We start from the raw sequence: 1102084 nt of genomic DNA, 5'->3' as shown, positions 1-1102084 counted from the left end.
GCAGTAAATGTGTTAAATAATGTAACAAATAAGTTAAACTAAGCATTTATTATTCAAGGCCTTTCGTAGACATTTTGACATCTGGGCAACAAGACAACACAGCACTTTTTTACCTGTATGCTTTGTTTTAAATGAATTTCTTTCGATATACTTAATATTATTGTTGCTAAAAACAAAACAAAACAAAAAAAAAAAAAAAAAAACTGCACATATCTTCACATGTGTTCAGCAAGTGCTTCAACAGCACTTTTTGACATAGAGTTGTCTTCTGTAATTTTGCACTTTCATGGCCACCGCAAACCCCTGACCCCACTCTGATGTATTTTTCCTGGTCCTGGGGTTATCTGATATCTAAGCTGTACACATTAAATTCACAAGATTTGCCAGAATTGAAAGATGCCATAAAACATGAAGTTCTATAAATTCCTTTGCAATGTTGTCAACAATCTTTCGCTTGCAATGCATTTTCTTCTGTGAATGTGGGTACATTGGAAATCTGAAATTTCAATAAAAGTTTCCCACCCCTCTCTTGTGTTGTAATTGGTCCCTTATAATACTTTTTATTGCAAATATTTTATGCCACCAATTTTTGTCATATGTGTATCAATCCCAGGTCATTTATGATTTTTCAATGTGTTGATTAATTTGCACACGAAAAAGCAGGTGCCGTCATTCGAACATTTCAAAATTTTTTCTCTGTAACAATAACGATGGAGAGCTCTATTGTTTTAAATCATAACAATCTTAAGCACATACCTTCAGATATCAATATCGGGAATTTCATTTTGATTGGTTGAATGGATATACTTCTAAAGATTTATATAATAGGGAAGTTTTTCATAACCACCCTGCTTTTGGTTTGATGTTTAGACATGATGTCTTATTCAAACATTCATGAATATGAATTAAAAGGCTCAAAGGATGCCAGGAAAATATTCCCCAAAGTACCATATTGCTTTCACCAGCTTGAGAGTTGTAGAAATGCACTTAACATCCATACTTTCTTGTTGCTTCTGCTAAATTCTCATTCGCCTATTTGCATGATGTGATTGATAATGTGATTAATCAGCCCACATAACTTGTTTCCAATTAACTTCTATGTAATCTTTGTGCTTCTGGTTGAATTAGAGATGTTTTATATTGTTAGCTGCAGACAGCAATGATGTTTGAATTGGTTTTCAGCTTCCATATGCCGTACGATGCTTTGAATGACAAAGTGCATTGAGAGATTCTTTGAGACAATCCTTCATTGAGATCTGCTGCAGTTTACTGCATTCTTAACTTTCTGTTGTTTTTTAGAAGTGTGTCTGAGCTTTCATCAGCCGATGATGACCACAAGCTGCATGCCGAGACACATTGTTTACTGATAATCCGATCTTTAACTACAGCTGCTCTCTTGAACATTTCATAAATGTATCAGTTTGCTCATACATGTTCTGTGGCTCTTACAATCATCCCACTTTCAAAGTCTGCCAAATTCCGTTTTGCCCTGCTTTATTCACAAACAATTCACTTATACTGCTGTCTCAGAAACTTAATTTTTTCTGTATTATTCTAGTCTAGTGTGATGCCATAGTTGGTGTATTGAGAATACGGCAAAGCACACTAGGGCTATCTGCCTAAGAGGAGGGATGCCTTCGTGGAGGACTTTCTATGGTAAACTGGCTCGTATACACGTTACACATGAGGAAAACCACGAAAACGCCCATGCAGCCAGCCTGTTCGTGGGATTCGAACTTCGGACCGAACTACCAGTGTTCAGTGATTTTACCACTCGGCCGCTGGTGGGCCTTTGTGATGCCATAGCTAATTTGCTTAAAGTTGTCAAGTGATGATCATTAAATGGACAATCAATGTACGACTTAAAATAATTTTCTGTATTAATTTATCAAATGTTTTTTATGCGAAATTATTGCAACATGCATATTTAAAATACTATTATGTGTATGACATTTATTATTTTCATATTATATTTATCCACCTTACTCGAATATGATTTAAAAGTGCAAGAAACCAAGTTTTATACCTCTGTTTAACAGTATTTTCATATTTGCTACTTTTTCTAATTTCTTGAAAGCTCTTGCCTAAATTATATATGATATTTCATTCTAAAATTATTTGTTAGAACTTTGCCATAACTGTTATTTCATAACTTTTTGGAAGTTTAAATTTAGGACAGTTTTCAAAGCTGGAATATGTTCTTTACTCAATGCATGGAATCATTTAGTTTCCTGAAGTATGGTATTTGTACATTGGAGCTTGTTTAAAATTACTTGCTGCAAAATCATTTAGCATAAAAATTTAAAATTTACTTGTTGAAATAAACTGCTAAAATTTGTATCATCTAAAAAATCATGTAAAGATCGCATGCTTCGTTTAAAGACATTAATAAAACATGTTTTACTTGAACTCATTTAAATGGGGGTGGGGACTCTGAGTATCTACCTGAGACAGGCATTAAAATGAAATGCATGGATTCAAATATATTTTTGGTACTACCTATTTTACTTCATGATATTATTTGGATTTCAGTTTAACATTAACTAAATATATTACTTAGTTTATGAATTTTGTGCAAAAACTATATTCTGCAAAGCATGAAATTATAGAAATTATTTATAAAAGCCTGGATAGTTTTTATTGATCTTACATTTCCTTTTGTCTTATTAAGTCACTTAAAGTGCATTTTTGCCATGTCTAATTTCATTTCATTATCATTTGATACATATCAAAGTATCATGTGAAAAAAAATTCAAAAGATTATGCTATGCATCACATCAGGACACTAGCTATAAACTGAAATAGCCCCCCCCCCAAAAAAAAAAGGTTTGATAATTTAAAAAGGGGGGGCGAGAGAAACCTATATTCACATATAATGTGACAGTTTAACAACAAATGTATAGATGACTAGTAAACAGTTTTGCCTTCATAATGCTGAAATATGATTTGTTTTATTTGTTACAGAAACTTCAAGTATTTAAAAACAGCATACAGTAATGACTGACAAAATAGCAGCATTATACAACAAGTATGGTATAAATGTTTGAAAAGAGTCAGTAGTTTTTTTGGTCATTATAATTAGTGATAATTATTGTGAAATGCATTCCAGTGAATTTCTGAAATTTTATACATGTAGAATATCACTTTATAGAGTGTAAATGCAGTCAGTTAACATTTTTGGATTTCGTTCCGAATATGGGCATCTGGATGCCGGAATTTGGAAATTGAAATTTGTTTTGTAATCAACTTCATATTTTGTAACTCTTTAATGAATTTTTTATTAGCAAGTTCAATGATTTCAAAGCAAGCAATGGCAACACCGTACGGGAAAAAACACTTTTGTCTCCAGAACGAGAGACTGTGCATTGAAATTCTAAAGTTACGCTAATTTTAAAATTATTTTGTGATATTGTTGTTGAACTGAATTTTATGTGGTTTAACTGGAAAGAACATGATATTTAATAAATAAAGATAATACACAAAACGTTAACAAACATCCCTTTGGGCATAATATAAAATCTGAAAACTTTCAGATTATTATTATTATTTTTTATTTTATTTTTTTTTTTTATTATTATTTTTTATTTTTATTTTATTTTATTTTTTTATTTTTTTTTTATTTTTTTTTTTTTTTTTTTTTTGTCACTTATTGATTCTACTTGCATGAGAAAAGATCTATATTGGATTCCCAAAATGGATCTTCAATAACATTTCACACCTCAATGCTTTATAAGATTTCTGAAGCCCACTATTTTGTTCTCTATTATTTTCTGCCTTTTGGTTGCCTAAGGAGGGTGTCATTTGGGGAGGGGGCGAAATTTAAAAGATTTCAGTGCATCAGAATCAGTTTCAGTGCACCAGAATCAGACTTATTCAATATATATTCTGAAGCAGAATCACTTGCTATTTTCTTAATCTGAGAATCAAAGGCGTATCCTCCTCCCCCACTAATTTTGGGAGTTTTTTTTTTTCCTAAATGAAGATACGTTTATTTCCTGTGTATTGCCTTTACACAGTTTGTTGTGAAATGAACTGAAGTAATAACTGGCGCGAGGCGCTGCTGTTCGTGACGTCAGCCTGCGTGCTGAGTGTTTAGAATGGTTGGTAGTAGATGAAACGAAAGCTGATCTCGGAAAAGTGATACTGTTTTGATGGAAATAAAGAATGGCTTATTAAGAATTTTTTGTTTTTATTCATAATGCACCCAGCCTCGGGTAGAGGCATCCCGCAACTGAATGAACTGTTTTGAATATATTTGATTTATATATTTTCTGTGTTCTTCGCAACACAGCTTATTATTCAAAGTTTTGCATAGTGGTCTGGAACTAATATCTCTCTTTTTAAAGCCATATATTTTTATAACATGATTCTCTTTGTCTCTGCTATTACACTTACAAGCATATGAAAAAAAAAAAAAAAATAAGCAACAGTACTCGTGTCCGGTTGCAGATTAAGAAGTAAGCTACCACTTTCAGAACTCCATAAACATGGTCAAAAAGTCTTCATAATTTGTACTTTTTAAGATTCTTTCCTGTTTGCAGTACAAGCAAACTACTTGATGGCTACTCATTTCTGTAGTGAAGTGGCTGTTTTCTAAGCTTGTGTTTGAGGAATGTAGGAATAACCTTCTTATTCCAGACTACACTAAATCTTAAGTAGTAAATCAACATATAGGTTTCCTCCATTTTAGTTTTTTATAAACTTAAATAGCATAAAGAGATGAAAAAGTTACATTTACTTTTTATGAGAAAAGTTTCTGATAATTAACAAGTCTTCAGTGGGGGTTATCAAATGATACCAAATGTCCATTAAAATTTAAAATAACAGTAAAAGAAACAGTGTGAAATGTACATACACACCATATAATATATGTATGATATAATTTCATCTTTACGACTCAAAACTGAATAAAGACAGTGGAAGCTATAAATATGATAGCAATAACTGCTATTCATTGACACATTAAAAGATTTAATAGTGTGTAATTGCAATGGATGTAATTATTTGTTATAGTAAAGCACATTAAGGCTATTTGCTTAACAGAAAAAATATCTTTGGGAATAATTTTTTGAAGGAAACTGGTTTGTTAGTATTACTCTATAAAGTGTTTTCTCACTGCTTTCTGCATGCCTTCATGGTGTAATAGCAGCGCATTCGGCACTTATTTCGAGAGGTCCAGGTTCGAGTCCCAGCGAGGACATTGCTCAGTTTTCATACAACATATGCTGCAAGGCTTTCTGCAAATTAATGTTATTTATGCGAATGGATTAGTTGAAGAATAACAAACATTGTATAATTATAAAAATTGTCTTGTGAAAAATCTGTATAAGAATATAGTACTGATGGAAAAAAAATACAGTTTTTTACACAAGTGAAAGATATTTACCCCAATTTCAGATAGATTTGTGTCTCAACAAATTATTAAGACTAATAGCAAAACGGATTCTCTTATTTAAAAAATCTGATGCCGATACCACATAACTTCCTTCACACTTCCACATAACTTCGGCAGCACCAAAAGTGCATATATATATATATATATACTCAGTATATATATATATATATATATATATATATATATACTGAGTAACACAGTCGAGTGTAAAGTATATATATATATATATATATATACTTGAGTAACAGAGTGGGTGTATATAAACGAATTATTAAACTTATTTAAAATGGATTAAAAAGAGATTTTTACGTACGTACGCCACGAAATGTACGTACATACGTACATATGTGCAAACGAAAATGTATATACGTATGTATGTATGCATCTCGCATAACTCAAAAACGAGTAGCCTCAGAACGTTGAAATTTTGTATAATAGGACTAATAACATGTAGTTGTGCTTCTCCCTTTTTGTTTGCAATCGGCTGCACCAAAAGTATATATATACCCATATATATATATATATATATATACCCACTCTTTTCCTCGGCTCAATGAGTTCAGTTTTATATATGTATATTTTTATATTTTTGCAAATTGTGCATTCTTTGCTTTAAAAATGATTGAATTGTGTTGGTCTTATCTTCCGGTTAAGGTTTTTACTCCTTTAGTTAATCTGCATGCAATAGTTGTAGAATTATCAACAATTTAAGAAGTTGTTTAAGTGCTGCTAAGCCTAATTTTTCACCATAGTAGCCATATTTGTTTACATTTAAAACAGCATAATAGTAAATTTAGTTTTTTTGCCGAGTGGGACCAAAAGGAAACTTCTAGCTTTGTGCACTGAAAAGTCTGCCTTCGTACACGCTGGCCTAATTGCTTGTTTTTGCTTTTGCTTTAGCCCAAAGCGGCAATTTGTCCAGAAGGGCTATTAATTTCGTTTTGTCATTTTGCGTCGATTGGCTTTTGAAATTGTTGAAAATAAAATGATTATGTGATCTCTGGCCATCGAGCGTTTGCAATCGTCTGATATCTGTTTCCTGGCAGGCCTTGCGATAAATGTTTGTATAAACAAATATTTAGAATTCGGAATGTAACAGATATTTTTTGCTTACTAGGTTAGTTTATGTTTATTCTTTTTCTCGGATTACCTAATTAATTGTACTTGGATTATATTTCAGTCTAATACGTTTGTGTATGAGATGTGTTGTAAATAAAAATAAGAAAAGCTTAGACAACATGGTCTTCATTCGAGAATCACATTTATTCTTTAGTTTAATATAATATTATTTTTTGTGGTATTGCTGTTGGTTTAAGTGCGAGGAACATGATATTTAATAAATAAAGGTAATACATAAAACGTTAAAAGACTCCTTTGGGCGTAATATAAAATATGGAAACTTTCAGATTTTTTTCTTTTTATATTTTTTCATATTTTTCAATTTTTGATAAACATATTTTGAGGTTTTATGTATATTTTTGTCTTGCCCCGAAGTGGGAGCTGAATTAATTGAATGAGAAATATATGTGTAATGAAATTTGAGGAAATAAGTTAAAAATGCATATAATTTAATCTTCCATATACAAGAAAGTCATGTGGTGTACACATCAGTTTTTTTTTTTTGGGGGGGGGGTTGGTGTATTTTCCGACCTTTGTAATTTAGTTCAAAGGCTTCGACAGCTAAAAGTCTTTCACTCTATCTATCTTTCACGTGTTTTATATTTTACAGAAAATAAATAATCATTTTACTGCAGCTAACACTTGAGTCTAACACAGCGAAGATTATATACATCTAAATTAACAGCAATTTCGATTAAATTCACGTGCTTCGTTTATCAAAATAAGTTTTATGCGCTGTTAATTTTGTTCTAACGAAAAACTGATGTACTTGTCCGAAATTCTTTAGTTTATCTGCTTAAAAGTAAATTTCATGGAGCAAAAGAATAATCGTTTTTATCGCAAAAATGGCGGTCTTACTAAACTCGGAGAAGTGACTTTGATAGACAGACTATCTTCAGAATTAAATTGTAAGTATACGAGTAGTATCAACCACCGAAATGCTTTAGTTGTGATATTTAGCTCTTTTTATTTGTCAAAAGTAATTTAAGAAATATATGTTCTATTGGTGAAAATTGTATCAGTGTAATTATATCAGTTAATGTTTAAATACGATATTGAAAAAGCTTTCATACAAGAATTCTTTATTTATAGTTGAAAGAACAGAACTATGTCGTTTGATCAAAATCTACAAAAAATATGTGAAAAATGGTCCGCATATGGATATGCCTACATTTTCAGAGGTGCTTCATACTTTGTTTGGTTTCACAGAAGAATTTTTTATGAACAGAAGTAAGCTGAAAGATTAATTTTAAGTAATATAAATGGAAAAAAATGGTGTTGTTATGCGCTTTACTATGTAATTAGATAGAGTGAAATTGCTTGATTGGTTATAGATTGATCTGTATTGTCTACGAGTGAAATAAATAACAATATGTAAAATATTAAATTTGATGCAGTTTTATCTTAATCGTATTGTGCTTTGCAGTTACATTCATATAAAGGTCGACAGTTTGCAGTTCTAGAGTTAATGTACGGGAGTAGTAAGATAAAGACTTCTTTTAAATGACATGCCAAAATACTCGATTGGATTGATTCGAAGACTATATTAGACGCCGCAATAGTTTCGCTCTGTTTCTTCTCTGTATGGATGACTACCTTCTTCTACTAGATCAAAAACTGGGTTGAACTAATGTCATTTGCTGTTCAAGAATTTATCCTGATATCTCTCTGCGTCATACTACGCGAACGCTTCAGTGTCGGTAAGGCAGCCTTATGAAAACCATATCATCATGTTTGAGTACGATATTCAACATTTTGTCACTTGACTGATTGGTTTTTAGTATCTTCAGATCTTCACATATTATTTATCATTTCTGAGACAAATCTTGCATTTTCTGTGAAGAGAGGTATGAATCATTGTCTATGATACGTACTGAAGAAGCCACTTTTATCGGGATCTCTTGGTCATGGATTTCAAAGGAACATCAACATTTCTTAGCATTTATAAAGATACTTTGCATGTAGCCTTCACCTCTTAGTAGTGGTGGACATTGCACGGTCTATAGATGTAACAATCGCTCAAAAGTTTTGCGATTGCATTTGGTTTTTGATTCTGTGTACAGATCATCATTTGAGGGTGTAAATTTCGATGTAAACTCATGTTGTAAATATATTGCATTGAAAGAATGTGTCGTCTTAAGATTACTCTGCCCATTGTTTGGAATTGTGTCATTCGTTGGGAATAATAGAATAATTTTCAGAAAAGAGATTCGCTGCTTTTATAATCGGCTGCCCTTTTTCTAGTCTTCTAAAACATGCCTATCGTTGGGAAATCTCGGAGCATCTTTTTTTGAACTATGATGGAAAAAATATTATTTTAATTCAGCTATGAGCCTTTAAGAAAAAAATTCAGGAAATATTAAAATTCTTGGAAATCAGTATATTATTTTAATCGTCTTCTAGTCAAATATGCTCTACATATTTGACTAGAAGACAAACCGTTATTCACCACCCTCGCAATTTTTATTGGCATATTCCACTACAAGACGAAATAGGTTTTATGCAATAATATCTACGAAATTTCCCTTAGGATTGGCGTTTCGGGCTGAATGGTTATAGAGTAGGATAAGAATACCTATGTACTGAGATCATTATCTTGATGGAAATATTATGAATCAGTAAAGTTTGGATTTACGACAGTTTGCTGCAACTTAATGTCACAGCAGAGTTTAGAATGTCTCTAAATCTTTTTCTGGCTTTCATTTATACGGTTTACACTTAGGTAAAGAGTTTTAACAATTTAGCATTTATACAGCAAAAATGTATTGAATATTGAGTTTGTGTAGATTCGCAATATATTACGAAAAAATTTCATTTTCATGTCTGTATGTTTCACCTGTTTCAATTATTAAGTATATACTTGATGCATCATTGAATACCTTAAAATGCAATCATATTCTTAATGCCAATAACTTCATAAATAACAGCTTTGAGCCTCAGTACGTATTGAAGTCCATTTTCTGAAGCAATAACTTCAATTTCAGTTGACTATAAAGCTATAAAGCTTTGCTTTTTACAATACTATAATATATGGTAATAATTTAGATGTAACCAGAAATAAATTTTTTGTCATTTGCCCCGCCTCCATCTATATCTACATACATAAGAAATGAGAAATCCCCTCACATTTTGAAAGCATTAATTTTAGTTTCGATATTCCTTTGCGATAGTGAATTATTTTTTAAAAACTACCATACACAGCGAGTTTGTTTCTAAGAAAATTAATATGGGCACTTCGCTCTTTAAATAAATAAACAATTAACAATATTATATAATCTATAATGTTACATCAGTAGCAATATTATATCAGCTTCAACATTCTAGTTTTCAATGGAAGAGTGCCTCTCTCCCCAAAAAATGAGACTGTTAATCCCTTCCGACGCTGTTTCTCTGTCGTTTTTTTCGCTTACTCTCCTTATTTTATGCTATTTTAATGTTACTTTTTTTCCCTGGCTTCAGTGTTATTTTCCTTAGTGCTTATTTTTTCTGCATTTTTATCACAAATTATAGAATTATTGACGTTGGTCATTAAAATACTTCTAAAGTATTGAATAATCGCTTGCAAAGAAAGTACCAGTCTTATTCCAGTCTTAGCGTGAGCTTACTGACGAAGAGATATGCATTTTGAAGAGACGCAAGGCAAAAACGAAACTAGAGAACCTTTTACATAAGTTGCTGCAGAATCTTTTATCAGCTATCGAGGGAAAATTAGTTATTTTCTTCAGACAGTATTTCTAATGAAGCCACAAAATATCCAGCAAAAAATTTCTATACATCCAGTAAAAATCTAGTTTTTTTTTTTTTTTTTTTTTTTTTTTTTTTTTTTTTTTTTGTCGTCGTTGTATGCTATGTTAAAAAAGTAACTTATTCGGATTTTTTAATAGTTCGTAGACTTTCCTTTCAGGGATTTTTAAAAATGCGGCTTAGTTGTAGACCAAGGTCAGGAACCAGGAATTTTTTTTCTATGTAGTATCTCTAGATTCGTATCTATTTCTGTCACCAACGATCTATGTTCTTATATTGTTTGATAATGGAGGACCAACTTGGTATTTTTTTCCCCATCTTTGGATATAAATTGTGCATTTCGGAGTCTAATATCTCTCGAATGAAGATTCTGATATCGGTCAAAATTTGATTTTACTCAAATAAATTGTAAGAAGTAAGCAACAAGCAAAAATTTCTGATAGCTGGGTCGCAAAATAGGATAAATGATTATGCATGCGTTACGAAACTTATAATTTAACATTTATATTGTATATAAAATTATTATTATTTTCTCATATGTAACTTATTCAACATGTAACGTATTTAAATAAAAGCTGCCGTTCGATGTATTAAAAAAAACTATAATATTTCATTCTATGATAAGTAAAATGTCAGTCACTGTGTCTGAAATTTTAATTACATGCTTCTTTTGAAATGTTGTTTTGAATTCTTCCCATACATAATAATGAAATTCAGAATTCACCCGCTTTCTTTCATAGAGTTGATTTAGCAAATAAAATTTAGTTAAAATTGTATGTAGTATTAAATATGTATTATTAATACTACATACAATACTTTGCCTTCTATTGGTTTTTATCGGAGAATGTAGATATTGCATGGCATTTCCACTGAAGTCGCACCCGGGACAAGCGAAACAAATCCTCACTCTGGCATTTATCTTCGAAAGAAACTAGTTATATTCAGTACTTTCAACCCGCTGACTATGACACTGCAAAGGAACCACCAGTGTTCAGTAATTTTGACCTTCATGATGACTATACTAGAAAATGTTTTTACATTAGTGGTAACCAGGGCTTAATTTCTAAAATTAGAAGTGCCGGAGCCCTATGGAAGACCGTCAGCAAAGAGGAACAAGAGTAAATAAATAAATAAAATGACTATTAAACTCATTAATAATTTTTAAATTAAATAGTTAATTTTTATCGAATTGATTAATAGCTATTTAATTAATGTTTATTAATTGTTATTTAATCAATAGTTATTATAAAATTAATTAATCAAAATTTAATTGATGATTATTAGATAATTAATTAATTATTATTTATTGAAATAATTCAAGTAATTAAATAACTAAAATTAAAGTAACTGTAAAGAGATAAATTAAAATTTAATAAGCGATTTTTAATATAATTTTATAGCTAAAAATAAAATTTTCGAGATAAAATTTCTATTGAAATTGTTATTCAATTACATAAAAGAAGTGCCGCAGCGTTCTTATTTAGGGCTCCGGTGCGCTCCAGCTAAAATTATGATTTATTACAAAAACTAAGAACCACCGGAGCTGGCCCAATTTAAGCCCTGATCGTAGGGGGAAAAAGTTCTTTTATCATCACAAAAATTAAATATGCTTAAAGTATAGCTGATGAAAATTCAGATAATGCTAAAAACGGGGCGAAACAGAATGAGGGCGTGAAGGCATGAGTGGGTGGAAACAAAAAATGAGGGGAATCTCGGTGAGAGAGAACGTTCTCTTTGACCGCAGCTCTTTCCTGATATAATTATAGCCATCAAGCGGATGTGTGTGTCATGGGTAAAATGAGTCCTGAATCTGACTCCTATAAGAATGAATGTAAAGTTGCTGGTTTATTGCAAGGTCTACTTATTGTTAAACTAAAACGTTAGGAATTCTAATTTTTTTCCCTTGAAATAGTGGCTCAATTTTATAAAAAAAGTACCGGAGCTGATCTTATTTAGGGCTCAGGTGCGCTGCGGCTAGAATTGTAATTTATCTTTAAAATTGAGAAGTACCGGAGCCGGGCTCCGACGCAATTTAAACACTGGTGGTAACAATTGTCGAACTAAAAGGTGCCTCGAAGTTAAAAGGCTCATATCCAACAAAATGCCTTCACAATAGTGTTTTTTTGGAGGGGGGGAAGGGTTTATTCATTTTATTGATGACACTAAAGCATGCGAATGTTATCTGACTAAGAAAGGTAACAGTCGTAGAGAGCTTTCTAAGGGAAATTGCGCGTATTCTTGTTGCATAAGGGAAAATTCACGAATAGAACTTTGCAGCCAGCTCTCTACAGTGGAAGGTGTTAAAGTAGAATCTGTACTAAGGTGTTTTATGTATTTAAAAGAAAACCTGAAATATAAGTGTTTGTTCCCCCTTTTATCTTTCAGTTTTTAGTACGGCTGATAATGACAAAGATCGCCGGATTCAGATGGAGGAATTCATTCGCCTCATTGCTGTCATGTTACGAGGTTCAATGGAAGAGAAAATAAAATGTAAGTTGTTTTTGAAATTAGAGGTCTAATGAAAACAATTTGAATTACAGATTATCCTTTTGAATCGTGGATTAAAATAATTCAAGGCTCTTATAAACTTTTTTTTTTTTTTTACGTTTCACTTTTCTACTTCTCTTATTTCATTATTATATTTTAATTTTTATCTTCTGCTCAAATTGTTTTAGAATCATGCATTAAATTAACAGTATGTTCTAGAAAATTTGGCCGAGACTGTAAGGCTAACCCTGTAAGATTTTTCTTCCTCCTTGCCACGTGCCTTCATGGTGTAATTGGAGAGCACGTCCGGTTAGCAGTCGGGAGGCTCAGTGTTCAGATCTCAGAGAGTGCACTGCACATTTTATAGACCTCTAACTTCAGAAAATCTGATAGATTCTACAACTATTGTAAATGTACCAATTTTATTAAATATCGTTGTTTAGCAAATGTAAAACAGAAAACACTGAGGTATAAGTTTGAATTTTTAACCTTTTGCAGCGTTTTAAAACCTGCATTGTGTTTAACGTAAAAATATTTAAGACTATTATATTGTATTTTATTTTGTTTTATTTTTTAACAGTGTGCTTCGCATGTTACGACATCTCAGAAAATTTAGAATTAACTCGAGATAATATTGCCACCTTGTTGTTGGAATCGTTGTCCGAGGTAATTTTTATTCATATTAAGCAATAAAACTAGAAATCATTTAACATAGAAATGAGAAATATCTACTTTAACTGTGTGTGAAACCATACATGAAATGTATGAAACCGTATGAGCATAAAATTTCAGTTACGAAATATATGCATTCTTCAGTTCAAATATTTCGTTAATTTTACAGAGAAATGACCATTTTCTTTTAAAGAATTTAATTTTCAAGCAGGATTTTAATAAAAATTTAGCGCATACGAAGCCTTATTTTTAATGGTTCTATTACACTCATGTTCATAAATTAAGGATAATGCCAGCTCTAGCAAATAAAATTTCAGAAACAAAACAAACGTGATTATTCGTAAACCCCATTTATTAAGTAAAAGATAAAGAACAGAAAAGATGGTGTATGTATGATACCATTCATAAAATCCATGAATTTTGCTCTCGGGAGCAATTACAAAAAATATCTCCCATACAAAAACTTAACATTACATGGCTGGTATGATGGTTAGTACATTGTATATCTCCCAGATGATGAGAGAGGTGAGAATGCTGGCCATTCTATACGGCTGATATCCTCAGATTGAAGCCACCCCTTTACAATGTTTGCACGGTAAGGACGGGCGTTGTCATTCATAAACACAAATTCTGGGCCCATAGCACCCTAGACAAATGTACATGTTGTTCCAGAATTATGTCCCGATAAATTTGGCCTGTCACGGTTCTGATCAGATTTGCTCTGGAGCCCAGTATAATTCTACGCCAAACGAGCAATTCTGCGACAACGTAACGGTGTTGAATGTTTTTGTCTTGCTGGTACCTGGAATTCTCCATATAAAAGTCTATAAAAGTCCGACGTGAATGAGATTGCAAGCTATACCTGGACTCATCGAAAAACATCACGCAAGCCCACTATGACGATGTCCACATAGCATGTTCTTTTGGCCAGGTCAACCGCTGGCGACGGTGAGCTGCCGTGAGCGTAATACATCTGACAGGCCTGTGAGCCATGTAGACCAATATGTCCCAAAACGTCTGTACACGTTTTGCCTTGAAACTGTTGTACCCATGGCTGAAGATAGCTGACGAGATAGGTCTGATGCTGTGCTCCGCTTGCTTCTTTTGGCAGTTACTGCCAAAAAACGGTCGTCATTCGGTGTTGTAGCTCGGGGGCGACCTGTACTGTAACGTGACATTTCCATCATTTTGGAATCGTTGCCAAAGCCTAGAGATGAAACTTTGGGCTATTCCAAGTTCCCTGGATACTTCCATCTGAATACGTACACATTCCAGGCGGCCGATAATTCTACCATGTAAAAAATCATTCACATGCGTCCTCTGTGTCATAACTATTTGGTTGTGGAACTGAGCGTCTTACAGAAACGCTTGTGAACAACTTTACTTTTTTGCTACTATTCCTTCTATAGTCTTCTCTTACGCTTTCGTCATTGTGACGCACTATCGGCGTCATCTGATGGCTTCCTGTAATTTGTGTATTATTCTTGAAGAATTGTGCGAAATTTCTACAGTTGAAATTTTTACTTTAGAGTTCGATTTTCGTGTGATTCTGAATTATCCTTAATTTATGGACATGATTGTATTATATGTTTGAATTTCACAATTTTCCAGACTTCTGTTGTAGGATTTTGTTTTAGGTATAAAGAGTTACTAGTATAAGCAGAAACAGGTCATTAGCGTATCATAATTAGCGAAAATTCATAATACATTTTTGTGTGTGTCTTAACAGGGCAAACAAACGTCATTAATATCTTCCACATGCGTGCCAAGTAGAAGAAAAGGCGTTATGTATACAAAATGTCAAGAATTGGTAGTCAGAACTTTAAGGGGTGATAAAACATAACAAATGTGATAATTGTCAGAATGCAATGTGTAATGGAAAGTGAACGCGGAAACACAATAAGTATTAAGAGCTTGGAGAATGAAAAAGCGTTTTAATCACGGATATTTGTAAGAACTGTTCAAATGAGCTACCACTAGTTGCAAAATATGTATCACAACCACGACTGGTCTCGTTTACGAGATGCAGAGTGATACTTCCAAACAATATGCCTCCAGAATGAGCGTCTCTGCTGCAAAAGTACTTAGCATGACGGCAACTTCCCAACGTATACACTGATCACTCCGTCGTCGCTGTTATGCATATACTGTAGTTGGTGTTCGTTGACTGAGCACTTCTTGCAAATATCAATATATCTTGTAAATATACGGGATTAAAGCGACTCTTTTCATGTTTTTCATACTTACCGTATTTACGTGTTCACACGCATCATACATTCTGTTACGAAAATTGTTACTTTTGTCATGTTCTGGCTGTCATTTCTGTTACAGCCTGTTACTTACTACGGATTTGCAGTTTTGAATAGTTCATATTTCATAGTTTTTAATAGTTCATAAACAATAGAATTAGATGACCAGGGAAACTTAATACTTTATTGAAAAGAATGATAGATTTCACACACGATAAACAACAATTAATAATCCAAGAAAAATAAGGTGAAATTCTCCTTAAACACACGAGGTTCTAAAGCAACAGTTCTAAGGCAGACAAGGTCCAAAGTAACAGTCAGCGAGCATGCTCACTAATGCAAATATGATTACGTTCTCGATGCAACTGACTCAAAAGTCATTTCTGTGGCTTCACAAATGGATTTTATGAAAAGTTCCAAAATGTCGCCAAATTGCAAAAAATTGGCTAGTGTAATCAATAGTTTTATGAAATTACTGTGGTTTTAATTATTTCATATTTACTGTATTTTATTTTTACTGTGCTGTGAATTATTTGAAATTAAAGAAATGACTTTTTTTTTTTTTTTTTTTCTACTTAAGCTCCATAGCAGTTTTGACTCAAAACACTCTGCAGAATAAAATCCGCTTGCTACTTTCTCAACTTTGCCACAAAACTTTTGGATCAATAGACTTCAAGTACCCCATATTACAATGACACTATACTGCCAGTCTTTCATGCCATCTCAAAATGCAAATCCGAATCCAATGGTGTATTCAATAAACCTCTGATTTTCAACGAATCAGTCAGCTACTTAATGCTTTGATAATCAATTGATTGCTTAATTGCTTTGATAATCAATCAAAAGAGAACATTAAAGTAATAACTTCTCATTTTTCCTTCCTGTTTTCTCGTTTATATAATTGGTTAATTAATTAAGGAAAAGCAACTCGAGCTCTTAGCTTAAGGTGAGGAATGCATTTTGTGGCTGCCGTTTTAAGCAAAATTAGTTTGATATATCGAATTTGAATTTCTAAAAAATTCTAGTTGCACGCAGCGAAAACCTCAATATCTCTTTCAGCATCCACGGAAAAAAAAAAAAAAAAAAAACCACTCATCACGAATTACCAACATTTTCTGGGATTTAACAGCTTGCCTGCCAGATATTTTTCCTTTTGCTCGACTGTGTTTTATGTCAAACGAATATCTCACACACAAACGAATAGCTTACTACTTTATGTTTTATTTATGTCAATAAAAATTGATCTATTAATGAATTTACATTTCTTCCAGCAATAAACGGAATAAAGTAATAACCTTTCATTCAGAGAGCAGAGATTCTGGGGACATTTTAGAGAAATAGCCATAATCCAAATAAGCATTCTGTTTCCTCAGTAATTCCGTTTATTGCTGGAAGAAATGTAAATTCATTAATAGATCAATTTTTATTGACATAAATAAAACATAAAGTAGTAAGCTATTCGTTTGTGTGTGTGATATTCGTTTGACATAAAACACGGTCGAACAAAAGGAAAAATATCAGAAAAGTTGTTTAATTATCCTAGAAATAATTATTGATAATTTTATAAATTAATAACTTAATAAAAAGATAAAATTGTGTATTTAATATCAACCTAAAATGGTAGAGCAGGAAGACATGAATGAAAACAATTGAATCAAAAACTTGAAAAACAAAACTAAAATAAAACTAAATTCATGCAAAAATAAAATCATGTTAAATAACAGCTGAAAATTCTTTGTCGAGGAGCAACCAAAAGAAGTATCAACATAGCCACATTTCTGAATGATATCTGGATACACTGTAAAACTACTCAAAAATTGTTAACAATGAAATAATTAAATGAGAAAATATTATTATAAAATTTAAAGTAATTAAGAATTTCTAAGAAACTTAATTTTTTTTTAAATAACGAATGTCAAAAGTCTGCTAGTTTCTAAAATATATCATCAAGATATAACTTGCTCCTAAGTTAGGTACATAATATAATCAAATAGACCAAACATCAAAATGTTTTGAATAAAAGGAAGAAAATTTATTCATTTTGTATTTTAAAAGTACTAATTTGGAAAACCGAAATAGCAGAATCCATAAGCCAACAATAAAGAGACAATGGAGAAACCTAAATCAAATAAAAGACAAAATTGCCCAAGCTATGCACATGTCCAATTGTTAAAATATAAAATTCCAAAATAAATTTTAATTTGGAAGGAGGAAAAAAGTATTCAACAAGCAAAATGGAGAAATAAAACATGGTGTCTAACGCCAGCAAAAAGAAACACCATTGAAAAAAATATAAGTAGCTAACGAGCAAATTGTTTTCATACAATACCCTGTAATTTAGAAATAGGATTATTTAGAAATGGAATACAAAACTGCAACATAAATTTTAATTTAGAATCGAAGAAAAAATGGAATTTTAATTTATATTAGAGAATTATATCAAATGAAGTCTTAATTCGATCGTTATTTCTTTTTAAAGATGTTTCATCTTAATTTAACTTAAATGGAAGAAAAATCAAAATCAAAAGTCATCTTTACACTGCCTCAACCTCATTAAACTTGTCTCTCATGTTCTTTCTAATCTTTAGATAAAGATAAATTCATATCACAATGCAAAAATTTTCGTGGAAACCCTTTTTAATGGCAAATCACTTAAATTGAATATAGGTAACCCTCGTATAACACAATAGATAGGTTTCTAGAACCGTGTTGTAAGAGACTCAGAGTCAGTATAACTTTCACTTTCAGGATTTCGTTCTACCATTTTCTTCCCTCTTTAAAAAAAAATCTGTGATTTTACTTTGCTTACTAGTTCTTACCGGGTCATTGTAAAATTCTCGATATAGAGCTAGACAGTTTTGCAGCTCCCTTTTAAATTTTCGGCTTATTTCAGCGGAAGGGTCTGCACTCAAGAAAAATAACTCAAGATTTTAAGCTAAGCGTATGCCTTCTTTTAATTTTTTTAATGTTAAATTATTAAATTCACAATCTTCATCAGTGGTAGTGTCCTCAAAATTGATTTGATTTACAGCTTCGGATGCCATTTCTATCAAATCTTCGTCAATTTCTTCTTTCGCTAATGAATCTCGAACGTTCTCAATAGCCATCTTCACAAAACCTTCGCCTCCGATTGATTTAGCAAGTTCTAATACGGCACCAATTTCATTTTTTGACGATTCACGCACGTTTTCTATTACAACTGAAGAGGGCTATGTCTTCTTCTAACACGAATTTAACATTGATGCTTTCAGTTCTTTCAGCGACATAGAACTGAATCGACATACAATGTCGATTCAGTTCTTAATTGAAAATGTCTCCAAGCTTCCATTACATTAATTGATTTTGAACTGGTAACATCTAAAATCCACTGTAATGCTCTTCTTATGTAATATGTTTTAAAGGTATAAATAATACCTTGATCCAATGGTTGGAATAACGAATTAGTGTTAGGAACAGTATTTTGACTTTGGAATGATTCAAATCTTGTGGGTGACATGGTGCATTATCTAATAGTAATAAGCGCCTAGAAATTCAAATTTTTCTGCCTTAAATAGCGTTCAGCGTCTGGCACAAAACAATTTAAAAACCAATCTTTAAATATATTCCCAGCTACCCAAGCTCTTAGATTTCCTTTCCAATATATCGGTAGGGTGACTTTATTTACGCCTTTAAGTGCACGGGGATTTAAAGATCTATAAACTAACAAGGGTTTTGTCAGAAGGTCCAAAGTCATACTGCACAAAAGTAGCGTTAGACAATTTTTAAACACCTTAAACCAGGATGAAGTTTTTTTCTTTTTCCGATATAAAGGTTCTACTGGGAATTTTTTTCCCACCAAAGCCCAGTTTTGTCGGCATCGTAAACACTTGAGCTGCTGTGTATCCTTCTATAATATTTTGAAATTTTTCAGGAAACGTCCCAGCAACTTCATAATCAGCCGATGCAGATTCTCCTTGAATTCTTATTCTATGAATTGTAAAACACTTTTTGAAATTTTCGAACTAACTTTTACTTCAATTCAGAAGTCAAACAACAAATATCAGCGTTATATTCACAAAATTTTCACAGGACTAGTTTCGATGGTTTTACCGAACCACCATCCTCAGCTGCAAAACCGCAAATGAGCAAGATAGGAAATAATGATTAGATAAGATAAGAAAGCCTGGACAAAAATAAGCAAGTGGCGCCATCTGTTGGCGAAAACAGAACTAAAACATAATTTCTTTAAAAGCCGAAGGCAAATTTGGATTGGAATTAGGATCGTTAACTAGAACAGAAAGATTTTTATGAATGTGAAATGCCTCTAGAAAATCCAGTTCTCCAATGGAAGATGTTTTTTGAATAATTTTGGCAGCAGAAAAATTGAAAGTGTGATTTTCGGACCAACAATGTTGAGCAACAGAAGACTTCTGTGTTTCATTTTTTCTTACATATGCCTCATGTTCTTTGACGCGAAATTTTAAGGCTCTCTTAGTTTGGCCAATGTAAATTAAACCACACTGGCAAGGAATCCTATAAATACCCCAGGAATTCATATCCGGAATGGGGTCCTTGAGTATAGAAGTTGGAATTTTATTGATGGGAGAAAAAACAACTCGAAAGTTAAATTTCTGCAAAATATGTGCAACTTTATAGCTAATTGATGGAAAGAAGGGAATGACAACAGAATTTTTATAATCTCCTAAAATAAGAGTGTGGCTTTTAGTGTGTTGAGATGAGAATTTTTTAACTGCTTGATTAATAATGTTGGCTGAAAAGCCCCTGTCAATAGCTATTGCTTTTAAATTGCTATTGCTTGTCCAGGCTTCCTTATCTTATCTAATCATTATTTCCTATCTTGTTCATTTGCGGTTTTGCAGCTGAAGATGATGGTTCGATAAAACCATCGAAACTAGTCCTGTGAAAATTTTGTGAATATAACGCTGATTTTTGTTGTTTGACTTCTGAATTGGTGTTTGTTCGGCGTGTTGTTGTGTCTTAATTAACTTTTACTTACCAGAAAATCTGGGTTGACAGAGGGTTCTCCATATTCTTTGAGGTACTGGAAAATATTGAGTGCTTTTTGTTTAATGATATTACCATCCAACGAAATTCTTTTTCGACATCTATCATCAATGCAAATGCTGAGTGCTCTTTTCATCTTCTCAATTATTTGCGCCTCCGGGGGCGAACTGCCCGTTTTGCGGATGTCGAAGATCCTGCAACAACTGTACTTCTTATTTCTTTTTCATTTTCCTTAATAGTCCGGACTGTTTCTTCATTCCAATTAAAACTTTTTCCAATGTGAGATGCCTTTTCTCCTTTTAAAAGAGGGTCCAAGATTTGTATCTGTACATCTAAAGAAATGAATTTCCTCTTAAATGTTCTTTTTTATCTCTATCGGACATGTTTGGGGACGGAAACTTAATGTCTTGTAAAGACGAAAAGGTTATTCTTTAACACACCGTAGCTCGACGCAGATTGCCGACCAGCAGTGTGAGATACTTTTGTTTTCACGCCATGGAGACGAGGATTCGAATTTTGGAAGCCGAACATGCAGGTTTTGCGTTTTAGAACACTTATCGTGGCATCATGTTGTTCACCTTCTGCCATAGTGAGATTTCTTCAGTGTTATTTGGGGACATTTGTTCATACGGGTCATCTGAGGACATTTGTTCTTACGGGTACCTGATCTTGGAGACAAGTGGCAGAACTTACGAAACAAGGATTCTTATGTGTTAAATGACTATATGGGTGCTTTGCACAATATAGAAAAACTTCGTGCTGAGTTCTTGAAATTTCTTCGGATTGCAGGGGCAATTTTCTTATTGTGCTAGAGCGAAGCCGTGTTATAGGAAACCGTGTTGTAGGAGGGTTCTCGCAATTTATGAATCCTGTTGTAGCGAAACCGTGTTACAGGATGACCTGTTGTAGGAGGGCTACCTGTACTTAAAATAATGTCTAACTTTAAGTTATGACAATTTATGGCGAAAATGCGACGATGGAAAAAAATTAGAGGAAAATGTCGTGGGGTTGAAAAACAATTAGAGGAAAATGTCGTGAGGTTTTTTGTAGTGCCTCCTTACCTCGAAGCCCTAAGCACATGCTTCCTTATTATACTTAATGGTTAATCCAGCCTTGGATTTAACGGGATATTTGCCAAGGTTGTGATCTTTTATACACGAAATTTTTTCTAAAATAAACAATATACATTTAAGAGGGGAAAAAAAGGAAAGGAAAAAATCCTTAGTGCATTATTCATGTCCATCCACAATATTTTGTGAATAAATTGTCCCGAATAACGCATGCGTGTTTGTCTTATGGTCGCAGCTATCGCAGTTAAGCTTTTTTATTAAATATATATGTATAGTTGAGGATGCTTCCTGCCTGTGACGTAGCGATGCCTTCACTTCTCTCGTTCTGCGAAACATTGCTTCTTAAGGCGATCACTTTTTTACATTTTAGTTTGCTTATTATGCGAATCACTCGTTATGGGAAGGGCTTGTTAAGCGAAGTTTGACTGTATAGACGTACCTTACAGATCAGAAATTTGAAAAAAAATTAGTTAATAATTAATAGTTACTCGTAGTCGAATGTTGCTCCAAGTGTTGCGAAATTATTTAACTAATCAAGAGAGAGAAAATTACAACAGGAAAGCACTAAATAACGATACATTCACAAAACGTTTAAATCAAAACTAAATAATATATATATATATATATTTGTTCGTGTATGCATTTAGCGGAACGAAATAACTACATTTATGAAAATTGATCGTTATTAAATTCTTGAAGCTAACGTGCATGGAAATATTTATTTCTGAAAACCCTTATTTCGGAAATTGGGTTACATAAATAATCGAGAGAAAATTTTCCACAATATTTCTAAACAAAAGACGTAAAGTTACATAAACTAGTCATTAAAACTCAACATTGAAGTAAAAAATGTGCATTTTGTTTATATAAATAGTGCAACTCTCGCAAATGATATTTTAATGATCAGATAGGAAAGTTCGTTTCCTTATATATTATTCCACCGTATAATTGCCAAAATTTAACTTTTGACAATATAATTTTGAAAGAAAATGTTTCTTTTCAGCCACCTTCCAAGGATATAAGTGAGGACATGGTTCGGGACCTGGCAGACATGATCTTAAGTAAAATGGTATGTATTCAATAAAGTGATATTAATCTGCTTTTTACTTCCCGCTAACCTATGTAAGGCCGGTAATGTTTTATGCTTAAAAATCTGATAACGAGTTTTCAGTGAAGCACGAACTAGGCTCTCCACAACACATTTTTAATATTTTTAGAATGAGCATTTGTGTGAGGATTTTTTCGTCCACGATAACTCTTATATGAAACTTCCAAAAATTTCTAGTTTCCATATTTGAGTTTTCTACATTTATATAAACAATTGATTAGATTTTGGTTAAAATTGGACAACTGATACTTTACAGGAAGCTGATAACAATTTTTAATGGAAAGCCAGTAGTGGTTTTACTTGAGGGCCATAACACATTTTAATGAAACATTTTATTAAAATATAATCCAAAATTTTTCAATTTCAGTATTTAAGATTTTTACATGAGTGGGAACAACATATTGAATTTTATCTAAAACTGACAAACTAGAAATGATATTTTACTTAATTCTAAACAGACTGTCATAAAAAGGTATATTATGAAATAATCCCAAATTTCTCAGATTTGGCATTTAAATAGCTGTGTGATTCAGATCAACATATTACATTTCTAAGCATTGACTATATTCTTGGAATTGTTGCAACGACAATAAGCTCATTATGAAGACGAGCTGTCATTATGCAGCAATTTAATTAATATATTAGCCTCAATGCTCAGTTTTGTGTTCGCTTCCCTTTTGCGTCGAATCATTTTTCAAATAAAAGAAAGCTGCCACCAAATGTTATCGCTATGTATTATTTTTAAGGAAACAATATAGCCAATGTAAATAATACCGCAAATAATCAGATGAAATGTACTGCAGCACTTAACAATCTAACGGGAGCTCTAAAGATATGCTGCTTTTAAAAATTTTGTGATTGTCAAGGCATTAATTTGTGAATCCAGAACACTATGTGACTAAAGGATATATTACTGCGACGTTTTCAAAGCATGAGAATTGATGTGTACATGAACCCATGGAGTTACAACCCATTGTATGGGAGAATAGAATAATAAAAAATGAGTAGTGTTTACCATTAATACTGAGCCGTAAAATTTGTAAACAAATTAGATTTTATTTGCGAAAGATCAATTGGAAATTGTAGTTTATTTAAAACTCATTGTTAATTCACCAATTCTATGTCTTGGTATGGATTTGGCGGGAGGTTATGTGTTGAACACATCATAATTTTTATCTATGACTTCGTACACTAATGCATTTATGACATTTATAGGATCTAGATGGAGACGGTGTAATATCTTACGAAGAGTTTAAACAGGCATGTTTAAATGATTGGGTTCTCATGGAAGCATTTGGCAAATGCCTGCCAGACTACAAGGTAAGGAAGATTTTGATTGTTAAAGGTGCAAAATATGTGACACTGTGAAGACAATATTGAGATTTTTATATAGATATATTTTTCAGTGTTTATGTAAATTTGGCTTGTTGATTTGTGTTGTAACACTTGTATTGCAAATAGCGGCCCAGATAGTGTAGTGGTTAGTGATGTAAACCGCTGAGTTGTCTCCTGACATAGGTACATTTCCTATATCCATGCAAGATTGGTTGCATACCCAGCAGATGTCAACCATTATCTGCTAGACCAGAGCCCGGAGAGCAGGTCGGCAGATCGGACGGATTTATTTAAATCAGGTAAACCCTGATTAAACCATATACACAGATTATACATATGTGTATTAAAAACCTGAATACATCGTAAATGATACTTTGCAAATACTAAATATAAATGCAGGATATACATATTACGTAGAATATGCATAGTTTACCATGTAACAGAATAATATTCAAAAGAAATAAGTGCATAAACATTGTTACTACTAATTATAAATACAAATACTAAATATAAATGTAGAAAAATGAATTTAAATTTCATTATTTTCTTACATTTTACGTATGTTCTGGCCCAGTCTTATGTTTATAGTGTTACATTTTTTTTTTCTTCCTTTATGTTACGTACGTGGTTGGTGCAGATTTGGAGTAAATAACGATGACAGGACTTGATGGAATATCGAAATACACTTTATTGGACTGTATTATTCAAGTCAGCTCCAATAACACGTTTACAGTCGTCGAAGAACTACTATAGACACGCTGACAGAGCCTTTACACTACCAGGCTATAACGGTGGAGACAGCTTCACTGCAAATCACCAGAGTACAGCTCCCGACTCTGCTCCGTCGTTCTCGGAACTCGACGTACTCTCGAGACTCTCCACGCTACAACTCGCGATGCACTCGACGATGCACTAGAGTACAGCTCCCGACTCCTCGTTTCAGTCGTTCTCGGAGCTCAACACCCTCTAAAATCAAACTCGACGATACTCTACCTTGCGATACACTAAAAGACTGTTTCGATGCTCTCGACGTCCATCTCAGCACTAGACACTCACTGCCTGACTATCAACTCGATGGACTCCGCACGGACTAATTAACGAACTAACTAGGCGAGACACTAACTGACTCTTAGCTGACTCGACTAAGTACTCACTGACTGATTATGATCTCGGTGCTAACTCCACACGAACTAACTAACTCTCCGCGTACCAGCAGGGTTTATATAGCTTTTGGCTTGTGTTCGAGAACATTCTGGGCTAAACCAGTGAGAATTCGTTCCAGAAGGTTCTCCATCCGTCCATGGCATATTGCCGATTTTGTCGCCAAATGGGCGATGTCTCGCTAAATGTGACAAACCTGCTTTCCCTTGCAATTCTCTGACAACCCTAAACCTGTTTTGCGAGGAAGCTATCTTACCGCGCCTTGACATTTCGTAACAATATGTTCTGGCACAATCATCTATTAAAGCTTTCAGCTTCTTACGAGCAACCTTGTTCTATTAAGGTTTTGAAATCATTGTGGCCAGAAGCTTATGCTCGAATATTTTACCTTGATGTTTACTAAATGTGGGCAGAAAAACACAAATGCGATCTGAATGACTCTCCTTCCCACATTTGCATCTACAATCCTTTCTAAGGTCAAAGCATCTGAGATAATCAGGAAAAGGCCCATGATCCGTAATAAAATGTGATCGATAATTGCTCATTGATTGTGGTTCCAGTGGTACTTTGGGAAGAAGTTTATAGATTCGATGACCTGTCCTGGCCTGGTCCCATTGCTCTTGTTATTTAGATAATAATTGTTGAAGAGTATGCCTCTTCAGGAATGCAAAAGGCTTCGTTTATTGTTGGAATTCCCTTAGTAAAGTGGAGTTCGCCGCTTCTTTGGCAGCAGTGTCCGTTAACGCATTGCCTGCAATTTCCGTGTAAGTAGGAACGCAGTTAAGAATGGAACTTTGTGAAACCGCAGGATCTCGTAACAGGATGCTTCGAATGCTCTACATTATTGAATTCCAGGAACTGAACCCGGCTGCTGCTACTCGGCTAGAGATAGAATCGGTGTAAATGTCCTTTGACACGCTAGGATGTTTCCTCATGTATAAAAGTGTAGCTCTAGTAGCAAGTAATTCAGTTTGGAAAACGGAGTTTAACTTCCGATCTCATAATATGTGTCACGTCATCCTCTACGAGAAAATCCGCCCTCCTTGCCTTCTGGTGTTTTAGAGCTATCTGTGTATAAGCATTCTAGGACACTGATTTGCTGGACACTCTTAAAATGAATGGTTTCGACAAGATTGCTTTCAGCCAGGGGGTAAATAAGATAAGGTTTTGAATGCTCTTAGTCTGTATTAACGCAGACTTGCTCCTAAAGACTCTTGATTCGTCGTCTGCGAGAGATATTTAATGTAGCCATTTCTCTTTCGATTAATAATCTAGTGGAGGCAAGCCTGCCATAATCTGCACGGCTACTTACGAAGTAGTACGCTGTTGTCTTTCTAGTGTGAGCAGTGATCTCTATATGTAATTGTGAGAGGTATTACCGCAGATTGGTGCTGCATATAAAACATTTAGCCAAGAAAGTCTGTTCTTCGAGACTACTCCTAGGTATTTGAGTTCTTTGATACATGTAACTGAACAATCCAGGATTTTGAGACATGGATTTTTAAACAACGGAGGTCCTCGATTAGCGATAAATGCCTGTGTCTTGGGGACTAAGAGCTTTGGCTTATGGGTTGTCTTCCAGTCAGCCAGTACATTCAAGACACTCTTGGGTTTGTCTTTCCAGGTTACTACGTTATGGTTATGGGTTGTCTTCCAGTCAGCCAGTACATTCAAGACACTCTTGGGTTTGTCTTTCCAGGTTACTACGGTCTGAAACAGTGAGCAGAAAATCATCTGCGTAAGCGATAAGCATGACTTCCTCTTTATTATTGAATGGAAAGAAGACAGTTTTGGCATCCATATTCGAAAGAATCGGTCTAAGATAGGATCCCTGAGGGCACTCCTCTCAAATTTCTTCCACGCCACTCCTCCCAAGGTAATTTGCACTTATCTTGCCTCTAAATAGCTAAGCAGAAGATAAAGCGAATGGAGGTTGGGTAATTGCAAGATTCCAGACAGTGATATCAGACTACTACGACGAATCAAAGGTTCATTTAACGTCCAGGGCAATGCTGCGTGCCTGTTTTCCGATTATTAATGTAAATTGCATCTAAAAGTGGGCAGAGCGCATGCTCAGTTGATTGATCAGCCTTGTATACATACTGGTACCAGTTTATGCTACTAAAGTTATGAAAGTAATATAAAAAGTGTGTTTGTGAGAAGGTTGAGTTTGTCTTTAGTCATAAACTAAATGCTCGAAAAAGTAATTAAAATAAGGTAATATTTCACTGCATTAAAATAAAAGTACTTGTGGACAAAAAGGTATATGTATTGAAGCTTCACTTGTAAATGTCTTATACATGTGAATATGCATAAAGGATTTAATTTTTTTCTTTACAGCATACGGCTGCATTTTTAGTCCTTTTACAAACAGAGCAGGATATTATCTGAAAACTGTAAAGAAGTTTTGCTACAGAAGAATTACTTTAACCTCTTCATGTTCATCCCTATACTCTAAATGCATAATCCTTTTCTCTTGTAAACTGCTGTCTCTCAAAGAGAAAAATCATAGAACAAATAAAATTTAGATTTTTGATGCCAGTTGAGAATTACTGATTAAAAGAAATAAAAAGTTTCAAAGTCATTAGTGTAAGACAAGGATGACCAACCCGTGGCACGCGTGCCACAGAATTTATTTGAAAAAAGATTTATTTGAAAAAATAATAATATCATCTGTATTAACTCCATCGAATTAGAATAAATATAAGTCATTAGAATAAATAAAATGATTCAATTTCTCTGAAAGACATTAATTATAACCTAACTGAAATCCAAATCGAAATTATTGACCTACAGCAGCATACTACACTAAAAAGTAAATAAAAGAAACTTATTTCATCTGCAAGTGATCCAAATCATATTGAATTCTGGAAATTTGTACCAACAAGCAATTTTTGAAATTTACACGATTTGGCTGTCAGATATTGTTGTAAGTTTGTATCAACATATATTTGCGGGCAAATGTTTTATATTATGAACATAATAAAATCAAAATTAACTGATATGCACCTAAAACACCTACTTTTGTTAGCATTTTCAAGAGCTAATTCTAATATAGATGACTTGGTATAAAAACTACATCTTCAAAAATCACTTTAATTAAGTACTGACTGCTAATTTAGAGTTAGATGTTTCAAATTATTCATTTTTATTTTATACATAACCTAACTGACTGAACCTTTAAAAATATTTACTAACAATAAAACTCTAGTTTGTACGTTTGTTTTATTTATATTATTTTTTAAATGTCCACTACTCAGACTTACATAAAAAATGTACTATTTGCACAAAAATCCCATTATCAGCTTATAAATAAAAAAATTTCAGCTTTTTATATTTTTTAGTATGTTGAAAAAGTTGGAAGTGGCACGCATAACGTTTTTTTTTTCAGATAGTGGCAGTCTTCCCAAAAAGGTTGGTCACCCCTGGTCTAAGTGCTTTCGTGGATTTGAGGCAATTCCTCTTAGAAAGTCCTCCACAAAGGCAATCCTTCTCTCAGACAGATAGCTCTCGTGAGCATAAACAAAATAAACCAACCTAAACCTGAAACCGAAAGGCAGCATTGCATGTGGGAGATGCTACATCTTGTCGAACATCTATCATATATTACTCTCTATCTTAGCGAAATTAATATATATATATATATATTAATTCAACAACCAGCCAAGCAGTTTAAATACGTCATGCGGATACTTAAGAACTCTATATTTTTTAAATTAAAATTTTGTTCAAAAGCACGAAAAGAATTTTTTTTTTTTTTTTTTTTTATATTTTCTTTCGAGCTATTAGCTGAGAAATGAAATTAGCTCATTCATAGTAAATTTTCATAGCTTCTGCATTATTTTTAAGCTAATATTTGTTTTTCTTTGCTGGATTTTGGGCACTATATTCCTTTATAAAACGTTCCTTAATCTGCAAGCTGTGCCATTTTGTCGCTTTTCACACGATTTGCGCTTAGAATCTGCAAAGTAATCATGTAGCCTTTCAAAACGGACGCTGCACTGTAGATAATTCTCCAAGATAGCTTTTCAAATGTTGAATTTTTACTGACTAAATTCACGGCCAGCAAAATGAGCTTTCTTTAGAATGAAAGATAAAAAAAATATCAAAGTTAATGAAAGATAATTAACGTAAAATGGAATTAAAATACAGATTTTGTACCAGGTGCATAACATATGACGTTAGAAACATCTTCTATTTTAAGTACAACAAAGTTGCAAATATTCATAAAAATTACGAGTTGAATATTATGCATTAAATGCGTTTAAATTTACGCTGGTTAGATATATTATTAAAAATAAAATTTTAATTATTAAAGTTTTTATTGTGTTTATTGCTTTCATTTGATTAAACAGATACAAACTGATTAAATTTGAAAGAGAAATTGCAGTTTTTATGTTTTTTGAAATGGCAGCAGTGAGTATGCACGAGACCACCAGAAAACTATAAGAGATTTATACTTTATTTAGTGACTAAAACGTTAAGTTGTAAGGTATTTTCTCCCGCCTTCCGCCAAGCCTTCGTGGTGTTACTGGAAGCACATTTGGTGCGTATTGGAGAGGTCCAGGTTTCAGTCCACGGCGAGGACACTACACAATTTTCACGTCTTCGGTTTTTAAATAACCTTGTAAGGATCTTAAGTTTTACTAACGTTTATTTTATTTTAAATCTTTACTATCACTTCTTATTTTCTACTTCCGGCCAGAATTAAAAGCTTTAACTTAGTTATGCAAATTTGTCTTGCGAACGCCAAGTACTTAAGTTGTGGCTTTTTGCCAAGCAAGAGAGAGGAAGGAGTTAGTAGAAGCAGGCCGCTTGCCTTAGCAGTTTTACTCGGTTGCTGGTTGCCTTCAAGGCCAGAGGTTTAATCCTCTTGATAATTTTAAACGTATCTTAGTGTTAACAGTTCTCTGTACTACATACGGCCTTTCTGTTAATATACGGCCAATCTTCAAGTAGCAACTTGTTTATTAATCCAAAGTTAGTTTAGTTAGAATTTAGTTAATATTTTTATATTCTTACGTTCAGACCACAAGTGGTTGGTCTCTGTATTCCGAAGTCCGGAAATCATTGTAAAGAGAGAAAAATAAAGGGTTTCGTATACCCTTCCTGTGTATCTTGTCTACTTCCCACATTTATTGAACATAGCTTTAGTAAGCTCCCTGTTCCGAGTCAGATCATTGAATGTTCCCAAAGCAAGTAAGGCGGAACACTGAACCTGATAACCTAATGACTCTAGAGTGGCACCTGGACTAAAAGCTGGCGGGCAGTTATTCGTTACCACCAGGTTTTGTGATATAGGTCCCCTAACCCTCAGTAGCCCTTTAAAAGGGTGAGTATATGAGGTATTTCTTCCCTCCTTCCAGCATGCCTTCGTGGTGTAATGGTAGCACACTCGGCGCATATACGTGAGGATCAATCCTCAGGGTGTTTTTTCTGATAGAAAAAGCTTCGCATTTACATTATACAAGGGAAGATCACATGCAATCAGTAGATTTGCAGGAAACTGCACCTGGCATAACCAGTATTCAGTAAACATTTTCTAAATAGTTAGAGGCAGTGTTGGTTCATCGATCTTATAGATTTCATCACAGATAGTCAGGAACGTTAAAGGGAAGGACTAGAAATAGAGAAGTAGCTGTTTTGCCTCTAGCATAATTTTTCGAAATCAGAATCGAAGATAGAAGTGTTAAATTTTACATTGCATATTGAGAAAAATGTTTAATTTTTTTCTAATCTGCGTTAAAAACATGGAAAATATTATTAGACTATATATAACAAAAATGCATTAATCAATTATTAAAGATTTTACATTCTTTCTTTACAGAGGCCGACAAAAATATATTACTCCTTATTAGCAATTTGTGAAAGATATGTTTTTCAATAATTTTAATAAATGTGAAAATTTATCGATAATATTTGAAGAGAAGCCGAAAAAAATTAACAAATGAGACTGTAGAGAATCATTGCTGAAATAATTTATTTTTTAGTAAAATATTTTATTATATAATAAAGAATAAAAATAATATGTACTGTCACAAATAAAATAGAGACATGAAATGATAAATGAGATATCTTGATTTCTAAACATTAATGTGATTCTATTTAGAAGATTAAAAAAAAACGTAGTATCATGTGGCTAAATATCCACATTTATATAAATGCTGTATAAATTTTATAAGAAACATCTGTTTTTAAATAGCATCGAAATCCTATCATTCCGAATATTAAAGAAGTTCTACAATTCGGTTTTTGAATGATAAAAAAAAATTAACAATTTATTAAATGAGCTGTTTAAAGAATTTATGTAGTGACGTCAGTTCCTTCTACTTGAATTTGGAAGTTGAGCTAAGCATTAAAGATCATGTTTGTACTAGTATGCATGAAAACCACTAAAACACCAAAACAACCAATCTTGTTTAGAGAGATTCGAGCTCTAATCAAATCATCAACGGTCAGACTTCAGAGCCACTCAACTATTGGAAGGAGGGAGCTGTCGTTGCTAGAATTCTAAAATACCAAGCTGTACATTTATTTATATTTTGCCTCAATGAAGAAATACTTAAGCAGAATTATGTTGATTGGTATGCTTAGTACTACAGTCTAATCTATTTTAGTTTATTAATTTTTTTAAATTTGTCTGGCAGAGATTCAGTTACAGTTAATTATAATTGAAAACTATCGCTAAATTATTACTGAAAGTAATCGCCTAAATTTGGGAACTTTTAAGAAAATTTATAATGATAATGTTTGCGTTGTTATGGTATATAAGGATTGAAAAGAACAAACATTCCAATTAATAAAAACAATTTAATATTTTTTTAAAACTTGAAGGGCAAATGAAAATTTATTCATATGCACTATTACTTTGATAAGAATGTAGAAACGCAAGTAACACAGGTTTTAATAAGCCATATGCTTACTACATTTATGAATGAACATAAAACAAATAAAAACTTAATTTACAATATATTCTTTTGATCAACTATATACAGTTTAGTCAATATATACATGTAAAATATTCTAAAGAAAGTAAAGTGCTTTTAAAATACTTGATATATGAGAAAGACAAGTTCATACATATTTAATTTCTTCTCCCTTTTTTTTTTGACATTAAGAAAAAATTTTATTTCCGGCTTCATACTTTATAGCAGCTAAAATAACCATATGTCTTTGTCTGAAGACAGCAGTATTATTTTGAGATTAAACATCTGCGCTAAAGAGATGAGAAAAACATCGAATGCATATAATCCTCTAAACTCTTTAAGATTGGATCCGGTTTCTTCATTCTATTTATTCAGGAGTTTTATGAAAAATGTCATATTATGTGCTTAATCGTAAAAGCGAAAGTGAAGTAAACAATCCACGAATTTCTTCATAATAGTATATCCTCTCCCAATAGTGTTAATTCTTTTGTAACATCCATAATATATACTGTCACACACCTGATGTATAAAATTTGTGAAACATATATATATATATATCTATTATTTGATCACTGTTTAAAAATTTCACACAACAAGGTATATAAACTATGATATATAGTATATATTCTTCAGTATTAAATTAGCTTATTTACATGATAATGAATATTTGACTTCGAAAATTTGACACTAAAGCTTTGAAATTCTTTCAATTTTAATACAATGTTTTATGCATTGATTGCTAGAAATAATAAAATTTATTAAATAAATTGAATTTATTACTATTATTATCAAATAATAAATAAGATTTAAACAGATTTTTGAAATCTAATACACGAAAAAATACAAGGAAATTAGTTCGAAGGCAGTTTCTACAAAATGAATTAATTTTTTTAATTTTTTTATGTGTTATGGAAAGTTACAGATTACATTATCTGCTTGAAAGATGAACAGTAATATATATATTCTGAAAGGGAAAACAGGCAATATTTTCAGACTACTATGTCTGAATCAAATAATCATTATAACGAGTAAAAACTCGTTCATTTCAATTAACAATCACATTTTGAACTGAGTGGGAAATTGCATTACATTTAATTACAGTCTTCGTTAACTGAGCGAAACTGTATACATTGTTGTTGAACCAAGATTTTAAACAATAAATTAAATAATTATAAAATTATGAATAAGTAATCTTTGTTAGCACATGAACAGTAGTAGCACCATCATATAATTATATCTTAAATGCTACAAAAATTCTAATTATGTATCAGTAGTGACTTGTGTAACTACATGCAAAAAGGAATTCTGTTAACTTTCAAATTTTAAGGAAAACATTTGAGTTTTAAAATTATTTAATAATTTAAGATCATAAAACGCATAATATGTAATAACCTAATTAATAATTTAAATTTTCAGCAATTATTAATATACTTAAGTGTTAAAGATAATTTATTTTCATTGCTTTCTTTTCTCGAGCGTCAGCTAGCAGTTAAAGAGTATTTTTAGATAAATCATGTAATCATTAATTTTTAATAGCATTAATGATGATGAAAAAATAGTTTTTATCAAACAACGCAAATCTGCATATTTTTCGTACCTAGAAAAAGTAAGGTTTGATTGAGCTGTAACAACAAAGTCAGAATATAGAAAGATATGAAACTTATTTAGTATATGTTTTGTTTTCTGCCAACAATTCTCCATTTTTTATTGACATATGAATGTTAAGAGACCCTTTATAATTATTGACAAGCAGATTGAGAAAAGTGTTTAATAACATTAGTTGATTTAACGAATTATGAAGCAAATGACATTAAATAACTCTTCTCATTCAACAGCTTAATAGAATAAACTGTGCATTGGAAATTTCGCGTATGTTTCAGCATTTTGCCTCAGTGTTCCATGAATTCATCACGAATAACAAATTATTTAAATGACGTATGATTATACATTCAGTTTAACAATATGATTATATGTTAGAACAATGAATAATACACAAGAAAGTAGAAAAATTTTGTACGTTTTCTCTCTATATGTAGAGAAAGCTAAAATACATTGTATTCAGTAAAAAATTATGTATTATTTTCCCAGAATCACAGATTTATTTACACAATACCGTATTTACCATCGTGTTTATATTTTTGAAATCTCGCCATTTTATGTGTTAGCACAAGTTTCAAGTTCCATATCTTTCATACCATCTGATGCTCTTAAAATCTAAATATTCTAATATGTTTAGATTACATTTCTTAGAGTACGTCTACAGTTTAACTTGTTTATAAACTTTCCTTAACATTTTATCTTAACTAAGCATTATATCACAGAATCGTTTCATGCCACATAATGTTAAACAAAATAAGATGAAATGCAAGTTTCAGTAAAACCTATTATTTCTTAAAATTTACTATTCAGATTCTTTATTCTGATTTATTGTTATATTATTTATCATATTTATGAAATATTCTTCATATTTTAGATATAAGTAACTAAATAAACAAAATAGTTCGTGACTAGCATGCTTTAAGGAATCTAGTACTTGTTCATTTGGCACAAATTTTCAGCGCATGCTCCACGCAGAAAGCAAACCTAATGCTCAAAATCAGACGAAAAGTTAAGGAATGATTGGCAGTTGGACACATTACATTCTTCAGTTTTATATAAAACACTCTAGCTTCGCAGCCAGCTTATACTCTGCTTCAGCGTTGTTATAAGATTCTATCGCCTGAAAGAAAAATGAAATTACAATATTTCCGCATTTAAAGTCACACATAAATATCTCCTAATTTTTTTTAATGTTTCCTATAAAAACTTTAAAGCGGGACTTACTAATTCTGTTTCTTTGGCGAGGTCTTGAAGTTGTTTTTCGTGAACTTTCTTAAGCTTTTCTCTTTCTTTACTTTGCTTTAACGCTGCGGTTTTCCTTTCTTCGATAAACTTCTTGGTATTGTTGCTATTTTTTTCTCTCAATCTCCTAAAAATAAGGAAAACACTTTATAAATATTACATTCAATATTTAATTCCGCTGCATCAAGTTCCCTACATACTTTTTGTTATTGTTGAGGCGAATGCATATAGGGTATCTCAAAACACTTCGTACAAACAGTGATAGAGGTAAAATCATCGATATGAATCATAATCAATGAAGGGAAATGGACTGGTGATGCTATATGTTAGCACTCCAAATCGGTAAATAAGCCTTCCTTGTTAAAACTTGCCACGTCACATAAAAATATAGATCGTTTTACGAACGTTGAGTTGGCGAAGTTCCAATTTGTGATCAGCTTAATGGTAATGGGACGTGTCCCTGTTAATATCTGAGAAACTTTTAAGTGTCTTTAAAAATGTTAGGCATTTCATACGGCCTCCATGTCAGGCGTGCATCCCTCCCCAATGGGCGAAATTTTGAACACCTCTTGGGAAGCCGTATTGTGTGTCTACTAATTTTGTTATACTGTTAAGTTTCGCCTAATTAAATCGCTAGTTTACTCTGCTTTCTTTATTGTGTTCAAGCTGTGCTTTTGCGTCTCTTGGACTTTCTTCTGAGGGTGGCGTATCCGGTCATATTAGTACATTTATGTGAATATGGTTCATATCAATATACTTTATCTCCACTCAGAATCTGTGTGTGAAATTTTTCATTTTGTGTGCGCCTTATTCTAAGTACTTTTAAAGCACTTATAGAAGTAGTAACAATATACGCTTATAAGAGTTAGTCCGATTTTTAAATATGAGCGGGCAATTTTGCTTTTGAATTATGTTTGGCAACTAGGTTAAGAAATGTACACATGAGGGGAAAATATTTACTCAAGTCATAAAAAATCGCTCATTGATTTAATTACGAATAATATAAAAAGCTTTATCTTGTAATCAAAGGAATCTATTTAATATTTAGATTGGAAATGACTCATAACTTTCTATAAGCTAGCGCGCATTACCATCGACTTCAATATACTTTAGTCCCCCCTTCTTATGATTTTAGGTTCTTTTAAAGCAGATTTTTTTTAAACAAGAATTACAAATACTTTTACATAAATATTTATTTTATTATTAGTACAAGTATTTCCCTGATAAACAATACTATGGTATTTTATGCCTCAATTTTTATTGCAAGCCAAAAAGTAGAAGCCGGTGAAAATCCATCTACTTCACAGATCTCTTATTTTTTTTTTAATTCGTTACCCCTAAAACGAAAATAATTATAAGTTATAATATAATATATAATGTAATATATCATATAGTATAATATAAAATATATAATATGTAGTATTTGCCCCGGCTTTAAAGCGCACTCTCACGAAGATGGCAGTTTCTTCTTGGATGTTCAGAGATGTCTTTCCTCTCATCTACTTCCTACAAAAAATATCTTCGTGGTTATGCCCTTTAGAGCCAGCACATTTATGATGCCCAGCTCTCCAGATACTAGTGAAATAAGACACAGCAACCAATGAGAGAACCTCAGAGGGTACGCAAAGTGAGACTCACGATTACTTGTATGTATGATCATATATCACTCGTGCTATATGATCATCCCTTTGCGTACTATCTGAGGTACGCGTGACCCACTTTGGAGACAACGGATATACTTAAATTAATACTATTAGTACTTCAATGTGTACGTTTCTAACTTAACTCCCTCTTAAATAAAAGAAGAAGAAGAAAAAGAAAATACTGCTTCAAAAGCAAAATATATCATTCGTGAACATGTACCAGCGAAAGTAATATCTGATGATGTCTACAAGAAGCGGTTTAAAATGCTTAATAAAATGTGTCAAAGCCCATTTTTAAATTGCGTGGTTTTAGTCAATATATCAAAAAAGTAGCTCTTATATAATATTTTAATCACTTGAATAAAAGTAAAATCTGAGAGCTGAAAACAATGGCATATTTTAAACTAATATTGTCAAACAGAAATTGAAGCGAATTCAATATAATCAATCATCTATGTGATTATATATGACTTTTTCTCTTTTGTTGCTTTTATTCTTTGAAATTCTGTTAGTTACCTACTATAGTTCATATACTGGAGTCCGATGGTTTTATGTTTAGTCGCATATGATCAAGGATATTTTGACACTTAAAACCTATTTTTTAAAATTTTAGCGCATTTCATAAAATTCGTGCAATTAAGAAATTTTTATATACTTTCTAGTCTACAAATGCATATTTTCTAGTCTACGAAATAGCAATAAAGATACCTCGGAAAATGAAAAGCTGTACTTTATAAGCTAGTGTATAGAAAGTACTTTCTAAGCTAGTATTAAATTCATTAAAATTCTGTTTGGTTTAGATATCCAATCCCAACATTACTTATGATTATGGTCTGCGAAAAAAGAAGAATTGATTTAAACAAACGTAAAGTTATTAAGAATGGTGGATTTAAAAATGCATCATTGTTAGTGTCTCTACAATGCTAAGAAAATCGAATAAAATTTTAAAAAGCGCCGAAATTCTGCAAACTAATGAAAGAAATTCGGAAAAATCTTCGTTTCGAAGATATATTTTTGGTCTTTATGACAGCGTAAAAATCAAAATTTTGCAACTATTAGCTATAGAAGAATTTTATTAGAAAAATTATTTTATCCACGCAAATAATATCATGAAAAATAGCGAAACTGCTGCAACTCTAAACCGTGTTTAGGAAAACTTAAGGAATTTGAATTACGAAACGCTAGAAATTCCCTGTAAGAAACCTAGCTTAGGCAATGGAGAACTTAAATTGAATATATGTATTTTTTACTAATTAAATAAATGTATTTAAAATTTTAACTGTTTTCTGAGAGCAAGTAATACGTTTCATTCCGAACACGAAAGAAAAAAGTGTGGGCGAAATATTGTTGATATTTAAGCAAATGTGATGCATATATTCATCCGTGTGGGCAAAATAGTGTTGATATTTAAGCAATTATAATGCATATATTCACCCGATAAATTAAAGTAAAAATTCCATTATTTGAACCACAGCAGAATGAACAAGAATTCAAGTTAAGTATTCAACTGTATTCGTTTTTTATTCCAGTAAATATGAATACCATTTTAAATAACATGATATAGTATTTCTGTTCAATAAAAAAGCAATAACTGGACCTGGAGTAGATCCAAATAATATACGTGAAACATGATAAAAATTAATTGCTTTCTAATCAAAATAGAAAATAACAATTATAACATTACCTCTCTCTTTCGGCTTTATTTCGGAGTGTTTTATCACTGGCTACTTCTCTTGCAGTTTCTACTGACACCTTTGCTTGCTTTCCCTTCATTTCCTTGTTTTCCCTGTAGCAGCAACATTAAAACATAACATTAAAAACATAAACATTAAAGAATAGTTATAAAAATACAAAACTGTAGATCATCATTAGCAGTGCCTCCATTATGAACATAATATCTACAGTTCTTTTAATATCACTAATTAACTATTATATGTTCTTTTACCTATATTCTACCATTTATTTATATTCTACCATCATACCATAAGATTCGAAATTCTTAAACTGGCTTTAGACATGGGGAAGTTCACGAAAACGCTCATGCAGCTAGCCCATTCGCAGGGATGCGAACCCAGGTCGAACTACCCGTGTTCAGAGACTTTTACCGCTGATGGCACTGAAGGTTATGGGAAAGATGTCTGCTGTTATGCTGTTAACAAATTATTTACAAACAAACGAATAATAATATAATAAAGTAGTACTACAAACTTCGTTTGGGGGAACCAAAATTATTGCTCGCATTAATTCGACCCTCAACTTGGATATCTTAGAAAGGCTTTGAAAATTTTCCTCTGCAACACTTTCGTGAATGATGCAGCTTTTATTCTGTTCTTGTCGGAGACATACAACTTCCATGTCGAGCACTAACTTACGTAGTAACTTTTACTACGTTGACCGACTTAACAGCAAAGCTTTAACTGAGTTGGATTTAGCTCCAATGAAATTGCACTCAGCAATAAATTTTTCTTACAGCGTAGATACATTAGAAGATAATTAGTATGTGGAATCTTTTCATTTGTTTGCGAACTAATTATGCAACGTTATTAGAAGCTAATTATTACGTGGAACTTTATCATTTGTTTGCGAATTAATTGCGCAAAGTTATTTTCCTCAAAACGTTTGACGCTATTGATTAATTCAGGTCAGATATAGAAGAATAAATAATCCACTCTTGATTTTAATAGTTAATAAATCAATAAAACTAATTCAGCAAGTAAGTACTTGAAGGCATTTTAGACAATATTTGAATATCCAGAACATGACAAATATGTTTACAGTATATCGGAAGCGTCAACACCTAGTCAAAACCTATAAAGTTTTCTCGTAATGAATCAGTGATTGACTGAACTTAGATTAAAGAGGATTTCAAAAGCGATTTTTAATTGTCTCATACAACTTTTTGTATTATTGCCCATATCCATTTCGTTATGTTCAAGGTACGATTTCGCATCGAATACTACATACTATATAGTTTATAGTGCTCACTGGAGTCACATTTTCCATCACGACTCGAGGAAATGATGCCAGAATGTTGTTAGTTTTCTAGTTAGTTTGTGGGGCTAATACCTGCTTACTTAGGGTAAATATTAAGTAGCCCCCTCACTTCTACATAACATAACACACTATATAGTAATTCATAATACCGTGAAATATTTTTAAAATTCACTGCAAATAAACTACGACCAATACCGAATTTTATTACGTTAAAGTAAAGGAAATTCGTTAGGTTTGTATTTAACAAACTCTCAATGTACCTTTATTCATAAAGCATACATTTATGCATTGCTTAAGAGGGCTTACTTTGGCATACTGGAAAGTTGGCTGACTTTATAGTTGATAGTAAAGGGTGATGATTACCTCCCTCAGTAAGACAGTTATCTGTCTGTCTTTCCACAAAGACATTTATGTATAACATTTAAAAAGAGCATCTGAATCAAAATTTGCCACAAAAGTGGGTAGGATGCATGGATGATGCGTTAATTGTATAGTTACTTCGTGGGGAATCAAAACTGGATCTTCAGATATATCAGTATAAGAAAACTACTGCCTTACAGGAACACGTGGAAGGAATATACTTAATTCCTTATAACAATGGGTTCAAACTCAAACTGACAGGGCGGAATTTTTTTAATTAAAAATTTTAATAACAAAATAAAAATATTTAAAATAAACTTTAAATTTCGCTTATCAAAAACATAACATAAACTATAATAATATCATATAAGGAAAACACTCAAATTTATACTTATTTTACATCTTAAATCTAATGTTTGGCACCTGTAACACGACACTTTTCTTGATTACACTTTGTTATTCAAATTTACTGACAGCTAGATATTCAATTTTCAGACTGGCATTTATTTCAAATAATTCTTACATGTTTGATTGATTAATTTATTTTAACCTACTCTAAAAATAAACAAATTATGAAAATGTTCTATATTTTCAGAGGAATTTTCCAAGCGTGAAAAAAACTTGAGAACAAATAATGAAAACCTAGTTACTTTCTCTTATTTATTTAAAATTTTTCTTTGACACATAAATAAAAATACGTGTGTTTGAATGTAAATAATTATGAACTTCATTTCTTACTATAGCTTGATACTTGATGGCGGGCGTTTCAATTCTGATAAAGGTTTCAGCCTTGGCGAGAAAACAAGAAATTACCTTCATCACGAATTATAGATACTTGTTCATCAATCAATCGAATTATTTTCTCATCAGTTTTCAACTGTGAAAAAACGCTGTTCGCATATAAATGTATTCCCAAGCAAAACGATTATTCTCAGTGCAAAAATTCGTAATTGAGCTTTTTTTAGACAGGTACGAATGCAAATTAATAAAATCTATATATTCAAATCTTTGAATAAGATTTATGTCAGACTGTAAATTAATCAACTCTATTTGCTGATTTTCTGGTGCGTTATTCATGTTCGTTTTTAATGGAAATGGAACTAATATAAATTTGAACTTCAAATAATTAAAATTTTGAAATTTTTGCAACACTATATTTTCAACAAATGCATAACTGAAATGTTTTTCCGAGCCGCATAAAATTCTTTGGGGCCTATATTTTGAATCCACTTTCTTACAGAGTATTCCTTATAATACTAAATCTTTTATGAATCTTTAGCCATCACGCCAATTTCATGCATCAGAAACATCGCAGACTATGGTAATCAAGAATACAAAAGCCTTTATACAGATTTTTATAATTTACATGGAGTCTAATCTTTCTGTTGCTTGACTATTTGTAGTTCTAATAGAGAAATAATTGATAAAAAGTTAAGCCCCCACGTATTAGAACACCATATCTAAATATTAAAGATATCTTAACGGAGTGAGTATCGTCCGTACGTGTTGTAAATAAAAATAATTATAATCTATGATCTTCTGGAGCTGTATGGGTGCCAAAAATTACATTTTTTTCCTGTACTGCGCTTAGAATTCTCATTTACTGCATTTTATTTCGGAACATTTCTTCATCAGTTAGCTAAAACATAGGTAAGCAGTTTTACTTTTGTTTTTGTCGCCGCGAATTTATGTTACAGTTAATTCGCATTTATCATTTCAAGATATAATTTTTTATAAGCAGAAGTAATATCATTAAGAACATAAACTATCTTAAACTGATTAGAATAAAATAATAAATTATAATAACTATTTTATGAGATTATCTTATTCACGATAATGTGTTGTTTACATTATTATTATTATTATTTTGCAAAAACTAAGACTGAAATATCTAAATAAATCTGTTTCTTTTAGTTATTGAAAATTGTGATAATTAGATATAATTGTCTTGGAAATTATATAATTGGTTATGTAGATTCTAGGATCCATAATCTTGGAAATTTTAGGCTTAGCAAATAGAATTTTGACAAAATATCTTGTCACATTTAAGATAAAATGCTAACCTTGTAAGAAATATACTGTATCCCCTTCTGCATACTCTTGTGGTGTAAGTAGTTAGTACGTCCAAAAGCAAGACAAAGATCCTGGTTCCGAGTTCCTGTTAAAGTCTATTATCATATTTCGTAGCTTCGAAAACCCAGTAATCTTTACAGTGGCATCCGAATCAAAAGTGTGGTAAGCAATGACTGTACTTTACTTAGGTCACGTGCTTCTTCCCAGTCGTCCTTTTAGTGGGGAAGAATACGGGGAATTATTGTATCCGCCATGCGTACTCTCGCGATGTAAGTAGTTAGAACATCCAGCTAGCAACTGAAAGATCGATGGTGAAGGTTTTAATGATGTAAAGTGGTTAGCATGCCCAACTAGCGAGTAGAAGATATGCGATTCGAATCCACTTAAAGCAGTAATTGATTTAGCACAATGCCTGCCTTTGAAAAACCTAATAGTCCATGAAATCTCGTATTAAAGGGCATTTTTCAATGCAGAATAATTCACATTATCAAAACACGATTTCGAATTAAAAACGGCCATCAAATAGTTTATTAAGCAATAGTTTAAGCCATAATTCATTTAAATGTTGAAAGTGAAATAGAAAATAGATAACCTTTCAAACTTGGCCTCGAGCTGCTTCATCTGCGATGCTTGAGCGATCTCCATGAGCCTTTGCAGAATTTCTCTTTGTTGAATCAAGTGGGTCTTGAGCAGATCCCATTCTTCCCTCCTGTGACGTTCCATCATGGCCGACCACTGCTTCATCTGAGCCACCACCAGCTCGCGGATTTGTGGATCATTGGCCATATCATCAGTGCTGTTTAATGAAAGAACTCGCTCAGTCAGGAAAACACCTTCTCGTCTTCGAAATAAAACATGATAATAATTTAATTCACAGGAAATAAAAAGAAAATGCAATAACAGGAAGTTCATATGACAAGACAAATCAAAGAAAGGTATACAACTATCTTGAAATGTAGGTTTTAAAATTTTGTATTAATATACTTATTAACTTATACATACTTTGTTAATGAACAATTAATTGCAGAATATGCTTACCTATTACAATGATATTGGAGTTTATTTGGATAACCAGTTTCTTCACTTTGGTATCAGTTCGAGAATCACATTTAAGTTTCCTTTCCTATTATACATGGGATAGTTACTGTATGCTATGCCTAATGTCTAATAATTTCCATTTCATTTTCCTGCGGGTAAATTATCAAGACTCAACTACAATAATGGAAAATAGCATACACCATCCTTTCATTCATTACCAAGTTTTATTTTACACTTCTACTGCCACCTTCATAATTGCAAGTATGTTCCTTGAATATGCCCTTAACTATGCAAAATGATTACAGCTATTCTCAGTAACTTCTTCTTATCAAGAATAATTCGCACAGATAAACCAAGATTGTAGAGTTTTTATGTAACGAAACCAATTTTCTTTTATTGTCTGTGTACTTTCGCTCCTACTTTAGTCAGTGCCCAACAGGATGCAATTTAGTGCTTGTATTTAGGCGCAAACGCTTCATTTTAAAAGAGAGAAAGTCTTTGGAAGTTATCGGTGATCATTGTTAACTTCTGCCTTTAAGTAAAGCTATTATGTGATAAAACGCTACATATCAATTATTACTTTCTAACTGTAACTGTAACACCGCGATTAAAAAAATATTACATAATTATAACTCAAACTATGCAAGTACATTTGAGAATAAATACTACAGAATTTAGAGAATAATTTACAAACTCTTCGGCTACTCTGCGCATAAAAATAAAATCATGTAAATTTTGTAAACTAATTGATTCATTTTTATATGTATAATTTAAAATATTTGTCCATAATCCAGGAGATGCATTAAATTACACAAATGTATTAATACTAAAATTAATACATAGAAAGAATATTTAGGTAAACATTATATTACAAAAAACGTAACTAAAATACTTTCATTTAGAGGTCTGAAAAGTTTCGTCAATTTTCTTTCTTTTTTTTATTTATTAACTTTACTGATATGAAAAATAAATGGTAAAGGATAAATTTTGACACGCTAAACATGATTTCGAATTGCATTTTTTTTACTTACTTTTTAATATTTTTTACAGCTTTATCAATTGCTGAGCATTGTTGTTTCTGTATGACAGTTTTTTCTTTATGCTGTTTCCTCTTCTGAGAATCCACTTCTTTTTGCTGTTTTCGAATGAGTTTAAGAAACGCTTTTTCTGTTTTCAGTGTTTCAGCCGTGATTGGTTCAATTTTGAAATCATCTGCAAAAATAAATTGAGTGATTAAAGACTAAAACATTAGATTTATAAATTATATGTTTACTGTATTAAATTTTTAAAACACACAATTAACTTCCATAACTTCTGACTAAGATAGATTCTTAAACTAAGATTAGTGTCCTTCAATAAGAATTAGTAAACTTTTCACAATAAAATTGTTCAGAATCAAGAGATTTATTAAAAAAAAAAAACGTAATAAATGAACAAACGGGGGGGGATAGTAAGCATAATACTTTTCAAAGAATATCTGTATTCAAAATTGTGTTGTATAAAAAGCTCCTTTAAAAGAACGACTACGACCACTACGAATTATAACAAGCATTTCGAAATTCTGAAGTATTATAAATATTCAGGTTTTAGGTTGAACGTCTAGGTATTTATTAACGAAAATAGAAATTGTACGAAATATACTACAGTTCTTGTTTAGTCACTTTTTAAATTTCTTAAATGTTATCATTGTTAATGTAATATACACTCTTTTGCAAAATCTCGAAGCACCATGAAGGATGTGGTTGTTTTTGATTAAATTGAATATGTGTATAGCTCATACACAGATAATAAAATGATTAAAAATCAAAGAAATAGTACCTGTTCACGGCTCACAATCACCTATTGAGTTTTGAAATTAGCGTTGGTCGAACCACCCCTGGCGGCAATGCATGCTTGAATTCGTCGAGACAAGGAGTGGCAGAGGTTCCTAATGTCATCCTGCGACACATTCTGCCAGGCATTCATCAGTTGTCGCTATACATCTACGATATTTTATGGTGCCCGAATCTGGTGGCCTCCCATGCCCCAGACAGGTTCGATTGGTGAAAAGTCTGGTGATCTTGCTGGCCAAGGAAAAGTATCAACTGCACGCAGATAGTCCAGAGATATGCGAGCGGTATGTGGCCTGGCATTATCTTATTGGAAAATGGCCCCAGGATGACGTGCCATGATGTGTAATGCATGGTATCAACATGTCGTTGAGCTGTTAAAGATGCACGGAGGATGACTAAAGATGATTTGCTGTCATAAAAAACAGCGCCCCACACCCTCACACCAGAGGTTATGGCTGTATGCCTTTGTCAAACAAAGGCTGATTGGAACCGCTGGCCCCGTCCTCTCCAGACACGAACAAGGTGGTCATCTGCTTCAAGAGTGAAGCGGGATTTATCGCTGAACACTGTACGATGCCAGTCTGGTGGCAGCCATGATGATCGGTTTCGACACCACTCCAGACGACTCCGCCTATGTTGTACGGTCAAAGGCAAACGTCTTAAAGGCCTCTGTGAGCGTAATCCCGCCTCAGACAAGGGTGAGATTGTGGACGGTACCACGGGAGGTTTACACGTGGCTGTACTGCGTTGAATAGTCAACAATGATACCGTTGGGGCGGTTCGGGCCTGACAAACTATCATCCTATCTTGCCTCACATTTTTTATCCTTGGCCTTCCAAAGCCTTCATTTAGTCGGCAATTTCCTTGTAGCAACAATTGCTGCCAACGTCTTTGCACAATAGTGTCTGTAGGTGCAGGTGGCGGCCTATTGCTCGGTATGACTACCCAGCTTCACGCAACCCTACAATGCGACCACGTTCGAAGTCGTTTAGCTGTCTGTAAGGTCTTCGATATCGCCGTAATGGCATTTTTAGTTGCTTCTTTACGGAATTACAAAGGCAGCAAAAAAAAAAAAAAAAAAAAAAAAAAAAAAAAAAATTCTGCCTCATTATTGGTTTTATACTCTGTGAATTGCGCACTAGAAACGCGCGCTATGATCGTAATTTCTGTTGCCTTGAAACTTTGATCATTTGCATGTTTGATCAAGATGTTTTTGCATACCAAATTTCATCACGATCGCGAAACTGCTTCTTGGTGCTTCGATTTTTTTTGCAAAAGAGCGTAACAAGGCGATGCAGGTGCTAATACTTCGTATTTCAAAATATCATATTCTATAACTATTCAAATGCTATATTTTTATCAAACGGAATTTTAATTTTTCTTTCGTTCTAGGGAGCGAAACTATATATAATTAACAATGGCATCTTTTTTCAAATGTACAAAATCAGTAGTTAACGATTAGTGGCATATAACGATTTGGAAGCATGATTCGAATCCAGGACTTAACCCGAATTGAAGATTAACTTGTATCATTCAAGCATATATATTTAAGAATGTGCGCGTTACTGCATATTGGTATCTAAAACTTAATTACATAAAATAGTTAAATTATTTTATGAATATTTAAAATCATTTCTTATGAATGGTGGGCTAGAAAATAGGGATATCACATCTTTCGATATCAACTAAGGTGAATGGATGTTCGAAAATTATATTTCCGCAAAATTTATTGTCAGCATTTACCCCATATGTACATTAAAATAAGACAATATTTCAAATTAACTTCTCAAACACAATTTCTTCTTTAAAATGGAGAGTTATTAATAAATTTGTACTATACGGCTCATTTTATGCTTAAGTTTTATATGAAAACATCTTCTATCATTTTATTAATATCATTTTTGAAATGTCTGAAAGTACACTTTTTAAAAATTTTCGATACAATAGCAGGAACACGCCAGGAGGAATTTATTATAAAACTCAAAATAAATTTTAATCATCTAGAATGTCAAAAGTCTCCAAATCAAAACTTGCTGCTTCAACTCCGAGATCTCAAGGGAAATATTATGGCTAATAGAACCAGTCTTTTGCTAACGGATTAATCAATGAGGCGGAAAATGAGAAAGAATTTTTTAAAATAAACCTTTCTTATCTTCATCTTTCTTGGTGATGGAATTGGTAGCTCCTAGCTGAAGATCTTTGGTCTGGATGTCCGCTTCTTCAATGCCCATGGCTCGCATCTGAGCCAGTCTTTTCTCCTGAGCAGAAAGGAAAGCCCGAGGATCAGATAAGGCGTCCATCAAATCTACAAACAATAAAGCAAGTTAAGATTTTAATAGTTTTATAAAAAAATTAGACTAACAAAATATAGCATACCTTTAACTAAGAATGACTGAAAAGTTCTGGCTATTAAAACTCCAAATATAATAAATTATTTCATACCTCAAAAGCAGTCAATACAAACAACACAGAATTGGAAGCAAATTCCAATTCGAATTTCCAAATTCAAAAAGGAAACAGTTTTATTCTAAGAATAACACGTAAATAATAATGTAATAACATGTTTAATGCAGACGTAAGGAACATCGCTGTCTATAAGAAGTTGCTTAATTATTGAATTTGAATTAGGAATTTTCATGTATCAAGAATTTAGTTAAAATTAGTTTTTGTTTTCAAATTCGAGCTAAGCAAGCAAATGTAAATTTTAAAACTACGCAAAACAGCAACCTTCTTTTTCCTAATTTTAAAATTTAGTGTTTTATTTTTAATATTCCTGTACTTAAAGAAATGTTTTCATTACAAATTATCATCAACGAAACATAAGTGATACTTATATTACTTAATCTTTGATGCATATTGACTGTATACTTAAAGCACTTGTAATAATTTTAATTCTATGATTTCTCATCGATTTACTGTTCACGTGCAAGGTATTTATTGGGAGCTTTGTTATAGGATAAATAAGAATGGCAACTGGTTAATGGATATTGCTCTTAAAGAACTGGAATAACTAATAAGAAAGATTTAAATTAGAAAAAGTTCTTTCCTCAGTTGCTGGTACCCAAAATTTAAAACCCGAACTCAAACCACGTATTGGAATCTCAGCTAAACAATGTAAAACTTTACAAACAAGATTGAAAAATCATGAACATCTTTTCATTAATAGGGATTTAAAAACTGTAAGCAGTGCAAAAGCTTATGAACATCGCATCTGGAAAATTAAAAATACTCGTAATTCCTACTTACCACCTAAACCATCCGGAACATAAATCTTGAGCTCAATACTTATAAACAGCATAGCAAGAGACATGTGAAAATTACCCTCCGTCCGTAGAGAAACATGCCGATAGCCTACAACAGAATATTTATTTATTTATTTGTAGGAATTATTCGAATATTTAAAATAATAAGAGGAAAGTCTCTTCTCTTTCTATAAAATTAAGCGAAGAGCATGAAACTTAAGACAAGCAAATAAATAGTTTAAGTAATAGTTAATTTAAAGGTCAATAAAATTTTAATAATTTGTGTAGCACTTTATACAAGCAGTGTATGGGTAATAAGTAATAAATTTTTTTAACTTTGCTACTGTATGTTTTATTATTTTAAATCAAACACAGTAATTTATTTAAGTTATTAATTTAATTTTAAAATATAAAGTTAAATTTGCATGTAAAAAGCTCAAATTTGAAAAATACCTGCTTTTGGGATTATTCTGAAGGTGCTAGGATTATGCGACAAAAAATGTTTTGATATCGTTTACAAATTTAGGTACACTAATTTAATTAAAGCCGTTGAATGCTAGTAAAATGTGTGCACTGTGCTTATTTAAAGTAGACTATATTTCAGAACAGCTGATGTTTAAATTTGAGAATGCATAATGTGACAAAAATATAAATGCATAATATCCTTCAGTCGATTATAGCGCTATTACTTCGTTTGATGCATTAGAAGTAATGCAGTATTATTTTATTCAAACTTAAGAGTATGTTTTAAATTTAATCTGGCAAGTTTTTTCCTCAGGTTTCAAAGTGTTACAATATAATTTAAGATTACAAAAGGCGTATTTTACCTGCCTGCAGGCCATCAAGAGGAAGAATTCTCTGCCCTAACATTTTGCTGTTTTCGTCATACACTGCAATTCGGATAACTGCTAAATCTGGAAGAACTACCTAAGAACAAAGAAAATGTTATACCATGTATTACTTATTTAATTCTGAAGGACCAATAAATTTTAAAATAAAACAAAGAAAGCAAAAGTTACTTTACATTGAGATTTTAGAAGTCGTTATTGACTCTTTTCCAATTTTTAGTTTTTCAATCTATAATTGACTACAGTTACGGCACTTTTTCATATAGTTTCGTAACTAAGTCTAGATACCAATCAAGAGAAACTAAGGGAACATTCAGTCGTGACATTTATGCAATTGTTGAAGTAGTCGATTTCGTGGTTCTATAACACATGGTTATAAAGCATTAAGAGTAGAATTTTCAATCATTTAAATATATTATGCATTCATTGCAGTTACATTTTAGTTCTGAGGTGAAAGCACTCACAAAAATTTATTTTCATATTCGCAAACGCCTTCTAAATTATTCACAATTTACATTGAAAAGACAATCAAAGACAGCAAAAATGCATGTACTAATCCTTACATTCCTTGTATCATTTTCACAGCATAACTACCGTTTGGTTTTAGAAGAGATATATATTTTCGAGTGATTGGCAACTCATACTTTGGAAAACTGCATAATTAGAATTGTCCCCTTCACTGATCTACTTCCTCCCGCTACTTCAGAGCCCATAAATTTTTGCGATTATGAAGAGACTACTGAAATGAGTTTTCGTATGGTTTTCTTTACAGATGGCAGCAAGATGAACAACAAGGTTGGCCTTGCATTTGTTCTTTTTGAAGGCCATTCTGAGGTTTGTTATTTTAGACATCGTATACGGAATGAATGCACAGTTTTTCAAGCAGAATTTCTGTGTATTTATCCTTATCGTCAAATGGATCAAGGATAATGGGACAGCATCCTCAAGGTACCTTATTTTTCTGATTCTCTTTCTTTTCTTCACCTTTTGAACAGTATTACCAGCTGCGAAAAATTAGTTATCGAAACCCTATTAACTGTCAATTCGCTTAAAAATAGAGGAATTGATATCCGCTTTGCTTATGTGCGTGCTCATCACGGTTTCTGTGGAAATGAAAGAGCTGATTTTTTAGCTAAAGATACTTTAAATTTACCCATTGATATCAACATATGCCTTCCAAAGAGGAATATATTTCATCTTGTAATGCTGAGGCCACCAAAACGTTCTTTCTTTCTATTTAACAAAGACAGCATTCCGAGTCTTTCCTCTCTATAAATTTAAAAGTTTCTCAGTTTTTATCTGGTCATGGTGTAGAGACATTAGGATTTTTTGGAAGCAGGAAAGATGAAAAATTAGCAAACGCCTTCGCCGGAAATCGAACCGTGGACGTCTGGAATACCGGCCCAGTGTGCAGAACCACTACACCACGAAGGCATGCTAGGAAGGCAAGAGAAATACCTTATAACGGTAAATTTGCAAGTTACCTGTTTCGTTTTAATCTAAGATCAAACAATTTATGTGAATGTTCAAGAAGAGTACCTCAGGATGTGGAACATTTGATTTTCTCATGCCTTACATTTGATGGCCCTAGATTATGCTGGCAGAATGATTTAAATTGTTCGGAGTGACTTGATCAGTGAACTTGCTGTTCGCACATTTTTTAGACGATTTTGGTAAGCGGTAATAAAAAAGCGTTTGCTGAAAAAGAAGTAATTGCAATTGTACTATGTTTTTAAAAATCAAAATTATCGTCTGTGGCTTAAAAGTTTTGTTTTTATTCAAAATGGTGAATTTAACAAAGCAGTGGTTCGAAGGCTACATTTACGCTTTTTCTGAAGAGAAATATGCGTACTCCGTTATCCAAAAACGATGTGAGAGTCATGGTTTTGTGATATCTAAAGCGTCGATAGGTAATATCATCAACAAGAAAGGAAACAAACGTCAAATTGGAGCCTCAAGTGGGGCAAAATTTCCAAACAAGTATCCAAGGAAAAAACGGACATCTTCGACTATTGCAAAGGTACGTCGTTTAATGTTAAAAGAAAATCCCCCTAGTCAACGGACAGTTGCAAAATCATTAAAATGCTTGGTGTCCACTGTAAACAAAATGATAAACGTTGATTTAAATCATAAGAAAGCGAAAAAACGCAATGTGCATCGTCTTCTTCCAAAGCATATCGCTCAACGCAGGACGCGCTGCAGAATTCTATATGAGAAACACTTATCCAAAGAAAAATGGAAAACAATTGTCACAATAGATGAAGCATAGGTGTATTTAAATTATTGTAACAAAAACAGAGCCATTTATTATCATAAAAGGGGAGAAAAAAATTAAGTACATGGTTCAAAGAATCGAAAGAAAGTTTTTCTAATGGATTCATGATAATTGCTGGTTTTTCTTATAATGGCAAGTTAAAAATAAAGAGAGTGCAAAAAAATGTCAAGATTAACTCCAAATACTATCAGGAACATATTTTATCGCCAATATTTCTGAATGAAATACCATCGCTTTACCCACAGTGCCATCCATCTGTGAGATTCCATCAGGACAAAGCTAGCAGTCACACATCAAAATCCACTGTAAATTTCCTGAAAGAAATGGAACAAAAAACTGGTATCAAGGCCTTACCCTTCACTAATATCCCTACTAAATCTCCCGATGTGTCACCTATGGATTTTTGTGCTTTCAGACTTCTAAAAACTGCATTATCCAAACGTTGTCCCAAAACCCTAACAGGACTCTGGAAAACTGTTCGGGAGGAATGGGATAGAATATTTCTTCTGCCACTTCAAAAGGCATTATTATCCTGGAAATTGCGGTGTCTAAAGATAGTTCAGAATAAAGAATGTCAAATAGAACATTTAAAACACAAGAATTTTATGTAATTCAGTTTTATGAATACAATATACATCGTCTAAAAAATGTGTGAACAGCCTCTGTATGCTTTTGTTCGTTTTATTTATGCACATGTAACTTTTAATGTTTTAGTTGACTTACTTCTGCAAGCCCCGTGTTGTACATAGTATGTGGTGCATGGGGAATCTGTGTGTTTTCAAATTTAAAAAAATCCAATTTAACAATAGTACTATTATAGAATTTTGAAAATGACAGTATATTGTTATCGGAAGAAATTGTAAGTGAAGAAATGATTGGCGATTCTTCAATCACTCATTGCACGATATTGCAAAACATGTTCTTGTTCCCGATAAAATTTTAATATACAGAGAATACTTCTGTGTAGTTTTTTAAAAAACTGGATACCTTTCTGAAGACGAAGGGCTCTTCGTTGTAAACGGGGTTGAGTCCGTTGGAGGGTACGAGACGGGTGCGGAATTCTTTTCGAATGGTGTCGGTGGGCAGTCCGTACATGTCCACTTCGACGTAGGTGCCGACTTTCTTGTCGGAGAGGAACTGGCCTGAAATGACCCGAACCGAACACTGTGCCGCAATCACTCCATCTACGGGAGACTCCGCAAACGGATCGAACGTTTTATCTGGACGACGCATGAAATCTGGCTTCAGAAGGTACCTGAAATAAGATTTCAGATGAATTTATGGAAAATGGATGGGCAGTGTTACAAAAATAAATAAGAATTTCTTCGTAAAATTTAAGTAAGATGTAAAATTAACTTTCATTCATAAACTCACCCACAGCCTCCATTGTATTCAAATTTTCCTTGATTGAGCTGCATGGGTAAATCCGATGTTTGGAAGTTCAGAGCCACCATTTGGCATCCAGCATTCCAAAATATCTATATTTATACATAAACAAAAAGTTAGTAGCAGTAATTTAACTGCATGCAGGTTATATTTTTTATGCGAGAAAGCAAACTTCAAAAATTCCTAATGTAGTGTTTGGAACAGTATGTTTTCATCACGCTTGAAAAACGTTAAAAGGGTTTTGATGGCTTTGGCACTGAAACCAGAAATGCGGATCCGTATTCAGAGAAGGATAACTTTTAACCATCAACTTGCCTAAATATAAGCAATTTAACAATTTCATTAAGCTTATAAATGACTCAATAATTTTAAAACTGATGTACATTTATAAGCTTAATATGTGATTTTACAATAATGAGTTTGCAAAAGTATTAACAAAATACCTCATTAAAAATTCTGTATAGTGTAACGGACTATTTGATGATCTTTTAAAAAGTGCAGCTTGAAATCTGCTAATTATCTATTCGACCTAGTAATATAGCTTAGAAAATTGTACTTATGTAATAGAAAAACATTAATAGTTCAAAAATTTAGATCAGCCATGCTATATTTAAGCATCCATGCTGTTTCAAAGAATTATTTCTGTAGAACCCATTGTAAAACTAAATAGCAAGATTAATACTTTATTTCAAAATAATTATTTATTCCACCGAAAATCTCAAAATGCTAAAACTCATTGTAAAATGACATAACAATATAAGCTGTGGCCATCAATTCGGATGAATAGAAAAATTAAGTTTCTATTAATATTAGTTTCGAAGAAAGAAAATATAACGATCTTTCGATGAGAGGTGTGGTTTCTCTTTTTCAAAGATATTATTCTCAAGAGGAACAGTTCCGGTTCTTCAAAATGATGTATCTGTTGACAGGGCGATAAAAGAAAAGCGATTTCACGAAATAAAATGCCAATACATTTTGTAGTATTAAGATGCATGCAATACATTTTAGGATGTACTTCAATACAAAATTACAAATAAATATACATGGAAATTATGAAAATAATGAAACTAGAATAATGAAACTAGAATAATGAAACTAGAAACAAACACGCATGTAAATTAAATTCTATATAAGAATTCTCCTGTATATGTGAGAAGCAAATAGATGTTGAACATTTGAATTAGAATAATTACATAAAACCAAAAAGATTGATGATTTTGGAAAGAAATTCTATTTACTGCTTGAAAATTTTAGTTTTGCGTTTATTTCGGAATTCAAAGTTAACATGTGTATCAAGTCAAATCTTCTTGGACATTTACATTCAGTGCAGCGATGCGAGGCTCGTTTAACCTGGAATCTCAGTATAGAATAGAGTAGGTATCTATAGACTAGAGCAGTATATGGAATAAAGTAGAATTGTTAGTGACGAGTCCCACTTTGAAATAAGCTACAATGACTAGCGAAGACATGTCTGGAGATATCCAAGACGGCGGCGGCATAGTGACCTGTGAGCCACTTTTCGCACAACTCGAAAGCAGGTCTGGGGTGCAATTTCATTGGGTAGTCGAACACATTTCGTTGGCATGTGTTGCACTCTTACAGCTCGGCGGTCAGTTCATCGATGGTATTCTACGTCCTTCTGTGAGGCTCTTCCTTTTGAGGCATCCTAGACTTACATTTCAACAAGATAATGATCAGTTATATGCAGGAAACATTACTACTAACTGTTTTGTGTTTGTCAAACACTTCCATGGCCTGTTATAACGACAGATTTCTCTCAACAGAGTGCATTCGAGGACTGATGAGCAAGCGCCTTCGATAATGACAGGATGTTGCAGATCTCACTGAACACGAAAAGTTTCAAGAAATCCAGCCAAAGGTCATCCACCAACTCTTCGAGTAAATGACAAGTAGGATAACAGTTTGCCTAGGGGCTAGGTCTAGGCCAATGCTTTATTGATTGATTTATTAAATAAGGTATTGGCCCACGTATATGTTCTAAATAAATCATTTAGCTTCTTTAAAATTTTAAGCGTTTCTTTTCATACAAAACATCTACTGAATTTCGTCCCCCTTCGGATAACTCCTTTTACGTGTGTCAACTTTCTTTGGTTTAAAGTATATTTTACTCAGTAGTACTTATGTATGATTGCATAAAGAGATGGATGCACAATTACTTGCAAATATATAGTTTCTATTTCTCTTGCGTAATTTTACGCTCTACGTAAGATTTAAACTGCACACCTTTGATCTAGACCAACAGCAGATAAAAGAGTTCGAAGCTCCTCCTAGTTTGCTGAACCCTAACCATTACCACTCTTAGTTTCGTACAGTTTTGTAATAATGAATAAAAATTAGCCTTAGATGTAGTTTTCGGAGATTACTAGACCACAATTTAAGAATGGTTGATATAGACCTATTTACGTATTCAGTCAACTGAAAAATGTGACTAGAGAAGTCAGCCTTCGGTTATTAATTGTTATTTTCTTTAAAACTGACCTTTTCTTTTTAGTTGATATAAAATTAAGCTATTTAATTGAATTTTCCTAAGATCTCAAAATTGCGATCATAAATCACAGCTCCTTTGCATCAGACAAATGGTTGTAATTGATTATTTTCCATTTTTACGCAATAAATTAGGGTAGAAATAAAAAAAAAATTAATAATTTCTGTCATAAATTCAAATTCAGAAAACATTAGAATAAGTAGACATTATATATACTATTTTATGGAAAATACTTTTCTATTTTGAAGAAGAGAACGTTTACACATATGGTATGATCTTAAGCATTAAGTCACAAGAATGAATCAAAGAAGAATTAAATAATAATCATTAATGATATGTGGAATATTGCATAAAATAATACATATGATTACTTACTTGAGGAAGATAATTACTAGAATCTGCTCTGGTTCCTTTTGGATAGATACGACTGAGTTGTCGTTTATTGTAGCTTACAAAAGGTTAACGAAATAATGGTTATATAGTTGATTTACAAGAATAAGTATTAAAAATCCAACTGAATTTTGCCATATTTGGATATGAGCATAAAAAGGACACTGGAATGTTTTCTTAAATGGCAAATGCATTGTATATTCTAGCTGTTAGCGAAAATATACCATTAGGCAAAACAACCACATTAAATTGGCAGACAATTTAAATAAAACTCTATCGATTTGGAATGCAGATAATTATAAGCCTCTCTTCTTCAGAAGTAAAACATTCTTGTTGTCCAGGTAGAGCAAACAGCCGAATAAGTAGGGAAATGAATATTCATTTCATCACTTCTCAGTTCATTCATTCATTTCCTTATTCAATTTGGCTCTTTGCTGCACCTTCTCTGCAATTTTCTGTTTGATTCTGAGAGAGAAATAACCTAAATTAGTTCAGCATTAAAATAGATATAATTTTTTTAAAATTTACTCCAATTTAAGGTTTTATCTAATTTTTTATAATTTAAGATTACCACGTTTCTCTTCCGTATATATTCTATAAAAACTCCCGAAAGTCTTTTGCAATCCTTATAGAATCAAACCTAAAATAGGAATATAAGATAATGTAATCTTCACTTTTATGCAGGATCTCCTGTAAAATGTTAATATCAGCAGCTCTACATATGCTTATAAACAACTGCATGGAAACTTTCTAATTGCCTTCAGAGTAAGAAAGAAAGAGACTGGTGTGTTTTTTATCCAATTCCACAATTATAAAAATTTTTAAATTTTAAAGATGAAAAATATACTAAATACATTACAGATTAACAAAATTTATTACTACACATTATGCACTTTTACCTTTGGCATTAAAAATACATTGACATCTAAGAAAATATTTCTAATGTATCTAAAAACAGAATTATATCTAGAAAACGTTCGTGTTGTTATATATTAGTTTTTCACGTTGGTTGAATAAAAATCAATATTTGGAAAGCTTACAAAGAGCTTTCAGCATCGTACTAACGTTTCGTGCAAACGCACTTACATCTTTTAGGATATTTAGAGAAGCCGTGTTTCTTTTTTTTATGCGTTGAAAACATTTTCACAGTCCAAACGTTTGCCAAAGCTCAAAGGTTTGATCTATATTAATTTGGAGTCCATTAATTTACTCTTGTCATGACTTTTTGCTGTACACAAAGTAAAACAAATTTGTGCTTTATTTAATAATATTTTTTGTTGTAATTGAAAATCTTTCTTAATATGATATCATTTGTGGAGCATTTATTCAAATGAAGATCAGGGTTTACCGTTCAAATTTCAATAATCCATCCGGTTTAGCTTCTTGTAGAATTTTTTTATAATAATATCTTTTCTATTCTTTCTCAGTAAATATTGTTTGCAAGTTTTTAGATAAATAAATAAAGCCTCATTTATTACAGATAATTTTTAGTTCTTTTAATTCAAAAAAGTTTCAAAGTCAAACAAGTTTCAAAGTCAAACTAAGTTACATAAAAAATAATTCTATTTAGGTAAATTCTATTAAAAAAACATAATTAATTCCATTGGTTCTTACTGTGAATCTATCAACAGTTAAAAAATTGTTTCCTACTTTTCCACAGAAAAAAAGAAAATAATTCAGTCACCAGTAAATAAAGCAAATCAACAACAAACGCCTTATTGTGAAAGTGAATGCTAAGAGAAAATATTTCAATTTAAATGCAATTAAACTAGGTTCACTGTTTAGTCAGACTGCACAGAGTTAAGGCTAAAAAATACATCTTCTCTGTTCTATAAAACAGTAGTCGAAGATTCAAACTCTGTATAAGTTTAAATTCCAATCAACATGACTTCCAAGATATATGCATCTATTTTTTGGAAGGGGGTGACATTTACACCTATACGTCTAAAAACATACATATTTTTTTCAGAGTAATACTGACTGGTTGTAAAGAGAATTCTTGATTTAAACCGAAAACAATGCTTATACGATAAACGATATTAAAATTTTGACTTACTTACCTAGTATTCTAACATAATTCCAGAGGGAGGAATATTTCAAACAAACCGTTTACAGATGCTAAAGAGAGTCGACAATTGTATTGAAACAGAATTCAAGAATTTAAGTGTAATTAATGATCTGTAATTCTGACTAAATGACCATTCTTATTAAACATATTTGCAACCATATTGTAATTTAAAAGGAAAACACTTGAATAAAACAAAATATAGTGAACACATGCGTTTTAATTTGTTTTGCAAGTCCAAACAAGGAACAAGCAAAATCATTAAAAATATAAGCAATCTGATTCGTACTGAATTTTCTTTCTCAGAAGAGTTCTGTTACTGAGGGCTGTAAATATTTCTTTGAATGAAAGCCCCATGAGAACTCTACTATCACGCTAGAGTTACATCAGGCACAATATGTTGCGTGACGAATAAATGGATTGTACATGCTCATCAGCCAGCGGTTCTCAGTTTCATTACAACTTTACGCAGATATAATTTAAAGAGTGGCTAAGAGAGTCTTAGGAAAGTTATTCTTGGTGTTAAATTTTATGGTAAAAGCAATCAAATCGTTAATGTTTTTCAGGTCAAGCTGCTACAGGTTTTATAACTGTTACGAAATGTTTGTTGTGAGTTTTATAATATTAACTACTTATACGTTTTTCAGTTTCGCACAATTTTGGTCTCCTTTTCTATAAGAAGAAGGCTGTTTTTCTTCTTCTTATTATTGCTGGTTTATAAAATGGTGTATTAGGGATAATTTTTTTATAGATCGAGATGTTGTCTATCGCATATCGCGTATTTAAATTTTTCGTAAGGGCTCATTATGCATGGTCCAAAAAGCATTTCATACATTTTCCTTTGCTGAAGACAGATGTTTTAAATGTTTTCAAAATGCTCGCAATATTTAAGAAGCACTGAAAGAAGTAAAGGAAACAACTGTTCCTTTTATCCAATTTCATAAAATACCATTTATTAAAAACGGAAATTTTCGAAAATTGCCATTTTCAGTCTTCAGTTAAAAAAAAGCAATAGAATGATTCATAAATATAAGCAATTTCAGCATTCTGGATTACTAACTAGCTATTCAGAGCTGTAAAGCTGTAGATAGTGACGGAACAGTCTATATAATTTTCCAGTTTATTATCACGTTCATATAAGGATGCTACTAATCACTAAATGCAAACTCGACAATAAACATTTAGGATTCTAGAAATATGGGGCGATTTTCTCGCTACAAAATTCGGCATTACGTCCGCTTCATCTCACTGTATAGAAGTCAATGCCAATGCCAATGATAATAAATTACGGAGTGCCTATGGTTCAAAAAGAAGTCAATGAATGAATTAAATATGTTTTTAAATCCGTTTAGAATTCTGTATATTGTTGCCATTTTATTTTGGTTAAACATTATAGTCATTGTTTTGTAAGTCTTATCATGTAAATGATAAGTGAATTATCTTTTGATCTCGTTCAATTAACTTTCAAACTGCATGGCTACGCTATAAAATGAGAAGCGCATATAGTGACCGGACAAGAGCTTTCTTAAAACTACCTGAAATTAATTCGAAGATCCTCGAAACATGGTTGCTAGGCAACATGTAGAAGATAATGCAAGTCTTTTTCGAGTTAAAAATAACCGACTGTTTTTCCTTGTAAAAGCTAAAGCATATGCAAAATTCGTGTTCGAGTATTAGTAACATGGCAGCAAGTAGTTAAACGAAAATGACCGAACCAACTCTTAAATTAAGAAGTTACCGTTTTACAAGAGTTGACTTCAGTCATGACCAGAACGTATGTCAGATATAATACGTGTAAGTACATATATCAAACATATTTTTACTTAAAATTAAATTGTACAAAATTTATATTCATTTTAATGCTTATTAAGTGATTCTTGATCAATATTCCTCATGCTATTTGTTATTAGTATCTATTTACTGACAAACGCAAAAGCAGTTTGCTAAATCGAATATCGATAAATAATAAAATTCTACCTTTATTTGAATCTGATATCAAATAAAAGGTCTTAATGCATTCTAAGAACAAAACAATGATCGTTAAAAAAACAGTAACTCGCTTTAATCGACCTCAGCAACAAGTAAACGTAAAATTGTATCCATTAATTCGCTTAACTTTTATAAAGTCAAGAATTTTATTTCTTCTTAGATATTCGATTTAGAAAAGAAGACGTTAATCTAGTCATTGATTGTTTACTTGTAATTTAATCAAATCTCTCATTTCATGAAATTTTATACTCTCATGGTTGTTGGGATGCCCATCCTAATGCAGAAGGACACCTTATCTTACTGCTCGCTAATTATACCACTGACACAGTTTGATACGCTAGGTTGCTTAAATAAAGAAATAAAAATAAATATGATAATTATTGCTAGAAGACCAAGAAAAAGAAGGCTATCATTTCAGACAAAATATCATGCAATCATTTATTATTTTTTTATGATGTCTTTTCTATGAAAAAACAAAACTACTCAGGTGACCGTAAAGATTCAACTTTTCATAATGTCATTGAAAACGTGTATTTATAAATTAAAGGATACTTGACGAATTCTATAGCTTGTGACTTCAAATAACCCAGGGCAGTGTTCTCGGCAAAGGAAGACATATTGTAATGTAGATTTTTCTCTGAAAAACAAATAGATTTAATATTCAAAGCAATTAAAGTATCCCAGCATATATATAAATAAAAAATAAAATGTTAATAAAAACCAAAATTAGTCAGCTAAAAATAAGTCTAAATCTTTGCATAATTTGCATTCAAATTTAGAAGTTAAAACATATTATAGGTATTGTAAATGCAACATATAAGTGATATAATTTCTGCGAGCAACTAGTTGTACAAATGTGGAAAGAACAATCCAATGTGTTTTACTCTTTTGGCGAGGAAAGAACAATCTAGTATGCATACCTTTTCGGCATGGGGAACCACTGCCGTAGCTTTGGGCCCCGGTTGGAATGCCCGGTTGGCATGGATGCTTGTCAGTGAATAGTGTCTTTACGGCACGAGGTCACGTAAAATACTGTTGAGCTGAAAGTCCTGTCGAAAGTTTTATGGTGGGAGAAGAAGGGACTTCTATCCCTTTTCCGCACCTTGGAGGATTTTACGTCAAAATTGGAACGCAAACTGGGCAAAACTCGGACTTCTATCTATAAGGTGCCAAAGGTGGCCAATGACAGGCATTTACAATCCCTTGGTTATGATGAATTCATGGACCAATCAAAATCCTCCCAGAACAAGAAAGAATTCAGTAAGCACAATAATGACAAAACAATCGACTTCTGGTAATACCAAGGACAGCGTTCAGGATTTACGCAAAATCACGATTAATCGAAAAATAATTAAAACCCCACAGGAAAGAGGAATAACCCATGTTATAGTTAACAAACAGTAATGCTAATAATTTACCTGTATATTCAAGCAATTTAATTTCGCAAATATGTTCATTTGATTACATTAAACTAAATTAATATTGCCAAAAAAAGATGAGGGAAGAAAGAAAGGTAAGAAAAAAAAAAGGGGGGGAGGAAACTTTCTTTTTTTACATATTACACTTGTATTTCGATGAATAATGTATGTTAAATAGTAGTAATGTTTTAATAAATAATAATGATGATGATGATGATGTTTTAATAATAATAAATTAATGAATAATAATAATGTTTTAATGGCTATACGTTTGATTTATTTTTACTAAATTTGCAATTTATTTTAGCGAATGTGATGTAACAATGTCTATTTATTCATAATTTAGTACAATTAAATTATGTAATGTTCTGAACAAAAATGACTTAAAAAAATTCTGAAAGGTTTCAGATTTTAAATTACGTCCAAAGGGGCGTTTTTTTAACGTTTTGTGTGTTAACTTTATTTATTAAATATCACGTTCTTTGCACCTAAAACATAAAATTTAGTTCAATAGCAATGTCGCAAAATAATTTTAAAATGAGCCTATCTTTAGAATTTCCGATACACAGGTCCGCGCGCTGGAGTAAAAAGGTCTCCCCCCTTCGCTTTAAATCGCTTTAAATTTAATAAGATTACTGTATATACGTACTTACAGTTCTTTCAAGAATTATTTTAGAGTTTATTCAGACAGTCGTTAACTGCTTAACCGAATTAGTGACTTGTGTAGTTGTAATCATAACTGAAACCTGAAGTAGACGTCCCACCTCCTTGAGGCTCTAGCAACCATTCATCCATGAAACACATATACAAGTCAACAGGACACCAGATACGAAATCTAGCCCGTAGTGTATAGCGTCTAGACTCCGGAGACCATCCAAGCGGGCGCAAACCCTCGGTCCCCTCCGGGCTTTATACAAAGTGTTGGCCGAACTATACACTCAGACAAAATTAAAAACTATGACAGCTGTGCTCCCGGTCACCATTCCGGTCGCAGCAAATATATTCAAAAGGGTGTTCCATCCACTCTGCCAGTCCCCAAGCAGAGGATTGAATGAGCCCAAACCCCCCCCCAAGGATATCCACAAAATCTAACAATGTAGTTAATCTACAGCCAAGGGGCAGACAAGACAGTACCAGTACGATCCTGCCGAGTCTGAACCATCCACCAAATGAATGGTGGTTCTAGTCCTGTGAAGACTGATTATATACACCCGTAGTCGAAACTGCCTAAGTACAGATCCTAGTCAATAGCTTCAGAGGTTTTACCTGCATCAAACTCTGAAAGTTTGATTTGAGTTCCCAATCCCAACGAATGGTTAGTTTTCGTGGTTTTCTGCATGCGTAGTACGAATGTGAGTCTTTTTTTTTTATATTCTATGAAATCATCCCTCCTTTTAGGGAGATCATCTTAGTGTTCTTTACTACTATAATAAAAAAATTCAAATTTTCTCCTGAAATTCGGTTCATCATAAATTCATTTGATTCTTATTGTTTATTGTACCCGGCGATACTATACTTTCATCTAGCTAGATGCACCTGGTGTGCTTTGTCACAATTCAAATAACCCTAATCTAGACCAGAAACATTAGCACACTAACAATTTCCTAGTGAATAGCTCCTTTACTTTTCAGCAAGGGAATGTATTATTTTTTCACTAAAACAGAAACAAGGTAGTTGCTACTGTAAAATTATTTAGCACAATAGGATGTATTTAACTAATTTTGGTATTTTACCGTTATGCATTTTATAGATACTATTGTATATGTGTTAGTTTATTTATTCTTGTTTACACACACAGACACATACACACATAGGCCCCCAGAAGGTGCTGTCATTGGGTCACGGCATGTATATGGTTTCTATTTCACAGGCGCCAGAAAGTGTGGCATGTGTATAACGGAAAAGTACCCGAATTTGTAAGTAACAATATATACAATCTCACCTTCAGCAACGTCAAATCCTAGGAACTTCACGGGTTGTGCGTAATTGACAAGAGAAGAGAGATAAGGATGCACGTGAACCGTCGCACCCGTATATTTATAGTTAGCGATCGCTATCTGTTCTGCCAGCTGAGGTGGTTCCTGCAATTTGAAAGGAAAATGAATCAGTAAAAATGTCTGATTTAAACAAACATTCTTTTAGTAAAATGACATGTGAGCATAAAAAGAAAAAAATCAAATTTTTCGAATGTCTGAGAATTATAAAGATGGCCAATAATTAAATTCAAGAATACAATTTCTAGAAATGTAATACATGTCAACTTTGTTTTAAAAAATAAAATAAGTTCGACTTAATTTTTTTCCTTTTGTTTCTTTAACTTGAAAAAGTCTAGTCACATTTAGTAACACTATTAAATTTAAACTTCAGTTAAATTATTTAAATTTTTAGCTAATGTAATTATAAATATTAAGAATTTCAATAGCAATTACTTCTGACAAGTTAAAAATTGTTTTACAATTTATATAAATTAATTACGTATTACTTGTATCAGTTTCATACGAACTTAAATTTCTGAGTTCATTTTTACAACTAAACTAAGAGTTATTGTCTGTGTATACAAGAATTTATGCTTGTTTAAAATTAGGCAACATATTAACCTTAGATGGTGTGTAGATTTTGAACAAATCTCTATTGATCAAAACCGTGAAAAACAACCTTATATTTAGCGTAGGTATAATGAAACACTCAATCGATTTCGAGGGCAGCTCTAGTTATAACGACGTGCAGTGCTGATAAGCACCACGTGTTTCTGTGATTCCTATTTTCTTCTTTCTATGTATTTCTTTCTCCTGATGAGGAGGGACCTTTAGCTGCCCTCGAAATCGATTGAGTGTTTCATTATACCTACGCTAAATATAAGGTTGTTTTTCACGGTTTTGATTGTCACATTAGCGTGTTTCTCTTCTAGTCTAAATCTCTATTGTTTTTAAGAATGATCAAAAACAGAGATCAGGTTAGGTTAAGTTATTTGAATATGGAAAAGTACACGACAGCTATATGCTTTCGTATAGGATTTTTCTAGCAGAACCTGGCTCGTATTCACATTGCACATGGGGACAATTATTAAAAACCAACCATGCAGTCAGCTTCTTTTCCTGGGTTCGAACCCAGGTCAAACTCCCTGTATTGAGTGGTCTTCTTAGACACTGGTTGGGCTTCGGCAATAGAGGGTCCTATTTCTAATTGCCCTTGAAATAAATATAATTTTATAAAAAATCTATAACAATCTAGTGTTGATTAATTTGACATTAGCGTATTTTTCTTTCATAATGTAATAACGTTTTTGAATACAAAATACCTTCTTTGGGCACAAATATACGTTTTAAAAGCAAAAAATTGACCATGCAATGTGCTTGGTAATAAATTGTAATTAGTCTACTTAAATAATTGATAAAATATGTGCATATAAAGTACTCAAAGCAAGAATTAATTTACTTCAAAGCAAGAATTAATATTTTTTCAAAGCAAGAATTAATATTTATTCAAAGCAAGAATTTTTAATAATTCCCCTCCCCCCTCTGAAATCATGCAAAGACCAGCAACTGATTTAAAACGTGTTAAACTTTACGTATGAAATATTGCTTATTTTTAGAATTAAAAATTTTGTGTACGCCGTAAAATTGATTGCCATATATATAACCATATAAACAGGTTTACAAAATCTGATTTTATCATTACATAGAATTTACAATTGTTATTATCTGTTATAAATAGCATATCCATAAAAATAATTTTAATCTACTCATGCAGCTATTACAACTAGATAATTCAAATTACGGCATATGCAGTTATTTGTTTTAGAACTAATAAAACATTGCATACAATACCACGTAATAGATAAGAATCAATAAAGTCCATGCAGTAAATAACATTGCTTTTAAAGATCTGTGCAGACTACGCATTGAATCGTATGTATTCGAAGAATTAAAAATTTATGCATGCAATAGTATTTTAAAGGCTGATTAAGATTTTGTGATTTATGGCATGCATTTTATGAACGAATATATCTATCTACTTGTACAAAAATCTCTAAGAACAAGCATTGACAACCTTTTTAAAAAGTGGATCCAATTAAATGCATGCATCTCAAGGAAACATAAATGCAATACTAAAGTAAATACTGAAGCATATCACATCTATCCGTGCAATGTAATTATACCAGAAACTGAATAGAATGAAGGAAGAATGTTTTGAATATTAAAAGTAAGTGTATGCAATAGTTTTATTTCATTGCTTTAATAAGATCGATATATGCCATGTGTTAATATATTTTTCATATTCGTAAACTGCGATGTGCTTTAATAAGCAAAAATCAAATCTGTGCTTGCATTGTTTTTAAACTCATCCTTTCCAATTGTTTCCAAGATTTCGACTGGATGTTTGGAAATTCATTTTCATTTGAAGGATTTATATTCTTTCAATCTAGGAATTTTTTAGTGAGAATATACTTTTCTTCTCACAGAAATATTTTTAATGTAACGCCTTTAATTGTTGTGAATTTGGTATAAAAGTTAAAACCACTTTTGTATTTTTACGAATACATCTTTACAAATGTCTTATTTTCAGGTGATAAACTTGAAGTTTCATCATTTTAACTACGCATGTGAAGCATTAAGGTTTGTTTACTTTACTGCCATTAATTTTAATCTGTAATAAATTTCTTTAAATTAACATTCCCCTTAATAAAGATAGAAAGAGAAAGGAGTTTTTTTTTTTTTTTTTTTTTTAGTTGCTAGTGGTTTCTCGTTATATGTACATTTACGTGCCAATACAATTTTTTATAATAAATTTCTTTATAATCTTATAAATTATTGTTTCTTTTTTACAAGTTACTTTGAAACAACACATTAATAGTTCTCTAAGCACATGAATCCAGTTTCCTACTATCGTGCAAATTACCTACAATAACGAAATGTATGTAGCATAGCATCTTTCGAATTATGATAGCCATCCCACAAAGAAACTTAATTGTGTAAACTTGTTTTGGTTTTAAATAAAACTGTACCCCAGAAAATGTCAAATTTATATAATTATCGTTTACATTAAGCTTATAACGGTAAATGTTATTCTTATGATTGAGGCAGTATTCGAAATGAAAACTATTGCATTATTCTTGTGAAACCTTTTTAATGTGTATCTTCTATAAAATGCGCATAAAATGAAATAATAACTAAGATATGTATAGGTAATAATAATTAAACAGAAGAAAATCAATAATTAAATTAATAATTAATAAGTAATTTAAATAACAAGCTTGGTTGCGTATAACCTTTATGTCTGGGGACTTCGTAGATCCCCTGCACGATGAACCACCATTACATAGATTCCCAGTATTGAAACTTACCTTCTTTTCTGTAAAAAAAAAAGAAAAACAAAAGCTCTGTAGTTATGAATGACATTTTTTTGCATGATAATTACTTTATTTAACAAGCAATTACTATATTTAGCGAAAATTTATTTCACTAGTTCTATAGTTTAAACGCTAATTATAAGCAAAATATAATGGAATAATGCTTTAGGTAAATATATATCAGTAATATAATTTCATATAGTATATGCTAAGTATAAAATTGTTTCCATTAAAAAGCTATAAGTTATTAATAAAATTTTATACATAAATGATATGTCACTTTAAAGTGAATTATTTACTAACAGCCAGTTGTACAAAAGTTATGATAAATTTCTGTAAACTTATATAAACAAATGTAGTCTACTGCTTTCAAAAATGTAAAAGGCTTCTGCGAAATCACTTCAGGTTACTAACAATTTATATACACAAATTCAATCAATGTGCTCATTCATCTAGCATAGTAAAGTCTGAGACAAATTCATTCAGATAGTTACACTTTAAAAATATTCAGTGTAATAGTGTATCGTGATATATTTGAAAAACCTGAAATCATTTTTGAATCATCTGGAGAAGTATTAAAAGTTATATATTTAATCAGACACACACTTTATAGTTTTAATATTTTTGCTATTTTATTTGCTACATACAATATAAATATGAGTAAAAATACATTATAATTTCTATTAAATGTTATTTAAGAATAACAGAAATAAATGTTTTTAAAGTATATTTTAAAAGAATGTTAGCTGTCATTATGATATTGGTGGTTAAAATAGTACAGAAACATATTTCATAAGAATCATTTATGCAAAACTTGTGCATTATAATTCTGCTTGAGATCAAATAACATTATTTATAGTGAAGAAATTCAAAAACTTGTAAGAATTCCTACATAATTATAGTATAATTCGATCTCAAGGAAAAGTATTAAGTAAAATTAAAATCTTAAGAAATTTTATAAAATATTTTAATTTTAAGAATATACTAGTATGTCAACAACCATTCTTAACCATGTAATAAGAAACGCTTGAATGTGAATTCATTTTTTTTACATGTCAAGGTTACTTATTTTATAAAAATATTCATTTTTGAACTGATACAACACCAAATTTAATTATTATTCCTTAAATATCTCACCGTGTTCAGCAGTTGAAAGTTTCCGAGAAAATTCCAGAGGAACTGCAGTGCAACAAAAAAGTTATATAAAAAATCACATAAAAGAACACAGGAGCATCACAAGTGGATCACGACTGAAATAAATGAAATTAATGCACGGAAAATAATCATTATGACACAATCCAAACTCGGCAACTCAAAAGAATCTTAAATAAAGGTAGGATTATACAAAAATCATCAAAAATGAATAATGAAATACAAAGGGAAAGGATGTGTAAAAATGCCTGTTCCTCTTTTCATAAGTAATAAGTTTGGAGGAAAAAATTAAAATGCTTACATTTTAGCATTAATAAAAGCAAATAACAATCATTTAGTACTCCATGAAACATATTGTAAATTTAATAATGATAAGAATATTAATGCGTTAAACGAAATAATATTATTTGTTATCGAAAACTTGTAATTTAATATATGCTGCTGAAGTTTAAAAATTAGATTTTATCGCCTATTACTTTTAATCTAGATAAGATTTTATGACTAATAATTTTTAAATGATATATCTAGAATTTAAAATTAAGTGCTTATCATTTATGGAGAAGAACAATATTTTTCGCGTGTTAAACACGCTTGTTACATTATAAAGAGTAAAATATTATCGCTACATAAAAATATATCACTATATGTATATAAATAAATATTATTATAATTACTATATGTATTACATAATATTATATTTTCTGCTATAAATCTATATCAGTCTAACATAATATAAACTATGGTGAAGTTTAATTATCGCAAACAAAACTTTTAGTAATTCTGCTTGCTTTACGACAAACAGTATAATGTACAAGGGTATGAGGTATATAGAAAGAAACGAGGAAAACATACACCATAATATTCTGTTATACATGATAAAAGTATATGAAATAGAGAACGACAAGAAAACAATGAGTTTTATCCGTGCATAAATAGAAAGAATCAATAAATTTAAAAGAAATAGTAGTCAGAATAATTTAATTTAAGAAAAAAATAAATTCAAAATTAATTTTTCCTGATATCTCTAAGATGTCTGAGAACTCAGTAAAAAACAGTTCATTAATAAAGTACATTAAATTAGTCAATAAATATCTAATACGATATAAAATACAAAAATTAAAAATTTGGGTTCGCAGCTAGATAAAGTAGATTCCTAAATTTAAACAAAACTAACATTTTGCATTTATACTATAGTTATATATTTTTAAGATTTACTCACTGACAGCTGGTGTAAATATATAGATAAGAAATAAATTTTTAATAAGTAATATTTTATATGTAGTATGCAGAATAGCTTCATATCAAAAGGAAAATTTTGTATTTGATAAAATATTGCTTTCATCCAAAATAAATTTGTTTAATAATTTACTATTAATTTTTAATTACTTTTGCCTCAAATTCTAGTATAATTTATTAACAAAAATCACTTTCTATCAACCACAACATGCCGTGATGTTATTCTGCTACTTCCAGAACTAAATAAAGTAATTTCAACATAGAAATTTGTTTTTGAAAAGGAATAATTGAACAATTTATTAAATGTGTAAAACATCATATAAAGTAATTCTTTGAAATAAAAAAATATATCAATTAACTGGATTTCAAAGATGTTATTTTTATTTATATACCTTTTAAATTCAGAATAGTAGAAATAAAGCTTATTTAAATAAAAAAAAAGTAACTTAAATACAGGTAATTTTACTTCATAAATAAAAATTATAAAAAAAGACCTAAAATGTTTTTAATTTATTTATGTAAACAAGTTATGTAATCAGCTATTTTAAAATAACATAAAAACTGCTATAAAACATGCTATTCTATCTTTTTGGTAAATGGCTTTATAGCGTCGCTCTAAGATTTAAATCGAAGTAGCGAATTTAAAAACGCTACTTCTCATTTTGCGTCAAAAGTCTGCGTAGAATTACGAGTAATTCTTATTTTTTGAACCACTGACGAAAATCACAAGAACAATTTTCTAAATAAGAGCTCATTCTCCAAACATATTTATCCAATCAACGCTAAATTGCAGCTTTTCTGTGCGATGAAGTAATACTTGAGATAAAACCTTTATTGATTAAGGATAATTTTTTAAAATTTCTTTGTAATCCATATTTCATATCGTTTTGCAAATAAAATGATTAGTTCAAAATAGAAGAAAAATGTACCTCCATCCTGGACAATTTCATCTGTGATGAGCGTGAGGTCTGGGGCAGCATCTTCTTTATCATCATCATCATCATCATTCTGCAGCTGACCTTTCCTCCACAGTTCGAGTTCCTCTAAATTAGAAAAAGACAACTTTTCAATAACTTACATTTTTTTGTGTTTGTACAATATTAAGTACTATATCATATGTTTTATCAATTTTAAAACCGACAAATAAATACGAATATTCTAACTCATAATATTGGTTTTATGATGAGGATTCATACTCGTATTACTCATATTCATTTTATGTGTCGTAAAATTAGACTTTCTCTCATCTTTATTAAGCTTAAGCCTCTGAAAATAATGTAAAGTAGTATTCACGATATTCCATTTGAAGTTCTAATTTTAGGCTGCATATAAAAATATTATTTTATATAAATAATGAAAATCATATAACTTTATATAAATGACATAACTTTTACAATATATTTTTATTATAAGGTAAAGAGCTAGAAAACTATATACAGCAATATTTAAGATTCTCCTTTGATTGAAGTTCTAAATTTAGGTGGGATTAACAATAACTAATAAAATTCTGTATAATTTACAGCTTACTGTGAATTAATCGATATTTCGTTGCTTGTAAAAGGTGTAAAAATGCTGTAAAATTCTCCAAAAAGCTGTAAAATCCTGGAAAATTTTTAAATTGAAATAAATAACTTAGTAACGAGTTTCATGGTCAGAGGTAAGTGTAATAAACTAGTAATAAATTTCTAACATGCCCTAAACTTATTCATTTACATCCTAACTTATCTTCTAAACTAATTATATATTTTCGTTCACTTTTCTTTGTAATATACTGATCTATTACATGATAACTATTTTTGAGCATTTCGAAATTGAAATAAATATTTCAAACCGTCAGGATTTGGGATTATGTATTCCAAAAGAATTTCAAATCCTACCATTGTTTTCAAAAGAGAGAAACTACTTTTCTGGAAACCAAGAACCAAATACTATAAACTGAGGTAAAATTTCAAAGGTAAATATCCACTTTTATAAAAGGAAAGTATTAATAGTAACTTCTATATTAATGTATTGCGCATACTCAAACACAGGCGAGAAAATTACTAGAACTTAAACGTTTGTTCTGTGTTACAGAGAACTAAAGTTTTTAATGTTTTATGTTACTAAAGTTAAAAGAGAAGTTTTTAATTAAAGTAAAATTTGATATCTGCTTTTGATAAAAATAAATTAACAATACGTTTTAAGGTACATCTGTATTTATTAAGAAGATATGACTGAAGTAAATGAAGAACATTATTGAAACTTGAAACTTCAGCTCCATTTTGCAACATATTTTTAAAAAAATTATTTGCGAAACAATGAACATTTTTCACAATTACTAATCTTCTTTAAAATTAAACACAAATATAGCAGAAGGAAATTATTTTAAGAATTACTGTAAATACAAATATTTATTTATTTATTATTTAACTTTTTTAATTTAAACATTTCTTTGAGTTTTAGAGAAAATAAAGAAAAGTCAAATACTTGTTTGTTATAAATGTTCATTAAAAGCATACTTGCAGTGTGGCACTCACAGACATCACAAGAGTGATATTGGTGATACAGGCATCACTGAAATTGAAGCAATGACATTTGTGATTTAGTTATTGTTTATACTAATTTTTTTTAAGTTTTGAATTAATGCGCTTAACGGTTTCTCAGGTTAGTATTTGGAAGATTCGAATAACGACAAAAGCATGACGATTTTGAATTTCCGTTTAAAAATGTTTTTAAAGATTTATGGGATTCGAGGGTTCGAATTTCTGTTTCTTTGGATAATTTTTTATTACTTCTGTCATTTATATTCCTAATATTCTTTCATGTAAAAGAAGCAGTAAATGACATGATAGATCAGATGGTGACAAAATCTTTGCAGATGACTAGGCGGGAAAACTTGTTACCTGGAACCAGGTAATGAATTTCTTGGGTTGTTTACCAATGGATATAATTTCCTACAAATTTAGTACACGCAAAAATCTTCTATTCATATTTCTACTCACATAGAATTATTAAATTTAATTAGATGTAAAAATTAAAGAAATAAAAGTGTATATCTAATTTAGTTGCAATAAAATATTCTGCTTAAAAGTAGTCTTGTCTCTTGTCTTTGTATAATTATCATTTTCATACGTATCTTCCCATTTATTTAGAATTAGTAAATTTACTTTAAACACATCTTGAATTTTATAGAAATTTTGGTTTACATCGCAAGCCAGTGTTTTGCATTTTATAATTTTTCGTATTTTTAACTTTAACATGGTTTTGTAAAAGCTTTCCTTTGCAGAGGAACTGTGTTCCTATTTGAACTGTGTTATTATTTGAACAGGGCGGCTCGATTGGTGTTAGAAGAATACATACTTAAATTTAACTAGTCTCTCATAATTGTTAAAGTAAATAATATTGAAGATTATTAATTAAAACTTTGAGGACCATTACGAAGGAATACATTATATGTCTGAAATTCTTGTATCATATTCATTTTAAACAAGTGATAATTTTTTGGTTTGAATTTAAATAAATGTGACTTACGTTTTTCTACTTCTGGTCGTAACCTCTTGTTTTTAATGATGATCTTTCTTTTTAGATCATTTGGACTCGGCAGAGGAACATTAGGTTCAAGCTGTAAAGAAAAAAGTCGCTTATAGCAATGGGATATTTAATATTTAACTCTAACGAAATTACGCCTTATTTTCATATTAATATCTCCTTTCAAGAAAGTAAAATATTATGATAATGTAAAATATAATATGTAAATAAAACAAAAACGATTTAATAGTTTTTAGAGCTTGTATTCGTTAATAATGTATAAAATATTTTCTCCATCCTTTCAGCCTGCTTCGTCTTCATCTGCGTCGTCTGCATCTTTTCAGCCTGCTTCGACGGCGTAACTTGAAGTACGCGCGACACGTAGTCGGGAGATTCCTAGTTCGAAATGCACATTTTTCACGTTCCGGCATCTACATAACCTAATGATTCTACTAATTTAAAAATTTTTAGTTTTTAAATTAAATATGAATATTAAGCAACGTTGTCCACGTTGCTTAAAATTAATTTTGTTAGCATATTTATATTACACCGTAAAATTTAAAATCTGATAATAAACTCAAAATTAACTGAATAATTTTGATAATTTAATTTACATTATTAAGCAATTAGTTAAATGGTGCGTGAATTCCAATAGTTTATGCAACAGGCGTTACTAATATAAGATTGAGAGTCCACTATTCTCGCAGATTCTTAACTTAATAATTATAATTAACGAAAAGACCTCTCCATTTTGTAAAATCTTTCACCCCTGAAAATCCGCAATTTACAATGATTTACATACTTCTCTTGAAAAAATATTTGATTCCATTCCGTCTAAAACTAGGTGACTGTTTATGTTGAAGATACTATTATGCTGAATTTAAGTTTAATAACATTCAAAGTCTTCATGCCTGCAATCTTCATACATGCCTATACGGTTTATTACCAGAAGCGTTTTTTACTAGGTATTTAGTTACTCAGAAACTAAGAATCAAAGCAATCTTGTCGTTTTTGGCATCCCATTTGATGAAGCGCTCATGAAGAGGAAACGAAGTGACTCACGTCCCGTAAAAGAGATAGAACGTTTGTGAACCCATTCAGCCTTTAACTCAGAACTAAGCAGTGCCTTTAACTCATCCAGTTTTTTTAATATATCTGTAAGGTAATTCTTCTCTCCTTACCGCGTGCTTCTCTCCTTATCGCGGTGAGATTTGAAGCAAGTCCGGGTAGTAATCGAGGTCTCGAGTTCAAATCCCGGTTAGGGCATGGATGGTAATTGATTTTATGTTGCCAGGCTTAAAAAAATTATAAATAGACTGCACAAATAGTGCTCGAACAGGGGGATGAATGTAAGGTATTTCCTCCCTTCTTACCGCAAGCCTTCGTGTTGTAATAAGAAGCAGGTCCAGCTAACAAGCGGGAGGTTCCGGAATTCGAATTCTAGCGAGTGCCTAACACTTGATTTCATATTTCCATGCTTCAGAAAAATTACACACAAATTCTACATATAAAGTTCCGATCTCGATGAAATTTTGTTCACCTGATCTTCAGAACTACAGATTTTGAGAGCGTCTACAGATTTCGAGAAACCTTCCACGGGGTCCACCACACTTAGGGCGTTTATATTAGAGCACTGCCCTTACGTTATGCATCTTAGTTGTCAGTGGAAGTCATACACGCTACGAAAGGAAGTTGTAATTGTTTTCTATAAAAATAAATATTAATATTTCTGCTCAATTTCAATTTTGAAATAACCTCTCCGTTTTCGCGTTCTTGCCATTAGGTCTTCCTAAAACCGTTAGATGGTGTTGTGCTTGCTTACTCTTTTGGACAGTGCAGAACCTTGAAAGCAAAATTTTAGTGCGCTATGTCTTTGTATCAGTTTTTCGCGAACAGTGAAGAAATATGGTGAATGGTGATTTTCCGAAAGCTAATTTCCAGAAGAAGAAAAAAAGACGTATTCAATGACAAAGCAAATACTACTTCTCACTAAAACCGTGTAAGTTAGATACTGCTCTTCAGTTTTATTCGAGTTGGGAAAAAATTTGCACAATTTACCTTAAATCAAAATAAGACTAAAATTATTCTCTATGTGAGATTTCAAAAAATTACCCTCAACACCTAAAACAAATCACGCTGCGTAAAGCCGGGGAAATACGGGATATTCTAGCTAGTCATTTAGTCATTATAAATCATTATAAATTCACTCTCCAGATTCAACTCTAAGGTCTTAGGGACTTTAAGATTTCTTTTTCTACACAGGATACTGGGTATCAGAACTGATACTTATATAGAGGACGAAAAAGTTAGTGATTTTTTTTTCGATTTAAAACATGTGCTCTTCTGATTCCATTTTTTGATTTCATGATTCCATTTGATTTTTGATTCGATGATTTTCCATTTCCATTCTTTTTCAACATTTTTTGCCATTGTTAGAGTGGACATTGAAAAATGTTATCACGCAATGAGTTTCGCACACGTAATTATTTGTTTGAATGCTTTCGTTGCTATGGGTAAAGGCACGTGAAGAAAACAGATGGCAGTTGCAGTTGATTAATTGTTTACTCAATAAACTTACATAATAAGTTTTCTTTACCACTTTTGACGGACGAAGGAAAGCCAAAATTTACATATACTTTTAAATACTTTAACAAACCATATAATTTAAGTGCATGTTTCATTTATTTATCCGGCTATTAGAACTTGTGACTGAGAGCAAGATAATAACTGTACGGGTACATAATTTAAAATACTAGAAAGAAAATGGAAATATTTAAAATACATTGAAATAATATTAAAAACATGATTACTGAAGTTCATCTTTAAAAACTACTGCAAATGGTGTTTCTCTTTTACCACGAAAATATATTTCAGTTATTTTTGCGTTCTGATGCATATAACTCAGCTATATTTTCGCTAGCACTGACAACTAGCCATCCGTCAAGAGAGAAAGCTTTTCTTCTATGTCATAATAATGTCATAATAATATCTTTTTACTTCGAAAACAGAAAGTTCGTCAAAAGTTACGAACTATGCATTTCAGTGAAATTGGATTTTGACATACCATAGGCTCTTGAAGCCCACCAGCAGCCGAGCGGTCAAAGCATTTGAACACTGGTAGTTCGGTCTGGGGTTCGAATCCCGGCGAACGGACTGGCCGCATGGGCGTTTTCGTGGTTTGCCCCATGTGTAATGTGGATATGAGCCAATTTTCCTTAAAAAGACCTTCACGGGGCATCCCTTCCTCTCTGGGTAGTGCTTAAGGGCGGAGCGCGTAATACGTAAATAATAGACTCTTGAAATTTTAGATGAATATTTTTGAAAAATACAGGGTGTTTCATAGATCATGGGACAAACTTGGAGGGGTAGTGGAGCGTAGTAAAACATGCGTTTTTTGTATAGGAATGTAGGATTTAAAGTGACGGGTTAAGGCAGGAACGAAAAAAAAAAACCTGAGAGGAAAATGTGTTTATGTACAAAATCAACGCAAAGTGCTTCTTTGCAGCAATACAATATTCACAATAAATGTTCAAAAAAAAAAAGGGAACGCTAACAGCAGTAGGAACTACAGCTGTGATTGGCTGGCAATGCAGCGGTAGAGGGCGGTAGTGAGCCGGACAAACCACGATCCGATGCATCAGGGGATCATTCGCAACTCCTGATGTTGAGCGTGATGGGTGAGTTTACGCACAGCTGACATGCATCTCATGCATGGTGCTGCTAATGGGAACGGCAGAGCAGCGCTACGGTTGTACCAGGAACGGTTTCCGAACAGGCGTATGCCGAAGCACACAATGTTCGAGACATTGCATTGGTCTCTGTGTGAAAACGGGTCATTTGAAGCCTCCTCTGACACTAGGAGTAGAAGAAGTGCACGACAACTCGGCATTGAAGAATCCATCTCGAACATTGTGCATGAATCACCTCAGACAAGTACAAGAGCTATTGCACGTCATCTGCAGCTGAGTCATTCCACCGTTTGGAGAGTATTGCATGAAAATGGTTTGCACCCATACCATTTGCAGAGAGTCCAAGCCTTGCAAGAGACAGATTACCTTCTTCGAGTTCATATCTGTCTTGATTCTTGCAGCAGTGTGCGGCGCAGGCGGATTTTCCATCGAATGTGCTATTCACGGACGAGGCAACCTTTTCACAGGACGGCATCTTCAATAGCCATAACATGCACGTGTGGGCAACTCATAATCCACACGGCGCACGTCCACATGCATTCCCAATCCGCTTCTCCGTGAATGTGTGGGCTGGTATTGTTAATGACGACCTCATAAGCCCATACCTCTTACCTGCACGTACAAATGGCTTGTTTTATCATATTTTTCTGCAAGAGGTGCTACCGAAATTGCTGCAGGATGTGCCGGCTGTCGCATGTGGTTCCAGCATGGTAGTGCACCAGCCCATAACCATGTGCGGGTCCGCAATTACTTGGATGGGACATTTTCGGGCCGATGTATTGGCAGCGGTGGACCCGTTCGATGGCCACCCCGTTCGCCATATTTATCTAGCTTGGATTTTTTTATGGGGCCATCTGCAGAGCAACGTTTACGAGACTCCCATTGACTCACTGGAGGACCTCGTTGCACGACTAGCCATTGCGGCTGCAAGCGTGGGCGAAATGCCTGTCGTTTTTCAAAATGTTCATCAATCCCTTCTGCGACGTTACTAAGCATGTATTACTGCTGGTGGTCGCAATTTTGAACATTTATTGTGAATACTGTATGGCTACAAAGAAGCACCTTGCGTTGATTTTGTACATAAACACATTTTCCTTTCGTTCCTGCCTTAACCCGTCACTATAGACCCTACATTCCTATAAAAAAATGCACGTTTTTAATACGCTCCAACACCCCTCCAAGTTTGTCCCATGATCTATGAAACACCCTGTATATAACTTGCATAAGAAACAAGTACAAGCAACGGTATTTCTCATCACAGCAAAACTTAATAATAATTTTTCATCATACTTTTATTTTTCTTTCAGAATATCTCTTACGTAAACAGTGCTGCAGTATTTAAGAGAAAATAGTTTATGCCATTACGATATGAATTTTTTTAAGCTTTAGAAATATGACTTCATAACAGAGATATCAAAATAGTGTGACATCGCTTCCATATTTTTGCTTTAATTTAAAAGTAGAAAGAAATATGCCATAGATACAAATGAGTTCCTGAATGTAGTTCAACTGAATTCTCGTATCATTTTTAAACCTGTGTAATACTGTTATGTAGATTACCGTGAGAATTCAATCCAAAAAAAAAATTACTTATCTGGTAAAGACGTCTGGCACCAATGTTATATCTTAAATTCCTATACGTTAAATGTTAAATATGAACCTACTTGCAGTGAAAGGTTTCTACTTCCTCTTAGGGAGGAAACTAAACTCTTAAGAATTTGCTAATTACCCAAACTTTTAGTGATCGTAGAGTGAAACGTTAAAGCATTTTGCGTTGTGAAAAAATGCATCCCGGGACCGCGCCGTGAGAGGATCGAAACCATAAGAAAAACATATACAAGATATATAGGAAAAACATATTAAATATATAAAGAAAACATACTGTAATAGGTTTCCAGATTAAATATCAGTTTATTCAATTACATCACAATGGAAAAAATCTTAACCTCATCTGAGAGTCTAAGGAGAAGTCATCAATTTGTCATTTACCCTTTTTTTTTCATTTAAATTCATATAAAAAAAACTTAAGGTTTGTCTGGTAGTTTAAAAGGGGAAAGGGAAACAATTCAAAGCCTGAGAATTAATTTAAGATTCGACGCTGTTTTTACTTTCCAAGAAAAAGTTATTAAAAACCCACTCAAAGTTCAGACACAAAAAAAATAGCACTTAACTTGGTTGGACATCTTCAAGTGGAGGACTCGTATCTTAATAAGCGTTGACGTCGGCCGGGCTCATCTTTACACTGGTTCTCATACTGTCGACGTTATTTTACCACTGTAGAACAGAAACAGGAGCACTGCTGCCCAGGACGGCTATCCGCTTGGTCCTGAAAGTCTAAAGTCAACACGCAGGTAACTGGTTCAAATTTCGCCTCTTTACCAGAACGCGGCAAGGGAGCGTGTTTGCAGCTTCCGGCCAGAAACGTTTTTTCTAGGCAATTACGGCTCGCCTGTTCTTACTCATCCCAAGAGCAAGCTTCACGAGTAACGTCCCAAGTAAGTTCCACACGCCAGTCAGTAAGTGACTGCCTCTTAACCAAAACGCGGCCGGGGAGCATATTTGCCGCTCCCCGCCGGAAAACATCTCTCTTCGTAATTACATCTGGTCTCTCGCTTTCCAGCAAGTTTCAAGAGTAACGTCCACAAGTCCAGCAAGCCCGTAAGTAAGAGAGTCCAACTCGAATTTCCTTCGTCTCCTTTACAAACGCGGGCTCCCACTATGGCTTCACTTATCGCCCCCTTAATTTTGGCAAAATTTGCGTTTTCAACTCCAGAATGCGGAAATAAGGGTGCTCGCGCATGCGCGCCCTTCTTCACTTAGCCAACAACCGGACCCTCAATCACCAAAAACCTGAATGACTTACATTGAAAGACAAGTAGCAACCTTTGACCTTTTTTGTCACGTACTTCCTCTCTTAAGGTCAACTCCACAATGAAAATTCCTTCTCGAATATTCTAAAGGACAAAGCGCGCGAAATCATGACTTGGCAAAAATTGCTTCCCTTTCCCTGCTTCTTTCACAATGAATCAAAGTTTGTACAAGATTTGCAAATAGAGGAAAATAAATAATATTCTTTTAAACTAAATAATATTCCCAGAAGCATCTGTTTTTCCCCAAAATTAAAGCCTTAAAATAAATAATTCATAATCAAATAAAATTAAAATTTCTATAAATCAGAAAATCATTCACATAGTTTTTATAGCGCTATCAGACAAATTCTCTACACAACAATACTAAGTAAGAAATACTATTGCTGTCAATTAATTCCATTAATTTAGAGAACGGAATGGCGACCCATCAGTGCTGACACTTGGAAACAGATCCGAATATCAGCAGCATATTCTGCCTTTGCGGTACGATATTTGATTTCTACGCCGTAAACCCTAGTTCAATCCTCAAGGTCATTTACCATTCATAAAACACTAAAAGAGCAGTGGTGCAACATTACCAACCTTGGCCAACAAAGACAGCTAATGTGTACCATTTTTCCAGCTCTGAATATTAAACCCAACTTTAATAACATGAAAGCCTGCTTAAAACAAATACTTTTATGAATTAAATTTGCGTATTTTTTCTTACGGTTGATTAATCTTGAACAATAATAATGTTAGGAAAACTAATATCGACCACCAGCTAAAGTGCAAGTACACATTCGTGTCACTGGAAAATTTCTTAAATTACTTCGGATAGTGTGGAATGCCCCTTATGTACTTCCTCGAGGCTGTTTTCCGTTTCATGAGCATTACTTTCAGCGCCTACTCATCAAATGGTTTAGAATTCAGCCTCAGTAACTGCAATATCTTATATTCCATCAGCGTTACCTCATTGAGCTGAAGCTAAATTTTGATTGAGCGATACCTTATTTATCCAAATTGTGCGTTTGCTAAAAAATTTCTCAAGAAACTCATTGTTAATGCAAGTTTTAGGGACTGGATCAGACATTCAACGAAATTTTTCTCAGAAAATCACCTAAGAGTAAAATGAATACTAGCTCTGGACGAGCACGTTTTTTTTATTAATCCTTCCAGTGCTCTTTTCAAATTATTTTAAGGAAAAACGTATAGTTGGACTTTTAATGAGTGCGATACTTATATTTCTGTAAATGTAGCAAAATCTTTTGATATAGTGTGTTACTTTAAAATGGGGACTTAAGAGATCGTAATGACCCTCCTTTCATTTACCATCGTAATGTGCGTTGTCATCATCGCACAGAGGGGATTATGATATTTCAACAGATTAAAGGACTTGACTATCTTCCTCAGCAGTCGTTACCATGGTTACAAGGTAGTTCCATAAAGGAAAAAAACCTTAAGTGACATAACTTAGCAGACAATAAGCGGGTATAATGTCATGAAACTTTGGTACTAAAGCTGTGGGTGTGTTGTTGGTGTATTTAATTATGGCAAAGCACACGAGGGCTATCTGCCTAACGGAAGGGATGCCTTCGTGGAGGACTTTCTAAGGGAAACTGGCTCGTATAAACGTTACGCATGGGGAAAACCACGAAAACGCCCATGCAGCCAGCCCGTTCGCGGGATTCGAACCTCGAACCGAACTACCAGAGTTCAGCGACTTTACCGCTCAGCCGCTGGTGGGCCCCTAAAGCTGTGGGATTTCGTCACAAAGACTTCATCATTTATTATATAAAACACTGCAGCACTAATTACAAAACATCTTGCATTTTATATATTTTGTATACACGTTATGAAAATTCAACAGTAACAATTTAAAGCAGACTATTTATACATTGATCAAAATTTCTTTTAAGAAAAACCTAATTTTTTTTTTTTTAGTTGTCAACACGGTCAATGAGCAGTTAGTAATTTCTCAGCTTAAAAATAATTACCATCTTTCTAAATGTTTTGTGAATCAACTGTTCGTTAAACTATCAAGCTAATTCTTTTTAATGGCCGACACTAGCCATTCTAAGGCCAGAAGCGGTGTCATTCTATTATGGAGTCACCTAATAAGCGGCCACCGTCACCTCCTATGAAGAGACAGACAATTTACACCCATGGTTTCTTCGGGATTCGAGCCCGAGCCCTTTGGTACGGCAGTCAGAGTCACAAACTACTTTACTGACTGGGAGTCAAAATTTATAAATGAGATATTTAATACACAATATTCAACAAACGAATACTTTTTAACGTTATCCTTAATAAGTAAACATAAAATAAGTATTCATAAAACTAGAAATGAAAATATTAAAAAAATATATATTACCGGAAACATATATTTAATATTATTTGTAATAAAACCGATATTTAGTAAATCCTTTATAGAAATTGCAATAACATGTGTATATTGCAATAACAAGTGTAATATATGTATACATAAAGCAAGCAACTTACTGGATATCCAGAAAGAGGTTCTCTGAGGAGCAAATCTCCAAGACAGTCATCACAATATTTTGCAAGTTTGTACTGCTGCTTTTTGCTATGATGAAAAATGCGAAAACCAATAATTTTACGCAATTACATATTTTTTAAAACAGCATATTTAGAATAATGTTATATGTAGAATTTTTAGTGGAACAAAATTTATTTATATATTTATTTATTTTATTCATTGAATATTATCAGTAGAACCATATAAAGTATAATCAAGAGAGTATTCCAACTTTCGAAAAATGGAAACATGAGCAAAAATGTGTTATGTAATCATTAAGATATTTAAACACTGATTGGAGAAGTGGTATATCTTTAACTGGTTATTATGTATAGTAAGATGACCCAAATGCATTGCTAGGAACCACATTTTAACTCGAAATTCTTGATTTCGGTATTTTCTAACACAGTAAAGGAGATAAAAAACGGATTTTATCTTTTATCACTACATTCTGAATATCTAAAGATAAACTTTGGTTTCAATTCGATAGCCCCTTTATTAAAATAAACATAGTATTAAAAATTCCGGAAATATTTTATATTGTGATGGATAATGTAATTTAATGGAGATGAAAATGAGTTCAGAAAATGTCAAACTCTAGTTTCTACAAGGACTGGCATACAGAACAGTTTAGAGCCGTAATAATTTTAAATGAAATTTTGTTGCATTAATTTCTGGTTATCTCAATAATTATGTCAAATTCTTTAAAGTGTTTAGTTACTTATAAGGAAACATAAGGCTTTGTCAACAATTTGGTTATTTCAATATTTGGTTGGTTATTTCAATATTTGGTGATTATTTCAATATTTATGTCAAATTCTTAAAGTGTTTAGTTACTTATAAGGAAACATAAGGATTTGTCAACATGGTATGACAGACTGTTGTAGCAATAACAACAGTCTGTCATACCATGTTGACAAAGCCCTTGTATGGCCATATATTGATTGATATTGTTTCAATAAATGCTGGGGCCGGGCGATTCGATGAGGGGGAATTCCCGGGGGCATACTGGTCTGTTCGACTGCCCACCGGAAGCTCTAGGCGCTGGATGTCGGAGTCTTGTGCGAGGCTCTCGTGTGGCCACACCAACTGGCCAACTCTAGATAAGGGTGGACGTGGTGCTGTACTGATTAACCGAATGGCAAAGGAACAGTGCTCATGTCCTCCGTCGCTTATTGCTTGTCGCTTATGAGGAAACATATATAAGGTGATCATAAAAAACTTCCCATATATATAAACACCTAGTAGCCTATCCGCTTAATCAATCGAAATGAGATTTCAGATACTGTAATTTGAAGAGATGCGCTCGAGATTGGGATGATTTAAAAGTATAGAGCTATAACGGTTACAATGAAATAATTTCGAATGGTTACAGTGTAACGATTTCGAAATTTTCGAATGCAACATCCACTGTTTTCCTGCTCAAATTGATCAGCCCCTTGAAACACCTTAAATGGCATTAAAATGGTGTATGTATGATAAAAATAAAAACTGTAAAATATCTGGAAAGAAGAGCATTGAGAAGGACCAGTGACAACACAGAGAAGAGGTAGACGCACTTTGCTTAATTGACAGGAACAGAAAGTAGAAGTACCAGTCACAAAACACCATGTGCAAAGTCCTGCTTGTGGAGAGCCTTTAATAAGTAGAGTGGAAGACTGTTTCTTCAATCAGGTGTTCGAAAGTGTTAACAAGATGACACTAACGGGAAAACAAAAAGGTGAATTGATAAAGCTGTTCTCTCTAGATGAGGAAACTGCTGCCGAAGCAGTGGGAGTTCATCAGCAAAATTATAAGATGAAGCCCCAAAACTACGTGATTCGGTAAATAAATTGAAGAAATTGGTTGCAGATGTGATACACTGCGATCCGGGCGACCATGCGTTCCTGCTGAAGATGTTGCGAAAGTGTATAATATGATTACTCCGGGTCCATTGCATACAGCAAGAAGTATTTCTCGCAATTTGGATGAACCAAAAACCACAGTCCTCAAGCATATGAGTTCTCTTTTGCGAATGTTTCTACATCGATTTCAGAAGGTCCAGATGTTAGAAACTGAAAACGAGCAACAGCGTGTCGATAATTCAATTGCGAATTTTTTCCTCATGAGATACGATGAAGATAGCAAGTAGTCGCTGCGGATATTATAGACGGGTCGCGTTTCTCATTAACTGGGAACATAAACTCCAAAAACTGCGTTAACTGGGCTGATGAGCATCCTCACAATGTGCCACCAGCGTCTTTACACAGCGGTAAAGTGGCTGTCTGGCGCGGCATCGCAAGCCAATTTCTTCTCTCCTTTTCCTGCGCAAATTTATCAGCGTACTGAAAAACCATAGACGAAAATTGCTGGCGCAAAACATTTGCAAAGAAGAGCATTGTAGAAGACCAATGAGAACACAATGAGGTAAGGGAAAAAACTTTTATTGTAATTACAAGTTTCCAAAGCGTACGTAATCTCAGAACTGTAGCAGTGAAATGTCGTAACGACCTTTTATGGATTCAAGATATTTCTTCTCTACACGACGCCAAATGTGTTCGGCAAGTGCTGCAATAGCACTTTATAGATAGAGACATCTCCCATTATTCTGCAGTTTCATGGTCACCGCAATCCTTCAAACTCATTCCGATGGTTGTCTGGTTCTGTGGTAAGCTGAAATTTAAGATGTACACATTAAATCCATGAAATTTGTAAGAACTGAAAGATGTCATATAAGTGAAATTATGCAGATTAGTCTTGCAATATTACGTTCGTCACTCTTGTCAACAATCTCCCGCATACAACGCGTTACTGTCTACAAAGGTAGGTGCTTTGGAAACTTGTAATTATTGTAAGTTTTTTCCCTTGCCTCATTGTGTTCTCATTGGTCTTCTACAATGCTCTTCTTTGCAAATGTTTTGCGCCAGCACTTTTCGTCTATGGTTTTTCAGTACGCTGATAAATTTGCGCAGGAAAAGGTGAGTATTGTTATTCGAAAGCTTTGACATTTTTTGACCGCAACCGTTACCGTGAGAGCTCTATTGTTTTAAATTATCAAAATCACGAGTGCAAATCTTCAAATAATAATATATGAAATTTCATTCGACTGGTTGAGTGGTTCATATACCGGGAAAATTCTTTAATGACAAGTATGCATTATGTTTCTGCATCACAGGATTAAGTTTCATTGATTGGTACGTTATAATAAAGGAATAAATTATTTTTCCATAATGCACTTAAAGAAGTTTAAACTCTTTTATATTTTATAATTGATCCATTAATTCCTTGATAATCGTACTCATCAATTCCTTGATAATCGTACACATCAATTCTTTGATAATCATACACATCTTCATAGTACGCATGCCCATTTTTAATTAAACTTTATTATTTTTTGTTACTAGCTCATTAATTCTGCTCTGTTCACAGTGTATATGCATATTATTACATTTTTATTGTAATGTCGATGTATTTGCTTTGTGGCTATCGAATCCTAAAGTTATTAATTAATTATGTCAAACTTACCTGCAGTGGTTTTCGAACGAGAGGATAATCGGATAATCTGAAGTAACAAAAGCACAATCTCGAATGGCAGCGATAACATCCTAGAAAGAAAAATATACATAATTCAAAAGTCAGGATCAGTAACAATTTAGCATTCTCAGGAAGATTCTAGCTATATTAATTACTTAAGAAATAACGAGTAAATTCCTGCTGCAAAACATTTGCTGCAGAGTTACGTAATAATGAATCAAAAAGTTAATGATTGTCAAAAAGAACAAAATTAGTAGACTTTTGAGTTATATTTTTCTTAATTTTAATGCTTTTACTAGAAGGTGTGACAGTTAAATTTCTAAATTAACAAAATTATTATGCGTATGAAAAATCATCCTTAACTGATTATATTAATTCTAAGACATTTAGTAACGCCAGGAGAAAAATACCAATCTGAAATATTAGATGTGAAATTTTTTCATAATTACGCTTATTTAACACTGGCAAAACAGACAATTCAGCATAACAGCATCATTAAAATGCAAGCAGATGCGAATTTCTGTGCTCCATAACGAAATCTCATGTTAAGTATTCTGTATTACTTTAATAGCATTAAGTCTAGAATAACCTGATAAATTATTCTAAATATGTTTCGTGTTGCGTGCTTCTGCAGTATGACTAGACACATTGATTTCTGAAAATATATTTTGTTTACGTCGTTTCAGAAAACGTGAAATCCATAGTAATTTGTCGCTACGAAATGGATTTCAGAAAAATCATTATATCATAATAAGTGATTACATATCTCTCAAAAGTAGGAGTTCAGACAGAAACTCTAAGCATATTAATAGCAAGAAATACTAAATGGGTTCTGAAGTAGTAACGAATTTAAAGCTGATTTGCTGTAAGTTTTTGTAATGTTATTATATTATAAATTATACAGTTACGATATAATCGTATTTGTAGATAATTCAATTGCAATGTAATTGTAATACCACTATTTTTAATTACATTACAACAGCAATAAAATTATTAATTTATTGCTGTTGTTGTTATTGTTGTTATTATAATTGCCGTTAATAATTGCATTGTATATACATTAACTAGAACTACAATATTACAGCTAAATTTATTAGCACTCGCAGTTTTATTACACCTTTAATAAGGCGCATTATTTTTATTTACGATATAAAAAATTGTCCTCGAGAAAATAAAATCTGCAGACACGATCACGCCTCTGAAATCGATGGACGGGACGGAATGAACGTAAAGGATCTAGAAGCAGCTTTCAGGAAACTTTGTCAGTGAGGCGAAATATAAGGTCTTAATGAAACTTTCATTTGTCCTCGCACATAGCAGTTCCTCAGAATATTATCATTCATCAATACACAGGATCTTTAAATTACCTTTAAAATTTAAGGTATCTTTTATTAACTAAACAAAGCTTATAAGTCACTGTAGTTATAGTTAAAACTATAACTAACTCAGCTATAATTTCAATATAACAAGTTGTAATATAATAAGTTGTATTATTGGTATTTAGGATTACAATGCAACTTCAAAAACAATTAAATAGTAGAAAACGAGTAAAGATTTCTTTTAATAGCTGTAGATCGATTCTAATTCGAGTTCCGACGAATAATCTAGATTTATTGTTTAGGTATCTTCGTGGCTTTTCTTCCATGAATACACACCAATTTCCCTTAGAAAGTCATCCACCAGACGTCCTTATGCTTAGATGTTTTGCCGTGCTCAATTAAACAGACAATCAATCAATTAAACAGACAACTTTCTTAACATGTATTCAAAACTTAAATTGCGCCGATGCCCAATGGAGGCCGGCTCCTGTACTTCTCAGTTTTTGAGATAAATCCTAATTTTAACCGGAGTGCATCGAAGCGCTAAACAAAAGGGCTCCGGCACTTCTTTTATGTTAGTTAACCATAGTTTCAGCAAACGCACTTTATTTTAAAAATAAACATGCCTTAAAATCGATTCTAACTTCTGAATGCCGGCCTGTTTTCCCCTCTGACACAAACGTTTTTGTCGGACAGATATTGAGACTTTTAAGGAAAGAAAACCCTTCACCCACATGCCAAGGGCTTATTTTCTAGGAAATGCAATAAATGTATGAGAGCGGATTAATTTTCATTCCTGAAAGTGCTAAAAGGTATCACTCTGGTAGTGGACGTGCCCGGCTAGTGACTTACTACAGCAGAATTTCTGTGCACTTTTGAACAATATAACCGAACGCCTGGGTTCACTACTGTCACTTTTATAGGGGAGACTTACGTTTATTCTCACATTCTCATCGGATAGTATAAACTGGGAAAATTTCTGCTTGACAGCTAGAATTATATCGACAGGGCATCGCGATCAGAAAGTCTTAGACTCTTCCTCTTTTTTTTTTCGTTAAAACTTCCTTCCATACCCTGATGCTGTTTCTAGAACTCTCACTATTCTCCTTTCTGACGCTTTAATCGTTGTATCAGTTTTGATTTGTGTTTCATTCAGCATTTTCAATGATTTTTATATTTATCATCTCTTGCAATAGTACATTACATGTATAATCAGGGCTTAATTTGAGACGAAGATCGACTGAGGTATTTCGTAGCTTCTAAGGGGTATTGTAATTTCAATCACAGCCTAAAATATGACGAGGACCAATAGTTTATACTTTAACTAACTATATGTAATTAATTTAGTAATTTATTAATTTTCTATTTATCTCTGTTACATTTCTTTTAAATTTAGTTTAATTATTTAATTATTTTAAGTTTTAGTTATTTGTTTTATTTATTGTTTCCTTTCTTCCTGACAGTCTTCCATAATGCTCCGTCACTTCTAATTTTAGAAATTAAGCCCTGCATGTATTTTTTTTTTCGAAATGGATACATATATTTACTTTTATTCCTTACATAAGCATTTTGCTTGCACCAAAGTTTACAAATAATGACATTTTTCAGCATTCAGCTTCCATCACCGGCTTAGGGGTAAGATTTTAACATAATTAGTTCGACCTTGGGTTAAATCTTGGCGAACAGGCTGACTGGGTAAACCTTTTCATGATTACCTCACTGTAATGAAAACACCAGTTGGTTTCCTTTCCAAAGGCCTCCACACAAGCAGCTCTCTCTTTCGGCAGATAGCCTTTGTGTGCTTTTCAAGAATCCATATAATCTAACCTTCTGCCGCAATGGCCGTCTGCACGCATTTAATAAAACTATGCTTGTTTTTCTGAAGCTTTGTGAAATAGATCGTACTGGTGCATTCGCTTGTAAGTAAAAAATGCTTAACTATTTATTGAAAATATGTGTTGTATTTAATAATAAACTAATTCGAAATCAGTACTGTTATTGAAAATTTAATACACATAGGAACTAAGCAGGATGATTATGAATAAGTGTATTTTTTTTTCTAAGGCAAACAGGGATTCAGTTGGATTGAAAATTATTTTAGTCCTATTACAGATCCCTTTGTGGAAACAGGCAGACTAAATGAAGCTTTTGTGATTTTATTTCCTGTGTAAATTATATATATATAAAGACCAGTTCCCTTAACAAATACTCCCCACAGGCATCGTTTCCCATAGGCATACAGTCTTTGTTTACTTTCCTTTAATCGAAAAGTTCAAATTCACTTATCTGCCGGCGAACAAGAAACACACATATTTGTTGAACAAAATAATGCGTATTTAATTCTTATATGAAACAGCCAAAATTATTCCTGTAATCCCTTAAAACTGATTATAAATCCCTTAAAACTGATTAAAATATTTTTCGCAGAAAGTCGGGGACTGGATAAATTCTTATCCGAATAAACAATTACAGCAACGTATTAATTTTAGGCGTATACGTATTTCTGTAAAAATCAGGCAGAAAGATTCCTTTCGAAATGCAATAATAATTTATAATATGAGAATTCTTCTATTTATATTAGTATTTGATTTATCTTCGTATGTTTAATCCAACTGATATATGAAGAAGAATGGATTATATGGTTTTATATGTATACAAATTAACACTTAGATAAAAAATTTAGCATGACAGTGCTCTTAAAATTATTTGTAAAGAAGAAGAAAATATGAACTGTACTTTGAATAAGATATCCGTACACATGGCCTTGCCATGAGTGATAATTGGTTCTTCATCTTCACCTTTTCCGTCCCAACAGTCAAGCTCAACGCACCTGAAAGTCAACATCTTTTAGGGATCTCACTCATAGAATATCAATGAAAAGTACATTTTTCTAAGTTTTTTTCATGTTACTCAGAATTCTACAAAAAAGGTAAAATCATTAATTTGAATTGCAGTAAGCACTCAGAACGATTTAGTTAATTAGTTAGGAAGATTTAGTTAAAGACTTCAGGATTGTGTAGGTAGTAGAACAAAGCCTTTATGGAAGAAGCTTTTTTTTAGCAGTATGGGCTCAAGTTTATGTTATGCACGTAAACTGAAAACTTACAAAGATTAGCGTGTAACGTTATGTACGAGAAAAATCATTAAATGGCTTATGGCATAACATTCGTTTACATAATTTTTCTACAGTATTCGCTGCTGAAAGAATATGCCTTTTTTCACTCATCATGAATCAAGTTTCTTCTTGCATAATTTTTAACTATTCAGCTGTAAAAGCATTGAGACTTTCAGTAAAATTAACAATCCAAAATACGATGAGTTGTCTGCATATAAGAATCAGGTAGCAGTTACAAAGTGTGTGATAGTTCTTCGAACCATGACAAATGAAGCAAAGATGCTTCAAAGTTTTTAAACTTTCAAAATTTTTCATTCTCTGCGAAGAACTTTAAAGTCAAATAGCTATTAAGTCAAATAGCCGTGCTAAGAACCGAGTCCCGAAACACAAACTACTAGGAATTTTAATCACTTGGGAAGAGGCTAGCCCATTTTCAATGATGTATTAGTTTCATTTGTAATCATTAGAATTGGAATAAAATTCTTTATTATATTATCGGGAAGAATGTCTAGTTCTGCTACATTAAATTCAAAATTTTCTAAAATACGCTGCAATACTTTGGTTTCACTAATGAGATAAACAACTAATAAAATACTCTATTGGATTTATAATATGTTTTGATATATTTCAGCTAAGTTTAATCAAGTTGTAAGACAGCTCTAAGTTTTACTTATTCGCAATAGTTTTACTACAAATACATTCTAAATATTCCCTGTTGGTATATTTAGTAATAGGGGAGCCACCTACAATAACTTTGGGCCCAAGTTCGAATCTCGGAGAAGGAACCTCGGTTGTAAATATATAACATCTTTTCTGTTTGGAGGCATTTAAAATACTGTAGATTTGGTGGAGACTCTTGAATTCGTCCTCTAGAGTGTTCTTCATAGAATATGGGACGTGGCCTTCTCTTTTTTGCAAGTGTAATTCGATCACCACTCTGGACAACTTTCTCTGTAATGAAATAGCTAAATGACCGATAGGTTTGGCCATTTTCACCGAATGCATTAAGTTGCAAGTGGCTAGTCATTTGATTAAAAAATAATAACAATATACTAACTTTGTGAGTGGGATGGTTTGGTAAAATAAAATCTTGTTTTTAATTAATTCCCACAAAATAAAAATTTCATGCGGTAAAATATTAATTAAAATTTAGTGAATTAAAAAGAAAAAGTTATTTTTCTTCATAAATTCGCGGAGGATATTTGCGAATTTTTTTTTTTTTTTTTAATTTTTTAACTCTGTTTTTTACGAGGATTACAGAAATATGTTTAACTGATTTAATAAATAAATAATAAGACTGAAAAATAAATAATAATCAATTGCAAATTTAGAACGAAATTCTGAAATGTGGAAGTTATATTTGTAATCGCTAAAATTTCAGAAAAAAAGGACGGTTAAGATGCAGATAGGTTCTTTGAAATGGTCTGAAGTATGTTCTTTTGTTGGACACGGTGAGTACCCTCAAGAATATAACTGACACCTTCGTCATCTCTACCGTAGGTGCTCAGTGCACTTGGAACTAGTCTTAATCTCTTAAAATTGCCCCAAAAGTTTGAGTAAATTAAAAATTTTCTAAAAATTTATTAATTTTTTATTCTACGAAAAACTGCAGAGATAAGCTTTTCTGTCCTTTATGCGTTTGTTTATACAAAAGTTTTCGTATTTTAAATGCCAGTAGATGACTTTTTCCATAACATTGCAGAATGATCTTTTCCGCAAAAGAGCTTCCAATCAGAAACTGGAACACTGTGCTTTAAATTTATGGAGTAATTTGGGGCTAATTCTTTTGTTCGATTAATTAATTTCGTACTGTCATTTCCAGATTTTTCACGATTTTCCAGATAATTCAACGAACGTAAGCAACATGAATGTAGATCTTAAGAACTTGCAAGAATTTTACATTTGCGTGAATTCAACAAAAAAGGGAAAACAACCACTACCCAAATTTATATCAAATCAGTGCAATAATTTTGAATCAATTTCACAATTTTATTTGAGCACAGGAAGCCGAAAAATAGCGCGTTTATTGCTAATCCTGAACTGTGAAAAGTATCTTTTATGCTTTAAAGGCCCATTTTCTATGCTTTTTATGGACTTAACCGAAGACATTGAGAAAATATTTAGGGAGCACTTCCTTTCGGTTTCTAAAAAAAAAAAAAAAAAAAAAAAAAAAAAAAGGAGGGGGAGGGAAATAATCAATCAAACATGTTCCAGCTGACTTAAAAGCCATTACATGGATAGGGTCTCAATATTAGGCAATATCAATCCTCGATATCAGGCATGAGGTTGGCAATCCAGCCTATAAAAACTTTAGAGATGATAATAGTAATTTCTTAACCGAGCCCATAGTCCTTAATACCGAGTCAACGGATTTTCTGAGTCTCCTCACTGAACGCTGAACTGCTCAAACGGGCTTAACACTTCCGGCAACCAGAAACCATGTTGGGAGGGGAGCTACTATCCTGGATATTTGACTGATCGTCTAATTTGCTATCCTATAAATAGTGCTACGTGGGCTGCTTGGAGCTCACCAGAAGTCTGAGAGGCCTTAAGTCAACTTGTCATACTGACAAAATTAAGTTAATCTGAAGGTATCTCCCAGCATGACAAGTGAAACTGCCAGGCTCGTTTATTTATCCCCCATATTATTTTATTTTAAATTATAGATACCTTTCAGAAATGAATATCTGCAGAATGATTTCCCTTAAACCTTGCAGTCTATTTTGAATATGCGTTTTAGATTAATACATTATTTAACATTTAAAACTTTCAAACAGAAACAAAGTGATGGCTTCACAAAATAAATGTTTATTTCATAAGAATATACCTTTCATCTAATTTTCAGTCGTTTTCCTTAGAAATGATTCTAAACACATGGTTGTTTGGTGAAGGTTACCCAAGAGCATTCAAATCGAAATTCATTAAACATTCCATAAAAAACCTTCGTTCAGCAATTTCTCTCAAAAACATATTGTTTTATGCAGTAAATTACAACAATATTTTTGTTCAGATGAAGAAATACAGTATAATTCTTCTGTTTGAAATTCTGTAAACTAAATTTTTCAGTTTTGAAAGTTGAATGAGAAGTAAAAAATACCTGCATCCTGCCAGCAACACTTGTCGGTACATCTCGACGGACGACCTGCCACCGAACTGTCGCCCAGTCAAGTAAGTGTTATGTGAGGAATTGATGTAATAATGAGCTAAAGGTTGGTCCATATCCATGTAGATGTCCAGTCTGTCCAAGAACACAGGTGCATTCTCGTCAGACATCAGGTACCGGATGAGACCATCTTGACTCAGGAGACCTAAGACATAATTTTATTAACAATATCACCTCTTGAGGAACAAAAGTTTGGATCTTAATAAGAACTTAATTTTTAGAAAAGTAATCTGGAAAACACGACCAATAATTATTCTGTTGCTGCTTAAAAGGAAACCTGAGGTTGATATAACTGCATGTTAATATTCCTAAGTGGTATGCGATCGAAAATAATCTTTGGAACAATTTAATTTTTCCTGTTGTAACTATTTGCTAATTTTAAGCACTAAATTACGAAAAAAAATTCCAATACTGGAGAAACACATTTTTTATTAATGCCATAATTCATTCTTGCGCATTTTTGGATCAATAATCGTTTGGTTTACAAAGTTATTATAACAACAATTATTTATAATTAAAGAATAAGATATATCTCTCAATCCTCAAAATAAAGTTTTGGTCACATATTAAGTGCTCGCGTAGAAAAAAATATAACGATGAGAATTCAAGAAACATATTTAGCTGCAAACTATACCATTTGTTTCAAACTATGCTCGTCAGGAGTAACTTTCAATTAAGGGCATCTAATGGAAACATTTTAACTAATTTTGAAAACATGCAAAAACAGCGAATTTTTTTTTTAGCTAGTGCATGACTGTTTCAATTTCCTGAAGAGTCGCTATGCATAAATGAGAACCACATTTTATAGCTGCCATCTTCCATTTGCAAAACACAAATTTTGTAGCAGAAAAAAAGGCAGTCGGTTGCTTTCCATTACTAAACACATTCGAAAGACTTAAGCAGAAGGAGGTCGAAAAATTAGTGTCCGTTGACCATCTGAAAATACTTGTCAAGTAAACATTTGAATCCAATTCAAATATTTACTTTGACAAGCAAATGAGATAGCTCTAAACTTGTAAAAGCATTCGCCACTTCACAACAAAATAATATATTAGTATTTTATCAGTTTGTATTTCGAAATCTAAGTTTCTGTATGCTTTTCAGCTACAGTGTGCTGGAGTACCCTGACAGAGATAATAGGGATATAGGAACTCAGCTTTGTGACATCACATTTGTGTGTAAAATTATTTTTTTGCCTTCAAAACCAAATGCAGACATAGGAAAAAGAAAATAAGGAGTTAAGAACTGCAATTTGTATACGTGTCTTGTTATCTCAAGGGCAAACGAATCTGATTAAGTTCCTTCGTAATAATTGATGCCTAATTTAATGTAAAATATATTTGAATAGTGCTCATTAAAAATTAGCTTTTTCTTTTATTAAAAACTTAACTTTTAGTACAGTTTTATAACATTAACAGAACTTTTTGGGTGACGAAATGTATAAAAGCACCGTGAGATAGCACTGCATGTTTGCGTGTAAATATAAAAAGATATATTACTTCCAAATTTTTCTTACATTTCAGGAAAGGTTAGTTGTACGAAGATGCAGATTTAAAATCAATAAACTCTAAGAAACTCTGATTTAAAAGTCAGTAAACTCTAAGAGTTTAAACTTCTGTTATTGTTAAGATATTTCGAATTAGTAAACTCCGGCAATGAATACATATGGTTACATGAATCTGAATTAAAGTTAATTAAAGTGAATCCTTTTGCAGTGCAATATTATTGAAACGGTTTATTTATAAATAATGAATTTCTAAGCTCCAATTATTAAAAGCAGTGTTTCAATTTTATTTCAGAGACAAGAGATTGAGGAAAAATGCCTTAATTAATACCTACAGATTTCAAGTGAAAGCATTGTAAGAGAGACTCGTTTCTTTATTCTTCGAATTTACTTTTATTATATCAAAAACACGCATAGTTATTTTACGCTATATATCAAATTATCAGTACCAGTAAAGAACACTCAGTTTGCATTTCAATCATTTTATCATTTATGTTGTATTTATTACATACATCATTAATTTATACCGAATATATATACTTTTGTCGGTCCCTGCTAAAATCTTAGCAAAAAGATTATGCGCATTTCTTAATTGATTAATTATGCATTATATTGCATTTGCTAGATATTCAGAAAAAAAAAAACATCGCTTAACAGAAATCCCGTTCTAACGATATAGTAAAATAACCTAAAATGAATCAATAACCTATAAATTTTTAGTTCTGTTTAAAAACGTTTTCACTGTCGTCCTAATCAAAGGTAAAAAGGTAATTTACAGTTAAAAGGGTAAAATATAATCGAATCATTTTATATGTAAAAGCAATGAATTGCGAAATCTTTTTTCAGGAGATGAATTTTAAATACCTTCGTTTGTTATCTGATAAGGCCAATCAAAGTTTCTGCTGTATTAAAAATATTTAAAAAGGAATTATAAAACAGGAAGCATTAAAGATTTCGCTAAAAGGTTTGCGGTACATCCTAAGTGAGTGTTTGAGATTCTATTATTAAAAGCCTGTCAGGTTGTCAGAGTCAGCGCAAGTAAATTCACCAGGTGCCGCTTAAAGCATCATGCCATTCAAGATTCAGCATAATTCTCACAATACGATACTCATTTTTGCTATGAAAATGCAGTAATTGTGACAATTACGGATGTACTGCATTCCTGTCATGTGATGTAAATAAACAATATATTTTATAACGGAAATTTTGACGTTTATTTTATACTAAAGTCATTAAAAAATTACAAACTGATACGCAAATGAATCATTTCTATTTTTTTTCTGAAAGCTACTTGACGATCAATTATCCAAGAGGAAAAATTATCGAAAATGGTTTCATCCCAAATATTTCGGATAGAAGGTGCTGTACAGGCCATATTCTGTTTGCTTTGAGTAACTTTAAACAACTAATTACAAGTTTGTGGCTATATCGATATTAAAATATTTGAAATTTTTTAATTTAAAATTAGGCAAAACAGCAATTTTATTTTGGCCTATTTTCTAAATAAAACTCGTGGGCGATTGCATACAGATCTCTCTTCTTCAGCAGCAGGAACAAAATTCTGCTCCCGAAGAAGAGAGAATTGTGTCTCATCGCCCTGAAAATCGACACAAATTTATTGAAAATCTACGCCCAAATATAGCTGCTCTTTCGCTTAATTTTAAATTTGGCAATAGCGTGTTTCTCTTGCATTTTTATTTCCTATTTGTTTATAATAATTTAGGTGTCTTTATTAGAGCTATCATTCTTGCACTCTTACCATTAAATTTGTTCCTATCAGTAAACTAACTCTCTGATTTTAAATAATTTAAATAAATATTTATGTATTAGTCTCTATGTTGTTAGCCGGAATAGGATGTTAGTTTAAAAACCTGAATTACCTTTCAAATTGTTGCCGCTAAATATTATCGCCCTATATTACTTTTAAAGAAATTAAATAATGAAGAATCTGCATGAACGTATGAATGTTTCTTGCACTGTGAAAACACGACGCTACCTTGGCATCAAATTTTGAATAGGCCTCCACTAAAACATGTGCATCTGGAATCCTTTCATATTTTGTAAAACTTTAATGAATGTTTAACGAACTCAACGATTTGAAAGCAAACAGTGGCAACACTGTACGAATTAAAATCTCCAGCGCGGGAGACTGTATATAGGAAATTCTAAAGGTATACTGTTTTTAAATATTTTGTGATTATGCTATTCAACTGAATTTTATGCGGCGTTAGTGAGAAGAACGTGATTTTTAATTAATAAATTTAACACACTAAACCAGTGTTTCCCAACCCTTTCTGCCCCACCGAATCCTCTCTAAAATTCTTATTACTAAAATTAATAACTTAAATTACTTAAAATTATTATTACTTATCTTTCCCCTAGCATATATATAATTATAATATTCAAAAATTGAAATGTTCACGAACGAAACTTGAATGATAGGTTTTAGGAAGAAATTTTTAAGCATTTAAATGGCCACGTATACAGCGAAAATTCTTTATAAAATATTTAAAATGCACGGTAATTTAAATATATTTTTTCGGATACATCACTTACGCTATTCTTTATTTTTGGGAATAATTAATGAAATTTTGAAAAATTTCGACTTCTTGAAGAAAATTTAGAAATTTGAACCTCCCTTGTCCCTTTAAACTCTGCCCCTTAGACCAGTACTTTCGACAACATTCGGGCATGTTACGTAACCGCTCCTATAAATGAACAATTCGCGCCATTTTGCTTCAAACCGCTTTCTCCCTCTACTGTTGTTAAGACCTATGATGCCGCTCTTCTCGTTTGCCTCCCTTTGTTTGAATAGTATGTCGCAGTAAATTTAAAGTTAGTAATATATTTAGTTCATATTACTATCGCATATGTAATCTTGAATGATTTGTCATTTGCACTGAAGAAACGAAGAAAATGATGCTTAATAATAAAGCTAAAAAAAAGAAATGGGTTAGCAGGAGTGAGTGGAACAGCAGACTGGTTGACTATGGCCTCAGATACAGTAAAAATTTTAAGAATACATTTATGGAAAACACTAATCTCACCTTGTGTCGCTAATTCCGTATTTCGCTCATAGGTGGCGATGATCTCTCTCGCTCTCATTTCGTCATAGAATGGGTATAAGATTTCGTTTAGCCGCGGATCCCTCTGTTTCTGCTCAAAAAAATAGAAATCTAGATCAGATTAGGTTAATCGTTAATACAGATATTAACTAAAAATGACACGGTAGACTGAAATCAATAAAACCTGCATGGTGTGAGCAACTTATTACTTTCAGTCATACGCAGTTAAAAGTATAATAAATTAAAAAGGAAAATTCAGGCTAATAACTAACGTTGTGGTTACATTACAATTAGTTATCAGTAGTTAATATGTTCTATACTGCCGATAAATAATCATCAAATTTCTAAATGCATGAAGAATTGTTTAAACATTGAAAAAATGTTAGCAACACATATTAATTCTGATCTTGTTAAAATTTTCAGAGGGCGTTTCTTTTATTGATAGCAATTATGCTTCACTATATTCAAGAACAATAGGTTTTTGTATTTAAAGCTTTTTTTATTTTATGAGATAATGAAAAAGCTTTCTGACTGGTTACTAAATGCAGAATTATGGCTTCTCCTGCTGCTCGTCGGGATTTTACATGCTTAATCAAACTAAGCTAGAATGTCCAGAAATCATATTAATTTAACTGTCATTCCTTCTTTATTTCCTACTTTACTAAACGTATTTTAAATTCAATTATACTTTCTCGTTTTTCTAAGAAAGTTCGGGTTTCTTATCTAAATGAGCTTATAATAGTAGATCTGAATCGTTAGCAAACTTTTTCCTAACAATCCAATAAAGTTCCAATTTACGCTAAATAAATGTATCAAATTCAGGAAGTATTTAAAGTAATTTTGAAATTATATAATGCAACTCTTATTACTGAAAACAAAATGGAAAATTTCTATCACTAAACATTATTCGCCATCGTTTCTTTATCATTCTCTCAATCTACGTTTAGCCATAACTAGCAAAAAACTTTCAATTGTAACTTAGAATTTCTCGAAACCCTCACTAACTTCACATCAAAATCTATCAATTTTACTTAACGGCACAAATTCAAACCTTTATTTTGCAACTGCTTTTGCATACGCTATCTTTAGAATTTCATTTTAGTATTAACAAATGACATATAAAAGCAGAAATCAGGTCTCACATCCACAATAGTAAATAATAACTATATCTCCATATCGTTATTTCGATAAGTACTATAATCATAAAAATTAGCTAAAACAAATTTGGGTGCTTAAAATTTATGCAGACTAAATGAATTAAAGCGATGCATGTAGGCAGAATTAAGGCAAAATTTATCAAACTGGAAATGAAATAAAATCCTTTTTTCATAAGTAAATTTGTATCAAATAATATGCATAAGATTCTGTCTACAATTAAGGTAATTCTCACCTTATTTAAAAAGTTGATGAGTTGTTTTGCAGTAATGGTATCACTTTTGTCTTGAGTTCTATTTGAAACATAAAAGAAACATGTTTGAAATTATTAAAAAGAATGAGTGACTTAATATTTTATAAGTTAATAACAATTTACATTATATTATGTAATTTGATTTAAAATGGATCAAATATTTCATAAATTCGTACACAAGAGTACTTAATATATTTCCCGTAGGACGATTTCAATAACATTTACTTTTCTTTTAAGCAAGATAATCTGTGGCATTTAATGATATGATATGTATTGCTTTTATTAGTGGTGCGTCTATAAAACAGAATTCCTTGATTTAATATTTTTTGTTCATTTTTGTATTATCTGACAAGTATATTTGTTCATACTGCAGCAAAGTATTAATGTGGACATGGTGATTTATGAAAAAGAATTATTACAATCTTAACAACATTTGAAAAGCTATAAAACACTCATAAAGAAAGCGTTACTTTATCTTATTTTGAATGTTTCATAACACTAAATTGTTTGCTCGTTCGGAAAATGAATTCCGTTACTAAGGCAGAAAAATAATTCCAACTGTGTAAAACGTTTAACACGAAAATATTATTTGACGTCATTAAAAAACTGGAGCTTATAAAATATAGTCCGAAAATCTGTACATAGTGTTACTACTAAAGAAATTACGTAATTCATGTTTACATATAGCTGTTCAATTATCTATTTTTATGTTTATTTCATTGCTCTTAAATACTAAAATTTAAGAAAATGTGCTGATAATAGCATTTTTATGCACATAATGAATATCTTCGTGGAGGATGTTCTGAAGAAAAATGACTCTCATTCATGTTACACATGGGAAGAATCACAAGACACTGATTTAACTCGCTTTCCGTGTTCTAACGCAGTCTAAAGATTTACATGCACGATATTGTAATTAAGTATACGTTTATATAATAGACTTTATACAGCCTAATACATAACCAAAAAACATCAAAAACTATTTTATTATAATATCAATGTGTTTAGAGAACATTTATTATTTATATATATATATATAGTATTTATATATATATTATAAATATATAAATAATATAACATATATAGATTTCTATTTGTATATTTATACTTACATTATAATTTGCAAATGCAAACTGTTTTCATTTGCATTCGTGAAATACTCATGCTTTATTATTATAATTTAACGATCCCTACATGAGAAATTTTAGCGTAATTCGAAGTGATTAACTGTTGCGCTAAAATCATATTTAGTTTACAATTTCGGGATGAGTTTGTCGACAACGAATTTTAAAGAAGAAGCAGATATACGACAAGTTATGAGTATATATCTAAAGAAATGGATATATATATATATATATATATATATTTATGAATTTGTAACAGAAATACAAAATTTGGAATAAAACAAAATTTACTTTCCATTAACTCAAAGTAATAAAACATAAGAAGATATATTTATCCTATAGCTATTGACAAGATAACTATAAATTCTCACATGTTTTTAAAAAGCTCTTCAATGTCACTTCTTGGGCAGAGCTTGTTGTACAGTTGATGAAATTTTTCAAATGTAAAATCCCTTCCATCGATGACGTCATTCTGTAAATAGATTTACAAGTAAAATGATCTTTACAATATATAAATAATACTTATGGCATAGAAGAAACGCCGTAAAAAATTGGAAACAATATGTCATATGCAAAAGTTTGGTTACGATGAACTGATTTAGGCAACGCAGGTTGAGGTCTCTTTGCTTATGGATAAGAAGCCTCCGTGGAGAAATTTTAAGGAAAACTGGTTCCTATATCCGTTATACATCGGGAAAGCCATAAAAACTCCGATGCAGCCAGCACCCGTTAGCCGGGATACCAACCCGAGTCGAACTACCTGTGTTCAGCGACTCCACCGCTAGTGGAGCACCGCTATAATTTTATCAAATTCAAATGAATGACTTCCTTTTATCTATGGCATGAATTTTATTAACCTTCATGGCATATATGCCTTCTTGCATTTAATATAAAGATAAGTAAAACTCATATTAAATTCAAGGCAGTAATATCATCAGCTGTGAAACAGCACTGATGATAAAAATATTGAGGGCTTTTAATGTAAACAAATCTAAAATCTAAATATAGACAAACAAAATTTCCTTTTGTTTTGTTTTTACCTTTCCATTTGGTAGCCCGACCTCTCCAATGCATTGGTAGACTAATTTTTCTGTTTTGCCAGATGCAAAAGTTTGTGCTATCCTGAAAGAACAAAGTGAGAAAAAATATGAGAATTTGCAATAAATATTAATCACTTAATAAATTAATTTCTATTAAGTCAGGAATTCCTTTGTGACATTTATGATTTACGTTTTACTAAGAATTACCCGCATGTTATTTCTTCCCTATATGCTTTACATCGTAACATTACTCTCTAGACTACAATTTATATAATTATGTAACCAGTTTATGTAAATTTTACGGCTAGCGGCTTAATTTGAAACCAGAATGTAAATCGAGAGCTCAGTGGTATTGGAACTGGAAGATCGCAGCAGCTGAAGGAAGCTGATCGTAGAGTAGAAATTTAGAACTACCGGGAGAGATTTGATGTTATTCATAACAAATAATGGCTAGTTTCTGTCTGACCCAAAAGATTTGATGCAATCACGTCTCAAATTCAGCTAGTCCTGTTTCGTAATTTTATTACCACAAATAAACTTTTATGTCAATTTCAACACAGAATTATCTTGTGCTCTAGTAATAAAGCAGTAACAAAAGCGATCACTCGCGAACCACTAGGCATAACTTATTTAGGTTAGATATCAAGACTGCGAATAAGCAGTTCCTGGTTAATAGTTTAACGCCTTAGAAGGTATATTTTTTTTAGAAAAAAATTAGAAAAGGAATCATTGGTACATCAGAATCTAGCTGATTCATAAGTTTAATCTTATAAAAGAATAAGAAAATCCACGTTATCCTTTTACAGAAGCCTAATTATCTTATAAAAGAATAAGAAAGTCTATGTCACCCATTTACTGTCTAATTAATTTTTAATTATACGTTCCTAATAAGATAATCTAGCATTTTGCAGTTTCAAGTTGTATAATGTGATGAGTTCTCCCTTCCCTCTGCCTTCTTTAAAAAACTGATTTCTAAAACGAAGATTTTTAGCTCAGATATCGTGTCTTGCGGATTTTGTTTTGATGATATTTCTGTACTTAATCATATAACTGAATATACGTATCACAGTGATTAAGAGGAAAATATTTCATACAGAAAACCTTGAGAAACTCACCTTTTGATGGGTAGATTTCCTTCCGGGTCCACCAGATAACCGAGTTTCATCCAGCTGAAAATGGGGAGAATAGTTAGCAGATATTTATTGAAAATTGTATGAAGTTAAAATGCATTCAACGTGTTATGATATTTTTCAGATTGACATTGTTGATGAATTTAATTTCATCACAGGTTTAAGAATGTGTACCTTAAAATAATAGAAAAAGGACAATTTTAAAATAAATTTGAAATTATATTGAATAGCTATATAAAAAAGAAATATACTATACTGTTTAGCATTAAAAACTGTTACACATGAAGAAGCGTAGTTATCAGAAGCATTAGTATTTCACAATTACGCTATAATAGAAGTACAAAATTATTAAAATTTCAGATAATTTTGAGTTGCATAAATCCTCTTTTACAGAACCTCTGTCAAAACTGCAGCGGTTATAGAGTTGGGCATGAAGTCCAAAAACCTTTGGACGGCAGTTACGGGTATTGCAGTCCATGTGGATTCAGTTCTATGTCATAGTCCATTTGTTATAATGGTATGAAAATGCTCTACCTGTCTCTTTGCAACCATTGACCAGACGTTTCCGCTTAATGAACGATTTGTCAAATACCTTGTGTATTGTTAAAATGTAGAACATGGGCAATATTTTGCTTTGCATTGTCCTTTTGAAAGGTGGGGTGACGGATGATCCCGAAGATATGTTACAGCCACGAGCACTAACACCTCAATAATATAAATGTGGCTTGTCAAAGTACCGATATGCGGCCTACTGGTGAACTGGATATATACCCAAGGACACTCTATATTAGTAATCATCCAGGTACTGGGCCAACAATAAAAATGAAGCAACCAAGTTACCAACGTCCTCTCCCCTTGTTGGCTTAATACACGATATGGCCATCATGAGCTGTAAGCAAGAGTGCCTTGCTGAGAATTCGTTTTGACGTTGCAGATGAATTTGGTGCGGTATAATGCACTCTATTTCCTAACCAATAGAACGTACGGTTACACGATTCCTAACAGCGATGTAGACAACATATCTGTCGTCTTGAGTCGTTGCCTTGTGTGGAGCTTGTTGACATCTCGCATGTCTCTTTGTATATTCCTCCTAGATGCATCGATTACAAATTTTCATAACAATTTCTTGATCCCATCAACGCGAGTAGTAGTTGCACGGTACAGAAATTCTCAGGCTAGGTACTCGTAAGATTTATTCATGATCGAATTTTGAGATTTACTTCTACGAGTTCATGTTTTTTACACGAGGCATAATACTATCTCTCCAACACATATACCCAAGCATAAACACACATACAGACACACAAAAAGTAAACGCAATTCCCTAATGAAAAATTGGCATTTTAATCCGTGTTTTTATACTGGTTTGAAGTATCATTCGTATTGCCTATACTATTTACATGTCATGATATGTTAATCATTACATATGTCAGCATGTTTCTAGCTTTCGTGCAAATTTCAGATTTGTTGTGTGATTCCTTTGTGGTGTATTAAAAGTATGTATGTCGAGAGTCTGAGGAAATTGCCCGTTCACCCATCTCTTCATTCAGTTTCAATAGTTTACCTACATATTTGAATGCTCTGAATTAAAAATTTATTAGCAAGAAAGGGAAATATCAAAAATATATTATTATAGTAAATGTTTAAAAGTACACATGCGAAAAGAATTTGATTAGAAGGAAAACAATAGTGTTTGAAGAATATTTTAATGAAAGAAACGGACCAGATGAAATGAAGATGCATAAAACAACAGATGAAAATGCATGAAATTACATAAATTTGCGTTTATATTAAAAAATGAGTTTTAATATAGGAATTGAATATTCTAAATGACTTTTAATATAGGAATCATATTTTTACAGGCAGCAGAAAAGAAAACGTACGGAAACGAAGATAGAAAAAATGAGAAGTATTTAAATAATCTATTACGAAGCAAAAATGCCCAAAGGAGTTACAAGAAATTAAGATGATAGAAAACGAGAAGTAGCATGGAATATACTTGCAATCATTCTTTAACATTTTTAAACAACGTTATTTCCCTTTGCAATCAGTAAATAGAACATATCTTACATATTATTACGTGCAAGATGTTTAATTATTAAGCATTGTCTGCTCTTAAATTGTATAAGATTACTAAACTGTACCTTGATACAATAGTGGGATTTAAATACTGTACGAACCAGTTCGCTTTCAAAATAAGTGACAGTAGCTATATGTCGACAATATAAATATTACAATTAAATTTTAGCAAATTGTTAGCTAAACTAATATTTTATGAAGTGATTCTGCCGAACCGATGAAAACTGATTTAATCCACTAACAGCTTTCTGAATTAAAGGAAGTAATAGTTATTAAAAGTAAACAACACAATTTAAGGAAAGTTTTGAATTTTAAAAGTTAAAATTGGATGGAAGGAATGTTTTAGTTAAAGCAAAAATTAAGTAATTTAATTTGTTAATAAGTAATGCCAGATTGCCTAAAGAAACACTGCATCTGAATGTTGCAAATTGTTCAACGACCTAAAAATACGTCATAGAGAGAGTCTGCCAAATTGATGGAAATTAGCTCAATTCTACTTCTGGTCAGAATCTAATACCATTCTAAATTAAATGTATTAAGTACTTTCGCCCCCCTTTTCGCATGCCTTCGTGTGTAACTGGAAGCATACTCGACGTGTATTCGGGAGGTCGGGGGTTCAAATCCCGCGGAGGGCACTGCATATTTTTCATGGCTCCAGCATAATCCTAATGACTCTATCAACAATGCTTACAACTTAATGAAGATTTTGCTGTTAGAAAAGTTAAAATATAGAACAAAAATGCTTTAGTTAGAGCAAAATTATATAAAAATTTAGTATGACTGCATTATTTAAAATTAGCTAGTAAGAAATGATATACTGCCTAAATTATTATTACAACGAAATGTTAGCAAACTTTTAGTCAAATTAAAAAAAATATTTTATGAAGCGGTTCTACCGAAACGGTGGAAATCGGCTTGATCCCTGTTTTGACCAGAATCTAACAGTATTCTAAATTAAACAACAGTAAATACAGCGCATAATGAAGCTACTGCAATTCTAAAAGTTAAACTAGGATTAGAAAAATGCTACAATTAGAGCAAAACTTAATAGAAATTTAATGTGACTACAGTATTATAATTAGCTAGCAAGTAATGACATATTGTCTAAATAAATTTAACACATTAGGAAAGTGCTGTTCCACTAAACTTTAACTGTGTATTTACTTATTCCATTACAAAGTGCACTACTGTATAATGATTATTTTATAAGTAAATTATTAATGTTAGCAACCTATTCACCAAAATAAATGTTCTGCCGGACACTGCGAAAGTAAAGCAGTTCTGCCGAATTGGAGGAAATCGATTAAATCTCACCACTAATTTTATCTAGAATCTAACCTCATTCTAAAGTACTAAACAGTACCTTCAACATAATGAAGATTTTAGATTTCTAAAAGTTAAAATAAGGTAAATTAATTTTTCAGTTAGAGGGAAAACTAGAAAATTTAGGTTCAATGAAGTCAAGTTTTTTAATATTTGATTTGTATTTAAGAAAGATTAATATAAAAAACTGCCCTTTATAGTGAAGAAATATATTTTCTTCACTGTTGGCTTCGTAAGAACAACAATAATTAAGTTTGTAACATGTGAAATAAGTTGAAAAAATAGCCTGAACTTACTGCTTTTTGAGACACGTCATAGGACAAACATTGTTAGCTTTAATATTGTTTGTAATTTTTCGAAGACCGGCTTGCCATTCCTGTAAAAAGTAAAGAAATTAATTACACGATAATTTCTTTATACATTATGACATTATTCTACTATCGTAAATATTCGAAAGTAAGTTTTGATTATAATGTAAAGGAAAGTGGATTTTAGAAAACATACAACAGAAGTCCATTCAAAAATGAGCTATGGTCGTAATTTTTATGGTGATGAATTTTATGATGAAAAATAAGAAATATGCGAAGCTGTCATTTTTAGTTATTATTGTTTCATGAAAAATATTACTTATCTGTGCGTGGAAAGTAAGAAGGCATTAAAACAAGCCTGCTATCGAGGTTTTGCTCAAATTTTAATTTATTAAACTTTTAAACAGCAGAGAATTAAATTCTCTAGCTCCTTCTAATGAGCTACTGAAATACGATTTTATCATAAGAATTTCATATGAAAGTCAGATTTTATACGAAAATTGTTATTTTTTAGAAAGAAAAGAAATTGAATGGCATTATTTTACTCCAAATTTACATTATATATGATATCAGGAAAGTGCTGTTCCAGTAAGCATTAGCCGTGTATTTAATTATTCCGTTATGAAGTGCACTCTCCTATGCGAATTACTTTATAAGTCATTAATTTATTAGGGATAAGTATAAAAAAGTCATTATGGTAATTTTTCCGCATTTAATAAAACGCGCATAATTAATTTATACATCCATAATATTATACTGATGATGACTAACGTTTTGATGTAAATAAGGTAAATCACACGAAAGCTATCTGGAAACGGTGGGAAGTTTTCGCGGAGGAGCTTTTCAAAGAAATCAGCTTGTATTCATGTTACAGTCCAGGACGCCACCCCCTTCTTCTAACCCGAAAAAAATTCTTAAATTTAGGCTCATTTAGCAATTATTAATTCAGTAAATAAAATAAATAAGCAAATAATAATAATAAATAAATAATAAATAAGCAGATAATAATATAATAATAAGCAAATATAATAATAAGCAAATAATAATATAATAATAATAATGATAATAATATAATAATAATAATGATAATAATATAATAATAAGCAAATAATAATATAAAATAGAACCCGAAAAAAATTCTTAAATTTAGGCTCATTTAGCAATTATTAATTCAGTAAATAAAATAAATAAGCAAATAATAATAATAAATAAATAATAAATAAGCAGATAATAATATAATAATAATAATGATAATAATATAATAATAAGCAAATAATAATATAATAATATAATAATAAGCAAATAATAATATAATAATAATAATGATAATAATATAATAATAAGCAAATAATAATATAAAATAGAACCCGAAAAAAATTCTTAAATTTAGGCTCATTTAGCAATTATTAATTCAGTAAATAAAATAAATAAGCAAATAATAATAAATAATTTTATGAAGCAATGAAGCGTCTTTATTGTATCACATCTTGAATTCTGAAATCGAGAATGAAATTAATTATTGAATTCTTTCATTTATAACTAGTTTCTGTTGCATTTAAAAATAAGAAATGAGGCAAATATTATATGTAAAACTATTTGTATAATATCTCATTTTAATACGTCTTCGTGACGCTATACAGTGATATTGTTCATGCAAATTCTGTAATTAATAAATAGGTTTTAATTTTCTATAGCGTTAATAACACTTACCACGATTGATAAGTAGCACAAATGAAAGTTTTTTTATTCCAGTGTAATTATTCTCATATTCATATTTTTTAAAAATTTCTCTGCTTCGCAGTATGCTTTCAATTACAAATCAGTATTAATGCACTCTACTGCTCGTGGCATATCGGATAGGCTCTCTATGTTAAATTGGCATTACATTGCTCTGCATTTCCGCTTTTAGCAGGATGAACGGAACAAAAACAACGCGTTTGCTGCGTAAATATGAGACGTAGAAAAAATTAGACATTTAAATAGGCTCATTAGCTTTCATTCTGGGTGGGTGTGTTGCATGATAGAGAGTATATATGATACCAAGTCATTTTGTTTGGGTATAAACAAGTCTTTGTTTTACTGTGCAATGCAGGAAATCAACTCATGTATCTCATTTACTTACAGTGCTCACTTTTTAATCAAAAGGAACGGAAAAGTATTTTTGTAAACTCTAGAAAAACTACTGTTAATTTGATGCTACACATTTGCGAACAAAAAGCATAAGGATATTAGAGGATAGAACTTTGTTGTAAAAAAAGTATATAGGATAAAATTCTTTTCTTATTTTTTTTTTTGTGCTGTCATTTATATTATAGGAATGAGACGTATGTCTTATTTTTACAGCTTGCATAAAACTGTAACTCATATAAAAGGCATGTTTCGAGAAATTTTTAATAATATTAAGATATAAATGATGATTCGTACAAAATCAGTAGCGAAGTGCCTACGATGCATGAATAAAGTTAACTGGGGCTTGAATCTCCCCAAAACACGGATTCTTCTAAACAGTTACATCAAAAAAGTCGGAAGTTAGGCACAACCAATGGCAGTGGGAAAGATTACATTTACATTTACATTTTTAAATTCAATGAAACCTTTTACTCTTTGCATCACTCGAGGGTATCGCACAACTTCGAATACAATTCTTGATACTTTAGCTAGCACTCTTCCATTAACAATTAGAGCAAAAATGGAAAGCACCTACATGCTTAACCAAGTAGGTAAACCAAGTAGGTGCCTTTAACTTTTGCCTTTAACCACCTTTAACTTAACCAAGCTGCAGAATTTAAAAATCAAACCTTTCTGCCATCCAACTATAAAAAGAAAAAAATATCTCGATCTTATTCATCCAGCGCTTCGTTTCAGCAAAGTCAAATTCCCTATGTCTAACGCAAATTCAAGCAGTTCATATATTGAAGGATCAAAAACTAAAGGAAAATTTGGTTGATCAGTCTATTTCAAATTTATCTTTCAAATAATCAAACGGAAATGTCATCTCCATGATAATAATAGTATACACCAGGCTGAATTTTCAGTCATATAAACAGGGACTGAAATAGCCATTCTTAAAAATCTCAATTTACCGTAAGATCTGACTCCTAAGTAGCTATTTATGTGACTAAGAATGCCTTAACTTCCTTTGCATTAGTTTCCGATATAAATTCTCTTCTTGTTTTAATTCCAAAGTACAAAATTCAAAATTCATTGATCAAAGGATATAGTGGCCGTTTTGTTAATGATCAGGCAGCTAAATTAGCCAGCAGCAGTTCTTAATCAAGATGGCACTGAAATAATCCTTCCATGGTCTCGTTCAAATTTTAAGTACCAACTAAAACAACTTGCTTCAAAATATTGGCAAGATTACTGAAATAATTATTTATAGGGAAGAAGTACATATACTTTGATTCCCAACATAAGCTTCGCATCTCTGTACTCCAGTCTTTCAATAAATTATTATACAACAGGACAAGGAGCTTTCCTCACATATTTCTACGCAAGAAATATGGCGAACTATGACATCTATGTATGTGGGGAATAGGGAAATCCTGATCATTGCACTTTCTCATCCCCCTCAACTGAAGATAATCAACTAAAATCCTCACAAACTGATCTCTTGGCATTCCAAAGGTTTCTAAAAGATAAACGTCAGTATCCTAAATTAAAAAAAAATATGTAACGACTCTCTTCCTACGGCTTAGATATTTGTCAAGTATAATTTGCTCATGCTGTATAATTTTAATGAACGTTTACACCCTGTGGATATGTTCAATAAGATTCTACTTCCGAACTTTATAAACTGGAATAACCTGCTCCAGCATACCATTTTAAGTAACGTTTTAAAATTTGTGCTGGTCTATGGTCAAAATTTATTTTTTGTATTCCCAATTTTCGCATTCCCAAATCCCTAAGATATTAGATTCTTACAACGTTTTTTGATATTATTCTGAAATGATTTGGCCCCGTGGATCCGTTAGTATTATTACTACAGTTCCATTATAACAATGTGTTTCCCAGTACTTCTTATATTTATCTAGTTAAGTTTATCTGTTATTTTTGTTAATCAAAGCAAGTGTTCTCGATTTAATTTGGAAATTTTGCTTAAATTATACTGTAATCTATTTATGTCCTAAATCATTATTTTTAATGAATGCGGGGTGTACGATGGGATAGCACAATGTACATAATAGGTAAACTCTAGATCCTTTGGAAAGCTTCAGTACTTATCTCCTCAAGCTTTCGTTGTAAACTCTTAGAAAGCTTCCATTTTTTATAGTTAATAATGGAAGACATTATCCAGACTTTTCTCTGTATTTGTAAATAAGACGAACCGACTGATGCCTTTTTATAATTGTTTTTAATAGGAAAAGTGTTCAGAGTAATAATTTAATATTCACTCAATTTATTTCTAGAAGTTTAATTCTATGTACTCCTACTATACTTGGATGTCTCGCAATTTAAAATTCTGTAAAGTTTATAAGCTGTTGTTTTTGCAAAATTTATTTTTAATGTGTGCTATTGTAAGTCAATGTTCTGCTGTAAAGTAATTTGAGTATCTGAAATAATGTAATAATTATGTAAATTATATAATTATGTTCTGGGCCACAATGGAAACAATATCTTACAATGTTATTTGATTATCTCCTAATGCTAGGTATGTGGGAAAGCGAGATTAAAGAAAAAAGCATTATTCGTAGTTCAACAAAACACTGTTAAGATAATAAATCTTTATCTGCATCTTATTACGTGTTCTCAGCTGAATAAGTGACAGCTTAAACAAGTGAGAAACAATCGCAGATAGTGAAATAATTTTCTTTAGAGCAAGTACGAGAAAGTATGACAAACATATTTTGATCAAACGAAAAAAGAATCTGTTGGAGAAAATATTAAAAGCAACTTTTTTTTTATTCTGGTCTCCAAATACAGGAAACTACAAAATTTTACTTCAGAATGCAAGCTAATAGAGAAAATATTGTCTTCCCACCTCTCAGGTATCCAATAAGTTTTACATATAACTGATAAGATACAGAGAAAGACCACGTTAAAACTGAAATTTCATTAGATTTTCCTGTACCTTGTTAAAAATGAATTCTTTTATAATTCTAAGAAAATTTATCGCTAAAATGATTAATATGTGCTTACCCTTGCCGTCTCGACGTCAGGACAAACGACATGCGTATAGTTGATATTGACCATGTCAGAACCGCTGCAGATGGTGAGGCAAACATCTTCTAAATTGTGCTTACTCTTGGCTTGTAACTCCGCAAGTAGCTTTGCATCCTTTTAATAAAATACATCCTTTGAATGTTTAAGAAGCTCTTGTATGAAAAATTAATACTGAAATTTCTTAACTAATATTAATTTTCATAAGCAGAAATATTATACGAGGTCTAGAGACTTCCAGGTAAAATTTCGAGAGCACAAAACTTCTAGTTTATTTATAAAAATTCAAAAATAGTCACATATGCAATGAAACAACAACATCTTTCTTGTTTCGTTTTTTTTTTTTTTTTTTTTTTTTTTTGTGGTACAATTTTATACAATTTATACTAGTATTTAATACTATTTTTCATAATCAAAAGACGTGTTTTTCTTCCACTCATTGTTTTGAATATTCCTTAATAACTTATAAAATCGAAACAGGAAACAAAAATGTAATGAGACCGTTTACATCGTGGAGGAACAGGCAAACTTTCAACTGTCATTTTGTATGTTGGATTTCGTAATGGCGTAAATAGGAGTGTGCAAGGTATGCAACTTCATAGGGTCTCAAAATGGCCTTATATATCCCTTAGATGTTCTTCAGGATTAGATTTACGTGTTTAAATTTTAAATTAAAAAATAGAAAAAAGGTTTTTTCCCATAAAATCATATATATATATATATATATATAATGTGCAATATTATTTATTATAAAAACAAAAGCAGAGTATAGTGTAATTCCAGATGGGGGAAGCTTAAACTTCTCTTGTTTCAGCTCCTTAAGCCCTTAAGCTTCGTTTCTGAATTTCTAGGTAGGCATCAGGAACTGCATAAGAATGAACCTGCAAAAATGCCAATTGAAAGAAATTCAAATACAAAACACGTTGCATATTGTTTTTCTGATTCCTCGCGACACAACCACTTTCAAGTCGTTAATGATGAAATGCAAAGAATTCTGCTCTAATAATAATATGAAGACTTACTGGCTAACTGGTAAAGGACTTTCCAAATTTCTGTAGTCAAGCCTATGTGGATAAGGGCTGCAAAAACGAAGCAACGGGGCATCAGAACCCTCTGTAATTAATTATATCTCCCAGTAAGAGGGAAGGTCCAGGAAGTATTTCGCAGTTCTGCCACATGTCAAATGTTTTCCGGTACATCAAAAAGGAGTTTAGGGTAAAGATTAACAATGTTCTTACCCCTTTGTTAGCAATATCTATGATTCTGTTTTGGTTAGATAATTAAATTATTTACGCAACTCTTATATTACGTACATATACTGAGTAAAATTTTAAAAAATAAATAAATGAAAAAATTTATATCCCTTTTTCTTCTGTTCAATTTCTCCTTTTCACAGTTTTGTACTTTATTTATTTATCCAGTTCCCAGATAGCTGATTAATTAATTTTGTGCCGTTTTTCCATTTTGCAGTTATCAAAACAGCTGATTAGTGAAATTTAGTGATGCACAAGTATTCCAGTATTTACTTAAATATATTTAATTTTAAGGAAAATTATATGAGTTCTCTGCCTAGTATTAAACGTAATTTTTTAATGATAACAAAGTTTTGTTCGATATGATGATTAAAAAATCGAAGTATACATTTTTATAGTTATTTGATTATGCACATGAAGCTCTTTATAACAATTTTACGCGTCCAGTAGAAAAAGAACGTAATAATGTAAGGTCACTCTCGCAAAAATTACACAGCTGGGGAATTTTTTCACCCATCATTATTATGGAGTGGTCACTAAAACGAGTATCGACTGTATTAACCTTTCCAGCGCTAGTCTTAGAATAGAAATACACAAGTATCACCTGCCAAAATCACAGGATAAAAGGGATTCATTCAAAATATTGAACTTTTTAAGTAAAACTTGTAAGTCTTTCGAAAAGATGATCAGACGTGACAAGTTGTTTTAATCAATAATTCATATCCATGCAATTATTAACCAGCTTTAGAAGCTTTGAGTATATAGCATAGCTTAGAAGAAACTGTCATAATCGTAAAGAAATATTCTAATTTCGCAGGAAAGATATGGAACGTATTATTAAATTAATTAAAAATGTATTGAATATTTTAGTAATCAGCTATTTTACTTGATGAAGATAACATAAAATGCCATATTTTGCTACTTACACAGTCCTCTCAATCACTATGTAAGTAGTTTTTATACCATTTCCTATGTTTAGATATTTCATAACTGGTTGCATATGTCTACATTAGAGTCAACATTTCAGGAAATAACTCTACAAAGAGAGATATTTTTCAAGCACTCTTTATTATACAATAAATAAATGGGAAAAAAACCTCTTTCCATACTTTGCGACAAAACTCGAAAACAGATTTTAAATTTGTTTTCAAGGTATCCAACTTCACAAGAGAAATACTTCATTTTTTTTTCCTTTCTTTTTGTAAAAGGCTGGTTTTATATAAGCACTAATGCATTAAAAATATTTCTGTTCCAGGAAATCCAACCCATTATGAAATTAAGTATTTTGAGCAAATTTTCGTACTCAGTTTTCAACTCCTGGCGAATAGATTGGCTACTCGGGAGTTTTTATGTTTTCACCAGGCATAACGTACATATGAGCCAATTTCCCTTAAAAAATCTTTTACGAAAGCATTCCTTTTCAGTAGATAGCTTTCGTGATCTTTGAAGAAATCTAAATAATACAATTAAATCAAATAGGAACCCAAAGAAATTAAATGGAGAGGCGGAGGAAAAATTATACACCTTTTATAAAAGTGATTTGCTTAAGCAATTTTTTATGAAATTTCTGTTATGAATATATGTTTACATTGTATTTTATTGTGGTTTCAAATTCTGGAGTAATTCAGATTTGTAGGCAAGTAACTTATGGTGTACTATTGACATGATTTCTTTTTGTAAGAGTACCTGTTGTGCTGCCTGTCTGCTAGCCTATTGTTACGAAATGTAAAGGCGCGGTAAGTTGACTTCCCCGCAAAGCAGTTTTAGGGTTGCCATAAAATAGCAAGGACGGCAGGGTTGCCACATTTGGCGAGAAATCGCCCATTTGGCGATATTTGACGATAAAATTGGCGATATACCATGGATGGTTGGAGAACCTTCTGGAACGAATTCTTACCAGTTTACCCCAGAATGTTCCCGAACACAAGCCGAAAGCTATATAAACCCTGCTGGTCCGCAGTCAGGGCGTATGCGTCTCTCATCGAGTGAGTGTGTCTCGTCTAGCGAGTCAATCCCTGCGGAGGCGATCGCTTTGACAGCCGGCTAGCGAGTGCCGAGTAGGTCGTCGAGTGCACCGAAAGAGTCTCGTAGACCGTCGCGGTTAATGCATCGTCGAGAGAGCGTGTTGAGCTCCGGAAACGACTGAACCGAGAGTCAGGAGTTGCACTCTGTGTGTCGTCGAGAGCATCGCGAGTTGTAGCGGAGAGAGTCTCGAGAGTACGTGGAGTTCCGAGAACGACAGCAGAAGCAGAGTCGGGAGCTGTACTCCGGAAAGCAGAGTCGGGTGCTTTGCAGGAAGCTTGTCTCCACCGTTATTGCCTAACAGTGTGAAGGCTGTGTCGCTGATTGTTCCAGCGTGTTTATAGTAGTTCATAGACGACTGTAAAACGTGTTTTGGAGCTGTCCTGACAATACTGACAAATAAAATGTGTTTCGATAATTAAAAAAAAAGTAACACTATAATTTAACCAGTTATTCATTCATTTCTTATAAAATAGTAACTAGTAATAATAACTGTAACAATCCTTAGATTAATGAGAATGTCATATAAAATTTTAATTACGTTTTACATATAATTTCTGCTAATATAGAGAGAGTTTCTGTTTTTAATGTTGTATTCCGTATGATTCTGTATTCTCATGATTCTGTATTAATGTTCTCGATACGTACCCCGATAATCATATAAACTGCCAGTCTATAGTCATCTCATAAAAATTTGATCCCCCAAACTATCAAAGTTAGATAAATAATCAACTGATGACAAGAATAAAGCTTCAATTTTCACCCTCCTTCAGGGCCAGATTTACGTATATGCTACAGCTTAGGCCTCCCAAATTTAAAATATATTATAACAGACTTATAAAGGAATCTATATCTCAAATAGCTTAGGGCTTTATCAAATCTGAATCTGGCTCTGCCCTCCCTAAACTTTACTGACCTAAAAATTGAAAAGGAATTAAAAAGGGAAGGGCACTTGTTAATGTTCCTGCCAAATACTTCTAGTATGTGTTTTCCACCTTCGTAACCTACTACCACTTGCTTGTATTGCTTAATTCATTCCTCCAAGAAGTAGTCCTAATTGGAAAACCCTTGATTTTTTTCCACCGTTCTTTACGGAGTGCTGTAAATTACTCGAACGGCGAGTCTATGGGAAGAACCCAGAATTTTTTTCTTGCATAATAGCTCACGAGCTCTATTTATCTGACGGAGAGATCGAGTAACATCTGTAAGATTCAGAATGAATTTATACTCTCTTTCGTAAGGACGGTTGTGCCTGAAGTGCATTTCTTGCACTCGTCTAGTTGCATAGCGTCACCTCAATAAGGCATCGAAATTTCAATTAATATTGTGAGATAAAGTTGAGTAAATCCTGAAGGGAACATACCAATGCAACCTTAGGATGCGCAAAATTGGCATATGTAGAGCATTCATTACCTAGATCAAACGTTTTGAGGCGAAGACGAACTTTTAAGGAATTACAGCACTTTAGGAAAACAGCCCTTTGGAATATACATGAAATTGCAAAAAATATATTCCAGCCTTCTCTGATGCGCGTTAAAAAAAGTGGTTCTCTGATGCGCGTTGTGGTTAAAAACATTCATGATTCAGTGACAAACTGTGAATGAATATCATGGCCGTGAAGTTCTCGATAGGTTTAAAAAAAAAAGAGCCATTTAGTTGCAGCTAAGTTCGAGGCGTATAGATGCTCTATCTAGACCAAACTTGATTTTTTGGCTCGAAAAGAATTTTGGTTAGTTTCAAAATTGCTGGAAGTAATCATGGTGCTAGACAACATAAAATATATAATAAACTTGTCAGGACTTGTGTTTCTCTTGATTTGCTTTGGAAACATGGAATGCCCTGAATAAGAACAGGGAGCTTACCCAAGCTATGTTCAAGATTTGTGTATAACAGACGACACAAGCAGGAAGGGTATACGAAACCCTTTATTTTCAATACTTTACAGGCACTTCCGAACTTCGGAATACAGAGACCAACCACTTGTGGTCTGAACGTAAGAATATAAAACTACTAACTATAACTAAAATCTAACTTTAAATTAGTATACAAATGCCTATCACTAAGACTGGCCTTTATTTAAAAAAAAGGTACGTGTGTAGTACGCCGAGCTGCTGAAACTACAATAAGTTTGCAAATATCAAGAGGGCTAAACCTCTGGCCTTAAAGGCAACCAGCAACCGAGGGAAAACTCGTAAAACTGCAGTGGCAAGCGACTTGCTTCCTAAAACTCCTTCTCTCTTCCGCTTGGCAAAAAGCCACAACTTAAGTACTTGGGCGTTAGCAAGACAATTTGCATAAACAAGTTAAAGCATTTAATTCTGGCCGGAAGTAGAAAATAAGAAGTGATAGTACAGTTTTAAAATAAAATAAACGTTAGTAAAAATTAGGATCCTTACAAACTTACTCTTAAGTTTCACTTTTTACATTTCTGTTACAGTTATCCTTAGCGTTTTTAGTGTTTATTTCGAACGTTAATAACAGTAGTTTGTATTTTTAAATGAATCGTATTTGAAAGGCCATCGAAAATCAGAATCAAGCAAAATGCCATTTTAGATGGATGTTGTTTTATATTAAAATTTTCGAGCAGGACTAGGAAATGTTTTTCTACTAAAGGAACAAATTTATTCTACAAGAAGTCAAAAAACATTCTTCCTAGGGAAATTATTATAGTATGTTATAATTTCAATACGAACTTATAAAGCATTACTGTAATTCATCGTTAGCTATCTGCAGATAGAAATAAATAGACGATTAAATGTAGAACATAACATATTTTATAAATTATATTTTTCTTCACCAACTCATTAAAATATATTCAAAATAAGTTTTCCCGCAATCACATAAGAATTCTTTTGTAATATTTTCCTTTATAGCAATTAAATTTAAAAATATTTCTGACAGAAGCTTTGTATAACGCCAGTTTTATCTAGTTATGAAATGAAGGCTAAATGTGGTAAAGGACCGAGATCCCCAGTTGTGCGTGTGCAAAGGTTTCACGTGTTTGTAACTTTCTTTAGCACACTTGCCACACCTGATCCCATGTGGGTCTTAGACTCAGAAGTCCTTCACTTAATCGTACACCAGTAAGTCAAACGAGCGAAGGATTTGTAGTTAATAATCCATCGATCTTTTATAATTAACCCACTGGGAGACATATTTCATTGAAAATCGAGTTAATGACATTACTACATTGCAAAATGTTATGTCCATAATATAATTTTTAAAATCGGGGCATATTTAATATAATCCAGCCATTAAGCAATGATGTGAAGTAGATAAATAGTATTTTTCTCAAAAGCGTGTTATATTCACCAGATAGTGAAAAGTCACTAAGATACACCACTTATGCCCAAATTTTAGTCCCTATTATAAACCACTTATGTTCAAATTTTGAAAATTAACTCATAAATTTTTATTTTCAAAGATTAAAAATGGGTCATAAAAATGATTACTATTTACTTAAAATATGAATGCTATGGAAATAAACCACTTAAATATACTATAGAGTAATTCATTCACTGAAATTAAAAGATTAAAAATTGGTCATAAAAATCATTAATATTTACGTAAAATAAGAATGTTATATAGATAAACAAGTTTAAAATGCTATAGAATCATTCGCTCGATGAAAATGCATGTAAAAAATCTTTACATAACAAACATGTAAATACTGCATAATTTTATAAAGATTCCGTACTGTGTGCTTAAGTTATAGTTGAATGTGAAGAATCTAAAGAACTAGTAAGAGAATAAATGCTTGAGTTCGTGAGGCAATAATTAAACTTGAAGAGTTAAAAGACCCTATATTATGCAAAGAAGATTTAACAGAACTCCGTCTTAGAGTTTTATAATAAAGCCGACACTCGGGCTTGAACTTAGGAAACTAAGATTAAAACTTAACTATTCTTAACTAAAAAGATATAGCCGAAGCTATCAAGATTCTAACGGAGTTGGTCCCTTAACGCTAGCTGACTGCGAAGCTATCAGGGGCCTAAAGCACGGACGAGAGTAAAAATAGCTTAAGAGAGAATAGCCTAAAAAGGCGGACGAGTGCTACCCAGAATATCTGGTTCTCTCTGACTAAGACAGTAGAACTTCGCGGTTAAATACCACTCTTCCTCAATTTGTGATTCCTCAATTCCTCAATTCAAACGTGATTCTAAAACTGCGTACTGACCGGAAGTGGTAAGTTGAAATTAAGAAACGCTGGGAAAGGAAGTTTAACTTAAAATTTAACTGTTAATAAAATTAACAAATTCCTTACATTTTAAAAAAGATTGTAACATAACTAGGTGGGACTCGTCTCTGACTGCGTGGCAGCTTCGCTTTTAATTATCCGAATTATGAATTTCGTTGCCTTTATCTGTTTTTATACAAAAGCATTTCAGGAATATGATATTTTTTAGATTCACTTGTAGATGGAGAAGGAAATAATATTCAGCCGCTGAAAGCACTTTTACTGAAATAAAAATCTAATTTCAATTAGCGTTGGGATTCTTGCATTCCGTTCCACTTGCAGTATCAATTTTATTTGGCCGGTTCTAATCCTCTTAGATGAAAATAAATTATTTATGTTTAAAATTTTAAAAAACTAAAAAGCAACAGGCCTAAATTTATACAGAAGAAATTGTCTGGAAAATGCTAGATGATAAATATATGCTTGGACCATAAGTTTCTGAATGATGTTCAGGTATATAAGCACGGACAAATTCAATAGATTTCCCAAAAACGTAAACGGTGGCCAACAGATTATTATATCATAGTAATCTAGATCTGTAGTATATGTAAAAATATGTTTGCAAAAAGTAAAGACTCTAAAACTTTACAAGAAATATATTGGATAATGATATAAATCGCTTGTGAAATATAAAATTAAAAATTATTATTTTCCTATCAAGTTTCTTTCCTTCTAGTTAAGAACCGATTTGTATCATTTAAAGAATATTAGTTTTATTTGCCCTCGATAAATTAAATAAAGGAGTAGTTGTAAATATATAGATTTTTTCTTGAATATTTTTCTGTTCGAAAAAACAGGTCATTTTGATTTCTTCAAAGAAGTAGGCATAAAGTGATCAGATATCCCCCATTACCGGCGGAAATGATCTCGCATTTGAACTTGAAATTCGAATCCTTCAGGATTTTTATTTTACAAATGCTTAACCAAAATGCATTAAAAATAAAATAGGAAGGTAGATATATCAGAAGCAAGTTTAGTTTCAAATCATTTGGAAATTATTCTGATTAATGAAAATTTAAATCAGTGCGTTCTTTGTTGAGATTTCATGTTTAAAACAATATATGTTAAAGAAATAAAAAAAGGGTTCAATGTTAACCATTCCCCGTGCAACGGTTGAACACATTAACTACGGCAGATGTCGAGTTAAAAACTCGTCGGGGAAGGCCAGACCCATCGATTATTTAGTGGTTTGATCAATGAGAATATTACCTACGTGCACCACAGGGAAGGACCAATTTTATACTTGCGATGAAAAGGAATCAGTTTGGGTGAACACACCAAGGCACGAATCCAAGTGTTTTCTATCCTCTTTCCTTACTAGCAGCCTCTCGAAAAGACTTCCGGCTCTCCAGTATTTTAAGTGCCCCATGCCGTAAATACACTGAACGTTTACAAACATCCTTGCCTTCTCCGGTATTTCAACTCGGATTCAAGGTCATGGCACCCTGCCATAGCCGTGCCAAAAAACGCTAGCTTCCCTACCACCATGCCAAAAAAGTCGGTATGAATATTACTGTGAGATCTTATATAATATAGGTGGTGGTCTCCAGACATTTTGAATAGAGTGCGAAACGCATTTGAAAAGAACTGTTGGAACTGTGCCTGTCCAGACTTAAGAATAGTAGCTGAATTTGAATCTGCTATTCAGTACTAATGCGCTTACTGAAGGGATGTGCAATTAATAATATAACTAATTAATTAGTTAATACTAGGCATTAAAAGAAACTGAACTGAAACTTGAGACACTAAAAAAGCAATATAAGGAAACCAAACATAACTTGAATACTCTCGGTGAAGAGCTTAACAAAATTTAAAAACACCTGTTTAAAAAATTACGCATTTCTGAAAAACACATGTTTTGTTGTAAAATAATTTGCACTCTTACATATCATTAATGCTAATAAAAGATATTGCTTGAATAGAATGCAGTTTGCCCTCTTCATGTTATAAGTTTTCCGTTTGAGTAGAAAACAACCCTCTTAATCACTGTTATTCTAACATGAGAGAAATTACCTGTTTTATCCAGCCGGTCTTGAATATCTTATGTTCAGGATAAGCATATTTAATATTCGCACAAAAAAGAACTGCTAAATAACATTTGTTATCTATTAGTGAAACGAAATAATCAAAACTTTTAGTAAAAATTTTAAAAACTAGATTCTGACTTTAATAGAATATATCTGAAGTATTGTGAAAGTAATTTATTTTCTTCCAATTTACGTCTTTACCCTAATTCACAACAGATTAGCAGCGCAAAAATCTGCCTAGCGGAAATGAACAGGTCTGAAATTGAACATGTTGAGTTAAAACTGCAGTATAGAATAAAATAAGAATAAGGTGATGCAAGACTGAAGAGTTATTAAAATTGTTTTTCAGATTTTAGGAAAAAAAATGACGCAGAAGAACATAACGAAAGGTAACATTACAGAAGCTCTGCTGAACTTTGCAAATTATATTCTTTCCTCCGAAAAACTTGACAGCTGCTGCGTCCTGTTTTACGTGGCATTTAGACATGAATATGTCCTTGCTATTTCATAATCGCTATTAATCAAGATGAGTCAGTAAAAAACGTCTCTTTAAATAAGATGATGAGACATAAATCGCTTCGCTTATTTACCTTTAGAGTAAACAGAGGATGGAGTTGAAGAAATTGTGACAGGTATGAATGCAAGGAGAAAATAAAATGCTAAAATGTTTTTAAGAATTGGAGGTGAGCGGGATCTTTAAAGTACAACAAGTGCTTTTAGCAAGAACAAAGAATCAGTGATTTCCGAAACCCGCTATGAAAGTTTTTCAAGAGCTATTAGAGTATTTATTTTTCAAATTAATATAACATAAATATAATTAAACGTAACACTTTTGCTTGAAGATTTCAGTTATAAATAAATTTAATACAGAAAATTCAGTTAGTGAAAATGCAGACGAAAACGAATTAGTTTCCTTATGGTAGTTTCGCCTCACTAGCAGGAAAATAATTGCATTTCCTTAAAAAATAACAGAAAACATATATCGTTATTTTTAGCTCATAATTCTCAGATTTAACTTTAGTCCTCATAAATAACAATGAAAGCTTTTAAGAAAAATTCACAAGAAGGTTTTTATAAAATGCTTGACTTGCAATAAAATGAAGCAAATATTCTCGAAATTTATTTGTGACTTTGTCGATTAATTATCAGATTAGAATATTTTAATAAATAAAAGCATATAAAATTAAATAAATATTTTCATAAATATGCCTGAAATTATTTAGCCAGTTTGTTGTCTAGCTTTCTGATCATTTTATTTCATAACAGAATATTAACGGATTTTGATATAGCTAGATTTATATATTTTGATATAGCTAGATTTTATAGAATTTCGAGGAAAATAAATAAAAAATAGAAGTGCTTACTTTTGGGATGCCTCCAGCTCGTATATCATTCACTTGCGAAAGTTCAAGAGCTTGACCGTCCTGTAATAATAATACACATAAATGGATAAAGTATTTGCAAAAATACATGTTTTAAAGCAAACATAAATCTCAAATAAATGGTACGTTTATGAACAGTTAAATTATATTACACTTAAGTTTTCTCGATAAAAGTTTATTTGGCAGTTTTATATTATACTGCGTAAGAGCTTATTTAAGGTACAGCGTATCCTAATTTTTTCTGAAATTTCTAATCCTTAGAGATATTTCATAAGTTCATTACACGAATGACGAGACATTGATTTATAAAACTTGTAATGTTTCTAACTACTTTGTCTATGCTTAACTTCGTAGAAACCTAGTTGAACTATGTAGCGACTTATCGCTGAGTCCAGGTGTGTAAATGAAAAGTCCAGAGAGGGGTTAAACTCACCCATTTTTTATCTCACACTAAGAACACAGATGGCCGCTTTCTCGGGCTTACAGAAAAGCCTCCATATGGGCTTTAAATCAAGAAAAGAAAATAAGAAACTAACCTAACTAAGTTGAATATGGAAACCTTACAAAATTATCTAACGTTGTTGGCCCTTAATTAAACTAAAAGGCGAATATCAGCAGGCTCGTTCAATACGGCCGAGCATAGTAAGGTTTAAACAGGAAAGCAGCCTGAGGGCAAACACGCGCCACTAAGGACTTTTAAGCTCTTCAACTGAAGTAAGTGAAGCCTTCCTTTAAATGCTTTTTCTACCTCATTTGCATGCAAAGCGATGCTAAAAACTTATTCTGGTAGGGAATAGTAGATGGGAAACGATAATATACCACAGAACATGTTTAAACGTTAAAATAACTGCTAGAAATTTAAAATAACCTCTACAAACTTAAACAGGATTACTGCGGTTACCAATAAAAAATGATCAACGATAGATACCGGGTGGTTGAAAAACGATTATGTTATTTGTTTTGTGCAAAACGGTTCACATTTATGTTGGACATTAAATGTTTGAATATAATTTCGTATTGGACATTAAATGTTGTATTAAACGTATTGGACATTAAATGTTTGAATATAATTTTTTTATACAGCCTTAAATTTTAGAATTTATGTTAATTGTATATACTGAGTATCAGAGCATGTCGCAAAATAACTAATGTATTTTCAACCATTTAACTTCAGTAAATTTCTTTCTCCTCTGAGAGCAAATAATAGCTATTTTCACCTTTAATGGCAGGTGAGAACATCGCCGTTTTTTAGATTACGTCGTCATTTTTAACATGGGAAAGCACATGAGAGCTCTCTCCTTAAGAGCAGAGCAGAGATTCATTCGTAAAAGATTTTCTGAGGGAAACTGGCTTGTTGGCCTCTACAACTCAATACGATTCTTTTGGCTATACGGCTGTTTAACTGGAGTTACTATATATACAGGGGTTGGACAAAAATATGGAAACACCTTTAAAAAAACATGTTTCTTTGCTTAATATGGTGTAGGAAACTCGTTAGCAGACAAAAAAGCTTGCAGTCTTCTCGGAATGGACAAATACAGTTCCTGTATGTTTGCCAAGGGAATATTATACCATTCTTCCTGCAAAACGGTGGCAAGTTCAGATAACGATGTTGGCGGTGGATAACGAGAACGCACTTTCCGTTCCAATGTAGACCACAAAGGTTCGATAATATTCAGGTCTGGCGACTGTGGCGGCCAGGGGAGATGGGACAACTCATCCTCGTGCTCAGAAAACCAGTCCTGGACAATGTGAGCTGTGTGAATAGGGGCTTTGTCGTCTTGAAAGACACCATCACCATCGGGGAACAAAGTTTGTACCATGGGATGAACTTGATCGGCCAAAATGTTCACATAAGTCTTGGCAGTCATGTGCCCTGACACAGTTATCATGGGGCTAGCAGAGAACCACGATATGGCTGCCCAAACCATAACAGAACCCCCGCCATGTTTCACTCTTGGCAACAAGCAGTCTGTATTATAGGCTTGAGATGGCGTTCTCCAGACGTAAACTCGGCCAGAAGTGGGAAACAATGTGAAAGAAGACTCGTCAGACCATATTACTCGCTTCCACTGCTCTATAGTCCAGGCTTTATGACTTAAACACCACCTTTTCCTGTTACGGGCATTAGCATCACTGATGAGTGGCTTCTCAATTGCAGCACGGCCGGCAATTCCCTGTTTATGAAGCTCCCTTCTAATTGTTTTGGTACTCACAGGGTTCGGTAACACAACATTCATTTCAGCAGTAACTTTTGAAGCTGTGGTCTTCTTATTTTTCGTCACAATTGCCCTTAATGATCGTCTGTACCGATCACTCAGGACACACTTCCGTCCGCGCTGTGATTTAGCAGATGATGTTTTTCCGCTTTTCAAATATGCGGAATAAATCTTCGATACAGTACCTCTTGAAACACTAAACACCTCGGCTACCTTGCTTACGGAAGCACCTACCATACGTGCTCCAACAATTTGCCCACGTTCGAAGTCTGTTAACTCTGACATAATGCAATGACAACCTCACATAACAGTACTCCGACAATAACTGAACTGTTTAGCACATTTACGAAGTTGTATAGGTGGCGTCAGTAGTCAAAAATGCCAGCGCCACCTACATATTTCATTAAAATTAATCTTTCTTTTCAAACATGCATTTCACAAGGTGTTTCCATATTTTTGTCCATCCACTGTATTTACTTCGAATAGAAGTAAAACCAGTAATGTTGCACACACTAACAATCTATCTGCGAAATTCAGCCTTAATTTGGCAACAGGTTTACAGGAAAACTGTACACATTTCAATGGATTACGAAATAGGTCTCTGTTCCTTGAAGAGAAACTATTTTTGCCGATACGCAGGTCTTGAGTTTTGAATAAACTGTGCTTTTAGAAAAAAGTATTGAGACAACTTTCGAAATGCTGGAATATTTTTAAATTTAAAATTAACGTTGACCTAAAATTAATTTTGCTTTATTTCAGAAACTGCAGGTTTTCTTACATCTAGCATACTAGTGGCAGAGTGGATAAATTCCCTGAACACTGGAAATTTCACTTGAGTTTGAATTGTAGTGAGCAGGCTAGTTACATAAGCGCTTTCTTGTGTTTCTCCCAATTTAACGTGAACAAGAGGAACTTTCTATTAGAAAGCCTTCTCCAAAGGCATCCCTTAGCAGGCAGCCTTCGCGGGCTTTTTCGTAATCCATTAAATAAGTAGATTTTACTTATTTTGTAGGCCTCATATGTATTTTGACGAATATAATTAATATTTTACATTTATAATTGAAATTTTCGCTAACTCAACCAAAAACTGTATTAGCTAGTAACAATAGCTATTTGTAACATATAAAATAAAGTCATAAAGACCTAATGTTTAATCAGTTGCCATTTATAGCTCTCCCAAAAAATGTTCTCCTAAATGAGATACATATTTTCATCGGTTCTTGTTAAGGAAAACGGTTAGTCAAATTTTGTCAGAATGCATCCCAAACAATTTTTTTGGTGCACTCATTGCCAATTAATTAGGTTTCATTTACACCTGGACACTTCAGTACGAAAGAGGTCTTGGCAATACGAAAAAATAGTATAAGTTTATAGCTTAACTGCTGACAAATATGAAATATCAATGATCATGAGTGGGTGGTTTGTGCGGACCAAAAATTATAGACTTTTCTCTTTCTTCAAATACAGTAGCTGAATTTATAGGTCTTAAAACTGCAGACTTATAAAGTAGAGATAAATATGACTAAGAGTGGATCTTGGAGGTAAGTTGCAGATGTTGGAGAATAAAATGTAATTGATTAGCCTTTAAATGGTCATGGCAAAATCCTCCTGCCACCACTATACACCAGATTCAGAATGAAACCATTTTGTTAAATCTTTAAGATACTCGCCTTCTAAATTTTTATCAAGTAAAGTTCCTGAACTGAACATGAAAAAACTGAAACAAGGGAATTTTAATATTCTCCAGATAGGATAATTTATAACAGATTCACATTTCATAAGTTCCACGAACATGAGAGAGCGTTGTGCCTGATCATTGTTGGTTTAAGTTATCGAAATTTTATTTGCGAAATATATTTTAGGAAACAACACTTGATCTGTAAAGGATATGTTAAAATTTATTATTAACACAGATACTTGGATCGTTTACCTAAAGAATTTGAATGGTGTAAAAGAAGAGCAAAGAGAAAGGTTTTACTGAATTATGAAAATACGTATGTGAAACACACGATATTAAGAAAGGTGCGATATTTTGCATAATGGCGAAATTCTGAGTCTTTAGCAAGATCTATTAGTAATTCTTTCTGTGGTAATTAATATGAAAACATTTTCCATATTCAGTAATATATTAACTTTATCTAGGCTTGACTTTTAAATAACATTAAAATTATTAGACTTTTAAATGCATCAAAATTAATAATATGTAATGATTTTATAGTCCTATGAGGTAGTTATGCTATGCAATATGTTTTATATTATACTCTTGTTTGTGTTACCTGATGTATGCAATGAAATAAGTAACTTCGAATACTCTTGAATTATAATGTAACATGAAAAGTCTGAAGAGAAGAAAAGCTTTGCGGAAAAATAAGATGGCACAGGCAAGTCTATTTAACACTGAGGAAAATGGCTACTTCATTAAATTGGCGAGATGTCGCTAAACTGACGATAGCTATGGAGACTATTTTTTATCGCCAAATTTGGCGAGAAATCAACAAAGATTTGGGGATTACTCTTACAAATTCATTTTATTCTCAATATTAGGTGGCTATTCTGTAACTCCATAACTTTAGCTTATACGGAGACGCCGAGATCAGTTTAAATTATACGAGTATTAGGAATATATTGAAATTTCACATTATTTATAATTTAATTATTAAAAAACTGCACCCAATATAGCTTATTATCAAGACTGCAAATCCCGCATGCACATGTTGCGTTCTACGGGTTCGTGGATTGGGAGTAATTGATGATAACACTTCAGGAAGAATCAAAACACATGTTATTCGCTAATAAGCACTATTACACAAGACAGTTCCAAAGACACGTTTACACTCGTCGAAAAACTAAGACAAATATGTTGAAACAATCAGTAACAGCCTATAACGGTGAAGGCAGCTTCATGGCAAAGTAGAGCTCCCAACTCGGACGATCGCTCTCAAGCTAATCTCTGAGCTTAAGACACTGCTTTCTCCCCGTACAAGTATTGTATTATATATTTTTAACCTACCTTAGAAATTATTTCCGGGAAAATAGCTAAAAATGCGTTCTAGAATGTTCTCGCTCCGTCTATGACATATTGCCAATTTTGTCGCTTAGTATCGCCACACGGCAACTCGCGCCAAATCTGGCAACCCTACGCCCGCCGCTGACTCACGCTGCTGAGCCGGCAGTCTTGTTTCTCCGCTCCGATGGAGAAGCACCGTTTTCGATCACTTTAGCGGAGAAGTTATTTCATCGGGCAGCCGTTGGGCATTTCGCAACAATATTGATGTTTTTAAAGAAATTTTCTTATTTATGTTGAATAATATCACTTATTTTTATTTAATTTCATTGGCAAGGAGCATATGGATTATCAAATTCGCACTGTTTCTCGTCATTGTTCATAAGGAAGCACCGAACGACCGCAAAATGCCAGTGTCATTCTTTATCTCTTTAGTCTGGTGTCAGAGTTTTATGCATCGATTTTTTTTTAATGTTTATGCTTCTGCCAACAGATTAGGAGTTTAAAGTGCTATTCTAAATTAAAACAGTCATTTAACATTTTTATGCTATTATTTCATTTTAATAAAACACAATTTAATAACTTTTATATTAATTGCCGTAATAACGATGCCGTTTATGACAGAATAATTATCAAATAGTTTGGAATTATAATTACAGCAGAAATAGCTTTTCTGCCTCATCAATAATCTATAATAATCAGGATGTCATCAAAAATCTGGAAATAACTGAAATGCGAGACTTTTTTTCTCCCCCCCCAGCTTATAAAGGTATCTTGATAACAAAGGAAAAACATAAACAATGTAAGATATGTTATTTGCGAATTCGTGCAAAGGCTAAACGGCATATTCAGTAGAATGAACAATAGTTTGCAATTAAATTTACAAGACGTGACAGAAGGGACACAAGGACGAGAAGTAATAATGCAGCCTTCATTTTATAAAGCATTACTTACACGCACAAGATGTAATAATTCACTGATAATCACAATGGCGTGTTTCCTGACATTGAGAAAAAATTCGAAGTAAGTGAATGACTATATATGTAATTATTCTACTTCAAACAAGGAAAGTACTAAGGTTTTTCTCATTACTGTAAAGTGATCCTCCTAGCAGAAAATGCTTTTTCTCAATTTAAAAAAATTGATGTAAACTATATCTTTAGAGCTCATTTTTAATAGTTGTTTTCTGGACCAGAAAGTAGGAAAATTCTAGGAAATCTTTTCCATTTTGTGATTGGTTCTGCATAACTCTCATCCGTTCCAACATTAGCATATAAAACTATGCTATCTCTCCTAAGAAGGAAATTTCGACTTGGTAATTAGTAGTTTTGAAAGCCTACAGTATAATCTAAACATATTTCAGTAATATAGACTTCATGTAATTTAAACAGACTGCTGGTTTGTTGATTGAAAGACTGAAAAAGATTGCTGGATTGCTAGTCTAGATTTGATGCAAAACAGAAATAAAAGCATTTTGAAGATAAATAATGAGAAAACGAAACAAAGTTATTATTCATTGGTACAATTCGTACAGTTTAGCACAATTTCGTTTTAAAAAATATTATTTAATTTCAGGCAAATTTGGAAATTTCTAAAGAAATGTCGCTTAGTATAAAAGATAGCCTGTGAGGTATTTTATATTAATTAATAAAGTTTCTTGATTTGAATCGGTACTATAACTTCTCCTTTTTGTTAGCTCTCACCAGTAAGAGTATATATGATAAGGTTTTGAACATTTTAAATATCGCTTTTGGCAGCAATGCTTGCAACTTTACTTTCTTTGGTGAAGCTCTGTCATTTAATATTCTCACATTAGGCATTTGCTAGCCGAAGTTAAATCAGGCTATTATAGTTTGAGCCAGTTTAATTAGGCTAAATTTGTGTAGTCTTAGGCTACGATGCCTTTTTTAAATTATTGATTCAACTTTAAGTTGTACTTTCCGTTCAAGTTAAGCTTCAATAAAAAGCTTTACTTAAAAATTTCATAACGTTTTATCGCACATTTTCAGACGAAGTGATAATTCGCTTATCAGTGTAATACGGTTTGAAGAACTTTACGTTAATATTTCACAGTTAAGAGCCGGTAAACTTTAGGATCTAAATATGCCATATTTTCCAAATTTTCCATGTCAGACAGACGTGATATTTTCTTACCACAAAATTCCTTTTAATATGATAGATTTCTTGGGTATAGGAATTCTTAGTAAGCAAATAATAATAATAACCTATTGTTACAAGCTTGTTTAGATACGAGCCTTTTGGGATATTTTGGCAAAATGATTTGGGTAACTTGGCATAAATTTTCAAAACTTAGGTAGTTTGCTCAGATTCCTACATCCTGTGGCTGGTTGGACAGACTGCATGCTATTTCTTAGGTTTCCCCATGCGCTATAAATATAAAAGCCAGTTTTCCTTAGAGAGTTTCCAGTGAGGGTGTCCAACTGAGTAAATGGAAATTTTAGTGTACAGGTTCCCGTGCTGCACCCTTAAAAATAAGTTCTCCAAAAAGCAGTTTCCCGCATCCATGTAACGTAATTTTTCAAGGTTTGCTCGAGAATCATATCAGGCTTAGCATTCAATGATTCAATATCGTGGCCTGTAAAATCTGCACCAACATGTCAGTTTTTGAAATGTTCCTGCAGTTAAGACGGCTTCCGATTTACGTTCCAAAATACGACTCTACAAATTATGCATTCATGTTATCTGTATTAAAAACGACGGCAGGGGAAGACCTTCAAGAATCGATCTCGAATTTTTAATAAAAGGAAAAAAGGACATTTAGACTGTTCAATAACCTGAAAAGGACAAATGTAATTTTCAATTTAGGTTATTCTACGTTCTAAATGCGTATTAAGTAAGTATGATGTAGAAATGTTTGCGATAGTGACTATGTTAACATATTTTTATTTTTGTATTTCATGCAAAAATACAGCTTAGAAGGCAAACCACTTCCTTGTAGAGCTCGGCGAGAACGTCTTGGAAATCCCGCTGAATACTGGAAACTATTAAGAATTAGCAAAGGATGAAGGACAGTGCATTTTAGAATAAAAAGATCTTTTTATTTTAATTTTCAAAAATAAATTAATGTAAAAACAGTATGCAGGAGATAACCAAATGCTTACTATTCTTCAGATGGCGATCATGTTCTCCCCGTTTTATGACCTACGAATTTTCCTCCCGAGGCACTTTAAAGACAATGTCTATGTGCCCTCCCTGCTAGCAATATTACAGAAGATCCAAGGCAACATAAAAACCTGCTTTGGTGACCATTAATTATAATGTTTATAACGCTCATGGGCAGAATCTGAGTATTTGGATGTGTATCATGTAATAAGCTCCTATCAAACATTTATAATGTTATGGCTTGGCTCACATCGAACATTTATAGCGTTATAGTAGAATGACTAGAGTTTGAAAGCCTTTTATTTCATTTTGAGGAAGATTTAATTTTTATTTGCAATATTTTAAAAATAAAACATTTTGAAATCCCATGAATCATTTGTATTAACTTCATATAATGTATTATAATAAATCAGAATCTGATTGGATTTGGGTTTATTAAATCACAATAAAGCAGCCTATCTATCTAAGAGGAAAGTTGCTTTCGTGGAGAATGTTCTAAGGGCTACACGGCTACACATTTTCAACAGGATTTATGTTACTCACAGAGAAAATAACAGAAACAACCTACACATCCAGCCCATTCCCCACGATCTGAAATCGGATCAAACCAGTTTACGATGATTTCATTCGTTCGTTGCTGGCAAACGAATCTGACTACAGATGATTTTATTTATTTATTTGTTTCATTCGCATATGAATAATGCACATCTTAATTTGATATAACAATTTTTGAATCTAGTAATAACTCTTTCTATCTCTCTATATCTATTTATTGTGGTTGGTAAATCTTACCCTTCCTTCGCTTTTCCAGTAGATGAAGAAGCCATATTCATCGACCTTGAATAAGGCGTTGGGTTCATAAGCGACTTGTTCTTTTTCCTGTAAAATATTATAAAAAATAAATACAAGTATAGTACTAAATTAGAACAATTTCAGTGAGTAATAAAAAAATTTAAGGATTAAATTCTCTGTTTCGCAACTTCTTAATTTTACAAAAACATTTAATCTTATTTCACAATATAACTGCTTTCGGAGTTGAGATTAATTCCTATTACTTTGGTCATTGCACTAATGCATGAAATTTAATTTTTTGAAAAATTTTATTCATCTCTTCTGCAATAACACTTTTAAAAACTTCTCTCAAAGTAGAATTTTCCTTTCATATATTTCCTTTTCCTTACAGGAAATAATCACATGATGCACAGCATGAGAACTGTTTGGCAGTTACTGGTAAGAACTTATGAAATAAACTTTTGAATCACTGTCAAATTTTTAAAGCCTCAAGAAAAATGCTATTTTTTTTAATTTTGCGTCCTTTCAAAATAGAAATGTTTCCACTTCACTTTCGGGTAATGTTTAATGATAATCCACATGAGCAGCAGGCGACGATAATGAAGCCTGTTGACCTACCACAGGTCATACTGTGGAAAAAGCAGAGAGCTTTATCTACATTAATTAAGCCTTTTATGATTTAATAAATGGAAAAATTTTCAAATGACATTAGTTTATGATGGATTGGTTGCTTAGCTTATGATGGATGATTAGTTTATGATTATTTTTCTAATAACTTTTCCCTTACCTTTTGGCATCCCTGTGTTAAGCAACTCGTTTCAAGCATACGTTTTCACATTTTTTGTATTCAATTTCTAGAGGTTAATTCTTAAACTAGAAGGTTTGTCGTACCTTTTTAGCTTAAAACTATTTCATGCGTTAAATTAAAATCTAAAGCGAAAAGCACTTTGAAGTTTCTTAATAGTGATTTTTATATTTTTTAATATTAAAAATATTTCCTTTATAATTTTTGTGGTCATTTTTTCTTTCGGAAGTTAGACAATAATCTGGCATTTTCAGATTGCAAACGTTTTGCTATTGCTTCCCATGACACGTTCTTCTACAAATCCATACAGAGAAAACTTCAAAGCTTGCCATCTGTTAAAGTAGGTTTCTCATCAGCTTAACAAACTGAATCTTGAGAAACAATTGGTCCTTCCTAATAGCGTTTATAATAAGTGGCATAAATGTTCATATCATTATAATAAAAGATGTTTATAACGCCATGAATATGTATATCGGTAAGAGAATTTCGTATTCTATATCCTTGCATAAAAAACTGTATTATTGCCTATTAGCAATAACAAAAAAAATCTAGTGACAAAGAAGAAGTTCTGCACTTGCTGATTACAATTTGAGAAAATCCTTCTCACATTGTTTATTCGTAAAATCAAGTATGTACTTGTAGTACGCAATCCCACCTAGCACAAGAACGTTCAGAGAATGTTCATAGTTGGATATATCACGGACATGTCCAAAAAACGTCTGTATGTGACAGTTCTAAAAATGGACATAAGTACGTTCAGATATTTTTATTTCTAGTACTTCCATATATAACGTGCTATGAACACGCCAGCAAATCGTTACTGTTACCTTCGAGCAGAACGTTTTGAGCAGTTTGTATGTATAAGAGTTCTGTCACAGACAATATCCTGTTAAATACCGGCACTGATAATAATTTTGTATAATATTATTAAAACGTTCCTGAAAAAAAGAATCGAAATTTTATTGTTAATACTGTTATTGCTTGCAAATAGACACAAATGTAATCATAAAAAAGAAAAATTAGTTCTAAAAAGCTCTAAAATTATTAATGAATTTTTTAAAAATAATTATGCCATCTTCCAAACGAATCCGCAGATAATTTTCTAATCGTAAAGTCAAAAACCATTAGCATTTTCTTAAAAGTACAGAGCCCATTATACTGTTATTTACATCTTTGAATGTCATATTTTATCAGCACTGCTTGTAAAAGTAATAAAGACCGTTTTCAGGCATGTAACATCATCATAATAGTCGCTATTCGAAGGATAAACAGTCGTATTTGTAACGTGAAGAGCATTCCCTTCTTGCAACCTATGATAAAGCATTTCGGAAAATATCAGTTTTATACATAGAAGCATACATGCTGTTATTAAGTTATGGTTATATAATAAATTTGGTTAATAAGTTACACATGCAGTTGGGTACGAGTTCAGATTATGGTGCAGAACGTTATAAAGGCCAATCAGCAACATCTTAGCAAAACGCTGTCTTAACGTTCTACGAATGTTCCAGTGCTGCTTGGGATGAGTATTCATTCTACAAGAAATGTAATATACATTGCGTCACTCATTATGCGACTAAATTTAACAGTCAGAGTGCTCTTTATTATACGTATATTTTTCATGTGATTTTCAGCAGGATCATAAATAGCTTCATAAATTTCACGTAATCGCTTTGGCGAAGCAATAAATCTTTTACAATTATTTGCCGGCATTTTCTTACCTTCTTCTTTAAATGCTTTTTATTTTAAGCTTTCTCAGTTATTTTTTAGGTATCCCTGCAGAAAATAAGAAATGTACCTCAAGGAGCAATATTAAGGAAAGATCACAGACTTCTATGAGAAGGAAGAAATACGAGACTGTGAAATTCTACGAGACGTATGACAAAGAAGGTGAGACATCTTAATGGAACATACAGCTCTCGCTAGGGTAATATTTATGTTCTCTCATAATATACTACAAACCTTATTTTAACGGTATACATTATTCATTTGACCTTTCGCTTTTTAAATAATGATTTCATCAGTTCTTGTGGTTACATAACAAACCGTATCATGACCAAAAATATCAACTTGAACTTCTGACCTCCGCATCCTGATAGTGAAGCTTTTACCTAAGCTATCTTTATTTCTTTGGTAGTATGAGTATACGTGAGGCAGCACACTTTTATATGTGATCCAGTTTCCCGTTTACCACGGCAACGTTTTTATGTGATCCAGTTTCATCGCATAATCTTCGATATGAATAGCATAAGAATATTTTTTGTACTTTTCAACGGCTGTTCGTGTCAACTTAAGCATAAAAAGGTTCAATAAAGCATTTCAATCCTAATTCTTTAACGTATCATTTCAAATTTAATTATTAAATCGCTCCATCGCCTTCATTTCCTAAGACAGGTGTTTTCGGCAGTCAGAATTCGAATGAACTAGCTGTTTCGATCTGACTTAAGCATTTCAGCACTTGCTGTTATCCGCATTTTATCCTTAAAATACATGATTTTTATCAATAGCAGAGATATCGAGAGTATTTAATCTATTTAAACAATTTTGAAAAGAAACAATAGTAAAATATACAGTTTTTAAAAGTTTTATTTAAGATCTAATTAAAAAGACACTTGTTTCAAATGTTGCGAAACCTTTTATTTGACCTTCTGTTTGAGTTTATGAATTAGTGAAGTCATGAGGCAACTTATTTGAAGACTGAGAGTTCTGCGATAAGAATGATATACGACATGTAATCTCTACGATAAGAATCATAGGAACACAATTCTTCTCTTTCTTGAGATGTGCTGTTACTTGAAATTGCCATATATGTTGCAAATCAACCTATAATATATTAAAATAGTTCAAAACGGAAAATGTACGCTCAGAAAAAAAAAAAAAAAAAAAAAAAAACTGCTGTTACAAAATTTTCTTTCTACCCTTGCGGGGTTTTTTAAGTTTTATTAACAGTTCAATTAATTTTGAAAAAGCAACTTTTCCTATAGCTCTTTGTTTTCAATCCACGCCTTGTTGCTTAAATGAGATTTCAGTTTCGCGTATTAAGCAAAGTAGAACAGAAAGCTACTATTTAGGCCGGTGTCTGAGTTGCTTCAAACAGAGTATGTTCTGCCTTTCGGCCACGTTTTTTCTCTGCTACTTAAGCTTGCTATTTTACGGCAGTGCATATTAATTGCCGGTTAGTCGACATCGGTGGTACGGCGGGAGCCGTATCTCTATGCAGCTTCGGCTGTTGATATGTTCAATTTAGGATTACTTTACGTTTCTATTTTGAGTTGCCGCCAAAAGTATTGGCGAGGCCCTGTAAGCGCCAGGAGTGCCAACTGTACACATTGTTCTTGAGTTGAATAAAAGGTCTTTTCATCCTTTTTATGTGTTGTTACTTGTACAAGTTGAACTAAGCGAATAGTCACTTTATAGTTTAAGACAAGATCTAACCATCAAAAGGAATTTTAGTACACCTAGAATATTGCATACATTTTACATGCGTTGGTATTTTTGGAAAAAGAAATATAATTTTTTTTAAATAGTAACAATAGTTAAATGTTTGGTGTTTTAATTTTATGTCAAAGATAATCCACGCGGTATTAAGGCAAAATAAGACAATTTTACTCACCTCTTCCCACCGGTCAAATATGCAGCCTTTGAGCAGCGCTGGCGGCACAGGTCGTTGCCAGTTAAATTCGTAGAGTTTGGTCATCTCTTCAGCATTCTTGATGACTCGTGATCAGTTAGGACAAGACTCATCGAAGAGGTCCGGACCTAATTGTTCCTGAAACAGAAAAAAAAAAATAAATAAATAAATAAATAAATAAAATAAATAAATAAATAAATAAAAAAATAAAAAAAAAAATCTGAAATGTTTCAGATTTTAAATTACGTCCAAAGGGGCGTTTTTTAACATTTTGTGTGTTACCTTTCTTTATTAAATATCATGTTCCTCGCACTTAAACCATAAGATCCAGTGCAACAGCAATATCGCAAAATAGTTTTAAAACGAGCATATCTTTAGAATTTCCGATACAGAGACTCACGCGCTGGAGATAAAAATGTTTTTTCTGCACAACGTTGCCATTGCTCGCTTTGAAATCCTCGAGTTTGTTAATCAAAAATTCGTCAAAGTTTTAAAAAATAGGAAATCGATCATAAAACAAATTTCAAATTTCAAATTTGGTCTTCCACATGCTCATATTCGTTGGAGGATTACGTTATTCAAAATTCGATGACTCTATGTACCGTTGTTTTATCACAATACGAGAAATATACATACATTTATGCAGATTTTTCATTATTTAATTTCTTCAAATGTAATGCAGGACTCTAACATTTTGTGGCAACAGTTTGAAAAGTGAACCGACATTTATGAGTCCGACGCAAAATGTCAAAACGAAACTAATAGTCCTTCGGGATTCAAATCCCTTTGGACTAAAAAAAAAATCTGACATTTTGCTCTTATTTTGTTACATATTTAATTTTAACCGATTAATTTGTTTTTTTCCTTCATTGTTTTGAACACCGAAAACATGTGAATATCAGCATTAAGGGAAGGCTCATTTATCAAAGACTTTTTGAAAGAAACTGGATCGTATTTGTGTTACACATCAGAAAAGCCATGAAAATGTCCATGAAGCTAGCACATTCTCCGAGATTTGCAACTTTGTTGAACTGGCAATGTTCAGAAGACATAATCAATAGGCCTTTTGTGGGCCTTTAACTAAAGGGTTTAGAATTCTAAGCATCCAAAATAAATGGAATTTCAACTTATTCGTATATCCGTAAAATCTAAATTATAGAAGTATCTTTTTTCTATGAGGCATATTTTTGCTGAGCATAGAAAAGAATTTTGTCTTTGCATTATTAAAAGAATTTTGTCTTAATTTGACATATCGTATTTCAAAATGTTTTTAAGATACAATAAAGTCAAAAAGAAAGTTAAGAAATGAAAACTTTATTAAAGAAAGTTAAATCAAACGATTATTCAAAATACAGATAGCTAGTGTATGACATTGGCAATAAGTATGTATTGCAAATAAAGCCGACATATCATTAAAAAATATAAATTATGAGAAAGTACGTTTATTGCTTTTGAATTTCTCAACAGACTCTTAAGCAAATACAGTTACACTAAGAAAGATAAATTAAAGAACTTTTTAAAAGAATTTTAAAAAGGAACTTAAGAAGTTTTAAACTTAAAAAGAACTTTTCAAATTTTAACTATTTCGTTTTAGGATTGTTTGTAGCTACCAATTTTCTTCTTAATTTTTTAAGCAGCCACTCACAAAAACATCTTTAACTTTGAAAAAAAATTTTAGTAAATTTAATTTTAAATTCATTTTATATACTTTGAAACGAGCTAATCGAAACAATCGATAAGCCGAGGTTACTGCTAATTAGGGTTGAACTACTTTTTGATATGATTAGGAAAAGGTTTAACACCCGTATAAGCTCATTAATTAAAACACTCATACCTCAAGGCATATGCCTTGATATAGCTTGATATCTAAAATTGAACATACCAGAAATGGCGAATAGAATATTCTGACCTATTAGTTAACTCTTTTTATCTTTTTAGAAACCTCTTCCCTCAATCATTAGACTTCATGCACTGTACTGGAATTTGACTGTGAAGCAAATAGATCCTCCCTTTGTTCCAGCTTACGGAACGTATCAATTTGTGAAATTATACTTTCGTTTTCTGCCCGCCCATTCCAATTTTAGAATGGTAACGCGAATGACATTTTGAATACCACTTTGTCGAAATAGGTGTAATGAAAGAATGTCACAAATGCTTCAGTTAATTAAATGCCCCTTAAAATTCAGAAGAGTAAGGGAATAATTCTATAAATTTGACACACCATTTCTATAATTTTATATGACAGTAATGATTTGTACTTTATTTCCGCTCTCGTATTTTGCAAGCTTAATGACTACTATGAAATTAACGAGATAAAAATCAAACAAATACAATGCTTCTTTAGGTAATTAACCTATCATTTAACTTAAAACTCTGAACTTTATATATGTAGAGCATAATAACATTTCTTGTACTTTGCAATGGCTATCTGTGTCAACTATGCACAAAAAGCTTGATAACGCTTTTCAGTCCTAATTTTTAACGTGTCATTGTAAGATGATTGAAATAAGTATTCTTAATTTAACTCTGTACTTTTGTTCAATCCTAATTCTTCAATGCATTACTGCAAATTTAATTATTAAATCGCTCAACGGCTTCAGTTCAAGGACAGGTACCTACGGTCCAATTTCGTTTGAGCTAACTATAACATAACATATTATGTTGATGTTAATTTGGGAATGATGGCTGAACTGAATGTATTAGATATATGCACGCAATTAAAATTTAAGAAAACGCATAGCAATTGAATTAGGAAAGCCTGTATTTGCAAATTGTACCGAATAATAAGAAAACTAAATAAAATTTTGAAATACGTAAAGATGAAGTGTATGTGTTCCGAATGCTCAAAATGTTTCTAACTTTCTATTTTCCCCTTGCAGAATGCGCTCTATTATTGCAAATTGTACCGAATAATAAGAGAAATAAATAAAATTTTAAAATATGTAAAAATGAACTGTATGTGTTCCGAATGCTCGAAATGTTTCTAACCTTCTAGTTTTCACCTGCAGAGTGCACTCCATTACTGTGATTTGGAATTTGTTTTATTATCTATTTCATATTTTGTCAGACATTAAAGAATTTTTGATTAACAAACTCAACGATTTTTAAGGGGGAATGACAACAGTGTACGAAAAAAAAAACATTTTTATCTCCAGCGCGTGATACTATGTATCGAAAATTCTAAAGATATTTTAAAATTATTCTGCGATATTGCTGTTGAAATGAATTTTATGGTTTACGTGCGAAGAAAATGATATTTAATAAATAAAGATAACGCACAAAACGTTAAATAAACACCCCTTTGGGCGTAATATAAAATCTGAAAGAAAATCTGTGTAAAATCTGGTCAGAAAATCATGTTTTCCATTTTTCTGCAACCAAAATTATTAAATAAGAATCTCCCGTTTGCAAATCAGATTTTCTAGAGGTGTTTCATATTCATAAAAATCTTTCAGTTCTAGTTAATGAGCTCAGTTCCAATCAATCTTTACCCTCAACTTTTAAGGAAATAATTTCATAGTTATTTTCATTTTTCATCAGTAGATGGCGACAGTTACTTGACTTCCTTCCTCTCCTCATCTTATCACTGGCTTGTCTTTTATCATTTGCACTTCTGCAGCTGAAGGAGGGGGTTCTATATTTAAACCTCCGAAACTAGTCCTGCAAATTTATGAATATTACGATGATCCTTGTTGCCTTAACCTCTACAATAAGATTTATGTTCTTTTATAGACTGATTATTTTTTACTTGATGTAATATTGTGTAAATGTGGATTTTTCTGGTATGCTTTACTGATTTTTTAAATTAGAGACTTTATTTTACAAAATATTTTGAAAGCGACTCCTCCTTAATTTATTTCTTCTATCTTTGATGATTAGCAACTACTAGAATTTTGCATAATATTCAGTTTCATCTAATATTATGTGATTCAGGTTAAAAAAAGAGTATCAGAGATCTGTTAGCAATGGCTTTGGTAAGCTACAACAAAGAAAATATTACACATCCATTGCAGCGTCTTTCCAATTGTACGCAATTACCAAGTATTCATTTAAAAGATATTTCAGCATATATGTATCTTAGCTGAATTGCATACATAATCTGACAAAGTAAATAATTGAAAAGACTTGGAAATATTTCAAATTATCCTCAACGGGGGGAAATGCGTGCATTTAGATGGTTGTATACGTAATTGTATACAGCACACGCTTTCACCGTTGCAAACAATATGTCTTGCTTGAGGAGTTATTTATAAAACGCGTTCTTTAGATTCGTTTTCAAACCGTCAACACAAGCAGGTCATTTGCCTCTGCTAGATTGATTTTTCTGGCTCCTTTACAGAGGATGCATTCCAAAAGCAAGAATCTGAATGACGAATTCCTTGCTTAACATAAAAATACACAAATGTCTCTCACAAAAATGCTGGAATATTTCGAGGAATTTCAGAAAATAAGTGAATTATTCTATGGAAGGTTATTCAGCGACAGCGAAACAGTTTAAAGTCAGACGGAAATGATTCAAGTATCTTGAAAAAGAAGGAATGGAAAAATTAGATACATTTATTGAAGGAAAAAAAGTATTAGATGCATTTATTGAAGTCAATTCAGGTGACAAATGAGTTAACCAATCCATAGTTAAATTCTGTCTAATTACAGGAAAGGTAGTTACTGTCAAGGTTTTGAACTTTGTTCCCCGGACAAAAATTAATCGACGGTCAACCGGAATTTTTCTATTATAACTGTAAAACAGGTTGTTAAGATAATGTTCTTACAGTTGAAGTTAACAAAAAATATGTACTAACATGGAATATAATTTTAACGTAAGTTCATAACATGCTTTCGAAACGAAACTGTAAAATACCGTTAATTTAAACGCTTTCCCAAAAGCTGGTTTTTAGACATAATTTAAGACATATATACTATAGGATGTAATTACTTCTAAATTTCTAACCACCTCTTCTAAAAACCATACTTACCTACGAAAGAAAGCATCGGAAAAATGTCTAAGTTTTTGGCGAATTTCTAGAGTCTAATTCATAAATTTGAATATACACTTTTAAAACACTGAATTTGTAATTAAGTGACACTCCAAACTTCAAACAAGTTTAATATGGCTTAACAAAATCGCACAAAATTAAAAATGTTAGAAAAAAAAATCAAAATTTTATCAAAAAGTAATATCTTGAAGTTATTACAAATGAGTGCACATTCTAACAGTCAATTTCCCCGTTTTTCTTTCGCGATTATCCTCAATTTCAAAACAGTTTTATTGCGTATTGTTCGAGCCCCGACATACAATGGCTGTCGTAGATTTTCCAGGAATAATGAAAACTTTAACAAACGACAGATAACCCCCCCCAAAAAAAGGACGATTCTCACAAAGACTGACTGCATTACCTAATTTTGTAACCAACAGAAATTTTTAAACTGAAATTGCTTGGAGACTTTTCTGCGTTATAATCTGCCAATAGATGGTCCTTTAATTCTTTCGCATCGAAGCCGCCCGTAACGCCCGTTCATTCAGGCAACGGCAAACCGCCCCAACGCCTCGTTTATTTTCTACCTAGTTCTTTCCCCTCCACGTTAGTGTATGGCTCATTGGTTTCGCGAGTTGTTAAAAGACATGTCAATCATTCTTTTGAAGCAAATAAAGGAGAAATACGGAAAGCTATTGACGTTCGCAGGTACAATGACGTTCGCAGGTGCAATCCGGCCCTAAGGTGAAACTGCACACAATGGAAGAAACCGCAGAAAAAACTCCAAGAGCAGCAAGGGGGAAAGGAAAACTATTCCAAGACAAATTCGTAAACACGGGCGTTTTCGATGTTTGTTGAAAACAGATTTGGTCGTCTCTCGATGCGAAAGAGTTAAGGTAGACAACCATGGAAGGCGCAGAATCCGTAGTGTACGCGGAATGGCATTGATTTTTTTTTCTCGCAGAATGTGTATGGATGTATGCATGAAATAATAATATATTGTGTCAATAAATTAAAATACAAGAAATAATAGTGGGTCAAGTTAGATAAACCAGATAACGCTTGAAAAACAAACTGCCATTTGAATGTTCCAAGTTACAAGCCTTTGGGTCAGTCTGGATAAGAAAATTTTGTTTATACTAAATCATGTTTTCTAATCGCCCTGTTGTTGAACTTAGTTGTTTTAGTGACGAAAAGCAAACTCGAAATTAACGACAAGCACTGTGAACTTCTGATATAGGTTTTACTCACTTGGATTCCAAGAAGCCATTGCCAACAGTATTATAACATTCGGATTACGGCAAAGCATACGGGGCTATCTGGCGAAAGGAAGGCATGCCCTAGTTGAAAGCTTTTTTAGGGAATCTGGCTCATATTTACTACCAAGAGTGAAACATTAAGTATGTTGCTTCTCATTTAGGGTTGGAAATTTCTCATTTAGGGTTGGAAATTTCTCATTTAGGGTTGGAAATTTCTCATTTAGGGTTGGAAATTTCTCATTTAGGGTTGGAAATTTCTCATTTAGGGTTGGAAATTTCTCATTTAGGGTTGGAAATTTCTCATTTAGGGTTGGAAATTTCTCATTTAGGGTTGGAAATTTCTCATTTAGGGTTGGAAAATTGTTTTATTGACCATAATGTGTGTATAATAATATAAAGAGATGGATAATTTATTTAGAAAGTTTGCTTTTATGATATCATATTAGAAAAACACATATATGTATTACGTGCAAAATTACGATTTGAAAACATTGATTTTATTTGGAATTTTAATATCTTAAAAGTAACGTTTCATACGGAAATACATTCAGGAACTAAACACTGAATTAAAATTATGCTTTGGGTGTAATATGCGCCTCATATCATTCATCCGAGCTGACAGGAAACAAATCTTTTAGTCTATATGTTGTCAAATAGCACGGAAGACGCAGAACTAAATCCAAGCTCTTTAATTATAATTTTCTCTAGAATCTTTGAGGATTCTTTTAAGTTGCTGAGTTGCCACCAAATGAAAAATGCATAATATAACGATTAAGTAATACAGCTCTAATATTACTTAATACTTCTGGAAATTAAATAATTTTTAACATGTTTAAAAACGAAATAAAATAATTTCTTATGAAAGATTCATTATAACTCTGAGCTATGCAAACTTCCCTAAAATATTCGTTACCTTTGAATCCCTAAATATTCGTTACTGCAATATCCTAATTCGGAAAAGATATAAACTTTTGCACTCTTAGTTTCGGTGTGATTATTTTTTGATGTTGCAATATGAGGATTATATGTATGAATATTTCCGCATGTATGAACGTGAACTCGAAACTGGAGCAATGAAAATCTAAATCTTTATGGGTAAAATAAAAGAATTTTTAAGCCAAGCCGAACGACATAAGATCATTCATTTATATTCCTTATTGTAAAAGTAGGCAGTTCATTATAACAGAGTGACCAATTAAAAAAATATATCACCTTCTTCTTGAGAGTATTTTAAAATTTTTGTTTTAAATCATCAGTATAATTAATGAAAGCTGTTTCGAAATTTCCATAATGCTACCTCGAATGTAGATTTTTTTTCTAGATCTTCTAGTTATTTATTTTCATCTACATCAAAAATAAAATCTGATGGAAATAATAAAATTCTGCATCTTTCTGAAACTTCTGACTTAGGCTTCTTTAAAAGCACAAACATAGTAGACATTTTTATTTAAAAATGGGAATGACATTTTTGTTATGATTTCCTCCTTTTTGTTTAACAATAAATTTCCGTTCACAGAATTCGAAAAATTTACTATTCTTATTTAGATTATATACCAAATTACGAAAGACAAATGACGTAACTGGCGTCTCCCGATTTTTGGAAATAAAATAACTGACATACCGTAATTAGACTGAAGTATATCTAGATCGAATTATAAAAAACATATTTTTATGTTTGAAATTTAGAAAAACTTCACCTAGTTCTCTTAATTTTCAACTTACAGGTAAGAATTTATCAGCGTAAAGCAAATTTATTTTGAATATGTTTGAATACCTTTGAGATATACAGTACAACCCTCAGGTTTGCGTAAGTTTTCAGAAGTAATATGAAAATTATATTGCCATTTATCTTCAAACAATTCAATTTAAATACCAAGATTTGAAAGCAATGATCTTCAAATACTGAACTTTGTCATTCTACATATTCATTTGTTTTAACATTAGCTTATACGCAGTGTAGTCATTAAAACAATCTTCCCCGATATATTAACTCTTAGCTGGCCTATCCACTCAGCCAACTGAAATGAAATATCAGATATTGATATTTGAACGTATACACTCGAAATTAAGATGATGTATAACAACCGAACGTATACACTCAAGATTAAGATGATGTAAAACAATCTCACGATTACAGTTCACATGTTCTCACGGTTACAGTTAAAATGAAAACATTTCGAAATTTTTAATGGTAACACGTACGTTTTTGCTGTGTAAATTGATCAACTCATTGAGAAACCATAAATGGTTTTTGGAACGATACACGTATGACGAAAACAATCGACGTAAAATATTTGCAAAGTCGAGTGTTGTAAAGGACCAATGACAACGCAAGAAAGAAAGAAGAACAGTCACAAGAAAGAAGAGGGAAAATACTTTTTAGTGGATTACAAGTTTTCAACATGTACAACGTTTCAAGATTGTGCCATTTCCCGTAATTCGCAGTTTCGTGGACACACCGATCCCCGACCTCATTCGGTGGGTTTTTGGTTTTGGGATCATATAAAAACTAAGGTCTACACATTAAAGCCACGAAATCTGTTAGAATTGAACGATGCCATAAAACATGAAGTTATACACGTCCTGCTGTGACGTTACGTTCGGCATTGTTGTCAACAATCCCCCGCATACAACGCGTTATCGTCAGTCAAATTGGACACGTTGAAGACTTGAAATAGCAATAATTTTTTTTCCTTCTCCTCTCTTGTGTTGTAACTAGTCCTTTTTAATGCTTTTTTTTTTTTTTTTTTGCAAATGTTTTACGCCGGCAATTTTCATTATACGTGTATCATTCCAACGCAGTTTATGGTTTTTCAATGCGTCGATAAATTGGCTCAGGAAAAGAGGTGAGTGTTGCCATTCGAAAACTTCGAAATTTTTATACTGTAATGGTAACCGTGAGATATGTATTGTTTTAAATTGTCACAATCTCGAGTGCATACCTTCAAATAACACCATCTGAAATTTCATTTCAACTGGTTGAGCGGATAGGGCGGGGAAATTTATCACTTTTCGGGGAAGTGTTTTTATGGCCACCCTGTAATTTACAAAGCTAATAAAACAAAACTTTTTCAATAGTACATGTCGATCACCATGTAATTATTTCTTGCTAATGGCTTAAAAGAACTGTCAACTTTGAATGAAATGTACTACTTCTTAAACTTACTTTCCAACTGAGCTTTCTTTCATTCATACTGACAATGTCACTAATTATAGAGGTGATTACTCTGTCCTTGATATTATGTCAAAATCTGAATTACTTTCGTCAGTTTTCTTTTATAAATTTGATCACTTCAATCTCTGTTATCCGCGGCCACATCCCTTCTACGAAAAAATTGCAATCTATTAGCAACAAATCGGCACATGATCGAGCCCGTACGAGGAAGTATGTATGCACTTTAACCCGCAACAAGGTAGAAAATACAATAAAGGAGGAAGCACGTGTCGCTTCGACGAAAAAATAAAAAGATTTTGTATGAATGAGGAAAATATTGAACTTCTATAAGGGCTTACAGCTGGTTAGCGAAGAGAAATTTGTTTCGGTTAATTGAAGAATTTGTTAAAAACATGTCTATCATTGAAAAAGATCATGTGAGGAAATTGGAATAATAAAGCCAATGAACCAGGTTACCGAGCACTAAATTTTCATTCTTTGTAAAGATAATTACTTTATCGCAATTAATTAATTAGTTGCGATAAAGTGGTCTCTAAAGTACCTGTTTGAGGAAACATAGATTACATAGATAATGTTCTACGCGGGAGAATTAATTAGAAAACCTAAAGATTCCAAAATTTCGAGCGAATTCGATTAGAATGGTATGCAACATGGGATATCTTCTTTTTTAGTCATATTTACTTTAGAATGATATAGAATTTAAGATACAAAATTTCGACGTAAATGGTAATTTTCCCAATTTGACTAAATTAGTCTTGGTGTCATCGACTGCTTCAAAAATTAAGTTATTGAAGCGTTAGTAGTTTAAGAGTTTCCTTAAATAAGAAATGAAGATCTTGGTAGAAGATTTCCTCGATTTATATGTGAAGCCCTGTAAAATGATTTTGGTGGATGATGTGGTTTGATGTTCCTAAAATTTAAACAGAGAAATGCCTAAGACCTTTAACCTAAGATAAACCTAAGATATATATATACAGAGAGAGAGAGAGGGGGGAGATATGTTGGTATATGTATATAAAATAGAAGAAATTTTGCAAAATTTATTGTGTGAATCTGTATTCTTTCTGGAGTAGGAAGGAGATAATCACACAGCAAAGTAAAAATCAAAATTCAGAGCTATTTTTCTGCAGTGTCAAGCGCGTTATTTAGTTACAGATTTTATAGTATAAACGTACTAACTTCCCAGGTTTTAGTTATACACATATTTTTTTTTATTTAGTGAAAACTGCTAAATGATTGTTGGTGTGTAATAATTTACACACATACACACAAGTCACTGGCGCAGCAGAGAACATGATTACGGGAGTAAAGTAAAACTTATAGCTTGATGCGTGAAAGATAGTGAAGCTTGATCGTAGCACCGATTTAACACTTTTTTTTAATTCATAAGAAGCATACTTTTACTGTAATGTAAACAACATAAAAGAAGCAATCTGCGCGCCAGTTCTTATTGTACATGCAATATTTAGCTGGTTTTATATCTTTATAACTATTAATTTCGATGGGGGAAAGAGCAAAAACTGTAAAAAGTTCAAATTAGAGAAGTAAAAGTGAGAATGCAACATATCCGAGATGAAAACTTCTTTCAGAATTATTTAGGTTTGACTGAACTTAATTTTATTGGTTAATTTACGTTTTGGTTCTCAAATTTGAAACTGTTATTACCTGAAGTGTTATATCAATATCTTCATCAAAACGTTATATAAGAATCATATGAGGCCGTTTAACTTTAAAATATCACAATCAACAGCGATTTATTATATGCAGCTACTATTTTTATGGCGGAGAGGCTAAATAACCGAATAAAAAACAAGGGTTTAGGATTATTGCAACCTAAAGTTGGAATTTTGGTTTGTATGCTCATATATTTAAGAGATAAGATATTAAACTCAAAATTATAACTTAAATTATCAACGTAATTCTTCATTTTAATTTGTATAGCTCCCCCTTTTGCTCTAAAAGTAGAAATTGTTTGAATTAAATTTTTTGGACTGCGTCTTTCCATATTAATCTGCATCATACCATCTTATACAGGAATAGTATTGCGGATATTTTTTCACCTATCATATTAAAGTATCTTTTGACTAATTTTTTGAATGAGCTCATACTTTCTTCCCTTTTTTGTTTTGTCTCTATTCTCGTTAAGATATGATGTTCACACGTCCACTGTTTCATGCATTGTCTAAAAATATACAAACCTATATAAAATTGTGGGATGCATAGTAATATCTTTTTAAGTGCTACCTCTGTATATTACCTTTTTGCATAGCGAAAGCCTATATAGAACGTATAAGATATGGACTTCGACAGAAGAGATACACAGAGCCAATCCTATATAGAGCAAGACATTAACAAAATGTGTTTTAAAACATTTCGAGCAGCTTAAAACCTGTTAAATACTTCAAAAACTTGAAAACGAATTTCTTTCACGATCTTATTTTGTTCTGTCGTATTATGAGTAAATATGATTAATTGCAAAAAAATCTTGTGTTAGATTTTTGAAGTGTTTCTATCATACATGTATGAAAAAAATATTTGTTTTAATATGTCCTCTATTTAATTTACGCTAAACAAACGCAAGAAGAAGAAATGAAATCAATAAATAAATTTTATAAAGAATGTTAGATTTTAAAGGAATGTGAAATCAATTATCAAAACGAATATGAGAGAGGAAAAAGTGAGCATTAGTGCTTAAAATTTTAAAAAGGCACGTGGAACTTAATTAAAAAAATATGCAAAGTTAAGTTCACTTTATTTAGCATGAAAAACAAAATTATGATCTGATGATGAAAAGTTTAATCGTAGTATCTCTCGAAATGAACTGACCGTTTGCATTCTAAATAAACGACTAATTAAGGTTTAATGTTGGATTATACGAGTATTTTAAACATTAATTTTTAGATTACTGTATCACATTTTAATCTTTATTAAAAGAGCTTTAAACAAAGGGATATCGGAAACGAAGTAATAAATACGGGCGAAAGTTTATCACATTTTTATCAGAAAGTTGTTCGTTTTAATTATTCATTAATCAAATCAAATTTAGCGAAAACATATCTAATAAAATTTCACTTAAATTTTCTGCATAACAACCTATCGTTTTGAAGGACAAAAGTACTTTTACATATGGAAAATGGATGTTAAAATAAAATTTGAAATTCGAAAATATAGAAGATCTCAAATCTATCAAAATATACCAAAAGCACTAATTCAGAAGTCAAACAACAAAAATCAGCGTTATACCCACAAAATTTTCACAGGACTAGTTTCGATGGTTTTACCGAACCATCATCTTCAGCTGCAAAACCGCAAATGAACTTAGGTTCTGAATTAGTATTTATTCGGCGTGTTATTGTGTCTTAATACCAAAAGCAATTATTTTATTTTTTATGTACGAAAATGAATCCATTAAAGCGAATTCTGAATATTTAAGATGGTTTTTAAAAACGTAATACCTACTTTTTTCAATCAAAATTTAGAAACCAATGATTTTAATTCAAGAACAAATCCCAAAATAATATAATTATCTTCTGTCCAACAAAATTTCTTCGAAAGCAGTAATAAGCAATTTTTTCTAAGAGATTATTTTTTTCTGTCGTTGAAAAATAAATCACATCTAAATAAATGCGTTCAATACACAAGTGATGATATTAAACTGTTACAGAAGTTTTTTTACATTAAATGGAAAATAAAAAGATTAGATGCGATTTTAAGAGTACTCAATGAAACGAATTTTACTAACAAAATAATTAAATGCCCAGTTACTTTGATGAGACATAAATATAGGTTTCTCCCACGCGATATCTAGTAATATCTATAATATATCTTGCAGTAGAATTTTTTGATAGTATTTCATCCAGTAGTTCTCTGAAAATTGTAGTCCTATAACTCAATTCAATTTGAGAAGACAAACAAGCAGTAAATGGAGTGATGATCATGTCATTAAGCAAGTGATCCATGTCTCAAACTTCGGGAAATGGTTCAAATATTACGAACATCTGAAATAAAATACCTGGTGCTCAACAAAACAGTCATACACCTAGAAACGAATCAATAATTACACAAACTCATCTTTACCCACAAATCTACTTTTCTGGGCAACTAGTTTGTCACGATAAGGGCAGAAGTTAGTGACTAAATGCTTCGTGTCTTTAGTTGCTAAATGGGGAACTCGTGTCTCTTGAACTTGAAAAGCTTTCGGGTCTCCATCTCTTAGAGATAATGGACATAGCATTTATTGACATTAACTGTCACGCTCAAAGATATCCATCAAAGAAGCGATAATTCTTCACTTTGATTCATTCCTAAGAACGTTCGTAAGGAGAACTTAGGATTTATTTTTCTGGTTTGGGTTCCGTTTCCGCTAAGACTTATTTCTTATCCTATATAAATATCAGATATTGTGTTTTTCTGCATATAAAATTTATTTTAGAGTTAGGCCATAACTGATTTTTTGGACGTGGAGTTCACAGCAGAATGCTAATCTCTTCCTCTTTTTCTTAATTTTACTATTCACTATAGATTTCTTGTTCACTGCTCGCTTTTCTTATATTGGTGCGAATTATCTGAATATTATATAGATATAAATACAAATATGCACAAGAGATAATTAACACTAGCGGTCTGCAGCCAAAGCAAAATTTATAACTTCGATATACACCTGAAAAGAAAATGTGCAAAAACATTTTTATTATCAATGAAATTAGTTCAGTCTTTGCAAGCAACAACCAATGGGTAATTTTTTTTCCAAATCTGGAAATGAAAGTTTTGACACTTTAGGTTAACATGTATACGTATGACTTCATGATTTAAATTTAATGTAATATAACAACTTTTTCTCAATATTAATAAAAGAATTACTAACTTGGCAATAACATATCGTGTCAGTTATCCTAACCCGTAACAAAAAAAGTTGCAAACAGCAGCTATTTATTTAAAATGCTAACATTAACGAAGCATTTTCGACATGCAATGACGTCACATGCAATCGTATGCCTTTTTCAACATCGGAATATGGCCTTAGTAATTTATTTAATGTTTGGCAGTGCTATTTTTATTTCATATTGTGTGATTATTAAATTCTGTGTATGTTAAATTTTTATTAACGAGCTCTACGATTTGAACGATTTCAAAGCGAGAAAATGAGGGCGAAAATTATCAGTTTCAGAGTCTTTAATTAATATCTCGGCTGATTAAAGTGTTACAAAAATACGAAAGTTCGAAATGGTTTCCCACGAATTTTTGGAATCCGGGAATACCTCTTTCGAAACTCAACTCCCAGCCGTTTCGAAGGATATAATGCCACAAACAAACAGACAGATGCGCACGGGTTTAAATAGTATAGATAGTTAAATCAATTAAAAACGGTAAACTTGTAATTTCTAACCTGTAGAATATGGACACATGTAGTACTTTAAGATGTGAGAAGACACAAATAATTTTAATTTGGCGTTGACTGCAGATGGTGCTAGTGAATGCGTAATTGCGTAGTTGCAGTCGGACGCAGCCCTTGTGATTATTCAACACAGTTGATTTTTGGACAAAACAGTGCTTTAGAAACATGTTCTGATTCACATGTCATTATAAGCGCAAATGGCTCTGATTCCTCATCCAATTTTGTACCTTTCTACATAAAAAGACAAGTACAATGGATGGAAATAGAGGAGAAAGTGACGACATGTTAGCTCTAAGTAAGCAAAGCAGGAAAGTGTCTGACGCATTCGAAAGAAAGCCTAGGACAAAGCTGAGTTTGTGGTTGTCAATGTTTGTTTCCAGCTGAGTTTATGGTTGAGTTTCAGGTCGTAAAATTATTTACGTCATCAACGGTATGTAAAATTCATCTGATGGAGACTTTTAATTTTGAAATGGCGCAGTACAATGAGGTTTATTATAAGCAAAGACTGTTTTTAGAATAGAAAGGTGAAGTAGCCAAATTAAGTAGAAGAATTAAAGGGCTGTTGTTAATTAATATTAGAGGTCTTCTAATATATATATATCAGAAGCAGATAAAATACGAAGATTTAATATCGACGAATAGCAGCAAACTATTCAATAGGATGGCAGAAATAAAAAAAAAAAGCTGTAGTCTGGGAAACAAAACTAAAATTTAAGACAAAAATAAAACAATAATCATTAAATAATAAATAATTATTGTATATTATTGCATTACATATAATGAAAATTCTTGAGTTTGCCGTAGATATTGACGATAAAAGGTGGATGTTATAAGATGGTAGAAGTAGTTGTAACAGTTGAACATTTCTTTTATTTTTGGAATAATGTTCATTAAATATTTCAATTTATGCAACTAAATTAGCACAAAATGTGCGACCGGTATTCAATAATTATTAGCTTATTTCTCTCATATTCATAGAATTGTAAAAAGCAATGCAAAATCAGTGCTGAACAACATTTTAGCAGTAGAAGGAAACTGGCTGGCACTTACGCTATATATAGGGAAAATTATGAAAACCCCAATGGAGCGACGCCGCCCCCTAAAAGATCTGAGCTCATATGAAATTACCACTGTTTCGTAGCCATATCTGTTTAGACACTGACAACCATAATTAAAAAGGATCCACCTTTTGCAAGATGAAATAAGCAAGGTTATCTGGAAGAGCAAAACAGCTCAATTGCAGATATAGCAAGAAAAATCTTAAATTAAGTAAAGCTGAAGTAAATATTTCCTGTTTATCTTGGTTATTTCTGGTTATATAACCATTGTTTTCAAAAAACGGCACAGCCAAATCATCCATTAGAAGGTACTGAGTAGATGAAACGATTTTTAGTGCATCATTGTTCGCTATTGGGAAATATATCGTAAACATTTCTTTGCTTATAATAATGATGTTTATTAAATCAGTTATATATAGAATTAAAATCACTTGAATCTAATTTTATTGCTCATTGACTTTGCGTCTGTTTCGTACGAATGCGTCTTGTTTGTATGTAGCGTGAATTAAATAAGTATTGATGTTGTTAAGTGAAAAGTTTACAAAGCTAATCAAGAAAAGTTTTCAACACCTTTACCTCAAATTAATTGATACTCGAAACGTGAAGTAGAATGAGATCCGTTTTGCATCATGCAACACTGAGATAATTTATTTACTTATTTAAAAACCTTCGATACACTTAATATTTCTAGGGCTCTTGAGTATTATCAGAATTGGTTACACGTAGAATAATATAATAAACAGTCACAGATACAACAAAGTAATACTTCTGAAGATGTGTATAACGTTGACCAAAAAATTCAAGTCCCGTCGCAGAGAACTAAATTATGCTGTGCGAGTTAAGAAGAAGCTATAAATGAATTGTAAATATTATTTTAATATAACATAACCATAAGTATTATATTAAATAAAAAATTCTAATGTAATATGATCATGTTTCATAATATAGAGTCTAAGTTTTTCTAAATCCAACTGAAGCAGTTTTACAGCATCTGTTTGTTCAAATTCATGCTTAAATGAGATATGAACTAAGTGGAATCTAGTGAGATCAACTGCAGTATTAATTTGAGAAACGGAACACCAAGAAAGTATGCTTCCAGTTATCTTACATACATTAGTTTAATATTTTCGTTTAGAAATTGACTCGCAATTAAGAATATGATGAAAAACAGTTTTTAAGTGCAATATATCGTCGCAAAAGGTCATTGTAAATTATGTTAATTTAATTTATTAATTTAATAATTTTATATACCCGATTTTTGTTGATCCTGAGTATGTGATATGATTATACTGATCCCAAACGTAGCAAAATAAAATAATTGTTATCAAGTTTGTCTATTGAAAGCATTTTTACATTAGTAAAAAGGTATTGCATTATTTTTCTCATAATAGAAGAAAGTGAAATATATGAAACTGTGATTTTAGTTTAGATAAATTAAATTCTAATTATATTAATGTACAATGAAATCAACTAATTCTATTATTTAAAGTTATGAATTTTATGATTTCCTCCAGGCCCCCGCCCCCCGCTAAATGTAAGATCTTAAACGAAATAGTAGATTAATTCAAGGTTAACTCATTAATTTGCCAATGAAGATAGATTGAATGGAATACGACTGAATTCAGATAACGTCTAGTTTCATTATTTCATGCCTAATAATTTTATGCTGATGATTCATCGTTCTTTACCTGTATATACAAGGTCAGTTTTTTGCTTAATTTAAAACTGTAAAGTACGAGAAAGTGAAGAAAATTTGTGAGCTGTTCTTAATTATGAATGAGCAATTTCAGTTTTCCAGAATAACTATTCGAGAATTGCGTGAAACGAGAAACAAGTTACAGACTTCAACCAGAGACACGGTTGCAGCTACGGATCGATGTGGAACATTGTTGAAAAAGCGCTGTCACAGACTTTCCGTGTGCATGATGAAGTGAACAGCAAACAAAACAACGTTTAGGGAAATGCAGAGTATGAGTGATTGCGTGCGCATGCAAATAGAGAATATCAAAGTCTCGTTTGCTTCTTTCCCTGATTTTAAGAATTTATTTGGTTTAATATCGCTTTAAAAAACAATAAAATGTGAGCTGTACGCCTTGCCAGAAAATTCTTCGGTTAATTTGCTGAATACGAAATATTACACTAAATGAAACCAAAGAATGTTATTAATTTTGTCTACTCTAAAATGGATGAAATACTAAAATATACATTTTGCGGACATTGTGATGCATGATTCATGATTCGTGTTTTGAAGTGCAATGAGATTTTTGTTTTACTGTGTATGGACAAATACACACTGTTGGAAAATTATGCTCAAAAACCGAAAATATTTTCGAAAACAATATTTTCATAAATTTTACATAATTCAGGCTAAAATTAATCTGCAAGAAAGGAAGGATTAGTTACTATTTATTCGCGGAAATATATCTGGTGATATTTTTATGACATTATATGAAATCATGTTGTCAGTTTCTTCGATATGCAGATACAGCATTATAAGCGATTAATGCGAACATTAATCAGGCATACATTCGGAAGCGAAGTGAATAGCATTTAGACTGCTGCTTCTTAAAAAAAAAAAAAAAAAAAAAAAAAAAAAAAAAAAAAAAAAAACTATGTATTGTTGCATTTTAAATATCCTCAGAAACTGCCCAAGTGGGCACACCTACAACTGTGATCTTGTGAGTCCAGGAATCATTGAGAAAAATCTCTTTTGGTATACCTTCTAGCTTGGATGTCCAATTCGTTTTGGATGACTTGAACTTTGTGGGTTTTGTATAGAAGTGGCCTGTTTCTTATCAAAGGAACTCAAATTTTTTTGGCGAAACAATCTCGGCTCAAAGTCGACGTAGCGCCCAATGCTGAAAGATGTTTTAACTCCGTTTATGGTATAACACGGCAATACTCTCGTCCCAAATAATGTTACTTCATACATTTTATCTGCAGATAGTACAGTAATGGCTTCTAACAGCCTAATTCAAATTAAATCTGTCGCAAGTGCATTGCTTTTTTATGAGTATTTTTGAGCAAAGAATATATGTACGTAATGATAATTCACTGAAGTCACAATGTACTATATATAGCATACAAACATATATTCCGAAATTCTTCGGAAAGCTATTTTTGATTCAGATCATTTCACTGAAATATACGTTTTTTTCTCTACAGTTAGCCGTAAGTATGATATTTATCTATTTGAAAGTTATTATTTTATCATACATAATTTCTTTAAAATTAAAATAACGTTAAGCAGCACTAGAAATAAATTCAAATAACATTTCTATAGTTTAAACATGAAATGAGAAGATGAAGGGATTTTAAGTTTCTTGATTATAGTGATAAGCTATTGTTTGGATTGCGTGTGGTACTTCAGCCTTGTTTGAATAATGATCCCTATTTCGGCCAAATCAAGAAAACGATCTTTAGTGATGTGAAAGTTTTGGCATGTCAGATGGGCTTCTGATACGTTCTGGACAAGCGTTTTGTCACCTGCTGCACGACTCACATCATTAGTAATAAAATACATGTTTTTCATGCATATTTCTAAAAGCTCATACTAAAAGGCTTATAATAAATATAAATATTTCTTGCGATAGGAAATGAAGCTATAAATGAAAGTATTTAATGTTTACTGATGGTTTAGTTCTGAGATAGTATATTCAAAACATGACTTTAGATTAAAATGAAACTGCAACACTGACGTTGAAAGGAAACGTTGAAAGGAAAATAAATTTTACAACAGATGAGTTTCATTTTCAAACACTGTTAATAATTGATGAAAATTTAAAATTTATCATAATTTAAAACAATTTTTATTTTTATCCAAAATTTGATGTTAACAATAATTTTTCTTAAACATGTCGCCATATTGTTGTCGACTGGTATCACTAACTTTACATTCGCATTATGCATTTATGAAATTACACAAATGCATTTGGATGAGAAAATTAATTTGAAAGAAGCGAGATCAGCGAGATTTTGTGCAGTTTTATACTTATATCTCGCTCATAAAATAACAAAAAATGGGTTCTTTTCTTGAGATAGTGTCACATCTATTCCAAAATAAATTATATCGTTTGCACCATTTGCTCATAAAACCTTCATATATGTTGAATTTAAATCAATCATAATGTGATAGCACATTTTCTGAAATACCTATTAATTTTTCGTTTAAAGTTCACAATGAGATTTAACAAAAACCAGGTGTAGAAGCATAAATTAGTCCATAATATATTTCATTGTTAAGTTTTTCTTTTAATAATTTAGCTACATTAATTACTTGCGAAAATCAATTCTAGCTACATAATATCCATCAGAATCAATACTACACGTTTTCATTTTTCCGTAACTTCAATGCACATTTTCTCTGTTTTAGGTAGCAATGTAAAACGTTTTAACATTCCCTGGCAGTAATTGTTGAGGAGCTTAAAACTGTAATCTTTTGTGTATTCTTAAATAAAGCTTCAAAACACGTCCCTGACCTTTCTACCTATTGCGAAACAGCCCTTGGAGAGTTTTACTTAAGGGATTATCGCTGAATCCACAGCTAAAATGCTCCTGCTGAGACGGTCATAAAATAATGAATAAAAAACAAAATTACAGCCTTCTTCTTTTATCTCCTTTTCTTCATCAAGACATTAATTATAAATTTTTTGACAAAGTTCTGAAAAACTGGAATGGCATAAACATGAATCTTGCTTTATTGAATTATCTCATACTATGATTGTACAGAACCCTCTTCAGCTGCTTCTTTTTCTGTATAATTCGTTTTAATTGGATAAATTAGACCTACATATCAAAGCAAAAATATCAGTATAGAGTCGTTTTCAGTATGATTTCTAAAATTCAGAAATCGTAAGTCTCATAAGTGTAGCACAATTCCAAAATATCACATATGATTTTTTTTTATTAATTGAGTTCTTACGTAGTGGCAAAAGAGACTAGTTCCAAAAATGTTCTAACTAGTCCCAAATATCATGTTTTCATTTTCGTTATACAAAACCAGCCAAATGATTTTCATTACACTTAGAAAGGAGAGAAATATATATATATATATATATATAACACATTGGTAATAGAAAGAAATATTTTTTGCATTTGTTTGCTGTACTTGTTTACTTATGCCCAAACAGCATACATAAGCGATTCGAAAGACTTCATGAAAGATCACTTGTAAAAATCAATTGTTGGCCTTCGTTCGTCATTTGACCTTGACCGTTGAACAGTCAACGGCACACATTTGTACTTGCGTTCAAAGCACAAGTGTGATCTAACAAGTATATCTCAATTCAAGCCCGTGAATTCTGATAGGTTTGTACCTGTGTACAACTAGGCTCTTGAGAAAACAGAACTGACTGATTTTACGTGTGCCAAAAGGCAAAGAATCTAGAGTCACAAAAGTTTATGCCTAAGTCGGGGTTCAAACCCGAGTAGTTCAACATATGCGTAGCCTCCGTTTATCACCATGTCTTTTGGATAACCAGAACTATTATATAAGGATTTTTGTCGTGTGCTAGCATTCTTGAGGACGTATGAAACATTGTAGGGAAACTAAAAATGCGTTTACTCCCCCCTCAAAACGAAGATTGTGTATTAGGGATTTTGAAAGGCAACCGCGTATCATTTATAAACATGCATTAATGAAAAATCGCAATTATTTCTTATGCGTAACAAATAAAAATGTCAAGCGAGGTATTAAAAGATCTATCACGAATCTGACAGCCCAAAAAAAATCCAAGGTAATATGAAATTTGTGATGAAAATTATCCAATGAAAGCAGCTTTGTTAGCAAACAATAGACGTTTAAATACAATGGTCATGAAAATGATGAAGAAATGTTAAAATGAATTGTGCAAATTCTCAGAATAAAATGTTAACTTATAAACTTTATACAGTAAGAAGGAAAGTTATAAAACTGCCCAAAAAATGTGAGAAAAATCATAAGCAACAGACATCAAAGATTAAACTAATTTTAAAGAAGTTGGTTGAATGAAAAAATGGGTAACTGGATAACTAAATAACACTGCTTTTCACGAGAACAAGATCATTTAAATCGATTTCAAGCCAATATGCAAAACAATGTTTCTAAATGACAAAGATCTGTCAGATCAAAATATTCTTTTAATGGATACTTAACAGCAGCTATTTAAAATATTTTGTTTTTATGATCATTTGTTGTCTGCCTTCATTATGACATAGCGAAAAATGAAAGAATTATAATAAAAATTAAACAAAGAAACATCGAACAACGCGAAATTTCATAAATAAACGTGTTACTAAAACTTATTTATGAGCATTCGTACTAATAAAAGATTTTTCTCGTTTTCTAAAGGAAACATGAAATAATTAAGTTACAAGGACATTATACTTCAGAAGTAAAAGGATACATGATTTTATGAAGAAGTTTATTGTTCAATTTGAACTACGTAACTTTCAAATCTTTTTTCATATCCTGGTCGAAAGCCGGTAAATTATTTTATTTGATTAAGAATTTAAAGTCTGAGACAAAGATGGCATAAAGGCTGATAAATTTTTGTTATTTACTATTTTGGAAAGTTTGCTTTAATTAGGGGGGATTACAGTCAGGTAATTACATTGGTAAATTAAGTCCTAATTACATTGGTAAATTACTACAGTTACTAATTACATTGGTAAATTACAGTCAGGCCGTTTCTAGCGGGGGTTCAGCGCGTAGAAGTACGCGGGCGGCGTAAATCAGGAGCGGCCGGACTCTCGCGATACCTAAATATATTTAAATCATTTAATTCATTGTAAGCACTTGTCATATGCAAATACTTTTTACACAGTTTGTCATATGTATGTACTTAGTGAGTATGAAATAAAAATTTTATTAATCACTGAGCATTTTTTTAAAAATTTCACGGAGGCAATTTCAGGAAAGTACGCGGGAGGCCAATGGCCTAGGAACGGCCCTGATTACAGTGCTTTAAAGGCACTATGACAAGTATTTTTGTATGATATAATACTTTTTATATTCGATTATTTACAATATTCTTTTAAAGTTTATTTCTAGTCGACTGGGTATTAGATAATAAAACAAATAAAGCACCAGTTTTAAAGACTCTTGGATATTGCACTAAATACACTTATGAAAACTTGTGACAAATCTAAGCCGACACTCTTAGGTCCAATTATACTTCTTAACATTAGGGTTATTTGTCTTGCTGTCTTCATTTATAATAAAATAATTCTCTTTCATCTTATGGGAAGCAGGGCGTAGTGAGGGTTATTTATGACACTGGGTAGATAGTAAGATTCTGTTGGACCTTACATAAAAAATCAAGGAAAATATAATCAAAAGCGTCGCGTTAATAAATACATCAAATGGCTTCCATTTAATTGCCTTTAACTTCTCAATGGTCGCTTCAGCCAAAGTGACAGGGAGGAGTATTGCTGTCTGTTTCTTGAGACTCTAGAAGTGTTTAAGCAATGAAGAAGTTACATATAGGATAGTAGAATACGAGTATATCTTACATGCTGAGCTCCGAAAATTTATTATATATTAGAAAAATTATTTGACAATGCTAGCCCTCAGATTTATTTTAATAAGAATATTAAGAGATTGGAGTTTTGCTTGCGATAATCGAGCAATATTTTTTTTCTTTTGATCGACTACGGCAAAATAAAAGAACAGCTATTTTCCTAAGGAGGAAAACGCCTTTGTGGAAGAATTCAAGAAATTTGTTCAAGAATTTTTCAAGAAGTTCTTGATTTTTAAGTTTTTCTAGTTTATTCTGTGTTTCTTATGACGTTAAATGATAATAACCGCTCCGACAGTTATTATAATATTAGTATTTCTAACATTAAGTCTATTAAATATATTAATTGCTATGTCCTATTTTAAATAGTACGGATAACAATTTTAATGACAGCAGTGATGGAGCATTAGTCGCAGAAGCGACGAAATTATGTCAGCTGAACATCTTATTTATAACATATTTTGCTATGTATTACTTGCAGTAACTTCTAAACTGGAAAAAGTTAAGGAAATTTAAAGAGCCATTTTATATTAATATATATTCCAGAAACTTGGCGTTTAGGCGAGTATGTTCATGTCAACGTACTTGTAAATTTACAAAATTTTTCTCTCTCAGCTTACTTTTTGTTTTCAAATTACAAACAGCTACATATTTCATTTGGAAACATAATAATTGTTCAGTTACTTGGATAAAAATACCTGACGTGGCAACACATTATTTTCTTGTAAAGCCTTTTACGTTATACACATTTTTTGCTGCACTTTATTTAAACTTATTTCCTAGAATCATTCTAACTTGGTTAACTGATTCCTCGAAACAAGTTGAAAATGACATCAAAAATTGCAGATTTTAAAATTAACTATCCCGGTCAATTTTTGTCATACGGGAGTAAAAAATTTTTCGATTTTATTTTTTCATAACGGTCATAAAATATTCCCAAACATAAGTACAGGAATCAGGAGACTTCATTAAAAGCTAGAAAGTTAGTTGTCGAAAATTATTATTTTTTTAATTTGACATTGCCAAAACATGAATATTTTCGCCATTTAAAACACTTCTGTATTTTGGACGTATATGACTACGACCAACGATTGCGAAAACAAAGACCGGCTAAGGACTTTTAAGCTGGGTAAGGATATGAGTATGTATATATAATGTATATAATCGGCAATACCAAAAGTATATATATGCATGCGTTTGGTACTTCCCATTGCAGTAAAAAGAAAGCTGCACAACTAAATGATATAACAATCTCATATGCAAAATTTCAAAGGTCTACGTCCGGCTAATAGTTTTTGAGTTACACGAGATACATATATATATCTATATATGTACAAACGTCACAAAAAATCCCTTTTGAATCCATTTTAAATTCACTTTACAAACCGTTTTGAAAAAAGAAAAAAAAAAGAGAGTCTTTTCTGGCCGTAAGTCATGCCCAAAACCATCTAAATGAATTCGAGGACGATCAAAATGGATATTTCCATTGAAATATGATCCCCGAAATTTTATGTGATTACAACAATTAATTTACTTCTGACAAGGACGTAAAAATAAATACTTCTTTGAAATGTTTCTTGAATGTTAGGCGATTTTATGATTAAAAGACTACTTATTACTTTTAAAGGATGTAACAGCACTTATATTTAACAGCTTAGTGCACAGGTGGTTGTAAGCGTTTTCTCAGTTTTTCCCACATGTATAACGTATATATAATTTATATACGAATTATTTCACGTTTTCTATGAAGGCATCTCTTCTCTCAAGTAGATAGCACTCCCTTGCTTTGAGAACTAAAAAAAAAAAAAAAAAAAAAAAAGTGGCCGAATGAATAGAATTGCTGAACACTGATAGAGTTACCCACGTTGAAATCATCACAAAGGGAAAAGTTTCGTGATTTTCGTGTCTTTCTTCATATGTAAAACAAATGTCAGAAAGCTTTCCTTAGTAAATCATCCGCGAAGGCAGTCTTAAACAATTACCCTAACCTAACGGTGTTAACCGCACAGTGTTTCTATATATAAATACTGTGACTTTATTCCCATGTAAACAGCTCTAACAGCCGAAATTTGATTGATCGCACTGAAAATCTAATTGATGGATGTGGCAAAGATAAACTGGAAAAAAATCCGAACATATTAATACTTAAGATGTTATTTTCGTATAGTTGATAAGAATTCACCTTAACGTTAGCAAGATTAAATATAGATATATATATTGAACAGATAGTCAAAGCGCTATTTTAGCGTTTAGCTGTATTGTAGTCCTTTCATTGTTCGGACATTATGGCCAATGGACATGATTATTCTTGGAAATATCGCAGAATATTTTCGAGAACTATTTTACTATAGGTCATCCACCGTGCCGTCACCATCGACAACTTTAGAACACAACTCTTTTCAGAGTGGTCCGCAGAATAGAGGCTGTTGGCAGACGGCCCATCGACGGGGTAGGAGGGAGGTTTCTCATTAGTAGGTGACGGGGTTGTGGCACGTGACCGTGGCCTACCGCGTGCGAGAAAAAAGGGACGAAAATAGTCCGTGCGGGTGTTCCTCGCACTTCCACTTCTTGTTCGCAGGATCGATTTTCTTCCGCACAATCTGCAACTTTCTTTTTATTATTGTTGTTATTTGTTGCGAAGAGACTGGTATGAGGATGTCGAAGAATGTTCTCGTTTATATTTACACGGCATGCAACAAAACTGGCCGATTGTGCAGATGAGTAGAAAGCTCTTTTGTGCTGTGTATGTAGCTGTAGTATAGTATGTCAGAATGACCCAAAAATCAAAAGTAAGGCTCTCTCAGTTAAGAAAGTATGTATATATATGAATTCAAAAGTTACTGCAATATGAAATTACCTAATACTGTAAACATTACAGTTCCGGTATATGATAGCTCATGAAATAATGATTTCTTTGATCATAAAGTAAAATTACTAATGGTTTAGAATAAGACGAAAGAAAGTACTGAATTAATCGATGACTAATTAGTAAATTGAAAAAAACTGATTAACTGATTGATCAATTAAGAAAACTGATTAATTAACATTAAAGCAGTTAGAAATTTTTTGTTGAACTGGATAGGATTCCGTTAGAAAGTTAAGTTGAGAACTTTCTAACGGAATTTATTTGAATCAGTGTTTGCTCATCTGCATAAACTGACTCAAATAAAGATTTTGGGGATTTTAATAAAACAGCTATCAATCTTCCTCGACGACTAGCATAACATAGTAAACTGGAAAGGAAGTCTACAATTGTATCAAACCTAAAGGAACTGACTAATTAACTATAGATGCAAATCAGTTTTAAGAAAGAGCAATTGCTTTTGACCCTAATGGTGACCATTAAAATAAATGAGAACCTGGATTTGGATGTATTTGATTAGGATAAAGTATACTAGAGTTATCTGCCTTTGGTGTGGGATGACTTCGGGAAGAAATTCTGAAATGAAACTGGCTTGCACCCACGATACACATAGAACAACAAAAACGTGCATACAGCTAGTCCATTAGCCGATATCTAAATTCGAGTGGAACTAAAAAGTTTTAACGGTCTTATTTGCTCGCCTGCTGGTACGTCAAGGTAACTTAAAGGTACATATGAAACAAAATTAAGAATATTATATTTTCTACAAGTATTTGTTATATAAAGAACGTTACTCTTTTAGCACCACTTTAGTCGCCAATTCTAACCTGAAGAGTATCGTGAGTTCAAGCGGAAAGTTGGCAATAACTAACTACGCTAGAGAAAATCTATACTTAAATAACAGCTAGCATTTAATGATTAAATATAGGCATCACTGAAGCTAAATATCATCAAATAAGATTTTACGCAAATCTTATCATCATGTATAAGACTTTTTCAAATGATGTTTCGGTACTAAATAATTACGTCTCCAGATTTTGCTCATCAACTTCTTCCTGCGGCATCTAGTACCTAGAAATGACATTATTGATTCTATATATCCTAAAAATGAGCGCAATTCCAGCTTATTAAATTCATTTTAAAAGGAATATTTTGCAATAAAAACTATGGGATGACAGATAATGAGCTGTTACTTCTTCGTGAGAATTTCGTATTTGAATAATAGCCTTAAAAAGGATTTTGTAATAAATGTAATAAAGAGTGGATAATAATGCGAAACCTGAATACGACCGTCAAGTATGCTCTCTTTCCAGCTTTAGACGATGAAAGGCTTCAAAATTTCTTTATTGTTGTACTTTTTAGTTTGGTGTTACTTTCTTTGAATGATGAGATAGGAAGTAAATTGACAAATTATTTCTTTTTTAATGAAAAGACGGAATCACAAGCCAGCTATCTCTTTCAAAAACAATTGAAAAAAGTAGAAATAAGACTTTTCTGACGAAAATGTTTTTCAGAAGATTGACCGCTTGCATAAGGACATGATATTTCGATATTTTAACATATTAACTTGCTATTTAAGGTATTACACTTTTCTCCTAGTTTCTTTAATGGTTTGGTTAAAAGCCTTAATTTGAAGTTGAAGATATCTAAAGCTGACTTTTACACTTCAGGTTTCTTAAAGTAAACATTCATATTAATAAATGAACACCTTTACTTTTTTTATTTCAAAAATAGTAGCAAAACTCATTTAGCTACCCTTTTAAATAAACGCTACATACTAACAAGCTCGAAACTCTCAGCAAATATTTGGAAACAGCATTTTGGAGTATTATTTCAAATATCTCACAATGAATTTATTCTCACTGATCAACAAATAATTCTTATCAAGTACCTTACAGTGAATTAATTTCAGATGCAATAGATTTCACAGATCATGTATTTTTATTGATTGTTTATATGATCTACTAGATCACACTAGACGTTTAGAAAATTTAATTGTACCACATTAACAGTCCCACCAGTTGCTGAGCGGTACAGAATTGCTGAATACAGGTAATTCGACCTGTTTCAAAGCCAGGGCGCGTGGTAGCTGCATAGCTGCTTTTCCTGATTTACCCAATTATAACAGGAATATGAGCTAGTTTCCTTTATAAAATCTTTTAAAAAGACATCCGTCCTTTAAGAGAGATAGACTTTGGGCGCTTTGTCGGATCGAAATTAATTTGACTAGCTACACTGTAATATAGAATTCTGAATTCCTTATTAAAGAAGTATTACTGTGCTAATCTGAATCATATAAAACTTCCTATTTAAACGTGCGATTCCTGATTACTTTTGTCTTGTAGTTTCAGTATTACTGCTTTCCAACACAAGCATAAGGTCTTGAGTAAAGGAAGTGAACTGTCTGAATCCATACCGCAAAAAAATATTCCAATCATCTCTGAAATTATTCTTAGGCAAAGAGTTTAGAAAATATATCCTGGCAATCAAGAAACATATGAAATTAGGTTCGCAGACGACAGAGATATTTTCTCCCCCCTTTTTTTCTTTTTTAATGGCGGGCGCTTTATTTAACAGCCATTAGCCATGCGCCACTACAAGAGCCGGAAATGGTGACCACCGTTACCTTCTATGAAGGAACGGACACTTACAACTATGACTTCTCCGGTATTCGAACCCAGGTCCATCGCTACGGCAGTCAGGGTCATTAGTCACTGTACCGGCTGGGTGGTAGAAGTATTAATACTACTTAATGCTGTTATTTTGATCTAACTTCGAATCTTGGCAAAAGGAATGCTTAAGACGGTTTCTAATAGAAAATCCTTCATAAAGGTAGGCAGATAACCCTCAAGTTGCTTTGCGTTAATCAATTAACTAACTTAGCCTTCATAAAGGCATCCCGTTCTTTGCCCGGTACCCCACGCGTGCTTTGCCATAACGGACTAAAAAAAAACAAAGGTTCATCGGGTTTCTATATTTTCTGCATTTATCGTTCTTGATTCGAGCTTGTTTTAAGTCCGTTAAATTATGAACCTAAAATTATGATGTTTTTTCGCATAGGTTAAATAACATGAATCATCTAATCGTACATAACATTTTCAGATTTTTCCCTCTAAGAAAAAAGTCTATTAAAAGTTTTCCTAGTGTAAGAAATAAAACTGAGTTTCACAGTTCAGAAGAAATCCAATGGTCCGCACTTTTAGACTGGGGAACTTCTTATTGACATCTTTTCCCACCATCTTCTCAAATTTAATTAATTGGCAACATTGTAACGCTTATATCATTTTTTGTTTTGAATAGTTTTGGCTTGGTTTGCTAATATAATGTTGCCACTCTTTTAATGACTAGATTCACAATTTTGATATGTAGAAAGAGTATAATATATCGATTCTAGTGCACTGAATTAATCCCTTTCGTAAAATAACCGTATCAATGTTTTTTAGCAAACTGAGCTATGATATTAATCATTGTTAACTTCCACAAAAATGTCGCACTTTAATCGTCAGATATGTTTCATGTATTTTACTCGGATGTCTTCCGAATGAAGATGAAAAAACATGGACTGGATATGTTCCCAAACAGAATCCCACAGGCATTCATGGTATTTTAAATCCGAGATTCACTAGTCTAGGAAAGCGACTATAAATATTTTGGATTTCTACTTTGTCAATGAGGAGTTACATAGGTCGAAGTAACTTCTTTAAGAAAGGGTGCGTCAACTGTGTATAAATTTTAAAAGTGACGAAGCGCTTATTTAATTACTTTCTGCCAAAATGCAGTAGCATGCAGTTTTACTTTCTTTTCAACGCTGGAGCTCTGCCAGTGCTAGTATTGTACGCCATAATGTTTTTATCTGGGACAAAATCTGCATTGCTTTTTATTCGAGACTAGATCGCTTGCAGCTGGCCCTCTAATGGTTTTTAAATTGAAAAGTATGTCATACACTTCATGAATGTCTCTTAACACACGCTGAAGTAATCGATAGAAAACTACTTACCGCTATAAAGATTAACATAATGAGAGCTAGCAAAAGTAGAAACATGTTAAGATACTGAAAGATAAAAATAAAATGCAAAACAAATATGAGTAGAGAACGAATTCTCCGCATATGTCACACACGTGTATGTAAAGCAAAATCGATTAATAGCCAACTATTTATACACATCCCTTTTATAGCAAAGAGAAGGAGAATGTTGAAAAACATTAGAATGAAGAAATATAAAATATGCAAGTATTTTTTGTAAATCTCTAATATATGGAAGACTAACAAAAATCAAATATAAAATAGAGATTATCCACATATTTTATTCTTGTAAGAAGAGCTTTCTTTTTTCAAAAATGCATAGAGATTTTCTATTAAATTAATCTTCTTTGACTTTAAATTTTGCGTGATCCTTTTACACATGCATGTGCTCCTGGTTTTAATAACTGATTTAAGATGATAAATGCTTCAAAATATGCCACTTTATATCTGCCTTTGTAAATTAATAATTTTGAAATCTTAACACTTTTCTCGGAGACTAAATAATATTTTGATAAGAATTTAAATTTGTTACAATTAGCGGTATTTTGTTGATTATTTAAACATAGTTTACGCTATTTATGCTATTTCTGTAAAGACTCATTAAGTATCAACAGAATTTATTAGAAACAACACATAATAAAGATTTAAAATTGTTTCCTGCGCATAATGCTGCTATTATATAATTTGTAACTAGAGATTAAATTGAATTAAAACTAAACAACCGAAAGAAAAAAAAATCTGAAAGTTTTCATATTTTGTATTACGCCCAAAGGGGTGTTTTTAGCCCTGAAGGGCTATTAGTCTCGAAACAGTATTTTGTGTTGAATCACTCTAAAGATCTCATTCACAATGTTGCCACCAAATATTATCGCAATGTACTACATTTAAAGAAATTAAATAAAGCAGAATTTGCATTAGTGTATGTTTTACGGTGAAACATCAAAATCTGGAGAATGACGACTTTCACCGGTGAATGGCAACATTCACATAGTCACTTGGTGTATGTCATATAGTCACTTGGTATTTGGAAATATTTTCCAAATACTCTTATTTCTGACTTACACTTACTTACTGGTAAATGTCGACATTCACCGTGTACTAATAGTGAATGTCGAACATATAAGAATATTATATTTTCTTCTCCGCAATTCAGTCGCGAAAAAACACACTTGAGACTTAAAATAAGAACTTAAGAATATAAGAACTTAAAACACACAGTACATTCAAAATGAGAAAGGAAAATAATAGAAGTGAAAAACTTACTTAATTATACAGTACGTTCTACGAGTAAATGAGAAAATAAAATAATAGTAATTAAAAACTTACTAAATTATGTGATTCAAATCTTATTTATTGCAACAACTTTAGCTATTATGACACTTTATGACCTCTCTTTTCGACCTACACCAGAGCATATCTGTGATTGTCGGCCTATACACCAGTGAGGGTCCGAATGTACAAGAATGTAATACAATATTCGATCTTTCACCGACGTGGTGAATGTTGACATTCTCCGGTGAAAGTGGGCATTCTCCAATTTCGGTCTTTCACGGTAACATATGCTTGTTTTTCGCATTGCGAAAAACGACGGTAGCTAGAGCCATCAAATTTTGAATTACGTAATCCTCCACTCGAGCACGGGTACCTGGAAGCTCGAATTTTGAATTTTTTGTATTATCTATTTCCCATTTTGTAAAACTTTAATTTTTGATTAACAAAGTCAACGATTTCAGAAAGAGCAATGGCAACACTGGTAATTAACTTTGGTAAATTAACGTGGTTTTGATGGATTAGTTAATATTTTTCCAGCATTGATTAAAAAAGGAAAAGGGATACAATGACCTTGTTTCTATTAGCTTTCAAACTAAATTGCTGGACACCATTCTATAATGAACTTGGCAGAAGGATTATCAGAGCATAACATTCATTTGAGGTAATGGCAATTTCCAGCTGCATGAAATACATTTTATGATACATTTGCAAATCGATTATTAACTTTTTGATATATAGTTATAAAAATCAGACATCTCACACGAAAGGAGATCGTTAGAATACGAAAAATGATCTTAACCTATATTTATAATACCATCTGGAATGCTTATAAAATGAATATAAGAAAGAAAACTATTTATTACCCTATCGCTAATTTTTCAAACTAATTGATAGACTTCCATGCCCCGAGTTCGAACCTGTTTGAGGTTAAATATTATACAGACGCAGGTGTAAGCATGATTTCCAAGATTTTGAAAATACTGATTTTTTATCAGGAGCAGTATTTCAGGACACGCAAAGACACACAATCTCCCAATATAAAGGGACAATATGCATACATTCTATGAAGTAAAATTTTAAGTTACATTTTGTACGTGACCTATGAGCTAGGGCTCTAAAGAAACTAAAATAAACGAATAATCCTAATAGTTAGTCAATAAGAGAATAACTTGTTAAAACGTAGTTAATGAGAACAGATGAAGCAACACTGATGTCATCGTGACGTAGGGAAAATCCTACAAGTAGGCTTCAGGAGCTCTAGATTTCCTGATGACGTCATTCCCTTACTGCGACCTCATTGATCCGTCGAATGGAATATTAGATATAGTTAAAAAGGAGATGCTAGTAAACACTGACTGTTAAGTGAACTAATTTGCATTTTAAAACCTTAGTAAATACACCATATTCTGTTAGGTGGTATTTAAAAAAGCACTGACAATTCAATAATCACACGGACTGTGAAAATCTAATTTTTAGTCAGTTTATTTGCCCCAAAATGGCCTAAATCTTTAGCAGAATAAATTTTAAAAATGTTACGCAGTTAACGTAATTGTAAAAGTATATGTCAAGAAATATTTTTCATAAGATAACGTTTGAATTTCGTATTCTATTGCTGATGACTAATGCTAAATTGTAAAATAGATTAATATTACATATTTTAGGGACTATTTTGTCTGATACACGTTTCATACTTTGATGCCTTTCCTTCGTATTTACAAATTGAGTCCTCAGCATAATTTAATTTTGTTCTGATATAATAGTTTAAGTTATGCTTCCAAGATTTTCTCTACAAATGTAGAAGCTAACTAATCTATATCATAGGTATATTTTGTAAATTACATGAAAGAGTTGTGCCCTTTAAAGGTGAAGCAATTTCTATTATAAATGCTTTTCAACGTAAATGATTTACAAAATATTAAAACATTCTAGGATTAATCGGAAACCTGTTAAAGATAAAAAAATTCTGACATATTTATGATCATTACATGTTTTTTTTTTTTTTTTTTTTTTTTTTTTTTTTTTAATATGTTACTATTTGCTCATTTAGTTCAAAAATATTAAATTTGCCATTTCCAGGATTTAAGATTCTTTTCTTTCTTCATTGTATTGTCCTATAACCTCATATGGTATTTCTCCCGCTTTCCCATCGTGCCTTCATCGTGTAATGGTTCTGCACGCTGGGCTGGTATTCCAGAGGTCCGTGTTTCGATTCCCGGCGAAGTTGATTGCTCATTTTTCATCTTGCCTGCTTCCAAAAAATACCTAATGTCTCTACAACCTAGATCCAAACTTTTCAAGCTGGGTATTTAGAGTTGCATTATTTGCTAAATACAAGATAATTCCGTTTCTAAAAGAATTGAATTTGTCCGTTTTGAAGTTTGACGAATAAACAAAGCATCAACAAAAATAGAAACAAGCCTGAAAATGTTCCTTGCGGTGAAGAATACAATTAAATGCTAAAGATACGTACTGTGAACGATTTCAGAGCTGTGTTAATCAGGAAAACATTTTCTCTTTAAAAATTAAAAAGACACAGAAACACAAGTAACGAAGACATTTTAAAGCAACTGAAGAAAATCATGAAAAATAAGAAGAACGTTGTTGTTATGAAAAACTGGTCCATATACCCACCCGCATATATATATATATATATATATAAGAGGGGGACCGGAAAGTAATGTCGTTTCTGCGCATGATGACAACAACATGCTAAGGGCAGAAGTGGAAGCAAATCCATGTCAAACACTCTTAACCAACCTTGGTCGACCATCGAAGAACATTTAAAGCAGAATGGAAAAGTAAGCAAAGCAGATGTTTGAGTCCCCCATAATCTGTCCGAAAAGAACAAAGCCAACCTATCCATCACATGCAACGTATTCCTTCAACGGCACCATACAGAACGTTTTTTGATCGATTGATTAGTGGAGACAAAAAAATAAGTCCTATATGATAATCCAAAACTCAAAAGGCAGTTTTAATAGGGGTTACAAAGGGTTTACATCCCGAAAAGGCGCTTCTGGGTGTTTGATGGAGTATTGGCGGAATTGTTCATTTTGAATTGCTGAAACCTGGAAAAACTGTTAATGTAGACCTTTATTTTGAACAATTTGGATCTAGTGAACCAATCTTTAATCGAAAAATATCTGGCGATTGTGAACGGAAAAGGCGTCATTCTTCAACACGACAATACAAGACTGCACTGTGAAAGACGAACACTGTAAAAAATTAAAGAATTTGGGTGGGAGGTACTTGAGAGGTACCCACCACATGCGCCCGATATCGCACACTCGGATTTCCATTTATTCCGATCCCTACAACATTTTCTTAGTGACAAAAAGTTTGAAAATTTGGATGATGTCCAAAATGTCCTCTCGAGATATTTTACTCAAAAAGCAATTGATTTTTATCGGTCCGGGATTGAAAATCTGCACATTAGATGGCAAAAGGTTGTTGATAACGAGGGTAATTATATTATTGATTAAAAATAAAAACTTGTTAAAACTGTATTCGTTTGAATTTAATGTAAGAAAGCGGTATTGTTACGAATAGGCATTGTTACGAAATGTACAGGTGTTTACCACGCCTGTACATTTCGTAACAATACTTCCCCACAAAAGATGGCTTCCCCACAAAGCAGTTTTAGGGTTGCCATATGATAGCAAGGAAGGCAGGGTTACCACATTTGGCAAGAAATCGCCCGTTTGGCAACATTTGTCGACAAAATCGGCGATATGCCATGGACGGATGGAGAACTTTCTGGAACGAAAACTACCGGTTTAGCCCAGAATGTTCTCGAACACAAGTCGAAAGCTATATAAACCCTGCTGTTCCGCTGTCAGTTAGTGTATGTGTCTCGTCTAGCGAGCTGATAGTCAGTCACTGAGCGAGTGTCTCGAAGTCTAGCGCCGAGTTGGTAGTCGAGTGCATCGAAGAGTCTCTTAGTGTATCGCGATTAGTGCATCGTCGAGAGAGTGTATTAAACTCCGGGAACGACTGAACCGAAGAGTCAGGAGCTGTGCTCTGTGTGTCGTCGAGTGCATCGCGAGTTTTAGCGTGGAGAGTCTCGAAAGTACGTGGAGTTCCGAGAACGACCAAGCAGAGTCAGAGCAGAGTCAGAATCTGTACTCTGCTTTGCAGTGGAGCTGTCTCCACCGTGATTGTTTGATAACTTGAAAGCTGTGTTGCTGATCGTGTCAGCATGTTTATAACAGTTCGACGACTATAAACGAGATTTTGGAGTTGTCCTGATTAATACCGGCCAATAAAGTGTGTTTCGATACTTCATCAAGTGTCGTCGTTATTCGCTCCAAATCCACACAAACCCCGTACGAACGTAAAGGAAGAAAATAACGTAACAACTGCTGTCAGAAAAGAAAGAAAAACGCAACAGTATGAATTTGTAGACTTCGGAAGTTTACTTCTGAGTAGGAAACATGAAAAATCAGTAGTGCCCTCTCCAAGATTCGGACTCCGAACCTCCCGACTACTAGACGGGTGGGCTTCCAGCTATACCAGTTTCAGTTGAAGCGCGCGGTAAGGAGGGAGAAAATTCCTTACGTTCTCCTCCACTTAAATGGTAACTGGGGAAGAAGAAACTGAGTTTCCAAATCCAGGTGGTATACCATACATTACGAATTATCGTCTACCACAGTAATTCCCTCAACACTTGTAAAATGAATTAAAATTTTTGAAGCCAGGAAATACGAAGAATCAAAATTTTCCCTCTGAGGGATTCAAATTCCTGACTTTCCGAATGTTACTTGACGTACTTTTCATTACATAAGAAAGACGCGTGTTAAGGAGGAAGAAAATTCCTTACACAATCAATTAAAATCAACTAAATCTTAAATATATTTTTGATATGTTTACTTGTTTTCACACTAACCAAAATTGCTCTCGTCTGCTTCATGCAAAAATCTTATCACCCTGTTAGACGAAATATTTGTAAAAATTAAAATTGAAAGTCATGATTGAGCTATTCAGATCAAGAAAAGGAACATAATAATCAGACACAAAAAGTATAATGAGAAAATGGAATTTAAATAAAAATTTTTTAAAACAAAATATTAGCAAATCTTATTACCAGCAAACAAGCAACGAAAAAAATCATTAAAAGAATAATGAAAAAGATAAATTAATTTATGTATTGCTTTTATTACTGCAATAATTTTCTAAACTTCCGTAGAATTTTTGCTTATATTTTCCAATTTCACAAATGCCATTCTTCTATTTTTACTCGGAAGATCTTGAAACTCGAAATTAAAATTGAATTGATAAAAATACAGTGATTCTTAACACACTGCTTAATTCTACACATCCAAAGGGAATGATTTTAATTAAAACTAGTTACTGAATCCTTATAGATAAATCAGAATAAAAATGACTTGAGCTTTCGATGGCTAAATTTTTCAACAAATTTAGCAGTATTTTGAAATTTCGGAAAGTCTCAGAGTTGAGTTGTTTCATTAGAATTATAGTTACATTTTTAACTGAGTTTTAACAATGGTACATTAGTCAATTGATCATCAACAGCAGTTGATTGATTATTGTAATTGACTGATTAGCATAACCGTATAAAATTGCATTACTTCCGATGATTTCACTGCATAATCGGAAGTGTTTCTATCAACATTTCATCAGATTTGTCATCTACGCAATCAAATTAAATAATCAAACTAGTAGACTTTACACAGTTTAATGAAGTCAGTCATTACTTCACGGATACTCAAGTACGCGTGCTTAAGATAGGCTGACGTTAACACGTCGAACAAACGCATTCCCTTCCCCCACCGTATGCCCATGACCTTGGATAGCTGAAGGTCATTGCGTGCCCGAGCAAAATCAGCAATTAAGCCTAACTTGCGAAACTATTACCTATAAAATCAGCCTTTTATCTAAATATTTGAATTTTAGCATATGTTATTCCTTATAACACAAACAGAAGAATCCTAGCACTTAAATTTAAAATAAAAATTTAGAATAAGTTAAAGTGCAGTATTAGTATTAATGATTATATTTCCAAACTTAAATGATTTCTGTCCAATAATGAAGTAGAAACATTAAGAATTTAAATATCGGTGCTTAGAATATCCTACTACGATATTTACCTGCAGAACGTTTTAAGCCACTTGCGGTGCGTAAACGTTTCTAAATTATGAACGTGGGTGTTTATCTTCTGGCGTATTTATCCTCCGTAGAACTGATGATAAATAATCTTCACCACAACAGTTCTAATACTCTAGGAGATTATATTCAGTAAGTTTTCGCAGCATTCTGACATAATTTATGCGCATTTAAAATATGAAGTATAACGTTTCATTTCAGCACATCATATACAGTGGGCCGTCAATGACACTTCACTTCCGTAATCGCATTTCATACGGTCAGACTATGAAGATAAACCAAGCTGTATCATATTAAACATGTTCATAAACACAAATAATAAGCAAACGAATAAATTGTATAAACGAGTAAATAATTCAAATTAAGGTTCTGAAAGCACATACTCGTGAGTTTTGAAACGTCTTAAATAGCGCTTCTCCATGAATAGCGGCTTTTCTGTTCTAGTTTTACACATTCAAAATTTAATGTACTGTAACAAAATCATATTTTAATTTTTACATTTCTCTACATGCACATGTAAGATATAAAAAAAATACCTAGCATTCCTTTCTAGAAGATAAAAATAACGAAACATGTAAAGTGTTATTGAAAAAAATAAATATTATAATGTATTTTATTTTTATACGTTACCGAAAATTACGATCATCCATTCAGAAACATATTCTGTATATTAATAACTAAAACACATAAAAATATCTTTTGACCTAATATTATTTAATTTAATGAAATTTCTTCAAAACAGTTATAAGGTATTTCTCCCACCTTCCTAGAGTGGCTTCGTCCTAATGTCTCTACACAGTCATATTTATATCAAATTACATTTAAAGTGCTTTGCAAGCTTTTAAAAGGTATTCGTATCAGGATATTCTGTTTTTCAAAATGTGCGGTATAGAGTGAAAAAAAAAAAAAAAAAAAACTAAAGACGAAACATCAAATGATTTTTTTCCCAAGCGATTTCCTTGGTACGAGGCGTGACCTTCATTTGTGAATGAAGCATCTTTTCTATGATGAAGAAAAACACCTGTTCTGCTCTCTTTCTGACGGGTGGCATCTGTAGAGCGCTTAGTTACGGAATGCTTCGTTGGCTCTCGGCATTTAAAAGACATCTTTCCATTAACTTCCGTCAGACTTTTTGACTTCCTTCAATATTCATATTACTGTGCAACAAAATTAAATAAATAGAGTGTTTATGTAAACGAAAATTTACATTATGAAAATATATTATTAAAAACTGTTTAACATATCAAAATGGCGTAAACTTCTAAAGTTCTAAAAAGATATTTGAAGCTTTATTATTACCTAAGTAGGATATTGATGCTTGTTGCATCGCAGACTTCGATACTGAATTCGATCACATGCCGAATTTCTCGTATTACGTAATTACAATTGCGATGGCCACTGCAGTCCTAGATGCTCGAAATTATGAAACGTTTTGTTACGAAGAATGTTGTTGGTTTATTACTACAAATGAATTTCAATAAAGCGAATGATATTCTGAAATTGTTTCTTAGTGATAGTTAAACTTCCCAGCATTGGAATTGTACTCAGCTGAGAAAGTGCGATTTTATACAACCCATTCTTCTTCATCCTAAATCCTACCAGCAATTACTACCCTTTCCATTAAAGCAATTAGTCCTCTTCCCTTGATCTAGGCTTTAGGGTATCTCTTCAGTTACATCCTTACTTCTCATATATTTAAATTTGCGTAATTTAAATAAATAAAACTTGAATAAATTTTATACGTTTAGCGAATGGCGTATGCAGAAAAGGTCAGTAATAATAATTTGCTATTTTCATTTAATTTTTGCAGAAATCAACCTCAGCTGAAAATAAATTTGCTTTTGTAATAATTTCTTCTGTGTTAAATTAATCTGTTTTAAGAAATTCGAATACAAGAAGTTTTATAAAATATTCTCTCATAAATGTATTTCTTTCAAGTTACGCACTTCAGCTGTTAAATTCATATGAATAGTACTAATGTGCTCAACATTTAACACTTTGAAAACTTGACGCTTTACCAAAACGTTGCACATTACCAAATTTTACCGAAAAATTTTGCAGTGACCATATGTATGACAATATATATTTAGTTTGGTTTATGTGAGTACGGCAAAGGCTCAAGGGCTATCTGCCTAAAAGAGGGATGCCTTCGTGGAGGACTTTTTAAGGAAACTGAATCGTATACAAGTTACACATTGGGAAAACCACGAAAACGTCTATGCAGCAGCCCTTTCGCGGAATTCGAACCTCGAATTGAAATACTAGTGTTCAGTGACTTCCCTCTCGGCCGCTGGTGAGGCCACAGACCGATATTTAATCCATACTACTGCTCGAATGTTGCGATAAGTCGTGATTAGTTTATGATAAATTTCGTGATAAGTTATGTTAAAAAGTCAAAGTTAAATTACATGGAAATGCTATTATGAGTGTTAAAGATTTTAACCAAAAAAACCTTATTTACGTACCTATTTTTTATTCAAAATTTTGAAAATCACTTGAAGATACAGATTTTGACATATAGATTGATATAGAGATTTCATATATAGATTTTGATAATCACTTGAAGTAAATTAGCGTCATCCAGAACAAATCCTTTTAGAATGCAAAGCAAAAACAAACAAACTGACTATCTGCCTTTATTGTAATTTTTAAAGAATTATAATGTCCAATTTCCGTTCACTTTTTTTAATTTAAAAATAATAAAGTGAGTAACTGGAAAGAAATGAAGCAAGTAAAAGTAAAAGCAAAGAAAATTGCGTAAGAGTAGAGTGGAAATATTACTTTTGTTGTCTTTTCTTTGAAATCTACGTCTACCTGTATCAACTAACATATATTATTATTCTATTACGGACTTATTCTATGTAGATGGGAAGTTTTTGTGTTTAACTGGAAGAAGGAAGTTCGAGTTTTGAAACTATCTTTTTTTTTTTTTTTTCAGTTTTTTTTAATATAATTTTAATTTGTGAATGTTTAGAAATTGAAAGATGCGTTTATTCGAATTACATAATATTAATAAATTTAAAATCATGATATCGATGCCAATAGCGGCTAGGAGTTAAGGCTATTTCCCCCTTATTCATTCCAGTTTTTTGCTTTTCAGTGCTGAAATAAATCAATAATTTAAAATTTGACTTATTAACTTAAATAATACCGAGTTTTAATATATTAATTTAATTTTCAATTATCACTTACCTAAGCTTAAATTCTAGTCGGCTTCCTAAGAAGCACCTTTAAATTTATCTAAGAAAATTTACGCCTCTACATTTTCTCTCTACTAAACTTTCTAAAAAGAATAAGGAATTAGAATAGGAGGAAGGAATGTAAGTATTTGGTAACATCTACCCAAGAGTAAAGCGTTGTTGACAAATGGCGAACATATTGCATTGGACAAAACATGATGTTACATTTTCTCTCTGCTAAACTTTCTAAAAAGAATAAGGAATTAGAATAGGAGGAAGGAATGTAAGTATTTGGTAACATCTACCCAAAAGTAAAGCGTTGTTGACAAATGGCGAACATATTGCATTGGACAAAACATGATGGGAAGGGAATGAAATGTGCTAACTTTTCAGTGTTGTTATGTAAACAGATTTTTTCAATAAGCTGAAAATACTGCTCTTATCTAAAAATAAAGGTACTTCAATTTACAAAACTGCCAATAATGAAAACCACTACACTAAGTAACCATGGGCGCTATTGATTTCACTTTCTGCACTAAGTAATATGGGCGCTACTGACTTCATTTTATGTGCCATACATTTTCTTAATACTCTGTTTCGAAGCCGATTATTCTTCTATCTCCTAACCACTTCAAGTTACATAGACTCCATTGCAAACTAATAGTCTAAACCAGCGGTCGTCAACCCTTAGGAATTCATGGACCACTACTACTTATATAATTTTATACTTGGCGGACCAATAATATGAATTAAAAAAAACTTAAATCTGAGGAATTTCTAATATTGATTAAATGCAATAAATTATTTTCATATTATGCAATGTTTAACAACATATTAATGCGCAAAAACAATATTCAACTTTCCAATGCGTGTAATTCTAATTTTCCTTTGATAATATAATTTTTGAAATATTTAGTGTTCAGCAGCATGCCCTTATGGAAATTCAGGCTACGCACCTGATTATGAGCAACAATTAAAACAATATTAACATCTCACCGATACACATATTTCGTTCACATTGGAAGATTTAATGGAAAGTACAAAAATCTTACCTTCTTGTACAGAAAGCTTCACATTTCCATATTACTGAAAAGAAACATCGCGAAAAGCAAGAACAAACCTACAAACGTAAAGCAATATCAATGAACTGAAAGTGTTATGCCACCAACTTTTAATTATTGTAAACATAATAATCATCGCTTACTCCGCAATGGCGCCATCGATCAACAGTTAGACTAAACAAAAACGGAAACTTCAAGTCATGGAATTATAAACAAGAATGCAGATGGTTCTCATAAAGTCCATAGTGTTGCCTATTGACACGGAGAAAAACTGTGTTATTAACAACCACAATAGCATATATTTGTAATTCAAAAGGAAAGAGAATTCCAGTTAGCGCTATTATTGATAACAGCAGCATATCCATGGATGCCAACTCTCACTTTCAAATGCCGCTAGATATACCAGCAAAAGCAGCTAAAAAGTCGCTAAATAGGAATTTCGCTAAAAGTAGTAGCTAAAATTAAAAAAAAAAGTATAATCTATATTCCGAAATAGGTTTTATTGCGCGTCATTTTTTAAATTGAATCTTCATAAAAATATAAATAATGTTCCAATTTTTCTGCGGACCATCAAAAAGTTTTCACGGACCACCGTTTGGCGACCGCTGGTCTAAACAATCAGACACCACTGCATATGATTTCAAGCAATTTTACGGTTGCAATAAATGCGTCAGTTATATCCTTGGCTAATTTATCATACAAAATAAAACGTTTATCTTTTTAAACTACACTCAATTAAATTTATAATTAATACGAAACATGAAAATGAATAAAGAAGCAAATAACATTTTTTGCTAGGTTAGGGAAACAATGCAGCCGTTAGCAACATTCCTTGTTGTTACTAATCTCACTTGTCTGAATCAGAATCCATGAATTACTATTGAACGAATTATTATAGTGGCAAGGAGTACTGCATAGACTGCGTCTGTCCGTCAAAGCCTTGAACACCATGCAGGCAACACTCTTCCCTATCATCAACCTCTTGAGAGGACTTTCGGCTAGCCGCATATTTTGAATACCCTTATGTCAAACAGACACTATACATTTAGAAATATCCATGCCTTCTCCGAGATACGAAGCCGGGGCTCTTCGCACGGCAGTCAGGTCGCTAACCACTTTCCCGTCTAGGCGGCCAGCATAATCTAATCTATAGAACTACATCGTGATTTTTATATTGCTTGCTTTTTTGTTTTACCTGTGATTTATAACTATGAAAATCATACCAAAAGCCAGATGAAATACTCAGCAGTACACTATGGTAAAATGTTTTATCAAAAAATTACAGCTCACAAAAATTATTTAAAACATTTACAGAGTTATCGAAATTTCATTAGGCAGACATGACTGTATACATAGGTAAAGAAATTAAAAAAAAAAAAAAAAAAAAACTCAGTAACCATGGAGAGGTACATTCATTAATATACTTACATAGGGAACGCAAATATTACTGAGAAAGAATCATTCTAATCCAAGTGCAGTATTGAGTTGTTTAAACCTCTTAATTATTACTGTAGATTTACTTAGAGTCCTACTTGATAAATACTTCACAGCTCGAAATCCAATTTTCAACTAGATATTTCCAAGCACTGATATATTTAAGCAGTCTACTTAAGTAAATCAATGGCATTTTTGGTTGTATTTAATTTACTCAACTCTATCTCTGTTTTACATGAATAAAAGCTTAGCATTATCAGTACCGGATTTGTCGATAAGAATGTTTTCTTAGAAGCCTACCGTCGCATTTATTTGATGTTCGTTCAGCCGGATGTGTGGACAGGAATTAGTCATGATACCGTATCTTTAAATTCCGTTGTATGAATTTGTTATATTATTTTTTACGACAAAAAAATCGTCCACTTGCAAATGTAAACATGGCTACTATTACGATGTTAATTTCCTGACTGAATATTTTTCCAAATATTAATGTATTTAAATAAAGTTAGATTTTTATTCTGGTTGAAAAACAGAAAAGTTGTTTTCTTTTGTTAAAGCTATGTAGCTTGCATGGTTTATTTTAGCTGACGTGATATTTTTATTTGAATCCTTTTCTGTGTCATCGTTTTTTTTATTCCCTTCCGTCAATTGTTACCATAATGCAAATTAGATTCGACACAAAAATTCAAATTAGCTTCAATAACGAGCGAACATTTATTTAGCTTAGAGCAGAGCGCTGAGGTAACCAGCACGCAGAAGTATTTAGTCTAAGATTACCTTAGTCTAATATTTAGTTGACCAGTACTTTTGGTGACTGAATTTTATAGTTGTTAGCTCGCAGGGCTGTAATCCCCTTACGAAATGTTAGCAAAGTTAGCTTGTATGTTGTATTTATTTAAATCTTTGAGTACCTGAAACAGCACAAGTAGCGGCGGGTAATAATAATTAATTTTGAACTATACTAGCAGATGTAGTTTTAATAAAGTTAATTTAATTTTATTTTATAATTAGTAAATTTTATTTAGCTGTTATATATTGTTTGTGTTACTGAAGTTTAGTGAGTTTTCTATTTAGTTCAAAGACAGAAACTTTTCAGAGCGAGGGAAAGCTAAACAGTTTTTATTTAGGTAATTAATAATTAGGTTTTATTAGGTTTACTTTAATTGCCATTAAATTTTAGGCTGAAATTTGCTTCACTTGCTCACTACTATTTTACCTATTCCAGCAGAAAATGTAAATGAGGCGAGTTTTAATGAGGAAAGAAAACCTAAATTTAGAGTTCCGGCAGTCTCGGCCTGCTGGGCTGAAACTCCTCTGTTGCTTCCAACCCTTAACCTTGCGCTACGAGTTGTTGAATTGGTCTTCGATTGAAATTATGTCATGAGTCACGGAGTAGTGAAGCCAGGTTGTTAGGCCTTTAAATATAAACTTTGATTCGTAATTAATTTGAGTTTTATTCATTACTCAAGAAACGGACGTTAATTTTGTCAAAGTTTTATTTTCCTGTAACTTCAAGTTGAAGTGAAAATACATATTTTATTTTAACTTTTATTCTGTAATTGCTACTGTAGCTTAATATGTTTGAAAGTAAAGTAAACAGAAAATAAAGGTTATCTGTTTTTCGGGAAAAGGAAGGAAATAAAAGTGAAAGTTATTTTATTCTTTAGAACATAACGCTTGTTTAAAAACTGATCTAGCGACTGTTCGAGATCAGAAAATAATTTACCTTTTTTTTAAACACTTCCTAAATTAAGATATAAGAGTATCGATAGTAAGAAATGAGAAAGCTTAGAGCATTCCTAATGATTGATTCCTTTATGTGAAATCATCTAATTTATCCTTAACGTTGAATCAAGTTTCGAATCAAAACTACTACGTATCTGAATGTGATTTTATTTTGGTTTAGGACACTTTACAACTAAAAGGCATTAATAATTTGCATAAATGACTATATTTTCTGAACAAAGCTCATTAATAAATTATTTTACTTAGGAAATTTTTCATATGATCCTAATAAAATAATCTTTTAAATAAACTTATATATAAAAAAGTTACAAACACAAAAATTCTGAAGAAACTCTACTAAAGAAGAGAGTAAAAAAAAAGACTACTAAAGACTTTTTTTACTCTACTAAAGTCTACTAAAGACTTTTTTAATGTCAAAATGAAATCATTTTTTACTAGAGTTCATAGTACATGGCAAAAAGATACATCTTTTATTAATTACAATAATGCTGCCAACAGTCATTATTAACAGGGTATATTACAAACGAAATCTGTTTAAATTTATTATATCAGATACATTATTAAAAATAAAATAGGGTATGAAATAGAAAAAAAAATGTTTTTGTTACTTATAAACTGCTCATTTTCTTAACCTATACAGTTATTGTTTAAAAAGAATAAAAGACATATGCCATACCGAGTGACAATGTAATAAAAAGTGACCACTTGTCGGGTTGAAGAGCAATTAAATATCTTAGGTTTTGCGGACTCTTGCCGATTCGCGTGCGTAATAAATGCTCACAAGCATAACGTAACTGTTCAAAAATTTTTACAGATTCTGATAAAGACGTCTGAAACATATCAAGCGGTATATCAGTTTCCTAATGTTATAATTATACATTTAAACAAATTCAACTATATTTACCAGAGTGCTAAAAACCTGTAATTTTTGAGAGACCTCAAACTTTGCCATACTAAAGCATCAACGAACGGTTTGTAACGTAGAAGATGAACAATATTCTATTTCGTAAAATTGAACTATATTAACGTATTTTTTAAATGTTAGACCTTTTAACACAGGAATAAATTTCGAAAAGACATTTTAAGCCAAAAACAAATTGTCTCACATCCAGATCATGAAGAATATAAAAATGTCCAATTGAAATCAATGGAATATTAGTTTTAGATTCAACATTTCTTAAAAGCTCATATAAAAGTTAATTTCAAACGGTCCTTTTTTCAAAGCAAACAAAATTTGATTATTAATTTAATTACCTTCAGCCACTATATTACTTTATAGAAAAGGAATAAAAGTCTTAGAAACATATTTTGCAATAGACTAAACTATTTAAAATGCTAGGACTTACTAGGACATATATCCTATATGAACGAGCTTCGTCATTCGTTTTAACAAAATTTATTTCATATTATTATATTTTTGCAACTTCGCTAATAAAAATGTCATATTTTTAAGTTGAATTAGTCACCAGATGGAATATTTTATTAGCCTATTGCTTACTGCTGATGATCTTCGTAAAAGTTTATTTTTATCAACATTGAAAGCGTTAGTTCGTGCTGCGTCTGATAGCAGCCTGTCGATCCGTTGAACCAAAAGATTTGTTTGTTTAATTTTATGATTGTTTAAAATTATTGCATAATAAAGGATTACATTATTGATTTTCTGTTACGCAGCGTTATATTATATGATTAATTTTCTACCGAGGCATTACATCTATTTCACATTATTTCCATCTATTTCATTTTACTCAATTTCCTAAATTTAATGCAAAAATAAAAATATTCCTTGAAGTTTAAAAAATAAATTGACGATATTTATGTAAAATATTAAATGTAATTCAAAATTACTAGTAAAAATAAGAATTTAGTCCCATTCTAATTTCAACGATTAGTCACTTCTTAAATTTCAAATTAAAGGAAATCTAATGCTAAAACTTTTAATAATGAAGAGATAATAATTTTTCATAGCTTTTTATTTTCATTTATGGCTCTTAACAAAGACCTGTAAAACAAAGCATGCAAAGCAAGAAGTACGCTATTTGCTATCGGCGTTCCAGTCACAAAATGATGTTCTCTTTCATAAACCATGATTTAGTTTCTTGACGACTACGTTTGTAGAGACATTAGGTTATTTTGAAGCACGAGGTGTGAAAAATGTACAGTGCCCTCTACGGGACTCGAATCTTGGTCCTCTCGAATACGCGCTGAGTGTGCTATCGTTACACCACGAAGGCATGATGGAAGGAGGAAGAAGTACCTTACACGTTTAGATATGAAGTTGAAAGTGAAATACTTAATTAAACGAGCAAAATGCGGAAAGAAAAGCACATTATGAGATGCTGCTTCTTGAACATGGAAAAACGTTTGCACCAAACATCGTATGTAACAATCACCACACTGAAATAATTGATAAAATCTCTTAACAAGCGTAAATTTACATCTTAGTTTCATGAAATGGATGTTTACGTACACACTTTAAAACAGAAATTGTTCGTTACAGGAAATGGCAACAAAGCAAAAGAAATAATAATAATAAAAAATAAATAAATAAATAAATAAATAACATTAAAAAAATAAAATTTTAATGGCTAGAAATTTATTTAATCGAGAGAATGATTATTCCGTCTGTTTGCCATGATCATTACATGCATAAACAGAGAAAATCACACCATCCTGATGCTCATTTCTAAATGCAAATTCTGAAGACAAGATTGGGAGGGCTGCGCCTCTCTTAGTTGTGATTTATAACTTACTGTCATGCTGCCGAGTCGTGTAAAAACAGTTCAGACGTAAATGAACTTTCTTTACAGGCAAGCGCATTCACCAGTGCAGAAAACGTGATATATATTTCCCTACCTTTTAGGAGAAAAATACTGGCGTTTTTTCAGTATATTCAGACTATTTAATGAGGTAGCAGTGAAGCAAAAGAGCTCTATGTTATTGTAAGCCATTGGGTAAAGAAAGAAATTTTCTGATAACTTATTGAGTGGCCAATACTATCAAGATTTTTTTTAACTTGATATTTCTAAAAATGAAAGAGATTCTACGACAGTATTTGTACAAATTTTCTTTATATGTTTTAAAGGAAACTGATACGCAGGTTGATTACTCCCCAAAAAGTACTTCATACCACTTCAAACAGAGATGAAATAGCAGATCTTCAAAAAATGTAGATTAAAAAATACATTATACTATTTGCTTTGGTTTCTCCCTTTTTAGATTATTTTAAATGTTTAATATTATTAACTTAGTATTAATTCAACATAAAACTGCTAAAGTAACATATAGCTAACAAATAGGAAAAGAAAAAAAAACTATAATTATTTATCTCGAAATATTTATCCATTATTTTCAGCAGATTTTGCTAAATTATCTAACTTTTAAGGAATAGTAAAATTTTTCTTGGAGGAATGTTTTTTACTGAGAGGAATTTTCTTCAAGCGAGCATGTAATTTCTTTTATTCTTACTTAGTCATTGCCATTGCTGGCAATATTATTTTAATTCCCGCTGATAAATGAGGCAAGCACAATGGTTTCGACTAATGTTAAGTTAGGAAATATTCACCCTTCTAGAGCCTTTTCTTTCCAAACTTTTATTCGAAAAAATACATGAATTCTTGACTTTTTCAGTGTTTCTACACTCCTAATTAGAATGATTTCCTATGACAAGGTCTTTACAATTACTTTCTTCTGTAAAATTAGAATAATTCAAAGCAAGTGTTATTACAGCTTATAAACAATCTGAACTGCCCATTTCAGGATTGCTCAATTTTGAATGAAAAATTTCCAAAAATTCATTTGAAAATGTGTTTAAAATTCAGTGTAAAGTATTTCACCTCAAAGATCTTCATTATTTTTCTTGAACTGTATCTCATTTAAATTTACTATTTGATAAGGTTTTCCCCTCTCAAATTTACATTTGCTGTGTCGAAATATTAAATATTATTTTCAGTTGTTTTTGTTTTTAATACATTTAGATTTCAAAAATATTTGTCAGCCTTTTCATTTTATTTCCTTTTGATGAACTTAGAAGAAGTTACTTAATTAGTTACTTAATTTAGATAATTTACGTTTGATAAAGTTATAGTCTTCTTTGCTAGCATAAATTAAGTCAGAACTCCTAACAGACACCGAGCGAATTATAACTTTGTCTGAAGAGAACTACAAAGTCTTAAGGAGGTTTAAAAACAAACCTCTTTATTAAATCAGAACTGGAACATAAATGCAGCACTCGTGCTTAGAAATCACCCAACCTCTCGTGATGTAACTTAACAGTTAATTCAAATTTAAAACATAGTAGCCAAGGGTTCTAGAAACATTAGGTATTTTTTGGAAGCAGGCACGATGAAAAATGAGCAATCGCCTTCGCCGGAAATCGAACCACGGAGCTCTGGAATACCGGCCCAGCGTGCAGAACCACTACACCACGAAGGCACGCTAGGAAGGCGGGAGAAATACCTTATTGAGTTACACAAAGGAATTAACGCGAAGTTGGTCAAACTTCTCTCCGGCATAACAATTTAAATGTCGGCAACTATGATGGAAAGCTGAAGAGTACAATCTTATCTGAGCTAGCTAGCCTCGTAACGTGGCTTCAAGAGGTAGAAACACGCTCTTTCTTACAATCCGAAAATCTCATCTTATATACTCTCGAACTAATTTGCATTCTGCCAAGGAAACGGAAAAAGAAGTGACAGTAAAGGTATAAATCATAAAGTAAATAGTTATTCAAATAATAATAACCTTACAAGGTTAGTACTAAAAAGAGAAAAAGGGTGATAATTAAGGAATTTTGCAGTGCCATTAATATTGATTCGACTTGTTAAATACTACTATATTCTATTACACTCAATATGAGATATATGTTTGTATATCTAACTGTTATTTTACTCTTAATGTTATTATTTAGAAGGAAGAAAATATTAGATCTGATGACAAACGAAACAGAAAACTAAAAATCTATAAAAACTATCACGAAAATAGTAATATTGGTCATGCTGCTGATGCAGCATTTATTACAAGATTTAATTTATATCACTTTGACCAACTTCGAAATGATTACACCGAATGAAAAGACCGATTATTGATCAAACAGGATTATTTTGCATATCCTCAATATATCTGATTTCAGATGCTATTTAAATTAATATATAAATCCTAAAAGTAATGTGGATTGAAAACTACAATACAAATATAAACAAAGTACCGGACACAGATATTATGTGAAAATATAACGCTTTCAGAAATCTTCTGTCTGAATAAGTATCTCGACGTAAAGAATTAAATTACATCAAAGTCTAAAATATTGACTCTAATTTATCTTTTGTTTATGCAAGCAGATGCGGTAAACAGTATAATATCAAAGCGGTGTGCACATTTGCATTTACAAATTCGTTTAAAGAAAGAACCTTTTAATCACGTGTTACTTAGTGAGATAAATGTCAAGCGATGGCCTTTTATTTGAAGTGACAGTTGGAATGGAGTTTTCTCGAAGGGGTGTCCGAACATGAATCCAATTAGAAAGAGCAAGCGTTCCGAAGCGTGATCGGATCCCCAATCACGCATCGCGAACTCTATTTCGGTGACGGAAGTCAATCGATTAATCGATGCCTTTTAAGTCAATCTGCTAAAAGGGACAACTGCTCGCTGTGAGAGATCTTGGCCTTGTTGATTATGCAAATTCAAATCGCGATATTAAAAACAATAAAAAATGCCACTCCTGTTCTTATTAATTTAATAAATATTAATAGTTTTTCTGTAGTAGGAAGACTTGAAATCGGTTTTATAGAATTCAGGATCATTCGTAACCATTCTTCTCAAGCTGTTTTATGAATGTTTTATCCCTTGCGTATGATGGAAAGTGGGAAAGCGAAGTGGGTTGTAAAAGTTTGTTCTTTAAAAGTTTACTTATGCCAGTACAATTTTTTATGTTTCTTTTATGTTTTCTTTAACTGCAATGCTGATACCGTAACATGATCATCAACTTTGGATTACTTCGGGTATAGCAAAGCACGGAAGCGGCGTTTGCCTTTTGGAAAGGAAGCTTTGTTAAGGGATTTTACAAAAGAAACTAGTTCATATTTACATTATACGAGACATGAGGTTCGTATATGGGAAAAACCAGAAGAATTCCTAAGCAAGCAACCGGTTTGGTAGCTTTTGAGCCTGGATGAAATTACTAGTGTTCACCGGTCCTAACGTTCGTCTACTAGTGAGCAATCAACTTTTAACATTTTGTTTTGGAATGAAGGGAAGGATTCTGGGTGCAATGAATGTAAAAGCTATTGAACAAATGGACTGCGAAGCGAGATCCTTGATCTACCATTTGTCTAAAACAATCATAATTGTTACGAAAGTTTTTTATTTCTTTTTCCTGCAGAAGCGGAAGAAAAAAAACATTAGATTTAATTCCGAAACAGGTTTTATGCTTAAATCTTCCTAACTAAAAACATTATGTACAATAATAGTGCAAGCCAATGTCCTTATTAATAGTACACTAGTGTGCAAAATTTAAGCAACTTTCCGATTTTGACGAAAATTTCGCAAAACGTCAACTAAGAGAATGAATTCATGCAACAGAGGCACAATGTAGTACTTAGAGGATGAAGAAAGTATAGTAGCAAAAAAGCTAGAATAGGAAATAACAACAAAACAAGAGCCTTAGTAAGTGATAAGACCTCGCCGACGAAATCATCGTCATTAATTTAATTAAATAAATGATCGGTTTGAAAAATATGTGACGAGATGAAAAATCCTCAGTTAAATATATTTTAAAATAATTCAACAAAGTATTAATAGGTTCCTTACATACATTCACAAAACACAATACCCAAAACGCAAGAATCAATTCCATCAATATATCATGTTTGGAACAACAGCTTCGTTGCCACCCGTAACAACTAAAAGACAATACTTACCTCTTTCTCACTTTTCAAATCAACAGATGGCGCAACAAGACAATAAATTCTAACTTTACAACAGTTTCCCTACCTTGAGGTTTTGGGAGACAACACAAAAGTAAAATAATAAATTGGTGTACTACACAAGTAAAACAATTTTAAGTAATTTAAAATTATGTAAACTAAATCTAAATTTTACAGTTCAAAATTCTAAACACCAATGTTCAATAAAGTTCAATCTATTTCAAAATCTACAAGAATTTCTGCTTACAGACGAAGCCTTTCATCAGGTTTCAGTAGACAATGAGAGTAGGTCTGAACAGGAGCAAGTTCATTAAAATTATATTCCGTTTCAGATTACTCCGTTACCTGTACCAGTTAATACAATGTTCCCTATATTAAATTTGCAATATCTTTTGAAAACTGAAGAAGTAAGGAAACCTAAATATTCTTCTAAATCTTTCTTTCTACTTTCTGAAAATATCTATATCTTTTGGGTTTTATCTAAATCAGGAATATAATTCATATGAATGTCTTGACGACACACAGAAGGGGGCAGAAGTTTGGTCTCCGGTCTTCCGACACTATGTCATTGGTCTGTTATCCATAATGGATTCACATTCACAGACTAAAGTCCGCAGTTCTTCATATATCAGAGAATAGCGTCCAAGGTTCACTTTGAAATCTCTGAAAATTCTAATTAAGTGTGCCCATAACTCTCCCCACCGTGGGGAGGAGGGTCGATTGAATTTCCAGAGAATTTCGCCTACTTCAAATTCATTTTGAAGCTCCTTCCAGTCCATTCACTTCAAAGCGATATTTAACCCAGCGAAATTAGAACCATTATCTGAATACAGTACAGATGTACGTCCTCTCCTTATGACAAGTCTTTTTATAGCTTGGATCACGGCATTTGTACTTAGAGAAAGTATTACTAATTGTCATATTCTGAATGTACAGCTTTGAATATCTCAGATGCAAACAGAATAATCCACGCCTTCTTTTTAGATTTGTTCAGGAATGGTCCTGTTAAATCAACACCAGATACCTAAAAACAGCTGATATTATAGTTCGGTCTTTCAGAAGCGGTGGAAAAGGTACCTTTTGACTTTTTATTTCCTACAGGTGATAGATTCACTAATCACACTGAGAAAGGTTCTTTACTTGTCTAAAATCCAAACTCTCTCATGCAGAATGATTAAGAGAGTGAATGTCCCAGCATATTTGTTCGCGATATGTTCTTGTTCAATATATCTTCTTACTATCATATGCTTAGAAGGCAGAATTCTTGAGATAAAAAGTTGAATAAATAAAATGTTGAATTTAATCTTAACTGTAATGGTTGCGTTATATCGTTTGCCGATATTCAACACCAGATTATCTAACAGTTCTTGGGGTAAGAGTCAAGAAGCATCTGTTTCAGTTGTCTGGTGTTCTCCGGATGGTACGGTCGTGCCGCCAGACGTCTCTCTAGAGTATTCAACACAATTTCAATAAGATTTAAATCAGAGAAACAGGCTAGCCAGTTCATTCTGTGGATATCTTCACTAACAAGGAGCTCCTCAGCATAATAAGTTATGTATGGCCGTGCATTGTCATCATAAAAACAAAGTCAGGACCAATGGCCCCCGGGAAAAGATGGAGGTAGAGAAGGATAATTTCATCACAATAACGATCTCCGTTACATGAATTTCTAAGACATCCCATATAAGGCTTCATAATGCCTCCCCATACAATCAAGCCAGGACCACACCAATTGTTTTTTTCCTGATGTTGGTGGGATGAAAGCATCTCCATACCTCGCTACATATCAAGTGGCGCCAAAAATCGTTTGTCAGACTGAAATGACTCTCATCGTTAAAGAGGGGGTGATAGTGATTCAACTGAGGAGGAGACCAGGCTTTGCGCTTTTTATACAGCTACAAAACGGTGCCGTCGATGGACTGCTGGCAATATGCGGCATTCAGGACGGTGGGCGAATAGGCCACCTTTAAGAAATTGTCTGGCCACAGTAAAAAGGGAAACCTCTCGTCCCGTTGCCGTGTGCATCGGCTGAGGAGTGTTGACCGCTGTCTGGTTATGAAGTATTTTCTCCCTCCTTTCCGCATGTCTTCATGGTGTAATTGGAAGCATTCCCGACGCGTATTCGTCCAGTGTTCTAGTCCCGGCGAAGGCACTATACATTTTCACATCTCCTCCTTAGGGGAAAAAAAAACGAGCGCCCGAACTAAAAGCTGGTGGGCGATAATTCGTCACCACCAGGATTTGGCGTTTGGATCCCCTAATCCTTAGTCGCTCTTTATAAGAGTGATTATCCAAGGTGTTCTCTCTCTCCTTTCCACATGCCTTTGTGGCGTAATTGGAACCATACTTCGACGAAATTCCAGAGGTCCAGAGTTCGAGGCCTGGCGAGGCATTACACATTTTTCAAGGCTTCTGCTTGTAAGTAACCTAATGATTCTGTATGGTTTTGATGGTCATCAATCACCGTTATTTTCATTAGCGGACTACCAATCTTTCTTACAAATGTATCTGTCGTCTAGAAGGCTTTTCAAGCTCATGAAGCAATACTTTATCATTTACAAATTCTTGGGCGACAGAAACATCAAACTGTGCCCTTCCTCAAGCTTACCAGTCATTCTGCCACGTATAAAGGCTTCCTGATGTTTTTTTAGCCCTGCTGCACGTATAATATTACTTTTACTTGTAGAATAATGCCCAGAAATGCGCCTTCCCTTCATCATATTAAGTTGCGTTGTCCTGGACGTGCCCTTATATACCCTCTGACGTCATGGTTGCTGATATTTGCATATGCGTCACTTTTCTGCTGAGTTGGCTTTTCATTGTACTGATCTCAAAAAGCCTTTTTCAACAGTTTCATGGCTGTATGTTGAAAAATGTATTTATTGCTTAAGTTTCGCACCCTAGTGTATTTTCATACATTTTAGTAGTAATATGATCTGGCAAAATGCTTGCCTTGTGAAACGCAGATTAATTTTCATTTATAAATATTAGGATTGCATTTATAATTAATTCCTGATTAACCAGAATACAATGAATGATATCCACGGGTAACCCTAAATTTCTGCTGATCCAATAGCATTTAAAAGAGACACAGAGGAAGGGGAATAACTTACATTGTTATTAACGACGAAGAGAAATAACCTATATTGTAATTTAACAGAAAATACTACTAGCAATTTACGGTTTAATTTATAGATTAAATTATTTGGTGATGTAAATTAAATCAGCATTTAAAAAAAGTACATATCTCAAAACAGGAAAAAAAAATGTCTTCGTTTATATCACTCTTATATTTCAATAGGAGTCATTGTAAAATAGAAAATTAATTGGCTAAACACATAATTTATTTTTACGACTTAGCAGCTTATTTTCACCGGTTAATATAACAATGTTTATTTATATATTATAAGCTCCAGATTATATGCAATTAAATTACGTACTTTTATGGGTAATAACATTTCCTAAATGTGATATCATCGGATATCACTGTTTTTATCCCATGCATGTTATACTGGTTTTTACATTCTTGTAGAATTTTATTCTGAATTTTTGTTAAGGTATCTTTGTTCCACAATTAAAAACTTAACTTTTTTGGGATAGGGTGTATTTAATCTTCAACCAGGCTAATCTCACCACGGGTAATTGGGAATTAATTGTATTTAGCTTTTCAAAGGTCTCTACAAAAAAATAAGATAGAAAGTAAAGCCATAACATAGGTTGTTTCTAACAGAAAAAGACCCTCTTACTTTAATATGGTCAAAGTTATTGCTCATAATAGTGTAATTTGCTCACCTTTAATTCAGATTTCTGAAATGCATCTGGAATTTCCTTTCAAAGCAAATTCTTGAAAACGTTACTCTACTCATTCACCAATTTAGAATTTAATTTATTACATTTGGAAAAGTATTGAGCCAGTCGGAAAATGAAATAGTTTTCTAGTCTATAGATTCGATTTGTATTTATTCATCAGAGCTAAAAACATTTTAGTAAAAAGAGAAGCTCTCTCTTCTTTCTACATCCCGCAATTAAAAGAACTATTTTGGCCTTGAATTATTTTGTAAACCTAAGAGTCATTAGGTTATTTTTGGAAGCAGGCATGTTGAAAAATGAGCAACCGCCTTCGCCGGGAATCGAACCACGGACCTCTGAAATACCGGCCCAGCTTGCTACCGTTACACCACGAAGGCACGCTATGGAAGTGGGAGAAATACCTTATAAGTGAGGTAAAAGAAATTTTAAGTTTGTAATTTTATTCTTTGTGTTTTTAAATTTCTAAGTTAATAAAAATACGTATCAGGTTGGATAAATCGGTAAACTGTATATGAAGGCTAGTTGATTAGAACTAATTAAAGGAATGATTTCTGCAGTCCTTATAAAAATTTGCTGTTAAAACGTTCACAACTATCTTGTTTTTATTTACATAAAAATGTCACTCAGGGAATGAAAGCCATTTAAGTTATTTAAAACATTCTTTCAGAAATGTAAGATATAAAACATTGCCCAAACAACCTACAGATGGATTGTTTACTTCTAACATATCATTAAGAAACATAGTACATTTTACCCGTACCTCGGAGTTATGGGACAGTGACTTTTGTTGTGGCTTGGCTAACTGATCTAACAATAATACTACATCGAGAATGGGAATTTTATTGTGGCCAAGAGGCTCAGATTGCGAATGTTATGGCTACAGTCAATGACTTTATACTAAAGAATATTTCACCTTTAATTGGTGCAAATTGTTACTCTTTGTATAAATATCTGAAATGAAAAAAGATTTAAACAATTCAGCAGTTAAGACAAAATGAAACTGAACGCTATCTTCTGTAGCACTGAAAATACAGAAATTTTTTCCAGGTTAAGAATATTATGATATTACATATTATTATGTACTAAGAAATTTGATAATAGATTATCCCTTATGACGATTGCAATGATTAGTCAAAGCGAAGCAGTGAAAATGTTTTATTAAACAATTTCTATTTAACGTATTTTCTTCCACTCCGTCAGCATTCTTTAGCTGTTTGTTTCAACATTGATTTTATTCTAATGTCCTTATGCCATTTCAGAGTACGCAGAAATTAATTATGGTTTCTCCATACAAACGCTTATGCTGTCTCCCTGTTTTTATGTTTGTAGAGTCATGAAGTTATTTTGAACCAGAAGGAGTGAAAAATATGCAATGCTTTCGCTGAGACTCGAACTCTGCACCTCTCGAATACGCGTCGAGTATGCTTTTAATTATACCTCGAAGGCATGCAGAAAGGAGAGACAAAATACGTTATACATCATTAAAATGAATAAGCGCACACATACTAAGTAGTATTAAATCAAGATTTAACTTAAGTTTATACTAAGTAATATTAAATCAATATTTATCTTAAGTTTATACTAAGTAATATTAAATCAACATTTAACTTAAGTTTATGTCTTACATAGAAACATGTCTAACAGATCTTTTATTTATTACTTAAGATCGTTTATTTTTATGGTTATGTTTTATAGTAAAATAACCTAGTATGATTATTTATTATTATGCCAATATCATTTATTTTCAAAGTTTATGCTCATATTAACATAGCCTAACATGTCTTTCAGTTCAGTCATTTTTTATATTTAAGCCTCTATATTAAAGTAAACTTGCTTGTATTTTATTTATTATGTTAAGACCTTTAAACAACAGAAGAGAAGCATCGTACAAAATTCCAGCAGCGCTGAAAAGCTAAATACGCAGTTTTTGATAAGGATGCCTAAATTATGGTTTTGGTTTATTTCTAGTGATTGGAAGAGATTTCGGTTCGCAGATTTTAATATTATTATTGAGTGCTCTATAAGCTCATGAATATTAGAATCATATGACAAGATTTAATTTTGAATTGACGCAGTTTCGAGAGATTTATCACAATCCTATTACGACTTTTAGGATAAAATGGAGAATTAACCAAATTGAATAGAAGGAGGTAGGTATTAAGATGAGTCAAACTAAGAGGCTATTACAAATTAAAGCTACTATTTTATTTTACATATACCTTATATTACTTTACATTTTACTTATTTATTTATTTTATATAATCTTTACCTATGCAAAATAGAGTTTATAGTATAAAAATTCTAGAAAAGCCGATGCTTCCAAAGCTCATAATCAAATTGAAATCTATAAATTGCCGGATCAGTGTATAAAAATTTCTTAAGGCAGGAATGGTTTAATTCCGTACATTCTCTCCACCTACAAACGATTGATAAGAGACCGTATGACTTTTCGTCGACCAATCGAAGTTTTTGTAACAAGTTATCTTCCACCACTTTAGTATGGGTGGCAGTTGTGAAGAAGCATGGATAGAATCCTGAAAATTGATCATGTCCTTTCCTAGAGTCAAACTTGTGGCTTTGAAAATAACGGATCGATTGCATCACTAGAGCACATGCAAGGGATTCCTTATAATATCATTGTTTTTATTCTTGTTATAGTATATATACTAATTACCTGACACATAATGAGTATATTGTAGAATATATGCAGTATGCATTTGAATAACATAAATTTGTTGCGCCCTCACAATCAGTAGTTATCCAGTTTATCAATACTGATCATTCTTGTGATCAGTATTGGTAAAGAGGATTTGGAGGGAAGGAAGAGAAAAAGATAAAAGTAATATAGCTTTCGAATATTACAGGAACAGGAAATGAATACTTACTATAACAAGTGAATTTTATAAAATATACTGAGTTGCTTATAAGACATATTTTAAACTGAAAACAGTATTGTTTCTTATAATATGTTATTTACTTAAATACTATTAGATGAGCATTTCCTATTTTATAATGTATCCTCCACATTAGCCAATCCGTAAGCTAAAGTAATATTTAATTTTAGCCGTAAGAGATTTCACGCAAATCGATAGATTTCAGGTACTTATCAGACTTTAGAAAATAAATGAAATCAATAATACAAAAGTTTGAATTATACATCTGGGAATAAGGAATTAGTAGCTATAGCTGTGATTTAAAAGCTGATAATTGTTTGCTTTCAGAATTTCGAATGATCCAGGTTTTCTCAGAGAATGATTTGCAAAGTCACCTTTTCCTTTATTTAAAATAGAAATCATATGCTTTGCCTAATTCAAATATATTAACAATTATAACTGACAGAAATTTAATTTCATTGTTTTAGTTTTTATGCGGATCCCATTTTTCAATTACTTTGAGAATAAAATTGTAGGTCTGTTGCAATTTATTTAACTAAAATCACTGTCATATCTTTCTTTTACATTCTAGAGCTATTCCACCTTTCTCATAGACTTGACATTTCTCATAATTTTACAGCTATATCTCTTTAGCTACCACAAAGCGTATGTTGTGCTGGAATTCATTTTGTGTACATTCGCTGCACTGTATAATCATAATTTTTAGCATTTGGTACTAAAGCTTCGTTTTATATTACCTCAGTACTCCGAGCTGTTAGAAAAGATGTGATAAAAGAAAGTACATTTTTCTCATCTAGCAACAAGTTTTTACATACTGTCAACAATTTAAACTAAATGGAAGAAATTCGCAACAGTTTATGGATAGGTAAATTTTTGATTTAAAAAAGTAAACGAAATCTATCTAATTAGAACATAAAGTATGCTAGTATATTTTAAAACCAACTGTATAACAACCATCTGTTTACGATGATTATTGCTTCATTATTGTATTCATGAAGTATTTTTTACATCATTTTTGATTTTACATGTTACTAACATTAAATAAATATTTTTTTCAAAGCATGTACAGTCGGTAATAAGAAGTTTAAAACAAAATAGTACAAGTGTAACTAGAAAAAGACCACAAAGAACTGTCGAAAACGGGATCGCATGATAGCTATTCTAGCTTAAAAAAGTTTGCAAATGTATTTTGGTTCAAAAAGAATGCAAGTAATACATTAAAATTGCTATGCGTGCGAAAGTTAAGTGACATATGTTATATATGAGAAAGACACACGCCAATGTCAGACGCAGAATTATGCAAAAGAATAATAGTAGACTGACAAAAATTTTAGATAAAAACTCTATCGATTTTGAGGGTGACTAATCTTGTTGATCTGCTTAATGGAAGACATAGTTGATTTATTTAAAAGCAGAATATAAAGGATGAGAATTTACATTTAAATTTATGAAATATGAATGAATTAGATAAAAAGACAGAATTATACGCAGTTTACATAAGCTCCGATTATAAACAAAGACAGTCGAAAGAGAGGATAATCAAAAACGGGCAATGCTTGTATTGCACATTATAAAATTTTTATGCTAATTATTTTATTGTACATGCAGTATGAACGATATTTATATAAAAACCTGTTTTGGTCAAACTGAAATATTTCACATGCTATTAACAACACAAAATTTTCACGCAGCAATGCAAATAATTTGTGAAAGTTCGCACATACAGTACTGGAATTATTTAAAATTTTTTGATCAGAATGATTATAAAAGCAAAGTTAACATATTAATCGTAACTTTACCTATGCTATACACAATAAAAATGACGTAGTGAGGGAAAGAGAAGAAAAATAAAAGAGCAAAGTTTCTATCACATATTTTAAATGTATTTTAAAATTAATAAAAAAATTGCATCACTGACAGACTCAACAGATAAATGATCAAGCAATTAAGAAAGCTAGTACTCGTTGCGCAACGAGATTCGAAACAGACTAATCTCATCATTGTTACATAAAAGTGGAACGCAATTGAAAATGTATTTCTTTGCATGAGGTGTATTCTACCTTGCACCGTAATCGGGAATGTAAGAAACCCTTAAGTGGATGCCATTCACTCCCACACAGTCGCATTGACGCAAGAAGATCTAGGAGCCACTCCTGTGTCATCACTCCCCAGAATGGCTCAATTCACGCCAGCAATAAGTGAGTCAAAATGCAACGGATGACAGTTCCTTGCAGAAAAGAAAAAAGGTTCGAAATAAAGTGACTTACTCGTTTGGCCATCCTTTCCGATGAAGTGCGGACGGGGGATGGGGAGGATCGTACACTCTCTCATCCCTGTGCGCAGACGATTCAGGATGCAGAGGATGATGGAACGAAAGGGTCCTGCTTTCTGACTGAGGGTTGCAATATGGTCAGGGAGAGATCGCCAAAAATTATGATATCGCCAAGCGATGGTTACTTGGCGCAGCTTTGATCGATAAGATTCTAAGAAACAGTATTTTGATCGATGCGATTTCAGCTTGTTAGAATTCTGTTATTGAAACATGTTTTACTTTAAGAAAACTTTACTTTTTTAAAAGTATAAACATGTTTATACTTTTAAGAAATTTTACAAATACGTTTGCACGAACGGATTTTTAGGAATAGGTGAGACCTTTATTTCTCACTCAAAACAGTAATATAAAAGTGGAAGTCCATTAATGGCCGAGTACCTAAGACCCCCTAAACACTAGAAAACGATCCCGATTCTAATCTTGGTGAACGAGTTGGCTGTGTAGGAGCTTTTATATCTTGCATCATATGTATAACTTGAATGCGAGCTAGCTACTCTCAGAAAGTAGTTCCATGAAAGCATCCTCCCTGTAGGTAGACAGTCCTGGTATGCTTTGCCAAAATCTAATAAATCCAGTATTCATAACAATGTAAAGCAAACTAGTAAAATTTATTGGAATAATTTTAAGTGCATTGAATACCAGTTTGGAATATTATTTAACAGAATACGGTGAATTACACGAGGGCTTCCATCTAAAAGAAAGGATGCCTTCGTGGAAAGGTTTGTAAGGGGAATTGGAAAGTTTAAGCATAGGGTAACTCCAAGAAATAAGCACGAAACCAATATATTCTGGTTTTTAGTCCGTACGTACGTAATGATTCCCTAGCTTACACATGGGTTAAGTGAAGATAACTGAAATAATGAAAACTAAAAAAAAAAAGCTTGAATCTAATAACAAAATTTGCATACATAAAAATTTCATTGAAAATTGAGTAGAATGCATAATTTTAAGGATTACCCTTGTGACTATCACGATTATGTGGTTTCTTTTCTCAACTATTATCTGGCCACTGTAAGTCATAAACCATGAGAGGGTCTTATTATATTAACAGAAGTTCAGAATTAAAATCTTACTAACTATATTGACTATATTATATTATGCTAATTATATTAATTATTAAAGTATTTACGTATTATTATTAAAGCTTACTCACTGTCCTTTTGAGACGAAAAAAAATAAGCATTATTATTCAATCTGTTCTTCGATACTAAAATCAACACTGCAGCAGACGTTTTGCTGTTGGTAATAAAGCTTATATAACACGTCTTCCATATTTTTGTTCGTTATCTGTTTGGGAATGTGTATTGTTTAATTAAGCGTACAAAATACATTAATTTATACTACCTACTTTTCAGTTTTTCCACTTTCAGTAGTACTTATCAGTTTTTCCACTTTCTAAATTTTAAGACGTAAAAAAATATCCACGTTATTATATAAATAAGCATAATTTTCTTCCTTGAAAAAGACTCCCTAAAATTCTCTCGAAACGTAAGAAGCATTTCTCCACAACTGATGTTATCCACTACCATTTGCATTACATTACAATTCTCCTTAGTAAGTAAGGCAATAGAATTATCCGGATTTTCTGAATAAATCGATAGTCTGTTGTTCCTGATAGTTGAATATGTTTAATTCTACTGCATTATTGGTTAATTAAAACAGCAAATTTTGATTTGATATCCCACTATCAAATAAGACGTTATTTTTATGTATATAAATCTGAAACAAAAAAAGGCTGCTTCATTATAAATTTATTTGCGGTCGATAACTCATCTAGATATAGCATTTATGTTCACAATAAATTTTTCCAGCAAAACTTTTTAATTTATTAACGGCTAATCGTCTTTCACCAAAATCAGCACATTGCTTAAAAATTCCGGGCATTTAAAAAATTGCTTTTTTAAATAACATACATGCAACCGTCTGCGGTTTTAACAAATCACTGAAGAACTTTAAAAAAAATACGGATTTTTCAAAACGAATTCGAGTAAATTAGCAAAATCATCTAAAACGCGATAATCTCGCCAAATGAGATTCATTGTTTTCACGATTGTCTTTTTCTCTCAAAATACTGCGGAATTCCAGAGACACCTGGCGCCATCTATATCTCATTTGAGAAGATGAAACAAATATTTTATTTCCTCGAAAGAATTCCGTAGCCATTGTCAAGGATGGTACTGCAGTCATCGTTTCACTTATTCCATGACGCGAAACAACTATAACTATCTTTAAGAAAACTCAAACAATATATTTCATTTACTTGAGCATGTAGCCCATTTTTAAACATAAAAAATCAAGAGCTAAAATAAAATGACGAAATTAATATTTGTTTACATAAGCTTTAAAATTAAATACGTAATCTTGTTTTTATTTTTATGGTCCTAATATTTTAAAATAAGAAATTATTTAACTCTGCAAATGAAAACGCACTATTTTCTTCCTTTGCATTAGAATTAAACTATGATATTATTTTTGTTAACACAAGAAGAAGAAAATAAGAGTGAAGTTAAATACAGTATAGAATTACATTTCTTATAAATCCTCATGTATTCTTCTGTGAAATAGTTGTTAAAAAATAGTTAATTATGTATGGATTAGTAATTAGGTACTTAAGGAAAAAATATGTATTTAACTATTAGCAATTATGAATTTAAACTCTTACTCATTTAATTATTTAGCACATTCAGTTATATTTCTCATAATTCGAAAGTTTTATGTTATTCGATGAGGGGTAGGGCTATGGCGCCCAGGCACCCTGGTGGTTAAGCACCGCAGTTCAATGTATAAATCCTCTCAGATCATCTTCCGCGTCTTACACATTAATCTAAATATGATTCAAGAGTTTCTTAGTCATAAATAATACACTGTATTACCTTTTTAAGATACTTGCCTCTTTATGATACTAAAAAAATGAAAAACACTGAAATGAATTAATCAGTTTGATTTTAGTAATACTGAAACATAGATTCCAAATTTTTTTCTTGCATCGACTCCTTTTAGAAGAATGGTTTTATTTATCGATACCCATTTTTATTCATCTATACCCTTATGTATTTCTCTGTAATACAACATAATTATAAAACAAATATTTATGTTTTAAAAATTAATTAAAAAATATTTATTAGATTTATGTTTTATTATTTTTATTTTTCATTTTACAAATATAAAAAGATTTTTTCTGAAACAAAAGCACAGATTCTAATTACACAGAAGTTCGATTTCAATTAATGTGATGTCCGCGCTTGATGTATTGATGCAGTGTCCTTGATATTTGGCATAAAAATGCTTAACTTAATTCTGAAATGAACTCTTCAAAAATATTCAACCTGTTTTTTGTTTCACTCACCAAAAATATTGCTTTGACTAAAGCCTACGTCCTTTCGGTAAGAAGAGGAACAAATCGATATACGTTGGTTCGGTAACAACTTTTATTTTGGGGTATTTCTCTCGGATGTTGTAAATTCCAAAACTTAGCGCATCTATGTGTTTTGAATAAAACTTGATTTTGTAGGATACAGATTTATATCAATAAAATAATAATTATCAATTTTATTCATAGTTTTTTTTTTTTTTGGTAATCAATTTTTGATTATGCCGATAAATTGATACTGCATACTCGATTATCGATCCCTTGATGACCACTTTAATTCCTTTAAATTTGATCCCTTTAAATCTTCACTGAACCCCAGAATTGACCCTCTGGGAACTCTTGCTCTGTATCTTAAATTGTCTCTCGAATTCAACAAAGCATAAAATCATGTATTTAAAGTGAATTATGAAAAACAGTAATACCAGCCGATGGAGGAGGACTTGCTATAATATTATTTCAGTATTAAATTATCGTTACTTGGTGATTTCTTATTTTATAAGTAAGAAGACGTAATTCTTTATTTACAAGTGTCCACCAGCGGCCGAGCGGTAAAGTCGCTGAACACTGGTAGTTCGGTACGATGTTCGAATCCCGCGAACGGGCTGGCTGCATGGGCGTTTTCGTGGTTTTCCCCATGTGTAACGTGTGTACGAGCCAGTTTCCCTTAGAAAGTCCTCCACGAAGGCATCTCTCCACTTAGGCAGATAGCACTGGAGGCTTTGCCGTAATTAAATAACCTAACCTAACGTAACCTTTATTTACAAGTAAGAAGACGTAATTCTTTAAGGTAATGGGCTCAAATTCAAATTGTATGCGTGTCAAATGTATGATGTGAAAGTTGCTAATGGGCAATAACAAAAATCTGAAAGTTTTTTCAGATTTTAAATTAAGTCCAAAGGGGAGTTTTATTTAACTTTTATTTATTAAATATCATGTTCTTCGCACTTAAATCATAAAATTTAATTCAAGAGCAATATCGCAAAATAATTTTAAATTGAGCATATCTTTAAAATTTCCGATACCCGCTGGAGACAAAAATGTTTTTTCTGTACATTGCTCGCTTTGAAATCCTTGAGTTTATTAATCAAAAATTCATTATATTGTTACAAAATGTGAAATCGATAATAAAACAAATTTAAAATTCCAAATTCGGGCTTCTAGATGCCCATATTTGAGTCTAGACGTGCGTTATTTCCAAATTTCAAAGTTGGACTTCCACATGCCCATATTCGCAGAAGGATTTACTTTATTCAAAATTTGATGGCTCTAGGTAGTGTTGTTTTATCACAATGAAAGAAATATGCATACTCTCATGCAGATCCTTCATTTTTAAATTTCTTTAAATATAATACAGGGGGATAATATTTGGTGGCAATAATTTGAAAAGTGAATCAACGTAAAATGCCAAAAGGAAATTAATAGTTCTTCTTGTTAAATTGCCTCTTTGGAGGAGGAAAAAAAAGGGGGAGAGAGAGAGAAAGGGAGAAAAAGATCATTCTTTTGGTCAATACAAACAAAATTTGTTAAATAATTTTAAAAACTTTGACCGCATATTTGTCAAAACACACTTGTAAAAATTCCAATTTATATTTATTTACTGCCTGAAATCTAAAAATTGCTATCTGCAACAAATTTCTTTTGGCCACAATTGGTAATTCAAACGAACTAACAGCTAAATATGAAAATTTTCAAATTGCTATTTATTCAAATAATCATATTTTATTGAAATAATCACTAAGTAACTTAATATAACTTAAATGAAATATACGAAAACTTCTGAACACAGACAAAACTTCAGAATAAATAATGAAACCTATTCGTTTTCACTTATTTATTAGATTTTATATATATACGCATACAAAAAATTAATATTTGTGTATAAATTATTGTTTACTATAATAAATGAAATAATTGTTTACTATAATGTGTGTATAAATAATTGTTTCTTACTATACGTTTCAGCTATAAAAACTTATGGTGTTTCGATTATCGTAAAGTTTGTAATCTTGGGTAAGATTATTAGAAAATATCTTAATATTAGAAAATATTTATATCACAAAGTGTAAATACTCATCGTTACTTAAATGAAAGAAAATGTAAATACTCATCGGCACTTAACTGAAAGAAAATGTAAATACTCATCGGCACTTAACTGAAAGAAAATGTAAATAATCATTGGCACTTAACTGAAAGAAAATGAATTGTAAATACTCATCGGCCCTTAATGTATATATCAAAGTGTAATCGTAGTTTATATATCACAGTGTAATTAGTTTTCCATTTCCTAAATTTTCTAAGAGATACTCACGCTCATTTTTGGTTATGAAGATAATATAAAATCGGACCATTAAAATATGAAACTTTTTCTTCAAATTCTTGTCGTAATAATGCTTATTAATTTACCGCCCGAATATTGGAATCTCCGGGGATTGCTTGTGGCCTACGGGTTGCCAGTTTGTGACCATTAATTTACGGCTTTGTTGTATATCGTCCCTGTATCAAATGCGCACCAACGTTACAGCAAAAATTTCTCTAAAGTAAAAATACTTTTTATTTCGCCAGGTAATGGAAATCGCTAAATGAAAAATGAAATTTTCTAAGGATTTAAAAAAAATAACTACTGGAGTCTTTTCTTTCGTTTGCGATTTTTTTAAAATTTGATGTGACTTTTAAAAAACCTTACTAATAAGTTATAAAAGCTTAACTCTTATAAAGAAATGAAATAAAAAGAAAAGAAAAGGCAGTACTTTGACATTTAATGGAAAATTTTGATCAAAAGTGTAATTTTTCAATAATTGCAAAATAAATGCAATATAAAAAGTATAGAATAAAGTGTAAAACTCAAAAAATTTACCATTAAATTTTGAAAAAGTAAAGTAAATAAATAAATACACAAAAATTAAAATTAGAAACATAAAAATCATAAAATTTTAAAAATTTCTATCCTGATTCTCATACAAAAATTCGAGTTTATTTTATGCAAAGCAGTTTTAAGTGAAGTATTCACAAAAGGTCTGTTATTTCAAAAATGAATATGCTACAAATAAAATCATACATTTAAAGCAGTCTGCTCAAAATAGGGGTTCTAGATCATAAGAAAAATTCTTGCTTCAGAAATAATTATTTAATACGTAGTTGTTTCTACTGCAGGTTTGCTGTAAACATTTCTTCCACTGATGTGGCAATACTTTCTATCTTGCCAGAAATCCAAATGCGCGAAATGGAAACAATAAACAGCTCGACGAAATCTCCTTAGAGATTAAAAAGTACGAAACATATAAATTATCAGTTTAAAAGAATTAAAAAAATTGCAGAAAATGTCAAACCCGGATGGGAGAGGAAAATGTCATATGGTATTACTTCACCATAAATTAATATCACAAGGCACTTCTTTAAGAAAGGAATCATTCAAGTCGCAGGTGCACATTTATTTCACAGGATTGCTTCCGCATGAAACTTACTAAGAATATTTCCCACAAACGGGAATTTATTTCACAGGATTGCTTCCGCATGAAACTTACTAAGAATATTTCCCACAAACGGGAATTTATTTCACAGGATTGCTTCCGCATGAAACTTACTAAGAATATTTCCCACAAACGGGAATTTATTTCACAGGATTGCTTCCGCATGAAACTTACTAAGAATATTTCCCACAAACGGGAATTTATTTCACAGGATTGCTTCCGCATGAAACTTACTAAGAATATTTCCCACAAACGGGAATTTATTTCACAGGATTGCTTCCGCATGAAACTTACTAAGAATATTTCCCACAAACGGGAATTTATTTCACAGGATTGCTTCCGCATGAAACTTACTAAGAATATTTCCCACAAACGGGAATTTATTTCACAGGATTGCTTCCGCATGAAACTTACTAAGAATATTTCCCACAAACGGGAATTTTTCTTTCACTTTGCTAGGACAACATACCTAAAAGAGGTTAAATTGCTGAGCACCTGTAGAATAAACTGCCTATAGTTTTATCACATAATTCACATTTAATCTCAACTGACATCTCAGTAGCTTAGCCTAAAACATAGCTATGGCATTAGCTTTCTCAAACTTTTTTTTTTTTTTTTTTACAAAATGTCTTGCAAATTTAACTTTCAATCTAAAGACAGTGTCATAATATTAGCAGCTGTGTTTCAAGGCATTATCTTTTAAGAAACTCGGAAATAGGCATCATATTTCACACAGTATAGGGTGCTCGAAAAAGGTGACTTCAAAATTTATGAAGAGTGTTTCCGTATAAACAGTACACTTTCTTGTATTTATAGCTGCTTCATGGAAATATGAATTATACATAACTCGGTGAATTTTGCACTTAAAGATATATTATGCTATGTGCTTAATTAACTGGATAGATTTTTTTTTTCGTTAAAGGACACTGTAGAGAAAAGTTAGGTTTAATAATTACAAAACTCTCCTATCTTAAGCGCTGAAAATATTTTCATAAAGTATACTATCTTATTTTAAGACATTTTGCAGTAGATAGTATATGTTAAACTTTTAGTTACATTTTTAACACTTTATATATAACTCCAATTAAGGATTCGAATAACTTTACAAGTTGTGAAGGTTTCGCATGTTTTTGTGACTTATATCCTAACATCCTTCTGTATAGATTGCATAGTCATTGCGCCAAATGTTTTACTGCTTATGTATTTTCAATTTTATCTTATGTTTGTGGCAACAGATGTTAAAACAACGACTAGATTTCGATGTTCTATAAAAATGTTTTGCGTCCTTATTCGTGTGACAAGTCAAAGTGTTTCCAGGTAACATGGAGCCATCCGTGAAGAGTATTTAAAGCTGAAAATTCTATTCTAGCATTCTATTTAAGTTACCTATTTTACAAACAAATGAAAATATATATTTTATATATATACATTATATGTAAGTAAAACACTATTAAGGAAACTTTAGTTCCATTCAAACTATTTTTATCTAAAATTAATTCTCAAGTTCTGGTTTTTATTATATATTCTTAAACATAGGTTTGAGGTTTACAAGACATCCATACGTAACTGATTTTATTCTTTAGAATAAAATAAATTAGTTATTCTTTAGAATAAAATAAAGATGTTAAAAAGGGAAAACCATCAATTTCATTAATGCATCGAATTCAGATCAAGCAACTGGAAGCTTTGCTGGAACTGTTGACATCAGAAAATTCAGAGAAAATTCTTACATTAAAAACAAATCTGCAAAGATGTGACAAGCTTGAAGAATAATATTATAGTTGATCTATTCTTGAGGATTTTGATCAAGAATCTGAGTTCAAAACTTTATAGGAGTCATAGGATATGGCAGACGAATCATTAGTGAAAACAGGAAGATATCTAATTTTGGTTAATAAAGAATCACAACTTAGCAATGATAAGACGTTAAAATCTTCCAAATGTATGCAAATATAAAGCTTCCGATGTACGATCTTCCAACGTTTTTTGATCAGTTCGAATGTGAGTTTTAAATCCATATATTTAAGTTCAATTGATTCTGATGATTCTTTGACTAATATTCAAAGACTGCAATATCTTCAAAGTATAGTTCCGTCTGATGCTGTAAGACTTATTAGGGGATTTGCAATAACTTCCTGAAATTATAAAAAATGTTTGGGACATCGTTACTCAATAGATGTGATAATTAGCGGCAACCGGAGTTTTCTCAGTGTAGAAAATCATTTAATCTAAAATTTGTAAAACCAACAACGGATTCCATTCGAATGATGAATAGATTCTTGCAACGAAGTGATTCGGTATTTTGGTTTAGAGTGTAATCAGCTAGTGGAAATTCTTCTGATTTACGCTTTACAGGATAAACTAGACGATTTACTTAAAAGCAAATGGGAATTAACCCCAGAAGATAAGAAATTCCCATTTAATTTTTTTTTTTTTTTTTTTTTTTGATTTTTGGAAAAACAAGCTAGAAGCCTTCAGAGAGTAAAGGGAAACTATGACAAGCAGGACACCTCAGTAAAAATCCATTAACAAAACTTTTGCTTTTAAGAGAAGTGTAAAATTGAAGCAGATTACTGTAGACTTTGCCAATTAACACATTTTTGTATGAGTGAGAGAAATTTCTTAAAACGAATACTGATTAGCGTTTGCTGTAAGGAAAGCAAACCTTTGTTTTAATTGTCTGAGACTAAATAATCATAGTGTGTCCTCCTGCTGATTCACTATATCTTGCAATGCATGTGAACAGTAACATCATACAATTCTTCACACTTTTCGAACTGATAAAAAACTTTCAGCTTGAAGTCATTTACAATCTACCCTATCTCAAAATCAGCCCATACGTCAACCTTTTGTTAGCACCACGGAAGAGCAGCAATTTCTTTTTAACAAGGAATGTAAAAGTACTCCAATTTAATTATGCCTGCCGTAGTTGTTTAAAGCAAGGCTTCGAACCGGAACTGAATGGAAAACCGGAAAAAAAAACCGTTATTTTTGTCTGAACGAAAATCGAAACTGAACCGACTTCATTTTGTTACAGCATTCAAATTAACAATATTTTCTAATTTAACATCAACCATAAAATTATTATCCCCATATGTATATTGGGATTGATTTCTTGTTTTAATGTTCTTGTACTTTTCTATTTCAAATTCACGTGAAACTACTTCAAAAAGGCAGATAAATACATTTGAATGAACTAGAATAACAAATTCTGAAGGAAAAATATCATTTTAAACAAAGTGACATGGTAAAAGAAATAAACAAACCAAGATTTTGTTTTTAAAATTTATCCCTTTTTATAGAAAATGCTGCTTCTATTGATAAATTAAACAAATTTATTCATAGGTTAAAAGAAAAGAACAGTGTAAAGGAAAAGCGAGATGCTATTACAAAAAACAAACAATGTAGGACATTTAAGGAGTATTGTACTACAACTAGGTATATGCTGCGCCGTAATTTCACATAAGATGTTTATCATAAATTAACAATTTTTTACGTTATGCTGTATAGTTTTTAAAATAAGGGGTTCAAATTTAGAAAAAAAAAAGAAAAAAAAAAAAAAAAAAAAAACGCCTGGGTATGTTTTTGTCGTCTGATTGGTCCGGGGCTTCGTTCTTTTAACTTTTTATTTTTTATGTTCCATTATAAAAACTTTAGAATGGGAAAAACTAGGACAAATGCAAGTAGTGGGCTTTTTATATATTTTTAAAACACAGAATAAGAGCATCTGTAATATATGCGACACAGTTATGATTGGAAATCATGCTTGCAATTTAGAACGTCATTTAAAAAGGCATCATTTTAGTGAGTATAAAAAGTACAGTTAAAAAAAAAAAAGTAATATGAAACTAAGCGATGAAGCTGTAGTGAATACTAACGGGTCTAGCCGGCTACAATAAACACTAAATAAATATGCTATTACAAATAATATGTTTTAGTTAGATAAATATGTCAAAACAGAATTTCTGAAAGTAAAACTAATCAAGGAAAATATTAACAAAGCATGTACAGAACTTAATGTCTGTTCATTCGAAATGTTAGAATATTCAGGATTTAAAAGATTTTAAACCCGTAATAATTTTACAGTTAATTCAGAAAATATAAAACTATTAATAAGAGAGATAACTGATAAAACTGTTTTTGAAATAAGAAGGAAGGAGCTTGAAAAAAAGTAATTTCTCTGAACATAGCAACCAGATTAAACAGATCGATCTTAGGGGGGAATCAACTCTCAGTTTATAATTGGCGGAAAATAACTCTCAATTGATAATTGGCGAAAAAATAGTGTTATACACTTTGGGAATGACAGAATAAAAGATAAAAATACTGGTATTTATTTTTATTTGAAAAAAGGTTGCAAAAGTACTAGAAATATACAATACTGATATTAAGCAAATTTATACAATCACTACTAACAATGGAGCTAATATGATTTCATTTGTACACTTTTTAGGATCCAATATTGACGACTAATCTTCAGTTATTGATTTAGAAAATGAACATTTTGAAACTAGGGATCTTTTTATAGAGGGGATAGTTTTTGATCATAACTTCTCTTTCAATAAATTTTTTGGAATAAGCATTAATTTTAATGAGTTTATTATTGAAGTTCGGGTATTGGTTGAAAAGTTGCGCATTCCACATTTAATACCAAACTTTAATTTAAAAACATTCAGAAAACAATTTTGGATTGTCCAACAAGTTAGAATAGTACATATAATATGTTAAAATCTTTATTGACATGCAAATATTTCGGCTAATCCTTAGCGAAAAGCAGTTTAGATTATTATTTTTTAGACAGTAAATGAGAGAAAGTAAAATTAATTGGCGAAACTTTACAACCTTTTATAAGGTATTTCTCTCGCCCTTTTGACATGCCTTCGGGGTGTGGTGGTCCGCACGCTGGGCGCGTATTTCAGAGGTCCGTGATTCGATTTCCGCCGAAGGCGTTGCATATTTTTCATCTCTCCTGCTTTCAAAAAATACCTAATGTCTCCACAGTGGAGCCCGAACTAAAAAGGGTTGTGGATGATGATTCTCTTTACCCAGGATTTGGCGATAGGGCCCCCTAAAACCCCAGTCGCCTTTTATAAGGGGGAGTATATAAGGTATTTTTTCCGCCTTCTTGGCATGCCTTCGTGGTGTGATGGTCTGCATGCTGGGCGCGTATTCCAGAGGTCCGCATTTCGATTTCCGGCGAAGACGTTGCATATTTTTCATCTCTTCTCCTCTTTCCAAAATACCTAATGTCTCTACACCGTAATGGAAGCAACTTTGAAATTCCAACGTGAACAATTGACTTTATGCAATTTTTATGGTATTGGACACGTTGCAAACTTAAATAAAGAAATTTTAAAAATTTGTTTGCAGATGTTTTATTCAATCAATTATCTAACAGGGAAGCACCGTTTATAGAACGTGATAGTTTAGTTGGAGCGGTTTACGTTATCAAATTTTGCTTTCCACATTACAAAAAGTATAGGCTGTGCAACATTTAAAGAATATTTGGAATAAAATAGAATATTTCGAAAAGTACATTTCAGTCGTAAACGAGGAAATACAAATCTTCTACTGAAAACGATGAAGATGTAGATGATTTAGAGAGTTTCTGAAAAGTAAAGAATTGGCTATAAAATCACATAGATCTCCTATGTCTACCGAGATTGATACTGAATTTATATTAAATAATTTTGATAATCTACGAAGACTCGATACAAAAAATAATGTTTTAGAATTTTGGAAAGAGAATAAAACTATCTATCCGCACTTGTATAATACTGCAATAGTGGTTTTTGACAGCTCCGGCTGTACAAGTTAGCGTTGAAAGAGCGTTTTCAGGTTTGAAAAGAGTACGAAACAGTCCAGGACAGTTTCTTGAGTGCTGGGCTTTAATTGGTAATGTTTCTGAAAACAGCTTTAGTCACTGAGTCGTATTCTAATCGACTAAAACTTTAAATTAAAAGGTCTGAACACACAATTCTAGGACTTAATGACACAGTTGCTGCATGTATTATAGTTATTTAAATTTTGCCCTTCACTTTAAAAACGAGAACATTTTTGTTAATGTTGTGGTAGTAAAAAATCTGATGATAAATTAACCAAACTTCGACATATCCAGAATTCAGTTGGCCTCATCTAAAAGGATTGAACTGACAGCATTCTTGTTGCAGATACATTCTTAAATTTAATTCAAACTGGAACGATAGTGCGAAATCAAAACAACTCTACTCTAGTCAAAAATGAGTGGCTCATCTCAGGAAGGGTGTCCGTTTCAAATCGAATTCAGAATTTCATAATCAATAGTGATGCTTGTGTTATGTGGACTTTTGGAAGAGCTGGAACACATCAATTTACTTTCCCCTCGCCATACATAGGCCTGGGAAGCCTGAAATCCAGGAACTTTTGCAACAAAATTTATTCCGTCAGCGGGGCTAACTGACCCATATGCTAACTGCCCCGTGGATCGGCTGCCTCGCTGTTGGCGTAAAGGAAGAAAGTAGACATTGAAAACTTAATGAAGAAATCACGGGAAGTCTAGTTAGTTCCAGATGTGCAGATTCGCGAAATCGACTTATGACTAGTCGAACCGAATCGACTATCCCTTGTCTAGATGCAAAAAGGTCAGATGAAGCTCTCATTAAATTCATTATTTTTATTTCCAATAAGAAATAAATTGCATAAAATTTTTACACTAAACATTTTTACACAAACAGTTTTTGCTTAAAAATCACAACGTCAGATCCGGTTTAAATCTGCTATTAATGAAAACGTTGCCATAAAAAAGGCATAAATAAATCTCGGAAAGCTAATTTTTCAAATTCTCTCTAAAAATAAAAATGGCTATGTAATTAGGTCCAAAATAGAATTCATGTCCGCTCTTTGTCAGTTCTTTTAAAAAGGGCAGAATTTCAGGGTGGGGTTTCCTTCCTTCCGAAGTTCTGCTTGTAGATGCCCCCCCCCCCATGATTGCTTGAGACAGGCGCCAAATAATCAGACTGACACCACGATTCTGTATTCAACTGTTCTTTCCGTCTCTTGTTTTCCAAGGAGAATGTTTGTATTTTATACATTTCTTTATTTATTTACTTTGAAGTAATGAACTGGATGACAGTAAGGACCTAGAAATTCCGTTGTCTGTTGTCCACGCACGCAAAAAAAGTATTGGATTGTCTTAGGGGATTTGAAATTAAGGAAATAAAGAAAAATTAATTACTCAAGAAAATTCAACTATAAACTAAATTTAGTGAACACTATAAACATAAAATTTCAGTGATAATTTCTTAAACATCTGATAATGGCATTCATGCAAAACGTGATATTTAAACCTAAATCAATCTGGAAAGGAGTGGAAGAAAAAGAAAAGAGGCGTCAATATCTTATTTTTTGGAAAATATCTTATTTTTTGGAAAATATCTTATTAAAATATTTTTAGTTTAGCGTTGTGGGTGATTTTAATATACACTGATGGCAAAATAAAATCCCAACACCAAGAAGAAATCAATTTAGAGGTCTGAAATGCAGATAACATATTTATAACATTTGTCTAGGTAATATATTTATTTGTTTAATGTTTCAAGGCCATAGGTTCAAATATGAACAAGAAGAGTCATGTGAAATGGTGGTATGTTAAAAACCCTGTAGTCTCCACAATATTAAATGCAAGCGTGCAAACGTACATGCATTGAGTCATAGATGTGCCGTATGCCATTTTACGGGTTGAAGTTTTACGCTTGTTGCACTTGGTCAGTCAAATCAGCGTTCCGTGATGGTTGCGCATGACGCTGAATTTGTCGTGCAATCATGTCCCATACGTACCCGATGGGAGAAAGATCGAGTGATCTTGCAGGCCAAGGCAACATGTAGACACTCTGTAAAGCAGAGCAGACTGGAGGATAAAAGCAGCATAGAATTAATGGTTATCCTGTTGGGAAGTGCCCGAAATATTTCCCAAGAATAGCAGCACAGTTGGTGAAATAACTAGTCTAATGTACTCATTTGCTATCAACAACAACTAGAGTTCTACTGCTGTCATAGGAAATTCCTCCTCAGACCATAACTCTTAAGTCTAATGAGTCAAAGCCAATGATACCTTGGTCCTCAAATGCTCACCTGGCCTCCTTTTAACCAACATGCAAATTTAATTGGTACTAAGACAGAAACGGCAGTCACCTGAGAACACAACAAATGCCCACTCCGTCCTCTAATGATCTCTATCTTGACACCACCGAAGTCGGAGATGAGGGTGATTTGGAGAGCCACCCCAAGGCTTGGAGCTATCTCACCAAGTAATCAATTTGTTATAGTTCACCGTGTCACTCTAGTGCCAAAAAAGGTCAAATGTCTGCTGCAAATCCAGTGCGATCCGCCACTTGAGTGGTGCCCCGTATGCAGTTGGACTTCAGCTTTCTTGAGACAGTACCTTCCACCACTGCTGCCAACATAGTACATGCACAGTGGATATATCCATGCTAAGTCTTTCAGCAATATCGCGAAAAGATATTACACGGTTTCATTCGCAAACTCCCGTCGGTGGAGTTTACGAATTCAGCGAGCCTTCAAACTGCTTGAGGTTTCCAGTGGGCGCCTCGAGCTTCAAAACTGATCCTTCCATGGTTTCCCCTGGAGGCGCCTAGAGCCAATGTTTGCATACCATGATGTAGTGTAGGCAGGCCAGGCCGGATTGGTGGTCCGGTCTGTCTAACAGCGTTTAAGTGACTTCGTTCTGCTATCCGGCATTGGGGGGTCCCTGTTGATGGCAGATGTTTCTACCATCCCTCCAGAACGGGGCTGGGAATGTGAGTTGCTAAGTATTTCTGTCGACTGAGCCTTAACTCGTCGGCTGGAATAATAGGTTAGCGGCCTCTTGGATCGCCTCTAGGGATTGGCGTGTTTAACTGTGTTAAGGCAGCCTCGAGCTTGCCAAGTCTGAGTGTCCCTTCCTCCTAGCACTGTCTTATTTGACCAAAAGTTATAACCAATGCAGGAGTTTGTCTCTGGTGTTCTCAGTTATTTTGTGTCTACTGTCACAAATGTAGTAATTTGTGCAATATTTATATTTTTTGTGATTGCTTGTTGTTATTGTTTATCTACATAAAAAAAGATAAATTCAATTACATATTATGTTAAACTTAGGTTAACCTTTTAATTCGGAAAAGCAACGATTTAAGCATAATTACTCTAAAACTGTTTACCTCTTATGTTTGAACCATTTTCGTATTTTTGGCTGCGTAAATCACTAATATCTAAACCATTTTCCTCTAAAGGCTTTAGTAAAAATGTTGTTCTTCGTTCACCTGTCTTATCTGTTGAAACACAAAATACTGAAGACCTTTCTTCCATACTCACGTCTGTTTTTTATAAATTAAGGTACCTCATACAAATTAATAACTGCTCTTAATGGAGTGCAATCAAGTAAAATAGAAAAGTACTTTGCCTGTTTGACCTTACTTAAATAATTTGCTTTATATTATTCCCTACTCAGAGCTAATTGTTTCATTTTGAATTTTATCTTCAAGGTAATGAAGTATATTTTTCTGAGTTTGAATGTTATTAATATACAATATAGTGTCAAATACTGTGATCGTTTTTATACACTTTAAAAAATTATTATTTCTCTCGAATAAATTGTTCCTGGAACAACGGAAGGCTAACATTTGTTTGGCTAAAAACTGAATGGCATAGTAATTCTTTGAAGCACTAGCATCGCGCCAATGCTTAGTCTCTTTTTGTAATAAATTTTGAAATTCCGAATCAACAGGTTTATTCTTTCGTAGTCGTTCTAAAACATCGGACCAAAGATGTAGATTCCAGAAATGCATTTTATTTTTTTTATGAAGTGCTCATTTAAGTGGTTCTAGTCGTTAAATTCAGAACTACTCAGTTTTACGATGCTAGAACTGTTAAAAATGTTGCAACAAAAACAATAAACAAAATTTTATTCAGCAGAATTTAGGAACTAATTTCTTTTAACTTTTTCGTTGTTTGGCAAGATTCGATAAAAGTACATCTAAAAAAAATTACGTCCATTTTTGTCTTTTGGGAAACTGAAATTCAAACCAGGACCATTTTCTATTAAGGCTTGAACTTGGGATGGCAGTAATGGACTTCGGTATAATCTGGAATCATCAGGCACAGGCAAATGTGTATCTACTAGAGAAAGTGTAGATTTCACCAGTATTTCTGTTTTTTTCGACCGACTGCATTGAAGTTACGGTCATTCGCGGTAGGGCTAGTAGCGTCAGCTTGGGTGCTCCGACTCAAGGAGACAATACGTTTATGGGACATGACTTATGTTTATACTGACTATGAGCAAAGCATTCCCGAGCCACCTTGCCACCCGGCCGAATTCAATATCTCGATTAACTGCAGGCCACCAACATGGTTCAACGCCACTGCAATCTACACCGATGGTTCCAAAGGAGAATGTGGCACCGGTAGCGGATACTGTGTTCTACTTGGGAACCAGATCTTAGAGACTTGGCAAAGAAAGCTTAAGCACCACAACTCAGTTTTTCAATCTGAACTGATTGCATTAAAAGCTGCACTTATCTACGAACTGGAAAATAACTATTCCAGCATATATTCAGACTCAGCCTCTAGCCTCCAGGCAATCCAAGGAACATGTAGTAAAAATCCACTCGTCAGGGCCATACAAAAACTCTTATTAAGAACACCTAAATACTATAGACCTGAACTGAAGTGGGTACCTGCCCAAACTGGAATACTGGGTAATGAAATTGCTGATGCAATAGCCGAAAGAGCAGCAACTGACCCCCACGTTCGCACACTTGACGTGCCTCTCCCGGGATCGTTCTTAAAAACTGAGCTCGAGAGAGAATTACTCAAACGTTGGCAACATCTGTGGGAGACAGAAACCACCGGCAGAAGAGTTTACAGATTTTTTCCAAAAGTCTGCCGGCTTCTAAAATCTGGCTCGTCTCACTTCTCTCAGTATCTAACAGGACATGGTCTCTTCATGACTTACCTGCATCGCTTCAGACGACGCGAAAACGAGCATTGCTCATGCGGGATGGTAGGAGATCCGGACCACTATCTATTCGCTTGCAGAGAGACCGCCAAATATCATCTTAGGCAACCAGTAGCAAACCACATCCATGCATGGGCCGAAGCTACTTCAAAAAATCGCAATGCATTGAAACGCATATGCGATTGCATAAACATTGCACGGAAAATCTCAGACAGGCTGGAGTAATTCTCAGCCACCATCCTCGTCACCAGCACAGCCCCTGTATGCTCTGTACCTGTAGTGAACTAATTTTATCTTAAGTTAGCGTATTCGGCTTTTCTTATTCCCTGTATATATTTATCTTCTTGAACTGTAAACCTTGAATTATGAACCTTGAACTATGTATTTTGCCTTATTTTATGTATTGTTTCCACTGTTTTGCCTTTTTTTTATTTTATGTATTGTTTTACTTTCTAGTATTTTACTTCTTATTACTTTTAGTATTTGTAACCACCTATCCATAACTCTGTAAATATGTAACTGAAATTGTTCTTCACACCCGCAATGCACCCTTCTTCCATCATGCACTATCGTCTTCGTCCAGCATTTGTTTGCACTGCCCCCAGCAGTCGTCTTGAGCACACTATGTATTTATAAGTGTGTTATGTTGATCAAGTTATTTCCGTCAGCGGGGCTACCTGGCCGATATGCTAACTACCTAGTGGACCGGCTGCCTCGCTGTCGGTGGAAAGAAAGAAAGAAAGCTTGGGTATTCCCTGGGTTTTGGAAAAACTGAGTAATTTTAAAGTTCTGGTTTATTAAGTCTTCCTCTCATTTTCCGTTTTCTTCATTGCATTCTCATACTCAGACAGTTTTTTCTGCTTTTCTTCCGACGTCTGAGGAAAAATGAAAACAGGAAAAGCGGAAGTAAAAATAAAAGTCATAAGAACTATTGCGTAAAACACTTCTTCTTAAGTCATTGTTTGAAATATTTTTCCTTACTTCTAAAAACTGAGTCTATCTTAAACCATTGCTTGGAAAATATATGAACTATTAGATCAATACCAAATAATTCAAGGAAGTGGTACTACTCTTTTGTTTATTAAAGTAAATAAACCAAATTTAAAGTATGTATTTAAGACTAAATGAAACCACGAAACATTTTCCTCCGGTTTTCCATACGGCTAAAAATCGGAGAATGGCCAATTTTTGATTTCAGAACACCTTGTATATTTTTACAAGTAAGAACACCTTGTATATTTTTTATTATTCAAATTTCAAATAAGTATATTTTAAATTCAGTGGTACTCCGAAACATGTAAATACTTTCTTCTCGAAAGATAATAATTTTTAGTTTAATAAACAAATGGTTCATGTTAAAAAACACATTTTTCGAGTAATTATGCTCAAACCGTAGCTTTTCTGTATTAAAAAGCTGGCCTAAGTTTAACATAATATGTAACTGCACTTACCTTTTTTATGAAGAATTTCAATAACAACAAGCAGTCACCAAAAAAAAAAAATTACAAAAAAGATAAATGTTGCACAAATTACTACCATTGCAAGAGTAGACAAAAAATAAGGACTAAGAAATTTGGCGATTGCGTCTGCGGCGCTGGCCTGTACCCTTACATACGCATCGGCATCACGTATTTTCATTCACAAGATCAGCTCGACTTATGTCAAAAACTGCAAAAAGCATTAACTGATAAAAATCAAAGCGTTGTAAATAGTATATAGATCTTATGCATGAACTGCAGTTTTTGCAAACTTTTGTAGGAAATGTAGTATTCGCTAGTTAAAACTGTACGCTATATCGTTGTCAACAACATAGCAGCGTGCAAAAGAGTATTTTGGATACATCCTTAGATATCAACCTTATAGCGTTTTTTGTGGCCTTTTGTAATCACGGTTTGAACCTTGTCGTAAACAATGTTGCGAACAACAATTTATTCAGTGCAAACTTATTAGATTTGTAACATTGTTGTTGTTTACTAATGCTCACTTGTCAAAAGTCCATGCCCACGAAATTCCTCGTGGCAAGGAGCGCAAGATAAGCCTGTCGTTAGCAAAAGCCTTGAGCACCTTAAATGTGCCTGTGCGATTTAGCTCAGTTTGGCCCGCAATTTTGATGGAGAACAACCTGAGGGGACGGGTCCGAGCGTCTCCCACCCCTCCTCCCCTACAACCAACCTTTCAAGAGGACTTTCGCCTAGCATATTTAGAGTGTCTCCATGTCGCACGGACACTATAGATTTACAAACATCCATGCCTTCTCCGAGATTCGAACCCGGGCCCTTAAGCACTACAGTCAGCAACGCTAACCACTATACCGGTTGGGCGGCTTTTTATATAACATAAATGTATGCATAATTCTTCAATAAATATGTTTGAGTGTGGGTTTTAACAAAGCACAAAATGTTTGCATATTTAGACAAATTAAAAGATAAAATGTAATTAAAAATTTTTTTTCATATTATTATGCTAATAATACTTCATTTTAAATTTTAACCATAAACAAAAGGCGTCACTGCATGAAGGCGCTCGCTAGACATTTGCACGACGACGCTGATTAGGCTTGGCGCGGGCCTGCTCATAATAGACTCACATACCAACTACTATTTCAAAATGAATACACGGTGAGAGTTGAGTGAAACATTGTTCATCATCATCGGTACATATCAATTTGGCAGTTCTATCAGTTGAGATTTCAGGCAAATTACGAAAACTATACATAAGAGTGAAACAAATCGTCAGCGAGATTAGGTAATGCAACCTCAACCTGCATCCGTAGAGAAGCATTTGTGCTTAAAGTCTATAGGAGAACTGCAAAATGGATAATTGATCATAGAGCGAAATGCTGCCTATTAACTACAATAATGTAGAACTAGTAACCAGAAGACAAAAGCAATTAAAGAACATGAGTGATGCATTAAACTATGGGTTTTGGAGATGTTATAGTTATAAGAACACGGCGATTGCCAAGGGAACGCTACTTACCAGATTGTATTGTCTGTATGTTATTGTTCTTGTTACTGATCCTAACTGTTAGCCTTTAGACTACCAGGTCCATAAGCAGTCAATATTTCCATTGCGAAGGTAGGCATTTTTTTAATAGGTCCTCTTTTACAAGTCCCAAAGGGGTGAGAAGGTGTTGAGAAATGATGAGTATTACATTTCCAGCAGATGGGGCAGATCTTATTTGCCCGGTCAAATTTAAGACATTTCAGGTGTCCACTTAGAAGCCTCGTCAAAGCAATCTGTTGAGCACAGTTGCGCCCAAAAGCAATAGCACCTCCCTGCTGCCTGGCAAATTGTCTCTATTATAATGTTTGGTAGACAAGGAATTCTAGAGTTGAGCCGCTTTTCTGTGTTTGGTCGATTACGGTTTACAGCCAGAAATCTGAATACCGAGGGCTATGTGGCAATATTAAATAATTCTATTTTTTTATTCTGTAGGAACATTTAAAATTGGCTCATTTTTTTAGCACGATATTAGTTAAGCAAAGAAAAAGAAGCTAAAAGTGCAAAAGGCCCTCATTTATTAAGCAAAGATTATAATTTAATTCCCATTCATTAAGCAAAAGCATCATATCATAATCAAAGTAAAACTGACGATGATTTCAATCCTAATTTTAGTATTCTGTGGGTCCTGCTGGTTCCAAAATATACATGACCTTCAACTGCATTGGTGACGAATTTTTTCTTTTATCCATCTGTCAGAACACTGAATGTTCAAAATAACCATTACTTTGGGATGGATATGCGTTAGCGTTCTCTCTTGATGAAATACACTCTTTTGCAAAAGCATCGAAGCACCAAGAAGGACTTTTGCGATCGTGACGAAATTTGGTATGCAAAATCATCTTGATCGAACAAGCAAATGATCAAGGTTTCAAGGCAAATGCACAGGAATTGCGATCATAGCGCGCATTTCAAGTGCACAATTCTCAAAGTATAAAAGCAGTAACAAAAGCGAAAAATTTATCTTTTTTTTTTCTTTTTGTTGCCATTGTAATTCCGTAAAGAAGCAACTAAAGATGCAACTACGACAATATCGAAGACAGCTAAACAACTTCAAACATGGTCGCATTGCAGGGTTGCGTGAAGTTGGGTGGTCATGCCGAGCAATAGACCGCCACCTGCAGCGTGCAGACACTTCTGTGCAAAGATGTTGGCAGCAATGGTTGCTACAAGGAAATTGCTGACGAAATGAAGGCTCTGGAAGGCCAAAGATCACAAATGCGAGGCAAGATAGGATCACAGTTCGCCAGGCCCAAACCGCCCCAACGGTATCATTGTTGACTTCATTGCTGTACAGCCACGTGTATACCTCCCGGGGTACCACCATCTCACGCTTGTCTGAGGTGGGATTACGCTCATAGAGGCCTTTAAGACGTTTTCCTTTGACCTCACAACATCGGCAGTAGTAGGAAGCCGATTATCATGGCTGCCATCAGACTGCATAGTATAGTGTTCAGCGATGAATCCCGTTTCACTCTTGAAGCAGATGACTACCATAATCGTGCCTGGAGAGGACGGGGCTAGCGGTCCCAATCAGCCTTTGTTTTATAACGGCATACAGCCATAACCGCTGGTTTGATAGTTTGGGGCGCTATTTCTTATGTCAGCAGGTCATCTTTAGTCATCATACGTACATCTTTAACAGCTCATCGATATGTTGATACGATTCTGCAGCCGGTTGCATTACCCTTCATGGCACGTCATCCTGAGGCCATTTTTAAACAATATAATGCCAGTACACATAGCGCTCGCATATCTGTGGACTGTCTCCGTGCGGTTGATACTCTTCCTTGGCCAGCAAGGTCATCAGACCTTTCGCCAATCGAGCATGTCTGGAAAGTGGTAGGCGTCCAGATCCGGGTACCACAAATATCGCAGATCTGGAGCGACACCTGATGAATGACTGGCAGAATGTGTCGCAGGATGACATTAGGAACCTCTACCACTCCTTGTCTCGACGGAATTCAAGCATGCATTGTCGCCAGGGCTGGTTCGACCAACTACTAATTTGAACACTCAATGGGTGATTGTGAGCCTTGAAGAGGTACTATGATTTTATTTTTTTAATCATTTTATTATCTGTGTATAAGGTATACAAATATTCAGTTTCATCAAAAACAACCAGTTCCTTCATGGTGTTCGATTTTTTTGCAAAAGAGTATATAACATTGAGGCTTTCTTCCGGAAACTGAGCATCCTAGATATACACTCAGACAAACAAAATCCTTTTCTCAAACAAAAACTTTCTACAGCATCTTCCAGCAACTCATAAAGCTCCTGTATTTTCGAACAAAGCATTTTGCATTTTTCTATCTAATTTTGTACTTAGTAAAAATTTTTTAAATCTCACATTCTATTTGCATGAACGTTTAAAGATATAAGAACCATATTACATAGTTATGTTTTCATGGACAAGACAAGTGTATTTTTAAGTAATTGTTTTTTTTTAAAAAAAGAAAACATGAATCAGGTATGACTCATAAACTGTTTTTATTTGCATAGTCACACTGAAGTGTTATGGATATATATTTATTCATATATATATATATAGATATATATATATTATGTATATGTACACACATATAAATGTATATACAAATAGCGAAACATATAGGAGAGGACAATGCATGGAAGAAACCTTTTCGTAGAGAGTAAAAAGGATACATAGAGCGACTGGATTGTCTTTTTTATGCCAGTAGTACAAGCTTCCTGGTTACAGTTAATTCTTTTTGGTCATCTGTCGGTTTTACTAACTGGCCTTAGAAAACCACATGATTTGAACGTTTCCCTGAGACGGCTGACTCTGTGAATGCGAGACTAAAATTGATGCTGAATATCTAATTTATGTTTCACATTCATATTATTTTTCGAAACATGTATAATATATTCAATTATTGTACAAACACTTAAGGTAAGGGAACATGGTAATGTTACATACACAATTAAACTATTAGCAAATTAACTATCATCATTAAAATAAAAATAATGTTTTCTGATAAAAGTAAGTGTATTGTATAATAAATAATATAGCCAAATTGATGTCAAATTCACTTAAATACACTGAAATATAATCTATAAATTTATTTAAATACACTGAAACATAATCTATAAATTTATTTAAATACACTGAAATATAATCTATAAATACCTAAATCAAAATTTAAAATTTAATAGTTAAGTTTCTGATACAGCAAATTTTGGTTTCTCTTGTAAATTATGGTGCAGTTTATAGTTAATTAATATTTATTTTTAGCATTCCTTTAGCTTAATGTTGCTCATATAAAAAATATGTTTTTTATATTTTATAAGTATTTGGCATTAAGATAATAATTAAGATTTTTAATATTGTTATTATACATAAAACATTTTTTCTATTTTTCATATTCATATTTTTTACGAAGTGACAACTCTTAAGAAAGTTTAAATTTTTAATAATTAATAATTATTTTATGCGTTATTTAATATGAATCCATTGTGTTTAATGTAACAAAGCCATGTACCTTCAATAACGTAATTCATCGCAAAATTTTTATTTAATTTAAAATATTATTCAGGAAATTTCATTTAAAACTACTTAGAAGTTTAATCATCGGGAAAAAAAAAAAAAAAAAAAAAAGATTTTAAAGATAGACTTAATTTTTAAACTGAGAAGAAAAATGAGAGTATTATAACTGATACGTAATAAATAAAAATATGCTAAGGGTATACCCAAGCATTTAAAATAGAGAATCATTCAAATCATGTGTAAATATGCAACGTACAGGATAAAAGGGGTATTTCACAGACAAAAAGAATACAGAAAAAAGTAAATTAAATATAAAATTGGGTTTTTATATAATTACAAAATTTTTGGCACATAGTAACATATAACAATACATCACATGAATGCAATCTGGAAAGCTTCAATAAATTAATACACAAAGAATTTAATACATTTTGACAAAAATGCGTAATAAAACATAATTAAAAACTGTACAACCTGCTACTGAATTTTAAACAGATAAAGGGATGCGGTGTACAAAATGTAAATATAATTTTCCTCAGAATAATTTTCTAAAAGAGTGGGAAGCATAAAATCGAAAATACGGAAAATAAAACTAATTGTGATAATTTTAAAAGAAAAATTTATTTTGCAATTAAAATTAATATATGCTATTTAAAATATAAATACATAAACAGAGCTTCGAAAATTTAAAAGAGAATATAAAAGGATTCTTTGTGATGCAATTTCCGGTTGACCGAATTGTTACAGTATGAACCTTTTACTAATTTAAATGTTTTTAAATGAATTCATGATAGCAGAGTTCTAACTGAAATTTTTTGTAATCTACATAGCCTTAGATATTTTTAAATATGTTTGCATTTTATTTCTGTTAAGAAAATATAAATTAAAAAGTGGTCTGTTCTGTAAACCTTAAATGCTAATGAAAAATTCTTGCAATAACACTTTTCGTAAAATTAATAAAGAGTACACTATAACAAAAATAAAATATTTGAAAAAAAATCATCAAACAATTGGTTTAATCATTTTGTTGAAAAATAAAGCATTTCAAAATTTTTATTTAAAAGTATGAAACTTTCCAGAGTTTTCATCACTACAATCTTCGTACCTTTAATATGCTTGTTATTGCTATTTTATGAAAATCGCATCGAAACTTACTTAACCTTTATTTTATAGAGCATTATTCTGAGTAACTCAAAAATAAAAAAAAAAATTGCCCTTAACATCATTGACGGCAAAAGAAATTTTTCATAAACCAGCAACAGCAAAACTTAAGAGACTAGACTACGACACAAAGTACAACATTCAGTCATAGAAATATCATAACCAACTTTCGTTTTTAAATGCATGTAAACAATGCGTGCATCTCTAGCCTATGAAACGTGCTTGATGACCGTACTTTTGCCGGTAAACTGATTATCTTCACCAAAACTGGTCCGAGAATTTTTTCAAAAGGACGCTTACAAAACACATAAACAAATAGAATGCATTTTACCAGCATTATCACATTAAAGACAAATGACATTTGACAATCCCCATAAAAATACACATTTTTCCTACTTTTGCTACTGATCTGTACAATTTGAAAACATAATACACATAAAACAGCAATTTTTTTATCTTATATTAAATCTTTCAATATAATGTTTAGAATATTCAGATTACATTCTTTATATTATAGTTTTACGTACAAAGCAAATAAGAAATCATTAAGCAAACGATAATTTCAGAAATTTAATGTAAAAATCCATACTTGCATTAATTATAAATGCAGTTATAAGAAGATTTTAAGGTTATACTTTTCTTCCACTTTAATTTTTTTTTCATAAACAAATGTCTATAAACATTATATATAAAAGCATTAACGAAAATAGAAAAATTCCTAAGAATACCAGCACTATTTGAATTCATGATAACAGAGTTCTAACTGAAATTTGGAGCTTAAATATTAAAAGATTACTTGGTTACTTAATGGTTTAGCAACCTAATATATTCACTAATGTGAATACATTTTAAATTGAATAATATAAAAATACTATACTAACATTCTGATATAAAATTATCCTGTTATAAATATCAGAAACACTTTGTAAAAAAATTATAATCAGCTTAATTACAATTAAAATATTAAATAAAATCCAAATTAATTTTTTGTTACATAAGATTAATACATTATTATATTCGTTACAGGTCTTTGACCCATATTCTAAAATTTAACAATTTTTCTTTTATAGCCTTTTCAACTTTCTTAATTTCTTCTTAACAGTACACACATATGTAACAAAATAGAATATTTATTGCTTTTGCTAATAGTTTGTACTTTTTTTTCTGTTTAATTTGTAGTTTTTAATTTTTATTTATTTATTTATTTATTTATTTATTTTGAAGTAGGAACATTTTTAATATATCAAATATAAATTCTTTAAATAACAGTTTTAAATATTTAACATGTTATTCCTAAAAATAATTTTCTGCTTCTCTTTTCTCAAAATCCATTTTATTATTGTTTATTTTGAAATATGAATTGTGTTGGCTTATTTCTTACATTAAATGCATTTCGTAATTTCATTGTAATAACTTCAATTACTTTCTACCTTGGTTACTTAAATAACATATTCTATCCCACTTTTCTTAATCTTTGCTTTTCTACTATTTTATATGTTCTTGCTAAACGTATAGTGGAATGCCGTTTACATAAAAGCAAAAATTTCAATTCAAGAATATTTTTTTTATTTATTTACAAAACATTAAGAAAATTTTTCGGACATAAATTAACCAGATCAGTTGCACCACTTTATAAAGCTCATTGTACATTATGATTTAACGATAGTTTCGCATGAAATAAATTTTCGTTGTCAATGTAACAATAAAGCTAGTATCCGTAAAAAGAATAGTAACAATAGCCCCTCCCAACAGCATGTTCTTTATAAATATCACCATTTTATCATACAACAATTAGACACATTTAAAAGTATTTACAGTACATAGTTTCTTTGGAATGCTTCAACACTGAAACAGCAAACATGCAGGTGCAGCAGCGAGTGAAAAAACTGTGAAATGTGGACGATACAGTAACACGTAGCTGAGTTCCATTGATTTCATAAGATTTATATTATTGTGTGAACAAGAATACATTAAGGTCCAACTAGGCCGCAATAGATCATAGTTTTGGCATTTTAGTACAATCTGTCATGCGTCCTATATTTTTCCCTGTGAAAATATTATTAAACTAAATTATTTCCTTTGCTTTTGACTTTTCTTTTCTGTCACTATATATTGTTCTAAAATACAAATTTCCTCGATGATTCAACTTGAAATAGCCATTTTACTTTAAATACTGTTACTTTCATCACTGAATGATCTAGTACTTTATATTCCTGTTTGAAATGTGTTCAGGTTCACATTAATAGGTAATTCACATTAATAATAAAATACCTCAATAAGTTTGGCTTAACAAAATACACAAGTTAAAATTATCAGAGCATTTTTAAATAGAAGCAGCTCAAATTAATTTAGTAATATCATGACTGCTTGTTCTATTAAATTAAAAACAGGAATTTAGAGCTTGTTTAATTTAGATAAATGCTACCGACTTCAGGTTTCTACATACGTTCAAATAATACGTATTATCAAAATCTTTTGTATGTTTTTCTGAGCTATAATTTGTAATTTAATGCTTTATTTTTCTCAACAAATTTTGAATTATTTAAAATTTAATTTGGACATTTCAAGTTTAACAGAACCTTAATAATTTTGAATTTACATAGATGATTTATTTTCATAGCTCATTAAAGAATACTTTTGTTTCATATTTAAATATTCTTGCAAGTTGTTACTATTAGGCGAAAGGATAAACTTCGTAAGTTTTGTTACATGTCATAAAGATATAGTGATAAGGAGCTGGTTATTGCGAAGCATTTACTGATAACCATACAACTTTGTAGTACAAAACATTATAATGCACATGTGAGTAGTCATTTGTAAGATGGAAAGAAAAACAAAAGTTTGCATAGTTTTCCGCAGAAATGAAAGCGAAACTCAATTTTAAATATATATTAGTTTACAAATGAACATTCATATGCTACCTATTTGTACCCGGCAAAGGTATTTATTTTTATTTTATTTTTTATTTTATTTGTCAAATACTCTTTAGTTCTAAAATAATCAGTTAAAAACGTAATACTTTAATTTGGAAAAAAAAAAAAAAAAAAAAAAAAAAAAAAAAAAAAGGGAAAATGTAAAGTATTTTTATATTTCAGTATAAGTGAAATAGATATCTATTTATTGGATAGAACTAGATTTTGATAGTTAATAATGCCATATTTTATGAAAATTCGAATCTAAATATTAACATTTCTCAATCGGGAAGCAATAAACAGCATACGCAAAAAGTAGAAAGAATATTTGATAAGAAATTTAATTTTATTTCAAAATTTTACTTATTTATGAACATGGAAAGAAAGTTGGGTGCTACTTTGGAAGACGGTTGCACGGATTTTGGCGAGAGATACGACTTATCGTTAAACCCATTGCTAGACAAGTTATTTATTGTAATCGATACTTTGTTGTCATTTTATATAAATAATGCGTTTTATTATGCATAAATTCCCTGTTTTAAATATTTTTTATGACTTCTAAATATTAAATTAATTTTTTATTTTTATTTGAAATAAAAATTGTATTGTTTATGATATTTTATATAATTTATGTTGTGGATGATGTAATGAATGACGTCACCCTACTTTAAAAGTGGTTTTAATATCTATAAATTAAATCTAATGTTTTAAGCATTATACTTATTTCTCCATATGTTTTAATGTTAAATAATTATATCCTATAAAACTTATTTTAAAGTATTTGAATTTAAGTAATATTTTAATTCTTTTAAACGTTGGTATGATGTTTTTAATTTGTAGTAAATGCATTTATTTACATTCCCCTGCTATCATAAAAAACGGCGTTTTCAACAAAAAATTAATCCATTATTTTTAAGGATATATTTTTTAAAAAGTTTCGAATACTTTACTATACGCAAAATACGTAAAAACAGCGTCTTCCAAGAGGCTGACGAATGTAAAAACCGTGACAACAATTGCGCCAACGTAAATCGCCAAATCCGTGCAACCGTCTACCAAAAAGTAGTACCGAAAGTTGACCCATGAACCTACTTTCAAATACCTTTTCCATATCTTGCCTCACATAATTAGTCTTTGTTATCCTTCTGTATCCTGCCTTTGAAATCTGATGCAAAAGCAGATTTAGGTGAGGAATTTCAGACAGAATTATATTATTATGTGTGGTTTTGAAAATAACGATGTATCTCTCACGAGAGTAATGCTATTTTCGTACATTTTCATATATGTTTTTGTATGAATGTAAGCAGAAAATATGTCTGAAGGTAATAAAATACAATATTAAAATTTTGCCTTGTGCAACCGCTTGATTTCTAGAGTAACGTATCTACTATATACTATATATACTTTTTAAATAAATGCAAAACTATAATCAGATGCTGCCTTGTTGGAACCCAGTACAAATGCAACTTTAAATACTTTATGAACTCAACACTCATTACATTTTATGATGAGTTATGTTAAAAATCACGCATTTTTTAAATTTGCTGTGTGTTTAAAAATTGCATTTTACGAGTAAGAATACTTTTGATGCCTTCTAAGATATTTACAGCAAAATTTAAAAAATATATATTAAACTTCTTTTTCGTCTAAATGTTTTGTCTCTTTATAAATATCACAACTGAAAGAAAGAGGAAACTTTTAAAAGATTACGTTCACAGACGTTTAAATTAAAACTTTCCCATTTACTACAGCAGTATTAATTTAAGTGGCTTCAATATTAACGATCAGTAATAACTGACGTTATTTTTTTTCAAAATGCCAATTTTTGAAGAATAAAGAGTATTTTTCTAAACTTTAACAAGTATACTTATAGTTTCAGCATATATTTATATGTACACGTTCAGAGAAAGCTCTAATAACATAGAGTTTTTGAGTCTGGAAGAATCGAAAAGTTAAAGGCAAAACGTTTAGGCATTTTGAGCCTTTAATTATCCTAGCACAGACGTTTGATTGTATTCCATGAAGAATTTCTAAAAATATATCTCCAAACTGGAACTAATTTTAGAGTTCCGACAAAATTTTACATTCAACAGTTTAGTATCACAAATAACTAACATTTTCTCTTAGAATGAAAATTGAGTCATATATAAAAATTATATATTACAATCATCGTATATTTACAAGTTTCAGGAACAATTATGAAAGCTAAGCAAATGATATAATCATATTAAATAACAAGTATCATAAATAAAGTACTTTTTCATGTATCAAAAAACCAGGAATGAAATTTCAAATGAAGTAGAACGTCGTTTAATCGAACAGTAAATTAAACCAAGTACAAATTAAACGATTAAATCACAATAAATGACACAGCAGAAATAAAATTCATCTTGCCATATTCTTATGTATTTTTATACATTATAGTAGTTTTTGCTTAGTGTTACGAAAGAAATTATATGTTACGTTATATTTCTATTTAATACTTTTCTTTTAAACTTAATAAATTTGGGATATAATTTGCTTAGTTGTTTCTCATGATATAAATATTTCAAATTTTGTTCAATGTAAGAAAGAATGAATTTTTGGTAGAAAAGTAGCAGCTTCTAGCACAGCAGCTTTTTAAATTTTATGAGGCACGATTCTTCCTCCGTGATCAATACTAGAGAAGTAGTTGAAAAAAAAAAGGGAAAATGAGCATAATTAATCGATACCCAGCATTATTCTCTGAGGTAGTTAACCGACATGCTGCTTGAAACATTCATTAACTAGCTTCCTGAAACATTAACAGGAAAGAACTTTGAGTTACTTAAATCGAAATGCTTTTTTATTACTTGTATAACTTGTTACTTTTGGATGTTATATTGTATAATATCCATTATGAATTGGTTTAATGAAAAGCCTTTCAGTAATGAGGGAAAAACACCACATAATTAACTGGAATTTATAAATGAGGAATTTTTCCATAATTTTACGAATTTCGTATATTAAAAAAATTAAGTATAAAGCTCTGCAGTATTTAACAAATTAGTAGAATATCATGAGATTTAGAGTAAGAGCAATTAAAAATACTTTTATTAGGCTTCGCCGTTTGGCCAACATAAACATTTAAGTTAATTATTGTCTCCTTTGCTTAGCATAGGGCCCTAAATGCACTCTGCATAAAGGAAAGGATACGATAATGCTTTTGCTGAAATTTTTCTTTTATAATAAGAAAGATATGTCTTCTGCTTCTTGATATATATCTTCTTTCTTATTATAAAAATTCGAATCTAAATATTAACATTTCTCTAAGTTTTTAATAGACAGCAGTTTTAAACAGATGCAAAAGTTTTCAAATGATTAATATTAAATTTTCGAAGATTAATAAGCTTTCTTTTTTTATATTTGATAATAATAATAAACTAACAAATAGGAAATAAATATTAAGGCTATTTAATTACAACGCTAAAAATGATTTTGTTGACTGACCAAACCTTAAATTAACTAGATGTCTAGATTCATAGCAAATGTTCTGAATAAATACCATAATATTGTTTTGCCCTCCAGTAGCCAAGCGGTAAAGTCGCTGAACACTGGTAGTTCGGTCCATGGTTCGGATCCCTCAACGAACGGCCGCATGAACGTTTTTTGTGGTTTTCCCCATGTGTAACGTGTATACAAGAGTTTTCCTTAGGAAGACCTCCAAGAAGGAATCCCTGGTCTTAGGCAGATAGATTGCGTGTGCTTTGTCGTAATCAAGTAAAACAAATAACCAAAATATTTTGAACGAAATCTAGATATTTTGATTAAATAGTTATCTAAATTTCATTCCAAATGATTTGGTATTAAAAACACTGGAAGTTGGGTTTTCCAACCTTTTATATAAAGATTACATGATTTTTTACTGTGATATGAGACCACTTTTTCATTTTAGTTTAGTTTCGATCACTGTGCGATTTAATTTTGAAAATTCGACAAATTTTTGTCAATGGAGAATATTTTTTATAGAACAAAAACATTTTACCTCCATTTAAGCTTGATTTAAAAATCAACACACATACAAAACATAATTTAGTGACGCTTTAAAAAATCACGATATATATAGGTGAGGAATGACTGTCAAAGTCGAACATACCGTGGCCGACATTTTTGATAAAGCACGCGCATGTGTATTACATAAACTTAAATGAAATAATAATTCTAATTACCCAGCCTAATACTCGTTCGGTAAGCGACGCTCTACTATAAAAGAGAACAAAGGTTAATAGTTTTATACATATTTTATATAAATTACGAATTTCAATAATTATCACAGAATACATTTCCCAAAAGTGATTTTAAACTCGAGAGATATAAATTCCTTTCGAAATTTCATCTTTGTATATTTCAGAATTTCAAACCTATTGTCGAGGCGAGACATTTAAACACACAAAACATTGAGCTGCAGTGGGACGTACAACAGAAGTACGCTTGAAAAAAAGATCCTTCGAAACATGAATGAAAAGAGCATCCTCGAAGAAATATTGATGAGAAGTAAACAACAGTATTTATACAGAGCGTCAGCCTTCACACTTTTGGTTGAACGGCTGTTTAGCGTGTGGTAATTTTACGAGAAATGAGCATGAATTTAACAAAAAGAAGAGGATAAGTGTCCATAATTTACATTAAAACAACTTAATTTTTTTTAAATTTAAAATGCGAAATATAAAATTTGTAAAAGAATGTAGTCAAATTACGAAAGACAAAATTAAAAAACTTAGATTTTTCTACAATAAAATTATATAAAGGAAAGAAAGATATTTAGTAAAGTAAATTAAAAAAAGTAAATAACTTATAAGTTTAGAAACACATAAAAAGTATAAAATGTAAAAAACAAAATCCCATTAAAGTCACATAAAATACTGTAGGGAAATATATTCATTTTCAGAGGAAAAAGCAGAAACAGTTCTGCAATTTGGACGAGTAGAATTATCAGCAATGTCTAAAGCGATTTTCATTTTCTGTGGGATAAAATCATACAGTTTGAAATACAGGACCTGAGAAAACAAATCGTCGAAATTTAAATGCAATTTATAGCAACAAATGTTTTAATACATCAAAACAAGACTTATTTCTTATAGCTGTTTAAATAAATAAAGCAAATTATTATAAATTCATTGTAAGTTATAGAGTTGCACTTTATCTATTGAAATTTCTATGTATTTCTTATACTTGGATATGTTTTTAGAGAAAAATTGAAGATATTGTAGAACACTTAAAACGCATTTCATGGATTTCCGTTGCAATAAATCTTATAAAAGCGTAAGAAAAAAAATGTACTTTTGTTTTAAAACTAAATTTCAGGATTTCTGTAACATTTTCAAGGTATAACCCAAAAATCCCCAAAATTCTTTTACACAGCTTAATTCAGCACAAATTATAAAAAAATATTATTTTAATTACAATGTCCATCGTTAAAATTATCTTTGATAATTTAAATCAAATTTGATCTATCATATGTTATATATTCGAAAATCTTACATTCTTATTTTTGCCAAAGGGCTAGCCAGTTGCTTCGCAAGTAATCTTATATCTTCTAACCTTTTACAAAATACATTTTAGAAACATACAAAATATTTTCAAATAAAATTTCATAAAACTGAAAAAGCGACAATTGAAATTTCTCAGATCCTTCTTTATACGGCATTTAGACATTAAAATAGGACATTAAAATAATTCAAATATTTTCCCTTACCTTAAAAATTAATAAATTCAATTGTTTGATACTGCTGAAAAATGTCAGCACTAAAAATTGCTATCAATGAAACATGAACAGCAGTGAAATACCAATGAACAGTTATTAATGAATAATCACGATACACAAGAATACATATTTCACAAATAATTATTTCTCTCATAAAAGTTCCTTTCTTAATATAAATAGGAACAATGAAAAATGTCAAATCAAGCACAAATTTTTAGATATACGTTTTATTTGAGAACACAAATTATTTATTAAAAGGAGTGGTGATGCTTCTCCCAGACTAGAAAAAGATCGGGAATGGAATAGTGATCGTAGTTGCGGTTAATTACAGACACGTAAACAGACGTGGTGAAGTCAAATACAAATGGAAACTGTAGAGAAAAGTGATTCAAGGCAGACGCTTATTCATTCCTAGAGAGATGCTTTAGCTGCGTGGAGCTTTCAAAACCGTCGTCTCCACACATGTTGACGATGGGAGATATAACTAGACGAGAGATTCTAGAACAGAACATCCGTTTTTCACAAACAGAACTCCTCCTCTTTCACTTTGCAAGTGATTAAAAATCTCATCTACAACTGGCGTTTTCCTAGAAAAATAAGGATTAAAATTTTAGTAAAGATTCAAGTAAATTTTGTAAATACAATATTTACTTGCCTATTTCTGTTCTTAACCTCTTCCGTAAATTTATCCCTAATATTTTTATCATATGACTCTGAAACTTCTGATTTAGGGCAATGATGTAAAATGTATGCACAAACAGGAAATTATTTTGTGTAAGTAAAACGAAAATCCTTCAAAATACGTAATATACGAATATTATTGTATCTTTATGAATCTTTTGAATGTGGTATATTTATCTTTCAAATCGTCTTTTCAGAAATAATATACACAGAGTAATTTTTCCCTACCAGTTTTGAATAATTAAAATTGATACGAAAATGGGAAAAAAACCGTGTAAATACGGTTTTCGACATAATTAAAATAATTACAGAATGCCTATAAAACACCTTTAACATCTGTTTAGTTAAAAGTTTTCGTGGAATAAATTCGCGGATGTGCATAACGGTGTTATAACTTTTTTATATTCGAAGATGCAGGACTTAGTAGATTGGTGATATTGTGATATTAGTTCGTTCGCCGTTGACTAGAGCAGTTTGGGCTCCTATCTACAGTTGCAGCAACTGATACTACATATATTATCTGCAAAATCTAAAGTTATAGCTAAAGAATAGTGTCACTGCGTTCTGAATAGTGACTATGATGATGAATATATACCAGTTTCAGAACTTATCTAATTGTTAAATGAGAAATAACTAGAAAATTAGTTTTCAGACGTATTAAGAATCATGCATGATGCATGAAACAGCAAGAATCAACTACAAATCTTTATTATTATTTTTTTCAGATGAAAGTAACTTACCTTTAAAAACCTCATAATTTCGTACTTTCTGCTACTTCTGGCGGCGTGAGAAATATAGAGGAATTTTTCTCGAACTCTTTTGTCACCTTGTTGCACTTTTCTTCGTATTCTAATCTTAATCTTTCTTGGGCCTAAAATTAGAAAGAGCGAAAATAGAAAAGTAAAGATGAAAATTTACTAACCGGAAAATAAAAATCAAACTGCACTGCCTAGTCGTTAATAAGTTAGGCACTACAATATGTATCCAAAAAATACATGGCAGTATTTACGCACTCTCTGGTCGACTATGAAAGTTGGCAGAAATCCTGCCAAAGTTGTACTAGTCTTTCCGGTAGAAGTTTCAGGAAAAGCCCGTTCTTTATTTAGTTGGATCATCAACAGATACGAGTGACTGATATAGCATATTCAAACTTGCACCAATCATTTCGGCAGAAATCTAGGAGGAACATACATCGCTAATGATTATATACCCAGTTCATTGAGGTTGGTTTGGGCCAGTTGATTATAGCAAAGCACACAACGGCTATCTGCCTTTTATTAAGGCTGGCTGTTTTTAATGCAGGATCCGTAATTTTGAAAATGCTGCGTTGCATGCCATTTCCTCGAAGAAAAGTCCTTAATTCTAATTATATTTTTATAATGCAACTGAAAAATAGAGAAACAGCAATTAATTTATAGCCCTCCTGCTCCTCGGGGCCATTTATTGTTTTAGATGAGATTTATACACTATCACTCTCGGCTCTGGGGTGTAAACCAGAGGGTCCTGTAACTTGTAAGCAGAGCCTGATTAAGGCTTTTAGAGGTCCTAAGCATTTAAAAGATTTTAGTGCTTCCACATACATTTATTTACAAGTGCACCAAACATGACATGGTAAAATTGGCAATGGAAGTTCATTGGTGCTCCCTTTTTTTCCAGTTCCTACGTACCTTTTTATAATGTCCCTTTTCCTTGATTCTCTAAACACGTGCTTATTTTGTTTAATGGTTAATCTAGCTCTGCCTGTAGGAATAAGACAACTGCCTAGAACCCCATTAATTCTGTTAATCCACAGAGTGGCCGGTGTCGAAAGCCCGGCAGTTTGACAACTACTCATTCATCCGATTTACAGGCTCCACTCCACACTCTTCGTGGGTGTGTTATAAAAAGTACGGCTCTCTCAGATTAACAGGTCGCTGCGTCAAGCGAGACATATTTTCTTTCAGAGGAGCTTTTGATGAGACCCCACTCCTCTCGCCAAAATATGGTGTAAAACGCACCACGTGTGAGCATAAATGAGGAGCAAGTAGATAAATTATTGTTATATAATTCTTTAAAGATTAAAGGATTAATGAGAGTCTCATAAAACCAAAACTCATATCTGAATATATTATAATGACAAGCTTATACATTATTAGCACTTAAGGATCCGATCTGGAGATAGGTTTTTGTTGGTCGAATATAGTCGAAGGAAAAAATACTTATGTACCACACTAGTTAACAACAATTTTGCTACAGAATATATAAAGCTGTTTACTATGTGTTACAATTTGAATAAAGTTTAAATAAAGTTTTAAATGTGTATAAAACTATGGAACTTCAAAACTACAAAAATATTTTTATTCCTACTTTTTAGCTCTTGTCATAATTTAGCTCAGATTCTTTCGGTTTCATTAACAATATCCACAAACTAAGCTGCAATTCTTAACAGAATTGTAATTCTGATCCACATTTACGGTATAAAATATCTGTTGTGAGCGATAATCGGGAGGATAAGGGAACATGAAAGCAAGTATGCTAATTTTACACGCAAATAAATTTTGTTTACAATTATTTCATAAGTAAAAATGTTATTTGCAGCAACTTTAACAGACTTAATAAATAAAAAATATCACTTGCAGCAACTTTAACAGACTTTTAGTTTTCTATTCATATTTTACATATCCGGTATATTTATGTTTGTATATATTCAAAATCTGCATGCTTCTGGGAAGAATATGGAAATATCCTGAACCTAAATTGCTACATGCTTAATTCTCATCTTCCCCATAAAGCACCAAGTAGATACGTATTTTTATAATCCGGATAACTTGATATCAAATATCTGCATTCCCCTCTTTTTGAGATTTTCTGTCTGTTTTTTTATTAGGCTTTATCTAGATATGAATTGGATATGAATATTATGTACTTAATCGATATAAACTGGATTGCATATTGCATTTAAATAAAAAGGAATTAATTTGAATGAATTAAATTAATGTTTTTGTAATCCTTATTAATGCGATTTCACAGCTGGGGAAAATTCTTCATCTGAAATTCTCTTTATTTCGAAAAGAAAACGACCCACAATTTTAAAAAAGGCAAAGTTATTTGTCACGAATTTTTCCCAAACATATTTTGCAAACATAAAAGGTCGGGTTAAATTATTGATTTCTAAGCAATAATTTAAAAACAAATTACGTTAATTATCGATTCGGACTGATCATAATCATGTCAGAAAAAGGTTTAATTCATTTAACTTCCTGCTCAGGCATATTCCATAGATAGCGCACCAACCCATACCAGACAACAAAAATATAAATAATAAGACAACAAAAATATAAATTCAGAAACTATGACGACATTAAATGAAATTTGTGAAATATGAGTGAACTAAAGCTATGTATGTAGAAAGAAAATTTCAAATAAAATTCATTTTCAAAAAGAAAAACATAATTTATAATGTGATTGTTGTAGAATATGAAAAATTACAATTAATAAACTACAAAATAGAAGTTTGATTATTAAGAAAAGTAGAAATTACACGTAATTATTAATAAAAGTTATTGTCATTAATAAGAATAGAGATAGAGATATACCATGCATTAAATTAAAAATTCAGTTGAATTTGAATGGAATAAAATAATATAAAAGATATTTCGTTAAAATCGGATTACGCACCGAGAAATATTTTCAAATATAAAATTTAACTAAGGATCCTATGTTAAAATTATTTTACATAACTTTATTAAACACTTACGTGTGTCCTTTCATCTTCAAACGTGTTTTTTATATTGGAATGCTGCCGATTCAATTCTGATAATTTCTTTTCCAACAAGCTGCTGAACTGTAAAAAATAAATGTAATCATGTTTGAAAACAGAATTACAAAATTTTCAACTTTTAATTACTTATCTTTTGTTCTTCGCCAAAGTAATCTTATTAAAATAAGCATGCGTAAACAAATAAAATTTATTACAAAGTATAACTGGTGTTATGAGAAAACTCTTTAGAATAAATAAGCTTTACCCTTTGCCTTTCAGCCACCGCAGTATCGATAAGTTTTTGATGTAATTCTCGTTTAATTCTAAGAGAAAGAAATTATATATTTATATTAGTTTTAACACCACATTAAATAAAATATATATTTAATAATTCAAGCAGTACTGAAGGTATGAAAGTGAGAGCAATATAACGAATGTAAAATACATGCAAGGCCGGTATTATCTTTCTGTGTAAATACTTCATATTTATCGTTTATTAAAATGTATTTCGATGGCACATTTCTTAAAACATAGAAAACCACCCATTCTACAAGATTCAACTTATTTATACTAGCTATTTATTGGACACTATTTATCAACGGGAAAAGACAACTAAGAAATTTGCTCTTGGAAAGGTAACAAAATTGTTATTCTTAATGGTTGCCTTTTTATGTATTAGTGAAACGTAGTCTGAACTCAGATGTATTTCCTGAACGTCGTACATGCTGAAAAATATCCATTTAAAGAAAGGAATTAATTTTATTCTAGTACCATTCAGGCTTTTTTCTCAATAGCCTTGCTGTTAGTTATTAATGACAGAATTCTGCATATAATCTAGATACATTCATAATGTCTCGCCAAAACATACATTAAATAAATAAAATATAAATATCAGATTACATTTTCCCTCTTAAAATGCAGTATACTAATTTAAGCAAATCTAAGTTTTAAACTTACATAAACTTTATAGAAAACTTTAAAAAAATCTAATTTTTGTCTAATAAACTCAAAAATTTTAGTTTTTTGTCCTAAAGCTTATTTTAAACTACATTTGAATTCTGGTTAATTTTAAATTTCAAACTCGTGTGTTTAGTTTTGTATAGTTCATATATCTCTGTGATGAACCTACAGTACGGAGAATTCTTTTGCCGAAGTGACCGAGCGATAAGACTACTTAACACTGGCAGTTCGGTCAGAGTTCGGTCCTGGTGAACCGCAAATAGGAGTTTTCGTGATTTTCTATTTGTAACATAAACACGAGCTAATTCCTTTTAAAATATGCTCCACGAAGGCATTTCTTCCTTAAAACTATCGCATGCATGCCTTGTCTTGAATCTTCGAAAATACTTTTTTGCTCTTACTTTTCTTGATCTGTTAACTGATTTCAAGGTTTCTATCAGTTTTCCATGAGTTTTGTAGGTTTCAAATTGGATTTTCTTTTTAAGATTAAATTTTGTCTACTTTTAGATTTAAAATGGTTATGTTTGTGTATGTGCGTTTATTACAGGGGAAAATACTTTAATTTCCAAACATTTTGAGATTTAGTCCTTATTTATTTAAATGAATCAGTGTGTATGAAAACAATTAATTTTTTTTTAAAATTAAGTAGTCTTCTAAAATTCAAGCAAAAATTTAAAAACTAATTTTTCAGAACTTATCAGTTAGCTTTGACACACCGTTGGTAATGGTGTTGATAAAAGAGGAAATACTACCTCAAAAATAGATATCAGACGCATTTATGAGAAATATTTAATGTATAATACGAAAGACGATCGATTAGAATAATTATATGCGAAATTTAGTCCACATATCTACTATTTCTAAGCTAACAGAAATAGAATGAACATAAATAATGTAGCTAGTACACAAAATTGTTCTAATTAGTTTCAAATAAGAAATCATAGTTTGTGATGTAGCCGTTCCTCAATAGACACTAATGCCGGCTAGCTTTAAACGGATTTATTAACAGAGCACACAGGAACGGTTACAAACAAAAGAAATATACATAAAAATGAAACATATACCAAATGGAACATCAAACATTGAGAATAACATAACATAGCAAGCTATCATCATGGCGGCTGGAGGTCGACTGACGTTTTTTCATATCGCCACGAGATGGCGTTTAAATAAAATAGTTCGGTTACAGTTCATGACATGAATAAAATAGTTCAATTACACTTAAATAGGTCTGTTACATCCTCCCCCTCTGACTTCGTAGACGTCTCGGCAAGAAGTCAGGAACTGACATTTGTCTACTTTGTGCAGCGGGCGGAGAATCAGATGGATGGGCTCCAGTTTGACAAGCAGGAAATTTAGTGTCACCAGCACCTTGTGCAACAGGTGCAGATTCGGGTGGTATTACACGTTTCGGGCGTCCTCTTTTCTTTAAGGGAACCACTGGAGTTACACGAGCTGTGTTTTGAAACTTATTTCGATCTTGATATGGATTCAAGGCTGAAACATGATACTTGCCGAGAATTTTGTCTGGTTCATGAGGATCGGCAATATCATAAGTGGTTGGAGATCTTCTAGTCACTATCACATAAGAACCATCTCTCTTGGGCATGAATTTAGCAGTTTTCTTCAGTGGACCTTTGCTGATTGGATGGAGAGTGACCCAAACTTTATCTCCAGGAACAAATTTCGGTGTTTTTTCTTCGTTTTCTGTCAGCATAATGTTTCTGTTTATCTTGATGCAATTCGACTCTTTCTCGTACCTGTTGTACATTTCTTGCAAAACGTTTCAAATATGGAGTAATTTCGGGAACAAAATTATCGTTCTCAATTACGGCTTTTATATCATGCTTTACATCATCTAAGGTTCGTAACTCTCGTGCAAATTGAAGAAAAGAAGCAGAATGTCCAGTTGAATCACATTTGGCTGTATTCAAAGCAAACCTTATTAATGGCAGCTTATCCTTCCATGACTGATGGTCGTTACCAACAAGTATTGCTAAACGTGGTTTCAGATCTCTATTCTTCCTTTCAACTGGGTTAGATTGTGGGTGATAGACAGGAGTAAGACTTTGATCATTGTTCAAGATATAGCATAGTTGTTGCATAACAGCACTAGTAAACTGGGTACCATTATCACTTATTATTTTCTTGGGTAACCCAAATCGAAGGGCGACTTCCTCCAAAAGAATAGTGGCACATTCTCTGGCCGTGGCTTCCTTTAAAGCAAATAGTTCTGTCCACTTCGTAGCACAGTCCTGCACAACAAAAATCCATTTTTCACCAGGCGGTGTTTCAGGAAGGGGACCGAAAAGATCAATTGACAAGGTTTCAAAACGTTGAGCATAGACTGGAATTTGAAGTAAGCCAGATGGCTTTTGATTAGTGGTTTCTCCCCCTACTTTGAAGACAGTGTGATATTTGTTAAGCAATGCATCAGTTGCAAGCCGTTGGGCTGTAGTTAATTGTTGTCCTTCGTTTTCTCGTAGTCGGCAGTTGTTTACAACAACTGGGGTTTCTTTCAGTACTTGGGATTGATGAGGTTTCACGAAGCTATATTTTCTTCGAGGTTCATCAGAAAAGTTCCACTTATTTTCAGCAAGATTTAAAACAATTTTAGCTTTTTGAAGAAAGTCAGTTCCTAACAGAGTCGAGTTATTTTTGGCATCAGGCAACACAAGGAGCGGAGTTTTGAACTCTCTGCCTTCGAGAAGAATGATTTGTTCGGTGCGAAGTACCTCTTTTTCAGATACCAAACCATCAGCGAAAGACACCTCTAGTGTTGTCTTTTCAAATACTGCATCTTGTTTCTGCAGAATATGATAGAGGGATTCACTTGCAATTGAGTGACTAGCACCAGTGTCGGCGAAAGCTGTACCGGAAACACCACCAATACTAATTGGAAATACAGCAGTCCGAGTGGAAGATAAACCGGATCGGATTTGGATAGTGCCAAAATTTGATGAATTTGAAGTCTTTGGGGGGTTACAGTCTGGACATTTAGACTTGATAAAACCAGTTTTTCCGCACCCATAGCATGTTAAAGGAGGTCACCTTTCCTCTGTTTGTTGCTGAACACGATTTGAGAAGGTTTTATGAGTTTCCTGTATGTCACTTGTTCGATTTTCTACTTTGTGTTTGGATGGATTAGTCGGTTTGTAAGAATAGTTTCGCCTGCCAGGAAGTTGAGTTTTATAGTTCGTATTTTTAACACGTACAGCTTCATAATCATCCAATTTCTGTACTAATTCAGATGAACTCTTTATTTTTCCCCAAGTATCAATAAAATGTTCCTTAACGTCACTACTGACTCTTCTTTTAAGCTGATCCGTCAGGACCAAGTCTTTGAGTGATTCAAAGTCTGTAACATCGAGACTATGAAGCCACTCTTCAAGATAATTGTTTAATTCGTAAGTAAAATCTTTCCATAAAGACCCAGGGTGTTTTTGGTGTGTAGTAAGTTTAATTCGAAATGATTCAGCATTTAATTTGAATCTTTGTAGCAGAATCTTCTTGATGTAAGAATAATCTTCTAATTTGTCTTTTGGTTCTCTTAAAATAATTTGCGAAATGTCTATAGGCAGAAGAGGTAGGAGATGAGTGATGTAATCTATTTGTTTTATATTAACTTTCTCACATTGTCTTTCAAAAATTTGCAGGTAGGTTGCAATGTCAGAAGTTCCTGTAAATTTAGGGATTAGGTGTTGAATATTTGTTCCAATAGCTGCATTTGAAGCAAAGGCGGCATAGTTAGGGTTTGAGCTAGCAGCTGCCAGGTTTAATTTTAAACGTTCCAATTCTAATAAAAGTTCTTGTTCTTTTCTTTGACGTGTCTCCAGATCGTTGCTTTCACATTGTTTTTGTTTTCTAGTTTCGATTAAAGTTTCCAGAAGATTCCTGGTAAAAGCCTCATCATAAGTGTCAGAATTGACAATAAGATCTTTAAGATTTATTACTCGCATAGTGTCGTTTACAGTGAAACCCAGTTCTGCAGCGACAGTTTTTAAATCCTCTTTTCGTGCTTTGGCAAGGTAAGCCATAATTATATGAGAGGTCAGGGGGGAGGGAAAAGATGAAGTTGAATTTGTTGTTATTTCGATTTTATTCACAATACAGTATTTTAGAATTAATAATTATACCTTTAAGTAAAATGTATATACCTCTATTAAAGAGCATGTATGAATGTAAACAATGTTACTCGTACATTTAATATACCACTATTAAATAGTATTTATAAATGTAAACAATACTACTCACAAAGTTTATTATTTCGGAGTCGTAAAAATATCATAAAATGCACTCATAAATTCAACTTGTATCAAGAAAATAACATATAATAAATTGCTCAAAAATTGTTTACTACTTAGCAAAACATACAAAACATACATAAATGTCTTACCATAAGCTTTTATATTTAAGCTGAATTCTTCGAAATCTTAATCTTAACAAAATATTAAGCTGATTAAGCAACACACAGTAACTCTTTTACTTTATTTAAATAGTCATTCGATTTTATTCATAATTATTTTCTTTCGCTTCAAGAAATATTTTTTAAGACATACATTCATTAAAGGAAAACAATCGTATTTTCTTAAAGTATTATACTATAATAATTTTCTCAAAATGTTCGTCGAAAGATAAATAAACAAGTACAATATTTTATTTTATGTAGAATAAAACATTTAATAAGGAACAACAGCACTCAAAGGAAATAAAAATAATAAAAGATTTGACGTAAACACATCATAAATCATCGCTAGTCTAAACATTTCCGCGGGGGGAAAACATCTGCTGCTGTATGTCAGAATCGAAACTAATAAATTCTAATGAACAACGTCCATGAATATATTCAAACTTTAACATCAAAACATGTATTCAGTGAAACAATATTATTCACAAATTAATTTACTATGCGCATTAACATTTTAAAATAACAAATTACAATTCAAGAAATAACGTTTGGTTAACAGAAAGCCGTTTGCTTTCGTTTAATACTCTTATGTAATATTAATAAATCAGATTTCAGTAAAGAATTTACATTTGCTTTAAGAAGCAGCTTATAATAAATAATCAGTTTAAAAGAACTTTAAACTCAGATTAAACGATATTGTAAACGAAACTTATCTTTTCCGTTGAAATTGTCCAGTTGATGATTCGATGTGCTAGCAGCACGGTATGACAATTTTAATTCCTGAATTGGTTTCCAGAATATTTGACCAGTAGTCCACACCTGAAAAGAAACTGAGCCGATCTCCAGCAACTAAAAGTTAAATTCGGGAGTAAGAGCTTGTTAAAGCCAAACAGAAATTCTAAACATTTTGTTGCGCCATTTTGGATTCAAATTTAGTTGGGCGCCAATGTGATGTAGCCGTTCCTCAATAGACACTAATGCCGGCTAGCTTTAAAAGGATTTATTAACAGAGCACACAGGAACGGTTACAAACAAAAGAAATATACATAAAAATGAAACATATACCAAATGGAACATCAAACATTGAGAATAACATAACATAGCAAGCTATCATCATGGCGGCTGGAGGTCGACTGACGTTTTTTCATATCGCCACGAGATGGCGTTTAAATAAAATAGTTCGGTTACAGTTCATGACATGAATAAAATAGTTCAATTACACTTAAATAGGTCTGTTACAAGTTTATTTTAAAACCATCTCTAATCATGGATTTTCAGCAACTGTATTATACCTTTAAATGAGAAACGTTTCAAAATACAATCATTCACAAAGATTATGTACCTGGATAATTCATTCTTGTCTTTATGCTTTTTACTCAGATTTCTCATTTCCTCTTTTGTCTGTGCATCCAAACGTTTCATGAGTTCGCTCACTTCCCTGAAAGACAGAAAGAATATGTTGAGTGAAAACCGAAACATAAATCGAGCAAAAATGTACTGAAACAATCTTATTTGTCTAAAATTGAAAGACTGAAAGAAATAAAATACAAATCTGAACGAAGCTTAAATATTATATTCTTTTCAGCTATAAATTATTAAATACGCTTTAATAAGTGCGGCGAATTTCGAATTTAAATCCTAGGCACATATCAAGGATATCTGAAGTAATTTTCCCAATACTTACCAACATGCGTTCTATCTAAATTATCTTTAACGTTGTTCCGCCAAATTTTACTGTAAATTTTCTAAAATTTTTGTGAATATCAGATTTTTGTCCGCGAATGTCGAATAAGTCCTTGAATTAAGGACATTTTCCCTTCTTATTATACTTACAAAAACAAATTCTTCTTATTATAATTACAAAAACAAATTCAAAATATATTTTCTAAAATTCAATCTAGAACTTTAAGTTAACTTAAACTTGCTGGACTTCCGGAACAAAGTCATTTTCTGGAGTTATTTAAAATTACCCTCCATTGCATTTGAATGTCAACAACTGACTTCAATCGTTAGTAACATGTTCGATAGTAAGTAACATTAATAGCATATTTAAAAAAAAAAAAAAAAAAAAAAAAAAAAAAACATTATTTTGCTCATTAAGTAACTTTTTCTCAAACATGTTACTTGATGAACAAAATCTACGTATATGCAATACAAGGTACAAAAACTCTCTGAATATTTTTCCAGAATTTGATCAGTTTATAAGGAAACATTTCAATTAAACGTGTTTACTTTAATGTTCTAGTCATATGCATTATTACTTCCTTTTTGGTAAACATCTTTCTCTTCTACAACGTTCATTTTAATCTTAAATTCAAAATCTTTCGCGAAATTAGTAGGTTCTAACCTTGAAGTTACAGCTACGTGTGTGGAACGTTGAGAACTGTTAAGCGAATAATCGCTTTAGCTCAGGAAACAGAAACGTATACTCAAGCAGGGTTAATTACCACTTATTGCTCAAAATAAGGATGAACAGATGGCCCTTTTCTCAGGACGTACAGAAAAGCCTCCACTTGGGCTTGAACTCAAGAGTACTAAGAAAATCAAACTTAACTAATGCTTAACTTAAAAGATATAGCCGGAGCTATCAAAATTCTACGGGAGTTGGCTCCTAAATGTTAACTAAACGGCGAAGCTATCAAGGGCCTGAAATACGGCCGAGCGTAGTACTAGCTTAGAGAGAGTGTAGCCAAAAGGCGAACGCGCGCTAGTCAGAATCTCTGGCTCTCTAACGAAGTCAGTGGAACTTCGACTTAAGTACTGCTCTTCCTACATTTGCATTTAACCGCGATTCTAAAAACATGCTCTGGCAGGAAATTTGCAAGCTGAAATTAGAAGGGATAGGGAAGTAGCTTTAACTTAAGATAACTGTTTAAGATAAACCTTACAGAGTAAATAATGAACTACGAAAATTTCGCAAAGTTCACTATTTATCCTGTGACAAATCCACGAATTTCGCTTTTTCTTCCCGCGATAAAATTTATGCGATCTATATAACTTACATTAGTTATTCATGTTTTGTTGTAGTACTATTCTGATTAATGATGTCAGATTTTATCACACTACTACGGGGAGAGTAAACAAATTTCTGGTTGCAATAAAATACACATAATGTTTCAAGCTAGCTTTACTCTTGTATAATGTCAGTGAAAAATTCGTAATCATAATTATTAAATTTAATCTTTATTAGTTAAAAAGATAACAGTACAGAATTATATGTATTGTATGTATTGTTGTTCCCAATCTCATTTGTTTGAAAAGTTCAGTACAAGCCCACAACATTCATTGTGGCAAAGAGTCACATGCGCCTGTCGTTGGCAAGAGCCTTGAGCACCTCATAGGTGACAACCCCGCAATATGAAGAAACAAATGTTATTTGAAGCAAGCTTAATGTAAAATTTAGATTACAGATATTTTTACTAAAAGAGGAGATGTGATCAAAAGAATCAAACTCTTCAACTTAGATTATATTCTTAAATACTTAGTTTGAAAGTACGCAATACGATATAGGTAAATCGTACATAAAATTTTCATTTTTTATGGAAAAAATTCAAATATATTTAAGTTTTAACACATTAAAATTGAACGAATACACTCTTCAAAAAACAAATATTAAAAAGTCCTCTTTGAATCAGTATCAGTTTCGAGTAGTACGTTTCGACATTCAGTTTGACTTATCTACGATTCCAGCAATCATTCAGTCAAAAATTTCATTTAAAGGAAGTTCAAGTAATCGAAGTTTTGGCCTATCTTGACAATATGACAATTAAGTAATCAAAGTGCATTAAAAAATAGAAATATTGCAGAATTTATACTGATGCAACTTCCTGTCAATAGAGGTATGACAGGTAATTAAAGAGAACTCTTGTAGAGGTTTGTTGTTTCTGGCATGACACTTAAGATTATAAGGTATCACTCATTTATCTCTTTCAGGACAGAAAAAACTTGCCTTTAGAGAGGCGCTTTAGTTTTGTGAAGCGAAAATAATCGCAAAAAGACAAATGTAGAGAACACGCTGGATGACTATATACAGGGTGTTTCATAGAGCATGGGACAAACTTGGAGGGGTGGTGAAGCGTACTAAAACATGCATCTTTTGCATAGGCTTGTAGGGTCTAAAGTGACTGGTTAAGGCAAGAACGCAAAAAAAAAAAAAACGACACGAGAGGAAAATGTGTTTATGTACAAAATCAACGCAAAGTGCTTCTTTGCAGCAATAGAGTATTCACAATAAATGTTTAAAAAAGGTAACACTAACAGTAATAGGAACTACATCTATGATTGGCTGGCAATGCAGCGGTAGAGGGCGGTAGTGAGTTGGACAAACCACGATCCGATGCATCAGAGGATCATTCGCAACTCTGATGTCGAGCGTATTGGGTGAGTTTAAGCACAGGGAAAAAGCTGACATGCATCTCATGCATGGTGCTGCTAATGGGAACGGCAGAAAAGCGCTACGGTTGTACCAGGAACGGTTTCCGAACAGGCGTATGCCGAAGCACACAATGTTCGAGAGGTTGCATCGGTCTCTGTGTGAAAACGGGTCATTTGAAGCCACCTCTGGCACTAGGAGTGGAAGAAGTACACGACAACATCACACTGAAGAATCCATCTTGAACATTGTGCATGAATCACCTCAGACAAGTGCAAGAGCTATTGCATGTCGTCTGCAGCTGAGTCATTCCACCGTTTGGAGAGTATTGCATGAAAATGATTTGCACCCATACCATTTGCAGAGATTCCAAGCCTTGGAAGAGACAGATTACCCTCTTCGAGTTCATTTCTATCATTGGTTCTTGCAGCAGTGTGCGTCGCAGGCGGATTTCCCATCGGATGTGCTGTTCACGGACGAGGCAACTTTCTCACAGGACGGCATCTTCAATAGCCACAACATGCACGTGTGGGCAACTCATAATCCACATGCATTCCAAACCCGCTTCTCCGTGAATGTGTGGGCGGGTATTGTTAATGAGTACCTCATAGACCCATATCTCTTACCTGCACGTACAAATGGCTTTATGTTATCATATTTTTCCGCAAGAGGTGCTACCAGAATTGCTGTAGGACGTACCGGTTGTCGCTTGTGATCGGTTCCAGCATGATGATGCACCAGAAATAACCACGTGTGGGTCCGCAATTACTTGGATGAGACATTTCCGGCCAGATGGATTGGCCGTGGTGGACCCGTTCGATGGCCAACCCGTTCACCAGATTTATCCAGCTTGGAGGTTTTTTTTTATGGGGCCATCTGAAAAGCATCATTTACGAGACTCCCGTTGACTCACTGGAGGACCTCGTTGCACGACTAGCCATTGCGGCTGCAAGCGTGCGCGAAATGCCTGTCGTTTTTCAAAATGTTCGTCAATCTCTTCTGCGACGTTACCAAGCACGTATTACTCCTTGTGGTCGCAATTTTGAACATTTATTGTGAATACTGTATTGCTACAAAGAAGCTCTTTGCGTTGATTTTGTACATAAACACATTTTTCTGTCGTGTCGTTTTTTTGCATTCCTGCCTTAACCAGTCACTTTAGACCCTACATTCCTATAAAAAATGCCTGTTTTAGTACGCTCCGCCCCCCTCCAAGCTTGTCCCATGATCTATGAAACACCCTGTATACATACTTATTTTCAGGATGAATCGGCTCTACGAAGCGACCAGGGGGAAGAGGGATTATCATGCGATACAACGGTGTCCGAATGAATTACGTAAGAGTAAAAATCATCTGCTTAATTCTCAGCTATTTTAGGAGTTTCTCAACAAAACATTTAAAACTGCAGGAATATTTTGACGCCCTAGTTTGTAAGATAAACTTTATGTCACTTAATGTAAACACCTATTTAATCTTTCCACGGTAAATAACGCTAAGAAATAATTGTCCCGTATTTAGCTTACATTCCAAGTGAATACAATTATAGCAAAAGTAACTCAACGTTCATTTGCTCTACGACTGGGTAGTTTAAGGGGACTCATACACCTTAAAACCCATAAGATGTTCGAATAGGTGACTGTTGCAAGAATTGGGATAACGTATTTATTTTAAAAGCAATTACTACCAACTTTTTACAGCTGACTACATAATATAGCTGCTTTCTGAAATAATAATCAGAAAATTTGTGTTGCCACAAATATTTTTATAATTTAATCCGCTTTGTGACAACATTTTTCGTCGTGTTTCCAACTTGCGCGCACAGTTTAAAACATTCTGTTTCATAATTTAATTCCATGTTTAATATATAGCTTTTATAACATTTGGAAACTACTGTGAACCTAAAATTCTAAAAATTTCATGTTAAATTTTTATTTTATTTTGAGTTGAATTTATAAAATGTATTTTATTAACAAAATTTGTAATGTTTTCGTCCATAAAATTTTTCAATATTAAAATATTCATCAGATTGTTGGTTCAGTTAGGAAATAGTGCCCATATAAAGAATTCCATCCAATTTCAAATATGTACCATTAGTCATTTTTAAAATATCATGCGCGCAAGGGGGAAACATGGCGAAATTTTTTTGTCACAAAAAGGATTAAATTACAAAAATATTTGTGGCAACGCAAACTTTCTGGTTACTAGTTTCCAAAGCAGCTATATTATGTAATCAGCTGTAAAAAGTTGGAAGTAATTGCTTTTAAGATAAATAAAATACCCCAATTCTTGCAACAGTCCTCTATTCGAAGATCATGAGGGGTTTAAGGTGTACGAGTCCCCTTAAGAGCTAAAGCGTTAACAAAACTCTACTGTTTGTGCTTGAGAATATAATAATGCTTAAAATATTTGCAAATCAAATAGTAAATTAAAATCTATAGGATCGCTATTATATCTGGAAGCTAGATTTAAAAGTCTTGCAGAAAAGACAGCGCGTTATCGCTACGTCTTGAACAACTCAAGTATAAAGAAGGTGTAGTAACATTTTTACTTTACTCTCAATTCGAACATAGAGTCACAACTTGAACTACAGACGAAATTTTGGCAACTATATCGCAACTCGCTGTGGATATATTAAATTAACAGAACATACAATGAAATACAATACAATGAAATTCGAACGTCGATAACGCAGTCTGAGAGTACGCATTAAATAGAATAAGCTGGCTCATATATTTTACTCCCGCGTATTTAAAGCATCGGCTAGCTGAGAATGCTAATGCCAGAATATAATTCTTAAACACAGCTGTCTGAAAAAGACGTGATTGCTAGAAGCTCTCTCAACTAAATATTCAAAGCCCTCGACTAAATTGGGAAATTTTGAATAAAAAAACTAATTTTTTTCAGGTAAACCTAAATATACATCAACTTTAAGATGAGGGTAAAAATTTTATTGGTTCTGATACAAATTTATTTTTTCAAAAAATTTATAAAAATAATTTAAAAATACAAATTAAAAGAATATAGTGTGGACACCACATGACTTCCTTGTACGGTCTATTAAATTATACGCATTTTCATTGCAGGTCATTTAAACTTATTTCCTTGAATTATTCTAATATACACTCATGTCCAAAATTATGTTTACATGCATAAATTCACGGATTTCTCAGAGACTATGACTTATAATTTAATGAATTTTCGTGGAATCATACATAACATGATGACACATAAATGCAAAAGAAAAAATTGAAGATCACCTCATATGATATAAAATTGTAGTATGAAACAATAAAAATGGTAATAAAGTGTGACAAAGAGCGTTAAGAAAAAAAGGAATGATTCAGAAAAAGAATTAAGTCTTACAAATTTAATATGGAATATGATCTCCCCTGATTTGTACACACATATCACAACGTGTTTTAAGGCTGGAAATAACGTTGTTAACCACAGTTTGGGGAATTAATCTCCACTCTTCCAGCAATGCCGTCCTCAAAACATTTACATCTCTAGGAGGAGGATGTATACGTGCAATTGCTCTTCCAAGGTAGTCTCATAAGTTCTCTATCGGGTTAGGGTCAGGAGAGTTTGGTGGCCAAAGTATTCGCTTAATGTCTTCACTTTCAAGGAATTCATCAACGAGGTTTGCTCGATCTGGACGGGAATTATCATCCATAAATAAAAAGTCAGGTCCATATGCACCCCTGAAAAGTCTTACATAAGGATCTAAGACCTCATCTCGATATATCTGGCCTGTCACAGATCCGCTGCTGAACACGTGTAGGGGCGTACGTCCATCGATCATTGTTCCACCCCATACCATCACACCTCCACTACCGAAACGGTCACGTTCCCACAATGTTCGAGGGATCATTTCGTGTTCCTGACTCCCTCCAGATGTAAACACGTTTAGAATCACCAGTTAAACTAAACCGCGACTCATCAGTAAAGAGAACATGGGACCATTGATGTTCAGTCCAGTTCTGATGTTCTTTACACCAATTAAAGCGATCCCTCTTTTTCTGTGAAGACAGTAAAACACATACCCTTGGCTTTCTGGCATAAAGGCCTTTTTCATTAAGCCTTCTGTATATCGTTTGCCGTGATGCAACAGTTCCAGTGGCGGCTGCAAGCTCTGAACTTAACTGGCGAGCCTTTCTGTTACGACGGGCAGTTAATGCCAGATACCGATCTTCAGAAGCAGTTATCATTCGTTTCCGACCTTGTACAGGCCTCCTTACAACACTTCCATCATTTTGAAACTGTTTCCATAGCTTAGAGACTGTCTGTCTTGAAATATTCAGACATGTGGCTATTTCCATGATTGACTGCCCTGCTTCTAAACGGCCGATAATTCGCCATTTTACAGATTCTTCCAAATGATACTTCGAAGCCATAACAAACCGCTTTGAGTCCCTACACACTGAAATCAAACGCTATGTTGCAGAAATTCACTCAAATATTCAGTTTCCGCAAAGCGTTTGATTCACCCTTGGATGACGTAACGCCTAGATTTGCATATCACAAACCGTTTGATTACTTTTGATTGGATAATGCTAATTAGGCTTGGTTTTCACACATTCCCTGCAAATACGGATCACATTGATTCGATATTTCATTGAATATCATCATTTTTGGGTATGTAAAGATAATTTTGGACATGAGTGTAATTCGCCGATCTCTCAAGGTAAGTGAAAAATGACATTAAAATTCCAAATTTTGAAATTAAATATCCTCGTCAATTTTTGTTGTAAGGAAGACAAACTTCTTAGATTTTGTTTTTCATAACGAATATAAAACTTTCTCAAATATAAGTACAGGAACTGCAACATTGCATTAAAATTTAAATCTCATTACTTGTCGAAAATTATTTTTTTAAAATTTGACATTATCAGGGCATGAATATTTTCGTCATTTAAAGCTAATCAGCATCGGACGGAATAATATGACTGCGATCAATGATTACAAAAATACAGACCAGGTACGGACTTTAAAGCTAGAATAAGGGGGTGGGTATATATGTATACGTTTGGTACTGCGATTACAGTATAAAAGGGAGGTTCACAACTAGATGTTATAGCAGACTCATTTACAAGATTTCGATGTTCTACGGCTAATCGTAATAATCTTTCTACAGCTAATCGAAAAGAGACTCATCTGAAAAATTATGATTTCGCTGGAGATTTTTTTTTTTACATTAAGAATCTGGAAAGATGCCGCAATAAGTTTTACGCATTAATATACAAAGAACGGTTAACCAAGAAAATGAATAAGCAGGAAAAATCTGAGAAGAAAACCCGAAAATCGTCAGTACTTGCAACGTGTTACTTCGTTCCTTTCTTTTTTTTTTAATAACAATGCGATAAGGATTTGATTAAAAATGATATTATGGCACCCCCAGTTTTCCATTACAATAGATAAAATATACCAGTTTCCTAAAAGGATACAAAAATTAATATTTGGAAATTAGCTCCGTTTATTCGCAATAGCGATCTGTTAATTAAACAATAAAAATAAGCCATGTTACCATTAGGCTTTAAGACTGATACCTTTTTCTTGATTCGTAATCCTAAAAAGGAAAAAGGAAAGTATTCAAAGATAAATCTTTTACCTGTCATGAAGACTTTGCAAGCGCTCCACTTGCGATGATTGCATTAATTGCATAGCTTTGTCCATTGCAGAATACAACTGAAACACGGAAAGAAAAAGGTCCATTTTGTACAAATAAAAAGGAAGTATTTCCATACTGTTTTAAAAGCAGTTGCAAGGATAGATATAGCCTTAAAAAGGACAAATCATTATACGTAGAAGTAATTTTGAAATTTGATTTGATAACTGATATGATATCAAATCCAGTCATCTAAATGCTACGCTAGTGAAAAAAATTCCAAAATAACGACAAAAAAATCAGTTATTTTCTAAGGTTGGATTTGATTCGTTGCTGTTTGATACTGAGAGACTGCATAGAATTTGAAACTCGTAAATCTTCTCTTTAGAATACTATTAACGCATTCCAAAATTATCAAACCTTAGTATACAAACTTTTGACAGTAATAAACTTTTAATAGAAGGAAGTACAAATTGTTGTATGACACCGGCTTGCCCTCGTCTCTCATTTATTATTCCATAGTGGTTATGGTAATATGTTAACATTGTAGCTCATTCTGTTAGAAATTAATTAAATATTACAAATATGAGTTATTTATTTGATTGTCATGTATTTACGAGTTAAATCTCAAAGTATCTCAAAGTAGGGCAGGGGCAGTTTGCCCGAATGCATTATGCCTCAGTATGTGAACAAAAGTAGTGCATCAGATTTGCTGTCATAGATATCCTTAGCGATATACAAGGTGGAACATTAAAGGTCCTATGCGTGTACAGACCATGGAGGTGAGAAGTAATGGAACGGCTCTAAGCAGCCCTACCTGCAAGACCAGTAAAATCCATTTCTCCGATAAGCTTTCCAATCTAGCTCATTTTTATCAGCTCAGTTAAACTGCTGATTACATGCAACTGTATGCGTTTTACACTGTTTTAAGCATATTAGGAAAACCACCACTTTGCAATTAAATGAAAAATTTTGATCACACTATTAAAATGCTTCTTAGACGTGTTAAAGTTAAATTTTAGGAGCATTAGCAGTCTCCATTAAGCATAAATAAGATATTAATAAATGCCTTTAAATAATAATGATGGGCCTGGTGATATAATTTCAAGCAATTAGTTCCTCTGTGCTACTTAAAATATGGATGGATAATTTAAGAAACAGTAGTAAAATGGTAAAATGACACTGTATGTGGATATAACATTAATAATTAATTTATAACTACTACATTAATAACTAAAAAATGAAGGGAAATGTAATGTAGCATTTTTTTCGGAAATCATCCAACAACAACCATAACAAGTTTCTGGTATAACTAACCAGAAACTGTTAGCATAAATTTAGGTATTTTTGCATAATGAAACACAAAAGCATAAAAAACGAACGTGCGCCAAGATATATATTGGCGAAAGAAAGCGAAGGTCGGGACATTCGATTCTCACCTTAGCTACTTGTATCTGGGCCAAAGGTCTAATTCAATTAGTGCTTTCTCTTTCAGGTATTGTGTCAAAGTATGTTCTTGTTTCTTTTTCATTGCCTAAATAGGTAAGCCTGATGATAATTCTATGTAAGTTATTCTTTTTAGTACTTAAATTTTTAATTTTTAATGTGAAGAGTGTTATTTTAATTGGTGTTCTACTTACGTTAAACAGAATTCTCATACTTGTTAAATAAAGATTTCGTAGTTATTTTGACTTATGATTCTTTGATTAAAATAGAGGAAAAATAGAGGAAATGTACTCAATATGCCTTACGTGTTAATGCACAATACTACAGAAAAATACTTTAAAGAAAAATAAAATACCAAAATTTCTATAATTATTTTCTACACTTAAGGAGAAAAAGGCAAAATATTATTTCACGAAACATGAACATTAATGGAAGTATAAATTCCATCCGATATTTAAAAAATTAGAAATTTTATGAAGACTGTTTAAGTTACATAATCCCTTATTTCTTCTGCATTAAAATACTTACTTCATAATATTTCATCCATACTACCAAAAACGTAGTACAGTTTATGATATAAATTATGCAAAAAAATAGAGAGCAGATTTATATGTCACTAGGCAGAAATTTTTAAGTTCCATCCTAGAATTTTAAGAGACAGATTGATTGCTATGGAGCTCATCTCATGAAAATAACTTTCTTCGTTATCTTCTTTGTGACATACAGGGAAATGCACATTAAAATTCTGATGAAATATTATGTCTTATTATAATTTAAGAAATTAATTATAATAAAATTTGCCTTCATAGATTTTATTCACATTACTTATAACATTTATGCACACTATTCTTAAAACAAACTGAAAACTTTCCAAATTCAATTTTATGACAAGTAAATTAAATAAGTCAAATTAAGTAATTACATAAGATAAAATTAAACGAATTAAAATTTGGTAAAAACATCATTTAAAATTTTAGCAAAATCAAAGTATTCTTATGATATATCAAGAATATTTTTTTACTTATTTTTATTATTAGCTTGATTTCTATAGCATATCTTTTCATTCTTTCTATTCATTTTCTTTTATTATTAGCATTTTTCATTAATGTATTATGAAAAACTTGATTATACTTGAATAATAAACGTAACAATTGTTCTCCTCTAAACAAAAATAATTTATTGAATATAGATCTAAATTTCTGTAATGTAACTTTTTCGATAATTCTTTGCACCAATGTATACTTCTCATCCTTAGATAATAATGTTTACTTATTGCTCGAATTAAGTGCACAATATAATCTTCAGTCGGACATATGACAAGATACAGATGATATTTCTTCCAATACAGTGTTCTGATAGGGTCGAGGATAATGCGCTAATATTTGCAATGAGGAACACTTATTGATTATTTAAAGCTACGTACTTTTGACGAGCTTTATCCGTTTCTAGGAAAAAATCCCACAGGAATAATGCTCACAGGTGGAGCGGACGTCGTGTTTAATCTCGGAGGCCGGAAACTAGTCAGCTTTCGCCTCATCCCACTGTCTTTACGGTCCTCTTTCACTCTCGTGTTGGATTGGGTTACTATAGACGTCAATGACACTCTCAACACTATTTTCGATATTTTTTAATTAAAAGCGATAAAATGATTTCTTGCTGCATGATTAAATGTTCAGAAAGAGCTGATGCATCAAAAATATATCAGTGTTCATCCATTAATCATGCAAAATAGCAATGGAGGCTCAGTTTTCGTATCTAATGATGTTTTATTTACCTTTATGGTGCAGACAGATGCTATAGCCAGTTACTTTAAAATAGGCACTTCAAGGCCGTTTCTAGCCTCTCCCCATTTGCCATTGTAATTCGTGTCAGCATCATCCTGCAACATTTATTTTCTCCACGTCACCTAAGGTTGTTGTTCAAATCAGTCTTCATTCGCATGCTCTTCATGAATAGAAACAAGCTAAACGGAAATGAAGTGGGGGAAAATTTTAAGTGATTGCCCCTTTTTTTTCCGCAGCTGTAGTTCCTATGGTTACGAGTCAAATCGGTGGCGAAAATAGCCTTGTTTTAAAGTAACAAACAAATCTATTGCGACCATTGTAGAATGTTCCCATTGTCGCCACAAAAGCCGTAAAGACATATGAAGGAGATAAGATGTATTCTTTTCAACAAAGAATCAAAATAGTGGACTCTGGTAGGGAAGCAAAAGAAGCCGTTTCTCGTGCGTCAGGAATGGACAACGTCTAAACCCATGCCGCCGGAAGAATATGTTATGATGCAAGGTCGTATTTTGATAGAGGTCATATGTAAACATTGACCAAAAAATGACATTTTTACAACTATTTTTTTTAATGTTGCTCAAATTTAAGAAAAACCTTGCTGAAAATTAGGTATCTTTTGAATTTAATATTTTTAAATTTTAAAATCGATAAAAATTTCTTTGTCTGCTTTTCAAAGGAAGGCTTTCTTTATTCTCTGTCGTCTCCGAAAAGGAAGAGGAAAATTTACATTATTTAGTATACAAGTATCAAATATGTTCACAGAGTAAAAGTATTTCACACAGTAAAACTGCACTTAGAATTTTCAGCTTAAGAAATGCAATCAGAATAAATTTCGCTCTCTCACAATTCAAACTCATAAATTCTAACTTAATAAAGAAATTGAAGAATCTAAAACGCATATACTTATCAGCAACTTTAACACAGAAGCCTTAACTTAAAACTTAAAAAATTTCATCATCAAATTATCAGCACAGATCTAACTAGTTAAGTGGGAGATTTAAAGATGGAAAAAGGTTTTATTTTTTTTTTCTTTTTACTTAAACATTTGGTAATTTTAACGACATGTTTCTGTTTTACGATCTCATAAGGTTACATGTATGTTTCCCGAAGCATGGAATTAAAAGAAATAGCTTATTTCATGTCTGCTTTCTGATGCTTAAATATACCTGGAACATGGTAAAAACCATTTTTTCTGAAAGTGAATAAAATTATTTTTGCCAGCCATTTCCTTAATGCAATTTAACCAGCAGTGTTCGTTATCAGGCATTACGAAACGCGTCAAGAACTCGAAAATATATCCATATAATAGCTCTCGAAATGTATCCATATAATAGTTCATTATTATAATGTTACTCATGTGATAATAATGAACTAGTATATGGCTACATTAATGCAATGCACTATTAAATTACTATCGAAAAGCAAATTGAAGCTCTAAGTTTCATTTTTATTTTTGTTAAATATTCACATTATTGTTAAATTTTTGCCACTTTTTATTTTAATTATATTCCAGTTCTCCAGAATATGCGAATTGCATAAATGGAAGTTATTAATATAGGAATTTCCGTTTATGCAATTATTTTGAATTCAAGGAATTATAACTACTTATACTAGTGTCTAAAACTTGAGATTGAGCGTCTATTGCTGAAAGTTGTAATGATGGTGCGGCTGTCCCGTTGACGGTCTTCTGTCTAAAGCTTGAGAATGCTCCTGAATATTAAAAAGAATTATTATTAAAAAGAAGTATTATAAAAAATATTAAAAAGCTGCAATTAATCTCAAGGCCAAACTTCTAGAAATAACTGATTGTTTAGTGTCAAAGGAAGCTAAGTTTGGGGCATATAATATAATAAATTAAAGCCATTTGAAGATCTGGACGACTAATAAATCGGAAACCTTTGTTTAATATTCCGTGTTAATAAGGGAATAATCCAGCGAAATATAAATTTCTTTATAGAAATTCAAAAAGAGATAAAATTATTAAAAATTGTAATAAGTAACGAAATAGGAAAAGCCGTGAGATTTCAGTTGGGAATCTCATTAAATAATACATATATTTTTGTTTATAAAAACTGTACGACGATTTAGGAACATAAAAAAGTCCTTCTCAATGACCAGTCATTCTCCTCCGTTCACACGGCGTACCTTGGATCCTTTGTCGTCGACGAGACGTAGTGACTCATAAAAGAAGTTACTTCAGCCAGATAATGAAACTCTATCGTTTCGCTACACCATTTTATTATACGGTTAGTGCGACACTTCAGAAGAAACTCCAGATCACGCATGCGCTATTATCCTGAAATTCTAAGCGTTTGCATATTATACCCTGTTTTGCATTTGCTGTAAATTTCAATTAATCTGCATGATTTCATCAAGGGTTTTTCCATTTTTACAAATAGGAGTGTGAATTATGTATTTTCAGTCGGCACAATCAAACATGAGATTTTATATATACTGTACAGTAAATCAATAATTTTTGCTTTTCATAAATGGTTTTTATAAATATTATGAGATACTGGTACTTACTGGTTCTTGATATTTGGAATAAATCTCCATCTCGGAGTGTAAATGCTCTTTGTTTAAGGCCAACATAGTTTGAGAAAAGTTATTACGTAGTTCGTCCAACTAGAAAAAGAAACCATAGACTTGATTTTCGTATCATGAATTTTTAAAGGTATTTGAATTGTTTTTCATTAAGAAAAAAACTTCATAACTAAGCGACTTTAGAAGTAATCTTACTAATGCCAATTTATGGTAGTTCGAGTAGATTTGTAGTACTACTTATGCATTCAAGATTTATACAGATCTCTCTTGCAATAAACCATTTCTATGAAATGCATTTCTTCATAAATAAAAACGCCTTAAATTAATGAATGTGTAACCACAATTTATAGAAGAAAAGTTTTTGAACCTTCACAAGATACAAAATAATTTCCCAAATTATATCACATAGTATAAAAACCAAACTACAACACTACATAATATATTTAAAAAACATGCATCATATGTTAAATACACATCTTAGTTGTAAAAAGTATTGTATCATTTTCATTTAACACAAATCATTTTCAATTGATACAAAATAATTTTACTTAGCCAGAAATAGCATAACAGCAGCTAATTTTACTTAGCCAGAAATACCATGACCTCAAATATATGAAGTAGTGTCAAGTATAAGTTGAGTTAGTGGAAGGTTTTGAAAACTGGACCTGGTAATGTAAAAATGTAGGTCATATTATTGGGTTATCATTCTGCTGCCTGAATGCACCAGACACTATAGCCTATAATATGAACTCCTTCCTGAAAGACCTGTAGATTGACGAAGGCACCCTGCAAACCCTTGTCGAGCAAAATTCCACAGTAATTGGAGGAACTAGTAGAAGATGAAGAAGAGTGTCTTTTAGATTAAAAATGAACTTTATTTATCCTAATTTTGAAAAATTAAAGAAGTATAAAAAATTAGATTATTTATAAAATGACCTAATTTTATTTCGTCCTTTCCTCAACCGTCAAGCAGAAAAAGTAGCAGTTACTACACGTTCTCTGGCTATCAACTACAGTGTCAAAGTAAAAGCTTATTGCTTGCTGTGAGTAATATAACTAAAACGTGTTGTTTTACTTACAAGGATGTTCTTATTATAATATTCTATATAATAAGTATCCTGCAAATCTGGCCTAAACCCATGCATGATTAAAAGTTAAATTCTGTAACTCTACAATTGCTTTTTTGCCTCTTTTCTTAAAGAAGAATTAAGTGCTAATGCACATTTTTCGAATAAGCAAACATTTGCCAAGCGAGAAACATATGTACATTATTTTGAATTACACGTTTTGCTCACGTAGTAAGAGCACTTTCAGTTTACAACCACGAGGTTTTATCGATATGAAACTCAATACAGTTAATTTTGAAACATGAAAGCTGTTGAAAGCTGTTGAAAGCTGTATAAGCTTTCATGTTTCAAAATGTGTAATATTTGAGATGATGTGAACATGTAAAACTTATTTCGTATGTCAATTGATTGGTACAAATTTATGTTCCTATTAATTCAAGAGATCTAGTGTTCATAGAAGAGAAAGAATGTAGGAGTGTGATAGAGGAACAAAGTGATCATGATTTTGGTAAAACAAAACCGTATTCATCATTAATACGATTTTCATTTGTAGAAAGTCAAGTTTAACTAATTGCCCATGAAATTATCATATTAGCCCGAGCATATTCTCGTTGTGCAAGTCGTTAACAAATCCCGCTTGCAATTGGAAAATCCGTGGTTCGAATTCCGAAGAGGACGCAATGGATTCATCATGCGTCGAGCCTCAGAAAATCTAATAGTCTGTACAATACAGTTCCTAACAACTGATTTTAAATTATATTAATTTAAACGTTGACTTGTGGTTTAGTACGAAATTAAAAACATAAAATTTTCTATTTTTTCATTCACTTCATTCATGTTGTTCTATAGATGAAATAAATTTCGAACAGCAAATTTACATAATCTAGCTTGGTATGATTATTTAAACTTAAACGTTATCTATAACGTGTTGAACACTTCAACTCTAAGCTTGGGTTATAATCAAATATGAGGGTCGATTTAATATGAACGAGCCCCAATATTTAAAAAACACATGCTTAAGGAAAAATCTACATTTTTATAAATTATTTTGCTACATAATCTTTTTATTCCATGATACATTTCACTCAATGTTTTACTAGTTTTTTCATTCCTTTCTAGTACAATAAAGCTGGGCGAGTATTTAACGAGTTGCGGACGAATGCTTCCACTTGACTGATGGTTTTAAATCGCTTGTCCCCAAGTGCTCCTTTAAGAGATTTGGACAAGAAAAATCCAGCCTCAAAACGTCGAGGTCAACATTTGACCCACAAACAATCGAGTTTTGGCTTTTACGGTGTTTCCTTCGCTACATTATGCTTGTACGCATTGATTTTAAATGCATCTATGTTTCGTCATCGCTGATAATTTAAGTCATAAAGGTTCTGTCATAAAAGCTTTCTGATCATTGGTCAGCGAAGACTACTAGGATGTGCTTACATTTACAACATATTTAGGTCTTCCTCTATTTCATTACACCCAACCCTCACGCTTGACCAGGACATAGCATTTTTACCAAACTGAAGCTGCAGTCTGCGGTAAATTTCGCCTGGTTTTACGTTTTCATGGGTGAAGAACTAATATTATGCATTGCTTGACAGAAACTAGCCCATTCTTCTTACTGATCGTGAAGGCCACTAGATGAAACAGCGAGAGTCGGCAGCAGTTTGTGTGCCGCCAGATGTCGCTGCGAATGAAAAACAGGTCTGCCCGACATTCCCTATTCTGTGAGTACGGAAGTCGTCGGAATCGCGGGGAATCGTCGGAATGTTGCCACGTAGTCAATCAGGCTTGTGTAGTTAGTTCTAAGTAGACAATGGCTTTGTATCTGTTTTCACTGCTAATTTTTTCGTATTTAAACGAAAAATACGGTCGCAGATTTCTGAATCGGCGGCGAATTTATAGAAAATATGTTAATGCTTTTGCTCTGAAAAATATGTTTTCATTGCATATTTCAGATTGCCAAAATTTATAGTTATTTTAATTTGCGATGAGCTGAGAGAGTATTTGGAGCCACATTCGGAAAACAAGAACGCAATTTCTACTGAAAGAAAGGTTATTTATACTTTTCCAGAAATTTTAGATATATATTGTAATTATATAGTTTAAAAATAGTAGAAGATAATAAGTAGTTATCTAGCATATAATACTTCTTCAGTTAACAATAATATAGACATCCGAGAAGCGTCTAGTCGATTTATGAACAGCAAGAAATAAGTTTACTTTATAACAATGGAATACCTTACGAACAATATTGTGAACACAATAAGGAATGTCGTTCAGTATTACGCGAAATTCACACTACTGTAAAATAAAATATAAATATTAAAAAAATTATTTTATAGTTTTATAATATTTTTTCAGTAATAGTACTACTAGTGGTGTGATACTTTTAAAAATAAATTTTATCACAAAGGGCCTTAGCCCAGAAGGGCTATTAATTGCGTTTTGGCATTTTGTGGCGTTTCACTATAAATGACTTTTAACTTTTCGAACTGTTGCCACCAAATGTTATCGCACTGTATTATAGTTAAAGAAATTAAATAATGAGGAATCTTCAAAAATATATGAATGTTTTTGCATTGTGGTAAAACAACGGTACCGATGTAAATTTATGTACTATTGTAAATTTTGAATAACGTAATCCTCCACCCGAATATAGGCATCTGAAAGCCCAAATTCGGAACTGGGAATTTGTTTTATTATCTGTTTCATATTTTGTAAAGCATTTTTAAGTTTTTGATTAAGAAACTCAATGATTTCAAAGCGAGCAATGACAACACTGTACGGAATAATAGTTAAAAAAAAAAAAAAAAAAAAAAAAAAAAAAAGAAAGAAAGAAAGGAAGCATTTTCATCTCTAGAGCGCGAAACGGTGTATAGGAAATTCTAAAGATATGCTCTTTTTAAATTATACGATATTGCGGTTGAAATGAATCTTATGGTTTAAGTGCGAAGAACATGATATTTAATAAATAAGGGTAACACGCAAAATGTTAAAAAAATGGCCCTTTGGGCGTAATATAAAATCCGAAAGATTTCAGATTTTTTCTTTATTTCTTTATTTATTTTTTTATTTTATTTTATTTTTATTTTATTTTATTTACTTATTTATTTTATTTTATTTTATTTTTTTTTGTATGTGTGTAATTTTATAACGATTTAAAGCTGGTTTCTAAGGGAGGACTTTCTGAGGAAAAGTATTTCGTATACACTCTGCACATGGGGAAACCCACGAAAACTCCGATGCGGCCAGCCAGTTCGCGCGATTCGAACCTCGAACCGAACTACCTGCATTCAGCGACTCTACGGCTTGGCCGCTGGCGGTCAATAAGACCGCCAGCGTAATAATAATGCAGTACAATAATAATGCAGTATAATTCTACTAATAAAGTAGAATTATACTGCATTATTATTGTATTATGTTATAAAGTAACAGTGCTATAAGACTGAGGATTTCTTCATGAAATGATACTTTTGTAATCTATTAGTATTAAAAAAATGTTTCTTTGAAAACGTTAAAAAAAATTCGTTAAGTTTTACAAAATAGAAAATCGATAATAAAACAAATTCCAAATTTCAAATTTGGTTTCCCACACGCCCATACACGTAAGAGGATTACGTCATTCAAAATTCGATGCTCTATGTACCGTTGTTTTATCACAATGCGAGAAATATACATATATTTATGCAGATTTTTCATTATTTAATTTCTTCAAATATAATACAGGAGTCTTAACATTTGGTCGCAACAGTTTGAAAAGTGAAACGGATATTTATAGTGAACCAACGCAAAATCGCAAAACGAAAAAACAATACTCCTTCAGGGACAAAAGCCCTTTGGACTTTAAAAAAAAAAAAAAAAAAAAAAAAAAAAAAAAAAAAAAAAAAAAAACAAAGCCCCTTTGGACTAAAAAATCTGAAATTTTTCAGATTTTAAATTACGTCCAAAGGGGCATTTTTTTAACGTTTTAAGTGTTACCTTTATTTATTAAATATCATGTTCTTTGCACTTAAACCATAAAATTCAGTTCAAGAGCAATATCGCAAAAAAATGTTAAATTAAGCATATCTTTAGAATTTCCGATATACACGGTCTCGCGAGCTGGAGATAAAAGTATTTTTTTTCTATATAACGTTGCCATTTCTCGCTTTTAAAGCATTGAGTTTGTAAATCAAAAATTCGTTAAAGTTTTACAAAATATAAAATCTATAATAAAACAAATTCCAAATTTGGGATATCAGATGCCCATATTCGCAGTAGGATTTCGTCATTCAAAATTCGATGACTCTATGTACCGTTGTTTTATCACAATACGAGAAATATACATACATTTATGCAGATTTTTCATTATTTAATTTCTTCAAATATAATGCAGGACTCTAACATTTTGTGGCAACAGTTTGAAAAGTGAACCGACGTTTATGAGTCCGACGCAAAATGCCAAAACGAAAGCAATAGTCCTTCGGGACTGAAATCCCTTTGGACTAAAAAAAAAAAAAAAGAAAACAAAATCTGAAATGTTTCAGATTTTAAATTACGTCCAAAGAGGCGTTTTTTAACATTTTGTGTGTTACCTTTCTTTATTAAATATCATGTTCCTCGCACTTAAACCATAAGATCCAGTGCAACAGCAATATCGCAAAATAGTTTTAAAACGAGCATAGCTTTAGAATTTCCGATACAGAGACTCACGCGCTGGAGATAAAAATCTTTTTTCTGCACAACGTTGCCATTGCTCGCTTTGAAATCCTTAAGTTTGTTAATCAAAAATTCGTCAAAGTTTTAAAAAATAGGAAATCGATCATAAAACAAATTTCAAATTTCAAATTTGGTTTTCCACATGCTCATATTCGTTGAAGGATTACGTTATTCAAAATTCGATGACTCTATGTACCGTTGTTTTATCACAATACGAGAAATATACATACATTTATGCAGATTTTTCATTATTTAATTTCTTCAAATATAATGCAGGACTCTAACATTTTGTGGCAACAGTTTGAAAAGTGAACCGACATTTATGAGTCCGACGCAAAATGCCAAAACGAAACTAATAGTCCTTCGGGATTCAAATCCCTTTGGACTAAAAAAAAAAAAAAAAAAATCAAAAAAATCTGAAATGTTTCAGATTTTAAATTACGTCCAAAGGGGCGTTTTTTAACATTTTGTGTGTTACCTTTCTTTATTAAATATCATGTTCCTCGCACTTAAACCATAAGATCCAGTGCAACAGCAATATCGCAAAATAGTTTTAAAACGAGCATATCTTTAGAATTTCCGATACAGAGACTCACGCGCTGGAGATAAAAATGTTTTTTCTGCACAACGTTGCCATTGCTCGCTTTGAAATCCTTGAGTTAGTTATTCAAAAATTCATCAAAGTTTTAAAAAATAGGAAATCGATCATAAAACAAATTTCAAATTTCAAATTTGGTCTTCCACATGTTCATATTCGTTGGAGGATTACGTTATTCAAAATTCGATGACTCTATGTACCGTTATTTTATGACAATGTGAGAAATATACATACATTTACGCAGATTTTCATTATTTAATTTCTTCAAATATAATGCAGGACTCTAACATTTTATGGCAACAGTTTGAAAAGTGAACCGACGTTTATCCGTCCGACGCAAAATGCCAAAACGAAAGTAATAGTCCTTCGGGACTCAAGTCCCTTTGGACTAAAAAAAAACATAAGAATTAACTGTTTATAACAGAGTTCTCATTTTTCTATTGTAAAAGAGGTATCGATTATTATTACAGTTTTCTATTTAATGTGTCAAAGTGTTAAAACGTTGGTTTGACAAGGACTTCTTCAACTGCAGGTGACCTACATTGATTATTTTTACTTGAGTACCTCCATTGTGAAAATAATATTACTATCTTTTAATTATTTTGACATTATAAAATCTTTTGAGAAGGAAGAATATTTAAAATAAGCACTAAGCATAAGCATAAGAAATTAAAATAGAACAATGTAATATTAAACAAAGTATTACTAATATATGTATGACAAAAATTGCAATACAAATTAATCACACATACAGAATAGATTATTTTAATTTTGGTTATATATTTTACATTGAAAAATTATTTTCTATCATGTTAATTATAGGATAAATTATTTAAAATAAAACATTTTGATGCATGTGTGATAGCCGAATTCAGCAACAATCGGCCATACTGCAATGAAGGAATGACTTTTATTTCTTTTCATGAAAGAAATAATTTTTATAGAAAGAGAAAATAAAAGAAAGAAAGAAACATTAAGAAAGAAGATTAAGAATTCTTACTTAAAGAAATATTTTTCTAATATTAACTGTAAAATAGATTGCGTGAAAACACAGTTTTAATGTAAGCATGAAATAAAAAATTAAAAAAAAACTGGTTTGGTTTCCTTATTCTAGACAACAACCCAACCTAACGACTTGAACTGATTAATCACATAGAGATAAAGACTCATATTTGATCGTCCTATGCATTCTAAATTTCGAGAAAAAGTGAAAAAAAAAATCCATACCTTTGCTCGTTGTTCAGGAGGAATGATCTGACTATCTACTTCACCGACTCGCTTCGACTGTCGTCGAGGATTCCAACACCTGCAAAAGGAAAATATTTGTGAAAATTACTCTTGACAGTTTTCATTTAACATTATTTGGAAGGAAGAACAGCCAAATGAAAATATGAAATCTAAACCTAAACTCTAAATTTTTAAGTTCGTTAAAGCTGCATATTAGAATACTTCATTTTCTCTTCTGAAATTCCCGTGTGAAATTATAACAAATATTAGACATATTATATATAATGCAGAGGGATTTAGAGCACATTTTAGCTTCCTAATAAAGTTAAATTTGCATTTTCAGTGGCACTCCTTTCAGTACAATCAGAATAGAAAAGCGAAGACTAGAAAAGAAGACTTCAAAGAATAGAAATGCAATGAAGAAAAAGGGTTAAAAGAATAAGATCACACAGTAAACGGAATCCATTATTCTTATTTTGTGCTTAATTTTAACCGTTAGAAGTAGAAGTGTTAATCATATTTCCATGCTATGTTATACTAATTAACTTGTGCAAAACAGTATATTCTCGACGAATTTTATGTTATTGAAATGTATTCCAACTTAGCATAATTTCGATTTATCACAGTAAATAAGGAACTACTAGATAATAATCTGATAGATTTCAAATACTGTATCACCATTTCTTTCTCTTTCCTTTTCCATCACCACAATCCTATATCCACCAAAGGAAGTGTACTTGAATATGCATTTCCCTCTAAATGATTTCCATTGACTCTTTGCATTATTGAAAAACTTCTTCCGTGATGCAAAGAAAATGCCTATAAGTGAACAGAAGGGTCGTTTGTGTGAATGAAAAGTCATTTCTGTTTGGCAACAATGATGAACAAGTTTTTGTGATGAGACAGATTAGTAACAGCTGTGATCTCGCATACATCTTAGAGCTTCAAGTGAGAAGAAGGTATTGTGGATAGTCATTAAAGACGAACATCGATTACATTTAGCTTTTACTTTTTTAAAAATATGATTGCGAAAAGATATTTTCAGATATTATTATTAATTATTTTTACTACCCTACTTGGGATATTCCAAAATTCCGCTTCTTTTAATAACTCACAGCCATAGTGCAGTTCAGTTTTTTGCATTGTTTCAGTCTTTCTTGCTTTCCGTTCACATCAAACTTCACTTGTCGAATATGTACGTAATGTCACTGGGAAGCACCTGACATCTTCTGACTAGCCACTGGAAAAATTCTGTAACAAAGCCGTCACGAATCAACTCTATCTTCCAAGAGGATAATTCCAGATGATATGATTAGTGAACCCTTCCTTACTGTCTTGCCTAACACTTTGACATTCATGGTGACTTATAGGTTAGTGAATTTTACTATCATTATCCTTTAAATTATTTTTGAATCCGTAATAATTTGAAATCATTATTGTATTTCGTAGCTTTTGCAGATAGAGAAATATCCGTGGAAAATAATGTTAATATACTTTTTACTCGAGCTTTAACCCTGTCATTCCCGGAATTTTCAGTGTTAATATGGTATGTATGAATAAAAGTCAAATGATACCGCAAAAATTAATTTCAGCTACACAATAATATGCAATTTTATGTTAAAATATTATAAAAGTTTAAATATTTTAAAACGAAGTTACATTTCTTATAGTTAAATAGAATTTGCTGTTCTGGATACTTTTGGCCCTATTTGAATCCTCTGCACTGATGTCTTGAACAAGACAAAAACAACAACAAATAGAATTTAAAATTATATGAGTATAAAGTAGTGATTCATGAAATTTGATCAATAACTTGCATGATATGCCTACTTTCTTCTTTAGATCAATATACTGAATATAATAAATCTAAAGTACAGTGCAAAAATTTCTATCAAGTGGCCATTGAAAGTATGAAGCATACACTAATCCATGATTTGCTGATGATGCATTTTTAGAACAAAGAAAGAAAAACTGGAATTTTAAGTAACAGGCATCATTTTTAAAGTATAAAAAATAGAATGAAGTAAATTATATGTAAGAGATTCAAAGACTAAAATAAATCATATACAAGATAAATGCAGGGAGGAATCGAAAACGGTTGAGAGCAAGATGCAGGAAAAGTATTTTCGTTAGGTTTAAAAGAATATTAGTAAAATTATTTTTTTTATTTTAAAAATGTATGCACAAAATTAAAATTTTCCACATTCAAAAATCAAATAAATGAAGTTTTATTTGAAATATGAATTATTCCATAAAACATGCATTTGAATAAAGCGAACATAACACCCATTGCGGCCATTCTGAATTTATATTTTCAGTATTCATATAATATGACACTTGACAATTAAACGCTTCACATTTCACCGTAAATTAATCACTCCACACGAGAATCAATAACGAATCTTGTTCACAAATTATTAAATTAATATTTAATATAGAGAAAAGAAAAGGGTGGGTTACCGTGCCTGGACTCATGCAAGAGGGTTCAGTAGTGCAAGTAGTACTTACGGAGAATAAAACTTTCTGACGAACCTATTATGCGTCCGGATATTAGTATGTTCTTGACTCCGCAGCAGTTTCGCTTCTTTCGCTTGCAGGATGTCCATTTCTCGTTCACGGATCTATAACAAGAATGGAAGGAAATGAAATAAAAAATCTTCAGTTTCGTTTCTTTAATGTTTATGAATAAATTCGTATAGAGATATATACTTTAGTCCTGTTTGTTTTATTTTACGTTCATTAAACTACTGAATAATTTGAGCTTTAAGGAATATTGAATTCATGCAGAAAATGTGATAAAGGTACCAGTTTCGGGCAAAGACCAGTTTCGCCCAATGCGCAGTAGACAAAATAAAGTATAAAGAGTTCAGTATTTTTACACTTATTACATTCTGCATTGAAGTGTAAGTTTTCATTCATCAAACTGATTTGTAATTGAAATACATATAGCAGATAGCAACTTAAAGCAGTGATGAATTTATTGCTCCTTTGCGTTAAAAAATAAGTGTGTGTTAAAATAATGGTTGTAATGCGTAATAAGCAACGAGCTTTACTGAAATTTATGAATAGATGGAGCTGCATTGTTTTGAACTGAGCTCTCTTATCACTACTGTGTCAGGCATGTTGGACGGAAGTCACATATAGTCATCAGAAATTGATGTCCTAATATCAGCACTGCATCTTAATTTTATATCATCTTGTTTGGGCTTTGCTATCAAGCTTTTAATGTCCTATAATCTTAATCTTCACATTCACAGAATATATTTATATTCCGATCAATAATTAATTCTCTGATTTTTTAGCAGCCTTTGTCAGTATCATGCCATGACCATATTGAATGCTTTTTGGTTTCCTTATGCATATTGTTTCCATGATGATGAATTTGTTAAACTCACAGTAAGTTTTCGTTACCATACTCCTTCACAAAGGAAATCTATACTTTATGTTTAATATATAAGCTAAGCAAGAAACAAACAGCTGACGTTCCAATCTGGAAACTATGATGCTGTGGTGCGAGGTTGTTGTTGTCGAGTCCCTATTTCATGGAAGATTGGTTGCCAGAGCCTCAAAAACGTTGGAAAACCACAAGAGAGGACTTTCGGCTCGCCATACATTGTAAATGTAATACCGCAAAGGCACTATACATTTACAAACATCCATATGCTTTCTTCGGGATTCGAACCCGGATCCTACGGTGCCACAGAAGGCTCCGCTAACCACTATACTATCTGGGCGGCCACTATGGTGCATATGAAACATGGTTATAAATAAAATTTGAATTAATTATGCATGTATCTAAGAGATGAAAATTGTGTTTCGCTTTCTTAAAGGTCTATACGTATTTTGAAACTCAAATAAGCAAAAATTTAAGGAATGATAGAAAACATATAAACAAGCAGTTTTCACCATAGAGTGCATGGGCGGAGAGTAAGTGGTTAACCGCCAGGCGGCGCTGTAATGGAAAGCATAAAGCGTGAGTCTTCTTAGACCTCGTCAATCCTAGCTTGGATTTCAAAAGGCATGTCGACGTACAGTAATCAGAAAAAGACGGACATGCATTTTATATATGGAATGTTTTGGAAGCCGAAAGACTGTACAGGCAGCATATCCCGAGAAGACACGTGGGAGGGCGAAAACATTTCGAGCGATTGCATCGATGCCTGTGTGAAGCGGGATTCTTTGCCGTCGGTGTGCATGATACAGGCACATACATATATATACAGCACATACATGATACAGGTGTGCATGATACAGGCGTGGCAGGAATGTGCCACATCCCTGCCACGCCATAAGTTACAGAGGAGATTCTGCAAAGTGTGGAATATCGTCCGGATATCATGCAAGAGGTTTCCCCTGCCCTAAATGTGTCCTCTCAGTTCTTTGGCGAGTATTACAGGACGAAGGATTACATCCCTACCATGTACAGAAAATGCAAGCCTTGATATCTACAGATTATGCCTCCAGTGTCGAGTCTACACTTTGGTTTTTGCAACAGCTAACAGTGCAGCCTGATTTCAGCGCGCATATATTATTTACCAATGAATGCACCTTTATTCGTGAAGCATTTCTAATAGGCATCTTTATCACCGCTTAAATTTTTGCCCATGAGTTTCAAAATACCCTGCATATATCAAAAAAGATAATTCAGTACTAAAAGTACAAAAGTCTACGCTGATCATTTAATCTGCATTTCAAGCAGTAACAAAAATTGTGTAATAATTTAAATGATTAAAATAAGAATGGTTCGGGATCAATTCTTTAAAATATTTACCTTAAGGGATTTGTATTATATTTAATCTGAGTAATTCATCTTACTTTTAATTAATCTTGAAGCAGTTTCTAGAAAATGACAGCATCATAATGATAATATGGATTTCTCACTACGGACGTTTTCCATCTTTATCCATCTAGACTAGCCTGTTTTTGAATAATTATAGATTCTGATCATTTGCGTTTCTCTGTAAAAGTTGCTACTCAAACTGTTTAGGATTACGATTGTTACTCTGTTTTAACGCATCTTTCCATTTGTTTTGCATCTGTTCATGACATGTAGAAAATGTATTTTAACAATCTGTATTTTATTTTAATATAAAAGCTGTACAAGCACAAAAATCTACGCTGATCATTTAATCTCCGTTTAAGGCAGGAACAAAAACTAAATAATAATTTAAATAAGATTATTAAAATAAATGATTCTGGATATATATAGGCATTAATGTAATTAATATTCTGGATATATATATAGGCAATAATATTATTAATGTTCTGGGTATAAAATAGGCATTAATTAAGATGATATCCTCCTCCTTTTAAAATATTATGCTGCTTCATATATAAAAATATATTTAAATATTTTTATATATGAAGTAATAGTGATATGATTTATGACTTTTTCGTTAGTTCAAATTATAATGTTTAAATAATTCAGTTACCTTTCTTTTTGAACAGATTGAAACCAGAATCATATATGTGAGATTGATTAATCCATCCTCTCACTTTTCCTTCTAAAACACCTTTAAAAATCCAGTATCAGCTTCTTATGTCATACCACCTTATATTCTCGCGATATATTATTTATGTGTTGTGTTACAAAATGTCAAGGAGCGGTAAGGTAGCTTTCCCGCAAGGAAGTTTAGGGTTGCCATAAAATGGCAAGGAAAGGCAGGTGGCGAGGCATCGTCCATTTGGCGACAAAATTGGCGATATGCCATGGACGGATGGAGAACCTTCTGGAACGAATTCTTACCGGTTTAGCCCAGAATGTTTTCGAACACAAGTCAAAAGCTATATAAACCCTGCTGGTACGCGGAGAGAAAGTCAGTTAGTTAGTGTCTCCAGCTAGTCAGTCCGTGCGGAGTCGAACGAGTTGACAGCCGGGCAGCCAGTGCCGAGTGGATCGTCAAGTGCATCGCGGTTAGTACATAATCGAGAGAGTGTGTTGAGCTCCCGGAATGACTGAACCGAAGAGTCGGAAGCTGTGCTCTGTGTGTCGTCGAGTGCATCGCGAGTTGTAGCGTGGAGAGTCTCGAGAGTACGTGGAGTTCCGAGAACGATCGAGCAGAGTCGGAAGCTGTACTCTGGTGTTTTGCAGTGAAGCTGTCTCCACCGTTATGGCCTGATAACCTGAAAGCTGTGTCGCTGATTGTTCCAGCGAGTTTATAGTAGATCTTCGACGACTGTAAAACGTGACTTTGGAGTTGTTCTGATTAATACCGGCCAATAAAGTGTGTTTCGATATTCCATCAAGTGCTGTCGTCGTTATTCATTCCAAATCCCCACGAACCCCAGTAGGAACGTGAAGGAAGAAAATAGCGTAACATTATGTTGATACAAATTTAAATGTTTCTGCTAACATTTAATCACTTCATGAAATGGACATATTTTTAATACATATATTTAAAATGAACAGGTTGTGTTTCAGCCTTGGGTTCAATACATTTATTTCATATCGCACGGGCATAAATATCATTATGATGCCGCGTATCCAAATACTACATAGGTTTATGTTTCTATATATATGAATGTAGTACTTTAATTCAAGTAATTGTATTTTAGTCTTCCGTACAACATACAAGAGAAAAATTGTAGCTGCAAGAATAGTAATTCAGTATGAAATAGAACAGATATATCTAATTTAATTTATTCATAAATATTTAAACATTACTTGATACAAACAAAATTTCACAAATCAGGCGTATAACAATCATTTCGAAAAAGACAGAATGAAATTTTTCTTTAGAATTCAGAAATAAAACCCTGCTAGTAAAATCGCATTAAACGTGCTTGAATACTAAACTGATAAATAGCGTAAAGAGGATTTTAGTACTAATATCATTCTTTCTTTTTTTTTCTTCGGAGATACCTTTTTAGAGAAATACATAACGTATTTTTAAAGAAAAAATAAACAAAACAGAACACTTGCCCTTTCTTGCTTCTTCTTAAGTGCCTGTAGCTCTTTCTCAAGTCTGTTGGTAATCTTCTGGACGAGCTTGTGCTGTTTAATAATGTCCAAAGATTCAGCAGTTATATTTGCTTCCTCAGATTCTGCGGTATTAAAATATTAAGCAATTACTATTGTTAAAGGACACATATTTTATTTAATTAATATTTGATTAAAGATAGGCAGCGAAATTCGAAAATAATAGTCCTGTTACAAATAATTATAGCAAGGAGTTTATTTGGAATATGTTTATCAGTGTCCATCACATTCAATTTTGATTACACGATAAAGTTTATCAGATGTGACAGCGAGAAAATGGATAATGCTTCATGGTATTTCTCCCACTTCCCTAGCGTGCCTTCGTGGTGTAACGGTAGCACGCTGGGCCGGTATTCCAGAGGTCCGTGGTTCGATTCCCGGCGAAGGCGGTTGCATATTTTTCATCTTTTCTGCTTCTAAAAAAAATCCTAATCACTCTACAAGTGGTGCCCGAACTAAAAGGGTTGTGAATGATGATTCTCCACACCCAGGATTTAGCGACTAGGTCCCCTAAAACCCTAGTCGCCCTTTAAAAAGAGAAGTATATAAGGTATTTCTCCCACTTCCCTAGCGTGCCTTCGTGGTGTAACGGTAGCACGCTGGGCCGGTATTCTAAAGGTCCATGGTTCGATTCCCGGCGAAAGCGGTTGCATATTTTTCATCTGTTCTACTCCTAAAAAAAATAATCCTAACGACTCTACAATGTTAATTTAGCATTTAAAAGGTCGTAAGGCAGTGCCGTCCTTTCATAACACCCACCCCAATTAAAAATAGTAGTAACTGATATCTGACTAATCAGGACGCTAAATGAGCAAGGCACATTTTCATTCGCTCTTGTGAGGAGAGAAAATAACCTCTGAAGATCGAACGAAATATACCACAGACTCCATGTATCTGTGGCTATAGGATCTCCTATAGAGCATCTAATTTGGATAGATGTAAGATTCTAGCTAAATTAACTTTACTTATTGGCTAGAAATTTACCTGAACAATGAAGGGTCTATTCGCTAAGTTCAAACTGTATGAATGGCAAGTCGTACGAGGAGGAAAATACATTTCCTAAGGGGCTTTGTCCCTGAAGAACTATTGTTTTCGTTTTGAGATTTTGCGGTATTTCACTCTAAATGTCCGTTTCACTTTTCAAACTGTTGCTACCAAATGTTAGAGTCCTGCATTATATTTGAAGAAATTAAATAATGAAAAATCTACATAAATTATATGTATATTTCTCGTATTGTGATAAAACAACGGTACATAGAGCCATCGAATTTTGAATGACGTAATCCTACTGCGAATATGGTATGTTGTGTGGAAATGTGGAATGTGGAAGCCCAAATTTGGAATTTGTTTAATGATCGATTTCATATTTTGTAAATCTTTAAAACGAATTTTTGATTAACAAACTCAAGGATTTCAAAGCGAGCAATGGCAACGTTGCACCGAAAAATCATTTTTATCTCCAGCTCGTGAGACTGCGTATCGGACATTTTAAAGATATGCTCAATTTAAAACTATTTTGCGATATTCCTCTTGAACTGAATTTTATGGTTTAAGTGCGAAGAACGTGACATTTAATAAATAAAGGTAACAGACAAAATGTTAAAAAACACTCCCTTCGGACGTAATTTAAAATCTGAAACCTTTCAGATTTTCTTTTTTATTTATTTATTTTCCAACTCATGAACGAATTTACAGATGGAACTGCTGGTGCTTACACACCTAGCCAGTACCTTTGGCTGTAGCTCAAACTAGAAATATAAAATTAAAACTAAGCCTATTTTAAATAATTTGCCGAAGCTGCAGAGAACTTAGCGCTACCACTGACGCAGGGAAACGGGCAACTGATATGCACGACCGTAAAATAACAAGCTTAAATATCAGCGAAACAACGTGGCCGAAAGGCAGATCGCATTCTGCCTGAATTAACTCAGATATCAGCTGAAATAGTATCTTTTTACCCTACTTTGCATAACGCACAAAACTGAAATATGATTCTGGTAGGATATGGAAATGAGAAAAAATTGAAAATGTTATTAATTGAACAAAACTGGTTACTTTGGAACTAAGTATGTCCTTAAAAATTAAACATTAATTTGATGTATCCCGAGGGAAAATCATAACCCCCTCCCAAAAGTATTTTTTGATTGGTATAAAATTGGATTACTTTGTTTAATTCAAAATAATCGATATTTTTTTCCAATGGCGGACCTTCAGCCGGCTTCGCCTTGGCCACTACTAAGGCTTTTATTATGGATATTTGATTGAGGCACCTAACTCGTGGGACACCTTACTCTCCAATGGAAGATACGGACAGTTACAACCATGCCTTTTCCAGGATTCGAGCCTGAGCCCTTTTGTATCGCAGACGGCTCCCCTGACCACTGGGCTAACCACTGGGTGGCTACAATTCGCATTTGTTAATGACATTGCCTGCTGTAGCTAAACAAGGTGATGTAACAGGATGAGCTTTACTGACCTGTCCCTCTGCATTTTAGGCTAAGTATTTTATATACCATCTCTACAACAAAATGGTCAACATACGTTGGTGGTTCTTTAGTAAAATAAAATATCTCAGATTTAAAATTTGCTCATCTACCATTATTTAGATATTAAAACTGAAATTTAAAATCACATTAAGAGATGTGCGTTTAAAGGCATCATTTCAATGCGATAAAATACTTATACAGAAAAAGGATAGTGCTTATTAAGTATACCATTTTAAGGTAAAATTTATCATTTTTGATGCTTTTTGATGTTTTGACGGATATAAAAATCAGGGACTAAGTTGATGCTAATTGCATTTTTGGATTACAAGGACTTAATCAACATGACTTTGGTGAAAAACAATCAATTAATCAGTAAGAAGGATGTGCTTTTTCGATTAAGAAATAAGATAAGGCTAGTTAGGAAAGAACTTTTTGATTATAGACAATGATTTCTTTTACACGATAATGCGACGCCGACGCCTCTGTACAACAATATATTTACAAGCTATTAATCGCAGTAATAAATCACTCACCATATTCTCCCGACTAATCGCCAGCTGACTTTTTCCTTTCTTTGAAGCTTAAGATGGCCATGAAAGGACGGAGATTTGAAAACGTCTCGGATATATTTAAATCAAATATTACACGTGTTCTACGAAAGATTAGTTCCAAGATTAGTCTGACCTGACGAACGTTGGAAAAATTGTGCAGACATTTCTAAAGATTATTTTGAAGGAAATAAATTCATTTCAAGGTTAGTATTCCTTTTCTTATTTACAAAAAATTGCATGATTACTTTACTTATATTTCTCTTAATCCTTATCCTAATAATATCTAAATCCGAGCTTAATTTTAATTCCTGTTGGCTTCTGTTTATTTCACAGAAATCTTAATTTCTCTGTGTGTGCAAGGGGAAGGGGACTGACGTCATTATTCGCATGAGCTCAATTAACCCTTCATTTCAGATTAGAAAGTAAACAAATAAATAAAAAATAACAACATTAGACAAAAATATGCATTACAATATAAAAAACCTGAGATTTTTTTAAAAACATTTCTTGTAACTATAAATTATTAATAAAAGTACATTTACTTTATTAGTATATACAAAGCTTTAAGATTAAAACTGCATAAAATACTCAGTAGGTCGAATTATGAAAAGAGTAACATGCTAATATTGTTCAAGATACAACTGTGAGAACATCGAATATCTAATCAGCATTTATAATCCTCAACAATCTTTTCTAAATGACACGCTAAACATATTAAAAAGATAGAGAGTGTTCCTAAATATACAGGGTATTCAATGTTGTATCGAAAGAAGAAAACTTAATGGAAAATTTTAACATGTCCTTCACAGTTAGTATTATGTTTTATTATTAATTTCGCTTCTTTTCTCTTCAGCGATTTAATATAAAGTCTGTTATATTTTATTTATTATTATATTATACGATGTATTTCCTCATTATTTTTAAAATGTTTTCTTCTTAGAACGATGCTACTAAATGTACTTTAGTTTGTGCTTTAGTTAGTTAGTACTTTAGTTTGTGCTTTACTTAGTTTTAGTTTAGTAAGTACTTTAGTAATGTGCTTTAGTTTTCTACTAAATGTTTTCTTTTTAGAACGATTTACTTTTAATTTAGCAGTTAAACCCTTTTAGCGCAATAGTATAATAAATGACGACCTCTACAGAGTTTAACATTTTTTGCTTTCAAACTGATTTCCACTGTTTCACGATTTATTTCCTTCCACGTCGCTTTCCTGCATTCTGCTGTACTAAATTTCGTTAAAACCACGGGTTAAATTCAGCGAGAGCCGGGCTCTGGTATGCGTAATGGCAGACCGCACGTTGAGTTGAACAATGTTAAGCAAATTTCGCTTACTGCGCATGCTTGATGGTGTACCTTTGGCGCGGGGAGAAATATTGGCGACTAAGCAACCCTACGCTAGCTTATTCGTGATCACCATGGCTGTCGAGTGTGTTTGAATGATGTTTACAACTGTAATGTTGTGGAACTTTGCTTATTAGTTATTTTAACGTCCATACCGATTGCATTTGCTTAATATATATTTCACTGTAATTTGTCAATAACAGTGCATTTAATATTTGTTAACATATGTTCGTAATAATTCGTTATTTAAATGTAATTTGTTTACATGTTATAATTCAATAATTATAAACTGGAGTATCTCGCTTAGTTTGTTAGCATATATTCGCGCTTTTGTTTTCTCATTTCAAAGAATTTAATAACTAGCATTAAGGAATTGTAAAATTTCTTCAGTGTTATTTGCAAGCACTTGTTATATTCCTCAGTGTTTCTTTATGTATGCACGAATGGAACGTATAGTAAATCCTGAATTGTTTTTATTGCTTAAAAGTATAATGAATAAATTTTCAACTAATATATCCTAAATTTCAGTCTTTTTCTGAACGAAAATTTGTACAGTTCCAAAGGAATGTGCAGAATTTCATAGGTATTATATTTTACATTTTGAATGCAAACACTGCTTCACATTACTTCGCAATAATTTCAGCTTTCTAGTTGTTTGAGCAATACAGCAAAAAATAGTATTTTAACACAGTAATTAATTTACATTTACATTATACTCTACGAAGATTTAAACGCCAGATTTGTTTACAATAAGATGGCGGTACATCTACCATATACCGTATTTATCTACTTTTCAAATCGCGCCAACATAGTAATTACGCCAAATTGTTTTCTGGGCATGCGCAGTATGCGACATTCGTTTAACACTGTTCAACTCAATGTGTGGTCTGCCATTACGCCTCCGGTATCTCTCACTCTTTGAACGAGATCGAAATACAGTCGGAGTCCAAATAAGAAGAGCTCTGATATTTTAGTTCATTATTTAACTATTTGTCATTACTAATTCAGAAGTCAAACAACAAAAATCAGCGTTATATTTTCATACTTTCATATTTTATATTTCATTTTGTGCTTTTTGCAGTTGAGGATGGTGGTTCGGTAAAACAATCGAAACTATTCCTGTGAATATTTAAAAATATAACGCTGATTTTTGTTGTTTGACTTCTGAATTAGTATTCAGTTAGTTCTGAATTAGTTGTTCGGCGTGTTATTGTGTCTTAATTATTTGTCATTACTTTAGCTTGATCTATTAGTTTTTACTTATTTATTTACATTTTATTCAATTTATAACTCGCAGTTTACCATTTTATTTCTTTAATTTCGTTTAGCTTTCGTAATGCCCTTTAATAATGTTCCTTCAATTTTAATTTTAAACATTAAGCCCAAGGGTGAAACAAATATATGAATTTTGAATACTAAAGGGAGTTTCCCTTTTAGAGTTACATACTTCATAAAAAATATTGATTGAAAATGTTAAAATACTGTTATTTGAATAAACAGTAAAAACTATATAAAAAAGAAATAGCAAATGCATTACGTATTTTCAGACCAAATAACATTCGTTTTCATTCCTATTTGGTGCTGCCATCTTTCGGATAGAATAGAAACTAAAACAAAAGTTTGTAACAGAAAGGTAATGTTTTATATTAAATTATTCCGTCATCTTCAGTAAACTTTACTTAAAATTTTTATAAGAATGCTTTACTTGTCAATTCCCAAAATCTTTTTATTTAGATTTAAATACGCATTTCAAGGCGATATTTACACTGGCGTGCAAAAATTAAGGACGAGACGATTTTTTCAATATAACTTTGTACAAAAGCTTTCCAAATGAACACATTTAATACCGTAAGATCCCCAATACGTAAGGACATGAATAATGTAAGCAACACTTACTAAAAATGAAATCAGAGGGATAAAAAGAAGCTTTATTGAAAACGTAGCATGGTGCGCAATGCGACTGAAGGCTGAAACATCCCTGTGATGGGTGTCCAGCAAGAAACATCCGGTCTTTAATAGGGGATATGATCTCCCCTGACTGCTAGGCTGGTTTCACAGCGTCTGCCCATACTGAGAATGAGGGTGTCAATGAGTTATTGAGGCATTGCTGCCCATTCGTCTTGCAGCGCCAATCGAAGCTCCGGAGTCGTTACTGGTGGTAAGGTACGAGCTTGCTAAGCGTCTGCCTAGAAAATCCCATACATGCTCGATGGGATTGAGATCCGGAGATCGTGCCGGCCAATCCATACGTTCAATATCCTCACTCTCTAAGAGCTGTTCGGCAGCTACTGTGCGATGACATGGTGCATTGTCGTCCATGAAAAGGAACTGCGGACCCATAGCGCCTCTAAAAAGACGCACATATGGAATAAGAATCTTGTTACAATAACGGGTCCCGTTGACTGAACCTGCGTCGAAGATGTGAAGGTCTGTACGACTACCAAGCATGATGCCTCCCCAAACGAGAACACCGCCACCTCCATACCTGTTCCTTTCAATGATGTTCGAGGGATGATTGCGGCTTCCCCGCTTTCTCCAGATGAGTATGCGATGAGAATCGCTACTCAGACTGAATCTGCCCTCATCTGTAAAGAGTACTCGTCCCCATTCATTGTTTCTCCAATTCCGGTGTTCCCGGCACCACAGAGAACGCCTTCTCCGATGGGCAGGCGTTAGAGGTACACACCGTACAGGGCGTCGTGCAAACAGACCACAACCGTGCAGTCTTCTGACCACGGTAAAACGCGATATCATTCGTGCAGTCGCCTGTGTCGTGTGTCTAGCGATTTCTCCAGCTGTCTGCCACCTGTTTCTTCTGGCCTGTAAGGCAATATACCGGTCATCTGCGGGTGTGGTTCCTCGTGGACGACTACTACTAAACCCCCGGATAGCATTTCCTGTAGTTTGAAATTGTCTCCAAAGTCGTGAAACGATTCTGTGAACAATTCCGAACTCTGCAGCCACACTTGTCACACTGCGGCCTTCCTCTAACTTCCCAATGATTCGACCTCGGGTAAAAGCATCCAGATGTCGTCTAACAGATTGATTATTCGCCATTTCTCGCTGAGGCAGCAACTCGGTGTGATTTTAACTGCTATACGCCGTGCAATCTCTTTGCCAGAAATACTGATCTTACACCGACAACATGCTTAATACTACTCAGACACTCCGCCATTACGTCTACCTGCATATCTGCGCATGTGCTACCGTACATCACCTTACTTAATCTCCTGATTGGTCTTTCTGTCCGCTCTGCCTCTTCGATCAGCTGATATGCTAATTTTTCGACTTTGTCCTTAATTTTTGCACACCAGTGTATAATAACTTTTAAAAAAGTGCTTTTTTTGAGAAACTGGGTTGCTTCAGTTAGCTTTGTTCGGAATTAAAAAAAAAAATAAAAATTCTAATGAATATGTTAAGGAAACACATGTGACAAAATATTCGTTCAGCAAAGTATACATAAGTTTATTTATTTAAAAAACACACAAGTTTATTTATTTAAAGAAAAGCTATTTTGCTTTTTGTTTACATAAGTGTTTTCTCTAAAGGGATTTAAAAAATTAACGACTCCAGATTTCAAAGTGTTTATAGTATTATTAATGAAAAAATGATTTCATAATTAACTTTATGGTTGTAATTTGGTAATTATTTATAACTGTAAGGTTTGTTTAAATGAACACATTTTCGCTTACGTTAAAATCTATCTTACTATCTTACTGTTTCATATACTTCTCAAGAATATATTAAGGCTTTTTATTAATGAAAACAGTTACCTTTCTATTTGGGCTTTACTTTAGTTTCTACTTTCGTAAACTTCGACAAAACTGGATATTAGTTTAAATATAAATAAACTCAGATTTCTTTAGTGTTCTCGTCCTAGGCTACTTAAACTAACCGTCGTTTCGCTTTATTTTCCCTACAGATGCAATTACCCTTACGCTTTTGATTACTTCAGAAATGCTTCACGAGTACCTAAGGTGAGCCAAGGTTTAGTTAGGAATAAGAAAAAGCATATGAGGTCTATCTAACTAATGCCTTCATGGAGGACTTGATATGGAAAACCGGCTCTTATTCACGTTACGTACAATGAAAACCATAAAAACAAACTATGCTGCTGACCCTTTTACATGGGTTAGAACCCTGGTTGAACTATTTGTAATAAGTGGTCTTACACAATTGACCATTGGTAGGGTTATTTAGGTGTGCTGATGCCATACTTCGTATTTATTTAATTAGGACATATGTTCCAACTCAGTTTAGGGAAGCTTTCTGTATCTGTTAAGCCCCATCTATGGCGGAATGATTAAGACCGCTGAATCTCGGAGTTTGATCTAGAGTAGCGAGCTGGTTGCATGATTGTTTTTTCGTGGATTTTCCTATGTGTAACGTGAATACGAGCCAATTTTGCTTAAAAAGTCTTCCACGAACTCATCCTCCCCTTAGGCAGACAAACCCTTGTATGCTTTAATATATTTCAATAACCAGTTCCAATATTTCTGTTAAATTTTGAGTTTGTACAACTGTCATGGCGACGTGTTAATAAACATATTTATTTTAATCTTTTACTTTGGTTGTGATATTTAGATAGAAAGGAAACGGGACGAAAAGTCGTCTAATAGTTTCTGCGATTACTTCGATTTCGTGATAGCATGGCCATATATATATAAATAAGAGTTAAGCATCTAAATTTAAGAGAAATGGGACTGGCAAACTCCAGCCGATTGCGAAGAAGCTTTCCTATTTGCTCTACGTGTTGTATTTCTACCAGCTGGTGAGCTTCTCCTTTGCTTTGAATATTAAGCAGTAGTTCGTGAAATTAACGAAGCCATGTGATAGGATATAATTTTATGCGTATCTGATTGGTATGCGTCGATATTGGGTTGATTTATTACAAAAATTTAGGTGCTGCAGATTAGTACTATTTGAGCATGTATTCTTACTTACAAGAAGTGTTTCTTCTTCTTCTGTGAGATTCTCAGATAAAGGACATTAAGATTTTTAATTTTATCAAAACTGCAATGAGTTACCTTACTTTGATTGTATATGAATTATATCACAGACTATTATTATAAATCATTATAAAACATACTTGTAAAATTTTTGAAAGATTTCTATTGTTTTAAGATACTAGAATCTGTATAACATGAAAGATATAAACAAGATATCTAGTATCTAGTATATGGAATACTAATCAATCCAATGTGTCAATTCAATCCAATATGCGTAAAACATTTAGTCCATACCTTTGGACGCATGCAGGTTTTGAATAAAATGAGCACTGAGGAACCAACTGTTCGCGTATTTTCCAGAACTACATTATTTCTATCATTTATATGTTACAGTTTTGAAATAATTTGATTTAAAAATTTTTAAAATTCCCTTTGAAATTAAAGGACACACACATTTGATTTCAGTAAATGATACCCTTCTCGCAGGAAGTATATTCGAACTGCTACAAGAAGCAATTATGGTTTCATGTGCAAAATGTTTTAAATAAATTAATGGCAATTATTTATATTAAAATTACATAGAACATTTTATATCTTACCCAACAACGATAACGGTTTCTCCTGCGTGTCTTCGGAAATACTAGAAACAGGCTGATTAGGTCTTCCTGAAAAAGAAAAATAATTATTTCCATTTTTTGAGCAATACATTGCACATGAGAAATGAAAGACATTTTATATTTTCATTTTACTCTTTTATTGTTATGCGAACGAATATTTATTAAGAAGTAAATTTGTTGCTAAGTTTTTACTATCTTAAAATGCAGTTTTATAATATTTTTTAAAATATCAAATATAGAGTTTCAGATGAGAGTACTACTTTATAATACAAGAACGTAATTTATCAAGAAAACAAACATACCACGTTTGATGAAACAAGATTTTAAAACATTTTAGAATATAAATGACTTATTCTATATATGCAAGTTTATATGTAAGTTTAAGAAGTATTATATATGTAATAATTCTTAAAAATTTTCTAATTACTGAAAAAAAATATTTTATTGCCTTCATCGAAACACAGATAATCATCAAGTCAATAAATTGCTTTTTATTTCGTGTGACTCTTCAAGTATTCAACTTAATGTAGTACTTAAAAATATCAGGAAAGTTTTAAATATAAAGGAAATTTAGCTTTAGCTTGATAGATTATATCAAATGGCGACGGCATTCCTAATATCTCTGAGACAAAACCTTTTTTTTCAAGCAGGTATTAGTATTTTTGCCGTGTAAAAGCTTATAAAACATATTTTTCTCTTTGAACAGTAGAGTTCCACGTTAGCTACCCTCAAAATACCTAAACTTTCGCTCATTCCGTTTTTAGCATTTGAAAACAAATGCATTTTATTGCTTATTTCTTCATTTGTTGCCACAGTAGAGGCACTTTTGTCTCTCATATTCGCCAACTTCGGAATGATTGAAAATATACGTCACTGGAAAATGTACAATACATAAAGACTGAAATCGGATCATAATAATTCAAGTAAAGGATATCATTATTAAGTTAATTTTTTAATGAAATTATTATGCTTCTTGAAAATTAAATGTGAAAGTGAAATCGTGTATCTTTAATGTGTCCTCACAAACAGATGTCTTGAAATTAGCAACTATCTGAGTATCATTTCTGTGGGGATTTTATATAGAAAAACTGCTGCTTGCGTAATTTATGGAACACCTAATTTTTATATAATTTCATGTCAAATAAATACAAAGATATTCGGCCATTCAAATAAGAATTTTAAGGAATTTTTTTACTATGTTCAGTTCTGTAAGCATATGAGCCCACCAGTTTCCGAGCGGTAAAATCGCTGAACACCGGTACTTCCGACATGGGTTCGATTCCAGGCGAACGGCTGGTTGCATGGGCGTTTTCATGGGTTTACCCATGTGTAACGTATATACGAGATAGTTTCCCTTACATATCTCCACGAAGGCATTCCTGCAAGTTTGCTTTTTATGACTACTGTATGAGTTGTAGAAGAGTTTTATCTATTAAAGATTTACGAAACTGACAAAAACGTTTAATTTAATGTTGTTTCAGAGAATAACGAGGAACTGCTACAATAGTTACAGGAGTAAACTTTTATGCAATGGCTTACTATATTCGGAGCTCAAAGACCTATTTTTCAGTTTGAACTGTCTATACTATAACTAGTCTGAGTTTTAAGCAGCACTAAAGAAGCTCGACCAAATGTTAATACTGTTTTAGGAGTAAAATTAAGACAATTTATTAGTTTTGTTTGTTTAAACTCGTCAAAGAGAATAATAAACAAAAAATTTATCTCCAAAAGTAAAGGTTATTCAATACAAATATGTATAGCATTATTCATATTATCAGGTAATGCTATTAATAGAATTACCTGATAATATGAAATTTTTAGTTTCTCATTCGGATTTTATTTGATAATTTTTCAAATTTATTTCACATTCTGTCTGTGTTATCTATTACACTTGTATAATCAAAGAAGAAAATGGGCATTATCTGCTTACTAGCTGTATCCTGCGATTTGACTGGTCCTGGCGATGAAGATCCCACAGACGCTTGTTTGGGCACTGTACCGTTCATAGTCATATGCCTCTGAACTGTATGAGTCGTTGAACCCGCTGGTTCGTCTCCAGAAGAACCGATCCGTCCCCTCTCTTCCAGTTTACTTGGCTTAGGGGTAGTTTTCGAGGTCTGTGAAACTTTTCGTTTTTCACCGTCTTCTTTCGTCGTGTCGTCTTCCTAGAAAACAACGTTTATTAGTTGCAGCATACAGTTTCCCCTTTTTTTCCCATTGTTAAAGATGGTACAGCAAGTGATCACCGAACATCATATCCCTAATTTTAATAAGATATCATTCTTAATTGCTTGCCCGAGTCTCTGCATCATTCTTAACCGATTATCCGAATATTTCGGGTTCGTATATATTGCAGTTAATTATTATGACGAGAAAACTCGGGTGAAGAATTGGTCAGTACGATTTGTTTTACTCGGCCGGGAGGAAATGAAATATTCAGCTTTGACTGGGAGTTTGCCAAGTTTTGTTGGTTTCGCGGTTCTTTTGGCGAGACTGGTCACGTGTTTTCCATGTTGTATAGTATACGCCGTTTTGTGGATTAGTAATGTATAAAGAAGGATAGTTGCGTTGAAAAAAGTAAAATAATGGCGATGATGCAAGATAGCGTAAGCGATAATTTTTCAGCAGATAGTGATTCTGAAGAGGTGATCATTTTCCAGATGATATTCCTGCTACCGAAAAAAGTTAAATCCAACGAGACAGTGTACTCTGTGTTCCCGTAAAAGAGATTCCAAAGGTAAGCCAACGAAAAGAGACCAGATACCAGTGTAGAAAAAGTCGGGTATCACTTTGTGTTGGCCCTTGTTTCAAAACTATCATACGAAGACTAATATTTAACTTTTTTTTTCATTTCCCCGAGATAACTCGGGATAGTAAACTAATATTAAAACTAAATGCTTTTTGTAAAAAATTAAAAATTCAACTTAAAACCTACATATTTTGTTTTGTTTAGTTTCCTTGTATTTAATAATAAAATAAAAAATATGATAATTTTTTGCAATTTTTTTCAAAAAAATTTGTAAGGAAAGCAGTTACATTCGAGGAAAATGGAAATATGTAACCAATTTTCATGTACTGTAGGGGGTTTTGATAACTAATAGAAACTATATCTTACGGGGATTTAAATGTATTATAAAAATATAACTAAATTATGACTATTAGAAATTATTCTTGAATGATTTTTCTTTGACTTGTGTTATATTCAGTGATCGGCAAGAAAGAAATGGAAGTCATAATTGTCAGTTCGGTTCTCATCCCTCCTCCCCCAAAAAATATGTTTGGCATTGAAAACACGAATAAGCTTAATTATTAATAAAATTTTCAAAGGTATTCATATGTTTTGAAAAAAGCTGAATTACCAGAAGATTTAAGTAATGCAAAGCCTCAGAATAAATCCTCATTTGTGTTCATAAGAAAATAATGCAAAAATATGCATAAGAAATCTTTACCTATTGTATCTTAATTATTTGACCTACTGGCTGAAAAACTGAGTTAAAGCTGAGAGTGTTAAAAATCCGTACTTTATTCCAGTAATTCTCCAAGTTTTCTATACATGATAATAAGTGAAAAATAGAAGAGCTTTATCTATTGAAGATTTGTAAAACAGAAAAAAAAGTTTAATTTAATCTTGTTTTAGAGAATTAGGAGGCATAGCTACACAATTATAGAAGTAAACTTTTAATTAAATGCTTCAAGATAATTATTAGGTAACTGAAAAAAATAATTTTAACTGATAGCTATGAAGATATTATCTTAACTGCGTCAACGCCTTTAACCGTTTAAAATTACGAGCAATTGCTACATAGTTACAAATGTAAACTTTTAATTAAATATTGCATGATAACTATTATATAAAGAAAAAAATAATAAAATAATTATAACTGGATAGCTATTAACGCCTTTAATCGTTTACGTAAAAAAAGTAAAAATCTTGGCAGTAATATGATTTTCATGTTTTAAATAATACTACGAATAAACCTTTGCACTAACAAGTCTTTGCTTTTCAACATTACAAAATACAAATATCTTTTGATGATGGTATCGACAGTCAGGTAGTTTTAAGTATTCCATGATGAAATTCGTCCAGAACGAATGAAGCAAATGAAATTCATATTTACTAATTTTAATAATCTTCAATGAATACTGAGAGATTATCTGAGGTAAGGTGACAAAAGAGAAAACTAGTACTAGTTTTCTACATGGTGGTTTGAGAATAAAGCTTTGATGTTTTGTTATTAGATAACACTCCAGGGCCTTTCAGTGCTATTAGTCAAATCAATGGTATTTATATTTTATATTTTAACCTTCTTCTTTGATTGGATAGTTTTAAATTTGAAACTTTTATAATGCCTGTAATTTGCTAAAGCTATGAATGATAACTAGAACTATATTTGCTATATAGTTCTCATCATCTAAACGCCTTGAAAGACCATAAATTGAAGATTTTAAATAAAGTATTTTCAGAGACTCCCAGCAGAAAATTCGCTTATACTATAATATTCGAAATGCATTCACATAGGAACCTTTTATGTTTATTCATTGTTATAGAAAAGAAAATAGAATCACAAAAAAGCGATAAATTGAACGGATCTTCCATCTATCTTCTTTCTTTATGTTTCGCATAAAATTTGGAACTAAACAATCAACATTTGGTTAAATTGCATTGATATATGGGAAACGTATTGATACATATAGATGAACTTCGATCATCAAGTAATCAAAATCATCAAGTGTTGCGTGCGTACGGGTTCGTAATAGATTGAATGCACACAGGTCCGGTAATAGTTTAATAAAATTTATTTTATCAAAAGAAAATTCAAAAGAAAGAATTCATAGTTCAGGAGTTTTCCACAGAAATACTCATAAAGGTTTCTACAGTATCACAAAGTACAATCAGTAATTACACTTTAAACTACCAAAAACGTTAAACACAATGCAAAGAAAAATGCATCTAAAGAGAAAGCTAACCCAGAGATATCTCAGTACTCCGATCTCACGCTGAACTACAACTCGCAATAACAACAGCAACAACTACAACTGAGAACAGATAATATTTCCGGCTTTATATAATTTTCATCCGGCCACCGTGATATTTCTAGTACTTTCTATTTCTCGAAATTAGTGGAAGGCAATATGAGTGTCAAATTACGATTGCAGCCAATATAGTGGTCAATTACAATTATTCAGTTAAGATACTTAGTACTATGATACAGGGACCGGACGAAATAATAGCCAAGTTTGGCGATTTTTGTCTGTTTCTTGCCAAATTTGGCAACAAAGCAAGTCATCGAAACCGTTGCCAGTTTGACTATATCTCGCTAAATCACTGGTATACCTATTTACTCAATGTTAAATGAACATTCCCTGTACTCTTACGTTTCCGGCATAGCTTTTCCCTCTAGATTTTTCATGTTACATTATACAAAAGAAATACATTTTTTTTTTTATAATTGCACTAAAATTACCTGGCTAAGTACAACATTCGTAACAATAGTCAATATTTTTCTTAGAAATTAAATCAAACTGATAGTTTAAATTATGTTTATCAACAAAAGTTTTTTTTATAAATTACCTTTGATTTTAACAACTTTTTAGCTTTCATAAATAAAGTTTTTATACTTATTTTCAAAATAATATGTCCGAGAAGTAGTTCTCAAGATGCCAGTGAAATTTTCAGAAACCCCACTTGGTTTTTTACTCTAAACAAAGCTTAGCTGATGTGAATTTCTTCATTATTGAAGCATATTTATGGAACACGAAGTCAATAATTTGTAATTAATTATATAGTATATTATGTGATTAGCTTATGGTTAATGCCACTGCTTAAGAAATCATTATCATCATTTATATAGAAAATGTCGTCATTTAACCATCTAGTTTGTTAAAATAAGTTTACAGACAATAAAAGGCTGATGTGTTCGGATAAAATAACTTTTGCTTGAAGCACTAAAATTTATAAATTCTCTAGTTATTACGAATATTTCTTCAGAAGGTAATAAACTTCTTTTTGGTTAGAGTTCTTACTTGTAATGTAAACTCTAACTCACTAACATAGATCCATCGTTTGCTAAGAAATTTTAACTTTACGGACCAACGTTAAGAATTTATCCTTTGTTTCCTCTTCGTGAAATTATTAATACGTATACAGGTTCATTTTTTTCAAAATTTCAAGGCTATGGAAAATGAAGTACAATCAGAACTAGACTGAATTTTCTGCCTCGTCACTTGTTAATGCTGAATAATAACAACTATTTATTGGTATTGCTAATTGATGTTTTTTCAGTGCCAAAATTTAGTAGTTATTCAAGTGCTAATGTTAGTATTCTTAAGAAAAATGTATTGAAAATTTGTTCAAAATCACTTTATCCATAATTCAAGAATATGTTTCCTTGATATCATATCGTTTTAATATCTCTGTGATTGCTAAGTTCCTCTCTTATATTTCGTTCGAGTGATGATTCGAATAACCTAAAAATATCACAGCTTTGATGGCCGCTACATTTTAGAGAAAATAATTACATCAGAAATAAATAAGACAAATGGAATTTCGATTTCTGATTTTCCCGCTGCGAAGGAGATGCACAGTAAATGTTTTCAGTTATGCTTTTACTACTTATTTATTGACTCCAAGAAAATAACCAAATCTCTGTTCATGGTATTAATAAATGTTACGTAAAACTTGTGAATGACATCGATACTCCAGTAAAGCTGAGTGATACACTACGAAAGTGTAACAGAACAGATTACAGTTAGTTAAGAAGGAGACACCCGTCACTTGAACTTTATCTCAGTATTACGTCAGCTGCAAAAGAAAATGTATAAGAAATTAACTTGAGAAACTGCGATTAAATAAGTACTGTATATTGCAATTGTGTCATTAACATCTTCGGATGCATTTATTCATCTAACCTGTGCGTGAATTATAAGGACATGTATGATGATATAATTTTAAAGTTTAAATGAATAAGGTGGGAAGCCTTACTTCGTCTAAATCATCCGTGAGGGCCATCAGCTGCTGCGCGTGCTTCTCCACCATCGACTGGTATGCAATCGGATTGGCCAGTGCGTCCGCCAAATCTGAAACGCAGTTCCATAGTTATAACAGCGCAATTTATTTGCGTAACTCGCGCGTGTGAATGCATCATGTGCATCAAATACATCCAAGCAACTAAATAGCGCTAGTACTAGCAAGTGAATTAGCTGATTCAAATTACACAGGATAGCATGCGAATATGAAGCCTTCTGAAATTGCAATGGAGATCTCTAACATTTCATTTGGCATATTTATGTTACGTTTACATGTGTTATGCATTACCAGATGACGGTCCAAAGTTAGTACAAGAAGCCTGAATGTGTTAATCGTTAGCATTTGGTGTTGAATTGAACTAGCTTTAGTTTCAAATGCAAGTGCCTCTTACCTTTTTCATAATTATAAAGCATAAATAATGAGCAACTAAAAAATACATCATGCTGTTTGTTAGTAGCAAGCATGTGTTTTAAACATGCAAAAGTAATAAAAAATTTTATAGCAAGATTTGTTTTTATTTTATCATGGTATCATGGTTGTTCTGGGTGATAAAACATCAGAAATGATGAGCAGCTGCAAAAAATCAGATGAGAGCTTTTCTTACCGGATAGTCCATCAGGTACATAATCTTTGACAGTTATATGGACGAACAGCGTTTTTAAAGTCAATGGCTGCCCAGATTCGTTACGGAGACAGATATGACGATAACCTAAGAAAAATCATCATTTAGATATTATCATAGAAGATAATGAATAATGCAATTTAATTTGAAAAAATGCAATAGTTTAATGAAACAAATAATTTGGAGTTAATTGAGGTGTGAAGTATTCTGTTTGTTCAGAGCACGAATGGGCTTTAGAACTGAATAACCTCTATATCTAATCTAAAATTAATTTTTGTGCAAAGCAGGAAAAAAAACTACAGCTTCAATCAGTTGCAAGTTGCTATAAAAGACATAGATATTATAAGTGTATATTACACATTTTCTTAATTTTTAATAAAGAATATAAAATTAGGTTGATGTGCAAAACAAAAGATTAAATTAAAACTTCTACATTACTTGATTTTATGAAAATAAACTTTCAGCACTTTTTATAAAACTTTAAAATAGAGATCTAAGTGCTGTTCATACACCAGAGTTGCAGGACATTTTAAAGGAAACTGGCTCGTATACACGTTACACATGGGGGAAAACCACGAAAACACCCATGCAGCCAGCCCGTTCGCGGGATTCGAACCTCGGACCGAACTACCAGTGTTCAGCGACGTTACCTCTCGGCCGCTGATGGGCCCTTTATCTTGGACAGGGAAAAAAATATGATAGCTTGTGATCAGAAGAATTTAACAAGAAATCATCTGATAGTCTTTCCACGGAATTAATCAGACTATGAATTTAATTTGTAGAACTTAACTTACTCATTTAGGAGTACAAATCGAAGCTCATGAACACTAAAGAAAAGACTAAGAAGGTTAAAATTTGGCTTCCTAAGATACTCATCTTATACGTGCTGAGTATAGAGTGAAGAAATGAGCGGCTATTCAACTATTTCACATATACCGATCACTTTCCGAAAGTTGTAGGTAGACAGAAACGTGTTTATGGTCGCTGGAAAATTAAATATATGTTGTCTTCGAATTTTTGATGACCTTATCTCGTCGCTGGAAGCATAAGGAATTTTAGATGAGGAAATAGCATTTGAATGGCCTTAAACTGCACCAATACTAACATTTCTAATTAGTCTTATATATTTAATTGAGATAATTTTGTGGATTAGAAAGATTCCAGATTTTTGGTTCTTTTTTTTTACAAATGGCGGGCACTTGCCTATAACACTACTAAGGCCAGAAGTGGTGACCATTTTATTATGGAAGCACCTAATAGGCGGCCACCGTTTCCTCCTATGAAGGGGCAGACAATTTTACATCCATGCTTTCTCCGGAATTCGAACCTTTGGTATCGCAGTCAGGCTCCCCTAACCACTATACCGTCTGGGCGGCAAAGATTCCAGATTAACCCGGGGAAAAGGGAGGATGTCATCAACAGATTACACAGCCATCATGGTTTATCCTACAGCAGATAAAGCACAGCAAAGAGGTACTGAAATCAATGGAAAGTATCATTAGCAATTAATCTTGTATTTGCAAGCCGCTTAACTTGGAGAATAAGTTTAATTGGTTACTTATGCGCATGTATCAAGTGCATGGGTCACTAGAGAATACATACAAGTTCATTAACAGTAGTACCTCAGAGCAAGGTTGCATCGGAGTTGTTTAAATTAAAATTACTGTGTAAAAAGATAAATTAAAGTTACTATGTAAAAGAATGTTATGTGAACGAATCAGGTTTAAAATTCTTAAAAAACCAAATCCTTTTAACCTACAACTGTACAGCCGCAATCTCTTCAGTTTTAATTTGATAAAAATAGTTTGTAATTTTTAAAGTTGTACTAAAGGTAGACAGATAATGCTTAAAGACAGTCTTTAAAGATAATGCTTAAAGCTATTCTATGGTGAACAGATCCTTCCCTTTCCTTTTGCTCTCTTCTCTATTCCATCGTTTTGTTCTCTCCCGAAAGCATTTTTTCACTATTTAACTTTTAAATTAATTACAAATTTTATATGATTTCTGACTCAACCACGTCTGATCTGATTTTAAATTGGTCCAAAGATATGTCCAATTCCAGTTACAAGCATGTAGCAATTTATTATTAGGTATACCACTTTCGTTCATTTCGCCACTGGAAAAAGAAAACGTATTTTTTAAAGTCTGTTTCGCGCAGCAGGAGACCCAGAGAACAACTGAAATGACTTTTAAGAAATAATATTTCCTAGAATATATTCTGCGTACATTTTATTTCATTATCAGTCCAAAACAATAAAGGAAAAAGGTGCCATGCTCAAAGGGGCACTTTTGTCAAAGCTACCGCTTATCTCTAATATCCTACAAAGAACTTGATTTTTCTGTATATTTCAGAATTTCCTAATTTTAGCTTCTCTGAATTTCGACAATCACACAGGCGACATTTCTTTCAAAACAACGTCCTTCCCTTCACCCCAAGCTGCTATGGCTCTGAAACTATTTAGTTCATTAACACCACAAAAATTGTTTCGGCCTTACTGGTAGGATCTTTAAAGGAAGGAAACGATCTCTCCTTCCAATATCTTTGTTTATCTATTTTGTCCGGCGATTGTCACAACAAAAATTACTCCCATTTCCTTTCACGGCATCCACATATACAGTTGTTGTTATACCCGAAGTGAGACTGCTGCATGACAAAATCTGCTAGTGCTGCTAGTTCATTTAATTATCACCTTTTTATGAATGAGTCTGACACCGACTTTGCATGGAATTGTTCTTTTTACATGCATGAAGAATTATGCAGTGAAAATAGGATTATATAACTTTTATTCTTAAACAGAAAACTCTCATACAGTTTTTGATTTTATTAGAGCATTTCAAATCAAAATAAAAATTTTTCATTATATATATATAATTTATTCAGAAAAACGTTTTGCCCATTCCTTTACCTGGTCTGAGTCCAACGACTGGAAGAACGCGATGACCCAGTAGCTTCCCATTGTCATCATTGACTGCAATGCGCAGGCAGGCTAGGTCTGGAAGCACAACCTGAAGGAATAAAAATTGCTTCAGATATACATCAGATATTATTAGTTAACATATGTCAGCGAAAACATGGCATAATATACATTTAACAACTTGTCACCTAACTTGCATACATTAATATAATAGCAGTTCAGCACAACATTTCGTGAAAGATAGATTAGAGCAGTCCTAACACCATATAAAAGCAATTTTCCAGTTTATTCCTTAAATAAATTTTTTTATTCCTGCATTTGGGCTTTTAGTTTATAACAACACTAGTATAAAAATAATGAAAAAAGTAAATGCTTTAATAGTTACGCACATACAGTTTTCAAATAATCCTATCAAACTTTTAAAACTGCTGTCTACATCTATTTTATTATTAGCTTTATAATTTTAAAGAAACTAAATATTAAAGTAAAAAGTGTACTGCATAAAAGATTTTTATTAATTTCATACTTTCAAATAAAATAAATGTTATATTTAGAAACCTATTTCATAATAGAGTATCACAAGGGGTATCTTATGTCCAAGCAATGTTTTAACTTTAGAAGCACTACACTTTGAAACTATGATGTCTTTTTTAGAAATATACATTTATGCAATTTTTATGAAACGCTAGAACTGATAGCAGCTTTATTGGAAGAAAACTTCTAAGCCATTGGAGTTGTTATATCTCAAGAATTCATTCAAATGCAACAAAGTATATCATTCTTGTTACACTATAAAATACTTCGTCAGACTTAGCTTTCATTAGAATAAGTGTAATAAGTGAAGCTGGAATAATTTTCCTTTTGATAAATCATGGAAATTTATTCAAAATAAAAATTTCTTTTAGGATGTATTATACAAATAATCACTTAGTATATCATTTTTCATCGAAACTTTTGTTCTACAAATAAAGCATGCCCAACAAGAAAATAGGATTCTATAAGAATTTCAATCTTTTGTGTGTGTTACAACAAAAGACTTTGCACTTTACAGCCAAATATATGTTAAGACACTTCTTTATTTCCTTGGCTTTGAAATGACTATTAGGAAAATAATTTATGTTATGTAGAACTTTTAAAATTATAAAGTCACTTTTTTTATGCCAAACAAAAAAGAACAGAACTACCATTTTTTTTAACACCATGAGACTCTAGGCAAGGTGGCTTTCAGGGTCTCCCATCATTTAACTATACATATATGCAGATTTACTTTAAACTGTAGATGAAATCGAGATTGCACGAAAACTTTAGTTTGAAACAGAAATATGAATGCAGAAGTAACATATACTAGCATATTACTACACATGACTACGTTTACAAAGTTTCAAGCCTGAGTTCGTACAAAATGGAAGGTTGAAAACAATTAGGTGATAAATTTCAGTCTGAAAACATTCTAAGTCTGTACAACGTTTAGTATGTTAGTACAGCAGACTTAATTCTTTCGTGGAACTCATCTATTGGGTTACTGTTTAAGTCTGGTAACGCTATTCTGAATCTCTTTAACACGATGAAAATAATTTGCGTACGACTTCACTTAAGAAGACAGAAAGTAATCTGCAGGTACAAATAACGTGAGTGGAGAGGTGAAGCTGTAAAATGTGACATTTTTCTTTGCTAGAAACTGCTTGACGAGAATGAAATTTTAGGCTCTTAGGAAAATATTCTAGGTGAATTATCTTTTTACAATCAGACCAGTTTCTATTAAATTTCATTAAGATAATGAGCTCTGATAAATATTAATTTTAGACTGAAATTAATTATGATTCAATTCCTTCTTAATCAACCGTATATAAAGCAATATACATTTTAGGAAGATTAAACAATAAAATTATTGAAAATGTAAAAAAGAATGTTCTTATTAATTTAATATATTCCGTCTAATTTTCCAAACTCATATGAATGGCTGAAAATCGTTATTACAATTTTATTAAAATACAGTTAACGTGTATTATACGTACGCCCTCCCGCACAGCCTTCCAAATTTCCTTTGAAACTTAGTTTAGAAAATTAAGAAACAAGTTAACAGTCGAAAATACTATACTTGCATATAACTTAAAATGAGGCAATTGATTTGAAATTACATTAAGATTTGAGTCATAGTAATTAGAAAAGTTTAATTAAGAAAAACAAAGCGAAGCATATATAGATACTTGGTTCCTATTGAAACACTTGCCTTCTTAAAAACGAAAGGTTCCTCATCGTAAACTGGATCAATGCCATTATTTGGGACCGTCTTTGTCCTGAATCTCCGTCGAACTGTGTCAGCTGGAAGACCATACATATCGACTTCTACGTAGGTGCTGACACGTTTATCTGATAAGAATTGACCGGATATGATCTGCAGTGAATAAATAAAGACATATCAGTGAAGCATTTTGTTTCAGTAAAGTACACATTTGAAGAACAGATCTTTGTTTTCCTTTTTTTAAGACCAAAGAGCTATTAGTCTCAAAAACAAGATTTTGAATTGTTTCATTTTTAATGTGTTGTTTCACTTTTCTTTCGAGTCTGTTGCCTTCCGGAAAAACGTAAGGTATTATTCTTTGATATTTAATTTGTCTGTAATTATTTAGCAAACTATACTGTTTAAAAGTATTCAATGCAGTTTTTAAAAATATCACTTATTTACTTTTTAATCCCAATGATTTAAATTAATATATATTTAATTCATGATAAATCTCATTCAAAACATTCAATATTTTTATAGACGTGCATTACATGTTTTTTCAATTTTTAAATATACAGAAGATATGTAACTTTCACATTTTAGTCTAAATGCATGTTCATTTAATATCCTGTAAAATATTCTGCTATATTACCTGGGCCATCTCTGCTGATAACGACTACTTGATAAACCACGTTAAACTTTAAAAGATACTTTTTGGATAATCGTTAAAATCTGAATCCTTTAAGAGTTTTCTTTCATTTTACAAAGATATTTATTGATTTATTTATCATTTTTATATGGCAATTTATGTTTTAAGGTGGCATCTTATGTGCTAATTTTTTCATAAGCACTTAAATGTTAATGAATACGTTTTCTCTAATTTTCTAAAAAGAACTTCAGAAATTAGTTGACATTGTAAATTCACACAATTTTAAGTTGATCTTTTTAATAAAAATTAAAGGAATTTTCTTCTCAGAATTATATTATAAAAATGTGAGAGAATTTAAAATTTCAGAATTACATTATGTCAGGTATAAAAAGAATCATATTATATAAAGGAACTTCTCAGAATTATGTTACGAAATATCCGTATTTAATTTTATACTTGATAGCTTTACTTGCCGTTTTATCCGATTAAAATAATAAACCTTATATTCATAAAGCTTCTGTTCTTCAGAAAAGAAATTCAGATTTCTGATACTACTTCGACATAATTAATTAAGACATATGCTTAGTTAAGCATAAAGACAAATTAGACATAAATTCCTTCATTTTGTACGTTGTTTGCACAGCACTTTGTTGATAACGAAGGAATAGATTTTATTAATTATACAGTTTTCTGCATGAAAATATTAATCTGAGTAATATGTTGCGAAATGTATGTAATTTTAAACAGAATAATTCATAAAAAGTACAATAATAAAGAAGTAAATGTCTCAGAGAAAATGAAATTTCCAAAGTAGCTGAACTTGTCATTCCTTTTGACTTCATGTTATTTGGAAAGTTATAACACTACGATGAAGGACAGAGAAGAAATTTTATTGCCTCAAATTGTTACATAGAAAGTCGCAAATTGATAGAATTATTTTTCGCACGTAAACATCTTATTAAATAATTTTTATATAAGATGCTTTATAAAAATAACAATTTTTATATAAGTGCAGGAAACGGCCATGCAGGTGTTAGGCAACTGAATGATGAATATAATAGGTCATCTAGATCAGTGTTCCCAACGTTTGATAATTTTACCGCAGCCCGCTGGGGGATAGGGTGGACGTTGATTGTTTATATTTTAGATTATTTGATTTATTAATTTTAATTTAATTGTATTTAAACATGCCTTCAAAATAAAATACAGTTACACCAAAAAATAAAGTGATTTAACATTTTAAATTACTAGAACGTTAAATCAACGAGAACCCCGAACTTCTTTCTTTGCAATGAGACTGTTCAATTTGGGGGTAATCGGAGAAAATGACATCCGAAGTGTGTTGCTTATGTCCAGCTTATTCCGTTGCTTTGTTTTGCTTGCTGTTATTGCAGAAAACCCCGCTTCACACACATAGGTTGTCGGAAATGGCAATAGGGATTTAAGTGCTGTGTTGGCAATCTCAGGGTATTCTGCCATGACTTTAATCCAGAACACCGGCAGACTTGTTGTCTTGAACGTAGTTTTAAGGCCGCCATCATTTGCAACCTCTAGCAGTTGATCTTCTCTTGCATAGATATGCTAGATTCGCCTGATTTGTTGACAAATGGGTCTCAGATCCATTCCTTACCAGTTCGTGGGTCTTTTGTGGTTTGGAAGTAGCGCTCGAACTCTTTTAAATGCAAAGACAATTGATTGTGCACCAACTGGGAGAATGAATGTTCAGGCTCAATCTCGCCTAAAATCCCCGCTAATGTCTGAAACATGTCGAAAATGCCTCTGTTCTTCCTCCGTCCCCATAACTCCAGTTTGGCTTTAAATACAGCTACTTTGTTTGCCAACTTGAAAATAGTTGTCATTTTCCGCTGAAGGCACAGATTGAGTTCATTCAGCAGGTTAAATATGTCACACAGGTAAGCCAGTTTGGTGGCCCATACCTTGTCAATGAAATGTGCTGCCAGCGATGACTTCTTTTCTAAGAGAAATCTTTGCAATGACTCTCGCAATTCAACTACTCTTAGTAACGATTTTCTTCTGGATAACCATCTTATTTCTGTGTATAACAGAAGGCATCTGTACTCTTCGTCCATCTGCTCACAAAACTGCTCAAACAGGCGCGAGTAAGGGCGTGTGCTTTGATGTAGTTAATAACTTTAACGGCATCAATCAATACGCTGCTAAATTCCGGTGAAAGTTTTAGGCTTGCTAGCACTTCCCTGTGAATGAGACTATAAGTAGATTCACTCTCAGGTACAACTTCCTTGATCCGAAGAGCTAAAGCAGACAGTTGTCCAGTTATGGCAGCAGCTCCGTCTGTGCATATGCCTAAACAAAAGGACCATTTTAATTGTACTGATATATAACCATCCAGTGACTTGAACATTTCTGCTCCTGTAGTGTTGGTTGGCAAAGACAGTGCACATAACAAATCCTCATGCGCATCCTCCTGATATAGATATCGCACATAAACAAGTAGATTTATTTTAAAAACCTTCGAGGAGAAAACTAATTATATTTAATTTTTGAAAGAAAACTTGATTCATATTTTAAATTTTGTTTCCACTTACACTCTTGATTTAATTGTTGTTTGATGAGTTTTGGTAATAGGTCCTCAGTGTTTGAGAGCCCCAAATTACCCTCAATGTTTACTAATTTTAGTCTTAATTCTTCTGTTTACATTTACTCTGGTTTTCACCTAAATAATTTGTGAATATTGAAACCTAATTTTTATTTTTTCCGTTTCTTTCCTTTAAAGTACCTACTCTTCGGCTTCTAAGTCCGAAGAGTTGTTACTTGTACTATATATGAATAACTTGCAAGCATGTTAAAGATCTTATATGTTTGCTAAAAAATTAGTCTTTGAAAAAACAGTTACTAGGAATTGTGTTTGAACTCCCAAATTACTGGCATTAGAACCTTCCCATCTAAACTTATTTATTTATCTACAAGGTTTGATAAAAAAAATACAAGGTTAATAAAAAATATTTACTAACAATAGATAGAAAATTTCAAAAGGGAATTGGGAGACATACTTGCCTATCATTTTTCCACATAATAATCAAAATACATTTGGATATTTATCTGAACGCAGGATGAACTTGTTTAACCCGGCTTTGTAAAAATCACGTCCCTGCCCATTGAGCTATAGATCTTGGTTACTGTTTTCGCATCACTGCCTGAAGTGAACGTAATCCCAGATAAATATTCCTTAGGAAAAAGAAATTAGTTACTGAATGCAAAATTTAGGCTATACTGAGGGTGATTCCAGCCTTCTCACTACTTTTGCAGCAGTTCTTGAGTTTGGGTGAGCAGTATAAAGCCGGGCATTGCCATGCAGAAGGATGACACCATTATTCAACATTAGGGGGTTTGCGTCGGATGGCTTCACGTAACTTCGTCTAATAGGTACAGTAACAATCGGCAGTAACGGCACGGCCACGCTCCGGATACCTGACCAGGGCAATGAATCACGGCTCGCACCTCCAACCCAGACCACTTTTCTAAACGTCTTGCCATTTCAGTCGCTCTGACGCGTCTGCGATAATTACTGTACCTACCCGCACAACCGCTGCTAGACAAGTAGTGTCATATGCCTACATCGTGGGAATAAAGTATTACCCCCCACAATAATTACTTTTCAAATGCCTGATGCTTTTAACCTTTTTTAGATCCACCTACGTATTTTCATGATGCTTGTTTTGGAGTTTCGGGGCCTTCCGTCTTGGGTGACCTAGGGGCAAAGAACTCTAGAAACCTCTAAAGGAAGTTCGTTGCTTGCGAGAGTAGAGATATGGATGTGTTTACCATCTGGACTGCCGAAGAGAGTGCGTGAATAACTTGCTGAGCATTCACTGCAATTTGACCTTTCCGAGGTCTCCGTGTACTACAAGGAAAAGGAAGTTATTTCCGCCTGGCTGGAACAACTCTTTTGGACTCCCTTATTGAGATTTCACTGTTTTCCATTCGAGAGGACGGCGACGCCTTGGAGTTTGCTACAAATTGACAAGTGGTTTTTGTATCCAGAGCATTTCGAAGCAGAGCAGCCGAAGGAAGAAGTTTCTGAGGGTTCGAGACTATGAATTGATGAAAAAAGAAGAATGGATCGAAAGACCTTGGGATAGCCTTTCTAAAGAAAACGAACTTTCGGTTTCTTATTAGTTAATTCCTACAAATGTACCGTTCAGCAATGTCTTTTCGTCTACCTTCAGATATGTGTTTTTCCAATCTCTTAAGCCCAAACAGGTCACGTTTTGGAGAGGATTATTGCTTCCAAGTAAAATTTTGTAATGTGTGGTATTGTGCATCTTTCCAAATCGGTAATAACCGGTTCAAGTTTAATTTTGAACTTTAATAAAAACATTTGTAAGAATATGTTATAAAATTTTAGAATAAGTATTTTTTTCAAAACTGGCTAATGTCTTAGCTTTGGAATTTGTAGAGCTCTGAAACTGTTCATTTTAGGACTATGGTTTTGATCAATGGGTAGCTGCAATTTGTATAACCAGTGATAGCCGGTGTGTTTCTGTTTTAATAAATTTATTTTGAGATAACTTCATATTGTCCTTTTCATAGGCCTGAAATTCTGTAAATAGTACCTTTAAGTATTATGTGAAAATTGAGTGGAGCCATTAAAAGTATTAATGTAAACCGATTAATTGGGTGGCCATCTCCTAATGTAACTGTACCCAGGTATGTCAATATTGTTTCGTTTCATTTGTACCAATCTTGCCACGTATCATATGTGAACACCTGCCTGGGGGGTGTACTTACTTGTATTGATCGTAACAACAAAAGACTTACAAATCCATATTAAACAGAATGAAATATAAATATTGAATCATGACAGCAAGTTAGAACTGAAAAAGTGAGTCATTATATTGATTGCTGTGTCATGATAAAATGAGTTATGAATATTGTATGAGTCATGTAAAATACATCCCTGATTTAAATCATGGATTTTTTTTATATGAACTCTATAATCATGAACACTTTAGTGACTCAAGAACTCTGCTTAATGAATACTGAAAACTATTTGTGATAATGAACTCTAAAATACAATATTCTTCTCTTCTACATTTTATGCTTCTATTTTATTTATTTTATTATATGATACATCATGTATTATCCAACGTTTTAACATTTTTTCCCAAAATTCTAAACTTTATTATATGATACATGATGTATTATTCTATACTTTATGTATTCTATATTTTATTTTCTATATTTTAAGTATTATTTTAAATTTGTCATATGATATATTTTATGTTTTAAATTTTATTCCAAATTTGGAAAATTCAAAATTTTATTATATGACACATTATGCACTACTCTATATTTTATTTTCTGTTTTTTATATTAAGTATTATTCTAATTTTGTCATATGATATATTCTATGCTAGCTTAATGTAAAACTTGTTTTATTAGATATCCCTCTGGGAAACGGAGTACAAAATGTACGAGATCTGGTCTCATCCGGTGGGCTAATAATAGATTCGCCATTACGCAGTAACCTTTCTCATGACCCTTTTCTAGGTTTCTTCTTTTTTCTTCTAATAACGTTTATCCCTTTTTAGTTCTCCTCTTTAATAATAAACTTCTAAACATCCCTCTAAAGAAATATCATCAGCTTTATTGTTCCTCTATCCTTCGCTACTCAAATAACCTCATCAATCGAACCCAGATTTACCAAATCGCTACCACGCAGACACTTGACCTCATGGGAGTTTAAATTTGCTCTTGTCGGTTAGTGATTGGGAGACATATATGTTCTATATTTACTGAAGTTCCTGGTGCTCCCAAAACTTTTACCTGTACTTGCCTGGGGGTTGTACTGTAGTTATAAGTAGTAATTTTAAATAATAAAATGTGATTGTTGTAAATATAAACCAATTTTTTATTTTAAGAGTTTATCGCACCTATATTTTCACTGGGTTACTAACTGGCTTATCCAAAAGTCCTAAAAAAACGCACACACGCATATTATTTTGATTTCATTTGAGCACAAGATCTATACTAAATTTTTTCTAATTTATTTCATTAATATTTAAATTTTTTCTGTATTTTGTAAAATTATATACAATAGATGCAAAACACTTATAATTCTTTTGGTAGAAATAGTCACTATTAAGACAAACGTAATAAGAAATGAAAGAAACTTAAGACATTTTAATAGAAATGTTTTAATTCCTTTAATAGTCAAATTAAAAAAAAACACACTTCGGTATTAAAAGAGAAAGACAGAACTTTAAGTTATTGTACTTTCATTGTGTGTGGGACATCCAAATAATTAGAAGCACAGCTTAAACTTTTTTAGCATTTAATACCTCAATTGAAAAGAGAAAAATACTTTTTTATGAAGGAAAAACTTTTAACTTCAAATTTTTGAAGCAAATTTATAGTCCCTTGCCCCTCAGTTTACTTTTTTATCCACAGGTAACATCTTATTCATTTCAGTATGTATGTAAGTATATTAAGTTACAGTAAATTATGCTGCTAAATTATAGTTTTATATTATATCTAAATATTTTGAATGTCTACAATATAAATACGATTTCTACTGAAAAACATATTTTACTACATGCCATTCTTCAGTTTCAGGTTAAGAAACATATATAAAACTGTAAAAAATCGTGCATAAGATTGAAATAAAAGGTCAACAGAGTTTATGTTGATTAGCGGGATACGACATTTTAAACATATGAAGCAACCAGTGTGGTAATCATCTTAAATAATAATGTTTTCCTTGGAATCCGCTAAACCTAGCGCCACTAGAAATACCAATTAATTCGAGTAAAATAACGAGTGAGATACAAAGTTTGATTGGATCCTACGCTGCCCAGTAAAGACATTTTACTAACAATAACAAATTATAAAGATAATTGCATCTTTGTCTAAGTCAACTACTTTTCTCCAAGACAGAAACCTTCGCATGGGTTTACTAACGTAAAGGTGAATATTGCTTTCTTCAAATTCAGAACTGATCTTCATGAAATTCTGGGAACTAAGTAAGAGTTTAATTTATATACTCTGACTATTAACCCAAACGAAAATTCTACTTTCCTTTGGCATAAAATTGCCTGAAAGTTTGCGTTTTTCTAGCCCTAAACTAATCTTCATAAACCTCATATTTATGGCGGGTTACTCTTAAGAAGTTTTCTAACTTCAAGAAAATGAACGAAGTGCATAAAAGTGCGGCACTAAAATAAATTATTATGATGGGGCACTATTATTAAGGCGGTCCATGCAACCGAACATCGAGTATTCTAAAGATTATTTACCCATACTCGTTAAATTATTTTTGGATAAGTGTCGGTGAAGATCCTGGTTTAAGTCTGGAAATAAGATGAAAATGGTTTAAATGAAACCTTTTGAAATCTTCTGTCGATTCTTGCTCTATAATTCTTTTCTCAGATCTCTAAGATTTCTTGTGTGATCATTATTCCATTATTTACTTATCGTAAACTCACACTACCTCTATTATCTCCAGCCTTAATTCTTTATTTTCAGAGCCTAGACTGACAGGTATGCTTTGTAAGAAAATTATTGCTAATTATGACCTACAAATGCAAATTAATTCTGCTCTGAATAAAAGACAAGCTAAGAATCTTCAGGTTTTAAGAAGTACCTACAGTACCATTTTAGCTGCTACTAGCAGTGATAGTATGAAATTATTTTCGTATTACGAATTACTATATTTTCTTCTGTTCATTTTACTGAAAATTACAGCTTAATACCAAAAATAAAATAGTCAACATTTAAAAAAAGAGGGATAATAAGTTAAAAGAAATAATAATACGCTCCTAATAAATAGTTATTTTAAATATATAATTCGAAACATTTATGTGTTTAAGTATTAAACATTTTTAACATGAATTTATTAACTTTAATATAGAAATCAATTATCTGAAAAAAAATCAATAATTTTAACACGTGATGATTGTAATTATTTCCTATAATCAAAATAGTATTGCATACAGAATTTAAAGTATATTTAGGATGCAAATGAGTTTAAAAGAATTTATCTTGGCATATAAAGTATAGTATTTAATACGAATAAAATAATTAAGTAGTTCATTGCAAAAGTTTGTTACATTTCGTTTAATAGCCACAACGTTTTTCGAAAGAAAAATACGAAGTGTGACACACACAAAAAAAACGAGACTAGGTGTGTAGCTTCAAAACAGAGTGGAGTTGGCAACAACTGTTTTGGTGACGTCATGCCACATACCTCCTCTATCCATGCGCCAGTTTGGACTTAACCGACCACGCCTATGGGAAGTAATACGTCATTGAATGAACACGTGCAATTGCATTCTGCCGGAAAAATGTCTAATGTAAAAACCGAACAGCGAATCAACATCAAGTTTCTTGAGAAACTTAAAAAATCAGGTACGAAAACGTTTCAAATGTTAATCTAGGCTTATGGAGATGAAACTTTGCCTCATGCACGTGCGTTTGAATGGCATAAGTGGTGTTCAGCGGGAAGTGACAGCGTGGAAGATAATGAACGTGCGGAGAGCCCCCCTTGGGCCTTCATCATGATTCAATGGGTTCCCAGTGGTCAGACTGTTAATCGATACCACTACATTGAAGTACTAAAATGACTTCGTAAACAAATTAGAAAAATAAAAGGCACACAGTTGTAGAGTAACGGATTGCTGTTGCACCCGTTCACACGGCTCTATCTGCCAAGCAGTTTCTGACCAGCAAAAAAAAAAAAAAAAAAAAATACTGTGATGGGGCATTCTCCTTATTCACCTAATATGGCTCCATGCGACTTTTTTATTTCCTATAGTTAAATCTTACTTAAAGGGAACCCTTTTTACCTCAGCTGAAGAGGTTCAGGCAAAAGCGGAGAATCTCCTGAAAGGCCTTCCGAAAACCTCGTTCCAGAACTGTTACCAGCAATGACAGCCTCGAATGCAGAAGTATGTGAATGCTGAAGGGAACTGCTTTGAAGGTGATAATGTCACGGAGAACTGATTCTGTAAGTACAATGATTTATTGGACCAGTCTTGTTTATTTTGTGTCACACCTTGTAAAAGATAATTCTCTTTAACTTTCAAAGTTGGCGGCATAATAAAGTAGCGATAATTCCTGCTTTAAAACAAAATTAATGAAATTTAAAGAAACAAAAAACAAAAGAAGAAAAATGGTAATGACGAATATACAAACTATGTACCCAAATTTATTTATTCTTCAACTTATTCTTCAATTCTTCTACATTTCCCTCTAAAATGACAAAGATACAAACATTCTTTCGCAACCGTAACTAAAATCAGAGTACATTTAGGACTTATGCATTAAAATAACTTCTTAAAAACCCGTTTACTTACATTTGAAGCCATTCTAATATTTAATTTCATTAGTTTTTGCTTTATATGTGACGGGTTGATTCAATTTTTAATTCCTGTTTACCAAAGAATTAATGGACGTTCTTTTGGAACAAAAGATGTATTTACCTCACTGATAAAAACGTAACAGCCTTTTTCTTTGATATGCAAATCAAAGTTTACTTTCTTTCTCTGTTGTCAGTTAGATTTAAAACTCTTTTGAGTATAAATATTGATTTTCTTTTTTTGGTTATTTCTCTTTACTCAGGAATTTCATAATTATATATTTTACTTTCTGAATAAATTTCTTACTTTGAATTTACCAGGACCAATTGTACTCAAGCTTCTAATGAAAGGGTCGTAAAACATTTTGCTGTGAAGCGAATCTCCTTTGAGGGATTTATAACCATACAAATTACATACACTTTTTATATGATATTATTAATAATAATAGGTTAAACTTAATATTTTGGGGTAATAATACATAGATTGTGAATTTAATTTCATTTTTAACAATTGTGATGTTAATTAATTGTAAGAAAAAGCTTTAAGATCTATAGTCTCTATGCACAATATTTTATTTCGGCCAAACACACGCATATATATATTTCTACTTTATTTGGGGCCACAGCATAGTATAAACTCCCTCGTAGTTTAGTAAAATAAAAGTAAAAATTATATTAATGCATTGAAATGCTTATTTAAAAACTAATTTTTGACTCTAGGGCAAACCTTTTACTATTTCTGACAAATCATGTTTACTGTTGTGACATGCTAATTATAATGCATGATCATACAGAAATCAGCAAACGGATACCTACACTTGCAAGAAAAATTAAAGAACTATAAGTAAGGTGCTTTTGTGTTAATTCTGCGAAAAAAGGTAGTTGGTTGATAGTTTAAATCAACATTATGACGTAATTCAATAGAATTCAGTTTCCTTGCAGAGAAATACGCATATTCTTGAATCCGTATCTTTGGCACGTGTGGGAAGGAGTGCAAGGGAATACTTCAGATTCTAATTTCAAGTAGTGAGCGTGTAGGTTGTATAAAAGTTTCGCGTGTGGAAGCTGGACTATATCGTTGAGAAGACATTTGCCTTATTGTAAGAAATAGCGAGCAATTGCGTGAGTGGCACTAGAATAGACAGTGACACACGTTTATAAATACCTAAAAACAGCCAGAAGTATCATGCCCAAAATAAGACGCTGGTGATATATGCGGAGAATTAGGTCAAGGTCAACTTACCACAACAAATTCTCAGAACCATTATTTGATAAAGAATGCTAAAAGAAATAGACAACTTAACGATAGCCCGGGTAACAAGGGAGTTCGTAGCAGCTTCAGGAGTGCAACAAACAACAGATGTACTACGAGTGACAGGCTGCATAAAAAGGGGTGTCTTCAACGAAAGGTATGATTTGTGTTTCAATAACTCGGGCTCATGAATGCGCTCCGTTGCAATGGCGCTGAATTCATCGTGATTTTAGTACCACGGATTGAAACGTCTTTTTCATGAGTCTCTATTCCAAACAGATCTTAAAGTAATTCCTAAGGTGTTACAGGCACAGGTAGAAGCTAGACCAGCACTTCTGTAGTATCACAGATGACTGAGATATTTTTGAATCTAGATAACTGTAAGATTCCGCCCGAATTTTGGCATTAAGAAGTTCTCTCATCCATCTTTCCCTATCAAGAAATTCTCGAGAGGATTTCACTTACAAACTTACAAACATCTATGCCACACTTACAAACATCTATGCCGTCTCTGAAATTCGAACCATGGCCCGTCGGTACGGCAGTGAGTGTGACTGACTTCTACACCTGCTGGGCGGCCCAGACGTGTTACAGTATGGAATGAGTAAAAGGCACTCAGTATGCCTGAAAAATACTCCTGAAAGTCATAAGTCTAAAGGTAGTGGAATTTTACTTATGGGGTGGCATCTTTCTAAATAGCCGCACTGACCTACACATTTTACTAATGCAACTATGAATGCTGAGATATACAGAGATGAGATTCTTGACACTTATGTAAAGTTGTTTAGGGTGGAAACGACAATAATTCTTTCTATGGCCGATAAATGCTCAACTCTACCGCACTGTATTAGTGACCAATTATTATGAAGGTGAAGGAACTCAGCGTATAGAGTAGTCCGCATAATTGCCATACTTAAATTCAATAAAAGATGTGTGGGATGCATTAAAATAGCGACGTGCATCTCCGCAGGCCTCACATATCACTGCTCTTAAGAGGTTTCGAAATTCTACTCATCGTGAATACGCTTTGTTACCGCAGAAACTCCTGCCTAATCTGATACACGGCATAGAAAATCGCTGTGAAACTTGCATTTCGATCAGGGTAACTAGATACCTTATTAATCTTTCCTATGTATCTTTAAAAAGGAATAATACCAACGTTCACTACCGCACCTTATATCACATTTAATATGCTTTTATTCAAACTGGTGTCTTGCAGAAGCAGGTGATTCTGCATTTTGAAATTATGTCAGGCATGATAAAATAAAGCTCTTGCAACTCTTGCATGTTCCATGTTATTGGTTGCTAAACCATTGAAATTGTTTTCCGCCAGTGTACGGTAAACAGTTCGAGTATTTTTAATTAGAATCTAATGATTTGCAAAGATATGTTGATAAGAATAGCACGAACAACCTTTGTGCATATTTTTGTACAGTTGTAATTTTACATCCCAACTAATTTTGCCTACCTCTTTTTCTTTTTTTCTTAAAAAATAACTTCGATTCGTATCGTTTTTGAGATCGATGAATCAATCAAGCAGCTTGTGTAATCGTATCACAATGAAATATGTTTTGTGATAATTGCAGTTTCTACATTCAGAAATGTTTTATAAGAAATAGACAATTCTGAATATTTCTTTAATCCTGAAATTTAACCCTTGGATTAGGCAGCAAAAAAATTTTAAATTACTACATAGTTTTGCAAATATATTTGAAGAACGTTCTTGTTTTCCTGTGGTTGGAAGTTTGTGCAGCATTTGCTTTGATATTTCATCGTATAAATATTTAGTTAGGATTCAAAGCAAATACTTCGTTTAGGGATTTCACTCTGATTTTTCCCCTGTAAACCATGATTGTTGAAATGGTTTTCTGGTTATGCTGTGCAGAAAAGCTAAAAAACGCCTCTACCGTTGCCTTTTAAATTATTTGTGCCAGTGTGTAAATTATTTGTGCCAGTTCTGTATGCGTGTGCCAGTGCTCCTGTGTACCAGTGTTCTGGTTTTGTACCAGTGATTTGTCTTCAGTGCTTTGTACTAGTGATTTGTTGTGCTATTATTAGCATAATTATCTATTTCCATTTTTAGATGTCGCACAATCTTGTAAAGATAAGAACGATATTATGATTAGAACTTTACGTGTCAAAGCACCTCTAAAAGTGATTTTAAGTCTTAAAAGTCAGCCAATTTGAAAAAAAATTCAGTTAGTAATCGTTCTTACACAAACGAGTTTACTAAGCCTTGTAAAACGTTTTCATTTGCTAGCATTATATATAGAGAGTGATTCATAATTCCTTCCATGTTTCTGGAGGTTTATAGCGCATCAACTATAACTAGCACAGCAAAAGGATGCATATCAGAACATTAAAAATTTGTTCTAGGCTCTTAGTATCTGCACACCTGCTAACGTGCCTGACACCAATCCCCAATTCAATCTCTCTTTCTCATGAATAACCCAATATTTTGTGACTCGATGTATTATTTTTCTCACAGTGCTGTTAAACAGGGCATGAACTCACGATCTTTGATGTAACTTTTAAGAAATAAGTTACATGAGGTAATACCAGGTTAATGTAGACGCATAGGAATACAGGAAAAGTCATTTTGAGTAGCTGTTTAATGAAATGACTGAAACGTTAAATACTGATTTATATGCGAAAACCTAGATAAACATGTGATGAGCCTGATTTTGTTGAAAAATGAAGCATTCAATATTTTTTATAGATTTTGCACTAATCATAATTGTAGCATATTCGGGTACATATCACAATTAGCTGCTCGTTCCGCAAGGAAAAAAACGATAGCGGCTAAATCTACAATGACGTGAAAGGAATTATTACGAAAAAATTGGAAAGGTTGTTTGTGTTTTGAAATGCAAATTTTGCTGCGTTAGTTTCAACACTTTAATACGAACTTTCGATATTCTGGAAGCTATTATGGATGAACCTATATTTACGCGCCCAGCTGACAAGTTCATTGTTTCATTTTGAAACTACAGGTCATCGGTCTCTTGCTACAAACATAGCTTTTATTCATGTTTCCTTTCAGAAAATTTATTGTTCAACTGAGTTTGATTTAATTCTGTGGAATTTATAATATGCTCTCTTTATCTATAGTCTAACATAGCGTATTGAAGTTAACGCAAATTTAAAACTGATTAGGAACTATTCTGAAAACAGTTATTTAGTGAGACCGGGATTTGGTTTCTCTTTAAAGAGGTCTTGTGATAAAAAAGAATGAAATGAGGCTAAGCTGTTTTCGATATATTTATTAATATGTATTCAAATGGCCGGACAGTTTCTATTTAATGCATTCGTAGAAGAATGGACAATTTATTTGCTTCATTCCCGAAAATGCTTCTCGAGGTGCAGCACAGGGGTAACCGATTTTACCCTTTCGAGTTCTATCTTAATTTTTATGAAGAATATCCCGAGGACTCATTAAAATATCTTAAATCTTACCTCCTTTCTACCAAGCCTCTCAAAAGGACCCGTCAGTACCCAAATAAGCGTTCACATATCACGCAAGCACTAAAATCAATAATCTTAGGCCAACTAGGGACGAAAATGCTTGCAGCTTTTAAGGCTGTCGAAACTGTGATGAATTTTGCTGAAGATGATGAATAATTTGACCTCCTGAGCCTCCTGTTATTCCATTCAGCCAGGCTGAATGGAATAACCCGACGCCCGAAAGTAATCTTCTGAATGCGGTTTTAGGCCTCACTCATACAGATTAAATTTAAATTGCACTTATTTTCATGCATTTTGAACTTTGCATTTCATTTTTAATGAAATACATGTCCTAATAATCGATGACCCTAAGGGAAAAATGTGATGTATGGTAGCACAGTTCCTTTCATAGACCGATGTTGCTGAAACGAGTTATGATATCCGGCAGATGCTAAGTACAAACGCTTACAAACATCCAAGCCTTCTCCAAGATTCTAACCCTGTAGGTAGGAAACGTACCCTGTAGGTACGTTAGTCAGCTGCACTAACTACTACATCGATCAAGGTGGCTTTATATTTGAGGGTTTGATGTCCTGTTATCGTTCTACTACTATTATTACACGAAAAATGTTTAAATGGGGTTCTGGGATATAAATAACATTGGATATTTAATAAAATGACAAGATTTTCTTATAACATATGTATAAAGAATTTTTGGAGCATAACGTTTAAAAATTAAATGTCCATATCTTTTATCAGGTGAGAAAAATAAGGCTAACCACTTTTAAAAATCTTAACATCGAGATTTTTCTACTGCTTTGTTGTTATTATGTGAAAAATGTGTAAACTGAATTTCTAATTTGATTAGTCGTTTAACATTTCATGAAATGGATAGTATCGTAAAAATATTTAAGCAATAATTATAAATTCAAAGGAAAACTTCCCTTTCATTAATATTAATTATCTATTCAAAGTCATCCTTCTTTTTAGTCCCCTAGGATAGCTCGTAGCATATAAAAATTTTTCAGTGGAAAATGTGTTGTATCTACGCAACACATTCTTTAAAAATGGATTAGAATTTCAGTAATTTGACTTACAAGGTCACATTTTCATTGATTTCAAATATTTCAAAGGCTTTTTTCAAGTGCTTTTCAAGGTTATGATTTATTGCGGTGCAAGATGCCCTAGTGCGTATTCTTATCTCCTACTGCGCATAACTCAGCTCTTTGGGTCTGCCGGGGCGGGGGGGGGGAAGAAGTATGGCGCAGACCTTCTTAAGTACCGTTTTTGTTAAATTGCAAGACTAATGAGACAAATTCATTAATTCGCAACAGGGGTTATTAGTCTTATGTAAAAAGAAAAAAAAATACTATTTGTTTGCTTTCTTGCTGCTTTGGATTTCAATCAATATTCAATTCGTAAAATTCGGAATTTTCCTTTTTTTTGCATAGTTCATTTAAATATAACTTATTACATATTACAAGTAAATATTCTGTATTACAAAACATCGAATTTATTTTATTTTGCATATCATAATGTATACGTTAAAATACTTTGCATTGATTAAAAATACATTTTACGTTTTTTATTTCTCACGGTAATGTACGAGTAAATATGAAAACTTGCATGATGGACATTTCTCGCAAGAAATCGCTTCTGAGACTGATAACTATCACACATTCCAAGTATAGATGTCTATTCAAGGCATCTGCACTTAGAATCCCCTTTGAAAACAGCCCATCTAGAAAAAAGATCATAATCGTTTGAGAACACGTGTAGTCGTTATAGGTAGATTGCACCGCATTTCTCAGTATAAATAAAAAATTCGACATAGGTGTTTCAATGGATGTACGCGCATTTACGTAAAAGTGACACATATTTTTAGCGCTTTTCCATTATTAAGCCATAATCTAACGGATCAAACTTCAGCTGTGCCTTTAGTTTGCTGTCTAATTATTTTAGTATTTTCTGTGTCAAAATATGAAGTAAATTTTAAACGTGTCGGGAAACCTCCTTAAGATAACCTATTAAACTTCTAAGGGATTTCGGTCTTTTGTTAAGGTAGTCAGTCGCCTTACAAAATATAAAATATGAGTGGTGGTCAGTGTTTATTATATTCTCAGAAATACTGTTTACTTCCGTAAGGGATAGTCTTATGGAGATGATCTTTGGCGGAAATTTCACAGTTGTCATAAATTTTCTTTGAGCTTTGTTTGTATGAAAACAGCTTATTTGTGCTACTACAAAGTGCATTAATAATATATAGGATATATGGGCTGCCCAGACACTATAGTGATAAGGGAAACCTATTGAGAAGGCATGGATGTGTGTAAATGTATAGTGTCAGCTCGGCATGGGGGCATTCTAAATATGCGACAAGCCCAAAGTCCTCTCGAGAGGTTCTGGTAAGGAAGAGTGGTGGGAGACCCTCGGATCCGTTCCCCCTCTCTGCTTTGGGGTTCTCTGCTACAAAACTGGGGGGGGGGCGAAACTGAGCGAAGTCGTACTGTCACTTGTATGATGCTCGAGGCTCTTGCTAACGACAGACGTAATCCTGTTCTCCTTGCCACGATGAATTCCGTGGGCTTGTTCTGATGCTACTATCAGACAAATCAGATAAGACACTACAACACAACACAGCAACAAGTCATATGTTAGTACGGCCAGTTACGTCTATATCTGGCGTTTAGAAAACCTATTATTCTCATTTACAGGCTCAATTATTTGGACTCAGCAGCTTCGACGATAAAATCATGAAACCATGCAATAACTGATAGCTAAGATTGAAATGGTAAAGGACACGCATTAGTTAGAATTGGTCAAGTTAAACATACTAGAGGCAAAGATTAGCTTCTCCCCCAAAGATAATTTAAACTTCAACAGAGAAACGTTAAAAACAAAGTTTTAAGAGCTGATGTACCAAATTACTGGGAATAAATTTGGATAGCAAACTAGCTAAATTTCTATATGAAAGATTTCATGTATTCACACAATTAGCATATACTGCTTTATCTAATTTCCAACTTGCATTTTCATCTCGTTTCATTTGTAACTAGAACTTACATATTTAACACGTGGATAGCTCTTTCAACTCATTTTTTGGATTTTGCATAAAAGTTTTCAATTTAGTGTATTCTTCTATTATCGAAAACGGATTAAAAAAATGTATGTATGTATGTGCGTATATCATGGTCTGTGCATATATGTATACACACGTACATGCATGCGTGCATGCATTTCTGAATGTGGTCTCGATATCAGAAAAGTACCCATTTTACGTTTGTGTGTATAAAACCATAAATAGCGTGTTATCATCTTTTTAACTTAAGTGATACTTACAGTGTAGTAAGTATTAACATTCAAAGATACCTTTGAAAGAAACGGCAATATTCAACTCACGTTTCGCGTTTTAGAGTTTTCGATAATACATTGATTCCAAACATGTCGAATTTAAGGAGGTATTTACATTATTCAGAAAGAGCGCAAGTCCATAATTAATGAGTTTGACAAGTACACTAGAAGCGAAATTTTAAGTGTTCAGGAAGTTAATGACGGTGGATATTAACATGGCGATAGCGATTCTAAAGCATTGTTTCAAACTGTCAAATTTAGCAGTCCAAGGAGATAAGTGACGATATTAAAGACAACTGCGTTAGACTCTCTCAGAGATGAAGACTGCAGCACACACAATATAGTGTAAGATTCCGCAAAGATGTTAGGTGTAATATCACACTAACTGCGCCTCTTCTGACAAAAGGATTTACCCGCTAGTCAACCATATTTTTCACATCGGGAAGAAGACCGCGAACAGAATATGATTTTGTTCCTAAAATGCAAAAGATGGGTACAAGACTGCTGGAGTTGACAAGAAAACGAAAATGTATCTCTGCGATGACTATTAAAATTAACTGCATAAATAACTTAATTAAGAAAAAGAAAGTTTTATTATGACTGTCCAATATTAAATGTAGTACGACTTAGTTGTCTAAGTTGCATTAAGTTTGTGTTCATAAATCTTGTTAATTTTATCCAAGACAGTAGAATGTATGGAATTTTACTATAATAAATATCAGCAGCGACAACACACATTATTAACGCACATAACTGTTTTATAGATCCTACAATTTATACCTACTTTTTACTGGAGGTACGACTTACGCAAACGTGCCTTAATACAACGATATTCGAATGTTAAAATAATTAACGAATATATTATTTTTTATGTCTCTGTGCAAGTCCTGTCGAAAGCTAAAGGAGAGTTTTGAAACTGCATTTAAATTCTTTAATTTTCATGAGAAACTGTTCAGTTTTTCAAGAACAAGACAAATACTCATTCTTAATTAAATGATCAGCAATGCTAAAGTATCTGAAATTAGTTTTGATATTTCATCGATTTACATGGAATTGGCAGAATAACAACGAGCTTTAAGCAAACTATCACTTCCGGCTGATCATTTATTAATAAATTCTAATTTGTTTAAAAGCTTTACGGCTCAGTGTTAATTATATACAGTATTCATTTTTCATTATTCTTTTTCCCCATACAAAGGACAATGATAACTACACGTGCCCATGTACACATCAGCTCTCATGCTTTTGATTTGAAAATATTTGTAGTACTATAATGATCGTAGTGGTAGGGGATCGTTTATTATAGCCTCTTGCTATGTAGTGTTTCGGATTGGAAATAAACGACAAACAAACAAAAAAAACTGCATACGTTTAGAATTCCGGATGATGTTAAAAATTGCAATCTGTTATGCCGTGAGTTTTAATTATATTAATATTTGTTTTAAGTTATCATTATTAAAGTATTTTTATTTGTACTCATGTATATTTTAATCTGGCAAAAAGAGTATTCTTAAATTGTTAAAGCTCAAATTCACAAAGCTGTACTGGTTTAACTCGCATCAGTTTGTTTTTAGTGTCGACTTTACCAAATTTGAACTCGAAGACTCTATTAAATGCTTTAAAAACGGAAAGAGCCCCACCCCAGCCTGTGTTCACCCAGAATTTACTAAGAAGCTAGGGCCTAATGATCATTCAGTGCTTTAATGCTGATCAACAAAAGCTGGAACTCTAACGTAGAAGCAATTTGGAAGGGAACTATTATTGTCTCAATACATCAGCAGGACAAACCTTCTCACTAATTCGATGCATATAGAGCTTACCACTAATTCCACGGGAATCAGTGGTAATATGTTGCGCTGGCTGCGTGATTTCCTTGGTCAGCGGTTTTGTTCAGTAAAACTTGGATGCCCTTTATCCATATTGAAACAAATGGAATCTGGACTTCCTCAAGGCGTTGTTTTGAGCCCTATGCTGTTTAATATTTATATTAATGATTCATTGGAGAGCATTCTCGGGATAAAAATTGCTCTGTTTGCTGAAGACCTGGCAACGTGGGAAAGCGAGCCAAAGAACACGCTACACTTAATAAAGTCCTTCAGCACCTCAGTTTTTGGTGTTCTGACACTGCCATGTCTTTCAACAAATCAAAAACCACCTGTAAAAGTTTCTCCTTAAATAGGCGTCCTTTTGTACCTAACCTTAAATTCTAGGGTAGGGCAATTCAAAGAGCAGAAAGCACGAAGTATTTAGGACGCATTCTTGATTTTTAAGTTTACAGAGTCCATGGGTAGGCTTTGGTATCCTACAACATGGACTCTATATGGAAGACGAAGTATCGAATTCTGGCAATGTCTTGAAGAATAAAGACTGAAAAAAGAAGGTTTAAATAACCTTTATATTTAAATTAAATTAAAACATATGCACGCACTTAACACCACCACTTAACAGAAAATAAGAATGTAACAAATCACTACTAAATCAAGATATCTGATACCTTGCCCCTTAGCTTAACTAACGCGAAATCAGCTGTACACAGCAAAGCCGAGTCGAGAAATATCATTATAAACTGAAAGATGTCTGACAACGGCTAGACAGCTAAATTCAAACACGCAACATAAACTCGGAACTAAGTTCGCTACTACATGCAGCTTAAATACTGCTTCTGAAACACGTTTAAATTTGCATCTGAGTCATTACAAGTTTATATTCCGTCAGGAAACTGAAATCAGGAGGGAAAGAAAAGAAAACTAAAACTAATTGGTTAGAATAAAATTAATCCTTACAAACTGTTGATTACACATGTGGAAAGTTTCTTAAAAGGTTAGCTGGTTGATCTGGTATTTGCTGCTACTAGTACTGTTCAAAAACTTGAAATTGTCCAAACCCAAGCTCTCCGTTATTAAGGGCGCTGTACGAACCACTTATATTCTAGTAATGCAGTGTGTAACTCAAAACCCTCCAATAAGAAACATAACTGAAAGAGATGCAGTCCTTCTTTATGAAAATCTGTTTCGCCTGTCCAACAATACTTTTTGGAGGGATTACCACACCAAAGAAGAGAGAAGTCTTAAAACTCAAAACGGGTTCATACAATATGCTTAGTCTGCTCCTGCTACTATGCACAGATAGGTACTCATTCCACACATTACGATAGCGAAATCAAGGGTATTTATATCGCATTAAAGCAAATGGTTATTTGCCCCTCGTCATTCTGCAGAGCGGTTATGTTGTCAGACTCCCTGTTTGCTCTTCAATCTCTTGCAAATAGACAATACACAGACAATACCTGTATACTTGAGTGGAGATAGCTTTCAACGGCAATCTCTATTTCTTTCCAGTGGATGGCAGTCACTGCGGAATTTCTGGGAACAAGGGTGCCGGCGTTTTGGCCAAAATATGTGCAAGGGTCCTTCGAAAATGTGAAAGCTTCTCATTTTATTCATTTAAACTCCTGATAAAAAGGAGGTATGTCTGCAGGATAAAGCATTGAGCACTATGTGACTCTGCCGGTAAGTCATGGGTTTCACCACTGCTTGAGGATACACAATTAATCCCACATTTTCCTAGGAATGCAGCTATGGCACCTATTTCGCCTTACTACAGGCCATGACTATTTGCCGGCATACTCGTATTGGTTTGGGCTTTGTGACTCTCCCTTATGTCCTCTGGGCGGACAACATCCAATTTTTGATGCTACTCATCTTGACTCGTGCTATGCACTTGTGTCTTTAAAGTTCAAAAATATTGAAAGACTAGAGATCTAATGGTGTCATATCCAATCTTTTGGGCATTTGTAATAAATAAGTAATAAATAAATAAATTTGTTTAAAAATAATACATTGGCTAACGTTTGGTGGCAGCATACTTGTATTTGAAAAGTTACTGGATTGGTTTGGTTTATTGTGATTACGACAAAGCACACTAGGGCTATCTGCCTAAGGGAACGGATGCTTTCGTGGAGGACTTTCTAAGGGAAACTGGCTCTTATACACGTTACACATGGGGAAAACCATGAAAACGCCCATGCAGCCAGCCCGTTCGCGGGATTCGAACCTCGGACCGAATTACCAGTGTTCAGCGACTATATCGCTCGGCCGCTGGTTGGGCGAAAAGTTATTGGACACAAAAGTGAAAAGGACACATTGAGGATTGAAGCTAATATATATAATTGCTTTATAATAAGAGTTTGTCTTCACGATGAGCTTTTTCTTATTGAATTTAACATAATTGCAAGAGTGAATTTAATGCTTATAAATGAAGTTGTTCTCAAACACATACCTATTTTAAATACCAAATATGAGAAGAAGATGTGAGGTTTATATGAGATATTATGAGAGGTTTTGGATTTATTCATGTATTTTTTGCTAAAGTCTGTTGAGAGCTTCAATTAAAGTGCCACTTCCGTTTTAAGAATTTTAACCATAATCTAATATATTGTTCTCATTGCTCAGTCTTAAATACTAAAAATGAAAAACTTTGTATTATAGTTTAATATAGTTTCTAGTTGTTTTCTGTTATGCGCTTCAAAGTAAAGTATCACTCCCTGTTATCCAGTTTTACTCAAAAATCTTGTTAATTCTTTATATGAATGCAGAAAGCTTAAATAATGGGAAAATGGAAATTTTTGGAAGTTTTATATAAGAATGCACGAAAAATACGTCACACACATACATATAGACAGGCATTACTGAAAATAGTAAAAACCTGTTGTAGGAACCCTAATTACTGCTATTTCAATGAAAATTCACTATCGGATTTCTGGAACGAAAACTTCATCTTCCTTCGCTATGCAATAAATGTCTGCAAAGTTTAGTGGAAGGTAAAAAGAATCTCCGATCATAATTTAATTATTTCATTTATGCTCAGGATAGCAGCTGGACTTATAACCACCTCAAAGCAATACTAATTTACTTCTTAAGATAATTAGGCTAGTTTTCGATGCATATTATGACCATCAACAAGGCACACTAGCATGAGTTATAGCTGAAATTCGTTAATTTTTAAAAGTTTTTCATGTTCTGCATATTTAAATAACGTTTTGGGTTTAACAGAACATACGTATAGTAAGTCAAAAATAAGACAGGATAATATTTAATTCTAATCTAAATGTTAGTTTATGTCTTGAGAAGGTGAAAGTTATGAGACTTTTTTATCATGAAAAATTAACAGAATTTTTTTTTTAATCCAACAGATTCCCATAACTTTCTCTACTGAAATATTTTCTTTTTATGCATCTGTATTAAGAAATACAACCAGATGGTAGTTTATATTGTTATAATCGAGGATGAAAACCCAATTCATTTAGAAATATACTTAATAGAAAGGAAACTGTTATAAATTTCTAAAAAAATTAATTTCAGTTTTTTGGTAGTATAAAATCAAATCCTCGAAAAAAATCGTGTAACCTATAAACTAGAGTATTTTCATTATTGCAACGCATTGACGTTGTACAGTTTTGTAATTGTTTCGGATACTAGACATGAAGTTAAGTGATTTTAATAAAACTTATTTCCTTTCAGACAAGAAATCCTAAATATTTATCACTCAGAAGTGGTTAATTCTGTAACATTGATTGGTTTCTATAGAGAATAACTAGCCCTTAAAACAAATAACATTTACTTTCATATAACACTTGTTTCCTTATGCTATAAAATGTTTTCTCTACATTATTTTATCCATTATATTAATTAAAAATTTCCTGGAGCTATCTGAATATCTTATGAAGTTTATTTTTTCATAACGCATGATGTTAGTATTCCTAATTTCTTAGCAAATAGGTGTTCTCCACTATTTTCAGATAAAGGAAAGTGTCAGAGCAGCTGATCTAAGATACTGGCATATTTCTATGTTAAGAATTTCGCGTCTAGAAAAGTGTTATTTTTAGGCATATAATAACAACCTTTGACTAGCGCACCTTCGATGTTGAAGATAAAATCATCGATTGGGTTTTCCTTTGTTATTTCCTTCTTTCTTCTCTTTTTCGGGTTTCGGAGATTCAAGTTACAAAGAATTGTCTCTATGCTCTGAAACTTCTCTATTATTCAGTATTAATTGCTTCTTTTGTCAGTCGTTTCATCATTCTTTCCAAATTTTATTGTTTCTCGTTCTTTGTTGAACGTTTATCCGTTTAAAAACTTTCGGTGCAGCTTCTGGAAACTTTAACAATGCTTTTGAAAATGTTTCATGTTTTGTCGCATGTTGACAGTTACTCATATTCAAAATACGTATTTTCTGAAGCATATTACGCCACATATGCTTGCACAGGAATATTTGCGTTTCTGGTTCTTAATTCCGCTAATATATCAGTTATTTCTATTGTGTCCTAAAATGAATTATTGAAGATACCAAGTATTTATGCTATTACCTTAAAGTTCGTCTTTTAGTTGGTTTTAGAATACCTTAAAATAACTACAAAGGATAAACAGTCTGGCACAACACGCTTCTTTTCCCCAACGGCAAATTTAAGTTCAAACCTTTCAAAACGTCTACACCAATTACGTCAAACTCGCAACCCCTTGCATTCACCACTGCAACTTCTCCTTTATCCAAACTTTAGAATTTAGATATTACTTTAAATTAAATATATTTCCACTCTCCACTCAGAAAGATATTTATAACCATGCAAATGTGTATTGACATGTTTGCAGTAAAACTCTCAAATTCCTTCTGGACATATGGTATTCGATTAAAAGCATCTGAATTTATGATTATGTTTACGGACTCTTTGGATTATTTCGTAAATATGAAATAATGAGGAACGATGTGTTTAATAGTAGTTTGCTATTAAAAAGGCGCTGATGTTTTAATATAGGAAAACTGTGACTCACAGTAGTAAAGTAATTGCAGTTTTATTAATATATCACTTACATTTAAACATCTGTTTCCTCTTCCATTTACAGTTAATTATTTTGATTATTTTAAACTAATGTTAAATATATTGTCGACTTGCAGTCTTGTTTAATTTAGAAAGGAATCAAATTATATTAATTCTTTAACTTACAGCTTGACCCTAAAACTTTGTTTTATTGCAAAATAAGTTGATTTCAGAAAGCATTTACAGCCTAACCAAAAGAAAAACTTCAGAGTAGCTCCTTTAGCATTTTAATACTAACATTTATTTATGCTTTTATGAATAATGGCCTCTTACGGAGGCGATCACAATCAAAGATAATCGTTGTAGATGATTTATCTGCAGGTTTGATCTGCTGCTCTCTAAATGATTTTGACTATCGCACTCACTAGATGGGAAGCCTTCGATCAAAATGACCAGCCGTAAAATTTTGTACTAAAGCAAACTTAATTCTTTTTTAATTTTCCAGTGTTGTATACTCACTGACAGACTTAAAATTTAATTCTTTCTAAATACAGCATAACAATATGAAAGTTAGCAGATGGATTAATACGTTATCTTGAGTACAGTAGAAGGTGGTATTGAGCAAGTCAGATCAGTTTCAACTACACTGTAAAATGCCTTAATTAACGAACATTTTCTCTTGGCATTTATCCTACCATATCTAAGTAAATTTACCTTTATTTACCATATCTTAGTAAATTTAAATTTAGATTACCAATTCAATGAACGTTGCCTTCATCTTCTAACATCGATCATGAGTAGTTTATAAAATAAAACTGGTTATGTTAACGCAAACTGCTAAAATTAAATCCAGGCAATGGCTAATTCTTTATTACAAGATTTATGTATCTAGGAATAATAATCGAAACTCTTGCAAGTTCAATTTAATTGAGACTGAAGTTCAAGAAAAAGACGTAAGTGACTTCAAGTTAAAATTTTTATCCTTTTAATTGAATTCCTTAGTCAAGTTTTCAAGTGAATAAATTCCAAGAATCATATGTGAAAATGTTTAGTGACGCTAAAATTTTAAATATTTTAATCAGACATTTCAGAATTCAGCATTGTTTGTTAAAATTTGCAGAGACATTAGGTATTTGGAAGCAGGAGAGATGAAAAATGAGCAATGCCCTCGCCGGGACTCGAACCACGGATTTCTCGAATACGCGTTAAGCGTGCTGACCAGTACACTACGAAGGCGTGTTAAGAAGGCGGAAGAAATATCTTATATACTCTTCCTTTTTTTAAAAGGCGACTGGAGATTAAGGAACCCAGTCGCGAAATCCTGGTGGTGGAGAATTATTACCCACCAACCTTTTAGTTCGGGCGCCACTGTAGAGACGTTAGGATTTTTTATGCTGAGAGACGTGAAAAATGAGCAACGCCTTCGCCGGAACTTAAACCACGGACCTCTCGAATACTCATCGAGCGTGCTGACCACTACACCACGAAGGCATGCTAAGAAGGAGGGATAAATACTTATAAATTTACCACTGCTAAATTTGCTAATGCTTAGATAGTGCAATTTCTTTTGCTTTAAAGTTTTCTTGCTTTATTGTCGCAAATCCATGATCGTCAGAGATATGTATACACAAAAGAAACTTTTTATTGCGTGTTACACTGAGCTTACGTGTAGGTTAATATATATTTATGCAGAGCACAGTTAGATTAGACTTAATACAATTTTCCTGCATATACCATACAATTACTTAGAGAGCCTAAAGCGTCACAGTTGTGAGCACTAGCGGCTAACCACATAGAAAAACGGCAAGCGGATGCTTAAGGAATGTTGGCCAATGTGTCCTTGGGGAATGTTGCACACACCACTGTAATTTTTTGACGAAAGACCTCCAACATAACTGACTTCGCACGCACGTCCTTGAAGGTCCCCGAGACCAATTTCGATTTATCATCGTATGTTATACGTCACGTATTACAAACATGTGTTGGGTACCGACAGTTCAGTAAACACTTTTGAATCTTTACACACTGTAAGGATAATTCAATTCAATTTCGAAACCAATGCAGATACCATAGGGTACTTTAAAGGGCGTACACATTTTTTTGAATAACCTTGTATCTATGAAAAGCTTGGTAAAGAACGACATCTAAAAGCATTGAACAAAGATTAAGAATTCATAGATTTTAAAGTAAGAATTTTGAAGTGAAGAATTTTACACGACAACAGATATGATCGCTAAGAAAGGATACATTTTGACAAAAGAAAAATACAAGCATTTATTACCTAAAAATGTTCTAAGAATAAATTAATTAAACAGAATCTGGTAAACCATTGAAAAAATATTTATAGAGTTCTCTTGTATTCAAGAAAGTATGTAGAAGTATGCAAGAACGTATGGATATAAAAAGTTTTTTAAGTATTAAAATCAGTTACTAAATATTATACGACAAATGAGACAGTGATGCAAGTTTTGACAGTCTTCATGTTTGTAATCCATTTAGTAATTGTACTTTAAATCCATGCAATGTATAAAAACAATAATATAGTAAAAGGTTCTGATTAAGTGAAACAAAAGGAAATAAAATTTTAATATATTTGTCTCCAAATTAGTATATTTTTTTCCTAACGTTAGTAAGAAAAGCATTAAGAAACGCAGCATTAGAACAATGAGAAAGCAATCTATATATATAAAGAAGAAAGTCTGTTTGTTTGTTCGCTAATAGCTCAGTCACTACTATAGCTATCGTGACCCAAACTTTCTAGAATTCTTTTCTGGGTCCTGAAAACTGTCGACGTCCGCATAAAGGGAAAAAAAAAAAAAAAAAAAAAGCTGAAATCACATATATTAATTAAAAACTCTTAAAACGCTAATTTTCGCCCTCTTTTTTCCGAGTGGCAACAGAGCTGATATCAGCAATGGCAAAATGGCAACAATGATATATCATCAACAATGGCTGCGTACCATTGTTGCTGATATAATGAGAATTAGTTTATTTTTCTACCGAAATTTTTACGTGGGTTTCTATATCCCTCAAAATAACAATATAATTGTTTCTATTTTTGCTGATCCAAATGGCAATTCCGTATGTCATATGGGTATATACACTGACTACCAATAAGTATTTGGACACCTGTGATAGAAAAGAAAAACTAACTTGATTCAAAATCAATAGTTGGTAGAGCCTCCAAGAGAGGTAATTACAGTGTGGACCCTCCGGGGCATACTTTCCACAAGTCTTTGTATGACAGTTAGTGGTATTTTCTTCCACTTGGCTTCGAGAAGACATAGAAGTTCCTTCACCGAGTTTGCACGGGTAGTGCACCTCTGAATTCGGCGATGCAACTCGTCCCAGAGGTTCTCGATAGGGTTCAGGTCTGGACTCTAGGAAGGCCAGTCCATTCGATGAACTCCATTGGCACCATACCAAGCCTTGGTTAACGTCGAAACATGACAACTGGCATTGTCGTCCTGAAAGTAACAGGGGTCCAACCCGTAAAACTGCCACAACGTAGGAAGCACATTGTCATCCAAAATAGTGCAGTAGGCATCGGAGTTGAGCTTACCATGAATGGGGACCAAAGGTCCCAGCCCATACCAGGAGAAACACCCCCAGACCATAATTCCACCTCCACCGAACTTGACTGTTGGCACAATGCATTCTGTCAGGAGACGTTCTCCAGGTAGACGCCAGACCCAGACCCTGCCATCCGAACGGTAAAGGGTGAACCTTAATTCGTCACTCCAAAGAACCCGTTTCCACTGATCTACGGTCTAATTTCGATGTGCTTTGCACCACATTAACCAAGCAGCGCGGTTGGACTTTGTGATCAAAGGCTTATGGGCAGCAGCACGACCATGAAAACCAAGCAGATGTGCTTCCTTACGGATGGTATTCATTGAAACAATACTCCAGGATGCCTGTTGAAACTCCTCGCGGATGAGGGCAATCGGTTGGGTGCGGTTCTTCCGAATTTCTCTGGACAGCACTCGTCGGTCTCTGTATCCCAGTTTCGTTGGTATGCCGACTCGGGGCACATTCCGACAATCACCGCTCACCTTCCACTTCTTAATCACATAGGCCACTGTCGATATTGGGTACTTCAGATCGCTAGATATGTCCCTTAAGGATCAGCCACATTTGTGATAATTATACCTTTCTCGAAATCAGAGAACTCCGAACTGCGAGGCATCTTGCATGCGACTAAAGCCGATGCTGTTTCCTACACGATATATACCGGGGGAGTCCGTGACGTACCTTGGGACCGCAGATATCGTCATTTGCATTAGGTGTCCAAATACTTATTGGTAGTCAGTGTATACCATATGATCCTATGATTACGCAGTCAGTTGTGGTACATGTATTGAATATTATTACTTTGTTTTTTTTAACATTTTTTATGCATTACAATGAAGCATCATATTCTTTATGACGTATAATACGCTATCATACGAATTTTCAAATGATGTCAGGAGTAAAATAATACATTACTCTCAATCCAACTCAACTGGCATCGGGTACTTCTGCTAGTGTTAAAATAAAACTGAACTACTATTGACATGTAACATAGAATCCAATCAGGATTTCTCACAACATGCGTGATTAAACAGCAACAAAGTAGCATTAGAACCAATCCGTATTATTGACAAATGCACATCAGAACAAACAAAAGCAACAATAATAGATAATAATTAATAGATAAAACAGAAGAAAGCTCGATTTAATTTTATTGTAGCATTACGAAGAGGAAGGAGGGTAGACGGCATAAATGGAAAATGACGAGGAAGATGCTACTGGTCGAAAGCGAAAGACCCTTTGAAAAAAATCAGGTAACTGTTTTCGGGGACATCTTCTTTTATCTTTCTTTATACCACTCGTTGAGACTCACTAGGCCTCTGTATCATTCAAAATATTTTCAGTGTCATTGATATGTTGTTGCTTACGTCTTCAAATACTTTTAAAGTGAGAACTTGCATTGTTTCTGAAAAGATTTATGCTGTAGCTTGCTACTGATTTATGAAGTTTATATCGCTTATGGAAATGAAAGTCAAAACTTTGTATCTTACTTTCATTTTCATAAATTTCGTGGAACTGAGAAATTAGGATAATTTTTTTTTCCTTCTTCTAAGGGCATTTTCTCCGCAGTCGCTTTTTGTTGCTACTTGTGAAGCTGTTCCAATTATTTCTTCTTAAGACCAAATTAATGGTCTAGTAGCTTCTACATTGTTAAGTTCGATGTTCATGACTTTCTCTATAAACATAATACGAGTAACATAGATAACAAAAATAAATTCAAACCTCTGCCTGGAGCATAATTTGGGAATAATACGTCTTCATTGTTCAATTCGATACCCATGGTTTTGTCAAAAGGCATAATAGCACAGATAACAAAACAGACCTTAAGTGTCGAAGACCTCTAAGTCTGTCTGCAGCACACTTTAGGCATAACACGTCTTCATTGCTGAGTTCGATACACGATTTTGTCTGGAGACATGAAAGCACAGATGACGAAAAATATCCAATGTAAAAGACTTACAAATCGCTACCTGCAACATAATAGGATCACAACTTCTTCCAAGGCGAATTTGTGCTTTATTAATTATTGCTGTTAAGTTATCCCTATTACTGTCTGCCTTTATTAATGAGAGTTATACAATAGAAAATGTTAAAATGAGGTTTCCAGAAACACTTGAGTGCTTATTATGTGGCATACGTTACCTTATAATGTAGAGACATTATATATCTTTTTGGAAGCAGACAGGATGAAAAATATGCAACGCCTTCGCAGGGAATCGAACCGCAGATCTCTTAATAACGCGCTGAGCGTGCAGATCACTACACCACAAAGGCTCGTCAAGAAGGTGGGAGAAATATCTTATACACTCCCCCTTTCTAAAGGGCAATTGGGGTTTCTTAGGGGACCCAATCGCCAAATCCTGGGTGAGGATAATCATCATCCTTTTAGTTCGGGCGCCACTGTAGAGATATTAGGATTTTTTTGGAAACAAAAGAAATGAAAAATTTTTATCGCCTTCGCCGGGAATAGAAACACAGACCTTTCACTTACGCGCTGAGCGTGCACACCACTACACCACGAAGGTTCGCCATGAAGATGGGAGAAATAACCTTATAACAATACTTTTGTAAATCGTAGCTTGGCGATGTGTGTGTTTCCATGACCTTTTGTCATCCGGGATGTAGTTTCCTCAAATAATTTGATCCTGAAGTGAGGTGTTTGGAATCTTAAGTTCCACTCTACTGATCGTGTTTAAGTGTGTCGAAATCTCAAAAGGAACATCGCCAGCGTTGTTTGAATGATCTTATATCTATAAGCCTTACGTTGCTTTGGAAACCGAGTACCATATTTCTATATACGATGGATTGAAAAGTATAATTTTAAAAATTTTTTTGATTTAGAGACTATGAAGTGAAACGTCCAAGTTAATGTTACATATTATTTAGGGGAAAGTGAGTGGATGATTTAAGTCATCATTTTGCTTAAAATGCAGAATGGAAATTTGTTAAGACTAGTAATTTTAGTAGATCACTTGTAGAGACATTAAAGGCTAGTTTCTTAACATTTCATTAAAGTAATATCTAGGAAACCTCACAGAAATGACTGTTTTTCATTCTTTTGAATGAAATATAAACATGTTTAGTAAAACTGTTTTCTGTTTAAGAAGTTTACTAATATATGCTAAAAGCGAGTTAATGAGGCGCGGCTATGAAACCAACCCTCTGGCTTAAAAAGTGAATAATTAATAAGAGTGTTAATAAATATTTTTATCAAACAGACTTGGCCATTGCTTATTTCTTTTAAATGCCGAGAAACTACAAAATGGAAACAAAAATAAATTTATGCAGTCTAAAAGCCTCAAACACATAATGGCAGAACTTAAAATTAAAAAAAAAATAAAATAGGCATTCAGGGCTTTTGAATCGCCGTAAATGAATTATGAAAAAAAATCCTTTCTTCCGAATTCTTTTTTTCAATTATGAGCGTCATTACTTTTAGAATGGAGAACTGTCCGCAAATGTCAACTCTCCTTTTTTTTTTATTCTGAATTTCTTTGAAAGCTATAGTACAAATAACTGCTTTGATTTTAAAAGTAAAATATTTACACTATTTGTACTAAAGCTACATTGCAATTATAATACTTTTTGTTTCCTTTTAAAAGCAAAACCACTCAGCAGAATTTCCCTAATTTTTCTTATAAAATTTTCTTCAGTCACATAGAATAAAACGTGACGTCGCATGCGTTGAACATCAAAATTCAGTTAAGGAGTACTTCTAATTTTAGTCGTTAAATGCTTTATGAAAAAAGCACATGCAGTCATAGAAGTAAAAACGTGATTTTTCTCGAAATTTTAAACATCTGAAACTTTTTTAAAAAATGATGTTAAAATTTCTGACAGCTTTTTTCAGTGTCGCTGTGAAATTTAAAGATCACTTTAAAACCTTTTTCTACAAAACGTGTCATTTTCTTCGATTTGAAAGCAAGTTAATTTAAAATCTGTGAAATAACTTTTTTTCAAAAAACATTTTCAGAATTGCTAGGAAATATAAGAAAGCAAGTTGGAAATGGCACAATTTTTTGCTTATATATGCGTTAAAAAAACGTTAGAACGTGGAACAAAATAAAAAGGAAAGCTCGTATCAATTTATGCTGCGTAGTCAATAGAATATATTCAGAAACTTTTAAAAATAGAAATGAACTGATAAAATTTAAACAGCTTATGCAAATATTTTAAACTACAGCATTCTGAACTGGCTATAAGAACAGCTATAAGATTTAAATATCAACATTCAGAATTTTCACTAACAATATCTATAAATTCACTAACAATATCTAAAATGAGCGGTTAAAGCCACTGAAAACTGGTAGTGCGATCTGGGGTTCGAGTCTCGGCGAACGGGCTGGCTGCATGGGCGTTTTCGTGGTTTTCCCCATGTGTAACATGGATACGAGCCAGTTTCCCTTAAAAAGACCTCCACGGGGCAACCCTCCGTTTCCGTGTCGTGCCTAAGGGCGGAGCACGTAATAAGCAAAAAGAAAAAAATATGTATAAGCTCTCCTTTGGCTAACCAATAAAAAAACTATTTTTAACTATCATGAAGTGACGCCCCGTCGGTACAGCGGTTACTGATGCTGACTAGCGTATCGAGTGCCCTGGATTTCCGAAGATGACATGAATGTTTCTACGTGCAAAATGTTTGTGCGTAATGGAGCACTCAAAATACACTGCCAGCCGAAAGTCGTGTTTAGAGTTTGGGGGATTAGGGAAGAGAAGTAAGAGATCTTCGTACTACCCCCGAAGTTACAAAATTGGGACGGAAGCTAGCAGTCATCGAATTCCGGCGACACCTAATATACGGAATGTGCAGGTAACGGTCTAAGCTTCAGTCTGTACCTAAAATTATGGAGTTGTAAAAATTCTAAGTTAGAAATGTATGCTTAAAATGACTTTGCAGTAATGCCAAGTATGCATATTCCAATATGCATATTTATTCAACTTTAACTGATGGCTAAAATTTAAACCTACGTAGAAATTTATTAGAATACCATGGTACAGAAATTTAATGGCGAATATATTGTGAAGGTTTCGCGACATTTTCATGAAGCAATTCGCAGGAAATGATCTCAATTGTGGTTAAATAAAGCATGGATTTTACGCCATTACAATGCATTTACTCTTTCTTCTCTTGCTGTTTGTAGATTTTTGATAAAAAACTTAACAACGACGACTCCTCAAATTCTGTATTCTTTAATAAGGTACCGTGTGACTTTCTCTTACTTCCACGGTTAAAGGTGCTTCTTCGTAATTATTTTTTGAGTTCACTGGGGCAATAAATAAAAATTCTTTGCAAGATCTGAATTCAAGTGTTTTGCCATTATCGATTAAACAAACAAAATGGGATTAATTGCCACATCTTATAATAGACGAAACATGGCCACCAAGCCATTTCAATTAAAATATACATATTTCCTTCCAATTCAGGATTTTCAGCTATACTGATAATTTACTTCTGTATTTAATTAAAACAAACTTTTTGTAGCTATTTTTCATTAATTCTTGTATCACTTCAACAATAGATCTCAAGAGGAAAAATATCAGTGATTCTAATCTATTTGACTTAAACAAATAATTTTCTAACTTTGCTATAATGAAATATTTCAATGAATAGTATTTTCATGATTATGAAAGCCTCCGTCTCTCAAATATCGGTCAAGGTCCTGGGAAATTTCTACCTAGCCAGAAACATTCAAATCAATTGATGGCAAATTCAGAATTAAGTAGAAATAATCCGAATCTGCCTAGAAGCACACTTTTATACTGTTGGATAGGTGTGCGTCAGCAGGAAGTTTATCCCTCTATTGCAGGCACTTCAAATATCCCGATTATTGGAAACCTCACATAGGTAACCTCAGCTGTGGTCACTGGTGTGGGAAATGATTGTGTATAGTAATATTTCCGATCCTAACCTGATAAATGTGCGATGGGAAGCACTATGTGAAGTGATGTGAGTATATTAGATGGATGAAGCCGCATGGGCAGGAGCTAAGGAATCCGGGAGAGAGAGGGTGTGATATAGCGATTGGCTGGCGTCAGTCAGGTGAGTGATCACCCTTCCAAGTACTGATCGGTGCTAGTGCTGCTTGAAAACAGGAAGGAAGGGAAAATTGAGATAATTATTAAAATGAGAGACAAAATAGTTCAATATCATATGTGAAAATATGTGTTGGATAGGGACGCAGTCAAATCTACCTTTAGTAGATCATATTTAATATTACGTAATTAACTTGTGTCTTTAGTGGTTGCCTTATTAAAGAAGTTGTTATTGAGTCTCCGATGAATGTTTTAATATCCTCGAATTTTTAGATTTTATGTAGGTCAGATGTATTAATCTGATGCATGTTCATGTATGAACCATGGGGCCCATGTAATTTTTCAAATGAAATTGTTCTGGAAAGTTAGTAGTTTAATAAAATCAGCGCACCAGGCTAGGGAAGCATAAGTGGGAACTGGGGTAAGAATGCAGGTGTATATTCGCCTTTTCCTTGCGAGATCAAATATAGATGTCAAACGAAGGGTGTTGTTCCTGATAGTAGTTTCCTGATATTCCGGTTGCTTTTTCAATGGCAAAAAGAATGTCTGGATTGTTATGTCGCTTTGGTTACCAGCGGCACCTTTTCATTAAATAGAAGCCAACTAGAAGATAGCGGTTTAAATTCTGGTAAGGTCACAGTGGACTTGCATAGAAATGGGGGAACCAGGATTTAATACCCAACAAAGGTACAGTTAATTTTCCAAGCTTCTTGTTCAGAAACTTTTAGTTATGTGAACAACATTTGTGAAAAGTTCATTTAAAAGCATATTTCATCATTTAAATCGGATATTTAAAAATTTGTATTTATCAGCTAGCGAAGAGGTATCACATCTTATTATGTAAAAGAACATATGCTATATAGTCACCTTAACACTGACGGTTCCAGCAATGATCCCGTCCACTGTAGATTCGATAAAAGGATCGAACTTCCTGTCAGTTCTTCGCATGAAATCTGGTTTCAATAGGTACCCGCATCGCCCGTTGTATTCGAATATACCCAAGTTGAGCTGCATTCCTAGATCTGCAGAGAGTTGAAGATTAAGAACATGTCTTATTGTGTAAAAATATGAAAAATAATATTTAATAACATTTTCAAGAAAAAATCAGTACTATTAATAGAAGAAAATGACTGTTTTAAATGCAGAAAATGCATGCTTTATTGAAATTTTATTTTAAAGGAGCAAATAATTAAAAATTCGGTATTGCAAAATCTTTTTGAATAATCGGAGGAGAAAATGAACTAAAATTTAAATGAAGAATATCGAACAGAGATAAAATTCTACAGTCCCTTTACCAAGTACATCAGTGACCGAATGAAAAAACCCTGAAAACATTTTTTTTCAACAAAAAGTGAATTCCCGATGCCATAATAGATTGACTGTACCGTATATGTAAAACAAACACGAATTTCTTTCGCAGAACAATTTAAAATTTAGGCATGTTTCCTAGGATACATAGCCCTCAATCATTCTAATCATAAAAGGTTACTCTCTTAACACTGTTAATCCATCATTCAAGAAAGTAAAAATCTCAGAATACCCATCAAAACAGTTTGCAGTAACATGGCGATTTCTAAGAAAACTGCTTTCTTTTCACGCGAAAAAAAATGAGGAATACGGCGAATTTATTAAAAATAAAATATCTTGCCTTAAAATGCATTCCTTGGTTAAAGCATGCGCAGTATTTTCGTTCCAAACTTTTAAGCCCAAAGGAGCGTTAGCCCAGGATGACTATTAATTTCGTTTTGGTATTTTGCGTTGGTTCAGTATAAAAGTCTGAATTAATTTTCAAATGGTTACCACCAAATGTTACAGCTCTGCATTATATTTAGAGAAATTAAATAATGAAGAATCTGCATGAATATATGTATGTTTCTCGCACTGTGATAAAACAACGATACCTAGAGTCATTAATATTTGAATAAGGTAGTCCTCCACTCGCATATGGGCATCTGGAAGCCCAAATTTGGAATTTGTTTTATAAACTGCTTCAAATTTTGTAAAACTTTAACGAATTTTAGATTCAAAAATCAATGATTTTAATGTGTTCCATTAATACTAACATCGCGTGCCTCTTCAAGCACGGATATTTTATGCGCGAGGTTTCGTTTTTCGTGATATTGCTGTCGAATAAAATTTTATGCGGTTTAAGTGCGAAGAGCATGATATTTAATAAATAAAGCTAACAGACAAAACGTTAAAAAAACCCTCAGTTTTTTTTTAATCATCATCAGTAATGCTAGCGGTGTGATTCCGTAGCAATTTTCGCAAACATTTAAGAAATGTGTTTAACTGAAATATGTTAAGCCCAGTTAACAGTATACGACTTGTGAAATGTATTTTAGTTTTATAACAGTTACTTTAAATTTTAAACCCTTTCCTTTCATTTATTGTTTCCCACTTACAATTCCCTACCAGAATTAGGTTTTAGAATCATGATCGATGTAAATGAGGTAGAAGGAGTATTTAGGACAGGTTCAGATTACTTCAGGAGTAGAACTTAGGAGCCCGAAGCGGCGCGTGTTTGCCGTCAAGCTATTTCGTTATTAAACCTACTACTCTCAGCCGTATTGTATTACGTGCCTGTTGATAATCAATGGCTAATTTAATTCATCGTCAACTACGTTGGTTACTTGTGTATAGCTTCGGCTAAGTTACTTTAGTTTAGTATTCGATTAGTTTCTTGTTTTTCTGGGACGCTTTCCTGTACGCCACAGAAGGTGTGGTCTGTAAATATTTTTTGAGTGAAAAATTGGGTATTTTAACCCTTCTCTAGACTTTGTCGTTAAATACTCAGAGCAGCGATAAGTAGCTACGCAGTTCAATAGGTTGCATTTGTTCGGCATAAACAAAGTGATGAGGAACGTTATAGACTAATTTTACATGTCTTATCCAAGAATAAATTTCGCCTAACATATAGCGTTATATATCTTTTTTGATATTCAAATTATTAGCCAAAAGGGTGCTAGCTCAAATGGGCTATTAATTTCAAAACATTATTTGGCTGCGTATCATTTTGAATGTCTTAGTCACTTTTTAAATTATTGCCACGAAATATTATCGTCGTGTGTTTCTTTTAAAGAAATTAAATAGTGAAGAATCTGCCTGAATGTATGCATGTTTCTGTGAAAAAACGATGGTTCCTACGACCATCAAATTTTGAATAATAGAGTCCTCTACCCTAACATGTGAACATGGAAGCCCGAATTTTGAATTTCGAATTTTATAAAACTTCCTTCCTTGTACTTATATTCATATCTCAGCACATCTTCAGATTCAATCGACAGTGAACAAGAATACTGAGAAGTCTCAAAGTTTACCTCACTACCTCCAAGGGATATTAGCTCTTTAGACTCTTTGAAATGAAATAAATATTTGTTTAATAAATGAAGGTAAATACGTGTGAGGATTCGCTGTAAATCAATTAAAATATGATCAGAATTCTGTTCGGAAGATTTGTGATTTGCTTATTTCTAACGAAATAAGATTCACAAATATATTTCTTTTATGTTTTATTTGCTTTAAAATGTTGTTAAAATTTGTGACATAGTATAAAGGAGTAAAATATAAAAAGAAGTTAGAAAGTTAGATAACCTGCAAATCTGGACTAAAAAAAATTTCCAGTAGAGTGAAAAATAAAAGAAAGCCTCATGCTTTAAATGCACATAAAATTTAGAATGAATAATTTTGTTTATATTTTGAGAAAAATAAAATAAGATTTTTAATTTAGAAAAATATTAGAAAACAGTCTATATTTTATTAAAAGGTATTTGCTCAATAAGCGCGTAAATACTGATGGAACCAATTCAAAATACAGTGGCAGCATTAAGTAAATTTTAAAAAGGCTATTACGGTATTACCTAAACTAATTTGTATCTCATATTTGAAAGCAGTTTGAACAATCTTTCCTCCAAAGAATTTATTTATAAGCCATTTTGAATTTCTAAAAAACAAGAGATTGTAATGCTAGAGGCAACAATATTAATTTTTCTATAATTTTAGAAACTTTCATTAATATAGGATTAGAAGGTCACTTATTTGTTGTCTAACACGAGAAATCGAATTTATTGCATGCAAACTGAATATAGACAAACACCTACAAAATTAATAACAGTTTTCAGGAAAGTTACAAACATTATATTTAAAAAAGCTACGATTTTTTAGAAATCAATTAGCGAGTTGAAAGTTAAAAAGAGAGATACATAAGTTTAAGAAATGTGAAATCATTATTTCAATTTTGCAGTATAAAACACTTTTCACTCTGACTAAGGCCTAAACTGGGATTTTGTTTTGTAACAATGACCTTACATTATAGAAAAATCTTAATGTAACTCTACCTAGAAATATCATATAAATTGTTATTTTAAGGATAATTCTTCATATTCAAATTACAAGTGAGATAAAAGGCACTTTTTAATTAAAAAAAACCCTAGTTTTAAACAGCTACCGATATACCATAAAATATGAATGACAAACAGAGATTCTAATCTTGTGCTTCAAGCATTTGTAATGCAATGTATATATTTGCAATGCAATACCTTGCAATGATTTTACTAAACACATGATGAGCAGCAAAAACATTACATACGGAGAACACTTATGTAGATAGATTATCATACAATTAGAAGTAACTACTGAAATAATTATACTATTGAAATAATTATGTTGTTAAAACTGCATGTAAATCTTAAAATAGTTAGAATTTTAAAATAAACCAAGAATAAGCTGGTTACTTTCTTTGTAATACAAACTTTGCCTCTTTTGAAAGCAGCTGAATAATTCGGAAGTTTCTAATAGTCTATTTTAAGAAAATCACTTCTAATATCTGTCTTTTGATTATTTAATTATTACTCAACTAACCCAAAGCTTATCATAGTAACAACTGTAACAGCTAACAAACCGAAATAAAAGTATAAATAAAAAGTAATGCACAAAATAATTTTCAAAAGCAATGTTTGAAAATAAAAAAAGAAGTTGAAGTTTATTACCAAGTGTCTGGTAATTGAGGGCAACCATCTGACATCCAGCATTCCAAAACACCTGAAAATATTAAGCAAATCTTGAACATAGTTCACCAGCAATTAAATGAATTATTTCAGAACAAATGGAATATAACTGTAACAGGGAAACTGTCAAGGATAATAAAAATTAAGTTCATAAACTTGCATAATATATACTGTTGGATAAAATATTCGTGAGAACAATGTTGATTTATAAGCCTTCACAAAAGTGAAACTTTTGAAAAGTTATCAACAAATATATCATTACCATATGGCACCATTTTTCATTTTCAAAAAATGACATTCCGTACTTTGGTAACTAACGTCATATTAATCAAAAATTATAAGTTAATTAGTTATTTTGGTGTTAGAAATACATAGAATCTTTTTTTTTTTTTTTTTTGTTTAGTTTTAGATCGCGTTTTGATAGTACAACACTAATCAATAACAACGAATACAAAACTTTTTCGACCATTTTGCTCCAACTTAAAATCCCTAAAGGGATAAATTTCTGTATGTTTTTTTCGCGCGGAGGATAATATAATTAGAACAGAACAGAATGATGCAATAGAAAGATACATTGGGATATAACTATTTGTTTGAATCATGTTGCTATTGTTTATAATAAATAATCAAAAGCACCTTGTTAAAAAATAAATGACTCGACACTTGAAAACTGAAGACACTACATTGTTAGCGATCTCCGAACGTGTTTGACGCTACCCGAAGTTTCTAATTCATGACCATAGAATTGAGGTATGTCCCTTTAGAATTAGTTTTAGAGGTGTGCTTTTGTATGTCATAGGAAGTTTTGAATTTATAATGGTGGTTTGATATCCTTTTCCTGGGGGCTGGGACATATATTTCCCCCGCGTTTACTGTATAAACTCATTAGTTATTTTTAAGTAGAAGACATGAAAAATGTGCAATGTCTTCGCCGTGACTCGAAACTGGATCTCTTGAATACGTGCCGAGTGTGTTAACTGCTACATTACGAAGGCACGCTGGAAGGAGGGAGACAATGCATTATATACTACCCCCTTTTAAAGGGCGAATGGGGATTAGGTAACACAGACGACAAATCCTGGTGATGAAGAATCATCATGCACCATCTTTTAGTTCGAGCCCCACTGTAGAATCATTGGTTTATTTTGAAGTAAGAGACATGAAAAATGTACAGTGCCTTCCGGGACTCGGACCTGGACCTCTCGAATATGTGCCAAGTGTGCTAACCGTTACACCACGAAGGCATGATGGAAGGAGGGAAAAAATTTTAAATGTGTCTCAAGAAGCTTTATTAATCTATCTATTCTAAAATGTACTAATTAATATGAAATAGGAACCGTAAGGGCTTGTCGATTTGTTTTTCTGCTCCTTCCTATTAAAATAGTTGACTGAATGGCCGCATTCATAAAAAATTGTTCCTACAAAAAAAAAAAAAAAAAGATATTTAGTTCTAAATTGACTAGAAAACTAATTTTGAAAATAGAAGTATTTTATGTAAGCATGGAGTGAAAGTTGAAATACTATGGAAGAAACGAAACTGTGTAAGAGAGCTCTTTTTGTAACCTTTTAAAGATAATTGAAGATTCAATAAGCAAATCTTTAAATGAAATTAAGAGTAAAGAAGAAAACTGGATGATCTTAACAACTAGAAAAACCAGTTGATTGAAAAGATTAAGAATCTTAACGATTTAGATAATGAAATAGGCATAGCTGATAATAGGCATATGTGAGTTAGAAAGCGATATTACGTAGAGTGAAGAATACCAGGAACGGAAAGTTTAAAGGAAAAAGGATATGTATACACACAAATAGAAAATTTTCTTAACGTGGCTTTCCAAAATGAAATTCGGGTTAATAATTCGAGAGAAAATATTAGGCTTGATAAACGCGAAGTAAGAAACGAAAGTAAGTGTAATTAATCTTCCGAAATTAAGGAGTTTTATGGCGACTAGTTCTTGGTTAGGTTTCTGGAATTTCTTCGAAATAGCTATTCATAATAATGATTTGTTAAGTATGGTTGTGAAGTTTTCTTATTTGAAAGCATTTTTAGGAGGTACTGCCTTATCAGCAGTTTCGGGATTTTCGTTAACAAATAAAAATTATGATTCCTCAATTAAGTTATTAAAATAAAGATTGGGAAGGTTATATTTGATTATAAGCTCACTCAGGAGTAAACTGTTGTTGATTGAATCCTTTAAGACGTGCGTATTGCGAAGAATGTATGGTACAAGTAAAATTCAAATTCCATCTTTTAAAGGCTTTAATTGCTACAGCAGGCACTTGCAGTAGTTAACTTTGCTGGTAATATTACAAAAAATTCAGAAGACTTAAATTTGTATTAAAATAGACAATTCGAATCCCGTGAGTCATTTGGGATAGAGCACTTAGTTGATTTTTTAGAAAAGAAGTAGGAATAGGAGAAGCATCTACTTTATTATCAGATTTAAAAAACTTGAGACGAAATAAAATTTCGGTTAATTATAAGGTAACGAGTCAAAAGTTTCAAAAATTATGTAGACTCGAAATGAAACATTTCAAAAGAGTGCATTCCAACAGTGGCTACCTAAACAGCTGTAGCAAATGAAATATGTTGATTTGTTCAGATAAATCTCACGTAACTCAGAAGTGTCTTTTGCTATTAACCGAAGAAAGAAATTCGTTAAAAACATAGGGATGGTGTTACATTTTCTTAAAATGTAGACGTATATCAAAATTTTGCGATACGTTTGAACTGACAACAAATTCAGTCAAATCAAATAGTAAAGAAACGGAAAGCTTGTAGAGCCATTAGGATTTTTGGAAGCAGGCAAGATGAAACCTTCGCCGCGAAGCGAACCACGGACCTCTGAAATACCGGCTCAGTGTGCTGACCACCACACCACGCAGGCTCGCTAAGTAAGTGGGAGAAATACCTTATATACTCTCCTTTTAAAGGGCGACTGGGGATTTTAGGGGACCCAATCGCCAAATTCTGGGTGTGGAGAATCCCCATCCAACACCCTTTCAGTTCAGGCTCTATTGTAGATACATTAGGTGAATTGCAAAAGCTGGAGAGATGAAAAATCAGCAAGCGCCTTCGGCGGGAATCGAACCCAATCGAACCACGGACCTCTGAAATACCGGCTCAGTGTGCTGACCATTACACCACAAAGGCACGCTAGGAAAGTGAGAGAAATACATTATAAGCTTATTACCTATGGTACAGTCGTTGTATGGCTTAAAATTTGCGGAAATAAAAAATATTAAATTTGGAAATATTTATTTTATTAGTTATTCAATAAAGAATTAGTATTGCAAAAGTTCTTAAATTTTGTATTTTTGCTGCCCTTTCTAAAGCATACTCTATGAAACTTTACAATATTTTAAAAGATTTACTCTATTTCCGAAAGATGAAAGCTGCTTAAAAGCAAGGACTGAAATATGACCTTTTAAAGGGATGATTGATGTTCTTTGCATGCAAGAATGGCATAATACACAAGAAGATTTCTTTCATAATGTGAATACTAACTGCGAAGGTATAATTTGCAAGTCGTATTTTCTTAAAACGTGAAGGTTTAGAGCTTGAAAATATATTTCTTATAACTAAAACGGCAGCTTAGGAAATTGAAAATTGCTTAAATTACTCGCAAATGTAAAAAAATCAGGTTTTAAAATTGCATTTTCTTTTGTAACATATTTTTTGATTGCAAGAGCAAAAAATATTTAGCACAAGCAGATTAAACGTACAGTAAGACCCCGCTTAACGCGGGGGATATGTTCCATCAAAGTAGAGCGTAATGCGAAACAGCGCTAAACGAGGCTATCTTAACAAAATAATGGGGTTAGAGAAAGATGTGTAGAAAACTGGTTAGGTATTAAATTTAATAATATTTTTTTTAAATAAAAATAAAACCAAACATTTATTTCTTTCAAAAATAAAAACAATATAAACGAATATACTTATAAAAACAAATAAAATTCTTAGTCAGTCACATCATTCAGTCTATTCTGTGTTTCCAATTTTCTGCCTTTTTGTCAAGAAGGCAACTAATGCAGTTTGCGTTTTCCTTTTGCATTCTGTTAGAAGTTGTTGATAAGTGGATAAAGCGTCTATAACACCCCGTCTTGCTTTTGAACTCGTGTCAAAATTTGGATCATTTTCAACAAATTGGTCCATAATTTCAGTTATAGTGGTCAAACTCCTTTTTACAAACGCCATCGAAAGTTCTTTTTGCTCTTCTTCGAAATCAATACTATCAATATTTTTGTTTTCTTCTTGCTCAGTTAATTCCTTGAGCTCACCATTAGAAAGACTAGCTGCTGTTTCTTGGACTATTTCTTCGACGTTTTCCTTATTTACCTCATCTAAACCGGCTTGTTTCGCTAATTTCACTATTTCTTCGACGTCTTCCTTATTTACCTCATCTAAACCGGCTTGTTTCGCTAATTTCACTATTTCTTCCACTATTTCATCCATATCGACAGAGTGCCCAATGTCTTCGCTCTTACTTAAATCTGGCTACATGTTCTTCCATACTCCTTTGAAAGATCTTTCTGTTATCTCATTCCAAGAAAGGTTTATGTTTTCTACAGCATTCATGATATTGTAGTTTTTCCAAAATTCTCTTATTGATTGCTTCTCTTCTCCGTCTGTTTATTCAAACATCTGCTTAAATGTTCGCCGCAAGTAATAAGCCTTAAAATTGGATATAACGCCTTGCTCCATTGGTTGGGTTAAGGCAGTTGTGTTAGGCGGCAAGAAAACCACTTCGACTGGAATGCATGTTGCTAAGTCTGAAAAGTTTGTTGGGTGGCTTGGAGCATTATCAATTAATAGTAGTGCTCTTTATTCAAGTTTTTATATTTCGCAATAACGTTTAACAGACGGGCAGAAATGTTCAGTGAATCAATCCTGGAAAATTTCCATAGTTATCCATGATTTTTTATTAGACTCCCAAATTACAGGTAAAGTTGATTTAGATATACGCTCTTGGGTTTTTGGAGTGGTAAACTAGTAGTGGTTTTAATTTGAAATCTCCGCTTGCGTTACCACCCAGTAGCAGTGTTAAGCGATCTTTTGCAGCTTTAAATCCTGATGCTCGTTTCTCTTCACGGGATAGAAATGTTCGTTTTTGCATTCTTTTCCAAAACAGGCCTGTTTCATCAACATTAGAAACCAATTCTGGAGGATAGTTTCCTTGTTCAATTATTGTTTTTAATGTCGCTGGGAATTCAGCCGCCGCTTTCGTATCACCACTTGCTGCTTCTCCTGTAATCTTTATGTTGTGAAGCTAATTTCGATGTTTAAATCTATTAAACCATTCTCGACTAGCAACGAAAGTTTCACTTATGTCACTTGCCTCAGCCTGAATGTAATTAAAAATTCTTCTAAGCTTTTTCCATTATGATAGATTGGCTTAATGGCATATTGCGTTCAATTTCGTCGTCAATCCATATAGACAGTCGTTTTTCCATTTCCTTTATAATGTTATTTCTACAACGGGTAACTCTAGTTGCAGAGCTTGACGTAGTTGCAGTTGCCGATGACAGTATTTTTCTTTATTCTTAAGAATTGTCCTTATTGTTGAAGTTGCCAAATTCAATGCAGCACTAATTTGGGATTGACGTTCACCAGAATCTAATCTTCTAATCACTTGCATTTTAGTTTCCAGTGAAATGATTTTTCTGGTTGCTTTCTTTTCTTGTTTTTTTATTATCACCTATGATAAAAACTAAAGATCTGTCACTGTATTAATCGTTATAGTATTATATAAATTTATATTTACAATAATATCAACAAATGTTTCAAATGATAAAAATGCGTCTGTACAGCACCGCACCAAACAAGAAACACAATTACACTGTTTCGGATATGTTATTTGGAAACCTCTAGCGCTGCGCACAATTTCGGGGAATCCCCGGGTTGAAATAAAAGAACGCTAAACCGAAACAGCGTTAAGCGGGGTTTTACTGTATTTATTACAAGAACACCCGTCCATCGCATGGGATTATCTTCTGTTATTATCGTCACGCGCTAAAGATAAAGTCACGCGCTATAAGATTGTGAAAGTAGGTTAAATATTGAATTTTCAGAATCGGAAAGTTTCATAACATTACATAACACCTTTTATGTAGTAAATATGCCATAACAGCATATATTGCTCCGCTATGATATGCACATAGCATTGTTTGAATGCAAAATGACGTTCAGTCCAGTATGCTGAATACTGTCTTGCTAAGAAAATATTGAAACATCCCACAAATTCTCCTAACTTAGTTTCAACTGACGTTTGCTTATTTATTTACCAGAAATAAAGATGAAATAAGTACAGTGATTGTCGGATTGTGCCATTTTACTACGCCGTAGGGACTTACGAACTCCCACAAAGTGAGCTCTAGGGTTGCTAACATATTTCTAAACTCTGTTAAGCATAGACAACGAATAGTGAAAGTTTTGAAAATAAATACAACCCTGGTCATATACCGAAAGTGAAATAAATATTTTCAAAGTAAATAATTTTATTGTTAATTGAGTGTCTAGAATAAAAAAAAAACTACAGAAACATTTCGACGACATTTTCGATAAAATGTGGATGGCTTTTTACAGAAACGGAAATCATGTCAGAAGAAAGGGTTAATGCTACAAAAATTCTACACATATTTGTTTAGTGCAATCTGTCAATAACTAACTCTTCCATACTTAATATGACAGAACTGAAAGTCTATTACATATAAAAATGAGCGTATAAAATCAACATCTTTTTATTTGAAGATGTTGATATTCCTAGGTTAAAAACAGAATTCAGTCCTCGGTACGTTCATAGTACTCGTAAATCATCCGCTTCTTTAAAAATACGTTAAAATGATATTAAGAAAATACTCAGAAACGACAGTCAGTGAGTCAAATGCAAAACTGAAGCAGGTAAATATAATTTTCTGTTAAGGATACTAATTAGAATATTCCTGATCTCAACTTCACTGATACCCTTTGAAAGAATATACTGAAGCGAAATAGCCTAAGTTGATTCATGAGAATAAGAAACGATGTATTCCATTAAAAAACAGAAAGCTACCGGGGAATTCCCAAGTAGTTCGTTGTATTTATTAGTCCAAAGGGATTTGAATCCCGAAGGACTATTAGTTTCGTTTTGGCATTTTGCGTCGGACTCATAAATGTCGGTTAACTTTTCAAACTGTTGCCACAAAATGTTAGAGTCCTGCATTATATTTGAAGAAATTAAATAATGAAAAATCTGCATAAATGTATGTATATTTGTCGTATTGTGATAAAACAACGGTACATAGAGTCATCGAATTTTGAATAACGTAATCCTCCAACGAATATGAGCATGTGGAAGACCAAATTTGAAATTTGAAATTTGTTTTATGATCGATTTCCTATTTTTTAAAACTTTGACGAATTTTTGATTAACACACTCAAGGATTTCAAAGCGAGCAATGGCAACGTTGTGCAGAAAAAACATTTTTATCTCCAGCGCGTGAGTCTCTGTATCGGAAATTCTAAAGATATGCTCGTTTTAAAACTATTTTGCGATATTGCTGTTGCACTGGATCTTATGGTTTAAGTGCGAGGAACATGATATTTAATAAAGAAAGGTAACACACAAAATGTTAAAAAACGCCCCTTTGGACGTAATTTAAAATCTGAAACATTTCAGATTTTGTTTTGAAAGTTTTTTTATCCGAAGTGCTCTATTCCTAATGCGAAAAAAATTCTTCTTTTATATATTGTACGCTTCATAAATCAAAGAACGAAACAAAGCCTTTCACCTTTCATTGCCCATAAAATAATAAAGGAAAAATGTGAGCTACAGAATTTTCATACGTGATATCTTTGGATATATCATCGTGATATAAAAGAAAAATATGATTAAAATGTTTTTCATAATTGTGAACAATTTTCAAGTATTCCGAAAGCCTATAAAATACTCTTCAGTTTTCCAAGACCATATCAAACTAATGAATATTCCTGAGAGCAGGCTAAATAAAGAATTAAAATCACCCTGTAGATGTGTGAACGACTTCAGGAAAATAAGGTTAGGAATTAGACAATATGAATCATATTAATGCACAGTAGATTATGCACATGAATTTGAACGCCTTGTATAACGCATATACAGAGAATTAATTGCTATAAGGAAAGAAATTGAGAAAAAATAGATAAGAAATAAAAGAAAAGCAGTTAAAATTAATCGTATGGGAAAAAGCAATTTTATACAGATTCGAACAGATACCGATTACAAATATAACTTAGCTTTTAAGTGGAAATTATCTCCCGAATTATTTGCTATATTGTTGGAATGTTTGACTATGCCCCCCACTCCCTAAGAAAAAAATTATACTATGAAGAAACCACAAAAGCAGGTTTTACTTATAAAAAGGCAAACAAAACCAAGTTTTTTCCCTAGCGAAATTGTCACCAAATTTATATTCCTTTAACAACTTTTCTAATACTTATTAAATTACACTCGGTTCTTGCAATCTAATCAATGCATAATGCTTTAAGAAACATAAAGAGCAGTTTTGAATATCAAGTGGACCTAGATCCCCACAAGGGAAATACTGCATATACAAAGCTACATCCACCCAAACTTACGTAATTAGAAATCGGTTACTGAGTCATTATACTAATAGCATAATACAGACTTCAGTAGCAGGAAAGAGCTGAATTTTTCGTTGCCTTATTTACTTCGCTGTAATGGATACAAATAATTATTTGCCTCTTTTCAGATTAACTAGGAAACTAAATGTTATCAAATTTTTCCTTTTCTGAATTATTCAACATGAAAGAAAAATTTTCTAAATAAAATTCCTCGCTCTCGCAAATTTTGATCGTCATAACTTTGTAAAATAAGAAGTGCATTTAATTTTCTAAATAAGATTTAAATCATTAGCAGTTGTAAAATTTAATAGCTATGAACTTATAATATAAAATATTATTTTACCAAACTCATCTGTGAAATAAACAGCGAAACAGGTGTATTATCTGGCATTTCGTTAGAAACTTCCTTTTGAAAGTTTGTATTAATGTTGATAAAATACGCTAAACTGAAACCGAAATTTAACAACATTTGGGCTTAAGACTTTTAAAATACTACTACTAATAACAATAAAACAGCACAGCAACAGTAATAACTACAATGATAATAATAACGCTATTAAACAAGGAATTTGATAGAATGGAGAGGAAAATTGATTAAAATAGTGACAAAAATCTAAATACCAAAAATAAATACTGCAAATTAAAGAAAAAAAATTATGAAAAGGGAAAAGAGCTAAGTTAATAAATAAACATAGTTCCAAGTTTAAAAGAAACACGTGTTATTTTTTACAAAACTTCGTTTTATTACTTCCTCGTACTAATGAAGTATTGTAATCGCGAAATATTTCGGATATCATATTTCAACGAAAAAATCCATTTTGACCGCTATCGAATGCAATTTAACGATGTTTTTGCGTGGCATCTGTACGTAAGGACAGAATAACGGACCCTTCCCCCCCAAAAAAAATTATAAAACTGATTTAAAATGAACTCTGAAGAGAATTTTTCGTGACGTCTGTGCGTACGTAAGCATGTCTGTATGTAACTAGCATGACTCAAAAACGAGTATCCTCAGAACGTTAAAATTTTATATATAGGGCTTCTATAACATGCAGATATGCACCTTTTATTTTGGTTGCGATCGGCCGCACCAAAAGTGTATAAATATATGTCTAAATATATCCACGCTGTTACTCGGCTCTGTGATCTCAGTTTCTTTATTCTTATATGTTTTTAAATTGTGCATTTATCGCTTTAAATATGATTGAATTATGTTGTTCTTATCTTCCGGTTAAGGTTTTTGTGTCTTTAGTAAATCTGCACGCAATATTTGTAGAATTATGAGCAATTTCAAAGTTAAATCTTAACTTTAAATTTAACTTAAATCTTAATTTATAAGTTGTTTAATTGAGACTAAGCCTAATTTTTTTACTATAGAAGCCTTGATTGTTTGCACTTTAAACTTAGCAGAATAGTGTATTTGTTGCCAATCTAGATAAACTAAGCTACAACAACAAAGATAATGCCTTCTTTTATTATTGCGAATTAAATCATGCTTAACCCATTTTGGAATTCATTCGAGGGAATAAATGTTTAAGATTTACTTCGTAATTTTTAATATAGATATTCTAAGTTTTTATGTATTTTTGCCTTGTCGCGAAGTGAAAACTGATTTAATTGAATGAGAAATACTGAATCGTCTGTGAAAAACTGTTTCTCTTTTTGTTTGTTTGCTTAATTTCTTTGATACATTGTTTTAGATTTATTATAGTATTTGAATAGAACATGTGGCAACTATTAGATAAGTCTTCAGATGATATAAATTTTGTGCATTTTCAGTTATAAAATGAATGAGATGTAACGCTGTTAAGCAAACCTAGCGCCATGGTGTCGGTATAGCACACCAATATAGTCAACTTTTAAGAGTACTTTTTTTTCTATTTTGGTTTCTGCGCTATCGACGAAGTTGATTTAATTCAATCCAATAAGTTTAAATGAAATTCAAGGAAAAAACGCGTATAATGTAATATTCCCTATAAGGAAGTCATGTGGTGGACACATCAGATTTTTTCCTTTTGTTAAAACTTCATAGTAAGTTTTTTATTACAGTATACTTCCTCAAAACTTATTGCGCGATAGTTTCACACATTTATATTCGGCAGTTGAACTGCAGTATGCTAAGCAATTAAATTAAACATTAATTTTACAATAAAGTTGCTAAATATAACAGTATATTTAAGTATAAGTTTCTGCTCAGTTGTAAGGTATATTTGAAAAAAAAATTTCAATATCTACATTACCTTAACTGATACATTTTATACTTTTTACAATTCGGATACATTGTGTTTACGTTTATAAATTAGTTGTTTCTTTCGATAGGAAGGCGGGAGAAATACCTTACAGTGTTAATATTTCTTTCTCCTTTTCCATTATTTTTTCCGTTCTGCTTCTTCTGACTGTCGGTGAGTTTTCCGTTACATATATTGGACAGCCGTTAAATATGTATGGATATGCATCGTCTTTTAACATTGGACGTTTTCTCGGAATTCTTAAAATCGCCCCATTTTTATCCGTGAATACATCTTCACGCACATTCATATCTTCGCGAAAATTGTACTTTTTGCACTGTATGCGGTAAAATGTTTCATATTATGTCAGCATATTAATTTGCATAAACTCGTCCTTCCTTCAAAAATAATAAATATATTTAAACAGTGAGTCATATTTAAACAGTGAAATAATTGCTAACGTGTGATTTGCATTGATTTCGGAAATATGATTTTTTAAAATATATAAAATTCATAACTTAATAACTTACTTTATACATTAGTTTTACTTATTTAAATAATTAGTTTTACTATTTTAAATATTTTGCTAAAATATTTATAAGAAATATTTTAAGTATTAATTATTTTAACAAAATTTTAAAGAATAATTTAGCACGTATTTTTAGTACTAATTAAATTTAATATTTCAAGTATTTATATTAAATTTATATTTCATTAGATGAATCTACCTTAGATTAATATATTTAGATGAAATAAAGTAATGATACATTGCAAAATAAGTCTTATGCGGACTTCAGATTCTTGAAAGTGCAGATTTAGTCTCTTTTCATTCTAAAAGTAACACTGATGAAGTATGAAATAGATACTAAAACGATCACGTTTCAAAGCGGTCATATCATTACGTTTCAGCGACGTCAACAAATTGCCAAGATGCAACGGAAAATATTTTTCGCCCTCGCTACGTTGTAAAGACCACGACCACTTTGCAACCTTTCGGACCAGTTTGCAACGTCCTTACAACGTCGTGTGCTACTTGGGTATACTGGTTCGTCATGTGCTACTTAAGATTGTATGCTCAGTTCCAAATGTTTGTGGTTATCTAAACTACCCAATCCACAGAGGAAAGATTCAAGTGTGCTGTCAACATCTCAACCAGATCGTCCCAAACTGGCATTACGCCCTATTTACTTAGTAACCCAGATTTACCCTGAAATCAGATAATAAGCGTGTAAGAGTCTGGAAAGAACGAGGCTCATGGATTCAGGCCCAGAACATATAGCTCATGGTATGAGTTTGAATTTCAATGGGATATTACACAGAGCTGCACATCTTTAAATCCGTTTCTTTCCCGGCCTTGCGGTATCAGTATCAAGAGCTAGAGGCGACTGCGAGACTACTACATTAGTTAGCCCTGATTTCTTTCTTATGTATGATAGTGTCCATAGCGATCCAAACAGTATCGTTGACGAGTACCAGGACAGTGAGCGCATTTCTCATGTGGAGCGGCCGCCGTATTCTATTCAATATTAATCCTACTGAAAATATTAGGCTGTATTCAGGTGTGCTATCTGTGCGAGGTTTCCTCCTTCAGCCAGGCTCAAACAGTTTTAAACTGTCCCAATGGAGGAATTGCCATTTTTGGAATCTTCCATGGTTGATATCTCAATGAAAACATGGGAAATTGCTGTAGTTTGGTGAAGTTAGGGATGGTCACAGTAGACTAGAAGAGAAACACGCTAATGTGACAATCAAAATCGTAAAAAACAACCTTATATTTAGCGTAGGTATAATGAAACACTCAATCGATTTCGAGGGCAGCTAAAGGTCCCTCCTCATCAGGAGAAAGAAATACATAGGAAGAAGAAAATAGGAATCACAGAAACACGTGGTGCTTATCAGCACTGCACGTGGTTATAACTAGATTTTTAATCAGAGTTGCACTGGCCGCCTACTTTTACTGAGCCAGGCTGTCTGATCAAGCATAAAGAAATATTAGCGAAGTTAAAATAGGGAGCGAGGGGCAAATGCACATTACGCTCAAAATCTGAACTTCAAATAATGGAAAGCAACCACTGAACGGATTTTTATACCCTCTGGTAGTACCAAGTGCGAGGAGGTAACGCCATCTATCGGCAAAAATAATTGAATTGAGACAGTAGAATTTTAAAGGCATTAGGAAGGACTGGATTGGACTTCAAATCATTAACTAAACTTTCTAAATCTTTGTGAATGTGAAAAGCCTCAAGAAAATCCAATTCGCCTATGGAAGAAGCCTTTTGGATGATTTTTGCAGACCCAAAATCAAAATTATGGTTAAAAGTCCAGCTATGATACGCTATTGAAGACTTGTTAATTTCTCCTTTTTTGACATAAGATTCATGTTCCTTGATACGAAACTTCAACGCTCTTTTTGTTTGGCCAATATATCTTAAACCACACTGACATGATATACTATAAATTCCCCAAGAATTCAAGACAGAAAGCAATCTTTTAGAATCGAAGGATGAATTTTATTAATAGGGGAGAAACCGACTTGAAAATTGAATTTCTGGAGAATCCGTGCAATTTTATAGCTAACAGAAAGATAAAATGGAAGCACGACAAGGTCATTGATATTATTTCTAACAGTGGAATGTCTTCTTTGATGGGAATCTGAAAATTTTTTGACGGCTTTATCAATAATCACGAGAGAAAATCCACGGTCAATCGCAACTGCTCTCAAATAATTAAGTTCATTGGTAAGCAAAGATTCAGAGGAACAAACTTTTAGCGCGCGGAAAACATAATAGTAAAAAGAAGCCATTTTTTGCTTAACAGGGTGGCATGACTTGGCATGGGGTGATAAACAAACTGCAAAGGGTTTACGGTACACAGTGGTGCTAAAATCGGTTTCATTGCGGATTATAAGAATATCGAGGAAGGGGAGGGAATTGTTGGATTCAATTTCAAGAGTGAATTGGATGGCTGGATCAATTGAATTCATAATAGATAGAATCTCGGATAAATCCTCTTTATAACCGTCAAAAAGTGCGAAAGTGTCGTCAACATACCGAATCCAAAGACGAAAAGATAATTTATCAAATAATTTCATCTCAAAATAGTGCATATAAATGTCAGCAAGTACCGGACTGAGAGGATTACCCATAGCCAATCCTTCAACTTGACGAAAATATGCATTTTGGAAAACAAAGTGGGTTTGACTTAGAGAAACTTTAGTAAGCGAAACCAACTCATTAATATCAGTATGTGTGAAGTGAAATTCCCGAAGCCTAGTTTCAAGACAATTTAGTGCTCCTTCGACCGGAACATTAGTAAACAATGATTTAACATCAAATGAAACCATAATGGAACGAAGTGGGGAAATATTTTTAAGTTTATCAATGACTTCAACAGAATTTTTTACAGTGTGAATATTGTTATCAAGTAGAGGAGAAAATCTGGAAACTAAATATTTGGCCAAAGGATATGAAGCAGTACCTATGTTGGAAACAATTGGTCGAAAAGGAATACCGGTTTTGTGGACTTTTGGAAGAGCATAAAGTCTAGCGCAATTAGTAATAGGCGGAATAAGTGATTTCTTCAACTGAGTTGGCAGAATGTGGGAAGATTTAATAGCACTTTTTACTTTCATGAGGTCCGAAGTTGAAGGATCTTTAGGGATCGAGCAGTATGGGCCTTCATTTATCAATTTAGAGACTCCAGTAATATATGTGTGTTTGTCCATAACAACGATCTGTCCGCCCTTATCAGCTTTAGAGATAATGATATTAGTATCAGAATTAATTTCACGTAAGATCTCATTTTCCTTTTTGCTAAGATTAGAACTCAAAGATTTATTGTTAAAATTAACGTTATGAGTAATTAGGTGGCGGATTGTATCCTTCTGCGTTTCCGAAATTTTGGAGAATTTAAAGGCTTTCTCTATAGGGGCGATGATTTGAGGAATTGAAGGTTTAGATGTCTTTGAAAAGTTGAAATTATATTTTAATACTTTTAACTGATCCTCCGAAAGATTCCTATTGGAGATATTAACGATGGAGTTAACGTTTACAGTGGGAAGATCAGCTAGATAATTGGGACTATCCGACTGGTGTGTGAGTTTTTGGAATTTAGAAATGAGCACATTTTTATGCCGTTGACAAACGGTATCGGTTCTAGACCAGGATGTATGTTCAAATGAGGAAAAATTTTCAGTGGAATTAGCAATTTTTAAATGGAGGTAATATAATTCAAATTCAATTTTAGATAAACGTTTGCGTGTGTCCCTTATAATGTGACGAACAAGTGCCAATTTGAATTTATGCAAAATTTTTGAAACGTGAACGGAAGCTTTAAGGCTACATTTCACATGTATAAATTTGGGAGTGAAATTTTGATGTTTGCATTTAAGTAGAAACTGTAGATGATTCAAGAATTTCGTACGCTTAACGCGTAACTTACAAAATCGGTTCCTGTCAGTGGACATATTGTGAAAAGGGCACAAGCAAGAAACAAGTGAACAAAAGAAATGTAATTCCGAAAGTCCAAACAAGTAATTACTTATAACATGAAAAAAACACCAATAAATAATGAAGACAATTTTCATCAACAAATGACAAAAACATTCCAAAAGGAGAGAAACATCCAATACTGAAAAACCAATAGCCACGTGGAAAGAAGCAACGAAAGTCAAAATCGTGCACGTGGTAAACCGAAAAAATATAGAATTACCTCGAAAATGCCGGTTGATAGCATAAACCAAATCCGAAAAAATGATGGCCACGTGGAAAGAAGTAAATAAAATGGTGCACGTGGTAAAACAATAAACAGTAAAATATTCTCGAAAATGCCGGTTGATAGCACAAACTAGACTAGAAGAGAAACACGCTAATGTGACAATCAAAATCGTAAAAAACAACCTTATATTTAGTGCAACTCTGATTAAAAATCTAGTTATAACCACGTGCAGTGCTGATAAGCACCACGTGTTTCTGTGATTCCTATTTTCTTCTTCCTATGTATTTCTTTCTCCTGATGAGGAGGGACCTTTAGCTGCCCTCGAAATCGATTGAGTGTTTCATTATACCTACGCTAAATATAAGGTTGTTTTTTACGATTTTGATGGTCACAGTAATTAATGTACGTTTATTAATGTACGTTTTGTTTGTTTATTTCTAGCATAAAACATTAATTTTTTAACCAAATGTGACGTCATTTTATAATTCAAGAAAATTTAATATTGTTTTCATCTTTGTATGAATGTTTGTTTTCTTTCATGAACATCTACTACGTTTATGTACAATTTAGTGTTAATCAAAGCTTTATCTTTCCATTTTTGTTGATGTTACCGTCGCGTGCTTAACTTCTGGAAGTCAGTTATCTGGTTTTGGCAAACGTTTATAGTCTCCCTCACGTTTCGTAATACGTTCTTCAAAACTTCATTATGATACATTTATTCAATTGTTAAACGCTCACGTATTTTAGACCTGAGTTTATTTTTCGGTTTTTATGTATATAATTAATATATATGAAATAAAATATTAATGCCACATATTTCATATGATCGTCTTAAATACTAGATTTGTGACACTAAAGTGTCACACTTAAATCATTTCTTTCTTGCAATTTCCTTTACGAATGAGTATCTAGAATGTTCAAGAAAATAATTATTATTCAAAGTTATACACAGCTATTCAGAATCATATTTTATTTATTCTTTTGGATAGTTTTACAAGTTTGGAGTTCTTTTTCTTTTAAAGTTCAAATAACGTTCGATTTCAATTAAAATATCATTCGTTTTTCTGTTTTTTGTAAACATAAATCGATAAAACTTTTAATGCGCTAATTTATTCAATATATTAAATTCAAGTTGAATACTTTGTATTCAAATAAAATAATTACGAAGAATTTTAGTATTTACCTGAGGCATGTAATTGCTGGAATCCACTCTAGTACCTTTGGGATAAATCCTACTTAGTTGCCTTTTATTATAGCTAGTTTAGAGTTAAGACAAAATTTCTTTTAATTAAAAACACAGCTGTTTTGAAATATAATACCTGAAAATAATCATTATTATGCAGTTAAATGAAATATATATTTGCAGGATATGGATAGAAATTAGAAAAATAGTTTTATTTTGTTGACTGTTTTGACGACTTTCATCATTTGAAACATGCAATGAAAAAATAATTGTGAATATTGTTTTATAATAACACGTTATGTAGTTTTATAATGCTCAATTCAAATTCTCTGAAAGCATAATGCTTTGTAAAGCTTATGAAAGTGAATGGGCGGCTTAGCAAGAAATTGGAACAAACTTAACCTGAGTATTTGTTTGATCCTTAAATCAGTGACTGTTTGATTTATTAACGAATAACATACACGAGTTTTATGAATCAGGTTTTCACATTTTCATTCAGCAAAATTGTTTAGTGTTGTCTGACAATGCTAACAGAAAAACACGTTAATTGGTTTTCATTAGAAAGGACTTCATAAAAATTTCAAATTTTCCTATCAAAAATGCGAATTTTAATATGATTTCTGGAGTAATTTAAGCATACAAAACCTGAATTACAAATAATATTAAAAGTATATTTCTAAAGATAACTCGACAAATTCTGAAATCGAGTTTAGATAATTAGTTTATCCTCCTTCGATTGAAAAGACACAAGTTTTAAAATTAGAGTAAAGTATGTAGAAACAACGAATAAAGTTGAACTTATGTTTGATCTAAATTTGTGTGCTAAATAACAAACCAGAAATAGTTGTATTTTCGATGTACATTGTAAGATGCAACAGAAACTGATGCTTATCTTCGTTTTCCTCATTAATGCTGAAATAGCACCTTTCCTTTGGGGAGAACGGATTTTTTTTTTTTTTTTTTGAAATCTCTTTCACTCTTAAAGGATGCACACAAAATACACACGATTAATTTGTTATATTTTGGCAAAGAAATTCAAACTTTATCATTGAGAAAGACAGTAGTGGGTTAAAAAAAGATGAAAATCATAAATGACACTTCCCAGATTGCGGGCAAACACACTCGAAACTGATTAGGATTTGAAATGTAAAGTTATAAATTAAACTCCCTCAATGTCTATCCCACATATTAAAATGATGGAGGAAAATTTGTAGGGTATCTTATGTTAATTAAAGAGTTATTAGGATTTCAGTCTTTACGTCTCCTTTTCATATTCCTCACCAGAACGAAAATTAGTTGTGAGGATTTTAACTAAGGTTTTTAGTTTTGAAACAGTGAGTGTTTCTGGTATTGCGTGAGTGGTTAATTCCCGTCAACTAAAATGTTTGTTATTATTCGGTTTTGCTATGTCTGACTCTCGACATTTTAAATCTGAAGCGCAGGCAAAGTTATTGAGCCAACTTCTAGTTCAGCACTTAATTGTGTAGGCTTTGCCTACTGTTCAACCTTAGTTTAAATTTGATTGTTCTATTTATTATCGAGTGCACTATTAATGTATATTGTATATGTATAATGCATTGATACATCGAATGCACCTTTTATGTTATGTATGTATCATTGCAATGGACGTATGCATGTGTTATTAATGTATAATGTATATAACTATAAGTTGCATAATGCGCACTGGTATTGCTCTCCAGTATGTCTGTAGAATTTAGGTACTTTTATTATTGTATGTTTTAACATATCGAGTGCACTCTTAATGTATAATGTATTTATATATCGAATGCACCTTTTATGTTATGTATGTATGAATGCATTGAATGTATACATGTAATATTAATGTATAATATATATAGTTATAGGTTATACAATGCGCATTGATACCGCTGTGCAATGTCTGTAGAGTTCAGGAAATATTATTATTGTATGTATTAATTTATCGCCCCTGCATTGATTATTATAATAGTGCAATATTCATGTATAATGTAAAACGATGTATTACTACTGTGGTAATTCAACATACTAACAGTACTTTTTGATGTATCTTTATATTGTCATATATTGTATAATAAGCATTGGTATTGTAGGAATCTTCAAAACACCTGTCTTCCACAATCTGCCCCTGTTTGCAATATTCTTTTTCTGGACAGTTGCGGTATTCGGAAGATACCTGAATAGTCAGTGAAAGCCGCCCGGGTGTCCGGACTCTGCTGTCACCTGTTCTATTTATTCTCCTGGGGCGCCAAACAGCTCTTGTGTTGTACAATTGCGGATTCCGGATGATACCTGAATAGTCCATATAAGGCGCTCTGGCGTCCTGACCCGCTCTCACCTGTCACTTGTTCCATTTATTTTCATCACCGCGAGTTGTTATTGTAGCAGAAGTGTGTGAACATCTGTTCCAAGTTCTGTTTAAATAAAAAAAAACTTATAACCCTCTGCAAACTTTGTGCTCGGAAATAGAGATAAACTTGCTTCCCTACTGTTGTTAGGGTTATAGAAGTTAAGTAGCCTTACCGGCTAATTGAAACCCTATAAATTAATTAATAATTATCGAATGGAATTCATTCAGCGTTCGACTTGAATCTCAATCGATTGTTTAGGTAAGGAGAATTTAATTTTCCTAATATTTATATATCGTAAAATATAGCACATCGAACTAAATTTTCGAAAATCCAGTTTTTTGTTGAGCAATGCAATATATCCTTATGCTTTACTTTCACTACAAGCATCAACCTGAGTTTAAACCTGATCATTCGAACATACCATATGGCCAATCACGGTTGGAGAAAAATTTAGAGCGCTATCACGCCACTCACCCGAAGGCGAAAATAAGAGTCTGAGAGATCAGGCAATCAGAGCTTTAGGGTGGCAAGTCAAGGTGGCGTACACTAACATAATAGCAAAAATTTCAATTTTAAGTCATGAAAATCATCTGAGTCCTGACTGAAGAACATAAAACTGCTCAGTGAGAGATTCGAGAGAATAATATCTAATTCTTCAGAATTCAGGGTATGAGTATCACGAGACCGGTACTAGCCAACATGGTTGGATCCACAGTGGTAGGCATGGTGAGTTCAATTATTTACACTTTGTACAAAATTTTTAGTAGTAAACACAAACACAAATTCACAAACACGGAAATAAATCTTAGTTAAATACTTGGATAAATACTAGGATTAAATGCTTGAATAAAATGACAGTGCAATATATTGCTGAGTAGTACAATATATTTTCAAACGTTTGATCACTCCCAAACTCATAATGCTTTCCAAAAGTATTCTGCTGTTACTGATGTAGAAAAAATTAATGAATGCGTGTTATTTGCATTTTATTCAAGAAAGTGAACTTTTTATCAGTATTGTATTAAATATCCGCTGAATGGCATTTGTTAGTATGTTTTATTTTATCATCTTAAATGCTCTGCTTATTAATATTGCTGTTTTATTAATACTCCACTAAGGTTTCCTATACTAGCGGGAAACGTTGTCATCCAGTAAAGAAACAAATATCAAAGGATACTTCACAAATTCTACTGGGTGCTCCTTGAGCAGATTGGTTGCATGGGTCTCTACGAAAGATGACACTTCGTAACTTCTATTGCGTCCTGGAAAAAATATATTCATATATTAAATTAAAATATCTAAACTAAGACATTAATAGTCATTTAAAAATATTTATGTTCATCCTTTTTTTAAACTAGCAAAACATCATTTCTTTATTACTATGGCAATAGTTTTTATTCTATCCAGATATATATTTGAATAACACCTGGGAAATGCTTCAGCAATTCCATTTAATCTGAATATTATATTTCCTATTCTTTCCTCCCTGTAAGCTGAGTAATTCTGTTTACAATTTGTAAAGAACTTAATTTGATTTTTTTAGTTCTATGAAACATGATGAATTTTATAATAAATTGGGTTAAAATTTAAAGAAAGAACTCATATATCGTATTTTCATATGTAATATTTGTGGTGCAATTGAAAGGGTAGATGTAAAAAGGGGTTATGGGATTTGTTTTTTTCAAAAATGAGATTCATGGCAGAGCTGCTTCTCTACACCAAGTTTACTGCGAAAATATTAAGGCTCTCAGCACAGTGACTAAGGAATGAAACGGAAGGTCGTAATTTGCAGTCGTTAAAAGGGGACATATGATCCCTCACATTACACTTTTTTATTTTGCAGTCAGAGACTCGTGAGATTCTCTTGCCCTCGTCAGTCTGTGATCCGGTTGGTTTGTTTTTACTGGTTGGCTGTTTATGTCACAAAAACCTATTGTGATCTTGCTTGGGAGTTATTTTAATAATTTATAACGGAATCCGAATCATTTGAATCAAATGAAATCCACGAGGGCGAAAACAGCAAAATAATCAAGATCTTTACAAGAAGAATGTAATAATTAGCGTTAGGTTGACTGAAATGAGCTATGTAAGCCGTGCTGGTAAGAATTTTTATGTGCAACAATGATTGTAATGTGGGAAATACTGGTAACTGGTGATGGAGGGCGGGGCGACTTGATGTCTTTAAGATAGGTAAACAGGTGTACATTCCCACGCTCTCCTATCCAAAGCGACAACTTCCAGGAGCAACAAGAGTGCTGCTTCGGGATTTTGTGCTATTTAAGCGTAAGATTTACATAAATAATGGTTTTCCATTGGTCACATTGGTGTATATGTGCTATAGAGTGGTATCTTTGGCTTGCTCATAGAATTATAAAATATAACATCTATACATGCACCATAAAACAAAGCATAACATGCCATGTACACATACAACATAAAAGTAACCAAAGTATGGAAAGAATTATAAAACAATATATATAAACTGCTGCTTTGCCATTATTGCATTGCTCTTCTGCATTGTATAGCTATCTGTTCATGATTTAAAGTATTTAACAGCATTTAGAATTTTCATAAGTTAATTTTTATCATATTCAGTTGATGTTAAGCATTGTCAAAAGTGAGAAAATTCAGAAGATTATGGGGAAATAAAATAATTAAAAGTAAATAAATAAATGAATAAAAACATTTAATATAAAATAAAACTTCTTATGTGATGATAGCTTATGATAATGATTATTTTAATTTAACATGCATATATCTTATTTTGCCCCAACTCTTGAAGTATCAACTTCCGTTGATACTTCTAAAAGTTTTATTAATTGCTGTACAATTTTTCGACATAAATATTTTGTATGCTGGGTCGTAGATGGTTATTTAGCGAGATGATTTGAGTTTTTCAATGTGCATTGGAAGATATATTCTTATGGGGAAGCTTCAATTCTACAGACGCAGATGTTTGTTTCTGAGATATTGAACCTATGGAAGTAGTGTACAGGAAATGGATCCTGACCCGTTATAAATTGTATTAACTGTAGAATTGCTGTTAAAACGTTCATCTGAGACTTTTGGCAAAACGTCATACATTGTTCTTCCTGTTGCATCGTAATCGCATTAATTTTGTCATTTTTTGGACTGCCTTTATCAAAAGGGCTTTTTTGAATTGTCTTGTAGGATTTGTACATACTTTAGGAATAATTAGAGCAGCAGACTACTCTCTGGATATTTTAAGCTTCATACTATGCAGAGTTTTCAAATTAGGGTACAGACAGTAGTACTATGTTTTTCTAATCCATCTCAATTTCGTCCTCTCACTAAGAGGATCGCTTCGTAAGCATAGGCTAAGGTAGTGGAGTAATCTGGCTATTTAGCATCGAACACTGAATTGAAAGTAAGGTTCGAAAAGAGACATTCCGGAGAACACTGTGTGCAATCTTTTCTTATGTCCAAGAAAAATTCATATTTTTCTAAGAAACAGAACTTCTTATATGGTCTTGAATACTTTGGGGGACTATCTGATACTGTATGAGTTTATTAAAACATTTTAGAAAGTAGGCTGGAATCGCTTTATAGGCAATTTAAATGATACGGTAATTCAGCCATCCTCTCTGGAAGAAGCTCTGGGACATTTTTGTTTGAGAGCTTTCTAAAGATTTGTTTGATTTAATTGTTAGTGAAGGATATATTATTGTATGATTATGATGGAATTGCAGTATTCTTTCGGAGAAGGCGTTGGGCTGGGGTGCCTTTAAGTAGATCAATTTCGGGAAAAGTGTATTTAAAAAGGGGTTTTGATGTGTTTTACCATTAGCTTACATAATCATCTGAAGTTGTAGGCTGTATATAAATTTGCATAGGATAGCAAACTTTGATGCTATTCTATATAGAATGTCATATTCGCATAGGATTTCCTTCAGCTGAAGGTTTTTGTTGTGAGCTGTCTGTTTTTTATTTCGCACTTTCTCTGCAGAATATAGTTATATAATGAAGCTTATTAGCATCGTTGTCTGCAGTTCTTATTCGTCTTCCTTGTGCTTCACATTCCTGCCTCTCTTCACAAAACTCCTTTGTCCACCATGATACGCCTTAAAGCTTCTTGGCTGTCTGGGCAGCCAAACGACTTCCAAACGACTGGAAAGCTATTCGCGATTAGTCTGTAAGATGTTTTAGGAGATAATCAGTGTGTGTTTACATACCTTTCAGAATATAGCATAGTTGCAGCAGAATCGAAACTTTACCTCTTCCTGTGTTTATACTGATAGGGATCCAATTAACACTGAAGCAAATTACTGTTGCTCTGAGGGGATTCTGCATTATTCTGCATTATTCTGGACTACAGATCGTTATATCTTCCAAACGACTGGAAAGCTAGCAGCACGTCCTTCTGTACAATAGGGCTCTTCTATAATGATGAAGTCAATATTGTTCTGTATTGCATGTTGAATTGCTTTTAAGACTGTTATTCTAGCTGTCTGAATATTTATTTGCACAAGTCATATGCCTCTAGGTGCGGGCAGTACTAACGACGCTTGCTTCCAGTCAGTAATTCTAGGGTTATATTTTTTTATTTCGGTTAAAAAATCCCTAATTTACTCATTTTTAATTAGACCATTCTAGGAAGAATTTAATTTTTCTTCTTGGAAAAATATCAACTATTTACGCATTTCGAATTAGGACCTTTCGTGGATTGTATTTTCTTTCGTGAATTCTTTATAACTGGTGTAGGTTGTTGTATGCATCAAAGTCTATTCTTTATAGACCTTGAGTAGCTTGAGTTTAAGGTAAAATCTAAGTATGGATTTGTTGTTAATCTGTTAATTCGTTGTTTCTATAATAAAGTGCTGTAAGTTTATAGATTTTGAAAATTTGGAAGTACAAAATCCTACCCCAGTTGTCCTCCCCATAACTTCCAAATTTTTCCACTTCCTCTCTAGTGTTTGCACGATATTTGGAACCAGTTTGTATATTGATCATTTTTCGTTTACGAAGGATTTAAAATTGAAATATAAATATTTTCTTTGTAAAAATAACCAAATAAGTTGCGTTGAACATATTTCAGTTAACTTTATAGAAATAGTGGAGGAGGGAAGCTTTTATGGAAATGCCGCAACATGGTTTTTATTCAACAGAAAAAGTTTTCAGTCGTAATAGTTGTTTAGTTTTAGTAAGGAAATTCGCAATGATGGTTTGAACTACAGACGATATTGCTCATTTTTTTAATGGCTGAGCGTATCAAATCAAGAACGGCATTCTGTTCATGCCACTTGTTGAAACTAAAATTTGTTTTTCTATCCGGTTTCATTTGTTTCTCTCATGCAATCGAGATTATAGAACAATTAAGCTCATCACCAGGAGAAACGATTAGATCTACAATATGAAGAATTGATGAGAAAATAAAAAAAAAGGATAATTTAATAAAACATGAGTAGACACTGATCAAATCAACGAATTAATAAAGCAGAGTTTCTTTCTATAAAATGGCATGTGTATCAGAAAAACTTCAGGCGGCATATCAAAAAGAATATAACGTAACCTTCAAGATATCGTTTATGCTGCATTTTATCATTGGTTACCCATGTAAAGCCAAAGCATCGCCTTTATATGCTGTTTGAGATAAGATACATTTACCCAAAAAAACATTGCAATCCTCCCATGTTTCTGCCAGACCAACAAGCATTTAGTGAAGGAAAGAACTGAGTTCCAGGTTCGAGTCCCGGCTAGGGCATTGCTCATTTTTCATATCTCCTGCTTTAAAATACAACTTGAAGAGTCAACAATGACTCTACAACTTAGCCCCTTTTTACTCCTACTGATTCAATTGTTCATATGATTCTCAGAAATTTCCATGAATATTGTCCTTTCTGAGTGCTCAGAGCTCACGGTCTACGCGTTTAGTCCGAAATGCTATTATATCAAATCACGTGTGGAATTCTTATTGTATAAGGAATGATCTCAAATCCATTTTTTGAATGACAGCATTTTCTCCTAATTGATTTTGATGGCATGAAAGAAAATAAACGTTTTTCTCTATTTCAACTCGAACACTGATCAGCATTCAGTGCCAAAAAATAGGTATTCTAGAAACTAACTACTCATGTTATCAAAACACAAGGACATATTCTACAATCCCTTTCCGTACCAGAATTAGACATAAGTCATTTATTATACGTGAAAACTAACATCTATAGGAAAACATTTTTATTCATTTAAGACATTAAAGAATTAAAATTAGAAAACTCTATTTGTTGGAGGATATGAGTATCATTACCATCGTATTGGAAACAAGCATCACGACTCTTTTAAACTTTAAATGACAAAGATAATTTCTTGATAAAAAGATTCTTGAAACGTGAATTTGGACTAAATGTTTTTAAAAAACCATTCCAGCTGCCGCATTTCATTTCAAACCGAATGAAGCAGTAAAGATTTTGATATCTTCGTTTGTTATAAATATGATGACAAATGGAATTGACATAAATGGACTGTTATTTAGGACATTTTAGGGGATTCAGTATGGCATTGAAAATTCAGGAACAAAACGAAATTCTTATAAGTTAAGGAAGTAACGTAATGCTTTTGTGTTCTTTTGAAAGCTTCTCATGATACATTTAAGGTGACAGCAATGTATACGGGTTTCTTTGTTAAATCGAGACTTTGACAAATATTTTCTTAGTCACGTTTCGAAAGAAAAAAGCCTTTTTACGGAACAGAATTATTCATAGAAATATGAAAATAACATGAGTTTTTTTTACAAACTTAGAGAAGCCTATCAGCATAATGAAATGTTAAACGTTAGTGTAATTTGTACTTTTTATTTGTGAGCGCAAGTGCTGCTATAGCGAAGGCATTTGACCCGTACAAATTCCTGCCCATTTCTGTGCAAAGCAAAATGGCTCGTTGTCTTTCTGTGACACAAAGACAGCTGTATAGGCAATCCTGGATGGAAATTCCCTGATCACCAACAGGATTCACTTTCGCCTATAAAAGATTCATAATTTAAATAATGTCTGCATTCTTCAATGATTGCAGGTAACGAGAACGCAAATAAACAAACAAGAAAAGCTGGAAATTTCAATAATAATAATAACGTAAATGTCACCCTCTCGGACACAAATGCCATTGTCAAATACACATTGAAGGAACATCCAATTCAAATAAAGCACCAATTCCATAACATCAATAGAGTTCGACTTAAAGCTAAAACCTACTCAAGCTTAGAACATGCCATCACAGATGATTAAAAATTGACAGAGAGGGTAGGAAAACCTATAGAAACTGTGATAGTTGCCCGGACAAAAAGTTGACAAAAGCACACATTTTTTATTGTCCGACCATCCTTGCCATGTTAAAAATTTGAGTCTGGTTTACGGGACCTCTACGAAGATAATATTTTGCAGTCGATCAAGGCTATCATTCTCTCCCATGGTACTATTTGAATAGGCTTCATCATGGACACGACGACAGAAACAAAAACAAAAGTGCTGTGCTGTTTAACATTGGTTAAACTAATTATATAGACTACTGACATCTACTGCTTTACTGAAACATCATGAAAATAGCCAGAACTACAAAGGCTATTAAGTTATTCGTTCTGTAAGTTTTGTACATCTTCTACCATCTCATTGAATGTTAACAATTTGGTTACAGCATTGTGAGTAATGTTATCTCTTTTTAGTGGCATTTATTAAATTCATCAATAGTAATACTGGGGCATCTTTTACCCTTCATAAAACGACGTAAAATCATTTTCGGGTCAAACCATCTGTGCTGGATCACCTGAAATAAAAATTGACAATCTGCGAATAGACCATTTAGGTTAGCTTTATGAATCATTAAAGTTGTAACCAATAAAGACTGAAAACACCAACAGCCAAATATAGTAATAAACTCATGTATCACATATTACCTATCACAGTTAAAAATATTGAGCAAGAGTCAAATATTGACTGTAACGAAATATCCCCCTATATGGAACATTTCATCCCCATCGCTCATATTTAACCTTTACCTCCGTTGGTTTATTAATCTGATTTGAATAATAGTGTATTAAGCGATTAATTTAAAGCAATATCCCAAAACAAAAACTTGTTACCGAAATGAATGATGAATCATTTATACCTAAAATCGCAACGAAACTCAAGCTAATGTAGCAAGATGTATACTTGCTAAAATGTTATTTTTATGTTACCACTTTTCTGCCCTATCTTTTTCTGCAGTCAGCCTTTACCAGAATCCAAATTAATGTGCATTTAAATAGCGATCGCCATTACCATTTAGCAAGAATATACTATAACCATTCAAAACAACTTGTTAGACTTGTTGTAGAGATTCAAAACAACTTGTTGTAGAGTAAACCCCTGGAGCCGAGATGCTAAAATGAAGGCAATATTGTGTGTCTTATACACTTGGAGTTGCGGAAACTCTGCAAGTAGCGGTGGTTATGGTTTGACGATAAAGAGAGTTAAAAGATATGCAAATAGAGCTAATTAGGTTTTAGTTTAAAAGATATTTAATAGGTTTTTCTGTTGATTACATTTAAATTCTTCAGCTAAATAAAATCAGATTTGGAACTGAAAGTTAAACGGAATTAAAACATAATCTAGTATTTATTTAATAGTATACAACAATGTTATAGTGTACATTGTAGAACCAAGAAAATTGTGGAAGATTGGGAAAAACCCATGAGTGACACATGGACATATGTAATTATTCAAACTACTTAAATCAATTATTGCATTTGAGTTAGGTCGTCTAATTTAATTCAGCAGACTTAAAATCTTGAGGAGAACATATGTGTGGCAACTAAGATACGAAACCCAAAGATCAGTAACCTCTCGAGAAATGTAAACAGAGAAAATAGCCTGAGGTAGTGAAAATACGGAAAATTTGTTCAATCATAGATCAGCAAGAAAAACACAGAAATTGAGATGACCCGCTTAGAAGTAATGTAGATATCCCTAGATAAATTGATTATTTTAATTTGAAGTTCGGATGTACTTAAAAAGGAAACCGGGTGCTAGTATGGTAGCAAGGTGAGTATAAAGCTTAAAACACATTTGTATTCTAATTGCTAGAAAACGTGGAAAGTTATCACATATCTTTGCTTTTATCATGCAGATATCTGAAGCAATGTCTGCCAACATATGTGTCGGGAGGTAATATCTGGTGCCTCGTGAAATATTTTGATATACTTTTTGACTTGCTATATATGTGATATTTACCTGTAATTATTAATCAGTATTAACTATATTTGCAAACTGTATAATGCATTTCGCAATTTGATTAACGTAACGTTTTTGCATATGAGTTACGAAGTATCGTATTCACGTGCAAATAAAGTCGCAATGCTGATGTTTGGGTAACAATACTCGAAGATATTGAATTTTTCAAAACACTATCTTATTATGTATGAATATTCCATATTAATCAGTTATGGAGAAAAGCTTACGCAATAAATTTATTTTCCATAAGCGGAAATTTTATTAGCTTAGAGTTCTGACAGGCAAAGATTAATTTTCAATATTTCTCACAGATAAGTATTTTTGAGAAAGAATAATTATTTAGAGAGACGTAAGTTACATTAATTAGGATCACTCAGCAAATAAATGTTGGTTTAACAATCGTGAATAATGAAGCTGAACGCAGTTATCGTGTTGATGATCTAGTTACAACAGCTTACATTTACGACAAGTAAAGAAACAGTGAACATACTTTCTGCGTACTCAAAAGAATGAAACCGGACTGGTTGCACATAGTTCACAAGAGCCGACATCTCAGCACCGGCCTCGGATTCTTTGGCAGTTTCCTGAAAAACATTCGTGGCATCAGAAACGAGAAGAACAATATTTCTCTATGAAATAAATGTCAAAACTTGAGATAAATGATATGTTATTACAGGCAACATATTGGGTCCCTCAAATATCTTCTATGTATATAATGTAGGATCAAACAATTCAATGAAACATCATGTAGGAAACTCCGTAGTATACGCTTCCAGGCTTAACAATCTTAGCGATTTCATGTAAGGCGAAGATAATTTTTCAATATTTCGTTTTTATTTCAGTAATTTGATCGATCTAAATAATATCTGAAATACAACAGCTGTACTAAATCATAGTACAATATCAGAGCATTGTTTGACATGAAGCAACTAACAATAGCTGCTTTATGAATCACGAATTCATAAAAAGATGTACTCGAGTTGTCGAAATAACAAGTATTTAAATATGCCATATTACAGTAGAAAAAAATAACACTGCACACTTAAATATAATAAAGGATTGAAAGTACTTAAAATATTTGCGTTAAATATATGCTATTTTATAATAATTTTAAAATTATAATTAAAGCATAAATACATATCTAAAACTTTTATTGATTTGACAATAATATTGCAAGCAAATTGGCTAAAAGTTTAACGATAGTCATATTTTGCAGTTATACAACTCTATTTTCACTAAAGGAACTTTATAAAGACATTAAACGATTCCAACGGATTACTAACATACTTGCCCTTTTGAGAAAATGTTTTGAGATTATTTATGTTGTAGAGACATTAGGTATTTTTTGGAAGCAGACAAGATGAAAAATTAGCAACGCGTTCGCCGGGAATCGATCCACGGGCCTCTGGAATACCGGCCCAGTATACAGACCACCACACCACGAAGGCACGCCAAGAAGGTGGGAGAAATACCTTATAATGTGAAGTGAATTAAATAAAAGCTACATTGCATGTTATAATTTACGCATCTGTTTTCTTATGTTTCCAACGAACTATGCAAACAAAACGCGATAAAGAGGATTTTATTTGTCAAAATGACTTTCCTCAGAAATAAAACGACATGAAAATGGCTGCGCGAATTGTACCGAAATTATTTATTTAATGAACATTTACTCAGCATTAATAATAGTGGTTTTTATTAAAATACAAGCTCATTCAGTGATATTATTAAAATTCATTCTTTTTTAGTAAAAAATTACCTCTAAAAAGTTCAGAAATGTAATTAAGAAAAGGAGTGTCAATTTAATAAAATATTAAACTTATAAACCAGTCTTCAAGATTCCAGTAGGATACTTTATAAAATTCTTTAAAATTTACTTATATGTGCATCAGAAATTATTATGTTCCACCTTTGAAAAGTTTGTCGTTATCAGCATCTACAATTTATGATGTTTATTCCCATGTTTTGACTTGAAAACATTATATCAAAGTCAGTAGTTTTCCGCATACTTTTGTGGTTATCAGCATCTACAATTTATGATGTTTGTTTCCAAGTTTTGACTTGAAAACATTCAATAACTTTACACATATTTTTGCACATAACATAATATTGTCAGGAAATAAATTTTAAAAATATAACCTCACTCATCAGTTCACGAAGTAGAAATATATGGGAAAATGTTTGCATGTATTGAATTGCGAAGGTAAACACTTTGCTCTCTTTCAAAGGACAATAAATGCTTATAAATGTTTATCGAGGACGTGCAAAATAAAATATACAAAATAACTACATTTATAGGTTACTTCATCATAATTTCTTTGAATTATGATCCTTCCTTTGTATGAAGTACTTGTAAATGTAACGCAGATTGTCTAACGGATTATGTTTAAGAGGAAATATGTAATAATAATTCATAGTTTTCCTGTTTACGGAAAATGAATTTTATACATTATGTAAATAGAACTACTTCTATATCTTTTTGTTTGCCTCCATCGTTTGGTATTTTAAACAACAAAATATCTCATTCTGATGGCAGGGTTTAGGGAACTTGAGTTGCAGAGTCAAATCTTTGGCTAGTTGGAGAGTTTTAATAAAAAGCATTCATAAGTTTAATTTTAAAACATGTTTTTTCATTAAATTAGTAATACTGAGCGCCGCCTGAGATAACCACTGACCTGACTTTGTTGTAAAAGTCTTAGTGTTAATAGTCATCCTGGCAGAAGGGAATATTTCCTGCGTGTAAAAATATAAATATAAATATTACATGGGAATACAAGGCCTGTGTATAAGCATACATATGTTGATTACAAACAATTGTCTTGTACAAGTTACATAAAACCATGACAGCTGTGTGTACATTTAAACGTTATCTGAATGCATATTTACAATACCTTTACTGAGATAATCAAAGTAAACTTGTAATTCATTTACACATTGACTGGATTTTCAATATCATTTAAACTGCTTTACAATATTATTTTTATCAAGTAACTACAAACTGGATAGTAATATGCTTATATTACAATAGTTTTGCTCTTACAGTCCTGTTACTATTCTACAGGGTGAGCTATTTTTATAGTATTTATTTTCAGTTGTTGTAGTATTTTGAATTGCTATTGAAATTATGCTGCGAAGATACAATTCTCAAGGGAAGGGGAGAATTTCTTAGTACCTTGTTGAGCATAGCCTGATTACCTCCTCCATTTTAGTTTTCGTCTGCTTGTTACCGCAGGTATTTTCCGCCCATCGCGGCCAGTATTCACTGCTTGGCATTTTTAAATGCAGTTTATCGGTTTGTGGGCAGTTGAAGAGGAAGTGATCTGCATCACCTACCGCACTACATTCACACAATTCTGATGCTCGTTTTCCGAATCTCTGAAGATAATGTGGGAAGGGTCCATGGCCAGTGTAGAATTGAGTTTGTGCTCCGCTATATGTATTAACTGAGCATGCATCTTTCGGAGATAACATTTAAATTATTTTATCATATTATTCTAATAATGATAACAACAGCAACAACAATAGAGCCACTTAATGTGATTGCGGTTAATTTTAACATTCAGTTATTTGTATCGATTTGCTGAAATTGATCAAAAGCCCCCAAATAAAAGATAAATTCGCGAAGTAAGGTCCAAATATAGGTTATCAAAATAGCCGAGTGACAGACAAATGTCCCCAAAGGAGTTGTTAAGTTGCCAATTAACTTGGTTTCAATTTTACTAAACCATATAATGTTAAATAAAAAAGCAACATTAAAATGACATATATTTTGAATAATTGTCAATTTTGAGTTCCATCAGATACAAGTGTTTCTTATTTAAGAGAAAAAGAATCTGTAGAATTATTTCTTTTCCCTTAAGAGAAAAAATTCTTGAAAAATCTATGGCAAACTGAAAATGGCTTTTTACTTAATTTAAAATTTTACACTGGCATGTTCTCTTCTAATAAAGAATGCCTACCGAATATTAAGTTTAGGGGTACGACATCAGTCAAATAATTTCCAAAAGTGTTATGAACAGGTCATAAATAAACTTTGCGTTAAAGACATTATGAACATTTTATAAACAAAATTTTGCATTTTCTTAATTACCTATTTAAATATTTCGTGATATTTTTACATAAAACTAGTTTAATTCTGAAGGTTATTTTTCTCATCGTTTAATGTTATCCAAATAGTCATTAGCAAATGTCATCACATTAAGTGACACCTACTGTAGTAATAATAATATTGTTTTTGTTACTTAAATAACGTAAGAGTATTATTTTAAATATTACAGCATAATTAACTTTGATTTTTAATGTGACAAATGATATCTTAAAATTAAAATTTGTATTGACAAAATTATAATAATTAAAATGAATGTTTTATATTCGATTTCATTTTTGTAACTATTACTATTATTTATCAAAAATGAAGAGTGAAATGCTAATAATATAATTTCCCTCTAAACCGTAGTGAAATAATAGCGAAATATGATATAAAAGCCATTAAGATGTGTTTTTCATTGAAATATTCCGAAAAATCGATTAAAAAAAGAAGTTAGATAAGGGATTTTACCATTTATTCGCAAGGCATAGACACTAACACTAAATGAACATTTGGGAAAGAATAAATAAATATTGTAATATTTAACCAGTATTGTTGCCGAGAACTGTTTAATAAAATTAAGAAGCTCAATGATTTTAAGATATGATAAAAAAAGTCTAATTTATTTAATAACTAACTTTTGTAACATATTATGTTTATCAGCCAAATATTCAATTTAGAAAAGTTTTCTGTCCTCGCCAAGACTCGAACATGGAACTTTAGAATATGCGATGGGTATGCTACCGTTACACCACGAAGGCACGCTGGAAGGTAAGCGAAAATACCTTCTCCTTTAAAGGGCGACTGGGGATTAAGGGGTCAGTCTCAAAATCATGGTGGTGACGAATGATTTTCCATCCGCTTTTAGTTCGGGGGCTACTGAAAAGGGTTTTAGGTTTTTAGAAGCAGGGGAAGTGTAAACTGTGCAGTGACCTAATCGGGACTCGAACTTCTCGAATACGCGCCGAATGTCCTAATACTAACCACGAAGGCATGCTGGGAAGAGGGAGAAAATAACTTATACACCCCGCTTTTAAAGGGCGACTGGAGTTTAGGGCACCCAATCACCAAATTCTGCTGGTGACGTTGTTCACTGCCTTTTAGTTCGGGCGCCACTGTAGAGGTTTTAGGTTTTTAGAAGCAGTGAAAATTGTGCAATGCCCTAGCCGGGACTCGAACCTGGACTTCTCGAATACGCGCGAGTGTGCTACCGTTACGCAACGAAGGCATGCTGGAAGGAGGGAATAAGAACCTTATACGTTTATTGTTTAAATTTGACTGACTAACACTTATAATAAAAAAGTTCCCTCCTATTCCTTCGACTGTCAGGATGAAAATTTCTCTAATTAAATTGTTACTTTATTACATGTAGGTGCTGCAAGAATAATGTTCACATAAATTGAGATTAATTTATGCATGAGTATTTACTTATTTTATGAAGGAAAAAAGGTGGTAAAAAACAAAAAGTCACTTCTTAAAATGCACTAGAAACAACATAGCTTAACAGAGGATAATAAAATATGTTGCTTATCAATATATATTAATTTTTTAGTATTTTAAGATTACTTTTTCCTTCCATTTTTCTTTATTATATGAACATTTTTCTCTTTTCTAATAATTCAGCGCGAGAATCATCTTACATGCAGTTAATTTATTTTAATAACATGCATCTTGTTGTTGTCATAATTAATTATGAATCTTTACTCCCTTTACTCATAAAAATAAGCTTGGTATAATTGCTTCAGATTTTAAATTTCTTTTGCTAGTGTTTACATCTGTACTTTGTTTGCTGCTAATATATCAAAATCCTTTGAGATTATTAAGTAGATTTTTTTAGGTCAGGAATACAGAAAAACTTTAACTTAATATGCTTCTTTAAAGCTGAAATTTCATCGTCATTCCAAATTTAAATTGAGTTCCTTATTTTATTTTCATTATTTGTTATATTTATTTGCAAGTCAGAGATTCTCCGTTTATTTCTTCACTATCAAGCATTTTAATAAGCTTTAGCGTTTAATAATATTTTTACTTAGTACCTATACACACATTTGCATATGCCTTCGAATGCGTATAAATTTAGGTAACAACCATGAATTTGTAACTTTCGTTACATGACTGAATTTTTAAGTAATGTTGCAAAGGCTATAAGCCTTAAAATATAACATTCTTTGTTTATAACTAAAAAGCTTGTAAAATAAAATATGATGCAATAAAAATTTATTCAAGTCAATGGCACAACGCAAGAAAATCTACGACGACCTCTTGAATATAGGAAAGAAATTGTCCATTGCTTTTTGTGTATTGCATGCATTTATGCACATAAAATATTTAAATATTATGTTATGCTCAGCAAGTTAACTTTGACTCGAAAGACTCCATTTGATTTTTTTAAATTTGAAATTATCTAATAAAATTAAAAATTTAGCAAGTAAACAATAATAATGTAAGAACATTATGTTTTTATATCACATGACCTAAATTAGTTGCAAAATAGCTACGCATCCTACATGAAATTTGAAAAGTGAATATCTTTCATAAGCCTATCAGCTGAATCGTATTTTGGAACATTTTCTTAATTAAGACATAATAACACGCCGAACAAATACTAATTCAGAAGTCAAACAACAAAAATCAGTGTTATATTTTAAAATTTGAAAATAAAACGCTGACTTTTGTTGTTTTACTTCTGAATTAACATTTTAAGCTTTCCATTTACATGATATCAGAAACGATGGAGGTTAAGTTGGTGTAATGCAAAAGGACATAGTTTTATAGAGTAACACTATACCGTTTTCTCCAACAAATCGAACTTCAGCATCATGCATCATGATGAGAGTTTTTACTCAGATGTAACATCCTGTTTTAAAAATATTCATCATTTCGCATAATACATGCTTGGCATTTAATGTAGTACTGTGAATTTGTTTTGGATTTAAATTTCGTATCCATATTACATGCATTAGACAAAACGTTTCTCGCAAGAGCTCTTTTTAAAATCAGTTCCTGTAACTGAGCAATTTAAGTCTATCATATACCTTACAAGTTAAGGATGTTTAAGAGTAGCATTACAGAAATAGGAAAAAAGTATAGATAACAAAGAAATGTAAAGTAAGGAGTTAACCGAAGAATTGTACAATCTTCATGAAATGAAATTATGTTGTAAAAATTTTAATTTTCAGTAGTAAAGTCTCAATTTATTCTCAAAGTAATATTGTCAGGAACTAGCTATACATAAAGTTTCTTCCACGACATGACTTTTAAACGTTTATTTAAGTTGCCAAAGTTCTCTATCTTAAACACAGGTTGTAAAGGTTGGACATTGTTGGTAATTTGGGTCACAACTCTTTCTTCAGCAGTGTATACTATGTTATAATGCTTCTTTATTTTAGACCAATTTATTTCGTCTTGATGTAGCATGTGGTGGCATGGAGGTCCATGCCACCACACTCGATTTCCAAGCTCACTCACTTTAATAAAACGTGTGATTTTGTCGGCAGGATTGTCTGATCCAGGACAATGATGCGACGTACTCGGGGATGTTTTATCTTAAATTTTCGACATGCGATTTTGTACGAATGCTTTATTGCTGTGGTGAGTTCTTTATCCAGTTAAGCCCAATGAGAGAATCAGTCCTTAAATAAATCATAGCTTGAGGAAAATGCACACGGACTGTAGTTACAAGTCTTGCACCTAATACCTCTGCCATGAGTTGGAGTCTTGGTAAAGATAATATTTTCAGAGGAGCCACTCCGATGTTAGCTATCACTAACGTGCTCCATAATAGTTTAAGCTACGGAATTTCACACACACTGCTGCTCCGTAAGCACTTTGATATGAATCACAAAAACAATGTAGTTTTAACGTTTCAGGGTTTCATCAAAATCACGAAAATACCACCAAGGTATTTGGATTTTCGGTAGATCACATAGTTGCCTATACCATTTGTTCCAATTGTCTTGCAATTATGAGGGATAATTTCATCCCAGTCAATACTTTTAAGACACAAATCTTGAAACAGAACGTTTGCTTGAACCACATATGGAGCAAGAAACGCAACAGGATCGAAGATCTTCGAAGCGGCTTTCGAAACACAACGGTTTGTTTGATCATGTGACAGGATGAAATCAATAATGTCCTGAGCATTGAAACAGAATATATCCTTATTCGCATTCCACTGAAGTCGAAGAATCCTTGAGGGGGGAATCACAGTCGGAAATTTAAAACTGACGAAGTTGTTACTTGACTTATATTGTTCTTTAAAGTATCCGAATTAGAATTCCATTTGGTCACAGTCATTGATGCCTTTTTTATAATATCATTGGCTTCATGATATATTTTACAGCTTCTTCCTCCGTATTTGATCCAGAAATAAAGTCGTCAACACACATGAAGTTTTCTAACATTTCTACAGTTCTGGAAGAGATGTTTTCAAATTTCTTTACATGATGTTTAATGCAAGCACTCAGCAAAAATGGACTTAATTTTGCTCCAAGAAATACACAATATATCCAATAAACTTGAATTCTCTGACTGCTCAAACTTGAATTCTCATGAATCCGTAAAAATCGCATTGAATCCCGATCTTCAGAAGCAACAGAAACTTGGAAAAACGCCTTTTGAATAACTGACGTAAATACAATTCGATGAAGTCGAAAATCTATTAAAACTTTCAAAAGTTCAGGAAGATGATTTGGCCCTTGAAGTAAATTATCATTTTGAGATTCATGATTTTTTTGCCTTTAAAAAAGTATCAAAACTATACGAAGCTTTGTCGAAGTATGATCACGAATGACAACAAGGTAAGGAGTGTAATAAGTTCGTTTCCCAAATGGAGTACCAAGATGAACCTTTCCTATGATTTCTTCCTTAGATTGACTATCACGTCTTTATATTGTGTATATACGAGTAAGTTTGATTTAAATAGTCCGATCAAATTTAAAAATCGTCTTTCAGCGTTCTCAAAAATTGCCACATACATGAGTCACAGTCTTATCTTTCTATGGAACTTCTAGGGATTCTATCTAATTTCGTATCTGTCATCCTTTTTGTGTAATCGAGTTTTCAACTATCTGCTTTACAGATAGTTCATGTATTTTAAGAGACAATATTAATATTACTTTCTGCAGTTAATGTGCTGACGATATTTGTTTGCTGTGGAATTATCTATAGCACATATAACGCTCTGCTAGTTGGCTTTTGTCACAGTTTGGCTGTGGTATATTTCTCAAGTCAGCATTTATATTTCTTTTGAATCTACCACACTGTGGCAAATAAAGATAAAATTTGTTGTTTTCACATGATTAATAACTTAAGCAATGAATAAATATGCGTATAAATTTGAAATTTAGATTAAGCAATTTCGTTTCATTTTTCGAAAAACATAATAACTACAAACCTTTGACATAAGTATTTCTTTTCCGTCGAAAATATGAGCAGGAATTTAATTTAATATTTGTATAAGGCGAAATCCTAAAATGTATCCTCCTACAAAACAGAGCTTTTATCCTCCCCCTCAAACTAGATTAATGTTGGATAAGCTTAATAATGTTAGATAAGCTTGTAAATTTTTCTTATTCTAATAAATTCAATTTTTTTGGACAAATAAGCTGAAAATAACTAATATTTGGGTTTTATAAATACTATTTATACTTTAGTAAATAATTTAACTAATCTAAGGTGAAGATAGATATAAGGTTTGAATTGATTTCGCGCAATGAAAATATAAAAATTAGGTGAGATTCCTACTAATTCTAACAGAAGCTAAATAAGAAAAAAAAAGCAGTTCGAAACTAAACATCTCATTTATATGTAACAAAATGAACAGTTGAAACGATTACAGACATTTGAGAGCAAGTCAAAATAACAAGATTTAATAAGAATAATCGTAATGTGTATAAGAAGGGAGAATGAACTAAAGAAACACAGTTATATTTAACTTTTAAAATTTATTCCTGCAAATTTACTCATGTTACTCCGATTCACTACATTCATCCCTGAATTAAATTCCATAAACTTATTTTATATGCTGAAGCGTAATATGTACATCCGTTTAGAAACAATTAGGTGAAATAAAGTAAAAGTTAGCATTATTAAGTGTAATAGTTAGAAATGAAACAATAGCTTTATATGTAGCAGGATTAATACAGGGAGCTCAGAGAAATCTTATAACGCATTCAAACACACACATATTAATATACACACATATTAATACACACATATTAATATACACATATAATATATATATATATATATATATATGGTAATGATAGCACATTTTCATGGAAGCATTGATACAAAAACACTATGACGTAAAAGCGTAGAAATGCTGACTGCGAAGTTACTTGACGCCCAGAGCGTCCATGCAATTCCGATGAAGAATAAGCAGTCGAGCCAAATTACATTCCATATCTATTTAAATTCACAATAGTGGCCACAATTCACTTGGCGTTCCAATTGTGTCTTCCAGAACAATGTTGATACAATGGCGATAAAAGCGAACACAGATGACCGCAGCAACGTCCCAACAGAACGAAAGCTCAAGCGAAAAAAAAGCGAGTGTTGCACTACTTCAGAGGAAGAAGGGAGGAAGTCAAGTTTCATTTCGTGTTAGTTTTGGTTTACAATTATTTTGTTTGGGTAAGAGATATCTGAAATAAGCGTTACGCAAGATCGCATGATCAACCTGAATGAGGCAGTTTAGATCCACAGCGCCACTTCCAGGACAGAGAGATGAAGTTTCCAAATCAAATAAAAAACAAAAGAGAACACAGCGAATTAAATTTAGAAATTCGCTTTAACACCCTTTCTCACACACACATATTATCAAACACACACATACTATAAAAAAAAGGGATATAAAAATAATTTATATTATTGTTCAATTTTATATTATTGTTCTTTCTCATGCTTTAACATATAATGTTTCCTTTCGGTTTTCCTCTCCTTTTCTAACATAAATTGGTAACAGCTAGAACATTCATTTACTTATCTTATATCAGGGAAGATAATATATAAAAGTGACTCGACTATGCAAATTTTCCTAGATTAATAAATTACACGCAAAGACCTTTCCAGAAACTAAGAAGGAACCTTTCTTTAGCCAATTAAAAAGCAGTCTATTTACCTCTGTGTCCTCCACCTCCGGTTCCTCTTCGTCAGATCCTATATCGGTATCAGATTCTTCCGCTCCTTCTATTTTATCATCCGTCCCACCTCCTGGATCGTTTTCGTCCCCCGATATCGGACTGCTGACAGAGGAGCTCTTCGTACGTTCCGGTGTCATGGGTTGTCCAGAGTCATCTCTAGAAGATGATTTCTGTGCACGGTCTGGAGCTGTGATGAGAGAAGTGAAGCACTCAAGTTAAATCATATGGAGTTATATTAAACTAATATTTTCTATTAACAATGAAAATTACAGAACTTTCCTTAAAGAATTATTTCCTAGTCATCTATGTCAAAACCGTGGCAGATTGATAGTTTCTAGGCCTCATAAGACCGATAGCACGGTTAAAAATTACTATTATTATTATTACTATTCCTGTTAGTGTCATTTATGAACATCCTAAAGCATGACAATTTCCTATTTATGATTGTCTTCAAAGCTTAAAAATGTCAAACATACACAGCAGCTCTGAAAATAACTTCTGTTAACTTGTTAAATCCACGAACTGTCTACATTGCTCTCATTAAATTTTAAACCTTAAAAGCTTTTTTTCCCCATTGGCGGTCACTTAGCCGACTTAGGATTGGCCACTACTAAAACCGGAAGTGGTGGCCACTTTATTGTGGAAGCACCTAATAGGTGAGCCACTGTTACATCCTATGAAGAGACGGACAAATACAACCATGTTTTCTCTGGGATTCAAACACGGGCCCTTCGGAACTAGGCTCCCCTAACCTCTATATCGTCTGGCCAAAGCTCAAACATTTATGGCATTAATATTGTTGCGTGCATATGGGTTCGTTACGAAATGAATGCACAAGTCCGATGAAAAATTAACAAAATTTATTATTATCACAACAAAAATGCTTAAATTTCCTCAGATATTCTTTCAGTATTATAATATCTCACAGTAGTTATCTTTTAACTACTCAAACGTTCAACAGAAGTTAAATCAAAACAGCTAAAGAAAGCTTATCCGCGAATTCGCTACAATCAACAAGAGCAGTTTTCTAAACAAACTCTTAAAACAACAACAAACTAAGTAACTAACTAAAATCACCGAATTGAGAGGTTTTCCTCCTTTTTATAAGATTTTTAAATCGCGCGCGAGAATTTTCTGGAACTTTCTCGAAAGAGATATTTATTAAATGTTAAATGCACGCGCTCTTGTATTTTAAATTTTTCGGCTTAGCTTTCTTTTTTTAATACTCGTCACGCGCTGCACTGCACGGGGAATAAAACAATTTTATTTATAATTCAACTAACATTAGCTATTTAAACACCAAATCCGTAACAATATTTAATTCAAACGTGCATTCAAGCTAGCTTTTGAAAATTTTTTACACGTGATCATAATATATTTGATTGCTATTCTGTTTAAAAAATATTTGCCATTATGTTTACATATTTTATACATTACGTATGAATGTTTAAGTATCTAATACTCTACTGAAGTAATTTGTGTTTGTTACATAACGCACTGTATTCTGCTTGAAATAAGTATCTTACGTCTCTCAAGTTGCAAACTTGTACCTTAATTTAATTCTTGGATGTAGAGACAGTGAGCACCAGTAGTAGTAATATTTAAATTTTTGAACTGGTTCAAAATAATGAAATCACTAAATAAAATAAAATAATTTTAAGATGTAAGTTTGATAAAACAAGAATAATGCAAAAATTAGAAGCCCCTGAAGATGATATGCATTCTGTCCCGAGTCCCATGGAGGTAGGAAGTCCTTTTTTACCTCCAGGCCGGATCCAACTCATAGGAGTCGAATTCTCTACCACTAGCAAGAGAATTGGATATGCCAATTTCGACGGTGTACAAGGTTATTAAGATAAAAGTAAGACTGCATGCATACAAAGTTCAAATTGTTCAAGTTTTGGAACCGGACCATAGGCCTAGGGGGATGGCCTTTGCAACAGATGTGCTAAGGAGGATAGAAGATGATGCTGAATTTCTGAAGCGCATAATGTTTTCCGACAAAGCATCTTCTTATCTTTCTGGTATTGTTAATCGCCATAATGTGAGCATATGGGGATCTGAAAACCCCCATGAATACCGTGAGGCACAAAGGGATTCCCCAAAGGTTAATGTGTGGTGTGGACTAATGCACGACCGAGTCATTGGGCCTTTCTATTTTTACAGAAAAGACGGTCTCATCAGTCGTATACTTAGATATGCTGGAAAACTTCGTATTTCCACAATTAGAAGAGCTTCAGCCACATGTCTTTTTGCAACAAGATGGTGCACCACCTCATTGGGGTACCATTGTTCGTAGTTCTTTAAATGACCATTTTACAGGAAGATGGATTGGGTGAGGAGGTCCAATTCCTTGGCCACCCAGATCACAATAGTATCTGTGGATGCCGACATGCTTGCCGGTACCTGGCGTGAAATGGAATATCGACTTGATATTCTCCGTGCGACGAAGGGGGCACACGTGGAAATTCATTGACAAGGGTCAAGAAACTTTTTGAGTCTATCTAACCATTTATGTTATTAATTTTAATCTATTTTTATTATTTTATGACTTATTAAATATCAAAATGGGTCCAGGACTTTATAAACACCTTATACTTTGCATACCACCTATTTCTCTCTTGCGTATCACCGGTTGAGAACCCCTGTCCTAAGTCGCACTTTGGAGATATGAAAAACGCTAGTTAAATTTCGTCAGTCTGCCCAGTAGAACGGCAGATGCAGAACGGTTCCACTTTCAGTGCAGAGTGTACATCTTTTCATAAGCAATTAGCTTTACTGATATTTGCGGTCGTAAAATAATCTACATCTAGGTGAAAATGATGGCTACGAGCTTTAACTTCGTAAACATTGACCCTATACTAAAGTGACCACACGTCCCGATTCTGGCGGGACAGTCCCACTTTTTGGAGGATTGTCCCGCGTCCCGCCGATTTTTAAAAATGTCCCGCTTTTTAGAAAACATCTGCATTTCTTATTTTAAATGTACTGTAAAATTATATTACCTATTATTTACCAATTATTATAATGAATTTCAAGAAATTAAAAAAAAAACACATAAAATGCATGCAGAGTAAACTAAATTAGGGGATGTAACGAGTTAGATTTACTCGGTGGTGTTCGATCATTGTCGTTACGTCTCGTCAAGGAATATGCATTGTTGTGTAACGGAGGAACAGCTTGCATTAGCTGAAGGGCTATTTGCTTTCCACACCATAAACTACAATCAAAGTTTCAGATCAATTGATTGTACGTCGCAAATGATCAAAACATTGTACGACAAAAAATTTGCACGTGCAAGGACAAAAACCGAAGCAATTATTTGTAATGTTTTTTCATCATATTCGTTTTCACAATTGCAGAAAGAATTAGATAAATGCACATTTATATCCCTATATTATGATATTTCCAACCACAAAGATTTAAAATTACTTCCCACAATTGTTAGACTGTTTGATACAGAAACAGGAATTAAAATTAGAATGTTAGATTTTGTTTCATTGCAGGATGAAACTTTTTTTTTCCAATGGCAGATTGTGAACAATTACAGTTTTGTAACAGAGTCTATTCATCTATACTAAGGCCAGATGTGGTTATCTCTTTATTATGGAGACAACCTAATAGGTGGGCCACCATTGCCTCCTACGAAGAGACGGACAATTACAACCATGCCTTTTCCGGGATTAGAGCCCAGGCCTGTCGGTATCCTAATCAAGCTCCCCTAACCACTATACCGTCTGGGCGGCTGCCGGGTGAAACTTCATAAATAAATTTTGATTCAATAAGTATTATTTTAAAAAAGAATAATTTTAACAATAAAATTATTGCCTATTGTGAGGCAATAATTTTATTGTTGACAATAACGCAAATTTTGGTGGAAAAGCTAAAAGAGGCATCAATAACGTTTTTACGAAACTTCAACGAACATTTGAACCAATATATTCGTATATATATATATATACTGTGCGTGTCAAAAGTTTGAAGGATTTTTGTGAAAGCGCAGAAATCGAATATAAAAGAATTATTGGTTACAGCAAAACACGATGGCTAGCTCTTTTACCAGCTGTAGAAAATATTTTAAAAATATATGAACCATTAAAATCATACTTTTTATCATAAGATAAATGTCCGAGAATACTGCAGCTGTTTTTCAAAATGACACATCACAAATTGGTCTTCAGTTCATCCACAACCAAGGTACATTCTTTTACAATGCTGTGAAAATTATTGAAGGGACAAAATTTCAATTACGGAAGTGTCAAATGAAATCAATAATTTTAAGAAAATTGCGAGAAAGAATTGATAACGATTGCGTTTCTTTAGTTATTCGAAAGGACATCTTTAGGTTGAAAGGACAAGGCGCCATTAAACGACCGAATTTTCTAAAAGAAATCAGGAAATTTTATAATATAATAACTGTTTGAAATATCTTAATATATAATAAAAAGAACGGACAGTTAAATTCGAGGATATTCAAAATTTTCACTGGGGGACATTAAAAAAGGAGATTTTATGGGATTATGTGGAAAAATCTTTGGTAGCCATTTTCCGAAAAATAATATTTGCGAAAATTATCTTTTTGATGAGGCGTCATTGGTAAGAAGATATGTTACTGATGAAAAAATTAAATGTTGGTTGTCTGCGCAAATGTACAGACAATGGACGGAGTTGTGCTTTCATTTTAAATAGAATAATATTTTTTATCAAAATGTTTTGAAAACTTTAGAATACGCGCTCTGTTTTTCCAGGAACAAATGCAACAACAGAAAGTGTTTTTTCTGGTATCATTAAAACATAGACAACTGAAAAAAACGCATTTGAACATTAAAACGTTAAAATCTATATTAAGCGTAAAATATAATTCGACCAATTCATGTGAGAAATTACACAAAAATTTAATAAATAATCCCAATCTATTGCGACGTATTCACTCGGAACAAAAATATGACCGTGAAAGAAAATCGTCATTTTTCTAAATAAAAAATTTAAATCAATAAAAAATCATAATGTTCAAATTTTTGTTTTTCACAAATATTTTTATAGTTATCAATAATTAATAATAAATATATTTCTGTATATTTATAGACAAGTATATGAATGTATACAATAAAATATATTTTTTGAATTATTGGTCGGCTTTCATAACTAAATTATAATTCTCGCTTTGTCCCGTTTTGTTTAAATGAAAATGTGGTCACTTTACCCTAGACGCATTTTTTCCGTTACAAAGGAAATTGTACGTATAAAGTAACAAAGTAGATTTACATTTGAAGTAAACCTATTAAGGATAATAATTTTATAAAAACTCTTTTTGTACTCTATTTGGCAAAAATTTATTTTTAATTTATATTTTTAGAGTTTGGGTTTTGGCGTGAGTCTCTTCCTAGGATGAACATTTAAAGAAGTAAAAGGTCGTAACCACCTTTATAGATCTGTAATAATTGAATGGGTCTTTTCTGAAGTATGCATTAGAATAAAACAATTCGATAATATTTACATCAATAATATGGAGGGTTGAAATTAACTACACATGACAAATTGCTTAAGTAATAATATCTTGACATTATCAAAATAATGCTCTTTGACATTACCAAAATGAGAAAAATTCTTTATCATAATGATAAGAATAGTTTGACATTATGAAAATTTATTTCGCATTCGGTAAAATATACCAAACACTAATTAGGATACCAGCTGCAGTTTCTCTCATCAGGGAAAACCGAGACACAAGCAGCTGTCTGCGAATCTGAATAATTTATCACAGACCTATTTATTTGATTCACCCTTCAGTTCGGTGATTCTTGATCTTCTTTTCTTCAACGAATCGTTTAAAATTGCAGCGCGTGGCATAAGAGGATTTTCTATTTACGGACTTTAAAATTTTTTTCTGTCTTTATAAGGACATAAGCTTTTTTTTTAATCTCTTATTTTATGTGCACCTCAATCGTTTCCAACCCTTTTTCTTCCTAGAGTTAGTTCTCTTTTAGCCTCGGCTCCTTTTTCTTATCTAAATAAATTTCTATGATAGCGATAGATATATCACGGATAGATATTAGTGTTTAAATTAAAAAACTGGTTTCAGTCAAAGAATATAGATTTACATAAGAGAAAATTTTCTTTAAATTTGCAATAGCACATGATTTTTTTAGTCTATCATCTTATATATAATTTGAAATATAATTATATAATTTGAATATTATATATTAATATATATATATATTTCAATATTAAATTCAAATTCTTATATAATTTGAAATTTGTTTTATTATCGACTAGCAGCTTCGCTGCCAGCCTTAGTCTGGATTTTAAATGTACCGAAAAAATGAAGGGTTAATGTTAAATTTAAAAACTGCTTAGAATTTTACTCTGCAGAACAACTTCATAAAAAAGTTATTACGTATAAAAATTACAATGAAATAAGAAATATCCCTTAATTCAAATATTAAGTATCCTAATAAATAAATTAACCAACTTCCCTTTGCAAAATCTTAAGAATTCAAAAGGTATAAAGGACGTTAAGGACCGTTGTTTCCTAAAAAAAATCACTCAAAACTTTTCAATATCTTAAAGACAGTGAAATGAGCAATAAATAACATAAAAGAATACAAAAAACAAAAAATTCTGAAAAGCAAAGTATAATTAATGATATTTTATCTTATATTTTTAAGAGAAAAAAATTACAATGAAATAAGCTAGAACCCTTAATACAAATATTAATTATCCTAATAAAAAAATTAACCAACTTTCCGTTGAAAAACAAATCATGCAAAACTTTTCAATATCTTACAAATAGTGAAATAAGCAAAAAAACAACATGAAAGAAACTCAAAACAAAAATTTCTGCACAGAATTTTACTCTGCAGAACAACTTTATAAAAAAATCAATAAAAATATATTATATACATAAAAAACTGACAATGAAATATGCCAATCTCTTAAAAACAGTGACATAAGAAATACGATGAAAAATTGTTACCAAACCCATATTTCTAAAAGAATGAAACTATTCAAAATGATGCGATTTCATCAAAAATCTATCAACAACAATAAGAAAGGAAAACTGTTGCCAAAATCACATTTTTAAAGATGTGAGATATGAGAAGTGTACTAGGAAGCTTCATTTAAAAAAAAAAAAAAAAAAAAAATACAAAATATTATCATTTTTCCAAAATACTTTTTGTAAAAGCAGTCGCAAGTTTAACGTGTCCAAAAATCATAGAAAAATAAACTGTACATTTTTAAAAATAAACTTTTTGCTCCCTTTGTTAAATAAATTCGTATTTAATCGATTTATTGAAACACGAAATTTATTTTAATTTCGTAAAATAACGAAGTGCCTACGTTTCATGACGATGTGAAAATGGAGTGTATAGAGTAAAATCTCGCTTTCCTATAGCCCATTATGTCTCAAAATGATGCAAATTTCGTCACAAAACATAAAATAAAAAAAATTCTAATTTGAATTTCGAAAAAATAGCTTACGCGCAACGAAAACGAAAGGCCCACTGACACACACACACTGACAGACTTTCTTTTATTATATGGAGAGATTTTAGATTTTGTAATATTTCAACGAATTTTTGGTTAAAAAAAATAAACGATTTCAAATCGAGCAATGGCAACACTATATGAATAAAAAAGCATTTTTATCTCCAGCGAGCGAGTCTTTGTATCGGAAACTCTAAAGATATGTTCATTTTAAAATTAATTTTCGATATTGCTGTTGAACGGAATTTTATAGTTTGAGTACATAGAACATAATATTAAATAAATAAAGGTACACACAAAACGTTAAAAAAAACCGCCCCTTTGGACGTAATTTAAAATCTAAAAACTTTCAGATTTTTTTATTTTTTAAAATTTTACCTTCATATGATTACTGTTTTCAGGCTGGCCGCCCAAGTGACTAACTGGCTTTAGGCGCAATGTTACTGGGGCTTCGATTTAAATAATAATTGAAAAGAGAAGTTAGATTGACGGCAGAAATGTGTTAATATGAAAAACAGATAATAAATATTTCTAATTTATTTAAATAAAAATAATCTCGCTATAAAAATCTTAAGAATAGAAAATACGAGGAAATTTGAACAGAAATACCCGCCCCCCCAAATGCTCTAAACATTTATTTTACTAGTATAAGAAGAACTGTTGAAAATCTCAGTAACTTTTCACATCCGTTATGTTTCTTAAAGTCCGAACAAACTGAAAATATGAAATATCGAAAAATGACTGAAGCAAGTGTTATTCGCAAAAGTTATAGTAGTTCAGCTATGAAAGAAAAGTTTAAACTTGGACGTCTCCTCTCAGTATTGGGTTTTCTTTTCCTCGGTTCGCTTTAATTCAAAAGAATCGATTATTTTGTAGTTTGCTTCAAACATTTTCATAAAACAATTTTTGTAGTCTGTCTTCGAATTTCGATATATTAGACAGCTGAATACCAAAGAATGGTTGCGAAGGTAATGCTTATTATCATAACTGTTAACTGATTTTTGCTCCTAACTGTTAGCTTTAGAAGAAGAATGATTTACATTTTTAACGTAGGCTATTTTATTTTTACCCTACGTCTAATTAATATTGATTACTTAACTGAACTGCAATAAAATGCAAAATATTCAAACATATATTAATAAACATTTGGATTTTTTAATGAATACATCTGTAGAAATTTAGGGAAAAACTATTAATTTATGTTTTAACAATTTGATGAAAGGCAAATAATATTTCCATTCCGTATGACGAAATCATTTCATAAATCTAAACTAAACTAAAGCTAAATTTATCGAAATTTTATATATCGAAATCATATAGTAAAAGAAAGAGTCTGTCTGTGTGTCTTTTGTTCGTGCTGCGCGTAAGCTAATAGACCCGGGACTACGCCATTTGGTACATAGGTGCATCTAGACAAGAGGCAGTGCAATTCGAAACGATTGTTTTCAAAATTCGAATCAGATTTTTTTATTTAGTCTTTTTTTGATGAAATCGCATCATTTTCAATAGTTTTATTCTTTTAGAAATGTGGTTTTAGCAACAGGTTTTCATTCAGTTCTTTCTATACTGGACTTCTGACTTGAAATTATGAGATAAAATGCTGCTTATTTTCTTTTGATTTTTGAAAACGCACATTGCAATCTTCTTATTATGACGCGCATGTGTCTCGCGAGGCACAACAGAAGGAATTTCCTTTTTTTTCTATCTTTCTTTATTAGTTAATGACAAAGAGGTTTGTATATTTTGAATTATGTCATCCACAAAGTACAATTTTGATTGGTTATTGCTTTCGGATGATAGTTTCATTCTTTTAGAAATGTGGTTTTGGCACCAGATTTTCATTCATTACTTTGGATACCGGACTGCTGACTGTTTTCTCTTGAAAATATGAGATTTATTGCTCATTTCATTGTAATTTTTATATTATGTTTTAATTATATATATTTTAATTATATAAAACGTTTTGCATGATTTTTTTTTTAGGAAACAATGTTCTTAACTTCCTTCATACCATTTGAATTACGATTTTGCAACGGGAAGTTGGTTAATTTATTTATTAGGATAATTAATATTTGTATTAAGGAATATTGTTTATTTCATTGTAAGTTTTTAATATGTAATACATTTTTATTGAAATTTGTGGGTTTCTTTTATTTGATAAAGTCGTTCTGCAGAGTAAAATTCTGTGCAGTTTTTAAATTTAATGTTTAGTGTTTCGTTTAGGCATTTTCCCGGTACATTTAAAAGTCAGACGGAGGCTGGCCGCGTAGCGGCTAGTATATAATAATATATCTATTATATTTAGTCCAATTTATTATATAATTATATTTAGTCCAATATCTATATTTAGTCCAAATTTGTCAATCATACAGCTTTCATTTACTTTTCTTTATTTTCAACTAAACGCTTTTGTTCGTCCAATATCTAAAGCCAGATCTATTTTTTAGATCTGGCTCTAGATAATATTTAAATGTCAAGGCGTCGCCCAGACGGTATAGGGGTTGGGAGACTACTACGGTACCGAAGGGCACGAGTTCGAATCCCAGGTAAGACATGGATGCTTGTATATGAATAGTGTCGGTGCAGCATGGCGGCTCTCTAAATACGCGGCAAGCCGGAAGTCCTCTCGTGTGATTGGTGAACTGAGGAGAGGTTAGTAGGAGACCCCCGGATCCCCCGGGGCGCTCTCCTTCGAAATTGGGGGCGGGTAATAGAAGTCCAACCTGTCTTCGGAGTAGGCCCTGGCAACCATTGTTCCATGTAATATGGACAAGACAGCCACAACAACAAATGCCAAAGCATATTGTTCCCTATAAAAAACGACTTTCGACTTTTTCTACTCTGTTAAACTTTTGTAAAATAATGAATTTAGCCCAACCGTTATATATTTATAGCTAAACTTTTATATGAAGGAAAATTTATGGTTGAACTTAATGCAACATATAATACAAAATTTGAAAATTCCTCAGACTTACCAACAAATATACAACTGACCTACGTCTTCTAACAGTTTGCCTATCCAGTTATTTAACTAATCAAACAACTGGAATTCTTATAATTTTTTTTAAGCGCAGAATCTCAGAGCCATATCCCTACGAAAAACAGTATTTAAATTCAGTCTTACGTAGAAAAGACTTGAATAAATATCTGAACTGGAGGAATTATCGCGGAAGAAAGCACGAAAAACTAGGGACAACTTAAATTTCAGGAAGTAACCAGATGACACCGATGGTACGTCACAATGACGAGAGTGTAACAGAGTGATATATAATGAATACAGGCAAAGAAGTAAAATTGTTCGCAGGCGCTGTATAAGCATTTCAGTGCAATAACCGAATAGCTATGACGCAAAGGACGCGTTTGGATGAATTTTTACGCGGTAGAATTATCGGCCGTCTGGAATGTGGGCGTACCCAACTGGAAGTATCAGCCGAACTTGGAATTGCCCAGAGTGTCATCTCCAGGCTTTGGCAACGATTCCAAGATGATGGTAATGTGAGTAGACGTTACAGTACAGGTCGCCCCAGAGTTACAAAGCCGAATGAGGGCCGGTATTTGGCAGTTACTGCCAAAAGAAACAGGCGGAGCACAGCCTCAGACCTGTCTCATCAGTTCTCTTCAGTTACTGGTACGACAATTTCAAGGCAGACCGTGTACAGACGTTTAGCGCAGATTGGTCTATATGCTCGTAGACGTGTCAGATGCATTCCACTTACTGCAACTCACTGTCGCCTGCGGTTAGCCTGGAGTAGAGAGCATGCATTGTGGACACCGCAACAGTGGGCTTGTGTGACGTTTTCCGGCGAGTCCAGGTTTAGCTTGCAGTCTGATTCTCGCCGGATTTTCATATGGAGAGCTCCAGGTACCCGTTACCACCAAGAAAACATCATTGAACGACACCGGTACGGTGATGCAGGAGTGCTCGTTTGGGGTGGAATTATTCTGGGTTCCAGAACTGACCTGCATATTCAAATTGGAACCATGACAAGCCAAATCTATCGGGACGTAATTCTGGAACAACATGTACGTTTGTTTCGGGGCGCCATGGGCGCACAATTTGTGTTTATGGATGACAACGCCCGTCCTCATCGTGCAAACATCGTAAGCGAATGCCTTCAATCGGAGGATATCCCCCGTATGGACTAACCAGCATTCTCACCGGACTTAAATCCAGTAGAGCACGTGTGGGACATGCTTGGCCAACGAGTTGCAGCCCGTCAACTTCCTCCTACATGCCTCCCGGAACTTCGGAGAGCATTGATTTTTGAACAAGTACCTTGGGGTGTAATATCCCCCAAGATCAGATCGGTAATTTGATACTCAGCATGCCTAGGCATTGTACGGACTGTATTGCATCGTCTGGAAGACATACAATGTATTAACAATCGTACCAACCATGTAATATTGGTTTTTTGTAAATAGGTGTTTTTTGTAATTTGCTCCAGGGAGAAAAAATCGGTAATTTTTTTAATAATATCAAACATATAGTATCTTTTTTTGCTCTTTGTTTAATAAATAAGCTTTACAAATAAGTCAAATTTGTTTTGCTTCTAACTCTTCCTTTGCCTGATTTTGCATTATCCTTAATTTATGGACATGAGTGTATTTATAAAGTTATTTGATCGATAATTTTAGCTGGGTTCAGGTTCTGAATTTCTGCGCAGCGTGATTTGATTTCAGCTCTTGATACTCACTGTGATCTACACTACCTGATATTAATAGCAATGTAATAGTTTATATCCTACACTGCAAAAATCCATTTATTTATAAATTTTTCATCATTTTTAAAACATATAAACCTAAAATTTTATTTATTGCAGGGATGAGGATAATGAAAGTGTTACACTTATAAAATACTAATTAAAAACACTGCTTCAAATTCCCATTTAAACTTTTAAAGTTGTGTTAACTGCGAACTATGCATAAAAGCTTGAAAATATTTTACATAACGTAAACGATCTTCATATCGTGCTGCAGACGTTATATCGAATAGAACGAGTTACGTTTGAGCAGCTTAAGTTTAACGTCAATGAATACCCTGAAGTTTAAACGTCACCAACAAGGAAAGCATACGAATGTAACATAAATATAGGCCTTTAAACGGTAGTTCAAGATTCAAGTTTTTATTTTCTTTTGAAGTAATTTTGTATGAAATTGTAATGTACATTCTTTCCTTTCTTCAGTGTTGTTCAAGAAGTTTAGTTGGAAAGTCAGATACACATTTAATCAATTATGTATGCCCCAGACCTTCTTCACCTTTGTGACAGATGAATGATTTAGCTTTTATAAAATTGTGCGGGCTTGTTAGTAAAAAAATGATTGAAGTAGTTTTGACTGGAGTTCAAATCTAGTAAATTTACAACATCAAGAGTTCTGCAAAGCTCAGAACAGATGATGAACTTTTGGCTATATGTTGCATGCACTAAAATACATCAATTGAATTACAACAGTTTCGTCTGGTCTTCATAAAAATATATGATCTGCCATTGTATGGTGGAATATAACTCTTTTTTGCTGACCAGTTTGGAAATGAAACAATTTCCGCACAAATTAACTAGCATATTAACTAGCGTGATTCAGGGATCATGCTAGTTAATCTGCAGAATAACCGATTTCCCCTTTTTAGGCAGTAATATAACTACTGATTGTGTTCTGTGATTCTGCGAAGAGCTGTGCGAATATTTTTGTGGAAAGTTCTAGAATTGTGAATTGTTTCTTTTGGTAAAATAATTTTGTTCAAGTTACAATTCGTTCTGTTTGCATTCAGTCAACTACGAACCCATACGCACGCAACAATAGCTTTTATATATTGTGTCTGCATTATTTGTGACAGGTACCGAAGCTCGTGATACATCATTATCATGACATAATAACGTAATATATGACCTACTGCTTTTAGTTATTTATTTACTTAGATAGTACCTAGATAGTACCACCACAAATGGTAAATGTTTAGATCATTTATTTTTTCCCGCCATTTTATAGAATGTTCGAATTTCGAATATGAAAGATACCGAATTTTTTATTTTACAAAGCTTTTATTATTGAATTATGAAAATAATATCATTTAAAATTTAAGGGGTTATATAGTTAATTAATAAAATAATTTTTGTGCTCTGAATTATTTGTATTTATTTTCATATTTAAAAATGGAATTTTAATGGCGCCATCTGAGAAATGGAAAACTAACTAAAGGCGATCACATACCACATCATTAACAAATTTTATCACTAAATTACGTAATGATATTCATGGTTGATTATTTGCATCATTAGCACCATATCGAGCATAAGTTTTATTCACATACCTACGATTGTGGGCTTTTTCTTTTAACAGTAAAGGAAAACACGTAAGGTGAGGAAAATGTTTTTGATTTGCTGGCATATTTAAACTTTCACAGAATAAGCTGGGTCTTGTTGATCATATTAAATTTCATCCAAATAACAAATGAATAAAAGTTTTAAAATGAAAGTCTATACAAGCTTGTGTGAAGTTACTAACTATTCGAAAAGTAACGTTCCTTCACCAAAAAGATAAGCGAATGAATTTGCATTATATTTCCTTATTAGACTAATGTAGGAAAGATTAGTAGTTACAGGAAGTATTCTGAAATGATGTGTTTCTATCAGACCATCTTTTAGTACTTCCTATCTACAGACATGATACATCGAAGCATTTATAAGACACTCCATGCTACTAGCTTTTAGCTTTACCCTTCACTCGAAAATCTACTTTCATTAATCAATATCAAGCTTGAGAAAATATCTGTCAGTTTCCGATACGCAATCTTCCTGAGATATATCACTTGTTGCATTATCACGATTGAACATTAAAAATATAACCCATTAAAACATTGTTGAATCCTTTTGGAATTTAAAAGAAATCTGTTATATCTCCAGTTCATAAAATGTTTCAAATTGTAATCATTTTCATAGCCTTTGTCATATAATAAATAATTTATCACAGTTCCTGCTTACCTTCTTCATGAAATCAAAGGCATTTTCACTTTCATATTAAGTTTTCAAAACAATATAATATACTTGGATCTGCTGATAAGTTTTTAAAAGTAATTTAAGCTACTGTTCCTTAGCTTCGTAGTGAATTGACTTCAACTTTACGTTCTTTATCTTTTACGTTAGTAAGTTATTCGTTAAATTTAGTGTTCAAGAGAGAATCTGTTGGGTCATCCGACAAATAATGTGGATTTTTTACATCTTTTGTTTTTCAAAGGTAAGATAAACAAAGTTACTTTTTAATCTAAAATACAGTGTGTACTTTATTCTCTGTGAGTTCGTAGTACTCACGATGAAATTTTGTTCCTCCAAGGTTTGTAGAAGCTCGTCTTATCGACTATAGTTTACGAGACGGAATTTCTGGAATCACTATTGAACTACGGCATTAATAATTATTAATTGAACCACATGAAAAAAATATGCCGAGTATGTTCATTCTTCTCATCAATTTAGCTTTGAAATAAATAACTGTTAAAATCGAACTACACACAAAATACAAAAAAAAAAAAAAAATAAATAAATAAATAAATAAATAAATAAATAAAACAAAATCTGAAATGTTTCAGATTTTAAATTACGTCCAAAGGGCGTTTTTTAACATTTTGTGTGTTACCTTTCTTTATTAAATATCCTGTTCCTCGCACTTAAACCATAAGATCCAGTGCAACAGCAATATCGCAAAATAGTTTTAAAACGAGCATATCTTTAGAATTTCCGATACAGAGACTCACGCGCTGGAGATAAAAATGTTTTTTCTGCACAACGTTGCCATTGCTCGCTTTGAAATCCTTGAGTTTGTTAATCGAAAATTCGTCAAAGTTTTAAAAAATAGGAAATCGATCATAAAACAAATTTCAAATTTCAAATTTGGTCTTCCACATGCTCATATTCGTTGGAGGATTACGTTATTCAAAATTCGATGACTCTATGTACCGTTGTTTTATCACAATACGAGAAATATACATACATTTATGCAGATTTTTCATTATTTAATTTCTTCAAATATAATGCAGGACTCTAACATTTTGTGGCAACTTTTTGAAAAGTGAACCGACATTTATGAGTCCGACGCAAAATGCCAAAACGAAACTAATAGTCCTTCGGGATTCAAATTTCTTTGGACTAATAAATAAAAAATTAATGACCATCTGCATTTACAGCACCTTTGATGCCGATACTTTTCGTTCAATTGAAAAGATAGCATTACTTTTAGGATGACCCAATATCTGACACACACCATCACGTATAGTGACTTATTTATCCAGTTGTGTTACATAAAGGCTTTGTTTCATACAACATTTTTATTCTGCCGTTTGAGACGTCTGCACATTATATAATTTTATAATACATGACATTCTGAAAACTCGAAAATGTTTTGAAAGTGTCGTTGTATGTTATTAATGGTTGCTTCATTGATCGTCTTGTGATAGTTCATAATCCCCTGAAAATTATATCTTATTCAATTTAGATTTTTATCAAATGGAAAGAAATAACTTTAAACTTCTTCGTATTGAAATCTGACGTTCGGGATATCCAGAAAACTGCAGGTTGTTTATCGGTCATCAAATCAATTTTTGAATAAATTATATCTGATCATCTAATTTAGTCTCCAAATAATTTCTTAGCAAAGCATGTGTTCACTTTATATCAAACACTTTCTAAAACTTAATGTACCAAGAAATATTTTACTTATTACAATTACGAATTTTCGTATGTACGAATATTTTAAAAGGGCAAATTTTATTTTTTAACTTATCAAGTGTCGTTTTTGACTTGGTGCAAAATTGTATTTATCTTGTGTTTAAGACAAATCAACTGATTGTCGCGAAAGCCTTTTTCCAAAAATAGAGGTGTTACCGAAGCGGAATAATACAAGACAAAACACTTATGCTATGTGAATGAAACCAAATGTTTTCAGAAAAGTTTCCAAATAAAACAGTTAACGCTGAACTATTAACTATTTAAAATTTACCCTTTTAGATGAGCTCTAAAGTACATTCACTTCTCAGATACGTTCAATTTCTCCATGCATTCATGTTTATCTACAGTAAAAGTAGAAGAGAAATGTTTTAGAGATAGTACAGAGCATTTGGTATGCAGAATTATCCCTCGATTCCATATATGTATAATCTCTTACTGGTGCCTTGTAAGGTTACTTTTGTGTTAATTTAGCAAGCTATTATAATTTAGAGTTTACTATCACTTCTCGGTACCGTTTCTATACCAAAATGCAAATTCAGAGTATTTAAGCTGAGGTTTTCCGAATACAAACAGAGCTTGTTTCTGCCTCTCGAGGCCAAGCAGCTAGGTTTAGCTAACTCAGATAAGGTTGCAGTATTTGGTTTTGCCGACATTTAAATTGTTACGCTCGTGAGAAGTTTGAGCCAACTTAGCGTTAGCTCCGGATTCTGAACACTAAGTTTTAAATCTTGAAACTGACTGTTACTTTAAGTTACATCGTCACAAGTAATAGCTAAGCTTGCCAACCACGAGTCGTATGTTTATGTTAATGTTCTGATTTAAAAAAAAACTAATTTATAACCTTTTTAAGTCTTTGTCGTTAACATCAGGCACCAAGTGAAAATTCGCTCCACGTGTGTTAGGAGTTCGGATTACCAGTTTATGTTAAAAAAGAGCACTAAACAGCCTTCCAAGCATATATCTAGGATTATTATTTACGTGTAAATTGGTGTAATTTAGCAGCATCTAATAACTGTTTGGGACTAAAATCTCCGAGGATTAGCATACCAGATTTAAAGAAATTTTGTTACTGTAGAAAATGTTTACTGAAATGTGGAAATAATGGTTAGCAGTTTTTATGAACGTAAATATTTGTTATACATTTAGCAGTCTATACTGAAAGAATTTCATTTGCAACATCTTCATTATATGTAACCAGCGATTATGGTTATAGGTAATTAACCAATTCGTTTGCATCTGCTTTAGTACATCCAGGTGGCTCTTGAGAAAAGTTTGAGTTGCTGCTTAATTTCGGCTTGGCGGTGCGTTGATGGCGTTCTCTCAAAGCAGTAAGTAACCCAAGGAGGCAAATCAAATCCAAAGCTTGATCTTTAGCTCTGAGTCAAATTTAGCAAACATTTGTTGATAGATTTGATAATAGGAAATTAATGTCTCCTATTATCCTCCCAGTGTTAATTCTTAAATAACCACTTATTAGCAAATCATTTATATACTACATATTCTTATATAAAAATCGTGTATTTGATAGTTACAAATGCACTTATCTTTTAGTTTACGGTAATACTAACAAGAAAATGAGGCTGAAAGGTCTGCTTTTGCTTATCAACGTATAAATAATTGTTGCTTTCCTCAATGAACACTGCCGTGGTGTAACTGATAACATGTACAATTAGAAAATTTTAAAATCTGTGTTTCGAATCCCGTTGACAGCATAGCTGACTTTTCTAACTGACTGCTTCAAAAAATCTTTACGTACATAGAGAACCTCGAACTATAAGGTATCACTATATTCCTTGGTGTATAGTGTCGCGGTGTAACTGGTAGCAAGTGCAAATAGCAGTCGGAAGATCTGTGGTTCGAATTATGGATTCATTTTCTGTTATGCATATTTAAACACAGGCTTTCTCTTTTTACAAGTTTCGTGAGTTTGAGCAACATATACATGTTCGTGAGTGTTCGTGAGTACATAAAAGGCTTTCTTATGAAATTTATAATACTTTTCTGCAATAAGTTTAACTTTTCTAGCAACTAAAATTCACATTTCCTTTTTGAAACTACTAACTTTCTTGATTATTTAAAGGATGATTTAGAACAAAGTAATTAAACCAATCTGTGCAAGAAAGAGACAAAGAAAACAAAAAATTAGGAATTAAATCGCATTTCCAAATCAATTTATTCTAAAGTTTTTCTTCTAGATTCTTCTCGCAAAAGTAAATTTTAAAAGTGCTATTTAAAGGGGATTTATGAAATATTTTTCTGTTTAGTTTAGGACTGAATATTTATGCTTATTCCGAAGTGCATTTAAGAAATAACATTTGAGCCATGCTAGTTTCGTGAGAAGCCCTTTTAATAATGTCTGCGATTTCTATGTTAAAAACCTTTCTTTCTAAAACTTGGGTTATGATCATCTCACATGCAAATGAGATTATATTTTGATAAATAAAAATTATTTAACTCATCCTCGACACTTTAATGATAGGGAAGTAATAAAATTATATTACCATCATAAAATTTATTTGGAAAATATAATACATAAGTTTCTGCAGTAAGAATAAATTTATATTTTAACAGTCATATCATTTATCTCGTATAGATAGCTAACAGCATGCACGTCAGTGATGGTATATGAATTTACCTATGGAAAAGTGGACTTCATGGAAAATATTTTCATAGGCAGTAAGATCTTTAACGCATACATTATTGAAAAATCAACTCTAGATATTTTACGACTGCAAATATATTTGTAGCTAATTGCGAGGAATAAGAAATGCTTATCTGTAATATGCACTTTGTGGTGCCGTATTAATAACAAGCGGATTTTAACTCTTAAAATTAATATAAATGTTAATAGTTGTATGGAATACAATTTTATGAATTCATTTGAGACAGAAAGGAAACTAAATTGCTTCCAATCTAAATTTCTCTCTAACTTAGTTCTCTTCTAGGGTTTCATGTAATTGCAAGTATCTTCTGAAAGGGTTAGAAGATAATAGTAGAGCAAAGCGCATTTTGGTCACGATGAAGTACAGTAGTTATTTATTTATTATCTTATACATTTTAATCTGCTGATGTTAAATTAGAGCTTTAATATGACATTAAATTAGAGCTTTTAAAGAGCTTTCTACTTTGAACTTGAGTCTGAGGTACAATTAAGACCCTGATTAAAATCACATATAATGTTAGATCGTGTTCCAACGTTAGCGTTAGAACAAGCATGCAATACATGTCCGTATTCTCAAGTCTAATTACCAACCTCAGAATTTCGACTGATATAAATTGACATGTAAAGATAAAATGAACAATTCGAGTGCGTAATAAATTAATCTTTTAACATTTAACCGTAACTTTTAAAACTGCAGATCGCAATTTATGCAGCTACTTTCACAGGCGTATTTATTATGCTACTAATACGAGAAAAGAACTAAAATGAACCTTCTCTAAGACGATTCTTCAGATTCTGAACTATCTTCTATGGATGTGGTCAATTTAGGCAAGTACATTGAACTCCAGTGTTTATTTAAGATCCTAAAATAATGGTCATTTTCAGAGCCGGCCATCTATTGCACGTTGTCTCCATGACAGGATTTATTATACATTACTATATTTTAATTAATTAATTAATAACATTAAATTTTAATAATTAATAAATTTAATTAATTAATGGAAATCTTATTTTGGTATTACTAAAAGAAACCATAATTACCAGCATAGATTTCATAGACGTACAAAAGAAGACATACAAAATATTTTAATGATTTAATTTCTTGTCCTGTTAACGAAAGGACCGTAGTTTTAGGCATTGTTTCATTTTTCATAACTAAAATCAAATCGGGATCAAAGTTTATTCATTCTAACTTAGTATAATTTCCCTGATATACAAAACTATATAAGCCATATTGTAATCTAAAATTAATAAAGAAGAGTAAAAATTCGGTACAAAAATGCATTTTTTGGAAGCTCAGGATACTCTATAAATGCATTAAAAATTTTTAATTTTTCATTGCAATGTTTTCACTAGGTGATTTTATCAATATCTATTAAAGCCAATTAACTGGCATGAATTACCTAAAAATGAATTAGTAACCAAAATTATTTATTGATCGTCTGAATCTTAGATATACCAGTATATGATATGAATCAGAGAAACGAGCATCTTTGCTGACATCAATTTTTATCAGATTCTTTGCTCTCATTCGAAAATATGTTAAAATTAACCTCAATTAAAATTACAAAATTAGAGTAAAAATAATGGTTGCTTAATTCGGTGGAGAGCTTTCCGGAAGTACACAATTTTGGCTACTACTTTTTTTTTTTTTTATTTATTTTTTTAATGTTCAACTACTTTATGTCCTGTATAAGAAACTGCTAAAGTTTTATTAGCCCGTAACAGCAGGAAGGCATTTTAACTATTCTCTAAAATGATTGACAAGAAAATTTGTTGAAAATAAAAAAAGTGTTTACAATTTGTGCTTTTATGGTTTACTTATGGCTCCTTTATATTCTTGTTGAAATAATTTACGCCTATCATGGTAAAGCGAAACAAAATCAACTCTTGCTACAACGTAACCATAAAAATTATTATTTTTTATTTTTTACATGAGCAGTAGGTGAATTGGGTTTTATTATTGCAGTAAAATTTAAATCCCTACATTAAAAAAATAACCTTACATTTTGTTGAGAAATTGTGGTTTTTTTTTTTTTTTTTTTTTTCCCATTTCGAATTTTCACTTTATTATATAGCTACTGAATAATACATTATGTACTCAAATCTAGCTTAAACACAGCTAAAAATGCAATGAAGACATAAATTTTTATTTTAATTCTTATTGCTGATTTCATTATTTGAAAGCTTTTCAAAACATATTGAAAGAATGACTGAAAAACGGGATATGCTGCTTTTTACAATTTTACTGCACTGAAAGAACAACCTTATTGATTTTCTTAAAATATATATATGATAACATTACCTATGAATTTTTTCCCTTTATAAATGACAGCAGTTCGCCTTGATTTGGTGATCTATTAAGTGAGATATTAATAGAAGATTTTTATAATACCATTTAAAAATAACCCTTCTAGACGCATCTTTAATCTAAAAGTTCAGAATTTTTAGGCTTAAGGAACCATGATTAAAAGATTCATGTCAATAAGCAAAGAACAGAAAGTGAAATTTAAAAATGTTTACGATCATTTCTTAGAGTTCATAACAGAATAAATAATTACAAGATCTTGATGTAAATCAGATATATTAGAAAAGCATATTTTTTTACTTCCATAAATAACTACTCTCCCTAATCTAAATCATCGTTAAAATTTCTTCACATTTGCGTAGTTCTGTGAACCATATTATAAAGAAGTCTATTTCCTTAACTTCTAATAATGAGTGTGTAACACATTCAGGTGTGTTAAATATTTATAACAGAAGCTGCGAAAGCCTCCTATTCAGAGATAGAAGGTGTGGTATTTAAAGATAAAAACCAAAAATGAAAGATTTTTCTTGCTAGTGAAATCCTACAAGAATATTTCGAATAAAATGAAGATAATGCATGAATTAGTTACAAGAATTAATGAATAAAGAATGAAACATTTCTTGCGCTGCCTAAATATTTAAGAATTAGGAAACAGTACCCTAAATTTAGATTAAAATTTAGTTTACGATCTGAAAACATGTTCACAGCAAACTGGAAGCATCCGTATATTCGATATAACTGTTTGGCTGGAATTTCCTATCTCATTTCCTTTTTTTTGTAGATTATCATTTATGAAAGTTATGCAGATTATGTCATTTAAATAGTAATGTCAGTGGTGTGCGTCTTAAATTCCAACTCATTTATCTAGGCGTGCTTAACTTTGCTTAAATGAAGCTAACTACTATATTATTAAACGTATTCATCTTTCTTCGAAAACATACAATTTTGTAAAATATTTTATGTGAAAACAATCATTTTCCAGCCTCTTTTATTTTTGTTCATTCTTTCTGGAAATCACCTGAATTCTTCGGTGGCTCTGTATTTTCGGTAAAAATTTATTGCCTTGGATTAGAGCATCTGTTTCCCCATCAGAAAAAAAAAATATCTAAAGAAAGGAAACAATTGTTTGAAAATAAAGAAAATAATCAATACATAAGTTACAGGCAAGTTTTTATTCCTTTCCTCTTTTCTAAAAATGTAGGAAAAGAATCATCTTTATTCTTCTGAATTCAAATTTAATACCACATATCAATTTAAAGGTACGCAGAAATCAATTTTAGATTAGCATTATTTTTGATCGGAAGCGTTGTCTAGTTTGTCAAATACTAATTTTAAACTAAGCATGTCTTTTGATAAATTTTATACACTTTTAAAAGCAGAATTAAATAATGTTCTTTTATAAGTTGAATCAGATTGGGATACTGCTGTATATGAAACTTTCCAAACATAATTTTGATTACATATACTTAACAGACACAGATGGATTTTTAAAAATTATTTTGGAGAATATGAAGTTCTCTTATTTCTCCAATAATCTGATATTTAATGAGTTCCGAAATTTTCGTAAATGTAATTAACGCATCAGCCGTCATAAGCGAAGTAAAATGTAATCGTTTCTGTCGTCATTCTCTGTTTCTATTGTCACCTGTTTATTTTTTGATAACTGGTTCATCTGTTTCAGCTTAGAGCTGTTCAATAACTTTTATCTCAAGAATGTATTACTAGTAATTGCTTGAAGAAACACTTTGAATTGTATTCAGCATTCCAGAGTGGTTGATAAAAGGACCACTAATAATACTGGGGAAATTTTTCTAACACAATTTCTGCTGAGTTCGATTTTTGAGCTGTTTTGAAGTTAAATAAGGCATTATGATTTCAGAATTATAATTAATTTCTTTCTACTACGCCAACTTTTTTTCTCTAGACCTTAAACAGCCCCGATTCGTTTCGTAGTACATGTTTCACAGCTTTACCATTCTCATTCAAAGGACAAGCATCAGCGATACTGCGATATAATGTATTATACCGGGTTTTTATTGCCGGAGCAATACTTCCCAGTCATGCAAAGAGTTCCATGCGGAGCCTGGTAATAGAAAAATCCTTATTGAGTTTCCTCTGAGGGGAGAAATAAGAGCGATAAAAAGAAAATCAGGAGTTTGAAGATAGTAAGAAGGGGTGAGAAACCTGGCAACCTTTTCTTCTTGGTTTTATATCTGTACATCGTTCTCTGTTCTCTCTTATCTGCTTTAGTATTCGTCTGAATCAGCTGCGAAAAATCTGCTAGGGGGGGTACAGGCATCTTCTTCTGTGTAGACTGGCTCTTCCTTCTTTCAAAACGCTTCTTGTAAGCAGGACATACACGATGCGAACTTACAGGAGATTCTATACAGAATAAACAAGTGGGTTTTCCTTCGTCCTTTAGCGGGTATAACTTACTTCCGTGGAATTGTCCACATTTAAAACAGCGTTCAAGTTTGGAACACAGATGCTGGTAGTGCCCATACTCCTGGCATCTGTAACACTGTAGGGGTCTCTTTTTGGTGCGAACATTTCGACACGAACATTCAGTCCAAACATATAATTCAGCTGATGGATTGCGCAACCCTCAGCCGATTTCTTCAATTCAACCAGGAATATGGGAAGTTTCTCAAAATTATTCTTTCGACTTCTTTTAAACTGTTTCACCTTGGTGGCTAGAAATTTTCTTTTCGTCAGATCTTCAAGAATAGCTTCTTCTGTGACCGTGTGCGGCATATTCTTGATAATCACTCGCATAGGTTTCTGGCTCTGCAGTTGAAATATGTGATAAGGAATATTCCTCTCTGCTAGAATTTTCGTAGCTCTCCTATAATCATCTGAGTTTTTGACATTAACATAGATTGATATTGATTTCATCTCGCCTTCAAACTCATTTTCGCACACTTGAACCAGCAATTAGTGAACTACCATCCAATCCTTAGATTTCTGCTGTAGCAGAATAGGTGGGGGTGTTTTCTCAGTTTCATTAGCTCCTCCGGCTTTCCATCATCATTAAGTAAATCAAATCGATTTTCCTGTGTTTGGTTATCTCGTTTTTCTTATTTTTGGCCGTCTTCCTTGGGGTAATCCATCCTGGTTCCTCTGCATACGACTTTTCATCTGGAGTTTTGCTCAGGTTTGCATTTTCTTCAGCTTGCCTTGCAGCTTCGGCTTCCTTCTTTTCTTTCGTTAAATGAATTGAATCTAAGACCTCGGGTGCGCCATATTTCTTGACGATGTTAAGAACTGCCTGAAATTTTATTTCATCCTGATCCTTGAATTCTTTCAAAGATTCCTTAAACGTTTTAATTTTCTTAGCATTGCTCTTCTTTGCTTTTGACGACTTCAGAAAATCCTCTTTTCTTAGTGGAAATGTCTTGCTTGAAATCTAAGAGCTTAGAGATTTTTGGTCGCTTCGTTCGGATTCGTCTTCGGTCAGATCATAGGGTGTCCTAAATAAGAACATTTTGTTATACCCGGAGGTATCTAATCAGCTCAAACATCAGTAAATTTGTCAAGCAAACCTATTTCGCCTATTTTAAAGTGAAAATTGGTGATCAAGATTAATCATTGGTCCCTCACAAAATGTGCAAGCTCTATGCCGAGAGTTTACGGATGTGGCTGGGGAAAGGGAACGCGTTTTAAATTTCCATTTGATATGTATATGATTTGGCGAAAGCCTAAAGATCACTCAAGTCATTGTTACTTTTGTACGATGAAAACATTATAATGTAAGAAGAAAAACAAATGTGTGAAGGGGTCGTTTTAGATAGGGTCATAGAAGAGTCCGGTATAGTGTAACAAATATTTATTAACAGGTTTAAGTTACACATGGACATTACATTTAACTTTAAGAAAAATTACAGAGCAAGATCTAGTACTACCTATCAAGTGGGAGCCTTGCTTTTACTGAACTACTTCGCTGGCTACTCACCAGAGGGCAGCCTTGTTGTCACAGTTAGTCCAACAGTTTATGTTAAAGGATTGGTTACAAACTCCCCCTCTTGCTCCGCCGACGTCCCGGCAAGGAGACAGAACTGGAGGATTTGGGAGCTCTTGTAACATTGTCTCTAGTCTCAGTTTTCCGGGTTTCCTGGGCAAGGGGACCTCTCTTTGGAGCACTGTACGGAAACACAAGTTATTGATTATTTCGGGAATGCAAAGTAACGGTTGGAGGTCTACCTCTCTTCCTGAGAGGAAGAATGGGAGAAGTGGACGAGTCTTTGAAAGGTGTTAGGGTAGACGTAGAGTAGGTTCCTAAGGGTTCTGATGGTTTATAAAGGCTTGAAATGACATAGGAAGTAGGTGATTTCTGTGTCATTACCAAGTATGGACCGTCACGCTTCTACAGATATATTTGAAATCTGGCAAGGTGAAACTTCATGTTCTTAGCTTGGACGGGACAGCATGTCAGCGATGACGTTTGCCTCTCCAGGAATATATTGTACTTTCAGGTTGGAAGACTTAATTTCAAGCGCCCATCTAGCAAGTCTTCCGGTTGGAAACTTAAGGTTCAAAAGCCATTTTAAAGGTTGATGATCGGATGCTATAGTTACTTCTGATCCTTCTACGTAACCACGAAATTTCTTCAGGGCCCAGGCTACAGCGAGAGCTTCTCGTTCAGTCGTCGAATAGCTTCACTCAGCCGGAGAAAGCAGTCGGCTAGCATATTCGATAGGGTGCTCTTTAGACCCTTCCCCTTGAAGTAAAACCGCTCCAAGAGCATAATTGCTTGCATTTGTTCGAAGAATATACGGTTGAGTTCCATTTGCTTGCTTTAACACAGGAGGTGTTATGAGGCAGTTTTTTAGAGTTTCAAATGCTTTTTGCTGTTTGAAACCCCATTCCCATTGGACTTTCTTCTTCTTCAAATCACTAAGAGGTCGTGATATTTCCGCAAAGTTTTGTATGTATCATCTAAACCAAGAACACGTTTGAAGAAAGGATTGCAGTTCCTTGATGTTTTTGAGAGGTGGAATTCTCTGGATAGAGGAAACTTTTTCTGGATCAACTTCGATTCCTTTTTGTGTGATCCAAAATCCCAAATATTTCACACGAGAAGAAGCGAAGTGACACTTCTCTCTGTTTGCGTGCAGTTTAAACAGCAAAAGCCTTTAGAAAATAGCTTTGAGACCGGAAAGGTGTTTGTCGAATGATTCTGACAACACGGTTATGTCGTCCAGATAGGTGAGGGTTAGAATGTTCTCAAGTCCATTTCGAAAACGGTCTATCAATCTCTGGAATGTTGCTGGGGCATTCCGAAGACCAAACGGTATTCGTAATAAACGATATGTTCCGAAGAGATATGCAAATGCTGTTTTGTCTTGATCAGCAGTATGAACCTTCACTTGGTGATAACCTGCACGAAGATCAAGGGTTGACATGAAAGGAGTAGGTTTGGCCTAATGTAACAGGTCATCAATTCTCGGAAGTGGGTAGGAATCGGAAACTGTAATCGCGTTCAATTTTCGGTAATCTATGCAGAGGCGTACTGTTCCATTAGTTTTCGGTATTAAAACAACTGGGGATGCATAAGGGGTTTCGCATTCTTCAATTATTTCTTCAGATAAGAGCTTGTCAATTTCTTGCTTTAAGATTTCTGTCTTGACAGGGTTCATTCTATATGGTGGTACAGCTACTGGGGGATAGTTTTCAGTTTTAATTCGATGTTCTATGAAAGATTTTGCCTGTCCCCCTGGTTGGAAGATAGTTGAATATTGACTCAATAGTTCATTCAATTGTGATGTTTGATGAGCCGATAGATGTTGTCCTTCACATTCTCTTAACAGTACAGTGTCAACTTCCGACATACATACGGTTCTATCATTGAGTTTAGAATCATCATCAATAAACATAAACTTTTGTTTCGGATTATCGTGGTAAAACCACCAATGATTTTATAGATCTAAAACAATTACAGCGCTTCTAAGAAAATCCGATCCTAAAAGTGTCCTGTTACCCTTTGCTGAGGGAAGCGCAAATAATGTTATGCGGAATGGTCTTCCTTCAATGTGAATGTCTACCTGGGTCATATAGACCTCTTCGTTTCTTTGAAAACCGTTGGCAAGAGTGACCTTCATAGTAGTTTCTTAAATTCTGATCCTTGTTCTTTCAAGAGATTATATAATGTGTCTCCCGCTATATTGTGAGTAGCGCCAGTATCAGCGCAGACAATTCCCGTAAATCCGTTGATTTTTACTCTTAAAAGACTCGTGTGAGGTGTCTTTACAGACACTGTATTTAAGTTTATTGCTTTGAAGTCGGCTGATTCTTTACTTAAAGAAGGAGAGCAGGTTGGACACTTAGCCTTAACGACGCCTGATTTTCCACAACCACAACAACTAACAGTTGGTCGATCTTCTCTCATGCCAGAATTCCTTGTCGCTGAGATTTTTAACAAATTGAGGGTTATTTTTATAATTTTTAGGACCACTACGTTGAGCGGGCTTTGAAGTGTTATTACTGACGTTTCTACTCGTGATGTTTTTAGCCTCTTCATATAAATCTAATTTATCAGCCAGTTGAAGCGATCAGTCCACTCGGACCAATGATCCACAAAATTTTCTCTATACTCAGAAGGGCACCGTCTTTTAAGTTAGTCTGATATCATCAAATCCTTTAACTTCTCAAACGCATTGACTTTTAATTCGCCAATCCAGCCATCAAAGAAATTTCTCAAATCGAAGTAAAAATCTCGCCAAGTACTATTAGGACTTTTGCGATGTTGCGAAAATAATTGTCGAAACCTTTCAGAGCTCAATTTAAAACGCTTTAAGAGAATTTGCTTAATGTTGTCATAAAATTGTGCATCACCAGCAGATTCCTTTGCAATCAGTTTGCAACGTCGCTAGGTAACAAACCTAAGAGATACACTACCCATTTCCCTTGAGGTATGTTGTTAGTTGCCTTTCAAAAAAATAAATAAATAAATAAAGTGAGAAAAAGGCTCATGTCATCACTTTTTGGATTAAAGTGAAGAATTAAAGTTTGTAATTGTAACTTAGGGATATCCGTGTCAGTGAGTTTCAAAGCAGGTACGGAATCATAACTAGCACCTGAACTAGCCACTTTTATTTTCAATTTCTCAAGCTCGTGCATGCGTTCTTCTATCTCTTTCCTTTCGTTATATTCGCGTTCCTCACGCTGTTTTCTTTCGTTAAATTCACGTTCTTCTATTTCTTTTCGTTCCGCAATAATGCTATAAAATAAATCTTTAGTGAACTCTTCATTATATCCCTTACTCTTTAAAATGGCATCCTTAATATCAACTACTGTCATTTGTTCCGTAACATTCACACCAAGTTCTTTTGCTAGAACACACATATCTTGTTTACGTCCTTAAGCAAAAAACGACATGATGACGTGGTTCACTTAAAATAAATTCTTCGATAAAAAAACACTTTATTGTAGCACTAACTAGAAGGTTATAATGAGGTCACCTTACGCAGAAACGATTTTTAGTAATTTTACCATAGAATAGCACTACTAAAGTTAGTTGTATCAAAAGTGACACAGTGTCAAAATAATGTATAAGAAAGACTCTCATTCTTAAAATAAAACATTTTACAGGGTTTAGAAATAGAACAGTTTAAATAACATCGATAAAATCCTTTTCTGTTAATTATTTATGTTCTCAAAGAACAAAATAAAACATTCATGGATAGCAATACACTCATGAAACTAAAAGAATTACCACCATCTGAAACGTATGTCAATCAGTATAAAAAAATAACATTTTACCAGAAAGAATCGTACGCTTCGTTAAATCATCAAATATAAACAATTTTCAGCAATGTAAGGGGAAATGGAAGAAAAAAATATCAATAAATAAAACCTTTATGGAGGCACAAGGGTAATAAACATGTCATTGACCCACTGGTTCGTCAAGTTAAGCTCAAATCGAAACTACTTTTATAAGATTGAATACATTCAGCATATTATAATAACAATTTCTATTACAGAATTTTACTCTTAAAATGCCTCGCTTTGAATATATTATACATTTTTATGTTTTACCACATTTACCATTTCGAAACAAAACTGAATACTATGATTATGCAGTTCTCGAGCACTCATTATGTGTAAACAAAATGAAAGAATTTCTTAATCACTTCAAGATAATACAATATTCATGAAAGATATACATATATACTTTAAAAATACAGTAAAGTATTTTTACGTTTTCATATTGAAGTATTTTCACGTTTTCAACATTAAGGATTAACACATTATAGAACCTTAGTGTTTAAATGCAAAACAAATAATACCATTAACGACAACTATTTGTTGCTGATAGGCCATCGGAGTAGCACACACACACAAAAAATCATACCTGACGGGCGAGCTATCTCTTTTCCTAAAGTTTTAGGAGTTAGATCCAGCGGGTGTGACTGCAAGTACTATTTCTGAAAAAGAAAGTGAGCAAAAGCCAAGGAAAATTCTTAAAGCTAAACATTAACGTTGGACGTAACTTTGTGAAGGGGTCGTTTTAGATAGGGTCATAGAAGAGTCCGGGATAGTGTAACAAATATTTATTAACAGGTTTAAGTTACACACGAACATTACGTTTAACTTTAAGAAAAATTACAGAGCAAGATCTGGTACTACCTATCAAGTGGGAGCTTGGCTTTTACTGAAGTACTTCTCTGGGTACTCACCAGAGGGCAGCCTTGTTGTCACAGTTAGTCCAACAGTTTATGTTAAAGGATTGGTTACAAATGTAAAATAAAGTACCCTAGTTTACCATCAGGCTGAATTCCCAGGGCTAGTTTTTAAAGAATTAACCTCTTTGGAAATACAGGAATGCAATTCTTGTCTGTATCTCATTGACTTCAATGACAAAGATTTTGAAACTAAAGGTAATTCCGTTCGTAAGGTATTTCAACAGCATGAGTTAAATGATTTGGAAGGAGATCTCGGACTATCCAAAAAAGCTTCAGACCAGTTAGCACCTAGACTGCACGAGAATACCTTGCTTATAAAAGGAGCTAAGGTAGCCTACTTTCGATCAAGAGAAAGTGCATTTCTGCAATACTTTCGAAGTGATGATGGATTTGTGCATTGCCGTTAACATATATGGTTTAATAGACGAGTTAAGAATTTCAGCCTATAACGCAACGCAATGGCGCTGATTTGATATCAATGGCGTTATTCATTGATAGCTTAAGGCGAATCTTGAAGTGTGACCAGCTGCACAATGGAAATTTATTTTATGCAGTGCCAAAAGGCCATTCGTTGTCTTTGTGTGAAGAATATGAAGCCATAAACAGAGTCATTGATTTGTTGCAAAACCACATGCACCAACAGATCATCTGTGTTGACCTTAAAATGGTCTGCTTCCTCCTTGGCCACCGACGCAGATATACCAAGTGTCCCTATTTTTTGTGTATATTGGAGGATCTCATTAGCCAGTTTGTTAAATCTTTGCCAATTGAAGAAGACTGTTTCATGTATCTCATTTTGACATTTCTTAGCATGTCATTTGAAAAGATAAAGGCCAGTTTTTTTTTTATAATCCACAGATTCGGCAGGTTCTTAAAGATGAACATTTTATCGTAAACAGGACTTCAAAAGAATGCTTGATTGGCATTGAAAACATTGTCAAAAACTTTCTTGGAAATCTACAAGCATAGAATTTCAGAAAAATTGTCCAGCAATGTTTCGATAGATCAAAATGCTTGGTTGCAAAATAAGCATCAAATTACACTTTTTACACAGTCATCTTGATAACTTTCGGAAAAATCTTGGTGCAGTCATTGATGAACAAGGTGAGCAATTGTGCCAAGATTTGAAAGGGACAGACGTACGATACCAAAGTAGATGGGGCTTACATATGATGGCTGACTAATGTCGAAGCATCAAGCGAGAATGCCATTAAATACTCCAGAAAAAGACATAAACGAAAGTTTTTACCTATATATGTATGTTTATCGTTTGTTAAAAGAACTGTACTATTTGTAGGAACAAAATTTAACTTGTACTAACTATATATACCCTTTGTATAAATAAAATTATTCTTTGTAAACAGTTATATTGTGCAAGTTTTCCTTTTATTTTCCTAGAGGGTATCCTGTATCTTAAAAAGTTGACGGAACAAACAAAATCTGAGGTTGTTTTTGGATTCAGAGACCAAAAGTTAGTCAAAACAGGTGATATATCTAAGACAATGAAACTGCTGTTCTCCAGTGTAATATTACTTTTTTCAATAGAATGGCTTTAGCAGGAAGCTACTGTAGAGATATTCGAATATCATTGAAGTGTACTAAGATGGCTTGCGTATAGGTGATATGTGTGCTAAAGAATATTTTGAAACTGTATTATCATAATTTTCTGCATTCTGACTTTACTTTGTATTAGCTTCTTAACATATTCTTTTTTATTTAATTATTTTTCTGTTCTCTCCTGAAAATCGTAAATTGCTTGCAATAAAGTTTTTGAATTGCGCCATTTCGAAATAAATCCTTGTCATGTGATTCATATACAACCCAAACGATGCATGTACTTCCATAACGGTAAAGTGAAAATGGAATCGTTTAGACATTGTAATCATATTTAAACGTTTGTTAACCAAAAAGTTATAAAAAAATACTCCACTTGTTAAGAAATGTAATAAATTTATCATTCTTAATCTAATACTAATAACATCAACTTTACTCTTGCCATGCCTGTTTCTGTCTTGCTAGCGTGCATTCTTTTGCTTCTCTTTCTTTCTAGTTGCATTGCAATGAATATATATAAACATTTGCTTGAAATTATTTCATTGCGGAATGTCTGGTTTTCGAATCTTGGCGAGGGCACTGTGACTTTCTTTAGTTTTCTGGCTTCGAAAAATGTTAAGAAGAGGGACTCTACAAGTGACGCCCGAAGTAAAAAATGGCGGGTGGCGAGAATTCATTACCACCAGGATTTGGCGATTAAGTCTCCTCATTCCCAGTCGCCTCTTAAAAGGAGCAGTATATAAGGTACTTTCTCCCTTTTTTGCGTGCCTTCGTGTTGTAACTGGAAGTACGTCCACTGTGTAATTGGAAGGTCCGGAGTTCGAATCCTGGCCAAGATATTGTACATTTTCGTGTCTCCTGATCGATAAACCTAACGACTGTGTATGTATAGCATTGAATTGTTTAAAATATTAAGACAGCTTCTGTATTTATATTTCCTTCCAGAGGCACCAGAGAAATAAAGCCATACCATAATAATCCTTCAACAAAACGTTCAGTAAGAATATATGCAGACATCATTTATCTGGCATTCTCTGCACCCAGACACAGCCAGTAGATTTTTCGCTCTACAGGGTGATTCAGAATTCATCATCAATATTTGGTGTGGATGTAGAGAATAGGAAAAGAAGGAGATTTCACATAGGAAAGTATGGGCGCAGACGAACGCATGGTGGTGTAAAGGGCGCTGTGTGTACACAACTTCCATACATAAGCACAGCTGTTTGACGTATGCAGCCAGTCGTCATTCGACTAGGTGACTTTGCAGAAGTAACATGAACCGGTATACGTGGAATGAACTTGCAGATATGCATGTAAATGCCAAGCATAATCCAGAAGGTACGGTTGTCCATGCAACGGCGTTGGAAGTCATGAATTCTAGCACACGGTCAGCAGTTCGAGCACCTCTTGTAAGTCTGTAAAACCGACGCAAAGAAATGTTTACATGTATAATAAATGTTTTTTCCTTACTACTTCTTTCTTATGTGTTCTTTCCATCACTGAACTGGGGTCATTTTACTCTTTTACATGGAATATGCGCCCATGCGTTCCTATGTTAAATCTCATTCTTTTCCTATTCCCTACCTCCCCACCAAATATTGATAATGAATTTTGAATCACCCTGTATATAACAAGTCGCCATCGTTCCATCTTGTAAGTAGAATAACCAGAAATTCATGCAAGTAATGATTTAAAATAAAACTTTGTTTATTATCTCACCAATTTGACGTTGACTCAAAACTGATAACGATAACAGAAAATCAAATTTCTACTGCTTGTGCGAAAGCGTAGAAAAATATTTCCAGTCAAATCAAAATATTAAACACAAAATAACAAGCTCCTAAATAAGCTCTGATTTGATTTTAAATATTTCACGAACTAACTGCGGCTAGCGAAGCTAAACCTGATAATCTAATTAGTAGCCGTGAGTTGTTGAGACAACTAGTTTAATTAAACTCCTACAAGCTACGTAGATGTTTCAAGATTAAAGGAATTAGTAACGACAACGCTATTCATAACTACAAAATTAAGAAAGGAAATTTATTAGGGTTAAGAAGTGTTAACTGGTTAAAATAAAGGCAGAATCGAAAAGACTCTGCTGTTATCTTCAGAAAAGCAGCAGTAAGACTAAAATTACTTAAAATTATAGCCACATTAAATTTTATTATATGCCACCCTTTTTATGTTTCAATGACTAACAAGGAAAGAGAAATACTGATAAAGGTTTTTTTTAATTTTCAGATAAATATTAGTTATCACAACTCATTATTCATTGCAAGGCCACCTGCATGTAGCAGAACAGTGCAAATTGCTAAATAGCTGAATTATTGGATAGGGAGAAAAAGAAAACAATTTAAAATTATTCAAAAATCGAAGCACAGTAAATGGTACTAATATTAAAGCTAGTGAAAAAGACCTTAACGCCATTTTGAGACAGCACTCTGCTAGAGATACCATTCGAAAGGCGCATACAAATAATAACCAACGAAATATCTAAATTTTAACAATGAAAAACTGACATAAACAACGAATACAATTAAGCATAAAAAATAAAAATGGCAAAAAATAAACTGACTGGAGAGAAATGACTAATTTATTTTACAGTAAAGTTTAATGTGAAAATTAAAGAATGATTTTGGTGACTGTAATGCTGTTATTAAAAGTAATAATTTAGCGGAAAGCAAATATAAAACTTGTGAAACTGGAAAACAGTCAATGGGGTCTGTTAATGAAATAAATGCAAGCAATGAAATGAATGCACAATGGATTAGGGCAAAAGTGATAACGTAATGTTAAAAGGTTAACCATATATCAAGTGTTAAATGAACAGCCATATATCAATGACATAGAAATGAATAACCATAGATTGATGACGTCACTGATAGGCGTCACTCTGCTGGAAACCACATTAGCCTAATTATTTTAAATCATGGAAAATCTAATGAATGCAATAATAAGAGGGTTGATTATCTATAAATCAGCGTTAAACGTGGGATACCATCATGATGTATTTAAACAAATTATTTACGTAATATTTAGAGAAAAATATGATTACAGTAAATGTACTTTCTTTTGAGATTAATCTAAATATATATGCTTAAAAATGGAAAATCGCTGAGCAGTAGATTGAATTTAAATACCCCTTTGGAAACCAGTAAAACAGCAGTTGTTTAATAATAACATCCGCTTACGTGTCGCTTAACTGTATATCAATTAATTTGCAAAGTTAATCAAGAAAAGAATTATTAAGTTTGGGAAGGAACAACACATTTGCTTCGAAAATTGCTATGACTCTGCAAATATCTCAGTTGAAGATGTATGATATATAATACATCTTTTGAAAATATCATAGTATTTAAAATTGTAATGATTGCCTTCAAGTAGTATTTAAATCTGCATATTTCATTGTAGAGCAAGTCAAAGAATTGCATACATTAGGCTGCATTAAACAATCTGGACCTCTCGTTTGAATATTAATTTGACCGAAACAGGGCTCAAAATAACTGGTTATTATACTTATAACTTAGTGAAGAGAATTGCTTACTTCTCTAATTTTTAATGTTTACAGCAATCTGGATGGTTTTTACATCATTCTTTTAATGAGTAGTGGAACATATTCTAATCCTGCGTTGAGAGAAATTATGCTTTTGAAAACTTAGATTGTAATTGGTTCCAGCGCATTACAAAATATTATTTGAGTAATAACGAAACTCGACAGTTAGTCCACAGACAAGTTATTTAACTTCCTTGTCATTTTAAAGCAATAAAACAGATTACATATTTTCCTTCCTAATTTATTACTTATCAATAATTAGCAGATTTTTCATCCAAATTCACGTAAGATATATATAATTCACGTAAGATTCAATTAACCCATTATCTTGAAAATATTCTTATGATCTAACTATTGATAAATATTAAAAACTGAAACATCATTTGATATTAAAATTTTAACAGATATCTCTAGGTTCTGTCAAACTGATATAGAGTATCTAATTGGTAAAGAATCACGCTAGTTATGTAATTTTAAATTAGGTAAAAGGTCAGACTTTAAATTATAGATGTGCAATTGTCAAAGCCTACAAAACGTACTAGAATAAATGAAATAATACTTCTTTCAATTATGGATGTGACCGTTTAAAACTCTTTGAAACAAAGTAAATGATACCAATCTACATCTGCTTATGATTTGAAAAACAAAACACTTAAAAATATCCCTTTAATAATTTTTCTGCAAATAAATCATATTGCTTACATGTACTCGACAACAGAATATATAGATTATACGTATCCTCATAATTTTATCAAAGTTCATTGCCACTAAGGTTTTAATGTATATTACATTTTAAGAAACCAGGATATGTGATGAATTACCTGCCTAATTGAGATTTAAACCATGGATGCATTTCTTAAAGTTATTTATGAATGTACTAACCTCTTATTCCACGAGGCCACGCACAAGGGATTAATAATTCGGTACATTTTCTTCGAATTAAAGGGCCATTGGGTAATTCAGTTGAACAAATTCAAGTGTACATAAATTATCGTCCACCGCGTTTTAGTTCCATTGCAACTATATAAGTATATTCCTGATTTTTTCGAAGTCAGGAAACATAAACTGGGATCCCGACTAACCACTCACACTGCTGGAACAAACAGGAAGAAATACGATAATTCGTTACAAGCTGTAGGAAACTATACATGTTTATGTCTTTAATTTGATGCACAACAAAAGCTGCAATAATTAAAATTATCATTTTATATGGTACACAGTAGCAAATACAGTTGAATAAGGAAAAGCTGAATAAATAGCCGGTGACAGCATTTTGGTTTACCGAATTTGTGATGAATTTTGATACACAGAAATGAAGCTAACACTCTTACCTTTCCCATTAACTAGAATGCTGAAATTCAATTTCTGCATTATTATTAACACAACAGTTTCATCAGATTTCCTCATAACATCAGCTCTCGTAATAATCAGTACATATTCCTTTAAGCCAGTGCTTATAAATTACACTTCTAAGCATTTGCATAGAAATTGAAAACTTGTAAGGGCTCGATAGTATTACATTTCCTAGAATTTGGAATTATTACATTCAAAGGTCCTGATCCTCAATGATAATTAGCTCATTATCAACTTAAACCTTTAAACAGGCTAAGAACTATATACCAGAGAGTTAGAGAACTGCTCCTTAGTTTGGGGTCAGATCATGTTAGATGCATCACTTTCGACGTTAAATGGGTTCTTTATAACAATGAGTCCCTTATACGAGGTACCCTATCAAGTCAGAGTCCCAGGAATGGTACCTTTATTGAATTGAAGCAACTACTCAAAAAATAATAGATGTGAAACTAATCTTGCCCGCCAAACATATTCAAAAATTTTGTGGTAATACGTACTAAATAATTTTACGGTTTCCACATTGAATTCAAAGGAATTTCTCCTTGTATTCGAATAAAACAGTCAAAATAATCTCTTAAAACGGAATATAAAAATAATTCTTTGAATATCACATTCAAATTTTTCATGTAAGTATTTTCTATTAAATAATAATATTTATCTTCTTGCATTACTTACTCTTTAGCTGAGTTTTTTTTTATTTTTCAGATACTGGATAGATAAACTTAGGAATGTTCTTCATAGTTAGAGGAGCAGCTGAAGACACTTCTCGATAAATATAATTATTACAGCTGCGATTATTAAATTTTAAAATTAATTTTCATTCGCTGCAGTTACGAGGCTCACAATCTGAAGACAAATGTTTTTCTTCGCAATTTAAACAAACATGCATAGAATTCTCTGAATGGTTACGTAAATACCTAAGGCTTAACACAATCGTTAAGTATTCTTTGAATTCAAAAATTTACTTCGTCATGACATTAATTTTTAGATATTTAAAAATGCAATTAAATTTCCATCTAATTAAAATTATTTTAAAAATGCAATTAAGTTTGTAAACAACTGGCCATTAATTTAGAGAAGTAAGTTACGAAACTACAGACATCAATTTCAGTGTAGATACCGCAGTTTTAGAAAATACAATTTTTTAATTTCAGACATAGGATTATAAAAGATTCCCATAATTTTATTTCTGATTTTAATTTTTATTTAAATCCTGAAGCTTAAGAAATATCATTTTCAATTTCATTTAAGTTTCATAAGATGTTTCGATCCGATATTTTTGGAAATCCCAGACTTTTATGCATAGGCAAATGGAAGTTTGCTATAATATATCGTAGATAAAGTTACTCGCTAGAAAATAAATTACAAAGTAGCAACATAAATAAAGGAAATGGTAATTGATACTACATGTATGCATTTAATAGCAAAAATAACTGAAAATCAGAACTGAAATTTGATATAATGATTAAAATGTTCCCAATAATATGGCGATTTAAAATTTTTTTGAATGATTAGTTCTTTCTAAACCGTGGAAAAACTGCTAATATATAAATAATAGGAGAAAAAGAATATTTATAATTTCACGAATTTAAATTACTTCTTATTAGAACTTAAAATTTGTTGACTTCGAATTGATAAATGTGCTGCATTATATTTATTCAAGCAATAACCAATTCTAGCGCATCTATTTGAATTCCCAAGGACTATAGATGCCCCATTTAAAAGATTATGTGAAAGGTAGATAAAAATTTTTGATGTTTTGTATGTTATTTGTTAAAAGTTTTTAAAGTAGGAGTTATAAGCGTACAGATAATCTATTTCTAAAAAGAAAAAAATGCAAAAAGAATATCCGGCTATAGAATTCTTTCAATTACAAAATTACCATATCCGTCTCAAAATCTGTTTTGATTTATTTTTATTACATTTTATTATTATCATTACTACTACCATAGTTATCCTTATTATTATCTTTATATTACAGTTCATCTGCCCTCAAATGATGACGACCTACAGTCTACTCTGATCATACAAAATGATCCGCAGGAGAATATTCAGTACCTCTGAGGACCATTCTGATTTTCATTATACAGGGCTAGCATAAATGATTCATTCATTTTGAAAAGGCTAGTGTATAAATAACATGTTTTTAAAAGGCTATATTTTCAAAAGTATTGCGCGTACACACATGAAGAATATATGAAAAGAACCACAAACTCACCAAGTTTTTTTCACTATTTCAGCAAGTTTCCCGGATAAGTGGAATGTAGCTTCATCGCTGCATATCAACTTGGTGGCGAAATCTTCGTCCTCCAATAATTTCTGCAGCCTGAAGCAAAAATCTTGTCGACAGGCATAATTTTCCGGCTTTAACTGTTGCGTGTGCTACATATGGCACAGTTTGAAATGCAACCGCTGGTGCAAAATCTTTCACACAATTTTTTGCGGTAATCCGTACATAGTATGGTTATTTGACAGGACGAACAACTGGGCATCAACGCTGCAAAATGTATGGAATGAAGTCAATTACCGTCTAGACGCGTGTCATGTCACCAAAGGGGCACACACTGAATATTTGTAGAGGGTGCATGAATTTGGTGAGTTTGTGGTTCTTTTCATATAGCCTTAACATGAAATAATTTTGAAAATATAGGCTCTTCAAAAGGAATAAATAATTTATCCTTGCTCTGATTTTTTTTACAGCTGAAATGTCACTCACGTCAGTGGTACTGGTTTGAAGGAAGCCATCTGATAATAAAAATTAGCCAGCTATTATTCATTGTTCATTGCTGTTGTTCTTTGGGCACTGATTTCGAAAGTTTTCATTAAAACTCTAACATGATCTTGCCGTGAACGGGTAAGATTTTATCTGCTCAGGGTATTTTATTTCTGTTTTTTTCTTTCCATTGAGAATTCTGTAATCCTTTTCGATATTACTCTTTGCAGTTCTGTATTAAGCATATATAAATTTAAAAATCAGCTTTGTTTAGCAACCTAAAATAATTTAGAGCTGCGGATGTTACTAACAGGACACAGCTCTTGAAATACATCCGAGGAAAACCACAATTTAATCTTCTTTTAACGAGTGGAAGAGGCTAAATGTATGAATTCATGTTGCTACTTGGTTTGGGTATACGTTGACCAAAGAGAAATGAAATCCGTAACATCTTTACCCACTACACTCCTAAGCATCTTTAATCAACTACGGGTATCGTTGTCTTCTAAGTTACCACGATATGGAACGATGGGAATACAAGTGGAATCTTCAGGAGTTATTTAAAAGCTCTTTGCCATGAGCCTTCGATTGATCTATTATCGTACAGTTTCTTACAGCGAAATTCTACAAGACCGTTGAATTACTTTAATAATATTTAAGTTTATTTACAGAGATGTAAGAAGATTAACTGGTCTCCCAAAACGAGATAACTGTGAGCCAGATTAAGTCTGAAATGACAGTTGTCAAGCAACAGATCTGTGCTTAACTAACCCTCTTGCGAACTCTTACCGAAAATCAGCAAATTAATCTAAGATGTAAAGTATATTCGAGGCTTTTCTTACAGCACGGATTCTGAGTTTAGGTTAAAACAATTAATTTGACACATATTTTAGAATACTGCTAAAAAAAAATCTGTGAAATTTATTTTATCTAGGCAATTTCCGATAATGAGAGAGGAAATTTAATCAAATAATTACATGTAATTGTAAACTAAACATTAAAATAATTTACGGTTGAATAAATAATAAAATAAATAATTGAATAGCTGTATTATTTTAAACATATCATTCAGCGAAAGTGTGAGTTATGTAAAAGGAAATAACGGTTAAACTTGATTTTACTTTGGTATATCATCTACGTACTTAAAACAAATAGAAGCGACTTTTAAGGCTAAAAGTAAGCTTTATAATATCATATTTTTGAAAAAATGATCTGAATCTCTTTTGAATAGTTGGCGTTTAATTTAATATGGATTCATATAAAGGAAAGAAGAATATCTGGTTTTTATCACATATTTTAGTTTTAATTTTAAAATTACAAAATGCCTTTAATAGTATTTTATTCAAGATTAACAAATAACAAAAGAAGAGAAAACACTAATAAAAGCTATAAAACTCAGAAGATGCTTAAAACTGTAACCTTTATTTAATGCTGTTTCTATAACATTTAGTTTACGCAGGCAAAGTATACGAAGGCACGCGTAAACATCTGGAGAAATGCTGGTGATGATTAGACTCCTGAGGGATAAAAAGCAACTCAACTTACCTCTGGAAAAATGTTTTTTCTTATTCTTGATGATAATTTTTCTCATGAGCTGCCTAGGAGAAGGTAGCAACTGCCCGGGATTCAACTACAGTAAGAAATAAAAGCAATTATTTTATGAGGAAAGAAACATTTGTTTTAAGCAATTAAGAAGCAAAAGGAAAATTTAAAAAAAAGAGAGAGAGAAATGGATTTTTTATACTTCAAAACAATTATAATGATCTAGGAACATATTTTGAAACCAGGATTTAGCACACATATTTTTAATTCCACTTAATAAATAACAAGTTTTAAATTACAATACTGTCAGTGTTTTGCGTTTTAAAAATTATTATCTTCTAAGAACTCATCCGTATGCCTTTATGCTAAAAGGAAACGTGCAGAACATATTTCGCTCCTTGAAGAATGGAAATGGAATTAGAGATTACTTAGGTTAGATTTAGATTAGCCAGTTCAAATGATATACCTTGATATATAATTCTAATTTGTGCTTATTAAAAATCATTAAAATGATTTCCCATAAAATGAAAGGATCAAGAAGCGGAAAAAGTAGCTTCTAGAATATAAAGCACTGATTTTTAAGATTAGGATTTTATAATGCTGTTTATGAAGAATAACAACGTTTAAAAGAATAATTGGCATTTTTCCTTGACAAATCGATATCATATGGCAAACACACAGAATTGAGACGCACAAATTATACTCTTCATATATAACAGTGATAATTATTTTAAGGAACAAATAAAAAAAGAGCATCTATCTTTAAAAACTGCTTTAAAATTTCTGGCTTCTTTAAAAAATACATATTTAATTGAAATTTTCAAAAGCTTTAAACTAACACAGGAAAATTATTTCTTGTCTTCTTCTGATTTATATTAATAATTCCTCTTTCATCCGATCAAAGCTACTTTAAAAATTGCAGATATAACAAAAAAGCATTTTTACATTAATTTATTATTTTCGTGTACGTACAGAAGTCACGTACATATGCATGTATGTATGTATGAATATAACGCATATGTATGTATGTATGAATGTTTCTCGCATAATTAGAAAACTATCAGCTGTAGAACATTGAAAATTTGCTTATGAGACTGCTATAATATCTAGTTATGCACCTCTCTTTCTACTTCAATTATTAATACTAACTATATATATGTAATAGTTTTGATGCGTAGTCGTGCTGGCAGAGTGGCAAGAAGAGACGATGACGAAACTGTTTTTTTGCCAAATCACCAATCTTTATTCTCACACATATCCAAATTAATTTGGCAGATACTTATTCAATCATAATAAAATATGATAAATGTCTATGATAATGTTAAATTAATCGTTTTAATAATAAATTAATAAATTTTTTTAAGAAATGACGTAAGCAGCTGAGAAGCAAAGCGGCGCGAGGATGACAGAGTAGAACTTAGGGAAATGAATGGAATGACATTAATTAATTCACCAGCTGTATTTGCACTTCTGAATCGTTAATTTGGAGTTCCTCAATTATTTTAAAATCAGTTATCGCATTTTCGTATATCTTAAATATCCCCCCCTTCAAAAGAAAAGATCGGGAATACAGGGTGGCAGAAAAGCATTAGTAATTAGCGAAACAAGATAAAAGTTTATTATATGAAGACAGACATGAGGAAGTATCAAGGACATATGTAAGATATAAGAAAATACAATATCTGCTTTAAAAATAATTCGCGACCTCAAAATTAACGATTCTAGATTTGGTTCTCTCCCCTAAATTCATCTGTTCTCCCAAATTCGAGATCCTTCTAATCCTTAAATGTTATGTAACAACCTCAAATTAACCAATCATAGCTTGTATCTACAATTACATCAGAATTAGCATAAATATAACTGGTGAATTAATTACGTCAGTCCATGTTTTCCTTAAGTGCTACTCTGTCATCCTTGACCTAGGTTTTAAGAGAGACAGAGAGGAAATCTCCAAATTAAATAATAAATTAACGATTCTAGATTTGGTGCTCTCCCCCTAAATCATAGCTAATTAAAATTAAAAGTTTGCTTTTATATTTTTTATCTTACACATATACACACACACGTTTGATACTGTGCAATAAAAACGGGAGGTGTACAGCAGTCCCATTTAGAAAATATTATGTTCTACAGCTAATCATTTTTGAACTATGTGACATACATACCCACAAACATACACGCGTAGGTACAGACGTCACGGAAAAATAAAAGAATCCCCTTCGAATCAATTTTATAATTCGTTTTGGACAAAATAATCCTTTATTCTGTCCGTACGTATAGTCATCACGCAAAACTAATCGTCCAAATGGATTCAGGAATGGACAAAATGGATATTTCTCTTGAAATATGGTATCTGAAATTTTTCTCTTTTACAGTAATTCCTTACTTTGTATAAGAGAGCATTGTTACATTAATATATCATTAGAAATTTTAAATTTAAAATAATCAAGCAGTATTATCTAAGTATTTAGATGAATTAACTTTTTAACAATTCTAAAATTAGATATTTTTAAAAATTTAGTAACGCAGATGTCTATTATGAATTGCACGAATAATATAAAAACAGTAAAAATTAAAAAATGTTGTTTCCAGAGTTCTGTTTGGTAAATTATTTTTTATCGCTAATGGCATCGTCCCAACAATCCAAATTAAAAGAACGTTTTCGAGCAATTTATTCCTGTACTGTTATCAGATAAAACGTTATCATTTATATCCTTGTTGCTATTTATTAATTACTATCATTACAAACAGCTGATCCATCATAACTGTTAAACTATCATTTTAATCTAGTGTAATAAGCCAAACTGATACTAACCGTCTGAATACTTCATTACAAACGATTAGATTTCGGTACTCTAAAAGGCGTTTAATTCCTGTAGAGTGTCTTTCAATTGTTTTAGATATTTGAATAATTATTACAACCGAAACTTTGATATTAACCGTCTGAATACTTCATTACAAACGATTAGATTTCGGTACTCTAAAAGGCGTTTAATTCCTGTAGAGTGTCTTTCAATTGTTTTAGATATTTGAATAATTATTACAACCGAAACTTTGATATTAACCGTCTGAATACTTGATTACAAACGATTAGATTTCGGTACTCTAAAAGGCGTTTAATTGCTGTAGAGTGTCTTTCAATTGTTTTAGATATTTGAATAATTATTACAACCGAAACTTTGATATTCCTCAAATTGGAGCATTTAAGTTCTAAGAATAGGAATCTGAGGCCTGTTTTCGCTGCCTTGTCCATAGGAGAAAAGACTGTTCTTGCTGGGGTTACTTTAGGTCGAAGTAGATCCTTGGTAAGTGTATGTTCGAAATTCTGTTGTGATCTACCTAATCCTGTAATCTCTACATCGGTTAGATTAAAATTGCTGAATTTTCAGCCTTCGTAAAAGGAAACTTCGGGTTAGAACCATGCCCAAATCGACTGATAATTTTATTTCATTTATTTTAATTTAATCACTCTCATGCAGTGAGTTGGAACAAATTTACAGTATTTTAATTCTGTGTCTATTTGTTTAATAAGTATTAATTCTGGTGGTGATACTTCTTTACTCGGAATAAATGTAACCAATGTCGATTTAATGGTAATTGACATCACGAAGTTAGTTGAAAGTCATTTCAGGTGTTACAAAATAAATAAAAAGCATTCTTTCATTTTAACATTTGGTTAAAGAATCTCCGTGGAGTCATACGAACTAATCTTTCGCCCTTTTACTATGATAGATAAATTTGATGGAAAGTACTACTTATGTTATGATTGTTAAATTAAATGTAGCCAAGACCTTGTAGTTTGTAAGCCTTGTTGAAGTGGCTAGTTACTTCTTAAGTTAGACCAGAGAAAGTCTCTGAAAATATAACTTGGAAAATCCGCCCTCTCTGCCACTAGAAATCGAAACCTTGATTTGATGATCAACGCAGTGCGGCTCAGCCTACTTTGCCCTTTCATACACATGACGCTAAATGTCATTAATGATGTCATGAAAATACAATTTTAAAAGTATGAGTATTCGTGGCAGTCGTATTTGTAAAGGGTATAGAAAATGACGGAGGAATTTCAGTTTCAATAAGGTAAAGTTAAATTTATATGTCATTATCATTTGTTTAAATTTACATCAAATATGCTATTAGGCTACATTAGTGCATGTTATGTGTAGCATCATTAGGTTATTTTGAAACAGGCGTACATATGAGCAATGCCCTCGCCGCGGCTCGAATCTGGATCGCTCGAATACGCACCGAGTGTGCTACCATTACACCAGGAAGGTATGCAAAAAAGGAGGGAGAAAATCTGCGTCGGGTGTGCTGCGTTAACCGTGAGGCCGATTACTGTCGGCCAGGAGGGTTGCAGCATACTCGTAAACTAAACTAAACTAAATCTTATATACTTTTCCTTCTAAAGGGCGACTGCGGATTAGGGGATTTAGTCCTCATATCCTGTTAGTAAAGAATCCTCATCCGCCAGCTTTTAGTTCGGGCGACTGTAGAGTCATTACGTTATTTTGAAGCAAGAAACATGAAAAATGAGCAGTATACTCACTGGGACTCGAACCTGGATCACACGAATTTCGCGCCATGTGTGCTGCCGTTACACCACGAAGGCATGCAGAGAAGAGGGAGAAAATACCTTATATATGTTTCAGACGTTTCTTTAAAACGTTTGAAATTTATAAATCGTTTCTTCATAAATGTGAATAGTGTACTGAAAGGTAATGGATATTATAACGGAGTTTAGTCGGTTAATGTCTTTTCCACCTTGAACTTTAAATAATCAGATCTAAAAAGTGTACAATTAACTTTGATTTAGTGCTTCAAATAAAATGTCTTTTCTTGAGAAAGTCATCAACTGACTAACTACCGCTGGGAAGGGGTGCTATTTTCGGCTACTGGATAGATTCAGAAAAATGAAATAATCTGTCAAAATTCAGAAAAAGAGACTTTGATGTTTTGTAACAATTACGATTTAAAACATGTTAGATTTAAGAACAATTGAAACTTAAAATAGATTGAAATAAGAACATAATGCAAAATTGGTTGTGCAGATTCAAACGAATAATAATACTAGTACTGACTATTTGTAAGGGAGTGAGAAGTTCAGGATTCCAGAGAAATATTTACATTAGAGAAATTACATGAGAATGCAAGGAAAACATCATTGAATATTTTCGCCTTCCCAAAGTCAAGCACCCATGTGAATTAGAACGGAACGGAAATGACAACAGAAAAGGTAACAGAGTTTCCGCCTTCTAAGAAATATTTTCAACACTATTAAGCGATAATATAAACTCAACACATTTTTCTAAAAGATGAGACAGAGATTACGTGCTCTAACCTAAAACTTTCCCCAAACTGCATTCCATTCCTTTAAAGAACTAGCTCTTTTTCCATTTCAGAATTTATGAAGACATACTTAAACGTTGAGTTGTAAAGAGGTCTGACCGAAATATAAAATATTACTTGGAATTTTAGAGGTTTTGGCACTCCGCTATAAATTTTTCCGCTGGAAACTTCAAATCTATCTTTGGTTACCTCTTGGATTTTTCGGTTACCTGAATTATATCCCAGGTTATTGAACTTGCCAATCTTTCCTTTCCTTTGCTAAAGATATTTGCAGTAGACTTCATTTTATTTCTCCTAGGCTGTTTCTTCCCTTTGAGGAAAGAAACTAATAAACTGAATGCATCTAAAAGTATATATAATAAAAGTGTTTTAACTGTGCGAGTGTTAGTGACAATTTCTATATTATCGCCACTTGCACAATCAGCAAAAGAAAGTGGTAACTATTACTAGAGAATATCTTAATTTAAAAATTAGAGTTCGTTTTTTTAGTTCTCAATGCATGTTTAGTTGCTTCTTGTCTATGAATTTATTTTTCCCAATGTCTTTGCAAAAGACTATACAAAAGAGGTTCAGTTTATTTCAACTGAGTATAGAAATAGATGTAAAGTCACATTAATGTAAACTTTGGTGCATAACATTAAAAAAGTCTCTTAATAAATTTACCTCAATCAAAAACTATGGACATTTGACATCATACATTGGTAATCTAATTCCTGAAACCTAATTGCCTTTTCCTTCACGGAATCGCATAATTTATGGTGTATAATGAAATATGTGCTTCTGAGTAATTTTTGAAGTAAAAGTCATCTTAATACCATACAAATCTTACTTTCAGGTTCTTCCTATTATTATATTTAGTTTTAATAAAAATATTATCCCTTTTGCCACGAATCAATATCATAATGAACAACCTCTTTTAATTCAACCTTCTCAACAACCTTCATTTAAATTAGACAATAAGGATAGAAATTTATTCGGCACCTTGCTAAACTTTTTGATGAATATGACAATTTTATTAATGAGAACTATTACGAAAAGCTCGTGATATTTATCATACCTATGCCAGCGTCGCATGTATTTCAGTATAAGAAATATTAATTATAAAAATAGAAGTTTTCGTTATTCCAGTAAACAGAAAATCTTGCTCAGAGGATTTCTAGTCAAGGATAAAATTTTCGGAATCTATTCTGCTTAATGCAAGCCTACCACGATTTTTCGTTGATAGTTCAACCAATGATATTGACAAGAGTTCCTTTCTACGTATTTTGAAGTTTCATTTGATGATCTGAACTCCGTCAGAAAGGTTAATACCGCTGAAAACGCTGACTTAAATACAAACACAGGGAAATGGGCTGGCTGCGCGGTTGGGTTACGTAGTTTTCCTCATACGTAACAGGAACATGATCCAGTTTCCTTCAGAAAATCATTCATAAATGCATTCTTTCACTTAGATAACCCTTGAGCGGAGTAATATAACCTAACTTAATTTAAATCTCCAATAACTTGATAGATTATTTTTACTTGGTCGCCACTTGCATTAAAATTCCCTTGTCCATTTAAAAAAGCAACAGCCACTTTAAAAGCTAAAATTAGGCACACATCAACCATGGAAAAATTGATTTTATGAAAGAAGTATCCGCATATCAAGGTAGAAAGGCAAATGTGCACTCTTATTCAAGGAGCAAAAATGTTCTGCGCTGAGAGATGAAGTAAAATTTATATAATTAACTGAAGCAGAATGATATTGATTTGCACAAAAGTTAGCTTCATATTTTATGCCTCCTTCGTCATTATTTATCCGTTTTATTTCACATATATATAATATAGTGGATATATCTCAAACACACCTCTCTTCCTGCACTTCTCCAACATGAATCTTCGTTCAGGATTCCGTAGGCGTGGTTTCCCTGCTGTTACTTCTTTAATGCACTAGCAGTAGCACATAAATTTAGCATAACAAAAAAAATACCAAAATATCACACCAGAGATTTCTTTTTGCTCCCTGAAAATTTCCTGCAATTTCTTGAAATACAGAGCTGGTCTTTAAAATCAAAATTCCATAATGCTGAAATACTTCTGGATAAGTTGACTTACTAAAAGGGAGATAAATCTTCTCAGAATTAATATTGAGAGACTTCTGCATAGACCTTCTCTAAAACTATACATGCTTTTTTCCGGTCAAAAATGTATGACTTACCTGATCTTTGTTTGAATGCATCATTCTTATCCTAGTGTTCTTTCATTTTTCGTTTTGCCTTTGCGTTCTGTTAGTATTCACATCTCAAGCGGGGTAAATGCTTACTTCGGATGTCCAAGTTGTTGCTTTAGGGGTTTTCCAAAGTTTTGTTTTCCGAGTTCAATCCCTGTTTTATTTGTCCTATTTTTATTTGGGGTTTTAATTCCAGATAGAGTTTTCCGTTTTCGTGCTTGATTTTGCATCTGTTAATCCAGGTCTCATTATTTTCGATAATTTCCCCATGACTGGAGTGTTTTCAATTAGCATAACACCTCCCTACATTGTTATCTCTTCCTTCGATTAAGGACCTTACCAGGGGCCGATCGATTAAAGACTGTTAAATGCTCTAGTACTTTCCAACCTAGTGCGAACGAGCTGGCTGCAAGGTTGGTATTTTATTGTTTTCCCGATATGTAAACATTTCCATAAGTTTGTTTCACTTAAAAAGACCTCAACGCAGACATTCCTCCTTTTAATGCAGATAGCATGTGTTTACCAAGCAACCTTCGAAGTTCAGTTTGTTCGAAATCTCAAGTCGTTTCAACCAGCACCATTTACTAGTATATTTTAATATGCTTTCTTTCCGACAAGAGTAGTTTTTGAATGTGCTTGTTATTAAATTATAAGACCATCAGTGGCATGCTCCACGTAAGATGAAAGCAGAGTGTTACCGGAGTTCATACTTAACGCATAAGCCTAAAATGACGAAACAAACTATTTTTAAGTCTAATAATGTGGTTATTATTGAATACAATTTCTGAGGAGGATTATTACCATTAGTATAGACTAACATTTCATGTTTTGTTGTGTAACTAACATTACATTATGAATCATACAGAAAAAATAAAATTTTTATCTTATTTCAAGCATAAATAGTTATTCTTACTAATAATGATGAATAATTATAGGTATTGTTAATATTCTCGTCCTAATGAAATTATTGATCGCCATAAAAAATATCTAACGCTATCGCACAGTTTATTATTTTGATTAGTAAGAGCGCTTGATATATTTTTGATTACTTACCTTAAATTTAAAATCAAGTAACGCTTTTGGTCATAAATTGAACACATGAAAATCAATTCACTTTCTCTCTATATGCATCATTTTTCTTTGAGACCAATATCAATCTAAGATTAAATTTTTATTTAATTTGGCGTGAATATTAGAAATCCTGTTATACCTCCCAACGTCAAAATCATATTCTTACTTATAAGTTACTTATAGCTTATCTCACCTGCTTTAAGAAAAAATAATCATTGAGAGAAAGGTAATGTTACTTTAGCAATATCTTTCAAAAGAGTTTACCTAAAAATATCAATTTGTCTAGCTAATAATCTGTCAGAATACTTCGTATGGAAACAGCACAGTAGCTCATATTCTAGTTTACGTAAAACCATTAATTAAGAAAATGAATATTTAAAGGAGAATAAAACATTTTTCTGACCTGTGTTTGGTAGAAATGTGTGAACTGTGTTTGGTAGACCTGTGTTTGGTAGCTTTGAAAAAATGTACGCATTTGATTAATGAAAAGGAATGGTACATGTGTCAGTTTTTAAGTCGGGCTGGGAGTAATTAGAGAGCCTTACTATTCTCTACAGCAGAGAGGATTTTTTAAAAATTATTATTGTCATTTATTTCGTGAAGAGTTAATGAACACTGAGGTGTTATTAATGATATCCTGTAAGATCCAAACGAAAACCTATTTTGGAACTGCGGAATTTGATGCTTAATTGGGTATTTCTCTAAAGATTCTAAAGATAAAGAATGGAATGTCTTAGTTACGGAGCTCCTAATCATCTATCTTTGGTGCTGATTACAAAAAAATTGTGTATGACATTAAAATATATGAAACTTCACCGAAAAAAATTGAAAGTATTTTAAACAATCGGATGTAAGAAGCTTTTGTTGTCAATTATTTGAGAAAATGTGGCGAGTATTTGTTTTTCGGGAAAGTGCATTTTACAAAGAAAAGTATGCTTTATATTAGTCTACCTAAATATTTCTATAAACTTTTTTCCTTCACCGATTTTAAAATACTTTACTAGGAAAACGTTTTACCAACAAGATAAATATCAGCGAATATTTCAGTTAACTTCAATACATCGTATGTAGTACTTACTATATCCTTTTATATACTATAGTAAATTATACATCTTTTATATACTACAATCTTTTATACACTACAATAAATTATACATCTTTTATATACTACAATCTTTTATATACCTATAATTATCCATCACATTTAGCAAGAATAACTATTTATCCTTGTATTTTTTTTTTGTATGATTCATAATGTAATGTTAGTTACACAACAAACCATGAAATGTTAGTCTATACTAATAGTAAGAATCCTCATCAGAAATTGTACAATACTATAAGAACATTTATTACCCTTGTATTTGATTCTCTGTTTTTTAATGCATATTTACATATCAAATCATAAGGGTTGCACGGATAATGCACTTTTTAAAAATCACTGTTCTAAATTTATAATCTTAATTTTCCTTGACATTAAATATTTATTTTGTCAAAAATCCAGTTTTCAAAAATCTATTCTACCTCATATAACAATTGCAACCTATTGCATATAAAATCAATTCAGTTTTAAGCGACATTTTTTCCAAGAAATACATCTTTATAAATTTTAAAACTGCAGTAAATTTACGTTTTCACGAGGTTTAAGTGAGCGAAATGGAATTTATATTTTAAACATTATTCCTTATATTCCTTACTTTATCATCCAACTGAGGGAACTTCAATATTTAAACTGTTTTCTCTCTACTTTCCTGATGTCACAATAAAGACGATATATAGTTTTGAAACATTTTACTTTATTAATTTACAAGGATGTTCCTTCCGACTTTGAAAAATCTGATAGAATTTGCAAATATGCGTGCAACCAAGAGGCTCTGTTAAAGTATCTATTCCACACATACATTTTCCAAGTGGTATTTACTCTCACGAAGCGACAATCGCTTATTCATAAAGAAATGCAATGTGTCGTTTTAGTTATGCCAATGTAATACTTTTCAGATTCTCTTCAAATTATTACGAAATTTTAAATGAATTATAAAGTGATACATTTATATAAGACATATGTTTTGTAAATGTATACTATCTGTGGTGCATGAACATAATTGCGCAAATTTTCAAATGCGAAACTCGTTACAGATTCGGTAGATTACTGTGAGAAGTTAAGTAAGAAATATAGGGAAAATATTTTTCCACTATTTTTAAGTTATAATGTGTAACTAATTAATTTAAACTATTTCTTTTTATAATCTAGAAAATATAAATTTCATTCGATACTTTTGAACACATCTAATTTTCATTATCACTTCAACAGATGGGAAAAGAATTCTGCTCAGTATCAACTGTAATTTGATTGATGAATGGTAAGTTTAAAATGGGATAACAGCAGAAACGTTTTCAGCAAAGGAGAAAATGTCTTAGACAGAATAAGCAATATATATTAGGTAATATTTTATGTTAATTAACCTATTTAAAATTGTTTAGACAGATTAAGTAATATGTATAAAGTAATGCTTTATATTAATTAACCTATTTACCTATGGATAGGAACTTGATCCACCACTTCTGTTTTTTGTTAGCTCTCACCAGGATGAGAATGAGTTAAGAGTATTTGAGTCAGAGCTTTTGAAAGTCATGAATTGAAAGCTTTTGGCAATGATTGTCACTGTTATAGTATTTTCTTAATCAATTATGTTACATATGATCCTGAATTAGCCATTTTACTATATGAACTAAATCGCACGCTTTATAAAAGTAAATTGAGATACGCTTGGTTAGATTGTTTAAAATTTCCAGCATCGAGCTAATTTAAACTGTAAGTTCAGTTTTCTGTTACTCGCTGCCCCGCAAGTGGGGAAGTTTTAGTTTGTAAGAAAAAGCCATGCATTTGTTAAATTTAATGCATTGGATAAAAAGTTTTTTTAAGCCTTCTCAGTACTCAGTAATTATTTCAAAGACGGGGCGATATCTATCTTGTCTGTCTTAATAAAGCTGAAGAACTTTAATTAATTTCAGATAGTAATCCTAAAGAGCAATCAATGAAGTCCTAAAATTAGATCAAGGAAATAATGCTGATAAACAGAATTACAAAAAAGATTTTATTCAAAATTTAATTTCATATACTTAATTTAAGAATCCCGGTGGCGCAGGGGCTAGTGCTTGGCGCAGCAGCACCGCAGGTTTGGGGCTCGAACCCGGGCTGGGCAAGGTTGACTCGGCCTTTCATCCCTTGATTTTCCATCTCTTGGGTCGATAAAATGAGTACCAAGTTCGCTTGGGGACTAAACACTAGGGTTCCTGCGATAAGCTGACCACTTGTTCAGGGCATATGCTTACGCCTCCTGGAGCCCACGGTCAAGAAAGCAATTTTCGGAGCACTGCAGGCATTGGCCCATTAGGACTGAGGACGACGCCACTGAGTTTAGTTTTTTTATACTTAATTTAAGGATGCATTTTCTTTTACTATTTAATTAAATATTAAAATTAAATTAATTACTTAGTGACTTAATTAAGAATGAAAGTATTATCATTAACTATTAGTAACTGAAATCTCTACTTTTGTGTAGTACTGATGTCCATTAACGTTTCTCATTATATTCGCATAGATATCTCGAAAGTATTAAAACTTCTATGATATCTATCGAAATTAAACAAAGGGGAAATTATGCAGCTTCTACTTTTGCACTGCTTTTTCGAAAAGAGTAGGACAATTTTCGTAGTTTCAATATGCATGTGTTGATTTTGCACTTTTATTACATCAGTAGTTTATTGAGTAATATATTTAAGAATATTACAAATTTCATCACAGAATAAGTAATATGTATTAACCTATTAAAGATTTCATAAGCCATATAGACGTGTATCGCCGGCTGGTGAGATAATTATTCAGAGCCCTTAACATGTCTTCCATTGAGAAAACGGCTATTCTGAAGCTATTGTTAGCTGTGACTATGTATTGGCTGTATTAGCATTTTTTTCGGCTATTAAAATAACATCAGGAAAAAGGTAAAATAACCTCAGGCAAGAAAGAGAAATAATATAAATAACATGAAAAAATATAAAACGAGAATAAAATTTAAGCAGACAAATATTTTGTTTCAATTTAACTTGTATGAATTCCGTAAACTAGAATCAGATAGAATTACGTTTATACCAAGTTTTTTAAAACTCTAGAAATGCACTGTAAATGCAAACCAAACATGTACATTAAAATGTTTTATTAATGCAAATAAATTTTAATGCTGTAATGGGAATTATTACGATGTGTAACAAATATAGTAAAAAGAGACTCGAAGTTTGCAGTCTAGCTGACAGTAAAGCTGTTTGAGGAGGATTGCATGACTTTCATAACTGTTACACTAGACAGATTTCTTTAATCTCTTACTATAAGCGACTAACCAACAGCCTAATGATTGGCAATTACTGAAATTAAATGTATTAAATATTTCTTTAGTAGTAACACGAACGTTAATATCAGCAAATTATATTAACAAATTACGCTTTCTGCACAGAATTTATTTTTATTATGAATGAATCAATAAACTACTTAAAATAGATTTTGGATATTAAATAAAATACGCAGACAGAGTCATGACTACATTACTTTCTTAGTGTTTCGCAATGAAAAGTGCAACTTGTTACAAAATCCATTAAACTCTTTTTAGTTTTCAGGACATATGGATATAAAATTTTGAATGTTAATCCAAGAGCTGTGCAACTAAGGTTTATCATATATGAATGATAATATTCTCTCTACTAGGGGAATCTTATAAATGTTTAGACATGTAATTTTATTATTTTCGTTTTAAAAGTAGTAGTGTTGAGAATATTTTAAAAATAACATTTTCTATCATTTTAAGCTTTTATTGTACAGATTTCATTGAATAAGCAATTAACAAGCATTATTAAACAAACCTTTATTCATAATGTATGTAAATCAAAATCATAAACCCTATCGTAATTAAAAATGATTTTTCTTTCTTGTTTTCTTACCTGATGAGTACCAAATGGCTCCGTGATTATCATGTCTCCGAAAATCTTTCGACAGTACATCGCCATTTTGGCCTGCTGTTTCGTTCTGTTAATAAAATGGAATACATATTTCAGAAAACAGCAGTATGATTTAATACATATTTAAAATAAGCTCACAGAAAGAAAATTCTCAACTCTGTTCAAAATAATTTATCATAAATTTATATTTTGCTATTTCAATCTTCGGCGAAAAGCTTTTACAGCTTGATGTAGAGGCTACTCACTATGTTGTAAACAAACAAATCATGTTTTAAATGTCTTCGTTGAATACTTGAGTTTCAGGATAGTGTCCATTTTGACACTGACCTCAACGGATACTTTTATATCAATAAATATCAATAAATAATTTCATTTGCAAAACTGAAAAGTAATCTGAATTCTTTAAAACGGCATTTATGGTATTAAATGAAGCAAATTTAAAACGAAAGCCTTTTGGTTTACTTTTAATGTACTGAAAAAATCTGATGTGTACACCACATGACTTCCTTGTACGGAATATTAAATTATACGCATTTTTTCTTGCATTTCATTTAAACTTATTGGATTCAATTAAATCTACTTCGCCGACAGCGCATAAACCACAATAGAATAAATGCATTCTTTACAATTCACTCTAGTATTTGTTTACCATAGCGACACTGTGGCGCTAGATTCATTTAACAGTATTAATAATTATATAACAGTTAACTTATATATTTCGTTCATATTATAACTCATGATGCACAAAATTTATATCATTTAAAGAATAGAAACATCATTCTTTAAATTCTTCTTGAATAGAACATGTGGCAACGATTATCTAATCGTTGCCACATATTCTATTCAAATACTATAATAAAGCTAGAATGATGTATAAAAGAAATTAAGCAAACAAAACAAAAAAGAAACAGTTTTTCACAGACGATTGAGTATTTCTCATTCAATTAATTCAGTTCTCACTTCGCGAGAAGGCAAAAGTACATAAAAACTCAAAATATCTATATTAAAAATTACGAAGTAAATCTTAAACACTTATTTCCTTATTATTAAAAATTCCAGGAAGAATTAAGCATGATTTAATTGGCAGTAATAAATGAATATGTTATCTTTGTTGTTGTGAAGCTAAGTTTCTCTAGACTGGCAACAAATCCACTATCTCCTGTTTCAAATGTAAACATCAATGGCCGCCATAAAAAAAGGCTTAGCGGCACTTAGACAACTTTAAAATTTTTGATAATTCTAAAAGTATTGCATACAGATTTACTAAAGACATAGAAAACTTAACCGGAAGATAAAACAACATAATACAATCATTTTTAAAGCAAAAAATGTACAATTTACAAACATATAAGAGTAAAGAAACTGAGATCACTGAGCCGGGTAACAGAGTGGATATATATATATATATATAAATATATTTATATACGTTTGGTGCGGCTGATTGCAACCAAAATACGAGGTGCACATCTACATGTTATAGCAGTCCTATATACAAAATTTCAACGTTCTGAGGCTACTCGTTTTTGAGTTATGCGAGATACGTACGTACGCACGTACGTATATACGTTCGTACAGACGCCACGAAGCAGTTTTATAATTTAAAGCAGTTTTATAATTTTTTTGAATGAAACGAGTGTTTTATTCTGTCCTTACATACAAATATCACGGAAATACATCGTTAAATTTCATTCGATAGCGGTGAAAATGGATATTTTCGTTGAAATATGCTGCCTGAAACTTTTCGCGATTACAATACTTCCTTTTTACTTCGTAAAAGGAAGTAAAAAGATAAATTGAATACAACAATTATTATGTAACTGCAGTTAATTGAAAGATTCAAAGTTAATTAATAATAAAAAAGTTAATTAATTAATAATTCCTTAATAAAACAAGTAAAATATTCCTGGAAATTTTTCGTGTTTGAATACAAAATCTAATGAACTCTTGCTTCGTTAGGAAAGATTAGAAAGCGATACAGAGAGCATAATACGTTAGGAAGAGCTTAGCATCAAATGAGAACGATGGTCCAGGACAGAAATGACTGGCTATGTACTGGTGTAGAACATAAATGATTAAAGATGTGATAGCCTAGGACAGAATGAAATTAATTTCTGTTGAAATAGACATTTTGTATAAAATATTGATCATTTTCTGCTAAATTATCCCAAGACACTAAATCCGTGGGCTAAATGATGAAAGGGAAATTAGAAAAAACAGCATTAAAATCCTACTGATGATGAAACAGTATTCTGTGCATTGATGTAAAAAATATTACCTGAGAAGGCGAAACCACAAAAAGTTGTATAATAAGTAATACGCATTAAGTAACTTGCGGTCAGGTTTGATCTAAGATATACTGAAGGTGGAAATTCACAGACCATTTAATAGGGTTTTGTGTGTATTCTGGTTGGAGACATGACTACAGACTATTTAGATAAAAAGCAGACCGATGTTGAATGTAGGCCAAATAATATTGGGAGATGTAATTTATAAATTGGTAGTTTCATTTCTATTAATTTGTTTTTGTGATTTTATTTCTATTGATTTGTTTCGTTTACACGTTTGTGTTACTTATGATTTGTTTAATGCGATTATTATAATGGGGGAGTATGCAGATTGAAATTTACTACATGACAATCTTAATTATGTTAAATAATGTCAAACGGAATTTTTACGACTGAAGAATTTCTATGTATCGTGAGAAAATTTACAAAAATCATCCAAAAACTAACGCATATCATACTTAAGCGTTTATTACTCGATACGTTTAAAGGAGTTTCCAGTTTGACTCATTTTTAAGATGGCTTAACCATTTTTAAGTCTGGTCCTCCTAATTTAAATTTTGTGCAGATGAATAGAAAGATTTGAATCAATTGAAAGGTCTTTTGAAATAAGGTGTGCTGAATTTGTAAACAAACCTATATAATGACAAATAAAAGTACAAAGAATGTGAGAAATATTCCAATGGAAAATCGTGCTCGTCAACACGAAAGAATTTCGCCTTTATTAGGAATATCAAAAGTTTCACTTTAAACAGTACTGTGGGTTCTTTACGCTTTACAGATTTTGATAGTCTGAATCTGTGTAGTGACAAATAGACGAAATTGAGTAATTATTGAGCTTAGAAATTGAATCTGTAACACTAAAATTCTTGAAAAATCTTGGATATAAAATTTCGCTTATTCGTCAAATAACGAAACTGCTTTTAGTTTCAAAATTTCCTGTAATCTTTACACAGCAGTTTTTTACCTTTCATCATGCTATTTGGGTATTTTCCGTCTTTGACGCAGGAGATGTGCTGAGTGTGTTAAGAGTAACAGTCACAGGTAAGAAAATAAATAAACCACAAAATTAAATTTTCAAAAATATAAAAGAGATAAAAATGATACAGTAATTTTAATATTCATCTTAGACGTTAAAGATCTGTCTATACGATTATGTTCTGACATTATTTTCATCTGAAACAGGCTTATTGACGAAATTTCCATTCGGTGCTGTTGAGACGATGTAAGGTTAGCGACAGAATGGAACGTCCTTGCAATGTAGTAGAAATAGTTATGACGAACGCACGGTTTTTATAAATCAACTTTATATTCCCTAAGGAATAAGTGAATTACTTGACTCTTATTATTCATTTCATTTGGCTGTCTTTTAATGCATATTGTGTTTTGGGCGTGGAAATGAACATAAAATTTTGCTTAGCCTTGGAAATCATAATTATAGTATATATGTCTTAATACCAAATTGTGCTGAATTCAGAGTTTCGAAACCTTTCACAAAAGAAAACCACACCCCTACATTAATAATGCAGTCACGTTGAATCCTTTTACGAAGTGAATTTCAAGCTCTGTCGCATTTAGAAAACTATTCTTTTACTCTTATAAACCGTTTTGGGAAGTAGTTATTTTTTATGCAACAGCCTATATTTATTTTTAAGTAACTTATAACTGAATTACTTCACTTCAGCTGCTCGTTAAAAATTAAACTTTGAAGTCTGCTCTAAAAACTAGGGTTCTTATTTAGACACTCATGAAAGCACACTATTTTCACACTAAAGTAAGTAAAACTATTTCGAGGGATTATAACGGAGCGAACATTCGGCTCCGTTAATTGCGATTAAAGAACAAACATGTAATTCCTTATATAATGCAAATGAAATAACACTAATAAATTTTTTTGTCCATTGTGCTTTGTTTAAGTAAAGTTTATTCAGTTAAAATATGAATTACATTTTCATAAAATATTACTTTTTTTGTGCGAAGGAAGTATTGTAATCACAAAAAATTCTGGGTATCATATTTCAACGAAAATATGGTGTCCGCCGAAAACTTCGCTGCAAAAACATAGCGGACAAAAACCGTCGAGAAGAAAACAATGCAAGGGGAAAACACCGTGGCACAAATCATCGTGGGAGAAAATAAAGCAAAGAGAAAACATCGTAGTTCTAAAACAGCGTGATACAAAATAGCGTCGTCGAAAATAAAGTGGTTCAAAGACTTCGCAGTTTAAAAACATCGTCGTCGAAAATATCGTGGTAAAAATAAAGTACCTACAAATCTTCGCATGACGATAACATCGCACACATGCGTTTTTCAGGATTGTGAAATGATACTGTCATAATGATTTGTGAGCGCAAGATTGAAGGAAGGATAATTTTTACTTTCATATTTTTTTATTTATTCATTTAGCTGACAGGACATTTAGCTGACTGGGACACTTAGCCGAGAGGACATTTAAACGACAGGGACACTTAGCCGACAGGACATTTAGCCGACAAGAACAGTTAGCGGACAGGACATTTTGCGGACACGGACAGTTAGCCGACAGGACAGTTAGCCGACAGGACATTAAGCCGACTATGAGTCTGGCCCTTCCCAATGCTTTAAATTTCTAATACTTTCGCATTTCATTCCTATTTTTCTCAACACGTCATGCTACACACATTCTCGTATAAAGTCGTTTCACTCCTCTCACTAATGAAATTTCCTTATACAAATAATTAGGAAAAGAGAAATTCTATGTATATTTTTGAAGTGAAATTTTTTTGAAATTATGCTCCATTCTAATTCCAGTAAATAATACTCAAAATGCGTCCGCGCAACCCCAACTCGATCCAAATCATTTAGTAGGCGCGGCTAGAAAATAAGAGTAGAGTTGCATATCAGCACCGATTTCGATATATGAAGAATGTAAAATGTAGTTTTTGCGGAAATTTATTCAGTTCTGAATGAAACAAAACCTTAAAGAATATTTTACTTCCAAATTAAAAATTATGCAACAGTTTAGTGCTATACACATTAACCTAAGTAAGTATTTTAAGCAAGAGGCATGGTCAATAAAATGTTACAGAATTTTTATCTGAAGAATTGTGGCATGAACTGCCTATTATAGGAATAATTTAAAGCTTTGTTTGGCTTAAAAATTATCTTGCTTAATTGTTTTTAATAAAAAATAAAATATGTTTACTCAACTAACCCTTCACCGCCAAAGTTCCTATAGAAGGTATAATTCAAGAATAACAATAATTTTTATTTCATTATTCGGATTTTTAATGACAGGGAAAGGAAATTCCAGTAGTGGGAGAAGCGAAACGATTTTTCTAAGAAAAAGAATGTAGCATGATGTGTTGGGTAAAACAGTAATGAAACGTAAAGGTATTAGAAATTTGAAAGCATTAGGAAGAGCGAGTTTGGAAAATTAATATCATTAAGTAAACAAGGAAAATTATTAATGATATGAAAGTGTTCAAAGGAAATCAGTTGATTAAATGAAAAATCTTTACGGACAATTTTTGCAGATCCCATATTAAAATAGAACTAAGTCACCGTCGTACTTAGCTAAAAAAATTCTTTTTTCCTTTAGAAAATTAATTCATATTCCCTGACGAGAAATTTCAACGCATTTTTCAATTTGGCAATTATACACAAAACAGCACGATGCATATCAAACAATGCCAAATTACACATGAATTCAAAGCACATATGAGATCTTTAAGAATCAAAAAATGAATTTTACTGATAGGTGAAAAAATGACTTAAATATTGTACTTATGGAGAAGGCGAGAAATTTTGTAATTGGTAATAAGTTTAAATAATTAATCGGTACGTGTCAGTTAAACGTCACTGTCGGCTTAGTGTCCTGTTCACTAAATGTCTTGACAGTTAAATGTCCTGACGGCTAACAGTGTCGGCTAAATATCTTGTCGGCTATGTGTCCTTGTCGCTATGTGTCCTTGTCGGCTAAATGTCCATGTCGGTTAAGTGTCCTTGTCGGCTAAATGTCTTGTTGCTAATTGTCCATGTCGGCTAAATGACTTGTCGGCTAAATGTACGTGTCGGCTAACTGGTGTGTCTCGTCGGCTAAGTGTCTGTGTCGGTTAAATGTCCTGTCGGCTAACTGGTGTGTCTCGTCGGCTGTCACCCACCACCCCTGGAATGCCCTTGCAGTACGTGCGTGGTACTCGAGAGTTTGATCTAGTGGTGACGTAATTTTCGGGGCCATAGAAACCAGCAGATTTGCAAATCACATTTTGCCATCGGACATTTAATGGGTTCTCCTATGAGCAAGGGCAAAATGTCTTTAAGACCTGCACCAAGTATAGATTTATTCAGGCATCACCTGATCACATTTTATATTGTTTTGATTTTACTTTGTACAAGATTTTATCAGAACCTCCTAGTTTTAGAATTTTTGGAAGTATTTGAACTCATGAATGTGCTACAAATGGATTAGACCCGTTCGGGAATTGGAAACAACAACAAAAGATCTCAGAGAGAGCAAAACCTTCAAATTTTAGATACGCTTTGCATTGCGTTGTATTGTTGTAACGTTCTTAATAGTTTGAAGTATAATTACTTATTCTGCTCTATGATACTGAAAAGAGCTGTACGTGTGCTTTTGTAGAAAATTTAGGAGCTGCAAAGTATTTCTTTTGGGAAAAAATAATCCAAGAAACCTTACGCACGCGAAAGAATGTTCATATAAAATCCAAGATGACGTTTCTCAATCATTTTTACCTTATTTCCTCAGTTCCATTTTTGGTCAGAATGTTATTTCTTCCTGAGGCATTTAAATTTAAACTATTCGTATAACAAAGATAAGTTTAAAATTTATTAGTAAACATTTAATATTTGTGTATTTACTAATGCGTACGTTGCATTAAAATTAAATAATGCTAATTCTTTGAAAAACTGGAAAAATATTATATAAGAAAGAATTTACTTACGAACAATGGTTTTCAAAACTGAGTATGACAGGATAATCTGATGTCTTAAATGCACAGTCTGCAATAGCTTCTAAGACTTCCTGAAAAAAAAAAAAATTAAAAAAAAAAACATTAGTTCCTTAATTAAAATTTTTTATGCAACTTTGCAAACACAGTTAAAGTTTTTAAATCTCAGCATCGTAAGTACTCCTAAGCAAAAGACACACTTAGTATCTAAAATGAGTATTAGGAAGTAGAAGTAAATAAAAAAAAATATGTTTATTTTCTACATTTCGCACGTTTACTCTTTTTTGATTTAATTAAGATTAGCTTTTAAAACAATTAGATAACTTTTTTTTTCTTTTTTTTCTTTTTCTTTTTTTTTTTTTTGTTTTGTTTTTTTAACAGCATTGCGAATTGGAATATTTTTGCTCGCGTACAAAGTCTGTTAGTTCGTTTTAGATTAAGCAAAACCTTTCTTTCGAAACTGATAATAAACTATCAACTGACAAACATTAATGCCCTGCTTCCATCAGGTTATTATGACATGAAATAAAAATGAGAAAACAAATATATGTTAGCAAATGGTACACCGAAACAAAATAAATAAAAGGTTTCAGATTTTGTGTGAAACAGAAAGGAAAGTTTTTTTCATTTACACACACGTAAACGTTTCCAGAGCATTGGATAAAGTTTCACAAAATATGAACTATAAAACTAATTTGGGCTTCCAGGTGCCTATATTCGGGTGGAGGACTACGTTATTCAAAATTTAATAGCTCTAGGTACCGTTGTTTTTTTAACAGTGCGAAGAACATACATGCTATATTCATGAAGATTCTTCATTACTGATTTTTTTTAAATATAATACACGCTGATAATATTTAAATGGGAGCAATTTGAAAAATGAAACTGATATTTATAGTGAACCGACGCAAAATATCATTTGGACGCTAATCATCCTTCTGGGCTAACGTCTCTTTGCGCTATAAAAGAAAAAGTTATATGTCTGGATCTACTGAGCCGATTGATGCTTCTTCACTTGCGTATTTCATAACTCAAAATCTTAACTTATGATGAATATTAGAGTTATATATAAATTTTTTCTAACGTAGGTGTTTTGACACAAAATTGGAATTTTTCTGAAGAATATACATATTTTTCTCCATATATCGTTCTTACTCCTTGTTTTTTAAATTTGTAAATTAAAATAATAAATTTGAAATAATAAATTTGTAAATTGAAATAATTTTTATAAATTTTCCGAAAAACATTTAAAATTATAATATATAAAATTTTTACAATAGATATATCTCTAGTAGCAGTAGTAGTAACGGAAGACGTAGGGCACCATCCTCTACCATTGCGGTTAATCGGTTTTGCCCACGTCCGCCCTTTTTTAGCATTTATTAATAATTCTAAAATTTTTACATTGCCATATGGTGTGGCTGATTTACAATACAGTCAAAAGTCGTTAATTCGGACACCCATAATCCGGAATGAATAATCCGCACCTCAAAGATACAAACTTTCTGCGCATGCGTCGCATTGACGCATGCGCGTAAGACCTTTACCGCTGCGAATTTGCGTGTGCGCGTGCGCAAAATACGTTTACGAATGCGCGTTTAATGTACAACGGACGGGATAAGCTAAGCTAAAATTATCTAATTATCTATTTCAGTTAATGTTGCAGATTGCGTTGTTCCTTAATCTTCGAAATGGATCCGGATTATTATTTTTTGCAGACTGTTAGAGCAATTTTATAAAAGTAAGCTTGAACTTTTGATTATGTCAAATAGAATTTCCGATATATATTTACTAATATGTAAAGGATATACAAAGCGAAAGTATCGTTCGGAGTCCATTAAACAAAAAATGGAATTGCTGCAAAAAATGGATAAAGGCATATTCTTTGTTTATCTAAACTTAAACGTTTGTTTATCTAAACTTTGTTTATCTTTAACGCCGCAGCGGCGTGCAATGAATTGGAAGTTGATTTATCAGCACTATCCTTATCTTGAGGGCAGATGTTTTTATTTTATTTGGCTTATAATTGCTTACTCAATGTAGTATTTCATCTCAATGTACTCCGTCTTTGATATGATTTAAATCAAATGCCTCGTCATTATAATTCGCTTCCGATAGCGAAGAAAGTGACAGAGTTTATTGAAAATGAATAAATTTCGATTGACAAATTAGTCGGTATTCTCGACACAGCAATTATAGGACTTGAACAGCGGACCTTTGTAACTGAACAAGAAATTATGTCTGTTTATAGAATTAAAGAGAATGTATTATCACATAAAAAACGAAGCAACTGAAACAACTTACATTGAAAGAAATGTTTAATAAAGTAAACCAATAAATATTAAGCTTTTCTTTTGTCAATTTTGATACCCTTTAGATCATAATTGTTCTTTATTTCGTAAATTACGGTTTCATATTTTTACTTTTATAATTTCTGCATGCCATTTTACCAGATTTAAACTGATGATCTATAATCCGGAAAAATCGATAATCCGGAATCGCCGAAGTCCCGACGAGTCCGGATTAACGACTTTTGACTGTAGTTGTATTCACATTATTAACATAACGTATTACATAAATTTTAGTTGGAGAATTTTCTCTAATTAATTTCTTTCTTTTGTTCTCTTAATTTTTAAGCATTATATATATTATTTCTTTATTGCGAAGTTTCTCTTTTGTTATTTGCATCATTTCAACTAGAATGTTCTCTAAGTCCTCTTGCAAAATTCCTTTCATTTTACTGCAGTTCTTTCACGAGTTTCTCGGTTTCAAGGTTTCTATTGTATTCCTCATATTATACCTTATATATTATTGTAATGTCTTCCAGAATAGTACCTTCTCTTTCCAAAGTTTTTTTTCTAGATTAAAGATGTATATCTAGGTATACCTGCAAATAATTAGAGATTCTATTCAAAATTACCCAAAATATACGTAAATTTATATTTACGTATATTTTGGGTGGGCCTTGTGAAATTCGGCCTATTTGTCATAAGCGATAATAACGCCAAATGTGGTTTACGCCTAATTCACTTTGTAATTAGATTTTATGTTTTACTTGATTCCAGCAAAGAAAACTAGGGCTATTTGCCTAAGGAGAGGGATGCCTTCGTGGAGGACCTTATAAGGAAAACTGGATCGTAAACACGTTATAATTGGGAAAACCACAACAACACTCATGCAACTAGCCCGTTCACCTGAAACCGAGCACAGGTCGGAACTACCAGAGTTCAACAACTTTACGTTGGTGAGCCTAAGCACTTTTAACATATGGTTAATATTAGCCAACGTCCTGTTCTCTTGAGAAAGAACCACGTGGGTCCGCTGATTGACCGGAAAGTAATCAACAAAGGAAACTCGTTAAGGACCTCCCTCCCCTTGTTTGGTTTTCTTACAACGAAAACGTAAAAGGAAAGGAAGAGGCTTTTATCTAAAAGATGCCGTAGGTATAAGTCGCGCCAAGCGATTGTGTGATCCGCATCACGCTGAAATTTAGTCTGTTCGTTCTGCAGCTGAACTGATGATTTACTGTTATTTAATTCAGAAATCTTTGTTTAAGTTTCAAAATAAATATTCAAAACACCACTGGTATAATTACTTTCCATCTCGGAAATTCACTTACGGTACATCTTAGTTATGATCTTCAGTAAATTTCAATAATTATTTTGAATGAGAAATTTTTAAATAAATTTTTATCAGAATTATTCATGGGCAGTTTCTTTATTTTCACTTTTTTAATAATACCTTATAAATAGTTATTGATAATTTAAAAGAAGCTGTTTTTTAAATTTATAAAGAAAATTAATCAAAAGTTTAAAGATTCTTTCTTTCTTTTTTTTTTTTTTTTTTTTTTTTTTTTTTTTTTACGTAAGAGTATATTTGCTCCTTTGCCATTTTATCATCTGTTAGTTTACTTAACTTCATTTTGTATTCAAAGAAATTTACTTTGCAGATTTTAAAATTGTGCATCGTATATGCATTCAGTACTTCCGATTGCGTTAAAAATATAAATAAAACATGCTATCTTCTACTAAAAAAGCCAAAGCAACAAATTAAAATATTTCTGAAGATATTTCATGATATATTTTTTAAATAAATTGTTGTTTATATTTCAAAAAGTATCTAATTACCATCAAAGACCCTTTGTCTCAAATCAAAATATATTTTTATGCAAACAGTGAATTTGGAAAAAACACATTTTTAAATGTAAAATTTTGATTTTTTAATACTTGAATTCAGATCTTTATTAATGTAACGAATGATGACTACTGTCACACTTATTTACGTTTCAATTTCTGTTATATTAGAATTTATTAAAATTCTTCTAGTAAAAATTTAAAAGGCTCTCCTTTTTGGACATATTACTAACTTTATATCAATCGAAATTTTAACACCTGAAAACTACTTTTTCTGTTAACTCTGCCAAAAGAAAAATTAAGTGAGAGACATTGACAATTCAACCATTGCCTCTGTTATCTGTCATATTCCTCGCTTTAGGTTTCGGTGAGTTTACGCTTTTCTTAGTTTAAAAATCTAGGTTTAGATCCTGCGCATAAATTAGGATGGTTGATAATTTAAATATTATTTAAATTTGGCAAAGCACATGGAGGCTATCTGCCTTAGGGAAAGAATGTTTTCACGGAGATCCTTCTAAGTGGCTTGTATTCACGCCGCACACAGGAAAATTACGAAAACAGAAATTCAGCCAACTTGTTGGCCTTGGTTGCTTTTCGGAACAAAATATCAGCAGACTTATATAACCGCTCTGCCACCTGGTGGAAATACTTGAATTAAGAGCCAAATTATTAGATTTAACTAGCATCTCACGTTATTAACCAGTTATTATGATTTAAATCCTTACTATAACTATTTTTTCCGTATTCCTCACCAGAATACAAATTAGCTTTTGCTGTATTGAAGCTGAGGGTTTCGAATCTTTAGTTGAGATAGTTTCTAGCATTCGCGTCTTTCTATTATTACTATTTTTAGCTAGCTCTGTTAAAAATATTTCGGCTTTAGCAGTCATGCTAAAGGATTTTGCCGAAGCATATTTATATGCTCTGGAGCACATTTATACAATATATATATATAATATATATATTATTATAAATTTATAAATATATTTATTTATATATTTATAATATATATTTATTTATAATTACTAATTATAATATAAAATATATAATATTAATTTTGACGGAATATAAATGTACGCTATCACAAAATATATGCGCCAGCGCTTTTTGTTTAATGTGTTGCATTATACTACGCATTAAACAGACGACTTCAGAATTTAATTGTATCTTCTGTTAATTCAAAATATCCACGAGTTCTCAAGATTTGGTCTGTAGCATAAGTTATGCCTTTATGTTAGAGTAAAATAAATTGGCTATTTAAAACTTTTTCTGTATTTTGTGATTTGCTCAAAAGTTAGTCACAACTATATATCTGTATAGTCGGGATTTCAGGAAATTAACTCTAGTTCCCGGTTATGCAGATTCCAGTTTATCTAAAAGATGCCGTGATTTAGAAATTTTTAAACTATTATTACATTCTCAGGCATAGACAGCCGAGTTTTGTCAACGCGTTAGATAGCCAATCCATAGTGCAAGTAAATGTTCAATTGCATTTTCTTTTACTGCAGTCACCTGGTGTGCATGAAATCTAAGCTAAAGACGAGTTGATTATCTCCCTGCATTACTTACCAAGGAAAGATTAAACAGGTGTTTGAAGTAAGTGACATTAGGTTTATCTTACAAGCTGAGGTGTCAAACCAATGCTGCAAGTTTAAATGTTTTGCTGAGTAGCTAACTTAAATAGCTGAAAACCAAGCAAATGATTTTTAATTTTACGTTATTCATTCGCAGATCATTCTTTTGTAATATAATCCCACCGGTCAAAGCAATTCGTAGGGGCACTCTGTCCTGAAAAAAAGTATATGCATCTAGTCTTCACGCGTGTTCCTTACATTTGTCTTCGTTTGATTATTTTCATTTCACAAAACTCAAGCGTCCTTTCAAAGTTTTCCTATCACGGAAGACGTAAAAGGAATGCTACATTTATTTTTAGTAGGGTCAAAAACTGATTTCTACAAGCCTTCACTTTAATTACCAGACGTACTTGCATTGAGACATTAAGTTGAATCAAATGTGAACTCTTAAAAGTTTCTGTTTTTTAATACATTCCGATTACTTTGCCATACTATGAAAAAACATTAAAACTTACTTCAACTGGCAGCATTTAAGTGATTCAGTTAGTCGGAATGATTGTCGCAACTAGAAATTTGAAGGTAAGTCAAAGTAAATGTCGAAACATACTATTCGAAACTGATACTTATTCAAAGACGAATTTGTAATATTTGTTTTTTGAGGGCTGTGTTTCTTCAATTTTGACTTATTAAAACTTAAGTAAATTTCGACTGATTATTTAAGTTTCCTCATTAAAGCGAAAATCTTATGCGTGATATAATAGCGCGTAATTTCAAAGTATTTTTAACAATGCAACTAAGAGTTAGAGTTTGGCTTCTTTAACCATGTTTCTTCTTTTAGTAAAAGTGTATGAAATATGTATTTTATATTAACCCTCTTACAAAGAATGTTTCAAACAGCTAGTTTTTCTTTATTGCAACTAAGAGTTAGAGTTTGGCTTCTTTAACCATGTTTCTTCTTTTAGTAAAAGTGTATGAAATATGTATTTTATATTAACCCTCTTACAAAGAATGTTTCAAATAGCTAGTTTTTCTTTATTATAGTTAAGTAAAAAATTTGGCTGTTCAATAGGTCATTTATTGGTCTTTATCAAAATTATATGATTTTGAAAATTCGCATACTATATTTATGGTGTCCGCCGAAAACACCGAAAGGAAAACAACACAAGACGAAAACGTCATCATACAAAACATCGTGGGAGGGAAAAAAGCAAGGAGAAAACATCGCAGTTCTAAAACACCGTAGTAGAAAATATCGTCATTGAAAATAAAACAATTAAAAATGTCGCAGTTTAAAAACATCATCGTCCAAAATATTGCAGTATAACATAAAGCACCTACAAATTATTGTCCTATCATATCATAAATGGAGAATTCAAAAATGTGTCAGTCGAATTTATAGGAGATTCATGAATTAATCTAAGTAAGTATACGGATTAATTTATACTGTCAAACAACAAGAATCAATTTATAAGTCAAACAACAAGAACCAACGATATATTTGCAAGTTTTCACAGGACTAATTTCGATGGTTTTACCGAACCATCACCCTCAACTACCAAAGCGCAAAAAATTTTTAATCTAATTTTTTTGTGCTTTGACAGTTTGCGGATATATCTGTAGAATGCCTCAAGAGAATCTGTAAGGCTCTAAGGTTTTCCTTGAGGCAGTAAACCATTTAGAAGAAAAATTTAAAGCATTGAGAAAACAAAATACTTATATATTTATTTTTATTTAATTAGTTTTATTTATTTGCATAAAATTTAAGTTTTTTTATGTTATTTGAATTTTAAGATTTAAAAACTGAAAAATTTGGACTTATTCGGAAATATTGATAATATTTTAACAAACTGAATATAGGATGATAAAATTGTGTAAAGTAAAGGCACATTTATAAAACCGTGGAGAACTCTTTGTATGCATATTATTCTAAATTATAGATAATATAAATTCCTTATTTATATACCTTTTCAAAACGTCCATATGAACCGTGTTTTATGGTATTTTCATGAAAGTGCATGCTTAAAGTACACAATGCGAATGAATAAATAAAAAATTAACAAATAACTATTTGAAGAACTATATTTCAATCAGGCACCTGAAATAATTCAAATTAAATTATAAAAAAGAGAACAAATATCTAAAAATAATAACTGTGGTTAAAAAGTATAATACGAAGTAAAAATGTATGTAAGAAAGGTTAAAAACAATATTTTTTTCGTGCTAGCCCAGAATGAAAATGAAAGTGAAATAGGTTATCGTAAACTGAGAAGTTCACTAAGTGAATTATTCTTGGAATAAATTAGAAAATATGCGCTAAGGTAAATTTCCGAATAAATGATTAAATTTCGCAGCAAATTTTATAAAATTTGGTTTTGGTTTTTAGACATAATTTGAGAAATACAAATGAAATGTGCCACAAAATTGGCATATAATTTTTTAAAACGGCGATATTGTGTTAAAATACGTATATTAGAGCAAAGCTACATATAAATCTAAAATATATCAGTCGTGATTTCGAGACATAAAAAACGCAAACTGAATTTAGTGTATCGCCATGAGTGGAACAGGAAACATGGAAATGTTTTGACTGGATATATATACAAATAATATTTCTTACATTACAATAAAGCCAAACAATTTTATTTTCAGAGAAAAAAAAATTCACAGCAGATAAAGAAACAAAAACACGTATTATTTTTTTCGAAGGTCAATGTAATATTCTTCTTCAGTACAGAATAGCTACAAAAATATTGGACTTTATGAATGAAACTAATTGAGATCTCGCCTGGAAAAAATTAAGTAAGCCACCATATCTAACAGGCAAGAAAGAGAGAATATAATAATAGGAAATAATTATGTTATACATAAACAAATATAAATCTGTCGAAATTTAAGGTTTACGTCGATATGGCAAAGAACCTTGAGGACTATTTGAATAAGAGAATAGATGTCTTTATGTAGTATTCTCTATAGAAAAATTGTATTTATATTCCCCATGGAGAAAATCATGAAAATACACAAGCAACCATCCCTTTTTAGCCAGGAATCGAGTCAGGACCGAGCTTGCAGTGTTCAACGGGTTTATCAACCTGGCCATTGGTGGACCTTTATACAGATTATAGCATTCGTTCCCCAGAAAAATACTCTGAGACAAGTTTTGGCTATATTTGTGATAGTTTTGTTATTTGCATACACGCTTATTTCCTTCGTGCTCTGGTCAAATCCCAAAGCTCGTTCTATTCTCTTAAGATTCATTCGAACACGTGAATGTCTATCCTGGCAAATCAAGCGCGTTATTAGTAATCTCTGCAATAAAGAGTAGCCTACCAGCGGCCGAACGGTAAAGTCGCTGAACACTGGTAGTTCGGTCTGAGGTTCCAATCCCGCGAACGGGCTGGCTGCATGGGCGTTTTCGTGGTTTTCCCCATGTGTAACGTGTATACGAGCCAGTTTCCCTTAGAAAGTCCTCCACGAAGGCATCCCTCCCCTTAGGCAGATAGCCCTCGAGGCTTTGCCGTAATTAAATAACCTAACCTAACCTGCAATAAAGAGTAGCTCTTGCAGTAGGTCATACGAAACATCTTTAAAGTTTCCAATAACCGCTTAGTTGCCAGATCATTTTTGCGGAATGGTAATACCCTTACTTTGATAAGATTAACCGTAATACCAGAGAGGGTTCTAGACAATATGCGTTTTCTACTTGGTCAACATAAAACTGACAAAAAATTTTCAACAGAGTTCGCAGATAACCGGCAGTGCCGTAGTAATGAGTTGGCGTCGGATCGTCGATGGTGTTGGCCGTTAAACTTCGCGCTCCGATTTTAGTTGATTTTAAAGGTGGAAATAGCTACAGACGGTATTTTTCGTGTTTTAAAATGTGTGCATAAAGTGTTCCTGATCAAGTAGATACCAATTTTGTGAAATTCGACCTGCAAATTTCAAAGTTATGGTGATTTTGGATAATTAGTTGTGGTTTAGTTTTGCGAGATTCCAGCAATGGGGTCTTCGTTTTGTGAAGTTTTGGATCGTGTTTTGTGCCAAACAGGTGTAGAAATTATGTTCTACAGCTTCCGTGGATTGCATAGATTTGCGTCATATGTATTTTAGATAAGTATTTACTGATTTATCTTCAATTTTGTATTTGTTTACATTGTACTTACAGTGTTCATAGACTGATATTAAGCTAGAGACTGTTTTTGAATTAATTAATGGTCCTTTTGGTGAAATTAATTGCAATTTTCTTTTAAATATTAATGTTTTTTATGATTTTATGACTTACAAAAAATTTTTTGGACAGTTTTATCACAATTAGGATAATTAATTAAGATTTTTATACTATGGTACAAAAAGGACGCTATCTTACACCACTGTTCTTCGAAATTCTTAAGAGTCTGTAACCAGAAGTTGCCATACGCATAGAAAATATGTTCTAAATTTATATGTTGTTACTGATTATAATCTCTAGAGAAGTAATGTTTTTGAACTTGTCAAACTAACGTTCTGAGACTGTGGTTCTTTCCTGGAAAACTCCATAGACTATATGTTAAATTCATGCTTATATTACTACTTGAAGTCAAGTGATAATTGTTTTCATTTCTGTGCTATAATGTTCCTTGGGGTCCTTTTTGTTAATATAATAATTCAAATCGTACTTACTTTTAATTAGTCTTTTGTTAATTAATGATTTTTGTTTAATTGGTTCTTTTCTGCTTACCGATTTGTTTTTCATAGTGTTTTTATTTCTGTTTCACTTTTAGTCATATGTTTAAGGGTTTTATGATTATATAGTAACTCCCTCTGCAGAAAAGCCCATTTTATAGAATTATAATAAAATGTCTCATTCTAATGTTACGCTTTCTCCGGCACATTCAGTTTCTTCAGTCTTAGATTCTTCTCCTGGCTCTGTACAAGATTTGGCTCCAGAAAAGGTAACTGGGAACCATCTATCATTTATTAATGAATCCTATGACGGTATCTTAGCATTTTTAGTTGATGCCAATGCAAAAAATAAATTAAATAATAAAGATGCAGCGAAACTTAAAAAGTTTGTAAGCAATATCAGATCACATTTAAACAAACGTGAATTATACATAGCTCACCTGGAAGGTTTTAACGCCTGCTTGAAGGAAAGAGTCTCTTCATTGGAGGAAAAGAATTCTTTGTTGGAAAAAAGACTTTTGGAACTTGAGTTAAAATTTAATCAGTTAACACAGCTTGACCAAGCCACTGTCTTACCACATTCGGAAATAGCGTCTGATTTAGAGGCTTGTCATTCACATAGTTTAGACGGTAAATTTGATAAAGTGAATTCGGAGTTATCTTCTGCAGAAATTGTTAGGCTCACTTCGAAGCCTTCACAGGTAAGGAAGATTCCAGCTCAACAGGATCACGTTTTGATTATCAAGGCTAAAGATACAAGCAGATCGCCAAACAGTATTAAGACGCAATTAGTTCAGAATATTAAACCGCAAAGGCTCGGAGTAAATATTTTACAAGTTCGTCCAACAAGAGCCAAAGAGTTACTTGTTCGTTGTAAAGGGGAAGAGCAATTGGTGACATTGAAAAAAGCCATTTTGGAAAACTCGGATTTGAAAGAACATTTGGACCTGAGAATTCCAAGACTACCAAGAGTGTCTTTCATAGTTTTTGGGGTTCCTCAGGATACTACTTCTGAGGAACTACAAATTGCTTTTCAAGAACTCTTATCATCAGGTGAGAAGAATTTTGTTTTTCCAAGGGAACCCAGATCCAGAACAGACGGTACGTGCAACTGGCTTGTTGAGGTGTCTAGAGAACAGGCACAATTGTTGAAGGACCTGAAGAGAGTCTATATTGGTTTCGCATCGTGCTTCTTTCGAGAATTTCATAAAGTGACGCGTTGTTATCACTGTCAAGCCTTTGGTCATTTAAGTCTAATTTGCAAAAATCCACCGGCCTGTGCAAAGTGCGGGAAGGGCCACCTTACTCAGGAGTGCTCCGAAAGCATTGCAAATTGCGTCAATTGTACTCACTCCAACGCCTCTGCAGGAACGAAGTACGAGACATCACATCAGGCTAGCTCATCACAATGTCCGCTATACAGGCAGGAGATTCTTCACCTCAGCAACACTCAGAAGTGACAGGCTCAATGAACATACCTGTTACTCAGAGCATCTCGGGTCTGACTTGTGCACAAGTAAATTTACAGAGATCAAGGGCAGCTACTTTAAATTTTATTGATTTTATGTTTAGAAATGAAATACAGCTTGCTCTCTTACAAGAACCTTATGTCAAAGATGGCAAGATCATTGGATTACCAAACTGTAGTAAGATATTCTTTTCTGGTTCTCTTAAAGCGTTGATAATATATAACGGCCCTCTAAATCCATTTTTTGTGGCGAGAACTTTAGATGCAGTGACAATTCGCTTGCAATTTATCAATAGAAGTATTAATATTACTAACGTTTATTTTCCACCGACGGCCGATTTAGATAGCAATTTAACCGAACTTTGTTCACATATTATTCATAATGATCATTTGCTTATTGCGGGTGATTTTAATGCTACGAGTCCTCTTTGGGGTGGAAATCAAGAAGATCATAGGGCTGCTAAAGTTCTTGATTTTATCCACGAAAACAGACTGTGTGTTCTTAATTCCCCCGATTCAGAGCCAACATTCTTGACTGTCAGAGCCAAGGGTTGGCCTGATATTACATTAGCTTCATCTCCTTTTGCAATTTCTATTACAAATTGGAGGGTGTTGACAGGTTTGTCTATTAGTGATCATCAAATTATTTTGTTTGAAATTGGAATCTCGGAAGACATAATTTTGAAACGTAGATTTAAAACTTCATATGGTGGACATGAAAAATTTATTGAGAAACTTCGTCCACGAATTTCTCAATTTATAAATTTATTTGAATCTAATACTTCTCGAGAGGATTTAGAAAATAACTACGACTTTTTTATTGGTTCATTGATGGATGCAGCAACAGCGTCCTATAAGTCGAAAAGAGTACGGATTAAAACCTCTACATCATGGTGGTCTGACTCGCTCACAATAAAAAGGAACAAAGTTCATGCTTTAAGGAGACGTATGCAAAAAGAAAGGGATGACAATATAAGGCATTCATTTAAAATTTCTTATAAGAAGGAACTAGCAATTTTTAAAAGATTGATTATAAAGACAAAAAGTGAATCTTGGAAGGCATTTTGTGCTGCTATTGAAAATCCTTATGGCATCACTCAAAAGATTGCAGTGGACAGAGTATTTCGACCTCTTCAGCTGCCAGTAGAGGTAGCTCCGGACTGTACTTCTCTGGGAGAGAAATATAAAAAAATTTTAGATGAGTTATTTCCATTGGATTTGGAGATTGACGATATGGATTTACATAAAGTAATGCGAGAAAATTTTAAAAATCAAACTTGGAATTCTACTTTAAGTGACTCTGCCCTCCTGGAGCTTGAGGAATTAGAAAATACAATTCGTTCTCTACCATCTAAGAAGGCCCCCGGACCAGACGGTCTTGATAATATTATCATAAAGATACTTTTCAAAGAATTCCCCCAATTGTTGTTATCTTTATATCGAGCATGTTGGAAATTGGCTTTATTTCCACGGCAGATGAAAATTGCCGAAATAGTTTTATTTGGCAAAAAAGGTAAAGATCCTGCTATTTTGTCTTCTTATAGACCAGTGAGTCTTCTTTCTTCTTTAAATAAACTCTTTGAAAAATTAATATTGAACAGACTAAATTATTTTCTAACTGAAAATAAAGTGATCAGCGACTTTCAATTTGGATTTAAAAAGGGGGTTTCAACTGAAATGGCTGTTTTTAATCTGCTAAACACAGTAAAACGCAACAGGGATGGTAACAGGCACACGTTAATCATCTCCATTGATATACGTGGTGCATTTGACACGGTCTGGTGGCCTGACATAATTGATGCATTGGATAGCGCAAACTGCCCTGTAGAAATTTTGAATTTAATTCGAAATTATTTGGAACAACGCAAAATTCAATTAACCCTGGATAATGAAATTTTAATAAAAGATTTGCAAAGAGGCTGTCCACAGGGTTCCTGTTTAGGACCAACCCTGTGGAACTTAGTCGCTAATTCGGCCTTTGGTATGTTTGAAAATACTGAACAAGTAACTTTGCAAGCTTATGCCGACGATTTTCTGTTAATTATCTCAGGCGTAAAGGACATTGAAGTAAGAGCTCAACAAGCGATTAATAAGTTTGTAGAGTGGGCAGACATGCATAAATTAAGAATTTCCGAAGAAAAAACTACTATGCTGTTTATCGGTAGGAAAAGAAAAATGCGTCGAAATCCGTCTATAAAAATCCATGGAAGGCCAATAAAATGTGCAAACACCTTGAAATATTTAGGCTTTGTTATCAGCAATACGCTGTCTTGGTTTCCACATGTGAAACATCTTAAACAGAGATGTGCCGTTCTTACGAATGGCATGACAAAGACTATGGGCCTTAATTGGGGTACTTCCCCAAAAATCTTGCGGCTGTGGTATAAAACAATCACTGAAAGAGTTCTTTTGTACGGAGTCTCCATTTGGGGTTTTGATATGAACAAAACTATGAGTGGCTTACTGAATTCAATACAGAGGCATCAGCTATTACTTATTTCCAAAGGTTATAGAACAACCTCGACAGCCTCACTGTAGATTTTGGCGGGTATACCTCCATTAGATCTGCAGGCTCAAAGAGACTCTTTCTTAGGACGGATCCTACGATTACGTTTGAATGGGGATTTATGGAACCAACATCACCTAGTAAATGATTATGAACTACGGGTTCCATCTAATCTTGGCCATCCTGCCTCTTTAAAACTCAAATCTGCAGTCAATTTATACTATACGGCTCCAGTAGCCAATGACATTGCTCTATTTACAGATGGTTCTAAAACTGAACGTGGAACAGGTTGTGCATTTTGTGTATTTAACAATACTCAAAAGGTATATACATGGACTCGAAGGCTTGATAACAGAAATACTGTTTTTCAGGCAGAACTTTTAGCGATAAACGCTGCTCTCACTTATGTTAAAAGAAATCTATTGGGCAAGACTAAGATCTTCAGTGATTCATTATCTAGTCTGCAGGCTATCTCAGACATTACGAATAGAAATCCGATTGTACAAGTTATTCAAGAGAAATTGCTAAGATTTAATTCATCTGAAAGACCACTTCTTACCTGGGTGCCAGCTCATGTTGGCATACTGGGCAACGAAGAAGCAGATACTTTAGCTAAATGGGCTGCTAATGATATCAACGGAATTGAAAATCCAACGAAATTGCCTTTTTCACACTTGAAGAGCGAGACTTTAAATACACTGCTTGTGAAATGGCAGGAAAGATGGACTAATGACTCCACAGGAAGACGAGTCTTCTCTTTCTTTCCAAAAGTTTCACTCAGTCAAAGAAGCACATCGAATTTTTATACTCAATTTTTCACTGGTCATGGACCTTTTAATACATATCTCTTTCGATTTGGACTACGTACGACTGAGCTTTGTTCTTGCGGGGAGTTGGGAGACCCTGAACACTTTATCTTTCACTGTCCATTTACTAAAAACCTTCACTTGAATAAACCTTTAGATCAACACAGGCCAAAATGGGCTGAAATGATATTAAAAAACTATAGTGAGAGTAAGAAATTTAAGGAAATTATCCTTTTCTGTCAGGAATTAAATTTTTCTGTAAATAATTCTCTCAGATCATCTCTATTGGGAGTGAGTAATTGACTTTCAGCGACTGTTAGATTTTTACTGTATAATGGTAATTGTTTAACTTTGTGTGTTTGATGCTTATTATTGTTCAGTTTTGTTGTTTCCACTACTTATGTTACTGATTTAAAATTAGAAGTGGTTTTACGTAGAACAGACGTATCTGACATTGAATGCATCTATGCTCTTATAAATTGTAACAGTTAATTGTAGCTTATTAGTTTTGTAATTGTTAATTAAATTTAACTGAAAATTTTTGTGACAATTTTATTATTTTGCATATTTTAATGCGTTTTTTTGTAATTGAATTGATTCACTTTGGTGAATTTGATAGGCATTAATTGTGCATTCTATTATAAAAATTTGCATTCATGATAGTTATTTTATATTAATTTTCTTTACTTTAATCTTGAATGCATTTTGTTTTTGATTTTGAAATTCTGTAAAATTTTGTGTCGGCATTTTTCTAGTATTGCATTTGTCTTAGCGATGCCAGCAAACCTAATCTAGAATAATTATTTTATATACCTTTTTGCACTTTTCTGAATTGAATAGTTGACCTGTTTTTGTGAATTTTATTGGTTTTACTTGAGTTCTCTATTGTAAAATGTGCATTTAAGGCAGCATTTTATAATAATTTTCTTTGACTTATTTTTGAATGTATGTGGTTTTTGGAATCGGAATTTTTCATATATTTATGTTGGCATTATTCTTGTACTGTATTTCTATCGCGTCGCCAGCAAACCTGATGTAGAGTTTTTATATTACTTGGAGTGGTTTTGTTTTTAAACCAAATTTATGTTTTGCATTGTAATAATATCTCAGGTTCAGTGTATTTTATGATAATATTGTTCAGGTATTAGTTATTGGTTCTTAATTCTGAATTCATATGAAAAAAAATTTATTTGGCAGTTTATTATTGTCTTAGTTTATCTTTATGCATTTTTTTTTCCTAAATTGAATGGTTCTTCTTGAATTTGTGAATCTAATTGATATTAATTGTGTATAATGCAGTAATGGATGTATTATATTTTGTTTGTACTATAGTTTTTATTTAAATTAGTTGGACTCAGTTTTGAAAGTATTTCGTATTTTCAGTACAAATTATGAAAGTATACTCGGTTTATTGTTTGAATGCTATAGGTACTACTTGTAACATGCTTTCTTTAGGGTCTTTTATGACTATGTTACTTATGTTCTTGTGTTCTTGAAGGCCTTGTATGCCACTGTAAACTTATTCTGCTTAGTCATAATAAATAGCTTCTGGAGGCAGGGGCTTTAATCCGTGTAAGGCAGACATCATGTCAGCTAGGTAATGGAGCCCCTGTTCTCTGGTTAACAGTGCCGTAGTAATGCAAATAGCAGTATCATAGTAATATGTCCTCCGCTTGGCGAGAACTGACCCTTTATTTCTGTCTTGCTCCATTTGCAGAGTTAAATTTTATAACTTTCACTCTCTTCCTCTATTTTTCGTAATGCTATATGCGATCACTTTTCTTGGATTAAGCATAACTCTTTATTAAATATAAATCTAACATACTGTATTTCCAAAGATAAGATGATGATGGTACGTTTTACTTGCAGAACATATTATTATAGGCGTATAACACACTGTCATATACTTTGAGTGTAATAATTTAAAATTACCTATGTGAAATTTTGCATGTTCTGAAATTAAATAAAAACACGCAAGTGAACATGCTGCCAGTTCATTTAGTAATCTGTTGAAACCAAACTCAAAATTTATTACATATAAAATTAGCCAGATAGTTTTTATGTAAACGAAGCTATTGAGCCGACATTTTAAACATAAAATGCAAGATAAATGGAGATAAAATGCACAGTACACCCCGACGTTCATAAATCTGTAAGCTGCAAATTTTCAAAGTGTAAGCGAGGCATAGGAAATTGATTTAAGATGAAAGTTTCGAAATTTTGACCCAGAGCAAACGTAAACACATTGATATAAAATTGGTGTAAAATTAATTTACATATTAAATAAATTTGGGAAGAATTAATTTCTTTGAAGAGAAAAGCTTCTACATGAAGAAAAGCAAAATCTGCTGTCTGACTGTTTTGAATTTTGAGTACTTCATCAAATATTAATACTTTTAAAAACGTTAAATTTATGCATTTGATATTTTTGAAGTGCAAAAGAGTAATTTAATCAAATTGCTGAACATTAGTGTTATCACAGCGCAAATGGACTGAAAATCGGAAATGTTCGTGTTAATTCTTTTTTTCAAGCAAGATAAAATACTTTATTTTATAGGTTTTCATTTCCATAGAGATTTCCCTTTTTGGATGGGGGAGAGTAAGAGAATATTATGTTCGCAAGATCAATAAAATACTTTGTTTAGAAAAGTTAAATTTCGAAGTCGAAGTGAAAATCATTTTCGCAGTTCTTTTTCGAGTAAATGAACCTATAAATAAATGGGTGCAACAGAAGAATTTATTTTGTATTTTCATTCTAAATAAGAAAAATGTTATCGAGTAGATTCCATTTATTTTCTTTGAAACCTAAATCTGTGACGTAATGGAAAAGAAACAAAATAGTGAAAAAAGAACAAAATAGACTTATAGTAAAATCGTTGACAAAAATATTTTGCATATTTAGAAACATATGAAAAAGTAATGGATTAAGTAGGTAAGTATCAGTATTTCCAAATCAGTGTAGTGTATTTTGTATATTAAATACTACTATATCAGTGTTACCATATCAAAATTTATAAATACGAATTTCTAAGCAAAAATCAAATTGCAAGAATATAAGACAAAAGAAGAAACTCACGAGTCTCATACAACTGCAAGTTTGTATGAGACTCATGAGTTCTCTGATAATCTTAAAAATTATAAGTTTGTAGAGACATTAAGTTATTTCGAAGCAGAACAGATGAAAAATGAGCAATGCCTTGAACCACGGATCTCTTGATAACGCGTCGAGTTTGCTGACGACCACGAAGGCATGTTAAGGAAGCGGAAGAAATTACTTATATATTCCCCCTTTTAAATGGCGACTGGGTATACGGGTCCCAGTCGCCAAATCCTGGTGGTGGAGAATCATCATCCACCACCGTTTTTAGTTCAGGTGCCACTGTAGAGACATTAGGTACTTTTTGAAAGTAGGAGAGATTGGAAAAAGGGTCAGCTTCAACACCTAGCAAGCATCGGACTACAAGTAGGAAAGATGAAAAATGTGCAATGCCCTCGCCAGGACTGGCACCACGGACCTCTCGAATGCGCTCCGAGCGTGCTGACCACTACACCGCGAAGGCATGCTAAGAAGGCGGGAGAAATACCTTATAAGTTAAATACAGAAAACTGTATTTTAAATAAAAATTTAAAATAGCCCAATTTACTTAATACCTTTTGCACATTCAATCATTTACTTGAATAATTTAGAAGAAACGCTAGTGTTTGCTAGTATATTAAAAGCAAATATACAGATAATGTTACAAGTTATTTTCCCCCCTTTCCTAGCGTTAGTGGTGTAGTTTTTCTGCACGCCGGGCCGGTGTTCCAGAGGTCCGTGGTTCGATTCCCGTCGAAGGCGTTGCTAATTTTTCATCTTGCCTACTTCCAACAAATACCTAATGTCTCTACAATATAATACAGGGTAAGGAATAGTATTATAGAATAAAGGATAATATTGTACTCTAAGGTAACTTACGACAGAATTTCAAATCTCTGTCTGCTTTTTAATGATAGTTGTACACATTTTACCTGTATAATATTTCTGGCATATGTTTTCTTCTTTATTTTTTATTCTCATTCTACCATTCATGTAGTTTTAAGGCAAATTTTTTCTTTCTGTAAGTACATTTGTCGACAGTATTGCTGCTTAGAAATAATTGATAAGATTTGTTTATTATTACTGATTTATTAAGCTACGTTTATATTTCTCTCAACCATTATATTTTTGAAAGGAATGCTATTCTATATGTGTTGAGAATTTCTGAAACATGATAAATGTCTCCATAAAAGTATAGTGATACAAAACTACTTCCCAAAGCATAACTCCCTTGTGTTCTATATACCATTGTAACTCGATTTTCCTAGAAATCGCAGTTTCCTTTTCCTTGCTTTGATAAATGTTCTCTCTCAAGCGAGTGCTTTTTCTTTCGCTACCATAACACTTTATTCTCATACTGCAGGTAGCATTTAGACATACCATCATTTTTGCGCTTCTCGTGTACTATTACATTACATGGCAACATAATGACAAAATAACCAGAAATTTATAGGAGTAACGTAACTAATTTTTTTGTGGCATACTGTATAGGCAGAATCTCTAAATATAAAGAAATATTTCAATGCAGTATGTTGATACGACAGATAATATTGAATATTATCGAGCTAGTGTTAGTATTTTGCTTTCTCGTGCTTGATATTTCAAATAATAATCTTATTTTGTAATATTTCTTAAGAATATGTTAATTAATTATGAGAATTGCAAAATTATATACAGTTTTAGTTAAGAAAAGGCATCTGAATTAGCATTAAATTAATCTGTGCAGATACAAATTTTCTTTGGTTGATTAAAATTTAATGCTGTGACTTCTGGAAAAGTATCAAACTGCAGTAAGTAATATATGTAGGAAAAGCACAATTTGATTCCGTGCTTGTTTATCAAAATAATGTTAACAAAAGAAAATAACTTAATAAAATATTTAATAAAACTATGAAATTATTTTAGAAATTTTTGTTACAAGCATTATAAATTAGTGATTAAATATTTAAAATAATCTATTATCCAAGAGCGAATGTTAAAGCTACGTAAATTTCAAGATAAAAGGAATTACAGCTTCAAATGCCCATATTAAAATTTGATTGTAATAATTCTTATACATTTAACATACGAATTTTTTCATATAAAAGAATTAGCCATTTTTGGCGAAGGAAATTCAGAAGTCAAACAACAAAAATCAGCGTTATATTTGATATATATTGATTTTTGTTGTTTGACTTCTGAATTGGTATTTGTTCGGCGTGTTATTGTGTTTTAATTATCGAAAGAAAGGATATGTTTTTTTTGACTTAAAAAATTCATAATAATAATAATCAGGATGAATAAAATAACAAATAAATTTGGCGAAATTTACAGAAAACATGAATTAAATTTTTAATGATAAATATTTTCTACCAGAAAATTAGCAAACAGACGGATACCAAATTAGTTTCAACACACTTTTCCGAAGTACTTCATTATAAAAAAGGTATAACAGAGTAACACAGGCACGAGAGCGAAACACTTTTAGTTCATTCTTTCAACGCTTAGTTCAAATTATCTTTCTTGAAAATAATAAAGTACACAGTTTTAATAAAATTCAATTCTAAATGACCGCTAAAATATTGGTGTTTTTTATTCAGATTAATGCTATTTAATTGGTATGATTTTAGCAATCTTAAGGACCAGTTTTTATTATTACAGCCGGTCCTATTGCTGTATCACTTCTAATACAATATTCCATGCAGTAAAAATCTTAATGTTTCTTTACAGAATAACTTAATAACTTGGATATTTCGTATCAGAAGACGCGGATAGAAATTTGCATGTTTACTAAAAGATGTCACTTTCGTATTAACTGCTAATGGTCTACATCCAACCGTTTCATAGATATATAGTCATGTGCATTATAAAAGGAATGGTGTACTTGCTATATAACATAACTATAAGATATTATTGTAAAACACTATGTAATATGAATGAAATTAAAGCATGCATTAATTCATTATTCAAACATAAATATTTAACTTTATCTAAAATCTATCCTATAAATGAAGTTGGCCGGTTTTCAAATTACTTCCCAGTATGCTAGCAAAAACACAAAGCAAACTCCAAAACCGTTTGTAGCAATATTTAGGAAGTGAGTAAAACAACGTATAGAAAGTAGTCACGTGCATAATAAAAGTTTATTATGAAAAGAATATTGCAGCGTCGCTCATAGTGTATTATGTAATCAAACATGCTTATAAAAAACTGGCACAAAAGAAATTAAAAATATAAGACAATAAATTTATTTAAGTGTTAGATTCCAGTTGGGTAGTGCTGTATTTCGCCTTTTATTACTGAGTTTTATGTGTCTTTTATCGTCATTTTATTATGTTCGTAGTGAAAGTATTAGGGTTGTAAAATTGCTTCTTCACATCTCTAAATAAGTTTTGTAAAATGTCCTTTGAGTATCAAGGGTTAAGATTAACAATCTCTGACATTCCTTATCAAAATGCAGATAGACGAAATACAGTTATTGTGACAGAGGATTATAACAAAGAAAATGATTGAGTAAAACTGACAACATTTCAGGAAGTCTTAGTTCCTAGCTGTTCCTAGTAAGTGAAAAATGTATTCACTTACTAGGAACAGCTAGAAAGCTTAAAATGGCTACTGTGATGCAATTTGGTATAAATAAACTATTAACACGTGTACCACCAGAATGTATAAAAATGTATGCTAAGTGATAAAATGCTTATAAAATCTGAGGTCAGACCTAAAGTCACATCATTTTGAGACTAAGACGTACATTTGTCAAAAGCAGGCTATTAAAAACCTTTTAAACAGAAGGACTTCTGATCCAGTGTGGAAGTAAAAAAATGGTGCCGAACTTTTCATTGATTTTTATTGCTTGGTGTATGTACATTTGAAGACTTAGCTATAGGGGTTTGCGAGAAGACAATTTATCACATCCGCTGCAAGTTTGAGCACTTTTTTTTTCATTTCTTTCCATGCTCTTTTTATCCTCGTGACTACTGACGATGAGGAAATTGTTTCCTGTTTCGAATCGCTTCCTTTTTTTCCCCAAAACGTTTTAGAGCTAGAAGGAAGGTGAAATGAAAGGAAACGATTTTAGAGACTCTACTTCGGAAACGAAGCATCAGAAATTCTTTCTTACCCATTAATATGAAAAGAAGCATTTTTATAAACATTGCAGAGATCGTATTAAACTGAAGTTCATGATAAAAAATTATAAATCAGTGTTATGAAAATTGTAATAAAACAATAAAAGAAGACTGGCAAAATAGTAAGTAAATGTTTTTAAAAATAACATATTGGGAAACATTTTTGATTGAGGAAATTAAAGTATACAATTTAGAGATTATTTATGAATTGCATTCGACTCAATGTTAGCAGAAGAGATGACGTTCTGATGAGGATAACGAAAACAGATATTTCAAATAATAATACAACTAAATACAACGCCAAGCAAAGTAAGTTCCCCATACCTTAAAACCATCAGGAACAGCAGATAGGTTGACCAATAACAGAAAGTGCATACGCAGCCATATCTTACACAGGAAACAAGCCTATACTCATGGTTTCAAGGCTAGCAGTTATTCGGACTTACATTTACCGGATAAACAGTTAATTAGCGAGGAATTTATATAAATGAAAGCAAAGTTTTCGCCATTAATATTAAATTTCAATGAAAGGGAAATTCCTTCCTTTTTCAAGCAACTAAAAATCAATAATTTTAAAAAGTGACATACATTAGAAATATTTTCTTTTCTGAATAAATGATTTAATTAATTGTCAGGCTTGTATAATCAAAGACTTTATTGGCATAATTTGAAAATATCAGTATAGTTATATCAAAGACTTATAAGCAAAATAGTACATCATTCATTTAAAATTACAAACCTCATGCAGAAATCTTTCAATATTGTAGTAGTTTATGACGAAAGTAACTAATCTGTATATTGTAAATCTAAAGTTGCTTTATTTTGCATTATGCGTTTGGGACACTCTATAGATTTTAGGCTGCTTTTATATATTACAAAGGGAAGGGCGAATGCATTCCGTAATAAATACCTTATTTATAAACACAGCAAAAAATTCCTAAATGTGGCTTTCTGGCAAGGCAAACATGCTGACAATACTAATTTGTTCCACTTAGTGTCCAGAACAAGAATCGTTATTATCGTTATTGACATAAACCAGTTTTCGACTGTGTTGCAAATCCCACACATTTACGATATTTGACAAAGTAAAGAAAATTTAAGCTCAACACAAGTGGCGTAGTGGAAACACGAATGATATAAGTTGTTATATTTTTATGAAGTTCATCTTATTCCCGATTTAAAAATAAGTTAATGCAGTTTCCAAAGGAAAGAAAAGTAAATTTCTATGAAAAGCGTAATAAGAAGTTTGATTATTAAACGCTCTTTTTACTTCCTTTGTATGAAGTAAAGGAATTGTTGTAATAGCGAAAAATTACGGGTATCACACTTCAACAGAAACATGCATTTTTATAGCTCCGAAATCCATATAGACAATTTTTCCATGACTTCTGTACGTACGGATAGAAAGGTTCTCCATTATGAAACGGCTAAATCACCGATAGATTCGGTCAAAAGCCTTCGAGTAAGTTTCTCTCTCTCTTGACACACACGCACATATATATACACATATATATGCAGGGTGCCCCATTGAAAGTAGATAAACGCTGACATATAAGGTGGGATATAATTAGAATATCTTCAGTGAACAGATAGCGGAAAACGCGTGTAAGTTATGGGATATTCACGATCAGTAATAAGTGGATGTCGCCTTCACAGCCTCTTACCACTAAATATCCTGTAATAATATCTGGCATCTATAAAACATTCAGACTGCTTTTTCACGAATTTAGTTGGCATATTGAGGATGTACCGTAGTAAAAACTGGCGTTCAGTGCATGGCTGTATCGTAAATTATACTTTCTGCCCCCTCTGTGTTTAAAAATTACACTTTGTTTAACTTAAATACCATAGTCATAGACCTCTTTGCAATACGGCGTTCGAAGACATTATTCTGACCCACCCACCCACACACACACACACACACACACACACACACACACACACACATATATATATATATATATATATATATATATGCATACACATGGTGTCTCAGCATATATTACCACGTTTGCATGTAAATTTTAATTTGCTGCCAACGTACTGAGTGAAATAATGATTACGAGATGAGCTGTAAATTTTTATTCATTGAGATGAACGTAACTTTCTATCCTATTACCTATTATCTTTGAATGAAAACGGATGTATGAAAGCATGAATTTGACATTCAAACTCCGTTACATATTCCTCATGCCATTCTACTAGAAGGCGATGTCTGTGCAACGGTAGTCAGTGACAGTAGTGAGAAGCTAAGCGTGTAGGATGTGGATGGCCGGAACGGCCTAATAATATCTCATTAATAACTTATTTATCATTTTATTTATTGATAGTTCTCGATATAAGTTATCGTACCTAAAGATTAATTGCACTATTTACAGGACCATTTCTTCCCGATCAGGGCACGCGAGAAATGGTAAAGATTTTTAATAGTGTTCCCATAGCACATATCTATCATCCATTCACTTTAAACACATGAAAGAAGCTACCATACATTACAGGAATGTGTATTTATACTATCAAGCACTAAGAAAGGCACTATTCAGACTAGAGTCGGCTTCAGTCTGAATAATACCTTTCCAACAGGAAATGTTTATTACTCCAGCCAAGAAGAGAATATAATGTTTATTTAACGGGCTACAAGCTAGAAAATCGTCCGTCACCGTGTTCGGGTTCAGTTAGTCGCTGAAAACTGCTACTACATTTAATTAATAGCACAAAGCTACCAACCAAATTTTAATAGTGAGCACTGAATGCAGCGTGGTCGTTTTAGAAAATTTTGAAGTTTGGTTCGGTCGAAATTTGCAGTGACTTCTGTAAGCTCATTTTATACATACTTTGAGCAGGATCTCGGACACCACTGTATATCCATGAGTGATAATGGGCTCTTCGTCTGAATTTCTTCCGTTCCAACAATCGAGTTCAACGCACCTGCAACCGGTGAGTAATGTCTGTCTGTACATCTCTACGGAGGATTTGCCTGTTAACTGATGGCCTATAGAAAGACATAAAAAATTTCATTTAATGACTGAATAACTTCTTTCAATTAAAAAATGGAGTCCTTAATTTATGATAATTATATGAATTTACAGTTAGAATTTACTATATTTTATGAATAGAAAATGCTTCTTTCTTCTTTTCAAAATAATTATTATAATCCAATGATAATGCATAAAACAGCTAGATAATTTGCAATGTAAGGTAAGTGCATGATGTAGCTTGAAATTAAGTCATTTAACCACAAATTCATAAAAGTATTGATTTCGTCGCGAAAATAGAAAATAATAATTAAAAATAACCTTTTTAAATTAGTTTATATTACAGACTTAAATGGATTTAAAAAAATTCACTGTAAAAGCAAAGCCTAAGTATGTGAAAAAATTTATCAAATCGACGATATTCAAAACTTAAAATAATGATTAAGAATAAGGTAACTGAAAATTCTATTATAGGCGAATGATTTAAAATACTCTTAAGTGATTATATAAGTAATCAACAATTTAAAAGTGTGTAAATAGCAAGAACTATTTTAATGATATAATAGTTTTGAACGTAATTCAATAAATGCACATTTTTTTATTACACACAAAATGAAAAAGAAAATAATAAATAATGTATTAATAATAAATAATGTATTACGTACCACTGAGGTAAGTGTTATGGGATGAATTGATGAAATAATGACTAAGCGGCTGCTCCATATTTAGATTAATGTCCAACTTCTCCAGTGAGACGATCGGGTTGTCTTCTCCCATTAAATAGCGAAGAAACCCAACCTCAGAAAGTAAACCTGAAAGAAAGATTGCACAAAGTCAATCACTAAGACACTTCAACGAATTCTTAACTTATATTATTATATCTTACTTACACGACTACAAGCAGACCTTTGAGTACATATTCCATAGTTCAAAGAATGTCCCCTAGATTTGAGTCGGTATCAGTAATACATTTGGTAAAAAGTTGACACCTTCTTTGCTGATGCAATCCAAAATTTAGAAAGATATTGCCAGAGGCTGCCACAGATAAGTTTCTTCAAATTTTGTACAGATTAGAAGGTGAAAAATAAGTTACCAAGCTCTTGCTACTAAAGGGGAGATTTAGCTGTTTTTTTAATAATAAAACCCTGTCATTATACTGTAGAGATTAAAAGAAAATATATTTTATTTGCTTAGATGACATCGTATTTTGTTGCCTGTCAGAGGTACAGGATTAATGAAAGCAACGTCAGATTGAAAGGAAACAAAACGTTTGCGTGTTGCCAACAAAGAAAAAACATTTCGAAGGTTTAAAATATAGTCCTCATTATACAATGAATGTTGCGTTAATGTATTTTATGAAGAAAGAGGGTTAAAAATGATTTTGAAAATTTATTTAAAAAGTCAAGATTTACGAAAAAGTTTATATTAGATTCAGCTCTTAACGAAGTTCTGAGGTTTTATTTGCTCGGTAGGCACATGCCAGCTGTGAAGACATTTTCAGAAAATTAAGGAAATGAACTGATACAATTTCAGCACTAATGCAGTTAGTTGAAACGAATTCCTTTCTCAGTCAAGTGAGATATGCTGACTAAACTCCAGTATATTTTAATATGGGTTTAATTCTTTAGGTAAATTAAGTGCTTTTAATAAGATGCTTGAATAAATTTCTATTAAAATTGTTTTAGTAGTTCACAAAGTAAACTTGCGATTTAGCTTGAAATGTTGTGCGTATACTAATGGTCGTGTATAAACCGCACTCTTTTCGATAAAAGGCAGATTAAAATCAGGGACTCGGCGTATACATGCAAATAATTACATATAGGTTTGTATAAGCAAACTCTGAGGATAGCATGCTGTCGGTAATACTAGTATCAGTACCGCTACCAGTGATACTGATACCAGTAGTGAAGGTATCTACTCTAGTGGTAACCATAGTTATACTAAATAAGAGGTGCTGAACACAGTAAGATGTTACTTTTGACCGGTAATAAAAATTTTGAGTAGCAAGTACTGTTTTCATTTTAGCTGCTGTCACACCTCCAAACCGATAAGCATATTATCGATGAAAGATAGGCTATCCATGGTTTATCTTCGAACTTTTTTTTAATTAGAGGTAAATTTAACGATTCGGCTTATAAAATACGGATTTTTTGCTTCATGCAAAACGAGATTTTACCATATAGTTAAGGAAAATTATTGGACTTCCCAAGGACAGTCGTCATGAATTTTCAGGTGTGACCAAGCACATGAGCAAAAAACTATAGCGTTTCGCAACTGTCCACAACATACAAAAGAAGTGGAGTACGCATCAACAATATTTCCAAAAACAACTGAAAAATCTAAGGTATCAGTAAATTAAATAAGGTTGAGAGTTGAGAAAAACCTAACAGGAGGCATGCGTGTCATACAGTGACCATTGCTTGAGTAATGCGGTATGGAAGAGAAGCACGTTCCACTTCAAACAAATAGTATTTGGGAGTGCATGATTAGGGAAATAGCTTCTAATCCTCACGCTGTGAAACAGGTATTAGTGGTGAAGACGGCATAAAAGACGACTCAGACGACGGCACAGTTCCAGTGCGCATTGTCAAGCGTTTTGTTCAATAGTCAGTTCAAAAGCAACAAACAATTCCCTAAAAAGATAAAACACCACCGAATAAAATGCAACAACATGTCACGGCTTCATGATATAGTTTTTACTTTGGGAATATAAACTAGCTAGAATTCTCGAACAGTCGTACATAGAGTTCTAGATGGTATGTAACATAAGAATCACTGACGACAGAATGCTTTAAACTTCATAGATACATTGCGTTTGCCGATCTAAGTATAAAATATTGCGGGTAAGTACTCCCTTTTATAGGTGATAATTTTGAGGTTGTTATCATTCGCAAAATGATGGATGCATTTCCCTCCCTGTTACTTTGCTTGTTTGTTTTAGAATTCCTGTAAATTTCTTTGCATTTGAAGGCGAAACGTTTTCTTGTTAGTTGATTTTATTTGTAAGTTATATACATACACTCTGCTCTTAAAAGGCCTTGCGTGTCCTTTATTTTCGGAATTACTGATTGTAGATATAGAGTTCGAGTTACAAAAGTGTTTAAAATGATGTAAATATTGATGTTTGGGCATTTTAAAACTTAAAGAAATCAGTTCTTTAAAAATTGCGATATCTAATTTTTTATACTAAAGGTATTTCTCCCGCCTTCTTAGCATGCTTTCGTAGTGTATTGGTCAGCACGCTCGGCGCGTATTCGAGAGGCCCGTGGTTCGAATCACGGCAAAGGCGTTGCTCATTTTTCATGTTTCCTACTTTCAAAAAATAGCTAATATCTCTACAGTGGCGCCCGAACTAAAAGATGGTGAATGATGATTCTTCATCACCAGGATTTGGCGATTGGGTCCCCTAATTCCAGTCGCCTTTTAAAAGGGGGGGGTATATAAGATATTTCTTTCGCCTTCTTAGCAAGTCTTCGTGGTGTAATGGTCAGCACTTCGACGCGTAATCGAGAGGTCCGAGGTTCGAGTCTTGACAAGGGCAGTGCTCATTTTTCATCTCTTCTGCTTCGAAATAACCTAATGTCTCTACAACACCTTTTGGAGCGCCTTATATTTAGGAAAGTTTTGCAACCATTATAACGTATATAACATAAAAAGTTTGACGTATATAATATAAAAAGTTGAAAGACATATTTAGTTTCAAAATTTGCGATTTGGATGTCATGTTTTATATTCCTTTGAGGGCAAAAGTTAGTGAATAAATCTGAGTAGTTCGAGGTTGTTTCTTTGCCCTTTATATGCCATTAAATTATATTCTTTTTTGATTAATCAGTAGCTTTAATTTATTTATTTGTTACATTTTGTATGCCGAAGCAATTTCTCCACAAGTAATTCGTAAGTCTAAAAACACGTTATTATATTTTCTTAAAGTTCTATTGCATCAAAATAATAAATAGTCTGATCATCGTTCAAAAAGCTCATTAAAATATAAATGTTTGTCATTTCTAATTAGTGAAAGGATATAACTAATTGGCTAAGTGACAATACTGAAGACTTCTAGTGTTTTCTAGTACAGGAACCCTGTCAAATTTACTGGAAAAGATATCTAATTCGAAAATAGTTACATTGATAAATACTTTTCACAATGGTATATATAGAAGTCACTTTATCTCCGAAAAATCATAAATCTTTTCCTAAACTTTCATTTTATTTCTAGGTACGTACAAATGCAAACATTTCGCTCTTCAGTTTGTGCACGACTCTTGAATACGATCTTTGATTTTAATAACAAATATCTTAGTTAATTCTTGCCGTACAGGTGTGATATATTTTATCTTTTATTTCTTATAACGAGTGCAAAAGTGTCTTAAGTATAGGGACCGGAAAAACATACAGAGGTTAGACTTCATAATATTTACAGAATTTATTTCTGCAAAAAATGGATGATCTTTAACTAACGTTTCTATGCTACCACCACACTTATCGAATTCTCGGCTGTAATGCTTCTCAGTCGACATGAATTAACGCATGTATAGCAGTCATTTCAGGTTTTCGGTTATGTGATTCATTTTCAACTCTCTTTCAAACGTCTGTAAAAACCTTACATCGGTGGTACATTATAAAATAGAAAAAACTGCTCCAAAATAATTTTTAAGACTCGAATAAAACTAAGAAAGAGTGATATCTTTGTTAATCAAAAATCTAATAACAATTCGTCACGCAGCGCTGTTGTGAAGCTTCAGCTCCGACATGTCAACTGCAACTAATAGGGTGACAGAGAGTGACGCTCTGCAGTCGATAAGCTCAAACATGAGTGTATATCCAACGAGTCATGCTTACGTTGAATTCTTTACAAAAGCAGAATATAAAAATCCCCGAGTTTATTTGATTGTACCTTGTGTAGTAGTTTCTTCATTAATTTAATTAAGAAATTAAGATTTAAGTAATTAAAAATAATATTTAGTAAAATATTATCTGTACTTTTACATTGCACTGCGATTATGCGTTTCATATATACTATATATAGAGAGAGAGAGACAGAGAGAGAGAAAGACTTTTGTTAATCTTTCAATAGAGAAACTGAGAGGTATTTTATGGAATAATTTAACACACTTATAACCAAAGGTTTAATATTTAAGTTGTTTGCAATTTCCATAATAGGCGTATGTTTTTTACTTGAAAAGATGTATTATCTCTTTACGCCCTTGTTTAATATGTTGTTCTGAAAGTTTAACCCTCAGAACTGTAGAAAAATCGCCGTCTGCTCTGAAGTTGATTAATTGACTTATTTATAGACAGTAAAATAATGATTACTTTTATAATATATACCGCCATTTCATAATGTATATTTACTACTTCTTTTATGGAATTTTAATTGCTAAGTAAAAAGGGATTAGTCAAGATTTCTTGGAAGCGTTTGCGGCTTCACCAGTTTTATTATCACTTTGCCTAGTAGATAAAAATACGATAACTTCATACCAGTTGAAGTAGTTAGAAGTAGCTAGAATTATGAAGGCTAACCTCTGGATGTGGGACTTGGCCGTTTTGAAACTGACGCGCAGTTTTCGCTAATAAGTTTATGTAAGTATAGGAAGATATAAAGAAATTTTAATAAAACTGCACATGATCATAATGTTTGTGTTTAAGTTTTAATTTTAATGCGTTTTTAATCTAATAAATTCCTTAATTATTGTTATACTTTTTTAACTTACAGTATGTTTAGCCTTCTTAGCTCTAAATAGCCCTAAAGGCTGACTGAATTAGTTCTATTATGCAAATTAGATCGAGAGAGTGATTAAATAAATAGGTACTTTAATTTAATTTGTGCTATGAAAGAAAGGAGGCAAGGCATCAAATAATATGCCCTGATATTAAAAATCAAACTGATCAAAATTAATTTATAACAATATTTATTATCCCAAATCACCATCATCAAATTGAGAACATATTAATCTTTATCCTCTGAAGTACATCTGGAAAAAGTTTGTTATTCTTGTTAAGGGAACAAAAAAGTTCTACTTCCGTGTTATTTTAGGTTTAAGTTTTAATTACAGTGTCAAAATTATCCGTCATAAAATATAAAGTAAACACTCTTAGATTAATGAAAAAAGAAATTCATGGTTTTACAGACTGACAAAATATTTAAACATTGAAACATTTTCTGTATGCGAAATTTACGAAGTGAAAACAAAGTTCAAAACATTTTTTATTTTACTACAGAAGTCTTCAGGGGAAGCTGATAGAGAGCTTATATGTTGATAAATGTTATTTTAAAATAATGAACTTATAGTTATTAATTTTACTTAGACTGTAATATGTAGGAGAATAAATTCATTTTCTCTACCCTTTAACCAAACTTTGTTTGATATTAAATATATTTACGCTGTATGTATTACCTCCATATTATTTTAATATGCTAACAACATTATTATACTTTACTGCAGCTAATAATCAAAATTATCTTTTTACATCATATATAGTGTCTGCAAATCTCATCATTCTCAGCATTCAATATTTACCCAAATCATAATTTTTTCTCCTTTATTTTACTTCTTATTTTGGTAAGAAATACGTTTAAAAGTCATTTATTGATTTTCTAGCAATAGCAGTGGATAATATTGATTTTCATCGTCTTCGTTTTTATAAATGATTAATTTTATTTTATTTATTTATTTTAGTTTGCATAATAGTTTAGTAAATTAAAGTAAGGTTAGGAGATACTTTGAAAAAATTATTCCCTACAGCCGGGTCAAATCTAAAAACTAGAAATAGATGCTGTTTTTATAAAAGCTGACTCAATAAACTCGTACATAAATGCTTTATTATGGTGTTTTATGTAATTCGTAATTTATTAGCCCTTCCAACTTGCTCCATAAATAGACATTAGAGACATGTGGAAGATGATAAAGTCCCCTAATTTTCTAAAATTTCTTAATTCTTGTGTTCGGTGATCACGACCCGAGTTACGATTGCAAATGAGAAGGATGCACCTATTTTAAAGTAACAGACAGTACTCGATAGTACCAAGAGTATAAATATTAAATATGAGACAAAATTAATCAAAGATCACTTAACTCACAGAAAAATAAGAAAAAAGAAAGGGCTTGTTTAACAAAATAACTTTTTTTTTTTTTAAAAAAAGAAAGTCACCTTTTTTTAGTTCCTCGTACGAAGTAAAGAAGTACTGTAATCCTGAAAATTGTCGGGTATTATATTTCACCGAAAATCAAGAATAAAATATGACCCAAAGCATCCTAAAATGCTTCGAACAGTGACCAAGAATAATCTTGATATAAATTTTATATGTTAATTAAAGTGCTACAGAATACATATAGTAATGTTCGCATGTGTTTATGGCCATCGTATAGTTAAGAATCGTACACGACTTTAAATATATTGTCATGGAATATTTTACCCAAATTCAAATCGTTAAAGCATGTTTATTTGAATGTAACTCCAGCTTTTCAAGCATGTCTAAAGCATGGAACTAGACCCTAGATACTTTAGAACATACTAAAAAAACTCAAATAACTTCAGACATCTGGGTTGAACTTAAATCTTAATTTTATGAGAAAGCCCTTATTTGTTAAATTTGAACACAGACAACATTTTTTGATAAATTGTAAACTTTATAATTCCCATTTTTGTCGAGTAGAGTAATTTATTACTGCATATGGGATGTCTTCTTCATATAAAACATTCATTAATAAAAGGTCTTGGAAATGCATCTACTTGGCAGTGTCTCAAATCGCAAAACTGCAGTACATGTGTTTACTTTTAATGTGAATAGGAAATTTTTATTCAGGCACAGTGTCAAGGAATTTAATCACTAAATGATAAAAGGGAAAAATGATAATATGTTATTTATAAAAAATTATAATTAAAAATAAATTCCTTGTCCTGATCAAAAATACAACCTTAATGCATGACATGAAATATGGCGATGGAAGATTTTCATTTTATGCAAACGTCAGAGAACATCTAGAACTAAAGCATGATTTTAAAAAGCACTTTTATTAAAGTTGAGTTTCATCCGTCTTCTTACTTTCTATGCATTTGAAATATTTATTTTCGTTACAACGCAGAAGAAGATATCCATTTCAATTCGCTAACCTTCAAATACGCTTTTCCTTGCCAACTTGTGCCATTAATAACGCACCCCAGACAAAGGGATTAGAGCTTGATTAATCATCTGCTCAAGACTACGCTGATGAATTGCTCCCTATAATTTGAAACACGATTCGGGAAATAAGAATGGTTTGGGTTGGGAAGGAATCCATCAATAAGCAAGTCAAAGGATAAGAATATCGCTTACCAGTTTCAGTTAACAGTGGTATCAAAAATGAATTAAAAAAACACTGCCTTATAAAAAGTTGTAGAAGGAAGAAAAGAATTCTGTAGGTAACACCTTTATTGTTTGCATTCCTTAATTTTATTTCATTCTAAATATATTATTTTTATGGCTTGCTTTCCCAATTTCCTAAATTCGATTTAGTATGTCACAGTTGTAACATAAATGCAACTCCAGCTATTCGAGTTATGCCATTGTTGTTGAATGAAAGTTACCGGAAAACATTTTTAGAGTTTTGATTGAGAGATCTAGCCTGAAAGAGGACTATTTTATCTACACTAAATTTAATTGATGATTCTAATGAAAAGGTTGCCCATACAGATAAACCTTCATTTATCTTAACTAAAAATTGTACGCTACAAATTTGATAACACACTGTTTCTGATAGCTCACGGCAATCATCATGGCATCATCAACTGTGCTCTCACGGAAATTTCAACTCTGAATTTCCAGTGGCTGTCCTGGATAAATTATCTGCAATGAAATCTTAACGTTTGTGTTTATTGAAAAGATTTCATCTCTTAAGTAATGCAATATATTCAATTTCTTCTATTATTACTCTGGAGAGAATGAGGATAATTCACGTAAAAGGCTTAGCACAATTTAAAAAATAATTTATAATCATTTTCTCTAAAGACGTTATGCAGAATCAAAGAATATGTTTAAATGTCAGTAAATTCGGCAAACATTTACTCTATTTCAGCTAACCGTTTACATCATGATAGCGCGACTGGAGGAATATTAGAGTTCTTTAGAACAGTTTTACAAGATGAAATAGAAATTATCCGAAATGAAATTTTGGTTTCAGTAGGTCACTGGAAAAAGTAGCCTGATGGCGCATCAAAATCCAGTCTTACAAGAGTCTCTCCAGTATCACCGAAAACCAAAATTATCCACATTTGGGTTCCGATTTTAGTAGCTCAATGTAATAAGCAGCTTGGCTTAACTAAGCATGAAAGCGTTGTCTCATTAGATTTATTTATAGACAAACCTTTACAATGTTTGATTTATTCTAGGTATTTTCAATTAAAAATTACCAAATAATAAGATTTAAAGATGAATTTATGCATGGGTATGTTACAATTAAATATTAAATTTTCCTTCAAACTATTAGGTAAGGAACCTCTTTGAACTACAACTGCAATTTTTAAGTCATAGTTTCTTATTTGAAATTTTAGCAATAGATTGATCAGTGGATCTGCTAAAGTTAACGAAAAGCCACTGTAATATTAGAGCGCTCAAAATTGAGTAATACAATATTGTTTTCCATTTTATACCACAATTATGTAATTTAAATCAAGCTAATATCAGAGGGAAGAAAATATACACATATGAATTTCAAAGAAATTTCAGCAAGGTGTTAGAGACAGGCATTAACAGTTTACTTCACTATAGGCATGGGGTTCTAATTCGACTTCGCCCCCCCCATAGCTGCAAATATATTTGCCAGAAATAATCGTATACCTGTGAGTGTTCAGGGAAGAAGTGATTAGGATGTTCATCTAACAATTTAATGCCAAAGAAGGCTTATAAGGTATTTCTCCCGCCTTCGTAGTGTAGTAGCTTGCATGCTGGGCGCGTATTCCAGAGGTCCGTTGTTTGATTCCCGGTGAGGGCGCCGTTCATTTTTCATCTGTCATGTTTCGAAATAACCTAATGATTCTACAGTGGCGCTCGAAGTAAAAAGGGTGGTGGATGATGATCCTCCGCACGCAGGATTTGGCGATTGGGTCCCCTAAAAACCCCAGTTGCCCTTTAGAAGGGAGAATATGTAAGGTAGTTTTCCCGCCTTCGAAGCAAGCCTTCGTGGTATAGTGGTCTGCACGCTGGGCTCGTATTCCAGTGGTCCGTGGTTGGATTCCCGGCGAGATCGTTGCTCATTTTTCATCTCTCTGCTTCCAAATACCTAATGTCTCTACAAGCTGAGTTCACCTTTTCGTCCTAGTACAAAAAGCTTAATAACGTTTGCTATGACACAGAAAATTTACAGTGGTGGAAAAAATTGTGGACACTTTTGGAAATTTTATGTTTTTGAACTTTGTATGCTAATAGAAAATATTACATTTCGCAAAATGCAAACTTGTATATATCACTTTAAAGAGAATTTATTACAGAATTCAATACAAAACACAAAATTCAATTATTTGCAATACAAAAAAGTTATATGTACTTTAATATAAATAAAAAATACAGTTATGAAGTGGTTTGTGATGCCTAGCTTTTCTGGTCAATCACTGTTCTTGTTCTGAGAACCAATCAAATGTTAGTAACAGCTAGTAGAAGCTGACATCATGTTTACACTTAAAACAATTCATTATTTTGCTTTGTTCTGTAGAAGGAGGACCTGTTTCTTATACACTGCAATTTCAAGTAGGAATTTTTGAAAAATTTTTTAATATTTAGTCAAGAAGCAATGACATCAAATAAAAGAGTAGATTGGACACCTAGAAAGAGATGTAATATTATTGTGTTACGAGAAAGTGGTCTTTCCTATGCTAAAATTGCAAGACAGGTGGGTGGTTCAGTGACTACATCTGGAGTCCGAAAGTTTTGTTTACGATATCAGGAGACAAATTCAATAAAAAACAAAGAAGGAAAAGGCCGAAAAAGGTGCACCACATCTATTGATGACAGAAGAATAAAAGGACTGTGTCTCCAAGATAAAAAAATGTCATCAGAAGTGATCTGAATGATGCTGGTGTTTCTGTCAGTTCAAGAACAATCAGGAGAAGATTAACAGATGTTGCACTGAGAGGTAGAATTCCACGAAAAAAGCTTATCTTAATTTTCAGCAACGAGAAAGAAGACTACAATGGGCAAAGGAACACATTAATTGGACAGATGATCAGTGGTCACAAGTTATATGGAGTGATGAAACTGAGATATCGTTATTCGGTAGTGATGGGCGAAAATATATAAGACGTAGAATAGAAGAAGAGCTACATCCGGACTGCATTCAAGCAACTGTGAAGAACCCAGTTAGTGTTATGATTTGGTCATGCATGTCAGCAGATGGTATCGGTCGCCTTCGTGTCATCGATGGGACACTGCCAGAGAACACATTGACACTATTCTAGAACCAAAACTTCTACCTTCCATCAGAGATCTCTTTCCCAACAATGCTTCGTTTATTTTTCAGCAGGATTCTGCTCCTTGCCACACGGCCAAAATATCGAAAGAGTGGTTTCGTACAAAGAGCATTAAATTGTTGTCATGGCCAGGAAACAGTCCTGACCTGAATACTATCGAAAATTTGTGGCACCGTTTGAAACCTCTTGTCCGAATGAAGCGCTCATCAAATAAAAGGGAACTAATTGAGGCTATAAGTGTTTCCTCGCATCATGTAATAACGAAAGAAGAGCTAAAAACTCTTGTTAGCTCAATGAAACGTCGATGTGAAGCTGTAATCAAAAATAAAAGGGTACATAACTCACTGCAATCATCACTATCTAATGCATATCGATAACTATTATCTTTAAACTTTTTTATATTGCAAATAATTGAATTTTGTGTTTTCTATTGAATTCAGTAATTAATTCTCTTTGAAATGATATATAGAAGTTTGCATTTTGTGAAACGTAACGTTTTCTATATGCATACAAAGTTCAAAAACATAAAAATTTCCAAAAGTGTCCTCAACTTTGGCCACCACTGTAGAGTCATCAAATGGGTTCGATGTATGAATTAAAATGACGTAGAAGATTATTCCTCACCACAGGAATCTGATCACCTGGGTCTTGCAGTCGTGGCATAAAAATACGGACAAATAGTGTAATACTTCTTTGGCGAAATGAAGCAACTCCAATGATGGAACACAGCAATAACTTTTATTTAACACTCAAAAAAATGGCGACATACAAACAAACAGAGAAAACATATTCTATCATTTAAAAATAAATTACATTCTTCGTGCGAGAGTTGCACGAGGCACTAGAGTCTGGTTTCAAATATTGCCATTCACAAATACCTTAATGTTCATCTATTTAAATTATTTAAACTACAAGATTTTAATATTATTTAAAGCTGTTACAACCTCCGTTAGGAGATCGCGAGTTTGAATCTCGCCGGTGCCTCCAAAATAATTAAGACTGTAATACTTCTTTGGCGAAATGAAGCAACTCCAATGATGGAACACAGTGTTAAAATTTTATTTAACACTCAAAAAAATGGCGACATACAAACAAACAGAGAAAACATATTCTATCATTTAAAAATAAATTACATTCTTCGTGCGAGAGTCGCACGAGGCACTCGAGTCTGGTTTCAAATATTGCCATTCACAAATACCTTAATGTTCATCTATTTAAATTATTTAAACTACAAGATTTTAATATTATTTAAAGCTGTTACAATAGCATTTTAAAGCCTATGATTTCTGTCTCACTAAAGGCACAAACAATTTAGTTTCCTTGACTGCTGGTCCACCAAATTGTCATTATCTGAACATATTTTAACATAAAATACGCGATAATTATTACTTCCGAACGCATGTGAAAGCTAAATAACATATTTTGTCGGTCAGAAGTATGGAAAATATATGTAACAATTACAATTAAATTCAGCGAGCATTAGTAAGTAAAGCGAAAAAAATGTATTGAATGATGGAAATAAAGGTTTTCATATCAAATTAAAAGCTTCAAAACACAGCATTCTTGAAAATCGGAGGGCACCTATATTCTTGTCATATTTTTATGTTATTCGTTATTTCATATGCTTTCGGTTAGGAATTACAACTAATTTATTTTATTACACCTTTATTACTAATAGCTGAAACTTAATTTAAAAAGGCCAACCAGTAATCAATTGATGACCTACCGTTAAAGTAGTCTGCTTAAAAGTTTATTTTGCTCTCCTAAATCATTTCAAGTTATCAGTAATTTTAAAAATAGATTGCAACTTTAAATCTTGACGAATAGTAGTACTTATGAAGGGACGAAGGAATTTTAACGAACATAAATTTATTTATTAAAAGATAAACATTTGCATATAATATATTTATCCGACAAAACCGCTCGGAGTAACTCTTTTCTAACACATTATTTGCGTGCACATACAATAGCTATAAAATGATTTAAATGTAGTCTAATCGTAATTATTTATTTGAAATGTTCGTGGCATTTCTAAGATAAACCATGTTTCTAAAGTTAAACAACCAACCGTAAATTAGAGACAAGTAGTAATTAATTACGACAAAGCATGCGAAGGCTGTTTTACAAAGGAAGTATGTTAATGAATACTTTAACTTGATTCATTATTAATCCTTGCAGTAATATTAGATACCGCTATAAGGATTACCAATGATTTAATCACGCATATTAAGCATACTGTAGATCACCATCCTACAGTTTCTGGATCAATAAGATGTTACCGATTCGTTTTCTTAATAGTAAAATAAAATGATAAAACTTCTGGCAGGTTTCGACTTGCGTGTAGCTTGATAAATTAAAAAACTTTAATTTGCATATCTTTTTTAGTGTATAAAAAATATTTTCTCATTTCACAGCACAAATAACTCACAATTTACCTCTTTGGATGTAGTCGCACTATTTTTTAGGCAATGGCAATAATATATCTTTTCTTCAACAGAGAGGCCCACCAGAGGCCGAGCGGTAAAGTCGCTGAACACTGTTAGTTCGGTCCGAGGTTCGAATCCCGCGAACGGGCTGGCTGCATGGGCGTTTTCGTGGTATTCCCCATGTGTAACGTGTATACGAGCCAGTTTTCCTTTGAAAGTCCTCCACGCAGGCATCCCTTCCCTTAGGCAGATAGCCCTCGTGTGCTTTGCCATAATTAAATACACCATACACTACAACAGAGAGTTATAAATGGCGATAGCTTGCTAATAAGTGGTAGTTACAGTTTCGATAATTTAATTAATTTCTCAGAATACGCTGCTAGGAAATATAGTTTAACCGGTGAATAGTTAACTGGTGAAGATATTTTAAACATTTGCAAATATTTATATTAGTAAAAATAGTACAGAATGCTCTAGTTGATTCGAGTAATCAATGAAGCAATAAAATGTTTAAATAACGCAAATCTAAAAATAAAATATAATTGACATTTTTAGTGTTTAAAGAAAAACCTGGTAGTCTTTAATAGCCTGTGTAAAAGTTCAAATGCTGTTTCACCAGGATCACGCTGCTGGAACTACACTTGTCTTATCATTTGTGTTTGATTTCCAACGATGTGTCATACGAACGCAAGAAAAACTGTGTATAATAAAAAATTATGTATAATATTCTTCTTTCATCTATGTATAATAATAAAACATCTGCATTAAAAATGTCTACATATTTTTACGCCGCTCAAACCAGTATATATTCTATTGCCGTTATATGTATGTTTATTAAATTATCTCAATAAATGAATGTTCGAAATTAGGTTTTATTTTTTAATAAATTTAAGTATATTCTATTTTCTTCGCTTACTTTTTATGTGCTTGTGATAACAAAGAAATTCATAACAAATAGAAAAAATAGTTTCATCGTGTGCTATTTAAAGAAGAGCTTACTTTAACGTACTTAGCTTACTATCGTATCCTATATTATTTCAATTATTTCTGTAGAGTAACAAAAGGAGAGTTATTGATTCTAAAAAGTGCATTAAATAATCATTGTAATCTACCACTATTCTAAAATGTAGAAACTAACAATAAGTAAATACATTAACATATGTTCGAAAGAAATGGTGTTAAGAAACATCATGGAATGGTGTTAAGAACAATCAGGAGAAGATTACAGATATTGGACTGAGAAGTAGAATTCCACGAAAAAAGCTTATCTTAATTTTCAGCAACGAGAAAAAAAGACTACAATGGGCAAAGGAACACATTTAATTGGACAGATGATCAGTGGTCACAAGTTATATGGAGTGATGAAACTGAGATCAGCATTACTAGTAAATATTGCAATCCATAATAATGGCACTTTTAAGTGCTAACTATTTAAAAAACACAAATAATTTTTTGTTAATTTGAAATTTTAGTTCTGTTACCTTCCTACTGCTATTTATACTTTCATGTTTAGTTCATGTTTTTTCTTAAGTAGTGCTGTCATGTATGTTGTTTGTTAGGTTATTATTTCATTTTAGATATGAATATGGGAAGATTCTTATGGTTATTAGATTTAGGTATATTTTTGTATGAAATATTTTTGCTCACATTTATTAACTACTTTATACAGTCTTTCATTTGCATATCTTGGAGATATATAAGTTAATGGTTATATTTTTTACTATGAAACGCGAATAAATTTATACTTCAGGTAAAATACTGATTATGTTACCTTAAGAACCGCTTCCTAATTTATCATGACAGGGGCAATTTTAAATGTCTCTTTAACAGAACTAAATGTGATAATGCTGTTACAATCAAAAACGCTCTTTTTTTACCCACATAAATCTTTACTTTTATTTATGTCTGATTGAGTTTTATTTACTTAAAAAATCCTAGTATTAATGTTATATATGTTTATAATAACCCCTTTCATAATTACTCTCACTTACATACTAAATGATTAAGGAAAAAAATGATGAAATCTTAAATATAATCGTAACTTAGAATCGTAACTGAGCAAATCAATACTAGCGAATAACTTCAATATCAAGAATCAATTCACTAGAAGCCTGCAAAATATACACTAGATGGTCTGTTTTTATAATCTACAACGTTATAAATATATTTGACTAATTAATGCTTGGGAATAATGCTTAGACATCATGTACTTTTGCATTATGTTGTCGACGGTAATTGTTGGGCGTCATCGAACCATGAATGTTGGGCGTCATGCACCATGAAAATCACAAAACTAACTTGCGCCAAGCTTTTCTGAGGAATTCTGTGCCATATTTCTATTTGCAACACTTACAGTTAAATACACTTTATACGTTCTGCAAAATTCACCAAAGAGTCACTGCTGAAATGTTCAACCCGCTTCGTATTCGTTTTGCGCTTTATAGATAAAGAATTTCGTCAACTGCTACTATTCATACCTTTAGTCTTTCCGGGAGCTCTGTTTAGAACGAACGCTTACGAGTACAAACTACTACAATTATGGTTTTGTCGGCCATGTCCAGCTATTCTTTTCCTAATTCAACAAATGTTATTCCTCTCCATCTATAAATGAACCGAAGTGCCATCACAAATCTGATTCTGTAGCCCTCGAAGTAATTTATTTTCAAAATGCAAGAAACAAATACAACAATAACAATTAGTTTATGTCTTTGTCAATAAAAAAATAGCTTATACAGAATTAATTTTGCTTTTGTCCTAACAAAATTATAGATAATCAGTCGAGCATACATCAAACGAAAGCGCAATTGTAGTAAATTTGTTCTGACGTCCGCTTTTTCCTAGCTGGTACTAAGTCGCGTTGCTTGGTGGTAGTTTTAAAACTAAGACGGTATAATACGTAAGTACCGACAAGTCTTAAAGCATCATCTGATAAGCAATTAATTAATATGCACAAATATTTACAAATAAGTTAGAAATGTAAAAACATTTTACAAAATTCTCAATCTGAATTAAATTGTATCGATCTGTACTGATGTACACTAAGAGGAAAAAAAAGGACAGTTCTATATCTGTCCTTTTTTCTACTGGGCCGATTGTTGAAATTAACTTGCGTTTTTCATGTCTCGAAAGCGCGACTTAGGATACATATTAGATTTTTATATAGCATTATTCTAATTAATATAGATATTTTGAAACACAATCGGACTTTTTCTGAAATGACATTTTTTTTTGGTAATGACATGGTAATGTTTTCGTAGGTCGGCCAACTAACCTTCATTTTTTTGTTTCTTTCTTTTTTCTTTTTAGTCCAAAGGGATTTGAATCCCGAAGGAATATTAGTTTCGTTTTGGCATTTTGCGTCGGACGGATAAATGTCGGTTCACTTTTCAAACTGTTGCCATAAAATGTTAGAGTCCTGCATTATATATGAAGAAATTAAATAATGAAAATCTGCGTAAATGTATGTATATTTCTCACATTGTCATAAAATAACGGTACATAGAGTCATCGAATTTTGAATAACGTAATCCTCCAACGAATATGAGCATGTGGAAGACCAAATTTGAAATTTGAAATTTGTTTTATGATCGATTTCCTATTTTTTAAAACTTTGACGAATTTTTGATTAACAAACTCAAGGATTTCAAAGCGAGCAATGGCAACGTTGTGCAGAAAAAACATTTTTATCTCCAGCGCGTGAGTCTTTGTATCGGAAATTCTAAAGATATGCTCGTTTTAAAACTATTTTGCGATATTGCTGTTGCACTGGATCTTATGGTTTAAGTGCGAGGAACATGATATTTAATAAAGAAAGGTAACACACAAAATGTTAAAAAACGCCCCTTTGGATGTAATTTAAAATCTGAAACATTTCAGATTTTTTTTTCCAGTGTCCTTTGTAACTCTGCTTCTAAAGAGGCAGAAAAGTTAAGATGGCTCGTATATCTTAAAATCCTCAAAATATTAAAATATGTTACTGTTGTATGATGGAGATAATTTATATATCTCCATCATATCTGCTACTAGCTTCGCGAAGGAACAGAGGATGTCTACTCCGATTTTACTGCTATCCTATCTTGCAACAGAAACTTCCAGCATTGCATCATCCCTCAGTGTATATAAAGGCCTTTATGATGAAGGTGCAACTAGGCAGTGATGTGTGCACTTCTCAGCTCCCAATCACAAGGGTGCTCAACTGAATTGCCCGTGCAAGTAAGTGAACTAGATTCATGGACAATGAAGATTAATGTTCTGTTTAAATATTTGAAGGAAGCGATATAAATTACTTATAGAATATTCTGGGAATCTATTGATATACGGGTAATGAATGGCCGCTAAATTTCCAATTATATTTGTCAAACGGATAGTAATAGAGCAAATTGTGTAAATGTTTGTTCAAATTCCTTTCCTCAGTATTCTTTTCTGATCGAGCCCACCAGCGGCCGAGCGGTAAAGTCGCTGAACACTGGTAGTTCGTTCCGAGGTTCGAATCCCGCGAACGGGCTGCTGCATGGGCGTTTTCGTGGTTTTCCCCATGTGTAGCGTGTATACGAGCCAGTTTCCTTTAAAACGTTCTCCATGAAGGCATCCCTCCCCTTAGGCAGATAGCCCTCGTGTGCTTTGGCATAATTCAATACACCAACCTTTTCTGATCGTATGTTATCTATGCAAGTTAAATGTTAAGAGGGCGCATTATTATCTAGTAACCAAGTCAAATATTACGACAGAGATGATAATTGAATTCTGTACACGAATTGTAAGTTTTAAAAAGCCGAAGAGAAACGTTCATATTACGCCAACTTAAAATTTTTGACTGAATAAATCAAACTTAGAAATAAGCGCCTAAGAGTGTAATGTCCTGAAAGTGCAATAAATAACAAAAACTGCTATGCATTGAGAATTTACAGCCTATCATGTGAACTCTTCAGTACAAAACTCCAGTTAACGGATAAACAACTTTCAAGCAAGGATGCATAAGCAAGTTGGAAGACGGTAACAATTAATTTACACTCAGTGTGCTCATTTAGAAACTACAATTAATAAGCTTTCTGGTACTTAAATACCAGAAAACTTTAATTTAATAAATTTTCTGTTGGCCATTTCTGCATAAAAATCTTGTTGCTAGATGGTAAGATTTAGCACCAATAATTGATAAGGTGACTCCACGATACACAAATAAGATCTTCTCTTTGATTTTATGAAAGCCCTTTCTTCATTAGACCGCTTCGTTTTTGTAAGGATAGAAATTAATTACTATTCTTCTGTTTCTATCTTGTATCTTGAGAAAATGATTAAATTTTGGAACCTAGCTTCTGCAGAACAAGCAGTAGAATAATAGCTGAGCCATGAAGCAGTGAAGTATTTGCAAAGTCAGAAGATCCTGCTATTATACTCAAACATCTAAATACGCATACTTTAAACATCAAACGACAGTGAAATTCTGAAAAATGACGCAATAAAGAACAGCGCTACACAAATTAGATTTCGTATTTAAGCGAATTCATGTGGCATCGAGGTCATAAAGAAGACTGTTTATAATCGTTTTAAATGCCATTAGAGATTTTTTAGCCAACGAAATGACTGGAGCAAGTTTTAATGAATTTGTTTGTCAGCTACTCAAAAAGCATGCTACTTTATTTATTGGCATTCTTTTTATCTTGTTGTATCAGTAATTTTGTATTTATCGATTATAGAACTATGCAAAAGACATTCTGTGATCATCTAATTAAATAAAGAACTATCTGTTCTTTAAAGGTTTACCGAAAACATTGACGAAATTTTGACGGGGTCTCCGCGCTAGCTTTAATGGTACTCAGAAACCAACGTTCATGGTTGACAGAAAATTATGTAAGTGGTCAATTCTTCTACATTCGTTCCTTAAAATTTCTTCGCACTAGATAATTTACATCTTTTTTTACATTAAACTGAAAAAAAAAAAAAATTAACAAAAGACATATGAAGTGAGGATGAACAGATGCAGAAAATGTTTAAAATAAGTGGTAAGAAACTTATTAAAGTAACAAATCCTGCAGAGTAAATTAAAATACAGTGTTTCAATAAGATAATGAACACAGCATATTTACTAAAGGATCAAATGAGTTTTAAGTAATCATTTGGCAGACCGCCCAAAACCCTAATGATGCATTGAATATGCGGGCAAGGAAACTGAAAGAAATAATTTTAGTCATTGCATTTCAGAAAACGACAGTTTGAAATATAAATAAAGTAACACTTAGTATAGTATTACAGTTATTTAGAAAACTCAATTTGGCACGCTGATTAGTGGAAACTATTAAAAACGAACCCTGAACTAGTATTATACACATTATCACGTTAACGCAATAGGTAAAATATTGATAATCAAACACTATAAGCCCCCTTTCTGACATTTAGAGCATTTCTTTTAAAAGGTAAATTTTCGAACTCGATATGCCGGCATAGATGCAAAAGAATATGCTTGAAAGTCGTCATCCAGATATGCTAATTCCGAAAGTCGTCAATCTCATGTTATAGCTACTTTAAATTTAGAACTGGGCATCATAAAAAAGAATAATTACCTTTTGTCCTGACTTTGAATTGATTCTATATTTGAATTAATTTGAATATCATAAACTGTATATAATAATAAAATATGGCTTAGAACTGGAATAACCATTTCTTATTTACTAAAGTCATTTTATTTTATGTGTTATTTTATCTAACAGCTTCTGAAAACAAAATGAGTTTCCAAAGCAGCATGTAATAATAGATTTATAGCAAATTTTCTAATGCTATATTTTTGCAGAAGCCATTAAACTTACCAACGACTGGCTCAAGTTTGACAGGATCTCCACTAACTTTAATAGTCAACTGGAGTTTCTAAACTGTTCTAAAAGCTGCTTTAGCAACACCTTTTATTTTATATTTTTATATTCCCTATATTTCGTTAATGTATTGAAACTATAGTAATGCGGAAAAATCAACACACAAATTCTTTGCGTGAAATGCAAAAGTAGAAATATTTGACAGAATTTAAAAAGTGTAAAAATCAGTTCCTTTAACAGAATAAGATTACGTGCTGTTTAACAGTTCAACTAACTAACTCTTTTTCAGTTTTTTAAAGAAAATGATAAAACTAAAATGGCATGAAATTCCAATAAACTTTACTTTCTATCTTTAAATTCATACTCGGATACTTTTAAAGACTCATTTTACTCTTTGTTACTATCATTCTTTTTCAATTGCTTTCGTTTCTTAAAGCGTAATTGCTGAATAGGTTTCGTTTTACACATTTATTTCAGTACGCAGAATAATATTGATGAAAACAAAGCATTTACTAAATCTATATGGAATTTATGATATACCTGTGTTATACAGAGTCATTCAGTTAATAAGCATCATAATAACTCACTCTAATTACTTATATTTATGTGAATCACCGAATAAGCATCCCAGTATACTGTACATAAGAACACCAAGAAAGGTCTCATTTAATATTTATTCTAGATTTTAAGCAACGAAATTTCTCAAAATAAATTACATAATTTAAAGAAAATATTTCCAATCTTATCGAGGAGACAGACGCGGTTATAATAAATTCTAATTTTTATATAATATTTACAAAGTTCTTGTTAGCTCTAATTAATTAAAAAAAACAAATTATATCTCAAGTTAACTGCAAATTAAAGGAGATATTCATGAATAAAATATCTTGACAGAAAATACATGATTAAAAAAAAACATTAGCAACTTAGTAAACGTGATCTATCAAAATTAAATCTTTAGATGATGATTCTTATTGGGTTTGTTTTTTATATTTCAAATAGGGATTACTCGGTCATGAAAAATAACATTTTGAGTTTAATATTTTATCGCTTTTAGTCTGAATAAAATCATATTCTAAACATTTATATTCCATAGAAAACTCTCTTTTGCAACACTAAAGACAAAATATGGACTGTAGCACAAATACAAGATGAAAAAACATTTTAAGGAAAATTTCTCTTTTCCTAATTCAATGAAATAAATTTATTCATAGGACGAAAAGCATTCTTTTAACCTTTGCTTTACCTACACAATATAAAACGTTTTTAAATTTTATCACACATTTCGTTATTTGCTGCCAAGTTCAACTAACTATTACACAGTGAATATTTATTTCAAAAGACAGTCAAATATATTCTTAGCAGATTCTAACCATAAGAATTCAGAAACATTAAAAAATAATATGAAAAATCGAAATCAATTCCTATTTTAAAAGCTTCGGAAAAAAAACTGCATAGAAATTTCCATTTCATTTGCATAGCTTTGAATCGTTAACATGAATAAAATTAGACCGCAGACGAATCAAATAAAATGGAAGAATACAAAAGCTGTCGCTGAAATCTTGCACATTCATTAACGCAGCGCAATAGATTCAGACATTTTTCATTTCGATTGTTCTTCTGTAGAAGGAAACTGCATAGAAATTTGCATTCTTCCATTCCTGCCTACGTTATCTGAGTTAGTACTCAAGCTTTAATATTGAAACTAACTCAAACAGTGGTTTAAAAAGTAGAATAATTAAAATGGCTATATTTGCTGCTATATTGTAAGGATCCTAAGTTTTACTAACGTTTATTTTATTTTAAATCTTTACTATCACTTCTTATTTTCTACTTCCGGCCAAAATTAAAAGCTTTAACTTATTTATGCAAATTTGTCTTGCTAACGCCAAGTACTTAAGTTGTGGCATTTTGCCAAGCAAGAGAGAGGAAAGAATTATTACAAGCCGCTTGCCATAGTAGTTTTACTCGGTTGCTGGTTGCCTTCAAGGCCAGAGGTTTAGTTCTCTTGATAATTTTAAACGTATCGTAGTTTTAGCAGCTCTCTGTACTACATAGGAATTTTGTTAAATAACGGCCAATCTTAACGCTAGGCACTTGTATATTAATCCAAAGTTAGTTTTAGTTAGAGTTTTAGTTAGTAGTTTTATATTCTTACGTTCAGACCACAAGTGGTTGGTCTCTGTATTCCGAAGTTCCGGAAACCTCTGTAAAGATAGAAAATAAAGGTTTCGTATACCCTTCCTGTGTGTATTGTCTACTTCACAATTTATTAAACATAGCTTGAGTAAGCTCCCTGTTCGGAGTCAGGACAGTTCATGTTTCCAAAGCAAGTGAAGAGGAATGCAAGTCCTGATAGTGGCGCCCGACGAAGAAGAATAACAATGGCCGAGTTTCAAGAAGAACCTGTGGTGCCTGCAGAAGCGGCTCAGAATCCAGAAATGCCAGCTGCCTCCCTGGAAGGATGACCATGCGCGCATCGATGAAACCAGAAGCAACATTCAATGGAAACTCACCGGTAACCAGTTTTTTGGCAAAATTGGATGACCACTTCATGCTGTATCCAGTCCATGAATTCCAGAATGTCACCTTAGCTACCAGCGCTTTGAGGGGCCAAGCGCTTAATTGGTTCAAATGTATAGGCAGAAACCTCTTGGGTCAAGCGGGAAGTCCCACCTATACTTACGAAAATTTTAAGACTGCCTTAGCCTTCCCTGTCGTAAGAAATCGTTCAAAATTACAAGCGGAACTCTTCAGCATATACCAGCAACGAATTGAAAATCTCTCAAGCTTTATTTTAAGAAAAATTCACGTCCTTAAACTCTTGTATGGAAGCCGTGAGGATCCTGAGATAATCCAATTGATTTTGCCGAGGTTACTTCCCCAAGTACAAGACTTTATTGAATGAAAGAATCCGACTACACTGGAAAAGTTATTTGAGCTAGCAATCCAGTTTGAAAGTAGAAGAATGGCGGACATTGAAAGAAGACGCCAGTATGAGCAACGAAGCCAATTTGGTGAGCCAAGACCACAGCAAAGGCAAGAACACGGCTACGGAAGCAAATCGAATCAGTGGGCAAGGAAACCTGAGTATCCAAAAACAACCGGCGAACGTCGACAGTTCAATAGCAAGCCAGAAAAAAAGTCTGAATGCCAATGGAAAAAGAAGGAAGGCATGGAAAGGAAGAAAGAAAATTTAAACTAAAACGGATTCCTGCTGACGGGAGGGTGCGGAAATCCGAAGGCCAAGAAAACCCCTCTTCCTTCAAGTTAAATACAGTTATTGTGAAAAATTTGACTCTTCCAAAACGAGATTCTTCTTCCATATGTGCGTCTTTTTAGAGCCGCTATGGGTCCGCAGTTCCTTTTCATGGACGACAATGCACCATGTCATCGCACAGTAGCTGCCGAACAGCTCTTAGAGAGTGAGGATATTGAACGTATGGATTGGCCCGCACGATCTCCGGATCTCAATCCCATCGAGCATGTATGGAGTTTTCTAGGCAGACGCTTGGCAGCTCGTACCTTACCACCAGTAACGATTGCGGAGCTTCGATTGGCGCTGCAAGACGAATGGGCAGCAATGCCTCAACAACTCATTGACACCATCATTCTCAGCATGGGCAGACGCTGTAAAACCTGCCTAGCAGTCAGGGGCGACAATATCCCCTATTAAAGCCCGGATGTTTCTTGCTGGACACCCATCACAGGGATGTTTCGGCCTTCAGTTGCATTGCGCTCCATGCTACTTTTTCAATAAAGCTTCTTTTTATCCCTCTGATTTCTCTTTTAGTAAGTGTTGCTTACATTACTCATGTCCTTACGTATTAGGGATCTTACAGTATTAAATGTGTTGATTTGGAAAGCTTTTGTACAATGTTATATTGAAAAAAACCGTCTCGTCCTTAATTTTTGCACACCAGTGTAAGCTTAGATGACAAACACGAGTACTTCGTTTTATTCGGCTTCAGCTCTAATGCTAGAGTTCATTAATAGTAGTGACGAGCGTGGTGGGGTGCTAATTTCTCGGCAACCATAAATAGATTTCTCAATCGGTGAGAGTTTTGAAGAATGTGCTGTCCAGGGCAGTAGTCGAATACCTTCTGTATCATAAAAGGTCAGGACAGCATGGGAGCCATGCAGTCGTGCATTACGTTTCTAAAAGATGGCGTTACTCAGGCATCGAAAACAGGGCACAGCCAGGGGCTCTAATCGTCTTCCTGATGCGCTCGAGTTACCTTGGGATGAGAAAAATCATCACGAGTGATTCTTCCGAGTATGTCCTCAAACGCTTAACATATGGTTAGCCCTTGAGATACAAGTGAATACCTTGAGTTCTCACTGCAAAACATATTTTCCTTACCCCTATAAAAGCGACTGCTTGCAATCAGCGCTACAAAAGAAGTAACCACAGATATTTCAAATTTAGGGAGTACTTCTGAAGAACACTGTCCCTCTCTTCTTTGGATGCTTGCAATGTTTTAGAAGTTATTTGGGTGTTCATGTCACAGGATTGCGGTTTAATAGGCTCCGTACTTCACTGACTGATGAGATGTAGCGTGATCTGGGGAACTAACTATATTTCAAAAAGATAACAAAATTTGTCAGACCAGTTTTTACTGCGACTGCTTAGAATTGCAGGGAGAAATTCATTACATTTAGCTATACCATTTAAGGGATTATCACGTTAGAAATGAAACAGCGTCTCCTCAGATTACCGAGTATGCCTAAAACGGAATGTATACACAAGGAAACCCCATACAAGCACGTCCAGTGCTGGGCCCGTGTGACGATGTAGTGTGGAAAATTTTAATTGTGCTAATTTAATTTAATTAATTTTTATTAAGGTTTTTATTTGATTGAAATAGTTCGTTGACTAGTGCAGCGGGAATTTATTTTTGGCAGTTAAAATTTTTCGCTGTATTATTTTCGCTTCCTAGTTCTAACGAAAAGCAAGAAGTGTTTCCTTGATCAGGGCTAGCTAAAACAAGGCATTGTTAATTACTTGGTGAATTTCAACAGAAGGAAATTCTTGGACGGCCGTGAATAGGAGTCGGAGAAGTTAAGGTTATCTTGTCATTCGGCTTGGAGAGTTGTGGAGAGTGGAATAAGCTTCAGTTTGAAGAATAAATTGGCATTTTAAAGTTTAGGTGCTCCGGGAAGTTTGTGTGTGATCTGATGGCAAAGTGAAGATTTTTTTTTTTTTTTTTTTTTTTTTTTGGTGCTGGCAATTAAGAAAATAAAGTAAAAGATTTCCTGTTTCTAAAGGTAACAGGAGTCTATTTTCTGTCCCACGTGCGCGACTCTTTGCTGCAGGCGGTTTGCAGGTGTCAAGGCGACAGTTTTTATTACATCAGTTGTGTTTCTATTGGTTTAGGGGCGATAAAATAAGGAAAGGAAAATAGAAAAAAAATAATCTGGTTTGTCAAACATACTCTTACTTTTTATCTTATACCTGTAGAATTTAAGTAGTCACTGAGCTGAGGTTTCTACGGGAGTAAACATCACATTTTTCTGCTATTATCAAGGGGTAACAATAACGATCTATGGCCAGCTTAACTTGCTGCGAGTTTGCTTACACAAGCGGGTTGGAGCCCGCGTTTTTCCCCTGACTAGATATTGGATAGAACGGATATATGCCTGAAACTTCAGAACAAAAAAGTGAGAAGAAGCGGGAGCAGCAAGCTTAGTCTTGCGGCAGGCACGAGCTGGCTCGGAACCACAAGGATTCGCGTAAAAGCTGTCTGATTTTATCAAACGGTTGCAAGGAAAATAAAAGAAGATGAAATGAACGACAAGAGTAGAAATTCGTCTCGTTTTAATGCTTACGATGCTTTGGACTTTTCAAGCGGTGAAGGTTTGCTGGCTTGTCCTAGAGCCAATACATGACTTAAAGTGCAACATAGTGAGATATGATTTAGCACGACTATTATCTCCATACCTGCACTTCATGCTAAACACTTCGGATCTCGAAAGTGTAGTGAAAGCTGTGGAACCAAGAACAATGTGAAACTCAAGGGGAACCAAAAGCAATTAATTTCCTTGATCGGTCTGTGGCAGCAATGCATAGTTTCGCATTTTATGTGCACATTTTCTGGGCATTCGATCAATTGAATTAAGTACAGGGAGAACCATGATAACTGTTGTTCTGCCGATAAGTGCAATTCCCAGTAAGAAAATTCTAATATTTGGGCTTCAACCTGTACTTGATGTTTTTTTCTTGTCTTCTGTGTAATTATTATTGTAAGGGTCTTTGAAGGCTAATGACTAAGAAATGATCAGTTATTTAATATAGTATATGCTAATGAAAACGTTAGAAATTTTTTTTAATTGTTGCAATTTATGAATAATGGAAAATAAAAGTAATGATAAAATAATATATAATATGTTAAAATGAGGGTGTTTTAATTAGCAGACTGAAATACATCTGTTTAACTTTATCTTAGGGAAAATATTATAGGGAACTATTAAGTTAACTCCATAACTTGGAAATTAATAAATGTGTTTAATGTTTAATATTAAGCGTACTAATTTTGTTATTAATTTGTGCTATATTAGTCACTCCATTAGCCTGAACCATAATTGTTTTAGAAACTTTATGATTAACTTATTTGCTTATTGATCAAACACAACGCAGGTAATAAAAATGTACTAACTGCTTATTATTACAGAGGATGTTCGCATATTTTTAGATGACTTTGATATGTCTTTGATTTGTCTGGTTGAATTTTTTTTTTGTAACTGCAACTATATTTTTGAAAGTATAAACTACCATCTGCTACTTGACAAGGTTGTTTTCATGCAAAATGGCGTTTTTAAAGAAGAAAAATGGAAGGCTAAGTTTGTGCTTTTTCCGATGAAAATTATTCATAACTTGTTATTTAAAACCTCTGTAAAAGCCATGATTTTCCGACTTCTAAAGCTACAACAGGTAATATTGTCAACATGAGAGGAAAAACGTCAAAGTTTGGATTCAATTGGAAAAAAATTTCCAAATACATATCCGATGAAAAAACGGAATGTTGTAAAGGTAAGACCTTTAACGGTAAAAGAAATCCATCAAGTCAAGGGATAGCTAGAAAATCATTAAAATGATCAGTGTCAACTGTAAGCAAAGTGATTAATGTGATTTGAATCTTAAAAAATAATGTGCATCCTCTTTCTCCACGATATATAGACGAACAAAGGATGTGCTGCAGAACTATTTATGACAAATATTTATCCGGACAAAAATGGAAAATTGTGTTCACAATAGATGAATCTTGGGTATATTTAAATGATTTTAATAAAAGAGATCCATTTATTATCATGAAAAAGGAAACATAAGTCTTTAATTATAATTCAAAGAATCTAAAGAAAGTTTTCCAAAGGGATTAACCGAATTTTGCTGGTTTTTCATATAAGAGCAAATTAAGAATAAAGAGAGTGAAGAAAAATGTTAAGATCAACATCACATATTACTAAAACTGTGTTGTACCCAATTTTCAAATATGAAATACTTCTTATTTTCTATAGTGTCAACTATCAACATAATTGCATCAAGACAAAGCATCTACACGTTAAAATTCGCTGTTAATTTTCTCGAAAACGGGGAACAAGAAAGCGATCACGAAGGCCATACCCTTCATTCATATCCCTAAAAAAATCTATTGATGTATCACGAATGGAGTTTTGTGCATTTGGACTTTTAAAAAGCAGATTGTCCTCAAATGTTGACCTACAACATTTTTTAGATTTTGGATAGGTGTTCAAGAGGAATGGGATATAACTCTTCCGATACTAATAAATGCTTAATTATCTTGGAAGTTACGGTGTAGAAAGATAGTAAAGTATAAGAGTTATCAAACAGAACATTTAAAACGCAAATATTTTATGTAAACTATTTCTGCGACAATCTCTGTATTATGGATGATTTTTGGAAACAATATATCACTTACAGATACTGATTAAACTAAATTAGTTTTTATTCGAATGTTTATGTCAGGCGTCAGTCATTCGGATGTATTGCAGTAAGATCTAATTATATTAAGATTTTTTAAATGCAAAATTATTTTGTGTAACAGCGATAATGAATGCAACCTGACAACGCTCATTCTGCTCGGTGTAGCAATTTTAATTGCCAACAGTATACATTAGGAACTAGCAAGAAACTTCTCCTTATTAACAATGTGTGGACTCTTTGCTATGTTATGGGTTTGTCTAAAGTTTTAGGTATCACCTCTTTCCTCTTATACGATACAAATAATAAGCCACCTAATTATTGCACTGAACATATACAATTAGTTACCCAATTATGAACTCAAAATTTACGTTTCTAAATTTTCGCAAAATACCAGTTTAGCTGAACTGAATTCTTAAACTTTTATTACCTCCATTATAGCGGTTTAATTGCTTTCATAATTATCTTAAGCTTACTTTGTATTTTATGCTTATTTTTAATGAAAAGCTTTTGTGCTTGCATTTTACATAATAAATTATTTCCTATCCACTAAAAATGAAATCACATTCCGGTAATTCATTCATTTATAAGTGAGTTGAAAATATAAATGTCGCTGTGGGTTTCTCTTAAGTTTTCCAATTCATTAGAAAGATTTTTAAAAATTACATCTGCATGCGTTGCAACTTCAAAATTTTAAACTGCATGAATTACATTTTAATAAAATCATGAAGTCAACAAAATTAGTAAATTAATAAAATAAAAAAAAAATAAAAGGTAGGATTTTTTCTGAACAAAGTGATTATGTTTTATGCATTCAGTTTCCGATTTATTCGCTTCAGCTGAAGGTATGAGAAAGCATAAATGTATTTTTGTTACAGTCGCTTATATTTTCTCTTTTTAGCATATATTACTTGTCTTCATTTCATATGCCCTTTCCGGAGAAAAACAAAGAAACTAGAAACGCCTTTTATATCCAAGCATTTGTTTCAGAATAACTAATGTTATGTACAGTACGATTTCAGTCCATATTTCGAAATGTTTAACAAACTTTGATTATATTGTCTATCATTATTTGGGCCTTTATATTTACGCAATTGCTTAAAATTAAGCATTCTAAAAAATAAAAAGGCAGGCTTTTTAAAAAGAGTTATATATATATAACTTCTTTAATATATAACTCTCTCTCTCTATATATATATATATATAAATATTGTTACGTTATTTTCTTTCTTTGGTACGTTCGTTACGGTGTTCGTGAGGATTTGGAGTGAATAACGACAACAGCACTTGATGAAGTATCGAAACGCACTTTATTTAGCCAATAGTAATCAGGACAGCTCCAAAATCACGTTTTACAGTCGTCGAAGAACTACTATAAACACGCTGACACAATCAGCGACACAGCCTTCACACTATTAGGCTATAACGGTGGAGACAGCTTCGTTGAAATGCACCAGAGTACAGCTCCCGACTCTGCTCGTTTGTTCTCGGAGCTCCACGTACTCTCCATGCTACAACTCACGATGCACTCGACGACACACAGAGCACAGCTCACGACTCTTCGGTTCAGTCGTTCCCGGAGCTCAGCACACTCTCTCGACGATGCACTCACTAACCGCGATACACTAAGGACTCTTTCGATGCACTCGACGACCCACTCGGCACTCGCTGCCCATCTGTCAACTCAATCGACTCCACACGGACTGACTAACTCGAGACTAACTATCTCGCACTCGCTCTCCGCGAACCAGCAGGGTTTATATAGTTTTTGGCTTGTGTTCGAGAACATTCTGGGCTAAACCGGTAAGAATTCGTTCCAGAAGGTTCTGCATTCGTCGCTGACATATCGCCAATTTCATCGTCAAATGGGCGATTTCTCGCCAAATGTGGCAACTCTGACATTTTATGGCAACCCTAAAACTGCTTTGCGAGGAAGCCATCCCACCGCACCTGGACATTTCGTAATAATATATATATATATATATATATATATATATATATAACCTTTATTTATCTGTTTGGTGACAGCTTCTGGCATATGAATCGTGTCAGACTGCAAAAGTTTAAAATGTTTTTGTGATAATGACGCTGGGTTACCTCTTTTTACCTATACAATTATTTTTCAGACACACTGTGTTACATTTCTTCAAGCATACACTGATTTTTTTTTTCAGTTATTTCATATAACAAACTGATACACAAACTAAATAGAAAATCTCGAAGGCTTTCCAATAAACTAAAGTTTCAAATCGGCATTTTTACTATCTCAGTTCACGTGAATGCTCTTCAGCTGTATTCAAACGCATTCTCTTCCAAATCTCCGAATTTTATCCACTGTACGAGCGGTCTAAAACTTCATTTTAAGCTATATATTGAGATAAAAGTATACTTAAAATTGCTCGGCGCTGTTTAGTCTGACGGTTAACGGAGCCGTTTGTTTTGTTAGCCCTGGGTACCCGTGAAGGTCTGGATGTTTGTAAATGTTTAATATCTTCGGGAATTCGATCATTTAAATATTCTTCGAGCTGAAGATTTCCTCGAGAGGATAGTGGTAAGGGATGAGAAGTAGGAGATCTTTGCATTTTGTCCCTTAGAAAGTTTTCGTTCCCAATTAGAATGGCGCTGGGCAAAGTCATTTTGTCATGAGTATATATTGACCTAGGCTTTGGCCTTTGACACAGGCTCTTTTCTATCAGGTCATGTTGAATTCGTGCAACCAGTATATTATATGCTGAGCATAAATAGCAGCAACACTTCTAATTTCGCTACCGAACTTAAATAAATAATCGTTTCAAAATCATTTAACGGGGAAATAAATGCAAATATATGATATGTGTTTAAATAAACGTATTATTATTGATAAGCATAATTATAATAAATTCCTTAATTATAAATCTGCATCTTTTTATTAATATACATTATTGGTCGTCCAAAGTTTGTACCTTCTTTCATTTTCGTGTTTCGAAAAAAGTTTTAGTTCTTAGAAAATAATTAAAATTAATGAGTTCGTCTATCTCATTTCCTGCAGAGAGCAATACCTATTAACCGTTTATTAATCTTCTACTTTCGCTTTCAAAGAAAGAATTTACGTTTTAAATCACAAACTTCTTAGCAATACTTTAATGAAAGTAATTTTGGTGATTAATAATGCCTGGAATATGTTTACGGAAACAAGGTACGGGTAGTGATTTTCTATTTTCTGAAGCAGCCTTTATTTAATTAGTAATTTAATGAGTCTCATTCAAGTAAACTGCAGAAGCATAGCAGTGCATTTAAAAAATTATTTGGTTGAGTAATACAGTAATATCATTTAGACAATTTTCGTTAAACATTTCTCTTAATTTAATTCCAGCTTTTAATTTTCTACTTTTCTACAGAAAGCATTCATAATTTAACTCCAGTTCTTGATTTGATAGTCTTTGCTAACTGTGAAATTTGTCAGCTCATTTTTCATATTTCTACTGAAACGGCCTTACACTGATTAGCAAGATATTTTCAAATTTCATTGCTACTTTGCACATCAAGTATAAAGCAACATTTTTATCATAATATCATTAACACGAATCTAGATTATACTAAAATAATGCGAGTCTTATTCCTTTCTTTAAATAAATTATTAATTGAATCGTTACCGATAAACGTGGTATCATTCTTTGGAGGAAAAAGTATTGCTTTTATTGAATTACTGGGTTGCAATATGTGCAGAAGATAAAGCTATTATATTTAATAACAAGGTAATTTAAGAATAAGGGAACATCTTTCTAGACGGCGCAGTGGTTAGTAGAGATTGGGTGACAGTCCGAATTTTAGGATGCCGGTTTGAATCTTGTGTAAAGTTTGCTTGATTTTTGTGTCCTCCTTTCTTCTCGTCGTAATATCGGGTTGCCCCTTGTAAATAGTGTCCTGTGTAACGCTGTTGGTGATATATTAACAAAATATGCAGTAAAATTTATTCAAATTTTTTATTTTTAAATTTCTAGACTATTTGTTAGGAACTGGATTATTATTGTAAAACGAATTTGCATTTAATGATGATTGTTAAAAGAAACTTTATGTACATTACATTATGTTTCAAGATTGCTTCATGTGAAAGGTACGGCCTATAAGTAAAAGAAATTACTATATAAATTAGGTTAGGTTATTTAATTACAGCAAAGCCTCGAGGGCTATCTGCCTAAGGGTAGGGATGCCTTCGTGGAGGACTTTCTAAGGAAAACTTTTTCGTATACACGTTACACATGGGGAAAACCACGAAAACACCCATGCAGCCAGCCCGTCCGCGGGATTCGAACCTCGTACCGAACTACCAGTGTTCAGCGACCTTACCGTCCTAATTGCTATATAAAAATAAGTTTATGAATACCATATGTATACTTATTATCATGGAAAGCAATGATGTTTTAAAAAATGGACAGCTATAAAATATAAGATAAGCTAGATAAAATTTATATTCTTAAAAACTATGAAAAATACAATTTAAAAGCACCTTTGAGGATAGAATCTTTCATCAGCAGTTCTTAACCCATTGTTGCATATTAAGATGTCCACGAAATACTCTAAAGATTAATTTAATGTACACAAATTCGGTTCGTTTAAAATACAATACTTAAAACAATATAATTAACTCATACAAAGAAGGTTCGCTTTCTGAATTTAAATACGCTCTATAATTCACTAATTATGCGAAGTAGGTTTATTTAAGTTAAATACACTGTTTGAATTACTGAATTACGGTTTAGAGCTTCTTAAGCTGTGTGCTGTGTCTAGGAACACGATTTTAGTATTTAAATTATATAAATTTAATTTTATTAGTCATCGCACTGTAGGATTTGGTTCACACACGTACTGTATTCAAAGGACGGGGTATTTAAATAACACATTATATTTCAATTGCTACTATTACAGGGAAATTAAAAATATTTTGTTGCTTACCTTTTTGCGCCATACTCTTATTTGGTTCATACTGTCGTATGATGTCACGTGCTCTTGCTGGATTAGCGTAGGGGTAGAGTATCTCATTTAATCTGGGATCTCGTTGCTCTTTATTCAAGAACTCTACAATTTGATCTACAGTCATGCCTTTTTTCTTTCCACCACAGCTAGAAAATTAAATAATAGAAAATTAAAATCATATTCTAACATCTGCAGAAACAGCTTAATGGATCGATTAATCTGTAACATAAAACAAAAGACTTTACATCCTGATCCGTCAGATTTTCAAACTGAAAGCCTTGTTCGCGTGAGAGATATTAGGTATTCCACTTTTTTCATGTATTCTTGAACATTTCCTAACACATCATCATAATCAGCATCTGGCCTTCAAAGTTTCAGTATCACGAAATAGTGAGGAAAAATTCAATCCTGTATTCCATTCGTCCCATTCGGGAATGCTCTCGATAATCTCATCACTAACTATAGGCACTTTCGAAAGAGACCAATGCTATCAGTGCTTTTAAAACATTTCCACGCAAGTTCCTGATGCTCTTAATATCTTGAGGATTGAGTCCACACAAGCTTCTAAATCACCTTTGAAGGGCAATCGAGTTTAATGATAAAACAAAATATACTTAGCTTTACCTTTCATTTATGCTATTTCGTTACAAACTATTCCTTGGCGCCAAATATTGCATGGTAAGAAAGAATAGCAATATATTTATGTAATGATAAACATTTCACATTTTTATCTTCCACTATTAATTCATATAAAATGTTTCTAATCCGGGGAAGACTTTATGATCATCCTGTATATATCTCTGTAATTATGCATTTTCTTTCTTTACTTTTTTGGCGTTATATATAAAAGAAATATTTAAAAATTAATCAAGAGAAGCAGAAAATTTATAATTTCCGTGATTTATAATTTCCATGTGAATTTATAATTTCCGTGATTTATAATTTCCATGTGAATTTATAATTTCCGTGATTTATAATTTCCATGTGAATTTATAATTTCCGTGATTACAAAATAAAAATGGGAAGTATTGTGTGCCTTTGTTGAAGTAAACGGAAGTATGTTCTCCTTTATTGTAATAAGCACCATATGCATATACGTGATTTAAATGTAACGCCTTAAGTGCAAACGAGAATACATATCGCTAATTGTTTAAATAGAAAAATATTAAGCCTACAAATAAATAAATAAAAAAGTAAAGAAAGTTTATGAGGGAAGAATGCGCAAATTGAGAGTTAAAATTAAAATATGAGAGTTAATAAATAATTAAATAAATTCGCAAGTTTTTTCGAATGTGGAAGTATGTATAGGAATCAGATTCATATTTTTTTTTCAAGATATTAGCTTTTAAGTTTTGCAAAAGAAAGAAGTTTAGAATTAGTTCAAAAATAAGCAATGATTAACAATTACAAGCGTATTGCCTTCTTTAGTGTGTTCCTCAATACAAAATACCAATTTTCTCTGTATATGAACAATATAAACGGCACTTACAATAGATGTACTAAATTTCCAAGGAATTGTAACATCTGGTAGGGTCTTAGGACTGAAATACGTTTTTAATAAATGCATAAGAAAATAAACTAGGAACTGGATTTGTAAAATATCCATGCATTGCATTAATGAAAAAGTTGTAATGTTTAACTCTCCGAGCGTTACGGGTTTAGCTCTGAAATTTCGAAGTTCCTCAAAATTTCATGAATAAGTGGTATTTTCTTGATTTTAATTTTAAAAAATGACTGTCTCACTTTATACTTTGATTCCTTTTCTTCCAGTATACATCCAAAGCAAAATCGGGTACTTTAAAATCTAGTAGAAATTTCCATGTGTAATGAAAAAAGAAGCCAGCCTTCTGTACAGAATTTTCCAGCCATAACGCTGACAGCGAAGCACATATGCGGACTAGCCTTTTATGAAAATATGAATAAAATTATATTTCCAAACTTACACAGTCTTTTATTTTGAAATCAAAAGCCAAAAAAACCTGTGATTTGTCCAAAATTCGCTTGATTGTTTGTAGGGGAGATAAAAAGAGACAGAGAACTTTCAAAATGTATTCATTTTGGGTATGTTCCATCTATTTATGTCGTTTAGCTCAGTGTTTCTCAACTGGATTTACTCCAAGGACCAGTAAAATATTTTGGTGCGTTCTCGCGGACCGATAAGTTTAATAATTCTACCCATAAGCACAATATTTTCACATAAATAAATCATGAAGACAAAAATAATTTTAATGCATTTTATTTGTTATAATTTACATATGTACATTCAGCTTACTTAAAATATTGCATCAAGAATAAAACTACCAAAATTAACTAAAACTCCAAGAAAATTCTAATATGAATGATATATTTATTTTTTAATTATTATATTATATTAGCAAAATGAATCGAAACGTAAACAGCTTAGGTAGATACAAAATAAGCAAAACGTAATTTGCCAAATTAAAGGAAATGAAAACTAAAATAAATGAGATTACTGTTGGTCTCTGTTACTGACTAAAGTGTCAATTCTAGGCGTTAGACCAGTTACAGCACTACGTAGAAAAAGCGTAAGGGCAAGTCGATTTCGATGTTTCGTCTTAATAGCAATCATAGCCGAAAATGTAGTTTCACACAAGTAATTCGAGGAAAAAGGCAATAAAATCTTCAACGCCTTTGTATGCAGATTGGGGTATTCTGTTACAGTCTTTATTCAGAACTGATTTATATTTACTGAATTCAACCGTGATTTAAGTCCTAGATCTGAAGCTAGTTCAATAAGTTCTGTTTCCTCGACTGTAGTAAGATTGTTATTGTAATTCTCAATAAATGGATAGATTATCCATAGATTACCTGAACGCACATCTTCTTCTGAGGGGATAATATTGCTCAAAAGCCATAGAAAGTTCATTTAAATGCTCCACAATGACGTTGGTAACGCTCTTCTGATCCATGAAATTAGCATTAATGTAATCAAAGAAAGAAGCAAACATATCAAAAGCGGTTTTTTCCGCACGTTTGTACCAGAGTTTCAGTTTCTTCTTGAAAGCATCAGTCTTACTGTAGAAGTTGAAAACGGTATTATTCTTACCTTGAAGACTTAAATTTAGTTCGTTTATTAGTGAAAATATGTCTAATAGGTATGAAAGCAAGGCTACCCGTTTTTTGTTCTGAAAATGTCTGCTCAATAGTGATCCCTTCTGATTTAAAAACAATTGGACCTCGTTTCTCAACTCATACAGCCGGTTAAGGACTTTTCCTCTGGATAGCCAGCATATTTCGGCGTGCAACAATAATTGTACATGATCCGCTCCTTTTTCTTGACATAAAGTTGTAAACAATCTTGAATTAAGTGCGTTATCTCTGATAAAATTTACAACCGATTACAGATTATTATTAATTACAGATAATTTATAATGCAGTGAGTAAATACTAATTCTTCTGATACTACGTCTGCTATTATCTTTATAACACCTGTACGTCTTCCAGTCATAGCAGCAGCGGCATCAGTACACAAACCCATACATTTTCTTACAGTCAATGGAATTACTTTCAATGTAAATTTTAACTGTCTTCAATATTTGGGATGGCAGTTCGATACAACACATCAATTCTCTAATCTCATTGATTGCATAGTCAATATAACGAACATAACATAACAATATTGTACTATTTGAGACGTCAATTGACTCATCCATTTAGATAGCAAATCATTTCGATTTACGAATATTTTGCAGTAGTTGACTTTCTATGTCGTATGATAACTCACCTATTTTTCGTCCAATACTATCATTGGACAGAGGCAGCGTTTTCATTTTATCTGCAGTAGATTGGCCCAACACTTCATAGCACACATTTATCAAACAAGGTTTGACAAGTTCTTCAGAAACTGAGTATGGTTTTTTAGATTTGATAATACGCATAGCAACTAAATACGAAACGAAATTCGCTCTCAAGCACCTGTTCTACTCATATTTAGGCAAGGATATCCATTAGAACTTCATACTGATGCTAGTAGTCAAGGCTTTGGTGCGGTATTACCCCAATTATTTGATGATGGTAATTATCACCCAATCCAGTATATGAGCAAGATGACTTCACCGCAGCAAGAAAAACTCTGTAGTTACGAATTAGAAGTACCTTGCAGTTATAGAAGCTCTGAAGAAGTTTAGAAACTATTTGTTAGGGACTAAATTCAAAATTGTAACTGATTGTAATGCTTTTCAGAAAACTTTAGATAAGAAAGGTTTAACTCCTAAAATTGCAAGATGTTCAATGTTTATTGAAGAATTCGATTACGAAATTGTACATCGTTCAGGAAGCCAAATGAAACATGCTGATGCTTTAAGTAGAAATGCTTTAATTTTAACATCATACACATCCGATGTAACTGAGAAGATTCGGTTAGCACAACAACAGAATGAAGATGAACATGTGAAATTGATAAAGAATTTAGTTGAGAAGGGAGAAGAAAATGGATTCTTCGTGAGAAATGATATTTTGTATAAATTTGATAATGGTAAAGATCTGCTAGTAGTGCCAGAATCCTTACAGAGCGAAATCATACAGAAGGTACATAAAAAAGGTCACTTTGCTGTAGATAAGACTGTGAATGCTGTAGATCAAGAATTCTACATTCCCAGATTGAAATGTAAAGTTGAAAAGGTAATTGCTAACTGTATAGAATGTATACTGTACAACAAGAAGCAAGGAAAAGCAGAAGGATTTCTTCATCCTGTACCGAAAGAAAACGTTCCTTTGAGTACGTATCATGTCGACTTTATTGGACCTCTTCCATCAACGAACAAGAGATACTAACACATTCTAACTGTGGTCGATGCTTTTACGAAATTTACTTGGTTCTATCCAGTGAAATCACCAACTACGCAAGAAGTCATTTCAAAATTGAAGCAACAACAGACTGTATTTGGAAATCCAGCCAAAATCATTTCAGATCAAGGTAGTGCCTTTACATCGAAAGAATTTTCAGCTTATTGTACAGAAGAAGGTATAGAACATGTCAAAATTACTACCGGTATTCCAAGAGGTAACGGACAGATTGAGCGAATCCATAGAATTTTGATTCCTGTTTTGTCGAAATTATCACATGAAGATTCAACGAAATGGTTTAAGTATGTTCCAGATGTTCAGAGAATCATCAACAGTACAACTACGAGAAGTAGAAAATATTCACCGTTTGAGCTTCTCATAGGCACGAAAATGAAGAACAAATAAGATTAAGAAGATTTGAGAATTAGTAAGATATTGAATGAAGAATATCTAAAGCAATTGATGCAAGAACGTGATGAAATGAAAGAAGATGCAAAAGACAACATTTTGAAGATACAAGAAGAGAATCGAAAACAATTCAACAAAAAACGTAAGAAACCGAAACTGTACAAGATTGGCGACTTGGTAGCCATCCAGAGAACTCAGTATGGGACTGGTTTGAAACTACGACCTAAGTTTCATGGACCGTATAAAATCATAGCTGTTAGACCAAATGACAGAGATGACCAAATGACCAATGACGAGAAAGTAGGATGCCATGAAGGACCGAATTTGACATCTACTGCGGCTGACCATATGAAGCCATGGTCAAATTGATTTGATGTTTGTATCAGCTTAAAACCTAAGGACCTGATACTCTTTTTTTTTTTTTTTTTTTTTTTTTTTTTTGTTTTTTTAATTCTCTTTGCAGGTACATGATGGTGATGTCCACTCAACAGACATTGAGGACGATGCCTCTTCAGGCTGGCCGAAGCTGTGGGAATCATCAACGCCCGATGCTGAATTAGAATATCAGCACAATGACGTCATCACCGCACAGCACAATAAGAATCATTCCAGACAGCGTCAGATAGCGTCCAGATGTGGATGTGAGTGGAGATGTGAGCAGACGGCTCACTCCTCTTCAAGAGTTGAAGAAGACAGACGGTCTTCTTAGGTCTTCGCTGGAGTCTTGGTTCTTCTTGTGTGTTAACTGACTTTAGATGATCATACTATTTAAAACTAGCTGAGACTAACGTATTCTATCAACGCCGGAGGAACTCTGTGTGAAAGGACTGTTAATATTCATTAATGCAACATTTAATCTTTACTTAATTTATCTTTATTACTCTTTATTTCTTATTGTTAAATAAAAGCATATTTAAAATGCTACGTTCGTGCTCTGATTTAAAAGAGAACCATACATTAATAATAATACCTGGAATGTAATAATAAATTGCACCAAATTTTCTGCGTAACACGAATGGATTTCCACCTGATTCACTAAGCCTACTGCATGCACATACGGAACAATTTGGTCGCTCTTTCACGGTACATTAGAACAGGAAAAAAGATTTCCTGTTTCACCATTTAAGTTTAACTGAGTGTGCCCACACCAAGCACATTTGTTTCTAATATAAGATCAGCGAGTATTTCTAAGTTGTGTTTTTTATTATTAATGTTTATTTCTTCCCGGATTATGGAATATTTATGGATTATCTTTGATAATAATCGAGTAAATGCGGAATGAAATAAATTTCAAAGTGTGATTTCATTTGAGTTTTGTTTGAGCAACATTTGAGTTTCTTTGCATAGAAACTGAGATAATTGCCCAACTTGCAGTTCCTTCAACGAATTATTACCGGTGAAAATGTCACAGATAAAACCTTTATGTGGAAAATACTGAGAGGGAAAAATATCATGGTACAAGTTTTTGTGAGAGAAAAGAAAATAAGGAGAAAACATCGATTTTTCTAAAACATTGTGGCAGTATCGTGTATACCGTGGCAAAAACTAAAGCGGAGGCAAAACTTCGCAGTTTCCACCGCCGTACAAAATGTAGTGTTAACAAGTAAAATGCCTACAAAGCATCGTGTTATGATCAATCATAGACCTATGCTGCTAAATTTAAAACTTTAGATTATATGTTTACTGCTGCAATGTGTATCGATTTTTTTTGTATGTGTGTGTGAGGAAAATTAGGAATATGTTTCTCCTATTTTTCACATTTTTAAACAAAATTTTTATTAGATAAGTAAAGAAAGAAACGTTTAGAATCTTAATATTAATTAATTAAAATACGAAAAAATTACAATTCCGTAGCAGTTAACATAGTAGTTAACGAGCAAAATCTGACGAGCAAAAAACATTATGACCATCTCCATATTTTGCTATGAATTCGTCTGGATGACGTAGAAGGCACTTGATTAAGTGGGAATGGCATTTAACTGCTGCTTGGAGAAAGTAAAAAATCATTCTTGCACTTACGTTTACGAATGATGAGAAAGGCTGCTGATCCAAGCGAATTTGATAGAGCGCAGATTATAATAGCCCAAAGCCTCGGAACGAATACTTCAGAAACTGCATGACTGGCACGTTATTCACGATCTGCCTTTATTAGAATTTATGCAAAGTGGATAAATGACGGTGAAAACAGCACTAGACGCCAAGCTTTTGGGTATCCATCGTCATCGAAGAAAAAGGACGTCCGAGACTATTTCGCTTGATACAGCAAAATCGGCACCAGAAAGTGGCTCAGCTGACAATCCAATATAATGCCAGGTCCAAATGCAAGTGTTTTGGAACACACATTTCAACGGACACATTTGAATATGGGACTGCGCACCAGATGTCCCACTCCTGTACCTCTGTTAACCAAACGTCATCGTCAAGCACGCTTACAGTGGGTCCAGGAGTATCGAGACTGGACCATGGATAAGTGAAAGACTGTTGTCTGGTGGGATGAATCGAGATTTCTCATTCAGCACGTCGATGGTTGTGTCAGGGTACTCCGTCTTCCAGACTAACATTTGCTCCCCCCCTTTTATAGCAGGTCATACACATGCTTGTGGTGGCGGTATTAGTCGCTAGAGGACGTTTTCATGGGCAGCTTCTGGACCCTTAGTTGTGGTATAACAGACCATAAAAGCTGCGGACTATCTGAATGCAGCTTCGGATCAGTTGCACCGTTACATGACGTCTGTCATCACTCGCTAGATCGTAACTCATTAGAGCATATTTGGGATATCATGGAGCGGCAGCTCAGAGCTCAACCACCGTCATGTTGGAATATTTCGACTTTGCGCGACCGCTGCTTAGACATTTGGCACAACTTATTTCCATCTACCAAAACCTTGCGTCATCCATCCGAGGCCAGTTGAAGCTGTTTTTAGGCCAAAGTTCACGGAATGCATTATTGAGTAGGTGCTCATTATATTTTGTTTCTTCAGTGTATTTAAACATATAATGTAAAAAACCGCATCTGTAGTTTTTCAAGGAAAAAACCTTGTAAAAATGATTAAAATGAGTATTTCTATAAAATTGTTTAATTAACTGTCAACATCTACATCACTTTTCGTTACTTATTTGAAAAATCTGAAAGAATGCCAATACAAATATGCCTCATTTCTTTCCTAACAAATCGTTACGCGTTGCAAAATCCAATAAACTTTTCAAGCTCTTAAAACCTGAAAATGCATTTTTATTACGTTTTTGTCATACGATGATTTGAAAAGAGGTTTATTTTTTTAATACGATGACGGTATTTTAAATTCCGGTGATTTGTCGTCACTTCATTTTACACAATGATGCCGCTATGTTTTGAAACTATGTTCTCTTTCCTATTATTATGTTTTGTTTCACCTCTCCTTTTGTTTTCTCCGTGATGTTTTCTGTGAACACTCAACCAATATTCCATAAAGTGCTATTTGCAAATAAAATTTATTTCTAATTATTCAAATTTTATGCCTAATACATTCCAATGTAATATTACATTTATTTGTTTGCATAAATTTAACTGATTTAATGCTGAAATATTATTCTTTAACATTCGAATATACTTTTATTAATTTTAACAAAATAAATCCAGATTTTTTTAATTCAACTTATGAGAGACTGCAACCAAATGTAATAGCCTGACTATTAATGTAACTTTAACCTATTAAAACTTGTTTTCATTTAGTATTACTTAGTTAAGAAATTATGAAGAAAACTTGCTTTGAATCAGGCAAATGCAAAGAGTGCATAGCTTGCTAAAAGGTACTTGTAACTTTTTTAGTTTTTATACAATTAAAACATAATTCAATTGTTTGGGGATGAGTGCTAAAATTTTTAATTCATCTTTAAATCTGATAAAAAATCAAACTTCATTTTACCCTTTCAAAAATAATATTCAAAATAAGATTTCGGGAAATTAATCATATTCACTCTTTTGCACAATTATCCTATGTATGTTAAGAAAATTAGAATCCTTTGTTTCAGAGTGTCTTGGCTGTCTCGGTAAACAAAGGATTCCATTACGTTCCATTTTCATCTATTGACTTTGTGTTCCCTTTCTTCTAAGAAAAGAAAGTTTCAAATGGCTGTTAAAGCAACTAAATTGCTGTAAAAAACTTTCGTTCATAATAAAAGCATTCAAATGTGTCTGCATTGTGTGTGAGTAGTATTACAGTTGCTTAAAATTTGTTTCTGTGTACTTGTTCTTTAAACAGAAATATAAAATAGCACAGGCTTTAACAGCTTTTGAATGAATTTTTTTAACTTGATAAACATTTTCTTAAATTTGCCTCCTTGATTTTTCTAAATCCTTTACTGTAAAATCTACTTAAAGCTCAGGTAATCATTCACTAAGGAGGACTGAGAAATTTTACTAAGGAGGGCTGAGAAACAAATCGAAAAATAGTGTACGCTCCCACTATACTTTCCTACTGAAAATAATTTTGAAAGTTTAATTAACAAAATAAATTTATAAAGTTTGTCGAATTATTTACTTTATATTTTCATAATTTAAAAATGAGCATATTTTTGCACAAATAAAGTGAAATTATTTACTACCTATAATGTGAAAGTTCAAAAGCATGTTACAGTCACTTTATTTGTGTTACCTTTATGATGTTAAATGTTAAACGAACAAAATTTCAACATTAGCAACTGCGTAATGTATTATTTGCTAAATATACGAGTATTACGAATGTTAATATAAATAAATGTTAACTTAGTTGTTTAAAGTTAAATTCTTAGTACAAAACAATATTTCGTAACACGTAGCACCCTGAAATAGTCCTATTAAATGAAATGAACCTAGCAAATCAAGTTTCAAAACTGATAAAAGGAAATTAATAAATAGAAATATAATTTGATATTTGAAAAGATGAATTATTCATCTCTTTATCGAAGAAATTATACTCACAGTCGTTCAAAAATTTTGTCGACTTCGTCCCGACAGGCGAGATTCCTGTAAAAGGTGAAGAACAGTTCTTTTGTGAACTTTTCTGCTGGAATTGTATCATTCTGTAAGAGAAAATATGCTAAATAAGTGAGAGTGAAGATAAAACTTAAAGAGAAAAAAATTTATTTCTATGTGTAAGCTTAGCTCAGCTTTATAATTGCTGCAATTAAATATATGATTCTATGATAGTATACTAGCGAAGAACATTTAAACCACCGCTTTTGAAATTCCATTGTTCAAAAACATATTGATCTCAGCACTGGAGTACAAAAACTATGCATTCAATTATGGTGAGTTTATGACCACTGGATTGGAATTCTCAGAAAGCCAAAAAACTTCAACAACTCTCAGGAGCCTATTGTAGTAAAAAATATTAGTATAGGAAGTAAAATTAATTACGGCACCATATGTGGTGAAAATATTAATTGAGAAAGGCTATAAGTAGTGAAAATATTTGTAGCAGTAAAAATATTTATATATTTTAATTTCTTATGTAATTATCAGCGAAGAAATTATAACAATGATTAAGAGTACATCACGTTGTTTCCGCAATAACCCGAATGACAGGGATAAAATATGTGACCCACAGAGGATAGCAAAATAAAGTACTTACCCCAGAGTATGACAACTGTATGTTACCAAATCAATTATATTTTATTCTTCATCTTTGATATTGAAATAAGCATTAATATAAATAATTTTATCAACCAGACAGACGAATGAATTTGAACATCAAGCACGAGTGATGCGCATCACTAGAGTTAACATTGCACTGAGAATAAAGTCAATCTTTCTCGATCCGCTCGAACAAAGTCTTGGTGTAAAAGAAACAATCAAAATTTGATGGCAATCATTAAGCATACTTGATCAATCCTGGTATTTCTGCATTTTCTTCTTTAAATCAGGAAGTTTCAGATCTCACAAACACGTGCGCGCGAAGAGTTCTGGAAAGGAGGAAGAAGCTGAAAAAAATTATTTTCTGCTATGATGTACAGGAAACAGGAGTAATTATTTTCTTGAATCTTCATGTAAAAATCTCACTAAAAGGATTTTCATCTATGGCAGACAGCATCGAAGGATCAGCAAAGCGAAGCAGGAAAATGGCACATCATATTGGCCAGGGAGAGGACAGACCGAAACCCGTCCTACACCCCCGAACGCCAGCAGCAGAAGAGGAAAAAAACCGGTCCAACAACTGCCACCAAGGGCTTGGACGATACGATGACGATTCTAGAAACGATATCGTCTGAAGGTAGATGCCGGCTTGCTAGCACACCTATGACAAAACAGTTACTAAAATACTAAGTATTACAATTCATTAAAAATTACAAGTAACACATTCCGTCAGAAATTAGTTTCATTTGTTTTTCTTTTTCTTTCTTTTCTCTACTCTTCATCTTTCTTGCTATTCAAAAAGTCAGTAAAAGGCTAAAGGTCATGTATTTTAAGGTTTATAGAAACAATAATTGATTCTTATGAATAAATATGCTGGTATTAAAAATAAAAATTAGTTTTATAATATCTCTGGCTATAATAGTACATTCATCTATTTAGCTGAATTTCATTTCACTCAAAGTAAACACCTGATTATAAAAACTGTTTTTAAACTACACAATTCTTACTATTCAATAGATATATCCTACAATATTCTTGATGTTATAACATAGTTTGTTATTTTTTGTTGAATTTCTATGCTTATCTATGAGATATAAACAATGCTCTTACATGAATGAGCAATTTCTAATATAAATTAATGATTTAAATACAGATGGAATATGAAATTCCCACACCGAAAAGATTAAAATAAAACGGTGATGGTAAGCTAAAATTAGAACACAAAGAACACTTAAACCAGGTTGCCATCAGCTTCAACCCAGGACACTTCGACTACCCCGACAAAAACCCTTAAAAGATGTCTTACGCATTGCTTGCGCCAGTAGTGTTGACCCGGTGAGATGCGAATTACTTCTCAAGCATTCGTTTCATTTTGCAATTATTGGTTTTAAATTGTCGAAAATGAAGAATGCCTCCAAAGCGGTAGAGACGTCAATGTTGTCATATGGCTCGATTCGAATGAAACAACGTGGAGCTTCTAAAAGGCGGTTTTTCCTATCGACAGATTCTGGAACATATGGGTCGAGATGTTACCACAGTTTTCAGTTATCAACAGCATCGGTTCCGAATAACTAATTTTACAAGACATCTAGATCTGAATTCACTCATTCCAAATGATAATGGGCAGATAACAGGATGGCGTTATTAAAGTGAACTGCTGCAGCGAAAATTCGAGTTTCGTTAAGAGTGAGAATTGCTATACGAGCAGTATTGAATCATTCATTGAATAGATTCAGGCCATTTATGTTGTGTTTGCTGTTAACTCCGAATCACTTTCTTATGTGTGTTCAGTTATATTAAACTACAATCAGTGGAGTGAAGAGTGGAGATATGATATATTCACAAATGCTATGTAGCTTCAACGACATAGCATTTGTCGTTTCCGCCTGGGCGCCAGTGACGAACTAACATAAATCAGGAGAAAGTTTGGTGAACTCCTGCCACCAAGCTGCATTTCTCCGCGATTGCGAAATTCCCTTCTTTTTTACTTCAAACTTCATAGAAACAAGCGTTTACATCAGAAAGAGATTCAAACTGTTCTTCTACATTCATAAATAGTATCCAAGTTATTTTATATCAACAAGATAATGCTGTTCTCCATACCGTAATTGGAAACTAAGAGCATGCTATTTAACTAATGAAGTTATTGCCAAAGCGGGGCGACAGATCTACCTTACTTCAGAAACTGAATGGAGAAAGATCTACATGACTTTACAATACGAATGGAGATCAGGTTTATGCTCAACTACAGCCAACAGAGCCAAATGCCGATCGAATGCCCAAGATTGGAAAAACTAATTTAAAAACTAAACATCGAAAAGCAAAATTCGATCACTTTATGAATGGAAGCATACATAAGCAGATTTGTATGCCTATGTTCAATGTCGTGGTGATTACAGTCGTTACTGACGTAAACATAATTTATATTTAATATAGCACAGTCACCTTCCACCTTCTATTTTATATGATTTCAATGCAGAGATAAAACCTAAAATTAATTCATCTAGCTCAGTTTTCTAACAGTGCTGAGTTTTTATTTTCTATCACTGTATAACAGAGTACCTTGAAATTTGTATGCAAAATTTAGTATCCTATATGAATTTTTATTCTTAATATTCAGATAATTTCACGAAATACAACATTCTAAATACATTAAAATGTCTACTGATTTTTAGGATTAAAGATAAATTTAAATATGACCATGACTCTCCATAATGCTTTTGCAAATCTACAAGGAAATTTAAAATTTTTCATATCATATGTACACATATGTGGCTGTAAATCTTTATAAATGAAAGTTAAAAATACTTAATTATAAAACTGGCTTAATATAATCTAAAAAAATATTAGTACAAGTAGTACATTAATTCTAAGCAGAAACTGCTTTCAAATTCTAAACGGTATCTACCTCCATATTGTTATACTAGTTTTTTACATTTCACCTTTTCAGAGATGAACTTTTAGAGTGTCAAAAATTATTTGAATTTTTTTAATTGCGTGAGCCTTTCTCCCTTAAAAATAAAAAAGAAAAGACAATGAAAGCACACACGAAATAAAAAGAAGTCTATCAAGTGAGTAAAATATTATGAGTGCTTCCATACGACAAGGTTTTTGTTTTTATTGCTGACAGCCTATCCAGTGAATAGTTCTCCAACATATTTTAAAGTTTTTTTTTCACTTAGAAGAATAATTTCAATTAAAAACTCTATTCACATGTTATGAGTGTTTTTGAAAAGTTTAAATTACTTCATTATTTTAGATCATGATGTATTTAAATTTTGTGTCTAAAAATATTATAATAAAATTATGCTTTTTAAAAATTCCTAAAACACAATATTTGGAGAAATTTTAGATTATGTCTTTCTTTTCTGGGTACCGAAGTTCCATAAATTTTAGTCTTTGTGCTCCCACCGATATATACTTCTTTTATTTACAAACCAGTGACGTTGTAACAGTATCAGTTTGTATTAAGCTTGTACTATTTCTCGAGACTTTTCCTTTTCTTCAGCAGAAAATACATGAGAATGAGTAGTCAATTATCTAATTATCTACTCTGTAAGTCTTTTCTAATGGCAAGTGTAGTATCAACGTATACAAGGCTGCTTTTAGTTGACTGCATGATACGCTTAAACCTGACAACTTAATTACCTCTTTGCTGCCTTGCCTTTAATTATAGTATGTACCCTGCTTTCTAAATCAAAGACAAGAAAATAGCAATAATCGAATAATTACATAAGGGAGGAGATGTGTGATTTTCTTTCTGAAGGAAACTCATGGCCTACAGTTTATTGAATATTCTTTGCGAAATATGAGATTGTGTTTTAACATGGGGAGTATTTGCAATTTTAGATTGCAAAATGTTTAGCTATTAGCATAGCTATTGCAAGAAGACGACGACAAAATCACTTTGTTTACAAGCTTTTCATAACATTTCTTATTGATTCTAGAACATAAAATGCTGAAAAATACTTGAGATTGTTGATGAAATTTCCAAAACCAAGTATGAATGAAGTATTTCATTCATTATTAAATAATTCTTAAAATACAAAATTTTCTTAAAATTTTTAATTTTTAATCTTAATTCTTAAATTTTTGTCTGATGATCTAATCAACTGTTTGAAATATGTTTTTCTTCAAGAATTATGGCAGACCAAGTGACTTATCAAATAATTCACAAAAAAACAAAATAGTATCAAAAATACATAAAATCAATTACTGTTTTGTTGTATAAATAATGTCCTTCTACAAACCAAAAGTTAAGTAAAGAAAAGTAACTGTATAACCGAAATAAAACAATAAATAAAAATAAACATGTAAGCCAAAGTAAAACAATCACTTAGTAAAATTAAAGGTATAGTACCTAACTAATTCTACTTACCCATCAAACCCTGCGAAATAATAAACCACTTTCTATCTTAAAGTATACTTTGAATTAAGTCAGAAATAAATGAATCAGGGATTTAGAATTGCTCAATACCTAAGCTGAATATGTTATAAAAATCAATAAATCATATTGTGCATAGTTACTTCTTGCATACACTTCCGAAATGATTTCTTGGGCACAAGAAATCAGAAAATACCAAATATTAACAAACTTAAGAAAAATACATTACTAACAGGAAATAAGTAAACACTACACTTTTATATATGAACTCATTCAAATCATTTTCTTTTCTTTTCAAATGTTTGGCTATAGCCGTTTCTAGGCGATGGCCACTACTAAGGCCGCAAGCGGTGGTCTCTTTATATTACGGAAATACATATTAGGTAGGTATTTCCGTAATAAAGAGACCGTTGCCTCCTATGAAGGGACGGACAAATTACATCCATGTCTTCTCCAGGATTCGAACCTGGGAGGGAAAGAGTCTGTTATTTTTTTAAGTCTCCTATTATACATTATATTCAAATTACTTTTGATAAAATAAAATAAATAATCTTTCAATATTTTCACCGTAATTGATTGAAATAATGTGTGTGTTATTTCTTATGGAGCTTTGTAAAAGTTACTGAAGTCTACCACTAGTCGATATGCTTGTAGACAAGGAAATCTAAGTGACTGTTTTTTAGCTCCAATTTTTGCATTAAAATTCAGTAAAGGTATGTATTTGGCTACAAGTTATGCATTAAAACTCAGTGATCCATTTTATAAGTGGAAACTATTTATGTATGTAAACATGATTGAGAAGCAAATGAATTTAAATAATATATTTTGAAAAAAATTCCACCTATCATTGTAGCACTCAAACAACCGATGTAATACTTCCACTGCCCATGAAATGTTAAATTCATTTGTTAATTCTTAATAATATACCATTTGCACAACAAAATCATCTGAAAATCATCTGAAAACAAAATCAATAATTCTTTTTTTGGTTGTTTATTTAACTGATTGAGGCAAAGTACACTACAGCTATCTGCCTAATGGGAATTATGCCTTCGTACAGGATTTCTTGCGGGCAACACTCTCGCATTTTTATGAAACAAATCACGAAAACACTCTTGCAGCTGGTTTACTTCGCGAGATTTGAACACGGCACTATCTACCAGTGATCTGACCTACTTGACCACTGGAGGGGGGAAATTCCAATGTCTCCGATTTGGGAAGAAGTTTTCCTGAGTAAATAATCCAGATTTTATAATACGTAATAGCACTTGTGAATGAGTAATCGATTGTTTGCATTTTATTAGAATGAATAATTTTCTATAACTAAATTAGCCCTAAATATTGGTACTGCATATATTTATTAATATAAAATATTATAACAGTATGTGTCTAATAAATTGCTCTTCAGTGTTCAAATATAAATGCTATCAAAGATTCAAAGAATGTAGTTCACTAATGGTATACCATTTGTAAAACTCTATGATAAGCCACTTCAGTTAAACCTGTTTTCATTAATTCTTAAATACATGCTTCCTCAGTTTCCTTTCTTTTTCTCTTTCTATATATTTATTTAGTCATTAAATTATGTAAATAGCTCGTTTAAGTAGCAAAACATGCTAAGTATTTCAACTCTAATTTAATTTGTTTGCATATTTTTGTGTTCTAATTGTGGAGTTTTAGGGTAGCTGAAATCTAACATCTTATCTATATAAGAATATAACAGCTTATTGGGCGTAACTGAAGATAAATGAATAATAAAAGTTAAAACTAGTGATTTGAAAACGACAGATAAGAGCACAGTATCTTGAAGAATTAACTATGAACATTTAGAAACGCTAAAAATTGTTTACAAAATTATAAATTTAAAAATCATAAAATTAAAAATAAATTGACTTTTACATGCAAATTTCTATTTAATTCCTTAAATAATTTCAAAGGGGGCAATTATGATAGACCTACTAGTTTAAGAATTTATTCTTCAGAAAGATATAGAGTATAAAATGTTATATTTAAAATTATCTATTATAAATGACAAAGTTAAAAAAAGGCGAGGCAAAAATATTTCATGTGATATTACTTTATCTTGTATTAATGTGAAGTGAAGATCTGTGCACTCATTTGATAAAGAAATGTCTGAAATTATTAAAATATAGCTCTCATTTGTTTGACTAGATCGCTTGTGCACATGGCTTACAACAAATACTTTCTTTCCTCCACTGTTATTCCTATTTTGTCAGGGAACGAAATTTGAATATCTAAACAACAATTAAATTAATAGAAGACGCTTCTTAAACGTGTATATCCTTAATTATTTTAATGATTGGAATATAGCTAAGCAACAGTTATAACTATAATCTAAAAATGCTGCATTTTTAGGCAATTATTCTGGTAGCATTTAAGATAAGTGCATGTTTAGGAGAAATACCTTTCCAGATGGCAGTCCACACATTTCCAAAGCTTTCTCAACCCTCTTCTTATCATCCTTATGTTGGGCGAACATTTTCAGGACACTGAAAAATATATAAAAGGGGACATCAGAAGAAATTTTGCATATGAAGATCTCAATCATGTATTACTCATCATAACACTAAATCTACCACAGTCTTACAACAACAGAATAATAATAGCTAGCCATAAATTGTCACATGTTTTTCATTTCACATTATCTTATTATAAAAGATATGATCTGAAATTCTGAGTAAGAGTCCAATGCATTAAAAAAATTGCATTTAATCATAACTTTTACTCAACATGTGTCACATGAATGATAGTACTACTAAGTGAGTGTGATAGTATCCGTGATTTTGAAACCAAATAAGTTTTCTGCATTGTGCATCACGCAAAAATTTTTTATGTGACATATTTTTAATGTTTATGCCAACAGAAAGAATAATACTTAAAACATGAATATATACCACACTTTATACATTTCTCAGAAGTGTCTCTCTTAAATACCTCACAGAAGTCGCTAAACAAATTTGAAGGTATTCCATTAATTGATCCTGATATCATCTTAGAGTGCTTGAAACTTCCGATATAAACACTAATCATTCTCATTTGTCATTGGTATTTGACGTCTAGCGGGAATGAATGAAAAGGCTCAAGTCTTGCAGAATTATTAAATCATCATTCTTTAATTTTAATTCCGGGATCTAGATATTAACTTACTTTAGATAGAAAGAACCTCAAAATATCAGCCAGGCGCTCGCGAGGAACCTAAGACCTTATATTTGCTACCCATAGGCATTCACAGGTTAAGTTTCATTGCATTCGTACAAACTTAGAAAAGAATGAGTTATACATCGAAAATATCTGACCACTAGTATGGCAAAATCTTTGATACCGAAGAATATTAAAAAGAAACACTTTCCTTTCATTATCATCCTATTCTTATAGTTTCAAATGAGTTGCAAGCAAAAATATTTTTTTTCCAAGCACATGTAGTGTTTAAAGATTACGTATTTAAATTAAAAAGTTTCAAGCCACAAACTGATCCAGAATCACGAAATGATAATTATAATTTAATATCTATCAGATTCTTAAATTTATTCCACGCATACATAACGCGACTTTAACGTATCAGGCCAAAATTCGGTAACGACAGTCTAAATGTGGTGTTAATTTAATCTCATTAACTATGATGGATGACATAATCTACTAATTAAATTCGCTAATTTATTTTAGCTATCATACGTATAATAAATTAGTTTAAACTGAACATTTCATTTCAAAGACTGAAATGTTGAGAGGCTTATCTATGTTAGATACATAAAACAGAAACTATCTAAACATTAATGAAAGGCAAATATTTACAGTTTTGATGCCGCACTGAACTCTGCTATGAGAAGTTAATAACGGCCAATTAGAAACAAATTCTATATTTCTGAGAGGATATTTGTGATTACTTTAAACAGCGATAGGCGATAATTAAAACAACAAACGCCAAATGTCTAAGATGTCCTTTTCCTACATAAATTTAATTCGATGTCTAGATTAGAAATAATTTAGATTTTTAAAAGTTATATGCGTCAGTAAGAACAAATAACAAATTAGTTCCTGGTCCTCCTAAACTTCAATCTTAAAAGTAAGTAGCGCCTTCTAGTTAAATGAAAACGTTAGTTTGGAGATCGGTTTTCTCCGGGAGAGGTCGAATGTTCAGCGTAGTGATTTTATAATCAACAATTCTGCACTAATTAATATATTTCTTTTTTAAAGCAGAAGAGAAACACGCCAAGTGAAACATAAAATCAGTAACACGACAACCTTGAGTTAGGCGTAAATTTATATCAAGAACTCAATCGATTTCGAGGGCAAACAGATTCAGGTCCCTCTTCGGCAGGAGCAAAGAAATCAGTAAGATTCAGTCTTAATTACGTCTTAACTTTGTGTCCTTCTAACCTAAGCATGCATTTAAATATTCTCATTCATAATTACTTTTTATAAACTAGATATTTCTACAAATCAAAAAGTGTTTGAGTGTTAAACATGTATTGTACTCGTAAAACCACAAGTAAATAAAGATTTGCATGAAAAACATAATATGGTATTAACATGAACCAATATATCGTAAGTATCTCATCGCAGTGTGAAATTCTTCTCGCGCTTATAAAATTTAAACTTTGACATTTTTCAAGCAGGTAAATAACAACATTACTATACAGACCACATAAAAGTCGCCTCAAGTCCTTTTATTGACAAGGATTGATATAAGGATTTGAACATAAAAATAGATATTGCCTTGCCTTCTCCTCGTAAATATTATTAGGGGTGTCCTCAGCTGAGTGGAGATTGCATTCATTGCTTTATCTGGAAACAAATCCCAACTTGTTCTTCTCGAAAAGTATACGCGATTTACGAAGCAGTAAGGAAATCCTTGTGGACGCAAGGTAAGCAACAGAATAACAAGATCATCAGAAAGGACACTTTTGGTCATTACTTGGATAGATAAAAGGAAACTAAAAAAAAGTGAAAGTATAAAAAATAGAAACACACCCTGCATTTTAAAATGGAGTCAGGTGAAGTGGGTTTCCATTCCGTAAATCCCAAATTATTTAAGCATGTTAGTTAAGTATAATTTCTAAGTGCATTTTAAGGGAAAAATATTATTTCCAAGAAAATAATTTAACTCATTGAATTTCTAAAAATTCTTTATAAAAATAGGCATCATATATTACACAAAACTTTGCTGGTCTGAGTTTTTGAAAGGCATTCTTTTCCATCACAAAATACATAGATTACTGAAATTAAATACAGGAAAACCACGATTAATGCAATTAATCAGCCCAACAGTTAACGCGCGTTAAACAAATAATAATAAAGGGGAAATTTATTTCTACCTCTGTCTTCAGCTGTCATGCAGGTTTAAGATTTTCTTCCTTTGATTCAGTTCCGCTTTAAGGAAAGTCATGCAGTGGTTTTTAAATTCGGAGTTTGCTAGTGGAAGAATCGCTTGGCTTCCTAACTGAGTGTCTAATACTTCGCAGATAGCTTATAACTCCTAGCTCTTAAAAGCGTAGAATTCTTAGCTCAGTAACTAGCCTTTCAGGGCAGCTTAATATGCCCAGATAGATAATCATTTCAACTCAGCTTAAATAATTTCTGGTGAGTTTTCTGGAGTCTCATACGGTCTTGAGATATCTTAACGTAAAGGGATAGAATTTTGTCACAGATACATCTCAAATGCTATATCATCACCTAGCGGTAGTAGCTAAAAGTGCACTTCTGCAGTTATACTGACGTTTGGCGGGACAACTTGGTAAATAAAGAATAATGCTGCGGAGCTAATGCAATTTGTGTTAATCTTTCAGAGACTGAAGTAAATTTTTAAAAAAACCTGCTTAATTAAATAACGGGAATCGAAAAACAGATTTCACAGAAAATGCATTGTCATTTTAGTAGAAAATACCTAAAATAAATAGAAAATATTATATTTATACAAAGAAGAAAAGTTTATTTACATAAGAATTTTTTTATTTTAAATCCTACACTTAACAAAATAACAGTGCATTTGTTTTTCACGTAATGTTGGTTTTCATAATGCAGTATTTAGCCACAACCTGAATCATATTAACATTCCAAAGAATATGACATCTTTTTCTCATATTTCTGTAATGTTTTAACAAAAAAGGTCTCCTTCTTCTCATTTACCGAGCTAAGATTTAATGAAAAGCATTTCATAAGGGAATTTTAAAAAGGCAAGCTATGTATTTATTGAGCAGAAAAGCTTGGCATTTTGAACTTTGATAGTTTATATTAAAGTTTGACTAGATACTCAGGATCCTTACTTTAACCAAAATATAAATAATGGCATTTCTCTAGTGCAGTTGAAGAATTTTTTTCATATTAATTTACAACAAGCATACAGTTTTTATTTGGCTTTGATTTTCTACTGTTTAGAAAGAAAATTAAACATGTTACTGTGCTTTCGGTCAGAATACGTTCAGTTTACAAATTTACAGAGATATTTAAAGCATTTTTCACTGTCTACATAAAATGTTTTACAGAAACCCCATTTATGCAAAACCATGATAAAAGGATTTTATTGTTGCTGTGAAGCCTTAAAAGTTAATGGTTTTATTGCTTCCTCAAGAGATTTCCTTAATGGCTTGTATAGTTTCCCACAATGTTGATAGTTTTATTTCCCACACGTATAAAGCATGGTAGCTCAGAATGACCAATCTGTATATAAATAAGAATACATAATATTTTTAATTTGACTGGTATTATATTTTCAAACTTTTCCCCAAAATATGTCAGGCGACTAATAATTATATAGGGAGATATACTTTATACATAACCATATTTGTTGTCGTAATGCAAAAGAACCGTGTTAAGGCTGCGCAATAAATAAAATGTAAACTATGTTTAAAATTTATAATTTGTAATTGAGCAAATAATTCAGAATAATAAATACTCAATCGATAACTCATATGTAAGATTCTATGATAAAGCATTTTTTTATAATTGCTTAAAATCTCTGATGTAATTTCAATGCAAAGCTATTAATGTATATGAGATTAGAAAAAGAAGTTCCTAGAAAATTGTTACACGATAAATAATTTTAATGCTATTTCTAAATCCCACATCCTTGAAATATTACTTATTTAAATATATTAGGGGTATTTATTTATATTAAATAGGTAGGATATGAATAATCTCGCAATATTTGTGAAGTGGGCGTAAGACTTATTTTAATAACACATAAAAATTTATTGCCGCTATTTTCCTCTCTGTCTTTTTTTTTACTTTACATTCATGATGCAATTGCTAAGTTAACTTCCAAAACTAGCATGAAATAGAAATGAAAGTTAACATTTTGAAACATGAAGAGTACCATATATCTGATGCCAAAGTACTTTTGAAACATGAAACGTACCAAATATCTGACACTAAGAAAATTAGAATACAAAGTATTAGACAATAATAGCAATTTAAGTTGCAGCACATAATCTTTAATTTCTTTAGAATGCCTTTAACATGCCAGTTTTATTATAACAGAATGATCCAGTCGCTTTTATGAAAATGCGCGCAAACATACAGTACATATAAAAATACGTAATCAAAATTGTATTCCACAAAAGTGTACTCTGATTTGGACTTATTTCACATAAACAATCCGTTTTAAACATATTTTACAGCATGATATTTATTACCTCAGTTTTGATTTCTAAATTTCAATCCCTCTAGACTCATAATTTTAAAATACACTAAACAAATAAAATATGAATTATTATTACCCAAATAACCGTGCGAATAGCAGATTCTTGGACTTTTTATATTTATGTAAAAATAATCTATTTCGGAAGTCTTTGTGAGTGCTAGTTCACATATAAGATATTTTGCAGATCAAATTTCAGCACAATATCAGTAGATTGAAAATACTTTCAAGAGTACCTCATGATGATCTTATGCTTATTAATAAATATGTCTTTCGTTGGTGATAATAAAATTGTGTGATTACAGTTACAGTAGAATAGTTTAAAAAATATCTATTGAAACATATGTTTTAAAAAACCAAGTTTCATTCCAGATGAAAACAATTGTAAATAAATGGAAAGAGAAGTGAGTTTTACGGAATATTTGATAATTCAAGGAACTCGAGTATTGTCTGACACTGGAAATATATCTTAATAGAGCAGTTTTATGATACTTTGACATGTTTGTACTTTAAGTGAAAGAGAAATTAAAAGTTCGCCATGTAGCCAAACAGTTCAACTGCTCGGAAACATAACCGTTGTGAAATAACAGTGTAAAACATTTTAGCTTTTCAGCAGTTGATGCACCAAGAAAATTAGAATATAAAGTATTAGACAATAATAGCAATTTAAGTTGTAGCACATAATTTTTTTCACCAACATAATGGTAAGTAAAGATTTGCTCATATTGAATGAACAGGATTTTATGACCTGGTATCAGATCTCGGATTGAAGGCAGATGAATCATCTAATGTAATGACTTGTTTCAGTTTGTTTCAAGAAACTTGAATGATTTTATGATAGAGAGCAATAACATCATTGCTTTAAAAGCAAGGGGACCTTAATTAGCAGCAATAATTATTCAAAGAATTTTAATAACTATTTCATATCAGCGGTTTCTCTAACGTGTCATTTTCTCTCTAATTTGTGTACATTAATTCCCAAATTCACGGGCTGGTTTACACTTGCAGGCTATAAGCATATATTTCTGGTCATTTCTTAACGGTACATGTACTGAAAATTTCTCTTGAACGATTTGATTTTCCATATAACAGTTATCGTAAAATATGGTCAGAATGAGAATTTCTATTTTAGCATTAAGATTTCATTATCCAAGTAGGAAACTTTTACCTTGTCTGTGCAGTAATATAAGCACAAAGATTTAATTTATCGAGTTACATCTAATAATTGAAAAGAATTATGGACAGTGAGACTGTAGGTTCGTGAGCCAATACTTGTACACTAAAAGAACAGTGTCTTATACTAATGGTTTAAAAGCATTGCGACATGCCTGCTCGAATAAAGGCAATAATGCATAGGTCATTCAAATAATTCCACTCCAGTATTCCTTGGAGACCACTTTCTGAATTCAACACATGCACATAATTTCATTTCTCTCCTATTATATTAGACTACCGTTTCATTGATTTATTGTGAAAGGTGTATGTTTACATTAAATGACTGTACATAAATTTAAACTGAGTATAATATAATGCAGGTAAAATGAATGAAATAAATTCTAATTGCGAATTTTTACACGGCATATCATAAAGGTATTTTTTACAGCACTTAACAATCTTTTACATATAATTCAACTTTTTTATAAAAAACATTTCTTACAAATTATAAAAGTGTTCTTACACTTGTGGAGACCAGGTGGGTTACCTTTTATCTCTATACTGGAGTAGCAGGAAACTACCCAGGAGAATGGTTCACGTACCCTATATTAAATCTTTAAAATTTACAATGCGTCAAGTCGACGCTAAGAATCTTTGCCTCTACTTGGGCGTTAACTGAAAGTCAGATAATTGAAACTAAAAGTTGAAATATTAACAAGGATAAAACTAGCCTACAGGGCTCTGCGAGATCCCGTAACTTCAACCCCCTTTGAAGCTAGTGACAGCAGATAAATGCAATTTAGCCACTTGAACCAGCAATGAGCAAACGTACCTATGGCAGAGACGGCAGCTAGAACCTAACACTCTCTTTCTCCTACCGAAACTCGGCTTTTAACTATTTCCTTCAAAATAGAAAATTTGCACTCGCTCACGCGGGCTACAACATTTAACTGTTCTGGCATTGACAATTAGGGGAATGAAGGCTTATAGGAATGTTTCAAATAAAACTTTAAATTATTAGTTAAAATAAATATAAATCCCTTCACACTATTAAATACTGTGTAGGCAAGTATACTTGTACATATAGGAGTACTTAAGTGTTCCCAGAGGTAGCCCACTTTTCATAATTTAATTTTGACTTATTATTTTCTCTTGATTATATATATATTTTATACTATTATAATTGTAGAAAATAAATTAAATGAAAATATGTGTATTTATACATTTTAGATTAACTACAGGAAAAATTTAGCAAATACAGCACAATTTCTTATAACATTTCTGGGTTAGCTGAATCTTTATACATCAAAGTACGAGAAACAAGCAAAAAATTAAAGGAATTCAATGTACATATAATTTATAACGTAAATTCAATACAACAAATTATCGATTAGCTTTTTAACTGCATATTTTGTCTAGTTCAAGTATTTATTCGAACTCCTTTCGTTTATTAATTGTTTTATTTTACATAGATACACCACATACATGAATGCATTTATGAATTCATAAGTTCATCATGCGCACGCATGCACTTATGTCGCCCTTTATTACAAATCTCTAAATTGTCTCTAAACTGTTAGATTGAAATAGCTTTTCACTGATAATCATTAAACTAAGACGGAAATTTGAAATTATATAATTTTTATATATTTAAAAAATAAAAATAAAGCTTCAGGAGATAACAGCTAAAAGATGATAGACGTATTTTTTTCCCTTTCCTTAACTAATGAAATTTTTTATTAGAAGGTTTAATACTTTCACCGTATATACTACACATTTCCTATGTGGCTAAAGCTAATTTTATTTAAGTTCGTAAAATAAGCATAGATCTCTTTAAAAGGAAAATCATAGTTTAGATTGATAATATTACCTCAACATAATAATGAAAATTAATGATAAAAGTTTAGGAACGTAAGCTTTCCGTAAGAAAATTGAGTGTGAAAGAAAAATAAAAAAAAAATTAAACAAGAGAATCACAGAAATTAAAAACATATAGGTGAATTAAATTAAATTAAAGATTTTACTCGCTATACTTTACTTGCTTAAATTTTACTTGTCATAGGTTAATATGAAAGAATATTTTACAGTTAGAATCTAAGCAGGATGCTTCAATAAGTAAACACCCATAAGTAACTAAATAATGTTTATGTTTGACTCTATGTATTTGCTTTTATTTTTCTTTATCTGTTAAAACATTTTCCTAAGCATAACTCAGTTTTACTAGAGGTAAACGAAAATTTCTGTTGTATTACTTTTCTAAGTGCTATTCGTATTGAAATCTGGGATAAAAGTGACTTAACAAATAAAAATAAAGTGTACATTTGTTTGTAGGAATCTTAACTACTTTACCCAACATAGTACGAAGCCAGCGCTTAAAATTTAGCTGTTTTTCGATATGAATTGAGGTAATTTGGGAGTATAAATCTTATCAAAATACTGTGGCACGCATTACTTATATCAGCACTAAAAAAAGGTGTATGAAACGACGGTATTTAGTATATGGAATTTTGTGTGAGTATAGATTTAACTCTAGAACATATGAGTTTTTAGCGAAACAAAATTTCTAACTTCTAATAAAACTTTTCTAGTTGCATATGCCTTTTAACTTCTACGAGAGGTTTTAAATTAAATTTAGGAAATTTTGCTCTGAATATAAAGAATTTGCTCTTAATATAAAGAAAATTTTCAATTATTACAAATAAATAATACATGATCCGCAAAATCTTTCTCGGCATATTGACCAAATAAAGTTCAAAGATTCTTCAGCCTGCATTTATTAAAAATGCTTTCATTTACTTTTACGGTTCCTTTTTTTCTTGTTTTTAAAGGATGAATTTTGAAGAAAACGATAGTTTTGTATTAATTATATTGATTAGTTAATATTTTTGCTCTTGAAGCAGAATTTGAGTGTTTGGTTTTATAGAATTCGCTGTACTGGTCCTGTGTTTTCTCAACTATAAACATGCATGAAACGACATATTGTAAACTTTTAGGTTTGTACGTGTTAATAGACACATTTCATTATAATATTACAACGTTATTTCTGCTGAAAACGTGTCAAATGCTTTCTGAATTTCCATCTAGGTTTCAAAAGTAATAGTGCTCAGAAATAGCTTAAATTATTTATATCTGATTTCCTCCATACTTCCCATTGTGCTGAAATCCTACTTTTCAATGGCAGGGCTTTTCATTGAGAACTAAAATGGCCGCTGGCTGATATATTATATCACTTCGCGGACGAGAGAGCGCGTGCTCCTGACGTCACTGTGACGTCAAGGAAATTCATCGATTCCTGTCGTGAAGAGAGAAGGTTCGATAACTGGCGCGAAACGGAGCGACCACTTATGCCGCGGAAACCGGGAATAAAGTTATCACCATAAAGAACCGGATCATAAAAATTTTCGCTTCTAGGGGGAGCACCAAGCACGTAACAGTAATGATTGGTGTCTTCCTCAGCTCCAAGCAACTACTAGGTGTTTCAACTAGTTGCAACAAAGTTCTAAGTTGTGCATCAAAACTTTCATCTCTTCTTTTTACGGCAATAAATTTATACTTAAATCTTCCCTTGCTAATGAATAAGCATTGTAGAAAAATATGTATTTACAGAATTTTATGTTTTGAAGCTTATAAAATAGCAGCAAAACAAATAGCAATATTTTTGTAAAATTTTAAAAAATAATGCATGCATAATTAAAAGAGCAATCCATATAATTGCAAAAAAATACTTTTATGTTTTTGGTCATAAAACAGTTCGATCTTATATTCAAATTGAGGAATACATAGCGTTCTTCAAAATAGTTGATCCATATGTCGAATAAGTGGATTTTTGAAATTTACTAATATAGTTTAAATTGTCGTATGGGAAATTAAAACGGAGTCTCTCCAAATATTCGTTACAAAATGTCCGTCTATTTATTTGTCTGACTCCTACACAAAGTACAAATTTATTACAGTGTTTGTTATGGAACAAATATCTGATAATGAATTTTTTCAATATGATCTTCAATTTATTCGTTGTTTTTATAGCCATAGAAGGAATATTAATTTCCTGAAATCATCTAGCCTTCTGTATCATCTAGCTTCTAGCACAGAAATCGCTGTGGAATACAGTATTTTTAATGCTTCCAAAGAAACAAATCGTATGATTCAAGATCTGGGAAGCTAAGCTGTAGAGAAAAACCATTAAAGTCATTGTGACTACATCTATGGAAACACAAATATGCCTGAATATCCAAAGCCATGCTACCAGAAAAAGATTCACTTCATCGCGGAAACGTAACATCTACAAAAGTATTTCGGTAATTTTCTGAAACTGGGATGTTTTATTTTTTCTCCATTTATATGAGATCATTAATAAATAGTAGATTTGGGGCTGTGCTTGTAAGAAATCCAGTCATTAATTTCGAATAATATATGAGATTAATTATAATTATCAAATAATATGTATAAATTATATACTTCTATTATAATGAGTATATAATTTACGAAGGTAGCGAAATATATGGCCAAAATTACTATTACATTAAACCTTATTCCAAAGAAAAATGGATTTTAAATACATGTTTGAACAACGAAACTGATATTAAAAGACAGAAATATATTATATAATTAAATCTATTAGAATTTAAGGTAAGACTTTGATGAAAATGAATACACCATTGTTATATTATTTTAACACTATTTAAGTAATCTTTCTACTCTTCAATTTAACCAGCCGAAGGAGAATAATATATGTACATTAATTTCTTAGTCTGCATTGCTGTAAAATTTCACAGTTGGTAACTAATTCAAAGCTTACCTAGGAGAAAAATTAGTGAAACCAAATGTACTTATTAGCCTTCATAATATAATTTACATACAGTAAATTGTACACTGCAGCAAATCAATTGTTAACATTCTGAAATATAATAATAAAGATAATCCACTGATGTAACTTTTAACGGCAATCCAAAGAAAAGTATTCAAACAATTAATTCGCAGACGACTGCATGCAAGGTTGTTTTCATGCACTTAGACATCCCAATAACCTCCAATTCTATAAGCGCCAAACAACAAGCTGAAGAACACTGTGAGGCGCATGAAGAGTGGAGCTATGCTTTGTTTTCCGATGATACCAGAAAATCAGCTACTTCTAATCAAGTGAAAAGATGCCATCCGCAAGTTCAAGGAAACAGCTTTTTGCTGGAAGGGATGTGATTGTTTTGACAGAGATAAACTTTAGGTTTACTAGGTGTATGATGATAAGGCTGTGTCATTCACAATGATTCAGACATTAGCCATGCCCTATATTGTTGCAATTTGCACACCTTGTTAAATAGATGAAGAGGAAAAAATAGAGTATATAGAATGGTTGCCATATTTCTTATATTTAAATTTGTCAGAGCATGATTGAGTCATATTAGGCAGATATGTTGCTTCCAGAAACAACATTAACTGAGGCTTCTTCAGATGTAAAATTTCCTTTTTAAATGAGGACGAATCACTCAATGCTAATGAACTATCACATCCATACAAGGCCTCGTAGGTGTGAAGCCATCTGAGATGCTCGAGGTGGCCTGGCACTTAATTCAGCAGTTGGCAACGTCCCTCAGTGTTTTTCTTCTCCAAATGTTGTGGCTAATAATGATTTCTCATAACATTAGGTGCATTTCTATAAAATCAGAGTTTATTTACAATAATACATGTTTCTTTACATGCCCGATTTAGATTTTTGTCTCATAAAAAAGACAAATCTGCAACCTGATACGGAAATATTATAAATGTGCTTTCAAATCCCCCTTTATATTTGATAACAAAAATCTGTTCTCATTAACTCACCTCCTTCCCTAATTATATGGGATAGGGTAGTTAAAAATAAAAAATTACAACAAAAGATAAAATGAGATAATCATCATAGGCCTGTTTTAATCTTAAAAAAATTAAATATAATAGTGGATAATCGTTTACTATAGTTCCCTTTCAAAAACGTCCATTATTTATGATATATTGATTATATCAAAGAAATAAATATTAACAGAAGAATGTACAGCAAGTTGGTTCTGCATATGCACAAATAAGCTAAACTTATTAATCACATTTATTTTCAATTACATAGCGAAAGAAAAGAACATGCTACCAAAACATATCACGTCGCGTTTTGGTAGCATGTTCTGCACGCTAGCGATAAGAGCACAGGCACGAGGAAGACTAACTCACAAGAATCAGTTCACTTCATCTGGGAAAAATGTTCAGAGTTTAGTTGAAGCACTGCTATACATGAAAAAGACAAACATTTAACATTTAATTTAACTCCTTCACATCCAATCCGCCTCACACAGCCCTACATTGAAACAACCAGAACCGCCCGAAAACGGCCGAGATTGTAATCTTGTTTTCTTCCCTCCTTCTAAGATATGCAGTAGCAGGTACAGTTTCCCCAAATGCATTGTATCAGTTTACTGCAGATAGCTTGTCATAAGATGTTTCTTATCTTTTGACATTTCGTTGTTGATTCTTTTGTGGTACAGTTTGCTTTTAAGCTTTAAACAGCAATAAAAGAGCAGTTTAAAAATTTAAGGATTATATTTATTTTTAAGCAATTTATTCCTTCCTATAAAAATAATGAAAATAAACAAAATCTCAGCCGTGATCATAAACAAATCCAGAGAGGCTTGTAAGTCTGACCTTCAGAATAGTTTTATAAAGAACGGGGTCAAAGGCTAATGGAATCTTTCTTAGAAAGTACAAAGGATGTCATTGGAAAACTTCAAATTGCTGTGAAACTGGAAAACTATTTCGGGCGGTACGGTATTTTGAGGATACAAGTTAGCGAAGGGTCTGGATTTCAGAGAGTTAAAAGTTCGTTACATTATTGCTGCATACTCCCCTCCCAGTGTCAACGATATCTTACAGGGAAATGAACACGACACCCAGAACGTGTTGTCTTGGTTTGCACCTTTGTTGCAGGCAGTTCTGAAGTTGTGATATCAGATGGACAATCATTTATGGAGTATCTGGGTTAATTGGCAAATTATGTACCACAGTGCCCTGCAAACGGAGAGATGAAGTTGGTGGTGGAGCGATAGGTTTATCCCCGTTCAGAAAATAAGCTTGTTTTACACGGTGAATGGATACAGGTACAGTTTTGCCATTTATGTCTAGGTAAAAGACCTTCTCTGTTCTACGAGTAACTAAAAACGGTCTATCTTAAGGAGGTTGAAGTGGTCCTCTCACCATATCATGACGAAGAAAAACATGGGTAGCTGTGGCTAAATCACGGTGTATAAAGGTTTTGCTATCACCATGGTTCTTGGGTGGTATTGGGCGAAGTATTTGCATATGTGCACGTAAGTGGCTGACAAAATTTGTGGGGTCACCCGGTTGTTGAGCAGGAACCAGGAACACTCTCCAGGCAGACGAATGGCGGTGCCAAAAACCAAATCTGCTGGTGAGCAACCCAAATCTTCTTTCAAAGCAGCTCGAAAACCAAGAAAGATCCCAGTCCACCGCTCTTCAGTCCGCTCAGTGGCATGGCACGTGATAGCAGTCTTAAGAGGTCGATACAATTCCTCTATTAACCCATTCGACTGGGGTAGTAACTAGTCGTCCTGGTCTCTGAATTCCCAAGTGATGAGTGAGAGAGCGAAAACGTGAAGCTTCAAACTGGCGTCCTTGGTCAGTTGTCACAGTAGAGGGCACTCCATACCTGGAGACCAAACATGTGAAAAATGCTTCTGCAACAGTTTCAGCAGAGATATCCTTGAGTGTTGATCTTCTGGCCATCGAGAGAAACGGTCAATTAAAGTCAAGCAGTAAGAATAACCATTTGAGGGAGGGAGAGGGCCTATAAAGTACAAATGAACATGGTCAAGTCTTTGGGAAGGCTCGATAAAACTTGCCAAAGGTGCTTTTGTATGCCGATGAATTTTATACTTGTTTCAAATGTTGACATGGTATGGAACATTTGGTCCCTTCAGTTATATCCGATAACTTTTTAGGCCAGACAAATCGTGACCGCATGATGTGTTGTGTTCTGCGTACACCAGGGTAAGACATGTTGTGTAATGAGGCAAAAGCATCCTGGCGAAACTGTGTTGGGGCATAGGAACGAACTCTGCCAGTCGATACATTACAGAATAAATCACTGTTTGATTCCGGGACAGTAATTTTTTTATCTGTAGGGATGTGTCTGATGACAGTAAGGATTTCAACTCATCATCCAATGTTCGTGCTGTAAGTATTTTAGAATAATCAACTGATACAAGAAGTGTTACTGCAGGAATATTCTCAGGCCCTGGAATGTGCTGTATGTTAATTGGGATTTGCGAGATGAAATCTAAATGCCTCACCTGGCGTGGAGAGCACTAGATCAGAGGCTTATAATCGGTAAAGAGGACAAACTCTCTAGCCTCCAACATATGTCTGAAATGGTGAATGGATGCATAAGTAGCAAGGAGCTCCCAGTCATAAGCACCGTAACGAGTTTCTACTGTACTGAGTTTCCTCGAGAAAAAAAATTAAGGGCTGCAATTTGGAGTCCACAACCTGATGCAATGCACCACCAATGGCATGATCAGATGCATCTACGTGCAAAGCAAGTGGGGCACTTGGAGAAGGATGGGCAAGTAACGTGGCATCAGCTAGTGCTTGTTTGCATTTGTTAAAAGCCTCAGTTGCAAGCGGAGTCCAAATAATTGGTTTCTTCGAATTTTTCTTGCCAAAAGATTCCTTTAAAACGTCGCTTAACAAGGCCTGGTTGTCTGTTGCATGGGGCAAAAACCTACGATAGAAATTAATTAGGTCTAGAAACTTAAATTAACTACTGGCCACAAATTACCAATAGTTTCAGGCAACTTAAAATCTAGGACTGCTTGGACTTTATTTTGCAAGGGTTTCACACTTTCCGGGCTTATATGGTGACGAAGAAACTCCAGTTCAGTGACACCAAACACACATTTTGAAACATTTAACTTAAAGTATGGAATTGGATAACTATCAAATTCAGTAACAGAATTCAGCTTGCGGTAATCTCCAACCGGACGAACTACAGAATCCTGCTTAGGGACGACATGCAATGGTGAACTCCATGGATTCTTGGAAGGATGGATTATCCCTTGATCCAGAAGCAATTCGAACTCAGATTTCACTGCTTCGTGCAGCTTGGGATGGAGTTGTCTTGGTTTAGAAGTCACAGGTGGTCCACGGGTCAAGATATGATGCACTGTATTATGAGGAACAGTCTGCTTAATTAGAGTAGGATTTGTTATATCTGGAAACTCAGAAAGCAAGGATTCATAATCTGAATTAACAGAAACAGTGACAATAGAAGGTTGGATTTTGTGAGCAACATTGCTATAAGTAAACAATAAAGTTTCAGGATTTCTAAGACACTACCGTTTCAAATCAACAAGACGATTAAAATGTTTCAAAAAGTCAGCACCGATGATAGGAGAAGTTACATCAGCAATCAGAAATGTCCATGAGAAGGGTTTCCGGAGACCCAAGTCCAACTGTCTGTGCACAAATCCATATGCAGGATTTTTCGAATTGTTGGCAACAAAAAGAGCAAATGTTTCACAATAGTTTCTCTTATCTTTAGGGGAAGGAGGTAACACTGAGATCTGACTACCAGAATCAATCAAAAATTTTTGGTCAGTCTTCCTGCGTTAAGAAATAACCGACAGGGCTTTTTGGATACTTCCGTCATCCCAGCTATGACGGGAGTTAGAGGTTTTTTTTGGCTGTTGATACGCGCAAGGCTTAGCACATTTGCGTGCCTTATCACCAAAACGGTTATGATAGAGTGACTCCGGAACCTAGTTGTCGTCCGAGCACGGGAAAGTTCAGAAACTTGGTGTGTAAGTTCTTCTATCTGGGCGAGGGTTTCAGTTGTGATGCCATTGGAATCCAAGGACATTCCAGCTCCAGAAATAGCACAGATTGCGCTAGGTTGAACAAGCAACTTGAACAGCTATAATTACTAGCTGATCAAGTGTTTCAGAAAAAGCAGACAAAATTGTTTGGATATGTGCTGGCATCCGTTGCATCCATAAATTTTGCAAAAAGTAATCGTTTAGCTGTTTCCCAGATAGCTCTTTCATTTTCCGTAGGAGATGACTAGGCCGTTCATCCCCCAACTGAAGTTCAGTGAGGAGTTTTTTAATTTTCTGGTGTTCAGAATCTTCAAATTCACTGATGAGCCTCTCAGACAGTTTTTTATATTTGTCAGAGTCCGGAGAGTTTAGTACGATATCCGAGACATGTGACCGAGTTTCCGCATCTATATTCGCTATAAGAGCAGAAAATTTCGTTTCATCACTTGTAATTCCGCTGTAAATGAAGACATTGCCACAATGTGCGATCCACAACCGCACGTTAGCCTTCCAGAAAGGTGGAATGCGAAGTGCAACTTTCGATACTTGGCTCTGCTGATCGGGTGGAGGCATCGCTAGTATGTGGAAATAGTTCCGGAGAGCAGAAATAAAATAATCGTGATTATCCAAAAAAGCGAAGTCGCCACAGTGGGATAGGCTTAACACAGCAAGGCTTAGCAAAGCATGTGACCAATTAACTTAATTTATTTTTCGTCCATAGGTCACCAATTACGGCAGGTTGGTTCCGCATATGCACAAATAAGCTAAACTTATTCAATTAATCTCATTTATTTTCAATTACATAGCGAAAGAAAAGAACATGCTACCAAAACATATCACGCCGCGTTTCTTCACGCTAGCGATAACATCACAGGCACGAGGAAGACTAACTCAGAAGAATCAGTTCACTTCACTTGGGAAAAATGTTCAGAGTTTAGTTGCAGAACTGCTATACATGAAAAAGACAAACAGTTTACATTTAATTTAAGTTCGTTGGATGGTTGCTGCAAATGCTAAAATTCTACTTGCGCTGCAAATGATACAGCTTTGGAAAGGGGCTCAAGATGAAGCCAATGGAGGAGCTCCTTTTGAGGAGCAGGTAATTGAAGCTCTACAGAAGCTGGTGAGTAGATTTTTCTAACATCACAGCCAGAGAATGAGTCTGGTGAATTATTTTCCGCATAGTACTATTTATGTCACTATTAGCTCTTGCCTGCATTTCACCGTAAGTAAAAGACGTGGTAGCACAGATTTAGTTATGCAAATTGATCTTGCAAACTGCTAAGTATTTAAGTTGTGGCTTTTAGCCAAGGGAAAGAGAGAGAATTCTCGCTACTTTACCTCGCGCGGGCTTTTCAGTCAGTTCTTGTCTGCCTTTGAGACCAGAACTTAGTTCTCTTTGATACTTGAAGACGTACTGTAGTCCCCGCATTCTGTTCTCTACATACGTAAAGTTTAAAAGGTCAAACTTTACGTTACTAGTCTCTGTAAAATCTCTGAATTTAGTTCTTATTTAATTTAGTTAGTTTGTAATTCTTATTTTTACGTTTCGGACCATAAGTACTGGTTTTTGTATCCCGAAGTGCGGGAAGAGCTTTAAACTCTGAAGAATAAAGGGTAATTAAACTCTTCCCATTTGTGTCGTATCTTATACACTTGCACGAACACAGTTTAAAGTAAACTCCCTGTTCTTCTCAGCACTATGTTTGCAAAAGCAATTAGAAGAAACAGTAGTCCTGATAAATGTAAGTTATGATTTACGTTTTTCCAAACTATTTTAACTATTTAATTTTAATTAAATGAGTGTTAATTATATATTTGTGTTGACATCTTCTATGATGATTATTCCAATAAATGGGTCTGTAACAAGATTTCCGCCTTAAATCTCGTTATCTGTACGTCTGCCACTGACTGAAAGCACCTGAACCTACTCAATCTGTGAATGCCAGTTAATTTTAAGAGGAAAATAAACTGTAAGAAGAATGGTCCAATGCAGAAGTATGGTGTGCATAACAGTAAATGAAGAATATATGTAAGAATCCTGACACAAATGAAAATTTAAATAAGTGTTTTCATTGTGACTGGATGAAAAGCCTACGTTAGTGAGCCAATGCTCAAATGAAAAGCAGAGTTCGTTAAACCGCTAAGGCTTGATTATTTTACCAAAACCAATAGTTTATATTGCCAGTTAAAGATTTCGGCGTAGTTTTACATTTGAATAGATTCAAAGTGTAAAAATCTGAATTTTCATAGATATAAGAGAACCATTAAAAATGACAGAAGCAATTTGAGAAAAATTATGTAGATATCGTTAATACTGAACAGTTGAATTCCACCACTTCACGATAAATGAATCTGGGTAAAACATAAGCACTATTAATATGCAAAACAAAACTTCGAATTTTAAGAAATAAAGAAATTACTTGTAATGCTTTACAATCTAACTTATACTGTAAGGATCTTAAGTTTTACTAACGTTTATTTTATTTTAAATCTTTACTATCACTTCTTATTTTCTACTTCCGGCCAGAATTATAAGCGTTAAGGTTTTTATGCAAAGTTTGTCTGGCAAACGCCAAGTATTTAAGTTGTGGCGCTTTGCCAAGCGAGAGAGAGGAAGCAGTGAGTCGAAGCAGGCCGCTTACCTTAGAAGTTACGCAGTTGCTGTTTGCCTTCCAGGCCAGAGGTTTTAATCCTCTTGATAAATTTAAACGTATTGTAGTGTTCACAGTTCTCTGTACTACATACGCCTCCTGTTAATATAAGGCCAATCTTCCACGTTTATTATTCTAAAGGTAAATTAGAGTTTAGTTTTATTTTTATACTTTTACGTTTTGACCCCAAGTAGCGGGTCGGTGTATTCCGAAGTACGGAAGTCATTGTAAAATAGAGAAAAATAAAGGGTTTTGTATACCCTTCTTCTGTATCCTGTTTACTTCCCACAGTTTTGAACATAGCTTTAGTAAGCTCTCTGTTCCGAGTCAGGTCCTTGCATGTTTCCGAAGAAGGTTAGAAGGAACACTGAACCTGATAATACTATCATATATACTACCATATATACTACTTATACTATCAAGCTGGAAACTAACAGAAGAACTAATCCGTCACTCGAACAACAAATGAAGATTTGCTATTTGAGTACAAAGCTAATAAAAGAGTTAAGATAATTTCTAAAACATTTATGATTTCCTTACGAATGATGGATATGAAGTTAAAGAGAATGTTAAGAAATTCATTTAATTTTAATTCATTTAATAATGTTAAGAAATTCATTTAACTTTCAACGATTTGATATATATGATCAGGTGAGTTAAAACAGCACCCCAAGCAGCAATGATTGTAGACGCTAAAGCAGCAAGAATCTATATAATGATACTATATTTGGAGGACTAGCTTCGAAGGCCTTCTTTTTGAAACCTTCGTTTTGAGTTGAAGATGTGCAGAAACGCTTTTTGCTATTGAAATAAAGATTTTTGCAACCATACAGCTTCGGCAGCTAAAACGGTTTTTGCACTTCTGCATCATAAATATTTCAGAAAGTTTTTTGCACTTCAGCAGCTGAAGAAATTCTGTATTTAAGACTAATCCTACAAACTTAATAATATTACGGCGCCTTAGCACTTCCAGTAATATATCATCAGCATTTATATTATTCGAAAACTATCAAATTAAACATAACGGAATGGTATACGGTATTTATTAATATTACGCAATGTTTATGTAATAATTCAACATGGAAATCAGATAGTTTATGGCGGGAAAATAGTGAAATACATTTTAGATGACTCTTAAGAATAGAGTGATATCATTTTTCGCAGCAAAAATATTAACAATTTCTAAGCCATAAAACATTGTAAACAATAGTGGAGAAATAAACTAGAATGAAAACGAGGATCCGATTGAAACATCAGATCAAGGAATCTAGAGAACAAAATGATGATGATACATAAGAACTTGAATGAGTTATTTCACAATATCTTAATATGTATTCTTCATACAGGAATGCAATAAGAGAATTATATTGTCTGTATGAGAAGTATACTTTAAAGTATTTCTAAACAGTCAAATATAAGGCAAAACCCTAAAGCGCAGCACAAATAATTTCAATAAAAACAATACGACAAATTCTCTAAAGCACATAATTTCATGTAACATAAAAACTCAAGTACCAGTAATTTTTAAATTCTTAGTGTGATGCTAACCTCTATGGATAAAACAATGAATAAAACATTTTTTAATATATATGTAATATATGTATATATATTGTAGAACATCATTTTAGGAAACTAAGGCAAATGTTAATTTAGCCTAAAAACACATTTTAATTTATCCCAATAATCCGAAATTTGTTGCTTGTTTGTTATTTACCTTGATTTCTTTTGAATAAATCTTCTTTTCAAACTATTGAGAATCAAATATTACGTGATTGATTTAACTCGCTTGTTAGTATAAATTAATAACTGCTAAAAGGAAGATTTTTCTTTCTAATGTTCCTATAAATTTCACATTATGCTAAATGTATTTGAATGTTTTGTTTATCTTATATTTAGAAGTAATTATACATTCTTACGTTTCTCATATTTAGAAGCAATCATTTTTTATAATAAGATTGATGCGATACAATTTAAAATTATTTTTGTATCACAGCAACGAAATTTTCAGTTAGATTTTTTTCCTATTATGTGTTTGGAGGGAAAAAAGGTCCAAGACTAGTTTTAAGTACATATTTAATATCTTTTATAATTTAAGTTTTAAATAAATTTTTAATTTATCTTTCACATGAGTTGCTCTTAATTTCGGAATGCAGGAAGCGGCGCGTTTTCAAATAATCCCTCATTAAAATATTAATAAATACCGTATACCATTCCGTTATGTTTAATTTGATAGTTTTCGAATAATATAAATGCTGATGTTATATTACTGGAAGTGCTAAGGCGCCGTAATATTATTAAGTTTGTAGGATTAGGCTTAAATACAGAAATTTCTTCAGCTGCTGAAGTGCAAAAAACTTTCTAGTCTAGTCTAATCCCTCATTGTTTCACTAGCCTTTTATACAGACATATATATAAGCAGAACACTTTATTAAATCTTGTGAAAACGCCATTAGGCTATATTTAATATTTCCATCACTTTTGTCTTTGCTCTAAAATGCAACCAGTTAAGAATGCATTAAATTAATGAACGTCCACCTCCCTCTCCTGTTTTCACACACCAGAAAACTCTGCACTTTAATAGCTTCCGGCGGCCCCCATTATGTCACCTCCCTTCGTAAATTTTCGTCACGGTGAGGGTGAAGAAAATGAATACGAAAATGGCATTCATTATTATTAAAAGAAACCGTTTTCCTCGCCAGCGAAAAAATTTCTCCTGGTGAATGAAGTTAATAATCCTTCAATGAATATCCAGCGGGAATAATCTTGTCTTTGTGCGCCGCGTTCTGTTTGTCATTCCAAGGGGACCTTGAACAAACAAAGGAGTTTTATTAACTGACTGAAGAAGAAGCTCTGTTGGGGACACAGAAAGGTTCGGAGAGATTAATTATCGAAACCTGAAGATATAAAAGTTGGAAGTTTTCAAATTAAGCACGAATCTGAGGCATACTTTGCTTAAAGAATCTTCTGAGCAATATGTGTGTATATACTGAATTCTAATTCAGATGACATGGCAACAGACGATTCGAAATTAAGATAGTCAATAGATATTTTTCTTCATATAAAGTGGACGTGTCTGTTACTTGTGTTACGTGGATACACATAACGGTATTGTACGTACAATGAAGAATTCCTTAAAGTTTTAAGCAAACCCAAAATTAAAATCTGGTAACCTAGGACGTTGTTGTTACTTAGCAGCTCTGCGCAGCAGATTTATTTCTTGGTGAAAACTTCATTGTGGTATGCTTACAAAAAAGGATAAATTAAGAAATTATTTAACAGTGTCACAGTAAGTCATTGTGCAGAATAAATACGTAATTCAAAATAAACAAACTACGGCTCTCACGGAAAGCAGCAAACTTCATATTACTTGAAATCATTGCGTATTTTTTACCGACACTGTACTTTATTTATTTACTGAATTGTTTTTAATCATTCAAATGAATATAATTTGAAGACATTTTACTTTCGTAATCTGGTCTATTCGAGAGGTTAGTGGTGTGGTTAAGATTTTATATACCTATTGTAAAATTTAAAAGTCATGGCATGAAATGCCAGTGAATTGTACAGAGACAGATGCTTCATTTATTTTTCTGCACTGCTGCAGCAATAACCCTGAATGAAGTGAATATTATGATTTAACTCTGCAGTGCCTTAATAACCTAAAATGGATAAAAGATAAATATTGACTTAACCCATGGATATTCCCCACGGGGGTCGACGTAGAGAACTCTGTAGGAGCTATACCTAGGCAGTCTCGGCTACGAGGATATACAAATTACGAACCTAGTGGTTCTGAAGGCCCAGGAAAGGTCTCCTATTGACCAACTCGTGGGTGTGGAACGTTCTGGAGCAGACGGCTCTAGTAGCCCGGGGGTAGCCTCCCGGGTTTGATGGGTAACGTCTCTCTGCGAAGGGCAGCCGAGCGACTGGTAGGTAGCAAATTGACGACCATTTGCGCCCTGAGATCCGTCAGGTACGTTTGCGCCGATTCCTCCAAGGTTCGAGGACAGGGGTTGAATTCCTGGGTCTAGTTCGACAGGGGGTGAGGACCCTTAGTGCCCTTAGATGACGGGAAGGAGAACGCCCAATATATCTTATCTTACTTATAGATAGTACCAAGAAAGAACTTGTAATAACTTAATCTATGAAATACGTTTTTATTCAGAACATCAATGCTGTAGTAGAAATTTTTATACATATTTGGTCGCAAGAAACCTAGATAATATCAGTTATGTAATGACATCTGCGAGAACGCCGTAGAAGAAGAGGACGTCGAAGGAAGTCAAATGTTGAAACATCGCTAAAGTTATTAATTAAATTTCGACGTCATGCTTACAGAATACTGTGTAGGACTTAATAGGAAAGAAAAGTATCCAGGTATTTTTTAACAAAATGCGCTGTTTGGTCGGTCTTGTGATTATGCCGTAAAGGATTTGCCACTATGACTTTAAGAATTCTTCTTCATCCTAGAAAAATATGCGATGAAGAAAATCTTGATGACGAATATTAAACACGTTCATAGGTATGAAATAGCAATTAATACGAAAAAGTACGAGTAGTTGCTTAAGAAAACTGTGGTGGAACATCAGCGTGGTAAACATTACCAAACATTTCTCGCAGCCTTCATTTACGCATGCGAGCGTAAAACTAAAGAGGGAAGAGAGAAGAGAGATTCAAAAACAATCTATTTCCAGCCTTTTTAGCCGTTGCTACAGTTGAAAAGGAATTTGGGAGAGAAAATGTGAGTGTTTATCTTTAGAGTACTTCTCTTCAGAATAGAAGAAGGATATATCAAAGTTTGGGCTGGAGGTTCCTTTTTCTTGCGAATGTAATTCGATCGTGTCCTGTAATGCATCTCTGATAAACTTCTCGATGTACACATATAGATAACATATGAAGTCATCTATTATTAATGAATGTTTGACTACTTAAACTGATTCGCAGGCATTTAAATTACCACTCAAATGATTCATTCACTTTACGACATGCACCATGCAGCAATCATTTGTGTCACAGTTAATATGCATAGATTTGTTACCTATTGCACTCAATATTTTCACTTCAATTTCCAATAAAGTATCGTATTTAATTTTTGACTGCATTTGTGGATACGTTATATATACTATTTTCTTAACAGCCATATTGCAAACACTTAATATCATAAAAGTGAACGTGGTGCTAAGCGTTCTGTGATTTCATATAATAGATATGAAAATAAGGCACATCATTACAAAGTTCGAAACTGAAAAATACAAACTAAAAAAAAAGGTGAATATTATAACTGAAATTTTAGTTAAAAAATAAAATGAAGATGAGCAAAATTTGACATAAATTATTATAAACAAACATAAGAAACGCATAACTAAAGCTAAAGGAAAATACCGTGCGTACGTGTTTGCTCCCCGCCTCCTTTTACTAAATTTTATCGCATGAAACTAGAAAAGGAAAAATTAATTTTCGAAGGACGCGTAATTATAGTAACAATATAACAAGTGAAAAGTATTTATCGATAAAGTGCCAATAATTTAACGGTAAATACTGGCTTATTTAATTTTTAATTAAACCATTATTTGCCGTTTTATTTAATTTTTAATTAAACCATTATTTGCTGTTTTATTTAAAAAACAAGCGTACATTCCAGTAAGAATGCATAATAATACTAACATTATAGTATCTAATACGATATCTTCATTTCTATTTTCCTATATCCTGAATCTCGCCATCTCTCATAGTTGTCTACTGTTACTCATTCAAAATGAACGAAACGAACTTTTGTACGTCTAACACAAAAGTAAGTACCCCAAAACTAAAATATTGATACTCGTTTTGCTAGTTCTGGGTTACAGCGTGTTTAGAGAGGAACGAAAACTGGGTGTCCGCCGATAACATCGCGGCAAACACATCGCGGACGAAAACGTCGCAGAGAAAACAACGCAAGGCGAAAACGTCGCGCTACAAAACATCGTGGGAGAAAACATCGCAAAGAGAAAATATCGCAGTTCTAAAACATCGTGGTACAAAACATCGTCGTCGAAAATAAAGCGGTTCAAAAACTTCGCAGTTTAAAAACATCGTCGTCGAAAATATCGTGGTAAAAAATAAAGTATCTACAAATCATCGCGTGACGATAACATCGCAGACATGCTTTTTTCAGACTTTAATAACTAAAAATAGATATTCCCATAATAATTTGTGAGCGCAAGATAGAAATAAGGATAATTTGTTTTTCATATTTTATATTAACTAATAAATTTTTGCTGAGAAAATAAGAAGGAAATTTAAGCATAGAAAATTAATGCTACTTATAGCACTTAATAGAATTTTAAACCGACAAAGACCATTAATAAATCATTTTTTATAAAGTTTTTACTGGCAAGTTTTCAGGAAAAGCTATAAGTTGCATTAATTTGCTATGCTTATGTTTTCTTCTTACTTTTTTAGCAAAAATTTATTAGTTAATAAAAAAATGTGAAAGTAAAAATTATCCTTCTTTACATCTTGAGCTCACAAATTATTATGGGACTATCTATTCACAGTTATTAAAGCCTGACAAAAGCATGTCTGCGATGTTATCGTCATGCGATGATTTGTAGATACTTTATTTTTTACCACAATATTTTCGACGACGATGTTTTCAAACAGCGAAGTTTCTGAACCGCTTTATTTTCGACGACGATGTTTTGTACCACGATGTTTTAGAACTGCGATGTTTTCTCCCACAATGTTTTGTAGCACGACGTTTTCGCCTTGCGTTGTTTTCTCTGCGACGTTTTCGTCCGCGATGTTTTTGCCGCGATGTTTTCGGCTGTAACCGAAAACTGATGCTTTTAAGCCTTAACGCTACACACACAGTTACTGATACACAGGTAATTTAAACCTGACATATGCATGCACTCAGTTAGCGAAAAGTTTCTCACCGAAAAATATTTAATATGCTTATTACTTTTTACCTTCCATCGATATAAAAAAATCGTGTATGTTTTTTTTTACTAACAAAGTATTTTGCTCTTCAAAAGAATTTATGAAACTGCCATAATACGCAGATGTGTGCTTGAAAACAAACCTTCTCGTGACTTCCAGAAACTTGTATTTCAGGTTTTTTTTATACATTATATATGTTCCATAGGTTGTGTGTTTTATATAATGTTATTCTATACTTTTCATATGTTTTTATATATTCTGCTGGACGTACAACCGTGTTTCACAACATTTTATCTGAGACAAGAGTATATATTCGCGCCTATATATAAAGAACAGATCAACTGTACGTACTATATATTTTGTATTCAATATATACGTATAGTTGATCTAATTACTTTTATTGTAAAATTATTATATTTGTATTCAATAAATGTTTTAGATCATTAACTTCTATAGCAACTTTAAACTGTAGTTCTTTACACCCAGAAATATACTACATAACATGTGTAATGAAAAACAAAAGTGTAGAAACTGCATTTTTGACTATTCATTCAAAACAATTTTGAAAATTATAAATTTTCCACAAAACTATGGCCTACAAACGTTTTCTTTTTTATCAAGATGTTTGCATTTTGATGACATAGAAGCTCGCGCCGTCAAGAAAGAATCAGATGCGCTTGTCTTAGAAGAGAGCTTTTTGAAGATTTTGTGAATAGCTGCTAGAAATATTGTAAGTTCATAACAATTGAAAAATTTGAAGCTTTCCGAGGAAGATGTTCTTTCAGGCTATTACTAATAAACCTGAATAATATTTCTTGAATAACCTGAACAATAATATACTGAATTCCGAGTAAATTCTATATTAATATAATAAGTTTTTCTATTCCTTTAAAAAAAATAAATTTCATAAAAAATATTTTAGAAATTAAATTTAAAATTTTAATTTTTATAATTTGCATATTTTTTAAGTTTGATCATAAACGTTTGGCGTAAATGTAACACTTTTACCTGAAGAATAACAGTTTTTTCTTCAAAAAGCACGAGCCGTGTCTTTTGGACCCAGGGCGTGCGCTCGTGTGACTGAAAACAGCGCGCGCCCTCCCGGGTTAATAATATTTGACTGACACATAAATATAGTGCGTTGATTTTTGAATATTTTAATGTTTGTATCACTATCAGTAACAAGCTTCTTATTCGAATAATAGCATATCAGAATAGTACATAACATACGAAAAAGATGAACTTTCAATTTAATTTTAACATTTGAATGTCTGATTTAGTACGATCTTTTTTAAACGGTAATCAGTTAAAGAATATGGTATAAAATTCAGTACTTACTTTTTGACAGGTATTCGTCCATCTCTGTCCGTCAACAGCTGCACTTTAGTGTGAGCTTTCTCCAAGAAGACGGTGGCTGGAGAATTTAGAGCCATCAAATTGTAAGCCATTTTGAGCAAATTTTCAGTCCACAGCTAGGAAAGGAAAACGAATATCAATCACAGAACGTCCGGAACACAATTATTATTTCTTGTGGTTCGCATAACTGAAAGCCAGAAATAAACTTAGCAATAGTGTAAAGCAGAAATGGAACTTTTAAAGGACAAGGATTTCAAATTTATCATCAGTTTTTTTTTTTTTTTTTTTTTTTTTTTTTTAATTTAGCTGCATGTATTCTACATAGCAATGGTCTTGAACTGGCGACCTGCGGGGCGCATGTAACACCCGGAGCAATTTTATGCGACCCTTGAATACACGTCATTAATGCCATGCTTATAGATTTAGATGATGCATAAATTCATTGCACAGTGGGTTGAAATAGTGTGTTTAAGAGGAGAATAGAAAAGCACTAGTAGTCATTACATCCCAACTGTATTTATAGTTAGCGTTGGCACACAGCCAAATGTACATATGTAATGCATGTAACAGCCCTCAGACAGGGAAGCAAATGAAGCTAAGAAAAACGGGATATTAATCTTTATATCTCAGGAAATACAATTCAAAATATAAATATAAACACTTTTAGAGACATCGGGATATGGACTAAAACTAAGTTGTTATTATTTATTAAGTTTTTTTCATTCAGAAATGAATTGTTTGTTTTTAGTTATGATAAAAGTAAGTTATTTATAGGTTAATTTATTAAAGTTATTTGAAATAAATGTTAGTTCAAAAATTTAATATAAGTTAATACTTGCCGCTAGTCTGCTTAAATTACAAAGTATAACTAATAGAAATTGCTTGCGAATATTTTTTATAGACAGAAATTAAGTATAAATTCGAATTTTTTCTTTGGATTGTTATAATTGTTATTTATGTATGTTTTGATTAATGAATCAGATTTAAAATTAAATTAAAATTTATTTAAAAGTTATTATTTGAAATTTGGTTTCAAATTTAAATTTATTTGATTAAAAAAATGTGGCCTATTAGCACTTTTAGATCGTGTATTCAGCCAGCATACAGTTTAAATTACCAAATTTAAGGTATTTCTCCCGCCTTCTTAGCGAGCCTTCGTGGTGTAGTGGTCTGCACGCTTGGCCGGTATTCCAAAGGTCCGTAGGTCGATTCACGGCGAAGACGGTTTTTAATTTTTCGTCTTGTCTGCTTCCAAATAATACCTAATGGCTCTACAGTGACGCCCGAACTAAAAGGGTTTTGGATGCTGATTCTCCTCATCCAGGATTTGGCGATTGGTTCCCCTAAAAACCCTAGTCGCCCTTTAAAAGGGGGCATATAAGGTATTTCCCCCGCATTCTTATCTAGCCTTCGTGGTGTAGTAGTCAGCACACTCAGAGTGTAAATGAGAGGTCCGCGGCTCGATTCCCGGCGAAGGCATTGATAAGTTTTCATCTTTCCTGCTTCTATAAAATACCTAATGTCTCTGCAATCTGCCATATACATTGAAATTTTATTTAAAACCAAAACTTGCGACTTTCTTTTAGCTTGTATATAAAAACTAATGTATCGTTTATTAAATAAATCAAGAAATCGTGCTTATACTTATCAGCCTCATAGAAATTCATCACTAATGGAACAGATTTATTACTTTCAGAGAGTTCTATAACATGAATTATTTTCACAGATTTGTGTGTGGTTGTACGACTAGTTTATAACTATAGCACCGAACTTTTGTATCGTTATAACTACAGAAATTAGAAAACTCAAGATAAAAAGAGAAATTTAATTTTTAAAACAAGTGTAACACTAGTCTAAAAATCGAGAGCAAATGCTCCAGCTTCTTAATAATAAAATAATATTATTTTAACTCCAAATTTTCTTTTAAAAATCTTGGAAATCCGACAGCATACTGATGTATAATTATCCAGAAGAAAATGGGGAAAAGGAATTAGCTTTTCTTCATTTAAAACAAAAGTCAATAAAAAGTAGTACTTAGCCAATTAATTATTGCTTCGCAAAGTTTAATTGCTCTTTGAATTTGTACGAGACTTACTCAGTTAAAGTCACAGACATTTGCTTTTGTAAAAAAATCCGCTGCACTGTATTTAATTTGAAGCTGGGGGATTAATTTTTAATTAGTGACTTTTTAGAAAGTCTTGTTTAACCTACAAAATAATAGTTGCAGGAAAGATATCTTTTTAAACTTTTATTTATAAAACTAAACATTGTCTGCTTTATATTTAGTCCTACTATATATAATATTTCTAATAACTTTGTTAAAATATGAAGAAATTATTTTCTGATTAAAAACTAAGAAGGGCATACAAATCCGTTCAAACTTTAAATCAAGCAGTTTAATAAGTTTTCAGTTAACAGCTCATTATTGAAACAAAAAATCTAAGAAGGTAATGTCAATATTTTAATTATAAGATTTTATTTAGCTCACTCTTGGGGTTTGTCGTTATGACAAAAGACTTGTTATTGATTTTTTAACTATTTCCTGATGAGATATCGAGCTCCGATTCTGCAGAAATTCTGTGGATGATAGTCAAATGCAGAGAAGTGATTTTTAAAAAATTTGATTTTAAAACTTTTAATTATATACTGAAAAGAGTTTTCGCACATATTATTGCATAATAAATAAATTAAAATCTCGGAACTTAAATGTTTGAAGAGCTGAAAACATTGTTTTAAATTAAATTTACCTCACAGTTTAAGATTTGTTGGGCAGTGTTCGAAAACCTTTGATTTTTGTTTTAACATTTCTAAAATATGTGTACTATAAATCTGTATGTATCTTTTATAAAATTTTGAAATTTTCACAGATTGAAAACAAACTCTTTGCACTCTTTTGAAATAATAATGATACAAAGATATTAACCGAGCGATTCTTACATCATTTTAATATTAACAAAGATTGGGCGATTTTTACGTTCTTTATTACGCTTCAGACTTTAAGCAGAAAGATAACTTACAGTTCTTCCTTTTGCGATGCGTGATGCACTGGCAGTTTTAAAGTTACGATGTCGTTATACATCACATTGTTTTTATTTAGTTTCGAGGTAAATTTCTCTAACATTGCTTTTTTTGTTAGTCCAAAGGGCCTTTGTATCTGAAGGACTATTGTTTTCATTTGCGATTTTGCGTCGGAAGCCTGTAAACGACGTATCACTTTTCAAATCGTTGCCACCAAATGCTATCGCGCAGTGTTATATTCCAAGAAATTAAATAATGAAAGATCTGCATAAATGTATGTATGTTTCTCGCATTGCGAAAAAACAACGGTACCTAGAGCTATCCAATTTTGAATGACGTAATAACACTGCGAATATGGGCATCTGAAAGCCCAAATTTTAAATTTGAATTTGTTTTATTACCGCTTTTATATTTTGCAAACCTTTAACGAATTTTTGATTAACAAACTCAACGATTTAAAAGTGAGCAATGGCAACACTCTACGGGGAAAAAACCCTTTTTATCTCCAGCGCGCGGAACTGTGTATCGGAAATTCTAAAGATAGGCTCATTTTAAAATTAGTTTGCGACATTGAACTGAATTTTATGGTTAAGTGCAAAGAACATGATATTTAATAAATAAGAATAACACACAAAACGTTAAAAAAACGCCCATTTAGACGTAATTTAAAATCTAAAACATTTCAGATTTTTTATTTATTTATTTCTTCCCCTTGATAGAAAGTATTAAGTTTATTACAGAAGTATTCTGCCGCCTTCTAAATGCAGGCTCGTTCTCGTATTTATTTAAGATATATATTGAATTTACTATTTATTTTCTTTAATGAAACTAGAAACAAATAAATTTCTAACTATTTAATTGTGTTATTTGCAAAGAAATGTGTTCTATAATTTTTAAAACATTTTCCGTTTTATAAATTTATTTGAAATCAAAATCTCTCATGAAATCATGAAAAATCTGCTTCATAAATTTATATGTTTTTTCTTATTAAACATCCATTTCCTCAGTTTTATTGCAAAAGGTAATATTATATTCTTATATGAGACATCAAAATTCTAATAACCAAAAAACATATCAGTCATAAACATTTGAAATTTTCACAGATTATATAACAAACTCTTCATCTGCTTTATAAAAAAAGATGATAAATAAAAGAAATTTAAAAAACAAAAGATTAAGATCGTTATATTCTAGAATTTTTTTAAAAATTGATCACTTGAGCTCAGCCGTTGTACTAACATTGAGTAATTCTCAATGAATGTCAGATATTCTGATTTATATCAGAAAAAAAAATATTTGCAGAAAGTCAAGCATACAATGCTCTTAGTAAAGTAAATTCATAGGAAGAAATCAAAATTCAGGAGCGTGGTATGTCGCGGTAGGTCGGAGAATAGTTAATTGGGAATAAAGATATATATATATATATGCATATATAAATTCTTATTGTATTAGCGCAAATGGAGAGAAGGCGAGCATCCCGTCCAGGATAGCCTAACATTAAATACATAAACATTTTCATCAGAGATAATATACATAATTTCTAAAACAAACTTTGAAATAATGCATTTTATCGTAAAAATAGAAATAAGAGAATCTAAGAGGGCTTTAAAATTTCGCGTCAAGGAACATGAGGCATATGTTAGAAAAAAGGAAACACAGAAATCGTCTGTTGCACAACTTTGTTGGTCCGAAAACCACACTTTCAATTTTTCTGCTGCCAAAATTATTCAAAAAACATCTTCCATTGGAGAACTGGATTTTGAGGCATTTCACATTCAAAAAAATCTTTCTGTTCTAGTTAACGATCCTAATTCCAATCCATCCTTGTCTTCGGCCTTTAAAGAAATTATGTTTTAGTTCTGGTTTCATCAACAGATGGCGCCACTGGCTTATTTTCTGTCCAGGCTTTCTTAGCTTATCTAATCATTATATCCTATCTCGTTTATTTGCGCTTTTGCAGCTGAATGGTGGTTCGGCAAAACCATCGAAAGTAGTCCTGTGGAGATTTGAAAATATAACGCTGATTTTTGTTGTTCGACTTCTGAATTAGAATAAGAGAATTGTTAGAGGTAAAAGAATAATTACTTATTTGTTAAAAAATTATTTTTCAGTTGATTAATATGAATGATAAAAATGTAGATGCCTATGTAATAAATAATTGAACTGTGTTGTAAAATTTATAAGCCATTATCTTATAAATTTATCAAGAACGACTCTCGTTTTTATTATTTGTGATATAAAACTGTAGCTGAATTTTGTAAGGAGAATTATTTAATCTCTTATTCCAATTAAATTACGTAACAAATAATTTTTCTCCTTTCAGTTTAATAATTATTTTACGAATTTTGAATAAAAAGTTATTTTATAAAAATTTTTAAATCGTTTAGTTGGAAATTCATGTCAATGAAAATGCCTAAAATAAATACGTTATTTATAACACACTGAAAGATACAATTGCTAAAACAGAATTGACACTATGACATGAATAAGGCTGATGCCCGTGAAATTTTGGAAGTTCCCAAAAGAATCCAAACTGAAAAGTGCGATTAATGCAAGAAAATATTTGGTAAAAATTAAGCCCTTCATTCTGAATTTATTTTGCAAGTCATGCCATCATAAAAAGGAAATGGACTGGGTGTGTCATTTATATTACTTAACATTTCCTCCTAAGATCTAGAAGAAGTACTTGGAAAGAAAGAAGTGAATGATTTCACAATTTTTTCCCCTTCTCCCTGTAGTTGCCATTTTTTACTGTCCTCGTTATTTAAAGATGAAAGATGAACATTCTTCCCCTTTCGTATTTTTGTATTTAAGGATCTTTTATAAAGCTTCATCATATGTATAATCCTCCATTATAAACAAAACTAAACAGATATTGTACAGAGTTTAGAATTATTGCAATACCTCTTTAATATTACTTATGGAAAATATGATTATTATTCCCTATACCATTGCTTTCATATGCCTAAACAGACTTCTTATTGTGTTGCTTTCATACACCTGAAAGGGAATCACCAAGTTCAGATCATTTTATTTGGTACGTTTTCTAAAGGCGAAGCATTCTCCGAAAAACAATAAATAATATCTCTTCAGTTATATAGTTCTCTTCTGCTATTAGACAGCAAAAGACTGAGGGATTTAATTTTTAATGAAAGCATTTCTTGACTTCCATTTAATTCTGCTTGTTTTTAAGAAAGAATTTTATTGACAAAAAACAGCATTTTAAAAAAAAAAAAAAAAAAAAAAAAAAAAGTAAATCATTCATAATTTTATTACTTTTCTTCCACGAGTGAAATTAAAATCTAAAAAGTAAAAACAAAGTCTAGCATTAATGAGCATAGATATTAAGCTAGTAGAATAATCAAAGCATAATGACAACAGCAGAATTCCATCTTTTTTTAATGAATAAAAATGCGGGCACATTTGCGATTTGGTATTATAAACGAGATTATTACGATAATTTTAATTAAGCACAATTCTTTTATCCTAAATTTTTAGATTTACAATAGAAGATTTGAATCTATCAGACAGATGCAGATCAAATCTAAGTATTTGCGGTAATAGTATAAAAATCTGCTAAAAAGGAAGCAAATGCAATGCTTTATTTTAAATTACTTTCATTTCGATAATAATACATACAAGATAAATATATATTTGCACTTGTCAAGTTATTAGATATTTAATTTAATCAATACCAGTTTAAAATATTGTTAGAGTAATCAGCCTATTTTAAAATCAACGCACTTTACGCAGTTATATTAATTATTCAATGCGTTGTACACAGGTACGGGTTTAACCAAAACCGGCATGTGTGCATTACAGAAGGCAAGGTTCTTGCATACAATGTTTAGAAGGCACATTAGAAATCGTTGCTATCTGTTAAGCTCCGCCCCAGTCTTCAGGAAGAGCACTGTGAGGGGATGCGTAAACACACTAAAATAGATATAATCGTTACCCTTCAGTTGTAAACTGTGAAGCTACGAATTTCACCATGCTATATTTTTCTTCCCTGGCCATAGATTCAGTAAATATTTATTTAATTTTCACTGATTCACTTAATATGTAAAATGTTGAAAGCACATTTATGTGTATTAACTTTAAAAAATATGATTTTTATTAAATTTTGACTTCCAATAATTCTTCTTTTTAGTATTTTCCAGAACCCAACCTTTTTTAAGTACATAATAACAAACAATCTGTAAATATATTAAATCATTTAGTCGACATCTGTATACGTTTTTGGACTTACACACAGACTTACGTTATTCTCTAAGATTCTATATAGTCCTTCTTGGTAATTTAATTTCCAAGACGATCAGCATGATCATCCTGAGTTAAATCACTCATACGCCACTTAATTTAACTAATTCTTGAATTTTAATTCATATGCAGTTCTTGAAATGTTTATCATAATTTATTTACATATTTTATAAAATGAAAACTCTTCGCCGAACAATATAAAATTTAAAAACTCACCGTTGAAATCTGTGTTATAAAGCATGGCAATAAAAATGACCATTATAATATAAAATACAATTAGAAAACGATTTTGATCTGATATTCGAGACCAAAAAAGGAATTGAATGAACTATTGAAAATATTAAAAATAAATTTGATTATACTCGGAGTTATATTCTTAATAAGAAGATTTAAAGAAATATCTTCGTTACTATGCTTTCATAATTTATGTAAAACGTTCTTGAGAGGATTGTTAGACATATTTTGTACTTTAAAGTATATTTGGGAAATACTTCGACGTAATGTGAATGACTTTATGCGTGGAATGCTTAAACAGTTAAACAAATAATTTCTCTAAAAGAAAGGTATAATTTCCATCAATATGTGCGAAAATCCTTTCCTAAATAAGGATATAATATTTACATGCATCATACGAAACATTCCTATGCAATGATTAGCAAAACTTGTGAAGGAAATAGCACTTGAGGATTGTTTATAAAACTTAAGTATTCATATTGTTGCATCATGTAAAGAAAATGCATCATCATAAAGTTGCATGTAACAGAGATATAACAACTTTTATGCACAACTGCCTTAGAGACTATGCTCATGTCTTAAATGTTACATAATACCAATAAGCATATATTATGTAACTTTTATCTGGAATAATTTAGTCCATTCTGTAAATAAAAAATGCATTTTTAAGCATTGCGGTGACTTTCTTAACTAAAAAAAAATAGTTGCTTCGATTGAAATTTTAAAACAGAATTTGTTAAAATCTGATACCACAGTGTGCTAATTAAAATGGAAAGTTAATATTCACTAAATAAAATTTTAATGTAAATATTGCATTAAAATAATTTTTATGATATTATTGTTTACAATAATGTTTAGAATATATTTGTCTAGAATGATCTTACATGCATCTTTGTAATAGCCTTTTACACAACTATGTTTGGAAACAATGTTAACGTCTGAAATTTGCATCAGCATAGTTAAACAACATGTCATTTGAAATGTACTTTTAATAAACTAGAACATTTGTCCTTAATTTTGAACAATTTTTAATTGAAAAGGTTCTATTTTCTGATGCAAACGACGTTATCTTCTTCCTTTGAAGTTTTTGTGCTACAGAATATGCACATGGAGAGCATAGATGGTAAGGGAAAAATATAAAAGTTTCATTCGTCTTTTGTTTTTGGACATGTGAACAAACATACACTAAAAAATCATTAAAAATTCAAATCAGAATCAAGTTAAGTACACAATCTGCAAAGAAATAAATGATAATTAGGTTGACCACAATTACTCACAAGAAATCATATCCACCGAGAATGATTTAATAGCTAAATGTACTAATAGGTTTAAACAGCAGGCATTTGGGATCCGTACAGCTAGGATTAGGATTGTTGGTACATCATTAATACTGGAATGTCCGCAGTACCACATCTGCGCACTCCAGTCAGTATCTATTGTCTCAGGGAAGGCAAATTTCCAAGAAAAGTAAATTTATTCAAGCTAAAACGATTGCATTTCTAATATTAAAATAATCATCCGTTTAATGGAGAATTTCCTTGTATGTTTTTAGGAAGTAAATTTCAAAAACATTCATTAACCGCACTTACAGTTTCAGGAGTTCTTACGAACTAATACTTTGCGTAACAGGGGGACAAAGTAATGTCATTTCTGCGCATGCCGATATTTGATTGTCATTTGTCAACTCATCGTGTATCTCGAAGGCATGCCAAAGTCATTTTAAGGTTATTTTGACTTGCTAACTTTTAAATAATTCAATATTAAACTTTTTTTTTCAATTTAGGATGAAATGTTCAGCCGAACACCAAATATGGCATTGTATGATTTTTGAGTTTCACAAGGGTAGTAACGCAACAGTCGCAACCAAAAACATTTGCGATGTTTATCCACGTGCATTAGACGTTCGTAAATGCCACAAATGGTTTTCCAAGTTCAAATCCGGTAATTTTGATCTCTCTGACTCCTATTGATCAGAAAGACCAACAACATTAGACAACGACATGCTAAGGACGTGAAAATCATATAATAGTCACCGTATGTACGCATAATTTTGCTTAATGGTCATCGGGTAGGAAGGTATAAAGCAAATGTTGCAAGATTGAACGAAAGATTAGGTTAATAAGAATTATAAATATCTTTAATAGTAATGGAACTCTCTACATGTGACTTCATACAGGAAATTGGGAGATAAGGTAAGTTATGAGTCCTTGTGAGAATCGGCCCCACTTGGGTAGCAGCGCTATTTTCAGGTCATGGGATTTAGGAAGAAGAGAAGCTTGTTGCAGTTTCCCACTTATGCGCTCTTATACATCTTCTAAAATGCTTAGATCCGTAGATCTGGCTGACAAATTAATTCGGTTAATATCCTTTCCTGAAAATTATAAGCTGTACTAACCCATAGGGACGAGAGCTATCGCGCATAAAAAATGAAATGGGGATCAACTGCACTTCTGAAAACCGAACTTAAGACTTTATTTCTTCTTTAAGCCACTCAGCAGTGCCACAGAGTCTCTTCAAAGACATGAAGGTTTGTATGATGGTCTAACACGACGCCTGTCCGAAGCATCACACTTCAGGTGCCACACTCATACCTTTCTCATATTTTGAAGAACCGATAGAGGGTTCCTGTAAAAGGTGCGTGAGAACAAGATAATCTTATAAACCTATTTGAAAATAAGTGGTTAGGCTGAATTAGGCTTAAGCGGATGGTTTCCCATCGTATCTTGGTCTAAAGTCAATATTCTGTGCACCGTGCTTATTGGGTTCTTTTGTGCGCAGAGGGGCGCATGACGTAAATAGAAGATCGTTTCGTAAAGAGATCTCTCTCATGTAGCCTTAAGGAAACACTGACTCTCGCCATTCGACATTTTGTGGCGTTATGAGGTCACGAAACAGAGTTGAGAATCTATTGATCTTCATGTTACACCTCCCTTAAATGTTCTTTGGCCGTCGTGACTCCAAGACCAACCAAACTTTCTCTCTACGATCAGTATCCTTAAACGGTTTTCATAAATTGCAGAGAAATCAGGGTGTTTTATTTAAGACTATACGCTCTGTATTTGTTAACTGCTACTTCCAGTCTCCCGATGATTTACCTCTTCATTCCAATTACAAACTATGATGATTACTCCCTCTATCTGAGTGCTTCTGAATATCACGAGACAAATTTATGACAAATAAGGCCGAGGAATGCGAGCGAATGAAGATTAAACAATTTTATGTGCATTTTAACCCTTCCCTTAAATACTTCTGCACGCATGTATAAGCTGGCAGATTCGTCTTTGCAAATGTGCACCTTTCAGCCAGAAATTTAATTTATAATTTCACTTATAATTTCTCCTAAACATCCATCAAAATCTGTAAATTATATTAATTCTTAGAACTAGTGTTTTTTTCGTAGATATAATTGAGGTTAAACTAGCACATAATGCAATTTTGTGAAATAAGTCCATAATTTCATTATGGATTAGTGTGTTAATTGCTTTATCAAACGTTGAAAGTTCCTGGAACGCGAATTTATTAAATATTTGCTGTCTGTTGCTTCATACTAAAGCGCTTTGCATTGTAAAGGGCTGAAAATAGCCAAATGGGTTATTTACTTAACACAGGTAGCTTCCTGTACCTTTAACAGGTCTGTGCCAAACTGAGCTAGTTTAGCAGCTATTATGCAATTCTACTGTAGGAATTCTGGTATGTAATATCTTCATATTTTAGGTCTTTAATACAATGCAGGTTATTAATTTAATTGTTTACATGCCCAGTAGAACCTGCATAAGATTTCACAGCTAAGAAATTTTCCTTAAAATATTTATTGTATGGTGTGTTTTGCAATCTAATAAATAAACATTCCCTTTCTGTAGCATTCCCTTGTTTTACCCTATAGAAACTTCCAGATTTGTTTTTACAAACAGAGGTACTTTAATATAAATATATATCTCACCTGAGCGACTTCTTTACAATTGCAGCTGAAGTTGATAAAGTTGATATTAACCAAATCTGATCCATAAGCAACAGTTACTTGTTTATCCTCCAGAGGAGTGTCAGGAGCACCCATACTGATGGAGTCTTTTAGTTTTCCATCCTGAAAAACCATATTTCATTTATAATATAAATTCCTTTTTAACTTTTTCTATAACAAAATATTACAAAAATTATATTTATTATTATTTATCATTTACTTAATAGCACTTATTCAAAACACATTACGGTTAAGTTACAATGAATACCTATACTTTTCCTTAAAGCAACTGACACATGCGCTTTTTAGCATGCATCTAATTTTATTTTATCTGAATTATTCTTAAATATAATATTATTCAAAATGTTACTTTTAATTTAATAATAATGTAATTTGTGTAAAGAACTCTATTGTTACATATATTAAAAACAACCTAAGACAAATATTATTAAAAAATGCTTTTACATAATAAGCTTCTGTTTAAAATGGAGATGATAATTCATTAAAAAGAGAAAAATAATTTGTCATATACTTTAATGGGAATAATAGATTAAATAATCATGTTTATAGAATTTATCTGCAATGCGGCTGAAATAATTAAAACAAATAATAGCTTTTTCAATTTATTTTCGCCATTTGACATGCATAATATCATTTGACAATAGAATTAAATTAGTTGATAACGCTTTTATCATTCTCTAAATAAAACTGTAGATTAATTTTGTAAATAGAACTATCATAAATTGATTATTGCTATTACTTTCATAAAACTATATGATAAATTACTTTTATCCTTTTAATGTATTAGTTATCATATCTTTCAAAAAAGAGAGCTTTTGTATAAAACCTTTTTTCTAACTGTAATTTATTTTCTGTTTTCTAGTCCCAACTACTCTTTATCAATGATGAAATTTTGATCATTATTAAAACACAAGCAATAATTTATAGGAAAATTTTGAACTAAAGGAAAATAACTTTCTCTGAATCAGTACTTTTTTAAACATTCATCTTTTAAAAGATAGTGAAAAGTTTATTTTGTAATCTGTGAAAATTTCAAAACTTTATATCCAATGCATTTTTAGATGCTGAAATTTTCAACTCCTAAACGTCAAATAATGTTAAAATCGAGAGATATTGCAAAATTTGTCAAAATGTCAGAAATTAAATTATAATTTCCATGCAAATATTATTAAAAAGAATTTTTCGACTGTATTCCAATGGTGCGAAAAGTAAAATTCGATACACTTATTTCCCTTATCAAACGAAGTTATATGAGGAAAATGAATGAATGTAATGAATTCAAATGAAGTAAATTTAAATCGAATTTTGAAAACTTCGCTTCACCACATTGCATCAAATAATAAGGATAATCAAATAATAAGAAGTAATCAAATAATAAGAATTCTTTTAAATCAAAAAGACTTTGATTTAAATCTAAGAAGAAATTTCTATTTCGGAATCTAAGAAGCAAATTATTTTGCTACATTAAGTGTATACTCAATGAAAGCTTTGATTTCAATATGAACGAGATAGAAATATCTACATATATTTTTATATTTTAGTAGGAAAAGTCTCTGCCATATTTTCCAATGACTATTTTGTTTACTTAAATAAAATATTAAAATCTTATGTAATGAATAAATATTTGATGAAAATGTTTTATTTTTTATATAAAACCATGGTATCATTTTGATGTTAATGTATTGCAAAATTACCACTAGCACTATGGTGTTGACTTTCATTAAGATATTAGTTGAACAGCAGAAAACAACATCACGCTAAGGTGAATATAATAGAACTAATATAATTATATGGTAGAGGATTATTAATGTTGCTGTAATGCACATTTCGTAATTACAAATCAAACAATTAAATAATTAGCGGTTAAAATGTGCTACATTAAATTACTATTTAGGACATTCAATTAAGACATTATTTAGTAAACATTTTGAAGAAATTTGGTAAAATAATTTAGATTTAAGGAAAAATACTTAAAGTTCAATAATTTTAATTGAAATTACTTTTAACATTTCTGTATATATATGTTACCGGCAATGTGTGAAATGCCGGCATTCTATAAAATGCCTGCCTTTTCTAGGCAAAGTATGAAATATGACTATTATTATATACTTTACCTAGTCATTGTATATAATACCTAGGCATTAGAGGCTACAGAAGGCTTAGGCTATAGAATAACAGATGCGCTTTAGGCAAAATATGAAAAAAAATATCATGATAAGCTATTAATTAAAAGAATTCATTCTTGAAAAATACGAATGTTATTTTGAAAAAATCACGAAAGACTGCCATTAAAAAACTTTTATTCAAAATACATTAAAAAAATTAGTGAGGTGATCTTGGTGCATCATAATAAACTTATACTCTTCTTCTGACTTTAAATCAATAAAATCTACCTGACAACGGGAATTAACTTCAGAAAAATGATAGGTTTCGCAATAATGTCCTTTTTAATAGCTTTTTGGTTTTTCTGACAGGTCTCACAAAGTTGGATGTATAGTTCCATATCATTCCGTGTAACATTTTCGTATTTGATTTAAAGTTTCTTCAACATTCTGTCACGGCCTCCATGTCCAACAGCCACATGAATTTTATGAAGTACGTGGACGCCTTCTTTAACACAACAAATGAGTTTACTTTTGTTTTTTTACAAATATCACATCATAGCAACTCAGCAACCAATAGTCCCGTGGTTCCATCTTAGAAGTCATTTTGGCTTTTTACACCATTTATTAACTTCTGGTAAGTAGTTTCGGTTTTTCGAGAAAGAACCCTTTCATAGTTTGCGCGTTTGTCATTTGGCATTATATAAAATGCCTAGGCAATGTGTAAAATGTTTTATCATTTCATACACTGCCGGCCAGTTTTCGGCATTCTATTGCATACTTTGCCGGTAACATATACCATATATCTGTCTTTTGGCTATTCTTTTCCGAATAGCCAAAAGACTCCGCATTTGCAACACTTCAATTCAATATTAATTCAATGCGTATTTTATGGAACTAATTAGGTTTTTACAAACAAGAAGCATGAGGTAATCTGCTCTATGCTCACTTAGTTTTAAATCTGGATTTTTTATTTGTCAGTTATACGTACTAACCGAGTTGTAGCCCAAGATAAATCCATGAAACTCGAGATTATCCTACAACATATTTCTTAAACTGCATTGAAAGTGTGCGACTACCGAAAAGATTAGATTGGGTTATTTTATATAGAAGAACACAATAATGCTTAAGAAGAGAGATATCATTGTCGAAAACGCTTTAAAAGCAAACAAGCTCGTATTCACATTACACCTGGGAAAAATCAAGATATCCCCTATGCATTCAGGCAAACCAGGTTTTGAATCTAAGTCAAATTACCAGTATTCAGCGATTTTACTCTTTTGTCTTTGCTGCGTACATTATTTAAAGGGCCATAATCTGTTGAAATACAGTGTCTCACAAAGGTGATGGGACACTTGTGCTTTACAAAAGGAAACTGTAATAAAATAAATTCAAAAAACATGTAAAAATTTTTTGTGGGTGTTTTTCATACTTAAATTTAGTAACAATTATTACATAACATACATTTTATCAATATATTAAAATAATAATTTAATAAAAATACAATTGTTTAGAACGGAGCAAAAAATGGCTCACATAAGTGATGGGACACAATTAGATACTACTACGTACTACAATAAAAATATTTTTTGGGGTTTTTATTTTTACTCAAAAGCAATTGGCAATAATTTTTAAAATCGTCTGCAGTCTTTCTCTCCAGTTTGTTTTGGAATTTTTGTGCTTTTTAGCTCTGTGCAGCCATGAATGCTAAACGAAAAGAAACTTTGCCTGAAATTAGAAAATTAGATATTAACATGCATATTGAACGTGAAAAGTCTATTAGAGAAATTGATGAAACAGTTAACATGAGTCATTCAACAGTTTTCAATATCATTAAACGATATAAAAGGAATCATATGATTCAAGATAAAAGAAGACTTGGCCGACCATCAAAGCTATCCAATGGAATAAAGCGAATTATTGTTCAAAATATTAAAAGAAATCCAAGAATGAGTGCTCCTAAAGTTGCTGCTGATTTACAAGCATTATATGGAGTAATTGTTAATCCTGAGACTATTAGAAGAGTAATTCGATCTGCTGGATATCACTGTAGAGCAGCCAGGAAAAAATTCTTCGTAAGTGAAAAGAATAGAAAACTCAGACTGGCTTTTGCAAAATCCAACATAATAAGAACGCTGATTACTCGAATGAAGTTATATTTGCTGATGAGAGTAAATTTAATATATTTGGTTCTGACGGTAGAATCTTGGTGTAGAGAAAACCCAGGAAAGAATTTCGCAAACAGAACTTCGTGCCAACAGTAAAACATGGTGGAGGAGGAGTTATGGTATGGGGTGTATGTCGTCCGCTGGAGTTGGTAATCTTGTTTTTATCGACAGTATAATGGATCAATACAAGTATACTGACATTTTAAATCAGAATTTGAAATCTTCAGCAGGAAAATTGACCCTTCATAACGATTTTAAATTCTACCAGGACGATGACCCCAAGCACACTGCTTTGAACGTTAGACTCTGGCTGCCGTATAACTGTCCTGAAATAATAAAAACACCACCACAATCTCCAGACTTAAATCCCATACAGGATATTTGGCAAGAATTGGAATCAAGAATTCGCAAACACACCATTTCTTCAAAACAACAATTAAAATCATTGCTTCAAGAAGAATAGGGTAAAATCACTCCAGAAATCACAAAAAAATTAGTCGAATCCATCCCAAGAAGATTAAATCACATTTTAAAAGTAAAAAGGAAATCCAACAAAATATTAAAACATTTTAAGAAGTAAAAGTTTTGGATAAATATTTGATGGAAAAGTAAGTGTCCCATCACTTATGTGAGCCATTTTTTGCTCCGTTCTAAACAATTGTATTTTTATTAAATTACTATTTTAATATTTTGAGAAAATGTATGTTATGTAATAATTGTTACTAAATTTAAGTGTGAAACACACCCACAAAAAATTTTACTTTTTTTTTTTTTTTTAATTTCTTTTACTACAGTTTCCTTTTGTAAAGCACAAGTGTCCCATCACTTTTGTGAGACATTGTACACTGGCATTTTATTACTGCCTTTATACATCTCTATTCAAGGAAACATATTTCTCGCTGTTTAGATGTGAAAAGAATACGAGAAATTTGCAAGATTACGTAAAAGAAAAATCTGATGAGGACACCATATGACTTCCTTATACAGCCTATTAAACTATATACAATGTTTGCGTCATTTCAGTTAAATTTATTCTCTCGCATTTCATTACAGACATATTTCTCATTCAATTAATTCAATCCTCCCTTCGCGGAAAGGCAAAAATACACAAAAACTCAAACGTTCTTCAATAAAAATTGAAAAATATAGAAAAACTTAAAACACCAAATTCAGTTAACACAGCTAATTTTTTTAATTAAAATTAGAGTTTCTACGCAAAAACAAGCAATCAGCCAGAGGCAAGAAAGTAGAGTTTTCGGTGCAAACCGGAAAGCTTACTTTTGGTCCCATTTGGCAAAAAAACACTGAAGGTGCAGAATTTGACTTAACTCACTATTCTGCTAAGCTCTTTAAAGGTGCTAATTTATATATTTATTACAAATGGCCAGAAGATTGGCTATGGCGCCATTAGATCTCTAGACCTTCCAATATTTCTGAACTTTACAGTTTAAAACCACAAGTGTAGAGCATGAGTTAAGATGAGTAGCATCTAAAATTCGGTGTGCTCCGCACAGAGGACATAAGGGAGAATCACAAATCCCAAGCCAATACAAGTATGCGGGAAAATAGTCATAGCCTGTAGTAAGGCGGAAAAGTGCCACAACTGTGCTTCTAGCAAAATCTAGGATTAACTGTATGTCTTCAAGCAGTGATGCCCATGGCTTACCGGCAGAGTCACACAGTGCCTTCTGCTTTATCCTGGAGGCATATCTTTTTATCAGGAGTTTGACTGAATGAAATGAGAAGCTTTTGGAAGGTCTCTGGAGGACTTTTGTACCCTTCTTGGACAAAAAGTCGGCACCTTGTTCCCAAGTATCCCGCAGTGAACTAGGATCCACTGGAAAGAAACAGAGATCGACGTTGAGAGCTCTCTGCACTCCAGTATGCGGGTATCAGTATCAGCGGTGGGCGCAGCCCGATCCACCTATCCAAACAAGTTGGTTTCATGGTCATAAAAGGCCCTTCCCATTTCAACAAAGGAATATGATTGAAACATAAAATAACTATTTTATGCGGTATGCGGGTATTATCTGTGTATTGTCTGTTTGCAAGAGATTGAAGAGCAGCCAGGGAGACTGACAAAATAACCGCTTTGCAGAATGACGAGAAGCGGATATCCAGTTGCTTTAGTATGATATATTTAGCCTTGATTTCTTCATCGTAATGGGTAGAATGAGCACCTGTTGGTGCATAGAATGATAAACGATCACAACACATACCAGGTCCCGCTCCGTCTTCATCGTTAAACATTGATCCATCTGTGTAGACATGCAACCACGTGTCTCTAAGGTATTTGTTTTCAATAGTAGATAGAGCAATGGCACGAACCTGTTATTCGTTCATATTTCTCTTAAGGGGTTATCACATCTAAGGACAGTCCCCGACAGAGGGAACTTTTCTGAGAAACGAGGTTCTGGTACCACGTTTCCTAGACAATTCCACGTTTCCAAGAATTCCTAGAAGAAATAGCTTCACTGGAAGCGAAGTCCCGCTTAGCTACGGAAGCGATGTCCAGGCTACGCAGGAAATTTTGAAGCTTCGTCGAAAATGTTCCTTCAGCAGCTCTGACCCGCGTACAGATCAACCAATCACACAAAAGTTGTGCTTCTGAAGGATCACGCATGCTAATCTGAGCGATAATCGAATAGTGTTTGGCGTTCAAGTCTGTTTAGTAAGTGAAAATGGTAACCTAGCTATGTAAGTTTCGTGGACGTGCGCGGGTTCTGAGAAATGTCCCTTTTGACGTCCAGTCCTGCGTAGCGGAAGCATATGTGATAGGTGCTTTATTAACCTGCATATTCAAGTTCAGACACACCAAGATCCTTCATATCTCAAACGGCAAACATGCCTACAGATAATATGAGAATTAGACATACACGTCAGTGGCTGCAGAATAAGCATATTGCATAAACCCTTTTTGAGTTTTAAGATTTCTCAAATATAAAAAAAATTACTGCTCCGTTATGTTTAGTCAAACTTAAACAACTTTAAACTGTTAATAATTCCATAACTATTGCATACAGATTACCTGCAGGCAAACCTTAACCGTAACATTAGAGCAACATATTTCAATAGCATTTATAGCAAAAAGTTCACAATTTACGAACACATAAGAATAAAAAACTGAACTCAACGAGCCGATTAAAAGAGTGGGTATATACATGTACAGGGTTATCCAAATTAAACTTCCTCAACTCAGAGGGGTGTGCAGAGTGTTGTATGGGTCATAATGTGATGAAATTTTAAAAACAGACACTTCAGATCATGCGCTCGAGATTTATTAAACGAAAAAATTAGTACAAAAAGTTCCCGCTAGGTGGCGCTGCAGATCAACAAGACATTCTACATATGTTCTATATGTGTGCCTTGGTTCTCCACAACTCTTTCCATTCTCAAAGCAGTGTATTCCACAGCGGAACGCAGTAAGTTCACATTAATTCCACGAACATGTCGAATAATTGCGTCTTTCAGATGTGCCAAGGTTGCTGGGTGTTCTCCGTAGACCCGATCCTTTAAAAATCCCTATAACCAAAAGCATGGCGTGAGATCAGACGAGCGGGGAGGCTAAACTGTAGGGAAACAGCGGCTGATCACACGTGCATCGGTAAAAGTTGCCCGTAACACCTGTTGAACGCCACGAAGATATGGGGATACGCCATTCTGCATAAATATCGTGTCCTGGAGGCTCCCACGTTGTTGCAGTTCAGGGATCACAAACGTTGTCAACATGTCTTGATACCGTTTTCTTGTGACAGAGCAGGTTAAGGCCCAATGACGAATGTTGCAGTGAAACCGAACCATACAGTAACCTTTAGAGGGTTCAAGGGCACTTGATGGATTACGCGCGGGTTTTCACTTGCCCAAATGCGGCAGTTGTGCGTATTCACTTGACCATTCAGGTGAAAATGGGCCTCATCCGTCCAAAGGATGTTCAACGGCCAAGCAGCATCGACTTCCATTCTGGCAAGGAACTGCAACGCAAATGTTTCCCGAACTACAGGATCCCCGTCGGACAGCTGATGACGACTATAGATTTTATAAGGAAAATAACCGAGGATTTGATTTGACGCATCACACGCAAGACGGTAGTATAGGGCATATCAAAAGCACGAGAAACAGTGTGCACACTGACAACACCATGTGGCGATTGGCTAGTGGGATCCACGACCGCCAAAGCAACGTCTTCTATGCGTGCAGATTTCACAACCTGTCGTCCTCTACCTGCTAAAATTCCCAGCTGTCCCGTTCTTTCGAATGTCTTCATCATGTCTCGTAGATCGCGTGGTTTCATTGGTCCTCGGCGTAAGATCTTCAGCCGACGGAATGCTCTTATCGCAGCATAGGAGTTCTCGTCAGTCTGGCAGAAACGTTTTACTTACAGAGCTTTGTCTTTCAAAGTCGCCACTGTGCATCAGCAAGCTGGAAACAACTGCCTGTGCAAGGCCTGTCTTCCACTTTTGTAGGGCTCGTCTTTTGGATACGTTGCGCAGAAGCTTTATTTCTGGAAATCACGTTGCTGCAATATGCGCAATACTAGTGTTACAGCGCCACCTATCGGCAACTTCTTGTACTTTTTTTTTTTTTTTTGTGTGTGTGTGTGTGTGTGTGTGTCTGTGTAATAAATCTCGAGCGCATGATCCGAAGTGTCTGTTTTTAAAATTTCATCACATTATGACCCATACAACACTCTGCACAGGCCGCTGAGTTGGGGAAGTTTAATTTGGATAATAACCCTGTATATTACTTATATAATTTTGGTGCGCCAGATTTGCAACCTTAAAGGAAGATGCCTAACTACATATTATAACTGACAGTATACAAAATTTCAATGTTCTGAGGTTACTCGTTTTAGTTATGCAAGATACGTACATACGTACAGACCGCACAAAAAATTCTTCTGAATCCATTTTAAATCCATTTTTAATCCGTTTTGGGAAAGAGAGACCTGTGTTCTGTGTTTGCACAGAGATGCCGCGCAAATACATCGTTTAGAAGGATTCGAAAACGGTCAAAATGGATATTTTCGTTAAAATATGATACCCAAAATTTTTCGCTATTGCAATACTTCCCTTACTTCTTACAAAGAAGTAAGAAGCGAGTATTTTGTAAATTTCTCTCTAGGTTTCTTTTCTATTTAGCGAATAGAAGTCCAGTAAATAATTCCAATAGAAAGCCAAAAAGATTAATTGATTAGTAAACAACTGTGAGGATACTAGTGAGCACGAAAATAAAATTTAACACAAGATTAATCATTCTCATGTGCAGAATTTCGAATTTTATAATTTTAATGTAAGCTTATCTAGACAGTAGAAAACATTTTACATTAGTTGAGGAAATTATTTGGGACGAAATGAAGAAATTTGTGGACAAGCTCTCTTTCATTTGCTTCAATAAATGTAAGAGGAAATAAAAGACAAAGAAAAGAAGATATTTCATTTTGACAAAAGTAAGAAAACTGAACAGGGAGATAAATATTTTTCTTCTTATTCTAGCCATCCCATCTACACGATGGTAAAAAATAATAATAAAATAATGTTAAAAATATTTTCAAATAAAATAACATCAATGCGACTCCGATATAAAAATTCCTTTTCTTGATTTACTTCTTTCTTATTTCAAACGCATTTGCGCTTTCAAATGTTTATTACAGTGGCTTGTATTGAGGAATACTTTGAGGCTAAAATTGTACACTTGGGTATTTTGGTATTACATCTGATGGTTTAGAGATTTTTGTCGTATTGTTCTTGTCTCTTAGCGTGACGTTAAATACGAAATATATACTGCTAATATATATTTATCGCAAAAAGTTAATTTTAAAGCAATATTTCCTTGACAATCGGTGGATAAGAAAGTGTAAAATATAATCGAATTTATTATGATTTCCCCCAAAAAATGCTTTTTACATGCAAAAAATAAAAAAAACCTGTATGAAAGTTTAATACTTTCATTTCTGTCGACAAATAACATCAGCAAAAGCTACTTTTGTAGAATATTTTAAAAAACATTACATTAAATTTATTAGCCCAAAGGGCATTAGTTCAGAAGGCCTATTAGTGTCAAAACGGCACTTTTGTTGAATCACTAAAAGCATTATATTATTGTATCATTTCTGTACTCGTTTTCTTGGACCCTATATCTTTTATTTAGAAAAGGTTCATAAGTGGCTGAGTGAATAAAGTTAATAGATAGTACTTAACAGTTTCATATTTACAACTATTCCCAGATTTTTATAAGTTTTACCAGGTATAATGCAAACACAAGACATTTGTTCCGTTAAATATACTGAGGAATTTTATCAGGGACATTTTTTATTTCTAACGGTAATTTTAAGGCAGAAATATTTATTTTTGAAAGCATACTTTTTTTTTATTTCCACATTCATCTATGAATGAGACTTAGAGAATCGTATATAAAGCTAAATTCTGAGTAGAATGATAACTGTAAACTGTTCGACATATATATTTACGTATGTATGGTTACATGCATGAGTTCAGGTAAGAAGAATATGTTAAGAAACAATTCTCTCGAACTCCCTTCCCCGATATTTATCTTAAAAACAGTAACATGCTTATATTAAAACTTCATGAACTGCATGATTTCAGAAATCATCTCTAACATATGACTTGTTAAATAACGTATTTAATTAATTGTTAATCAGTATATTTAAAAAATCGAAAAATTGAAAGTAAATTCTTTTAGCTAATGATATTGATGTAAGGCAAAACTTAAAGCATTCAACAGTGATTTAATAGAACCATAAATATCTCATTCTTAATCTAAATTTTGTAATTTGCGCATTTCATTCTTTTCGCTCATGCCTTTACTCTTCTGGCTTCATATCTGCCTTAGCATTCATGCATAGTGAATCTTAAAAGCAGTTACATTTCTATTAGTATACAAACTCTGAACGTGCGGGACTTTAAAATGTTATTATTCAACAAAAATATTCTTCAATAAAGATGATTGGTCTTCATCATGCATCCATTTTTTAATGCAACATCTACGTTACCATCACAAAGCATTTTTATTATATGTAAGCAAAAATATATAAGACTGAAAAGTTACAGCTTCTAGTAATAAAAATGTATCTACAGCTCCTATTCTTTTATTGAATACTTCTAAAGCTGCATATAAATACGTCTCACAAAACTATATGTTTATATATCGCAACATGAATGATAATAAATATAAGATATTTTACTCTTAAGCTTCCAAAAAATAAAAGTTAAGAAATCAATAACCAAACTTTAGATCACTTTCATCTCGCTAACTTTTAAAGATTTCAGAAAATGGCGAAATAAAATAAATACACGACAAAACTGAATTCCCAAAGTGAGAAAATTCGCGTGCAGGTTTAGAACGAGAAGTAGCCTTAATGATATTCGGCACCACGAAGCAGCCACTTTACCTACATTTAACATCGGAGCTAAAACGGAGTTCATATGCCTTATCACGCATACCAGAAAAGGAATTTAACAGGTTGTTATAAGGATATATTTTCGTTCGTGATAACAAACTGTTTTCTAAGAAGAGTGTGTTAGGAATATTACGGTTTTTTTACTATTATTTCATTATAATTGCCGTTATTTTGTAAAATCTCTCTCGTGTGTATATTTATTAATTTATCATTTTTGCGCGGAATTACTTAGACTGATTTCTTTCTTTATATGTGAAGGGAGTTATTTGGTTTTATTTATCCACATCAAAGGGAGCTGATATTATTCAAATATTAAATAATCCACTGGTAAATATTTGGAATGAAATTGCAACAATTCAGTTTAAAAGTTGTAAATTACAGTTACTCAATTTAAGTTTAATTTGCATTCATTTTAATCCATTTCTAAAAACAAAAAAAAAATTCCTGACAAATATCACACATATTCATAAACTCGTTAGGTTTTTTCCCATCCTTTCCTCTTTTTTTTTGTTGGGGGGGGGGGAAGCGAAGACCTGAAAAATGTGCAACGGCTTGTCGGGACTCGAACCTGGACCTCTCGAATAAGCGCCGAGTGTGCTACTGTTAAACTACAAAGATATGCTGGTCAATAGGTTTTTTTTAAGAAAGAGACGTGAAGAATCTGCAATGCCCTCGCTGGGACTCGAACATGGATCTCTCCTATACGCTCCGAGTGTGCTACCATTATACCGCGAAGGCATATTGAATGGAGGGACAAAATATATTATATATACTTATTGCAATGATAACACAATATTTTATCAAATTTAAGCTTATCTTCAGGATTCCATGTACTTTGTATTCTTAGACTGATAAGCAATGCCATCAATATGGGTATTTATTAACAGCTCTCAGTCAACAGAAATCAAATTAAGTTTGTTTCCCAACCCTTTCATCTCTCAGGTCTCAATATTTTAGAAAGTGAAATTATATGCTCATCAGTACAAAGGGTGACTAGCGAATGTTATTAAACATTTATATTTATTTTATAACATTTTTGTATTACTATGTACATATCTTTATAATTCATGCATTTTTCAGAACCTTTTACGTGTATTTATTACATATGTCAACTAATTTTTAATTTCTGTTCACTTAGAGCGTTTCTGTTCTTATATTTTATGTTTTGTTTTCTAGATTGTGTAATTCTGATTTGAACTACATAAGGACGCTTACAATAGCTCAATTAGTACCAGATAGAGATGGAAGATACCCTTTTACCGGGCTTTTATGATATTCTAAGATTTTCCAGAAAACGCGATTTCAAAATCCAAGGAGCGATTTTTGATGAATAATCCAGAAACTCTTATATTCATTCTTGAGCAAGGTTTTAAGCAAACGGCAGTCAGCCAGTGAATTCAATTCGAAGTGGTGCAAATGTTTAGAATTGACGCCTGGTGATTGCTGCTTTGCATGATTTTTGATAATCAACAGTGTTCCTCCAACGTTAGGAGAATGTCAACTTCTCTCTGGTTTACTCCTTCTCTTTGGTTTTCTTCTCTTAGTCCAAAGGGGCTTTGTCCCTGAATGACTATTGTTTTCGTTTAGCGATTTTGCATTGAATCACTATAAATGTCCGTTTCACTTTTCAAACTGTTGCCAACAAATGTTAGAGTCCTGCATTATATTTGAAGAAATTAAATAATGAAAACTATGCATAAATGTATGTATATTTCTCGCATTCTGATAAAACAACGGTATATAGAGCCATCGAATTTCGAATGACGTAATCCTCCTACGAATATGGGCATGTGGAAGACCAAATTTGAAATTTGGAATTTGTTTTATAATCGATTTCATATTTTGTAAAACTTAAACGAATTTTTGAGTAACAAAGTCAAAGATTTAAAAGCGAGCAATGGCAATACTCTACGGGAGAAAAGAACATTTCTGTCTCCAGCGCGCGGAACTGTATATCGGAAATTCTAAAGATAGGCTCATTTTAAAATTACACTGCTGGCCACCATACATGCAGCACCCTGAAGGAAGCATGCAAATAACATAAAATTTACAACATGCATTAGCGCAGGTGAGATATGCAAATGATTAGAATTTCAGCGCAGACGCACATCACACGCACCTGTGGCGCCACTTCAAAACGCTTTTTAAGGCTTGAAGCTTTCGACGATTTCAATTTCGGCAATTGTGTTTTTCTCGTGGTTTTTTTTTTTTTCAAAAAAACAATCAATTATGCAGCAATCATCGTTTGATCAAGTATCCGAGTTCGACAGAGGACGGATAGTGGCCTACCCAGAGTGTGGATTATCTTTCAGGGAAATCGGAAGTCGTGTTGGTCGAAAGCAAACAACTATAATGCAGATATGTGACCGTTGGATGCGGGAGGAAACGACGGACCGACGTGTTCGATCGCATCTACCTCAGTGCACCACTTCACGTGATGACAGAAACATTGTGCGCATGGCAGAGACGGATCGCTCAGTCACATCACGAACCATAGCACAGCACATTCAGTCTATAACGCATCATCCAGTGTCTGCGCGTACCATTCGACGCCGTTTACAGCAGAGTGGTCTCTCAGCAAGACGTCCATTGCTTTGTCTACCCTTGACGTAGAACCACAGACGTCTCCGTCGCCAGTGGTGCGATGAAAGAAGGATATGAATAAGAATGGAATGAAATTGTCTTTATTGACGAGTCACGCTTCTTTCTGCAACACCACGATGATCGGATTCGAGTCTGGAGGCACTGTGGAGAGAGGATGCTGAACAGCTGCGTTATGCACCGCCACACTGGTCCTGAATCGAGTACTATGGTATGGGGCGGTATTGGATATCCCTCTTGCACTTCTCTAGTACGCATTGCCGGTACTTTAAACAGCCAGCGCTACATTTCCGGGGTGTTGGAGCCAGTTGTCCTTCCTTGCCTTCAGGCCTTGCCCACAGCCATATTTCAACAGGATAATGCGCAACACACTCCTTTGAACGCAATTTAAAATCTGAAAACTTTCAGATTTTAAATAAATAAGGTTATTACTGATAAGAGAAAGCAACTGAAGTACGAATCATGTATTAAGCACCTCAATGCCTCAAAATCTTGCATTAAGCATTTCAATGCCCAGATCATAATACATTTTAAACTTGTGGAATTTTGTGTATTAATTGTTTAAAAAAATACAGAGTTATCCCAAATAAAACATTTCAGAAATAAACGCAACAGTCTGAGAAATGAATCTAGAAAACTGCTAATTGAATTAGAATAATAAAACTGAAAATTCCGATTAAATTTTAAACGCTTTCACATAGCACATTGCTATTTTGCATTGCTATTTGAACGAACATACTACCATGCTAAAAAAACTAATTAACAAATTCATATGTATAATATTGTATGTTATTATTGTTTTTATGTAATTCCACAGTATGGAAAAAATGACTTATGTTATGACTTATGTTTTAACTCTTTTATCTGGGCTGTATGTATCTAAGTAAAATTCTTATGTTATGCATTACGGAAACGCACTTTGATGTTTACAGAATAAGAATAACTATCTGAATTCTTTAGTTACGTAAAATATATTTAAACTTCTTCACAAATTATGCTTAAACTATTAAATGTTTCTAAATTTTAATTTATTATGGAGTGTGTAGATTGTAATACAAATATACGTTAACAACGTAATTTCAGTCTATTTTATTCTAGTAATCAAGCATTCTGTGCCCTAAAGAAGTCCATATAATATTTCCAAGTTCTAAACATTTTCTACAGGCATGCATTTGACAGACATTACGAATAGCTTCCGTCATCTTCCAGCCAGAAATTGCTTCTGCATTTATACTTCTATAATGTTACAGGCAACAAAAGAACATTTTTCCCTCTTAGAGAGAAAATTCTGTCCTCTTTCCTTTATTCGTATGGAGTCTAATTTCCTGTAGTAAAAATTCCTTGTTCAGCAAGGGAATCGCTTATTACAGCAATCGAAAAATTTCAAAAAAATTGCTCGTGCATCAAACTTGATAGTAGGGAATGATATTTTCACTTTTTTTCTAAACGTTCACTCATAACCTGTTTACCTCCAGTTTTTTAAAATATTGTATAATTTATTAAAATTATCCTACTCGATTCATTACATAATAACTGAATGCGAATGACAAAATACGACATTAGTTTATTAATTACGTTCAGTCATTTAATATAAACAACTGGAGATTCGAAAATATTCTTCATAAGGAAGAATTATATAATTTTTATTAGCAAATATACGATAACACGCATTCATGTGCAATATTTGTGAATATAAAAGTATTTCATTGATGTTTATGGCTGATTTTGACTGTTTTCAGCACATAATATAGAGTCCGTTGCTCTGTGTTAACCTTTGCTGCATGTATAAAAGGTCATGCTACTTTAAAACGTATTTTGTTATCAGAAACTGAATAGAAAAAATAAAACAGAATAAGTAGTAATTATAAAAATTTTATTTTTCATAAAATTGTAATACTGTAAAGAGACGGTATTTCCATTTTAAGTTATAATCCGGAACTTTATACTTATAGAGGTTTCTGTTTCTAGAGTTCCTGACTTTATACGCAGAGCTGCAGAGACACATTTACTAATTCATCTTGGAAATCCTAAAGATCCATGATATAATATATTAGAATTAGCTAAATAGAATGTTTTATAAATACATTTTCTAAAAGCCGTAGATTTTATCAAAAATGGTGTTTAAACACCATAATTTTTAGAAAGGTTATCCGCTGTCTAAATAATTAGGCAAATTTGATAACTATGACTAAACATAAATTATTTTAATGTGAAAAGGCATGATCAGGATTTAGAAACTATTATAACGTGATATAAAACAGTTAATTTTGAAATGGATGCTACAATATTCAAGCATAAATAAAGAAGTACCAATATTGAGTTATTATTTATAATCTTCTTTTCTATCTGTACATACACTTACTATAAGGGTGAGTTAAAATAAGATTAACGATATATATTTTTGCTCTCAATGCATTGAATTTTTATATGCATACACAATAGATTATATAAAAGTAAAATAAAAAAATCACTATGCTTCACTTCCTAGAAAGTACCTTAGAGCTCGTGTGCAAACGTATTGGATCAATAATATTTAGGCACCGGCTGTAAAAAAGTTATGTGCTGTAACATAGCACATTTTATGCAACAACTATCAAAAAACTTCAATAAAGCAAACAGATTTCAGTGTTCGTCTTCTATTATCAATCAGCAAAAGGCCCAGGCAGAAAATATAAAACTGAATGCCTTTCTTTCTCGTTTTTCACGGTAAACATTTATGTGGGCAGAGAAATTTCAGCAAGACATTATTGATCAAGGATGGACTGTTAAAATCTCTCAGATATATACATAACAGCGAAAGAAAATTTTATTGCTTTCTCATAGAAAAATATTTTCTTTTGCTTGTAGATATCCCCAGTTTAATGCAAGTGAAAACATGAGCGTATAAAATTTTTATTGAAGTCCATATTATCTAAATGTATGACAATTCAGCAATTTCGAGATAGGTTATTGGCTCATGAAAATACTAAAAATAGTGTAGGAAAATTCTGACTGCTTGAATTTATTTTATAAGACGAGAGATAAGGAGTTATAGAAGACGTATTCACATTTATGAAACTTTCGTAATATATGGACCTGATATCGCCTGGAGTTATGAATGCAAAATAATCTAATATTTAGAGAAAATCGATAAATAAATTCTACTTCTACAGAATGTATTCTTTTACTTCTTTACGGGTATTTATAAAATGAGGGGGAAATGTTTAGAAATTTCTAAGCAATGCGATGAACTAAATATAATGTGATAGATCGTAAAGCTTTTGAAAATCTGATACAGGAGGCATTTGCTTGATATATACAGAGGGTTCATAATTAAAGTTCTATTCAAGAGCTGCCTACAACTTCAATAAGTCTTTAGAAAATCGTGGAATTCTGTGTCTAATGTAATGAAGGAATGGGGGAAAACTCTGTCTGAGCAAAATTTCAAATTAGTTCCAAGTATCGCCACTAGAGTGTGTATTACTGTGAAACACACGAAATTCATATGCGAATTTATTCAACGCCACACAACAGTTTTTATAATATCTGGAACTTGTTTTTGGTGTATTTTCCTCTCATAATGATCTCGAATTGTGTAAGAACGTGAATTCCGACTTCAGCTGCTTTCGGGTAATTTTGAATTTTCTCCTCAAGCAGATCTAGTCACTGTTAAGGTACTCCTAAAACTTTTAATGAAATATGAAACTACAGAATTATTGGGTGTTTGTCCTATAAGAGGACCAAACGTCATTTCTACCGAGATGGTACAGGATGTTACGACTTAAATATAGGGGACAAAGCTACAAAACTTTGAACTGACACTATTGTTCTCTGTGTAGTACAGGCGCTGGCTAGGCAATGTTCAGATACCCATTACGTCTTGCTGAATATTCTTTGGCATTATCTATACAAATTTGCACTAGCGCAGTAGTTGTTTTACCATAATTTCGAAGCCGCATTTCTCAATGTGCTCTGTGTGACGTCCGTTAGAGATGGCCTTATAGCATCATCTGATTACGCGAAGAGCATTTAAAATAGTCGGTTCAAAGAATATTCATAGTTGCTAAATTTTTTGACTTACAAAACCCGTATTCAATCCTAAATGTTGCGGTGCATTTTTCAAAAGTGATGTTATCGCCGCATCATTTACTTTGGAGATTATTTCCGCGTTTCTCTTTGAGGAGATAACTCTCCCGTGTTCAGTGACATGCTCGATGATCGGGCAATGATATGTAGTACTTGAAATTGTCTCGGTTCCAGAAGCCCATCAATACGTTGGTGCGCAATCTTTGCGCAAGACGAAGCTCTTAAGTCTTCTACACATTGCAACAAGTGTTAAAGTTGCTTTGAAAAGAAATTTTCTATAGCATCAGATCATCATTTTGCAGTTTCGCTCTGTTTGGATTTCTCTTTTTGCAGACTTGAATCTATGCAAATTTCTCTTTGGAAGACCAAACTTCGCCCAAACATGGCACACACTTCGCCTGACTATGGAACATGTCATTTTGCTATTTCAGGTGATAACTGTGTGAAGCGTATTTTTTTAAATCAAAATTGTACAAGCTGAAAATGTACCTTAATATATAATTTATTACTGTAATGTCCATTAGTGGTAATATTATTTATATTTACTAGTTTCATTTTTTTTCCTCAATGTCTTGTCCATTCCTTTATTATATAATACACAAAATTTGTACGATTTCGTCTATAGGCAGCTCTGCAAAAAGGAATTTTTATCATGAAAATCCTATATATTAGGGACATTCTTAGTGCACATAACTAACTATTTGTATACATAGATCTACAGGAGGTATCTCAACGAGGTATTTGTATATATCGGAACTTTACATACCTAAAGACTTACATACGCTGTGTAACGATAGCAGCATTATAGACACATGTAAGGGTGCACAGATGTTTAGTACCTACGGTGTCGCATAAATACTGCATAAAATACAAAGATAATGACTTTTAACGCATAAACATAGACAAAGAAAGCTTCCGTACCTTTCTGCTGTCGACACTTATAGAGAAAAACTAAATGATATATTCAACGTTACTTTGAAAATATATTAATATATTACAACGGTAAAAAAACTTTAATTATTAACTTTATAAATATGAGAGTTCATTGAAATAAATAAGCTTTTAATTTATCAATAACAGCGTATTTACAAAAGTATTAGTATTGGTTATGATATGAGTGATTTCAGATGAGTTGATTTATTATATAAAAATTACCAGCCTTAAAAGTGATTCTGAACTTACCTAGAAAAAGTCTTTTTAAACATTGCTTGTACATCGTTAAAATAATTAAGATTAATATTTTAGGAAGATTTTAGCTATCGGCAGTACAGTAGTTAATTTTATTTTAATAATGTCTGACGTTTATAATGTTTCAAATTGTCATTGCACTCTTAAAGGCATCATAATTATCATGCGTCGAATCACAGATTGTCGGAAATTTCTATAAATAATATATGCATTACTTGCAGGGCAACACATGTATGACATGTATAACTGCATTTATGTATGTGTTACGAATATTGTATGAATTTTTTCATGATCGGAATAAACATAAATTCGAAGTTTTATCTTGATTTTAGTTGCTTTCAAACATAGGAACTAATGATGTCTGCCGATAACATCGCGAAAGAACCTGTGAGGGAAAAAATAACCCGAAGTGAGCACGTCATACAATCAAAACAATCATCGTACAGATCATCAAAGGCGAAAACATTGCAAAGAGCAAACATTGCAGTTCTAAAGCATCGTTGTATAAAATATCATCGTCGAAATTAAGACGGATCAAAACCATCGTCTTAGAAATTATTGTGGTAAGCAATAAAGTACTTATAAATCAAACGCATGTGACGTTAGCATCTGGAAAACGTTTTTTCAGGCATTTAAAGTTGAAATGCATATTCCCATAGTAAATTATGAATGCAAGACCAAATGAGGAATTTTTACCTCTATAATTAATATTTTTGAAGTAATTAACAGCATTTTGATTTAAAAAAATAGGAAGGAAATTTAAGCATTCAAAACCAGAAAATGAGTAGCCAATTCATATTACGTTAATTTAACATAATTTAAAATATGTGTCGTTTAGCTATTAAATGTCATTATTTAATTCTTCTCTTTGATAAAGTTTATAGGCAAATTTTCACGAAAAATGTAGTCTAAAAAGATTAGGAAAGAGAAAATGAGTAACTTCGTGAGGTTACCTATACTAAAATTGTGTGAGTAAAAAATAGAAAAATTAAATGCATTTTAAAGGAAATAAAAATTACCTAAATTGAAAAGTTAAATTCAGTGAACTCTTTGTAAGGCGACCATCTACGGTTCTAGTGATCCTCTGTATAAAAGCTGGTCGTCTATGTAAGATGATTCACTATATAATATAAAACTTCAAGCAATTAAAATAGTTGAGAATAAAATATATCTGAAAATATTTAGTAAATGCTTGTACGAAATATCTAAATGCAAAGTGAAATATAAGGAATGCTCTTTAAAATAACCTTTCACGATTCCTTATGGCTTCAGCGGATATTATCATTTTAAAAAGGTAACGTTTTATGTTCTCAGAAAAACTTGCCATTTCAGAGAGGGAGTCACCAAGAGTTCATTGTTATTACAGATTATATCTGGAACAAAAATCTGCGTTTAAATTTTCGGGGTGTAATTTTAAATTTGTGTCTTTATAATGACTGATGTGGAAATTAATTAATATTTTACTAATTATCAGTTTTTGAATTATAAAGTTCCTTCTTACGTTTTCTGAAGAAACTTATTAATTAATAAAAAATACGAAATATGGAGGTAAGACTATTCTTCCTTTCTTCCTGTGCTTATTAATTTTTATGCAAATATAAGTTTAAGACTTTTAAAGAATGTAAATAAAAAACATGTTTTCAATTTTTCATCATGCGATGGTTTATGCTTCAGGTTTTACCACGATATCTGCTACAATGATGTTTTAAAACCGAAATGTTTTTGAACTGCTTTATTTTCGATGACGATGTTTTATACCACGATGGTTCTAGAACTGCGGTTTTTCACCTTGTTTTCTGTTCTCTCATCACGCTTTGTACCACGATGCTCTGACCTTGCGTTGTTTTCTTCGCAATGTTTCCTCCTGTAACCCATATAACACCTACTAAAATAACTCAGTGGTTTAAATAATAAAATATATATTAATGTTATCTGCCTATATTATTCAGACTTTTCAAAGAGAAAATAAATTTCAAAGAGAAAATCAGTCCTATTATATTTATAATCTATCATTCCATTCATGTGCTTAAACTCTTTTATAATTTTGCGAATATTTTGCTGTATAACATATTTTGGCATCTTCTAATCATTATGCTCCTCGCTGACTATTTAAACAAGGATATGATTACCAATAAATCGCTAACGTATATCAGAAGCCGTCGTAAATTGATGACAGACAAAACACGGTCACTTACAATCCTTCCATCAAGAGTTTATTGATAATCTTAGCTTTTAAAATTATGGAAGCTTAAATGATAATAATATAAAATGATTTACATTCCACATCCCTGAATCTTTTTTATTCTAAAGTAATACATCCACTATATATACCAAATGCCATCAACATAAATATGCGATTTTAACTCAGATGCTCAAATAAATCATAACATGCGAGTTAACGTTTGCTTTTAATAATAAGTACATTCATTTTAAATATTTTACGGTATTTTATCTCACCAAATACTTCAATATAATATTTGTGATTTCAGTATATTTTTCATTATGTAGTTAGACTGTTTTAAAGTATATTTAACCTTAGAACACTGTAATGAGATTTAAAAGCTTACCTTTAACTGAACTCAAAAGACTATTACGCTATATTGAAAAACGTTAGCTTTTATCACGTATATGAAAGATTTCCTCATTTCACTTTTTTTAGTTTTAAGAACTGTCATTTGGGTAGTTAAAAATCTCTATGCAAATAATAAAAATAAAGTTGAATTAAAAAGCAGTCTCAAACTTGATTATTTTATATAACTATTTCCATAATTTTATTTAAATAAAAAAAAGAAATTATTTTGCCACACGAATTAGAAGTGTTACAAACTGCATCGGTTAAAGATGTTACTATAAATAAGAGGAAATTCATTAAGTTATTCAAGAACATGCACAAAAGCCTAATTCTCTCAGTTAATAAAGCAGTATGCTGTTTTAATTAGAATGGTAAATTAAAGATTTCACAGAATGTAAACACGTAGCACCTACAGAACATGATTTAGTCTTTTTTGGCTTCACAAAAACATACATTCATCTAGGAAATGACATTAACGTAAATCAAATTAAAACACCTCATATGCAAGACTTTAATCTTAATCGATACCACTTCTGTTTCCTTTTTGAATTTAAAAGAGAATTTTGCGACGAGGTCTCAAACGAGATTAAGATAAAAGATAATAAATTCATTGCATAAAACGTGACTTCAGTTAAATATTAGAAAGCGTTAAAGATTTTAATAAACCACTCATTGAATGAAATTATTTAATAAAAATATACATAGGTATTTCTCTTTACGTATAATACTGTATTCATTTGTATTTTGTTAGTGTAAATGATCAGTTTACTACTAGAAAGGAAATCAATTAGCGTGTGAATCCGAAATGAAAAATTAATATAACGACCTGCTCAATTTACAGAAGACTTTTACAACGAATGACATTCGAATATCAATACGATATTTCTCTTAGCTCTTCTTTTCGTAGTATTTCATTAAAAACAATTTAATTGAAGTTGAAATATATTAAATGTTTTTTTTTTCAATTCTTTTATGCAACTACTTGAAATTTTATTGCTGAAAAGTCTTTAATTAAGAACTTTCGATTACGTCACGAACAATTTCTTAATACTTCGGAAGCAGAAGATCTTCTACCGACGCTGTTACTTAATATCAACTAATAAATATCATTTTAATGCCCATAAAGTTCATGTATGATATGATGTTAGTTTATTTGCCAGTTTAACATATAAGGTTACACTTTAATTTCACTTAAATTAATCTGAATAACTTTAAAAACTGGCTGACGACGTTTCGTCTCGACTTAGAATCCTGCGAAACAGTTATTATTAAATTTAAACTGGTAACTATAAACGTATCAAAAATAGCTAAAGTTTTTACTGATGTTTCAGCTGGACGTTGAAACATAATGGCAATAATGGCTCGATTCCTGAAAAAATTCGACTTATTTTTATAATAGTTCATCTTATGTTCATTGGGTAATTTTCTTTTCAAATAAACAAAGATATTCAACTGAGCGATTTAAAACGGCAGAAATATATACACCTCTTTTAAAGGGCTCCTCGGGATTAGTGCACCCGATCGCCAAATCATGGTAGTAATGCATACGCGCCGAATGTGCTACCATTACACCACGAAGGCATGCTGGATGGAGGGAGAAAATACCTTATATATTAACCTCTGAAAATCATTTTAGGAAATCAACGATTTAGAGGTAAAACGATTGAAATTTACTTCTTTGCTTTTTTCTTTTATTACCGAAATTCTATTGACATAAATTAATGAAGTCTCATTAAATTTAATTCTCGGTGAAAATAGAAAAGAAAAAATATATCAGAATTAGTATTTATTAAAATAACAGTGTTTCTGAACTTGCAAGGATAATACTTGAAGATGAGGCATTGTAACTTAATTATTTAAGGTAAGTTTTCATTCATTAGTATACAGAAATTGTGAAGTTTTTAAATAGAATTTTGCAATAAGCAGTGGCTGTTACATTTTACATTAAAAGGAAGAAAAATGAAAAAAGATCTCATGTATCGAATAACTGAAAATATTTACTTCGCTGTGGGTCTTGAAAGAGAAGAATATTTTCCCATACCTCATAAAACTTCTTTTTAATATGCTTACCTTATTTTTCTTTCAAACACATACACTTTGAAGTTTACACAAGTACATAATCTTTTCAGGAAAACATTAAAACTCTCTTAGATGTACTTTAGCAAGCAAATATTTTCCTCCTATATTCAAAATTCATATTTTTTGTTTTTCTTATACATCATATTGCTAAAGGTAATGAAAATAAATGTATTCTACTTCATTCCTGAAAGACACTTCGTAAATACACGAAAAAGAATAAAAACACCAAGCTCATGATCGAAAGGAAATGAGGATCATCCATCAAGTCCTCGTCACGTAGAATGGAGGAAGCTTGCAAAATAGTTTTATTGTTATTGGCATCAGCGTTAATCGCCTTCACTTCATAGCTGCCGTTGATGACAATAAAAGCTTCAGGAATGTAAATAATTAATGTATTACTTATGCTTTATCTTCTTATACTGTTAAGTGCATCCCCTTTAGTATGTTTGTCTGCTCGAAGAAAGATTGCTTGTGAGAGCTTTACTTTTTAAGAAATAGTAGTTTTGGTTCCACTGATTAAAAAAAAAGTTGTTGGGGAAGTTTTTTCTACTACCGTGAAGATAACTACTATTATTACTGTTTTTACTCTTTCAGAATATTCGGATATATCTAATAGCGAAATGAAAATGTGTATTTGTAGTGTCATTAGGATGAAACCGCTACACAACGAAATTACATATATTTCATTTGCTGGAAGGAGGAAGAAAATTCGTTATATAACCCCCCTCTTTTAAAGGGCCACTCAGGATTAAGGGACTCTATCATCAAATCCTGGTAGTAATAAATATGTGTCGAGTGTGCTACCATTACACCACGAAGACATGCTGAATGGAGGGAGAAAATACCTTATATATTAACCTCTGAAAGGCATTTCGGAAATCATCAATTTTGAGGTAAAATGATTGAAATTTACTTCTTTTTCCCCTATATTACTAAAATTTTATCTATATAAATTAATGAAGTCTCATTAAATTTAATTCTTAGTGAAAAGGGAAATGGAATAAATATATCAGGATTAGATTGCATTCGATTAAATGAATAATGGCAAAGACCACTAGCACCTAAGGAGAGAAATGCACACGTAGAGGATTTTTCAAAAGGTGTGGCGGAAAGAAGCATAGAAAATTCTAGCGCTCACATCCAAATTAATCCTTTTATTATTTCAGTTTTGCGGAAAGTGTGCAATTACTTTGAAACATCCATCACCAAGTGGTTAAATTCCTCGGATTCGGTTTGAGGTTCGAACTCCGCGAACAGGCTGACTGCGTTTCGTAGCTGCCCTGGTGTGTACCGTGAATACAAATAAGTTTTTCTTACTAAGTTCTCCACGAAGCATACCTCACTTTCGGCAGGGAGCCCTTGAGGGTTTGCCGTAATCACATGAACCAAGATCGTCTAAATGTCGCTTATGTTTTATATATGGCATTGAAATTACCTCTGTATTTCTTAAATTGATATCATCTTTGCCCTCCCCCCTTTAGAGACGAGTGTAAAATTAACAATGTAAAGACACTATATTTTTCGTAGCTAGAAAAATTAAAAATGTGCAGTGCCCTTGCCAAAATTCGAACTTCGGATATCTCAATTGCTATCCGAAGGTGCTTCTAATTAAACTACGAAAGTTCGTAATAAGGAGGAAAAAAACACCTTACAATACACATGAAATATTTGTTTGCAACACATAATAAAAATGAATATAAATGAATAATCAAAATCAATATGTACTATATCAAGTAATACCTATGATTCGTCAGACTTGGAACCAAAATTAAACCAATTTTTTTTTTAAATCACAAAAAATAGAAAAAGATTTCATTCGAGTTCGAAAGTTGTTCGAGCTATATGATTGAATGCCTTCTTTAAAAACTATATATAACGTACTAAATCATTGTTAGTTTAAAACATAAGGTATGTTAAACGATTTATTTAGTGTCTTAAGCAGTGCTATGCGCTGTGAAATGAAGGAAGACGAAATTAAGTATAGGATCCGTCCAGGATTTGTGTACGTGCAATGTGCAATATCACAGAAACATGAACCAACCGAGCACTAAATTAGTTAATTGCAATTTGTTAATAAATTATTTTACATATGATCATTTAATTATAGTAAATCAATTTAGTTGTATTCTAGCAGGCAAAGAACAGAGTTAGATTAACTTTAGTTTTAGAAAAGTCCGTATGCATTTTGAGAAAGAGCATATTGGTTCTCTTTTTCTTTAATCAGCAAAATTATTATAATTGATAAAGTATTAAGCTTCTCGTTTTCAAAGCGAATAAAAATTGAAAAAGAAATAAATAGGTTTAAGAACCACAAAACCTGTATTTAGAGTGTGACGGTCTACGCTACGTAATTAATTTTTTTCTTCATAAATCTAAATCATACTTCTAAGCTGAAGATAAATTGGACGAATAATATTTCGATTCAAATTTGAAATAAAAGGCATTTGTTCGCAGGTGAAAAGAAATCGCTTTTCCTCTTATTTCTTCGGGAATTGTACCCGTTAAGCATTTTTGCCGCGCAATACATTTGCAGGAAGGATTTTATCCTCGGATTCTTTGAAAAGTTTGGATCCCATTTCATCGGCAAATTCGTTGGGCCTGGGCAGGATGTAATCTTCACAAAGGAGGTAAATGTTGTTCCCCCAAAACCATTGTAAAGGTTTTGAACGAAGAAAAGGATAAAAAAGACCTCATAAGGAAATAAAAAAATGCTTTCTTTGGAAAAAATAGCCTTTCTTCTATATTCTATACAGCCATCAATGGTGATATAAAGCTTAAAATCATCCGGTATTATCGTACTTTAAAAAGAAATTGAAGATTAAATTTTGATCGTTTTTTCCATAAGAAAGTTAGTGTAAAAACTTTCTTAAAGTCTGTATTATTTCAGTCTTTGTTTTACATCAAGAAGAAACGATACCGATAATTATTTTACCCTGTTCGTTTTACTCTTGTCTTCGATAATAGGCGCACAAATACTTCCCAGTCGCCCAGACGGTATAGAAGGTTAGGGGAGCCTACTACGGTACCGAAGGGTCCGGGTTTGAATCCCCGAGAAGTCATGGATGCTTGTAAATGTATAGCTGCGTTCACACTGGTCCGTTGGGGCGTCAAGCGTCAAAGCGTAAAAAAACGCTTGCCGCGTGCGCCAGTTCACACTAACGCGGCAACTTTCGCGTCAAAAGTTGTCATAGATGCACGCTAGATGGCTCTGTGCATCGGAAACTTGGGGGGGGGAAACGTACTTCCTGTTTTTCGTTCCCGCCAAATCTTCCCGCGCATTGAGTTTTGTTCGCGTCCGATTCTTCCCGGCGTGTGTATTTTAAATAAAAATGGATCCCATTTCGGCGAAATCGAAACTAATTTTGCTTCTTGCATTACGAAGAAGGAGAAATAGAAGATGGTGGGTTCGACTCATATTTCAGAGACGATTGCAGCAAGGAGATGCAGATAATTTAATTGAAGAAATGAGACTAAATGATCTCGAAAGTTTTTTCAATTATTTTCGCATGACGCCTGGTCAGTTCGATGAATTGTTAGCCCTGGTTGGACCATCTATACAGAAGAGAAATAGTAATTTTCGTCAAAGTATTCCAGAAAAAGATCGTTTGGCTGTAACATTAAGGTATGTATATATCTAACTTAGTTTATTTTTGAATTTTCTGAATGTTTATTAAAAATTTTTAATTGCATGTTTTAACTTCTGAGGTGGAGTTTTCCATAAGAAACAGCACTGCATATAAAATTTTTACATAATACATGTACTTCCCTTAAATTGATTTAGTTAAGTATATTTTGGTATAATGTGTGCAAGATTTAAAGAGTTACCAAATATTATACTTTGAAGAGGCATGTAATAAAAATTATATAATTTTAATGTTATTAAACCATATTTTCTGCCTTATGTTTGTATTTTTTTACTCTTAAATGTAATTTTAATTACCCCAATTAGTTATACATTAATGTCACTGTTTAAAATTAGTCAATTTTATATAAAACTTATTGAAGAAATTGTTTTTTATATAATTTTTCATTACAAAATAGCTGGCAGTTTTTGTTTCGAATAATTAATTCCCATATTAATAAATTTGTCAATGCTCAGGTGTTCTTTAATAAAAGATTGTCACCAAGGCTAAATCTTTGGCTTTGTTTTTATAAAATTTGAGTGAAAAGTGACCTTGCATTTTGAGGAAAACAGACAAGGTGTGATCACAATGCATAGAAGTATTTCATAAAATCAGCATCAAGTATTTCATAAAATCAGCATCAATCCAGATTTGAATTTTGTCTTAATTTAAATGCCACATTCTGTCAAGTTTCCTTTCTGTGTGAGTAATAGTCATCCTAAAATTTTTAAACAAATTGCTTAGTATTCACAAGTTATTAAACATTAAGAACTCAATAATTTAGAAAAGGAACCTTAAACTTTGTAGATTCTAAGTTCAAAATAAAGAATCTTGAAATCTAGGATTATTTACTCGCAACAAATCTGTTGCTTTAGATTATTGTGTATAAATTATTGACCATATCTCATTTATAAATGATAATTATGATTTACTATTATTAATAAACTTGAGAATTTTCTTTTAAATAATTTATATATTTTTAACATTTGTCTAAAGTATTTCATTTAGATTGTTCGGTTTGATTTCGTATTTCCTTCAAGAATTTTTAAAGCATTTAAAGACTAATCATTTAAAAAGAATTAAGATAATTCTAGTTAGATAGACTATCAATTTTGATAGATTATCAAGCAGTTTTTTTTATTATTATTATTTTATGGACATTTTTCTTCATTTGAGCATTTTATTGATATTATTATGTACTCCCATTCTCTGCAATCCTGGCTTCATAAATGCTGATCACCCTCTTCTTTGTCCTGCTTAACTATGAATTCCTTATTGAAATTTAAATGAAAGATATTTATGATGGAATGATGGCACTTGCAGACAGACGTAGCTGTAAGACAAAATAATCCTTGAGACATTTGTCCTGATTTACATACGCCCACCAGCGGCCGAGCGGTAAAGTCACTGAACACTGGTAGTTCGGTCCGAGGTTCGGATCCCCCGAACGGGCTGGCTGCATGGGCGTTTTCGTGGTTTTCCCCATGTGTAACGTGTATACGAGCCAGTTTCCCTTAAAAAGTCCTCCACGGAGGCATCCCTCCCCTTAGGCAGATAGCCCTCGAGGCTTTGCCATAATCATACACACACACACACACACCTGATTTACATACCATAATGGACACAATCTGCACCCTATGGTTTTTTGTAAGTTAACATTTAAAGACAATAGATGACACAAAGAAGTGAGCTGTGACACGTTAAATGGAAGCAAGCAAGTGGAAAAGTATCATGCATTCAGAAAATGCCTATGAGAATGTCAAAAGGTTTGCTTTCTAGTGAAATCTTATTCACTGATGGTAATTCTAGTGAAATTTAAGCTCATATATGTACAAACATTAATGTTTTTTCATTTAACATTCAAAATTTGCTCAAAAATGCTACTGCTATTAGTGAGATGACTTTCAGCTTTTGCTTTGTGAGAGGGGTAAAAAGTAATTTAATCTGATTAATAAATAATTTATTTTGTGATTTGTAAATATATTAATGTAAAATTTATGTGATAGTACATGAAATTTTTTACACATTTTTAAGATTTCTTGCCAGTGGAGATTTAATGACAAGCTTGTCATTTGCATTTCGAATGGGAAAGTCCACAGTCTCTCTCATAATAAGAGATACTTGTGCTGCTTTGTGCAATGTATTACAGCCAATTGTTTTGGAAGTTCCAAGTGAAGAAAAGTGGCTGCGCATTGCCCAGGATTATGAAGCTTTATGGCAGTTCCCCCACTGCCTTGGATCCATTGACGGAAAGCATGTCATCATTCAGGTACGTATAACTGTTGTAAAATAAATAATGTGACTTTCACACACTACTCCCATGAGTAGGTTATGAAAAGTTTTTATTACACTTATGTGTGTGCGTGTATGTTATAACGTTGCGCGCCTCTAACTAGCACGCAACCAAGAGGTGACTGTGAAAGCTTGTATAAACCACAGAGTCTTATAAAGGGTTTAAGTCCCTTTTTATTCAACGTACTAATTTACAATTGCGTTCTCTTGACGCTTACAAACGGTGCCAACTCGGCAGTCAAAATAAAAATAAAAACCTGAAAAGAAATTAAAGACAATATTCTAACTACGAGGCTCTCTCAAATAACTAACTCACCGCGTTTTACAATACGGCTGCTAATTCAGCAGACTTGAAGCTCACTGGAACAATTGCAACTACTTCCCGCCAAGCACATAGGCTGCAACGCGGGGTTTTTCAAATCTCTATAACTACCTCCGCGCTCGCTAAGTAAGAATAACTCTCTCTCACCGAACTTGTTTCCTTCTATTTAAATCATACTACTTCCGCTGATAATTTGAATGCTTGCGCGTTCTACTCAAATTTACATATTCTGGCATTGGCAGTTCCAGGGGAAAGTAAGGATTGACAGGAAAGATAGTTTAAACTTAAAATAAATGTTAGTTAAAATAAATATAAACCCTACATTTGCCGCTGCCAGAATTTGGAAAACTTGGAAGCAGGTCCTACAAACGACCTGTTGTAAGTTTATCTAATTCTGAACTAACTGGCGAAAGCCTCGTTTACACAAAAATAATCTTATGTAACAATTAAAATTCTGTTACTCTTTACAAAGGTTTCTTCTTACAGCAACTTTTCCTGGACTTCATCAATCAATCTTGGTCTTTCCTTCCAGCATCTGGAAGGAATAAGTATCAGTATCTTTCTACATACATTATAATTTACACTTTCTTGACACAATAAATTTTTGTTTTTAACGTTTCGTTTTTCTTAGTTATTGCTTACTTCACATTCATTCAATTTTTCAAGCATTAATTTAACTTTACCCTGGCTCTCCACCGTGTGTGGTGTCAAACGGGAATATTCGTGTTTTAGTCTTACAACACTTCCCCTAACCACCATGATTTGTTAGAATTCAACAACCAAATAGACACACCTTACTCGACATTCTACAACTCAATGAGCTACTTTAATATTCTTAAAAATTCAAATGTAGGTGGAGAACCCTACAAAACACATTCATTCTAACTTCCCCCTCATTCATCTTTTAAACATGCAGGCTTTCGCTCTAAAGCATGACTTTACAGTTTAATACTTAAATTTTGACTTCATTGCTTTTAAGCATTCACTTTTAGCATCTACAATTTTATGCTTCTAGACTAAATTCTACTTTTACATAACATGCAAGTATTTACATACATTTACAAAAGTTTAATACATATGCTTTTTACAATTTACCATAAAATGAATAAGAGAAAATAAATTTTTACTTTACTCATCCTTCGCCAAGCTGGCGGCACTGAAACTAAAATTCTTATTAGTACATACAAGAATACGAAGTTATTTTTATCTCCGGCCAAATTTTGGCTTTAACATAACAGAATTAGTCTTTCGACCAACAGAAAATGCTTGTTTTTAGCTTTTACACTTAAAGAAAATAATACTTTTGCCTTAGCTAAATATAGTAAAACAAAACTAAGTCTCAAGCGAGACATATTGACTTTCGTCAAAACATAGAACTTCGTACTTATGCATAACATTTCGGAACAAAAGAGAAAAATATTTATAGAAGGTTTTCACTTATCTTTGAGTTTTCGATGCTTGAAACTCCGTCATCCGTTTTTGACAAAATTGATCCCAAGTTAGAGGTGTCATGGATGTCAATCTTCTCCTTGTAGATCTCCAATTGTCGTCCCCGTTGATCTTTCTTTTGCGTCCTCTACATGCTGGCCTCTTGACGGAGTAATCGTCTGGTTGTTGGCTTTTGCGTTTCTGCCTGGGACGGCTGGTCTTGACGTCCTCCGGTCTGGAGTCCTTGAATTTCTTCTGTTCCTCGTACTTCTGTGCTTCCTGTTGGCGTTTCAGTTTCCGGAACGGCGGCCTTGCTGGCACCTGACTCTGTGGCCGTGTGCGCGTTCTTCTTGATGTGTAATTCCTCCTGCCATCCTTTGTAGGTGGTGTTTTTCTTTTTACCACGGTTTCTTTACCCGGTTCATCTGTACTTTTGTTTTTCTTAAACGCCGGAGTTTGATAATCATTTTTTCTTTTTGATACCGACGTCCGGGTTGTAGAAGTGCTAGGTCTCTCTTCAGTTCTCCGTTTCTTGGGCGTTGGAATAGTTGTTGCAGTCTCTGGCCCTTCTATTTCGTTTAGACTTGAGTCCTGCAAGAAACTTTTAAGGATTTCAAAATCATTGGGATTATAGTATTTTTTCACCTGGTCGGGACTTGCTTTACAGATTTCCCCTCTCTCGTTTTTAAGATATAAAACTACTCCTTTGATTTCCTGAATTACATAGGGGCCTTCAAACTTTGGAGCTAGCTTTGCCATAAAATTGTCCGGGGCACTTGATAAAGAAAATTTCCGTTTCAATACTTTATCACCAACTTTAAAATCTGCTTCACGGCGTTTTTTATCGTAATAAATGTTCTGCCTATTTCTTGCCGTATCCGAGGTTTTAAGCGCCTGATCAATTAGTTTTTGCACGTCCTTTTGTTTGAATTCCTGCTCTCTTTGTTGCACAAAGAATAATTTATCTAAAGGCGTAATTAACTTTCTGCCTAAAAATAATTCTGCTGGAGTTTTTCCCGTAGTATCATGATGTGCCGTTCTTAAAGCATAAGCTAATTCATTTATGTAGCCATCCCAGCGCTTGTGATGTGTGCTAACGTAACTGCGAATTATTTTTACAATGTTTTTATTAACTCTTTCTGCTATGTTAGCCTGTGGTCTATACGGAACCATTTTGATATGGCGTATATCAAGTCCATTGCATACGTTTTCAAATATTTGACTAATGAATTGTTTTCCGTTATCGCTAATGACTTTTATCGGTGCACCGTATTTTAAAATGTATCTGTGTAAGAATGCATCTGCGACTGTTTTGGCTGACGCGCGTTTAAGTGGAACAATTTCTATCCATTTTGAAAAATGATCTACTATTACTAAAAGAAAACGATTTTTATTTAACTCGCTCTGGGGGAAGGGACCAAGGAGATCTATGCCTAAAATTTCATTCGGAAATGTAGCGCGAATGCTATTTAAGTACCCGGCCGGGCTGTAATTAATATCATTTATTAACTGACATTGATTGCAGGACCTGACATACGCCGTTACTATTTTGTATAATTGCGGGAAATATACCGCCTCGCGTACCCTTTTTAAAGTCTTTCTGACCCCGAGGTGGCCCGCTGTTTTTTTTTTTCGTGCAACTCCCTCAAAATGCTTAATCGAAGCGAGGCTGGGATGACTAGCTTATACTCAAGATTTTCGTGCGTTGTTTTCGTATAGAATAATAAATTATCTATTATTTCATAGTTTTTTGCTCTATTTCTTATCGCATCGATATCTGTATGCTCAAAGCTTTCGGGGTCTTTCAAATAAGCATAGATATTTCCAAATTCAGGATCAGCTTTCAGTTCAGTAATAACCGTATCTCTAGAATCTAAAATTTTTGAAGTCAACACAGCGCATTTAAGTTCATTACCTTCCTCGTCCAGTTTTATACGAGAAAGTGCGTCAGCTACATTGTTTTCCTTACCCGGTTTATATTTTATTGTGATATTACATTCTTGGAGTTTTAAAGCCCATCTTATTAACCTGGGCGTTAGGTTTTTTCCCGAGTAAAGTCTACCAACAGCCGCATGATCCGAAAAGACAGTTACTGGCGATTTGCCGAAATAAACTCGAAATTTGTGTACAGCCATTAATACGGCTAATGTTTCTCTTTCTGTAGCTGTATAATTCCTTTGTGTTTGATTCAATGTTTTACTAAAAAATGCTAGCGGATGGTTATTTTGCATAAGAACCGCACCCACCGCATAGTGTGATGCATCTGCCGCAATTTCCAGGTTTTCGTCCCCCTCAGGGAATTTTAAAACAGGGGCATTAATAAGCGCTTCTTTTAATCTTTCAAAAGCCGTGTTAGCTTCCGCTGTCCACGTAAATTTACTCCTTTTTCTTTTGATTACTAAGAGTGGTTCAACAATATTAGCGAAATCTTTTATGAAAGATCGATAGTAAGAACATAGTCCAAGGAAAGACGAAAGTTTCTTGGCGGTGTTGGGCGGTGGGAAATTCTTAATAGCTTTTATTTTTGAATCTTGCGTTTCTATACCCTTTTGCGAAATTTTATAACCGAGATATTTAAGTTCTTTAGTTGCGAACTTGCAGTTTGAGGCGTTAATTGTAAGACCGGCCTCTTTTAATAATTTAAAAACTTGTTTGAGATCACTAATGTGTTGTTCCAACGTACTACTCGTTATAATTATATCATCTAGATAAATTAAAGTTGATTTTCCTAGGACAGGCTTTAGAACAATGTCCATAGCTCTCTGGAATGTTGACGGGGCCCCACACAACCCAAAAGGCATGCGTAAAAATGCATAAGTGCCCGATTTTGTTATAAACGCGGTTTTATGTATATCTTCGGGTCTCATAGCTATTTGATAGTAGCCAGACGTTAAGTCCAAAGTAGACATATATCTCGTCGATTTGATCTGTCTAATGATCTCGTCTATAACCGGCAAAGGGTAAACTGGGAATTTAGTTATGCTATTTAGTTTTCTATAATCGATAGCAAACCTCCAAGCCCTTTTATCCGAAGGAGGAAACTCGTTCTTTTTCCTACATAGTACGACTGGACTCGCGTATTCACTATTTATGGGCGTTATTATTTTATTCTTTAACATCTCCTGAATATGTTCTTCGATGATTACGTCTTTTTGTTTGTCATAGCGGTAAGGTTTAGTCCTACAAGGTTTTTCGGCATTTAATTGAATCTTGTGAGTTACAATCTGACAGTTTCCCGGCTTTTCTGAAAACAAATGAGAAAAATTACTCACCACTTGCTGTATTGCTTTACTTTCCTGGTCATTCAAATGGCTAAGGTCCAATTCAGGTGTCTCCACCGGATCCACCACCCTCTGGTCCATCTCCAGCACCACGGAACTATCTTGAAAATTTAATTTGGCCCTCGCGGCCCTTAAAAAGTCCATACCTAAAATAAGAGAGTGTTGTAGGTCTTTCACCACAAAAATTAATACTTTGAGATTTTCCTCTTTTACCTGTACGTTTAATGCTACTTTCCCGATGCAGTGACATGTTTTTCCTTGCGCCGCTATAATTTCCGTATTTCTGGTTTTAAAGAGTCGTATCCTATAAAAATTCTTTTTGAAGAACTTTTCACTCATGAAATTGCCTTCTGCCCCTGTATCGATGAGGGCTTCTACTGGTACATCGCCGACCAGGACTTGTATAATTGGTAGCTGTGAGTTTTTTACGATGACTGTATTTAGATGTCTATTTGAGGGTTTTTCTAAAACTTCCGGGGTCTGGACCCTCCCTTTCACAGGCCCCTCTAGTCGTTTAAAGCTTTCCTTTCAATCTGTGTCTTCTGGGTACGCGGATGCTTATTTTCAAATTTTCTTTTTGGGCCTTGCCCTTCAAGTTTCGATGCGTTAGCTTGATAGTTCTTTCCCCCATATTTCCATTTCTTGTTTCCTCCTTCCTTCTGGTACTTTGAGAATATGTTTCCCTCTCGCTCTTTCCGCGATTCTGCGATTTTGAAACTTCACCGCCAATTCGAAAAGTTCCTGCAATGTGGTTGGGTTTCTAATTTCAAAGTAGTCTTGGACAGCGGGTAACAATCTTGGTAATATTATTTCAATAATCTCCGCATCGGGTTTTTTCCCATACAACATATACGTTAGCTTGATTTTTCGTAAAATAAAGTCCGTCAATTGTGCTGTATCCCGTTGATAGAAACTATATAGCTCGGCTTCCAGCCGTGCGCGATCTTTCACTATGGGGAAGGCCTTTACTAACGATTTTTTGAAATTTTCAAAAGTATACGTCGGGCTTCCAAATTCACCTAGAAGAAATTTGCCTATATTTTTTTACCATAGCGCGGCCTGTCCTCTTAGTGCTGATGTGGCGATAGCAACTTTTTGTCTTTCGGGCACAGGATAGAGCTGAAAGTGGTTTTCTATACCTTCTAAAAATACGGACACCGAATTTTTTCCGTCGAAATAGACGTTTGGCTTGATTGATGCTCTCAAAGTCTGGACCAGGTATCCAAATCCTTCTAACTGCGTTGTCATTTCTTGGTGTTGTCCAGCGGCTTCCATCCAGTTTTCGGCCATTTCAGTTCGATAAGTGTTCGGGCGCCAATATAACGTTGCGCGCCTCTAACTAGCACGCAACCAAGAGGTGACTGTGAAAGCTTGTATAAACCACAGAGTCTTATAAAGGGTTTAAGTCCCTTTTTATTCAACGTACTAATTTACAATTGCGTTCTCTTGACGCTTACAAACTGTGCCAACTCGGCAGTCAAAATAAAAATAAAAACCTGAAAAGAAATTAAAGACAATATTCTAACTACGAGGCTCTCTCAAATAACTAACTCACCGCGTTTTACAATACGGCTGCTAATTCAGCAGACTTGAAGCTCACTGGAACAATTGCAACTACTTCCCGCCAAGCACATAGGCCGCAACGCGGGGTTTTTCAAATCTCTATAACTACCTCCGCGCTCGCTAAGTAAGAATAACTCTCTCTCACCGAACTTGTTTCCTTCTATTTAAATCATACTACTTCCGCTGATAATTTGAATGCTTGCGCGTTCTACTCAAATTTACATATTCTGGCATTGGCAGTTCCAGGGGAAAGTAAGGATTGACAGGAAAGATAGTTTAAACTTAAAATAAATGTTAGTTAAAATAAATATAAACCCTACAATGTAAATGTGTTTGGAACTTTAATAGAGGCAACTAATTATTTACACGGAATACAAAAGTGATTCATGTCACCATGTTGTACAGTCCTTCAATATAGTCGCCAGCATCGTGTACAACCCGTTTCCAACGATGTTGACGTCGCAGAATACCTGTAGCAGCGCTTGTTTTGTTGATAGTTTGAATGGACCGGTCTACTGCCGCAAGAATCTCAGGAACAGTTTGGAAGTGAGTGCCACGAAGTGGTTCCTTCATCTTAGGAATTAAGTCATAGTCACAAGGGCTTAGATATGGGGAGGATGGTGGATAGTAAAGCACTTCCCAGCCCCATTGCTTGAACAAATCAGTCACAGCTTGCGCTGCATGCAGCCACGAGCATTGTCATGCAAAATGAGAGGAGCGTTCTGCAGAAAGTGTCGCCGTTTTTTTGGTCGGAGATTGTGCTCTAAAAATGAGCAGTAATACTGCGCAGTGATGGTCTGCTGTGGGGGAACAATATGCGTTAGGATGACATCATCACAGTCATACATAAGAATCACCATAACTTTCACATTGCTGGGGATCTGATGAAATTTCGAACGTCATGGTGACCCGTGATGACGCCATTCGTTTGATTGGCGTTTCAGTTCTGGCTGGTACGATCGGGCCCAAGTCTCATCCAGCGTAATGATACGGCGTAAAAAAGCATCTCCTTCGCGCTCATAGCGCTCCAGGTGGGTTCGGGAAGCATTGTATCGTAGCCATTTCTGCATTTCCGTCAATTGATGTGGAACCCATCGTGAAGCAATTTTTCTCATGGACAGGCGTTCCTTCAGAATGTGCAGCACAGTCGTATGCGCTAATCCTATTTGTCCGGCCAGCTGACGAATCGTTTGGCGGCGATCACTGTCCATTAGTGCGGCAACAGCTTGCACGTCTGCATCGCTAACACTCGGACGACCTGGCCGCAGCATGTCTGCCACGTTTTGGCGTCCTTCATTAAATGCTTTCACCCATCTTCCTACGGTTCTGTAAGGCAATGCAGATTCCCCGCAAGCCTCTTGAAGACACTACGACGTCTGGCACATTCAATTTTTATCCAACATCGTTGTTCTTGTTTTGAAAACATCCTGACAACACTTACTTTAGACTGCGAGCTAATACAAGGATCCGTTCTTCGCATCACTCCGTAAGCGCATGACGTAGGCAGGACGAGTCTTTTTGCTGAGAGGTAAGGTATGTAGTTCACGTGTGGTATACGCGATATTCTTTGGTTTTGTTGCACAGCGTTTTTTCAGCTGTGTTGCCACTATTAAAGTTCCAACCCTCGTATATTGTTAAAACTTTACAGCATCATTTATGTTATTTAATTGGATAATCTGTTTCAAACTTTTGTTTTTTGAACTATGATGCCTTGTATTCCTAATCAAAATTAAATTCATTACAGGCTCCACCACGGACTGGATCTACGTATTATAATTACAAAGGTTCATTCAGTATTGTTTTGATGGCCGTAGCTGATACGAAATATAAGTTCATAATTGTTGACATCGGAGCTGCTGGCCATCAGAGTGATGGAGGAATTTTCATCAATTTCACCTTTGGTAAAGCTCTTGATGAAGAAGCACTGAACTTACCTAAAAGTTCTCCAGTTCGTGGATCGCAGTATTCATTACCATACATTTTTATTGGTGATGAAGCTTTTCCCCTTAAAAGTAATTTAATGCGACCATATCCTGGTCGAGACCTAGATACAGAAAAGTCTGTTTTTAATTACAGACTATCAAGAGCACGGAGATGTGTTGAGAACGCATTTGGAATCATGGCTGCCAGATTCCGAATTCTGCGTAAACCGATTATAGCTGGTCTTACAACCAGCGAGAATATTGTGAAGGCATCTGTCTGCTTGCACAATTATTTACGTAGTAAAGAGGAACAGATGCCTGCAAATAAACGACGATATTGTCCTCCTGGTTTCGCAGATACGGATGATGGCAGTGGCAATATTTTAAGGGGCCGATGGAGAGAGGAAAATATGCATAATTTGAGTAAAGTGTCTCGTTCTGCCTCAAATATGTACAGCAGGAATGCAGCTGCTGTACGTATTTCATACACTAATTACTTTATAAGAGAAGGGGCAGTACCATGGCAGGATGCTATAGTTTCAAGAAAATGAAATTTATAAATATTAGGAACACTTTTACTAGGTGTTAAGCGTCCTTTCTTATTTATATGTATATTGCCATATGATAATTTATGTAAATTTTTTTTTATTTGTCCAATTGTATTTTATTCATATTTTATTTTAATTTGTCTGTATATGTGTAAAAATTAAAATATTTTTCAACATCAAAGAGTGTATACTAAAAATTTACTTTAGAATGATATATATGAGGAAGAAAATAACTGGTGAAATCAAAAAAGTATAGCTATATGATATAATTAATCTGTGCAGATAAGAAGGCAGCAGTCACCCTTAATAATATGTACATTTCACGTCACACTAATTGTCTAAATTACAAAAGTGAATTCAAGTGCATGTACCTTCCTAGTATTACTTATTAAAAAAATATCCACTGTTGTTTTTACAATCATAGGTGATAAGATTTATATAATTAATATAATGTGAATATACGTTTCCCAAATAAACTTTGTATTAACTGAATTTAAGATTACATGTTCCTAAGAAATTTAAGGAACTAGTTTTGCTTAGGAAATGTAAGTAGTGTACAAGTCTTGAATGAAATGTTTAATTTCTTGTTAGACAAATTAAACTTATTAACACACTTGACTAATAACACAATAATAAAGGATGTATTTAGGGTTTATTCATCATCCATTAAATCAAAAATAAAATTTGCAAGGCCTCTACAAGCCTTCCTTTTCTTTTCTGGAGGAAAAGACTTTACTGTTTTCGATATAAACAACATTAAATGATCTATGTTGTTGTGCTCTTGTGTCTCAAGGACAGAAGCAATGGCTTTGTCGATCATATCATTTTTTTCCCAGAAGAATCTGAAAAATAAATAAAAAATTCATTATTAAATAGTAATCTCAATCTCCACTGTGCATATTTTACTGAAAATATTTTAAAATTTGTTTCACTATTTTGCTTTGTATTTGGAATATATACATGTGCATTTTAGAAGATTAGAATTTTTTTTATTATTATTTAAACATATTTTTGTAAATTAGCACATATATATATAAATAAAAAAATTTTCATCATCTAAACATGATGTATAAAAATAACTTAAAAATAACAATTTTTAATCTACCAGAATTCCAATTCATATTAACATACTTTTATGTAAGGTAGACTCAGAAGCTGTTTCTAGTCCAAAATCTTCAAAATCCACTGACTCTTGCACATCCAGCTGCTCAAAATCCGTGGAGCATGATGCTTCATTGGAGCATGTTGCTTCATTGGAGCATGATGAATTCCTGCTTTGGATGCTCAAATTAGACCATGTACTGAAACAATTTCAAATTAATAATTACAGATTATGCAAAATTCAACCTTATGCTCATAAATTTTATTCAAATTCAACAGTATATTAGTTTTATTGAAAAAAATTGCAGAGCAAGAAATGTTTAAAATTAAAATGCTTTAATATACAAAAGACCAAAAATAATTGCATATGGACCTGTAAGGAAGTACAGCTTACAATGCATGTTGCTAAACTGTGCTAATGGAATAAACCTTTTCATTACCTGAGTCAATCAATAATTAATATAATTAGTGGATTATACCTGGAGGTATACTAAAATGTATTAATAAACCAAGCAAAATTGTATAGTGATTCTCTGATAGGCTATATTTTAAATCTTAACTTACTTTGATTTTCAAAAGATTTATACTTCAAACTTTTAATAATACAGTGTTACAATGGAGTGGACAACTTTTACTTTGCTCTGCGACTGAGCTTTTAATCTGATCTACTCATATCCTAAAAAATTTTATTCTTTAAGAAATATTTAGATACCATTAATCCATTGCAGTCCCCAAACAACAACCTCAGTTTTTAATGATGTGTTTTTAAATAAAAAATGAATTACATGTTATACAGTTCTTATTTATTTTTTATGCACTGTATTGCATAAAAATAAATAAAATATGTATAAAGCATAATACAAATATATGAAAGAATTTAAAGAAATAAAATAGTTTTACAAAGCTTAATTATTATGTTCTACTTATGTACAACATACCTTCATTATTCTTTACTGTTACCTTTTTCTCTACAATTTTTTCATTTTCATCCCTAGCTCATTTCAATAAAAAATTGTCTAAGAAAGTATGTATGCCATCATATGATGTTTAAGATTGTTTTCAAAATGTGTTAAGTGGTGTGGTGTATTTAATTATGGCAAAGCACACTAGGGCTATCTGCCTAAGAGGAGGGATGCCTTTCGTGGAGGACTTTCTAAGGGAACTGGCTCGTATACACGTTACACATGGGGAAAACCACGAAAACACCCATGCAGCCAGCCCGTTCGCGGGATTCGAACCTCGGACCGAACTACCAGTGTTCAGCGACTTTACCGCTCGGCCGCTGGTGGGCAGGGGCGTAGCTAGAGGGGGGCAAAGGGGGCATCTGTCCCCGGGCGCAGAATCCAAGGGGCGCCAAACTGATGTTACGACATTTTAGAATTAAATGTTTTCCATCCTTTGCAAGCAGTAGGGGGCGCAATATCTTCAGTTGTCTCTGGGCGCTGAAAACCCTAGCTACGACTCTGCTGGTGGGCCCTCAAAATGTGTTAAAGAAGTCTCACTTGAATAGTGCTGTTGTATGGCAAGTTGCCATTTTTTCCAATGAACTCAGCAACCCTAAAGTTAAACTTTGTGTCTATGAGTCTCATCAACAAAATCTTTTTTTAGTATATGCAAAGAAATTTTTGTTAAATGTTTTCTCATCATCGCCAAGCGTAGTGTCAATATAAAAGGTTAACATACTCCTTTATTATTCAATTTCTAACATAAAAAAAAATTGTTTAGGCATTGCTACATGAGTCATTACTCAAGTTGCCATGTGTGGATAAACATGGCATGATGAAAGGAAAGTATAATACACATAAATAATGATTCGCCAGGTTGGTGTCACATCAGCGATGTATCTATATGGAATGTTTCTGTTTGAGATGTGTGCCAATGCATCTCAAACGCAGCAATGAAGCCAAATTACTGATTGTACAAATTTATGCTAAAATGATTGTTTCTTCAATAAGAATGTATTTTATTTAGTGTAGAAGTGAAATTAAGAATCGGGACTCTTCACATGTTTTATTATGCATGGAGGGGTTGGGGACGCAAATGAGGTGGGGGAGTTTTGAGGTCCAGATTTTATATCATTCCGGACTTTATACTGTATAATGTTTACATTTTATTCCCAGCATCAAAAGATGAAGTTTTCAAATAATATTTTTTCACGATATAAATAGGCACTTGTTTCTCTCAAAGTAAAACTTCTTAGTATCATATTAAAGAATTACAGTTAAATGTTTGTCATTTGATAAAGGGTCTTCTATACAAAAAAGAAAAAAGCTTAAATTTGGACGTTCAAATGTTCAAAATTTGATTACTTGACCTGTTCAAAGTAATCAAATTTTTAAGGTAAAATGAAGTGCTTTAAAATTCATAGAAACACTTCTGAAAATATATATACATTTTAACATGAATAAATTTGATGTTAAATTTCATTCAGATGTTTTTGTATATTAATTTCAGTGATGATATTAATTTGATAGGACACTAATACCTATTTTCAATCTGTATATTTTCCCCTTAAGCATATCTAACATATTTTCAAACCATATAAACTCACACAAAAGAAACTATATACATTTAAAAAATATTAATTGCTTAAAATTATCTTTCCAAATTAAAATCCTCAAAAAATGTTCTGTTAGGTAAAATAATATTGTATGTAGTTAATCATAATGCTATGCAAGAATATTGTGGAACAGGTACATAATTTAAAAATCTTACTCTTTATCAATTAAAAACGGCTCAAAAAATGTCATTGATTGAAACAGTGGCCATTCTCTTTTCCTTTTTGCACCACTGCCACTCGTCTGCTTAAGCAAACGTTTTTCTTTCCTGAAGCGATCTCGGAGCGATTTGTATCGCTCCTGGCATCTGTCAGCTGCAAGAACAAATCATAAATATGAGAAACTTTAATCTGTAGAAAAGTCATAGATCGTAATACTTCGTTATTTAAATTGATTAAAGAATATAAACTAAAAATGAAATAAAACAGTATTCACTTAAGCAGTAGTATGAGAGGAAATTACGATATTTTTAATTTACAAATTCAGTAAATCATGCTTTATGAGTTTATTTAAAAGTTAATTTTAGTCAAACTGAATTAGTTATATTTCAAGAATTAGCGTAAGTAGTTAAAATAGAAAGAATTTTAATCAGTTTAAAATGCAGAAAAATTGTATGCCACTCACCTGTAGATCCAATGGCTTCAGCTATGCTGATCCACGCATTTCTCCTCATCAGGGAATTTTTGTGGCGTTTATCGTTCAGATTATATAAATACGGGTATTTCTGAATTTCATTTATTAGAAGTTCATCCGTCGCTAGAGAAACACTCATTTTTTTTTTTTTTTGTTTGATTTTTTGTTGGTACAAAGTGCTAAAATGGGTAAAAATGGCTTCCAAAGCTGCAGTAGTAAGCGGGTAGGTAAACAAACATAATCATTGGTTGTTGCAATCACGTGAATCGAGAAACACACGCGTCAAGCGTCAAAAAGTTGAAGTTGAATCAATCCATCCGGCCATCCGTCATCCGGCGAATGCCGCCTCTGAGCTCGCTTCTGATTGGTTAACGCTTTACGCGCGAACGCGTTGCCGCGCCAGTGTGAACGCAGCTTATTGTGTCGGTGCAGCATGACGGCACTCTAAATAGTGGCGAGCCGAAAGTCCTGTCGTGTGAATTGGTGGGAATGGAGAGGTGTGAGAGACCCTCGGATACCCCCTGGGGTGCTTTTTTTAAAAATTGGGGGTGGAAAATAGAAATCCAACCTCTCTTCAGATTAGGCTCTTGCAAAAACAACAACAATAGGACAATATGGACAAGACAGCAACAACAACAAAAAATACTTCCTACACAAAAAATTTATGTCTATATATACATATACAATATATAACGTACTGCATTGCCTTTTGAAATGGCAAAAGAACCAGTTTCTCGCAGTCTTCAATCAACACTGGGAAAGGTTGGATGACTTGGAATCCGACGAGATGGAATCGTACATTTTTCGTACAATCTTTGTGATTCGCGTCCATTCCCTTTTGCTTCACCCTATATGAAGTGAATATTTGCTAGTTCCTTGTACGTGTACTCCGCCATAGCATTCACGAGCAGTTTCGGAAGATGTTATCAAGGTAATACTTGAACCGTTTGCTCTGATTGGCTTTCTCCGGTACCAACTAAACGCAAAATGCTGCTTCTTCTCAGTGCAAATTTGCATAGAAGACAGTCTCCTTGTTCTTCTAGACGAGTTTTTACTTTCTTCTCTTCTGCCTCTCAAAATTGAATGCGACCCTATGATCTATGGTAATTATTGCTCATCTGGATAAGTACTATCACCCCTCTTAATTTGTGAAAACAATTTAGTGCAAATTTGCATACGGTTAATTCTTGATAGTCTTAGGAGAAAGTCTCCTTGTTCTTCCTCAATGCGTTTCTACTTTTCTCTTTTCTGCCGCTCAGAGCGTAATGCGACCCTATGTTCTACGGTAATTATTACTCGTCTGGTTGGGTATTATCACCTCTCTTAATTTTCAAAAAGAATTTAGAATCATCTTGTATATATATATATATACCTATCTGACTTTCTATAACAGTATGAACTGAGCAGCTGTGCATCCACTAAATAGCAGCTGTGTTAGCTGTTCAGAACTGATCAATTACCAAAGAGTGACTTACTTATTTACCACCAGCTGAATTGCTGTACGACCTATTATATGACTATCAGCATTTGCATTCGATTGGTGGAGAATTCTATTGTTGCTAGGTCTAGCCAAAAATCGCTATAGAATATTACAATTTGCAGCAGAATTTATAAAGTTACTTCGGAAGATGGGTATTTGTGACCTTTGGTTATTAAAGAGACGATGTCAAGACTTTGACTGTACTGAATTAGGATTTTTTCTAATGTTTTTGCATTGTGATTCTGAGTTTACTGAGAATTTTAGAAGACAGTGGTAACTTGGATATAAGAAGTTATTCTGATGCATTATACTGAATAATAGATTGAATGAATGAAAAGAGTGACTGAATGAAGGTGAAGGTAAGTAAAAATTAGAAGCGCTAATTCAATAGTGGGAGAAAAGAAACACAAGAATACTGAAGCGCCACTAGCTATCACCTGGCAAACTGTAGTTACTGATTGTACCGACATGGAAAGGTCTTCCACCTGGTCCACGTTACTTCGTCGGGCAAGCAAACAAAAGTGTCAACACCCCAGCCTATTCATTTTACCCCTTCTTCCTTGACCAGCACTCGTAGCACATGAACTCAGTCCATACCTCTATATCTTTACACTGTTAAGTACAGTACTTGCGACAAATATATAATTGAAATGTCCTCATGCAAAACTGCTTATGTGAACCGCCTGAATTTCCAATTTGAGATTTAAAATTTAGAGTTATTTCTGCAAATATCAACAATTAACTATTCTGCTATAGTTTCTGAATCTAGTGATTTTAGCGTTTCTTCATCTGTTTCATATATCAAACTCTTTTCAACGTTCACTTTTATCGTGGAGCCCTTGGTTTTCTTCCTTAATATGGTTTTAATGACACATTCTGTAAACTGATTATTTGCAAAACGAATAGACAGTTATTTCCAATAATATTTATTTGCTTCAAAACGTAATTTCAAAATTAACACAAATTTTCTTAAAACAGTACCTTGAAACAGGACTTCAAAATTTAAATTTTAATGGGATGAGTGGAACTTTTTTTTTACCGATGGTATACTTAATATTAGTCTTTGTGGATGAAAATTGAAGTCTTGTATCAAGTTCGAAGTGTATTTAGTATTTATATTTTGTGACACGTACAGCTAAAAACCCCGTTTCATGTAACTCGAAAAGGAAATGTGCCAAAACTGCCTTTTTAATATTTTAGGATACTCATCTTTTAAACTGCATAAGAATTCTACCAGGAATTATTTAAATATTTTCTGCATCGATGAATCAGATGTCATTTAAATAAACGTTTCGTATTTTTCTTCGGACATGGTTGAACGCTTTTGCGTTGACAATAAATGGAATTTTAATCGACAATTCATTTTGACATTTAATCTGCTGTTCACTTCGAAAATACTGGTTAAAACCTTCACTCAAATCTTTCAGATGCTGTATAATATCTTAGATAAATGTTTCCTCTATTTCAACACCTTTCTCTTCTAAAAAGCGTTTTATTATTGAGAAGCAATCAAGGACGTTGGAGCGTACACAAATTGTTGAAAATTCTATCTTTTTTTTGAAACCAAGAACTTTTTGATGATATCTATTTGTTTACCTTGAAGTTAACCCTTTAAATTTTAATGAAAAGTTCATTGATATCCGCAAAAATGTTACCTTGTATCAAATAATCGACTTTTCAATTGAAAACGGGGTTTTAAGAAAGCATGCACCTTATCCCGTTGCTCAAAAATACGAGTTAGTATCTTTCGTCGAGACAGATATCTGACTTCAGCATATTAAAAAGAAGAGATGTATGTGCGTTTCCCTTGTTCTCAGATATTATTTTGAATAAACGATTTTTTACAGGCTAAGATTTTATGAAATTAATGACTTTGAGGCTCTCACCAAAAGCAGTTTTATAAGGGGGGAGTAATATTTTGGCAGCAGGTGGCTACCTATGCATAACACAGTATTTACTAGAACAGATTTGTGCAACATTTTAATAAGCTATATAGCCTCATTAATTATGCCACACATGTCCTTTGCTCCAACTCTACATCTATCAGTGTAGATGTCTCATGGTATCTGTATATGTAATCATCAAAAAATAAATGCTTGTGTGTAAACCTGGCTGAATTTCTTTATAATTTACATTACGATTCCTGAGATATTTCTCTTCTTGCTTCTAATCATATGGAAGATTGTGTGTGATATGAAAATTATAATAACAAAGGTTGTTTAACAACAAGCAAAAAATTAAGGTAAAAGTACTTTCAATCACTTTATATTTTATAAGGCACACAACCCAAGGAACTTGTAATTAGGACTACTTTCAGTACTCTTTTTGTATACAAGTGTAGGAGATTCTCCTGCATTTTTAAAACTTGGAATTCCCCTGTATTTTTAATCCTGTGAAATTCCCCGTACGTAGTAATAAAGAAATGAAGAGGAAGATACCGACAGCAGGATTCCGGCTTGTTGGAATACCAAAAATTATCTCGACTTCGTCGTCGCAACTCACGACGAAGAACTGTCGTATTTACATCGATTATCGAGATTAGCACCGTTAATCCTTGCCAAACGCGTCATTAGTACATTCAGCGGACTGCAAAATCGCGATTTGCAAAATTAAATTTCTATGAAAAAATTGTGTTAGTTATAATTCAGATTAAGTAAGTATGTATAGTTTAAACAAACCTGAATATTGTTGTAATTAAAAGGCAAAAATATGAATTGATTGTTAATTGAAAGGACTTTTATTACAGCTTAATTTGATATATATCTTCGTATATATATATACATTAAGCTGGAACGTTTTGGTGACGCAACTTTAGAATTCAAATGTTTTCAATACCTCCCATAAATTGCCCTCTTCTTTCTTCACTTTATTTCAATCTCCATTGCAAAATAAGGCAGTTCGAGTGCCTTTTGTATCAATGCATTCGAAGCGCTTTCTTCTTCATGATCTCTTCTTTCACTGTCGGCTGGTGCGATAAGATAATCCTATTTTTCTTCGTAATTCTTTATTAATATTTTGATTTCTCCTTCTTCCATATTTGAAACTCCTTCGCCGCCAATAACTTTTGCAGTTTGTACAATTTCTTTAGCTTCACTTTTAATCAATAGAAATCCTTTAAAATTGTTGATAATTTCTAGCTAAACGTGATGCCAGCAAGTTTTCAGTGCTTATGAATGGAATAAATCAGGAATAAAATTCTAGCGTGTGTCCGCTTCACGTAGCAATTAGTGAAATCGGCAAATTAATGAAATCGGCAAATTATATGAATACAAGTATGATACCGTGGCTTGCTGGCGCAGTGGCTAGCGCGTCGTGCAGCAGCACCATAGGTCCGGGGTTCGATCCCCGGGCTGGGCAAGGTTAACTAAGCAAAGTCGTAATGTCAGCTGTATGGTGCTCAAGGCCTTGCCAACGACAAGCGCAATCTTGAACTCCTTGCCACAATGAATTTCGTTAGGACAGGCGTATCTTGAACGCTCTTTGCCACGAAGAATTCCGTGTGCTTGTGCTGATGTTGCTGTCAGATAAGTGAGCATAAATAACAATAACAACTACAAGATACCACGTATAAGCGAAATCAGGTTCCTCAAGTCTGCACTTGGTAAGGCTTTACAGTAAGTGGAAGCTAGAGTTAATTCCTACTCCTTGAATATTATGAAAAAAATCACGTAAGTGTTGCAGAACCCTTGAGTGATCTCCGTTGAACTCCAGGACTTCGTGGAACACAGTTTAAAAACATTTAAAAAATATGATTCACTGTAAATGTTGCTCGTTTGCATGATGAGTACTTATGTACGAAAGCAAACTAACAGTAAATGTTTCTGAAACAAGACTACTGTAGTACTCATTGATAACATTCTCAGATTAATCCCAGCATTCCCGTATAATTACGAATGCTATATTAAACATGACATTAATGAAAATATAAATAAATCTGTAACTGATATATTACAAATAACGCGACATTACCAACATTAAATAAAACCAAAATGTAACGTATAGAATCTATACTGCATGCCGTACAGTACGGAAGGTAATGAGAAGTGTAGTGGATGTTATATTGTTATATTCTTTATTTCTGACATACTGAAAGTAAGGAATAGTGACATTTTAGTTTAACCCACAAAAGGCAACAGAAAATTGGAGAAATGCAACATCTCATTTTACATGCTGAAGTACGATTTCGATAAACGATAGAAATTAAAATCGCTTTCTTCCAATACTTATATGCAAATAAATATAGAAAGGCTCTTCTACGTATTTTGATTTTCTTCCCAGTGTAAAACCGCGTTACGGAGATAAGTAGTTATTGGATTCCGCTTGCTTTCTCTCATACCTCAAGCACTTCACTTCTCCAGGTAGCGCCGAAGGATATATACCTTGAATCCCATGGACGACACTGTGAATGTCTGGCGTTCCCTGCACCGAAAGTTCTAATGACTTGTACAACTGCGCCCGAAGTGATTAACGAAAGCTCTTTACAAACTATATGAAGCATCAAATGAACCGATAAGAAGTCGAATGGACCACGTACCTCTCCCACTCTTCCTTTATGTTTCCCTCTGTGCCAAGTAGAATGAACAGAATTCCTGCATATTCCTTTGCGTGCTTTCATGGGGAAGTGCATAGGAGCTAGAAAATAGGCCGACTGAAAACTGAGATTTCTAAATTCGGATTTTGGCGAGGGAATAACTGATTTTTCGAATTTCCTTCTTCAAAAACGTAAAGGTCTCTATGATAGACCAGGGAATGCAGGGATAAGAATTATTTAGTACTAGAATGATAAACAATTTTGATCTCTGAAAATGCTAACAAAATTCCAAACTTTGAAAATTTCCTCTGAATTTTTGAGTTCCAATATATTACTAGATAGCAAAAATAAATTAAAGTTTAAATAAATCGCTTTTTGAGGAAAAAATAGTGACATGTATGTTATTATGTATGGAAATATGCAATTATGGTTTTATATATTTATATTTATGATCTAATTTAGATTCCAGTTTCAAATTTCAAAGAAGAAAAGAGTTAGCACATTTAGTTCTCATACCCATTTCGAGTTACAACGCAAGAACTCGTTAAAAATTCAAAATCTAATTTTGGAATGACAAGAAAGAATTATTTAATCTTAAATAGAGATAAATATGAGAGATAAAAAATCAAAAGCGAACTCCAATTTTCATTTTATAATTAAAATACTATTTGATAATTATTTTAATACTTCATGTAACATCAGACTTCAATAATTTAATATAATTTAAATTGTGTATACTTGGTAGGAAACTACTATAAGAAATACATTAAGTACTTTCTCAGTTGGTGATGTTATGGTGAGAATGAGCAGTGAAGTCGAATGATTTTAAACTGCATGAGTTAGATATAATTTTATTTTTCCAATATGTGAGTTCTAGAGACGTAAAGGATTTGCGCAATGAAAACAATAACGCCAAAATTTAGAAGTAAAATATGTGCATACATGAATCTGCTAGGAATTAAGTTATTACCTTGTAGGGATTGTGTCTCTTACTATGTGTAACTTCTGGAAAATCCTTGAACAGATGTGTAAGCTACTTATTGCTATGTCTAAGATAAAAGAGAATTTAAGATGGATGTAAAAAGCCCTTTTATTTATAACTCAATAAATTAACAGACGGCACTTCGAGTGCTTACAAACCAGCCGTAGCTCAAAAGATATGGAATTAAAAATTTAATACTAAGTTAGATCTCAAGTTCGCCCAAAGGCTATACAGGAATAAATAAAGTACATGTTGGCTTAAGCCTATATCAGTGTGACAGGCACTAATAGCAAGAAAAACGCAACGCCAAAGACAGACTGCTATAAAAGAATTGCCATTAGCAATGGGGCCTTTAGAAAGCAGAACACACCCTGATTAACCAGTCTAAAACTTACCTTTAAATGCTGTCTCTTTCTACCTCATTTGAATAAACGCGGACTGAATTTAGCATTGTGGCAGGAAAACGGAAAGGGAGATCAGAGTAAAGCTTCTTAATATAAAATACCTGGTTAGATAAAAATAAATAAATCTTTAAATCCTTTTATTTATTATAATTGTTTAACTAAGCATATGTTATATTATTGCAATTAAGTACAGGATTATAAAATTTGTAGGAAAGAAGTTTTATTAGTCCAAAGGGGCTTCTTCCTTGAAGGACTATTGTTTTCGTTTTGCGATTTTGCGTTGAATCACTATAAATGTCCGTTTCAGTTTTCAAACTGTTGCCACCAAACGTTAGAGTCCTGCATCATATTTGAAGGAATTAAATAATGAAAAATCTGCATAAGTGTATGTGTATTTCTCGCATTGTGATAATGGAATGGTACAAAGAGCCATCGAATTTTGAATACCATAATCCTCCTACGAATATGGGCATGTGGAAGACCAAATTTGAAATTTGTAATTTGTTTTATTATCGATTTCATATTTTCTAAAACTTAAACGAATTTTTTTATTAACAAACTCAAGGATTTCAAAGCGAGCAATGGCAATACTCTACGGAGGGGGAGGGGGTAACATTTTTATCTCCAGCGCGCGGAACTGTGTATCGGAAATTCTAAAGAAAGGCTCATTTTAAAACTGTTTTGCGGCATTGCTATTGAACTGAATTTATGGTTTAAGTGCAAAGAACATGATATTTAATAAATAAGAATAACACACAAAACGTTAAAAAAACACCCATTTAGACGTAATTTAAAATCTGAATCCTTTCAGATTTTGTTTTGTTTTGTTTTGTTTTGTTTATTATTCTTACTATACATAGCATGAAAAATTTCATTTGAGGATATTTAAAACATGAATTCTTTTGAATGAACTCTGTATTAAATTTGTCAGGGCCCACCACCACCGGCCGAGCGGTAAAGTCGCTGAACACTGGTAGTTCGGTGCGAGGTTCGAATCCCGCGAACGGGCTGGCTGCATGGATGTTTTCGTGGTTTTCCCCATGTGTAACGTGTATACGAGCCAGTTTCCCTTAGAAAGTCCTCCACGAAGGTATCCCTCCTTTTAGGAAGATAGCCCTCGAGGCTTTGCCCTAATCACACACACACACACATTAAATTTGTCAGATACCTAGAGAAAAATCTGTTTACTGTTAAATTAATAAAGGATTTATTTGAATCCGTTAATAAACATTTCAGCTCAAATAGCAATTAACTCTTAAATTCCTCATTTCATGCATTTTAACAAGTATTGCTTAGATATAGTGAATATTTTTTAGCTATAAATTTGGGCATAGAAATTGTATATATTGTGTGAAATGTACACTTTATTGATGTATGTAAATGTTTGTTCTTTTAAAAAATATTGCAAAACCATACTGGTGTTTGTTTAAAATTGTTGTTATTTTACCGCTATCCGCATTCCCTTTATGTCCGGCATTACCAAAAGCATGTCATAATTAACTTGTAGGTCAACTGCTATTGGGATACTAGCTACCTACGGATGAGATAAATGTTGACGTGAATATAGTAAATGTTTACTCGCGATGATATCATATCAGAGTGCGGAGTTGCAGCAACGGCTGATATAGCAATTTGTTGAATAATTTTACGGATTCCAAACCATTAAAACGTATCAGTACGCTTAATCTGCTAATCTGCTTTTCGTGTACCTGCTTCCCATGGTACTGCAAAGATAACGTGGTCACCTGCGTGTCTGGAATACACAAATTGTGTACTTGAACTTTTACCAAGGCCATTATTACATTTATACATGTTCAACATGCATCTTTACCTTACCTTCACCTCTGTTATCATATTTCATGCATATTTACAGAGATATGATAAACTAATATTTCCATAAGACAGAAAGAAACGCAATTATAGAATGCTACAAAACACTGGTGTAAATAAGAACATTTATATTTTGCTTTGAAAGGTTTACATAAATTTGACTAAATAATTCTGCCTTTCACAAATAATAGTCATTTTGAAGCGATCAAAATCAACTCTTATTCACACATAATTTCGCTCGTATATATATATGGGAAAGCTTGAAACATTTTATAATTAATCCATCAAAGCAATTTTAAGATTTTGCACACAAGTGTTTTTATTAACAGAACTGTATAAAAGTTGTGTTTTGCATTAAATGGTTATATTTTGCATTAACCTCAGACAGGTGATATTTTTTACAAAATTATCTGCATTATTTTCAGAAATGTTTCAACTGGAAATACACTTTATTCTTAATAGTTATGGAAATAAATCTTGTACCATATTAACAACATCCTTATAACACCGCACCATAACATCATATATACACATATATACTATACGATATCATAACTGCACCAATAATTATATATTTTGTCTCACTGTCTCATATTTTAATCTGATCTTGTTCACCTAAATTTTTATTTTAATATCTACAGTAAAGTGCCACTCTTAGCCAAAGGCTACTACCAGTTTATTTCACAGTAATGGCTATTTATAATTTATAATTGTAATTTTAATAAATTAATGTTGCAGTTTCAAAAACATTTAATTGTCTAGAATTATAGTCTCTTTTAACTAATGTATATATACAAAACAATTTAAAAATATATATATAAATATGCCTAGTATTTTCGCGCTTTAAGCTGCAGAAAATTATAATTAAAGACATAAAGTAAGAAATTTAGAACTAATGTTTCACAAAGACAAAAATTTTGAAATTTATAATTATTACATTGTATAATTTAACGTGCAATTTTAAAAGTTTTGGATTTTACATTTATTACATTCTTTGTTGCATTTATTAGATTATTTGAAATTTATTAATTATGAATTTTAAAATTTTTCTCTTTGTGAAACATTAGTTCTAAAATTCATACTTTATGCCTTTAGTTATATATATATATATATTTAATTAAACAATTTACTTAGAAAATTATTATACTAGCCTGGAAAATGAAAAAATTATATTGCGTAAAATTAATAAATTTTGATATCTAATCGCGCAAGCGCTAGAATTTATTACTTTTGTCCTAATTATTCTATAATTGTTTCTATATTATATGTATATTTCTTATCCTCAATGTCTCAATTCTTATTTCATAGGTAATAATATCATCGGCATGATATCGTGGTATATATACCGATACATCCTTATAATATCAGATGCTATCCTGACAAAATTCAAACTGTTTTACATTAAATATTATATGTTCATGGGTAATATAAATATCCATACGTCAACGAATTATATAGTATTACATTGTATAATTTAACGTGTAAAATTATTTAGGAAAACCAATTAAAGAAAATAATCCAGCTATTAGTATTTCGTTTTAATATTATTATTCATTCATTTTTGTCTAGTTTTCTTTCACAAAGTTCTTTTCTATCTTTGACTCGAATCTCAATCGGTAACTACTTTATTTTCCTCTGGAACGTAAAATGATATTTTAATTTCGATGCATTAAATTTTTCTACGTTTCCAATATCATTAATACTTTTTGGAATCTAGATTAAGGTTAAAAGGTATTTCCTTTAAACAATTATGTCATCCATTTTTCAAAGGTCAAGTTGACACGAGTCTTATCTGTAAATTTATGTTTGCTTCCCACATTCCCTTTATGTCTGCTATAATTATGCGATTGCTTTTAAGATGACATTAGAAGCATTTTATCTTTCCAAAGACCTTAACAACAGAAACTACGGAAGGCATGTTAAAAATATTGCAAAGTTTGTTGAAATTAAAGTTAAAATTTAAAAATAAAAATGGAAATATAACTTAATCAAACATAATATTTATGCAGATTATTGTATTTTAAATTGTTATACAAACAACGAAATTTTTAAAAAAATATATTACAAGATGTCATGACGTGATGACCACGCATGCGCAGTTCAGCCGAACGGCCTGCAACGCCTCTCTCTCATGAAACTGACTAGAGAAGAGTAGTTAGTAGGTAGTAGCGAAGTAACGAAGGAAACGTGTTGTATGTCAGTACGAAGTTATACTTGTGTGTTAATCGTTTGTACTTATTATTTTTATTTGTGTGGTAATAAAGTTTTGTGCCGTTAAAATGGCTGTTTTATGTAACGCACACAACACGATACGTCTACTGTAGGAAGTAAGTACATATCCAGAAGCTACACGCCCAAGAAAAAAGAAGGATATGACACAAGATTTCTCTTATTACGCCATAAAATATACCTGAAAAGAATTTCAGAAATATTTTATTCAGAAAATAAAGCTTTCAAAAGATTCTAAATTAGTAGTTCCTATAAAACCAATTTTATTTATAAAAACCTCCCCATATATAATTGAACATCCCTGTATATAGCTAAAGTAGCTGATATCCCTGCATGCAGCTGATAACAGAACTCCCTGTGTCTATTACCAACATTACTTGAAATTTAAACCACGTTCCGAGAATTGCTTAGAATTTAAAAACAGAAATAAACTATCAGAGCTTATGTTAACTGAAGCAAAAAATGTATTTTCCTCTGCACCTTTCAGATATGTTTTGAAAATTAAAACCTGTGATTGAAATGCGTAATATAATAATTCCATACAGGAGAAAAGGGGATTATGTTGTTTATCTTGACGCAGAAAATATGAAAAAAAATCTGATGTGTACACCACATGACTTCCTTGTACGGAATATTAAATTATACGCATTTTTTCTTGCATTTCATTAAAACTTATTGGACTGAATTAAATCTACTTCGCCGACAGCGCATAAACCACAATAGAATAAATGCATTCTTTAAAATTCACTCTAGTATTTGTTTACCATAGCGACACTCTGGCGCTAGATTCACTTAAGAGTATTAATAATTATATAACAGTTAACTTATATAATAATTATATAACGCAAACTAAGTTAACTGTTATATAATCCAGTAATTATATAACAGTTAACTTATATATTTCGTTCATATTATAACTCATAATGCACAAAATTTATATCATTTAAGGAATAGAATTATCTAATCGTTGCCACATGTTCTATTCAAATGCTATAATAAAGCTAGAATGATGTATAAAAGAAATTAAGCATAAAAAAATGAAAAAAATTAAAATTAAAATTAAAAAAAAGAAACAGTTTTTCATAGACGATTGAGTATTTTTCATTCAATTAATTCAGTTTTCACTTCGCAACAAGGCAAAAATACATAAAAACTCAAAATATCTGTATTAAAAATTACGACGTAAATCTTAAACGCTTATTTCCTCGAAAAATTCCAGAAAGGATCAAGCATGATTTAAATAATAAATGAAGGCGTTATCTTTGTGATTGCGAAGCTAAGTTTCTCTTGATTGGCAACAAATCCGCTATCCTGCTGTTTCAAATGTAAACAAGAGCAATGGCCGCCATCAAAAACATTATTAGGCTTAGCGGCACTTAGACAACTTTAAAATTGTTGATAATTCTGAAAATATTGCATACAGATTTACTAAAGGCATAAAAACCTTAACCGGAAGATAAAAACAACATAATACAATCATTTTTAAAGCAAAAAATGTACAATTTACAAACATATAAGAGTAAAGAAACTGAGATCACTGAGCCAAGTAACAGAGTGGATATATATATAAATATATTTATATACATTTGGTGCGGCCGATTGCAAGCAAACTACGAGGTGCACATCTACATGTTATAGCAGTCCTATATACAGAATTTCAATGCTCTGAGGCTATTCGTTTTTGAGTTATGCGAGATACGTACGTACGTTTGTACAGACGCCACGGAAAATTTTCTTCAGAATTAATTTTAAAGCAGTTTTATAATTTTTTTGGAGGAAAAGAGTATTTTATTCTGTCCTTACGTACAAAAACATCGTTAAACTGCATTCGATAGCGGTCAAAATGGATATTTTCGTTGAAATATGCTGCCTGAAACCTTTCGCTATTACAATACTTCCTTTTTACTTCGTACGAGGAAGTAAAAAAGACTATACTCGCAATATATGCTGGTGTCAAGACGTTTAGAGCAATAGCTTGAAATACAAGCACACACACATACATATAAAAATAACATCGAATACTCGCATTAAAATGAATGCACAAGTACGTCACAAAAATGTCTACAATTTTAAGCGAATGCATTAATCCACTTTTATGTATTTAAAGAAATCTGTTGTGTACACCACGTGACTTCCTTGTACGAAATGTTAAATTATACGCATTTTTCCTACATTTTATTCACATTTTTTGTATTGCATTGAATCCACTTTTTCGATAGCACATAAACCGTAATAGAATAAATGCACACGTTAAAAATCACGATATTTATTTACCATAGCGACACTCTGGCGTAGGTTCACTTAACAGTGTTATATTTCATTCATTTTATTACTCAGAATATACAAAAATTATATTGTCTGAAGAATTACCATATCGTTGTCATATGTTCTATTCAAATATTATAACAAATCTAAAAAGATGGATAAATGAAATTAAACAAATAAAAAAGAAACGGTTTTTCACGGACGATTCAACCCCGCTTACCTAATGCTCATGCACTACTCGTAAAACATTCTCCTCTGTCCATGACCGACTAGAGACAATATTTGCTGCTAATACAAAACACTTATTTCTTCGAATTTCATTAGAGATATATTTCTCATTTAGTTAATTCGGTTCGTGGCAAGGCAAAAATACATAAAATCTCAAAATATTTTCATTAAAAATTAAAGGATATAGAAAAACTTAAAACACCAAGTACAATTAAAACAATTAAAAAAAAGCTGTGTCCCAACTTTAGTGGTTGACCACCCTACGTGATTCAGGTCTTATTCGCAATTCTGAAATACTCTGCTTCAACTGATACTGTATATATGTATATAGTTTCCTCTGCTAGTATGCGTTCTTTATGTTTTTCATATATTATCCGTTCAAGTGCATTATTACTCATTTATTTGTATTTTATTATACTTTTTCTTATTGTACTGTACCAACAGAGGACGTCACCGTCACATAGTCACGTGACCCCGAACTTTGTGAACTCTTAAACTTCGCTGAACTCTATGCATCCAGTATCTGTAAATATGTATACAGTTTCTTCGATTTTACAGTATCATATTGATCATCTTCTGCTGCATTGTAATATATTTAGTAGTGTAACCAGCTTATATATTTTCAATTTGTATATCTGACAAATATTGCACCTCGTATTCATCTTGATGGGCATGCATATCACGTGACTACACACCTGCTTATTTCCTGATTTATCTTACTAACACTAAGGAAATTTTTTTAGTGAGTCCAAGTTTGTATATTCGATGACATGTTCTATTATTAGTGTTATGAAACTGTATTGACTTCTTACAGTATTTGTTTCAAGAAATTATGTAATTTTGCAGACCATCGCCTTGGAATCTCTCAAGCAACACGATGTCTTTCTGCATCCACTACTGGTCACGACCCTCCCCTCTGCTTGCCTGCCCTGCGGACCAACTCTGAAGCATTGAATACCTGAAGCGCTCATAGAAGCAATATAGAGAACGACGGCTGGAACAAAGCATGCCTAGCGCAAGCTAACCACGGTAATAAATTGTAATTTGGGACTTTTTTCCAAACATAGTGCGATTAGCGACATAATGGGGAAAGCAGCTGATTTATGAGATATCGTTATGTCTCGGTGACTGTAAACATCAGTATCAGAAACGGCGCGTTTAGTGGCCTGTTCACATGCAGTTGTTGTGAGCGCATATCGAAAGTGGTGTATAAATGGTGAAACGACAACTCACTGGCCAGTAGTGTAGTAGTAGTGGCCAGTAGTGTGTAGTAGTAGTGGCCAGTAGTGTGTAGTAGTAGTGGCCAGTAGTGTGTGTCAACGGCGCATTGATTCCAGAGAAGATTGGAGATTGCTACGCATTGTTCGCCATAACCGAAGAGCTACAATAACCAAAATCACCACCAGTTACAACAGTGTGCGATCCACACAGTGTTTCTCAACATACTGTGCAGCATATATTGCTGCGTATGGGCCTACGGAGCCGTAGGCCGAAGCATATCCCTGCAATGACGGCACGTCATCGCCAGCTGCGTCTATAATAGGCCAAGAAACATCGAAATTGGACATTAGAAGAATGGACGGGCGTGTGCTAATACGCCGTCCATTCTTCTAACGAGGAAATCGGGAAGCCAGGGTTTCCAAACAAAACCCAGCTCCCGGATGCACAGTTGTACGGAGACAAGCCGGTAGCGGGGTTTTTATGGTGTGAGCAATGTTTTCGCTTAGCACATTAGAACCCATAATCCACAAAGAACAATCTCTGACGTCTGTTAGCTTCGTTGCAGACAAAGTTCACCCATTCATGGCAACAGTATTTCCGGAAGGAGATGGTGTTTACCAACAGGCTAATGCACTGTGTCATATGGGTTGAATCTTCAGAGCGTGGTTCGAGGAACATTCCAGGGACTTTCTTATCCCTGGAATCCCTTAAACATATCTTGGCCACCAAATTCTCCTGGCATTAATACAACAGAGCATTCCACTGGAAAACCAAATTCGAGCTGCCACGCTACTTCTTTGCAATATGCAGGAATCGCAGGACCAGTTGTTGAGCGCTTTGTACTAGATACCTCAGACTACGTATCAGTAGTATTTTGTTGTTTGAATTCTGAGTTAGTACGTATCAGTACTTTGTGGAGTATCAGAACCTTGTCAATGCCATGCCAGGTGCTGGCGGTTTTGAGCTAAATATATCCCACATGTTATTAACAGAGTGGCCATAATGTAAAGGCCCTTCGGTATATACGACTGACATGCTTAAAAAGGTGTTCTTCGTAACAAAATTTGATATTATCAATAATAGCGTCAATATTAAAGTATCAATAATGCTTATTTTGTTTTATTTACATTATTCCTTCTACATGATCTGAAAGAGAAAGATTAGGATAATATTTTATTATCTTAATGATTGATATTGGCAAGACAGAAGCAAGTAATTGTAATTCGCATTATACGAATTTTATATAATTATTCGTAAGTAGCTTAAAGTTCTTGTCACAATGTATTTTTAATTCATTTTTGTTAAATATAAAAAGGAATTTGAAACTACCAATTAGTTTAAATGTTAGCATGTTTTCTATAAGTACTAAGCGTACCTAATCTCTTAGTATTACTGTTACATATACATTTTACCTTGAAATATCATTCTGACATATCATTAATTTTCATTTTCATCTTTTCTGCTTACAGTTAATTAAAAAATGATATCTGATGCAGCGCTTTATGTTATTTTTGCTCCACAAAATGTCTTGAATCGTAAGAGTAGAGTCATTGACAAATATACGTGAATATACATAATGGGAAAAATACCTCTGATATTTTAGCTTAAGTCCACATGTCATTTTTGATACCTCCAATCACATGAAAGTAGATCCTTTAGTTGATGGAAGAAAAAGAATTCTAAAATACCATTCTAGACAACTGAACGAAAATAGTAAAATATCCTTCAAAAATTTGATATCTGGATTACCTTAAACATAAGCTAGGCTGTCGCATTGAGACAAAAATAAATCAAACTTCAAAATGCTCTGTTCTTATAATGGTTTTGTCTTGCGAGAGAAAAATAGAATCGGAAAGCCTCTAAGGAACTCAAGATTTCCTTTTTGTGGACTTTTTGGATTTGGCACGTCGCAGTTGCAGATAAGTTGTAAATCTTAATTTAAACAATGTCCTTTATATCTCTACTTATTTTTATTGATTTCAGGAATTTTAAGCAACTATGCTAAAGAAAGTAAGTTTACAAAAACAATTAAGTGGAGTTTTTATCATCTAAGTGCAAGGCTGATGCTTGATATTACAATTGTACATCAGTAAACGTAAAGAAATTGTCTAAAGCATAATTATGACATTCGCACTTTACTTATATACTGCACACTTAAAATTTAATATTTATACCTAGAATAATTCAGCAGTATTTTACACTAAATTTAAACTAAATGACAGTGATTTTAGAGATAAACATTTTATATTTAAAAGGGAATTAATTTGTGGTATATAATTTTATGATAGCAAGCCACTTTAAATTATGATTAAAATATGATATGATTCAGAATTTTCAGTTCATTAGAAAGAATTAAAATGTAATTTTCTCACAATTCATTTTGGAAGAAAACTACATTTTGCGGAATGTAAAACATAAGAGGAATTACAGAAATGAAAAAATATAATTTTAATGAAACCAGTTAAGAAGTTTCACTCAAGTAATTTTTTGTAAAACACTATAGAACTACCTTGGATAGAAACAAAAGTTAAAATTAAAAAATCATAATTCATGTATTTATCATGCGCGTTTAAAAAAGGAAACATATGATTAAATTAAAATTGATGCATAACGTCCTTATTATTTAATTCAAATTTTTTTTGCACTGTTTTCATAATCCAAATCCTTTCCCTGGGTTTCATAAAATTTTTCCTTTCTTTTCATTAAATGCGTGTGCAGTTATTTTTTTGCTTTGAATAATTGATAAAAGTAATTTTAAAATTTTTTTTTCTTTGAATTGCATTGAATTTGGCGACACATGTGTCTTAGATAACTCATTTATCCTTTCTCATTCCATTTTCACACAGCCTGTTTCACGTAACATTGAAACTGTTGTTTTTAAGCTGTTCAAGCATTTGCAATTTGTTGCATATAATTAAAAATTCCCATTTTCAATTGTTGCATAAATACAAAAGAAATATTTTATAAATTTCTTCATGTAATAGTATACATCGAAACCTTCACTAAAAGAATTAAAATAAGTCTTATCCACAATTTAATCTGCGTTTCAATAGTATTGAAAAAAATAGTAACTTTAGACCTACCATCAGAGTACACATTGTATTTTATACTACTGCAAAATTTCCATTGCATAATATTGAAAAACTTAGTAACTGTAAACTTAGTTTTTTAATAATAGTATCCCATTATATTTATGAAATCTCAAATTCAAAAATTCAAATATAAACTACAAAAAATGCAAATATAAACACCATTAAAAACCACCAAATACAGTATGATTTATCACGATCATCGAACACCTATTGCAGCCTAACTCTTAATTAACCAAAACAGAAAGAGAGTTTTCAAGGTTTGCATTAAGGAATTTCATACAATTATTTATACTTAGTCTCTCGTTTTCTTGATAGAGTAAGGCAGTTTCAAATTAAATAAGTTATATTATATTATATACAAAATTGGATTTCTTTCAAAAGAAATATAACACCACTTTCAAATCAAAGAAACAAAATAGAAAAGAAACAGAGGAAAAAAAGAAATGAAATTGACAATCTATAGGAAATTCTTAAAAGAAATAAATTTAAAATATAAATTCAAAAGCCTGATGTCGAGTCCACATGACTTCCTTGTATGGCCTATTAAATTATACACATTTCTGCTCCACTTCATTTAAACTTATTTCCTCGAATTTTATTAGAGATATATTTTTCATTCAATTAATTCAGTTCATACTTTGCTGAAAAGCAAAAATACATAAAACTCAAAATATCTTCATTAAAAATTGTAAAATATAGGAAAACATAAAACACCAAATACAGTTAAAACAGTTAAAAACAATTTTTACAATCAAAATCAGTTTCTACGCAAAACCAAGCAATTGGGCCATCTGACAAGAAGAGAGATTTTTAGGTGCACACTTCGGTGCGCAAAAAGACACTGAAGGTACTAAATATGACTTAATTCGCTATTCTACTAATCTACAGCTATTACATGCAGATTAACAAAAGGCATAAAAACCTTCACTGGAAAATGAAAACCACAAAATCATTTTAAAAGCAAAAAATGCACAATTTGGTAAATTGTACACATAAGAATAATAAATTAAGCTCACCAGCCAGGTAATAGAATACGATGTACATATATATAGATAGAGAAAAAAAACGATTGATGAAGCCATTTAAATCAATTTTACAATCCTTTTTTGGCAAAGCCAGTCCTTTATTCTGTCCATGCGTACAAATGTCACGCAATAACATCATTCAAATTGTTTCGAGAGCAGTCGAAATGGATATTTTCTTTCAAATATGATACCCGAAATTTTTCGCGATTGCAATACTTTACTTCGTGCAAGGAAGTAAAAAGAATAAATTGAAACAAAAGCGAATTATATCTACCTCTACATTCACCTACATTTTGTCCCTCCTTAAAAATGTATAATTCTGGGTGCGCTACTGGCAAAAGGGAAAAAACTGCAGTCCTTGTTTTTGAACTTTACATAAACTTATTTAAAAATATATGTTTTATTATTTCTGCGATAAATACAAAATAATAGCATTACTTTTCTCTAACAGCCCAGTGAAAAATACGGTAAAATATTCCGTTCAATAAATCATGCAATATTTTTAATTCTTTTTTTGTCAAACAATGATTGGCCTAATAAAACAATGATCGTTACATTTTATAAACGTTTTGTAAATGAAAATGCAACATTTGAGATTTAGAGGGAATACACTGAAGTGACAAAAGTCATGGGATAGCAATATGCAAATATACAGATGGCAGTAGTATCGCGTAGAAAATGTATAAATGCGAAGTGCTTTGGAACGGCTTTCATTTGTGTTCAAGTTATTCATGTGAAGAGGCTTTGAAATGATTATGGCCGCACGACGAGAATTAACAGACTTTGAACACGGAATGGTAGTTGGAGCTAGACGCATGGGTCACTCCATTTCGGATATCGTTCGGGAATTCAACATTCCGAGATCCACAGTGTCAAGAGTGTGCCGAGAGTATCTAATTTCAGGCATAACATCACACTATGGACAGCGCAGTGGCCGACCACCTGCACTTAACGACCGAGACCAGCGACCTTTGCGTAGAGTTGTCAGTGTTCAAAGACAAGCAACACTGCGTCAAATAACCGCTGAAATCAATGTGGGACGTACGAGGGACGTGTCCGATAGGACAGTGCGGCGAAATTTCTTCCTTGGGCTATGCCAGCAGAAGACGACTCGAGTGCCTTTATTGACAGCACGACATCACCTGCAGCGACTCTCGTGGGCTCATGAGCATATCGTTTGGTCCCTAAACGAATGGTGGTGTGGTGGTGTATTTAATTATGGCAAAGCACACGAGGACTATCTGCCTAAGGGGAGGGATGCCTTCGTGGAGGACTTTCTAAGGGAAACTGGCTCGTATACACGTTACACATGGGGAAAACCACGAAAACACCCATGCAGCCAGCCCGTTTCGCGGGATTCGAACCTCGGACCGAACTACCAGTGTTCAGCGACTTTACCGCTCGGCCGCTGGTGGGCCCCTAAACGAATGGAAAACCGTGGCTTGGTCAAATTAGTCACGATTTCAGTTGGTAAGAGCTTATGGTAGGTTTCGAGTGTGGCGCAGACCCCACGAAGCCATGGACCCAAGTTGTCAACAAGGCACTGTTGAAGCTGGTGGTGGTTCCATAATGGTCTGGGCTGTTTTTACATGGCATGGACTCGGTCCTCTGGTGCAACTAAACCGATAATTGACTGGAAATGGATACCTTCAGCTACTTGGAGATCACTTACTGCCATTCATGGACTTCACGTACTCAAAGAACGATGGAATTTTTATGGATGAGAATGCGCCATGTCACCGGGCCACAAATGTTCGCGATTGGTTAGAAGAACATTTTGGACAATTCCAGCGAATGATCTGGCTACCTAAATCGCCCAACATGAATCCCATCGAACATTTATGGGACATCATCGAGATGTCAGTTCGTGCCCAAAACCCTGCACCGTCAACACTTTCACAATTATGGACGTCTATAGAGGCAGCATGGCTCAATATTCCTGCAGGGGACTTCCAACGACTTGTTGAGTCCATGCCACCTCGAGTTGCTGCACTTCGCCGGGCAGGAAGAGGACCGACAAAATATGAGGAGCTATCTCATGATTTTTGTCACTTCAGTTTAATGCAAATAGCGCCAATGAAAGTCATAAGTGAATAAGGATTCCAGAAAATGCTAATCTTAATTTTCATTTAAAAAGCACTTGAAATAGCGTTGCCTGCGTACGTGTTCGTAATAGATTGAATGTACAAATCCGATAATAGGTTAATAAAATTTATTTTTTTCAAAAGAAATATTTCAGAACTCTGAAATTTTCCACAGAAATATTCGACAAGTATTCGTAGTATCACAATGTATAATCAGTAGTTACATTTCAGACTAACGTCAACACAACGTTAAACACAACGTAATGCAAAACTCATCTAAAGAGAAAGCTAATCCGATCTCACGCTGAACTCGTAACGGTAACAACAGCTAACTAAGCAACTGAGAGCAGATGCTGTCTATTCGGCCTTAAATAGTTTTCAACCGGCTGCCAGATATTTCTAGTAATTTCTGCTTTCCAGTATTACTGGAAAGCAATACGAGGGTAGAATTAAGATTACAGCTAACATACTGGTGAATTAAATTTATTCAATTTCAATACAAATAATCGAGATATGAATTTGCTCGATGTTAAATGCACATGCCTCTGTATTCTTACTTTTCTGGCATAGCTTTCTCTTAAAAATTTGTCTCGCGATAAATTTCACATAAAAATACAAAAATTTTAATTATAATTCTACTAAAATTACCTTCTAAATACAAAATTCGTAGAAATAGATTTAATGAAACTACTCTTTCACACCACGCATTTGGGTATTCTGTATTTACGAAGCATAAAAGAAAGAGACTAAGATATGAAGAGCAAAAAGGAGCAGAAAACTGGATCATTATCAAAATATGCGATTCAATCGTTCGTGCTATTTTGTAAGACTTATGGTACACAATTTATAAAACCTTATTTTGCCTTGATGTCATTCTCAGCATATTAACTCACTCATTACGTTTCATGGTATAAAGGAGAGTACGTACCCCCACAACGTTTAAAATTACATATTGGATTGGATAAGTCTTTTAAGTTATTCTGAAAGTTACCATATGCTACTGCACATTTTTTTTACACCTTGTCATTGATACTATAGATTCAGATTTATAACTTAATTTTGCGTCAGAATTTGCTTTCTCTGAATACTTACGTTAATTCACTACTTTTATTATTTTTGTATACTGAAATTTTGTTTCAACATTTGGCAAAATACACTGACGTGAAAAATATCTCAGAGAAAACACGAAAAATTACAAAATCGAAATACTGCCAAAAAACGGTTACTGCAGGAATACAAATGAGGCATATTAAATTACATAATGAAAACATTAAAATTAGCTAGTAATATATATTCTACATACGCCTGAAATGAAAATAAAACAATAAAAGTATGAAGTAAATTGTGAAGTTCCTTCCCCTGATAAAAGACGAAGAACGGAAGTGACTTACCCCGGAAAAACCGGTCGAGGCCGGCTGGTGGGGGGAAGAAAGACTGGACGGAGAGGGCACTGGGAGTTGGACCGGCGAGCATGCCGTGTGAGAACGTAGAGAAAAGAAATATGTTTTAATTTCTTTTGCGCGCCTTGTATATATATATTGTATATAGTTTATGTTACAGTGTACTCGTTGTATGGTGTATCCATAGTGCAGTTTGTGTAATAAATTAGTGAAGAAAATGTCAAAGCGGACAACTGTTATTTTCCCACTATGGTAAGTTTACACAGAAGAACCCACCTCGTGTTTGAACGAGCGCGAGGCATGACAAATGTCGCAGTCGTATAGGATAGTGGGAAAAATGAAATCACTAAAAATACGAAGGAAGTAAGATCGTAAAAGGTGATTTGAGTGAACGTGGTTTAAATGAAGGAAATAATTCACGAAAGCAAGGAAGATGACAAAAGATGGTCGTGAAAGACGGAAAGTGGCGCGCGTAAGCCTACACGTGCAAGTAAACGAAAGGGTGTATGAAACCTCGTCGTGTGAAAAGTGATCATCAGTATTACCGTGGTGATATTATAAATTTAAATGTTCGTGCAGTGTTGAAACAGTGGATGGCAAAAAGTATATAGATATTGTAATTTTCATTTATTATTTTTTTTGTATTATTGTGGTTATTCTAGAAAAGATTGTGTTATTAGGGTATATTAGTAAACGAATTATTCCTTAAAGAAGTGTCAGTGAGTTGATATTGCAATGTTTTGTTTGTATCGCTGTAGAAATTTGGACATGTGCAGTTTTTATGTTTATGTGTTTTAAGTGTTCTTTTTTGTGTTAGTGTTTATAACTGTAGCATGACCCTTTTTTTTTGCTCTCTGATTTTACTGTGATTGCTTGTGCTGTGTCCCGGAAAAGAGGGACTACCTGGTAAGTGCCAAAATAATATGGGTTTCAAATTTTTCGACTCAGTCGTAAATATTTACAAACCAGAGGGGAGGTCTGAAGTTCCTTCCCCTGATAAAAGACGAAGAACGGAAGTGACTTACCCCGGAAAAACCGGTCGAGGCAGGCTGGTGGGGGGAAGAAAGACTGGACGGAGAGGGCACTGGGAGTTGGACCGGCGAGCATGCCGTGTGAGAACGTAGAGAAAAGAAATATGTTTTAATTTCTTTTGCGCGCCTTGTATATATATATTGTATATAGTTTATGTTACAGTGTACTCGTTGTATGGTGTATCCATAGTGCAGTTTGTGTAATAAATTAGTGAAGAAAATGTCAAAGCGGACAACTGTTATTTTCCCACTATGGTAAGTTTACACAGAAGAACCCACCTCGTGTTTGAACGAGCGCGAGGCATGACATAAATATAAATATCAGTTTTTCCTATTTTTTTGTGCCTTTTCTTTCCGTCATTTTTTTCGTTAGTCTTTCTTGTTGTGGAAATGACTAGAGACCCTGGTTTAAGTAGGACTTAACAAATAAGTTCACGAAAGCACATTTCGACTGCTATTTATTTCACCAATTCATTTGGAACAGAAAATGTTTTGACAATTTACTGATAATTTAATAAATTTGGATTATTTACGAATTCACAAAATGACAAAAGAACACTTTTTCTAGTGCATCCATTAAAAAAAGGAGTAAAATTCAATGTTGTGAGCCTGCTTGTGTTTAATTATGTGTCTCCTTCGATTTTGAATTAAATCAATTTATCATCAGCAATTATGTTTTATTAGTCCAGTTTGCTCCTTGTATACATAATTATAGTTTCCTTCTCGAAACACGAAAACAGTAATTTGTGGATTTGCCAGGTTACACCTTCATTTCGTGTGGGTTTTATTGCTATATTTTAGCAGCTAACCTTGAGCAATACGTACTTTTGGCAACATTTTAGAAAAAGGATTTTTTCTCTTTTTAACGAACTTGCCAAATAATGACAACCATTTTCTCATCGCTTTGGTATTAATTTTTAGAATCAAAAACTCTTGCTTGTATTTTTAAATTATTATCCCATTTACCATAGCTGTACCGATTGATTTACTTATGTTAAATTGAATAAAACTGAAATTTTTCAACTTTATGAAAATAAGCTCAATTACTTTGGGCATCTGTTATTTTTACAAATGTATCATGATAAAATTAAAATTATGCTGTTACATAGAAGTAAAACATATTTTGAATTAAAGAGTTAAACAAACTAACAAATGAGTCTATCAGATGGAATAATCTCAAAGATAGGAGTAAATTTTATAAAATTAATAAATTAAGTGGCAACAGGATATACCAAAGGAGAAAATTTTTAAAGCAGCAAGGCCTTTTAGTTAGGCGTTAAAAAACTAGTACAAGAGTACCTAGTAAAGATTGTTATCAGGCAGTATAAAAATTAAATGAATAGAGGTTAAAGAAGAAACTGCCACCATTCTTTTTTTTCAGACTAGGAACAAGGTCTGTGAAAAGTCTTGATTAACACTAAGGTGGATTTAAGATAAAGAAATGCACGTGTCAAAACATTTAGTATAGAAGTTTCTTAGAGAAAGCTAAATTAATGAAAAAGAGCATTGGCAAAGAATTATTATGTAGAATTTTTTATTTTACATCTGCATCTTATCGAAAAATTAAATTGAAACTTAATAAATTTTTAAAATTTTCAGTAATATATCACTAAAACCTAAAAGTTGCCTTTTATATAATTAACACTTTCTTCATTTGTGCACATAAAAAAGGAATTAAATACATACATCTTAAGACGTGTTTAAAGCATGTTGTTCTGTATAGTTATTTTTTAAAATATGTAGCAATTTCAAATTTTTCAACAGAAAAAAATTCCGAGTAAAGAAAGAACACGTTGAAACGCAGTTGAAAATTTTGACACGTACATTTACTCTCTGGGGATAGTATAGTGCCTAAAGAAAGCTGTTTAAACACTATTCGATATAAGCATGACATGCACATTTGTGACAGTAGCACCAGGGTAGCGCGGGCTCGTTAAATTTCTCAGTCCAAAAAATTCACTGATTTTACTTATGGTGAAGAGAAAAAAAGGTCATTTGGATTTCATCCATGGATACTCTTTCGATTTACACCGACTAAGATGAGTTCAGACACGAGTTGCTTTCTTTTACTAATTTAAATAATTCATATAGCCTTCTTAAAGCGGCAACTGCGCTAAATTTTGCAAACTTAATACTCATTCTGTAGCGTGAAAACCTCAATTATTTCTTTTGTTTTCGAAACTGCAGTATTTCTAACTCGACATGTCGCAATGCCTCAAGGAGTGAGTCGTAATTTTTAAGTTTTGCTTCCATTTTTGGTGTCACATATATGCGAATTTATATTTTATATCTTTAGCAACTAACCTTTTGACAATTACTCTGAAAAACTGATTATGGCAACTTTAATGTGATTTTCGGGTTAAATTTTCAACTAAAGTTCTTTTCTCAACAAAATCTGCAAACATAACAAGCGCAAACTTTTAATTAATTGAATAAATTGATATTTATTAACATACTATTAATTATAGTATGTTAATATACCAAAATTAATGTATCATAAAATAATATATATTCAGTTAAGTGTGCCCTTTACTGAAAAATCTTAGTAATTGCTTTCCTAATAAATAATCTGAACTCTTTTTATTCAGTTCTTTTGAAAAACATTTTAGTAAAAACAAACAATATGGACTACTTGTAAGCCTTCATTCAATCTATTTTTCCTAATAGCTTATAAATTTCAGTGAGTATCTATTTACATTGCTGTTTAGCGAAATGAGCAAGTAGTATTTCGTCCTCAAAATAAGCGAGCTGAAGCAGTATCCAGAAGCCTGACAATCCTAATAGCTTATTGAGTTCAGTTTTTAAAAATTAGTTGATAGTTCTCCTATCACTAATATGTCAACGTTTCAGGCCATCCTACATAAAATTTCGGAGTTATGTATGAAGTTATAAGGTATTTCTCCCGCCTTCCTAGCGTGCCTTCGTGGTGTAATGGTTCTGCACGCTAGGTCCGTGGTTCGATTCCCGGCGAAGACGTTCTTAATTTTTCATCTCTCTTGCTTCCACAAAATACCTAATGTCTCTACAGAGACGCCCGAACTAAAAGGGTGTTGGATCAGGATTCTCCACACCCAGGATTTAGCGACTGGGTTCCCTAAAAACCCCAGTCGCCCTTTAAAAAGGGAAGTATATAAGGTATTTCTTCCGATTTCCCAGTGTGCAGTGGTTTTGAACGCTGGGCCGGTATTCCAGAAGTACGTGGTTCGATTCCCGGCGAAGGCGATTGCTTATTTTTCATCTTGCCTGCTTTCCAATTAACCAAATGTCTCTACAATGTGTTTAATAAACTTTTTGAGTTTAGTTAAACTTTAGTTCAGCCTTTGTATTCTTGTGAACAAATTGGATAAGTTCTCGTTTCTAAGACTTAAATTAAGTATTCGCATAGTAATTTATGTTTTAAAAGTATAAGTGCATTAACCCTAGCAAAGCCTACGATAGTTCTGCACCAAATCTGAAATATTTTAAGCCTTAAATGGGTTAGTGCCCTGTAGTATTAAATATTTCTGTCTGGTGGCTTAAAGTTTTTCTTTGCAGCTATTAAGGATACATGCACTTTTTGAAGCTCAGAGATTTGCATCTATAACTTGTGTAAGGCCAACAAGGAAGAATTATTAAATAACTAAGCGATATAATCAAGTAACTATGAGTTGAGATATCTAACGTTACCGTGAAAGCAAGTACACCAAATCTCAATAAAACAATCATCCTCGAATCTTATATGGAACCAGACTACAAATCTAAAAAAGTATCAATAAAATCATCAATCAGATCAATAAGTAACCAATCTAAAACTAAGATAAGATCAGGTACATCGGTACTCAACAATCTAAAGAACCTTGAAATTCAGCTGGAATGAATTAGATTCAAATTCGTGTCAAGACCGAAGCTATGCCCTTTATATCTTGGTATTACAATAGACCACAAACTCTCTTCGATTCCGAACCTCCAAAATCTGAAACTCTTAACAAATGCAATATAGCTACAAGCTTATGACATTTGCAAGGTTTCAGATGGAGCCTAAATATAGCAAAGATATCGATTAAAATGCTCATCTTCAAAATGATATGGAGCCACAACATGGGCACATTCTTTGACTGCCAGAAAACGAAAATCTTTTAGAGAGATATAGAGATCTTTCCTATTGGAATTCACTGGGGCCTACAGAACGACATGAAATCCATCACTTAATATTTTTGCGAAAGTCAACCCTCTCAAATTTACGAAATATATTGAAACAACAAGTACTAAAGTTCTAGAAAAAAAATAAAGTATGGAACTGAGAGTGAAGTGTGAAAATCCATAAACAGTCTATAAGCATACACACATGGTTCAAACTTTGATAGCATGGTGGGTGATCAAAGTATCTCCAAAGAATTCTACTACATGGCAGAACAGCGTTTCACAAGTCTAATTAATTGCGATACAAGCAATATAATATGCAATTGAATTACACTTGAAGAACGTAGCAGCAATCATCGACAACAAGGCAGTATCAAAAATCTAAATCTGTTCCATCAAAAATCTAAAGAACTCCAGTAGTACAAGACATTAATAAATTATCAACAGAAAATAAAATCTATTGGAGAACGTCCTGGATAACAGGACTCTCCAGCCACAAAGAAATTGAGAAGATGACTGAACTTGCAAAACAAACAGCTCATATGTAAACAGGTTACTTTGTCAACATCCCTGGCATCTAAAGGGCCATCCGCTTTCATTTAAAATACAAATTGAAGAACACAGCACTGGAGAGCTGGCAACAAGGAATGGACTCCGCGCAAGATAAAAGGACACATGATTTCTTCTAAGTAGATTCAGTGAAACTAGCAAGTTCCAACACTTTTCTTAGCGAGTATGTAACAGATCATGGTCCTTTCTCCACATATTTTTTTCGATAAAAATATTTCTCCTGCTAACATTTGCATATGGGAGGAATGAGAGTACCTAGACCACTACGTCTTTGAATGCACAATTACCAACGAATTCCCTTTGAAAAATCTTCAAAATATTGACTGGGTGTTTAAAAAACATATCATTAAAACTCTAGCCTTAATCAACAATATCTTGAATAAAATAACAAGCGAAGGTACGGACTTGTGTCAGTTATTTTAAAAGAACAGTAAATTGCTATTACTAATAGCATCGTTGATCTGCTACAATGGTTCTTAAATAAAATATTGTTTTAGGACTGTATTTATTACTCTATTTCATTTTATTTATTATTAATTGCATAAGGATCGTATTATTTATTCAAAAAATATAGTATTAGGATAGTATTTAGAACTAATTAGGACTGCATTTAAGACCATAGTGCTTTTGTTTTGTTAGGGCGCAGCCCGGTTCACCTTGCAAAGAATTAAATTTTATATATTACTGTCTAATTAAGAAGGAATTTTGATTACTGTGCCAAATAGAATTGTACCAAGGAACATGGCTGAGTGTTCAGAACGGATGCTCATAGCAACTGGTGGGTGGTTGGAACTGAAGATGGTTAGCGGATAGAAAAATTTACCTAATGGCTAACTGGATATGGGAATGGTGCCTCTTTCACTGCTGTCTCTGTCGCCTGTTATGGTGTTAGCGATTATCACATCCAGCTAGCTCTGCATTACGTATTCCTTCAGTAGAATAGTTGATATTTAACTTCTTATGGAAAACTAAATGATTTCTATCACTCCAGTTTTATTTAAGAAACATTTTTCATCGCACTGGAAGATTAACATTTTTCTATTATGAAAACATCCGTATTAAATGTATGCACATATACAATTATGAATGCTTCAGCATATTGATATTTATGTATAAAATATCCTTGCCATACATTAATTGTAGGTCACTGATAAGAAATTTAGTATAGTCAATAACAATGTCTCATCGAATACGTGCTATTCACCATAATATTCTGATGCAATGAATATTCTGTGAGCATTAAATAAACTTATTAACATTATTAACACGAACTGCCTTAGAGATAATGTTAGATCTTTATCTTGATAAGAGTACTTATACATGTTTTAACTGGAATTTAGAATTAACATTTGAGAAATAATAATTAATTTTGTCTATTTTTTGTTGATTTCCGAAATAATTAATAAGAAAATGGCAGACATTGACTCGCCAGTATTAGCAATTGATTAATAATAAGTTGCGTAGAAAATGTGCTAATCAGTAGACTCAAAGAGTAAACAAAATTGTACTTTAGTAACCGATTCTCTTTGCGTTATACAAAACCCAATCTGAAGAAAAGTATAATATAAAAGAATTTAATTGCATCTTAAAATGCTCTGCGTTGGAAGACAAAAATTACAAATTAAGCCTAGAGTGGATTTCATTACAATAACGTAAACAACAGCTCTCTATTCAGATGAGGGATGCCTTCTCAGAGTGCCTTTTAAGGAAACTTGGCTCATATTCACATTACACATTCCGAAAACCACCAAAATACCCCATAAAATCCGTTTACAGGGATCTGAGCCATGTCCAACTTTCAGTGTTTAACAAATTTACCGCTCGACAACTGAATTAGATATCTTAAAGCTTTCAAATTCTTCAATGTTTATAAGTTCTTGTCAACGATTTCAATTTTAATCCATATTTTACCAAAATGTTCAATAGCCTTAACTCATAATATTTAATCCTTTCTTCTTTTGTTCAATAAATAGCATTGCATTTCTTGTTTCCTTTTTCTGCGTTCATTTATTTAGTCAGGTTTGCAAATTAAAACGTTTGCTATATACATCACTACAGAAATAGACTTTATTTACCAATGAATAATAGTGAATAGGCATGTGAACATTCAAATCCAATTCTTCTACATTAAAAGATACATTTTCTAGCTAAACGTTTCACAAAGTACTGTTTTGGGAACGTTTAATACTAAAAGATATATTTGTGAGATCTAGTATGTTTTGCAAGCATAAAGTGGTAACTGGATCTACTTTAAGTTCGTACCTTGCGAATTTTGCACAGGCATGACGATGAAAACAATAAGGAAAGGATATAAAAGACCATTTATTTATCCCAAACGGTATAACAGAAGGCACGAACTTACGTGCTTACACAAAACACCGACCACTTGCGATAAGAACTTTAAGAACTTATCGCAATTAACAATAAATTAAAAAGGCAACGCTGTAGTGCTAGACTACACAAATCAATTAAATGTAACAGGCTGACTCAAAAAACTACAGTGGCGATATACTAAGTAAATGGCCAGAATGCCCAGTCACTACTAAGATTAACACTTTGAGGACAAAATAGCAAACATGTGCTTCAGTAGAGAAATCGCGCTCTGTCTAACCTCTTCGTTTTCAACAAATAAATACTCTGGTTCACCTACCTAGTTTGCATCCTGGCAAGGAAATGCGAGAGAAAATAAGAGAATTCAAGAAAGGCTTACAAATTAAAATAGTAGTTAGTAAAACTAAACAGGGCTCTATACATTAACTAGCTAAACGTTTCACAAAGTACTGTTTTGGGAATGTTTAATAGTAAAAGATACATTAACTAGCTAAACGTTTCACAAAATGCTGTTTGTGAATGTTCAATATTAAAAGATACGTTACCTAGCTAACTGTTTCACAAAATACTGTTTTGTGAAAGTTTAAATCAAATCAAAAAAGGTTCCCCAAAAAGGTCTCCAAGTTCATAATTTCGTAGCTGCTCGTAATTGAATATGCTTATATGTAGACATAGCAATAGTGAGTTAGTTAGCAATAGTCAGTTAACATTCACATCAATTTCATCGGCTCAAAATACTTTGTAGGAACCACTTGCTTATCTTCTAAGCGACAACTGTACGTGTAGTAAGTTATTATAGGAACTACACAGGAGAAAGATTAAAAGTACCCTTTATTAAATACTTTAGAATTTACAATACGTCAGCTTGACGCTAACTCACTACGCCGCCCTTGAGCGGTAACTGAAATAAACAGAAACTAAATTCAAAGATGTTAGCAAGTAGCAGAATCACGTTATAGGGCTCAGAGAACTCGTATTACTTGAACCCGCGTCGAAATTAATGGCAACAAAGTAAATGTTGTTAGGCCAAGTTAACCAGCAATAATTGCGATAGTAGAAGCTCACGCTACAGAGGTGACGGCAATAGCCTAACTCTCTCTCTTTCCTTCTAAAACTCGGTATTTAAAGTATTTCTCCACAAGTTAGACTTTCTTTCACGCACGCTACCAAATTTTAATATTCTGGCATTAACAATTAGGAGAATGAAAGCTTACAGGAAAGAACGTGAAATTAAATTAACTTGGACGTGAAATTATTTAACTTAATTAAATTAACTAAAATAAATACAAATCCCTACAACTTGAATATTTTCCCTTTCTCTAACTCCAAGCGCATTTTCTAAAATGTTATATAGTGGTGTAATATAGAAAATTTGCAGCACGAAAGAACAGAGTAAAAACACCAAATATGTTGAACAAAAATTAAAATCATGAAATTATGGTATTATACTTTTCAAAATATCACGAAAATGTAACCTTTAAAGCCGTTTGCGGGAAATACCAGTTTATTAACTTTTAAAAGAAAACCAAACAGTCTTTCCAATTAAACAATTCATTCTTTCTGCTTATATCATTTCTTAAATTGGTAAAGATTTTGAAATTAATTTTCCTAGTGTTTAATTTTTTGCTGGGAAAACGATGCAGTGATGTGAAATCAGATAGAAAGAAGGAAAACGCGATAACAATAAAAAAGTTTAGAAATCTAGTTTCGAATATTTTTTAACTGAAACGAAATCCAATGTGGAAAGTGAAAAGAGAAATCAGTTAAAGAGTTTCACCGAAGCTTTAAATGATTCAAGGAAAAAGTTGCACTGTAAGAGAATATTGCAACAACACGTCGTAGGAGAAAAAGTACAAGGAAATAAGATAAAAAAATTAATTCATTTACAGAGAGAGAGAGAGAAAGGGAAGAAAAGATAATCAATCAAGAAAAGAAAAAGTGAAACATAAAGCTGAGTAAAAGCTCCGATAGGAAATAACAAACAAAAGTTTGAAAAAGGAAATAGTGAAAGCTATTTTTCCATCTTCTAATGGATCTTTTAACGAGTTGCCTTTTCCCATACAGACGCGAAGATAAATACCTATTACAATATAGGGATGTTGACATCATATAGTTTAAAAATATACAGCTTAGATACTTTCTTAACCTTTTAATAGGTACGCTTTATAAATTTCTAGTTCAAGCTCAGAGAAATGAAAGTATGTTTTTTTAAATTAAGTCTTAAACCTGGCTTTCAGTAGTTTTGCAACGTAGCTTTGAGATAGTTCTTGAAAATTGTCCCAGATAAGTTATTATAAATCTGAAGTTGTGAACCTGAAGATAATCTGTAGTTGTGAATACGTTATTGTTTTAGTACTGTTATGTAGTAATCAGATTAAAGAATTCCGAAATGCCGCCCTAGAAAAGGTTGATAAAAGATATCGACACCTGCCATCATTCGTTGCATGTTTCTTGAATATATTCATAAAATGATTATCAGTATTTGCGTAAATCCCATTCAAATTACTTATATGTAAATTATACGCTTCAGTTCACTCTAAGACAAAATTTCATTATCGTATTTACCTATTCTTATAATTATGAAATAGTTCAAAGGTTCCATAACTTCACCATGTTGTATGTTTTATTTCTCCTTAGCAAAAGTCATTATTTATTCTTAAATATCTTATTAACTACTTTGATATATAGAGAATTTGTAACATTTCTTTTCAGTGTACTGATATATACATCAACTACACCATACAACATGAAAAATTCTTGCATGGAAATAACACATAAATACGTAAATCTTCAGTTATAAACATAGAAGGGCACAAACCAATAATTTATCTTTAATTTGGTTAAAATTACCTGGAACTCTTTTTAGAGGATGATACGATTTCCTTGATCTTCATCAAAGTTTATAAGTGCTTGTTAACAATTTAGAATTTTAATTCATTTTTTAACCAAACTGCTCAATAGCTTTAGCTCATAGCATTTAATCCTTTCTTCTTTTGTTCGATAAACAGCACTGCATTTCTGTTGCTCATTATTCTGTAGAATTTAGTTATACAGCTTATTCTTTTGCTATATAATGTACTTGTTTTCAATTTTTATAAAGAACTAATAATTATTGAAAAATGTACAAACTGGCTTTAATTGAGTGCAAAATTCGTTGGATCCCATAAATCGCAATGATCCAGTCACAAACCAAATTTTATCTCTTTCAAGCCCAGCGATTGAAGAAGACTGGGTAAAAAAATATAACAGACTGAATTATAAAGCTAGGTGAAAGTGTGAAAACAGAAAAAAAATTTTAATTTTAAGGGTTGATTTGACTTTATGACAAAGCCTCAAAGACTATCTGCCTAACGGAAAAGGATGCCTTTGTGGATGACTTTCTAAGGGAAGCTGGTTCGTATATACGTTACAAATGGAGAAAACCCCGAAACCGCCCATGCAGTCAGCCTGTTCACGAAATTCGAACTTCGGACTGAATTACCAGTGTTCACTGTACCACTCGACCGCTGGTGGGCTAAAACCCTTGTTTAGTATTCAGTTTATGTTTGCGAAATTCGAACTTCGGACTGAATTACCAGTGTACACTGTACAACTGGACCGCTGGTGGGCCAAAACCCTTGTTCAGTATTAAGTGAGAAACACCCTGAAGAAGATGAATTTCCCTCAACCTACCTAAAACTTATTTCCATACTTTTCTTGGAAATTTGATAACACGTGACTAAAGTGCTTTTGACGACTACGAAAAGCGATTATTCGTATTCACGATATTCGGACACTAACAGGCTGTTGATCGTAGCTGGTCTGCTTAAATTTGTAGTGGAATAAAATTGCTGTTTTGTCTGCTCAGCTCAAAAACCACTTCTTAATTGCTTCATGCATTCCATATTCAGGATAATGTTCATAGATGAGAAGCTTAATGAACATGAAAAAAAAAAACATTTTAAATAGTACATCAATAATGCACTGAGAACTGTTTATTTTAAATATATAAGTTTTTGAGTACATTCTTACAATACGATGATATACTGGTAATTGAATTAATTGGAGATTTAATCCAATTTTCGATGGCTTGCATATCTTGTAAATTTTTATTTTAAGTAACACAGTTAACCATTGTTTTACTATTTGGCTTTTCGTATAATTTTTATTTTCACCAAGTACCAGAATGCAAATTAGTTAAAGCATAAATAAGCTTTGTGTAGCTAGATATTTCATAGAATTCTTGGAAGCATAAGTCGACCGTCATTCTGCTTTAGTTTCTCTTCAGTTAAAGTTTAAGTTGTCGTAAGTCTCTGTTAGCCGCTATTTCTTCTCGATCATTTAATCAGGCGTGAGGCAGACATTTGACTAGAAATGTTAATTTTATGGTCCGATTTCAGCGTGTGTGCTGTTTATCCGCAAGCCAGCGGAGTTCTGTTTCTGTTAAACTTATATAAAGTCCCCATAAATAGCTTTATTTTAACGTTTTTTTCTTCAGTTGTATTTCATTTAGATAGCAATCGGGTGGTATAAAAATCATTCGTCAGTCTATTGCAGTTACCTTTTCATACATTAAAGTTAATAGCGCAATCATGTAACTTTAATCTCAATTCTTACTACCCTGAACTGCACAATCCTACGGCTCTTTTCCCAGCAGCAGTTTTTCTGTTCAGAAACGCGTATGTAATTATCTTTAGATTTCTCAAAAGAATAAAATACTATTGTTATAACGTCTGAGCCCAACTGAAACTGTTTTATAATTTATTTTTCTTCATTTCTTCTAAACGGATCGAATTACTAAATTTTGACGACAAACTAGTTTTTTTAGCTTTGCATCTGTATTTATTTTTAAAACGCTTTTTGAGCGTCAGGTTTATGAAAGAACTTATGTAAATGGCAGAAAACTCTGAAAATTTGTACTCGAAAAGGAACCAGAATTAACGTTAGATTATAATAAAAAGGTTTTTAAAATATAGTTAAATTATCTATTCAGAAATTCCATTTCTAAGTAGCTTGAAATAAACGTAGAACCCAAGATCAAAGACTCATTCCAAGCAATCAAACTCAATTTCAGATGTGTCACTGAGCTCTAAACAAGCACTTACAAGGATCCAAATTATTATTGCTGTTCAACTCCGCCAACTTAAAACCAAAATGGTTCATTCCCGTACAAAGCATAGTATGTGGCTTGTCCAAGGGACATATCCCCACAAAAAGAGAATCATACTCTGATCTGAAGCCTAGCCACGGCAACACCTATTGGAAGGAGGATTACAGGCCAATTCATCCTTTAATACTCCACAAAGCATGTGAAGCTCTGCAAACTAGCGTCTAAATGGATTGATTGTCTCTCCGCATGAACTACCAGGAGAATGGGGATATAGCAAATCCGTTTATGTATATTATAGTACTAGAGCGGAGAATGTGAGAGTGCAGATCTCAGCTCGTACAATAAATTAAACAATAAATTAATAAGTAAGAAGGAATTCATTGAAATGCTCTAAATAAATGCTTCAGCTTACAAAAAGAAAACAAAATATAACAGTTGAAAGCAAACTAAAATGGTAATTCAGAGTACAGGCAGATTATTGTTTTAAAAGTTGAATTAAAAATAATGATAAAATCGTAGCCCACAAATGTAACAAATTGTAAGAAAACACTTGATTGAATGATTGAGAGCCACAGTCAGTTATAATCAAATTCATTATAGCCAGCTAATAAAAAATCTAAAACACAAAGAAATAGAAACATAACAATGCGTCCGGTGAGACCAGGGAAAAAACGGGGTTGGGCACACAAAAGTGTGGGAAAAACACGAAGAAATATACTTGAATATCTTGGAAAACAAATCAAATAAATTTATCACGTTATATTAAAGTATCAGGGTTTATGTACTTTACGTTAAAGTATCAGGCACACATACTTGTGGAATACACTTGCATACTTTGGGAAACAAACCAGATGAGGGTATCACGTTACATTAAAGTATCAGGGTATTTTTGCACTGTACTTTAAAGGAATACTGCAAGAATTCAGTTGTTTAAAATAGTTTCATTTTCTTAATTTTCAGATGTTATATTTTTTAATAAACATCAACCTAATTCTTGAGCTAAATAATTAAATAATTTGGACCGACAATCAATGTAATTACTAAGTAAACTTTTAAAATACTTCCTTCATCATACTGAAGTTGTTTATTCGCCATGATGATTTTATATTTCTTCTTCTTCGTGACATTCTATTGCTAGTGAAATTTCATAACATTCTAAACTTTTGCATCTGCACGTATTTACTTAGAAGGACTATTTTCTTTTTAGCAGCTTCTTCGACTAGGCAAAATACATTTCTTCCTTTCTCCACTTTCCCGTATTTTGGACAATTCTTGTGAATACCAGAATGCGGTGTTTCAAAGAATACCTTCCAGTCAGTTTGAGGTTTGTTGAGCTAAGAATTCTTCAGACGCTGTCTGAGACACCAATTTCTGTGGGAAAACCTGAATGATGACATTTCTTTCGAAACGGGGAAGGTAACGAAAAGAAAATGATATATCCTTTGTGAAGGAAGTAAAATAGATTTTCTTTATGATTTTTTTATGCATTTTGCATTCAAAGGATACGGAAAGGATCTGCGTGAACTGTAAACACAGCAGATATCTTGAAGGTTTTGTATGCCATTTGGTTATGTAGGATGAATTTTGTTTTCCTAAAACGAAGCCAAAAATCGTTTTAAATGTCTCTAAATTTTACTAAAGGTTTTTAGAAGTCAGTTTCCTTCTTTCAGTATTTTTCTAGTAGTATATTGTGCAATAATCGTAGATTATTTGTTCATATAAAAGGTATACAAATTTTTACATTAAAAGTATGTAAAGGTTTATTTTAGATAGGCACTGATTTTAGTAACCAGTTGTGTACATTTTTACAGACTCTAATGCGAGTGTCTATTTTTAAAAACAATTATTTTTCTTTCTGTCTTTTTGTTTTATTCATTTTTTTTCTTTATAGAGATAAAGCAAATTTGGCAGAATGATGTAAAATAATGGCTGCATCTGGGGTGCTATAGGAGCTATCACCCTATATTTATATCATGATATATCACCCTACGTTTCTGCCTGAAGAAACGTATGCATCTAAGCTATTTTTTAATATTCAAAGATTGATAGATAAATGATTAATAGATTGATAGATAATGTTTCCTAAATCTATTATTTGATGTAAATAATAATAATAAAAAATTGTTTTTCTTTTGCTGTATGATATCATTACGATTCTTCTACTGGACTCTACTCATTCAGAACTCATGGACAAATAACTTTACGAAAAGGCCAAGTTGACTATAACTAATATTTTTTGTATAGAAATATGTAGTTGCACGTGACGCGTTAATGCGCCGATACAAAAAACAAGACTTGAAAGAAAACTTAAATTTTGTATTTACAACATAGTTGGCAAATGCTTCTTTATAGCAATCTGACAATAACTGTTCAGAATTGCGTTCATATATAGTGATGCATGCTTGGTAACTTCTATTATTAAATTTCCGTAAGATTTCCAAAATACCATACCTTTCTCGCCCACATGCAGCAGCAATGGATATTCAATATACAATAGTCGCCAATACAGTCAACTGTATTCTTGTAAACTAAGACTTCTAGCCATTCCCACAAGAATATCGAGTCGCGCTGCTGGTAGGTGTGGGCCAATCGTGAAACATGAATTTGTTCCCATTACCCATCTATATATTCATACAGAATCGTTCTTTTAATGCATGCAGCTATATATAGCATACGGGTCTGAGTTGCCCACATATGACAAACAAACCTTCGGACGTAAGAACTGTCTGATGTGTAAAAATGAGATTAGTTGAGAAATCTGCATGCAAAACGAACTGGCAGAATCTCACGCATAGAGGGTAATCTTTTGTTTTCAAAGCTTCAGTTATATCTTTATCTTTTTCAGAGGGAAAAGATATAAGTAGATGTAAGTGTTCTTCGAATAACTGTTTCCAAATCTCGGATTAACTCACACCTACCTGACGTGCAACAGCTCTTGTGCATAACGAGTCTGTCTTCCACAAAACTTCAAAGTATTTAGCAGATACAGATAAAAGCATTGCAAACAAAGTTATAGGTACAGATAAAATGTGGGCGGGACACAAGAATTTCACCACTGGTCGCATACACATAATTCCATCTTAACTGTGCAGCTCCTCTACAATTTTTATAAAGAATATCTAATGGTGTAGATCTGTGGATTTTTTATACCTCTTTTCCTGCCAGCTTAGTTCCCCAAAAGACGTTCTGCTCACCAGTATTTTAATTGCCACCTGCCTTGCAGATAAAATGCACATACAAACAATTCTTTCTCTGGTATACGAAGCCGGCCTCAATGATACAACAACCAGTACCGTTAACAATTACATTGATCAGAGCGCATTATCATTTAACAGGTGCAAGATGAAGCAAGGCCAGCACCTATGAATTTTTTGACATACTATGTTGGAAGGTTTATTAATGTTAATTAACCAATTATTTTTTGTTCTAAACCTGTTCCTTATTCTGTCCCTTATTTCTTTCCGTTTTCCTACCAGAATGCAGTATTTAAGTGAAATCGCGCGTATTTAAGTGAGGGTTTAAGACTGTTTAGACAGAGCGTATTCTGCCTGCTGAAGACCACGTTATTAGTTTGCTATTCTAAAATAAGAGTTCCTGTCTTCGATGTCGCTTTATTCTTGTCGATAGTGCTTTCACGCCGGGTGAGCTTAATCACCAACTTTCGCGTTCAAATTACTCTGCTTAGCCTTTCATTAATGTATACTTAGATTTAGTTTTAAATTAAAAATTCTACTTTAAGTTCTTGTCATAAATGTTGGCTGATTTGTAAGCACTAGGTAAGCTTTCTGTTTAGTTTACTTAGTTTAAAATTAAAGGGTCTTTTAGACCATTTTTCTGCTTCTGTTTTTATCTTAGACATAGGAATAAGTCGCTTATAGTCTTACTGGGATTTGTCATAAGTTACGTTTAGTAAAAGGCATATTCCTTACAAAGCGTAGCAGGATCATGGCAACAAGTAAGCTTGCTCCCCAATTTTAAGGCAGAACACCTTGGGGTGGATCGGTAAAAGGGTCTCTCAACCCTCTTCCCCTACCACCATTTGAAAGGATTTCAGCTCGTAGTAACTTTTGAGTGCCCCTTGCCTCACAGATATCATTACAGATATCCATACTTTCTCCCGGATTCGAACCCGGACACTTCGGTATATCAGTCTATATCACTAACAAATATTCCCTTGGGCAGCTGTTATCATTTATCAGGTACGATTCCAGGTACAGGTAAAGGTCGGCAGAACACCAGAAATTCATCATTGGTATTACAAAAACAGCTCTGTTTCACTAACTAAACAGTTATACTCCAATTTTCAAGGAAAATATCCAGGTGGGGGGGTCTTAGGGTCTCCTACTCCTCTCACCAAGCTTTCGCGAGCACTTTCGGCTTGCCATGTATTTTGAGTGCCTCTTTGATGCACATTATTATATTATGCTTATAGACAACCATGCCTTCTCCGGGAATCGACACTGGACCCATCAATACGGGATTCAATATCACTAAGCATTATACCGACTGGAGGGCAATAAACATAAGCTATTCTTCTCTGCCATTACGATTTGAGTCCCCGCATATTAGATTCATGTAAAATGCTGGACAGTTACTGCAAACATGGCTATTAAAGCAGCACTTGCCAATGATGCTTAAGTAAAGAATTTATGTTTCCTTTCGTGTTTCTTTGTGCCACAACAGGTCACTTGAATATTCTAATGTGAAAACTGCTTGCCAAAGTGCTCTCTACCATCCTTTGAATGTTGTTTTGAATTTAGTTTTGAATCACTTTGAAAGTGCTAATAAGTGTTACATAACTTTATCATGGATTCTTGTAATATTGATAATGGACTTCATTTTTAAGCTTGAAATAATTCATAAGCCGTAGGGTGCATGTGGGTGATTTAATAGACTGGTTTGGTGACATTAATAAACTTGAAAACTGTCTCTTATAATTAGTAACATTAGAGTCACTATTAAATTCACATAAATATTAAATAACTGATACTTAATACATTAAAATTCTCATCAAATGCACTGCTACAGTATATTATTGTTTACTTTCAACACATATCTAGGAGACTTAAAGACTAAAATAATTCCTCAATAGTAGGAAATAATTTGTAATGATGTTGTACTTATCTACAGTTATTAAATTTACGAAATTAATAAATTAAACAGCTTACACCTTCGTGAGAATAGAGGATAAATTCGGGATAAAATAGTAAATTTCTAAACAAAATTAAATTATTAGAACCCTGTCATAATACATAACCTTGCCTAAATGTCAACAAATTAAAAAACACTAGGTAAAATTGCAAATTTTCTAACAGAAATTAACTTTCAAAATTTTCAAGAAAAGCCATTCCTAATATGATGTTGTACCGCCTAATATAAAGGTTATGGCTGGAGGTCTAGGAAACGTAATGCATTATAAGGCCAAGAATAAATAGCATTCAGTAAATAAGTGAGCGTCCTTAATAAATTTACAATAATATTTTATCCTGAATTTTTTAATTTGCTTTATAACTAGGCACACATATTGTTAATTTTTTTTCCAGTATTAGAATCGTTTAAAATATATAGTAATACTTTAAATACCTTAAACTATATTAGTTATTTTACAACCAGTTTGGACTGCTTAACCTTATTTTGTTTAAAACATTTTAGGGAATATATGTCAACATTCACAATTAAGCTGAGCCATTACAATTCATACCGCACCAGTGGAAATCATTATACCATGAAGAGATCTCCCAATCAGAGTGCCATTAATTCCAACCTCAAGAGATTAACCATCTTTAAAAATATCAGCACCGGGTAGGGTCAGCTCAGCGAGAAAAGTAACCTGAATGATTGGAAACAGATTTATTTTTGTTTCAGATTTCAGCATGAAGTCAGCTGCCGATTGCAGCAGAATCCTTAGAGGTGCCTCTTCTTTCATTGCACAATGCCGTAAATGAAACTTATTGTACCTGGCAGCAATCAGAATATCTCAGAGTGTTAAGAAAGCACAAATCAGATAAAGTCGAATGCATGTTCGAGGAAGCGAAAATTCGAAACATTTCGTTAATTGTAAATTATTCTGGGTCATTGTTTCGTATAGCTTAGTTGCTAAAAGCAGCATATGGGAATTGGAAGGAGGAGGGTTTTGGTCAAATCCCTGTTATGAACCATTAATCATTACTTTTAAGTAAAAAATCAAGTAAAAAAGGTACGAATTTTCTTTTTATCAAACTCTACGTATCATCGCGTAATTGACATCAATAAGGTGGAATGTTCTAGGTAATGAATAAATTGCCTGATATTCATTTCATTTATATGCATAGGTTATGTCTTCATCGTCAATTTACCATTCAGATAACACTTTGAAACACAAAATTTTTCCTGAGAGTGTTTTTCTGAAATTATGCATTACCTTTTTCTTGTTAGGGAGGAGGAGAGGAAATGTTAGATTAACTGATCAAAGCCAAGGGGTTGAGGGATATCTGCGGAAGGAAAGGATGCTTGTCGTGGAAAGCTTTCTGTCAAAAATTTAAATTTGCTCGTATTCTTATTATATATGAAGGGTCAGTAAAATAGTCTTGCAGCCAGCTAGATTGCTAAGTGTTACCAAAGTTCAATAATCTTATACACTTGGCAGTTGATTGGACAGAGGAAAAGTGCAGACCTAATGGCAATATGCTTCAGTTGTACTATGATACCAATTCAGAAGTCAAACAACAAAAATCAGCGTTAATCCACAAAATTTTCACAGGACTAGTTTCGATGGTTTTACCGAACCATCATCTTCAGCTGCAAAACCGCAAATGAACAAGATAGGAAATAATGTTTAGATAAGATAAGAAAGCCTGGACAAGAATAAGCAAGTGGCGCCATCTGTTGGCGAAACCAGAACTAAAACAAAATTTCTCTAAAAGCCGAAGGCAAATTTGGATTGGAATTAGGATCGTTAACTAGAACAGAAAGATTTTTATGAATGTGAAATGCCTCTAGAAAATCCAGTTCTCCAATGGAAGATGTTTTTTGAATAATTTTGGCAGCAGAAAAATTGAAAGTGTGATTTTCGGACCAACAATGTTGAGCAACAGAAGACTTCTGTGTTTCCTTTTTTCTAAAATATGCCTCATGTTCTTTGACGCGAAATTTTAAGGCTCTCTTAGCTTGGCCAATGTAAATTAAACCGCACTGGCAAGGAATCCTATAAATACCCCAGGAATTCATATCCGGAATGGGGTCCTTGAGTATAGAAGTTGGAATTTTATTGATGGGAGAGTAAACAACCCGAAAGTTAAATTTCTGCAAAATATGTGCAACTTTATAGCTAATTGATGGAAAGAAGGGAATGACAACAGAATTTTTATAATCTCCTAAAATAAGAGTGTGGCTTTTAGTGTGTTGAGATGAGAACTTTTTAACTGCTTGATTAATAATGTTGAATAACATTTCTAATGTTAGTCTTTCAGAAGAACAAGAGAGAATTCTAAAATATAATTTTAACTTCTCACAAACCTGTAAACCCTCGATTCCAAAGATTTTGGCTCCTATCGAAAAAGCTTTCAAGTTCAGTAAAGTTTCAGATTCACAGAAAGAAATGATTAGGCATCTTATCGCTCATAATGTGAAATTCAATAATAAACCTTTGAAACCAAATCTAACTGCGAGAGAAAGAGCTACAATGCGCGAAATTCATTCTAACCCGGATATTATCATTTCAAAGGCAGACAAAGGTGGCTAGATAGTCGTCATGGATAAGAACACTTACATCCATGGTGTCACTAAACTCTTAAACGAAGGACCATATAATCCGATCCCTAAAGATCCTTCACCTTTAAAGATAAAATCCTTCACCTCTAAAGACTTGTCAAAAATAAAAACTGCGATCAAATCTTCGCAAATCATTTCAAGCAACTTAAAACATTCGCTTATCCCATCTGTTGCGAATTGTGCCAGATTATATGCTCTTCCCAAAATTCATAAAAGTGGTATTCCTTTCCGCCCTATTGTATCAAATTTAGGTACTGCCTCGTATCCATTAGCTAAATATTTAGTTTCTAGATTTTCCACTCTATTAGACAATAACATTTACACCATAAAAAATTCAATAGAGTTTGTAAAAAAGGTTAAAAACTTTTCTCCTCGTAATTTACTCATGGTTTCTTTTGATGTAAAATCATTATTCACCAATGTCCCAGTGGAGGGTGCATTAAGATGTCTAGAAACCAGACTTCGCGAATTTCATTTCTCTTGCATCGAAATTGATGAGCTAATTTCTCTCACTCAACTCTGTTTGAAACAAACACATTTTGTTTTCCAAAATAAATATTACAAGCAAACTGAGGGATTAGCCATGGGAAGCCCCCTCAGTCCCATCCTGGCTGATATCTACATGCATTATTATGAATCAAAATTGTTTGAAACTTTAAACTTCCCGGCATGGTTCCGCTACGTAGACGATACTTTTACCCTGTTTGAAGGTAATAAAGATGATTTAAATAGAGTTCTTTCAACAATGAATTCTATTGATCCTGCTATTCAGTTCACTTTTGAACTTGAGACTTGCAATTCTCTTCCGTTTCTCGACATTCTGGTCACACGTAACACATCCAACTTCAGTACTACAGTTTACCGTAAACCTTCATCGGTTTGCCTTTCACCACACTTTAAATCATGTCATCCGACTAAACAAAAGTTAGCTTCATTTTATTCCTATGTTTTCCGTGCTCTTCAAGTTTGCTCCTCCAAACTAGCCCTTGATGAAGAACTAAATTATTTAAAAGCAATAGCTATTGACAGGGGCTTTTCACCCAACATTATTAATCAAGCAGTTAAAAAATTCTCATCTCAACACACTAAAAGCCACACTCTTATTTTAGGAGATTATAAAAATTCTGTTGTCATTCCCTTCTTTCCATCAATTAGCTATAAAGTTGCACATATTTTGCAGAAATTTAACTTTCGGGTTGTGTACTCTCCCATCAATAAAATTCCAACTTCTATACTCAAGGACCCCATTCCGGATATGAATTCCTGGGGTATTTATAGGATTCCTTGCCAGTGCGGTTTAATTTACATTGGCCAAACTAAGAGAGCCTTAAAATTTCGCGTCAAAGAACATGAAGCATATGTTAGAAAAAAGGAAACACAGAAGTCTTCTGTTGCTCAACATTGTTGGTCCGAAAATCACACTTTCAATTTTTCTGCTGCCAAAATTATTCAAAAAACATCTTCCATTGGAGAACTGGATTTTCTAGAGGCATTTCACATTCATAAAAATCTTTCTGTTCTAGTTAACGATCCTAATTCCAATCCAAATTTGCCTTCGGCTTTTAGAGAAATTATGTTTTAGTTCTGGTTTCGCCAACAGATGGCGCCACTTGCTTATTCTTGTCCAGGCTTTCTTATCTTATCTAAACATTATTTCCTATCTTGTTCATTTGCGGTTTTGCAGCTGAAGATGATGTTTCGGTAAAACCATCGAAACTAGTCCTGTGAAAATTTTGTGGATGAACGCTGATTTTTGTTGTTTGACTTCTGAATTGGTATTTATTCGGCGTGTTATGGTGTCTTAATTGTACTATGATGTTTATTATATTCATTTCTCTATACCAGAAATACTAATGTAGCAATATTGTATGACTTATATGACTTTTGTGGTAATAGGAAATTTGCCCAAAGATTGACGCTAAGTTTTCTATTAAAAAAATAGACATACAATAAGAAGTCCAAATAATTACTGCTATAGATGATGACCTAAAGCTTAAATTAAATGTAATCAGCCTTTCATTTCTTTTTTAATCTTTCTTAAATCATTACGTCATAAGAGCTATATTTAGTTTCAGTTTGAAATACAGAAGCGTAAAGTAGTTGTTATTTAATAAAGTGCTGTTGAAAATTATTCTTCTAGAAAGAAATTACTTAAAAAGCATTAAGATATTAGATTTAATATCCCATTGTAGAATGAGTCTCAAAGAAATGTTTTACATTAGCATTACTGTAATTATTATTAATTCATCTTATACCAGTAAATGGGAATTTAAGACTCGATATTTAAAGCTAAATCTAGCAAATTTTAGAATAACAACTTACCCTTGGCGTCTTAGAGTACTTTCCTGTTCTGGAGTCCCTAATAGAAGATATTTCTAGAAATTCGGTTTCCTGAAAACAAACAAATACGTTTATTCATAAATATTTCTTTGAAACAAATATACTTATATTAAACATATATTCCTGACTTTTGATCCTGCCCGCGCTTTTCAATCGAATAGTATCTATAATGCATAATAACCTTAAGTCGACGTAATTATATTCGATTATGAATTATCGTATGTGATTTTCAGATAACTTTTATGAGTTGCACGGCAAAATACCAATGAAAGAAGAATTTTATTAAGAGCCTTGTCAATAATGCAAAAATAGAGTAATAATTCCAACACCTTGTGTACTGCTATTGTTCAAAAATAAATTAGTATACTATAACTGAAAAAATATCACATATCCTAATCATCATATATGGTATTTCTCTCGCCTTCTTAGCGAACCTTCGTGGTGTAGTGGTCTGCACGCTCAGCGCGTAATTGAGAGGTCCGCGGTTCGATTCCCGGCGAAGGCGTTTCATATTTTCATCTTTCCGGCTCCCAAAAATACCTAATGTCTCTATAATCATAACAAAATATTAAAGAATAATATTAGACTACCAGAGTCATAATTACAGATAGATTTCGACACATGATGGCAAAAAAATCTAGCTGTCTTATAATACAAGTTGAGACCGAAAAGTAAGGTGACTGATGTCATAATAATAACTGTATTTTATATTTACATATAAATATATCACTCTCCTTCAAAGTAGTTTCCGCCGTCTACCATAAACTTTTGACAACATTCATTCAAGTTCTGGAAACTTTTGAAAATGTCCTTCTTTGAGACTGTGTTAAGTTTCTTGGAAACAGATGCTTGAATACAAAATCAGAAGGTCAAACAACAAAAATCAGCGTAATATTTTCAAAATTTTCACAGGACTACTTTCGATGGTTTTACTGAACCACCATCCTCAGCTGCAAAACCGCAAATGAACAAGATAGGAAATAATGATTAGATAAGATAAGAAAGCCTGGACAAGAATAAGCAAGTGGCGCCATCTGTTGTTGAAACCAGAACTAAAACATAATTTCTTTAAAGGCCGAAGGCAAAGATGGATTGGAATTAGGATCGTTAACTAGAACAGAAAGATTTTTTTGAATGTGAAATGCCTCTAGAAAATCCAGTTCTCCAATGGAAGATGTTTTTTGAATAATTTTGGCAGCAAAAAAATTGAAAGTGTGATTTTCGGACCAACAATGTTGAGCAACAGAACACTTCTGTGTTTCCTTTTTTCTAACATATGCCTCATGTTCCGCGACGCGAAATATTTTAAGGCTCTCCAGTTTGGCCAATGTAAATCAAACCACACTAGCAAGGAATCCTATAAATACCCCAATAATTCATATCCGGAATGGGGTCCTTGAGTATGGAACTCGGAATTATATTGATGGGAGAATAAACAACCCGAAAGTTAAATTTCTGCAAAATATGTGCAACTTAATAGCTAATTGATGGAAAGAAGGGAATGACAACAGAATTTTTATAATCTCTATTTTTATAATGCATTGAATGTCTGAGATGCTTGAAAATCGGTGTTCCTTTACACAAATTACTGAAAATGAGTTGTGAAATTGGCATTAAAGGGACACCGATTTTAAAGCATCTCAGACATTCAAGCTGCTGTTAGGAAAGAACTTAACACAATCTCAAAGAGGACTTTTTCAAAAGTTTCCAGAACTTGTATGAACGTTGTCAGAAGTGCATTCTAGACTGCGGGAACTACTTTGAAGGACAGTGATGTATTTATATGTAAATATGCAATACAGTTATTATTATTACATTAGTCGCCATACGTTTCGGTCTCACTTTGTAGTATATTATACCAAAATAAAAAGCTACGAATAACCGTCCCTTTGTTTTGATGAATATTTCGTATTATTAATAAAATGAATGAGGAAGGTAAGATCAGAATCATCAGAATAAACTGGCTATGAATACATTGGATAAGCTTAATTTCTGAGAAGTTATTATCAGTTACAAGATGAAAGTAGTTGAAATGAATGAAATTAGTATGAAATAAAATCTATAACAAACTACGAAAGGGAAGTACAGTAGACGCCGCATAATGTGATCATGGTTAATGTTATCATTCAGATATTGGTTTCGAATTGCTGAAGTCCTGTCCGATTGTATAAAAAATCATAAAAAATGTTTCACTTTTTATAATCAACAATTCGGTTACTATGATCGGAATATTGTAGAATAAATGTTTCAGCTGAAGTAAAGTCAATAATTTTAAAATTGGTAGTGAAAACTGCCAAGTGATAAAGAAATGTCGTCAAGTAAGAGATTAAGTCCCCAAACAACTTGATTTCGATCTTAGTCAATGATTTCAAATTACACACTGGCAAGTTCTGTTTGAATTAAAAATTTAGATTCTGACAGGGAAAAGAAACTAGGCTTGATAGGAAAGTAATTTAAATTAAAATAACTGGTTAGAAAATTAAAATAAGACTTTACGATATTATGCACACGTTCTAATTAAAATGTTTTGAAAGTACCTGTTTTTTTATTTCTAGTTATATTTACATTAAAATAATAATACCAATTTCTATTTTAAGAGCATTTTTTCTTATCGTTTAATATTATCATTCAGATAAAATTGTGTAAATAACAGTGGCTAAAAGTGATCACAGTAAGCGGAGCCTATTGTATAAAGATTCAGTAGTTCAAGTTTGAAATAATAAATACAGTAAGTGTAATACGGGATTAAAGGTTAATAAAACTAGCGAATAAATGTAACATATCTTACAAATAAAATGGATAATTATTTAATAGCCCATATATGGAATATAATGTATATGAATACTCTTAATGAGCTCAAGTTAGGGGCACAGTGATTTTGATGTGTCATTTGTTGGACTCCGGTTCGAATCTCGGTGACGGCTTTGATGTTTGCAAGCGGATGGCATCGGATGTCTGTGTGGCATGAGAGCACTCAAATTACACGGTGAGTTGAAAGTCTTTCTCGAGTGGTTTGGTGGTAGGGAAAGAAGGGTGGAAATATTTGGACCCATCCCCTTCTTTGAGATGCTCCATCAGAATTCGGATAGAGCTTGGTAATGCTTGGTCTTAAGGCCCATGCCAAGAAAGACGTAATTTTGCCCTCCTGGCCAAAACAAAACTCCTTAACTTGTTCTTACTAACTAAGAGATAAGCCAAAACAAAACTTGTGATGAAAATATATCAAGATGTATAATTTACACAGCTCGAAGAAGATGAAAAGGAAATATTACTTGCCAATATTAAATAGATCAAATGAAACAAGAGTTATACTTGATTTCAATATCCATGGTTTTTCATATAGCTTTTCATGTAAGAAAATGTTTGATGTAGATATTTATGAAAAATTTGCAAACATAAATGAGTATATCTAAAAGAAATTGTTAAAGTTGCTAATTTGTGACGAACATGTAAAATATGTAAAATTATGATTTAAATTCGTTAAATTGTATTATAATTACAATTCTGCCCAATTGTTAGAGCTACAGCGCGGTTATAAAGTGTGTACTTTCATATTTTGTAATTAATTTTTTTTTACATTTTAATAAGCAGAAACTGTTTGATTATTTGCCAATATCGAGAAGTATTTCCCTTTCTGATTTTTTGATTAACTTACCTTGTCTATTAAGTCTTACTTTAGGAGTACAGTTAATTTTTATTAGCCGGAATTCAATTGAAATTGTTTGTCGAAAGAATGTTGCACTTGTTAAGAATTCTTTCCAATGTTTTTTCGTTTCTTTCTTTCATTCTCATTCTCATTTTGTAAGTATTCACATTTTATTTTCTATCATTCTTTTCTTACTTTGCAGCTTGTTATTGTACTCTTTTACATAGTCGTAATTTAGTTGATAATTTGTTCGAAGTAATTAATTTCAAATGCGTATGGAAACCTGGATTATCGTTATTTAAACGACGTGTGTTGTTAATTCGTGTCATTGCATGGTTAGAATATTTTCAGTTACATAAAATTCACTTCTGTGTGTATGTAGGAAAATAGTTTTCAGAATAAAATTTTAATCAAAGTGCTACTTTATTTTAATCAAACTGCAAATAATACATTTACTGACTTTACTGCTCTATTCAAAACTAATTGTGCTCACATTTAAAACTGTATATATAACTCTATATTTGAGCTTTACTTATCTTAGAAAGAAAATCATGCTTTCGAAAACTCATTTAAAATAACTACATTTATAATCGTACATACCTTTCAAGCGCACAGAACATAACTTGTTCTTTAATTAAATATATCCTCTATTAAAAAAGTTATAAACTTTTTGTGGGGGTGAGCACCACAAGCAGATATCATATTTCTTCTTTCTGGCAATGAGTTGAATAAACGTTGTCACTTACATACAGCTACTTAATTAAAATTTAAAAATAGTTTTAAAAATACCTTTTTATTTTATTCTATTCTCTTCAGGTTATTTTACTGTGAGAACTGATACATAATCAAAATGCATTTCAAATTTAGTGTATTTAAAATATAAAAAATTAAGATTATTATATTAAGAGACTTAAATATGCCTACGGATTTTTAGAATTTTCGGCAGCTCTTTTCGCTGTTTTATGTGCAGCTAAAAATCAATTTTATTTATTTAGTAATTGATGAACTAGTTACAACACATCAGCTCCTAACGTAAACATTTTTAAATTAGCGAATAAAATTTTTGAATGCTGCAAATCCTCTGATGCCTGTGGAGATTGAAACGACCAGCAAACATGTATACAAGCACAAATATGTGCACCAAAACATGTACACTTGTTATTACACTGCAATAGCACTGTGATGTTGGAGCACCATTTGAAAGATTGCTCTGGATGCTCTCAAACTTTTATCTAGTGCAATCAAAGCTACAAAATACATACTAACTATCACAGACTACTTTACTAAGTGGCCGAAAACTTATGCAATCCCTGATCAAGAAGCTTCAATCGTTGCAGAAGTCTGAGTAGAAATCTAGATTTCGCGATTCCGATTGCTTCTACTCATTTACCCCGACCAAGGAACAAATTTCATATCTGCCTATTTAAAGGACTATGTAGCATTATTGGTATGAAAAGAGTCAAACCTTTATATTATGTCCACAGTCGGACGGCATAGCGCAGGAATTTAATCTAACGATATCTCAGAAATAACTCTCTTTATTCTTAATCCGAAACTAGCAGAACTAAGACCGAAAAATTCCATTATTTCAACTAGCCTACAGGAGTGCCATTCTTGATAGCCATGGATTTTCTCCATTGCAAATAATTTTTGGTCCTGGTCTTAGTAGACCATGCTACTTGCTATTCGAACGACAGCTGGAAACGCCTTCGTCGCCTAAGCAATATCTGAAGGCTCGACAGAAGTGTCCAGAAGACATTCATCTGTTCGCCAGAGAAAGGATTTACACAGCAAACGACAAAATGAAGATGAGGTACAATGCCAAGCACACCGAAAAGAAATTCAAAGAAGGCGATTTGGTTGTAGAACTCCAAGCGACATCAAGAATTTAACCCATGATGCAAACATCCTAAAAAGGATCCTTCCAAGGGAATAAGAAGATGAGCGAAATAGTGGTGCATGTCCAAAGAACTCGTTTTTTTAAATGCAAAGTACTGCACCATTATAGACTTAAATATTGTGCTAATGAGAGTTAGTTGTCATTGGTCTTGGGTACTGTATGGCCGGGGGCACACAATCGTCAAACATTGATTTATTTAGTAATTTCGCTATTTATTTTATATTTGTTGCCACATTTTTATATAAGTCTTTGTTTCAATAAGTCTTTGTTTCATTTTTATATAAGTCTTTGTTATATAAGTCTTTTATATAAGTCAATAGTCTTTGTTTCTTATATACAACTGCTCATCTTTCCGTACTGAATTTAGCAACCTTTAAATTTTTTAAAATAGTTCAATTCAAATGCGGCATACGAGCAAATTTGATCCTCATGAGCCTCGGTGACAGATCTTTGCAAAAACTTACAGAACGTTGGTACTTCACCAAAGCCACGCTTGCGTTACGCTATATAAATACAGATCCCAGAGCTTTTCAGTTGTAAAACTTAGAGTTAGTTGAACTGCAATTTAAAGTTCACTCTGTAAGTGATTTTGGAAACTGACGATATTTTTTTTTCGCTAAGGTGGAATTGCTTAATATCCGCATTCTCCTTCAGCTGTTTTCAGTTATTCATTGTGTTGCGTATAGTTAAATTATACAACTATCCGCAGTCAAAATATAAACATTCGCATATAATTTAATTTTCTATATTATGTTCACATTAATTTTCTAAAAAATTGCTCCTCTTTAACAGATTAAAGGTTTTGTATTGTAAGGATCTTAAGTTTTACTAACGTTTATTTTATTTTAAATCTTTACTATCACTTCTTATTTTCTACTTCCGGCCAGAATTATAAGCGTGAAGGAGTTTATGCAAAGTTGTCTGGCGAACGCCAAGTATTTAAGTGTGGCCTTTTTGCCAAGCAGAAGAGAGGAAGCCGTGAGTTCGAAGCAGGCCGCTTACCTTAGAAGTTACGCAGTTGCTACTTTGCCTTCCAGGCCAGAGGTTTTAATCCTCTTGATAAATTAAACGTATTGTAGTGTTCACAGTCTCTGTGCTACATACGCTTTCTGTTATTATAAGGCCAATCTTATTCTAAAGTTAAATTAGAGTTTAGTTTTATTTTGATATCTTTTAAGTTAGACCCCGAGTGGAGGGTCATTGTATTCCGAAGTACGGAAGTCATTGTATATAAAGAAAAAAATAAAGGGTTTTGTATACCCTTCGTCTGTATCCTGTCCACTTACTACAATTAGTGAACATAGCTTTAGTAAGCTCTCTGTTCTAGTCAGGTCATTGTATGTTTCCGAAGAAAGTTAGAAGAAACATTGAACCTGATAGTGGCGCCCGACGAAGAATAACCATGGCCGAGTTTCAAGAAGAACCTGTGCTGCCTGCAGAAACAGCTCAGAATCCAGAAATGCCAGCTGCCGCCCTGGAAGGATTTGGGTATATTGTCCAGACCATGCGCGCTTCGATAAAACCAGAAGCAACGTTTAATGGAAACTCACAGGTAACCAGTTTTTTGGAAAAATTGGATGACCACTTCATGCTCTACCCCGTGCACGAGTTTCAAAAAGTTACCTTAGCTACCAGCGCTTTGAGGGGCCAAGCGCTTAACTGGTTCAAATGTATCGGCAGAAGTCTCTTGGGTCAAGCAGGAAGTCCCACCTATACCTACGAAAATTTCAAGACTGCCCTACTAAAAGCCTTCCCTGTTGTAAGGGATCGTGCGAAATTAGAAACAGAACTTTTCAGTATATATCAACAAAGAATGGAAAACCTCTCCAGGTTTATTTTAAGAAAAATTCACGTTTTCAAGCTCTTGTATGGAAACCGTCCGGATCCTGAAATAATTCAAGTGATTTTGCCGAGGTTACTACCCCAAGTGCAAGACTTTATTGAATTGAGAAATCCGACTACACTGGAAAAATTATTTGAGCTAGCAATCCAGTTTGAAAGTAGAAGAACGGCGGACGTCGAAAGAAGACGCCAATATCAACAGCGAAACCAATTTGGTACGCCAAGACTACAGCAAACTCAAGCACATGGCTACGGAGAAAAAGCGAATCAGTGGGCAAGGAAACCCGAGCATTCAAAAACAGCCGGCGAACGTCGACAGTTCAATAGCAACCCAGGAAAAAAGTCTCAAGGCCAGTGGAGAAAGAAGGAAAGCACCGAAAGAAAAAATAATTTAAACTAAAACGGATTTCTGCTGACGAGAGGGTGCGGAAATCCGAAGGCCACGAAAACCCCTCTTCCTACAAGTTAAATACAGTAATGGTGAAAAATTTAACTCTTCCGAAGATTGAAGTCTTGGTAAATAATATCCCGGCCACCGCACTCCTGGATACCGGCGCGCAGTGTTCCTGTGTGGCAGAAGTCTTTTTTAGAAAGTATTTTCGCAAATACCGCATATATAATGCGGATAATACAACAGTATTAGCGGCGCAAGGAGAACAATGTAAGTGCGTAGGTAAAGTACCTTTGTACATCCGTATCAAGGACGAACAAGTAAAGGTGATGTTTTTTATAGTAAAGAATTTGCAAGCACACTTAATACTAGGAATAGACTTTCTTTCAGACGCACAAGCTACACTGGATTTTAATGAAGCGTCTCTTAAGCTGACGATGAAGCCAGTGCGTGTAGAAAAGGTTGAACCGCCAAGGGTAAATCTCGACCACCTGCCTAATGACGAGCAAGATAGAATCCGACAAGTGGTAAGTGAATTTGCTTCCTTATTTAGTGATATTCCAGGATTTACCCAGGTTACTAACCATAGTATTGACACAGGAGATGCATTGCCGGTTCGTCAAAAACCATACCGGTATGATAAGAATAAGGAAAAAATTATAGAATGGCATATTACCGATATGCTACGTAAAAAGATCGTAACGCCTATCTCAAGTAGTTATGCTAGTCCGGTGGTTTTATGTAAGAAAAATAATGATTATCCTTTGGAGCATCCAAAAAGGTGGAGATTCGCTATTGATTACCGTAAATTAAATTCCATAACGAAATATCCGGTATATCCGTTACCGATTATAGAAGAAATTTTAAGGAACATAAAATCAACCAAATTTATGACAACTTTAGACTTAACGAATGGTTATTTTCAAATAGGGATCAGGCCTGAGGACGTGCCTAAGACTGCTTTTATAACCAAGTCTGGCACTTATGCATTTTTGCGAATGCCGTTTGGCCTTTCAGGCGCCCCAGCAACATTTCAGCGATGCATGGACATTGTGTTAAGACCTGTTCTCGGAAAGTCCACATTTATCTATTTAGACGATATCATTATTACTAGTGATAATCTAGACCAACATGTACAGGATTTAAGACAGGTGTTTTCTTTATTAAATGAGGCCGGTCTAAAAGTTAATGTCGAAAAATGCAAATTTGCAGCCCCTGAATTAAAATATTTAGGTTACAAAATATCGCAAAAAGGGATCGAGACAGATGAATCAAAAATAATCGCGGTACAAAAGTATCCCACTCCAAACACGGCAAAGAAGCTCTCTTCTTTTCTAGGACTTTGTTCATATTATAGGTCCTTTATAAAAGATTTTGCGGCTATCGCTGAGCCATTGTTAAAATTAAAAAGGAAAAAGGCAAGATTCTCGTGGACGGCCGAAGCCAATAGTGCTTTCGAAAAATTAAAACAAGCATTAACGCAAGCCCCTGTGTTGAAATTTCCTGAAAAGGATGAAAATTTAGAAATTTCAGCGGATGCTTCGGATTATGCGGTAGGAGCGGTACTTTCGCAAAATCAGCAGCCAGTAGCATTTTTTAGCCGAACTTTAAATCAAACACAAAGAAACTATTCCGCGACCGAGAGAGAGGCACTTGCAGTTCTGTTAGCAGTGCAAAAGTTCCGAGTCTATTTTGGAAAGGCGCCGATAACAGTATATTCTGATCATGCGGCGGTAACTAGATTGTACTCTGGAAAAAATTTATCCCCAAGGTTAATAAGATGGGCACTCAAGCTGCAAGAATATAATCTGGTAATCAAGCATACCCCCGGAAAGGAAAATATCGTAGCAGATGCCCTGTCACGAATTAAATTAGACGAACAGGGTAATACCGTAAAAGTTGCAATGCTGACAGCGTGTACAATAAATTCCCGAGAAACTGTAATAACCGAACTGGGTAAGGATCCTGAGTTTGGAAGTATTTATGAGTATTTGAAGGATCCTGAAAATTTTAGCCACCAAGATATTGTGGCGATAAGAAATAGGGCGGCCCATTACGAACTAATAGATGGTCTATTATTTTATACAAAAACTACGAATTCCAACAACGAATTTCGACCTGTTATCCCAGCTAGTCTTAGATTAAATATCCTGCAAGAGCTCCATGACAGCCCTTTAGCTTCTCATGCTGGTATTCGAAAAACTACTCAACGCGTACGCGAGGCAGTCTACTTTCCTGAACTGCAAAAGTTAACAAGGGCGTATGTCCAGTCCTGCCCAACATGTCAAGCCGTTAATTATATTAATTTCCGCCCGGCCGGGTTTCTAAATAGTATTAAATCCGAATTTCCAAATGAAATAATCGGTATCGATTTATTGGGCCCTTTCCCAAAAAGTCAGTTAAACAAAAGTCGCTATCTCCTTGTTATAGTTGATCATTTTAGTAAATGGACCGAAATTGTTCCCTTAAAACGAGCCTCCGCGAAATTAGTTACCGATTCTATTTTAAATAAATATATTTTAAAATACGGGGCGCCCCTAAAAGTTATATCGGATAATGGTCCTCAATTTGTAAGTAATATATTTGAAGACATGTGCCAAAAACTGGGCATACGTCATTTAAAAATGGTCCCGTATCGGCCGCAATCAAATATAGCGGAACGGGTCAACAGAAATATAGTGAAAATTATCCGTAGTTATGTTAAAAATTTTCATAAAAGCTGGGATAACTATGTCAATGAATTTGCTTTCGCCCTTAGGACCGCAAAACATGATACAACGGGAAAAACTCCTGCTGAGTTATTTCTAGGCAGAAAGATTATAACACCGTTAGATAAACTATTTTATGTGCAACAAAGAGCCCCAGAATTTAAAATGGGTGATATAGAAAAACTAATAAAAGAAGCAAAAAAGAATACAGAAGTAGCACAAAGAAAACAAAAATTGTATTATGACTTGAAACGACGGGGAGTAACTTATAAAGTAGGGGATGAAGTACTAAAAATTAAGCATTCACTTTCTTCAGCACCAGAAGATAAAACTGCCAAATTTTTCCCACGCTTTGAAGGACCATATGTTATAGAAAAAATAACTCACGCTGTTGTAGTATTAAAGGCAAGAAATGGTGAAACCTGTTCCGCAAACATTGACCAGATAAAACCATTCTATGACCGTAATAAAATGCAAATCTTTTCAGATCTTTTGCAGGATCCGGTACGGCAGACACCGCAGGTACAAGTTCCAGAGGTGGGAAAACGACAAGTACAAGGGCAAGCCAATGAGAGACAGAAGCAAGTGAAAAGAAAATTGCCCCGCGGAAAAATTGAAGGTACAAAGAAAAAGAAGTCGTTCCACCGTCCAAAAAACAGAGTTCACGAACACCCCCAGAATGAAGAAGGGAGAAGGACGACGTATGTGGAAAAGACCGGGAGAAAGGACGGCAACTATAACCCGGCTGTGAAACGGAAGATTGACTCATCCGACAGAACTCTCCGCAGCAAAAGTCGCCGAACTGCGGAAGGGCCATCAGCGGCGGAGGAAAAAGTACAAGAAAAATTTGAACGGCCAACAACGAGGTCCAAGCAGGATCACGACAGAAGTTTCCCGGTTCCACCAAGACCAGCTGCCTTCAAACGGCCAAGACCACAAGCAGAGGACAGAAGGAAGATGTTCAAGGGTGGCCGTAGTGGTGAAAAACGGAAGCTTCCAGAGGAAAGCACTGAAGGGCGAGCCCGTACAAGAAGGAGGATCAACCAAGCAACGGTCTGCAGCACCTTTAAAGACTGGGCCCAGAAAAGGATGTCTGAATATTACAAAGATAAGTAAAATTTTGTGTTACTTTACAAACTTAAGTTAATCTTTCATTCTTACTGCAAGTGGCAGATTTGAAGAAGTTTTACCTCATGCGAGGTCTACCTTTATCGCCAAAAGGGCGAGAAATGAGTTGTGACCGATTTTCTTATTATGTTTTTCAATTACTCGCGCGTAAAACTAAAGTTGATGTATAATAGCGTTGTATAAAGACTTAAATATTGTAAAAAGTTATTGTATAAATTTTATTTAAAACATTCTAACAAGAAAGAAGTTTTAGTCTGAAAGACTTTTTGAAATGTAGTATTATTTCAATGTAGAAAGAATTGGCACTTGCTTTGAAAAGAATAGAAGTTAACAATGTACTACTAATGTATGTTTTCAAATGTGTAAAATTAACGGCATCTTGATATGTTCTTGTATACATGTGAACTGTTATTTTGAATGTTTAGAAATACCGTGATATGGTAAAAGTGAAAATAATGTTAAAAAATTTGTTATTCGTGTGACTGTAAAGATTAAATCATGGTGAATATGTGTTAAAGGTTGAATGATGTAGTTAGGCTCTCTGACGCTACACTTTAGAGTTAGCCACTTTCAGAATAGTACCTCAGGGTCTAGAGTTGAAATTAGGGTGTGTTAAGAGGTCTCCTATGTTGAATTTTAACACGTTAGTGTTTTGATTGTAGGAGGAAGTGTTGAACACATAGACAGAAACACATTCGTGTTTGGTGTTTTTACAACACATGTCAGAGAGCACGGGGAGAGATAATTAAAATAGTCATGAATGAAATAAGAATGTTAAGAAAAGTATATTCTATATGTTATTTGCAATGTCATTCTGTAACATTTCATTAAACTAGTTTTCCTTCCAGATCTCTGGAAGGAACCAGAATTGAATAAAGCTCCTGTTTTGATGCAGTACAGATGAAAAAGAAAAAAGATTGTTGTATATTCCGGGAGCTGCTATTGTAACAAATTTCTTTCTTTTAAAATTTTCTAGTTTCTAGCTAAGTTATGTTTGTAAAAGTTTGGCCTCGCGTTAGTTTCTAGAGCTAAAAGTTTTCAACAAGGTCGTTTTAGACCTCAGTTTCAAACTAATTAACTCTGGCGGGAAGTATGTAAGGATCTTAAGTTTTACTAACGTTTATTTTATTTTAAATCTTTACTATCACTTCTTATTTTCTACTTCCGGCCAGAATTATAAGCGTGAAGGAGTTTATGCAAAGTTGTCTGGCGAACGCCAAGTATTTAAGTGTGGCCTTTTTGCCAAGCAGAAGAGAGGAAGCCGTGAGTTCGAAGCAGGCCGCTTACCTTAGAAGTTACGCAGTTGCTACTTTGCCTTCCAGGCCAGAGGTTTTAATCCTCTTGATAAATTAAACGTATTGTAGTGTTCACAGTCTCTGTGCTACATACGCTTTCTGTTATTATAAGGCCAATCTTATTCTAAAGTTAAATTAGAGTTTAGTTTTATTTTGATATCTTTTAAGTTAGACCCCGAGTGGAGGGTCATTGTATTCCGAAGTACGGAAGTCATTGTATATAAAGAAAAAAAATACAGGGTTTTGTATACCCTTCGTCTGTATCCTGTCCACTTACTACAATTAGTGAACATAGCTTTAGTAAGCTCTCTGTTCTAGTCAGGTCATTGTATGTTTCCGAAGAAAGTTAGAAGAAACATTGAACCTGATAGTATTACTAAATAATATTAGAAAATTAATTAGTATATTGTTTTAATACTTTTAATACTTAATTTGTGAAACTCTCGTGATAACCTTTTATGATAATTTTTTTAATACCGGGAGGAAAACATATGAGATTCATAATATATAATTATTTAAACAAAAGCAATTTTTCCATCAGTATTTTATGGTTTTCAAGTCAATTCCACAAGTCAGTTTAAGTAATATATAGTTTTCCAAACACATAAATTTTACAAAGTTGTCAGATGTTTGTGACTGCTCTTGTATCCCACATTTTATGCTGCACTAAAGGAAATTTTATGCTTATCTGCACTTTAATTATCTAAATTAAATGCACTGAAACGTAAATGAATGATAATTTTTCTTTGCACTGGGGGGACAACTCAACAAAAATAACTTCGTGTGATTTGACAGTGTAGAAATAAATGCGTAAAATTTTAAAAAAGTAAATAAAAAACTATATTCTGATAATTTTTTATTAAAAATCGATTATGTAAAGTCAAGGAAATTGTTTATGTTTTTATTAACTATCAAAACTATAAAAACGCACATTTTTGTCTTAAGCTCGACGTGGTACTATTTTTTAAATTAAAAAAGAACATGTTACGCAACGGTGTCTATTTCAAGAAAACGCAGAGCATCAAAAATAACATCAAAAGTACCTTTAGATGAAACAATGAAGCATGCATTTTTAGCTTTGACGTGGTCTCGCAATACTTTGAGCGATTCAAAGTTAAATTCTATTCATAGTTATAGACAAGATTTCATGCTCATTCTTTTTTGAAAATGCAGTCAAAGTATCTCTATCCCATTCTTTCACTCTTTAATAAGTAAACGATAAGAGTCTTAAATACAAACTTACAAAACTCTCATTTGCAAATAGAGCTCAGCAAGTCAAATCTAGCATCTTAATAATTAAGGAAGAGATGTAATTCGAGTCTTGGTAAAACTGAATATCAGCATTTATTATTGCTACAAAGGTAAATCCTATTTTACGTTAGTTATCATTTAAAATAATAATATGTAGGAAAATTAACAAACATATTTTTTTTTGTTACTAGTATTCTTTAATACGCTTTTCATTTTTCTTTCAAATCGGATAAAATTTTGACTAATGTTTTTATTTAATTTCTGTTTTCAATATTTTACTACATACATTCTAAAAATTGCGTTCCTTTTTCACTCTGTTATACCACTTGGCAGATAAGCAATTAATAACCGTTCTTGAAGTTTAACAATACTGTCAAGAAAGTATAGAGTCATTGGTAAAACTCAAAGAGCTGTCATCTTCTTTTCTACGCGGATAAATACCAACCATAAGAAAGTACACTCCTTTTTAGTGTTGTCTGTTCCCACCTCACGTAAAAAATGTGAACACCGGCTTCCTCTTTCACCTTTTGCTTTTGAATTGACGTCTCTTTGGGATCATGTTCGGTTCTTTGACACGCAATTACTAAGGACTGCTGCGACACGCCATCTTAGGTCACGAGGAATTTCTATTTGCTATGCTATAAAAAAGTAACCCAAAGCGTAGTATTGTGTTAAGATTTAACAAATTACTCAAATTGCTTTTAATATTGAATGCAGTTATTTCTACTATTAGAAGAAAGGTTAATACATATTTATCGTTGGAGTATCAATAATTAGCATGTTATTTCTTTGTAATTTTTAGAATCATATAAAAATGAGTTTCCATTTGCTATACTGTGTTCGAGTACTCTATACTATGTTTAAATACAGATGTAGCTATAAAATGTTTAAGCATAATTTATTGTAGGTAAGAAATGGAGAAGGCTAAAAAACGTAAGCTATAAATGTATTAAATAATTTAAAAACAATTCACATAATTAAATTTAGTAATTGATTTTAATATTAGAGGAATCTAAAGACATATTTCTCCTGAAAGGGTAGGTTGTATTCAATGCACCTGTGAACAAGAATGTTATTCTATGGTTTAGAAATGGAGGAAGTAATTTGAGGTAAGAATGCATTTCCGATCCAAAGTAGTACGCAGAATTAGAAGTTAGATGTTTTCTCTTTCTGTAGTCATTTGAAGCCGTGATTTTAAAGTGAACATCGAACGCTCTAGTAAATCGCATTTGATGTAGTAGAAATACAATTTATGTAGTATGCCTTTTAGTAGTAAATATGGTTCCTGCCAAGCGAAACAAACACAATACTAGTTTCAAGTGCGAAGTCGGTTAATTTCGAAAAAAGAACTAAGATTCTGCTGCAGCAAGGATGTTTGATTTTGGTGAAAACTCCATACGTGAGTAGAAGTAAAGTGAAATCACAATAAATTATATACCAAAGAATAAGCGTACTTTGAATAAAAGAATAATGAAATGGCCTGTTCTAGAAGAAAGTGCTGCAAATAAGGTCCCAGAAAACTGCCAGAATGGATCAATTTAACAAGAAAGAGCATATGTTTATTTACCTCAAAGAGGGGTGAATGAAAGTGAAAGGGAAAAATTTAAAACAACTTTGAGTTAGCATAATCGATTCATAGAATAGAATAATTTAGTTCTACTAGAAAAAAGCAAAAGTTCTGCAAAAACTTTCGAAAGATTTAGACAACAAATTTATGTTTCCATAAGCATATGTTATTGACCTACGAAGGCAGAAAAAATATTTATCGTCACATTTTAGATATATGGATAAAACTCCAGTAATGTTTCATATTAAAGGAAATAAAACAATTAATGTTAAAGGGAAAGAAAGGGTTCACCTAAAAGTAAGAGACCACGAAAGATCTCACCTCACCGTAGTGCTTTCCAACTGAGCGGACGGAACAAAACTAAAATTCGTGCTTATTTATTTTTAAAAGAAAGATATTACCGAAACGTAACTTCCCAATGGTATTTTCATTCATATTCACAAGAAACGATGGATGGAAGAAAACGATGTGAAATTTTGGATAAGAAATATTTGCCAAAAGCGTCCTGTTGCTTTAAGGAAAGTCTTTTAGTTCGGACATGTTCAGATACCATCTAACGGATCATACGGAGAAATTCTCTGAAGAGTGTAATACGGATATTGCAGTTATTACAGGCAGATGAGCACTATTACTTCAGCATTTAGACATGTGTATCAATAAACCATATAAAGCAAATTTAAAAACAATTACAAAAGAAGGCTAAATGTCAGTTTAGAAGAAATGTATGAGTGGATAATAAAATCAAGAAATGAAATTAAACGCGACATAATTCAAAACATATTTTAAAAATGTAGTGTATCTAATCTAGATGGAACGGAAGAAGATTATTTATTTATAGCTCAGAGTAAACGTGATGGTGAAGACAAAACAGAATTCGATTATGTGCCGGAAGATATCACGGAAGACGAATATGATGAAGTTTTTATATTATTCGATTGTGAAAATTTTTAAGTTCAAAAGGTATGTCATTTCTTTTAAATAAAAAGCATTTAGACACGTGTAAAAATCTGATATTTGTATGCTCATGATTTCCTTATTTTTAAATCTATAATTTTTATATTCACCGTATAACGCGCCCTAGTAAATTTCTAGCTATTTTTTGTATAATAGAGTGCGTTATGTGCCGGATTATACGGTACTTTTATTTGGATTAAAGTACTAAATGCTTACTATGCTAGTTCGAAATATACTCAAAATCTTTCTACTTATGTGAAAACCGCATTAATTATTTTGCAATGGGTTTTAAGCAAATACTCCTATGACCGATGTCAAAAATTAAAGATATAGCTTATACATATGAGAATAATGTATTATATTTATTTCATTCACTTTTTTTAAACATGCAGAATATTTTTAGACCGAGAAGAAGGACACTTTTCTATCGTAAAATGCACCTGCATTTTTCTCAAAGACTCTCTAAAATTGAAAAATCAATTGGAATCTAAACTCGAAACTTTCCTGATTAAAATTTGAAATCGGACACCTCATCTTCCATATGCTATAGAAAATATAAATTAAAAGGAAACATTTAGCACACCTCTTCTATATGACCGCTTATCTTCTGTTTGAAAAGAGAATTTGAATAGCAAATAATCCTTTTTATCATTAGCCTACTTTGCTTGTAAATTTATCTCCAGAAAGACAAATTTGCGAAAGACTTGCTTCTGGAGAAAAGTGAAATCGAGTTCTGAAAAGCATTGATAAGAAGGTTATAAAAAAAGCATAAATTACAAAGACGCACTTGTTCAGAGACGTGTCTCAGACCTCAATGAAGGTGCTTTAGAATTCATTTTATATACGAGTCAGATGACGCATAAGACAAGTGATGTGCTTATGAACGATTTAAACTTTAACTTATTTCAGTAATCCTTTTGAAATTATTGAATACTTTTCTTATCCTTCTGTTGTCAGTTTAGACTGCCGGTGATTTCTCAAACTCCAGTGTACTAGCTATCTGACTATATTATAAAGGAAACGAGAAGACAAAAATACAACTGATTTGATTTTGGAAGTCTATCTTCACTACCAATGAATTCGCACTAGCATTTAAATCCGTAAATACACTATACGAAGAATAGTAGGAAAAGCAAACTTTTGAACTAAAGTAGACTATAAACCCTCTTGTTTTCCTTCATTAATTTGCTTTCTTTAAATGCCCAGTATATGCATAACTTGTTCAGGTTTAAAACAGGAAAATTATAGCATTCTTTTAATATTTATTTATTCGTAAGTTATATTCGTATTGTTATATTCAAGTGAAAACATATCGCAAAAATTTTGAATGAGAATTTGAAAATATATTACAAAAGTATTTAAATGTGAATTAGTGAATTTGGTAGCAATTAGGGGAGGAACGTGTAGCAGAATATTTTTTATTTACAAGAAAGAGGTATTGATGTTTAGACTAGAGATGTTAGTTTGAAAACTTTGTAAATTATTGAAACAAAGTGATCTGTGTGTAAAAATGAATTAGTGTGTGCATAAATGTATAAACACACAGTTTAATTACCACATAATATGAAACAGGAAATATTAACTCTCAATCATGCTAAATATTTATTTACGATGAAAGTGGCGGAAGACATTTATTTACGATAAAATCGGCCGATATTTTTAAAGATTACTGTACACTGTAACAGACTCCTTGGAAAGTTTTAAGTTTTATTGTTTTCATAATTAAGATAATTGCTTTTAGCTTCAAACTTTCAAAGATTTAATATTACATTAAAGTACTTAAAACACTGACTTGCTCTGATAGTTAAAACGATCTCTAGGAATATGTGGCATAAGTTATTTGGTTCGTATTTTCTTTTCATATCGAAACTAAATGCATGCAAGAAACAGTCATGTAAACAGTTAGCTAAGCTAAATATGAATGTGTTACTTGTTTTTCTAGAGCAGCCCCTATAGGTAAAAATAACCTAATTTGTTGCCCTGTAAAATTTTGTATTAATATTAAATTATGACATTAAAATCAAAGTAGTTACAGTCAACTTTCAAAATGAAAGTAGTTACAGGCAAATTTCAAGGCTGTAACCAAATTGTGAGCACTACAAAGCGGTGTAAAAATTTTTAACAGCTTTCTAATTCCCGTGCATGAGTATTTACAAAACATTTTTGCCTATAAATTGATGAAAATTATATATTCATATTTTGTAAATAAATTTCTATATCAGAAGTCATTTTGTAATACCATCAGCATCAGTGATAGTTCATTGAAAGTTTTTATTGCACTGTTACAATAGTTTATTTGAGACCAAATGCAAAGGTTTTTATAATTTATTAAAAAAATGTTTGATGCTTTTCATCTTTAAGAATTTTTTTGAAGAAAGGAAATTTTATTCGATCGAATTCATCAGTGAAGGGAATGCTAAAAAATAATTATATCCTAAGCAGAATTTTTTAACCCCCCTTTTTACATGCATCGGCAAAATGAGAGACACCCCAACGAACAATAAGTGATGTTTGTTACAGCGTGATACACTTATAAAAAGAGAATTATACACTATACTCAGTAAGTTGAAAGATCACCGTTGGAGATGATACAACGGTGATACAACATGTCTAGGTGCAAACGCAAAAAGCGTGCGGATTGTCAGAATTGCATTTAGGTAAATATCAGTCAGCACAAATGCACTAAACTCGAATGCATATGAGATCGCAAGGGGAAATTAACAACTGTAGCGTTATTTTTACTCACGGTTATGCCTACCAGAGTCTCTTGATTTGAACCAGACATTTGCAAAGAGCAGAAACAAAGTATTGCATTCATCAACGTAAATTTTGTGATAAAATGATGACCTGCTGGAAAGCTTTTCAGAACCTTATATAAATATGAATGGTCCACTAAAAAGTTTAAAAGAAATTGAATCTAAGTAACGTGTTCACCAATAACTGCATTTATAGACTAAATTTAGCAACACATTAAACATGAATAACAGATTCTTGATTATCCATAGGCTCATGAATGCTTTTTTGTGAAAAGTTCTGATGTCCAACTAGAGCTGAAGGTGACGACATTTCAGATACTTGTCTTTATTGGATCTCGATAAATGATGTCTCTGCTGATATATGGCAATATTGTCATTCATTTATCCATCTTTGACGGAGGCTGCAAATAACTAATGAAGGACAACTCTTAGCTGACAATTACACCGTTACTACAATGACAATCATTTCATACAAGATTATAAAACAGTTGTCTGAAACGTCTTATTATCTTCTTCAACTTTGCAACAGTCATTAGATCTTTACAATGCATCACATCGATGAAGTGAAGAATTTCAGAGTTGCAATTGGTGCTTTCCCATAAAAATTAATCATGTTTTACAAAGAGTACTTCATCGCAAAATGTTAACATGCTTTGGACTTAGTAGTTGGATTTGCTCTGAAGGTGATCATGACATTTTCTTAAGTAACGCAAAGATGTCCTAAAATTACGAAACTGCACATAACAGTTCCGAAATAAGTAAAATTATTACATTAGAATGAAATGGTGATTAATATGCGAAATATTATATCAGTTCATATTTTTATAATTCCTAGTATTTGACGACAAACTTCATATCTTTCTGCTTGACATAATTGTAAATAAAATGTATACGATAAAATTCTTTACTAAAATTCAAAATTTTAACTGGCCTTATGCAAATTGGTAATTATACCTAGCCAGTTAATATTAATGCACTGCACTTCATTTAATGTCTTGGTGTCTTGGATTACCTCGCATTGCATACTTGATATAGGAAGCATAAAATATGTAATAATTTGAAATTCATAGCGTTTATAGAAGGAAAAATGAATTCTAACAAAAAAAAATTTCTTTTAAAAATCCATATTTATTTCTGCTTCACAAAAAGGCTCGATTCAGCTAAATTTATTCTTCTGAAGCAAATGCAGTCTCACCAAATGAAGTGCAAATTTACTTCGCTGCATAAAGAATCAAGCGATGCAACTCCTTACATTGACAGCTACCTTTTATATGACTTGTTCTACAGCATGGCAAAGGAGTTTTATGACTCCTTTTCAGAGCCATGTAAAAGGGGAATAGAACTATTAGTAGAAGCCATATAATTTTTATGGGCCTCTGCTTGCGATGGCGCTCTCAATTCCTACGCAGATAAGTTTATGTCTGCTACGTAGGCGGTTGGTTTCTGGTTGGTACGATATTAATTAAACTCTTCCTTATATCTAAGGAATAAATGAGTTCCCGTAATGTCCGCGCCTCCCTTCCATCATTTCAAAATAATTATTACTTTGCTTTACAAAGAACATTAAATTTCTTGCTCTTCCATTTAATCTTGCATTCATGACACAGGACGAAATGTACTTTCGAATTGTCTGAGGGAAATTAATTACTCATAAATTTGGCTGTTAACGCTGCCGACTTGAAAAAAAAATGTTGTAATTACAGGAAATGGGAGAAATTTTCTGATAGTAACATTCAAGAAACTAATCTCAGTTATGGAGAGTTTGAAAATAGTTATGTCAGCATTAAAATGCACGGATTGCAAACGGTATCGCCATTTTACCAAGTTCTTGAAAGAAACTTCCTTTCATAAAACGATTTTAAATTGCGTGAGCTTCGACTAGGATTTGAACTTCAGGCATTCCTGAACAGTGGATAATCTCGTGCGAGTAACTGAATTATCAGAAACCAGTGGCCAGTACTGTATAATTTCTAACTGCAGTGAAACTGGAAATTTACGTCTTGATTGATGAGGGATTTGACTTTGATCTGAATCAGTGTACCATGGGTGATTTCATGAGAGAAACTAAACATGCATATGAAGTTAAAAGATCAAAAGAATTAAAACTTTTGCTATTATTCAATGGAACTGGACAATTTTTGGTGCTTTAAAATACAAAAACATTTTCCCCCGTAAAAACGCCTCTCGTTTTAAAATATGTTACATAGTAAACGTTTGAAGAAAAAATATAAATATATGCAACCAGATTGGATTAAATAATATTACTTTATTAAAATCGCCATAGAGATTTGTGTTTAATAATTTTTAACATAGTCTTTTGAGTATCAATCATGAATAATTCATGAATAATTTCAATCATGAATAATCATGAATAATTTGAGTATCAATCATTATTAATTAAAATGTTTCCAGTTACATATAGCTAACAGGTAATGGAAGGTATTCCCAATTTCCTACTAAAAAAATCTTTTTTGTTTTCTGAAAATATCTAAGCGTTGAAATTATACTACATCTTTGGTTTTATATCTTATTTATCGTTTAATTATTTTCTGTTTCTTTTCATATGCGCTTAAATTAATTCGAGGTGAATTATTCAATTCCCCTGAATTTATATGGCTATATATTCCAAAGAAGATATTATATGAATTTTTCTAGGCTTGTTCATTGATGGGTTATGAAAACACCGGTCAGAGTTATCTGTCGTAGAAAAGATGTCTTAATGGAGGTCTTTCTAGGAGAAACTGCTTTTATCTAAGCTACTCAAAAGGAATAAATATAAACCTCAAACGCCAGAGTGATCTCTTAGAAGAAACCGGGATTAAAAACATGGTCCATGATCGTTTTCTTCGATGAATGCTGAATTTTACCTCTGTGGATATTTTCTTTTTGGATCACATGACATTGACGATACACTGTAAAAATGTGCACAATTCTCATTTTATTGTGGAGGCACTCAACAGGCGGCCACAGCTGACAGGGGACCACTGGGTGAGCAGCTGTGACGCCAAGAAGACTTTCAGCTTTATTGCTCACTCAGTGGCCCACAGCTGACACTTACAAGCATGCCTTGTTCGGGATTCAAACCCAAACCTAGTAGTACCGTAGGTGAGCTCACCTAACCTCTATATAGTCTGGGCAGCCAAAAAGTAAATATACAGAAGGTCTAATACTAAGTTAGTTAGAAGGTGTCATATGTTAACATTTGTATAATACACTGATCCTAAATATGCAGATACCTTCTTCTTTTTGTTATCTTAAAGTCCTTTCACTGCAATTGCTTTCGATATTAAGCTTTAAGTGGCAAAGCATAAAAACGTTAACTATGCAACCTTCTGGAAAGTAGGCTGAATTTGAACGATGATTTAGAGTAATTTTTTCGTTTTAAAAATTAGGAAGTTCTTGAATAAAATATTAGTATAGGGTTTATTCTTAACATTTGTTTGGTTTCACTTTCGAAAATACTGTTTTCTGCTGAGTTATTGAGCCTTTTGAATAAAATTTACAATAGATTTCGTTTGATATTTCTGTTAGGTTAGGCTTCTGAAATTATTTTCTGTTTTAAGAAACTTAGTATTATCCTTTTATTGCTCAAATAGTAAATGAATATTAGATTCCACTATTAACACCTTATATATTATCCTTTTATTGCTCGAAATTTATTTACTGAAAAAGGGAATAAATTATTCTTAATTTCCTGGAAAGTTTATTTAATGTTATTTGTGAATTGTTCAAAAGTTTGCTTTTCATTTTGTTTTTTATAATTTTCAATGCATACTTCAATCATTTTGCAGAATAATTCAGCTGCGAAAATAGGCGAGCATGCAGATGTAAACAAGTCTGTTAACTGCAACCGAAGTTGGAGTAGATCCAACATGGTATGAGGAACTGTAAGGCTGCCTAAAGCTGGTGATTAAATTTATCCAAATAGGTCTTTAAGTGGTAAATGCTTAATTATATTTTATAACAATAGACAGGAAACGTAACCAGGGTTATTCCAGGGATACATGAATCAGTTGTACTATTACAAAATACCTAAAGTTCTGTTATACGTATTTATGTACTTTCAAGAATATTTCTTTGCATTATTTTAGCTTTAATACTGAAGATCTCGCTTTAATATATGATGGCTGCTTTAACTTAACTGGATGTTATTTTCTTTTGCAAATTAGTTGGTATGGAAATAATCGGTGATAACTCACTAGTGTCAAATTCGTAGCCATTTATTAGTTAGTCTATTAGGCAAGGAACTGAATTATTGACTAAGCTATGAATTGCTATTTTACTTATCTAATAAAATTAATATCACACCATTAAATCTTTTATTTATATTTACATGAAATATTTTTCAGCAGAACTGAGGAAGTGTGAATTGTAATCTATTTCAAGCTGCATCGTTACTCTTTCTTAATTTTCCTTTAAAGATATATTTCTTATATATTTCTTATTAACTGATATATTAAGATTTAAACTTCCCATTTGAATTAACAGTTTAGTACATTTACTAAATGGGTAAATAAGAGCAACGTTTGTTTTGCTGTTGATGGAGAGGGAGATAAATCTGATCATCCTCTAAACCGGTAGAGTTTTAACCGAAATCTGTATCATTCTAAAATTTCTTTAAATTGAATTTTATATTCACTTTATACTACACGATGTTTATCGCATCAATATGCTGCCCAAGAAACCGAAAGTGATTAATAAGGCTTAAAATTGCTTCCTGTTGTACATGAAATTTAATATAGAATCGTTTCTGTTTAAATATATATGCGATAGTGATAAAAAATAGTACTTAAAATATTTCAAATAACTGAAACTAAATAACAGTTTAAATTATTTATTTGGCAATATAAATATAGCAGAACTGATTACAAGTTAATCAAAGATTTGCTGTTTCTGCAAGAATTGTTATGTTAATTATTTAATAAATCAAAATTAAATTTAACAGAGCATACACAAAATCCTTAACATTCCAATAACACACTGATAATTGAAGAAATGTTGAGAAAAATCAATATATATTTGATTTTATTCAGTTCCTTCTTAAAATGTTTCTAATTCCCTTTAAAGCCTACGTAAAAATAGGCTTTATTTTTATAAATACATTGTTTTAGTTTTTCAGGAAACAAAATAAAAATGTGCCCCCAAAACAAATTTCTTGTCTAATTAAATCTTCTATACATTTAGAGCTTAATCTAACAACTTCGATCATTTTCCAATAAAAAGATATCTTTATTTACAAAACTTAACCGAAATTCGTCTGTGCAACGAAAAACGAACAGAAAGTAAACACAAAGTACAAAATAATTTCTTAAATTGAGCAACATTATGCCTCAAAGTGTTCCAAACTATTAAAAAATAATTTACTATAAAATATATTTAACACATGAGGTAAATTCTGTTCGAACCATCTACATCATATTTGCAACATTTTCAGGTTGTCTGAAAAAGGTTGTTGAAAATGAATTATTCGGCACTCTTAATAAATCGAAAATATGCTACATGATTTTCAATTTGTTGTTGATTAAAAATGCCGCCTTTTTCATTTGCTATTCTCAAATATATAGCACAGATATCAACCATTTTCATTATAAATAATATTTCATTCAAATAATGCATTCTATTCTCTAAACCTGTTATATTGGTGAATCATAAATAATGTTCTTGATGTTTGTTTCATTATTAGATATCAAATAAATTTTTTCCTCCTTCTCAGATCTGGGGAAAGTTCACATGGCCACTAATTTAGGAGTATATTTAAATAACAGAACTTTTGATGTATCAAAAGTCTTCAAATTGATTTTCTGTCAAAAACAACTACGAGTCACCTCCTCCAGAAATTGTTCCTCTTAACCTACTGGCCTTGTTTTTAATTTGCTGAACTTGTAGGAGGAGGAATGACATCGGTCAGAAGCAAGAGAAGATGGAATTTGATACCTTAATCGATAATCTTTATGTTCTCTATGAGCAATATCAGAGTATTTTAAAACCAGGTACAAAAGCAGACTTAACTTGGTGCATATTTCGTTTTGAATAAAACTCTACGGATTTCGACGGTCATTAGATATATATTTTTCTTTTGTCACAATTCGAATTTTTTAACTATACGGATGGGGCAGCATCTCATTCCCTTCCAATAACTGGAGTTTTGCAGTAAATAATGAAATAATTCTAAGTGGTTTTTGCAAATCATACCACATGTATATATATGCAGTTTGTTTTCAGAGAGGTAAGACTATTTTATTATACTGTTTTCTCTTATCGATGCCCCAATGTTATCAGTCAAAATAACGAGAATAAAATACTTCAGTCATGAAGCTATAAAATATAGAATAAAGAATAACATGTCACTCAGATTCCTTACTATTTATTTACTGTTTCAGCAGCAACTGCTTTCCTCTTAATAGTTAAGCATCACCCCCATTATTTTTAAGATGCATGATTTTAGAGTGGAATTTATATGAAGCCATTTCTATACGATTTTAAAAGCGTTTTATATCAATATTAGCCCTCCAGATGGTATAGTGGTTAGGGACACCGAGGGTAGTACCGATGGGCCCGTGTTCGAATCTCAGAGAAGGTATGGATGTTTATAAGTGTATAGTGTCTGTGAGGCACGGGACCGCCCAAAATACACGGCGAGTCCTCTCGTAAAGTCGTTGGTAGGGAAAGAGGGGTGAAAGACTCTAGAACCGCCCCCGGAGTGTACTCCAGCCAAATTGGAGTAGAACTGAATAGTTAGCGCGGCGGGACTGTACTTGTATGGCTAATGGTCAACTTCTGGTGTCTTGCCCAATTCTAATTGTACCCGGACCTACATAAGTATAAAAACCAACTTCGATGATTTAATGATAAAGATAATTTGAAATGTTGTAATTTGCGTAATTTTGTGACGACAGTATAAAATTTCTGAGAGATTTATTTATTCATTTATACCTGTAAATCATATTTCTTTCTTTCGCAACTTTTTACTTTCTTTTCAAAGAATTACTTTCTTTCTTTTCAAAGAATGTATTAAGCTGAATTTTTGTACAATTACTTTCTTTTCAAAGAATTCTTTACTTTCTTTTCAAAGAATGTATTAAGCTGAATTTTTGTACAATTTAAAATTAAAATTAATTTTCACATGGGAATAGATATGCTTGGTGGGTATAGAAAAATTAGGAAATAAAAGGCAGTTCTTTGATACTTTGATAGATGTGAATATCTGATATCTGACTACCAACTTTTGTGATAAACCTGACTGAAAATTATGCATACTGAGTATTTCTGTATACAAACTATTCTTTCTTTTGAGCGTTTTGTAGCTTACTAAAAATACATGCTTCCAGAAATTAGAATAAAAGATATTTTTTTTTCTCTTGGATTTTAAAATTTATCATTTCAGACGAAGTATCTATACATGCAGAAAATTTAAATGAAAATGCGTTATGATAAAGGTTACAAAGAAAACGCTTAGGAAAGAAACTATCGAATTACTTTATATTTAAAACTTCGTTTATTCCAGATTATCTTATGAGTTATGAAATCGTAGATGCTGGATACTGTACTAATCATACATACTTAAGAAAGCATGCATAGCTCTTGAACAGAACTTGTAGTGTTCCTCCCCTTGATTCTACTAAACTAAGAGTTGAGAAACCTAGTGAAATACTAAGCGAATAATCGCTTAAGTCCAAGAACAGAAACGTAACCTCAAGAAGAGTTAATTACCCTTTATTTGATGAAAATTAAGATTTACAGTTGGCTCTTTTCTCAGGGCGTACAGCAAAGCATCCTTAGGCTTAAACTCAAAATGTAAGAAATAAGAACTAACTAATGACTAACTAAAAGGATTTAGCCAAAGCTAACACAATACTAAACTAGTTGGCCCGTGATGTTAACTTAGCCAGCGAAGCTATCAAAAGGCACGTAATATGGCCGAGCGTAATAACAGTTAGAGAGACGTAGCTAAAAGGCAAACGCGCGTTTTCTATGCATCTCAAATATCGCTCTCGTAAAGTCAGTTGAACTTTAGTTTGAACTTAGTTAGTCAGTTGAAAGCGTATTTTTGAACATAAGCCAACGATCTCACTATATCTTATGTTAGGAGTGATGAAACCTATATTTAGATGTTATTTTGAAGTGCTTAAGCTGATTAATGTATTTGTCATTAAAATTTTCTTTTTTCTGAAAGAGTTAATTGAAAGACATTCTGCATCTAGAAGGAAAAAATAAATAGATTGAAACATTTTTCAGTGCATCATTTAAAAATTCACGATATTTCAAACAAAATTTTTCATTCCTGTTAGGGATTAGCACCCACATTGGCAATATTTTAGAGCAGGACCTTTGATAATGGAAATTTGCAGTTATTTATATTTTATTTATTTTACATTATACTGCGACTCCCTGATTTTTTTACTAAGCTGCAATTTTTTGTGATAATTAATGCGGTTAATATCGCACATTTCTTCAACTTCATCCGTAGTACATTGTTTTAAAATAGGTAATCGTAACAAAAATAAAAATTGCATAAGTTTCTTTTCATTATATTTGTATACTATTTTTGACTTAATATCTGAAAGGAAACAAAAATTTCAAAAAGGAAATTCTTAAACTTACTTTATGAAAAATATATTTAAAAATAGCAGTATTATCAGAAATGTTGTGCTCCAAACAAGTCATATCCGTTTTCTTTGAAAATGACTATATGAATTCTTTTAAAAGTATTACTATACAAAATGACTCTTCCAAAAGAACTCGGATAAATAAAAATGTACTGACCCAGAATGTTTATAATGAAGAAGAAAATTTTATTTACTTGAAAAACCGCTTTCCAAAAATGTATTTTACATCATTCGGTAAGCGTATGCTATATTGGGTATCCGTATATTATATTATACTATATATTAGTGCAGTTTCCTAAGTAAAAAAATATTAAACAGATGTCAAATTTATTCCACACGTGTTCTATCTGTGCAAAAAATTATAAAATAAATTGCTTCAATAATTATCTGCAATACTAGTGATGTGGTTTATAAGTTTAGGTACCTTCAAAAACAACTTTTCCTGCGGAAAGTTCATAAGGGATATGTTATGTTCTATTCTCAGAAAAAAAGTTTAGATCTTTCGTAAACCTGAAACGAAACATTCACTTCATAACCAAGACACGCCATTTCTTGCACAAATCGATAGATTTATAGAGTTAGGAATAGTTCCATTCTGAACACAGCTGATAATGGGAGCGTAATCTTTCGTTTTTTTTTTTTTTTTTTTTTTTTTTTTTTTTTTTTTTTTCCTTATCAGGTGATATCGTACACACGTTTTATTATTAAGAAAATAGCGAAACGATTCTTCAAATATCATGTTCATTTACTTTGAAAAAGTGATCAATTTCGGATTGGTCGAGCACCGTTAAAAATGCTGCTTGGCTTCAGAATCTATTTCTGATGACTGATCGAGTTAATTGTATGATGTTATTTTCTTAATAATGAAGAAAAAATGCGAAGCTCTTTTCTTTAGAAAATCTTCTTCTTTGAAAAACATCCCTTTAAAAAGGCAAATAATCTTACTATGGGGAGTTCAAGATAATTAAAATCCATTGAGACATAACCGTACGTATTTAACGAAATTCTATTCCTTTCTTTCTATTTTAAGCCCACCATCGGCCGAGCGGTAAAGTCGCTGAACATTGCTAGTTCGGTCCGAGGTTCGAAACCCGCGAACGGGCTGGCTGTATGGGTGTTTTCATGGTTTTCCCCATGTGTAACGTATATACGAGCCAGTTTTCCTTAGAAAGTCCTCCACAAAGGCATCCCTCTCCTTAGGCAGATAGCCCTAGTGTGCTTTGCCATAATTAAATACACCACACTATCTTTCTATTTTTAACTCGAGTACTCAATAACATTTCTAAATTGTTCAGTTTCTGGGAATATCACATTTGTTCATGAAGCTTTAGAAATCTCTTATTCAAATGATGAACTCTATTGGTAATACCGATGCTCATTTCTTAAAATACTTGCTGCTACAGTCTTCCTTATTTGACTGTGTTCACTGATCTAAATGAAGTTAAAACATTCGTGTTAGAATTGCAATTCACTTCCTATAGCATTGAGACTGGTTTCAGTATCATAAAGCAATATATGGTTTCTGGGGACTAATTTAACACTGTTAAAATGTTACGCTGCCTATTCCCATTTCAGATTTAAGCTAGAATGCTGAAATATAGGTTAATTGCTCGATGCTTTTCACATTTCATGTTTCATATTAAACTGTATTTTAGTTCTACCACCCAACACTTCTTAAATAATCATTTCATGGAAGGTATGTAGCATTAATGGTGTTTTGAGGTAACATTACTACATCTCCTTAGCTTATAGTTTTATGTTAAATTCGGTGTATAAAATAAATAATTATTGTGAGACAATAGTGGAAAAGGTAAAAGGGGAAATTAGATTCTTTAATAGAAATCTTCTAAGAATTTTAATTATTTTTACATTTAAATTATGATGAATAAAACTGGTCATGTTATAAAATTCTGTGCATGAAGCTTCGAAAATTAATTTCGTGATTTAGATTTTGGATTATAGAAATTTTTTAAAGATTAAGTATTAGCTAAAAAAATAGTTCTAAACAATTTTATAACTTAATATTGAAAAATGGCTTACAGTCATCATTTCCTTAAATATTTACCGCAACATAAATTATCTTATTTTATTCCTAAATATTTTCAAATGCGATAAAGAGCCTTTTAAGAATTGTTTCAATAATTTGAGTGGGAACATTTCACAGATTAAGTCTAATATTTTCGTATGTTTTCTGTCAAGCGAAAGTTTCAATCAGGAAAATATTTATTTTATTTTTTGTTCGGTAAAAATTTTTTAAATACTTTCACGCATCTATGTGTCAAATTCTCTGGCATATAAATAATTTCGAAGTTGTAATAATGAATGACTCTATTTTAATTGCGGAGATATCACTCATTAAAACGATCAACTGTTGCATGGTGTAACTCTGTTCGGCATGCTGATTAGAAAGACAGCTGTCATAGCATTGGTCCCGGGCTTAAATCTCGGAGAAAGCATGCATGATTGCAAATACATAGTGATTTTGTAACATGGGGTACTTAATACATTGTCAAGCCGAAAGTCTTCTACAGAGGTTGGTTACAGGGAAACACAGGTAAAAGGTCTTCCGGTGGGTTATCCTTCAAAACTGATTCGGAGCTTGCAAGTTCTTACATGAGCTGTTCAAGGTCTTTTCCAAAGACAGATGCAACACCATTCGTCTTTAATATGTGATTAATTCGTGAGGTTGTTAGAAACTAAATTCAAATAAAATAAATTAGTCGTAATTTTTGGGGAGGGGAGCGCTTTCTGATTACATTTGTCCTCAAGTGTGTTATATTTTGCCAGAACTGACATGGAAAATGATTCAACTTAGTAAATTTGATCTCGAATATCATCTCGAAGTTTGCATAAAACCATGAAAATTTGTCCTACTTTAAAGCAGTAATGCTTATTGAATATTTTAATAGATAGTATTTTTATTCAAAGGACCATATCAAAAATATATTTCATTTTCATAGAACGTTCCCATGTAAAGCGAATTATTTTAAGAAACTTTCTAATTGGAATATCATGTTATCAAGATTCAGGAATAGACCCTATAGCCACGTTTTTGAATGCAATATATGACCTCAGTCTTAATGTCTCTTATACTGCATCGTTTTCAGAAAAACAGCATAATTTCCTAAACATCATATCTGGAGCGATAATGAAGTATGAAACAGTACGCAGGAGTTACTCTTGTGTGTCTTTATGTCACAATACGCGAAGATTGTCTTTTCTCCCACAGTCATGATTTAAATACCAAAGGATTACATTTTTGCTCTAAGCGAATCTTAGGCAATACTTTTCTACTGTGCTTTCATTACGGATCGTTTATAAAGAAATAATTTATATTTCTGCTCTTTATTGACAAATTACTAAACCTCAAATGCAGCCAACCTAATCAAGCACAAAGTAATCTCATGCGGAATCACTTAAATCGAATGATTATATTCACTTGAATTGAAATCTCTGAATAAACTCTTGCTGATCCAGCCATGGTATTGTGGCCATACTTGTCATAAACAGTTTATACCATGTCTCTCTCTAGATACTCAACAGGCTATACACTGCGTTTATTTGGCTTTAGAAGTACGAGCATGATTTTCTTTAGACTTCGTTCACGAAGGCAGTCGTTCATTTAACTAACAATAACATCAAATATGTTAATTTAGAAGTCAAATAGCAAAAATCAGCGTTATATTTTCACATTTTTTTATATAAATTTGTCTATGTAAAATGTTTGTTTGTTGTTGTTTGACTTCTAAATTAATATTTGTTCGGCGTGTTATTGTATCTTAGTTATCAAATATGTTGTCATAATTATTACAAACCTTTATTGTAACGCGGATAAATATAAATAATTTGACGAAGCAATGCAGTCAAGGAACAATTTTATGAAATGCACTATTACTGATGTTTTTCTTGTTATCCTCCTGATACCTTCACATCTGGAAATACTTATGCTTGTGGTATGCGATTAAAATTTCAAAGAACACAAATCTTAAGCATCAGTGAAGACAACAAAAAGTATCACAAATCCTCGCATTAGCGAGTATCAACTTAAGGGAAGAATAAAAGATACTTCTTTTCATTCCAGCTTCCAGCAGCTTCTCTTCACACTTTCATGTTCAATAATTCTAACACCTCCTATACTAAACTTCATTAATCAGTAATGTTAATACTTTTATGGGATTATCCTTCGGGACAGGTTTATCCTACACTCACATTTTATTGGTTTCAGAAATCCATTAGAAAGATTCAGTAAATAATAAAAAAAAGCTATATGAAAGTATGTTACTGGCGTCTTTTGGATTTTAAGTATTATATCTATTTACACGGAAAAAATCACTGATAACGTCCTTTTCGAAATAATAATAAGCAAAATATGCCATCAACTGATACGCAATCACTGAAAGGTCAAATTTGATGATAAATAGTTGTAATTATCCTTTCATTTCCTGCTTCACAGACTGTCTGCTGACCAATGTACAAACTTCTTGGTATATATGGTCACACGTTTCGCACTGAAGTTATATATAAGAGAAAATAATATGTCAAAAATATTTTAGTCTAGAATACTTATAAGAGCAGCATCTGCAATGACGAGGAACTATTGTCAACAAAAAGAGACTAAGAAAAATGATATTTTATTCTAAGCCACATGAGAAATTGACCATTCTATTTTCCCAGTTAGTGTGAAAAAGTAAACAGAAGATATAACGTGAAGCATTCCTCTTGTTTGGAATAAGAGCTTATTCCGCAAAAATCGCGCTGTTTACATCCACTTGCAAAACAAAAGCAGGGAAAACTCGTTGTCTGAGTTACAACAAATGCTGAATTCGTCTTCCTCTGGCGCTCTTCCAAGGCCATTTCATTTGGAATCTCGGCTATGATGGTAACCCACTTTCGGCTTAAGGGCGCAAAATATTTTGTTTCTGGAGATATATGATGATCGACGCTTGGGTTTCTGGAAAACACTTTATGGTTAAGCTGCTATTTTTTTACCATAACAGTCTGAAATGTCTGGCAGAGATTTCTGGAGATATATCACTATAACGGTGAATAGCACGGTGTGAGAAATGTCAAACTGATAAAGCATAGAATCCAAAAAGACATTTTAAACCCACACAGCAAAAAGGGGAGATTAGTCCAAGTTTGAATTCTAGCATACAGTTCGTATTGTTACGGAAATTCAGGATAGAGATATATCTGACGTCGATTTTATGATTCAAGCTAAATATACACTGATTAATCCTCATGAAGATAAGAAAGCTTAAAATAGGAATAAAAGATGATCATATCAATACTGCCTTGTTATTTTTTAAATTATTCCAGATATATTTTACAAATCTTGGAAATACAAAGAAGAAATTAAAAAAAGGAATTAATTCAATACCAGTTTTTAATTTTGAAGATAAAAAATAATGGACAGTAATGCCTATAAAAATTACATAATTGTTTACTTCAGTATATATATATAACAAAGGCTTATGATTGAGTAACGAGATAGCACCATGAAATTGCAGTAATTCCTGCAAAGAATAATTTGGATATTTCTGAATATGATTTCAATATTTTGAAAATTTCTTTTATTTTAAATAAGTATCCATTTTAGAATTTTCTACAATTTGAAATTTAGTCTACTATTCAAAATAATTTCAGTACAAATGTTCACTTTTATATGTGGCTATTATATATATTTCATGTGGCTATTATATACACATATTTCATTTCTATTGGCCAGTGATCGAAACTACCTCTTAATTTGTTGTTAATGTTTGGTATGTTAATAAAAGTTTCCTCCTCAGATTAATTTACTAATATAAATGACTGTTTTCAAACATATTTGTAACAACGATTGTTTATCGACATTTAAAGATTAAGTAGATCATTTAATTCCATCATGAATTTATGATTAATGCTCATTTTGTAATTATATTAGATGTTTGTTGCAACTGAGGGAATGTAGTGTTCATTATTAGCTATTTCATTCCAAGAGATATTGGACATCAATTATTTTAGAATTGAAATTACGTAGTATTACCATGCATGCTCTAGAAGCGGTATTCTCAAGCAAGCGGGCTGTCAAGCGTTTTTTTTTTTTTTTTTTTTTTTTTTTTTTTTTGAGTACTTATATGCGTTGATGTGTATTCTCAAGCGAAATCATGTGTAGTTTACAGGAATTACATGAGCTGAGTTTCGAATTAACGATCATAATTAATGTGAAAGTAAGACTGATGATTTCAATATGCAAAATTTAAAATTAGTCATATGTGTTATTCTAGAAAACTGTCCGTTGAACAACCAGAATTGTATTTCGATAATGAAAAAAATTTATTGAAAAATTTAATTTCTATAGAATTTTAGGCTGCACTTGATTTACAATATCTAAATATAAGCCATATAGACAGTACCTACTTTATATAGCTACTTATGCATTACAAGCATAATTTACTAGAAAATCTGGGGTCCTGTAAGTACTGAAAGTTTGTGTTTTACAAACATTAGAAAATCATGATACTACAGTCACTGAAATTTTACTGGAAGGTTGCATTTTACTACGAGGTCGTCAGTTTTTTATTTTAATATTTACAAATCAGAGGTGTACGCTTTCTCATTTACAGCCACAGACATACAACCGTAATGTATCTGTAAAGCATGAGGCACTTCAGTATCAACACAGATTAGCGTCTCGTCATAATGTTGCACATATCATGTACATACTTCACGACTGGTAATATGGAGAAAGAAGACAATGATAGCAAAGATGATGTGTTATGGCATTATATTTTCCTACCGTTCGTTGCGAAATGTCACGCGTCGTACAAATTATTTTGTTTATGTTCGTGTTTATATGTGCAAGTTTTGTTCCGTTTGTAGCTGGAAGATCCAATGCCTTTGCTTGTAAATATTAAAATAAGAAACTGAAGACCTCATAGTAAAATACAACCTTCCAGTAAAATTTCAGTAACTGTAGTATCATGATTTTCTAATGTTTGTAAAATGCAAACTTACATTACTTACCATAATTTAAGTAAAAAACCTAAATTATAGGAGCTCCAAACAAGCTTCTTTTTTGTTACAGCTTTTCATGTGGTGTGCTCCCATTTTATGATTATATGAGGTTCGGTAAGTGCACCCCAATTTTTTAAGTAATGTTTATGTTTAAAACCACAGTTGAAATGCTGAACATCGAGGTAGCTTGTGCTTTGTCAGTCTTTAATTCTCAATAATGATATGTGAGTTCCATGTTACACACCTTCTAATATTTGAGGTATATGTGCTGGTTCTATGATATATGTCCTTGTAAAACCAGTGTCCGTGTTCTATTGTGTTTTGAGCGCCTGATAATTTACCACTCTTTGTTAAGTTACTTGTATTTTCTGGAAACTGTTGCTGATGACTTTTGTTCTATAAGGTGCTTTTCAGAGTATGTCTATATCTTCTCACTTGACGAGTACTTCTGCAACATATGTAACTTTTTTTGTAGAGAAAATTAGTAACCAGATTCAAAATATTAATTATTAGTAGCTTCGCTGCCAGCCTTCGTCTGGCTTTTAAATGTTCCGGAAAAATGGCTGAAAGGAACACAACGTTTAATTTAAAAACTGCGTAGAATTTTACTCTGCAGAACAACTTCATAAAAAAAGTTATTACGTATAACAAAATTGCAATAAAATAAGCTATATCCCTTAATACAAATATTAATTATCCTAATAAAAAAATTAAGCAACTTTCCGTTGAAAGAAAACAATTATGCAAAACTTTTCAATATCTTACAAATAGTGAAATAAGCAACAAAAAAAAAAAAAAAAAAAAAAAAAAAAAAAAAAAAAAAAAACATAAAAGAAACTCAAAAAAACAAACATTTCCGCGCAGAATTTTACTCTGCAGAACAACTTTATCAAAAAAATCAATAAAAATGTATTATATATATAAAAAATGACAATGTGACTATGCCAATCTCTTAAAAACAGTGACATAAGAAATACGATGAAAAATTGTTGCCAAACCCATATTTCTAAAAGAATGAAACTATTCAAAATGATGCTATTTCATCAAAAATCTATCAACAACAATAGGAAAGGAAAACTGTTGCCAAAATCACATTTTTAAAGATGTGAGAAGTGTACTCTGAAGCTTCATTTAAAAATTTTTTTTAAATTCAAAATATTATCATTTTTCCAAAATTCTTTTTGTAAAAGCAATCGCAAGGATGAAAGTTTAACGTGTCCAAAAATCAAAGAAAAATAAACTGTACATTTTAAAAAATAAACTTTTTTAGAAAAAATCCCGTTGAAAAGGTGTTAAGCTCACTTTGTTAAATAAATTCGTATTTAATCGATTTATTCAAACACGAAATTTATTTTAAGTTCGTAAAATAGCCAAGTGCCTGCGTTTCATGACGATGTGAAAATGGAGTGTGTAGAGTAAAATCTCGCTTTCCTATAGCCCATTATGTCACAAAATAACGCGATTTCGTCACAAAATATAAAATTAAAAAAAATCGAATTCGAATTTCGAAAAAAGCGCTTCGAGGTGCACTGGCTCTTGTCTAGATGAACCTATGTACCAAATTTCGTAGCCGTGGGTCTATTATCTTACGCGCAGCGCGAACGAAAGACACACACACTGACACACAGACAGACTCTTTCTTTTATTATATTTAGAGATTGTCTTTTCTAAACTAGAACTTAGACATACTCCCACTATATATTATACCAGATTCAAATGGATTATTAAAACTTCTGTGTCTGTAATACAAGTATAAGCAATATTTAGGTAAAAGAAAGAATGCAAATCGTATGTACGTATTCAAAATATTCATTTTTAATATTTCACTCTAAATTATCCACTCTGCTTTCAAACAATTCAAATAAATATTCTTTATATAAATATGCATTGTTTAACAAAGCAATGTTAAGGTTTCTTTAAAGTTTCTTAGGAAATGTTTAGTCAAGAGACTATATCATTCTACTGAAGTGAATTTAATGCTCTTTTGTCAAGACAAAGCGCACACTTTCAGAAATGTGAAATAAGGTAAATACTATTTAACATAGGTGGTGCCAATGCATAGAGTTTAAAAGTTTTATTCAGAAAAAGCTATATGTTGTTATTGAGGTCGTCTTCAAACGTCATGGAGAATATTCTGTGATCCAACATTAAAAGTTTTTCACAGTTCTTTAATTTTAATAGTAAATTAACTTTGATACTATTTAAAGTTAACGGTAATAACGCGAAGAGACTATATCACAACCACTCGAACATTAGAGCCGGAATGAAAACGAAAATAAGCGGTGAAACGTTTTGAGCCTACTCGCAGACCATTCATCCTATTCTTCTTTCTTTTATGTTTTTCTTTTTTCCCTTTTAGAAGCTTTTTACTATATTTAAACCGTTTCTTAATTAATTATAAAAACTGACACTTAATGCAATCACGCCTCGTCATTCATTGATAGTAAACTATCTTAAAACACCGTCTGAAAACCAATCAGAAAAGCCAAGGGAACATAAGGGTCATATTACGAAGAACGACTCTGCACAACTGCATGTTATAACAGTTCTATATACAAAATTTCAACGTTCTGAGGCTACTCGTTTTTGAGTTATGCGAGATATATACATACGTACGTATGGACATTAAGAAAAACAATCACTTCGGAATCCATTTTAAATCTAATTTACAATCATTTTTGACAAAAATATTCTTGTATTCTGTCCGTACGTACAGATCTCACGCAAAACTATCGTTCAAATGGTTTCGAGAGCGGTTGAAATGGATTTTGTCTTTGAGATATGATACCCTAAGGTTTTGCAATTACAATATTTCCTTTCGTACAAGGAAGAAAAAAAACAAATCATTATTTTTATTTTATTGACCCACGCTAATAAATTAATATAAACCATGTAATTTTTTCCCTTCTAGAACTATTAAGAGTAAACTGCAGTGAGGTTCTTAGAAGTATTTTTGGCATCGAAGGTTTTGTGCAGTATTTCTAAAATTCAAAGGGAAACTCTTTTCAATAGTTGCCTATCAAAATTCCAATATATTCAAATATCATCTACAGCTTAAAAAATGTGATGTGGACAACACATAGCTTGATTATATAGCCTATTAAATAATATCTATTTTCGCTTCATTTCATTTAAACTTATTTACTGGAATTTCATTAGAAATATATTTCGCATTCAATTAATTAGTCAGATTAGATGAATCTTGGGTATGTTTAATAATCTTACAACATGGTTCAAAGAACCTAAAGGAAGTTTTTGAAAGGCCAGTGTAAATGGCCAGTTTCAATAAATATTTGTTACTGGTTTTAGATATAACGCCAAATAAAAGTTAAAGAGACTGGAGAACATTTTTCAATTCAACTCCAAATATTATCAGGAATATATTTTGCACTCAGTTTTCGATATAAAATTCTTTCTCTTTAGAAACACTCTTTAGTCACATCAATCAGTAGAACTGCATCAAGACAAAGCAAACAGCCGCATGACAAAATTCGTAAATTTCATGGAACAAATAGAGCAAGAAACATGTATCCAGGCCATACTCTTTTCTCACAAACCCTACTGAATCTTCTGATGCATCATTCAATGAGTTTTGCGCATTTGGACTTTTAAAAAGCGAATTGTCCAGACTTCGAACTACAACCCTCCAAAGTAGGCCACATAAATATTATATGTATTGTCATACTAAATTCGTGGGCAATTCGCACAATAGCTCGAGTCTAAACAATGCAAAGGAAAATTTTCCAAAGCCTTAATTTTTCTTCCGTACCTGAAAAGAGGCTTCGTGTATTTCTGATCCGCTAGTTATTTCCACTGTTGTAAATGAATCTGCTGAAAGCAGTATACATTTTGTGAAGCAACAAAAATGCATTATCACAGATATCTGAAGGAGCTATGAAACGATTTCCTGATTACTACCTTAAGAAAATAAAGAATTTTCTAACTTTTAAAATGGGAAAAACGGGAGCATGGGCATTATGCTATTTGTTTCTTAAAGCTTCTGGCCTTATAACGTTTGCATAAAACTTTGTGTGTGTGTTCAGAAGTCTATCTTCTAACGAGCAAATAAATATTCACACCTTTTTTTCAAACGCACTGCACACAAAATAATTATGTCATAGGATATTTTATCTTAATTTAAATTAATTTGCTACATAACACTTCTCTTAAGAAACTGATGAATTATTTAAAAACATATACTACGAGATATTAAAGAATAAAATAATGTATGGAATAAAATCTTCCTCATGCTTCCTTCATATCACGGAAAATGACTGAAATTACTTTCAGTAATTTGTGATGAATAGCAGTTTATGGTCTCTGTGTAGAGACATTAGAATTTTTGAAACAGAAAGCATAAATGTTCAATGCCCTTGCTGAGACCTGAATCAGGACCTCTCGAATATGGATAAAATGTTCTACCGATACACCATGCTGGAAGGCATGCATGGAGAGAAAAAATACCTTTCACACCCTCTCTTAAAGAGCTTAGAATTGGGGATTAGAGGATCCAATCACTAAATCCTGTTGGTGACGAATCATCATCCACCAACGTTTTTAGTTTGGGTGCCACTGCAGAGTCATTAGTTCATTTTAAAGCAAGAGACATGAAAATTTTACAATGCCCTCACTAGGCCTCGACGTCTCAAGTACGCGTCGAGTGTGCTACCATTACATCAAGAAGGCATGCTGGAAGAAGGGAGAAAATACCTTATAACAGTTAAATAAATAATAAATAATACACAGAAGAAATAAAATACTGCGGTTCCTGGATTTTTTTTAATGTTTTATTCTTTCGGTCATCCACTAAACTCCTACATAAAATGTACTTAAATTCAAATAAAATAAATGTCAAAAATATAGAAATTTGATTAAAGCTTTATAAAGTCTATTTTAATTCAAATTACTTAATAGTATATCCCCAAAATTTCAGGCTTTAAATCAGTTATAAGATTAATTATCCATTCATTCTTAAAGCATTAAAGCATTTCGGCATTTTGAAAACATAAGAATATTTAAGTTTTTGAAAAGAAATGTGTCTTGAATTTTCGAAATTGTATAAAAAGGAATAATTTCATTGCATCTTCAAATATTTTTCATGTAAGATGACAACAGAGGGAAAAAAGTTCAAATAATAACAGGTGCCCCGGAATTCACAGAAGATATTCAATAAAATACGTCTTAGAGATCAGCTTCTTTTAGGGAAGATTAAAACCACTCGCCTTTGCATTTCATTGAAAAGAGGGAAGATTTTAGACACCATAGCAACGGTAACGCATAGCCTTCAGGGCTTTTCAGTCCTTTTCGTAACTGTGAAAAATATTTTCTCCTCTGGGTGCTGGATTTCTTTTCGAAGAATCGGAGCACATTGTTGATTGCTCAGCAAGAACGAGGAGGAGGGAGACGGTTTAGGATACTTTCGATTGCTTAAAAAAACTCTCATAGGAATGCAATTTTTGATTTTCAGAGAAAGTAATCTGTGGATTCTTATAGGGGGGAGGGAGACTGGAGTGCGTTTTCCTAGAGAAAGACACGCCTCCTGGCAATATCTCTGAAATATCATCATAGGAAAAAAGGATTTCTACTCAGTTCTTAGACCTACGAAATCTCTTGACAAGTTTATACTAATGCTGCTTCTTAGTAATGTAAGGTAGTTTGAAGACAACGTTACATATTTACTTAAGAGGTTTCTTTTGTTTTTTTCCTTTGTCATCCGTTTCTAATTTATGACGATTTTAATTACATTGCTAAATGATTTAATGGTAAAAATGTCAATTAGTGATGTGAAATTCCTTACGATTTTCGTTACTTTGGCTTACTGTTTTCCTCTTCTGCCGGAATAAAATATGTTTTATAATTCTTTTAAATTTTGATTCAACTTAAGCAACATAAGATTCATTCATAAGTTATTTTAAATCTTACTCAGAATTTTGAAGTTGTAAAAATGTAGGCTTCCATGACCTCTTGAATTATAGAAATTTTCCAGTTTGTTTCGGTACAGATTTAAACGATATCAAGTTATATGAAGTACACGTTCCTGTTTCAAAATATATTTTAATATAATGGTTTAAATAATATTTAACTTTCTGATATTTCAAAGGTCAATACACACACACACAAACATATACATATATATAACAGTATCACAAATTTGTATTATAAAACAAATTATCCCAATTTTATTTCTGAGCAATATGAAAAAACATATACATATATATAACAGTATCACAAATTTGTATTATAAAACAAATTATCCCAATTTCATTTATGAGCTACTAAAAATTAATCATTTCTACACAAAAGGTAAGAAGTTTAGAACCAAATCCACAAAGGCCAGAAAGAAATTAAATTCAAATCCCTATAAATATGTAAAAATAAATTCTAAAATTCCCTATAAATATATGAATAATCAACCAATAGTCAGAAGATTTACAGATATGTTAAACAGAAATGTTATAGAAATATGAAATACAAAAATTACAAAACTATATAGGAACATGAATGCAATTAAAGTCCGATTCAAGATTATTAAGAGGCGATAGATCAGATTCAATTGAATTTCTATGCCCTGAAAAACCACTGTGTTTCTGGTCATACAAAATTAGCTGATGAACCATTCTAAGTTATTTGATTATAACAGTGCACCGAAGATTTTGAACTCTTCCCTAAATTCTATAATTAAATAAATAAATATGAAAAAAATAACCCCAAAACAAATCTATTTGTAAAACTTTATAATGTCCAATAAAGTAAAAGAAATTAATGAGACAATTTTTACTGAATTTAAAACTCAAATAAATACAAAATTACGAAAATATATATTTCGTATACCTAATGCGAAAGACGAAGTATATATTCGTAAATATGTATTTCGTATTTCCAAGTATATTTAATTTGAGTCTTAATCTTAATAAAATGTGTCTCATTAATTTTCACTTTTTAATTTTTTCACATTTGAATTTTTTACTAATAGATTTGTTTTGGGGTTATATTTTATATACCTTTATTTCATTATAGAATTTCTACTGCGTCTTAGAGAAGTTCAAAATTTTCCGATGAACTGTTATAATTAAACAATTTAGAACGGTTCATCAGCTAATTAGTAGGACCAGAAAAGCAGTGGTTTTCCAGGAGACAGGAGTTCAGGTGAATCTGATCTACCTCCTCTTAATAATGTTAAACCAGATTTTAATTGCATTTATGTTCTTATATAGTTTTGTAATTTTTGTATTTCACAAATCTATAAATTTTATATTTCAAATATTTATAAATTGTCTAACTAATGATTGATGATTTACATATTTATAGGGAATTTCAGAATTTACTACTTCTGAATTTCATTTCTTTCGGTTATTTGTGGAATTGGTTCTAAATTTCTTACCTTTTGCCTATATACACATTAGTCGCATTTGGTTGTAATCTGTAATATTCACTTTAATTATCCATAACGTTAGTTTATCTAATTTATACTAAAATGCTAAAAGATCTCTGACAAGGAAATTCTTTCATTTGTACCTTTACTTTAATCACTTCCAAAAAAAATTAAAACCCATTTAGATCTGAATTCATTAGAATAGTTACTGATGCTCACAAAGTAAAGTCCGTGAGGAATTCTTTGATGACTACTTCCATTTATATTCCGTGGATTATACTGCATTTAATTGAAAAATAGTAAAAAATTACCATTTAATTTTGAAAGCATCTAAATTTTGAATGCACCATACATAATGAGATGTAATCCAAAATACAAAATTAATTAAAATTGCATTGAACAGCAAATGAATCTAAAATACTTTTGTCAGTTTTACTTAACCGATCGTAACTTTTTATATGCTAGAAGTACAAGATAGCCACATTTATAACAGGGAATCAAACTGAACTTTTGTACATTCTGCAACGTACAATGATAGTTTTAGCTAATGCTTAGTTATTCTTATTACAATACAATATAATAATATATCCTTTGAAAAATTTATTTCTAACTTAAGTAATTTTCAAATGACTATATATTGCACTGTAAGTATAATAAGTTATACAGAGGTCACTCTGAAATTTTTTAGATACGCGCAGACGATATGTGGCAAGAAAAAAAACTATTTATAGAGTCTGAAAAATATGAACTATTATTTGAAAAGCAGACGTTTAGTCAAGCAGACGTTTTTATTGCCCAATTATATAAATTTAAAGTAGAATAAACTTTAGGCAGAAGGAAAGATGGAGCTGACGCAAGAACATTATCTCGCTGTGATTCTCTATTTCACAGTGGGATTAAATCAAGAAGAATGCGTTCAACATCTACAGTTAGCATTTTGAAATAAAGATCCATCTCGTGCTACTATATTTAGATCGTTTACAGAATTTCGCAGAGGTTGCAACTCCTTCAGGATCAAGAACGCAGAGGAAGACCATTGTCAGCTGTAATCTCGGATAATGTGTCTGCCATACGTAAACTATTACTCGATGAAAATCGATGTACCTACCAAAAGATATTGAATGAATTTAACATTGGAACTGCCACCATACATATTCATGAAGAATTGCATATGATAAAACCCAGTTTGCCGTTAGGTTCTTCATAATTCAACTCAACACCAAAACGAGTAGCGTATCAGAATCAGTAAAAAAAATCCTTAAATTACTTAAAGATGGTGACCACCGCACTATTTCTAAAGCCGTAACTGGTTTAGAAATAGTGAGGTGGTCACCATCTTTAAGCAATTTAAGGTTTTAACCTAAAGATTTCAAGTTTAACTTTAAATACCTAGGTGTATCTCAAAACTTCAGAATGACCCTCGTATGTTAATGGCATCAATGCAGTGATACAAGAAATTAGAACATTTTTCAGTTTTCAGGAAATGACAAAACAAGTCACTTCACTAAGAAATTTGACTTCTGTTGAAATTTTTAAATATATCTGCAGTAAAAAGCTGAGAGGATTTTTTTTTCATTTTATACTGTGTTTTGCTGTACGCATGAGATAATATTTTGTTATCTAATACATTATGGCATATCAATCATACCATTATATTGATACTTATGTAGAACAGTTATTGAGCATTTAAATAAGAAATTATTTTATGATGTTATGTATATATATTATAACTACCATATAAGATAATCATTCTATTATAATAAGAGAATAATGCAATCTCCAAAGATCCCAAGAAAAAAAACCAGCGAGTACAATTAAAGATAACCAATTGATTTTATTATTAATACTATTTTATTGTAATCGTGTTATATGTTTTAACGAATAAATATTTTTGACTTTACAGTATCGAACTTAAAAAACAATTAAAAATCACAATAAATTACGTTTAAGAAAATATCTATTTTATTGCAGATGAGTGATTAAACTGTTTTTTTTATACTTATTTTGTTGAAAAGAACGTATCACTGAATATTGAACAGTTAAGTACAGATTTCCAATAGCATGAAATCATAGCAGCCGAAAACGTTCTTTGCTTCAATTTATTTCTTGATTAAGAAAATACAAAAATGCCGAATGATTTGCAAAACATGGTTTTGAGTAAAAGTATACTGTGACATTTCCATTTGAAAGACAATTTTCTCAAGTGCTTATCTTTTCTCTGTATGGGTGATCTATTGGTCTGCAATTTCTTGGTATTATTCCTTTTGTAATTAAAAGCTTAGGTTTATAGTTTGTTAAAAAAATATAAGAGTTTCATTCTGATGGTTACGTTTTCCAGCCTTTTCATCAGAGAGAGTCACCAATCTGTTACCTTAATTTTTCCGTTGCAATTACTTCAATGTAAATTTCTTTTTTCTTTTGCGCAAATGTGGAAAGTTGACAATAATTCGTAACAACAATTTTTGCAATAATTATTTTTAATTAATGCAAACATAAATATAAATATTTATAATAAACAGTTACAATATACATGGGCTGTATTTAAAAAGAACTCAGTACATGTTTGCGTCGAAATTTCTGAGAAAGAACGTGCTTTCTCAAAATATCAGAACTTCACTTAGGAACTTAGGAACACTCTTCTAGCAGTATTATTTTATCTTATAAAAAATGGCGAAATTTACCATTTTTCTATAGTTGATTTGATTTCTTGCTGATAATCTTATTCTAAAATCACTATATTTTTATCCGCACCGTTCAAAGATCATGACGAAATTTCAATCGTAAGATATTAATTTGATAAGAACCAGAATTAATTTTTATTGCATATTTTTAAAGTTCGCCATTGTGTTCATAACCTGTTGCTTAAGAGAAACCTTCTTAAGAAACTTCATTTCTCAAACTACATTTAAAAGTCCTTATTTTTTCCTAGATCTTTAAAAAAATCTGCTTTTCTTATCAGCATTTGACAAATAAAGCTATCTGTCATCCATTATCACTGTGTTTTTCATATTTTTCCAGACAAAATGTTTCATAAAGGCGTCTGCAAATGATCTTCGTCTGAAGTCGGAGTTTTGCTACAAATGATGGATGCGACACTTAAAGTTTCTTTCCTATCAAGGTCAAGAGCTTGGTCAAGTTATTTTGAATACAGTTTCACAGAAATTTTAAATGCCTTTGTCTTGCGCCTCTTGGTCGAAAAATTTACTTTAAAGAATTTTTGACATATTTTTGAATAATCATAACCTAATTGCCTTTTAGGATAGAGTTAGTCTTGCTCTCGGTTTCCTTAAAAGTGGTAGCTCAGATTCTTTTGCTTAACATGTGATAAAGAATGCACTTTTTATATATGTTAAGAGAGTTTTATTTGCTCTTTATATGACAACAGAATATGAGTATCTGTTCAGTGAAATACATTAAGTCTATCTTTAAAGCCTTTTGTCTGTTTGGACTGCAATAATTTTTTAATTTTAAAATTGTATATTAAACAAGGCTTTAATGTGCATGTAATGGTAAAATAATGCTGAAGTTAAATTAATAATGTAATGGGGAAATGATGCAGTTCGATTTGGTGTGTGTATGTGTTATGTTCATTTAATTAACTCTAGAATAACTGAAATAAAGAATTTCTTGTGATATTAGTAAATAATTTCTCATATAAACATTTCCGTTGTCAGCTGTTTTACGCCCTTATATATGTATATATACTACACTACTATGAGTATATACAATCTTGTGATCCTTAAATTGTCTTTCTGAAAATCACGCCGTCATTACACTTAGCGTAGCATTTCAGCTGTATATTAAAACAATCTGTCATTCATCTATTAACGTTTTCAAAAATTGTTTTTATTTCTTAGTTTTGACCACTTAGATCATTTAATATTCTTTCTTGAAAAATACTCTGAAAATCTATTCAAGACTTCACATCAAGTTTCAAACCTCGTCTTCGTGAAACTCTTGCATATTAGGACTAATATTTGTCAAGCATAATATAACTACGCATTACGAAAATTAACCAGATTTCTTAAACATATTTAAAGCTGATACTAAAAAGGTGTTAAAAATATAAAATTAACTGAAATTATAATAGTTAGCTCGTAATGATCATATAATGCAGGTTAAAACATAATAATTCTGTATTATTTCAGGTGTTGTATACTTGAAATAACAACACTATAACGTTGCGCGCCTCCAACTTGCACGCAACCAAGAGGTGACTGTGAAAACTTGTATAAAAGATAGAGCCTTGTGAAGGGTTTAAGTCCCTTTTTATTCAACGTAATAAATTACAATTGCGTTCTCTTGACGCTTACAGACGGTGCCAACTCGCCAGTCAAATAAAAATAATAACCTGAAAAGAAACTAAAGACAAGATTCTAACTACGAGGTTCTCTAAAATAACTAACTCACCGCGTTTTACAATACCGCTGCTAATTCAGCAGACTTGAAGCTCACTGGAACGATTAACACTACTTCCCGCCAAGCACATAGGCCGCAACGCGGGGTTCTTCAATTCTCGCTAACTACCTCCGCGCTCGCTAAGTAAGAATATCACACCGAACTCGTTTCCTTCTATTTAAATCAGAATACTTCCGCTGATAAATTGAATCCTTGCGCGTTCTACTCAAATTTACATATTCTGGCATTGGCAGTTCCAGGGGAAAGTAAGGCTTGACAGGAAAGATAGTTTAAACTTAAAATAAATGTTAGTTAAAATAAATATAAACCCTACATTTGCCGCTGCCAGAATTTGGAAAACTTGGAAGCAGGTCCTACAAACGACCTGTTGTAAGTTTCTCTAATTCTGAACTAACTGGCGAGAACCTCGTTTACACAAAAAAAATCTTATGTAACAATTATATACTAAAATCTGTTGCTTGTTATAAAGCTCTCTTCTTACAGCAACTTTTCCTGGACTTCATCAATCAATCTTGGTCTTTCCTTCCAGCATCTGGAAGGAATAAGTATCAGTATCTTTCTACATACATTATAATTTACACTTTCTTGACACAATAAATTTTTGTTTTTAAACGATTCGTTTTTCTTAGTTATTGCTTACTTCACATTCATTCAATTTTTCAAGCATTAATTTAACTTTACCCTGGCTCTCCACCGTGTGTGGTGTCAAACGGGAATATTCGTGTTTTAGTCTTACAACACTTCCCCTAACCACCATGATTTGTTAGATTTCAACGACCAAATAGACACACCTTACTCGACATTCTACAACTCAATGAGCTACTTTAATAGTCTTAAAAATTCAAATGTAGGTGGAGAACCCTACAAAACACATTCATTCTAACTTCCCCCTCATTCATCTTTAAACATGCAGGCTTTCGCTCTAAAGCATGACTTTACAGTTTAATACTTAAATTTTGACTTCATTGCTTTTAAGCATTCACTTTTAGCATCTACAATTTTATGCTTCTAGACTAAATTCTACTTTTACATAACATGCAAGTATTTACATACATTTACAAAAGTTTAATACATATGCTTTTTACAATTTACCATAAAATGAATAAGAGAAAATAAATTTTTACTTTACTCATTCTTCGCCAAGCTGGCGGCACTGAACCTAAAATTCTTATTAGTACAAGAATACGAAGTTATTTTTATCTTCGGCCGAATTTTGGCTTTAACATAACAGAATTAGTCTTTCGACCAACAGAAAATGCTTGTTTTTAGCTTTTACACTTAAAGAAAATAATACTTTTGCCTTAGCTAAATAAAGTAAAACAAAACTAAGTCTCAACCGAGACATATTGACTTTCGTCGAAACATAGAACTTCGTACTTATGCATAACATTTCGGAACAAAAGAGAGGAAAAAAAAATTTATAGAAGGTTTTAACTTATCTTTGAGTTTTCGATGCTTGAAACTCCGTCATCCGTTTTTGGCAAAATTGATCCCGAGTTAGAGGTTTCATGGATGTCAATCTTCTCCATATTGATCTCCGAGTGTCGTCCACGTTGCTTTTTCTTTTGCGTCCTCTACATGCTGGCCTCTTGACGGAGTAATCGTCTGGTTGTTGGCCTTTCCGTTATTGCCTGGGACGGCTGGTCTTGACGTCCTCCGGTCTGGAGTCCTTCTTGAATTTCTTCTGTTCCTCGTATTTTTGTGCCTCCTGCTGGCGTTTCAGTTTCCGGAACGGCGGCCTTGCTGGCACCTGACTCTGTGGCCGTGTGCGCGTTCTCCTTGATGTGTAATTTCTCCTGCTATCCTTTGTAGGTGGTGTTTTTCTCTTTACCACGGTTTCTTTACCCGGTTCATCTGTATTTTTGTTTTTCTTAAACGCCGGAGTTTGAAAATCATTTTTTCTTTTTGATACCGACGTCCGGGTTGTAGAAGTGCTAGGTCTCTCTTCAGTTCTCTGTTTCTTGGGTGGTGGAATAGTTGTTGTAGTCTCTGGCCCTTCTATTTCGTTTAGACTTGAGTCCTGCAAGAAACTTTTAAGGATTTCAAAATCATTTGGATTATAGTAATTTTTCACCTGGTCGGGACTTGCTTTACAGATTTCCCCTCTCTCGTTCTTAAGATATAAGACTACTCCTTTGATTTCCTGAATTACATAGGGGCCTTCAAACTTTGGAGCTAGCTTTGCCATAAAATTGTCTGGGGCACTTGATAAAGAAAATTTCCGCTTCAATACTTTATCCCCAACTTTAAAATCTGCTTCACGGCGTTTTCTATCATAATATAACTTTTGTCTATTTCTTGCCGTATCCGAGGTTTTAAGCGCCTGATCAATCAACTTTTGCACATCTTTTTGTTTAAACTCCTGCTCTCTTTGTTGCACAAAGAATAATTTATCTAAAGGCGTAATTAATTTTCTGCCTAAAAATAATTCTGCTGGAGTTTTTCCCGTAGTATCATGATGTGCCGTTCTTAAAGCATAAGCTAATTCATTTATGTAGCCATCCCAGCGCTTGTGATGTGTGCTCACGTAACTGCGAATTATTTTTACTATGTTTTTATTAACTCTTTCTGCTATGTTAGCCTGTGGTCTATACGGAACCATTTTGATATGGCGTATGCCAAGTCCATTGCATATGTTTTCAAATATTTGACTAATGAATTGTTTTCCGTTATCGCTAATGACTTTTATCGGTGCACCGTATTTTAAAATGTATCTGTGTAAGAATGCATCTGCGACTGTTTTGGCTGACGCGCGTTTAAGTGGAACAATTTCTATCCATTTTGAAAAATGATCTACTATTACTAAAAGAAAACGATTTTTACTTAACTCGCTCTGGGGGAAGGGACCAAGAAGATCTATGCCTAAAATTTCATTCGGAAATGTAGCGCGAATGCTATTTAAGTACCCGGCCGGGCTGTAATTAATATCATTTATTAACTGACATTGATTGCAGGACCTGACATACGCCGTTACTATTTTGTATAATTGCGGGAAATATACCGCCTCGCGTAGCCTTTTTATAGTCTTTCTGACTCCGAGGTGGCCCGCTGTTTTTTCTTCGTGCAACTCCTTCAAAATGCTTAATCGAAGCGAGGCTGGGATGACTGGCTTATACTCAAGATTTTCGTTTGTGGTTTTCGTATAGAATAATAAATTATCTATTATTTCATAGTTTTTTGCTCTATTTTTATCGCATCGATATCTGTGTGCTCAAAGCTTTCGAGGTCTTTCAAATAAGCATAGATCTTTCCAAATTCAGGATCAGCTTTCAGGTCAGTAATAACCGTATCTCTAGAGTCTAAAATTTTTGAAGTCAACACAGCGCATTTAAGTTCATTTCCTTCATCGTCCAGTTTTATACGAGAAAGTGCGTCAGCTACATTGTTTTCCTTACCCGGTTTATATTTTATTGTGATATTATATTCTTGGAGTTTTAAAGCCCATCTTATTAACCTGGGCGTTAGGTTTTTTCCCGAGTAAAGTCTACCAACAGCCGCATGATCCGAAAAGACTGTTACTGGCGATTTGCCGAAATAAACTCGAAATTTGTGTACAGCCATTAATACGGCTAATGTTTTTCTTTCTGTAGCTGTATAATTCCTTTGTGTCTGATTCAATGTTTTACTAAAAAATGCCAGCGGATGGTTATTTTGCATAAGAACCGAACCCACCGCATAGTCTGACGCATCTGCTGCAATTTCCAGGTTTTCGTCCCCCTCCGGGAATTTTAAAACAGGGGCATTAATAAGCGCTTCTTTTAATCTTTCAAAAGCTGTGTTAGCTTCCGCTGTCCACGTAAATTTACTCTTTTTTCTTTTGATTACTAAGAGTGGTTCAACAATATTAGCGAAATCTTTTATGAAAGATCGATAGTAAGAACATAACCCAAGGAAAGATGAAAGTTTCTTGGCGGTGTTGGGCGGTGGGAAATTCTTAATAGCTTTTATTTTTGAATCTTGCGTTTCTATACCCTTTTGCGAAATTTTATAACCGAGATATTTAAGTTCTTTAGTTGCGAACTTGCATTTTGAGGCGTTAATTGTAAGACCGGCCTCTTTTAATAATTTAAAAACTTGTTCGAGGTCATTAATGTGTTGTTCCAACGTAGTACTCGTTATAATTATATCATCTAGATAAATTAAAGTTGATTTTCCTAGGACAGGCTTTAGAACAATGTCCATAGCTCTCTGGAATGTTGATGGGGCCCCACACAACCCAAAGGGCATGCGTAAAAATGCATAAGTGCCCGATTTTGTTATAAACGCGGTTTTGTGTATATCTTCGGGTCTCATAGCTATTTGATAGTAGCCAGATGTTAAGTCCAAAGTAGACATATATCTTGTCGATTTGATCTGTCTAATGATCTCGTCTATAACCGGCAAAGGGTAAACTGGAAATTTAGTAATACTATTTAGTTTTCTGTAATCAATAGCAAACCTCCAAGCCCTTTTATCCGAAGGAGGAAACTCGTTCTTTTTCCTACATAGTACGACTGGACTCGCGTACTCACTATTTATGGGCGTTATTATTTTATTCTTTAACATCTCCTGAATATGTTCTTCGATGATTAAGTCTTTTTGTTTGTCATAACGGCATGGCTTAGTCCTACAAGGTTTTTCGGCATTTAATTGAATCTTGTGCGTCACTATTTGGCAGTTTCCTGGTTTTTCTGAAAACAAATGAGAAAAATTACTCACCACTTGCTGTATTGCTTTCCTTTCATGGTCATTCAGATGGCTAAGGTCCAATTGCGGTGTCTCCACAGGTTCCACCACCCTCTGGTCCATCTCCAACACCACGGAACTATCTTGAAAATTTAATTTGGCCCTCGCGGCCCTTAAAAAGTCCATACCTAAAATAAGAGAGTGTTGCAGATCTTTCACCACAAAAATTAATACTTTGAGACTTTCCTCTTTTACCTGTAAGTTTAATGATAATTTCCCGATGCAGTGACATGTTTTTCCTTGCGCCGCTATAATTTCCGTATTTTTGGTTTTAAATAGTCGTACCCTATAAAAATTCTTTTTGAAGAAATTTTCACTCATAAAATTTCCTTCTGCTCCTGTATCGATGAGGGCTTCTACTGGTACATCGCCAACCAGGACTTGTATAATTGGTAGCTGTGAGTTTTTTACGATGACCGTATTTAAATGTCTATTTGAGGGTTTTTTTTAAACTTCCGGGGTCTGTACCCTCCCTTTCACAGGCCCCTCTACTCGTTTAACGCTTTCCTTTCAATCTGTGTCTTCTGGGTACACGGATGCTTATTTTCAAATTTTCTTTTTGGGCCTTGACCTTCGAGTTTCGATGCGTTAGCTTGATAGTTCTTTCCCCCATAAGAGCGATTTCCATTTCTGGTTTCCTCCTTTGAAGATTTCCTTCGGGTACTTTGAGAATATGTTTCCCCTCTCGCTTTTTCCGCTATTCTGCGATTTTGAAACTTCACCGCCAATTCGAAAAGTTCCTGCAATGTGCTTGGGTTTCTAATTTCAAAGTAGTCTTGGACAGCGGGTAACAATCTTGGTAATATTATTTCAATTATCTCCGCATCGGGTTTTTTTCCATACAGCATATCCGTTAGCTTGATTTTTCGTAAAATAAAGTCCGTCAATTGTGCTGTATCCCGTTGATAGAAACTATATAGTTCGGCTTCTAACCGTGGGCGATCTTTCACTATGGGGAAGGCCTTTACTAACGATTTTTTGAAATTTTCAAATGTATACGTCGGGCTTCCAAATTCACCTAGAAGAAATTTGCCTATATTTTTCCACCATAGCGCGGCCTGTCCTCTTAGTGTTGATGTGGCGATGGCAACTTTTTGTCTTTCAGGCACAGGGTAGAGCTGAAAGTGGTTTTCTAGACCTTCTAAAAATAACGCCACCGAATTTTTTCCGTCGAAATGGACGTTTGGCTTGATTGATGCTCTCAAAGTCTGGACCAGGTATCCAAATCCTTCTAACTGAGTTGTCATTTCTTGGTGTTGTCCAGCGGCTTCCATCCAGTTTTCGGCCATTTCAGTTCGATAATTGTTCGGGCGCCAATATAACGTTGCGCGCCTCCAACTTGCACGCAACCAAGAGGTGACTGTGAAAACTTGTATAAAAGATAGAGCTTTGTGAAGGGTTTAAGTCCCTTTTTATTCAACGTAATAAATTACAATTGCGTTCTCTTGACGCTTACAGACGGTGCCAACTCGGCAGTCAAATAAAAATAATAACCTGAAAAGAAACTAAAGACAAGATTCTAACTACGAGGTTCTCTAAAATAACTAACTCACCGCGTTTTACAATACCGCTGCTAATTCAGCAGACTTGAAGCTCACTGGAACGATTAACACTACTTCCCGCCAAGCACATAGGCCGCAACGCGGGGTTCTTCAATTCTCGCTAACTACCTCCGCGCTCGCTAAGTAAGAATATCACACCGAACTCGTTTCCTTTCTATTTAAATCAGAATACTTCCGCTGATAAATTGAATCCTTGCGCGTTCTACTCAAATTTACATATTCTGGCATTGGCAGTTCCAGGGTAAAGTAAGGCTTGACAGGAAAGATAGTTTAAACTTAAAATAAATGTTAGTTAAAATAAATATAAACCCTACAACACATTATTAAATTTGAACAGAAATTTCTGGTGAAGTTTCATATATTGATATATTCTGATAATGGTGATGAAATAATAATGTTTATTATTCATATGACTTAATTTAAATTCCAAATGATTGAGTACTTATTTTAACCAATTATATTTCATTCAACTAACCAATTATAATTTGTGATTTAATTGTAATTGGATACAGTGGCTTTACTATATCACTGGGTTTTAGGTTTGTATTACAGCGTTTATATGTCTTTTTAATTTTGAATGAAAAGAGCAGAGACATTTATATTGAATTTTGAAAATAATGTCTAGTACTATACTAGATAGCACCTTTTAATGTTTGGCCTGCGATATACATTATTTTAACAGATGCAGTATCATTCTGCTGTTTAAAATGTGTATATTCGTAGAGTTAAAAGTATGGCAATAAATATTTCCTGCTCAAGTTTCATATTATTATAATACACAAAAATAAATTAAAAGTTAAAAATAAAATAAAATCGTTTAAATAGGAGTTCTTATAAAAACATTATAATATTTTCGTGGAAACATACCAAAGGATATCAGCCCCAGAACAACACTTGGGTATTAACTGTAATACCATATAATGATATTTTAGATTAATAAAAAAGTTCGAAAGCAAATAGTAAATAGTTTCTAGAGATACTACACATTGAAAAAAACAGTAAAAACTAAGCGAATTTGTAGATTAGAGATAACAAACAGAGAAAATACTTTTTTCAATTCAGCAATTTGCATCATGAAAATTAAGCTATTTATTAAGGCGAAACATTGAAAAGTTATCTTAGAGATCTTGTAGAGTCATTAGGATAGTTGGAAGCAGAAAAGATGAAAAATATGCAACCGCCTTCACCGAGAATCCAACCGCGGGCCTCTGAAATACCACTACACCACGGAGACTCGCTAGGGAAGTGGGAGAAATACCTTATATACTCCCCTTTTTAAAGGTCGACTAGGGTTTTAGGGGACCTAGTCGCCAAATCCTGGGTGCGGAGAATCATCATCCCCAACCCTTTTAGTTCGGGCGCCACTTGTAGAGTCATTAGGTTAATTGGAAACAGAAAAGGTGAAAAATAGCAAACGCCTTCGCCGGGAATCGAACCACGGACCTCTGGAATACCGGCCCAGCGTGCAGAACCACTACACCACGAAGGACGCTAGGAAAGTGGGAGAAATACCTTATAATCTTATGTCCGAGAAATGTCATTATTGAAGATCTTCTAAGAAAACTGATTTGCAGGTATGTTATACATGAGAATACCATCCAAATTCCATACAAGCAGTTTATTCAGTCGCCAGCAACCAACAATGGGTGAGCCTCCATTAACGGTATCCACTTTACCTAAATTGAGGTGCTGAATAAAATTCTGTCTTTTTAGGCTACATTATTAATAATAACGAACTAAATATTTTGTGAGTTACCGTTAATAAGGAGCACACTAGAGATTGACCGAATGGTAAAATCGAGTATCTCAGAAAGCCTGGGATTGTACCGTGAGATGCCCAGCTCCACCTAAGAGGTTGCTTTGTTAACCTTCCTATGTTTATTGTTTATGTCAAGTTTCTACAATCTTGACATAACGTAGTTCTTCTTGTTTTTAATAATAAAACCATATTTTGACCGAAGCTTCTGTGTCACTACAAAGTTATAGATTCCAAGCCATATAATAACATGTTTTCATGAATAAAAGCTGTAGAATATGTAAGAATCAAATACAATCATTAACACTATAAAGAATAAGAAATTCTAAATATAAGACTATGAAGATCTTAAGATGTACTCTATAATTTTCTGCCTTTTTTAAAATGTACTGTTACAGTCTTTTTTGGTAGTAAAACCTCAAGACTTAGCTAGGCAAGGATCAGTTATTTTTACCCCATTTCAGATATATTGATGAGTACTGAAGTACAAGTGAAAATTGAAATACTAAGTTTAATCACTATAATTGGCAGTAATAATAGTTCACCCATTTATATGCGCATTTTAATCATGTAAGCTCATCCTTCATTCTTTCCTCAAAATTAATATCGCTTAACTTTTCTCTTTCGATTTTTCTGGGGAACAAATTACTGAAAATAAAAGAAAATTAGTAAATATAAAAGATATAAAGGAAAAGAAAGAATTAATTGTCGAAACAGCATGGATGATTTAGTTCCCAAAATGAAGGAACCTTCATTATATATCTTTGACTCATAGAAAATAGATAGAGAACAAGACAGGCATAATGCAATTTTGTCCGATGTAAGAAAACAGGAACTCAATAAAATTTCAGTTCCTGAGAAAAGGGAGGAAAAAACTAAACTTGGTTCAGAAATTCACAGCAGAAAGTTTACGCCAGAGAAATTGCCGTTCCTACCCCCTCCCTGCAGCCTTAAATTTCGGAGCACTTCTCGTGGGTCAAATTCGTGATTTTATTTTCACGAAAGTGCACAGGGAGGTAAAATAAAAGAAAAAACATAGCAGCTCCCTAAATGTTTATCTTTCAATTTTTTATTTCTTATTTCAGGATGTCTATTTTGGAGAGCCGTGACGTCAGACTGTCGTCTGTGTTTTTAGCAAAAACAGGATAATTCAAAACAAGCGTAGAATAAATGTGAGCTTTTCTCATATTTCTTTATTATGGGCATAATTCAGAAAGAGGCAAATAATTTCTTTGCTTCGTTTTCTTGTGAATATTATAACTATGCCTTCACTTAGAGCTTTTTCTTCGGGCAAGCGCACCCTAAAGGAGACGATGAAAAGAGTGCTTTCTACATTTTAAGCGGTTGTTTAATGTAATTTAGGATTGATTTATGTATTGCTATTTTCAATAACATTTAAAAACTCACTTTTATTGCAGAATATTTTCGACTATATTTTAAAAAGTTTTAGATTTTCTCTTTGATTGAAAAGAAATGTATTAGTTATGTAGAAAATGTACCTAGAATTAATTCTTAATTCTTAAAGAAAAAAACTTCAACAAATACGTAATTTCTAGTTTGATTTTGCGTGACAACGTCTCGACTAATGGCAAACAAACCCTGTTTCAGTAAATTACTGCCTACAGTTGTTTTCTCAATTTCTTGTCCAAATCAATGCAGCACTGAAAGAGATTTAAGTAATAACCATTTATAAAACAGATGCTTATTTTCTTAAACCAAAACACTGCAAAGATAATTAATGATTTGTTTAGGGCAATTTAATAAAATAAGTACACTTCTTTCATTTCTATAAACTGAAGACACGCAATATGCTCATTAGTTTGATGCCATATCACATTGAATCTTATTCTAACGAGTATATTACTTTAAGATTAAAAAAATTCCAATTTCTGTCGCCGATATTTCACCCAAAAATTATAAATGATTCTATTACATTATGTTCTTTGTTTGATTCTGCTGACAATACAACCTGGCTATTATTACGTACCCCGTTTAAAATTTAACCATTTCTGTACTACTACATAGTAATAAGAATATATTGTACTACACAAAATGCAACTATTTTGAATATTTTTTGAGATTTTAGCACATTTAGTTCTAAGGAATTATTATATCCAAAAATCTAACACCTTTAAAAATAAACACAAATTTAGCAATAGCATCTGTCTAATGTAAGAAATGATAAAATTTGCCCACTATTTGCGCTGTGCAATAGTGCAAATATTTTTTTCCAAATACATGTACTAAAATTTAAATTAAAAATTTTCTAAAAAACTGCTAATGGTGAGCCTTTCTCGCAATATTTTATTACGTAAGATGTTAACTGTTATGTTAACGATATTTTTAATAGCCTTAATACCATAATCTCTAAGATCGATGATTGTTGCACTTAGCCATTTGACGAAAAATTAATTACCTGTGTGACAACTATAAACAGGAACTACATCTTCAAGCCATAATCTTAGAGATAAAATTAATCGTAAAAATAATTGTATGCTCTAATTTAGTTTAAAATATTACATTTTTGTTATATTCTTAGACAATTTTACTCCTATTCAATAATTAGGCTTCTTTTCAATGATCTCGCCTTTGTTTTTTTATATACAGGTAACTTCGGCTTGCAAATTGTCGAGAAGTTAAAGCCAGAAGTCATTGCTACATTGCTTCTCCTTCCAGTTTTATTCTCTGGATTCGGCTGATGTTTTCAGAATTTTCCATGTGCTAAGTAAATAAGAACAAAATAGGTAGCCAGTAAATTTTTTAACGTATTTAATTAACCTATCAGTCAGCCAACTAACTAATCACATTCACTAATCTTCATGGCTCAAAAACAAAAGATTTAAATGATATAAATTAAAACTCCAGTTAAATTTGGAAGTTTGAAATTAACTACCATTAAAAGTAAACTGCAACTGTTACGTAATACATTTTATATTCATCGTTTCTACTTGACATAACATCAGACGTCATCTAGACAAGATTTTATATAATTTTAACTACTTATATATTTAAATGCTGAAGGAATTTTCTTGTTCATTCCAGAGCACCTCCTTTTTTTTCAAAGAAAACGCGTTTCACGATTTTAATGTTATTCCCTCCCCATGGATTTGATCTGATGTCTAGACCACTTGATTATTTATTTAATGGGCATTTTGAAACTTCTGTGTGTTGCATTACTAAGCTATTAAATTTAACTGCATATCACAATCTGCAGTACAGTATCACCTTAATTTAAACTGCATGCTTTACAAATAGAAAACATAAAGAAATTTTTAGAGTTTTTGATTAGTAGTTTTTTATTTTTAAACCATTTAGTTTTAAACCATTTAGTAGTTTTATTCTTAAAACTTCTGTCAAACATTTCGTTCTCATTATTATGGGAACAAACTTTAAACTTTCAAAAATTTAACAAGATAAGTATTCTTATAAATTTTGACAGGATTTAGGTTAATTAATTGAGCTTTCCTAAAGGCATTTTACCACTTCTAATTTCTGCTGGCATTTTAGTTTCAAAGGTGAATAAAAGAAAAGACATGTATGAATGTTTCCTGGCTAACTTCAAATTCTGTTGCAAGCCAGCGAGTAAAAAGTTATATTGTGAATTTGAATCTTTTTTACCTGCTGCCAAACTCTTCTATTATGTATTTCCTAATTAAGGGACACAGGATTCCTTAAATAATAATTATGCTTTATAAACTTTTACGTAGATGTAATTTGATCAGCTGCTTAAGGTATTCTGTCAATAATTTTTATACACCTGATTGCTCTTGCTGCTAGGCACTGCTTATTATGTTCCGCTGTTTAGGTTGTAGTTTATGATAATATTACGTGATAAATACAGCAGGTCCCGTTCAGTGATGGTTCAATTAGTAGAATTCAAATTATCCATGTTTATAAATTCGGCTCATATAACGGGAAAAGGTACACAAAAAAATTAAAGTTTCATAACTTAAGAGTATGAAATTAAATTTCTTGAGGAAAACCGAGCTATAAAGCCGTGACCGCACTGAATAAGGAGTTCAATTGAAGCTTTAGCTCTTAGTATTCAGCATTAGCCATTACATTCTTAATGAGAAGAAACAAAGGCATTTTTAAAAAAATTCTTAATTACTTCTTCAATAAAGGTAGCGAGGTGTTTTTCTCCCATAGACAATGGAATACATTTTTATTTGTAATCTGAGTTCGTGCACTGAAAAAAACCTTTTTAGAAGACATTGTTTTTAATTGAAAAAGCTACGTAATATTTACATTTTGTAGATGTAATTTGATACTTTTTATTTTCCGTAGTATATTGATGGGCACCATGAACATATAGTATAATAGTAGTACATCTGATTTCCAGTACCATTTGATACTCCAGATGGGTCACAGCTTTACACTTTCACCAGATGATCATCTTTGCTGGATGATCTTCAGGAAAGGAACAATACAATAAAGAATTATTGGTTCCCGCTTCAGCAAAGCAGCCATGTCTCAGTCAATAGCCCGCAACATCAATTTACGATCAAGCAGTTTTCATCAATGTATGAGCCTCAGCTTTCTTGATATCAGCGAATGAACTACCTTGACAGCAAAAACGTTGCACAATTTGCTATTTAACTTTTTATCATCTCAATGCCTTACGATCCTGGTAGTTGAAGCTATTGGTATTAGGTTTTAATACCTACTACAGTTACTATCTTCTCATATTCAGTGATATATACTATCCCATATTCAGTGAAAATGTCTGAAAAAAATAAGTGAAAATGCTTAAAGAATTGCAGACAAACTTTGTTGGGTGAAGGGACTGCCTTAAATCCCTGTTTAGAAATTGCAAGAAGCCCGGGACAGCATCTAAACAGGGAAGTCAGCGCGGTATATACACTAATAATTGCACTAGGAGAAAAACGAAATATGTGGAATATTGAAAATATGAATATAAATACTTAAGAAAATAGCTGTAAAGATAGGTTAAGAAACATTATGTTTGCTTAACCTATTCTGCATTTTTACATCAAATATGATTAACATCTAGGCAGTGAAGTGTTAAAAATTTCATTTTGCCTTCCGATAATAATATGAATTGAAAATATGAATATAAATACTTAAGAAAATAACTGTAAAGATAGGTTAAGAAACATTATGTTTGCTTAACCTATTCTGCATTTTTACATCAAATATGATTAACATCTAGGCAGTGAAGCGTTAAAAATTTCATTTTGCCTTCCGATACATTTATTATATTGTATGTCTTATAATAATAACAATACCTTCGCTACATTAATTTAAAATGTAAAGTCAGACCTATGATATGTTGTATTATATGTAGAATCTATTGGATTTTTCGAAGCAGGAAACACGAAATATCAGCGATGCTCTCTCTAGGATTCAAGCTCCGGAGCTTCCGACTGATATTCAGACGGTTTACCACCTACACCAAAAATACATGGAGGAGGAAGACGAAAATTCCTAACAAATGCAGTCTTCTTATGTGATATATGTATAGTATTATGCAACACATGCATACCTGTTAAACCATGGATATAATGCCCATCAATGGCGAGTGTTCTGCTGTAATCGATTAAAACATTGACATAATGATGCTAATACAAATATATTCCTTATATAATGGTATCCTCGATAACATCATGTAATGCTTTGATTTGTGCCATATATTACAAAGTCTGTATATCAGCTATATATGCATCGGTAATGAAACAGCATAAAGTATCTCTAAAAACGTGCTCTGGTTTCGGTTTCACTTTGCTAACTTGTCGCAAAAGCTAAATGTTTATAAGATATTTCTCCCGCCTTCCTAGCGTGCTTTCGTTGTGTAGTGGTCTGCACGCTGGGCGGGTATTCCAGAGGTCCGTGATTCGATTCCTGGCAAAGGCGGTTGCTAATTTTTCATCTCTCCGGCCTCCAAACGAATCCTAATGTCTACGCGTTAACTAATAGCAGATCAGTTACTCACTTCGCAGGGCCATCAAATGCTCGTGTAAACAATAATTATTATTGATTATGATAACTTAATGTAAAAAGAAAGGTTTTATACTAATTTTAGGTTTTATACTAATTAATTACTAATTTAATTAATTTGATTTAATTAGTATAATTAATTATACTAATTTAATTAATCACATATTAACATATTTTTATTTTAAATAAACGAATATAGTTTATAATTCCTAGAAATATCCTCTTTTTCATATTTTCCAATGGACTCATTTCCACTGATTATATTCACAAAGGTGCTACGAGTAGGCACAGGTGGAGTAAAGTGAAGGTTTGTGCATATTTTACATAAATATTTCAGCTGTTCAAACCAAAGCTACAGCCAGCTGCGTAAGGCTAAGAAAGACTCAGATGATTAATTTCATTTAAATTTAATTTAATAACTTTACATCTATAGACTCCTATAAACGCCTTTCGACTTCAGACTTTCGAATGTAAAAAAACATCCATAAAAACTATTTTATCAAAACCGAAACTTCTATTCGTTAGGTATGTAAACATTATTAGTTAATCATCGTAATTTCACTTTATGTCATTTGTTTTCAATTTAATTACAGGCCTTTGGCAAAATGATGTCATTTCATTTATCGCAACTGGAAGGTTAACAAGAAGCAAATACCATCACTAAGCGCCATGTGATTATTACATAAACTTCATCTCAGTTCTTTCTGTAACTATGAAAAAAACTTATCATTAGTTTATTGGAGTGTTATTATTTACCTTTAACTATTGGGATTGCCTATTACTGTTATGGTCTATAAATATTTTTTTAAAGAATCTAATAAATGGTGGTGTGAAATATACAGATATGTTCTCATTTTTTTAAGAATTCAGGATTCAAAATCTACAAAATGTCTTATATCTATTTTCTTATATATATATATGTATTCATTAATTATTTCAACTTCCACTTACTTTGAAACTTTTCTTTGCAATAAGTCACATAAAATAATTTTGTGTGTGATTCTAGTTATTTATACAACCATGAACATGATAATTTACGCCTGAATCAAAAGGCTAGCTGCTTTATCATTTAGTCAGCGAAATTGCATCGTTTCCTTTCCTGAGATACTTCCTGCAATACCCAATAGCAATTCCCCATCATATTAATGCTTATCCGGCCTCGGTATCTTTTTTCCATCTCTAATATCTTGTCGGAAACGATCTCCTTTTTACCCGCTTCATAGCCCTAGATTTTCTGAAAAGGAACCGAATGTTCTTTCAAGGAATGATTTTGAGGATATTAGATCAGTAAGCACTTTAAAGTACGTTTCAACATTGAGTGCATTTTCGGGGTCCTTCTTATTTCATAAAGAAGTTGGTAAATTTCATAAAGAATTCCGTTGTGTCTTTGAAGCGAGACATTTTTTTATTACTTTCAAAGAAATAGTTACTTATATGAGCGGCATTCTAATGTTTTAGCCCATAAATGTCCATTCTTTTAACTTTATTCTGATACGCTAGAAACGTTCTTGCAAGGATACTCAAAGCATTCGTCGGTCCTTTTGCAGTGCATTTAGAGACATTTTTATGACGAAATGGCAGATATACTTTCTTTGAATCCGAAAGAATTTTATACAGGATGTTCTGCACTTTATTTTGCCCAGTCCTTTTGGATTTAATTGATTCCCTGTTCTTTTGCCTTTCGGTAAGGAATTGATGGAACCGATAGGGCATTTCCTGCTGCTGCATCAACTTGTGCAATATATTAATTTTTCCGCAAATCATCCATAGACATCTAATAATCAAATCCCAATTTTCTTAAATTTCTTTCACATATCTCATGTCACATATCTCATGACGACCTAGACAGAAAATGCTTTTAAATATATTTTTCTTTTTAGCCTAAACGGGCAATTGGCCCAGAAGTGCTATTTATTTTGGTATTTTGCGTCGGTTCACTATTAATGTCAGTTCTTTTTTCCAAGTTATTGTCCCCAAATATTAGAGCCCTGTATTATATTTAAAGAAATTAAATAATGTAGAACCTGGATGAATGTATGTATGTTTCTCGCACTGTGAAAAAACAACGGTACCTAGTGACCTCAAATTTGAATAGCGTACTACTTCATTCGAATATGGGCATCTGGAAGCCCAAATTTAGAATTTGTTTTATTGCCTATTTCATATTTTGTTAAAAATTAAAGAATTTCTTATAACAAACTCGACGATTTCAAAGCAAGCAATGGCAACAATGTATAGGAAAAAACATTTGTTCTTCAGCACGCTAGATTGTGTAATAGAAATTCTAAAGATAGGTTCTGTTAAAAATTTTGTGATAATGCTGTTGAATTGAATTTTATGGTTTAAGTGCGAAGATCATGGTAGTGAATAAGTAAAGATAACACACAGAACGTTAAAAAACGCCCCTTTGGGCATAATATAAAAACTGAACGCTTTCCGATTTTTATTTTTTATTTTTTTAAACTATTTTTATTTCAAAAATTCAAATATTATGATTTAAGTATTTTCTCATTTCCCGTTGCCTCAGAAAGTTTCTTACCACTTGCTATTAACTGAAATTATTTTCCACTAATTATAATTCAGCGTTAGAATACATATTGCTTCATGTTAGAATACGTTTCCTATCTCCATGCAGTATGGAATATGCATTTCTAGTTAATTAATAAAACTGTCACTTCTGCACTGAAGCTGTGAGACTGAATATCTCAAATATAATCTTACAATTAGCAATGCAAATCCATTGGAATGACCTGCTGGTAGTATTCATAACGTTTACGTATTAGCAAACCAATCACTGGCTTTAATCATGGTTTAATACAAAGCTTGTTTAAACGCAGCATTGGTCCAGCATTACTTATTGAGTAATCACGGCAGCCTCATTTCGTAAAACAATTGTTAGCAGTAAATGGTCATAGAAGATTAAGTAGTGTTGTGAGTGCAAAATTCATAGAAAAAATTACTCCTAAATTCCCAATTTTCTTTTAAAACAGAAGATGTCTTTGCCATTTTGTGTGTGGTGATTGCTAACTGAAAATTGGAAATTGGAAGACAGACTCAATTATATGTGTATGAAAAAGAAAAACATTCATATAAACTTAACTTTTAGATTCCAAGAAATTAGTTAAAGAATAGTTTCTTTTTGTTAATTCTATGGAAATTTTTGTGTTAACGAATGACTCTGCTGACGATATAATCAAATACTGATTTACTGAGTTAATATATGCGATGACGTTGATAGTTAGTTCAAAATCATACTTAATCCGAGGGCAGTTCATAACACGCAGAGAAGAGGAATAACTTTAAAAAATGAAATAAAAATTTCACCTGTATTTTCAGGCAATATAAGCTTAAGAATAATTTTATTGATTTACGTAAATTAAACAGATTTTTTAAAACAAAAAGGACTCGCTGTAAATAACTAAAGCATGAATATCACTAAAACTTGTAGAGGCATTAGATTTTTTTTTTAAGCAGGAGAGATGAAAAATGAGCAATGCCCTTTCCTGGACTCGAGCCACGGACACTGAAGAAAATAATGTATAAGTCAGAATAAAATGATATTTACAAGAGAGCTCAAAATTTTGATTGAGCACAAAGTCGCATAAAAGTATTGGCTTTTGTTTTTTAATATACAAGGTTTATACAATCCGAGCTGCGTTCAATTAAATTACAAAATGTTGCGGACAAAAACAATCTTAAATCATACTACGATTCAGTCTTTTATCACTGTTTCTATCCCGCGCACTTTTCGTTTCCATTTTGTATTTTTCAAAGACCGTTTCTTTTTACGCCGATGAGTTGTGATAGAAAATTGTCCATAATTTCACAACAAATAAACTTTTTTACACAGGTTTCGCTTTAGATTAATTGTAAGTTAAATATATTTTAATTTTAATATCATCTTATTTTGAATTTTTTTATTTATTTGTGATATCAAGCCCTTATCTTTTCACCCAATTCCGTTTCCGCTGTGGCAATGGACATTGGCTAAATAAAGGGTAAATGAATCGCACGTATTGAGTGAAAGCTGCAAAAGACGTCTAGTAACTTTTCGTCTGACGCCGATTCGGTGATACACAATGCTCTTCAGCAAATCCTCGAGCTTCTTCATATAATAGCTTTTTTTCATACCTATGAAGGAGATCGAACAAGTAGCTGGACATTTTCCATACCTACCAAGTCATATAGTAACCTGCAAACATGACGTTCAAATTTAATTAGGCACTTTTGCGATGTTTCAAGATTTCACTTCCTTCGACGTCCCGTTCTATTAAAACACGCTCGCGAATGTCATTATGTGACTGGTATTATTTAGGTTTTGTGTGACCAAATATATATCTAAACTTATGTTACTAATGTTTTGAATAAATATGTGTTTCATAGATGTAGATATTACGTGTTCCTTTTTGGTGCTGTACATGACTAAGTCAGCATTTGTTTTTCATCCAATTTTTGGTTATCGGGGCACAACAAAATAAGATCTTTAGATTTTTTTCTTTTCGGGTTTTTGTTGATCTCAGCGGAAACATGGTAAAAATCGAATTCTAATAACCTCTTTTGTTTTGCTTATTTCTTGTAAATTTTTACAACATTAGAATATTGTATAAATTATTATTTTTTAGAAGATTACAACAGATTGGGCTCTTCTGAGCCTGGCAAGATTGTTCTCAGCCAAGATGCATTTTATTTTAATTTTTTTCTTTTGCCCAGAGCGAAAGTATCATCACTAAATCCTTTATTAGCAGCCAATGTATACAAACTTCTAATTGAAATTAAAAGTTCTGCCAGCCTCTTGAAGAGATTTAGTAATACACAGTAATTATTTACAAACAAAAATAGCAACCGACATCTATTTAAAGTTCTAAGCAGTGATTTTTTAAGCTGAAGTCATCAAGCTGTTACCAAAGATTTAAAGATACTTAATATAGTGTATGACTTAGCTTCCTTCCTCTGACTAACCTTACCTCGCTCAAAAGAATTACAATCACTGCAACCTAGCTAAAAACATGTAGGGTTTATTAATTACTAAAGAGAAAGAGACACTGAAATCAAATTGTATTTGTTACTACTCGCACACTTTGCAATAAATATAGAAATAACAAAACATAATTTTTGTTTTCAGAGTTCTAATTAGCATAAAGCATTAAATCTGTTAATACACAATCAGAACCGTGCGTTGAAATTAGAACTTTAACTTTTGTCAGCGTTTCGACATTTAATTGGCTAAAACTAACTTAAAATTAATTCATTTACAGATATTATGTACATACTGAATACTTTCTTCAAAATATTTTGCTGAATTCTTTATTTTTTCCTCAAAACTATAAACTTTGCCTGTAAAGTCGATGAATATAGCATAGATATTATATACACACAGATAATTTTCCTAAGAATAATTATCTAAAGGAAAAATGTTAATAAATATTTCTCGGCTATACCCCTGACTTATGTTAAAACTTATACCTGTTATGAATACTTCCTCCGATTCTTTCGTCATAAAAAGCATGAGAATTAGAGGAATATGTTAATCTTATTCTCGAACAATTTTCATCATAATAATAGTAATATGCATATCATATTTGTCATAATTTTCAATATAATAGACTTTTGTCAAGTTATATGTTTGAAGACATTCTCAGTATTCAAAACAATGGAATAAATTTATCGGTATTTTATTAACAACATTGTTCGCCTAATAATGATGACTACTCAATTTGGTCCATTTACATTTTTAATTATGAATTACTCCTAATTTATGGATGTTTAATGTTACTTCTAAGTAATTATCCACATGAGCATAGAAATGACTACCTCACTACGATGGAGAATCCTAGGCAAGCTTCTTAAGATCTGGTACACGACTGTGGCCGAAATGGTCGTCTTATATGGAGTGACCATCACACATGAGACATATGCTTAATTCTATCCACCGACAGCAACTCCTTATAGTATGCAGGGCATATCTCACATCTCCGACCGCGGCACTGAAAGTAATAGCAGGAAGGCCTCCTCTTGACCTAGTCATAGAACGAGAAGCTACGATAGTGAAGGTTTCCCGACTTGGAATCACAGTTAATCTATGGGGACAAGAATACGGCAATTCAGATTACAAACACCATAGCCCAGAAGATCCCTGCCATCCAGCGGCAAATAACCTAGAGAAGTACATCTCACTTATGAAACCAAATGACCTCAGTAGTGCGCAGATGGAATATATACAGACGGTTCTAAATCCCTAGAGGGAACAGGAAGTAGCCTCTGCTATATCGAAAACAATAGAATTACTTACCAGTGGCAAAACCTGGGTACTTTTAACTCAGTTTTTGAAGCAGAGTTGATAGCGATTAAAGCAGCTATAATTTATTTGTCGGAAGCGCGTCTGGCATATAATCACATCTATACGGACTCAGCTTCAAGTTTAACTGCAATATCAGGGAATGCTTCACACAGTCCATTAGTGAATAATATTAGACATCTGCTGCTACAAGTATTCCACTCAGGCAATAGGCCTCATCTGCACTGGATCCCCGCACATACTGGCATATGTGGCAATGAAATGGCTGATCATATTACCAAAGAAGCGGCATGTTCTACCACACTCCCAGAAGTACCGGCTCTGAAACCGGTCTCTTTTCTCAAAATGGCAAGACGAGTGGAATAGAAGCGCCACAGGACGAACAGTATATAAGTACATCCCTAGGGTCTCCCTGGACAGACATATTTCGCCTTGCTATACCACTCACTTTTTGACAGGCCACGGCCTTTTTCTTCTTATTTCTACCGCTTTAAGATTACAGATAATGCATCTTGTGAATGTGGTGAAGAAGGCAGCCCGGACCACTTTGAATTTAGCTGCAATCTACTTAGAGATCAGAGACTCAGGCAGCCAAGTGATAATAATAAGACCATGTGGTACAAGAGCCTCCAATATAATATGTATGCAACTACCCGGCTCAAAAACATTATTGACTGGTGTGCAGATACTCTTACCATTGGCAAGCAGTTTTAGCATAATCAGTTCATTAAGGGAATATTGTAAATGAATATGTAGGATAGCCCATTTATAGCTGTACAAAGATTATAGAAAATTCGAATGCTACATGTCTATGGCAGTAGATTTGTACTGTGCTCTGGTACCATACACTGCATAATGTTTTTGCAACTGAACGTGCCTTGTAATGTATCAGTAATTGTATTATATATTGGTAATTATATTTTGGAAATTTTACATCAGTATTGGCATTTGTAAGGGTCTTTTAACGTTTTAGCTATTATATTAGTAATTATTTAGTAATATTTTACATTAGTCCGAGGTTGTGTTATGAGGTACAATGACTGTTTTAGCAATTGTGTAACTGCATAATGTACTGAATTTTTTACAATTGTATAATGTACTGAATTTTGTAAAATAGAATATGTATTTGTGTTTCAGCTTACGCCCAAAAAAAGTGGTAACTGAACAAAACATTAGTATGTAATCAGGATCGTATCTATTTAAGTTATAGGCTGATGAAATATTGTGCATAGTAATTGTATAATGTAATAGCGATTATAATATGTACTAGATATTGTAAGATGCAATTATCTAGTAATGTATGAGAATTTAATCAATAAGTGGATAATAAATATCATAACTGTATTTGTAATTAATGCACATCTGTCATTTATCCGTAAATGTACCAGTTGTAATATACTTGAAATTGTATTAAATATTGGTAACTACGTAATGTACAGGTTCTACATATATGTATAATGATCTGTATTATAAATGTTTTAACTTGTTTATGCAAATTGTCTTGCTAACGCCCAAGTATTTAAGTTGTGGCTTTTTGCCAAGAGTTGGAGAGAGAAGGAGATTTAGGAAGCAAGCCACTTGCCACTGCAGTTTTACGAGTTTTCACTCGGTTGCTGTTTACCCTTAAGGCCAGAGGTTTAGCCCTCTTGATATTTGAAAACGTATTGTAGTTTTAGCAGCTCGGCGTACTACATACATACCCTTTTAAATAAAGGCCAGTCTTAATGCTAGGCGTTTGTATACTAATTCAAAGTTAGCTTTTAGTTAGAGTTTTAGTTAGTAGTTTTATATTTTTACGTTTAGACCACAAGTGGTTGGTCTCTGTATCCCGAAATTTGGGAGTACCTGTAAAGTAATAGAAAATGAAGGGTTTCGTATACCCTTCCTGCCTGTGTCGTCTATTCCACACAATCTGGAACAGAACTTTAGTAAGTTAACTGTTCTTATTCAGGACACAGTATGTTCCCGAAACAATTGAGAAGACATATATCTCCTGACAGTGGCGCCCGAACTAAAAGGGTTGTGGATGATGATTCTCCACACCCAGGATTTGGCGACTAGGTCCCCTAAAACCCTAGTCGCCTTTTTAAAAGGGGAGTATATAAGGTATTTCTCCCACTTTCCTAGCGTCCTTCGTGGTGTAGTGGTTCTGCACGCTGGTCCGGTATTCCAGAGGTCCGTGGTTTGATTCTCGGGGAATGCGTTTGCTATTTTTCATCTTGTCTGCTTAAAGTCTACTTAAAGTCTCTACAACATTATCTTTACGCTCTTCCATGTGTACCACATAGAGTTTACTTTCCTTATATATATAGAGAGAGAAAAAGCCATATATGCAATAAAATTTCCACTTTTTCATAGATTTAGAAAGACTAACTTAAGCAAAGGATTAAAAACAAAGCTGGGCTAAGAATTTATAAACATTAACTAACTGTATTAATTTAGAAGTCAAGCAACAAAAATCAGCGTTATATTTGCAAATTTTCACAGGACTAGTTTCGATGATTTAACCGAACCATCATCGCTTTGGCAGCTGAGGCCGATTTTTGTTGTTTAACTTCTAAGTTAATGCTTGTTTGGCGTGTTATTTTATCTTAATTAACCGACTGATTAGGTTTTCATGCGTTAAAAGCTCACATTTCTAACAGTTATATCTCTGTCTTTTCTTACAGGTTTGATTAACTGACTACAGCAAAGCACGTGAAGATTATCAATGTAACAGAATGGATGCTTCCTATGGGAAATGTTATGGAAATTTGTTGCGTATTAGTTTTATTTTGTAGAATTAGTGTGCATTATTTAACTGTGCATAAGGTATTCTTAGTATTTATATTATTTTACTGTGAACAACGAATTTGTATTGTTCGTATTTAAGAATTAATGTATAATATTTAGTATTGCTTAAACTCAATTACGGCAAAGCTCCTTTATGTTTAGCTGAAGATGTGATTCAGAAAAAGTGCGAGGCTTGTTACTTCCGTTTCCCACGAAGCGGTCAGCTGCATTTTCCTCTTTTCGCGGGGGGTTGAAAACACGTGTTTTGCTCATTCAGAAGCGAATACTTCTAAGGGGCGGCGATTATTTGACAGAGTTATAGGTTGGAAACATTCCTCTTCGCGTTGGAAAGAAAGGGTCTGTCATTTTGTAGAGAGTTCTGAATTTCTAGGAATTCTAGAGGCTATTTATTAACTTGGTTCTAGCTGGCTAGGGGAAGTTCAAGTTTTGCTTAAGATTGGCTAAATTTTATTTTTATTAATGTTTGAGCCAATGCTGAATTAGAGGCGTTTCTTTGTGAGTTTCAACCGAGTTTTCTTAAGCCGTCGCCCGGGAGATTTTAGCAGATTTTTCAGAGCTTCAGCGGGTTTGCTTCTTTGACGGCGGCCCCCTTGGGGCTGGCCGCGGTCAGTGATGTCCTGCTGCACGATCAGTGGGTGAGAGCGGAGTTTTGTGCGAGTTCTGACCAAGGAGGTTAGAATCGACCAACTCTTCTGAGTGGGAGCGGGAAAAACGGAAACGTGGCAACCTTTCGGGGTTCGACCGTATGTTGCAGTTTTAAGGGATATTATCGCGTCCCCTTGGTTCTGGCTACGGAGACCTGTCCGAGCCCATGCGGACTCTCATCGTAATAGATGGCGGCGAAGTGTTTTCCTGTCCGACGGTATAATGGTCTTATTTCATCACGGTGGTTTTTAGTAGAAAGAGACAGATTTTCTGTTGAAATGGAATATGGAATAAGGGCATGTCTTCTTTACCCGTTATAATGCCAAATTTCTCGCGCCGAAGATACAGATTTTGTGATGATAATATTGAATAAAGGGAGTGGCTTCTTTACAAGTAAAATTCCGAAGGTTTCGCGCTGTGGTGTCTTGAACAAACTCCAGTATCGGTTTTCCTGACAACTATGAAGTGGAACTATAAGAAAAATTCTCGTTGTGCTTTGAACAGACATCTTCATGGGTTTTCCTGACAACGATGAAGTGGAACTATGAGAAAATTCACGTTCTGCTTTGAACAGACTTCAGTAACCGTTTTCCTGACAAAGATGAAGTGGAATTATGAGAATATTCCCGTTGTGCCTGGAACAGATTTCAGTATCGGGTTTTCTGACAACGATAAAGTTTTGGGCCGATTTTGTTTCGACGAATTGTGACTGGATCCGGACAGCTCCCCGAGTCCCTCAGACTGGTGTACGAGGATTCTTGGAGCAAACATCTTTATTTTCATTCTGCTTTCCTTTTATAAGTAATAGTTAGGATTTGGGAAGAGTGAACTTCTAACGCCTTAGCTGACCTTTTGTATAGATTAAAATTTGTATTTTACTGTTACTCAATCAATTAAAAGCTGAGAAAGTGTTATGAGCAATTAATAGTTGAGAAAGTGTCATGAGTAATTAACATTTGAGAAGGTGGTTAGTTATGTTTTTTTAATGTTTAATTGTCATGAGCTAAATTCTTGAGTGCTTGTTTAAAAGATTAATATGAGGTGTTTCACTATGATTTTGAAGACGTAAATAGTATTAACCATGAGATTAAAATAATGAGTAAATTTTAAGATTATGTTTTGTAGGGGTAGTCTGGCCAGCTATCTTAAATTATAATGTGAGGGAATATTCAATAAATGTGTTTATTATTTTTATTGTTGTATGATTTTGTGAGTTTTAATTTTGGTCTACTGTAGGTCACCCATGTGTTCCTTACGGAAACATGGTTTTACTCCCAATTCGAACCTGGGTAGTAGAAAATCAGTTTTAAGAGTGTGACTATACGATCGGCTTATTTATTTTGATTTTGATGAGTAGACTTCTTGGTGCGAGATTTATTTCTCCCTTGTGTTTTAAAAGTTTTGTGTTGCATTTTAAATGTTGTGTTTTAGGGCTACCTCTAGATTTGTAATGAAATGTATGTGTTTTCAGGTTAGAGATCTGAATTAGTTTTATTTTAGTGAGAGATAGCGTGTTAAGGATTTTGTTGCGGAAATGCCTTTTCGCATTTTGGTTTTGATAAACAATAGTCGTTTTTACCAAAACACCAGGGATACATCTTTCACATTTCTTTGATTTAATGAGTTAAAAATAGTTTATCTTTTTGTGAGAATACTTAGTTTTAGTTGAGGTTTTTATGTCGCGGCACAAAAGAGAAGTTAGATTAAAAGTTAAATGTAGAAAGTAATTTAATTTTAACATTTTTTTTTATCTACATAACAGAAACTTCGCATTTACATAACGCATATCATGTTCTCCCTTCTAATTATTTATGTGAAGCTACTTTTAAATTCGTTGAGGCTTTCGAATTATTTTTAGATTCGTTCAAACTTTGATAGTATAATAAAAATATTAACATATAATAATTTATTCCTAAGTTAAGGCGAGAAACTCTATGTTTTAGTGATCATTATCGATATCAAAAGTATAATTTAAATATTCTGCTTATGAGTAATTCCGGTATTTGCTTAAGTAAATACCGAAACAATACTGGTAAGTAATACAAAAAAGAAAACAATTCTTTTTTATATTACTTACATATTTACAATGGCTGTAAGTTAAAATAAAAAAGGAGAAATCATAGCTCATAATAACATAAAATATGAATAATAAATGTTAACAATACCAAAAGATGGAAATTTTCCCAATGGTAGGCCCTCTGCCGACTTCCTCACTGAAGTGGCGTTCAGTTTATTATGGAAGCAAATAATAGGTGGGTCATCTTTGCTTCCTATGAAGGAAAGGATAGTTACACCCATGCCTTTACCGGGATTCGAACCCGGACCTTTTGTTACAGCAGCTGGCTACCCTTACCACTGTACCGTTCGAACATACAAAGTAAATAGTTTATAAAACAGATTTCAGTATAGGGGAATACTTTCGTGATGCGATCAATCAGGGATAACAATTCTTTCTGCTTTTCAAATCCTTGGGACAAGTCATGTTAAAGTATCCATTTAGAATGAAGTTTAATGCAAAGAAACACAGCAAGAAAAGACCTCTAGTTACGTTAAGAGTCTTCTGCTTTATGTATTGTGATAAAGCTGAACTTCTCAGGCCAAACCTTGCCTCTGTTCATTTCCAAGTACTTCACAATACTGGAAAATTCATTATAAAACAATGCGTTTTCTGTTCTGCGGCTTTAGTTTCAAAACAGTCTCTCATTATTGCAGAACTTCATTCAATAGAAGCACAACTGGAAAGGAGGCGGCTGCTTGAAAATCTGTCAGCAGTATAATCATTTCGAATTTAGAGTGAAGCTTAAGTAATTAGTGCATTAAAACAACAAGAGTTTTCGCTTCAACTTCGAAGACTGGTTTAAAATTGCATGGGGCTTAAAAGACAAAACATTTTATGTATTCTGTAGATATGCAGGTAGTGAAGCTAATCCAAAGATTCCTTGAGTTAGAATATACAAATTCTATAGATCTATATATTCTAACTTAAACAAGGAATCTTTACATTAGCTTCGCTACTGAACACTACATAATTTATTTTTCTGTTAATGAGAGAAAGGATTAAACATATGCAATTAAAATAAAAATTGCATATGTTTAATCCATTGCATATGTTGCATATGTTTTTGCATATGTTTTTTCTAGTGAGAAACATGAAAAGAGTGCTTATGTATTACGTAAAAGATAATACTTGTTACTTTAATAAGTGGATAGAATGCTTATAAGAAACTTTCATTGTTAGATATATGTGGATTCTCTTTAGTTTTTCTACTACCATTGTGACAGAAAACGGTAAAAACAAAATAACAGAATTACAATTATTTTTAAATAAAACGCAATTTAAAATAGTGCAGAATATTAAATGTGGATGCTTTGCATCAAAATAGGATACGCAACTACAATATGTTACTTATTTTACATATTAGCGAATATTATTCTCTAGCAGTCACTTATCTTGACTAAAAAAGTATTCTTGCATTTTTTACCAAAATTATAACTCAAACTATCTTTTGAAAGACAGTTTTTAATCTTTAAATGGAAATCAAGCGAATGGAGCTAAGCTAATCAAGCTAAAACTATCTGAAAAAGGTTTTAAAATGACAAACTTTCCAATTCACTTAAGCATTTTATTAAACTTAGACACTTCTAAAACAAGATAGATTAAAAACTAAACACCTTAATAAATTCTTTTCTAAACCCTGTGTAAAACTCAGTTTTTTGAGAAGCTGGAAACGAGAAAAATGTATTATGATTTTATTCTAATAACGGTATTCTAATAACGGGTCTTCCAATTACCAGCTGGCCGTACTAACACGTACAGAACAAAAGCACATACTAAGGTGCTTTTTAGACTTTAGAAACAGTGGAACATAATGAAGGAAATAACTTTTAAACAGCATTCCAACCGGAATAGTGGTTATCGATACCGACTGCCGTACCGAAAAATCCGGGTTCGAATCACGGAAGAAGGCATGAATGTTTGTAAATGTATAGTGTCTGTGCGGCATTCGGATACTCTAAATATGAGGCGAGTCGAAAATCCTCTCGAGAGATCGGTGGTAAGAGACGAGGGTAGGGAGACTCTCGGATCCAAACCCCCCCCCGGGTTACTCTCCCTTAAAAAGGGGGACTGAGCAAAGCCTTACTGTCACTTTGTAGAGACATTAGGTATTTTTTTTTTTTTTGAAACAGGAAAGACGAAAAATGAGCAACGCCTTCGCCGGTAATTGAACCGCGGACATATGGATACGTGCCCAGAGTGCAGACCACTACACCGCGAAGGTACGCTAAGAAGGCGAGAGAACTAACTTATAACCTGTATGGTATCAAGACTCTTGCCAACGACAGGCATAGTCTTGCTCGCCTTGTGACGCTGAATTTCTTGAGCTTGTTCTGACAACAACAGCAACTTTTATTAAATAGCTTGGAAACCGTTTAGCGAGAATGCAAAAATATTATTTTTTCTAATGATGCTCTGTTTTTAAAATTTACATGTACTCTCATATATTCAGTGCATATAACATATATATATATATATATATATATAATGAAGAGATAGTATTAAATCAAAATTTGCATCTAACTAGCTAGAAGAATACAGATCAAAACTAAAATAAAAGTAAAACCAATAAAATAACACAAAAATATTAATGTAAGAAATAGTTAAAAATTCTTTGCTCTTTTTCAATAAGCAGAGAATCTTTTTCAAAGAAGCCACGTTTCCGTATTATGTCTGGAGGATAATAAATTCATGAAACGTAAGTGCCGAATATAAAACAAATTAAGTTAATTTAATATACAGTTATTAGTTATTATTTATTTTATTACACCAGTAAAGAATGCAATAAAATAAAATATAAAAATTTTAAAAAGATTTGCTCCGACGTTACCTTAAACAAAACATAATGTACTGAAATTGAATAGTGATACAATTAGAATATTCTAAATTTGAAACCAGAGAAACAGTTGCGAAAATTAATGTAATTAATATTCACTGAATAAACAAATAACAATAACTATCAATGTTATTATAACTTAAAAAATACTATAACTTCAAAATAAGCAAAACTACTTAAATTTACAACTTAAAAATTAGAAAACTGCTAAATAACTGCTGCAAAATAATAATTAAATTTTAAAATAAAATTTTATCTAATTGTGTTCTTGGACTGCTAACATATTTTATAACACGTCACTTTAAATTTACTGATTATGCTGATCAATGTGCAAATAAACAAATAACACTAATAAATATGGTTATTTATAACTTAAATAATTTACAATAAATTTACAACTTAACAATTAGCAAACTGCTAAATAACTGCTGCAAAATAATAACTAAATTTTTAAATAAAAATTTATCTAATTGTGTTCTTGGACTGCTAACCTATTTTAGAATACGTCACTTTAAATTTACTGATTATGCTGATCAATGTGCACTGTATACAGGAAATGCAAAGAAAAAGGTTCCATATTCTCTTTTTCTGGCTTCACGGCTCGTCCACTGTCCTACACATAGAAGTTAGAAGATGCGGAATATGTCTCACCTGTGCGTCCCGCGGAATGGAAGTGGGGGTATGAAACGCCACGACATGACATCAAGATTTTTCACAGCTGCTGCCGCAGTTTAGTTTTGTTTACATTTTTTATTTACGTGTTAATTATTTATCATTGAAGGTTTGTAGCTCTCTCCTCCTAATTTTCACGCTTAACCTGAATTCATAAGGATTGCTAATAGCTGTTTCGAATGTAGTAAAATCCATGTACATGAAAATGTGCCAGAGGTAGCTATTATAAGAATGTATAGTGGGTAAAATCTATAAGGCCAATGAGAGCTTCTGTGACATTTTAAGGCAATTATGCTTAAAAACATTTTTGTGAGTTTATGCTATCAAAAGGCATACAAGGTTGTTTTTACGATTTTGATTGTCACATTAGCGTGTTTCTCTTCTAGTCTATTTTTGTGAGTTTTCTTAGAAAACGGTTTACAGAAATAATAAAATAGGCAATTCGAGGCATTTACTGATTAAATGTAAAATTAGGTGGTGCATAACTGGAGTGATTTCTGCATCCTTGCGACTACAATGACTCATTTTTTTTTCCAATGAAGAGTTTCTACTTAATTACAATCCAAGTACCAGAATTTCGTAATTTTATCTAAACGCTACAAGGCGTCCATGATACGTCCTGAGGTCAGGTTGTTGACACATACTTGGCTTCACTCTGGTGACGTCATGCTCATTTCATGCATTCTAACCACTAAAACATGCATTTGGCTAAAAACGAAATCCCTATATCTTTCAGTAAATCCTGGTCAAGAACTGGTTTTTCTTTCGGTTTGTCAAGTCTGAGATAATTTTGTTAAGTACCAGTACTTAAGAAATAGTCTCAAATTTTAGACATCATTGCAAAATTAGATAAAAAGCTTATAAGGTATTTTCTCCCTTCTTCCAGTATTCCTTCATGATGTAACAGTAGCACATTCGAAGGGTATATTCGAAAGGTCCAGGTTCGAGTTCCGGTGGGCGCATTGTACATTTTTCACTTCTACAATATCAAAACTCCTAACCTGGCGCCCGAAATAAAAGGTAGTGGACGATAACTCGTCACCATCAGCATTTGACAATAGATTCCCCTAATCCCAATCAATCTTAATTTTGCTTATTTTGAAGTTATTATAGTATTTTACAAGGGAGGAATTTTCTCCCACCTTTTGAGTTAGCCTTTGTGGTGTAATGGTAACACTATTGAGCGCAATTCAAGAGGTCCAGGTCTGAGACCCGGCGAGAGCATTACATATTTTTATACTGTATCAAATTAACCTAAAGACTCTACAAATAAAAACAAAAAAAAAAAAACAAAAAAAAAAAAAACAAAAAAAAAAAAAAAAATATTTTTCTAAACGTTCATATTACAGAAGTTTAACATGTTTAGTTTATAAAACTTCGTCATGCATTTCGTGAACCTCATCATGAGAGGCTTTAATAGAATGAAAAATCTTCAACTGGTGGGTGATGTAAGTTGTGAAGCAGATACTCTCACTAAATTTCTGGGATTCTTAAAAATTCTACTATATTGCTGCATAGAAGCTTTCTATATTGACTTATATTCTCTCTATATTGGTTATCAAGTACCAAGTATATTTTTTATTTTGATTATCAAGTACTGAATACTTAATGTATTTTAGGATGTCTGCTCCAAAGCCTAAATTGCAGTCATTTCTAAGAACCTTTGCGTGTTACCATCCATGTTGCACATTTGGGGAAAAATTGTGCGAGTATTTACTACGAACTACACTTTGTATTTTTTATTTCTTCCAAAAGTGTCTTTATTATGCAAAAGCATTTGATTCTTAAAATTTGCAAAATTAGGAATATATTCATATGATGTTTTCTATATCATCTTCAGTTTTATGAATTGAGCTTTAGGGATTCCATGGACGGGAGACTATATAAACTTTATTTTTAATACAGTTGCATTTTATTTCAATTTTAGTTTTCATTCCTTTTCATGTATATGTTTCAAAATTTGTGCAGTTAAACTATGCTTTCAATATGAAAAATGCAAAAAAAAAATATTGTTATCATAATTTAAAAAAATTCATCGATTTAATGATGGGTACAGGTCAATGCTTATTAATGACTGTTAAGCACCATGTATTCACCCCATTCATCATCATCTGAACTGGCCTGAGTGCTGTCCTTTTCATTGTATACTATGGAATTTTAACTACTTCATTTAGAATCTGAAACTTTTCAGACTTTTTGAATTTTTTATCTGTTGAAGTTAATAGTTAGCCTGAAATAAGTTCTGATAAAGTTTATAGTTAGTCTGGAGTAAGTTTCATATCTGTTTTATTTTATTTCCAAGCTAAGCAAAAGTTACGAAGAACTAAAATCTTATACTAGAGGTTACAGCAACTAAGAACAAAAAGACTAAAGTTCGTTGCCTAAAGATCTTTTCTGCCTCCCAGTATCTCGACTATTCTCTGAGACCAGGAAGAGCCACATTGGAGCAGGTGGCCTCGGTCCTTTTCTTTCACAAAATGGGCGAATAGGATAGATTCAAATGCCTATATGGTGCAGGTGAGCGGCAAGGCAGTCATGTCCTGTAGACTACATTGAGTCTTTGACTGTCCGGAACAAGAGAGAGGAACTTAATCTTCTCCAACTTTTCAAGACTGTACGAGACTGCAGATCTCTTAAGATATTAGATATAACTAATAACATTATAATATTAAAAAAAACAGTTTAATCCTCTAATAATAAGTGCTAGTTTTTGATGATGTTGTAGTAAGCTGTCACCTCTTTTTGCAAGGAATTCCGCTTGCTCATTGCCCCAAAGGCCACAATGGTCAGGCACCCACCGGAGAACAATCTGTTTCCCCGGTAAAATGAGAGTTCTTAGGAATTCTTGACATTGCAAAATTTCAGGAAAAAAGTGGGTGCTCAACAGAGCTAATTGACTGAATACGACTACGCGAGAATAAAAAAATGACTTGAAACTATACGTGCAATCCAAAACAACTGTTTGTAATGATATGTATTAAGATTTTTCTATAAATATTAAATAACGCTGCTTTGCTCTAGTAAATTAGAACTGGTAACAATTAAAGCGAAATTGACTCACATTTTATAGCAATTAAACTTATCCTGTACAATTTTCAGAAATATTTAACAAATACAATTGCTTGATAATGTATATAAAGGATAATTTCTAATTTTTATTATGAATGAGGAAACAAGCCCGGCTTCAAATGCAAGACACGCCGGCTATTTAATACCCAGTTATCAGAGTTCTCCAGATGATGTCTGCATGTTGTGTTGAATCTCATAAATCTGAAAGAGAAACATTTAGCGTCCCTTTTTGAAGAGATAAGGAGACCTCACGTATTCTCATCTCTTTCTATACTTCAAGTTCTTAACCTTAGTTTGCTTTTTCCGCTGCATGAAATGAGAGTCAGACGTTATAGAACTTGATTTAGACTATTCGTATTCTTTGCTTTTCCTCTAGATTTCCTTTTATGTTTTATATATTGTCTTTCGCGCAATGGAGCGTTTTTCTGCTTTCTACTTACTTGCTCTTTTTTTGAGGGGGAGGGGGGGATAATTTAGTTCATTTTTATTCAAGAGAATTCTGATATTTGCAACTGCTTGAAATTTTGTCCTTTTGATTTCCAGTTTGTTTGGCAAAACAAATGATTGGTAAATAGGTACAATTTCAGTTTTGTAATTTCAAATAATATTGTATTGTGAATCCTTTAGATTTCTATGTAAGTTTTTTATTTAAATGAAACAAATTAATGACCTCACTATAAATTTGTTTCGTTTAACTTTAAAATTTAATTTAACATAAAGCTAAAGTTCAGACATTTATTTTACGATTTGGCATTTATAATATTTGCTGGCGAAATTGCATACTCCACCTTGAAATTGTGCTTGCGAACATAAAGTCTCGATTCTACAAACTGAATGAATTATATGATGAAGGATGTAGTCATCCGATCTATAACAGCACTTAAAATTATATTATTTATAATAAAAAAATTAGTTCTGAACTTTCTCACTTTCTGTTTTTATATCGGAAACTTCAGCCGATGAATATAGATAGATAAGTAGAAAAATAGTTAGATAGCGACTGAAACAAATACATGCAATTATTGGTTTTTGTACATTATAATCTGCAAGTAATGTTGCAGTTACATTTACTAAATTAGTCTGTAAATTCACTAAAAACTCTCAAACCGTAGCAAAACAAGTAAGCGAAGCGGGTTATCGTTTCGTCTGTGAAATAACAGCTGACTTTTGAGTAGATTTATATAACCTTTTTATCAAAAACAGTAAACTGAACAAAGGCACCAGTTATGCTTACAAATAAAAATCCCCCTGCTTGAGGGATATTAATAACGGAAAACTGAAGTGAAGTTTGAATTTATTTCGGATTTTGATTTGAAAAATTAAAAGCATTTTGTGCAATTAAGTTTCAGAAGCAAATTTTTCCTGAACGAAATTAATAAAAGTGATACCGTTAAAAATCTGTTTAAGAAGGTTACATAGTATTAAATGCATTGCATAAAACATCTTCTTGTTTTAGTTTGAGTCAAATTTAGGATTAGGATTTAAGCAACTAATATTACCAAAATAAATTCTGGTTCTTAAAGCAATTAACATATTCATAAACAATTAATTTTCTTCATCAGTATTTGTCTAAATAATCCATGCAAAACATTTCAGAAAATTTTCAGTAAATGCTAAACATACTTCAGTACTGGGCTAGTATTCTCCAGTATCTCTTTTATAGGAAATTACAAATCCCTGAACACCTACAAGGGATTAGCTGATATCACGTTACTAACTCAGGTTTAGAAACTGTTTGTAGATGATGTTATCCTTCATTAATTTTGGGGTAGAAACTGTTTATCCACGGTATTTAACCACTGAACCAGTTCTTATACTATACCAGCTTTATGTATTCATCTCAAATCAATTCTAACGGCTATTTAAGGTTTGAGCTAATTTATGTATAAATTTGCAACGTTCTATTCGATTTTAGTAAACTCTTAACTTTTTGGAACTAACTTTCCGTACTACTGCACTATATCTTCTGTATCATTTTACTTCTTTGCACAAAGTATTGTAATCACAAAAATATTCGGGTATCATATTTCAACAGAAATATCCATTTTGACTGTTTTCGAATCCATTCGGATGACTTTTTTGCGAAATGTCTGCACGTATAAACAGAATAAAGAAATGTTTCTTCCAAAGCGAATTTTAATATGGATATACCTGTAAAAGGCATTCAAAGGGGATTTTTTCGTGATGTCTGTACGTACATATATATATATATCGCATAACTAAAAAAAGATTAGTCGTAGAACAGAGGAATTTTATATATATAGAACTGCTAAAACATCTAGTTGTGCACATTGCACATCTTTTTTTTATTGCAATCGGCATTACCAAACATATACTACATATATATATATATATATACATATGCATCCACCCTCTTACCCAGCTTAAAAGTCCTTACCCGGTATTTATTTTCGCAGTCATTGGTCGTAGTCATATACTTCCAAATACAGAAGTGTTACAAATGATTAAAATATGCATGTTTGGGCAATGTCAAAATTTTAAAAAATTACTTTGGATAAATAACGAAATCAAGCATTTCTCAAGCGATCTTCTGTTCCTATGCTATGATCGCAATCAAGCGATCTCCTGGTTCCTATGCTTATATTTTTGGACGTTTTATACCCGTTAAGAAGAAATAAAATTATAAGAAGTTTGACGCCCATACTACAAAAATTGACAATGGTATTTAATTTAAAAATTTTCCATTTTTGATGCCATTTTAACGTATCTTGAGAGATCAGTTAATTAAAACAAAATAATTCGAGGAAGTGTAAATGAAGTGTAGTCATAATATCTCTAATTTAATAGGCCATACAAGGAAGTTATGGGGTGACCACATAAGATCTTTTTAAAACAGTGAAATGCTTAAGACCCAAATCTAGATGTATTGTCATCAAAACTCATATGCTGAAAACATTTCATTTTTTTCGAAATATCTCAAAATTCAATAGTAAAGCCAACATTTACCCTGGCATTATGATTCCGGAAAATATGAAACATTCCTAAATTTGATGAATACCGATGAGGTCTGAGCAATAACTATTTCATCATGTTAATCTATGGTAGTACGTACACAAAGTTTGGGGATATAGAAGCTGTGCACATTGTTCCATACAAAAATACGAATTACAATACAAGACATACATATAACACCATTTTTCTAAGGAGACTATTAATGTGGAATTTATGATGATGAATAGGTTCGCCAGAGGCCGAGGGATTACACCTGCGAAACTTAAGTTTGTCCGGAATCTGTCCGTGGAACGGACCATCTACAGAAATCATGTTTTTGTCATGTGTAACAAAATTAGAATTTCAGTTTCTTGGTTTCGCTTTTCTTGGTTTATAATTAAATAAGCATAAAACTTTCTTCATACAGTAATATCTCTACCTACGTCTCCCACTCATATACTGAAAATCTAAACAAATGGATTAAATATTTCGGCAATCACTTTGCTATGCTAAAAAAAGGGATTAGGATATTTTATCAAAATTGCTAACAGTATTCAAAGCTGAAACACTTCAGAAAAATCTATGTTTAGCTCTAGTGTTCAACACGACTAATGCTAAAAATTGAATTCTGAATATTTTCGAGTTATATTTGTCAAATAATATCGAAAATTCTGAATTTTAGAAGAGGCAACTACGGTAAACGCTTGTATATAATATTTATATTATAAAATAAGAGTACATGCGATATCCAGTTTTAGTGCATGCTGTTAAAACTATATTACTGTAAAATTTTGGGAGTAAATCATTAACCAATTCATAAACTTTCCCTTTGAGGGTTTTCATTGACAATAAAATAAATTAACATCTCAATGCATGTTTTTAGTTCCCTGGAACATTAAATTTTTAAATAACCTTCTTTTAGACATGTATGATTTTTGCTTCATAAATTATTGATTTATAACTCTTAATATTTTAATTAATATATAAAACCGGTTTGCGATGTTGAATTAATATATGATTCAAATGATGTGCGTAAAGCACATCTTTTTTACTTTAAAGCTAAAATATCCAGCCATCCAAGCATGAAATCTATAGCAGTATGCTATCCACATTAAATAAAGAAATTGTTCTTGCTGTTTTAGGTTTCATTCAATATTCTAGATTGTTGGGAGAAAGATCTCTTTCTCACAAATGTTTAGAGAAAACCCATGCATCCAATTACTCTTTCTTGTACGACAGTTCTAGTTTTCAAATAAATTCTCTAAAGAGAGCAGATTTTCCATTTGAAATTCGGTAAATATATATATATATATATATAGCTATTTACTTCTTTCTCTTCCTTGAAGTTCGGGAACGCATTTGCATTTTGTCACCGAAAGTTTTCTGCCAATCTAAAAAAATTACCATTTTAAATCTCTAAATACCTTTGCTCTTTTTTAGTTGAACTTAACATACACTCTCGATGCAATTGATATTACTCGTCTACGAAGCATTTCTAAAGAACAAAATCTTAAAAGATTTTTTATAATTCCCTAAAACTTTTCAGTTGCTGATTGAGAATAGATTTCGTGTGCAGAAAAAATTTGTATAATGCATTTAGGTTGCTCTTCAATTGATCCCCGTTAAAGGAGTTAGAGTGTACTCATTCCAGTTACGGGGTCTCAAAACAGTACCGCATTGTTATTTTTCGTCACTACCTCTCCGTTCTGGGAGAGGATAATTTGCGCTCCTGCTGCTTTCATTGGATGTGGTAGCCGTTTCTCAAGCTCCCTCTCCGGAATCGAACTCTGATTCCCCGTCATCCGTTAGGTCCCAATCACATTATGTTTCGGCTACGTGGGAATTCACGTCGAAAGGGACAATTCTCAGTACCCGCACAATTCCAGGAAACGCACGTAGCTATAGGTTACCATTCTCACTTGAACAAAGACTTGAACGTCAAACAGTAATCGATTATCGCTCAGATTGGGATCACGTGATCCTTCAGAAGCAGAACTTTCGTCTGAATGGTTGTCTCTATCCGGGACCCAAGGCATTTTCGGTGAGGTTTGAAAAAATCCCGTGTAGCCGCAACATTTTTCCGTAGCTAGGCGGGACTTCGCTTCGAGCGGGGCGTTTTTTTCTTGGAATCCTCCCACATAAACCAGTGCTACCAGAACCTCGTTAATCAGAAGAGTCGCCGGTAAGCGCGTAACCTACCATTGACAGTTCATAAGCAGGCACTTGAAAGATACGTCGCTAGGACGAGCCCGTGCGACATGGTACCGACACGAGGTCCGATTGGTATGATGTATGCAAATGGTAAATACATTATACCGAAAATTTAATTTTTTAAAATTTAATATTACAATACATGCAATTGAAGGCACAAATATTTGATGATAGTTCTGACACATGTACTTTTGTTGCACTATCTTCACACATGTACTTTTGTTGCACTATCATCGCGGGATTTTTTCAAACCTCACAGAAAATGCCTTGGTTCCCGGGTAGAGACAATCAATCAGACGAAAGTTCTGCTTTTGAAGGATCACCATTTAAACCAGTGCTACCAGAATACCAGAAGTGTTGGTCAGCATACGAAACTAGTAAACTGGAGATTCCAATCCATCTGTTTGGTTTTTTAAAACTTTAATATTCCAGAAAAGATAATTATTTTACAAAATTAACTCATATTTCTATTGTAATATCTACATTTCTTAGGATAAAATGAAAATATATGTAGTCTTTTTATGAAACAATCTCTGACATCTTACATTCAATTCACTTTTAGGAAATCAATAATATGACGGGTCTGAGGGTTTGGTAATCAGCCATATACTGTTAGGCATTAAAGCTATAATATTCGCACTGGAAAGTACATATTCGATCAGTCCAAAATTTTGAAGATAGAATTACAACTAAATAATTAGCAGCGCAACGCAGAAGCAAAAGATGTGCTCTAGTAAGTGGTCTCTGAACGCAGTATATGAAAATGTAACTGAAAGCCACTGCTGAATGCTGGAATTACGTTTTCTTGCTATTCTTGTGAATATAGCTAAAATAATGTCTCATTAAAAATGCAGCAACCATATCAGCAGGTCCAAACTTCAATCGCACGACAATTTTAGCACAACATATAATCCTTCCGATACATCAGATCTCGTGTTGTAAGAAACTGAGAAATTGGTAAGGTGCGGTAAAATTAAGTCAATGACGTAAAAAATATTAATGTTCCTGGTCATACCACCAAAAAAATGGGCAAAATGAAAGCTTTACTGTATATAATTTCTGAAATGTTATTACAAATCTTACAACCACATCAGAAATTTTAGCTCATAAATTTAGAGTATGTTGCAATCAAAGACATTCTTGTTTTGCATTATCTACGCTATCGAGAAATTTAAACAAGATATCCATTTCCCCGTATATTTTGACGGTATACTATATGTGACTCTGCGTGGCGTTTAGAATATTGTAGAGTTCTGTCTCTCAAAATAAATCTTTATCTATAGCACTGTGATAGTTCTACCTACGTTTAGTATTCCCCGCCCTGATCAGTGTAGTGGCTAATGATGTTGAGAGTCGAGCCAATGGCCTTAATTTGAATAATGGAAAAGGCATGCTTGTGAAAGTATAGTATCTGTGTGATCTGGAGTCATTTAAAATACCCTCGAGAAATTTGTTAGCGGAAGAGAGGTGCGAGACCCTCGAACAGTCTCCTGGGGCGTTTTCTATCAAACGTGAAGAGGAGCTGAAAAGTGAATGAATAGGAACTATACTGTACAACCAATGATTAAATTCTGGTGCCCATCCTATTTGTACCTTTGTCTGGCAATACTACGAAAAATGCTTTATGCATTGAGTGGTCAATGCATAAAGCATCTTCGTAGTATGCAATGAGTGGGTCGTGCTTTATTCATTGTCATACCGATATAGCATCTTGTTTTATAATATGGTTGCCACAGAATTTAAATTCACGATGCTAATACGTATTCCCTTTACCATGAAAAATCTTCATTATTTCTAATATGTTGGAGCGTACAGTTTTCTTTTTATCTCCGAAGCTAGCGTGGAGAAACTTAAGGAATAGTTCAAATGGAGATAGCTGCATATGAATGCCACTGATGGATAGCCATCATGTCCATTTCTTTCTTGGTCCACGCATTCGCATTATCTCTTTCCCGCTAAACACATCTGATCGCGCAAATACTGCATACCACAGATTACCTGTGACTGTAGAGCATGAAATTTAGTACCGTGCCGGAAACCTCATGCACTTACATAGCCTTAAAACATATTCACTTTTCAGTCCTCTCTGCAATGGAGTGGCCAAACGTGTCACGTCACTGAAAACTGGGATTTCGTCCCAGATTCGTTTACCGAAAGTAGCGTTTTCTGGATAACCTAATAACGAGAATAGAACCCCTTTTTCCAAAACATCTTTATGAAAGTATCCTTTTTAAAACAGATAGACGTAGTATGATTTACAGCCTGTTTAAACAATCAATTATTTATTGCTGATCAGTAATAATTATTGCCCCTCATGATGATTAGTGGACGTATTGATTTTGTCATGTTAAGCGAGCTGAACAGAGCTAGTGTACTTTCGAGGTTCGAATCTCGCGAAAGAGCTGCCTGCATGGTCATTTTCGTGCTTTTCCCCATGTGTAACTTGCATACGAGGCAGTTTATCTTAGAAAGTTCTCCACAAAAGTATCCCTCCTCTTAGGCAGATAGCACTTAAACGCTTGGCCATACTCAAATAAACCAAACCGAACTTAATAAATATACATTTTCTAACTATCATTTTTGTAACACTGATTCCACAAGGATTCAGCAATATACTAGGAATTGCAAATTACGTTAATATTAAACTCAATGCTAAAATTTTGATCCCTGATTGTAACTTTGATATCCGATGAAAGTGACTACCTTTTCCATTTCCTTCAATATTGATATCATCTCCAAAACCTTCTTAATCTAAGGCAGAGCAATTTATAAAATTACTTTTAGCACTTCGCACATGGATATTTTGTAAATATAAAATTCCAAAATTTTATCAAGCACCCTCAGGTTAAACCAAATTTAATGGCTTCTTGTACAGTATCCGTGAAGTTATTCGAGAGCGAACTTGCAGATTTGAATCTACTTTTAGTGAAAATTATTAATCTAACTTCGATATTATTCGACTAATTTTAAAGACCGGACTTTTTTAATCTGCGGTATTATGCGCAATGTTAAATGTTGTATGTTCAGATGCCTTCTATATCCAGTATTCACATTGTTTTCACACGGTCATTTACCTTTGTGAGTAGCAAATACATGTCTGGGATCAAACTTTAGGAAGGTAAAGCTTAGAAACACCTATCATATACATATACATGTATATATATAAAGCGGGTATAAAATAATGTATGGGAACCCCTCACACTTTAACGAAAATGTTAGAGATATGCTGTTTTTAAATATTTTGTGATTTTCCTGTTTATCAGTTGTTGTTGATTATCAGTTAGTTAACAAACAAAAGTTAATAGTTAAAAGACAAAAAAAAATCTTTTCTGTTAGCCATGTTACTAAGAAAACCGAATATTCATATGATGAACTGACAAAAGACTGAAAAAATACAAAACTTTATACCAATATTTACACTACATTGAGAATTCTAAACACATGCTGCTATGTAAGCTTTTAAATCTTTTGCGATTTTGGGGCTGCACTGTAAGAGGCGTAAGTGGGAACGAAACAATGCTTAATAATAAAGGTATGAAATCTGATGGGGACACCACATCTCTTCCTTATATGGCCTATTAAATTATACACATCTTTTGCTGAATTTTTTTAAAATTTTCTTTTACATTTCTTTTTTTTCTTTTTCCTGTTTCCTAGAAGAATATTTTTTCTACTTACAGATATATTTTACGTTCAATCAATTCAATTCCTACATCGCGGCAAGGCAAAAATACATAAATTCAAAACATCTTCATACAGAAAAACATAAAACACTACAGTTAAACACAGTTAAAAAAATTCATTAAAAAAAATCTGAAAGCTTTCAGATTATATCTGCATTAAAAAGTTACGTAAGATAGAAAAATCTGGAACCTGTGAGAAGAGATGAATTTAGAGGCAGATCACCAAAGATATAACAAAATATGATAGTTGTTTCAAAAAAATAATTGGTGACCTCAAAATTAACATTCTAAATTTGGTGATCTGCCCCTAAATTCATCTCTTCTCACAGGTTCCAGATTTTTCTATCTTGCGTAACGTTTTATTGCAGATACCTCTTGTCCAATCAATTTAACTGTAAACCAAAGCTTTGAACTGAAACTTTTCTGCTTCCTAACCCTCTTCTTCTGAAGTGCTATGACACTCTCTCTTTTTCGTATAAGCTCTGCTGCTGGCAAAACGCTTTTCATCCATGCTGCTGCTGCTTACTTGCTGAAGATAACGTCGTACTTCAAAATGCAACTTACTGTATTCAAATATAATTAGGAAACATTTTGTCAGACAAAGGATGATTTGATATGCGTAAAAAAAAAAAAAAAAAAAAAAAAAAAAAAAAGATTGTGATTTTTCAAAATACATTGTGCTAAATTGCGTCATCTTGCTTTACACTCTGCCACCTTAAATCCAGTACGGTCTTCTTGGTCATCTACGCAGTATCCTAAGTTGTCAAAGTTCCAGTGCTTTCATCTACACATTTTATCATTACGTATATATATATATACACTTTTGGTGAGTGCAATTGCAACCGAAAAGGGAATGCACGACTACATGTTATAGCAGTCCCACAAACAAAATTTCAACGTTCTGCAATATTGTATGTTTCGAGGGGGTTTTGATCCTACAATATTATCTGGTGAATCCGTTACAAAATTAACTAAACTAGCAAACCATAAAGTAAACATACAAGTGCTAGCTAATTCAACATATTTGTGGTCTTAATTATTAGCAAAGCCATTGCGCTGTGTTTTATTCCATTCCGGGACCACGCTCAGGTAAAGATCGGACGAAAGATAATGCAAAATATACAAAAAGAAAACATAATATAAATTTCAAATTAATAAGAAAAGTTTATTAAGTCTCCTCAGATTATAATTAATTTCACATTTCTTTTTCTTATAAATGATCTGTTAAAAAATTTTATATTTATTTAATTTAATCTAGATTTTGGTACCACTTAGTTACTATTCAACACAAGTTATTAAGGTAATTGAAGGAGGAATAATGCACATATCTCTCTTTTGTTTTTTAAGCATGAATTTAACATCTGGGCGAATGACTATTTCATAAAAGTTTACACGATTAAGGGGTGTTGGATTCCCAAAATCTTTAAAAAATGGTGATTTCCGATTTTTGCATTTTCAAATTCTCTACACTTTTAGCTTTCTAAAAATACCACTCTTTAATCTGTATGAAAATTAGAATTGTAAAAAAGTCTAGTTTTAATTTGTCATCGAATGCTTTGATGAATGAGGATTTTTACATAAAAACGCGTTTTTCTCCAAACTTAATACGAAATTTTATTCTTTTTCATTCCGATTTTTGAGAATTACATATATATATATGCGTGTGTGTGTGTGTATTATATTAATAATTGCTTGTGAACTTGAAAATGGACATAATTTCCTCTATACTCTTTACTTAATATATTTTCCAAATTTAAATTAATATATAAAAGGCATTATTTCATGTTATTATTTCATGAGATGTTTATCTGAAGTTTTTAGATATCCTACGTCATAACAACAAACTTAAAAAGTCAAACTTTTTTCTCGGATTCAAGGAGGAAGACTCCCCTTGAATCGGGCAAAATTAGCTCCGCCGCCGCCCACGTCGGGCAACGATGCGGAGCGTCGGACACCCCGGGTCGTATCGATCACCCCCGGCGGCCAGGGTCGCGATGCGATTGTTACTCGGGTTTATTTTGAAAGTGTGGGAACTGATAAAATATTGATTTTCTTTCCCTTTTCAAAATGAGATTCCTACTCAATTGAAAATATCACATTCAGGAGAGAATCTAGTTTGGACTTTCGCCTAACATTTTAAGTAGACTTCAAAGAGAAAAAACACCTCTTCACCTCTCAGTTCAGACTTGAATTACTTTTTGGACATCAAAAGTGCGATCGAAGATAACTTCAGTAAATTCGAAATTTTCTTTATGAAAGGAAGAGAGGCTTTTCTCCTCTACTAACTACCGAGAGAATACTAGGAGCGGAAAACTATAGTCTTCTTCAAGCAGAGGTCTTCAATTGCAAATATGATGAAGAAAATGCTTCATAATAAAGTTTTATGCTTGTAACGAGATATATAATAATAGAAAGTTTATGATCATAAACTAAGTAGTTGTGAAAAAGTTAAATGCGTAAAAAAGAAATAAAACAGATATTGATACAATAAGATTAATTAATAAAATGCAGAAATACCTTAATTAATAAAATAATAAAATGCAGAAATACCTTAATTAATAAAATAATAAAATCCAGAAATACATAAAAGAGGATAAGATTTCAGATTTGAATTCGGAAATAATAAATACAAACAATAATACTTGGGAAGAAAGATTATACTGTTCCAGAGCGAAGAAATTTAAACTCACATTTGGGGAATGAAATACAGAGAGCACATAAAAATTTGAATTTGAAAGTAATTAATAATACAGCAAGGATTGGAATACGAATTGAATAGGAGAAATTTAAACCTTTGGTTTAGAAACAAAATTAAGTAAGAAGTAAATCTGAATTTAGAAATATTCATAAAAATCATCGGGAAAATGTAAATAAATTCTTTTAATTATTTTTTCTGTCTTTTTACTTGCCTGTACGAAGTAAAAAGGAAGTATTGTAACTGCGAAAATTCTCAGGCATCATTCTCAGGCATTCAACGAAAATATCCATTTTGGCCGCTATCGAATGCAATTTAACGATGTTTTTGCGTGACATCTGTACGTGAGGACAGAATAAAAGACTCTTTCCCCTAAAAAAATTTATAAAACTGATTTAAAATGAATTCTGATGATTATATTTCGTGGCGTCTGTACGTACGCACGTATGTCGCATAACTCAAAAACGAGAAACCTCAGAACATTGAAATTTTGTATATAGGGCTGCTATAACACGTAGATTTGCACTTCGTATTTTGGTTGCAATCGGCCGCACCAAACGTATATAAATACATGTATATATGTAAGAAAATTAAAGAATATGTAAAAGATTAAATTAACAGAGTAAATTAATTTCCCTTCTCTATTCAAAAAATAGCAACATCTATTTTCACTGCGTCATTTCGAGAAAAATCTATGTCATATGACTCTTACGTAATTCTGGTGATGTAAATGGAACTAAAACTCAAGCAGCCAATAATAATTTTACAGCAATATTAACTATCGAATCAAAATGCTTTGAGAACCAAAACTAACTCATTTTGACTTAAGATTTCATCCTGAACTTTACGCACTTTCTTTCTACGCTTTGCTTTAGCTGCACTGCAGTCTGTCTGCTGCTTATTTCTTGCTACAAAATTATCAAAAATGTAAACTTTTTGGAATAGGCACAATTAATGTGCCAACTGGATTATAGCCGCGACATGTTGCTGAAAATGAAATTGAAGATTTAATCTGCCTTCGCCTCCTGTTTCGTAGTCATTATGAATCAACACTTCTACGCCATCCAAATTCCTGCTCCTGATTTTATTACATATACTCTATATCCACTCTGTTAACCGGCTCAGTGATCTCAGTTTCTTTACTCTCATATGTTTGTAAGTTGTGCCTTTTTTGCTTTACAAATGATTGAATTATGTTGTTCTTATCTTCCGGTTAACGTTTTTATGCCTTTAGTAAATCTGCATGCACTATTTGTGGAGCTACCAACAATTTGAAAGTTGTTTAAGTGCAGCTAAGCCTAATGAATTTTACGATGGTTGACATGTTTGTTTACATTTCAAACTTGGCAAAATAGCAGATTTGTTGCCAATCTAGAGAAACTAAGCTTCGCAAAAACAAAGATAAACGCCTTCTTTTATTATTGCGAACTAAATCATGTTTAATCCATTCTGCAATTTATTCGAGGAATGTGTTTAAGATTTACTTCGTAATTTTTAATACAGATATTTTGAGTTTTTATGTGCCTTGTCGAGAAGTGAGAACTTAATTAATTGAATGAGAAATACTGAATCGTCTGTAAAAAAAACTGTTTCTTTTTTGTTTTTTGTTTTGTTTGCTTAATTTCTTTTATACATGGTTTTAGATTTTTACACGAAGTTTTACACGAAGGTCACGAGTAAAAACATGGAATTACTGCCGGTTAGCCTATCAAATTAAAATTAAATACAAGTATATTGAACCAGTTACATTATGCGCCGTGTCAGGCCACCTAAGCTGAAGCAAAACAATACAGAGGGTGAAGGAAACAGTTTATTTCCCTAAATTGCAAACTTTGTCATGCAATATGTCAACTTTTATGACACTGGTCAGTTATTTACCACTATTAACCCTTTCGCCGTCCTCTCCAGTCTGCGAAAATTTCTCCCCAGCGGCCCTTTTGTTTTTCGCAGCGTGTAATGTTGTTTTCTCTGTACATACATAACTTTCGTAGTAGATGAATGTAAATAAATATTAATTATAAGAAAATAAAGCATAATGCGAAAGTAATAATATCTCTGCTTATTTCTAACAGCAAGATTAACTTGATAAGTTCTGATCCAGGCGGTCCACTCCTCCCGTTTTGTTGTTGTAATCTTTTACAATTATGGTTTTTTTTACAGTTCTTTTCCGTGTTTCAATATCAATCATAGAAATATTATGGACTGTACTTATCAAACGTATATCCTTCTTGTCTTTCCAATTCACAACGTCATTTTTTCTCTTTTTCTGCTGAGTAGACGTTGAAGATCTCTCATTGTCTTGTATCTTATGTAAAATGATGCGAATATTCATAAAACCCGGGGGGGGGAGTATTCAATTAGAAATAGAATGCCTGATTAGTACTGCCCTCTACGAGGTATTAGAACAAACAAAAATAAAAACTCAAACAAGTAAACATTTAGAAAACGTTTTAAACGTTTAAACGTTTTAAAATGTAGAAGACCGCTTGAAGCGCGTTACGACCGTTCTGCAGAAGTTTCCTTTGAACGCGCTAGACGCGTTACGGACGACGAAGAGGTTAATTATAGCCTGGCCAAATATTTAAATAACATAAAATTCAGTTTCAAATTTAAAATTGCTAGAAGTGATTTATTAGGAACATATCCTAGTTGTGAAAAAAAAATAAAAAACGATTTTTGCTAGTAAGAGTCGAATACAATGGATAGAGTTCTTGCAGCAAGCTTCAGCAAAGACAATTGCAAATTCGTAGTTCATGAGTCAGATATTTGAGGAAATGAGCACATGCCTTGGCATAACGCATGTTAAGATGATACACATTCTAATACTTCAGAACGAATATACATATACATAAATAAATTTGTCCGCAATTGCACAAAAAGCTACTATTCGAGATGGAATAATTGCGTCAGTGAACTCGCCTTTGCTTTAAGTTCGGCAAAGCACGATAAGATGGTAAAACCATCCGAAGAACTAATAGAGGGATCGGAAATGTCGCTTTCTTACATTAAATTCAAATGAATACATTTTTAACAAGTTTTTATTTTTAATCAATAATATAATCACCCTCGTTATAAATAACCTTTTGCCATCTAATGTGCAGATTTTCAATCCCGGACCGATAAAAATCAATTAGTTTTTGAGTAACATATCTCGAGAGGACATTTTGGACATCATCAAATTTAAATTTTTCGAAGCAAGAAAATGTTATAGGGATCCGAATAAATGGAAATCCAATGCTGAGATATCGGCCGAGTTTGGTGGGTGAGTATGGCAATACCTCCCACCCCAATTCATTAATTTTTTCCAGTGTTCGTCTTGCAGAGTGCGGTCTTGCATTGTCGTGTTTCAGAATGACGCCTTTTCTGTTGACAATTGATATCTTTCGATTAAAGGTTGGTTCGCTCCCTCCAAGTGTTCACAATAAAGGTCTGCATTAACATTTTGTCCATGTTTCAGCAATTCAAAATGAACAGTTCCGCGAATACTCCATCAAACACGTAGAAGCACCTTTTCGGGATGTAAACCCTTTGTAACCCCTATTAAAACTGACTTTTGAGTTTTGGATTATCCTATAGGACTTATTTTTTTGTCTCCACTAATCAAACGATCAAAAACCTGTTCTGTATGGTGCCGTTGAAGCAATACGTTGCATGTGATGGATAGGTTGGCTTTGTTCTTTTCGGACAGATTATGGGCTACTCAAACATCTGCTTTGCTTATTTTTCCATACTGCTTTAAATGTTCTTGCATGGTCGACCAAGGTTGGTTAAGAGTGTTTGACATGGATTTGCTTCCACTTCTGCCCTTAGCATGTTGTTATCAACATACGCAGAAACGGCATTACTTTCCGGTCCCCCTATTATTTTGTGGCAGGAGTTATGACACCGCCCTATAAACTGCTTTTGTGGTAAGGAAGGCCGAGGGATTTACAGTGAAAGACGCTTAGAAATTATTTGATGTTGGAACTAGTAATTCGGATGAAGTTCCGTTTGATAATTTCTGGTCAAACCTTGAATGCCCGTTTCAGTTCGAACGTTTAAGAGTGAAATCTCAAAAAGAAATATGCTTCCGAAATCACAGCAGATGTGGATGCCCATTTATGAATGAGCAGATATTCCGTTAATTAGAAATATTTAAAAAAAAAAAACCCTCTAAAAAAATCACCTAGGCTCATCGGAGATGAATCAACGCAGGGAATGGCTAGATCAAATAGCGATAGCGCCAAGGAAAAGAAATCAACCTGGTCCAAAGAAAAATGCATAAAGGCCTGAGATTTAACTAGCGCCTACAACACTACAACGAAAATGAGAGCAACGAACAAAATCTGGTTCAACAGAAGCTCTTGTGCCAGTTTAACAGAATGCACAGATTCCGGCGTGGACATCAGCAGAGAGTATGGAGTAACTTTAGTAAAAGTTTTCTGGTAAAAATAGCTATATTATATCCCTTCATTTTCGGTAGTATATCTTCGTACATTCGACGATTTTTTGAAAGAGAAGTATAATTTTTCATTATATGCACTATGAGTGAATTAATGGTTGCAAAGAAAATTATACATGTCCAAATATCGTAAATAGTCATTTAAAAACTTAAAATGAAAAAAAAAACTGAAAATATTTTAATCATTAATATATACATTATATATCAATATTATAAACATTGTATATATGTTTCCGTGAAAGACCGAAATTGGAGAATGTCGACTTTCACCGCGAATATCAACATTCACCAAATACGTCGGTGAAAGATAGAATATTGCACTACATTCTTGTATATTCGGACCCTCACCGGTGTATGTCGACAATCACAGATATGCTCTGGTGAAAGTCGAAAAGAGAGGTCATAAAGTGCCATAATAGTTTAAGTTGTTGCAATAAATAAGATTTGAATCACATAATTTAGTTTTTTATGACTGTTATTTTATTTTCTCATTTAGAACGTACTGTATAATAAAGTAAGTTTTTAACTTCTATTATTTTCCTTTCTCATTTTGAATGTATTGTGTGTTTTAGGTTCTCATGTTCTTATTTCAAGTCTCAAGTGCGTTTATTCGCAACTGAATAACGGAGAAGAAAATATAATATTGTTATATGTTCAACATTCACCATTAGTACATGGTGAATGTCGACATTGACCGGTGTAAGTCAGAAATAAGAGTATTTGGAAACTATTTCGGACATTCACCAAGAGACTATGTGAATGTTGACATTCACCGGTGAAAGTCGACATTCTCCAGATTTCGGTGTTTCACCGTAACATATATACATAGAAAAACATATAAATTATATGTAAGAGGATACCTCGATATATAAGCTAAATTCAAGCCAATTTCTCTTCCAAAACTGTTTCCTGGCAATAAAAAAAGAATATTTTGCATGATTTACCTTAATTAAACAGCCAGCCTGTTGCCAAATAACAGATTCTGTTCATACATTTCAGGATATTTGAATGATATCTAAAACATTTGAACATTGTTATTATTGTTAGTAGCCAATTATATAATGCTAATTTAGCATTGAAGGCTGAAATGATTTTGTAATGATCTTGTGTTCGACGTTTCGAAGCAGGAAAAATGAAAAATCAACTATGCCTCTCCAGGATTCCAACTACGAGTCTTCCACTTACTTATTGAATTTGCTAGTTACTGTAAGACAGGACAGGAGAGAGGAAACGAGATAATTCCTTACATTCTTTCCCACTGAACGATTATCTAAGGAGCTGCACAAGAGTCAGTTAACTACATCCAGATGGCGACGAATTATTATTCATCGTGTTTTAGTTCGGGTGCCACTGTAGGAAGTATCACTTTTTCAAATCAACAATTTGAAAAATCGGGTGCGCTAACCGTATTTTTACTGGAATTCAAATGTAGATGCTCAGATTGCTAGAATTGTATAATGGCCATTTGCATTACTCAACTACTCACGATTGAAGCGATCATTCCTTATTACCTCTCCGAAAAAAAAAAAGATTTACGATCATGTGTTTTTATTTGTTTATTATACAAGGAAATCATTAAATGATTATGCCTATTTAATATTTCAGTGTTTTGTCGAATATTAGTTTTAAAATGTTTTTAAAACCTTGCAACTTATGATTTTTAGCAGAAATTTCAGATTGTTCCGAAATTGAGAATTTCGTGTATATCACAACAGAAAAACGGGAGCAAGTTTAATATCGTTCATTAAGTAACACTGGCATCCTTCCTCTCTCAACATAATTCTCGAGACGTCAAAGAGTATTACAGAAATCAGACCACACTGTTCAGATACAAAGAATTTAATATCCTGGCTCTACCCGATTCTATTATACTGAGATATAAGGTTCGGGGAAAGTAGGAATTCCCTAAGGGGCTACAGAACAAGGAAATGAAGTGGTTTTTGTCCGCTGAAGCTCGACAGATTCTGAAAGTGTCGCCGATGGATGGCAGTCAAGGGAAGGTTTCCATCGTTTGTCCCAGAAATGAGAAAAAGAAATGAAACTGCTTTCTCTTCTTCATTGCTGCTTTTAATTGTCTGTGGAAATAAAATATTTGCTGAGCTACTGTTCCATTTTACACATGCTTAATCGAAACAAAATGTAGTTGTGCTAATGGATTATACACTAATATAAATAAATAAGTATCCCAACCAGGCTAAAATGCGAAATGAAATACATTCCCAGTAATATTAGAATCTTTTCAGCAAAATGATCACAAAATTTCTTATATATTTGGTTTTTAAATATGTAAATAAACGACACTACATCTGTCCATATTTTGACGCTGTTAGAAACCTTAGAGAACATAACGGAATATTGAGTCAAAGAAGTAAAGAATTACTATTAAAGTGAAAAAATAATTACTAATAGGCGCTCGCAAATGATTGTATTATAAAAATGGTTCGTAACATATGGCATCTACCATTAATTACAGTGCAAACAAACTTTCAGCAATTCGGAAAATTATAACGCATAAAAAGATGCTTTAAATTTAATTAACGAATACTATTGTTATAATAATAATAATAATAAGCACGAATTGCACAACAGTCACTCTTTCAGTTAAGCAATATTTTATAGTTTTAATATAAAAGCTCTTACAGTTTCTGTCTAGAAAGTAATGAGACTAAATTTGTCACGAGTTTACGTGCGATATGAGTGGTGGGGGCTATCAGCTGTAGATTCTGGCAAAAGTCAGTTGTCCTTTAGCCTTTTCAGCGTACGGATTGCTCGTAAAGCAGATACGCGTTTGAAAGTGGCTTCACGTTTTCAGAATGAAGCGAAATGTCGAGCAGCAACTCGCCATCAAGGTTTTATATAAAACTAATAAAATCGAATACCGGGATGCTTGCATTGTTCCAAGAAGCCTACGGGAAGGATTCTTTGTCCAAGGCTCGAGTGTATTGGTAACACAAACCTTCAAAGACGGAAGAGAGGACGTCGATGATGAGCAACGCGCTGGGCGTCCGTCAACTTTTCAAGCTTCAGACAATGCGGCTAAAATTAAAGCGCTTTTGGACTCTGCTCGTCGGATGAGTGTCCGAATGACTGCGGAGATGTTGGGACTTGCAAAATCAACTGTGCTTCAAATCATTGCGGAAGAACTTCAGATGCGAAAAATTTGTGCCGAGCTGGTTCTAAGGATTTTGAGCAATAGACAGAAAGAAAAGAGTTGGTTATTGAAATGAGTAACAAGTGAAACTAATGTTTGGAAGTTAGTGGTTAACTTTAACGAATGGTTTTGGTTTTTCAGTATGATCCTGAAACAAAGAGCGCAGAGTGACACATGCCCCAGTCTCCTTGAAAAGAAAGTTCGACTGAGCAAAATCAAAATTAAAGTCCATTCTCATCGTCTTCTTTGACACCATGAGAATTGTGCAAGCAGAGGTCATGCTACCCGGACATGCAGTTAGTGCAGATTTTTCAATCGAACCACGCGTCTCCGCCCGGATCTCACAAACACAACAGACAGAAAGAAAAGAGTTGGTTATTGAAATGAGTAACAAGTGAAACTAATGTTTGGAAGTTAGTGGTTAACTTTAACGAATGGTTTTGGTTTTTCAGTATGATCCTGAAACAAAGAGCGCAGAGTGACACATGCCCCAGTGATTCTGCAGCACAATAATACACCTGTCCGCACATCCTTCGAAATGACTCAGTTCGTGCCAAAACACAACGCCGTAATGCTGCCGCCACCACCGTAGAACCCCGATCACTCATCACCCGATTTTTTCGATCCCCTCAGTTAAAATCTAGTCTAAAAATGTCATCGTTTTGGGTAACCCAGAGAGTTAACATCAAAACGTACCTCGCATTCTGAACAGCATTCCAGTTTAAGAATTTCAGGCGGGCATCAGTAAGTGGCAGAGCCATTGGCAAGAATGTGTTAATGAAGGAGGAAGACATTTTATGGAATATTAAGTGCCTATAAAATTATCTTCAACTAAATGAATTTTATGGAATCAGTCTCTTTACTTTCTAGACAGATCCTGTATATCACGTTGAACAACAGCATCTTTGAAATATAGAAGCCCGTATGGGGCAGACACAGGCATTAAAACCTTAATAATCTAATATCCTGAATATTCAAACCTGAAGTGGAAGTGATCTTTACTCTCTGATAGTCCTTGTAATCAATCCAGGTGCTCGGAGTGTGTGACGATGAAAATTGGAAGCTTCTAATGTCTATACCCCTCACTGCTTCCACTCTTGGATACAGCATCGTAATACTGTAATTAAAAGTAGGATTTTTAATAATGATCACTTCGCGTTAATGATGAGTCTCCATTTGTGTCATTGAGCGTATCATTGTAAGAATTGATTCCTGTCCTATTATTTCAAAAGTTCCGAAACAATTGTCTGAGTTGCAATAATTGCCTTGCTGTCAGACCGTGTACTGAAAATGTCGTGATATCATTTGTGTTGATGTTTGGAGTTGTTTAATATGTCGAATTTTCTGATCCAAGGTATATGATTTAGCTGTACAATTCTTGACAGGAGTGCGGAACGTTATCAAGTGGTTGGCCTCCCAATCTCCACTCTGTATGGCCCGCTTGTCCCCATCGACTGCAAATTCTCGTAATAGTCACTAGATTTGATCTGTCTAAAGACAAGCTGCGCGATATAATAATTCGCAGGATCAGTAAGCAACGATCCTTAGCGATGGAATATCACATGTGCTAGTACGAATTGCTTTTCTAACAGAGTCGTAGCATATCCCCTTAACTTTGCACAAAAAGTAAAAGCATCTTTTCTGTAATCTGCATCGGGAAAAATATTAAAGATTTTTATAACTAATTTTACTATTATACAAGTTTATTATAATTGCACATGGTACTCTGAAACAAACTATACTGTTTATTTCAATCAATATATGATTATAAAAAACTTTGCAGCTGTAAAATCTAATGTATGTTTTATAAAAAAATTATGAATTATCATTAGCATTAAATTAATTAGTCTCAAATTTTTGAATGACCTCAACTTTTTTCTAGCTTATTAATATTCGTATTTTATGGCACCATAATATTATTCCCAAATGAATGCAGTTGAAACATAGTTCTGGCGTTAACCTAAATGTAAATTAACGCATGAAAAAAACATAATATGTTACAGGAATGATCCGTTTAAATGCTTTACATTTGGCTGAGCATTATCTTTCAGAAAATACTCAGTCAATCCCTTTAATACTCAGTGACAACCAGAAATTACTGAAGTATTAAGTTAATTAGAATTTATTAATTATTATTTTAACATACGAAATATGATTTTTAGTAAGAAACATAATCTTTAAGAAGTGAAAATCTCATGCCATTAAATGAATTTTCATCTAAATTATTAAACAGAATCCCTTTTTTAATACAACATTTTTTTCTGTTTTCAAAGAAACTAGGTCATTTTTCTGACCTTTATTCAGAAAAGTATGTTCTATTTTTTATCTTGCCATTGAAATGAAAGCTTTCTTTTCCTTTTTTTCCTGAATGATCGCAAAACACACAGTCTAATACTGAGATTCTTCCTTAAATTAATGCTTTTCTTTAGTTTATATATATATAATGTCGGTGAAAGTTAACCGCCTTACGCATGCTTTGAAGGTTTAGATAGTTCAGATAGTTAACATATATGAAGTATTATAGTTAATTTTTCAAAAGCAATTTTATTCCAAAAAACAACATCTATTACTTGATGCTAAAATGCGATATTTTTCATTTATAAATTTACTCAAGCCTATGATTCCAAAATGCTTTCAGCAAAAAGTGTAGTTTTAGAATTTTCGATTGAATAATTTATAAAACTCATTCAGCTGAAGTGGTTACAAAGTATTTAGAAAAATTTACTTGAATAAAGAAATAAGCAAGCATTTCTTAAATATTCCAAGTATGTATGCATTGTAACTCAGTAATGGCAATAAGTTTCGAAACTAATGTATAGCGTGTATAGAAACTAATGTATACGTATAGTTAAACTGCAGAACTTGTTAAAAAGACTTTAATTCTGTTATTAAGTATAGTTCAGCATATAACATTAGGATGACAAAAGTCTTCTTTCTCGGGAAAGCATCAAAATTGCAGCTTAAAACAACTAAGTGAAAAAGTTCTTCGGAAAACTTATTCTCTCTTGCTTTCTCTGTTACTCCACTCATAATCTCAAAATTAAGAATAACTTTGCTACCTGGAAGACTACTAAATTCGAAGAACTTAAGGAATGAAGTCTTTATAATAGCTGGCAGGAATATTAGCTGATATAAGCGAAAGTATCACAGTGGTACAAGATGACTATAATTCACACTTACATTTCTCTACATATCGATTTCTTTCAATAAAAAAATATTTATTGCCCTTATTAGTTCTTTGGATTTTGTATAAGATTACTAGTGAATACATGAACATCAAACAGCGTTTCTGAGACTTTAAAAAGTTTCGCAATCTTCTAAAACATCTAACAAGCCCATTTATAATTAATTTGTAGCAGTTTCTATTTATCAGATATTGTATGTCCATTAATATACAAAGGCTGATAAACAGAGGTTATTACCAATCTAGGAACGTACTTTTCAAGCAAAATTAAAATACATGTCCACAGATACATATAAATGTGTGGCTTTCGAAGGGAAAAAACCCATAAATTTAGACACACGTCTGTGTGTCAGCCAAGTTCGGAACAGACGGAAAAGAAAACAGCGAGACACCAGCCATGTGTATCTTACACGAACCATTGCAAGCCACTTTCGACATCCGCATTGCTCAAAAAGTATTTGACTTACAACCTTGCAATTTTGTATGCCTAATATAGCTCCTTTAAACACATATAATCCCGAATTTCATTAATCTACCTTTTAAAGTTATGAATTATTAAGGTCTGAAAAGCGTCATTTTTATCACTGTCTGACTGACTGATCGAAAACCTAGACCACTTCTAAATGGCTTGGATGTTTGAAATTTGGCATCGATGTAGATCATTAGGCATATACAAAGAAATCTAAAAATTCAAAAAACTACATTATTAGCGAGAATAAACCAAATAATACACATAAGAAGCATTTGACAACATCACCAATAGAAGGCGCTGCACTGATCACCGGTTTCTGCGCCACTTAGATGCTAATCAATTTTACCGAAAATGAAGAATAAAAAGCTGTATATGACAAATGAAATGATAGCGCAGATGCGTGATAGCGTAGTACCGGCAATTTTTATTTTGGTAGTGGGTTCAGGCCTAACTAAGCAATACCGCGAAAGAATATGAACAGCTTTCAAACGACAAAAGCGTTGCCGTTCAGTATGTAATATTTAAGTAACGAAACAAATGCCAGATGCAAATAAAACAATAGAAAATAAAAAAAGGAAACGGGAATCTACACTTTAAAATAAGATTTTTAAACATTAATATTATTTAATAATTAAAAATAGCTGTTTAAACTTATTGTTTACATTTTCATGTCCCTTTAAAAATCTAAAACTTCAAAATATTACATTATTATCGAGGTTAAACCAAATAATACTCATGCGGAATGTCGACAATTTTATTATTAAGAAATTGCTAATAAAAAGAAAACAATGCAGTGTAAACGCAATATTTCCACTGTTACGGAAAATATAGAAATGCTAATAAAAAGAAACTAGAGCAGCGTAAAAAACGCAACACTTCCACCGTTATAGAAAATACAAAAATTGCTAATAAAAAGAAACCAGTGCAACGTAAATGCAAGAAAAAAATTAGAATGTCACGTATTTGTTTAAACGCTTTTTCATTTAAGTGTCCAAATAAGAACATAAACTTTAATTTAGCTTTTCAAAAATTAATGATATCATAACAAAAACATAAATGTGAAAAGGGGTCATGTTCTGGAGAAACGACATTCGGTGTAGTCGGTGTCACCGACAAAAGAGTTAAGATCTAACGGATGGCAAGTTCCATAGCAGTTCCTTTTAAAGGATTAAAGGAACTGCTATGGAACTTGCCATCCGTTAGATCTCAACTCTTTTGTCGATGACACCTACTACACCAAACGTCGTTTCTCCCGAACTTGGTCCCTTTTACACATTTATGTTGATATAATAAAATATACAAATACATGAATACTAATGGTATTCATGTATTTGTATATTTTACCACTTTTAACGTAATATTTCAAAATCTTTGTTGCAACAACTTTGAAACAATATTTTCAATAAAGTAATGCTTTCATTCGTAAAACTCGAATCGTTAATATCATTATTTTAATCATTAATTGTACCCTAATATTATTGCTACTGTTGTTATTATTATTTCTGATTTTAATAAAAACCATTTGGAAGAAGATATATATCCCCTAAGCTAAAAATAATGCAATTCTAATTTATCTCTAAAATATTTTTCTGGCAGACTTTATTTTGCATCGCTAAAATATTAAACTAACAATGTATGCCTATTATACTTCGTAATTTCTTTTTCGTGAGGGGCTGAAAGACTTAAAACAGCAACCTTAATTTAAAAACAGGAATGTGTCCAAAATGTGTGTCTTGTATTAATAAAATTACATTTTCTCTTAACCTTAATGCATTGTGGTAAAAGGAAGAAAAAGCTCTAGTTGCTCTTTTTTTCCTTAACTCTTAAACTTAAAATTCTTTTTTAAGCACGGTCCAAAAAAATCTTGCCAAAAGAAAACGTGTTTTTTTATTTTATTCTTCGGGATATTCCAGAGTGAGAAAGGAGCATAGTGACTTTCTTCTGCACAGAAACAGATTAAGAACATGGAATTCGTAAAGAAAAGCCGGGGTTCTCTGAAGAAATTTAAATTGAATTGGTATCAATACTTTGATTAATTTTTTATTCTCTTTGGAGGGGATATGAGACTTTTAAGGTCAAACTATTCATTCTCAACAATGGAATGCTCTGAAAGCACCATTATTTTCCGTTTAGTGCAGCAATATAGGATGATAAGTAATATTTTATGTTGAGTATCGAACTTCGAATATACCTTCTTCTTCTTCATACTAATTCTTCTGATTTAAAGCAGATGAGATTCATGCGTTCATTAGCCTTCATAAATTCTAACACGTAATTAGGCTTCTTTAGTACATCTTCATGCACCAAGGCACACAACTAAGTAGATGTTGTGCAGTAGCTTCATGGTTTTTACATTTGGCTCGAGTGGGAAAAGTTAAATACCACGGGAATATCTGAGGGTCCTTAAATGTCCTAAAGTCAACCGAGCCAGAGCCTTCCTGTCAACCTTAAAACCAATAGCGGAACTAGGATCTGCACTAATACCATGAGTGTGTTGGTAGCTATTGTTAATTAAAAACTTTATTTTCGAGTACAGTTAATGGTAGCTCAAACGTTCAGCATAAACCTGAGGCATGGAAGTGAGCTTCTTTGCTAGTCTATCAGCTATATTCTTATATTTTAGATTTGCGTGAGATGGTAAGATGGATTTTAGATTTACTTGAGATGGATCGAATATATAGTGTTCCAAAGTAATAATTAGATTTCGAAAGTCTATAAAAAATCGAGCAGATGACCCAGTGGGGTTTGTATAAAAACATGTGCAACTATTTAAAAAATAGGCAAGGATAGTGATTTCCTCGGTGAAGAAAAAACGTATTTCAAATTTTCACCGACAGTTGATACAGTATAGAAAATCTCTTAACTGTTACTATTAGAACAGGATTGGAAATATTCAATTTTTTTTTAGGATTAGATACTTCGGTCCGTGACACTTAGCCGACAACCACTCAGCCGACAAGACACTTAGCCGACAACCACTCAGCCGACAAGACACTTAACCGACACCAGTTAGCCGACAGGCCATTAAGCCGACAGGGACACTTACCCGAAAGGACATTTAGCCGACAGGTCATTTAGCCGACACGAACAGTTAGCTGACAAGCCGAGAAGATATTCAGTCGACAAGGACACTTAGCCGACAAGACACTTAACCGACACAGAGAGTTAGCCGTCAGGATATTTAGCTACGATACATTTAACTGTCAAGACTTTTAGTCAACAGAACATTTAGCTGACACGTACCCAATAATTATTTAAACTTATCATCAGTTACAAAACTTCTCAAATTCTCCATTAAGTTCAATATTTAAGTCATTTTTTTCACCTATCAGTAAATTTCATTTTTCGATTTATAAAGATCCCTTATGTACTTTTAATTCCTGTGTAATTTAGCATAGTTTGATATATATCGTGCTGTTTCGTTTATATTGGCCAAATTGATAATCAAGAATAAGAGCGAATTTTACTTCTATATTCATATTTGGAACATTCTTGTCATTTTCTAGCAACGCATTTATAAAGATCTAGCCTAAAAAAATCAATTTTCATTGCAAGAGACTGGTTATATATTAAATGAAACGGTCACTCTATTTCTGTTAAGCCTAGCAGCGGCCGAATGGTAAATTCGCTGAACACTGAAGATTCCGTCCGAATTTCGAATCCCGCGAACGGACTGGCTGCATGAGTCTTTACGCGGTTTTCTTCAATGTGTAAAGTATATACGAGCCAGTTTTATTTAGAAAATCCTCCACGAAGGTAACCCTTCCCTTAGGCAGATAGTCCTCTGGCTTTGCCGTAATTACATAAACCAAACGTAACCAAATCTACTTCTGTTTGTTAGCCGCAGCCTATGAGACATGAATTCCTGAGCTGAAGCCCTATCCCATATTAATAAGTATACCATGCGTAACGTGTAAATAGCATTCTTAGGGTGTAAATAGCATTTCAGAAAAAAAAGTAGTTCCAGCGGTGCAGAAAGTAGGAAGAATCACTCTACTTCATGACAGAAAAAGGAAATTTCGTTAGTCGAAGGAGCGAAACGACTTTATACGGGAACTGAATGTATCAATAGCATGATGTGTTGAGCAATGTAGTAATGAAATGTGAAAGTATTAGAAATTTAAAAGCATTGGGAAGAGCGAAACTCATAGTCGGCTTAATGTCCTGTCCGCTAACCTTCCATATCGGCAAAATGTTCTGTCGGCTAAGTGTCTTTGTCGGCTAGATTTCATGTCGGCTAAGTGTCCTTGTTGGCTAAATGCCTTGTCGGCTATGTGTCCATGTCGGCTAAGTGTCCGTGTCGGCTAAATGTCCTGCCGGCTAACTGATGTCAGTTAAGTGTATCGTCGGCTAAGTGATTGTCCTCTAAGTGTCCGCTACCGACTTCAAATAATTACTTTTATAATTGCTTCTTCTCATTGAAAAAACAATTTTCGATATTACTCTGACTACGATCTATACAATCGATGTGGTAAAACATTCTCTTCCGTTAAAAATTTCAGATTAAATTTAAATTAAAGCTGCAGTTATTTATTTTTAGAAATTGTATACTATTATAAAAAATAATTATTTTGTTTCAAGTCATGAGAAGATACAAGAGTCAAAAGTACAGATGCTATGAATAATCGTGGTTAGGTGCATTTGCGTCGTCATTGGTCAAAAATATAAAGTGCCACTTGTGACAATGTTGTTGTATGTTCCTGGAGCCTAATATCAGGCATATGAAAATAGATAATGAAAACATGACCTCTTAAGTTTTTTATATGAAAATATATTATTTATTAAATGATAATCAAAACTATAAAATGAGAGATATAAGGAATCATAAATTTGTGAATTCTAGACGCTTCTGGAATCTTTAGAATCTTTCGAATCTTTCACATAAGAACACGAATAAGGGGAAAATAATTTTATATGATATTAGAAGTTTTCAATCCAAATAAAATTTGAAATCGGCTTTTATTTATTGAAAAACAAATTTAAAATTATATTTTTTTTAAATATTGTAATCTTGGAGTTTATTTTTTCAACGTAGTTTGACAAAAAAATTGCATTCGAAATGTTATTTGCATATGTTCGAAATTCAACATTCACGAATCCTTCAAATGATAATAATAAAAAGAAGGAAAATAGGGAAAAACGTTCTACTAAATTATGAAATTTTTAATTAAAACGAAATACGAAGCCTACCTCTAATGAAAAAAAAAGCATTTAAGAAAACAATTTTGAAAAATATACTTTTATTAAGAAGATCCGAATAAAGTTAAGAATGAAATTTACAGTAAGTATAGAATCGAATTAAAATTCTTGAATCTCGAAGCTCATTTCTTAATAATAAACATCTGAGTGTGTAAGAGTTCAAATCCTTTATTTATTTCAAAGATTTCTTTAAGTTAAAAAAACGTGTAAGCTTCTGAAGTTTATTTCAAAAATAAACAATTTACACGACTATGTGGCAGCCAGTCTGCAAGAGTTTTAACAAGGGTTTTTTCCTCTCTTCCCTTGCATCAAATTCATAACGGTATACAGTTCGACAGCATTTGTAAGTGCCTCTATGCCACAGAGATACTATACTCTTAGAAACATCCCTGCATTCTCCCACATTCGAACTCGCGTCCAAAGCTATGACAACTGGCTTCTTTACAAATATTCAACAGGACAGTTAAAAAATTAAAACTTAACATGAAACATTAAATTTTCACTAGAAAATTAATAAAATGAGAATTTGTGTTTCATTTTAAAATCACTGAAAACGTATCTCTTTTAGAATCTAAAAAAATAGAAATCTTTTACAGTCTAAAAAAACATAAATCTTTGAAGAATTTTTTTGAGAAAACCAGCATTCAGTTTCGTTCAGTGTTCAGTTCTCAGCTTCTTTCTTTTCTTTTCTTATTTTTTTTTTTTTTTTTTTTTTTTTTTTTTTCACAGCTATGATATTTGGATATGCTCAGTAGTTCTTTCTAATATAATTATTTATTTTGATATGATTAACGACAGTTTCTTAATTTTTTTATTCCTTTTTAATGAACTTTTCTACTGAATGTCAGTAAAAGTTTTGAGTTAAAGGTATTTGACAGTTTTTTAAGTTAAGATTCGAATACTTGAAGCGCGATGATTCATGTTTTCGAATCTGATGTTTTTCTTTGCGAAAAGAAAACGATTATAATTAAAGGGACACGAGGACTCGCTAAGATGGGAAGGAAAGATGGCACACATTTGCGTCACAAAATAAACGCAGATAAATTGCTCTACATCTGTCAGAGAAATTAATTGACAGAACTAGTTTCTCAGAAACTTTCTTTACTTTATTCCACATTTTTTATATTTTACTCTTTTTAAATAATATTTAACACATAAAAGGAACAGGAAACTCCTACTTTTAATACTTTATTTTCTGCGCAATGAAAAGCCTCACCTCTTAAATAGTTAATTCTGCAAAAAAATAGCTTAATTTTTGTATTTGTATTTTAGTGTTCTAGCAGTTTTTGATTATAAAGTTCTGCATACATGTTATAAAAAAATTTTTATTTATCACACATAAATCACCAATTTAATTTAATTTTTTAAAATAACATTTTTTGATTTTAAGTATTTCGTATTGAAACCATATTTTGAATCAATTCTGTAACTAACAATTTTCATCCGGTTTTGAATTATTTGATACTGAATCCGATTTAAACTTAGACAAAACCGTAACCTTAGTTTGGCGTACATTTTTAATATACTGATTTCGGAGAGGAGGAAGCTGACTACATGTTTGTTTTTGGAGGTTCTTCCCAGCGCAAAGTGAATGAATACACGTCAGCTTCTGTCCGAAAGTCCGCCACGAAGGCATCCTTCCGTGTAAGGTCTTAAACCTCGTGTGGTTTTGCATATTGAAATAATGTAATCTAATCTCAACCAATTTCGAGGACGATCAAACACAAGTCTTTCTTTTTCAAGAGCAGAAACGTTTTGCAATTTTTTTTCAAAATCTTTTGTCTATTACTCTTGGGGTATTTATTTTCTATAAAATCAACTTCTAAGTTGAAACTCTTGTAAATTTAAATTGCAACGATTCTCTCCCATAATCGTTTCGTACCTGAACAGCATTTGAAGATAAAACAGTTTTAATGGATATTTTAATGACTTAAATTTCTTAGAAAATGTAAATAAAGCGATCAGACGCCTAGTGCTCGAGGTGTATTTCTAGAAATCAAGCACAATTTAGATTTAAATGTTTTTTTTCATTAAGTTTGCAATGTTTATTTTAGTTGTAGTATCTTCAGTTATAATTTGCATAAGAACAAGTTAACAAAGAACAAACTTAAACATTGTACATACATACTGCTATCTGGCTTTGATAAAAGTTTTTATATTTTTGTCATCTTTTCATATGGCATTAAATAAAAGGAAATATGTTCGTTGATTGCCTTATTCTAACTTCAGAACATAAGAAGATAAAGAAATTTTACAAAGTTTTAAAATTTGATCTTAATAATTAATTTATTCATCCTTTTTATCTGTTAATGACTCTTTTAATAATTTTAGTGAATTATTTCTTAAAATAATAATATGGAATATGAGATCAAACCATACAGATGCTATTTAATGACTAGAAATCATTCCAAAATTCCGAATGAATAAGTTCGATAGCAGTAAATTAGTTCCATCATTATGGATGAATTCATTTGTCAATTAGCTAACGTGAATTTAATGCCAGTTGGTGCTCTCATATAATGACGATATTAGTATCATCGCAAATTCTCGGATGACTTTGGGAAGCATTATATAGTATAAGTTTTAATTAATATAGTATACAGCATAGTTTTAATCTGTTTACATTTCGTTCCAAGTATTTCATTCTTTAAAACAGACAAATGGATGAATGTGCATATTTTAGCAAACTAATTAGCCCTATGCAAATTTTTAAAAAAATGTATTGGGATAGATATTGTTTCATAACAATAAATTGAATTTAATTAAATAAATAAAAATTTAATTAAATATAAATTTAAATAAATTTAAATTTAAATTTTAACAAACACGTATAAAAGTAAAAAAGCAAAATTAAAGCCAAAATTAAATTTAAAGCCAAAATAATTTTTAAAAAAATATTTAAAAAAATGTGCAAATATATAAAGGATTTAATTCTCGAACTAATCTACAATATCATTTAAATTCAGAAGTATAAGCAAATCAAGTGCAAAAACAATCCATGAAAATAAATTCAATAATTTAGCAAATTAAAATTAATTCAAACAATTTTTTTAAAATGCATAAGTGAATGACTGTTAAGCAGGCAGGAGACACAAGGGGAAGTTGCCTCTAAACCTAACTCTCCAGTCATTCAATTCGTGTTTCGTCATTCATGTAGACAAGGGTAAAAGTCAAAACCAAAAGTAATAAGTGAAGAATGTCCAAAAAGAAACACCAATAAAGTGGTACCCTTATAAAAGAAAAAAATTAAAGAGTTCTTTTGATAAACAAGTAAGTAAAGTCAAGTATTAAATTAAACTTTTTTTAAACTAAATTTTTAAAAAATTAATTTTTTATAAAAAATAATTTAGAATAATTATTTTTTTATAAAAAATAATTTAATATATTAATAATATTAATATTTTTAACCTAATAACTGTTGGTAAGGGAAAGAAATAATAAAATCAACCGTCATATTGTGATTATTTGATCCCTAAAAATATGTTAAAATGTGCATTCCATGATTAAAGTATAACCTATTTGCAATTTATTCGAAGGCAAAAATTAAAGCTGTTCACAAAAGCAACTTTAGATTGAATATTATGAATAAAATTCTGCCGATTTCAAAGGTGCCTGATATAGGATTTTTTTCCAGGTACAAAAGATGAGAAAAGCAGGTGCAAATTTATTGAAAAATCAATGGGCGAAGTAAAGAAAGAAAAAAGAACGTTCGTTACCTATGAGAAAAGCAGTAATGAAATGTGGAAAAAGCACATGTACTAGAATAAAGCGTGGCGAAGCAGGGGAATGAAACATTAATTAAGGAAAGTAAATTGTTGTAACTGTAACGTTTTCTTTTTACTCTGTCATTCATTTTTTCTTGTGTATTTTTGTTTTTCTCACTGGTGCATCTTACCTACAGGAAAAGAGAACCTGTATGAAATCTCTCTCCAAATCGATAAGGTTTTATTAAAAACCTACTCCAGTCTAATTTTTAGCCTAATTTTAGTTCTTAACCCTCTAATTCTCATGGTAACATATTTGCTACCATATATTAAACGCCACGTTTTTATACCAGGAACGCCATGAAATGTAATTTTGATGTCATAAATTTATAGATTGAACCTTTCTCATGTATTATTAGCAAATTTTAGGCATAGATAGAGGCACCAGCTTAAAGGGAAAAACTTAGAAGAAGCATGGATGCAGCAAATAATGCAGCGCATTTTTAGACATGAGTTGTTTGTTTATTTTACAAACAATTTATTAATAAAACAGTTAATAATTACTATTTATATAGAGTAAAAGAGTGAGTGTATCATACAGTATAAAATAACTTGTACAAAATTATCGTTTATAATGCTAAAATGTATTTTTAAAATCTTGATAGCAAATCTGCTACCATGGGCATTCGTGTATCTAAGCCTAGCAGTTCTCTGAAGAAAATATGTTTTTACATTGAAATTAGTTCATGATCTTTAATCTTTGTAATTTTAGAGATAATAAATATATCCTTAAATACAATTTATGGATTTAAATTTTATTAGTTTAAATTTGATATTTTTCAATTTAAAAAATATTTTAAGCTATATTTTTCCTGTAAAAAAAGTCTCTAGAAAAATTCATTTTGAGATTTAAGTTGAAAAATAAATTTAATCCTCTATTAAATCTCAAGTTTTTTAATATATTTGTACTTTACTTATTGAATGAAATTTAAAGAAATAATTTGATAAAATTTAATAATAATTTAATAAAATTTTCGGAATTTTGAATAAAATTTTGAATTTTGTTTCAGCCATGCACTTCAGGTCCCTCTTTCCACAGAGTAAGAAGAAGAAATGTGTTTAAAAACTAGAAGATGCCATAGCATATATGAATGATTTGGAAAGTGATTTATCAGATATATCTGATGACGACTCTGATGATGAATATATGCCTACACGAGCGTCTGATATCTTCCATGAAACTCAGCTGATGAAGAACAAGATCACAATGAAGATGTAGAAAATGACCAAAATGCATCAAATATTGAAGAAAGTTTCTGTATACGCAAAAACTATAAAAACTTTAAATTCTCTGGAGGAAAAAAGATGCTTTTGCATATTTGCAGATTGTCATATCGACAGATATGATAAAATTAGTCATAACAAACAAATCTATTATAGAGTTCAACAAACAGGAACTTCTCTTATGGTGACGGCAAATGAAATAGAGCTGGTAATACGAATGGACCGTATACCTCATATTAGAGGATATTGAAGGAATAAAGTAATTACTCATATTAGAGGGAATAAAGTATGAACCAATTGCAGAAGTAATGTCTAGAAACAGATTTGAAAAACATCTTAAGATTTTTGCATATTGCGGATAATTCACAAATTGATGACGATGTTAGAAGTGACAAATGCTGGAAAGTGCGACCGTGTTTGTCTAGACTTCGAGAAAACATGCTATCTGTTCCAGGTGAGACCAAGCAGTCTATTGATGAAATAATGCTTCCATTTCGTGGTACATTCCATATCAAACAATATATGCCTAAAAAAACCTCATAGCAAACGGAGTTTAAAAATGTGGGCCCGTTGTGGACAATCAGGCATTTGTTACGATTTTGATGTTTACACTGGAAAATCTGAAGTTTACTATTGAGATCAAATTGCCTACGCATTAGGTCTAGGAGCGGGTGTTGTGATGCAGTTATGCAGCACTCTAAGTAACCCAACAAAAGCTACTATCTTTGTGGATAACGTTTTCTCTGGAATTTCATTAGTATATGAATTATCCAAGAAAACTATAGGATTTGTCGGGACTTCGAGAGAAAACAGGCTAATGAAATGTAAATTAAAGAACGAGAAGGAAGTGAAAAAAGAAGGCAGAGGATCCATTGATTATTCTGTAACATCTGTAAAGAACGCAAATATCAAAGCTGAAGATATAAATATTGTAACTTTAAATATTTGTTTTTCAATTATTTATTACTTTTAGGATCAAAGAATTGATGGTGTGCATCACTGGCCAGTGTAATAATTCCATACGGCAAAGATGCCATGTATGCCCTAGAAGGAATATTTACTCAAGTTAAATGTGGAAAATGTGAAAAACATCTTTGTTTTAACAAGGACAGAAATTGTTTTAGAGCTTATCATTTGTAAATACATAAACTGAAAAACTAAAATAAAATCTAACTAAACTAAAATAAAATAAAACATAAACTAAAATGAAATCTAAAAAAGATGTGTTGGAAAATTTTGAAAATCACTTGATTTGTACCCTAATCTGCCCATGGTAGCATATTTGCTACCATTAAAAAATAATTTTTTTCACAATTTTTCGCCATGTTCGTTTTATTTGATCTAAAATAACACTCTTTTGACTAACAAATAATTTTTTGTTTGGAAAGTTCTTGTGGCATTAGAGGGTTAAAATGGCATCTTCTTTTTGAATTACATTTGGTTTGTGGCTAAATATTACAAAAATGTAGATAAAAATTATTTGTTTTGGAGAAAGATTTCATAATACAGAGATACAGAAACTTAATACACAGACTTTTAATACAGAAGACTTCTTGACCCCCAAAAAATATTTACAGAGATTGTACAATAAATAATTCAGGAATAAATTCATAAAAAAACAAAAAAGAAAGAAAAAGCTGATATCGGAATGCAACAACTTTATCTACTATTAGTCTATTTACGCATATTTCTGTATATACATCAATGTGCTCATTTACCTTCTGGATACCTATCTTCTATAAATAATAATTTTACTTATTTATTAATTTCTTTCTGAATTTTCACAATGCTGTTATAACTATTTAGCGTAAGATTTCTATTTAAGGAATTTTTAGTTAAAACTGCACATCTTCCAAGTAAGAGAATTTTAAAAGCTGTAATTTTTCTATGCAATTGAAAATTAGGCGAGCTAGAAAATGATTGCAGTTTTTGGAAAAGGAGCAAACGTTCTTTAAACATGTTGAACGCTATTCGTTTCCGAGGAAATGGTGTCGTATCTTCCGTTTACGCCGCATCGGTCTCTAGGGACAGGCCATATAAACATTTTGGTTTATGATACAGCGTCTCTCGCTCTGTTGCTCTAGTACTTATTTTAATACTAAATACACTCTATAACAAAAAAAAATCGACGCACCATAAAAGAGTTGTTCGATGACGACAAAAATTCGTGGATAGGGAAGATTATGAACAGAATAGAAAAAGATTAAAATTTCATAAAAATTTTAATAAAGATTTAAATTATTTATTAATTAAGATTAATTTTAAGATTAAATTATTGAATGATTTATTTCGGAGTCGCATAGTTAGAAAGTAACGAGCTCAATAAGGTGTTGACCCACCTCTAGCCTGGATGCAGGGTGCCACACCGCGTAGCATAGATTGATAAAGTTCCCGAATGGTTTTCTGCGGTATTTCTGGTCAAATTTGCTCCAATTGTTGAGCTAGATCATCAGCATGCCCTTAAAGATGCAGTCACCTCATATCCTAGACATGCTCGATGGGAGAGAGATCTGGCTGGCCAAGGAAGCGCTCGACAAGCTATAAGACAGTTCATAGCAACATATGCCATATGTGGTCTGGTATTATCTTGCTAAAAATAAGGCCAGGGTACTGCAAAAGGAACGTTAACAAAACAAGTCTCAGAATATCGTCGACGTACCAATGCGCTGTAAGTGTGCCTCTAATGACAACCAAATAGGTCCGACTATCAAGGGAAATGGCATCCTAGATCATAACTCCTGATTAAAGGCCCATGTGGCGTGCAAAAGTGAAAGCAGGAACTGCACGCTGCTCTGGGCATCTCCTGACGCGTCTTCGATGATCGTCACGACACAGTTGGACGCAGGATTCGTCGCTAAAGACTGTACGTCCCCAGTCACTATCATTCCAACCTGTCGAGCCAGATTACAGTGAGCCAAGCACCAGTGTAATCCGACTCGACAGTGTGCAGGCGTGAGTGGCAGGAGGCGTAACAGTCGGTACAAGCGTAGATTTCGCTCTATCAGCAGTCTGGAAATGGTCATGGTGGACACTCATGTGCGAGTCGCATGTCTGATGGTTGAATCAGACGCTGTGACAGCTGATCTGAAAATTATTCTTCCCTCCCGATCTGTTGTGGCCCTAGGTCGACCGCTACCATTATGACGCTGAAATCTGCCATTGTCCACCCATTCTTGCCAGCATCTTTTAATCGCCGCACCACTTTGACTCATATGACGAGCGATTCTCCGATTTGCAAAACTCGCCTTTTTCAATCCAATGATACGACCTCTTTCAGAATCTGACAGTTGCTCCTAATGAGCTCGAATCCTGCGGCGAGGCATTTTTTCAGTCGTTGAAAGGTATCCTAAATCGCAATGCAACAGAAAATTTTAACAAAAGGTTCGAGAACAGCTCTTTATAAATATCTGCTGGATGCGCAGTTTCGATGCGCTGGAGATCGCACTATTCATTCATTGGGCACCAAATTTTAATCATCTGCTTATTTGGTCAAAACATTTATGCATGCGAAATTTCAAAGAAATCGGGTGATTCCTTCTTGGTGCGTCTTTTTTTTTTTTTTTTTTTTTTTTTTTTGTTTGTTTGTTTGTTTGTTATAGAGTGTATCTTAAGTACGTGACATCAATGCTTGTTCCACAAAAGTTTTCAGGAAAGAAATAGAATATTTTAACAAACAAATATGGAGCGATTTAAAACAATTACATCAAAGTTGCAGTTTCTATGTTCTGTTTGCAAAGAAGGCTTCGTTAAACATTTTTCCGCCGTTCAGCCTCGCTTTTCTTTATCTCATCTTTTGCTTATAGCTCACTCATTACTCATCATTCAACCGTCCCCACTCGACGGCGAGAACAGAAAGCTAAGCAAATTAGACTTTTCTAAATTATTTCAGCCTTTTCTGTCCTTTCTTCGGATTCTTTTCAGAACTCGGGTCTCTTGTTTCTTATAGCATATCGAATCTTCTAGTTTCTCCTCGAAGCAAAACAAAATCCTCCTAAATTACTCCATATCGATAAAAAAGTTACCAGCACCTTTAGTACGCGAAACTTTTGAAAGCGAAATTTACCCGACCGAAGTAACTTTTCTCTTAAATAAGGCAGATGGTTGTCAATTTGTTTCCAATTACATGCACGTCACTGTCATTCGGCAGTATAAAGCCATAAATTACAGATAATTAATTCGATCCAGGCTCAAATCCCAGTAAATTTTCTCCATGTGTAATGTAAATACGAGTTACCTTTCCTTAGAACGTTCTCCACGAAGACATCTCTTCCTTCAGACAGATGTTTTTTTTTTTGTTGTTGTTGTAGAGAGAGATAATCTTTTGATTTTTCAGTTTTTCGTTATCTTATAAATCTAAATCATAAGTGAAACATAAATCTTTTGTCGCTAGTTTTTGTGAATTTGTTTAAAAACATTTGGATCATTGCAGATTATTTAAATCGGATCCTTGTAACGTTTTGTTTTTCAGCTGTTGAACTCATAACTGAAGATTTAAGCACATAAATTCACAGAGAAAAACTGCATTTAAACTTTTATACGCAGTAAGAGGATATTTTAAAGAACAAAAATCGAGTTTAATTTCTAATCATTGTCACTAAATACTATTTGTAGATCTACTGGAATTGATTGAAAAAAAAATTTTTTGTCTTTTAGTTTTGAAGGTACACTGTGTATAGCGTATATAAAAGATAACAATTATACACCCGTTTTTATAAAATGATATTTCTAATATTTAATAATGGAGTAGAATGTGGACAAACACTGTCGATTTTGAAAGCAATCTGACTTATTCCTTGTAGACCAAAGTTTTTTAAAATAAAACTCTAACGTGTTTCATATACGATGAGACATAGTATCACTTCTTTTAAGGAGCAAAAGACGGACCCGTGTCTTAACATTCTCGCAGATAGTGTAGAAATAGTTAAAATTATAAGGAGAAAATTGTAAGGAGTCTAAGAATCTCGCAGATTCTTAGATAGTGTTTGTTCTAAGTAAAATTTACGCCAATCAAAAGTTCCATTTTTTTGCTTAGTTTCAATTTTATATTAGCATGTCTTCTAGTTAGATAATAATATGCTTACATCAGTATATTTTATGTTGCCTAAGCCTAAATGGCTAAGAATATGGCATAATCCGCCGAATCAGAATTCATGAAAATGTCAACTCGCAAAAATCCTCAGCTTAAAATTACATTTTCATTAGCTTCAACGAATTAATCCAGATTAAATCCAGATGTATTATATGAAAATGCTGTTACGAATAATCATGCATTTCAATACTAAAAATAAGTCATTGTTCTTCTTTTCAGTAAGAAATTTTACTGAGAAGATAAGATCTTGTTATCTCACTTGCTACACAACTACCAAAGCTTGATAATTTCTCTTGTGAATCGACTTTCTACGAATTGAATACATTCTACAACTTAAAAAGATTTCGAAAGTTTTGAAGAAGACGTCAGAGAAGTATTTGCAAGAACATAATCTGAAAAAAAAGTGGAATTGCTCAACAGATATATTTTCCACAAAAATATAACCTTTGCAGAAATGCAATAAATGTGTATTTCGTATTTTATTTCAATTTAAAATGGAAATGTGTAAACTCTGAAGCGTTACTTACTTTTTAGTACATCATAGTGAATAATATTCCCAAAGAGGACTTGAACTGTTTCAAATTTTATTATAAATAGTATCAATTTTTCATCTGCATCAGTGAAATGCAGTAAATTTTTCCATCTTTTATATTTAAAAAAAAGACTATAAAAAAACATTATGTTGAGGTTGACTTGGAAATGATTTTGAAAATAGTAATAATAGCTATAATACATCACTCTCTATATATAATGAATACAAATACTGAAATAAATATACTCTATACATAAAGAGAGAGAAAGTAATAATAGCTGTAACACCTTAGATATAAAACAAAGACGTGTTGCCAGATATCATTGGGTAGCAGTTTATGATATTTATTCTTGGTTCATTTAATAACATATAAATTATTAGACGAATAATTATCAATATCAGATTGTTATTACATGGAATAATATTAAAATCTCTTAGCTAAATCATTGGTCTGGATTAAAAGGGGAAAAAATATTTGAATTTCAGATTTTATCTCCTCTGGACGAAATTCTAATAAAATCTGTCTGAATATTATTAGAGCTGTCATTAGTAACTGGCCTGTCTTTGAGATTGAATAAAATGTTTAGGAGCCTTTCAATTCTAATTAGAAACAGACTAATAAACTTTGATAACTGTAGAATGAGTACCAACAAAATTTTAAAAGCTGACATGTACGTCAAGTTATTCCAAGTAGCTCTTCCTAGATTTATACTAAACAATGCATGTTCTAGATTTATTCTGAATGCATATCTTTAATTATCACTCACTCGATCAAAGTGAGTTCCATATCCTTGAACCAAGGGTAAAACATTAAACTTATCCTGAATTTAATCAAACGAGTTAGGCGCCATTTTTATCATACATAACTGTCAAAGAATTAATTGAACGATGGTCACTCTTAATTGTTTTCCCGCAATTGCTCCCGCCTTGATATTTAGAATCATCTACAGGCTTGTTCAAAAATGTTGAATAAAACTCTATTCTATGGCCCTACTTTTGATTGAGATTGCAGCATTTATTTTATAGACAAAGTACTGCATTATATTATATATATATTATATAAACTGTATTATATTTTAAGGCTTTGGAAATATTTTAGATATTAAAATTGATGAAGATTATGAAGTATGATCTCTATCATTTTCTATAGCAAAAACTATTATTGACAGCAGCAGATTATCCTTATATTTCTTTTTTTGCATATTTCAAGCTTTCTTTCTTATATTTAATCGAATATTGAGGTATTATGATAATGAACAAAAACCTTTATTGTAATTAGCTATTTGCGGACATTTTTAAACGATTGACATGCGAACGAACATCAAAATACTTAGCCCATCAATACAGAAACTAAAATATTACTAAACAAAAAGGAAAACATGAAGGGAATGAATATGAACATAAAGTGTTCATAAACAATGAAAACATGGGCAGCTAAGTAATCAGAGTTCAAGAAAATTATATGTAGAGAATCGAAGAGATCATACATTTTTTTCTTACTTTACTTTTCTGTTAGATAGTCAAATATATTTTATGCTTATACAGAAATGTATGTTACATAAACATTATAATAGTCTGCTTAAATTAACACGAATTTTAACAGTTACTGTATAAGTAATCCAAAAGGTATGTTAAAATCATTTGTGAATTTTACCATGATAAGAAACAGCATATAACGGTATTTTTGATTACTGGAACGGAATAAAAATTTAAAATTTTATATTTAATTATTCAAATTTTAATTTAAATATTTAATATAGTCTGGGAAAGAAATTTTCAAGACTTACGTTGTTTTGATCTGTCCAGTAAAGAAAGAAGCCATTTTTGTCCACACGTAACGTAACGGGTGTTCCTACAGTTGAATCCTAGAAAACAAAAGAGAATTACACATTTAGTTAGTCTTAAAACTGAAAAAACAGTACACTTATACATATATAAATAAGCATGCACAGTGTGTCTACGAAATTTCTTCCTCATCTTTTACTTTCAGATCAACTGGTCGTAGATATATGTACCTAATTATAAAAAATGTTTAAAATGAAGCAAATATTCATGTTTTAGCATTTAAAACTTCTTTTTTTTTAATACATTTTTCAAAAAAAAAATTATTCATAGAATTGGTGTTTCTAGAAAATATTGACACTTCAATTGGTCCATAACCCATTCGTAACATTATTTACACGAATTAAAAATATTTAAAGTTTAGTGATTTTTCGCAGGATTATTAGATAATGATTCCAAAGTAATTAAACTGCATGATACAATTAATAATTGATTTTTAGCGTGGGAAAACTGAAACATTAATTTCATAAAGATTCTTTTGCTATAGCAGTTGTAACATAGCTAGCTATAAATTAAAGAAGTAGTTAAAAATATTAATTCTCACACATGAGGTGTGAATTCACAGTAAGTCACACAAGAATATAATTTAATGTCATTCAAGAGGAAAACTAAATCTCGAATTACTTTATTTTATTTATTAACCAGCCTCTCAAAGCAAGTTCAAAATGATATGAACTATCCCAAATTCTAAAATTAAATAGCTTGGTCAGTTTCGTCGTACGAGAATCAAAGTTATTGCTTTAGCTTTTATAATGAGTACAAACGTTTTCTAAAGGGTAGACACACCATATTAAAGATACAAGCAAGCATTCTCTTTCAAGCAAAGTACAGTGCGACCCCCCCCCAAAAAAAAAATTCTATATCTCCCGTTGACGAAATTCAAATTGCATTCTTCATGTCTCGAAAGCGGGACTTAGGATATATATTAGATTTATATATAGAACTATTCTAACATAAGTATTTTGACATAAAATAGAACTTTTTCTGAAATAACATGCCAGTTTTTTTACATATTCGATGCTACGACTCAAATTATTCCCAAATATAAAATTTTGTAAAATTTGGTGAGAAAATTTACGGAGAAATTCACAAATTTATGTTGCCGCTTTTTTTTCAGTTTGCGCCAAGAAGAGTTCACTTGGCGAACTTCTTAATATATGGCAACCTATTTTCCTTTTCTGTGAGAGGAAAAAAAATCACAACGTTCTTTCTTTCAAATAATGTTCCTTATATTATATTTTTATGTTATTATTTTAAACACTTTTTTTTTCCTTTTTCGAATTTCATTTTAATTCTTTAAGTTGCATGGTTTCTTTCGAATAACTTTTAAAATTATCTATTACCCATTCGAACCGCGTAGTTTAAATATAAGTTGCATCGTTTATTTTTTTCAAATAGATTTCTTTATATTTTTTGGGGGGGTCACAGTTATTATTTTAGGTCATTTTTAAATTTGTAGACTTTTAGTTTAATTGTTTGTTTTGCATTGTCTCTTCAAATTTACTTTTTTTTCATTCGAACTGAGCATTTTAAATATATTTATTAATATAAATTTTCCATGATTTTATTTTATTTATTTGAATTGCGTTTCTTTCGGAAGAATATTTTGTGTCCCAGACTACGGTGCATCTGAAAACTGAATATATTAAAAGAGAAAATACAGTGAAACACAGTTAACACGCCTTTCAATGTTCCTTTCAGGAAAGATATATAAATGAGAAAGATGTTTAACCGACATTTTAACTTAGGATGACTTGCATATATTGCTTTAAATAGCTTTAACATTATGATGCTCATTTCTTTACACAATTTTATCATCCTACATTTAGTTTTTTAAAATCTTATTCATATTTTAGTCAAATAGTTTATTTTTGAAATCGCAAGAATCAAATATAATAAGATTAAAGTTTTAAATTTAAAAAAATACTAAATTTTATGCAAAAATTTATTTTTTTCTTCTTAATGGCTTGCTCTTTTTCTTCAGGCATTCTGCAAGTACATTAAAAAGCATCTAACCTATCGAAACATCTTGGTATTTCTGACATTCACTTTAAATAAATTTATCGTCTTCCATTCCATGAAGCCAGCAACGACTGAGCGGTAAAGTCGCTGAACACTGGTAGTTCGCTCAGGGGTTCGAAACGGGCTGGTTCATGGTTTTTCTCGTTGTAACGTGTATGCCAGCTGGTTTCCCTTAGAACGTTCTTCACGAAGGCCTTTTAGGCAGATAGCCCTGCTTTGCCGTAACTTAATAATTCAATTAAATCCATTTCATCAGTACTTGTTCTGAGCCTTTATTAGTCTTTAGAGGCTAAGCATTTTTAGGCATGAGATGAAACGAAAGACTGGTTTCATCAAGAGGGGAAACGTCTTTAGGTGACATCCACATACGTTATTGGATAAATTCATGAATATTAAAATAATTCGACTAAGAAATCATGGGTTTTTTTCTGCTTATGATTATATGATGTTCTATAACGTAATTTAAATTTATACAAACATATAGTCGAAAACCAGTCGCTCTTCACTTTAATCTGCAATGATATCGTTTTTGTCTTTTTCGTTAGCACAAGCTCAATTAATGGTATTTGCTGGTGTACACGTCCAAGCGTTTTCTCTTTGGAAACCCAAATTCCTTGAAATCTGAAAGTATATTCAAAAGCATCCAACATTTCAAAACCCCTTGGTATTTCTGACAGCCAAAATCCCCTTCAAAATTTTGCTTCCTTTTCTTCCTACATTTCTTCCTTCTACATTTATTTTCAATGCTCACCACAGAAAAATTAAGATTTTTCGATTGTCACACTTCCATAAATTTTGCATTCTTGTCAATTTTTTTAAAATATTCGTTTCATCAAATGCGTTTCAGCTGAATATAGCTTTTCATTTTCTAGACATTTTAACTAGAAATAAAGTTTTAAAGCAAAGTCCAAAGGATAAATATTTGAATTAAAAGATTTTTTTTTTAATGAGAAAGAACTAAATCACTCCAGCAGCGCTTATACTGTACCACGGAGTGGCCCGATTTTTATATCGGGTGCAAACAATCTAAATCATATTCTTTAGAGTTTTTTAGACTAATAATTTCTATATTAAAGGACATGATTTTTATATAATCTACAACACGAGAGAAAATTACTACTTAAAACATTCTTTAAGAAGATTTATGTAAAAATTTATATTTGTATATATTTTTTTAAAGCTGAGACATGACCCAAACTTTTAACGTCCTGTTTGCTTAAAATCATTGTGAAAATAAACATCAAACCAACTTTCTCCGTTTTAGACAACTCAATTTAAATGCAAAATAAAGTAGCAGACGATAACACGGCGAAGGTAAAAATTTACTCTTACAAAAATTTAGAAAAAAAAAAAAAAAAGAGAGAGAGAAAGAAATTTTAAAAAAGTTAAAAATTTGAATAGTATCATCTATAATTTTAAAAAATAGCTTTTCATATAATATTAATAAATATTTATTACGCATCACTGAGGGGAAAAATTTCAGATAATTAATTCTCCATAAAAATTTATTTGAAATTTAAGGTTAAAAATAGCTATGGTTGTAACAAAAATCCATAAACGACATTTGGCGTTATTATCACTAAATTTATAAAAATTATTTAAAAGTAGAAATTTAAAAAATAAAACACAAAAAATGGCTGAATTAGTTTTAGAATGGACCTAAGTTTCGAAATGTGAAAGGAAGAATAAAAAAAGTTTAATAAAAAAGAGATATTAATAAATATATGCCAAATTCAATTAACATTGAGGAGCTAAAATTTTGAAAGCTAATTATTTAAAACCTACTTGTACGATTTTTATAAAACTTGGTAGTCTGACATAATTTGAGTCGTAGAATCGAAATATGTAAAACAATTGGTACGTTATTTCAAAAAAAGTCCTATTTTGTGTCAAAATACCTATGTTAGAATAGGGCTATATATATATATGTAATATATATCCTACGTTGCGCTTTCGAGACATGAAAAACGCAATTTGAATTTTGTCAATCGGCCCAGTAGAACGGGAGATATAGAATAGAACTATCCCCCCTTTTTTTTTCTTTTTCCGTACTGTACCTCTAAAAGTAATTCTAAGAATTCACCGTCTTAACTTTTATACAATAACTTTTTTAAAGTGAAGATTTATAATGATAAAACTTTTTATTAGTGGTTTTTGCTTATTACATTTTTCTTTTGCTTCACATTTTAAAATAATTTACTTTTTAACAGACAATGATATTTTCATTTCTTCAGTTATACTTACTTAGTTCTCCTAATTATGAAACTCTATCACGAAATGAGAATAGATATTGTGTGTCAATGACTTCGTGTGAGTCAGAGGTTACCAGGTTTCCTTTGTATGGCAAATTTCGTTTCATTTTTATGGCAAATTTCGTTTCATTTTTATATATTTGTATTTATTTGTACATCGAGAATAATAAATAAATCGGAAATGTGACTTATATGTAATTATACAGTTGAATATTTCACAAATATCCTTCATATTCGAATTGCTTCTTCTTCATCCACAGTTTAATAGTTTATTGATCTGTGACATTAACACGCAGTACTTTTTAAATTTGTTTATCTTGCTACTTATATTTTTTTTCAATAATTCTTATACAACTTCCATCAAAACCATTTACCCATATTACAGAGCCTTAAGTAACGCAAAACTTAAGTATATTTTACCATCTCCCCACTCGCCTAAACAGTGGACCGTTCCTCCCGCAACAAGTGAAATGGATCGATGTCCCTCCTTCGCACTTAAGGTGCAACGAATTTTCCTTCAAATCGAATGATATTTGGACTCTCTTGGTCAACAGGTGAGACGAAAGTGCACCAGTTGCAAATCTCAAGCCCGTACCTTCGTCTCCACACTTTTGTACATTGAAAAAGTACAGAAATCATGGATCACTTTTCTAGCCACCACTCTCCAACTGATAAACGTTGGAAACTGTATACCCATACTTGCAAAACACCTAATATCTTATCAGTGTCCTGATACATGTATGAAGACTTCAGGTACTTTAGTCCGTTATCTCAGATTATATACAGTTATTTTTCATGAGTTGATCATAAAGTGTTAAATTTCGACATCAGCTTCGATTCTTCGATGCACGATAAAGATTCACGTCAGTCGCAGCACCTCTATTAAGTGAAGAGAGTGAGTCTAATGCCTACATTGACAAAAAAGATGGAGAGTGGGGGGCCGAAGCACACAGAGAACACTTTTAGTGCTCACTTTTTAGAAGTTTAGAGGACCTTAGGTCGCATATCAACTCGGAAATCCGGTTAAGATAGCGGCCACATATTGGGTTTCGGAAATCCGGTAAGGAAATCAATCCTACACCGAAATCCTGCGATATTCAAGTTAATTAATAAGTAGATCGAACTCAGCAATTGCCTTCTAAAGATCAGACCTAAAACAATCTTGCATTATGGATACCATTAAATGGCAGTCTGGCAGAGTTCTAAGTAATAGAACTAGCACGTTTTGATGAAATGTCACACTTTGAGAATTCTAGATAAGTACATGTTGCATTTTGGACGATGGTATTTCAGAAAATTAGTATTACTTCTTACCAAATGTCTGTACCGTTGATTAGAAACACGTGTGCCAAAAAATTCCACTCGTGCTGCCATCTGTTAGATTCCGGGAAAATTATATTTTTTCTACGAAGTGCTATATCATAAGAGGAATTTCCTGTGATCTGAGGTACTTTATTGTTTTCGTATTAAGGAAAGGGACAACACTTCAGAAAGCATTTATTCGTGATAGGACCTGATTCGAATTTCAATTCTGAGCAACACCCCAATACAGATGATTACGATTTATTTATCGTACTAACCAACTTGTAATAATCTAATAAGCCAGATGTATACACGAAGTGTCTTGATGAATTAATTTTGCAGAAAACTGTCAATAGAAGTAATCTAGGAAACAATACTAAATAATATATATGATAAAAACGTGTTTTTTCTGTAATACACCTTTGCGTTGAATTCTTAAAATCCTACCTGCGTTTACGATTAGCCAAAAATTGTTTTACGGTCAACCTGTTTACCATACGTGTTACATAAAAATCCTTAATTTCTAAACAGTTTAATTATGCATGATTTTCTACTTTATGAGAGCTATATTCTCATTCTTTTGTGCCCACCAGCGGCCGAGTGGTAAAGTCGCTGAACACTGGTAGTTCGTTCCGAGGTTCGCATCCCGCAAACGGGCTGGCTGCATGGGCGTTTTCGTGGTTTTCCCCATGTGTAACGTATATATGAGCCAGTTTCCCTTAGAAAGTCCTCCAAGAAGGCATCCCTTCCCTTAGGCAGATAGCCCTCGAGGCTTTACCATAATCACACACACACACACTCATTCTTTTGTTAGATATCATAATAGTATTATTTGGAGATTATTTTTCACAGCTAATCTGAATAACTAAAAATTATATGTATGAAGTTTTGAGTCTGTTGTAAATGATGAAGAAGATGATGATGATGATAGCTAGATGGTTACAAAAATAATGCAGTCTTAGCCAATTGATATTATTCAGTATCATAGCATTCTTAAAATCATACATATTTAAACTGGTGCAAAACGTGAGCCCTGTAATTATAATCATATGTTCACATATTTAAAGCCTTAGAACATATAATAAAGAAACCCTCAGGGTAAGATGTTAGGATTAGACAGAAAGTAGGAGAAGTAAAAATTATGCTTCTCGCAATCAGATTAAAAACAATGTAACTATAGTTCATTTCCCAACAGAGAAAGTAATTTTCTTTAGTATACTAGTGGTTCAGTTAAAGCTTCGGTTTAATTTTAATTAGGTAGAAGATTTTACTTTCATTTTTGTTGTTAAATAAGAATAACAACAAATAATGAAATTAAAGTAGCGTCATTAAACTTATACATAAGTCATAGAGTTTTTATTTATTTTTAAATGACATATTTCAAAAGTATTTATTGTAATTATTAGGATATAAAGTAAAAGAAAAGTAACCAAACTGAAAAGGAAAGTGAAGGGTTGTTACAATTAAACTTTGAATTTTATTTTACACACACGCACACATACTATATATTCTATGAACTCAACGATTGCATTATATATATATATACATAATCATCTTATTTTAAGATATAATTCCTTCAAGGTATCTAGTGTTTTAGCCATTAATTCAAAAAATGCTAGATTCAAATCTCTTTTTGAATCATTTAAGTACATAAAAGTTTGCTATCAATTATCAGTTGCAGGATTAGCTTTACCTGATATCTTTAAAATTACTTTAACATAAAAATGTATTAATCTAAACAAGAACAGATCTACAGTATGGAAGTTGCACTGTTAAGCAAAATAAGCACTCATTCGAAAGAACAATAATCATTATATAAAATATAGAAATTTTATAATTTTCTTAACAATAGAAGCATTCGTTTCGGTTAAATAGTCAGCACAATAATCAGTTGATTCGAAATCTCGAGTTCATCTCCAACTTAACGGCATAATAATTTTTCAGAGATTTATTTACTCCTAGACTGGTTTCGTCTCAGCATCTGGTCGCATCTGAAGTAAGGGGCTGTAATTATTTTACCACCCTTCCTCTAGTCGACTGGTCATCGTATTTGTCTTAGATAAAAGCATGACTGACTGCTCAGTAGCTTCAGATGCCGTTGTGTGTTGTCCGCTTCACGCAGCAATCATTAACTCTCATAAAAGCAGGATATCATTACCTGGTAGATAGATGGTGTCGAGTTTGACACCAAAAAGACGCCATAATTTTGCCTACAATGCCTGGTCATTGGTAAAAATTATAAACATTGTCCATCATTTAAAAGTGATAAATTATCGCTACATCATTGAAAAGTGTTAAAATACCCTTACTTAGTAATGCAAGCTGGAGAATAATCATTTAAATTGATTTGGAAGTGTGCTTTCTACAACTAAACGAAATAAATGTAAATTTGTTAAAGAAAAAGAAAAACCTAAATAAAATGTCTCAATATTTTCTTATTAAAAAAAATCTTTAAATGTTTAAATGCCATCTTACTTTATTAGCTATCGCTCTAAGAAATACAATTACGTACAATAAAAGCAAAGCACAGGATTGCATACTTTTTATCACTAATATAACGGTTCGTGTCTTTCAAAAGGTTCAATAAAGTAATTAACTCATGAGGCTTTCAGAAAATTGTTTACATATTTCATGAAGCGGAAGTAACTTAGAGAGTCTGCTTCATTACCCGACAATACCCCGCATTGACTACATAGTAGGTCATGTTTTTTCTGCCAACAAAGAGTACAAGTAGATGGGTGTGTATTTCTGTACAAACGTCAATGGATGTTTCATTATCTTTGTACATAAGTAATTAAAAGTCAACACTTTTACCACACTCTGTCCAAAACCACCAGCAAAGTTCCCAGGCTTCTGAAGAGTGCAGCTAAATTACGTAAATAATGTTGCCATAGGTTCTGTAAATATATTCTGTATTTTACGATATATCTACACACGTATCGTAGATTACAAACAGGTGTTTTAAATTGGTTATGTGCAATGAAAGATCTCGTACATACTGATGAGAAAACTTTGAAATTGGTTGACTTCAGACCTTTTATGAAAATTCACTTTCTCGTATTTAATTTGTGCAATAATTCTGTCATTTTCAGTGTAAGTTATTCTATCAATTTTATATTAGATCTAGTTCATTACGGTCATGATAAGCAAAACTTTAAGTAAGGAATTTTGGAATGGAATTTTTATACTACGTTTTGAATTATAATCTAAAAGTTTTTGACATTTTCTGAATTCAGATTTTCCTCTCTTTTTGTTGTAATAATCAACGGCTATAGATGTTTTTGTTTACAATCAGAGAGATTAAGTGCCTGATAATAATATAGATTTTCCATCTTTTACTGACTCTTTCTGCACTTAATTTCAGTATGGTATGGCTCTTGATTTAGTTCTAGATAATTACCGCAAAGACAGCAATACCATTCATCGATAAACAAGTACAAGTTTAGATGATTTTAAACTAATCCTTTATCTCGTCTTAATCGTTTGGAATCATTTAATTTCGTTTCAGATTAGAACTGAAATATGGAATTGTATATATTATTTGCTTTAAGAGATAAGTATCAGACTATATAAATCTTATACAGACACTTAAGGCGAAGATGCGAATAAATATTCAAGTACTCAAAGTACATAAATATTAAATTCCTTTATGATACAGGAATCACGAATAGATATTCAAATGCTCAGATACTTGATTATCAAATTACTTTTTTGTATTTTAATCTTAAAATCTGTGTACTTTCCAGACCTTACCATACCTACTAGGAGACGCTATAGAATAAATGTTCTTCCAATTTATCGAAAATATAAAAAATTATTATTATTTAAATATTATTTTATTATTCTTTAAATTAACATGCTTTAAGTTTAAAATAAATTATGTCATTATTATGAATTTTACTTCTTCCACAACGCAAACAACTTCCATCCGAATTAAAACATTGCACACTATCAATAATTTTAATAAAAATTTGATTTTGGTGTTAACGGTCTAAAATACGCGGCAGTAGTGTTTGAAGAAATACAGCATCTTCGCGAAATCCAATTGACTAACCTAATGCGGTATCTATTTATCACCTACCACCATTATTTTCTATCATTGCTTATTACTGATTAAAGTTAAGAATTTATAATTGCTAAAAAGAACAATAAGAATCTTTATTAAAAAATAAGAATTATTAATAAAGGACAAAACAACAAGATTCTTGAAAATTCAGCCGTTTCCTCGCTTTTAATAGAAATCTGAGACTTTGTAACTGCTTCTTCATGTGCCAATCACACAGTATGAGGAACCGTGCGAAGAATGCATTCTTGCTCATTTAACAAACATTACCAAAATAAAAACATTTCGTTAAAAGAATTAGTAGAAATTATTTACACTAGTAAAGCCAGGCATGTGTTTTTGTTATCAACAACAACAATTGTCCTCAATTGATTTCATTTTTTAGAAACGAATTAAAAATTTTATGGACGAGAACAGAATAATTTTCTTCAGCTCTTATACTATTTCACCTACGCAAGCCAGAGTGAATTTAATTAAATTTCCTACCTGTCATATCTCATAATGTTCGATAGCGCACTTTCGTTACATACATACTCAAGCTTGTTTTCAAAGAACTTCCCGGTAATTCCAAGAAAAATTGCTACGTAAATCCAAGGAAGCTTTCGTTCAAGCGTTAAAATTTCTCGGTTGATAAAGGCAAATTCCATTATCAGGTTTTTTTGCTTTATATTTCACATTTTGCCATCATGTGAACTTAAAGATAGGCATTATGAAAGAATTCATAATCGCATAATTCGATCAACCTTACTTTTTATAAAATTGATATTCAAACTTACAAACTAACTTACAAACTTGAAGCTCTCGATTAAAATCATGTAGTCAACTGAAATATCTTTGGATACTTTTCATATTTTTATACAAAATGTATGATTTTATGGATTTTTCGTATTTTTGAATTTTTTTTACCAATAATCCGTGTCTAAGTCATTTCGACTATTTTTTAATACTTTCTATTAAAAATGTACTTAAAATATGTTAAATCTCATACCATCATCCTCACCTGCAAACTGAGGATGATGGTTCGGTAAAACCATCGAAACTAGCCCTGTGAAATTTGGAAATATAACACTGATTTTTGTTGTTTGACTTCTAAATTAATATTTGTTCGGCGTGTTATTGTATCTTAGATTCACTGATGTTGAAATTACAGAACTGGGCAGGATAAGCACGAGTTGTGAGCTAGCTTGTAAGCTAGAATTGTAAAATTTATAGTCATTAAACTGCCCTGTCTACAAAATCTGAGCAATCTGAGGACGTGGTTTATTAATTATCCTTGGCAGTCATGTTGCTGTGAAGAATAATCAATATTCCGAGAGTCTTCTACGATAGTATAGTCCAGTTCGGTACCATTCCACTTCAGTTCTTCAGTCTGCGAACGATACGATCCGGACCACATACCTCTGAAAGAACTCTCCACGAAGTCTTTTCCAACTGCGGAAAATAGACGATAAACATAAACTCATCACTCAACAGTATACATTTTTATTTATCTTGTCCAGGTTTTGAGCACCTGATACCACTGAAACCAGCGTTTAGCATGGGTACAAGTTATCAATGGCTTTGTTATAGCTACCCGACCATGAATGTTAATCCTCTGAATTACCGACAAGTAGTTATGTAGATATGGGTGAGCTTAGAGAATATTCAGTTCAATATATAAGCAGTCGTTATTTTATGCCATTGGTTATGAAATCTTCACCCCTATCTTTACCTCTTCATCAAGTAACGTCCTCTTGCTAGGGCAGTTGCACAGATTAGAGGATTGGTTTCATTTTTACTTCCTCGTACGACGTAAAGGAAGTATTGCAATCGCGAAAAATTTCGGGTTTCATATTTTAACATAGATATCCATTTTAACCGTTCATGAATCCATTTTTACTATTTTTTGGTGACGTCTGAACGTACTGATAGAATAAAGGACCTTTTTCTTTCAAAATGGATTGTAAAATGGTTTTAAAATAATCTAAAAATGGAAATTTTTGTGACGTGTGTGCATACACGTATGTATGTCTGTCTGTCGCATAACTCGAAAACGAGTACGCGTAGAATGGTGAAATTTTATATATGGAACTGCTACAACAATTAGTTGTATACCTTTCCTTTTTTGTTGCAATTGGCAGTACCAAACGAATACCTATATCTATATCTGTATCTATAGATATATATATGAGTCCTTGCCGGTTTAAAAGTCCTTACCCAACCATTATTTTCGCAATCGCTAGTCCTAGTAATAGACTTTCAATTACAGAAGTGTTTTAAAGGACGAAAATATTTATGTTTTGGCATGTCGAATTTAAAAAAAATAATTAATTCTCAACAAACAACGAAATGTAACTTTTAATGCGGTTCTCACGGTTCCTATCTTGGGAAAGTTTTACACTTGTTATGAAAAAATAAAATAATAAGAAGTTGACACCCGTACGACAGGAATTGACCGGGATATTTAATTTCAAAACATTTGCAATTTTTAACGTTGTTTTCACTGAGGGATTGCTTATTCCTGTTAGAATAATTCGAAGAAATAAATTTAAATGAAGTGCAGCCAAAAAAAAAACGTGCATAATTTAATAGACCGTAAGAGAAAATCCTACGATGTCCACATCAAATTTTGTTTAGATATATAGATGTTAGATTAAATACTGGAGTCTTCGATACCACTAAACTGTCTTTTTTAGATCCCTACATATTCCTCATATATGTCGTATATAATTGTCGATCATAGTTTATAATTGTCGATATTTTGTCAGTCCCTCCAGTACCATTGAAAGCTCAGTCTCCATATGTTGCTTCTGATAAAATTTAAACTTATTCAGGGTTCAGAATCAAAAGTACACATATGTTGGCTTGGGATTTTGAATACTATTATTTCTTTAAAGTGTTTTAGTTTCATTGCTCTTTGTAATATAGCACGAAAGGTCTATTCGCCCAAGAATAATCTTTCGCGTTTTTAAGAAACATAATATTCATGAGACTAAACCAATTAAAGGAAATAAAATAGCTGACTATGGATAATGTATCGCAGTATTTTACTCCGACATTTCTGAGATATGTAATACATTATTTTTACATTATAACTGAGTGTAATAAAAACTGTAGTTCTCACTTGATATAATTATTTCCTTATAAAAGGATTAATTTTTTTCTCAATACTTCTATTCATTAACATTTTCACAAATGAAATGCCATGTGTATTTCTTAATAATAATTCACGGCTTTTTCAAATGGTTGGATACAAATAATTTAACAATAGTGTCTGTGCTAGTGGCAGTCTGTAGTATGAAAAATATTAATTTATAAATTTATTTTGGGGGTTTAATGCAAGTTTTCCTTCTACTTTTGTTCTTATAGATATAACGGCAAAAATGAAAATGTAGATTATATCGATTTAATTAATTTGCTTAAATTACCTAAATTAATATTACAGATCTTCTTTAAATATAAGTTCATCAAACTGTAAATATCTAAGAAGGGATTCTACTAAACTGATGTAAATTTATTATATACCATAAACCGCAATTCATCTCTTCAAATATGAATGTTATAAATGCTTTATTTATGTGAATGCTTTATTTTTGTATGTATATGCTTTATTTTAATGAGCATATAAGTGGTTCAAATGTGTATACAAATTAATTTATAACCATCATATTTACTAGTATTTTGCCTCTACATATTTTTTACTGTTTTTATTTCACGAAAATTGAGAGCGGAAAATTATGCGAATAATTTAATTTCCTAAGGACGCGGTTACAATAAGCACATAACATATGAAAAATATTTATGAATAAACTACTGTTCATTATCACCATAGTATTTGTTGAAAAAAAACCTACATTCCAGTAAAAATATAATGTAATATTGGCATCATAATATCTAATAAAATTTCTTCATTTTACTTCCATGTACCTTGAATCTTGCCCGTTCTTCTTATTGTTATTCCACTAGCCCTCATATCATTCAGATCTGTTGTAACTGTATCATCTTTTACAGCTTCAAAATCGTCGATATAGTTACCATTATCATCGTCTTCGCCACCGTTCAGTCGCTTTATTCTCGTGCAGTTATCTTTATAACTATCAAGACCATTAGATATCTCCTTTTCCACTTCATTTTGCTTCATCATTCGAATCCCATGCATCCGAAACCCACCAGCAAATTAGTTCGCAAAATTACAACAATCAATAAGAAAAAGAACCTATTTTAAAATTATGGATAAATCACTTTTTCGGCCTCTTAAAAAATGGAAAATTTACGAGAATATTTTTAAAAAATTCAGAAGACAGTGCTAAAAACTAGGAAGAAAAATATGCTAATACGATAAATATTTCATGCACTATGTAATATTTTTAAGTGTTTTATTACACACATTTAAATTAATTATCAAGGAGGATATTTTATTCATTGGGAAATAATGGACTATTTTAGTTCGAAAGCCTAAAAAATTTAATTAAAGATAACATAATTTAAAAGTACGTAAAGTATTTTAATATACGTACTGCTTATTAATTTTATTTTTAAAACTTCATTTATCTATATTTTATTCTTTAGTTTTATTCAGACTATTACTGATAGATGATTCGTAATTATAATTCAAAACATAAATTTGAAGTCTTATATACAGGGAAAGAAATCTAAATCGTCAATTTTCTTACGCCGCGTGGCTGATAAATGCAGCGCTATTGCCACATAACGCAACGTAACTCAGTTTGAAAACTGATATGGGTGAAGACGATTTTAGCTTTGGAAAATTACCTTCCTTAGAACCTAATATATGGCATCGCAATATCTTTATTAATTATAACAATCATCATTAAAGTTGTCATATGAGCTATTATAAATTATATTAATTATATATAATATAAATTGCATCAAATAAATAAGTTTTAAAATTATAATTATTGCATATACAGTTAAAAATGGTTCTCGGTTTTCATAAAGGAAACAGCTTGAAAAAAACCCTTTTGTACCGAAATACGTATGTAACTAATATGTAATATATAGCTTAGAAAATTATTTTAATTCAAGTATTGAAAACCAGACCATAAATAAAACACATTCTCAGCAATATCTATTCTGGATATTCCGGAAATTACATTTCCAATTAAAAAAATATCAAGGCTTAAATTATAACACTGAAAGGCAACACTTTGGGAATTGGTTATTTGCTAAGTCATGTGAGTTTTATAAAGACATATTACTTTCCATCACACATAAATGATAAAAGCCCCGTACGAGTAACATAACCTAATAAAGTAATAACCCGGTAAACTGAAAACACTAATTATAGAGAATTCTCATATAAATAACAAATAACAATGCGTTAATTATTTTTCGCCGACTGATGTAAATGACAGTGTACCGAATGTAACTTCCAATATATAAAATTTATTCACTTATTAAACCTCAGCTAATATAAGGTAATTCATAGCAAAATTATTTTCTATTATTGTAACATATTTGGTTGTTTTAATGAAGCTTAAATGCATCAGTAATAAGCTCAACAAGAAATTATCTTTTGCATCCCTATTACACCTTGCGGAAATGTAACATTAGTGATTACGATGGCTTTAATTAAACCTGAACGTTCCCTTTTGCGTGTTAATACGTGATGCTAACACGAATTGTTAGTAACACAACAACTGCAAAGGGATTAAATGAGATTGACGAACACATTAACGGAGGTCCTATTAAAATTAATGACAGTACTTGTTGATATTAGCAGTAAATAATTGACTGACTTTGAGCACTAGGATTATCTGTCTAGACTAGCACTATTAAGTTATAAGAGAAGTATGAAGTTGCTGTTTATGAAAAGATTGTGTAAACATAATGGAACTTATAAGAAGTTCAGAAGAGAGATATTTTAAACATTTCACTGGGCCTTCACCCGGAGTTGAATACGGTATCTTCTATGTGCTAGGCCAGTGTGCTTACCTTTATACTACAAAATCAAATCAAAAGAATGTCTTAATTACATTCCTTATAAACACAAATGAGGAGTGACCGTATGAAACCCAATTGGATAGCCTCAGTTCTCTGCAGAATCATCGTCTGTCTTTTTAATTCGAGATTTAGATAGGGAAAACAAAAACAGTTTCAGAGCAGAAAATATTAAGGAATTCATTGTCCAAATTGAAAGTAGAATGTTAAGTGTGCAAAAATGATATGTCAGCAGTTGTTTCACTAAAAGTGCCTCAAATGATTTCAACTTAATCTTAAAATCTTTGACGTTATCAGACCACTCAGCAATATTCTGCGAATTAAAGCTGCAGGTTGTTTTTTCCACTCATTACTATATGAATAGTCAAGAGGTAAGACATTTAAAAAATGGTTAGTTGTTTTTTAGTTGGATTTCAAGTGGAATAAACGGCTATTTCATAAGACGTTTTTGGTGATTTACCTCACATGGACTAAACGTATCATCGCCATCTAACTAACTGACTAAACGTAAAATCATTCACGAATGAAATCCATCCTTAAGCAGATAGTTCTCCATAGTCTTGAAATTATAAACCGTTTGCTTAGACAACGATTTCCTGTGTCAGGTCTTTAAATAAATTCTCAATTTTTCATTATGTTGATAACTAAACTGGGATTTAAATTGTGTATTGCTACTCGCTGGCTGCTGCCACGAACTAACCTCATATGTAACCATGAATAAATGCATTTGCACTTGTCATTATATATCATTTTATGCAAGAACTGCCTTTACTAATCACGAGAGTGAGAAGGATAAAGGTAAGGAAACTCCTAAAATAACCAGTTTTGTGTGGAATGGTCAGGCGAGATGAACAACTGATTCTAGGATAATTCATTTCATAATAATTCTTTGCATCTTTATAATGTTTAACATTTCGATGTGAGATTGATATTTTTACGCAGGTTTCAACTCTCTTCAGAAAAAAAAACTAGTTGCATGTTTAATTTATTCAGTGTGTAATAAATATTATTTACTCTTAAAATCGTATTAACGACAAGAACTCTAAGAACTTAGAAACTTCACAGTACTTCAGAAAATTCATTAAAAATTACGTACATAACGACAATCTGAATCAGTTATTACTAAAAAATTCCCATTTTTACATAATAACGCTTCTCTTTGTGTATTGCTAAAGACTACTAGTGAAATTTCTGTTAGTAACAGGAGATCATTGTTTATCCATAACATTCCACAGGGAAACTTGATTATTCGATAATGTTAACCTATGCTTAAAAGGTAAAAGGTTCGGTGATAAAAAAACTCTTAAATATTTTATTATTTTGCTTTATATATTGGAACGTTTTTGCGTTTCATTTATAAATGTCTTCTTGGTTAATCTTTGAATTATGGTAACTTGGCGATTTTTGGCGAAATTTTGGCGACCAACACTGCTACACCAACCTGCTAGTTTTTGTTTGGACGCCATTTTGTTTTCACGAAGTAAAGGCAGGGTTTTTGTTTTTTGTTTTTTTGTTTTTTTACTCAACACTTTTTTGCCAACAATCTGGTAGCCGAATTACGCTTATGCTAGAACTTTTATTGAACAAAAGTGCTTAATCATGACCAAAATTAGGTGCGAAATTGGGAGAAAGTGCAGAATCGCAAACTGCTAGCCGCGTTTTTAAGAATTACACATACACGGTATCCATGTACACGTCGACCTATTTTCACTTAAAAAACATCCCAGAATTGCACAAAAAGGGCATTGCGCACACTCTTGATTTTATCCATGTACACTGCTAAAGTCCTAGCTAGTAACCTTTATCGCCTCACCAAAATGTCGTCAAACTTCATGTTACCATATTCCAAAGATTAGCCATCTTCTTACCATATTGGTGATAATTAACTCAATACACTGGTATTTATTTCGATCCCTTAACTTAATGCTGATATAATTTATATACTTTTACAAGAATGTACCTAATTCATTTACATCAACTTGAAGTATGAAATTCCAGCTTCTGAAATTAGCTTTTACTTCAGTAAGCTCTCATAAGATTCGTCCCTACGAGGGGGCAAACGAGGTATATATATATACCTGCGTAAAAATATCAATCTCGGCGTTCTGGCTATGACCTCTACCTAGAAAGACTCGAACCATCATTTATTCGGTGGTAGGGTTCAGGCTCAGCAAAGCCCATATGGTACTGTCTCGTCGGGCCGTTGGTTGTGGGGACGCTACATAGTTTGATAGTGAAGGTTGTCCTTGGGGGTTTAGCTCCCCTTTGTCCCTTTAGCGGACGGATGATGACTTTACTATGTTCTTCTTGTTCGTGGACGCGTTGCAGCTCACCATTGACTTCTGTTACTTATTCCAGACTGTGTGAAACAAAATTTTTCCCCTGGGTTGACCGGGGGATTATGCCTCCTTGGATGGCCTCTAAAGAGCCATTTCCACTGGGATTTATCTGAACTAACGGTGACAACTGACGTAGCCGACCCATCTCCAAAACCAGTTTTTCCCTTAGGGCAGCAAGTTGAAATGTCTGAACTGCAGGCATAGTCGACACATGGAAACTGACTCTGTTAGCTCAGATAAACCCCAGTGGGAACGGCCCCACTGGTTTAGGGTTGAGACGTTTAACTCTGTATGGTTTCTCTGTGAGTTGGGTCTGGGTGCCCCTTCTTCCTAGTGAATTGTCATAAGATTCGATGATAATAGACAAAGTTTTATTTCACAACATGTTTTCATCAAAAACTTTCACAGAAGATTAAACTGCAATTCTCAGTTCCCCGAAAGAATTTTGATTAAAGAGCAATTTTTAAATTAATTTTAAACTAGCTGAACATTTTTATTTATGTACCTGTTAGTTATTTATCATGTTTAGCATTGCTAGTATAAATAATCATCCTTAAAACGAGATTCACAACCTCCAAACTACTCCTCTTTTACTCTGTATAGGCAACACGATGAACGAAACTTCATAAAATTCATTAGAATACAGAGGATATTATGAGTTTATAATTTCAAATGCAGCACCGTCATTAAAAGTAAGAGATTTCACATACCAGCTGTATTCTCTCAGTTATAATTTAGCCAAAACCTCGTAAATTCCTTACTCCAATCAAAGGTTGCTTTGTCTTCAGAGAAAATGGAAATACGCATACAGAACATAATAGATAAACAGCTGTTTAACATGATCGGTTTATGTTCCTCACTACATGGCGAAACAAGAAACTGAGAGCTAGGAAACTGAATTTCTGTCACTGCATCAGAGCACGTTTTAAAATCATTAGAAAAGTCCTTACGTCAAAAACGCAAATTATTTTGCTGAAGACGTAACAAAAAGAAACTTTTGCCTGAACTGGGGCAAATAAATGAGCAAAAAATGTCCCATTTAAGTGACAAATCGAAATTCAGTTCAACATTATATTCTAACCGCGGGTACATTTGAAGAGACATGTTCCGTCGATAAATACTCTGGAGATGTGTGCTAAAAGACCAGTGCCTTCTCATAGACAAAGCACTGAAGCCCTACAAGTCCATATAAAGTGTTTTAGGTATGCCTGGGTATCTCACTTTCTTTATATGAATGGTAACTTTCGTCCACATCGATGTATATATATATATACATGCACTTACATATAATGTAACATAAATTTAGGCGGTGACATGGAAATTGATGATACCAATATACTGTCTACTAGAAATGTGTTGTAATACTCGTAATAAGCAGTAATAGTTATCTTAAACAGATCTTCATGAGGCAAAGCACTCTATAACAATTTAAGCATAAACAGTAACACAATTTAAGCATAATAAATAGCAATATAATTTAAGCATAAATAATAAGTGAGCAGCTTTCTTTTCCCCTTCTTTATATAATGCTGACTAATTTGTGTTATACCGAGATAATTCTGCATTGCCCGTTTGGCTTGTTCATAATCCAATCTGTGATTTCAAGGAATTTATTCATTACTGCGTGTAACTTTTAATTACAAAACTGTCTATAATGCAGAAACATTTACCTTAGTTTTTTCTTACATTTCCTTGCAGTTGCATTACGTAATACATCTAACTATTTAGTAAGCATGTATTTGTGTATTTACATCACATTTAGATGCATATTTCAAATTACTAACGATACTTTCCGATGTAAAATTTTAAAACTAATTTTTATTGTATAAGGTCTTTAAAACAAGTAACCACTGCTAATTTTAACGAAACATAAATAAAACTCTGATGAATGATATTATTTCATTCATTAGTATTATATAACTTCAGTAAGCTTTCTATAGACAGAGAGTATCACCTTTTCATCAAAAGCACGCATCGTAGCGGATTACCTGAAAAGAGGATACCAACTAAAATTATGACACTAATAAATTTCAAAGCAAATGGCATACGTACTAATAAGGCAAACTCTGTGAAAGAAAATCGGAACATCGTTGATAATCCTCTTAAATATCCATATTTATGAGTTTAATAGGAACAGCTATTTACTCCAGAAGGATTAGTTAGAGTGTAAAATTGACAGCGTTAATTAAAATATGAGCTGCTCCCCGTACAGCATTGAAATGGCTCGACATTCCAGGAAAGTTTCAGTTATGAATATTTCATAGAACCATCTGTCTTAGAAATTAAATGAGTTCTTTGAAATTACTCTTCAGTTACTTATAAAGTGCAAAGAGGAAGACAAGGCATGTTATAACATATGAAGAGTACTAATATCAGACTATCACGATTGCTAAGAAATTTCCAGAATTAAAAGCTATTTCGCTCTGGAAATGCCATTTTCGGAGCTCTCCCAAATAGTTCGGAACGATACTTTATCACGCAAATCTCATTCAAGTGACTTAGTAAATGTTGCCATTGCGCGAAACGTAAGATCTTTAACTTATCTTCAGTGTTCGCTACTAAAAGGGTAGTTTCCAAAATGATGTCATTTGATGTGATATGTGATTATTATTCTATCTATAAAGTTATAACTGTTTGATAAAGTGAATGATTTAAAAGCGATGAACAAACTTACTGGTTAACATTTTTAAGCTTTTATTTTAATTTTATAATTATCTAATATACGCAGTTGATTATATAATAAACTGGATATATTATATTGCAATAATCGTTTTTCTGAGCATTTGTAAAGTTACACAACAGTTAGTGAAATTATTTCTAAAGCCATATGTTTCAGTTTCCGTCTAATAATTAGATTGCAAATTTGATTTCGATTTAAATTCTAAAGAATTTTCGATTAAAAACCTAAAACTGACCTTTGCCAAAATTAGAGAAACTGAAAGAGCAAATAAGAAGTTAAATTGTATACAACAATGAAAATGAAAAACGAGAAAATTATATTTCATGTTTTAAATTAAAAAAATTTTAAATGCAAAAGCGAATTCGCAAAACAAAATGTGCGTCCAATGTGTGTTCTAATTACAATATTGATCTAAAATTTACCAGACCAACTGATTAGTATATGAAAAGCGTTCTGACCCAAAAATTAAAATTCCTATTTATTTAAGAATTTCGTCAAAGTCTAAAGTATTTACATGTTTAAATACAAAGCAGTTATATTTAAAGAAAAACAAATAATATGAATTTCAGGAAGAAAATTACATACCACGCATATTCATCATTCTCGTTTAAATCTGCTTTAATAAAAAAACTAAATAGTAAATGACGAAATATTTTATAAGCACAAAGCGAAAACATCAGTTTGAATTCAAATACTAATTTTAATTATACAGTACACAAAAATAGGAAATGTAGGAATACTACAGATAGTACATAAATAGTACAGATGTTTTATTGTAAGGTTTAAATTTACAGAGAGAACTCAAAAACATGAATCCAGTACGCGGGTATCCTTTTTTTTTTAAGCCCAGGGGGGGTGTTAGCCCAGAATGGCTACTAGTCTAAAAACGGGATTTTGCATTGAATCACTATAAAAGTCTGAATCCCTTTCAAGTTTTTGTCAACAAATATTGGATCCCTGCATTATATTTAAGGAAATTAAATAATGAAGAATCTTCGTGAAAGTATGTATGTTTCTCGCATTGTGAAAAACCAATGTTACCTACAGACATCAAATTTTGAATAACGCCGTCCTCCATTCGAATATGGGCATCTGGAAGCCCAAATTTGGAATCTGAATATTGTTTTACTACCTATTTCATATTTTGTGAAACTTTAACTAATTTTTGAACAACTAACTCAACGATTTCAAAGCAAGCAGTTGCAACACTGTACGGAAAAAAAGCACTTTTATCTCCAGGGCGCGAGACTGTCTGTCGGAAATTCTACAGATATTCTGTTTTTAAATATTTTTTGATATTGCTGTTGAATTAAATTTTATGTGGTATTAAGTTTTATGTGCGAAAAACATATTATTTAATAAATAAAGGTAGCACATGAACGTTAAAAAACAACCCCTTTATGCGAAATATAAAATTTGAAAGCTTTCAGATTTTTTTACCTACTTACTAGCTATGTGAAAAAAAACGCATTATCTCAGAAGTTACGCTTTAATACTTTTTTATTCCAATGGCGGGCACTTGCCTATGCTAGCATCGGCCACAAGATGTGATTGTCTATTTCTTAGGAAGCACCCTAATAGATAGGCTTCCGTTGCCTCCTATAAAGGGACAGACAATTTTACATCCACGCCTTCTCCGTGAATCGAACCCGGGCCCTTCGACATAGTAGTCAGGCTCCCCTAACCACTATACCATCTGGGAAGCAGGCTCTAATACTTACACCTGTAAATATCACATTACTTCTGAATTAGCAAGGTCGTAAGAATTGGAAATTTAGATTGCTGTTCTCTTTATATTTGTAAATTTGATGTCGAAGAAAGTATAAATAGTTTACTTTTTTCTATATTCTTTTATTACTTGTGCTTTAATGCACTCTGTTAAAATCCTACAAAAGTCGTCCGGTACTTTAATAAATTTATTCAATTATTTTAAGTGAAATAAGAAAGCAGCCTTCTGAGTAATATAATAAAAACTATGAACACTGCAAAGCAAAATTATGGGCCTGTGTATTACACAGATGCAAATGCCAATCAGAAATATTTACAATAATTTATAAACAGTAAACTACTTTGTATCCGTTTTAGGGAATTCTAAGGCCACAGAATAATTGCATATATAATTTGAGGTTATGTGTGAAAATATAAGCTCAAATGCAATTTGCCGAAAGAATAGAAATTGTAAAGGGAACTCAAGAAATGCAACAGATCTAGAAAACAACAAAATTGTGGCAACAAATGCACCAAGTTTAAAAACATGTTCAAATCATATACTTTTATGAAGCTAATCATATTATATGTATAGATAGATAGAATTCTGTGTTTTCATAAAAAATAAATAAATGTAGATTCTTAACCCTATAGATACTACAGAAAAATGCTTTGTAAACCGGTAGTAGTATGATATTTTGTGTTTTCTTAAGAAGGACTATTTGGTATACAAACATGAAACTGAAAGTTAATTAAACATTTCTTCTCATTTCCTCAGTAATCATTTTCGCTTCATTAGCAGTATTATTACACAAAAGCATTAAATGAAATTATTTCATCGGCGTAATATTTCAATAGAATTTTCTTTTGATTTTTAAACTATATGCGCATGTTATATTAAATGAATAAATACAAAGCAACTCAAAACCTAATCTAATTGTGCGTTGATTGCAACAACAGGAGGCTGTAATAATTCAGAACAGAGTAAAATAAATGCGTCTAAAATCCATCCTAAATTAAATTCAGTACAACCCATATGAAAAATAAAAAGAAACACGGTGGCAAACTGCATAATAGATGCTAAAAATGCCAGAGACAAAACTGTAAAGGAAAAAAAATTAAATCTTTCGTTGCATTGTCATCAGGGGGAGATGCAACGAAAAAAACTAAATACATCAAACTGTTTCACAACCAGCAAAGTATTAATAATTAACTTGTTGTGTCTCTGTTGGTTCATAAACAGGACGATGTATTTACATTTTTCGTTGCACCAACCAGACAATCAGGATGAAGAGAAAGATAATAAATTCCTATTTTCTTTTTCAGTTTTGGTTCTGCATTTTTTGTACCTCCCATGCAGTTTGCTAATGTTTTTCTGATTTTGTTTTAATATGGCTTGTTCCGAATTGAATATGAAATGAATTTTAAACGTATTTAATTTATTTTGAACAGTTGCATATGCTAGATATACATTCTGCTAGGTATACGTCATATATGCCAGATATACATTCTGTTGCAATATATATATGTACCCAGGGAAAAAATTGAGCCACAACTATGAAACGCGGCATACAAATGTGGTTTGGCGAGTTGCGTAAATGATTAACGTTGCAGCACCAATCAACATTGTTGAGCGATACAACGCGGGCAGGTGGTAGAATGTAATAAGACAGGTGAGGCGAGTGACGAACGTTTACAACCTTTAAGATGCCTTTAAGACGTCAGACATTGAAAGGAGTCGGATCATAGGGCTAAAAGAGGCTGATCATAGGGCTAGAAGAGGCCGAACAGGTGGATCGGCCGGCATATTCGTCGAAACGATATAGGCATTGTCCGTTGTTGGAACCAGTGGCTCAGCGAAAGCATAATCAACTGCTGCAGTGGTTCGAGACATTCTCGGGCCACCAGTGGACAGCATGATCGCACAATTAGAACAGTTGCCATGTCCGCACCAACAGATAAGCTACCATCGGTTCAATGCCATTCCCCAACTCGCAAGGATCCAGGAATACCCAGGGATGCGATTCTCAGAAGACTCAGTGACGCTGGGCTCAGATCTCGACTTACATTTTGACACTTGCCGTTGGCGCTGCACCATAAACCCTGTAGTTTTGCATGATGCCGATCTCGCTGAAGCTAGACAGTGTCCGATGGGAGAAATGTGATCCTCAGTGACGTTTTACACTTTTTTCTCAATGCTGATGACCGCCGCATATGTGTGTGGAGACAGAGAGGTGAGCAGGCCAATGTACCATTTGTTACCCATCAGAAGACAGAGTGTGACAGTCTGGAGAGAGATCAGCTGGGACAGCCGTTCACCATTAGTCGTGCTGTGAGGTGTTCTGACTGCTCGCAGGCACGTGGAGGACATTTTGTAGCCGATCGTACTGGCTGTGCTATCAGGTTCTGTTTTCCAGCAAGTTAACTCTCGGCCACATACATCATGATTTTCCCAAAAAAGGTCTTCGACGTGTTAATGCCCTCGAAAGGCCTGCCAAGTCTCTAGTCCTGTCGCCTGTCGAACATATTGGGACATATTACGCAGCCAGTATACAAATACACCCGAACTCTCTGATCAGTTCCTCCATTTGAGGCATAATCTACCACAGAGGGACATTGGCGACTTAATTGAATCTATGCCTTATAGAATAGATTTATATAGCTGCCAGGAGTGCCTTTCCCATCTACTGATTTGCACATTTTTTGTATTGCTACTCATAAACAAAACGCATTTTTCGTCCAAGTTTTTTATTGTTTATTTATCGGCTTGAAAATTCTACTACTGCCGCGTTTTTTAGTTGTGGGATCAGTTCTTTCTGGGTGCATGTATTTTTTTGCAACAAAAAATATTTTTGCAACAGAGTGTATTTAGGCATAGAATATAATGCAGAACGCTAAGTAGTTGGACTTCCTTCATCCAAGTAAAAATACAGCTTGCAATTACAAGAAAAATTATCATGTTCTTTAGGCTATATTTTAAACAATCATAAGAGCATGCGCTCACCAGTAGCTAAGCAGAAGAGTTTAAAAAACGACTAACGCAAAACGGGCTCAAACGTTATCGGAAGTGCTGGCTGCGTGGGTCTTTTCTTCATTTGCATAAAGTGTACGGTTAATATCACTTAGTTTCATCTAGAATGTTGACCGCGAAAGCATATCTTTTCTTAGGCAGATAACCTACACGTGTATTGCGTTGATGAATTAAACAATCAACTAACCCATAACAACAAGCATTTAATTACGAAGACGATAAAATTACATTGAAAATTATCAAAATATAAATTGTTTCTCATTTAAAGATCATTACAGATAATATCTGGGGCATACCTGACATGGGTTGTGGTTATTAACGACTTCTGCTCATCAGCAGGAAGAGGTAGGGAAAATAGTATCAGCATTATTTTTAAAAAAATCAGTTTATTTAATATTTAATACACCCAAACTCTCTGATCAGTTCACAGATATTGGTGATACAGAACTTGGTAGTAAAATTAAATATAAATTGTATTCCTCATTTTTAATAAATTTCTTAACTGGAAAACATTATATTCTATTTAACGTTAATTTGGAATTATTGAATTTTACGTTGCCTGTATTACGATAATAAAGAAAATAATTTTTCCAAGATTGAGCTTTTTTGAGTAATTGCAGACGTAAAACACTAGAATTTTCGTACTCTTGGTCAAATCTATAACAGACTTTCATATTTAACTCCTTAAAGATTAGTACATAATCATATCAGTCTATCAAACGATAAACTGGAAATTTTAGAATTATTTATATTTCCTCTATTTTTATCCACCTGATTTTAATCCTTGATCTTATTGTATTTCTTCTTCAACCTTTTCTTAGCACTTTGTCTTTTTTGTGTACTTTGATAAACAACTTTTCTTTCGGTGGGAGAGGAGGAAGAGGGCAGAGTTCTCTTTTGAAATACGCGCATAAAAGAAATACCTTAGAGATAAAAATAGAAAGCAGTGAGGACCTGACGACAATCGATTGAAAACGCACTCAGGTAATCCGATTTCTATGAAAACTCTGACAACCATTTTAAAAAGCTTGTCGGCCAGCGTCTTCAAGAAAAGGATTACATTTTTAATCTCTTTAGTAAGGAGTATTTTAGACTCCTGTGACGACTGCTTTTATTAAACGATTCTTAAACACATAGGACAAGAACTTAAGCTTTGAATATTATATCACGCGAGCTTTTTCTCGTCTCTCCGTCGTATAATTTTTCACTCTACTCAAATGGAATAAATGTAAAATTCAATTCAACGTTTTAAATTCCAAGTGAAAACTGAAAGTAGCCTTAATATTCACTTAATTTCTAATACTTGGCATTTAAAATGCATGAAACATACTTTGCGTTAAAATATAAGTAATATTAATTTTCAGCGGCAACGTTTAAAGAACACCGACTCTGAAAGGACGATAACAGTATTAGTAACGGTTTAAGAAGGGGTAAAAGATGTGAAAATGAACGCAGCAATTTTTTGTAAGGTATATTTTAATTTTATAAGAGTTATTTTAGTTTAAATGTGTTTTTCTATCTTTCCTAGTTTCACCTTATAACTCCCTACCAGAATGAGTTTTTAGAATCGAGTTGCATGCAAATGAGTAAGATATAGTATTAAAGGAAGGTTCAGCTTACTTCGAGAGAGAGAGCCAGGAATCCTGAGTAGAGCGTATTTGCCTTCGGACTAAGTCTTTCGAAGCTGTTATGCTCGCCCGCGTATTACACGCCTTTTAGATAGTCGCCGCCTAGTTTAAATTTAAGGCTCAACTATGTTAGATTTGTATTAGCTTCTGCTAAATCTCTTAGTATTTAGTTCTTAGTATTTAGTTAAAATAGTAGTAGTATCTTAGTATTTAGTTAAAATATTTAGTTCTTATTTCTGAGTTTAATCCCAAGTGGAGGCTTTGTTGTAAGCCTGGAGAAAGGGACCGACTGTTCATCTTATTTTGAGTGAAATAAAGAGTGGTTAACCTTTCCTGAGTTTACGATTTCTATTATTTGAACTAAGTGATAATTCGCTTAACAGTTCATTAGGTTTCTCGACATGTACTGTAGTAGAATCAAAGTGAGAAACTCTACAACTTTATGTAATTTTAAAACAGTGTATCAACAATTTCAGCAAAATATCAATCGATGTCATTGTGCTAAAATTTTTTATATATACTTCTGTAATCTCTTGTGATATTTAAAAGCATTCAAAAAACATGTAAAAATCTAAATGTAGCAGAGAAATGAAATGCTAATAAATAAATCTTAAATCTAGAAATAAAATATTGAATGTAACTTTAATTCAGTTGATTCACCGTTATAAACTTGCACTTTTTATTAATTATATTCTTTATTATCGTAGTACAGGCAACGTAAAATTCAATAATTCCAAATTAACGTTAAATAGAATATAATGTTTTCCAGTTAAGAAATTTATTAAAAATGAGGAATAAAATTTATATTTAATTTTACTACCAAGTTTAAATATTAAATAAACTGATTTTTTTTAAATAATGCTGATACTATTTTCCCTACCTCTTCCTGCTGATGAGCAGAAGTCGTTAATAACCACAACCCATGTCAGGTATGCCCCAGATATTATCTGTAATGATCTTTAAATGAGAAACAATTTAGTTAAGCATTTAGTTAAAAAGAAGATGGAGTGCTTATTACATAAATTACACTTAGTGATTATTTACATAAAAGGAATAGTTTCATAGGGACTCTTCTAAGGAGTCTGAATAAAATTAACAAATTATGGTTTCAACGGTTTATCTGACTAACAAAAATTAATTCGCATTCTTACACGAGAATTAAACGATTTATTTATTCACAATGGAAATATTCCGAACATTTCAATAAAAGAATAATATCAAATTTTATATTCATTCGGTACCTAATAGTTTAACGTATATTCTTATCAAACGAGATTTTAAATAACAATTCGCACATAGCAATAACGAAGGAATATTAAAGCTAGATCTTCTAAAGGCTTTTATAACCAGTTTCAAGATTTAAAAATCAGTTTCAGGAAAAAAATTCGATTACAATTCCATTAGACTTGTAATATCTGAATGACTCATTGATATATGCGTCTGTATCATTTTTCTTTTGCGGAATGCTATTTGATCCATCGCGTGACAAATTTGCCAATGCGCTTCCTATCTTCTGATGGCTTCCGACAAAGACGGATATTCTGATGGAAGGATATAGAATGTCTTCCGATTCTAGATGTAATTCAATGAAACATAAGATGCTACCCAGCTGAATTGAGCATTCTCAAAATTATTTATGATCGCGAGATTTCTTTGATGTATTATCGTTCTTTAAATGCTATTTCTTTAAAAGGTCGTGGGGTCATTTATAATCGAAAGAAGCGAGGACATGGAAAGTATAGTAAATCACTAAATAACAACTTAAATCTAGGAACAGTTAAAAGAATAGAACATATAATTTTAGTATTTTTGACATAAAATAATTCCATCTGCACTATCATTTTGAACTTCATTAGCTAGAACGTTGTTTTATTCTATTTATTAAACAAATTAAGCTTAGTAAGAAAATTTATAATGCTTATTAAACTAATTAAGTAAGGCTGAATTTTATATTTTTAAGTTGTCAAATTTTTTTTTAAAAAACTGTAAATGACTCAAGAAGAAACATTTAAATTATACTTTAATTTTAATAAACAGACAGAAATCTCAGCTTAATGAACACCTGTAAAGATACATTTATGAATAATACTTACTGAAATATGTAAAGATATTTTTGATTCGTTTTATAATTTTTTCCTCTAACCCATCAGCCTGGGAAAAACTATACTTTATAGGTCGATTACGAGTATGCCTTGGTCCGTTCCATTTCTCACAGAGAACATTCCAAGGAACGAATCTAAATCTTGCCTAACAGAATGGATCTAAGTCTCGCCTTTCGAAACTTAGGGCTGAGCAGTATTCAAAGTATCCCCCTTGTCTCCAAATCATTACGATAGAAATATCAATCTTTATTATCTTCAAAGGCCTTTTCGGAGATTTCAGCCCAGGCCCAAAGATATGGCAGACGGCACTGCTAATCACCAGACCTATCAGGGTGAATATTTATGTCAATATTTATGCACATGTCTGTGGAAAAATTCTACAACTTCTGCGGTTTTATTTTCGTGATTGTACTATGTATCATAAAAATGTTCCGAAAACGGATATCTAATTTTGAGTTTATTCAAACAAAATAAATCATTTCCTAATATATATAAAGTACAACATAAGTTAAAGCTAAATGTATGCTATAACTGCAAGCACATATGGCTATAATAGCCAACAAAGAAAGACAGTTATGGCAAATAATTATGGTGAAGCAATTCAGAGATAGTTGTTAGAAAAAAAATCACTATACATAAGGGATGTGTTATATAAAGACTGTCAATTATCATTAAGAATTGAGTTTATGGCTTTTATATATATGTTTATTAATCAATAACTGAGAGATTAAATTTTATAGAAAAGTTAAATATCTTAGGCTTGTCAAATGGTAACACATTGGAGTATGGAAGGTAAAAAATGTTTTTCAGAGATTGGCAACACATTTCTTTTAAGTTTCTGAATTTGCTGATTAAATTTGAAAGGTAAATATTTTACGCTTTTCCGAATGGAATCCCATTTCTTTTAAATAACTAAGTTTTCTGACCTAATTTGAAACATAAATATCTTACACTATAGCGAGTCATTACACATTTCTTTTAAGTTGCCAAATTAGTTTTCATTTCGCATAAAGCATAGTATTAAAAAACATCAAATTCGAAATTAGGGTTTGGATTTTCTGATGTTTGCGTAAAGAACTGTGAGTGTTCAAAATTTGGAAGCTCTGTATGCCGCCGTTTTCCCCCAAAATAGATTCAGATTCTTCATTATTTAATATAATGATAGAGTAACAGTTGGAAAGACATTAAGATAATAAAAATTCCTTCCATGAGATAAAATAATGTAAAGAATTTTTCTCATACATTTCTCTTTACATATACTGTCTACGAAACTTTTCTAAAGACAGCCTTCTAATACCTCCTTTCAGAAATTGTTATCTTAAGGTGCTCAGCATTCTCACGTAAAAGAAGTATTGTAAATCTGGATTATTATACGGAGCCATTAAGTCCATCAACTAGAGAGTGCACGGATTGACAAATGAATTGAGAGAACTAGGGTCAGGAGATCTGAGGAAATGAAATACATGTGTCATCTTGAAGAAGCATTAGCTTTGTCCAACAAGAAGAATATTTCGGAAGCTTTCTCTTCAGAGAAAAGTCCATCCTAATTGCTTTATGTTCAAAGGCAGATACTCCCAGGAGAGCATTCAGGGCCACTAGTAATTCCAAAGCACTTACGGAGAAAGAGACTCACTTTGGAGCGATGGATGCATTAGATTTTATCCCTTCACGTTGTTTAGGGTTATTCGGAACCTACTCTTTTCCTATTCGAGAAGATGACAGCATTTGTCTCCAAGGAATGCTGAAAAATCCAGTTTTTTTCACACTTCGAAGAAAGTAGTGGTTTCTAAGGCTATGAAATGACTTTATGTAACAGGCTACACTAGAAATTCAACAAAATAGATGTCATAAAAACTTTTTCGCAGCTCTTATATATTTCGATCAACTTTTCGAACCTTTGTTTCTTTTCTTACTTTTCTTTAACACATTCCTTTTAAAAAATATTTTAAAAAATTCTTACAAGTATTAATTTCACCCTTTAAGCGATTTATAACTTGACATCGCCAATTAGTTTTGCCAATGAAGCCAAAACGGCACCCCTAAACGTCCGTTTTGAATCTAAAGCTTCTGGTCTTTGCTTCGAAATATAGTAGTTTCATTACAATATTCTCTATTAATTTCTAATATATTTTGTATTTCTATATTTTAATTTCAATTTGTATTTCAATTTTAATCTTACGTTCTGTGTAAAAAGTGTACTTAATTATTTATGTGTGTGTGTGTGATTATGGAAAAGCCTCGAGGGCTATCTGCCTAAGAGGAGGGATGCCTTCGTTGAGGACTTTCTAAGGGAAACTGGCTCGTATACACGTTACACATGGGGAAAACCACGAAAACACCCATGCATCCAGCCCGTTCGCGGGATTCGAACCTCGGACCGAACTACCAGCGTTCAGTGACTTTACCGCTCGGCCCCACTTAACTATTTACTTTATTTAACTTAATTTTTTTCAGATTGATGTGATTAGTCTATTTCTCTAACGGATTGCTTCTTCGTCCACGCAGTAAGTATTAAATTCATGTTCTTAGTTATTTTACTACTACATTTTGTATTACTACTTAATTTCAATTTTAAATTTAGTAAAAAGTGTCTAATTAATTTCTTTTCCTTTATTTGCCATTATAATTTTTACTAGTGGAACTAACACTGCGTAAGGGAAGGAATTCAGAACTTTTAGCTGAACTGTTATAATTGAATAATTTAGAATGGTTCATCAGCTTATAGGATATTTCTACCACCTTCCTAGCGTGACTTCGTGGTGTAGTGGTTCTGCACGCTGGGCCGGTATTCCAGAGGTCCGTGGTTCGATTCCCGGCGAAGGCGTTGTTAATTTTTCATCTCTCCGGCTTCCAAAAATATACCTAATGTCTCTACAAGCTAATTATGGATAATAGAAACTCGGTTTTCAAAGGGGGGTTCAGTTGAGTCAGGTGCACCTTCTCGTGATAACGTTGCATCAGATTTGATTGCATTCCTCTTCTTGTGTACTCAATTTTGTGGTTTCCGTATTTTTTTAGGTTCCAGTATTTCACATTTCTTTAATTCTTCTGACTTTTGGTTACTTTAACATATTTATAGGGAATTTTAAAATTTAGTGGTATTGAATTTCACTTTTTGGGGTCTTTGTGGAATTAGTTCTAAATTTCTTAATATTTATCTACACTAATTACTTTTCAGATTGCTCAAAAATAACTTGGGTTAGTTTGTTTTTAAATAAAATAATTTGTGATACTGTAACTAAATAAAAATATATTAATTATACTATTTATGATTATCTATAAAAACTTCAACAGAGATTCGTATAGATTAGATATTGATATAAATTTAAATTTTTGAAAAAACGCTTTTCAAGCTCCGTGATAAATTATTATAAATTAATTCATTATTATAGTCTTAATTGATTTATTGATAAGTATACCATTACTAACAAAACATCATACCGTACATATAAAGGAATTTACTATTATTTATATAAGTTTATAGAAGGACAGAAAGATAGATAGATAGACGGACAGAAAGATAGATAGACAGATGGATAGAAAGATGGATCAAAGGATAGATATATAGACGGAGAGATAGATAAACAGTTGTTGGAGGACGATTTAGATATAGAGGGATAAAGCCATCAATATTTGTCAAAACTGGCGGAACACTACTTTTATTACTGACAGCGTATTTTTAATGTTACCGCAGATACCTTGGAGTAAATCATGACCCACTCCTTAAACAGTTAGATACATTAATGCTTTAACTCTTTTGGAGGATACCTGAAAAAAGAAACAGCAGTGGATAGCACGCTTGTAAGCAAGAGGAAAAAGGAAATGTGTAGATACTAATCCGGGTGTTAATAATGTTATAATTCTAATTTATTCCTAATTGCTAAATTAAGCTTCAGTTTGCAAATTTTAATACTGCTGTTGGCTTACGTGTTATATAAGTACCTACATCATTACTTTTACGTAAAAATCCTGAGAAAAGGAATTTTGAAATAAATCGTTTTAAATGATTCATTATACGCAGTTATTATGTTTAGCATATAAAGGTGATATAACAAACCCCAGAACAATTAAAGGGCTATTATAAATTAAAATTATTATTGTAATGTATAACTAGTTTTAAAAATAATAACCAAAATAAACTTCAAGAAAAGATATCATTAAATGAAACTGGAATAATAATATAATTTAATATTCTACTCCTTCTACAGAATTAAGACTTTCCTCCTCTGATAACTAACAAGCTCACTCCAATTTCTAAAATATTCATGCTACTAAGTGCTACTAACGGATAGCATAGCGCTTCTCTTTGTCATGCATTACGTTTTAATGCATCATACATTTACGTTGTAAAGTAAGGAAACTTATGTGGTGCTGTAACAGAACGGAATTATTGCATCCTTATTTTGGATATAACAAATTTTAACAAGTAATCTTCACAATTTCATTGATGTCAATTTATTTTCGCATAAACTGTTATCACTGTGCCTTGTCATCTGTTTCCTTTGCAATAATGTACTACTAAGCCGAAGCCTTATCTGTATAGGACATCAGCTGTCGTTTTGAGCTGTCGAAGTGATTCCAGTTTTGAAGTGAATATATAGTGTTTTATTTTTATTAACCTGTTATTTTATTATTTTGCCTACACTATCAACTTCTACTTTCGTCAGCCTCTACCAGAATGCGAATTAATTTAATGTAGTGTTTTCGAACTCAGAGCTTTTGGAGCTTTATTACTTTTGCTCAGAATCTTAAATTTTTCTTGAAAAGGTTTCAGCCTTTGCTAGCCGGTTTGCTTGCTTGAGTATAGGACCAAAGTTAAAATTTGTAAGCGGAGATTGTGGATATGCCGCCCAATCAGTATAGTGGTCAGGGAGACTGACTGCGATGCCGAAGAGCCTGTGTTCGAGTCCCGGAGAATGCATGGTTGTAACAGTCCGTCCCTTCATACGAAAGGCGATGATGGCCCACGTATTAGGTGCCTCCGTAATAAAGAGACCACCACATCTGGCCTTGTATAGATTAATGGACTAGGTTATATTTGTAATTGTTCACAATCTGCCATTGGGAAAAATATATTATGGACATCATACTTTAAAGATTTGAGTTTCACTTTAACTTATGTATTAACGCATGTTTAAATGATGAAAGAATAGCAGCTATACGCTTTGCACAAATTAAACTAAATTATTATAAATTTAAAAATATAATAATTTTAATAGCTGATATTTTGTGGAATCCACTAAGATAAATATTTTTTGCGTTCTCTGACTTCCGTGATACTTGACGATACAAGCACATCTGAAGTATTTGTGCAAAACTATTAACACATAACTCAACATCCCTTAGGCATTTAATGCATTCTAGAAAGGGGTTTTAAAATTTGTTGTCATTATTATCAAACTTTTTAAAATAATAAGCTAAGATCCAAAAGAAGCAAGACAAGCTCAAATTAATTTTGAATACTTACCCGAGTATCTTATCTCCAGCTTCTTCAAAATAATGCACTTCTTCATTCGCCGTATTTATTCACATATTTAACATCCTCAAGTGTTCCCCCTCAGCTTTCTAGCCAAGCTTCTGAACATTTTTTAATTATTTATGTAATTTTTCTCTTCTTCAAGGCGTTCATAAAGCAAACTACCCTAAATTTTAAAACCAAGTTAATGATATAGTCGTTATCTTTGTCTTACTAATAAATTTGCTTGTGGATTTTGCGTGCATGGGCTCTGCTTGATGAAATAATAATAGTGAAGAGCTTCAAAAAACGAAAGACGCAAGGTCATTGCACATGGAAAAACAGACTAAGTGGTGATGAAGACGAAGACAACAGTTACGATGGCCGATGATTTGCAAGCTGTGGTAAATGACACAAATAGCAATTCAACAGGCTAATATTAATATGTAAGGCTAATATTACTATGAATGCTTATTCGAATGCCGGTTTCTTTTAAACAAATTTTATAAAATTTAAAAATTTATTTTAAATAAAATATTGGAATAGTTATCGGTAGTTCAACCATAAATAATTTCTATTTGTTACAGTCATACCGTAACCGCATCCTTCGAAATTAAAGTATTCGCATAATTCTCACCTCTCAAATTCCGTACTATAAAATTAGAAGAAGGCCGTAAACATGCGAGTAAGTAAGCTATTCCTCAACCTTCCGGACACTAGATTTGAAAGCTTGTGAAACCCCACCCCAAGGTAAGATTTAAGGGTTATCTCAAAGCAAACAAAACCATCTGTCTAATGGAAGAAATGTTTTATTAAGGAATTTCTCAGAAACCAACGACCTCATACTCACGTTACACACGAGAAAAGAACCAGGTAAACCCGTTTACTGACTTTTGAAGATAAAATCTAAACGGAAAGACTACTATTTTGGCTTTGTAAAGGGCATTCAAACCAAGTAGCATAAGGTACAGAACATATATTCAGTTTAACAAAATGTCCTCGAATTTCCCAATTATAATGCAAAATAAAAGAGGATTAATTTCACATAGATAGAAACCACATTAATTCGGGATTCATTTACAGAATGTGTTAATTTTCTCTAATTCCGTTTTTATTTACCTATAATTTGCTTCTAGGGAAAAAGAGTATGAGTTTATACAGTGAAGACCTATCTTAAGGAATTGAATTCGTTCCTGAATACCGTTCCTCAGCCGAAATATTGTTTCCCCATAACAATGCAAAACGCATGAATTTGTTTCTGAACCACATGTTCTGATTCTTTATTTAAACCTTACAACAGTAATTTATGAACATGTTCGTAACTCAAAACTAATGGAAAGCAATAAATATAAAACAAAAAAGATTAAAAAAAGTATTCGACAAGTAAAATACATTAATTTAACTCTGCTGTTCATGTACGAAGCATAATGGGCGGGCATATGCAAAAAAAAAAAGTGAGATGTATGTTATTGTTTGGATGCGGAATTCCTTTTCCATTAAAACGTCAGAAAACTCTCTGTAGAGAACATCTTTCATCTTTTGCCTCTAAGCGACACTCGACTCTGCTTGAGACTCTTTGGGCCACTATTTCACTCACAATTTTCCCAATGCGATTTGTTATCTCCTACATTTTAAAAGTTTTCTAAACTGAGACATAGCTTTGATGTTGGAAATGCAAATGATGTAACTTGCTTGCTATTGTTTTATCAGTTACGAGAAGTTATATCGCTTAGTGAAATTTTGCATCTTACCTCATTTTACACAAATCTTGAAGATCAGAGAATAAGGATAATTTGTCTTCTTCTCCTCTGAAAGTAATTCTTCAACAACCGTCTTTTTTTGCTAATTTTGAAGAAGTTGTAGTTCTTCCTTGTTGATTTCATTTTTATGTTCTAGTAACTTTACATTCTTAACTTTCTTGCCCATCATTTTGCTTAGTGACACAATATAGATGAGAAAAAAAAAAGATTTATTTGTCAAAGTTCTCAGTATCTCGACCCGCAACCCATTCTGGCCATAATGTCTCCCAGACCGAAGCCACGGACCTATAAGTCACTTGCTGCCAACTTTGTTAATGGAATTTAGTAACGAAAAATGTCAAAATGATGTTTCTAGAAGTCTGTGAGTGTTAATTATGGAGCATGAGTTAAATCAAATCACTTTGGAAAATCATATGCTGTGGGATTCGAGGCAATGTTTGTTAAAAGAGACATTTTTCGATTCAGATAATGTTTTCGTGAACTGAAATATTCTTGAAAAGAGGAGCTCGTTATCCGAGGTTCCACTGAATTTGTTGATTATTTCAATTTATTCATTAAAAGGAAATAGAAACATTTCAAAGACATCACGTATATCTTTATATACAAGTATAAAAATTGCTACTTTAAAACGGATAGTCAAAATCTCTTTTTTATCTTGTGTTGATTTTCTTGCCAAATCACTTTTTAATTTTGGGTTTCATCTAATACATTTTGTAAACTTCGCGTTTTCGTTATAAATTTTTCACACCTATTTTGTAAATTTTTCACACCTATTTTGACTAGAAGGTTACAAAATTTTTGGGGGGGGGGGAATATCTTTTTAGCAAATGCCATGCAGCCATCCTTTCTTTGGGAATATTTTCAAGGACGAGCTAGTACCGCTTTGATCCAGATAATAGGCTTTAATAAGTCTTAATTCCCAAGATCTATAAATTTAAAACTTTATGATCGGCTTATATCCCAGACAAATATCGCATAATTATACTCAGTACCTATGAATGATTTCTGTAGATTTCTTTAGTAGTTTTTTATAAATGCAAACTCAGTATTTTTTCCCAAAAGATGCACATTCTTTGAGAGACTTATTCTCATTCGCACAGTAGCTCCCATTCTTACGCTCGTATAAAAAGGAAATATATAAACAATATTCACCATAACAAAAATATTGTAGTTTAATTCGTTGATTTCTTAAGGATAGTGTGCAAAAAGCATAACAGTTGTTATAATAAGTTTGCATCTGACAAAAATACATGTATACAATTAATTATACCTCAAGAATTTAGAAAAAAATTAATATTAATTCAGTTCAGATACACAAAATTAAGTAAAAGAAGCATAATCAATACAAAATAATAACGGCCTTGTTTACAGTAACTTTTTTGTAATGCTCAATTTACCAAATTTAAGTAAAGTCTTAAAAATTACCTACATCATAAATATAGGTGAAATAAGTGCGCCATCCATTTTTGTTAGAGTTATAATTTCCCCGAGAAACTTATTACTCTATAAGGTATTTCTCCCGCCTTCTTAGTGAGCCTTCGTGGTGTAATGGTCTGCACCCTCAGGGCGTAATTGAGAGGTCCGCGGTTCGATTCCTAGCGAAGGCGTTTCTAATTTTTCATCTTGCCTGCTTCCAAAAACAACTAATGTCTCTACAGTGGAGCCTGAACTAAAAGACTATTGTATGATCATTGGCGACTAGGTCTCGTAAAACCCAGTCGCCCTTTAAAAGGGGAAGTATATAAGGCATTTCTCCAGCCTTCTTAGTGAGCCTTCGCGGTGCAGTGGTCTGCACGCTTAGCGCGTAATTGAGAGGTCTTCGGTTTGTTTCCTGGCGAAGGCGTTGCTAATTTTTCATCTTGCTTGCTTCCAAAAAATACTTAATGTCTCTATAACTTCACATACCGAAACTATTCTATTTTTTTCCGAAGCAGATAGTATAGAAAATCACTTGCGTCCTATCCCCGATTCAATGTACGATACTTCAAATAGGTGAAATATGTGCTATATGAATATATCTAGATGGGCTAAACACTTCCTAAGAGAGCGCAAACGGGAAAATACGATCTGTATTTGAATTCTCCGCTACGGAGAGAGAAAAATGAAAAAATCAGTTGTATCACCCCCGAGATCTGGACCACATGTATTCCAACTGTACTGTATTGTTTAATAATCCTGAATGAGACCGCTTAATCATTTATGAAGATGAAAACAACATAAATTAATTAAATTAGGAGATTGGCATCACTCTAAATTCAGGTACCTATATTTTATGATTTTGTGTATGTTTTTCTTTTGTATGTTTCTCAAATTCATAATTCTTCAACTATATTATTTTTTCATGTTTCTATTATGTTTTTCCAATATATGATTTTTCTATGAATGCCTTTCAAACGCATGACTTATCTTTATAAACGATTTTTTTATGTAAGTTTTTAAAATTTATGATTTTTCAAACGTATGTCTCGTCTTTATGTATGGGTTTTCTTTCATATATTCCTCAAAGTTTCACATACTGCCAAATAATATTTTATGCCATATAATCTTGTATGTAATATGGCATTTTATTCTCTGAAATGAATGAAGGTGTGTGTGTGTGTGTGTGTGTGTGTGTGATTATGGCAAAGCCTCGAGGGCTATCGAAATGAATGAAGGAAACTAATAATTTAGAAACCATTACCCGATTTTCTTAAAAACGAACTGCGAGTGAAACTTTAAAAGGCATTTATCTCGAAACAATAACTTTACAGTTTCGCCCTTCCGAAAGTTGTTGAAAAGTTTGAAAGGTGTTTTGCTTCGGATATTTTAACGTTCATTATAATTCTTTTTATTCGATTTCCAGTTTTTCGCAAATATTCGGAGACTCTTAATTGTTCACTTGAGACGAATGTCTGGCTTTCCTCATCAGCGTCTGCTCTTGGGTAAATTAACCACATTCAAAGTCTGGATAACTGGAATTTACATATAGCCAGAAGCCAAAGTTTGTTTGCTTTAATTGGAAAACTATTTATCTTTCTAATTTGCTCCAACTAATCCAAACTCTTTCGAACACTCTAATCTAATTTTAATATACTATATGAAGCTAAATAAATTTGTTATCTTAAAGCTAAATTTTTTTATTACATAATCATTTTATTATTTTTTATTATCTAAAATTTTATTATCTAATAATTGATCTCAGAAATGAAAAGAACTTCAAAGTTATTAGACATTTTTTCAATCATCTAAGGCAATATTTTGCTTCTCCCTGATCTGATACTTGTTTGATTATCTCAGCTTGAATATTCAAATGAATTATGTAGAAAAATGTTCTTCAGATCATTTCTAAGTTAAATCTGAAGCTTGCGTTAACTATGTTTGGCTGAAATATCACTTTTTGCTTTTTGCATTTTAAAGGAATTGTTCTTCATCTTACCCTGACTCTATTCAATATTACCCCGACTCTTGCTGCGTTGATACCTCCAATAATCGCTATTCCGCGTGTTATTTTAATTACAATGAAAGTCAAACGTAACTGCAATTATATCCAGTTTTATACTTAAAGCGATGGTTCGAATTTTCTGTGCAACAAACAAATGTATCAGAATGGTAAATGAGAATACAGAACAAATCATATTTAGATTATATCAAAATCCTCGTGTGCTATTTACTTGAAGGGAGGTATGTTTTCGCGGAGGAATTTCTAAGGAAAATTAGCTCGTATTCACGTTACCCATGGGGGTGGGAACCATGAAACCTTTCATCTACCCTCATCGTTCTCCGAGATTTTAACTCGGGTTGAATTATAACTGTTCAGCAATTTTATCTTTAAGTACGAATGCACATTTTTCTTTAAACAACAAATTTACTGACATGTAAATGGAGGCTTTAAACTGATATTTCAAAGTTGCAGACTTTTTAAGAAATGAAGCAATCACAAGTGCATATAAACAAAATAATAGCAATAATGGTTCATTTTCATTAGTTCAAGAGCAAAGCAATCGTCAGAAAGAAACCAGAAGAATGGAAATGTTTATATAAATGTATACCCGTGGAAGAAAAACGCATATATGTCATCGACAGAAGTTTGCGAGGAATGAATTTTTAATTTATTTGACTTCAGTGATGAGGAAAATTTTATTGTAAAATCATACAAAAAGTTCCAAATAAGCTTTCAGATTTTACTAACGAAATTTATATTATAAACAAAAAATATATATACAAAATAGGAGAGCAATGAATTTTTAATTTTTTTCGGGGTGAATAAAACTCTTTTTCCCAGTTTCCTTTGCTAATCTTCGGAAAACAAAGCTTACTCGCTGTCATAATTGGCTCTTTCTCAAATGAAATTCTTTTTACGTCATATTATTTTCCAGCTCTTGCATCATATGCTTTTCCTTATCCTTCGGCAAAAGTTTTCCGATTTTTGTCAATCATATCAAGCTTTCCTTTTAGTGTATCACAAGGATACAAATGTGCTTTCTTGGGTAAATGAATCCTATTTTGAACTTAGAACTAAAAATATCTCTATTATCATATGACACTGGATTGTTCGTTTTGCTCATATCATGTAATTTTGTGATGTTTAAATTTTGGGGCAGATATATGTTTTACTCTTTTTCAAGGATTAATTAAACTTCCATCTCTTGAAGGAGCTGATCAACTCTTTATTTCCGAAATAGGTTTTCTGGAATTGCAAGTTTTCGGTTTCTATGAATTTCTCCGAAATCTACCAGCGCTTTTCTGTCAGCTTCAAAATCTCCTCTTATTTTTAACCCAATTTTTGTGTAATACCATGGAATGAAGCAATGGGGGTTTGTACAAACTTACACATCATTACATTACCCGTTTTGGAAACAATGTTCTCAATAAAAGTAAGAGGCAACGTGTGAAAATATCTTATCTTGTTTCTCAAACGAGACCGTCGCCTCATCACAGAAGAAAGCATTGTAAGACAGGTGACATAATTAATTTGAGTTTTACAATTCTCAGGCTTATTAAAAGCTCTGAGCATTGTTTTTCACTATCACAAATCAAAGAAAAGCGTTTAAAAATTTTTCACTTACACTCAGGTCCTAACTAATGTGTGGTTGCTCTTAAAACTTTCATGACACTGGGGAATCACCCGGTTTCCTTTCTTTTCTTGGCAGAAAATTCAACCACTAAATCGGAGCTTCCATTGAAATCTTCATTTTCCATGTTCACAAGCACTCCTGAAGAACTGATGAACGAAATCAACAGATTGTTGTTAGAAATCACAAGGAAAAGCGTGAATAAACCTGATAAAGGAAGTTGGAAATAAATGTCTTTTCTCTCTTGGCGCTTAGACATAAATTATTTTTTAGACACACAAAACAGAGAGATGCCTTGCTTTGCATCCGCTACGTTTTTCTGCCCGCAGGGCGAAAACTCAAGCTTAGGTGCGAAGGAAAGGTATTGAACGAACTTAAAAAGCCGCATAACAAAGATAGGGAAAAAAGGAAAAGGCCTAAATTATATTCGTTATATACAGAGAGAGGGCAAAAAATTAAAAAATAAATATATATGTATTTTATGAGCCTACATTAAATTGAGCGAGAAACAGGAAAATAGAAAACAGCCCAGTAGTGCATGCCAATGAAAGCAATGAATTGAACGAATTATATGTATCCTCACAGTGTATAATATTTCCTAAGAGTGTGTAGTAAACACGTGTTCCCAGCATTCAAAAGTTGTCCACGGTTTCAGTTATGGAATCTTTAAATCTTCCTGAAAACTTTAACGTAAACGCTATCCCTATTGCTCAGTGTATGGCACTATTAATCCAATTTTCATAAAGAAATATACATAATGTTTTTGCCTCCGCGTCTTTAAATGTACTACATAATAGAATTTACCTCTTCTTACAGAACACGCAGTAACTAGGAACAAACTGAAGTTTAAGAAACAATACTTTTTCTTTTTCTTAACTGAATAGAAATACAAAGCAAGAAGTATTAAAGATATTTCTAATGTATAGATATTAAGAAATTTTATTTCGTCAATGAATAAAAAAATAGCTAAGTATTGTAATATTCATTTTAAAATACGTTGGGCAGCAATATACAGCGTATTCTTAAATGAAAGGAAGATTTCTTTTATTTTATTTTATCTGAATGTACATAATCATACAGAGTTATCTTTACATAAATAAAAATAACATTTAATGAAATTTATAATGAAACTAATTTATTTCTTCTTCGGGATGATAAAAAGGAAGGCTTAATTATCAATTCCTTAAATGCAAATAATAGCATGACATTATCCAAAGGTACGCCAAACGCTTTGCATTGAGTATACTTCCTTCTAAAACTTCCGAAAACTATTCTCGATTTCAGAGAATTTATTACATCAAAAGATTTTTTTTTCCTTTTTTTTTTTTTTTTTCATTTTAATGGCGCTGAAGTATAATTTGGAAGAATTATTAATGTAGACAACTGTGGGCTCGTTTAGAAGGAAGGCAGACAGTTATAGGAATTGCAGTTAGATGAAAAAAGATTTCAAGACGGGCAGCCCCTGTCGTTTGGAATCATTTTAAAGATTCTAAAATTGTCGACAAGAAAATGGGGCGAGTATTTATGTTCTCTTCTTGGGTTGTGTAGACTATGAGTAACAGAGATTTCCAGCAAAGTCTTGACGAAATTGACAAAAAGGAAAAAAAAAAGAAAAAAATAACCAGCACAATTCTCAATGGAAAAGAAACTTGTGTTTTATTTGTAACGCCGGACATCAGAATGTATGTCGTACAAAAAATTTCATTTGTGTGTAAAACGATATTAAAACCAGAAAACGTTTGTACGAAAGCTTACGTGTTCCATTCAGTTGTTAACATGAAGCCTGTTTAGTAATATATTACGAAAACAGATAGGATTGTAAAATTACATAGCTTTATGTGTGTGGATTTTCTTATGTCATTGTATGTTTACAATTTTCTGGATATGTTCTTATATATTTCTTTTGAAATTGTAGTCAAAGTTAATGTTTTTAATTTTGTTTTCTTTGCTATTAATCTGCACGACTTTATCCAACAAAACTGTGGCGAAAACAAAAATTTGAAAAACGTATTGTGGCAGCAATACATTTTTTAATTTTTCGTTTATTATACTTTAATTTCTAGTATTATATCTTATTTAATTACTGCGTTATTTATCTTATTTAATTTATTAAATTTTATGATTGGAAGTACATATCTAGAATAAATATTAAAAAAATAAATTTCAGATTTTATATTCATTTTTTCAAATTCATATTTATATTTTTATATTTCAGATTATTTTATATTTTTTTAAGTTTTGTGTGTTATCCTTATTTATTAAATATTATGTTCTTTGCACTTAAAATACATAAAATTCAATTACACAGCAATTAACAAAATATTTAAAAACAGCAAATCGTTAGAATTGTCGCTAGACTGACACGCGCGCTGGCGATAAAAATTTTATTTTCCACACAGTGTCGCCATTGCTCGCTTTGAAATCTTTCGGTTTGTTAATCAAAAATTCTTTAGAGTTTTACAAAATATGATATAGATAATGAAACAAATTCGACTTTTGGACGTCCAGGTGCCCATGTTCTGGTGGAGGATTATGTTATTCAAAATTTGATGGCTCTAGGTACCGACGTCTTTTCACAATTTGAGAAATATACATTGATTCATGCGGATTCTGCATTATTTAATTTCTCTAAATATAATGCAAGGCCGTAATATATGGTGGCAACAATTTGAAAAGTGATAGGGATATTTATAGCGAAACAACGCAAAATGCAGTTTGGAAACTAATAGCCCTTCTGGACTACCGTCCCTTTGGACTAATAATAAAACTTGTAAACACGCTAATTGAAAAATCTACATATGGAGAACAGATACAAATTTTTCTTTAACCCAATAAAATGTAAAGCTCTACTCTTCTAAAATATATATAAAAAATTGTTGGACAAAACAAAACAAAATAATTTAATAAATAAGTAAATTATTCGAATTCAGTCTACACATTTTTACTGAAGAATATCTCTTCCTTGCAGTCTTTATTTCCTAGGATGAAAAAAAAATATTTTCGTAGTAAAAGAAGCAATCAAAGAAAAAATAGACAAAATAAAAAGGAGTGAATGCGACCTGTTACATTCAACCAACACTGCACAAGCATTCTCACCAGAAAGTTCTAGCTAAATCCCTACAAAATAGCCTGCTCACTGTTTGCTGTTATGATCCTGCTTCCCAATTTCATTTACATAAAAAAGAAGTAGGACAGAGAATTCTCTCAACTCAACTACCGTGAAGGAAAAGATTTTAATTTTCTCGATTTCACGGTCCCTCAAACGTTATTGCAAGACATGAGAAGATAACAATACCTCAGAGACTTTCTCCGTCTTTTAGCAAGCGAGAGAACTTTTCTCTCATCTGCGAGTACTAATGAACAGCGTTTCGGTCTGTTTAGTTCTTAATAAATATAAAACTTGCATTTTAATCTTTGTTCTAGTTAAAAGATTCAACATTTCTCATCTGAACTTACAGACTCGATTATTAGACATTTATCTTTTCCCTATATATCGAGAATAAATTTGTACTGGGCATTAATGTTATTATTATTATTATTACTACTATTTATGATACAAACTTTTATGTTTCATGCTACTAACCCCGGAATAATAGTCCTAAACATTATCAGCTGACTATTACTTGTATTATGCGTTGTAGGTAAAATGCAATAAAACCACGGTAAAGTAGCGTGCTTCGATTAAATGTTGAGTTTCTATTTAAATTTACTGTACCACTCCACATTGGTGACATATGGGTTGGACCCAGGTGAGCTACACTTTGACGTATAAGGTGATTGGTGTCGTAGGAGCTACACCACTCGTAGGGTTTGTCTTCATAATTATTCTAAATGATATAAATGTAAAGATACACACTTTACAATTTATCTAATTGATACGTAATCTTTATTGACTTGAGCAGCTTTCTTTTTCAACGTTATAAGGTATTTCTCCCCCCTTCTTGACATGCCTTCGTGGTGTGGTGGTCTGCACGCTGGGCGCGTATTCCAGAGGTATGTGGTTCCATTCCCGGCAAAGGCGTTTGCTCATTTTTAAAGTCCCTTGCTTTCAAACAATTCTAATGTCTCTATTAAAGTGATGGATGTTTTAACGCACCATGTTTGGTACTTAGTATAGAATCGTTTCGATTTAAAACCCTCTATCTGTTCCTTACTTATTTTGAACTTAAGTCACTTAATTTGTGTGTTTAAATGGTTATAATTAAGCAGCGCCTATCAGGAATGCCTTCGTGGAGGATTACCTAATGCAAACAGACAATGTTTCGTTATACGTGGCAATTTCATGAAAACGCCAATACATGCAATCTGTTCGCTAGGATTTTAAATAGGGTTGCACTAGCATTGATCTGTTATCATATCATTTAGCCATTGGTAGGCCTCTAACTCGCTGAGAGGTATGGTATCACAATCCAAATCAGTAATTTCCTTTTGTTATATTCTTTAGAAGTTTCGTGTAAAGACGCATAATTTTTTGTTTTTCTCAAACTTAAAACACAATGAATATTTTACTATTTAGAATATTTGTGCTAAAGAGATCATATAAAATATTCGAATTTCTTTTACAGTATCCGTATATCCATAAAGATGAAACCATTTTTAAATCTTTGCCTTATTTCAGGAATATTTTTAGATAAAAGTCCTTGTGTAGCATCAATATCTGAGGAAATAAAATATTTAGTTTTTTTTTTTTTTTTTTTTTTTTCTGAACTTCCTCTACATAAATTGCTAGCATAAAAACAAATTATGGAACAGAAAGAAAGCACTAAATATAAATAAAATTGTCCTTTTATTAGACATTCAAAAGTCTTTAATGTTGAATAAAAAAAGATTATATGGTTTTTATGTTTGATAAAAACAAGCAAATATTAAACTAAAATCCTGAAGAGAAGAAAAGAATTGGGGCATGAATAAAACTGCCCTAATATGGTAATCAACAGGAATAGTTATCAAGAATGAAAGGAAAACGGTAAAAGAAATGTTAAAGTATTAATTAAATATTCTCTCTGTAATGCCTCATTTTTTTTTCTTATTCGTCTTGCTTCGATAATCGTTTTTGTCTTCTCTCTAACATTATTTTTCACGTTTCCTAATTAGAACTTTGCGCTATTTCTTCTGCTTCTGCTATAGTTTAAATCATCTTTTATTATCCATTTGATACTGATCACAAAAAGAAATATTAGGCAAAATTAGTTGCAACTTTTCCAAGTTAATAGAATTTGTTTCTTGTATGTTTTCTTTCTATGATACATGTTTTACACCTATGAATTTACACCTAGAAAGTTATTCCTAAAAGCATTTCTCATGCACATCTGAAGGCTAATACCAATATTTCCAATACGAAAGTTTGTTTTTTAATAGGTTCTCTTTTACGTGTTCCTGAGCCAGTTTCCCTTAGAAAGTCCTCCACGAAGGCATCCCTCCTCTTAGGCAGATAGCCCTCGAGGCTTTGCCATAATCACACATACACACACTTTTACGTGTTCCAAACATCTAAGAAGATGTCTAGGAGCGAAATGATCAGTATTACATTTCCTACAGGTGGGTAGATCTCATTTTTCGTATCAAATTTAAGGCATATCAGGTGTCCACTTAAAAGCCTTTTCAAAGTAGGCTGCTGAGCACGATTAACCCCAAAAGCAATGGTACCTCCCGGCTGCACTCCAAAGTACCAATCATGGAGCCGGAGAAGAATGCCAGGAAGAGGTAGCAGAAGATTTAACTATCGAGCAGTTCTCCAAAAAGATCAAGGTCAGAGTCACTGAAGTGCCTTCCTTAGCCAAGGCGTCAGCCATTTTATTACCACTGAGGCCAATATGTGAAGTGATCCATTTCAAATGTACATCATGACAGAAAGAGAGATTTAACAGTAAAGCCAAAATAGAAAGTGGTGACTTATCACCAATACAGACGCATGTGACTAAATTGTCTATGTGAAAGCTAAGGTGTTTCGAATACCTCTGTCTCTTAATCCTTTCCAAATGTTGGGGAAAAGATAATGGCATGAGCTTCGGACTTCGTGGCTACGGGTTTTTGGGTTAAACAAGAGACGCTGAAACAAAAGAAGTCGTGTTTTCCAATGATGTCCATTTGTTTTGATTAACTTAACACTTTACCTCATTAGGATAGTTAATGGCTGTACGCGAAGGAGTCTTAATAATAAACAACAATAGCAGATATGAAAATGAAAGAAGTAGCTTATCTTTAATTGCTTTTGTCCTTACTTCGAGCTTATATTTTCTAAGCGCCTATTATTATAAACTTTTACTGCGTGTTATATAAAAGTTATTCTCCTTATTTACGAATGTGCTTCTTGTATGAATTTGAACAGCTAATAAGCAGTAATTTGTGTAACTAGAATTTACTACTGTTACAGAAGAATGCGCAATGCATTCGAAAATTTCATGTTAAGTAACTTAATTGATCTTAGACATAACTTGTCACAACCATATATTCAAAAACATGAAGTTGAGTAAGAAGTAAAATATAATACAAAGTGATAAGAGTATAACTAAATTTGAATCAATTTTAACTTACAAATTAAAAAAAAAAGTAAATAAGTATACTAATTCTCATCAATGATCAGCAAAAGATAAATGATCAATTATCAGCACCTAGTTAAAAGCAACTCATATCTTTAATCAAAACTGTTTTCTTTTTCTTGAAACTTTATTCGTTACATTTATGAATTTATTAAATAAGCTGTACCTTTATTTTTAAGCTACTAAACATTAATGGAAACAAAATCAAAATCACCATAAATATAATTGTATAAAAGTACAATTTTGCAGAATTTGACACAATTAAGACAACGCGGAGCAATATGCAGGAAAATATGCAGCATTCTATCTAAGAATGCGGAATGAAACAATTTCATTCCTCACTCTTAACAAGCGGAGAGATAATGTAAATGTAACGTTTATAATTAATCAAAGAAATGAAAAATGTGAAAGCATAAGAAACAAAGGAAAGGAAATGAAACATTAATAATGAAAACAGAAATCGTTATTAATGAACTGAAAAGAATATGAATTGATTGGGTAAAGAAGAATATTGCAAAGTTTTCTTTCATATGAATGGTACTGTGCTTCGCTTTCAAAAGGGAAATTTAGTAATTTTTGAAGAAATCCACAAAAAACTAAATTAACACAACAGGGTTGCAAGATTAATTTAATGCTGTAGAAAGGAAACAATAAACTGACATTCTAATTGTTGAAAATTAGAAAAGAAAAGGAATTGTTGAAAAGGAATCTAATTTAAGAAGTTCAAAGACATGAATTACTTCTAAAAGTAAAATTAAAAATTATTTTAAAATATTTATTTACTAGGTTATAGTATTCTCAAATACATATTCTGCTGTTTTTAAAAACTCCTTTATTTGTGTTCTCACGCAAGGAAACGTATCTTTTAGAAAGAAAAATAAAAAGTAGACATTCTAACAATTTTTATTTAATTAAGATATATTAACATCAATGAATTTTTCCTTTATTCACTACGCTTAATAATTGCTCGCATATTTTCCGAATAATTTTACCGCCTACAAATTTTTATACTATTTCTGAAGAGATAGCTTTGATGATAAACAAAACACACAAAAAAAACGTGCAACAAAGAACTCGATAATATTATTATATTATATATTTCAAAGGACTTATCAATTCCAATAATATTCTTGCTACTTACACGAAATACTTTCCAGCTTGTGCATGCATTTTACATTGTTACCATAAGTCAAAGGTTTCTTAATCGCATGTTAAACTAGGGAAACAATTACGTAAGAGCGGGACGATGAGAGTAAATACAATATTTTTTTTTTTATGTGCTGTAATGAAATTAACAATAGAAGTTTAATGCTTATCAAAAATTTATCTGGAATATTTAAGGACGTTCGAAAGGCGTTATAAAATTTTCACTTTAATTGCTAATAACTTAATTAACTTGCAAGGTGTAAAACAGCTTAGGGAAAGTTATAAATAAACCTCATTCAGGTTCTGGTAGTGTAACAGAAACCATCATTTTAAAATTACATCATTCGTTTGCGCAGAGACTACATTTGATATTTTAATTCAATTTCTATTACTTTTTATGAGGTCTTAATAAAGATTATATGCATGTTCTAGCTTTCCCAACTATAGCTGATGCGTTGCATTCCAGAATTGCACTCACTATTACTGAAATAATGCTCGGTGCATTCTGCCAAATGTGAAGATATTAATAAAGATACATATAATATAATTTCCTAAACTGGTTTTGGTAAGGAATATATCTAATAATTTTCTGAAGCAATTCATATTAAACTTAATATATTTATTCTAAATATCAAGTATTGGGTGGCTATTAATCATACATTACCTACATTCCTAGGTAATGTATGATTAACATTCGCATGTTCTACAAGTTGAATAATCCCTTTAAATTAATATCATTCCTATAAATTATGAACACCCCTATAAGTATGTCATGGCATTTCTGGCTCATCGTTAAGGCACACGCAATTATCTGTCACACCCTCTGGAGTTTCATTCGCATCTTCCAAGGATGAAAGCATTACATAATTTGAATTTCAGTTAATAAATAAATTTCAGATTCTATAATGAATCATAAGAAATTTCACATCGAAAAATACTATGACGCTTTTTTTATTTTTTTATCTTGCTACGTACTACATTATATGTTATTTTACATTACATAAAAATTTACGTTTTATTTTCATTCACATAAAACTCTAAGGACTCTATCTTTCAGATTATTAGATTTAGATGTTTGATTACACTAGTTAGGATCATTAAGAGGTGTTACTAATTGCGCAACATGTTTTGCGCTGAAAATAGCCTAAACTAAAATATCAAAACAAAGCACTGCGTAAAGTAATAAAGACACGAAAGCGCATGTTCTGCCAGATTTGGAAACTAACTATAAAAGGGAAAGGGCAAAAGAGGAAAATCAAAAGAAAATGCTCAGCTTTCTGTCTGAAAAGGAATGTTCATTGACATCATAAAATATTTTCAAATTTTTATTTCGCAGAAATACATTTTCCTGAATATACACAAGGAAAAATAATTGCTCTTATTTATATTTATATACAACCACATTAATTATATAGAAAAAGCGAAATTCTCCTTAATTTACCTCAAGAGTTTCTATTCGTGAAAATCTGTTTTTTTACTTTTAAAACAATGTTAACAAGAAATTGAGACTTTTAGAAAACTTAGTAGTTGCGACTCTCGAATTTTCCTGGATCCGAACATGGGGCTTCTACTGTACTGAAGTTAGGTCACTTCTGCTTCAGTATCTTAATTTTTTGTCCTTTGGCTTGCTATTTTAGTTACGGTGTTAACACTTCTTAAGTTAGAAGAAGAGTTAGCAACTGAGCAGAGCAACAATTCTATTCACTTTATTCCCTCTTTAAATCACGCATTTTCTTTGAAGTTACAAAATTATGATAAAATGCAAATCCTTTAAGCAAGTTAAATGCGTTTAATGGCAGTAGCTTGAAATAAACAACTTTCGAGAACGTAATGCTTTCGTATCATGTTGCAAGGTTTGTGAAAGGAATAGTATGCAGAATAGTATTTGTCTATTTTTTCCACAAACAGGACTCTAGAAAGAAAGCCCTAAATAGCTCAGTAAAAATCTTATGCTTTCAAATGGGTGTCAATTGTCTACAGTTAAGCGTCCTTACATTTATTATCCCTTTAAGGTGGGATGCTTAAGGTCTAAGTAGAATCCAGAATTTCAGGCACTAAAACTGCCATAAACGCTAACAGGCGAAAAGGAATAGGCTTAAAGTAGCCATTAAAATATGTAAGGGAACTTTCTCCTTCCTCTACCGTATGCTTCCATGGTCGAGGTGTAATTGGCAGCACGTCTGGCTCGCAAGTTCAAATCCCAGAGAAGGCACTGATGAGTTTTCTTCTTCTCTACTCCAAAATAAAGATGATGATTCTGTAAATAATTTTGTTACAATAAATTTACAATGAAAACAAACTTAGGTGAATGTTTTATGGAGACTGTTGTTTAGGGAATATCATGTTTTTTTTTTTTTTTTTTTTTTCATATCACAACACCAGGCACTTTTAAAGCTTTCAAATATGAATTCCTTATATTTTCCAGTCACCATCGCTTTAAACAATAAAAAGATCTCTTCTCTTCCAACAATAGAAATGTGCGCATACTTCAAGCGTTTTGCCAAAGGAGATACGAATATTTTTATTGCAGTATCATCGACTAAGAAGTTTTTTTGTATTCTTAATGTACTGAAAGTTTTTAGTTGCAAATGTCACGCCTTTGCAATTCTCTTTGATAATTTCATCATTTTGAGCAGTGATATGCATAAGGTTTCGTAAAATACTGTAAGCAACTTTAAATAAATAACAAAAAAATCCATAAATGTTTTTGCGGAGATTCAATAACTGATTTCCAAAATATATCAAAATGAATATCCGTTCGCTTTTCGCTTTGAAGTTTACAAATTGAGTGTTTGCTTCTTTTTATAACTATTGTTTCTACATCAGAAATACAATACAAGGCAATTACAGTGACTTAACAGTGATATGCATAAGGTTCAATCAATAATATGAGAATTATTTTATCCAGTTGACATACAAATGAGGTTACAACATGGATAAGAATAATATACCATCTTGCACTTTTCGTAAATTCTAATAGAGGGAAGCCCTGTTATCACCTTTATCTCTGCTCTTTATTCTTTCTTCCCTAAAATAACTAATAACCAATTATTAAATCCAATTATTATTATAAGGTTATATACTACCCTGCATAGTTAAATGTTGCCATCATTTAATTATTCGATTAGTTTAAAATTATTTTCACCTTCTGGTATCATTCAATGCTTGGTAACGATTTAGATCAGCCTTTATGCTTAAGGTTTAAAACCCATCGTTTTTGTTCTTGTAAAACATTTTATGGATTTCTGATATCAAAAATATTTTATTCTGACTCGAAACATTTATTTCCAAAAGACAACAGATCTTTTCTTCTTCTAGTTTTCAAATAAAAAACAGCGAGTTTCTCTTCTAAGATGCTGGATAAAATTTTAAAACGAATTTCCAACAACCTATGAATAATAACAACACTTACTTTATAAGACTTTATAAGACGAAATAAAAAAAATTCCACTTGTATAATTTCTTTGAAATATTTTTTAAATCTTTATTTTTGGAATGAATTTAATGAAGAAGCTCCCAAATTTACTAACTTTCACGGATACGAACAAACCTTTTCTCAAGAAAAGAAGTTTATGCATGGTCGAAAAGGATCTGTAACCTCATTTTTTTTTTTCGAAAACCTAAAATCAAAATTTGCTGTAGTAAAATCTGTGCACGATGCCATGCAGATTTATCCCCTTATTTGGGATAAAAGGAAAGAAAAACTTGTTCATACATTTTTTTCTTAAGAAAGACGTTTCAGAAAGCTGACTCATCTAACATGTTAAGTCCTTCCGTTTTTCATACAGACTTTTCATCACAAATGCTCCCTTGTCGATGAGTTTCCATAAGGCCGGACCAGACGCTGACTCACCATTACCCATGTAAAGATCTACTAGCCTCCTCCTTACCCCATCCACACTTGCCTCAAGGACTACAGCACAATTGTAGTACCATATAGGGAAGTAATTCTTTATATATTTACTGCTTTTATATGTAATATACTGTACTTAAAATGTGTTTTCTATTTGTTTTAGTATTTTCAATTGTTTATTTGATAGTATTCATAGCGAACATCGTTAGGGAATACGCACAATGAACCCTACTAACGTTTTGTGAAAAAACTCCTGTTAAGAACTGTTCTTCGGAGATCGACTCGATCGTAAGTTGGGGAGCGTCTGTATTGTATTTCCATTAAACGTGAATGAAATAGAATAGTATACGGAAGTATGGATAAAACTCAGCTTTTATATATTGAAAATTACATTCACACACATAATTTTAGTGATGTTTTTTCGTTGCCATAAATCTTCTTTTATAAATGTTATTTGGTTCTTATAATCAATACTTTTGATTACATTCAGTACTTCTTTAGAAGTCTGTTCATTAAAGCGGAAATATTCACGAACTTAAGTAATTCTCAAAGCGTTCAGTAATTTCATTACATGATATTTTTATTATCTTTAATGTCTCCCAAAGCATGAATAAAATATCTTTAGAGGATAAGTTTTCCGCGTGCAGGTATGCAAATAAAAGTTTTCACGCTTCGAATTATTATAGTTAAATGTGATATTAATTTTCCTACATTCAAGACACCTATCTGAAATTTTAATTTATCATAAATTTTTAAGAAGAGGCATATAAAACCCATGTACTGTGTCAAAAATGCATTGCTTTTGCATCTTCAAGCTCTACCACAAACTTTCCCATTTAGAAGAGGATTTCAGTACCAATTAAAAAAGTAAGATATTCACTTTGATCCTGAATGAATCATGCATCAAAAATTTTCCAGCTAATAAAAATATTTTCGCTTCATCGTCTTTAACTTCCCATCGCCCCGTTCTCTTCATCAGAAACTCCGAGATCATATCCTCCTGGATTCAACTTCGGTCTGGACTTTTAGAGCCTGCTCCTGACAGCGACGGAAATTAAATTTCATTTCGGTCCAGGCAACTGACATGTCTTTTAAAAAGAAAACTCCATTTGTCGACTTTCAGCTCCGCAAGCTACACTCTGTGAGATAATTAATATTTTAATTCTTTTGACATTTTGTTCAAAAGGCGTTTTAATTCTGAGTAACCTTAATCCAAATGCCCAAGGACATAACGTTTTATGGCATTAATTGATTCTCTTTTTAAAGAGGCAAGAGAAAAAAAGAACCAATTTGGACTTAGCATAGTCGACAACCATCGCAAAAACGGTTCTTCATATCTTGCTCATTATCTAATTCTATTAAGATTTCCAATTTGCCTGGATGAGGCTGCCAGTTACGTATGCCCGATGACATGATATGTACTATCGAATTTTTTTCGTGTTTAATAACTATTTAGTAAGGGACTCCGTCATTTTATCTTTCATTTGTGCCTAGGATCTTAATGAAAGTTGATTAAATAATATTTAGGTTGAATACTAAAATGTTTGAGAGTTTTTGTTTCAGGAGTTATTGAAATAGTTCCCAAATAGTATAATTAACTTTATGAAAGTTAATTATGTTATTTTTTATTATAATTAACATAATAACAGTTCATTTATATTATAATTAACATAGCAATAAATTAAGTGTTCGTAATTTTAATGATTTTCAAAATTCATCTTTTGTTTTGATTTCATTGTAAATGTATATTTTGTTGTGACTTACATACTTGCCTAATAATAGCATCAAATTAAGTCCACGAATTTTGTCCTTGTCAAGAGCAAAGGGTTGTGCCTCTCACTGTATCAGGCTATTATACCAATTGGACGAAAATTTCTATTTTTATTTCCTGTTTTGATGTGTGTTTACTATATAAGGACAATTATTTCGGTATCTGAGTTTTAAACGTATAAGCTTTTAAACTACCTTCACCATTTTATTCAAGCACCTGAAATAAGCAATCTCTTCAATTTCACTTTCGTTTCAATACAATCATATTTTTCTTTCCGTTTATTAAAAACTTTCTGAATTCTTAATCTTACCTTCTTTGTTTTAGCGTCAAAATTATTTATAAGTATTTATCCAAATTTTTTCATAAATTACATTACTTTTGCGTAGAAGCTTCCAAAATCACATTTAATTCCGTCATTATTCAAGAAATCCCCAGTGAGTGCCATAAAGGAATTGTTACTTCTAAATCTCATAATTCAGTCGTTGTTTGGCATTTACTTCAAACCCTCTACCGTTAATAACGTCTCTTGTAGAGTAATTTATTTCATAGGGAAAAATAATATCTTTTTCACTTTCCAAAGGTTCTCTAGGTACGTGCATTTAAATTAAATTTCATATAAAATTTGAAATTTGACAGAACCTTAATAAGTGGTAAATTTGAAATTTGAATCTTAGCTATAACTCCTGAATCTTTACAACTTATTAGTTACCCGTTAAAACGCTAATAATAAGATGCTTGCAACATTTCAAAATATTTTAAACATATTTATGTAATTAGTAATGGAAACTGAAACAAGGCTGACTGAGGCGAGACGTTGTGAAGAAATTTTTACATTTTTATCTTTTTTAAGCTATTCCGATCCCAACCCAAGCTGTTTGGCATTGTTGCTATTTGACGTTAACTGCAATTTCGCTAGCTCTACGACTTTTAGACGATTTCTCATAAACATTTTCTTCATAGGCTTCACAAGTGATTCCTTCTGTTTTCTAAAAATTCTACCTTTTTCAAGAGAAATAACACAAAAAGCACGTATTTGGCATATATGACTTTTACTGAAATCTGCTTTAACCTTTATCTTAAAAATGACCCCCATTTTTACTTAATACCAGAATTAATCCTATAGACATATTTAAGCTATGAATAAGTATTTTGTTTTAATTAAAATTATTAATAAACGCATACTAAAACACACTAACAAATACTAAAAATACAATAAACGATTCGGACTAATTTCGAGTTACTTCCAAACTGTAGAAATATTACAAGCATCAGTTATTTCGTCTTTTGATCTGTTTCTGGAGCTCAAATAGGCTTGTTTTACGGACTTCCCCGCTTTAATTCGTGTATACGAACTATGCGATATTTTAGCTTGGAAATCCGTTTCATCTGAGCCCTAACACGCTTTGCCGTAGCTAAGTTAACCAAGCTAATCCAGTTTTAATTGACACGAAGAAAGAGCGTGTAACTGTTTCAGTCATTAAATACTGCATAGCATTAATTGCAGCATTTAATATGCATGTTGGAAGAGAAGTAAGATCGATCCGTCCAATCAATGCTTCCTTTGAGTTGTACCGATCCATTTACAGTTTCACATTACAAGCAGCTGTGAGTTTATTACCAATTAATTTCCACTGCGAAAAGCTATATCAATGATCTACTTCTGGCCTTCATATTCGTAAGCATTGTGAAAATAATTTAGCCATTACATCCTTAAAAGAGTTAGACAGGCTTTAATGTGTGTGTGCATTATGCGCTTATTTATTTTTTTAGAAAATGATAAGCATTTTCTATTTCTTTCCAAGATTTGGAAAAGGTAATAAGATGTTAGTCAAAGTGTGTGTTAAACAGCCGCTCAATAATGTTCTACTTCTGTGGTTTACTGTATGTGTTCAAAATTGAAGAAAAATCACTCTTTTCATTAAATTTTCCTTATTCTAGCATCCTTACTCTAGTTCTCAAACTCATATTGATCGTATACGAGTTTTACAGTATTAATTCTATAGCATCGAAAACAATTACATACAGCACTTTTACAGATTTTTGAAGATTTTGCATTAATTTACCACATATCTGTTTCCTAATAAAAACAACGCTAACCATTCTCAAATATCACTTTTATCATACTCATTCGATACATATAAAGGAACAATAAACTAAGTCCTGCGGTGCTTTTATTCTTCTGTAATAAACTCAAAACATGTCAAACATTTTCTCTCACTCAACAAATTTCGTTGTGACAGAACACATTAATTTGAAGACATTCTTTTCATTTCACGGAAGAGGATTTTGAGTAGCTGAAACTACCTTAGGACCACAAGAAAGAACTGTTTACTGAAGCTCTTGTGTCAATAGCACATACAGAGACCTTCGATCTGTTGGGACTATTTTTAGAAATAAGGAGATAGTCCTACCCGCCTTCACCTCTCTTTACCTACACATCCATCCACGAATGTGCTCAATCAAACTTAAAGGTTTTCTCACCTAGGTAACTTTTTTTCTTTCCGAATGACTGGCTAAAGAGAAGGCATTATTTCAAATGACCGGAGTCTCGTTATTTTCGCTTTTCTGGTTCTTAGCATCTTGACAAAAAAGTTCTTTTCTTCTTTAACGCAATTGAAAATTGCAAATTTTTGAGAACGTTATTAATACCTATATTGCTTCCTTAAGAAAAATCGAAAACAGTGAACATACTAAGATCATAGCTGAAATTATTTAAAACAGAAAGAAAATTTTTTTATTCATGTGGAAATTTCTAAGATTTTAACTAATTAAAATTACATATATATAAAAGTATTATCGTGAAGTAAAAATGTTTATTCTTATGTTGTTATTGTAGAAATTAAGAACAGGAATCTTCGGAACAGAAATTTCTCCCAAGCCTTCTACAATTTTATGGTAATCTAATGTTAGGCATTTCCAAAATTTCCAAAGGGTTTAGCTCTCTATTATTCCAAACGCTTTGTGTAGCATTATTCTTTTCTCTTTTCTGTAAAATTCTAATTTAATGAATAACTTAAAATATAAATAATAATATATCCAATTTAGTGAATATATAATAATAATGTAATTTAATTTCAGAGCTGAAGTTTTTAGCAAGCTTTAAGTTTCTATATACCTGTAGGGGCTTACTCCACGCACTTTGATGGAGAACTGAAAGCCATTCATGTAGATCTCCAACAATTATCGTTGAGACAGAGCTCGTTCAGGAGGACTGTTGTACTCTCTGACTCAACTTCAGCAATACAGGCCATCTCCTCTTACCAAGAGTGTAAGAACATATGCGCTCAACAGTATCAGGAGGTCATAAAATGAACTTTCCTACAAGGTATCTTTTCAGTGGGTACCTTCACGCTGCGGTATTTATGGGACTAAGATGGCTGATATGCTTGCGAAAAAGGGGGGCTACTGTTCTCCAAAAGCCAAAAACGAGTACAAGCCTCCATTCTATTAAGCTTCTGACATCGCTAACATAGCAAAAGACTTTTAAAAATTTTGCAACCCCGGCTTGTGATGGCAAGCCTTAGAGTGTTTTCTCAACAAACCCAGCTTTTGTTTCTGACCTCCTGCGAACAGTTGCGGTTGCATTTTTTAGACTATTGACGGAGCATGACTGTCTACGGAATCATTTATTTCGCATTGGACTAGCTGATTCGTCGTTGTGTGTTTTATATAATAGTGGACGGCCAATATTTGGACGAGTGTGAAGCACTGACATGGCCGAACGGCCAATGTAACTGGCATTTGACAAATAAAATAAAATAATGTTAATTTCAAATCCCAATTGCATACAGTGCGTTTCAGAAACGCTGCACATTAAATGTGTGTCTTGATTCGTTGGAGATAGATATGATTCTAATTTAATCATGGTTCCAAATTAAAAAATGAATCAAGTTAGGTAGATTTTCAAGCAACAGCATTTTCATTGTTTTACACCTATTAGCGAACAAATTTTTAATTAACGTATTTTATGAATATTTTCTGAAACCAAGAGTATAAAATGCATTATTGTTAATTTCGCTTCCAAAAATTAACTAGCAGTTTAAAAATACCAGTATTTTTTTTACATAAAAATAGTCAATGGGACAAAATTACAGATTGTTGTAAAATATTATTTTAGACTTACCTTGACTATTTTGCTTTGCGTTCACATGTAACTTTCAATTACGTTAATAATTGCATTTTAGGAAAGATTCGACGTTGTAGAAGTGACGCAATTAGAAAAGGGCTAATAATTTAGCATATTTTCGAGTTTAAAGAAGAACGTACTGCCGTCATTATCTAAAGATTTCGGATCTCTTTAATATACTACTATCACACAATAGGACCTATTAGTCTAATGGTCACGAGAATAAGACAGCATATTGCCCAGCATTTAGCTCAATTAAAATTCTGCTCAGCATACTTATTGCCAAGTGGCTGAATTCCGTGAATTGGAGCTCTTCGTGCATTAATCCCTTTCAAGTTGTCCATAAGAGATCTGCTGACTGTACATCTAAATATATCATCATAGTATCTTTTCTATAAACCTTCTCGTTTAAATTTATTAAATACAAACTTTGAGTTGAACATAAAGAGAATAAGATTAAATTAAAATTTAGCAGCAGTTTATCTCTCTTGATATAAAAGAAAAGTATTTAAACAGTGTAGTAAACATTTATTTGCTATAAAAATCTAATATTTTTTACCTATAAATATGCAGGAACTCTTCAGCTGCTTAATAACATCAACGTCTCATTCAATAGATTTAGCATGATGAGAATCATCTTGAATGCTAGGCATACTTTAATTAAAATACACCCAAGGACCCCATGTGGTTGAGCGTTGTCGTCTGAAAATATTAAATGGGGGCTAACTGCACCAATAAAACGGAAGAACTCTAATATATCTTAAATACCTTGCAGTAAAAACAAAACCTCTGTCAAAGACGTAAAGGTCTATACATTCGCATCAGCTTAATGCCTATGTGGTTGAACGTTATTGTCGAAAAATATTAAATGGGGGCCAACTGCGCCCCTAAAATGGAAGGGCTCTGAGATATCTTCCATATATCTTGTACTAAAAACAAAACTTCTCTCAAAGATATAAAGGGCTATATACACCCGCTTCAGCCTGATGCCTGCTCAAACCATCATATCTCCGCTGTGATACTGATCCCTTTATCAGACATTGAAGGACAGGACGCGAGTTCCTGTTTCTAAACACATGAAGGTAAATTTAGGATCAATGCTTAGGGTGAAATGTCACTCATCTGAGAAACGAAGAGTGCCCCATGGATGCTTGGTTTAGTCAGTGTTCTCTGCATCATCACAAAATAGACTTTCTTGTGAGTAGAAGTGAGCCGGATGCAGAGAGAATGTGTTCTTGCAAACAGATCTCGCTCATATAACCTTTTAGAATACTAATCCTTGAAACTCAACTTTCTGTGGCCACATGCAGGTCTAGAGATAAAAACCTATTGCACTCCTATTACGCCTCATTGATATGGGCAAATATTGAACTGGATTGTCCACAGAAAGCCTGGAGGAGAGAAGAGAAAATCTAGATGCAGGACGACAAGCCACAGAAAACATAGACGATTTTCCCCTGGGCTTCCTGTGTACGTATCCCTGAACCTTAAACTATTTCCAAAGTTGCCCACAGTGTTGGACGTGACATTCATGTCTTGAACAATTTGCACTTGAAACTGTCTTCCTTCCAGTTTTCTGACTATTTTCTACCTCATTTGTTCATTCTAATAACGGTGACTACTCATTTTAATGATCCACTTCAGAATTCCACTTTATTTTGCAAAACAAATCATGAAAATACCCGAGGAGCGCATGAAAATACCCAAGGATTAAATGAAGTGCAGAAAATGACATGTGCGTTTTTAATGACCTTTAATCTAAGTACTCAGCTTTTAAGCTACCTATACGTCCACTTGCGTATTCGAATTTAAAAATTTGCCTTTTCCGTTTGGAAGGATAATCTGCCCTTTTCGTTCAGCACCCTTTCGACGAAATCGCAAAATATAAAAATCTTCATTTTGAACATGAGTGTATTTTTGATTATCCTATTTTGTATTTGAATCGTCTGTGTCAATAACTGAAGTATAGTTAATTTTTTTTCAATTTGTCAGATTAAATTTAAAATTTTCTAAAACTCAAGTACGTAAATTAAGTAATTTTTTTAAATTTTTATACTAAAATTTATTAAGGTCTTCTAAACGGGTATTTTGATAAATAACATTGCAAAATGAGGGGCAGAAGTTAAAAAATCCCACTATGTAGAATAATAATACTATTTAGAAGCTATTTGCGGTAAGATATTCTTTCCTAGAATTACTGCAAGACAAAACAAGTATTCACCTATATTTTACTCCTTAAAACGCATACTAAATGTATGGAGGATCTTATAACCAAAGAAGTTTTATTTCAGACTAAATAAGAGGATTAAATGCATTGACGGTTTTGCCGTTTACTATTATCTAAATATGAGGATTTTACCTTTATCTACACGTAGAAACTGTAAAATAGAAACACATTATAAAATTCTATAATATTGGCCAAATATTATTCAGAAAAATAAACATGACTGACATATTTAATTTAATTATTTTTTTATTGTTTTCTTTTTTGGAGTTTTAAAAATTTAATTATTTTTTCATTGTTTGCTTTAATATTAAGATTATATGCAAATATGGAAAATGTCAATTATTTAAGTAAATTTATGTAAGTACTTTGTTGCAACTTCCAAAACAGAAATTTAAAAAAATACCAGCCCTTGAACAGAATAGATGAAACTATATTTTACTTTTCAAGTGGATGAGGTACTCATTTCATGTATTCCAAAATACACTTCAAAAAATACATCTTAACGGAAATCAAAATGTAAGGTTGAAAGTATAAAGAGGCAAAAATGATTTTGAGCACGAATTCCAAACCAAATCAATCTTAACCTTTCGTAGCATAGGAAAAAAAGATTCGAAAGAAACACAGTATCAGATGCGATATTGATAGCGTGAGGTGGGATTACATATAGATGAAATGCGATTAAAGTATAAACGCACGAAGAAGCGTTTACTTCAACTCACGCAATAAATAATGGGAAAAGATAAAAATGAAATTCTAATATATATTAAGAAGTAATATTTATGAAATATTTCTTGTAGCAACTAAAAAATACATGTAATTATTATTGAATTGCAAACATAGTGTTACTTTTTCCAATGTTGTATTTATGTTCAGTAAAATAATACTTAAAGCTATTAAAAGAGCTTGAAAAATAATTATATCATTGATGACTGTTTTCAAAAAGAGAAACTTTTACTTAATGTTTTACTTCAGTGTGTAGGGATCCCGTTACTTTGAATAACAAATTATTTTAAGTTCGGTGTCTTTCCTGAACCTCTCATTTTCGCCTCGCATTTCCTCGTCAGGATGCAAATTTAAAATTAAGTGAAGTGAGTATTTCAATGGATGAATCTGATAGTTTATTCCGAGCGTGGTTTCTCTAGCCAGTGCACGTTAACTAGTTTGTCCTTGCTGTTACGCTGAGTTTCTATATACCTTTTTGGCCCTTTGATGAGTACCTTGACGGGTACGTTGTTGAGTTAGCCTAGTGAGCCTTAAATTAGATTCTTAGTCCAGCACTACTCTTTATCCTTGAAATTATTGTGTAACTATTCTTAAATTCCTCGGCAAGTCGTCGGTGTTATTGTAAGCACGAAGTGCATGCATTTTGTGCTATGAATTTGACGAATAACAAAGTGTTACTTTCCCCTTCTTCTGTGCTGGTATTATTTTACGCCTGTGCGAGAAGTCGCCAGGTTGCCTCGTAATATCATTTTAAATTTATGCTAGCAAAAAGAGTTAGATCCTACAAGTGGTTTTCAAACTTTTGGCAGTGCGATTCTACTTGAGATATCAAAGTAACATGCTGATCCCAAAGTTCAAACAATCAATAACCTAAATCGAATTGCTGAAAAACTAACAATAGATAATATTAAAAATTAGGAAGATGCTTATTTATTTTTTTTTATTTATCACGAAACAAACATTAGTGTCAAAGCAGGAACAATAAACTGAAAATCAATTCTGTAGTTACCAAATGATTGAAAAATCGACTAGCACTAATCATCTATAAATTAAAATTAAAGCTTAGCGTATATAACATATAGGGACTTAAAACATTCAGCTTAAAAAAACTACAAAAGGAAAAACATTTAATGAGACCTATTAGTCTGTTTCTTGTTTACCAGTAATGATATATCTGGTTCTGTTTTGCTCAGTTAAAATCTTAAAGGGGGCTGTACTGCTAATTTGTTTTGGTACTTAGATTTTAGATGAAGAAATTGGGAAAATTCCTTCTGACACATGTAAGATGAGGCAAATAATAATAATACTTTTAGAGCTGCCATTTGTTAAATTAAAGCGATATTTAAAATCAGTCAAGTGTGTTGTTATGACACTGACTGAAAACTTTTAATTTGTTTTCTCTAACAAAATTTTGTAAATTAGTAGATACTGCAAAATTAATCTCCTTGCAATATGAGCACCTCAAATCATTTTTCTTTGTAAAGGCTGTGCTTTTATCACTAGCTATAAATGTATTTTATTGTTCTCCTAGACGATTTAAATTCAACTCGTTCAATTTCAGAAAACCTAGCCCTAAACTAACCTAACCCATAGCCATTTTCGTCAGTTAAAAAGTGCAAAGTGTTTTTGTCATTTTCATTTAAAAGCACAAACACTTCGTCTTTAAGTTCAAATAGACTCGTTAGTACCCTACGCCTCGAAAGCTAAAGCATTTTCTTTGTAAAAAACGTTTCTGATATTCTCTGATCCTTTCTCTGCGTATTTGAGGTCACAGGATGCCGATTTATAAAATGTATTAGTTTAACTCCAATGTCTAAAACAAACTAAGTTCGTGGCAAGTTTTCCTCCATACAAGAGCTTTTCTATGAATCATACTATGAACCTATGTTACATTGAGAAAGACTTCGTCTAAGGCATATTAGGATCAAAGTGTATTTAAGAATAACAATTTCAAAAAGATAAAGTCAATCTGTTTGAAGTCATCGATTTAAAAAAAAATACTAATCTCTATAGTATTTAACAAAATTTCACATCCTTAAATGGGATCGTGACCCATAGATTGAATCTATCGTTTCAGTTCAAAACGTAAGAATTTGTGGCTAGAATATTCTTCTCTAGACTGATACACCGTGACATTGCATCTGAAAGATTGAGCTAGCTATAATCATATAAGAAAAATAAACAAACACCTTCTGGATCTTTGGATGTTATTTGAAAGCCACTACTGACATCTAGAGATCCCTATAATAAATGTTTAGAAATTAAATTCTGTGGAGCTGCCTTTTTTAAACATAAGAGCGTTTTATTCGCTTCAAAATGCATCAAAATAGTCATCCTTCTAATCTATCATTTAATTTGTCCTGCTCATTTTGTTTTGAAAGCGAAATATTTATTTCAAGAGAATTCTAAATTTAGGAGCAGCTTTACATCATTCTTTGCCGAAGAAGTTATTAAATATATTAAAATCAAATTATTGCTAACGCAAGTAATCGAATCATTTGTTACAAAGTAGTCTGCAGCTTACAAGAATAATCGGTCATTATTTTCCTTCGGGTAAAACCAGGAACAACGAAAATAAATAATTCTCTATAAAGCTAGTATTTATTATGCACGTGAAGAAGTACGTTGCCTCACATTGCGCATACATCAACCATTAAGTGAATTGCATTTTCAGAACACTTATCTTAATGAAAAAAGCACCTTCTGGATATTCTGCACTAAAAACAAAACACTGCGATATCCATCTTTTACTCTTATTTATACAATTGATTGAGTGGCTTGATCATGAAATAAAAAAAAAGGTTTATTCGCAAAAAGAGGAATAACAAATCAGAAAAAGGAGAGTCTTGGCGAGTGTGTGTGGGCGTTACTTAGTCTCATAAATAATTCAGAGCCTCATTTGCCCTTTTTACTATAAACATTTTCTTTAGCACTAGCGGTGTGCAATAAAATTGATTATGGTAACTCATAAGTGCACTAAACCTCATAGGAATAGCCCGTAAGCTGTGTATCCATGTCCTGAAATTAAAATTACGATAGGTTCACGAGTATCTAATCAATGGTGTAACGTGATCTTTTGTTTGAAACAGCAATGATTTTATTTTTGTGAGTTTCAAAACAGAAGAGATTCGACTTACTATCAATAACAAAACCAGAAAGCGGCAGAAATATAACACTGTGTTTACTTAGTGATGGTTGCAGAAAATACGTTGGACTGCAGAAGCTAGACTTTTGTTTTACCTCTGGTAAGTATATCTGTTAATGACATCACATGTGATTTAAACATAATAACTGAAATTTTTGTCATTTTTTGATTGTTTAAGTTCAGTAAAGCAATCAGTTGACATTTCTTTAAAACGAATTTCTCTATTATTTTTTCCTTTAATAATACATTTCACAAGTCTTTTCTGGAAAATATGTGAATAAATTTTTTCAATCCTTTCTGCATGCCTTCGTGGTGTAACGGTAGCACATTACAAGCGTATTTGAGAGGTTTAGGATAGAGCCCTGGCGAGAGCATTGCACATTTTTCACTTGCATTGCGCTCCTGTTTCAAAAATAACCCTAATGACTATACAGTGGCGCTCGAACTAAAGAGTGGTAGATGATGATTCTTCACCACCATGATTTGGCGATTGGGACCCCTAATTCCCAGTCGCTTTTAAGAGGGGGAGTTATAAGGTTATTTTCTTCCTCCTTCCTCCATACGTTCGTGGTGTAACGGTAGCACACTCGGCGCGTATTCAACAGGTCCAGGTTCTAGTCCCGGCGATGGCATTGTATATTTCTCACGTCTCCAGCCTCAAGATAACCTAATGACTCTACAGTAGCTCCCGAACTAAAAGGTGGGGGATAATGAGGAGCATTTTATTGCCCTTTATTTGCTGATCTTTAAAATACGGAGTGTATAAGGTATTTTCTCCCTCCTTTCTTCATTTCTTCTTGATGCAAAGGTAGCACACTCGGCGCGTATTCGAGAGGTACACGTTCAAGTGCCGGTGAGGGCAATGCTGATGTTTTATGTACTCCTGCTTCAAAAATACCTAATGAGCCTAGTGGCTTCCTAACTAAAAAGATGGTGGATCATGATTCTTCACCACCAGTATTTGGCGACTGGGTCCCCTATCCCCAGTCACCCTTTAAAAGGTATAAGGTATTTTCTCCCTCCTTTCTGCATGCTTTCATGGTGTAATGGTAGCACACTCGGTGCGTATTCGAGAGGTCCAGGCTCGAATCTCGGTGACAGTACTGCACATCTTTCACATCTCCTGCTTCAAAATAACTTAATGTCTCTACACCTTGACTCGCTGCTTTACTTAACACAAGAAATATTTTGTACTTGGCACACTTCAGCATAATTTCCTGCAAGAAAATAAGACAAGTGAACCTTTTTCTATTGCTTTCAGTCTCCTATATTTTTGAGTGTAAAAGAAAATCTGTTCTTTCACTGCTTTGAAACACCTCTTGCACTATATCAGGTTATAAAGAAAAGGTGCGCTTATAAATACAGTTCGCTGAACAAATTTTGACCTTTTAAATTAGAAATTATATTTATCTCATTTCATTGTAAATATAAAATCGTCCTATGTTTTAATATTGCTACATCAGTTTGGTTTTATGTAAAGAAATTTTCTAATATCTCTGTTTCTTATAAGAAGAGTCGACCAACTGTGTATTTTATATTCACACATTTGCCTATTCAATCAAAATTTTTCTATAATCCCTAAGCCTTTAAAAATAATCAAATTTTTAATTGTTTATAAGAGTTTAGTAAATTCAGGTAAAAGTAAATTGAAATAGTTATTTCACAATTGCATTGCATGTGGACGTTACAGGAAAACTATTATCATTTTCCCAAAGTAAACTTCAATTTCAGGAGAAACTTCTGAGGAACTTGGATAAAATTAAATTTATTTTCCTCAAATTATTTCTTCACCATATGAAAAAAATTTTGAAAACTGTCTGTTAAGAATCTAGCATTTATATTTTGGCTAGAAAGCCATCTGTCAGCAATTAGATTTAATTTGTTGAGTTTAGAAATTATTCACAATTTTGAAGTTGCTAAATTTCAGAGTAATGTTGAAACAAAACTGAAGAATAATGATTCCAACAAAGTAGTCCATAATAATAAATAAAACGCAAAATAAACCTCGTGTTTTTTTTTTAAAAAAGGTCAAGGCAGCTTCCAGTTTAGAAGAACTAATTTTGAAAGACAAAAGGAAAATGAATAGCATTTTTGACAAATTTAATCTATTTTTCTGGGTGACATTGAATCTGAATGCATATGTAAGGAAAAGTTTTTGACTGGCATTTATTCGGTTGTACTACAATTAGTAACTAGAATTGATAGTTAAAATGGTCACCACAATCCTACACTTTCTAATAGCCCTCTAACTTTTGCAATCCTACTCACCTAGCAACCGATAAAAGAAGAGTACTGAATATTAGTAGTTAAACTTAGTTCGTCCAACTAGCGGTCGTTAAACACTGGTAGTTCAACCCTAGTCTATATCCGGGCGAATGGGCTGTCTGAGTGGGAGTTTTTGTGAACTCCCCTATCTGTAACGAGATTACGAGCCACTTTCCTTTAAAACGCCCTCTACGAAGGCATCCCTTTCCTTAGGCAGATAGCCTTATCGTATTTTGCCGAGCTTAGTATTAAATCCGACGTACTTTCATATATTTTGCAAGCCACAATTCACGTACTTCGACTGATTGACGAACTCTGCACCTTCAAGCAATTTCTTTACATCATACGAATTTAAATTTAATTTTTAAGTAATTGGTAGAAAACAGCAGCAGATAAGTGTTTTTCAAAATTTACATTATATTATATTTATTGGATAAAATTACACTAATATTTAGGAAAGGCGTGTCTTTTTTGGAGAACTTTCCTAAGAAAACTGATTTCTATTACGATTACATACGGGTAAAACCATTTAAACTCCCACGCAATGAGACGTTTGCCGAGATTTGAATCTGTGTCGAACTAATCGAGTTCAACTCAACAATTTTAAATGTCGCTATAGCGATGTTTAAAAGAGAGGGAATATTCATTAGCAGTTTGAGAAAATTATATTGAAATTCAAGAGAAGATGAAGAGTAGCAAAGACATATGGCATAAAGGGTTCTTTTTAAATTAATGTTTAAATTTCCTATGAGGCAACAGATTGATGCATACGATGGTATTTATTTAACCTGGAATTATCAGATTTATATGAAATTAATATGAAACACACATAAATGCGCATGCACAAACATAAACCTTTGCATATCTGATCATACAGCCATACAAAAATGCAGGCAGATAAATGGATACAAACATGCATACAAAATCACATAAGAATGTTTACTTCTGCATAGAATGTCTAAGTGCAGAAAGTCATAAAACTCCGCAATAAAATTAGTGAAGAAAATTCAGTCCTGATCAAAATTTCTAAAACTCAAACTTACAGAATTTCGAATTTTAATTTAATTAAGAATAAAATTAATTAAACTTTAATTTTGGAAGAGCATCACTTCTTCTTATAGAATGAATAATGTTCCCTCTTAACATTCACAGAACACATAAAAGAAGTACGGACGCGTTTATTTATCATTAAAATGTCCGTCCCCAATAAATTTAAAGAATAAAGTTTCTCCTTCATTTAACAAAGGTTTTGTTCAGGTGTAGTTGATGGATTTTGTGACCAACAAAATACATGCAAGCCGTTTGCTGAAAGCAGTAATTTTTTATTCGTTGTGTGTACTTGCAAATCAGATGAAAAAAGGAAAGAAAACATATTAATTAATTTTTTGTAATGCTTTTGTTTTCGACAGAAAGTTTCTCATGCAATTAATCATCATTCAACCGAAATATTATAATCACTTCTTAGTAATTACATCTCGTTATTTCTCCTCGCATTGTTACTAGGAAAAGTACACTTTTTTGCTGCACTTAAAGTTCTTTATTATTTCTTTAACACTTTGTAGCTGTCTAATTTAGCATACGCCATGACGTTTGACATCCAGTTTGGGTTCTGAACGAAATATTATTGAGGATTTTCATGCAAACGTGATTCCAGGTAAAGAGTAAGGATACGACACATAATTATATGAAAGTTAGGAAATATATGCAATAACGAAACATCTAAATAGAATTTCTGCAATAAAATAATTTGAATGATTACCATAGTCATCCACTATCAGTATCAGTGATACTTTAAAGGATGGCAATGTAGTTATTTTGGTACTTTATGATTGTCCGCCCGCTGAAAAGTCGAGAAAAAGTATTTATGAATCAAAACACTATGTTGTCAAAATAGTTATATGGCAACGTACCATGCTGTCAAAAAGTATTTATGTGGCAACCTACATATGCATGAAGCATTTATGTGTTTTAGCCATTGCACAATAGCAATATTGCCAGATGCCAAGTCTGTGCAATTCTCCAACTCTTTTTTTTTTTAACGAAGAGAAGTCACTATGCACCACTATCAGTATCAGTCTTGGATATTTTAAAACAGAATAAGATAATTGGCAACTAACTCAAATTATAAGGTGTTTGAAACGAAATGGAAAAATTTCCTTTTTGTGTTCTTCCTAAGCTTTGCTCTATGTTTCTAATTCAACCTGCTCCAAAAATATGCAAATTTAATTCAAATTCTAAAGAATGCTGTAGGCTGTAACAAGAACAAGCTAAGCGACTAGATTTTCAGTAACTGCACTCTTCATTTTTAACAGCCTTAATAATACTTTGTTTATAATTAAAATAAATTATTGCTAAAGATAATTCAATTGAATTTGTTTCATAATCATTTAATTACCCAAATCTTTTGATTAAGTTTAAATACATTGATATGAAAAAATAACTATGTACATCTGAAATTTAAACAGAATTTTAATCTTGGTGAGTAAGAGGAAATCTTTAATTCAGCTTAATTATTGCTTATGTTATGGTGTATAATTTTCAGCTTGAAATTAATAAATGCATAACACTTATGAGTTATTTTAAAGTTAGCTTGCTGTGTTGTAGTGACTTATCTCACTTGCCTGACAATAATATCAGAACAAGCTCACGAAATTCATCGGGGCAAGGAGATTAAGATAGCGCCTGTCTTTGGCAAGAGCCGTGGGCAGTATACCGGTGACAGTACGACTTCACTCAGTCCCCCCCCCCCCAATTTTGAAGGAGAGCACCTCGGAAGATGGGTCCAAGACTCTCTTCACGTACATTACCTCCTGAGAGGATTTTCATATACTTATAGTGCCCCATGCCTCACAAATACTATACATTTACAAACATCCATGCCTTCTCCGGGATTCGAATCCAAGCCTTTCTGTATTGCAGAAGGCTCACCTCACCGCTATACTGTCTGGGCAGCTAATTTAGCTTAGCCATTGGCTATGAAATATTGATATATTAAATATTCTGTTGTAATCTTTTTCTACATTAAAAGTAAATTTGCCAAAGATATACAAGAGATATCTGAGAGTAGCAAAGAATACCATTTAACAAGATTGGCTGACCTATCTTAATGCATCAATGTACTATAGTTTGTTATTTTAGAATGTACACTTCAAGGTAATTTTACCCTGATTACTAACAATGGTAACGATCTGCAGCACATGGTTGATCCCTTAATATTTTTCGACTTCATTTCCGTTCCTCCGTGTCCAGTCAGCTTCATTCTTATGCTTTTCGCGTAGCATCGCATTGCTACGCGAAAAGCGTAAGAATGAAGCTGACTTGAGCAACAGTTACTATCACAAAGAAGGAATCATCGTAAAGACCTTAAACTGCCTATTTTAAAATAGCATATAAAGTACGTACAGAATAAACAACACTTTAATAATTAAAAGCCTTTTTTCTGGACATTCCATTCAAAGCAAACAAGGTACTGCATATTTCTGTAGAACTATCAGGTTCAGTGTTTCTCCTTACTTGCTTGGGGAACATTGAAGAACCTGACTCGGAACAGGGAGCTTACTAAAGCTATGTTCAATAAATGTGGGAAGTAGACAAGATACACAGGAAGGGTATACGAAACCCTTTATTTTTCACTCTTTACAATAATTTCCGTACTTCGGAATACAGAGACCAACTACTTGTGGTCTGAACGTAAGAATATAAAAATATTAACTAAACTTTAACTTAACTTTGGAATAACAAACAAGGGCCTACGTGGAAGATTGGCCGTATATTAACAGGAAGCCGTATGTAGTACAGAGAACTGTTAACACTACAATACGTTTAAAATTATCACGAGGATTAAACCTCTAGCCTGGAAGGCAACCAGCAACCGAGTAAAACTGCTAAGGTAAGCGGCCTGCTTCGACTAACTCCTTCCTCTCTCTCGCTTGGCAAACAGCCACAACTTAAGTACTTGGCGTTCGCCAGACAAATTTGCATAAATAAGTTAAAGCTTTTAATTCTGGCCCGAAGTAGAAAATAAGAAGTGATAGTAAAGATTTAAAATAAAAATAAACGTTAGTAAAACTTAAGATCCTTACAGAACTAGGCATCACATAAAGATCATAATTTACTATAATTTAAAAACATATATTAAATGAACCCGTGAATTACTTTAAATTGACTCTAACGTATATGCTAATTTATCAGAGTGCTTTATGGTGAATCAAACATATCAATTTGCTCGCGTATATATCCTAGTATAAGGACTTCAGATACTAAATACAGCGTCAGATACTAAACCAACAACCATGTTAGCTGGTTTATTAGAACTGATATCTTGTCCTGAGTAGGATTTTAGAAGATCGAAAATGCTGATTATATGAGAATTTCCCTTGTGTAACCCAAAATTGAATATGTTCCTGTCAGAAGTTATATCTATGGTTGTTTAGTTTTTAAATTCCTGCTTTGCCATTAGGAATTGCCTGCTAACTTTCCTTCCAAGTTCCTTACATCCATTGCCACTTTTCCAAATTCAGATAACTTCCAACCTATTAAGATCGCTTCAAAACTTCATATTCATAAACTGTAACTGTCATGCACATACTCGGTAAGGGAAAGCTACCGACCAAGCCCTGCCGGAAGAACAGTTAAGCCAATGATCTCTAGCTGAAAGGAGAGAGGAAAAAATCTGGCAACGAGAAGAAGAAGCGTGCTTGATGCGAGAAGAACGGCATGCTCGTGTGAAAAAAATTTGAAATTAATTTTTCTGTATTCCGAGAGTTGTGCTTTTTTGTTATAATGTATTACTTGTGCGTTTGATGTAATTGTGAATAAAAACAATACTTTGTGAAAAGTTAATGTGTATTTACAAAATTAAAATATAGTTCATGCTATTGATAAACCTGCATAAGTGTGCCAGTTTATTTTCTGCGAATAGAGTTGACTAATAATATTCATAAGTGGATGAAAACGAATCGACAAAGATGAATTGGTCCAGGATCGTTTTAACAGTAACTAAACATATATTGGCCATAATATAAGAAAGTGTTTCTTGGGTGTAAAAGTTTACAAAGTGAAAAAGTTTGAAACTACAAAACTATTATATAATAATATGTAATAATCTTGAATAATGTTCATATCTATCAATAATAAATTACATATTATAAAAGTCTAAAAATGTGCAAAATATAGCAAAGTAATATATACCTTTTTAAACATTTGTAAAATTTAGAACAGGAAGTCTTCGTCTCTGAAATGATCAGAGAACAATCTTTTGAATTTAAATTTCACAGTGCAATATAATACGTTGCCCAAAACAATGCGGAGCAATATCTGATTGGTTATGTAAAACTGACTGTGAGTTGGGCTTCGATAAATAACAAGAAATTTTCAGGTGATACGAAAGAAGAGTACAAAACGTGTGAAGCTCATAGTATTATTTAATATACATAAATTGATTCATTTCTCGAAATTTCTATGCATGTTTGCACTCATGATTGCGCTACGTATACTAAAATTATACCAGGGTCTCAGATTTCGTGGAGTTGATTATTTATCAAATCTCAACGAGCTAGAATTTTTCTGGAAGTTCTTTGAGTTCTTAGGTATTTTGCCGTGATTAATGAATATTCTAAACTCGTACACTATTGTCACCAAATTAGCATAGTCTTCGTTAGTTGAGGTACCACACATTGATCATCTGTATAAGGTTAATAAAATCTGTATAAGGTTAGTTAAATGTTAATAATAATAATTAATAATCTGTATAAGGTTAGTTAAATGTTATACAGATAACTTATTAAATAATTAATAAGTTATCTATATAAGGTTAATAAAATGGTTGGAGGTAAAAATTAATTATTCACTATTAAAAAACTATTGATTTTGCGATTTAAAAATCAATGTACTTGAGGCTAAAAAGAACTAAAAAAAGGTTATATAAATGTTTGTTTATAACTCTTAAAATAATTAATTAATTAAAAGGAGAAGAATAATCTGTCGGATAGTTGAATGCGAAGAAAAGATTAAATAATTCTCTTTACAAAATCAATCTGCAATTTTATATCACAAAAAATATCACGTGAATGCCTCAATAATGATATTTAATAATCAAATTGCACTGCTAAATGTGTCAGACATTATCTTTATAAATTTAAATATTAATTTTGCTTTTATTATCTTATATATATGCGGCTTAAGTGTTTGTCGCCGATAGTTTATTGGTAACTTCCGATAGTTTTGCGTAACTTTAAATTGTTTATATTCCCCGCGCAGTGCAGCGCGTGACGAATATTATGAGAAAGCTAAGCCGGAAAAATTAAAAACACAAGAGCACGTGCATTTAACATTTATATATTCGGAAATATGCAATCGGCAAAAACCGCAACGATGGAAAAACAAATAAAATGAAATAAGTAAATATCTTTATTATATGCAGCTTAACTGTCTGTTTGTCGCCGATAGTTTATTGGCTGCTTGCGTAACTGTACTAGCCAATGGGGTGAAGTTGCCACGGCACAGGGTTGCCGTTTCAATTGAGACGTAGACAATTTCCTGTAAAACTTGCCTTTGCTATGACCATCAATAAGTCTCAAGGCCAAAGGCTTAAGCGTGTTGGCATTTTTTTACCTGAGCTTGCATTTGGACACGGTCAACTTTATGTTGCCTCTTCAAGAGTTCGTAAAAGAACGGACGTAAAATTAAAAATAATTGATGGTCCTCTGCAAGGCGAGCTTAAAAATGATGGAAAGATCTACGCAAGAAATGTTGTTTACAAGGAGATCTTTGACATGTGAATTAACATTTTATTATTTAAATCACCTTTATTTATTGAGCTAGCGGTGGCTCTTAGGAAATGTACCGCTAGTGGTTTCCTTCATTGCACTCTACTTTAACTAATTAAGCAAGTAGAAGAGGGAAACCCCGAGGGGAAATAAGCAAAGGGGATCCTCGCCGCCTGCCCTGAGTAATTGAGTTTCAATTAGCATCTTTGCACAAATCATTTTAATTACAATTTACAATATCTAGAACAGCGATTATTTCGTATGACCGCCGGGCTTTCTAGCTTGTTATATGTAATTACAGATCAGTTTTTTGAATAGAATTATTTAATCAATTGTTTACCTTAAACCTATATGTTAAATTTATTTATCTTTTTATTTATTAATTTTATGAGATTTAAATCAAAGTTTCTTTCAGTTTTGAAAACGTATTTTTAATAACAGGTCAAAAAGGCTATTGGTTTTGAAATACGGTTTCGTGTTGATTCACTTTTAATGTCGCCTACTGTAAATATATTGTTTTTATTTTACATCCGAATGTAGTGCCATTCGGCAAAATGTGAGGTATGTATCTTTCAAACTGAACCTGTCTGTTGTTGATTAACAAATTAAGTTACTGAAAAGCAATATTTTTTTTTTATTAAGGACATTCTTGTCTTACTTTTGAAGCTGATTGATTTAAATAAAAGGACATTTAATTCACGATATAACTAATTGAAACTTTAAACATTTTTATAGATTTAAATTACATATCTTTTTTTTTTTTCAGAAGATGTAAAATGCTCTCATATTAATTTAAATGTATATTCATGTCTTATCCTATAAAATGTTTCACTGCTCCTTCTGGGCCCTTTCTGTTAATAATGTTTGCTGATTAACTATATTACACTTTAAAAGAACCCATTTTGCGTCTGTTAAAACCTGAATCTTTTCAGAATTTTTAGCCCAATAGCTGTTAGTGGCCTCTTAAAGAGGCTTGAAATGAGATTTTGCGTTGGTTCACTACAAATGGTGTGCCAATTTCCAAATGGTTGCCACAAAATATTATCTCCCTCTGCTATTCTTAAAGGTATTAAGTAATGAAGAATTTGCATGCATGTGCGCATGTACGTATGTTCCTCGCATTATGAAGAAACGACAGAATTTACATTTATCCAATTCTAAATACCTAAACGTAATCCTCTACCCAAACATGAGTACATCGAATTTGTTTTATTATTTATTTCGTATTTTGTAAAACTTTAATGAATTTTTTAATTAACAGATTCAACAATTTGAAAGCATAAGTGGCAACATTATTCGAAGTAAAAGACTTTCATCTTAGCACGCGAGACCGTCTACATGAAACTCTAAAGATATGTTGATTTTAAATATTTTGTGATTTTGTTGTTGAATTGAATTTTATGTAGCGTATGTGCGAAGAACGTGATATTTAATTAAAGTTAACATATAACACGCTAATAATAAAAATACAGGGAAGAAAGGTTTCGTAAGACATCTTACTAAAAAAAATTAAGCACTGAAATGATAAACGGAGAGAAGATTATGAAATAAGATCTAAAAGGTGTAGATTTTATATTACTTCCCAAAGGGGCATTTGTTTTTCATTTACACACACATACACGTTTCGAGACTATTTAGTCTAATGTTGCTTGGGCTAAAGGTATTTGAAAACAGCATTTCTTTAGAATTTTCAATAGACAGTCTCTCGCGCTGGAGACAATTTTTTTCTTTTCCATACAGTGTTGCCATTGCTCGCTTTGGATTCGTTGAGTTTGTTATTCAAAAATTCGTTAAAGTTTTACAAAATCTGAAATAGACAATAAAACAAATTCCAAATTCCAAATTCGGGCTTCCAGTTACCCATATTTGGGCGGAGGACTAAAATATTCAAAATTTGATGGCTCTAGTTACCGTTGTTTTTTCACAATGCAAGGCACGTACATGCATTCATGCAGAATTTTCATTATTTAATTTCCTTAAATGTAACACAGAATGATAATATTTGGTAGCAACAATTTGAAAAGTGATTTGACGCAAAATGCAGTTTCGAGGCTAATAGACCTTCTGGGCTAACGCCCCTTTGGGCTAAAAGTTTGAAATGTCTCAGATTTTAACGGTGGGCCAAAACGGTTTGTTACGCTCTTGCTGAAATGGCAGTCTAGCAATCTGCTGTTACACTCACTAATTCCGTTTTTTTTTTTTTTTTTTTTTTTTTTTTTTTTTTCCATTCTAGATTTATTATTAAGCATCATTTTATTCTCTATTATGTTATATACAGTTTAACAGCAAAATTACAAAAATTTTGAAAGCAGCGTAGCAGTACACGTTTAGAATCCCGATAAAAAGATTTAAAATATTGTGTCATCTTATTTAGCAACCTGAGTATTCATATGATAAACTGATAAAATACTGAAAAACAAAGTTTTAAAAAATATATGGCAACACTTAACACTCTATCAAGAATTCTAAAATAGACTGTTGTAAAACGTTTTGTGGTTTTATTATTGAATTTGATACTTGGCGTAAGTACGAAGTTATGATATCAGGAGGGAGTCCAAGGGCAGATTGGCAAACTACGAGCTCAGCAAGAACATAAAAAGCATGAACAAGCTTTCCAGTGCCCTGAATCCTTTCATATTTGCTATTTTTTCCTTTTTCATTTTACATGTTTTATTTCTTTCCCCTTTCTTTATTTTCTTATTGAAAATATATGACTAAGTATTGACTCGAAAATGAAAAGAAACTATACACAAAACTACGCTTTTTAGAGCGGAAAAGGGATTTTATCCAAATATTAAATAACTCCTAGTTGCAAAAACGAAAATATAAACAAACTTCGAAAAATAATTCTTTATGGTTAACATACTGCAATGACTCGATACTTTAACTAAAATACGTTCCATGCGTAAAAGCAATTTTTCTGGATTACTTAGCTCTCGTTAAAACGTTTGCTCTAGGAATTGCTCCATGGTAGAATTTCGAAACATATCAGTTCTACGACGACCTCAGAGAAATTAGAATGTCTTCTACCTTGAGATTTAATTTTATTACGAGAAGTGGAGTTACTGATAAAGAATACCGAATCCACAGCAATCCACATTCGATGACGTAAATGACTGAGGAGAAATTTAGGGAAACGACTTTTAAAGTAAGTTCTCTTTTCCAGATGGTGACTTCGTTCCCATTAACTAGAGTGAATTTAGTTTTCAGCTTTCGAATTCGACTTAAAAGGGAAACAGTAAGAACTCGTTTCTTTCAATAATTTTTACTCCAAGTTCATGATTTTATTTACTTCGCTTTTCATTTTCTAGTAACTGATAATCAATTTAAACATTTTAGAACAAGCTCTAAAATGATGTAACTGAAAGTTTCTTTATGTTGTGCAATTACCAAACATTTTCTGAGTTGTATTACGGGCCCACCAGCGGCCGAGCGGTAAAGTCGCTGAACACTGGTAGTTCGGTCCGAGGTTCGAATCCTGCGAACGGGCTGGCTGCATGGGCGTTTTCGTGGTTTTCCCCATGTGTAACGTGTATACGAGCCAGTTTCCCTTAGAAAGTCCTCCACGAAGGCATCCCTTCCCTTAGGCAGATAGCCCTCGAGGCTTTGCCATAATCACACACACACACTGAGCTGTATTGCTTTATAATGAGACTGCTTAATCCATTATAGGATAATATAGATGTACTACTTTTTATAGGAAGCACGTCTTCATGGAGGAATTTTCTAAGGTAAATAGCTTCATATTTATGTTGCGAATAAAAGAATCATGAAATTTAGTACAACTAATCCGTTTAAAAAACATGAAGTAAGTTTACCTATCAGCAATCTGTAATCTTAACACTGGGCCGCTGAATTCACTGTAATAATCCTAGTTCCATTACAGTGAATTCAGCGGCCATGCTTTAATGAGTATCAAAAAACTACAGTGTTACGACCTGATCTGCAACTACAATTCAATTCAAGTACTCCATCTTACCAGTAATCAGTTGTTCTTATAAACTGAGATATCAAATTCAAGAAATATCTCCTTATAATGTGTACTTTGGAAAAGCCTCTCATATCAAATTCAGAATATATCACCGAATAATTTCTGCTTAGGAACAGATTCTCATTTGAACCTGGCTTATTTATTTTACCATCATGTGACAGAGCATGTGCTTCACATTAGTCTTTTCAATATAAGATAGCAGAAGTTTTAATGAAGTATTACTGCTTTGATTTTTTCTTCTTTGTCGGATAGAACTATAATGGTTTTGTTTTTCCTGTCTTCTGTTATAAACTGAGCTCTGTTATAAACTGAGCTCTCAATTTCCTGTCTTCTGTTATAAGCTGAGAACAAGAATCAAAAACATTCAAATTTTGGAAAATTACAACACCGTGAAGGAATGGAATCCAGTTTGAAAAGAAATAGGTGCCACATATTAATAATAACATAAATAAGCAATTAAAATTTGTGATCAATATAAATAGCCTAAAGCCAAAATATCAGTAATTTGTTAAGCCACCATCAATAGAAATAGGAGCTTCTATATGTCGAGGCAAAGAATCGAAGAGCTTTTGGGAAGTAATCCAACCTGCTTTGATCCGACTCCATATTTCATTGGTTCTAATCGCTAAAGGAAAGGTATGGAGCATTCGCAAGTGTACACCGATCATTCCCAAACGAAGGCATGTTTGTCAAACGCGTAGACAGAAAGAAGAAAACGATGTCCTGTCTTACGAAGTTTTGAATACTCCACGTAGTATGTGATGGGCATGGCTTTGCTGCGATATTGTGTGAAGGAATGGTAGGATCTCCGCTTCTGCAATTTATTTCTCTGATTTCTCTTGCCTAAATCAGCCACTGGTGTCCCACACCATATTGTTAGTGTGTGGTATCATGACACTTAAAACTGCATGTTAGAAAACGTGGCACGCCCAGAAACGTCTAATGTATATGAAGCTGTAATTATAACCAGAAATTAAAATATAATTGCAAGTAGAAAACATAACCTCTTGTCAATCTGTTCGCGACTGTCAATCTGTTGTCATAACCTCTTGTCAATCTGTTGGCTCATTGTAGCCTGAGCCATCGGCAAGTTACTTCAAAGAGACTTTTTTTGCAAAGGAGTGTTGGCAAGCAATCCTCTACGCAAGAAATGTTGCCGAAGAAAAGTGGAAGCAGACAGTGCTACTCTATAACAATATTCTAATGCTGTATTAACACTATAAAAAATAGCTTCTGTGCTGGTCACTGGCATGCGTTTTTCATCACATGGTACTGTCATATTTCCTGGTTAATCGCCAGAATTTCGTTTCGTCCAAGTCTCTTACTTCCCCAACGGTATTATATCTCGTACAAGGTATACAACATTGCATCTCATATGAAAGGCAACTTCACAGCATGAAAATTATCCTTTACGCAAGCCGATATTTCGTGTTCTTTCGAATTATCTTTAGTTTGTCTACGTTACCCTTTACGTTGATAGCTTTACGTAACACAGTGGGGCAGTTAAGACAATAAAATATTTTGCCTTATCAACAATCCTTTATTTATATAACTTTCACACAACCTTTTCAAAGAACGCTACCGCCAGTTCCATACATTCTGCCTTTTTTATCATTTCTTTAATCCTGCTTGACATTCGCTACACATTTCATCCTATTCTGATGATTCTTTCACGGTGTTGTACTTTATTATTAATAAATCAGATTGATTTGTTTACAATTCTCGGATCTGTTATGATGCATTCTTCACAGGTTTTGCTGCTAAATTAAAACTAAAGAAAACTAGCGCTCCATAGCGAAAATGAAAAACTATGAAAATTTTGTCTCAGCATTATACACAATTCATCCCATATTTATTACACTCTCTCGTGATCTGAAAGCCTTCTTAAAATGACTTTGGAGCCTCTTTCAAGCATGCAGGTATTTTTTTGTGTTTTTTAGATCAGTACTAAGAATAAAATATGAATACAAATTTATATAACTATTAAATTTATAATTACTAACTTATTATAGTCTACAGAATATAATTTTAATAGTTCTGTTGACCACTTTTAGAATTCGTTCAAAACATTTGGAAAAATGATGAATGCAATAAATATTCAATCATAAGTCCAGGTGGAGTGCAGTAAATATAAAAGAATTGCGAGTAGTGTATTAAACTAAACAGCAAACTTTTATTTCCTTCTCTTATTTTCCTTTAATCTAAATTTTGTTAATTGAAATGATTAATATTTTCAAGCAATAATCAAACTTTTCCTCCTACTCCTTTTATTATCATTTCCTCTTACAGAATCTAAGCAATAGATAACTTCGTAAACTTTTGTTAAAACTGAAATTAAATCATGTATCTATTTCTCTAAACATTGATCATGTAACCATATATCTCTTATGCCTTTTACTCCAATGAAATAAGTGATACGCCATAAGATATTAATTAAGGCTGATGGAATAAATGAAAGGGTGAATATCTTCGCCTTTGTCAGAAGCCACAACTGATCTAAATTTTTAATCTAAAATGAGAATTTTTAAAGTAAATATAAAAAGTTTCCTTTATTCATATAAACGCTGCTACCAATAGAGAACTAGGAAAGTACAACTACAAATGGAATTAAATCATGCTTTTAACGTTTCTAAAATTAAGCCCGTATTGCGAAACGCATTAATTATTTAGTAATATTTAGAAAATTCTTATATGCCGGATGGCTAAAAAGTTCATTCTACTAATAATGGCAATGTATGGTAAAACATGTTTTCATTTATTTCATCCTTTCCCAATTCCTGGAAATGCAAGAACTTGATCACGTATTTTTCACCACGATAGAGTGCTATTTACTTTGCTGCGATTACGCAGGACGTGTTTACCATTCCTTGTCTCGCTTTTCGACTGTTGTTCCAAACGTGATAACCATTTATATTCTAAGATAGTGAGTTGGACAAAATAAACCTATTCTTTGGCTATGCGAAAACCGAATCTTATTTCAGTAGATTTATTCTTTCTGAATCACGTTACGGGGATTAACGGGGAAAAGATTCAGAAGGTTGTCCATCTGAAGCACTAATAAACAATAACAATTAACACTAGATATTCTTATGTGAACGAAGGCTGATGGTGACTGATATGTAACTTAGTGTTAATGACGTACACATAGTATCCTTACAGCATTAGTAGTAGTTCTTAACTTCAATGAAAATATTTTGGACTGCATTACGTGACACTACACGTTATTATTGCATAAACTAATACCATTAATATTTTTCGAATTGCATATAATTTGAGAGGAAAAAGTCACAACATAATCTCGCGATGCTAAATCTAAAATGTCATAATATTTATAATCAGAAAGAGAAATTTAAATGCAAATATTTTGAATATAAAAATGACAAATTTGCAAATCTGGGAAATTAAGGTTTCTAAAATTCATTTTTCAGATAAAAGATCTTATATTAGAAAAGGCTAAGAGAAGAAAAGACGTGCGGGCCATGGACGCACTCAGCTGATCCATGTTTCGTTTACAGAGTGTTAAGTGTTGTCATACGTTTTTAATTTTGTTATACTATTTGTGTTTGGAATGTAAATTGATGAAGTTATCCGAATTTACTCCGGATATGTTTACCTGTAAATATTTTTGGTAGGAGCTGTAAAAATATTTTCAAAATATTTCATCAATTTTTTGTTCTTGCTATATATAATGTTTAATCACTATGTTTATACGAACTGTTAACGCAAAGAAGTACTAACTCAGTATATGAAAACACTAAAAAATATCAAAATGCTTAATTTAATTATTCGTTGTTTAGAAACTGAGGGTGGCAATAATTTGTGTAGTATTTTAAAATGTAATCCCAAAATTATAAAATTTTTATTTCCAAAAACAGATAAGATGCTATTTTAATGTATTAAAAATAGTTAATTTTAAAATTGTAATAATACAATCATAGTAATCATAGTACAATTATAGTAATCAGGTTTTTTTTATGATTCGCATTCTGTGAACTCTTTTTGACGTTAGTTTTAAGAAATTTTGAAATGAATGAGCTTTAAGGTATGAGTTTCCTATTTTAGTTATTGCTAGCTTTAGATATTATTTATTGTTACTTGAGTTTGTAGGGTTTATATTTATTTTAACTAACATTTATTTTCAGTTTAAGCTATCTTTCCTGTCAAGCCTTTACTTTCCCCTGGAATTGCCAATGCCAGAGTATGTAAATTTTAGTAGAACGCGCAAAGTATTCAAATGTTCAGCGGAAGTATTTTGAGTTAAATAAAAGGGAAACGAGTTTGTAGGTGTGCTTTCTTGATTCACTAGCGTGAAGGTTGCTAGGTAGAAATTTAAGAACCGCGCGTTTCGGCCTGTGTGCTTGCTTCGGCAGTTAGTTGAATCTTTCAACTTTTTATTCAGAAAGTTTGCTGAAATCTGAGCTGTATCTTAGAACGCGGTTAAGTTAGTCACGTTTAGAGAGCCTCGTAGGTAGTGACTTGTTATTATTCATTTTTAGTTGTACTTTCTTATTTTTATTTAAACGCCGGGTCGGCGTATATATATATATATATATATAAAGAACTTTGGGCAAAATATATGCGAGCAAAAATAAACAGCTCAGCATCCAGTGATTAGAATGAAGAAAATAACATCTTAAATGTTCTGTCCGTAGAGAAAACAGAAAAGGGTCTTTGTAATTTGTTTTCGCACACTGTTAAATTATATCTTAGAATTATATCTCTCGATATAAATTAATTCATTATTTTCTTCTATTGAGATAAGAGGAAATCTCTATCTTCTGAGATTCTTTCTATTATGCATGACACATAGAGTACAGTTTTTATTTTTACTGCCTTCTATCTCTGCAAGGGTTTCAATCTTACTAAACAACGTGAACTGACAGGCAAATCCAATATTGTCCCTTTCATGAAAGAAATTAGGTGTACAACTTTACCGGAAATTCAATGAACTTGCTCCCTTTTATATTGAAAAGAACTGTTGCGCAATAAACTTCAGTCTCACATATATCACCGTTGATTTTTGTATTTTCTTGAAAAAGAAGTAGAATAGTAGTATGAACTAAACCTTTTTCATTAAAGAAAAAAAAGTTCGAGAAAAGTTAAGTAAAGTCAGATTTTAGTGATTTTGGCGAAGCTATTGAGAGCGTTTGATTTTCGAAAGTTTCTGAAAGTTGTAGAAATTTTTGAACAATCTCGCAAGTTAAATGGCTTTGCAATTTAGGCCACTTTCTCTGATACAGCTGTATAAATTAGCTGTTTTAATGTTATTGTGAATTTTATTTATGTGAACACTTACGATTTTTCTGTGACTGAGATGATATTCATAGCTAAAATTCATTTTGAATTTTTCAAAAATTTCTTCTTAAAATGTAATTTAGAATTTTATTTAATTACCAACGAATATAGACTTTTTATAAAATAGGTATTGCCCGTTTTTGATAGCATATATTAGTTTTTCGGTAGGGCCGTTAGCAGAAAAAAAATCGGAAGTAATAAAATTGCTGACGAATTGCGCAAGGAAGCTTAGTATAGGCTAGATAAATATTTTTCCTGTTAGCATCAATAATGTTTCAGCGATAGTAAGATATCTTAGAAATCTGAAAGTATCTGAAGAAACTAAACGGGAACCGCTTCCATAGCTGTTTATATTTTTAATAGTAAGCCCCCATTCTCTAACATCACAATCCTAATTGAAAAACTTACCTCGATACTGAAAATAATTAGAAAATTAGGCAAGCAAATATAATAATATGTTCATTGTAAATTTAGATATAAATGTAAAACAAAAATTAAGAAGTAGTTGAAAAACGCAGAAAACTTAGAATAAGTCCAAATGAATGAAAATTATATATAGGTATATATAAAAAGAATTCATATCCATGCTAATCAAAATAGGTTGAAAGAAACTTATTTCAAGTGCATTAGGAAATTTCATTAAATTCTGATACTTTCAGTATATACGTCATGTAATATATTGTTTTGTATTTCTAAATTACACTGTATTCTTTGTAATCTTATATGCACTCACATATATATGTTTCTTATACGGTTTATAATCTTAACTCAAATAGTTTTTCTAAAAACGAAAAACATGTTATAAGTATTTAAAAACGTCCAGCAAGTGTAAAGTGTCCAGCAGGTCTAGTTAATAGTTAACAATAACAGAAAGGTAAAACTGCGTTTATTGCTTTTAAAATGCTTAATTTGTTAATTAACAAGAGCAGATCAAAATTGAAAGGAAACTTTAAAAACTTTGCTTTGCTTAATAGGGCGTGGGAGATAAAAATATTTTGTTTCGGGCGTTGGCAACATATTTCTTTATAATATTCATATATCAATTCATATATCAACATATTTCTATAATAAACTTTATTATTAAATTTGAAAGCCAAATATTGTAAGCTTTGCCAGTGTCAACACATTTCTTTTAAATCGCTGTGTGTGTTAATCAAAATTTCCTTAGTTCCCATAAAACATAAAAAAAATCTAAAAAGTCTCGAAATTCAAAATTTGAGCTTTGAAATGCGCGTATTCGTATGGAGGACTACGTGTATTCAAAATATGGTGGCTCTATTTGCGCCGTTTTATCACAGGACGAGGAACATACACATACATACATATGCCCACCAGCGGACGAGCGGTAATGTCGCTGAACACTGGCAGTATGGTCTGAGGTTAAAATCCCTCGAAAGGGCTGTTGCATGGGCGTTTTCATGGTTTTCCCCATGGAGGTAGGAAGTAAGATGGATTAGCCCTAAACAAGTTTCTCCCGTACCCTGCTCTGAAGCACCGGCGATCCCTACGTGGTGACCAAAACATTGGGTCATTTACCATTGAGTTCAATGGGATTTCGGATGTAATAATTTCGGATGCGTTCGGATGTAAATATTTTGTAATTACGTCGTAATATACATATAAATGTATATATTTTCTTTTTCTACAACACTTCAGAGTCTTAAGTATATGAAAACAGCATATTTTAAAATAACATTTCATTCTGAACGGAATTAAATGCTATACTTTTCACAGGACAGTTTTCTCAGAATGGTTTAATTTGAATGAAATATTTTCACAAGTTTTCGTTAATTACATTAGAAAAAAAATTAAGGTAATTCGATTTTATTCGGTTAAGGTACAAAAATTAAGATCAAAGTTTATTGTATTATTAATATGAAAATTATGCATTATTTCTTTTCTATTTATAAAGCTTCTTCCTAAAATACTTTCTTAAATATGACATGATTTTTTGGCTTCAGAGGCATCTTTTAAATCGAAAAATGTAAGTCAATTTATAATTAATGTTCTATTCGGTTCATTTTAAATTAGAGAATTATTAGGAATTAGCGAAATACTTTAAATAGTATTTGACTTTCTCTGAATATTTTTGAAAGGGAATAAAATAAGGTTTTTTTTTTTTTTTTTTTTTTTTTTTTTTAGTATTATTTAAAACTTGTAACTGAGTTATTATAAAATGTAAGGGGAATAATTCTTTTAATTATACTTATCAGATTTTTTTTTACCCTTCATTTCAACAAAACATATTCCAAAACTATTTATTACGTTCTTAAGTGCGCATCTCATAGCATTTGCTTTACAATACCTTTTAACAGATTGCTTTCCAATACGAACAATTCTTGCTTGAATAGTTTTATAACGTATTTGTCAACAGGATTTCAATTTATGTTTACAATTCAATATTAAGGTTATTATATATTTAGATAACCTTTATAATCATTTTCAATTAGATACATATAATAATTAGATTTCTTCACAGTACTTTCACAGTTGTTTATAAGTGAATAAATTCTTCATTTCAAATACATTTATAAATAATTTAATGAGCTTCGTACGTTAAGAAGCCAGCATAAAACTCGAATTTCCGAGAAAAAAAGACTTGCGTGGGAAACATTTCACAATCTGGAATCAATAAGAGGACCATTCATGTTCGGACCTCCTTTGGCAGGATATACAAATGTTTTCACCTCCGTCGATTACCCTATTTTCAAATTCTTAATAAGCTGTCTTGGTGATATAGCACGTTCACGTGGTCACATCATCTTGACCGCACATGGTACTTCCGCCAAATTCGCAAATGTATCCCTTTTCTGTTCCACACATTTGTGTAAAACTGTACATAATTTTACACAAATGTGTTCCAAATCAAGGGAAAGCTACCTTATTGCCATATCTGTGTATATTTATTAATTTTGACGAGGATTGCAGCATTTGATGGTAATTTTATTTTTAATTAACCCAAATAAGTAAATCGTGTAAGCCCAAAGTGATTATTTTTCAGATATATGAAATTAAAACGATGAGTTTAAAATGAGCAGCAGTAAAGCCTCTCCTCTAAAAAATTTTAAAAGGTACATGTTACAATAATATATGGATGTGAAAAAAAATTTGTTTTATTTAAAACATTTTAGCGTTTGGAAAATAAAATAAAAGTAGCGAATACTCTATCAAGGGTATCGAAAGACGTATACAATTAAATGTACCGTAAGGTAGTTTTCATTCTTTAAGCATAACATTTTTTTTAAATCTATATTTCTGTAGTTAAACAGTTTAGAATTTTATAAAACAAATTCACAATCAAAATCGCTGTTGTTAGTTATCGAAAAATAACCAAGATGTGATTTTTCCATAAATGTCACTAAACTATACAAATTGCTATTATCCATCACACTATGAATGTTTCTTTCATGCGAAAGTGTCCCTTTTTCGATTTGTATGGAACTGTCCTGTGTTAAAATACTATCAGAACCCTGTCAAGGGAGCTACTGAATGTAAACAAAGAACACCCCATCTGGTGACCCAAGCTTCACTTCTAGAGCCGATTGGCCCCTCCTTCCTTTCCTACCTCCATGGTTTTCCCCATGTGTAACATGTATAGGAGCATGTTCCCCTTAGAACGTCTTCCACGAAGGCATTCCTTCTCTTAGACAGATAGCACTCGAGGCTTTGCCGTAATAACATAAACCAAACCAAAACTACATGCATACACACAGCTTCTTCATAACTTAATAATAGAGTATTTTCAGGCAGCCTATACAAACGAAATTCTTATTTATTTACCTTCAAGTCTTGGCATTCTAAAATTTTGAAAACCACTGCCAGTGATCTGCTCGATATGGAAGAAAATTTTCGTCACCACAGCCAGTACTTCTTTCAATTCTTTCGAAAACATCACTCTTAATTTGAAAAGTTACTTAACGCTAAAGATCGACTCCAGAGTTAATGCAGGGACTAATACTAGATTCTATTCACTCTACTCCATTTCCTCATTGAGAAATTCCGTCTGAGCAAATAGTATAAACTGTCTCAAAAATTCAATTGTTTGTTTGAACTAAGTGTGAGACTTTTCAATTGGAAGAGAACCTTCTTGTTGAAAGTGGCCAGCATTCGTATAATTCAGTCACGTTCAGAATTTAAACAGGACTGAAGATGTGCTTCGTTAGATCGGCTGAAAATCAGATCTGATCTTTTTTTACATTTAAACACAAATCAATGGGAAATAAATTATTTTATCCGTGCATTATCTTTTTTCAAAAATTTATTTGCTTATTAAGCGTTACACGAAAAAATTAATATTCATGCTTTTCAAACAATATCTTGTCAAGAATTTTATATAGAAAAGATGAAATTAGCAAAATCATAAAATTTAGAATTAACATACCTAGCGTGTATAAAGATGAAAAAAAGTCCTTTACTATTTATCTACCTTCAGTAGTTTTAATGCAACAGAAAACTGTCTATCAGTAATTAAATAAGCCTGATTAATGTAGTTTATTCCCAAAATTTATGCATTTTTGTATTTAATACATGTAATTTCGAGGTGATTCGGATACTAAGAAGTGTTGTGTTATACAAAACGGTGCTATACGAAATTAACAAATAGTACAAGAACGTGGTCTGGTTTCTCAGGAGTAACAACATTAATTAATAATCCAGATATATATTTATTAAAATTGTTGATTCAACATGTTTACTACATCAGTGATAATTAATGTACAAAACATGTTTTTCTTATAAGATATTTCTCCCGCCTTCTTAGCATGCCTTCGTAGTGTGGTGGTCTGCACGCTGGGTGCGTATTCCAGAGGTCCACGGTTCGATTCCCGGCGAAGGCGGTGCTTATTTTTCATCTTTCCTGCTTCTAAAAAAACCTAATGTCTCTACAGTGGAGCCCGAACTAAAAAGGGTGTTGGGTGATGATTCTCCGCACCAAGAATGTGGCGATTGGGTCCTCTAAAAACCCCAGTCGCCCTTTAAAAGGGGGTAATTTAAGGGTAAGGTAAAACGGGGTAAAATAAGGTATTTCTCCCGCCTTCCTAACGTGCCTTCGTGGTGTAGTGGTTCTGCACGCCGGTTTCCAGAGGTTCGTCGTTCGATTCCATGCGATTGCTCATTTTTCATCTTTCCTGCTTCCAATTAACGTAATGTCTCTACAAAAATGTGTTCACCCTATTTAGCACGACAGGAACGTTTTGATGCTGGTCTAGAATCTGAACTTAGAACTTCAATTTTTATTCATGGAGTCTATGTTAAATAAATTATTTATATTAGGCGTCTTTAACCTATTAACCTTTCTTTAGCATACTGTATAATCTTATAAAATCAAATCTTTTTTAGCTTTACTTTATGGTATTTTTTCCTTTCCAAAAACGTTCAAAATATGTACGTGTCATTCTAGTGAAATCAAACATTTCCTAAATGTTACATTTTATATTTCAGATGAAGTAGAAAGCTGCAGTCTATTTCGAGGTTAAAATTTTAGTACGGAATTCATTAAAACATACCAAAAATTTCAAATTTTTATATAGCATTTATAAAAGCAGTTTCAAAAGAATTTTAATAGCAAACCCATACATATCTAAAGAATTTCTTTCTTGGCACCCAAATTAAGCGATATTTCCCCTAAAACCATTTTTCTTTTCATGTTAGAAAGAAAGCGCCTTTTGGAAGTAATATATTTTTTCAAAAATACTTGTAATCAGATAATATCCTATGTTTACTAAGGAAAATTAGTTTTTGTTCTGTGCGGTCTTCCATCCTCTTTTTTATCAAAAATAAAGGAAAAAATTTAAAAGTATTTATTCCTTTTTTAAGAAACTTTATTTTTTTAGCTTTCAAACTATTTTAGCCTGTGGGGAAAAATGAATAATGGCAATTTCAGAAAATCTGCTACATCTTTACATCATTTTTTTCAATTACAGTCGAAGTGTTACTGAAGAGAACTCATTATTTGTTGTATTACTTAATATTTGTTATAAAATACATTATAATAAATTCTAAGTTATGCTATAATTCCTGCATATATCTCAATTAAGGTATTTTCCCCTGAATATAATCATAAAAAATACTGATTTTTAACATTTCACTCAATTAAGAATATAAACATTTTCAAGAAAATTGCATTTCAAAATTATTTGCTTCATGGCGCCAAATCTTTTAATCTTACCATGTACTTTTTAATTCAAGAAATTTAATCATTAATAATTACATAGTTATAATGAAGTTTTAATCAACTAAATTACCTTAGTATGAACTTTAAAAATTATCTTAAAACAATATTATGATATATTATATCATAATATAAGCTCACAATGAGAAATCATGCTACGATGTAACATTATTTCTTCCCCTATTTATAAGCAATTACACTAACAGCGTCTATCTGCGAAACTCGGTAAACATTTGTTCACATTAAATTTAAACCTAAGCAAAAACCATGTAATGGCAATTTGTTGATTCGGCTGTGAATATGCAGAAATCTCACAACTAATACAGGGTTACGCAATCTGTTCTAGCCATATATAGTAGTATAGAGTAAAAATATTGCATTATTAGTTTTTTAACATCTTTTGTTGCTTGGGAGTCAGATAACTAATGATCATGAACAACTTTTGCAAAAATCACTGAAGACTAAATTAACAGTGCCCAGTAATTGAATATTGATTAAACATTACTCTTGTAAACCATGAATGAAGTTTAATTTCACTTACAGTTTTCAGCGAGTACTTAGTATTGTTATTGATACTCCAGTAATGTTATCTGCACTGCTGTCCATTGAAGGAAATTTTGATTTGTTGCAAATGAAATTTCTGTAGTATGACGTCAGATTTCTACTTGGTGCTAAAGAAATCAAGCCCTAAATTTTATGCAAAGATTTCATGTCATAAAACAACATAGATTGTCAACCTCCACACAGCTGTAGAACCCAAATTAAAACTCGTATATATTTTTGAGTTAAAAACTGGGGAATTTTTTAACAGCTTCAGTCTAATAAGATATCCACTAGCTTTTGGTTTGCAAAATTTCGCTTAAGAGATAAGCTACAAAACGAAACTCATGGCCATCGTCTTCTTCACCTATTCAAATAACTTTAAAATAAATTCAAATAAGGATTTAATAAAATCATTTCCGTGACGAGCCTTTTGACCCTATTCGAGAAATCACACAGATTCTACTTGTGCGCTTTGCAATTGTTTTACAGCTCTTGGTAACTTAGAAAAGGAAGTAAACTCAACAAGTGATTGCCTTACGAATTCACTAATAAAAATGAAGCAAAATCTTTGAAAGTGCGCTCTTTTCTCGAGAAAAAGTAAAGCAAAAAGTTTGCCTTAGTGAATTCTGACTGTGTATAAGAAAAGCATAAACTGCGATAATCCTACACGTTCTTCACGGTGGATGGAGTGATCGATGTTCCAAGAAAGGCTTCAAAAGCACCTTTGAATTAAAAGAAGTTTTTTTGTATTATTGCTTTCTGCTGATGTTATTCACTATTCATATCTTCCACGAGGTGAACGATAAATGTAACTTGGTATTGATCAGATATGCAGTAAATACATAACAGATTGTGCCTTGAGTAACCAGCAATGGAGTTCTAGTGCCTCAGAATAATCAACAATCTTAAATGCAAAATCAAATCATGAAAAATTTTTAATCGTTTTCAAAATAGGCTATTTCTTTTTCAACAGCCCAATAGCATGACAGCAGGTCGACCAATGACAACAGATAGATTCTAATCACCATGCATGAAACTTTTATCAGCTTAACGATATGCTGATAATATCCTGCAGTCATTTGCATTATCCTTCATGGGACGCCATCTTAGGGCCATTTTCAAACAGGATAAAGCTAGAGCCCATACGACTCTTATATCTCTAGACTGCTTCTGAGTTGTTGCTACTTTTCCTTGGCCAGCACAGCTCTTTCATCAATCGAACATGTATGGGATATAGCACATCGCCAGATTCGGGCATCCACAAATGTCGCAGAGCTGACGCAACAACTGAGGAATGCGTGGCAGAATCTATTGCAGATGAGATTGGGAATCTTTATCTCTCCTTACGTCAACTTTTACAAGCGTGTTTACCTCCAGTGGGGGGGGGCGTTCACCAGTTACTGTCATGAATATTCAATATGAAATTGCTACCCACTAAAAGGATCTATGGCCTTGAATTTTTAATCAGTTCATTATCTGTATATGAGCTTTACATGTACGTAATTTCAATAAAAACAGTAACTTTCTTCAGTGAGATTTTTTTCCCATTACATAATATTGGCAAAAGACTGCATTTATTGTATTTGATTCTAAATTCAATAATTTGAGATTTAATTATTTGCCGAATGTGGTAGTTAATGTTGAATAATTGCAGGAATTTGTAATTTTTTACAAAGTGCTTTCGATCATTTTCCTATAAGTAACAGTTTAAGTTTCATTTCGTTCAGTAGTTGCGCTTCATTTTTAATTTCTTATTCCACTTTTATGAAAATATGTTTCAAAATTTATACTTTTATATTATGCATTGCTACATGAAAAATGTACTTAATTTTGTTATCATTATTAAAAATTAAAATAAATCTACTTAATAATGTGTCCTTGTTCATCGTCAACTGAAATGGATCTGTCAGTATTCTTTAATGTGGCAACCAGGACATCAGAAAAAACGGTATATGTGGATCCCTTATCACTTACTTATTTGCTAAAGAGTGGTGTGTTGACAAATATTTGAACGAAAAGTCATATGTGGACCACTTGTCACTTTATTAGAAATTTTAAAGAGCAAAGTTTATTTATTTATTTGCTACAAATGCTGGAAACAACGAGACATGCGAACGTTTCGTCTCCTTAATAATCCAAATCCTTCCAAAATTAGGACTATTTGTCTCTTTCTATCACTGGGTTTAATGCCGGTGATGAAAAAAAAGTGTTTTAAAACAAGTGGAATTTTTTTGTCTTTCGGAAAATGATATAAAAAATCTATGCTCTCAAATAAAAGTGAAACGTCAATTTTCATAGGTAATTAAAAGTGCAGAATGAAATGGATGGTAATCAGCATCGAAAACAAGAAAAAGAAAAAATTTTGAAATGGAACTGTAAAATTGCTGTATCGTCTTTTAGATGAGAAAGAAAATTGTTACTGGCCAGTTTCGATACAACTACAGAAGCCCCTTCTGCAAAGAATTTCACCTATTATTTTAAAAACTGGGAATATTATCTTTCCTATTATCCTGAACTCTATTTGAAATAATGTGTTCTCTTTTGATCATAAAAGTGCAGATGGGAAATTATGTTTTTTATTAGTTATTAATTGTGATTTTCATTTCCAGTTTCACACTTATTTTCTTTTATAACTTCCTCTATTCAATTTACCCTAATTTATCATTTTTGTGAACTCTTGAATGTTTTCAATTTTAAAACGTAGAATATAAATCAATTCAAAGTCTAATAACAATGGTGCTGGATTAGCAAGATAAAATATGGATCACATAGGTAGATTCAGCAAAACCTAACAGGTGTGGCAATTTACGTGAAATGGCCAAGGGGCGTATACTAGAGTAACAGCGAGATAGCAAATAAATGTATGCTGGCTAGCGAAAACACACTCTGAATAAACTCAGAGATTCACCCGTTTAAATACGCCCTTCACTTTAAATTTACATCCTAGCGAGAAAATTAGAGGGGAAATTGAGGAGTTCAGGAAAGGTATCAAACTTAAAATAATTTGTTTTGCAAATTAAGGAAAACACTACAACTAGAAGTATATTACTAAACCATTACTTGACGTATTTCTTAGTTACTAACATTATACATGATTTCCCAAACAAAAGTATCCCCAGATCGAATCTTAGTACAACATTGTTTCTCTTAGTGTTTAGATAACATGGAGGTCCATGTAATATAACGCATTGTGGTACATGTTATTATAAAATGTTCGGCTAACTGTCTCATGCAAATCAAATTAGCATGCTTTTTGAATAGGTTTGGTTCGCCTCTTTTGGGAGATTTCCTGTATAACGTTTTCTTTCCTTCATTTCTGATCACTGTTAAACAAGGGTGTCCTTTATGAACTTTATTTTATTGAATAAGTATATATGAGTTTTTTTCTAAAAGTTGAGCGTCTTTAGTACAAGAAGCTTTATTTAAAAGCATTAATTCCAATTATTCGGTTACGAGAAGCGTAGTTTGTTACTTTTTCTTTATTTCATCGTCTTTCTGACTTTGTCTTTTGTCTTAACTCTGTTACGATGTCAAGTTATCAGAATTCTGCCTGAGATATTTCCTTGATACTGGTCCAACACTGTTACAGCGGAATAAGACTGATACTGGTGCAACACTCTCAGAGTTGTTATAGGAAAGCTATATTACATGCCTTTCCAGCCTGTGATAATTTTAATTTTTATTTTAATTGAATTATTACTATTAAAACTTGTTTTAATAAAATGTTACAATTCACTACTTTTTAAAATTAACGCTAATAGTAATGAAGGCACTAAAATAATTCCTTGCATAATTTAAATTTAATAAAAATTTTAACTAATAGAGAAACCATTTGTTCTACTAATTTATTTGATTTATAATATTTATGGTACCTTATTTCGTAAAATTCGCTTCTAACTGATTCTGGATTACATTTATTAACAACGAGTTAGATATACATGATATATATGCATGTATATCTAACTTGAATATATATGAATATATACATATAAAAAATATATGAATGAATATGTATATATGAATGTGTACATACAATAAATATAAATTAATTATAAGCACAATTCAAAATATTTCAATGAGAATGCTTTACGAGTTATATTTAATACATTTTTAGCTTTTGATATTCGCACGAAGTATTTCCGCTTTTTTCCGCCGTACAACAAACGCTTATTATGAAAATTTAAATCATCAAATCTTCAGCAGAATACATATAATGACAAAAAAAAATTTTCTTGCCATAATATGAAAAAATGTTGTTTCTGGCATCCTTCATAATGTCGAAGCATAAACAAAACTACTAACTAGAAAATCTACTAAATATGCGTAGATGTAATACCCGGGGAAGATGAAAATAGGCATCTTACCAAAAATAAATGGCTGTCATCCACAGCGTTATTGGCAAGAAATGGCAAAGACTCTTTTCATGCAACTATGTCAAAAACGCTTTCCTTTATTAGCAAAATTGTCCAACTAACATGAGTCTAGTTATTTCTTTTTTTCTTGTTGAACTTCCCAAACTGATTTTTATTTTATTTGCTTCTATCTAAAGCTTAGGTTTGCTAAAAGATCAGCGTGTAGTAAGAAATATTCGTATAATTTAAGATGAAAGCAAACTGCTCTTGTAACGAAATTTTATAATTCTATATTTGAATAAAATTTCATTACCAACATACACTTCAATATATTTTCTAAAAATTAACAATCAATAACAATTTTATAGCATTTGTAAACCTATTTTCGTAATTTTTGAAGCCCATAAGATTCTAATAAAAAAATGACAAAATGGTGTATTGACATTTATTTGGTCTTCAAGAAGATTAAGTGATTAAGACCGCTGAACGCTGCTAGTTCAACCGAGGTTTCAAACCCAGGCGAGCGGACTGGCTACTGGCTGTATGGTTGGTTTCCGCGGTTTTCCTCGAGTGTAAGGTGAATTCGAACTAGTTTCTCTCTCCGTAAAGGCATCTTAGCTCTTGGACAAATAACCCTTATGTGCTTTTCTATATTCAAGTAATTCAACCTAAGCTTAACATTTATTTAATAAACCATACGTAAAGAAGAGAATTTTACTTTTCTGAGTTACTCTGCATAACTTTGGTTTGAATTTCGTTTGAACTCAAAAGCTATTTTCTAACTCTTTGTAATGTGTTTTCAAGCGATATTAAAGATTAAAAAAATGTTATTTTATTTTTGTTATTTGAGATTCTTGCTTTTAGCCAAGAAGATTCAGAATAGCAACTAATTATGTGCTAGCAATTGGATATATATGAAAACATAGCTAATAAAATGATGTGAATAATCCCCTAAAGGCATAATTCAAAATTTGTTATGTTTCAAAACCCAAATCCGAAGAAATTGTATTTGCATTTTATTTACCGTACTTTTGCAGATAGGTTTAACATTTCTTAAAACTAATGATAGTATATGTAACTCACTTCCTTATTTTTTAATAGCATTCGAATATTACCTAGGCATTCTGATACTTCATGGTAAAAAATTACACATCACTTAAAGCCTCTATCAGCCAGCTGCTTTGGTAAACACTAGTTATAAAAAAAAGTAGTTAAAAACTACTTGTTCTTGAGGCTAAAAATCACCTCTTTATAAACTCCAAGCTCATTACGAAAGTATTTGTGCTACATTTTACTAGAATAATTTTAATAAAATCTAGTAAATTTTCGTCATTAATAACGGCTTCTATTTATTTATTATTTTTTGTGAGTATACAGAAAATGCTTTAAAAAGCCGTAAAGTTGTGTAATTTTGTGGATACATTTTTAATCAAATTATTATGATGATTAAAATGATTAAAATGATTTTATGATTTTATGATTAAAATGAATTATTATGATCTCATGCTTGTAACTATTGATTTTTGGTATATATCATATTTAAAATTTTGTAAATTACCAGATTAAAGTTCAGAGCTACCTATACAGTTTATCTTATGCAAAACAATAATTTTCATAGAAATGAGATAATTACAAACCGAAATTTTATCTCCAAAGTCTTAGTAAACCTACATAAGAAACTTTTCCACATGCAATAACCTTTAAACATGAAATAATTACCTTCGGTTTCTACAGAATTTTTTAGCTAACACACAGTTTTTATTTTTCGGATTTTAGAAAGATCGTTTATGCACGTTTTTCTAACATGCGATCGTTTTTCAAATCGTTAATCATAACTTGTTCAGTCTTGTCATTATTTTTAGCTTCGACTTTTAAAAGCTTCATTAATTGCAGCATATTTTAGAGAGTCTTTTTTGAAATATCGGATCCAAAAATTATCCAAAATATTTTATTTGGATTAAAATATCAAGACCTATTCGTGCAGCTCGCTTATTTTATCACTAGCAGCATCTAACAAAAAGAGTTAAAGCAATGAATAAAATGATTTTAACATTTTTCATACTATTAACTAAAAGGTTTTATCTAATCTCTGTGGATACATTTTTAAATGAAAGAATTAAGACGGTAGAGAGAAAAAAATAATCGTATTTACTTCCTTTTTACTGTGCCTTTATCTTTTTCTTTTACAAAATGTTGCGGTTTTGAAATCTGTAAACGAAACTTATCTCAAATTAAATGCGTTTATTTCTAAGTAATTCAGTTTTTTTCCTTCTTCGATATTCATTACTTGTATTCGAATTCTCAGAAGACTTTTTCAAATAAAAAGAAATTAAAATTTAGTGGAACGAATGACTTTTGCTTTTAAAACTGACGATTTTAGATCTACTAAACTTTTAGCTTTCAATTTTGAAAATAATTTGCTTTTTCATTTGGTTTCATTTGATGCATTATTTCCTTCTCTAGTTTTAAATCATTTTAATTGTTTTAGTCACTTCCCTTCGTACAGAAATTAGAGTTTTCATGGCTATTCCGAATCTGTATTTCTCATGATCCTAGAAGCGTAAACTGATAGTTCCAATAAAACGAGTTTCCAAAGTTTTTTCCTAACTTTAGCAATATTAATTATGCAGTAATACAGTTAAGCACAACTAATGACATGCTGATTTCTTCCCTACACTTGCATATATAAATACAGTTCTCGTAAACCTCTCGCAATAAGAGGTGGCAGAGCTTTTCAGCATGAAGAAGAAGTGCCTTCTGTTCGTCTTAGATTTTAAATAAATGGTTTTTATACCCTTCTCAGGTTTTAGTTGCTATTTCAGACTTAGGGATAGAGTTTATTTACTATTTGAATGATTGCAAAGCCTAAAATACTTCATAAATCTTTTTCGTTATTTTGATTAACTCTGTCAGTAGAATCATAAACATATGATCAATACTATTTAAGGAAATATAACTCTTAACAACTTTATTCGAACATCCTACATAAAGATCAGCTTCACAGATTGCTCAAACTACACTAAAGAAGACCAGTTGTTTTAGTTCCATGAAACTAGGTACATTAGTTGCAGATGAAAAGAAAGGATTTACATATAATATGGTAGACTGGTATTATCTAAGTGTGCAATCAGAGTCATAATCCTAAAATTTATGTTGATTTTACTCATTACTCGGGAATGCATGATGCATCTCTAACGAAACTGTGCTTTGAGAGGTCTCCTAAACGAGCAATTGTCAGAAACGGAGTTCACCGCTTAACGCGAGAAAATTATGCATATTGCAGTATGGAGATGGAACCTGGACGAGCCATTCAAGCAAATTAATCTGTGGAAACTGCTGTCGCATATCATAGGAGAAATTCTGCAAATGAAACAGAGAAATATTCCAATGGAGATCAAACATCTTTTCATTCCATAGTTATTTCTGAAAGCTGCTGCTGCTATTATATATAGAATAACAATAAATTCAATTGTCTTCTAGATACATGTACCATGAAATTTTGTTAGTAGAATAATTTGGTAAAGTAAGTGTATTTGTAATTCTTCAGGCATAATGTTGATAAAATTCAAGTATTGACAACACGAAATATTAATATGTATGTTTGAAATTTCTACAATAACAGATGCTAATTACTGATACTATTTATCATATCAGTTCACCTTTATATCCTTTACATTCATTAAAACTCTCACTGAAGACATTAGCAATAGAATATAACAAACACAAAACTTCATATTCAAAGAAAACATATATAAGTAATTCAAAAGACAAAAATGATAAGAAATGTCCGAAGACTTCTCATTGTTAAAGTAAATTTCAATATTTGATCCATTTATCACACAGTGTATTCCAACACAGTTTTCTATCTCTTTTCAAATGTTCTGAACTATATTTTTATTATCTCCCGCAATCTTTGCTTTTGGAGCTGGAGACAGCAAGCCTTTTCATTTTGAATGAATTATTTTTGTACAGTAAGTTCATCTGCGGGAACAAATTGATCATTGAATCTCTTCTGCGGTTCTGAGTAAAATCGAGGCTTCCCAGGATAAGAGAAATGGATTATCAATGGTCTCGAACAGGTGGGTTGAAAGTTTAATGCACATCTTTACTTCATGTCTTCAAAACTTACCTTTCGAAGACCTACATTATTGCTTGCACAAATTTGCCCATCGATCTCTTAGATGTGTATCTGTATTCCTTAAAAATATCTAAAATTTTCGTGCATTGGAATCTCATTCATCAATTATCTTCTACTCCTTTCCAATCGGAAACGTGAAAACGCCTTTTCATAGTCTCACTTTTTTTTTTTTTTTTTTTGACCAAGCACTACAACTTTAGCGTGAGGTACTAAACTTTTACTACGTTAACGAATAGCAACGCTCAACAGCATTCTCATGTACTGGAATCTCATTAATTAGTTGGCTTCTACACTTATCCAATCGGAAGCGTGAAAACGTTCCGATTAATTCCTTTTCTTTTAACTTTAGCGAGATATACTAAAACTTTACTATTTTAACGAATAGCAACGCTCAACATTTTCATGTGCTGGAATCTCGTTAATCAATTAGCTTCTATTCGTTTCCAATAGGCAGCAAAGAAATCGCCTTTTCATCTTCTTTTTTTTCGACCAAGCACTAAATCTTTAATTGAGGTACTAAAACTTTACTATGTTAACGAACATCAACACTCAACAACATTTTCATGCTCTGAAATCTTGTTAATCAATTAGCCTCTTCTCTTTTCCAATTGGAAGCGTGAAATAGCCTTTTTAAATCTCCTTCTTTTCTTTCGACCAAGCACGACAACTTTAACATGAGGTACTAAAACTTAACTATGTTAATGAACAGCAACATTTTAATATACTAATCTCGTTAAACAATTAGCTTTTACTCTTTTCCAATCGGAAGCGTGAAAACGCCTTTTGTTACACTCCTTTTCTTTCGACCAAGCACTACAACTTTAATGTAAGATTCTAAACCTTTACAATGTTAACGAATAGCAAAGCTCAAAAACATTTTCATGGACTGAAATCTTAGCTTCTACTCTTATCCAATCGGAAGCGTGAAAACGCCTTTTTTCAGTTTCACTTCTTTTCTTTCGACCAAGCACTAGAACTTTACAGTGAGATACTAAAACTTTGCTATGTTAGCGCTCAGCATCATTTTAATAAAGCTGGACTGAACTCGAACGTACCTACAGTTAGAGTTAAATGTTTAAATTTTTGTTTATTTTTATTAATTTTTACTTTGAAATTCTTCATTTTCTTACTACCGAAACCTGCACTGTTTCGTCATGTTAATAACTTCTGAATTATATCGATGTGTTCCCCATTTTTAATAATAAATCTTTAATAATCAGGCTCTCTATTTTCATGATTGTATTTCTTTCAAGTGTAACATTTACAGCACTATTGTTTTACGAATTGAGCCTAAAAGTTCCAGAAATATAGGTTAGGAATTTGGTTAGGAAGACCACAACCACTTTTACTTAATTTCTACTCCACTTTCTTAAACAAAATATTCTAACTCAACATCTCTTCCATTATGGAAAATATTATTTTGGTACCTATGTAATTAATCTAAGTATCAGTTTTGCTTCTTTAATAAGCATATTAAAATTATATTAACTTAGTAACAATGAAACTTTCGTTTTATGACTTACTTTTCAAGTCTTCAGTCATACAAGTTTAGCCAATCGAGACCTTTTATAAAATTTTCATTTATGGGAGAATAAAATTAAAACGTAGAATTTCCTAACTGCATGTCATACTTGCCTTAAAATTTGATCTTTGAAATTTTGTCTTGCGCTTTCAGTCATTTTGAGATTTAGCTCTGTCCGATATTAATAACTAACGGACGAATTAATAGCCAGAATTTTAAATTTCTATAGCCAGAAAATATTTAAACAGCTGTTTGATTAGGCAGTTTTAATTGTTAGAGAATTTAGGCCAGTTATGCAATTTTAGCCAATAACTGTAGTTTTAGTCAGTGACTCGTAAGATTTGAACTATTGATTTTTTGTTGGCCGCGAGTTGTAGCCTAATAAAATTTTAGCTATCACTGGTGCGTTGTTTTGTTAAGTTTTTTGTTCTTAGACTGGTGATCACTTCACGTTCCTTTGATACTTTCTAACCTAAGGTAGGTCACGACAATGAACTAAATTAATGCCAAAAGCTTTAAGTGCTATGCGCGGTTGTTTGAAGTGCTCGGTAATTCTGATTTCTATTTTCAAACATCATTACTTATTTCGCTGCTATATTGAGATTAAAATTAGTATTAAAATATATATTAGCGTTAAAAAACATTAATATTATTCTTCTGATAATAGTTAAGGGCCACAATGAGCTTCAATAATTACATATCATCCGTGCTTAACTACTCTTTCACTACTCTTTCAGCAAACAACAAACCAATATCTATACGAATTCGCATCTTTGTTCCAGAATCTTTTCACATTCGTGCAGACCTAAGGTAATATAAACAAGACTGGCAATTAAATTACTCCTTCGCAAACAGCACTATTTTTCAACGATCTACGCACAGCCGCGAACACTAATGAAACAAATAATTTTATTTTCCTCACCACCGAACTCGCCTCTAATGTCTCACCCCCCCTTCTCTTACTGAGCAAGCACCATTCACATCTGTGTTGAGTAATGAGCGCGCGCCAGGCCTTGGAAACAATTTCGTCTCTAGTAAACACGATTAATCTTTGCAGAATATTCGAGTTTCTGTTTTCCTTTGACTTTTTTGTTTGTGCTTGTGTAACACGCTAGGAGTAGATGACGCTTGAACGCATCAACTTTTCTGTGGGATGCGGTTTGATTATTCAGGGAAGATGAGAATTTGTCGAAGAGTTTGGGAGAATCTCAGAAATCATTTCGCTATTGGAGGCTTTCCTTGTTAAATCTGCAGCCAGAGAACCGGTTTGCTTCTCTAGCTTATTGATGAAATAGGAAAGGATATAAATAATTTATGTATGTTATAGAACGTCAGAGGTTTATAAAAATAAAAATGCTTGTTTTTATTTCCAGAGAAAATTTACCAGAAGCTATTACATACGTAATAGAAAGGCCTTTCAGTTAAAGAAGAACTCAAAGAACATTTGCTTAGATTTTTATATGAGAATCGGCCACGAAATGTCCTCTTAGATGAAATGAATTTTGATTCATTTTTTTGTTCGTTGTAAGTGGAAATCAGTATTTTTCCTTGCTTGAATGTAATTTGTGTTGTGAGTGTTACAGTTCGAAATCTTACAAAACGATATATTAGTGATCAAAATTTTCAGAAGACGAGTTCATTAACAGTTTAAGGATATGAGATTTCTGGATGAGTTAATTGTTAACTGCGTGCTCATTTCGTTGACATTATACCTATTTAACATTAAAAAATAGTCATAAACCTGTATTGATCATCAGAAGAAGTAAATCATTAGAAATAAGGTGCATACACGGCTTATATAGACTTTTATTTGTTTTGATTAAAAAAATTTACAAATTTGGGGACCTTGGACTACATTGAGATACCAGAGTATTTATCTTTTGCATATCCTATAAAGTGTTTACAAGACGCAGGATCTCTAATTAAATTTCACGCGGCATGACAGATAACTAGCTCTCAATGTGGTGTCATTCAATATTATGTAAGTTTATCTTTGAAAGCATAATTGTTGTTGCTGAATGATTTGAAAGTGTTACATATACTTGCTAATGGTTTACTTTTTATTTTGTTGCTTAAGTTTAATTGTTATAATTTATAATTAATTTGATTAATATAATGTAAAAACTAATAAATTTTACAGATATTTGCACCATCATTGTAATTAATAAAAATTTTTGGCGCCATAAATTTTAGTACCGCAGTATGAAATAATGGTTTTACATTTTCAGTACTTCAATGTTTACAACACCACAAGAAAAACGGAAAATGATAGCATATCTTTACTTATGAGCAAATGCAAAGTCTCCGCGATTACTATTATAGCATGCTTAAGCAGCAGTTCATTTTAAAGTTCTTTCCGGCTGAAGCTTTTGAGCGAAATTATGTTCAATGGATGTGAAACCAGGATCCTTTCTTTTGAGTTACGCAATATATTTTGCAGCATTTCAGTCAAATTTCTTTCCTGCTAAATTTCATATGCATTTGTTTATATAGAGTTTAAATAATACCATACTACATCAATATTTCTAAAACTGTAACTTAGCTTATGTTACTTAATATGAATTCTGAATTAATGAAAACCAATCATGGCTACTCCGAAGAAATGTTCATCAAATTAACTTCATGAATATGTATCAATGCATTCATATTCTAATGAATATGTATTAATGTATTCATAATGTACCACTAAAAAAAACTAAACTCAGTGACGCAAAGCCCTAGTGGGCCACAACCTGCAATGTCCCGAAATCTGCTTTCTTGACCTTGGGCCCCGAAGTACATCGACATATGCGTTGGGCAAGTCATCAGCTTTTCGCAGGGCCCCCGGTTTTTAGTTCCCAAGCGAACTTGGTACTCATTCTATCGACTCATTCTATTCAAGGGATGAAGGGTTGAGTCTACCTTGCTCAGCTCGGGGATCGAACCCCGGACCTGTGGGGCAGCTGCGCGACTCGCTAGCCACTTTGCCACCAGACGTACAATGTATCAAGCAACACCAGGTGGTACTGTATTCATCAAATTAAGTACATGAATGTGTTTTCATATGCCTTTCTTCTTATGTATAATTAACATTTTAAAAACGAAAAATAATTCAGTACCATATTGCTATATCTCAAAACACAACATGAGTACCAGCTCTTTTTCATGTTTTGAAATATGTCTGGGAAATATTCTTCTTAAAAATTTTCGATAAATTTCATATTAATAGATCGCTATTCTCTTGTTTAATCAATATGTGAGCTAATGAACTGCCAATTCTGAAATCTGTTGTCATTCTTCGAAGAGTAATATATGTAATTTAACCTTCAAATTGTAACAGTACAGCGAATAAAATAAAATAAGCAGTTGATATGTAATATAAATGCATTACTAATATATATATATATATATATATATATGAGCAATATAATTAACAAAGATAATTTTAGTATTTTAAATTGTGTCCTTGATTTACAAAATTTGATTTTATTGCCTGTCATATGTGTAAATTAGTGTATTATGCAGCAACATGTGTTACAATTCATGCAAATATTTTTACCCTCTTATACCGAAACTTTTAAACTTCAATTTTATTCTTTTATGACTTCCTCCAAAACTGGGCCTTGTTTTACTCTCGCATCATTGGCAGGCGATATTACTAAGTTGCTTTTTTGTGTAATTCTCAGAGCAAAGATCCGTTTCTCTTCCTTTGCAAAAAAAAAAAAAAAAAAAAAAAAAAAAAACCATCATAAAATATGTTCTTTTCATGATAAGAAGGAATTGAATTTTTTAACTCTATATTTTATTCACAAACGTAATTATTGAATCGGTAAATAATATAATATCATTTATTTGCCTTTAGGTTTTCAATTTAATTAATGTTTATATTCAATAAAGCACTTTAGAGTTTTTAAGCTTTCCAGATTAATCCAGAAAAGTATGAATATACGTATACAGAAACATATACATTTATATTTTATACAAAACATAATAAAGAGTAACTTTGAAAAATTTAGCATACAAAAAGGAGGCATATATGTTTGTTTGAATAATTTTAAATCGAAGAACATTGATTTACTAACGGTTTCTTCCAGTGCACAAAACAGCTTTTGTAAACTTGTCCTTAGGTGATAAGATACAAACAAAATATGGAGTAACATAAAGATATAATTAAATAGCGGAATTAGAATTTAAATATTTAAGAACAAACATTTAAAATACTGTGAGGAGTGTCTCACGCTATCCTGAATTCTCAAAACCTTTTGAATAGAAAACTCTATGCTATAGATAAGCAAATAAAGAAATGATCATCATCCATGAAGTTGGAATCGCAGAGACACTCATAACTACCAAAAATTCCATTCCTTTTCAAATGGGTCACCAAGCAGTCATGCCCAACTGCCAGTCGGAACACAGCAACTGCTCTATCTCGAGCGCAATCCGATAAGTCGCCAAAACCTTTGCTCCAGACTTTGTTTTCAATACGATTTGGGGATAATAAATAAAAGGATGAACAGCGTAGTCTGTTGGCAAAGCAGCTTTCGGAAATGAAGGAAGGAAACTGTTCCTTATGAATCGGAGAGGTGTAATGCAGGTTATGAATTATTAGCTAGTTTTTTCATCATAAAATACTTCTACGCATCTTAATATTTAATACATCTTGATCTAATATTTTACATAATCGTATTATGTTGAAAAAAAATTATAAAGAAGGGTTAATGTTTATTTAACTATTTTTATTATAAGTACTGTTCTTTTCATAAATAATAATAATAATAATAAAGCGTTTTGTGTGAAACAAGAAATGTTTCATTGAGAAACGAAAATATATATATATAGTATATTTGCATTCTTATAGGCTGCAAACATCATTTAGCGAAATGACGTTTAAGGCATGTAAATCTAGATGTGTTCAAACACGTATGGTATGCGCATGCGTAGATTAGCTGTTGTCAAATGTGCCCTCAAAAATTCATTAGATATACGAATATTCTACCGAATGTTAAGACTGAGGGAATATGAGAATCAGAAGGTTCCGAATGCTTTCCTCGGACGTCCAGTTTTGCAAATTCCATTTCGTATATGCATACTTTGGTCACTTTAATTTTTTTATTCTGCATATCCCTGCGTAATGGTATTTTCCTTTTCAGTACTTTCAACAGAGTTCTTTTTTAGTATTTACAAATAGTATACGGCCTTAAAACTTAGGGGCATATTTTATCATTTAAAAATATAAGAGTAGTTAAATATTCTCGTTTAAAGAAAAATTCCGAAAACGAAGATTGCCAATGATTAAATTTTAAAAATACTTCCCAAATATTAATATATATGTACAATAAATAAATGCCAATTTATTCATTGCATAAATGAAACTGGAAACAGAAAATCAAAATTACAGAATTTCGAAACATCAGCCTGTCGGTTCTAATACGAGGAAATTTGACAAACTGCAACTTGAGGCGGAAATTTACACATGTTAAACATCGCTATTTTAAAGGGAACTGAAATATATCATTACTGAAACATCAGAGCTAGAGGGCTGTTTTAAGTCCCTTGAAGTAGGTATTTAAAGTCAACATCACTGAGGACTGATAATGATAAAATATGATGGGTAAAGGGTTCTGGGATGAAGAAGTTTCTGAATTTCGAATCTGCTGTATTGATTTTCGATTGCCTAGCCGTAAATTTATGCCGCTTTCCCTTGCAAAATTACTTTAGTTTAGATCAGGTTTATGTAAAAATATAAAATACATTAATTTTAGGGTTATATAATATTTTCTGCCAAATATTCAAAAGTTTTAAAATAATTATGGAAACGAACATACATATCTTACATTATTAAATTTCAGATTTCTCTGCAAAAGTTTGTAATTATTTTTGAAATTAATTTTGGTTACATCTTCAAATTAACCATGTTGTAAAAATATGGTATGTTCCTAAATTTACTATTACGGCATTTAATAAAAAGGATAAATTAATAAATTTCGCTCACTTTATTGTAAAGATATAAGGATTTTTTTTGGAAGTAGGAAAGATGAAAATTAACAACCGCCTTCTCCGGGAATCGAACCAGGGACTTCTGGATTATCGTCCGAGCGTGCGGAACCACTACACCACGAAGGCACGTTAGGAAAGCGAAAGAAATACCTTACACTATATAATACCAAAAGTCTAAAGACTTACATCAAGTTAAAACAAATCCTTCTAATTCATGCCAAAACTTTATTTAGAGAAAGAATATGATTTTTCAGTTTCGTTAAGACCAGAAAAGCTGTAATTTTTTCCCCTCCGAAAATCGGAAACTAACCCCTATCATGTATTTCTATGAATGCGAGTTATTTAAAATCAAATCTCATTGGAAAATTAAAAAATTCATTAGAATATTTAACTTAGAAGAATTTATTTTCACGAAAGAAATTTACGAAATATAAATTAAATTTGAAAGGTAGTTTATAAAGAAAAACACTCAAACAGTCAAAATATTTAGGCGAAACGACTACTGTGATGTTCTTTATGGTAGATTAGCTTCTGTCCATGTTCTATATCGTAAGACACAAAGCAACCTGCAGCGAGCTTGTTCAGCTACAGACAAACAAACGTAGTACAGTTAATCTCCACTCAAATCATATTATCCACTTCAAAGGTGGTGAGCGGTAGTACTATTAAAAACTACGTATATTTATAGCTATACGACGGGGATATACATTTATGATAAATATATATTTGTATACGAGCATATACGCTTTTTGTACACATATATTTATTTATGTACACAGCATTACATAATGCTACAAAGTTTCTAAACAAATCTCGTAAACAATCGTTTCCATTTCATTTAAAATTTTCTAATTGTAAATATCAACTGCTTGCTTCATTATCATTTATTTATTTTTATTTATTCAAAATAATACCCAATTGTTTGCTGCTGCCAGAAGAAAGATCAGTGCAAGGTTACCTAAAAATATGTAAATATTTTTATAAAAGCAAAACAAACTGTGTATTTTGCCAATATTCAAAGCTTACAAATTTATAAGATATTGCATTAAAATATGAAAATCAAGTAAAAACGTAAGGGCAATACTGTAAAACTGTAGGACATCGGATACAAATTTATAACAGGAAAGAAAGAGTTCTTTCATTTATGAAGGTGAAAACGATTAAATATCCTTAAACATATACACGGAGAAATAGAAATTTGTTTATGAGAAAAATCCTTTAATGTCTGTAAATGCAAGAATTTTATCATATTTCCATTTATAAAACTTCAGAATGTCAAAAAGTTCAAAAACAACAATTGGATAAAATTACGAAAATAACACAAAAAAATAAAGAAAAAGAAAAGAAAATCTTTAAAAATACAGATTTTAACGTCGTTCCAGAGATATGGTAAGATTTTTTATACTCTCGCAACGTTCGCAGTTTACCAGTCTGTCTTCTACTCACTCCTGCTAATACTATTTTTTTCTTTGCTGTTAAGCATTGCTTTCTTCGCTCTTATGTCACATAAAATTCAGCAGTAAAATCAAAACTTTTTCAAAAGCAGCATATTTTTAGTTTCTAATATAGTGTTAAGTGTCGCCATACATTTTTTTCGGTCTTTTCTCTTTCTTTAAAACGACTTATACAATATTTTTTTATTTTTATATTATTAAATTTTTGCCTTTTTAAATTTATTTATTAAACACCACTTTCTTCACAGTTACACCACACAAAATTCACCATCAAAATCACAAAATAATTAAAAAAAGCATATCCTTAGAACTATCCATAACGTATTGCAATACATTTGTTTAATATTCGCCATGTCATTTCTTTATTATAAATATAACGCTTTATGGCAACATTCTTTTCGTTTAAAAATGGATACGGACACAAAGGGAAGGATCGAGTTAGCACCTCTGGTACTAAAATTTATAAAAATGGAAACCAAATTGCAGTTACATGATATGTGGAAATTATAGTACTATATAATGACCTTAAGGAAAATCCAATAAATACTGAAGATTCAAACTGTTGAATATTAAAATAGCAGGGAGGGAAATTTATAAAAGGGAAAGATCTGATAATGGAAAAACATTTCACAATAACTGAAAATCTAAGATTAGAAGACTGACAATCAGAAACAAAGAAGTCTGGAACTTCAGCTTAGAGCAATTATACTGCAAGAATAAGTAACAATTTATTATTTAAACGTAAAATATTAAAAGCGATTTCTGGTAAATTCATAGTTTATTTTCCCTTCTCAAGACAATGAATTTACAGAGCTTAAAACAAGGGGTCCTTATATTGTTAAAAAATTAGCAAACGTTAAATACTAAAGTGTGAAAAATTAAAATATAGGTGAATTTGCATAAAATTATTTTTCCTGTCATTTCAAAGAAATTTTAAATATACATCTTACAAGGTAACTATATTCTAGGAAATAAAACAACCAACTCCATTTTTACAAGGGAACTATATTTTAGGAAATAAAACAAAAATAGTGGAATGATAGTTCTAGAACATGCAAAACCAGTAGAAGTAACAATGTTGTTTTCAATCAAATTGTACCAAAAATTTTTAGTACCCCTTTTTTCGACTGTGTTTATTAAATGCATTTTTTTCTTTGGAAACATACCAAGATATGTGTACAGTAATTTTTTCTTCCTAAAGAGAATAATGCGCTATAAATTTAAAAGTTTCTTAACAAATATAAATCAGTTTTGTTGTGCAAAAGAATTCGTAATTTCACAGAAGCCGGAGAAAATTTATAAAATTCTTCCCAAACGAAATATTTATAAGTGATTCTAAATTTTCATTATATTGTACGTAAAACGAAGATTTATATTAGGAGAAGCTGATTTTCTGATTTTGGATGGAATACAAATCAAAAGTAGCAGAAATAATCTATCGGAATTTTCAAGATTAACGTTTGCTTGGGCCGCCAAAGGGAAAAGATCAAAAGCTAGACCAAAGTGGACTTGAATGTCGAAAATGTGCGAGATTTAAACTGGATTTCATCGCCTGAGATAAGCAAAGGAAGACATGTTATATCACAACAGAAGTAGGACAAGACTGATAGATTACTTCTTCAAGCTAATTTTACATAAAAAAGTTAATAATTTCAAAAATACAAAAGCTGCTTTAAATTGGGTATAGGAATGAGGAAAAAGGCAAGAAGCAAGCCGTATTATTAATTATAATTTATTATTTGCCATTTTCTAATAACAGATTCATTCATTTGAACAAAACTGTAGTTAATTTCATCCTTTTATGCTTGAAACAATTCTAGCATTGTGTTCAGAATGCTTGTAGTGCCTCTGAAATTTTATTATCCTTGATAACGAACTATGTAACTAATTCTTTACGATTCTGTTTTGACTAAGTCCTCTCTGTATTACCTTTTATACGAGCAACCTTTGTATTATTTTTCATGAAGAAATTTTAATGAAACATTTGAGTAGTTTAAACTGCTCTGTTCCTTTGTCAGATATATTCTGTGGGAATTTAGAGAAGCAAACTGTATATTTGCTTCGTGATCAAATTTCAAAGTACTTAGTAAAACTTACTAAAAGAGATTGCGTTATAAATATGAATTTTAAGGACTTTTCTTATATGGCAATACTTTTTCAGTGTTAAATTCAAATGGAGATTTTAAACAAGTGCCATTTGAAGTATTAGTTCGATATAAATCGAAGAAGAAGTACAAAAATAATTGTACTTCTTCTTCCCTAAAGTTTTTTTACACCAAAGTTTTGTTAAACAAATCGTTTTGAAAACCAAATTTAGTAAATGAAATTACTAATACGTAACATCTAACTGTACTCTCATTTACTGCCTAATTATTGCATTTTATTACTTCGAAAATTAAAGGCCACAGTTTCTCTAAGATACAACAAATAGAAACGAAACTAAAATTCAAAATGTGCTTCTTTAAGCTAATTCTGTCTGAAAAGAAGTACGAAACATCCAAAAAGGATATTTTGAACCCAGTCAATTCAGAGCTTATAAAAAGGGTATATTTTGTTCGAAGTAACTGAATATTTACAAAGTGCGAAAGGTTTTCTTCAGTAACTCGATTAAAAGAAATAAAAACACTGTAGTAACTAACAGTATGTAAACATAAGAATGTAAATTTATTTCCATAAGAAGAATTCCAGAATAAATACCAGTTATTTAGGTTAGAAGGATGAACAAGGCTTGAAAAAATATTGATAATAAATTCAAAATTCAAAATAAGTTCCGCAATTCAAATAGCTGAGTGATTATTTGAAGGTTTTACATCTAGTGACACAAGATTGAATCCATATTTTTCAATTCAAAGGATCTTTTTAAATATAGAATGCATAATTTCGCGGTCTTGAGGCCTTTTTTTTTCAGAATATAAAATTAATTGATATTTTAAAATCGTGTCCTTCTCAGAAAATATAGCTGTAATAGCATATAAGGCTTTTCAGAACTCTTAATCTCATCTTCTATTCATTCCATTATGCAAGTTAGGTGATTCGTCGTCTCTTTCGAAACTTAGTTTATCTTGATATTAACTCTCATATTACTATTTTATTTGTTCGTACATTATGATATGATAATTAACAGTTTTAAAAGTATCGCTAATCGCTCTAAAAGGGAATTAAATTAGCGACTAATAAACATTGATTTGAAAAATCATGATAGCATCTTCATTTAATAAATTAATATGCACTTTCGCTAATCTGTGATTTTAGATTTCTTTCACAAAACATCGACTTTTGAATATAACTCTTTTTTAACAGGTTATTAATATGATTTTATTATTCTCCGATTTACTCTATCACTTAGAGGATTTGGAAATGAACAAATATATCATTTCGTTGTTAATTTCCTTTATCCCTTTCTTTGTTTAGTGTAGCTAAAATGTGTTCTTTGTTCACTGTGGGCTCAAAATGCAAATAACCTACATATTCATTTGAAATTAATTTGTTCATACTGTATAGCCTGCTTTATTACGTTCGACATATTTTACGCTTGCCTAATCTTCAGAGATTTTAAAACAACTATTATGTTGTCACATGTAAAAATAACTCTTGTACACCTTGTCGTGTCCAGTTAAGCAAACTAGCTAACAAAATATAGCGATTTATGTATGTCTTATGAGTGTAACTTCAGTTTACATAATATCTAATAGTCTTAATTATGTCTTTTTATTTTTGTCATTCTACATAGCTTCTTGAGGTATCAAATGAATTTTTGCCATTGAAAAATTTAAGCTCAGTTTATCAATAACATGCAAGATCAGAGGCATTAACTAAACATTTATTTGTAGCCTTAAAAATTTTTAACATTTTGAAATATAGTGAAAGAGGAAATATTCCTGCGACTCGCAGAAGGATCAGGAAATGTTTGCGATTCCAGAACCCACTGCCAGTTGTGCACAAATTTAGCAAAACCTCCTTATTTCTGAAGATATAAATTGCATCTTAACAAGCTCTCAACGAAAAGAAGTTTGTTTACTCAAGTTGAGATTAAACTCCAAACATTTAAGTCGCAGGCGCTTAACAGCAGCGTACGTAAATCGACATAAAAGCAACAGCTGCGAATTAATGTAGCTGCAGTATTTCTTAAATACTTAAAATGCATCTCGTGTCCTCTTTTTCATTCGTTTAAGTTTCCTGATTCTGGAGCAAACGATGTAATTTCAGTGGGAAAATGAAAATAAAATAGCGAAGCAACATAAAATCTCAATAAATTAGCCAAACCTGAAAAGAAATTTTCTCAAATTTCAAATTAGATGTTGAGAAAATACTTTAACGGAACTCACATGGAATATTCAATAAATAAATATATTCCATGCCTATTAGATCATTCCTATATTTTTCACGGTTTTTTCCTGTTCCCTTCCAGGCAAACAGAAAAACTGAACATTTTCCAGAAAAGAACATTAAAATAGTCCCTCAAATGTTTGAGTTTCTTGCCGCATCGTTAGAAGTTACAAATGATGGTCAGATACTATAGATCTACTTTATCTATAAATGCTATAGTATGTAACTGTAACACTGTAAGGTACTTTCTTTTGTTCTGTTCATCTTTATATTTTTCAATTTTTTTTTATCATTTTATCTTCAAGCTGTTTTTTGTCTTTTTATCGAAAGCTGAAAGATATAAAATTGTATTGCCTAAAACTTTTAAGGAAAATCATTATATTGAGATATGATTTCTAAAGCTCACTGTCTAGAAGCTACATATAACATAAAATACTAAATATTCTTGCATTATGTGAAAAAATATAACAATACTTAAATTTTCTAGTTAAAATTCCTACAGACACAATATACGAAGCTAATTCTTTTGTAGATTTTGCTATCCTTCATTTATTATTTTAAAAGAGCTATGAAAATCTTAAATGGGAAGTGATAGAAGATTCCTAGTCACTTAATAGTCGAAAGTGTTAATAATTTGATTATGTTTCTAAGCATGCTTTTTGCATATGAAAATTAATCCAATCTTCCTAGAAGCTCGGCATAGATTTTAAGTATATTGATTTTTTTTTATCAAGGAACTAAAGAATCCATAAAAATTTTGCTACCATTAATAATATTATAATTGTGAATTACTGCCATCAAAGACATTAGGCATTCTAGGATCTTCCTAAGTTTAATAATTCTAATCCAATCAACGTCTTTGTTGTCAGTCTAATCCAATCTGTTCCAGCCAATCCAATCTTATGTTAATTTCTAAATATTCCTAATCCAGTCTTTCCGTTTTATAGGCAAAGATTGGGGAACTTTTCTAACTATAATCAAGAAACAAGTTCCTCAGTAATAAAATACAGCGATCGGTTTTTCTACTGCAAATTAAATCTCTGTGCAAGTAAATATAAATAAAGTTATACAGTTCTTTGCCATCAATTTAACGACACATTCTCAAAACTTAAGGACGTATATTCCAGAAGTGTTCAAATCCAGATCCGTACGTATATCGCAAGTCAAATCTCTTATCAGAATTACAAAAGAAAAACGTGGATATGAAAATTATTGGATGTAAATCATGCGCTAAATAAACCTAAATTAAACTTTTTACCTAATAACTTGGAAATAAAAAACGTGCATTTTTTAAGAAATTGTCAATTTTGAAATTCACGCATAACCAAATTTTTATTCCTTAGAACTCTACTTAGGACTGCTACCATAATAAGAAGAAAACTGCGTTGTGTCTGTGACAAAGCGGTGGTGTTAGAACATATAGCCAAAATAAGCACATAATTAATGAAATGGCTGAGAAACATCTCTGATATTAATTCTTGGAGAATTCAAAAACTAACTTGTCAGCGTGTTTCGCCATGCATTGTCCAGACTGAACGAGCTTTGAGACGTCTGGTAAATGAACATGAATCTGCGTTAAAAAAAAGGAGCAATAAACATACAGTCGATAGTTAATTACAGATGGGAACTTAATCTTAACTTTTTTCTGCCAAAATTAACCTCTTTAGTTTAAAAAGCTTTTTAGTTAGTGAACTTCTTCATTTGGTGAAACTTGGAAGCTTTCCAATTTGCAAAATTTTATCTTCTTTAATTAATGACATTAATTTCAAACCAGTTCTTTCTAAAGCTTTCAGAATTTCACTTTTTTCGTGTTTAATTTCTATTTTCCCCAACAGATGGGGTTGCATTCGTACTTGATTTTTCTGCTCATTGCCTTCGCTATAAAAATGGTTATCGCTCCTCCCATTTTGGAAAAACTTTTCTGCTCCTGAAGAAGACGCACTTGTGTCTTAATTTTAAATATTTATTAGTCTACTACAGTCTAATACATAATTCTAGAGAGAAAGCCTTGCTAACATGGAATCTTAAAAAGATATCACTTCAAAATTTAACCTAAATCCATTTCTCTTCCAAAAAAATCTCCTTTGGCCAACATTGTCAAGAACTTAGTTATTAAATTCATTCCTCGTGGAAGGCATTCCATATAAAACGGATATCTATTGCTTGCTTTGCCATGATCAATTAATCGGACAACATGAAGAAGAGAGACGTCTATTTCACTCTCTAGAAATACGTAGTTTTTATTATTATTAAGCGCCGAACGTGCTGACCGTTACACTACAAAGGCATGCTAAAAAGCGGAAAAAATACCTTATATACACCGACTGCGGATTAGAGGATCCAATCACCAAATCTTGGTGAAGGAGAATCATGATCCACCACCCTTTTTAGTTCGGGGGACAATGTAGAGTCATTAGGACTTTTTTGATGCTGAAAGAGGGAAATATGAGCAATTTCCTCGCCGGCACTCGAACCTCGGACCTCTCGAATACGCGCCGAGTGTGATGACCATTACACCACGAAGGCATGCTAAGAAGTAACAGAAATTCCTTTTAAATACTAAATTGAAAAATTTTCGCTTATATTTTAATGCATTTTAAAATACAGTATATATATAGATCACAGAGAAGTTACATTTAGAAAAACTTTGTTTGTTTCTGGTAATCGGCTTATTTGCTGCATACACTCAGGGCCGTGCTAAAACTAGCAAAAATCATTATTCCCAGAAAAATACTTTTAAACGGATTCACATTCATGCCGAACTCTGATCTTATATTTTTTAAATATTGTATAATTATTTTAACTTTCGAGCAAAATAAATCTTTCTCCCTTGGCATAGTGAAAATAACCCAAAGCAATTTATAAAACATATTTAGGTCAAAACACTAAAAGTGTAGGTTCGTACTTTGATATGGTTTCAAATACCCACGACATAACGTATTTATATTCTTTTCCCTCTATTCTCCCGCACTGAGCTAACTCATCCTGGATAAAATACGACTTCTCCTCCCCTCGCATAAACTGTGTTTGAACTCAAAGAAAATTCTGAATTGAAAATGCATTTAATCATATTATGAATGGATTATGTTCTTAAGGTGTTTGAAGTGAATTATAATGACAACAATACAAAATTAGGAGCTGCAGATCACAAAATAAGAAAGAACTTGTAAAGAACAAGACATCCATAGACACATCTATAGAGAAGTGTCAAACTTATATTTTACTTTACTTATTTTATAACAACATATGCTAATATAAAATTTGAAACCATTTCGTTTTCAAAAAAGTAGTTCGTCGCCCAGCTCTTTCGAAAACAGTTCCGATTTTGCAGCTGGCATCAGTCCATAACAAAAGCATGAAAGATGGTGCTGGCAGACATTCAGGCAGTATTCTGATTTTAAAAAGAAATAGTTTAGTCTTTACACCACCCCCGTTCATTAAAGCTACGCTGAAAGATTTGTTCAAAATTTCACAACTTTGTTATGCTCCATTTTTGAATCACACTCTGAACATTAGTAAATAACACATACGAACATTATGCTAAACTCGCATCGTTAGAATGCGTTTCATAACGTCCTTCTAAAACTTTGAATATTAAAAATTTTTATGATTATACTGATTTACGTAGTCAAAGAAAAAATAATGGTTGATATGTGATTAAATATATATGTAATAAGAGCCTATATAAAAGTATTTTCTTTGTGCTTAACAGGTAATGATTAAGAAATGTGCAGAATCATTTATATAACGTTGTTGTTTTTTTCTCGGTCATAATTAGACTCATTCTGGTAGCGATAAATTACCAACACTTTTTGTTCATTCATTCAATAATAAGACCTCAAAACGGTTAACAACACAATTAATGCAAATGAAATTAGTACAAATTTGATGCTGGTAGCTGTTTAGCAACAGGCTTGTTCCTACTTTTAAAAGCATCATATTAATAACATAATCACTTCTCCCCATATAAGTTATTTTCTCTCTTCTGTCCGCATGTCTTGGTGGTAGCACACTCAGCGCGTCATTGAGAGGCCCATGTTCGAGTCTCGGCGAGGGCATTGCTCATTTTTCATCTCTCCTGCTTCAAAAACAACCTAATGACTCTACAACGGGAAGCAGTATCGTTAATCATGAATTAATTAGAGGTCTGGGGATGAACTTCGTAATTCTTTCCAAGCACTACACAAACTATTTATTCAATTAAGGCAAAGTACACTAGTACTATCCACTATTGAAGAAGAACATCTTTATGGAGACTTTGCAAAGCAAATATCCCTTATTTAGATACCTATGCAAGAAACCGCAAAACACTCCATTTTCCTCTTAGGCCATTCCAAGAGCAGCACTGCTTCACAGTTTTAACACTCGCTCACTAGAGGGCCAAACAAGAAAATGATACTAGCAGCATCGTTGGGAAAGCGTTTGTGGTGAATGACGACTGCGGAAAATCTAAATTAGAAGGAAAATATAGCAGTAGGATTAGAAAGTTTTAAATTATGAATTTTTAAGCATGAATGGATTTCTTAACTTTCTTTTTTCGTTTGTATAAAAGCATGCTGACCAACTAACACAAAACATAAGCATATAAACTTTAATTTAAAAATTATTCTCAGTGAGTGTGCTCGGTCAAGCAACAAGGAATAGAAAAACTTTTTACATTAGTTCCTTATAACATTAGAATTCAATCTTTTTATGCTGCGAAAACCGCTTCCAAAAACGCTTGCCTTAATTTGGATCTTCAACAAGCTTCGCTGCCTTTCTTGTTAACGACACTGCTTCTATATTATTCCTTTCTGACACTTGTAAAAATCTGTTATACATTCTTACTCTTCAGCTAATTGATTATTTCTGACAAACACTTCAAAATTCCTTCTAATACTTATCAGGATGTTCCGATGCAGATTAATCACAATTTTCAATCCATCTTCAGCTACAAGCAAGTTTTCACTAACCGGTTACTTTTAATTTTGTTTTGTAGTTCTTTTTTTCATTTACTGCAGATTACAAAGCATCAGTCTTTTGATACTATCTTAAGAAGCCACAAATATTATTTCTTAGAAGTGGTTATAATTATGCAGTTCCACACTATGGGATCATTAGCAAAGGCTCACCTGTTCTCATTCTGCTGGATTCTTGTACTTTCCGGGTAAGTATCAACATTTGTAACAATATATTTTCTTTTCAGAATAGAGGTATTTAACACTTGATGATTAAGAATTTCTTTCTAGAATTTAATTGCATAGGAAGAAAGATACGAGTCGATCGTAGTCTTGTTGACTCAAATCGGATAAAGTATGTCGGAATTCCAGTACCTGTCATCGCCACCGTCACGGGGCATCCATGACAGTACACGCATTATGCTCATTACTACAGAACAGGGATGGGCAAACTACAGCGCGCAGGCCAGCTCCAACCCACCGCTTATTGAAAAACATAGTTATTTAAAATACTTACGATATTAATATGCAAAATATAATAATTAAATATTATTAGGCAGTATGTAATATATATAGCATAGAGCTTGTGCCAAACCAAAAAGAGATGCCACGTGACCGGCGGAAAAACGAGTTCATTTAGAACAGCTGTTATCTCATTTCATTGACATTTACACTGCCGATTTTAATTCCCCCTGGTGCCTTTTTGTTGTTGCAAGAACCCAGGTAAGTATGAAAAGACTTGTATTTGCCTTTTCAAATTTCCCAGAGAGCAATATTTATTGATAAATCTTTCTAAATGGATAAAAGTACTCTTTAAAAAATATGGAAATTTTAGTTTTGCAATAAAGTTATCTTTACTAACTCTAATAGCAAATATTAATGAAGAAGGATAACAGATTGCTTAATATAGCAAATAGATCAGGGTTTTTCAACCATTTTTTCCCCGTGTACATCTTTCATCATTGCTAAAAAATCACCTCGCCCTTTCCAAAACACAATACGTTTATTTAAATGTAGATAACTTTTTAACGTCTTTTGTAAATTAATCAAAAATTATAGAAAATGTTGATAAATACCGAAACTTTAAAAATGTAGATTTTAATATTCTTAAAGTAAATTAAAATAAATAAAATATAATATAACATACTTAAATAATAAATAGTTAATAAAATGTTCAATAATATACATAATTTTTAAATGATAAATCTGTTTTTTTTTTTTTTTTTTTTTTTTTTTTTTTCTATACGCGGAAGAATGTTTGAAAGGGCACAACGCAGGCTACTTTCAACATAAAATCTACTTCGTTGTATCGTTTCCATTTTCAGTAACGTTGAAATTCCAGATTCACAGATACATTGACACAAATGGAAGTAGTGCACAGATAGCGCTCTCTGCCACTCTTAGGTAACATTCGCACATCAAAGGGCGAAATTCTGTGAAAGACATATATGAAGATATATCCTATTCAAATATATCTTTAGGTTGAGAATAAGTCTTCAAATCGAGAAATTCATCATTATAAGTATCAGGAACGTTTTCAATCGAAAATTTTAATTGGTTTTGTACTACGTTCTCCTCAACAGATGGAAGTCTCTCAGCGACAACGGAGTTTGGGGAGTTCGTTAAATAATGCATACTCCAAATTTGTGATATTTTATGCCCAGACAAGAAAAAACATTTTGAGAGTGGAAGATTATCTTTTAAAAACGGTCATTTCTATACTCGAAGCCAACAAAAAAAAATCTGACACCCTAGCTAGAGTCAGTTTCAATTTTGCTCCATAGCTAAAGATGAAAGCACTGATATAAATGATGCTACTCAGCTATTATTATTTGTAAGAAGTGTTGATGAAAACTCTGAAATTACCAATGAAATGGCATGCATGCGGTCGTTAAAGGTAACTACAAAGGGATGCATTTCTTGAAGGGCTTTGAAGTTCGAAAGTACCTTTAGCAAACATATATATAGTAGTAGGAAAAACGAAGCACCCAATATGATAGGGGAAAAAACCTAATTTCTTAATCGAAACTATCTTAGAAACATTGTTGCCTTTCTACAGTGCGTTACACATTAAGATACCCTGTGCCAGTCTGCACTGAATATGAAACCTGTGTTGGATTAAGCAATTAAGCTTCAATTTAAGAAACTTCTGAAAAGGCAGTTGTGGTTTCCTTAATCATATTAATATTTGTATTCTAATATTTCTATATGCTTTTTAAAGTTTTAGATTAAATGATATTGATCCGCTAAGTTTTTGTTCTTTTATTTTTTGCCCAAGAAGTTTAGCCATCACTGTTTTAGCAAATCACAGAATTCTTCACTTGAGACATCATATATGTCAGCACTGACACTATTTGCGAATTAATCGCGTATTTCCCCATGATAATTCACAATGTCAGAATTCGCTTGCGACGTCAAGCGTCATCTGCCGTCAGAGATCACCTGCGACAATGGCAATGGGAGATAACTGAACATTTCCCATACTGGCCGGAGAAGATACTGGAACACTTGCCTTATTGCTCGATTATGAATTCGCGTGGCTACAATATTTTCACAAAAATTAAAAAACCATTGCGAGGAATATATTACAACATTAGAAAAGAGATTGTACGGGTTTGAGGCTATTACTGTGGAGCATCACCAGATATAGGATTTAACGTACGATGTCTTCCAGTAAATTGGCAGATGATGACAGACTTGATAGGCTACATGACAGGAATGATGATTGAGAGGCTGTAAATGTTTGCATATATGGTAATAAAGTCTTTTAGGAACTATCTCTATTAATTTTATCTAAGCCATCTGCTTGAACATAAAGACAAAAGTGAGATTTTTGATGCTGTGAATTAAATTTATACTGTAATTCTAATACATGTCGGAAAACAAAAACTAATTCTTGGTGTTATTTTCTCACAAATTTGCAAAGAAATCTGTGCAGAAGAAATGACATCATCCGTCAGAGCATAGGTCTTACTGTAGTGTAAAAGACGTTAAAACATCTTTTGACTGTTTGAATATGATATCGTATTTTGAGTGAATATCCTTGCATGTTCACTACTATTTATGGACTAAAACCCAGGCTTCAGAGTATAAATGAACATGAATTAGAACTTCTGAGGCTAAAATTAACATGAATTAAAACATTAAAATTTTAAGATCAAGTTCGTTGTTTTCTCCAACAGGTTAACAATTGTCTACAATGGATTCGGGCTAGCAGGATTAACTCTTGATATTGTTATTATGTACAAATGCTTGCACATTTCAATGAAGAAATTAAACGATAACAACCAGAAAAGTGGATCATTTTATGCATACTGATACTCTGCATTCTTGTCGAGATTCTTCGACATGTTCCATTCTTATATCAGGTGGTAAACATGGTTTAGCTGATCTGTTGGTTGCCTTTTGCTCTGTTAACGTTTTGCTTAACAGTCAAATTTAAACGCCATTTTAGATTACATTTGAAGATTTCTCTTAGGAAACATTAAAGTTTGCATGTACAGTAAAAGTTCCAAGAAAAAACATATTCTTAAATTAAAATGAGGAATTGAAACAAAAGTATGTTCAATCTCATTTTTATATTAAATATTATACAGTTTGAATTTTTATGATTGCCGTAGTTAACGTATAAACTATGCTTCCCTAAAACGAAACTGCCTTGAATTATTAACGGGAATGATATTTTAGCTAAAACTGCTCAAGATGTAAAACTTTCATTCTAGACCTTATATGATATTCTTTATTTCAATCACAGAAGCACCTGTTTACTCGAACAGTTAGTTAATCGGAAAGCTGAGATACGTAGAGATGCCCTCTTTCTATTGCAAATAATCGAATGGCATATCATCTACATTCCCTTTTATTTGTACAGCTGATGAAGTATTTTCAGCACTGCTATCGCTGTTGCATCAGGAAAAGGTCTCATTTTTATAAAAAAATGAATAAGATGTTTCTGTCTGTGACAAATCTTTAGATCTTTCTATCTGTAGATCTATATTGAAAGACAATTATCGGCACTTTCGGAAAATCACCAGAACTATGAAGAGCACGATGTGAAATTTTTCGTTTATCATTTACTAGCAGCTACGCCGCCAGCCTTTATCTGGCTTTTAAATGTACCGGAAAAGTGCCTAAAGCGAACACAAAACGTTAAATTTAAAAACTGCGCAGAATTTTACTCTGCAGAAAAACTTCATTAAAAAAACACAAATTTTTAAAAAATGTATTACATATAACAAAATTACAATGAAATAAGCAATATCCCTTAATACAAAGATTAATTATCCTAATAAATAAATTAACCAACTTCCCATTGCAAAATCTTAAGAATTCAAATGGTACAAAGGAAGTTAAGAATTTTATATCCTAAAACAATCATGCAAAACTTTTTATATAATTAAGATTATATATAATTAAAACATAATATAAAAAATTACAAATAAAAAAGCAATAAATCTCATATTTTCAAGAGAAAACAGTGAGTCTAATATCCAAAGCAATGAATGAAAAACTGTTGCCCAAATCACATTTCTAAAAGAATGAAACTATCATCAGAAAGCAATAACCAATCAAAATTGTACTTTGTGGATGACATACTTCAAAATATACAAACATCTTTGCCATTAGCTAATAAGGAAGGAGGGGGAAAAGGATTTTTTTTTTCTGTTGTGCCTCGCAAGACACATGCGCGTCAGAATAAGAAGATTGCGATGTGCATGTTGCGTGTCCAAAAATCCAAAGAAAAAAAGCAACATTTTATTTTATATTTTCAACAGTCAGCAGTCTAGTATACAAAGCATTGAATGAAAACCTGTTGCCAAAACCACATTTCTAAAAGAATGAAACTATTCAAAATGATGCGATAAAATCGAAAAGATAAAATTTTAAAAATCTGATTCGAATTTTGAAAACCTCGCTTCGAGGTGCACTGGCTTTTGTCTAGATGCACCTATAAACCAAATAAGCTTAAACGCAGCACGAACGAAAGACACACAGACTCGTTCTTTAATTATATGTAGAGATTACTGAGCAGCTGCTTTCATGTACTAGTTCACTAACTTTATTTTTAATAAATATCATTATGTGACAAAACTTTTGCTAGAATTAATACCTCATACTACTGCCAATCAGAAATATGACAACCAATTTTAAAAAGGTAAAACACTTCGTTTTCTGAACTCTTAATTTTAACTAAACATTTTAAATTTTCTAATAAAACTATTTTTATACCACTACAAAACAAAACAAATGTTTTCATTTTTGCTAAGCCGGTTCTTATCAAAACAGGAAAGGTGAAAAGGTATCATTGAATTTGGAGATCTACAAACCAGTTAATTTGAAATTTTTAAGAAAATTTTTCACATTTCATTATATTTAAGTATTATGTATTTCACGCTGGAAAAAAAATAATTTCAGTATTTCATACTAAAATAGTAAACTGTGAGATATTTTCCAGATGATAATTCATTGATTGTCAAATGGTGGGGCAACATAGTTGTTCGTAAGGAGTTGCGAGAATAATCTCAGAGACAGATCATTCATTAGGTTAACCCACTGAATGGACTGCATTTTGCATCTGATCATAAAGACTTGTACTTAAACAGTTTTTGTTAGCTAATTTTTTTAAATTATTTATTTCAGCCTCTGTTTTATAACCTTTCATATTGATAGGATAATTATATTGCTAAGAAAATATGAAAAAGCAAATTTTTTTTAATTATAGTCTAATACATACAAGTGACGAACACTGTTAGACCCGGACGAAGGCTGTCAAACCAGAAACTTAAAGTCATGCAAAATTTCAAGCTCAGGTTGATGATGTTTTGAAAAGAATAATGGTTGCATATATTTTAAGGAATCTAACGGGGCTACTTCTTTCGTCCTTCGAATTATCAAATAACTTTAAAATGTAAAAATATTTTCGATAAACACGAAAGTCAGTCTAAGGATAGCATTTGCTTAAGTTTGAAGTTCATTCATACAACCGTACTTATCTACCGTTTAATACTTTGGTTAGATTTCACACTTCCTCTGTTTATGTACGTAGGGCGACGTGGGATTTGATGCAGTTTAAATCCACTTCTGACCTGCTGTAATGTACCTTAATTATTTAAAGTGTGTTTATTGTTTTTGAAACTATACAGAAAAATACTGCTGAAATAACTTTTAATAATAAACTATCTTTGAATTATTTATTATTTTTCGTCATCTTTTTACAAAGGTCCAGAGTTTTAGGGCCCACCAGCGGCCGAGCGGTAATGTCGCTGAACACTGGTAGTTCGGTCCGAGGTTCGAATCCCGCGAACGGGCTGGCTGCATGGGCGTTTTCGTGGTTTTCCCCATGTGTAACGTGTATACCAGCCAGTTTCCCTTAGAAAGTCCTCCACGAAAGGCGTCCCTCCCCTTAGGCAGATAGCCCTAGTGTGCTTTGCCATAATTAAATACACCACCACCACCACACCACCAGAGTTTTAGAATAATAGCGTATATAGTTTCCTTTTCACACAGAAAATTATTTTTTATTTTTGAAAAATTTTTATATGTTATCCTAAAAGAATATATTTCAAATAATAAAAAGGAATGACGTGGCAAATTTTAGCGAATGTTTAAGACACTCCATAAAATGTTCACTGCCAATATCTCTCTGGAAAAACTCAATAAAATCTAACATAGTAATTTAAAGACCTGTAGTAGCAAAATCATGCCTTGCAACTATTCATTTAAGTCTGGCGTACTTTTCGAAATATCTTTATATATCCCTCTTTATACTTTGATTTATTGCTTGTTTTAGTTAATATAACTCTTCAAATGAATCTTTTTTCTCTAATCTGATTTTAGTGAATGTCGCCTCAATATGATTAAAATCTTGCTCCTTTTTCAGGGGAAGCGATATTCTTTCCAATTATCACTTAGTTGGTGAGGCAAATTAGGCCCTTATAAATAGGTACATTTGAATTTTTTAAGTAAAATTGTTTTACGTTTGTGTTAGAGTAATCCATTTTGTTGTAAAACAGCTAAAACTTCCTTCAGCAGAAAAGCTCTCTTCTTCTGTATTTGATGCAATAAAATCTATTTTAGTAGTCTGAGTATCAAAACATAAACAACAAACGCTAAAAGAAAAGGTATAAATATATATTTTACATATGATGTAGAGGTTGCACCGTCGAATGTAAATAGGCAACTAAAATGAGCAAAAAACGCAATCCTGCAGTCACACACCAAGGCCTTAAAAATGGGCCATGCCAGTCTGAAAGCAGCGATAGTTCCGTGTAATTCGAAATAACCAAAGCAGGAAGCATGAACCAAAGACACCATTTGCACGATGAAATACGTTGGAAAGCTGTCGGGATGTTGCAAGCTGGCGCAAAATAATCTGTTGTTGCAAAAGCTCTGAGTGTGCATCGTAGTTTCACCAATTGGCTGTGGAATCGTACCAAATGGATCAAACCCCTGTAGAAAACGTGGGTCTGGATGCCGGAAGATTACCACAACGGTAGATGTGCAAGATCACTAACAACACGACAGCTGGCGTCGCATATCTCTGCTGCTGTAGGACAGCCACCAAATTGTGTCGCATCAACTGCATAAACAATCTATTATTATTATTTCAATCCCACCAAACTGTGTCGCATCAACTGCATAAACATGGACTGTACGAACGACTGACTACCTGTGGTGTGTGTTAATTTGTCCCCACCGCATGTCAGAGCGCGGTTGAATTGGGCCTGTGAACATCGCATTTGAACACGAGAGCAGTGGAGCCACGTACTCTTTACCAATGAGTCTTGACTTAACTTCAGAACGATTTCGAAAAGCAATGCTATAGCTATAACCAGGGACACTCTATCAGGCGCCAAACATCGTCGAAAGAGACCAACCATTACAGAGAAGGAGGCTTGCTATGTAGGCTGGTAGAGCAAAGAACAATCCCATCGACTTCTACGTGATTCCTGGTGGTTTCGTCACATCCCTCCGATATCGCGACGAAATTCTACACCCTCTTGTACGCATTTTTATCGATACAATGGGTACCGACGCGGTATTTATGGACAATAATGCCCACCTGCATAGAGTGCGAGTTGTGTAGAGTTATCTGGAAATGAAATCATTCCACATCTGCCATGACCCGCTAGATTACCGGACCTGAATCTCATAGAGCACGCGTGGGACATGTTGGAACGACGGATAATAGGTCACAGTGCGCCGTCGGGCCCCTTTCACGATCTCCAACATGCAGTAACTACAGGAATACGCGCTATGTCACAACACATGATCAAGGACACAGCTGCCAGTTTACCTCGCCATCGCCAAGCACGCATTTTAGCTACAGCGTTATCGTACCCATTATTAGTGTGATGTTTCCATTTTACATTCTTACGACACCTTTGGTCTTTAGCGATGTGACACTCGAAACACATGTGTTTTTGCATGCATTTGCTTTATTTTTTGGTATGTGGTTTAGTAATGCCCAGCAACCTCTTGGATCAACTAAACTTTACTGCATATCCAGCAAATAATTTTTGTTTTATTCCGTGTTTTGCCTTTGTTGCTTATTTTTTGAACAGGAGTGTTCTTTCAGTCTAGAACTGTTTAAATAAGATTACCTATACAGATTCCAGAAAATATTTCTTTTTCAAAAACACTAAAAAACGAATTTGCGGTGTAGTCGTTTTACAAAGACAAATATTTTCGTTTTCATTAAAACCGGAATCAAAAGGTAATTAATTACACTGAAATCTTTCTGAGACGATTACCAAACATTAAAGATGATTTTGATCATCTGTGGAGGTGATTTCTTAGAAAGATGACATTCAATACGTATGTTTATTAATTTTAATTATTATGTTTATTAATTTCTTAGCAGTACTGCTGACTTTCATTGATATCGTCAACAGGAGGAGGTCATGGACCTTATAAGAAATAGACCAACCCAAATGGCTTTTCTCTTTCTTCTGACGCATTCTCGGCTGTCACCTTGACCATATCCGGAGGAGTAGGGACGACTTGCAGAAACTTAACAATGGTTGGCTATTGCAGTGTGCATAATTGTCAAGAAAAAGTTGGTTATAGCGCCTCATTTCACAAATTAGAATTTTTAGATATTTTTATTTTTGAAACTGAGATTGATTAAAAATTTAGCATATTTATCAAGCACAATTAACTTTCCAAATAATTATAAACCCCTGCATGCTTTCAGGCCTGGCTGTTTTTGTAACTTTTATATGCTATAAGGAAATTTTATCTACTTCTTTTAAAAAATAATATTTTAAATCTGAACTAATAGAAAAATTCAAACAAACAGTTTTCTCTTACAATGTTTATGCTTTTTATTGATGTAAGTAAGTAAAAAATACTAAAATCCCAAAACTGGATTTTGAAAGTTTTTGTTTAAAATTCTTAACTGCACTGATTTTTTAAAATTATAGTTAAATATAATAGCATTATATTCTACAAGAAGTTTTATTTCAATAGTATTTCATAATACATCATAGTGATAAGCACTTTAATAATTTTTATGCATTTATTTTAATGTTAAAAATTGTATTTAACTGTAATAATTAATTGTGCTAGTTTAGTTCTAGTGATTATTTTTTAATTTATTTCTAGTTCTGCATAAGTTTTATTATGTATTGTGAATTTATTTTATTAACCCAAAGGGACGGCAGCTCAAAGCTATTAGTTTCAAAACGGCATTTTGCTTTGTTTCACTATAAATGTCTGTTTCATTTTTCAAACTGTTGCCACCAAATATTATCGCCCTGTATTATATTTAAAGAAATTAAATAATGAAGAATCTGCAGGAATGCATGTATGTTTCTCGCATTGAGAAAAAACGACGTAATTTAGAGCCATCAAATTTTGAATAACGTAATCCTCCACTCGACCATGGGCACCTGGACAGCCTAATTTCGAATTTGCTTTAATCTATTTCATATTTTGTAACTTTAACGAAGTTTTGATTAAGAAGCTGAACTAGTTCAAAGAGAGCAATGGCATCCCTGTACAAAAAATAACATTTTTATCTCCAGCGCGGAAATTCTAAAGATATGCCATTTTCAAATATTTTGAGATATTGCTCTTGAATTTAATTTTATGTGGTTTACTCGCGAAGAACATGATATTTAATAAATAAAAGTAACACGCAAAACGTTACAAAAAACTCTCCTTTGGGCGTAATATAAAATCAAATCTGAGTGCTTCCAGAGTTTATCTTTTTTTTCCCTCATTACACTCAGAAAAGTTTATGTTCCGAATTTTATGAACTACTAAAATAAATAATCATCTTGTAATGTTAATAATTAATGATCATATAATCAAATAAATGATCGTCTTGTTATGTTATAATAATTTAAAAAACTACTGCCTGAAAATACTCATAAAATAAAAGAAAACTATCAGATCTTGTCTAATTTTGCCTTATTTGTTTCAAAACATCATGTGCTACCAATATTATTTTTTTACACAGAAATAAGTTCAGAAATTTTGCGTTTAGAGTTTTTACCGTTTTACCAAAGTAAAGATATTTGTACAAGAATTACGCGTGAAAAAAAATGCGCAAAATGCAGTCAAAAGTGCTTTAATGAGATATATTAAAGCTTATTTGCAAAAACTGTGACTTTCATAATCTCATCACTTATGCAACGTATTACATTTAATAATTAAAAACAGTTATGTGATACAAACGCCATAGGTTTCCGTGTTAAAGTAAGCCAAATCGTCACTACTCTTCCTTGCGGACATGTGGGTGATGCACGCTCCGCCCACTGGCTTAGTCTATCTCTTATAAGGTCCATGATGGAGGTTGCTACGAAAGAGTTCACTGTGATACAACAAATAAAAAATGAGGTTAAGCGATTTAAATTGCAAGATTGTACTTGATGCATAACTGCAACGAATTTACAGCAAGTTACCGCTACCTATAAGATGCAACGATAAAGTTTCACAAGGCTATAAAATAACCTTCTTATGCACGGAGAACATATGGGCACGACTTTTCGTTGCAATAACCACAATTCGTGGCAATGCAAATAGATAAGAACAGTCTAACGTTATCAATAAGAATATTAATTAAACCATGATCAGTAGTCGAAGATTACACAATTAAATACTAAATTAGAAGCTGGCTCAATAATTCACTATAAACTCTCCCGCTCAATATCCGGAAACCTCAACTTAAATACACAAACAACTAATTTGCATTCTGGTGAGGAATACGAAAGTGAGAAGTTACAGTAAAGACCAAAATCATAATAACCGGTTAATTAACGTAAGATACTCATGTAAGGTTGCACAAGAAAATAAAATACTTAAAATTAGTTTTCATATTTTTAGATTTTTTCCTCCTGAAGTCAATAATAATTTTGAATCAAATAAGACTAAAATTCTTAGTTGAGAACTTTTAACCTGACAGAATTATTTATCATTAATAACTAAAAAACTAGCAATTAGAAACTTGAGATTTATTTCATATTTACCCAGATTTAATGACTATCATTATCCAAAGGGAAGAACGAATCCGTTTTATTTGTTTTTAAATGGCGTGCAGAATATTCTGCTATTACTCAATATTATACCACTAAATTGCTTTTTCTAGTAATACGTCAAGCTATAAACATTAAGCTGAGTTCCATCACAAACTGTTCTCAAAACGATCTTGTTGTTGTGCTCCAAAAATCACCCAACAGATGGAGCTTTAAAAAGAATGATGGGACTCTGAGAATCAACTGATTGCTGGCTGTCGATCTGGAAATCCTCTGCGAGATGAGTGATGGGAGTTGCGACTGTCCGTCCGCCCAATTGCTACTTCACTATCGGATGCAATGCAGCCCAGCAGGCGACTTATCTCCGCGCTGCAGGATGTCTGACGGAGCGGAAACTCCCAGACTCTATCGTCCGGGAGACCAGTGGAGGAGATACCGGATCTTTGAAACAACATTCCGAATGGAAATGAAGTCGTCACTCAGTGTGATAGAATTTGGTTGAATTTGTAATCCTACGGCTGAATGATAGATTACTGAAATGCAAAAATACATTGCTTCGTATATAACAACAGCAAGTTTTTCCACAAAAAACACATGGCAACATATAAAATTTATCGTAGATATTTAGATGCTTTTCTTTAAATAAAAAAACCTTATAAATCGCTTGCATAAAAAAGCTTGGCAATTAAAATAAAGATGAAATCTGAATATAGATTTTAATAATTTATTTATATATAATTGGATATTGCACTTATTAATATTTTTAACCACCATTTGATAAAAACTTGATTGTTAAAAGTTGTCTATATTGTCCTCCTGTGCATGTTCTCGTGGTATAAATAGTTCCCCCGTCCAGACGGAAATAGGAAAATCCTTGGTTCAAAACCTGGCTAGAGCACATTTGAATTATTATATCCCCTGGTTTCGAAAAACCTAAATTATCTCTAAAATGATACCTGAATTAAAATATCTGATGTGGACACCACATGATTCTTTGTACGAATTATACGACTGTCACATTATACACTCTTTTGCTGCTCTTTATTCAAACTAATTTCCTCGAATTTCATTAGAGATATATTCCTAATTCAATCAATTCCGTTCTCATTTCGCGGCAAGGTAAAAATGCATAAAAATTCAATCTTCATTAAAAATTATAAATTACAGAAAAAAATTAAACACCAAATACATTTAAAAGCAGTTAAAAAAAAATTTTTACAATTAAAATTAGAGTTTCTACGCTAAAACAAGCAATTCGCCCGGCGGGCAGGAAGATGAAATTTTCGACGCACTAAATTGAAACTTAACTTTTGGTAACACTGAGCAAAAAGACGCTAAAGTTAGTGCACCAGCTGATTTAATTCACTATTCTTCTAAGAATTTCAAATGTAAACAAATGGCGGCCTCGTTAGGCTTAGCACCACTTAAAATTTTAAATTGTTTATAATTCTACAGCTGTTGTATGCAGGTACAGTACGTATAAGTACGTACAGTCGTCACGAAAAATATAATCGTTTTAATACATTTTAAATCCATTTTACAATACTTTTGGAAAAAAGGTCTTTTATTCTGTCTGTTCATACATATGTCACGCAAAAACGTCGTTCAGATGTATTCTAGAACGGTCATTTTCGTTGAAATATGATACCCGAATTTTTTCGCGATTACAAAACTTCCTTTACTTCGTACAAAGAAGTAAAAATGGTGGACGATTTCAGTTCAATCGTCTGAATTTTGTGCCTTTTCACAGTCACTCATTAAGTGGTGAATAATATAAAGAGCTTTCGCATTCCTTGTGTGTGAGCAGCTAAGCTGCCGAACGGCAGAATCGTTGAACACTGGTAGTTTAACTCGAGTCCAAATCCCAGTGAACGGGCTGGCTAAACGGGTTTTCGTGGCTTTCACTTTGCATAACCTAAATACGAGCGAGTTGCCTTTGGAAAGACCTCTGCGAAGTTATTCCTCCCCTTGGACCAGATAACTCTCTCATGTTTTGCTACTGATCTAAATAATGTCATCCATTCCAGTCCCTATGCATACTCTTATGATGAAGTATTTAGCGCATCCTACTAACAACTGAAAGGTCAGTGGTTCGAATCTCAGTAAGGGATAGTTTGCCTGCTTTCACTATATCACTTTGCCTGCTTCGAAAAAGTTAATAATTTGTTAAATGTAATGGTTAATTTATACTTAAAATGAGAACTTTTGTTTAACAACAAGCGAATGTAATTAGGAAATTTTTCACTTTAATTCTTAATGCAATTTTTTGAAGAAATGCGGCAAATCAAATGAAACACAATGGATGTCTATGAAATTCTTTATGCAGCTTAAAGCGTCATATTGAGTAAAACAAATAAACTCAGCAATTTTGAAAAACAATTTTTAGCCCCCATGTAACCACATATAGGTAAACCATGATAGAAATACTTGAGATTTATAAATGAGCCGGTCTACCAGTGATCTAGAAGTTAAATTGAAGATAATATTTTCTTGAGATATACTCAAATTCAGTTTCACACTATATGTAAATTTTGAGGATCGTTTAAAATTGGAATAACGTAATTTTCCTTTTGCTAGTTTGGCAGATATCCATGCCTTCTCGGAGATTCGAATACGAGTCATTCGGTATGGTAATCAGCGCCACTAACCACAATACCGGCTTGGTAGCATAACATAACTACACTCAAACCTTACGTGGGATGGAATCCATATGTTTGTTTTCGGACTTTTCGGAGCAGTCACTCTCTGCTAACTACTATAACGACCATTGTATCCAAGCTTATTATAAATTAATTTAGAAAAATAGATTACTATTAAAAGGGATAGGAGGATGCAATGAAATACAGATTTTAAACAACGAATAATAATTAAACTCTCGATTAATTTCTTTGTTAATTTTCGTCTTATTAAAAGGTTAAATAAAGCTGCTTAAAAATTATCACTCTATAACTTTGTAGAGACACTGGGATTTTTTGGAAGCCAGAGAGATGAAAATCTAGCAACCGCCTTCGCCGTGAATCGAACCACGGACCTCTGGAAAAACGGCCCAACGTGCAGAACCACTACACCGCGAAGGACGCTAGGAAAGTGGGAGAAATACCTTATAACTTCTATGCAAATATAAATTTTAAACAACGAGTAAATTATATATATACTTCATTAACTTCTTATTCACTTTCGCCTTTTTAGAACATTAAATAAAGCTATCTAGAAAGTATATCTCTCTCTCTCTATATATATATATATATATATATAAGTGTGTGTGTGTGACTTTTATTCTCATACCAAAATTTTAAAATCCAACTACGAAAATTTTCTCTGTCTCTGGAATAATTTTAATTTCTACTAAATTTTCATTTCTACTTGGAGAAAAGTCAAAAGCTTTTGAGAATAGTTCAGAATTTGAGAATCGGTCTAAAATATGCAAAATAAGTCATGAGAAAAGTGAAACTTTAATATACGTTAAAATATTACAAGGAATTTTTTTTTAAATAATATGTAAAAAGGCCAGTTAAAAATATATACAAATCTATCATACGATATTAGGTGTCAGATGTAATAGTCAGCGCTAGCGCCATCTGGCTACTGAAGGAAATAAAAAGTCAATGATGGAAGAATCTTAACTTTCTAATAGTCAATCGATAAGGAAAATAAAACGTAATTTATTTATCCTAATTTATTTGCATAATAATTTATGAATTATTGTAACAATCTCATCAGTATAAAAATACCTGATTAAAAAACTTGTTCAAGTGGAGAATTAAATGCTTCCAACAAACGATACATTATATAAATATACGGATTAGGACCCACAGAGATTAAATCAAAATCAAAACATTTAATTTTTAAACATCATATAGACCTCAAAACTAACCATTTAAAATAATTTAATTAAATAACATTTTTTACTTCTTGTTACTATTATCCGAAATAAGACGGAATAGATTCGATTTCATGAATAACACAAATAAAATAATTTCATTTTGGTCATATACAGTACATGTAATAATGATTTATTTTCAACATTTGTTTAGCATTTAAATTCTAAGGACGATAAGGATTGCACCTAAAAAATTATATCTTAAGCGTTTTTAAAAGCATTATACTTTTAGTGATTTTGCTAATGAAAATTATCTTTCTAGTAGTTCCCCTAAACTGATAAAGTTCAAAGATAACTAACTACCTTACACGTTGACTATCTTTTTAATATCCAAGATGAATTATTAAAAGAACTTACTAAACGATTTTCTTATACAGATTTGAAATGTAATATGTAAATTGAGTTAAAAGGCGTTGTATATGTTTAAAACATGAAATGGAATTTGTAAATTAAGATAGAAAACGTACACACGTGTTTTAAATGATACGTAATTTAAATAAATAAATAATTCAGAAATAATGGTCAGAGCTTTTAATGTTCACATCAGAATCTTAATTAATTCGAAAGAGAAACATTTTAAAATAAATTATGAAACACTGCTTCCGGTTGTTCCCGTAGCAATTCTTTGTTCACCGGTTAAATAAATTAATTTACATGCATAATTTGCTAGAGATGTGCATTAAAATAACTATTTCTCATACATTATATACTGTAGACATAAATTAATGAGGAAAAATAGACAAATAATGATAACAATACGTACTTTGAACATTATGTTATTTCTTCAGTGAAGTAACTTACTGAAATTTAGAATATATTTTCATTAGTCTCTTTCCACATCCTTTCAAAAAATAAGAAATATTCGCTTGCGTTAAGTTTATTCTATTATGGACACAATGGATCGCTTTCAATATAATTCTAGCTATACTGAATGTATGAAAGGAAGTGTCAAGAGAATTTAAATGCCATAAATAAACAAAGAACTACTTAAAATTCTTGTATGAGTTAGCAGAATTTTATGCATTTTTCTTTTCGTATGTATTTATTTTCTCTATGTACCAACAAACAGCACTGATAGTTTTTCTGTATTGAAGTTATTAAAATAAATTATAGCTTCTGGTCAATTCTTCAAATCCACTCAAGTATTAGAAGTTTCGATGACTTAGCATAATTATAATACTAAAAATCCAAACTATAACAATGTAAATAGGTAATAAAATACTTGTATTAAAGCAGAAAGCTACAGGCTTTAGTTCCTCGAATTGTTGATCAAAGATATGAATCCCCAGTTATAAAATTTCACAACATGAAACTTTTATGAAAATACTTTTAGCACTGGAGACGGAAAGGCATTTTAATTATAAAATCTAATACTTTATATGTTTCTCGGAGGTCAGTAATCACTATGCTTTTATATATCTAATCACTATTCTAAATTCGTGAAGATATTCGAGAAGGAATTTATTGTTTTGTATTACTTTTTGATGTTTATTATAAAGAAATTTAGGTCCATATATAAATTGAAAAGGAAACCTCCTTGTTTCCGGAACTAATAATTCTGTATTAGAATACTAATATTCTGTCCTTTCAGTTTATATATGGAATTTAGGTCCATATATAAACTGAAAAGGAGACCTCCTTGTTTCCGCGACTAATAATTATGTATTTTAATTGATTATGGCAAAGAACGCAAAGGTTAGCTGACTTAAAACGGATGCATTCATACTTGATTTTCTGAAGTAAATTAGCACGTTAACGTTACATATGAGAAAAACTACATTTATCATCGACTAAGCTATTAATGGGCGGTTTCTTGTGTAAACCAATGGTTGTTATTAATTTTATAGCTTACTGGCCATATGAAATTTGTATCAGTTGCAAATATTTCCTCCAAATTCATAGGTAAACGTATGGTACATTTTATTCCTAAATTGGTATTAAAACGTATTGAATATTGCATTAAATGGATGTTTCCCCTTCTGGAAAAAAGTTAAATTTTATATTTAAAAACCCTTTCTATCACCATAGCTAAACAATCCCCTTAGAATTCGATAAATTATTTTGAAAAATGTTATAAATGGAAGCGCATGTCCAGCATCATATTCAAGAAAAGGAAGCCTATAGTTATCTTTATTCGAACCCTTTGTTCTAAGAATAATTAGATTACAAAATTTTCTTTGATTTATTTATTCTGAAAGCAAAAAGGTCTCTATGAAAACTCTCTTCGTAATGCTGCTGTTAGTGCTACTGAAAATAGGTTATGGAGGGTGCTATTAAAAGCCGACTGTGTCTCGGACTCTCCTCGTGTTACTGCTGTGGCTAAGTTTAGACTATTGACTGGACATGACTGCCCTTGGTGCTCATTTGTTTCGTTTTAATCTGACTACCTCACCTTTATATACTTTGTGGGAATCTGGACAAGTCATGGATGCTGCTCATCTGGACGTGTGCTCTGCACTTAAGGTTTTGGACCGTACTGTAAAGAAGTATTGGAGAGCTCGTTGCCTGATGACATGATGGTCAATAGCTAGGCATTTGACAAATAATAAATAATAGATGTATTCTGAAAAGATTTGTTATGGTAGTATTTTGAGGTCTTAACTTGTACTAATCTTAGTTCAATAATTTAAACCGCTATTTCTATCTTAGATTTATTGTCTACGTTCAACACTAAGGCAAAACCAATGACAGCAGCATCCTAAAGCATTTAAAAAGTAACAAGGAAGAAGCCCACCTGAAACATTTGCTTAAACTTAAAAGATTATAGAATAATACCAGAACTGAATTTCAGCTTAACTTCATTGCAGCCTACTTCTACAAGAACACAAATTGTAATTTCTTTAATGAAAACTCATTGCTCGATTATATGATGGATAGATCTTACTCAAACTAATAATTAACTAAAATCTGAAAAAAAAAATCTGAAATGTTTCAGATTTTAAATTACGTCCAAAGGGGCGTTTTTTAACATTTTGTGTGTTACCTTTCTTTATTAAATATCATGTTCCTCGCACTTAAACCATAAGATCCAGTGCAACAGCAATATCGCAAAATAGTTTTAAAACGAGCATATCTTTAGAATTTCCGATACAGAGACTCACGCGCTGGAGATAAAAATGTTTTTTCTGCACAACGTTGCCATTGCTCGCTTTGAAATCCTTGAGTGTGTTAATCAAAAATTCGTCAAAGTTTTAAAAAATAGGAAATCGATCATAAAACAAATTTCAAATTTCAAATTTGGTCTTCCACATGCTCATATTCGTTGGAGGATTACGTTATTCAAAATTCGATGACTCTATGTACCGTTGTTTTATCACAATACGACAAATATACATACATTTATGCAGATTTTTCATTATTTAATTTCTTCAAATATAATGCAGGACTCTAACATTTTGTGGCAACAGTTTGAAAAGTGAACCGACATTTATGAGTCCGACGCAAAATGCCAAAACGAAACTAATAGTCCTTCGGGATTCAAATCCCTTTGGACTAAAAATATCACCGAGATTTGATAGCCAAATTATATATGAAACCAAATTCACTATTAAAATTATAAAATAGTAACAACACAATTTCTCTGCTGGTATTAAATCAGCTGAAAAGATGATAAACATTGGAAGTTGGCCGTATTCGCTATTAACTTCTATACATTCAAAGTCCATTGCGTCCTAAATTAGCATACTTTTGTAATATATTTGAGCTGGAAAGAAGAGAGGAAATGATAACTTAACTTCTAAAATACTGGTCGTGAAAAACTTAAAAACTAAATGTGTTCATGTTGTAAGGTCCCTCACTTGAAATCTAAGTTAATGTTGGAAGTGAGGAACCTAGGAACTGATAAGCGAATAATCTCTAGAGTTCGAAGACAGGAAACAACAAGAGAGAAGGGTAAATAATCCTTTATTATTTCTATAAGATTTCACAAAACTCAGCCTGGGAGTGAACAAATAAAGTCCGCACTTTGGACTTGAACTTAAAAGACAAAGAATTAAACTAAAACTAAGATTAACTAACTAAGTATAGCCAAAGCTATCAAGGTACAATGAGAGTTGGCCCCTTAACCTATTTTACTACGAAGCTTAGCAAGGGCCTGAGTACGGCCGAGCGTATAACAGCTTTGAGAGAGAGAGCGGCCAAAAAGGCAGATGCGCGTAATTCAGAAACTCTGTTTCTCTCTCTGTCTCGGTAAGTAACTTCGTGGTTTAAATACCGCTTCTTCTCATTAAATATTCAGCAAATTCCAAAACTACGTTCTGGCCGGAAGTAGTAAGTTGAAGTTAAGAATTTGACAGGAAAGGAACTTTAACTTAAAATTTAACTGTTAATAAAATTAACATAATCCTTACAATGTTTTAACATTTGAAAACAGTTGTTCTTCCTTCCTACATACTAAAATATTGTATTGGCAAAATATAAAACATTTGTGCTTGAAATTTTTGTTAAAATCCTCGTGTACAGATAACCTGTAAACAAATGCACAGCTAAATCTTCAATAATATTTTCTCATTAAATATTAAATATAAATGTTTCCATTGATCACCGTCGAGTTAATTTATGATACGATAACTGACTTTTGTCATTGCTGTTCTGATTAGCTCGTATTTTTCAATACAAGATGTTACGTTTTGTAGCTCACGCAGACATTCATTCTTTTAGCTCCGTTGAGCACCCATTAACACCTGAAATTTTGCAATCTCAAGAATTCCTGAGAACTCTCACTTTAAAGGGGAAACAAATCGTTCTCCAGTGAGTGCCTGGCCATTCTGGCCTTTGGAGCAATGTACAAGCGAACTTACTTGCAAAAAGAGCTGCCAGCTTACAACAATATCCTAATACAGCCATTTCTTATTGGAGGATTAAACTTTTTTTTAAAGTTTATTTACTTCTTGTATCTTACGAGATCTTCAGACTCGTATAGCGTTAAAAAGTTGGAGAATAATAAGTCCTTCTCTTAATCCCGATAGTCCAAGAAGCTATGCAGTTGCGGCTTTCCGTCTGTCTATAGGACATGATTGCCTTTCCGCCCACCTGCACCACATAGGCATTTCAAGCGATGCCATTTGCCCACTTTGTAATTCTGGAGAAGAAATGGACAGGGACAAGCTGCTTCGATGTGGGACTCTTCGTAGTCTTAAAAGTCGAGATACTGGGAGGTAAGAGCGCTCGCTCCTCAGGCAATGACTTCAGTCTTTTTGTTTTTATTTCTGTTGCTTGTAATCCTTTCTTCGTAAGATTTCAGTTGTTTGTAACTTTTTGCCTATCCATTGGAAATAAAAAATAACTTTTTGTAGCTTGACTTTTTGCGGTTTTATTCTTTAAATTCATGACTAATTGAAATGATTAAACTGTTTGCTTTCACGCCTTAAATTGAGATCTGAGTAAGTAATTATTTTTATATTTTACTATTTTTCTGCTTTTTTTTTAAATGTTATTTTTTAATGTTTTTTTAATTTTTTGGAATTCTAAGTGATAAAATCTTTTCTGAAATATTAGATTAACATCTGAAGTTTCCCTATTGCAGTATTTTTCAAAAACATTAAAATATAGAATTGTATCGGTTTTTTTAACGTATTTTGCTTCAACTTAAAACTTTCCACCTATTTAATAACGTTACCTATTCTTGTTTTTTAAAAAAGGCACTGTTTACCATAGATAACATTTACCACTACATTAGAACTCCAGTTATTCGGATCTTTTCTCTTTTCTGTACTAAATGTAAAATTAGTACAGAATTTTAATTAAACCTACCTACAATTTATTTACACGTTTTTAACATTTTCAGTTACTTAAATAATATAATAATTGTTACACTCCATAACAAATAATTTTAAGAGCCATTAAAGTTATTTAATTGCATTTGTGTGGCATATTTTGCATCTTACAATAAATTATTTATTGAAAGCCAATAAATACGTCATACTTATTCATCTCATTTAAATTATGAATATGGCATCACTTGCCAAAAATATATCACCACATGTCATTTCTCAAATATGTAGCATATAAATGTTAAAATAGAAAAGCAGTGACCGACTGCATAAAGCTCTATTTTTATTCCTCCGTGAGTCACTGCCTAGACGTGACAAATACTTCGTTTCTAAAAATAATTAAAATAACGTGGTGCAATCCAATTTTGTGTATATTTTAAAATTAAACTCTGTTCATTCTGAAAGCGATCGGATATAGGACCTTCTTCTTTAGGAGCAAAACATTTCAATAAAAATAGCAAACATGTTTTGCTCCTGAACGAAAAGGACATGTGTTGATTTCAGGTCGGAATTGGTAGACTTTTATTCAAAATCTACACCAGCCTAAGTTTTTTTTTTAATTTTAAATTCTACAATAATCAAGTCCTTATTCCTATTATAATAACACGTTATGTACTTCGTTTAAAGCCAACTTAAATATATATTAGTTGCTTTGTTTCATTTTAATTGAATTAGTTCTTACATTTAGACATCGCAAAATAAAAATAAAAAAAAATCGTTGTTTAAGCTAATATTGAAAGGTCTAGTTTTGTTTTCTTTTATGGAAATGTTCCATGGTTTAATCTAGAATCTTAAATAAAACTTAATACAAAAAAGAATGTGGTAACAATATACAAGTATAATATTTGTCCTATAGCAAAAAACTCCAGGTTTTCCGTGTTCTCGAACAGACAGCGGCCTCAATAAATTTGAATAAACGGAATTCTGCTTTACTTGAAGTATTTAATTTTCGCAGTTACCTGTGTTTCTGATGAGAACAAGTTGAGTTACATTCTAGTAACACATTAAATTATTTCCGTTTTAAAGTTTATGAAAACCTGTGTTTCTGATGAGAAACATATGTGTTTCTGATGAGAAACATATGTGTTTCTGATGATCTACCTGTGTACCTGTGTTTCTAATGAGAACAAGTTGATTTACATCCTAGTAACACATTAAATTATTTCCGTTTTAAAGTTTATGAAAATGAAATGTTTTTAATTTATTAAAAAACTATAATGAATTATTAAATAATTAATTAATGTGCATATTCTTCTTAAGGCAAGAACTTAAATATTTTTCACGTATTAAATTATTCATATATTTGACATAAAGAAACAGTAAAAAGGAACTGACCATCGAAAAATACTGAAATTTATTTGAATATTATATTATTTTTTCATTGAAAGTGCTGTAAGTCAAACAAACTGAAAGGATATTTGCACATTCGTTTTGCATCACAAAATATTTGATGGAATTTTACGCTTGGCTGTTATACAGAATACGATTTAAATTTCATACGAATAACTCAAGGACTCTTGCTATTAAACCATGCTTTTTATGGAATTTCCTTTCGTAAATAGCAATACAATCAGACGCCATAGCTGAATGTGGGATTTGCAGTTTGAAAATATTGATTTCTCAAAAATGCGAAATAATTTTAACAAATTTATTTGAATTAATCATAACATCGTAACGTATAGATGTCGAATATGAATGCATACAACACAAAGCTATATTGTGAAATATATAAAATTGAAGTAACTGGTAATTATAAATTTTTGGAGAAAAAAGGACATCCTCAAAAACAACTGAAGGCTTTTGACATTAATTGGAAATACGATTACAATTCGTTCACATTTTTCCCAATGCGACTGCTCAGTGGATTCCATTTGAGTTCAAAATAGAATAGATTTCTCTCTTGAGATCTCTGATAAGAGAGATAGAGTAAGATGGTTGCGAAATAGCTTTTCTGTAGGTTCAGATTAGAAACTCTAGTTGGCCCGTTTATTCACTTTTGCCTTCAGATTTAAGAAATTTATCAAAGAAATTCTCTTAGCGTGGACGTGTATTATTATTCATAAAAAAGTAAGATACAAATATGTTTTGAAACGTTTTATGTAGGGTTATAAAACTCTGTTTCGATGTCTCTGGAAATACACATTCTTTGTTGAACACGTGCGGCACAGTAAGTCAACAATAATTACTCTTTCAAATACTGTATCTTTGTAATCGTTTTATTCCTTAATACGTCTCGTAAACTTTTATATGCCTAGTTCACATGTAAAGGTGCTTAAAAATAGATACTAAAATGGACTTGGATCGGCACAGAAGAAGCTTTAATGTCAGCTGCCTAGAAGTTAATTTCCTAATGTGACGTGCATTTATGGATTAGAAATCAATATCGAAAAGAATTTGTTTTTTCTGTTATGTCCTCGTCCCATATATAGGTTTTTTTCTGTTACTTGATGAATAAATTGTAATAATATCAGATCCATTTTTTATAATCAGTTAATTTTGTGATGATTAGCTGTCAGTTCTATTTTTTCATCTGCATTTACTAAAATTCGAATTATATAGGGTTTACTTAACCGTGTAGCTAATATTTATTTAATTTGCTTTGGCAACATTTAGAATACATTTGGCTACAGCACGACGAGATCCTCTACTACAATGTGCTAACTCTGCTTCTAAGCTGCTTTGGAAATACGATGAGAGTTTTCATAACTAGTTAACAATTAGTGTAAAGTTAATAAGGGCTATATATTCTTTACTTTTGTGCATTGCTTAAATATTTGACATAATTACTTATTTCCGTGCATTTCTTAGAAATTTTGAATGATTATATACTTCCGGGCATTGCTTAACTATTTTGGCTGATTTTGCGCTCCGCAAAAAGCATCCAATACATTTTATTACTTTATGTATAGTAAATTCCACGAGCTACAGTAATACATATTTTGACCGCATTTTCTCTGTAGTATTATTTAACATTTTAGTAAAGCTCAGACTTAGAGATAGTGAAAATTAGCACGAGTAAGCTAGAATTATCTAGTTTGTCAAGGTGAAGTTTAAACTACATCTTATAAAGTATGACATTCAAAATTGTTACTTTGATAATATAAACCATTGAGAAAACCATTTCACTTTGCAAGGTTCGTTGCGTTAAACTATCCAATTATTACGATTTCGATCCGTCCTTTAACTTCTTCTTTCCGTATTGCTCACCAGAAAGAAAATTAGTTCGTATTAAGCTGAGGTTCTTGGATCTAGGAAGAGAGAGTTTCTGGCATTCGCGCTGCATAGTTATATTTTTGCCTGCTCTAACTAATGAATTATTATTAACTGCTAAAGGGTTTGCATGCTTTAGCAGCTGATTTTTTTAAACTTCCACGCCTTTAGATTATTTGAGCCAGCCTGTAGCTAGGTTAGTGTTTAACTGTAGCTAGGTAAGTGTAGTCCTAGATTACTGATCAACGTTTATACTGAGACTGCTTTTATTTGGCTAGCATTGCCACAAGCAGTGGCTATTTGTAGCACATGCCGTGATCTGTTTTAATATAAGTGCAGTTCAATCAAAGATCATTTAAAGTTTAAATAAGTCTTTTTTTGTCTTTTCTCTGTCTTTCAGATAAAGTGACAACTCGTTGCCTATCTACTAGGGTCATAGGACTAATGTTCCAGGACCAGACCAAGTATTACCATATAACTTCATAATCTAGCGCAGCATAACTTTTACATAACGACTGTGATAATTTTTAATATTATTGTTTCAGTATTATTTGTAATTCACAGGCAGGAAAAAAAAGGCTTTAAATAATTTATGCATAGAAAATAAGAATAACTTAATAATTATCATTCAAATTTCATATTGATCGAACCCTCCACATGCTAGAAATTTATTCTTCAGGAGCAAACTTTTAGCAAATTTTCTTTCCTTTTTTCAACAACAATTTTTTTTAAAAAATCCGCTCAAGAATACAGTGACAGAAATTGTATTTACTTTTCACTTTTAGCCGTTTCCTTCGCAAGATGGCGGTTAGCAAAGAGTGAAATTAATCTAAGACTATCATCACTGTGTATAATACTTGGTAGTGAGCACTCAAAAAGAAAATGGCTGGCCTTCGGACGTGATCAAGAACTCTGCTTTCTACAATTCCAGAGCCACTTGAGGAAGAGCGGTTTGTCTTGGCCTTCGAGCTGTTTAAACACACTCGAGGCTTTTATTATTAGCATTAAACACTTTCAAAGCTTTTAGGATATTACGAGCTTATTCCTATGCACAAAGCGTCAACAGTTGCATCACTCGCTGAAGACTGAACACGTACTAGCATTTGAACCCATTGTTGGATAACGGCTTCCGGTTGTTATTTCCTCAATCTTAGATGAGATTAAGGAATAAATGTCTTCTGATTTCTATCATAAATGTAAGGGGCTCAATAAATGCGACATGTGCTTTCGGCAATTTTTTTTCAGTTTTCTCAGATGTCTTTCATGTTTTGAAAAATGCAACAAAAATTAATTTTGACATATTAGAAAACTACCTAGCCCTTTCAGAGATTGCGTTTAAGTTTTCTGGAAAAATGACTTAACTCAAAACGCGTTTTCCGAATTTCGTTTAAGGCAATTGGCATTAAATTGCGATACTACTACTATTTATAACTTTTTAGTAATAAATTCAACTAAAATAAAAATGGGACTTTTAACAGTAAGATAAATGTATTAAAACGTTAATTACATAGCAAAGATGTATTACACTCAAATCTTACTCTAAAAATTATCTTAACTTACATCTGAAATAATACTGAACATTAAACATCTTAGAATTTCTGAAAATGCATTTCACGTGAAACAGTACACTTCTGAATATTATAAGTAATTAATTACAAGAAGTGAGACAATGGAATACGTCTACCTTAAAAAACTGGATGAAATTAAGTAAACAAGTTGCCTCAAAAAGAGACGATGACCTCAGTGTCAGAATTTGATATACCTCATGATATATATTTATATTAATTCATAACTTAATGATGATTATCAAATTTATTATTGTAAACATAATTAGAAAATGAACAGAGTCGAAGGGTCTTACAGCTGCTCCAAATCTTCAAATCTATCATGGTGAAAATCAAAATTTTCACCATGATAGATCGAATAGAACAAATAAGTTAATCTGGGTTATTCAAATAACTACTTCCCATTACTAAAACAAATCTAAATCATTTTGATCAACATTTATGAATTTAAAATCTTGCAGGCATATTATGAGACTCCTATATGTGGTGAGATCTTTATATTATTGGAAATTAAATTAGCGATAAAATACGAAAAAGGACATAAATTAATTATAATTAATTATGAAAAGAGTAGTAGTTATATTAAAATGCCAAATGTTTCATTTGTAATGTCAAAGCAATAGTTAAATGTTTCATTCTACCAAGGTGGTATTACCTCTATATAATGTAACTTGTTTGTAACACTTGCAATAAGAATTCAAACAAGTAAACAAAAACAAGCGAATTTGGACTTTATTATTCGTCAAAATTTCAACCTTAGATTAGTGCTACGTTCAGACAGAAATGAGCATTATTCTAAATTCAAATGCAATCTACGTATGAATGTTACTTAACTTCAGAATATAATCAAATTATTTACAGCCTTAGAAAAACTGGTTAATGAAAATGTCTTTAAAGTGTCATCATAAAGTAAGAGCAGAAAAGGAAATGCTGTAAACACACTAACATGTAATCTCTTCTCAAACACATGCATGATAAATAATTAATGTATTGTGCAAAGAAACCTTTTCATGCTTCCTTAATAGCAACCCCATTTTAAAATCTTGAGCCAATAGACGTCACATCATTATGCTATTTACGTAACAAAATCTAGTATCTTACTTAAATGAATAACTCAGACCGAAGAGGAGGCATTTTAATTTTCATTGAGCTTTTTAAGTTAACATTAATGAGCAAATAGACTGAAAATGTGCTATTAACATGCAATATCTTATCCGGGATACTTTAGAAATTCTAAAAACCTTTTCCCATTAGAAATTATTGAAACGAAACTCATTGTTTCCTCTACAATATTCCACAGAGAAGTACATCGCAATTACCTCAAATGAGATCCATTTCAAAAGAAAGAACAATTCCAAATACCTCATTACAAATTCAGCCATTCAGTGGCGAAACAAAATGGTAAAAAGCGCCAGGAAAATGTAGTCCTCATTAGTTTTCTTGGAATTTCATCTAGAAGGATATGAAGAATAAGATTGTCATCAGACTTTCTCAAGTCGGAATAGTTAGACTGCTAATTATCATCTTCGTTTACAACTGAATTTCTTTCACGTCGTCGATTTCATTGCAGGTAATGATGGTGGTAAATTTTAATGACATACAGAGTGCTATACGAATTTTACCATAATGTGACCTTTTGTAAAACAAAGGCAATGATGATAGTACAAAAGAAGAATCCAATTAATGCTTGATCATGAGATATGTAATAAGCACATAATAAGTTTGAAACTTTCTGCAATGTTTGAAACTTTTTATTTATTTAATTTAGGATGTCTCTGCTTAGCGTGGAAAATCCTAAAGATGATCTTCAGAGACTTTCCCAATTTGATTTCAGTTGACCTTTCACATTATTTCAATTTAAATCGACTTGCTTCTTCTCTGCTGAAGCGAGAAAAACTGGCTTATTTCTCATTTGTCCCTATATGCTCGAACACATAATTTTCTTTTTGCTTTGCTTTCTTTTTCCTTATGTTGATAACATTGTTTTTGCTTTTATTTAAATTAATATAATAAAATGAACATCCAACTCTCTCTTTCACATGATTTTTAGAACAAAAAGTTTAAAGTTTCGAGTTTATACATAATTTAAGTACATAATAAGTAAATTTGCGAATTCTTCTGTAATACAGTCAGTCAGCTCCCGATTAACTTGGCTCAAGATTAACGGGGGGGGGAAGAAAGTTAAGAAAGTCTAAAAAACGTCTAAATAAAGTTGGGTTCGTTATTATGAAGTAAAGGAAAAAGTATCATCACAAGCTGTTAAATGGCATTTCTCAAATCAATGACTCAATATCATTGTTCAAGTTCTCTAGCAAATATTATTCTTTAATACCATTTATAAATTAAAATTCTTCATTTATAATAACATTAATTTTTTCCGTTATTTTCAGAATGTCCTCTTTATTCTGAACATGAATTTTATTTACATAAACAAATGAAATTCTTCTTCATACGAAACTACTTGAAAATATGGGTCAATTGTTAATAGTTCTTTTCTGTTAATTAAAACAGGTTATTTATCTTTCCAGTCTTTTTAACTAATTTCGACTGTGATTTAAGCGTGGATGTCTTCTCTAATGTTACAACGGTAAATTCGAACTAGACTTATTTCTTTCTGAAAACATATTGCATTCTTGGTTGTACGAAAGTTTTAATTTTTTCTGTACCTACATAATAGATAGCAAAAGAGTTTCTGCAAACTCTACTTTATGAAAACATAAATGTATTCCGAATAGAGTAAAAAGAATCACGTAAACGAAAAGCATAAATAGGTTTTGTTACAAATTATTGCTCAATTTTGAGTTACTCATATATATGTTCATAAAAAAATTTATTGCCACAAAGGGGTGTTAGCCCAGAACGGCTATTAGTCTCGAAATGGCCTTTTGCGTAGAATCACTAAAGATGTTGAATCACTATTCAAATTGTTGCTCTATATTATATTTAAATAAATTAAATAATGAAGAATCCGCGTGAATGCGTGTATGTTTCTCGTACTATGAAAACAACGGTACCTAGAGCCATCAAATTTTTTACAACGTAATCCTCCACCTGAATATGAGCACCAGAAAGTCCAAATTTTGAATTTCGAATTTTTTTCACTATCTATTTCATATTTTGCAAAAATTCCAGAAACAAATTTTTGATTAAAAAACTAGCCACTTCAGAGTGACAGCATTGTATGGAATAAAACATTTTTATCTCCAGCAAACGAGACTGCCTATCGGATATTCTAAAGATATGCTGTTTTTAAATATTTTTTGCCCAAAGATGCGTTATCTCAAATGCTCTCGAAACGTGTATGTGTATGTAAATGAAAAATCGCCCCCTTGGGCGTAATATAAAATCTGAAAGCTTTCAGATTTTTTTTTGGGGGGGAGGGTATCTTTTCCATTAGTTTTTTATAATATCTATAAGCAGTTTTTTACAATATACTATATGTCTTCACAGTGGATTTTTTTTTATTTATTCAAATATTTACAAGGTTATAAAAAGTTTTGCCTTAGTGAATAATATTAAACTGAGATTTTAAACAGCAATGAATAGTAATTTTTTTTAATTCCTTATGAAAAAATTAAAACATAGGAGAAAATGTTAATTAATCAACATTTATTCCTATATTCAATTACCGAATAATTATTAGAATATTTATTATTCGCAAAATACAATACAGCTAATCCATAGTAATTTATACGCTTGCTACACTATGTGATTGAATGTTCAGGAGATTGAGAATTAGAAAACCTATTTCTTTAATTCAGAAACTGAATTCCGTTGTGTCAGTTAAAATTTTCAGAAAAAATAATATTTCTTCACAAAATATTCACTGTTAAGTTCAATTATAATTTTCTAAAAAACAAATTTCTTTAAAGAACAGATTTTTCATATTGGGCGTTTAAATAAGACTTTCCAGTTATCAAAAACTGTTAACACGAAATTCTGAAACTTTGCTATGGTAAGCATCTTCTGAAACAGTGCTTGAAATGCCTTTTTAAAAACGAAAATATGAGCATTATCTGCTATTAAGCAAATTTAATAAGTAATAAAATGAACTCATAGTGAAGATTCAATAGAGTATGATTATCTTCGGCTGCACCTAATTATACTCATATGCAAAATTGAGATAATTTGATAAATTTACACATTATGTCGAATTTCTGAAAAACTAATGGACAGATTTTCCACACTGTGACATTGATCTAAAATGTGAGTCTAATAAGATCTGGAGTCTAATATTGATCTGAAAATTGATGGGGTATGGACAGCTCTCACAGCCATACAGGTTGCACAGCATGACAGCGTACTGGACAGGGGGCAGTTGAGGAGTCCTTCTGGCAGTTAATCCCAAACCTGCTACAAGGCAGTTTTCAACTCCAGGAGGGTTCTCGGGGGGAGATAGCGAGATGAAATTGCGTTTTCAAGTGTATTCCAGACATGGGCGTATTGGTTTAAGTTCAGAAGATTTGGCTAGTCAATCCATGCAGCGAATATCCTCGATCAGCTGAGTCCTACGTGGACAACAGTTGTCGTCCATTAATAATAATTAACTAATAGGAACCCAGGACCAACTGCGGCCCTGAAAAGTCAAATATTTTGCTCTAAGTTCTCCTTTCTTTGCCTCATAGTAGTCAAGAAGCATTTGCAAACACAAGCAGGGCTGTGCGGCTGTCCATCATAATGCCTGCCCAAACCATTACACTTCCATCACTATAATGATCAGTTTTCCTTATGCGTGAGGAATGGTATCGTGTTCCAGGCTATCTTACCGCCATGTACAAAGCTATGAATATTAAAAATTCGTGTGTGTATGCTTTCCTGTATATTCTTATTAGTCAAAACGTACTTAAATAAAAATGATCTGCGAAAACACGATGCATCTCTTCGTCAGCAATTTCTACGTCCTGCTCAAAATATTTCATGATATTCATGCACATAATTGCATATTTAAGAAGCTCATAAATGTTATATTATTCAAAATAGTAACTTTCCCCCATTCAGGCTTACAGCTAACATCAAATTTAATATACAACAAACAGAAAATCAAACATATCTAAGGTCAGAAAATGATAGTGTTTTTATATATGTTATAAATATTACCGCATAATTAAAACATGCAATTCTTAATGAACTTCAAAGCCATTTATCACTTCAGAAGCTAATCCTTAACACCAGTAGGTCAAAAGCTACACACAAGTTTAATAAAAATAAAAAAGCGAGAAACAGAAGTCGATGGATATTGACTGAAATAACGTGCCATCTTCAGGAAGAAAGCACATTTATCTCAATCTATTACAGGAAGAAAGCACATTTATCTCAATCTATTAATTATGCTTCAGGTAGTTCATCCTATACACCAACTATTTACTTAGAAATGAAATTGCTAAATGAGTTAAATTTCATAAAACTGAGATAATTTAACCCCAAATCCAAGTAAAGCAAATCACAGTGCCCTAAAGGTAAGCTTCAGAAAGAGTCATACTTTTGAATCAATTGCTTAAACAATCGCCAATCGCTATAGAGGCTCGTTACAGAGACTATTCCTGTACAATAGCTGGCGGAAAAAATGTCCCAGTTCATGACAGTAAATTAGTTCACTAGTTTTAATGTCTTTTACTGTAGACTTCTTCGCACCGTTTAAACGAGCATGAGCTGTACAAACATAATGTCGGTAGCATGAAAAATTAAAACAGTTTTATTTTTGACTTTTAAAGTTAAATACATTTCGCTTATTAAAGTTACAAAATAGAGTTGCTACAATTTATGGAATAAAAAAATGAATAATAAGCAGTTATTATTCGCTAATCTGCTAATTTATGAGTGTAAAAATATTGCACAAACACATGATTCGTTTAGCAGGTTTGTGTATATTGAAAACTATTAAAAATATGTTGTTAATGATTTTCAAAAATGCTATAAAAATAAAACATTTAGATTTTTGTTATAGTAAAAACCTTAGCGTTCTTTTATTATTAAATAATACTTTTAACATCATACTTTCAAAGAGACATGAAGTAAGCAAAGAACAAAAGTTTTGTTATGTCATTATGATCATCTGATTAGTTTTCTGATGTCTTTTCCCCCTTTTCCCAGAAAGCCGAACTTTTCATAGGATTTTAAGATTTTTCTTTCAGTTAGTGAAAGCTGTACTAACGCAAAATCTTGTAGAAAAGTGAAGCAGCATAAATCGAAATCTTGTGAGCGGCGGAATAATTTAAAATAATGTGTGACCAAACATTATCTTCTTCTCAGACTTTTCCTTGTTGACTGTCTGTATGTAAAAAGACCAATGAGCACAATTTTAAGATAGGAATAAATTATTATAGGCATTCGTCGCTTATTCGGTAAAATAGAAGCTCTGCTGAAAACCAGAAATCTTTGTTCAACAAGTGCAATCCTTTTATTAGCTTGCATAGATAAAATTCTTATTATGTATACGAATAATTTCTTGTTAAACAAATAAATGAAAACATATCACGAAAACATCTATATTTCAAAGACTTTTAGATATTTTTCATAAGTAAAATGTTACTTTCACCAAATTAGAATTCAGAATTTTTCTTAACATTTAACTCGTTTCTCATTGGTTTTATCAGATCTTCCTAATGCTACTATAGGATTTTCATTTTTGCTTTCATTGCCAAGAAAATAGGCTATGCACATAACATTTAAACTGGAATGTTTGTGGAGCAATTTATGGTGTGCTATATTTAATTAGAAAACAGCTTGAATTTTCCAAAAACATTTTAGAATATGCTTAAGCAATTGCGACTTTCTGCGATTCGACTGCGATACACTTCTGTGTACGGTAATTTTATTTTAGAATATATTTAATCTTCTGAAATTTAAAATTAGCAACATCTTACAATACCTAAATAATATGATGCTCTCTTGAAATTCTTTTAACGATTATTCTGAAAATAAACGCTGCACTTTAAACTGCTGCTTCAGCACGTAATCTCTTTTAATAGCGTGGCTAAATGAGTCAGAATATTTCTTAATTAATTCAGATTAAACCAATTTCTTACAACAGCTCCATCCAACATCATTAAATCCTTGTAATAAAATGCTATTCATTAATAGTTTTTGATTCAGGGAACAACCTCTCGAAACATTGTATTCGAACACTTGACTAGCTTTCGAATAGGCTTGTCCTAAGTTAGCTAACGACTTCGAAAAATGCTTTGTTCGAATTCTTTTCCATTCACAGGAGGCACTACAAAAAGTAAGACGTCTGCGAAAAAAGACATTTCCGTTTCCTCATTAAGTCTTTTTGGAAGCCAAGGGCATTTATGAAGGACTTGGTCTTCAAATGGTGTATGTCAACAGGCCAGAATTTAGTTGCAATAAAGCGCAAATGGACTGAATTTTAGGTCATATACCATTGATAATTATTTTCTTAAAAGACACTCATTTTACTATAAAGCTAAATATTTCATTTCGTATTAAATGAATTTCTCAATTACAAAAGGGTTTGAGAGGAAACAAATTATAAAAACTGACTTTACAAAGAACCAGTCATCCTTTTACGTTGGTAAATAGTATATTTTCGTATACTATTTATAGTTGTAAAACTTTTTGAATACGTTAAAGGTGTCAGGCGATGGGTTATGATTCTTTAATTTCCATGGCTACTGTCTCTTCTACCACCATTCTTTCTGCCTCAATAAAATAGTTGCAATAGCTTTCAGATAAGCATTTTATACATATACAGGAAGTGAAGGATTTTTTCCCAAGTAATTACATTGCTGTCATATCGAAAGCAGCAACCTTAGCACAGGGAAAAAGCGGATACATTCAGTTTTGTAATCTCATAGCAATTTCGTTTTGAACGCTTTTCAGACTTAGCAGATTTTAAGTAAAATAATAGCAATCATGAGACTATAGTAAGGTTTGCAAATTTACAAACTGCCGAACGAAATTGCATAAGGAGCAGTAAGAATTCTAACTTTTAACTTTTAAGGATACGTAAATGAACGTAAAAAATCTATTTACATGATGATATATTTCTGTTTACTGTGATTTTGTATTCTGCTTTAATTCGTTTAGTTTCTTCTGTATTTAAAATATTTATATATACATATATTTATTTTATATATGTTTAACTTATATTGCTTAAAGCAGCAACCTTAATTACTCGCAAAAAACTTTTATTGTAAATTTAGCATTATATTGCAACTGGAATGATTTCAGTTAGTAAATAATTTCATCTCGGAACACATTTAGAAATCATTAGTTTTGTGAATTTTAGGTAATTTTATCAAATTTTTCGAATATCGTATTTCCTTAACAAATATCAAATAAATCATCGAATTTCGGATTTTTCTTATTATTTTTAAAAATTTTGTTTTTTATTTTAATATTTAATTCATCTTAATGTTAGTTCTGTTAATTTCTTCAAAATTAACAGAATTATTCCAAAATTATTTCAAAATCCGAATAGAATCTCTGAAAGACTCTAAATTTTCTTGGAATTACGGAGTATGAGAATTACGTAGCTATTCCAAAATTATATAATGTTGCCCTCAGCGTCAACAAAATGTTTCAGTGTCGAGCAACTCATATTCAAAAGCATGTTACTTAGTGAAGAAAGTCTGTTTAGGAACAGTATAATGTATAAGTTTAAAGTTAATTTAAATGAAAATTCTGATTTTAAAATAACGATACTGAATACAATTCCAAAGTTAGTAAATGTGATTTCAATTAAAAAATTTTGTAATATAATATTTATTTACTTAATAATCTAACATTCATTTAGTTAATATAATATTTATTTAGTTTATTTTATGGTAATTATTTTCCTTCTTAAATGTTTACAATTCATCCGAGACCGTGATACTGTTAAATTAAATTTGACGTCACAAAAGTCTCGCATTTTTCACTGCTTACGCCGTGACTGGTTCACGAATTTTGCTTTGTCATTGAGTGATCAAATTACTGTCTTAATTATTTCTAAGAGTTTTTTATCTGTTGTGACTATTTTAATTTACTTTCTGGTTTGCTAACATTCCTTCTCTCCACGCGAATGCACATTAACTTAGTATGAAGGGAAATCATCTCATAGTGATGGTCAATGAATCCACCTTCTTCGAATGGTTGGTTTGGTAAGCCGCCTTGCCATTTTTTCTTACCAGCCCTTCAGATTCTTTCCTTGTATAGATATGCAGAGAGGTTCCGATACTTATAGACACAGAAAAAATAAGCCTGGTTTATTATGTTTGTCCTATGCTGAGTGGCGACAGCTGTTTCCTCGCATTGTTAACTACATTTCCACTGAGCGTCTTTTATTTGCTGGGGCCGATTGGCTAAAGCGCCATAACACTGCGTAGTTCCCTACCGTTTCTAACCCCAGAAGCTCAGTGTTGTGTTCTGACTGTATTGTGCTTACATTTGCAAGTAAGCCAAATACATTTCTTTTTTATCTGCATTATTCTCCGTTTTGCGCAAAAATATCATCTACTTCCTTCGGCAGACAGAAAGCTTTTTCTTAATTAACAAATCTAATTCATAGTAATTCCACGAGTAAGCTTAAACCGGAGCAGTAGATTTATCATCTTGCAACATAACTCTAAGCTTATGAACACTTACCCAACGTACTAGCTGTCCATCTGTAACGAAATGAAATGAATGAAATCCAACTTTTGTCTCCCCTTAGTGTCTTTTAACAGACTTCAGGATTATAAAGCTCCCTTTTCATTCACCTTATTTTCTCTGATGACTGTTCGTTCGAGAAATATGTAAATTAATGCTTGAAGTTAAGCAATTAAGATGAGAATACGAGCATAACTGATTAATTGAGATTAACTGCGACTGTCTTGCTGCTGGCCGACATATTGATCTGTGGATAAGACATTAAATTCTGTTTAACTCAGCTGTTGAGAGAAAGAGGCTAGTTCACGCTAAATATAGTTAAATTTGCTATGTAAGCAAATTCGATTAAAAGCTTATTTATTTGGTTTAGCACGGTGCGTGCCAAGTAAGCGTTTCTCTCGAGACGTTATATTAACTTAATGATTCAGCTTTGCTGTTTAGTTTGGAACTTATAAGGTTAGACTACAGAAACTCATGTTCACAATTCTCTGTTAAACTTGCGTTCGTGTTCAGAATAAATTTGTCTTACTTTATAAGCTTATATGTTCATTAAGAAATTGGTTAATTTTTGTATGGTTGCTGAATTGAATAGTTTATTGGCTGAAAAGGAAGTTTGCAAATAATAACGATAACACTTGTAAACATTTATAGTCTCAGTATTAAGTAATTATTGAATAATTTTGCATTTGATAAATATGATATATGCCAAGGGACGTCTTAAAAGCCCTTAGTTTATCCTTTTTTCAGTAACAAGAAAATAATTTCAATTACTTGCAAAGATTGGTTGGAGGTTCGTCTAGCAAAAATTTCCTTTTTGATGAGACAGAACTAATATGACTTCAAATATGCATTGAAACACTTTATACTAACGCTATACATAGAGAGCAACCGATAATCAAATGGTTTGCAAGGGGCAGTGTGACCTGCTTTCAGCTCACCATAAGCCGCCGGTGGTCCGACTTCGGTTCCAGTCCCAGCAAGCGAGCTATAGTTTCACGGTCTTCCATACTTTTAACATAAGCACAAGCTAGTTTCTCTAAGAATGTCCTTTTATTCCTTCCCTTAAGCGAACACTTGGTGTTTGTTTTCCCATTTCGAACCAAACATTTTGGCAAATATGCAAATACCGGCGAACATTATAATTGCATGCGATTCCGAGGTTTTTCTTACTTGTAACGTAAAATGAAACCTCTTATAATGTCCTCTGCGATTTGGTTTCGTTTATTTGATTTATTTGAATTATGCGAAAGCACTCGGTTATCTGCCTAAGGGGACATATGCCTTAGTGAACGACATGTTGAGGGAAACTGACTGGTATACACGTTACACATGATGAAAATCACGAAAACGCCCATGCATCCAGCCCGTTCGCCGTAATCCGAAACATGGACCGAACTACGAATATTCAGTGATTTTACCACTCGGCCGCTTGAAGCAAAGGAATCAAGCTATTGGACAACCCTCACGCGCTTTAAATAATACAACTAATTTACTTTCAACTTTGATTCTATTATATTAAACAGCTCTATAGTATTCATATTTGCAATGCACACTAAGTAAAAGTAAGTTTAGACATTTTTTGTGCTTTCTACTTCTAAAGCAGCATAATTCACTAATATCTTTATCAATGTTTCTGGATGAGTGCTAATTTGATTAAGATTAGTAATTTATTGATCAGAAATTTAAATTTATATTTATTTATTTAAATTTATATATATAAAATGGTTTATGATAATTTAACTCCATAAATGCAATTTAATTGTAAATCTGCAAATTTCAAACTTCAGACTAAAATCCAGAAAATGAACTTTATTTTTTTGTACAGGTATTTTTAGATAAATAGCTTTATAAAGAATTAGTTTTTACATACACTGAATGATAACAGCATTTAATGTATTAAATAATAATAATATTTAATATATTTTATACAGAAAATTTATAATATATTTCTTCATTTCACAATATAAAACTGAAGTTTTTTATTTAAAGTGTACTTAATTTTTCTAATAATAGAGAAATAAATAATAAACAAAGCAATAAACAATTACTGATTACAGAGAGAAATAGATAAATACTAGAAGTTGGTTAGTATGACTTAAGTTACTTTATTGACTTAGTCGGTTAGTTAAGGGTAATATGCAAAATTTATTTTAACTAGCACATTATTTCTTATGTTAAAACCTTTTCCGTATATCTACTGTTTTGTCTACTCCGAATGTGTAAATGAATTGGGCATTATTTATTTTTGCGATGGAAGTCGCAACTAGCGGAAGTATGTTTTATTTAATTCTGTAACTCTGAATATAATTTCAAATAGATCTTTAGTTATTTTACTCATTTAATATTCTGGCATTGAAAGAGTATTTTGGAATAAAAAAAGACATCTTCTTGTTTATCACAAAGAGAATTGAATTTCCAGAACAAAATGGATCTTTAAAAAAATTGGACTTATTTTCAGCCATTACGAGCAAATCAATATTTTTCCAGTGAAAATAAGAAGCCTTAATTAGCCCGTCGATTAATTAGCAGTGCAATTTAATAAAAGGTGGCTTTGAGCATATTTAAATTAGAAAATTTAAATCCTACTCGGGACAATCCGAGTCAAAGTCTAAAACTGTCTTTAGTTTATTGAGAAAGCTTAGAATCAAATCTGTTATGAAAATTATCACTTAAAATCTCAGACGAGCAACTTTAAGTTGCTCCTAAAATAACAGTACACATTTTAAAATGTAAATAGTTAACTAAAGGTCATATATAAGTAAATCAGTTTTAAAAAATTGAAGATTATGAGATTACAATCTTTCATTCAAGAAATATGCCATATAAAATTAATTGTCCTTTTTTTTCTATCAGTAGGGTGCCGCAAGTTTTATAAAACGCAAATATAAAACGTACTGTTTCTAAATTAACAGTAATGATATATGAAAGCTCCCATTTTTTTCCTTTGGAAGTTACTTTCCAGAATGCAAAGCTGAATCTGAAAGTTTTTCGCATCGCTGTGAAGAATGCAGGTAACATTTTTTAATCTTGGATAGTTTCCTATAGAAGCCATTAGATTTTCCTCTTGAAGATTTCAAGATTTTATGTTTTCTTCATCTGCTCATACTGAAAATTATGATTTCTTGAGTCTTGAGATCATTCATTAAAAATACCAAAAGGATAAAGTGCTTCTCTCATAATTGTTACATAATTTAATTTTTTATTCCTCAGCCAGTTGTAATAAACTCAGAAATATAAAATAACAAATATTATTAAGTTTCCATATGACAGAACACAGAAAGTCAGTGTTTTCTTTATACGAGCTTTACTTCAAAAATGCTATTTTTCAGTTCTTTACCCTTCCAATAAATATATTGGTGGGTTGAAATTGCGATGCAAATCTTTACTAGATTATTAAATGAATATAAAAGTGCGTTCGATTGTTACTCAAAAACCTTTGACTTTGTATGTTAGACTTCACTCGACCCAAAATGGAACACTAAAAACTTTCGGCCCTAAAAATACTACTCGACTAAATTTGATTATGTATTACACCCTTAAAATCACCTTATAGAGGTCTTCATGATGAGTCTAAATGTCATGGAATACTGGAGGCTAATCGGGAAAATGAAATCTTTCGACTGCGTTTGATGTATTTATTTGAAGTTTTGCCATATGAATTCTATTTCATTATACACTAAATATGCATGATTAATTTTCCTTAAAATTATAAGCAACAAGTTTTGTTTAATCTGCATAACAGGTACACGAAACTACTTGCTCCCTCTTCCAGTACGTTGAACCATTCAGTTTGTTACCAGCATTTTCGCATTAGCAGCAGAAGTGGTACTTAGATCTTCGAATATTTCTGAAATGATTAGCAAATCCTAATGCAATAGTGTCAGAAACCTATTAATCTTGCTAATTCCAAAACTGAAGCAACGTCAAAAACGTCAAATATATTCAGAAGTGCACAGAAATGTACAGTTAACGCAGAATTAGTTGACATTTGACTGAACTTGCACTCTGATCTTGACTTCTGAACTGCATTCAGTTGATCATGAAACTGAAGCAACGTCAAACGCACTCTGAATTATACAGAAGTGTACAATCAATACAGAACTATCTGACAGCTCACTGAAATTGCACGCTGCTCTTCACTTCTAAGCTGCAATCACTTGATTATTTGTCATTGCATTTATCATGGCATATGTCTGCACCAAAAGTGTAATGAATAGAGCTCAATTTCAATCAACAATGCATCTCGATTATCCGTAGACCATTGAATTTAAGCTAATTGGCGATATTATGAGCATTTGAGTTTCATGCATGTTATCCAATACTTCTCGACAGCATCTCGAAATCAGCAACATAATTCATCTACAGGACCCAGGCACATACCATATTACTTTCGTAGAATATTGTCACCATGTAATTATTTCCTAAATATCAAACAGCAGCACTGTTACTAAGCCAATTTAAATAGCTTTTTCTCTTTGTAAAAGCTGTATACCTCTTTCACTTGGGGCATGTCTGTTCGATCCTATTTATTGTATATAGTAAGTTAGTTACATTTAATCTTAATTTTCATAAAAAAATATCGTGTAAAATAATTTTGTTCAAGCGTCAAACAAAAGATAGAATTTTGAATTACCCTAAGGTTTTCTCGACTTATAGAATACTAGACAAAATTGTTTACTGAAGTTACTTTTCTCATAATCTTGAAACAAAAATATCTTTTCTGCTCCAGAATTATCTAGCATAACGAACTACATATAAAATTGTATATTTACACAGACAAATCATGAAACTGATCAAACTAGAATTAAAGGCAGTAAATCGTTTACAAAAATTCCACGTCTATCTAATATCTTACATGAGAACTAAACTGAACTGCTTAAAGAAGCTAAAATGTAAAGAAATACTTTGTAGTCACCCTAAGCAGTTAGGAAGCGCTATTTATTCCTTATCAAATCCCGCTAACAGACAATTCTTGGGGTCTATTATCAAGTTTGGTGGAATTTATTTGATTATGGCAAAGCACTCGAGGATTATCGTCCTAAAGAGATGGATGCCTTCATGAAGGACTTTCTAAGGGAAACTGGCTCGTATACATGTTACACATAGGGAAATGCACGAAAACATGCAGCCCGTTCGCCACAAATCGAATCTACCGAACTACCAGTTTTCAGCAACTTTACCGTTCTGCCGCTCGTGGGCTGGGTTTATTATCAAAGTTTACTTTTTTTTTTAATTTTGTATAAGCAATTTAACTGACCAAAGCTTTCATTTATTGATTTACTCTACTAGCCTGAGAAGTGTGGTCTGTTTACAAATCTACAGCTCTTAGTTGAACAAATGTAGAAATTGCAACTACATAAACGGAACCTAAAGCCCATTTGTCATAAGTGCAAACTGCAAATGGTTACATCATTGAAAAATATTCCTATTGGCAATTTCCTCAAGGGACAGATTCAGATTTTTCAAGTGAAGCAACAATCATTGTTTTTCTCGCAAATTCTGACAAAGTCATTTTAATTTGGATAAATAATCTCGGAGAAGGGTTTTTTTTCACAAGGAAAAACCGAAAAGGTAGACCCTCCAGCGGCCGAGCGGTAAGGTCACTGAAAACTGGTAGCTCGGTCTGTGGTTCGAATCCCTGCGAAAGGGTAGGCTGCATGGGCGTTCTTGTGGTTTTCCCCATTTGTAACGCATATACGAGCCAGTTTACCTTTGAATGTCCTACACGAAAGCAGCCCTCTACTTAGGCAGGTAGTAGCTCTTGAGTGTTTTGCCTTAATTAAATAAACCAAATTAAAAAGTAAGTTAAATTCAAAATACCTGCATTCGTAAGTTTACAGTTTTTAAATAAAGAGTGCATTATTTACTTAAAAATTTTAAAACTTTTAAAATATTTTAGTCTATTCTCGAGTACAATAACAGTAGAGTGTAAGAATTGAATCAATTTATTTATAAATGTATTTCTCTTTTCATGGTTTCATGGTAATAAGTATAAATTGATAAAATAAAAAGAAAATATTTGTTTTGACATCTCAAGGCTATCTCGAGTCATTGACAATAGAGAGACGAAAGTGGCATTGGACGCAATTTTAAACTTTAGTTGCATGTGCTAAAACATATTCCTAACATCAGACATATTTCCTGAAGGAAATCCGAACAAAGTTTACATTCAGTAATAATAGAAATGAAGCCTAACATTGGCACTGACATTGGCCCACTTAAAAACCGTAACAGCACACAAAAAATTTCAGTTGGCTGGAAGAAACAGCATCTTTTATTTTTCCTTAAATTTTCGTTTAACTCAATAAAGTCAAACAAATAACTAAATAATCATTTCGATTTATAAATTTAACAATAGTCGTATTATATACTTAAATAATGTTTGGATAATTTCTAGTCGGATGAGCATAGCCCGAGGATTTTTAAAATTAGAACAATAGTTATCATACTAAAATATTTACTTACATTATTCATTTTTAATGCTATTCTATATTTTTACGTTACACGATGACATTTTCATAATTTCGCGCAACATTTCCTATTTCAAATCCGTATCTCTGATCCATAAGTCTGATAAATGGCTAGGTGTTTTTACAATAACTATCTTTTTTTTTAGTCCAAATGGGCTTTGTCCCTGAGGTACTATTGTTTTCGTTCATGGAATCTCTCTGAATGTCCGTTTCACTTTTCAAACTGTTGCCATCAAAAATCATCGTCCTGTATTATATTTGAAGAAATTAAATAATGAAGAATCTGCATAAATGTATGTATGTTTCTCGCATTGTAACAAAACAACGGTACCTAGAGCCACCAAATTTTGAATGACTTAATCCTACTGCGAATATGGGCATCTGGAAGCCCAAACTTGAAATTTGGAACTTGTTTCATTATCGATTTCATATTTTGTTAGACTTTAACGAATTTCTGATTAACAAACTCAAGGATTTGAAAGCAAGCAGTTGCAATATTGTACAGAAGAAACCTTTTTATCTCCAGGGCGTGAGACTGGGTATCGGAAATTCTAAACATATGCTCTATTTAAAATTATTTTGCGATATTGCTTTTGAACTGAATTTTATGGTTTAAGTGCGAAGAACATGATATTTAATAAATAAAGGTAACACGCAAAATGTTAGAAAAAACGCCCCTTTGGGGACGTAATTTAAAATCTCAAACATTTCAGATTTTCTTTTTTTTTTTTTTTTTTTTTTTTTTTTTTTTTCATTTTTTTAACAACGGGCACGTGTTATTTTTAGGCTTTCGTCACTAGAAAGGCCGGAGTCGATGTCGTTTTTAATGTGGAGGCACCTAATAGGCGGCCACCATTATCTCCTTCGATACTTTAATACTTGGTCAGTATACTGGCCTGCAGTAGGTGATAGTGTTTCCTACTCTTGCCAGTTATTGAAAGAGTTCCATTAGGGCCTGATTTGTGATGCTACCGTAAAGAATATTCTCCGAAAGTGATAAGTACCTACAGTTACTTATTATGAAAGGACAGACAGACAATTTATATCCGTATCTTCTCCGGGATTTGAACCCGGACCGTTTGGTATCGCAGTAGGCTCCCCTAATATGTCTGGGCGATCAACTATATTTATTGCAAACTCATTGGATGATTAAATGACAATTGTTTGAAGAATAAGTTCTTAACACAGTGTGAGTTACCAAGTTAGTTTTCTAACCCTTTACTAAAATCGAGTTTAATGGATTGTAGTTTAATAGTTGAAAGGCAGTTTTAGAGACAGCTAATGCTAAAAGCAAATAAATATTGTCAAAATTGTCTCCGTAATGATTTCTCTCATCCAGATCCTGTAAAATAGTAGATACACAGTTTCATTCACGAAATAGTTTCCTAACAATTTCTATTATTGTAACTATTTCACTTTCTAATGCATATTTTCTGAAATGCTATTTGTTGGGAATAATTATAATATCATAAAATTCGTTAAATGTAATTTTAATATGACTGCTTAAAAAATCAGCTTACAGCTTTTGGGATATTATTAATTTAATTTATATCATAGCCATATCAGTTTGAATATGTAATTATTATGCTATCATAGACTTATATTACATTATTCATACACTATGAAAAACACTTATGTATATGTTTTTTTAACTTTAGAAGATTTCACCTTTCTTTCAAATACCTTTCCGTTTGCGTTGGCTTTAGTTAAAAGACATTAATTGCCGATAAGCTTATGAGGTTTATTTGCTTATTTTTTGCTTTGACCAACTGAAAAAATTAGTGCTTGAGTAAAATGTAATCCAAAAGAATCACAAGATCACTGGGAATGAAAGAAAACATTCTTGCGCCGTTTAGCTCAAATAAATGCTCAGAATTCACGTTTATATGTATTTCTTTTGTGCCTGTCTTCCTTTCTTTTGGAAAAGAGTTGTTTATCCTAATATAAAATTTAATGAACCTGTAATAGCTACGCTTGACAGAAATAAAACACAAATAACGTAATGTCTTAAAATATTTTAAATTATCTGTCTAAAAACACGCTTTTCGAATCCTTTCAAGGCTACTTCTACTATTTATAAAAAAAGGTTTTCAATTTAATTCATCGTTTTACGCTTCGTTGATTTTGTGAAACAAAATGCTGCAAAATTATGGTTCGTCAAGCATTTTTTCTTTTACTTTTTGTCATTTCAAGCAGGGCAATAAAAACTTGCTTAAAAGCGTCTATACACACTAGTTAATATTCGAGTAAAAAATGAGTAAAAAACACTTTACATTCAAAGCTTCTTGAAGTTGCTTGCATACGAATGATTGGCTAAGACCCTTTGATAAATTAATTAAAATGCCTACTATGCATTTAACTAAAATTACAAATATACTATGAGGCATCAAAAATCAAAAAAAAAATTCTACAGTTCTGTCAACTGAAAATGAAAACTTTTTTCTTCATTCAAAAGGCTTTTTTATTTCCTTGTAGGAACTAAAGGAAACATTTTAATCGCGAAAAAATATGGATATCATATTTCAAAGAAAATATGCATTTCGGAAACTCTCGAATCCATTTGAACGATTTTTTGCGTGCCATCTGTTCGTATGCGCAGAATAAAAGATTGTTTTTCCCAAAACGAATTGTAAAATGGATTCACAAGGTATTTTTTCTTGACGCTCATGTGTACATACATATGTATGTATCTCGCATAACTCAAAAATTATCAGCCGTTGAAATTTTGTATACGGGACTGCTAGGACATCTAGTTGTGTACCTTTTTTGTTAAAATCGGCCACACCGAACGTATATTTATATATATATTACATTTATATATATATATATATACACCCATCCTCCCATCCCATCCCATATATACCCATCCTCTTACCCAGCTCGGTGAGCTCTTTTCTTATTCTTAAAATTTGGTAAACTGTACACTTTTTTGCTCTAAAGTGATTGAATTACGTTTTCTCTTATGTTTCGGTTAATGTTTTTATGCCTTTAATTATCCTGCATGCATTACTTCTAGAATTATCAACAATTTAAAAGTGTAAGTGGCAGCTGTTGTTCTTATGTTCCGGTTAAGGTTTTATGCCTTTTAGATAATCTGCATGTAATACTTGTAGAATTATCAAAATTTTTAAAGTAGCAGCTAGGATTAACATGACAATTATTCGTTCACATCTGAAACTGTTATTAGTATAGTGAATTCAGTCAGCAGGCGCCTCAAATTTAATGCAAATGTCATTTTGCCCAGTGGAGCCAAAAGTTAACTTTATATTTTTGTTCACCGAAATTTTTGTGTTTCTTCCCGTTGGTCGAATTTCATGTTTTTGCGTAGAGACTCTAATTTTAATGAAAGATTATGTAACCAATGTACAGCTAATGTAAAAAAATGAGGCCATTCTTCTGCTTTTTCTCTTGCGTAACATATCTTATTGGGGGAAAAATGTTTTCTTAACTGCTTTTAACTGTATTCAGTGTTTCAGAATTTTCTGTATTTTACAATTTTTAATGAAGATATTTTCCGTTCTTAAGTATTTTTTCTTTACCGCGAAGTGAGAACTGAATTAATTGAATGAGAAATATATCTCTAATGAAATATGAGGAAATATAAGTTTAAATGAAGTGTACAAAAATATATAGAATTTAATAGGCCGTACAAGGAAGTTATGTGGTGTCCAAATGAAATTTTTGGTTTGCAATCTCTTTGAGAGAAGCCTCTTGCTGAAAGATTATTTTATACTTTCTGGAAAATGTATTTATTACATCTCATCTTGTAGAGTCATTAGGGTTTTTTTATGCTGGAGAAGTGAAAAATGAGCAGTGCCCTCGCCGGGTCTCGAACCTCGACCTCTCGAATATGCGCCGAGTGTGCTACCGTTACACCACGAAGATATGCTGAAAGGAGGACGAAAATATCTTAGAACGATGGGAATTAGGGGACCCAATCACCAAATCCCTGGTCGTTATGAATCATCCTCCATCACATTTGTTTAGTCTAGACGCCACTTTTAGAGTCACTAAAATCATTTTTTATGACAGTAAACTGAAGAAATCCCCAATGCTCTGGCTGGGACTCGAGCCTGGACCTTTCGAATACGAGCTGAGTGTGCTACCGTTACACTATGAAGGTATGCAGATAGGAGAGAGAAAATACTTTATAATCTTTTTACAAGTATTACACAATGAGATATGTCTCTTCATTTAATCAAGCAAACATAATACAGATTTAATCTTATGTTCACAATTAGTTAATATTCGTGTAATTTATAATATAATCAAGGGAAAATAAGTACTAACTTCAACATGCTGTTATACATGAATGAACATTCCAGTAAACGATTGCTAATTTAATTAACAACGAGTATATTGCATAATCGATAAATTAAGCAGTTTGAAAGTTATCGTTATACAAACGTAACCACTACATTTTAGCTACCTGTAAAAGAATGGGAAAAGAAAACAATATGAGAAGTGATATAAAAATAGATACAGTATTCTGAAAGCTACTCATAAAACTGTCATATATAAAGAAAATAATATATACAACTAATGTGATCCATTAATTATTATGAATCAAAACGTGAGCTAATTGAAAACTGTGTGGAGGGGATGAACCAGACTCTTGAGTAAATGGTTACTCAAAAGAGAATACATTTGTAGATAAGAAATGTTTCAAAGGTGACACCAATTGAATTTATACAATCATCCATTATATTTAGCGAACTGAAGAAACTAAAGTTTAATAATTGTATTCTTCTGTGAATAACTTTTCCTTAATATTCTTAGAATCGAATCATTTTGCCTAAATTCTCTTGTAAAATCTTAAATAGGCTGACAATTTTGTGTCAATTTTCATTGAAAACATTTGTCATTTTAAATTTCTGCCGCTTAGAGTATGTCCTTTGCGCTCATATTGGAATTCTATGCTTTGTTTCTCAACATGTAAGAATTGTCTAGTGAAATGTATTTTCCTAATTTCCGGATAAAATTTTTAACTGGCAAGAATTGCGCATTTTATTAAGCATTATTCTAAAATTACAATGAGCTATGAGGTTTCGTAGAGTTCGTTATGTTTTACCCAAAACTGAACTTTCAAATTCCGTTAATATGAAAAGCTCTCTTAAGAAGACAATTTTAATGCCTCCAGATTTATAATATATTTATACCATTATTTGAAACATGAATTTTTTAATATAAATCCTCTTTATTTCTGAATTGTTTAATATTATTCCAACAAAATTTAGAGAAAAGCCTGACATATTGTATTTCCTACAGAACCATTTCGGACGCTTTTTCTTAAATATCTGTGTTTTATGCAAACATTTTTAAACTAAAATTATAATGCTTCTGCTCTCAAATTAATGCATCTGAAATGTTTTCCTTTTACCTTCATTCAGAAATCAAAATAAAAATCTGCAAGCTTTAAGATTTTATACTAAGTGACCTTTTTTTTCATGTACATACACATACACGTTTCGACAGCATTTCGGCTAATGTTCCTTTCGGCTAAAAATATTTAAAAACACCCTATCGTTAGAATTTCTGCTAGACAGTCTCGCGCGAGGGAGATAAAAATGCTTTTTCACGTACAGTGTTGCCATTGCTCACTTGCTTGAAATTATTAATCAAAAATTCGTTGAAGTTTTACGAAATATATAATAAAACAAATTCAAAATTCGGGCGCCCAGACGCCCGTGTTCGAGTGGAGGATTACGTTATTCAGAATTTGATAGCTCTAAGTACCTTCGTTTTCTCACAGTGCGAGGAACATAGATACATTAATGCAGATTCTTCATTATTTAATTTCTTTAAATACAATACAGGGGGATAATAACTGATGGCATTCATTTAAAACGTGATTTGCCGTTTATAATGAAACGCCACAAAATGCCGTTTTGAGACTAATAATCCTTCTGGGCTATGGCCCTTTAGGCTAATAATAAGCAATCCGCATTCACATGTTCTAAACTTTCAACGCGATTGTTTCATTTTATCAAATTGTGCACACTAAACTACAAAAAATTATAATACATTGTGAAAAAGTGTTGAGCAAGAAATTCGTGATACTACCTTAGAATATAGACGAATCTTGGGATTTACAATGCTACCTGTAGACAAAATCTTCATAAAATCTCACGCATGTGCATGAAACATCAGTAATTATTTATCCTTTCATATGGTTCTTTTTCTAAACATAAAAGGTCTATTGCAAAACCCGATACATGACTTTTGCTTGTATGATCTTTATCCGTTTCATAACCTACGTGTGACACTCTAAACTTAAATAACCATAGTATCAAACAGTTCTATACTCTAGAAAAAAGTTCCAATAATTTTACTGAATTAAAATACAGTGAGTAATCATTAATAGTTTAATATTCAACTTAATAAACTGTCATTTAAGTCTCGAAAAACGAATTGCTGAAATAAAAAAATGATTGAAGGAACCTTTCCCAAATGTTTCTGAAGTATTTATAAATTTTTAACCGAAGAAAAAATGTCTAATGTGGCCAGAACATCCACCAATATCGTGTCTTAAATAGCAACGAGCTTTAAACATAAAGTCATTTCTTCCAGTAGATCGCTTGTAAATGCTGCATAAATGTAATTGTGTTTTAAATTATATAAATTTAAATAATTGAAATTATATATATATATATATGTAATTTTAATTATTTATATTATTAATTTAAAAAGGGATTTGCCGTTTATAATGAAAAGCCACTTTTATTCTTATATATCTTTCATTATCATACATTTACTTTCAACGCTTTTATCTTACACTATGCTACTTTGCTCCCTTTGCTTGTGCTGCTAACTATACCGTTAACTGAAATGTGATAAAATAAAACTATATGCAAAATTATGTACTTTGTATAAATTTGTGAGGTGCGTATTGCACCAACGATCATGTGGGATGAAGAATATATTTTTGATAATTAGTTCGTGCCCAGAAATAAAACATTTGTTCGATTCGGCCACGTCTCTCCCTTCGAGTGTCATTTTTCTAACTACGCAGTAAAGTCTCTCCAAGTTAGAGCCCACCAGCGGCCGAGCGGTAAAGTCGCTAAACACTGGTAGTTCGGTCCGTGGTTCGAATCCCGCGAACGGGCTGGCTGCATGAGTGTTTTCGTGGTTTTCCCCATGTGTAACATGTATACGAGCCAGTTTCCCTTAGAAAGTCCTCCACGAAAGCATCCCTCCCCTTAGGCAGATAGCCCTAGTGTGCTTTGCCATAATTAAATACACCACACCACTCTCCAAGTTAAAACTCAGAGAACCACCGCCAATTCCGTTGCAGCTTTCTCCAAGTCATCTTATCACACACACACATATATAGTATATATATATATATGTAAAATTTATGCTATTAAGTAATAGAAACCATTATTAATTTCCAGTAATTATCATTAAACAATAGTATTCCTTTATACAATTAGTGACCCTTTTTTTATTAGTCCAAAGAAGCTTTGTCCCTGAAGGATTCTTATTTCTGTTTTGTGATTTTGCATGGAATTACTATAAATGTCCTTTTTACTTTTCAAACTGTTGCCACCAAATGTTAGAGTCCTGCATTATATTTTTAGAAATTAAATAATGAAAAATCTGCATAAATGTATGTATATTTCTCGCATTGTGGTAAAATAACGGTACATAGAGCCATCGAAATTTGAATGACGTAATCCTCCTACGAATATGGGCATGTGGAATTTGTTTTATTATCGATTTCATATTTTGTAAAACGTTAACTAATTTTTGATTAACAAACTCAAGGATTTCAAAGCGAGCAATGGCAACACTCTACGGGGACAAAAAACGTTTTATCTCCAGCGCACGGAACTGTGTATCGGAAATTCTAAGGATAGGCTCATTTTAAAATTATTTTGCGACATTGCTATTGAACTGAATTTTATGGTTTAAGTGCAAAGAACACGATATTTAATAAATAAAGGTAACACACAAAACGTTAAAAAACGCCCCTTTGGACATAATTTAAAACCTGAAACCTTTCAGATTTTTTAGTGCGAAGGGATTTTGAGTCCCGAAGGACTATTACTTTCATTTTGGCATTTTTCGTCGGACTCCTATAAATGTCGGTTCACTTTTCAAACTGTTGCCACAAAATGTTAGAGTCCTGCATTATATTTGAAGAAATTAAATAATGAAAAATCTGCATGAATGTATGTATATTTCTCGCACTGTGATAAAACAACTGTATCTAGAGCCATCCAATTTTGAATGATGTAATCCTACTGCGAATATGAGCATATGAAATCCCAAATTTGAGATTTGGAATTTGTTTTATTATTGATTTCATATTTTCATTGTTTATTTTTTCATGAAAATCTGTTCAGAGTTTAAAGTAAAATATAATTTGCAGTTTATAAGTTTCAGCGCAACTCTAAGTCATTCGTTCCCTTTGATATAAAAGTCTTAAATACTAAACTTGAAAAGTTTTGTTTACATATTAGTATAGTTTTTCATTTAAAACTATTATAAATTTCAAGTAAGGCACCACTTCAGGTTGTCCATTAAAAATGTGTATAGGCTTCAAGACTAAATTCCGGTCGTCCAGTTTTACCCACAATTTAATCAGCTCTTGATGTGAAAACTGAAAAAGGAAATTTTTGGTAGTTTTATATAAGAGTTATCATGTATGAAAACATGGTCAAACACATACACACAGACAAACAGACGTCACTGTAAAATAGTAAAAATGCGTAATGGGCACCTTTCTTATTCACAAAAACCAAATCACTATCAAATTTTTAATAGAAAATATAACCTCTCTTATCTATGTATACAGGTTGGTGAGAGATTAAAAAAGAGAAAAGTAATGTAATGTTTTAGATATACAAAGTATCTGCCTTTATTATAAATTATTTTAAGTCAATAATGTAAAGTAATTGTAATTGTAAATTATTTCTAAGTTTTACTTCTAACTTCATTTTTTATTAAATCCTGGTTACGTTCACTGCATTTTAAACATATTTATGTAATAAATGTTAAAAACATACATATTTAGCTTTAAAAATCTTCTAATATTTGAAACGCGTCATATCAAGTCTTTTTCATCGAACATTCAAATTCGTTCCTACAAACATTCATGCATTCTCCAATATTCTCAATGGAGTTCCGCGATTATGGAACAGTTATGAAGGGTCTTATCATAAGCAAATTACGTAGAGGTTCCCTGAAACATGAATGTTAATTTCAGGGCTTAGCAAAGGTAAAGGAATTGAAAAACCCTGAATTAAATCACGCAGAAAATTTTCCAAATGACTTGGAATATCAAGCGTATTTACGAATTTTCAGCTTTAGGTAAGGAATAAAATTTGTAATTCGTTTCTTGGACATTTTTTTTAATTTATAGGATTTAAAATTTGTGCTTTATTCTGTTTTTAATTTTCAGTATTCTTAAGCGAGTTTTTCTAGAATAGCATAACAAATTGCAAAGCAAAAAACATGAAGAAATAAAAGTTATTCACATGCATTTTTATTTTTACATATTCGGTGCCAAACGGAATAAAATGGTATTAAGCGAAACTGACACGAAAAAAGAATTAACATATTGCTCTTCTCTCGGTCCAAGCAAGGAATACAAAATGCTATAAAACATAAGCGTAATAACGTAAGAAGAGCTATTTTTTCTTTTTTTTTTTTCCTTTTTCACTCCAGCATTACTTTTTAACAGAGGCTGTTGCTGCACTCCATTTTGCCATTACTCGCACTGTGAGCTGGTATTGAGAATAAATAGTCCCAAACTATGATACATTATTGCAACTTAATGGTTTCCGATATTATTCCCAGAATTTTCGCCTCGAGGAACATTATTTTAATTGAAATTCTTTCCTTGAAATGCATTTCTGCGCACGGATGACTTTTGCCACAGCTTATCTTCCGCATCCGTCGACGAGGACGAGGGAAAAAGATACAAGATATATGAATCTATTAAAGATGGAAGAGAAATCAATATAGACAGTGTTGTCTTATCCAAACAAAACAAAAAAAGGAAATCGGAGGCAAAAAAGATGGAACAGCAACTTATGCAAGAAGGGAAACGCTTTTCCACACCATAGGCCATTCGTTTTTATTGAGCACATTCTTCTGTATTAATTGGATTCCAGATTAGGAAATAGCAGAAAATTGGATATAAAGCTCAGAGCTTTGTATCTCTGCTTCACAGCTGCTTTAAGAGGTGCGTAAAGCAAATTGTATAAATTCAATGAAAAGTGAAACATCTATGTTTGCAAGGCATTGTTAATAACACTGGCATTTTGTTAGTTACATCATTACGGTTCTATTTGACAGTTTTTATTTTGAGTTTGCTCCGCTTCTTGTCTGTTTTCCTTTGTTTCAAATTTAGAATAGCAGCTTAGATTTAAATGAAAATTAGTTTTTACTAATACCTTAATTGCTGGTTCTCCCTTCCCCAATTTTAATTATTTTTAGTCATGAGCTCCACGGTAGAACTAGTCTTCTTAATAAATAAGACTAGACCTTAAGGAAAAAAGAAAACAAACGGTATAAGAAAAAAAAATAATACACTAAATTATGAACTTTGTACTATTGTAAAGTTAAGTCTAATTAATTATTTATTTGCTCTTAGATAACCCTTATTGTTATGATGACGATCATCTTCATAATTAATAAATTTCTAATAATTCTAAATGATTAATAATTCTAAATAAACTTAATAACAAAGATAGGAGATAAAATTTAACAAAAAGCTGTATTATATATAAAATGTATTCGTGTATTATATATAAAATTTAACAAAAAGGTGTATTATATTAGAAGCGTTAATAAAAAGGTCTATTTGATATAACATTAATAAGCACTGTTACTGTGAGTGCTTCAAGAAATATGTCGATAGAATACAGAATCAAGAAATGGTCTGTTTAACTCGGCTCCATCAATGGAAGTTCCAAGCCTACGCACTAAAATAACAGTTTCGCTACTTGAATTCAGACCTTGCTATCTGAACTAAAATCAAACTGCATTTTGTAAATACCGGTGGAAGAGGGTAAAAATAAAAATGACCTCGAAAAATCACTTTCCGGACATAAACTAGACATTGCAACTCATTAACCCAAGTAAAATAAGGTGAAATCAAAGTTTTTATGAACTAATCTTTTATTTAAAACTCTTGAAATGAGTAAGAAACTTAAAAGAAGAAAATAATTTATCATGTAGTTTAATGCCAACAGAGATTAAATCCTTCTCGTTACAAAACTCATCTATAATTCTATGTCGCGAAAAATAAAAGCAAAGGCGCGCCTCAATAAATTTACAAAGGCAATGGTATATGTTATTGACAATGTAATTCGAGTAACAGATTTCATTAGTTGAGTGACCCCGCGTTCTTTATTTGCGATGTCATAGTACAGCTGAATTTTGTAAAGTGAATCATTTAATTCCTTGACCTCAATAAACTCTACAATAATTTATTTTTCTCCTTTTAGTTCCTTAAAGGAGAAAAATAATTATTTATGAGCTTTAAATATTTATGAGCTTAATTATTTTATGAGCTTTAAATAAGTGCTTATTTTATAAAAATTGTTTTCATATTTTAGTCTCAATGGAACATATCGATGAAATTTTCTTATTTGAAAAATCGTTTTTCAGCAATAAAACGTCACTCATCTCATTTTCTTCAATTCTGTTACGTCAAATGGTCAAAAAATCGAGCGATTTCCAAAAATTTTCTAAATATCAGAAATTACGTTAGAATTTTCATATAAAATTGCTTTAAAAGATTTATTTTCAACTCTGCCCCATGGTGCAAACAATAAAATTCCAAGAGTTTTAATTTTTTATTTATTTATTTTTGATAAAAAAAGATATTAATTTAGAAGTCAAACATTAAAAACCAGCGTAATATTTTTCAAATTTCAGACTGTGAAGTAACACAGTAAAACAGTTCTACAGACTGTTTTACTGTGAAAATTTGGAAAATATTACGCTGATTTTTGTTGTTTGACTTCTAAATTAATATTTGTTCCGCGTGTTATTGCATCTTAATTAAACAAAGATATATTTAAAAAATCGTTTGAATTACCGTAATTAAATTTTTTTAAATTCTAAATCAAATTTTGAGAAAAATATCGCTGCACTCCATTATATTCTCATCCACAGTAAATATTTAAATTTTTTAAAGGTGGAAAATAACACAATTAATCGTTGTATTATTCTTGTTTTAAAAGAGAGCGAAGAATTTGTTGTATGATTTGTAAAAATTTAAAATGTTTGTATCCGGTATTTTTTTAGATGTTGAAACTTTAAAATAATAGGAGTCAAATAGTCGGAAAACATCCAGCGATTTTCAAAAATACGCCAAAAATTAAGCTAAACTTTTTATATAAAATCCAATTAAAAGATTCTTTTTTCTATTCTATCCGATGAGGTATCCAGTAAACGTTTGATGTTTTAAATCTGTTTGTTAAAAGGATATATTTGCAATAAAAAAGAAATCCAAAATGTCCCAACTCAGATTTTGACGATCGCGAAAAGAATTTGTTACGTCTACCAGTCAGCTATTACACTCACGCCTGTTAACTCATTCCATATTGTCTTTTCATCTTTATTATTAAGCATTATTTACTTCGCACTTACACTATATACAATTCAACAGCAAAATTTTAAAAGCAATATATGAGTAGAATTTTATTACCGTATTAGGTGTTGGCATGTATTTTCTATTTTTTTTTTTTTTTTTTTTTTTTTTTTTTCAGTCTTTTCTCAGTTCATCAAATCAGTGCTCAGTTTTCTTAGTAGGATGGGTCCCAATTTTTTCTGTTCTTACTATTACCGTTTTGTGCGTTAATTTTATTTATTAATTGTCACGTTCTTGACACTTACGCCACATAAAATTCAATTCAACATAAAATTCGCTAAATATTTAAAGCAGCATATCTTTAGAATTTCCGTTAACCCTTTCCGGCACGCAACCTGTTAAAGTAGGAGTTTTGATAAAAAAAAAAAAAAAAAAAAAAAAAAAAAGGAAGAAGTAGGCAATCTAATTAGGCCTAGAGGAGTACACAAGTAAAATTTTGTGAAGATAGCACTTATCGTTTAAATTCTGTGGTTGTGCCCAAAGTGGCACACTGATTGAATAGAGCTTCGAAAAGAGTGCTGAAACGAGCATTGTTGTCAATTAGCCAAAGGAGATGCGGAGGAACAAAGAATCTAGACTCTCAGTTGTCCTAGATTATCGGTGAGCCCGGGCTGGGCACACCTAGAGTTCGCCGTTTGATTTTAGGCAAGATTTCAAGGTAAAAATTTAAAACTAATAATATAGAATAAGGAGATTAGTATACAGCCAAACAAATAACATAGAAATTTTTCCTCAAACAATTCCTTTTATACCCTAAAAAAATTTGAAATATTTCTTTGAAAAATGAGGGTCTTAAAAAACTAAACATGGCTAAAATATATGGACTGGTTTGTGTTGAGCTGCCATCTACTATAAATAAAGAAGGTTTAGAGTAACCTATAATAAACCATAAATCCTTTCTCGTTCAATTTTTCCGCGCGTACAGAAGGAAATTTTTATGTGTGTCAAGACCGAACACGCTGTGGCGAAGGGTTATAGTCACGCGCGTTGGAAATAAATGTTTTTTTTTTTTTTTTCATTCACTGTTACCATTACTCTTTTCATATCGTTGAGTTTGTTGATCAAAATTTCATTAGTTCAAAGCTTTAGAAAATATGAAATATAAAATAGGAAATTCAAAATTAGTGCTTCCAAGTTCACATGTTCGTGTGGAGTACTACGTTATTCAAAATTTTATGGCTCCAGTTGCCGTCATTTTTCCAGAATGTGACGAACATACATACATTTATGCAGGTTCTTCATTATTTAAATTCATTTAAAAATAATACAGAGCGATAATATTTTGAATAATTTGAAAAGTGATTCGCCGTTTATAATGGGCGACGCAAAATGCCGCAAGCTCTTTTAGATTTCACCAAATATTTCTCACATAAATTCATACAGTAAAAAGGGAATTTTATATTTTTTAAAATGTCATTGGTGACAATCTTTATGTAATTTATAAATTCTGTATTTTTGCGTTTCCTGGGAATTGAATTAAGATAAACAAAATCTGATAACGGTTAATAAAATTTCATTAATAAACATATCGTTATTATTGACTGATCCTGACTTATTGAAAACATTACTTTCATATAGTTTAACTAACTAGGGCCGTTTTCAGGGTATCTGGGTATAATCATTACTTAAAATTTATTTCATTAACCTGTTGCTTCCCAGGAATGCGCGCAATCTTCTCATTAACTTGCATCGCAACTCAAACAGTAAAATTTGAGAGCAAAAATATTTTATTTAACAATAAATTCCAAATAAGAATTACAATTTCTTATGATGGTAATCTTCAATTCATCAGAAATGTTTGCTACTGTCTTAAGAAATGTCTATATAGTTGTCTTACTATTCTACCTAAAAGCTATTTACAAAATTAGCTTAAAATGAACATTGCCATTATTAACCATGATTCGAAGGAATCTTTTTATTCGATATGGTGCTTTAAATGCTAGAAGCCATATCGATAATCATGTATTCATTTATTTTTTGTTTGTTTAGCTGTTTGTCCCTTCTTCCGAAGGTGCAATATCCACACGTGATGCATCCTAGACAACGTTCTCATTAACTGAGATAGTTTCGACAAAACCCTGGTAAATGTCAAATCAGCAAATGAATATTATTATCCTTGTACTAAATCTGCTTATAATTTCATAACAGTGAATTAAATATTGTTTAAGTATATTGTACGGCCCAGTAGTGTCAAAACACATCTTAAATTAACTATTATATTATATATTAGTCTATGCTCTATACCATCAACGTATAAATGACGAAAATATATTTAAAGGAGAGCATTGGACTTACTAGATGGTATAGTTATTACTTTATTATTTTTATTGATAAAGTAATAAATTTTTATTAAATTCATACTTGAGTTAGTTTAAAATATGTATTCTCTGTTTCAGTATTGAATAATGGATTTCTATTCATAACACAAATGATGTGTGACGAATTTCTAATTATAGCATTATGATGAATTTCAAATATCTAATGTATTCCTCAGATATACACCATCTAACTCTTTTCATGGGCATATTTTTAAGCTTGTGAGAATTTTCTGAACAACATTTGGGGTATTTTGTTAAAATATAGCGAACAACTGCGAGCTATCTACAAAATTCCAGGAATTATTTCAAAGAGACTATTACTCTGTAGCATGTAATTTATTCCCTGAAATTGAAAATTAGCCTGCAGGCCTCGATTAGGTTGGCACGATCGTCTGCGACTTGAAATCATATTCATTAGAAAATGCGGTTGCATACTATTTTAGAAGAGTCGAATAATTAACGTTACCTCCTGCGTTCTGAAGCAAATGAAAGAGAACGTCCGTAAAAGGGAAAACGCTCCTTAAAAATTCCCTTCTAGTCCTTGCGTAGCCTTGGGAAATGGTTTCAATATCAAAAATGGAAATTAGAAATGAATTTTCATTTACGTGCAGCGAGGTGTATCGCCTGCTAATAGATGCTCAGTTTCCTCTCCTAGAATTCCATCTAAAACGGCTTGTCATGTTAAGAATTATTTTCTGAAAAGTTATTTGCATAAACTGGGTATGTTATGTTAGAAATTCAGTAGAATATTTCAACTGAAAGCTTGCTTCGCTGATTACTAATGGGTGTGATTTTGCCTCTTCTACTGATTTCCTTATTATTCATTTGTTTGTGTCTGCCTTCTTACCATTTAATTTTTCAGTATCCTTATATAATAAGTAACATGTTTCTTTCTCAATTATATTCAAAATACTGCATAGGAGTCAAAGTACCGTATCCAAAGTACTGATGTTTGTATTTAGAATCTTTTATAAACATTTTTTTATTTCGGTTCTCCCTTCATTTGTCATTTAAGGGATTTAGCTGCTTATAAATGCGGGGCATATTATCAGAATTCTCTAATTGCGGGGTGAGGTAGAATTCAAAGTAGATCGCTGTTAGTGTCCAAAATAAAAAAATATTAATGTGATAATTTTCCGTTTTCCTTTCCATACAGTGCCAAGAAATTCTTTTAGATATTTCACGAATCGGTTTCAAAAATTGTAAAATATGTATCCAATTTAAAACATAAGAATATCAAAAGGATTTAGTGCTTCCCATATAAATTAATCTGAAATTCTATATAATAGAATGGAAGCGGAAGGAAGCTTTAGTTGATGAACAGAAAACAAATATAATACTCAAAATATAATGCTCAACACCATGCTTAAATGTTGATGCTGATAAATTCGGTTTTGCTAAATCTAGATATTATTGTAACAAATTAGCATATTTAGAATATTTATCTATAGTACTAATAGCATGATCAAAAATACTGTTGTTACATTACTTCCAACAGATTGGTTATGTATTCCATCAATTAATTGCTTATTATGAATGTCAACTAAAAGTTTAAATTTATTTAGAAAATCAACTCTTATAATAACTATATATAAAATCATCTACTTTTGTATTATGATTAGTCGCAGAAATGAAATTAACATCAGCACCTGAATCTACTAAGAACCTCATTCCTGTACTTTTGACTTTTGTCCTTGACAAATAAACGAAACTTACTGCTGTTGTTGATACCAGGAGCAGTAGTAGCCGCTCATCCTGTTGCGCTATGGAGTTTTAAACATTTTTCAAGCCGACAACAACGATCACCAAATTTAAAATGGGAAAAAAATTACCTTTCGTATTAAATCTTTTTTTCGAACGGCTACGACTTCGTGATGTATTCCTGTTCAAATTAGATTACCATATCAACAAAAAATATTATTTTTATTCACCATCTCAGTATTCAAAACCTCATCTTCTGTGATTTAAACAAATTGGATTCCAAACATAAAAACTATTGCCAAAACCTATAATACAATAATATTCAAAGTAAACATTTATAATTATTAAAATATTTGTGGGTTACTTTTAAACTAATTATTTACATTTTATGCCGTCACAATTTTTACATCAAAGAAATTCACGTAAGCAATTTTTCTAATTTATTTTTTTTTCTATTATATGCATCTATGCGAGAACATTAGCAATAACCTAAAAAACGGATCTATTCTCAACTCGTAAATGAGCGCAGATTTAAATACGTAGCTATTGCTTTGCAAAGCAATATTTTTTTTACTTTATTGCGATGTTAAAAGTTTTACAATATATTTAAATCAGAATTAAATAACTTAGAAATTTAAACAAATTTAAAGATACTATTATGATAAGAAATCAATTGTTCAGCACATTAATTAAAAAAATTCTCACTCTCAACTAAATCGTTCGTTTTTCTCTTTGAAGAAAAGTTGTCATGTTCCACGGTTTTGATTTTCAGTCCAGACTTTACTGGAAAATTTTGAACGAATTGCAAATAAAATAATTTGTTTTAAAAGGCGGTTTTTATAGATAAAATAATAGCATCCATGAACAGTTGAAAACACTATTGTTCCAATTCAGAAAAGGAAAGCAGTATAAAAGAAGTACACCATAAAAGAAAAAGGACCAGAGAAGAATAAAAGGTATTTGACCTCATAATGAAGCGGGGCTTCTCATTATGATTTCTTTACATAATCGTCCCCTGTGTCAAGCACTTATGCATTCTACGTATTTTTAGTATAAACGTGATTTTCAGCACTGTGATTTTAAGTATAAATAAACTGCAGAATTTTGTAGTACTGTGGTTTAGTTTGCAATCCTTCTATAGGATAATTTATCCCGAGTCTTAAACCACTGAATAATCACTTCAATAACTCCATCGTTCGAGGTGAAGTGACGTCTTCTAAATTAACATTCTTCATACAGAACAAATGAAACATGGAACAGATGAAAATTTGAGGCGTTAATCGGGGGAAAATAAGGATTAGAGAAGCGAGGTGCAGCCATAATCGACCAAACCAGCTTCTACAACTGCAACAAAAACGAGGAGATATATTGTCTTAGTGCCTAATGACTTAATGCCGAAGTTCAGAAGAAAGCATGTTGTTAATTTTATTAAAATTTCTTACAGCCTGCCTTAAAACTCTAGCCTGACATATTACAAAATTTTAACTACCTATCATCACTTCTTCCTAGTGAGGCTTAACATTTTACACCCTTCATGCGTAGAAGCTGAAGTTTGTTATCCCTTCTTTCTTTCTTACCAACTTCTTTCTTTAGTTTTCAATATTATTAGCGCTAATCACACAGCATAGCAAAAATTCATAATAAAAATGGATGTTCAATAATGGTGTTCCTGATAGAAAAAGATATCACGTTTCTTAATGCCTGTGTAAATGAACGTTTCAAAAATGCAACATGAGCCTTAAAGGGAAAAAATAATTGTGTGTTCATAAATTGCTTCTTGTTTAACACTTCTGTTAATATTTCTCTTTTTCGTTTTTAATACCACTGTTGTAAGAAAATGCGTCTGCACTATTCTTAGCCAAACTTTACGAAGAATTCCACTTATTCAGCTAAAATTAATTCTTCTTGATTTAAAGTCTTGTTTGGAGAAAAACCAATTTCCTCTTCCTTCGTCTAGCTAGCAAATGCAAACGTAAAAGCATCAAGAGGTCTCATCGACTGACAAGAACGCAATTATTCAAAGCATTCTATCTAGTGCATCAGAAGTTCCATATTAATTCCACGTCACGACATCCGTTCATTTTTGTTCTGTCCGAGAAGGCCAATTCTAATCAATTAGTTTGCCGAGCACTCAAACAACGAATTCCGATTCCCAATAACACGGATTAGATAAATAAAACAAAACGTACAAAGCAGGGAAATAGCGAAAAAAACTCAATTAAGAAGGACTTGCAAGTTTAGCTGGTGAACTTGTTGAAGACCATCACAACAAATTTTTCTTGATCCTATAGTTCACTATTTGGGCTGAAAGCACTTTTCACTTTTGCGCCGAAAGGCTATTTTTAGAGCATTGTTTTCTTCCTTTTAAACATATACTTTATTGAACTTAGACAAAGCAGAATCTTTATTCCACCAGTCTTTCGGAGATCTACTTTATTTAATTTAGTCAAAATTCCTGCTTTATTCCATAGTTCAATATCTAAATCAAATGAGCCGCTTTCTTTCTTTTCTTTTCCAATTTAGAGTGAACAGTATCGTTATCACGAAGTACAGTATGAATGAAAAATAAGTATGAATGGAAAATAAGTACTGTTTTTTTCATGAATTTGTAATGCCCATTTCGCTATTAGTACTAAAATGCATAAAATCGTAAAATCATTTGGTTTATCAAAGCAGAAAATATGAATAATGACAAATGTTCTCGCCGGGATTAGAACTCTAATTCTCCCGAATTTTATCCAGATATGCTTCCAATTACACCACGAAGGGAAGCGGTAAAGAGAGAGAAAATGCCTTATATTCTCCTTTTTAAGGAACGATTGGGGAGATGGGGTTTCAATTGCCAAATCCTAGTGGTGACGACTTATTGTCAACCACATTTATTTCACGCACCAGTGTAGAGTCATTAGGTTTGCCGAAGCACGGAATATGAAAAATGAGCAGTGCTCTTTTGAGGATCCGAATTTTTGACCTCCCAGTTGCTAGCCGAACATGCTTTTGTTTAACCACGAAGGCACGCAAAAGGAAAAAAATTACAAACTATTTTTTAAAAGAATTTTATTATGATGTAGGGTTTAGATTAATTTTCTAATAGTTATTTTTATTGTGGAACAAGCCTTTCCTATATATTCTATATTTCCACCTACGTTTCCTTGTTAGAATGAGTTGTCAGGATTACGATTTATGCTAATGAGGTAGAAAGGCTAAAGTCTGGTATTTAAGCTAAAGTCTGGGTAACTTCAGTAGGAGAGCGTGTTCTGCCTTTCGGCCACGTTGTTGCTGCTTGTCTAAACTTACTGTTCAATAGCCGCACTTCTACGTGGCCCCTAATATACGCCAGTGCTCTTTAAATAAGGGCCAACTCTCTTAGTTGATTCTGTGCATTATCGGCTGTTTAGTTTTATTTAACATTAGATTAGTTTTAGATACACTATTTTGAATTGAAGCCCATGTGGAGGTTTACTGTACGCCGAGAAGGGGTCAATCTGTTAAGCTCTTTTGAGTTGGAATAAAGGGTAATTTAACCCTGCTTTGGACTTGTTACTTAAAAGAACTCAGCGAATAGTTGCTACACAGTTCTTCGATATTCTAGCTTACAAGGGAATCTAATTTAGCTAGGATATTACAATGAAATGCTTTAGTTAAAAAAATGCTCATCAAACTGTGCTTCATTTGCAAACAGAATGCAGTCAACTACGAGGTACTACCAAATACGGTGTCCAGGGTTAAGTCTGAATCATGGTCAATCCGGGGGCAGTTGAAAAATACTGGAAAGAGGAGTAACCCATACCATAACTCATTCCACATCCATTCTGTTATAACCATATATCACATATAAACCTGATATCATAATATATAATAAATTGCGCTGCTTAAAAATGCAGGTAAATTATCAATTATAAAATGCTATAAACAATTTACCTGTATTTTTACACAAGTAGCACATGACTTAGCAAAGACGTTACCACGACCACTTTGTGACCTCTCGGGCCAGTTTGCAACGTCTTTGCTACGTCATGTGCTACTTGGATAAGCAGTTTAATCTGGAAAATAATATTCCAAATTGAGTCAATTATCAAATCAAAAAGAACACAAATTGAAAATAACAAGATAATAAGTATCATTAGGCATGAAGAAACTAAGTTTGCAAATTGCATTAAAGAAACGGTATTAATAAAAGAATTTGATTTCAAATCTGCATAAAGGCATCAGTTAAAACTTTTTCAGTTAATTTTATTAACAGTTAAATTTTAAGTTCCTTCCCTGCCAAATTCTTAAATTTGAAACACATCAATTGCAATCTCTTAACTCTTAGCATTTTCCTTTTCCTTTTTATATTTTCCGCGAACTATTTATGCCAGTAATTTTTAAAAAACAAACTGAACTCTCTTTAGACAAGACTTAATTTGTAATCCGATTAACCCATCCTTGGGTTAATCTGGAATTAATTCTACAAGCTACCTTACCTTTGCAGCGAATAAATGTGATTAGTCACCATATTTATTGAATGCTGCCTAAAATAAATCTATGAAATTACCGACGGCGCAAAACATGATTGAAACATAAGATTTCTGAACACTCAAACCGACGGCGCAAGACATGAGATTTCTGGACACATGATTGAAACATGCCATGGTTTGCTTGTTTGCTGGATTAGCCAAAGCAGGCGAGAGCTATCTGCCTAAAGAGAGGGATACCTTCATGGAGGATTTCCTGAGAGAAGTTGTTTCCTATTTAATACATACTATAGTACTGAGGCTTTTAAGAATATTGATATGAAGTGATTTCTGTATACTTTAGGCAGTCGCATAACGCTTTTTAGCTCTACCACTAGTAATTCAAAACGCGGAAGACAAACTCGGGCTTTTAAGACACAGCAACGATCTAATAGAAAATATTATAAACTTAAACATTTTAACAATAATATTCTTGAAACAAGTTTCGAGTATTTTGCACATATTGCGTTATTCTGCGTCATAAATTCATTCCAATATCTCCTTTTATTTTTTTATGATTTGCTGGCTTTTTAATCAACTTATGTATCGCAATTTTCCAATATTCTGCATGTTTGATTTCTTAACTTCTGTCATGTCTTCTCTACTTTGTTCTGAAAACGTGACTCCAAACACATAGCTTCTCGAAGTAGGTCGATATTTTAAAAAACTCCGTACATGCTCTTATTAAAAACAGCTTATTAATTTCAAAATGTTCAGGAATACGGCAGCTTAAGAATTTTCAAGTTCGAGATTGATCAACCCCACGCTAGAAATTCTCATTTTAATATCATTATTTTACCAGTATTTCGAATGACATAAGTTTTTAACTTATAAGTTGTAAGGATTATGTTTATTAACAGTTAAATTTTAACTTCCTTCCCTGTCAAATTCTTAAATTCAACTTACTACTTCATTCCAGAACGTATTTTTAGAATCACTTCTGAATACATAATGAGGAAGAGCGGTATTTAACCGCGAAATTCTTTGGTCTTAGTGAGAGAGAATCAGAGTTCTGATTTACGCACGTCTGCCTTTTGGCCACTCTCTCTCTCTCTCTCAAAGCTGTTATTATGCTCGGCCGTACTCAGGTCCTTGATAGGCTTCGTAGTCAAATAGAGTTAAGGGCCAACTAGTCCAGAATCTTGATAGCTTCGGCTATATTTCTTTTGTTAATCTTAGTTTTAGTTAAATTCTTAGTCTCTTAAGTTCAAGCCCAAGTGTCGGCTTTGATTGTACACTCCAAGACGGAGTTTCGTTAAATCTTATTGGAATAATATAGGATTAGTTACCCTTCCATCTTGTTGTTTCTTGTCACACGAACTTAAGCGATTATTCACTAACTAATTCTTAAGATTCGTCACTTTCTACAGTAACTGAGAATTACACTAGTGAAAATCTTACAGAGTTTTTAACTTATGTCAATTAAGAATCAACGAGAGAACTAAAGCAGAAATGGGCGTATTTCCATCCGTCGAGAAAAATAGTAATGATAAAAAGAATAAGAAATTAGAATTTTAGAAGCGTTGGGAGAACCTAATTGGAAAGAATGTCATTAATTAAACAGTATAATTTTTCACAGATGTGAAAGGCTTCAGGATACCTATTTCACAAACTGTATGGATAATTTTCGCAAAGTTAAAATTGTGATTATGTGACTAACTCAAAATCGTGATTAAGCAAAACTTTATGAGCTAATTACTGTTAATCATTTGACCAAATTGTGAGATGTTAGGTGGAGACTGGCATTTCCATGTTCAAGAAACCATCATAGTTAAGAAATTCACGAAAATGTTTAATCAACATGATGACAAAGACTAAATCTTCTGACTCTAATGTAAAAGAAATTATAAAACCAGGAAGTAATCATAGAGCATAAAATAAATGACACCTTCCATAGTAGTAACCATAAAGCGTATAAACTAAACCGTATAACATATAAGCGTATAACTAAAGCATATAACATGCGAAAGAAATTGTGTATAATTTAGTGCATATAACAATGGAGCAAATTCTTACAGGGAAACGCAATAATGATATAACAAATATTTCATTTCTTTCCATTAAGTAGTGACATGTTACATTAATTTTCCATTCTTCTGTTACATAAATTTACGATTTGATTACTAATGTTTATGTTTTTACATTGAACATAGGTTTATGTTTCATGATTAATTACGAATTTGGATAAAATCTAATAGGGCATTTAATTAATTAAACGCATCGAATATAATTTCAGCAGATTACATACATTTAACGATTAGTTATTCTTTTTTCTTTTATTTAGCACCCTATGCTCTGTATAACGTTTAAACGCTCTAATTAAAGTTTTGCATAAATATTTATTTATTAAATACACTTCATAGAATAAACAATGTATGAATAAGTACAGAGATGCAAACAGTTATTCATCCATATGGACTTAACTACTCGTGAAAATCTTGTGATCCTAATCCCGATCAGAAACGGATATTGCGTAAGAGAGAGAGAGATGAGAGAAGATGAGGCTAATAATCTTCTATGACTCGTCCGAATCTGTATGCTCCTCATAACACTCAACTCCTTCAATTCCAATCTGCGTATTCTCATCAATGCAGAAGCTCATGGTAATAGCGGTACCATTAGACTGCTACTGAAATGCAAGTACTGCCGATGAACGGAGCCACTCAGCAAATTTTCAACCAATCTAGACACTTAAAGGAGTAGTTACTACATTTGCCTGCTTTGGTTGCTATAGATATACATTATTTCTGATTTAAAAGTCCCCAAACGTCTTACGCTAGTCCATTTACGCTTCACTGCAATGAGCATCTTTTATTTTGATCTTAAAATTAATTAAAAATCGAAAGAAAAACAAATTAGATTGAACATTTAGAAGATTAAATATTTCGAATTGTAAAAACTTTGAAGCATATTAGAGAAAAAAGGACTCCTTGGAAAAATAATCAAACTTTTACAAAATCAAAGATTGAAATCTTTAATACTGGGAAAAGATTGTTCATTTATAAATTCAGACAGAAACAAACGGATATCCTTTCATCTGAAACAAGTGTATAACTGATTAAAAAAGTGATTCCTAGAAGTAGTTTTCTTGCCATATACAATTTGTACATGCAATAATATAATTTGAATAATCAAACATTCGAATTCTTTCTATACCGTGACTGAAAATTAAAGGTTTTCCAATGCAAACTCAATTATGAAACTATTTGATCACCTACTAGGGATATTGTTTTTCAGTTTATCTGATGACTGATACCTGTGAAGATTCTGATAATTTTCCTCTGAAGAAACACAAATATGTCCCTTGTATGCAAAAAAATTTAGTATTTGAAAAGGAAAGCCATTCAGTTCTGATTAATCACAAAAATATTTTAAAGCAGATGCATGCAAATATCACATCTCAATCTTCTGAGGAAATGATGTCATTGTGAAGCAAATACCTGACAGATGATGCAAACGAAAGACCAAAATATTATTGCTACAATGAGGAAACACGAAATATTATCGAATAATTAGAATAAAAACTAATTCATCAAAAATTGTTTTACTCCATTTTCCTCTTTATTTCCGATGATTTAATTGATGATGATATTTAATTTATTTGAGGGTTTCTTCATTGTTTATAATTTTACAAAATTCATTTTTGTATGTATTTCTTGTGTATATCATGCGTGTTAAAACAAAAATAATGCGATTTTGTTAAAACAAACATATTTTGTTATTTAGCTAAGCAATATATTATTAATGACACTGCTTAATCTGTAAATATTTTCAAATTAAATCATCCGCAAAATATTTTTGAAAACTTTTTACGAAGCACATTTTGTACTTTCAAAAATAAAAAGACTCTTTCAACATACAAAAATTCCAGATGCCCATATTCGCAGTAGGATTATGTCATTCAAAATTAGATGGCTCTATGTACCGTTGTTTTATCACAATGCGGGAAACATACAGACATTTATGCAGATTCTTCATAATTTAATTTCTTTAAATACAATACAGGGCGATAATATTTGGTGGCAACAGTTTGGAAAGTGATACAAATTCTAGCAGGGACACGCTTTTTCTATTCTGCAGTATAATATAGTTTTTCTGATCACGTGTTATTCTATAAATTTCAAAAAGCGCAATCTCTCTGTAATGGATCTAAAATTTCTAACTCATCTGAAAGCACTTACTTCCGTCACATAACTATAGCATCATATGAGTACTCGTTAATCACCCGCATTCGACCGTCGCATCGCATCGACAGGAGTTGTCACCAGCGCTCATCGCGAGCACCGCGTGCTATGTGGACCCATAGCATCACCCATTGGGAAGCTCTTTCATCGAAGTCGATGAGATGTAAATTCAGTTTGGTACTAGGACGTATATCACAGACGTAGTAAACTACATAAAAACTAGGTCGCTGAAAGTCAAACTATTCCAAACATATTGCATAGACATGAGAGCTGAACACTGCTATATTACTGTAGGCTTTCACGTGGAAATGTCTTATCGCGTGCATTCGAGCTACATCAAGAAGTTCACACTTTTCTGCAAGAGGAAGGACATCCAAACTCCAGATACTTTCCGAACCAAACTTTTTACTATAACTGGCATATTTTTGCGATATATTTGACAAACTGTATGCCTTAAATGTGTCTTTACAAGATGTGCAATAATATGCACATCTTGAAACTATATGAGAAGACTGCGGTATTTAGAAGAAAACTACAGTTGTAGGTAAGAAAATTTAATGAGGATGGCGATCAGGGTTGTTTCCCCGAATTGCATGAATATGCGTCCTCTAATGAGTTCGTTGTCTCTCGAAAATTCTTTTCACGAAACACCTTTCAAAGCTCACTGAATGCTTCGCAAACTACTTTGCGAAAGAAAATATCGAGAACTATTCGTGGATCTCAAACCCTTCCCATTCTCTAGCTCCACCAGAATTCACTTCACAAGAAACTGAGAGTCTCATTAAACTCTCTTGCGACAACAGCCTTAAAACAAAATTCACTTGTTCCGATTTGGTGAAGTTTTGGATACTCATCAATAATCAGCCTTAAATCTAAGTTCCAAAGATTTAAGGATTCTCATTCCTTTTGCAACATCATATTTATGCGAAATTGGATTTTCAGCTGTAGCTCTAATAAAGAGCAAATATCGTTCAAAGATCAACGAAGAGCAAGAAATGTTTGTGGCAGTGACAGGTCTTATCTCTCGCTTTGAAGCCCTTTGTGGACGAACTTGTGGGAACTTTGTGGACGAAACTTTATAGGAATATTCTTACGTATCAGTTCAATATATACCTATATGAGCATCAAATTGTGGTTGTTTACATTTTTGTGTCTGGTCACTAATATCAATATAAAGTCGCATTTAATGTAGTGTTGTGATTTGCTATGACACTATGTAGTAAGCAGGTTGTAAAACACATGTACACGTTGTAAAACACATGTACTTCGTTGAACACGACTAGGGCGCCTTGACAAAATAGTAAACCTGTCAGTTCGTCGCCAACTGAAAACGTTTGGGAACCCTTGAAAGCGTTTTCATTTACTGCAACAATTACTGAGTAATTTGTAAGAGAAGAATAAGATGTAATTTAGCATTTCCCACACCGATAATAAAGTTATGTGCTATAACATTACTTTAGCAGGTAACAATTACTTTAAGCACGAAAAGATACTACAGTACTTGAGTGATAAATCCTATATTTACTATCACACACATCACAGCAAGTAACAAAAATAAGAATGAAAAATGACCCAAGACTTTATTTAAGATTATTCCCGTATTGACAAAAAAAAGAGACGAAGTCTGAAGGACATGTATTGACCGCGTTATTTCGAACAGTAATCTACACTGAAGTGACAAAAGTCATGGGATAGCAATATGCAAATATACAGATGGCAGTAGTATCGCGTAGAAAATGTATAAATGCGAAGTGCTTTGGCAGGGCTTTCATTTGTGTTCAAGTTATTCATGTGAAGAGGCTTTGACGGGATTATGGCCGCACGACGAGAATTAACAGACTTTGAACGCGGAATGGTAATTGGAGCTAAATGCATGGGTCATTCCATTTCGGATATCGTTAGGGAATTCAACATTCCGAGATCCACAGTGTCAAGAGTGTGCCGAAAGTATCTAATTTCAGGCATAACATCCCACCATGGACAGCGCAGGGACCGACCACCTGCACTTAACGACCGAGACCAGCGACGTCTGCGTAGAGTTGTCAATGTTCACAGACAAGCAACACTGCGTCAAATAACCGCAGAAATCAATGTGGGACGTGTCCGATAGGACAGTGCGGCGAAATTTGTCTTCCTTTGGCTATGCCAGCAGAAGACTGACTCGAGTGCCTTTACTGACAGCGCGACATCGCCTGCAGCGACTCTCGTGGGCTCGTGAGCATATCGGTTGGTCCCTAAACGAATGGAAAACCGTGGCTTGGTCAGATGAGTCACGATTTCAGTTGGTAAGAGCTGATGGTAGGGTTCGAGTGTGGCGCAGACCCCACTAAGCCATGGACCCAAGTTGTCAACAAGGCACTGTTCAAGCTGGTAGTGGTTCCATAATGGTCTGGGCTGTTTTTACATAGAATGGACTCGGTCCTCTGGTGCAACGGAACAGATCATTGACTGGAAATGGATACCATCAGCTACTTGGAGATCACTTACAGCCATTCATGGACTTCACGTACTCAAACAACGATGGGATTTTTATGGATGATTTACCGGGCCACAATTGTTCGCGATTGGTCAGAAGAACTTTCTGGACAATTCCAGCGAATGATCTGGCCACCTAGATCGCCCGACAAGGGTCCCATCGAACATTTATAGGACATCATCGAGAGGTCAGTTCGTGCCCGAAACCCTGCACCGTCAACACTTTCACAATTATGGACGTCTATAGAGGCAGCATGGCTCAATATTCCTGCAGGGGACTTCCAACGACTTGTTGAGTCCATGCTACGTCGAGTTGCTGCACTTCGCCGGGCAAAAGGAGGACCGACAAAATATTAGGAGATATCCCATGACTTTTGTCACTTCAGTGTACAATAAATTCCAGTCTCTTTATAGATAGAAGAAACTTATAGAGCAAAATTGATAAACCTGAAGTATCTAAAAATTATTCTATGAATAATGACGCATTTGGCAGATATTTAATAAGTATTTATACTAAATATACAGCTCAAGCTTTATATTTCATTGTTCTTTATAGCTAATAACTAAGCCTTAAAATACAATTTTTTACAGTGATAAAATTCAATTCAAAAATAACTTTAAAATATTCAAAAATAACTTTAAAAAGTTTAAAATGTGGATCAAACACTTATTGCCGAATATGCTTTCATTATTTTGTTTTAGCTACCACGTTATCATTTTGTCGTTGCTATTCATTACCTTCTGTTTTCCCCAACTTTTCCCATAATGCAAAGTAATTTGGGTTTAATAACGAGAGGAATTGCAGTTTCGGTAAAATAGTGCGACGACACTCAGCGTAATTTATTAAACTGAGAACAAGAGCGTCTCACTTAATCGAGTTATGGATTTACTAAGTGAATTTTGCATATTCTTGAGCACGGGATTAGAATCCTCAGTAACTAGAGCCAGGTTATTTAATAATAAAAAGCTAAATTTTGCATTGCCTTTATTTAATTAGTACTTGAGGTACTGAAACCTCACAAGTAACAGCTAATATTTCTTAAATTTTAGTTACACCACTAGAGGTAGTTTTGATAATCCGTTTAGTTAAATTTTGTTTCCCGCCTCTATTACTGTAGTTCAGTTAGACTTCTGCTTATTTGTGAAGACGGTAAATGGTCAGGTAAAGGAAAATCAAGCAAATGCAATTAAATATTCAGGAAGGTTTACGTTACAAGCTAGCATAGTTAACATATTCTGTCGTAAGAAATGTTAAAACATATTTATCACTGTGACAATTGCAAAAATACTTTGTCATTCCGTTACCAAAAATAGGTCAATATAATGAAATGATTTATTTCGTTCGCGACACCTATGTAAATGAATTACTGCCTTTGATTATGTTATTATCGTTTATGCTTCATACTCCAGTATTTGCAAAAATATCGTAGATCACTTTTCATTTAAACCAACATTTTGCAAACTCAAATTATTTCATTCATATATTTTTTATTTTGATTACATGCAAACAATAATAATAAAAAAATGTTTCACGAATTAATTTTACACACATTTTAAATTGCGTTTTTTAACTTAATTAATGATCATTGTTTAATGCTTACAGAAAGCGAAGTAATTAATTAACCCCAAACCTGGTTTAAAATTTAATAGGATGTTATTTCGAGAAACTTAAACGATTCAGCATCTGACGAAATCTTGAGTTTCATTAAAAAATAAGTGTAATAATTTTATATTGAACGCTTGGGAAATTTTTAACTTTAAACATTATCTTAAGTTATGAATTCATTCATTCATATGGTCAAAATATGCTGCAGTTTTAAAAAGACGTGATACCTTTAATTTATTTTCGATGTCCCCTGGTAAGTAGCCACTTCTCAGGTTGGTTTCAATCGGCGTGGCATCAGACATTTAATTTATCTTCCAAACTACAACTATACTTATTTAATAAATTTTGAGATCGGCAAGAACTAATCATAATTCTTAATAACTTATAATTTTATTTTATTTTAATGTCAGATGAAGTATCTTATTGATATTATTTACAGTGCATTAAGCTAATATGATTTATAACAAATGCAGTCGGTTATTTGAGTGAAAATTTACGCTCTTATTGCATTTAATCAAAAAGGTTTTCAACGTATCCTCCTGATACTCGGAAATATACGTACTCCAATGATTCAGTGCTTCAGTGTTTAACGTATATTCGTACGTCCTTCAATACAGAATAATAAGTTGGTTTAACTTTTTACAAAATTAAATAGATGTTTTAAAATTTCCGGCAAAATAAATGATCTCATATAGTAAGCAACATAAAATTCGATTTATGTTGTCTACCTGTGATAACACATGTTTTGCATATATCGCAGCAATTCAGCGACTTCGAAAATGTTACCATTTCGTAAGTTAATTGTTGCGTACTTGGTATTTATTCAAATTATAAATAGGTATTGCGTAATACAGAAATGTAGATTTATTTGCAACTAAACAACTGGTTTTGATCATTTAGATATATTCCATTAAATTTCATAAATGCCGCTTAGATTTCATAAATGTTTCTCTTTCTTAATCTTTCCCAACCAGATCAGGTCTGAAATTTCGGCAATCTCTTCATTTGAGAAAAACTTAATTTATTCGAACTCATACCATTTATTCTCACATGACTTATTAAAACGTTTTTGCTCATAAATTACATTTGCTTAGCTGAAAACTAAATCTAATATGTTTGCAGAAATTCTTAGGATTTTAAGAGCAAGGAATGTGAAACTTCAACTAAGTTCTCGTCCGTGATCCAAGCCACGGATATTCCGAGTTCCAGCAGAATACCCTAATATTTATTCCACAAAAGCACGCATAGTGGGAGGAGATAATTCTTCGCAAATAGCCTCGTGAGTTTTTTCAGTATACAAGTATGTAAAAAAGTTAACAATCCTCCCAATTTTTCTTTTTTTAAAAGCTTTCAGAAAGTTAAAAAACTGTTAAAGCTTTATTGTTTACTTTATTGTTCACGTAAAACTATAAAACTTTGTTTAAATAGACCAAACTCCTAGCTAAAAATTACTTATGAAACTAAGTTCTAAAATTTCTTATGAATCCTTTTGTCGTTTTTATCCGACAGCTAAGTTCAAATCCTTCTTTAAACTTATGCATAATCTCCTTCTGTATACAAATATATGTCGTGGAACCCATGTTAACCACTGGAAATTTTCACATGGAAAATTTCTCTGCAGCAAATTTAAATTTTAGTGCTAAATGAAGCAGTTTATTTCAGTTTTGCGTTTTCATTTTACGTTTCAATCCCTAAAATATTCACTTAAAGCAATGACAGTTAAATTACGCAAAGTATTATTCGAAGGCCAATGCACAAACTCCTGCATGAAATGTTTGTGTACTCGATCTCGAAATTGCGAAACAGCATTCCAACTCATGCGCTTAACCCTGTCTCTAGCAAGTTGTAGAACAGCTTTTCACTTCCCTTTCCACCATCCAGTGAAATGTACGCGTAATTAGATTTGCACCAAACTGCCGCATTTCTCATTTGGAGAGGGAGAGAACAACAGACAGGGTCTTCCAAAATTATGAAAATCAGCACTTCAAGCTGAGTAAACCCTTCATGTGAGAGTTCCTAATGCAATTTGCATTTATAATGAGTCTCATATTGCGCCGATGCTCTTCTGTTCATTTTTCGTTCATGTGGTTCCCAAATTCAAAACTTCTAACAATAATCGTAAAGAAAACTGTTAAACTCTCCATCTATTTTTGTATATAGGAGACAAATTATGTTAGCCGAAGTTTATTAGTGAATTTAATTAAGACGAGCCAGGCAAAAGCTGTCTACCAAAAGGTAAATGATTTCGTGGTGGACGTTTTAAGAGAAACTTGCTCTTATTAACGTTACAAATAAAAACAAACAAACAAAAAAAAAAAAAAAAAAAAAAAAAAAAAAACCCCACCAACCTTCTCCATTCATCAGCCAATAGAACTACAAATATTCTACTTCTTTAACCTTGGAGATACCTGATCTTTACCCTGGACTAGCAAGTACTCGTGTATTCAAGCATGAATTTGTTTAATATGCTAATCACAATACAAAATAAAGGAACAATGTGATTTTTTTTTTTTCAAGAATGCCTCAAGATTTCATTTATTGAAAGTTTTTTGTTGTTATGAACTTTGAACTTCGAATGAACTCTTCATTAATATACATTCATGGAATGAGCATACACGCAGCCATTAAAATTATCTTCTAACAAAAACGCTGATTAGTTTTCTGTTAAACTCCTCATATGTTAATTTTGTCTCATGGTAGCACATTTTCTTATAATAAGTAAGACTCCCTTCCATAGTAATAATGGTTTTTAAAGTTGAAATGGCAATGGAGTACGAAAAACAAACAAAAGGAAGGTTTGCTGTCAAACCCAGACGTATGATGTTCTTGAAAAGAGCATCTAATCCCAAAAATGGATTTTCGCCTTCGTTCTCTGCGCGGTACGGTTTGCTTAAGTATAGAGGGTAATGTGAGAAAAGAGAGTGCGAGCTCGCATATATTTTCGTGATGGTTATTTCCTTTTTTTTGTTTATGTTTCCTTAATTACTAATTCAAAACCTCGCTCCGTTTCTGAAAGATGTGGTTTTCGGTATTTCAGATCTAGATATGCTTTTGCATAAGCTTACATGGTTGTAACAGTACATAACACCTACCCTCTGCTCAACAGCTGCAAGGATTTAACATCGTAAGCAAACTAGAGTAAGAAATGTTTTGTCTATCAAATCAGTTAGTTGTTTTTTTTTTTTCACTAGCGCAGCGATGGCTGGCTACATTCTTCCTTTCAGAGGATAAAGAATGATACCTCTTCGTCAACTTCAGGGCGAAATAAGATTAAATGAAAAAAAAAGGAAACCTCTCGGGAGAAACAAGGATCCATTTACATACGATAATGTTATGTATTATTGCTTGCAATTTACCTTCTGAAATTCTATATAATCTGTTAAGCAACTGTAGTATATTATCGATAAACTCGTTAAAACATGATTTTAACTTGGTTAATTTATGGTTCGCAAGGTTTTAGTCGATCTTTGAAATGTAATGCAAAACTGCAGGACCTAATCAAGTTACTAATTGATCTGGTTAGGATTTTTTGACTTACACCCCAGATATTGCACCAACAACAACCATATATTCCTACCACTCAGTGACGAGACCGATTCCCGGAATTTGAAGTCCGGAACGAAACTTCTTGTTCTTCTTGTCCTCCTCTAATTTGTTTTAATGTAGTTTATAGCACTTATGTGACTTTTATGCGATACTTTCGAAAATAGCATAATAATTTACTACTTTTATCCCTAGAAACACTAGTCTGTAAACACGATTTTGAGTTGATTCACGTTATCGCGTTTTTTTTTTCACTTTCATTCGCATCTGCTGCCATTCAGCACAAGCATTAAGGTGCTTATCTACCAAAGTTAATTTTAACGTACTAAGATTTTTAAAAGCAAGTCTTAAAAATATTACTTTTTTACTTTTTAATCTGACTGAATTTAAGAAAAAAATGTATTTAATTCATGATATATCTGATTAAAAAATTAAATATCTTTACAGAATTACGTTATATATTTTTTCAAGTTTCAAACGTACAGAAGAGATATCATTTTCCCGTGTTATTCTAAACGTATATTCATCTAGTAAGTACTCTATTAAACTTTTCGCTATTCCACCTGAGCCATGTCTATTGAGAATCTGTACTGATGAACCATATTCAACTTTAAAAAGCATTTTTGGACGATCCTTTAAATATGAACCCTTTCAGGGTTCACTTTTCTTTAAATTTTGTGTTCCATTTTCATTTAAAGTTATTAAGCGAAAATGCATTTATCTCTCTATATAAGCTTTGTTTTCATTGTTTTAGTTTATTATGAATTATGTAAAATGTAAGTTTACACATTTGGAACTTTTGTTTGTCTTAAAAAATCGACTAGAACAAAGCGAAGAGCCTAAAAAGGCGAAAATCCTTTACTTATTTTATTACCAAACTTAAATTATTAAATTTCAAAGATAAAACAAAAAATGCAATTAAATTGATTATTAAAATCAAATATACATGATGACGATGACACAATAATAATAATAAATATACATAATGACACGCTTACCCTAATCAAAGACTGCTATTTACGTATCATCGTAAGTTTCAGAGACGGTGGTTATAAAATAGTAGACACTAGTTTTTCAAATGCTTTAATTTACAAACCGAGGCTTCATTTAACGGTATCAGTTGTCAATGAGAATGCAAGACTCCAATGTCTCTTTTCCGATAAAAAAAAATTAAAATTCAAAATTTAAAATTTTTACTTCTAATTTGTTGTTGTTACTATCTCACTTGTCTGACAGCAACATCATAACAAGCCCATAAAGTTCATCGTGGCAAGGAGTGAAAGACTCCAGCTCACAAGGACAGCCTTCTCACTATTTGCAAAGCCCCAGTTTGGTTTCATATAAAACTAAAGCTCATGGCTGGCTCCTAAGGCGGCTAGAACTTTTCAAATAACGTGATAACATGATTGCTTCTAGAAAGTGCCAGAAGTTAATTCAAATCTAGTCCTTATTTTCAGAGCAACGCAACATATTTCAATTTCTTAGTGCAGAATTTAACTCATTACATCCTTTTAAGCAGCTACATGAAGCTCGTACATATCATTAATCATTATATTGTTATTTGCAATAACACGGCAAATACAAACACCTTTTCTAGTCAGTTATTTTATGAAATATGGTGAATTCGTTGTTACAGATAACAAAAATAAAATATGTGTTTTATATTTAGACAGTTTTTTAATTCACTTTAAAAAGATTTTGCAGTCATTGAAAAAAATTTAAATCAGCATATTGTATAAAATCATATGTTAATTTGAATAATCTAAAAATATTTTGTCCGATGATTTGAAGTACATTTACGTTCTGATTCTGTTTCTTTTCTGCTTTCTTAATGTTTCTGTCACTATATATGTGTTTGATGTCTCAAGTATGATGATGTGCCAGTCTGCTATTATATACTTTATGCCTACAGTTTATACAGTATTTTAATATCGATACCTAGTAATATCGTATATACTGGTTAAGTATAAACCCTGAACTAGTTTTCCTTGAAATCCTTCTCTCCTCTTTGACAAACAGCCATTGCGAGCTTTGCCATTATTTGATTAAACAAACAAATTTAAAGCATAATGCTATTTTGACTGGATGAGGCTATCATTCGCCAAAATGAGCAATGTTTCTTTTAACTGCTCCCTAGCTTATTCTTAAAAATGTTGAACTATATCCGTAATAAGCGGAGTTAAAATGCCAATAGTAAGTCAATGGTTTACTCTTATTTATTTAAGAAAGTTTTACGTGCAAAAGTGTGAAATATTTTAATCACAGTAAATGTTTCACTAATTGAAATTTTTACTATGCAGGAGTCATATATAAAACTAAATTTCATTTTTAGGCAAGCTTCTCAAGCTCAATATCCAACTGATTTACATAAAACTATTTACTTTATGTAAAGAAACTCAAATTTCGTATTATGTGTCTTTAAGAAAGAATTAGATCAGTCTTTAAGAAATTTAAATTTGTAGCCACCATTTTCAGACGCACTGTTAAATGACTTAAAATGCGAATCAGATGCAAGTATCTTTTAAATTAAAAGAGAACATAATATTTCTCAGATGCAATTAAATAGTAACTTTAATATCCAATTTTTCGCTTAAAATCATATGTAAAAGTTTTGTCGGTTTGAGAGAATGCCCTACATCCTGAAACTTCGTGTAAAGGTTGCAGATAAACCTCTTCAATCATTGTGTTGTTTTCAGGCAATTAAATTGAGCAGTTAATTATTTTCATTGTTCCTCTAATCAGTCTTCTGTTAAAAGTGCCCTTGACAAGTGCCGCCTACACAAACACAAAAGTAATAAAAGCCTAAAACTGTTTATATATGTCTTTCCTCAGAACAGATAATTGTCTAAGTCTACATTTAGTGTTTTATATTATCTTTAATTAGAATAATGAATACAAAGCTTCAACTAATATAAACCAGTATGAACAACTATTCTGATTCTTAAATCTTCTGATAAAATGTTTATTGGACAAAAGGTTAAAATAAGATTTTGTCAAATCACTCGTGTTCTCTTTGTTGTTGTTTTACTCATCACACACAATCATCACTCAAGTTTACAACCATATGAAAATAATTTCCTAATAACAAAAATTATTACTGTCCAGTGAGAAAAATACAAGATGGCATTAATTGCGAGTGAAAAATCATGACTCTTTTGCAACAAAATATCCTCTGATTCCTTTTCAACTTCTTTATTTTGAACAGCTATTTAATTTTAAGAAGCTGAATCCTGCGAATGCTTCATGATCAAGCTTCTCGTAAACTTTTGGTTAAAACCTAAATAGCTATTAGATCATGTTTTATTTTCAATTGATTTTAAAACAGTATGTGTAATGAAATTATCAATAAGGGAACAATTATAATTTTAGTAACGCCAGAACAGTTTTAAGGTAATAAGCGGTATTTTGCATAATTAATGAAAAATATACAGTGGATGGACAAAAATATGGAAACACTTTGTGAAATGCATGTTTGAAAAGAAAGATTGATTCTAATGAAATATGTAGGTGAACGCTGGCGTTTTTGACTACTGACGCCACCTATTCAACTTCGTAAATGTGCTAAACAGTTCAGTTGTTGTCGGAGTACTGTTATGTGAGGTTGTCATTGCATTATGTCAGAGTTAACAGACTTCGAACGTGGGCAAATTGTTGGAGCCGAGGTGTTTAGTATTTCAAGAGGTACTGTATCGAAGATTTATTCCGCATATTTGAAAAGCGGAAAAACATCATCTGCTAAATCACAGCGCGGACGAATGTGTGTCCTGAGTGATCGTGACAGACGATCATTAAGGGCAATTGTGACGAAAAATAAGAAGACCACAGCTGCAAAAGTTACTGCTGAAATGAATGTTGTGTTACCGAACCCTTTGAGTACCAAAACAATTAGAAGGAAGCTTCATAAACAGGGAATTGCTGGCCGTGCTGCAGCCACTCATCAGTGATGCTAATGCCCGTAACAGGAAAAGGTGGTGTTTAAGTCATAAAGCCTGGACTATAGAGCAGTGGAAGCGAGTAATATGGTCTGACGAGTCTTCTTTCACATTGTTTCCCACTTCTGGCCGAGTTTACGTCTGGAGAACGCCATCTCAAGCCTATAATACAGACTGCTTGTTGCCAAGAGTGAAACATGTCGGGGGTTCTGTTACGGTTTGGGCAGCCATATCGTGGTTCTCTGCTAGCCCCATGATAACTGTGTCAGGGCACATGACTGCCAAGACTTATGTGAACATTTTGGCCGATCAAGTTCATCCCATGGTACAAACTTTGTTCCCCGAGGGTGATGGTGTCTTCCAAGACGACAAAGTCCCTGTTCACACAGCTCACATTGTCCAGGACTGGTTTTCTGAGCACGAGGATGAGTTGTCCCATCTCCCCTGGCCACCACAGTCACCAGACCTGAATATTATCGAACCTTTGTGGTTTACATTGGAACGGAAAGTGCGTTCTCGTTATCCACCGCCAACATCGTTATCTGAACTTGCCACCGTTTTGCAGGAAGAATGGTATAATATTCCCTTGGCAAACATACAGGAACTGTATTTATCCATTCCGAGAAGACTGCAAGCTGTTTTGGATGCCTACGGGTTTCCTACACTATACTAAGCAAAGAAACATGTTTTTTTAAAAGTGTTTCCATATTTTTGTCCAACCCCTGTAAAAGAGAAGCGCATTCTTATAATACACATACAACTACAGAAATTATATAGCGTCGATAAATAATTAAATTGAAGGAAGAAAAGGGAGAAAAAAGAAATTTTCAAAACTCCAGATCTGGTAAAAGATGGCACAGAAATGTTTTTCCTGTAGATACTCTAATCCTCAACAGAAAAAACGTCTAATGATAACTGAAAACAGCAAACCAAGAAAACTTCTTTTTTCCAGTTTTTTTCGCTTAATTTTTAAGCCACAAAGGATATTTTTTGAATTAGCATTATTACAGTTATATCTTTTTATCTAATAACAAAAACAACTTTAAAGGTAAAAACTCACACTAATAATGCAGTTCGTTTATTGTATCCTAAGGAGTTCGAATCCTTTTTTCTCCCGCGGGTCCTATTTTGTCTTTTTTCGACATCCGCCACTCCTAAGGTCGGAAGTGGTGACCATTTTTCAATGGATCGCGAAAAAATCTTAGTGATAAAAATGGGTCGCGGATGAAAAAAGTTTAAGAAACCCTTAATTAGGTTAAAAGGCCTAAGTGAATGCTTTATTGCCTTAACCACAGATATAATTGCTTTAATTTGTTTCTTATGTTAATAACAAAATTCACAGTTTATAACTAAAACAGTTTGTACTACAGAGATACGTGTCTAGTACACAAAAGCTGCAACATTTAAAATTAAATACGAATTCATAAAAATAGTAAAATCTGAAATTAATTTTCAATAAAACTCTCTTAACTTCAGTTTCATAGCTATAAAACCAGGAAATGAGATTAAATGCCCATTGTATGTTTGAAATGGCTTTCGCTCTCCCATCACCCGGCTTTACTGAATATGTTGAAAATTAATTTACATTATTTGTTTTCAAAATCGAAAATTAAAGGAATTACATAGTAATTTATACAATTAAAATCTTTATTCTTCTTATGTAAACTAGGGTTCAAGGTGCCACTGAATTAGGTGCCAGCGATATGGAAATATTTGGCGATGCTGGCTCATTTCTGAGCATATGAGGAAGCTACCATAGGATATATATTGTTGGAAGTGTAACCCTGTCTGTGCAGTTGCTGAAAGTATCATAAAGGATAAAACTCTCGATTTAATTGCCGTCAATCGATAGAAAATAGTAATATGCTCGATTCATGGGCCATTCAGTTTCAGAAATATTTCTACACTAGAGTTTCCTCATTCCACATTATTAACAATATGGTAAGTACATAAATAGCGGAGAAAGAAACAATTGTGAAACAAACTTCAAGAGACAAACAGTTTTAAATGACTATAATCTTCCAGAACTCAGCTGTAATGTATTGTGGCTTGTAACACCAAACACTAGCTGAAAGGGCCACCTAACTGATGGGTTTCGATAGATAGGTGCAGACTGCAGAAAGGCTGTTATCTGTACATTCATTTAGGCATATTAGGTATGAGTTAGCCTAAATGCTAACGCTCCCTTCCATTTTTAATTCCGACGGAGAAAACCTTACTGTGCCGAGTTACTGTTTTACATAAAATTTCATTCATATTTTTTCAGCGCAACACTGATATTTTTATTTTTTCAATATATTTTTTTTTCATTAATTTACAAAAGCTTAAAATCTTAATGATGATGGTGTATTTAATTATGGCAAAGCACACTAGGGCTATCTGCCTAAGAGGAGGGATGCCTTTCGTGGAGGACTTTCTAATGGAAACTGGCTCGTATACACGTTACACATGGGGAAAACCACGAAAACACCCATGCAGCCAGCCCGTTCGCGGGGATTCGAACCTCGTTCCGAATTACCAGTGTTCAACGACTTTACCGCTCGGCCGCTGGTGGGCCTCTTAATGATGAAAATTGAAATATCGTAAAACAGGAATGGACTGCAATCATGTCTATGAAATCAGAAGAATTTTCTTGCATACTTTTTGACAGATAGCCCGTGAGTCTATCAACTGCAGGTGTAAATCGTTTGGTTTGGTTTGGTTTGGTTATTTTTATTCTACGCAAAGTTATAGTCTTTTAAATAGAATTTAATAAAAATTGAAATTAATCACCTTTATTTATTTTTCAGAGCAACGTAATTCTCTTTTGGTAGTTCTGATACTTATATTTTCTGCAAAAATTTAATATTCTTTAAAAGAATAAAGCGTAATATGGCATTACTGAACTATATTTCTTTTTCTTCTAATTCAATCCAACTCGTTTTTTTTAATTATTTTCCACAAAAATTTACTCACAAAACTACTTTTAATAAAACCCGTTCAAAATGAAATTGAGAATCATTATTTCTTTTTTTTTTCTGTATGGCAGCATTTTTTATAGCAAAGCCAAAGTTTTTATAAAAATCAATTTCGCGTACCTGCGATTATTTTATTGTTTAAAATCTATAAACGCTTCATCAGAAGAGGACATCAAATTTATGTTTTGATGAATCAATAGCCAAATATGAATCTTAATCAAATTTATAATATGTATGATTCGCTTTAAGATGTGCATAGAGAAATGTAAAAGAATTATTTTTATTAAAAGTTTACGCCAAAAGCAACTTTTTGAAAAGAATTTTATGCTCTATCTTACAATGCGAAAATATTTTGTTTTAAACGTTTTCATAATAAATATATCTTCAGTAAGTTTGAATAATTTTTTCGCAAATGCGCGATAAATGAAAAAATAAGCAAAACTTTATTCTTTGAAACTTTGTATTTTTTATACCATTCTTGTAAAACTAACTTTCTGATGAAGGAAAATTTAAATAAGAAAAAGAGTTACTTATCTTCCAATAACTACAAACAAATTTTTACGTAAGGCGAAATAAATCCGAAAAAAAAAATAGTTTATAAAACTTTTCTTTCTTTTTTACAATTTTGGAGTCCGTTCATTTTGAGGGTGCACCTTTACAAATAAATTTTTATAAATTTTTTTACAGAAAATATACATATATAAGGATAGCTACACCTGTCATTAATCACCTGTCATCTGGCCTCTCACCTGCGAGCGTGCATGTTAACCCCTCGACCATCAATGATTTAAACAATTTAACGGTTTTAAATATGTCTTAAATTGCTTGAAATTTTAGACTTGATTTCCTTGCAAATTTTTGAGATGTATATCATAAACAATTGGAAAAGTGAAGTTTTCAAGGTTCCAAAACCGGGTGGTCAAAACAGTGGCCAAATGGATAAGACCTCTGAAAACTTTAGCTCGACACGGATTCGAATCTCGGAGGCGTTTTCACGGTTCTGCAAGTATAACGGAAGTATGAGCCAGTTTCCTTTATGAAATCATCCACAAAAGCAACCCTTCCCTTACGCAAAACTTTCGCGCACTTTGCCTTAATTGATGAATGCAAACCAAACTATAACTGAGCGGAACTCAGCATAATTAATCTAAGATCATAGACTAACCTTTGTTAGTGCATACAGTCCGTTTCGGATATACGCTCTCACCAATACTTCTTAGCGGAATGGTTTTTCCTAGACTTGGAATTTTAAATCAAATTTGCGGAAACTTCTATAATATTCATGACATTAACGAATCCAAGGTCTCCGAGTGCGTTTTCATTGAGAGAGCACGGACGCCAACATGGCGACTTGGCGAGAAACTGTAATTCTCGCCAAATATACCTACTATCCCTCACAAACTGCTTGGAAGCACATGGGATATTGCGACTAAACCCAGCAACAAATAACAATTACCATGTGCACTTAAGGAAAAAAAAGAAGAAGAATCAAGGCTTCTTCTTGATTCCTCCTGACACCTGTTGCTTACTCACTGCTGAAAGATGGGGGGAGGCAAAGTTTCTGGTTTGATCAGCTGCAGATTACGTTTGCGAAGTCATGATTGTTGACTGCAACGATAGCCAGGTGATGATCTTTCGAAATGCAGTTACTTTATTTTCTTCCCTTTCGTTGCTTTGATTTTGCACAGCATTTCGATAAATTTATCTTGCCCAGTTGCTTTTTCCTTTTATCAGATTCGAAAAAACATTACAGGATTTTTTTCAAATTGAAGAAAAAACATTTTCTAGATAACAAAATTATAAATTCTAAAGGCTCTTAAAGGGGTTCTTTTTCAAAATATTCAGCCTGAACAATGCGGCTTTTGGTCTACGTGTTTAGGTAAATGTTTAGGGCTTATTACATGGTTCGTATTTATGAAACATTATAAAATTCAAAAAATGCGGAATTGAGTCTGTAATCAACTACCTGCGTCAAGACGTTTTGGCTACGTGGCCCATTGACGAAGGATTTAGAAAAATTAAATAATCAGAAAGCATTTCCTGAGCGTTAGTAATGCACATCTTAAAAAACGTGCACATTTCAACTACTTTTATAGTAAATATTATGCAGTTGCATGATCATGAAAATTATGCTTATTTTTTCAAAGAAACACTAGAAATATCCTCTAAACATGGATAAAAGTTTAAATATTTGATACAGTGCAAAAGAAATGGAAAACAAATTTTGTGTTTTATACGAAATGAAGGTCTCAAATTTTTGCTACCGTTATATTCCTGAAAGCGTAATATCTGTAGCCATTTAAAAAGCCTGATAAGCTGTAAAATAAAGACAGTACTTAATTAGTGGTAATTAACCTCAGCGATTTGCATCTCGAACGAGAGAAACAATATTCTTATAGATAAATATCTATTAAAGATATTAGGAGAAAAGTTACTAGACACGCAAATCTGGAAGACACTTTTTTTTTTGGTGGGGACACTGCTCCTTAAGCATTTTTTAATGCAAAAAATGTTCAGATTATATGAAAGCATAATTAGTTTAATTAAATTCAAGCAAGACTAAATCATCCTTTGCAGATCATAATTAAATAAGAGGAGTTCTGTTGCAGGAAATCCAAGTTTCCTTTCTTTGCATAATTTTTTCAGTTATTCTGTTTACGGTATCTGGTAAACGTAAACATAAGCTTAATGATGCTTTGCGATCCTAAAGATTTTTCTATAGAATGAATAAAAATTAAGTATAGTGCAAAATTTTCGACTCATCTAACTTTCATTATATTATGTTATATTTATTAACTAGTAAGTAATAGTATTAATTAATTAACAATGAAAGTTAGTTAAAAGTTTAATATTTAGTAATTAATAGAGTAATTAATGATTCGTGGATTTCATTATATCAATTAATTATTAATTTCATTTCAAATAAAAGCAGTCATGATTTAAATCAATATATTACTAATATACAAAATTTTTTCTGTTAATCGAAATTCTGTTAGTCATTCAAATCTTAATTCATTTTTATTTCCAAAATTTCATAAATCAGATGAGCAAGTAAGAGTAAGAGATTATTGTACTGTATCAAAATGCTCATCTTATAAAAAGCCAGATTTATTGAAAAAATGGCATCCAATCCCCCATCCCCATATTTGTCTTTTTTTTCCTTAATTTTAGATTTGTTTATTTTTTTAATCAGTTTCATTTAAATTTTTTAAATGCATTATATATCGCAAATAAATTTTGCCCTTCCTTTCTACCTTCCGTCAAACTATATAGAGAGAGGCAATGCTTTCTGTCCAAAAATTTAATAGTCACCTTTCAGTGAATAAGCACTAATTAAGGTCGCTACAAAACTAGTGTCTCATGTGTATTTGTGAAGTGATTTTTCCTTCATGATAACAAAATTAAACTTCCACAACTTTATATTTTTCATATCTAAGTTTTCTGTATTCCTACGAAGAGTTGATTAGGCTTGAGTAAAACCGGACAATGGGAAGTGGCACTTTATTTGAAGTCTCCAATAACAGGTTTTAATGGATACCCGGCTATGGAATTTTACTTAAAATTCATGAGTTTTCTTTGAAACATTATATTAAAATATAATTAAAACTTTTTCAGTTTTAATACTTAAGACTATGTAACAATGGGAACAAAAAACTAGATTTCGGATAAAATTGATAAAATATATTATTTAATTAATATTTCACTTGAAGCTCTGAAGAGATTTCTGATCGCATGCCTTAGAACAGAATTATTTTTGTAACAGCTTTTCGTTTCCAGAATTTTACACGCATGTTACCAAAAAAGTATTTGTTATTCTGTTGTACTATTGTTGATGATGAGATGCAAAAGCAAATAGTAAATTCGAAAAGATATAATGTCTTACTGATCCCGGAATTCACAGTGATTACTATTCAGCTGTCATTCCAAAAACTAATGAGTATTGTTTACTGATTCCTAAATATAGTATGATATAGTACGTTCAGATCAATGAACTTAGATTTGTTTATGCTATAGAAATAATGTAGAAAAAACTAAATAATGGTATTGGTTTCAAAATATTTATTTATAAATAGACTTTTATAAATGTCCTGTCTCTGTTTGTTATAAATGTCCTCTGTTTTTACTAAATATTTTCGTCTAAAAACTACACCTGGTAACCTTGTAAAAAGACTCATGTCTCTTGGAGGGGTTAAAGCTGTAACTCGCTTACAAGTATTGCATAAGAGCGTCTACTCAATGCTTTCCAAATGATTCAAAAGAAAATATCCTTTCTCATGGTTTACACCTGGTATTGTACAAGCAAATAAAAGAACTATGTAAAACATGCTCTTCTTTTATTATGTTTGAAATCCTTTTGAAAAATCCGTCAAAATTTGCTGCATAAAGCGCAACGTATAATCACTGCGTTTAGAGTAAAATAACCTTAGAAAACCAGCATTTCCAAGCATTAAGAGATAAAGTAAATTAACGGCGCTTTCACTCATCTACACTCCTTACCTTCAAACATTCCTGAGGAGGAAGGAAAAAAGAATTTTCAAATGAGCACAAAATTGTTTCCAAAACACGCAAGATTCTCTAACGGCTGTCATTCCTGAAGGTAATTTCAGTTGAATGAAGACACAAAAATGCATATCGAAGGCGCAAATTTCCTCCATGTGTGCTCAGTAAGAAAAAACATCTAAGATGAAAGAAATGGGATGCAATAATAATCATCTCTTTTTTTTTTCCTATTACGCTTCTGGTCTCTTCTCCGGATTTTGAACGGAAAAAAATATGAAGGAAAGAGAGAGGAAGCGATAGAAAATAACATTAACAATATTGATCGTTATTTCCTAGGCACTCTCGACCGCCGCTCGTCAAATGGAATGTCGCTAAGAGTTTTGAATCTGAGGAAGTCCTTTGACTACTATTTTCAACTCTTTGCTGTAACTGGAAACATTTTTTCCCATTTATTATGACTATTTAAAACCAACGCTTTGTCATAAAACACATACTTTTCAGAAGATGACTGGCAACATAAGTATTTTTATGTAATGATAAAATGTAATTTACATTGACTTACCGTTAATACTTAAATTATATCTTTTGGGTGACAAATGATAAAATTATCCGCTTATTGCGCAAGAATATACCCGGCAGTTTAAAAGTATCAGAAGTGCCTGGCGCCTTTTATCCAGAAAGGCTTTAGGAAACTTTATGGAGAAAAATCTTTCTTACATGAATTAAAAAGGGTAAAGCAGTTGTAGATCATCAGTTTCTAGTGACTGTATACAAGGTTGGAATATTTTATTTAAAATTTATTCTGCATACGTAATAACACTGTACGTTTTTGTGTACTGAATTTTTCTTTTACGGATTATGAGTTTCTTTTACAGATTCTGAAAAATCCTATTGTTCACGAAAAAAGGAAAATAAATAAATTTAAATTAAATTAATTTCCATCGTCGTTAATTAATATTAGCTTAAGAGGCTAGTGACTAAGCACATAAAAATGTTTGATTGCTTTTGCCAAATCATAGAAGCGTTCGGGTTTTGTTTTTCGAAATTATTCTACTTATATTTCATTTTATTAATAATAAAATTTCTGTACCATCAGAGAGGCGGAGTTCTGAAATTCAAGCATTTCATCTCCGTTACAAATTTTTAAAAAATATGTAGGAAAAATATTATATTAAGTTTCAGTTAAAAGGTATTATAATGATTAAATATATTATCTATTTTTCACAAGATGATTAACAAATATTAAATATCACAAAAATAAAGGAGTTTAATATTTATTAACGGACTTTATGTAATTAAAATGTGATAATGTACGAAACAATATTAGAATATATTGATATCTTTCGTATTTTAAACATGTTATGTAAGTTGACATTTTACTAATTATTAAATCACAAATATTAACCCGGGAGAGCGCGCGCTCATTTGAGTTACACGAGCGCGCGCCCTGGGTCCAAAAGACCCGGCTCCTGTTTTTTGAAGAAAAAACTGTTACTCTTCAGGTAAAAGTGTTACATTTATGCCAAAATTTTATGATCAAACTTAAAAAATATGCAAATTATAAAAATTAAAATTTTAATTTCAATTTCTATAATATTCTTTATGAAATAAAATTTTTTAAAGGAATAGAAAAATGTATTATATTAATATAGAATTTATTACGAATTAATTATATTATTATTCAGGTTATTCAGGAATTATTATTCAGGTTTATCAGGAATATACTGCTTGAAAGAACATATTCCTCGGAAGGCTACAAGTTTTTCATTAATTGTTATGAACTCACCGAGTGTAATATTTCTGGCAGTTATTCACAAAATCTTCAAAAAACTCTCTTATAGGTGCAAGTTTATCTGATTCGTTCTTGACGACGCGAGTTCCTATGTCATCAAAACGCAAACACCTTTATATAAAAAAAGAAAACATTTGTAGGACATAGTTTTGTGGAAAATTTCCAAGCCGGTTCCGTCTATTCCATCATTTACATGAGATGAAGATTACTTATGTCACAAAAATATAAGAGACCTATAAGAGTGCGAATTTCAGTTAGAGTTGTGTTATGAGTATCTCTCTCTCTCTCTTTGAAAGCTGTCAGAAATAGATTCAATATAAATATTTGTATAACTGACGACTTTCAGCAACATTTGTTCAGTTAGTAAAAGTTACCGCGATTCATTTGGAATATTTTGCCTTACCGATATTTCCAGGCAATTTAGTAATAATATTATGAGCAGGAGTTCTAACATCAGCTTTAGACTTTCTTTTTACCATTGTGTTTGTTGTCTTTTCCAATAAAGCAATAAATGTCATTCTCATTTTCGTTTTCAGAACGCATCTCGATTTCTGAATCAGTATCATGAGAACTAAAAAATTCATTATAACTTTCATCATCAGTTTCTTCAATTGAGTCTTCAACAGTTGATATATCAAATAATTTTTGCAAACGTAACATTTCTTCCTTATAGGATAAATTACGCGACATGTTTGCAGTTTTCTGTGCTTCCACAAATGAACTACCTTACAGCAATGCGAATAGGTGCGCTGGGTCTGAAAGACCCGATTCGATTAAAACAAAACTTCGAATAAAATTTCCCAAAAAAAAACTTTAGAAACATAAAGAGGATGACCTTGGAGGAGACTACACTGAACCACAACCACTTGGGAAAAAAAGGGGGCGTTTTCTGAAAGGTTTCTTTAATCGGGCGGCTCCATTGGATCTAGAGCGCGCGCTCGCGGGTTAAAAGTTGTACATTTAATAAAACGTCATTATCTTTAAACAAGTTAAAAGAATGCCGCATTAATCTATTGAAAAATATTTTCAAAATATACTATAAAAAAATAAAAGGTAGTACACAGCATCATACGTTATTTTTTAATAACGCTGTATAAAAAATTGTGCTTATCTGACATTTTAATTAAATATTAAACTGTTAATGCTAAAGCATTTAATTAATGATTCTTAATAGTAATTACATATTAGAATTTCAAAAGTATTTTTGAAGTAAAGTGAGAGATATATTAAGAAATTATATAAAATTCTTAAGTATTAAAAATTAGAACTGAACCTAATATAGGATTTCATTCATTTTTCCGCTTTCGCTAACTGTGGACTACAAATAAAAGGGGAGCATTGTATAAATATCTGCTCCATCATAAAGGCACTGGCACTTTTATGCAAGTTAATAAACGTTCGCGAAGGATTTACAATGATGTTCCGAGGTAACTCTGCCGATATCGTTTTAACAAAGGTAGTTTGATTAACAAAGAAACAACACACATTACAACGAAACTGACAAACCTTATTCCGGGAGAAAACTGTGTAAACAGGATTTTCACTTGCTTGACTAATTACAGTAACAAGACTGAAATTCTGTTTGCATACCCTTAACGGCCCGCCGATATCAAAAACATACATATTATGGATATTCTCAGAGGCCCACACAATCGTGTCTATATGTTTATGAAGTTCCTTAATAGAAGTTAGTAGCTGATTTCCAAAGATCTCCGTCAATTTACCCTGACCACATTTATGAAGATATCTGAATCGCAAAATACTGGCCAAACTTCAAAAAGGCGCCAGTAATTTAACTACGGATAACAACTGGGATAGCATTCTGGCAAAATGATTTCGCTCTGTAATCAAAAATGCCATTCAAATCAGTTCCTTTTTGGATGCAATTGACAACTTTCTGTGCTAATAAGATTCACAGTTCTACACATTACAGGCACCCCTTCTATACATCATCATCTTCTATATATCATATATATCATTTATATATTCCGTTAACGAAGATTAACTGTATGGGGGAGGTATATATTTTCTTAGTTATTATAGATATCAGTCACTTCGTTTGAGAAGCATACATAAAGGCCATCCTTTCTAAAGGATACATCCATAATTGATGAATATTATTATTAATAATACTCTTAACAGAGAAATTTAATTTGTTTCAAGTATACTTTTATATGAGCATACAATGATAAAATTTAATTTTTTTTTAACTGGCCGGGAGCTTTATTTGATAGCCAATTAGCCTTGCGCCACAACAAGGGCCGGAAGTGGTGGCCATTTCATAATGGAAGCACCTAATAGGTAACTACCGTTGCTTATTAGGTGCTTCGAAGGGGCGAAACAATTACAACCATGCCTTCTCCGGGATTCGAACCCGGGTCCATCACTATGGCAGTCAGAGTCACTAACCACTACACCGGCTGGGTTGCATGAAATTTAAAATTTCATTCTGGAATCAAAAATAATCCATACAGAAAAACATAAATACATCCAAATGAAATTATAAAAATTTTAACAGGGAATTCAACTTTAGCTATATCTATTAGTTTATAAAAGAAAGAAAAATGTCACCAGAAAGACTGATCGGTACTTGCTAGAATCCGAGAGAGGAGAAAAAATTCTTAAGTTATTAAGGTTACACAATGGTCAATATCTCAAACGCGTTACGTAACCAAATTAGTATAAACAAAAGATGAATGACACACACAATAATATCCCCACAGAATGGCAGTTAAAAAATTATCAAAAACTTCAAATTTATCAAAATTTAAATATTAAAGAAGAAAATTAGAAAAAGCTGTTTGATCATATCCTTCTTAATCCATAAGCAGAAATAATAATAAGCTAATTTATTTTTCCATAAGAATAGTATACATATTTACCAGTTTGAAATCAGAAACAAAAGGCAAACATATTATTAATGTGTAACAGCTAAATTGCAAATAAATTTCATGATTTAATTATCTCTAGCGCTTCCTGTTATATATGTAAATAAATAGGAATATAAAAATGCCTGCGTTTCTTTTTTAAATTATATTTTTTTATTTCTATGACATAAGTGTATGCATTATTCATATTGCGAATATTCCAGACTGAGCCTGTAATCAATTATCCAATTATTCACCTCCCTCTTTATTTTTATACTCTGAACGTCATATGGTAGAGTGCTATTAGAAAGTTCAAGAAAACTTATTTTTGTTCCAAGAAAGCCTAAGCACTTTTACTTTCATGATGACTTTGGATGACTCCTTTACTTTCAATTTTACTCCTTAGGGTATCTGCCTATGTGTCTGTTTATCTACCTATCCTCTTCAATTACTATCTTTCTATTCAGTTTCACTTTCGGATTGTCATATTTCGCAGTCATTTTTTACTTCCTTGTACAAAGTAAAAAGGAAGTATTTATTGTAATCGCGAATTTCAGGCAGCATATTTCAACGAAAATATCCATTTTGACCGCTATCGAATGCAATTTAACGATGTTTTTGCGTGATATCTGTACGTAAGCACAGAATAAAATACTCTTATCCTTCAAAAAAATTATAAAACTGCTTTAAAATTAATTCTGAAGAGAATTTTTCGTGGCGTCTGTACGAATGTACGTACGTATCTCGCATAACTCAAAAACGAGTAGCCTCAGAACGTTGAAATTTTGTATATAGAACTGCTATAACATGTAGATGTGCACCTCGTATTTTGGTTGCAATCGGCCGCACCAAACGTATATAAATATATTTATATATATATATATATATCCACTCTGTTACCCGGCTCAGTGAGCTCAGTTTCTTTACTCTTATGTGTTTGTAAATTGTACATTTTTTGCTTTAAAAATGATTGTATTATGTTGTTTTTATCTTCCGGTTAAGGTTTTTATCCCTTTAGTAAATCTGTATGAAATATTTTTAGAATTACCAACAATTTTAAAGTTGTCTAAGTGCCGCTAAGCCTTTTTTATGGCGGCCATTGATGTTTACATTTGAAACAGGAGACTAGTGGATTTGTTGCCAATCTAGAGAAACTTAGCTTCGCAACAACAAAGATAATTTATTATTGCCAATTAAATCATGCTTAATTCTTTCTGGAATTTTTTCGAGGAAATAAGTGTTTAAGATTTACTTCGTAATTTTTAATATAGATATTTTGAGTTTTTATGTATTTTTGCCTTCTCGTGAAGTGAGAACTGAATTAATTGAATGAGAAATACTCAATCGTCTGTGAAAAACTGTTTCTTTTTTGTTTTGTTTGCTTAATTTCTTTTATACATCATTCTAGCTTTATTATAGTATTTGAATAGAACATGTGGCAATGATTAGATAATTCTATTCTTTAAATGATATAAATTTTGTGCATTATGAGTTATAATATGAACGAAATATATAAGTTAACTGATATATAATTATTGGATTATATAACAGTTAACTCAGTTTCAGTTATATAATTATTATATAAGTTAACTGTTATATAATTATTAGTACTGTTAAGTGAATCTAGCGCCAGAGTGTCGCTATGGTAAACAAATACTAGAGTGAATTTTAAAGAATGCATTCATTCTATTGTGGTTTATGCGCTGTCGACGAAGTAGATTTAATTCAATCCAATAAGTTTAAATGAAATGCAAGAAAAAATGCGTATAATTTAATATTCCTTACAAGGAAGTCATGTGGTGTACACATCAGATTTTTTTTATTTTGTGTGCATGTGCATGCATACATAGCTTGACATAAAATTCTTCGTACATAAGGTTATATTGTAAGATTTAACCTTCTTAGCTATCATACAGTTAATGTTATCTTACGAGGAAACCTGGCGACATCTCGCACAGGCGTGAATGATACCAACACATAAGAAGGGTAAAGCAAACCATTTATCCAATTATCAATCTCTAAACACACATGCATGTACTTCGTGCTTACACTAACACCGACGACTTGCGGTGGGAACTTAAGGATAATTTAACAATAAATTAAAGATAAATACCTGTGATGGATTAACAATTTAGTTAAAGGTTAACTAGGCTGACTCACCAACATACCCGGCGATAAACTTATTAAATGGTCAAAAGGCGTATCAGCAACTCAGCGTAACAGCAGAAAGGACAAAATAGTAACATGCGCTGGCTAGCGAAATCAAGCTCTGAATAAATTTCTAGTTTCGTCTGTTTTTATACTTTCTTCACTTCTTATTTAAATTTATATCCTGCCGACGAAATGCGAGGGGAAAATTAGAGGTTCAGGAAAAGTACCAAACATAAAATAATTTGTTACTCAAACTAACAAAAACCCAACATCTAACGCATTGCTGCGTGCAACAATAAAAATTCAATAGCCGTGTATTGTCATTTTTTAATCCTAAATAGAGTTACGATTCTTAATATTAATTTCTACTTATTATTTTATTATTGTTGACATTGGTTTAGTTGTTTTAGTGTATTCAGTAAGTAGAGGTATTTAGTCGTTTTGTTTGATTCTAATGAAGATATTTGTTTATTAATCGATTAACACTAAGTATGTAAGGGGACGTTCCAAAGAAGAAATATGTTACCATGAGAATAAAAAATGTCTGGCAGATATAACGTAACTCTACAAAAAAAAAAGGAGGCATAGATTTTCAAAACAGAATATTATATTCTGAGAGTTTTTAACATCAACAAATAAGCAAAAAAAACATAAGTATTGTATTTCAATCAAAGGATTTTATATTTAAACACGAAATATTTTTAACTTGCTTTCTTAAAACTTACTCTTGTTATTTAAAAACTTGCAGATTAATTAAATTTTTAATTTCTTTCAGATTACTTACATTTTCTTTCCCAATTAATTTTTTCTGTTAATTACTAACTATTTTTATTCTGTTCATTTGATTCTTCCACAAGTTTTCAAAGTTTTAATTTAATTAAATTTTTAATGACTTCTTCCCTACATAATTTAATTAGATTTGCATTAATTATTCCTCTCATTACGGGAAGAAATGATATCACATTCATTAATTAATAATTCATTTGTAATTCCAAATAAATGCTACAGTGAGAAGAAAACATTGTTTCTGTTAAACATTTGTAATATCACTATGTGGTCGGCAGTTGGATTCATTCTCTTTAAGAATTAAAGGAAAGTGAAACTTCATTTATCAAAACCAGTTTAAATTTGAAAAAAAAAATTTAAAAATATTACATTCAAGGAAACAAACTATATTTAAGTAACGAAGATTTTTCTTCGTTATTTCAAGGCAAACATGACAGCACCTATAATTACTAAATAGCATACGTGTTATGACGTCAAGCCATAGAAAGAAATATTTATCACATTCGGATGTTAAATTACGGCAAAAAAAAAAATAAATTAATGAAAGCTTATAAATCAACATATATGCTTGTCACAAAAGTTCATGTATGTGTCTTATTTCGTTATTTGGTTATGGACATATTTTTTCATCATTAAATGTTGAAAATCGTGACATCATTCAGATTATACCACTATATAAAAAGTTATTTTTTCAGACGTTTATTATACTAGCACGAACTCAAGTATATTTGTTTTATAAGCTTCTTTTAATTTAAATTTTTTCCAGTTAATATTATCAGTACTAAACAATTTCAAGTTTCCATATCATTTCTTTATATTTCTTCGCCTTTGAAGATAACATCAGTTTCTTTTATGCTATGATAAATATGTATTCCTGTCTAAAGATAAAATTCTTAGGTAATATCAGAGCAGTGAAGTCTTGGCAGGCCTAAGACCTGAAGATAAGACATGAAAACATTCATAATGATATAAAATTTGAATTAACCTAGTTATCTAATTAGTTTGCATGTACTTCATTTCAACTTCCGTCAATTCAAATCAGAAGGCAAATTAGTTAGAGTACACGCGAAACACAGCGTTCTTGAGTTTATTTGAGAGCTTTTGGCAATGTTGGTGACTGTTGACGTCTCCTTGTCGCTTAGAATGGTTTATCGGCTTTAGCTTCAGCCAGCCGCGTTTGCTTCTATAATACTTATAGTCTGAGTCAACGTTACATACCAGCGTTTTTATTTTATTTTGTGCTAGTTTAATTTGTCTTTCCCTTTGTTCGGCATTACTTGCAAGTTGCACATTTGATTCCTCTTATGAGATTTTTGTAATCATCATGATGATGAGTTAATAAATAAATTTTATTTTAATCCTTTACTTAGTGTTTAATGTGCATAGAAGAAGATTTAGTTTAGTGTAGAATTGTACAAAATGAATTTGCGATATAACTATAATAAATTAGGAAAGAAATATTCATATGTAAAACATTAACCGAGTACAATGCCCATTCGTATATTAATATGCTTCTTTATGTATTAGATTGTTTGAGAAAAACAATTTTAATATTTAACCTGTGACGTAAACCGCAATCAAGGGAAGCTACGTAATAAATTATGTTTCGTTTAAGAAATCAATTTACAAAACCGCATTTTCTGAAATTCATATAATGAACTGTATGACGAACTCCTAACAAACATTAAATTAAAGTCGGTTAAATATTTTCTACAGATAATAAATAATTTCTAGGTCATTGTAACAATTTACAATGACATAAATTCTTCATAAATTTACAATGACATAAAATGGTCTAAATTAGTGACACATTATTTGTAACTTTTTAGAAAAGCGTTCGCGCAAGCTTTCATATTGTTGCGTTTTTTTTTGTGACAGCAGTTGTTACGTTATTTTCTTCCTTCACGTTCGTACGGGGTTCGTGTGGATTTGGAGTGAATAACGACGACAGCACTTGATGGAATATCGAAACACACTTTATTTACCAATATTAATCAGGACAGCTACAAAATCACTTTTAAAATCGTCGAACTGTAATAAACACGCTGACCCGTTCAGCTACACAGCCTTCACATTGTCAGGCAATAACTGTGGAGACAGCTTCACTACAAAGTGTCATAGTACAACCCATGACTCTGCTCGGTCGTTCTCGGAACTCCACGTACTCTCGAGACTCTCCACCCGACAACTCGCGATGCACTCGACGGCACACGGAGCACAACTCCCGACTCTTCGGTTCAGTCGTTTCCGGAGCTTAACACACTCTCTCGACAATGCACTAACCGCGATACACTAAGAGACTCTTCGAATCACTCGACGACCCACTCGGCACTCGCTGCCCGGCTGTCAACTCGATGGACTCGATGGCGTATGCTTTGCAGCAGACTAAAAGCAAAACTAAAAGCAGATCAAAATACTGAAATCTATTCTACTTCCTTCAAGCAGCTCAAAATATTAGTTAATCAATTTTCTTTCTTTTACTTACTATGAATAATAGGAAATCGTTTGTTTTGTATTCCACATTTATTGGGTATGAACAGTACGATCTACGTTTCGAAACGAAAGGTTTAATATTCAAAACCTAATTCATTGTTACATATTTTTAATTCAATCTTCCTGTGCTACAGAGGAGTTACCGTTCTCACATTGAACTAACAATCTAGAATTCTAGAATCTTTAGACGCATCCAGAAGTAAAACTAAACTAAAAGTCTTTTTACACTACTACTACCGGCTACAAATAAATATATAACAAAATTTGTTAATCTTTCTAATGCGATATCTTGTTAAAAATTGCTTAAATGCATATAACTTAATAAGCAGTAGTAATATCTATCAATTCTGAGGTGGAATAAATACTTCTTATAGATAATTTTTATAGAGCGTTTTATATAAACTTTTACATTTTTTACATTGTATATGTTACCTAGAATGCATTGGTAAGGAATAGAGTATAATAACATAGTTTCTATGATAACATTAGCAGTTTTTCAGCTGAAAATTAACTTTTTTCCTCCACTCTCAAAACTGATTGCTTTAAATAAACCATATTAAAGAGAATAAGGGAAGAGAGTTATTACTTTAGCGAATTAAAATAAATATTATTTTACTGCATTTAAATGCATTTAAACTTAATCATTCAAAATTAACTGTATTAAATTACACAAATATATGCAAATCTCCCTTAGCTAAACAAAATTCCTGAAAGACATTTTGCTACATAACTGGCGGATCCCTTTCCGGATCCCTGTATATAATGATAATAAAACTGATCTAAAATATTTATAATAATATTATATGCCACTAAAGGACCAAACTTTTAAGAGATAAAAATATAGTCTAAAACTGCTAATAGTATGAACCAAGAAAATAATTGGTCGCTCAGGAAGCATCATTCAGTTAACTTATGTGTCAAAGGAGCAGAAATATTCAGATTTCCAAATTAAAAATTATATTTGTTTTCAAATGCAAAGATGTGCTAATGAACACGAAACTAGATTATTATTGTATACGTTGCAGGATTTTATGTTAATTAACCAATTATTATGATTTCAAACTTTACTTTAACTTCTTCGTTCCATAGTTTTACCAGAATTCCAATTTGTTTTAAAGTACTTAAGTCGAAGGTTTGAATATTTTAGAATGAGAGCGTCTAGAATCCTCTCTCCGTTTCCCATTTTTGAGTATTCTCAAGCTTCAGTACTTAAATTAGGATTTTAGTTTATGTTATTTTAAGTGTCGGAGTTTCATTTTGTGGCACAAGTGGTGACTTCTGTTAAATTTAAGGATTGAAATAAAACGTTTTTTGGAACAAGATCTGAAAGACATTCAATTCAGCTTTCGTACAGGTAGAGCTCTACAATGTACGCGATAATTTTACAACCAATAAATATTTAAAATTGTATTTCAGCAAATTTATAACGTACGGTTCGTTCAAATTAGAGAAAAGAATTTTATTATGAAATTCTTCAATTGTGATTATATCCACTTGACGGCGTTTTAGCTTGGAATCCTAAATATATTGCTCGGTTTTGAATCATCTCCGTCACGGAGCAGCATAGATTGACCTTTCAAATTAATTCTTAACTTTGAAGAAACACTGGATTTCGTGACATTCATGTGAAATGAAGCATCATTTCAGCAAATTCCGATGCTTAGGAACCAAAATAACAATGTTTCTGAATAGGAGTTACCAATTTTATTATGTACGTTTTAACAGCAAATAGTGCAAACTTAAATCTGACATAAAGTAATTTTGTTTCTTTTTTAGAGCAATTAAACGACATTTTTAGGATTGTATATTTTAGTACACTTAAATTAGCGCAAAGAATTCGATGCTTTTAGTTTAAAATAATATTCTCGACTGTTTGCAATAACTGCAAGTGTTAATTTAATTAATCATTGAAAAAATAATGCAACCAAATTGCCATTAATAATGCCATTAAATTGCTTCAGAATGAAGCAATTTAATAAAATTTTCTTAAGAAACTTCTTGAGAGTTTAAGATTTTGTTTCTTGTTCCTACGTAAGATGCGACTCTACTTAACCGCAGCAAGAAAATTCTCAGCCGCCGGAAAGACTTCCGGGAAGATAAGACTTCCGGAATACTTCTCGGTGGACACACTTCAGAATTGCAATAAATAAAATTCACTGCAACAAAGTAGCAGAGAGCAGAATTTTAAAGGGTTCAAATTTACCAAAACAAATTAAGTAGGTACTACGGAAAATTTATTTACATTGCTATTACTGTTATTTTTAGATATTATTAAAATTTTCTAATAAAAAAATCGATGATAGAGTTTTAAATTAGTAAAATTAAAACCTCACGAGTATTTTTAGATGTATGTACTTTGCTTACTGTACTAATGGGTGATTCAATGCTTTCCTATAAATCCTTTTACTGTGAGTAGCATCGCTACAATGTTTATTCATGAAGGATTGTTACTTTTACACGTCGAGCATTTAATTAAGAACAGAAAAATCCTTATACTGACAAGGAACTTTCATTTAGTTTTATTCAACTGATTGGTTACTTGTTTGACTGAACATGGAAAACTGAATATCTAAAAAAGTATAGTAATTCATATCACGTATAGTAAACCAACAGTCTTAAGTAATGCTGAAAATAATGTCATATTTTTTCAGGAATTTAATAGGATTTGACAAAATGTTTAAATAGTTTCTTTAGAATAAAGCACTTTAAATTTTAGCCCCTTCATAATTAGAAAAATGAAACTTCTTTCATTTCTAGAAACAAATAAAATGCTCTTTCAGTTCAACAACTGAAACAGAGGAGAAAGAGAAAAAATAGTTTATGCTCCCAAACTCATATTTGATTTTAGCAAAACTAAAAGCCTAACTAGAAATGCTGCGTAAGTCTGCAGTTCTTTAAAGCTTATTTACCTAAATTCTCTATTAAACAAAGATAAATTTCTCAAGGAAAATTGTAAGCAATTATTTAAAAATCTCTCTCTTTAAGAAAACAAAATACTAGTAATAAGATTTCCCTTTAGTTTGTATTTCAATGAAAATACTTTATCTATCTGTTTTGAAATCATTTTTCTTGATGTTGCTCTTCATTTTAAATGTTCGCTTTATTTTCCTTTAATTCTATGTCAAAAATATTATTTTTTATTATTTATTACATAGTAAAATTTTCTCACATTTTCCAAAGAGTTAAGACCTTTCTTTGAGCTTTTTTTCCATCTCATTTTTTCTCCATTTGCATCATCTTCACATGCCCTGTAGGCTTGCAGTAAAAGTTTCGGTCTTTCCTTCTTATTATTTTAAATATCTTCACAACTGCGAGCAACTTAACATTATTTTAAAGTCAGGATTCCCATGAAACTACTTCACGTAACACGTAAGAATTCGCATTGTAAAGGTGCCGTTATGCATTAATAACTAATTTACTGAATGTACCGTTTTCCATGCATTTTTTATTATGCTATAGTTTTTACTTCGTATTACCTCTATTGTTTTGCCCTTTGAAATGCTTCTAGTCAATTTATGTTAGACTAAATTGCAATAGTACTTGCAGTGGTTTGCATTGGTACAATGGTTTCTTGGAATTTATTTTTGTTTGATGTAGAGTGATTCATTTACCATCCTCCCTCAAAATCTATAAGAGTGCTCTCTCGTTTTGAAATGAGGGTTGCACCAAAATTAAATATCCGTCTTATAAAACCGTTCATGTTATATTGAAACTTCAAGATTTTCTGAAAGGAATTTCAGAATTCTTTTTTGTGCCCACGAGTTAAACATCTTAAGGGATTACTTTGTTAAAATTTCAGCAAAATGGCTGATATTTTTTAATTTAAATTAAATTTATAAAACCACGTTTACTACTTATGATTATAAAGAATGTATTTTTTCCTAAATTTAATTATTTTATTTTACTTTTTTTAATTTTTTTTTATTTTTTTATTCAATGGATCCATATAAGATAAAAATTAGTGACAAATAATGTATAAACGCTCTTCTTTAGCGAAAATTTTTAATGTTCTTATTTCGAATTTTATAAGGTTCTTCCGATTTTATATTTCGGATATGCCTCTTGTTTATGCCCTACCTTCCGTTCACATCATAATTCACAGATACATGTTTCCGATCTTTCTATGATTTCACACAACGTTTCTTAGGTCGATTACTGCTATCAGCATGAAAAATTTTTAATATTTTTTCAAGAATCTTAATATGCTCGTTTACCAGATTCCTTTCACTAATTTTGGCCCACCAGCGGCCGAGCGGTAAAGTCGCTGAACACTGGTAGTTCGGTTTGAGGTTCGAATCCCGCGAACGGGCTGGCTGCATGGAGGTTTTCCCCATGTGTAACGTGTATACGAGCCAGTTCCCCTTAGAAAGTCCTCCACGAAGGCATCCCTCCCCTTAGGCAGGTAGCCCTCGAGGTTTTGCCATAATCACACACACCTTTCACTAATTCACCCATGATCAAAAATAAAGGTTAAATTTTGTTCCGAAAAATACTGTTTATTCGGTTGTTTTGACTGTCTTCAAAGTAATAAATGAAAGTTTACTTTCCCACAGAAATATTTTAATCCCAACAGAAAATATGCTATCTAATCTTCTAATCCTTATCTGACTCGGATGTGAAGTTCCCCTTATTAATTCATTAGGATTTTTCTTTACTAAATCTTTAATCACAAATAATTGGCAATTTCACGTATATCTAACTATCTATTTTGTGTTCATCAAAATGCAGAACTAACTTACAGATAAACTTAATTTTCAGAAGCTGCACTATAAAGGTTCGTAGTGCTTAAATTCTCAAAGATCTCTGTAGTCAAGAAGAAAAAAGAGAGAGAAAAACTAAACACTTGCACTAAATTTGTGTCTTTTTAATCATTTACGAGGTTTTGTGACTCTATGTACAAAGAAATTATTGCGTAAACTAACTCCAATTGAAGGTAATCAAAAATCAGTAAACAAAATAGAGAAGCCCATAATACAGCTCATATAACACTAAAAATAAATGCGTACAATTAGTATGAATCTATAATAATATCTATGCGTGTATAGATAAATCTAAATTATATCACCTATTCTAATTCATTCACGTTATTCGTATGTAATTTATGTATGTTTATTTTATTTTAAAAATTTCTAACAGCTTTCAAACTGTCCGGTAGTTTCTTGAAAAATGTTTACATTTTTGCCGTATAAAAAATGTCAATATTTCCTATAGTCTCTTTGGCCCATCAAATGGATAGGGTTTCTGAATACTGGTGTTTCGATCAGAATTCAAATCCCGAGGAACTATGGGTGTTTACCTGGTTTTCCTCGTGCGTAACGTAAATATAAACCAATTTCCAAGCCTCCGCGGCCCACCAGCGGCCGAGCGGTAAAGTCGCTGAACACTGGCAGTTCGGTCCGAGGTTCGGATCCCGCGAACGGGCTGGCTGCATGGGTGTTATCATGGTTTTCCCCATGTGTAACGTGTATACGAGCCAGTTTCCCTTAAGAAGTCCTCCACGAAGGCATCCCTCCCCTTAGGCTAGATAGCCCTAGTGTGCTTTGCCATAATTAAATACACCAACACCAATCCTCCGCGAAGGCAACCTTTCCATTGGCTAGTAGCCCTAGAGTGCTTAGCTTTAGTTGAATCAACCAACGGAAATCTCCTCTTTTGATTATTACTATACATTACGCCGAAAAGTACATTTTTAATTTAGCGCAAGTTAATTATCTTTATTGTCGGATTGCTGGAGACCTTAAGAGATTTGTTCATAAGAATAAACTTGAAAGAATCATAGATTTATTGTTAGCTGTGATTTAAACATCATTCACTTAATATCCGAAGTTTAAGAATTTCTAGTCGTGTGAAAACAAGAAAAAAGGAGTTGCAACAGAAATTCTCACAAGAAGAAGAAAACCATTTTAAAATTTACCTAAATATCCATACTTTACTTAGCGCCCAAGTAGCAATGGTCTAATTATATCCATGCTATGATGAAATCAGGTTATGCTAAGCCATTATAAAATGATAAATAAATTATCTAATTTTTTCTCGTACAGGTAAAAATGTTTAGAACTTACTTTAGTTTTAATATCACATGCAAATACGATGAAATATCCGTTATCATAAAAATTTTTAGATCTATTTCTATCTCACATAGTTTACATATGAAGGAGTAAATAGTACTCATTATTAAAACAAATTCAGTTTGAATTTTTTTTATCAATGTGTGCGTTTATTACCGTAACTACATTAATTTATTACTCCTATCACACTAAACTAAAATGTGAAGAATAGAATTGCAACTTGTTTATTACTACAATAGAAGTTGGGACAGAAGATAGTCGTGAATGTAATTTACCTTTACCTTCCTTTACCTTATTCAGAATGAATTACATTCATTCCGAATAAGTCCGCACATATAATAATCAACTACCTCGAACCCCGTGCTGCAAAATGATATCTTACTTAATTCATCTTCTGACAAAAATGTTGAGATAATCATTAAAAAAAGAATCTAATTCCTTTCTTTTCGTGACTTCATCTTAACACGCATTGGCTTTGTGACTACAGACCAACCACTTGAATGACTTCGATCAATGTAACTGCGGATTCAGTTATTTCGGTAGCCTTTTTTATAACTTGCTTTACCTTCAAAGCACATTTAATGTCAAACTTTGTTATTGGTTTCATTTCAAAGAGATTGATTTCGTCGATCGATAGTACTTCCTCTGCCTTTCTTCGAGACTCTAAAGCCAGTTTCATGAACAGTTTATTTAAAAGATAAATTTAAAGAATAAAGTCAGAAGAATAGTTGGATAATATATTATCAGCAAACGCTGTTCATCAGCTTTTGATCATTAAATGGCAGGTTTTCGTTATGAAGAAAAAGACGACTGCAAATGAATAAAAGTGTAATTCAAGTTCTTTCAACTACTTGTTTTGAGATATCATAATTTCTTGTGAAAACTTTTCATTTGCGAAAGTCTTCATTCAGATACCATAATTGTAGAGTTTAAAATGTTTGATTATTTGAAAGCTCTTGCTATTCATAGACATTTTTCTTCTTATGCATTGGTAAAGCTGTTACAGCTTTCTTCTTTTATTCAGTATAAAGTATATTCACAAGTTAAAAGCCAGTCATAATAATATTGTTGTCATCTTCTTTTTTTACCTTCTTTTAATTGCAAATTTGTCCACCCTTTCCTTAAGTTCAATTTTCAGATTATTTTTGTCCCCTAAATAAAATTCTGAATTTCTAGAAGTCGTTCACGATACTGAAAAGGATTAGAAGAAAGTATCTTTTTTAGATATTGACTTTAATTTAAATCCAGTTTATCGTGAAGTTTTCAAAATTCCAACATTTTAATTTTTTAACATTTTGTTACTGTTTTCCTCCACAAATGGGGTTATGTTTGTTTTCTTTTTGTTTTCTCCATTGATTTCCCTCAAGATATCATTGTTGCTTCTCTCACCTTCCCAAAAATTGTTTCTTCTAAAGAAGTGAAACTTATCAAGAGAGAAATCCTAAAAATCAAGAGAATTTTATTCAAAAATCTACACCAATTTAAGGTAACTTCTTTGTCTAATTTTAAATTCTATTTCAGCCCTTTAAGATATAATTTCGATTTTAGTTCTTGGTGAACTTCTGTGGTTTCATAATTAAGTATGGTTTAAAAAACTGATAAGCAAATTTGTAAAATTTTATAGTAAAAGAACATAATCTCGACATCGTGTAAAATCGTCACGACATGTGATTAAATTAAAAGACAGTTAAAATTTTGCAATAAAGAGAATGTGTTTTATAGCTACTTCTCTGTGTGAAAGAATAAGCTTAAAACCGTCCTGACTCATATTTCTGCAGATGAAGGAAAAACTTAATGTAAGAAATTGGTAAATTTTGCGAATCATTTGAATACTTTAGTATAACCTTCAAATTACGTCAGGATTAATAATGCTTAATTACTTATCAATAAAACAACAATGCGGATTAACTGTCGTTTAAACGAGGCTTTCGCTGCTCTTTGTAATTATGATGTTTATTTATGCAACAATTTTTTTTTTCTTGTTTCTGCCCTGAAGATCTCAATATGATACTTAATGCTACTTACCAGCTTTAAGGACACCAAAACAGCAGTGGCGCAAGTAATACCCTTTACAAGACAGCAGTAGCAAAGAGAACTAGAACATGATTTTAGTTCGGATCTTATTTCTTTTCAAAAGACATTATTAACCTCCATGAATCCTCCATTATCCATGAATCTTATCTCATAGCTTTTGATGTCTGCATGTAACGTGAATGCATGCTTATTTCTCTTACAAATTCCCCAAGATATCCCTACTTTTAGTCAAATAGCTCTTATGTACTTACCTCTAATCAAATAATCTATTCCATAACCTTTAATTCTTTCTATTCCATTTTGTTCAAGACATGGCGAAATATGTGTCGTTTTTTATCATTATTACTTTACTTTCATGTCATTTGTTTAAGAGACATACTTCCAAAAAAGTTTAAGAACAAAAGCTTTTGTCCCTTAAATAGAAAGAACCAGCGTCAAATGCTTTTGAAATAAACGAATTTTCGTATAAAACCAACATCAATCTAAGACTGAATTTTGAAAATTTCAAATCTAAACTAGAATTCTTTTCATCAGATTGGTTTGACAGTGACCCATCCATCACTTTCATGAACTACGCATTACCTTAAAAGTTAATCGTTTTCATCCGAAGCAGATTATTGATATAGACTCAGGATATAAGGCCTAGAAACCAATTTATTTCATTCTAGAAATAAACAGGATATTTTAGATTGGCGAGAATAAAATTCGTGTTTTGAAGTAACATGCATTTTTAACGTAATAATCTGCTAATCTTATAGAGAAAGATTTAAAATAATTTAATTATTATATTTCTGTTTGGCTGATTTAAATTTAAATAAATTGGTGACAACTGGCAATAACCAATAGCACTGTGCATAAAATATCACAGTTTGCTTAAACGTTTGACAATGCGTTTCATGTAAACGAGCTGAAACTTCCCGAGCACATACCGTGTACCTCCGTACATAAGATGAGAAATGTTTTGCTACTGAGATTTCGAGCTTGGTTTATATACCAATTTAAAATGACTTAAAAATAACAATCGAACAATTCGAACACAAAAAGAATACTAAAATATATTAGTAATTAAAATAAACTAAAAAAACTATTTTTAGTATTTAATCCTAATATACACCATGCCCACAAATGTCCGTATGCAGCTTTTACTTTCGTAATCGTTTCTGGATGACACATGGTTACAGTTACAAAAATGTTTTCAATAACGTAAGGATTTATGTTTTCGTACTTTTAAATTTAAGAAAATTAATTGGGCATTAAATACAAAATATAATTTTTTTATATGTTCCTCCTCCGGTGCTATAACTTATATTTACGAAAACTTTGTACTCGTTATAAAAAATAAACCATAAAAAATTTGACAAAAATTTAACGAGTACGAAAAAATGTTTAATCTTAAGAAATTACATGACATGCATTATTTTGAAAAATATTGATTAATGTAATTTTTTTCAAATTGGAGATTTTATCCACAGAATCTTATACAATTCGTATTCCAGAAGACACTATCAAACTTTGTAAATTACAAACTCATTAAACGAAATTTAGGAGAAAAACAATCAACCTCTAGTTATTCTAATTTATTTGTTAAGCAACCCCTCAACTTAAATATAAAATGACTTCAGATATCACAGATTTGGAAATTGAAGATCTCGAAGAATTTTTAGTTTTGTGTACTTGTTTTAGTTTACCTGAGTTAAACTTTCTACGTTTCATTTTTCATAACGAGTACAAAGTTTTCTTAACTATCATAACAGAATCCAGACGGAGGGGTAAATTTTAGATTTCGTATTTTAGGCAAAATACTTTTATTTAATTTAAAAATAGGAAAATATTATTCTATGAGTCCTTTAAAACATTTGTGTAATTGGAAGTATAGATCTACTACCAATAGTGGTGAAACAAAGAGCCGGGTAAGGACTTTAATGGGGTATATATAAAATATAACTTTCTGATCAAGTGGAAAAACTTTAGGGGTGATAGACGGCAAAAGCGGATAGAAGGCAACCATTTATTTACAATGCCACCTAGCGACGAGCCGCTAGGTTGCTGATTATATACGAACCACGAAATTTCCGGGGCGATGGATTGATCAAAGTGGTCCTATAACTTGGCCACGAAGCCGGATCTCTCAGGTATGTACGCTTTCCTGTGAGGCCATATGAAAAGAAATAGTGAATTAATAGTGCAGGTGTGAAATCTAAATTACAGCTGGTGAAAGGTCTTTTGAGCAACTTCTATGAGCATGCTCTGTTAATAAAATGTTTTCTGAAGTGTCTCCTCTCATTCTTCTGTTAATTCCTTAAATGTGACAGTGGAAAACTCCTCTTTGACTTCTCCTCACTTGCATTCCAACCATACAGTCTATGACAAATACGGCTCATATAGCTGCCCTTTATCACCCCTTTAAAATGTTGCCTACTTGTTCAGATTCACCCTGTATATTAATCAAACTTCTCAGTATCAGTATCTGGCTGTGAATTTTCTAGCAATTCTCTGTCTCTTGCAGATAAGCCTGAACGAATGGTATCTTTCATTTCACCATTAACATCTTTGTTTTCCGCTCCATAAATAACATCATCTTCAGTTCCCTCCAAAGCATTATTGCTATAACATTTTAAGACAGTAGATTTTTATCTACTTTTCGAATGAATGAACATTTGACATTAAACTTCAGTTCTTCTATAAGTTTATCTGAGTTAAAGAACTAGTTATTTGAATTTCTGGCGAAATGCTACAGTTTTCAGCTTCTTCAGCTACGACTGCAGCAGCAGAAGACAATATTATTCAATAGCTGAAAGCGATTTTGTTAAAAAAAAATCTGCGTCAATGAATGCTGTTTTCTTGCACTCAGATATGTAGCTGGATTTATGGAGAAATAATAAGTTGGACTTAAGAGTTTTCAATTCTGGTTGAATTTTTGAGACAAATTCTTATATCTTAGCTTACATTCTGAAATATACATAATTTTTTTCTGTTTTTCTTGCATACTTTCGTTCAGACATATATAAATAATGCATAACATGATATTTTATGCTTATATTATTATTATTAAAATAATGTAAAATTTTTATATTGTTACACTTATGCATATTTGCTAGGGAAATGAAATATTCATTGAAAGACCAGAATTATTTCAACATCATCAAAGAAAAAATCACACGTTATGCAAGTAACGTAAATAAAATAATTCTTATTGCTATGGGCCACACGGGAACTTCGAAGTCCGTTATCTAATTTTAAAATATTAATTTCACGTTAGACGTGAACTTAATGCTGAATGTTGCCTTTAAGTATGAAAGAATATCTTTCATTGTTTTTTTTCTTCCACGTCAAAATGATGGATGGTTTGTTGATGTAACTCAGTCGGTTGAATATGAAGTTGCTTAAAAATTCATTATATCGTTCTTTAAAAACAACTTGTACAGTAGCCGTAAAATTCGAGCACTTTCAGATTTAAAATAAACCATATCAAATTAAGTAAAACTTAATGAATATTTCGAAGCTTCGTTCATGGAATTGCTTCATGCGCTCAAAGTACGCCGTTTAGAATAAAACATCATCGTTAAGATAAAACAATTTTTCTCCGAGCGTAGATAGTTTTAAGAAGTTCAGACAACGTACGGCACATTAATACATGTTATAAATATTAATGTTTAGAATGCACGTTAGTATGTGTGCTTTACTTCTCATTTTTATGTTCTAAATACCTTTAATAATAATATTTAGTTTAAAATATATCTGAGTCGAAAAGTGTTACTTTAATGTTTCTCGATTTTTTTTATTTTTAGACCAAAACGGTGTTAACCTTAATGGGCAGTGTCGAAACGGGATTTTGTGTCCTCCCCTGTAAACGGCGAATCATTTCAAATTGTTGCCGCCAAATACAATCGCCCTGTATTATCTTTAAAGAAATAATGAATAATTTGCATGTATGTATATATATTCCTCACTCTGTGAAAAACGATGACCATTAAACTTTTAATAACGTTGTCCTCCACGCGAACATGTGCACCTAGAAGCCCGAGTTTTTAATTTCAAGTTTTATATTTCATATTTAGTAAACCTTTAAAGAATTTTTAACAAACTTAACGATTTATGAGCAATGGCAACACTGTACGTATTAAGACATATTGTTATCTCCATCGCATCAGTCAACTACATTGATATTGTTGAATGCGTACGGATTCGTAAAAAATTCAATACACACGTCCGATGAAACGTGAATAAAATTCTTATCATAACAAATAAAACAAAATGCTGAAATTTCCTCTGAGATATTCGTACAGTATCGCAATATCCCACAGTAGTTATATTTTAAACTACTAAAACGTTGAACAGAACTCAATTCAAAACACTGAGAAAGCTAATTCGGTCTCACCGCGAAATCACTACGATCAGTAACAGCATTAAGTAAACAACTGAATTGAGATGCTTTGATCCTGCTTTTATAAGCTTTTTAATCGTTCACGAGAACATTCTGGTATTTTCTCGATTTTTCTGGATAGCAAAAGAGTACAATTACGAGATATCTATTTATTAAATGTTAAATGTGCGTGCCCGTGTATTTTAACTTTTCCGGCGTAGCTTTCTCTTCAGATAAATCTTGTGCTGCATTGCACGGGGATATAAAACAATTTTAATTAATTCTACTAAAAATAGCTAAATAAATATAAAAACCGTAACAATATGATAAACTGAAAAAAATAGAAAAACGAATGCCAACACTTAACACTGCATCAAGAATTCTAAACATATGCTGCTATGCTACTTTTATTTATTTTTTTTTTATTTTTATTTTGTTGTTGAATCGTATATGGCGTAAGTGGAAAGAAAATGGTGCTTAATAAAAAAACTAGCAGGAATGATTGCTATAGCAGATTGGTACAGAAAGAGCGTAAAAGAACCTTAATAAATCCTTTCGAACGAGCGTTAAAAGGTAAATTCTTTCAGACTTTTTCTACTTATTTTATTTATTTATATAATTTTTTTTTCCAGTTTTAAAAAAATATATACTTCATGGCTAAATACTGGATACTATACAAAAGTTTATTTTATGCACAAAAGTATGTTGAAACTGTAATACAGTATTTGAACAAATTTTTGAGTAACCTATAGCATAACTTGAAGCTACAGTAATAAATTTTCTACCAATTTAAAAATAGTCATGCAGTTCAAGATGAAATTAGTTTTTCAAAATTACTTGCTATGTGATTCTTGAAATTACCTTTTAACACTATTAAGGAATTTCCTTCGTTTTTTCTTCCTATTTTTATTTGTAACATTTTATTAAATTCTTTCCCATTATTAACTCATTGCGCCTTTTCTTTTACTAGTATTCCTTAAACGTTTTACGACTGAACTGTGCTTTTGTGGCTTCCGATAGACCTGCTGTTTAATTTCTAACATTGATCATAATAATCATATTATTAAAGCTTGCCTTTTCGTGGTTAACTTTATTTCCAATATGTTTCTGCTTTTTATTTGAAATATTAAAGAGAGATAAAATGTCGATGATCATTACAATACAACAGATGTACAGCCACAACAGATGTACAGCCACAACAGATATACAGCCACAAATTCACGAGATATGCATTCGTTGACTGGTAGGATTAAGCTAGATTTATTAAGCTAGATTTTAACAGTTTAAATTTATAATTTTTGCATTAGCTTAGGCCGTAAAATAATGCGCTATGGGTATGCGCAGAGAACGCGCTGTTCCGAAATAATGCAAAAAAAAATTACAATGTACAGAATCATCAAAAAAGACGCCCTTCAACAAGCGCAAATATAGTTCTCCCATTCCATTAATATTAGTAATGTTAGAGTCAAACAGAGCAATGAACTTAAGATTTTATTCATGTATCAAATTATATCAGATCACAAACTTTTCAATGCTTTATACTCCTGAATCCGATACATTTCAATAAGCTAAAACATTTTATTATGCCAGATAATGTTTTCTCCGAGTAGATGGAATTGAATATTCTAAACCAAATCGCGCAAGATAAGAAAGGACATCAAAAGTCTGATTTACGCTAATATTAAAAACCTCCAACGTTAATGATTTTGTACAATGCTAAATCATTAATACTGGGTGTCCTAAATAAATGTATACCCAAACTGAACCAAAAAGAATAATAATTTGATTTTTGTTGATACTGTTAGAAGCATTCTTTTTTGAGTGGCCCCATTAAAGCATACTGCGTATACGACCATTTTAAGTATACATTAATAAAAAAGTGTTGTATAGAATTTCAACCTGGATATAGTTTTGTTTCAATCCTGAATAAGGTTATAAAATATGTTTGTATTTTTAAAAAAATAGCTTACTTTTTGTAAATGACCCTGCATCGAACTAAATTTTTTTATGAGGTAAACATTTTGGGGGGAAAAGTCAGGTAAAAATTATCTTTCTAAAAAACGAGCATGCAAATATAAATAAAAAAATATATGAACTATAATGTAATAAAGTAACAATATTAATATAATTGCTGAAATATGATTGGTGCTGCCACGATGATTGGAAACTTAGTCAGGTTAGAGTGTTGTTTCTCAAGTTTTGTCCTTGCAAAATCATTCTTGTGAATTATGTGGTTCAAACAACTATGAAATGCATCAATTTTATAGGTAAAATTATAATAAATTAATGCCTTTATCTTCTTTTTTCACATAAGGGGAATGTAAAATTATTTTTTTAACAAAACTTACTTAAGCTGACGAAGTGAAGACCGTTGGTAGCTTTGAAACTTTATCATTAATTAATCATTACGCATTTAAATTAAAATCTGTGCATATTCATTGATTATTAAAATATTTTCGAAAATTTACGTCCAAGAACTGTCACATAAGATTCGCGAAACCACGTATTTAAAGAAAAAAGTCATGAACTATTTAAAAATTGTATAAAACATCGGAAAGTGTAAATTCTTTGCAGATAGAAATATCAAGATAATCTCCAAAATAACTTCATATTGGAGGCAGATGATGCTGGAAATAAGCGATGAAACTTGATCACGCCTTACAGTCATTTTTCGGTCTTAAGAAAGTTCTATACCTCTACGCAAAAGTAATCTTACAAATTCACTATATTTCACGTTCAGATAGTCCCATAAAAGTAGCTTCCAGAATTCTGTAAAAACTTTTCTGTGACTGAAGATTGAATTTGAAACTAAAATTTATAAGCGTATAAAAAGTCTTCATTGTAAATGCTAGTTTTGATACGAAAATAGGAAAGTTAAAAATTTGTTGTACATTTTGCTTCTCAGCAGACTTGTAATAAATAATATGGCAATACAGTATACAGTAACGTAGCATTACTGCGATATTTGCTACTGCAAAAACAGTGCTATGGCAGTAAATGGAAATCCTGCATTTTATTTCTGATTGTTTGTACAATTAATTGTTTGTTAACTAAAGGCTAAGCAGGTTGCAAAAGTTGCTACGCGGTCGTTTTCAAAACATTATATTACTAAATATCTCTTGGACCCACAAGCCATACATCTATGGTTTTAGTTAAATAATCAAATTTTGAAAAATGTTACATTAGGATAATTTTTGTCATGTAGTATCATCAACAAACTTTTATAAAGGACCTTTACATTGAATATTATTGCTATTAAGTTATTTTTTGCCCTACTGAAGCATGCTTTTTTTTTTATTCTGTAATATGCAAATTATAGCTTGAAACATTTTTCATAACAATTTGAAATAAAGCCCCTTCCGTTCCATGAAAAGAAAGGATGAAAACGGCTATTTCAATGATATATCAAAATGCAGTTCGCTAAATTTGAAACAAAAAATTTATTTTATCATTTCTATAAGATTTAACTGCCAGTTAAATGTTTTTAATTAATAATACCTCGGATAATTTTGTCGTATTAAGGTGTTTTATTGTTTGCTTGTTTTACTAATTTGGGGAACTCTTTTTTTTTTTCAATTGAAATTTTATACATAGCCTACATGATAAATAAATTCTGTGTATTTTCTCCTAACGGGTGTTGAAAAGCCACAATTTGTAAACCTATTTTACCTTATTTATTTCTGAAACTGGAACTAGGTGTGTAACTACGAAACTACAGAAATCACTTTATAACGGAAATTATACAAAACTTACATATGTCTTCATATCGGAATATAATGGGATAGATTTATAATGTAATTAATCTTCAGTAGTGTAAGCACTGTGTAAAAATATGACACTGATTTTCAATTTCCTATTGCGAAATACTGATTTTTCAAAAATTTCAGCGCATTCAATTTTTGAACCAAAATTAATAGGGAAAAATATTTAAAAAGGATGCATGTTATTCGGTTTGTGATTACAGGAATGGAATTTACTACAGCCGTATCCAAGGCCACAGTGAAATGCGTCGAAATTGGAGCAGTCCAATTATGTGACTGAGACCTCAAACTCACGTTTAAACAGGATGTGTATCTATGGGTTGATTTAATCTGGTATAGACTACCATCTAATGCATCCATTATGGATAAGAGGTCTACGGACAATTTTCATTCATAACGAAACTCAGTCAACCTATTATGCAAAGGACAAAGTAGCCCAGAAGATTGTAGCTCTTCTATAAATGACTCTGACATTAAACTGCGAAACTCTTTATGCAAATGATTCTGGCTTAACCTACATATAATCCCGTTGCGTAAGTGACCCTGGCGTAACTCTTATATAAACTATATTGCAATGATTGATGATCTATCTATCTTATTAACTTTTGCCTATGAAATAGATAGTCTAAAATTTACTTTATACATAAATTTTCACTTGGAAGATTTCTTAAAATTGGTTAATAAACTTCACGTTGTTGGCTATTAAATATGCTTTTAGTACATGTACAAAAAGTGAAAATTTAATAACACTGTAAAGAAACATTTACTTTTAACGTAACCAGTTTTTATTCCGTTATTTACCTTTCGTCCCAGTATGATATTTCAGTGTTGCGTGTTATGCAAAGCAGAGCATAAAGATATTGTTTAAGCTGGTATCTGAATTATTTCAGACAGAGCGTGTTCTGCCTTTCGGTCACGTCGTTTAGCTGGTATTTAAGATTGCTAGTTTACGACCAAGGATAATAACTGCCGGTTTGTGTGCGCCGGTGTTAGGGCTAAGAGCCAGCTCGCGTTAATTATCTCTGTGCAGCTTCGGTTGGTTATTTAGTTTTGATTTTATATTTCTATTTTGAATTGCAGCCAAAGGTATCAACTAAATCTGTAAGCACCAGGATTGCCGTCTTAAAATTCTTTCTTGAGTTAAATAAAAGGATCTTTTCATCCTTTTTACGTCTTGACGTCTTGTCATTGATACGGTTTGAACTTAACGAGTAATCGCTTCACAGTTCAAATAGAGATCTAGCCAGCAAAGTATAAAAGTAGAGTTAGCTAGAATCTTAACAAAACTAATTATTGAAAAATACAGGATTAAAATAATATTAGTACACTTCAGCGAACAAAATGAAAATTTTATCTATTTGGGCACTTCCGTGTTAAAGCGGTCACCACGCTTCGTCGTCAGAAGTGGCAAATATATTCGCACAATCTGTAATGTGCTAATTTCAGAAATCGCGAAAAGCTTATGTGACGGCTTTAACAAAGAGGTATCTTTGTTTGTTGAGATTTAATAATTTGTAATTTTATTCTATATTTTGGAAACAAATCAAGATTTTTCTGAAAACTCCTGTTAAATCGTAAGTAATCTTATCGTAACTAATCTCAAAAATCTACATACTACTGACAGGTCATCAGATGTGATCTAGCCAAGATATACTTTCAAAATGTTTTAAGAACGTATGAAAATTTTAAGATTTGATTCTTTAGATTTCAGTTTAACTAGAAAATAAATTAATTAATTCTGACTTAAAAATTATACTTTTGTGCTGTTTATTTTACTTGGTCCCAAAGGTCTCCAATTTAAACTGTAAACAAAAACTGTTGCTTTTAATTTAATGACATTTTTATCTATATTATCCTCTTCAAAGAAGAAAAGAACTGCCCTAAATCAAATAATTGAATTAAATGTTGTGCTACTTAAATTAAATTTAAACACAAAAATACGGATATATGGAGTTCTTTTAGCATTCTTAAAAAAACTCTGAAAATCGCGTTCACGTTTTTTATAACTTCTTTTCTCCATGTAATGATAGTAAAAATTACCTGACGCAACAGATGATTCGAAATATTACTTTTTATGCTCAAGAAAAAAATTACTTTTTATTATTAAGAATAGAAACTCATTAACAAAACAAAGGCAGCTTACTCTGGAAAGATAAACTAACTTCAGTTATACTATATACTGCAGAATAAAACATGTTTGAGATGAGAGGAAGTTGATACAACATCGTCACTTTTTGGGAGAAGGGTATAATAGCTTAAGCAGAAAAAAACGCAAAATGTTTTATTTAAACTATGCTTCAAGTCATGCAGTATCCTACATTGATATATACTGTATTATTATATTTTGGAATTATATGAAGTACGGTATATAATTTGAATTTGACTGGTTTCATTTCTTTGTCCCGGACGTGATCCAAGTTAAACGGAAATAATAATCTGAAAGCCTTTTTCAGGAATTGTTTAGTGTATTAGGTTATTTACACTTAATTTTCTCATAAATTGTATTAAAAAAATATGTTTAGCCTTTATTAGACATATAAACTGTTTTGGGGTTCTTTTAAATACCATTCTGAAAAGAAAATAAGAAATATTCGATAATGAATGCTCTACCTATCTAGACAAAAAAAGATGTTAAATAAGAAATACGAGATACGAAATCCTCAAATAGTTAACAATAAAATATTTCATGGATTGAGCCTGTCTAAAAACTCTATTTCACCCAATTTAACAAATTATGCAGTTGGTTTAAACAATATGTGATATTAATTATAAAGGAACTACATCTGTCTCAGATAATTACTAGAAAAATCGTAAATCAAGACTCATTCTATCCGACATTTCTTTGTTTTGAACAGCAGTTGCTAACACTGCACATTTAAGCGGCAGAATTCCTAAAGAAGACATTTCCTCCTAAATCGAGAGAAATCGATGGAACATTCGATTAAACAGTCCTTTAAGAAAAGTTACAATGACTACTAGAAGCTGACCTGCTTTATTCTCCGACTGTCTGGCCACTTCTGTTCAACAAATCCACAGAAGTCAATAACATATAGTCGCTTGCGTAGCTTTTAATCAAATTGTTCAGTTCCAGACGATGTCATGAATTGCAAATAGAAAAGAAGAGTGGCTGAAACCTCGATTTTAAATAAAAATTTATAAAATTGGCCCAAAAAAAGGATTTAAAGAAGATAGGAAATGTTCATGACGCAGTTTATTTCTTATGAGCCATTTGCATCCGTTTGTAACGCGGCTTGATGTATTATTTTTAAAGCAAGCAGCGTCACTTATGTTATCTTAAACTAAGTAAACAGATATTGTTTACCGGCCGTTAATCAAATGGGGCTGAAATACGAATTAGAAGTTTTATTTTGGCATAGTTTTAATGAATTCAATTACTTCTAGTTTATAGAACTCACAAATCGTAAACATATATGAATATCCATATAAAAGCATCTAATAATCCTATACATAGCTCAATTAAAAATAAATATTAAAGTATTTATTGGTCAGATACGTTCTAGAAGCCGAATTCCTCAGCGAAGACAACTGAAAATCATATTGCTAACGCAGACAAAGAATAGATGTAAATTAATTATGACAGGCATGAAAGTAAACAAGTATTTTCCCGAGATACCTAAAAAAGAGGATATTGAACAGTAAGAAAGAGAAGCATATAATAACAAAATGAAAACTAACTACTAATGTAATTCTTACAGTTTTAACTCACCATATATGATCCCAAAATTATTCTTTTCAAATTAAATGTTACTTATTACAAAACGGAACGTACAGCGAGAAACTTTTTTTAAAAATTATTGTTGTTAATAATGAGCTAAATGGCATAAAGAATATTCCGTGGAAGTTAGAATAAATGGAGTAAGCATGACGTCACAAAATTGAAGCCAAGGATATGCTAGCAACGTGACGTCAGTCTTATCATGGCCACCATATAACGTACGGGTAAGACTATGAAACATATTGTCAAATAAAGTTACACTGAATATGAAAGCAAATACGTATCAACGTCCGCAGGTTCAGAAAAGTGTGTTTAGGCATAATTTGCATAAAATACCATTGAAACTTCCAGTGATCTTCCAGGTTTTAACCATATATACATTTGACTTATAGTTACCATTCAAACATTTTCATGTACCTAGACTTTAATACATTTGAAAAAGTTTTTTGCAATTCTTGTGATTTTTCTATATACTGAGAAGAAAATCTGTAAGTATTAAAATTAGAAAGGGAGACTTATAACGTCTTTTGGGGTCCTTTCTCATATAATTCTGAAAATATAATAAAATTTTCAGTATTGAATAGCTAACATGCAAACAAAACCGATTAGAAAGTAAACAAAGTCCGCTTATGGCAGCGGCCGTGATAAGTAGTAGTGAAGTCATACCGTGACGTTTCATGGCTTCATTTCCATTGCACGGGAAATACGAAGAAGGCTTACTCCATCTATTCTAACCTCCATAAATTATTCTTCCGTTTTAATAGATGTAGCTTTTTGATTTATAGCAAAAGCAATCGAATCGATATTACTTCCACAAAATTTTTGGGCTTAAATTTAATAAAGCCACGCGGTAAAACAAGTAGTAAGTTATTGTGCTTTTATTACTTGGTTTGCTAAACACAGTTTGCAAGATTAAACATTTCAGTTGAGAATATTATGAATCGGAAACAGTAAGTTCAAATGTTAGACCCTCTTCCTAACTTTCTTTGTTTCGGGGGGGAGTGGCTTAGCAGAAGTAAAAAGTTCTACTCTGGGATTAGGGCCTAGCAAACAAGTCAAAATTATCGTAAAAAAAATTGTGCAACATGAAATTCAAATTTGAAGCAAAGAAGAAAATGCAGATAACGTAAAAGAAAAAGGTACTTTTTATTCAGTGTCTCTGGCTACTATGAATGCGTTGAAATAGTGGTCTTTAGCCTAGAATGTGGATTTCGTTAAAATTGCAGCCATATAAAATCAATAGTTTTGTAGAAAAACATAAATACCTTAATTCATGTCTGGAGACAGGGCAGTAGTAGGCAATAGTCATCCTATTCTTACTTTAAGGACGTTTGAAATTTTGTTTTTTTATCACAGTTAAATAAATGGTCAGTGCCATGATAAGTTATCAATTTATAACTTCTCAGTTCTACTTGTGATTACATAACCCTATATTATTAGTTCCAGTTTTGTGCTTGATTGCTCAAATTAAATGGCTGTAGGGGCTTATTTTAATTTTCTAATAGTTATTTTTATTTCGAAACAAGCCTTTTCTTTACTTTCTTGCTTCCCGCCTACGATTCTTAACAGAACGAGTTTTCAGGATCGCGTTGTATGTAAATGAGATAGAAACCAGCATTTAAGTTGAAGTCTCGTTCGTCGGTATTAGTCGAAGATCACAAGATTTCACATCACTGGAAGAATTTAGAAGAGCCTATTAATATTTTGGAGAAATATTCTCTTGACACTCAAAGTAACTTTTATAAAACATACATAGTACACTCAAAGTACACTTTTATGAAACATGCATCTAAAATGATTTTAATTTGAATAAGTATGCATATACAATCGTATTATATGTCTGTTGTTTAATCATGTAACTATTTGTATTCTATTAAATTTTGAACGTTGAACGGTATTTTATTTCCTTTATATCACTTTAATCCATTCAATTATTTAAATAAACTTTTTTACTAATACTTTAATTGAGCACACTTACTATATAACGTATTTCTCAAGCCTTTTTGACGTGCCTTCGTGGTATGGTGGTCTGCACGCTGGGCGCGTATTCCAGAGGTCCGTGGTTCGATTACCGGCGAAGGCGTTTGCTCATTTTTCATCTCGCCTGCTTCCAAAAATACCTAATGTCTCTACAGTGGCGCCCGAATTGAAAGGATGTTGGATGATGATCCTCCTTACCCAGGTTTTGGCGATTGGGTCCCCTAAAAACCCCAGTCACCCTTTAAAAGGGGGCTATATAAGGTATTTCTCCCGCAGTGTAGTGGTCTGCACCCTCAGCGCGTAATTGAGAGGTCCGCGGTTCAATTCCCGGCGAAGGCGTTGATAATTTTTCATCTCTCCGGCTTGCAAAAAAATACCTAATGTCTCTACAAACGCACCGAAATTATGCAAGGAACATGCAAAAATGTTTCATATTCTTCTCTTTATGAAGAGCGACTGAGGAAAGGCACGAGATTCAATCGGTCAATTCCAAGTGGAAATCAGATATTGTCTATCAGATAACTCACAACGCCACTTAAGTTCGGGCGCCAAGTTAAGAGACTTTTAGCCATCTCGTATAATGTACGCTGTAGCCACGATCTAACCATAATTACCACAAGAACATCCACACGGGAGTGAGAAAATTTTTTGAGCAGTGAGTTTTACAAAGAAACCGATGGAAGAAATTTACGAAAAAATGATGAATGAGCTTAGTGCGAAATAAAATGTCTAGAGGAAAAAAGTGGAAATACCAAATAAAAACTGCGTTATAGGGCTTAAAACATAAATAATATTAAGGATAAAAAATGAAGTAAAGCGAAAAGTAACAAAAAATACAAATTTCAGTTTATAGCTCTCTCTATATTTTTTTTTTTTTTCCTTTCATTCTTTCCTCTCCACCCTTTTTGAATGTGTTACATAAAAATCCTCAACATTCGTTACCTTGGATACCAAGATATTAATATGTTTCGGTCTTGCTTTTATATTAGCTTCATTGTTGGAAGACAGAATTGAAAATTCAACTTTTTTTCCATTTAAAATGAAATAAAAAACATTTTTCAAAGAAAACTAAAAACTTGACATAAAATACGTAAACTTTAGTTGCTCCTAACAACAAAATATTTCGTATACCTATATCCAAACATTCATCCAAAGAGCTTGGAAAGAAATGTAACATTTAAAACAAAGTATATACTTTTTAACCCCAAATAAGTTTGCTCCTAATTTAGGTTTTATTGAAAAGTTGAAAGCTTATCAGAATCATTTCTTTCCGGAAAACTTATTATAAGCATCGTTAGAATTCAAATTACAAAATATTTCTATTGCAGTTGGTAAAATAATAAAATAGATATTTTAACAATATGCATAGGCTTTAAAAAACATTTCTGGAGCAGAAATATTGTTTATACGTTAATATAAATGTACCATGGAAGTTTTCTGTTAATACCATAATTAGAGAGCACATTAAAAACGATTTCACACTTATTTGTCTTTTTAAAGAACTGCTAAAATCAAAACTTGAAATGCAGTTTTCTCAGTTTTTTTATTGTTATTTTTCATTGCTTTAAATTGTTCAAATTCTAAACCCTCAAGTAATCTATAAAATTCTTTAAAATGCTTTGTGCTTGCTGCTAATAATACTTATATAAAATAAAACTTTATTTTGGGTTACATTTACTATATTATGAAAGCATTTTAATAAAGCGTTAACCTTTTAAAGAGCCACAAAGCGTTTCCAGTTAAATAAAAAATTTTAAAAAGAAAAATATTCGATAATTAAGCCTAAAAATCATACTTTTTAAAGGCAATTACTATTTTTAGTATAAAACTAGTGGACAAGCTCACCAGATGAGCGGGCTGCAGCCAAAGCAAAATTTAAATGTTCTATGTACCTCTTAAAAGCAATTTGAAGAATACTATAGAAATATATAAAAACACCTCAATATGAATGAAATCAGTTCATTTTTTCCAGGCAACAACAACCTTCAAATAACTTTTTATTGCCAAACCAGGAAACAAAACCTTTTGAAACTTAAGCTAATACTTCAGGATGACGTCGTGTTTTAAATTTAATGTAATATAACAACATTTTCTTAAATATCAATAAAAGCATTATCGTGGCAACAACATATCATGGCAATTATACTAACCTGAAACAAATATGTTGCCAACAGCAGCTATTTATTTAAAATGCTGACGTTAACGAAAGTTTTTCGACACTACAATGACGTCACATGCGATCATATGCTTTCTTCGACGACAGAATATGACTTTATATAATAATAATATGTCAATGTTTGGCACTGCTATTTTTACTTCATATTTTGTAAAACTTGCAAATTTTTTATTAACAAACTGTACTGTTTAAAAGAGAGCAGTGTCAACACGTTTCAAGATAAAGCAGATTTTATCTCCAGCGTGTGTTGTCACTTGGAAAAATGAGATTGAAAATTAGCAGTTGCAGAATTTTTAATTAATATCGTGGTTGATTAAAGTCGTACGAAAATAAGAATGTTCGAAATGGCTTTCCTCGAATTTTTAAAAACCGGGGGTCCCAACCGTTTCGGAGGCGATAATTTCACAAACAAACAAACAGACGCACACATATTTTAATAGTATAGATATTCAGAATGGGTTTTGGAATTAAAAACAAAATCTGATCTTTGGAAAAATTTCAAATTTTAATTTATTCTTGGCCTTAGCGAAACCAAAACTTTACTCTTCAAGGAAAATGAAAAGGTGAAATCTGAGAATCCCGCTTTCTTCAGTCAAAAATAATTCTATTCTTTCAAAAGCTAGCTCTTTGAAATGAGTACTGAGGAAAATAACTAATCCTGTATTTGGAATAACTAGATAAGTCAAGATTCAGATGAATTTTTTATGAACTGCATAATTTTGAAAAATGATAAAATGATAAAATATAGTGGAAATTCATTTACGATGAAAGACAACGCCGGAGCGAATATAATGCAGAAATGAATATAATAACCATTTCAATAAGTTCAGTTAGAAACATAACCTTTTTATCCATTATTAATTCTAAATAAAAAAGCGTCTCAAATGCCTGAAATATAGCACGCTGTTTTGAAATGAAATTAACCTGTAAGTTACTGAACGCTAAATGATAGTTTGTAAATACTCGGTAACTTAAACAAGAAATACTTTTAATGCCTTCATATTTTATGCAAAATCTTAATTTTATTTTGTGAATGTTAATGAAGAAAAGATAGAATAAAGTTTTACCTACGAGTTTAATAAATAGAGAAAATAAAATATACGCACAATTGAAGCTGAGCGTCTTAGCAACTTTTTTGTACCATCCGAGGTTTTCTAGAACCTTTTCCCTACAACGGCACCATCTTTAGTATAACTTATTCTCCAAAGCTGGGTTTTTGGTCGCATAGTCACTTCTGAATGATAGATGAACTTCTCCAACCGAATCAAAGCGCTAACTGCCCAGGAATCAGAGCATCAGCTGATGAAAATCCGTACGTGTGTCAATTTCAATGCGAATTTTTCATTTAGCCCTCAGAAAATACATCAAAGCCCGTTGCTCTTCAATTGTTGACAAATAATCTCAAAAATGATATTTCTGAGCCATAATTTCCTTCATCTAGCGCTTCAATTAGCAGCAAATCTCAACCTTTTGACTAACACGTGCCACCAAAACAAAAATTGAAAATTTTTGGTATCACCACTACAAAGTACTACCACCACCCCTCTTGAACAAAGCTGAGATCGCATTAATTTGCGAGTGTTAGAGAAAAATTTCTACACTCTTAAATTAAAATTACTCTACTCAATCAGGATGTTGGGGTTTTAATTTTTGAATTTAATAGTTAAAAATACTTTGCTTTTTTTCCTACCACCTATTTTTCTCTTGCGTACCACCGGTTGAGAACCCCTGGATTAGACTAAAGATACCCGATGCATGATCACCTTCACGTGGGATTTTTTTTTAAGATAAATTAACTCAAACAATAAGAACGATGCCTCCAAAACCTCGGTTTCTATACTGAAAAATAGCTGAGACATGTAGCTTCATTTTGAATATATATTTTTTGTGAACTTTCTTTTTGTATATTTACTTTCGGGCGGAAGACTACTTTTAGTTACTTATCGATCTTCACTCATATATTGATAAAAAAAACCTTAAACTAACAAGAGAAGGTAAAAAAATTCAAAAGAAAGCAGCAACTAATGGTATTACGCTGTGTACATTACAGGCAATGTAAAGAATAATGCGTAACGGTTATTCGAAGTTAGCACAATGCAGCTGATTTTCCTTTCTTCCAGTAAATGTCGTGTTACTCCTATCAAGTGGTCAGTCTATGAACAATGAATCTTAAAACATAGCGGCAATGCAAATATATGTCGAGAGCTGAAGATATCAACTTGAGCAATACATCGGTGTAATACATCTTATGACGCTTAAAAATATTTTAAGTTATCCTTCTCGGTAGACGGAGCTGTCCTCGTGCCAGATGTTCTCTTGCGTATATATTTTTACTTTTACTTTTAGTTCTTATGGCAACAGATGTAAGAAACCAAACGACATAAGAATTCAATATTCCACCAATATGTCAACATGCAAACATTATGTTTGTGTATATAAAATTTTAAATCTTATTTTGTGTCTTTATTTATGTGTGTCAAAGTCAAGTATTTCCAGATAGCTATAAATCTATAGTTCAGTCAAGGTAAACCTTTAAATAATTATTAATTATTGAACTTACCACCATACACTTATCTTGGCACATAGCTATAAATCTATAATTCAGTCAAGGTAAGCCTTTTAATAATTATTAATTATTGATCTTGCCACAATACACATATCTTGGCACATCTCTTATGTCTTCTCAGAAATCAATGCTGGTGTATACTTTAATTTCACTTTAACAGTAAAGTGTATTAGTCCACGAGTGCTACTAGATATAATTGTTAATAATAAAGAGGAAGAAAAAAAAGGAATTAAACGTTTCTTTAAGCTAACATTGTAGAAAGTAAATTTTAGTTCTTTTTATTCTGTTTTTGAGACCACAACAATCGATTTCATTACTGAACATAAAGCAAGAAAATTCAATTCTTAGCCTAATTTTATAGCAAGCAGAGGCATATTCACAGGTAGTTAACTTAACCCTGTGTTTCTGTAGGTCCTATGTACAAAGCTACAAAATTGAATTTTAACTATTTTTTATACTTCTTTTGAATTTATGAAAAAAATGCATTGTAAAATAATATTTTCCACACCCTAGACTAGAAAACTGAGCTTTGAACAAACAACCTTGAAATTTAGTGGACTTGTTCGTACCAGAAAAGATCGTTTCTCGGTGTTTAATAAAATTATGCTCCATTGCCTTTCAGTGTCGAAAACCAAATTTCGAACCATTTTTTTAAATATGTTCTAACAAGTGAAAACATATCTATGTACATACATTATGATGTAAAATCCACAGTTCAATTAAATGGTAATCAAAGGTACTAAAAACATTTTCAGAATCTGATCAGTTTATAAATGCAAATTGTAATTCAAAAGTGTAACACCATTTTTATTTAATGGCAAACTAATTATTTGTGTTATTCCTTCGCTTCCGATTTGCATATCTCCTCAAATGTTAATTTAAATCTTCGATTGCAAAATTGTTAATATAAATGTCAAGCCTCGGGAGTTTCGCGAATTTCCATTATTTGCGCCGTGAACGCCCTGCAAATTTTTACTGTTTTTATTATTATTATTATTATTATTTAAATAAAATTACTGTCTTACTTATAATGTAAACAAAAATAAAATAACTATAGCTAGTTCTAAAAAAGAAATTACGGAATAACATAAATGGCAATCAATTCAAAAATGAATCACAAAACTTGAATAGGTTAGTGAATAACAATATGAATAGGTAAATCAAACACCTGTAACGTAGTTTAAAATATCGAAACATTAACGAATTAGTTTTAAATCGTTGCCCTCATATGTGAATAACTGCATCCAAATTATAGAAACTACGCTAGTACGTATTTCCTTTGAAGCTACAAATGAATGTACTAAAGCTAGAACAAATATTTGGGATATTTGGTAAATTGACTTCAAGTAATGAGATTATCAAAAACATACACGGACGTACTGTCAAAATATCTTCTGGCGCTGCTTCGTTTTATTAACTTCTCTGGTTTCCCTTTTTATATGTTTTTGGAAAAAAATTTTCAATACTCTCCCTATATATCTTAATATTATTCATGCAATTTCATTCCTCTGTATTAAAAAGGAGATGGAAATTGAAATGATCCGTATTGCATCTCATCAAACTTTCAGGAAGAAAATCTTCATAAGCAGAGTAAATACTTTTTTCTACTCAAGAAAATAAAATGAAACTAGATATAAAAAATTCTTCCCTTTTCCTTCGATGGCACTGCAATCACACCAGCTCACGAAACTTCTAAACGACCTACATTATATTCAAAGTTTCTCCTCATTGCTTATATAATGTCAAAGAAATGTTGAGAATTTTCATCTTCACACAGAAAGATGGAACTTTCCGCCATCACCTTTCTACCTTATTAATATTTATGGTAGTTTTGTATCCGAGAAAATGTGGTAGATAGTCTGCACTAGTCGCAGAAGATTCTAGATCCATTTCTTTTTATTTTTCTTTCTTATTTTGACGTTTTCACTCATCATTTCGTGACAAGCACGTTGGACGGACAAAACGTCGGTTGAATGAGATGCAGTCCTGTAGGAGGGGGGAGGAGTTCAGTCTCATTTCAGAGGATTGAAGTGAATCTGATACACTGTTCAAAGTAAAAATAAAAAAATGACTTGATGAATGAAATGAGTGATAGTCGTACGTCCTGCATTATTTATTTCCTTTTTATCAATGATTTGGGCTTTTGTATGGTATGAGCGTTACAGTAAACCAACCTAATATCGTCACGTTAAAAAAGTCGAATTTCGTTTTTGGTGCATCTATATGCGTCGTTGCCAACCTTGAAATATTAAAAAAACGGAAGATTCACTCGTGGAAACGAGAAGTTTCCGTCTGTGAGAAGACGCCACTTTAGACATATTCTAAATTGATTTACATTCATTTCAGTACATGATTCAGGTTACTAATCTGTTTATAATTTGAATCTGGTGTAAAATATATTTATATTTAATTAAATTATTATCTGGTGTAAAATATATTTATATTTAATTATATTACTTGATTTATCAAAGTACTTTTGAATAAGATCGAAATAAAATTATTAATCGATGTAAATACTATTGTAAGGCAGATAAACTTGTAAGATTCCAAACTTTGAATGAACTGCAGTGTGTCTGGAACGTTGAGAACTGATAAGCGAATAATTGCTTAGTTCAGAGAGAGAGAAACGCAAACGTACGAAGGGTTAATTACCCTTTATTATTCAAAATAAATTTAAAAGACGACTTCTTCTTTGAGTTACAATGAAGCCTCCACTTGGACTTGAACTCAGAAATAATGAACAATCAAACTTAACTAAACTTAACTAAAAAGATATAGCCGAAGCTATCAAGATTCTAACAGAGTTGGACCCTTAACGCTAATTAACGGCGAAGATATCAAGGGCCTAAAGTACGGCCGAGCGTAATAATAGCTTGTGAGAGAGTACAGACAAAAGGCTAACGCGCGCTGATCAGAATCTCAGACTCTCTCTAACGAAGTCAGTAGAACTTCACAGTTAAATACTTCTTCTCCTCATTGCCTCCGCGATTCTGAAAATACGTTCTGGCCGGAAGTTGTAAGCTGAAATTAAGGGAAGACAGGAAAGTAACTTTAACTCACAATTAACTGTTAGAAAATTAAGATAAACCTTACAAACTTTTATAATGTGTCATATCTTGATATAAAACCAAATAAAATACGAAGACTAACTGATAAATATAGGTTAAATTTTTGATATAAAACCAAACAAAATACGAAGATTAACTGATTAAATACAGGTTAAATTTTCAGAAGCATTTCTAGAAATCTCTACAATAGATTAAGACAATTCAGAACAAATAAATTTAAGAAGTAAAATTATGCTGAAAATCATTAAGAGTAGAGAATGAAATTTTCGTAATTTAAGTTTTATTATTTCAATAAATATCATTAATTGCATGAAACATTTGCTGCAGTTCTTTTCCTTTAGAAAAGGCTACAAAATTAAAAATCGAGAGATTTATGTATCTACAAGGAGACCAGAAGATGTGATAAAATACGAAAGTGCTGGCAACTATGCATACGCTTTAAATCTGTTAAATGAATCAAATGTTCTTCCATATGTTACATGTGTATATGGCTGAAGTCCAGTTATATCCGCAATCGCATTTGATGATGCGAATCTGAACTTGGAATTTCTTCAAAGAACGACCTTAAATGCTATAGAAATTCAGCACGTTTTTGTCTTTATCAGCAGGCTAAATTGTTTAAAATATCTGAAATATTTCCATTCCGCTCATGTTTAGAAGAAATTTTAAATAGCTACTTTTCTCCATATTAGAAAACTCTATTATAAAATTTAGGACTTCTCAATAGGTTAAAAGAGGTTGCTTTCATACTGAACATTCGATCTGGTTCGAATCGCATGTGAGATAGTGTCGTATGTAGCCAGGAGGAGCAAGGAAACTTAAAACCATTTAATCTGAAAGCTCTCTGCAGAGGCTATGAAACAGAAAAGAAGTCTGTTATATTAAATTCAATAGCTTGTTTCAGTCAAACCTCGACAGAAATGAACATTATTAATCCATCAAAATGGTGCACGTGCGCTGTACCTCTTTCTCTACCCATGTATATTAATGAATTTACCTGTCTTAGACATGTGAGAAACACAACAGCAACTTAGAATAGAAGAGAAACACTCCAATGTGACAATTAAAATCGCAATAACAACCAGCGTACATATGTTAAAACACTCAATCGATTTCGAGAGCAACTAAAGGTCCCTGCTCAAGTTGCCTCAAGAGCAACTAAAGGTTGAGTGTTTTAACATATGTACGCTAAATACAAGGTTGTTATTGCGATTTCAACAACAGTAACTTGCCTAAACATGCAAAACTTCCTCTCAAAACTACTCTCCCAATGTTGAGTACTTTCTCTTCGCTAGGTTAGGTTATTGGGACATTCATACGAGGGCTATCTGCTTAAGAGGACGGATGCCTTCATGGAAGGACATCTGTGGGAAACTAGCATGTATTCGCATCACACATGGAGAAATCACAAAAACAAATCATGCAGGCAGCTCGCTTGCCTGAGATCGAACCCGAGCTAAACTCCCAGTATTTAGCGGTCTTAACCACTTGGTCACTAATGGAGCGCGTGGTTAACCAAATAGGCTATCAAAATAAACGCTCTTGATTTTTTCAACATCTTTTCAAACTTTTTTCTTGTTACCAAGAGCGAAGTTGCAGAGTCATCAGGATTTTTGAAGTAGAAAGCACGAAAAACAGGCAATGCCCTCTCCGGGACTCGAATCCGGACCTCTCGAATACATGCCGAGTGTGGTACCGTTACGCAACGAAGGCATGCAAAAATGAGGGAGCAAATACCTTATAAGGTATCTTAAATATTCTCCCAGTTCTTAACCCTTTGTAGATTACCGACAAATTTCATCGATATGAAGTTGAGAGCGGTGGTTTCTGAAAAGTATTTTTCTAAACAATAGCAGAACTGTCATGCAAAGTTGTAATTTATAGGATAAGTACAAAAATCAGATGTCTTTGCTTAAATTACTTTGTATGAGTTATTGCAGGATAAATTACATTTATGAAATCAAATATTAATTTTCTTAGCTCTATGGCCCAAGTTTAAATGTTCTAAAATTAGTACATTATTTAATTGTAAACACTTAATAGGATTTTTGAGGCACTGTTTTTCACCCGTTAAATTAAAAAATAAATTATATTACACAGTTTTCTAGTCGAGTTAATGAAATCTTTATAAGAATTTTAAAGTGTGGACCTTTCATTACAGATTTCAAGTTTTTAAGCATGTTTGAGTTCAAATTATGAATCAGGTACTTCTTCCGATCATGACAGCTATTATTGGATTTTCTTTTTCATTCGGAATCTAAGAACACATACCTCAACCTCTCATTTCTGCCTCGAAATTTTTAATTTATTATTGAGAAAAATACATCATTATTAGGTTTTCTGGGAGAAAACTGTTGCTGTCACAGGCGAGAATTTTTTGGAGGGGGGTTGCAGAAAATGCTATTTCTTAATAACACTTTTATTTCTTTTACTAGTGTATATTCTATCACACTAGGTGGAAAGATGGTTCATAAATTAGAAGGGAGACCTTTTAAAGCACTTCACTGAGACGTGAATATACTTCTACATGCAAGCGTTCATTCTGAAATAAAATGGTAAAAACTACCAGTCTCTGTAATCAATATATGTGACAACACACTGCAGAGTCATTTAAAAGTTTCGAAGCAAGAAACACGAAAAACCAGCAATGTCGTCACAAGGCGGTGAATTCCGAATCTTCCTCCATTGCTAGCCGGAAGTGTTACAACATACACTACGAAGGCACATAATAAGAAAAGCAAAACCTCCTTATAGCATTACACCTATCACAGTGGACAAAGAACGCCATCTGGTATTCCTAAATGAAATATTACACTTAGAAACACTATTACGCACAATCATCTTTTCGGTTAGTGCTTTCTATGATGCATCTAGGAATCAGTTACCTTTTTAAAGTAAATTCGAGATTTTGATTCCAATATGATACAATTTTATGCAAAGAGTTGAATTAATGTTAAGGATATGACAGTTTATAAATGTCCACAGTAAGGTTATCTTCTTTAACTTTAGATGTGTTCGCCTTATTTAGCACGGGAAGAAAGTTTTGATGCTGGTCTAGAATCTGAACCTAGAACTCCAATTTTTATTCATGGATTCTATGTTAAATAAATTATTTATATTAGGCATCTTTAACCTGTTAACCTTTCTTTAGAGTGCTGTATAATCTTATAAAATGAAATCTTTTTTAGCTTGTTCTTTAGTTGATAATATACAACAATATAAAGATAATAAATACATTTAAAGAAACTTCCTTTTCTAATGTAAAACCTCATCAGTTTTTTATAATACGTTCAATAAATTTTAAACAGATTTCAAACATGAAATAGAAAGGAATCAATCTTAAATAGATAAAATGAAGAACTTTAATATTTTCTTAAAAATATTAGTTGGATTTCTTCAATATAATTTCCTACAAAATTATATTTGAATTTCTTCAGTATTTCTTGAAACTTTATGTCTGTAGCTAAATTTTTTTAATGACTAACATATGAAAAATTAAATTCAAAATTTTATTGGCACGTTTGAGATGTTTCAGAAAATATACATAACGTTTCGTTAGCAAATGTCATTTTTGTCCAAAAGATATAAATATATCTTCTAAAATTGTTATTTATATCAGTAATAATTTTCCCAGTTTATTATAAATACTTGATAATTTGTCAGTGAAGTATTTAAAACAAAAGGATGAAACTATTTTTCTCTATATTAAGAAGAAAAATTTCCAAACGGATTACAGATAGGCTTTTAGAATTTCTCATTTTCAAGTTTAGATATAATACGTAAATTTCAGAATCATCTTTTGCGTGATTTGTGAAGCTTTCATATCTTTTTTTCTACGAAGAGCATTCAATGCATAGAGATATTATAAACTTTGTGATATGGCTGTAAACCTTCAGATTGATGTGTCATTACTAATCAATCTAGGTAATTAAGACACAATAACACGCCGAACAAATACTAATTCAGAAGTCAAACAACAAAAATCAGCGTTATATTTTCAAAATCTAGATAATATAAAATAAAATTCTGTCATTGTTCTTTGCTCGCAGTTTTCTAGGGGTAAATTTACAAAATAATTCCTAATTTTGTTATATTTTTGTAAATGTAAATTTTTAACTCTAAATTTCACAGCGTACTTAACTTCCTTTTTTTTCATTATAAATGATAAAACTAATAAAATATGAAACCAGATCAAATATTTTGGACAAGCATATATTGAAGAGCTGTATTCAAATGTCTCAAGAAAACTCAAAAAAAAAAGGTTTTTGTAAACCCATAAGTATTTTATTTTTAATTGCTTATCCGACCGACAAAATTTTGAGTTAATGCATTCAAATGCCATATATTTTTAATTTTAAAGTTTCTCAAAATATAGGACTGAATTTTATGAAAAAAATTTTAACTCTGAAGAAAGAAGATTCTGTAAATACAAATCTGAAGTTTTATGTCCTTCTCTTATAACAAAAATCCTATTAATAAAATGCTAGCTATATTTCAGTAAATTTAAAATAAAGCATTCCGTATTTCTACAAACAACGGCTGCAGAGACATTATCAATTGATAATTTCATACAGCCAGTTATAAAGTAATAAATCACCAAATCAGGCAACTTTTGTTTTATATCAGACTTCTATATCTGTTTAAAAAGTCCTCAAAATTGCATAGAAATAAGAACTGAAATATGATCCATATTAGTAAAGTTATTCCTGGAGTATTTCCTCAAATTTTTCACATAACGATTTAGGAAATTGTCTGTTCAGCTTCTTTAAACGTTAAATTAGTTCAATTCGAATACCGACATAACAAATTTTTCCATAAGCTTTTAGTACTAATTAATAGTGCCCTTTAACAATTTAAATATTTTAGAATAATATATTTAAAATGTTTAAACTGTTTAAATGTAAAAAAAAAATTCTTATATTAAGCATTGAATTCAATACTTCTATATATTTTAAGCACAGAGCTCAGGCAAAAATAAGAATATGTAAACAATTCAGGCTTACGACAAAAGCTAAAATTTTTAATTGGTAATTTGGAAATTTGGTATATTGCAAGCACATGATATGCGAATTAGAAACAATGAAATATCGAAAACAATACTGAAATCTGTAATATGGATCAGTCTGACAGATGAGAATGACGGTAGTTAGAATAATTTTAGAAATATCAATTACACGACAGCAGAATGTTTTCATAGATATCAGTGAAAGTCATTAGATAGTTTGACGTTAAAAGTTTAGATAAAAATTTGAATATTTTTTTAAAGATATGCTAGCAACAAATTAATATTTTTTACTGAAAGTTATATTTCATATAACTTCAAAATAAGAATAATTATTTCAAACTATGCAATAACCGTTTTATGTAACAGTTATTTAACAAAATAACGACACATTTTCTATGTAAAACAGACATACTCAAAAAGCGATTAATCACTACTCTCAATTCAATTTTAATACTCATATATATGCATAACAATCCGCCTTGACTCACCAGTATTCTATCAAGAAGAGTAAGAAACAAGAATTTTCTAATGAAAATAAGAACTCCTGCTTCTTAATATGCAAAATTTAAGCAGTTTCAAATTTCAAAACTACTGTTTTTAGAATGGTTGTTTTATAAAATATTTGCAAAGGTTTTTTTTATAATTAAAATTTAAAAATCAAATGTGCAATTTTATTCAGATCACTATTTCATTAATTAATTAGTTATTCATTAATTGATTAGTCAATGAATTAGTTATCTGAACTTATTAATTAATCAGTTAACTAATATTATTTTTTCATTATTACCACTATTTCATTATATCAGAACTTAAAATAAAATATTTACCATATGCATCATTATCTCAAATAAAAATACTTAAAATTTTCTAAAATGTATTCTATGGATTCAATATTTCCCAAATATTTCAAATACTTTTATGAAAGCTAACCCATGTATTTTTTAAATTAAATATAAATTACAATTGTTCTTCAATTGATCTAATAACAGTATTTTTATTTTTAGATTTATATTTTCACAGTAAATTTTTCACATTCTGAAAACAAAACTAAAATATGATTCAACAGCCTGCATAATAAGCTTACGAAAACGGTGTTTTAAGAAAATGTAAAATGCACACTCTTAAAATTTTTAACAATTTAAAAATTATTCTTTAGTAATGTACTTCTAATTTTTATTGAGCATAACTCTAATCCAGAAAGCAGAGGTTAATCAAGGAGATTTTTCAATTTTTAGCAGAAAATTTAAACATTTCAGAAATCCCTTATCAGTACGTTTGACAAGTAATTTCAACAATCTGTTTTGGTGAATAAATATCATATTTGATAATCATTGTGATGTTAGTTTTAGCTGTACACAACAGATGCTTATGTAAATCATAATAGATATGTTATTTTTTTACCCACAGAATAAAAATACTTTATTTACATGACGGCATTTTTTAAAAAGAGCTGACAACATTTTAAACCTTAGTAACTGTTTAAAGATTTATTTAAAACTTTAAAGTTTTTCTCTTTTGATCAAAAATTTTTAGATTCTGAAAATCATTCAAAGAAAAAAATATGTATGACAATTTTCTGCTAATTGTTTCTTACATCTCTAAACTCACAAAAGGTAAACAATTCCTTTCCTTTCAATGTTTCGTTTGATTTAAAGAAGAGAACTTTAACATTTTGTGTTTGTTATTTTCAGTAAAAATTATTTAATTTCGTATAAAATATATTATATTAAAACTTATTCTTTTAGACAATATATTTTCAAAGTTTTCCATGACGAAATGTAAATTTTCCAACAATCAAAAATGCTCACACGGAATTAACTTGCTTAAACTTATTTTTTTTTTTTTTCTGTTCAAAGGCTAAAAAACACCAAATGTATTTTTTTTAATTTTATTGACTAGGAACATTTCAAATTTCATAAATTAAGATTCTTCATATTTATTTTTTAAAATATTTCAAAATTTATATTTTCATAATAAATATGAAGAATTCAAATATCGCTCAACAGAATCTTTAAATGAAATTTTAATTTTGCAGTTCGTTATGATAATTTAAACACCTAACAGATTTTATGAAATAAAATTTTGGTTGTTGTTCAATCAAATGTTCTAATAATTTCCGAAATTGTTGAAATCTGTAAACAAAAAATAATTTTGTTATTTATAATACATGTGGCGTTATAGCTGTTTTCACACAGAATATGGGAACAGAAGGGCAGGTGAAAAAAACGAGATAACTATGAAACGAGATAAGTTTCAAAACAAAAACTCACATCGTCCCATTTGACGAATTTGTTGCCTTCTTGGAGGGCCGCTGGCACAACGATGGGTTTCAGTTGGACAACGTGAACACCTGATTGTGCACCCGCCATGTCTCAAAATTCACGAATAGCCCTACCAACGCACACTTAATTCGTGATCTAACACGCACAGTCTCACGCAAGAAGGATCAATCACTCTTTCGTTTTTCTGGTAAGATCTCGTCCACCCCTTTCAGGTGTCAAGCGAGGAGTCAAAAATCGCTGTTGGACAACAAGAGCACCGAGCGAATTGAGAAAAAGATTTGGTTGTCCGTGCTCCGGAGCAGTTTCGCCTTGTTTTAAAGATCGTGAGCTTGAGGCGCATGATACGTTGGCGAGGGGTTGCCAGTACTTGGCGAGTAGTCGCCCAGGGTTGCTGGCCCAATCCATGATTGGTGAGCATCCATCCAACAGGTAAACGGAGCAGATCGTTCAACGCAGAAAATCGTTGGACAATGAAGGAACAGAAGAATGAGATAGGATTGGAATATGGAATCGATCACTGGGCGCTTATTTAAAAGTCCCGCAAAAGAAAGAGAAAATTTCTTTTATCTTTCTTTCACAGGTTTTATTTTCTCTTGCTTTGAAAATCTTGAAAGCCATATACAAAATGTAAATTATAAAATTTAATGTGGTGAGAGTACAGAAATTTCCTGATTACTCGCTTACTACGTCTCTTTTTCTATCATTCCTAATTAGGATATTTTATTTGCACACATGCAACAAAAGTAGTAGATTCGATGCAATAAGTAATAAATCGGAGAAATAAATGCTTTAAAAGTTCGAAGTAATAACTACTTCAGAAAGTAATAAATGCTTCGCTGCTTTATTCTGCTTTTTTTCCCACAATTTGAATTTTTGTAAAAATTATGGAATTAGTCTTTATTAGTAGTAATAAAGTACTAATAAAGTTTATTAGTACTAATAAAGACTTTATTAATACTAATAAGTAGAATTTTTCGAGCTTCATTGCTCTAATATGGCCTTAATGAGACTTTTATAAATTACTGGGATTTTATATTCTCTTTTAGATTAGAACAAGGTCTAAGGCACCTTTTTTTCTCACTGATTTTTCATTTGCATTAAGTTTAACTAAAGTATCGATTTTCCGAATATTATTCCAATTTCGTTACCTGATTAAAGAAAAGAAAGAGAGATATTGCTTCCCTAAAAAGCCCTCTACATTTGGCTATTTAATTAATTAATTACATATTGCAGATTAATATTTTGCTCAATATTAAAAACTTTATTTTAAGCAATGTAATTTTTAGATCAGATATAGCTAATATATGATATATGATTTAGATCAGATATAGCTAATCTATGATAAAACTATTAGATCTCATGAAAGTGGTTTTTATTTTTAAAGAAATAGTATTAGTAAGTAATAAATGATATTTCAGCAAACTGAAAGCCAATTTGAAATTTAATGTGTGGTTTTGAAGAAGCCAGTTTGAAATTTAAAATGTGATTTGATCAAACCGGTTTGAAATTTAAAATCTGTCTCTTATAGGAAAGCTACAAATTTCAAGGGACCCGTTCAGTATTTCTTGTAATATAAAAAAAGCAATTTTTCTATGAGACCTATATCAAATTAAATTAGAATTAAAATTATATTTAAATTATGTTCCAAATTATTTTTCTTCACCTAAATAATTTGTTTGAGAAATTAAAACTGCTTGACTCTTCTCTTGGTTATCTCATCTTTAATAAAATTGTATTATTTTATTATTTTTTTCTCTTCTTTATTTAGTGCGTATGTTCAACAATGTGTTTGCTTTAATATGAATTATAGTTCAGTAAATGTGTTAGTTCAGTAATGTTATATTAGTTCAGTAAAGTGTTAGTAATATATTAGTTCAGTATAATGTGTGAAAATTTAATTACTGTATACAGTGCCGGTACTGGATAGAATATACAGTTCCAAATCCAGGAGTGAACCGAGTATGTAGGTATTCTACATAATGTCAGATTTCACATTTCGCCAGTAAGATATATGCTTGTTTATATAGTATGGCTCACTAGAAGAGCTGTGTAGAGGTGAAATGGTTGAGGCTCTTTACTTAAGAAGAAAGAAGTTCGGAAACTTTAAGAAGTTCGAAATTTTAATATAATGAATGAAATCTGAATATGAAAGTCGTAAAAATACGTTTGAGCAGAAAGTAATTCTGAGTTTTACCTAAGGCGTTAACATTTGTTGACAGGGCTCTGCTCCGTAAGCATCTCCGTAAGCCAAATTTATCTCATATTTATGACCATGCCATAAAAAGGAATTATCATAAAAAGGAATTATCAGTATTGCGGTTAATTCTATTCTTCTTTAATGTAGAATAGCTTCTGTTCGAGGAGAAAAATAACTTTATGTAGTATGTAGGTCCAACATTTTGCATCGTTTTAAAATAACTGGTAGCTTTCTTCGTATTTAGAGCAGCGTTGTGTAGTTTAGGTTACACTTCTGCATTGGTTCTTACGCAAAGCAGATATAAGTATCAGCTTATATATTTATTTTCACATCTCTTATTTTATTTTTTAATCTCAGCTTTTTACTTACAAATGTAACCAACTGGAAATATTTTTTAATATTATAATTATTTATTATAATATTTTTTTATATTTTATTCAATATTTTTTCAAATTTTATAGAATAACTTTTTTATCAACTATCGATTTAGTATATCTGATTTTTTTAAAGCTGCTTGTTTTAAATTAAAAATAATACACCGTATTTTCCTCATATTGATTCCTGGAAGATTAAGAGCATAATATAGAATTTTTAATTTATTCGCATAATTTTCTGTTTATTCCCTTAATTCAGAATTCTCTACCATAAGAATATTCATTTGTTGCAATTTATAAGACTGCCGTGATTTACGCAAGCATTTCAGTGCTTCTGCCTTTTCATAACAAATGCCATTCTTCCTCCTTTTTTATAGAGAAATGACGTCTATATAGATTATAACGACACTGTACCTGGAGTTTGAAAATTTTTAGTAAATAAAGAATAATAGTCCTTGGAAAAAAAAAAACCTCATCTTCTCTAGAGTATATTTTATTGTACAAGTTCTTTCATCCTCCTCCTCCTGAGAACTGATGTACATCGTGTAGTTTTCCGTATTCTGTTTTTAAGTGGTAAAATTAGAGAAAAATGCCGAGAATTACGAAAGTAAATGTGATATTATTTCTTATTGCTTATTGTGAAAGGATGTTTTGAAACACATCTGATTTCTTTTAAATTTTAGATCGAAACTATAAAAGTTAAAAATAGGTAAACTAAAAATTCAAAGTAATTTCTTGGTAATTAAGCAATGAAATTCTAGAGATTAAATTCAAGAATGTGCAATACAATTTTATTCATATGCAAAAGGTACGGGTAATAAATAGTACATGATTAAGCTATTAGCTGGCCCTAGACGAAATCATTCATTTTCTTTCAACACTTCAAAGAATTAGTGTGTGTGTACTTATGTATGTATATGCTTAACTTGAGATCGAGTTCAGGAAACTAAGTTTGGTCTTTCTCAAGTTCAGAAAGAAATCCATTCTAGCCGGAGTGCATTCCAGTACTAAGTATAATCTACCCTGGTATCTCTTTATATTCATTTTCAGTTAGGGGAAGAGCAAATAAAATCTGTCTTAGAGATAAAACCCTGCTTAAAGATACAGACATGTTAACTTTTATTGCGTGCTTTAATTTATTAAACTTCACAAAAATGATTAATCCTTTACAGTTGCAGCTTTCTCGTGGCTTATTTATCAGCAGTTCAATGATACACGTTCGCTAAAATGTAGATTATGAATTAGAAAAATACAGTATAAGACTTATCAAAAAATTAATATCTTATTACATGTCTTAATCTATATTATTATATATTTCAACGCGAAGTGCTTCCAGATTTGAAAGGGTCTAGTTCTTTTATGTTGTAGTCTTGTTGTTGTTGCTTATACTCACTTGTCTGACGTAGTCAGCCCAAGCCCACGAAATTTCTCGTGGCGAGGAGCGCTAAATTATGCCTGCCGTTGGCAACAACCTTGAGCATCATTCAGGTGACAGTTTGATTTAGCTCAGTGCCGCTCCCAATATTGATGGAGAGCTCCCGGGGGAACGGGTCCGAGGGTCTCCCACCTCTCTCCCCTTCCTCAAAACCACACGAGAGGACTTTCGTCTCGTCACATATTTAAAGTGCCGCCATGCCGCACCGACACTATACATTTACAAACATCCATGCCTTCTCCGGGATTCGAACTCGGGCCCTTCGACACGCAGTCAGCGGCGCTAACCGCTATACCCCGGTGGGGGCATTTTATAGTCTTAAATTTACTTATCTAGGTTTTCCAAATTTACAATACCCTTATGAGCGTACAAATAATCTACTTTATGAATACAAACGCTTCTTATCCCTTCCTTAAGAGGAAAGCTTAGACCACACGTGAATGAATTTCACATGCGCTTTTCCTTCATAAAACCAGCTGAATTTATATATATAAATTCACTAACTTCACTAACCACTTCCCCCTTCTGGGATATATATATGTCCTAGACGGGAAAGTGGTTAGTGACTCTGACTGCCGTACCGAAGGACCCGAGGGAGAATCTAGAGAAGGCATGGGTGTAAATTGTCTGTCCCTTTACAGGGGGTACCGGTGGCCCACCTATTAGGTGCCTCCGTAATAAAGTGACCACCGCTCCCGGCCTTAGTAGGGACCAATACATATAAACGGCTAGAGCCCACCATCGGGAGCAAAAAATCTCCATAACTCTATTTTGATTTGATTATGTCATTTCAATAGAAAGCTTTAAGAAAACACGCACTCTTAAGAGGCTATTTGAGTAACTTAATCCTTGTAATCATTAAATTAAACTGTATGCCATGAGAGGGGACATTAGAAGGGTATACTAGATTTAGGATGCATAAGTGGTTAATAGATGTAGTAATAGGTCTTTTTCCTCCATGGATGTGTTATAGACTTTAAAGATTCCCTTAGAGGGGGCAATTGTATGATAAGCTTAATTTCCTTCCATAAGCAGTCTGAAAAGATTTATTTGCAACATAAGTTATTAGTTCCATATATGCCCTTTGCATACATTTTGTATGTCTTGTGCTGACATGCTTATACAAAACCTTATTTATATTTCCACCACTGGGCAAATGGATAAAACCTGCTGAAGCCTGGTAATTCGAACTGATTTAAATCTCAAAATAATATATTATGCGATGGTTGTTTTCTAGGATTTACACATGTGTAATGGAAATACAAACTAATTTCCCTTACCAGACCTTCCACGAAAGCATTCCTCCTTTTAGATAGATAGCCCTAGCGTGTTTTGCCTTCATCAACTAAGCAACTTATTTATTTGTGATGTTAATTAGAGCCATGCCAAATGTAGGCTGAATGAGGCACTTAATTCGGCTAAAAAATAGGATGTAAAATTTAAATATTTAGAATGCTTAATTTTAAGGTTTGCCTCAGGTCCTAAAATCTTTCGATGCGGACCTGATGTTAAAATCTGAAACTTAAGAGAAGACCGCATAAACCGTAGTCAAACGAGATTTATAAACTCACTCTCTACCCTTTGTTTTGGAATTCCTTGTTTCTTTGAGGGTAAATTTTAAGGTTTAATAAAGAATGCATCAGAATTTAGGAAAATTAACATTGACAAAGGAAAATCCAGTTCTGTTTTAAAAGCCACGAAGATTCTTGTTTTAGTATTTTTTAAATTTAAAAAAAAATTATTAAAATAGGAAATCTAACTTTTTGTATGTTTCCCCAGCTCCTATACTTACATTTAGGAAAATTTTGTACTTGTTATAAAAATTAAACGCGAAAAGTTTTACTCCTGTACGACAAAAATTGATTAAGGTATTTGACATTAAATTCGCAAATCATATTTAGAGGTCGTACAAAAATTTAACAGCGAAACGTTTGCATTTTATATGCAGATTATTAAGAAAAGTTTTGATCAATATAATTGTTCTTCAAAATGGAGATTTTATTCACTATGATTTTTTTTTCTATCGTTTGCTTTTCTACAATAATATATAGCTTTTCTTGTAATTTTCTTTTCAGTTTCTGTGATTACTTTCGATGTGTTTATTAAGCGTATGTTTGTTAGTAGTTTGTTTTCAAATAAAGTAAAATATGTTGGTTTTCATAATTAGAGTAAAATATGTTGGTCTCATAGCTTGATCACAGTTTTGTAGATATTTCAAACATCGATGTTGTTTGTCTTAACTTTTGCCTTTTTCTTTTAATTGTTAATTTCCTTCTGCCATATTGCTCATCTGGATTTCTTTTAGCTTTCTTTTTTTCATTGACAGATGTTGAGGTTGTTGATGTTTCTTTCGCATAATTTTTTAACAATTCATTTTGTGTACTCATCTTCATTTTAATTTTCGTCTTTCTTTGCTTCTTTTTCTACTATAGACCGATCCAGAGTTTCATTTTTTTTATTTATAGATGCTGAATATGATTATATCCTCTTCTGTATAATAATTAAACAATGCATCTTTCTGTTTTAAATTTTTTCTCTCTATATTCTGTTTTTCTTTCTTTTATGAAATCCCTGATGATGATGATTTATAAGGCATTTCTCCCACCTTCCTAGCGTGCCTTCGTGGTGTAGTGGTTCTGCACGCTGAGCCGGTATTCCACAGGTCCGCGGTTCGATTCCCGGCGAAGGCGGTTGCTAATTTTTTCATCTCTTCTTTTTCATCATGTAGAGACATCATGTTTCATCTTGTAGAGACATCATGTTTCATCTTGTAGAGACATCATGTTTCATCATGTTTCATCTTGTAGAGACATTAGGATTTTTTTCATCCCAAAAATATCCTAATGTCTCTACAAGATCATATTTGATATTTTGTGGAATTTTGCTAAATAGACCTAATTTTGATTGCTTGTTTGTGTTTATAGTCGTTAATATCTAATTCATAGAATAAATGAAAAAGTATTTACATTACTTACTATAATACAAATTGTATCTGCAAACAGACCTGAACGCACGTACACACTATGCATATTTGGATTTATAACATATAGCTAGTTTACTCACACTACACAGTGGTACACTATATAGGACCGAATACGATTGTATTAATTTATCAATTGTTATGGTAAATTTTGATAAAAGTAAAAAGCGTATTTTACATTAATTTATACGGTAATTTACTTTAATTTGCATGTATGATGAGCATTTATTTGTCTTGTTTAAAAATAAATACATAAGTACTTTAATTAAAGGCTTATTTAAAAAACAATTGTTGTTGTTAATTCAACACTGACATGTAAACTAGGTGTGAGTCCTCGCAAATGGAAAGAGAACACGCCACAAACATTATGCGTATGGTTCTTTTCTAGTAATATTTTTTCTTTTAATTTGATAAAAATGAAGTATGAGATATAAAAACAGAAACAAATATTTAACAGTAGCTGAGTTCAGAGAGTTAAACAATTTAACAGGAATTTCTGACATCTCTACTTTAAAATAGAACCAGATAGTGCAGATAAAATTTGTTTAAAATGTGAGATTTCTTGTAATAAAATTTTCTAAAAGTACGACGATTTTAAAATACATTAATGATTATATTAAAATGAGTTTTAATTTTAGGATCTTAAAATAGTCAGAATCATTTATTTTGGATGATGGCTTGATTACTGGCATGCTTTATGGTCGAGCCTTCGTTAAAAGGACATTCCATTTTAGAAGACATTCCTCATTAATGGACAGTTCCTGATCTCCATACTCCTAAAGTAGCAAATGCATGAGGAAATACTTCTCAATAACGGATAAAATCGCTAATCCCATGAGTGAGTGGAAGTTCTACTGTTCTTAGCAATAAATAATTACTTTAGCAATAAATTATAAATAAATTATAAATTAATTCTTAGCAATAAATAATTAGTATTTATGAAATATTTAGTTTCATTAACTTTTATGATATATATATTACACAAATTTAGGTTTTGATTTTTTATTAAATTGCAAAAGGGGAAGAACATATGTTAAAAATATAGTCAAAAATGAAAAAAAAATTATTTTAAATGCATAATTTACACTTTTAAATTACATGCTATATTTCTGCATTAAAGTAACAGTTTCTCATAGCTGAAAAATAAAACATATTTGCTATTGAATTATGTAAGTACTATTGAATTATATTATGTAAGTATATGTAAGCTATTGAATTATGTATGTACTCTTATGACTCATTAAGAGTAACTTATGAAACTATTCCTATAACTTACTCTTAATGAGTTTACAAACTTGCGCCAACTATTCTAATTAATACTGGTTATTTTTTTACCTTGAAATTAAACAGGATATGTCAAGCTATCTTAGAAAACCTCCCCTAGGACTCTCTTTCACATTAAATCCTATTTTTCATTTAAGTGAAAATTTTATTATAGATATTGTAGATTATAACAGCACGGTAAGAATACAGTACTGATATCCTTCCTTCGAAATGAATTTTTCATTTAATTTATACGAGCACTTGAAATCAACTTTCAGTCTAGTCTTTATAATACGAAATTTTACTTAACCTTGACAAAACCGTGATAATTCTTTTCAACAGTCTCATTAGAAATGTAAAAACTGCTCCTGTGTCAGTGAGTCAACCGGAGTGATCTTTGATGTAAAGTTTTACACATTAGAGTTACTTTTTAAAATGTCTCAAATATTGAAAGCTTTAATTACCCAAAAACACGTTTCAGATGCCGACAGTAAGTTTCTTGGGCTCAGAATCACACTGCATATACATATACATGATATTATATATACATATAACTTATATTTGATTTTTATACTGCTTATATTCCCATAAATTAACTTCAGCAAATTTCAGATTCCACATATAAATCATAAATACCCATGAATTCGCGGATAGTCCTGATTCGGGAAAAATTTAACAATTCATGAAGAACTGAATATTTCATATGTCAGGGACGGTTTTGTTGAAGCTGCTCGAACATTCTACAGCAAAATCTTAAATATTGACAACACGTTTCAGATTGTTTCCAACTAAGATTTCGCTTCGTAAAATCCGAAAACGCGCATCGGGACACTACTCTGCTACCTTTTATAGCATTACTGTAAATTTTTAAAGCAAGTTTACTTTCGTCCTTTTTAAATTCTCGTACAGTACCGTCGAACCTTGGTGCCTTAGTACAATGTCATGCTCGTCAATAATTCAAAAACTCTGAAACTCCTTAAGCAGAGACCTTAGTCAGGGACCAAATCCAAAGAGAAAACTTCAAAATATTATACTTCCGAATTTAACTTTGTAAAAATACCTAAGCATTTTATTCGACAAACTTCCTAAAATTTCAGAGTTGTGATTAAAATAGAAGAGACAAATTTTTAACACAATCAGCTCCTCGTTTACTGGGAGTGAATTGCCCCATCTTTGTCAAAGGAGATTTTTTAAGTTTATTCATTTCAGAAGGACGGAAAATTACTGTCACAAACTATCAACATAAACCAAAAATGCTGTTCTGAAATTAAAATGTGTAAGTAAGATACCAGCAGTGTAATTTGAATGTTGCCCAAAAAAAGTTTCAACCAACTTTTATATACGAATTTAAAATCGATAGCATTATCTAAATTTTCTTGCAACTACATTCTTTAAGATTTAGTGTCTTTTCTAATAATTAATATTTTTCCTTCCTTAATTAAATTTTGTTCCTTTTGTTTCGAATGCTGATTTAATTTATGTAATAATAAGTTTTTTCTCCAGACTGCTCCAAGTGCAGTTAAACTGTATTCAAACAACAAGTTAAACTGTATTCAACAAGTTAAAATGTATTGTGTGCAGTTAAACTGTATTCAAACAAGTGCAGTTTAATCTGGCATAAAGTATTTCGCCCGCTTTCTTAGCATGCCTTCGTGGTGTAGTGGTCAACACACTCGGCTCATATTTGAGAGGTCCGAGGTTCGAATCCTGGCGACAGCATTGTCCAATTTTTCCGTTTCCTGATAATGAAAAATTCTAAATGACTCTACAGTGGTGCCCGAACTAAAAAAAAAAAAGGTGGTAGATGATGATTCTGCACCACCAGGATTTGGCAATTGGGCCCAATCCACCTCTAGCCCCCAATCCACCTTTAAAGGTGGGGTGTATAAGGTATTTCTCCCGCCTGCTTAGTATGCTTTCGCAGTGTAGAGGTCAGCACACTCGGCGCGTATTCGAGAGGTCCGAGGTTCGAGTCCCGGCGAGGGCTATGCACATTTTTCATGTCTCCTGCTTCCAACTAAATGACTGTCTCTACACTGGAAACAAGTAATAATATATATTTTATTATATTTATTTTATTTATATCAGTATGAATTATTCCTCTTCCTTGTGTTTTCTAAAGGAACTCACATTAACAGCACCCCGGTTAAATTGGATGTTGACTCTGTAATACCAGTAAAATTCTAATAAATGATAAATAACTTAATAAATTTGAATAAATAATTTTATTCGATTGCAGTGAAAATTAGTGCAAACTAACTACAAAGAAGGGATTTTGTAAACTTCCCAACATCCTTATTTCCTAAAATTCTTCTGACTTTTACTCCATCATTTTATAGCTTTCATTTCGCTCATTCATAGAGCTTAATGCTATGGCCAAAAACTGGTAGTAGAATTTTAAACTACTTCCTGACAAACAATCAAATTCAAATTTTGCACGCACACTCTTTGCGGATGATAATAAAATGTGACGGAAGGATGTTTCCAAAATTTGATTTATATATTGTTTAATTTAATGCTGAAACGATTTTTGGTACATATCTTCGTTTAACGAGCAAACTAAATATGTCAGAATTTTACTGTTTATTCCAGGTCAAAACCGGGAAGACCAGAAAAAACTTTTTCTATGTGATATTTACATGAAACGTTTCACATAGTTTCTAATTTCTTGGTATATGCTTGAAAATCGCTAGGTTTTTTTCGACTAGTTTGATCTTTTATTATTTTAAAATTTCAACAGCAAAAATTGTGTCCGTTAAAAAGTTCTGAAAATTTCTCAGATTGTGAAAAATATTTTGCCCTCTTTCAAAATAATAATGATAAAAAGGTATTGTTCGGGTGATTTTCTATATTTTTTTATTTGTATAGCATGAAACAGGGAAGTAATCGATTTTTCCTTGAACATCGTTCGGAAACGTAGTTTCAAGGTTATACTGTCTTTACATCACATTATTTTTCTTGCTACCATTTAGATTTCTTTAGCATTAATTTTATTTTATTTGTTTATTGATCACCCTCCCCTCGCTAAAAGGAATTACTTGCAAAGAAATCACAAAATTTATTTATTACTAATTACAAAAATCTTAGGCTTCCAAATAGCGAAAATCTATTAATCGAATTGCATAGCCAAAAGTATAAGCCATTATCTTTTTCAATTTATCAAACGTACCCCATGCTTTTTTCACTCGTGATATTAATTTGTAAACAAATTTTCTATAGAGAATTATTTAAAATCTTGTTCCCATGAAACGATATGATATATTACTTATCTTTTAGTTGATTAATTATTTTATGAGCTTTAAATAAAAATTAATTTTTTCACTTTTTTAATTTCCTTGAAAATATTTTAAACTTTTTAAAAAGTTGTATTATATTATTTCAAAATTTTGCAGGAAAATAAAGCAGTTTAAAATGTAAGATTTAAATCCCACTGTATCTTGAACAGGAATATGTTCACTTTATTTCTCTGCCATAATATTTCTCTGAATACGTATAGCAATATAACTTTTCAACTTCATGTTATTATAACACTAATTGCTCAAAAATAAAAAAAGAAAGAATTCTTTTAAGGTTTAGTTTATCAATTTTCTGTTACTAATATACATATATTGTTTGACACAAAGAGGTATTTCAATATTTCAAAGAAGTACTAAACCATTAAACACTCATTCGTTTTAATTTCAAGTGTAGGATTTATCTTGCAAAACAGATACGAGATTGTATTCGGAGGAATATCTTCATTCTATGACAGGATTATACTTTCTAAAATTTTAGTAATTATATAAACAAGCTAATTCAACATGGTGATGACCTTCTAAATTTTAAAACTGATTTCTTTTTACTGACTTCAGATTAATATTATTTTCCCTTAAAGATACTTATTGTCTTTATAAAAAAAGCAATATGATTAAAACTGTGCAGAAATAAATCGTCATTTTGAAGAATACTAGCAAGTTTCTTATTTCAGAGACTTAGTATTTACCATATCACTCTGAGTGTAAGAAAATGTGTATATTTATCTATAAATCCATTAACAAGTTGCTTGCACGCTTCCGACTTATTAAATACTTAATGTTTCTGTGCTTTTAGAACATAAACGGGTCATCATTTGGTCCGTTTAACAAGATTCATTTAATACCACGTATCGCAGAACATTTAGTAACTTCTTTTGCGTTTTCTTTTTATGTTGTCCCATCTGAAAGAAAAATAAACTTCAAATTCTTAGGGTTAGAAAAACTATTGGTGAAAGTTGAGCTTCAATAAAAGTAATTAGCGTTTTAATGGTGTCACATCAAAAAGAATTGTCAAGCGATTTCTTGAGGAAATTGCCACAATTTGTACTTACGAAATAATACACAAATCTATTGGGTGTTCGAAATTTTGTTTTCTCAAAACCTTCTATCTTGTGACACAGTTGACAGAAAAACATCGTACTGCCTTAGTTGGTACATTTAATACGAACAATGTATTTTTTAATGCATTCAGAGTCAAACAGCCATTTCTTTTCTTTATATATTTTTCACTAAATTCTATACGAAGTTCGATATTTTACAACTTTAAAACATTTTTCATTTGCGAAACGGAAGTCTGCCTGGTTGTTTATTACTCAATAACATAAAAATCAGTAGATTCATCAGATCAAAATTTTGGCAGATCAAAAATTGGAGTTAAGTAGGTGATAGGTTCATTTACACAGTTTTACAATCTGTGTAAATGAACACAGATATCGCCCACAGATAGGCGCTGAAAGAATTTAAAGTGACGCTAAGGGTTTAAATAAAAAAGCGCTTTGAAAAGCAAGTAACCAAAACACATGAGCTTTTACTTAACAATGATCTCCAAAGCGCGCAAGTACCATGTGCTTTAAGAGTATGCCTTTACATACATTGTGGAAGAAATCTGCGCATGTGAAACCCATTAATATAAATACTCGTACTTTGAAGAGTCTTCAATCATTACCAGCCTGTTTCATACTGTCTGATAAGTTTTAATGAACAGTAATTCGATAAACTTTAAGTTAAACAAACACATAAAAATTTCAGCGCGTATTCGAGCAATGGCTACAAATCGCATTGAATGGACTTCTAATACATCATTGATGCAAGGTTAAAGGAAACCTGAATTCCCTAAAACGGGTGACAAATTGAAAAGTTGAGAAAAAAATTGAAAAATTATGGTTTAATGCGCAAGCCATTAAAAAAGCATTTCAGAGTTTAATACTGATCCCGAGGAATAAAGGAAACACTGTACAACGATATTATTAGAAAAGCTGTTGAATTTTTGATTATATCAACACGTACTAAACATCCTTTCCCTTAATTGCGAAGTGAGACGAATGCGAAACATGTAGAGAAATAATGCTTAAAAAATAACATCATTTAGAAAACAAAATGTCAATTTTTCCCTTTAATTAAAGTTAACAACAATTAAATTATTATGGAATTTAATTGCTACAAAAACGTGAAAGAAATCTGACAGCAGTTAACAGCCAGTGATTTAAAAATTTCAGTAATCTTCAAATGCCATTGCCAAACATTGTAAAAGTCCTAACTGTATTTTAATTTTGCTTCTGTTAGTACTACTATTGACTGCTAATGCAGAGCTAGTGATTAGTTTCAGATGAATTTTGTTTATTTTGTAAGCAGTGTAAAACATAAACATTTATTATACTCAGCTGTACAATTTTCTTGATTTATAAAAAAAAAAAAGCGCACTTTTTCTTTGGGTAAAAAACTGCGAATAAAACAAAACTCACATTAGATTTAAAGAGATTTTAAAAATACGTAATTGAAAAAAATTTTCAAAAGTTAGAGTTAAAATAAATAAAAGAACTTGTGCTTTAGCGACATCTGAATAAAGGTTAGTATTCCTTAGCAAAAGAAATTATTTGCTTAATTTAATAATAGGCAAATTCAAATATTGTTATAGCAAACTTCAGCGAGCTTAATTCCTTCAATGGTTTTGTTTCAGCCTTTGGCAAATTAAAATTATGTAACGCCAATCTACACGTAATTCTTTTTTGAATGTGATAAAGGTTACTCTTAGCATGTCTGCTAAAATTTATATATAAAATATAAGCTAAGAAAATTTGCTGCTTAATTTTATGTTTTACATTTTAATGCATTCCTTTCAAGCAACAGGGCAATTGTATAGGCCCTTCCTTCCATTTAAAATTTTATTTTTGCCTGTATTAATAAATAATTTCAGATGTTTTAGAAATTAGAGTACATTTTGTAAGGTATCTTGTGTTAATTTACCAGTTTTTATGATTTCAAACTTTACTGTAACTTCTTCTTTCCGTATTCCTTATCGAGATGCAAATTATAGTATCAGTTTTTACGCTGAGATTTTTTGCTTTTGAGATAGCGCACTACGTTGTTAGTTTCTGCCAGTCCTTACTTTGCAGTCCTCTCATCGGTGATAACGTAATTCTCACTCATCTGTATAATTATTAATCCAAGTTCTAGTTGAGTACTTAATTAGGTATTCTTTCACTACTGTTACAAGCTTAATTTAAATCTGACTGTTCTGTTTATTTACATCACTAAGTTGTGGTTATTGTAGCCGCAGGAGCTTGCCCATATGTTCTACGCTCTGTTTAAATAAATTAGGTTGTAGGGTTTATATTTATTTTAACTAACATTTAAGTTTAAACTATCTTTCCTGTCAAGCCTTACTTTCCCCTGGAACTGCCAATGCCAGAGTATGTAAATTTTAATAGAACGCGCAAGGATTCAAATTATCAGCGGAAGTATTCTGTGTTACATAGAAAGGAAACGAGTTCGAAGTGTGCTTTCTTGCTTCACGAGTGTGAAGGTGGCTGGTTAGAAATTGAAGAACCACGCGTTTCGGCCTGTGTGCTTGCCTCGGCAAATTGTTAATCTTTCAACGTAATATTCAGAGTTTGCTGAATTATCAGCGGTATTTTAGAACTCAGTGACGTTAGTTACGTTTAGAGAGCCTCGTAGTTAGTCACTTGTTAGTATCTCTTTTTAGTTTCTTATTTTTATTTTACCGCCGGGTCGGCGTAGTTTGTGAGCGTCAAGAGCACGCATTTGTAATTTCTAAAGTTGAATAAAAAGGGACTTAAACCCTTCTCAAGACTCTGTCTAATTTCCAGTTTTCAGCAGTCACCACTTTGTTGCGTGCAGGTTGGAAGCGCGCAACTTTACATTGGCGCCCGAAAACTTGTCGAACTGAAATGGCCGAAAATTGGATGGAAGCCGCGGGACAAAAACAAGAAATGGCAAGCCAATTGGAAGGATTTGGATAACTGGTCCAGACGTTGAGAGCGTCAATCAAGCCAAACGTCAATTTCGACGGAAAAAATTTGGTGGCGATATTTCTAGAAAGCCTCGACAATCACTTTCAGCTCTACCCTGTGCCTGAAAGACAAAAAGTTGCCATCGCCACATCTGCACTAAGATGACAGGCCGCGCTATGGTGGAAGAATATAGGCAAATTTTTATTAGGGGAATTCGGAAGCCAGACATATACATTTGAAAATTTCAAAAAATCGTTATTAAAGGCCTTCCCCATAGTGAAAGATCGAGCAAGGCTAGAAGCCGAACTATATAGTTTCTATCAACGGGATATAGAAGAGTTGACGGACTTTATTCTGCGAAAAATTAAGCTGACGGATATGCTGTATGGGAAGAAACCCGAAGCGGAGATTATTGAAATAATCTTACCAAGATTACTACCTGCTGTTCAAGATTACTTTGAAATTAGAAACCCAAGCACATTGCAGGAGCTCTTTGAATTGGCGGTCAAGTTTCAAAATCGCAGAATAACGGAAAAAGCTAGAGGGGCATCGTATTCTCAAAGTACCCGAAGGCAATCTTCAAATGAGCAGACCAGAAATGCAAACCGCTCTTATGGGAGAAAGAGCTATCAAGCTAACTCATCGAACCTCGAAGGTCAAGGCCCAAAAAGGAAATTTGCAAACAAACGTCCGCGTACCCAGAAGGCAGAAGTTGAAAGGAAAGCTTTAAACGAGTAGAGGGGCCTGTGAAAGCGAGGGTCCAGACCCCGGAAGTTTTAAAAGAACCCTCAAGAAGACACTTAAATACGGTCATCGTAAAGAACTCACATCTACCAATTATACAAGTCTTGGTTGGCGATGTACCAGTAGAAGCCATCATCGATGCAGGAGCAGAAGGTAATTTTATGAGTGATACATTTTTCAAGAAGAATTTTTATAGGTTACTATTATTTAAAAACAAAAACACAGAAATTATAGCGGCGCAAGGAAAAACCTGTCACTGCATCGGGAAATTATCATTAAACATACAGGTAAAAGAGGAAAGCCTCAAAGTATTAATTTTTGTAGTAAAACATTTGCAAAATCCACTTATTTTAGGTATGGAGTTTTTAAGGGCCGCGAGGGCCAAATTGAATTTTCAGGACAGTTCTATTGTGCTGGAGATGGACCAGAGGGTGGTGGAACCAGTGGAACAACCGCAAGTTGACCTTAGCCATTTGAATGACCATGAAAGTCAAGCCATCCAGCAAGCGGTGAGTACTTTTTCAAACTTGTTTTCAGACCGGCCTGGTAACTGTCAAATAGTTACGCATGAGATACAGTTAACTGCCGAAAAACCCTGTAGGACTAAACCTTATCGCTATGATAAATAGAAAGACCTAATTATAGAAGAACATATTCAGGAAATGTTAAAGAACAAAATAATAAAGCCCATAAATAGTGAGTACGCGAGTCCAGTCGTACTATGTAGGAAAAAGAACGAGTTTCCTCCTTCGGATAAAAGGGCTTGGAGGTTTGCTATCGATTACAGAAAACTGAATAGTAATACTAAATTCCTAGTTTACCCTTTGCCAGTTATAGAGGAAATTATTAGGAAGATTAAATCTACTAGATACATGACTACTTTGGACTTAACGTCTGGCTACTATCAAATAGCTATGAAACCCGAAGACATACATAAAACCGCGTTTATAACAAAATCGGGCACTTATGCATTTTTACGCATGGACTTTGGGTTGTGTGGGGCCCCATCAACATTCCAGAGAGCTATGGACATTGTTCTAAAGCCTGTCCTAGGAAAATCGACTTTAATCTATCTAGATGATATAATTATAACGAGTAGTACATTGGAACAACATATTAAAGACCTAGAAGAAGTTTTTAAATTATTAAAAGAGGTCGGTCTTACAATTAACGCCTCAAAATGCAAGTTCGCAACTAAAGAACTTGAATATCTGGGTTATAAAATTTCGCAAAAGGGTATAGAAACTCAAGATTCAAAAATAAAAGCAATCAAGAATTTCCCACCTCCCAACACCGCCAAGAAACTTTCTTCTTTCTTTGGGTTATGTTCTTACTATCGGTCATTCATAAAAGATTTCGCTAATATTGTTGAACACTTGTTAGTAATTAAAAGAGAGAAAAGTAAATTCACGTGGACAGCGGAAGCAAATACCGCTTTCGAAAGGTTAAAAGAAGCGCTTATCAATGCCCCTGTTTTGAAATTCCCGGAGGAGGACAAAAACCTGAAAATTGCAGCAGATGCGTCGGACTATGCTGTGGGTGCGGTTCTTATGCAAAATAGCCATCCTTTGGCATTTTTTAGTAAAACGTTGAATCAGACACAAAGGAATTATACAGCTACAGAGAGAGAAACATTAGCCGTATTAATGGCTGTACACAAATTTCGAGTTTATTTCCTCAAAGCGCCAGTAACAGTCTTTTCGGATCATGCGGCTGTTGGTAGACTTTACTCGGGGAAAAACCTAACGCCCAGGTTAATAAGATGGGCTTTAAAACTCCAAGAATATAATCTAATAATAAAATATAAACCGGGTAAGGAAAACAATGTAGCTGACGCACTTTCTCGTATAAAACTGGACGATGAAGGTAATGAACTTAAATGCGCTGTGTTGACTTCAAAAATTTTAGATTCTAGAGATGCAATTATTGCTGAGTTGAAAGCTGATCCTGAATTTGGAAGTATCTATGCATATTTGAAAGACCCCGAAAGCTTTGAACATACAGATATCGATGCGATAAGAAATAGAGCAGAAAACTATGAAATAATAGATAATTTATTATTTTATACGAAAACAACAAACGAAAATCTCGAGTACAAACCAGTCATCCCAGCCTCGCTTCGATTAAGCATTTTGAAGGAAGTACACGACGCGAAAACAGCGAGTCATTTAGGGGTCAGAAAGACTTTAAAAATGGTACGCAAATCGGTATATTTCCCGCAATTATACAAAATAGTAACTGCTTATGTCAGGTCCTGCAATCAATGTCAGTTAATAAATGATATTAATTACAGCCCGGCCGGGTACTTAAATAGCATTCGCGCTACATTTCCGAATGAAATTTTAGGCATAGTTCTTCTTGGTCCTTTCCCCCAGAGTGAGTTAAATAAAAATCGTTTTCTTTTAGTAATTGTAGATCATTTTTCAAAATGGAAAGAAATTGTTCCACTTAAACGCGCGTCAGCCAAAACAGTCGCAGATGCATTCTTACACAGATACATTTTAAAATACGGTGCACCGATAAAAGTCATTAGCGATAACGGTAAACAATTCATTGGTCAAATACTTGAAAACATATGCACTACACTTGGCATACGCCATATCAAAATGGTTCCGTATAGACCACAGGCAAACATAGCAGAAAGAGTTAATAAAAACATTGTAAAAATAATTCGCAGTTACGTTAGCACACATCACAAGCGCTGGGATGGTTACATAAATGAGTTAGCTTATGCTTTAAGAACGGCAAATCACGATACTACGGGAAAAACCCCAGCAGAATTATTTTTAGGCCGAAAGCTAATTACGCCTTTAGATAAATTATTCTTTGTGCAACAAAGAGAACAATAATTTAAACAGAAAGATGTGTAAAAACTTATTGACCAGGCGATTAAAAGCTCGGATACGGCAAGAAATAGGCAAAAAGTACATTATGATAGAAAACGCCGTGAGGCAGATTTTACAGTTGGGGATAAAGTGTTGAAGCGGAAATTTTCTTTATCAAGTGCCCCAGACAATTTTACTGCAAAGTTAGCTCCAAAATTTGAAGGCCCCTATGTAATTCAGGAAATGAAAGAAGTCGTATTGTACCTTAAGAACGAGAGAGGGGAAATCTGTAAAGCAAGTCCCGACCAGGTGAAAAAATATTATAATCAAAATGATTTTGAAATCCTTAAAAGTTTCTTGCAGGACTCAAGCGTAAAAGAAGTAGAAGGTCCAGAAGTAACGTCACCCGTTCCACCACCCAAGAAGCAGAGAACTGAAAAGAAACCTAGCCCTTCTACAACCCATGCGATGGTACCGAAAAGAAGAAACGAAAACTTTCAAACTTCAGCATTTAAGAAAAACAAGAAAGCAAGGCCGCCGCATAAAGAAACCTTGGTAAAGAGGAAAACACCACTTACAACGTATCGCAGTAGAAATTATACATCAAGGAGAACGCTTCCAGGGCCAGAGAGTCAGGTGCAAACAAGGCCGCCGTTCCCGAAAATAAAAAGACAGCAAGAGGAACGAAAAGACCAGCACCAACAGAAGAAATTCAAGAATGACTCAATACCGGAGGACGCCAAGACCAGCCGTCCAGGGCAAAAACGAAAAAGACAGCAACCCGATGACTACCACTCCAAGAGGCAGCATGCAGAGGGCGAAAAAGAAAAATTAACGTGGACGACACTCGGAGGTCATTAAGGAGAAGACTGACGTCCATGAAACCTATAACGTGGGAACAGTTCTGCCAGAGAAGAATGACGGAGTTCCAGTCATCGAAAACTCAAAGATAAGTTAAAATCTTCTATAATTTTTTTTTCTTTTGTTCCGAAATGTTATGCGTAAATACGAAGTTCTATGTTTTGACGGAAGTCAATGTGTCTCGGTTGAGACTTACTTTTGTTTTACTTTATTTAGCTAAGGCAAAAGTATTATTTTGTTTAAGTATAAAATCTAAGAACAAGCAGTTTCTGTTGGTCGAAAGACTAATTCTGTTATGTTAAAGCCAAAATTTGGCCGAAGATAAAAATAACTTCGTATTCTTGTATTAATAAGAACTTTACTTTCAGTGCCACCAGCTTGGCGAAGAATGAGTAAAGTAAAAATTTATTTTTCTCTTATTCATTTTATGGTAAATTGTAAAAATCATATGTATTAGAATTTTGTAAATATACGTAAATACTTCAAAGTTATGTAAAAGTAGAATTTAGTCTAGAAGCATAAGATTTTAGATGCTAAAAGTAAATGCTCAAAAGCAATGAATTCAAATTTAAATATTAAACTGGAGATAAAATCATGCTTTAGAGCGAAAGCCTGCATGTCTAAAGATAAATGAAGGGGAAGTTTGAATGAATGTGTTTTGTAGAGTTCTCCACTTACACTTGAATTTATGAATGTTAAAGTAGCTCATCGAGTTGTAGAATGTCGAGTAAGGTGTGTCTATTTGGTCGTTGAATTCTAACAAATCATTGTGGTTAAGGGAAGTGTTACAATACTAAAACACGAATATTCCCGTTTGACCACACATGGTGGAGAGCCAGGGTAAAGTTAAATTAATGTTTGAATACTTGAATGAATGTGAATTAAGCAGTAACTAAGGAAAATAAATCGTTTAAAAACAAAAATGTATTCAGTGTCAAGAAAGTGTAAATTATAATGTATTTAGAAAGATACTGATACTTATTCCTTCCAGATGCTGGAAGGAAAAGAACAAGATTGATTGCTGAAGTCCAGGAAAAGTTGCTGTAAGAAGAGAGATTTAATTAAGTATACACAGAAATTTATTATACCTTTTGTGAGATAAGATTCTTTTTTTAATGTAAACGAGGCTCTTAAAATTAAGTTCAGAATTGTAGAAACCTTTCAACAGGTCGTTTGTAGGACCTGCTTCCAAGTTTTCAAATTCTGGCAGCGGCAAATGTAGGGTTTATATTTATTTTAACTAACATTTATTTTAAGTTTAAACTATCTTTCCTGTCAAGCCTTACTTTCCCCTGGAACTGCCAATGCCAGAGTATGTAAATTTTAGTAGAACGCGCAAGGATTCAAATTATCAGCGGAAGTATTCTGAGTTAAATAGAAAGGAAACGAGTTCGAAGTGTGCTTTCTTGCTTCACGAGTGTGGAGGTGGCTGATTAGAAATTGAAGAACCACGCGTTTCGGCCTGTGTGCTTGCCTCGGCAAATTGTTAATCTTTCAACGTAATATTCAGAGTTTGCTGAATTATCAGCGGTATTTTAGAACGCAGTGACGTTAGTTACGTTTAGAGAGCCTCGTAGTTAGTCACTTGTTAGTATCTCTTTTTAGTTTCTTATTTTTATTTTACCGCCGGGTCGGTGTAGTTTGTGAGCGTCAAGAGCACGCATTTGTAATTTCTAAAGTTGAATCAAAAGGGACTTAAACCCTTCTCAAGACTCTAATTTCCAGTTTTCAGCAGCCACCACTTTGTTGCGTGCAGGTTGGAAGCGCGCAACTTTACAAGGTTGTTATAATTTTCTTAAGACTTTGTCCTTTATCTCAGGCATAGCGAAACCTAGCTTCACATTTAGTTAGTAGATTAAATATTTGTTAAGCGAAGATTGTAAACATTACACAGCGGAAAAAATGCACATAACTAAAAACATAAATTTTTATAAGCTGTCATATCTTAAAATTTAAATTTCATTTCGAATGTAACTGTTCTTACTTAAGGATTGTAATTTTATGTAACTTCCATGTAAGCAAATGACGAGATACAAGGCAAATATTTGCGAAAATAAGCAAGCAGTTTAAAACATTCCCATTGAAATTTTGTTGAAGATCAGTAACGTTGAACTGAGTTCCTATGAAACAGCAGTCAGCGAGAGTTTTTTACATTTTGGCTTATTTGCTCTAATTTTTATGTTCAATTTCTCATTTCCTTCTGCGCCTGTCGATGGCTTAATCTTTGGGCATCTTATAGGTGACATGGAGTTTTTCCACCACTCTTCGTTTTTCCATTAACCTCTCAAAAGAACTTTCGCGTCAGTAGTATTTTAAATGTTCTCGTACCGCAGACACTATGCACTTAATAAATATCCACTTTTCCGAGATCCGAATCTCGGCCAAAGTTTACAGCAGCTGTCTTTCCTATTATCTCGCCAAATGGGCGATCAGTAATTCTATAAGTATCCTTATCATCCACTTTACTCCACCGATATAGCAGCTGGTCCGCTTGGAAATGGTACTTATTAGCCTATTTAAGCACTGCCATGAATTCTAATTTTGTTTGCTGAAGTACCACTATCTTGAAAACTTATTCATATTATGCATTTTTCAAGTTTATGGTATTTCATTTTGCTGACCTTAGCTATAGCAGGATGCTATCTAGTTATTTAGTCGATTGGAGATTCCAAGAGCTATTTCAGTGCATTTCTGGATACATCTGAGTGCTTAAACTATTGTAGTAGATATTATTTAGCCATACATGTTTGTCTTCAGCTGATGGAATGCGGAAATGATAAACACTTGTTTCTGGACAGTCAAAAATATAATGGTCAGTGTCTCCAATCAATCCACATTTTCCCTGCGTATTGTTGCGAATGCCGAAACGAAATGAATAGCTCTTATATTGGTCATGTCCCTTTAGGAATTGTGTCAGCTCAGAAGTATCACTGCGTAATTTATCTCTGATTTCGCGAAAGTAGTTATATACATCTCCTACCAATATTTTCATTATCCCAGTATCTTTGCCACTGCTCCATCAAAAGAGTCCTACTGGTGGTTTTTATAAGCAACTTCGGCCATTGTATAATAATAATGCTTGTCTATCGGCTCCGTCATTAGACACTGCACGGACATGACTCAGCTGAGAACACCTATATTAGGCAAGGGAAGTGTCTCCAGTTATCGTTCAATAAGAGGGAAAAGCCCACATAATGCTCCCTCTAGTACTACGCGAGCTCAGACCCTTGTCCTTGTGATCCAACCGCACCAAATGGAGTACAGAGTTCTTACCACTGTCCTCACCAAATGGCCACCCCCATCCGGCGGGCCAACCGCTTGGCGGAGTACAGAATTCTTACGTCTCTCCTCACAGGACAATAGTCTTCGCCAATCCCTCCTCAGTCCAACCGTATGAAACGATATTCTTTCGAAGTACTGGAACCGCCAAGCTTGTGATTTTATACCCCCATGGCCGAGACTGCGTAAGTACAGATCCTAGCCAGTAGCTTCACAGAGTTTTCTGCGTCGACCCTCCCCCGCGGGGTCGGCCATGGTATGTACTACATTATACGCGTACATTCGTCTGGGGCTGCCAATTTGGCATTTTTCCATTGCCGTGCACGCCAGTGTCTGCACGGATCCATTGGAGTTGTGGTCTCATATTTCTCGGCAAGGTGAGTAGCATTCATTCTTAACTGCGACGTTCCAATTTTTCCAACCCCTATAAAGTAGAGACTTGACACTGAGTCAGAATATATGCTTAGTTCGTGACAAACTAGAATGCTAGTGAACTGCTCCTCTAAGTGCTCCTCCAGTTTGGAATACTCTTTTGGCAGAATTTAGTTTTCGTGCCCAGGTAAATATATCACTGGTACCTCGTATAATACCGAAGCCACCAACCAATCCACCTTATATTTGCGGAAGAGGATCATTCGAATGATGCTGAAAAAGCTATTATATTATTTTAGTCCAAACATTTCACAATATTAATTATGCCTACGAAATGTGTCCCTATCTAAAGAGAATTTTTTAAGCTTGTGTTCTGTTTCTATATCGGTATTTGAAGGTAAATACCGGCACAGAAACAGACATGTGAAACCGTAACTAACTAAATAATTTCCAAGCTGAAAATAAACTCTTCACTTAAGAGCTAGTTAACTTCAACATTTTTAGTGATCGTTCACGTAAAATTATTGCGTTGTGTTATTATGCATCCGGGACCGTGCCGTGAGAGGATCGGATAAACAAGAGGTAGGTAAATACAATATATATAACGAAACACATAAATAGATATAAAGAAAACAATAAAAATAGGTTTCCAGATTAAAATACAAGTTTATTCAGATTCCTCAAAATTTTTAATTAAATTTTACATCCTAAGTAATAATACTCAATTCCTTATTTCAGTTACACATGTGAAATAATCAGTTTATATCATTTACACATTCAAATTGAGGATTTACCAATTTCTTTTTTTAATTAACTTAATGGATTTAGTCTCAGAATTCACTTTACGACCCATTTAATTTAATTTTAACCAGAACTACTACAGTAAATTCTAGGATGGTTAAAAAAAACATTCTAGTTCTTTTCTTAAAAAAGTCTATCTTTCAGGTACACCTCTGAAATTCAACATCTATACTAAGGATAATGTCATACAAACAAACTATATTTTTTGTACCATAATTAACTTATTTTAAGATTTTCCATTTTAGTCACTGTAAAGAAAGAAATCGGAATGGAGTGAATCTTCAGGCATTTGGAATTGAATTGGAGATTCAATATGAAGTATAAAGTCCTAAAGACTGTTTTGGAATGTCCTTAAAGTTCATAGGAATAAATGAAAACACAGAAAAAAAACTTATCTGTTATGTAGACGACTTGAAGAGGGCCTTGAAATGACTGGGTGAGACTTTGCATTCTCCGTAAAACCACATCCTTTGGAAGAAGTATTAAGCGACGCTTCAGCAATTTCAACCGAGGAGAACGCCTGCAACTGGTTTCCATAGAAGAAAATTTTACCACTGGAAGGCAGGAGAAGAGTTTGCGCCGCACGGCTGTCGGAATAGAATCTACGCTCAACAAGGGAAAACGTAGACTATTAAGCTAGGTATTTAAGAGAGCGGCTGACGCAGGATTTTCATTAGGTAACAAAATTCCTTTCTTCGGTTTCAAGTCGAAGTTCAGAGGACATCGTCCTGGCTTTAGCAGATCCAGATGAGGACCAAAGTCTCTGTTAATTTTTTTATTTTAATTATTCGCTAAACAGTTTAGTCTATCATCACTCCATATCCTCTTCTCAAAATTCTTAGCTAAAACACGCGGCCGGGGAGCATAATTGCCTTCTACCTCGGCAGTCCAAAGCTCAAGTTTTTTGTGTTTTTTTCAGAAAAATTTGCACAATTCGTTTTCGCATTTTTGCGAAACACGCGGCTGGGGAGCATAATTGCCGCTCCCCGCTGGACGCACTGCCGGTACGCGAACTACATCTCGAAGTCTAAGTGTTAGTCACGAAGTCCCCTAAAAAAGTCTATCTTTTTTCACTTCACAACAAGAACAAATTTAAAATCTGAGTGTCAGTCAAAAAGTAATTCAAACTCGAATTTTCTTCGTCTCCTTCACAAACACGGGCTCCCATAGTGGCTTCATTTATCGCCCCCCTGTTTGGGACTAAATTTGCATTTCTTCCTCCGAATGACAGAAATAGGGTCATCACACATGCGAACCTCTCTTCACTTAGCCAACACCGGACACCCAGATCGCCAACCAAGATGACTTACAACGCATGTGAAGTGGCAACCTCTGACCTTTCTGTCACGTACTTCCTGTCCTAAAGGTCAACTGCACAAAAGAAATTTCCTCTAAAACTTTCCAAGGGACAAAAGAAACCCGCGAAAATCATGACTTAGCAAAATCGCCTGCCTTCCCGAATTCTTTTCAAAATGAACCAAATCTTGAACAAAAATTTTAAATAAAAGGAAAACAAATAATATTCTTAGAAGCTAAATAATGTTATGAGAAGCATCTGTTTTTCCCCAAAATTAAAGCATTAAAATAATAATTCAAAATTAAATTAAATTAAGATTTTCTTAAATCAGAAAAATAATTCACCTGGTTTTTTATAACGCGATCACCTGGTTTGCAATTATGTACACAACACTTGTATAAATGCAATTAGGGATTTGCTTTTAAGTATCGAAAGCAGTATACAGCATAAACAAATTCATCATACTTACCTTTTCTTCAAAAATCAGGTAGAGCGAAAGCTGAGTAATTTACCACAAAAATTTTAATGCATTATATATGACCAATGCGATCTTCACGCGTAATGTGAATAGAATATCTGTAGATACAGTTTTATATCATTTGCAAATAATTATTCATTTTGCATTTTCCTTCGTTGTCATAATCAGGTGGTCTTCTCATATCCTCGCAAGCAAAAATAATCTTTTAATCATTATAGGTAATATTTGAATTTATAATTTCGGATTCCGTTTTCTCTGAGTTGACTTCTTCGGAGATATTATAGTCGTCTTGAAGCTGCTTTGCTGAATCTTTCTTGAGCATTATGGTAGAAAAGGCTTTGGAATTAGGTCTACAGAACTTCAGATAGCTAAGTTCATAACCCCTAGTAAATGGTGCCTGATATCCGTTACTCTGTTGTCAAATTTTATGCATTTATTATTAACAAAGTAATTCCCTTCAGTTTTGTTTTTAATCTTAGTCAGCGCAATAGCTTAGCCATTCCAAAAAGGGTGATTTACAATTTCTAAATGTTCTGTAGTTTCGCTTGCATAGCAATACATGTGTGTTCATGGAAGAGCGGCCATTTATCTCAATTTTGAAATACTTAAAGGATGAAGCTGTTGTAAATTTGGACTGCACTAACTTAACATGAACCTTAATTCCTTTCTTTGCTAACATGCCAGTTGTTTTGAGACTTTCTAGTGCAAACATCTTGGAATGGGAAGTCTTCTCATGCAATAAAGTTGCGTCATCCACCTTCCGAATTTATATGCGATATAATTAACCCGGTGGAAGTCGCACACCAAGAAAAGTTACTAGGGTGGGCGCGTGGGGTATCACATACCCCAATATTTAAAATACAATAAAAATAGTATTATTTAGTTTTAAAACTTTTTTTTTCTCGTGTATTATAAATAAGTGAATAATAATTGGGTTTCAAAAAATTAATTTCCGAAATAATCTTAGAGTTAAAATTAACATAAATGAAAATAATAAAAAAATAAACATCATGCCTCTAAGTTTCATTGCATTTCATTGCATGTTCTTGGCAAAGAATGTTTTCACATTTTAAACATTGCATTCATGTTCTTCTGTCCTTGGCGCGAGGGCAAAAAATTTATCACATCTTTCATACTTAGTTGTTTCGAATTTCATGTATTCGTTTAAATTCTTCTTCGAAACTTCTGCTTTTGTTTTGCATGCAGTACGTCAATTTCTTGCAGAGGTATTAATCTCTGATTCTTTGTTCAATACTTTTTTTCATTAATTGTAATGCTAAGTCCTTCGATAACAGACTTCTGTTTCTGGTTGTTGAATGTAATATAATTCAAGCATTTGTTACAGCAACATTCAGTTCAGGAAAGAAAATTACCATTGGCCACCTCCTTGTTATTCTGGCAATTGAATAATTGGCTGACATTTCATCCCACATATCCACTGCTCCTTTAGTCATATTATTAAAGTATATAATTTCTGATGTTTTATTTTCTCTAATAGTATCATCTATAGTATGATCGTTATGTAATGTTGAAAGCATAAGAACAGTTTTTCTTTTTTTAGGAACATCAGGAATTAATGTTTTATCTTTTTCGAAACCAAAACATTGTAGAAAATATTCTTAGTTTCATCTTCAGTTTCCGAAATGCAATCTTCATCGCTTTCAAATATTTCTAATAAATCTCACATGCGTTGCATCTCCAGTTCATAGGGACTCATTCTTTTTACCATAATGCAGTTAGAAATTTTTAAGAATTTAATGTCAAGTACTTTAAAATCACTTGCGAGTAGAAATATTTACTGTTACACTCTAGAAATAAATTTCTGAACTAAATATTCAGTCAGAAAAACACTTACACGAACAGGCGCGTGGGGTGTGTCATACCCCAGTTCCAACAGTTTCACAAGTTAGGAATATTCCACTTTTATGTAGGGTTGGGGTATGATACACCCCACGCGCTTAACCGCTAGATTCAAAGTAATAATTCTGTTGAGCAAATAAATTATTATTTTGTTTCGATATTGAAAGCAAATATCTTTACTTACACTTTCAATTTCCTTTGGTCTTAAGATCTATTTTGGATGTTTCAACAAAAGACCAAAGAGAAAGGATTCCTTTTGGTCTTTTGTCAAAACATCGAAAATAGATCTTAGATTTGTTCACATTTATGTGTCTGAAAACAGCAATATGTTAAATAACGTCTTCCTTTGCTGCTCTCTTTATTTTCAGGCGTTAACTCTATCATGTTTCAATTTAACCTTCTTGAAAACTTTTATTGTATTTTTCAACTTTTATCTTAGTTTAACTGCTGTTTTAAACCGTTATCATAGTTCTGCGTTTCATATCTTCCTTAGGTAAAAATCTTCACAGATCACTTAAAAAATTTTAATCATTCATGTTCTCGTTTTTGGTTTCTTTATTTGTTTTTATGTCCACTGGACTTTTAATTCGTTCACTTTTAATCTCTGTTAGTATTTCAGCACATCATTGTCTTCATTCTGAAAAAGTTACTTTTGTTAAGTCTTCGTCTATCACAAATCAACCAGATTTAGTTATGAGGGCAATCAAAACATCTTTTAACTCTAGGATTACCCAACGGCCGAGCGGTAAAGACGCTGAACACTGGTAGCTCGGTTCGGTCCGAGGTTCGAATCCCGCGAACGGGCTGGCTGCATGGGCGTTTTCGTGATTTTCCTCATGTGTAACGTGTGTACGAGCCAGTTTCCCTTAGAAAATCCTCCACGAAGGCATTCCTCCCCGTAGGCAGATAGCCCTCGAGGCTTTGCCATAATCTCACACACACATTAACTCTAGGATTACACTATCAATAATAGTCCCACTACATTAAACCCAACAACAGGGGTCCAGAAATAAAAACAAACAGGTGGACCTTCAGCTCAATCATATACTTGATAGATATGGTAAATGTCTTGGAATGTCTAAGAGTGCAAATGAAAAACATTTTCTTATTTTTAGTAATAAAAATTTGAATCAAGCTTTTAACTCATAACAGTGATATAATTCTCAAACCTGCGTTTTCCATCTTTAATTATTAGAAATTTTATATGCATAGATTTCATAAACAATATTTTTATTGAAATTCCATGCAGTGTACTTCTTTTATGAACTAAGAATGAAATAATACCTAAATATATAAATAATACATGAAGTAATACTCAGTAATCAGCTGATCTAAAAGACTGAATACATCGTATACTTAATATCGCTACATTAGCTTAACGTTTCCCTAAAGATTAATCATGTTACTGCTGATAATTTTTTACGCCATTTGTAAAACAACTGCAATTACTGTTTCACAAGGGATCACTTAGTACGAAAGATAACTAATTTTATTCTATTCACATTCAATGTTCTTCGATATAATGTGAAAAAAATTAGATCCAAAAATTAGATTAAAGTCGCGTAAAATACTTAAAGATTCTTGAATTATGATTTTTTGTCAAAGATAGTCTAATCTTCGGCGCCAAATTATTGTATTGAAATAAAATATTCACCTATGATCATGCATTAGTTGGCTGAGTGAATGATATCACAAAACCTTGTTCATTCTTAGGTTTGACTACCATTGTGTTTGTTTTTTCCCGTATGTAATATATATATGATCCAATTTCTCTTGGAAAGTCCTTTATGAAGGCATCCTTCTTAAGGCAGGTATACCTTGTATGCTTCGTGTTAATCAGCAGAGCAGCCAACTGCCAACAATTCTTCGAATCTTGCAAAATATACTTCATTAAACCTTCATTTTATGCAATTAGACTTAAGCGATTTTAAGCTTTTCTACTGTTTAAACTACATATCAGATATCCTTCCAAGTAACTTCTTTTATTTTATATTTTATAATATTAAACATGCTCTGGCTTTCATGGCTTGGCATGCTCTTAAAAAATGAATTTTTCATCTACCTTAAGATATTCCTATTTTGTTTCTAACGTATGAAGGATTATTTTAGAGCACTTGTAATTACATTTTATTTCATTTTGATTCAGTGCTTACAAGATTAAATCAGAACTTTTTTTTATTAATTCTGAGTTTCTGCTCTTAATGATATTTGCTTCGTTTAGAATTTATTTTATTCAAAATTAAATGTTTAACATTCATTTACAGATGCGATCATTATCTAATCAACAAAGTTAGCTCATATTTGAAAAGAACATAACAGTCTTCTTGCCTAAATATCGATATGTCTCACCATTTAGCTAACTCCTTAGTACTAAATAAAAAAGCTTGATGCAGTAAGAAATTCTCCTTTCCGGTAACACAGTTTCTACGTAAATCGTTATAAAATTGTTTCTAAATTTTGGATATTCAGAGAACTGTTCTAACTCTGCTGATTTTCAGAAAGCCTAGTATCCATTTGAAACTTTTAAGTTCGTTTTCTAAAACATTTTCTGAAATCACGAGTCGAAAACCTGAAGTTTCAGAAGTCACCTACAGTTAATATTGCAAAGATTTAGAAATTGACATTTTGAAACAAAAGCAGTAAAATATTTGTTCTTATAAGGAAAAAATATGTCTCAACATAACTATAGGAAACAATGCTATTTCCGGTAAGATTATCATTTTTGCAATTCTTACTTCTAGATAATCAAATGTTAGCACTGAACAGTTTAAAACATATAATCATAAGTATCACCAAAGTATTTCAAGATTTGATACTTTTTCCTACATGTCACAGAATGTAGCTGGTTAAATTATCTTTCCTTTAAGCAAATTGCTAAAATAACACTAACAAAAACTCTAGTTTTTGTCACTAACAAAACCTCTAGCTTAGTCAACCACTGTGGCAAAAACTGGTTAATAATTTATGCTTTATTCAAGCCTATTTTTGCCATTTTTCGCAGATTGTTTTATTATTATTTTTACTCTTGACTCAATAATTTGAATGCGGCTTGAATTTGGAGGCTGTATTGTAATTTCTCAGAAAATAACACGAAGGATACTTTAATAGGGGATAGACTCTGTTATCAAACATCGAGGAATTAATTATTCTTTCGTGGATCCTGTGTATTTCCTTCTCCCTTAATTCTTCAGTTCATCGTATTAATGTACATTATTTTCATTATACATAGGCTGGATTAGAAATACAGTCAGTGGCAGATTTATCAAGTGAAGCTCGTATCACGTGAACTTTCGGGCCCTCCCCCCCCATCGTAAGACATAAGTCATACTTAATATGCCTAATACTTTTTAAAACTTAACTAATGATTTGGAGAATTTTAGAATCGCTGACCCCTTGTGATTATAACTTGCTTGGCTCCATATCTAAGTTGGACACAATGTTGCCAATTGTTTAAGTTATAATGAGTGTTGGGTTTTTGTCGGTTCTTTGTTCTGGTATTAAGTTTAACATCCAAGGTCATTCAATTTTATGATACGTTATAGTTCTTTAGCTAACTTTTTCACAAGAGGTCAACTGGAGAGAGAACAAATTCATAAGAACTGATATGAATTTGTTCTTTTGTGGGTACAAAGCACGATCTGTGGATTTGGGCATTTTTATTCAAAAAATATATTTCCAGCAAAGTATTTTGTTTCATTACTTCCAATAATATTCCAGTTCCTCGGAGCTACCGATCAATTACTATTTTAAGTATCTTTGCGAATGCTTCTGTTTTTCAATCAAAGGTAGAATTCTCTCTCCAGTATCTTGTGAAGCAAAATACATCTTAACGTTACCGTCAATAATCCATACTGCATTTATAATTTCTTTCTTAAAATTTTGTTATTATTGTCTGAAATTTGTCATTGATGAAACTTCAGTTTTCTTTTAGAAACATAAATATAAGTGTGTATATAAGTAATTAATAAATAAAAGCGCACTAACTTGAGGGTAACAAAAAGGAAATCTCATTTTTCTAATATAAAAGGATACAAAAGAAATAAAGAATTAAATAGGAATATATAAATTGGCAATTTTAATAATTTTTCAAATCTCTTTTTATTTGCAGGCACAGAATTTCAAACTGCAGCTTAAAATTTTCGAGCTAGAACACTTTGAGGGAAATTCAGATTTTCGAAATTAAAAAAGGTTTTAAAAATGAAATAATAGAAACATCCGTAAAATTTCTATAAAAGGAGAACACGGTTAAAAAATGCAAAACAAATTTATCTTAAGAAAATTTTAAACGAAAATCTTAAGAATTTTAAAAGATATTTTCATCAATCCAAGAATTAAAACTTTCTGGGTAACTTTTCTATTTAACAAAGTGTTTATATCCTTTTCTCTTATATTTTTCTCAGTTTTACAAGTTTCATCTTTTTAATCACATCTTTGACGATTCTTTTTGACAAAACTCTCCTTTAATATTTTCATTGTTTAAGTCTTTCAATCACCAAGTAGGAGGATCAGTAATTAAAACTTGAGAAATAATAAAAAGCTGTTCTCTAAATACAGTAGCTTAGGTTCTAGTAAAAGTAGATTTAAATTTAGAAATTAAAACCGAACGCCAATTTTAAATTTAGACTTTTTAATTTCTGTATGCTTATATAAATTTTTATAAACTCCTTTATACGTTATCTTACCTCACAGGTGTAATTTTTATAGATCGACGGTATGAATTATTATAACTATTAACTAATTTATCTAAAACATATGTATATATTTTAGTTCTATTTGCATTTAAATATTTTCTAATTTTTCATTTAAAGTCTTATTGAATCTCTTGATTATAGCACGCATTTAATTTCTATATTTTCTGTAGTAAATTAAACATTGTTTGAGTATTTTTATTGATAAATTCTATACCTTCTTCAGTCTGAATAACTTCGTGGAAACGAGTTCTTTAAAATTTTTTTAAATGCGTTTGTGACATTTTCGCCAGTTTTTCTGTTTATAGCCAATTACGGTTAATAAGTAATTTCTTCCTTCAATATACTTGCTAAAGAATTTTAAAAATAATTAATCTGCTTGCCACTCATTGTCAATACTAAGAAACATACACTCCTCTCCTTCTAAAATTTCGAATGAGTTGTGACTTTTATTTCTTTTTGAGAGATTTTAGTTTTCTTCTGTAGCTCTTTCACGCAGTACTATCCTGTTTGAGAATTATAATATGTCTCTTTTAAGATTTGTTCTTTTTCTTTTTACAAGCCGTTTCAGATAAAGTACTTTATCTAGAACCGCAAGCATCGCAAATGCCTTTCAATATATGTTTATGGTTTTTAAAAATAGTTTCATGCGAATTTTTAGTTTTGTTTTTTCTTTGCATTTCAAAAAGTAGACAACAAGGCAAAGTTTATTTAGATAGAATCTCACATTTAGCACCCTAAAAATTTACGAAAAATGTCAAAGGACAGTGGAAAATTTATTTTGGCTCCTTCAAGGCTTCAAGTTCCATCGGCACCAGTTAACCTAATGGGGAGGGGTTTTGGCTTCGTAGTCGAGACTATGGAGCCGCTATGAAACACGCTGCCATGTTTGACGGAAAGATTTCTGTTATGTCGCTCCTGAAACAGCTGGATTTCCATTTCGTATTACAACATCCCGTTCCAGAAATGAAAAAAGTTAAGATTCCTACGGCAAATCTGAAAGCGTTGAACTCGTACAAAAGCCTAGTTCAGTTCCTACCAGGTGAGCTAGGAAGTGACACCTACACCTGGGAAACTTTTAAAAATGCGCTAATAAAATCATTCCCAATAGTAAAGTACCGAGCTAAATTGGAAGCTAAACTTTTCAGCAAATATCAGAATAAGGTCGAGGAATCGATCGAATTTATTTTAAGAAAAATACAAATTTTAAACATGTTGTACAGCGAGAAGGCAGACTCCGAGGTGTCTGAAGCGATTGTACTAAGGCTGCTTTCCCCAGTTCAGGACTTTTTCGAGATGAGAAATCCTACCGTGCTCGAAAATTTATTTTCTAAAAATGTTCTTAATTCTAACATCCTCTTTATCATTAAATATGTACTTCCTTATCGCTTTGCTTGATCAATAATTGCTGCTTTTCCTGCTCGCTTCCTAAGAATGGCTAATTCCTAATTTGGGAGTTCTTGCTGCTATTGCTGCTTACTTAAATTTACCAGTGAAATTTGTAACTAAATGAATCAGTTTAATCACTAATGGCAAATATCACATTCATCCTCTTCCCTTATATTTATTTATTAATATGTCAATAAAAGTAGAAAATAGCTATTTATTAATGTATATAGTCCGTAAATAATAATAATAACTCAGTTTGTCATTAATTTGTTTCAATTCATTTTTTATTTCATTTCAAATTCAAACTGTCCAACAAAAACTGGAGTCTGAGTCGACCTGTTTTAGCGACTCCAGCTCCGACTCCTTTTACTCCAAAATCTGCCCGACTCCATGACTCCGACTCCACAGCCCTGATGTCTAAGGGTTTTTTTTTTTTTTTTTTTTTTTTTTTTTATGAAAGCTGAGAAATCAATAATGTCCTCGCTGATTTGAACAATATGTGGGCACTTAGCTGGACATGTTAACCACTTACCCGATGCAAATAAGCACGGGGAAAAGGCAATAACTAGAACAGTTTTATGCATAATGATTCATTTCATAGAAACCTTAAATAACTCTGTTCTGTTAAATTACATTTCTGTTGATAACACTTTCTTTGTACATTTTTAGGTGTCTTTTATTATATGGTTTCAGCCCACATGAGGTAAAGATTCTAAAAAGGCGGTTAGATAGCCTACCCACAGCTCCTGAAGTTTATGGGATAAAAGTTTTAGGTTGTTAAATTGATTATAAAAGCAGTAAGTATAAAATTTTATCAAAAATTAATTTCCAAATCATTTCTGTTTCTTCCCCCCCCCCCACACACACACACAAGTTAGCTTTCTTCATCCACACAAATTCAATACTACTGCCTAGTATTTTTGCTCTATTTTCATTCTTTTAAAAACGAAATTAATATTTTAAAAGGTATTGTTGCTTCCTTAAGCTATTTTCCTCCCATAAGGGACATCGCGTACAAAAAATTTATGGATCTCTATTCTCTTCAATATTAAGTCGATTCATTAAAATTTCCGTTCCTATCATTCTTCTGCCTTTAGTTCCTTAATTCAGCTTTTCCGTCTAAAATAATATTTCAAAACGTATGGTTTTCTTGCAGCGTACCATCTAAACAAAAATTGAAAAGCCTTAGTACCACCACTACGTTTTACAATGATTATTTTTTAGATTCTCAATAGAAATATTTAAAAATACATATTTTTTGCCATTTTCACAACTTATTGGCTATTTGTATTAAATATACACACATATAAATGTTAGATTAAAAATTGGTTATCATTTTAATTATCAAAACTTAAGTTAATTCTAAAATTTAGTGTGAAATTTGGGTCTGTTTAAGAGAGATCAATGTCTTTAAGTCTAGCCTTATTTCACTTAGCTTTAACCGTAAATCAGGATCCACTTTAATTTTGTTCCGTATTTATTTTTCAGACATAACATGGAAGAAAATCCTTGTTCATACAAATAGGTTGTGTAAAAAGGCAATAAAAATTTATTAGCTTTATTTGAGATGCCTTTAAATTCTTCTTTTCGGTTCAGTCAAAAGTTAACCAGTGTGTTATTTTTGAAATCGCACACAAAGTTAGAGTTCGATCACAGAAAATTTCTATCAACTGTTCCTTTTCTTTTTCCCACGAAAATATATTGGATTTATTTTATCTACTTTGCTGTGGTGTTTGTGTGCTTTGTTTTATACCTGGAAACATTATTCTAAGCCACTGAATTTGCTCATATCTTCGTAACTTTTTAACTTATGTCTCTTAGTAATCCAAATAACTTCCAGGTTTTCATTTTCCTAGCTTTATGTATTTCTAATAGAAATTTTGAAAATCAACATCATAAATCGTATCATGTGACTTATTATATTATAAGCAAACATTTTCATGTGTGCTTACAGTGTAAAAGTACTTTTTAAATGATAATTTTAGCTGAATATTGATATATATTGTATATAGTTTTATTAATCGTATCATGTGACTTATAAAACTATACACAATATATATCAATATTCAGCTAAAAACTATCATTTAAAAAGTACTTTTACACTGTAAGCACACATGAAAATGTTTGCTTATAATATTTATATTTACATTTCAATTTCTCATTCCAAGAACAGCTATTTCAGCAAACTTTGAAAAATAACCAGGATTATTAAAAACACGTACAATATTAAATTTTGTTATTTCTGAAGGTGGATATAATTTTTAATTTCTACTTATATGTTTTGAAGATGATATCATCATAAAATGATGATCAAAAATAATGCAATTTGTGTCAATTTACAAATTTTCACAAGTGTCTGAGATACAAAATTACATATTACCCTTACTGTGTACATAGAAAAATGAGAAAGAAAATAATTGTTTTCATCAAAAATGTAAATGGAAGAAATTGAATTACATACTGTTGAATAAAATATATGACAAAAAATAAATAAAAAAATAAAATAAAAAAAAAATCTCAGTAATAGACAAAAAGTGACACGGAAGTTCAGAGCTTTACCCAAAAGTTAAGCAAATTGAAATACGAAACCTTCCTAATCTGAAAAGTGGGTTGTTTTCCTACTTCTTTACTTCTATTTTCCAAACATAGCTTTAAAACAGCCAGGTGTATGAAAGGAAAAGAGATAAGAGAAACTGTGTTAGTCATTAAGCAATTGTTTATCGCTTTATTGCAAGACATTTTATTTATGGCTAGGAATAAAGAACTAAAGATAAAATAAAACATTCAGCACTATTGTTAAATGTATTTCCATAATACTACATTGCCCAGGTTAAATTTCTGTAGAATTATTCATTTTGCGTATTTATTTATAAATCTAAATTTAAAAACTTTACTGTCTTTAAATTAAGCAAGAAATATGTGTAATAATAAGAGGCATAATTAAAGTCATTTCCATTAAAAACGTTTTAAATTATTTCCTTTTTAAGCATTCTCTCTTCCAATTATATAATCTTAAAAAAATTATAAACTTGTAAATAACTCGTAATTTAAGTTAAGATGAGTGATTAGTTTTAAAATGCATAATTTAACTAAAATATTGATTCTTCGTTTTCAGTATAAAAGCAATTTTAAAATTCTTTTTTTCTAAAAAATTTTAACTAAATTCAATATAAGTATTCTTTTTGAAATTATGGTCATTTAAAGCAAATCAGCTTAGACTGAAACCGAAAATGATATCGAAATTTTGTCTTCATTTCAAAATCTTAATTATGATTTTGGAGAAAACCAATTCGAGTCTTATTAAAAGCAATATATTTCCAAATGAAATTTTGCTAATGTACTCATAAATTATTATCTGCGCATCATTAGATATTTATTTGCTTTCATCTCTAAACCAAAATATTGCAGCATTTTGAGACTTGAGACTTACTTCAAAGTTTTCAGCAGTTATTATTTTTAGTTTATTCTGTTTGTTTATTTCGCATGCATTGTAATTTAATTTTAATATTTAATCCTTATTAAAGAAGAACAATGGGGAGAAAAGAAGCAAAGTGGGAATAAAATAATAAATCTATAGACAGTTTCTCAAAATTTTAAAAACAATCGCTGTTGTGTTAGCAATTATTATCAGAAGGCAACATAAACTGAGTAATGACTACTATTATAGTCGAAGAAGAAAGGCATACTTACATGAATTTTCAAGTACGATTTACTCAGTTAATGCTTGCACACAAAAACTCAAAATTTAAAGAAAGTTTCATGTAGAACTACATGAAAGAAGGTTAAAAAAATATTTAATTCAATATCTTAAATTTTCAGCTATTAAAAAAAAATTAATTTACTTGTTGAGAGAGAGTTGATCATTACATATAATACTAATAAAACCAATAATTCAAGAATTTATAAAAGAATCATTTATTTCAAAAGAAACCCGGGAGTCATCGGTGGTTCTTTTACACTTCTAACATCGTAAACAAAATTAAAACATTCTTTTCTAAGAAGAAAAGCGCCCTCTAACGGCGATACAAAAAATCGTTTCCGGAATTTTTTAACAGAAAGTAACATAAACAGAAAGTAACATAACATAAACATTTAAAACGTTTTTAATGGAAATGACTTCAATTAAGTAAGAGTAATGACTACTGTTATAGTAGAAGAAAAATGGTATACTTAGATGAATTTTCGAATCTGAGTTGCTCAATTAATGCTTGCACCCAAAAACACAAAATTTAACGAAAGTTCTGATGTTACTGTACTTAAAGAAAAGAGCTTAAAAAATATTATTGAACTCGACATCTTAAAATTTTCAGCTATAATCGCACTTAAAAGATTCAGTTGACGTTTTAAACCCGCAGATATCCCGCCAGATCATGACAATTATTTGATTTTCTTGGAGAAATGGATGATCTATGTCCATCTCATTAGTTACGTACACAATTAAGAACCTTGCTGATTTGTTGCTCTGCTTACACTTCCTTTCTACGTGAATTAATTTATAAGCTTTAGCTTCGGCAAGCTTCATCTACTTCGCCAAACTTAAACGGAAAGATGGAATTATAAGTCGTCTGTCTATCTTTACGATTCTAGTAAATGGTATTTTAAAGTAGTGTAAAATCGTGCAATAGACGTATTAAGTGAAAACATTAAAAATGAAACGAATAATGAAAAGAATTTAACAAAAGAAATATTTTAAAGATTTTACTCTTTGATCTGTTAAAGAAATAATTGTATTAAAAGTTTTAAAACGGAATAAAAGTATAGAATGAGGAAAATGCAGTTTTGTTTCTTCCCAAACAAAATTTGTGTTGTATTTCTGAAATAAATTAAAATATTCCCTAAAATGCACTTTTTAAATACTCACAAATGTAAAACTGCAGCTTGTTGTAGAGCTACTAAATTACCCATAAAGTATTTGGAATACTAATTACTTCTTATTTAAGAATCCTACAAAGAAAGTTTGAAACATGACCGTCATGGTCTGGGAACAGTCTCAGACTAGTGTTTATTCAGAAAGATGTGAACAAAAATTAATTTCAGTGGTTTTCGGAGAACGTACCACTTAGTAAAAAATTCATAGCATATGCGTCTTTGATACTACAGATTGGGATGAATACACTTAGCGACGATAACATCTAAACCCATCTTACTTTGTGTATTTTATCACAGTATTTATAAGGATTTTGTTATACAAGTTTTCAAGCCTCATATGGTATGTATATCTTATTAATAGAATCCTAAAGTATAGCATCGGGGGGGGGGCAACAATCAGCAAACTCCAGTCCTATAAACGAAGATAACAGATGATCCGGCGTCTTGACTTAAATCCGCTACACTTAAAAACAATAATCTAATCTAATTTTTCTAGTCCTTTCTACGTATGTGTTGTTTTGACATAACGTTTACACATTTCTTTCCAGAAACTCAACCTTTCCCTAGTTATATCTTTTATTTACCACTGGGAACTAACCTAAAAAGCGAATACCTCTTCTTTCATTACTATGATTAACTCTTGCATTAAAATTTCTTGAATTTCTTCCCATTAAAGACTAACATCCCGTAATGTTTCCAAATACGTTTTTCCACTAATTTTTGCATGTCATCTTATGTTTTTAGAAATTCATAACTACATCAAAAACTTTTAATAATAACCATTATTTCATCTTTTTTTCCGATCTGAATCAAAGCGTTTGTGCAGGAATATTTGGTATCATACATACAGATTCGTTTACAAAATTATTTACAAACATTTAAAATAATTTTAATTACTTATAAAAAAAGAACAAAATTGGAAATTTTACTTAAACGATGGTTGGACAGAACACTGCAATGAAATGGTTCAACTGTTCTCTTTTGAGTGGACCTGTTGATATTGATACGATCAGTCGAAGGTTAGTACGGAATCTTAAAAGAATTTACTTCTTTCCTCTATCAATGAGTAGACCCTATACGACACTCTATCGAAATAACTTGAATTTTTCAACCTACTAATTGAGTCAGGCGAGCCTGTGAGATCAACTACTGAAATAGAAGAAGGTTTAAACAACCTTTTTCATTTAAAACTTTTAAACTGAAAGTTTAAAATGTAGCTGAATATTGAAGATAGTCAAGCGAAGTCTGCGAAATGAACTATTGAAACAGTAGAAGGTTTACGTAGTCTTTTTTATTTAAAACGTTAAACTGAACAACTGCACATGTTGTGATTACAAATTAAATCTCTTCAGCTTACAGGATATTAATTAACAAAAGTGTGAATTTTAAATTATGTTAAGTGGACGCTGAAGAGTGCAAAGCAAACATTCTATTAAGAGTTCGCTCAAATTGCTGAGGGCACAATTGATTTTTACAAACAAAATTGCTAAAGCCGGTAACTAATTAGCAGATCTAGGCGAAAGAAACGTATCGCGGTTAGCTGTACTACCCAGAACTCTCTGTCTTAAATATTCATAGCTCATTTACCTTCTGGTGAGAGTTAACGAAATGAAATGACAATACAGTCTAAATCATAAGAAAATGGGTTAATTAACATAAAATATACCTTACAACTCCACAAATTACTTATTAATTTATGTAACTCAGCTGCAATTTTTAATACTGAGTTCACGCAAATATCTTGCATCATATTTTCTGATATATATATGAAAGGCGGTTTTTAAAGTTGTTAAACATCTGTGCATTTTGTGATGAATAATTACGGATGATTGTTTGCTTTGTATCGTTAACTTTTGGGCCATTACTGAATTATCAGTTTGCATACTGCATTTGTAACATAACTTGCATACATACAGGATGTCCCAAAAACATTGATCTGGGCTCATAGACATATAATATAAATCACAAAGTTACGTAAAATGATACAGAATTTTATGAAATCAATTAAAATGTTCAAGGGATTAAATTTAAAGAAATACAAAATTTACACTTTTATATGGCTCCCGTACATCCTCAGTCAGCAAAATGTGGCCCATGCGCTAAGGTCATGTACAAAATTTCAGCATTTTATCACAAAAAGCTGCAGAGACATGAAATTAAATAAATGCTGACTTAAAACACTTTTCTGTGCCTAGATATGAGTTCGGGAAAACATAGTTTTGTAAATTCGTAAATAAAATTAAATATAAGAGAGATAAATTAAAGAAAGAGATTTTATATTCTTATGATACATTTCTGCATCCCGTCATCTGCAATCTAACTGTAATCATTTTCATTTTAATTTATGATCAACCCCTTTGTTTAAATTACAAAAATATATATTTTGTATTTCTTTAAATTAAATTCCTTGAAAATGCTAATTGATTTTATAAAATTTTGTACTTTTTTTACGTAATTTTGTAATTTATATCACATGTATACGATCATATTTAAGGAATAAAAGCCGAGGTCAATGTTTTGGGTGTATACGAGCCAGTTCCCCTTAGAAAGTCCTCCACGAAGGCATCCCTCATCTTAGGCAGATAGCCCTCGAGGCTTTGCCATAATCACACACACACACACACACACACAATGTTTTGGGACACCCTGTATATCATTTGTATAAGAAACATTCTCGACCATTTACGGAAGAAACCCAAATTATCAAAAATCCTCTATCATTTGTCAAAGAAGCATTCTTGATAAGTTTAATAAATTCTGATATCTCTTCTGGAAATTCGAAATGCTTGGTTTATTAAATCGCAGCAAAACAATACTGCAAGAATTGAACTATTCTCAAATTGGTGTAGTCTGAGAATCTAATCCACATCGAAGAAATCAGTCTTGGTATTCATGTCTACGGTTTGGATAAAATCTGAAATTACTGTCTTACTTGTAGTTATTAGTCATCAGAATTAAAAATTTTAAATATTTTTAAAAATTTTGTCATTTGATGCAAAACTATTATTTCGATGTCCCCTAGCAAAACGCCGTTTAAATATGCTTAATACCTCCCAGGGCACGTCCGCGATACCTGTTTTGCCTTACTGGTTTTCTGTTTATCTTGTTGTTATTAACTTTATTAGTATTCTTATGAATGTAAAGCGTTGTTGACATTTGACCTTGTTTGTTTAAAACGCCTTCTGTATTCGGTAAGCGAATTACAATGTGAATTACAGTTATTAGGTTGAAACCTGATTTTGAACCTTTTGAGGGGAGAAAAATTGGCTGCATTTATATAGTTTACCTTCCTTTAGTCAATTATTTCTAAAGGGCTCAAAAGTCATTTGCCTTAAAATAGAGTTTTGCATTTTAGAAAAGTAATCTAAATCAAACTAGTCCACATTCCAGTTTTATAGAGGGGCCAGAATCATGAAAGGCCTGTGCTGCTGTTATGTTGTGACTTATCTCACTTGTCTGACAGTAACATCAGAACAAGCCCACGAAATTCATCGTGGCAAGGCGAATAAGATTGTGCTTGTCGTTGGCAACAGCTTTGAGCCCCATACAGGTGACAGTACGACTTCGTTAAGTTCTGCCCCCAGGTTTGATGGAGAGCACCCCGAGGGAACGGGTCCGAGGTTCTCCCACCCCTCTTTCCCTACCATTAAACTTTCAAGAAACCTTTCGGCTCACCATTTATTTAGAGTACCCCACGCCGCAAAGACACTATACTAGACATCCATGCGTTCTCCATGAATCAAACCAGAGCCCTTCGGTGCCGCAGTAGGCTCCTTTAACCACTTTAACCGTCTGGGCGGCTCATGAAAGCCTTGAGCCCATTAGCGGCCGAACGGTAAAGTCGGAGCAGTGGTAGTTGTGTTTGGAGCTCGAATCTCTGCGAACGGGCTGGCTGCGTGAACGTTTTCGTGGCTTTCCTCATGTGTTACGTGTACATGGGGTTTTTCCTTAGAAAGTCCTCCACGAACGCATTCCTCTTCTTAAGCAGATAGCTCTCGAGTGCTTTCTCGTAATTAAATAAACATAACTATGAAAGTCTTGTGCGGCTAGTCTCTTCCACCGTTGAGAACTGAGGCCGAAAGTAAAGAATGGTAAATTCACTCGATTCATTAGAAGGCTTTTTTTTTTTTTTTTTTTTTTTTTTTTTTTTTTTTTTTTTTTTTTCTAAAAAAACAAAAACAAGAAAGGTTTATGGATTCCAAAAAATTTTAAATGGACGTCTTTCTTTGTATTTATGTCATTAACTCCGAACCAATTAAATGCTTGGTGATTTTAAGAAAAAAAATATTTTCAAAATTTTGATAAGGAAAACGCCTTATTTGTGTAAGATATTTTTAAAAATACTTTGTTTGTTTTCTGTCATTATTGATTATTTGTCTGACTTTTTTTAACAAATTAACTCCTTGTATACTGCATTTGTAAGATAATTTACATATTTATATCATTTATCTCTGTGGAAATATTCTCAGTGAAATTTTAAATATTGAATTCCGATAAACCTTCAAGTAATTCTGAACGTGCAGGCTTATTAACTGGTAGCAAAAACTTTATTTTCTTAAATATATTATATGTATATTTATATGTATTCCTAGCTACAGATTCCCCAGATGTGTATTCCTAGCTACAGATTTCCTCAAAAGGCTTTGTACGTATAAAATCTAACATTTTACATGTGTCCAAATAGCAAACATTTCACTTTTAATAAAAATACTAACTATATTTTAGTAAGTAAAATGAACCCACTTACATAAACTTAAGCATCAAACTTGAATATTATACGTAATTAATGCGTTTTCTGAAACTTGGTACGAATATAATTAAGTGTATTTATTATCTAACAAAATGCAGGGTCATCAAACCAAACAACTTTTGTTTTATACTTGCTCCCTAATTTTGTTTGAAAATTTCCAGATTTAAAACGCTAATAGACGTTAAAGTCGCGTAATCAGTCCGTCGATGAATGTTTTCTTGAATTTTCTGAAATATTTTTTATTTATCTAAGTAAAACATAATGTTTTAAAAATAATTTTAAATTTTCTTTAAACATAGCTTCAGAATACGTTCTTTTATGCTTATAAAAATCCCCATTTCTAGTTTTGACACTAATTTCGTATTTTGAAATTCATGCTGAGGCTTAACAATTAAGGACATATAATCTTATTCACCATGATGTTTTTAAAGCATGTATTCTAACAATTTTTAACGCATATAGCCCTTTTTTAAGGATACTTATTTAAAAAAGTTAATATTAGTTTTAAAAACATAGTGTTTATTTAACTTCAAGGAATATCTTATCCTGCTTAATACTAAAAATATAATTCTTAACGCCTAACTACGGATTAAAAATTACACCGCTATATCTTTACAAATAGATAATTGAGAAATATTAACCATTTCCTCTCTTTTGAAAAATTCTTAGTATTTTATAGCTTTAACTATTTTCCTTCTTTATTATTTTTTGAAAATATGTTTCAAAGTGATTTAAAGAAGCAGCTTGTTTCAGAGAGGTATCTTCTTGGATAAACTGCCATGATCCTTTCAAATCCTTTTCTTATCCGTCTTCAAAAATCTTTCAGTTATGGTTACTTTCAGATGGAGAGTTTAAGCTTTCTTGCCTTCGTAAGCATTACTTCTCTCTCCCTGGAGTATTTCGGAAGATTAGAAGATTCCATACGACAAAAATCTGAAAACGCGAATGGTTCTCGATTCTCAAAAAAAAAAAAAAAAAAAATGACAGACTTTAAAAATATTCAGTTGAATCACGGACTAAATCGAAAGTTATTACTTGAAAGTATAAGCAAAATATAGTCATTGTGATTCTTCTGATTGAATTATTTTGATCACATATCCGTGAAAATTGTTTTCATAGTGTCGTTATCAATTTAAATAGCTCAAAATGAAAAAAATGCAGTGACAAACGAAGAAATTTTGAATTACTTGAGGGGAAAGAAAGAAAAATCCTCTCCTTTCAATATATAATAATGCTGATGTAAGATATTTCAGAATATTAAAACCTCTTTTTAGAGCATCAAAAATATTAAATATTAAAAACATTTATCAACTTCCAAAGAAATGATTAAAAGATCAGAAAATTATGGCTGATGATATGTCAAATTATTTTTTTAATCTGATACAAATCTTGCTTATAAATTCAAAACGTAAGTATTTCTGTCCAACAAGTTTCTGTTTCATCACCAAAATGCCTTTAAATGGATCTTTAATGCTTTTTCTTTAATGGTCTAATAAACTGGCTTTCGAAAGTTAGAGAGTAATTAAGTTTCAGGAGATAAATTTTAAAACAAATAAGACATAAATATAAAATTTACCACAGACGTAGTTAATGCAGCAATTTACTGTATTCTGCAATGTTTCTTTTTTTTTTTTTAAATGCTTTGTTTAAAACACCCATATGGTTGCATAAAATTCCGTCATAAGAGGGTAAACGGTTACAAGAAATGTATGTAAAAATAAAAATAATAAACTCAGAGCAAAACATATTCAGCATTGACACGAATACAAGCTTGCATGTCTCCTCTGCAAGGCATCAATCAAATTATCATGATCCGCCCAGACGGTTTTAGTGTTTAGGGAAGCCTACTGCAATATCGAAGAGCTCAGGCTCGAATCCCGGAGAAGGTATCGATGTTTGTAAAGGTATAGTGTCCATGTGGCACGGAAGCACTGTAAATACATGGGGAGCCGAAAGTTCTTTCGAGGGGTGGATGATAGGGAAGAGGGGAGGGAGATCATCGGATCCGTCAATCCGGGATGCTCTACATCAAAATTTGGGGCGGAGCTGAGTGAAGTCGTAATGTCACCTGTATGGCGCTCAAGGCTTTACCCAACGACAGGCGTAATCTTGCTGTCCTTGCCACGATACATTTCGTGGACTTGTTTCTGATGTTACTGTCAGACAAGTGAGATAAGTCACAACCACAACAATAAATTATGACGCACTTCAGTTTGAAGCAAATTATTCGGTATGGTATAGTGCGCACTGTACGGCGTTCAAGATCTTGTAGAAATAAACAAGGCAGTTTTCCAAGTTGTCTTCTAAATGTTCGGTCGAGCTGAAGTCTGATGATTGAATTAGCCAATATATTCACTGAACAATGAATCTGCTGGTTGACTACAGTTGTTTTAAGTGGCCGGACATTATCCTCCATTACAGCAAATGGATCATCTACGCGGGAAATATATAGGCTTACATGTTAAAACAAGGACATCATTCCGACATACTGAGCATTCAAAGATCCACTAGCAAACATGCAGAAGTCGTGCAGGTAAGGTGCCCAAAGAAATTGCTGCTAAATTAGCATACTGCTTCCTCTAAAATTACTCCCTTCGAAACTGTTAGACTAGTTACATCATATTCCTTACACTAACGAGATCATGATACAATGGGATCACAGTATACACAATACTTGAATTCATCTGTGAATATTGCTCAACCTTAATATTATCTACGCCTTATGACATGTACTCTTGATTAAGGTAATTGATCTGCCATATGTTAACAAAAAGGCATTTTGTCAAATGCTTGCTTTGCTGCATATTGCAGAGTAAGAATAAACCTTGTCCTCTCACAAGGTGTATTTTTATCTTGTAATTTGCAAGAGATTAAATTATAAGGTATTTCTCCCGCCTTACTAGCGTGCCTTCGTGGTGTAGTGGTTCTGCATGCTGGGCCGGTATTCCAGAGGTCCGTGGTTCGATTCCCGGCAAAGGCGTTTGCTCATTTTTCATCTTTCCTACTTCCAATTAACCTCATGTCTTTCCAAAATAAATCATAAATTTATTTCAAAGTGCAAAACTTAGATAATAATATATATTGTTTACTGTTTTTATTTTTATTTCCATATACAATAATGTTTGTTTTACATTTTTAATACATGCATTCTACGTTGCTGAGTGATAAAGAAAAAACAACTATTGTAAAAGTTTCTTCGTCTTCATTAAGCGATAATAATATTATCTCGATTTATATTTTAGGTCTAGATTAGACTGCTGTACATAATATTCTGTATGACATCAAAGATTCGGTAGTCCGGTGCACATGATAATCCGTTACACGATATTCTTTTTGTAATCATTCGTACCGTAAGATGTCGCTATTAGCATTTTATTCGGCAATATTTCGGAAGTTTCGACATTTTCTAAAATTCTTTTTTTTTTTTTTTTTAGTTCGTTTTTTATATAAAATTTCTTTTTTTCATTTGTTTTCTTTAATTTTTTTAACTTAGAATGATTTTAAAACATGATAAAATTATTATGACGGCTTTTTAAATTATAAGGGATAGAATGCAAATATGTGACTTTAAAAATTCTTCAGATATTAATCCAACCTATGGGCAAGGAATTGTTCAGTACTTTGAATTTAAATGTAGGTACTCATTTGTGCAAATTTCTTAAAATCTGAATGCAGTGACGTTTGCCGAGTTCAGTTCAATATAAAAATTGCACTTCTCGCTATAGCTATTGCATAAAAATGTGCAAGCAGCACAATGCCAGCAAAAGTTTCGAAAATTGTGACCAAATGCCATGAAGCTAAATCCTATCGATGAAGGCAAAAATATTGATGATCTAAAGACACTTTGAACTGATAATGAAAACAACTTACTTCTAAAAATCCTTAAATCATTCTTTCACATTTTCGAAATTGGGGAATAGGTCAGATATTGGCAACTTTATGTAGTTCAGGAACAAAATTATGATCTTTGTTTCGAATCCAGGACCATATTTCATTAAATACATTTAGAATTAAAGGCAAAATATTATTGATTAAATTATAGTAATAATATGTTCATTGAAATATTAGTAACAATAAATAATTAATTAAATTACAAAATTAATACAAAAATGCGATGAGGTCAGCACATGCCCTCCTTGTTTTAAACAGCATGGTCAAGTTTAAAACAGCAACGAGCTAAAAGTGGTTAATAAAGAGTCGCTTCCCTGTTGATCGTTTGTTAACAAAATCTAACTTATTGTTCCAACAAATGAAAAAATCCGTAATGCGGGAACTTTAGATTGCATTTTTAGGTATAATTTGTAAAATTTGCCTTTGTGTAAAAACTTTTTTTCGAAATTTATACCAACATAATATTTTTTTTCCTCTTTATTTCTTTTATAGAAACTTGTATTCTATTGAGCAGTTGAATTACAAATAACTTAAATTTTAATTAAAAAAGTTATGTATTTATAATATTCAACTGAAATCAAAACCATTTTAAAATAAATACTTTGAAACAAATGCCATAATTTAATTCTTTTCTTCGTTATTTTTTCAGTATTAACGAATCTAAATTCATTTGATACCTAAATATCCCCGCGATATTTAGGTATCAGTAAACAATGCTCTCTCAGTTGCAACAATAATGTTACGGCTTATATATGCAAAAATATGTTATGTTGATTATTGCAAAGCCGTTATAGACTACAGGTAAAGGACTACTATTTCTGGTATTCCAGGTTTACCGAAAATCTAATCAACTGTTTATGCGAATACCGAAAGCTTAAATACTACTATAACAGAAATTTTTGGAAGTTTGGTATAAGAGTTATTGTTCATGAAAAAAATTCTCACCCTCATATACACAGACAAACAATATTATAAAAATAGTAAAAACTTATTGTTGAAAATACAGTTTTAGAAAAATTAAATTCCAATCGGTTTTCATAAACAAACTGTAGATCACAATGTTATGATAATGCTGCCTTGATGTTAAATGTCATACCTGACGTTCAACAAAGAATTATGGAAAAAAAATAATGAAGCATTATTTGTAAATTGTGATAACCACTCATTAAATTTACTAGCAGTTACTGCAACTAAGCAAGATCCAGTCGTTGTAATATGTTTTGGAATAAGTGTTTTCTCACGCTCAACATTACGGTGGGAATTATTAAAAATATACTTTAGAGAAAACTGTGAAATGTGAATCTGAAACACGATGGAGCGCCAGAGTGCAAGTGGTTAGCGATATTGCCCGATGTGCTGGAAGAATTAGTAGGACTATTAGAAAATTTTGCAGGGGACAGTAGTACCACAAATGACACCAGACGTAATACGTAATATATTATACAGTAATGAATGAATTGTAATATATTATAAAGTATTTTAAAGTAGGTCCTGATTTCTATTTTTACTTATATTATATTCTTTTCATCAATACATTCATCAATTATATTACTATACATTTTTCTTGAGGGAAGCGCGAAAAATACGTCGTGCCCCAGGCGCCAGTTATGCTCGCTACGCCCCTTCTTTACAGTTTAATTTGTAAACCAATTCATTGTAAGTAGTCAGCTTATAATAATTTCCAGTTTTATTTGTTCCTCCATCTGTAACCACGATCAGAAATTAACGATCAGAATGTATCCACAATCAGAAATTAATTTTTCAGCTGACAATTCTCTCAGTCACAGTTCAGTGTGAAAAGCTCTGAATTATGAGCATGTTCCTTTATGCCAAATGCACTTAAAATTTTAGAATTTATTTTATTATTACTAACACTGCCATCTTTTAAATCACAAAGCAAAGCCGTACTTTAAACATCATTTCTGAGCGATTAAATATCCAACATACTAAGTTGCTCCCGTACCACCACTAAATCCCTCTAAGTTTCTTCTGCAGTTTTTATTTCAGCATACAAAGATAGTACTTTGATAAACACTCAGAATCGATAACCTTCTCTTTCTTTAATGATGCTGTGTGTATAACACCGTTGAGATAAAGGTATGTCTCTTGCTTTACCATGCATGGCCTTTTGCATGTTACAATCCCATTTCGAAGGCATTTCACGTCAATCCCCATACAATTTCCATATTGTGAGGACATATTGTAAAGCAAGAGAAAGATTAAATATCAATTTGTATTTAAAAACATCCACAGTATTATAACATCCACAGTATTATTTTTTTAAAAAAAAAGAAAGAAATCCCTGTTAATTTACTTAATTTACTTAATTTTTCTTTCTGTTAAAATCAATAAATTAAAACTACATACGTATACAGTTGAAACTTCTTTAAAGTCCAGTTGCGGATCTTAAATATACCCGTTATTCTAAATTTGCTACTCATGTGAAATTTGACCATTCCTAAAATAGATGGCTACAGTGTAACCTGTGCTGCCATCTATTCAAGCATTTCTGAAACGCAATATTAGTTGCAAGGCTATTTATTACATTTTATTTAATAAATAATGCACTAGATGGCAGAACAAGTTTTCAGTTTGTGATAATGATATTCGTTTGAATGTAATTCTAAAAAAAATTAAGATAAGATTTTAAGTACTAAATCTAATTTTATTTATAAATAAAAACAAAAAAAGTTATAATGTTTATACGTGTTAGAATAGAGATAGTGAAGTTCATTAAAACTCAAAAAAAAAAAAAAAAATAATAATAATAAAACTCTCTTCAAATCGTAATATTAACGATCCAATAACCTTATCATTTCAACTTGGGGAGGGGTTTGGGGAGAATTCTCAGGGTAAATATTTAAATTCTCCGAAAAGTCAACGGCCTGGGAGTTGCATGAATAGTTCTAGTAAAGTGTTGGAGCAGCCGATTTGCCTTAACATTATTTTAAAAAATTAAATCTGAAAAATTCAAATTAAATGAAAAAAGAATTTACTCATAAAAATTTCAAAAATTCAGAAATTATTAAGAAATTAAAAAATATAAAACATTACAGAATTTGTAAAAAATCTTGTACCAGTAACATAGCATATGGAATTAATGCATTACTTGAATGCGATACATAATTAAAAAATAAATACTTGAATTATTTAAAACCACATTTGTTGCTCTTGAAAGCACTAAGTTTGATATTAACAGATTGATTAAATTTAAAAAGAAAAGTAAGGAGATCACGATTTACTGAAAGTTAGTGCGGTTGTTGTATTTAACTCGTGACTTTTTCAGTATACAAAACTAGGAACATAATAAAACTTTAAAGTCATATTTTGCAGCATTTTTATGTATAAAGCAAGATTAGCGAAACCGAATATGTTTATATCACATGGTATGTTTATATCACATGTTATGTTTATATCACATGAGTAATTCAAATTAAACTCTGCTCTGCTTTGAGATGTCATAGATGTAAGTTTCATCCACGTCTGTTATCAGAAGTAATTACTTTTAATGATTTTTCATTTGCTGACAAATTATGACAATTCTTTACTCACTGGTAGACATGCATATTAAAGCACCAAAAATAGTTTAATTTCAACATATGCTGTCGGTAATATTGATGATGATGATGATGATGATGATGATATGCTGTCATTTCTGTTTACGACCAATATCTCAGTAATTTCACACTAACAAATTTTAGGTACCCAATCCTTCAAATACAACAAAATTATAAACATTTATACCTTCAGAAGTCAAACAACAAAAATCAGCGTTATATTTACCAAATTTTCACAGGACTAGTTTCGATGGTTTTACCGAACCACCATCTTCAGCTGCAAAACCGCAAATGAACCAGATAGGAAATAATGATTAGATAAGATAAGAAAGCCTGGACAAGAATAAGCAAGTGGCGCCATCTGTTGGTGAAACAAGAACTAAAACATAATTTCTTTAAAGGCCGAAGGCAAATTTGGATTGGAATTAGGATCGTTAACTAGAACAGAAAGATTTTTATGAATGTGAAATGCCTCTAGAAAATCCAGTTCTCCAATGGAAGATGTTTTTTGAATAATTTTGGCAGCAGAAAAATTGAAAGTGTGATTTTCGGACCAACAATGTTGAGCAACAGAAGACTTCTGTGTTTCCTTTTTTCTAACATATGCCTCATGTTCTTTGACGCGAAATTTTAAGGCTCTCTTAGTTTGGCCAATGTAAATTAAACCACACTGGCAAGGAATCCTATAAATACCCCAGGAATTCATATCCGGAATGGGGTCCTTGAGTATAGAAGTTGGAATTTTATTGATGGGAGAATAAACAACCCGAAAGTTAAATTTCTGCAAAATATGTGCAACTTTATAGCTAAACTTTATAACTTTATAGCTTTGTTGTTTATTCTTCCATCAATAAAATTCCGAGTTCCATACTCAAGGACCCCATTCCGGATATGAATTCCTGGGGTATTTACAGGATTCCTTGCCAGTGTGGTTTAATTTACATTGGCCAAACTAAGAGAGCCTTAAAATTTCGCGTCAAGGAACATGAGGCATATGTTAGAAAAAAGGAAACACAGAAGTCTTCTGTTGCTCAACATTGTTGGTCCGAAAACCACACTTTCAGTTTTTCTGCTGCCAAAATTATTCAAAAAACATCTTCCATTGGAGAACTGGATTTTCTAGAGGCATTTCACATTCATAAAAATCTTTCTGTTCTAGTTAACGATCCTAATTCCAATCCAAATTTGCCTTCGGCCTTTAAAGAAATTATGTTTTAGTTCTGGTTTCACCAACAGATGGCGCCACTTGCTTATTCTTGTCCAGGCTTTCTTATCTTATCTAATCATTATTTCCTATCTGGTTCATTTGCGGTTTTGCAGCTGAAGATGGTGGTTCGGTAAAACCATCGAAACTAATCCTGTGAAAATTTGGTAAATATAACGCTGATTTTTGTTGTTTGACTTCTGAATTAGTATTTATTCGGCGTGTTATTATGTCTTAATTTATACCTTATTCAGGAATTTCTACCAGGGAAATAGCATGAATTTATTAATCATAATTCCATTCAAATGATATTAATAAAAATTAGATAATAGTAACAAATACTATTCCTTAAATTATAATCCGTGTTATGAATTATGTGTGCTATTCAGTTTCATTAAAAGTAAATTCCTTTTAGGAAAACGTAATTAAAAAACAGAATGGGACATCATCGGGAGACAAAACTCTCTAGACTGTTGACTGTTGTTTTAAGGATATTTCACTACATTTTTTCTTTCTTGGACTTCATAAGAGCATTTTCTCAAAAGATTAATTTTTTATTACTTATACAAAGCTAATACCATTGAATTGACTATTGTGACTATTCTTAAATAAGTGATTTTTTTAAAGTACTATTTTTACTGCAAAATAAAATAATAAAAAAGCAGATTCTTGACATTGATTTAATCTTTTAGTAAAATTAATTCATGAAGTTTGTTTGGAAAGAAAATCAGCATTTGAAGCAACTAGCAATACAATATTTCCAGATTTTTCAATAAATTTATTCTTAAAAATAAAAATAATTAAACAGGAAGAAAATAATAGTAATAATTTATACAAAAATAATAAACAGAAAGAAAATAATAATAATAATTTACACACAAAAAATAAAAATTTTGCAAGCATGCATTTTTTAAAGAATTTTCATAATAAAAGGAAAAATAATGGATTAATCAATCATCTACAGCAGTGTTTCTTAACCTTTCTAGCGAGTCGCATCCCATTGAATCTGAAAATATATCTCCGCACGCCATTGGAAAATGTGTTTTAATTTTTTTAGTCCAGAAAAATACATGTTTTGCGAAACTTATTGTTTATTGAAAAATATTGTACATTTTATCTAAATACAAAACAATATTATTTTTATTAATGACTAGTCTGTTGTTGTTTGTTCATTATTATACTGGCGAAGCGAGATTCCTTTTTTGAAAGATATAACCGTAAGTCATCACTTGCATTTAAGCGATTTCTCGCTTTAGTTTTTATATGCAAAAGCGATGAAAATCCCATTTCGCACAAGTAGATGGTAGCAAAGGGTAAGAGTAAACTGCAGTGCTCCGTTCGCCAACTCTGGATAACGTTGTAACTGTGAACACCAGAATTGTTGCAATTCCAGAAGATGCATTGCGGTCGTTGCTTCCCACCTTTTTCGATTGTGCAGGTAAATCTATAACCGGCATTGCGGGTTTTTTTTTTTTTTTTTTTTTTTTTTTTTTTTTAGTCCAAAGGGATTTGAATCCCGAAGGACTATTAGTTTCGTTTTGGCATTTTGCGTCGGACTCATAAATGTCGGTTCACTTTTCAAACTGTTGCCACAAAATGTTAGAGTCCTGCATTATATTTGAAGAAATTAAATAATGAAAAATCTGCATAAATGTATGTATATTTCTCGTATTGTGGTAAAACAACGGTACATAGAGTCATCGAATTTTGAATAACGTAATCCTCCAACGAATATGAGCATGTGGAAGACCAAATTTGAAATTTGAAATTTGTTTTATGATCGATTTCCTATTTTTTAAAACTTTGACGAATTTTTGATTAACAAACTCAAGGATTTCAAAGCGAGTAATGGCAACGTTGTGCAGAAAAAACATTTTTATCTCCAGCGCGTGAATCTCTGTATCGGAAATTCTAAAGATATGCTCGTTTTAAAACTATTTTGCGATATTGCTGTTGCACTGGATCTTATGGTTTAAGTGCGAGGAACATGATATTTAATAAAGAAAGGTAACACACAAAATGTTAAAAAACGCCCCTTTGGACGTAATTTAAAATCTGAAACATTTCAGATTTTTTTTTTTTTTTTTTTTTTTTTTTTTTTTTTTTTTTTTTTTTACATAGTGGGGTTCACTATAATCGATTAATTATTTATAAACAATGTAATATTATATATATTTAATGTTCTTACGTTTGTAATATCACCGAATCCTATTCGGCTTGAACGGGCAATTAAGAATATATTAGTCTCAAGGGATTTCTGGACAAGTCAGAATACACAATAAACATGTCGCAGACACAATAGTTGACTCAACTTGACTCAACCTTACACAGGCGCAGTAGATGCAGATACAAATCTGTGAATCCGTAGATTCCATTGGAGTAGCACATATTGAACTCAGCGCATGCGCAAGCTGAGATAACGTTCTCAGCTTGTATTCACACAAAGTTTTTTTTCTTTTCTCCGTCACCTAGCTGTTCTAGTCACTGATCGCGTTCGTTTGTAGAGTTTCATGCCGTTTCGTAGCGTAGTGTATACGCCCATCGGCACCGGCTCTTTCCTGTGTCTTTTGCCGATAAGTGAGCTAGGTGCTACCAATTTTTATGAGCTTCAATATTGGGGACACTATTGCATTTCAAATATTTTATTATTATAAGAAATTTAATAAATGATATTTAAGGAGCTTCTCCCGCACCCACAAAAATACATTCCCGCACCCCCAGTGGTGCGGGCACCCCCTGTTAAGAGCCGTAGATTTTACAGGATCATACATTGCGTGCATGATCCTGAACTTAACTTTCGCTCTACGAGTTTCATCCATATTTTTCAACTTATTGTGCAAACTCATTAAAAAACGCATGTCATCTTCGTAGATTTCTTGTGAGATCAATTCATTACTTCATTAGGTGGTGTGTGGTGTGGTGGTGTATTTAATTATGGCAAAGCACACTAGGGCTATCTGGCTAAGGGGAGGGATGCCTTCGTGGAGGACTTTCTAAGGGAAACTGGCTCGTATACACGTTACACATGAGGAAAACCACGAAAACACCCATGCAGCCAGCCCGTTCGCGGGATTCGAACCTAGGACCGAACTACCAGTGTTCAGCGACTTTACCGCTCGGCCACTGGTGGGACTTTACTTCGTTCGGATACGATGTGGTCAAAAAAAATTCGCTTTCGATGTAACAGCGAAATCGTCTGTAGAAAGCCGCTTCGTTTCAGCTTCATTCTGATTTGTCAACGCTTATCCCAAACTCGGCGTAAAGTTGAAAAGTTGGAACTTTATTATACCACATGCCCTAAACCAGATTTTGTGACGTAGCACAGACTGGTTGCTTTGGCAACGTAGCTCGGCTTTAATCACTTATGCCGTTTATGCTCCCGTCTGAACGGAGCATTTAGAATGTGGCGAAAAGATTTTTGCTCAAATTAGGGTTTACGTTATACGAACTCAGTGATATTGTGTTGACGATTTCGCAATCTTCTTTACCTGGATGTAATAATGTATGGTGATTTGGTATTTTTTGCTTTTATAAGAATTAATCGTATGAAACGATGATAAACAATTAAAGGAGTTTTTTTGCCTTTACAAAATTAAATCGTTTTTTAACCGATAAATTCAAAAACTGATTACATTTTAACAATATATTATCACCTTTGCAATAAGAATAAGTTTTCGAATTTTCCGAAAGAGATGTCATCATTTTGAATTAAGGGAACGCTTCATTTTGCGATTTAGAGGTTTGTTATGCTGCAAAGTGCGTGAATTTGTTCCTTTAAAAAGGATGTTAACTGTTCTGTTGTTCCTATTTCATCCTTCTTCACCGATCTTTCCCACCAGCTTCTCATATTTTTGTCGAGCTTTTCGACTAATACATAAAGAATTAGCGTATCGCTGAAACCATTCTCATTTTGTTCTAACCCTTTCAAAAATCTTACACATGCATTTATATTGTCAACAAATTTTAAAAGCGAAGGGGATGAATTACATGTCCCCGGTAAGGAAAGTAACCTTTTAATTACTGAATTTACCACATCTTTTTTATTTGAGCAGAGTTCAACTAATAAATTCCATGCGATGTCGTAATTTGCATCGTAGATGAATATAGAATGAATAATGTCTAAAGCGTCTCATTTACAAGAACTTTTCAAATATTGCAATTTTTGCACGTTAGTCAAAGTTTTGTTTTTATGAACTGCTGCAGAAAATAAATCTTCGAATTTGATCCACTCTTCAGTTTTTCTACTAAATGTGGGAAGCGATAACTTTGGCAATTTTACTTCGGAAACAGAAATGTCTTTAGGCGAAATGTTCTCGTTGGTATTATTTTTAAAGAACTGGATTTTAAACGTTTTCTTTTAATTATCAAATTAATTTCGTCTAAATTGTCTATTTTATAGTTTCTTTCTCTGTTATGAATGCGTCAATGTCTTTATCATCACAATGCGAGAATATAGAATCAAAAACTTGTTTCACTTCTGTTTAAAAACATGAAATTTTAAATTCGTATAACTTCAGCAATTCTGTATATGCTTTTCCAATAGTTGGATTTAATTTTTCTTTAAACCTTGTTACATTAGGTTTTACACTTTTTTTATTTGTTTTAGCCGATTTTAATTTGGCCATATTGATAAGTATTTAAAATTTTACTTACCAATTTTTCGAACGTATGGATTGTTTGATAGTCCAGATTGCAGTAGTTCGTAGGTATTCAAATAATATCCTGCTGCTCGACGGTCCAAAAATGTTGTGGATGCGGATGCGATGTGTTTACGAAGATCAATTAAACATAAACAATTGAATTTTTAACTATATATTTAAATATCTAAATGCGTTGCATGCCTCTATCGGCGAAAACAAAACTGCAGTTTTACATGAGTGGCGTTCTAGCCAACATGCGCCAAGACGGCGCCAAGAACAAGATATCACCAAATGCATTGAAAACATATTGTTCATACAAGAAAAACAATTAGTACTTAACACCATAAACATCACTGCAGAAGTTGTAAGCAAAATAGGTACCATTCGGTTTCGAGGGCCGTAAAAAAATTGCAGCGAAAATGTACGCGCAAAAGCGCCAAATCTAGCGAAAGCGCCCATTTAACAGCGCGCCAAATCTAGCGTACATGCTGATTTCAGATTGCGTAAGTTTATATAGTTCTATATTTCTTAAGACGCCACTGAAATACTAGTTTAATTTTTAAATCCTTTTTAATTTTAAATCCTTTTTTGATTTCAAATCCTTTTTTTTTATATATATCCTATGGTTTTAACAATTTGGGAATTGCCCATGACGAAAACTCGGCAATAGAATTTTGGATAAAGTGCAGAATCACCCACTGCTTGAAGCGTTTTTAAGAATTGCACATACTCGGTATCCATGAGCACATCGACCTATTTTCACTTTAAAAAAATTCTAAAATTTCACAAAACAGGCACTGCGCACACCACTTGACTTTATCTATTTACACATCGACTTATTTTCACTTAAAAAGTAAAAGAAAATTGACAAAAATCCATTTTTTTTAACCCTTGTAAAAAGCGGCAAACAAATAAGTGAGCGAGTCGGTAGCGAAATAGCGATGCAGGCATCCATTCAGTTATGTTTAGCAATTTCTATATAAATTATAATAATGATTTGAAATAGTTATTTACTCTTATGCTTTCATTCAGTCATTTTTAGCCTTTTTCATATAAATTATAATAATAAAAAGTATTATATGAAATTAACCTTTCATCTAAATTAAAACATCAATCTTAAATAGTTATTTACCATTATACTTCCTTTCTTGCCGCAATTATTTTTTACAGCATTGGCATCAACAATAGTTTTGCGGTTTTCTACGGCCTTCGAAACCGAATAGTACCGCAAAATATTATACGAGCATTGGATTTGCAGATTTGGCCTCCCATATAAAATTATTACGGATCAAGGAACACAGTTGCAATCACAGATGTCCAGGAGTTTGGTTTTAATATAAGGTCTAAAGTCCTTCACACTACAGCCTACCATCCCCAATTCAATGAGAAAACTGAGAAGCTAGCTTCATAGAACATTGAAGAATGTTATAAAAGCGCATAATAATTTTCAATGGACTGAAACACTACCAACAGTTCTGTTGGGTCTTAGATCTGCTTTAAGATGTGACACAAATCACTCGATTGCCCAAATGGTATATGGAACAAACATTAAACTATATGGTGAATTTTTCGATCCACCCAATTTCAAAGTTAACCCTGCTACCTTAGTGGGTAAGCTACTAAACTACATGGATAATTTAAAACCGATCAAAACACTGTGTTCTACCCATCAGAAAGTTTTTGTCCACAAAGGTTTAAAGAAATGCTGTCATGTTTTTGTGGGAACAGTAAAATTGAAAAAGTTATTTGAACCAACTTAAACGGGACCGTTTCAAGTATCTGACAGAAATGTGAAATTTTTTTCTGTGCTCGTTAAAGGCAAAACAATAAATATTTCTGTTGACAGTCTAAAGCCCGCATACATACTAGCTACTGATTCTGTACCTGACAAACTGATTGTGGATAACAAAACTAACCAGCATTCAAGCGAAAAGTTTTCCCAAGCTATGAACGACAGCAAAACTTTTTCAGCCAAGACCCGTTCCGGTAGATAGGTAAAATTTCCTGACCGCTATATGACAGCTTGTATTTATATTTTTACTTCACAAGTTCACTTAATTATGTTTTTACTTCGCGAGTCCATGAGCTAAATATTTAATTTTTTTTTTTTTTTTTTTTTTTTTTTTTTTTTGTTTTGTTGTTGTTGTTGTTGTTGTTTTTGAAAAATAAAGAATTAGAACTGGTTTCACAAGTCTGTTTGTTGTTTGCTTACATTCACTTTTTAAAGTATTGACGTATACAGTTTTATTTAAAAGACACGTAATGATACCAGTGATTTTCTTATTACATGTATAATGAAAATACACAGGGTTTATGCCAAACTAAGTAGAAAAATGGTTTTCCATTAAAGCTGCTTCACGTATCTTACCTACATGAAACTGAAATCATTAAATATTAGGAAAAGTATCTGACAGAAAGTTTTGACTATAGCAGTAACACACAAGATTAAATATAAAATATTTCTGTCAAAAATGTTTGATAGATTTAATACCAGAGGTTTTCTTATTATAATAAAATTACACAGGTTTTATGTAAAACTAAATAGAAAAATAGTTGTCCATAAAAGCTGCTTGACATGTCTTTCAGAATCGGAGTAGAGGAAAAAAATGAGCTTTATAACTCTGTACATTCAAAGGCAAATATTCTTTAATAAGTATCCTGTTATAAGCATTTTAAAAATCTCTTTTTAAAATGCTTAACTATAAGCACTAGAACATAATTATAATTTTAATTAGTTAGTATATAAAACACTTAATTTAAATAACACAGCATGCACTGTAAATATACAGAAATAATTTTAAATGTCTAAAACAAGTCAAATAACAACACCTGTTACCCCAGCAAATTCTAAATTAATCTAATCTAAAATTAAAAATTAAAAAATCAAGTCAAATAACAACACCTGTTACCCCAGCAAATTCTGGAAATCAACTGGCGGACAACGATCTGTAGTTCCATTACTGGCCTAAAAATGCAACTTTACTGCAACCTTTCAACCAATATCGCCAGGTACATTTTTCGGTACACTTCCCGCATTTGTCTGTGCATAATTGTGCAGACCCAAATTGCGGAACCTATTACCCCAGCAAATTCTTGAAATCAAATGGCGGACAACGATCTGTATTTCCATTACTGGCGTAAAAATGCAATTCTTACGACAACCTTTCAACCAGTATCGCCAGGTACACTTTTCAGAACACTTTCCGCTTTTATGTGAACGTAATTGTGCAAACCCAAATGTTTAGGCTTTTGAAAAGCACCAGGAAGCAGAATTTAAAACCTCCAGAAATTGTACGTAGCAGCAGTATATCTTCTTGCGGCACTGACTGTAACTTAGTGCCTTTTCAATAAGTAGCTGATCGAAGAAATTTCTTTTAAGTAACTTTAAGTTTCATTTGCTTCGTAATCTTTAGTAAACTTTCAAAAGGGGTAAAATCAGCGCTAAATTATCTTCCTGAATTGTACAATTCTTAATTTTAGTCTTTCAACGGAGCCAATTCAGAGAGAGGTGTTATTATTTATTTGAAAAAAATGAATAAATTTTATTCCGTTTATAGAAGAATTAATCTTAGTTTTAATGTTCTTTCGGTAAAATTGCATTTTAACTTCAAAAAAGACGCGAGATATTCGAAACATCAGGTTCTAATTAAATTCTAACTTTTAAAAATAACGTTCAATTGGGTATCTTATATAAGCTGTTCTTAATATGTGTGTGTGTGATTATGGCAAAGCCTCGAGGGCTATCTGCCAAAGAGGAGAGATGCCTTCGTGAAGGACTTTCTAAGGGAAACTGGCTCGTATACACGTTACACATGGGGAAAACCACGAAAACGCCCATGGAGCCAGCCCGTTCGCGGGATTCAAACCTCGAACCGAACTACCAGTGTTCACCGCTTTTACCGCTCAGCCGCTGGTGGGCCTGTTCTTAATATGAATTATTGAAATTTAAGTAACGCCTGTAAAAACGTATTTTGTAATTCAATGAAAAAATAAAATACAAAATTTTCATTCTCCTGAGAAATGTTGTAAACCATTACTTCTATGAATGTGGAATATTTTTGTACTTTTAAAAATACAATTTTAAATGAGAAAATAACTATTTAACTAAAAGAATAATTCCGCAGCTACAGATATTATTCTAGATTTATGTATTTTTGTAAATACCACTGAAAATTTCAAAGTAATAATACAATATTTAAAAGAAGAGATTTAAAATATTTATTGTTATGCTATGATAGATAAAAAGCAGTAGTACTGAAAATGGGTTTGTTTCTGAAGCTTTCGGTAATTTGTTCCTTTGTTAATGATGTTTATTCTCCGTAACAAAAAGTAAAATATCGTTAAAAAACTAACTTACAATTCATTTGGAGAGAATTTTATTTTCATTCTGGAGTGCACTGCTCTCCGAAAGTGATATACACTGCTCGACACTGAAAATGCAACACCAAGAAGGAGTGGTCAGAAAGTGATGAAATTTGGAAAAAAGACAGAGACAACAAGCAGCAATAAATTATCTTTATTTTAAAATGATTAAAGCAATAGCGCCCCAAACCATTATGCCACATTGTCGCGCGGTGGGGCGTTCCACAGTTACTGCCGGATTAGATCTGTCTCCACGTCGATGCCACACACGTATGCGGCGACTGTCACTGGATAAACAGAAGCGTGTCTCATCTGAGAACACGACGTTTCGTCATTCTGTCATCCAAATCTCTCCAGTCTGGCACCATTCTAAACGTTGGCGTCTATGCTGTGGGGTCAATGGTAGTCTTCTTAACGGACGCCGTGAGTGCAGGCCACGTTCAACCAATCGACGGGAAATGGTTCTTGTCGACACGAAAATATCCAGGGTATCTTGCACATGCTGCAGAATCGCGGTACAAGTGACTTGCGGGACCGCCACAGCTTGTCGGCGGATGCGTGGATCCAAGCGTGCTGACGTCACTCTGGCTGCACATGCACCCCTCCTTCTTCCCACATTTCCTTGTTCCAACCATGTTCGCCATAGCCGATGCACCGTGCTCGCATTCATGTGGGTATCAGCTGCGATTTGACGTAAAGACCAATCCGCTCTTCTCAGTCCGATCACCATACCCCTCGTAAAATCGTCTATCTCCTGTAAGTGCCTTCGTTGACGGCGGCCTGGCATTCTCTCCTATTACACATATCCTCTGGGACAAAAACCAACTTTCTTCGATAATTCGTCTGGCAGAAATAAAATAACGACACGAATATTGCCCTTTCTGCACGTTCCTTCCCTTATATCTTACTTCACGTGCGCCGGAGAGCTGCCCATTTCACATCATTCGCATAACTCAGTGACGTGCGTCTACTCTAAAATTTGCATAAATTTCTGACCACTCCTTCTTGGTGTTGCATTTTCAATGTCGAGCAGTGTATTTTCCTAGTTTAATGCTTTATAGAAAAACTATTTTATAAGTAAAAACTGCTTTTAGATGATGTGAGTGAGGTATAAAAGGACGATTGCAGTTCATAACGCATGGACAGCTGAGCAAAAAAATTTATATTATTTTCTTCTTGCTGATTATGATCGTAGAACCAAACGATGCTTTTGCTGTCACTTTTTCTAAGCATCTTGGATTGAAGGCAAGTAGCATTGTTATTATCTTTTATATGACAATTATTTTTATAGCTTTTTCTACCAATAGAAACAATAATATTGCTGCATACAATTTGAAACCTAATGAAAATAGATATTTTGCTGTAAATAGCAACACATTATGGGTATATCCATGTCGCGAAATAAAAAGGTATTAAACAGCAAACCGATATTGACCACTTTGACTTTCGCACACAATTTGATTTTTATTATCAAGAACGAAATACCTCTTTCCAAACATCTATTGCTAATAAAAAGTGAAGTCATTTCTGGGAAAATATTCTATACGAACAAAACTAAAATCGATGAAAATGATGAATTAATTGATATTGATGCAAATGATAGAAGCAAAAGCATTTTAACAAAATGGAGAGGAATACTTGAAGTACGATATACAGAACATCAAAATGCAGCCGAAATAGAATGTGGTATCTAATGTAGGAATCCATTTTCACATTACGAGATAAGCACGCACAGCATCACCAGCAGAAATATGAATGAACAAGACGATATTAATTTAATAGATCTGTGGACAGAATGTGTTGAAACGGACTCTGGCTCACAGTCAAATTCCGCCAAAGGATAAAAATAAGAGTTTTGAAGTTAAAGCTGTGATAACGATTAAAGAAAACATTAGACATAAAATTTCCTATGAAATGTCGTAAATTGATCAAAATATTACCAATGGTAAAGTTCGAAAGTAATTCATGTGCTGTATCAGAACCTTCTTAAGACGATCCTCTCTGCAAGTGACCAGTATAACTATGAAACTCTCATTAAATCTTATCTGTATTAAATATTATTCTAATACAGCAGGCTTCATAGAAGTGTAAATAATATTAAATCCTAAATTGTCGCCTTAGAGAGACTACACTGTAGTTAACGTCATTAATAGCTGTTGTTTTGAGGTGCGTTGGTTAGACTGTATTTTAAGGACAACTTTACAACAACAACAACCAATTTTATTTTGTTGAACTGTAATATAACTAAAATTTTAAATCAAAGTAATGAATTCCCGACCATACGGGATCAAAACATGTATGCTTCGCTAGGAGTCCGAATTTTAACTAACTGAATTGCGCTAAAACAATGCGCTGTACATAACTTTTATTGCCGCATAGGAGATAGCATACCGCCCCACGTTGCAATATCTATGGTATGCAAACTAAATTTTACAATTCAATATCAAATGTTAACATACAATTCAATATCAAATGTAACAATTCAATATCAAATGTTAACAATTCAATATCAAATGTTAAAGCATACAATTCAATATCAAATGTTAACAATTCAGCTATTCATTTTTTAAGCATTAAAAAAAGACTTAAAGTTAGTAAATCCTTTACAGAATGAAATAAACAATTCAAAAAATTCGATAAAGTTTGAACATTTGCGGATTTTTTCAATAATTACGGTAAGTACATCAACAATTCAAACAGTAAAAAAATTCAATTTTTTTCATCAAGATTACTAAAATATAAGTATAATAAAGAGTAATGTATACATTTTGTTAACAATGAAATTTAATCTTTGTAATTATCGTCAAATAGGCAATAAACAAATTTTTGATATTGGCCTTTTAATTGAACCAAATTTTGTGTTAATGAATGCTACTCGTATCTTACCATCTTTACCACGAATGATCTGATCAATTCTTCCTAGTAACCATTTAAATGGAGGTAACTGATCATCTTTAATAGTAACTATTGTATTTTTTTTTTATATTATCCTTTGAAAAATACCATTTCTTTCGTTGTTTCAAGTGATTAAGATAGTCCGTTATCTACCGTTTTCATATAATCTGTATCATTTTAGTTAATTTTTGCCATCTTGCCAATCTGCTTTCTGACAGATCTAAAATTTGAGGTTCCATAATTGAGTTTATGGGTCTACCTATTAAAAAGTGACCTGCTGCCAAGGGTTCGTAATCTGATGGTTCAGACGATAAAGGAGAAAGAGGTCTCGAATTTAGTATTCCTTTTAGTATTCCTTCAATTTGATCAATTACAGTTAAAAATTCTTCATAGCTAAGTTTAACATCAGAAATACTTTTAAAATGAAATTTAAAACATTTGATTCCGGCCTCCCAAATTCCACCAAAATTGGGGACACGAGGAGGAATGAATTTCCAAGAGATATTTTCATATGCAAAATACTTACCCAAACTTTATCAGCGACAGTACTAAAGAAGCAAGTTTTCTTTAACTCTTTGTGAGCTCCTACAAAATTAGTTGCATTTTTACTAAACAGACATGAGCTTTTACCTCTACGCGAGAAAAACGTTTTAAAAATGCAATAAAGGCTTGAGGTGTTAAGTCAAACACTATTTTTAACTGAATCGCTTTTGTAACTAAGAAAACAATGATTGCTATATAAACTTTATGCAAAATACCTTTCCTTTGATTTCTATATTTGATTAGAAAAGGGCCTGTGAAATCTGTGTCGTGTTATAAAAGGTTCGGTTTGGATTTACACATTCAGGAGGTAAATCGTCCATTAATTGATCTGAAATGATAGGTTTATGACGAAAACAAATTACACATCCGTGAACTGTTTTTCTAGCTAAGTCCTTTCCACCAATGGGCCCAAACCCTTCCCTAACAAACTGTAACAATGCTTGAGGACCAGCATGAAAATTTTTCAAATGATAATGAATAAATATTAGCTTCGTAAGCTTATGATTTTTTGGCAATAAAATTTTATGTTTAGAATCCTAATTAATTGTGGCATGAGTTAAGCGACGTAATATACTTTTTCCATCTAAAAATGAATTTAAAGTTTTTACCTGACTTTTGATTACTCTCTGATCTTGAAGTGATTTGATCTCCTATGAAAATTCTATTACCTGAACCATTTTTATCAAGTACATTTCCGCATCTTGAAACTCAGTATTAATGGGGCCTGTTTTCTTCACTGGACCTTTCAGATTGGACAGAAACCTGAAAGTAAGACTTAAGATTCTAATTAGTTTAACATAATTATTTGTTGATTCAAAAAAAAAGGTATTCCAAAACAAGTTTAAATTGCAGTTCAAATTAATTTCTAAAGGTTTTTTTTAAGTTCTAAGCAGGAGAATCTATGAAAGTCTTGTCAAGTTGAAATAAAGAAGCATCACTAAGTTCTCTCTGTTCTTTCCATTCCACCACAAAGAAGATTTCACAAGTTCATGAAGATAAGCACCGCGGGAAGTAAGATCTGCCGGATTATTTTCTGATGATACGTGCTTCCAGGATCGAGGCTCTACTGGTCTTTGGATTTTGGAGACTCTATTTGCAACAAAGGTCTTCAAAAGATGTTGAGAAGTCTTCAACTATGACAGTGCTATCGTTGAATTAGTGCACAGAATGATGTCATCTAAATGCATCTTCAATGAGTTGCTAATTTTCGAAATCAGATGAGCCTATAACAAACATGCACAAAGTTTCAATCTTGGAATATATAAGATTTTCAATGGAGCCACACGAGATTTGCTGGCTAGTTGATGAGATGATGAGCTGTGATCTTCATCGACACAATTCAAGTAGACAACTGCACCATAAGCGAAGCATTTGCATATCCAATGAGTGAAATCCATTGAGTAAATCCAATAAGGAAAGTATCTGAATTTAATACACATGCACAAGAAAATAAACTTCCTTCGCTGACAAACGCTATTTTTAAGCAAAGATGTTACACATTAAAAAATGGGCAATATTCATAAAGTAATATTATTCAATTTAAAATACATAGCTCTATATCTCTGTTCCAAATCTATATTAGTCTAACTTCAAACGTAAATTTTGTGAGTTTACAATGTAGGGTTTATATTTATTTTAACTAACATTTATTTTAAGTTTAAACTATCTTTCCTGTCAAGCCTTACTTTCCCCTGGAACTGCCAATGCCAGAATATGTAAATTTTAGTAGAACGCGCAAGGATTCAAATTATCAGCGGAAGTATTCTGATTTAAATAGGAAGGAAACAAATTCGGTGTGTGATATTCTTACTTCACCAGCGCGGAGGTAGTTAGCGAGAAATTGAAGAACCCCGCGTTTCGGCCTATGTGCTTGGCGGGAAGTAGTGTTAATCGTTCAAGTGAGCTTCAAGTCTGCTGAATTAGCAGCGGTGTTGTAAAACGCGGTGAGTTAGTTATTTTAGAGAGCCTCGTAGTTAGAGTCTTGTCTTTAAGTTCTTTTCAGGTTATTATTTTTATTTGACTGCCGAGTTGGCACAGTCTGTGAGCGTCAAGAGCACGCAATTGTAATTTTTACGTTGAATAAAAAGGGACTTAAACCCTTCACAAGACTGTGTTTTATACAGTTTTCACAGTCACCTCTTGGTTGCGTGCAAGTTGGAGGCGCGCAACGTTACATTGGCGCCCGAACAATTATCGAACTGAAATGGCCGAAAACTGGATGGAAGCCGCTGGACAACACCAAGAAATGACAAGCCAGTTAGAAGGATTTGGATACCTGGTCCAGACTTTGAGAGCGTCAATCAAGCCAAACGTCCATTTCGACGGAAAAAATTCGGTGGCGGTATTTCTAGAAGGTCTAGAAAACCACTTTCAGCTCTACCCTGTTCCCGAAAGACAAAAGGTTGCCATCGCCACATCAGCACTAAGAGGACAGGCCGCGCTATGGTGGAAAAATATAGGCAAATTCTTATTAGGGGAATCTGGAAGCCACACGTATATATTTGAAAATTTCAAAAAATCGTTAGTAAAGGCCTTCCCCATAGTGAAAGATCGCGCAGGGCTGGAAGCCGAACTATATAGTTTCTATCAACGGGATACAGCACAATTGACGGACTTTATTTTACGAAAAATCAAGCTAACGGATATGCTGTATGGGAAGAAACCCGATGCGGAGATAATTGAAATAATATTACCAATATTGTTACCCGCTGTTCAAGACTACTTTGAAATTAGAAACCCAAGCACATTGCAGGAACTCTTCGAATTGGCGGTGAAGTTTCAAAATCGCAGAATAGCGGAAAAAGCGAGAGGGGAAACATATTCTTAAAGTACCCGAAGGAAATCTTCAAAGGAGGAAACCAGAAATGGAAATCGCTCTTATGGGGGAAAAAGCTATCAAGCTAACGCATCGAAACTCGAAGGTCAAGGCCCAAAAAGAAAATTTGAAAATAAACATCCGCGTACCCAGAAGACACAGATTGAAAGGAAAGCTTTAAACGAGTAGAGGGGCCTGTGAAAGGGAGGGTCCAGACCCCGGAAGTTTTAAAAAAACCCTCAAATAGACATTTAAATACGGTCATCGTAAAAAACTCACAGATACCAATTATACAAGTCCTGGTTGGCGATGTACCAGTAGAAGCCCTCATCGATACAGGAGCAGAAGGAAATTTTATGAGTGAAAATTTCTTCAAAAAGAATTTTTATAGGGTACGACTATTTAAAACCAAAAATACGGAAATTATAGCGGCGCAAGGAAAAACATGTCACTGCATTGGGAAATTATCATTAAACTTACAGGTAAAAGAGGAAAGTCTCAAAGTATTAATTTTTGTGGTGAAAGATCTGCAACATTCTCTTATTTTAGGTATGGAGTTTTTAAGGGCCGCGAGGGCCAAATTAAATTTTCAAGATAGTTACGTGGTGTTGGAGATGGACCAGAGGGTGGTGGAACCTGTGGAGACACCTCAAGTGGACCTTAGCCATCTGAATGACCATGAAAGGAAAGCAATACAGCAAATGGTGAGTAATTTTTCTCATTTGTTTTCAGAAAAACCAGGAAACTGCCAAATAGTGACGCACAAGATTTAATTAAATGCCGAAAAACCTTGTAGGACTAAACCATACCGTTATGACAAACAAAAAGACTTAATCATCGAAGAACATATTCAGGAGATGTTAAAGAATAAAATAATAACGCCCATAAATAGTGAGTACGCGAGTCCAGTCGTACTATGTAGGAAAAAGAACGAGTTTCCTCCTTCGGATAAAAGGGCTTGGAGGTTTGCTATTGATTACAGAAAACTAAATAGTATTACCAAATTTCCAGTTTACCCTTTGCCGGTTATACACGAGATCATTAGACAGATCAAATCGACAAGATATATGTCTACTTTGGACTTAACGTCTGGCTACTATCAAATAGCTATGAGACCCGAAGATATACATAAAACCGCGTTTATAACAAAATCGGGCACTTATGCATTTTTACGCATGCCTTTCGGGTTGTGTGGGGCCCCATCAACATTCCAGAGAGCTATGGACATTGTTCTAAAGCCTGTCCTAGAAAATCAACTTTAATTTATCTAGATGATATAATTATAACGAGTAGTACGTTGGAACAACACATTAATGACCTCGAACAAGTTTTTAAATTATTAAAAGAGGCCGGTCTTACAATTAACGCCTCAAAATGCAAGTTCGCAACTAAAGAACTTAAATATCTCGGTTATAAAATTTCGCAAAAGGGTATAGAAACGCAAGATTCAAAAATAAAAGCTATTAAGAATTTCCCACCGCCCAACACCGCCAAGAAACTTTCGTCTTTCCTTGGGTTATGTTCTTACTATCGATCTTTCATAAAAGATTTCGCTAATATTGTTGAACCACTCTTAGTAATCAAAAGAAAAAAGAGTAAATTTACGTGGACAGCGGAAGCTAACACAGCTTTTGAAAGATTAAAAGAAGCGCTTATTAATGCCCCTGTTTTAAAATTCCCGGAGGGGGACGAAAACCTGGAAATTGCAGCAGATGCGTCAGACTATGCGGTGGGTGCGGTTCTTATACAAAATAACCATCCGCTGGCATTTTTTAGTAAAACATTGAATCAGACTCAAAGGAATTATACAGCTACAGAAAGAGAAACATTAGCCGTATTAATGGCTGTACACAAATTTCGAGTTTATTTCGGCAAATCGCCAGTAACAGTCTTTTCGGATCATGCGGCTGTTGGTAGACTTTACTCGGGGAAAAACCTAACGCCCAGGTTAATAAGATGGGCTTTAAAACTCCAAGAATATAATATCACAATAAAATATAAACCGGGTAAGGAAAACAATGTAGCTGACGCACTTTCTCGTATAAAACTGGACGATGAAGGAAATGAACTTAAATGCGCTGTGTTGACTTCAAAAATTTTAGATTCTAGAGATACGGTTATTACTGAACTGAAAGCTGATCCTGAATTTGGAAATATCTATGCTTATTTGAAAGACCCCGAAAGCTTTGAGCATACAGATATCGATGCGATAAGAAATAGAGCAAAAAACTATGAAATAATAGATAATTTATTAATCTATACGAAAACAACAAACGAAAATCTTGAGTATAAGCCAGTCATCCCAGCCTCGCTTCGATTAAGCATTTTGAAGGAGTTGCACGAAGCAAAAACAGCGGGCAACCTAGAGGTCAGAAAGACTTTAAAAAGGGTACGCGAGGCGGTATATTTCCCGCAATTATACAAAATAGTAACGGCGTATGTCAGGTCCTGCAATCAATGTCAGTTAATAAATGATATTAATTACTGCCCGGTCGGGTACTTAAATAGCATTCGCGCTACATTTCCGAATGAAATTTTAGGCATAGATCTTCTTGGTCCCTTCCCCCAGAGCGAGTTAAATAAAAATCGTTTTCTTTTAGTAATAGTAGATCATTTTTCAAAATGGACAGAAATTGTTCCACTTAAACGCGCGTCAGCCAAAACAGTCGCAGATGCATTCTTACACAGATACATTTTAAAATACGGTGCACCGATAAAAGTCATTAGCGATAACGAAAAACAATTCATTAGTCAAATATTTGAAAACATATGCAATGGACTTGGCATACGCCATATCAAAATGGTTCCGTATAGACCACAAGCTAACATAGCAGAAAGAGTTAATAAAAATATAGTAAAAATAATTCGCAGTTACGTGAGCACACATCACAAGCGCTGGGATGGCTACATAAATGAATTAGCTTATGCTTTAAGAACGGCACATCATGATACTACGGGAAAAACTCCAGCAGAATTATTCTTAGGCCGAAAATTAATTACGCCTTTAGATAAATTATTCTTTGTGCAACAAAGAGAGCAGGAGTTTAAACAAAAAGATGGGCAAAATTTGATTGATCAGGCGCTTAAAACTTCGGATACGGCAAGAAATAGGCAGAAAATATATTATGATAGAAAACGCCGTGAAGCAGATTTTAAAGTTGGGGATAAAGTATTGAAGCGGAAATTTTCTTTATCAAGTGCCCCAAACAATTTTACGGCAAAGCTAGCTCCAAAGTTTGAAGGCCCTTATGTAATTCAGGAAATCAAAGGAGTAGTCTTATATCTTAAGAACGAGAGAGGGGAAATCTGTAAAGCAAGCCCCGACCAGGTGAAAAAATACTATAATCCAAATGATTTTGAAATCCTTAAAAGTTTCTTGCAGGCCTCAAGTCTAAACGAAGTAGAAGGTCCAGAGACTACAACAACTATTCCACCACCCAAGAAACAGAGAACTGAAGAGAGACCTAGCCCTTCTACAACCCGGACGTCGGTATCAAAAAGAAAAAATAATTTTGAAACTCCAGCGTTTAAGAAAAACAAAAATACAGATGCACCGGGTAAAGAAACCGTGGTAAAGAGAAAAACACCACCTACAAAGGATTGTAGGAAAAATTATACATCAAGGAGAACGCGCACACGGCCACAGAGTCACGTGCCAGCAAGGCCGCCGTTCCGGAAACTGAAACGGCCACAGGAGGCACAAAAATACGAGGAACAGAAGAAATTCAAGAAGGACTCCAGACCGGAGGACGTCAAGACCAGCCGTCCCAGGGAGAAACGGAAATGCCAACAACCAGACGATTACTCCGCCAAGAGGCCAGCATGTAGACAGGGCCAGATTACCAATTAGGCACAGTAGGCACGTGCCTAGGGCCTACGAAGGCCAAAGGTCTTAGGGCTTTGAAAAAAAATATTTTGAAATAAAAATACCCCAAAAACTTATAAACATTTTTATATTATTATATAGTGAAGGTCAAAATAATATATGTAAATACAAATACACAAAAAATACGAATACAAAACGTTTGGTTTACTAAGTAGATCCTAAAATAACTCCTTTTTTCGGGATTTTGACACAGCGAATTCGTATATTATATCTTCAAAATTAATGCCGCGAGCGACATCCCTTTCAATACACAGAAGGCCCAGTGACGAAGTTCTCTCTTGACCCATAGTTGAACGCATAAAATTTTTTATAAGCTTCAACTTGGAGAATGATCTTTCTCCTTCTGCATTCGAACCCAATATCGAAAGGTATATGCGCAATGCAATATTAACATTTGGGAAACTTGACACAAGTTTATCCTTTATTTGTAATTTGATGAGATCCGTTATAGAGGTGGTTTTGGGGTACAAATTTGAAAAAATCAAATACTCATCAACAAAGTTTTCTTCTAAGTCAGACGGATACATTTTTACCAGAGCTTGAGCCTTAACCTTGATAATGTCCTCGGTCAGTGTATTATCCGTAAGAAAACTAAATGTGTCATAAAGGCTGGTATACGCAGTGCGTCTCTTTGTCATTTCAGCGCAAAGCACATCCAGAACAATAAAAAAAACATTAATCTTAAAGGTATCTTTGGCACTGCGAGAGGGAGTCTCATCTGGCCCTTCATCGAACTGTCGTTTTCTCTTACGAACTCTAGTTTCGGATTCTTTAAATTCTGAATCTGGTGCAAGGGCTTTTGCCTTAAGATAATAGCTATTATACATGTCCTCAGTTCTGCAGTGAGATAAATATTGAATTAAACTGTCGTAAAGTCGCACCATCGTGTTAAACTCGATGCCAGGTTCTTGAAGAGATTTATTTACAATATCGACGTGTTTTAGTAGATCTTCCCAAATAACTGTGAGTAATACCATCTCCAAAGTATTCATTTGATGGATTAAGGTTTGTGCCTCAATCACTGTTGTAGGTTTCATACCTTCACTAGTTGAAATATTTGTAAGAATACCACGTATATCATCATAATGGGCACATAATGTTTTTACAGCCTCATAACGTGCTGACCATCTGATCTCTGAAAGTCTTTTTACAGAAATTTTACTTCCCAAAGACCTTAGTTTAGACCATCTTTGAGGGGACGCTGCAAAGAAATTGTAGAGCGATTGCAAAATTTCAAAAAATTTTACAGCTTCTAAGCAGCTTTCTGCCGCCGCTGTGCCAACTAGATTAAGACTATGAGCTCCACATGGTACCCAAGTGGCTGCGCTGTTGATTTCTCTAAATCTAGTTTGTACTCCCGAATACACTCCGCTCATATTAGCCGCATTGTCATAAGACTGACATCTGCAAAATTTTGGGTCTATTCCCTGATTTTCTAAAACTGAAATTAGAGTGTCAAAAAGATACTTGGCATCATGTTTTTCTATTTTAACAAACATCAAAAATCTTTCATATATATCTCCAGTTTTTGAGACATATCTAATAACTATGGAGAGTTGATCCGTATGGCTAACGTCAGGTGTAGAATCCACAGTGATTCCATAATACTTGGCTTCTTTGATTTCTGTAACTATTTTTTCCAATACTTTTGACCCCAGTAAAATTATTAGTTCTTCATACGTTGTGGAGGATAAATATGATACTTTTCCGCTGCCTGGATTACCGTATCTTCTTACATGTTCTTCTAGAAACGGATCAAATTTGGCTAAGAGATCGATACACCCAAGAAAATTGCCATTACTAGGATCACCATGTATTTCATTATCGCCTCTAAACGCTAGTCCCCTTTCGGCCAAAAACTTAATTACTTCCACTACTCTTCTTAAAACCGTTGTCCAATATGTGCTTTCTTTTTCCTTGACAATATCAAACGTCTCATCAATTTTTCTAGTTTGTTGGTAGTTCACTAAAGCAGAAATAGATGCAAAATGTTCTTTTGACACTTCATGACTTGAAATTCTCGAATGTGCGTTTTTCCAGTCATTAAAGAGGTTTGGATTTCCAGGTAGGTCCGATTTGAACAAAATACATTTATAACAAAAAAACTTGCCAGTAGATTCGGAAAATATCAACCAGTCCCTTTTTATAATATCATTGTTGTTCAGTTTTCTGAAAAAATAATCTTGTGATGGACATCTCATTATTTCGCCAAATTTAGTGGCGTATAACTTAAAATTTATATCCAATTTCTGCACAGGGTGATTACGAGAGAAGTAATCGATAAGATCTGCGCTTATGGTTGTCCACCGTGCTGGATCAGAACTGAAAATACTTGAGGCTGATGTTGTTGGTAGTGATTCAGGCACCACCTGCTTGGAAGCGTCGTTAAAATTTCGTAAACCCCCGTCAGCCTCGTCTTCTGTGACATTCTCAGTTTTATTGGTTGAACATTCTTGCGAGTCCCAACAAGCCTCAGCTTCTTTAGGTCTAACCTCGATCGAGGAAATATCTACCGCATCTGCATTATCTTCTGTCTCCTTAGAAATGTTAACATATTTCAATAAAGAACCTTTAATTTTACTAAGCGACTCACTCACTTTCTCTTTCTTTTTGCGTTTTTCATGTCCACTTTGGTGTTTTCTTTTATATACATCAGACATTTTTTGCTAAAAAAAAATATTTAAAAAAAGCTTTTATAAATTGCGCTTAAAAGTTTAAAATAATTTTTTAACTTTCTGATATACCATAATAAAAGCGATGGGCACGCACAAACTAAAATTTAAACTTGTTTTCTCCTTCTTCTCGTCACCTTTAAATATACATTTTAGTTTGCGCCCGTCGCTTTTATTATGCTATCAGAAAGCTAAAAAGTTATTTTAAATTTGTTAAGTAATGCATTTTAAACTTGTAAAAACGAAACCCGGATTTACGAGTATAGATTAAAATTAAGCTATTCCAAAGGTGATTTGGACTATACTATTTCTACGACTACTACTGGAGATTTTTTACAATAGTATGGCCAAACCACCCCATAGTAGGCTGCATTCTACGGCGGACTATTATACTAATAAATAAATAATTGATAAAATGAAAATTCTATTATTTATAATGGAATGAAGCAATATTCCAGAATCAAAAACTAGGTTGAAATAAGTAGAGTATAAAAACAACTTTCCTTTACTTACCTTACTTATAATAAATTTAACTTCCAGTTTTTAAACTAAAGATTGACTTGGGGTTGAGCGTGATTAAATACAAGCACAGGCATACACGCTCTATCGTAGTGTTTACATATTAACTTATTACACAACTGAGCTACTAAAACAAAAGACCTTAGCAGCAGGGAAAACCTCTCGATCGCGCGCAAGCGTTTGGTAGTGGGCATGGAAACGTGGCCAACTGTGTCAAACGCATGTGCCCGTCCGAGAGGTTTTCCCGGCGGCTAATGTCTTGTCATGTTCATGTACTAAAACCCTGGAATTCTGCATGGAATTTGGTAGATATAAAAGTTGCATTGTTGCAGATAAACTCAATTCTGGAATTATGGCTATTGAAAATGGCTCTATGAAAAATAAAAACATTAAAATCCCAAAATAAAATAATGTTATTTTACCGCATCATCACATTTTCGGATTTATATCTACAACAAAATTATTACTTAATATTAGCGGTCAATTTCAGTTAAAAAATGTTTATTATTTCGGGGCCTACGCTGCTGGAGTGCCTAGGGCCTACGACACCCTTAATCCGGCCCTGCATGTAGAGGACGCAAAAGAAAAAGTCAGGTGGACGACACTCGGAGGGCAGTAAGGAGAAGATTAACATCCATGAAACCTCTAACTTGGAACCAATTCTGCCAAAAACGAATGACGGAGTTTCAAGCATCGAAAACTCAAAGATAAGTTAAAACCTTCTATAATTTTTTTTTCTCTTTTGTTCCGAAATGTTATGCATAAGTACGAAGTTCTATGTTTTGACGAAAGTCAATATGTCTCGGTTGAGACTTAGTTTTGTTTTACTTTATTTAGCTAAGGCAAAAGTATTATTTTCTTTAAGTGTAAAAGCTAAAAACAAGCATTTTCTGTCGGTCGAAAGACTAATTCTGTTATGTTAAAGCCAAAATTTGGCCGAAGATAAAAATAACTTCGTATTCTTGTATTAATAAGAATTTTAGTTTCAGTGCCGCCAGCTTGGCGAAGAATGAGTAAAGTAAAAATTTATTTTCTCTTATTCATTTTATGGTAAATTGTAAAAATCATATGTATTAAAATCTTGTAAATGTATGTAAATACTTGAATGTTATGTAAAAGTAGAATTTAGTCTAGAAGCATAAAATTGTAGATGCTAAAAGTGAATGCTTAAAAGCAATGAAGTCAAAATTTAAGTATTAAATTGTAGATAAAGTCATGCTTTAGAGCGAAAGCCTGCATGTTTAAAGATGAATGAGGGGGAAGTTAGAATGAATGTGTTTTGTAGGGTTCTCCACCTACATTTGAATTTTTAAGACTATTAAAGTAGCTCATGGAGTTGTAGAATGTCGAGTAAGGTGTGTCTAGTTGGTTGTTGAATTCTAACAAATCTTGGTGGTTAGGGGAAGTGTTGTAAGACTAAAACACGAATATTCCCGTTTGACACCACACATGGTGGAGAGCCAGGGTAAAGTTAAATTAATGCTTGAAAAATTGAATGAATGTGAAGTAAGCAATAACTAAGAAAAACGAATCGTTTAAAAACAAAAATTTATTGTGTCAAGAAAGTGTAAATTATAATGTATGTAGAAAGATACTGATACTTATTCCTTCCAGATGCTGGAAGGAAAGACCAAGATTGATTGATGAAGTCCAGGAAAAGTTGCTGTAAGAAGAGAGTTTTATAACGAGCAACAGAATTTTAGTATACAAATTGTTACATAAGATTTTTTTTGTGTAAACGAGGTTCTCGCCAGTTAGTTCAGAATTAGAGAAACATACAACAGGTCGTTTGTAGGACCTTTCTACATACATTATAATTTACACTTTCTTGACACAATAAATTTTTGTTTTTAAACGATTCGTTTTTCTTAGTTATTGCTTACTTCACATTCATTAGTTATTGCTTACTTCACACAAGTTTTCCAAATTCTGGCTGCGGCAAATGTAGGGTTTATATTTATTTTAACTAACATTTATTTTAAGTTTAAACTATCTTTCCTGTCAAGCCTTACTTTCCCCTGGAACTGCCAATGCCAGAATATGTAAATTTTAGTAGAACGCGCAAGGATTCAAATTATCAGCGGAAGTATTATGATTTAAATAGGAAGGAAACAAGTTCGGTGTGTGATATTCTTACTTCACGAGCGCGGAGGTAGTTAGCGAGAAATTGAAGAACCCCGCGTTTCGGCCTATGTGCTTGGCGGGAAGTAGTGTTAATCGTCCAAGTGAGCTTCAAGTCTGCTGAATTAGCAGCGGTGTTGTAAAACGCGGTGAGTTAGTTATTGTAGAGAGCCTCGTAGTTAGAGTCTTGTCTTTAAGTTCTTTTCAGGTTATTATTTTTATTTGACTGCCGAGTTGGCACAGTCTGTGAGCGTCAAAAGCACGCAATTGTAATTTTTACGTTGAATAAAAAGGGACTTAAACCCTTCACAAGACTCTGTGTTTTATACAGTTTTCACAGTCACCTCTTGGTTGCGTGCAAGTTGGAGGCGCGCAACGTTACAACTTTATACTATGTTAGCTCCCAACGTCGTTTTTGCTATTTCCGAAAAGTGACTTGTCTAATGCTTTCGGAGATTGCATCTGCAGAGAATGGATATATAATGAATTAATAATCACAAAACTTTTAAGATGAAGGGTTTTAAATTAATACATTCATTAAAGATCTCTGCAATTAATATTAATACACATTTACGTAGTTAGCACTAGAAAAAATAATACTTTTTCTCTCTAGGGAAAAAACAGTGTATTTTTATATTAAATTCATCACTCTGCAGTGTTGCAAGTGTAATCTTATAGCAACAAAAATTCAACATACGTAATAATCGTTTCAGTACTGCTATCAAAATATAAACAAACGGTATGGAGTTGTATCCTCGAACCCAGGCAAAGTCAAGGCGTTCCTAAGCGTAGAGGAAAAGATATCAACCGAAGCCGTATCCAATCACGAGGAGGGATTTTCCCCTAGGTGCGTGGCGCGGTACAGAATGCTTATATGCTACCGGGCTCTTGTTGTTCTTTGAATTCTTAACATAGCCAATAACTTCCGACGGTCGGACTGGAACGATATTGTTTGTGAATGGGTTTGTTGTGTAACTGTTATGAAAGTCAGAGATAACCTGTTCTGTTGTTGTGCCATACATAATGTTTATGCAAAACTTGGATTCCAGATGCGAAGCTAAGAGTTCTGCTTTCTCAGTTTCGGTGTAATGGATCCTGTCAGGGCCTTTATGGGGCGGAATATTATTGTAGCATTTCCTATATTTAGAGCATGCTCTCCAGATGGAATTATCATCCGTGGAAAACAGACTTAATTATTAGTCCAGTTTTGTTGTCACTGAAAATTTGTTAGAGGCCTGACGGCTAAAATCCCATTTCCTGAAACGTAACTTTTACATTTTCAAAAGGATATCCTCTATTCTGCGAAATCGTGAAAAATAATTGCTATATAAGATGCCAAGAAGAAAGCTTTTTACAACAGACATATTGTGCTGTACCCAGTTCTTGGGTTAACATAGGTGAAGAAATCGTTTACAGCCAACTATTTCATTTACAGCTTATTCGTGTTTAGAAAAACGCGAGATCGAAAACAAATAAACCAAAGAACATGTTTCTTGAACCAAATGAGAGATAAATAGCTGAACCTGGTAACCATACACCTCAGAGTGACGATTTCCCTACACTATTATGTAGCAAATTCTACTTATGGGATACATAAAATGATGCATATATTGAAAGAAAAAAAAATAGATCAGATAATTCTTACAAGTGTTGTGAAAAAAATGTAAATTGACTGCGCTGAAAAGAAACTTAAATTGACTGACTGGTTGAGGAACTCTAAGCAAAATCAGAGCTAGATATAAAATTATTAGTACTAAGAACATATAGTGAATTTGAGTTTCAGAAAGCAGCGCCTCCTTTTACTCTGTATCACGTGAAGAACATCAGTAAACCCAACCAAAAGACGAAAGTAAATGTCCAGTGGCCGCCATCAGTCAACGAAAAAGGTGAGTGTCTGGTTGAAGGTCCAAATCAGTGAACTGAAGAATCTAGTATAAGTAAAAAATGTTAAGGATGGAGAATGTCAGTTGGATATTTGTGCTTTTCTCTGGGAAATGGAGAACATCTAAGAGAGTTGATTCAGTTGTTAGAATGAGTGAGAACTGAATAGAAAAAAATTTCTGGTCAGTTTTTGAATATAATCTTGAATTGTATCTACTTTGAGATCACGGTGGATATAAGAATTTGGAATGAACCAGGGCGCGTTGATGATCTCTCTGAGTGCTTTGTTTTAAAGAACTTGGATGTGTTGAAGGTGAGTTTTGGCAGCGTGGCCCCAGACAGGACTAGCATAGAGTATTGCTGGTCTAAATATAGATTTATATAAGAGGAGTTTATTAGAAACGGACATATGATTTCTTCTGCCAAGAAGTGGGCGCATAGTTGCAAGCGTGATATTGATTTTTTTCACAATTTCCCTGAGATGTTTCTGAAAAGTCAATTTTTTATCAAGAATGACTTCTAGATATTTAACTTCGTCAACCCAGACAATTTCTTCATCAAACAGAAGAGGACTAGGTGGAATGAAATTTGCTTGACCTTTGCGAAAAATTATTGCTTTTGATTTTTCGGTATTAACTGCAATCCTCCAAAGAGTGAGCCAATTTTTTAGATGATTGAGGTAATGTTGAAGAAGGAGCTGGACATCAGTAACAGTAGAAGCTTGGATCATAATTGCAGTATCATCAGCGAAAAGAGCAATGGTAATTTGTGGGTCCTTAGGAATATCGTAAATGTAAATGTTATATAAATATGGATAAAGTACAGATCCTTGAGGCACTCCAGCGAATATTTTTCTCTTGGAAGAAACAGAACTGCCAATTTTCACTGCAAAGATTCTGTCTTGGGGATAGGAAGCAATAAGTCTAATACAATGATCGAGAAAGTTTAACTTAATAAGTTTGTATATAAGTCCCCGTTGCCATACCCTATCAAAAGCTTTCGCAATATAAAGGAAAATAGCTCCGGTAGGGAACTTACAATTGAAACCGTCAATAATATAGTTGATGACATGAAGCAGCTGGTGATTAGTACTGTGAAGATGACGGAAGCCAAACTGTTCGTCTGGAATGTAGGAACTCTGTGGAATAATTTGATTAAGATGATTAACTTTTTCAACTATTTTAGAAAATTGGCTGAGAAGGCTGATTGGGCGGTAGTTCTGGAGAAACTTTTAATTTTGATGCGGTTTTGGGAAGACGACGATGATGGCATATTTCCAAATATTAGGAAAGTAAGAGAATTTAATGATAGAGGTGATTATGTTAGTAAGACAAGTGATGGCATTGATAGGAAGATGTTTCAACGCTTTGGTAGAAATACCATCAACACCAGGAGCTAATATAATCGGCAACCAGCTTAGGCGTGGCAAGGAATGTAAAGTTCAAAGGACCTGGTATTTGTAGGAAGGTATTAACAGTATCACTAACTTTGGAGATATGATTGTTGTCGTAGGGAGTAGTATTGGGAGTAAACGGTTCTTCTAGTATATCTGCAAAGTTGTTAGCTTTATCTTCGTCTGAATAAATCATTCCGTTGGTACCATGAAGTGGAGGAATTTGCTTGAAGGGTTTCTTAAATTTCTTTGCAATGTCAAAAAGAGAATTATCTTCAGTTGCGAGAGAGTTGAGGAAGTTACGCCAGCGTTGCGTCTTGAAGTTATTAATGTTTTTGTAATCTCACGTTGAAGAGCGTTCAGTTGAATTTTTAGCCTCGAGTCTCTTGTATTTTGCCAGTTTTTCCTAATACGATTTTTGCATTTGATTTTTTGTCTTATGCTGGCTGGAAGTTGGAAGAAAAGGTTGGAAACTGATGAATTTATTGGTTGAAAAATTGATAGTATGTTGCATAAAGGTAAAATTATTAGTCAGAATTTTGATTAGCGTATGTTAAATATAGGATAGTCAGTATATCTATGTTAAAGTTCTGTTATACCACGCATAAAAAATAGTTACATTAAATAATTATTTGTAAAAATTCTGTAAATAACTGTCTTCAATTTGAATTTTTTAATACGACTAGCTAATCTGAGAGAACACGATAAATATTATTGTTAATAAATAATACGCAGAACAATATTTTAACATTTATCGTAAAAGCCGTCACTATGGCAACTGTAATATGTCAAAATTGTGCTGCATCATTCTGGCAACGTCTGAAAACGTAACAGTGTGTTTTTCATCAGTGCGTAAGCAGGTATAAGGTTGTGTTTTGATTACAGTGTTCAAAATCAGCTATGAAAATAACAGTAACAACGTTAACGGATGTACTTGTCACAATAGAAGTGAGCCCGGATATGGAATTAGAGAATTTTAAAGCATTATGTGAATGTGAGGTCGGGTTACCATCCCAAGAAATGGTCATAACTCACGAGGGTCGCCCTCTCCTTGATAATAAAAAGGATTTACGGTCTTATGGAATTAAAGAAGGTGATGTACTCTTGATTCAACAAATGCTTCTTCAGCCTCCTTCAAATCAACTCCCTGATTTAGGAATAGATTTCAGTTCCATCCAGTTACCGGGAAGTGTAGCTTCTGCCCAGGTAACACCAACTACTCCAACACAGAATGTATCATCTCCCACACATGCTCGAAGCGATGAGGTAGAACGTCTTATGCAGGCTTTAAGAAATAATCCTGCTCAGTTAACTCTTCTGAAGCAAAACAATCCCCGACTGGCTGATGCATTCTTATCAGGGAATAAAGAGTTATTTGGGGAAGTTTTAAATATCCAGCTTGCTGAAAAATCAGAACGGGAGATGAAGCGTATCCAGATTATGAATGCTGACCCTTTCGATCCTGAAGCTCAGCGCTTGATAGCAGAGGAGATCAGACAGGACAACGTTGATTCGAACATGGAAGCAGCAATTGAATATCATCCTGAAAGCTTCGGCCAAGTGACTATGCTGTATATTAATTGTAAAGTGAATGGTCATCCAGTCAGAGCTTTTATTGACAGTGGTGCTCAGACAACTATCATGAGCCAGGCATGTGCTGAAAGGTGTGGTATTATGCGACTTGTAGATAAGAGATGGGCTGGATATGCTAAAGGCGTGGGCATTCAGAAAATACTTGGCCGAGTTCATTTGGGCCACATTCAAATTAATGATGTGTTTTTACAGTCATCTTTCTCAATTTTAGAAGAACAAGTAATGGATATGCTATTAGGTTTAGATATGTTAAAACGACATCAGTGTTGCATTGACTTAAAAAGAAATGTTTTAGTAATAGGAACAACAGGCACTGAAACTCCATTTCTAAGTGAAGGAGATCTTCCTAGGAGTGTTTTAACTGAACCTGTAGTACCTGGTGAAATGGATACTAGTCCACCTGGCATTTCAAGTAGTAATAATCAAACAAAAGGAAGTTAATTATGCATATATCATATATGTTTTATAGTTTATTTGATACTGTAAAATGATATTTTGAAAGATTAATCATACCAAAAATCAAGATCAAATAAGTGGTTTCATATTTTAAAACATCAGTAATTTTATTTGTATGCATTATGAATTTATATTAATATCATCTCGTGAACTTACTTTCTATATCATATTCATATAAAATGTGTGGTTTTTTTTCCTTTACTGGTAAGATCTGTATTAGAGAGAATAAACTCAGTGTAATATTTACTTCTGAAAGTTATAGTATTTACACTGAAGCTTACTTGTGATACATTTAAGTCATCTATACATATGTGAACAATTTACAATTGCTTTAGCACAATTTTGCTCAAGATATTTTGTAATTTGAAGAATTTGCTTAATGTAACTTTGAAAATTACTGTCAATTGTACAAATGTTTTCAAGCTGCTTTTCCAGTTTTTTAATAAGACATTTTTGTTGCTAGTAACTTCAATGCATAAAATGTCATTTATGAAAATGACTTTTTACTAAAACTGAATTATTTTTATTATATTAATTATATGAATGTTTTCAGAATACAGCATATTATATATATTAAAACTCTGAAATGCTATGAATGTACTATACAGTTTTGAGTATTCAGAGTACTAAAATGTATTGAATGTCATTTACTGCTTTACTTTAAAATAAGACCTTCCATACATACACTTTAGGATAACTTGAGAAATAAAAATGAATATTAAATAAGAGCATAATTCTAATTAGAATAAAAGGACACAAGCTAATTAAACCAAAATATCTTACTATGATAACTGCCAACTGTCCCAGTAGGTCATTTGAATCTTCCAGTTTTTAATTTTTACCCTTTTACCAAGGAAAATGGTTCTTTTGAATTAATGATACTTAAAATAGGCAAATTTCACTCTTTCACCTGTAATGATTTTCATAGTAAATTTTAATTCATCTGAATATTTTTTCTTGTTACATTTTATTGTAATGCAATTGTAATTTTTATGCAAAGATTCAGGCAATGTTTAATCAATTAATATTTGTATATAATTTTGTTTACCTCTATATGTGGGATATCATTAAATTTATCCACATGAATACTATGAACTTTAATTATTATTTTCATCATAATTTGATAAATTAAAGTTTCCTTTCACTGCTTAGAATTTACTTGGCATAAAAATATAAGAAAATTACAAAATGAAATTAACCAAAGAACATAAAATTTAGAATATCCAATTAAATGCTAATATTTCACATCAGAAATGAATTACCAATATTTTAATAACTTGAAGCATGCATTATTAATTGAATTAATAATAATAAGTTTGCAGTTCCTTTGAAATGGTATTGCTGTGCAACATGAAGTACAGCTTCCTACCTTTTAAGATTTCAAGTTTGGGATATGTGATATAGAAATAAAATTTAGGAAAAGTTAGTAATATATTTTTATCTATGTTTTCAGAGCCTGTGACCAATTTGATAAATGAAAGCCTAAACTGAACTTACTTAGTTAAATATGGCTATTATAATTAGTGAAAGTTAAGCAATTGATGTGTATAGTAACATGTACAGTTTGTTTGGTATTTAAACAGTTTAATTATTCTGTGAATTATGATAGTTAAATTCCCTTTTCTTAATTGTTATTAATTTTAATAAAGTATGCATTTACGAGAACCAATCCAAATTTTAAAACAAAACTACTGCAGAAAAAAAAAGGAGTCTTATTTTCCAATAAATAAGGTATATATTATTCAAATGCTTGAGTTATTTTTTAAGATATGCTTTTACCTCAGATTGAACATCATGAATTTTTAATTATTATTTTTTTTTTTTAGGTAGACAAATATGAAAATAAACTGTAGCATATGCCTTCCCCCTTCTTTCTTTAGATTTGAGTATAAAACTAGTTTATTTTCTTATATTTAATGCTATTTATAAGCATCTATCAATTATAAAATGATATGCCTCAATAATTATATCATTTATCATATAATGGTACTTGTCATCTGTAGCGGTCTTTATAAGAAAGTGGATTTGGCACATTTCTTCACGCTGAACTATGACCCCCCCCCAGAAATAATCTTTAAAAAAATAATTTTTTTGGTATGCTTTTGTGTTTTTTTAGTAAATGGCTAACAAAATTTTAAAAAATAACAAATAGAATTTTCCATTATATTTAATAATAAATAAAATTTTCTAGCATGTTTATATATGTTGTTATTTTAAATAACTTGCTTGCATAATTGTACTAAATACAATAACTAATGTATATCTTTAATAAGGGTACTTACATGCTATTGCAACCACCTTAGTAGAAGTCACCAAATTTTCAGAATGTGCCGAACTCTGGCAACCATGTTCATAATAATACTTCAGTCAAGCAGCTTCTTTCTGTTCATGATATTAACTCAATTTTATCAAATTTCAAAGTATCACTTGCAGAATTTGCCAGTGATGCAGGAAATTAAATTAAAATTTCTGGAGGAATTTAATATTTTTCCACAAAATCTCGAAAAGGAAAAATGAGATGCCCTTGATTGATAACTGGTGTGCAGTGCTGAGTTTATGCAAGTCTCTTATCTATTTTTAAATGAAAACAGATCAATATGTATATGGGATGAAGAAGATGTCTAAAAATTAGAGGAGGAATTTTCAAAAAAAGTTTGTGTTTTATTTTTTAATGTACCATATAATCCTTATTTATTAATTAAAATTTGCATTTTAAATTTTTAGAGTGTGTTTTCTTTTGATATGTTGATAGTGTTTGGAGACTTATAATAAATATTGATAGCTTGCTTTTTTTTTTTTTTTTTTTTTTAATGACAAAATTGCCACCTTGCACTTGATTTTAACTTTTCAATCTATAAAAAATAATAACCATATTGTGCCAAAGTTGTTCCGTTAATATATAAGTACCTAAATAAGTTCTGCTGAATTATACTGTTATTTTAAATAAACTGTTGATAAGATTATATTAAATGTGATAATAAATATGAGTTTATAATTAAATTCCTTCTATATATCTGTAGCACGAAAGGCCAATTTATCGTTTGTTGCAGTCAATTTCATTTTCATGGATGCTTTTATAATATTTGGCAACAAATCACATTTTCCTAACCCTCTGACCGGCATTATATGAGCAGCTGCTTGTATAATTATAGGCAAGTCCTCATAATTACCTGGGGCTTAGGATCCCATGTTTTAAAGTTTCATGGTCTCAAATTCTAATCCTATTATTTTCTTTCAGAACAATGAGGGAAAAAAAGAAGTATAAAAAGTGTGACTAATTAAGTGAAATATTATGGGTGGGAATCATATCTTTACAATGATTTGTTAGCTGAGGAAGTAACTATTATGGTAATCAATGTGAGGAAAATATATTGAGCTGTCTAATCATTTAATGCATTTTAAGAGTAATAATATTAATAAATATATCTTTTATTTAACACATAGCATTGAATTAAAAATCTTCAAATTGTACATCTTGCCTGTTAAAATTTATTTTGTCTGAAATTGTATTAAGAATCATTCTATAACAAAATTTTAATTATTAGCTTTGTTTTTTCTTCCTTCTAGGGCAAGTAAAATTAAACTTTCTAATTTTTTTATTTTAAAAATACTGCAGTACATATTTTCAAGAAGCTGTTAAATTAATTTAGATGAATGTGTTTATTAATTTAGATAAATGTGTTTGATGTATAAATTGCCTTCAGTGTTCAGGAAATAAGAGTCCATAAACAATGTCTGCTTATAAATGCTTTTCCGTGGTCCATTTTGACATTTTCATCGAAATGGTAAGTTCTTTTAAGCTGTAATTACAAAACTTTAATAACATGCAAAGAAGAATAAAAAGTTTTTTATTTCCGATTTTGAATGTAAGTCTGAAATAATTCCATAAGAAATTATCATATTGAAAAAATCCAAAAGAAGATAAAATTAAGAAAGGCTTTGCAACTCAATAAAATTTTGTTGAACATCCAATAGAATGATAAAAGATAACACTCAGAATGCAAAATGAAAGATGGTTTGAAAGCACTGCAGTAGACTTCCTCTTATCTAGTCCATTATAATAGACTGAACTTTTATTAAGAATTTTTTCTACAAATAAACTTTATGTAATTACTTCTAGGAAAATATTTCAGAAGTAACGTAAACCATTACAGGATCATTTTTTATACATCATTCAGGAAATGAATTAAAATATAGGCATTGCTTAGCATACTTTTCGAAACTCTCAAATTTATTCTTCAGTTGGTGATTATGTATTTTTTATAATAGTTGTTATGTATACACATTAGTTTTTTTTATTTGCCTCTTTTAATTTACATTAATTTGAATTGCCATAAATGTTCACATGAAAATTTTTTTAATGGTACTTTCGTAGTGGTTAAGGGAACTGACTGCAATACTTAAGGGCCCAGGTTCAAATTCCAGAGAAGGCATGAATATAAATTGTCTGTCCCTTCATAGGAGATAATGGTGGCCGCCTATTACGTGCCTCTACACTAAAATTGCAACTACTTAGGAGTGGCCAATGCTGAAAAAAGGCAAGTGTCTACCATTCGAAAAAGTGTTAAAGCAGCCAGCACATATGTAAGTCTGGTGAATTTGAAATTTGCATATTACAAACTGGGTTATTAAATTTGCCAGAGGTAACAATTAAGTAGGGTGGTCACTTTAAAAAGGAAGTACCAAAAAATTGTTTTTCCATAATATACATACATATATCTTTTTCTGATGATTTAAAACTTATAAATGATGTTCTGTGTGCTCCTACAATTGAACTGATCATTCATTTAACCACTTCCTTGAAAGACTGGATAATGAGCCTTGAGTACAAAATTTCAGGAAGTGTCAAACTTCTAGTAATAAATTTTTGAGGATGTTGGTTGCAAAGTCTGATGCTAAAGGTTTTCGGGAAATTTGACAAATTCATAATATATAGTCCTACTGAATTAGTTAGCATTCTTCTTATTTAAGTAACTCTTAACATTAATTAATTTTAAGATTTCTATGAAGAACATTGCTCCTTATGCAATAGCATACTCTTTTAATCATCTAATTTATTTTCGGGGATTTGTAAATTTATGTCGGAGAATTTATTTCGAAGGATTCATAATTTCTTAGTATAACTTTTCATACTGCATGCTGATTTTGTTGGATCATTTGTCATTTTAGAAGAAGTAACATGAACTATAGCATGAGTATGTCACATCTTAAATGTTACTGTGAAAGAGCAATAATCTATAGTCCATGTTTTGTTAACTAAATAGAAAACTTGTTGAAATTCATTAACATGGTCTTTTATTTGTCCATCAAATTGAAAATAAGTTCATGTTTCTGGACATCACGTCAAAAGCCTTATCCCACTGTATAAACAGTAATTTTTTTTTTTTTTATTGGTACGTGTTATTACAGTATCTGAATTATTTGCCATTGACACTATTGCAGATTGCTCAGTGATTTTCTTTCTTTTGTGATTAAAGCCTGCTTTACTTCATATTTGTCTATGATTTGAATTATTTCCAGTCTCTTCAAGCTAAATCAAAGGAGCAAAATATGATTGAAAAATGAGGCAAAAACTGTAAAAAAGTCGTTTTCTGCATAACTCTGATATTTTCTAAAATATGAGATTCTTTTCAGATATAAGTTAAAATTTAATTGCAACATTACATCAAATACAAAAATCAAGTAGTTGTTCAAGTTCAAATATTCAGCTCAACTAATTTTGATTATGTTAAACGTTTAGGATATTGGATTACTTGGGTTACAAAAAATTGCATGAAGGCTATCTGCCTAGGGTTGAACATGCCTTTGTGGAGAACTCTCTAAGGAAAACTTATATCCATCTTATGTAAACCTTGAAAACTCTCAGCCAGCCAATTTCCCAGGATTGAATTGAACTACCAATGTTCAGTGATTTTATCGATCGATCACTGATGGGCCAAAAGTCTAGGGGGGAATGTTTGTTTAAAGAATCAAATTTACATATGTATTAGTTTTTAATCCTTTAAATATCTGGATTCTGTGAAGAATATTTTGCCACATTCAATTTCTTATAATTGATTATTTATTAGTACACATTTGAGTTATACATTTTATATGATGGAATATTCAAGATATATAATTTTAAATACATTTTTAGTACATTGAAATTGTTTATGCTCACACACATACATTGTGTGCCTTATAATATTTAAAATTAAGTGTTATATATGAAGTTCCTGATGTACCCTGTGGTAAGCTTGTATTTTTTTAAACAGTTCTATAAGTTTCATGATATGAAATATTTATGATAATAAATGTTTTTTTCAATTATATAATTTTTTGAGAATTTATATGTTAATATGAGTAACAGTATTATCTGTAATTTTATTATTTTAATTGTAGATATGAAGTTAAAATTCTATGGCTAAGAATTTTTTATTTTTTATACACATACAAATTTTATTTTTTGTTTACTTCCTGAAAATAAAATATCAAACGAATTATGCAATTTAAAAAGCCAATTTAGTAAAAGGGAATGCATATTATGCAATTGTGCAATTTGTATGGCCCCCAAAATATGACAGGTGCAAAGTTATGTTTTTGTCCAAAAGAGGATGATTAGAAAAGTAAAATAATAAAAGTTTATATAAATAAAATCTTATTGTGTATTTTATCTTGATTGGAAAAAAATAAACAAGTACAATAAAATACTTTTTAATGGCAGCAGAATTTCATTGATTTTGGATAAGAGATTTTTCTAGATAATTGAATATATATTTTGCCAGAATTTATTTGCTCATGCTTTATGATGTCATCGGCATTCAACTTTTGAATGCATTATGCGAAGTTCGTTGGGCATGTTTTTTATCATGCCTTTTATCTCGAATAATATCACAATAAATAATATCAAAATCATACAGATTATTTAAAATTAAAATACAGACAATGGTTTTATATTTCAGAAAGATAAAACGTTTTAAAATTACTGTACTTATTATCACATGAAAGTTACAAATTTCTGAGCATCTTCATATTCTCCTTCCCCAGTACATGACAATTATTTCATCTTTCCCATAAGAGAGATTGATGGAAACTTCATTACAGATAAGAATTATCTACATCCACCCAAACTTGTACCTCCTCTTCACTAATATTAACTTTCTCCAAACATGTAAGTGCCAAACACGAATGCCAAATGTGTTTTAAAACCAAGAGAACCTGCCACTCAATTTGTCTTCTATTAACATGATCATAGGATTTAAACAAACAGTGGCATATTGTAATATTTTTTACATATTACAATATGTCATTTTCTTGGCATCTTTCAATGTGATTAGTTTCTGAAAATTATGGATACTAGCTTCAAAGTTCATGCATCAATATATAAAAAAGAATCAGCAGTTCATCTTAGTATTCTAGATAATTCCTTGTTTCTTACATTGGATGGCAGAAACATAACGTAAATGTTTTTCACATTTAAATTTAGCCGTTTTATGTTTTTTTTATCCCATAGGACTAAAATTCATATTTAAGTTTAGATTTTTGAAAGTGCCATTATTTTGATATTACCAGTTAAGAGATATTTTATTGTACCTCATTTATCCTTTTACAAGGGAAGAACATAAGTGTTGACCTTTTAAATTGAAAACATTTATAAGGATTTTTTTAAGGTAATAACTTTCAAATACATAGTGGGTAAGCCAATCAGCAAGAGACATCTGTCCTGTTACATCACAACTTCTGTCTCACTTCACAGCCTCTTTTTGGTCGGCACCGTTGGAGTAAAAGGATCGCTATGCAATGCTCCCGTACGAGTCTTATTCCTGTGTGTATAATAAAATATATTTTTATATTGAATGCTGTTTCATTCAATTATGGAGTCAGATCACCAATATACCACCTTCAATAGCAACCATCCCCTGGCATTTATAAGGACTTTCTAGTGTAATAACTTTCAAATACATAGTGAGTAGTGACACCACCACATATAGTGGTGATTTCAGTGACTTATAGATCTTAAAACAATGAATTTGTGAAAGCATAGCATGTACATCTCAGAAATAGGAGAGAGAAAAAAAAATTAAAAGTGTAAATAACATATATTATTTGAGTTTACTTGTGATAGATATGACTTAGTGGTAATGTACAGATTTTTGAGGGGATCTTTTATTTTGCATGAAATTTATGTGTTTAAAAAATAACAGCACAAAAAGATTCCAGAAGTATGAGCATTTATTAATTTTATTCTTAGATGTGTTTATTTACTTACCATTAATGCAGGCATTCTTGCTAAGATTTGTTAATGCATTTCTTCAAATGCTGTTCCCAATTGAATTCCAGTTGAATGCTATAAATCAGTTACATTTCAAAAATTTCTCAAAGGAACAGCATTTGGTTTTAATGCCTCAAACAATGAATCTTGATACTGTTTTGTTCTTATGGTAATTTCTTGTTTTTAAGAAAATAAAAGATTATATTTTCATTACAAATTTCACATTTAATACGCACGTCACAAAGCAAGCAAAAAACAAATATAAGAAGATAATTTCATTTTCACATTGTTCCTTTGATTACGAAAGGTTTTGCTTTAGAAATTTGCAATGAGAAAGGCGTGGGTGGTTACTTGATTATACTTCAAAAATGTCCCTTCAGCACTGGCCTATTTGCTAGCAATGCCTAATGGTTTAGGAACATTTCCAAATGTTCATATAGTACACAGTTACATAATAATGCAGGGATGAATAAAATTATATATATATATATATAATTTATTTCCTAAACAGTATTGTAATTGATTATATTATCTCCTAAGTTTAATTAAAGTAGAATTATTTTAAAGGTGTGCATCCATACTGGTAAGTAATATTTTGAAAGATGTTTTGAAGTAATTTGAAAGCAAAATGTTAATAATGTTTTAACGGGGACTGGAGTTAAATCATCACGAAGAATAATATTTCAATTGTAAAAGAAAAAATTAAAACATGTAATTATTGTCATTGATCGGAAATTAGTTGACTTTTCAAGGGGAACAAACCAACTCCCGTTCAGTGAACAATAATTGATAAAAATACGTAAATATGAAAGTGTTTCGTCTTTACTCGAGTTATAAGTTAAAGCCAAACCGGCAATTCTAGTCAGGCCAAATAATTCCGCGAATAGTTGTTACTCAAAGAACTTATTCTCGTGAAGCATTTTAGTCAATTCAATTTGGAGTAAAAATCAATTACTGTAGAGAAATCCTTTAAAACTCGAGTAACCGTCCCCGACACTATCATCTTTATGTATTTGAGTACTATATTATTTGTAGAAATTAAACATTGGAAATTGTCATTATGAAATCGAATTCAAAGTAAAGTTGAAATAAACATAGAAGATTATAAAAAAGATAAATATTTACGTATTTTTATCAATTATTGTTCATTGAACGGGAGTTGGTTTGTTCCCCTTGAAAAGTCAACTAATTTCCGATCAATGACAATAATTACATGTTTTAATTTTTCCTTTTACAATTGAAATATTATTCTTCGTGATGATTTAACTCCAGTCCCCATTAAAACATTATTAACATTTTGCTTTCAAATTACTTCAAAACATCTTTCAAAATATAACTTACCAGTATGGATGCACACTTTTAAAATAATTCTACTTTAATTAAACTTAGGAGATAATATAATCAATTACAATACTGTTTAGGAAATAAATTATTATTAACTAACTTTGCAGCAATTGCGCAAGTAATAATAACTTGTATTCGCACTAAATGGATTTAAGTTCATACAACATTATATATATATATATATATATGGTTTTTTTAATGGCTGGGCACTTTATTTAATATATATATATATATGTACATGATATGAACACTTAGAGTTAAAAACACTTTGTGCTAAATATAATGGGGATAAAAATAAAAAAAAAGGTTATATGCTTAAATTAACAGCTATAAATTTTTAGCACTAAACCCATGCAGGATGCCAGTGTACTCAAAGAATAACACTTAAATGATGCTAAGGTTGCAAAGAACTTAAATATCAATAGAAAGTTCACCCTAAGCTTTTATAAATGCAGTGTTTTTTAAATTTCTGATTTTTAGTTTGGTCAGTAACTTTCTTACTAGTAAAATTTGTCTGTATTTATTGATAGTAATCAAAATATTATGATAGTAGTCATTAATTCAAAATTTCCTCTTTTTTTTTTTTTTTTTTTTTTTTTTTTGAAAAAGTACATTTATTTTCAACCAGCACTGAACTTTAAATTAAAAATATATCTTTTGCCCCCCAACGCTTAAAAAAAACCTTATAAGATAATATTATTTATCAATGTAAACTCTCAGTCAAAACACCTCACCTCTTGAAATTTCCTATTGTTTTTTTCCCTTTTCATGTATTCACCTGAGAAGTTTGAAGTTTAAGTGACATTATGTCTAGCTTCTCGCAAAGAAGCCTGTCCTACCTCGAAAAGTATTGAAAGAAATGTTTTGTAAATTGATTTGAAAGTAAGACTGCAAAAGAATCCTTCTAAAAAGGAATGCTGATTACATGAAAAATATGCAGGAAAGTATATCTAGAGAGAATTGCAACAAATTTTTCCTCCACAGATTCGCCTCCTGTATACAGGAAAGCTACACATTAGTCCACCATGGCAAGTCTTGAGTGCTGATCATTGACTAGTCGTGAGGAGATTAATATACTTAATAGGGAATGATAAGATTTTGGTTTCTTTATTAATTTTTTTTATACAACTGATTTATATGGTCTCAGTTACTTAACCAAAATGACCCACCACAACAGTGAAAAACTAATTCAGCAGATGATTTCAGTGCTCGCTCATGGATGATGTAAATTAAAATTTACTCTGTATTTAAAATATTCTCAGAAAATAAATTACAAAAATCTGAAATTATCAAAAAGAATTAAGTGATTGTAGCGAGAAAATTTTTCGATTCATCTCCTCTGGCGTTGAAGATATTCCATAGAAAAATTTCTGAACTTGAAGACAGACATTTATAGAATATTATGAGTTTTAAATTTCATATCTTTTGAAGCTCCTCTTATGGCGAATGCAATCCGTTTTTCTAACATTATTTACAGACGTTGAATTTAAAGTGAATTGTAATAAAAAAGAAAAATTATATTTTCCCCCTATTATACATGCATCTTGCAGGCTTAAAACAAATGTTTTACTGAGTTTCTAAACATTATGTATAGTAAATAATGAAATTAGTACTAAACTAAATGGAGAAAAACTTAAAATTTTAGTAATAATAACTTTAAATGTTCAATGTGACCTCCTTTTACTTCATTTCTGTTACCTACTTTGTAATATTTTCGTGCTGGTGATCTTCGGATTAGCTATAGTGCTATTCTGTAGGGCCGATGCTATTTGCACCAGTGGTGCGATTAGCTGCTTGAGTTATTCGCACCAACAGGCCGAGCGGTAAAGTCGCTGAACACTGGTAGTTCGGTCTGAGGTTCAAATCCTACGAACGCTGCATGGGTGTTTTCGTGGTTTTCCCCATGTGTAATGTGTATATGAGCCAGTTTCCCTTAGAAAGTCCTGCACGAAGGCATCCCTCCTCTTAGGCAGATAGGCCTTGAGGCTTTGCCATAATCACACGCACACGCAACCTATTCGCACCAACATTAACCACGCATGCGCATTGAGTTGTCGGATCCGTCATTTGAACCCAATCATTTGGCAACTTTCAAGAGATTAGAAAGGAAAATGGGTTCCTTTTCTTGTATATATAGAAAGAAGGAACACATTTCCTTTTATTAAAGTATATATAAGAAAGTGCAGATTTTTATGTTCACAATGTTTATCGTTTTCCTGAGCGGTTGGAATAGTTAAATGTCTGGTTGGGGGGGGGGACAAAATCTTGTTTACATTTTTTGTACTTCATTTAGCTTCAAAGATATGTTTTGCACAATCAAGACTTTAATTCATTCCTCTTTGAAAATTTTCGTCTTAGAAAAGATAATAAAAATTAGACAGAGGATTTCTGTCTAGAAAATTTAGACATGAAATAAGTTAAAGGTGATTATATCAACTATTAAATGA

The 1102084-nt window shown here is 32.4% G+C and overlaps 4 protein-coding genes across 9 annotated transcripts; 2 read left to right on the top strand and 2 right to left on the bottom strand.

Moving 5' to 3' along the window:
• Window positions 1-7140: 7140 nt before the first annotated feature.
• LOC118189841 (calaxin-like) lies at window positions 7141-27917 on the top strand. The gene is made up of 7 exons (XM_035360515.2): window positions 7141-7422; window positions 7607-7744; window positions 12644-12748; window positions 13326-13411; window positions 22744-22809; window positions 24064-24168; window positions 27685-27917. Exons 1-7 carry the CDS (start codon window positions 7326-7328, stop codon window positions 27733-27735), a joined length of 648 nt encoding a protein of 215 aa, XP_035216406.1. The 5' UTR covers window positions 7141-7325; the 3' UTR covers window positions 27736-27917.
• A 4526-nt stretch (window positions 27918-32443) lies between these two features.
• On the bottom strand, window positions 32444-196323 carry LOC118189844 (1-phosphatidylinositol 4,5-bisphosphate phosphodiesterase-like). 5 transcript variants are annotated; one of them, XM_035360518.2, is made up of 32 exons: window positions 196188-196323; window positions 135221-135376; window positions 130803-130889; window positions 121647-121706; window positions 110723-110860; window positions 105572-105651; window positions 101859-101912; window positions 100744-100825; window positions 100075-100175; window positions 98562-98619; window positions 97154-97262; window positions 92537-92747; window positions 89061-89154; window positions 84997-85076; window positions 81456-81540; window positions 72419-72509; window positions 69838-69951; window positions 67658-67699; window positions 66440-66522; window positions 63113-63251; window positions 60305-60389; window positions 55684-55756; window positions 52791-52894; window positions 52404-52671; window positions 49121-49220; window positions 48298-48402; window positions 47195-47356; window positions 44251-44431; window positions 42774-43022; window positions 38439-38540; window positions 35094-35238; window positions 32444-34989 (listed from the first exon to the last, which is right to left on the bottom strand). In XM_035360518.2, exons 2-32 carry the CDS (start codon window positions 135302-135304, stop codon window positions 34921-34923), a joined length of 3435 nt encoding a protein of 1144 aa, XP_035216409.1. In that variant the 5' UTR covers window positions 135305-135376; window positions 196188-196323; the 3' UTR covers window positions 32444-34920. The 5 variants fall into 5 exon arrangements, with proteins under 5 accessions (XP_035216409.1, XP_035216412.1, XP_035216410.1 ...); XM_035360521.2 differs by having other exon boundaries at window positions 42774-42977; XM_035360519.2 differs by lacking the exon at window positions 196188-196323 and adding an exon at window positions 178545-178691.
• Window positions 196324-224816: 28493 nt separating this feature from the next.
• On the bottom strand, window positions 224817-1008189 carry LOC118189843 (1-phosphatidylinositol 4,5-bisphosphate phosphodiesterase classes I and II-like). 2 transcript variants are annotated; one of them, XM_085816200.1, is made up of 35 exons: window positions 1007877-1008189; window positions 757823-757900; window positions 638220-638288; window positions 548736-548876; window positions 537266-537399; window positions 510115-510199; window positions 502652-502752; window positions 492478-492644; window positions 459604-459750; window positions 458798-458955; window positions 433630-433709; window positions 426387-426471; window positions 412778-412862; window positions 372185-372393; window positions 361465-361558; window positions 352934-353018; window positions 349409-349481; window positions 332662-332713; window positions 328541-328695; window positions 293227-293391; window positions 290988-291087; window positions 288064-288168; window positions 287415-287509; window positions 282363-282597; window positions 280415-280480; window positions 270432-270553; window positions 266018-266130; window positions 263510-263588; window positions 255902-256000; window positions 250149-250225; window positions 241510-241605; window positions 235065-235122; window positions 234797-234883; window positions 231801-231931; window positions 224817-230966 (listed from the first exon to the last, which is right to left on the bottom strand). In XM_085816200.1, the coding sequence occupies exons 1-34, from the start codon at window positions 1007973-1007975 to the stop codon at window positions 231812-231814; spliced, it is 3714 nt and encodes a 1237-aa protein (XP_085672326.1). In that variant the 5' UTR covers window positions 1007976-1008189; the 3' UTR covers window positions 224817-230966; window positions 231801-231811. The 2 variants fall into 2 exon arrangements, with proteins under 2 accessions (XP_085672326.1, XP_085672331.1); XM_085816205.1 differs by lacking the exons at window positions 224817-230966; window positions 231801-231931; window positions 234797-234883; window positions 235065-235122 and having other exon boundaries at window positions 241153-241605.
• Window positions 1008190-1088796: 80607 nt separating this feature from the next.
• Window positions 1088797-1096744, top strand: rngo (DNA damage inducible 1 homolog rngo). The gene has a single exon (XM_035372495.2). The coding sequence runs from the start codon at window positions 1088894-1088896 to the stop codon at window positions 1090025-1090027; it is 1134 nt and encodes a 377-aa protein (XP_035228386.2). The 5' UTR covers window positions 1088797-1088893; the 3' UTR covers window positions 1090028-1096744.
• Window positions 1096745-1102084: the final 5340 nt, after the last annotated feature.

This window comes from Stegodyphus dumicola, chromosome 1, assembly GCF_044657685.1.
Source record: "Stegodyphus dumicola isolate Sdum_Otavi_A_Nest chromosome 1, ASM4465768v1".
In the NCBI taxonomy this organism is placed as follows: domain Eukaryota; kingdom Metazoa; phylum Arthropoda; class Arachnida; order Araneae; family Eresidae; genus Stegodyphus; species Stegodyphus dumicola.
Note: the sequence above shows the minus strand (reverse complement) of the source record. Positions and strands in the feature narration are given on the sequence as shown.

Excerpts from the sequence above, each read along its gene's own strand:
- LOC118189841 (XM_035360515.2), top strand. The coding sequence starts at position 7,326 with ATGGAGCAAAAGAATAATCGTTTTTATCGCAAAAATGGCGGTCTTACT. Across the intron at positions 7,745-12,643 it reads AGAATTTTTTATGAACAGAA|TTTTTAGTACGGCTGATAAT; the intron begins GTAAGCTGAAAG and ends TTTATCTTTCAG. Across the intron at positions 13,412-22,743 it reads TGTTGGAATCGTTGTCCGAG|CCACCTTCCAAGGATATAAG; the intron begins GTAATTTTTATT and ends GTTTCTTTTCAG.
- rngo (XM_035372495.2), top strand. The coding sequence starts at position 1,088,894 with ATGAAAATAACAGTAACAACGTTAACGGATGTACTTGTCACAATAGAA.
- LOC118189844 (XM_035360518.2), bottom strand. The coding sequence starts at position 135,304 with ATGACCAAACTCTACGAATTTAACTGGCAACGACCTGTGCCGCCAGCG. Across the intron at positions 97,263-98,561 it reads TCATCAACTTTTTAAATAAG|AAACAGAGGGATCCGCGGCT; the intron begins GTGAGAATTACC and ends TTTTTTGAGCAG. Across the intron at positions 44,432-47,194 it reads GAAAGATGAAGATAAGAAAG|ATGATTTCAAAATTGAACCA; the intron begins GTTTATTTTAAA and ends TTATTTTTGCAG.
- LOC118189843 (XM_085816200.1), bottom strand. The coding sequence starts at position 1,007,975 with ATGGCGGGTGCACAATCAGGTGTTCACGTTGTCCAACTGAAACCCATC. Across the intron at positions 459,751-492,477 it reads TAAGAGTATGGCGCAAAAAG|GTTTACTTTCTGAGGTTGGG; the intron begins GTAAGCAACAAA and ends TCTTTCTTTCAG. Across the intron at positions 332,714-349,408 it reads CCAGCAATTACATGCCTCAG|GTGTTTTGGAATGCTGGATG; the intron begins GTAAATACTAAA and ends TAATATTTTCAG.